This window comes from Callospermophilus lateralis, chromosome 7 (genome assembly GCF_048772815.1).
Source record: "Callospermophilus lateralis isolate mCalLat2 chromosome 7, mCalLat2.hap1, whole genome shotgun sequence".
NCBI classification, from domain to species: Eukaryota; Metazoa; Chordata; class Mammalia; order Rodentia; family Sciuridae; genus Callospermophilus; species Callospermophilus lateralis.
Window position 1 is genome coordinate 139,021,585 of NC_135311.1, and position 1,144,212 is coordinate 140,165,796.

General features: G+C 50.3%; 15 protein-coding genes, 1 long non-coding RNA gene and 1 other non-coding gene across 50 annotated transcripts in view; 7 read left to right on the forward strand and 10 right to left on the reverse strand.

Annotated features, from left to right (window-relative positions):
* Positions 1 to 8,836: 8,836 nt before the first annotated feature.
* Positions 8,837 to 13,667, forward strand: Uts2 (urotensin 2). The gene is made up of 4 exons (XM_076862669.2): positions 8,837 to 8,939; positions 11,006 to 11,143; positions 11,891 to 11,934; positions 13,554 to 13,667. Exons 1-4 carry the CDS (start codon positions 8,837 to 8,839, stop codon positions 13,665 to 13,667), a joined length of 399 nt encoding a protein of 132 aa, XP_076718784.2.
* Positions 13,668 to 15,324: 1,657 nt separating this feature from the next.
* On the reverse strand, positions 15,325 to 73,992 carry Per3 (period circadian regulator 3). Of its 4 annotated transcripts, XR_013091860.2 has the most exons (22): positions 73,448 to 73,992; positions 72,663 to 72,805; positions 71,775 to 71,890; positions 69,769 to 69,967; positions 66,288 to 66,336; positions 62,412 to 62,554; positions 60,733 to 60,811; positions 58,636 to 58,742; positions 58,256 to 58,412; positions 52,414 to 52,519; positions 51,421 to 51,549; positions 50,895 to 51,024; positions 32,989 to 33,121; positions 32,437 to 32,561; positions 32,031 to 32,204; positions 27,429 to 27,659; positions 25,928 to 26,592; positions 24,267 to 24,375; positions 23,391 to 23,574; positions 22,586 to 22,736; positions 17,824 to 18,174; positions 15,326 to 17,174 (listed from the first exon to the last, which is right to left on the reverse strand). XR_013091860.2 is itself a non-coding variant. In XM_076861371.2 (21 exons), the coding sequence occupies exons 1-21, from the start codon at positions 73,549 to 73,551 to the stop codon at positions 18,091 to 18,093; spliced, it is 3,210 nt and encodes a 1,069-aa protein (XP_076717486.2). In that variant the 5' UTR covers positions 73,552 to 73,992; the 3' UTR covers positions 15,325 to 18,090. The 4 variants fall into 4 exon arrangements, 3 of the variants coding, with proteins under 3 accessions (XP_076717486.2, XP_076717485.2, XP_076717484.2); XM_076861371.2 differs by having other exon boundaries at positions 15,325 to 18,174; positions 27,429 to 27,551; XM_076861370.2 differs by having other exon boundaries at positions 15,325 to 18,174; positions 27,429 to 27,656.
* Positions 73,993 to 77,366: 3,374 nt separating this feature from the next.
* Vamp3 (vesicle associated membrane protein 3) lies at positions 77,367 to 85,386 on the reverse strand. Its single transcript, XM_076861372.1, has 5 exons — positions 85,314 to 85,386; positions 83,278 to 83,359; positions 79,739 to 79,897; positions 78,669 to 78,720; positions 77,367 to 77,904 (listed from the first exon to the last, which is right to left on the reverse strand). Coding segments are annotated over exons 1-5 (312 nt in total). The 5' UTR covers positions 85,316 to 85,386; the 3' UTR covers positions 77,367 to 77,887.
* A 13,014-nt stretch (positions 85,387 to 98,400) lies between these two features.
* Positions 98,401 to 860,917, reverse strand: Camta1 (calmodulin binding transcription activator 1). 14 transcript variants are annotated; one of them, XM_076861374.2, is made up of 24 exons: positions 860,800 to 860,917; positions 831,747 to 831,816; positions 826,857 to 826,975; positions 601,359 to 601,426; positions 480,817 to 480,952; positions 321,678 to 321,749; positions 200,704 to 200,857; positions 184,961 to 185,101; positions 181,715 to 183,561; positions 176,615 to 176,741; positions 171,242 to 171,376; positions 130,256 to 130,407; positions 127,208 to 127,404; positions 126,745 to 126,823; positions 126,106 to 126,421; positions 125,218 to 125,741; positions 119,089 to 119,276; positions 118,447 to 118,693; positions 117,601 to 117,672; positions 116,194 to 116,214; positions 114,286 to 114,479; positions 113,478 to 113,552; positions 110,538 to 110,568; positions 101,462 to 101,561 (listed from the first exon to the last, which is right to left on the reverse strand). In XM_076861374.2, exons 1-24 carry the CDS (start codon positions 860,842 to 860,844, stop codon positions 101,529 to 101,531), a joined length of 5,043 nt encoding a protein of 1,680 aa, XP_076717489.2. In that variant the 5' UTR covers positions 860,845 to 860,917; the 3' UTR covers positions 101,462 to 101,528. The 14 variants fall into 14 exon arrangements, 6 of the variants coding, with proteins under 6 accessions (XP_076717492.1, XP_076717489.2, XP_076717494.1 ...); XM_076861379.1 differs by lacking the exons at positions 116,194 to 116,214; positions 171,242 to 171,376; positions 176,615 to 176,741; ... (7 more) ...; positions 831,747 to 831,816; positions 860,800 to 860,917 and adding an exon at positions 168,850 to 168,900 and having other exon boundaries at positions 125,218 to 125,402; XM_076861376.1 differs by lacking the exons at positions 116,194 to 116,214; positions 171,242 to 171,376; positions 176,615 to 176,741; ... (7 more) ...; positions 831,747 to 831,816; positions 860,800 to 860,917 and adding an exon at positions 168,850 to 168,900.
* On the reverse strand, positions 773,506 to 774,044 carry LOC143403350 (uncharacterized). The gene is made up of 3 exons (XR_013091869.1): positions 773,974 to 774,044; positions 773,676 to 773,848; positions 773,506 to 773,573 (listed from the first exon to the last, which is right to left on the reverse strand). It is a non-coding gene; the product is annotated as an uncharacterized LOC143403350 (long non-coding RNA).
* Positions 823,192 to 823,267, reverse strand: Trnak-cuu (transfer RNA lysine (anticodon CUU)). Its single transcript has one exon. It is a non-coding gene; the product is annotated as a tRNA-Lys (tRNA).
* A 57,939-nt stretch (positions 860,918 to 918,856) lies between the features above and the next one.
* Dnajc11 (DnaJ heat shock protein family (Hsp40) member C11) lies at positions 918,857 to 980,689 on the forward strand. Its single transcript, XM_076861382.1, has 16 exons — positions 918,857 to 918,964; positions 937,452 to 937,581; positions 939,700 to 939,773; positions 949,696 to 949,797; positions 964,813 to 964,941; positions 965,884 to 966,006; positions 966,925 to 966,998; positions 969,256 to 969,445; positions 970,375 to 970,460; positions 970,843 to 970,959; positions 975,652 to 975,807; positions 976,829 to 976,898; positions 977,946 to 978,003; positions 978,111 to 978,253; positions 978,756 to 978,885; positions 979,243 to 980,689. Exons 1-16 carry the CDS (start codon positions 918,893 to 918,895, stop codon positions 979,266 to 979,268), a joined length of 1,680 nt encoding a protein of 559 aa, XP_076717497.1. The 5' UTR covers positions 918,857 to 918,892; the 3' UTR covers positions 979,269 to 980,689.
* A 284-nt stretch (positions 980,690 to 980,973) lies between these two features.
* On the reverse strand, positions 980,974 to 987,166 carry Thap3 (THAP domain containing 3). 2 transcript variants are annotated; one of them, XM_076863403.1, is made up of 5 exons: positions 987,050 to 987,166; positions 985,755 to 985,947; positions 982,493 to 982,555; positions 982,012 to 982,116; positions 980,974 to 981,726 (listed from the first exon to the last, which is right to left on the reverse strand). In XM_076863403.1, exons 1-5 carry the CDS (start codon positions 987,121 to 987,123, stop codon positions 981,442 to 981,444), a joined length of 720 nt encoding a protein of 239 aa, XP_076719518.1. In that variant the 5' UTR covers positions 987,124 to 987,166; the 3' UTR covers positions 980,974 to 981,441. The 2 variants fall into 2 exon arrangements, with proteins under 2 accessions (XP_076719518.1, XP_076719519.1); XM_076863404.1 differs by having other exon boundaries at positions 981,521 to 981,608.
* Positions 987,167 to 988,097: 931 nt separating this feature from the next.
* On the reverse strand, positions 988,098 to 995,677 carry Phf13 (PHD finger protein 13). 2 transcript variants are annotated; one of them, XR_013091953.1, is made up of 5 exons: positions 995,326 to 995,677; positions 993,582 to 993,683; positions 991,440 to 991,974; positions 989,995 to 990,807; positions 988,098 to 989,320 (listed from the first exon to the last, which is right to left on the reverse strand). XR_013091953.1 is itself a non-coding variant. In XM_076863405.2 (4 exons), the coding sequence occupies exons 1-4, from the start codon at positions 995,362 to 995,364 to the stop codon at positions 990,581 to 990,583; spliced, it is 903 nt and encodes a 300-aa protein (XP_076719520.1). In that variant the 5' UTR covers positions 995,365 to 995,677; the 3' UTR covers positions 988,098 to 990,580. The 2 variants fall into 2 exon arrangements, 1 of the variants encoding a protein (XP_076719520.1); XM_076863405.2 differs by having other exon boundaries at positions 988,098 to 990,807.
* Positions 995,678 to 1,005,046: 9,369 nt separating this feature from the next.
* Positions 1,005,047 to 1,016,156, forward strand: Klhl21 (kelch like family member 21). Its single transcript, XM_076861384.2, has 4 exons — positions 1,005,047 to 1,006,109; positions 1,007,957 to 1,008,362; positions 1,012,242 to 1,012,314; positions 1,013,382 to 1,016,156. Exons 1-4 carry the CDS (start codon positions 1,005,089 to 1,005,091, stop codon positions 1,013,673 to 1,013,675), a joined length of 1,794 nt encoding a protein of 597 aa, XP_076717499.1. The 5' UTR covers positions 1,005,047 to 1,005,088; the 3' UTR covers positions 1,013,676 to 1,016,156.
* Positions 1,016,157 to 1,017,255: 1,099 nt separating this feature from the next.
* On the reverse strand, positions 1,017,256 to 1,026,675 carry Zbtb48 (zinc finger and BTB domain containing 48). The gene is made up of 11 exons (XM_076861385.1): positions 1,026,579 to 1,026,675; positions 1,025,376 to 1,026,068; positions 1,024,686 to 1,024,927; positions 1,021,792 to 1,021,903; positions 1,021,044 to 1,021,136; positions 1,020,547 to 1,020,633; positions 1,020,230 to 1,020,384; positions 1,019,606 to 1,019,742; positions 1,019,371 to 1,019,535; positions 1,018,888 to 1,018,976; positions 1,017,256 to 1,018,810 (listed from the first exon to the last, which is right to left on the reverse strand). The coding sequence occupies exons 2-11, from the start codon at positions 1,026,063 to 1,026,065 to the stop codon at positions 1,018,514 to 1,018,516; spliced, it is 2,067 nt and encodes a 688-aa protein (XP_076717500.1). The 5' UTR covers positions 1,026,066 to 1,026,068; positions 1,026,579 to 1,026,675; the 3' UTR covers positions 1,017,256 to 1,018,513.
* A 491-nt stretch (positions 1,026,676 to 1,027,166) lies between these two features.
* Tas1r1 (taste 1 receptor member 1) lies at positions 1,027,167 to 1,036,483 on the reverse strand. The gene is made up of 7 exons (XM_076862670.1): positions 1,036,315 to 1,036,483; positions 1,035,056 to 1,035,218; positions 1,032,699 to 1,033,005; positions 1,030,079 to 1,030,840; positions 1,029,507 to 1,029,719; positions 1,029,070 to 1,029,190; positions 1,027,167 to 1,028,098 (listed from the first exon to the last, which is right to left on the reverse strand). The coding sequence occupies exons 1-7, from the start codon at positions 1,036,481 to 1,036,483 to the stop codon at positions 1,027,167 to 1,027,169; spliced, it is 2,667 nt and encodes an 888-aa protein (XP_076718785.1).
* Nol9 (nucleolar protein 9) lies at positions 1,036,482 to 1,056,893 on the forward strand. 2 transcript variants are annotated; one of them, XM_076861386.2, is made up of 12 exons: positions 1,036,482 to 1,036,868; positions 1,037,471 to 1,037,690; positions 1,037,989 to 1,038,116; positions 1,040,180 to 1,040,315; positions 1,040,431 to 1,040,527; positions 1,041,199 to 1,041,296; positions 1,046,199 to 1,046,360; positions 1,048,230 to 1,048,527; positions 1,049,112 to 1,049,223; positions 1,050,842 to 1,051,019; positions 1,052,425 to 1,052,558; positions 1,053,360 to 1,056,893. In XM_076861386.2, exons 1-12 carry the CDS (start codon positions 1,036,482 to 1,036,484, stop codon positions 1,053,504 to 1,053,506), a joined length of 2,097 nt encoding a protein of 698 aa, XP_076717501.1. In that variant the 3' UTR covers positions 1,053,507 to 1,056,893. The 2 variants fall into 2 exon arrangements, with proteins under 2 accessions (XP_076717501.1, XP_076717502.1); XM_076861387.2 differs by lacking the exons at positions 1,052,425 to 1,052,558; positions 1,053,360 to 1,056,893 and adding an exon at positions 1,051,159 to 1,052,418.
* Positions 1,056,894 to 1,076,286: 19,393 nt separating this feature from the next.
* On the forward strand, positions 1,076,287 to 1,103,992 carry Plekhg5 (pleckstrin homology and RhoGEF domain containing G5). 5 transcript variants are annotated; one of them, XM_076861392.2, is made up of 22 exons: positions 1,076,287 to 1,076,312; positions 1,080,054 to 1,080,133; positions 1,094,203 to 1,094,332; positions 1,095,278 to 1,095,383; positions 1,095,713 to 1,095,773; positions 1,096,111 to 1,096,202; positions 1,096,613 to 1,096,749; positions 1,097,027 to 1,097,172; positions 1,097,686 to 1,097,895; positions 1,097,967 to 1,098,158; positions 1,098,507 to 1,098,602; positions 1,099,271 to 1,099,321; positions 1,099,400 to 1,099,549; positions 1,099,884 to 1,099,994; positions 1,100,108 to 1,100,257; positions 1,100,342 to 1,100,479; positions 1,100,630 to 1,100,749; positions 1,101,411 to 1,101,543; positions 1,101,635 to 1,101,750; positions 1,101,845 to 1,102,014; positions 1,102,385 to 1,103,152; positions 1,103,528 to 1,103,992. In XM_076861392.2, the coding sequence occupies exons 2-22, from the start codon at positions 1,080,110 to 1,080,112 to the stop codon at positions 1,103,535 to 1,103,537; spliced, it is 3,111 nt and encodes a 1,036-aa protein (XP_076717507.1). In that variant the 5' UTR covers positions 1,076,287 to 1,076,312; positions 1,080,054 to 1,080,109; the 3' UTR covers positions 1,103,538 to 1,103,992. The 5 variants fall into 5 exon arrangements, with proteins under 5 accessions (XP_076717507.1, XP_076717506.1, XP_076717505.1 ...); XM_076861390.2 differs by lacking the exon at positions 1,076,287 to 1,076,312 and adding an exon at positions 1,079,325 to 1,079,404; XM_076861391.2 differs by lacking the exons at positions 1,076,287 to 1,076,312; positions 1,103,528 to 1,103,992 and adding an exon at positions 1,079,322 to 1,079,404 and having other exon boundaries at positions 1,102,385 to 1,103,156.
* Positions 1,103,993 to 1,104,086: 94 nt separating this feature from the next.
* Positions 1,104,087 to 1,109,604, forward strand: Tnfrsf25 (TNF receptor superfamily member 25). Of its 4 annotated transcripts, none has more exons than XM_076861397.2 (10): positions 1,104,087 to 1,104,350; positions 1,105,212 to 1,105,326; positions 1,105,527 to 1,105,661; positions 1,105,992 to 1,106,153; positions 1,106,245 to 1,106,323; positions 1,107,469 to 1,107,524; positions 1,107,607 to 1,107,714; positions 1,107,924 to 1,107,961; positions 1,108,607 to 1,108,787; positions 1,108,994 to 1,109,604. In XM_076861397.2, the coding sequence occupies exons 3-10, from the start codon at positions 1,105,535 to 1,105,537 to the stop codon at positions 1,109,320 to 1,109,322; spliced, it is 1,080 nt and encodes a 359-aa protein (XP_076717512.2). In that variant the 5' UTR covers positions 1,104,087 to 1,104,350; positions 1,105,212 to 1,105,326; positions 1,105,527 to 1,105,534; the 3' UTR covers positions 1,109,323 to 1,109,604. The 4 variants fall into 4 exon arrangements, with proteins under 4 accessions (XP_076717512.2, XP_076717511.2, XP_076717509.2 ...); XM_076861396.2 differs by lacking the exon at positions 1,104,087 to 1,104,350 and adding an exon at positions 1,104,623 to 1,104,722; XM_076861394.2 differs by lacking the exon at positions 1,104,087 to 1,104,350 and having other exon boundaries at positions 1,105,011 to 1,105,326.
* Positions 1,109,605 to 1,109,809: 205 nt separating this feature from the next.
* Positions 1,109,810 to 1,139,287, reverse strand: Espn (espin). 7 transcript variants are annotated; one of them, XM_076861401.2, is made up of 15 exons: positions 1,138,849 to 1,139,287; positions 1,135,876 to 1,136,069; positions 1,126,182 to 1,126,665; positions 1,125,891 to 1,126,022; positions 1,123,236 to 1,123,440; positions 1,122,049 to 1,122,320; positions 1,119,401 to 1,119,562; positions 1,119,112 to 1,119,310; positions 1,118,448 to 1,118,507; positions 1,117,774 to 1,117,800; positions 1,116,501 to 1,116,646; positions 1,116,161 to 1,116,424; positions 1,111,820 to 1,111,899; positions 1,111,711 to 1,111,722; positions 1,109,810 to 1,110,717 (listed from the first exon to the last, which is right to left on the reverse strand). In XM_076861401.2, exons 1-15 carry the CDS (start codon positions 1,139,140 to 1,139,142, stop codon positions 1,110,573 to 1,110,575), a joined length of 2,676 nt encoding a protein of 891 aa, XP_076717516.1. In that variant the 5' UTR covers positions 1,139,143 to 1,139,287; the 3' UTR covers positions 1,109,810 to 1,110,572. The 7 variants fall into 7 exon arrangements, with proteins under 7 accessions (XP_076717516.1, XP_076717521.1, XP_076717517.1 ...); XM_076861406.2 differs by lacking the exons at positions 1,117,774 to 1,117,800; positions 1,118,448 to 1,118,507 and having other exon boundaries at positions 1,126,182 to 1,126,364; positions 1,126,479 to 1,126,665; XM_076861402.2 differs by lacking the exon at positions 1,117,774 to 1,117,800.
* A 4,503-nt stretch (positions 1,139,288 to 1,143,790) lies between these two features.
* The window catches only part of Hes2 (hes family bHLH transcription factor 2), a 2,475-nt gene continuing 2,053 nt past the window's right edge, over positions 1,143,791 to 1,144,212 (forward strand). Inside the window, exons 1-2 of one of the 2 annotated variants that reach the window (XM_076861409.2) lie at positions 1,143,791 to 1,143,986; positions 1,144,072 to 1,144,167. In XM_076861409.2, coding sequence (XP_076717524.2) covers positions 1,143,942 to 1,143,986; positions 1,144,072 to 1,144,167 — 141 coding nt within the window. In that variant the 5' untranslated portion in view covers positions 1,143,791 to 1,143,941. The remainder of the gene's footprint in view (positions 1,143,987 to 1,144,071; positions 1,144,168 to 1,144,212) is intronic. The other variant, XM_076861408.2, reaches the window with a different exon arrangement.

Consider the following 1,144,212-nt stretch of genomic DNA (forward strand, 5'->3'; position numbering starts at 1 on the left):
CTCCCAGGGGCTCTGGGGAGATGCTCCACGAGATTGATGTCCTTTCATGCCTGCCAACAGCCTCACTGTGCAGCTCCGGATCAGGAGTGACGTAGATCCTAAGTCTGATTATCACAGAGACACATTTCCTAAGGCCGTGGCTGCCATCAGTAGCGCAGAGCGCTTGCCCAGCCTGCGTGAGGCCCAGCACTGCACACAGCAAAGTACACTAAACAGTGTCCCTCTGATGGATCTGGGCAAAGTCAACAGGACGCCTCTGGAAAGGACCCGCCATTCAAGATGACATTAAGAGCACCTGGGACTCAGGGAGGAGGTCAGAACACCAGCGCTTCACGGGAGTCTGGACGGGGTTGATCCAGCGATTGTGGCCCACTCGGGAGGAGCTGCAGGTGCGGTGGGAACAGCAGGGGGACTGGAAGTGGAGCCGGAAGTGGGGCCTGACTGCTGCCATCTCAAGGGACAAGGAGCTGCCTCTTACTGATGAGCTACGAGAGCGCTGTCTGGAGATGGAATCCACACGCTGCTGCTGAAGTGTCGACAGAGGCTTGAGAATGTCACACAAAAGCTGAAAGGGCTGACCTCAATTTTGAAAGAAGTTTACAGGGTTCAAAATGCTGTCAAACAGCACGGCGTGCTGGAGAGAAATCTTTTAGAAAAGAAGCATCAACTGATGAGGCAAACTTCACTGTTGTCTTATTTAAGAAATAAGCCGTAGCCACCAGCCTTCAGCCACCACCTGATCAGTCAGCAGCCAGCAACAGCAGGCAAGACCCTCGACCAGCAAAGATCATAGTACTCAGAGGTGACAGTTAGCATTTTTTAGCAATCAGGTACTTTTAAATTTATGATAGGTACATTTTTTAGACATAATACTATTGCACCCTTAATAGACTACAATACAGTGTTGCCATAACTTTTACATACACCCAGAAAACAAAAAACTCATGAGCCTCTATTTCCATATTTGCTTTATCATGGTCCGGGCTGAACCCACACTCTCTGAAGAATGCCTATAATTTGCCATAGTTAAGATGTGGCTCCTTTAAAGTTAACACTAGCTAGAACAATATCCTAAGCCTCCTCAGAGGACTTGCATAGGCTGTCTAGAAGTGAAAGATGCTTTGTTCTAGCTTGGTAAATACTAGTAATTTGTTTCACTTGGGACGCATGCTGACTGCCAAGGATAAGGACACAGGGACAAGGAAGAAATGAGAAAACTTTCCAAAGACGTTCCCTTTCCAAATGAGAATTATACACAGCCCAATATAGTCATAGATGGATAGCTGGGTGGCTGGGTGGACAGACAGGTGGAATGACTCCTACTGTCATTTGGAAGCGTGGCCCTGGGACTCAGGACACTAGAACATTCTCCTAGAAAAGGCCAGATGTGACTCAGCCAGGCACTGTGGATTCTACAGTTAACACAGTCTTTATTAACGGCCAGCACTGTTAGCCGAATTGAGCCCCCACTCACCCTGCCCCCGTGTTCCAGGGCATGGAACAGCTCACACCACTCAGGGGACTATGGATGAACAGAACAGATACACACTGGTCCTGGGGAGCTCATCGGCACCAAATAAACCACACGTAAGCACATCAACAGCCCGTGGAGGACAGGGCCTGTGGAGAGAAGCAGGACAGGGGAGGAGGACACAGACAGAGAGGGAGGGTGACAGGTCAGGACTTATCAAATGACTCCTTGCTTCTGAACCGCAGAGCAGGCGGGCTGTGCTGGCTACCTGACAGGTAAGTGGCCGTGAGTGGGAGGAGGAAACCAGCCCATCAGCAGGGCTGGCCCGGCCCTCCCAGCGGGGCCTCGGTGTCCTGCTGAACCTCATGACTTCAATGACCACCAGCATCGGATAAGCGCACTCTGGTGTTGGATCAGGTCAGAAACAAGACCACGGCACACACGACTAAAGCTGCCCCGACGAAACATGAGTATTGTTTGAACTGAGAAGTCCCCCAATCTCTCTGTGGCTGAATGAGTGAGGGCTGCTTCTTTGCCAGTGACAGTGCTAGCCTCTCACGAGTTCTAGAAGGTTCTTCCTTATCTTTTCATCGAGAAGGTAAGACATCCTGACATAGAATACTCCTGCTTCCTGATGGCATCCAATCTGGAGCAAAGCTCTTTCTATGGGTGCTCCCCCAGCTCACACCGCTCAGGCCACAGCCCTGGAACGCCCTGTCCTCACTCCTCACTGACACCCCCACAGTTCCCCATGGCTATGGCTTTATCAGTGAGTCAAAAAAATGTAACCTTCTCACCAGGTACGGTGATGCACACCTGTAATCCCAGCGGCTTGGGAGGCTGAGGCAGGAGGATTGAAAATTCAAAGCCAGACTCAGCAAAAGCAAGGTGCTAAGCAACACAGTGTGACCCTGTCTCTAAATAAAATACAAAATAGGGCTGGGGATGTGGCTCAGTGGTCAAGTGCCCCTGAGTTCAATCAATTCCGAATACCAAAAAAAAAAAAAAGAGAGAGAGAGAGAAATCTAACCTTTGACTACAGATGTGTCCCTGGCAGTTTTGGGCTAGAGGAAATTGATAATGGGCAGGCAGTGCAAATTAAATGATATGAGGAAAAGCAATCATTCAGTTTCAATATTCTATATTTTTTGAAGCTTAAAGATATGTTCTTTTTAAACTGGAGGACTCGGGAAACTAGATTCTGATCCTGGACAGGCCTACAAGCATTATAAGGGGGACTTTGGAAATCGAAGCTTAGTTCCTATTCCCAGAGCAAGAAGATTCTCTCACATGCAAAATCAAGTGACCCTGTGACCGAGGACTGTGGGGGCTTAATTTTCCATGATGGGACACAGAGGAGCTGCAGGTCTGCTTCCTCACAGCTCTGGAGGCTGGAAGCCAGGATCAAGGTGCCACAAGGTGGCTTCCTTCTGACGCCCCTGTTGCTGGGCAGAGGGTCTTCTCCCTGTGTCCTTCCCTGGCCGTCCCTTGTGTGTGTCTATGTCCTAATCTCTCATAAGGACACTATTCATTATGGGTTCAGGGCTGCCCTAATGACCTCACTTTGGCTTGATTCTCTTTGAGAGGCCCAGTCTCCCTTGCAATCTGAGGTCTGAGTGTCAGGGTCTCCATATGTGGAACTGGGGCCGGGAAGACAGCTCCAACCAAATCTGCCCTTACACAGGAGTTAGTGACAGGAAGTAGGAATAAGTCATTAAATAAAGTCTCGCACTGGCTCAGCACCCACTCCCCTCACAGAGGCTCCCTGGTGGCACGACTGAGTGGTGACTTTTCATTTCCGTTTAGCGTCACCCCTGGCTCCCAGCAGCAATTAATATTCTCTGTAACTGAGTCTCCTCTAATGTCAGTCCTGATGGCAATGCTGGCGCAGCCCGTGGACCCTGCTCAGCTGACGCTTGAGTCATTCCCTAGAACCTTCTCGGGGAGCCGCCTAGGAAACGAGATGAATCAGATCAGTGAACAGCGGATGTGGAACACGTCACCCTTCCTCCCTGCCCGGCCTTGCTCAGTGCATCCGCTGCTGGATCAGACCCAGGCCCGGAGCCACGTCCCGTTGGCAGCTCATCCTTCCTTATGAAGTGACGGCCAGTCACAGGAGAGCGGGGACATCTCTGCTGGAAGACCGACACCTGAGGGCCGAGCATGAGCCTTGTGCCCGCGCAGGATGCCAAGGAAACCCGGGGCCGCTGCGGCTGGTTCTTGAGGTGCTTTACAGGCACCTGGGCCCTTGGGGCGGTACTCGTGTCACCAGGAACGTCACCATATTCTCTGTGGTCACTCTGTTTCATGCAGGGGACAACCACAGCTGGCTCCCCACACCAGTCCGCATTGCTGACCATAAACGCGGGAGCCACCGCGCCCGGGTGGGTCGTCACACAGCGGACAGCTAGACAGGCAGCCCAAGCACCGGGCTGAAGGCCTTGCCAACCATCACGCCTTCGGTGGACAGCGTGAGCTCCCAAATGTGCCCAGGCGTGCTAGGCTCTGGGTATACCTCAGCAAGCAAAATGGAGATCCCTGCCTCCATCGCAACCCCAACAACACACTACCTAAGTCCAATGTGACAGGCGGCGTGGGAAAGCATTCAACCAGGCCAGATGAGGGGCGGAAAATCCAGGGCCGGAGATGCAGGTTGCAATTTCAAACACAGGTTGTCTGCACAGCTCCATTAGGAAGGTAGATTTTGAGCAGAGATTTAAAGGAGGCAAGAGTTAGCCACGGAGCCACCTGGGGAGGGCATTCTAAGTAGCGGGAATAGCTCGTGCAAAGGCCCTGAGGTGGGAGGAAGCAGGCTGGAGGCACGAGATCCAAGCAGAGAACACGTTCCTGATGGGGCGCCCACTGTGGGGCAGAGGGTCAATGCCTGGCAGGGCCACTTCCTCTGGACTTCTGAGGACAATTCCATATCAATTCTGTTAGAAAACTGTGACCCTTTTGTAAAGGCAAAGACAGCAGCAGAGGGAACCGAGATCCATTTCAAAACAGAAACTGAAAAGGGGCTCTCTGTGTTCACGCCCACCCACTGGTCACTCACACTCCATGGGCAGAAGTCACCCAAAATAGGACACGTGAATAATTGGCTTCTTCATCACACACACAAGTGACCATTTTAAAAGGAACTTTGCAACCGACCTACGGTTTCTGCCCACCAGGGCGGACATTGCTCCCAGGTGTCCCAACATAAACGTCAGGCCGCCCCGCCTCGCACAAGGACCACTGTGGCTCAATGACATGCTCGGGACATTTCTGTGACAAGGTGCCACTGTCATTGATGGCCAGTTGGAGGAGAGAAGCTAATTTTCTTCTGAGCTTAAGCCTTTGGTAGTAACTTAATTAGGCCATAAAACCATCACTAATAGCTGTCGGAAGGACCCCTGAGTCACTAGGGGATGACAAACGTGGCAAAGCCACCTCCACCAGCAAGGACGGCTGGAGTTGGAAATCTGCCTTCTGCCTCCCTTCTCGAGGGTCACCCCAAGCCCCGGGCCTCACAGCCTGTGTCCTCCCCACCCCTTTCTCCACACCCAAGAGCGACACACACACACACACACACACACACACACACACACACATCTGCAGTGTGAGATTTAAGGGAAAGAAAGATCCTTTTAACCAATTATTTTAAATTTTGCAATATTGCATACCAATTCTTGCCCAATACCTTCTTTTTAAACTCTGTTTATTGGTTCTGTTTTTGAGTCGTACCTGACAGAGGACTCACTGTGACATGACTCCACAGGCACGGACCCCAGCACCCGCCTTCCCCGCCCTCCCGCAGACCTTTTTCCTTTTTTAAACACAGTAGCAACCCATAATATTTTAAAACCTTTTAGGTACTGGCTTTAAGGGTTGCTAAAATAACATGTTGATAGCTCTATAATCCACTAATAAAACACTTATTTGAGGGCATTTGGGCTAAAAATGATGGCTGTGGATTGACTTATGGCTTCAGGTGTTTCTTTGGCGTGTTCAGGGACGTCACGGGGAGGCTTGGGATCTGGGTCTCAGCACACTGGCGTGCTACCAAGTAGCAGAGGTGCCCCTTCAGAGAGGGCATGTGACATCCACTTTGCTACAGTTGCCACCACTCCCTGATGTCACTCACCCACCAGGCCTGCCTCCTTCCCTCACATTACCACCTCTCTGATCCCTATGAATACTTGAGTTGCCACCTTGGATTTCATGTCCCCGCCACTACAGAGAGGTGACAAATGATGCCTTCAGGTAATTTTTTGCTCATGTCCAACAGAACATTTCCTTAGGGTATATTTCTGAAAGTAGTTCCACTGTACAAACGTGTTTAGGCTCCTGCCATACTGTACTCTACTTGGGGTGTCCTCTGGGACTATCCTCCTTTGGGGTGGCAGCTCTTTCTTTTACAATTGTCCATATAACTCCCTGTAAAGACCCTCTCCTAGAAACTTGAATATTGGATTTAAGGACATAATTGTGTCTGAACTGGTCACTGAAAGTGAACAAAGAGAAATTTTGGCAGTGGAGAGGTATGTCTGGCCAAATATACACAGAAAAGAAAAAATGTTTTTGCTAAAAGAAAAATGAGTTAATACGTGAATGGAGAGATGTCGAAGCAAGAAACCCTGGGGGAGAGCTGGGGACATAGCTTGGTTGACAGAGCGCTCACCTTGCATGCACAGACCTGGGTTCAATCCCCAGCGAGGGTGGGAGGCAGGCATTGAAGGCGGAGGCCAGAGGCCCATGGGCTGCCGGCTCCTGCCACCCCACGCTCCCTTGGGTAGATGCTGGCCTGTTCTTTCCAGGTTTTTCTCAGCCCTGATTTGGATGTCAGGCTCTCGAGGCCAGCTCCCTGTCCTTTGTCCACAGCTGGGTCCCAGCTCTGGTGGCATGTGGGAGACGCTGACCTAGTTGGTGAGATGTAAGCCAGGAAGGGCCCCTGAAGAGGTCGCCCCTGCCCGAGATCTCAAGGCTGGTCTCCCAGCTGGGCCAGGGTCAAGAGCCCGGCCATGGCCCACTTCTCCCTTGCTCCTGCTGGGTGGGCTCTTCTTACAGCCCCTGGTCACGCCCTTCCCCTCCACCTCCTGGGCTGGACCCTTAACTTAGTTCAGGAACCTTTAACGTGTCCCCATCCTGCATAAATTTGGGTTTCTGCCCAAATGCCCCCGCCCAAGGCCTCCTTCTGAAAGCACACTGCCCCCGACACCGGCCCAGGGCCTGTGAGCTCTGCTTTTCTTCATGCAATAAAGTCACCACGGTTGGACCTCTGTTTTGTTGTCGGTCCCTCCAGGTAGAAATCCTTTCCTTGGGGTCAGTGCTTTTTCCTGAGCAGGGACGGCATATGGCGGGCACACACTGCGGCCTGACAGGCACTGAGTGCCACATGTATACTAAGTACCAACATCTAACAAGCATTGGGAGGAGCTCAGTGCAGGGGAAAAGATGGAGAGGCAGGGTGCTCAGCATGCGGGGGCCGGGCGGCAGGAAGGTCCGTGTAGAGGGTGAGATTTTAGAAGAAACCTGCAGGAGGCAAGAGAAGAGCTGTGCACTCCTGGGGAAGAGCAATCCAGGCAGAAGGACCTGAGGCAGAGATGTATTCAGGAAGCAGTGAACGGTGGAAAATGGTGGTGGACTAGAGCGTGCAAGAGGGAAAGCAGAATTCGGTCAAAATAAAATCAGGGGTTAGTGGAGGTTTTTAAAAACCAGCTTTATTCGAGTATCATTCACATGCAGCAAAATGCACCTGTCTTATGTGTACAGGTTGATGAGTGTCGACTGATGCTTGTGCCCACGCAGCCACAGCCTTAACTGTCATGGGAAAAATTCTTGTCATCCAAAACTTCCCTTGTTTTCCCAGGTACCCCCTCTGCCTCCCACCCCAGGCCCAAGCCACTTTGTTGCTGTGGTCAGTTCTGCCTGTTCTAGATTTCATTTGCATAGGATCATGTGGCAGTCTCTGCAGGTCTGGCTTATTTTGCTCAGTGTGTAGTTTTCAAGATTCATTTCCTTTGTGTTCCTGAGTGGCTTCTCTGTAGCGCACAGGGAAGGATACCAGGGTGCCTCTGGTTTTCCACTGTCATGAACAGAAATGCTTCTGCCATCAGCGGGCTGAGGTCTGTGGGAGCCCATGTTTCATTCCACTTGAATGTAGTGGAGAGGCATTTTTGGGTTGCACAGGTAGGGTGCTTAATTTTACAAAAACATTTCAGAATGTTCTGGGCATGATGAGATCGCTTAAAAATCTAGTTAGCAGGCTAGGCTGGGGCTCAGTGGTAGGGTGCTTGCCTAGCATGTGTGAGGCCCTGGGTTCGATCCTTAGCACCACATATAAATAAAGTCCACTGACAACTAAAAAAAAATTAAAAGAAGTAATGCTATAAATAAGAATATAGTTAGCATCCTCAAGTGTGCCACCCATTGTTTGAACGAGTCACCCGTGAGCGTGCACCTCCATCTCTGGTTTCTTCTTGTGTGGCTTATGTCCCTAGAAATACCTGCCTGATCTGAGGCTGCAAAGGTATCTGTATATTTTTTTCCCTAATAATAGTCTTGACTTTTAAGTCAAAAGAGGGTTTTGAGCAAAGAATGGATATCAGCGCTATGGCATCACTTTGCTTTGCTGAGGTGGGGCTCGGGCGGTGGTCCTGGGGACACCACGGCAGCTGCCCAGGCTTGGACCTAGAGGGCCAGGTGCCATGGTGAGGAGGCCAAGTTCTGGAGATATTTACCAGCAGGGTCTTGGGGTCCTTTAGCCCTGCTTGATGGATACCATCCATCTTTGTGGAATGCTCTTCCCTCTCCCTGAGGTCTCCATGCTTGCAGTCCCCGAAATGGAGTCTGAGCTATGTCTGCTGTATATTTAAGTTATCTTCACTGTTTTAAAGAACTGGTTGTAAGTCTGTCCAGAGGTTGTGATGGTCCAGGCACAGCAGCCCCAGCACCACACGGCAACTCATCAACTCACTCACAAGATTAAAACTAAAGGGAACCAACATATTTCATGTCACACTCTGCGTCACTTCTGTTAAGACTCATAAATCCATGTCTCCTACCTTGGCCACATCAACTCACTTCTGACCCTTTCTCTAACTCAAGATTTACTGCCAAGTGACTCCTTTTGCCAGATTTGTTCTTTATATTACCTACATTGCATACTAGGCAACGAGACAGTAAATTTATTGTCTATGAATTGTTACTTTGAAAAATTACTTCAATGCAAAGTGATTGCCTTTTAGCCTCCAGAGCCAATACATTTACATTTTTCTGTATGAGGTCATGGGATGATATATATAATTGGTGACCACAGACTGAGGAGGAGCAAGCTGATAGCACTTCAGGACAGAGCCAGGGGGACTTTGCCTCTCCACAATCATGTACCAGCTGGCCTCTTGCTTTTTGCTCTTTATAGGATCCTTAAATCCTCTCGTATCTCTTCCTGTCACTGACTCCAGGGACATGTCTCTCCAGCTCCCAGGTAAGATGCATCTTTTGTGCTAGTCTTTCTGAAGAATCTCCACTGGCCTTTGGGGCCATGCTGGAGGTGAGGGTGGGATTCCTGCTTGGAGGAGCTGGTTACATGGACAGTCCCAGCTCTACCAAGAACACCAGGCGCCCTTGCAGCACAATTTAGATTTAGTAGTGGACGCAGCTTTCTCTTTCTAAAATGTAAACACAGAAAAGTAGCACTGCTGGCTTCATATCAGCTCTCCAATTCAAACTTTTGATTTGGTCAATATTTTTTCCCATTTATAGAAATTGCACTGGATTTAAAACATCATTACTTTTAATTTTAAAATAAACTGGGTTGAGTGTAGAATCAGCTGTTCTAGTTACGGATCAGTAATGCTCTCTCTCCTTCTATAATAAAAAGTAATCGACTGATGTGTGGCTGAGACAAACGGGCTTATTAAAGATCAGGGAAGTGGCCAGCAGGGCAGGGATGTCACAGTCTTCCAAGTGCATTTACCTTTTCCTTTTGATACGTGCTCATTTCATGAAAGTCCAAGTTGAGCTTTAAGAAAATACAACCAGTGAGGTATATTAGTTTAAGAAGTGAGAAGGCTGAGGTAAGTTCCATTAAAAAAAAAAAAAAAAAAAAAAACTCTTCTAAGCCATTGATTTTATAATTTCTAGCCTCTAAAAGTTTCTCCAAACAGCTTTCTCATGATTTTCAAGTGTTGCTAGTCATTCATACATCATCAGTCACTTCTGGGTCACTGAGCTCCTAACTGACAGTCACCTTGTTGGTCAAAACCAGGCATTAACCAAATCTCTATTATTTAAAAAGAGATTTTGATAAGCATTGTAAGAAGAAATCAAATGAATATTCAGATACTAATGTATTTTAAACACTCAGATAATAATTAGAAACAAAATCAGATGAAATGAGGGCAGCACCTCTCCCAGATTCTAGGCAGGCAGAAGCTTACCGTGGAATTTTTGTCACAAATCTTTGCTCCTTTGGAAAGGACCCTTCAAGCCATAAGCACCTGTCCATGATCAGACTTCACAGGTTTCACTGGTATTAGAAATGCTGAGAACATGCTCGGATGCCTTTCGTGTGCCGTCTTGCAGACAAGGTCCTAGCTCCGCTGTCAGGCTGCGGCCATGTGTGGCTTCCGCCCACTCCCGCAGCCTGCGGGCGCCCCTGCACGGCAGCGTAGCCCACGACTCCCATCCAATACGAGCGCCCTCAGAGCTTCAGTGACGACTGCACAGTGTAGGGCCAGCCCACTGGCCACGTTTCATGCTGGAAAAGCACCTTAAATTGATTCACACTGATCAAGCGCCTTACGAGTGGTCTTGAAGCTAATTCTTTTCCAGGATAGTAATAGTTGTATCTCCACCTGGAGGACAGTAAGAGGTGCTGTCACTGCCCTCCCTTTGTGGAAAGAGCGAAAACCATTTCTTTTCCTCTCATCCAGTGGCATCACCCAGATATCTAAAGAAAAGGCAGTCAACTGCAGTGGACAAGTAGGGAAGGAGGGTCCCTCAGACTCTCTGAGCTACAGGGTGCTGAGGGCCCCCGCTCTGCTCTACCTCCTCCTCAGGGCTCTCCCTCCTGGATGGTGAGGTGAGTCACATATGCAGTGAAGAGGTGACATATGAGATCCACATCTCCTGACCTCTGTCCTGCTGGCATGCAAACGGACAGTGGGACTTTCACTTGTTAAAATACCACTAGTGCTGGGTGCAGTGGTGCATGCCTGCCATTCCAGTCACTTAGGAGGCCGAGGCAGGAGGATCCCAAGTTTGAGGTCAGCCTTAGTAACTCAGTGAGGCCCTGTGCAAATCAGTGAGACCTTGTTTCAAAATAAAAAAATAAAAGGGCTGGGGATGTGGCTCAGTGGTAGAGCACCCTGTGTTCAATATCCAGTACTGCAAATTAAATAAAACACCACCAGTCCCAGATCACGAACTTGCATCTGAAGTTTTTCTAGTATTCCTCTCCCTGTTGCTGGTACTCCCCCAACACAACAGGGAGCAGAAATGACGAGCTGAAGGCCCGAGCGAGTCATTGGTCTCGATCTCACTCTGCAGCACCTGAAGACGACGCGAGGTTGGCCCTGGAGGAGCTGGAAAGAGCTTCCATCCTAAAGCTGCTGCCAGAGGTGCTGGGTTCGGGCAGAGGCGACGGGCTGCTGGGTGCGGAGAGAGGCAACGGGCTCCGGGAAGCAGGTCAGCTGAGTCCCTGCTTACAGAGGGCTTGGTTTCATGGCTACTGAATTCACCCTCTGTCCTCAGACGAGGGGAAACCCTGTGCGGGAGCATAAAGGCGTGCCAGATGGAACAGCAAAACTAGTGACCTAGCGCTCTCCCCTCTTGGCGCGGACTCCCTCTGCAACCTGCGGTCCTCACCACCCAGCTCCAGGCGTGCAAGGCACCCTGAGCCTCTCTTTCTGTGTGGATGGGGGGCAATGGTGATTTTGTTTCCAATGAGTGCAATTTTAAATCCTGGTTTCCCAGGGTTTGAATCTTTTTGTAACCCAGCTCTTCATCAGTAAACAGAAATGACAAACACCCACCTCTGGAGGTGTTTTGAAAAGTCAGTGAAAAAATGCAAGTGAAATGCTCAGAGAACAAACGCCAGCTCCGACTCTGTCCATGGCTAGTGTCTCCCCCAGCACGGACGCCATGCTCAGGACATTCCAGAAACAAGATGGAGCCTTTCACTGCGTTGTTTAGCAGATGGTAGTTCAGCTTTTATTAATTTTTTAAAAAATCAAATATTGAACTGTTAAGCATTTTTGTAAGGCCTCTGTGAACCCCAGAGGTAAGGACCCCTCTCTGTATTCAAGTGAACCCTGCTGCAGCGTGAGGGACTGGGAGGAGATGTGACTCATCATACACTATTTTATGTGTTCTAAAGTAAGCACACCCTAGGCACAGCAGATCTGATGAACTGGTTTCAAAACTGTTTTCCAGATCCTACTATGAACATTTCCAACCCAAGAAGCCATCCGAGAAAGGTAAGTTTCTCTGCTTACGAGAGGTAGGAATGAAAGGGGAGCCTTCCAGTCCTGACTTCAGACTCCTGAATTCAGGAACTGCTAGTGTTCTTGTAAAAATTGCACCTTAAAGTAATTGGCCAGTGTTGTGGAAGCATTAATTTGTCCAAACCATTATTCATAAAAAAATCTGAATGTGACAAGGACTCACCAGTGTCTGTTTAGGCTAAGTTAAATAAGTTGTAAGAATTTAAAACAAAACAAAAACAACAACAACAACAAAAACCAACCAACTAAACAAACAAAAAAACCAGACAAGGTCCTTGCTCTCAAGTGTGCTGGTCACTATACGGTCACTGTCTTCTTGACTCCCTCCAGAAGCACTGCATCACTGGGAGCTAGCAAGAACCGCCAAGTCAGCAGCGTGTAGTGGCACACGCCTGTAATCCCAGCGGCTTAGGAAGCTGAGGCAGGAGGATCGCCAGTTCAAAGCCAGCCTCAGCAACAGCGAGGTGCTAAGCAACTCTGTGAGACCCTGTCTCTAAATAAAGTACAAAATAGGGCTGGGGGTGTGGCTCAGTGGTTGAGGGCCCTGAGTTCAATCCCTGGTACCCCCTTCAAATAAAATAAAACCCACGAGTCATCCCCTTACCTCAACGAGCTCCCCCCTCACACCTGACAGCCCTGGGAGCTTGGCACCTCCATCTCAAGGGAGGAATGCTGTGTCCACAGTTGTGGGGTGCAGGACGGAGCAGGGAGCAGTCTCCAGAAAGGCGCTTTGGAGGGCTGGAATAGGGAGCGAGGATGGCAAAACCCTTGGTTAGAAATGGTGCACAGTGCGCAGAGGACCTGACAAGCTAGAAGAAAAGTCTATGCAATCATCATCAACCCCAGAAAGCTCTTGGTGTTGCCTGAGGGGTCTCCTGAGTGCACCTCCTGCGCCTGGCCTCGGCTGGCCTGGGTTCCCACTCTCCCTTCCTGGCAGTGCATGTACAGCAGCGTCTGAAGGCCCCCAGAAGGTCACTAGCTCAAGAGCCTCATTTAATACTAACCAACCATTTCCCATTCTGACCAGAGGCACCTCTTTGGCTATAATACCCCTTAACATTCCAGCAAAAGTACAAGGTAGACACATTAGATCCTACAGACAGCACATACCACATACCACCTGCAGTCCCAGAGGGAGAAGCTACCCAGAAGGGGACGCCCTGACTTCTATATGTGGCTAATTACAAGTCACCATTCCCATGTTTACGTTCTCCTGAACAGGGTTATGAGTATCGATTAAAACCACACAGGTGATAAGTAGGCTGTGTTTGTTAAATTCTAGGGGGAAAAAAAACAGAATAAAGAGAAAACTTTATGACCAAGATTTGATACACAGAGAACAATATATGTGCAGAACATGTCACTAAGAGAGAACTTACACAGGACTAGGCCAACAAGGGCTTAGAAAACTACACAGCAACCACAGGTGGGGAGACTGGAGGCCTGGGACGAGGAGCCGGAGGGAGGCCAGAATCCAGGGGGCACAGGAACAGCCAGAGGGCCACAGGGCAAGCACTCACCCCAGAGGCTCGGCTAAGGCTCCTTCCTCTTGCACTGATGGTTGACGTTGTTCTGGATTGTTCTGGTTTCAGGCTTTCCCTGAAGAGGATCCTAACATTTTTCTGAGTCAGCTCTTGGCCAGACCCAGGAAACAGCACAAGCAGCATGGGCCCCCCTTGGAGTGCTTCTGGAAGTACTGCGTCTGAGGCGAGAGGGACCTGGCTCAGTGTGGACAGTCAGACACAAGACACCTGACCAGAAGCATGGAAGAAAAACGAGACCACCACCCAATTCATCCCTGGGAAACACGCTCTAGTTCGCAAGACCAAGAGTGGCTGGTTCACCTGTAAGCATGTCCTGGAAATCTGCCATTTTTCTTACCTTCAATTTAGTCCTAATTTCTTGGAAATTTAAAAGTAAAGATAATAAATAAATAGAAGCAAATACTAAGAAGAAAAAGCCATAAAGGTGAAGTTTAGACAAAATCATTCAACTACAGACCATTTAAACAAACGGCTGATGTCCTCTCACCCTTAAAAATGACCACATCAAGTGTTACTTTTTAAAAAGCAGTGCCATAGCTTGGCTGGTCTCTAGAGTGAGTGACACCTCCAGGCAGAACCCAGGATGGGCTCCCACCAGGAGGTTCCTGGGCTTGGCCTCGCTCTTCCCCGAAGAGAAAAGACATTCACACAGACACACGCTGGAACTGCGCTCCTTGGAGCTCTAGAATCATGGTTCACATATTCTGGGGGAAATACCTTAGTTTCATATTGAGAGAAAAGGCTATGGCAGGATTTAAGATTGCAAAACAGAAGTAAGAGCCCTGTTTACTAATCTTTAGAAACCACACGTGTGTAAATCTACTCCACGTCACCAGCGCCTCCACAGTGATGTGGTCAGAATGACTAGGGTGAGCACCAAGGGCTCTGCGCAGACTGTCCAGAGGGGGACCAGGGGCTGTCCATCCCCCTCCCTCGCGGCACAGGCTGCACCAGGCACTTGGAAGCAGGTGATGTGCACTTATCTTATCAGCAGCCATCACAAATCTCTGAGTGCAGCTGGATAAAGCTTTCCTGGTTTAAGACATCAAGAACATCTGTAGAGAGGGCTGGGGTTGTGGCTCACAGGTAGAGCGCTTGCCAAGCACATGCGAGGCCTTGGGTTCAATCCTCAGCACCACATAAAGAAATAAAATAAAGGTATTAAAAAAAAAAAAGAACATCTGTAGAGAAAGATGTTAGTGAGGAGTGGGTACTTGATCTCAGACGCATGCCCACACCAGGCACAGCTATGGGACACGCTGGGCCTCTGAGAGCTGAGGGAGCCCATACCAGCTCGCACCACGACACCAGAAAGAGCCTCAAGGAAGAATTTCCTTGTAGTGATTCCAAAATCCCTCACTCATGGTAATATCGGGAGATTATTCCTACAGCTCTGCAGTCAGATCATGAAATTCAGACCCTTACTCGCTTCATGTACCAGCTGTGTCCTCCAGCAGGCTATCTGCTCCCTTGCCACAGTGTCCTCCATAACAGGGACGACAAGGCTTATTCGGGGGAAGCTGAGACCAGGAGCTGCTGACCCACACTAAGTGCCACCCACACTAAGGCCCTTTCCTTCCTGCTGTGGTCACTGTTGCTACAGAGAGGTGGCAGGGATTCAAAAAGGGTATTACTAAAAGACCTGTTGACTTCAGGCTCTTGTTCCATATTTTAATTTCTAGATTTTGTTGCTGCTAAGTTACAGTCTTTGTTTTTTTTTTTTTTTTTTAATTTTTTTAAGAGACAGACAGACAGAGAGAGGGAGAGAATTTTTTTTTTAATATTTATTTTTTAGTTTTCGGCGGACACAACATCTTTGTTTGTATGTGGTGCTGAGGATCGAACCCGGGCCGCACGCATGCTAGGCGAGCGTGCTACTGCTTGAGCCACATCCCCAGCCCAAGTTACAGTCTTGGTAAAACACAGGTTCACCCTGTGGAATATGAAAGAGTGACATGCTAACTGGGTTTCATTAAAATGGCATGAAAATTACTACACACACACACACACACACACACACACACACACGGAACCCAATAAATTCTTCACAATGCTGGAGCAAGGATTAAATGAGCCAATGTGCTGGGAAAAGGGACTGAGACATGCCTGTCACCATTAGCCCACATGCGCTGCAATGGCAACCCAGTGCCTCCACGAGAAGCTCCTCTCATGACGCGAAACCCACTTGAGACCAGGGCTTGCCACATAGCACTGCTAGGGACCCACAGGTTTCACATGTACAGTTTATTATTTTACTTAAAAAAGATACCCAAATAAAATATTAATAGCCATTAAAAACAAGTAAATCACATAATTATAAATTCAGTTGAAACAAAATTTCAAGTTGGATTAAATTTACCTTATGAATTAATAATGAAGTTTTGTGTAATTGCAAAACTATTCCCTTTGTACAGCATTTTGTTTTTCATAAATTTTGGCCTCTGACCCAAGAAAATAAAGCTTTTTGGGTAGTATTTATGTAAACATGGAAGCCTATAAAATACACTTTTATCACCAGTTCCTACAGTCATTAATACAAAAAGCTGATAATAAACTTGAACAACCAAGCTTCAACTGGGTGAGACCAGACCCCTGGGGGGGAGCAGAGGCCACTGTGAATCCCACTGCATCTCGCAGTAGGACAACCTCTACATGCACTGAACAATCTTCTTATCAAGAGAAGAGGCCTGGGAGTGCTCCTATAGACCTGACCACAACAGCACCACGTCAGATCCAGCCTAGCATCATGTGACTAGACAGAATGTGTTCGAAGGAGAGAAACAGGTGATTCTAACAAGCGAACATCCAAAACAGCACAAAGAAGCCTTGCGTCGGCACAGAACACAGAGTTTAAAGTACGCACACATAAAGGCAGAATGACCCTGATAGCTCCAAATGCCATCTTTGATTTACACAAACTAAGAACTTCATTACTCTAGAAAGTTGTCAGTGGACAGGCTTATTTTTTAATCTGACTTTTTTACCAAAGGGAAAAAAATACCAGAACAACTGGATCAACACACAAAGATCTCAGAAATCATTTAACTATCAAGATGGAATAGAATATGAGTATTCTCTATTCATAAAACAGCAATATTTGTATGTGAATGCTTGATACTAGAAAATTTCAAGAAATGTCAAAGGCAGCATTTGAAACTGACTTTGACACCTGAAGACTGAATCCAGAACCCACTACTTTGGGAGAAAATCTGAGCTACAGGATTGGAGAATCAGGGTCCATCTATTCCACAGAAAAAAAGTCAATTTGCCTAATCATTATGAGGATGCATTTGGAAAAAGTTATGAAACTTCAAAGGAGAAAGAAGTCTTTTAATAAAACAAACAAAAAACAAAACAAAGAAAAGAAAAATAAGTTTGTTGTAAGTTATATAAAAATACAAGGTCACTGTGACCTTCATCTTCTACTTCCTTTTCTGAGCTGCATGGGTGTGGATCACGCATATCATTCTAAGTCTGAGAAGGAACCATGACTTCTCTATAAAGAGCACTGGAGTGAGCCAATCTGTCAAGTCAACACTCACTTCTTGAGACTCTTCGGCAAGTGACACAGAAATCAATGACTCCTGAGGACTGCAGTCCCTGAGGGCTGGGGAGGCTGGGGTCGCTGAGCTCCCCAGAGGTTTCTCACTGGGTATCAGAACACTTACCCTGTTCAAGGGCAAACAAAAGGCAGTGCCAATCAGACCTCTGCTCAGCACAGAAAGCCATCTTTGTGTAAATTCAGTGGAAAGCAAAAGTTATTGGTTAAACACATATGCAATAAGAATAATATTAACTTATAGAACTTTTGTCACTTTTTACAATCATTATTTTAAAATAAAAAAATCTTAAAAAGAAAAACACTATTAGTTGAGTAAACAGCTCTTTCGTTTTAACTACATTTACATTTGCTAATTTTAAGTTCTCCAAAGAATAAGCCCCTTAATAAGTTGATGGATTGTTTTTAGAAAAGACTTTTAGTCACAGGTTGAAAAAAAGAAAGTAAAAATGCATTTGTAAGAATGAAAGTAAAAATCCAGCCTTAAAAATAGTTATTTCCTGATTTACTAGTGGACAACGGACTTTAATGGGTGGCAGGAAACTGGGATGTCCTGAGTCACAGGGGAGCACCACGCTGCAGAGACCATCACGGAGGCACACGCCCAGGGGTGTGCTGCTCCTCGAGTTCCACCAGGGAGAACGACTCAGGTAGCAACAGACAGACCAGAGAGGCTCAGCTGTGGGCTCATTTTAGCTGTACTTCTAATCATAATTTATTTTGGGTGATATGTGAAATAAAATTTTACCATACACCTACCTCTTAAAGGCAATCCAATCTCTCTAGAAGGCAGCTAAACTAGAAAAGGAGTCTAACTGGCAGTTTTAACACATCAGGAACAAAGAGAAGATTCGATATACAATGCTGCTTCTGCTTCAGAAAAATGATGTCTGTTAAAAAAGCATGGTGGGAAGTCTTATGTTGATGATGACTTTGTAGTCACTTGTGAGTCGAGCTTTAGAGACACATAGGGAAGTCTGTCACACGTGCCCTGGAAAGCTTGTGCAGGGACATCCTCATGGTGGCTCAGCTGCTGTCTTCTCCTGGATGCGGCCCAGGGGTCTCTGCAGTGTCACCAGCTGAACCTCTGTCTTCACAGGTGGCGCAGCTCTCAAAAGAGAACACAGGCAGGCCTGTTATGCAATGTCTGTGCCCTCTGAGGGTTTAAAATCAGCACAGGGCTGGTCAGCAACATCATTTCTAACTCCTCAACTTATTCATGTCCGAAAGTACCTAATATGGTCCATTTTTATAAGAATGTAAATGACAGAAACTGTTTAGATACGTTAGCTTAAATTCTTTGGAAGCTCATTCTTCACGTACCCTTCAGGGGGAGTCTATTTGAAGGCTACAACTTCCAGGGGAAGGCCTCAATGGTAAACTGTGGTTGGTTTTGGTCAAATTCAGCTGCAACAGAGCACCGGCTACCCAGTGGACATGCATATATTTCTGGAGCAGCCTGCATGCAGCTCATGGGAATCAGAGTGGACCTAAGGACTCCATCCTCCAACAACTGGGACCTGTGCTCTGGCTGCTGCTGGCCTTGGTGGTGCAGACACTCAGGTGGGCTGCCATCATGACACCCTCCCCTCTACTGTTGCAAGCTCCTGCTCCACCAGCTGAAGCAACTCTCAAGGAATTTAAAGGGCCAATGCCCTTTTCTTTTTTTTCTACCCACTCCTACCCCCTCCCCCCACGTTGGGAGGCAGACATTTACAGTCTTGGACATTCAAATGCAACCACTTATGTGGGGAATCTGGAGAGTCTCCATGCACATCTGGGGAGAAGTGCAGACCTAACAAAGGTCTGGGAAGTCCTGAGGTCTGTGCCTCCTGCTGCCCTCCAGCAGATATGGTCATGACAACCAGTGAGAAAAGCCAAAAGCAGCAAGCTCCAGGGATGGAGCAGGAGTCTGCCACACAACCAGGTCCCAAGGTCTAGTTCAACCACTGCTACAGGCCTAAAAACAGGAAAGCACTGCCCACTCAGGAAGAAGGGGCCGAGAGCAAGGGCTTCCAAGGAGGAGCAGATGGCTGGCTTACTAGACAAGGGCTTCACAGCAACCATCTCAGAGATGCTTCAAGAACTCAAGGAAGACATGGAAGAAACCAAGACAATGTATGAACAAAACAGAAATATCAATAAAGCAATAGGAAATATATATTGAGGGGCTGGGGCTCAGCGGTAGAGCACTCACCTAGCACATGTGAGGCACTGGGTTTCACCCTCAGCACCACATAAAAATAAACAAACAAAATAAAGGTATGTGTCCATCTACAACTAAAAATAGATTTAAAAAAGAAAACAAAATGAAATAAAAAAGCAACTCTGTACCTGAGAAAGACAAAACAAATGAAAAATTCACTAGAGGGACTCAAAGGCAGACATGGAAGGCAGAAGAAGGAACTAAGAATGTGAAGATAGTCGAACTGTCAAGTCTGAGGAACAGAAAGGAAAGACGGAAGGGAAGTGAACAGAGCCTGAAGTGCCCGCGGGACCAGCAAGAGAGAAGCAAGCATGGAGCAGGACAGGGGTGTGTGAAGGAAAATGGCCGAGAACTTTCCAAATTCAGTGAAAGAGATGAATATACACATCCAAGAAGCTCTCAATCAACTCCAGGAAGGATAACCTGAGAGACCCACCCTGAGATCCATTACGATCAGTTTAAGGTTCAAGAAAGAGCATCTCAAAGGCAGCAAGGAAGGATTCACTAGGTACAACGGTGAGGCTACAGGAGAGGTCCCATCAGATATTGCGGAGGCCAGGAACACTGAGGCAATATATTTAGAGTACTTTAAAAAAACCCAAACTGTCAATAAAGAATCCCATATATGGCAAAACTCCTTCAAAAGTGAGGGAGAGGGCTGGGGATATAGCTCAGTTGGTAGAGTGTTTGCTTTGTATGCACAAGGCCCTGGGTTCAATCCTTAACACCACACACACACACACACACAAAAAAAAAAAAAAAAAAAAAAAAGAGGGAGAACTGGGCAAGGTGGTACACGCCTATAGTCCCAGCTACTCAGGAGGCTGAGGCAAGAGGATTGCAAGTTCAAGGCCAGCCTCAACAACTTAGTAAGACCTTGGGCAACTTAGTAAGACCCTGTTTCAAAATAAGACATAAAAAGAGTTGGGGATGTAGCTCAGTGGTAAAGAAGTGCCCCTGGGTTCAATTCCTGGTACAGGGAGGGAAAAAAGTGAGGAAAAAATTAGGAATTAGAAATGCTAAAGGTTGAAATGAAAGGACAACATACAATAACTCAAAGCCAGAGGAAAAAAATAAAAGTTCTCAGCAAAGAAAAATATGGGGGTAATTATAAAAGCTACTATTATTCTAATAATGACATGTAACTTTTTGTTTTCTATATGATTTAAAAGACTAATACATTTAAAGAAAGCTAGTCTCAAAGCTAATATTATGGTAACTTTAGTTTGTAATTACATATTTTATCTTCTACATCATTTAAGAGATTAATGAATAAAAACAGTTATTAGTTTATGTTTTTGGACATACAATATATCAAGATCTAACTTTGTGTTGGGCATGGTGGTGCATACCTATAATCCTAACAATGGGAGGCTTAGGCAGGAGGATTGCCAAGTTCCAGGTCACCCGCACAACTTAGCAAGGTCCTACACAACTCAGCAGGACCTTGTTTCTAAATAAAATACAAACAAAGGTCTGGGGATGTAGCTCAGAGGTAGAGCACCCTGGATTCAATCTCCAGTACCAAACAAACAAAATCTAATTTTGTAACATCAGTAGCTGAAAGGAGATAGAGATGGAGCTCTATAGAAGTAGTTTTTTGTTCGTTGGTTTGTTTTTGGTACTGGGGATTGAATCAGGAGTACTTAACCACTGAGCCACATCTCTAGCCCTTTTTTTTGTACTTTATTTAGAAACAGGGTCCTGCTGAGTTGCTTAGGACCTTGCTAAGTTGTTGAGGCAGGCTTTGAACTCACAATCCTCCTGCCTCAGCCTCCTGAGCTACTAGACCACAGGCATGCATCACCCTGCACTCAGCTCAGGTTTTTTTGTTTTTTTAATGTTATTGAAGCTAAGCTAGAATAATTCAAACTGGAGTGATATAACATTGGGATATTAAATATGACCCTCATGGTTACCACAAACAAAATAATTACAGAATATACACAACAGAAAATGAGCAGGGAATTAAAATTTTCATTGCAAAAAATAAATAAATAAACCTAATACAACAGAAGACAACAATAAAGAAACAAGGGTCAATGAGAATAAGCAGCAAGAGGGCACATGCGCCTCAGACCAGCGGTCCCTTAGACGTAAAGGGCCCGACTTTCCACTCAGAAGGCAGAGGCTGGAACAAAGGGTGTGAACACGTTGATCTGATCATTTGCTGTCCACAAGAGAGTCACGTTAGCTCTGGACACAGGCTGACAGTGAGAGGAGGGACAGACAGGCCACACAACAGCTACCAAGAGAGAGCAGGTGTGTCTACAAATAAGCCAGTTGAAAAGAGAGTGTGTGCTGCATCTGCACGAGGTACTAAAGTACTCTGCAGCCAGGCCCACAGGTGGAGAGCGGGAGGACTGCCCAGGAGGTGGGAGGAGAGGCAGGAGGAGAGATGCTCATTTCCTGTTTCTGAGCAGTTTCAGTTTTGTAAGATAAAGAGTTCAGGAGCTGGATGGTGCTAATGGATGCATAATATGAATGTACTCAATACCTCTGAACTGTGCACTTTAAAATAGGAAGGTAAATTTTATGCTACATGTATCATGTATATTTTATCAGATTAAAAAGTACGAAGTTAAAAAGAGTGAGAGGGGAGGATTTTAGTGACCTGCTTACTTCACGAGCCTTCATATACTACTTTTCTGAGAGTAATTTCTAACCTGATGCCTCCACCTCCCCATGTTGAGACCTGGGGGAAAAGGCCTCGCAATTGTCACTTCCATTACTACAGCTGCACCACCGGTAGGAACAGTGGTGGATAAAGTCTTCACTGCTAAAGCTGTTCACAAACACTCTACGACCTCATGATGGCAAAGCCCACGTGGGCCCCACCAAGTTTCCTGCTGGCTGTGAACACCACCTCAAGAGTGAATCTTCTGCAATTTTTTTTTGTGTGTGTGGTGCTGGGGACTGAACCCAGGGCCTTGTGCATGCAAGGCAAGCACTCTACCAACTGAGCTGTATCTCCAGCCCACAATTTTAACTCTTTTCAAACATGCATGTATATGTGAAATGTATATCTCTTTCACCTCTCTCCTCCCTCATCATACATCAAAGCAAATATTATCTTTATTGCCCCCAAATAGTCCAACTGGTGAAAGAAAAAAAATTAGTGTCAAAAAGACCTGAGTTCAAAATTCAAAGAACTGCATAACCTTATATTATTATTTAACATCTACAAACCTTAATAGCACCTCTGTCAATTGGGAGGATTACAAATTTCAGTGGGATCATGAGAAAGCTCACCTACATTAAGAACACTTCCCAGTGCAAAACACGACTATGTGATGGTTATGCTACTGGGCTTACTTGGACACGCATTCCTCGAGGGACAGTCTGGCTTTGAATCCAAGGATACACCTTGGCTAGCTCTTCCTTCTGCCCAGGAGAAAACTGGGGCTGTTGCTGTCTTAGGCTTTCCAGTTTTTCTAGATCTTCTTTTAGCACAACTTCCTTAACCCTGGAAACAAACAACGACATCTTCACAGTCCTGAATAAGGTGCAGGGTTCTGTTCTCTTTGGTGGGTGAGACACTTTCACTGTCTGGTTAATACACGATGCACACATGGACAACAGTGCAGAACCATTTCCCAGCCAGGCTGGTAGCAGGCCTTTTCTTCTCAATGGAAAACAACTGCACGATGTTTCAATGAAGCACACGGAAGAAATGGTCTTCCCTTTGCTCCCCTTGTCTTTTAGCGCCTAAAGAGTAAAGTTCCTCACCTTGTGTATTATCTTGGAACATGGAGCCCTTCTTTTTTTTTTTTTTTTAGTTGTAGATGGACACAATATCTTTGTTTTTGTTTATTTTTTTATATGGTGCTGAGGATCAAACCCAGTGCCTCAAGCATGTGAGGTAAGCGCTCAACCACTGAGCTACAACCCCAGCTGTTTTCTTGTCTCAGGATGAGACACACGTTTGTTCAGTCTGGGTCTGTGTATGTGCAGCACTACCACTGTAACCCTTGCTTTAGGAAGTCATTTCTTGCTTATCTTCAAATGAGTAAATCTGAAGGGTATGTATAAAACATTTTTAAATACTTTTATGGTCATGTTATATTTACAACACGAGAAACCATAACAACATAGAATGTCTTTTAGAATGCTTTCTTACCTCTCTGGCACCTGATACGTCATCAGAACACACTCAGGAGTTTGTGCTATCATTTTCCAGATGGGATCCTCAGCTAAACCGTGAAAGGCATTTGTTTTCTGTGTATCCTGAGATTGTTGCCCATTTTCAGAGCTTTCAGAAGAATAATCAGTACTAGTGAAGAAGATGCAGCTACCACTGCTTCCTGAAAAAAATCAACAACAGATGAAAATACTGACTTCCAGGTCTGTGGTGGCCAGCTGCTCCTCACCACCCAGCCCAGCAGGCGCCCTGGACACATCTGCTCTGGAAGCAGTTGGGCAGTTTCTAATCAAGCTGACCATACCCTTGCCACAGGCCTCAGTTCCACTCCCAGGTATTTATCCAAGGAAAATTTAAGCATATGTCCACGGAAGAACTTACAGTGGCATTACTGATCCCAGCCCCAGAGCAGAAGCGACCCGACAAACTTCCTCTGGCGAATGGATACATGAACTGCCCACACACCAGGATGGATCTCAACAACCTCATTCTCAGAGAAGCCTAACATGAACAGCTGCACGCTGTCTAATACAATGTGCAAAATTAGAGCAAAAGCAAAATTAAAGTGGCAAACCCAGGGCTGGAAATGTCTGAAGAGTCACAGAAGAACTTTCTAGAGTGATAGAAAGGTTCTGGAGATTGTAGAAGTGGTTTACAAGTGTACAAATCTGTTGGAATTCTTGTTTTGTGTAATTAAAACTGGTCAATTTTATTGTATGTAAATATACCCCAAGAAAGCCTATAAAAAAAAGGTGGGGGGACTTTATCTTTACACCAGTGCCTCAGTCAGATGGCCCTCAACACAGCAACCTCTGGACAATAGAGTCTGAAGAAGCGGTTTCCCAGATCCACTACCTGAGGCTGCAGAACCAGCTCCAGATGGAGACACCTTGGGGGGTGGGGCTGGAGAGAGGTCACCAGCAGCAGAACTGCTCCTGCTGCCACCGCCACCTGAAACACAGTGCTGGAGAGGAGGGACAGGAGAAGACACACATTAACATTCCAAGCATCCCATGATGGGCAGGTCTTCAGCTTCACGCTGGGAGGTGAAGACAAGCCTGTCCCTAAGGACGTGTCAAAGTTCCTCTGTGTAACAGGGAAAGTGTCACTGCTTAGCCGAGCACCTAAAGCACTCCAAGCATCACTCAAGTGTGCTCTTTTGTCTCTGTCATTCGGTAAATACGCATATTGAACATTTCATTTGTTTCAAGCACTGTGCAAACTGTAGGCATACGGCAGCAGGCGGAAGGAAGCCCCAGGTTCCCCAGAGCTGGTGCTCAGGGGAATATGCTCAATATGTCATATGATCCTTGGAATAGGCTCTGAGCTAGCCATCTTTTTATTTTCTTCATAAGAAAACAAAGGCAAAGAAAGGTTAAATAACTTGTCTGAGCTAACCCCCAACTAGTGACACAGCGCAGTTTAAACCATGTCCTATTCCCTAGCCCAGACTCCAGTCAGAATGACACAGGGCCTTGCTTTAGATTTTTAGCCAGTGCACTGGTGCCAGGCTCTCCATAGGTGAGCCTAAATTCTCGATTCTGATCATCATACTGTGAACATATGTTCAATGAAGGGTATTATACCTTGAAGGGAAGACCAAAAAAAAAAAAGTACATATCCACACTTGCTGGATTCTACACTAAAATAAAGGAATGTCAAGATTCTAAAATTTAATCTGGTAATAACAAGGCACAGTATTTGAAAAGTTAAAGAAAAATGACCCAAATGATGTGTATAAACATGAAATTTAAAGCTGCCTGCTTTTTTTGGGTGGGGGTGGGGGTGGGCAGTGGTACTTCAGATTGAACTCAGGGGCACTCAACCACTGAGCCACATTCCCAGTCCTATTTTGTAATTTATTTAGAGACAGGGTCTCATTGGGTTGCTTAGCACCTCGCTGTTGCTGAGGCTGGTTTTGAACTTGTGATCCTCTAGTCTCAGCCTCCCTCCTGTCTCAGCCTCCTGAGCTGCTGGGATTACAGATATACACCACAGCACCTGGCTAAAGCTGCCTGCTTTCTGAATACAAAAGGTGACTCCTACCTCTTGCATAAACTCCTGGTGTCCTACACATATGCATGTAAATTCATATTATATGGCCTATTCCCATCTTCCCAGATCACAACCTCAGTAGTAAGAAAATACTTTTTATAGGCAATAAATACGTTAAGTTTAAAACCTGGATATCAAATTTTAAAGGGTACAGGGAACCTGGTTCACAAAGAAAACTTGAAAGATGGCCTTTTACAAAAGAGATCTCATCAAGCACCTGAGGACCAGTCCTGATCCCCACATGGGGTCAGGAGGCCCATGTAGGCTCTGTGGAGCAAGGGTTAGCCAAAGTCAGATGAGGACCAAAACAGGACAAGGGACATTCCATGGGGTCAGAGGCCCACTGCAGGCCACTTGGAGCAAAGCTTAGCCTTGGCCATAGACAAGAGAGACAACTAAGAGGACATCAGTGTTGAGCCTAGGCCAGACGGTAAGTGTGTGCTAACAGCTGCATCACTTACGTCTGTGGCAACGGGGCCAGCATCCCTTCTCACTGCGTCTGGAGGCTCAGGAGACGCGGGCACATCTTCATGGAGTAGGTCTAGCTGCAGTGGTGAGCTGCTCCGAGAACGGATGAACAGGTGCTCTTCCTTTTGCATCTTCCATTTTTCCTCCACTCTCCCGCTGTTGACTGAAGGAGGTGGTTCCAGGTTTGGAGCCATTGCTGATACCGAGGAAGGAATTTCAGAAGAGTCTGTGGCTCCCAAGAATGGATATGGAGAGAATGATGGTGACCACAGAGGACAGATATGGGGGTCATGCAAGAAAAAGGTCACCAAAGTATCCACGTGCAAGGAAGGGAGAGCAGGCAGATGCTGCAGGCCACTGGACACAGGTGGCTTAGGTGGACATTCAGGTGTAGTTGCCCAGGCTGGCAGGGGAAAAGCTGGGAGGAGGTAAGAGGACTGGCTGGGAACCATCACAGCAGCTGGGAACCCCAGGCCCGAGACACAGGCAGAAGACGGGGTGGAAGGGCACCAGGGCAGCACATCCTGAAGAGGTCCCCCAGCCTGGGAACGGAAGCTGTCACTGGAGCTGCTACTGCCCAAGGGCACTGGTGGCTTCGTTCGTTTGTGCTTCCCCTTTCTGCATCCTGCTAACCTGCTCTGCTTGGAAGTGAAATCTCCTGAAAGGATAAAGATGGAGGCATATTATGGAAAATCAAACTGAAAGAAGGAAGAGAATGCGTATACAGGTAATTGTAAATAGATTATAAAGGAATGAACGCTTGCCAATATTAAGTATGTCTACTTCAGAGATGGCAAAAAGTAGCTCTAAAAAGATGAACAAAATTACTATAAAATAAGCTTGGGGTTGAGGCTGTGGCTCAGTGGCAGAGCACTTGCCTAGCATGTGTGAGGCACTGGGTTCGATCCTTAGCACCACGTGAAATGAAACAAGTAAAATACAGGCATTCTGTCCACCAACAACTACAAATTTGTTTTTTTAAGAAAATAAATAAGCTTATTTTAGCATCTCTTCAGTTTCTTATAAAAATCAATAGTTCAGATCTCATAAAGATCCTAAGTAAATTACTGACAAAAGGGAATTTACTTCAGCATCTCTCTTTCAAGCACAACTCCAAGAGCTCATGCCATCTCTCTGGAAGTTGGCCCTCCATATCCACAGGGTCCATATCAATAGAGTCAACCAAACACAGATGGAAAATATCAGAAAAAAATCTGCATGTGTACTGAATACGTGCAGACTCACCATCCTTGTCAGTATTCCCTAAACAATGCAGTAAAAGAACCACTGACATTGTCTCAGGCTTTACAGTAACTAAGAGATGAGAATGTGGCAGGTGTGGGCAACCCTCTGCCTTAGGACTTGGGCGCCTTTCAGGTGGGGACCTGCCAGGGTGGGTCCTGGAGCCCATCTCGGCTAACCCTGAGGGACAGCGGCACCTGTATGGCTTTATCAGCCTCGGGATAAGTGGACTATGGGTTTTAATATAACCACCTTGAACACAGGAGCGTCTGGCCTTGCTGCTGCTTTCGCCGTGAAGATAGCAGCTATAGGGCGAGGAGAGGATCTTTTTCCGGAACCTATCCACATAATCCTGTTCTTCTCTCTGTGTGTGGGCTGACAGAGAGGCGGTTGTGAGCCCTACGTGTTTGAATTCTTCTGCAGTGAAAGGAGCTGGCTGGGTGTTTAGGGTCCAGGGTTCACTTCCTAGGGCAGCATCTTCTGCTGAGGTGAAACAAGACAGATTTAATTGTAGTTCTTGCCAATTATTTCTATTCACTCATTTATTATTTCAAGTTATTTCAACAACTATATACACATTATTATAACACTATAATATAAAAAAACTTCACCAGTCTAGCACAAAAATTCTTATTTTTCCTTATAAACAAATATATACACACTTTACGGAGTTATGATAATCAGTTCGTGTTTCTTTAATTGATTTTATCATAAATGCTTTTTCTATCTCCCTGAATTCTTTAAAACATTTTTTTAATCTTTGTATTTATTTTTCAAACAGGTAATATCCTCAGGTGGTTAAAAAATCAGCAAGTATCATAAAGGTATTAGTGAGTTCTCCCCACCCTGTCCACTATCTGCCCACTACCTCCTGCTTCTCACTCATTTGCCTCAGGAAGCCACTGCCTTACTATCACCCAGCTCTTTATGCACGAGGGAACAAGTGTGAGCCCCAACGCCCCCTCCCTCCCGTGGGCCCCACCTGCCCCAAGGCACAAGTGCCCACAAGCCCACAGCTCACTCCCTTCCCACGAGACACAGTGGAGAGCTCCGCTGCACAGTCACCTTGTGCTTGGATGCTGCAAGGGCTCCATCTTAGCTGCCACCCACAGGGTGTGCACTCCTAAAAATTACTTCTTTCAAAAAAAGATTTTTGGGGGCTGAGGTTGTGGCTCAGTGGCAGAACGCTTGCCTAGCATGTGTGCGGCACTGGGTTTGATTCTCAGCACCACATAAAAATTAATTAATTAATTAAAGGTCTATCAGCAACTAAAACAAAATTAAAAAAAAAATTAAAAAAAAAAAAAGATTTTATGGTGGGCACTGTGGTGGACTCCCCAACACCCTCTGGGGCTGGGCAGCATCCGGTGGCCTAGGTGGGCTTGGCCCTGTGCCACTCCCACCAGGGGGCCCTAGCTGGTCTGAATCAGCTCAGCAGACAGGGGACCAGATTTACCTTCCTGCCTGAAACAATGACAATGAACGAACCATATGAAACATGGCTTTGAGGCCGACCTCCAGATGGAAGGACAGTGACCCTGAGGACAGGAAACAGGGAGACCAGCCCAGGACTGCCCCAGCTCCCTGCCTGGAGTGGAGGGGCAGGTGGAGGGCTGGTAAGATGAGGGGCAGGGTTTTCAGGAGAGGAGCAGACAAGAGTTGCAGGGAGAGAGGGTCCTGAGAGTGACAGGCAGCCCCCAGACCATTTGGGGAAACACTCATCAGTGTAGCTGTGTGCAGAAGGAACCTCCTGAAACACAAGGGAAGGAGAACCAAAGATCCCAGAACAGCACTATTTCCATCAGTCAGACCAGAAAGCCTTGTGCTTCCTGAGGCAGGAGACAAGGACTCAGAAAGACCTCTTCTTGGCACCAGAGCAGAATCAAGCCCGGACCACACACGGCTTTGCTCCTGCCTACCAAACTGTGAAAGCAAAGCTTAAAGGGTCAGTCTGTTTCCAGGTAACTTACCTCTGATAACAAAGCTTAAGACTACTCAAAGGAATACAAACTATCTGGTCTGCCTTTATAGTACCTGGCATCCCATCAAACATCAACACTCCTGGGCAGCGGCGGGAAAATACAACCCACATCAAGACACTGAGGAGCGCCTATCATCTGCAGGGACAGAAGACTGGAAGATTCCAGGAACCTGGAGCAACACCACCCATTGGAGGATTTGCACCACCTCATTTAAGATTATGAAGTTGAAGAGTCAGGCGCCATGGCCAGCACAGGGCTTGATGAATTTTGTTCATCTTTTCAGAGAAACTGCTTCTAGTTTTGTTTCAACTGATGCCTGTTTTCTATTTTGTTGACTTCTGCTTTTATCTTTATCACTTCCTTCCTTCTCCTGTGGGTTTACTCGGCTCTTTTTTTAGTAAGATGGAACTTTGGATCACTGATTTGAGATCTTTTTTCTGTAGTATTAGCAATTAAAGCTACTAATCTTTTTTAAAAAATATTTTTTAATTGTAAATGGATCTTTTATTTTATTTATTTATATGTGGTGCTGGGGATTGAACTCAGGCCCTCACACATGCCAGGCAACTGCTCTACCACTGAGCCAGAAACCCAGCCCCCCAAAGCTCCTAGTCTTGTAAGTTCTTCTGTAGCTGTACTGCACAGGTTTTGATGTGCTATATATACTTCCATTCTTGTGGATTTTGAACTATTTTCTAATTTCCTTGTAATTTCATCTTTGAATCAAGGATTATGTAGAAATGTGCTCTTTAATTTCCAAACTTTCGGGTTTCAGTATCTTATTAGTGATTTTTAATTTAATTCACCCTCCCCCAGGAAGCACAGTATATATTTCATGGACCCTTTCACACTTGAGATTTACATTTCAGCCCCACGTGCTCTACAGGCCCGTGAGCACCCTGTCCTTACATGTACATTACGTGGTTAGCGGGCACCAGGTTCTCAGCAGATCAGCTAGGGTGAGGTGGCGGGCATGTTGTTCAGCTCACCTCTTTGCTCAGGTTCTCACTCTGACCACGGAGGCGTTTCTCTACTGCCTATCTTCAGAAGCTCTTGCCTTAGTGAACGTTCCTGGCTGCGGCATCACCACAGGGCAGGACTGGCGCCAGTCCTGCCCTGTGCAAGCACCGCAGGCCTCCTCCACCTACTGCCCAACGGCATCGTCTTTCCCATTCCTTCACTCCCCGTGCACTTGTGAGTTTGTTTCAATTGTAGATTGATGACAGCACTGTGGGCGGGATATGGTTGGCTGCTGATCTCTGTATCTGTTCTGACAATCTTTGCCTCTTTCTTGTGGCATTTAGTCCATTAAGTCATTTTGATAATAATTAGATTTAAAGCTATTATTTTATTATGTATTTGATTTTTCTGTTTTGGTTGATTTTTCTGTTTTCATTACTTTATTTTTCTTGCCCAGACCTTCTTTTGGATATGAGCATTTTTAAAGTTTTATTTCAATTTATGGATTGGCACCCAGGCATAGTGGCACATGCCTGTAATCCCAGCTACAAAAAAATGCTGGGATGTAGCTCAGTGGTACAATGTCCTGGGGTTCAATCCCCAATACTAGAAACAAACTCATGGAGTGATTTTTTAGTCATCTCTATTTTACATTCCATCTTAATTGGTCCCCGCTACAGGTCCTATCGTGGGAATGGCTCTTGGGAAACACTTTCTCACTTTGCCACTCACAGGCCACAGGCCTCTGGGCTAGCTGGCCCGCTTCACCAGTTACACCTGGGTTGTTCTACACATGCAACGGCAAGGAAATGCTCGTGTGACCACGGTCTTCAGACCCAGCACATTACTAGGGCCAGCGTATGACCACCACAATTTAAAACATATGAGCTGACTCTGCTTGCTCACCTTGGAACAGAGATGTGGCCTTGCAGTCACTGAGACTGGTTTAAGATCAGGAAAAAAAAAACTATAATCTGTAAATATTTCTTTAAATGAAAGCAGATGGATTTTAGCATGAATTCTTTCAAAATGGTAACCTAAGACCAGAGTACCAAAAGCATAGTGATACGGTAAAAAAAAAAAAGGTTCTTATTGGTTGAAACCCTCCCCACCTTGCATGGGCCTGGTGGTGGGAAATTAAACACCCTGTAGGATTCCAAAGTAGGATGAAAAGATGCACTAAAAATGTGCCCCTGCTCCTGTCCTGGGGGCCTGCCTCAGCTCTAGGAAAACACTTATCTTTGGCTAAGTAGCAAATAATCCAATCTCCCTTCTCCAATGACAGCTCTCTGCCCACCACGCTCCAGCTGACGGGCTGCTGAGAGAACCCAAAGGGCAAGATGCATCCAAGACCAAGAAGAAAAGGCACAGGAGCAGCTCAGCATGGGCTGGCGAGCCTCCGTGATGACCAGCAAGGACAAACTAGGGTACCTGAAAACCCAGTGTGACAGACCTGTCCCCATGTCATCTACTAAGTCTTTATGAGCTATCAAAAGGACAAGATAACAGGAGGGAACAGAAGAGAAAGAGCAAGATCAGAATAATCCACCACGTAATCATGCTGTTAAGGAGAGTTTTCAATCTGTTCTACTCCTAACTTCTCCACCAACACAGACATGCATGTACCTGTGACAGACCCCGTAGGACATGTTCCAAGGTGGGAAATGGACACCTTCTCTGAAAGTCAAAGGAATGATGCTGCGCCAACAGTGAATGCCGAGGAGGTTGAGGGTAAACACACAGCCGGTGACCATCAGTACCAGCTGGGAAACACAGCCTGAGATGTGTCACCAAAACAATATGGTGACACTTCAAACTACCTTGACTAAACTAAAGAAGGGCAACTATTCCTAATTCTAAAGTTAGAATTAAGCAAATAGTATCAATGACTCAGTGAAGGTAAAGGTGGCACCTGGCTCTGGGGGTGGGACATGGACGATGGTGCTGCTGTAGCTGCACTGGCTGGTGCCTGACCCCAGGCTCAGTGTGGCAGTGGACAGGGTTCCGGCCGGGTCTGCTTCAGCCTCGGTGGGCCGTCCATTTGTGGGCACTTTCAGCTGAGGCATGGCAGAGGTCTGTGCGACAGCTGGTGAGACACAAGAAACCAACAGTGAACAGAAGACTCCCAGTGGGAAGCTTATGCTAAAGACAAACAGCTTACAAAGTTGGTAACTGACAAATTAAAGCCTCCTGGCCATAAAGAAGAGACCTGAAACTAGGGTCTCGTGATTACAGTGAAAGAGCGAAAGGCAAGAAGGCAGAGACGCGACAGGCAGCTTGGGACGGCTCCCTCAGTGCAGACACGAAAGCCCTGTCACCTTGCATTGCTTGGATGTCGTCTGCCTGATGGCTCCGCTTCTCCTCTTCTGATGACGAAGCCATGGTATTTGTGGAGGACACACACTTTCTTTTCAGAGCTGGGATTTGGTAGCTCTTTAGGTACCTGCAACAACAGGAGCAGGCCACAGCTTCTGCCTGTCCCCTTGCTGAGCCTTCCCACCTCTGCTTCTCCTGTGCCACTTGTTTGGGATACTTTGTTCTTTCCTCTTTGGAGTCTCCCCACGTGCCCTGGCCTGGACCGCTGGGTTGGGACTGCTCATCTATCATGGCCTTGGACTGACTCCACATCCTAACCCACCCAACTCTGAGAAGCTCAGGTCTCGTCTTCCAGCTGCCCCATGCTCCTTCAGGGAGGGACATCATCTAATTCAGTGTACTGTGGACTGCATGCAGTAGGCACCCATAAATATCTACTAATTTCTAATATGAAATCAAGACAGGACAGCTGTCAGAAATCTAACAAGGGTTCCGCAGGGACAACGTATGTATTTGGAAAAAGCCAACGTGCCATTAGAGCGTGTGTCTCCCACCTGATGACACTGTCAATACAGTTCATCTGTTGATATGATGAGCTGTGCTGGTCTTTCCTCAAATCCTCACAAAACTCAGTGCACATGAATTTATTTTTCAGTGTCAGGGAGGAAGAAGAGGCCTTCTGTTCATCTGGAAGAGAATGAAAGAATGTATGTGCAGATAAAATACTGAGCATGCAGTTAAGAAAATCAGCAAAATTAAATCATAGTACTTTTATGACATACATTATTATGCACCTATAATACTAGGCAGCTATTAAAATGAGCTCAGATCTTAACGCCCTGACAAAAAGATATTCACGATACATAACAATGAGAATACAATAAGGTGCATAGCACATTACAACAGAATGATAATATTGGTATTTTTAAAAATGAGGAGTGAAACATGTTTCAGACAAGAATCATCAATGAACTGGGAGGTGAAAGGCTGATGGGAGCTGCGCGATGCCAAGCTGACAACACCATGCCGCGGGTCAGACGCTGCCCTTCGAGGGCAGGCCACTGCACACAGGCACGGCTGCTGGTCGTGGAAGGGCTGAGGGGTCGGCTGATCACTGCGTTTCTCATCGGCTGCAGTATGAAGTACACAGCGATGCCTGTGGACCCATGTCCAACAGAGCCTCTGCAATGACGAGCAGACTCTTGTCCGTGTGCCCAATATGGGACCCACCAAACTGCTACCTGAAATATGGCTAAAGCAACTGATGGAAACCAAATTTTCATTGTATTTATCCAATTTGGCTGGTGGCTACCATGTGGCATAGCGCAGGTGTAGAGAGAAAAGAAGAGGCCCCAGACCTGAGCTCTAGGAACTTCAACTTGCTGTAGAGGGGAATGAGCCAGAAAGGTGACTGAGAAACAGCCAGAAAGAGGAGACCCCTGTCCAGCAGGGGGTCATGGGAACCAAGAACAGGAGTGGGTTCCAGAGGAGCGGACAGCCTGTGTCAGACTGTCTCCAGGGAGGCCATGTCGATGCTGCTGCCACTAGCAAAGGCCATGTTCACTGGCCTGGAGAGCTTCCCTGTCTTCAGTGCCATTCTGGAAAAATGACCACCTGTGTAACTTCTTCTTTTTAACTTTGAAATTTTAGACTTAAGAGCTGCAAAACCAGTACAGAGTTCCCACATACCTCTGACCCAGCATCCACTAACTGTCCCACCCTAGGTACACCATCATCAAATGACCAAAACACAGAAGGCACAACGAAACAGTGGTCAACTGTCATAGAGTTCAACTGCATTTTTACCAGTTTACACTGATAAGTTTAATTTTTCTGTTCAGGTCTTCACACTTAATGTCATGGTCACCTCTCCATCTACTGCATTCTGTGACAGTTCCTTAGTCTTCATTTATTCATCCAGTGGTTGATCACTTTAGACTCTTGGCTTTATTTTGTTTGCTGGATTAGAATCCAACACTATCATTATGTATTTTTTGCTCCAATTATTACAGTTTGGGCCACTGGATGTCTTCTGTGACCTTCTGACACATCCCTCTATTTTATTTTGAACATTACTTTCTGGCCTTGGTTCTTTTTGTTAGAAAAACATTTGAAACCAAGATCTGGCCACATGTGTCCTTGCTTGTGGATCCTCGACAATCAGAACTGGTAAGTATGTTTGTATACCGACCCTTGTCTGTCCATCTATATGTATGTCCATCCATCCATTAGACAAAAATGCCCGAGTTCCTCCTAATGTCTGTATCTCTAAGCCAACATGATCACAGAGTTCATTCTAGCACTCCTTTTCCAATTATCTGAAACTTCTATGATAGTGAGGAGTATCGTTATCCTTATTTGTATCACATTCACCAATTTGTTCAACCCCAGTTTACATATAAATCAGCTTCAGAATTGCACTGGTAGCCAGGCACAGTGGCACACACCTATAATCCTAGCAGCTCAGGATACTGAGGCAAGAGGATTTCAAGTCCAAAGCCAACCTCAGCAACTTAGTGAGGCCCTAAAGCACTTAGTGAGGCCCTTTCTCAAAGTAAAAAAAAAAAAAAAAATAGGGATGAGGATGTGGCTCAGTGGTGAGTGAGTTCAATCCCCAGTACCTCTCCCTCCAAAAAAGAATTGCTCTAATGAGAAAGAAATAAACCATCTGGAGTCCAGTGTTGGTGCATGTTAGCATTTTGTGATTAGCTCTAGAGTATCCACTGAAAATGTTGTTTTCAAAAGCTATCCAGCTCCTTTCGTCCCTATCTCCTTCTGCATGCTTACACCATTCAATTGAAACACCGATTCGTTTGTCACAGCTGGCCTACCACCTTAGGTTCTCCCTACATTCTGGGGTGGGGCCTCAATGGGTCTTCACCAACTGATAGGGAGCCGTGCCTCAGTTGCCACAGTAACCAACAGAATACTCCTATCATTTAGAACTCTCCTAGCTGCCCCTCTGGAGCCAAATCCTTCCCCACCCAACCTTAGTACGTATCTGCCCTCATCTGCAGTCTCAATTTCTGTGATCTCAGTTCCCAAAGTCAACTGCAGTTTCCAGGAACTGAGAAAGTTCCAGAAATAAATGATTCTCAAGCAGTGAATTGTGCACTATTCTGAGGATTGTGATGCTCCATTCCACATGGGATGTGATTTACAACTTTGTCTGGTGTATTCACAATGAATATGCTACCCATTTGACATGGTCAGGGCTCAGTGATCCAGGACACCAGAAGCAGATGATCCTCTTTCTGAGTTCTACTGGGAAGGTCAGTAGTAGACTGACACTATGTCACAATGCCTACGTCATTCACCTCACTTCATCTGCTCACTTAGACACTATCATCGCACATCATCACAAGAAAAGACATTCATATAATTTTTATTCTAACATATTATACATATTTTATTATTGTTGTTAATCTCTTACTCTGCCCAATTTATAAATTAAACTTATAAGTATGCACATATGGGGAAAACATAGTGTATACTACATGGGGTCAGTACTAATCAGTGGTTTGCGACATCCACCGGGAGTTTTGGAATATATTCCCTATGCATAATAACTAGAACATTCCAGAAAAGAACTGTACAATATATAACCTTTTGGCTCTGCCTTCTTTTACTCAGCAAAATGTAGTCAGGATTCATCTATACTTCTGCCTACATCAGGTCCACTCCTCTTCACTGCAGAGTAACATTCCATCATGTGGATGTACTAGTCATTCATTCATTTGTTGAATGACAAGTGGATTGTGTCCAGTGTAGTAAATATCCCTGTACAGGTTTTTGTGTGAACTTGTTACTTCATTTGGGTTAAGAATTAAAATGGAATTGCCAGGTTATATGGTAAGAACATGCTTAATTTCATAGAAAAGGGTCAAACTTCTTCCAAGTGGCTGTACAATTTTGCATTTTACCCAGTCATATGTGTTCTGATTATTTTGCATCCTTGCCAACACTTAACACTGTCAGATTTTCTCATTTTAATTGATCCATTCTAATAGGTTTGTGGTAGGAGCTCACATGGTTTCCTTTTCTTTTTGTCTAATGACTAATGAGGTTGTGAATTCTTCATATGCAATTTGCTGTCTATGTGTTCTGGAAAAGTGTTCAGATCTCTTGACTATTTTTTTTTTGGTGATGGTGGGGGTACTGGGAATTGAACCAATGGGCACTTAACCACTGAGACATCCCCTGCCCGTTTTATTTTTTATTTTGAGACAGGGTTTTACTAAGTTACTTTAGGCCTCACTAAGTTGCTGAGGCTGGCTTTGAACTTGCAGTTCTCCTGCCTCAGCCTCCTAAGCCACTAGATTTACAGGCATGGACCATCTCGCCTAGCTCTTTACTATTTTTAAATTCTTGTTCATCTTTTTATTGTTGTTGAGTTTTAAGAGTTATTTATGTATTCCAGATACTAGTCCTATATTGTATATATAATTTGAAAATATTTTATCTCTTCATTTTCTTATCAGTATCTTTCAAAAAATGAGTTCTCAATTCTGATAAAACCCAATGTGTATGGACTTCCCTTCTTTCATTCTTTAAGCTAAAATTTACTACTTTCATTCATTTTTTTTCTCTTTGTTTCTAATTCTACTGATATCTAGATCGTCTTTATTTCTTTCATTCTTTCTTATTTTGGATTTAATTTGTTCTTTTTCTCATTTCTTAAGGAGAAGGTTGGTTACTGAGTTGAGATCATTCTTCTTTTCTCCATATAAACATTTAATGCTGTAAATATCCATTAAGCATTGGTTTAGGTAGATCCCACACATTTTGTGTTGTCTTTGGGTCAGTGAGAAGTCTATTACTTAATTTCTAAATTTGGGGGGATTTTCTAGGTACCTTCATTACTGATTTCTAGTTTAATCCATGATGGTCAGAGAACATACTTAGGATTATTTCTGGTTTTTTTTTTTAATTTTTTTAAAGTTGTAGTTGGACACAATACCTTTATTTCATTTATTTTTATGTGGTGCTGAGGATTGAACCCAGGGCCTTGCACGTGCTAGGTGAGCGCTCTACCGCTGAGCCACAACCCCAGCCCAATTTCTGTTTTTTTAAAAATTGTTAAGTTTTTATTAGGACCTAAAATATTGTTTATCTTGATGAATGTTCCACATATCCTTGAGAAACATAAATGATTTATGTTGCTGCTGCACAGTGAATTAGTTCAGTCCTGAGGTGTCTCTGAGATCCTTTCCGTCTTCGCCTGTTTTCTGTCATCTTCCTCTATCACAAAGCAGGGTGTTTAAGGCCCCAGCTATCACTGGTTTTGCTTCATGTGTCTTGCAGTTCTCTCGTTAGGTGTGTAAACATGTGCATATGGACTGTTCTGCATTCTTGGGCAATAAACCCTTTATCATTATGCAATCTCTTTCTGTAACCCTGGAAAAAAATCCCCCCCCCCACGTTTACTTTGTATGATATTAATGTAGCTTTCCAAACTGTTTTTTTTTCTCTTTTTACATTAGCATGACGTCTTTTCTAACCTTTTGTTTTTACCTTATATTCTTATTTTCAACATGGGTTCTTTCTTAGGGGTGCTCTACCTCTGAGCCACATTCCCAGGCTTTTCTATTTTGAGACAAGGTCTCAGTAAGTTGCCCAGCCTGGACTCAGACTTGTGATCCTACTGCCTCAGCCTCCAGAGTTCCGAGATTACAGGCACAAATCACTGCACCCAGCTTTCAAGTGTGTTCTAACAGGTAACATGCAACAAGATCCTTTTACTTGATTGGACTTTTAACTGGTATTCTGAGATCATATTTAATGTGACTACTGATGTTGTTGGATTAAAGTGTACCATCTTGCTCATGTTTTCTATGGATTCTTCTGGGTTTTGTTTCTTTCCTCTTTTTTTGTCTCATTTTAGGTTGTTTCTTTTTTTATTTTTTAGTTGTAGTTGGACACAACAACTTTATTTCACTTGTTTATTTTTGTATGTGGTGCTGAGGATGGAACCCAGGGTTTCGCACGTGCGAGGGGAGCACTCTACCGCTGAGCCACCACCCTAGCCCCTCATTTTGGGTTGTTTCTTAAATTTCATTTTATCTCTTCTATCAACTTATTTTTTTCATATTTATTTTTTAGTTGTAGTTGGACACAATATCTTTATTTTACTTATTTTTATGTGGTGCTGAGGATTGAACTTAGGGCCTCGCATGTGCTAGGCAAGCACTCTATCACTGAGCCACAACCCCAGCCCCTGAATTGTTATTAATACTTGCTTAAAAATATTTTAAATTGTTATCACAAAGTTTCTAATATATCAATCCTTAAATACTCAATATCTATCTTCAAACAATACTATTTCAGGTATACAAATCCTGCAACAGTGTAGTCCTAACCCTCCCCATCTTTGTGGTATTACTGTCATATATGTCACTTTTATATATGCTGTAAGTGCAGAATGATTTTTGCTTTAGTCAGTTATCTTTTAGTGCAATTAAAAATAAAGTTTGTCTTCTTTTATTCTGTTTTCAGTGCCCTTCATTTCTTGGTGTAGACCCAAGTTTGTTGCTTGTATGTTTTGGGGTGGGGGTCTTGTATCCTATTCCTTCTACCTTAAGAAATTCCTTTAGGGCTGGGATGTGGCTCATATGGTAGCGCGCTTGCCTGGCATGCTTGCGGCCCGGGTTTGATCCTCAACACCACATACAAAGATGTTGTGTCCGCCAAAAACTAAAAAATAAATAAATAATAAAATTCTCTTTTAAAAAAAAGAAATTCCTTTAGCATTTCCTACAGAATGAGTCTGCTAGTATATAAATTCCTACGATTATTGTTTGAGAAGATCATTATGTTGTTTTCATAGCTGGAAGAGATTTTTCACTCCATATAGAATTCTGTGTGGGCAGCTTTTTCCTTTGAAGATGTCACTCTATTGTCTTTTTAGTGTGCTTGGTTTCTGGAGGAAATGTCTACTGTGATTCTTATCTTTGGGTCTATATGTGATTTTCATTCTTTTTATTCTGGCTGTTTTCAATGCATACTCTTTAGTTTTATTCTTAGCAGTCTCACTAGAAAATGCCCAGGTTAATTTTTTTTTAAAAATCTTATCTTACTTAGTATATTTTGTATCCATGGAAAATTCTTGACCATTTTTTCTTCTGAAATTCCAACTGAACATATGTTAGTTTGACATTTGTTGAGAGCCACAGCCGAAGGGCCCAGACTGCCAGCTGATGAGCTGAAGGGGCCCCAGCAAACTTTCAGACTGCCAGCTGATGATTGGCTCACAGCAGCCCCAGCAACATCTAGCTGATTGGCTCCTCTGCGGTGATGCTCACTGGGCTGTTTCCCTGCCCTTTCAGACCACGGAGCTGCTCATTGGGGGACTTTTTTGGCTCCGCCCATGCGACCCAGCCAATCGGCCTCAAGAGCAGGAGGATTGTGGGAGGAAGAGGTTGTTGGGGTGTGTGGCTTGTGGGAAGCCGGTGGTGGCAGTTGGGCTCTGAGGGTTTTTTCCTGAGGAGCTGTTTTGTTTATCTTGTGTGGTTCTAAAAATAAAGTTAGTTTCTTTTGACAAGTGGCTCCTGAATTGTGCCCAGCCAGACTGTGGCATTTGGTGGCTCGCACGGGGAGCGACTGAGGGTAAGTAAACCGCTCGCCCCTGAGGGCAGGTGAGAGGATGGGGAGCCATTTTAAGATTCCTCTTTTGTTTTGCTTCATTTTTGTTTTAAGTTGCCTGTTCCTGGAGATGAGTGAGACGGAAGAAAAACCGCTCACTTCTGAGGAAAAACTATTTACGTCTGAGGAACAGATAGGGAGAAAGGACGGATGCACATATCAGGAGGATAGAAAGGCTATAATGAATTTTTGTTGTTCCATTTTTATTTCATTCTGTCTCGGTTTTGTTTGGCGTCATCTTGTTGGGTTGTATTATAGTAGAAATACGGGATCAGAAACTAGTAAAAAACAAACTGAAAGAGTGTTAAGTAAATTGTTAGAGGAAGAAGGCATCTCAGTAAAATCAAGAACAGTCAGGGCATACGTTGATACAATGCAAAAATGTAGCCCATGGCTTTTTAAGGAGGAGTTGTTAAATATATCACAATGGAACCATCATGGTGAAGATTTAAAAAGAATAGAAAAGAACAGCCCAGGAACTCTGCCAGCTGGCACATTGGCATTGTGGGCATTGGTATCTGGTTTTCTTAGTCCAAAGCCTTCAATTCAGACAAAGGTAGAGGAAGGAGAAGACATACTGATTCAAGTAAAAGAGGAGGTCTCTCAAGTTAGTCAGAAAGAGGAAAAGATTCAAGTAAAAGAGAAGGTCTTTCGAGCTAATCAGACAGAGAAAGAAAGTTTAGAGCAGAAAAAGCCATCAGGGGAAAAGTTACAACAGGAGACTGCTACTAACACCTTTCTATCACCAGAGGGCGTAAGTGTCCAACCAACAGCGCCACCTCTACAGGAGACTGCTACTAACACCTTTCTATCACCAGAGGACGTAAGTGTCCAACTGACAAGGCCACTTCCATATGCTGAGAGGCCCCCAACCCCCGCAGTGGAGAGTTCAGATCCTGAGACAGGATCTCAAGTATTAACATGCCCTGTATTTGAGGTAGGAGGGCAGCGAATTTACCATACTTTGAATTTCAAAACAGTGAAGCAGCTAAAAGAGGCTGTAACAACCTATGGTCCTCAAGCACCCTTCACTATAAGCTTGGTCGAATCCATTACCAACTTGAACATGACGCCAGCAGATTGGGCTAATATGTGTAAAGCTGTGCTAAATGGAGGACAATACTTGTTATGGAAGGTTGCCAATGAGGAATTTTGCAAGGAGACGGCTAGGCGAAATGCAGCAGCTGGTTATCCTCAGAGAAATCTAGATATGTTGTTAGGAAAGGGATCTTATGAGGATCAGCAGCAACAAATTGCATATGATCCTGGTGTATATTTACAAATTGCTGTAGATGCAGTTAAAGCATGGAAGACTTTACAAGGACATGGAGGTTTACAGTTCCTTAAGATAATACAAGGAACTAATGAATCTTATGCTGAATTTGTAGATAGGCTTATTCAAACAGCTACCAGAGTTTTTGGGAATACAGAACAAGCAATGCCATTAATAAAACAACTGGCTTATGACCAAGCGAATCGTTGGTGCAGAGATATCATTAGACCATGGAAACATGAAGATTTAAACACATATATTAAATTATGTAGAGACATTAATGAACAAGAGCAAGTCATGGCAGCTGCAGTAAAACAGGCTTTAGATGCCAGAGACATTAATGAACAAGGGAAAATTGTGGCAGCTGCAGTAAAACAGGCTTTAGATGCCAGAGACATTAATGAACAAGGGCAAATTGTGGCAGCTGCAGTAAAACAGGCTTTAGATTCCAGGCCAAGAACATGCTACAATTGTGAACAAACAGGACATTTTAAAAGGAATTGCCCCATAGGAGGAGGGTTTAACAAAACTAGGTATCAAAGGAGTAGAATACCGGGTATTTGCCCACGATGCCGTAGAGGGAGACATTGGGCTAATGAATGCCATTCTCAAACCACCATAGAGGGTACTCCATTATCAAAAAACGAACAAGGACCAAGTGTTTATCCACGATATCGTGGAGAAAGGCATTGGGCTCCATTGCCAAAAAATGGACAGGGGGGCCCAAAACCACAAATATACGGAGCACTGGAGGAACCCAGCAACCCCATCAGGGTAGTGCCCAGGACACATTGTCCATCAGATCCCTCATCAGACAAACCAGAGGGAGCGCAGGGTTGGACATCTGCGCCTCCGCCAGATCAGTACTAACTCCGGAGATGGGAGTTCAAATCATTCCCACAGGGGTGAAAGGACCTCTTCCCAAAGGAACAGTAGGCTTATTATTGGGATGCAGCTCTTCTACTCTAAAAGGACTTATCATAAGTTCTGGGGTAATTGATCCCGATTATGAAGGTGAAATAAAAATTATAGCCAGTTCTCCAAATGGTATATCAGTAATTTCACCAGGAGATAGAATAGCACAGTTACTAATAATACCAAGCCTACATGATAAATTTTCCAGTCGTGCTATAGAAAGAGGTTCCAAGGGATTAGGCTCCACAGGTGTAGATTGGGCTATGCTGTCTTTAAATTTAGATTCTCGCCCCATGCTAAAACTAAATATTCAAGGACATGAATTTAATGGGCTACTGGATACAGGTGCAGACCTTAGCATCATCTCTCGTCAAGAATGGCCAAAACATTGGCCATTACAACAAGCCACTCAAACGCTTCGAGGCCTAGGAGTGGCGACTAATCCCCATAGAAGTGCAATGGTATTAGATTGGAAGGATCCTGAAGGATGTGAAGGAACTATACAGCCATATGTATTGGATCATCTTCCTATAAATTTATGGGGACGAGATGTCCTAGATCAATTAGGTTTGACATTAACAAATAACATCAACCAAAATGCACCCACTATTATGACTAGACAAGGTTTTAGGAAAGGAAAAAGATTAGGAAAACAAGAACAAGGTATAGCAGCACCAATACAAATAGATCAAGGAACAGACAGACATGGGTTGGATTTTCAGAAAGGGCCACTGAGACAATAAAAATTACTTGGAAATCAGAAAGACCAGTATGGGTTCCTCAGTGGCCCCTGACTAAAGAAAAGATACTAGCAGCCCATGATCTGGTCAAACAACAATTAGCAGAAGGACATATACAACCTTCTGTATCTCCCCATAATACTCCCATTTTTGTCATCAAAAAGAAATCTGGTAAATGGAGATTATTGCAAGATTTAAGAGCCATTAAAAATGAGATGGTTATTATGGGACCTGCTCAATCGGGGATTCCTCAATTGTCTGCTTTGCCAAAAACTTGGTATGTTTTAGTTATAGATATTAAAGATTGTTTTTTTTCAATTCCAATTCATCCTGAGGATAGTCCACATTTTGCATTTACTATCCCTGCACTGAATCATGAAGGTCCTGATCAGAGATATGAATGGAAAGTACTCCCTCAAGGGATGGCTAACAGCGCAACTATGTGTCAAATTTATGTTAACAAAGCAATCCAGCCACTTAGAAATCAAAATCCTGAACTACAAATATTTCACTATATGGATGATGTATTATTAGCACACAAAGCTAAAAACACATTGCTAGACTGTTATGCCACACTTACAAACTTATTAAAAAATTATAATCTAGAGATAGCAATAGATAAAGTACAATTAAATTTTCCAATTAATTATTTAGGAGTTCTATTATCCTCAACCATGGTCCGTCCACCAAAAATTCAAATACGAGTAGATCAACTCAAATCACTTAATGACTTTCAAAAGTTATTAGGAGACATAAATTGGATAAGGCCTTATCTAGGTATACCAACAGGAGAGTTGGGACCTTTATTTGATATCCTAAAAGGTCCATCAGATCCAAATTCACCCCGAATGTTAACGCCTGAAGCAAGAAAGGCATTAAAAATCATTGAAACATATATGGAAAATATGCATTTGGATAGAATTGATATAAGTTTGCCTTTATTATTTATTGTACTACCAACAAAAAATATTCCTACAGGAGTATTTTGGCAAGAAGGCCCATTATTATGGATACATTTATCTTATTCTCCTAACACTATTCTTACTAGGTATCCTGAGGCTGTAGGACAATTAATACTCAAAGGAATAAAAGCAGCAAAGGGAGTGTTTGGAATTTCTCCCAATAAAATTATTACTCCATATACTATGAATCAAATTGATGAGTTAGCTAATGAGTTAAATACTTGGGCAATAATCATGTGCAAATCTAATGTTTCATTTGATAACCACTTACCATCTAATCCTTTATTGTCTTTTTGGTCATCGCATCCTGTAATTTTTCCAAAAATGACAAGAAAAACACCTATCGGGAATGCTCCAAATATATTCACTGATGGATCAAATAATGGTACAGCAGCAATAGTTACACCTGATCAAACTTTTACATTTTTAGTACCCAAACAATCAGCTCAAAAGGTAGAGCTTAAGGCAGTATTACAGGCTTTTGTGATGTTTAAAAATTCTGTATTTAATTTATTTTCCGATAGTCAGTATATAGTTAATGCTATAGTATCCCTTGAAGATGCTGGTAGGATTTCCCCTTCCTCTACTATTTTCTTTTTGCTTTCCACTATACAAAGTCTAATCTGGGACAGAAAAGATCCATTCTTTATAGGACATATCAGGGCACATACAGGATTGCCTGGAGCCCTTAGTTTGGGCAATGATTTAGCAGATAAAACTACACATGACATACATATTTTCTCTACACTAGAAGAAGCTATAAATTTTCATAAAAAGTTCCATGTCAATGCTAATACTTTACAAAAGCGTTTTAAAATAACTAAGGAACAAGCTAGACAAATAATAAAACAATGTCAAAATTGTGTGACCTTTTTACCACAAGTTAATCTTGGAGTCAATCCTAAAGGATTGATACCTAACCATATTTGGCAGATGGACGTCACACACTTGCCAGAATTTGGAAAATTAAAATATTTGCATGTTACAGTTGATACTTCTTCTGGATTTTTGATGGGCTCCCTTCATGCCGGAGAAAAAACTAAAGATGTTATAGCTCATTGCTTACAAAATTTTGCCACTGTGGGCGTTCCAAAACAGTTAAAAACAGATAATGGTCCTGGCTATACTTCAACCTCTTTTAAACAATTTTGCTCATCATTTGGCATTACTCATATAACAGGAATCCCATACAATCCACAGGGACAAGGCATAGTTGAAAGAGCTCATCAAACTATTAAAATGTACTTATTAAAGCAAAAAGAAGGAATTGGGAAGGGGTATATATTCCCCAAAGATAAACTTAAAATAACCCTTTTTACTCTAAACTTTTTAAATTTGGATTCATCAGGGCTTAGTGCTGCGGAAAGGCATATGTGTCCAAAAAATGTATATAAGCCCAAGGTACTTTGGAAGGATATTCTAACAGGACAATGGAAAGGTCCTGACCCAGTAATTGTCTGGAGTCGGGGGTCTGTTTGTGCGTTTCCACAGGGAGAACAGCAGCCGATTTGGATTCCAGAGAGATTAACTAAGGTCCTGACCCAGTGATTGCCTGGAATCGGGGGTCTGTTTATGTGTTTCCACAGGGAGAACAGCAGCTGATTTGGATTCCAGACAGATTAACTAAAGCGATTTCTACAGACCAAAAAGAAGATGTGATATCCAGAACTCCAGTTTGGTTATTCTTACATCTGCGACAGAACCAGAATGCTTTTTTCAATATCTATTTTATTATTGCCCTTTCCCATATTTTTTTTTTTTTTTGAGCTCATACAGACCTAGGTTAATGTTTTGCTGATCAGTTCTATTTTTTGACTATAGAGTTTTTAAACATTGCAATGGAGATTTCACCTGTAAAAAGTTATAAGGCCTTTACTATTATGTTATGTGTCATATGTATTATGTGTGCACACTTGTGTTTTGTGTTTGAATGTATGTATGTCCATATGTCATATATGATGAGCGCTCATGAAAAAATGGATCCAAATAATTTTTTTTTATTCACGTGATTTAAATGGTTTAATTTAAATTGGGTAAACAGCTGTTGAAGATTGTTTTAAAATGTGAACAAAAAAGGAGGTTAACAGATCTGTTTGTTTACTTTCACCTTTCCTTTTCATTATATTTAATAATTCTCTTAAAGATAATGTAAATTGTTAAGAAAATTGTTTTCTTTTAATGCCTTCTGGAACGTTACATAATTTTTTCTTTAGCCATTATTGCCAAAATTCCTATTCATCCCAGTGCTGGTGAAGACAATGTAAATTGTTAAGAAAATTGTTTTCTTTTAGTGCCTTCTGGAATGTTATATAATGTTATATAATTTTTCTTTAGCCATTATTGCCAGAATTCCTATCTTCATCCCAGTACATGAAGACAAAGATAAAACCAATCTACAGCTTCTGCAATAGCCATCACTGAACTGCTTGCAGAACTTGCCTGGACTATGTATCACTTATATGCATTGTGAACTCACTTGTATGCATTGTGAACTATCTGTTGGTGCAGCAACTTCTGGTAGTGTTGGGGTATTTATGCTGATGATGTCATCGGTGGTACAATTTTTCCAAAAGGAGCCGTCAGCTGGCTTGGTGTATCTTCCTCCCTTCTGTTTGTCATGATTGTTCAGCTAAAATTTGGGGGCCAACAGAGGTGAGGCAAAGAACCTCACTCCCCTGCTGGTACGAAGACCTCTATACAGGTGTGGCTGTATACTGGACTGGTAGTCAATGACGGGTAAGATCCAATTACTATGGTACCAACCTAAGACAGGAGGCTGACGCCTTGAGGTCAGCTCATCCGATAACGGGTATGGACCATATGTACTATTGGACAACCTAAGGCAGGCACGGTCCCTAAGCCACATGCTTGTTGTTTAAACAGAGAGGGGGAGATGTTGAGAGCCACAGCTGAAGGGCCCAGACTGCCAGCTGATGAGCTGAAGGGGCCCCAGCAAACTTTCAGACTGCCAGCTGATGACTGGCTCACAGCGGCCCCAGCAACATCTAGCTGATTGGCTCCTCTGCGGTGATGCTCATTGGGCTGTTTCCCTGCCCTTTCAGACCACGGAGCTGCTCATTGGGGGACTTTTTTGGCTCCGCCCATGCGACCCAGCCAGTCGGCCTCAAGAGCAGGAGGATTGTGGGAGGAAGAGGTTGTTGGGGTGTGTGGCTTGTGGGAAGCCGGTGGTGGCAGTTGGGCTCTGAGGGTTTTTCCCTGAGGAGCTGTTTTGTTTATCTTGTGTGGTTCTAAAAATAAAGTTAGTTTCTTTTGACAAGTGGCTCCTGAATTGTGCCCAGCCAGACTGCGGCAGACATTGTTCCCAGATCCTTATGATGCTGTTTTCTGCTTCTGTGTCAGTTTAAGTAACTTCTGAAGTCGGCTGTCTTGGAGTTTATTGATTCTTCCCCTGAGGTGTGGGTGAAAGGCCTTCTTCATCTCTGGCACTCTTCCCCACGGTATGCAAAACTTAACTTCATTCCCTTTTAACTCAGTCACTTTACTTGATATTCTTTAAATTGCGGGAACAAGCCAGTAGGAAAACGTGCAGTGTCTCAGGTGGTCCTGATGTCCACCCCACCCTGATGCTGGGCTTGCACACTGGCCCCTGTGGCCTCCAGCCTTGGGTTAGTGCTGGGATTATTTTATGACCTGTCAGGTGCACTTCAGAGCCACAGGCTGAGCCTTGTTCTGGTGACTGCTTTATCTCTTGGGAGGATTTTTTTATTTTTGCTTTTCCACAGCTTCATCTGTTTTTGCTGAACACTGAGTACCTGTATAGGACAGTATAGACTGGGCCTTTCCTTCTGAAAGTCCTGTCTCTGAATTAACCCTATTAAATTTTAGACTAGATTTGTGTTTGTTGACGTTATGGTTTTATGGATATAAATCCATATTCAGATCATGCTAACTACACTTTATGCTTCCAGGGGCAGCTGGTTGGCAAGGTTTTTGCTTTGCTTTGTTTTTTCTACATCTGTTCCACTTCCAGCTTTTGGTCTTCCCTTTGCTCATGCCTCAGGAAGGTCCACCTCCAGCAAGCTGCTGGAAGCCAGTGCACCCAATCTAGCACCTGCACCTCACTCCTCCCTGAAAGCACAAGTCTCGCCTTAGATTTTAGGTATGCTGACTGTCCTGTAACCTTGGCACACCAGCCCTCTGATGGGGTCAAGGAAGGTCATAAACTTGCTGTCCGTCTTCCATAGTGAGTCTGGAGTGCTGATCTGCTCCCACAACCCTGAGCAGAGCCTGGAAGCCCCTCCTAGGCAGCTTCACCTATGGGCCCCCTGCTCTCACTCAGGCACTGTTCCAAGTCAGACACGCAGAACCAATCAGGCCTCTGGCAGTTGACATCTGTGTGCATGGCTGACAAAGTTGCCCCCCTCCCCCATGTGGACTTTTAAAATCTCATTTCTCATTCTATTTTAAAGCATTATTTGCCCTTGTAAGAAACATAAAAGTATAAACTCAAAACTTGAGTTCTTTTTGGTTCTGGCACACTATAGAGAACATGTACCAGGGTCACTGCACACCTTCTTTCTTGTTGGTGTAGTCCTCTATTCAAGTTCTAACATTTCAATTGCAACATTCTTGAATCACATCCTGATATCTCTCAAATAAATAGCATGAAAGGTTTTTTTTTTTTGTTTTTGTTTTTGTTTTTTAAAGAGAGAGAGAGAGAACTTTTTTTTAATATTTATTTTTTAGTTTTCTGCAGACACAACATCTTTATTTGTATGTGGTGCCGAGGATCGAACTCAGGGCCTCACACGTGCTAGGCAAGTACTCTACCACTGAGCCACAACACCAGCCCCATGAAAGGTTTTTACAGCTCTTTAAACCAGTAGATCTTAGAATGTTAATAAAAGCCAGGATCCTCAAAAGGCATTTGTTCTCCAAAGCTACACCAAATGGAGACAGGTCGCCCTCCCCCACAGTCACATCTGCATGTGCTGTCAGTGAAATGTCTAAGAGCAGGAACATTTGTTTCCAAAGTGGCAGGTGAGCAGAGAGACTGCCTGTCACTTATGTGACAACATGTAAATGATGAAAAGCTGTGATCTGCCTGTCTACAGTGTTTGATAGTTCTGATGGGGTCCCGAGACCAAAACAGTGATAAGAAACTGGACAGTGCGGGAGGTGAGACAGGAAGCTGCTTGGAAATGAGATGAAATACAGAAGTCAGGATACAAAACTGTGACACTAATAATAGATCCTAGGTCAAGGCAGCAGGGAGCAGGACAGACTGGACCAGACAATGAAGAAAACGTTTAGAAATGTTAACTTTAAGACCTCCCCAACGTATTTTCTGCCAAGACACATGAAATGATCTATAGCAAGAATGAAACTTAAGATAAATTCTTTTTTCTTCTTCTTAAGTTTATATCCTGGTTTCTCTTAAGTAGGAGTGTGAAAGGGAATCTGGTGGCTTTCGAAAGACAAAAAAAAAAAAAAAAAAGTTGGTATTCATATCTTATGCTTCCCGCCAAGGTGAGAAGGGAAACTGACAGGCAGGCCTTGTTAGGTCTGGGGAGAACCCTGTGAGCTCTTCACGGTCTGAAGGCAAGTGACCCTTCAGGATTTGTAGGTTGGCATTCAAACCCCAATGTGGTACTCTCAGATGTAGGGCTTTGATGCAATTAAATCACGAGGGCTCTAGGACTGTCATCATGACTACACAGGGGCCAGAGGCGGTGTGCTGTGCTCCCAGAGTCCCAGAACTTGGGAGGCTCAGGCAGGACAATCATTGAGCCTGGGAGTTTGAGGCCACCTGGGCAATGCTGTGAGATCTGCTGGAGGGACCCAGCTTAGTCCCTGTGCTCCTCCCTCTGAAGGACTCGGCACTCCAGAACCCATCTGTTTTCTTTTTTTCTTGGTACCTGGGATTGAACCCAGGGCACTCGACCACCGACTCTCATCCCCAGCCCTATTTTGTATTTTATTTAGATACAGAGTCTCACTGAGTTGCTCAGCACCTCACTAAGTTGCTGAGGCTGGCTTTGAACTTGTGATCCTCCTGTCTCAGCCTCCTGAGCCACTGGGATTACAGGTGTGTGCCACTGCACGCGGCTTCAAGGATCCATCTTGACAGCAGAGACAGGGCTCTCACTAGACTCCGAGCTTGGCACGCCTTGCTCCTGGCCTTCCTGACCTACAACACAGTCTCAGATCCTGACACAGTAGCACAAAACAACTAAGGCAGGCTACCGTGACTTCACATGAGGAAGAGCACTGCGATTTTTTATGGCATACATGCTGTCAGGTCCTGAGAAACAGCTATTGGACTGACTGTCGTTACTGGCTTTAGGAAGATTAAGTGTCACCCCCACCATGTAAAATGCCTACAGCTGACAATGATAGAGACCATTTATATCACTGAGGTGACTAAAATCCATCATGACTGCCAAAATTACATTTAACATTCAGGGAAAAAAATGAAGGGAAAGTTAGCTAAGTTAAAAAGTCAATCTGACATGATTTCTACATCAGAGTACTTTCCTCTGCTATATAATGTAACTAGGTTAACTTTTCAAAATAATGCCACTAATACAGTTGATCAATTCTTTTGGAGTAGTCCTTACCTCATGCTTGAGAAAAGTAAGCATGTATTAAGGAAAAAAAAACAACGTTTTTCATTCAAAAATCAACTCTTGGTTTATAGGGAAATAGGAAAATCTTGAATTTGCAAGTATTATCATAAAAGTTAATTCTTCAATAAAAATACATCAGAGCCACATTCTAATACCATTTAGCTTTCAGAATAGTATCTGTTGCCACCATTATTGCTGTTAATATTACTAATGTCATTTGGGCAAATTAAGAAAGCTGAAAAGCAGCCACATGGCTCAGGGCTTCATGCTCCAGGCTCCCGTGCAACACTCTGCAGGAGAGCTCAGTCCCTGGGGGAGGCCCCAGGAACTCTGACTCACCACCACCAGAGGGCTCTGGGCATGTCCCCATCACTGGCTTGACTGACGACCTGGCCATTGAGTCAATGTAGAGCTGCTGACCCAGATTCTTAATTTTGTTCACACTGGCGTAGACCTGCTTCAAGGTCATCTTAGGAAAAGAATGATAAGACAGGTTTCAAATTTTATAAATATGTACATGAAAATATACATAAACAAAACACTGTTCACTTCTGGTTCTCTGAAGACACAACAAGAAAAGCCATGGCTTGAACTCAGCTGCCCATGGGCCATGGTACATGGTGCCAATGTGACTTTAAATGCATCAGTTCACAGCATGCTAATTTTTAGAAAGCATACAATTAATCCAAATATCACCTTCCAAAGTTGGTGGTTTTTTTGTTTTTGTTTTTTTTTTTTTTTTACAGGTTTTCAAATCAAAATGGATTGAAATGTCTCTTATCAATTGAGGGCGAAGATGTCATCAAGTGCAGGCCCAGTACTGACAGACCACCCAGCGCCTGCACAGGAACATATCTGCACGCACCGGCTTCTTCTGCACTTCCTCCATGCAATGCCCGCTCGACTCGCTGGAAGAGTCCACGCTGACCTGGTGCTCCTGCGAACCACTGCTTCCCAGGCTCCCATAGCCACTGGAAGTACTCACGTGAATAGGCTGAGAGAGAAGAGGCCTAATTTTAGTCTCTGGCTATATAAATGGCAAATGGTAGCATTAAGCACCTGAGAGTTTCTCTAAAATCATCAGAAAATTTACTTCAGAAATCCCCCATCCTAAATTAGATATTTTGGGGCTGATGTTTTTAACCTGGATGCTGATAAGAAAGACACTCCTTTGTCATTTACTGTCAAGGGCAAAGTTTTGATTCCCAGTCTAAGTGGATATTTCTGGAACAGCAATTGTTTTAAATGCATTAATTAATTTTTAAAACATGAAAATAAATTCTATTTATTTATGCTGAGTTTAGTATAAACAGAACAAACTAAATATATACCACTTTTTGGAGAACTTCACAGACACTTCACAAATCCTAGAGATTTTATCAAAGACATTTTGAAAACCACTGGGTTATTCTATGTGACACTCAGTTTTATTTAGTAGTAGAAACCATCTTTGGTATTTCTTTTCAACAGGCAATTTCTCCTACTTTTACCTTCTAATAACTAGAGATACTGAAACTTACTGTCCCTTTCCTTCACCTTTAAAGTTGGGATTATTTAAAAAAAAAAAAAAAATACGCCAAAACCGAGAGGTTGAACAAGCTGGTGTGTAGAAAGGTTGTTGCTCAACTGCTATGACTCGGTAGGTTGTTTTACAATGCGTTTTTCCAAAAGGATTCCCTATATTTCACATGGAATACGGAGCAAAAAAAATAGCATAATTTAATCTAAAGAAAAATTTATGTATAGGTAAAAATTTCTCTTTGCTTACAGTTCAGGAAGTGATTTTATTAATATTGAATGCTAACATGAAACCCAATTATGTGATTTTGTGTTTGGTTTTTAATATCTTTCACTTTACCTGCAACAGAAGTTTATGAATTTGTTCTTGTAATTCTGTTATGTCTTTTTCATTACTGTTCGTCTTTTTTATTCTTGTAGCAAAAACATCCTCATTTAGTGGACTCCTATAAAATGCCAAGTAAAGGTTGAATCAAGCAATTTTAAATCCATTTACAATGAAGTCCAGAGTGATTTTTAACAATTTTACTCAACAATAAGTTTGTGCTTTTATAAAGCAACTCTTGACTCCAAATATAGGAAATATGAAACTAAAATTCTCTTCATAGAGGGATAGTAAATACAAGAAACAAATGAGGCACTGACAGGCTTCTTAAGTTTCTCTGAGGCACCAATCTTTCTGTAATCACAGCCATATGTTTAAATAAAATCAGTGACAAGTAGCTCCCACTGCATCCTGCATGGGGAGGGGAAATCAGTAGCCGTACGGAGGTGTGGGCTGGCTGGAAATAAAAGGCTGAAAACATGATATTAAGAAATAAAGACAAAAGAGACAAGAAATATATGAAAGCAGGGGCTTGACAGGTGGAAAAGACCTGATGGGTCTGAGCCTAACAAAGGGAGAAAGCCCACCAACCTTTATTTTATAGGGGAAAAGAATGCATTCTTAGGAAGGGTTCTTTAAGAGGGAAACTGGCATAGTAGGGGCCTTATCACTTACACAGTGAGTCTTCCTCCTGCAGGTAGCTGGCGCCTCTAGGCTGTTCAGGCTCACTGGTGTCTAGTGCATTAGACGTACAGGCTAGCAGGTGTACAGGCTGGCAGGTGTACAGGCTAGCAGGTGTACGGCTGGCAGGCATCTAAAAAAGCTACTGAACCCATAAATTACATGCCAGGCATGGAACTGGCCCCATTAACAGCTGCAAATGGGTGTGTCTTTCTATGCCTTCTCATGGAAAGACTCCCAGATGCAGTCAAGCTGTCCAAGGCTATGGAGTTCAAAGCAATAATTTATTTGCCACTCTGGACAAGTAGCCTCCTTAGCTTCTAAAACATCTTCAATAATGACTGGCTTCAAATTTGACATTAACTCAGCAAGCTCCTATAGGAGTTTTAACACCCAAGTTTGCCAAACAAAAAATAATGTTTGATGCCCCTATTCACTTAGCCTATCTATTAGCAGGAGTCTAACTCACAGTCATGGTGAAGGTGTGGCTGTCACCAAATTACTTTCAGGCCCGTGTATACTCAAATTCTACAGATTTAAAATCTACTAGCTGAGTATAGTGAACAACAGACATGTCAACAAAGATAACAAAAAGGAGGAGAAATGAACACATTTAGGATCTGCTTTGTGACAAGAATTGTACTAGTTTTTATAATACACAATAAGAAGAACCAACATCTCAAAACTATTATGATGTACCAGGCACTATTCCGAGTGTAAATATTATTCACTGGAATTACAACCTTCCCAGGTGACCTAGTTGATAAGGGGCAAGCAAGGATGGGTGAGGGGGATTGGAGTCTAAGCCCCAAGGTCCATGCCTTTGCCACCGTATGGCTCTACCTCCTGGGACCTCAGCAAAGCAAGGTCTAATGAGGTCTACCCAATTAAATACACCAATTCACTGCATCCCATGAAGCAGGAGGTATCCTGACTTTTAAAAGTGAGATGAGAGTCAGGGGCTGTAGATCAGAGGCAGACAGCTTCAGCTTGCCCAGTGTGTGTGTGAGGCCTGGGTCTGCTCCCAGCATCCCATGCATGCACACACATACAGTGGGAGGAATTGAGTGTCCAGGGAACATGCCCAATTTACGTAACCAAGAAGCAGCAAAGCCAGGGTCTGAATCCATGTCTGACCTCAGAGCCAGTGTTTGTTTTCCTAGGACACCAGTCTGCTATTTCTTACCACTTGCACATGAAGTTTAGTTACCTAAAACTCAAAACACTCTCACAAAGGCAGAAATTATTATCAGACAATCATAGGATATCGGCATTTTGTTTACCTTCTCACTCTCAGGGTCTAGCATAGTGCCTCACCAGGGCAGGCAAGCCCTAAATACTTGAAAGAATACTGCATTGAAAAATACTGCATTTTGTAAATATGATGAACAACTCTATCATTATCAATCATAGGATATCGGCAGTGTCATAAGAGTAGTCAGCAATAAATTTACATTTGGGGATCATTCACTCATCATGCACAGCCCTAGTCATCTCTGTGTCCAGTAACACCTAGATAGTAAACAGCGACCCATCAACATCTCTCAGCACAGCACAGTGCACTGCACAGGGCAGGCTGTGCCCTGCTTCACAACCCAACAGGCTGCACCTCACCTAACTAACTGCTCTCCAATCTGTTCCCTGTCTGTTCCCACTGCCATGTAAGCTCCATGGGGCCGGGTTTTGTCTTTCTTCACTCCTGTACCTTCTACCAAGAACAGTTCTGGTACACAGCAGACACCCACAAAACATGTGTTACAAGAATGAATTAATTAATATGAATGATTAGTGATCTGGAAAAAAAGTTCATCTGGCTCAAAACATGTTCCATTTTTCTGTGCACTATGAGCTTGAAAATCTTTCACATGTATTTAGATTTTGGTTTTTGGGTGAATTTCTGAAATGGAAACAGAATATAGACTACTTTATACTCTGAGATTTAAATATTCTTAGTTGTGAAAATTTCTACAAGACTATTTTTAATTCAGCTGATTAACTTGCAGGTGGTGGCCAAGTGGCTGAGCAGTACCAGGTGGATGTATGTAGGGGAGTGAGCAGGAAAAAAGCAGACCAGGCCTCACTTTCCACTTTCTGCTTCTTCTCTAAGTGACCTTGCAACAGTGGCCACTTCACCTTTTGCAAGAATTAATATAAATGATTAGTTATCTGGAAAAAAAAAAGTTTATATGACTCAAAACACGTTACATCTTTCTGTGCACTATGAGCTTGAAAATCTGAATATATGATTATATTCTTAATATAATCTGAATATATGCTCTGAGGCTTTTTTTTATTTTTTATTTTTTTTTTTAGGTGTAGATGGACACAACACAATGCCTTTATTTTTATGTGGTGCTGAGGATCGAACCCGGGTCCCGCCCATGCTAGGCGAGCACTCTACCGCTGAGCCACAATCCCAGCCCCTAAAGCTTAATTTTTTTTAAAGAACTTTTTTTTTTTTTTTTTTTAAACAAGATTAGGGAGACAGTGTTTTCTTCCTCTAGTTAACTGTCCTGGAATACATCCATTACAGGAAGGAGAAGCCAGTGGAGGATCTAGGAAGTGAATATCTATCTCCAAATTAACAAGTGAATCCTAACATGCCTTCAGGGTGGGCACCTGGGACCCCTACCAGAGCACACCTGGAATGCAACCCTTGAGGAGTTCCTTTAAAACCCTGTGCTCCTCCTGATGGAGAGAACCATGGCCTCTGGGACAGGAGTCCCCTGTGTTCCTCCTTTGCTAGCAAAGCAATAAAACTTCTTTTTCCTAAAATCATGTCCTAGTTATTGAATTGGCACGGGGACAAGGACCCAGCTTTTGGTTACAATCTCTAGGATAGTTGTGCTGAATATGAGTTTTTTCTGTAAAATAAGAGGTCTCAGGACCTAAGCTCCCTGCCCACAGAGCTTCCAGGAAGGGCCCAGAGAGATGTGGGTGGGTCTCCTGTTAAACACAGCCCCCTGCCCATTTCAATGGTCACACTTCCTTAAATTCTACTTGTATGGCAGAGCCTTTGTTTATTTTTTTTCCTGACACAGGGTCTCACCAAGTTTCCCAGGCTGGCTTTGACTTGTGATCCTCCTGCCTCAGCCTCCTGATCAGCTGGTATCAGAGTGTGCATGCCACTGCGCCTGGACTGACAACACCATTTTTATTTACTGTCTCTCCCCTTACACACATGTGGGTTCCATGAAGGCGAGAGAACATTTTGTTTACCTTCTCACTCTCAGGGTCTAGCATAGTGCCTCACCAGGGCAGGCAAGCCCTAAATACTTGAAAGAATACTGCATTGAAAATAATTTTATAAATATGATGAACAACTCTATTTTATGAAAAATTAATACCTGTAGACTCTACATTCTTTTCATCATATAATCTTGGGTCTTGAGATGTAAACAGTGGTGTACTTTTTAAAAATGCTGACAACAGTCTGAGGATTTATTATATATCAGGTAATTCCACACATATTCTATCAAAAAATTCAAAGGATGACCTAAAAAATCTAGGATTTCTCTCAGGCACTGCCTGGGGGCAGGGGACACAGACCCATCAACAACCCCTGGATGGATGTTTTAGGAAAAAAATTTTATTTGCTCTGGGTTTCCCCCACATTTGCCCTGAGCAGTTATCTGATTTTATTTTCATTTCCCAATAGGTTTCCTACTGAGAGAAGAAAAGTCTCCCTCTCACTGGCACAAACAGTACTCACTTGGTAGTTCTATTTTCTATTTAAACTTTTCAATTAGTTTTTAAACACAAATCAGTCTCAGAGTAGCAAGGAAGCCATTCCTCCCATTGAGGTTCTAATCCTGCTCTGCAGAGGCCAAACCCTAGAGTACAAAGCAGTAAGGGAAACCTCGAGATATTTATCATCATGAAGGGAATACGAACCATCTCCACTGCCATATAAAAAAATCTGATAAAATACGTTTTATTGGTAGATCTACTGTACTCAGGTTTTTGTTTTGTTTAGGTCTGGTTGGTTTTTTTGGTACCAGGGATTGAGCCCAGGGGCGCTTAACCAGCCCTTTTTATTTTTTTATTTTGAGACAGGATCTTGCTAAGTTACCTAGGGCCTCGCTAAGTTACTGAGTCTGGTGTTGAATTTAAAATACTCCTGCCTCAACCTCCCAAGCCACTGGGATTATAGGCGTGCACCCAGCTATTCTAGTTCTACGCTTACGTACACAAAGTTGTATACCAAAGTACAAAACATAACCTCTTGATTTCAGCATGTCAAGCAGAGGTAAATATGCTTTCTATCCTTAAAAAAGCAAACACCACCCACGACCACCACCACCCAAAACCTCCAGCTATCAAAAAGAAACATGGCCAGGTCAAAAAACCCTACAGGTCAACTAAAAAATTCAAGGGACAAAGGCAGCCAGGTTGCTCCAGGTCCATTCACATGTTGTCATTGCATGGACAAGGAACAGGAGTCAGTCATGCTGGCAGGAAATGAAAGAGTGAAGAACCCAATTTTGTAAAAATCAAGATTTAATAAAACAGATACCAAAGACGGTGGACTCGGATGGACATCACTACCTTGAGTACATGTATGAAGACACGAATGGTGTGAATATACTTTGTATACAACGAGAGATATGAAAAATTGTGCTCTATGTGTGATGTGAATTGTAATACATTCTGTTATATATAACAAATCAGAATAAAAAATTAAAAACAGAAACAAAAAAACAGATACTACTAGGTAAAGTTTGAAAACAGAAGGCTGACATAAGAAGTTGTACATGCTATGGAGATCTTTAAAATATAGAAGGAGCAAATAGAGGGAAAAAAATCCTTAGTTCCTCTACTTATACCTAACCCATATTAATTTTTTATTTCCTCTGATCTTCTTTTCCATATTTCAGTTTGTATGTTGGAAACACAATTAGAAGGACAGGTGTATAACTTTGTATGCTGCATTTTACATCTAACATGTCAAATATTTTAGGTATCATGTTAGGTAATTTCTGTAAAAATTTTTATTGACCAATAATAATACATCAAGCAAATATTCCAGAGTTAACTTAACGATGGACATTTAAGACACTCTTAAGTCTGACATTATTTACTTCAGGTGCCAACTGCTTCAAGGGGCAGTCAGTGGGCTAAAGAATATTATTTAGTAAAAAAGATGTTTAGAAAATATTAAAGCTGATTGACTTACGTCCGAACTTTATGCCGACCAATGATGAAGGAAACCTTCCGGCTCCAGGGGTTCACAAAACTGGACCAGCTGGAATCCAGTATGATGTAATCTCCATTTTGAGTACAGAATCTAATGGGTGAGTGTTCAAAGGGAGGGTGGCCTGCATACTTCAAGACTACGTGAAATGAGAAGACAAAAAATGACTTTAGAGACACTGATCACAAGTGCTCTTTTCAAGTTGTTCATCTGTCAATTTTTTCAAGTGTTGAAATAGAGAACAATTGTTTTAGGGTCTCAACCTGTTGCCAATCTAGTTAAAGGCTACTGGCCAAAGAAACGAAGTGAAAAGTTGGACGAATGAGTGGTTAAAACTCCCCCTGCGGAGGAGCAGGTCCTACCTTTCTGGTGCATGGTGACCATCAGAGGCCGGTCTTCAGGGTGCAGGCATGCTAGCACAGAGGTTCCGGTCAGATCCTGAGGGAGGTAGCCCAGCAAAGGCACTGCTCTGGACCGAGGACACAACAAAGGCAGCAGGTTACACTCATCGAGTAACTTACACTTCACACACTTTTAAAAACGCTTCTCAGCTGGGGGTGCAGCTCTTTAAAAAAATGCTTCTCAACTGGGGTGCAGCTCAGTGGTAGAGTGCTTGCCCCGCATGAGAGGCCTTGGGTTTCATCCCCAGTTCTGAGAAGCAAAACCCAACAACAACAAAGCCACCAACAATGTCCCTGAAAACACTTCTTTACTAAGTTCTAAATAGGAAAAAAACTTATGCAAAATATGTTCATGAAACGATTTATAAAAGCAACAACGTAAGTGGCTGCACTGAGGGGAAATGGTCTTATGATCCAGTAAATGTTGGTGTCAACAGAGAAACTGCATCACAAACACACACAGAATGAGCCAGAAGACAGACCTGGTAAGACCAGGCATCTGTTTCCAGCAAAGTTCTTCAGAAAGAGTCGATGCCCATTATGTTGCCATAAAAAAAAAAAAAAAAAAAAAAAAAAAAATCATAACATAGATGCTGATAATTTTAAATGAATAAAGCAGGTTACAAAAATTATACAGTGTTGTTATAATTTAGATCTTGAATGTCTCCAAAAGCCCACATTAAAGGCTTGGCCCCTGGCCCATGCATATGCTGAGACCTTTAGTGTAGAGGGTCTAGTGGAAGGAAGTCAGGTTACTAGGGACCCTAGCCCCTTGCGCTTTCTCTTTCTGCTTCCTGGCCACAGCTTTGCTCCACCCCATGCTCCTGCAGGGATGTTCTGCCTGGCCACAGATGCAAAGGCAATGAAGCCAACCAGCCATGGACTGAAACTTGTGAAACTGTGAGCCAAATAAAACTTTCCTCCTTACAAGTTGATTATCTCGAATATTTTGTCACAGTAACAGAAAGCTGATTAACATAGCATGCTTAAGAATACTTAAATACAAAAGATGACATGAAGTAGACACAGAAACACTTTTAGGACACTTAACACATTCATGGGAAAACTGTTATGATAAGAGTAAAACTGCCCTAGAAAAAGCTGACTTCATGACCATTTTCTGTGCATAGAAATCCAAAAACATTTTCTAATGCAATAAATTTAAGCTATTTACAGAATTAGCCTTTGATTTTCTAACTTTACACAGAATACATTATATAAAGTATTTCATTAATTACTGCTTGGTTTCAGGGTAACTATAATTAAATAAACCCATTTTCAAATGTTAAGCTTTTTAAAAAATCAAAATTAATATCTATCATTATTATGCCCAAGTTTTTGTCATTTTTACTTTACACTATGTGTGGAATAGCATGGATTCCCAGATTTTCAAGTTTCTTTAATAATTAAAATTCAAAAATAAATGTGAGGGAAAAATGGCATTACAAATATAATATCAATCTTTAATATTTCCAAATAAAAATATTGAAAATCAGTGATAAACAATTATTAACATCTACCATTACTATTCTTTAAATAATAAAAACTATCTAAACACCCTCCTCAAAGAAAGAAAGAATGACTTAAATTCAAAATAAAGAAAAATCCTTTAAATAAATTCTCTTTAAAAAAAAAAAAAAAAAAAAAAAAAAGCTTTTCCCCCACTTCATAAACTGATTTGAGGAACACTTGTCCACTGGGAATGCCTGGGATTAGAGAGGCCAGTGTCCAGTTTGAGTGTCCAACATCATGGGTATTACTGGTAAACTGGCTCCCAGGTTTACTGTGTGCTTCTGCGAAGAAGGACTGACTGGCCACCTAAAGCATCATGAAATCTAATATGGTCTCTTGTAAATCACTTTAAGAAATATATTAAGTGTTTATGTTAAAAATCAGATAACACAAATAAATTCCAACCTAACTAACAACAATCATGTGGGCAAAGGGATGGACTGCAGTTTCACAATGTAGAAGAGCATGCAAACCTGATGTAAACTTTTTCTCATATTTAATACATTTTCAGGAACAAATTTCTTACAGGTTTAAAGAAATTCTTACCTTTCATCTATTTCAAGAAACACACACCCTGGGGTGTGTGTTGTGGTAAAAATTCTTTTATCTACTGGAATTCGAGGAGCTAGAAGAAAACAGAAAGGCCCATTTAAAAGCAATGGCTAATTAAATCCACTTAACTACTGCTTAACATATTAAAAAAGAACTAACATCACTATATGAAATAGTGGAAATCTCCCTTAGGGCCCAGGCCTTCCAGCAGCCAAAGCTACAGACAGATGATAAGAATTTTCATTAACTACATCTTAATCAAACCAAGTGTGACATTCACTAAGGATAACTTGAAGAAAAATTCTGTGCCCACTCAATAGCCTGTTTTCATCACAAATAATCTAGTGGTTAAATCAGAAGTAAATGAAAAGTTTAGTGCTAGTTGTTGTTGTCTGCAACCACTAAAAGTATCTGAAATTTACTTAGTACATGAACGGTCTTTGCATAATAAAATCGGTACTGTAGGGCTGGGGTGTGGCTCAGTGGTAGAGCGCTCACCTAGCACGTCCTAGCACGTCCGAGGCCTGGGTTCGATCTTCAAATAAAGGTATTGTGTCCAACTACAACTAACTAAATAATATTTTTTAAAAATCAGTATTGTCAGTTTTGCTCCAACATGTGATTTAAAAAACAAAAAGATGATATACTAGGGAACAATCTGAGCATCTACAGCACCACATTTGCTCAGGTGCGATTTCTTTTGCAAGAAACCTTACATGGAGGCAGAAGTTGAAACCACTGAAGACACTAAAACATGCACCACTCCATCATCATCCTGCTAGCCGGGTTCTTCCTGCATTGCCTGCCAGGCGTATTGCAGTGTTTAGTATCTCTTAAGCATGATGGGGCTGGAGTTGTGGCTCAGTGGCAGAGCACTTGCCTAGTATGCATGAGGCACTGAGTTCGATCCCCGGCACCACATAAAAATAAACAAGTAAAATGAAGGTATTGTGTCCATCTACAACTAAAAAAAAAAAAAAAAAAAAAAAAAGCATGAATGTGTAAAATGAGCTTTTATTTTTATTAGAATCCTGTCTTATTTTTCATGTGTGAATAAGTTTTGGGCTGACCCTACTGTCACCGCAGCTCTGCAGGTTTGTGAGTTCGTGCAGGCGAGCATGCTACATCAGAATGGAAGTGACTGCCACAGCACTCAGAGCTGTCTGAGCACTGGCACCTGAGTTTAGAAACATGGCTCTGCTTGCTCAAGTTTCAAAACAGTTTTTTAAAAACATACATTCCAGGGGCTGGGGGTATAGCTCAGTTGGTAGAGTGCTTGTCCCACAAGTACAAGGCCCTGGATTCAATCCCCAGCAACCCCCCCACCAAAAAAAAAAAAAAAAAAAAACCCATACATTCACTCCTATGACCTCTCTATGCATCAGTTTCAGTGCTCAAATTCCACACAGACAGAATCAAAAAGCCCTACAGAATGGGTCACCAGCAGAGAAGGGACTGGAGGACCATGGATCTGTCTGAAGTCCCAGGCTAAGATTGTGAGGCCAGGCCGTCAGTGAAGATGGCTGCTCCGGAAGTCAAGGTCAGTCTAGGAGCCCAACTCCTAAAAACAAGCATCTTTCTGCCCTAGGGCTGCAGTGAACAGGCTTCGCTGTGTTCCTATCTGATTGCTGGCGTTTCTGCATCTCATCTAAAGGCAGGTCCTCCTGACTTACCTTCATAACCAGAGTGAATCTTCTCAACCAGCGTTAGACAGCAAGGTTCTGATTCTGGTTGGGTAGAGCTATGTACATGAACCAAATAGGGGATGATCCGGAACGGGGAGTAATGCTTCTCGTGCTCTCTGCCTCCACCTCCACTGAAGAGATGGAAGGTGGTTAGTGCTGGCCCGGTGCCCTCTGGGAATGGCCCCATGGGGAATTCCCAGACAGACGCGATCAAATCTAAGATGTTTAAACAGCTTGTTTTCCATTGCAGGGCAAGGTTAGTTTGAAATTTCAATATCCAGGCAATACTACTCGTCCACTGTTCATTGAATAAAAGGTTTTATGGAGAACTGCTTATATCACCATGAGAGTAAAAGCAGAACAGACACTGCATGATTTTCTCCTGACCTCTGTGCCCCAAATGCCGAGGATGACTCTTCTGCTTCTGCCGTAAGGAGGCCTATCTTATGGGTCTACCTCAAGTGCCACCAAACAGAGAACTGGTTCTCTGTGGTCATGTCCCAAAGCCAACTCTCAGTTGTCCCTTGCCACTTCCTCTTTCCAAGAACTAATTTAGTCTCATAGCTTCAGCTGGACAGTCGGGCACTCTAGTCCTTCAAGATGCCTGCCTGAGGAGGAAAGGAGAAGTTGGGTCTGAAATCCAGCCCCTGCCCCAGCCCCTGCCCCAGCCCTGGCCCTGAGCATGTGCCTCCTCCTGATTCTCACAAAGATCTGGGATAGGGTGGTGTCTGGCTCTGAGTGACCAGTACAAGGATTTCACTCCAGCTGCCCAGGGGACATTTTCACTAGGATGTGCCACCATCCCTTAAGAGTCTATATGACCGAGGTCCAACTCCCATACTCCACTGTACTAACCACACCTCTACTCCACACCATCCCGGTCCTGACACTAATCCCAAGCTGGTCTCAGTGCTGCCAGACATGAGTCCAGCACACACTCCCCATTGGCTCTCTCCTCTCTTCCCTGTTCCTAGGACCCTTCCTCCTCCTCCTCCTGCCCTACAGCAGGTGGCCACACAGGGGTCCCTGGATTCTCTCCTACTCTTCCCTCCATTCCACGATCGGCTTCCCAGGCTCTTCAGTCCAAGGGTTCTCATGCCACTGACATGTTGATGACCTAGGATCCACCTCTGGGCTGGACACTTCCCTTGAACTAGACTCATATCTCAGCTCAGATCTCAAACTTAACTTGCCTTCCTGCCTCTCTCCAGGAAGCTGCTTCTCCTACAACTTCCTCCACCTCAGTAAGTAACTCCAGCTGAAAACTCTGCTGTCATCCTTGCCCCCCTTTCACCTCACACCCCAAATTGAATCCTTTCGTAAATCCTGGTGATAATCCCACACGAAGGCTGCTGCGCACTGCCTGCTGGCCTGGCACTACGGACAGGCAGCCTTCCACCACTCTCCCTGCCTCTGCCCCTTCACAGTACCGCCAACACAGCAGCCAACACAACCCTTGGTAATGTAAATTATGCTTCCTTTCAAAAACCCAAAACTGTCTGGCTCTGTGCACTGAAATTCCTGGAGCAGTGAAAACCCTGTAGCAGCCATGCCTACTACCCAGAGCCAGTCTCCAGAGCACTCATGCCACTTCCCATAGGAACTGGGGATTCCCAGGGAAATGACTGACTGCAACTCTGGGACATCACATGCCTGAAAGAAAGGAGGTCACTGAAGACCTCACAGGCACCCTCTCAAGGGCACAGGAACTACCCTGAAGGGTTTCCTACTGCTGAAATGGGCAATTTGAGCATCACAAAGATGAACGGGAACAAACATTCTGAAAAAACCTTTAAGGAAATAACACGATAGCTGAGATTCGCTTCAAAATAACTTGGGGAAGAAGAGCCGAGGAACTGGTGAAAGTACACTGGTCACGGGTTAAGGTTATCAAAGTTGGGTGATTACATACTGATTCTCTACTTTTCTGTTATGTTAGAAAACTCCCAAAGTAAAAGGTTTTTGAAACAAGTGATGACCCTGAACAAAATTTACTCCATTCAAAAGTTGCTCCCGGAATCTTGGTCCTTCCTTGGCCTCAGCCAGGCAGCTTCTCTGCTGCCTGCCCCCTGCCAAGGCGGTGCCAGGCTGCACCGTCTGCCAGGAGCAGCTTCCTCAGATACTTCCCGGCGCTCCATTCCTGTATGGCTCACTACCTCACCCTCTCCGGTCTCTGGCTGCAATCAGGCTTCTTAAAAGGAGAGTTCCTTGATTACTCTTGCCACAGTCTGGGTGTGGCTTGTCACCACCAAAGTGCTAATTGCCAGTGCAAGGTACTAAGAGGTAGCGGGGCTTCAAGGGGTTTAGGGTTATGGGACCACCCCAGGAAGGGTTGGTGTTGTTCCTGTGGGAGTGGGCAGTTTCAGTGAGAGTGGGTTGATCTGCCATCTGGTTCCCTGGCCCCTTCTCCTTGCATATGCCAGCCTGCCTGCATCATGCCCTTAACAGAGGCCCAGCAGATGCTAGTGCCACGCTCTGGACTTCAGAACTTGGGCCCTAATAAACCTTTCTCCTTTATAAATTTTCCAGCCTCAGGTACTCTAAATAGCAACAGAAAATGGATCAAAGAAGCCTGAAATACAAGGGCAATCTCTTCACTTCCCAGAACTCCCTTCTGCTGAGTTAGTCTCTACAAAGAATTTACTGCCAGGGGACACACACATTTACATGTTATTGGTCCCCACTACAGAACTCAAGTACACAAGAACTTAAGTACACAAGGGCAAGCGTTTTGACCCCAGTACTATAATCATGCCTGCTCAGAAGTTGAACCTAAACACAGTCATTAAGCTGATGAACCCACAGGGTACTTCCTGGGGGCCTGGGCTGTTGGTGGGCAGCAGCATAGGCCTCCCTGCTTTCCCTTCCTAGGCTCACCCCTCCTTGCATTCAGATCCTACCAGCGCAGGCCCCCAAATCCATGGGTGATATCATTAACCAATTACATGGGTTTCTCTCCAACTATCTACAGCAGTTATAGCTTTAATCACAATGCCATCTTAAAATACTTTCCCTTTTTATTATGAAAGTAAACTCTAAGAAATAAACTACCATTAATATTATGGTCTATTTTCTTCTAGTTTACCATCTCTGGATCTTTTAATAAGTATAAATACCTTGCTTTCTTAAAGCTATTTAAGTGGGGTATAGTGGTGCAGCAGAGACTTGGGAGGCTGAGATAGGAGAATTGTAAGTTTGAGGCCAGCCTCTGCAACTTAGTGAGCTCCTATTTCAAAATAAAAAATAAAAAGGGTTGAGGATGTATTCAATGGTACAGTGTCCCTAGGTTCAATCCCTAGCCCCATGGGGGAGGGGGAGGGAGGAAAAAAACTTCAAAAATTTAAAAATTCAAGTACAGCTGAGTAGGGAAAAAAATTTTTAAATGTGACTAAAAGATAAAAAGCAGACCAAAAAGTGCACTAAATAATATGGTCATTTCAAAACGTTCTTCCTGTGGCTGGGGTTGTGGCTCAGCAGAGGAGCACTCACCTAGTAGGTGTGAGGCTCTGGGTTCGATCCTCAGCACCACATAAGAATAAATAAATAAATATAATAAAGGTACTGTGTCCAACTACAACTGAAAAATAAATATTTAAAAAACAAAAAATGTTCTTCCTACCCACTGACCCCCACATGACACTGGGGTGGATAGTTAGCTTTCTGACTTTGCCCACTGCATTACTGTCTTGTTTATTCCCGAGCATGTCTCTTTTTAATACAAATGCAAATTCCTCATGGCAACCACATCTATTTTTTTTTTTTAATCTACAACAGAATCCGGCTGAATATAAAAGAACCAGAATAAGTGCTAAATACAAACCAGAGCATCAGGTGCATTCTGGCCTCCCCAGGCTGTCCACTTACCGGATCCTGCAGAAGAAGGGCTTCACTGGAGCATATTCGTACTGCGATGCTAGAAACAGAGATAAAGCATCAGTTTTTTGTCCCAGGGCCACACTCCTCAGATGAGCAGTCTCCCACTATTGCCAGCCAACAACTGAGGATTATTTTTAAAAAGAGATGAGCTTTTAAAAAGAGATGAGAGAGGACTCTTTTCCCTGGGCTGAAGGGCCTTTGTTATCCCAGCAACCCTCAGGCAGACAAGTGAGGGCACCTGACTTAGTGATTGCTGCATGCCTGCCCACATTCGCTACTTCAAATGCCACCACAGTCATCCTTTGACACCATTATTTTGGTGGTAATAGTCTGGACAGTTCTCAATACTTGGAAATTTAGGACAGTTTCAGCATTTAGCTCTATGAAATATACATTTCTTTGACTTTTTCCCCTTCCCTTTAAATTCTTTCCTTGGATAAGTTTCTGAAAGTTGTGTTCTAGGTTAAATTATGTGTTCATTTTACAACTCTCAGGTACTCTTTTTAAAAATATACACATTTTTTTTAGTTGTAGATGGACACAATACCTTTATTTTATTTATTTATTTTTATGTGGGGCTGTGGATTGAACTCAGTGCCTCACAAATGCTAGGCAAGTGCTCTACCACTGAGCTACAATCCCAGCGCCATCTCATGTATTCTGAAATTAATTTCTAGAGACTATATGGATTTACAGTGTCACCAATGCTTTCTCTCAATAATACTTTCTCATGATCTTCATGCCAACAGTTTGTGTCAATTTAGTGACTACTAACTTACAAGGTGACAATTTAGAAATAAATTTGCTTATCTTAGGGTCAAATGAGGAGGTTGAACCTTTACCCAAATGTTTTCTATTTGTATTTCCTCTGGTAGAACTCCTTGAAAATATTTTTTGGGCATTTGTGCACTGCAGTAAAACATGGAAAGCTTTGAGAAGTTAAAAAACAAAACCAACAAAATAAAACAACTGATGGTAGCATAAATGGTGACAACCCTAAAGAACCAAAATACTGAATCAGGCTGATCTCCGCTTCCACGGAGAGGACTGTAGGATAATCGGGGATCAGCCTCTGCTGTGATATGAACTTGCTCACCAATCACACACTGCACAAGGCTCCTGAACCCACTGTGTTCACCTCAAGTCCCAGAACCCTGGGAGCCAGAATATGCGATCTCAGTGGGCAGAGCCCATGAAGCATTAGACACCCAGGCTACAAGTGTGAATTCTTGTTTCTGGAAGTATGTTTGCAGTAAATAGCAATCAGATCCTTCTGAGAGGTATACAGAACCAGTTTTAAGAAGAAACATGTTCTGATGCAAGACCAAAGGCTGCCCACAGCTGGCTACATCACTTCCTATGTCCTCTTATGTTCTGAAGGCGGTAACATGGGCCCATCCAGTTGTAGGGCTCAGCAACTGCTCTCAGTTTGAGCTTGAATCCTTGAGATTCACAGGAAAAAATATAATGTGCATCAGATCATGAAGGCACAAGTCAATTTGAGGTACCAAAGACAAAAATTGCAGGAGACACTGTTTTTACATGGAAGGAGCATGTCTCAATCAACAAAGATGATCAGGCTGAAAAGACAGGACAGGGACCACACGTCAGTGCTGAAGGGAAAATGTGCTGGAGCTAGAGAACACTCTGGAGTGTCTGTCCTGTTCCTAGGCTGGACCCCAGCATCTAGAATTGTCCCTGGTCCACAGTGACTGCTGAATAGATGTTTATGAAAAAAATGACTAATGAGGGGAAAGAAACAAACATGGATATTTAAAGATGAAAATGTGTATTTAGGAATGAGGAAGAGAAAGGCAATCGATGCTTTTGAAAGATGCAAAAAGGAGAAATGATGGAGCTAGGAGGCAAGACTGCTAGGCATGTTTTCTAGAGCTTATGAAGAAATATTCAAAAAAGATGGCAGAGGGGCTGAGGCTGTGGCTCAGCGGTAGAGCACTTTGTGAAGTAACAAAAGCGAGCCATTAAGTGTGGAGATTCCTTATTGGTTGACTGCTGTATCTATTTTATGCTGTATCTATTTTTATGCTAATTAGATAAGCTGTGTAAAATGTATAAATGTATAAATGTATAGCATGTGCAAGGCCCTGAGTTCGATCCTCAGCACCACATAAAAATAAAATAAAAGCATAGTGTCCAACTTAAAAAAAAAAATGGCAGAAAGGTGACAACTGGAAAAAGAAGCAAGGCCTTTCCTCATTGGGCCAAGAACTGGATTAAAAAAATCAGAAAAGATATATATTAACCTGGCAAAGATGAAATAGTTCTGTTTCACAACAGTGCAAATATACTTCACATTACTGGTCTATACACTTAAAAATGATTAAGAAGGCAATTTTAATGCTATAGTTTTGGGGGTTTTTTTGTTTTTTTTTTCTTTCTATTTTCTTTTTGATACTGGGGATTGAACCTTGAACCCAGGGACACTTAGCCACTGAACCACATCCCCAGCCCTTTTTTAAAAAAAATATTTTATTTAGAGACAGGGTCTTACTAAGTAACTTAGCGCCTAAGTTGCTAAAGCTGGCGTTTAACTCACCTGTGTCAGCCTCCCAAGCAGCTAGAATTACAGGCATAAACCATCACACCTAGCTGCTATACATTTTTTTAATCACATTTTTAAAATTTATTTTTTTTTAATAATTAAAGGGTTTGGAATCAGACAGTAAGTTCTCCGAGACACTTCACAAAGAATATGAAATAAATATTATAAAGAGTGATTTAAAATTAAGGAATTATTTAAAGATCACACAGGACTAAATGTCACAAGGAAAACTGACTACACATCCCTGGTTCAGATAGACAAGCATTTCAGAAAAGAAAGTAATGAGATTCATAAACTTTTAGGAGGAAGCAAGAAAAACTGGAAAAGGGAGCTAACTATCAGTTTTATCTCTAAAGTAAAATCTATTAGATAAGGAAATCATGAAATCAACATAGAGGAAAAAATTTAATTTTTTTAAAGGAAACAGATTTTGTAGCAACTAAACTGTTGTATAGTATGCTCGTAATCAAATCATATTTTAATATATAATCTATGAAACTAACTTGACTAAATGAAAACCAACTTCTTGGGTCTTTGTGTTATTAGAAACATTTAAAATGCTGTTTCAGCTTGTAATCTCAGTGGCTCAGGAGGCTGAGACAAGAGGATCGCAAGTTCAAAGCCAGCCTCAGCAAAAAGCAAAGCGCTAGACAACTCAGTGTAGACCGTTTCTAAAGAAAACAGGGCTGGCGATGTGCTCAGTGGTTGAGCGTCCCTGAGTTCAATTCCTGATGCATGCCCCACCCCCAAAAAGCTGTTTCATCATATTTTGACATTTTAAGAAAAAAAAATAAGACAAACTATATAGTTCACATATTCTAAGTAATGCATTAATTTCTGCACTATTTTTGTAAAAATGAAACTGATCTTGGGGCATGATACACATCCCAACATTGGTCCCATTACCTCTTTGGGTCCTGCTCCAGAAAGGAAGCTGAGCTCGGGCGGTGTGTGTGTAGAACACCCTCACGTCTTGAGGGGCAAGCAGGTCAACAAAGTGAGAGGACTTCAAGAAATCTTTCTTACAATTCAGGATCAAAGCAGCCTGCTCAGATATGTGCACTAACCTTCCAGAAAGAAACGAAAACACGGCCACAAAGGTATCCTATGAGAAACCATTTAAGACAAATGCAAATGTTATGATACTTATGGGAAATACCCCAAGAAAGGAAAGTTTCTTCTAGATTTCTACTATAATCAATAACCTAAAACATATACAAATCCTGAAAAGGCAAGAAAATTCCAAAAATAGTTTCTTTCAGCATTGCTCTTAGAAAATATCACAAAATCTGCAATTCACCTGCTGAAGGTTTGATTTCTATGCCAAAAAATACACTGGCTCCTTCTACACAGACTCAAAATACATGTGGCACAAAAGCTTCCAAGTCCTTCTTCAGAAATCGTGCCTCACACCCAGGGAATTCGCTGCCTTCTCAGCAAGTTCTGTGCCTCCCCCAGGAAGTATCCCTGAAGATGCCTCCCCCAGCACCACTGCTCTGATTATCCATTAGACACAAATAGGATTTGTTTATGATCAGCCACCATTTGTAGTATCATGTTTTCCTCTTTAGCTTTATTTTAAAGATCTTAGAGGGAAAATGTTTTCTTAAACTTTTTTTTTTAAAGCTTCACATATCCTGCTACAGTATTATGCACATACTAGTTGTTAAAAATAAGCTCTATTAAAAAAAAGTAGCTTTTTAATATTTTTATATGAGCTTATTTTACAATGTTACAAAATCGTTGTTACAAGTATGTTGAAGTCTAAATATAAAATTAAGTAATCACTCTATCAACAAAATGTGAGGCCTATTTCCCTGTCAACAAGACAAAAAAAAAATTATCTTCCAAAATTTCACAAAAAATGAGAGCATCTCAACTCATCTGTTCTATAAAACCCAATGGTAATAACCTGAAGTAGTAGATGTTGAACCTAAGAATGATACAAATAGAAATTAATAATCTGGAGATGAGAATAAAATGTAGGAAGTTACTCTGCGGCATTATTATTTTTCCTCTTTTTTAAAAAGCATTCTCTCTGTATGACTTTTTTCATTGGTTCTTTGTAGTCTATAGGATTCATTTTGACATAATTATAAAAACCTGGAATATAATTTGTTCTAATTCATTCCCTAGTACTTCCCCTTTCCCCTCCTCTCTTCCCTCCCCTTTACTGATCTGTTATTTGTAGGTTTGTTTTTTTTTTTTTGGTAATGGGGATTGAACTCAGGAGCACTTGACCACTGGGCTACATCCCCAGCCCTTTTTTGTATTGTATTCAGAGACAGTCTCACTGAGTTGCTTAGGGCCTCACCATTGCTGAGGCTGGCTTTGAACTCGCCATCCTCCTGCCTCAGTCTCCTGAGTTGTTGGTATTAGAGGCGTGTGCCACCGCTTCTGGCGTTTTTTGTTTTTTTTTTGTTTTGTTTTTTTAAGTTACTGTCTTATGGAAGTACATGATCATGGTATGTTCATATTTGTACCTAGGAAAGTTAGGTCAATTTCATTCCGCTGTCTTTCCCTAACCCCTTCCCTGTGCCGTCACTTCATTCCCCTTTGTCTACTCCACTGATTTCTTCTATTCTCCTTTTTTTAACACCCCTCGCCCTTATTTTGGATTAGCTTCCATTTTTCCCTCTTAATTTAAGAAAACTCAGGCATGCTAAGGGGATAGAAGCAGCTGGTGAACAAATGAAACTACTGCCCAGTACACAACACACTGCTTCGGTTTTTGGATGTTCTCTGGCAAGAGAAGCTACACATGCCTTTTGAGCAGTTTCTCCTCTGTTTACCTCAAACTGTGGTTCCTGAAAATTTCACTCAGAAGCTCCAGAAGCTCCTTAGGAGAAGGAGCTAGAAGCTCCTTAGGAGAAGGCACCCAGGTTGACATGGGACCATTCATAAATTCTTACTGTGTTCTTAGAAGTGTGTTCAGAAGCAACAGTAGCCAGCTCCTTCAGACTGTACACAGTCACTTCCCTCTCAGGTGCTCCGTTTAGATTGTGAATCTGGAAAAATTCACTGTTTGCTAAGAAACACAGGGAAATAAACAGTCCAGTGACAATGGTATCTTCAGGAAATCACATTTAGCATTACTAGGCAGGCTTATTAAGAAAAGAACACCTTAAGAGCATTTCCCTCAAATCAAGTCACTTTCTGCTTACATCTAAAAAACTGACAATTATGCAAACTTACACTGTGAATTTTATGACTCTGCCTGTTCTAGGTCATAAGAAGCAAGATTCATTTAATATACTAAAACAAGTTAAAAAAGCTTCAGACACAGGCAATTTTTATGGTGAGAACATTACTTCAGCATTCTGAAGCTATAGGTTACAGATGAAGCACAGAGTTTTGTGCTGAAGAGAATATGATTGTATGAAATCTCCTGAAGAGAAATGTCAGAAAGAAAAAGGAAAAAGTGTTTAAAATTGTTCGTTTTTAATTTGGCAAATTCTTAGCATATCATGACTGCATTTTCAAAGCATGGGTAGGACGGGAAAAGGTAAACTGTATTTAGTCAAATGTGTTTTCTCATGTGACCTCCACAGGAGACAATGTTTAAAAAGTCAGTTTTCAAAATGTACTTATCCTAAATTCTCTCTTGCAACAGATCAGCAAAGTATTGCATAACTACTAAACTGTTAGCCAAATAAGTTCTCCTGGTCTTTCAAATTTGAAAAATTAAGACACTAATGAAATCAGTCTCAGATGTGCTCAAGAGATCTTACACAGAAAGCTAAGACTCCTGTTCATCGCCAAGGTGCACCTGCGCCTGCGCATCCTCCGCAGCTGTTTACCTTGCACACTGCGCACGCAGCGAAGGGCATAGTTGAGGGCGTCTAGGGTGCTTGGTTTACTGCGTCTCTCTGCTGGGAAATATTTTTTCATTTCTTGGACAACCATTAGAAGTTCTTCTGAAACTCTGTTTCGATCTTGTTCCCTGGAAGATAAAAAATGAGAAATAGGGGCTGGGGTTGTGGCTCAGCGGTAGAGCGTTTGCCTAGCACGTGCGAGGCCCTGGGCTCCATCCTCAGCACCACATAAAAATAAATAAAATAAAGGTATTGTGTCCAACTACAACTAAAAAAATAGATATTAAAAAAATGAGAAGTAACAATGTTGCACATGCAGGGACAACAAATTACTTTCCAGGGTCACTGTGCACACCGACTCTTTCATTTGTTTATGCTTTTTTTTTTTTCCCTTTTCCTTTTGGCACTGGGGATTGAACCCAGGCGCGCTTCGCCCTGGAGCACACACCCAGTCCTCTTGGAGACAGGGTCTGAGTTTCCAGGGCTGGCCTCAAACTCCCGAGATGCTGGGATTGCGGGCAAAGAGACAGAAGGTCACTCTCCACTCCCATTTCCCACTTGGCCGGACCTCAGGGGACCTCTCGGCCACTCCGTAGCTCTGCTGTACTCTAGTCACCGTCTGCGGCATCCCAGATCCCTTCGCCCCGATCTCTCCCCGCACTTCCTCCCGGGGTTAAGAACTCAAGATCACAAGGGCCCGAGTCCTGCTCTCCCAGTCCCTGCTCCAGAGGGACAGCAGACGGCAGGGGTGCGCACGGGCGGGGCGTCACCTGTGGCCGCTCTCGGTGCGCGTTCCCTGCCGCCGGCCCCCGGGTCCCCGCGTCCCTCCGCGAGCGTCGCCGCGGGGCGCTCCCAGGCCTTCACGGGGGTCCATGGCGCGCCGAAAGCCCTCGGCCAGCCGCCTGCTTCTCACTCTGCAGTCGGTGGCAGGGAAGGACCTCCCATCGTGGTCCCCGCCACCGCGCTGCGGGAAGACCAGTCACCACAGCCCGCCACCTCCGGTCGCGCTCATCTCAGGGGCACTTTCCTCCTCGGCATTTCACAGAAGTTCGCGCTTCTCCCTCGCGGAGGTCCAACCCCGGGGAGAACACGAGGTGACAAGCGGCACAAGCGGCACAAGCAGCTCGAGCCCCTGCGCGGCCCTCTGCCGGGTCCTCGCCGCAACCACCGTCCCCCCGGGCCGTGCTGGAAGCCGACGTGCTCCCAGAAAGCCCGCCGGCCGAGGGGCAGCTCCACGGCGCAACGTTCCGGGGCGCGGGGGCCGAGCGCTTGCCGCCACCGCGGCTCCGCCAGCCCTGCCCGCCAGCCGCGCGCGGTCTCGAGGCTCGCCGCGTGCCGGGCTACTGTCGCGCCGCGCCCCTCGCGCGCCACGGGACCGGACCCCGCCCCCTCGGCGCGCGATTGGCCGCGGCGGCCGGGTGCGCGGGTCCCTATTGGCCCGGGGGCGGAGCCCGAGCTGGGCCGCCTGGGTTATATAACCGCAGGGAAGTGGGCGGGGCGAAGCCCTAGAGCACGTTACATAACACGTCGGTTAAAGGCAGCGCTCGGCCAATCCTGGCCCGCCGGCGGGTGGGCGGGGGTGGAGTGGCCCCGGAGGAAGGCCAGGGCCAGCTTGCGGGAGTAGGGGGCCGGGCTCCCTGGGGGCGGGGCCAGTGGCAGCTGGCACGGCATTGATAGGGTACTGGAGCTGCTAGTCACGAGTGGGCGGGACCAGGAGGGGTAGGCGGGTCCGGCGCGGCCTCCGCCCTAGCTGCAGGCGGGGGCGAGGGTCCTGAGTGGCGCTCGCGGGTAGACAGGTGGCTTTAACTGCGGGAGGGGAGTCCCGGAGGCCTTGGGACGGTGCTGTACTCTCCGGTCTTTTTAGTTCCCATTGTTTTCCTCTTTCCTAATATTGCTTTCCTTCCCTAACTCGAGGTTAGTGGGGCGTGCTTGGAAAAGCCGGCCTCAGGGCAGCCCAGGTAAAATGCAACTCGACCTTCAGACAGAGAAGTTAGACCCTGAAACTTGGCCTTCCTAAAGTTAGCTTTAATTTGGCAACTGGAGGAAGGCACGTGTTTGGAAAAGATGGTTCAGAAAAGGGAGGCTTGGAACCCTTGGAAAAAAGTCTGGGCCTGGGGATGTGGCTCAGTTGTAGAGCGGTTGCTTGGCTGCATGAAGCCCCCCCAGCACAGCCCCCGCCCCCAGCACTGCTGAAACCAAACAGTCCGAAAGTTCCTTTCGGTTGGTATCTCAATTCATCCCGACAGAAAAAGTGCATATCAAAACCCTACCCCTCGGCTGCCTGATACATCAAAAAATACTCAGTTAATTGTTCCATGAATCAAAGTTGTGACAAAGGGAGAGGGGGAAAATGAAGTGACAGTTGTCCATATTATGTATTGGGTAAAACACCTGTTTTTCTAAGCGATACTCTACCTTGCAACGCTGTTCTCCCAAGCTGTTTTGCCAAACTGCATTCCTTCAACATTGAATGCGTATCTGGGCAGGGATGACTGTTAGCTTTGGAGACAGAATGGTGGACACACAGAATGAACGACGCTCAGGGAGTCTACATTTTGAGAAAGACATCAAGCATGAACTACTCCAATAAAGGAAGTTCAGAAAGCACTAGGTGCTGTGTATAAAACAAGCTAATGAGATGGGGTATACCTGAGATAGGTGGAGGTGAAAGGCACTTTAGCCAGGTGATGTGGAATTGGAACCCTGGTGATGATAGAAGTAGGCCTTGGGGCTGGGGAAGGAGGCCCAACAGAGCAGAATAGACCACAGACCTGGACAGGGAAACTTCTGCTGTTGAAAAAAACAGGAAGGCAGTAAGCTTTGCCTGGAGAAGAGAGGCCCAGAATGGTGTGAATCAAGATGGGAAAGTTAGGGCTAGATCATGGTGGGGCTTGTAATACAGGAATGTATTTGGATCTGTTAATATAGGCAAAGTTTTACTTCACAAGGGCTATATGTTTCCTAGTTGCTAAAGAGTAAGACTTGGAAGTAAATATAAGGGAAGGGGGAAATACAGGTGGCAAAATACAAGAGTGTGTTTGGAGATGTCCCTCACCCTTCCAAGCTTATCTACTCTACGCATGTCAGGGTCTACCTAATTCTCCATATATAGAGTCAGCTCTGCACATCACTTCTGAAAGAACATATTTAAAAACCCCAAAGCCAAATCCTGAACCTTTTGGTAACTGTGTGAAAGCCAGCTCCCCACTCAATGCTGAAAGGCACTTTTCAAAGGGGAGTGGTATGCTTCTACCCACTCTGGTTTGGGGAAACTAAGGTACCAGAAAAGAGTGTGTCCTGGAAGGGTACGGATGGGAAAGAAGAGAAAGTGCAGTGTGTAAGGGAGAGGGAGGAAGTGGCACAAGGAATGCCATTTTCAGTACTTGGACCAGGCAAAGCTATTGCTAAGGAACACAGGAGCCAGAGTCATATTTATAAACACTTTATTCAGGTCATTATAGCGCGTGAGTTCCCATCTAAATGCACAAATACAAGCGAGGTATTCCTAGGTTAATGCCAGAGCCAGTGAGTTACATGGGACTGCGTATTAAGGCTGAAGGGTGAGCACCAAGGATTCAGAATCAGACCCAGCCAGGGACCCTGTGCTGAGGGTGTGCAGATGTCTCTAAACCAACAGCTGCTTTCTCATGGCTGGGCATACTGCAAGGCATGTCTCCAACATTAAATCATCTCAGTGATATCAGGGAAACAGATATAAAGAAATGGAACCAGTTCCTGGTGCAGCTCAGCTGTTGCTGCTTTGTAAAGTCATACTAGCATGTAAACAAAGCATTTTAGAACATTCTAGTAAAAGTGGGCCACAGAGCAATAAAGCTCATGTGTTTTTCTCTCTCAGTTCCTCCTAACCTGCTTTCATTCACACTGGAATTCCCACCTTTAAGCCACATACCCTCATGTTAAGTCTAATGTATGTAACAAAAAGTCTCTCAGATGAGAATAGCTATTTCCACAGCAACATCCTGTGCAGTTTGTCACTGAAGAAAGCAGGCATCTTGGCTAGCTATCCTTTGTGAAGAGTCACCCACCGCTAACCAATGCCTCATCACAACCATAATTTAGAAGACTGATTTAAGAAGCAGAATATGAATAAAAATAGGAAACAAACTTCAAAAAACTATCACCTCTGAGGACTGGATTAGGTAATGATCAACTGCACAGGTGGTCTTACTTAAAGGGCTACAAAACTGTTGCTCAATTATTAGAAAGACAATAGAGCCCACAGCTGATGGTTTGCAAGAAGCTGGGAAAACTCTTTGTTTACAAGTGTGAGATGAAACAATGAGAGCCTTGCTCCCCTCTCAACCCCACTGCAAAAGGCTGAAGCAGAAGGGATGGGCCCCATCTACAGCGTTTCAGAGACACGGCAGTGCTCAGGGTGTGGAAGGTCCACACACAACATTACCATTCTCCTTTTGAAGGACACCTTGAATTCCATTTGGCACTTTTCTGAATTTATCTGTCAGGGACAGACTTAAGGAAAATTTATTCATATTTAACTTTTTGGCAAACTAGGAACTTTGGTCATGTTCATAGTTCTATAAAAACTTTTTAAAGGGGTTATTTCTAATTAATATTTTAGCAAGTGATATATATAACAATAACAAGAAAATAAACATCTTCATATCTAATGAAAGAGCAAAAATTCTTTACCAGCATCTTATTTTAAATACAGCAAGAGTCAGTACTGCTTACAAAAAGAAGACGGTTACAAGGAACCAGAAAGGTATCAAAATAAGGCACAGCATGTTATTGTCACAGATCAGTATTAGGCAGTAGTGTTTTTCCTGGAAGGCACAAGTTGGAAATCTGATTACCCAAAGATTTAAAATGTGGCTCTGAAGATAATGTCAAATGACAGGAGAAAGAACTTGGAATGGATTCCCTTAACTGGAATCAATGGCAATGAATTAGTGACAACGTTAAGTCTAGATACAGTACTCTGGAGTCCAGATGTCCTCTGTTGCTCATAGGTAAATCTGTAAAGGTACTGTGCAAAACGGGGCAAGCTGGCCCTCTGGTTTGGAGTGCATAATAAAAAACAAGGCACACAGCCTGGAAACCAAACTTGAACTAACAAAAATAATCATTTTGGAAATAACAGTAGGTAAGCTGGATAATGTAGTAGGTTCTAAGTCGAAAGTCTTGAAGAGGTTTCCTGGACAGCAGGGTTGAGTTCCACCTGTTCTTCATTAAGAGACGCTCCATACTAAGATGAGGGGAGATTCAAAGACGAGGAGAAGGGCAGTTTAGTCTTTCAGAGAAAATCCAGAATGAGCAGGGACTGCGATCTAATTTTCTACAGGCTACAGAGGGCTGGAGACTAGAGCACAAAGCAACCAAGCCACCACACCCATTCTCATTGAAAGGAAACATCCACCAGCATCCACGTAAGCAACAAATGGAAAACACACTTTTCTAGTTCCCAGATACTGGTCCAAAAGTGGCAATGAGTTCTTCCAATATTATATGTAATAGTAATGACAGTAAGAGTTGTGATATTTATATAACTATTTTTTAAATTATATACTGGGTACCATCCTATGCACTTTGCATATATTTAATTAGATTTGTCCTCCTAACAAACAAGCTAAGTACCATTATTATCCCTATTTTACACATGAGGAAACTAAGGTCCTGAGACATTAAATTGCTTGTCTAAGACCACAGAGCTGGATGGTGGTGGAGCCAGGGTGGATCAGAGGCAGTCCATGCTTTTAATCATTACATCACAATAAAAGGAAATAGAAAATAAAAAATATATTCAGAAAGAAAAGCCAGTTAATAGAGATGAATAAATTTTCCCTAACCTCAAAGGATCAATGTAAAAAATCTTGAATTTTAATTATACAAAACTCAAGTATTAAAACATTCGCTAAGGAAATTCATAAAACCCTTGGACTGAGCTAACATTCAGAGGGGAATTCTGTTCTTTACCTGCACACAATCATCTGGGAACACAGAGTAACTCACCAATGATGATGATGACGATAATGACCAGAACGCTGATCCCTATTGCCCACATCTGCAACAAAACACATGTCCATTTCACACTTCAACAGACCAGGAGTGCTTGCTGAAGAGCATCATGTGAGGTGCACCACAGCTGGGAGCAATTCATAATTTCTAAAGTCTGAATTTAATATTCTCAATTAGGACTTGAAGGTTATTTACTTGCTTTTAAAAATACGTTCCTGGGCTGGGGTTGTGGCTCAGCGGTAGAGCGCTCACCTAGCATGTGCGAGGCCCTGGGTTCAATCCGCAGCATCACATAAAAATAAATAAATAAAGATATGTGTCCAACTAAAAAATAAATATAAAAAATTAAAAATTAAAAAAATAAAATAAAAATATGTTCCAATGATCTGTGGCCCCTAGAAAGGCATCTGCTTGTGTATACACATTTTCCAGATAAGGAAGGGCTACTAACCCCTGTCCAGGTATCTCAAGGTGTCACTTCTCAACTTCGCAGAGAGGACTGGTTGTGTGTGGGATCTGATCATGGCACGTTTGTTTACTAACTATGTAAAATCTGCTTCAGGCCATGCACTCTGTGTGGCTGTTTTCTCATCTTCTGTTAATGGACCTTTATTTTATTCATTTATTTATATGCGGTGCTTGGAATTAAACCCAGTGTCTCACACATGTGAGGCAAGCGCTCTACCACTGAGCCACAACTCCAGTCCCCAGTTGACCATGCATTTCTTTCCCTTGACCTTGGAGCCATTCACAGAACTACCTGCAAACTGACCACCAAGGCCAGCCTTCTCCTCTTAGTCTGTGTTCATGGTTCTGAACGGCTCAGGTCAGAAGGGGCTTCTGTCTGTGATTGCTTTGGGACAATCTTGTTTTACATGTCTCTTAAGATTAGCCACAGAACCTGGGAGTCCTACTTATGGGTGAGTAGAAGGGATGCTTATTTTAGATCCAAATGTTCATGCGTACAAAATCAAACCCACATCCTAGGTTCATGAAAGTCCAGCATTTGTAATCCTTTGAGAATGGAAAGGGGGCTTAATGGAAAGATCAGTTAAGAGAGTTACCTTGCAATTCTTCCACCAATATTTTCTCTTCAACTTGGCAGCACTTGTCTCAAATTGAGAAGCTCCTGCCTGCAACGCATCTGCACGGTCGTCCAGCTCAGAGAGCTTCTGATCTCTTTCTAGCACCTTGTCCACGTTGACTCTCATTATGTCCACAACCTAAACCAATGTGATCACAGTAAGTTACATATAAAGGAATGGGGGAACCAAAATCCAAATGAAATTTATTGGCACACTGTTTTCCAGATCATCACTTTATAACTTTGAGCCAAACTTCATTAAAAAAAAAAAAAAAAAAATGGGCCCTAATCTTTCATGATAAAACCATTCATAAACTAAGGATAGAAGGGAACTTCCCCACAATTAGTATCATTCTCAATGGTGAGAGGCTGACAGCTTTCCTTCTAAGATCAGAAAGAGGGAAAGGATACTTACTTGCACTACTGCTATTCAACACTGTACTAAAGTCCTGGCCAGACCAGTTAGTCAAGAAAAGAAAAAGCATCCAAGTTGGGAAGGACGAGTACAACTATTTCCATCTATAGGTGATTGTATAGATACGCAAAAATCCCACAGAATCCACAAAAGCTACTAGCCTTAATAATTCAGCCAAGTTGCAGAGTCTAAGATCAACGTACAAATCAGCTGTGTTTCTATATGCAAGCAATGAGCAATCTGAAAAGGAAATTAAGGAAACAACTGCCTTTACAACAGCATTCAAAAGAATAAAATACCTAAGAATACATCTAATCAAGGAGGTGAAAGACTTACAGAATGAAAACTAAAAATCTCTACTAAGAGAGAGTAAAGAGCAGCTTAAATGGGAAGATATCCCAGGTTCAAACATTCAAACTTAATATTGTCAAACTGTGAGGGTGGCAGTCCTCCCCAAAGTGACCCTGAGTCAACGCAATCCTGATTGTCATTTTTTCCCTCCTCTCAGAAAAATCCTAATGCTATTCCAATCACAGTGACTTTCTTCCATATTAATTGTAGGGAGACTTGAACAGGCAAAATGATATGGAAAACAGCTGAATAAGGTTGGAGGATTCACATCTCCAAATTTAAAACCCACTACAAACCTACAGTAATCCAAACTGTGGTACTGGCATAAGGACAAAGACCAATGGAATAGATCGAGAGTCCAGAAATCAGAAAATCACAAATCAACTCAACCATTTCCCCCTGCCCCCTTGTGCTAGGGATGGAACCCAGGGCCTTGTGCATACAATGCAAGGTAAACTCTACCACTGAGCTATACCCCAGCCCAAATGGCCAACTGACTTTTGGGGCGGGGGGGGGGGGGGGGGGGTGTCAAGACCATCCAGTGAAGAAAGGAATAGTATTTTCAGTAAATAGTGCTGGAACAACCAGTTAGCCACACGCCAAAGAATGAATCTGCACCCCTACTTCCCCTCACACAAAAACCAACCCAAAGCAGATCAATGACCTCAATGTAAAAGCTAAAACTATAAAACTCTTAGGAGGAAAAATAAGGGTAATCTTCATGACTTCAGATTTGGGCCTGAATTCTTTAGTTTGATACCAAAAGTAAAAGCAACAACAACAACAACAACAACAAAAAGATCACTAATAAACTGGGCTTGATAAATATTAAAAACTTCTTTTACATCAAAGTATGTTATCAAGAATGTAAGTCAATCCATGTAATGAAGGAAATATTTGCAATCATATATCTAAAAATGGCTTAAGATCCAGGATACATAAAGTATTTTTACTAGTTAAAAACAAAAAGACAGACAACCCAATCAAAAATAACCCCTTCTTCAAAGATATGCAACAACCCTATAAGCACATGAAAAGATGTTCAATATCGCTAATCATTTACTCATGCAAATCAAAACCACTGCACACCCACAAGAATGGCTCTATTCCAAAACAGAGAAAACAAATGCTATCAGGGAAATAGAGAAACAGGAACCCTGGGGCACTGCTGATGGGAAATAAAATGGTGCAGCCACTGGGTAACAGTTTGGTAGTTCCTCAAAAAGTCAAATATAGAATTACCATAACGGTAAGGCCACTCCTAGGTAGACACTTAAGAGAAATGAAAACTATGTCTAATCAAAATCTTGTTCTTAAACACTCATATAAGTACAAGTCATGAGACTAAGAGGTGGAAGCAACTCAAACATTAACTGATGGATAAATCAACAAACAGTGGCATAAAACACAATGGAATATTACTCAGCCAGGAAAAGGAAAGGTACTGATACATCTATCAACTTGGATTAATGTTGAAAACATATTAAGTAAAAAAAAACAGACATAAAAGGCCACATGTTTTATGTTTCTTTTAACGATTTAATAGGCACATCCATAGAAACAGAAAGCAGATGAGAAGTTACCAAGGAATGGGAGAAAGGGGGAATGGGGAGTGATTACTAAATGGTTAGGAGTATTTTCAGGGCTGATGAAAGTATTCTGAAACTAGAAGAGGTGATGGCTGTCAACACAATGAATACACTAAATACTTTAAAATGACTGATTATGTGTTAAGTGAATTTCACCTCCATAGAAAAGGGGGAAAAATCTTTCCTTATAATTACTTTGGTTAAAAAAATAAATGCAATTTGATTTTGTAAGTAAACAAAAGTTTCAGGTGAAAATCTAAAAGTTTCAGAATTAAGTTCATAAACCATCAAATCAAGACATTATTGTATGATTTAACAATATATCCAACTTAACTTTAACTGTACTTTTTAAGGGAACTAAATGCAGAAAGACCAAGATATTTTTGTTGGACAGTGACAGCTTTTAGGAACATGGAATTATGAGACAACTCCTCACACCATCTTCATGGGGTCCTTCATTATAGTGAAGGTCTTCTAACTCAAGAATTCTATAAATATAGATCAGTTGGGCTAGAGCCGTTCGTCAACATCCACCTTCTGTGTGCATTCAATGGTAACTGTCAGAGAAGAACTCTACAGACTTGCTCAGGCTGAGAAACTTGTTAAGACAGGCTATAAGACAAGGCATTCTAAAAAAAAAAAAATGATCTGAAGGACTTGTTCCTTGCTTGAGCAATCTGTAAACTTGATCCTTAAATTTTTCATTACCCTATTTTATAAATCAATTCTTGGAAAATGTTACCAAATGTTTGTGTTTTGGGTATATGATTTGGGGGCAGAAAAATCAACATAAAAACAGCAAAGTCTGACCTCTGCTTAGATCAGGGCTTCTAGAACATCAGGGGGCAGATTTTTGCTACAGTTAAAATTTACTTTATATTCACACTTTTTTTTTTTTTTTTTTTTTAGGGCAGAACCCAAAAACAACTCAGTTTATTCCAAAATATTTCTAATTCCTAATGAATTAACTACACATTTCCCGTGGCCCCATGTTTATCGCTGACTCATCAATTTAAAACACAAGGCGTACATTTCCCACATGTCCCCAGTTCTGCTATATTCACACTTTTGATTTTTTTTCCTAAGCAGAATTATTTCCAGAGTGTTTCCAAATTTGTCTAAAAATCTGTCTAAGATTCATATTTTAGAATTTTAGAACAATACCTCATCTACTTGATTTTGTGTCTGTTGAATTCTCCGATTACTGCCAGTGGCAGCACTGGAACCTGCAGGCGCACCTGCAGACCTGAAATGTACAAAGAAACAAGCACATACACATTATGATTCCACAGACATTTCTGTAAACACAAAGACTCCAGTCCAGATTCAGAACTAAAGCAAAGTAAGAAACAAAAACAAAAATAAACTTGTACTGCAATAATGAACAAGGATTCTTAATATCCTTCTTAATTCCCAAAATTGTCCCACATTATAAAGTGATAAGGGTCGAAAATGAAGGTTTAATAGTATCTTCTTTGTGTCACTGAAGTGCCTGATCCCAAGATAGGTACACTTTTTTTTCTAATTGTTTTATTTACTTATTTTGGTACTGGGGATTGAACTCAGGGGCACTCAACCACTGAGTCACATTTCCAGCCCTATTTTGTATTTTATCTAGAGACAGGGTCTCACTGAGATGCTTAGCATCTCGCTTTTGCTGGCTTTGGACTCTAGATCCTCCTGCCTCAGCCTCTGGAGCTGCTGGAATTACAGGTGTGTGCCACTGAGCCTGGCTCTAATTATTTTTTACTTGTTTTAAAGCACATATCTGCTTAAATCCACTCAATATTCTCCAGATTTTTTTACTGTAGCAAAGACACACATAAATTTTAAAAAGTAGGAAAAAAACTAACTTATAGTTATGAACAATTACAGAATGGCCCTTTTTCATTACGAAAAAATAGAACCATTTACAGAAACAAGATCAGGAACACTGAGATAGAGATGGGGTGGTATGAATGGATGAATTGAAGCTATGCTGTCTTAGAAAGGTACTCATTTTTTTTTCTTACAATCTTCATCAAATGTTTCATTTTTCCCCATGCAGATCTTTATAATCACTCCAGCTTTGAAGTCCTTATTGCCTCCATTACTTGGCTGGCATCACTTTGATTGCTCTGTATATACATGATTTTTAAATATATATAAAGTCTTGCCTACCCTAATAGAGCACAGGTTCCTGGTCTCAGAATTCTCTTCTCTGTATCCAAGACAGTACCTAGTACGGGCCTTGCTACACAACAATCAAGGATTCACTGACTCAACAGTTATTTCCAATCTACATTGTGTCAATAACCAGGAACCAGGGGACACAGCAGATCTGAGTGCTGCCCTCAAAGAGTTTAGGGTGTGGTAATAGATAAGGACTGGACTCAGGAGCTGCGTAAGCCCTGTCCAGGTACTTCCTCCTTGATCCTCATAACTCTCAAGGAGATACTCTGTTACCCCCATTTTACAGATGAGAGGAGTGAGGTTTGGAAATCAACATAGCTGGCTGCAGAGAGCCAGGTCCTAATTCCTCAGAGGTAGCTCTCCCCTTTTCTGGCACAGCAACCTGGACAGGTACACTCCAAGTGCTGCGCTTGGGCTTCCTCTGTAGGTGACCACTGGGCAGGCTGGAGGGAAATACTGGGTCCTCGTGATTCTCTGAACGTTCCCAGTGGAAACACCGACTATTTAGGGGCCAGTGCAAGGCGGCTTTTGCTCAAGCCCAGGGCGAAGGCCCGCGGTCCCGTGGTCTCTCCAGGGCTCCCGGGCCCTCACGAGCTGCTGGTCTGCTCTGGCCGCAGCGGCCTCACGACGGGGCCCAAGTCCTTTCGCTTGCACTTCCGCAGCCCAGCGGCGGCCGGGCGGGGAGCGGGCGCTCCCGGGCGAGGGCAGTCGTCGCCGGCCTCCTGCGGACCTCGGGGAAGGAGCCAGAGTGCGGGTGGGGCCGCCGCTTCCTCCGGGAAGCGCGGCCGCCCCGCCCGACGGCCGCGGGGCGCCCCGGGGGACCGGCGGCGCCACTGGACGTCCCGACCCGTCTGCGGCCGGCCCCGGGGCCGCCGCCCACCCCCAGGCCCCGGGCGTGCCGCGGAAGCCCGCCCGGCCTCGGCCCGCGTCCGTGCGGCGGACGGCCACCCCCGGACGGTGCGGGGGACCCTGGCGCCGGCCGCCGCCTGCGGGGCCCGAAGCCGCCGGCGTCGCGGCGCGTCACTCACATTTTGGCGGCGGGCGAGGGTCCGCGGAGCTGCGCAGCGGGCTGAGGAGGCCGGGGAGGTGGGCGGGGCGGCGCGCCGGTGACGTCTCCGGGCGCGGGTGGGCGGGGCGCGTCGGCCGCCGGGGGCGCGCCGGAAGTGGGCGGGCCGAGGACGACCGAAGGGAGCCGCCCCTGCCTGGCCCCGCCCCGCGTCCTGCGGGCCTGCGCGGCCGGGTGCCGGGTGCCAAGCGGGTGCTGAGTCCGGGTGCGGAGTCTCCGGCGCCGGCCCGCACCGCCGTGGCGTCCCTCCCTCCTGGTCTGCAGGGCGCCCGCCCAAGGTGCCTTAGGCGCAGGAACGGGGATGTGAGGCAAGCGCGGGGCGTCCGGGCAGTTTCTCCGGTGGAGACATCAGCGACCGCGTCCGTGCTTCGCCTTAGCGTCCCAGGTGAACCTAGTGGTCCTGCGGAGACCCTGCGCTTTTCGAAGAAAGTGGTTACAATGAAGTAGGGAATCCTTTGGAGGCATCTTCACAGCTTGGGTCGGACGAGGTTCCCGCTCTTTGGGCTAGAAGTTTATCTTGTATCCGTGTGACAGGCAGGATACAAGAAAAATGCCACCCGGAGCACAGGACCAGGAGAGGAGTCTGCAGTGGGACCACTGGATTGCTGTTTTCCTCTTCCGGATTTGTCCCATTACCAGGGCAACTCCTGCTGTGACAGTGGCCCACTTTATGCTTTGAATACAACCCTCGCTGCTCTGCCACTGCGACTTACTTTTGAAATGGCCATGTTTCTGTCTCCTCCTCTCCCCTTCCCCCTACCTAATCTCAGGGGAAACAGGGTGGCCTTTCTTCCTCATCCTAGGCGGAGTTATCTGCCCTGAGTACACACCCGCCATAGGAACAAAGTAATCAGGACTTTGGGGATGGTACCAGAAAATCTCAGAAAAGACTATCTTCCAAATTAACAAGTGCATTACAACTCCAGACAGAGAACACATGGACTGTAGCCTTTGAGTCACCTGTTCCTGCCGAGGGGCAGAATCTTAACCTCTGGGACAGAAGTCCTTGTGTTCCTTCTTTGCTAGCAAAGCAATGAACCTTCTTTTTTATTTTTCTCAAATTGTGTCCTTTTATTGGATTGGCATCAGGGACAAGGACCAAGCTTTCAGCAACACTGCCACTAGTTATATATTCTAATTAGATGAAAATAAAGTTACCAAAAGGTACAAACAAACTAGGGTCTCAGGCTTGCAGGGAGGCAGCAGACCAACACAGGACGAGACTGGTTCAGACACTAGGGCTTGCTTGAGCCATGCTCTCCCTGAAGCCCACTCTGCTTTAGGGAGTGAACTTTTGCTTTTAATAAACCTCCTCTGGCTGCTTCGCCCCTGCCTCTTGCCCAATTCTTTGTTCAACATGTGTGAGAAACAACCTTGCCTATCCATGCCCAAAGACTGGACGAAGAGGCACAAGCAACAGCAAAAAGCAAGGCTCTGCTTAAATGAAGTTCTTGCAAGATCAGGTGCCTGGTGTCAGACAGCCCCAGAGTGGGTACAACTAGTGTTTTATACCCTAGAGTGCATAGTCCCTCCCCCAGGTCTTCCTTGGTTGAGTACTATAGTATACACAATCTTTCCAATTGTCACCTAGGTTTTACTGTCTCCTTTTGGGTTATTTAAAGAAATATATTTTGAGTTGTCCCCACCTCCCTTCATTCTCAATACCCTTGGATTGAGTGCCTTTTGGCACATACATACTTTATCTCTGTTGGTCAGGCAGGCCCCTTCCTTCTCACCTACTCTTTGTCAAGGGGTTGTGAATTTTTACACTCCAGTGTTAACTGCTTTCACTTTTCATTCTACATTCTCCTCCAGCTGTCTTTTTTTTTTTTGCGAGGGGGGGGGGGGATACCAGGGATTGAACTCAGAGGCACTAGACCACTGAGCCACATCCCCAGCCCTACTTTGTATTTTATTTGAGACAGGCTTTGCCAGCCATCTTTCTTATGTTGCTGAAAGCTTTTTCCTTGTCCCTGATGCCAAACCAATAACAAGGACACAGTTTTGAGAAAAAAGGAAAAGAAGGTTTATTGCTTTACAAGAAAGGAGAAACGCAGGGACTACTGTCCCAAAGACTATGATTCTGCCCATTCACAGGGGGCTTTTATAGAGGTGATTCAGAGAAAATGAAATTGGGAGAAGTTCAGGGAAAAGAAGATTGGGGAAAAGAAAAAAAAATAAGTTTCAAAGCCACAAAGAATATAGTCAAAGTATCAAGTGAATCCCTGTTACACTGACATCCTAAGTCATTTTACATGTAAAATATATTGTATTCTGAAAAATGGACCACTGGACTTTTTATTTCTCAGATCCCCTATTTCTCTTTTTATATCCCTTGGTTTCATTTTCATTTTGTTCTTGTGCCTTTTGGTACTGTCACCAGTCCTACCCATATTCACTGTTTGAGGTGGAAACCACCCATGGTAATGAGTGGACTTTTTAGCAGTTCAGACAGCCATCCCAGGCAGGAGCACTTGGTCAGTTCCCTTCCAGCTTGGCAGAAGCATGTCTTCTCTCTAAGTCTTGATTAAAACCAAGTTACTAGACTATACGCGAGCAACTGTGAACTTCAGAGGAGGAGTCTGAGCAGAGTCTCTTTAACCTGAGGGATGATAAAGTGGAGAATATGGCCAGGATATATGTTCTTAGAAACTGACCTTTAGTTTCCATGGTAGGGAAATCTGTAGTTTTTCCCAAGTAAGGGAGCCATAAACCAGCTCATGATAAACATCAGGGCTAGATAATCATACCAGAAGGGGAAGAAAATAAAATAAGTCCACTTATGTAAGGATGTTAGGAAGACTTATAGGTCTTAAATAGACTCAGAACAAACTTGTGACTCTGACAAAGCTTCTTGTGAGATTTATCAGGCAGTCCTGTATAAAAACCCTTTCTTTATAATCTCCCAGTTTACTTCCTTTTGGGAGAACTGACACAAATATACATCTCTATTTTCATTAAAAAAAAATTGTCTTTTCTCTTAAACTCCCATGTATGACTGGGCATGGTGGTGCATGCCTGTAATCCCAGTCACTTGGGAAGCTGAAGCAGGAGGATCATGAGTTCAAAGCCAGCCCCAACAAATTAGTGAGGCCCTAAGCAACTTAGTGAAATCTTGTCTCTAAATAAAATATAAAAAAAGGGCTGAGAATGTGGCTCAGTGGTTAATCACCTCTGGTTTAATCCCTGGTACCAAAAAAAAAAAAAAAAAGAAAAGAAAAAAGACCAAGTTGGTCAAAATTGATCCTGTTCTTATCTACTCTTGGGAATGTGTGAGAAGCCTCTTGGCTCCTTTAGCTTTCCTCTACCAGTTGTGCCATCCACCAGGAGTGGTCAAGGTCTTGCGACCCACATGTGGCTTCCCTTGGAAGCACATGGGACATTTCCCTGTCCAATGAACCTCCTCTTTGCAGATGTGCACTGATTGGCTTCCTGTTATCTAGGGTCCTGTTAATCTCCCTGATCAGGAGGTTCAGTTGACTCATCAGAGTTGGCTCCTTAGAGGGGTCAGGCTGACCCCTTGGGTCCTGGCTGACCTTAGAGGGCAAGGGCCAAAATATTGACTGGTTTTTCCTTCGCCCTTTTACTCCCTTGACTCTGCTTTCCAAGTTTTGGTTTTAAATATCCAGCAGGCCAGTTTCACCAGTAACTAATATCTATAATTTTATAGTTAACACTTCCATTTAACTGGGGTTTGTATTATAGAAGTCTGCCTTATATCCAATTCTGTCCTGTAGGTGATAGCTTATTATCTCAAATTAAGTCAGGTTGTTTTGTTAGAAAGAGTATTTCTTTAAAACACTAATGGGAAAAGTTATAAAGTTATATAAGGAAAATACAAAATAATAACAAAATCAAAAACATATTCAGTTTGTATAATAGCTTTGAAGCAAGAAATATAACTTCTATAATAACACTTTGGTATCTATTTTGCCTCCACAAAGACACATACATTTATCAACTCAATCACGTATAAAACCCTTTACAAATTTTACATTTAAAAAAAACTGTCTGACAAACTTACATATGTTTTATAATTTGCTCAAACTGTTACTTAGTTTTGTAGTATATCCCTTGTTTATTTTGGAGATTGCAGTAATCTTTGCAATAAAAATCATCTTTTGAACATAACCTAAAATGAGCTTAAGTCTACCCTGCTTTGGAGCCATCTAACATGAAGTAGGGTGAGAGGCAAAGCTTTATCTCAGGTGAGGTGGGGCTCTTAACAAATCTTAGGTAAAGTGATTTATTTCTGAAGTTGGTCTTTGCCTCTTTCTTAAATATCATTTTACAAAGTACTTGTATAGTTTACTGAGTCCATATGAATATCATTAAAACATATAACATCATATCTGAAATGTGAATCAAAACAGAAGGTAAGAGAGCTCCTTTCTTTTTATGGAAAAAAAGTGGCAGAATGCTTCCATGTTTCATATTGTCAGCCTTTAAACAAATTAGGCTCTCCTTATTGTCTTCCAAAAATACATTTAAATTTCTATCCTAGGGCTGGGGATGTGGCTCAAGCGGTAGTGCACCATGCCTGGCATGTTTGCGGCCCAGGTTCGATCCTCGGCACCACATACAGACAAAGATGTTGTGTCCGCCAAATACTAAAAAATAAATATTATTAAAAAAAATTTCTATTCTAAATTAAAAAGAAACCCAAAATTCTATATAAAACTTATTGATAACAGGTTACCTTTATCTAGTTACAAAACATTAAATGACATAAATAAATCTCCAATTAAATTTTCTATTTTTTTATAAGTCTAAAAAAGACTACCACTATTGACAATTTTGGTTTGGAGAACACCAGTTTGGAAAAGTGTTCCCCTCAGCTCTCAGCTGTACCTCTAGTCACATATATTTAGGGTGTAAAATAGACTATAATAACCTAAAATAGCAGTTGTTTACTCAGTTATAAAGCAATCATTTAAAAGACTTTTTAAATGGTACAAATCCTAATTCCTTTAAAATTTAGTTTCCCTAAGTAATAAAATCTAACAGACATAAGAAATTATCTTAATAGAAAATATCAATGTTTTAGACTTTGTTTCATATCAGTGCATTAAAATATGACCTTAGGGGTCTGGGGTGGTGGCTCAGTGGCAGAGCACTTGCCTAGCATAAGTGAGGCACTGGGTTCATATCAATAAATAAAATAAAGGTCCATTGGCAACTAAAAAATTTTTTAAAAATATATGACCTTAGAAAACCCTTTAAATATTTTTTACTGACTGACGTAATAATAGCCAACTCAATCACATACACAAAATTTTTGAGATTTACCTCCTTTGAAATTTACTTAGTCTACAACTTGTTTACATTCTTAGATTTGTCCTCTTTCATCTTGGACTTCAGCACAAAAATATTCCATTTTCATACAAAATACTTTCTCATCTAGAACATACATTACCCTACCTATGACTTTTTATATCTCACTTCTTCCGGTTGTTGACTCTTTCTTTTTTTTTTTAAATATTTATTTTTTAGTTGTAGGCGGACACATATCTTTATTTCATTTTTATGTGGTGCTGAGGATCGAACCCAGTGCCTCAAGTGTGCTAGGCAAGCATTCTACCACTGAGCCACAACCCCAGCCCCTGTTGACTCTTTCTTAAATTTACATTCTGAAAGTAGTCAAAACTAGGAAATTTCTGAATTTCTCCTTTTTAATAAGATGAAATACTTTACTCTTTTTACAGTACTTTAATCAAAATCAGCTGAAACTTTTTATTCTCTGCATATAGAATTACACCTATTAGAATTTTAACTTCTAGTAATCTTGCTGTTAGTTTAGGCCCAGAAGCACCCTTTAAACTGTTTTCCATTTACCAACTTATAAAAACATATTTAATATGCCCAATTATGTTACCTTATGGAATTTAAGAGGTTAAAAGAGAACTTAAATTTAAACTTAGCAGTTGTTTTAGCATTTTAACTTTGCAAATTATCAGATTTCTCCCCTAACAAACACATTCATAAATGTTTATCCCATTTATGTTAAATTTAATTTGCCCATTTTAAACTTCTGCTACCCATGAAAACCAAGGTATCAGACAAACTTAGTTAACACTTTAAATTCGTTATTCCTGCCAAAGAAAAACCCATGAACATTGATTGCTCTATAAACATTTTATAGAAACTAATTTTTTTGTATTAGCTGGCCAACTAGAAAAACACGTAGTTTAGCAATTTTAGTGATCTCTTCACTCTTACCAAAGTAAATTGACCCTTTAGAAATTAAAAAGGAGACTGTCACAGATGTTTACAATATGACCCAGACATTAAAAGGGTCTGTGCAGTTGGGAACATTGGGAGTAAAGTCTGTTAGCCATGGGGGATGTTGCACTAAAGGTTTAGGTGCCACTTGTCCTCCAGGGGGGCAGATTCACTCCCACCATCATCGTTGTTTTTCCCTGCTTAGAACTCTTCAAAGGAAAAGAAGACTTGTACATATGGGATCTTTCCATTTATCTTCCCTTTCCCCCCATTTTTGGTGGGTTCCTGTAACTGAGTTTCCTCTTTTGTATTTAACTCCCTGCCCTCCTTGGGCTCAATCCCCCTTATTGGGGATTTTTGGCACACCCATTTGCTCAAACCCTCTTATGGGAGGTTTCTGGTAAACCCCAAGCTCTTGTTTCATCGTCTCCAGACATTTCCCTTGAAGGAGAACAGAACCGTGGATCAGGACTCGGCACTCACTGGGGACCGGGAGACATCTCAGTTACACACATTCCACCTCAAAATTCCCAACCACCAAGGCTGCAGAGATTAACCCAAGGCGAGAGGCAGTGTCACCAGGAACAACTCCCAATAACCAGTTTTCCTCCCTTAGCTAATGAAGCTGCCTGATTCCCAGGTGCCTGCCTTTCCTGCCCCTTTGAAAGCATTGCTTTCACTGTCCTCCAAAACAGTCTCAGGTATTTCTGTGGCCTCTGGGGGAGGCGTGGGGGTGGGGCATCCAGGCAGAGTGAGACACTCAAAGTGGGGTGGGATGAGTCTCCCCTGGAGATCCTGGAAGAGCCAGAGATCCTGGAAGAGCCCCCAAGTTGTGAGAAACACGCTCACCTGTCCAAGCCCAAAGACTGGACTAAGAGACACAAGTAACAGCAAGAAGCAAGGCTCTGCTTTAAAGACAGTCTTGCAAGATTAGGTACCTAGAGGTCAGGGACCCCCAGACCAGTGGTTTGCTCCCTAGAGCTCAGGATCCCTCCGCAGGTCCTCATTGGCTGAGGATTCACAATATTCCAAAGGTCACCTAGGTTTTACGGTCTCCTTTTGGTTACTTAAAGAAATAGACCTTCCGTAGTCCCCACCTCTATAAGGTCCTTGCTTAGCATCTGGACGGCCATCTTAAGTGACAGTGGCCATTTTAAGGAAAAAGGGTTGATGTCCCACCCAAGGGCCTTTCTGAGAAAGGCTCACTGCTCCCTCACACCAACCCAACCCCTAACCGCCCGCGTTAGGACCCTCTCAGCTCTGACTCCTGAGCCTGGCCCATAAAAGTCCTGGAACCCAAGCCTGTTTTGCCCCTTTCCAGTCTGAAGAGATGGCCTTTGTTGGTCAGCTCTGTGGTATCTCCACCTGGTCTCGCCTTTCATTTCTCACTCACCCATCTCTCCCGTTCCTCTTCCCTTCAAGCTCCCTTTGTTCTCTTGGCTGGAAAGTCCCCTTGGGTTGAGTGCCTTCTGGCAAGTACAGTTTTCTTTTTGTTGGCCGGTCAGGCCCCCTCCTTCTCACCTCCTGTTTGTCAAGGGGCTGTGAATTTTCACCCTGGTATTAACTGAAGGATCATGGAAAGTAGTGTCCCCAAGACAGACCAGGGAAAACAGGGGGAGGGAGAAAAAGAAAGGCAAACAGGAACCGTCCCAGTAGTAATGAGTCCTGAAGGGACAGAGCACTGGGCCACTGACTTTCACCCTTTCCCATCGCTGACTGTGGAGCTCTGGGTGACAGTGGGTCCCAGAGGACAAGACACACAGGGAACCCCCGCCTCGATCTGAGCTTTCATCACTTCCCAGTAACAATAAGTTTCTGACTTTTTACAACTTTTTTTCCCTGATTGCCCAAATCAACGAGTCCTGCTTTAGTGTCCAATGATTAATTCACTCTCATTGTGACATACAAACCTCAGAGCCCCTCTGTAACCAGTGGCCATTTTCTATCCAGAAAGTGACGCCCCCCGCCCCCCAACAAGTTTGCTGATGCGTCCATCTGAGGTCAGTTTCTGGCCTGGTTATCTTTGCTGACATTAACTGCCTGCTCTCCCCCGAGCTGCCTTTCTTACACCCCAAGTCATTTCACATGTAAAGTTGAATTCTGTGGTCTGCAGATGGACCACAGGCTTTTTATCTCTCACAAGGTTCTATGCCACCTTTTGCAGCTGGCCAGGAGGTACGGGAGGGGGTCCTAAAGCACCACTTGGCCCCAGTTCTCTCCGGACTTATTTCTGAGGCTGTCCCATGGATCCACACTCAGACTAACCTGCAAGCTAGGGATCAGAAGGCTCCTGGGGGTGGGGATCCTGTGACTTCACCAGACCTAGTGTGGCTCAGCCTCTCTGCTGGGGCCCTACCCTGGCTCCTTGGGATCCTCTGAGTTTGTCCTGGGTATCTGTTTTCTTTTAATACATTTATGCCTCCTACCATTTTCTCCTAAGTTCCTGGGTTGTTGACGATGATGTGCCTTGGGTATGAGGCCTCACTTAAGAGCCATTCGGGCATCTGCTGCTGGAAGGCTCCTGTGACAGAATAATCTGGTTGTGAGCCACAGTCAGAATTAGCCTGTGCTGAACTCAAGACAAAGCTCAACATCATAGGCACATAGGAAAAAACATCGATCCATCCCAATCCTGTGGCCATACAAGGGCATAGTGGGTACATTCTGTGAGAGACACCCCCCGCTCTCTGGTGGGCATGAAGCCCATCCTATGATTTCATACTCTTCCTGTTTCTCTCACCTCCTACAAGTCTTGTCAGGAAACTTCCAAAACCTGGGTAACTATGCTACCTATTGCTCCCATGAGAATCCAGAATGTACCTAGAACAAAACCAAATGTAAGCCCCTATAAAATACTACATGGACGTCTTTTCCTATCTAAAGACCTTGGGGTAGATCCTGAGATCACTCAGCTCACCAAATATCTTGCAAACCTAGGGGAATTCCAATGGCCATTCAGACCATAGGTGGCTGGCTTCTTCCAGCTCCTGGTAGACATGCTCTATGCGTATATCAAGGGGAACAAGTTGTAGTTGAAACCGGGAGGAAGGCTTTCTGGAAGACCAGTTAAAACCTAAGTAATCCTGAGCACCTCCACAGCTGTTAAACTGGTAAAATAAGCAGTTGGGTATATCTCTCAACAGTAAAGATTGCTCTGACTCTTCCAGAATCAGAACAAGATTTGAAAAAAGACTTTGAAGACCTGGTCCGGTGAGCCAATTGAGGACCTCAAGCTATCTTCAGGAGACAGCTACCCAAGGGCTAGGTCAGTACATTAATCACTAATGTAATAAGTGTTTTGTTTGTCTGTAACCAAATTTGTTAATTGTTTCCAGAACTCTGACCACAAAACTTTCTAATCAAGGTGCAGGAATCTGTATCCTGGAAATGACCCTCACCCATGGCCAGTAATTGGCTCACGTTGGCCTCTGGGAGAATCTTTGGGTCCACAGACCTGTTTAAAACTTTAAACCTTCCCCAGCATATTTTAAATCAATCTAACCTTGGGTTGGCCGAGGGCTGCTGGGTAGACCTGTACCCCAGCTCTACAGGTACTAGAGCCCTGGCCATCTATGCCTGACCATGGGCTAGCAGCATAATGACTCTCTACACTAAGTATCCAGGTGGCCATTCGTTCCAGCTAATGACCTTAGGTGATTTATACAACATAAAAATGACAGACATCACTAAAAAACAATAACTGGAAGGTGATTCAGTTCCTCCATCTATTAAAATAACCCAAGACCTCATCTCACCTGCTATGCAACCCACATGAGCCTATTACAACCCCAATGAGACTCAAGTTCCAGGTGCCCCCTTTGTATCCAGAAGAAACAGAGTCCTGGGCATGACTTGGGTGAGTCAAAAGACCACTTTCATAATCATAACCTGGTAGCTTCTCCCTCAAACAACCACGCCAATTACACAGTAGCTCAATACACCCCCTTTAAACAACCAGTAAGGTTCTTGTGGAAACCATCCTTGAAAAAGGACCAATTGTTAAATAAAAATGTAGGCTACTGTCAAAATAGACCTCTGCTTGCACAAGCATCTTCCCCTGAAGACTTGCTCCAACCCAACCCTTTCAGAATGCTTACTAATCCCCAGTTACAAAAGCTCAACTGAATGTATTCTTTAAAAAAAAAAAAAAAAAAAAAAAAAAAAAAAAAAAATATATATATATATATATATATATATATATATATATATATATATATATATATTTTTTTTGTAGTGGTTGCTAGACCTTTATTTTATTTATTTATTTATATGTGGTGCTAAGAATTGAACCCAGGGCCTCACACATGCCAGGCAAGTGCACTACCGCTGAGCCCCAGCCCCAGCCCTGAACTGAATGAATTCTCATTGATATGTTGGGGAAAACAAAACAAAACAAACAAACAACTAATCAACCAATCAAACAAAAAACAGGCGTTGGAAGCAGCCCCCGACCAGTCCTATAGTCCCTTCCATCCTCTGACTGGGGCTACATTAGCTGAAACCCTATTCACATGGGGATTTGGAAATAGAAAACCCATGTGTTCACAATCAAAACTAGTTTCTTTATAGAAACACCAGGAATCTTCTTCCTATGTGGAACAAATTCTTCCTAGTGGCCACTGACCAAGCAGATGGGGACATGCACACATCTAGCTCTAAACATAGATATAGCCCCTAATGATCAATCTCCACTCACACATTTAACAGCATCCACTGGAGCTCAACCAGTTGGACAACTAATTCCTGTGCTGGGGGATTGGGAGTAACTGCTGGAGTGGGCACAGGGAGAGGAGGACTATCGACCTCCCTCTCCTATTTTCGGGGTCTGTCTAAAGATCTCTCTGATAGAGGAAATAGCAAAAAGCATAATTACTCTCCAGAACCAGAGATTCAACAGCAGCAACCAGTCTCCCAAACCGGAGAAGACTTGATCTATTAACTGCTGAAAAGGGGAGATTGTCCCTTCCCTGAGGAAGAATGCTGTTTTTATGTAAACCCCTCTGGGATAGAGAGAAGCAGCAAAGAAAGAAGCAGATTGTGCCTTTAGGATATGCAGCAATTGTCAAGAGTCAAGGAAATCATGGTCAAAAATTTAGAACTGGATGTTGATTACTACCCATCAACAGGACCCCTTTTGATGTTCCTCCTGGCTTTGTTTCTTGGACCTGCCTATTAAACCTACTAACAAGTTTCTGTCTCCTCATCCAGGGTCTCAAACTCCTGCTGGTGCTAAGCAGGGCTTCAGACCAATCCCACAAATGAACCTGGGTGCCTTGCTGTCTCATTTGGACCAAATAACACGAGTTCGGTGATTCCCAATAGGCAGGGATGACAACCCCCAGTGGGCCTGAAGCAGCTACAGAAGATGGGACTTCCAGCCCCTCAGCCACCCAAAAAGATTTTTGGGATCATGTCTCTTGTGGAGGGGAGTAGGAGTTTAGGGACATCAGGGTGGTGGAGGTGGGGTACAAGAAAAATGCCAGTTGGAGCATGGACTGGGAGAGGAGTTGAGCAGTGGGACCACCAAATGGCCCGTGTGTTTACCCTAGTACCTTGGCAAGTTCTGTATTCTAATTAGGTGAAAATAAAGTCACCCCTAGGAACAAATGAGGCAGTGTCTCCCATCAGGACTGCAGGGAGGGAATGAGGCTCAGACTCAGGGCCTTGAGCCATGCTCTCCCCTGGGCTGCTCTGCTTCAGGGAGTAAACTTTCAATAAATCTACGCTGAATCTGGCTGAATCTCAAACTTTCTGTTTGTTCAATTCTTTGAGATTCCACATACCTGGACCCCAACTGGACCCTCCAGGAGTAGCACTGTCATGTTTTCACTAGAGGTACAAATACCTGTCGTTGCACAGACCACATGCAGTTTCTTTCACTTCTTTATTCCCTGGCCCTGGCACAAAGTAGGTCAACTTTAGGTCGAGTGGAGTGACTGACTTTGTTATGTGTTTGTTACCGAAATATTTCTACCAGCAGAGACAATCTCCTGCATGAAGCAAATAATATCAACACATAGGTCTGTTGGAGAATCTCTCAGTAAGTGAAAAATAAAACTGTCTTTTCCCGCACAGTAATTTGAAAAGGGAAATGTCACTGTATATTACAACAAAAGAGTGCCACAGAAGAAGGATTGGAGTTGAGTAAATAGCCCCAAACAGAACTTTCCAGCCAAGGGATGAACACATACCATGAACAGGTCAGCAGAAGTGGACAGGAAATGTGCAGACCATCTAGAGGGTACAGGTTGGGCATAGGAGAAAATAAGATCGAAGTAAGAGGGGGGAGAAACAAGCACCACGAATCTAAGCAAAGCACAGTTGGTTCAAGAAACCACCAAGGACTCACAGTTGGGAGATTCCTGGTGCAAACTCTGTCCAGCAGTAGTTTTGAGATGGATTAAATGGGAGGGCTGAGGATGGAAACAGAGGCTCTGCAGGGAAGGGGGCAGCCTGGAAGAATACTAAGGGGGGGGGGGCGGCTGGCAGTAGTGAGCTGGAAAAGCCTTACAAAGTTCAGAGGATCCAGCTGGGATGGTTTGATTGGCATCTTTCTCTCACAACCACCTGCAGTCTTAGACAAATGACTGAGGGGGCCCTGGGAAGCAGGGAAAGCAAGGGCTCCAGGAAATGGTTTTTCTGCATCTGAAACTGCAACATTCAATATCAAGACACTGTGTCTGGATGGGAAGGAAATACCTGAAAACGTGTTGTGCTAAACACGTTGGATTTCGGTATCAGGTCCAGTTAAAGCAAGACACGCAGATAGTATGGGGAAATTTTCTTCATTTTTAATTTACAGCAGAAAGAATATAAAGCATTCAGAAAACATTTTCCATATTTTAAGGGCAATTCAAAACATTTTGCATGGTTTCCAGCAGCTGAGTTCTTCAACAGATCCATTGATTCAATGATGCTTTACATGCACAATTACAAAAATAAAACTTACAAAAAAGAAGACATCTAGACTAGTTTTACATGCAAATCTCAGGGACCCCCCATTGGGCGCCAACTACTGTGTGGAACTGCCATAAGCGACCGTGCAGCCAGAGAGGGGTTCGTGTTATTGTCTTTATTTCGTTCACACAGTACAGCTGATTTCGAATGGGTAACAAGAATAGCAATTAAATCTTCAGGAGACAGAATAAGATTAGCTATTAATTTTATAATGAAACCCTACTCCTGGCACTTGGGAATTCAGATTATCCAAGAAAGCTGCGCTTACCTATCATCTTATATTCAAAATTAAGATTTACAACCAAGAAAAAGCGGTCAGAAATGCTTTGTTTCAGTGGAAGTGCATTTTTTACCTCACCTAGGATTCACAGTTGGAATAGTAGGTTTTTGTAACTACTTCCTATTCCCTCCATGAGAACCGCCTAAATCTATGTAAGTCTCTATCTTCCAGAATTTTCTAACTTATTCAGCTAATAATGCAGATGTGAAACAGTTAAAAAAATAAATGTGAGGGTCAAAGCAAATCCACTGAGGTCATTACTCTGGTCAAAAGATCCGTTGTTTGTACCATAATAAATGGAATAAATGTCTCCAAATGCAGTATTAATATAGGATATTCTGAAAGAGCTGGCTTTCACATTCTGTTCCCAGTTTCGAATGCAATTGCGTGTGTTCCTAAATTACTCCGCGTCCTCCTACAAGTCAAATTGTGTCAAACAATGGGTGTTCAGGGGACTGCAACATAACCCACACATTTAGAAACAAAATTGAGTCAGGTCAGTTTACAAATGTACAGGTGGCTCCTAGCTGTGGGGCTGTCACTGTTGTCAAAGCTGATCACAAGCAGAAAGACATATACTGTACAGTAATTTGAGGTTGGCAGTGAAAGGAAGTAATTAAAAAACAAGTACAATTATAGAAAAGGCACCAAGAGCACTGACCCCAGTTTTTACCACAATCTCTTTGTATCTACCTTCCTTCCAAAAGACACCAGTTTAAAAGCTTATTTGTGAATATTTTTAGGCTTCACAACAAGCCTTGAGTTTTAACTCGAAGTTGGCAGCCAGAACCAAGTAAAAACACCTCAGCTTTACACCAACTGATCCTCAGACTCCACCTGGGGGTTTTCAACTGGCATCAGCAAATGCAGACTTCATTCTCTCAATCTGACTTGAGTAGTTTAATGTTTAAAAGCATCAGATTTCTTTGGCTCCTCATTGTGTGGAGAGAGTAACATATTGTGGCATCCCTACGAGGCTGGTCTGCATCTTTTTCAATTTTAGGTATTTTTTGTGCAATTTGTATTAATTTTCTGATTTCCAGCAGGAGATATGAAAACGTGACATTTTTCTACTTTTCATACTATTCCTTGTGTCAGGTGTGATCATTCTACGTGTTCTTTGTTGGAGTGAGTGGATGGTGTTAAGCTATATACGGATTCATCTTATGATTATCTGTTTTGCAAAAGTAACTTAATTTTCTTCAGCAATATTAGCATTCACATTACTTGGCACCATTGGCAAAAAAATTTTAAATAAAATAAAATAAACTCCTGGTAGCCAAAATTAAATGTAAACATATCCTTTTTTTTTTTTTTTAAGTAATGTTACTCTGCCTTTTTTCCTAAGTCTAAATACAGTAGCTCTTTTTTTTTTGCAGTTTAATCATGCTTTAGCAAAATGTTCTTCTAAAGAACATTTAAAATAAAGTACTCTTATAGTGAAATAAAGTTTTTTTTGTTTCATTTTACAGACCATAGCCACTAATGCTTTGCTTTTGTTCATTTCTTTTTTTCTTGATTTCATGCACATATCTCTGTTTTAATATATACAATATATACAAACAATACATCCACATTTTTTTCTTGCTCGTTCAGACAAAACTATACAAATAATTTTATCTTGCCACGTTATTGACCTTTGTGAATAAAATATTTAACAATTAATATAATCCCTTTCAAATATTTTCTCACTTTTCATTTCTACCTTCTATATATACACAGAAACCACTTAGTTTGGATGGGATAGAGCCAAAAACATGGGATTTACTGGCCAGAACGCAGCACCACACTGGTCGTTTAGGTGGTAAATGTCCAGGCTAGGTTTATGATTCCTTGGAATGACTAGTTTCCAAGGTCACTAAAAAAGGCTACATGCTTTACCAATTCTTAAATAATTCTCATTGCACATAAAAGTAAGGCAAAAAAATTAAAGTGCTGAATGTGAGAAAAGGGACAAGATGAGTGCTATCCTCGCAGGTTCTTGGGAGGTGGTAGGGACAAGAACATAAATTTAAATTCTGTAAGCTGTTTCTCTTTATTTCCCATGCATTACCCGTTTACCACACACCCGCCCCTCTGCAAATTTCCACAAGACATTAAAACCTGCAGATTTTAAAAGTTGCATTAAGTGTGCTGTCCAGATTAAAACAAACAAACAAACAAACAACAAAACAAAAATAAAACAGTGAAGGAAATGAGAACACATGGATCCAATAAAGATTTGTATGATCTAAGCCCTCCACTGAGAATCAATCCCAAAGATTCAGCTTCTTGGAAATAACCGACAGGGGCAGGTTCAGCATTCTTTTTTGTTGCTAGTGTATCCCCACCTTTTCTTATCTATATTTTTGGTATAAATATTTGTACAGTTCCACACGATGTTTGAATACAGCCCTATATGAGAAGGAAAACGGCTTCCTCCTAAGAGGAAGCCTCTTTCAGTTCCTCCTGGTGTCTTGTTTTCCTATGATCCAACAGAAGATTGAGTTCCAAGATGTCTTGCTGATCAAATTAAAAGTTGTCCATGAAAGTGCAAATGCAATGACCAAAACATTCCTGTTAAAATCCTGCAGCTGATCTCCCCAGAACTGCAGAGGGATTGTGTGTGCGTGTGTGTGCGTGTGCGCGTGTGTTGTTGTTGCATGTCTCTGCTAAAAACAGAAATGAAAACAGTCTGAAAAGCAACGTCACATTGCTAAGGGATGCTGCTGTATGTCTTCAAGTTCCTTGGCCTTTTTCAATTCTTTCACTCTGGAAGAGAAACAAACAGAACACCAGGCGATGACTATACAGTGAAAGTGCCACCCGACAGGGGCCAGGGTGTTACTCTTCCCTCTGAGATGAAAAGCCAAAACAAAACCCCTTTTGAGGACAGATGGCAAAGGAAACTCCTGTGACACTGCTGGGAAGATCATCCCAGGAGGACGCCTGTACCCTACTTAAGGTGGTTTTTAAAAATTTTTTAAGAACTTTGTCCTGTACCAGGTCCTCTAAGAGCAGTGTGAAATCAGTCTGTTGTTATGAAATATAAAAATATGTTCATCTTGGAAAATTTTATTCAAGTAACTTCCTCCTCTGCCTGCTGGACCACCGTGAATGCCCAATTTTGCACGGCGTAGAGTAGGGGAACCGAACACACTTTTTTAAGCTTTGGATAGACCTGGGGATCGAACTATTACTTTGCTCACATGCTCAATTGCTAGCGACCACACAATCTGCACGGCTTCTCTTTCCTTCATGAACTGTGGAATCTGATTTTCCTATTCTCCTCCCTTTGCACCCTGTAATTGTGAGGATGTTTGGGTTCCCTCTCAGAGCTCCCAGATGGACGGCAGTTGGGGCAATATGGAAAAGGTACTTTGTTCTACTTAGATTTATTGTAGCAAACAAATTTAAATGGAACTAGTAGAGGCTAAGTTATGGAAAGTTCCTAGCAGCTGAGTATTAATTATCACTTCCAATCTATATTTTTAATGTTAAAAATTTGCTTCCCCCACCCCCCTTAATATGGTGGCTGATGTGGGAGGGTGTCAGGGAAGCACTTGTAAACTAAGAAGATCTCTCTGTGCTGACCAATGATAATGAGCTTGCCTTAACAGCAGAATGATCATATGCAAGCCAGTGCATGCTGTGCACGTCTCAGTGAGGAACTACAAACCATGTTGTGAGGTTTATTTCTCAAAAGTGTGAGAGGACAGCTTTAGCCAAACAGGAGCAGGTGTCTCTACCTCAGCAGCAGGTCAGGGAAACACACGATTTATTACAGGCCTACAGCGAGGTTGATAATTTCAAATACTGTTTCCTCATTCCCTCATGGTAAGGTCTCTCCTATTATCTTGTTATACCAGTAAATTAAAATTTTAACATTCATGCTTGTTTATTTTTTATGTGGTGCTGAGGATTGAACCCAGTGCCTCACAGGAGCGAGGCAGGCGCTCTACCACTGAGCCCCAGCCCCAGCCCCTTGTGCTTGTTTACTTTCTAAACAGACTCTTGATAGCATTTGGGCAGGAAGAAAAAGCATTCTGGAAAAAAAGTGGTAGGCTTTCTGCAGAATTAACACACACTGGGAGTCAAAGGCTCTCCTCAGCCAGGAGCAACAGAGGAAACTGAATTCACAACCTGCAAGCATCATCATTTCTGAGGATTCTGCAAAAGTTGATAAAATCTCTTCAGAGAGAAGATGCTCTCTTTCAGAAGAAAAGATAATTCATTTTACCATCAGTGATAAAAATTATTGTTTGAAAACTTGCTTATTTGTCCTAGTGGTGACATATTCTAAGCCCAGCTTAGTCTAGGTGTGATTTTTATAAATGACAATGACCGACGCTCTACCTCCCAAATGGTTGACTCTTAATAGCTACATTTAGAACACAACTGCTATGTTCCTAACTAGATCTGGATATTAGTTTTAATTTTATAATTAAGGATACCATTTTTATTAAATTTTAGGGTAATGTGAGTCATATTACAGTATAGAATTGTGCATCATTACAGGTCCCTAATTTTGGACATGCATACTTGATAAATAAATGGCTTTTTAAAAATTGAAACATGCTACAGTCTGTGTTCAATTTTTAAACATGCAATATCTATACTAACATCTCTTTGCTGGAGAAATGCAAGGCATGCACGGATGCCAACTTTACTTCCGGACATGCAACATCTGTACTGTGCAGATCTGTTTCCTGAATTCCTGCAGAATGTGCATGCTACTTCAGATATTACATCTTATTTCTGCACTAGCACAGAACTCATTCACAAATATGCAACAGTGACTCCATCACTGATAAGATTTCTAGAATTTAAAGAATTTCAAATTGAAAATCTGATAGCAAAAACACACATATCCATTCACAATTTTTCTAATATGAACAGGAATGCTTTACAAACATTAAATTCATCATCAAGATGAAATAGAAAAGGAGAGTGAATTATAAACCAGAAAGGCTTTATTTAGTCTCATACCAAAGAATCTGTAATCAGCTGGTCAGGGAAGGTATCACTTAAAACATTTTTCTTCTAGTTAAAATGGTCACAATTGTTTTTTCATTTTCCCAGTTTCTTTCAGATCTAATTAAAAAGTCAACCAAGTTTTCATAAGGTTTTTAAGTTATCAGGTAAATACTCTGCTAAAATTAGTGATGTCCTCACAGACTAAGTTCAGGATAGGTGCACATCCACACATAGGAATGTCTGCAGAGGAGACACAAGGACGTTCCAATTTTCAGATTTGTTTTCTGGGCTTCTGTAACTCTCCTAGAGCTCTAGAGGAGAATCTAGTTCCTGGTTTCATCAAGAAGTTACCACAGTAAAGTAGCATTATAAAACACATCAAAATGACTTCACTAGTAAAGGAAGAATGAGGAGTAAAAGAAGAGCTTATGATCCAGTAGCTACACATTACTGAATATTGTCATCTAATGCAGCACTCACAATTCTGCCATTCTATCCAATTTGTAAATTAGAACTTCAGATTGATAAGTATTAAATAACCTGTCCCAAATCATACAGAAAATAAGTGGCAGAGCAGGGATGTGAGCCCACTGTGGTCTGACTTCAGAGCCTACAGTTCTGCCATTCCACTCTCCTGCTTCTAGTAATTTCTCAGGCTAACTAGAATTTTTATAAATTCTTGCTTTATTGGTTTTTCCAAAAGACTTACAGAAAACATGCATTTGGAAAGTTTCTAAAATATGAAATGAAGCTGACAACAATATTTTCTTAATTCTGAGATGTTGCTCTTTATGAGACCCTATGTTGATTTAATTACAATGTTGTGGGGGCACAAAGACCCCCACATAAGATGTACTTGATTTATAACACAATTAAATTTAGAGTCCTAAAACATGTATAAACAATGTACCTAGAATCAAAGCAGCTTTTTAGCTTTGATCTCTCATCTATGATTCAGACTGTGTTGATTTTTTTTTTAATTTTTAATATTTATTTCTTAGTTTTCGGCGGACACAGCATCTTTGTATGTGGTGCTGAGGATCGAACCCCGGGTCGCACCGCATGCCAGAGCGTGCTACTGCTTGAGCAACATCCCCAGCCCAAAGGATTTAGGCTTTTTTTCTTTTTCTTTTTTTTTTTTTTTGTGGTGCTGGGGATTGAACCCAGGGCCTTATGCATACAAGGCAAGCACTCTACCAACTGAGCTATATCCCTAGCCCCCTGTGTTGATGTTAACTTACCTCTGAAAGTTCACATGAAATTGAGAGACACTCACCCTCTGTCCTACTGAACTCATACGTGGGGTTTTAGGTTCTTTGAGGGCAGATTATTAAGATTAAATGGGATGCCTAATTTTTGTTTTAAATCAAATGTCAACTGGGTAGATGTAACTGAAAGTTACATTGCCTCCAAAGAAACGGAAAATGATGATATTCCTGAAGGGACCTGGAATAACACCTGTTAGAAATCTAAGAAATAGATACTTCATTCAGAGTGTTCCAATCAGTTAAACTGGTTTTGCCTTATCATCAGAGACATGATTAATCACTAAAAGGCATATGTTAACAAAAAATAAATCTTTACCAGCAAGGATACATAATAAAAGTTTAACTATTATCATCTCTGGGTTATTCTCCTTTCTTATTTGTAGTTGTGAAATTAGCTACAATGAATATGTGCTTCTTTTCTAATAATAATAATTATTATTCCTACCTTAAAGAATGTTTGAAAAAATTTATATTTTGCTATCCATCTGTTACTATTATGTCTTATTAAAGTTACCTGTACACAGGACATAAGCTGAAAAATCAGTGGAGGAAAAAATTCATTTTCATAGATCAAAACCAAAATTACTCAACTAAATTTGTTTCACTGATATTACCTGTGTTATAAACATTTTTTTTTCAGTATACAAACTTGGTATATATTTGAAATTGGAATGATATTGAAAATCCAGTGGCTGTGTTGTTTGCATTGATATAACTTAGAACACAGGTACTCAAAACTTTTATTGAGTTATATTACACAAACTTGCTAAGGGTTACTGAGTTTTTGGTAGTACAATCATGAGGCTATGAAAGAGCTGAACCTAAAATGTCCAGGTTATCTTAAAAAAAATCCCATCACATAGAAGACAGGCAAAGTGGTCTTCATTGAGGTCATAAAGACAATTAATGCTGGGAGAAGCTGTGGCTTCTACAGGTGCAAGGCTACTGCTTCCCTAAGAGCTGTGTGGACTACATTCCTGAACCTCACATCAGTCACTTAAAAAATACTCCTGTTATTAGTAATCAGGACAGTAAGGCTTTGACCTGTGACCATTCAATGATTAAAATTAAAGACAATCCCAGGATTACCCCAAGCATTCTAGGCTGAAAATAATCACCACCTTGGGATACTCTGGCAGTCTCAACAAAAAAGAAAAAAAAAAAAAGGTGCATTGTAATGTACTGAAGTGATGTGGTAAGCAACAGCACTGAAAGCCAGCAGAAGCCCACGGGTTTATTTCCATCAGACGTCCAATGGTAATTCATGGTAAATGGAATAGGCCTGCTTCAGAACCTTGTAGCAAACAATGCTCCATGGGAAAAGCATAAGGCAAAGCCGCTTCATTACATCTACTCAGTAATGCTCAGCCAGAAATGCTTCATGAGTCAGTGGATTTCGGCAGGTATATTCTTGCAATGCTGGACGTCAAGTATACAGGGCAGCCCGATGTGGCTTTCTGTTTAGTTACCTGTTGCTCTGAGATCTGCAATAGCTTGTGGGGAATTTAGGAAAAGAGAGATCTTGCCATTTTCCAGAAATTTCATTTGGATTGCAAAACAAAAAAGACAGAGAGGCCCAATAAGAATGACACAGAGCATGTTGTCTGCAATTTAACACACACCACTGTGTTCCAAAAATATTCATTTCCTAAAAGAGGCAAGTAAGACAAAATTATTTTGGAGATTTAAAATATACCCTTGATGATTATCCCCACTCATTTCTCAAGGAACATATGGTGTGCCACTTGGAAACTAGACCTCAGGCCGGACTTAACTTGGGACCACATTTGTTGATCTTAGCCCACTGACTACTTTTCTCGAACAGTACACTTCTGGGCATTGTCAGAGAACTGTCCCTTCAGATGACACAGCAAAAGGTGTGAAGGATACATAACTCTCAGAACTTGGTTGTGACCACTGGAGACATTTCACAGGGCTGCTCTCAAGCACAGGGTGAAGCTACTGTACTGAAATCACTACTTACCAAAATGACTGTCAGCTTCTGGAAAAGTTAAAGTGTTTGCAAACCTGGCTCTCAAATATAGACGAAATCTGTTGTTTAAAAAAGGTGCTCAAAATGCGCTATTTCTCCTTCCTCCAATTAAGGCTCTTTTATGCCAGAAGACAGCTTTACCCACCTTTACTGAACATGAGTGACTGGCTAGCAATTTAAGAAACAGGTTATTTAAACAGCATTATTTCCACTGCTGATAATTATCTGCAGTGACTATAAAGCTTATAAAGCCCCCTTGTGGAAACACTGTCTCATACAGGGAAAGAAATTTTTCTAAGAAATAGAAATGGAAAACCATCTTCTATCCAGAAAAGCAGGCTCTTTCTTTAGGCAATGAAGTCTTAACACCCTGAGAAGTCTGCTACGTAAGATGATGTTTGCCATTTCCTCTACCTGTGATGTATCTCGGTTTTCCTGCTGTGGCAGTGAGTAACATCCTGCCAGGTATACTAAGTCCAGTTGGAAAGTAATATTTTCAGCATTTAAAGTTTCTTAAACCTTAAAAATTCTTCAGTGGTTTGCTGAAGTTGGTTTATCATCTGAATTAACTAAAAGAATTGAAACAGTTGGTTTAGTATCTCTCGTGAGTAATGAAATTCACTCAAGTATACAATTATGTGTCTGGGACAAAAACAAAACACCCCTGATTATTTCAGGGATTTGGTAACTTTATTTTCAGTTACTAGATAAATCAGCAGCTAAGCCTGAAGGAAAAGCTGAGTAAAAACCTCAGCTGGACTCAGGGAAGAACATGGGGAGCTTCTCTTGGCCTTCCACAGGCAAAAAGGAAGCTTTCAGGACACAGAGTGCACAGCTGCTGTGCTGCTCTGCGGAGCCTGCTGTGCCTTCACTCTAAGGAAGGGCAGTGCCTACCTTTTCAGAGATCCTTCTGCTCATCATCCCAAGAGTGTGGATCAATAACAGCGTTTTACAAACACTGCACCACAAAATTTAATTCTTCATGTTTTCTTTTTTCTTAATATTTTTGAATATTATTTTTCAACTTATCAACCTTAAATGTCTTAAGTATGGTGTACTTTATAAATTAAAAAAATAAGTATGTCATCTTTTTTGACATAAATTCCAGGAACATAAATCCTCCGAGAATGCTCAGCTCCCAAGATTTTTAACATGGGGACCACTAGAGGGAGTGCCATCGCAACATTCCTGAGGGAGAAGTGGAGGGCATCTGACTGGTGGTTACACAATGTTAAACATACAAGCTGCTCCATGGATACTGTGATCACCGTTAGATAAACGTTCCTACACCAGCAGGAACCCAACACCTCCCTATTCCTCTCTTCGGATGCCCTGAAGACTGTGCGAGGCAGTAGGAATGTTACAAGATTCCAACTTTCCAAGTCCAGTTCACAACAGAATGCAGCAGACATTAAAGAAATTAAAGAAGGGGCTCTGTCTGGCACTGAAAGACATCTTCAGAAATGTTCTCTCAAAAAGGATCATGAACATAGCAAAACTAACAGAGTGCAGAAACAACCACTTCTAATGGAAGGTTGGCCCCTTGCAGCAGGCTCTGTGAACACAATGAATATGCAATACGCCACCACCTTCAGGTAAACTGCATATCCTAGGGCATGTATATGTTCGTGGAATCGGTGGCAGTGGTCATTGTTTTTTAATGAAAATAAAAATTGTCTATGTTTGCAGAAGGTGAGAGGGAATAGAGAGACAGAGATTTTTCTCTATTTTAAGCAGAGGAATCTCTGATCCGGCTCTACCACACGGAAAATGCACCCAATGGTAAACAATTGTCTAATAGTAAAGAGGATCAACTGCTGCTTTTTAATTTCAAAACAAATTTTCCTTCAGCAATTGTTCATGGTTTCAAAGCAGGTAAGACTTTAAGTCTTATACAGATAAGCTCATTATTCAGGAAGAACTTAAAAAACTCAATTCTATTTCCAAGTTGGCAAACTGCAGACTGTGGGCCAATCCCAGCCCAGTGCCCATTTATGTAAATAAGAACACAGTTATGATCATTCTTTTATACATTGTCTGTCTGTGGTTGTCTTCAGGCTACAACATAACAATTGTATAGTTGAAACTGACTGTATACATGACCCAAAAAGTTGAAGATATTTATTCACTGGCCTTTTAAAAAAAGTTTGCCAACTCCTGGTATAAAATATAATGAACCAATATTAGTAGCAATATAACTAGTTAGATGCAAAATAATGTCTTGCAGAAACACTGAAATTTTAAGATTTTTTTCTCCAATATTAGGAACTGAACCCAGGTGTTCTCTACCCCTGAACTGCTTCTCCAGCCCTTTTAATTTTCCACTCTGAGACAGGCTCTTGATAAGTTACTGAGGCTGGCCTTGAACATGTGATCCTCATGCCTCAGCCTGGGATTATGGGTGTGTGCCACCACACAAGTTTTAAGATTTTCTGAATTATGATCTCAAAAATCTTAAAAACGACCAAAGTATTAGTGCAAGGCTAGGAAGAGGACACAATGAATCTGGGTGATAAAGACAGCCACCTCATCTTAAGACTACATAAGAAAAAAAGTGATCAAATTCACCTAAATGCAAGTCCAGTACTGGTGAATTCCTTTCCTAGCTTTTAGAAAACAATTTTCTGACACTAAATCTTTTATTATAACCAAGATGTGTTATGGCTGCATCTGGCAGAGAATGCTGCCACACTTATAAATGAGAAACGTACTCTAAAATCCCAGGCCAACAGTGTCTACTGAATACCTATTCATGATAACTTATCAAAAATATGAATTCCTTTGGAATAATCAGTCCCAACTGCAAAATGGAACACAACGACTTAGGACCCTTTCCTACGTGTTTTTTATTCAGCTTTACCCTTACATGCTGGGGTCTGGTTTGCTCACTATTTAAATGAGTGTCTGAGGCTAGCTCTAAAAGGGCAGTTTTACCCACTGACTTACCTCATGGCATAGCAAGGGGAAAGAAATTACAGAATGGAACTATAGGAGTAGGGTCACAGAGAAGCAGTGATTCTGAACAAGAAACAGACTGGCTTGGGGAAAAAAAAAAAAAAAAAAAGCCTAGTACTGCCGAGTGAGCCTTCTTGCTTTATATATGTTGACAAAGCATTAGTTGAGAAGATTTAGTATAGCGAATTATTTTAACACAAAACCCCTCTTGCTTACTGTTTTCTTAAAAGACAGTTTTGCTTAGACTTCCACTTGTAGCCAGCCATGTGTGTCTGCAGAGGCTCCTTCCACCCAGCCTAGCATGCCCTGCGGTGGCCTCAGAAGGTCCCTCCCTCCTATTTACTCATGCATCTATACAGTTACTGCCTGTGTCTGTTCTGCTGTATAAAATAGCAGTGTTAGTAATTAGGGTTAGTTTATTTTATTTCATTTCATTCAATAATGGATGTGAAACTTACTGGCATACCTAGGCTGCAGCCCCATGCAAGCAAGCAAAAAGCACAATATTGAAAATGGAAGATAAAGATAAACTGGCTAGCAGGCAGCTAAACTCACCCTTTTGTACAGCCTATGGTCCACCAGGGGGCTTTAGACAGTAAAACAACACCAAAGAGCTATTAGCATTAAGAGGGTCACAACAGAAATCTTAAAAATAGCTTTAATTCAACCAAAATGAGTATAAAGTGGTTTCTTTTGGGGGAAGAAAGAAAAGGAGCAGGATGGTAGGGTGTGTGAAATGAGCAGGTAGAAAATTCAATTTATCCTTTAAGTCTTAAAACACACTGGGGTCACATTACTTAGAAACGGGACCCTTGTTGGTTCCAAAGACCACTATCTACCTACCTTTTCAAGGGGCGCCATATGAGGTTTTCTATTTAATATAGACTTTAATGATTCCAAGAGACAATAAACATGACAGTATCTCTTAAAAGTAGTATTAAATAAATGCGAATGGAAACAGGATTGTATACTCCTAGGAAAAATGTGAGTTTAATAAACTTCTGAGATAGATATTCAGGACTTCTTCAAGCTCCTTCATTGAATGAATTAACTGAATTTATAGGAAAGGGAATTAAATACTGATCTTGTACAGTCAGTATTAAAATACTGCACATATACTGACTATATAAGGATGTTAGCATTTGCCTGTATTTTTCTAATATCTGAACTATGAAAACAGTCAAGAAAACAGCCAATCAGGGTGACTACTTCATCCCATCACACACACTCAAGGCCCATAATGTGATGCACTCTTCATATTGAAACTTGTTGGCTTTCTTATGACTGTTAAAAATCTTCAGGAAATTCTCCTCCATGAGTTCACAAAAATAGAACTCTAAGAGCCAAGAGTGGAAAGGCTTCTTTGTTCAGCCTGTCTTGGGAGGAAATCTTTTATGAATGTATGTACTGCTTGGACATCTTACTCTCTCAACTCACCCACTATAAACACAGGTCAGAAGAAAATAACTTACATAATTTTGTTCATATTGCATTCCCTATACTCATATTCAAAGTTTGAGAATAAAATAAGAAGAGGGGAAAAGCTGTGTACAATTCAACCTGCAAATATTCTGGTTTGTCTGGAGTGGCCTCAAGAGCAATGTTAAGGTGATTTCTTAAAAACAAAATCTCCTGGAAACCCTGAACTGCAGCCTCCTGAAAGAAGGTGCCTGTGTGATTCTGCCCACTGGGGTCACAGTTCACCACTCTCTGTACTGGGCAGAGTTTCCTGGTTTTTCATTTTGCAGGCAGAAGGCTGTGAACACACTTTTGAGTGTAAGGAAAAGGGCCTGGAATCCTTGATATTTTCACCAAATGCAGATAATCAGCTTTCCATCTGGGATAGCACTCTGATGCCAAGTAAAAGGCATGAATGGATAACAAAGAGACCACTTCATTAGGGCCTGAAAACTGATTTTTTTTTTTTTACCTTTTTTAAAAAAAATTATTTAATTTTTATGTGGTGCTGAGGGTTGAACCCAGGGCCTCACACATGCTAGGTGAATACTTTCCTGCTGAGCCAAAACTCCAGCCCCTGCAAACTGATTTTTAAAAAAATTTATTTAGTTGTAGATTGACCCAATATCTTTCTTTATTTATTTTTATGTGGTGCTGAGGATCGAACCCAGTGCCTCACAAGTGTGAGGCAGGCGCTCTACCACTGAGCCACAATCCCAATCCCTGCAAACTGATTTTGTTATGTTATCGCCATTTCCATAGTTTGATGTGTGTTTCCTAACACAAGTTCCTATCTCAGAGTGTTCATGTTGGTATCTCATTTGTTAGCTCTCCTGGTTAAAAAGACCCTACCTGCAGCATGGCAGAGAGCAAATGAGCTGCCGAGGCCCATGGGGTGAGGACCCAAGCTGCTTCTACCACACTGGAGCTATATAACCCCATGTGCCCCAATAAAGCTCTTCTGAAAGTTTTTATTATTGTTAACATAGTTGCTGTGCAATTTCTTTCTACGGCCACATATATGCATTCTTTTGTTGATTTAGGTGAAAGTACAAGTAACCAGTTAGACCCTATTAAGTCTCTAAGGCAAACTTTTGCAAATTAGGAACCAGATGGTCTTAAGAGTAAGAAAAAACTACAGTGGAACCTCTTAAAAATCAAATTGAACATGAATACTTGGGCTTCAGGCACCACGGAGCCTGCTTTAAATCTGCAACCGCCAGCTACACAGCTCCTGATGTACAAAGAAACCACCTAACCTCAAGGAAGGCTACTGGACGTTTGCATGTCTGGTAGCCCCCAGATCCCAGCCTGGAATACTATTCTCAGCAGGGCAAACACAGCACTGCTCATCAGCCCCCAGAAGCCTAATTGAGAACCTAGTCTTCATAAAGAAGGCTCAACTCTGGGGAAAAGCCGCTTCTCCAGCTGAGCTCCCTGAGGAGGTACAGTCCCAGGGACAGCACAGGCTTTCAGTGCACTTCCTGCTAACTAAAAATGCAGCTGGGACCTCAGATGTCTGCCTCTTCCTGCACAGCTTCACCCCAGTGGTTTCTCCTGCTCTTCATTACAAACCAGCTGCCACTGACAACCTAGAGCCCATTAGCTTTCCTCCCTCCAGCAGAGGGCACCAGCTCTTTGGTAGAAATTCTACACCAGAAAACCTGGAAGGTTTTCTTTTTCCTTCATAAGAAACTTGTTTTATTTTCTGTTTTGATACATGTTGTAAGGATGCAGAGTTGAGACCATGATGCAAAGTGACATAAGAATAATAGAGAAACTGAAAGCTAGTCTGAATAAATTATACTCATACCCAAATCAAACAGAAAACCCTGGTACGAACCTGCCGTTTAACATACATGGCTTTCCGAGTTCGATGGGTGCCAAGTTGACAAGCTCTATTACTTTATCATAATTTGGGATGTTTACCCTGGTGTTTGCTGGGGTTTGGCTTTGTGCAGAAGTTAGTGAATGGTTAAGAAGGTCAGGGCTGTTTAATTATTCTTGATGAGTAAAACGTGGGATAATTTAATGTACCTGTGGCGACAACGACGTAGAAACCTCATTATTTTTCGAGCAGCTTGGTCCTGCTTTTTGGTTAGCAAACTGCTCCTGAAAAAGTCAGAATATTAAATTGTCACAAGAAGGGTTCCATAAAGCTTAATATGCACAAAATTAAAACTGGTGAGTGGTGACCAGGGACATTTCACTAGTTCATGTAGTGAATCCAGCAGCATACACATAGGCTGCTCACACAGTGCAGTCTAGGCGTGGCCAGAAGAGGAAGGAAGAGGGCAAAAGTCCCCCTTTGTCCTCTTAAGCTTTCAGAGCACAGAAGACTGAAAACAAGATATCCCTACAAGTTCCTTTACAGCCATTTCATTGGAAAGGGCATTCTGTCATTAGAGACTCTGTTCAGAGGCTGACTTGCTGAACTTGGAGTTATTCCCTATTGTCTTTACATGATTTGCTCTGCTGGGAGGTGCTATTTTAACAGCTCAACCCTATCTACATTTCCAATGTGTTCTGTGCAGTGACTCTTCAGTTTAGACTACTATACATAGTGAATGACTTCTGATGTCTCTTGGAGCCCAAACTTTGGTCCTGCATATTTTGATAAAAGTTGAAACTGGCTGACAAGAGTTGGGGTGGAGAGAAGGGTCTCAATGGACAGAAGGAGACATAGCACAAGTACTGCTTGTAAGGTCTCCACACCCAGGTTCTGAAAAGAAGGAACCTTGGACACCTTGCTCCACGCTGAGCCTGGTGTTAGCATGGGGCAGTTCTTTGGAACCAGTTGGGGGTTCCCCTTCCTGCACAGCTTCGTGCAGCCTTTCCAGCCCACCTGAGCTTTTGCTGAACGATGACTGCGGTCCGGCGAGCCTGCCGTCTCTTGCCACACTTCTTATAACTCCGGTAATACTTCTGGATCAGCACAGCAGCGCGCCGGCTCTGCTGAAACTTTTTTTGTTCGTAGTAACTTCGGAATTTGCTCTGGATAAGGATGGCCGCCTGAGTCATCTTTTTATAAAGTGCATACTGCAGGGGAAACAAGAATGAGCAGGACAGTAACAACGGAGCTCTGGGGAAGGGAAGACAGAGACCCCTTCCTCCCTTTCTTATCCTATTCTCAGCATGGTGTTTAATCACGAAAAAGGCAGGTGAAGACTCTTTTCACCTGCCTTTCCAAATGTAAAGTACTACTTTGAGAATTGCTTGCAAATAATTTATTGTTCTGCAATGTGCTTTTTCCCTAAAATATTAAAATATTTTACACTTCTAGAAAAAGATTAATAGCAATAAGCAGAGTATTTATAAGCCTAAGAGCATACTGAAAATAAAATTTTGCATGTTTAAGATTAGTATTCATTTTCTGATTTGGAAACTTTTTTTTTTTTTTTTTTTGGTGCTAGGGATTGAACCCAGGGGGTGCTTAACCACTGAGCCAGATCCCCAGCCCCCCCCTTTTTTTTAAGAAGAGAGAGAGAATTTTAATATTTATTTTTTTAGTTTTTGGCGGACACAACATCTTTGTTTGTATGTGGTGCTGAGGATCAAACCTGGGCCGCACGCATGCCAGGTGAGCGCGCTACCGCTTGAGCCACATCCCCAGCCGCCCCCAGCCCTTTTTGATGCTTAAGGCCTTGCTAAGTTGCTACAGCTCGCTTTGAATTGGTGATCCTCCTGCTCAGCCTCCTGAGCCATTGGCACATTGGTGTGTGCCACAGTGCCAGCTCTGGAAACCTTTTTCACCCCTTTTCATGCTTCCCACTATACGCACGATCCACCTAGCAGTCAGCATCTGACTGATTTCTAACTACTGTCTGTATGATGAATTTCTGATGGAGTTACAAGGTCCCAAATACAAGGCTTATCATGAAACGCTGACACCTTTAAGCCATTTTACCCTGTAAAAGATTAACACTCATCAGATCAACGGTGGTGAAGTAATGACACCTGGATGGTCATCAGAGTTGGGAACTGCTTGAGCCAAGGCCAGCACCCCTCCACCCAGCCTGCTGCAGGGCCACAACAGTGGTGGATGAAGGCACAGGGTGTGTGTGCTCACTGATAACACTGTCTAGGCACTAAAGTACAGGGCTCAACCATGGTTTAAAAATACTTTGTCCAAATTTGTAATGGAATAGAAAATGAATCAGGGGACAAAAGGGCACACAAAGCCTTTTGCTTACAAGAAGGCAACTTACCATTTTAATGAAAACTATTCCTTAGAAAATCCCTGCACATGTCTAACTACGTCCCTGGATATATGAGGTGGGATGAGGGAAGGAATTCTTGAGAAATAGGACCCTTCTGCAAAAATCATCAGTCTCATCTGATCTTTATATTTACTTCCACTGGTCCAAAAGTCTAAGACAAGAATGCTGCACCCTCTGAGCCTGCAGTCAGCTCACCTTGGCCTGTACACACGGCACCCTCAGACCCTACTAGGCCTGTGAAGCCCACTGTGGGAAGAGGACATTTACTCAGTGGCCACTGGGCTCATGGTAGTTGGCTCAGATGGACTTACACTTGCCAAGAAAATGTCCAGTCATGATTAATGCCAAAACCCATCCTAACTGAATAACCACAAGGTCCCAGAGGATAGGCGTGCTATGGCTAGGTGGCCTGCAAGGGGGTTATGTTTGTGCAGGACTGTGCCATCCTAATGGCCCCTCTGGTGGCTGGTGATGGGTGTGAAGCTTGTGACTCTTGTGGAATGGTTTGTGAGAGGACTTGGGTGTATCATTACCTTCAAGGCTATCCATGTCAGCTTGGGGGAGAAACAGAAAATACAAGATTAATGTTAGATTGCTGAATATAATGAAATTAAAATCAGAACCAATAAAACTCCCAACCAAAAAGAAAAAAAAAAAAAAAGGCATCCTGGCTACGTTAATGCCTTCCACCTTCCAAAATCTGTCTGACAGCTCTCACTATTTCTAAAAATAGGGCCTGCCTTCCGCCGTCCTCACTGTTGACAACATTTCTTTGGGAAGGAATTTGTTTTTTAAAAAACAACTCATAATCTGGAGTGAACGCCTGCTATTAACACAGACTAGAAGTGTGCCGCGGGTGCTCACAGCAGACGCCAGGCGTGGCTCCTGCCACAGACCTACAGGGATGCACAGCTACAGGGACGTGGTGTCAGCGTTTGCACAATAAACCTTCATTTTCTGGGATCGTGAACTCAGCTGGCTCTGAGCTGGAAATGGTCCTTCCCCGCCCTGTTGCTAGGGTTTAGTCCTAAAGAAACAGGAGCTAATGGCAACCTGTCTCAGAAATCAAAGCCCCTTGTAAGAACAAGAGAGCGTGACCCCAAATCACTGAGATCATCACACACCTTTGCATTTATCAGTCCTCAAATTAAAATGCAAAACCTACCTGAAGCACAACCTAATAAAAGGTTCTAGAATCTAAGCAGTTTGAGGATTAGAAAGTCTAATACTTATTGAATTTATCTGAGCCTCAGATTCTAAGATGGAAACAAAACTTTGAGTAACTGCAAGGGTGAATGAGATGGTGGGCCTGAGGCCCCGGCACACACAGGTGCTCCAGGAACAACAGGCACCTTTCTTATCTGGCAGTAGTCACCAACCCAACAGGCTGTTTGGAAATGGTAACCCTGCATAGAAAGGTCCTGCTCTGTCCTTCCTGCACTTGCCAACTAAAGGTGAAATTGACCTGAGATGCTCTGAGCTTCTTAGGATTCTCAAAGATTTTTACAATTCTTCATTTTAAAATGGATAAGCAGCAGCTGAATGGAAAAGGGCAGAAGACTATACCTATATAATTCAATGTCCAAGGAATGGCCAGCACTGACCTCCTCCAAGAGCCATGTCAAACTCTCCAGAGTTCCTCAATTATTACAGTCTATGAAATTACTGGAACATCGGTCCTCACTTCAAACACAAGTAATTCCTTGTATTTATCTCAGGGAGCTGATAATGACTGAAGGCCCAGATTCTGCACACAAGTTATTTTGTGGCACAAGCTGAACTGCAGATGGCTTTGTTTCGTTTCCTGGTCCTCTGGTTTTTAATCAAGGCAATGCAAATCACTTCTATGTGGTGCTCACTATCCAAACTGCACACCAGGTCCTCAGAGGCAGGGGCTGCAGGGAGGGCCTCCTCCTTCTGTGACACAGACTGAGGTTTACCTGTTTGTACTTTCTGTAACAACGCTGAATGACGGCAGCGGCTACTTCCTGCTGTTCCCGCAAGGGTCGACCCTTAAAGTAATATGAGGGTGAAATCATTATTGGCCTAATGGTAAGAACTGTAGACTTTCTAAAAACTATGCAATCATGTAATGCAACTCTCTCAGACCGGAGACTCCCAGTTTACCAAAACAATACACTGATCGTTGATTATAAATATAAATAAACAAAAATAAATTTATAGAGTAAACCATGATATCTGGACATTAAGAGGCCTAAAAGTTATTCAGTTTAAAAGTATATAACACATTAGATATTGTACTATTTTCTTACCAGATCTCAACAGTCTTCCTAAGATAAGCCTGGCCACTTTTAGTTCAATGATTAATGGCTTTTAACACCTTTGTGGGGGTGGGAGCATCCAAGATAACCTTTAAGAATCTGCAGAAGGCTGTGGATCCTCTCACCACCAAAACCACATATATAGAAGCCTCACCATGTAATTTTAGGAATTCATGGGCTGCCTCAAGTCAGCCCCCAGGCCCTTGGATGAAAAATCCCTGCTTTAGGTAATAAATTCTTTGTAATGAAGGTATCAACTCCATTTGTATTAAACAAAATATCAACAATAAGTGGAGTTGGCGACAGCTGTCCACTACTGGTTCTATTTCACTAAAGCTCCTGAAAATCATTAATAATCTAATGTGATGTAGTTAATAACTTTCTATAAAAATGCTATAAGCCCAGAGATAAAGGAACTGGGAGGTATCTCAGAATAAGTAGCTGAGTCTCATCCCTACTCCCTGATCTTAAGAATAAGACAACATCAAGAAACTTCTATTTTACCTTGTATTTCCGGAAAGCTGTCTGTACAAGCCTGGCAGCTTCATAGAGTTCTCTCTGTTCATGATCAGACAGGGTGAGCTGAGCAAATTCATTCTCTACCTTCTCACTGGTGGACGCACTCAGGAATTCTGACCAGTCTGCCGCTGAGGGAAGGGTAGGTTTCTCAAAAGCCATTTCACTGACGGGAGAGCCTTCAGGGCTCAAGCTGGTATTCGAAGAAGGGGTCAGAGGCTCATTATATGCACTTCTGAAACAAGAGGAGGAAAAGAGAAGCAGTTGAAGAGTGACTGGCATAATTGGTCAGCGTAAATCAATGAGACGACTTCCACTGGAGCCACTGTGGGCCACTCGAGATAGGCCCCCTCCTCTCAGGTGAGTTGCCGGACACATTCAGCACCTGAAAATGACTTTAGTACTATGGTAAATACTAACCCCACCAAGTATACTCTGGTCTGGGGAGGAACAAATGGAAGCAGTGAGGACAGAGTTGGACCTCGAGAGTGGCAGTGGAACACATCCTGACCCCTTCTCCTGCCTGGTACAGTCTCATGCTACACCACAGCATTCAACCTATCACTGCTACTTCCCTGCCTCTAGCAAAATCCAGTTCATGCTGGGCAGTGACCCCAGAACATTCCTGACCTGATCTGGGCAGCACTTGGCAGACGATCAGCATCAGCCAGGTAACTGGCCAGCCAGCTCATCGTACTGCTAATGGTGGTAGGATCTGTTCTTTCCAATGCTGAGGACTCCATGGGCACAAAGTTCTCCTGCTTGATCCGGTCAGGAGTGGCCTCAATGATGTGTTCTGCCAAGGTCATCATGTTCACCTGTAATTAGAAGTGCACAGAACACTCAGGTTAGAAAGGAACCTTGAAAGGTATCCAGGTCTCCCTCCACCCCCTATTTGGAAAGCAGACTAAAAAGGGCAGGTGGACAGATTTCCACCTTAATGCAATTACATAGCATTTTAGGCTTATTCCACAATTTTATTCCAATACACTGAGGTCCTGAGACCTGTTATCTCCAAATCACAGTTTGGCCAAAAACCTTTGGGTACATCTTGGAGAATGTCTGGCTCAGGCCTATTCTCCACTCTCAACTGGGTCAGCAATCAATGGTACCATGGCCGGGCAGGTGAGCACACCCATCTTAATGTGGTCACACTAATGGTTGCCTAAGCAGCATTCAACTCCCCCCCTGCCTTGCCTGGGGAGGCCTGATCGTGTAGAGCACAGCAAGGTGCCAAACCCTAGATGACTGGCTGCCAACACAGTCTCATCTCTCACCTTCCTGTGGTGAGACCATACAGATGTCTGCCCTGTCCTCCCTTCCTCCTGCCTTGAATACAGATGACCAACCTGCATGGCTACACCCATTAAAGCATCAGGCATGAAAAGGAAAGTCATATGTGGGGAGCCTCACTGAGTCACCATGCCTTCCAGTCTTGATATACCACGGGGATCTGAAGATCTGAAGACCACTATAGTCTTGTATGGTAGTGCCATGACTTGTGACTTGGTCTTTCCCCGCACTCAAATAGCAAGGCCAGTCTCCTGAGTAGGCATACCCCTGAGGTTGAGCTACATTCACCTATTCTTTTATAATCCTACCCCTTTACCCTGATTGGGATAGAATGTTCCAAGGAAACTCCCTTTGTGTGTCCCCTTCTCTTGCTCTGCCTTTGGGCATGGCCTTCCTAGCTGTCAGTCAACCTGCTGAGAGCAGACAAGCTATACTCAACCTCCAGAAACCTGACCCCTTGCTTCATCTGAATGGCTTCTCCCCAATAAAAGGGTTCAGCACGGCTCGCTCTCTCCTTCTGTGGACCCCTAAGGTCAGAGGAGCCATCACAGGATCCAAAGGAAGAGGTATCTCTGTCTCTTGTGTGATTATTTTGTGCAGCCCAGTTCACCTGGAGTGATCCTGAGTGTTTTAGTCGTGAGGAACACAACAGTCATAGGAACAGGTATGTGGGAAAATGAAAGACAAAAAACCTGTGGGTCCCTCAAGACCAACAACACTGAGCAACTGGGCTTCCAGATCTTTTTTTTTTTTTTTTTTTTCAATGTTGGGAATCTAACCCAGGGCCTCATGCATGCCAGCCTGGACCTTTGGTCATGCGAAAAAAGGCTTTTTTAAAATTAAACCAATGTAGTTAGGTTGCTAGTACTTGTACCCCAAACATATTAATTTTAATAGACATACTAAAGAATCCTCAAAGCACATCTGGATGAAGTATTTTTTTTTAAATCAGGATCAGAACTATAGCCTCATTTTTTAAAGTTTCCTGACATATCTCTCAAAAGTGGTGAGTGGAATACAGCAGTTCAGGGTATTAAGTCACCTGAAAATGTTCTGGAAGGAGCTCTACACAGGGACAAAATGCTTGTCTTGCAACACTAGTGCATCTCAAGGACATGGTGCTTAGTGGCAAGAACCAGGCACAGAGGACTACATATTGAACGATTCTATCCAGGAGAAACTTCTAGAAAAAGCCAAATTCTGGAGATGCAGCCAGATCAGTGGTTGCTCAGGGTCAAGCAGAGCAGACACTAACTGCAGAGGGGGGCTGAGGAAGTGCTGCCGGAAGGGAGTACAGGGTCGGCTGCACAGCCCTCCTTTCCAGAGCTGTTAGAGATGCTGACTTTGAATGATTTTCCAAATTTTCTCAAAGAACAAGAATTACTTTGTGTAATAGACATAAAAAGGAAAAAAAATTCCCATTTTTCTTCTTCTAGATTGGCCCTCTTGGTTTGTGACTCAAATAACAGGAAGTCCTGCCTCTACTCCTTGTCTGTGAAAGTGCTCAGACTCTTATTTCTGTTTTGGATGAGAATGGGCCTTCCAAGGTTGCCCAGGCTGACCTTGAACTCATGGCCTCAAGCCACTAATCTCTTGCCTCCAAGTAGCTGGGAGACAGGCATGAGTCACTGCGACAGTTTTAATTTTTTTTAATTTATTCATTTATTTTTTTATGCAGTGCCAAGGATCTAACACAGTGCCTCACACATGCTAGGCAAGTGCTCTGCCACTGAGCTACAAGCTAAGCCCACATACGCAAATTTTTATCAATAGTAAAAGGTAATTTCTGTAGCCTGAAGGTTATTAGTACATTCACCCCACATCCTTCTCCACATGGTGCATATGTACCGCTATAGCACCTTAATATGACAGTGAGCAAAGATTCTGAGACACCAAGTAGCTGATTTTTTTTACTATGATGGCTCCAAAAGGTAATGAAATTTAAACAACTTTAAAACAAATAATACTCTTAGCAACTAGATCTAAATAACGGCACTGTAAATTTCTTGCATTGCGGTCAAAGAAGTTAGTCTTTTAAATACCTTTATTTATTGATTTATTTGTATGTGGTGCTGAGGATTGAACCCAGTACCTCCCATATGCTAGGCGAGCACTCTACCACTGAGCCACAGCCCCAGCCCAGCTTTGAGTTTTTATTCAAATTCTCTTTGTGTCCCAGAATATGAGAAATTTTAATAAAATTTCTTCAATATTTGAAAAGAACAATTAAATATTTACTATGTGTATCAATTACACATCTATAAAATTCTATCGTATGTATAAAATAATCGAGCTTCCTAACTGTGCTATTCAAAGGTTTCATATCCTTTTCACACCCACGTGATCTGACAAGCTATGAGGTGGTGATCAGGGTCACACCATGACCACAGTTCCACTTTTTTTGTATTTACTAGTTATTTTTTTAAATGTTTTTAAATATATATTTTTAGTTGTTGATAAACTTCTATTTATTTATATGTGGTGCTGAGAATCAGACCCAGTGCCTCACACATGCCAGGCAAGTGCGCTGCTGCTCAGCCTCAGCCCCAGCCCCAGCCCCAGCCCCAGCCCCAGCCCCAGCCCCAGCCCCGTATGTACTAGTTCTTGCTGTGGTACTTAGAGGTTATGTTGCTAAGAACACAATGGCTCATAACAGTCAGGATATTCTGGAAAAGCTGTACGTAAGTACATTACTTGCCTTGCATTGTACCTTTATCTTTTTTCCCTCTTCATGCTGGGGATGGAGCCCAGGGCCTCACATATGCTAAGCACAGCTCTGCCACTCAGCTCCCTCCCCAGCTGCTCCCTTTTCTTTTTATACTCATTCATCTGTGAGATGAATCGCATTCACTTCATTTCCATTCTTTCTGCTTATTTTCATTTTAGTTGGTCTCTTACAAGCAGCATATGCTTTTCTTTTTAACCAAAAGCAAGAATCTGCCTTTTAATGGAATCATCATTTACCCAAGTGTGGATGAATCACATTTGAAACATTCTTACAATATTCTTTCCTATTTACTATTTCTTATTGCTGGTTTTTCCTGTGTTACCATCCTTAAACTTTCCCTAAATGAGCCATTCTTTTTCTCTTTAATAACTTAGATGTTCAGTAGCCTATTTTTCACAGTCCCTATTAGCTTGACATTTTTAACAAGCGTATGTCAGTCTATGCTTATCTATCCGTGTCACCAGTGGGAGGAAGTCTACAGCACTCCCTGAACACTGGGCTGCCTTAATGAACTTTATTTCCCCACCTCCCTAGGTCTGTTAAAATAACTTGGAATTAATTCTAAATTGTTTAAAAATTATTCCTCTCCCACGAAAAGAATCCCTTCCTAGAAATGCCCTCTACATACGACCACACAATCAACAAGTACGGACATACTGATGCCACTGATTTGACTGATCATCCCTCCAGAACTCTTGTCATGCTGTTTCTGAAATTGTTTTATTATTTTTAATTGTTATTTTTGCATTTGGCAATATACTTCTTTAGATTGCTGATTTCTTCACAGATGTGTGCTCTTCATTTAGCACAACAGTATTCTCTCAAGACTTGGTGAAAATCTGAAAAAGTTTTTTAAAGGTTATTTTCTATTTTCTGCATCAACTCTGTTTCCGTGAAGGCTAGCCGCTAGAAAGCTGTGCCATCCAACAGCTATTTCAACTTGAATTAAACTTAAGCAGAATGAGAAGTCCAGCTACTGAATTTCACCGCCTTACTTCAAGGGCTCAGTGCCTCCCATGGCAAGGGGCTTCCAGAGTGTGGCACCTACAGCACATTTCACAGGGCAGAAAGCTCTGCTGGATGGCACTGCATGCTCGTCTCAGTCTCCCTCCTCCGAGCCACCAATTTTCAAACTGCTACATTTATATTTATAAACACAGCTCTGGATAGCATAGTATTGACATCTGGAATGGCTTCCGACAGGAACTGTCTAAAACAGGATTTGGCAAACTATACCAGGCTGAATCCAGCCAGCTACCTGTGTAAATAAAGTTTTCCTGGAATGTGGCCATACACACTCATTTACTACTTTATATGGGTGCTCCTGCGATACAGCAGATTAAATAGTTATGACAAAGTTTCTATGGTCCACGAAGCCCACAATTATTCATTATCTGGCCCTTACAGAAGCAGTTTGCCAGCTCTTTGTCTAAAACATTATTTAATTTGGCAGGCTTCCCCAAGACTGCAGGGTTAGAGATTAGTAGTGGGCCTTCTGTCCACCAGGAACAGGAGCTCAGGTAAGCATGCCTGCTTCTCCTCCTGTGCTGACTGGCAGAGGACAGTCATTGGGAGCGGCTCAGCACTCAGACCTCTGCTAGGTATGCTGGCCAGGACAGAGGAGCTTCTACATGGCCCTCCGGCTCCACCACTTCCACAGGCACGGGTTCCCTGCTGAATTCCTAGCAGGCTGTTTCTCCTTTTGTATTTGTTTTGGGTTAGATCAATGGGAAGTTGGAAAGAGAGGAATTCTATCATATGTGCTCCTGTTTCCTTTCAACCTCCTCTGTAATTTTGTTTATTTATTTAGTAGTACCAGGGATTGAACCCAGGGTCTTGCACAACCTGGGCAAGTGCTTTACCACTGAACTACATTCTTTCCCAACCCTGCCCTTACATATTTTAGTTAATGGAATTTGCTATTAGCCTACTGTCAAGTTTACTTCAGTACATATTCTTTTAATCTGTAATGAGTTTAATGCCTTAAGAGGATTCTGTGTTCTCCACATTATAAGGGCAGTCCATTATCAGCTTTAGAGATGTTTTACTGCATTTCATGAGTGCCTCATGCCCTATATGCCCTTTATAATAGCTAGATGATGGCTATGCCAATCAAAGTCACTTTGATAATAGAAATTGTATGTGTAGGCTTCCCAGCTAGCTATTTTTACGGCCTTAAAACAGTGAAGCCCATCATCCTGGATGCAAGGAGGAAGCAGGTGACATACTGTAGGGTCACGTGAATTCCGAAGAGCTGGTGCCAAGAGGAAAGGCTTTGCTGAGACCTGGGCCCTGATGTTCAGGCCCTCTGCACAGTGCCTGGTTTCACTGAAGGAAAACAAAAGCCCCAGGAAAGAAGATACTTCAAAGCTCTCAAGCATTAAGCCAGACTTCTTCTTCTTCTTCTTCTTCTTTTTTTTTGGTACCAGAGATTGAACCCAGGGGTGCTTAACCACTGAGCCACATCCCCGGCCCTTTTTTAATTTTTCATTTGAGACAGAGTCTTGTTAAATTTCTTAGGGCCTCACTAATTTGTTGAGGCTGCCCTTGAACTTGTGACCTTCCTGCCTCAGCCTCTGGAGCACTGCTGGGATTACAGGCATGTGCTACCACACCCAGCTAAGACCAGACTTCTACCCCTCCACCAGGGAGAAAAATTACATGACCCTTGGAAATGAACCTAAAGACCACAGCGACTCTAGGTTGTGGCCTTTGCAGCTTACCTGAGCAGAGCTCACCTGAATGTCATCCATGGGCTGTGAGCATTCCTCGTTTTCTGCACTATCACGGTAGGACCCCATCTCTGTATTCACCACCTCTCTGTTAGCCATCATCAGGACACTCATTGGTTCCCGTGGACGCACCTGTGAAGGTGCCGTGTCCTTTCCTACACTGGTCCCCTTCGGATTTCCAGTCACCTGTACTGTAGACACACCAATGTAAAGATCTTTGGAACTCCACTTTACTACAGGCTGAGATCCAGAGGCTTGGAATGCTGCAGTCTCTGGAGTGGGAGGGGAGAGTTCCCGGCTGTAGTCCCTCACTCCTTCACTGGGGCTGATTGTCTCGGGGACAGACTGCTTAGAACTAGGGCTCTGCTTCCTGATATTTGGCTGTTCCAGACTCAGTGCAGTGGAAAGCAGCTTCTCCTGCCTTGCCTGGAAGTACTCAGGGTTCAATTTATGCTTTTTGGGAGCCGGATAATCTTTGTGGCTCTCACTGCTGTAGTAATTAGAGGGTTCAGACCGAGGTCTTCTCAGCTCTGAAAAGTACAGTAGAAAGGACAGTCAGGACAGGCGATAAAAGTAGGAATCCTCAAGAATTAACACTTTCTCTATGCCTGAGAGACAAAGTGCAAAGCTGGAGCTCAAGACACATCCCTAAGGCTTAAATATTCCCCAGCAGCACACATAGTACTCAGATAGTTCTCCTTCAAAAACGTGTACTTTTGCATGAACACAGAATTTCTGTTATTTTCCATATGGGGGCGGGTCACTAAGCATTTTTAAAGGAATACCAAAAACATTAAAAAAATAACCCTTAAAAATATGTGAATATCCTATAAACTTTTCTGAGGGCAGTGGCATGAAAGCAAACTCTGAGATACAGAAACTCTAAAGCTTTACCTGGGTTGGTACTTGCAATAACAGTGACTCCTTTGGATATTTCTGGAGAGCTCATGGCCTCACTGTGCCACTGGGCCATCCAGCTATCTGTACTTGGCTCTTCACTTGGAGGACAATGGATCCTGGGGGTCTGTCCCAGCTGAGCCTGCTCGTCCCTCTGCAGGTGCTCCAGACACTCTGCTAGTTTCACGTGACCTCTTGATCTAGCAATACCCAAAGGCAGTCTTCCCAGAGAGTCTGGAATGGAGATGGCCCGACGGTCCCACTTGTACAGCACGACAGCAGCTTCCAAGTGCCCTAGGGCACATGCCCACATCTAAGACAGAAGGGCAGAGAAAGCATTCTCAATAAGAGTTTGAAGCTCTACTGTACTCTTGCTATGGCTGTCAACTCACAAACTGGTCCTTGCTGGCAATCTTGGTAGGGCCATTCAATGTTTTCATCACAAAGCACCTCTGATAAATGCCCTGTATCACCGAGGGATGACACTGGGCACTCACAGTTCAGTACACAGTTAAATTCACCCTAAGAAAACTGTAACATAACAACCCATCTTTTCCGCGTTGTTCTCAGATCCCAAAAGAGTCCCTACACCGGTCTGAGAAAATGATTAGGGGGATAAATAAACCTATTCCTTACCAGAGGAGTACAGGAGAAATGGTCCACATTCAAGGGGTCGACTTCCAGTTCCAAATCAATGCTATCTGCATGCTTCGTGCTGGAAGGGACGGCACCAGAAGTTATTACACGATTAATCCATGTTAAAAGGAAATATTAGAGTATTATGAAACCCCACAAAATGAAACTAAACTAGGCATCTAATCTCCCTAATGTGAAAAAATAGAGTGGGATTTCCGAGGTAGCTTGGATTCTCCATCTGGCTAGGAGCCCACAGGAAATGTAAAATACAGCATTTAGTTAGTACCTCACCCAGGAATTCTTGGGCACAATCATATTGTGTCTTGGAAACTGTCCTCCAAGAAAGCCTTTTGCTCCCAGCCTAGAAAGCTGAGTGGCACTGCTGTCTCCCCATCAGTGAAATCCCTCTAGCAGCTGTGTTCTGGTAGGTGAAGATGACTTGTCATTTGCACCCCAGCCTTACCGCCACTTGATGAGGGTCTGGATCAGGGTGGCGTAGCCTTGGGCAGCAGCCAGGTGCAAGAGGGTCATTCCACGGAAAGTCTTGGAATGGATCAGATGCTTGGACTTGGCCCAGCAGGCCCGGCTCATCATCTTCTCACACACAACAACCACACGACTCTCGAAGCAGCTCCCCAAGGTCCCCGTCCCAGAAGTACACTGTCATAGACAAGTACACATTATAATAGGAGGACCACAGCCACTTTACCATATCCAAATTTTGACACAGGAGAAGCAAATGCTTTGTGATTAGCAACTAGAAACAGAAAACAGACAAATAGAACAGGATGGGATAGAGAACAGAATGGGCAGCACGCCTCCAAAGTCAGAGCACTAGGTTAAGTTCCATCACTGGTAAAACCAGCATCTACCACAGCCAGGACTCCAACTCTGAACTCCATGCTCACCATCTTGGGGAAAATGTATGCTGCTAAAAAAAAAAAAAAAAAAAGAAAAAGGCTCTAGTTTCCCTATAGTTCCCTCCCTGACTTCTTCTGAAAGTCAAGTTACCTAGATGTGGGTGTTTTCCCCTAAATAAACACTTAAAAATATCTGATAACAATTTCTACTTTTTAAAAGAGCATCCTGGGACACAGCTACATCAATGTTCATAGCAGCACAATTCACAATAGCTAGACTGTGGAACCAACCCAGATGCCCTTCAATAGATGAATGGATAAAAAAAAAAAATGGAATTTATACACAATGGAATATTACTCAGCACTAAAAAAAAAACAAAAACAAAATCATGGCATTTGCAGGGCAATGGATGGCATTAGAGCAGATTATGCTGAGTGAAGCTAGCCAATCCCTAAGGAGCAAGTGCCGAATGTCTTCTTATATATAAGGGGAGGGGGGCAACTCAAAACAGAGAAGGGAGGAAGAGCATGAGAAGAAGATTACCATTAAATAGGGATGAGAGATGCATGGGAATGGGAGAGAGAAGGGGAATCGCACGGAAGATAGAAGGAGACCCCCATTGTTATGCAAAACTACATATAAGATGGTGTTAGGAAGAAAAAAAGAGAGAGAGAGAGGAAAGTGTCATAGAGTGAGTAGAGAGAGGTGATGGGAGGGGAAGGGAGGGGAGGGGGAATAGGAAGGGTAGCAGAATACAATAGACACTAATATGGCTGTATGTATAAATGTGGCTGTAAAACCAATGTGATACTGCAATCTGTACATGTGGAAAAAAAATTCATACCCTTTTGAATCAAATGTATGATATGTCAAGATCATTGTAATGTTTTGAGCAACTAATAAAAAAAAAATAAAATAAAAGAGCATCCTGGAAAAGCATGAGAGTTCCTGGAGTTTAAGTGTTGTTAGAAACAATAAAGGCACACAAGGAGGAGAAATGCACTAAAGTGAACCACGTGGCCTTCTTCCCAGGAATCAGTTGTAAAGGAAGAAAAACAAAACCAACGTCAGTAACCTCAACAGCTCATCTTAGTCCCTGTGGCAGTGGTTTTATGTTTAACACTCTCCCAGATAAATGGCACTTTCAGCCTCATTTGCATCTCTCGTGTTATTTTTAAAGTATTTTTTTCTGGCAATGAACTCCATAGAATCCAATTAGTACAGAGATACTGTTGTTCAACATTGCTCTTTATTTTTAAATGTGGAAAAAAATGCCTCCAAAAATAAAAAGGCAAATGCGGCATGCAATGTTATCCTTGTCAGAGCTGTGAAGACGTCCCGAAGGAGTACCCTGGGCAATCCCAACACTGTCACTTGACCATGCTGAAGGCGGCCAGGCAGAGCGGCTCTGCATATACCACTCTCTCACACCCAAAATGCCAAATCACCAGCCAATGAAGGAAGAGCAAGGATTTTCTTAAATTAAACAAAAACAGCTCTGTCTCTATCATATATGGCAAAAATATTATTGATACCAATGCAAGCTGATGACAGTATTCAATAGCAGTTAACATGAGATCAGGTTACAGGCCAGCGGCTGAATGCATGGGCTTTAAAATACAATATGCCACCCCCTTTATGCATCCTGTGTGGGTGAAAGGAAAAGGTTCTATGGGAAATTCTCATTTCAGCCATGAATTACCTTAAACAACAATCACTTTCTTTATAACACTTAGTAATTCAGGGAAAAAGGAGCTATCTTGGCTTCACAAGAGTTTACAATGTGCCAAGACTCTTCTTTCCACTTTTTGTGAAGACAGAGGAGAAATTAGAAGAAAATTTAAGAGAAGAGTTTTGGGTATGGAATACTATGCTTTTCTTTCATCTGTTATTAAAAATATCACAAATACTTGATATTCATAAGAATTGCAAAGTGGAAAATATTCACTTAAAAGTGAGAATTCTGCAAAAGAAATCCTCATTCATCTTGAAGAGCAAGATGGGGGGTTATTTGAGGTCTTCAGGCAGCAACTGAATAGTGAAGGGAAGAAACACTACCAGGACTTTTAACTTCGTCATGAGGTCTCTTGGGAAAGTTTCTGCCTAGGAGACGTCCCAGAATTGAAGTTCCTAAGTGACTCATATACAAAGCTTCAAGACAAGAGAACCAAACCAATGTTTGGTAATTTCCCTGCACTTGGTACGCTCCTCATGCAACTGTTGAAAAGACGACATGAAAGACACTCTGACGTACAATGTTACTGCACGCTAAACGATGATTCCAGAGAATGTCCTGGGCCCTTTCCACATGGTCTTCTTGAGGCTTATGAATTACTGAATTATCTTTTAGGCTCATCTTTAAGACAGAGACTGATTCTGAGCCCAAGCAGATCAGAGTCACCAACCAGCCTCCTTCTGAACTGATGCCCTCAATCCTGCTGCCGGGAGCCAGCAGTGAATTCTGAGACCAGTAAAAACAACCTGAAGATTAGGGAGGAAGCAAGTGAGAAGCCCCTCAGCTCTAAGGCTACCTTCATAACACTCAGGAGTTCAGTACCAGAATGCCATCTGTGCAGGGGAGGGGCCCAGGATTGGCTCCCATGTCAACAAGACACTAACCGAGTGGGAGACGGACAGCACAGGTTCCTACCTGAGCTGGACTCCCTGCAGTCCCGCTCCCGTTGCCACCTCCGCTGCTGCCTCCTCCGCTGGCCTGTTTGTGCTGCTGGGAGCCCGTCATCTCCGCCATCCTCCTTTCCATCTGCTCCAGTCTCTCCAGGATGGACATCCTGAACTGGTTATCTAGGACAGGACAGGAGGAGGAGTGAGGTTGTGTTCTGGAAGAAAAGCACTTGACCTATGGTCTGTGCCAGCTTGCAGAACTGGCATCCAAAAGGCCATCAGTAACTCTCCCAATCAGGGATCACTGTTCAGGCCAGGTCCCCAGTACAGAGATGACCCCAACCGAAGACTGACATCTATGGCAGGCTGAAGTTCCCAGCCAAAAGCACAAAAAATCCCTTTGTGTCAAAGATCCTGCTTTTGGTTTCCTGTCACTCCATCTCTGTCAAATTCCCAACAACTACCTTGAAGAGATCTGGGAGCATGCCCTGGAGTGAACATGCCAAGTGACTATCATTTAACAAGCACTAGTGGAGAAGTGGTGGTGCAGGAGAGGAGGAGCTATCAATCCCAGAAAACAGTACTATCTGCCTTGTCTAAGCAATGAGTTTTTACAACAAAGTAAAAAAAGTTTCCTGAGCCAGGCTATAGTTTTACACTACATTCTAGAGACTGTATCATTCACTACCTAAGATTCTTACATGTTTCTTTTAACGCGTATTTCTGTCAAACACACACAAGTACTTCACCTCCACTTGAAAAAAAAGAAGACGTCACTGTTGGAGCTAGGACTACAACTCAAGAGATGAGCTGAGGTTCCATGCCATGAGGCAAGACCAGAACACACGCACCTGCACCTTCACACATCTTCACCCACATGTTCATGCACACACAAGCACACATCCACCTTGTCAGTGAACAGACCGAGGCAGCCACCTCCTGCTCTGATAGGCAGACTGGGAAAAGCAGGGAAGCAGGAAGATGTGGTAAAGAGCAACAGGTGGGGGCAGAACTTCAGTCAGTCAGGAAAGGTAACACTGGAGTGGACCAGAAGTGGGACAAATGCAAAGGCCCTGAGGTACGTCACTAGAGGACCAGGGTGTCTGGTGGCTGACCACAATGACGGAGAGCACAGGGTTGGAGAAGTGGGCACGAACTAAACAGGGCACAGCTGCCCAGAACCCTGGCTCTGCCTTATGATAACTGCACAACTCAAACAAAACTTCTGGTGCCTCAGCTTCCTCCGCTCTGGAAAGGGCCAGCAGAGAACTGCTTGAGAACTGCGTGGGTTACGAGGCACACGTGCTCAGAGCACGCCACCTCCCAGGTTCAGCGGGCTAGCCACCATCATCTTTAGCAACTCAAGAGCTGTGATGACAGCTTCTCAAACTGCACTGGCACAGCTACTTACTAGACCTGCCCTCTGAGTGAAGGAAGGAGCCACCTGGGTCAGTGTTCCTCACCATCCAGGCCACAGACACCAAGACCAGAGGGCCAAGTGACCACTGCACGTGAATGAGAAGGAAGGGCAGGGCCACCCCTTGCAGGAGCCTCTTGCAGCCCTCCCTTGCTTTGCCCTCAGGGGCTCAGACTCTAAACCATCACCTGAGGTAAGTGAGGCATGAGAGGGTAGCTCATCTGTGTGTCTCTAGGACCCAGTTTAACCTTCACATGACAACAGGAATGAAGAGTTTTTAAGAGGGAAGAGGCACAGGCACTTTGTCCCACCTAGGGGACAAAGGTACTCTCTTTCCAGGAGGCTCAGCTAGGTAAACACATAGGAAATACCCTTTCTGCAGGCAATTCCCAGCACTGACTTAACAGCAAATCAATTTTATATCACAAGCCACACAAACAAGGTACTGTTTTCAAGAATCCTTATTTCTCCAGGAACAATACTGAAAGAAAAATCCTCTTTTAAAGTGAAAATAACATCTTTGTTCCAATTTCACACACAATGTTAAATACAGGCAAACAGCATGTTAACAAGTTGGAATAAATTTTTCCTGTGGTCATCTGCCTGTGGCCATTTTTACCCTGTGATTGTTGTAGGGACAGACGAGGCAAGGCACCTAAGACGGCAGGAAACAGTTTTATTTGGCTGCAGCCAGGTTCAGAGGGCACAGCTTCTGTTGTAATCAATCAATCCCCTGAACCCCAAGTTCATGGGTTCAGGTAGTTTCAGAATTTTATACCCAGCATGTAAGGGGAGGGGCTCAGAAGTTCAGAGTCTGCAGAAGTTCACATAAAAGCAGCTTTTTCTTTCACTGTTCTGGGCAAGTTAACTCTTCAAGGACAATACCTGAGAAGGGAGAGCGGCTTCTCCCCTTTCTTTCCTCCCTCTGCCAGCTGTTACCAGGGAGCCCAGTTGGTAACTTCTCTTATCTTATAAATGTAGTCATCTCTGTGAAGCCCAGCTCAAGGCCAGAGGCTTATTTACACATTTCTACAAACTACTATACTAGATACATTTGTGAAAACCTAGTGAGGGGCTGTCCAGCACCTGGAGTGGTGATTTCTTCCCGGCCAATGGCCAAGTAAAACTGGGCAATATGAAAATAGGGAGTTTATCTACATTGAACTCTTTTGTACAGACTCTTGCTGACAGTCCTAAAATCAGTCATGGTGAAGATTTCTGGAGAAGCCCAGTTAAGACTTTTTGTGGAAGAGGGGGGTGCCCCTACATGGCCACTAGTGGAAAACACCAGGAATCCAAAAACCTCACAGGAGAAGCCTTCTTCGCCTAAAGCCAGCTGAACACTGAAAACACACTCCTCAGCTAGAGCTCAATTCAAAGCAGTGTGACGGTCCCCTTCATGCAGCCCAGGTGAACTCTCTAGCTTATTCAGAGTTTCGTCAGACCTCTATTCAGAGAGGATCGAGAAACCTCTGTCAGGTGGAAACAGCCTGGACTAACTCTGCATCTCAACAGCCACCAACCGGCTGCATCTCCTGCAAGCCTGAGATCTTGTAGCTACTCCACAGTTGCCGGTGCCTACTGCTCATTTCAGAGCACAGTGAAGCAGAGCGGCCGTGGCAGGTCCAGGGCAGAAGGCTCTCTCCAGCTGTCTCCCCCATGCAGGCGGCTTTGTTTGGGCAGAGCTGCAGTGCACTGTGAGTGGTCCCTCCATTCTCCCACTGGGCAGACACTGCCGAAATAAGCCCCCAATGTTACCCAGCCAGGCTGGCACCGCATCACCAGGTGAAGACACTCCAGTAGTCACAACAATGGCTCTAGGACTGCCACAAAGTTCACTGGCCTTCCTTCCCAGCTGCACCCCCTGATGCTATGCAGGCAGCACCTCACACAGTAAGCGCCTTTAAGCAGCACTTGATGCTCAAAAGCAATTATGTGCCTCTCAACAAAACTGTCATCAGCATAACAGCATCTCTGAGCCTCAATTCCAAAAGCAGAAGGGAGTGATAATTACAATAAGATGCTGATCTCAGAGGGAAGTGACTGAGCCAACACCCCTGAGAGTGCAGGCCTCTTCTCCGTGCTGACTGAGAACCAGAGACTCCGACACACCTCCCTCCTCTGAGTGCGGCCTGGCTGGGCTCCTCAGTTAGATGGAAAGAAAAGGGTATGTACTCTGAAGTATGCAGGGTGTGATTTGGGCTGAAGAAATGACGACTTAGAAGCAAAATTTCTAAAAATTCTGATTATATAATAGAGTAAAAAAAAAGCACTTTTTCAAGATTTACTTAAGCACAAATATTTATTGAATACCTATGTGCAAGGCACTGGGGAGCATCCACTAGTGAAAATCCCTGCCCTCAGTTGCTAAGAAATAATTCCTGCAACCTGGATGAACCTACATATTTAAACTCCTATGTGAGGCAGAGGAAATGATGTATAGATATAAGGGGACTGATTAATTTGGCTCCAATTCTCACCCATGATGCCGCAAACAAAGCCAATTTTGAGAGAGGCCACTGACTCTTCCACCATGAGAACCAGAACTCACGTAATCAAAGGCCCCAAGAGACTCCAGAGGATCCAGCCAAGGAGGTCAGTGGTCCGATCCCTACCTTCCACCCAACAGTCCTGAGAGTCCTGTTCTTATTTCCGTGGTAGGAAATAAGAATGAGTCACCCTTCTGCCACAGAAAACACTGTTTGCCTCCACACCAGACCTCAGGGAAGAGCTGTATGGGTCTCCTCCTAGTGGCACATGTGACATCCTACCGAATGTGTGCAGATGACAGACAAGTTGTCCAGAGATGGACACCAATCACCTTGAGCATCTTGCCCAAGAAAATAGAAATGCAAGTGCTATGTTTACACTAGGTGCTCTGGTGAGAAGGCAACAGGAGGAGCCGCCTGGCGAGAGCTCTGTGGGTGTGATCCATTCCTTGTTGGGTAGGACTCTATGCTTCCGTTGGAGCAGCTGGTTCTTGGATCAGGCTTGAACAAGTACTTGGGCTCAGGAGAGAGGAGTCATTGCTTTCACGCAGGAAACAGGCTGGGGTCTTGGGGCAGTGGTCCTTAAAACGTGGACATAGCCAGCAGCAGCAGCAGCCCCTGCAACCACTCTGCTCTATGCTACCATTCCTGCTGTACCTTGCGTCTTTGTGTTTTTCCTTTACTTAATGACTGAAGGGGAGCAGTTCCCAAGGTCTGTCTTTGCCCCTGCATTTCTGTATTTACCTGCTTGGCTTCAGGGAATGGGAAGGATTCCTTCAACCACCACACAACTGTTCCTCCACTGCCTTCAAGATGCACACACCAATGCCCAAGGCAAAAAGTAAAGAATTCTGTTGGCTTGGTGGCAACTGGCTCATGATTCATTCTGCATCCTTTTTGTGGAAGCACCATTTCTAGAGCAGGCAACAATGACACAGTGGACAACCACAGGAGCCACGGTAAGTTCTCAGTGTAACCCATTGAGCCAGGGAGGGGAACTAAGCTTGAGTCATGGATGGGGACATCTACATATGCTATTCGGAGTTCTCCTGAAAGGAGATTTGTCCTTCTCCATTTAATCACTTATTTACATCAGAATGAACTCATATATTTTCTTGACACTCCGGGTCACAGTGTCTCTGATTCCAATACAGCATTGCAGTACTTAGCCTTCTGGTAACATTTCAAACATAGAAAAATGAGGATGAAAAGCAATAGCATGTTACCTAGACACAATAAGCCAATTTAATTAAAAAAAAAAACAAATAAACAACCCCCCCAAAAAAAACCCACAAATCTTTTGGATGCACTAAACTACAGGAAAAAGAAAACTGTCAGCCTAATTTCTGACTCTCAAAGGCAGATACAGGGTAGAGCAGCATATCCAACTACAGTTATACCCCAGTTCTTGTGGTTTTCAATGACATAAGAAAAAATAAAGAAAACATAACCCAGATGGCATTGAGCATTACAAAGATCAAGAGGAAGATGAAGAGACAGTGCCCAACCACCCACTGGCCTAAGAGTCAACACGTGGTTCACTGGGCATTCACAGGTATTTCTGACTCTTGAAGGGATGCATTTTAAAATGTGCCAAATTAACATTCCCTTACATGTTCAAAATTCCTTAGTACCACCAAAGTTTTAAAAGACAGAAAAATTTCAGGAAATCAGACACCCACAGTATGTTCTAAGTTTAGAAAGGTGGAGCTTACTGCTGTAAAAGTGGAGAATCCCAAGTGTTTGGGCATCTGTTTTGAGTAAGAAGTGCCTACGCCAAGAAATGGGCCACAAGCCAGACTTCCCAGGCACTCGGCACCCAGCAGCACCGCCTGCTTCCTCTAGGTTTTGAACACTCACTTTAAATCTTGGAGGCTGTTCATTTTCATGGCTGTATTGGGTAATGCTGTGTGAGGTGTTGCCTGACATTATATCAGATAATTTAGTTTAAAAAATTAAATCCCTTCCTTTGGACCTATAAAATAAACTTAAAACTGGTGTGGTATGGCATGCTCTTTAGCTACTATCCATTTTCAGGGTTCTCTCTTTTCATAATTCCTGTTCTCCAAACCCACCGGGAATTTTCCATGCCTTTGGATCTTACCAACCTTTCCCCATGTCCACCTGGTTAGCTTCTTATCCTTTAGAGTGTGGCTCAAACACCACTTCAATAGTATTATTAATAGCAGCTGAGCTGCCACTGAGCATCTATGTAAACATTCACTCTCTGTGTATTATTTCTGATATTCAAAATAACAAAGATTTTCCTCCTCATTTCAGAGGAAAAAGTTGAGGCTCAGAAAATCTGTTACACACTCAAGGTCACTCAGCTTGTAAGTACAGGGCAGAGCTAACTTGTGCACCAATCAGTAGGTTACCACTTGTTCCATGTGGGGGAGAGTGGTAGAAATGATCAAGACACAATAGAGCTGGCTTGGAAAACAGGTGAGGAATGCTTGAGTTTACTTGGCTGGCTGTCATCAAACTTCAGCTTAGGTAAGAAAATTATGTAACTACGGTGTTTTGGCTTATCTTCTGGCAGCAAAGCTGGAATATCTGACATCTTCACAGGCAAACCTGAATTTCCCAGCAATGTCACTTCCCTTCAGCCACTGAGCTGCACCTGAAAAACACAGATCCCTAGCTTTTAGGTACTCCCCCTGTTCCCTGGCAAAATGGGATGTTCAGAATATAAATGACTGGCAGCACATTTTAGTGAAAGGAGCATATATAATTAGTTACAGAAGTTTTTAACAAGTCTGACAGGTTAAGTTGTTGTACAAACATGAAATTTCAATTGTGCTAAACAAAAGACACATTCTCTAGAACAGCCTCAGAAAGCCTGCATGGACCTCAGAGCCAGCAACCAGTAATGCACAGTATCTTCAAACAAGCCCCTGTCCTATGACTATGTGAGCTGAGCCACCGCAGGTCCTATTGCCAGAGTAGAAGAGAAAGTTGAGCCTTGGCAGGTAAATGAATGAAGGAGCAATCGTCAAATACCATCTGCTATTTTAAAACGCGTTATTTGTAGCTCAAGTGCACATGTGCCTCCTGTTGCTATTTGGCCTGGGAGCGAGAGGCCATCTCTCATGCCATTTACAGCCCTTGGCTGCACTGGCAGGAAGAGCTGATGAGGCAGGAGGAGGCCGGACTGGAGCTATTCCTGTAGAGGACTGTAATTGCTGTTTAGGACGTCTCCTAAATTTTTTAGGAAGCTCAGAAAGACAGGGAAAATGAAGTCACTTAATTCCTTCCCAGAATAAATGGGTCCACTAGAACCCATTAAGCTGCTGCTCCCCTGCAAGCCCTTTAAGATGTCCAAGTGCAGAGGAAAGGGTAAGGGCTAGCCGGAGACGAGGCACAGGCTGTACCACTCTGATTTTCCACAGCAAGGGCTAAATTTAGCCTCAGGAAAAACTGCCATACTCCACTTTCTAAAAACTCTTCAACTCCAAGTACCAAAACACTGAAATATAAAAGTAGCCATCCTTCTCAGACTTCTTCATTTGTAAGAATTTGGACTCATTTTTCTTCTCCTGGGTCTTTGTTTTACACTATTCTTAAAACTCAGAGCTTTAGACCTGTCTGGAAGAATCACTTGGGATGCAACTCTTAATGACCGAATAACAGCACTTTGCAGACAAAATGTTTCAAGGACAGCAAAGCATCTCACAATGACTTTTCATGTGAAACCTTTTAGTACCAATTAGAGGTATATGAGGGCAAAATGCTCAGACCTATTCTCCAAGGACACAAAGGCTTAGTGGGATGTCCAAGAAGCCCGGCCATTGAGACAGCAGTAAGTGTGCAAGAACACCCCGGATTATGCCGGAGCCAGTGTTGCTGTTAATGCAGGAACAAATCCAACAGGAGCTAAAGGCAGTCAAACAGCAGATGATTAACAGGGGTACAAAAGAGGCCAGGAACTCCAGGGCAGAGCTTGCACCCACCTTTATACAGTTTACCAAAAAACAAAAAATTGCCAGTCTGCTAACTTCAAAAAGCAACCAATTTGGAGGACAGCGTCCTAAATAGTTTCAGTGTATCTAAAAAATAAGACGTATTAGAGTGGCTCAAGCAGTAACACGCTCGCCTGGCATGCGCGGGGCGCTGGGTTCGATCCTCAGCACCACATAAAATAAAGATGTTGTGTCTGCCGAAAACTAAAAAATAAATATTAAAAAACTCTCTCTCTCTCTTTTAAAAAAAATGAACAGAGACATTCTAAAGTAAGTGAAATGGCTGCAAAAAGAATGGGAACACATACTGCCACCAAGACACAGATGAACAATCTGGCCTGGACATGGAGATGTGAAGGTGAAAAGAAATTGAAATGATTGTACAAAGGAAAATGGAGAGCAAGAGGCCTGATGCTTAGGAATGAAAAACATTTGAGATGAGGAAACACACAGACGTTGACAGGAGGCATGCATGTATTAACTAAGCACCAGCAGGCTCTGCTGTGGTGCCCACCGCTATCAAAAGTCACTTAGATTTGTTAGGGATAATACGGAGAATGAGGGCAAGAACAGAGGCATTCCACACATATTTACTGACACCTGCCACCAGAGCTGGCATTCTAGGGAGTCAACAACCAAGACACTCAAGTTGTATTAGCCACAGGGCTCCAAAAATCAAAGGTAGAAGCCCTTACTTGAAGAACTGAAGTCTTGCCACACGAACAAAGAGAACTCGTTGCCTTGGAGGCCAGTGGTTCTGTCCATCCTGGTCACCGCTAAACTCCTGATACCTAGCAGGACACCTGTCACATCGCAGGGCCTCAAGAAATATCTGGTGAATAAGAGTGAATTTCGTCCACTTACAAGACGTGAGCTTCCACAGGGACAAGGTAAAGGACACCATGTGGAACAAAGTATTTATTTCCATTAGTCATTTCTGGGATATTCTTTTTTTCTAGTCAAGTTATTAAAAGTAGTTTCTTCTTTTCTCACCCAGCCACCCTTTACCCCATCCTCCAAACACACACCAAGGACTAGGCCCTTGAAAACCAACAAGCAACCACCCACCTGCCCCACCACTTACCCGCCTGAGGCGGCAGAGACAACACTTTAATCTGGTGGTCTTTACCTTATGGTGCTCCATGAGGTCAGGGTGGGGACAATGGGGAGGGCAGGTCAGGGTGGAGACTGAAACCTCAGTAAAACAGAAAACTGCCAGGAAGATGTGTAACTTGGTACCTGAGACAAGTAGTGACATGATCCCAGCTGCTTCTAGCTAACACTTCTACTCATTCGAGATCTGTCTGTTATGAGTTCCTGGTGGTTTTCAATGCCTGACTGAGAAACCACAATCTCAGGATGATGGTTGGACAAGTCCTCTAATGGTTTCAGACCTGTTCTCCACTTGCTGTTCAGGTCTGGGCTGGCAAGGCTCTGCATCAGAGCTAACTATGGGGTGCCATCTGCACAGACGTTCTCAGCCATCTTGCGAACGCTGAGTGTTAAATTCTAAGATGTTCCAAAAATTTCTGTTTTTCGTAAACAGTGGATTCTGCATAGATATAATTCTATTCCACAATGCAAAGCATAATAAACTATTTTTCCCATAATGCTATAAAGATTTTGTAAAATCCAGAATATAGATAAAATTCCAACGTAATAGATGGAAATGCATGTATTTTAAAAGGAACAGCTATATTCCCTAAAATATATAAATAAGTCCTAATGTATAACTTGATTTGAAAATATTATTTCATAATTCACTGCAAGCCTTTCTGATATAGAATAAATATTTTTAAAATTCTAAAACACATCAAGGAGACATACCAAATCTGCAGGGTACTCACTTCCACACTGTGAGTCTGGGAGGAGTAACTTAAGTATCACTTGTTCTGTTAGCCCTCGTCCCCTAGACCAGTGTGATCTTCCAATGCAAATTCCAAACCAGGGAGGTTTGAACAAATGTATTACTGAGGCCTAATCCTTCGGATAGGGTAGAAAAACGAAAAACACAGTATTTTGCTCTCAAGTGGGATGCACCTTGACTTCATACAGCTGTGGGAGCTGTTCTGTCCTGCTCTCCTAGTGGCAGGCCTCTCAGGGTGGGCCTCCTGAGTCATTTACTCAGGGTACGATGGGTCTACAGGTTTAGGGGGCATTTATATCATGAATCAAAAGGTTAATAACAGGTTCAGTGGGCACTGTCCTCTCTTTGCCCACCCTGGTCTCCTTCATTCACCCTTCCTCCCTGTTTCCTACTTTTCCTCCCGTTCTCAATCCAGTTCCCCTAAACCTCTTTATTTCACCTCCCTGCTCCTGCTTAACTAGAAACAAGCCTGGATCCAGACATTCCTGTTTGAGGTGTCTAAAAAATATAGAAGTGTGCTGTGAGTCGATATCCTTGCAATAAAGGCAGTGCTGCGTTCCAGAGGACTATTCCTGCTTGGGATTAAAGAACACCAAAGCACCACTGCAGACGAGCAATCCATCAGATATTCCATGTGGCTCAGCTTCAGCACCTTCTGACACTGTGGCTTAAGTCAAGGGTAAATCAGACTATTCAGAGGAATGCAGGTCTACTATCAACTTTTTATTGAACAGTCCTCTGGTGAACCTGGTTCTTAAATGCAGATGACTTGAATGTTTTAAAGTCCCTTGAAGGAAAAGCTTCCCATATTTAGCTGGCTTTAAGTTGTTTATCACTGAGTAATTCAAGTGGCTTCTCTTCTGCAGGTCAGTGGCCCTTAACTTTAAGCCTCTTACTGCAATAAAACAATGTGATGATTGGTAATGTTTCTGGTGTTTTGTCCTGCATAGGTAATTTCTTTCCACATCCTTGGTGGAAAGAGAATAATTGCCAGATTTTTAATCTATTCAACAACAAATGAATGGTTGGCCCTGTTTACGATTTGGTTTCTTCCCTGTATACCACCTGAGACTGCCCACTGAGCAATTTCCATGTGCAGACACAGGGAATAAAAGGACTTCCTCCTAGAAAAGAATCCAGAGTGATATTCTCATCCTATCTGTGCATAGGCTCATTGACAGTGATAAAAACTATAAATCCTTTCCTAGAACACCACACACTTCATATAAAATCGTGCATTCAATTTTAGGGGACTCACGGACTCATAGATCCCAGGCTCAGAATGATTTTGTGGGGACTGGTCTCTGAAGAGTTTCCCCAACAGCACTCTATAGAACACTGTCCATGAGACGTTGATCAGTAGATGATGAGAACAAAATGCTGTGTCAAAGATGTTCTAGAAGCACTAGGTTAAATGCAACTAAATGTATTACATTTCATTTCCATGACTTTCCTGAACTTAATATACTCATCATGTACACTACAAACAGAGAGCAGGGAGGGTGCCTCCTGAACTCACCTGGACCTTGTGTAGTATTGGAGACTCACAAGTATTTCCTGTAAATGATGTTCACCCAGGAGTCTGCAACTAAAGTCAGCTTTAAAGAACTTTAAGTCTCTGATTTGGGAAATTCTTGGTCCACACTATTCCTCATCTTCTTTACCCACCAGGCTAAGCTCAGGAGCCACTCCAGCCCACCAAAGGCCTCAATAAAGTCATATAGATGAATGGTAAGTGTCACCCAATGCTCTGGTTGGAATACAGTCTGTCAACTCCAAAACTCATGCTGAAATGTAATCTCCATCATGGATGCTGAAAGGTGGCACCAGGTGGAAACCTGGAGAGGTGACTAGGGTTCTGCCCTCCTGAATGGCTGACCCACTCATGGGATTAGTGGACTTTCTGCTGTAAAAGCAGGTATGGATGGCTAGGCCTTTGGAGGACTTCTCAATCCCTGCTGTGTGACACCCTAAGATGCCAGCAAGACCATCACCAGATGTTGCTTCTCAACCTTAAACTAGAACGAAGGTTGGACCGAAATTAACCTTTTCTTTTTATAAGGAACCCAGTCTGCCATGTTAATAGCAACATAAAACGGACCAAGATACCCAGGGAGCAGTGTGGGAAACTCCTGGCCCCAACACTTCCTGGCAATGTTTTAGAAGCCCCAACTAAGACAGGGAGCTACTCTTGCTCTGTGCTCAGTTTAGGTGGTACTGACTTCAGTTCTTGACTCCAGGAGTCAGTGTACCAGTTTGTCCTTGCTAACGAGAATATACCTCCCCTTACTCAAGTGGCTGGGCATATAACTCAAGCCAGGGCAATAAGAGAGCATTTCCTGGAACCACTAGGACAGAAGAGCTGTCTTCCTGGAGACATTTGCTAAATTGGCAGAACGTAAGCCTGAAATTTTAGGTAGGCCACCTTGCTGTCACTTTGGTAACATTTGCCTGAGAATAAAATCTACAGAGATGACAGCCAAGAGAGGGTGAGATTCCTGAAGACACCACTTGAGCACCTAGAACCAACTGTACCTGAAGAAAACTCTGAATCTGGACTTCATAAGAGTCATAAATTCTCTTTGGTATTAAAAGTCAATTTGAGTTGTAATTTTGTCACTTGCAGCTGAAAGGAAGCTGTCAAGTTAGTCTTTTAACGGACATGTAGATCTTTTTGCTAAATAACTAGAACTGTTCTACTTCTACTTACAAATACAGAAAAAAAAAATGTTATTCCCTACCATTAAATATACTTAGTAGCAGAAACTAAATGTCATTAGGACTTCTCTAGAAAACATGGGATAAATTATGGCAGAAACAAGCTGCCGCTTATTTGAAACCTGATCCAATGTTGATTACTCAAAGAAATCAGAAAGACAACAAAGGTATGCTGAGCCCGGGCCTAGCTGGAGACCATCTGTGCTGTTGAGTCACATACACACAGAAGTATCCTCACTGTTTCAGGCTTTGGGTCCCTGCCAAATGCAATGTCATAACAATGACAATTCCCACAGAAGAGAATCACTATGGAACACTGGAACTAAAAGAGAATTTAAGAATCATCCACTCCTATGGCTTTCAACATTTTTAGACTGTGGCCCACTCACTGTAAGGAAAAGAATTCCATAGAAACACATACACACACACACACACACTTCTGAAACAAAAGCTTCCCAAATATCTACCCTTACCATGTGCGATGCACTCTGATTTTAAAAACTGGTATTGACCCATTTGAATGATTTTCTGAGCCACCAGTAGATTTGGGAAACAGGTAAAGGATAAGATCCAGAGAAGTAAGGTAATTTCCTAAGATTTCTCATTTTGTTCAGTTAGCGGCCAACCTGAAACTTAAACCCAGGGCCCGTGCCAGTGCAGAATATGGAGGAAAACAGCTGTAACCTATGCACATTCCTCGACAGCAGGCTCCCAGCAGGTCTTAAGAGGTCTGGGAAGATGATCCAGGTGTCTGACCTAAGCTATTTTACACTGGCACAGCGTCCAGGATTTTTAGGGCCACCTCAAGACCACAAAGTGAAAACTCAAACCTATAACAGGCCCTGAGCTGGCCTGAAGGGGCGATCACATCAGGTGCATGTCCACATTACCAGGAGATAGGACCAACTGAACACAGGAAGGAGGATCAGGTTTGCCTTGGGCTTGCGGAAACAATCTCACTTCTAGCTTCTCGCTCTTTCCAACAAGGAGCACCTTGCTTGCTGCGTAACCTGTCAGCTAACGTATCTGTGAAACCCCGGCTCCCTGATTCCACCATGTTGGGTGTGCTGGGGATATAGTCGAGACACAGCCCTGGCTGCCACCCCCAAGAACCATGATCTGATCCAGGGGATGAGGGAAAAGGCTTCCTTAATCAGGAAGACTTGAACTAGGCACACAGAATGAAAAGGAAGAATTTGACGGGGACGGTGGGGCACAGTACATTCAAGGGCCTGAATGCAATCGAAGGCACACCCTGAGCATATGGTAGGAGGCGCAAGAAAAGTAAGACCTAGAAAGCAGTGACATCGGGAAGGTGACCGGGAGAAAAATGAGAGACTGCCTGGTTAATCCTAGTGGTCAACTTGTACTAGTTTAAGACAAGGGGAAAATTAATTTCTTGATTCACCACCACATTCCCTATTACAAAAACATTACAGAAGTATATCATCAGCAATTTCACTTCTATAACCTTTACTTTGTTTAAACTCCTATACTTTATCTTCTTCAAATTACAATTTAATTATTATAATTTGCTTAACAATTTCTATACAGTAGGTGCTTAAAAATGTGCTGATTGATCTCGCCACAACATAGGTCTAAGGCTACTGTCCTATTTTTATGTATATAAGACAAGATAAAATTAGGCAAATGATAAGTACCATGATGCTTTCAAAACTAAAATTTCAGTTAGTACATGAAAGCAGCCTTACTGAAGTACCAAAAAAAAAAAAAAAAAAAAAAAAAAATTATACTGACAACCCACTCAATTTTTTTAAAAGCCTCTATTTGTGAGGTTTCTCATCACGACTTTAAAGAGCCACCTGCTATATACTGCTGGACAGTGGACTTTGCTTCCTGATGGCAAAGGCACCTCCCGTCTGCCTGCTGTGTGTTAACCCAAATGGAGGCACCTGGGAAAACAGCAAAGAAAAGATGGTCAACTGACTTCAGGGCAATTCAGTCAGGAAGAGGGTAAAGACTAACCTTGCCGAGCTTCATAATTATGAGCACAGTGTCCTCATGGTACAAGGTAATAACACCTGTTGTGTCACCTAGCAGGCTAATCAGCACTTCCTAAATGTAAAATGAGACTAATTTTAACATGTGGTCCTTAATACAATTCAACACATCTCATTTGGAATTTTCCCATCATCACTAAAAATTGACAGCTGTCAGACTTTACATGGGATATAAAAATAACCACACACCACTTCTTCTACATTTGCCAGGCAGCCTAAAACACAGCTTGTGGCAGACCACTAGAAGGTAAGATTTTACAAATGAATGTTCACTGACTTGGTATCTCCATTTCTCTTCCTGTACCTTCAGTTTCCTTTTCCCAATCCTCCTTTATTTTCATGTTTTTATTTTATTTTGCATCGCTGTATAATCCCTCTCAGAAAGCTCCCTTAAATCACTTTTTTGAACTCGAGGTATATGCCAATAAACCATGTCATTGGTGGCTGGTTATCAGAAGCTTTTTGACAAACAAATCCATAACTGAAATAAGCTCATGGACATTAGGCTTCTTCACTATGACAAAATGCCCAGTTGATATTTAATAATGAAGACCTGGCACCACTCAGAGTCTCTTTTTGAAGAGATCAATGGAATACAAATATTAAATCACTTTAAATCAGAGGAAGCAAAGCCCTTTAAACGTGAGACAACAGGGTGGGCAAACAATGAACAGCGGGGATGAAGGGCAAGTGCACACAGCTCAGGCTGGATAAAGGGCTCCCAGAAAACCACTGCAAAAGAACTCACCTGAAGAACTGTGCCAAGTTTAATGAAATGAGTCTTTGATAAATTTCTGTGTGATTCCTAAAGTTGTTGCTTATATAAATGTACTAACAATTTTTTCTAAATGTTTTTAAAAAGACAGCCTACAAGCACAATTCTGTAACTTCAGAAGTTCATAAAATGATAATCAAAACATCAGAAAAATTACAATGGTTCCCAGAGGAAATTCTATATCCCCCCCGAATTTACATTTCCTGCATTACCAAAAATTCTTTTGTCAAACCCTTGTGTCTCAGCTGTCATTAAGAGCCTCACGTCTTTCAGTAGGGAACCTTGCTATGTGAACCAGCTAACTTTACTATCTTTCTCATATGAAAGAATTCTAATCCACCTGTTACCCAGACCTGGAACAACCCAACCCAACAACCATGAATACGCTGCTACAGGGACATCTCTTCTAGACAGCAGGGCCCAGGTCAGTCCTGAACAGAAGACTTAAGAAAAGCATCAAAGAATGTTTGTGAGCATATCACAAAAGCAAAAGATAAAAATCCTAAAATCACACAATGTTGTTAACTCCTGCATTACTGTATTTCCTATTGGTTTACCCAGATTGCAATTAATCAGGATGACCTAATCAGGATCCTTAGGAATTCACAGGTCTCTGCTTGTATCACTACTAACTAAATTTATTTGAGAAACACATATTCTAAATAAATAATATTTTCTAGAACAGTAAACGTTATTAATCCCTAAATCTAACAAAGAAAAAAAGGAACAAGCTTATTTGCTACCAACTAATTCTGATCTTCATTTATAACTACTTTCCTATAAACACACACCAGAAAAAACGTTCTGTGCTACTTAAAAACACTTCTCTTTATCATGTTCTTGAGCAGATTCTATAAAAAAAATCAATAAATGATTTCTTTAGTCAATAAGATAAAACTCCTTTATGTCAACAAGATAGTTTACCAAAAGAGGGCAAAACTTGTTGGTAGCACAGTTTTGAACTATCAGGGTATGGTCTTACTGGCAGAATATAATGCATTCAACCACATACCTGAGGCGCTCCGTGGTTATCTGAGAGCCCTTCTCACGTTTACCCAGTAGGCTTTCCTGATTAGATATTTCAGGATAAGCAATAGAAATCATATCAAGTAACATTGGACAAAATAGAAAATGGACTTTAAAACTGTCATTCCCTGAGGAGACAATTAAGAAGATAATGTACAAGAATATTATTCTTTTAGAAATTTGTTCTAATGCCCAAGTTGTAGAGAACTGGTTTTAGTATCTGCACTAATCAACAGAGACATCATCAGTGCCATCTCTAAGGTTGTGTCAATCGCAGAAGGTCCTAAAGTGCAAGCCGGCCATCTGCGTGGTGCGCTGGTCCTGTCCTCTCCTGTCCCTGGACTGCAGGTGAGCCAAGCTCAGGAAGTTCTTCCAAACCTTTCCTCTCAACTTTCCCAACTGCATTCTGCGCAAAGAAGAACAAAGCGTCCCTGCGCTCCTCCGGGCTGCTCTCAACCACGGCTGTCCCCAGGCGCCTGGGCCCGCAAAGAGGCCAGCTGCTCAGCGCCCCGCTGTCCCCGTGGCGCTCCGCGCGCGGGGGAGGCTGCGCGGGCGGGCGGCGCGGCAGGAGGGAGCGCTCACACCAAACGCCAGCGGCTGCAGTGGCCGCGGCAGGAGGGGCCCGCGCCCCGCCCGCGCGCGCCCGCACACGACCACGCGCGCGCCCTCACACCGCTCCAGAAACACACCCGGCAGCCCGCCCCGCGTGGTCACGCGCGTCCCAAACACTCCGTCGCGCTCATCTCACGCCGCTCCACGCACACTGGCCCGAGCGCACTCCCTCCAGTAGCCACTCTCACGCCTTCGGAACCACGGCCCGGTCGGGGCACACACACGCTCCCCGAGCACGCGTGTCTCACACGCGACCTCGAACGCTCACGCAAACGACTCCTCCCGCAGGCCCCCTCCAGATCCACGCCCCCCAATCCACGGCCCCCGAGCACGCTCGCGCCAAGCACCCACCCCACTCGCGCCAGAAACGCGCGCGCCCCTCAGCCGCGCCTCCCACGCAGTTGCCTCCCGCTCGTAAACACGCTCGCAGGCCTCGCTCCCTCGCGCGCCAGAGTCACGCGTGGCCGCAGCCCGCTCCCTCACGCTCGGCCCTCACGCCCCTCGCACAAACACGCGCCCCACCCTGCCCCGCGAGCACGCGTGCTCCCCACGCCCTCGCCGCGCCGGCCCCGCCCCCGCCGCGCGCCCCCGCCGGCCGCCGCCCTCACCCCGCACGCGCCCGGCCGCCTCACCCCGCCGCACGCACTCACTTGGACTCGGGAGCACGGCTACCGCTCGGTCAGGCTCGCGCCGAGCCGCTCTCTCCTGCTCGTCCGCCCCGCCCGGCCCCGCCCGACCCGGCCCTGAGCCCGCTGAACTCCTCACGCCGCAGCTGGAACGACTTGCAGGGCTCCGGGTACCGCCGTCTCCCCGCCACAGCCCGAGTGCGACGCCCCGACCAATAGCGGGGCGCGGCGGTGAGCTCACCGGGCTTGGCTCCGCCCCCTTGGCCGCGCGGGCCAGTAGAGGAGCGCGACGTCACCTGGAGCCGGGCAGAGGCAGGTGTGGGGCGCGGAGCCGCTCCGCGCGGGGACTGCGCCGGAACTGCGCCCGAGCCGCGCGGCGCCGCGCTGGACGGCGGCGGGCCCGGCCCGGCCCAGAGGGTGCGGGCGGAGCGCGGCGCTGGCGGGAGGGAGGGGGTCCTGCAGCCCCTTGAGACGCCGCCCCGGCGACCCCGCGCCTAGCTCACACGTCCGCCCGCTCACCTACATAAAGGAAAGCCCGCTAGGGGAGTGGCCGAGGTCCGCTCGAGGGCAGGAGCGACTTCCCCGCCCGACGGCCGCAGAACCTTCTAGGGAGACGTCCTGGAGCCCTTCTAGGGACTCGCTCGGGCCGCGCACGGCCTGACCAGCCGGCTCTCAGCGCCGGCGCCGTCGGGTCCGCGCTGGAGCCCTGCGCCCAGGGGCCCCGCATACCCGGGCTCAGGCTGCTTGCGCGGCCCCGGCGCGCCCTGCGGCGGCGGCGTCTGCAATGCAGCCGCGGGAGGAGCCGGCGCTGCGCAGCGAGCCAGGAGCGCTGAGAGCTGCGCGGGAAGGAGGGAGCGCGGGGCGCCAGGGCCGAGGAGGCTGCGCAGCTCCTGGGAGGTGGCACGGGCCTCTGCACTGACCGGGATGCCTAGGGTCCCCGGAGTTGACCCGGAGAGGAGGGCAAGGATGGATCAGCAGCGGCAGTGACCTGCGGCCCCGGGGGAGTTCGGGAGCGTCCAAGGCTCCCTAACATCGGTATCTAAAAGTTCTAGCACCGGCTGTGCTCAGTTGGACACTTCTACATGGGGTTCTCTTGCCTTCTGCCACTAGCCCAAGTCACACCTCTCTATCAAGACTCATTGTCTCCCCTCAGCTCTCAGGCGTCCCAAGTGGACTCCGCTACGGGTTCTTCCCCTAATAATATTTGTATCCTACCGGTATTAAGTCATCACTTAAGATCTTGTATGTAGAAAATGCTTGACATATACAGACTGCGATGAGAACATCTTAGGCCCCCCCACTCCCCCCACCCCCTCCTTCATAATGTCAATTGTCTTTAAATTTGTCTCCTTTCTGACATCGGGTTGTTAAAGCACTAGTCTAAAAGACGAGAGAGAACCCGGTCTCGTGATCCTACCCAGACACACCCAGGAAAACGACCACAAAATTTTGCACAGCACTTAAGCCTGTACAACCAATAACGAAACGTCATTTAGAGGCCAAGTGAAGGACATTCTGTGCCCACGCCTCAGAGCCCGGAAGCATGCAGGTCTGTCTGGTCTCTCTTGGGGGCTGGCCACCAGCTCTGAACAGGTCAGCTCTAAACAGGTCCTGCCTGTCCTCCCATTACCACACACGACCCTGTCAGGTTCCCAGTTCTGCTTCTCAACTCCTCCATGAAGGCCTGATTTCAAACCTGACCACCCTCTGTGCTCTTCCCTGACTCAGGAGAATCGAACCAGAAATTAGTTAGTACAGCATACCATACAGGATCAGTTTATTTCTAGGAGAGGCAGTAAAAGGGTAGTAGTCAAGGACATTTCAACTTTGGAGACAAACTGCCCAGATTCAAAGCCAGATTTGGCCACTTGCTACCTGTGTGCTCCTCTGCCTGCACCTTTATATTTATGGGGTAAGAAATTAAATCAATAGATATATGGTGCTTGCAATAGTGCCTGCACTTGGTAAAAGTTCTCTATTGTTATTGTCTTTACTAAATCAGGATACCTGAGGGTTGTGGGTAGGGAAAAGGCTTGAGTATGGTATGGCTTCTGGATTTCTGATTCTTGACCTACGCACTGGTTTCAGTTTGTAGAAACTCACTGATCTGCACACTTGGTAAGTGCAGTTTCCATTTGGATCTCATGCATTCATAAGTTTCCTAAATAAAAGTTAGTTATTAGCTAAGAACAAGATAGCCCTAAGCTCCTTAAGAAAAACAGTCTTATTCATGCTGGTATCTGCTCCATGCATGCTGGAAACACTATGTGTTCAGCTGATAGCTGTTGGATTGCTCTCGATGATTGTCAGCAACAAAGACCAAAGGGGAGAACAAGGGGCAGGGGGCCTTTGTATTTTAGAGTGCAGGGATGATGATGCAGATCCAATCTGGACCAGCAAAAGAAAGGAATCTCCAATCTCTGTATCTCTCACATGGGAAAGTGTGCCTGGATAAAATATGGCTGGGGCAGAGTTCGGCCCTGGGTACCCCAGCTGTCTGAGGAGGGCCTCAGGGAACCCAAGACCTCACCCTTCTTCCAGCAGTCCCAATGTCCACTAGGCATGTGAGCCAGCTGGGAGCATGGCTGCTGCAGCGCGGCAGGCACTGGCTGAGCCCTCCTGTGTAGGGATTGGGTTGAAGGCCTGGGGCTTTCCTCTCGGGCAGCCAGTGGGAATCTCCTCTTACTCTTCCTCAGCTTGCCTGTTTTACTTCCTGGAAGGCCTGCCACTCTCTTGAGTCCCCACTGCACCTCAGAGGCCAACGCTCTCCTTGACCTGTGCACAGAAATTTGGGAGAGCTGGATGCTTCCAAAGGCAGCTCAAGATCGGATGGCATGCTAGAACCAAATGCCCGTGGGTGGTTGTTCCTGGTGGATATTTGTGTTCTTCTCTTCTAAGCTAGAAAATGAAAGGGTAAGGCATGCCTATGACTCAAGCCAATTATTACACTGAATTTTTATGGACTTTGTAGTGTACCTGGGTAATTTTTTTTAAGTAGAGAAAAAGAAAACTTGACCAGTTAGGAGTCCACTTGGCAGAACCCAGGCAAGTATGGGTTTTGCCCCTGAAGGAAATACAGCGTGTTGTTAGCTCTGACCTCTGCGGAGGGGGTCACGATGAGCACCCTATGAAGTGGATCCTGTGGTAGAGGAGGAAGGGAGCTATGGTTTGCCAGATGTCTTTTACCTGCTTGCTGCTGCACTGGCCATTCACACCCACTGCTGCCCATCCTGCAAGTAGGACGTTGTAGAGAGGATAAGACAAAATTTCAGAAGTCAAATAACTCGCCCCAAACTACACAACTGGTAAGCATCAGACCTGGATTTCAAGTGCTCATTCTACTCACCAAGAAACACCTAAAAGCTCTCATCATTTAGATACCATTTGTTTAAGAGAACAGTCTTGAAATATCTACAAAGGTGTTTTCTTACGATGATGATTTAAAGTTTGAGATGCATAACAAAGTCCAAATCAGCAGATTTCATTCAGTACATTACAAGGAAATAAATTATCATTAATATTTCTGGTTGTCAGCCTTGGGGATGAGATATACTTTCCATCCACTAAGTGACCATAAACAAAAAAGATGGACAATAACAAGAGTTGTCAAGAATGGGGAGAAAATGGGACCATCAAACACCGCTAGTGGGAATGTTCTTTGCACCGGCCTAAACCTTCTGAAGTTAGATGAGAACATGTGATTTTCTTGCAGCATTACAGATAGAAGCTCGAGGAGCCAATGATCTGGCCACCACATTGTATTCCCCAGCCCTGGCAACTATGAAAGTTTGTTTATGTCTAGAGGTGGCCTCTATCAGCCCAGGTCCTCTGAGTGACCATGATGAATAGAGCCTTCCCTGCCCATTGGTATTGGACTTGAAGCATGAGTGAGAAATAAACCCCTGGGATTGAGTTGTTTGTTATTGCAGCACAGTCTAACCCCTCCTGACTGATAAGAAATCAAATATGTTTCTACATATATCAACTTTCAATAAGAGAAAAAGTAAACAGGATTCTGCTCAAATGAAGTGACAATTTAAAAATAAGTGCAAGATGCATACTCAGTCTATCTTTCAGGCACTAAGAAATAACATTTTTAAAAACCACAGGTAAGGACAACAAGGTAATACAATGGAGAACTAATGGTCCTTTGGGCTGACAGCATGCTAGAACTAATATCCCCATGCCAAAGAAGGAAGCTGAACCCCTCCCTCACACCATATACACAGTTAAAGTGGAACCAATATCTAAATATAAGAGCTAAAACTACAAAACTCTTGGGAAACAAACTTGGCAGTAAATCTTCATGACCTTGGATTTGGCATTGATTTTTTAAAAAAATAGGATACCAATAACAGCTACCAAAATAAATAAATAAATAAATAAGTTGGACTTCATCAAAATTAGAAACTTTGTATTTTAAAGAATATGATCAAGAAATGAAACAATTCACTAGAAGAGAGAAAATCTTTTCAAACTGCACTTCTGATAAGAAACTGGCAAATATAAAGAACATACTCAATTTTTTAAATGAGCAAAGAATCTGAATAGACATTTCTCCAAAGAAGATATGAAAATAACCAATAAAATCACTGAGGATGCAAATCAAAACCATGATGAAAAAAAGAATGAGAGAGCACTTTTCCTACCAAGTGACTATAAACAAAACATGAATAATGACAAGAATCATCAAGGATGTGCAGAAGGTAGAACCCTCAAACAGTGCGGGTGGGAATGTAGCCACTTTGGAAACCAGTCTGGCGCTCCTTGGAAGGTGAACTGTAGAGTTATCACACAACCCTGTAATTCCACTCCTAGACACAAAAAAAGAAAACAGCTCTTCGTACATCTGTTGGGCAATAAGCAGAGATGAGGTGCGAACACAGGCTACGACACAGATAAACCCAGAAAGCATCCTGCTGAGTGAAGAGAAGCCAGCCGCAAGACACACACCGTATGTATGATTCTCTTTACAGGACATTTCCAGAACAGGCACATTATCAAGATAATAAGTAGATGAAGAGTTGCCTAAGGTGGAAGGGAGAGAGGACTTGGGGAGGAATGGGGAGTGACTGTCGATGGATATGGGGATTTCTTTTGGAGAGGGATGAAAAACATTCTGAAATTAATTTGTGGCCTTTAATCCCAGCAACTCAGGAGGCTGAGCCAGGAGGATGCCAAGTTCAAGGCAAGCCTCAGCGTCTCAAAATAAAATAATAAAACGAGCTGGGAGTATAGCTCAGTGATAGAGCATCCCTGGGTTAAATCATCATCCCCAAAATAAATAAGATGAATAAAGTTAGTTTGTGGTGATGAATGCACAACCTGTGAATATACTAAGAACACTTTCAATTGGTAAATTGTATAGGAGGTTAATTGTATCTCAATAAAACTGTAAAAACACAGAAAGGGGGTGGCGGGAGGGAGGTGGGGAGAAGAGAGAAAATGAAGACTCCCAGGGAAGAGGCCAAAAGATGGGTGGTTTCTTGGTGGGTTTTTTTTTTTTTTTTTTTTTTTTTCGGTACCAGGGATTAAACTCAGGGGCACTTGACCACTGAGCCACATCTACAGCCCTATTTTTGTACTTTATTTAGAGACAGGGTCTCAATGAGCTGCTTAGCACCTCGCTGTTGAAGAGGCTGGCTTTGAACTTGAGATTATCCTGTCTCAGCCTCCGGAAGGCACTGGGATTACAGGCGTGTGCCACCGCGCCCACCTAAGATGGGTGGTTTCTAATGGTGCAAAAAGCCGGGTGGGTGTCAGTTCCTGCTTGCCATGATTCCCCCTGGGTGACCAGGGATCCTGGAGAACACGGTCCTGAACTTGGGGGTCTTCTTCAGGATCACAGTGGCTGTGACTTTTGCAGGGAGCCTCACATACCTCCATCTGGGCTGTCCAGAGGTAAGGGGGGAAGGTCCTGGCCTGGCCTGGCTCCACAGTGTGGGCTTTTTTTTTTTTTTCCCACTGCCACCCTAACTACCTGCCTCAAGTTTCCTCATCTGTCAGGTGAGGCTGGACTAGAGTTGCAACATAATTCTTTTTAAAAATCCCATTTCATCCAAATCACTGTTACTGCTGAAAAGACGGGTTGAAGGCTATGTAGTCACAGTGCACGTCCAGCCTGACCTGGACCAGCAAGTGCCCCTGTGCCTCGGCTGCAGGGACTCTGGATTCTGAGTGAGCTCCACCAACGCAGAGTACCCAGAAAACTAGCACTTTCTTGTTGATTTGAGCCCCTCAGCTTTGGGGTGCAGGGGGTGGTGGGGAGGGAGGTGTTGCTGCCAGGTCATGCCATGGTTAATATCAGCTTCAGAAGGCCATCAGCTTTATCTGAGGGCAGGAAGAGAGACCCTGCTACTGGCTCTAGAACATGCAGATTTCTCTCTGGGGACATAATGCAGAAAGAAAATCCACAGGAGCTGGGTGGAGCCACCTTCAACTCATCCTCAGTGGCTAATACAGGCCTGTTCATTCCCCCAAACCCCTCAGAACCTCAGTATCACACATGTCACTCAGGAGCCATCAGGAGAGGACCCAGGCCCAGGGTCTTTAACATAGTTTAATTCATGGGGCCCCTCAGGCCGGCCCACCCCATTGGACTCCTGCAAACTCCTTCTTAGCTGGAATCCCTCACTTCCCTGCGTCTCTTCAGTGGCAAGGGCTCACAGGCAGAGCTGTGCAGAACTCAGGCTTCACAGGCCCTCCCCTCTGGATTCTCGTTCAAGGCCATGCTTGCCAAATCAGGAACTAATGCCCCTCCGTCCTGGAGCTCAGCAAGGCCCAGTTTTGATGTCTGAGAACACCACAGATCCTGGCTTTTCCATGAGGTAGGAAACCCCAGCTGAGCCTCTGAAGAGGGCAAGAGCTTCCTATAGCCTGGTGGGGGTGGGGGGGTGGGGGGGGGTGTCACAGCTAAGAATGGACATTTCACTCAGAACAGCACACTCAAAAAATGCAAGTTACAGCTGTTGCAGTGTCTTACTAAGTAGGTGCCGTTATCTATTAGCATGGAGATCTGATTAGGGAGAAGCAACAATGGAGTCAAAACACCAGACACTTAGGTGGGACCCACTTTGAAATCACCATCTTTTAGCCACTGTCAAATGCCAGTGGGAACAAGAGCTGGACAGTTCCCTAGTAGGGAAGCAACTATGACTTTAGATTGATAAAGTCCCAGGGGAGCCAGGGGAGGAGTTTTGCAAAAGGAAAAAGAGTCGTATGATGGGCAGGAAGGCCTGGTTATGTACTCATGCAGCGCCAACTGCCGGGCGAGCACCTGGGGAGGAAGGGCGCTGACAGCTTGAGTTCAGGGAGCACAGCAGACACCCTGGGTGCTAAATGCCACTCCTGAGAAAATCAAAAAGGTGGCCAGGGAAAAGCACAGGCACTTACACACTCCTGTGCCTCCCACCCCAGCACCCTCTTTTCTGGCACCCTGGGCACTTCTTCACAGTGGTCCCTTTTGGTGCAGCCACACTCCAGGGGCCAGCAGCTCACTGGCTCTGGGTATAATGAAGTGGAGTCAGTCCCTTGCTTGGCTCTGCTGGCCCTGGGTCAGAGAAGCACTGTCCCTTTCCAAAGAGGAACCCCCTGGATTGCTCTATGTCTCCAGAGTTGGAACAGGAAAGGCAGCCCTGCCCAGTAATCCCCCTGGTTTTAACTCACATTTAAGTGTCCTGGAATAAGCCCAGGGCCTTTCACCAAGTATCCAATAAGCACCCGCACGCTTCCTAACTGGGAATAAAAAAGGCAAGTGCCAGGGGAGGGACCATGTCCTTGGATGTGATGGGAGGCCTTGGAGCATCAAAGCTCCCTTGGCACCTCTTGCCTCTGCTCAGAGCTTGCTCTTTCCTGCTGCTTCCCAAGCAAGTGAAGGGTATAAGTGTGTCAACTGACAGGTGTGGCGGTGGCACACACCTGTAATCCCAGATGCTCAGGAGGTTGAGGCAGGAGGAACACAAGTTCAAGGCCAGCCTCAGCAATTTGGTGAGACCCTGTGTCAAAAAATAAAAAAAGCTGGGGATGTAGCTCAGTGGTAAAGCATGGGTTCAATTCCTAATACCAACCAAACAAAACAAAGCATCAATCATTTCCAAGTTCCAGGTTTGGGGACTTCAAATGCACCAGATCCAAACTTATGCATGGGGCTCTGTCTGCAGTATTTCTAGGCTGCCCATAGCACCTCCCCACAGCCGCATACCCACTTCCACTGGCTCTGGCTGCCAGGTGTCCCAGGCTAGACCTTCTAGTAAACAGGAAACAGCACCAAGCATATAAAGTAGGAGCATTGATGCAGTTTTTGTGCCTTAAGAATCACACTCAACTGCCACCATGCACCATGCAGTGAATGCTGCATCTGTCTTCCCTTTTCCTGAACTGTTGAGTTTATGGAGCAGCAAGGCTCCCTCCCTGTCCACACCCAGCTGGTCACCACTCATAAGGTCCCATTAGCATTGGGGGAAGGAAGAGAAGCTCTGGCCACAGAGAAGGGGACGATGGTTCTGGGCTCCCAGGCCCCCAGCTCCCAAGAGGCGGGGCAGGAGGAAGCTGCTCTCAAGCCTTTGCAGCTAACGGAGCCCCTGGGAGGGAGCACTAGGGACAAGAGCGCTGCTCCCACCAGGGCTGCCGCCTACAAAATGGAGGCAGGATGCAGGTCCATTTCCAGAGCATCGAGGTCACAGCACAGGGGAGTGATTTAGAGAAGTGACTAAAATAATATATTAGAATAATCACCTGAGCTGCCAAGGCTCCTGGAATCGCTCATTTCATTTCACATCGAGGTGGATTGATCTGCAATCTAGTTCATTCACATCCCCACGTGGGAAAATGTGAGCTGTGCACAATATTCTCGATGGTAGACAAAGTATGATCCACCCAAACCACGTATCACAAGAAAACATGTCACCAAAGAACCACTGAAAGCTAGACAAGAGCTTTGTAGGGGCAATGCTTTAAAAACGATGACGTCTTGAACACAGCCATCTTCCCTCCTCGATGCAAACACCAAAAAGAATCTGGTCCCTGAGACAAGGAATAGGAGGGGCAGGTGGGGGCAGAGGGTAAGGGCCTCCTGTGCAGGAACCGATTTAACCTTGCCCACAGAGAGGTCCAGCCTTTCTCCTCCCCTCCTGGGAAGTGATCTTGGTTTGCCTGGAGGTCCTGGGTCACAGGACAGTAGGGTAGGAGATGGCCACACTGGGTGTTTTAGGGTAGTGGTTGGCCATGACAGGAAGACCAATATCATGATGTAGAGTGGGGGGCTCTGGGTCAGCGGACTCTGGGGTTGCCTTAGCCATTAGGAGCCTGCACAGTGGAACCTCACTGACATCCGTGGACATGGAGGCTCAAATGGACACGCCTAGTTGGGGACTGTCTCACATCAATGTCAGCACAGCAGTGCTATTTACCACTCCCCAGGCAGAGGGCCATGGCAGCTCCATATTTGGCACCCTAGGGGACTCTGCCTAGTGCAGTCCTCCTTTGGCTGGTTTTAACCTGTGCCCTCCTGATGCCATCTACTGTGAGTCTAGCAACTTTCAGAGTGTTCTGAGTCCTCCCAGTGGATTGTCAAGTGGGGGTCCTGGGACCCTGGACTGGCAGTGGTATCCGAGGCAGGGCAGGCTTGTCTGGACAGTGACTGCACAGTGGGCTACTCTGGCACAACCTTTCTACATGCGAAGAGTGCGCTTAGGAACGACAGTACAGCTGTCACACGGGGTCACCCCTTGTGACGTGTACTCCCCTTCTGAAGGGGTGGAGGACCTTCTGCTCCTCCCCCAACGCTCAGAATCCGCTAGTGGAGTGCTCTGCACACTGCCCGAGTTGTCCTGTTTGCCTCCTGTCCTGAGCCATGAGCTGCTTGGGGGCGGGGGGCATGCCTGGTGGATGGGGACTCGGGTTTGGGCACGGTCATGTGTTGGAAGTCTGCCCCAGTGTGGCAATGTTGAGGTGGTGGGACCTTAAGAGGTGGGGCTGGTGGGAAGTCACTGGGGACGCTGCTCTTGGGAGAAATTCACGCAGATCTCATGGGTCCCCGAGTTAGTTCTCACAAGAGGGTTGTTGTCATAGCAAGCTACCCCTCTACTCTAGCTTCCTATCTGGTGAGGTGGTCTCTCCTTCCTAAACATGCTCCAGTGTTGTGATGCCATCTGCCCTCACCAGAGCCTGAGCCAAAGCTAGTGCCATGCCCTTGAACCCCCAGAACCTATAAGCTAAATAAGTCATTTTTCTTTATAAAGCACCCAAATTATGGGTAATTTGTTATAGTAACAAAAAATGGTCTGACATAGTGAGCAAAGTCTCAGTTCCTGCAGAGTGGCTCTCGGGTGGTCGGAGCTCTGCAGGTCAGTGGATGACAGGTGGGTGGACAGGCTGCCAAGCCTGATTATACCATAATGGTATATGACCCAGTTTGGGGGAGAGGTATCTGCCTAAGAACAACTTTCTGAGTCCACAGGTGGCCAAGGAGGTGGGTGTTAAGAGACCTCAACAGGATCATGAATATGAAGCTCTGGCCACGGGACCTGGCTGGTTGTTGTCGGTGTCACTGTCCTGCCAGTGTGTTTCCATGCCACAGGATTCCCTGGGGAGGGATGGGGATGGGGAGACTTCCATGGCCACTGACTCTTCTACCCACCGAGTCCCTCACTCACTCACTCATGCACTGCCCAGGCTGAAAGGGAACTAGCCAGGCAGTGGGGGATCACAGAGGCTCACAAAGCCCAACTTCATGCCCCCCGGATGGCAAGTCACCATGCAGTGACCTGCCAGGGTCTCCTTCTTATCGACATCCAGGTTTGAATGTCTCAGGTTAGAGAAGTGCTTTTCCCTTCCTTCTCCGGCTGCAGTGAGCAGGAGGGAGGCTTCTCTGTCCTCAGGGGGCAGGTGGCAGGGGGTGCCTAAGAGCTCTGAAGGCAGCCTGAGGGCATGTTCAATAAAGAACGCGGCAAGCTTTGCATTTTTTGGTGGTGGGGAGGAAGCTGGGGGGAGCAGGGATTGAACTCAGGGGCACTCAACCACTGAGCCACACCCCCAGCCCTGTTTTATATTTTATTAGAGACAGGTTCTCACTGAGTTGCTTAGTGCCTCATCATTGCTAAGGCTGGCTTTGAATTCTCGATCCTCCTGCCTCGGCCTCCTGAGCTGCTGGGATTATAGGTGTGCACCACTGTGTCCGGCAAGCTTTGCATTCTTTTCTTGAGTCACTTGCCTGAAGCATCCAGTGAGAGGGAGACCAGAAAGGGGCAGTGGTGCCTGATCAGTTCTAGACCCCATCCTCAGACGGCTGACATCAGGGAGGACGTCAGGCTGATGCTGAAGTCATTTAGCAGAGAGGACAATGGTCTCAAAGACAGCACTGGGTTGACCATGCCTCCATCTATCCATCCATTTGTCTATCCATCTATCCATCCATCAGCCCATCCCTTGAAGAAATGTTGACTGAGAAGCTACTACATTTCTGGCCTCACTCTGACAGATATTGGGGCACAAAGATTATTAAGAGAAAAGTCCCTGGCTTTTGGACTCTTTCTCACCCCTGTCCATTTGTTCCACATCCAGAGACCCATTTCATGCAATGCCACCCCTAGGCACACACTTCAGACACCCCTCTCCCGCCCATGGGCTTCTCTGAGCCCTTCTTCTCTTCTCGTACGCATTTGCCGTTGACTTTTCTCATGGTTGTTCCAAAGGCCCCTTAAGCTTAGCCCAACTCATGACCAGTCCTCATCCAAGGTGAATGACACAGGCCCCCACAGCTGATCCATCCAGGAGTCCTACCGATGCCACCTCTTTGTGTCCCTCAACTCGTTCTTCTTCCCAGAACTGCCAAGTCTACCATGGCCTTGAGCCTGGACAAGTTCATTGTCCACACTCGCCTGTCCAGTCTGCTCTCCAAGCCCATGTCTCAAAAAGCAAGCTGGGGCACGTCACTGCCTCTCAAACCCTCAATGGCCTCCCTCTCCGAAAGCTACCACTCCAGGGCCGCCCGCCCAGCCCTGCATGCCTTCCACCTGCCTCCTCCAGACCCCCTCCCAACACAGAGCCCTGCGCGTGCTGTTCCCTCAGCCTGGAATGGCCCTGCCATTCCTGTTTCCATGGAGTCAACTTCTGCTCTTCCTTGAGATCTCAGTTCAAGGGTCATTTCTTCAAGAAAACCCTCCGAGACCTCCTGGGAAGACCCCTGGGAAAAGCTCTCCAAGTGCTGTTTGTGCAAGAGCCTGCGCTCAGCTGTGATTTCTCCTCCACGGGTCGGTAAGGCCCAGGGAGCACGGGCCTCCTCTGTCCTCGCCGGTTCTGATTCCTGGCACTTGGTGCAGCACCTGGCACCTCATGGGAACTCCCTCCATTAACAGTTGTTGAATAAAATGATTACAGAGAAAAATTGCTAATGGAGGCTCTTACAAGTGTGATGGGGAGGCAGAGAAGAAGGCACCCTTCATGGGTCAGCGGGCGCTGTGGGGTGCAGGGACATTGTGTGCCTCCAGCTGTGAAGCAGCACCACTGGAACAGGGAGAAGGCAGAGGAGCCCATGGCGCAGGGGCCAGGCAGCCGTAGCCCCGGGGTAGGACCACCATGTAGGATGCTCTGGGTCCAGGTGACCTCACCTGCTGCACAGGGACCTCTGGTTGTTGGACGTCTGAGTGCGTCCTTGCACATCAGTGCTTTACAGATGGGACCAGGCGGGTGGCAAGCACTGGCAGAGGCCAGCTATTACCCCTGGTGGGCAACTCTGTGCCAGCGGGTGGGCTTTGCCGAAAGAGGCCATCACTGTGGTTCAGAGGGCCCCCAGCTCTCCCAGGCGCCTTAAGACCAGGATGTCGCCAGCTCTCCAAAACACTGCCAACTTAGGAGAGGGGCTGGGGATTCTTTGCTCAGATCCCAGAATATCTCAGGCTTTGGTATGAGAAGAGACCCTGAGGTCTCTTTGGGGACTTCCCCATTTGCTGGTGTGAGAACCAAGCCCTCTGGGCACAGGGCTTGGAGAGTGTGGTGGGGCCAGGTCACTGCTCCCTCTTCCTTAATGGTAGGAATGCTGGGAAAGAGCATCCGCTCAATCAACCGGGTCATGGGAGGCGAAGCAGATTATCTCTGCAAAGAAACTGCAACCTGTCACTCAGCCCCAGATTCAGCTGGCTCATTCCTCATCCGCCTTTCTGTCCTGGCTTCCAGAGAGCTTAGGTGAGCTTGGCTGACAGATGGAGAAGGGGAAGATGGAAGGGAGGAGAATGTGCTGAAGAGCAGTAAGGAGGAAGCTTCCATCCGGAGTCAGCCAAGGTCTGGGCTGTTCCTGCTCTTCTAGGGACCATCCTTCTAGAAGGAGGCGGAGGTAGACTATGTGCCAACCAAACTTGCTTCTAACTCTCTAGTATTCTAGTTTGTTCTGGCATCCTGAGATGTTTGCTCTGTGCTGATTTTTAGGAATGTCCCCTGTTGTTCCTTAAGTATGGACATTCGACACACACCTGCCCTCACTTTTCCCCCTCAAACAAAGGACTCAGAGTTCACAACCCCTGGAAAGTGCTGGCAGGTTACTACAGTGGAGGAAGCTGGTCTTCAGTCTATCAGAGACTGTTCTGAATCTCCTGGTGTCACAGAGGCAGGGGACGAGGTCACTGGGCTGCTCTGGAGGGATCAGAAACGAGTGTATTTTTAGGAGCTTTTAAAAGGAAAAGCCTTGGGCTGGGGATGTGGCTCAAGCGGTAGCGCGCTCGCCTGACATGCGTGTGGCCCGGGTTTGATCCTCAGCACCACATACAAACAAAGATGTTGTGTCCGCCAAAAACTAAAAAAATAGATATTGAAAATTCTCTCTCTCTTTAAAAAAATAAATAAATAAATAAAAGGAAAAGCCTTGCTCTTGGCCCCAGTCAGAGCTGAGTGTCGCCTTCTCAGTTGTGTGCAAGACTGGATCACGCGCGAGGTCTTCCTCTCACCTTGCTTAGGGACCTGCAGAAACTCGCTCCTCCCACCCGTGGCCCCTGCCTCTTCATTTCTCGCTGCCCAGGCTCTGGAGTCTGGTCAGCCTCAGGTGGGGCCATTTCTCCCCACTTCTGGATAAACAGACTTACATTTCCAGTCTTTTCTTGGGGGGGGGGTGGATTCTGGGAGCCTGATCCTAGAAAAGGCGAAAGAAGTCAGCCAAATACTGGCCTGATCCCACCCCGATGGCCTCTCTGGGGTCCCAGCTTCCAAGGGGCCTTTGGGGCTGTGCTTTGTGGAGAACCAATAACCAGCATCCAGATAACAAGGTAGGAGAATGGAGTTGGCCATCAGTGACTTGGGAGTGGGGGTCCAGCTGCCTGAGCAGGCCTGCAGGCTGTCTTCCCACTTCCCGCTTCAGGGACATGCAGTGGCTAGGGGCCCAGAGCGGTCTCTGCTGGGCCTGATGTCATCAACACACTGTCTGGGGGTGAACGAGTTTGTTCCTGCCTGGGGCTCATCTCCTGCCCTTGTGCCCAGTGGGAAGAATGAAGAGGGAGTGTGACTTTGGCACTCGGGGGCTACGGGATATCCCATGAGCCCAGAGATTGAAGGCCACCTCCTTGGGCCTGCAGAGGAGCAAGGCGGGAGAGGCTGGCCCTGGAGAGGCTGGCCCTGGTCCTTCCCTGCTGCATGGGGAGCGGGTGAGGACAGTGGGAGACAGGATCCCCTGGGCCAGGTGAAAGTCTGAGAGGCTCCTGCCCTCTACTGTCCTGCCCCAGCCTGTGGCTCTGAGCTCGGGGACAGGCTTGGCACCACCTCCTCCGGATTTTTCGGCCCCTTCCAGGCCTTAAAACTAGTGGTGCTGTGTCTTCCCCACTTCCCACTCAGGGCCCCCTCCACCTCTCTGCTGGCACTGGACATGGTTGATCCAGTCCTTTTTCTTGAAACTCTCTCTTTTCTTAGTTTCAACAGGATCATTTCCTCCTGGTCCTCCTTCTGTCCCAAGGACTCCCCAGTCTCTGCTTGGCATCCCAACACTGCGCTGGCCATGTTGACCCTGCAGCTTCTCTCTTTTATCTACACCCGTTTGTGGACCCATGGGTCTGAATACCATCTATAAGCTAGCTGGTGACTCCTAAATGCCACCTCCATTATGGACCTCTTTCTCCTTGGCCTCCAGACTTTCAAAGCCAACTGTGAGCTCAGCATCCCTAAAAAAGACCCTCATCACAACCAGATCCAGCTGGGCACCAGTGGAGAGAGCCCAAACTCTACGTCCCCTCGCCCCAAGCTGGTGGCTTCAAACTTTTCCCTCAGGGAATGGCCCACTGGCCCCCTACCTGTTTAAGTCACAAGTCTAGGTCCTCTTTCTCATCCTCCCATCCAGATCACCAGCAGGATCCCTGACTTTACCTCACACATTCCCCCAAAGCTGCCCTGCACCTTAGGACTCATTATTACCAGCCTGTCGGAGCCTAAACTGATGCTAGAGCCCCAGGGTGTTCTTGCCTGTACAGACACAACTGCTTCTCCAGACAGCAGCTGGGGTGGCCGTGAAACATACCAGGAGCATGTCACCCTACTGAGCACCTCCATCAACTCCCATGGCACCTCCCACTGACCTCAGGATACCACCCCTGTGCCCTGCATTGAATGACTGGCTCTTCTGGTCGCTTCTCAGGCCCTCCCCTCCCCTTCCTCTGCTTTGACCCCAGCAGCCTCTCCAACATGCCAGGCTAGTCCACCACCACCACTACCCCCCCCCCCGCTGGGGGCTTTGTTCTGTCGGATCCCTCTGCCTGGATTGTTCTTCCTCCGACCTTAGCATGGCTGGCTCCTTCCTGTCCTTCATATCCCAGCTTCACTGTGGCCTTCTTATAGAGGCCCCTGTGACCACCAACCTAGAGTAGCCACCCTGGCACCCTCTCCCAGACCACCCAGTGGAAGGGGCCTGCCCGCACCTGGCCAGCACTTGGCACCGTCCTCTGCCGTTGACGGTCGCCTTTCTCCCCACTGGACCGGTCCTTAGTGCATATTTACTGGATGACGGAAGATGGAATGGCCCCAGGGGAAGGAGGCCAGGAGACTGGGGAGGACGACAGCGTGGTAGGGAAGAAGAAGGTGAGAGAATTCAAGGACAGGAAGGCACCAGGCTGGCACTGCCCCCAGGGCGCCTAGTGGGTCTCAGGACAATCCCGAGGTCAGAAGGTTTGGAAGGGGAGGGCCGGTGGGGAGGGTGGCAACACAAGACTGGTTGTGTCCTGTCTGGGACACGTCGGCCTGCCCTGAGGAAGTCTGGGCGGCACTCTCCTCTGGGCAGCTGGATGGTTCTGAGACGAAACACAGAGGGGCAGCCAGCTGGGCACCAGTGGAGAGCCCTGGTGTAGGGGTTAGGGGAACACCCTCAGGGAGAGTGGATAAACGGAGAAGAGAGCCAGCCTTGTGGACACAGAACTTTCCAGAAGGAGCTGGGTGATAGACTGAGGAGAAGCAGGCAGGGGAGTTGGAAGGGACGGGAGGAGAGTGCAGAGTTGCAGAGCTCAGGGACAGAGGGGCTTGCAAGGGGAGGGGCAATGAGTGGGTCAGAGGACCAGACAGGCCACGGGGTCAACAAGGACACGCTGTTCATTTTGGCAAGGGCCATGCTGGTCAGTGTGTCCATAGTGGGTGGATGTGGGAGGCCAGAAGCTGGATGCCAGGGCCCACTCTGTCCTGTTGTCCACAGCTGTCCCTAAGCATCCCAGCAGGACAGTGATCTCCAGGCAGGAGCTTGCCTCCCCATCTATGCCCTTCCTGAGTGTGCCCCAAGCGTGCCTCATGTGCGCACAATAAATGTTCGCTCAATGCGGAGTGGAGGAGCACTTTCTTCACACTCCTTAAAACAGCTCACCTCTGTTCACTGACTCCCTGGCTGGGGGAAGAGCCTGGCTCCCAGCAGTGGTGGGTACATCCTCCCTGCCCCGGCTCAGGGCCTGCACACCCTCAGGGGGCTGTGGTGTTCTCTGTGGGTCAGCTCTGACTTCAACAAGGCCTGAGGGCCAGGACCCTGGCTGCTGCTCTTCTGGGTGCTCCAACACCATCCCACAGACATGGCCCAAGCTGTCTACCTACAACCTCAGGATGTCATTTATTTGGAAAGAGGGTCTTACAATTAGTAAGACCAGTCCTTAGGGGACCTGGTGGGTTCTAACTCAGCAACTGGGGTCCTTATAAGAACAGAAAAGAGAAACACATCTAGGGAAGATGGCCACGTGACCATGGAGGCAGAGACTGGAGTTATGCGGCCACAAGCCAAGGTGTGGCCAGGGCTGTTGGCCACCAGCAGCCAGGAGAGGCAGGGTAGGATTCTTCTCTTTGCCTCCAAAGGCATCCCAGCCTGGCTGTCACCTAGAGTTCAGGCTTCCAGCCTCCAAAGCTGAGAGAAATGTCTGTAGTGGGTGGTAGATTGTACGGCAGCCCTGGGAATGGAGTACAGGGGTCAGGAGACATTGTGTGGTGTTGTCCACTGGAGGGACTGAACCCCTCACCTTCAGGCTTCAGAATGAGCCACCTGATCCCCAGGTGGTGGGGGACAAGCCCTCAAGGGCAGCCTGTACCTGCCCACCCTGCCCACCCTGCCCCCACCCCCAGCTTCCTCTACCTTGTCTTCTTGCCTCCTACCTAATGGTCAGGAGAGGGTGGCAAAGGCTGTCCCCTCAGCCTCCTCCTAAGTACCACTTACCTAGAGGGCCCCATTTGTCACTGCTATAAGGAGGCTGGGTGAGGCCCAGCTCCAAGGTGACCCATTCTGCTCCACACAGAGGGGACTCTGCATGGATCCACTTGGTGGGACCCCAGTTGCAAACAGCAGGAAGTCGCCTCCCCTTGGTCCCTGGTTTGGTAGAAGCAGCCGGCTCCTTGGGGGCCCCAGTAGCTAAGATGCTTCTGACTGGATGCTGACAGGATTGCTGCCCGCAACAGTGCCAAGGAGAGCACTCCCACAGAGCCTGGAGGTCCAAGCAGACCCCTCCGACCTACGGTGCTGCGGTCCCCACGGAGAACGGAAGACTGGTGATGAGGAGGGAGGCTGTGACTGCAGCAAGACGCTGGCTGGGCTCAGGGGGGTGCTCCTCCTGCCACTCAGCTTCAAGGCCCAAGTGAGACTGGCTCGAACCTCTTCTGCTCCTGCCACTTGTGTCCCTCAGGACACTGCTGCACACAGAAGCACCCCGAGGCCCAAGCACTAATTGGCTCATGTTTGTCCAGACCCCACTCCACATGGACTTCAGCAAGCTCTGGGCAGGGCTCCTGCTCACTTACTGCCCACCAGTCCCCTGGGACTGGTCTCCAACTTCCTCAAAGCGCCCTTAGAGGCAGGAGAGGGTGAGCATGGACTCTGTCACTCGGAGCCACTATCCAAGTCAAGACGATTGGCTCATGCTGTCTTATCTTGTCTTCTTTTAAAAATTCTTGTGGATTTTGGATTCTATGCCATAAAACAAACTATATTTGTTTAGTAAAAACAATGGCATTTAAAATTATTCAATGGCTAAGTTACTTAACGACCCCCTTCCCCATCAGCTGGGGAAAGAGATGCTTTTGGATTGTTCTCCATCTCTGTTTGCCCATGCCAGTCTTCTTCTGGGTCACGCAGTGGGCCTGGCTGAGGGTGACTGCGAGGGGGCTGGAAGGGAGAAGAGGAAGAGGGAAGCCCAGGAGAAGCTGGCACACACTCATCAGAGAGCTACCCTGAGGAAAAGAAGTAACCAAATGCCTTCCACAGATAACTGGCCTCTCCCATTGTCCCTAGACTGCACCCAGGGTCTCTAGGTCAGTGTGTGGTCTCCAGCCCTGGTGGGTTGGGGTGGAGCTAGGAGCTGGCACACAGTGGGGAGGCCTGCAGAACTGCAGGCACATGTCAGGAACATGTTGCAGCTTGAAGGCAGGGCTGGGGCAGAACTGGGACCCACCCCTGCTGCCAATCTGCCATCTTACCACAGAGGGCTGGGTCAAATCAGAAGGCCAAATGGGGAGGCCGAGTCTCGCCTTTCCTTCTCTCTGCCTCCCTAGACAGGGTCAAGGCTCTCAGTTTTCCCAAACACACAACCCAGAGCCAATCTGCCCCAGAAGTCAGAGAATACCCTTCTATGCTCCTGGTGAGTGCGAGGGGCAGGCTATCTGGGACATCCAGCCTGCCCAGAGGTTGGCAAGGGAACCAGGTACCTGGAAATGCAGCTAAACCTGTCAGTCCCTGCTTTCCCCCTCTACCTGAGATGACAGGGTCCCTCCCAACTGGAGATCAACAGGCCTGCCCAGGTGACCAGCCCAGGATGCCCAGGAAAACTGCAACCTCAGTGAACTCACTCCATGGCTCACTCCCATCCTCTCACCCCGGCAGTAGTCTCTGCTGTCAGAGAAGCAATTGAAAATAGTCTAAGCATAAGCAGCTTAGTGGGGTTCCAAGAAGGGGATGAGTATGGTGGGGCTGGGGGGACCCTGAATCTTCTCAACCTGGCCTTGGGGAGAATCAGATGGCTAAAAGGAGAGAAAGAATGGGATACACAGAAGTTCCATTCACCTTCTCTTCCAGGGCAGGGGCCACTTAAAGGTGTTCCAATGCCCTTGACAGATGAGAACCTGCCCCACCCTCTCAGCTCCAGGGCTGCAGTGTTCTCTGCAAACACAGGCACAGACAAGACAGCCTAGACAGCCTGCACACCCGCCCAGAGCTCCGCACAGCCGGACTGCTTGTATCCATAGGACACGCTGCAGGCAGAAGTGACATTTCCCAGAGACCCCAGATCTAGGTTAATGCCCCTTTCCTGCCTACCTCCAGCCCAGAAGGTTCCCTTTGCAAGCCCAAATGAACAGCAAGCCTCCTCAGACCACCCTGGAGTGCCATACCTGGACCTCTGGAGGACAAATGATAAAAATGGCAGTTTCCAGAGAGACCTGACCACAGACAACTCCCCTTTCCCTACTCGCTGGCCCCTCTCCTGGTATATCTATTCTCTCTTGCTGATGCCTAATCAAGCTTCAGGTCTCACCAGGACCTCACTCAGTAGGTGAAGCTTTTCTGGCCATTACCCTGGATTAATAAACTGGTTGGATGGGTCTCATCTGCACTCTATTTTTTTCATGCCTGCTTTCATACCATAAATATATAGCCTACCATGGTGCCGCCCTGTGCTAGGGAATTGGGGTTCTGGCAAGGGTGGCCTGTGGCCACCGGAGGTCACCAAAAAGGTTGGGGAAAACCCCTTAGGTCTGGAGGAGGCGCTGCAGCCCCCGTATCCAGAGGGCCGTACTCCCACACCAACACCTCCTCCTGGTTCTACCGTCTCCCCCATTTCTATGCCCGGTCTTTTCCCGATGGCTGCGCCCCAGCTGAGGTTTTGGGAACGTGTGTGGAAGGGGGATCACGATGCTTCGTCCCCTCCTCGGGGAAGATTTTTCGACACCAGCTAGGTGGGGCTGCGCAAACAAAAGCTGTGCCTCAGGGACAAAGGCTGAAGGCTGGGGACAAAGACTGCAGGCTGGGACAAAGACTGCGCTCAGCTGCTGCCTGCGCATGCGCGTGCGCGCAGGTCCGCTGCGTTCCAGGCCGCAGACCCCCCACCAGCCTTTAGTCTAGCAAACAAATCCATTGTTTAAATCCTACGAAGGCAGAAACTCTCGTCCCCAAACAGTCTCCGCTCTGGGGTGGGGGAGGGGCGGAGAGCGCTCCGGGGATTCGGGAAGGCGACGCAAGTGGAGGAGTGGGGGCAGGCTCCCAGGCCGCGGGGCTGCGCCTCACGGTCCCGGCTCGGAGCGCCAGGGAAGGGCCGCACGCCTCTAAATAGCCGCGGTCCTGCTGCAGCGGGGGGCGGGCACCCCAGAGCCCCGCGGGACCCGCGCAGCCTTTCCGCGAAGGGCCCCGCATTGCGGCTGCGCTCCGGGCGGGCGTGTGTGTGCGCGGGCGCGCGTGTGTATGTGTGTGCACGCGCGCCGCCGGCCGCTGTGCCCCACTTTGCTCAGCGCTGCAGTCCCCTCGCCCCCACCCTTTCCAGCACCACTCCTCCCTCGCTGCTGCACACACGTCTCGCTTCCTGGCGAGCTCTAAAGGAGAATGTGCCCAGGAGCCGTGGGGGCGGGAGGGACTGAGCCAGGGAGCTGCAGAGACGGGAGAGAGGAGAGGGGAGAGAGGAGAGGGGAGAGAGAGGCTTACCACTGCCCGGCCACTGCAGCATCTGCCCCGACACAAAGTTCAATGCCAGGCCAAGAGGTTGGCCAGAGACCCGGGACCCTCGCCCTCCTGCTAGCTGTCCCAGCTGTCCCTTTTGCGCTGGAACAGATTAGCTCCTGGCGCTGAGGCTGCAGCGCTGCTCCCCTCCCCCACAGACAGTCAAGCTAGAGAAAAGCTGGGAGAAATGGTCCTAGGGTGGGTAAGTCACTTGTATTCATTTAGGGGAAAAAGAATAATGAGGGAAGCTCCACCCCCAGCCAGGTGGGGTCTCAGTTTCTCCACCCCCCTCCTCCTCCCCCTCGCATTGCTGGAAAGGGCACCTGGCTAAGACCAAAGGAAAAGGGAAGAACACTGCCCCAGGGGCCGCAGGGGCTGGCTGGCTATCTCTCCTGAGCCAGGTTGGGCCCTTCTACTTCAGCAGAGTCCCTTGAGCTCCAAACCACACGGAGCTACGGTTCTAACTGCACCCTGACTGGTGGCAACACAAAGCCAGTGGTGCTCAGATGCCAAAGCCTTGTTGCCTACCATCTCTCCTGTGCAGCCTGCCAGGGGCCTGAGGATGCTTACTTCAACTTGGTGGCATACAAAGGTCAGAGCTCAAAGTGCTGGTAGAGGGGACTGCTGTGGAACAGATGTCGAGCTTGGCAGCAGTCTCATTCCCCAGGCCCCAGGACTGTGTTTGTCATGAGCAGTTAAGGCAGGTCCCCTTCACCAGTGACCTCTGGGTATGGCTGCCTCTCCAGGCTTGCAGGGGCTAGTGGATGTTTCCTGTTCTCTGAGGCACTGGTTAGCAGAGACTAAGCTGTCTGATAAGGCTCCACCTCAAGCAGGGCTCTACACGGGTCCCAACCTCCTTCAGACCACCCTAGTAAGGCTGATTGGGTCACTCAGGGAGAGCCAGGCCTCTGCAGAGCTCCCTGCTCCATTCCCCATTTGTTCTGCAAAACTGAAACCGGATTTCCTGAACGGGAGCCCCTGGTCACCCTGCCCTTCTCTGTTACATACTGCAGGTCATCATCACAGCTCTGCTGGCTCCAGCCTCGGCCAGGGATGCTGCCAAGGCCAGCACGGTGCTCCCAGGCAGCCATGCCAGGGTGCAGATGCCTGCTGACCCAAAACCATCTCTGGGAATAGCTCCTGAGGGTTCACTGACCAGAGTGGTTGCCAGGCACCCTGTCACCACTGGTATAGGGGCTGGGATAAGGTTGAGGTTTGCACATGGAGAGTCTCGAAAGCTGCCAAGGGTGTACACAGACAGCCAGAAGCCAGGAGAAGGCAAAGGGGTGACTACTGGTAAGCGAGGGATACTTAGGGAACCCAGTCTTGTAGAGGGCCCAAGGTCAGCTAGCCAGGGCCCCAACACCTCAGGGCAGCTGAAGTCTCCTGCAGGGTAACTCACAGACTGCTGCCTCTGTGGGGTGTCCTAACACTGAGATCTGTCCCCTGTGCAGAGGTCAGGCTGAGCTCACCCTCCCAACCCCCACCCTGCCCGCCAAGGGCTCTCCAGCTCTGGGGCTTCTGGGAAACAAGCCCAGGTAGAGGAGGGCAGCCTCTGACCCTGGAGTCCCCAGCCTGTCTTTGACAGCTTTTCTTTGTAGAGCCTCTGGTACCCCCGGGATGTGGGCAACCTCTCACCAACTCCACAGCCAAGGGTAGCAGCTCTGGGAGCCCTTGTCCCTCCTTGGCCAGCAGGCCCTGCCTCCTTCCCTGCAGCACAGTGGGGCTCCCTGCACCCTTTGGAACAATCATGAGCCTGGATTTGTCTCAAAGGCTGTATTAGGGCAGAGGTGTAAGTAAAAGCAACCAAGGAGCAGGGGTCAATGAGTATGTGTGTGGGCGTGGTGGGTGTGGAGGGGGGCGTGAGAGCTCCCAGAGGAAGGTTTGGCTAGCTGTCCCTAAAAGGCAGACACATTCCACACACAGCCCAGCAGTCATTCCGACCTGAGCTGCTGCCCCAGCCTTTTACACTGCTTCCTGCTCTAGGAGGTTTAGGTTTGATGATGCTTTGGGAACTCTCTTTGCTTCCAGAAGGAAAGGAGGAATAGCAGGTGTTTGGACTTGCTGCTAGGGGTCTGTCCTAAGAGGGTCCTTTTAGCTCCTGGGGTTTGTTTAGCCACTCAGATACCCCGACAGGAGTGCCAGACACAGCTCACATAGTTCTCTCAGGGAGACACCAAGTTGAAGATGTGGCCAGCAGATGGCCAGTTACGGGCTGCCAGGTGGCATAAACACTTGCAGCCTGACAGTGAAGACCCAGCTGATCCTCCCTTGGTGAACACTGACACCCTTCCTGCCCCCTCTCTGGGTGCTTGGATTTTTTCCTTTGCACTTCGTGTATTAGAGCCTGGCCAGGTGACCTGGATGCCATTCTTACCGTCCAGTGACAGCCAGTCGTGCTGGGAAGAAGGGAGTGTGGGCAGAGCCCGAGCTTTGTATTCAAACACCACCGAGTTGGAGATGATCTGGTTGTTGAAGGCAACTTGTAGGGTCACAAGACCCGTGTCATGGGCTGAAAGCGAAAGGCAGAGAGGTCAGGGTCAAGGGCACATGGGCAGCCATCAGCCTCCTCCCCACTAGCCTTCATCAGTTAATGTCCAGTTCCTTTTAACAGCAACCTGTGTCCACTTGTTCCTCAAGGAGACTTCTCTGGCCCCAGACTCAGCAGGTGCCTGGGATCCCCGTGAGGGCCATTGGCTCCCTGCTCCCTGAGGACGGCAGAGGTGTGGGCTTGGTACAGCCTGGCTGAATGAGTGAGTGTCACCTCCCCTCTCCCTTGTCCCATCCATCCTAGGAAGGGTACAGGCATGTGCTTTGGACTTTGTGCTGATTTCTCTCACTCTCTCCTACAAGCTTGCCCTGGTTCTCTTAATGTGATATATTTTGAGAAGTTCTTCCACCTCCCTGCTGAAAGCAAGTGCTTCGGAGACACCTTTTACTCTGGTCCCAGCCAGCGTGGGATGCTGTGGACACAGTGAGTGCTGAGCCGGGGTGCTGGTATACAGCCTGTACCTCCTTCCAATAGCCAGACGGTGTGCTTTGGGTAGGCAGGGCCCTCATGGGTCTCATTAGCTACTCTGGCCCCAACACAAGGGCTCAGGAATACTGGATACATTGACCAAATGGATTAGATGTTCTCATTGGGAGGAAGTGGAAAGCCAGCCAGTGGTGGGGACCTGCTTCAGTTCTGGGATATCAGTATCTTGGAAGTTGGCCTAATGTGGCCCCCCTGGGCAATGGTGGGTGTGCGGGCCGCCCCACCCTGCCAGGCCTCATCCCCTGGTAGGAATCATGGTTATGTACTCTTTACACGGCTTTTCCAAAGCCCAGATACTGACCTACAGGGCCTCCCCAGGACGGATTTCCAGGGAGGACACACGGGGATCACATTACTGTTTTGGGCTCTTGGTTTTCAGAAGCTCACAGGCACCAGGAAGCTGTCCAAGTCAGCTGCTCCTGGGGACAGGGTAGAGCTCTGGCTTCCCTCTGAGGACAACTGCAGATTCCACTTCCGATGGGAAAACCAGCTCATTGGCCTGTGGCCTCTGTCCAGCCCAGGTGAATATAGTGAGGTGGTGGTCATCTCACTACTGTCCCCAGTACAGGCCTTGGCTATGTCGCTGTCCAAGAGTGACCAGTGGTTTTTCCCTGTGCTTCCCACCCTGGCTTGGCCCCTCGGCTCCCGGCCACACAAGAACCAATGGGCTCCATGGCAGGGGGTCACAGGGGACCTCCCACAGCATCTCTCTGGGCAGGGATCGCCAGCCAAGTCCAGAGACTCTTGTGGCTTTGACAGCATCCCTGGGCAGATCTCCAAGTTCGTGGTCACTCGCCTCCCCTGGAGATTTGCCTGGTTTACCAATAGGAAGGAGAGGCTGTCCACACAACTTCCCTCAGCTCTGCCTCAGCTGGCCCGGGCCCCTGGGCAGCTGGAGGCTTCTCTGGTGCCAAATGTCCCAGTGCAGGGCCCTCCACTGCGGCTCTTCCATCATCCTGGCACACGCACAATCTGCAGCGAAGCTGAGTGGTGGCGGCCTCCCGGGCATTCCTGCCTTCTCCAGAGATGCAGTGCAGAGGATCTATCACAGCGCCCAGGTGCCAGCCCTCATGGGGAGGCCTCCTGGACTTGCTCTCCCCCTGCCCACTCATGCAGTCCACCATCCATCGGGTTGAGGCTCCATATCTGCTGTGTCTGCCGTGGTTTCTTGCCTAGACCTGTGCACTGGCCTCCTGCTGAAGGCAGCGGGGGTGCCCGATCTCCCTGGGATGGGGTGTTCAGCAATGCCCTTTGGGAAGCCAGTGGGGTGTGTTACCCAAGAGGGCCTCTTCCTAAGTCACTAAAGATTGTCTGCCCTCTTCCTTCCTACGGTCCCTTCTCCCACACACCCAGAACCATCTTTAAAAGACATAATTTAGATCAAGTCACTCCCCTGCTTAACTAATAGCTTCCCATTGCAAGTGAAATTAAGTCAGACTCCTTCTTATGGGGTTGGGCGTGGTCTGTCTTTGGTCCTTCCATCTCCTCCAGTGTTACCATGTTCGAGGCTTCCTCCCCCGTGAGCATTCCACAGCCAGACCTCTCCCTGCCTCGCCCTCTGCCTGGCTGGAGGCCTTCTCCTACCCTTCCTGTGACGGGCTTCACCTCGTGGTTCCTCAGCCTCCTGGGCGATGGGCTTCATCACCCTCCAGAAGGATACCAGGCCTTGGGTCCGGGTCTTCCCTTCTTTTCCCCCTCTGACTTCCTTCTCACTACTTTCCCTGGTCATTTTCGTTATTTTCTGTCTCTCTGCAGCAGAATGTGAGCTCCCAAAGGCTAGGACCCAGTCAATCCTGCTTTTTATGCCCAATGCCAAGGTCAGTGCCTGTCATCACATCTGGTCACTCAGTAACTCTCTGTTGAGTTTCTTCAAAACGTGTGCGTTCAGCTTGTTTGGAATCTCATCTTTTGCCTTTGATGACCTCCTGGGGACCCAGGGTAGGCTGCCTGTCTCCTGAGCCCAATGGCCTCCTTCCCACAGTTTCACTCTTTGCTCAGTACCCTGACTCAGCAGCTTGCTCCTGACCCTGGAGGAGCCCTGGAGTCCTGCAGGAGACGAGTCCAGACCTGTGTCTCCTGCAACCAGAGATGGTGTGGGATCTGCCTGGGCAGAACCCTGTCCTTGGTCAAGGTCTGTTTTACCTGGGCAGATGTACCAGGCTGGTGGGCAGCAGCCAGCTGTGCTTCCAGTATGTCCTCCTCCTGCTCCATTCCCAGCCCCTAAGGTGGCCGGCCATGCTCACCAGCCAGAGTCCAGTGCAGCTCTGGCTCTAAGTGTTAATCCTTCAAGTTCAGCCCCCAGGGAGACTCAGAGATGACATCCCCAAGCAGTCAGTGTCATCTACCAGGGCAGTGGTTGGTGTGTGTGACCCTGTCTTCCACGGACGGGGTGCTCTTTGGGGTTGGGAGCCTGCTTGGGGTTGGGTCTTATTCCTGGCTTCATTCTATGCATCAACCCACTACACAGCAAGCAGAAGACACCCAAAAACTATTTGGCTAATGAGGAACTGGATGACAAGTGAATGGACACTTCTAGAACATGTTTCAAGTTGGCCCTCAAAACAGAGATGTCCAAGGTGGATCTCCTTCATGGGGTGAGCTATATAAAGTAGAATGGTGGTCGAGCAGAGGGTTCTACTCAGTCTCCTTGGAGTCTGTGGCTTCTGGCCTGAGATGCATTATGCCAGAAGATCTTGGATATCCAGGAGAGATGGTGGCCTGAGTTGAGACTCTGCCACCAGCTCTGGGGATGCAGAAGTGCCAAGGGGCCAGAATTGCCTGCTGAGGCCGCAACATCCCTGGTTCCCGCCCTTCACTCTCTTTTGGGAAGGAAGAACAAAGGCCTCACTAATGGGCATCTTCTTGAATTGAGCACCTGAGCCAGGTGCTTCCTGACCCCTCTCTCATGTAATGTTCTCTCACCCATCTCAGGTGGGTTTTAAAGATGTAAAAATTGGGCGGCAGAGAGGCCAACCTCCAAGTTAGTCACCCAGATCGTATCTGGTTGTCTGGGATGTACCCAGATGTTGCTGACTCCAGCCCCCAGGGTTCTCCAGGTCCTGACCTGGGACATCATCTAAAGAGCACATAAATGACAGTTTATTTATTCTTTTGGAGGAGCCTGGTAACTGAGGACAGGCAAGATCTGGATCTTCAGCCAGGCGAGACCCAGGTACAGGAAGTGGCGTCTATTTATAGGTCAGGCCAGTCCCCTCCAGCAGCAGGGGTCAGTGAACGTTCATAACATGCTGCCTTCTCCGCTGCACTGTCAGGACAACCCGCCCAGGGCTGGCATCCAGGATGGCACTATCCAGGCCCAGCAGGGCTGCTGAGAGTCCTTGGGAGCCAGGCTGCTGGGGGCAGCAGGTGGAGGCCACCATGAGCATCAGCTTGGGATATGTGGGGAGACAGAGGTGCTGAAAGAGGTTCAGCCAGAGGCTGGGAGGTGAGGCCAGCCTCTGCAGCAGGGGCAATCTGCTCTGGTGGGCTGCAAGGTCAGACCGAGAGAAGAAAAAGAAGAGGGCTCAGTGTGAGCTCAGGAGCCTTGTGCTGGGGGACACAGCAGAGAGGCACACACCAGGGCAGCCAAGGCACAAGTTGAACCATCCCAGGTGGAATCTGGGGGACAAGCCAGCTCCACTCCTGCTGGAGCCTCTACTCCTCTCCCCACCCAACCCTCTACTGGAAGCTCCATGGCTTCAGATGACAAGGGGTGGACCCTCTGCCCTTCATTATCCCTGCCTCCTTGTTCTGCTTCTCCTGTTCACTCTCCTGGGTGAACACAGAGATCCTCCCAAACCCAGCCCAGGGAAGAGAAAGCTAGGGCTTTCGAAATGACCTTCAAACTTCTAGAGACTCAGTCTTTCCTGCACAGACTTTCATTGCCCTTTTGGGTTAGGCCAGGCACTTCTGCTGGCCTTGAGGACAATGATGATCAGGAAAGACACAGCCCCTGCCCTCGTGGAGCCTGCAGACTGGTGGGGAGGTAGAAAGGTCAGAAGTCAAGGGCAAGTTGACCAGACAAGACACCAAGCTAAGCAGATAATGAAGAAGCTTGGGTGAGGGCGGGGTCAGAGCCATGGGACAGCATGGAGTGGCTCCTGGCCAGCTTTCTTGGGGGCTCACTGAGACTCTGAAATTAGGAGGACATAATGCATGTGCCTTCTCCTGGTGGTTGCCGGATGGAACCCTCAAGGACTTTGTGCTCATTATTCTTAGTGTAGCAGCCCAACCCCCACAGAGCCTACCCACTTCCAGAACATTTCTGGGCCCCGGACAACTGAGCCTGTGGACGCATGGTCTAGGCTCTCTGAGTTTCTGTTTGGCTTGGGCTGTGGCAGGCATGGGCACACCTTGCTATGGGGGCAGCCTCTGGCCCACAAGCAGCTCCTGTCCAGCCCCTGGCTCCAGCTCCAGGTGATATCAGCTTCCTGCTGAGGCCAGTCCTGGGTACATCACGTGGCTTACTGGCTCCCGAAGTCATCTCCTTGTTATGTTTTCTTCAAGATTCCAGTTGAGCATATATGGTAACACCATCCGATATGGGGTCCCCAAGTTTAAACCTTTGACATTAGAATAGACTATCCGGGGCCCACTTCTTCACAACTGAGGAAACCAGAGTAATGACATGACTTTCTCAAGGTCACCCCGAAGCCAGCTTGAGTCCAACACTCTTGGCCCTTCCAAGTCCTCTGCTAGAGGTGGCCCTCTTACCTGGGCAGTAGCAGCGCAGCACCCCAGGCTGAATCAAGGATGCAGGCACTGAGATCTGGTCAAACAGGCAGCTGTAGTTATTGCTGGCTTCTTGCCACGGGCCTGTGATGAGGACCTTCACTCCTCCCTGAAGGGAACAGAGAGGGACAGGGATGGAGCAAGAGCCATAGAGGGATGCAGTTCCAACCAGGGAGGAGGGATGGGGCATGCTGCATAAGGAAGGCGCTTGGGGGGTCTGCTGGTTAAACATGCGGGATTCCCAGGTCACAGCCCCATGGAGTCCAGGAAGCCCTGACTTTTGAGAAGTATTGTTCCAGGACAAGGGCAAGAGCAGGGGGCCTGGAGCCGCCCTCCCCTGATCCCCAGGAGGTCCCAGCATCCAGTACACTGACCCTGTTCCCTGAAACTCAAAAGTTTCAGGCAGTAGGGAGCAGCATTTTCAAGAATTTCCAGCCCACATGCACCTGAGAACTTGTCAACCAAGGGCGTGGAGAAGGCAGCAGAGGGGACAGTGGGGACTTTGTGTCATTCACTTGAGAGGTGGAGGAACTCCGAGTTTTGAAAGCAGGTCTGAGTGTCTCAGAGTTCTTGTGGGAAATTGAGGGGAGACCCAGGATCTCCAGGACAAGGTGGGATACAGCAAGGGGAGGGGCCCAGCAAGGGGAGGGAGGGAGCAAGACCGCAGAAACAGGACAAAAAGGCTCAGAGCTGGAGGGGCTCAGAGACTGACTACCCCGGGGAACTCAGAGTTTGGGGCACAGAGCTGGGGCCTGAGCGCCACCAGCTCACAGTGTGCGAAGCCACGGCCCGCACACGCAGGCAGACAGCCCCTGGCCGCGGCCACGCACTGCGCAGGCAGGCACGACCCTGCAGCCTGGCTGGGAGAGGCCTGGGATGACTTTCCCCAGCGACAGGCGAGTGATCCCGCTCCCAGGGACCCCAGGGTGCAGGGCTGGGGAGCCTGGGGAAGCCTCGGTGCTCCCTGACCTCCTGCTGGGGCCAGCCGGGGTTGCCGCAGAGCCAGGAGAGTGGCCTCCCGTCCCGGTGCAGGGCAGACCTGCTTCAGGGCCGTTGTTCCCGGCAGTGATTAATAGCACCTCCTCACTACCCAGCCCCGGAGGACGAGGCGCTATAGGTCCCCTACTTACGGCTTAGCCGAGAAGAGGGGCTGGTCACTCAAGGTGGAGGGAGGCTCTCCCGGGGGGTGCAGAGGGCGGGGGCGCAGGCCTCTGGCTCTCCTGGCTAACCTTGGGTGGACCCACCCCAGAGGCTCATCTACCCCACCCCCAAACAAGTAAACACCTTTCCCCGCAGGGGGGCGGAGAGTGGCTGGTCAGGGCGGAGTGCGCCACCTGGTGTCCAGGCTGGAGAAGGCTGAGAGGCTAGGAGGCGGCGGCAGGGCGAACAGGGGTGGCCTGAACCCTTTTCCCCACCACTCCAGGACGGGGCGAGCTCTCCCCGCTGCTGCCCCAGGCCAGCCAGACACTCTCTCCTGTTCTGTCACTCATTCTTGCTTGGTATCTCCTTGGCCTTGACCATCCCTGTCCCTGTCTCAGCCTCCACACAGATCTTGCTGCCCAGGCCCCCACCTCATTGTTCCTGGAGCACAGAGCTGGCCCAGGGGTGGCCACAGAATCAGGAGCAGCTGGAGGCCTTTCCAAGGAGGAGGGGCCTCCCTGGAGCCCGGCAGAAGAGACCTGCTCTCAGGGCTGGAAGGGGTTCATGCCCCTTGCTCCTGGGCTGTGCTGGCTTTGAAGAGGTCACTTCACCAATAGGCAGCTAAAGTTTGGGGGCAGTGGAGGGGTCTCAGGACTGAGACTCAGAAGCAGAAGGTCTATCCCTGCCTCTCAGTAGCTGGGTGTCCTCAGGCAAGTGGCTTAGCCACTCTGGGTGGCATTTTACCCTTTGGGGCCCTTCTGGCCCTGACATTCTTTGGTTTTGATATATGGCTCCATAGGAAGAGCTGGAGCTTGAAGCTGTGGGGCAGGGTCCCAGGAGCGCATGCCTGGGGTGGGAGTGGGGTGTTCGAGAAGCACCAGAAGGCCATCTCAGGGAACTACCCCCCTAAATTCTGGAGGTGCAAGAGCAGTGGTTTCAAAAGGCCAGAGACAGTTACCATGGAAAAAGGAAGAAGAAGGAAAAAAAAAAAAAAAAAAGATAACCCCCCATCTGCAGCTGCTAGCATGACGCTGGGGCTGTTGCCGGGAACAAAGAACTGCAGAAATTACTGGAGAACATCAGGACCTTCTCCATGGAAACTGCCGCAGGGCGCCTCAGCATCCAGCAGTTCAGGGGATGGTTCCCATAGCAACCGCTAGCCTGGTTGTGTTGAATGGTGTGATGAGCCTGCCCCAGGGCTCTCATTGCCGCATCTTCTGCCTGGTGCGTCAAGAGTCAGTGGTGGGAGGTGGCGCAGGAGGGTTGGGTGGGGAGGGAGCAGTAGATGCCATCTGAGGCCTCCGTGTCCTGGGAGTCCTGAGATAAAGGACCCAGGTTTCTGATGCCAATGGAGTTGACGCTGGGGCACAGGGGCAGTGCTGGGGGTGGGGGAGTGAGAGAGTGTGTGTTGGGATGCAGCTGCAGCTGGCGGTGGGCAGAGAATAGGAGAAATGGGAGCAGTGCTGGGGAGGGAGGGACACCCAGAGAAGAGGCAGCAGGATGGCCCAGCTGCGGCACTCCTGCTAAGTGTGTGCTGGGGAACCTTGCGGTTGGAGCTGGGTGGAGCAGGAAGGAACATTGAGTTCAAGACTAGGAAGAGCGGCCCCAGAGACACGCCTTGCTGCAGAGCCCCCTCAGAGCTTGGCAGAGCCTGGCTGCAATGGGGCTCCGGATGCAGTCAGCGCACAAACAGCGTCTTTATTGGCTGTGGAAGGGGACAGGATGTGGGGTGAAGATGCAGGTGAGGGGGCTGTGAGGGGACTCAAATGTCAGGGGAGAAGGTGCTGTCTCTTTCTGAATGGAGGACAGGGTGACCACTGCTGTTGGCCTGGAGCCAGTGTCCTGGTGGAAGAGCTTGGTGAAGAGCAAGTGGCCATCAGAGCTGCTGGCGGTCTCTGAGGCTTCACCATGTGGCCACTCTGGAGCCCTAGAGGGTCTTTTTCCAAATCAAATGATTGCTTTTGTTTCTGGTTAACGGGAAGCATCAAGAGTTTCTGGAAAATCAGGGCTGGATGCTCTGATTTTCTGCCACTCTTTGCCGTTCCTGGGGCGCCCTCGCGTGGCGAGCTACTGAACTGACTCTACAAGGTTCAGTTCAGGGATGTGCAGGTCGCTGAAGAATGGAGGGACCAGGCCTGCTAACGCCCCTCTGGCCAGAGCTTGACAGGCCCAAGGAGGCTGGAGTGTGGCTGGATCCAGATGGGGACCTGTGCTCACAGATCAGGGAGTGGGGGAAGAGGAGATTGTCCCCTCTTGGCTCCTGCAAGATGCGTGCTCCAGGGAGCCTGCAGACATCCTGGGCCAAACCTCCCAGGTCCTCGGACCTGGCTTGCCCAAGTCCACTCCTCTTAACTTGTGAATTTATAAGGAAACTGAGGTCCAGAGGTCTCAAAGAGTCAGATCAGAGACAGCTCCGTCTTCCCACCACACCCAGTCCTGGCCCTCCCTTCGGATCCCTGCAAATGCTCACGTGGGGGCAAGGTGCCTGTTCTGCCTTTGGGTGGGAACCATGGTGGGCACAGTGAAGATGCCATTGACCTCAGTGTCACTGCCAAGGGCAGGGGGTCAGAAGCGGGGTCACACTGAGCTGCACCAGGAGAAAGCTCTCACCAGGGGGTGGGACCAAATGGAGATGGACAGAAGGGGCAGGTGCTGTGCAGAGTGAGTCTTCCCACCAACACAATGTGATATTTGTGTTTCAGTTTTATGTTTTTTGTTTTTTAATGGTGTTGGGGATTGAACCCAGGGCCTTGTGCATAGTAGGCAAGCACTCTACCAACTGAGCTAGATCCCCAGCCCCTAGTGCTCCAATTTTAGAGGCTGCTGCTGCTTTGCCCAAGATCAACAGATAGTAAGTGTGGAGCCAGGTTGAATTTAGACTGTCTGGCCCCAGCCCCAGGCTCCTAACCACACACACACGTCACTCTCCATTTTTTTTTATAAATATGCTGCCTGGGCTGTCTAGACAGTGTGCGAAGGCTGGGCCCCTACCCGGGCTGCTGCCATCTCTCTCTGAGATGTGGGGGCCTTTCTATTTAGATCTTCTTATTTGGGGTTTTCCAGAAGGGAAGAAGTGTGAGCCTCTCCCTTGATGTCCCCTGGCAGAAGCCCCCTCTATGGCATCTATGGAATGTGGCTATAGAACCAATGGAACTATGGGCAGCCAGCTTCAGGGAGGAAGGGTCTGCTCCTGGCCCCAGGGCTGCTCGGCAGGCACCAGGCCAGCAGGCTGGGGGCCAGGGAGCACAGGCTGTGCACAGGGTATTTAGAACGAGCTGAGCCCCCTTCCCATCCCATCCCACTTTAGAGAAAAAGCAAGGCTTTCTCCTTAAATACTTGTGCCACTGAGGCAAGACCTGGACTTTCCTGCAGTCCTGTTCTTTGGAGCAGTGATTCTCAAACTCATGTCCCCAGAAATGGAGTCAGCTCTCTGGTGGGAAAAGAGGGCGCAGGTCGGAGTCTGGGTCTCTGACATATCTTAGACTTTGTAGACGTCACATGGATCTTGCAGGTGGGTATACTGAAGCTGGGCCCTCCCTTTCAATTTTGATGAGAGCTTTCTAGTTTGGTTGAGTGAAGCAAAGCAAGAGGAACGGGTACGAATGACCTAGATGACCTATGATGGTGATGTTTGAGTGCTTTAAAAGCAGACCTGGGCCCTTAAAAGAAAGAAAGAAAGAAGGAAAAGAAGATTGCTCTAGCTAGACTGCAATGGCACTTCACTTCCAAAGACTCCCCTGGTTTGAAAGCTACTTGTTCCAGGGAAGTTTGAGGACCACTTGCCGTGGGGACAGAGGGAGGGAACAGCTTTGTCTTTGTGGTCCAGAACTTCATCCAAGGGTGGCCACATGCAAGTGAACTTCCCTTGCCCTGTGTCCCCCCCACAACTCCCAGGGCAGGTGGGGTGAGTGGCAGGAGGTGGCGGTAACAGCGACAGCTTACCTCTGGGTAAGACCACTCTGGGGAGTAGTCGGTCACCATGAACACCCGTCCACTCTGCTGCAGCATCCCCAGGGTGCCCTGGGCTGAGGCAGCTGAGACAACCTCAGCCACGTGCATGTAGGCCATGGTGCTGGCCCCGCCCTCGGCACTGCTCAGCTGCAGGCTGCCCTGCTGGGGGCTGCAGCAGGGGATGCACATCTCCGCCTGGGTGAAGGGGGCACGCGCCCCGTCTTCTGACTGTGAGAGCGCTGTGCTGTCCCCCGACACCAGCTGGTGCCCGTAGATGGTGCCACTGCCCCCCTCCACAGAGATGAAGTCATTGATCAGGTCGGAGAACTGGTTGCTGAAGGAGATGTCAAAGTGGTCCAGGCTGAGCTCCATGTTGGAGGTGTTGCCGAGGCTGGGCTGGGCCACGGGGTAGAGTCCCTGCACCACATTGCTCGGGAGGATGGGGACACCGCCAGCACTGCGGATCACCCCGTTGGTCTCAGGTTGCAAGTAGTGCTCTGAGCCACAGGCTTGCAGCTCCCCAGACTTGAGGAGGACCTCGCTCCCTTCAGCCGCCTGTGAGGTCTCCATGGTGACCTCCCCTTCCGTGGTCATGGCCTGGAAGTTGGCCTGGAACTGCATGAGGTGCAGGGAGGAAGTGGATTCTATCCGCGTCTCCACATGGCCGCTGCAAGAGCTGGTCTGGGACGAGGCCTCGGTTTTCACCGTGGGCATCACAAAGTTGCCCCCAGAGTCACTTAGGCTGCCGTGGGCGTTCTGCTCAATGGGGAGGGGCTTGCTGGCGTCCTGCAGGAAGAAGCTGGGGGAAGGGGTCTGGTGGATGTGGGGGCTGTGGCCTGTCTGGCTGAAGCTAGACGTATAGTCCTTGTTGGAGTCTATGGCACTGAAGTCCATCTGCTCAAGGGTGGTGCTGGGACTCAGACCACCGCCCGACGGCAAGAGGCTGGAGCCGGCGGTCAGGGTGAGGGAGCTGGACGCTGCGGCTGCTGCAGAGGAGGAATAGGCCTCCTTGGCCATCTGCTGCTCGAAGGAGGTGTCCTCGGTCTTTATCTCCTTGGCGAGGACGCTGGTGAAGCCGAAGCTCCTCTCGGCCGGCGGCGAGTGCCGAATGTTGGTGCTGACCATCTCGGCTTTCAGGCCCCCGCCCCCATAGGTCTGGCCCTGCTTTGGGTTATTGAGGAAACAGTCGGGGTCAAAGTTCATGGTGGTCTCTGGAATCTTCCGGCCACCGTCGAGGGTGGTGGAGAGGACCAGCTCTTCAGACACATTGGCGGGCAGCATGGACAGGCTCTCCGAGCTGCCCGCGGTGGGGAAGGCGAACTTGTGGCCGTCAGAGCTCACAGCCAGGACGAGGCCCTGAGAGGCGTCGGGCGAGAGGAGGTGGTGGTTGGGGCCGGCGGTGGGGGACATGGTGTACACAGCCTCGTTGGTGACCTCTGACATAAACACTGTGGCGCTTTGGGACAAGCCCCCCATCACGGAGGCCACTGCCATGCCAGACACGCCTGTGACCACGGGGCTGTCCACCATGTCCGGGTCGCTGTTGAGCCCACTGCTGATGGACACTGGGGAGCTCTGGGTGGTGTCGGGGACCTCCACCTGGTTGGTGGAGGAGACCTCGGTGCTGTTCTGGTGCAGCAGGGCGGGCTTGGCCACCTTGCCGTTCCTCTTCTCCCGGCTGGAGCCCTTGCTGTGGCTGTGCTCCTGCTTGCCCTCCGACACATCGTTGTGCTGCACCTCCGCGTGGCCGCCGTAGCCCCCGGTCCGCGGCTCCACCTTGGGCGAGATGATGCGGTGTTTGGCACTGTTGCACTTGTGGTGCACGCTGCTGCCCGCTCCTGGAAGCACACGCACGCACACATGGAGAGAGTCAGCGGGGGCCTGTGGCAGGCCCTGCACCGAGCACTGGGGACCTGGCTTGGACCCCACTCAGGCCAGGGACCCTGCCCCTGGACACTGGGGGCCTGGGCCCACTTCCCCCAGTCTTGGGGCCCTCCTGGGCTTACCGGGCCTTCCTCCAAACACCAGAGGGCTAGATCTTTGCTGCTCTTTTCAAAGAGTAAGTGTCTGGCATGTGGGAAGCTGGGAAGGAGAGGTTGAGCATGCTGCCTCCAGGAAGGTCCTCTCAGCCACGGGAGAGAGGCACCTCTCACCCGCACGGGCTCTCACTGGGGAGAGGGGCTCAGCCCGGGGACAGTAGCTGCGTCCCTACCCCCACTCCAGTTTCTCACAGTTTTCTGGCCATGCAATGCGGTGGCAAGCCCTGGCCCTTTAGGTGCTCAATTAGGAGGCTTGCCCCCCTTTGGGACTAGAAGCCAGAGGCTGACGGGGAGGTGGAGAGAAGGTGTTCCCCCTGGGTGACTCTCAGCCCCCAGGACCAAGGATGGTTTTACCCCCTGCTCCAGAGGCAGAAAAGTTACTTCAGGCTACCCTCCCTGCCATTCGGCTCAGCCCGGGTCTGTCCTCAGCTCTTTGGGGGACAAAAGCCCTTCTAAGTCCTAAGCTAGAACACAGCCCCCTGCCTCCCCAACCCCCATCAAGCAGGAAAGAGCCCCAGAGCAGAGCGCCTGGGAACTCTGGCCAGTCTGGCTGCGGCTCCTCCCCCACAGCCTCTGGACCCACGCAGTCAGGATTTTCAGTCTGTCTGATAAGGGTCACTTAGCTTTTGATGAAAAGGTGGATTCTCTGCTATAGCCTCACCATCCAGACTCCTAAATGCACAGAGACTTTGCAGGGCAGTGACCCGACCCTCCTGTGGAAGTATCTAATTAAGGCAGCCAAGGGAGTAGAGAAGCACACTCCAAAGAGCAAATACTATCATCAGACAAGCCGGCCCATTAGGACGAGGGCAAGGGGCGCCTTACCATCTTGGAGGAGGCAGAGGTTAAAGAAAGAGGTTTAGCTTGAGTGGTCCCTGAAAAACCTCGCACTGGGAACCTGGGCACATGCTGAGGATCCTAGAGAACCCGGGCCTGGGAGGCACTGCAGTGCGTGGCCGGGCCCCAGGATCTCCGCTCCCCAGTGCTGCTGTCCACCATTCCGTGCCCATCCCTCGAGGGAGCCTGACTCTTTGAAAACGGGTCTCACTTGCCCAAAGTGGGCTGATGGGCCACTTGTGCAGGGCAGGGCCAGGATGGCACAGTGCTTTTGCCTGGCTCCTTGTGCCGTCTCCCTACGGGACACGGCAGCAGTGCCCTGGGCCTGGTGTGCCCAGCTGCCCCCCGGGGCCCCGCTCACCCAGGCTGCCGGTGCAGAGGCAATTGTGGGTTCGGGGCTGGGGCTTGGTCTGGTGGCTGTCAAGGATCTGCTGCACCAGCTGCTCCACCGAGAAGCCTGAGCTGCTGTTCCCATTGCTGCAGGTCCACTTGATGCCATGGACTGTGGAGAGGGCGGAGGCAGACAGAGGGGCGTCAGAGGCTGCAGTGACAGGGGAGGCCCTATGAGGGGCTGAGGGTGGCAATAGGCCCCATTAGACAGCAGCCCACTCTGCTGGGGGCCTGGCTCAGGGAGGATCGGTGAGTAGATGATGGGGGAGGGTGGCGGAGGCCGGGCTGCCCTGTCGCTGGTCTCCTGCTCCATTGGAACTCTGGACTCTTCCCCTGGCTCCCTTTCCCTTCCCCATGGGGTAGACCACCTAGAGTTTTGCTTTCATTTTCCCAAAGGCCAAGGGCACAAGGTGTCTCTTCCAGGGAGGCCAAGTGGAGGAGAAAAGGAGCGAGGCTGGGGGTCCTCTGCAGACTGCAGGGGTCTCGTGGAGGCTCAGAGGGTGGAGGATGGTGGGGTGTCCAGTGAGCAGGAGGACAGGTGATGCCCCAGGAGACCCCCTCAGAGGAAGACTTTGGCTCTCCGCCCTCCCCAGACTTCCCTGCCCTGAGGGGTTTGCAGGAGGGACAGAGAAAGGGACAGGGCTGAAGGGCACCCCCCACCCCAAGGCTACCACAGTGGGGGCCTCAATGCTAACTGGCCACTGGCCATCTGAAACAGCTGTGCTGGGGCTTCAGGGCAACTCTGGCCCCCTGCAGCCCCTGGAGGTGGGGCGGGGCCGCCCTGCTGGGGCTTGGCCGAGGCCAAGAAGACTGGACTTGGGAAGGAAGCTTCTTGCTGTGAGATCTGCACAGGCTCAGCCTTGGCACACTGTGGCGGGTCTCTGGCAGCCTTGGTCTCTGGCCTCTGTTTCTCCTCGTGCAGGAATCCCCCCGCACTTTCTTCACCTCCTTGCCCTCTGCTCCGCTGGACGTCTGCAGGGCCCTATTTCCAGTACCTTCACCCGTCCCCAAGAGAAGAATGGGGTGGGGAGCGGAGTGGCCCTGACTCCCAGCTTGCCGTGCCGCCTGCTTTGAAGATGTGCTCACCTGTTCAGCGCCTTATGTGATGGGTGAGTGTGGGGGACGGTGGCATTTACAACCCGCCTCTCTGTCGGTGGGAAACCACTGTCCTGTCTTGGGCTCCCCAGAGGAATTCCCCAGTAGCCCAGGAGGCCTTGGTTCCTGTGGTGAGGCTGCTTGAGTTTGTTCTCCAAGGGACTCATCCCCAGGTGTCGGAAGGGGAGGCCCAGGCCAGGGCTTGTGGACCCTCATCACGGCTACAGAGCTCTATTGGCAAATGACCCTCTCCCTGGAAATCCAATACAGGGGACAGATAACAGCCAAAAGGGCCTTGCGGAACCAGGAGTGATGGGTCAGGGGCTCCCAGCCTGGCCCCTGCCCTGGGCCCTCCTTGGCCAAGGACCTTTTCAGATTAAATTACAGATGAGAAAACAGAGGCTTGGGGGAGGGGCGATGACACCCCATGTCACATCCAGGGGCTGGAGAGCAGAGACTCCCTGCTGCTTCTAGCACATACCAGTTCATAGTCGGTCCATCGTTGGCTGACCCTGGCTGTGCCCAGGCCCTAACCCAGAGATTCTGATGTCCTTGGTCGGAGTGTTCCAGGCATTTATATATATATATAAAACCCAGGAGGGCCTGCTAGGCCAGGAGCAAAACCGCCTGCCCTTGGGAGCTCCCACCAGTGGGCACTTTGAGCACATGCCCATTACAAAGCCAGGCCAGATGTTCTCAGGGAAACTTCCTGGGGGTTTGAACTTGGCTCTCTGGAGAGATGAGCTGTTCTCAGCAGCTGCAGTGCCGGCTTCTGGCCTCCTGGCCACACCCCAGCCAAGGGTCTTGGGGTCAGGTGGGCTTGCTTCTCTCCCTGCAGACACCTTGCTCGCTCCTCCCCTGGGCTGGAGCATCTCCGGGCACCTCTGCCCCGTGCCTCTGCTCTAACAGCCACTGCTCAGTCCAGTTTCTCCTCCAGCCCCCGCGGGGGGTGCAGTGTCCACACCCTATCTGCCTCCTGCTCTCTTCCTTGCGTTGTGAAGGTTATAAAATGAAAACCCAGCGAAGGGTGACAGATTGTGAGCAGAGACTTTCTGGATGCTTAATGCAAATTACCCACTGTCTTGGCACATCCAATATGCAGATCGCCCCCTCCCCCCGCCCCCCCCCTGAGGTGGTGAGCTGTTAGTACTGAATATCAAGTACTATCAAGACGCCTTTTAACATGTCACGCTTGGCTTCCCGACACGTAATGAATCAGCGGGAAGGAGATTTCTAGGGGAAGAAGGCGCGTCATGAAAGGAAGGTTAATAAACACGCACCCTGGCCTCCTTCCCGGGGCCTCCCTCCTGGAAAAGCAGCAAAATGGAAACCTCACCAAAGCCCACTGGATCAAACGTGAGGTCACGACGTGTCACTTAAGGGCAGCGTGGAAAGAGACAAGGGGTTCCTGGAAAAATAAGCCTCTGGCGGCTCTGGGTCCTGTGCGTCCCCTCCTGCTCACTGTACTTCGCTCCAGGATGCGGCCTGCCAGGTCTGGGAGGACAGTGTGTTCCAGCCTGGCTTGAAACACAGCCATTAGAGGGACCCTTTCTTAGCTTCCAGTGGTCCCTGGGCCAAGCTGGGGGTGGAGATGGACCTGTGTCCCCAGGAAGGCAGGGGCAGGGGAGAGCAGGCGCCAGGAGTCGGGGGCGGGTGATAAGCTGGCCTCGGTATGGGGTGGGCCTCTATAGGGCAGGGGTGTCCAGGAGGGCCCCACTGGCCACCAGGAAACTGCATGCTGGGCACCTTCAAAGCTCCCTCTGGTGGCTCCCCAGCTGCCCCCTGCTGCCTGGGGATGCAGCCTGGGGAACACATTGTCTCTGATGGGACTGTCTACAGCACGGCGGTGTCAGGAGGGAAGGCTGAGTGGCAGGTGCAGGGACCCTCCTGCCCACTCTAGTGTTGACCTGGCTGTTTGTGATGTCTACTCTAATGATGACCTGCAGCAAGGTAGCGGCCCTCTCACTAACACGAATAATCAGAATGAAGTCAACGGCAGCAGCGTGTGGCGTCTTTGGAGAGCATCTTCCACGAACACTCTACCGGAGAGGCGACCAGCCGCTGGGGAGAGAGGGCTGAGCGAAGGTGCAGCCTCAGCCTGCATGGGGCAGCGCAGCCAGGCCTCTGGATTACCGCTGTTCCCTCCCCAGCTCTTGGGAAGAGGTGGAGGGTGTGGGGCACACAGACAAAGCAGGCACACCCCCCTTTTCCCCTGTGATGGACTGAGCTTTACCCTACATTTAGAGCCCTGACCCAAGGGTGGCACAGGTCTTTAGGTCACCAACAGGACTGGTGTCCGCAGGAGAAGAGGAGGGGACGCCAGGGGCTCTTGTGCACAGAGCGAAGGCCATGTGAGGACATGAGAAGGCAGGCCTTTGCAAGGCCTCACCAGAAACCAGCCCCAATGTCACCTTGACCTTGGGCTCCCAGTTTCCAGAAGCGTGAGACAATACGTTTTTTGTTGCTTCAGCCCCTATCCAGGTGTTCTGTCGCAGCGGTGTCTTGGCCAGTTTGGGGCTGGGTGATAGAATACCACAGACGGAGATTTATAATGAGCAGAACTTTCTTCCCGTAGTCGTGGGGGCTGGAAGTGCAAGATCACGGTGCGGGACCCAGCCAGGGCTTTCTTTTAGCCTCATCCCGTGGGGGAAGGGCACAAATAGAGAACCCCTTCCTGGGCGTCCTTTTTGAATGTGGCCTCAATCCATTCCCAGAACTCCTCTCTTTAGGCCTCGCCCCAATACAGTTGCCCTGGGGATTAAATTTCAACCTGGGTTTGGAGGAGATACTCACACCATGCAGGCAAACTAATGAGGCCCCACTGGGCCCAGGCCTCAGCTCGCTGGGGCTGTCTGGCTGGAGCCCTGCGAGCCTCCGGGAGAGACTCACCGTGCCCCGCCCATGCTCTGCATGTGTGTGCGTGTGTGTGCGTGTGCGTGTGTGTGTGTGTGTGCGTGTGCGTGTGTGTGCGTGTGTGTGTGCGTGTGCGTGTGTGCGTGTGTGTGTGCGTGCGTGTGTGTGTGCGTGTGTGTGCGTGCGTGTGCGTGTGTGTGCGTGCGTGTGTGTGTGTGTGTGTGTGTACACATGCGTGCAGCTCAAGGACCCTGACAACAGGGACTTTCAGATGTCCTTCTCCTCTACTACCTTAGATCCTGCCTTTCTAGTAGAGCCCAGCTCAAGTCCCCACGGCCTCCTGGAAGCCTCCCTGGTACCCACCTCTGGTCGCCATCCCCACTGGAGCCGGGGTCTGCATCAGGACTTGCTGAACTGTTTGCTGTGCTGTCCCCCATGCCTGGCACATAGTAGATGCTCGATGAAGGTTGGTTGAAGGAAGGTGTGCACGGCCAGGGTCTCAGCCCCGCGCGCCCTCTCTAGCACCCTCCTTTATGTTAGTTCATTCTCCCCCACCCCTGCAGTGAGCTAGCTGTAAGGGGACCTCCTCTCTTGATCACACCAACAGCAAACTAATGATATTTACTCAACATACACCTTGTGCCGGGCACCGGGTGAGCTGCACCCCTAATGACACCTCGACAGTGGGCAGTGCCCTGGGCTGACCGGTCTCAGGCAGAGCTGAGGTTCTTCAGGGGTGGCCTCCCCTACCTGGGGTGTTAGAAATACACATTCTCAGGTTCCACCCAGACCAGTGATCAGAAACTCTGGTCCTCTGGGGTTTGGATGCACACTTCTTTGAGAACCATGGACAGAGATGTTACTAATCTCTCAATGAGACTTTGAGGCAAAATTATTATTCCATGTTCTTCCTGTGAAGACCAAGACTCAGAAAAGTTATGTAACTTGCCCAAGGTCACACAGCAGATCAGTGGGGCTGGGAGGAGTTGCAGAATCTCACTTTTCCACTAAGCTGCCGGGCTGGCTTGCATCTTCCCTGGATGTGCTCCTAGAGGTGGTGCGGAAATTCCGAGCAGCTGACCAGGGGGCAGGGAAGGTGGAGATCCCGCTCTGTGTGCAGCTGGACTCACTGTTCTCTCTGGAGAGGAGCCTGGCTTCCCCAGCAGCCCTGGGGACTCGGACACCTGGAGCAGAGCCAGGTGCCTCATCCCGTGCGGGAGACCATCCTGTTTCCCACTCCCTCTGCTTAAAAGGGTGCAGAGCTGTCTCCAGAGGGCCAGGCCCCACCCTGTGGCTGGGGAGGAGGGTGATAAGGGACAGAAGCTCATGCTTTCCCTCAGTGGGGGCTGGGAGGGTGGGTAGCTAGGCCCTAATGAGCAGTTCCCAGCTGGCCAAGCCACCCAGATCAGGGCAGAGGGACTCCCCCTTTGGGCCCCGAGGTTTCACGGAGGAGATGGGAGGTTAGGAAGAAAGAGGGCTCAGCAAGGCTTCAGGCCTGCAGGCTCGGGCTGGAGCAGCCTGGGGTCTCCTAGAGGTACGTCCTGGCTACCTCCCCTGGCAGGCTGGGTGCCAGGTTGTAGGTGCATTTGGGGGAGTTTCTAGACAGGAAGGCTTCATCCCAGGCAGCAGGGATTTGGGGCAGCGTTTGGCTCTGAGTCACAGCCTCTTCACTTGGACTTGAAGCTTGGAGGTGGGAGGGGACCCAAGAGGGGACCCACTGAGTGATAGACTGGGCTGAGAGGTGGCCTCCTCTGGTCTGTGGAAGCCACAGACTTTCATTCCTGATGGGGCTGCCCTGTGCAGCCCTACTGATGGCCAGGTGACCCTCCGAGCTTGCTGCTCCTGAGTCAGGCGGGAAGAAGGGACTAGATGCAAGAGCCCTGGGGGATGGGGGCCGGCCCCTGGCCAGGCCAGGCCACAGTGTGGCGGAAGCTCTTCTTACATGCTGTGTGACCTCGGGAAGAGCTTTGATTCCTCTGGATGTCACTTTCCTCATCTGTCTTCCTTCTCCAAGAGACTTTAAGGACACCCAGATAAGCTGGCTCTGATTTGGTGGCATCCACAGGACAAAGAAGCCCCCAGAAAGATGACAACTTCTGCTCTGAAAATCATTCTGGGAAGATTGGAAAGGAGTTGGACGGGCGGTCAGAAAGGAACCCTCGGAAAGAGCCCCCTCAGCCCTGAGGGCCCCAGGGACCAGGGAGGGCCAGGCTCCCTGTCCCCTTGGCTCTGTGGGGCAGTAGGATCTGGAAGCATGACAGGGCTTTGGTCTCCACGGCGACAGAGCAGGCAGCACCTGCTGGAATTGACATTTGGCCTTTCTTTGCAGAGGAAGCGATTCCTTGGAGCTGTGGCTTGCAGGTGACAAGGACAAGTTGTGGTCTCTTGTCCTGGGGCCCTTTCCTTCCCCCTCTTCAGCCTGGGCTCATCCAGCACCGCCACCCGAAAGACCCATACGGAGGGCGACCGGATTCCTGTCCAAACCAGGCCGTCTAGAAGGTGGACAAAGGGTGCTGTGGCCATCTCTCCGTCTCTCTGTGTGCACACCTGGACCCGGGGTCACTCTACTATGAACCACGTGGCGGAGGCGGGCGGGGGAGGCAGCCGTGTGCTGTCAGGGAGTGAATGAGAGCCCCCTTGGATTCCTCGTTGTTGATGGTAGAAGGCCGTCACCATGGCAACAAGGTCACTGGGAAATGGCAGCCACATTGGTTTAATTTTCACTGTATTCTTGTTGACAGGAAGAATGGCCCTGCTTCTGATTTCTTGGTTCAACTGGATGAAATTTTCATTAGATTTAACTTCTTACGCCCAGACACCCACATACCATTCAATTTCCTGATCTCACCACTCGGGTCTCCTTCTCCTATTGGTCCTGAGGACAAAATTTTCAGAAACCTCATTTCGAGAAGAGCAGAGGCTGAGGGGGGCCCCGGGTGGACGGTGTGCTGGCCATGTGCGTGGGGACCTGCCAGCCGTGTCCAGAATCACCTTGTAATTGTTGGGTGGCATTGTTGGAACATGGGCATCAGGGTCCCCCTCTCTACCAGGAGGCCCAGGCTCTGTTCCAAGGTCACACACCCTCTGGAGGAAGGTCCAGGGCACAGCTGGGGGCGGAGAACTTACCCTGGCCGTTTAGTTTCATGTGGTACTGACCAGAGGTGACGGGTAGGGACAGGAACTTTGAGGTTGCCAGGGGATTGCAGCTGGCCAAGGTCTCCAAGATCAGGAAGTCAGACTGTGGGAGATGGCGCTCCCGTTGCCGCCATACTTGGCATCCCAGGTTGTCTCCAAGGAGCTTAGTGACATCAAGAGTGGCCTTGGCTGAACGTCTCCACCCAGCCCATCCAACCAGACCAACAATGTGGCTTTTCTGAGCCGCTCAAGGCTCTCAGAATGTCCTCCTGATGTGCTAAGTGGCACCATCACGGAGGCTGGGAATTCTGCGCAGTCGTGGGGGCGTGGATGTGCCCGAAGCCCTGCTTGTGTGGCAGGTGGGAAGCTATTCCACCTCCGGAGCCTCTGACCTCTGAGATACTCTCTCCCCTTTGGGTGTAACCACAGCCTGGCCTCCCAGCCCTGCTCAGATGGCGTCTGCCCAGCCCCCCCAGGTCACTGGAAGGGGGGACAGGAGACCTAGTGCATTCTGGACAGTTTCTGTCTTGCTTTTTGTAAGGCTGCTCTGGGCGCTGGGACTTAGGTGTCCTCTGGGTGTCCAGAGTGGTTCCTGGAGGAGGCTCCGTCTATTGGGGTGTGCCCTTTTGTGTGGACATGCCCACGTGGCCCAGAGCCTTTGTAGAGAAACGTAAGATCTGAAGGTTTAGACCTTAGCAGCAATTCCAAATACCTCTAAACCACCCAGTAGAGAGCAGTGCTCAGAATTAGCTCTGGCGGAGTCAGGGGCAGGGTGGAGGCAGGCTGCACCTAGCGTCGAGGCCACTCTACCCACTCACTAGTTGGTGAATGGAGGAGAGGAAGCCTCTGGTGACAGCAGGGGTACCCAGCGCAAAGCAGCGCAGAGTGGCAAGCAGCCAGGAGACAGGAAATCAAAGGAAGAATTTCTCTTTCAGTTCTACTCAGGCCACAGCCGCTCAATAGAACCTAGCCTGAGGGAGAAGGGAGCTTGCAAAACAAACCAGGATCCTCCAAGCCAGCAAAGGAAGCCAGCCTCCGGGAAACCCAGGCTGGCCCCCGTGTCAGGCTGGGAGACGGCTGCGGGTCCTGGCAGGAGCAGGGCAAGAGACCTGCCCTGCCCGCTGCGTGCCAGCAGCTCCTGACCCAGGGAAAGTTCCCGGGAAATCCTCTCGGCACTGTCCTGACAACCTGCAGGACTCAGGACAGTGGACGCAGGCAGGGAGTAGGGCCTCTGCTCCTAGGGACGGAGCCGCTGTCCTTGGTCCTGGACCTGCTTTGGGGATTAGATGTGCTTCCTTTGATGCTCAGATTGAAACTCTAGAATTTCTCCTGTGTTCAAGTGAACGAGTGCCCAGCACCAGAACCAAGTCCTCAGCTGCAACCCACGGAAACTTCTAGGGCAGTGGCTCTCAACCCATTGCCCAGCGAAAGACCTCAGAGGTCCTGGAATACTTGGAAGCTGTGTCCCTAACTCTTGGTGCACGTTTGCAATGCCACCCTCCAGGAATTGCCATAAGAAAATCGTTGTTGTCTTCAACCTGCTTACCCCTGCCCAGGGGTGAGGACCAGCTGACTCCCAGAAGCCTGTGTCCCCTAAAGGTGTGACCCTGCTGTCCAGGACAGGGTGCTGCTCTGGCCTCTCACCAGAGCCAGCTTTAGGCTGGGGTTACCAGCTCTGGAATCTTGCTTAACAACGTCCCACTCCTAGGGCCAGCTCCAACATGCAGTCAACATGGGACTGGGGACCCGGGCTGCCTCTTCACCTGCCCAGGTAGTTCCCAGGTGAATCCCTGCTCTCACCATAGAGCCACCAGCTGCTCAGGCTCTGCTGTGCCTTCATAGATTTGGTAAAACCATAGCTGGATCCTCTGGGCCCCAGGGGCAGTGCCCAAACTCACTCCTGACTTCGAGCTCCTGGCTGCTGTCCCTGGAGTCTCACTCCAAGGTGGGGATGCTGGACAACGGTATTTCCGAGTGAATCTTCAAACCCTTTCCCACAGCGGCCTTCCCCAGGCTGCCCCAGCTTCACTGCCTGGGCAGCTCCATTGCTACTGCTGACCGCCCTCCTTCCCCATGGGTTCTGGTGGAGACTTAGGCACAGGTCCTCCTGGGCAGGGGCCAAGCTCGCTGCCCACCCGTCTTGTGGCTAGCCAGTGGAGACTGATGAGGATGGACTGAGTAGGAGGAAAGGAGGGACACAGCCCCTCCTCAAGCCCCACCACTCCAGCATCTCAGAGCTGGCCCCTCATGGCCCTTCCACCTCCAGAGCCCAGGTCCAGAGGAGAGCTGGGCCCATCACTGAGCCCTGTTGCTGTCACCAGCCACCAGGTGGCGCTCACCGACCAGGAACGGGTTTGGGGAGGCCCGGGAAAGGGAAGCCTTTGTTGATTTTACTTCTTGATATTCTATAATCACCAGGATTACAATCTAAGCAAAACAGCAAAACAAATAAACACAGCCCCCCTTACCGAATTGTTGGTCTTTGTCTGAAAAATCATAAAAAGCAGCACAAGTGAATATACAACCCAAGGCTTGGGTGTTAGCACCAGCCAGGCCTCTTGGGCAGCGCAGAGGGAGGGGCTCTGGACACTGTTCTGCTGGCCTCTGGCCTTCCAGGGCGCCAGAGCTCCAGGGAGGGACAGCTGCCTCTGTCTCCTTTCTCTACTGCTGCAGCACGGCTCAGCCAGGGGGTCCCGTCCACAGCCACGCGGGCTGCCCCCCTACTGCACTGTGCTGGAGGGGGCTCTTTCTGGGAGAGCCTGGAGAGCAGCTGAGACCTGGAACCCCACAGGCTGCAGCGAAGACAAAGGACTGGGGTAACTGAGGACTGGGGGGAGCCACAACAGCACCCTCAAGACCCACACTCACAATGCCTCTGTCACCAGGCTGTCACCAAGCTACCTTGTCATCAGCTTGACATTCATCCCCTTTCAACCTGGACCTCCCAGCTCACACTCAACATGGCTGCCCTCCACCCCCACACTCAACCTGGACCTCCCAGCTCACACTCAACATGGCCGCCACTCCCACACTCAACATGGCCTCAGTGGCCTCATACCCAATATGACCTCCCTCCCATACCTCTCAGGGCCCCCTGCACACCCACATGGCCTCTACCCCCTCATACTCCAAGGCCTCTGCCCCCTCACGCTCCCCATCCCTCCCCCTTCACACCCCTCATCTGTCCACCCTCACATCCAATGTGGCCCCCCCTTCTTGCCCAGCCCTGTAAGCCTGATTGACAGGCCCGTCACCTCTTGCTGCACCTCCTGTTGGCTTTCCCTCTGTTCCTCCTTCCTGTGTCCCTGCCTGGAGCCCTTTTGGCCTCTGGTGTGCTCCCAAATCCCACAGGCTTCCCAGGCCAGAGCCGGGCCCTCCTTCTGTCAGGATGTCCCCGAGCCCCATGGTGCTGCGCCATGTCAGGGCTGCCAGCTGTGCCCGCGGTGCCCACCGTGCAGGGCTCGCTAGCTGGCACCGCCTCTTCTGGGCTCCCTGAGGGCAGGGCTGGCATTCCCGCTGGCACCTCCCTGGGGTCTAGCTCTGGGCGACTGAGCAGCAGCTCTGGCAGCTTGCTCGAGGCTTGGTTTTGGCTGGAGGAGGCCCCGAGGGACTGTCCAGCTGGCCTCTGGGTGGCCCCTGCTGTGCAGTGCTTGGCACAAGCTGACTGCTGGCTCGGCAGGTCCAGGCTCTGGAGACAGCTGGCGCTCGGCTTCGGGTGGTTTCCTCTCGCGGTGTGGCTGCCGTCTGGACACACTGTCCTTTACCTCTGTGACGTCATTTAAAGGCCAGGGGGTGAGGGCCATCATCATCCCTGTGCAGGAAGGAGGCTGTGGAGGCTCGGAGAGGCCAGGACACCTGCCAGGAGGGGCGGTTCACCGAGGCCTGAGGCTCCATCAAGCTGCTGTCTGCTCCTGGAAGTTCCTCCACCCTTACTGCTGTCCCGGCCCAGAGAGCCATTTCTCAGGGGCAGCGCCTGGGTGTGTGACGGGGCCCGACTGGTGCCTCTGGTCTGGACCTCCCAGCATGGAGGCCGGGCTGCTCTGGGAGTGGGGTCCGGAGAACCCAGCATCTCCCTGCGAGCTCACGTGTGTCGCCTGTCCCTGAACACATGCCTGTGGCTGCGAGGGCAGCCGTGTGAGCAGGTGGGCGTACACTCATGAGGGAGGAGGGCGTGGCACGGGGCAGCCACAGGTGTGGCACGGCGCAGGCAGGGTGCAGGCCTCGGGGCCAGGCTGGCTCCCCGGCCACCAATCTGCTTTCACCTCCCAGTGCTGTCGGGGCCGGGAGGGGCACAGGGTCCAGGAGGGCCGGGTAGAGCCTGGGCCAGGGGAGTGCACGGATCTGCCCAGTGACATCTGGGGTTGGGGAGGCCTTGCTTGGCGATGCAGAGCCAGCCAGCCAGGGCACTCTAGGAGTGTGCCTAGGTGGGCACAGCTGGGCGGGCTCACCACTTGGGAGGGCTGTGGACACAGCATTGGAGCCACGTCCCTGTCCCTCACTTGATGCATCCTCACCCCCTGCTGGCCGGGAGGTGGCTGGCAGGTCTGTCCTTGCCAGGACAGAAGGCCACATGCTCTCAGAGGGGAAGGTGGGCTCTGGAAGGTGGGGGCAGCGGCCTAGAACCTCTGGCCAAGTTTCCCCCCAGCCTGGCAGAACCAGGCCACAGAACCCGGCTGAGACCACCCCCCACTGGGTTGTCTCCCGGAGGCTGATCCAGGAGGGAGACCGGCACCTGCCTGGGCCTCGCTCACACCGGGGAGGGAGCCGGCTGCAGAGCTGGTGCCTGCCAACCAGCTGCCTTGGAAGAGGCCCTGGCATACCCAGGGTGAGCCGTGTGAACTTCAGCTGCTGCTCATTGAGTCCTGTAAACTCCAGTCGTCAGAAGGGACCCCAGACGATCATCCCAGGCCTTGAACTGAGATGAGCAATTCTGTACACCGTGAGCCAGGAAGATGAAGCCACAGGCTGCTGCCCTGAATCATCCACGCGCAGAACCTTATTCCTCAAAGTGCTTGGCAAAAGACTACACTTCCCAGATTTCTTTGCAACCAGGAGTGACCATATGACATATGAGTGGAAATTATGTATGTACCTTTTGGAACTTATCCTTAAAGGGAAGAAGATTACCCTCCACTTTTTCTTCTCCCCTTCTCACTGACTGAAATGAAGTTGTGATGGCAGGAGCGGGAGCAGCCACTTGGATCATTAAAAGAGAATAACTCCCTGAGAATGGCAAAGCAGCCAGCTGGAAGGAGCCTCTACGGGGACCTGCCACATCAACCCCACAGTGCAAATTATGTGAGAGGGAAATATGCTTTTGTTTTATTTAAGCCACTACCATTTATTTTGGTATTTTCCCTAGCAGCCGGATCTATATTCTAACTACTATGGAAGGGGTTACAGAGGACAGGAAGGATCTTTGGAAACATCGGGAATTCTATCAGACATCTTAATTTGTGGGGTGGGTACCGGGGATTGAACCCAGGGGCACTCAACCACTGAGCCACATCTCTTTTGTTTAGACACAGGTTCTCACTGAGTTGCTTTGCTGAGGCTGGCTTTGAACTTGTGATCCTCCTGTCTCAGCCCTGAACTGCTGGGATTACAGGCATGAGGCTCTGTGCCCAGCTCATTTTTTTTTTTTTTTTCTGTGTGTATTTATCAGGAGAGGCATTCCTCAGACTGTAGGTTGAACAGAAGACCCCTTCTGTCCAAAGGGCATGGTTGCAGGAATCAAGGTGGCACCCTCAGAACCCATCTGCCTCAGGAACAGGTATCTGAGATTCCCCAGGTAGGAGACCTGAGCTCCATCTCGCGACAGGTGAGGCAGGGCCGCGGATCTGTGTTTCCCTTTCCCGCCGATAAGCACAACATTTTGATTAAGGCACTGACAACTCTGCTGTAGGGCAGAGAAATTTGGAAACATCAGGAAATCCAACTGTGAAGTCTTTGAAGGACTGTGATTTATGTGAAGATGTGATGAAGCTAATGTGCTTGGCTGCGACGTTGGGTGGCACTCCGGATCCTGGAACCAAATCTGATGGCTTCTTGGCTCTCGGCACACCTGTGCTCTCCCAAACACGGCTAGCTGGTGCCCTCTGCGTGCTCCAGGCCTGATCGGCATCTAAAGCGTTTCCGGGAGCCGTGTTTCCCGGGCTGCGTCTCTCTGTAAGCGGAGCCCGGCACGGGCCAGCTCTGAGCCACGCTGCCGCTCTGCCCCCCCACCCCCGAGACCCGAGAGCGGAGCATTATTGGATTTATGGGGAGTTTCTGTCGTTTTACATAATTTCTGTGATGCACTGCAGGTTTCTGAGCAGGCACTCAGCCCCTCCAGTTAAGCGTCCCAGGCCAACGCAGGTCTGGTTTTCACCTCCTGGAGTCCGAGGAGCCTAAGTCCCCCACCCAGCCGGGAAGTAGCGCTCCTGTAGGTGGAGGTGCCAGGGAAGATGGTGAGGGGGTGGCCTGAGGAGAAGCACTGTCTGTGGAGGAGAGAGATGTCTGGGAGGCCCAGGCCGGGGCGCGGCCACCTTCCAAGGGAAGGCTCCTCTTGGAAGCTTGTCTTGGCGGGTCCCTGCTCCTGCACTCCCGGGCCTGTGCCCAGCCGGCTGCTCCTGGCTGTGTGATGGGCCTTTCTCTGCTGAAGGGGCCCTAATGTGCTGTGGGATCTGACAGGAGTCGCTCCTGCTGGTGAACAGGGGAAAGGACAGCAGGCCTGGGCACAGCTGCCATCTCCAACAGTGGACACTGAGGATTTGGACAAGGGGCAGAAGCACCTGACTCTGGCCATCCTGAAGCACCTGCAGTGACTCCAACTCCCAGGAAACGGGAGGGAGGAGGAACCCTTGTCCTTGGTCATGGGACAGAAGCCAGGAGCTGAGTGAGCCCTGTCCAGCTGGTTGGAAGCAGCTAGTCTGGGAACAGAGGCCCCTGGACTCTTGGCCTTTGTGGAGGGGGAACTGGAGAGCAGAGAGGGAGGTGAGGTCACACAGTGAGGCAGCCTCAGAGCCAGGACCAGGGCCCAGCTGCCTCCCCAGCTCTGGCTCTCCCTGCTGCCCTGGCCAGGTGGCCCCAGAGCCCACCATGAGCAGTCCCTGCTCTGGCCCAGGAGCAAGGGTGAGCAGGCCAGGGTGGGGAGGGGCAGAGTCCCACACCCAGGGCTAGCCTGCACCCCTCAATGCTGGATCAGAAGTCGGGGGCAGGCCCTCTGGTGCCAGGCCACTGGTCTGGCCTTGGGAAGGTGTCCCTGGGTGGCCTCGGCTCCAGGGCCTTTGTTCCTCGGGGCCCTGCTCACAGTTCATGGTTCCTTCTGATGAGCCCCGTGAGCCCAGTGCTGAGCAGAGAGCCGGCGCTCCCGGGAGTTCTCTGTGGAGCTTCCCGAGCTTCGCCATGCTCTGCAGCAGGAGGAAGAGGCCACTCTGGCTAATCACGATGGGGGCTGATTTCATACAGACGTCTCCCCTGGGGGTCTGGAGGAGGCCCCCATGCTGGGTGCATGTGTGAGGGGCCTATAGGAAGGGGCTGTATGGGCTGAGCTCTAAAAGTGAGTGGGTGGGAGGCCAGTGAAGACAGGAGGGCAGCAAGGAGACCGACCTCGAGAGGCCCTGGGGCCACCTGGTTCCAGGTTCCAGGCAGCAGCACTGAGGCCAGACCGGCCGGATCCCCCAACCTGGGGACACTTGGCTCAGAGGATGGCATGAGAGCTTGAAGTTTGGTGTTTGCCGAGCTACTGCACCTTGAAGGCCTCTCTTCCCGTGGAGGACCCTTTGTCCCTCCTGACCCTCATCCCCAGCCTTGAGTGGGGGGGGGGGCATGCTCAAATCTGAGCCTCCAGGGGACTCAGGACGAGCTGATCACTGCAGGTGGCCCCAGCCTTAGCTTGGATCTCCAAGGAAGGGACACATTAGCGGCTCTGCGGTATGTGGTGCCTGACAAGGTTTGGAGAGACCCACAGATGGGCTCTCTCAGGTCCTGAAGGGACCAGGCTTGGCCTGAGCCTGGGTGATGGACAACCCTGCACCCTTGGGCCCCTGTTGGCACCAGCCGACTCCGTGCTCCTCTCAGGCCTGGCAGACATGGGTCTGTTCTTGCAGAGCCCAGCTGTCAGGGGCTGGAGTGGCATTAAGAGCCCTGTAGTGGCCAGGAGCTGTGGCCCACAGAAGCAAGGGACAGCTGAGCCTCAGCCTCCTGGACTCACTGTGATTTGCACTCAGTGATTCGCACCTGACGGCTTCAGAAAGCTTTGCTTTGCTGACAAAATGGAATCCAGCTCCATCACCATCAAGGGTTCCCCACCCAGTCTGGGCTGGGCAGCCCCACGTCCTCCCCTCTGTGGCCTCCCTGCTTCCTGTCTGGGCATGGAGACACAGGCCCGGGCATGCTTGACCCTGTGGCTTCGTGTCTCTAAGCCTCACGTCTGTCGTCTGGACCTGACATCTTGTGCCTGGGAGTCACAGAGGAGGCTCCTGAGGATCAAGCGGACGTAGGGACATGAGGGAGCTTTGTGAAAGCCAGGTTCCCAGCAGCGCCATCATTTGAGCAAGACGGGGCTCTGTGGCTGGGACCCCATAGCCGCTGGGGGTCCTCCCTGGCCCCGCCTGGATGGCACTGGCTGGTCCCTGTGCGGCTACTCACACATGGGCTTCAGCTGCCCGATGAGCTCTTCCTTCGTCCATTTTGCCCACTCCTTCTTGTCGGTGTTGATGGAGCAGAGGATGGGGCCGCAGGGCTTCCCGCAGTCCTCGATGGCCGGCACGTTCAGGTAGTGCACCAGGACGATGTCGGGGTTCTGGGGGGAGAGCACAGAGACGGGCAGCATGCGGGCGGCACAGAGGATGTCCAGGGCAGGTGCCCCAGGCCCCCAGAGGTGCAGGCAGGGACTGTCCCCACCCCAGGCTTGCTCGACTTGGGCACACTGATGCTAGGAACTGGGTAATCCTCTGTTGGGGAGCGTCCTGGGTACTGTGGGAAGGTAGTGACCTCCAGGGCCTCTACCACCCCCCTGCCATTAAACTCCTCCTTTGTTTACTGTGACAACAGGAATAGTCTTCAGACATTGCCCAGTGTCCCCTGGTGCCGCTGACCTCCACACCAGCATGTAAGCATGTGACCAAGGACCGCATCTGTGAGGTCGGCTGTATCCCTTTAGCAGCTGCCCCTCTGTCCCTCGTCCCCGCTCTGCGTTCAACGCCTGCATTCTCATCACAGCCTGCTGGACCTCCCCACCCAGGTGCCATCCTGCCCTTCTTCCCAGGGGGAGGGAGCTGTAGGCCTGAGGCCCCTGCTTCTCAGGGCTGGGTCCTCTCCCTGCACACAGCTCCACCCATACTCTCCACTGTGGCCTCCACCAGGAGGCAGCTGCCACCCGGGGTCTTAGGGATACCTCCTTAGAGGCCCGTTTGGGGCTTAAAAATGGAAGACCCCCTGGTCAGGCTGAAGACCTTGAGGACACCGCTGGCCCCCACATGGTTCTATTTAAGAGGGTCAGCCTGTCCCCAGGGAATTCGATCTGAACACCCTTCGTCCCTTCTGCCCACCGCTATTTCTGATGGTTACACGCCAAGGGACCTTTGTGGGGTAGCGGCTTTGCTGCAATGAGCACGGGGCCTTGGGGCCTTTCCACGCCATCCCCCCAACTGGGAAAGTGAGGCCATTGAGCCTGGTGCATGCCTGTAATTCCAGCAGCTCAAGAGACTGAGGCAGGAGGATCGCAAGTTCAAGGCCAGCCTCAACAACTTAGTGAGGCCCTGAGCAACTTAGCAAGATCCTATTGCAAAACAAAACAAACAAAGAAAAGGCAGCTGTCAGGCTGTTTATTCAGCCTGTGAATTTGTTAAAAACAATCACATCACTCCACAGATGCACCTGGACACACCTGGAAAGAAATGGCTGAGCCCTTTGACCCAAACCTGCAGGCATTTCTTGAGCTATTTTTTTTTTTCCTGTACGATTCTAAGGAAACTAATGAGAATATACAGAGATCCCACGAGAAAGTACAGAACACACTGTGTGGAAGCCCCTCCCGTGCCGGCCCCGGCCCGTGCCCCAGCTTTCCCAGCTGAGGTTTAAGCACCAGAGTGGGATGGGCAGGGCCCCAGGCATGGAGAAGCCAAGTCTGCACCTGCTTTTTTGGATGTGGTCAGAGCAAAAGCACGAAATGAATATGTGAATCAATCAAGCCATTAATAAATAAAGACTCAAGACTATACCACGACCGGTGTGAGAACGTAGACGGGAGAAATTTAAAAAGATTTCCAATAAGGGTTGGAAATAGTTTTTTTCTTGCCAACGCTCAGTTAACCAGGAAATTAAATCAACGCCAAGGGGAGCCTCTCGTTTGTGGCAGCTTTGCTGGATTGCGGGACTCGCGCTCCTTAATAATAGTGATAATCCCTGACGTCGGCCCAGGACTTGCTTCTTTTCAAAGCACTTTCCAGCCATTATCTCATTTGGTGCCCGAGCTAGCCAGGGAGGCGGGCTGGGCAGGGCGGGCACCCTCTGTCTGGAGACAAGTGTGGTGAAGCTTGCCCAAAGCCCAGTGCCTGGCGAGGGATGGGCCTGGGCGGGAAGCCAGGGCTCCGACTCCAAGTTCCAGACCTGCCAAGACATCTGGTGGCCTCTTTTTGTTTGGCCCAAATGCCTTCCCACCTCCTGTCTCACTTTATCCTTGCAATATGCCCAAGAGGCGGGTGGGCTGGGCAGATCTGCCATGCCCATCACATGGATGAAGCAACGGAGGGTGGAGCGCAGTCCTGGTCCTGCCCTGTCCCTGCAGAGCAGCATGCTGGCCTCCCGGGCTGGGGCCCGGCTGAGGACTCCTACTTGAGCTGGCCTGGCCTGGCCAGTGTCAGCTGCTGAGTGGGGTGAGGCAGGATCAAAGGGCTGCAGGGGCCAGCAGTCTACCTGGGGCTTCCTCTGATCCCAGTCTCTGGACCAGGAGCCTGGCCCCGCAGGAGGGAGCTGGCAGGTCAGCCCCGTGGAGATGAAAGGCTGCAGCCTCCTACCCACAGCCTCGCTGAGCAGAGCACAGGCTGGGCGCCTGGGAAGGGCTGCGGGGGGCCAAGGGGAGGTGCAGGCAGGGGCTGTGCCAACAAGGACAACGAGGCCTTGCTTGCTAAAAAATCAAAGCCCACACCCTGAAGTTCCTGCTGTTTCTGGAAGCTCTGAAGTCTGCCTGAAGGGCCAGTCTCTACCTACCCTCTGAGGACAGGATCAGCATCCCCCCTCCTCCAGGAAGCCTTCCCCTCTGCCTCCCCCGCCTCACCACCCCCAGGCATGATGGCAACTCATGCTCTACTTATCTGCTTCATCTCCAGACCTCAGAGACGAGCCCCTGGGAACCCCAGCATCTGGGATGTTGCACTCAGGTTTTGAGGATTGAAATGAAGCTGAATTGTGACCTCTGGTCTTTCTGCCTCCCAGGCTTGGGGTCTCTGGACGTTTGGGTCCATGAAGGATAGGGAAGCGCTTCTGAACGGGAGGCCCTGTCTAGACAACTGCAAAGCACGGCTGCTTCCTAATCTTCTTTAGGTGCGAATCCTCTCTGAGAACCCATGAGGGCTGTGGGTGCCCCACCCTGTCCCTGGCGAGCACCCCCAGGCACCTCAGCCTCCAGGCTTCACAGATCTAGTGGTGGTGAGGACCCCACATTTGTGACCACTGGCTTCCAGATTCTAGATCTGCTGCCCTCCAATCCACAGGAGCCAGACATGTGGTCCCCTCAGGCCCCCCTCAGCCTTCCCTTCTGGTTGCTTCAAAGCAATGAGCAGGAAGTCCCAGCCCGTGGGGGTGGAGGAGACTGGTTTGAGTCAGGTGGGAGCAGGCTGCACTGGACTCCTGCGGCTCTGTCTTTGACCCAGGTTACACATCCCCATCCCCCTGACCCCTACCCCCTGCGCCGTGTGCCCTGTGCTGGGGCTCCCCAGATGGCGTGTTGATGGTGGACCTCTCCTGGTTTGGGGCTGGCTTTAGGAAGAGAGGAATTGAGGTATTTTTAGAAATTTGGGGCACATATCCCTTCTTGGCAACATTGCGATTTTAGTCATTAGTTATACATTTTACGGGGTGTTTTGGCAGAAAAAGTAGATTCGCCTTAGCATCCTGCAGGCCCTCCATGCTGCCCCGTGGCTGTGTGAGGGACTGGGATGGGGTTGCCGCTCGGCCCTGGGCTGTGGAATTTCCAGGAAGATGAAGAGGCTGCCCGCTAAGTGAGCATGACCTTTGAAGATGAACCCCAAATGTCCTGGAGTTCAGTTGGTGGTAAAGGCTCCCCATAGGGATCCCCAGGGAGACGTGGTGGTGGGAGTCTCAGGAGGTTCCAGAGTCCTTTGGGAGGAGTCTTGGGCTGGGAGATTCCACCCCTGCTTCTTGGGGCTTCAGGCTCCTCATCTAGAAGTGAAAACAGGCCCTGCCTTTCTCCCCAGGGCTTCAGAGGGAGTTGTGGCAGGGCCTTTGAGAGGCAGGAAGTGCCCCATGGATGGCCGAGAGCCCTGCTGCTCGCACCACCAATTGCCACCCAAACTGAACCGAACCAACCAGAAAAGTCCTGTGGTTTTCCTGAGAGGACGGCGAGTTCACCCTAGCAGGCAGTCCGGCCGCTCGGCTGCCTGCAGTGCCGTCCTGGTTCTACCCGCACAGGCCCTTCCTCCGCGGGCATCCAGCCTGCTTGCTGGGGCGCTCTCTCCCTCCCTAGCCTCTGCCTCCGCCTGGGTGACCCCATTCAGCATCCTGGCATCAAGGCCACCCAATTCTGAGGGCCAGTGTCACCCACAACCTGAAGTGGGGCTTCCATTTAGAAAGACAATGAGCAATTTGAGGAAATAAAACTGCTTTGAACAAGAAACTGTGGTCAGCTCCTGGAGGGCTAAGCTGTTGTTTGGTATTGGGGGCCTGGGTGGGCAGCACGGGGACAGCCGGGGGTGCCTACAGGTCCTTGTGACTTGGATTAACATGCAGCAGCTCCTGCCTCATACACTTCAGATTCACACTTTACCACAGGGGCAGGTGTTCCCCGACTGGTCCTCACCAGCCTGGGGGCCACAGCTCCCCTCGCAGAGCCTCCATCCAGGGAGCACAAGATGAGGACTCAGTCCATGGCAGCCTGGAGGGCCGGACCCCTACCAGAGCTGGGGACAGAAAGGAGACTGGGTGGCAAAGACCAGATGAGGGAGAAAGGGGTGCAGCAGACATATGGGCTGGCAGCTGACCTCTCCAGCCTTAGCGCCTGTTCTTTAGAATGTCCTTAACCTTGTTGGGAGGTGAGGCAGGTAAAGGGCTCAGGACGGACCTGACCCCCAGCCAGCACTCACGTTTAGGGCCACCAACGTGGCCTGCTAAATGGGTGTTCCGTAATCTGTAACGGGTTGGAGACGGAGGTGGGAGAGGGGTTCTAGTTTGCAGGGAGAAGCTGAGCAGGTCCTCCAAGCTGAGCCCACCCTGGGTGTGTAACACGTCCTGGGGTCAGCTGGGGGGGCAGCGCAAGCTCTTCACTGGAGACCCGCTAAGGGGACTCAAATTTTAGCCCTGGGGCTCTCGCCTCCTCCTCTTGGACACTCCTGGGGTGGATGCTTGGTGGCTGGAGGCCAGGTGGGGTCCCTAAGCCCCAGCCCTGTCTCCTCTGCCACCACCAGAGAGGAGGAGGTCCAGAGCCAGCCAACACCCTTGCTGTGGAGGAAGCAGGACAGCAACCCAAGAAGTGGTTAAAAATGCAAAAAGACCTTGGTTTTGATAAAGAAAAATGCAGCTGCAACATCTGTTTGACTCTTGTTTGCAGCTTCATCAACGCTAAGTGGTCAATAAATCAGAGTGGCATGGCGTTCCGTTTCTTCTGTGGCTCAGTCATTAATCTCGTGCCAGTTCTCATGAAAAATGAAGGAGAGAGGCCGTGTGATAGTGGAAATGTATACATTACCCACAAAGTCATAATGGCATGTAATAGTGCCACACACCTCCCCACTTGCCGCGGGGGGTGCGGGGGCGGCCCGTGTGCCACCAGCTGGAAGGAGGGAGGTGAGCAAGTAAATCAGCGTCGTTGGCGCCACAAGCCCTTTCTATTATTGCATTTGTCATATTAGTGCCATTTATGCAGATTCCCTACGCCCCATGAGCCTGGTCTTAAGAGGCACAGCCTTCCCTGTACCTGGGTGCTTCATAAACAACGAGGGTAGAAGCCCATAAAACAGGAGTGCAAAGCTGGCAGAAAGAAGAGCAGGATTTATTAGGGAATGAATAAATGATGATAGGAGGCAGCTCGGGGCTGTGGGTGTCACCTGGCTGCAAGGCAGAGAAAAATCCTCTTGCCCACGCTCCAGCTGCCCTGGGCAGCTTGCCACCTGTTCTCTCTGTCCTGGGTAAAGGTATGAGGTGGGGGCTGATGGTCTCCAAGCCCCTGGAGGGGGAATTCCATTCCTATCTGTCCTCCACTGAGGACCTCCTGGAGGGCCTGAGCGCCTGGAGCTGAGACCCGGAGGGTGGAAGGAAATGGAGAACTCTGCTTCCCAAGAAGGGCCCGAGTGGGTGGCACCTGCGGCTCAGGTCTCCTGGGGTCACTGGGCTCTGGAGGCTGCTGTCTCCTCGGATCTTTTCCCTGCAGTCCAGACAGCAGGACACACAGATGGGGGAAGGTCCTCCTGGGCTCTGCCGCATGGAGCTGCTGTGTTCTACTGCCATCTCTGTGGGTGTGCTGGGTGCTCTAGGCACAAGACGGGACAGGAGTGTGTCTGTTCCTTGAGCACACACCTTCCACTGGGGACCTCTGTTTCCAAAGATGGCTTTCTCAAGCCAGCTGTGTGCTGGGCCTCAGCTTTGGCCACATGTGTGTGTCCTGGTTCAGTCACTCCGGCTTCCTGAGGATGCAGTTTGCTATTGCTATCCCTGTTCACAGAGAGGAGAGTGTTGGAGGGGTGGAGACTCCTGTTGCTCAAACCAGCCTGCACTCAGATCCTGGATCTCCTCACCCCTACTCTGCCCAGACCCCGGGGCTCTGGGACTTAGTGGGAGGAGGGCTGTGTATGCAGCCTCAGGATCTGGGGCAGCAACAGCCCGATTAACACCAGCACAGGTGCAAAATGGTTCAGGGAACTGGCCAGATGGTGCAGAGGACGAGGCTGTGAACACAGGGCCGGGCAGCTGGAAGGGTCCCGCCAGGCAGGTGAGCTCCTTGGGGGAGGCCAAGGCTGCAGACATCCCGTTTCCATATCAAGGAGCCACAGGGGCGCGTAGGGGAGGTAGAGGGACGGCTACATGAGTTCCTAGGGACATGAGTTCCGAGGGACAGACCCAGGTCCTCAAAGTCAGGGACAGTTACGGCAAAAAGAGGGAAGACAGGGAGCAAGAACTAAGAAGGTGGCCTGGGGCCCCCAGGAATAGGCAAGGCCAGTGATCAACTGTGTTTTAGCTGGGCCCAGGGACCCCCACTGCAGTCCAGGTATTGTTCGTTTCCTTGCCCATGCCCAGCAGGGCCTGGGGGGCTAGGAGTGATGCCCAGCAAGAGGTTTCGGGGGTCTGCAAGGGGGCAGAGGATGCTGACCAGGGGATCCCCGAGGCCCTTTGAAAGGGCTGCCCTCATCAAGCGAGCGTGGCTGGCAGCCCTCCCCGCCTGGAAGGGAGGCTGGGAGACTTAATTAGTTAATGTGGGTAAAGTGGTCTGAAGATGGAAAACCCTGGGTAATTGCTGAGTGCTGCTGCTGTTGTTATTACACAATTACCAGAATTTTCCAGTCATGGGAATCTAGTTAAACAATTTCCACCTGGTGCAGGGTTCCGGGACCCAAGCCGGCGGAGGGGTTGGCTGGCTCTGCTCCTTCGGTCTGAAGGTGAGGAAGAGAGATACCAGTGGGGCAGACCATGCCCAGCCCGGTCCTGGCCAGCTCTGGGTGTTCAGAGAATGCAGGGTGTGGGGTGATTTGTCACCGTCCGTGAGCAGATCAGATAAAGAGGCAAGAGTTGCCAGAGTTTCCTGCCCATCTGGGCTTCTCAGAAGCCTCTGAGAAAGTTCTATCCAAAGGTTCCTAGCAGGTGAAGGCTTCTCAGGAGAGCTATGGTGCGGTGAGACCTGCCTCCCCGGGGCTCCTGCGGGGCGCAGATGTGCGGAGCATTTCTGAATGGACAGATGGAGACCACCGGACTCACACTGGCTTGGGGCCAGGCCTCGGCTTATCTAAAATCATTACAAGTGATCTGGGAGAAGAGTTGTCCAGTTACATCTCCATGTTTGCAGATGATGCTAAACTTCTGCAGGTATTGAAGGATCTCACGGGGTCACTTTGATGGGTAGATGAGTGACAGATGGCTCCTGGTGGTGGAGAGCAAGGCAGCAGCTGGGGAAGGGTTAAATAAATTGCCCACGGAGGCCTTGGTGACCCAGCTGGAGGACCCCAGTGGTTCACGGAGGCTCCTGGTCCAGAGTTGCCAGGACCAGTTGGGCCCCGTTTGGCAAGGTGGGCATGACCTGGGTCTTGGAAAGGAAATGACGAAGGCTGCCTTTATCACAGAGCTTCTCTGCAATGGTGAGAGTGGGTCTGTAGGCAGCCTCAAGCAGGGGGGACCTCTGTCCAGCAAGACAAAGGCTAAAAGGGAATGCGATTCAGATCTTTTTTTTTTTTTTTTTTTTTTTAAGAGAGAGCGAGAGAGGGGACAGAGAGAATTTTTCAATATTTATTTATTTTTTTTTTAGTTTTCGGCGGACACAACATCTCTGTTTGTATGTGGTGCTGAGGATCGAACCCGGGCCGCACTTCCCTCCAGCTCCCCAAATCCTAAGAATGAGGGTGTCCCTGCACCCCGGAGCTCAGGGAGGTCATGCTACCACAAATCAACTACATGGAGGGACACAAAATGTGTTGCTAAGGGAAACAGGGCTGAAACGTATCAAGAGGTTTTTTTTTTTTTTTTAAACTGGTGGCATTAGTTCCTGGGTGGCTGATCCATAAGGAGTTAGGAAAGGAGATCAGGAGATGGGAGAGCTTGGGGGTAGACCTGAACCCAGGTGTCACCACGATACTTGGTGCCCCGTTGGGAGGGATCCAGGCTGGAAGTGTCAGCTGGATGCTGTGTCCACCCATCCATCTCGTGCTTGCTAGGGTTTTGGCGAGATGCAGGCTGGTGCCCTGCGGATGGCAGAGTCTGAGCTTGGATGGGATTGTTGGTCTGTGTCCTGTGTGTCTTCTGCTCTCACCTTAAACTAATTTTTGATTTATTAGAGATCACCACAAGAGTTGCTCCAACGAGCCTTGGGACAAGAAGCCATGGATCTTTTCCAGAGACAAAGAGAACTCCTGGGAAGCAGAGCCAGAGGCCAAGGCCACCCATGTGCCTGGTGGTCAGGATTCAGAGGGCTGCAGACCCTGCTCCTCTGACCTCCCTCCCTCCCAATCCACAGGGTACACCAGCCTCAAAGGGACCTGCCTCTCATGTCCCCTCCTGTCTCTCCCACTCTCTCCAAGGACATGTACCCCAAGCCTGCTCCTGGGACCAGATCTGTGCCCCATTAGGCAGTGAACCAGCCCCATCTGATGACAACGGCACCAGCCATCAAGGAGTCTCTGAGGGCCGAAGTGCTCTGAGCCTTCCTGTCCATCTGCTCCCCATAGCTGCTCTGGAGGAGACTGGGCATGTGGCACCACCCGCTGCACAGAGAAGTGCCACGTGATCTGCTAATGGCCTCGTGGTTGATGGGAGGCGGAGCTAGATGAGGCTCAAATGCATTTGGCGTTCTTTTGACAAAAGTACTGAAATTTTCTTTAGGGAAACAATCATTTCTGCCACTCAGTCTAGGGGTGGCCCATGTGTCTCGGGCTGGCCACTCAGAGCCCGGCTTTCTCTGGGCCATGGTGATTGCTCAGGGACAGAACCCCTGGGAGCAATCAGAGCTGGTCCTTGGTGTTTTGCTGGAGCCATAGGAGGACACGGATGGTCTTTCCTGCTGGACTTGAACTGGTGAGGATGAACCCTATCACTCCCAGAAGCTGCTCTTGCCAACACATGCAGCCCAAGGGGGAGTGGCGTGGAGGAGGCAGAGCTGAGGGTAGGGGCACTAAGTCTTGATGCCAGTGACTAAATCCCTGAGTGGTCCTGCCTGAATCTGGCACACTGCAAGACTTTGCAGGGAGTGGACCCTCCCAGTTTCCTTTTACCCTAAAGTCAGTTCAAGTTGAGATTTCTGTTGCACTCACAGAGAGCCCTAACTCTGAATTTAGACCAGATGTCTTCTTTTTGTTAAGCCAACAATGTCCTTCACTGTACAATTCAGGCTGTCTAGAAGGTGGGTGACAGCTGCCACCACTACCACCCCCATTGGGATTATGGGGAACTCCCATTTCTTTCCACCTGCAGGCTCCAGGTGCTGGTGCTAAGTCCTATAGGACTTAGCTCCTTTAATTCTTATGACAACCCCATAAAGTAGGACTGGTTGTGATCACCTCTACCGCAACATAGGGAACATAAACTACGGGTACTTAGCTCACCAAAGTCCCACCCCGCTGGACACAGGTCTGTCCTATGCTAAACAAGCAGTGCACCCAGCGGGTCTGCACTGGCGTCTGGGTTCTGCTACTTTCTCGCTGTGGGCCTTGGGCAATCATTTCTCTGTGCCTTGGTTTTCTCACCTATAAAATGGGGATACTAATCGTGCCTACTTTCTGAGGTGGCTGTGAAGGGGAAGTGAGATCAGACCGTGCCTGATGCACAGTAAGCTACTGCCGGGTACCAGCATCACCGACCTCTCCAACTGTCACTGCCTCACCACCCAACATGGCCACAAAGTGTCCCACAGAATCTCAGTGTGGATCCAGACCAAACGGACTCAGCCTTTGCTCACTTGGGAGAGGCAGTTCTTGAAGGCAGAAGCCAGTAGTGGCAGGGTGACACAATTCTTGGTCAACACTAAGGAAGTGTCCTTATTTTCAGTGAATGCACAGGCCCTCAGAGAGCTTCCGATGGGCCACACCCCAGTCACTCTTGTCCAATCATGAAAACAGGGTCTCAGAGACAATTCTTGGCTCTCTTCCAAGTGCTTGAAGAAATCAAAACTATATTTCCTAGAGAGATTCTATGAGTCTTTGTGGATCTAAAGAGATTACCGTGGCACCCTAACCCTGCCATATCCTGTGGTTAATGGGATCCTTTGGGTCACTTGGGCTCATTTCTAGCCCTCATCTGGATGCGACTGACATGGAGCGACTCCCAGGCCCTTAGAGGAACCCCAGGCCTTCCCTGGGGATCTCTGTTCCCCTCCTCCCTGGGAAGCTTCTGCATTTAAATGTGTGCACGAAAGACCCTTGAGGACCCTTCTAAAGATCGATAAAACCAGGAGGAAGCTTAGGGATCCTCTAGGTCACTTTGTCCCTGCACTTCCATTTTCAGTTGGACAAACAGAGCCAAGAGAGGCTATGACTTGCCCCATGTCACCCAGTGGTCAGGGAGAAGATGATGACAGGGAGCCCACCAACCCTCCCCCTCTCCTGGCCTCCTACCTCCCCACCACTGATGTTCAGAACTGCCCAGCAGCAATGGCTACTCTTGCCCTGCTTTGTAGAGAGGCGATGGAGAAGGGCAGAGCTGGCTGTTGCTTGCCAAAGTGACACTGGGAACCAGGCTGGCCTCCCCGACGCTGGCCTCCTTCACGGCCTCAACTGAGAACAGGCCCCCGATTGGAGGTCGATGGGGGGATGGAAGGGCCTGGCATCCTCCTGGTGGGCAGGTATTCTAAGCTGGGAAGTCTAGGAGACTGGGACCTAGCAACCCACTGCTCTGGGGGAGCCCCTGGGGAGCCCCTCCACTAAATCCTGTTGAAGACAGGAACCCCAAGCTCTCGCTTGACTGACAAATGGGCCCCCTGCGAGGCGGCAGAGGATGGATGGTGCCTGGCCCTCAAGCAGCTGTAGGATTTTTGTACTCTGGCAACCGTAACAGTGAGATTCCGGCAATTGTTTTAGCGGGAATCATGATTAAATTGGGCTGTATGTTTTTTTAATGTGTTCCCCAGTTCCCCTTTTATACCTTGGTAGGACGAGATGAATTGTGATCACTGAAGTGATCGTGGCCCTCAACAGTTACGTCTTGAAGGAGTGACTGGGGGTTAACAAAGCCTCTGCAGGGCAAGGTTTGGGTTAGAAAATACAGTTTTTCTTTTTGTTATTTTCTTTTTAAATCCCTCTTTATCTTCTTCCTTTCTCCGATGGCTCCTGGAGCTCGCTGACCTGCTGTGCTAAGGACACAGGCGAATCTGGGGCCACCCTCTGCAGAGCCGCTGCGGCAGGCCCGCCCCTCCCCAGAGCCTGCACCTGCAGGCAACGCCAGCTTGTCCCGCAGCCAGGGGCCTCGATGGCCAGAATGCCAACATAGATTCAGGTCCCATCTTCGCTGCCAAGTCCTGAAACCACAGGCAGGGGCCCAGCCGAGGGGGCTACCCTAACCCACCCTCTGCAACAGCAGAGTGAACCCCCCAATCCTTGCACGACCTCTGCCTTGCAATGTCCCTTTTCTGGTGGATGCCGAGGCCACCACTGGGGCGGGTGTCTGGCCTGCAGGGAGCTGATGACCCTGCTGGAGCCACTGTCTTCGATGGTGTGATAGAAAGACCTGGCCTCCTCCAGCTGCCTTGGGGCATCTGCAGGCATCACCCTGAGACCAACACCTGCATCTGCCAGCAGGGGCAGCACTGAGCCACAGAGCCCCCAGCTGGCCACGACTCCAGGGTGCTACTAATGCCCGCAGAGCCCAGGGAAGGGAAGAGGTAGCAAGGGGACAGCAAGGAGTTTTCTCTCAGTCCCTGAGGCTACTGCCCAGTCTGGCCCGCACTGCCTTGTCCCTGGGCCCTGGCCCCAGCCTCCTGACTGGTTCCGGCCGGACTCTCGGAGTCATCTTCTAAGTCCCAGCTTGGCTGGTGCCGTCCATTGCTGACCTCCATGGCTCTAATTTCCTGTGAACACAACGCCACTCCTGACACCAACAGCCTCCCAAGTCAGATCAATACGCTGTCCGTCTACACCTCCCCCATGCTCTCTCACATCACCCATCTCCAAAATCAGGACCACTTGGTGGCTCTGCCACAGCTTTGCCCACTCTGCTCCCAAGGCCTGGAACCCTCCATGTTCCACCTTCTTCCCACCCAGCTCCAACACCGCACTGTCCTCGCAGCCCCCTTCCTTCTCCCAACCAATGAGAAGTGCCTTCGCCCAGAGGCCCAAAGAGGCCCTTTCCACCTCTGGTTCAGCAATGGCAAGTCCTGACTCTTCTCCCTCAACTTTGGGCTACGGTCCATCTCCCTCCTCCAGACCCCAGCTTCCTGAGAGCAGAGTCTCAGTCGGAAGGAAGCTCATTGCCTGTAGGCAGGTGTCTACCCCTGCCCTTGGGGCAGTGGCGAATGGAATTGTTCAGCCTGGACCACTTGCAGGGAGCCCCTGTACTGGGGCTGGATGCCGTGTTAGGAGGAGAGCAAGTGCACCCACCAGTGGGTGGCACCTACTCTCCCTGTCCACCCCCCTCCTCACCCCACCTCTCCCCCCATTGCTGGGCAGGGTGAATGGTGCTGCAGGGCCTTCTGGGTACTCCAGCGAGTTGAGCTTCCTGGGGTTCTCCTTTTAACCTAATTTCTGCTGCCTTCTTCTGTGGGAGCAGGGACCTACCAGGATGATTCCTGTCATACAAAACTCCACTCTTCATCTTGGCCCTTGAAATTTTTTACTAAACCATGGTGGCTGGTGGCTGGTGGCTGGTAGATGGCGGGTGGCAGATAGCATTAAGCTCTGCCAGGGTCTCGGAATCTCACAGCAGAACCCTGGGTTGCTATCACTAATTGATCGTCACTGGGTGAGAGAACAACACACGGTCATCATGTCAGCATGTGCACACTCACACTCACACACACACACACACACACACACCCTCTTGGCTGGGAGACCCACAGCTCTCTCCCCTGTTTGTTTTTAAGTTTCACCGCGGCTGCCTTGAAGCTGAGAAAACAGACGCTGGGCTGAGGGCCTTGGCACCAGCCCAGGGTAACTGGGACACCCATGTTTGCAAAGAAAGCATTTGTGAAGTGTGAAGAAATCCGAACAGTGCTGTTCAAAAACTGTGTTTAAATTTCACTCAAAATGTTCTATTTTGTGTAGGGGGTAGAGTCCCTTTGGAAAAAACACTTGCTGGCATTCGCAAACCTCTGTTGCTATGGAGCTGTTAAGACGTTAGCTACCCAGGATGGCAATTAATTCTGGTGGTTGTAGGTAAATCGGGTCAGCAGCTCCTTTGGAGAGAGCTGATGGGAAAGGGGTACTTACAGGGAAAGCTGAAAAGTGCTTCAGGGGGAGGGTGTCAGGCAACTTCCCTAGCTATCCCTGGGCTTCCCTTGCCGTCCGGGAGACAGGGCACCGTGCTTGGAGATGCTTTGGCTGACGGGAGAGGCCAGTGGGGGGGCTCCCAGCTCACCCAGTTGCCAGTGGGCTGCCCTGGGTGTAATTCTCAGAGGCTTAGAGACCGTTTTCTCCTCCACGGATGGCACACGCGGTTCACTCACCACTTGTCCCTTCACTCATTCACTTGTCTATTCAGCTGGTGTCTCAAGAGCCAGGGCATGCCGGGGACTGGCCTAGGATCCAGGTCTGCAGTGATGAGGACTAAATCTCTCCCTCAAAGGGACAAACAAAATACTTGAAGAAGCTGATGGTTCTGGATAATGTGAGATGCCAGGAGCATTAAAAGACAGGTTGATGGAGATGAAGGATGCGGAGGGGTCAGGATGAATTCAGGTGGCTCTGGGAAGCCTCTGGGGAGGGGACCTTGAGTGGAGTCTGGAACGATAGGGAAAAGCCAGCTTTGGGGAGACCTGGGAGGAAAGTGCAGGCACAGGGAACTGGGATAAAGATCTGAGGACAGACCCAGGCCATCAGAAAATGGCCAGGTGAGCAGGGGGCAGGGCTGATAAGGGCCAGTGTCCAAGATGGTGGCTCTGCGTCTATCTTGGGGGCTGGGTTAATATTTGTTGAATAAGTGAAACGGTCCAGGGACACGTTAATGTTGAATGAGCTGCCACATTGCACTAGAGATTCATTCTCTCCTTGGAAGGAAAACCTCCCCATGTTGAGATTCAATCACCAGGAAGGGCCCACACCTCCGCCAAGAAGCACAAGACCCACCCGTTAGGGAGGAAGTCACCCAAGTTTCCATGTTTAAGGCTTGTTCTGAAAGAACAATCTGTTTTGTTGGCTATTTGTTGAATGAAGGCTTAAAGGATGTGTTCTGATGAAGTCAGCTGCTTTCAGTAGCAGATTCTAATTTTGGAATTAAAATAAGAAACAGTACACCAATCTGTTATCTTGCCTGCAGCCAGACGACGGAAAGCACTTGGACATGAAGCCAGACCTTGGCTCCAATCTCACCTGGGCCACTTAAAGGCTGTGTGATCTCGGGCAAGTGACTTAATGCCTCTTGGCCTCAACTCCTCAATAGCACAAGGGACCATCATGTCAGGGTCATTACAGGGTTAACAGAGAGAATATGGCGGTTGCCCAACACAGTTCCCATTGATTAAGGACTTAAAGAACATGCCAACCTCTTCCCAGGTGTGGGAGGACCCACACCTCTGGGGCCAGGACATGAAAGGTCAAGTCCAGTTCTACCGTGCCCTATTTTGGTTTGCCTTTAGAGGTTTAGACCCAAGTTTGGTCATGACTACAAAAGTCACACGAGGCTACCCAGGGAAGACTCCCGGCCCTGTCCTTGGCACCTTTACTCTGGAGGCACAGGGGAGCCAAAACCCGGCAGAGCTGACTTGGTGCCCGGAATTTTGCAACTGACCATGGCCAATTGAAAATCAAAGTGACCTTCTCAGAAGAGATGGTCCCTACCTCTGCCCTGCCTCGGTGCACACAGACTTCTCCATCCTTCTCAGCAAACTTCCAGAAGGATCAGCACTGCGCTTGGCACGCCCATCCCCCACTCCCCCTCATTTGAACGCGAGCCCGAGATGGAGTGTGTCGAGCAGTCTGCTGGGCAGAGCCACCGACAGGAAATTAATTTTCTCGTTTCTTATTAGCTTAGAGGGGAGTATCTCTGTGGTGCAGGGCTGCCAGGACAAGGTTCACCGGGGCTCCCAGCAGTTTTGATATTGGAGGTGGGTGCTGAAGCCTCCCTCACCTCCTTCTCAGGCTCACAACCCAGCTTAGCAAGTGTCTCCGCAGCCAACGGAAAATTCCTGGCATCTGGGGCTGCAGTTCCTGGTGAAAATTCTGTGGATGCTGACAGGTGACAGGGACAAGATTAAAAAAAAAAAAAAAAAGGTGGCTGTGGACTGTCACTGTGAAGTGGAAGGGCTTTAGGGCTCCTGGCATCCATTGAGGGGACCCTCCCAGAGCTCTTGATGCTCTGGGACCAGCAGCTCCTGTCCTAGGGTAGCTTCCTTCTAGTCACCCTGGGAGGGGGGCTCCTGGCCTTGCTCCATCCCTGTCCCCCTTCCTCCTGGGCTACAGCCCCCAGTCAGGACCCTGGCCTCTCTCTACTCCTGGCCCCTGCCCTTCCCATCGATAGAGGGAATTTTGACCCTCCGGCTTTCCCTAGTTCTCTCTCTCCTAGCTCCACCTTCTCCACTCCATCTGTTCTGCACCTGTCCTCAGGGTTGCCTCCTGTGACACCTTTTCCCAGCTGCTCTTGTCAAAGGATCATTTGACTTCATCTGAACTGTCAGGTTCCGTTTCTCAAAGTGAAGCCTTTGCATCTCTCTGACCTCCTCCTGAATTGAGTTGGTTCCCCAGCTAAGAATCAGCTGATCTCAGCCCTTGCCAAAGTTGGGCTCTCAATCATACCTTATCTGTTCAGCCCCAGGCCTTTCCCCACCTCTCTCCCCCCAGTCTCCTCCCTCCTTTCTACCCTCATCTTTGGGACACCTGCTCTGCGAGTGCTGGTGTAGGCACTGGAAGGCTAAGCATGGCCCTGCACTTCAAGTGCAGTCTGTCTCCCGGGGAGACGTCTCTCGAAATCCTTCAGAAGTAAAGTCCTGTGAGAGAAGCAGGGAGAGGGGTGCAGGGCAAGGCCTGGCTCTTTTTCTCCAACTTCTGATCACGTCTAGTTGGTGAGCCATCCTCCCCTATCCCCTCCCTCAGGGAGAAAGGCATCATGGGAAATCCTGGAGGCAAGCCAGGCTGCAACAAGGTTTCTCAACATCAGGTTCTCCTGGTAACATATTGTTCAACTTTCAAGACTCAAGCAATGGGAAAGAGTAAGATTGTCCTTAGAACTTGAAGGGCTGGGTTAATTCAGGTGTATTTGGGGGTTAATTTTCTTGCTACTTCTGGCCTCCTGCACACAATTTCTTTGAATGTGTTCAGGTTAATAATCGTGCTCTGTGGCGTTTTGGTGGATGATTTTGTGCTGTCTGTGCAGCCTGTGTTCCCCACCAAACCCATTCCTCCCTGTTTGGCCACCAGCCTCGGGGCAGGATGAGTGAGCCTGATTGGGCAGGTGTCCCGCTCACAGGGTTACTCAGAAGTGAGTATGAAGAGAAGTGTTCAGGCTTCCAGGAGAGGGTTCCTCCACTGGCAGGAGCACAGGATGTCCCATCCCTTCTCTCCTGTGACACTGACATGCATAATGGGACCTGAGCCTGCTGCAGTCACCTGGCTCTCAGCAGGAGCTTGAGGTCACCCTGATGATGGTAGAACAGAGTTGAAAAAAAAAAAAAAAGTTGGGACCTTGGGGACATGGCCCAGCCTCTGCATCCACGGCAGCCTGCAGCTCTCTGTGCAGGAGACATGGCAAATTCCATGTTGCTGACATTGGGCTGAGTTGGGTTTTCCCTCCCTAGAGCAGGAACTCGGCCTCGGCATTGTTCAGTAGTGATGGCGGAGGGCAGAGGGCGAGAAGGTGGATGACAGTGTACCTCCTAACGCTGGACCTCACGGTCACCGCTTCTGGCTTTCCTGCCTCATGCAGGGTCAGCTAGGAAGCTGGCTGCCCTGGCAGGGAGCAGCACAGGCCCGGTGTGTCCTGGCCCTGGATTCCCCAACATTTCTGTTTGGGATGCAAATTTCCTGATGAAATTTGAACGAATTCCTTATTTCCCTTGTCTTTCTCTCCAGCCCATCATTAGTGGAAAATACTCTGAAAGCCAGGTGTGGTGGCGCACCCCTGTAATCCCAATGGCTCAGGAAGCTGGGACAGGAGAATCACGAGTTCAAATCCAGCCTCAGCAAAGGCAAAGCGCTAAGCAACTCAGTGAGACCCTGTCTCCAAATAAAATCAAAATAGGGCTGGGGATGTGGCTCAGTGGCTGAGTGCCCTTGAATTCAGTCCCCCACTCCCACCAAGAAAAAAAAAAAAAAAGAAAGAAAGAAAGAAAATACTCTTTAAAAAATTTCTTTTCCTGGAAAAAATGGATGACTCTAAATTGCAACCCAAATAACATAACAGTTTTCAAACTGCCATTTGAAATTGAGCTGAGCTAACCTAATTCAATATCAAAGGAACAGGGATGTATTTTAATTCTCTCATTCTCATAATGGGAGAGGAAACTGGTTCCATGGGAGGTAAACCCCCTAATCCACAAGGTTTCAGTGTAAATGACAACGCTCAGCTGGAGCTGAGGAGGAGAGGGGCGTTTAGTCCTGTTTGATGGTGCTTCCTGATGTGTGGCCTTTTACTGTCGTCATAAAAGGCAGTAAATTAGGAAGGCACTGCAAAACACCAGCAGACCTGGCTGGGATCAACCACAGGAGCCACCTTTCCAGCCAGAACCCTGAAAATGAGGGAGATGTAAATGGCCTCAAGTTAGTCTTTGGAGCTGAGGCTTCTGGCTGGGGAGAAATCAGATGTTTCTTGTAAATGTGCAGAGTTGCATGAAAAGAGGAGGCCCGGAATTGGGAGAAGAGGGCCTTCCACTCCTGGATGGTGGCCCCTTCCCCGAGGAGATCTGCTGAGGCTTGTCCTAGGGTGGAATCTGGTCTGGCTTGGGAGGTCACATCGTCCCATTAACCACAAGCTAACATTTTCCTGAGTCCTATGTGCCGGCCCTGGGGTTGTGGAGATGGCACAGGAGAGAGTCCTGTCCTTAGGGCCTAGGTGGACAAGACGGATGGTGTGATGATCTAGCAGTCTGGTATGATCAGACCCTCCGAGGTGACCCTGAAGGGTGGTGGTAAGGACTCTGCTGCTGTTGGAGGAATGCCCAGCTGCCACGGGAGGACTTGGAAACAGACCCAAGTCCACCTGAACGCCTATGGTGTGCATGGAGCAGGGCTGAGTTCCTGCCTAAACAGTGCTAAGAAGAGCTGGTGTCCACCCGTGCCAGGCCCTGGACTGTACCCTCTAAGTGGCTCCCTGCATTCATTTTTCCCTAGGACCTTATTACAACCAGCTCCACTGGAGATCTGAGAAAGGGGCGCGGAGAAGTTAGGGAACCTGCTAATGGTGACCGTTTCATTTTATATGTGCTGGCATTTGAACTTGGAATAATCTCCTTGTGCTCTGAGCTGGGCTTTGTCACTGGATGCATGAATGGTTGATTTCTGACTCTACATCAATCATTATTTGGGACTGGAGAGTAAATTCTTGGGAGGAACATGAATCCTAGTTTCTGGTGTGTGACCAGAGTCCTCAGGGTGACCTACCATTGAGACATTTACAATCTCTCTGTGTCCTCTCCTGGGTGTCCAAATGTCAGATTAGCAGGAAAAGAGGCCACTGTGAGATTTGAGTACTCTGCCAGCTTTGAGGCCTCATTTACTTTGTTGATGTAAAGCAGTGCCCCATTATCTGTGGGCATATGTTCCAAGACTCCCGTTGATGCTGGAAACTGCAGATCATACCACAGTGCCCCAGACATTCTATGTTTCCCCTATACTGGTGGTATGCCACACGGTACCAAAGCTCATTGGTTCTTCCATGTTTTTTGCACCGATACCTCCTTTTCCTCATTACTCCAGCACGTCGGGGCCGTTACCAAGTAAAACAAGGATTATCTGAACACAAGCCCCTGTGATGCCGAGAAAAGATGGCGACTAAGTGACCAACAGGCTTGCATCACTCGCTGCGCTGGGCAAGGGGGTGATTCACAGGATAGCACAAGATTTCATCACAACACTCGGAAGAGCAGGCAACTTAAAATTTACAAATTGTCTATCTGGGGAATTTTGTGTTTAACATTTTTGGACCCTAGTTGACCATGGGTCATTGAAAGCAGAAAGTGAAACTGGTGAAAAGAGATAACTGTACTGGCCAGAACTTGTGGCAGAGAACGCAGGTCCTCCTGGGAGTTTCTCCAAGCTCCTGAAGTCTTTTTATTTATTTATTTTTTAGTTTTCGGCAGACACAACATCTTTGTATGTGGTGCTGAGGTTCGAACCTGGGCCGCACACATGCCAGGCGAGCGCGCTACCACTTGAGCCACATCCCCAGCCCCTCCTGAAGTCTTATGATCTGTCCCCGGGTTGCAGGAAGGACACCTTGAGCCAGTCTGGGCAGAGGGTATCTATACTTTCCAAGTCTGCACAGGAAGGGCTTGAGAAACCCTGAGCTTTTCTGCTGTCTCACCCGATTCTGTCACCTCTTTGCATTCTGTCATCTCTTGTCCCACTGGAACTGGTGCTGAGCCCTCCTGATTGATGTCTGAGGACAGAATCAAGGGACTCCTTGGCTCTGCCCACAGACACATCAGTCATCTTGATCTCAGGACACTGCCCGGCTCCAGCAGCCTCTGGGCTGGAATCAAGGTCAAGGTCACCAAAACAGGGCCGGTTCTCTGGGCTCCCAGCAGTCTCCCTTCACCCACAGGAAGGGCCACTGTGGACAGAAGGAGCCATGGAGACACACTTTACCCCGGGAACCCAGCCCTCCATGTCTTAGGGGAAAACATCACTGCAGGTAACACCCAGGCAATGGCAAGACTTATTTGGAAGACAGATTTATAATAAACAGCCTTATTTTATAGAGCCCCACATATTTGCACAAAAACGAGCCCTTCCTATAACTTGCTTCATTTATCTCCCTGCTGTCACTGAGTGTATCTGTCTATTTTATTACTTTATTTTCCAGTTCCTCTGGTTTCTGAGCTCACCTCTCGTCTCATTTCCACTGCAGCTGTCACTCTGGTGGGGCCCCGTCTCCCTCCCCTTCGCACTTCTTCCTGGGTCTCCTGCGCCCCCCCATGCCAGCTCACACAGGGACTTGGGCCCCCAGGGCTCGCTTTCCTCTCCTCTAGGATCCTAGGCAGTCCCAGGAATGGTCACTGGGGGAGGACCTGCCCTAACCTTTTCCAGTCCCTCCTTTTTCAGCACTCTGGACAGCTCCCCGTGGCAGCCATTTCTCCAGGCTGGCCTTGGCCTCTGACTTGGGTGTTGCAGATGCCAGCGCCTTCCCGCCCGGTCTCTTAGCATTTCTAGCATTATGAAGTAAACCCCAAGTGGTTTCTCACCTCCATCGCTACCCAGACACAGGCTCAATAATAGAGTGAGCTGTGTATGAAAAAAAGGAGCGATTTTAATTTCAAAGTTCTGCTGACACTCCTTGCGTGCTCTCCAGGTTTGTATAAACAGAACGCCCTGCTGGAAATATCACTTTGAATTCCGTTTGTGCAGTTGTGCCTCTAATAGGCTGGTGTTTTGGTTTCTCTCGGCAATGTGAGCCTTTGTGTTTTAATATTCAGAGGCACAAGGAAGCAAGAAAATTATAGCTGGGAAGCCCGGACTTGGTTCTTCATCATCAAGTTAAATTTGGCTGAATGGAGGGAAAATATCCTTTTTAAAAGGGTGGTAAATGGGAATAATAATCTCTTACATTTACAAAACACTGGGTATTTCAAAGCCCTCTCACATTCATTATCCTGTTAGATTTCCATGGCGATCCTGTTCAGAACACCCCACAAATCACTACTGTAGGTGCCGGATGTGAATGGCAGGCTTCAGGAGGCTCCCTGGCAGATGGAGGAGCCAAGGCTCAGGGGGAGTGAATGACTAGCTCCAGATCACCCAAGGGGCAAAGCTGGGAAGGGACGGCCGAGGCCAGGAGGTGGCATTGCCTTCTCCCCTGTACCCCCTCTCCCCACCTTACACCTCTTCTCCCATCAAACAAATTCTCCAAACCAAATGGCCCAGAGTACCCCTTGAGGGGCCCTATGCCTTTTAGGAGAATTAAAGCCCAAAGCAAAAGGCAGGCCCTCCCCCCCCCAAAATAGTAAAGGTCTTCAGTGAGCTCCGGCCATGTGCTGAGGGTGCCCAGTCCCTTGTGTGCCTCCTCTCATGTGGCCCTCTGAACCCCTCTGAAAACACCTTCAGGCTACAGGTAAGCAAGTCAGCGTGTGGAGTATCCCAGTGAGTCGGTGTGAGGGCCACATCACACTTGAGCAGCCTGCTCCAAGTGTGGGGGACAAGGCCTGGTCAGCATGGTCCTGGTCACCATGCCGTATGCTGCCTGTTCTTCTCCAAGGGCAGCTCTTAGCATCAGCCAGAGGTGGGCTTGGGTGGGGGGTGAGGCTTCTTTGCCCTTCTTGACAGCAGCCTTGTTCTCTGCCTCCTGTCAGCTGGTCCTGGGACAGGGACCAGAGCACTTAGGATGGGTCTGCTTTCCCATGGTGGGCACTGCCCTGACCCTTAGGGCTGGGAGTCAGTGCTCCGAGTCCTGTGCACAGCCCAGGCACTTGTATGGAGGAGTGAGTCAGTGAATGGGCGAATGAGTGACGGATGTGGAAAGGGTCCGACTCTCAGGGGTATAAGGTGGGTCTATGCAGCAGGCAGGATGTTTAACACTTGTCTGGCTCAAAGCCCTGATCCTGAAGGGAAGAACACCCCCCGCCCCCCCCCCCACTGGCTCCCAGCATCATAGGAGGCTCCTGACAGGAAAGGCCAAGAGATGCAGGTGGAGCTGGGGCTTCTGGGGGTCAAGGTGAGGGAGTGGGATGGGAGAATCAGGGGCCGAGAGGCGCCCAGGGCGGGTGAAGCTGATTTGATGTTCATGGTCTAGGCTGGGCCAGGCAGGTTGATGGCAGGTTGTTCCGGGCTTTGTCTCTGGGGGTGGTGTCATTTATAGGTTCTTGAAATTTGTTACTGTTGATATCAGTGACGAGCCATAAACATCCCCAAGCGAGGAGTGTTAATAACACAGGAGGCGTTTTTTAAGTGGTGGCTTTGGGGATCCTTCGGCCTGTCAGCACCAGCGGGCTGGCTGTTGTTACTGTCATATATCTGGAAAGTTATTCCGGGAAGGTCGCGCGGTGACTCGATTGTCATTACATACAAAATATTTCAATTTTCCAGAATAGAGTCGGTTCTGGCATCAATGAATCTTCATCTCTTCTCCTTTTTATGTCTCCCTGTTTGTCTCTGGAGTCTGGTTTGTGTGAGCAGGAGATGGACATAAATAGGTAGCTCAGGCTGGAGGGATGCTCCCCGCCAGGACTGTGACCAGGGAGGGGGCTGGGGACCAGGGACGAGCGCTTGAGTCTCTCTGGGGGACAGAGACAGATGGGCCAGCTCAGGGATCTGAAAAATGTCCCTCCCACCCACCCTGACCCTGACCCTGACCCTGACCCTGACCCTGACTGTCCAGTCCAGTCAAACTGTCCCCTGGATATAGCCGGAGACTTTGGCCTCGGGCTTCTGCTGACACCCTAATTTCTCCTGCTGAAATCACCTCAGACACCCACCCTCAGGGGCCATCTTGCTCCCACTCGTCTCTCTCCTCTGACTGAGCCTGGGCAGTGGGCTGACCCATCTGTCACTCACTCACATGCTGTCCTGTGCCAGGCTCCCATTCCCTGCTTGGTGGGGCTGGGGGAGGGCGGCTTAAATCTCATTCTGTTAAATTTGTCATCACCTCCTTCTGGACAAGGACCATGCCACATAGGCCTCTGCAGGTCCTGGAGGGGCCTGCTGCTGCTCCTGTGCCTTGTGCGTCCTGTCCTTCCTAACCTGGATAAGTGTCCCCCCCAGTTCTCTAACCCGCTGCTCTGGCTTCCCCTGTGGGGGCCGCCCTGGGCTGGGCGGAGTCCCCTCCTGGGCTGATCATCACTCGAGTGCCCACCTGCCACGAGGGACCCCCCTCCCTACCTCTGCTCAACCCTGCTCACTCCCAGGCATGGGGCTGGCCTGGAGTAAAGGATGAGGTGATGGTAGGGCTTTAGCAGGGGGTCCCCAGGGCTTGGGCTCTGCTCTGCCTCCCAGTTCCAGAGGGAAACGCCGACGTGCAGCCAGATGCCAGAGCCATGCCCAGCCCCAGTCACCTCCCGGTCAGACACAGTTGCCCAGCCTCTTCCTGCTGTCTCCCTGGGTCCTTAGTCTTTGGGTCACGGGTCTGGGGCTGCGTGTTGATGCCATGGTGGGGGGTGGGCTGTAAAGGCGTCTAGGTCAAGGGCCCCTGTCTTTGGGAGACCTACCTACCGCAGAGATGCGTTGGGCACACGTGGAATCACAGCTAGGAACTCGGCGCCTCCAGCTCTCCCGCCCGACCCCCTCAGGCCCGGTCCCCTGTCAGCCATGGACCTCTAACCCAGCCCCTCTCCTGGACTCCCACCCTTCAGTCCACACTTTCAGCCAGGGCTCCAGACCCCAGGTTACCCAAGTGTGGTTCAGAGAGGCACTTGCCTTAGGCATCAAATGTGAGGGGGACCCCAAACCCCCCAAATGAAGATAATGTTCACTGCAATATTCTAAATAAGGGTCCATGATGAACCAAATAAATAAAGCAAGATCAGCAGTGCCCCAGGTCACAGTCTCGACCCCTGACCCTGGACCAACAGCTGCTTACAGGGTGCTCTCCCATCCAGCCCCAGAAGTGGAGACATTCACTATGTGCACTTGATAGATGAGGAAGGGATGCTCCAAGAAGGAGAGATTTGTCCAGGACCCCACAGGTTGTAAATGGCAGAGCTGGGTCTCATCCCAGGGCCTGGGTCTCGGCCACTGAGCCTTCCCATGGCCTGTGGACCTGGCACTTGTCCCACTAGTTGTCAGGCCTGGGAGGTGCCTGCCTTTGCTCCCCGTGCTACGGCTTCTCTGGGATCCTCCTGTACTGAGTGCTGTTGGTGCCAGCACTGGGTCAGCCACACAGGCAGGATGAGGCCGTTTCAGCTCTAGGGTGGCTTCCAGCCTTTTAGGAGGAAATTCAGCTGGGGCCAAACTCTGCTTCCGGGACCAGGCAAAGGCCAATTCTGGTCCACGCGGGGTTGTGGTCTGGCCCCTCCCCCTCCCCCTTGCCCTCTGTCACCACTACCAGCAGGCCTTCGGGAGCCACCTGTCCCAGCTTTCGAATGGCAGTATCAGTCTGGATGCCCACGGAGGCCATGGGAGTCTAGGGGTTCAACCCTTCAGTCTGTTGCTTTTAGAAGGAGACTAAGGTGAAACCAAGGCAAGTGGAAGGTCACACGGCTAGCTGTACAAAATTGGTCTTGCTGGACAGTATCTGCAGGGCTCAATATGTGTCTGTCGGTTCCTCTCACTGACCAGTATGTATCAGGCATGAGTTTAGGGCCCACAGCTGTGCATGGCGGTCAGGCAGGGGGTGGGGATGGAGGAGACCCCACCCTTCCCACAGGGAGCCAGGAATGAGGGAAAGAACTGAACCCAGGTCTCCCGGCTGCTCCCACCCAGCTCCATCCTTTAGGTCTTTAGGGGCTGAATGGGCGCCCATGTTGGGAGGTCCCCAGGTCCGTCCGTGTGCTTGTGGTTTGTGTTCAGCCTTTGCTGGGCTGTGCACACTGAGAAGGCGAGGCTGCCCTCTAGGCGTCTCCATCCCAGAGTGTGGTTAAGAAGCACGTCTCAGGACCTGTCCCCTGGCGGAGGCCACCCAGCTCTGCAGATGGCATTCCCAGGCTGAGCATGCACAGGGCCATACCCGATCCCAGGGGACAAGGGACTTGGAGGGGCACCTAGCTCAGCCCTTTTATTTCACAGATGAGAATGTGAAGGTTGAGAGAAGCCAGGTCAAAACAGCAAATACTAATAGCTGCCACGTTTGCACTGTGTCCAGGCTCCGATCTTCACCCCCGGGGCACATCCTGTTCCCAGGAGCCCTGTGGGAAAGCCACCTGGACTGGCCTTACGGATGGGACGAAAGGTGCTCCAGGGCATGCTGCAGTCGGGACCCAGGGGATCCGAATCTGGGTTCCAGCTCTAACACTCTCTGCAAGGTCACTGGGAAACATGGTGACAACTGGGACCCTGGCACCAGCTCCCCTGGTTGTCTGCTGGGCTGGACTGGGCTGGACCTCTGAAGGAGGGCCAGTGGCTGCAGCGTCCCTGGGGGCAGGAGGCTGGGCCCAGGAGGCCTTCCCACTCGGCTCTGCTCGCCTTTTGGAGGGGCTTTGATTCGCCGTTAACCCAAAGTTGAGCGAGCTCATGAATCATTCATGACGCGCTCCAACCAGATCATTATTTTGAGTGTTGAGTGTCAGGAAAACAGTGTCTGACGGGTAAACATGATGTCTGGTGACAGAACAGCCGATGGGGTGACCCGGCAGGCGGGCACCTGCCACGCTGCTGGGAATTTTTAAACATTAAAAAAAAAAAAAAATATGACCCAAGCTCAGGGAAGAGCCACGGCCTCATCACAGACTGCTGTGGGGGTGAATGCCGGCGCTGGGGCCACCAGGGAGAGCAGAGGGGACAAACGTCCTGGGAGCCCCAGGCCCTGCCCCTGACGGGGAGTGACTCCGGGCTGCCCCTGCCCCTGCGGGCGGCCAGGCCCACCCGAGCCCCTCTCCAGTCCACACACAGTCCTCAGTGGGTCAGCGCCCGCCCCCGCCCCCCGGAATGCCCAGCAGCATGTCCTTCTGGAAGAGGCCAGGCAGGGCTCAGCTCCCATCCATCCCCCTCGGACATGCCATGGCCCCGCCTCTTCTTACAAAACTCCAGGTCCAGCCCATGGCTGGACCTGTGGCTGGCCCAGGCCCTAAGGGCCCACGGGGGCTTGTGGCTGCGGCGAAGTCACTTTGCAGCGGATGACAGGTTGTCGATAGGCTCACTACCTGCATTATTTAAGCAGAACAAGGTGAGTCTTGGCGGTACCCTTGAGCGCGGATCAAATTGACGGCCAGGGTAGAAGCTACAGCAATTAGATTTTCCGAAGAGAAAAACACCACAGGGACCGACATGGGCCAAAGGGGGGCCCTGTTGGCAGGATGCGCCTGGCGCCTTTCCTGTGGGGCACGGGCCCCTGTGCCATCGGTCTTGGTGACAACTTCCCTCTCAAGTCTTCTCTTGCTCCTTTGAGCCCTGGCTCTTCATGGGGAGGTGGGTGCCCCAGACGTACCTGCCTTCAGAGGAGGGGGCCAGCACTGAGCGTCCCCCAGACCTGGGAGGCTTGGTCCCCTGCAGGGACATTCTGCTTCTCTCTATCAAGCCCTCCCCCTGACCTCCACCAGGGCCAGGCCTGTTGACTGTCACATGCTCTGTCCTCTTTGTGGACCTGCTCTTGCCAGGCCTACAAGGGGCTTGCCAGGGCAGCATCTGAGAGCTCGGCCAGGCAGGGCAGGAGACTGTGTCCCCACCATGCTTCAGTAGCAGTAAAAACAGAGCATGGGTCACTGCAGGGGCCAAGGCTGACCCAGGAGAAACTGGCCCCTTGACCCGACTAAGGGCAGGGACTTGAGAGGAATCACAGCAGCCGAGATGGAAGGACACTCGGAGTCTGCAGACTCACCCCCCACGATCACAGGACACCTTCTGCTACACCTGGCAGGTTCTTCTTCCCGAACACCCGAGGACAAGGGGCTTCCTCCCTGTCTACATCATCCAGTATCCAAACTCCATGTGGGTGGTCACAAAGTTCTTTCCTAACCTGAGTCCAAATTTGCTTCCATGATTGTGTTTTCTGAGTCCACAGAGGATAGGATTTTACTCTTGAAGATGTGATAGTCCTTCAAAAACTTTAAGATGGATTCATGCCACCCATCTATCCACAAATTCATCTACCCATCTGTCCCACCCATAAACCCATCCTCCCTTCCATCTACCCATCTATCCATTCATCGGTCTATCCATCCATTCACCCACCCACCTATCCTCCCATCCATCCGCCTACCCATCTATCCCCCCAGTCACCCAAACATTTACCTATTATCTTCCCACAAATCCACCCATCTGACATCGGTCCACTCATCTCCCCTCCCTACATATCCACCTACTCTCCCACTTATCTTCCGTCTACCTACCCATCTACCCACTTCCCCACCTGGCCTTCCATCCATCCAGCCTCCCTTCCACCTAGCACATGCTGAGGGCCTGTGCAGACTGACTCCTCTCCAGGAAGGAGGGGCCCGGTTCCCTGGCTTCAAGGAGCTTGTTCTCCCACTGTGGCCACAGGCCGTGTAACCAGAGTCCCACAGCAGCCTGAGGACTCCACCAGAGGGATGCAGGTGTATCTCGGGCTTCTACAGCTCAACACCGCCAGCCTCCTCCCCTCAGGGATGTACAGGGGTGCCAGGCCTGATGGCTTCTGGTTGGGACATTACCCTCTCCAACCTCAAAGCTCACTGTATGTGCATCGGCCGTGTCTGGTCTGGCTACCGTCCTCACCAAGGGCTCTGGGCAGGCCAGGCCTGAGGCCAGGGTGGTCTTCAGCTCAGAGGGACTGGTGGGGCAGTTTCTCCCACAGTCCACGGCTGGGGTGAGACCCTCCATTCTTGTCCCCACAGAGGAGGCAATGTTTGTGCCGGGAACACAGGACACTTCCCTCCAACTCCCTCACAGCCCAGTCCATCTGGAGCTTTTCAATACACCAAAGGACGTTTCCCACGAGCCCTGGTGGGCGCTGCTGGGAAGTTCTTTTGGCCACTTAAAATCTCAGCCTCTGAACGTAAGGCGTGCTGGCGGTAATTGTTCAAGAAAATCAAATGAAGCAGATACAGCACGTTCCTGTTATTTATCAGCCATAGACACGGGGCACTCTCCTTCGTGCTGAGCCTCAAGAAAAGATAAAAGCCACAGAATTGATCTGAGCCTCTCCAGGGAGCGTCCCAGCTGCTGGCGAACAAGGGCCGCCGACTTAAAGGACCATTCTCTGGTCTGCGCCAGGGGCCTTGGGCCCTTTTTCAAACTCTGCTCTGGAGAGACCGCAGTGGCCTTTGACCTCTGCCATCCCTTTTGCTGCTTCCCGAGAGCCTCACAGAGGCACCTGTCAGCCGCAGCCTGGCTGGGAGATGCCGCGGGTCTGGCCCTGGCCGGGACCAGGGCTGGGAGGCCTGTCCAGGGCCTCCCCTGACTACACTGGCCCCGCTCTTCCCAGACCAACCAGGGACATCTCATTCTCTGTCCCAGCTTTGCTGGGTCACATGACTCATGGCACCATGTGGTCACATGACTCAGAGGGCACCTCCTATGTGGGCCCAGCACCCCACCCCCCGAAGCTTTCCCTAAGCTCCTCCCGAGAGCAGGAAGTCAGGAGTGGGAGCAGCAGACCAGGCAGTGTAGAGCTCTGGGCCTCAGAGCCCATGGTGTTGACAGAACAGCAACAGGTCCTTTGCTGTCCCTCCCTGGGAGGGCGAGTCACGTGTGTCAACCTGACTAGGCCACAGAACCCGGGCATTTGCCCAAACACCAGTCTAGCTGTTGTTCTGAAGGTACTTTTTCAGATGAGATTAATATTAAGCCAGTGGACTTCGGATAAGCAGATGACCTCCATAATGTGAGTGGCCTCCATCAACTGAAGGACTTCAGAGAAAAAGCCTGAGGTCCCCAGAGGAAGGAGGGTCCACTGGCAGATGCCCTCCAGGGTCCCCCACGCCACCGGCCCTTTCTTGGGCCTCCACGTGTTGTTCCACCTGCACCCCAACCTGGGAGCCAAGTCCTCACCATAAGTCTCCCTACCCCCTCCCTCTGGCCTGTCCCCACCTGGAAACACATCCTGCTCCACTGACTCCATGGGATACTCAGGCGCTGCCCAGCCCAGGGCCAAGTCCTCTCTTCCTTTCTTTGCAGGTCTTAGAGCCAGAGTCAACAAGTAATCAACTGGTCAATAAGTGGAAGAATCACGGTGCTCCCTGCTCCTCTCGAGTATTTGTCGAGATACTCATATCACTGAGCCAACTACTCATCTCAGCCCTTGGGGGCAGTGCCATCATCATTCTCATTTGGAAGCAGAAAAATAAGTGGGAATTTGGAAAGGTCAAGCAACTGGCCCAAGGTCAAATGCAGCTAATGGTCCATGGAGCCAAGACTTGAACCCAACCTTTTCTGAGGCCCTGTCCGTAGGCTGGGTTCTTGTCCTGGTGTTTATTGGAAAGCTGGGGAGAGCAGGTCAGTGATGTCAAGGGCAAGGACTGCATCTTGGGGCCACAGAGAGGATCAAGCAGAGGTCAACACTGGGATAAAAGGGGATGGAGCGTGGAGAGACTGGTACCAGGAACCAGACTGGACCGTCCATGTCCTCAGGCTCCTGGGGTCACAGGCTGCTCCAGGGCCACTGGTTCTGCTTGTGTTGGGAGCTACTGCCTGTCACCTTGTCACTCTCTCTCACAGATAGAGACACAGATGGGGAAGGGAAGAGAAAATGAAATCTGAAAAGCCATGTCAACTTGAGTGATTCCACAGCAGCTGGCTGCCCCTCACTGCTCAAGAAGGCAATAAAACCAGGTGAACCAGTAAGAGCCAAAAAATGGCACAGGGCCTGGCCACTCTGGCTGTCCCCAGCAGGGGACAGCCCACTCAACCACAGAGGGAAATGGGAGTTGGAGCAAGCTGACCAAGGGAGTAAGTGACCCTGAGAAACGTGGCCCCTCTGCTCATCTGAGGAGTGGGCCTCCTGAGGCTGTGGGGAGCATGTGCCTGGGGGCAGGGATCCCAGGGTACAGGGAGCAGCTGTGGGGAGCATGACTCAGGTCCTTGGGTGGGCGATGGGCCTGTCCAGCACGGGGTAAGAGCAGGCTTGGGGGATCCACTGGCACCTAGGGCCACAGCCTCTCCAAACCCTTTCCATTTAAATCTGGGTCACACAGCGTGGCCACAGCAAGGCTGGCCCCTCCACACCTGGGTGGCGGAGTGTGGGGCAGACAGGCCTCCAGCCTCCATGGGCTCAGTAAGTTGCTCTGCCAGGGGCTGCCTGGCTGCTCTGAGCTGTGGGCATCCACTGCCCAGCTCTGCCTCCTCCTCAGCACAGGGCCCTGGCCTCTCAGGACTTCCCACCCCTTCCCCAGGACCCAGGGTAGAGAGGAGGGAACAGTGCTGGCCACCTCCCCAGGTGCTGGTGGAGCAGGGCCCCCAGGACCTGCCAGGAGGGCTGAAGCCAACTTCTCCAATACAAGCTGCCCAAGGGCAGTTTGGCCTCCAGCCAGTGTCTCCCTGGATGTGAGTCCACCTTTTCTTCAAGACTTGCCTCTCTGGAAGGCTGCCAGGAGATGGGAAGGACCTGGGAAGGGGTGTCTGTGAGAAGATCCTGCCCTGGGCCTGGGTGCCGAGGGGCTCTGAGCAGGGAGCGCCCCCTCTGGGTCTGCATTTCCCCAGCTGTGCAGGGCAGGGGCAACTGCAAGGCCCTCGGCATCAACATCCTGACTGAATCTGAAGTCACAGCGACGGGCACGTGTCGGGAGGCAGGTGGCCGGGCGTCTCAAACTCAAGTGAGCCTCAGAGTCCCCTGCAGGCACTCAGAGAATCTGTCCCCTGATCCCCTGTTGTACTGGGGAAGCTCACACTTAAAAGGCCCCCCACAGGGGCTGCTGTGGGGTGGGGGCCCTAGCCCCTCTGAGAACGGCCGCAGTGAGTCCAAGCCTGCACCCTGCCCTGGGGTCTCAGGAGACACCTGGTATGGGCTGGGGTTGTGATGAGCCACCAGGCCGTTGTGGTGACGCCCAGGCAGACAGGGATGCTCTGCAGGAGGGGCCAGAAGCACAAGCTACGCAGGTCCCTCCCAGCTCTGTGACCCCGGGCAAGCGTCTTCCACCTCCCATCTCTGAACAAGCCCAGCCCTCCTTGGCCTCTTGTGATCCAGCCTGGGCCTCGGCTTCCCGGTCTCTAAATGGGGGCGAGCATGTCACAGGTTTCGCCCCACGGAGTCGCTGTGAAGATTAAATGACTTAGTCAGGCCGAGTCTGCAGCCAGCCTGGCCAGCGCAGGGCATCCCCGGGAACGTCTGGGCTCCGTGTTCAGCAGAGCCACGAAAGGAAACAGACACCCACCTTCGTTTAAGAAAGAACCAAATTAAGGCCATAAGTTTCTACATTAATTTTGCTACAGACGGAAGAATTTAAATAGCTTTCTAAAAGGTATTTTTAAAAGCTGCTTTTCAATGCTCCATTAAAAGGCTCTCTGCCTAGCCTTGGAGTCTCTGCAGCTGCCAAAAATACTATGAAAATTACTAAAATGCAGTCTATGTTGGTTCTAAAAGGGTTTGCCAACTTGTTACAAATAATCTAGAAGCTGATCACATTGGATCTGAGACATGAGGCACACGGTTTGATCAATACGATGATCCCGGGGCCTCATGGAGGGCATCCCTGGCTGGGAGCCTTGCTTTAGAACCCACAGACCTCCTTAATCCACTTGACCAACAAGAACCGGATCCCAAGAGCCTGTTCCCTGCTGTGTGTTCTCTTCTCAGGACATGGCTTGCCACCTGCCCTGCCTTTATGCCTGGCCTCCATGGGCCTCCAGATTGCTCTCTTCACCTTATTCACACACTGTCACAGGCAGAGGAGCTGCCCTGGCACAGGCCCGGGCTAGACGTGTTCAAATCATTGCAGGTTTGCCAGTCTCACCTCCAAGTATACCCTGGACCTTTGCATCTCTCCTCCCCGGCTCTGCCCTGCCTGTGCCAGTCCTCTTGCTGCATCCTGCCCTCCAGCTGCTCGGGAGGCTGCCTCTCTGGCCTCCTTCCAAGCATCCATTTTGCCCACAGCAGCCAGAGAGAGCTTTAAAGGCACACCCACCGGATCATGCTGCTGCCTCAAAGGCTCCCCAGCACTCTGAATGAAGTCCCCACGGGCTGCTCCTCCAGCCCACCTCCTGCTCCCTCCTGGCCCTCTGTCCTTGCTCACCACTCCTGCCCCTGCGCCTTTCTCCTCCTTCCCTCCAGCCTTGGTGCCTTTGCATGGGCTCGTCCCCCTTTCTGGAACATCCCCTAGGTCCTTACATGCTCTGCTCACTGTGTGACAGTCCAAATGCCAGCTCCTCAGAGCCCACTCCTGACCCTGGGTCACACGCTGGATGTTTTCGTGGTCCGCGTGCATCTTCTGGCTGGACCGTGTGCTCCCTGAGAGCAGGCTTCCAGAACTGGGATCCCAGGCTCTGGAAGGGTGCCCAGCACAGACTCTTTGGTAAATACATCTTGGTGACTGAACACATGAGGCGCGGCCCGTCCCAAACTGTCCACCTGCACGCCACCTGTGTGCCAGACACTCACAATTCCTCTGACCTGCTGTAACCCAGGGCCCAGCTGAGCTGTCCCGGCTGCATCCAGGCCTGCTTGAGAAGTCACTGGTCCCAGCGGGGAGTGTCACGAGGGCACTTAACAGGCCACCTGGCTAAACAGCATGAGGGGCTGTGGCTACGCTGGACCAGGAGGAAGGGGCAGGAAGGAGGGAGGTGGTGACAGGCGTGGGAAGGCAGGGCCTCTCCACTGAGGGTTGCTGAGCTGGGACTGAGCCACAAGGAAGAGGCGGCCATGGAGGGTCAGGGGAGGGTGTCACAGGCAGAGGAGCTGCCCGGACACAGGCCCGGGCTGGACGTGTTCACTGGCAGGAAGTGGAGTGCGATCTGATTGCGGAGCCAGGGCAGAGATGCACAGAGCAGGAGCAAGGGCAGGGGAAGCCGCACTGCAGGCCCGAGTTCCATTTTGAGATATCCGAGAGCAGGAGTCATGGGTAGACCCTAGTGGCCACTGGACCCCTGGACGTGAAGGCCTCCATCTGGAAGCAGGAGTCCTTTCTTGCCATTTGATTTGCTTAAACCACGAAGAACTGATTGGAAGTTTTAATTGTTTCTGGAAACTTTGAGGCCTTGGAGCAGTGTGAAAAGACCTTCTTTAAATGTTTTACAATAACGGTCTGTTAACAAATTCCAGACTTAATTCATCCAAGAACTTGTTAAGATTCCCTCTGTGCAGCCACCAAAGGAATGTGCTTTTGAAGTCATTTACTTACCAATAAATTACAATGGTCTGAAATCATTAGCCGCAAAGTAAATTGTTTTAATTGATCTGAACTTCGTTACGACCCAGGGACTCCGTTTCTGTGCAACTGCACTTTCTAAAGGTCTAAAATAACAAATAAATCTCTCTTGAATCCTGTCATCTTTGGGACCGTCTTCCCTCACAGAGACCAGGAAGGGAGAAGGATCAATGGTGAGAATGGGGCTTGGTGCACAGAAGCGCTGCCGTGGGGGGCCGGGTCCTGGTCTTTATGTTGTGGGGAAGGGGAGAACTCGCAGGCACTCGGCCCCCTTGCTCTCGTCTGGTTTGTGATCACTCGCTTCATGACTATTTATCTCCGGCTCCCTGGAACTCGCACACAGCTTTCTGCAGACACATTGTGCGCGACAACAGAAAGGAGGATTGCTCAATGATGGGGGCGTGTTCTGAAAACTGTGTCATTTGGCAGGTTTAAAGGACCCAAATCACTGAAACAAACTAAGACAGCTGTGGCGATCACGGGGGGTTGCCATCTTTTGGGACACGGTCATGACTGAGGCGGTGCGTGGCTGTATATTTTTTTAAACAGGCATTATCAGGTGGCCTTGATTCCCAAACTGCTCTCTGGAGAGGCCTGGATTGTGTGTGAGCCGTCAGCCTGTGGGGGTCCCTCTCCCTGGACTCCTCCTTGATGCTGCCAGAGACTGACACCCAGGGCCTGGTTGCTCTGGGGAAGCACAAAGGTGTCAGTCACTTTGAAAGCAGGACCATGAAGTGACGGCGGCTGTGCTTTGAGGCTCCTCCAGGTCCTCTGCAAAATTAGCACTGACATTGAGCCAGGGGAGGGGACTGCCAGGGTGGCTGTCAGTCGGTTACCCACCCCACGTGTGGCCAGTGGTGGATGACACCTCTAGCTGCAATCACCCACTGAGGGGCAGGCCGGGGGGACAATGCCCAACATCATGGCCTATGTGCACAGATGCCAGCCCAGGGGACTGCCAGGTCCCTGGGCTCTTTTGCTTTTAATTCTCTGATCTAAGACTGGCCTCGTTGTATTGAGGTGGTGGTGGGCAGCTGTCCAGTATCCATCCAAACCATCCTGCCTGTGCCTGCCCCTGCTCTGCCCTATGGACTGCTCTGCTCTCTCTGCCTAGGATTTCTTTCTCCCCATTGCTTCCCTGTAGAGGCTCAGGAGAGGTCCTGGCTGGGACTTGTGTATAAATCCTCCAGGAGGGGCCTTGGTCTTCGGGGCAGTTATGGGGCTTGCGCATCATGGACTCCCTTTCCCCCACCCCAGGAGCTAGGCGCTCTGGGACGCTCTGCACAGGTATGCAGAGTGCTGCATTCAGGACAAGTCTGAGCTCTGGACTTGGCCCTCAAGTCCCCACCTCCAGAGCACGCCCAGGGCAATCCTGCCAATCCTGGGCATGCTCGGGGCTCAGGAATCCCGTGCACACAGCCCTGCCTGGTGCAGCCACTGGAGGGGAGACTGACCAAACACAGGAGGCCAGGGCTGCAGCCACACAGCCAGGAGGGCAGCCGAGTTTGAGACCGTCACAGCCGTCTATATTGGTGGCACTGACGGAGGGGCCTCTGGAGATAACTGTCAAATTTACCAGCGGAGGCTGACTCACATCTCAGCAAAGCCCCCTCTGCTATTCCTGGAATAAAAGGACAGGCAAGTCAAGGGCTTTGGGGTTCCCGGCGAGGCCTGGTCCAGCCTCCTGATGGTCAATACCACCAGGGCAGAGAGCCTGGCTGCAGGATGTTGAGTGAAGTTGGCAGGTCTCGAGGACTTGCCCTGTAGGTGCTGAGGGACAGAACATGGGGAAGGGATTGGGGAGCGGGTAGAAAGCACCTCTGGCACCCAGAACCCTGGGCTGGACAGAATGAGAGGCCGCTGTTGAACTTGGAGCACTGACAACTCTGTCCAAGGGTGTCTGCCTTCCTGGGGTCCCTAAGCACCCCTCAGCCAAACTCTGCTCCTTAATTTAGAAATGAGACTGAGAAACTGATGTGACTCCATTTTTGAAAAAGGTCCCCCAGAGAGAGATCTGCGGGGCCAGTTGTCCCTGCCTCAGTTAGACTAGGTGAGGACCCATAGCAACCCCCTAGCAACCACCAATCAGCCTGAGACAGGGAAAGTACCTGGGATGCCAGATGACCCCCCAGTAGTCGGTGCGGTTGATAACATGTTGGGAAACCACGTAGTTCAGCACGTACACCCCTCACGGATTAAACCAATCAGTTCAAATGAATCCCCCTCTTGTACTAACCAATCACCCTTCCCAACTTGTTCCCGCCAGTGACTGTGCTAATCAATGCTAAGAGTTGTTGTTTGATTTTCCCGCGGTATGGAATGATGTGCTGTGTGATGTTGTGACACATAGAGTATCCCCCCAAAAACCTATAAAATCTCACTGGACAGAGGACCAGGACTCACTCCCTGGGACGGTTGTGAGTCCAGGCTCGAGCTTGCAATAAAGCCTCTTGTGTGATTGCATCGGATTCGGCTCCTGGAGGTCTATTGGGGTCCCACGAATCTGGCCTTACAAGACAAAATGTCCCAGGAGAATTGGCCTGGAGACATCTGCTTGAACCAGATACAGGACCTGTGGGAGCCCGGCTGGGCAGGGTGGGAGGTGCACACCCACAGGAAGAGGCACCCTTTCCCTGCCGGGCCTGAGCACAGGCCGGGGCCTCCCCAGCCTCCACAGGCATGGAGCTCAGTCCAGTGCCTGGCCAAGTGCCCAGCTCTGCCAGGAGGAAGGGAAGGGACTGAGTCCCCCTCTGAGGCCCTCTAGGAAGAGGAATTGGAGACAAAGCTCCTTGGGGGGGGGGGCGGCTGAGGGAGCAGGACACCACCCAGCCAGGGACCTCGGCCCCTCCCCCACGGAGCCCTAATCTCCCAGAGGAAACAAATGTTAATGAAAGCTCTTAAAATGGAAAGGGAGTCCATTTCTCCTTAACTGTCTCTGGCTGCACAAAATTCTGAGAAGCGATTGAAGGTAAATTGCTTGGTTTTCAATTTTAAGCTGCACTTATCCAAGCCGGATCAGCCTCCCCTGATCGTGGCAGAAAATAATAAGCGCCTGTCGCGGGTGGCCTGGTGCTGGTAGCAAGTGGGATTGTATCCCCATTTCATTATGGGAAGACAGAGTGCGCGTCACCCGAGAGTTTATTGATGTGACACTTTGCTCCTCACTCCCCTTCCAGAGCCTCCTGCCTGGAGGCTGTGGGCAGGGCTGGTACTTGGGGTGGCCCTGGGGGGCACCTGCAAGAGAGGGTCACTGTGTCAGGGCTGCTCAGATCTCTCTGACCTGGAGCTCAGAGTCCAGGGCTGGGCTGGGCTCAAACTTGTCCCAGTGACATGACCTTGGGCTCACAAGTCTCCCCCATATGGGTCAAAGGCAGCTCAGACAGTGGTGGGAGAGCTGCCAGCCGTGGCCCCGACACCTGCAGCCCCTCTGGTGGGCAGAGCCAGGGCTCCACGCCCTGAGCAACCTCTCACCAACCTGGTGAAGCCTGGGTCCTGCAGCAGGAGCCCTGGGCCGTGGGCATTGGAGGGCAGTGAGGGCTGGGGTGGGGACTGCCTGGTGCAGGGGCCTGTCCTGGGGACAGAGTTTTTCCTGGCTGAGAAGACAAGAGGACCCTCACCTGCAGAGACCAGGGGGCTGTCCTAACAGTCCTGTGGCCAGGGCAGCTTGGTGGCCGCTGGTAGGCTGTCCAGTGCTACCCAGCAGGGCGGGAACTGCCACTGGTATCTGGATGAATGAATGAATGTGGAGACAGTGCCCATGGGTGCCAAGCATCCTCAGGGTGTCTCACCTCCCAGCTCTGCCTCCTCTGGGGCTTCCCTACTTCCCATGATGCTTTGGGGGGCACCCAAGCCCCTGCCCGCCTGGGAGCATGGGCTGCAGACCCTGGGCAGGCAGCTGAAGGAGTGAGGGCCCGCACAAGCCAAGGGTGCCCTGCCGTCCAAGGTGCTCATCTGGACACACTTAATGTGACGACAAATGGATCCAAGAGGAGCCCCCCAGAGGAGCCCCCAGCCATGTAAGCGCGGCACAGAGTAAGTGACGTTCGGCCTGACGCGGGCGGCTCTGAGGCATTACTCACCCCGATAAGTTTAATGCATAATTTAGAAACATCATCAAAACAGGAAGAAGGAAAGAGGCTCTTAAATAACTCTGAAGGATGTTCAGCCCGTGATCCCGGGGGTGGAGGGCCAGCGGCTGGCGCGCTGCAGATGAGCCCCCCACGCTCAGCGCAGTTGGGCTAGATGGATCCGTGGGCAGAGCGCTAGGGAGGGAAGGCTCATCCAGGGCAGAGTCCTCAGGGCTGGGGGGAGCCAGAGAGCCAGGCCTGGTGGACGGACCTGTGCTCGCAGCCCTGGCAGGCGGGACCCGCCAGCAGACGTGGAGCCAGTGGCTCTGACTCCACCAGGAGGCCTCTTGCCACCACCTGCCTGGAGTGGGGGAGGGCAGGGTGTGCAGACAGAGTGGCCTTTACGTCCCTCCCCCACTGGGCCACAGGTGGTGGGTGCAGACGGTACATAGGGTGGGCTCTATGGAGAGCTGCTCAGGGACATCAAAGACCCCTGCCCTGACATATCTGAGCCACTTGGGGTCAAGACTCCAAGGGGCCCCCCAACAGTGGGAGGGAGACCCCAATCTGGGCAGTGAGGGGCATTAGGAGACCCATTCCCCAGGAGCCAGGAAGCCCTCTGGGCCACTGTCTTGGAGCCGTGGACACCAGCCTCCCCTCCCGGCCTACATCTGACACTGCCAGGGTGCCCAGGGGACCCCTAGAGGGGACGGTGCCACCTCCTCGGCATCGTTCTCTATTTTGGGCATCTCTACCTTGCGGGCCCACTGAGGGCACAGGGGTGGTGGGGCAGGAGGGAGGCTGCGGGTGTGGGGCCCCGGGGTATTGGGGTGCTGGGAGGGCTCATGGCCTGCCCTGGCTCTCCGAGCAGCCATCGGGCACTGGCCACGCCCTGGCAGGGTGAGAAAGCTCCGGCTCCAGGTTGAGGCCTGCAGTTTGCAGGCACAGAGCCTGGCTTTGTCCTGGGCCCTGGAGAGTCCGGACACGACTCCTGTCTGATAAGGGGGAGGGCCAAGGACATTCCCTAATTCCAGGGGTCTCTCTTCAGGGCGAGCTTCCCTCCTGCTGGCTTGTCACAAGCTGCTGGTGACCGGGGCCCAGCCCTGGAGGTGCCCACAGGGCGAGCTGTCCACTCTCCGGGGGCCCAGGCGCCCCAGGGAGGAACCCCGTTGGTGCCTGGCTGGGGAGAGAGCTTCTTCCTCTCTCCTCCAGACCTGCTGACCCCCATTCTAGTTCCTCGCTGTCCCCGCGGTCTTGAGAACTGTGTCTCCCTGGGACCTGCCCTGTCTGCTGTCTTTCCAAGTGTCTTAAAGGTTTCTAGTGTGACTTCTGTCCTTGCTGAGGAGCTGAACCTGGGGTTTTGGGGACACAGACACAGAAGGCTGGGCCCAGTCCTCCCAGCAGCTGGGTCTCAGCTGGAGAAGAATGAGGTTTAAGAGAAGGAATCAGCACACAGTGGGGTGCTGAGAGGCGCAGGTGGGGCTGACAGGAGCAAAGGTCCCGGGGCAGGAAGTTGAAGAGGATGAGGGGCCAGTGAGTGGGGCCTGCCAGCTGGTCCAAAGTCACCGCTGCCCACTCCCTCCACTTCCTTGTGTGAGCCCCACCTCAGGATGGGTGAATGGGGCACCCTGAATTCTGCCCGCTCCTCCTTTGCCCTCAGGCCACCTGCTCTGTCCCCTGTGGCCCACTGTGCACCCTATAGCTGGCACATCTCACATTCTCACCCTCCCCTGGCTCCCCTCTTACTGTGGCAAACCCCAAATCCTCCCAGTGTCTGCAGCCGGGGCCATCTGCCACTCCTTGGCTGCCCTCCTGGCCCCTTCTCAGACCTGCAAACTCACTTCCACCCCGGGGCCTTTGCACGCCTTCCTGCCCCTTGGGATTGCTTTTCCCTTCATGGCGCGTTTCCTCACCTCACTCGGGTCCCCTCTAGGATGTCCCCCCGGCAGAGAGGCTCCTTCGTGGCCACTTTGTCTAACCCCCCCATTACTCCTTCCCTTTCTCTGCCTGGTGTCGCTCCAGCATTTATCACGATCTGAAATTATATTACAGACCCACAATCCAATTCCAAAATCCATAAAGCTCTGAAAACCAAAAGCCCGTTCATAACTCATTGGGTGGCAAACGTGACCTGCGCCCATGTGAGGCTATTTATAGCCGTGTTCGTCCCTCTTTGTGTGAATATTCATACATTTTGCTGCAGAAATATTAATGTGTTTGATTACGGGGTGCCACTCCACCCCCCGCTGGGGACCTCACGTAATATATGGTCCCTGTGCCGTAGCAACTTCCTAAAACGCAGTCTGAATGCTCTGACCGGCGTCCAGCCTCGGCTCCGTGGGCATCAAGGGCCAGGCAGCCCTTAGCCGTGGGGGCTGTTGGCACTGTGGGACGTTGGCAGCATCCCTGGCATCCACCCCCCAGATGCCAGCGCCCCCGCCCCCGACTGCCCCGCGGTGACAGTCAGCGACGTCAGAGGGTGGCCCTGAGTCGAGCACCACTGGCCTTGGGGGTTTCCAGGGCGGGACTGCAGACCTCCCTCTGACTGGGGACTTCCCTGGGATGGACTTCCTGGACAGCGCCCTGGAGGCTGACCCGGCCTCGCTACTTTGACCAAAACGTGAGTGGGCTCCCTGACGTTCAAGGGCCCTACCTCACCCCGGCCATGAAGGCCCTGGAGTGGACGGTTAGAGAAACAAGTCAGCCGGGTCTCCTGGAAATCGTGGAGCCACCCCGCTAGCCCTGGCTGCCTCTGTTTGCAGACAGAACTAGACCTTTCACCCTGGAGCCTCGCTCATTTAGGTTTTCTGCCAGTGGCAGCTGGACCAACCCCAGTGGATCCGGAGCCCACGCAGATCCTGCTGGGCATGAGAACAGAAAACCCATCTGTGGCCAGCGCAGGCAGCGAGGTCCCCAGGGCAGAGGGGAGGAGGGCTGCAGGACACGGGATGGCCGCTGACGGTGCCAAGATGGAAGGACCAAGATGGGCCCGGAGGCGGGGGCTCCTTCCTCCCCTGACCAGTGGCCTCGAGGGCCCTCACTTGAGGCAGCGGCTGGCTCCCATGAGTGGCCTGTTCTCCCTGGAAGCGGACTAACAGCTGAGACCCTGGTTTGGGGGCCAGGCCAGCCTCTCCTGCAGCCGGTCTGCCGGACATGAATGTTGCTGAAGTGACAAATGGGGCCAGAAGGCGCGGTGGGAGGCGGGAGAAGAAGAACCAGAGGGGCCCCCCGGAGCTGCCCGGGCCGAGGCCAGTGTTCCAGAAAGACAGGGAAGTGCCCCTGCCTCTGTGACAGACGAGGAGCCGAGGCACGGCCAAGAGGGGCTCCAAGCCCCCAGGTGGAGCTGGGAGCTGGACCCAGGCTGTGTGAACCCAGGAGCAGAACCTTCCATCCCGGGGGATCCCGGTGGGAGGACGCCAGAGCCTCGGAGGCACCCACGGGGAGCAGAAGTCCAGAGAGGACCCCGCTGTCAGCGCCCTGAGGATCGCCCCTCCTGGCCTCGGACCTGCTGGCACTGTCCCGCCCCTGAAGCGGCAGGCAGGGTGGGTGGCACCGGCCCTGGTCAGCCCCCTCCCTGATTTCTGGCTCGCGGCCCAGCCATTGTTTCTGGGCCTTCTCCAAATTAAAAACCCGTTGCTGCCCCTTCCTCGGTAAAAAGAGTTAATTCTCAACCCGAGCAAGTGGGAGGGTGTCCCTGGGGAACCGAGTAATGAGGCCGAGTGCTAGTTGCAAAACAAATAGATAAATCAATGTTTCAATTTTCTCCATGTGCGAGAATGGCCACCGTTGCTTAGCAATTCAAAGAACATCCCCGCGGGCCGGGCCTTCCCAGGCAGCCGGAAATGCCGCAGAAGTTGTGGGGCCGAGCCGTCTTGGAGCGACAACCACCAAACTTCCCTCTCAAGGCCACAGCCCCCTGCCGCTCAGGAAGGAGGCTGATCTCAGAGGCCACCCTTCAGACTGCCCTGTGGCCTCCCAGAGCGGAGGGGTACCGGCCTTCCCTGGACCAGAGGCCAGGCCAGCCTCGCCGGCCAGATGGATCCTGTTGGACCAAGACGCCGCCGTCCACCGCCAACAGGCTCCATTCTGCTCCGACACCCCCCAGCTCCCCAGCACCCTCTGCTCTGCGTCACGACCACGTGCTGTTTGGTGGCAGTTTACGTCATCTCAGTCTCTCAACATGGTCCAGGGTGGTTTCTGTGAGTTCCCCACAGGCGGATCGGCCCAGCAAGGTGATGCGACTTGCCCAGGTCGCGCAGTCAGGACAGGTGTTTGGCTCTGGGTTTCACTGGGCAGCTCTTGTGAGGGCCTGTGGTGGGCACGGGGCGTGGAGGTCTTGAGTGGGCAAGGGCTACGAGACCCTACCACGGCAAGGAGCCAGGGTCAAGCTCACCTCGACCAGAAGTGTGGTCCAGCCCGAGGAAGCACAGGAGGGAGTTTACATGGTGCCTGGCACGGGGTCAGTCCTCGGGCCCATGTGCCCAGGGACTTCAGCAGCCTGAGCTGGAGGAACGGGATTATCGTCTTCTGAGTGGACCGTCCTAATGGATGGGCCCAGAGGCAGCTGCTGTGAGCCCATCTCCCTAGGTCGAAAGCACTTTGGAGACTGTTGGGCCCAAGAGTGAGCCCGATGGGAGGCTGAAAGCCGGTGAGACAAAGCCCCAATCCCCCAGCCTCGCACCTGAGCCTCCTGCTAAGGCCGGGGCACCCCATCTTCTCCCCACTCCTCCAAAGGAGCTCCTCCTGCCCTCCTGCCCATCTCTGGTCACGTGATCCCCACCCATCTCTCTCCCTGGGGTCTTCTGAGGTCTAGCAGGAGCCCGTGAGATTTCCCAAGGCTCCTCTGTCCCCTCCAGCCACCCTGCCCGACCCATGTGGAAGGTCTGCCCCTTGCTAGTGCGTGTCCTGTCTGCCACCTGGCCTAGGGAGAAGGACCACACGTCTTTGGGGGTCCCTGTGGCCTCTGCATGTCCAAGTGGGGCACACTGCCTGTGTGGCCGTGGCCTGGCTCCCCGCCTGCAGGGATGTGCTGCCTGTCCCCTAGCCCTGCCACTCTGAGCCCCTGCCTCCCCAGGGCGTCCCCTCTGGAAGGCTGGCCCCTCTTCTCTGCTCCCAAGGCCCAGCCCAGGGGTTTCTGGGAAACCCTCACAGACAGATGGTGGGTGATCACAGCACCTCTTCCCAGGGCTGTCCCAGGGTCCCCAGAGTGTGATGCCCTCTCTCTCCAGTGAGACCAAGATCAGGGGGCATCTGGGTGTGACCTCCCGACCTTCCCTGAGCTGTGCCCAAGAGAGCTGTCGACGGCACACGTAGGAAAGGGAGGAGGGAAGGAAACTGCCAGGCGCTCTTGGAAACAGGGTTCACATCTCACGGCCACCTGGGTTCCACGCATTGTCTTGTCCGTTGGGGACTCACAATGGGACGTGTGAAAGGGTCTGTCAAGCTCTGTTCCATCCCCTGTTTCCCAAATTCACCTGACTGTGGAACACTGTTTGTGGGATGGCAGCTGATGGTGACTTGAAATACAGTTTTAGAAACGATGCTCTAGACCTCGGGTGGCAAACCCACCCACAGGCCGAATCTGGCCCACCACTTGTTGTTGTGAATAAAGTTTTATTGGAACGCAGCCCGCCCGTGCACTGATGGATTGTCTGGTGGCTTCGGGCTACAACAGCAGAGTTGCGGGGCTGTGAAAGAGGCCACAGAGTGGAAAGCACTCACTATCTGTTCCTTTAAAACAGGTGCCAACTTTTGGCTTTAGCTCAAGGCTTCGTGAGACCATTTTAAAGAAGCACAGGCTGGTGGGTGTGGAGGGCACCAGCCCATTTTTATGCCACCAGGAGCATTTGCAGTTAGGAGGGAAATCAGATGGGAAGGCAAAGCAAAACCAAACAAAAGGCAAGTCTTAGTCCACCCAAAGCCCGGGGGCCTGCGCTGGGACCGGCCTCCTCCCTCCAGGAGGTGCCTGAACCCCTGATGCGCCACAGCCAGCCACCAGGGGGCGCCATGGTCTGCCTTGGGGAAGGAGTGGACAGGCTGGCTTTCAGGCAAGGCTGGCTGGTGAGGCCGAGCCGGCTGGGAACGGGCTTCTCCTCCAAGGTGGTGGTCCCCTCTCCCTGCACACTTGGCGCCACATACCAGATGTGCTTCTGGAGCACAGTCCTGGACAGGCAGAGGTGACAGAAGACACCCCCGCCAGGCCCCCAATCACAGCCCAGAGCGCTGAGGCCCAGTGAGAGCATGATGCTGGCCTCTCTGCTCTGCCCCGGGGCTGCTGGTTCTCAGTGCCCCCGAACCTTCAGCTCTCTCCCCCACTTCCAGAGACACAGGACAGATCCTTATCAGCAGCACCCTGGTATTTCCAGCTCACAATCCCTTATTCTCCCACCACAAACCCCCAACAAAGAGATCTCTCTAAAACATGCCCTTCACCGTGTCATGCCCCTCCTCAAAATCGCCTCCTCTAAGCTGGTCCTCTAAGCCACAGAGCTGGCACGTTAGTCCCTTGGGAGCTAGATGGATCGGCATTCCACGCGCGGTGGCTCATGCCACAGGTGTTTCTTTTCTACCCTGTGGGGGTTGGGAAGCCCAAGGCCGAGGTGCTGGCAGACCAGACTGGAGTCTGGGGAGGGCTCCCTTTCTGTCGGCTCAGCCTGTTCCTGCTGTGTCTTCACATGGTGCAGGAGCCGAGGCTCCCAGGCCCCTTTTATGTCATGCCACCCCGCTGCTCCTTGATCGCGCCAGCCAGGTAAAGCGCCCAGGGAGGCAGGAGCTGGAAGGGACCTTGGAATCCTGGAGTTTGGAAAAGTGGCTCCACCTTCCCCTGCTTGCACCAGAGCCAGACATTACCAATCAATCACAGCACTCTTTCCCTCTCAACCAGAATTCAGACTCCTTCTCCCAAAATGTTATTAAAAGTGATGGACCTATTTGCCATGGGTTTTTTTGGGGTGGAGACTGAGTCCAGAAAGTGGGGGTGACTGACTCAAGGTTACATAGTCATTTAAGGCAGATTCCGGCTTAGGTCTCCTGTTCCCTTCCTCCGGGCTCAGGGCAGGCCTTCTGCCAACTCTAGATCTATGGTCTGTAAATTGGATCCTCTCAAATAAGCAGGAAGAACTCTGCTCCAGAAGAAGCCCCTGCTTCTAGGATGAGTCTGACCACCCCCTCTTGTCTGGTCGATGGGATCTGATGCACTAAAGCTGGGGAGGTGGAGTTGGGCGTGTGGGGAAGAGGAAGGAGGCCCAGGACGGGGCAGGCCACCTTGACCCTCAGTTCCTGGGGAGGTGAGGGCCAGACAAGAATAACCCCCAAAGGGCCAGCTGACACTGAGCGCTGGCCGTGGGCCAGGGACAGAGCTAACACTCAGCCTGAGTTAATTCTGTGCTCCTCACTGCTTAGGTGACAGTATCAGCCCGTGTCACAGATAAGACCAGGAGGCCCAGAGAGGGGCAGGACTTGCTGGGTCAGGGGCAGGGAGTACGCAGGAAACCACAGCCTGGAGCTCAGGGCTTGGCTGCCCCTGGGATCAGCACCACAGTGGTCTGCATTCATCCTCCTGGGGAGGCCCAGGACCCTGAGAAGCCACCCCGGGTGGGACTATGGCCGGACCAGGGACTGGCAGCCAGATTCCAAGTTGGTGGGAGTTGGGGAGCCTGGGACCCCTGCCCTGTCTCTGCCATCTGGCCCCTCGCCTTTCCCTGTCTGACCCCTGGATTCCCCAGAAGGTCGAAAGAAGGGCTCAGCAGGGGACAGAGCTGACCTGGGGACCTACCAGCATAGTGTGGCATCTAGAGGAAGCAGAATAAACAGCCCTTCTTCTCCGGAAAGTGACCCTGCTGATCCTGGAGTTAAAAATAGCGGCATATCGATTGGGGGCCGTGCCCAGTGCCAGTTATCAGAGCTTCATTGGCAAAAAGGCCGGCCTGAGTCAGCCCCTCGGGTAATGTGCTTTCCGCTTAGCTGGCCAGGGAGGGTCGCTGCACGTCCTGGGCCGAGCCCCAGGACCCCTGACACGCGGCCCCCTTCTCTCCTGGTTCCATCCAGACATGGCCCTTCCTCCAGGATGAAGAGAGCCCAGACATGTCTACTTGGAAGCCTGCTTCGTGGGGTACAGGACCAGCCCTCAGCCCCCAGCCAGGGGTAATAACCCAGAGGGTCCCACTGCTGCCTCTTGGGGGGCACCTGTGGGGAAGCCCCAGCTCCACTCAGGCTTCACGCGGGGAACCCCAGACCTGGGGGTGCAGGGGGAGGCCACACCAGGTGTGCCCCATGGATGACGTTGGGGCCATGTGGCTTCCCACCCAGCCACACGCTCCCTCTCCAGGTGGACTCCGAGTGCTCCTCTGTCCCAGGGCGCTTGCCTCTCAGGACGTAGGTGTCGCCACTTAGCAATGAATTGGGTTGAATGCATGTCCACCTGGAACCCCGAAGGGGACAACATTTGGAAATGGGGCCTTCACAGGACTCAGCGCCTCAGCAGGCGTACTCCTAGGAAGAGCAGGGACACAGGGGCACAGAGGTGGAGGGCTGCAGCCACGGAGGCCAAAGATCACCAGGAGCCACGGGAGCAGCAGAGAGGCCTGGGGCGGCCTCTCTCTTGGCCTCCAGGAAGCCCCCGAGCACATCCCCATCCTGGACTTCTGGCCTGAGCACCATGAGAGAGCAACTCCTGAGGTTTTAAGTCCGCAGTGACTTGTTAGGGCAGCAGGGATCCAGGCCCTCCTCATGGATGTCCCAGAAGCCATGTCGGGATGGCAGGGACGCAGTCATGCTCTCTGGAGCCCCGGCAGCCCTTGGAGTGAACCTCCGTGTCTGCCAAGCCGTTCGCTTCCCAGGGCCTCAGTTCCCTGAGCCCTAAAGTGGGGGCAGTGGCCCGACCTCCCCAGGGGGCTGGAAGGGCTTTGTGAACCCAGCCCAGCAGCAGGGGCGATGGCGCTCGGGGTGGGGAGCAGCTCCCGGGGACCCTCTCCGGGTCAGAGTCCCTCTTCGGCACTCCCCAGCTCCTGCGCAGCACCCACCAGGCTTGCCCGTGTGAGGGCCTGAGGCCTGTCTGGGAGACCCCTGAGGACCGGAAGCACCAACGCGACTTAAAATTAAGACCTTGCTTGATCTCTGCAGCGCTGCCCTGGGCCGAGGGGCCGTGGCCCTCACAGTAGCTGAGCAGAGCTGCAGGTCCCCGTGGACCAGGCCGTGGACAGCCGGGCACCTTCTGTCTCCGTCTCTCCTCTGCCCTTACACCCTCTTCCTGCTGCGGTCTGAATGTCCGTGTCCTCTCCAAAATTTGAATGTTGAAATTTTAACCCCTGCAGGGATTGCATTGGGAGTGGAGGCCTTTGGGAGCCCTCGTGAGTGGGGTTAATGCCCTCACAGAGGCTCCCAGAGGCCCCCACCCCCCCACCATGTGGGGACACGGACAGAACATGGCTGTCCACGAACCGGAAAACCAGCCCCACAGCCTCGGCATCTAGGTGCCTCCACCGTAGGCTTCCCGGCTCCAGGACTGTGGGGAACAAGTTCCTGATGCTTGGGAACTACCCAGGTGATCCTGGGGTTGTTTTATCTTGTCACAGTGGCCCCCGTGGACTGGACACCTCCCTCCCCACTGCAGCCGAGGCCGTGGGAGTGGACTGGCTCCGGAGGGCCCTTCACGCCTTGCAGACGAACCCCACCCAATCCTCACAGCGGCTAGTGACACCGAACGACAGCCCCTGCTCTGCAGTTGAAACCCAGGTTCAGGCCAGCTCACAGCCCTTCTCCATCTCCCAGGCTCCTCGCCATGACCACTGCTTCTCCCTCCCCTAGTGGGAGTGTGGGGAGCAGAGGAGAGGCCCATCAACCCCGCCTGGGGACACAGGGGTCCCAGGCAGGGTCTGTGCTGGCTGTGCAGGAGCCTGCAGGGCTTGGCTCCTCTCCCTTTTCCACTCTTCTCCCTCCCGGCCCTAAGCTGAGTTCCTCCTCTCCCTGGAGGGCCCTCGTTCACACCACAGTGAGAAGCGCCTGGCGGAGGATGAGGGCCTGCTCAGGAGGGGGCTGCATCTCACCAGGGATCCGACCCACAGAAAAGAAGCCGTCCTGGAAGGATCTCAGGATTGGGCCAGAGGCAGGAGGCAGAGCAAGGGGACAGTCCTGCAGGGAGCTTTGGCTTTCACACAGTGCCCAGTGGGGGAGCCCATGTCCCATGATCAGCAGGATTGGAAAAGACAGCCTCCGGGTCTCAGAGGATCCCTAACTGTCAGAACAAAGGTCATTTTAACTCAATTCGCTGTCTTCACTGAGGCAGGGAGATGCACACAGGTTAGACGCGTTCCCATCAAGGGTTGGAAGTATGGACAGGGCAGGTGGCTGGGCAGATCTCACTTCCTGGGTGTTTCCGACTGAGAGGATCCAGCTACGGCAGCAGGGAGGGCTTGAGGGGCCGGGATCCCGGGTACACTGTCTGCACCTGGCTGATGTCACAGTGATGCTGCTGCGGCTGATGACTGACAGCGACAGTGGTGATGACCGTGGTGACAATGACAGTGGTGATGGTGATGATGACAGTGATGGTGGTGATGGTGATAATGACAGTGATGATGGTGACAATGACAGTGGTGATGGTGATGGTGATAATGACAGTGGTGATGGTCATGATGACGGTGATGATGGTGATGGTGACAATGACAGTGGTGATGGTGATGATGACAGTGATGATGGTGATAATTGTGACAATGACAGTGGTGATGGTGATGATGACGATGATGATGGTGATGGTGACAATGACAGTGGTGATGGTGATGATGACAGTGATGATGGTGATGGTGATAATGACAGTGGTGATGGTGATGATGACAGTGGTGATGGTGATGGTAATAATGACAGTGGTGATGGTCATGATGACGGTGATGATGGTGATGGTGACAATGACAGTGGTGATGGTGATGATGACAGTGGTGATGGTGATAATGGTGACAATGACAGTGGTGATGGTGATGATGATGGTGATGATGGTGATGGTGATAATGACAGTGGTGATGGTGATGATGACAGTGATGATGGTGATGGTGATAATGACAGTGGTGATGGTGATGATGGTGACAATGACAGTGGTGATGGTGATGATGACAGTGATGGTGATAATGGTGACAATGACAGTGGTGATGGTGATAATGACGGTGATGATGGTGATGGTGATAATGACAGTGGTGATGGTGATAATGGTGACAATGACAGTGGTGATGGTGATGATGACAGTGATGATGGTGATGGTGACAATGACAGTGGTGATGGTGATGATGACGGTGATGATGGTGATGGTGACAATGACAGTGGTGATGGTGATAATGGTGACAATGACAGTGGTGATGGTGATAATGGTGACAATGACAGTGGTGATGGTGATGATGACAGTGGTGATGGTGATGGTGACAATGACAGTGGTGATGGTGATGATGACAGTGATGGTGATAATGACAGTGATGATGGTGATGACAATGACAGTGGTGATGGTGATGGTGACAATGACAGTGGTGATGGTGATGGTGACAATGACAGTGGTGATGGTGATGATGACAGTGGTGATGGTGATGGTGACAATGACAGTGGTGATGGTGATAATGGTGACAATGACAGTGGTGATGGTGATGATGACGGTGATGATGGTGATGGTGACAATGACAGTGGTGATGGTGATGATGACGGTGATGATGGTGATGGTGACAATGACAGTGGTGATGGTGATAATGGTGACAATGACAGTGGTGATGGTGATAATGGTGACAATGACAGTGGTGATGGTGATAATGACAGTGGTGATGGTGATGATGACAGTGATGATGGTGATGGTGATAATGACAGTGGTGATGGTGATGGTGACAATGACAGTGGTGATGGTGATGATGACAGTGATGGTGATGATGACAGTGATGATGGTGATGACAATGACAGTGGTGATGGTGATGGTGACAATGACAGTGGTGATGCTGATAATGACAGTGGTGATGGTGATGGTGACAATGACAGTGGTGATGGTGATGATGACAGTGGTGATGGTGATGGTGACAATGACAGTGGTGATGGTGATAATGGTGACAATGACAGTGGTGATGGTGATGATGACGGTGATGATGGTGATGGTGACAATGACAGTGGTGATGGTGATAATGACAGTGATGATGGTGATGGTGATAATGATGGTGATAATGGTGACAATGACAGTGGTGATGGTGATAATGACAGTGGTGATGGTGATGATGACGGTGATGATGGTGATGGTGATAATGACATGGTGATGGTGATGATGACGATGATGATGGTGATGGTGACAATGACAGTGGTGATGGTGATAATGACAGTGGTGATGGTGATGGTGATAATGACAGTGGTGATGGTGATGATGACGGTGATGATGGTGATGGTGACAATGACAGTGGTGATGGTGATAATGCCATGGTGATGGTGATGGTGATAATGACGGTGATGATGGTGATGGTGGTTATGGTGGGGGTAATGATGTGGTCATGACAATGATGACAGTGATGGCAATACTGCTTGTGACGACGGTGCTGGTGATGGTGTGATAATGGTGGTGTGGTGCAGTGACAGTGATGATCAATAGTTATGGATCCTCTTTTATCCACCAGGCACTATCCCAAGAGCTCACCAGGTATTAACTCATCTACTCACGCTGCAGGCTGGCAATAGGACCCCCTCATTCTACTGACGTGGAAACAGGCATGGAGGGGTCAGGGGACGCCCAAGGCCCCATAAGTACTTCTGGCAGAGCCCAGCTTGGGTCCTCTCTCTTCACCTTTCCACGGGTGGCAGGTGAGCCCAAGATAAAATGCACGACCCACACAGAGTCCAGGAGGTGCCGGCCCAGGGCAGCTGCTGTACCCTGCAGCCCAGCCTGGCGCGTGGACGTTTCCCAGGCCGCCAACCCACGACTCTGTGGGGAACCACCAGGGCGAACAACCCATTAGGAGGTCGGCAGGCACAGGTCAGGGGCTTGCTGATGTCCCCTGGCCCACCGGTGCAGTCCCTGTCATGGCCGTCCACGTTCATGACAGCTTCCCCCTCAGCAGTGCAGATCCGCAGCCGGGACCTCTCAGATCCTCAGGCGTGTTCTCCTCCACCACCTCTGCCTGCCCTTCAGACGGCCCTTTGTCAGCTGCCCTTGGGTCAGGTGGCCTTCCTGAAGGCAGCCTGCCTCCAGCTGGCTCTGCCTGTCCCTGCTCCAGGAAGCTGTGCTTTCCCCTGCACGCAGGCCCTGGCCTTGAAGAGTGCCCAACACGAGCACCCGTCCTTCCATCTGTCAGGACACCAGGATGCCACCTCCTCAGAGGGCCTTCTGGAACCACACTGCCTCCTTGTGTCACGTGGCTGGCCTCCTTAACTTACCTAATGCCTCTTGGCCCCAGACCCTGTCCCAGGCTGCAACATGCAGGGGGCCATGGATCTGCCTCCCTCCCAGTAGGTCAGCCCTGTGGAGATCGGTCCACTTTTCCACCCACGTGGACCCAAAGGGCACTTGGGAGCTTGTCTGGTGACCATCTGAGCAGAGGACGTGCTCCCTGTACCAACAGTGTGCACGAGGGACTGGGACTGGAATCGTTGGCTCCCTCCTACCCAGGACAGAGCCCCCAGAAACAGAAAGACACTGGGGCATCTTAACAGCCCCCCCCCAACAAGTGGACTGAGGTAGGGACTTACTACAGGAGCTGCAGCCCCAGGTCTCAGTCCCCTGGAGGACCCTGCGGAGCAGATTTCTGGACTCACACCAGTTCTGAGCCGTCTTGAAGCTGTGACGTGAGATTTTGTTGGAGCCACGGAGCCTACCTGTGTCGCCTAGGCCGGGATCTCTCTGCTCATCAATGGCGATGGGAGGGGGGGAGGTAAAACAGGGGCTGGAGGCCAGTTTGGCATGGGCTGGGCTGGGGTCTCTTTGGTATTCTGTGCAATGCCTGGAACTCGGTGGGTGCTTAATAAATGTTTATTATGAGCGATAAAACCAACCTTATTTACACTAGGCCTGTCTCCAAAGACCACTTTACATACTTAAAAATAACCTTAATCATCCTTCCCAACATCCCCCAGAGCTGGGTCGGCTCTGCAGTTTATAAATGGAGGGGAAGGCTCAGAAAGGGACACTGAGTGCCTGGGGTCACACAGGGCCCAGCTCCGCTCACCCAGAGCTCCTGACTCCAGTCTGCAGGGAGCACAGGACACAGGATAACTCCCACCTTTCTTTCTAAAGTGATTTCAAGGTGCTGTGAATGGAACCGTGACCCCCTAAATCCCAAAGTTGAAGCCCAAAGCCCCAGGGTCACAAGATAAACAGCGCCCAGAAAATGCTCGGGACTCCCCTCTCTGAGGAGCTTAGAGCGCAGCTGAGGTCCCGGGCAGCCTCCCACAGGCAGCAGGCCATGGGGCCTCAGGTAGGAGGGCCACAAGAGTGCGGGGAGACTCTGGGTCCCAGATTCTGCCAGCCCTGGCCTGGTGTGCAGCCAGCCTGCCCTGCTCAGTATGATGGCCCTGTCCCAGCAGAGAAGGACCCTCAGACCCTGCTCCTGGTGAGCACCAGGGTCCGACCCTCTGCTCCTGCCTCCTTATGCTGCACCAGAAAGTGGTCTGCGGCCCGAGGCAGCCCATGTCCAGCCCAGGCACCCAGTCCCCACAGGTCTGCACCTTCCTCTTTGGCTCTTTGTGGCAGACCTGTCCTTCTGGGAGGTTGTGTGCGTTCTATGAGGATGAGGCGGGGCAGAGGGAAAGCTGCCTTCTGCCCAGGGCTCTCTGGAGCAGGGAAGGGCGGGTCAGGAGGGCACGTCACCTAGCACGGGCCGATGGGAACAGTTGCTTCCTAAGAGCGCTGTCTGTGGCGCCCAGCCCCTCTCCTCCCCTCCCTCTCCCCCTGCCAGCCTCAGCCTTCCCCTGCTCATCCTCCGCCTGCCCTGCCTCCATTTCCCTCTGCAGGCCGCCGTCCTGCTCCTCTCCCTGCTCCCTCCTCCCTCCTCTGTGCTCTCTTCCTCTCTCTGCTTGTCTATTCCCACATCTCCTTTTGGGCCCACTCTGCTTGCTGTGGTCTCTCGGTTCTCCTTGGCACTGCCTTGGTCTCCATCCCCACCGGCCCCCGCCCGCGTCCTGCCCCAACTCTCGCTCTCTGCCCCAGGGCCTTCCTGGATTCCCTCTCTGGCAGGCCCTGAGCCTCTCTCCACAGGAGATAGGGTGGCAGAGGGACGGGGAGCTTGCTGGGCAGTGGCTGTGTCTGCAGGGCACACACACACACACACACATACACACACACACACACACATGCATGTGCACAGCCACCAGCAGACAGATCCACGCACACACACACTCCACGGCTAGAATTTGCTTCATTCAATTTTTTGCTCTTGAACCCCTCCTAAGAAACAGGGTGAAGGGGATGGCAGAGGGGGTCATTTTTGCGGGGCAGGGGATGGACCCGGGGCCTTGTGCGTGCTAGGCACATGCTGCACCCCCGAGCTGCACCCCCAGCCGGGCGGCAGGGAGTTTAGAGGCTTCTGAGTACTTGCTGTTGAAGATGCACCCTCTCTAATTAATTTTCAGAGCTCACTGTAAACCGCAGCGTGCCATCCTGAGGCGGCTCCCTCCCGCAGCCCCTTACAAATCACATCAGCAGCAATGATCCCGACAGAGCACCACCCTCCTCTCCGGGAAGCAGAAGAGCGGAGTTGAGTGAGCACTTCCCACCCAGGGAGATGCTCTGCCTGGGAAGCTGGCCCTGCCCAGCGGCCACAGCTCCCTCACCAGAAACAGAGCTGGGGAGACCCGAGGCAGGAGCTGGCAGCCCAGGAAGGGGAGTGGGGCCCGGCCATCCTGAGAACCTCCCTTTGCCACTGGCTCATAAAACAGAACAACATTTCTCCAGCCCAGGATCCAACTTGAGTTTGAGTCACTTGAATTCAAAAACTTAAAACAAAAAGGACTCTACAGATCAGTCGTGTGACCCAGTGCCTAGTCTGAAAGTGCAGTCTCTGCCTCCGCCCACCCTGGCCACTGACAGCACTGGCCACTGGGTGACATCTCCTGTGTTTGTCTCTGTTCTTTCCTTTCTCTTCTCTGTCTTTGGACTCTCCATCTGTGGGACAAGGCTTTGGCCTGCTCTGTTCTCAGTGCTGTAAACACGAGGCACAGGATAAATGTTTGCTGAGTGAATGGATGAGCCCCTAGTTTCCATAGCTATATGGTATTCAGCACGTCCCCAAATCTCTCTCTGGGACTCAGTTTCCCCAGTGAGCAGGAGATGTGTGCTGAGGACCAGCAGCCTCTAAGGCACAGGCCACGTGGCCATGTGCAAACACCTGGGTGCTGTCCCATCTCACATGACCGTTGGAACCAAACTCCTGCTAAGGGCTTTGGCCCCCTGACGGGGAGCCCTGGTTTGGTGAAGACACAGTGGGCACAGGTACTGGGCTCTGCTCCAGGGGAGCACAAAGTAGGCGTGGACGGCAGGCCTGAGTGGGAACTGAGGGCATGGGAGATGCCTGCTGGCCCGGCCCACCTTCTTGCCTGGGGACCATTGTGCTGTGGCCCATCCTCACCCTTTGCCCACACCAGGCTCCTTGAGGAACAGCTGTGATCCGGGGTCCTGCCCCCTGATCCCTGGTGGGGCCTGGGCAGGGTGCAAGCATGTTCCTTTCCTACAGCCACGCGGAGCCCTGGTGGCAGACCCAGGCACACACACATCCCAACTCAGGGGCCTGTGCTCGCTGTCCCCGTGTGGGTGGAAGAGTTCAGGACACATGGGAGCAGGGGGCACTGGGCTGGGAGAGCGCCACTCTGGTCTGGGTCCGTAGTCACTAGGGTAGGGAGGGAACACAGGAGCTAGCTCTGGAAGGTGGAGGGGGCACCCAGCAAGTGTTTCTAGGATGCCCCGAGGCTGTGGGTCAGGGTGCCCAGGGTAAAGGGCCAGCACTGCCTCACTGAGAGGGCAGAGTCGGGGGACAACGGGACCCGCCAGGGTTAACAGCAGCTTGGAAAACACCAGCCCCTCCTCCAGGGGAGCCTCCCTCCTGCCAGCGCCTAGGAGGAGTCAGATAAGCCATCTGAGCTACATTGTAGGACAACTCGGTGTCTTTTCAGACGCTGTGGGTGACACCTCTGAAAAAGAGGAGATAACATTTCGGAAGCACAGGTAGCATGACAACGTCACTGTCACCGCAGCCTGTCAGGCGGGCAGGTGGCTGTCAAGGGCAGAGCAGTCATGCAGCGCAGGGTGAGGGTGGAGAGCCAGGCACAAGTTCCAGCTTCCGTGGAGAGTGGAGCCTAAATTACCCACGGTCTCAGCCCTTCCAGGCCGCTGCGACAAGCCGCTGATATCAAACTGAGTTATGCCCCAACCCAGGCCGAGGGCGCTGAATCAAGCAGCTTAGCGCCTTTGCATATTCAAACTAGGCCAAGCGCCATAAAACACACAGCGTAACAGCTGCCCGGGGCACATTCCTCTAAGTTTTTTTGGTGGTTGGTTGCTACAGTAGCAGATTTTAGAGGGGCTGAAAGCTCTAGGCCAGCTGGGCCTCCAGCCGGTCAGTGAGGACCTGCTCAACCAAGCTGGGAGGTGGGGACACTCAGGCCCATGGCCTCCGGCCTGGCTCTCCCTGGGGTGCAAAGTCTCCCTCTGACCACCATCTCTAAATCACCATCCTGGCCGTGACTCGGATGGGGAAAGTCCAAATAAACCTGGGACTTGACACCTGCTCCTCTGACCCTGACCCAGGGCTGTGCAGGTCAGCAGGGCAGCAGCTGGTGACTCTTGCTGGCAAAGCCACTGGCTCAGGCGGGGTGAGGCCTTGTCCCTTCCATCTGTGAGCCACTTCTACCTCTGGAGGGCAGTGGGCCTGCCAGCCCTGGGGCCTGCGCAACAGGCAGGGGTCTCTGACGGCTCCTGGAAGTCTGTGGACCCTGCGTGAGCCCAGGCTGCCTGGGAGAGCGCTTGGGGCAGGTGGGCCCTGTCTCCCTCCTCCCTGTGGGTGGGCCTGTCTGGGTCTGGACTAGTGCTGGCCACTGCCTCTTGGCCTCTGCCGGCTCCTCCTAGGGCTGTTGTGGGGCTGGTGTTCACCCGGCAGGGGCAGGAATCCTGCCCTGGAGGAGGGCACCTGCTCCTGCCTGCCTGGCCTGTCCACCCCACTGTCTCCCTGACACCCCAGCTGGGTGCCTGGAGGCTCCCCAGGGAGTTCTGGCCTCGGTGGTGGCAGCTGAGCAGATGCACAGAGGGGCCAGGAGATGCACGGCCAGCTGGAATGCTGCTGGTGGATCTGGGGGCTCCTCCCGCCTCGGTTCAGGGTGGGGACCCTTCATACCCCCTCCCCCACCAAGCTGTCCTTCCTCAGCCAGGGCCTGGATGTGCTGGGCATTGAGGATCCTGCAGAGCAGTTAGTGCCATGTCCTGGGTCACACCCCAAGCATGGAGGGCTGGCGCTTCCCGTGTCCTGTCTGACCTTCACAGTCCGCAGGCCTCCCAGGTGGCCCTCCTGACACACTGGCCAGTGAGGTCCATGCCCATCTTCCCTTTGGAGGCCTCCTGCAGGCCTGGCCCTGCTCCTCCTCTTGCCCCCAGCTCTCCCTCATTCTCTTTTCCTGTCGAGCTGCCCACTGGGCACCCTTGGCTCATGATCTTCAGTCAGCTGATGGTGCCACCGCTGATTTGACAAAGAAAGCCTAGTAGTTCATTACTGAGCTAACGGGTCACCAAGCTCGGTGACACTAGGTCTGAAACCAGCTGAAATGCAGGGCAGCCCCCGTGATCTGGAATGTACCCCTCACGATTCACTCCCGCTGACCCCTCCCTGTGGGGTCAGCTCTGCCCTCACAGCTGGTTTTGGGGGCCCAGGCTTTCCTCTTGACCCAGATGGCTGTGGGTCCTCAGGGCCTGAAGGGGTCACAGACATCTCATTTCAACCTCGGCTGAAGCCCAGAGGGGACAGGGATACCCCCTGCCCATGATGCCATGGGTGACCTGCAGGTCACTGCTAGCCTTTCTCTTGGGCTCCTAGTCCGGGGGCTCAGCAGTGTGAGCCTCCTGGGGCACAAGTCGGGTTGGGGTAGAGCAGGACCCCACACAGAGCCCCCAGGCCCTGCCCCTCACTTGCCCTTAGGAAGAGGGAACGGTAACTTCCTGGGGCTGGGGGAGGAGTCTTTCCTTCTGAAGGAAGCCAGACGCAACCCTGCCCCTGGCCTGCCCTCAGCCTGGGCTTCGCCTCTGGGAGCCAAAACCAACTTTGGAGGGAGCATGTGTTGATTTCACACAGAATCCCCAAGCAACAGAAAAGTCATGTTTCCCTGAGAAGAGCAGAGAACCATGCTCTCATCCAAGCGCTCAGACACGCTCCGGACGCGTGTGGAGTAAGACTCGTGATTCCTCCTGGAATTCTCAGGCCAGGACAGAGAGCTGCCTGGGGCTGGGGTTTAGCTAGATGTAGGGAGGGGGCACTGGGCCTGCTTCATGGGGGATGCCAAGCTCCTAGGGCCAGACTCCGGACCCCCAGGGGACGGTGAGTGCTCCTGCACCGACAGTGTGACACTGGCTGACCCTGTGGCTGCCCTTCCTCCCGGGACTCCCCTACACAGACCCACCCCAACCCACCTCCCAGGACTATCTGCAGCCTTAACGGGCCCTCTGCCGAGCTCTGAGCTTTGCTCCTGCGAAACTAGGAAGCCAGCGCCAGGCTCCCCGCCCCCCTCTGCCCCCTGATCCTTTAATCTGAGACTATTAAAACTCCATTCCACTCCTATTGGTAAACCATCAATCACCCTGGCCAAGCAGCCGCTGGCTGTGAGCGCCCTGCAGGGGGGTAGCCCGCCAAGGGGGGCTGCAGCTTGAGGGCTGGGGGCAGAAGGACCCCGGAGCCTCCCCTCCTGGGCAGGGCAGGGGCTGGGAGGGCTCTGGGCCTGGAGAAGGACAAACCTGCTGGGTGGGGGGACAGGGGCAGAGGGGGAGTATCTGGGGTTCACTGGACGTTCTGGGGGTGGGGAATGGCCCAGGATCCTGGGAGGGCTGCCCAGTGAGCCCAGCCTCCCCCAGGGGGACAGCGCCTTGGCGCCACCTCCTTCCCGAATGGCCCTCGTGTGGGCAGGGGTGGACTTTCTCTCTGGGCAGCTGAAGGCTTCCTTCTCAGACACCAGGCCCCCGTTGTCTGGTGAGCCCCCCTGGCCCGGGTTCCGGGAGGGAGGGTCGGCCGCCCTTTAAGCCTGCCTTTACCAAACAGCAGCAGCTCGGTGCTTGTAGGATTATGGGTCTTTTTCTTAATTAAAAAAATCCAATTAAATTAAGATATCAGAACTAAATAACGCTCGAGTCATTAGTGTGACTTTTATCTTAATGACTACAGCTGCCGAAATCCTTCTTTAATTTTGTGGCCTCCTGCCACAACGGCTGCGGGTGAAGGGGCTTCCCGGGATGCCAGCCTGGCCTGGCAGACCCCAGAGGGTGGGCCAACTAATCGGAGCCCTGTTTCCTCTGCCTCCAGGCCCCACCCTGGGGCTAGGCCGGCTTGTGTGGGGCAGGGAGGTGTGGGACGACCCGCCTCATCTTTAGGACTGACTGGCTTCCCGTAGCGCTGTGGGCACCCTGTGCTTGAAGGAACATCAGTGGGCCCCTGAATACATTTAAGAATTTTCCCTGGAGGAAAATTCCTCCTTCTGTTCTGGAGCCAGGGGAGCACTGCCCAGACCCTGCCAGGCCGCCCCTGCTGCCATGTTCACAGGGAAATGCCAACTGCTCTGGGACTGCATCTGCTCCTGCCGGGGCGGAGGCAGTGGTCCTGGGGCTGTGGGCTGGGATCAGGCCCAGGCAGAACAGGTCTGGGGAGAGCTGGGCTCTGGGAGCAGGAGATAAGGAGCTTCCAGAGCCTGGTCACGGCAGGGGTTGCTGCCACAGGAGGGTGGCTGGGGAGGCAGAGCGCCAAGCAGGAGGGCTCCTGGGGGTGCTTCAGCTCTGGACTCCAACAGAGGGGGGACGGAGACAGGCTGAGAGCCACAGGCCCCACACAGCCAGAGCTCAACCAAGTCTTTCTGGGGGCTGGGCCTTGATTGTCCCCTAAAAATGATCACTGTTGGGGGTGAAGGCAGTGAGGGAAGCACATAGAGCCAGTTTGAACTTTCTAGAAATGGTAGCTTAGCTTGACCCTTGGCCCTGGCCCTTTGTGACCCTGAAGTCACCAAACCTCCTGAGTCTCAAGACCACCTCCTCGTCTGAAGGAGCAGATAAACAAGAACACGCGTCCCACAAGGCCCCCGTGACGGTTTGGAAACTCTTTTCCAGGGGTCCCCTGGAAGCTGTGGCCTAGGTAGAGGGTGGGGTGGAGTGGTGAATGCGCAGTCTGGGGAGGCCGTCCAGGTCTCCTGGGTCTAACTTACTCCAGACGAGGCCCACTTGTGTGGAAGGGGCCTTAGGCAGGTGGAAGGCTGAGCTGGTGGCAGCTGGCCAGGCAGAGGACAGAGCACACACCCCAGACCCTGCAGGAGGCCAGGGAGTCTGCAGAGCAGGGACCATGGTTTGGGACGGGGCTGGGATGGAGTGACCACTGCAGGTATCCAATGGACAAGGGCCTGCAGGTCCTGAGGCCAGTCGACAGCTTTCCATGTGGCTGCTGTGTGGATTGCAGGAGTGCACTCAGGTGGCCTGTCAGGGGCCTGGGAAGGTGTACTAACCATGCAGGTTTTCTGTGTCCAGTTGATCTGACATACTGGGGTGTGCTGACCCTGGAGGGGTGGCCCCTCCCAGGGTGGCCAGTTCCCAGAGGCAGAGAAGGACTCTTGCCTGGGGCCTGCCTTTCCTATGCAAACCAACCACGCAGAGCCCGCATCCACCACCACATCCCTCTCAGACAGCCCAGGGCCACTGTCCACCTGCCCTGATCTCCCCAGGGCCAGGTACCACCACCACCTGCCTGCCCTGGTGCCCAGAGGAACTGTTCAAACCAGCCAGTCCCCTGCCTGCTCACCCTGCCCCACCTGGTCTTTCCCAGGAAGCTGTAGTAAAGACTGCCCACTCGCTCTCTCCAGACTGACCCTGTAGCTTCTGTGTGTCTAGCCTGCCTTGTCCCATTGGGATTGAGACAAACCACTTTTTCAAAGGTACCTCTCCTGATCTGCCGGCCTTGCACAGTTGAAGGGTGACAAAGTCTACACGTGGAGACAGGATTGTGGCGGCTCAGATTGGGCTGCAGGGGGATTTTAGGACAGTAGACAGACAGGTTTGGTGTTGAGGGTCAGGCGCTTGGCTGAGGTGCTGAGAAGACGGGGCCCCTTGAGTACAGGCATGAGCAGGCCACCAGGGGGCCTCTGTGAGGGGAGTCAGATAGAGGAAAACTTCTAGAAGCTCCGTGGGACCTTCCAGCTGCTAGGTCTTTGGGTCAGAGTTCTAAGCGGCTTGGGGCACCCAGACCTTGGGGCCATCAGTCCTGGGGCCCAGGAGAGAATAGCCTTCTGACACAGTCCTGGGTCTTCGGAAGGAAAAAGGAGAGGCTGGGAGGGGCCCAGGTGGCAGAGGGCCAGGAGGCCCACTGGCCAGCGGAGGGTGGGGAGAGAAGGGGCCACCTGGGCTCCAAGAAGTTCTGGTCCCACTGCCTTCTGGGTCATGCTCATGTGCACCCCGAATGGCCTTCCTTTGATAATGGGAGCAAGGGCTGCCTAGATTTTCGTGGCCCTTCCTGTCTATCAACGCCACCAGCTTCCTCTGGCTCTAAGTGAGGGAGGGTCTGGGGCCCCCTGTGTAGATTCCCATGACCACAGGCCACATGGTCAGGATGGCGCCCCATCGCTGTGGCCTCAGCTGCGCGGGAGGCAACCCTGGCTGCTGTACCTGGGAGCTGGCCGAGAGGTGCCTGCTTTCGCACATCATTACCCTGTGTTGACAGAGGCAGCCCATGATGCTCCGAGCCCCTTCCCACCTCCATTAGCAGATTGTGTGAAAAACATCAGAAAAACTCAGTGCTCAGATCTGAGCCCGCCAGCGCCATCAGGTTTGGGCAGCCCTGGGGCTTCTTCCTGACCTAAGGAGCGCTGGGTCCTACTCTTGGGGAAGCCAAGGTTGGACCAGGACCTGGGACAGCGCCACAAGATTGCCGAAGCTTCCGTCCAGCCTGTGCTCAAAGACAGATGCGGAGGAGAGGGGAGGGCCGCAGGCTGCTCCTGGAGGGGGGCTAAAACCGGGAGGAGGAGCCCAGAGGAGGGAGGCGGGGACAGCAGGGGTGAGAGTGGGCAAATCCTGGGTCGCCTGCGCCAGCCTCTGCTGACAGCTGACAGCTGCAGGGCCAGGCTGAGGAGGACTCAGACGGGGCTCAGCAGGACCTGTGCTGGATCTGCTAGTAATGTCTGCCCCGGGCAGGGGAAGAAGGCAGCTGGTGGAGCGGCCCCTGGGTTTCAGGCAAGTGATTCAGAACTAAGATGGGAAGAACGAGGCTGCCTTCCAGAGCTTTCCTACGGCTCTGCTCTGTGTCCTTCCTAGAGCATTCTCTCATCTGCAATGACCAGGACTGGGTCCCCAGCAGGACTGGGTCCTGTCTGACTCACCACTGGTTACAGCCCCCAGGACAGGGTCTGGCCCTTGTCATACCTGCTCAATGATAGGCTGTGGGAGGTAAGGAGAGTGGGGTGCAGGAACGGAGGAGCATGGACCACTCTGGGGATCCCTCAGCCCTGAGCCAGCAAAGAAGCTTGAAGGAGACACCTAGGGGTGTGCCTTCCTCCTTCTGCATGATCAAATGAGCCCGCAGACGTCTGGCCCTTTCTGGCTACCACCTCCAGGCCGTCCTCAGTATCCATTTCCCTCTTTCCCTTCTGCACCCACACCCTCCCTGCAGCGTGCCCTGGAGCACAGCCCACATCCAGGCACTGGGGGGCCACCTCTTTATGCCACAGGGATCCTGAGTACAGACTCCCCAGGGATGGGGCAGGGGACCCAGGGTTTGGCGGCTCAGCCCAGGCAGGATGCATTTGCGGCCTCACCCGCTGCACTGAGCTGCTCACTCAGGCCTGGACCTCCCCTTAGCAATCAGCCCCTGGAGAAAGTGACCCCCTCTCCTTGAGTTCGAGGTCACCTTCTGTGCAGAAGAGTGACCTCGTTGGAGCACCTGCCTGGCGGGGCTTGGTACTCTGCCGGGAGTGTCTGGGGAGCTGCCTGCCCTTTCCCGGGGTTCCCCAGTTTCTTTCCCATCAGGCCCTCTGTGAAGCATGTGCAGAGCCAGCTTGACCCAGGCTCTGTTTGTGGACAGGGCATAGCACAGAGGGCAGGGCCGGGCACCGGGGGCTGATCTTGGCTTCTCCCCACTTCCTGTGGGTTCCATGCTGGTGGGACCCTGAGCTTCCTGACCCAGCCCCAACCTTCGCGACTCAGTAAGCGTCTGACGGCTGCTGTGACGATGTCCTTGGTTTTGCTCAAGCGTGGACCACCTCTCCCTCTTGCTGCCTTCATGCCCTCACCCACCAAGGCCCAGAATTCGCTCCCTTGAGCTTCCTGCATGGCAGGCCCTGCTCTCCCCATCAACGGCACTGTGGCCTCTTGCCTCTCTGAAAGCCATTTGAAGTGACTATCCCTTTGTCCTTTGGTCCCAAGCTGGGAGGAGAGGGGCTGCCACCAGACCTCCCGCTCAGCCTAACAGAACAGCCCAGGCGGCTCTCTGTATTTACTGGACAGTCACCGCCTGGTTGGCCTTTGACCCCGTGGAGGCCACCCCAGCACAGAGTCCAGGGCTGTGGCAGGCTGTCCACCACTCTTCTCCACACCTGGCTCCCTGCTCTGCTTCACTGCATAATTGGGGAGCCCCAGGGGCTGTTCCAGAGCCCAGCAGGACAGTCAGGCCTCACCTGCTTCCTGTTACACAGCAGCCGCTGGGACACCAGGGCAGTGACCTGGGTCGGGGGGCTCTGCGTGGGTCAGGAAGCCAGTAAGCATGTGCTCGCTCCCCTTTCTGTGGGGTGACCATCACCACTGGCCTTTCCAAGTCAATCCTGCTTTACCTTCCAAGGAAGTGCTGGGCGAGGGCGGTCCCTGCGTCTGCTCAGTCCAGGGCTTGACAAGATCCCATTAAAATAAACTGATGCTTCCCCTCCCCTGAAAGGAGCCAAAGGGACAAGGTAACAGACAGAGGGACCTGTCCATGCTGCTACTGGGCCTGGGAGGGAGGGTCAGGAGGGACAGGCAGGTAGGAGGCACTGGGAGCCTCACTCAGGGCTCTGGAGCAGGGCCACACTCCTAAGGTGAACAGCAGGAGAGGGGTCTCCAGGTACCCTTCCTCACCAGGACCCGGGCCATCCTCTTGTCCTTCCTCTCCCAGGCCAGGGCCTCCAAAGAAGGATCTGCACCTAACACTCCCCTCCCAGTGGCCTTTGGGTCTGGCTTCTCTCCCTGCCACTCCTGGGAGGCTGTGGATTTGGCGACCTGGGCTAAAGACACGAGTCAGTCTCACTCTCCTCTCTGGCCTTGGGCCAGCATCCCTCACCCAGCCCCTCTAGAACTCCCCTTTCGGGGCCTGCACTGCCTCCCCCGGTTTCCCTCCAGCCCCCCATGCCCTCCTCCTCCTGTGGTTCTGTCTGGGCTCCTCCTCCTGACTCGTGTCTGTCCATCTCCTCTCCTCCTCCTGACCCGTGTCTGTTCATCTCCTTTCACAGGTGCTGTGGTCCTGAGCCAAGCCTGGTTGCTGGCCCTCAGGGGTAGGGATTCCTCACAGACTGGCCACCCGTCCTCACACTCTTATTCTGTGTCCCTTCTTCCCAGAGCGTCGGTCACTTCCTGATGTTCAGAGTGACCTCTTTTTGCTTTCTGCTTTTCCCTCGGGGCCCAAGCTGTCTTTGATTCACTGTGAACCCCAAGGGTTACTTGAGAACATCGTCTAGTGGACGGCAGCGCTGCAGTGACACTGAGCACACTCACAGCTAGACCTTGGCTTCTAAACACCACTTTCCACGAGAATCATCAGGGTTCCCAGGGCTCTGGGGAGAATTCGCTGATTCTAGGGCAGCACAAGACGGGCCTCCAACGTCTTGGTCAGAAAGCAGGGCAGGGCTCAGAACGGGGCGTCCATCAAGGGACACAGAAGCCTGTGGGAGCTGAGCCCACTCCCCGCCCAGGACAAGCTGACCCTCAAAATGAACAGCAATAGCAATGGATTATAATCCACTGAGTAAAACAGGAAACTGTGAGTGCTTGAAATTATAAAAATAAATGAATAAACTGAAGGTTTGAAGAGCAACAGTCTTAAAGTGCCTTCCTACAAACCCTTATTAACTAAGAAGAGAAAAAACCCACCCAGGGATGATCCTTGCAGATAAGGCTTTACCTAGTGACCACAGGGAGCTGCCCCAGGGAGGGGTGACGTGCCAGTTCTAGGCCACAAGCCGGAGCCCAGAAACTCTTCTGTGAGATTCCTGCTAGAATCCAATCATGGGCAGCCATCAGACCACTTCAAAGCAAGTGACAATCCGCAAAATAACTGCTCTGTGACCTTCAGAAAATGACGAGGTCATGAAAGTCAAGGACAGAAGGAAGACTGTTCCGGAAGGAAAGATAAGACTGGGACACGGGCGCTGACTGCAGCGGGACAGGCAGTAGAACATACTGGAAGGCTTGAGGATCAGTCAGGTAGCTCCCTGCTTGGGAGTTCTGATACGGTTCTGTAGAGTGCCCTGTTCATAAGAAACAGACACTAAAATATTCTGGGTGGGTGACGGGGCCTCAGGTTGGCGACTTTCAAATGGTTCACAACAAGGTTTCTTTGAACTGTCCTCCTGACGTTTTAGTAAGTTTGAGATGGCTTCAAAATTCAGGAAAACATGAAAGAGACGATTAGAAAATCAAAGAAAATCAAACAACGATAACCGCATGAAGAACTTCAGGTTCCAATAAAAAGGCTGCAGACGAGACACAAACTGGCTCGGTGACACACGTCTTGGGGTGTGGGGGACAAACTTCAGCATCATGGAAGACTGTCGTGGGAGGCCGTCCCAGTCTGGAGAGCTGGGCCCAGAGGAGACCGCATGCTGACCTCTGAGTATCACGGGAGTGAGATGAGCCCAGTCACCAAGCCTGTCACCAGGCAGAGATGGCCCGGGCCCCAGCGCCAGGGGGAAGAACCCTCCACCATCAGGGCCAACTGCAGGATTTGTGGGGCCTGGAGCAAAACGCAAACGTGTGCTGCCTTGTCCAAAACTGACTGAGGATCTTAAGAGCAAAGCATCAGGAGCCCGTGAGATCGCAGAGGCTTCAGGCCTAGAAATCAGCCCTTCATTTTTGCCATTTTTTTGCTTTAAGAACTTGCCCTTTCACAATACTCAGAGATGAGAGGTTTATGCACAAGGACCATCACCAGAGAATGATTTCTAAGGCCTAACACTGGGAGCTCATTGAGTGTCCAAGAAAGAACAACTAGAAAATCAGGGTACATCTGTAAAATGGAATATTATGTAGCTATTAAAAACCGTGTTTCAAGGAATATTGAATGACACAAGAAATATTGTTATATAATGGTAAGTGAAAGAAATACAAAACACTAAGCTACACATGTATCACATTATCAGTTTTGCAAAAGAAAAATAGCCTTCTGCTTAGTATAGAAAAAGACTTGTAGGAAACAGACCAAAATGGAAACAGGTTTTTGACTGTGGGTGAAGGAATCATAGGTGATTGTATTGCCGTTTGCCTACTTTCCTGTATCTTACAAATGTTTCTAATTAGAAAAGTATCTTAAAATATTAAAAAAGATATCTTCATTTGTTATAATGAGCTTGTTTATCTTTGCAATTAAACATTTTAATAAAGAAAGAGGTGAAGACAAAAATTTAAAAACGACCTGCGTGGCACCAGTGTTTATAGTCACTCCCCGTGTGTGGGCGTGAGCTTGGTTGTGGAGGGACATGGGCAGTGGTGAGAAGCAGGGACGATGGTGTCCACGTCCAGGGGCTCGTCCTCTCCGTGCACAGAGGAGCAAACCAACGCTGGAGGTGGAGGGGTCTCGGTGGACAGAGGCCCCCATGGACCTCTCCCTAGGATCCGGAAGAACCTGAGTCAAGCAGAACTCCGTGGGGCCCCAGGGCTGCCCAGCGTGGGAGCACAGGGCAGGGAGCACGGGGGCTGGGGGTGAGCCGGCCACCTCCCACGTGACCCCTGTGTTTCCGAGGGCGCGCAGGGGAAGATGTTTGCAAAACTTATTACCCTTTAATCAACCATAACTTACAAGGCAGTGGCAGGTTCTAAGTGATCGATACCACATTGTAATAATTTCAAGCAAACAGAGATTTACACTCCGTGCACCTTGGACAGCAATTACTTTATTCTTCTAATATACTTGTGATTGAGGCTTTATTTTCACTTAAAGCAATTTGCTTTATTGACCAAATCAAGTCTCGTGGCCGTAATCTCAACCCGTCTCCCATGTCCAACTCAGGGATCCCAGTGCCCATCAATAATCATGACAAGGGTGATGATTTTTCCCCTTAAAGCCAGGGCACTGTTGACGAGGTTGTCTTGAGGTGTCACGTTCCGGGCCTCCCTTTTCTGGGTTGGGAGGACCATGTGGGGGGCTGCTGGTCCATGCTCCAAGGCCCAAGTCAGAAAGCAAATCCCAAATGTGAGGAAGGAACAAGGAAGGGAAGGAGGAAAGTGAGAGGAAGGAAGAAAGGAAGAAGCCTGGGGCCAGTGTACACCTGGGCCACATGCAGCCAGAGCCTGGAGGAAGGTCACTTTGTCCTGCTTAGCACAGCCCCACATCTTTTTTTTTTTTTTTTTTTGGAAAGCAGGGGACCATGTGTTCCTCGGTTCTTCAGGTCGACACGCCCAGGGCAGGTTGGGGGCAGCCATTGAGGGTGCCATTAGCCAAAGACCAGTGACCCTCTCCCTGCTCATGAGGGCAAAGCAGATTCATACAGCTCCTCGACCAACTCACTCGACTTCAGAGAGGTGGGTCGAAACCTCTAGGATTCAGTCAATTAATCACGGCCCAGAGTTGCACTTGGCCCTCGAGTCTCAGCAATAGTTTTCTTGACCTTTTTAAACTACATAACTATCCCTCAGCGACCTTTAACTCACTGCATTCTTCTTCCTCAACCGCTCCGTGGCTTCCCCACTGCACTCTGGGAAGGGCCAGCAGTTAGACCCATGAGTCCAGGTCAGCGTCCCTGAGAGGCCGAGGCAGGAGAGGGGGCTGAGCCGGCTGCTGTGCAAAGCGAGAGCTGCATCCATCACACCTGCCCCTGGGGAGGGGAGATCTATGAACTTCTGGCCTGGGGGCTGGGACCTGGTGCCTGGGGCGCAGGACTGCTACTCTCCTCTTGCCTCTGCTGCCCCCCGCCCCCATTTGGGAACACTGCTCTCTGCAGGCAGGTGGAGAACACCAGGAAGCCCAGCCAGGAGCTCAGGGAGTTTGTGGCAAAACTCTGAGTTAGTTCCATACTACTAGTAAAATCTGGTTCCAAAAGTGAGCTAACCCTGACAAAGCCCTGCCTATACTCCAGATCTAATACTGAGCCCCAGTCTGGGCTCTCTGGGCTGCAGTTCCTAGATATCATCCATCCACCCACCTACCCACCCGTCCATCCATCCACCCATCCATCCACCCATCCATTCACTTACCCATCCATTCATTCATCCATCCATTCACCCACCCATCTATCCATCCATCCATCTGCCCACCCGTCCATCCATCCATTCATCATCCATTTGCCCACCCATCCACCCATCCACCCATCCATCCATCCATCCATCCACCCATCCATCCATCCATCCATCCATCCATTTGTCCATTAAATTAATTATTCATTGAGTTTCCAATGTCCCAGGCAGCGGGCATGTACTCATGGACCAGATGCTGCCTTGCCGTGGGGCTGGATCACATCAACAGGAGCACAACACACTGAGTGATACAAACAGTGAGGGGCAAGTACAGGGTTCAGAGGGCACCCAGGGGAGGGTGTGGTTAACTTTCTGGACCACGAGGTTTCCTAGAGGAGGCAGCATCCTAGCTGGGTTTTGCAAGGGGACAGAAGTTTGCCAGATGGTTCTTGCAATAACAAGGGAGCCCAGCAGAGGGGGCTGCTTGGTTTTCAGATGGGAGACTCAGCTCAGCGGCCACCCTTCTGGTGCCCCTCTGACAGGTGATGCCCATCAGGCCTCCCCCCTCAGGGTCCTTCCGTGTGAGACCTCAGAGGAGGGCAGACATGAGCGTGGAGCAGTAGGCCAATTATGTGCGTGACCAGCGGCACTGAGAGCGGAAATGTTTTGCATATCACACACAGGGAACCAGGCTGTACACCCTGCGTGGCGCACATTCTAGGAGGCGCCAGGCCCACAAACCGTGATGTGGTGTGTCCCTGGGACAGCTGTTCAGTGCAAAGGCTCTGAGAAGGATGTTCCTCACTCCACAGAGAAATATGCTGCATGCTCTCCCTGCAAACACGCGGCCCCCCTGCGCTATATTTTGTTGCCCACTTTTGGATAAAAAACCTAGGTAGAGAGAAATATTTCTCTAAGAAAAACCACTGGGCAGGCACCGTGAGGAACAGCGACTGCTCCTCGTCGGAGCACCTGGGAGAGAGCGTGGGTTGGCCTGGGAAGCCGTCTGTCTCATGGGCTGTCCATCCCGCCTGCCTGGAGAAGGCTTGCTGGGACTTAGGTCTGTGAGGTTGGGTCTTCTGAGTTTTCAAGAAAAGTCATAACTCTGGGGTTTGGTGCAAGATTCTCAGATTTTTTTATGTTGGCTCACGATGCCAAACCCATTGGAAGACTCTGGGCTCACTGGGAGCTTCGCCCTGGGTGGGGGCAGGCTCTGTCACTTCCACTGTCATCTCCAGGAGCAGCTCTGGACAATGAACAGGAGGGCAGTTGGGACATGGAGCAGGCGGGACCCAGGATTCAGACCCCTCTGACCAGTAGCAGTTTGGAGCTAAGGGACCTCAAAGTCTGGAGGCCTGAGAAGCCAGTCCTCCTCCAGTGTGGAGTTTGAAAGCTGGTCGTCAGCCGTCTGGCACAGCCTGATGTGGGGCGGTCACTGGGAGACCAGTGATACTGTCCCACCCCTGCATCACAATCAGAGGCAGGCCAGGTTGTTGATCTGGGGTCTGTATAACTGGGGTTTCCTTTTAAAGAAAAAGAATACAGAGCTTAGAATATAAGCTGGTCCTGGGTCCTGGCGTGTGCCTGTGACAGTGGTCTTTTCTCCCAGTTTTGTGTTCAGTGACACAGGTACAGAATGAACATCCCTAATCCAAAACCCTGAAATCCAGAATACTCCAAAATCTACAACCTTTTGAATGTGGATGTGACACTACAAGAGAGATATTCCACATCATGAAACTTTTTTCACGTACAAAATTATTAAAAGTATTCTGTTAAACTGCCTTCAGGTGAGGTGTATACTGTGCACCCAAAACATACATGAATCGTAGGGTATCGTCCCCAGATGTCTCATAATGCACATGCAAATATTCCTAAGTCTGAAAAAATCCAAAATCCAACAGGTTTCTGGTCCTGAGCATGCTTTTGAAATCAGCCACCATGGAACTATTAATGCCAAGGATTCGGACAGATGCTGCAAATCAGGCTTCCCCCTCCCGAGGGGCTGGTTGTTAGGCATTCCCCGGCACAGCGCGGCGTGGCACATCTGAGCGAGGCCTGAAGTTTGAGATTCGGTACTTCATGGCAAATCTGCCTGTGGTCACAACACATTTGTCAGCAGAATCCACTGAGCGATGAAGCAGAAAAAACACAAGAGCTGAGATACCAAGGAGCGGGAGGGAGGAGAACACAGGCAAAGACCCTCTGAAATGAAGAGGCTGCCCTTGCCCACCAGAGCTGGGAGTGAGCCGCAGAGGAAAGGTCTTGCTCCTCCTCCCAAAGGCAAGGCTGGACCTGCAGTTTCCTTCTGAACAGCGCATGGTTTGGGGGCACTTGCTAAATAAAACCATCTCCAATTAAAATCTCATATCTTTCTAGGGGAAGGAGACTGTGTCTATTTGTCTGGAGCAAAGCATTTAAATTCGTTCTAGGGGAGGCCATCCATCAGCGAGGGCAGGCTGAGGAGCTTCCGGGAACAGACTGCTCCAGTTCCTGTACCCGGTGCCCTTCATCAGCAGAAAGCTTCTCCCGGGGGAAGTGGGTCCCCTGTGCACCCTGGACATGTCCCTGAGGCCGGGCTCCTGGAAGATAGCCTGACACACAGGCACACCACCCACTGACCCTGGGGCAGCGCCATGTGGAAGCTGAGTGTGGGCCGGAGCGCGTAGAATGAGCCTGGCCTGAGAGTCTTCATGTGGCTGCTGAGCCCTGATGGTGGGGGGTGGAGGTGGGGCGCAGAGCATCCTTCAGAGTGTGGGGGACGCGCTTTGCTGACTGCGTGGGGCAGGGGCTCTGTTTGCTCACACCTGGGGCCCATCTAGCCAAGAGTCACAGAAGTGCCCTTCACAATGAGCCCGATGCCCCGTCTGCTTAATCACGCTGCGCCCCATAAACCATGGGGCAACGTGTCCCTCCTGGTTAAGCCATATGCCGCCCACTCAGAGAAGCTGCACTTACCAGCTGTGGGGGAGGAGGTGTCCGCCACAGCTGCAGCTGCTGCTGCTGAGGGTCATCCCTGGCCGCTAAGCAACCCAGCAAGACCTGGCTAGAAGGAGACTGCCCCAGCCGGGGCCCGTGGGGAGCAAGGCCATGCTGAGGCCTGGACTGCACTCTGTATGGTCTGGGCCGCTCCCTGGAGGAGGTGGCTTCTGGGAGGTCAGAGGGATGAGAGGCAGAGGGGGCAGGGGCTCATGGAGAGCAGCTCAGGGGACCCTCTAGTGAGCAGGGCTTCATGTTGCAGGCCCAGGGACAGATGCGAGAGGGAAGACTGTGGTTGATCTCCTATGTAGAAAAAGTGCTGCAGCGGACACCCAGGCCCCGTGCCTGGCCTCCCACCTGCCCTGCAGACATGTGCCCCCCACATCAGCCCCAGAGACGGTGAAGCTGCTGGAGAAGAGCAGGCCCGGGGGGTGGGGGACATGCACATCCTTGCCTTCTTCCCTGGGCTAGAGCCCCTCTCAAGGCCTGGCCAGGTCCAGGAAAACCAGGTCTGAAATCTGGGCTCTCCAGTTGCCTGGCTCAGGCCATCTGATAGCCTCCGAGGGAGAGGGAACCCGAGGGCAGAGAAGTCGGAGCCCCAAGCGCAGGCCAGGAGCCGCAGCAGGCTTGGGTGACTTCAGGGCGCCCCTTCCTCCTGTCCTTGGATTGTGCCACAAAGCCCCTCCCTCAGTGCAGCCCAAAGTGCTGGGTCAGGTGCAGTCACCCTTGAGTGAAAATGCAGTGCCATTTATTTTGCACGAGACTCTCCACTGTCTGCCCCTTGGGAGCCGGACTCGGAGGAGGGGAGCTGTGGGGTTTTATGAGCCCTGTCACTCGATACGCTGATGACGGGGGCTGCCAGGGAGGCTCGCCCACCTCTGCCCTCGTCAGCGTTTACTCTAATACCAATCGGGGTTGTTACAGCCCAAGTCTGTAAATAAAGGATTTACAATTAAGGTTATTAGCATCAGGTGGAACCTAAACTTGGTAGCCTCGAATTTCTCACACAGAAATAATCGCGTACCACCATTTTATTCTGATTAAACAGAAAAGACCAGATCTCCCCGCGAGCGGCACAGGCCGAGGTGTGCCCTTTCCACACCCCGGGTGGGCGAGCCCCATTCCTGTGGGAGGTGCCTCCTTGAAAGATGCTCATGGGCCTTAGAGAACTGTGACGGGTTCCCTGAGCCTGTGGCTGAGGCAGAGGGAGCACAGTGAGGGGGACACCCAGCTGCCTTTTCTTGGTGGACTCCTCCCCTCCCCTCCCTTCCTCTCCCCCTTTGCTACCATCTAACTTTCTCTTTCCCTTCCTACATTTTTGGGATGTAGGCTTGTAGCACACAGAAGGCGTGCCTGTTCACGGGTCCCCGTATCAGGGGCAGCCGTCACCACGTGGCCTCTCCAAGGCCAGCTGCTGGCGCAGAGCCCCCCCCTTCAGCTCTTCCACCTGGGGAGTTTTGTGGCCTTGGGAAGAAGTAGGGAGGAGCCAGGGACTCAGCTCCTTTTTGCTGTGACCAAGCTGCGACCTTCACTGTGCAACCCTGGGCAGCTGGGGACATTTTTGCAGCCAGAGCCCATGCTGCAGAGGCCCCTGCTGGACAGGCTGGGACACAGTGAAGATGCAGGTGGGGGTGTGAGCAGACAGTGCCACCCAGCAGGGCCGCCCTGAGGTCCCTTAGCTGATCAGAGGGGCCGTGACTGCAACTCACTTCCAGGAAAGTGGACTTTGTGTGAAACGTGACCCAAATTCTTGTGGACAACTGACGCGCCATCCTGGGCGGCTCTGCTTCTCGGGCTTGTGGGGAGCTCTCCTGATGTGGCAGAGCGGACGCTGGGGTTTCAGGGAGACTTAATCCTCCCTTCCCGCCAAGAGAACTCAAGAGCGGGATGTTGATGCAAACTAAAAATAGCCTGCGTCCCCCGGCCTCGGCCTCCAGCCAGCCCTGCTTCCCCAAGATTAGGATGATTCTCACGTAAGGAAAAGACTAATGGATTTCTTCCTTGAGGCAATTAAAAAGTGATTTGTCACACACCAAGATGTATGGCTTTGTATTGGCAGACAGGAGGCTGCAGTGGGGTGGCAGGATGGTGGGGAGGGGCCGAGGGCCTCCAGGGCTGAGGGGGTCCCCGCCAGGTTGGGCCTGGCCTCAGCAAAGGTCCTTTCCTTCTGGCTTCAGAGGAAGAAGCTGTCAGAAGGATTCCTGAGGCCTCGTCCTGCTGAGTCCAGGAGACCGAGGCCAGGTGACCCCCAGTTGTCCATGTCCTCCTGCTTCTCGGAACACACTCACAGGGAAGAGACTTGGTTCCTGCTCCCCCTGCAGCTGAGAACTCTCTGCCTCCACAGGCCTTTGGGGGCAGCCCTTGCTCCTTCTGGATGGCTCCTTCAGAGGTTGGGAGTGACCATGTGGCCCTTCCCTGTCCCCTGGCCCACTCAGCCCAGGAGGGAGTCCGCAGGCGGAGAGCAGGGCAGCTCTGCAGGGCATGCGCCCCCTCCTGGTCTTCCCATCCGTCTGCTGCAGAGGGCAGCCCTGGCCTGGCTCTACCCTGGGCAATCTGATTGGAAGAGGCCTGGGCAGGAGCCCACGACAGCCTGCACCCTCTCTGTTAGGAGAGCTCATGATTGGGCCCCTCAACTGCCCCCTGAGTCCTTGCTTGTGGGTTCCAGGTGAAACCAGCCCTTTCTCTTCAAGGGCCCCCCAGGTAGGCAGCCCAAGAAGAGCCTCATGCTCCTGAGCCCCGGGGCCTCAGGCCAGCTCTGCCTTTCTCCCTCGGCCCCTGGGGCCTGTCTGCTTCCCCCTTTCTCTCCCATCTCCCTTTTCTCTCTTTCCTTCACTCACTCGGGCATCTACTAAGGACAGGGCTCCTGTGGTAGCAAGCTTGCTGGGTGCTCCGGCAAGCGCCAGGGATGCCAAGCCCTCTGCTTCTGTGGCTTTTGATATGCGTTGAATGATGCTGGGTTCCAGATGGAAGCAGAGAAGATGGGCCAGGGCAGGGTGTGGGAGGCCATCTTGGTGGGGGCACCTGTGGACAAGGCTCCCCCACCCAGGTTCTCACGGCCAGTGGTTAGGAGAGGACTGAGGGGCGCCCAGGGTGCAGCGTAGGCCCCGAGCTCCCTGTCAGCTAGCCAGAGTGCTCCCCGGCGAGGCCAGGCCTCTGGGGACTTCTGGAGTCACCTGGTCCCTCTGCCACTCACCATGCCCGCGCCCCCTTTCTCTGCCTCTTCCCATGGCTTCAGCCTCATTGGGAGCTCGGGAACCCAGCAGTTGAGGGCATTTTATAGGTGGATTAAAAAAAACCTCATTTGCCCCAAAGCCAATGTCCAGCCCAAAGTGTCTGTGTCTGTCCCAGACAGACACTCAGAGAGGCGGTAAAGGTCAGCCTGGCCGGCTCCTGGGATGAGCAGCCGGGCCAGCGCCCCCTGGTCTCCGAGGCTCCAAGAGCAGGGCGTGGCCTGGAGAAGCTCTCTTCTTGCTCCTCAGGCTTTTGCTCATGGCGGAGGCTCGGTTTCAGACTCAAAGGATCAAAGGAGGCAGCGGGAGGGCCAAGGGCGGGGCCGAGGGAAGCCTTTCTCCTCAGAGTGCTTTAGCTTGGGGGACCTGGCCTGCCCCCCCACACCTGCCTCTGCCTGAGAGTCCTGTGGGCCAGAGGTCGCCTCCTTCCTGGATGTGTGGCTCCTCTCCTGGGGTCCTTGGAACTAGATGCTCAGGGCTGGCGCCTCGGCAGCGCCACTGCATGGCAGCACAGGCCAACAGCACCGGAAGTGGCTCTGGCTGGGCAGAGTGCGCCAAGTGCAGCTCCGTATGAGATGCTTCACCTCTCGTGAGCCCCCGCCAGTGCCTTGGCCAGCCTCCCATCCTGCGCTGAAGCTCGTGAGGCCGAGGCTGAGGGCAAACCGACTTTGAGACTAGAGGGTGCAGCCTCATGTGCTCTTGGCTCCGTCTGGAACCGCACTCTCCCTTCCCCCTCCCTCTCGCCTTTCCTGCTGCCCTCCCGCCCTCCCTCCCTCTCCTCCTTTCATCCACCCATCCTCCTGTCCTTCCGTCCTTCCATCTTAATATTTATTGTGCATATTAAAGGCTTACTCGATACTCAGTGCTGGAAGTACTTAGGGAACACCAGCCATCCCTGTTCTGTTCTTAGGAACGTGGAGTTTATGTTTGGGAGGGAACACTGATGCAAACTGAGTGAGTCCCTACTGCGTGCCAGACACACAGTTCAAGGTGGCGGAGGCTCGACTCCGGTGCACCCCAGTTGGGATCCTGGTTTTGCCACTCTCCAGCTGTGCTGCCTGGGGAAGCTCCCTTACCTCTCTGACCCTCCTCTGGGAGCTGCTGGGAGGATACCTGTGTTGCACGGGATGGTAATATTTGTGAGGCTCCCTGGAGTGGGCTTGGTTTCCATAAATCATGGAAACAAATGTATGTCCCCCGCTGCTAGGGACCGACAGCACACTGCTGGACATCAAATCAATAGACTTAATATTTAATAATGATCTGTTGAAAGGCACTTTGGTCAGCTCAACGCATCAGTGCCACACTAATAACAAATTGCTCCTTAAATTATTAGCCTTGGTCCCTTTCATGAGGCTCTGGTTATGTTTGTAATAGGGAGGAGGCTGAGCCGAGGGCGGCTGCAGCCTGAGCCCAGGTGGCTGGGCGGGGAAGCAGCAATGCCACCTGGGACCTTCTGCAGGCGGGCACCAGGGCCAGAAGGGTCTTGCAAGTACAGAGGGCTGAGCAGTCGAGCCCACCAGGGCAGGTGAGTCTGCCTCTCCCAGGCCTGAGGCCCAGTTCAGTCCACAGTGGGCAGACGGCAGAAGGGGTGCATACTAGGGTGGGTAAGGTTGGCAGATGCCCCCCACCCTGCCAAGATACCTGCCTGTGCTGGGGAACAGTTCAGCCTGTTCACATCTTGGAGTTGGCCTCATCTGGATCATGGCCACTATTTACTGAACCGTTGCTGTGTGCTGGGCCATTTAACAATTCTCCCTCCCACACTCTCTTCCTAGTGGCCCACTGCATCCTATCTCCTGGGAGCCATCTCTAGGGCATTAGTGATGTTGTTTGTCTCAATCTCGGGCTGTTCTCATGAAAAGAAGGGTCTGGAGGAGGGTGGGATCCAGCACAGGCTGAGATCTCTGAGGCCTGAGAACCCCATTCGTTCATGGGGGGCTCTTACGTAAAGAACCTTTTCCCTTAACTGATTGAGGGCATGAAGCTATGGCTGTGCCCTTGTTTTCCTGGCTCTGCATGAAGTTGGTTTCTAGTGACTTCCAAGAAGAAGTGGCTGAGTCATACCTGGGCAGTGTCTGGCCTCTTTTATACCCAACCAGTATAGCTCCAAGTCAACTGTGTTATTTTCCCCTGATGTGCCCCTGACCTGTCCCTGTCCAGGGCACTGCTCCAAGGTCAGCATTCCACACTATGTACTTGACTCTTGTCCCAGCTACGCTTAACGTGTTCCTGTCCTGGGAGCAACTTTGACCTTGGGATGCCCGTCTTCTGGGTTGTCCTCTGGCCAGAGGAGGACTGTGAGGCTGGATTGCCCATCGCCTGGTGGCTAAGAACACGACTCCATTCATCATAGTCATGGTTCTTTAGGTGGTCGGGGGGGCTGGAACCCAGAGCTGTGAACGTGCGGAGCGCTCCTCCACCGAGCATCACCCCCAGCCGCACAACTGCATTCAGATCCTCACTCACCACTAAATGGCCTTCTCTGAAAGCAGTCACCCTTCTTCATGGGGTGGTGAGAAGATCTGGACAGCGTCCTCACATGGAAAGCTGGCCACAGTGGCTGGTGACTTTGGGCATCAGAATGCAGTTGGGCACGTCCCCAGGCCCTTGTTCCTAGCATGGGAGGGGGTGACAGCTGGCCCAGTGCAGGGAGAGGCTGGCCCATGGACAGGCACATCCCTGGTACTCAGAGCCCCTGTCTGAAAGGTTGGCTTCTGGGAAATACAGGCCCCAGCAGCTGAGCGAGGAGGAAAGTGGCTTAATGCCCAGTGACATAAATAGAGTCAATTATTCAGACAAAGCTCACGGAGGCGGCCAGCTTGGCTCAGGCAGGGCCATCATCCAGCACCGTCTGCTACTGGAGAGCAAGAGCCTCCCCCCACAGAGCCAGGCCTTCTGAGCAGGCCCTGAACACCAACCAGCACCCAGGCTGGTGTTCTCCCAGTGAGCAGTGAGCGCACGGCTCTGCCAGCTCAGAAAGCCTTACCCCTCCCTGCTGGAAGTCACTGCCACAGGGGCCCTGTCCTTGTATTCACATTCTGTCCCACCTTTGTCCCTAACTCTTAGATTTCTGCCCCTCACTCCTCCACCTGGCAAACAGCTCTCGATGCCTCATTCTGCTCCCTCCACCATAAGGCTACCCTGCTGCTGTGAGCAGGGGCAGTGTCCAGGTATCTCAGGGCCTCCCTGAAATGGAGGATCCAAGGCCTGACGTGTCCAGCGCATGCACACTGCAGGGGACACACATCCAGGGTGTGCAGCTGCTTAGGGAAGAGAAGCAGCAATGCCTGGCGCTCTGTTTGCAGAAAGGGCTCAGGGGAGGCGCGAGGGGCTCAGTGCCGAGAGCCACTGGAGTCTGTGGGCCAGGAGGTCTGGTGACGGGCAGGGTGGTGGGGCCCGTGACGGGCAGAGTGGTGGGGCCCCTCTCGTGCCTGGTAAACCCTTTGCTGCACTTTCCACGTCTCTGCCCAGGAAGCCTTCGGTGGGTTTCTTATCTTTATTTAAAATGCTGCTGTTTTGTTCATCATGGATTTTTTTTGTATCAATTTTGACTTCAAAAATATTGCACTGATATATTATTTGGCCTGACTACTGACTTTTTTTGGAGGTCCCTTAAATTTTGCAGCCAAGGAAGTAAGCACATGCTTTACTCTAGACCTAGTGCTGGGGTAGGGGATCAGCTGTGTGTCCCACACTGTCCTGCTTGCTTCCTCCTTCAGGCTGTGAGCAGCCACCACACCACCCCGCCAGCCTGGCCATAGGCAGTAGTCTGCATACAGCCAGGGGGTGGATGCTGGCGGAGGGAGTGCTCCGTGGTTAGGGCTATCCAGCCTTGGCTGTGCGTGGCCTGAGACAGAGGAGAGGCACTGCAGGAAGCAGGGAGCATGGGTGGTTTCAGATATCCAAGTGACAGCACAATTAGCAGGTGTCCCTTCCTCCTTGCTATCATTTTTCAGCTGGGACTGTCCAGGGGAAATGAGAGCCCCCACCCCGCCCCCTCCGCCCCAAGCTGGCTTGATGATGCTCAGAGCCACTCTGCAGAAAACCATAAGCTCAGCTACTCTCCAATTCAGAGAGACTCTGCCTGAGGCTACACTGATGACAATAATAATGTTACTATTATTAAAGAGAATTGCATAGACAAAAATTGTTCCCTTGATTAAGAAAAAAAACAAAATCCAAGGACATCAACACCATGCCATCTCATGGCTGTGGAGAGCAGGCAGCTTATGGTGCCCACAGAAGGTTCCAGCATAGGGTGGGGGCTGGGCTGGTGGAGGAGGCGCATCCTCCCTCTGCCCTGGGCTGGAGGCTCTGGAAGAGTCCCGAGGGCCAAGGGGCTGTTTCTACTTGCTGCAGGGCAGCCACAAGAGGGGTGGGTCCCGGGGGCTGCTTCGGATACGTATTTCCTGGAAAAATAAAATGAAGTGACTCCTAGAGCCACTGAGGGCAAAGACCCCTTCATGTGGCACATGAAGAGCTCAAACAGAGTGTGCCTGTTAGACTGGGCTTCTAAAGAGCAGGGTCAGCGTCTTGCGTGTCCTGCCCACCTCCAGGGCCTCCAGGGCCTCCAGGGCCTCCAGGGCCTCCAGGGCTTGGACTGGATGAACGAGTGAACTATATGCATGAAGGGGCGAGAGTCTGGCGCTGGTTTGGAGTATCTCTCTCCCTATCCTGACTCTGGGTGGGAACATGGCATGGGACAGAAGGCTTAGTATGGGGCAGTGGGATTGGTGGCATAAGAGACAGGACTGAGAGCCGAGAACCTGAGCTGGAAGCCTTGGACCCCTTACCTCCCTGGGTCCTGTGAGGATGGAAGGAGAAGGTGGACGTGGGAAGCAGCACTGGGCAAGGAGCAAACGGCTGATTCCCGAGTGCAAATTAGGGAGAGATGGGGATCACCTCAACTTGATAGAACGCATCTACAGAACCCGACAGCTACCATACGTTCAATGGAGTAAGACTGAACACTTTCCCCCTAGGTGAGGAGTAGGGCCAGGTGTCTGGCCTCACCAGCACCACAAGTTCTAGGGCCGGAAGACAAGAGGAGGCCGAGAAAGGCACACAGACTGGACAGGAGAGGCACAGAAGGCCCTACAGGGGACACTGTTGCTGACACAGGAAATCCAGAGGCCTACCCGAAAGAATCTCCTAGAACTAATGAGTGAGCTCAGCAAAGTTGTGGAGATAAGATCAACACACAAAAAACTACTCATTTCTATGTACGATGAATTACAAACAGGGAACATGGAATTAAAAACACAATACCATTTACAATAGCTTCAAAGACAATGAGATTTTGAGCATACACTTCACAAAAAATGTACAGGATCTGTATACTGAAAATTACAAAATGCTGATGAGTGAAATCCAAGACCGAACAAATGAAGAGACACACCTCGTTCGTGGATTGGGAGAATCAACACAGTGAAAAATGCAAATTCTCTCCAAACTGATTAATGGGCTTAATGCAATTCCTATAAAAGTTGATAGACAAATGTAGACTATAATTTATATGGAAAGGCACAGGCCTTAGAATAGCTAAAAGCATTGCGACTAGAAAGAATGTCGTAGGGGGACACACTGGTGTGGGGCTGACTGCGGAGCAATGGCAGCCAAGACTGTGCGCTCCAGGGGCCAGACCTGCAGTTCAATGGGGCAGAATGCAGGACCCAGAAACAACCCCTGCAAATGGGCTCAACTTATATTGACAAAGGCTTGGAAGCAATGAATGGAGGGAGGTTCATCTTTATAACAAATGGTGCTCGAGCACCTGGACATCCACACACACACACACACACACACACACACACACAAACACACACACACACACCAAGAAAAGGAACCTCAACCCGAGCCTCAGACCTCAGACAAAACTAGCTAGGACTGGATCACGGGCTTAAATGTGAAATTATGAAGCTTTTAGTAAAAACTTAAGAGAAAATATTTGGGATCAATCACTAGGCAACTTGATAGTAAAAGCATTATCTGCAAAGGAAAAATTTGGTAAATCAGAGCTTTGAAATTTGGTAAATTAAAATTTTTATTCTACAAAATCAACGTGAAGAGGGTGCAAAGATTAGCTGCAAATGGGAGAAAGCACCATGACCCATGGATCCAGCAAAGGGCTAGGAGAGAGGACAGGCAGAGAACTAAAAATTCAGCAATACAAACAATCGAGCAGATAGAAAATGGGCAAAAGATATGAGTCCACATTTCACCCAAGGTCATATGCAGCTGGCAAAGAAGCACACAGAAACGTGGGCAGCAGCCTCAGCCTCAGACTCAAAGAAACGTACACTTTAACTGTAGTGATACACTACTACAGACCCATCAGAACGTCTCGAATAACAGATGCTGCGGAGGATGTAGAAACTGGACCACTCAGACACTGTTGGTGGGAACGGTACAGTCGCTCTGGAAAATAGTCTGGCAATTTCTTATAAAACTGAATGTGCAACTATGGAATGACATAGCAGTCACACCCCTAGGCATTTATCCCAGAAGAAAAAAGACTATCTTCATATAAAGTCCTGCAGGGGACATTCCTACCAGCTTTGTAACAGTCAAAAAGTGGAAAACGCCACACGTTTAACCCGTGGAGCCCTCGGCGAAGCAGAGAGCTCTCGTGTCACTCAGCAGCTCGGGGGCCTCCAGTCAGTAACTTAATTGTGGCACCTTGGGGAAAACTGAGTACATTGGTGAACTGTATCAGTGTCACATTCTGGCGGTCATACCAGACTAGCATTTTCTCCCAAAACGTTACCATTGGGGGAAGCTGGTTGAAGGGTACAGGAATCTCTTACTATTTCTTACAATTGCATACAAGTCTACAATTATCTTAATAAAAATTCCAATTAAAAATAATGAAATGGTAGGGATGCTGCCATTTAGCAGCAGAATAAGTCATTAAAAACCAATCACCCCCTGTACTGTCACCACACTGTCATAAAACGAAGGACATTTGAAGTGTGATGGGAGTGAGAGGCCATGGTCCTAGAGAAAAGGACCATCCTTTTGAAATGAGCCCTGAGCTGTGCAGAGCTCTCTGTGTCTTTTGCCACTCCCCCTCATCTCCCCACGGCTGATAACTTTATCACCAGCTGTCCAGGACTGAAGCTGAGCCTTTGAGAGCTCCTGGCAGCGTGCACGGGCTGGTGCAATGTTGTCACCGGGAAGGTGGAGCATCTATTTGGAGGGGCAGGCACTCTGGGTTCAAGCCAGGATGCTTTGGAAGGAGCTGTGGACACCTGGGGAGTGAGGGTTGGAGGAGGGGCCAGGTCTGCCTCAGGCCAGAGGCACCAGACACCCCATTCTCCTCCCCACTTCTGCAGCAAGATGCTGGAGAGTGTGTGGCTCTTGGGGTCCTCAACACTGCAGGATGGGATGGCTGGCATGGCCAGTGGGGGGCTCCTAGAAGCCAGTGTTCCCCAACATGGTACCCAGGGAGATGTCCCTTCTCAGGTGGCTGTCCCAGCAAGGCTGCAGGAGATCAAGGGTCGCCCTGTACTCCTCCATCCCTGCAGATCAGATTCCTTTCATCTGAATCCTTCCTGTGTTGGACCCAGGTCGGCCCTGAGACATATGATTGATGGCCAGTGAGATGGAACCAGATGCTGCTCCCTGCTGGCCCTCGCTGCCTGCCGAGGAGCTCCCACTCAGCATTGCTGCCAGGGGCTTACCGTAGCGCCTGCCCGCTAATTGAATAACTCCTTGCTCCATGTGGCCAGGAATCAGCTTCCTCTCTGCCAGCACCAGGCCCCACCGTGGCAGAGCTTTAAAGAGGAGAGTCCCGGGCGGCCGTGGAGCCTATGGCTTAGCAGGAGCCTCTCTGTATTATTTCTCACAATTGCACAAAGATCTGCAGTTATGCAACCTTAACCCCTGCACCTGCCTGAGGCACACTGACGGGCCTCGCCCCCCACACTGGCCAGACACCCTTTGGACACAGGGCATGACTTTGCTGGAAGTTTCCTCAGATGGACTGTGATGTGGCAGAGGGGCAGGGCCAGCGTCTCATGCCCTCTGTTGGAATGATGCTGGTGGGACTGAGGTGACCCCCTCTTTCCCACATAAAGGGCCATCCTAAGGTGGGTGGCTATTCTGAGTCTGCAGTTTGGGCCCACAGCTCTCAAGCCCGAGCTGGAGTTGAGCTTCCTAGAGACAAATGTGAGCAGCTTCATTCAAGGAACTTTTCACCTCGCTCGCTGGCTCGCTCGCTCGCTCAGCACTGAAGACATCCCAGGCCCTTGGAGGGAATCCATGGAAGTGGCTATGGATGCAAGGTCTGGAGCTACAGACTGTATTGGTTCAAACCCCAGCTCCACAGCCCACCAGCGGTGAACCTAGGCAAAGCCCAGCAGCTCTGGGTGAGACGCTTTGTGGATGGATTCCCCAGGGCTTCTAATGCAATGTGCTCACACCCGCCTCCCACCCGCCTGGGAGAGGGTTTTAATCTTGCCCAGAGAAAACATTAAGGAGGAGGAGTCAGCCCAGGCAGGCGGCTTCAGCCTGAGACCACAGGTCGGCTCTGTGAGTGGAGAAGCCTGGACAGGAGGTGGGGGCTGGCAGGCGGGGCATCAGCAAAGGACCGGAGTTCTGCTGGGGAAGTAGTAGCTTTTCCCCCTTGGGACAGTGGCCTTTGAAGCCCTGGATAGAGGAGTGACATGAAGTGACATGTTTTGGAAAGATCTCCACTCTGACAGCTCACATGTGGCCCAGGAACCAGGGAAGGACAGCTGATGTCCCTGAGATGAGCAGGGGACGATGACAACTGTCAGGAGCAGAGGCAAGAAGGCCCAGGGAGGGTGGCGGCCATGCGGGTAGCGAGGAGAGGAACTGGGGAATATTTAGGAGCAGCGTCGACAGGCTGAGGCTGATCAGCAGGGTGCTGGGCCCCGTCAGTGAGGAGCAGTGGGACAGGAGGGCTGCTGCTGGTGGGGGCATGCCCGGCAGGTGGCTAGACCTGCAGGTCCCAGCCCAGGGGAAGGCTCCAGGCTGGAGAGAGGGATCTGGGCCGAGGTGGCTCAGGGAGGTTCACAGTGAGACGGGACAAGGAAGCCTCCTGCCTAAGGAACTTTCCAGGGAGCTTTGCCAACCTGTAGAGCCTCCTTCAGCTCCGAGGGTCCCTGGACTGCTCAGAGGAACTTCCTGGATGCTCCCTCTGCCTGGAGGGCCTGGGCATGTGGCCATGCACGAGAGCCACCGTGGAGGTGCTGAGACAGGCGTTGCCTCCCTAAAACCTGGACGAAGACCCCCCCATTTCTCCTGTCCTGCCTACCTGCCAAGGCCTCAGGGAGACAGGTGAGTTCCCCCCAAGACTGCTCACCAGCTGGGGGCTCACTCTGGTGTCAGGGCACTTTGGCACCTCACCTGGTGAATGAGCTAGTGGTGATTTGAGAAGCCTTCTCCCTAGAGTGTCTGTGCCTCATCTCACCGCATAGGAACAGCTTTTCTTCCCTTTCCCTTCTCATCTGGAGCAGGCTGTCTGCAGCAGCCAAGGCGGCAGGGAGGAAGGCCGGGAGATGGCCCTGGGGTCGGCCTTCCCCTCCCAGGAGTCTGTGCTCCTGGCCCCGGGCGGGGGCTCCTCTCCCGGGTCAGCGCGTGGCACTGTGGTTGGCAGCGTGGAGCCTTCACAGGCCATTTCTTCTGGGGCACTTGACAGGAGAATTGCCCAAGTTTTACCTCAGAAGGGAGGCCAGCATCTAGCAGGCTCCCTCTGCCCATAGGGCGTGGGGCCCGCAGATGTCTGTTATGACATTTGGTTCTGCAGAGGTGGAGGCTGTGAGAGCTGGGCACTTTCCACGCCGGCAAGAGCTGGTGAATGGAATGTGCTCCCCTGGCTGCACAGAGTCACCTGGTCCCTCTCCTGGAGCCAGCTCTGGATGGGCAAGGGGCCCTCTCCCCTGAGGGTCCCCAACCTCGAGTTCTGTTCATCACTGATTTCTATGGGGAGGGGCAACTGCCTGGTGGGGACTCAGGGGCTCGTGATCAGCCTTCACCTAAACGGACCCTCCATTCACTGAGACACCCAACCCTGGGGCTGTCTCTCAGGCTCCCAATGCAGCTGGTGTGGGTGAGGGTCAGACCCAGCACGGAGGGGCCCAAAGAGAAGAGAGAGGAGGACAGTGGGGGTGAGGGCCCCTGGGGTGGCCTCTAGGAGGGGTGGCCACACCTCTGGAAGGGACCTGTAGAGGTCTGGGATCCAACTGCTAACTTCATTTTACCAGGTATTTTAAAAATTTTACATAAAAAGGAGAAACTGCAGGCCAATTTGGGACTTGGTGCTTGGCCTCCTGCCTTGCTAAACACAACCTGCTCCGGCTGCACACCTTCTCCCATCTGCCTCTGCAGACAAATGTACTCTCAACCCTGGACCAGAGAAGCTCCCCTGAGCTCTTAGCCTTCTTCTCCAGGCTGGGCACCCGGTCTGACAGGCCTACTGGCTGACCTTGAGCTCACTAAGCCAGAACCTCAATCTCAGCAGGGAGCCCTTGCTCAGAGCTGGGTGCAGGAGGGGTCTCCAGGTCAGAGCCTTGGCTTGATCCTCTGCTTGGACTCCTCCATCTGATTTGGGATGATCTCATTGTCAGAAAGTGGGTCCCAGGAAGGAATGGTGCATAGTCTCTCTCCAATGGGGGATTTCAAGGGCAGTGGGCAGAGGCACGTGCTGGTTGCTCCACATGCCTCTGACCTTGAAGGTTAAGGATGAGCCCCAGGTACCACCTGCAGCCACCTGCAGCCACCCAAGCCCTGCCCGGGCCTCCCCGTTCTTTCTACTTGTTCTTCCCAAGAATGGTAAGATGAGAAGAGGGAAGAGATACCACAGAGCAAGTGCTTTCTGAACAGAAGCGCATACTGTGCAGGTGAAGCTCACGTTTAGCAGCACCCACTAAGTGCCAGACTCTGGGTTGGTGCCTGCAGTCCTACTGTGGCTTGGGTCAGGGTTATGGCCCCTATTTCCCAGGAGATGGAGGGACTACAGTCACAGGCATATGTGGACTCAAAACTTCCCCTCCCACACCCCTGGTGACCCAACAATGTCACCTCTGGGCATCTATCCCAAGGTGTTAACCAGACCAACATGGGAAGGACGACTAGGAGGACCCCGGCTATCAGAGAAGGAATTAATTAGGAACAATCCAAATGCCCAGCAATTAGAGACTGGTTAGAAAAATTTTGATGAGCTTGCAGAATGTGATGTAATGTTCCCACTAGAAAGGGTTGTGCCGACCTACACCCAGCGGCCTGAGAAGATGCCCAAGAGGTTATTTAGAGAACAGAGCCGATTACAAGATAGCGGTACCGACGGGAGCATATTTTTATACACGTGCCCACAGCTATGTGCCCAAAGACACGCAGAGCAAGCCTCCTGGATGGGGGGATTGCATGTGAACTTCTATTATCCTTTTCCTTTTCTGTCTGGTTGGACTTCTAAACATAGGCATGAATTATTTTCCTAATTAGAAAATAATAAGAGAGCTGTGTCCATTTTACAAAGAAGACACCACCTGGGGCTCTTGCTCTGACTCCCTGTGCCACAGACCAGGGCTGGTTTTGATCCGTCTGAAAACAGGAACCACTGGGTGAACCCCTCTCCTCTGGGGAGCGGGTCTGAGACACTTGGGTGGCCCTCTGTGGCCCCTTGGAGTGGCCCTTCGTCTTTCCACATGGGTTTCCAGCATGGTCCCCTGGCTCTTGTCTTGGGAGAGGGGGAGGAACATCATCCTGAGGTGCGTGGGTGGGAAGGGCCTGGGGAGCCCCCAGGTCCCTTCTTTCCCTTACTCCAGTGCCTCCTGTCCTCAGCCCAGCGGCGTGAAGCATCCAGCACTGCAGAGCTGCACTGTGGCCTGGAGGAAGCTTGTCCCAGCCAGTGGCATGAGTGCTCTGGACACTGGCCAGCGAGCTGCCTGGCTGGCCACCACTACCCCCGTGGCCCCTGCCTCCTCCCGGACCCCAATTCCACAGTGTGACTCCAGCACAGCAGAACAATTTAATTCCTATTACGGTATAAAAATTAATAACATTAAAATGTCATGATCATCCCACACTAATTAAGCATCTAATGAATAATTAGCTGTGGACACATCTGACATTTTTGGTCATTAATTTGAGCAAGTGTTTCAAGTTCCAAACAAAACCCCTCTGTGGCAGAGCCTGTGACTTTTTGTTAAGTGCCAGAGACTTACAAAGTCACCACACATTCGCAGCCCACAGGGAGGCTGACTGGCTGGGCTGGAGCAGAGCCCACTCTCCCCAGCCGGGAAGCTCTGCTGGGAAAGGTATGATGTGGAGTAGGGACAGATGCACAGGCTTGGGGACAGTCACATCCTGAGTATGAGCAGTGAGCTGGGCTCCACAAGCCTGTTCCCGCCTAGAGGCTAAAATCAGCCAAATGCCCTTGTTTGGGACCCATGTTCCTCTGACCAGCTGCCCTCTGGGGTGCCTGTTGGGGAAGGGAGAGGGCTTTGAGGGTCTTAGAGGACCAGCAGGTCCTGGGAAAAAGTGAAATCAGTTGTGTCTGAGGCTCTCAGAGGAGATAGGGAAGAGGGACATGGGGGACTCTGAGCCTGGACTCACCCCTTGCTCTTGGGTACCTCTCACTCCAAGGTGAGCTGGGGTCAGTGCAGTGGGGCCCATGGGAGAAGGCACCTTGCAAAGAGGCAGTCCCAGGTGCTGGCAAGAGCCCCAGCCTGGGTTTCAGCAGGTGGGGACAGTGCCCAGCTGGGCAAGTGCCCAGGCTCACTGTGCCTTTGTGGTAGGTGCTGGACTCTGTGCTAAGTAATGATGGATTTAAGGCCATGAGGAAATGGGGCACAGAGAGGTGACTCAACCAAGGCCACAGGGCTGGAGGGTGGCGGTGCCCAGAAGAGGACCAGGCAGTCTGGCATCACAGACTACAATTTAGACACTGCCCCTCATGGCCCCTTTCTTCCTAAGGTCTTAAGGAACCTCCTGGGGCTGATGGTTGGCCTTGCATGATACCCTGGGAGGGAGCCCGTGGGGCTGGTTCTGGCTTTCAGCGCTGAGTGGCCGGCAGCAGGCTCCTGCTCTTTGGGCCTCCCCCTGGGACTGTCTGGACGCTTGGTGGAGCCTTGGCTGGTGTGCTCAGCAGCTGAGGAAGCAGGGCCCACATGATGCGTCCTTGGACCCAGGACTACAGGATCGGCTGGGCATCTGCTGCTGGGGCTCCCCGGGATGATGGTGCCTCCTCCTGTCCACTTGCTCTCCTGGGTGGCTGGCGAGAAGCACCCCTGCTCTGTTGGTAGCCCTCTGCCCACGTGGGCTTTCCCTGGAGCCCAGGCACAGGGCTCTCCCTGCCTGCCACGTTCCTGCAACAAGTTGCTCTGTGCAGAGGACAGTCTTTCTCCCCAGGATAAATCTCACTGCCCTTCAGCCTTCCCCTGAGGCCACGGTGTAGCCCTCCCCAGCCCCAGCACAGTCTCCGATGTGTTCCAAGTCTCTGGAGGCTGTGGCACACAGTAGGTGCTCATACACTGCCCATGCGTGCTGAGCGGATGGACGCCCTTACGCACTCATGCACTTCCTGTCCAGGGTGGGCACTCCCCAGAGGACACCTGGCCTTGGGTGGGGTTGGAGTGACAGCTTTTTCTCTTTTCCCTCTGGGGCTGGGGGCTGGCTAGGAAGGGCAGAAGGTCTGAGGAGAATCCTGATTCTCCTGTCCTTGCCTGGGGAGCGGGAAGGGACTCCTGGGCATGGGACCTGAGCAGACTTGGGGGCCCTGACGCCCCCTCTGACCAGCAGCCTCCCTCTCAGATGTTGCCGTAGGCAGGATGTGTCCCACCCAGGTCCACGCGTGACGTCCGGTCTCTCAGAGGTGGACTTGGAAACAGGCTCACAGCAGGTATCACCAGTGAGCTGAGGGCATCTCAGAGGTGAGCCTTAACCCAACATGGCTGCTGTCCTCGTGTGGGGGGAACTTGGACTCAGACACGCAGGTGGAACGCCACGTGAGCCTGCTCCCATGACCCAGGGGCACAGAGATGGCAGCGAGCCTCCGGCAGCAAGGTGGAGGCCTGCAGCTTCTCCCCGGCGCCCCAGGAGGCTCCAACCCTCATACACAACGTGGACACCCTCCACCTTGAAATTCCAGGGCGACTGGCGCTCCTGACCCGTGTGCCTGCATTGCTGATGACAGGAACCCAGTCAGTCTGGAAGGTTCTCTTTCTCCCTAGCTTACTCCCTGGAAGCCAGCACACCCTTGGCTGCACCTTGGAGTCTGTCTACAGTCTGCTCCTTCTCACTGTGCGCTCCTCCCTGGACGCGGCCCTCGCAGGGCGATGGGTCCATGAAAGTGCCCCCGCCCCTGCCTGGCTTCCTGCTTCACCTCTGCCCCCCACAGCGCCTCTGCAGTGAAGGGGAAGGCTGCGGGCAGAGCCACTTGTGCAAGCCACGTTCTTGCCCCAAGAACATCAAGGGTCCTGTGAGAGTTTCACGACCTCCGTTCTGATGGGTCAGGGATGGGCTCCAGGCCCTGGGCGTTCAGCCCTCCTCTCCTCCTGGCTCCCTGGCAGGCCAGCCCCTCTGGCACTGGACACTGTGTCCTGGCGTGGACCGACCCCGCCTCCTAAGGAGCCTTCCCTTGCTGCAGAAGCACCGGGCACGGCCAGGGCACGGCCAGCTCGTGTCTCGGAGGCAGGACAAACCCGAGTCTGACTCTAAGGGCCTGGGGGATCACGGAGCCAGGCAGCTGTCCTGGGCTCTCCCCAGACAGATGCTTCCAGAAGGGCTGGGCGGGGCCGGGCCTCAGCGCGCTCACCTGTGTGTGCGTATTTATCAAGCCCCTCGGGCCTGGGAGCCGTGGCCTCACCTCTGTTTCCCACATTCTTTAAAACCTGCTCCTTACTGCAAGTGGCAGGTGTGGCTTCACGTCCAGTCTTGCCATGTGTCTGGTCACTGGGTTAGTGACTTGACCCAGGGGGCCTCAGAGGGCCTCAGAGGAGGCTCATTACCGTTATTGTTTCAGGGTGACTTAGGAATGACAGGTTGTGGCCGGGGAAGCCCACCGAGAGGCAGAGGAACATCGTCCCACTGGACAACTGCCCCCTGAATGTTAGCCTGGCCTTGGTAACTCACCAGGTCCTTCATGGGCCGCCTTTGATGCAGGGCTCCCCAGGCGGCAGGAGAAGCCCCCCTCCTGCCAGGACCTGGAGCCGCATCCCTGGATCCTGCTCCATTTTACATCTGCTGAGTGTCCCCGCCCAGAGACCTGGAAGGGACCCAGCAGCTGCGCAGGGTACCGTCCAAGCCTTGGGCCTCGGTGCGGTTTTTATGGCCAAGTTATAAACCTCTGAGAAATGGGGTTTGTAATGGAACTCCGACACCACCTCTGATATAGCAGCACTACTGGGTGCTGCTAGAACAGCCCTGATTTATAAACCACTCAGGGATCCTGGGCCATTTTGAAACTTATAGACAATAATCCCGAACCGGAGTAAACCAGGAGGGGAAAAATGATCCAAGTGTCCACGGACCATAAAGTGTGCTGAGGCCGGCGGTTCAGAAATCAAACTGGTGTCACAATTTTTGGTCTCTGTCCTGAATCCTCCCTGCACTCTGCCCCCAAGCGTCGCCCGCCCTGGTGGAGGCATGGGCTCCGTCATCCCTCGGGGCGCTGCCTGTTCATCTCAGCTGTGGCAGCCTCCTGCGGAGGCTGGAGGGAGACAGGAGCACGGGGCTTGGGTTTGGTGTACCCAACGCTCGCGCACTCGCTCGCTCTCAAATTGAAACCAGTGGCAGGGGCCCGAGGCCGTCACTAAACCCTTCCAGCTCTCTGCCCAGCCGTTCCAGGGAAAACCTGCATTCCCAGGGCCAGTGTCCTGCCCGGGGCACCTGGGGCAGCTGGGGGGCCCTGCCCAGACTGGGGAGGGACACCTGGGCTTGTCCCCACCCATAGCCTTTAGCATGGTCTCGGGCCACAGGCACTTTGCCTGTCTTCCAGCCTCTGCCAAGGACCCTCCGACCCCTCCCTCCAGGGGCCTTGGGTTTCTCAGTGGCTGAGGGGGCTGCAGAAGTCAGGATGGGGAAGGGCTGGACGGGACTGCGCTGGTTCTGGTGCCTCAGGGCACTCCTGCCCTCCCTCTGCTCTCTCCCTTCCTCCCTGCTCCCTGCTCTCCTTTTCCTCCTTCCTTTCTACCTTCCGACCTTCCGACCTCCCTTCTCCCTTGCCCCGCCTCCCCTCATTAATCCCACTCAACTCATCTTCCGAGCAGAGCGTTTGCTGTTTGCTAGGCTCAGTGTGGGGTGCTGGGCCACAGTGACCTGGGAACTCTCGGCCTGTGGGTCACACTGGGAGTGAACACAGACTCTGTAACGTGACTCCCCTAGGTAGGATCCACCCTCTTTTGCTGCCTGCCTCTAACTCTCTGGGACTTCGCAGTAGCGGAGGCCCCTGGCAGCAGATCAAGCCTCAGAGCTCTTGGGGAGGCATTTGCAGACCACCCAGCACCCCGCCCGGCACCCAGCCGCTCAAAGGCCTCCTCTGATGAGGGTGAGAAGCAGTGGCCTCTCCGCTCAACTGGCTGTCACTGGACGGTCGCCGTGACCATGAGAGGGGTCTGCAGGAAGAGCCAGAGGTGGTCCTGCCCTCAGAGACCCTGGCCACAGCCCAGCTCCACCTCCTCTGGGCTCCAGCTTCCCCATCTGTAAAGCGATGACTATTCTCACCCTAAGCATGTAGTGCTGAGTGGACTTCATGAGACATAAGGGAAGTGCTGCGCGCCCTGCCTGGAACACAGCCACGTGCTGGTACTGTAAGGGCTTATGGAAGGCACGAGGTGGCAGAACAGAGAGGGAGCAGCATGAGCCAGGGCCCTGGGGCACAAACAGTACTCAGTCAACAAACATGTGTTGGACAGCTGCCCTGTGCTAGGTAGAGATGCCATTGTGTGACCTGCTAGGAAGATGAAAAAGCCTTCCCGGAACAGGAACTTGTCAGGAGGCTGGTGCTCCCTGCTCCCAGGATTCCCCCTGTAGGTGTGGTCAAAGGCTCGCTCCTTTTCTTTTCTCTTTTGTTCTTTTCCAGTGTTGGGGATCGACAGTACGGGAGACTGCAGTCCCAGGGGTGTCAACCTCTAAGCCACATCCCTCCTTTTTGGTTTTTATTTGGGGACAGGACCTCACTAAGTTCCTGCAGCTGGCCTTGAACTTGTGATCCTCCTGCCTCAGCCTCCCAAGCCACTGTGCCTGGCTAAGGGTGTGCTGTCATCTAGGTGTGGCCCCTGGGCCCACCGCTGCCTCTGGAGCTGGGCCTCTGCCGCTTTCTGCTCCCTCCTGTCGCCCCTCCTCCCCATATCCCGTCTTTCCGTGGAAAATGCAATTTGAGTTGAGCCACTTTCAATTACTGCGACGCGGAGTTCTGGCCCACGAGGTAATAAAGGGCCCGTTTCCCTCCTGGGGATGTTTGGGGTGTTCCAGGCGCCAAAGGAGAGGGAAGAAGGAACCAAAGCTAAGTGCCGCTCGAGGAGCCGATGGCTGTGGTAGACCCCAGGCCCGGCCAGGCCCCCAGCACCATGGCCTCCTGCAGTGACCAGCTCTGAAGGCCAGCAGAGCCCGGGTGCCGAAGCCAGCACGGCCCTAGAACTCGGGACACCCAGCATGTGCAAGAGGCAGTGAGTGTGCGAGTGTGGGGATGTGCCAGGGACCAGGAGCACATGCGCTGACGTGTGAGTGTGCTCTTGAGCAGGTGCATGCAAGTGTGTGATTTGTGTCAGGAGTGTGTGTGTGAAGATGAGAGGGGTGGAGCAAACAATGTGAGGTGCTTAAGTGTGAGAGAGTGTGAGTGGTTGGATAGTGTGTGGGATCCGTATGTGTGTGCAGGTGGGAGTGTATGTGGGCACATGTGTGTGAGTGAGTGTGCAATGGATATGTAAGAGTGTGAGACACATATTGTGTGCATGTGAATGCGAGTGTGGGGGATGGGTGTGAGTGTGCAATGTGTGTGTGGGGAGCTTATGTGTGATGTGTGAGTGTGAGAATGAGTGTGAGTGGGGGTATATGTGTCAGTGTGTGAGTGTGATGTCGGGTGATGTGAGTGGATTCTGTGAGTGTGAGAGTGTGAGTGGGGGTACTGTATGTCAGTGTCTCAGTGTGTGAGTGTGTCGACGTGTGGGGGATGTGGGGTGAGTGTGAGTGGATTCTGAGCCGCACAGTGAGTGTGTGCGTGTGTCTGAGTGCCTGTGAGCACGGGCATGGTGCTGGGTGGCGGTGTGGGCCCGGGTGGCGGTGTGGGCCCGGGTGGCGGCGTGGTGCCGGGTGGCGGCGTGGGCCCGGGAGGCCCAGCCTGGAGCTCAGGGCGAAGCCGCCGGGCTCATGGCCTCCTCCTGGGTCACTCCACTGGCCGCTCTCCTTGCAGCCCCGGGGTTTCCTTTGGTTTCTGGTGAGCTCATTCCATTCCCAGTTCCTGCCCCAAATCCTGATGCTGAAGCCCAGAGCCACCCAGGGCCACCCAGGGCCACCCAGGGCCACCAGGGCCACCCAGGGCCACCCAGGGCCACCAGGCACGGGCAGCCCTCCCCTCGCCCGGCCCTGCTGGCCTCCTCTGGGATGGTGCTCCCCGGCCGTCCCTCCCACCACGGGACCCGCTGCCTCCCCCTCCTCTGCCTCGCGCTCTTCCTCCGGATGCGGCCCACGCGCGGCAGCCCCACGGTGAACAAGTCCTTCAGTCTGAAGGTCCCTCTCTGGCTGGGAGGGCCTGGCGTGGTGGTGCAGGCAGAGTGCCCGCATGGACAGGTGTGCCCACCGGGCCCTCAGCCGGCACTGGCTCCTGCGCCCCAGGGGACCTCGAGCACCGGGGCTGGACGCCCAGGTTTGGGAAGGGGCTGAGGCAGGCCTGCTGCCTGGTGGGAGCAGCCTGAGGGCCGGGTAGAGAGGGCTAGCCCAGATGGAGGAAACCCAGAGGGGCTGGACCCCGCCTAGAAGCTGCAGGGTCCATCTGCTGCCCCAGGACATGTCACCACTTCTGCCAGGCCTGAACGTGCTGCCCTACTATTGCCCCGGTGGACTGTCTCCTGGGCCAGCATCCCCACCCCTGACCCCGCAAGCCACCCTGGTCCCTCGGGAAGAGTGCCTGGTCTGCAAACCTATAGCACTGGGGGGCAGCGGCCATGGCGGTGGCTCTGCTCTGGGCAGGCTTCCTCTCACCATGGACCTCTCACCAGAGACCTCTCACCACGGTCCTCTCACCAGAGACCTCTCAACTGTGGTCCTCTCACCACGGTCCTCTCACCACGGTCCTCTCACTGTGGTCCTCTCACCACGGTCCTCTCACCACGGTCCTCTCACTGTGGTCCTCTCACCACGGTCCTCTCACCAAGGTCCTCTCACCAAGGTCCTCTCACCACGGTCCTCTCACTGTGGTCCTCTCACCAAGGTCCTCTCACCAAGGTCCTCTCACCACGGTCCTCTCACTGTGGTCCTCTCACCACGGTCCTCTCACCACGGTCCTCTCACTGTGGTCCTCTCACCACGGTCCTCTCACCAAGGTCCTCTCACCACGGTCCTCTCACCACGGTCCTCTCACTGTGGTCCTCTCACCAAGGTCCTCTCACCAAGGTCCTCTCACCATGGCTTCCTCTCACCATGGACCTCTCACCAGAGACCTCTCACTGTGGTCCTCTCACCAGAGACCTCTCACCGTGGTCCTCTCACCACGGTCCTCTCACCGTGGTTCTCTCACCGTGGGTTCTCTCACCAAGGTCCTCTCACCGTGGTTCTCTCACCAAGGTCCTCTCACCATGGCTTCCTCTCACCATGGTCCTCTCACCATGGACCTCTCACCAGAGACCTCTCACTGTGGTCCTCTCACCATAGACCTCTCACCATGGTCCTCTCACCACGGTCCTCTCACCATGGCTTCCTCTCACCAAGGTCCTCTCACCAAGGTCCTCTCACCAAGGTCCTCTCACCATGGCTTCCTCTCACCAAGGTCCTCTCACCAAGGTCCTCTCACCAAGGTCCTCTCACCAAGGTCCTCTCACTATGGCTTCCTCTCACCAAGGTCCTCTCACCGAGGTCCTCTACCATGGCTTCCTCTCACCAAGGTCCTCTCACCATGGCTTCCTCTCACCATGGTCCTCTCACCGAGGTCCTCTCACCATGGTCCTCTCACCAAGGTCCTCTCACCAAGGTCCTCTCACCAAGGTCCTCTCACCAAGGTCCTCTCACCATGGCTTCCTCTCACCATGGTCCTCTCATCATGGCTCCCTCTCACCGAGGTCCTCTCATCATGGCTCCCTCTCACCGAGGTCCTCTACTATGGCTTCCTCTCACCATGGCTTCCTCTCACCATGGCTTCCCCTCACCATGGCTTCCCCTCACCGAGGAGCGGCACTTAGCGTTGATTCCCTCTTCTCTCTCCTTTGGCGCCTGGAACACCCCGAACAGTCCCAGGAGGGAAAACAGCCCTTTATTACCCCGAGGGCAGCGCTGGGGATGGGGAACAGATGTGCTGGGCGGGGGTGGGGCTTGTCCCTGTCACGTCCGTCCCCTGTGTGGCCCGTTCTGCTGCTTAGGTGGCCCAGACTGCTCTGGTCTCATGCTGCACATGGGCACCCAGAAGCCCGAGGCCAGGCCCTGAGGGGAACTGGGCTCCAGGCTGACACTGAACCAGAGGGAGCCCCACTGGCTGCCCAGGGGGTGAGGCCCTTGCAGCCTGTTTCGGAGGCCACTCAGGCGTCCTGCTGCCGGCCAGCTGGTGGGCACATACGTGTGTGTCTGGTGTCCAGGTGGATGTGTGTGCGCAGGCCCCAGGGCACCTGGGTGCGTGTGCCGTGCACACCCAGGAAGGAGTCTTGTTCTCCGTGTACCCATGAGGGAGGCTGTGAACTGTGCTGACCCTCCACCCACAGCTCATCTGAGAGAGGACATCCATGTTGCCCCAGGGGGCACTTGGGGTATGCATGGGCTCCCACCTCGGGGCTGGTCCTCCCGAGGGAGCAGAGCACCGTTCCTGGTGAGGTGATGGTCTTGGTTCTATGCCAGGCAGGAGGACATGGACGGTCACTGTCTCACAACCCAGGGACAGCGGGGCAGTGGGGTAGGGACAGGCAGGTCGTACTCGCAGGGAACTCTAATGGGAGCTGTGGGGTGTTGAGGGTCAGCTGCAGATGGGTGGCTTCCGCTTTAGTCTCCCTGAGCAGAGCTGAGCCCAACCCCGAAACAAGTGGGCAGAAGGCGGATGGTTGGAGTGCCCCAAGGAGCACCTCTGATAGCCTGTGGCTGGCTTTGCTCACCGCCCTGCAAGGATGGTGGGCCAGACTGCCCAGGGCGCTGCCCTGCTGTCCCATGAACGCTGCCAACCCCAGACTGCACCTGGCCACCTTCAAGGTGGTGCACCACCTGAGGGGGACGGATGGTGGCCCCTCACCCTGCTTCCCCAGAGGACAGCTCACCAGGAGAAGGCAGTCGTGGGTTCTCGGCTCCGATGTTGACCACCTGGGTGGCCCAGCTAGGAGCTCCTCACCTTCCCTCCTCCGTTTACACGCCTAGAGCGCCCTGTTTTACGGGTGGGAGGGGTCCTCCATGCTGTGGGTATTTGTCTCTGACCCCAGCCCTGCCCCTCCAGCTGCAGCAGAACTCTGGGAGCATCTCCTGCTAATCTGGCTCTGTCTTATCAGGAGTAAGGCCACCAGGGAGAAGGCCAGCAAGGGGGAGGTACAAGGAGGAGGGCAGGGTGAATAGGGGCCGTGCCTGGGGCTTCCTAGTGGCCAGCTGGGTGACCAGTGGGCTCCTCCATCCTACGGAGTCTGCCATCCCTCCCCCACCAACTGCCAGGGGCTGGTTTCCTTCTCTGTGCCAGCCTGGGCTCAGAGGTGAGACCAGAGACGCGAGTGGACACAGCCCTCCAAGGCCCCCTGTGCCCAGCCCGACTCGTGGGGCATGGGCCATGGCCATGGGCAAGGGCCACGCTCCTCTTTCTGGCCCTCAAAGGGGAGTAGCTCTCTTCTGTGTGCTTGGCCAGGAGAAGCGTCAGGGAGCTCAGCCTGCCCGCCCCTGCAGGACCCTCACCTCCTTCCTTAACTGACTCTGCGGCCTCCTGGCACCGGCTTCCTGTCCCGTGTCCAGTGTCATCCCTTCATGAGCAACAGGATGCCCGCAACCCCAGAGCCCAGGGGCTTAGCTCCTTCTCGGGGCCAAAGGCAAGAAGTCCCCATGCTGCCACCTGGAGGGGCCCCTCCTGGGAAGCAGGGGACAAGGGTGCCTCTCCTTCCTCCAAGCGCTCCCCCATGGAAGGTGCCATTTGCAGCCTGTGGCTGAGCTCCTGCCCAAGCCAGGGACCAAGCAAACACTTGGAATTCCTAAGGAGACTCTGCTGAGCTGCCGGAGCCCATCAAATTTTTATTGAATGCGTTCCTCTGGAGAACCTGTGCACTAAATCCTGCCACGGCCGCATTGAGGAATAAAAATTCCACACGCAGACCTGACTGCAAATGTTCCTGCCTGGAGAAAGGAGACTGCTTCAAAACCACTTCTTTGCAAGAGGCTGTGCGTTTGGGGTTGTCCTTGGCCAGGGGCCAGAGGGAAGTGGGGAGGGTGGGATTGGGGCCACTCTGCGAACCCCAGCCAGCCCCTGCCTCAGCTTCTGTTGACCTTGGACCCGACCTGGCACCCACAGTCTCCTCTGCTGTACTCCTCGTCCCAACCCAGAGTGGGAAACCACCAGAGGCTGTGCACATCCTCCCACCCAGAGACCTGGGGCCACAGTTAGGAGCGCGGACCCCTCAGCTTCCAGACCCTTCTGCAGCCTCAAGTACAGGCTTCCCGCAAACAGCAGAGGCCTGGATGTTCTCAGCTCAGGGAAGACTCTGCCGCACTCAGGGAGCCCCACCAGCTGAGGCGGTCAAAGAATCTGGGTGCCGGCAGGTGTCTGTCCATCACAGAATCCCCAAACTTGTATGCAGAAGAAGGGATAGAGGGGACGCAGGAAGAGCAGGGAGAGGCACACACAGGGACTGCCAGATAAGATAGAGGAGGCAGTTAAAGTTGAATCTCAGATAAACAGTAAGTCAGTTCTATAAGTTCATCCACATTCTGTGCAGGACATGCTTATACTAAATTTTTTATCTGTGGTCTATCTGAAATTCAAGTGCAATGGGACACCCCAAGTCTCTATTTGCTAAAACTGGCAAGGTTGCACGGTAGCCTTGGGTTCACCGCCAGGCCCTCCCACCTCCTCACCCCCAACACCCAGCCTGCCAGGCGCAGGGCTGTGCCGAGGCGTCTTGGCCAGCCCTCTCGCCCGGCGGGCTCTGGAGGATAGAAATCGGAAGTGACATCCCTGGAAGGCTGGCAGCTGGGAGGACCCATCTGGTCTGGATCCCAGGAACAATCCAGCGTGCCCAGGCCCCTCTCTCCATCTCATGAGCAGACCACACTTCTGACCCCGCCCTCAGTTAATCTTTCCTCAGACTGTGCTGCTGGCTTGAGGCAGGACGGAGGCCACTTTCCAGGGAGACCTGCCTCCTCTCCCAGCCCCTGTGCCTGGTTCTCCAGCAGTGGCCCACAAGCATGTCACAGTGGGGTACCAACTGGCATCCTCCAAGCCCCGCCTGCTTGCCATCTGCGTGAAGCAGCCCTGGCCCCGAGTCCCCACCTACAACCCCTGGGGACGGTGTCTGGGACTCAGTCAAGTGTAAAGTTCTGGCATCTTCTGGGGCCTGAAGAGGCCACAGTTTCTGGACTGGATCTGCTGGGCATCACCCAGACTTGCAGCTTTAGGTTGGCAAAGCACAGACGCACGGGGGCTGGGGAGCCTCAGCCTTGCACGAGAAGGTGTCACGGCACAGACGCCAGGCAGAAGTCCACCCTGCGGGACAACTGGCTGCTGACCCACACCCACCCGCACACACGTCTCACCTGCACACGCACCATTCACACACACACTTCATGCACGGTCATGTGCGCACCCCCCACTTACATACACTCACACACATGTGTGTGCACACGTACACACTCACATGCTCATCCTCACGCATGCAGTCACGCACATGCACATACACGTACACTCGTAAGTCCCCGTGTCCTGCTGAGCCTTCCGGCAAGCACCCCGGCCCCTCTCTCCCTGTCCTCACAACATCCTTCCGTACATCCCCCAGGAAGGTTAAGACAGGACTGCCCTGTAGCATCAGCCGGCACTGAGGGTCCCTAGGGAGACCCAGCAGAGGCGGCCAGTCGTCTCTTTCTGCCAGGGCGGGGAGGCCTGCCTGTCTGTCCGTGCCTATGTGTGCTAGGACAATCTGCTTGGTGGAACTTTCTGGAATGAAAACAACTCTCGTGGTCAAGTGCTGCCCCCCAGGAGGGTACATCCTGCCTGCCTCATCCCTGCCTAATGGACGAGCTCCCTGGTCAGTCCCTGTGGGCTCTGGCTCCATGTGGTTGTCTCTGGGAAGTCCCTAAGCGTAGTCGGAAATGAAAGTGCTGATGTTCATGAAGGTACTAGAAACACACAGGGGGCGCCATGGGGAGGGGAGAGATGGTCTTCTAGAACCCCACAAAGGGCAGATTGAACCCAGCACGCGGGGCCAGGGCCATCTCTCGCTCCCCAGATGGGATGGCCTCGTCCCATGTTGCCCTCTACCAGGGCGCCTTCTCTCCCTGGCGGAACAGCATGCAATTCAGAGGATGGGAGGCCGTCCAGGGGGTGCTTTTGACCTGAGGCAGTGGCTGGCCTCAGCTTCAGACCTGCTGGAGACAGGAGCAGGCCTGAGACTGGCCGTGGCTGAGGGGATGTGGTAGAGCCTGCTGCAGGCTCCATCTCTGGGCAGCCTGGAAGGAGTCCTTCAGCGCGTGGCTCTCTGCTTCTCTTTGGTGATGAGTCTAACATTCAGAGAGATGAAGGACGGTACCTTGGAGTCCCAGTTATGGGCCTCAGGTCCCCTGGGGGTGGAACCTGGCTTGGATTCTTGTCTCCTTGGCCAAGTTGTGTCACCTCTGCATGGCTGAGGACGGGAGTGTGTCTGTGGAGACTCGTGTCATCCTGCCTTTATCTCTAAGGCAGCCACGGCCCCACCCAGACCCCGGACATGCCGCTGAAGCCATGACCCTCCAGTACGGTGGCCGTCACCAAGGTGTCGAGTGGAGGTGCCGCCCCGGCCCACACCTGCCCTGTCGCTGCACACACCCAGGCTGGACAGACCTGAGGACGGTGTGCACTACATGCGCCTCCTGCCTTCTCCTGCTGTTGGGGCAGACCCGCTCACATGCTCTTGGTCTTGACCAGAACCCCCTGTGCAGGACCCCCGCAGCGGGAAAGCCACAAGCGTGAGTGTCCCCCAGCCCTGCCTTGCAGAAAGCCCACAGGGACTCACACACCCTCCCCCTCCCGCTCCTCCGCCCCTGCCTACGCAGACTGCCCCTGTGGGCCCACCTACACGGGCAGCCCAGGGAGAGGACGGCCACCCTGCTCTGAGCTGTCTTTCCGGGTCCCCCAGCGCCCTGGGCCAGGAGACAGAGAGGAAGTGGTTCCCCAGTTCTGAGGGGGAGAAAGGAGCTTTCATCCACCTGAGATGAAATTATAGCCAGAAGGCACTCGAACAAGACCAAAATAGATAAGTGGAAACAAGCAGCCCGTCGTAAATTCCCGGGATTTGTAGTCTTTCCTGGACTGGTTTATCCTTGAGAAGCCCCGGGAGTAATTCTGTTTGAACAAGATCTAGGGGCCTCCAAGTTAAAGGGCGCAGTCCTTGTGGTAACCAAACCCTTGTTAGCAGAACTCTCCTGACAGATGTGCGGGTCTGGGGAGGAATCCGCTCTCCGCACCTGGCCAGGGCCCTCGGAAATGCCAGAGCAGCTCCTTCACTTGGAAGCAGCCAAAGTGGTCGGGGTGCAGCTTGCACCCCGGATGACAAGAGGCTGTGCTGGGCCCAAGAGTGAGAGGTCAGACGTCAAGAGCCCTGGCACGCCCTGGAGCCAGGTCCAGCAGGAGGTCTAGGACAAGGGCCATACTGGCTGGTGGTCAGGGGCAAATTGCTTCTACGAATGGAAAATGGGTCGCAAAGATGAATGATCCTACAACAGGCTCCTACGTCTCAAGAAATCACTGCTTCCTGACCCCACGCAGCCCACTTCCCAAACCTGAGCCTCCCTGAACAGATCCCAGAAGCAAACGCAGGGGCCAAATGAATCCTAATCATAGCCATCTATGACCAACAAAGCCAAATGAGAAAAACTGCAAAACCCCAGATGGTCAGCCTGTGCCCCGAAACACTGGGCTGGCCTTGGTCTCTCTCAAGGCTGCAGGCCTGTGGCTGGGGGACAATGGCTAGGTTTCTTCATTATTTATGAGCTTGCATCTCTTACTCCTCCGCAGCAATCAAACAAGGTCTGCTCAGTTTGAGGGAAGGTTTTAAAAGATGGGGGCAATCATCTGGGGGCCATAACATGGAGCTCCATGGAAGCCAGGAAACTCCGAGAGCTGGCCCTGGCCAGGAGGCAGAGAGGAAGTGGCTCCCCAGTTCCGAGGGGGAGAAAGGAGCCTGAGGTCTGAAAGGTGGGTCAGGAGCCCCTGCCTGACTTCTTTCTTTCAAGAAGCAGGAGTGGGGTTGTCCATCCTGGGCCCCTGACTGGGTGGCCCCCACTCCCAGGGCACGAAGGCAGGTGTCCTCTGCTCCAGGGCACATCCAGCTTGCAGGGCCAGCCTCCTGCTCCCTTCCTGCCAGTTCCCTGGCACCCACCCCAGAGCCTGGCGGCCTGGCTCGACCCCCATGGCTTCCACTCCCCCAGCCCCTCCGTCCACCTCCCAGTGCAGCCTGCGGCTCAGGGGCAGCGCTCACTCATATTCCCAGGTGCTCGACATTCAGACGAGGCTCCTCGGATCTCCTGCCCAGAAAAGGATAAATATTTCTGATCTATAGCAAATGTGTTTTCCTTTAGCTAACATCTTGGCAGGCGAGTACACTAATCTCTCAGGAAAATCTAGGGCCTGAATAGCAAGCAGATTTTTTTTCCCTGAGCAAATAGAAATTCTGAGTTGCTTTTTTAATGCTGCCTTTTTTTTCCCTTTTCTTTCTTTCTTTCTTTCTTTTTTTTTTTTTTTAAACAGCAGATCTGGAGAAAAATCACAGTCCATTAAATCTGCATCTCTTGAAAGAAAAACCCAGAAGGCCGCCTCCCCATCAAAGAAAAAATGGGCAGGGCTGGAGAGCATGTTCAAAGTGCATCAGGAGTGTGGCCGCCATCCAGCCGCTCAGCCTGCCGCCGCAGGGGCTTGCAGGCCCCCGTGGCGTGGGACAAGACAGGTCAGTAGGTGCCTGCACAGCCTGGGAGGTGAGATTGGAGCGAGGCCACAGTCCCCATTGCCCCAGCAGCATCACACCCCCACTAGGTGCATGAGACCCCTAGGTTGAGTGAAAAGCGTATCATTGAGACCACAAAATCCCCCGTATGTCCCCATTTCACCATCCCTCACTTTAGTGGCTCTCTCTGTTGCCTGACTCCAGTCAGGACACGGCCCAAAGGAATGCACGCAGGGCACCCTTGGCAGGAACCCTAAGGTCAGCACCCCAGGTTTGGTTTGTGATAGGCCAACCTCCCCTCAAGGACAAGCCCCCCCTGCCCTGCCCTCCACCCGCTGCTCCCTGGGCAAGGGGTGTGCTGCTTTGGCGTAATAAAAGACAAGGTCCGAGAAGGATCCCGTGTGCGGAGCCACTGTTGTGTGCCAGGCACCACACCCTGAACTTCTGTGCACGTGCACAAGTGTGTGAGTGTGTGTGAGTGTGTGTGAGTGTGTGAGTGTGTGTGAGTGTATGTGAGTGAGTGTGAGTGTGTGTGAGTGTGTGAGTGTATGTGAGTGTGTGAGTGTGTGTGAGTGTATGTGAGTGAGTGTGAGTGTGTGTGAGAGTGTGTGAGAGTGTGTGAGAGTGTGTGTGAGTGTGTGAGTGTGTGAGTGTGTGGTGAGTGTGGTGAGTGTAAGTGAGTGTGTGTGAGTGTGTGTGAGTGTGTGTGAGTGTGTGTGAGTCCTCATGCAGGAGGGGACATTGGGATCTCCCGTTTGCTGCCATGGAAGATGCTTCCCCCACAGTGCGCAGGGGCTCCGGGGAGCTGCAGGAGGAGGGGGACAGGGCTCACGGTGCACATCTGCGCTGAGGCCCCGGCCGCCAAGGCTGGAGCCAGCCCCTCAGCCTCTGCCCATGAGACCACAGAAGCCCGTCCCTGGCCCAGCCAGGCCGGACAGGCCTGGCCCTCAGCCCCTTCCCTTCCTCCCGTGGGGAAGTCGGGCTGTCTGCCTCTCGCAGTCTGAAAGGTGGGTCAGGAGCCCTGCCTGACTCGCACAGGATGGCAGAGAGGTTGTTCCCGAGAGGTTTTGCCCAGCACCTTCCCCACTGGGGCTCTCCGTCATATTCTCTGGAGGGCGGACGCCCCTTGGGCAACGGGAGCTCTCCCCTCCTGGACGATCCCTCCTCTCAACCTTGGACCCCTCAAAGACCCAGGGCAGGAAGTGGCCAGGAGCTTCCTATCTGGGGGCCCTTTCCACGCTGGGTGAAATCCTGGTCTCCACAGTATGGGCCGAGACGGTGTCCGGCTTCTGGGGAGCGCTGGCCCCGGCCGCGGACACAGCTTCCACCGCGGCGCAGGGCTGTTTGGTGTGAAGACCAAGGCTCTGCAGAGGGACCATTAAGTTTGCATTTCACGGAGCAAGTAAACAAACTAGAGGAAGAGCTGCCCGTCACTGCCTGGCTTCCCGACAGGAAACGGCATGAGCGACTTCGTCTTTAAACATTATTATCCTCTTGAAAGCAAAAGATAAAGGACGCCTCGGAGCAGCCAAATTGCTTTGGCTCAAAAATCATTTTAAATACCATTTCCTTTAACAAGCCTACTGCCTGGGCAGCGGATCAACACTATTCATTTTAACCTTAGTCAGTGGAAAAAAAAATCACCCAAGTGCTGGTAATTATTTAGCTCTCTCCCTTCTTCCCTCCCAGACACCTTAACTAATGGCCACACACGCACGTGGCGTCCCGTGTGACGCAGCTGGACCTTGGGTGGTGCCCACTGAACATGCCAGGGACCATTTCCTCTGTCCATCGGAACCCTAAGTGGGGCTTCAGGGGACTCGCCTTCCCCAGACTGCCTGGGGACCAGGCTCCTCGGCCCCCGGTGTTGGAGGCGCACCCTCCCAGTGTGAGTCCCCCTGCCCCGAGGGGGTCAGCCTGCCGCTCAAGCACAGGTCACAGTGGGCAGGGTGACCCCGGGACTGTGCAGACCCCACGCTGTGAACCAGCTCAGAGGATTTCGGATAAGCAGCAGACGGATGTGGGCTGTGGCCTCCTTTTTGTTTTGGAAAGAAAATGAGAGGAGACTTCATTAGGCTATTGGCAAACTGAAACAAAAGAGAATGAAAGAGAAACCACCCGGGTGAGCGGCATTCACGGAGAGAGCCGGCTCCGCGGGCAGAGCGGGGTTGCCGGCCGCTCTCTCTTGGCCAGGGAGAGAAGCAGAACCAGAAGCCCTTCGTGCCCTGGGTCCTGCGCTCAGCCTGAGGCTCCTGGTCTCCCAGGGGAAGAGCATCCCCCAGGAGAGTGCCGCCTTCCTTCACCCTCAGTGTCCACGGAGTCTGTGTCCAAAGACCCAGGGCAGGAAGTGGACGCCCAGGCTTCCAGCCATGAAGAAGACACCCACGGGGCAGCCCCTTCCCGCAGACACCAACAGGAAACGGGCTGTGCCTGGGCACCAAGGCCTCTGGTCACACAGGCCACTGACCAGGTGTGACGAGTGGGCAGCTCTGAACACCACCCTTGGTGATTCCAGTTTGGCCTTCACCAAGGGCTCTGTGCTGTGCTCCTGGGCAGATGGACAGGAGGCCAGAAACATAGCAAGAGCTCAGCGTGCAGCTGGCTGCGAGGAGCCTGGTCCTGGGTGTGGGGAGAAGACCTGTCATTCCCACCACCCTCTCTGGCATTAATCCGGATGCCCAGGTCACTAATCGGAGAATGCCATCACCTGGGCAGAGTGGCTGCTGAGGGACAGCTTGGCCGGTGGGACACAGGGCGGCTGGCCCAGGAGAGCCAATATCCAAGCAGGTGCGCATTTCCACTGGGATCCCAGTGCCCTCCGGCTGCCGCTGAAAGTCACCCCCTGCTGGGCAGCAGAAGGGAGTTGCTGACACCACTGGCCGGTCCCTTCTTTCACTCAGGGACCAGTATGGGGCACGTGAAGGACGTGTCTCAACCTCTGCTGGGTCATGGGGTGATCAGGGGACCCTGGTGTGGAAACTTCCCCGTGTGTCTGACTCTGGTCTTGTGGAAGGGCACAGGGGTCACCCTCACCTCTCCAGCCTCAGGAGGGTGGACGGCCCCTCTTCAAAGTCTGGAGACATGAAAGGCCACATTCCCACACCAGGCAAGGTCCCGGTGGGTCTGCTCTCTGGGGAACTTGCCATCAGGTCGCCTGCGAGTCTCTTCCTGTCTGTGCTCCACCCACCGAAAGCCTCCTGGGGCCTGGTCCATCCCACTGTCCCCAGCAACCTGGCCTCTAATAACATGCAAGGCGTGAGTCCCTCTAGTTCCTTGAAAACAAGACTCCAGTCCAGCGAGGCCTGTGGGCATGGCCCTAAGTGGGCCGTTGTCCATAGACAGCCTGCTCCTGAATCAGCCAGGCCAGGCCTTGAGACGGTCCCCACCACAAGGCCCCTGAAAGGCCTCTGGGCTCTGGGTTTAACTGGCCCTACTGAGGTGCCGCGTGGCCCACCATCTGTGCTGCTGCACCTCCTTCAGCAGTGGAAAGGGAGAGGGGACTTGCCTCTGGACAGTGGGTTCGGGCAGCTGTGGGGGACGCTGGCCCTACAGAACCTGGGTGTGAGCCAGGACAGGGAGGAACGGGAGGTGGCCACGGGGGAGGGAGGAGAGAGGACCTGGGACGGCAGGCCCTTGGACTCCAGACGGGGGAGCTGTGCACTTAGGACTCACGTCTCCTTTTCTTGGATGAGAAAGCTGAGACCCAGAGAGGGACTTCCACAGGGCCACAGGAAGGACGGACGAAGGGAGCCATTTATGTACCTCTGTGATTCCAACAAGGCGAGTCCTAAGGAGCCATTCATAGGCAGAAGCTGAAGTCTAAAGGACTCAGAAACCCACCCAAGGTGAGGGCTGGGTGACGGGGAACGTCCTTGGTGGGAGGAGGTCGGGAGTCGTCATGGCCTGGCTACCATTGGCGGCATCGGACCAGATCGTCCTGCCTCCCGGGGACAGGGTCTCCTGGTCCTGGGGGGGCGGCAGCTCCTCCGTGTGACACCTCTCCACCCACCGTGTGCCCCAGGGGGCATGTGGAATGGCATCGGTATCACGTGTGGGAGGACACCAGTGGCACATGACATGCTGCTATTGGAGGAACAGGTAACGGCCTCTGCCTGCAGGGGTGGAGGCCAGCACTAGCAGTCCACAACCCCGGGGCGGCCAGCGGGGTCTGGGCCTTCCACGGCCAGGACGACTTGACCCTTCGGGAAGAGCTTTGGGGACAGGGTTTTCCAAGCCCCTTTGAAAGGCCTAAGCGTCCACGTGGCCCGAGGACTGGTAACTACAGGAGAGGAGAGCTGCTCCTGTGCCTCTCATCTCAGGAGCAAGTGACCGGGAGTCCCTTGTCTCCTGGACACGTCCTTACAGGAGGCAGTAGCACCACATGCTGAGACGTGAGAGGGAGACGGCAGTGCCGTGGGGCACCTGGGCCCTGGGGAGCCAGGACCCCGGTCTGTCTCTGGCCTTCAGGCTGTGTGGCCAGGGAGAGCCGCCGCTCCCAGTGAGCTTGGGTCCAAACACGGAACCCACATTCAACTGAGAACATTTCCCAGTTTCCCTAAAGTTGTCTGCCTTCAGGGAGGGTGGGGAGGGTGGGGAGGGTAGGGCAGGACAGGGCAGGATAGCAGAGGGCTGCTCAGGAAGAAGTGGCCCCTGGACCCTAGGGGCAGAGGCTGGGCCAGGCCCAGCAGGCAGGCTTGGTGCAGGTGGCTCTTTTCCTGCAGAGGGGAGCTAGCAGGCCCTGTTGAAGGAGCTGGTGCAGAGGAGGGGCTCACCCTGGGGGCTTCCTGCCTGAGCTAAAGCGTCCTGCTGAGGCGGAGTGGACAGGAGTCACCTGTCCACGTCACCTGTCCACGTCAGGAGCAGGTGTGTGGTTTAGGTGCAATCAGTTTCCTCCCTACCATCTGCAATCCCCAAACCCCTGTGCTTCCATCGGATGCTGGAAGACAGAACTGGGCTCCCACCGCCCTGTAGAAACAACTTTCTCTGCATTAGGACGCCCCACCCAGCGGACGCCTCTCAGCGAGAGCCCCAGAGCCCTGCTGCCAGCCTCCTCAGAGAAGCAGGCAGTGGGCGGTCGGTTTGCATGAAAAACCTGGGAGTGGTGACTCGCAGGGGGACTGGGTGGGAGCTCCGCCTGACCCCAGAAGGAGCACTTGCCCTCCCCTCCGACCCTGCTCCTGGGCCATTTGTGTTGGGGGAGGATGGCTCTGGGCCTCCTTTTCCTGCTCCTAGCTGGACAGGGGGCCCTTGGCCCTGCCCCGACGCAGGCTCTGTGACCGTGACCCTCCTTACAGAGGAGCAAGGAGGTGGTACTGGGGGTGGCAGGGCATGGATGGGCATGTATGTGATGCACACAGAAGGCTTGTATATGCACAAGTATGCGTGTGTGTGTGTGTTATGTGTGCGTGTGTTTATGTGTATGCAGTATTGGGTGCTTGCTATGCGTGTATAGGCGCACACAGGCACACATCAATGCGTTACATACTGAGTATACGTGTGTGCCTGTAAATGTGTATGTGTATACATGCATGTATATACGCACACCTGTGTGTTATATGTAGCACCTGCATGAACACATGTACGTGTTGCGTGTGCCTGGGCACCTATGTGTGTACATGTGTGAATCGTGTATACACATGTGCTCTACATGTCTGTGTGCGTATACTCTGTATGTGTGTGCATATCATGCACATGTGTATGTGTTTGCAGTTGTACGTGTGTAGGGTAATGAGCATGTGAGTGAGAGAGCGGAGACAGGCAGAAAGGCTGGGTAGAAAAGATGGGTCTGTTGTCCCCAACCCCCACCCCACTGCAGCCTTTGGCCCCCAGTGAAGCTGGGGTGATGTGGACTCCAGGACCAGCCTTGGACCCACTCTGGGTGCCCCAGGCCTCCGCCCCACATCGCGCCAAGAGCTCCCCACACTCTGGCCCAGCCTCACAGTGGCTCTGGCCTCCAGTGCAGGTGGGCCCTGGTCCCAAAATCTGGCATCCAGGGGGAATCTAGACGGGGGTGGGAAGAGTCCCAGTAAAAACAAAGGCAGCTATTTCTGTGTCTGTGTCCCTTGGAGGAGGTGAGGAGGTAATAGAAAGTGACCATAGCTCTGACAAATAGCTACAGGGCCTCCCCGTGAGGCCTGGGGTGTCCCGTGGCAGAACTGCCCAGAGAGGGCAGTGAAGGCCCCAGATGAAGCACAGCACAGAGCCAGATGAGAGGCAGTGAGCAGGTGGAGGACAGGCCAGGGGCTGGGTCCCCTCCTTAGGTTGGAGGCTAAGAATGCTCTGGGAAGTCTGACTTTGGGCCACTGGTTCCTTATGAAACTTTGCTTCTCTGTTCTTTGTCAAGGACTGAATACCACCCCTGAGCCAGGCTGTGGGGGGACCACGTGGGGTGGAAGGGACCAGGTGGTCCATCCCTACAGAGGCTACTGCAGGCGATCTCCCAGCTCAGCCTTTGGGGTGCTCAGGAGCATGGCCCTGCCTGCAGCAGCGTCCCTGAGGGAGCGGGATCGAGCGTGGGAACGCAGGGCTGCAGGGGCTCAGCCACAGGACAAAGCCATTGTAGTGCCATGTGCTGAGGTATCAAAACCAATGCAAAAATCCAAGTTTTGAGCAAAGTATTAGAATTTTAAATGAAGGCAGGGTCAGCATTACTGATTTTTCCTTTTCCTTAAGTATCTGGGATGGCTTGGCAGGGCCTCAGGGCCGGGGGGCAGCGTGACCTGGAACGGTGGTTTGTTACCCCAAAGTGCTGGCCCTTCTTACCACCTCTTGGGGGCCACGTGTGCTTTGCTCCATGGTCAACCCATGGATAAAGGCTGGGAGTCCTCAGTGGTGTGCTGCAGGAGGTGGGGGTATGAGAAGTACTCGGCTACGAGTCGGGCAAGGACCACCCACAGCTGATGTTACCCGCACCCACCACTGAGCGAACACACAGCCGAGTGCTCCACGTGTCGGTTTTGTTCTCCCTCCCGGTAACCCTTTGAGGCAGGAGTTGTCACCATCCAAGGAAGCACGGGGCAGAGCCAGATTCACACCCAGATCTTGGGAGGGATGGGAAGGCAGGCCTGGGGGATTTCTCTCAGGGCATCTCAGGAGCGGGACCCTGCCTGGGGAGAGGGAGCCCTGGGAGGCAACCGTGACCCTCCTAGAGCAACCCAATAGCAGCATGCCCACAACCCGGTGAAAAGTACCCCTGGCCATCCCAGACAGGAGAGAGGGGACAGCAGGGACAGGGTAGGCTGCAGGCTGGGGATTAAGACTGGTCCTTGGGTCTGGGGGAGCAGAGTGCAGCAGCTGCTGCAGGACAGGACAGAGACCACCCTAGAATCATGTCTCAGCACGGTGACAGATTACTTGTCCCCATGGAGGCTCACCTGGAGGCCCTGCCTTCCCCTCCCCAAGGCGTGAGTGTGGTCAGCTTTAGGAGAGCCACCAACCAGTCCTGGGAGGCTGGACCCCGTGGGCAGGGTCTCCGGGCCTGTGCCCCTCAAGGCAAGAACACAGAGCTGTGCTGGCGCTCACTTGGACGGCTCCTGAGAACTGCCTGACACATTTTTGAGAACTCTGCCGGCCACTGGGGAGCACCTGGTAACTTCAAGTTGGACACTGCGAGATTCACAGCATGGAAACTGGCAAACCCCCAACCAGGCGCGGGCAGGTCGGGGTTAGGGTTAGGGTTAGGGTTAGGGTTAGGGTTAGGGTTAGGGTTGCTCGGCATTCAGCAGCACACCACTGCCTTGCAGGGCAGACCTGGCTGCCTCCCCCGGCCACAGCAACTAGGGGCAGCCGCGTGTCACTCCCGACAAGGCAGCCGCCATCCCCACAGCAGTTGGATTCGAACGTCATTTCTGGAGCTGGGAAAGCCTGGTTGGTCTCTGGCAGCAGGATGATCTTTTATCTAATTAGGCTCGACTTGGGCTAATGTCGGAGTGTGCATTCTCTGATCAGGCACCAGCGGGGGCGGCTGAGTTGCATGCTGGGGCGGCCGGGAAGCGGCCTGGAATGTTAAAAAGGCTGTGGATCACATAGGGCCTCCGGGTGGAGGGGTGTCCCAGAAGGAGGCCTGGCCCGGCAGCTCCTGGTAAGTCACTGGTTCCCTTGACCTCCCTGGGGGTCCGGCAGCTGGTCTGTGAGGTCCTGCTGGCACTGCCCAAGTTCTGAAGTGCAGGGAGACCACCCCCGGCCTGGAGGGAGCAGGGACAGCAGGGAGTGTCCCTGTGCAGTGCAGGCCACCTTCTGGGTCTCACACTCCACCTGCCACGGAGGGTCCTGCCGGTGACACTGACAAGGAACATCAGAGTCCGCCCAGCCCCAGAGGCCAAGTGGCTGGACTCCGCTGTAGCTCTCCGCCCTGCACTGTGCACAGTTTAACTTTCAGGATGCGACTCTGGCTGAAGGGGCGCCCTGCCCGGAACCCCCTCCCTCCCCCAGCTGTCACCAAAGCAGCGGCTTCCAGGAAGCAGGGAGTGGCGGTGTGATGGGGGAGCCCAGGCCACAGAAGTGACGGCTTCCACATGCCCCGAGGGGTGGGTGCGATGAAGATGTGGGTGACAAATGGCAGCCAGTGGCTGCCTAATGGATGCCCTGGGGCTGCCAGTCTCAGTCTGAGATGTCAAAGGATGCCAGGAGGGCACGGGCGGGCGGAGGGTGGGCAGCCTGCTGGCAGGTTTCTGAATGCTGGCTTCTTGGACCTAGCTGGATCCGGGCCTGAGCTGTCCTGGGGTGGTCCTAGAGCTGGGGGCAGGTGCGTGGGGAGCGGACATCTCCACCAGGCCAAGGTGACAGAGAGGGAAGGACCCGGGACTGTGTCTTTCCCCGTTGGGTCCACGGGGATCGTTGCCTGGGTTGTAACAACAGAGCCCTCACGACAGCGGCCTTGGGTGTCATTCCCCCAGTGCCTGCCTGCGTCCAGCCCTGTGTGTGGCGCATCAAGTGCTTCTGAACCTTTATGCTGAACCGCGCTGTTCCAGGGTAGGCAAGAGAGCCCAAGTTGGGGCCAGTTATCCCCAAGTGACACGGCTCTGCATGGCTCTGAAGTGGGGCTAGGATCCTGGGCATGTGACCACCAAGACCTTGGCCTTCACAGCTGCATCAGAGAGGGGCCCTTTCCAGGCCTCCAGGGACGGTGGTCGGCCTGGGAGACCCAGAGACCCTTCCCCAGGGAAGGTGGGCTTGGGGCAGGCGCACCCAGGTGGGCATAATGCACAGTTTCTATCACCTCTGGGACAGGTGTGGGTCCTAGGCCACCTGCCTCAGGGCCTAAGCTGGGGCTTCCCACAGGCGTGTCCTGAGCCCGGGAGCCACACCCGCAGTAGACAGGGCACAGAAAGGCAAAGGGAGCCCCAGGGGAGGCTCATTCTTCAGAACTGGCCATTTTCCTGAGAACTTGGTCTCTGAATTCAGAAATCTTTTAGCGAACATGTCTGCTCTGATGTCCTTCTCACTCCTCCGCCTGACCTCACGGAAGCTCTGCCTTGTGTCCCCAGGGCAAGCCTTCCTGGGCGTCCCAAGGACTCTGCACCTTCACTGCGGCCACACGAGGCCAGTTTACGGCACAACACTCTTCCTTTACGGGAGGACAGGCAGAGGATGGAGGGGGGGTGGGTTTGAAGGAGGGGAATGCACGGTTAGTCCTTTCTGAAGTCTACCCTATTCTGACTCGGGTACTTGTGGGCACAACTGGGGCCCCTTTGCAGCTGTGCGGGAGTCTGGAGAAGCCCCAGGAAGCCGTGGCCTGGCCTGCCTGGGGAAGCCTGCCTCCTGGGTGGACCAGACACCAATCACACCTACCCAGCAAATGAGCAGTTGTGTGCCAAGCTTGGTAGCAGGCCCTGGGGACGGTGAGGGGGCTGGGTGGGAGGCGCCCCGCCCCGTGGAACTTGCTTTGGAAAGATGGAACCCAGGCCCAGGGAGGGACGGGGCGTGCGTAACCAGTCACACTGAGGGAAAGAGGCTGCCGGGAGCACACCCTGCGCGGCTCCGACACGGCTCTAGAGCAGCAGAAGCTAGTCCTCGGTGGGGGGAGGGGCTGACTGGGAGTGAGGGAACTTTCTGGAGGGGTGGTCTTGTTCCGGACCTGAACGTGGGCTGGCGTCATGGCGGTGCGTGTGTGGGTTGAAACTCACTGAGGTCGCTCATTTGTAGCTGTGTATAAGCCGTGACCCCGGATCGAGGAGACGCGTGCCCGGGACTTGGGGGAGGGCTGCTGGCCTGCGACTTTGACCTGCATGAAGGGTGAACAGACAGGCTGCTGGGTGCGTGTGCACAGGAGCGACCCCATGCCAGCAGTCGAGGCTGGTGGCAGCATATGGTGCTTGTGAAATTCTTTCAACTTTTCTGTGTCTCTTCAACACTTCATCATGAAATGTCAGAAGCCGGGAGCAGTGGTGTGCCGGAGAGCTGGGGGCGCCAAGGGCTTTGATGACAGCTGACAGCTGAGCTGAGACCTGCATCTTAGCCAAACATGGAGGGTCTAGATCGGCCTCCAGGTAGAGGGAGGAGCATGTCCAAGGGTCCTGAGGCACCCGGGCGCTGGGCTCTACTGAGGAGCAGAAGCAGCCAGCGTGGCTGGAGGTGCAGGGAAGAAGGTGAAGGTCGGGTGGGGCTTGCCCTGGAGGGCAGGGAAGGCTGTGGCTGTTACTTGAAATGCCTGGCGATGTCTGGAAGGTACTGAATGTGAGCAGGACGCGATTTGACCTGAGATTCAGCTGGCGGCTCTGGCTGCATTCTGGGCATAGACCACGCCGAGAGGAAAGGGCCCTGGCACGGGCAGGGGAGCTAGGGTTGGGCATGGGTAGAAAACGAGAGTGAGATGGGAAGAGGGCTCGGAGTCCCCTGGGAGGGGCGGGGCAGCAGGGAAAGGGGAATGAGGCTGGCCTGAGCACTGGGTGCCGACCGCCCTCTGCCACGGGGGCCGGGAGGAGAGTGGGCTCCGGGAGGATCTCGAGAGAACCGCCGCGGCCAAGGGAGTCTGAGGAGCACATCGTCCCTGCAAGAGGGGGCTGAGCGGGTGGCCGGGGTGACCTCTGGTGCGGAGGGGCCATGTCAGGGCAGAATGCCGAATGTGAATGTGTCACCCTGACACGGCATTCAGAGCCCTGGGACTGGACAGGAAGATCCCAGAAGAAAGTGTGGACCGAGGAGAGAAGGCCTGGGAAGCTCAGGGGCCACCGCTGAAGAGCTGAAGAAGCGGGGCTGCAAAGGTCAGGCCACGAGGGAGTAGCCAGGGGACATCCAGAAGAAGGGACTGGCTGGCCTGGTGAGTGCCGCTGGGAGGTGAGGGCAGCAAGGCAGAGGCGCTTCCCCGTGACTGGGAGGGAGAGGGGACAGAGCAGGTGGGCCAGCGTGAGGGAGAAGCAGGGACGGGGCAGGGCCTGACCAGGAGGAGGCCTGGGGAGGCTGGGAGCTGCCTTCTCTCAGTGACCATATGGAGAGGAATGTAGAGCCTTGCACACACTCCCCACCCAGGAACCCACGCACCTGGAAAAGGAAGGAGGAAGCCCCCGGAAGTCCTGCTCATCAGGAGGAAGCAGGAGAGCTGAGAGGGAGGCGTGAGGAGCAGCGATCCTCTGCACACCTGTGCATACCCTTGTACACCGGTGCATGCCTCTGCCTGCCTCTGCATACCTGTATACACCTGTGCGTGCCTGTGTACACCTGTTCAGACCTGTGCACACCTGTGCGTGCCTGAGTACACCTGTTCAAACCCGTGCACACCTGTGCACGCCTGTGTATACCTCTGCATACCCGCATACACCCGTGTGTGCCTGTGTACACCTACATATATCTGTGCCTACCTATGCATACCCGTGTACACTTGGGCATACCTATGAACACCTGCATATACCTGTGCACACCTACATATATTAGTGTATACCTCTGTATATCACCTGCATATACCTGTGCATACCTGTGCATACCTGCCTAACCAGAACCATCCGCCATAAGCTCAGCACGTGGTGTGTGAAGACTGCATCCTGAGAGCTGCTGAACCACTGGAGGTGAGCAAAGCGATGACGGCACTCTGTCATGAGCCCTCCCTGTTTAACCAGGGTCTGCGGCACCTGTGAAGACCAGTGTCCCCAGCTGGGGTGCCATTGGAGGCCCGAGTGATCTGCATGGAGCATGTCACCAGAGACTCCCGTTTCCCATTTCACTCTATCAAACCACATCTGAGCTTCGTCCCAGGCCCTTCGAGCCCCTCAGAGGCACAACAAAGTGCTTCCTCGGGCAAACTCCTGTCTTTTGGTTTGGAAAGCAAAGCTTCCCCTTTGCTCCAAAGAAGATTAGGATACAGGACAGAATGTCAGCTGCAGATTACAAGAAAAGTATAATTAAGTAAAAGCCCCATATTATGAGCCATCTAGAAGGGAATTAAGCAGCTTTTGCATTCTCCTCATCTTTGAAGGATGTGCTATAAAGGGGAGCAGGAATTGTTTGGCTTGATAAATAAAGATAGTAACCAAACTGTAGGGCCCATTGTTCTGCCTTTATATTAAAAGCAATTGCTTAGCCACACTGACACTCACACCACGGAGGCATGGCCCTCTGCAGACGGGAGGATTAAGAGACTGACAAGCTGGGATAATAACTAATTAATAATTCCATCTCTAAGGAGCCACAGCTCTGGTAGCGGCCTCTTTCCTTCCTCCAGGCCAACCCCGGGCAGCCCAGCCTCCAGGGCTGATGGACAGGGGGAGGTCTGCAGGCCAGGCCAGGGTGCACCATGGGCCCTGTCACAGTGGGGCAGGGAGCAGAGGGGGCTGGGTGGGAGACGCAGGAGACAAACTGCCAGAATGCAGAGGCTCCTGTCCCTTAGCAGACGGTGCGTTCCTGCCCAGGGCTGCGGAACAAACGGGAAGGCGGGGTCTGCAATCTCAGGAGCATCTGGCAGACCTTGCGTTTTGCCACTGGAAAGGGGGTCTGGGTGGGACCTTCTAGAGGACTCCCTCACAGCCACCCCCAGCCCAATCTCCCAGAGTAAATCTGCTGGCAGGCTGGTGTGTCCAGAGCCCACCAAGCCTGACACGGAGAGCTCCGTGGGTTGTGCTTCCTCCGTCCCCTGGTGACCTAGCAGGGAGGCAGTTTGTGCCTACTTTACTGAAAAAGAAGTAAGAATCAGAGAGGTTGGGTCACTCTGCCAGAGTCCCCCGGCTAGCAAAGGAGGAAGTGAATTCTAACACTGATGGTCCCAAGCAGGGAGCCCAGGGCTGTCCCCCTATACTCAGTGCCCATCTTGTCCACTGGGTGGGAGCAGAGGGTTCCCTGCCCCAGAGGGCTCTGGCTACAAAAGCAGCCTTTACCCTCAGCACTCTGCAAGGAGAAGGTCAGGGAGCTGCCACCTCCCTTGACCCCACCCTCTCCATCCAAAGCAACCAGATGAAAAAGCAGATCCTCCATCCCTGTCCCCAGCGGAAGGGGAAGCGTGGAATCAGGATGAGGGAATCTTCCAGAATATGCCCAGTGGCATTCCTCATGAGGGTCATAGCCGTTTGGGGGGAACTGCCATATTTTCTGGAGGCTTTACGTGGGTGCAGCAGTGGCCTTGGCGTCATAAATCGCAATCAAGCAAAGACGTCTGCGGAGGAAATACTACCCGCTCTGCCGTGCAGCCTTGGCAAGGGTCCGGAAATCTTAATGGAATTGAGCAATTTTTTGCATAGTACCGTAAATTCCTGGTGTCTACCTTATCTCCTCGTCACGTTATTCAAGGGACATTAAATGGAGAAAGATGTGGAAGCTGCCGCTTAGAATCAAGCTAACAAGAAGGCCGCTCACGAGTTATCTGTCTGCTCCCACCGTCCCTCCTCTCCTCCTCTCCAAACCTTGCCCTTCTGGCTGCAAAAGAGCTCGCCCCCCTCAGGGGTGGCTGCTCCCATTTCCCCAGACAAAGATCCTTCCAGATGGCTTATCAGGCGCGGCTTGGATTTAATTACCCTGGTCTGTGTCCTCCAGGGCTGGGGCTCCTCGGCCCCCTGCGTCCTCCGCCCACCCCTTCTCCTGCAGTGCGGGGCCTGGTGAAGCCGTCTCCTGCCACAGCCCCTGCTCTCCTCCCAATACCCAGTGGCACAAGCATTTGCTGGAGGCATACTGTTCCTGCTGGACAGCAGGCACTGCCAGGTGACAGTGTTTTTGGTCTGGGGCCAGTGTCCCTCCTGCATGTGCAGGCCTGCTGATGGCCGACCTTAGCACGTGCTCGATGTGCCCCCAGCCTCATTTCCATGTGGTGACAGTAACAATATGCAGCCTCACAGACCAGCTGAGAAGCCGGGGCCCATGGTGACTATCGCTGTTACCACTGACGAGGATGGTGGCGGCCTTCGCTTCCGCAGCTGGGGAGAAGCTTTGGCAGCAGCCGCGGACCTGCCCCTCTGCGGGGCCCTTCCCTTGCACCCTCCTCTGAGCCCAAAGCAGAGAAGGACAGATTCCAGACCACGCTCCCCTCCCGTCACCTGGCGCCAGGACAATAGGCCACGCCTCTTCAAAGAGCCTGGACAGGCACCGCCCCATCTGCCCTGTCTGTAGGTCTCTCACTCTCCCTGGCCTCACCTTCCCAGGGCAGCCATGAGAACCAAAGGTCGCTGGACGTGGAGTTCCTGACCAGGGGCAGGTGGCCCATGGCAGGGCTGGGCCTCCCTGAGGCACCAGCAGGGAGATGCTTGAACAGGGCGGAGCTCAGCCCCGGCCTGCCCTCTGCACGCCACCGCCACCGCCACCGCTCGCTCTCTGTGGCTGACATCAGACCAGAGGCGCCAGGCCTGGGCTTAGCTCCTGGTTCCATGATGTCCAGGCACCTGCTCCTCCCCACCGACCTGGGCATAGGGACCAGGGGCCCCTCGGGCACCAAACTGGCTTCACTTCCTTGAAACACATAGGTCAGTGTCCCCTGTGGGACAGTGCCTGCCGGCAGCAGTGCCTCCTGTATTCTAACCCCCGCAAAGCCTCACGTCACAGTGCGCCCCATGGAATCTCGCCACGGGGGTCAGGCAGGCGCTGTTAAAGGGCCACACGGAGAACGCTCCTCATGCTTCATTTCCCGGCCATTTCTGCCCACCCCAATGAAGCCCAAGCTCTACCGAGCAGTAAGCCTCGGGTATTTTTTATGAAGCTACAGTAGTCTCCAATTTAAAAAAAAAAAAGAAGGAGAAAGAAAAAGAGAAACTATGCCCCGTTAAACTCTGTCACGTGTCCAGGGGACGCCTGTGGCTGGAGAGTCCGCCCTACCCTGAGTGGACGTGTGCTCACTGCTAGGACCAAGCCAGGGGCCGGGTGAGGGGGTGTGGTTTCTGGCTGCCCGCCTGGGCTTCTGGCTCTTCCTGCCTGACTCACCACTGGGAGCCCTTCCTGAGTGCCAGGGGCAGCGTCCAGGTGGGGCTGAGCTTCCAGACAGAGCGAAGAGGGGGACACTGGGGAGGCAAAGGAGCAGTCAGAGCCATCCCCTCTCTCTCCAGGCTGCGGAGAAGGATCTTGAGGGGGGAGACGGCTGAGCCTGGGGGGCCTGTGGGGCTCAGGCTTGGGGGCTGGTTCCTCCTGCCAGGAGCAGAGGGAGGAGGGCAGCCGGGCTCCGGGGCACAGAGATCCTGTTCAAGGGCCCTCCCCGAGTCCCCAGGGGGAAAAGCAGAGGAGCTGCAGGGCCTCTGTCAGCTGCAGAGCCTGGCTGCCCCTCCCTCGGCTCCTGGCAGGAGCCCCAGCCCTGGTCAGGACTTCCAGGACCCTGGGTCTCAGAGCCTGTCCAGTCACAGCTGCCCCATCTGTGGGTCCCATGCTAAGAAGGCCACTGCACCTGCTCCGGCCTGAGCGTCCACTCCATGTAACTGTCTGGCTCCTGCAATACAGCGGACGAGCCACCAGGCTGTGTCGGGCCTCACAGCCAGCCTGGGGCAGGAGAGGAAGGCCACTGCCCTTGGGGTGGCCAGGCCCTCCTTGCATCTGGCCTTCCTTGCACTCAGCTGATGGGCCACGGAGCCTGGTCTGGGTGGGCCCTATGCTTGGGCCATGGAGGCTGGCCTGGGTGGGCTCTGTGCCACCATCATGAACCCTGCAGCTTGGCCTCCTGGTGCCCACCCCAGGTGGCGGCAGCATCCCTGCCCACTCCTTCCAGGGAACCAGGGCTAACAGAGGCTCATGGACAGGCAGGAAGCCCTCAGATACCCCACTTTCTGGTCATATTTGTGACCTGTGTCCAATGTCTACTTTCAAGTGACTCATTTATAAAAAGGGGTGATGATGGTACCCTTCAGAGGGGCAGCTGGGGCAGCCGTAGTGACCTCAGAGCTCTGCACCAGCTGTGCCTCTGTTGCTTGGGAGATTGTGGGACATGGAGGTATGTGGTGGAGTTCTACTGCCAAATGGCATCCAGTGGTGGCCGGAGTATGGTCACAGCTGCTGGTCGGGGTGGCCGGGCAGGACTAGAGCCAGCTCCTGGGACTCGGAATCCAGTGCTCCTCCAGGCAGCAGAACCCCGCAGAACTTGGACTCGCCTGCTGTTCTCCAGTGATCAGGAGCACCCCACCTCACCCTGTCCCAGTGTCTCCCCGGCCCCCAGGGTCCCTGTCTTCCTGCCAGCCTCTGTGCATGCTGCCTGGGCAGGCTGGGAGCTCCCGGTGGCCTCTGCCCCAGCAGGCTGGAGTTGGCACCAGGCAGCTCAGACGCAGCCATGGCAGACACGCAGGGACACACCCCCGGCTTCACTCACAGGAAAACATTCATTATGTGCTTTAGAGGACAAGGGTAAAAAGAAAACACTCATTAGAAGCAGAAATAGTTTCCAAATAAACTACAGAATCTGTTGGGAAGTCTGGCCTGAGAAGGGGGCCTGCGTTCAGGGTGGGGGAGAGTGTTCAGAGGTGGGTGGTGGACGGCAGGGAGCCGAGGCGCTGACGCCTGTTCACATTGCCACCAGAAAACCCCAAATCGGAGGGGCCAGCAGCAGCCGGCTTAAGGTGGAGGGCCCTCTGTCTGTCTGGCCCGCCTCTGGGCACCGCCTCGCCCAGCAAGCACATGTCCCCGCGGCTCCAGTGACAGTCCTGTAGTCAGTGGGAGCAGAGGCCAGGGCTGTCTAAGGCTGGATCCCTGCCCGACTGCTGACCATGGGGTGACCCTGAGCCTGGCCATGCTCCTTCTGGGCTCAGTGGACCCAGAGACCCTCGTGCCTGTGTCAGGAGGAGACCCCAGGGAGGCTGATGGTCTGAGCAAAGGCGATTTGTGCCCCCTGCCTGCGGGGTAGTCCCAGGTCAGCGGGGGCCATGTTGGGTGCTCAAGCCCTGGCTAGCTGGAGAAGTGGAGTGAACCAAGCTCAGCTCTTCTGGGCCCAGAGTGACCTGGGGCCCAAGACACCACCCAGGGCAGGGGCGGCCTACCTTCCAGCACCTCTGAGCTGGCTGGTGGCCTCGCATGTTCCCACTAGTCACAGCAAGGACTGTGTTCACCTGTGGGCCAAAAGGGCTTGGGTGCCCTGCCCCGGGGCTGCCTGCTCGCTCTCACCTACCTCCTCATAGGATGCTTACTAGCCACGAAGAGAGGGGAGCGGAAGGGACAAACGCCCACGGAGACAGACACAGACAGACTGCGGAGGCGGCGCCTGCCTTGAAAGGAAGCCCACAGCCCAGAGGTGCTCGCACCTCGCCAAGCAGCTCAGGTCTGCACCCCGCTGCGTGCTGGCCCCGACTCTGTGCTCCTGGCCCCAGTCCGCATGGCCTGCGCCTTCCTTGTCCTGGGGTGGGGGCAGCAGCTGCAGCAGAGCCATACCTCCTGTCCTGTGGCTCATGCTCTGTGCAGGACACTAGGGGGACAGAGGTGGTGACCCTCCCTCAGGGAGCCACCAGTCCAGGCAGAGAGAACCCAGGCAGTGTGGGCAGAAGCCCTGCTGTGCTAAGTGGCCCTGGGGTGGCATCCATTGGAGGGTGTGTGTCGGAGAACAGGAGTGAGCTCACGGCCAGTGAGCTTCAGAGGCCAATGGTGGGCTGCTCCTCAAGGGACCCTCCTTTATCAGAGGCAGCCCCACAAGCTCTCGCTCAGCAGGTGGTGGGCTGCGAGGGGTGAGGTCCACTCAGGCCCTGCCCAGCACCTTCTCAGGTGTCCTGAGTAGCCTCCTCAGCTCCCACTGGAGGCACTCCCCTGACACCTTTGCTCCCACCGACTCTTCTGGTAATTGGTGTCAGAGGCAAACTTGAGCCAGTTTCCACCTGGGCCGTGTCTCTTGCTGGTTTCCTACTTAATATCAGAGAAATGACACCTGATCTGTCATTACCATGGAGTAGCCAGAGCACCAGAGCCAATCGCCCGGAGCAGTCACGGTGGCTCCTGGCTCTGGAGCAGCACAGGACGCTCATTGCTTTGGCTTAAGCTCCTTGACCTCATTGCCACCTAGGCTGGCCCGGGCACCCCACACCTGAGCCCATTCCCTCCTTTTGCCTGATCACAGAAACAGTGATGCTTGAGGACAGGAGCGGGAGGAGACACCCCCAGAGTGGGGAGGGGAAGCAGAGGCCCTGCAGGAGCCACCGAGGAATCTGACCTGTGACACTGGCCCTGGGGGACTCCAGCTTCCCACCGGCTGGAAGGTGACAAGCAGGTGCACGTGAATTGTGCCAGGTTGCACCGTCCAAAGCCAGAGGATGGAGGCAGGAGGGAGGGAGCGCGGGGGCAGGCGGCAGGCTGCCCTCCTGGCCTCGGCATCGAGAGGAGTGGAAGGAAGTGTAGACTCGCCCCTGGCCCGCCCCGCAGAGCCTAACTCTAGGAAAGCAGATTTAGTGGAATTAAAAAGGCACAAGAGTGGGACGGGATGAGGGTGGCAGGGGAGGCAGGCGCAGAGGAGGCCTGGAGGAGAGGGTGGACCTCAGGGCAGGTGCCGGGCTGTGGCAGGGAGCATGAAGAAGGCAGGCAGTGCCACAGAGGTGTCCAGAGCAGGGCATGAAGGTGGAGGGGCTCGAAGATGGAGGGGCAGAAGGGCCAAAGCCCGACCCGAGCTGGGGGCCCGGCAAGGCGTTCCCCAGGCTGAAGGCTGCGTGGAGTAAATGTTGCTTCCAAAAGCCAGAATCTGAGCGCGGGGTCACAGGGGCCGGCTCTGACATCTCCAGGTCGGCTCCCAGGTGGGGTCCTGCAGGCCACCCCCTCTCAGGGGAGGAGAGGAGCCCTCTGCCCCATGGTGAAACGCCTTCGGGGCAATGTCTGCCAACAGGACACCAGAGCAAACCCTGGGGCTGCGCTGAGGTCCTCTCACAAGGTCTTTCAATCATGAACCCCCGCACTCTGATGTCAACCGCCACAGGCTGACAGCCAGGGCAACTGACAACAGGCACAGGGACCAGAAACAGCGTCTTGCAGTCAGCACATCCCGGTCGTCTCGGCATCATTCTTAATGAACTTGCTGAACCACAGACAATTATTTCTGGGAACCGAGGGAGAAAGGAAAGGGCTTGGAGGCTGGGGCTTGGGGGAGCCATGGACGGAGGGTTTGACCAGACTGAGTGATGGCCTCCTCTTCCAGATGGCCCTGGGCCTCATGGACCCCTGCCCAGGACCCGTGGCCTCTGCTCTGCCACACATGCCGTCTCTCTGCACACCTGACCCGGAGCTGGGGCTAAGTCCCCGCTGCCAGTTCCCTCCCAACCACACCTCTCAGTCGGAGGGATCCCCAAACCACCAAGGGCCAGAGTTTTGCTAGCTTGAACACCAGTGGACGCAGAAGGCAGGACGGAGGCAGGAAAGGCCTCCAGCAGCATCCTGGGTAGAGACAGCAGGAAGGCCTTAGGGGGCGGTGCCCGGCCAAGGGATGTGTGTACAAAGGGCAGCTGCAAACAGTGGACTGTCTTTGCAAGGAGGTCCAGCTTGACCAGAAGGCTCCCTCGCCTTCCCACCCACACGGCAGCACCTTGTACCTGGCAAGATGACCACCCATTGGAAAAAGGCTGGCTGGGCCTCTGCAGGACCCTCCCTGGCTCAGCAACACTGTGCACAAGGAACGCAGGCGGGGGCCTCCCTCCACAGGCATGGCAGCCTCCTGCCACCCCCCGGGCCAGACTTCACAAATGGGTTACGGAGCTCCTGCCCAAGTCGTGCCAATCAATCCAACTACTTGCCACATGCGTCTCATGACCAACCCACAGAACAGAACATGCAGCTCTTGGCCAACCTGTTTACAGTCAGGGGCAGGGTGCCACCTCCTTTCTTGTCCTCCTCACAGGAAACCGAGACACCCTGGAACCTCGAGTCACCTAGCCCACTTCCCACTGGGTGGCGAGGGCCAACCTGCCTCCACCTCTCCCCTCCTGGCTCCTGACAACCAGGCCGGCACCGGCTGGCCTCAGCACCACACAGCCGGAAGCTAGGAAGGCTCCCCAGGGCTCTCAGCCCCAGGCAGCCTCGCGCAGGAGCCCCGCGCCCCCTCAGCTCCCTCCACAGACCCTTCCCGAGGTGACGCAAGAAGAATCCAGTCCAGCCACCTACCTGAAGGAGCCAGTAGCACCTCCGGTGGAAGGTGGGGATGATGGAGGAATGGACATAGCAGCCGTACAAGCACTAGGGAGAGAGGAAAAACGAGAGTTCAGTTGGAAAGAGGGAAGGAGGGAGGAAGGCAGACGGCGCAGCAGAGGAGGAGCAGGAGGCCGCGGCCCTGCAGCAAGCGGGAGGAGGTGGCCGCACGGGCCCCAGCTAACTGGGGGCAGGGACAGCTAGGAAGCCTATGGATCACGCCAGCAGGCCACGCAGAGGGGAGCTGACACCCTACCCTCGGGCCTGGGGGTTTCTGAAAGTTCAGGACAGCCAGGGACCAGGGAAATGCACATACGCACGCTCCGGGGACTTGGAGCTAGTGGGATGCCCATTCTTAGCGCCAAGGCTAAGACCCTTCTGCACACCAGGAAGGACCCAAGGCGGCGGAATTGATTCACACACAGGAAACACGCCTCCCGCCAGCTTCTCACCAGGCAGCCCTGGCAGAGAGAGGGCCGAGAGGGCCGGGGAGCACCAAGGCTGCACCTCCAGAGCCCGAGGCCCCTTTACACAGCCCCCCTTTCTATTTTTGACTGTTTGCTTATTCATGTATTTGCTTGTTTGCTTTTTAAGGTATAACCCTACATCTACTGCACATGGTTTGGTTTTGGAAGAAGACAGGTCAGAGAGCAAGGTGGGTGGAAGAGAGGTGTGAGAGTTGTGAAGAGGGACCGTTCCCAGGCGTCACCCAGGCCCAGGGAGGTGGCCTGTACCATAGCCCTGCTTCTGGGGGCTGCCTGTGCACCCAGGGCTGGGCACCGGGGGCAGGCTTGCTGGTGAGGCAGAGAGGGTCCCTCTCAAAATCCAACTGGCAAATCTGTGTGGGAAGGAGGGGCTCACTGTAGGCGGCTCATCGGTTCGGAGAGGATGTCTCAGGGCACCTGGGGACGGGGGCCCACCTCTGAGCCAGAGCTGAAAGCTTTCCTTTGGAGCCACCATATCAAAATTGAGTGATCTTCCGTTCCTCGGCTTCAGGGTTCCCTGGCTCCCCGCGGCACCCACTGGAAGAGGGGTGAGGTCACAAAGGAGGAAGGGCCGGGACGGGCCTGAGGACCCTGGGGAAGCCCTCTGTCCCTGTCTCCTTGCTCAGTTCATGTCACGGCAGCCCCCACGCCCTGACCCCAGCTCTCCAGGGAGGAATGGCCACCGGCTCCGCAGCTGCAGGTTTCATCAGATATCATTCACACCCCCAAAAAGACCAAGTGCCATTTGGCTGGTCTCGGAGTCCGTTTGAGCCCTGCCTGTCTGATTAGCGGAGCTGAAAGAGAAATCATTTTGGACTCTGGGATTCTGGCTGTAAGAAAATCAGATTTCCAATATGTTAGAACTTTTACAGAGCGCCGTCAGCTGGGATTTACGCCCTGTACAAACCAAACAAACAAAGCGGAAATTAATTTAAACGATTCCCTTGCAATTCTTGCCCAAGAAATGTATTTATTATTAAGAAGGCAATATTCTTCCCCGACTGCTCTGGTTTGCAAGGCGCTGCGTTTTGTTTTTGTGTTTTTGATAACTCACTCCTTCTGGGCAAAGGAGGCTTCTGTTTGGACACTTTCTGGAGGAGCCTGGCTGCAGTGGCTGAGCGGCCTGTGACCTCGGCCAGCTGCTTCCCGGGGGCAGTTTCTTCTCTCTGACCCCTGTGGGGAACCCAGGGGAGGGACCATGAAGTGTTGGGAGAAGTTTCTCAAAGTCCTCTCTGCTCCTCCCACTTAGACTGGAAGCAAACCTGGCTGCTTTTCATGGTCTCCTTAGTCTCTGCCTCCCCGTCTGGATGGAGCTTCAGCCCCACTCACACTCAGAGGTCAGAGAGGATTTACCAACGCCTGCCCTGCCCAGTCTGTGAAAGTGCAGGACAAGAGGAAGGCAGGCCTGTTCTCCCGGAGCTTGCCAGCACCTCCCTGGCGCCGACCTGGCCCACCTAGAACTGTCCAGGACATCCAATAAGCAAGACGAAGGTGGAAAGAAAAATGGCCGTGTCTGCATCCAGGCTCATGCATGTTAATCAGAGCAGCCCTCAGGCCTCGCTCAGAACCTCCAGACTCTATTTTTAGATGTTGCTCTGTTCCTCTAACCACTGTGGGGATCTGGGGTCTCTGGTCTCATCAGATGAGAGGCGCCGTGTTCAGAGGGTGGAGAGGGAAGTGGCTGAGCGCAGCCGACAGCATGGTGTGCATCGGTGGGCATGCGCAGGCCTGGCGGGGCTGCGGGAGCACCGCGGCTAAGAAGTCCCTGGGCTTCGGCCTCGCCCCAGTGCCCTCGCCCAGCACCTAGGTCGCCCTGTGGTTGCTTTACTGTCTTTCCTCCTGCCTGGGGGTCCTGGGGTGGGGACCCTTGGAATTCCTGGGAGAGGACAGACAGCACCTCTCCCTCCTGGCACCAGGACACAGGGTGGAGACCACCCGGTGTGGGAAAGGACCCTGCAGAGGAAGCGCTGAAGTTTGCTGTGGCACCCTGCAAGCCGAGGACTTCCGACCCACACTAGAAACGACCCTGAAACACGGCTCTGTGTTTCCCACGGGAAGGGCCGAGCCTCACGGCAAGGCTTGTCCCCACTACGGGCCTGCTGTCCTTGTGCGGAAAGAGGCTCATGGAACCGGCTCCTGTGAGCTGGAGTCACTCGGGGGCTCACCGGGTGTGTGGGGGGGTAAGGGTGCTGCCTGGTGGGAGAGCTGACTGCACCTGGTCCCCCACTGCCAGCTCAGAGGCTCCTTGTCCTCCGGGCTGCCCTTCCGGGTGCCCTTCTGATCATTTCTCTTGTTCTCCCTCTCTCTTCGGGACCAGGATTGAACCCAGGGGCGCTTAACCGCTTAACCACTGAGCACACCCCAGCCCTTTTCATGTGTTGAGGCAGGGTCTCACTGAGTTGCTTAGGACCTTGCTGAGGCTGGCCTTGAACTCGTGATCCCTCTGTCCCAGCCTCCCAAGATGCTGGGTTACAGGTGTGCGCCATCGTGCCCAGCTCTGATCACTTCTCTTAGGGTGACCATGAAAGTTGAAGGCTGATGTGGCAGTGAGAGGCTCCGGACAGTCCCAGACCCGATGCACAAGCAGCCGTGACAGTGGCCATCCCTGGAGCAGGGGTCAGAGGTGGCCAGGCTGTCAGACCCAGCAGGAGCAGGGAAAGAAGATCCCGAGCAGCAGGATTGCTGGTGGTGGAGGATGGGAGGCAGGACAGTGTGGGCTGGGTTGGAGGAGCCCTGAAATCATTTGGATGACGGAGAATAAAGGACATGTGGGGAGATCAACCAAGTCAGATCACAAAAGACCATAGCAAGGAGGGGAGGCTTTGCTCTCACCCCGTGTCAGTAAGGAGCAAAGTCATGTCATGGCCACATTTGTGCTTTGGAACCTCACTGTGGCAGCAGTGTGGCCAGAGGACAGGAGCAGAGGAAGGCTGGGGCATGAGGACCTGTCTGGAGGAGTTCCGATGAGATGGGAGGCCTGCTGGGATGGGACAGTGGCATTAGCAGCGAGGGTGGAGAGGATCAAACAAGTTCACAGGTGCGAGGATGATGTCCAGTTTCTGGCCGGGTAGATGGGCCTGTGGTGGGGACAGGAATCCTGGGGTGCAGGGTTTCTATGTGGCCTCCATGTGGAGGCTAGGCAGGGCCTGGTAGGCAGTGGTGCCTGGGCAGGGCCCGCAGGAGCAGTCGGGGTGGGGTGGGGGGGTGGAGGGCGTCCACTTAGTCTGATTTCTTCCCAGGGGCCTTTCAGGTGGATAGAGCAACTAAGTGTGGACTTGCCAGCGGTACTGCTTGGCCTGGGGCGTCCTGCCTGCCTGGCTGTGTCCCCGCGCTTTCCCTCTCACCCCCACACTAACCCCAGCCCCCTCCAGGACCCCGGCCTGTCCAGCCTCTCCCTGGCTCCTGGGGACATCGTCCTCACTTTGCAGTCTTCCTATTGGTTTCCAGTCTGTATGACAATGTCATTACCAAGCCAATTGGGGATTAATTGCACAGTATTTTATGAGGCAGCGTATCAAATCCATTCCCTTACCCACTAATCAAAAAAGCAATCAAGTTGGTCTGAAGTGATTTGTGTTGTACAAACTCCCAGCGCTTTTTGATCAGGCCCTGGGGGCTCCCTGGGGGCTCCCTGGGTTGAGCTTTCCATTTGGAGGCCGTGATGCGGCTGCAGGGAGAGCCACATCCTGGGGCCCTACTGCGTGTGTGAGTGTGCAGCGCGTGTGCACAGGCGGTGGGGGTGTGGGCGGGCATGCGTGGGCTTCCTGCTTATGTGCACACAGAGGAAGAAGAGGAAGGAGCTTTGTATCTAAAGGCAACCCAGAGAACATCCCCCTTCAGATAGAGACACCTTCCAAGGAGGCATGTTGGGAGAGTTGAGGCCCAGCGGCCTCCTTCTGGCCTGGCAGAGCAAGGAAGATTGTCCCCTTAGATACTCAAAGTCGCTTTAGGACACCATGGTGCTTTTCCAAAAAATAAAAGAAGGAGAGATGACATTACAGGGGAAACCAGCACAAGCAAGGTCCTTCTGCCCTCCTGACCAAGCAACAGCCCGGAAGGGAATGTCCCCCACACCCTCCTCCGAGGAGTTCTCCTCCAGACTCACCCACCAGCACAGGCTCCCCTGGTGGCCACTGTGTTAGTGGGGATGTGACTGGACTTCCCCACCCGGGTTCCCTCACTCTCACTCGTCTGTCTCCCATGCCTCTGTCTGTCTCCCATGCCTCTGTCTGTCTCCCATGCCTCTGTCTGTCTCCCATGCCTCTGTCTGTCTCCTATGTCTCTGTCGGTCTGTCTCCCATGCACACACCCTCCAGCTCTTTCTTCACTTCCAGCACCCACCACACAGAGGACTTGGCCCCCTACTGAAGGCCCTGAGGGCTGGAGGAACAGATGGAGTCCAGATGATTCTGCTGGACACCAGCTCACCCACTTATGCCCCCTTGGGTCTTCCCCAGTGGACACTGACGCGTGGCTCTGGGCAGGCTGGGTGCGTCCTTCTTCCAGACCTGTCCTCGCCTGGGGATGGCTTCTAGTCTAGCTCAGGCCCCCCACAGAGCCTCTCCAGCCCCAGCTGCCTGGGCAGGTTCCCTGGAGATGGCCCTTTGGAGCTCACGGGAGCTGCCTTCCCCGTGGGCAGCTCTGGGGGAGGGGGCGGTCTTCCTGGGGCGTGGTGCACACCGTCATGGTTGTCATTTCAGTTTAGACGTCTGTGGTACCACCTCCCCGCTCACTGGGGCTCCTGGGCTTCTTTCAAGGGCCAGGCAGTAAGTAGTTTGGCTTGGGGGTCAAATGAACTTGGAACCACTTAGCTCTGCTATTCTAGGCCCAAAGCAGCCTCTGGCGACAAGCTGAAGAGTGGCCGTGACTCTGTCCCAACACAACTTTATTCAAGGATGCTGAAATTTGAATTTTGTCACGTGTCATGAATGTCATCCTTCAAAAAAATTTCAAGAGTTAAAAACTGTAAAAGCCAGTCTTAGCCCTCAGGCTGTTCAAAGATGTGGGCCAGGTCACACTTTCCCTATCCCTGACCTGTCACACGGGGACATGTGTGAATTATAGGGTCCTTTAAAGTTTCCCAGTGATTTCCACGTGGCAGGTGCTCCATAAATCTGCTCGATTCCCACAGGATGCAAACACCTGAGCAGGGCCAGGAAGGAGAACAAAGGGCCAGGCGTGTGGAACCGCAGAATGAATATTTAACAGACAGACAGAAGGTGCGGGGCCGGCTTTCAAGTTGATTCGTCTTGGGTATTTGTTTTCGGGGCATGCACAGCATTTCCTTAGGAGGGGAAAATGCCCTGCAGCCTTGGCCTCCCATGAAGTTTCTTCTCTGGGGGAGACCCCTTCATCCTGTTTGCTGGGTCTGCCTCTCACAAGAAGCAGGGAGCCCCCAAAGCCGGTGGCTTGCGGCTGACTTGCCTTTCAGGGTGCAGGTGGCCTCGCAACCCTGCTGTGGCTCACACCAGGTCTTTTCAGAATTGTGCTACCCAACATGGTGGCGGCAGCCCAGGTGGTGTGCAAAGCCAAACTTAAATTAAGTTCAACTGAAGAAGCGAAGCCTCAGATCCTCAGTGGTGCTGGCTTGTTTCAGGGGCTTGAGGGCCCCAGGTAGCGGTGGCCACCTGCTGGATGGCACAGGACCTTCTGTACTGGACACACCCACACTAGGGAACATGCTCTAGGATCCAGTTCAGAGATGTTCGGCTGAAGCCCCTGGAGGGGGGGACCCCAGTTTGGGGGAAGTCGGGGATTGGTGGGGAGAGGCCTGGGAGCTGGTTTGTCTGGAGGTCAGGGCCTGACTCTGCCGGGGTTCCCAGAACCTCACGCCCTCAACCCTCCTTCAAAAGCCTTCTCTAACGCAGGGATAATACCCACCGCCTGCTCAGAGAGCGTGTTTACCAGCAAATCTCCACTCATAATCCTCTTTTAGGAGAGTCCCTCTGCCACCTCCTCTGCTCAGAACTGGATCAGCCCCTGGGAGCCAGCCCAGAGCGGGGGTCCCAGAGGTGGACAAGGCTTGCTGTGGTGCCGGCCCAGGAGCCCCACCCAGCTCCCCGCTCTCCCCCTGGGCAGGTGACAGTCTATGCAGAGGCAGTCAGAGTGAGCATCGATTTTTTTGGTGCTTGGTTTATCTCTTGGCTTATATCTGATGCCCATGTGACCAAGGTGACTCCATGTGCACCGTGTCTCAGGTGTCAAGGTGCAGGAAGAACAAGAATGATAGGAAAGGAAAGCTCTTCCGCAAGATAATGATTTCATCTTGCCCCAAAGTGACCAAGGGGTAGGCACATGTAAGAGGCAGCCAGATGCCCCACAGAGGGAGCCTGGGCTGGGCAGGGCCTGGAGGACCAGGAACCAGGAGGGCATGGCCCCAATCCCAAAGCATCCCCCGGCTCAGGGGGATGTGGGAGGGAGAGTAAAGAGAATGAGCCAGACCAAGTGAGAGAGCTGATGCTAGTGCAGAGAACCCGAGCCGGCACCAGTGGTCCCTTCGTTCTGAGTTCAGTCAAGTCATGAGAAAGGAAGCGACACGGTGCTGAGCTAAGAAGGGTGAGTGGGAAATGGCGGGGTGGACAGCAGGTAGAGAAGACCAGACCAGGCAGACCACAGAGATGTCTTCAGCAGAGCCATGGGCACAGGCAAGGGTGCCAAGCCTCTGTTTTCTCATCTGAGTCCCAAGTGCAGGATCAGGTTGGGGGCTGAGTCCATGGCTCCAGCTATTCTGCAGAATCCCCCGTGGGACCAGGATGAGTGGTTGCAGGTGACCCTTAGTTTTTATGGCCCTGCCCTTTCCCAGATTTCCAGGAAGAGCTGGGGGTAGCTCTGAGAACAGAAGGGTCAAGGGCAGGCTCAGAACTAGAGCTTGGGCTGGACCTGTCCCTTCCCTCTGGGTCTCCATTTCTGATTCCTGTGTGTCTTCCCTGTGCCTTCTTGCCTGCCGCAGTGGGTGGTCTTCATGTGGCAGGGAGAGAGGGCCCTATAATTCCAGCTGTTACCCAAGAGGCAGAAACATCTCCCTCTTCTAGATTTGACCCGGAACTATCTGTGGGACAGGAGGGAGCTGGGTGGAGTGGGGATACCTGCCAACCCCAGGGCTGTGGGGCTCTCGTGTGGTCAAGGGTGACCCTCTCCTGTGGGAGCTGTGACACTCCAGTAAGAAGCAGGTGCTCCTCAAAGAGCAGGTGGGATTAAAAACCTCCAGCACCCCCCAGAGCGTCCCTGGCCAGTGGCCGCTCTAGCAAGGTATAAAAGGTCAGGACACAGCTGGGAGGGGGTGGGGAACTGGCAGGAGCAGGCAAGTGTGATGTGGTGTCCTGCCTCCTGTCCTCTGGCTGCCCAGCTGGACCCCACGGAGGCATCTTGGGGAGGCCCAAGGCCTGGACAGGAGGCATGGACTGGAATAGGGAGGGGGGCCTCCGGCTGAGCCTTGTCTGAGCCCAGGCCCGCTCCTCCCCGCCACGGTGCCACCCGCGTAGCTTCTCACACATCCCTCTGCACCTCAGGTCGCCTGCAGGGCCTGCCTCATCACAGACAAAGAGATGAAGTCCCGGTGCCTCAGAGGACTGTCCTCACTGACGGATTTGGTTCGTATTAATCTAAGATTAGACCAAATGATTCAATTCGCATGCTGCCTGCACAGGCGCCGAGCCTCAGAACGTGTTAAATGGTGAATTGCTTTAAAATGAGTCTGAGCTAAATGCATTGCAGTCCGGTTTGGCCTCGGGGACTGTGTGACAGCCGGGGTTTGGAATATTAGATCATCACTGACCAGGGCTCTCGCTGGCCTCTCTCCTCAGACAGTCTCAGCGGCCTCTCCCCAAGCAGCCTTGGCCTGCCACATCAGGGGACCCGCCAGGCGGCACACAGGCCGCTGGACACCCAGTCCTGACTCCTTCAGGTTACAAGGCCAATGCAGGCTGCATGGGTGAGTCCAGAGCGTCCCCTGGAGTCACCCCCTGAACCCTGCGCTTCCTCGGGGACTCCCGGGGCAGGTGGCCGGCTGCCAAGCTCACCCTCCAGGCTCTGGAGATGACCCCTCCCCTGAGAGGCTGCTCCTCCCGCCGTCCTGGGTGCCCCTGCCCTCCCATGACCTAAACCAGTCTCTGGGCCCACTAACGGAGTGTCCCCATGCCTGGTGCTAAAGGGACCCAGGGAGACAGGGACAGGGGCTCTGCCAGACACCTCTCTGCCATCATTGAGGAAGGGCAGCAGGAATCCCTCCCTACAGACGTGGGCGCTGAGGCTCAGAGATGGAGCACTTTCCTTGGCCAAGGCCACAGGGCTCATAACAGCCAGAGCCGAACCCTGGACCTGGGCCCTGAAAGCCTCCAGGAGTTCAGGCTCTTTCCCTGGAGCAGAAGGTCTGGCCCACACCCAGAGGGACACAGGACCAGGTGGTCCAGCCTGGCTGTGAAGGTCAGGTGACGCAGGAAACAGAGGGACAGACGGAAACCAGTGAGGCACACAGGTTTCAAGCCTTGCCCAGCCCCAGTGGGAAAAGGGGAGAGAGCTGAGGAGGCAGGCAGACCCGGGGTCCCCCCCCTGCGGAGAGTACCTGGGGTCCCCAGCCTCTGCCGGCAGGAAAACGCCCTGCGTAGGCACCTGGAAGGGCTGAGCTCAGAGGAGGGGGTGCCCTGGGACAGGGAGAACTTGGGTTAGCGGAGGGCAGAGGAGAGCAGCCTGGAGGAGGTGCTGTGGGCCCTGGGGCGCCACCTGGGAGGGAGGACAGGCAGGACAGAGCAGGGTAGACCGTCCTGACTCCCTGGCGCTCACAGCCCCTCCGTCAGGGCAAGGAGCTGTGAGAAGACCTGCAGGGTATGACACGGAGAGGGAGACACTGGGTTCTCAAGCTGGAAGCTCCCTGGACATCTCCATAGAACGTTCTAGATCACTTCTACAGCAGGAGCCCTTTTGAGATCAGGAAGGAAATTCGGAACAAGGAGCAGGGTTGAGAACCAAGGGGCAGAGTGAGCCATGGGGAAAGACGGTGGGACCACTGTACTGACCCAGGGCCACCATGGCATGGGGCCACCTGCCTCCCTCACCTGCCCCCCGGGGCCCGGCATGCACATGCAGGGAGCCATCTGAATGAAGCAGCAGCCTACAAGGACATGAGTGAGGGAGGTCATAAAAATTAAATGAATTTTTAGATAAAAAGGCATAAAAATCATGTTTAAAGGTATAAATAAAATCCCTGGAGCTTTGGCTTTATGGGCTTTGGGGGTTCCAAGATTAATAAATTAGTGGGCATAAAATGGAATAATAGCTAAAAATTGATAACAAGGTGAATTTAGATTTAGAGAGGGGTTTGCTCCAGTCATGGCTCACAGGTAGGAGACCAGGATGGGTGGAGGGGACAGTGTGAGCCCTGCAGTCCTCCTGCAGGCTGGCCCTTCCTGTCAGCTCCCCCTGTTTGGGGTCAAGTCCAGGTACCTGGCTGCCCTCTCTGCACATATTCCCACCCTCTGGAGACTGCCAGCCAGGCGCACAGGGTTTCAGCTGCCCCCAGCCCTGCACTTGCCAGATGGCTCTGGGGAGCAAGCAGGCCGGCCTGTCCTGCACAGCACCCATCCCCGTGTGCTCCCCTACTCCAGGCAGCCCCACCGCAGGCTCTTGTTCTTTGAGCCTGTTTCATTGTCGGGGGCTGCTGCTATCTCGAATGCTCACAAAAAGTACGAGACATAAATAATAAATAAATAAAGTGAAATTTCCTCTCTCATCAAAGCGTATTGCTGAGACCTATTTCTTGGAGACTTGTCTGAGGCTAGAACTGATTTTGCAAGTGGTTTGTACTGATGACGGCTTCCTTCCTTCCTCCCTCCTTCCCTTCCATCCATCCCTCCTCCTTCCTTCCTTCCCTCCTTCCCTCTCTCCATCCCCCACCCTCCCTTCCTCCCACATTGTCAAGCCCTGCCCTCCTTTCCAGCAGGTCTGATCGTCTGAGGATTCTCTAAAGAGGCAAAAGGACCCTCACAAGTACCTCTTGGGCAGGTGTCCTCCTTGCCAACAGCCCGTGGGGTTCATGGGAACTTGCACATTTTAGACCAAGGGATGAAAGATGGTGGGAACTGAGCCGCTGCAGGGAGCTTGGGTTGTACCCTCTGGCGCTGGGCGTGCTCCATGCACATTCCCAACAAGCTGACCTTTCCCTTCCTCATCCTCAGGGCCCCCTACTCCCAGAAGGGAAGCCAAGGCAGACCCACGATTCTACCGTCTGAAGTGCCCAGTGGCCATTCTAAGTGGTAGGGAGGGCCCAGCACTGCTGGGAAACCAGCCTGCGGCCTCCCCCTGCGGTGGCCCAGGGCTGCAGCTGCTGGGGTTTCTGGTTGTGATCAGGGCTTCGCAGCCCGAATCCAGCTCCTCAGCACCGCCCATCCAGGCACAGGTGACAGTCCAGGTACCTGCAGCACATCGCAAACACCAGCCCAGGGAAGGATCAGGGATGGGATGCTTGCTTATAGCCGGCAGGGGGGCTTTGTTTATGAGGGGAGGGAATGCCAGGCCTGTCTGTGGCTATGTTAATGCGGGGCTGGGCTCCCTGCCAAGACATTAAGTGGAGTGAATTCCTGAAACCAGCTTTAATCAGCAGATTTTTAAGGTTAGAATTACTCTCTCCCTCTCTCCTCTTGAAGGCTTGCCAAGGTTAATTTGGGCCTGAGCATGCAGAATTAATGGGCTGGACAGAGGATCGGACTTTTCCCGTTTTTTTTTGAAGTTCACAAAACATCTCTACAAAGAGAGAAGGGAGCCGGCAGCGCCCTCATGGGGGAAGCACCCCGGCACCGGGCCAGGGATCCGGGAGCTCGCGTCAGCGTCAGAAGTGCACACAGACAGATCTGTGCCCGCTGGGCGGCTGCCCAGACTCCAGGATGACAGCAGGGCTTGTCTTAGGAGGGAACCGAGCAGAGGTCACAGCAGCACCCCTCCCCTAAAAACAAAGGGCTCCCTGACACCTGTGGACATCCTATCCCAGCCAGGCCCTACCCTGGGGCCTCCAAGGCCTTGAGCCTGTCTGACCCTTGCAGGCTCTGGGGGGGGAGGGAAATGAAACCCAGCTAGATCCCTATTGTAAGGCCTCGACCTTCTCATCTGTGGAATGGAAATTACAATGATGACACTGATAGTGAGCCTTACGGGATTACCGCTACGCAGAAGTCTCTGGTTCAGCAGAAAGAAGGGCTGGTGCTCCGAGGGCACTGGACCTTGGCCAGGAGAGGCTCCTTCCTTGAAAACAGCCCTTCAAGGAACACTGGCCCTCTAGGAAGAGTGTCAGGAAGAGGACAGCTCTGTGTCCTTGGACAGCTAGGCTGAAACCTCTGCCCAGTGCTACTGTTCAGCCCTGGAAACCTCGGGGAGCCAGAGTCCAATGGGACCAGTGGGGCAGAGGCCCCTCCTTGTTCCTCTTCATCAGGCAGAGGTCACCTGATCCCCAGCCTTCCTGGCCTGACAGGGGAGGAGGGAGAGCCAGGAGGGAGGGGGCACCCAGCAGGAACCCCGCCTGGGCTTGAAACTCTGTGCACATCTCTGTTGCGATAGAGACTGTGGGCCGGTGACTTGGTCTCTTTGAATCTTACTGTCCTTATTGGTAACGACCCATCTTTCAGGTTTGGTGGATTAAATGACAATATATTTTTAGTGACTTGCACCATCGCAGTCATCAATTAACACAAGATTCCTCAGCATTCCTCAGTCTCCTGGTGAATCTGGTGGTCTGGCTCATGCTCAGGCTGTGCGGGCAGAGCTGTGTGTCCTCAGCTACTTCAAGTGGCCAGGATGTTAAATTCAGTGCAGTGCCCAGGCCGACGGGGCCTTGCCAACGTGCATACGGGGAAGGAGACGGAGTCAGAGATCCTTCTGGGGACCTCAACACTGGAGTCCTGTCACTGGGGATGAGAGCAGTGGCCTCCTTCTGCACGAGAGTGGACACCCTGGATCCGCTCAGGTTCCCGAGCCCACAGCTTCAGGACCACCCAGACCAACCTTTGCCTGACAGACCCAGCTGACCACTGTGCCCTGGCCTGGCCTGCCACCCACCCGCCCGACTCTACCAGGAGTGGCGGCGGCAGGGGAGGCCATGCCCGGTCAGCAGAATACCCCCAGGGCACACTCAGAAGTGAAGGGCCCCTGGCCCAAACCCCCAGGGAGGCCCCCTGAGAACCCTCTCCCAGGTAGCACCTTTGCTGTACAGGCACGGCCTGGGCCCTGCCCAGCCCTGCCCTCACCTCAGCCAGGCCCGGGTCCCCCACCCTGGCTCTGTGAATCCCGTGTCCACTCCACAGCGAGCAATTCTGAAGGCGAGACTTGGATCCGCCCTCCTCCACCACTGGCAGACACACAGCTCGCCTTGGCCTCCAGGAAGGAGTGGCTGCCTCTGGTCTGGCTTCTGCTGTTTCTCAGCCTCGCACCCCTATCCCCTACCCACCAGCAGCAACTCCAGCCCTCAACAGGGCGGGCCTCAGGCCAGGCCTTCCCAGGCCTCCTGGCTCTGGAGGCCCTTCCTGCCCTGTGCCTGCCTCCTGGACTGCTCAGAGCCATTCCAGCCTAGCCCTCGACCCCCAATGGCAGGAAAGGATGCTATTGACCCCTCCGCAGGACTTGGCCACAACAGGTCTGTTTGCTGTTGTGCCCAGGTGCCAGGTGTCATCTGCATGCACAATGCTGAAGGGCAGCCTCCCCTGTGGAAGCTCACTGTGGGACTGGCCTTCTTGGTCCCTGAATTTGGAGCACAGAGGTCCAGGCACCTGCATGGGCTGCCCAAAGCTGTCAGCCACCCTGGTCTGCAAATGAAGATTTGAGGCACCAGAGGGACGGGTACCCAAGGCCACAGTCCCCTCTGCATGGCTCACTCCCAGCCACATGCTGTCCAGCCTCGCCAGCTTCCCCCACGAACCCTCACAGTCCAGGGAACCCGAGCTGCTGAAGGTCACAATCATCCATTTGGGCTTCAAGGACAAGGGCTGGCTGAAAGGCGATGCCACCACCAAACGCTGCTCTCAGGCGTCGTCCTGTCTCCGCAGCCACTTGGGCCAGGACAGCCCTTGAGTCCCTACTTCACACGTCCCGGCAGCTGTGAAGTTCCCTGTGTGGTCCACTGCGTGCCTGTTCAGAAACCTTTTGAATTTCACAGATAAACTGTGGCCCATTTCTCAGTTAAGCATGGATTGGCCACACGACCCAGTGGTTCCTCTCCTAGGCGTGCCCTAGAAGAGCTGAGAACAGGGCCTGAAGCAGGTAGGCCTGCACACAGACCCCGATGGCACCCTCCCGCGGGGAGAAAAGAGTCCGTGTTCATCACAGATGCACAAAATGGGGCAGATCTGAGCAGGAGCACTCTTCATCCACCAGAGGATCAAGGACCACCCCGTCCACATGGAAGAAACTGGAAAACATGATTCTAGTCCCAAAAGCCAGCCACAAAAGGGCACAAACTCTATGATGCCACACATAGAGAGTATTCAAAAGATGTCAGTGTCTAGAGAGAGAACACAGATCTGTGGGGCTGTCGGTGGAGGAGAGGAGGAGAAGGAAGAGGAGGAGGCTGATAATGGGGATGTGGTTCTTTCTGAGGTGATAAAGGTGTTTTGGAACTAGATAGAGGTGGCGGTTGTATAACACTGTGAACATACTAGAGGCAACTGTATGTTTAAAAGTGTTCATTTTTTAAGCTGAGTGCAGTGGCACACATCTATAATTCTAGCTGCTCAGGAGGCTGAGGCAGGAGGATGGAAAGTTTGAGGCCAGCCTGGGCAAGACCCTGTCTCAAAATAAAAAATAAAAAGGACTGAGGATAAATAATAAAAAGGACTCAGTGGGAGAGTACTCCTGGGTTCAATCCCTAGTACCAAAAAAAAAAAAAAAGCTAGTTTAAGTTAGTAAATTTCAACTCAATTAAAACAAAAAGACTGTGGCCCAAGGACCGTCTTGGACCTCCTTGCCTGGTTTCCAGCCCTGTGCACCTGAGTCCAGTCTCAGCCTTGAAGCAGGAGCTGCCTGCCTCTGTGTCCCCCTAAATGTCCTCTCCAAGGCTCATCTTCCCAGTGAGACTGGCAGCTTTTCATCTTCCACTTATTTTCCCTCTGCTGACCAGCCGCCCACCCTCTTGGCTCCCTGCATCCACACCTGTGTGTACCCTGGGTGGCTGCATCCATCCTTGTCTGCCCTGGGTCCCCCACGTTGGCACATCTGACACGAAGGGAGTCCTGGATAATGCTGTGTGGCTGGGACCCAGCGTGGAGGAATCCAGGAGTGCCAAGGGCCTTCCTGGTGGGCTGGAGGCCATCCATCCTCTGGATCAAGGGTCCTCGACCCCAGGCCCCACATGGAGCCTGCCACAGAGGATGCTCTGGGCAGGGGTCTGGGAGGAGGAAAGGAGCTCTCCCTCTGCCTTTCAAAGCTTCTCAAGCTGTCTATCTCCCCAGCCTGGCACAGCACCCAGCTCACAGAGAATGTTCTGGAAAAGCTCCTTGGGCCAAGCACCACATGAAGACAAGTGGCTCAGGTGGGACAGAGCAGAGCTGACTCTCTGCAGCCTGGGACAGAGTCAAGACCCTCCAAAAGTGTGCCCAGGCCGTGAGGGTGGCTACCTGCCCCCGCAGGAAGGAGGTCCCCACGTGGCAGCTGCAGCTGCTCTGCACCATGACAGGACTGAAAGTCTGCTTTCCAAACCCTCCCTGTGGTTTCTGAGCAGCCCCCAGTGAGAGGGACAATCTGCGGATGAGACAGGATGCAAATGGCTCTCAGCTGGAGCCAGGGACAGGGAGGAATGGGGACTGCCTGTGCTCTTTAATGGTGCAGGGCAGGAGGCTTGGTCTCCTCCGGCCTGGAGCCCAGGCACAGTGGGAGTGGGACCCGGGGGCTCAGCCATGTGCACTGCCTGGACAGGGATCCTACATCCATTAGAGCAGAGCCCGCCTGGGCCTCTGTAATTACACCTGCTTTTCCCGCGTGAGCGCCTTCAGCCACCTCCCTGGGAAATAACAGATTGTCCTGCATCCTCCCGGAAGATGAGCCTCCCAGGGCGGGGCAGTGGTTCTGTTCTTAATGGGAAGACGCGGGCACCTTCCTTTAGCTGCTCTCTCCAGGCCCCTCGCCCCTGCTCCTGCTCCCCACCTGCCTGATGATGGTTCTGCAGCTCTGGGAAGAGAATGCAATATTTTAAAGTGTGTAATGACATGCAGGCTGCATGTGGTACAAATTTTCTGGATGTATAAAATGGGAAAAGAACAGGTTTCCTGTCGCCTGCAACTATTCGGCAGTGTTAAAATATGACTCTTTGGAATCCAATATGCTGCTAACCTGCGCGGGGCGGTATCAAATCTTGCAGGCACAGTGGTGAGGCGGTGGGGTGCACAGCCCGGGGCACCTGTGGATAATTTAATCCCACCTGTCTCCATTCTGCATCTGGCTGTTTACCAGGCACGAGCTGCACAGGCCCTTCCCCGGCCCTCCCACACACACCAGAGGGGGCCGAGGTGGGGTGGGGGGGGTCTTGCTTTCCCTCCTGCTGCAGCTGATAACAGAAATCCCTCCATGACCATGACAGCCACGCTTTCTGTGATGTTAGAAGCAGCTCTACTGAGTTGCCTCATTGGGTGGTTGTGTCCCTGGACCACTGTTGTCTAAGGAAGTGTCATCGCATGCTAGCTGGGGGGCACTTGTACTGGCTCTTGGTCCTCACAGTGGCCAGTGCTCAAGGGAATTGGCCACCCACTTTACAGATGGATCCACCAAGCTTTGGAGAGGTTCAGGACCTACCCACCTTTAACAGGCATTCAGAACTGAACTTGCTGGATGCTGGCCTTTGAGCTGGTGCCTGTGTCCCAAGTTGGCCAAGTCCCCATGGGGCTGGCCATGAGCCTTCACTGTTGGCTCCATTTCTCCCCAGGAGCCCATTCCTTAAGGGTATCAGGATGGCAGGACCAGAACTTCAACCAGACCTGTTGCTCCCACTGGCCACTGAGTGACCACCTCCTATTGTAAAGGGTGGAGTCCCGGAGTCTCTCCTGGGGCAGCTCTGAGCAAGGAGGAAGCATTCGTCATCCCTGTTTCCTAGGTGAGGGAACCGAGGCCTTCTGAAATGAGGGGACCCGGCAGCTCTGGCTCCTGGCTCCCACCCTTTGCCAGCGCCCTTGCTCACCCCTGGGGGAGCCCGCCTGCCTGAGCTGTGGCCTCACTGCTTCTGGGCTCCCCCACTGATCAGGGACCTTGTGTCAGAAAAGTGCCACTCGGCCCCCTCCCTACATTGGTCAGGTGCTGCTTCAGTTAAGACTGCTGCCCCCCGCTGACCTGGGCAGCCCCCAGGGTTTTACTTACAAACATGCAAAAGACCTTGTTTCTGACTCAAAGTGGCTTCCAGCAGTCGCCCTGGACCTGGGTCCCTTCCTTGCCTTCCCCTGGTGCCCAGTCAGGCCAGGCTGGCATCAATACTGATGACAGGTGACTTTGTGTGGGGAGACCTCTGGCTTCTGTACCTTGGAGCCATTTTCCGTCTGTGTGTACAAAGAGCCTGGGCAGCAGCCACAGGACGGGCCAGGCAGGGAAGCTTGGCCACAGGGGGCCACTGGGTCTGAAGTGGTCTCCCCAGGTCCACGCATCAGGGCCTGACCCCCAAGAGGATGGCCTTGGAGGTGGGAGGAGATTAGGCCATGAGGGTGGAGCCCCACCAATGGGACTTGTGAGGACACAGCAGAAAGGTGCCTCTGAGGAATCGGAGCCAGCCCTCAGCCCGCACTGACCATCAGAGCCTTGGCCTTCCAGCCCCCAAACAGGGAGAAAGACAAAAGTCACCCAGGTCAGTGATATTTTGTGACAGGTCCCTCCCCTGTGCCAAGGACGACTGGCTCCTGCCCTGCTCTCCACCTCGCGGCCCAGCCTGGGCACAGGGCAGAACACCCCCACAGGGGGCCTCGACTGGGTGCCTGCCTGAAGGCCAGGCTCTCCCCGGCAGATGGTCCTTCCTCCAGGACACGGGCCCAAGCACATTCCAGACCCACTGAAGCCGCGGATTTCCCGCCTTCCTGTCCACCCAGGAGTCTGAGGGCAGCACTTGCAGCCAGAGCCATTTATCAGAATTGAGCATGGAGAGCGTCCCCCGACCCCGCCTTGTTCCCGTACCTGCTGCCGGGGAGGGGAGCCCATTAATCTTTGTGGCCTCCTCTTCACCCCAGAATTTTCCCAGGGAAGGAGAGGAGGGCGGTGGGGAGCAGGGCTTGGGCACCCAGGCTTCCTCTCTGCTCTGCAAACACCTAGGCTGGTGTGTGTGTGTGGGGGGGGGCGTGTCCCCTCGCCTGCTGGGAGAGTTCCTGAAAGGCACAGTCTGTGGGGTGTTCACTGAGCACCTGCTTCATTTGGGCTCCCGGGTGGGACCGACCTGGGCATGAACCTGGCTTTGTGGCTGTTGTGACCTTGGGCAAACAGCTCAGCCTCTGCTCCCGAGCAGAGAACAGCGGCGACCCCGTGCAGAGGGCAGGCTGGCCTGGGATGCAGGCAGGGGGCAGGAGCGCTGGTCTGTCTTCCAGGCTGCATTGAGGACAGGGAGGCTGCCCAGACTCTCAGCCACCAGGGGCAGGGCTGGGAGAGCCAGTGGCATAGCGAGGCTGGATGGTCCTTGTTCTCTACTAGGACAGAGCCTCAGGGCGGACAGGACCCAGCCCGTGTTCCCAGCAGGGCCAGGTGGAGGTGAGCAGGGGCCAGGTCTGCAACCGTGACCTGGCACTGACCTTGGTGCCCCATAAGGCCAGGGGGGCATTGAACGGGGCTCAGAGAAGAGGGGATTGGGGAGGGGCTGCTGGGAAGGTCAAGGAAGGACATGGGGACGTGGAGACTTGGTATGGCCTTGAGTGGGGTGTCCCCACTGCTGGTGTGTAGTGGGTGTCCTGTGGTGGGTGGTCCAGGCCTAGTGGGGGAAACCAGTGTGTGGGCTGGGGCGGGGGTAGACGCCAGGAGGAAACTGTGTGTGGGCACCGAGGTTGCTCTCTCCCCACCCCCACCCATTCAGAGCCAGCCCTTCAGGCCAAGGCTGGCCCCATCCATCCACCCGATTGGCTCCCCTTCTGTCCCTTGGAACCCTAAGCCACACTCACTCAGCTTTATTGATGGCCTTTCTTGTAAGAGCAATGTCTGGGGCCATGTTCGGGGGTCATGGCTGATGGAGCATCTTGTGGACAGAGGCCAGGACAACGCAGCACATTCTAAAGGACATGACAGTCACCACCAAGGAGGATGATCTGGCCCCAGAGTCACCAGCGCGGAGGTTAAGGGCCCCTGCAGACCTGAGCTCTGTACCCGTGAGGTGGGAGACAGGGTGGGCACGTACGTGACCGCCCACAGAAAACCAGGCACCACTCCCACCGTTGGTGGACCAGATGTCCCTAAAAGGAATGGCAGGGCCCCAAGCACAGCCATCTGAGCCCCAGAGAGACACCCCTCCACAGCGCCTGGAAGGGACCCAAGGCTTCTCTAGCCCAGCCACATCTGGGGACAATATCCCTTCATAATGTCCCCCTACAGGTGACACGGGCCAGAGGGAGCCCCTCCTATGGAGCCTTTTCCACAGCCTCATAGAGACACCTAAGAAGGGCTGGCCACTTGGGTCTAGCTACACCACCAGAGGCCATGAGACCTCTGTGGGTCATTTCACCTCCGAGGCTCATTCTCCGGAGCCACTCAGGCCCCTGGCCACGGCCAGGAGCAGCCCCTGCTGCCCTCCCAGCCTCCCCTCCCTGAGCGGGACTCCCTGCACCCGTGGGACCCCAGCCCCAGACAGACTCGCCCCTCTGGGCCTGTGTCAGGCCAAGCAGCTTTTGTGATCAAATATTGTTATATTTACCTAAGGATCTGTTAGGAAGCAATTTCTGAGATGATGAATATTTAATGAAATATTTAAATATTTAATAGGAACTTTTTCCAACCTGACTTAATAATCCGTGTCACGGGGAAAGGAAGGTGGGGGTCGTGTGCTAACATTCTCACTTCCTCTAGCACCTCAGTGTTTGCTAGACTTTTTTCTCCCCCACAGCAGAGTTTTAATTATACTCAATATTCCAGAGAGAAATTCTTTTCTCATTAAAACTTAACTCTTGCCGACAGCAAGGTGAGCGGGCGGGTGCGAGATGCCGCGATGCACGGAGCTGGGGGATGACTGGAGCCGGAAGGGGCGGCTGGGACGGTCCACCGGCCAGTGGAGGCCTTTGTGCACCAGGCAGTGAAGGAAGGCCCTGGCACCGTGACTGTGGCCTCCTCCACGAGCTCCCTAGGAGTCCATGGCCACGCCCAGACGGGACTCGGGACGGTGGACTTGCAGACTCCGGCCCCTCCTCACATCATCTGCACCCCTGAATATGCACGGGTCAAGGTGGGCATCCGGTGCCGTCTCCGAGCTGTGGTCCCCGACTCTGGGGCTAACAGTGGCTGCAGCAAATTGAGATTCTTATCCACAGACCTTGAAAGACTGGGTGCCAGAGTCTCCGAACACGAGGGTGGGAGTGCCCCCCTTCTCTCTGGTTCCTCCAATGTCAGGCAGCCTGTACCCGCCAGCCCCAGGCTCAACTGAGTCCTTCCACTCTGCATGGGGTCATAGGCTGACCCCTACCAGGCCCAGGTCACTGGGGCAATGTGCCCTGGCTGGGCACTTTCACCTGCCACCAGCTCCCAGAGCCCCTGTGGACAGTGGGCATTCCTGGCTGACCCCCCTTCCGACTTGACTCAAGCCCAGCTCCACGAGCTCTCCCTTCCTCATCAGCCCTGCCACCCCCCTCAGCTCTCAGGGACCTCCTCAGAGCAGCTGGCTTCTTCATCCACCTCTGCTTGGATATTCCAGAAGGTTCTGTCTCTTTCCTCTGTGGTCCTCAGCCGTTTTTGGACTCACCTGCTGCAGCTTCCCGCATGCCGGCCTGCCACACCAAGCTCCCCACATTCCTAGTGGATCGGGAGTCCGTCAACACCAGCCCCGAGGCATCTCCTCCAGGAGGGGGACCACCCGCCTCCCGGAGGCACAGGTGAGGAAGGGGCGGCTGGAACCTGCCTTTCCTGCAGCAAGGTGGCTCTTCCACTCTGCCCCCGCCCCTGGTAGGCTGCACACTTATGAGGGGAGAGGAATGTGTCACCCCATTTCTCTATTCTCAGGCCTTTTGTGGCTTCTGGCATACAATAGGCACTCAGCGGAATGGACCCCTGAATGAGTCGCAGGCTTTTAGAACTCTTTGAACCTATTTTTCTTGGATTTGGGGGTTCGGGGAAGCCTGTGTCTATGCTAAGTGACCTTGTTCCCATGTTCCAGGGAGCTGCTCCACTGCACAACTGACCTAACCTGACTCATCCCACCCAACCCTGGCACCTCTAACCCTTCCTTGGTGCCCCCACCAGCCCCTCTCACCATCCTGGCAGGCCACAGCCCTCCCGTCTCAGCCTTCACTCCCTGTCCCTCCCTAGGCAGGAGCCCCTCAGGGCAGAACCTGGGCCTGCCTGGCACACTGGCTTCCGTGGCCCAGCCAGTGCCCAGGGATAAGGGAAGTGGGAGGCAGCCCAGGGCTGGGCAAGGCACTGGGTGGCAATGGACTGGTTCCCAAGTCCTGCTCAGGCTGGTGCTGGCTTGTCATCCTGTGGGAGCCTCTGTGGCTGCAGGGACCGAGGCTGAGCTGCCAGGTGCCTGGGCGCCCTGGAGCGCTGGGCACAGAGTAGGTCCTCAGCAGCTACTCCAGGTGATCTGGGGTCCCAGGGCAGAAGATTTCTTTGGCTGGGATGCTTGGAATGGCCCAGAGGCCACACTCCAGAGGAAGGACATGACAGATGACGAGCTGACATTTTTAAGATGGTAACTCTTTTAATAAGGAGTCTTTAAATATTTAGCAAACCAGTGGAAGAGGCCAATTCAACCAGGAGTGATAGTTTTAATCTCACTGAGCACCGGCGGGTTTCCTCCAAGTGAGGGAATCCAGCTTCCCCCCACTCCCAACCCGGTCCCCTGCCTCCACAAATGGGCAGTTTGGGAGGCATGAAGGAGGCTGGGCCTGCAGAGCGGCTGACTGATGGCTGCGTCTGAGCCCAGCAAGACGGAACATGCAGTTTCCTGGTTTTTGTGTCCAGGCAGTGGTGTGGGTGGGAGGCCGGGCCTCTTCCTTCTGGCCTACTTAATTGATTCCCCGCCCCCCCCACCACCACCGGTAGAGGTGAGTTAAGATGCACAGGATGTCAGGAGGTAGAAATCAGAGGTGAGTTAAGACCTGCACAGGATGTCAGGAGGTAGAAATCAGTGGAAAACCAGGTACAGAGACCTAAGAAACCCCGTTCCCTTTTCCTGACTCCCACATCCACAAAACCCAGCTCTGGTATTGGCCCACCCAGAAAAGGTGCCCACCCTCTGCTCTGGGCTCCCCTCCACTCTGGCACTAACCCCAGTGCATTGTAGAGGCTGCCTGCTCTGCAGGGCTGGCAGGTAGCTTTGACCTGGGTGGGGAAGCAGTACACTGCAGCCAGGAGCAGCAATTCTGACAAGAGCCCAAGGAATCAGCCAGTGTCCCAGGGTGGGAGCCCAGGCAGGAAGAAGCGCGTGACGACCAGGGACAGAAAGGACATCCATGCAGCTGGATGGCCACGAGAGCATGTGGCACCCTGGGATGGCGGCACTTCACAGACCTTTAGTCTCAGTGTCTGTCTCCCCAGGACACAGCCCTAGGGGCAGGCACAGCACTGCTCCTTGCAAATCTCTAAATGCCAGCTTAGTATTGGCATACAGCAGGTGCTCAATAAGTATCTATAGAATAGATTTAAGTGCCTCATAGACATGACATCATGAAATCTGAACAACAGCCCAGTGTGACAGGTGTCACTGACATCCCCATCCCGGGAGGCTGGGAGTCTCAGCCGAGCAATCCATGGAGCCGGGGCGGATCCGACCCCAAGCCTGCATCCTCAGTGGGGCACAGCTTAGAGGGCAAACTGCTGGCATCTGCTTGCAGGCAGACTCGTCCCCCACCCTCCTGGCCCCCAGAGCTGCTGCGACCACCTGCGGGCACAGAGCCCGGCCATTGGCACGCAGCCTGTGGCCTCCGCCCTGCACGGCCACTGCTCAGCTGTGTACACTCCTTTATTAAGAGGGGCCACTTTAATCTCCGTCTCATTGGTCTTTAGGGAACTCCAGTCCCAGACTGCCTGCAGCGAAAGCCCTCGGGAAGCAGGCGCCTGCTTGTGATTCATGCTGTCGCGTGGATCTGTCAGCACGTCTGTCTCCCCTACCTGCCATCTCTTATTTATAATCCCGCTCAGATTAATGAATGACAGTAGTTCTCATCACAGGAAATTTGATTAATCAATTTAAGTGCTTAATCACCACAGCCTTGTTGAGAGCTGAACATAAGGGATCTCGCTTTGATGTAGATGAATTTCGGAAAGAAACGGAGAGTAGAAACAAAATCGTCAGCACTTCTCCATGGAAACACGAGGGGCGAGGGTGGCGCTGGGGAAGTCCTGGGGGTCCCCAGAAGCCCGCGGTGAGAGGGCTGATGGATGACTCGGCAGGGAACAGCCCTCGCTCAGACACTGCCAGAATCCAGGCCTCCCCTGGGGGCCCGGTTCTGCTGAGTCCAGCTCTGCCCTTTGGCTGGCTGCGGGAGCAGGTGGGCCATGCAGGGGGGGAACCCACCTTGTCCCAGAGCAGGGAGAAGTGGGCATGGTAGGCCACACCACAGAACCGCAGGATGGGGTGGGGTTGGCTGCTCATTGCAGTCCATGGATGGGCAAGACCAGTGGGAGCACAGGGCTGTGCCCGCCAGCTGCCCCTCTGCAACCCACTGACCCCACCTTCAGCCTCGGCTCCAGGCGACTGCACCTGCAGTCTCTCCTCCTTTCAGAAAGTCCCGCCTGCTGTTATCTGAAGCTCAGCTCAGGACTCTCCTCCAGAAAGCCGACCTGCACTCCATCCTTCTCCCGAGCTCCCTGGCTCCTGGCCTGCAGCCACCCAGGACAAATGGGCACAGCCCCAGGGCCCGCCGATGCTTTCACACCTCTCAACTAGACTCCTAAGCCAGAGACAGGGCGCGTTAGGGGCAGAGATCAGCCTTGATCCCTCAGGAGTGGCCCAGCAGGGCTGTGCAAGGGACAGCAGCAGTCACTGTGGGAGAGGGGGGCATGGGTGGTGCTCCCCACCAAGGTGCCAGGGAGCATGGCTCCGGGGGACCTACCAGGATGGGGACTGGTTTGAACAAACACATTCAGTGTGACTATTTTTTAGAATTCAGAAAGAACCTATAGGTTTGAGTTTATTAACAAAAGAAATAGAAAACTCAAGGACCAAAAGCCTTGGCTGGAGGAGGATCTCAGGAGCTCACAGAAGGCGGGCAGCTGTGGGGGCTGGGCACACTGGAGAGTTTTATGACTTCATTCAAAGAACGTCTGGGCTAAAGGTAAGGCTCTAGAACACTCCAGAAGGACCAGTCCAACTGAGGCAAAGTCTGCTGCTAAGGCCACGGGGAGGGTAAAGAATGGAGGATGAAGTTGTCCCTTAATGAGCGTTCACTGAGCACCTACTATGTGTGAACTATGTTTATCCTCTCTTTTAGTTCCCACATAGCTGCCTGGAGTAACTGTGACCGTGGTCACTTTACAGATAAGGAAACGGAGGAGCAGACAGGGGTTGTCACTTGTCCCCCAAGCCACAGAGAGCAGGGACGAGAGAAGACCCATGAGGCTGACTTCTCTTGCCCTGGCTCTGGAGCCTGAGAAGGGAGGGCCAACTCCAGCGCCCAGGGACTGGGACCCAGGAGCCACTCCTTCATCTGCTGCTCCCTCGAAGGCAAACAACCATCTACGTCTGACAAGTAGAAAAGCAGCACACCTCCCGCTGTTTGTGACAGCTGCTACAGAGGAGAGGCTAATTTTGGAAACAGATTATTAAAAAACGTATCCAGTCTGAACGATGCGATCAATCAAACACTGACGATGCAGATTCACCCTGCGCTCTGGGTCTCCCTGGCCAGGCTTCTTTCCTGCTGGGGCAGCACTGGCTCTGCCCTGAGGACCTCTGCCCAGGCCTCCCCGGGCTCCAGCGAGGGTGAGGGGAAGCCACGGCCATGCTTGCTGACAGGTTTAGAGGTGGCTATGTGGGCTCTGGGCTGGGGACGGAACACCTCTCCCCAGAGGGCGGGCAGAGCCCAAGACGCCCTGGTATGAGTGAGGGTCCTGGCCCCGCTCTCATGTGGGCAAATGGCACAGTGCTACTGGCCCTGTGGGCTGACGCGCCAGGTGCCTGCTCACATGGGCAGGACCCCAGTGCAGCTACCTGGGCCCCGGTGCCTGCTCTGCCTGAGCGGCCTCTTTCCGCATCAGACAGACCTTCTGGGGTTCCGCAGCCTCATGGATTCTAGGGAAGGGCTCATGAAGGGTCCTCCTGGCTCCTTGGACCTCCTTGTTTAGAAAGGAGGGAACCAGGATGCGAGGTGCAGCATGCTCAGCCCAGACACTCTGTGCCAGGGAAGCCCCGCGGCCCGGGCACCTTCTCACCCACACCAGAGGTTCCAGACCTCTGCACTCTGGAGGCAGAAGGCAGTTGTGACAAGGACAAGGGAGACTGCCCGCTGTGTCCTTGCCAGGAGGGGCAGGGCTGGACCAGGAACGCAGCTGCCCACATGGGAGCTGGGGCCTGAAGGGGTCTCAGCCAAGGAGGTGGGGGCCTGGGCCTGCAGCACCCTGGCCACCCTCCTGTAGGCAAGGGTCGACCTCCGCATGGTGACTGCCTTCTTAACTTCCTACTGCACCTGCCTCTCTGTGCGCCATGGCAGACAGACGCAGCACTCATCCCACACCCCCAGAGCAGCTGCGCCCAGGGGGCATCCGTGCCAGCTCACAATCCCCCAGGGCCTCTGAGGCCGAGGGCTGGCAGCACTTTCCCTGGTGTCAGTCCTTGTCGGTGACCACAGTCAGGCCTTTGGTCTCTGAAGACCATCTTCTTTTTGTTCCACCTGGACCTCGGGGGCCCTGGTGAGTTCTAGCAGCTGATTCGGGTGGGGCTGATTCTGCCTGCCTCTGCCCTCCATGGCCCTACGGGGGAAGGGAGAGCAGGGTAGGGTGCGGCTGCGGCTGAGGGCGGACAGCAAAGGAGGGCGAGGAGCCACAGGCGAGGGGCCCAGCTGCCTCCCTCGGCCTGTCCATCATTCAGGCCTCAGGCTCCCAGGTAAGGACAGAGACTCCTGCCCGAGCCCAGCCTCCTGGCTGCTCTCTGCCTCTCCAGTAATGACCTGAGCGCTGGTGACAAACGCTAAGCCACGTCTTTCCCTCTTGGGCCACCCTGCTCACTCATGGCCTTGGCGTCTTTCCAAAAGGACTTTAAAGACTCAGAGGCAGCCCCAGCTGGCTTCCCTGGAGCCAGGTCTTCCTGCGCTGTGACTGCCTCCCGACTGCCCTCGGATGACATCTTGCTGCCACCAGGCACCAGCGCTGCCCCCTCGGCCCAGCTCTAGGACTCCGACCTGCCTCGACCCTGCCCCTGGCCTGGGCTCACTCCTGCCTCTTGGCATCGATCACTCCTGTGGCCTTGACGCTCTTGCTGTGGTGCTTTGGCCTCTTCCTCGTTTGGATTTCCACTCAAACACCCACTTCCGGGAGGCCCTCTGTTGTTTCTATCTTGTTCTTCTACCCACAGCTCGTATCTCCACTTGAGATGTATTTGCTGATCTGTGTTTGTCCACTTTCCACCCAGAAAGGGGCCCAGGTGCCCCAAGTGACCATCTGCTGCTGCACCCCAGGGCTGGAAGAGCCTGCGGGGAGCAGGGCCCAGCAGCCTCCTGGAGAATGAAGGAGTGGGGGACGGACGAGGGGGGCCTGCAGGCACAGGGCTCGCCCTGCAGAGCCCCCACAGGGCACTCCCACCAGCCTTGGCCGTGGCCTTCTCCCCAGGCCAACCTGCACATCCTGGGGGTGGGTCTTTCCTTGATTAAAAGCCAGAGGTTCCCATGACAGCAAAATCATAAGGAGTCCTACCCCAGTCCCTCAGAATGTGGAAATAGGGTCGTCGAAAATGTGATCAGTCAGGATGAGGTCGTGCTGGAGCAGGGGCCCTGGCTCCCTGTGACTGCAGGAATTTGGACACAGGTGCACAGAGAAGCCTCAAGTAGAGAGGCAGGTAGAGATGGGGCCAGAGAGTGGACCAGCCAAGGAGCGCACAGTGTGCCAGCGAGGCAGCAGCAGCTGGGGGGCAGAGAGCCAGTTCTGAACTCCCAGCTCCCAGCTGCAGGGCTGTGGACATGAATTCCCGTCCTGTAAGCCCCAGAGTATGTGGCACTTTGCTACAGCAGCCTGAGCAGACTAAGGCATCCCCTCACCTAGGTGGCACACTGCCCAGAGGCTGCGGGCCAGGGAGGGGCCTGGCTGCTGGTCAGACTACTGGAGACTGGCCACAGACACTCAGTGGACCATAAGGAGGATGGAGGCCTGGAAAGGCCTCTGGTGGCCTCCTCCTGCCCGCAGGACGCTGCCTATCTCCTTTCTGTACTTGGCCCACCTGGCCAAGCCTGTCACCTGTGCTCCTACAGGGCAGATGTGCCCTGTCACTTCCCACCAGCAGCAGGCTTGTGCACAGGCAGAGCCCACCCACTCTTCCGTCCCAGCTCCAGCTCCACCTCCTCTGCAGCCTCTGCTGCCGCTCTGCACCCCACACCCAGACAGAGGGCCCTGGGTTCCCTGCAGCCCACCTCCCTGTGTGCCCCGCAGAGACCACCAGCTCCAGGGCTGCTCTGTGTCCCCAACTACTTCCTCTGCTCCAGAGATGCCTCTGAGGGAGAATCTTTCCTGAGCCCAGCAGAGCCAGGTCCCACCCAGGTCAGATGTGGCAAGGTGCTCTCGAGGCCCTGCCAGAATTGAGTGTCCAGGACAGATGCAGCCTGAGCTCCTGTGGGGCCCTTCCGCGTGGACCACCCTGCTCAGACAAGCTGGCCCCAAGGCAATGTGACCCTGAACCACCAAAGGTGGAGACTGTGCTCAGCAGCGCCCCCTCCTGCTGGAGCCTGCAGAGGTGGAGTCCCCTGCTGTTTGCTTGCCTCGCGAGGGAAGGGACAGGACTCAACCCTTGGAAGACCAGAGGTTCTGTTTCAAATCAGGAACAGCCACCAGGCAGGGCAGGAAGGAGCCCAGGGGGAGCCAGGGCAGAGATCCCAGGGAGAGGCTCTGGAGTGCCAGACTTGGGATTCTGAAGGTTTGCAATTCTAGGCTTTGGGATTATGGGATCCTGGCCTGGAGTCGTGTTTGATGGAGAAGGAATGAGGGAGGTCTAGGCTCAGTCTCTCCACTGGGCTGTGAGCTCTGTGGGTGTAGGCGAGCTGCTAGGGTTGTGTCCCTCCAAAATGCAGGCCTTGCCAATGCCACAGCCTTAAGACGTGGGGTCTTTGAGAGGTGACTAGGTCCTGAGGCTTCTCCCCTGAGGCTAGGGCTAAGGTCCTTGGAAAAGAGTCTTCACCCAGCCTGGGTCAGCTCCCTCACCTGCTGCCACGTGAGGATGCAGTGTCCTCGCCAGACCAGGTGCAGGTGCCTCGATCTATTTGGCACGGTTCCTCCAGAGCTGTGAGAAATATATTTCTGTTGCTTATACATTTCCCAGTCTCAGGCATTCTGTGATAGTAGCACAGAATGAGACACAAGCAGACATCAGATTTATTTTAGATACCCAGTGTCTAGGGAAGGTTCTAGGACATACTGGGGGCTCTGGGGGCAGCTGTGAATGAATGAATGAGTGCTCTTCTCCTCCCAACCTGTGGACTGTCCAGCCACCCTATTGCAAGAGTGACACATGTACAGTATCTGTCCCTGGTGGAGATGTCCCCACAGTGTAGGGCAGAGGGGCCTGTCCTTGTTCCCTGCTTCCACTGTTCCTGTCTGCTGCAGTCCTTTGAATTAGGTGAAAATTATGGTCACTACCATGAGTTATCTCGGGAGGAACAGTGGAGAGCTGCCCATCAGCATAGGCTCCCCAGGAGGAGGAGGGGCATGGGGGAGGGCCAGGGATACCAGGGAGGGTGGCGGTGGAGGCTGGGGCAAGCTGACAGGCGTAAGCTCTCCTCCCTCCTGGCCTTCCTGTTGACCAGCAGGGCTGGCCCTGGGGCCCAGAGCAGGGCTGGCTGGGTCCTGGAGCAGTGAGGCTCCCTTCCTGCACATCTGGCCGTGGACGTTGAGGTAGTTGGGCACAGAACGTCCTCACAAGGACTCCCCCTGCCGTCTGCATGGGACCGCACAGCGCGTGGCCCCGGGAATGGCCTTTCCACTCAGCAGTACTCCCTGGAGGCCCAGCTCTTCCGTCTCAGGCCTCCATAGTCCTTCCTGATTACCGGGGCCCTGTGTACCGCTGACTTGGCTGAGCCTGTAGCCCAGGGAGGGACCTTGCAGCAGGAAGCTGCTGGTTTCCTTGGGAAACTTGGAGGTTCAAGGAGGTGGACAACTGTATGGGCCTAATGGCTTCCAGAACCTTCCAGCTACACAGCCACGCCTGGGTGGAAGAGGAGGGCAGCGTGGGCCGCCTCCCAGTCCTCCTCTTCTGACACCAACCACCACCAGCTGGGCAGCCCCAAGCCTCAGGTGGCCCCTGTCCTGCAGAGTTCCTCCCTCAAGGACCTCCAGGGCAGGAGGCAGGTGGCCAGGGCCTAGGGAACCTGTAATGGGAACCATTAGCCCCTGCAGGGGGCCCTGGACTGGGTGCGCCTGGTGTTTGGAAGAAGGCTCCGAGGAGATGCTTTTCCTGAGCCTGGGGCTGGAGGTCTGGAGACCCTCTGGGGTTGGCCTGGAGCTAACTGCATGCACACAGCAGGCAGGTGCTGGCTGGCCCGAGCTCCCCGTCTCCCCAGGAGCTCAGCCTGGCATTTCCCGCAGAAACAAACAGGGCCATAAATAACTCTTCCTGGTGGAGCCAAGACAGAGGGCCCTGGATAGAGACAGCAGGAGACACAGGGCCACACGGGGGACAGCAAATTCTGTTCCACTGGGGGGGACTCAGAAAGGCACTGCTCCCAGGAAGCCACCAGTGGCCTCTCCCAGGGCCAAGCCCAGGACAGGCTACCACGATGCCACAGGGGATCAGCCCGACAGAGGCCCAGCGCTGCCCTGGTGTCTCAGCACCCCGGCCCCCTGTGAACCTCACCCAACTTCTCACAGGTGCTCTTGCTCATCTTCTGCTGTGTGGAGAGTGGTCTCCATGCCCATGTCCCCGCTGATTCTGGGACACACTCCTCCCATCCCTACTGGTCCTCTAGACCGCTTGGAAATGCCCGCAGATGGACTCCCTGGGGTGCAGCTGTGTAATGAGACCTGAGTTGAAACCCTGTCTTCTGTGTGTTCTGGCTGTGTGACCTTGGGGAGGTCACTTCCTCTCTCTGGTCCTGTTTCTTATCTGTCCAGCTCACGAGGCTGGGTGAGGGTTCAGAGAGAGAGAGTGTAGATATCCAGCAACAGAGAGCGGTCCTGTCACCCGACTTCCCCGGGTCTGTTCTGCTCCATACTGGCCCTGTTTCTTCTCTGCTTGGAAGAGTTCCTCGGTCCTCTCTAGGTCTAGGCTGTGTTCTGCAGAACTGTCCACAGCGTCCCAAGGACCAGGATTGCCTTTGTCTGGTTAGGGCTCTGCTGTTTCCTGGCACCCTTATCAGCAACTCCCAAGTGCCTCTCTGTGTTGATTACTGTGCATCATCCTGCCATGGGGGGAGGGACAGGTGGGTGACCAGCAAACACACAGAACAGCACCCAGACACACATGGGCCCCAAGCGAATGTCCTCTCTGGGGGCATGGGAGGACAGGGCGTCTCCAGTGACGGGGGTCAGACAAGGCTTACAGATTGGGCCTTACAGATCAGGAGGGGTCCAGGCAGTCAGAGGAAGCCATGCTGGGCAGGAAGGGGTGCACAGCAAGGTGCAGAAGGAGGGGTTCACACAGGGGTCTGGATTTTCAATGGGCTGGGTCTGCCTAAGAGGCCCCCCTGGCACGAGGAGTAGAGACCACCAACACGCTAGAGTGGCCATGCGTCCAGCGAGAGCAGCTGGGAATGCCCACTTCTTCCATCTGCCAAGGGGGTTTCAGCCTGGAGCCAAGGGCATTGCAGGGTGACCTTTGCAGCAGGCAGGGACCTGGCCACCATGTGCTGGAGCTGTGTTCCAGGTAAGTGTCCGTGTGCCTGCGTGCTCTGGGTAGGAACAGTTGTGATGGCCACCTGGGAGCCAGGCTCAGAAGCCATGGTCAAGGGCCTACTTCTGCTCTTCCTGACCAGGCTCCTGTGGGACTCAGGTGCTAACGGGTCCCAAAGGAGACATCTGAGAGCCCTGGGGAAGAGGCTTCAGGCTGTGGAATGGCTTCCTCTCGTGAGACTGGGAAGGCCCTTCTGAGTTGGCAGAAAACTGCTCTCCCGGATCCCCATAAAGTGCCTGCGTTTCCACTAACTCATCGATCCACGTTTTCCCAGGCCTGAAGATTTCTTAACTGTCATCACAAGGTTAGAAGGATTGCGAGTTGGAAAACTATGCAGCATATTAAAGTCAGGATGAAATATTGCCACAATACAGAGAAATATTTTATATTTATTCTCTTTTAGAAATTGTTATAAAGGGAATATAATGAGAATGTTGCAAACGAGTGGAATATTTTCTTCTAACCTGACAATAAAAATATGTGAAAGGGATGCGCAAGAGTCGAATAGGTAGCTGCAGATGGCCTGGAGTTAGGAAGATTTCACTTGGTGCCTTCACTGGTCTGCAGGGGAGGAAGGCAGTACTAGAGCAGAGGGTGTTCCTGTAGGTGAACACTCAGAGGGTGGGAGCAGAGGCAGCAGGGTGGCCTTCATGCCTCAGTGGAGCCTGGCACTGGTCGGATACCAGAGGAGGACTTTGCAAAGATCTGAAGCCATGGAACCTTGATGAGCCTCAAGATGGCAGAAACTTATGGATATCCCCATTACCACCATCCCTATTTCTGTCACCATCACCATCACCCATATCATCATCATCATCACTGTTACCACCATCACTATCAACATCATCACCATTATCACCACCACCACTCTCATCAACACCACTACCACCAACACCATTATCACCATCATCACCATCATCACCATCACCACCATCACCATCACCATCACCACCATCACCACCATCACCACCATCACCACCATCATCACCACCATCACCACCATCACCATCACTACCATCACCACCATCATCACCACCATCACCACCATCATACCACCATCACCACCATCATCACCATCACCATCACTACCATCACCACCATCATCACCACCATCACCACCATCATACCACCATCACCACCATCACTATCATCACCATCACCACCACCACCATCACCACCATCACCACCACCACCATCACCACCATCACCACCATCACCACCACCACCATCACCACCATCATCACCATCATCACCGTCACCACCACCACCATTATCACCATCATTACCACCACCACGACCACCACCACCACCATTATTCCATCTTGACCATCACCTCCACCACCACCACCATCACTATCACCACCATCGCCGACACCATCACCACAGTGCTACTAGTTGTCACTGATGAACTCTGCCATGCGCTGGCACACTAAGGGCTTCATAGAAATCATCATATTTCAACTCTCAATGACCATGTTTGCTGAATGTCATGTTCAAGGAGGTGCAGACTTACTCAAGACTTCCTACCTCTGCAGGGGGAAGAGCTCAAGTTGGAACCCAGGTCACTCTGGTTCCCAAATCCTGATCTTGACAACACTATGATTCCAATGAGAGCTGCATGGAACCTAAGGGTGCCCGGACACACCTCAGGATGGTGGGATCTTCTCCCTTGAGGCCTTTGTGCTGCGGGGACTTGGGTCCTCACTGTCGGAGGCCAGAGGGAATCCCATTAAATAAGCGCTCTGTGCTCGGCAGTGTGCAGCACTGCAGCCAGCTGAGGAGTCAGACACAGGACAAGGGGCTCTAAAGCAGGGTGTGCAGCAGGAAGACTGGGACTGGAGGTGAAGCTGCGCATCATCCTGATTTGGGGCAGGGGCAGGTGGCCTTTAGAAAACAGAGGCACGTTGAGGCCACTCTGAAGACCTGCAGCTTCACCCCTTGGGCAAGGGAGGGGGAAGATACCCCAGGGAGGAGGACAGCATGGAGAGCAGTGGGGAGCCAAAGTGCCCAGTGACTTCAGAGGACGCTCGGAGGGTGGGGGGGGCACGATGCGGAGCAAGGCTGGGCCTCCCCCGCAGGAGCCAGCCTGCAACCTAGGTGGGGGAGGGGCTTGGGGTTGACTCTGCTTTCCCCAGGGGCCCCCAGGGAAATGGAGCCGGGCAGGGTTGTAAGAACCACTCAGTCCCTGACTTGGCAAAGTCCTGGGGTGCAGGGCATGCCTTAAACATGCCCCCCCAGCCCCCCACACCAAAGAGCCCCTTAACGTAATCTGTGCTTGTTGAGCCCCCTCTACACGGAGCTCTGCGGTGGGTGCTGGGTTGGAGCCGCCCAGGAGCCCAGGGAGGTCCTGCCCTCTAGGAACCCCCTCCCACTGCACGGGGTCAACACTGCCAGCCGGATGCCTCCCTGAGTCTGCCCTTCCCAGCAGCACCGCGTCCCCACAGCTCTCCAGGGTCTGATGGGGGCCAATGGCTGCCTGCCTTCCTCCCCCCTCCTTGGCACATCTGCTGTGGCCAGACCTTCAGGAGGCCGTGCTCCCCCGGGTACTGAGGCTGGTGGTGACTGGGTCTGTGGCAAGCTGGGTGGGGAGGCCCTGTGGACGCGTGCAGTGGTCACAGAGCCGGGCTGCGTCCCTCGCTCTGCTTTGGTCTGTTCCCCAGTTCCTGGCCCATCTCTAAACCCAGAGGACGGCGGCTTCAAAAGGCAGGGACGAACAGCAAGGGGGTGGAGAATGCTCCGGTGCCCAGAGCTGGTCTTAGGGGACCTGCAATGTCCGAGGAGCCGAGTAGTCACAGCAACCAGCCCCCCAAGGGACCAGCTGGGATTATAACCGTGTTCTGGCAGAGCAGGGTGGGCAGAGGCCAGGAGGGGCCACCCCGAGGGAAGGCTTTCTCAAATTGACATTCAATTTCCTATTGCTAAAAATATTTCTGAAGCCAAGCCACTCAGGATTATAAAAGAGACTGGAGATTGAAAATTAAATACATATGCACTCAATGTTGGGGGGAGAGATGACCTTCAAAACTTCCTTTCAACGAATTTCCAAATAAAATACTATTTATACAGCTTAAAGCAAATTATCATGTAGCCCTGTACTAAATCTTCACATTCCAATTTAGACGCTGCAGACCTTCCTGGAGCTCGGATACACTGGCGAGAAGGACAGTCGGCGCATGTTTGAGAAGGTCTTTCTGAACCCAATGATGTAGAAATACCGAGTCTAGATTGCTCACTATTGACTCATAAACACTGCATTCGTGTCCGCCAGACCCAAATAGCTGAGCATTAATCTCTTGAGATTAGCAAGTAAGTGTGCAGGAATTCACGAAGCACAGTAGGAACAGAGCTCTTCTGACATCGGGGGCCGCTTAGGACGCAGCCAAGGCTTCAAGCTTGCCCCAGGATTAATTTTTTTTTTTTCTCAAAGAAGGCCAAGCTCATTTACAGGGCTGTAATAAACAGCGCTTTTCAGCTCAGACACATCCTGTCCCCCGGCTGAAGTCCTCACTTGTCCTTGAAGATGGGGACACCACCTCTTCAAACCTCCAAGTTGCTGCTCTGCTTCTAGACGATTTGACCAGGACAGTTTAGGAAGGGACAGCAGGTCAGAATGTGGAATAAGGGAAACATGATTCTGAATGCCACCGCTGGGCAGAGAGGCCTTGCTGGTACCCTGATAAATTACTAAAAACACAGGCCAGATTTAAGGACCAAATTTAATCTCATTCTGCCTCCCAGGCGGACAACTCAGGTCTTTTAGCTCTGATTTTGCAGTTCTGTGAAAGACCTTATTTATGAGTCACATGCAAGCAAATACCCTGAAACTAAGCACAAAAATGATCCAATTCACAACTCCCACCTCCCGGCATCTCAGCCTTCTCCTCCCCAGATGTGGTGAGCGAGGAGTTTTCTCTTCACCCCCCACCCCACTCCTGCCTTTCTGAAGAATTGTCACCAGCCCCCAGTTACAGAAGCTCAGAGCCAACCTGATTAATTATGGATTCGCCAAACCTTGAAGCTTTCACTAAAGTCAATCTTTTAAACCATCTCCATGTAAATCGGGCCCTGCTCAGCCCCGTCCAGGGCCCTCTGCGTTATCTAACAAATAGTATCAATCAAATCTTTGCAGTTATTTATCAGATAATGGGCTCCAATCGGGAAACCCCAGGTCGGCAGATTTAGGGGCATTCACTCCTTCTGGACTTACTGCAAGCATCCAGGACAGGGGTTGATGCTGCCCCCAGCCAGCCTTCCTGTTCCTGGCCCCAGGCCCCACCAGGTGGAGCATCCAGGTAGACTTAGTAGCAAACCATTACTGAGGTGGCCCTGAGCTTCCTGCAGTGCATGAGCAAGGCCTGGGGCAGATGCCCTTACCTTTTAAAACAACTAGACATGCCCCCAACCATGAGGGGTGCTTAGGGACGAGGGAGGTACCCTTCAGGTACCCCAAGCCCCTTTCCCCAGTCCCATGTCCTAGGTCGCAGCTTACCCCGTGTTTTTTTTTTTTTTGTCTGGGAATTGAACCCAGGGGTACTTAACACTGAACCACATCCCTGGCCCTTTTATTTTTTGAGACAGGGCTTCACTAAGTTGCTTAGCACCTCGCTGTTGCTGAGGCTGGCTTTGAATTTGTGATCCTCCTGCCTCGGCTTCCTGAGCTGCGCCACCCCACCTGGCCCACCCCATTCCTGAGGGAACGAGGCGCTCGGCGGGGCCAGGCCAGGGCAGGTGCTCAGTCAATACACTGCAAACGCACAAAAGCAGAGCACCGGCATGACGGGCCCGAGGATGTCCCCTGTGGCAGAGAGCAGAGGGGAGCCTGGAGCCCCCTGCGGTGGCACCTTTGCTGGATAGTGAGACCTGAATCCCAAGTGCAAGGGAGACCTGGGGTCCTTGCAGGCCCCTAGCTCTTATCTAGGAAGTGGGCAGGAGAGTGACCTCAGTGACTGGACAGGCCTGCCAGCCCCAGAGAGGCACACGGTGGGTGCCACCGTGTGGGCCTCCGTGAGATGCAGAGAAGGGGAAGGGGTCCCCTGACACCCCATGTCTGTCCTCTGGCAGCAAGAAACACCGGCTCCTAGACATCCAAGCCCTAGCGGTCTCGTTCGCGGAGGCTCCTGGACCCTGCTTCTCAAAGGTCATCCTTCTCCTGTCCCCCACCAGGCTCACAGAGGACGACTGGCCCAGCAGGAAGGGAGGGCCAGGGCCTTTCTCTAGGGTCTAGATACCTCCTGGGCCTCTGGATCACAGCGCCAAGGGCCTCCTGGGCTGCCAGGAGCCGGAGCTCCCTCCCCCCAGAGCCCACATGCAGCACTCTCTCTGCCGTCCCGGAGCCTCCTGGAGCAGGCGCCTCCACTGTGGGCTGTGAGTGGCGGGAGCTGCAAAGGCCACCCCGGGGGCACAGCCCTGGGTCTGTGGACCCCTTGAGACCCTCCAAACACGTGTGTAGTAAGCTCAGGCTTTTGGTGTTTCCCCTGGGGACTAGTCAGGGGGTGCTGAGGCCCACCGGCGGGGATCCCACCCCTCAGCTCTCCGGGGTAGCTGTGGGGACAGCTCCACTCTGCTTCCTCCAATCCCAGGCAGGACACCCCCTTCTACCTGCCCTTCCCACTTGAACGACTGGGCTTTGGGGAATGTGCCCCGCCAGGCACTATTCTGCACATTGTTTCAGGCTGGGGACAGCTTCCTGTATGCAAGTCCCAGGCTGTATTGAACTTGGCCGTGAAACCTTCAGGCCTTATCAAGCTGCATGGCTTTGGCCCTGCTTCCCTGGTCCCTGAAGCCACCTCCTTTCCAAGCCCTGGGCCAAGACTCCACTGCAGCCCATGGGAGAGTGTTACTGCCGCCAGGCCTGCTCGAGCCCCAGCCTGTCAGCAGCTCCCACAGCCTCAGGTTCAGGCCAGATTCAGCAGCCAGGGGCCTCTGTGCAGCAGGGCTGCGAGTCCCTCAGTCTGGCAAAGCCCCACCTGCCCACCTGGGCCCCCGCTCCAGCTCCACAGAGGGAGGAACGCTGACTGCTTTCCCGGAGAGCCTGCGCCACGACCCACCATGCTAAATGACGTTCCTAGGGAAAACCGCAGCAGTTTAATTTGTAGAGCAGAGGAAATGAGGTGGGGCTTTTAATTTAGTTTCTTTTTACAAGTGCCTATTAATGTTTGTAAGATAAATGGTGTTAAAACGTTTCTGATTGCCGCCTGGACGGCTGTGGCTGGGAGCAGCCCCCTGCCAGGCCCTGCCCTGTGGTAGAGCTCACCCACAGGAACTGCAGCGTGGAGCTGGAGTGGGCACGGGTGCCACCAAACAGCCTACAGGTACTTGAGGAGGGACACTGGGCGAGCCTGGGGGAGGCACAGCAGGGGGCCTGGTTGATAAAGGGCTGAGAAGCTTTTCCAGGCCCCTCTCCTCCTCCACCTTCCTCCTCAGCACTTCTTCTCCCTGGTGTGTTATCTGTCTAACAAACAAACAGCAAATGCAAAGTCCCGGGGGCATCGGACACAATGCATGCTCTGGGGCATGCTCCATGTTGCCCCTACCCATTGTCTCAGTCGGCCTGGCAATTGGCTCCAAGAGGCAGGCGCGGAACTAGCAGCGTTGTGCCGACAGGAACTGAGGCAGGGAGGGCAAACAGCCCGGTCACTGGAAATTCATGTTAATTGGCAAAAACAGGATCTAAAACTGAGGATGTAGTATCATCTCACCTAAGTAGGGAGGTAAGTGTGCCCAAATGCTAAGGAGGGCCATCTGTGTTCTTTCAGCAGTGTGCCCAGGTGAGTTCCCACAGAGCACACCCAGCCAGGAGAGTGGGAGCCTGCAGCAGGTGCTACTCTGTGCTGGTCTGAACCTCCTGGGAGGGGACAAGGCTGTGAGGGCCGCCTCACAGCCACCAAGAGGGGGATGCTGTTGACGCTCCAGTTCACAGACGAGGAAACAGAGACCCAGGTGACCCACTAGTAAGTCACAGAGCCAGCCAGCTATAGTCCCCATGCTTAGCCACCCCACTGCACACCCTCTGCCTAAGATATCCAACCAGTACACACTGAATACTTGGGGTGTCCAGTCACTATGCTAAGGGATGCTGGGGCCCCCGGATGACGGCCAGAAGAAGCCAGGACACAAGAAGAGCCAGGTGGTCCCACGGCAAGACAGCTGGGACTCGCCCCGAAGGCCTCCCCGAGAAGCACTCTGGGCAAGTCATGGAACCCCAGAGAACTTTAGCCCCACCTGAGGGTGCTCCAGGCTGGGGTCTAGGGTGAGGCTCAGAACCGGAGCCCTGAGACGTGTCCACAGGTCCCAGCTGAGTGCCCCCAGAGCCCTGAGGACAGCAGATTTTCACGGAGCAGTCGGCCTGCTTCCCCACCAGCTCAGAGGCCCAAAGAATACGCCAGTTTGGGCCCAGGGCACTGGGGCTTGGGCTGAGGATCTGTGCGTGGATTTTCAGGAGACTGAGCTGAGACATTGACAGAGCAAAGGCTTGGGGGCACCTGCAAGGCCCCGGGGGAGGGAGGCCCTCCAGCCCCTTCACCTTCATTCCTTCCCCAGACGACAGACCCGGGGTGGCCACCCTGGGAGCACCTGGGGCTAGAGCTCGCAGGCCACCTCGAAGCTCCCCCAGGTGGAAAGGCAGGTGGCGCACGGGCAAGTCCACATGGAGCTCCAGCTGGGCCCGCAGGCCGTGGAGAGAAAGAAGACGGGGCAGAGGCGGGAGTGGGCCGCGGGTGGACAGGAGAGGCCCCTCCGCTGTGCGTAGATCTGAGAGGCACCAGAGGAGGGGAGGGGGGTGAGCGGGAGGAACAGGCCAGGTGCTGGGGGGGAAGGGACAGCCAGCTGAAGGCCCTGAGGACGGAGAGGACGGGCTGGCTGCAGAAGATTGGGGTCATTGCTCGAGTGAAGTAGAAGCTCCTGGTGACTTCTGTGCAGAGAAGTGACCTGAGCTGACATCTGGACCTCAGCAAATAAACCAAGGGACCAATGGCCGCGGGACACCAGCTGCTGAGATGATCCAGAAAAGGTGGACAGCACAGTGGTCCAGAGGGAGCAACCCTGAGTGGAGGGTGGGGGGTGGAAAGGCCGGGGCTCGGTGGGCGGGCAGCAGTGGATTGGGGGTGGGAGGGGTGGCCCTGCGGAGGACGTCGGCACGACACATGAACATCCAGTGGGGAGGTGGGGCAGGCCAGGGCATCGGCCCAGCCGTCAGCTTAAATAGGTTCAAAGCCCTGAGTCTGAGAGGTCGCTGGCAGGGCTGGGGGTGTGCAGATGGAGAGGTGGTCCAGGGGGGGAGTCTGGGACTCCGATATTTGAAAGTCAAGACGACGGGGTGGAACCAGATGAGAAGGGGTGGCCAGCAAGCTGGAGGCCGAGGCGCCCTCAGCCGTGAGGTGCGCTGTGGACAATGAGGACGAAAGACGGAACCTTGAGCTGGTGGCCTTACTCTGAGGACAGTGGAGTGCTGCCCAGGCCCACCTGTCTGAGGGCATCCCGGCCACAGTGTGGAGAGTGGAAGGAAGGAACCAGGTGGAGGAGGCTGAGGCAGATCCTGGGAGGGAAGATGGAGGCTCAGTCCTGGCAGCAAGGAAGGAGACGCTGCTGGGGCAGGAGGTGAGCAGAAGGGAGGACCCAGGGTGCTGCGAGCTCCCCGGGGAGTCTGGAAGGATGGAGTCGCCCCTGGCAGAGGAGCAGGCTGTGGGTGAAGCAGGGGGGTCACCTTTCCACTCATGACGTTGGAGACATTTACTTGACAGCCACGTGGAGGTGAGGCGTAGACTATCAGGTGGGGAATTCCGGAGAAGGGACAGTCCAGGGATAATTTGGTAGACACAGCGCAGAGGGAGCTTCAGGCCGTGGTCCTGGGGAGCTGGCCCTGCCCCAGGAAAGGAGGAGCAGAGGGGTGGGGAAGGCTGGAGAGGAGGTGTCCTGGAGAAGGGGGTTCCCAGGCCTGGCTGAGGAAGGGCAGAGGGGACAGGGGGACAGCAATGGCTGGGGGCAAGGGCCTAGGTCTTCAGACCTGCTTTCCTGAGTCCTCTCTGCAAGCTGCCACACTCGCTGATCCCAGCATCTCGGGGTTCCCTTGACCCGCTCACCCTCACAGCCGGAGGCCATGACAGGGAGGTCGGCCTCGGCCCTCCGAGTCACCACAGGAGGAAAAATCAGGGTCCCTCCAGGCCCTGTGCTGGCCCTTTAATTTAGTTTGATTCTGATTCTTCAGAGACCAGTGATCTTCCTAGGTCGGGGGCTGCTCGTCGACGGAGGACAGGAGGAGCAGGGTGAGGGTGCGCACCTGGCCCGGCGCGGGCTCCAGTGGGCCTCCTCGAAGCAGAGGGATGGGCCACCAGCAGGGAGACCCGGGAGCATCCCGGTGCCTGTCTGGGACCCCCCTTCCCACGTGCAAAGCAAAAAGGACCAGGGTGGCTTTGAAGTGACTGAGATTGCTGTCTCCAGGGTCCAACACGGCCCCTTCCAAAGGCCGAGGGACCACTCCAGCAGGGTGTGGAGATCTGCCTGAGCCAGTGGTTGGCTGTGTCCCCAGGATCAGAGCAGGTGGCTGCTGGAAAACCAGGCTGAGGTGAGGATCTAACACACCGGGACTCTCTCTGTGGGTACTGCCACGGTGGCTGTGGGTTTGCCACTGAGTGGTCCATGCTCAAGAACTCTCAGGTTGTGCAGCGAGTCTCAGGGAGCCCGGCGACCCACAGTGCAGCCACGGCCTCTGTGAAGATCGGGCCTCCTCTGCCTCTGTGGGTGGATCAGCCTCTGTGGGTGGTGTCGGCCTCCGTGGGTGGCGTCGGCCTTTGTGGGTGGATTGGCCTCATGGGTGGAGTCGGCCTCCGTGGGTGGTGTCGTCCTCCATAGGTGGATCTGCCTCTGTGGGTGGATCGGCCTCCGTGGGTGGTGTCGTCCTCCATAGGTGGATCGGCCTCTGTGGGTGGCGTTGGCCTCTGTGGGTGGAGTTGGCCTCTGTGGGTGGAGTTGGCCTTCGTGGGTGGAGTTGGCCTCTGTGGGTGGATTGGCCTCCGTGGGTGGCATTGGCCTCTGTGGGTGGCATTGGCCTCTGTGGGTGGAGTTGGCCTTCGTGGGTGGAGTTGGCCTCTGTGGGTGGATTGGCCTCCGTGGGTGGAGTTGGCCTCTGTGGGTGGATTGGCCTCCGTGGGTAGTGTCGTCCTCTATAGGTGGATCGGCCTCTGTGGGTGGAGTTGGCCTCTGTGGGTGGAGTTGGCCTCCATGGGTGGATTGGCCTCTGTGGGTGGAGTTGGCTTCTGTGGGTGGATTGGCCTCCGTGGGTGGCGTTGGCCTCTGTGGGTGGTGTCGGCCTCTGTGGGTGGAGTTGGCCTCCGTGGGTAGTGTCGTCCTCTATAGGTGGATCGGCCTCTGTGGGTGGAGTTGGCCTCCGTGGGTGGAGTTGGCCTCCGTGGGTGGCGTTGGCCTCTGTGGGTGGTGTCGGCCTCTGTGGGTGGAGTTGGCCTCCGTGGGTAGTGTCGTCCTCTATAGGTGGATCGGCCTCTGTGGGTGGAGTTGGCCTCCGTGGGTGGAGTTGGCCTCCGTGGGTGGCGTTGGCCTCTGTGGGTGGTGTCGGCCTCTGTGGGTGGAGTTGGCCTCCGTGGGTAGTGTCGTCCTCTATAGGTGGATCGGCCTCTGTGGGTGGAGTTGGCCTCCGTGGGTGGAGTTGGCCTCCATGGGTGGATTGGCCTCTGTGGGTGGTGTCGGCCTCTCCTCGCTCTGCAGGGCTACTGATGTCTCAGGTGTCAGCTCCTGAAGGCGTTGCTGGGTGCGGGTCTGTGGGCCAGCCTGTGTGCACACGACACCACGCTCCAGCTCCAGGGGACTGCACCCCCACATGAGTTCCTGACCACAGGTAGTCAAGATCCTGTCCATCCAGAGGCCCGTGAGTGACCCTGGCAGTTGCGACCCCCGCTCAGCAGCGGCTGCTCCAGCCGGGGGCCCGCGAGGCTTCCTTCCCTGCCTCCTGTCTCTCCGGGAGCCAGAGGCTCCTGCAGCTCACAGCAGCTCCCTGGGGACTGCTCACTTTAAAACCAGCAGCAACATGGCCTCACCCCTGCCCAAGGGTGGGGGTGCTATGCCATCGAGGCTCCTGCTACACCGGAAGCTTCTGGTCACCGTCCCCTCAAGGCTCCTTGTCCTGAGGAAGTGGCTGCAAGCTGACAGACTTGGGGCACAGGCTCCTCTGCTTAGGGGGCTCGCCTGGCCTGGTTCTCCTGGCCAAGTCTAGGCCTCAGCCCCCAGGGTCAAATGAGTGAGTTCCTCAAACTCAGAAGACTGCAGTGATTTGTCCGAGGCTTGGGGGTCACCCCACCGTGGTGTCCCCAGAAGAACCCTGGGGTGGGAGCTGGGTATTGCCCCTCTTGGGGGGGGGAAATCTTATTTTGTCTGATCCTGGGCCTGATGTTGACTTCCAGTGCAGCAGGGGCCTCGGACACGTAGTTAGCCTCTCTGAATGGAGACGGGGGTCACCCTACCCCCAGGCGGCTGGCAGGGTTCAGCACGGCCCTGCGGGAAGTGCTGAGTGTAGAGCCAGGTGCAGGCGACAGCTATGAAATGCCAGCCATGGCCTGCAAAGCCACGGGGGCCCGAGGGGCGGGCACCAGCAGAGGAGGCCCCACGGTCAACCTTGCCCTCCAGGGCAGCCCCTTGGGCCCTGGTTTTCCACCGAGTCCCTTGTCCTCTGCGGGCTGAGGGGTGGGTGAGCTGGTGGCCTTCCCTGTAGGACAGAGGGCCACTTCATGAGCAGGCCAGAGACCTCCAGATGCCACGGGCTGGTTGTGGGCAAGGCTTCAGAGGGGCGGGCTGCCTGGGCCCTCCGTCTGGAAGTGCCCTATAGATGCCAGCCTGTGGCCTTCCTCTCAGCAGATCAGCTGGTGGCTCGCTGCAGGCAAAACCCCTGGGCCCAGGGGGCAGCTCCTCCTGGCCTGACATTGCCATGACCTTGGAGAAACTGTTCCAGGCGGGGACTTGACGGATGCAGGTGACTGCCTCTGAGAGCTGGGAGGAGGGATCCGACAGGAGTGTTCCTGGGACAGGCCCTGCCCTCCAAGTGCTCAAGTGGTAGGAGAGGAGCAGGGCAGGGAAGTGGCGATGGCAGCACAGGGTGCGCGTGGGAGGCCTGGGCCCTGCCGCCCGTGAGCACGAAACTCAGGGCCTCAGCTTCTCCGATTCCAAACCAGAAGATGGCCATGGAGAGTCCCCGGCTCGGAGGCTGGCTGAGGGGTGCTGCAGAGGCTGTGTTTTCAGGAGGCCGTCAGCTGTCCAGAAGCCAGTGGCTCACCTGCCTGGACGCCTGGTTGAAGGTGGAAGCTGCCTGTGGGCCATGGTGCACCAGGAGACAGAAGCCAGGCAGAGGGGCTGCCCAGGACCACCTCCTGCCCCTCAGCACCCACACCCTGGCTCCCCTGATGCTCCCACGGGGCACCGCAGGACACACAGGGATGTGATGTCAGCAGACGCTGCCCAGAGAGCTGTCCAAATGGCCTGTGTCCCCCACTGCCCTGATGGGTGCAGCTGCTGAAGCCGCTCAGAGAAGGCTCAGGGACTCCACTCCCATCTGACGACGTTCTGAGCAGCTGTGCTGAGCTGGACATGCTCAGTCCCTGTTCTAAGGGTCTCTGGCCCCTCATTCCCAGGCCGAGGTCAGACTCTGATTTCTGATTTCGCTGAGCAACCTGCAGCCACCCATGGTTTACAGGGGAGCCTAGAGGGGCCAGGAGAGCACTGTTGGCCTCCTGAGGGCAGGCAGGAAGGACAGACAGTTCCAGGTGTTGCCCAAGACTGCTGAGCCCTGTGGCCTGGATGCCAGCCTGCTTCTGACCTTCCTCCCATGGGATCGCTGACCCACTCTGTTCACATCGGCACCTGTCAAAAACTCCTGGGTCCTCTGGGCGCAAAAACCAGGCCTCACTGGCGGCCAGAGAAGCGGCCTGAGCGCAGTGGTAGCGAGGCAAGAGGGGCTATGACCTGAGATGGCCTTGGTCCTGCCTTCCTGGAGTCTGTCCTTGGGCCCCTCACCCCTGCAGGGGCCTCACAGCCCAATCCTCACCTGGGCTCTGACTCCTGTCTCAGGCTCCTTCATAAAACCAAGTCCTGCCTCACAGAGCTTAGGGCAGGGGTGTGGCGGGGACTCAGACCCTCCACTGCAGTGGACAAGTCACAGGCCTCAGCACAAGTCAGAGACAGACTTTATTTTTAAAACCAGAGGCCATCTTGCAGCCATCTCCCACCACCCACCCACACCCTGTAGCTGGGCGGGGAAGCAAGGCTGGCACAGGGAAGTGGGCCTCAAGCTCACGGCCTTAGGCTGGCTGGGATGCGGTGCCCCCTCCCACCCCACAGCAGGGACTTTAGGCTCCAGGGTAAGCAGGAAGCAGCCCCACAGAGCAGCCCCTACTAGCCTCTCTGTGCATGGCAATTTGTTCCCACAGCCCCCCAAGACAGGCCCCTGCCCCTGGACCCCAGCTGCTGCCAAAGGCTCTGCCTCTGATGGATGGCATCTGTGTCCTTTCCCAGCAGCAGAGCCCCCGAGTCAGCTTCCCTAGCAAACCTGCAGCTGACAGGTGCCTCGAGGTAATTAGGTAGGAGTGCACTATTGAAACCCTGTGCATGGGACTGAGCAGCAATGTCACCAAAATCCATTTCAGAAGAGTCTGCTCAGCCAATCTGTCTCCAGTGAATCAAATGGAGTTTAGCAACCACATAATAACTATCTCACCATGTGAAAAAGCCTGCCCAGCTGGGCTGGGGGCACTTGGTTTAAAGTGCCACCAAAGCCCAGGAGACAGCCAGTTGGGGACCGAGATACAGAACTGACGAAGCCTCGGAACTTCCACGCTCTCAGACAGGTGCCCTGGTCTAGCAGCAGTGTCTGCACAGGTAACGCAGAAATAAAGTTGGCAGAAATGCAAGGACGTCTTTTGAGAAAACTAAGTAACCCATTGCCAGGGTGTCAGGGGCTCCTGGGACTCGTGAAGACATGAGGCCAACACCACCTCCGCTCGTCAGAGTCTGGACCTGGGGCGCCTCTGCTGCTGGATGCCCCGAGCATCTCTGTGCCCCTGGGCCTCTACAGACTCCTCCTGCCACACCCAAGGACCTTGGGATGACCCTTCCCATCCTGTGGGTCCTGAGCAGTCTGGAGAGTGGAGGAGAGCTTCACTCACCCAGGGCAGGAGCAGCCCCAGGAGCCCCGCAGCTGCAGGAGCAGCGGCTCTGCCATTAGGGGGCACCCTCGTTCCTTGCAGTTGCCCTCTGTCCTGTCTGGCTTGGTCTCCCACGCAGTTCCAGGCTCTGCAGAGGCAAGGAGTTCGAACTCACCATCACAGTGGCAGAGTCCCCAGGTCCCCAGCTATGTATAGAATGATACTCCCAACTGTCCCCAGCTCTGTAGACGCTGTCCCCAGCCGGCACCCGTTTCTCATTCAACGCTGAGCTACGCTTGCTCTGCCTCCAGGACATGGGGTCTGTGTCAACCTCGAGGTTCATGGAAGCCTCCTATCCACCCAGTGTGGTGCGTCCCCATTTACAGATGAGGAAACCGAGGCCTGGCAGAAAAAACTCCACGTTCAAAGCTTGTTGTGAGATGCCAGCCTTTGGGGCTGGCTTTGCGGACCTCTGGCCTGGTCCTCTATGACTCAGAAGAGGGTGTGTGCCAATGCAGGAGCTTCAGAGAGGAGGGGCATTCTGGGGGCCTAGCAGGTGAGGGAGCATGGGGACCCGGAAGTCCTCAGCCCCAGAGCCAGCCTCCAGCTGTCATCTTCCCCTGCCACGAGGACTGAGTATGGGGGACATGAGATGTAAAGCTTAACGCCTCCCCTCCTCGCGATCTTTTCACTTCAGCTCAACTGTAAAGTAATAGATAACTTACTGTTACACTAAAAGGACCTTTATTTTATGCTGATCATTAAATAGGGAGGCTTCACACTCCAGATTAGTTCTATTAGAGATCTGAAATTGCTTATATCAATTTCCTTGTTCTGCAGAGACTTTCTCAAAATGCCTTATAAATAGTTTTCCAGCTGCCCCAGGGGAAAGGAGGCTGGCTCTCCCCTGTAGGAAGGGCCCCAACACTTGGCTTCCTTCAGGGGACGTCAGCAAGATCCCTGAGGAGCCAAGCAGAGGGGTGTGACATTGAGCCTGCAGCCCAAGCTGCGAAGGGGTGCCTGGAAATCCTGCATCGGCGCCATCCCCACCTACCAGGTGATGTGGAGCAGCAAGCCCCGAACCCCAGGCTCTACCTTCAGCTGTGTGCTGACAAAGGCCACCCTACAGGGAGGCCTGTGAGAAGGGAAGTCTCTGCCTTGGGCCTCGCCATCTTCTCTGGGACACCCCACGGTCACCAATGCCAAGGGACATCAAAAGCCAGTGTCTAGGTCATGTGGCATCATACAAAATGGGGTAAGAGGTGTGTGCTGGCAGGCCCAGTGGGAGGGTGAGACCCCGTAGGAAAAGCCAGGGAGAAGGATGGGTCTCGGAGTGGGGTGTGGAGGGGGGCCCAGGAGCGGCCTACCCACGGGCCATGGGCCACAGCTGGACATGGTGCAGGTGGGAGTGGGGAGCAGGAAGAGTCAAGCAGAAGACAAAACTGTGACTTCAGACAAGGCAACAAATGAGGCAAAAAAGGTACTTGGTGATGTTCAAAAGTGCAGTTCCCAAGGAATTAACTGAGGGATAGATTTCTTTGTAAAATCCCAGCGATTTTCAGAAAGCAGAAGTCAAAGAAAACACAAGGAAAAATAGAAACACACTAATAACAGGAGACTTTAAACCACTCTCTCAATCCATGATAGATAAACAAAAAACGTAAGGATAAAGAAGAACTAACAAGATAAGTTCTAACTAGTGAACAGAAAGATCACAAATGCACTTACTTTCTGACCAGCAAGCCCACGGCTGGACTCTACCCCACAGATGTACCTGCACCAGTACAAAGTGCTGGATGCACAGAATTCCTCCCCAGAGTAGTATTTGTCATAGGAAAATATTAGAAGCAACAATAAATCACGAGTCATCCACACAATGGAACATCATGTAGTATTAGAATAAACTAGGGGAGATGAAGGGACATTCTCTCTAACTGTGGAAAACATTTTCTGGGATAGATCATTAATGACAAAAGAAAATTTGTTAAGTCTGAATGAATGGGCACCAAGTGCAAGAAAGGGGTCAGTAGAACAGAGATTCGTATTTGCACAAAGAAACATTTGAATAATACTAAAGAAATCAATACAGGGCTCCATGCATTCTTCTTCTTATTAGAATATCATTTTGAGTTTTAAACTTGAGCTTTAAATTTGAGTTTTAAACCATATGAGTATATTAACCTGGTGGGCAGGATAATGGCCATCCAACAATGACTATGACCTAGTCTTTGGAATCCATGAAAACGTCACCTTTCATGGCAGAAGAGACTGCAGTTGTAACGGAGCTGGCACCTGGAGATGGGAGGTTGCCCGGGTATCCAGGGCCCACTGTGAGGACGTGCCCTGCTGTAAGAGGCCACCCTTTGGCTGTTCTCAGAGGGACCCCAGGCTGCTGGCTTTGAAGATGGAGGGAGAGGCCGAGGGCCACAGGATGCAGCGGCCTCTACAGGTTGGAAAAGGGAAGGAAACAGATCCTGCCCTGTCCCCCAGAAGAAGCCAGCCCTGCGACACCTTGATTTTAACCCAGTGAGACCCACGTGGAACTTCTGACCTCCAGAACTGAGAGATGATAGATTTTTGTCATTTTAACCACTGAGTTCTTAGTAATTTTTTACAGGAAACACAGAAGACTAATATGAAAACTTTTAAAAAATCGCATTGAAAGCGTGCCCCACTGGTCCAATATGGACTTTGCTGATGGCAAGAGAGCCCAGAATCAAGGCTGAGCATGCGCACAACTTGGGGCTCAATTTTGCTGTCCCCACACAAGGACCAGGTCAAGAGTGAGGGTCCCATGCTGGAGCCAGGAGCTGCCCTGGGTGGGAGTTCATAGTCCTTGACACTGTCCTGTCCTTAAAGCACGGGACCTCTTGGTAAGAGGGCCAGGTGAACCAAGGGCTGTGAACCTGATGACTTCCGTCTCGGGCAGCCTGTGACCTTGGGCAGCCGCCCTGGCTTGGAGGCCAGCTCTCCTTGGCCAACATGAGGCGCTGGCCAGAGGACTCAAGTGAGAAAGCTTTGCGGTCACAACTCAGAGGTCAAACCCCATCTGGGTGTCCTCTTGTCTTCAGGGTCCTCACCTGTGAAAGGTGAGTAACTCTCTACCTTCCCTAGTCCCTCTGCATTGCTCTTGGCAGCAGAGACCTTGGAGAAGTTTCCCCTCTGCCCATTCTCTCACTTAGAAGATGAAGAACCTTAGTGCACCCCTGGGGGTCTGTGGTGGGGAGTGGGGAGAACTTCCGCAGGGTGGGGCACGGGTGGCCTGTCGTCTCTGTCTCTCGCTAACTTCTTCCTGTGGAAAATCAGCAGGCGGGATGATTGTCCTAGTTGGCAGTGCTGACCTGCAGCCATGTCCTTGACCTTGAAGGGCATACCACCCAGAATTCATGGGTTTGCACTGCAATGCCAACCCCCCTGCTGTTTCTTACCCCAGCCTTGCATTGTCCCCCTGAGGTCCCCCCAGCACCTGGTCAGCTCCTATGCAGCCTTGAAGACCTAGGTCACCTCCTCCAGGAAGCCTCCATGGCTCTCTCCTGGGGAGACCTTCCTTGCTGGATTTAGCCACTCAGTGCCATTTTTTATCTTGGGGTCTGCCTCCCTCAGCAGGCTGTGAGCTCCTCGGAGGTTCAAATGATTGCCATTCACCTCAGTGGCAGAGCCGCACACGGGCAGTCGTTCATTCATTTGTTGGCCAGTTACTCTCCAAGCACTCACCCTGTGCTGGGGCTAATTTGTGAATGAAAGAAGAACAAACAGGGGCGGATGCCAGTTCTGGCAAATGCTCTGACCTTCCCTCCCGGCAGGGTCGGGCAGAGAGGCTGTCTGGGAGCAGGACCACTCTGGAGGTTCACAGGATGTGTTCTGACTTGACTTCCCGTCCAGGTTTGAGAATGGTGCCTGTCCCCAGCTCTCCACCAGTTCTGCTCACCGCCTCTCCTTACCAAAGCCCCTGCTCACCTCACCTGCTGTGTTCACTGTCAACCAGACAGAAGCTCCCTGACCTCTACAAACCCAGAGCTGGAAGGGGGGCCAAGCTCAAGAACCCAGGAGACCAGGCCTCGCCCAGTGTTGTCTAAGCCCCCACCAGGGCACTGGAGTCCCTTCTCATGCCTGCAGTTTGGGGGATGGGCAGACAACCACCCCCCTGTAAGGACAGAGAGCTGCCTGTCCCTGCCCAGGGAGACTGACAGGTGCCAGTTGGCTGTGCAGCAGGGGGAGGAGGGAAGGCTAGAGCTGGTCTCCCAGGCAGGCAGGGGAGGAGGAGAGGGGAGAAGGTGCCCTGGGGCTGGTGGCAGGAAAAACAAGGGAAGCCTAGGGTCTACCCAGGCTCTTGAGGGTGGTGTGGGCAAAGCAGCTGCAGCCTGGCCCCTTCGCCCACCACCTGCAGCCGCTCCCCTAACAGGCAAATGACAATAGCCCTGCAGTAGGACAAAAAGCAGCCACTGGTCTCCATGCACCAAGCTATTCCAGGCAGAGCACTGCAGCCCTAGCTGCCTTAGTCACCATCTTCAGCAGTCCTGGGAGGGAGAGAGCAGGAGGTCCCATCCTGCACCCTTCTTCTAGGGAGAGGAGAACCACAGCAAGAGGCTGGCGACTCACTCTGCCAAGGTGACTCATTGCCATCAGGGACATCGCAGGGACCATAGCCTAGTAACCCAGTTCCCAGACCTCACTTCCACAGCCAAGGACACAGCCTAGGGTGGGGGTGGAGGAGGGAGCTGGCGCCAAGAGACCTGAGCTCAGGTCAATAACAACAACTGCAAAAATCAATTGCATTTCTATATAACAGCAACATACAATTGGAAATTGGAAAAAGCTGAATCATTTACAATAGCAACAAAAATACAAAATACATCTAACAAAATGTGTGTGAGATCTGGGTGCTGAAAACTACAAAGCATGAGGAAAGAAATCAAAGACCTAAATAAATTGAGACACATGGCACGTCAATGAATCAGAAGGTATGGTACTGATGGGATGTCACCCGCCCCGAACTGGCCTGCAGACCCAATTGCTGTTCCAAACAGAGCACATCAGGACTTTCTTGGCTCTTGTAGAAATCAACTAACTAATTGCAAAATTAATATGGAAAGGGGCTGGAGTGGAGCTCAGTGGCAGAGCCTGACCGAGCATGTGCAAGGCCCTGGTAACATCCCCAGCACAGGGAGGGGCTTGGGGGGAACTGTACGGAAAGGCAACGAAGGTAATGTTGCAAAACAATTTTGAGAAAGAACAAAGTTGGAAGCCTCACACCCACTGATTTCAAGACTTACTCCAAAGCTGTAGCCATTGGCACATGTGGGGTTGGCAAAGGGTGGGTATCAGCAAGAGGGAATCTTCTGACTTTAGAATAGATAGTCGATTGGCTTCAGCAAAAGTGCAGAGCCAGTTGGTGGAAAACTGCGACATCCACGTGTGGAGAGAACCCTCAATCCATACCTCACATCACATGCGGATGTCAATGCAAAATAGATCACAGGGACAATGTAAAACTGCAAAATCAGAGTAAAAGCACGGGAGCTCTTTGTGATCCTGAGTTAGGCAAAGATTGCGCAGCTTCGTATGATACCAAAAGCACAATCGTAAAAAGAATATATTGATCAATTTGACATCATCAAAATTAAGAACATGGAGCCTTTGAGAAACACACTTAAGACAATAAAAATGGGAGTCAGGTGAGCAGTGACAGACTTGGGGAGAAGACATGCAACTGTCATACACGAAGACGAACCTTTCCCTGGGAAACACAAGTCAATAACAAAAAAACAACCCAAGAAAATCAGGTCTGGAGTTAGACACCCCTCCCTCAAGTAGAGATGCAGAAGCTACTGGAGACAGCATTTGTCCTTAGGGAAATGCGAATGAAGACCTCAGTGAAATACTCCTGTGTGCCTTTTACCGCAGCATTAAAAAACTGGTTCCTGCAAGGGTGTGGGCAAGGAGAACTCAGTGGCTGGAGGTGTGAAATGGGACAGGCCCTTTGGAACAACATACTTACCATGGGACCTGGCAATTTCTCTCCTAGGTGTTTCCCCAAGAGATAAAAGCGAATTATCACACAAACGTTTATCATCCTTCACGTGTGAAAGCCCTGAGCTGGAACAGCCAGATGTCCTTCAGTAGGTGAGTGGCCAAGCAGACTGCATCCGGCCCATGAATGCAACGCCACTGACCAGGAAAGGGAGCAACGGACACTGCACAGATGAATCCCAAATGCCTCGGAACTGAGGACACAGCAGCCCATGACTTGCCAAGCCACGCTCCATGGGAGAAGCCAGACCAAAGGCTATGCTCTGAGTCCATCTGCACAGCCATGGGGCTGTGGGAGGGCGTGGCTGACCACAGTATTGGGAATTTTCAAACTAACGGACTGAGGCTATGATGTCATGACCCAGCCACCCAGGTGGGAGTTTTTACCAAATAAATAATAAGTGTTCCTCCAGAGCTGCTAGGGGCCAAGGCTGCCCAGCCTCGTGACCTGGCCACACACACGGCCTAGTCCCTCTGCAAGGTCCCCGGGGGCGGGGCCTGCACACGGACTCTGACAGCTGACCCCAGCCCAGGGAGCCAGCAGGAGGCGCCACCCGCTCCTCGATGGAGGTGAGAGGCCTCTCTCCCAAGAAAGCGCAGAAAGGACCATCTGCAGAGAAAAGGCCGGACAGGCCAGGCCCACATGCTGGGCTGGGCAGGGAGGTCCAGCAGGCAGCACCAGGGGGCTTGGTGGCAGGGCTGGCAGAGCCCTCAAGGGCAGCACTTGTCCCACAGGCTGCAGGCCTCTGGCCTCCTGGGGACGTGCCTCTCTAGGGGAGCGGGTCTGTTTGCACCCCTCGCGCTCTCTTCCTGGCTGCCCACCAGAGGGCGGCCCCTGGCAGGATCTTGTCAGATTGGGTGTCTGAATACAGCCACTGATCGCTCCCCATTTCATGAGGAGAAAACTGAGGCCTCAAGAGGAGACTGTGGCCGGGGGTGAGGCCTGGCCATTCTCTCGTTCTAGCCCTCGCAACAAGTCCTGTGGACTGTGGGGGGCAGGCCAGGGAGGCCATCCATCACACAGGTCCAGATGGAGCTCCCCAGGGAAACTGGTCTGGAGCCCAGAGCCAGGGTGCCCATCTGCAATGAGCCTGGGACAGCAGGCCCCTGAGCTGGGCCAGACGCTTGGAAGAAGGGGCACTTGCAGTGGGTTGCCATCCTCTGGCTCTGACCCTGAGGCCTGGCCTCCCACTGCTTGAGAGCTGGAAGTCTGGAAGCTGCCAGAGGCTCAGGTGGCAACAGAGTCCCTCCAGGGTCTTCGGAGGGCATGTGAGGCTGTGGCTGGACAGGAGTGGGCAGGGCCAGCCTGCAGCGTCCCCGGAGCTCTTGGCTCTGCTGCAGCCCTTGGCTCCTGCACCCAGAGCCACCCCACAGGTGAGGATGAGTCACTGATTCGTGACTGCAGCCCAGGCAACAGACAGGCCGCAGGAGCTGTTAACGCAGCACTTAGACCGTCACTGGTGACCAACAGAGACCCCCTGCTAAACTAGGGACCTGGACCTGGACAGAAAACCTCCCTCCAGCCCTTGTCCCCAACTGCAGCCTCCACTGACCTTGCTGGACCACCCCAGTCTGTGCTGGCCATCTTGTCTTCTCCAAAGCCTGGGGGACTCCAAGGTTCTCCCTCCTTAATCCCTTCCACCCTGCAGGGACCCTGTGCTCGCTATCCTCTCCCATCTAGACCACTAAGGGCTTTGGTCACCTTTCAGAACAACCAGCCCTTCCATCCTGGCGTGCAGCCCCAGCACGGCAAGTGAGGGGAACCACCTGCCACAGATGACCCATGTGCCTCACAGGAGCCTGGCTCAGCCTCGTGGCCACCAACATCTGTTTCTAAGGGACTGGTCAAGGTCAAATCTGCAGAGCAGGGTCCACCTGGGCCAGACTGCTGGGGTAGAGCCACACACCTGCCCTCCTGCTAGGCCCAGGCCAGGGGCCATCTGTGTGGCCAACTCCCCAGATGAGTCAGGGACAGGGCTATTCACTAGCAGCACTAAAAGGCACGCTGGCAACTGCACAAGCATTTCTAGGACCCCCGAGGCCTGCAGTGCCCAGAGGCTGGAGCTGGGGTGGACAGGGCAGGGTGCAGGGAGGAGGCTCCAGTCCAGCCCAGGGCAGGGAGTGCAAGGGAGGGAGCGGGGGCACCTGGCTAGAGGAGAGATGGCTCTGGGTGAGTGCTGGAAGGTCATCTGCAGTGGACTTGCTCTGTCTGCTCCAGACCAATCTGAGAGTCAGAGTTGGGCCGCATGGCCAGCCTCCCTCGGCCTCCTTCAGCCTCCCTCGCTGCCCCCGCCCCCATGCAGCCCGCGTGGGGCTGTGGGGCTCTGTGAACGGCATGGATGGGTGGGTGCTACCCCAGGGCAAGTTGTGTCTTGGCCCCATCCAGCTCAGTCTGGCAGGGAGACCAGCCAGGTGGACAGCAGCATCCCGACAGAGGGCTCCGGGCCTGAGGCCGTCTCTGCTCAGTCCTGGCTCCGTGCTGGCCTAGGGACAGGCCTCTCTGGGTAAGTGCTTGGAGCTGGCACTGGGGAGAGAGACAGCAGCTCCATCCGACCCTCAGTCCTCACAGGGTAAAGCCCAGGGGGAGTCAGTGGGGCAGAAGTTCTCCGCTATTCCGCCAGGCTCTTGGCGGGGTCCCCCGGAGTTCTCTCTGTGCCTCTCAAAGCCAGGACATTCACCAGGACCCCGAGGGCAGGGCTCCTTGCTGGCCATCTCCCCTCTAGCTTCCTGACAGCAGGTCTCCCTGATACAGCCTCTGGGAAATGAGGGGCGCTACCCATGGTGCTCATGGTCATCAGGAAACAGTGAGGAATGAGTTAGATCAGGTCTCTCGGGCACCAACCAGGCACACCTGGAGGCAGGTGCATGGATGGAGACGTTCCTTTTGTCTGGCTCAGTGGGGAGAGAGGCATCCTCCATGCCTCTGCCTGCAGCACAGTGGCCCATCCTGGGCCCTGGGAGCAACACCGAGGAGCGGGCACATGGGCGGTCCTGCTACGTAGGCTCACGGCGACCTGATGCAAGAGACATGGCGCGTCTACTACAGCTCAGCGATTCTTATGCGTCATAGCACTTAAACTTTACAATGACTCCATGGAAAAGGGACTACTGTCCCCATTTTCAGATGGAAAAAATAAAAAAGATCCGTAGAGTGGCAATTTGCTCAAGGCTAGTGAAGGGACTTGAGCCGGAGCCCCTCCAAGATCAGTAAGTCACAGAGAGGGACAGGCCCATCTCCCCGCCTGGCTGTGGATGCGGGAGGCCACGTGGGAGGGGAGATGGGTGTGTTCCTGGAAGGCCTCCCCAGGACCTGGCTCCAACAACAGGAAGGACTTCCAGGGCATTAGCTGCAAAAGAGCCCAGTGAGGGGCGGGAGGGGCGACGCAAGCAGAGACCAGTCATGTCACGGGCGCGTGGCAAGAAGACAGATCCCCCTGGAAATTCCTTCTGACCAGACTCTGCCAGCATCAGAGCATTTTTCATCCCAACATTAAGCAAAACTGTTTTCCGTCATAACCCCCTGCCGTCTGTGTCCAGTCCCCACCATCAGTTTTACACCAAGCGCATTTAGACATCTCTTTCTCAGTCTTCCCTCTCTGCAATCTGTCCAGTGGAAGCTCGTTTGCCTCCAGCTGAAGAAGAGGAGATGCTCAGGAAGTCTAGGAAGGGGGGCCTGGGCTGGACGTGGCAGGGACAGGGCTGGGCAGTGGGACTCGCTGCTGGCCGGGGAGCTGAGTCATGGAGCGCAGAGACGCCGCAGCCTGGCCTGGGCAGAAATGGCAACAGCTGGCAGAGGAGACCTGGAGGCTCTTGGTAAGGACTGGGCCTGGACGGGGAGGGCCAGGAGACACCAGGGTGGGTGTCTGAGCCACGACGTGGAGCGGGAGAAGCCGGGTGCTCGAGGGAGTGTGGAGTGTGGAGGCCGGAGGGAAGACTCGAGTCTGGGCGAGCAGGGGCGGGCCCCACACAGGCCAAGGGGCCCAGCCTGCCGACTCCGGCCTGTGAAAGGGAAGCCTCCGTGGATGGAAGTCTTGGGAATGGACAGACCCACACAGGGCCAGGGGCCCAGAGAGCCCAGGAAGAGAAGAGGCCAAGGGGGCAGCCTGGAAGCCCGACCTTCAGGAGAGCCAGGGAAGAGAATTCTGACCAAACGGTCAGCAAGGTCAGACCAGCCCCAGACGCTCCATCATGGGAACCATGGCAACACAAGACTCCCGGGCACGGGGAGGGTGTGTGGGGCGGGGCAGGTGTGAACCCTCAGGGAGATGTGTCGCAGGGGCGAGGCGCTGCTAGGGTGCAGGGACTTCTCTGTGCCGCTGCGACGGGTAGGAAGGAGCAAATTACCTGCAAAGTATTTTTAATGCCTTTGCCCTGTTCAGTGTGACTCTGAAGGTCCCCAGGCTCCTGTGTTGGAGCCCGTTCCCAGGGTAGTGGTGGTCAGAGGCGGGCTTCTGGGAAGTGGCTGCATCCTGAGGGCTCTGGCCTCTTCCATGGACTTGTCCACTGATGGGCTCACGATTGAATGAACTACTGCGAACTGTAGGAAGTAGGGCCCAGCGGGAAGGAGAGGCCGAAGGGGACGCGGTCGGGAAGCCTAACTCTTGCCTCCTGCCCCATCCTAGCGCGTGCGCTCTCTCTCTCTCTCTCTCTCTCTCTTTCTCTCTCTCTCTCTCTCTCTCTCTCTCTCTCTCTCTCTCTCTCTCTCTCCCCCTCTCTCTCTCTGCTTCCCAGCCACCATGAGGGACACGGCATCCTCCCACACACTCCTGCCACTGTGACAGGCTGCCTCACCTCTGGCTCAAAGCAATGGGACCAGCAAACTCTGGACTGAAACCTCTGAAACCATGAGCCAAAAATACATCTTTCCTCCTTTAAATTGATTTTCTCAGGCATTTTGTCACCACGACGGAGAGCTGACTAGCACAATCCCATCGACTTCCTGACTCTGAAGGAGGGACATTGCCACTCTTGTTTTACAAACGAGGTGATGGAGGCTGTGAGACTGAGTTACTTGCTGCCGGTCATTCAGCTGAGCCTCCAGTGACAATTGTCCACTGCCACAGTGCAGGTTCTTCTGAGAAGGAAGGTGGCTCCTCTGAGTGAGACGGAGTCTTGGAGGTTTTAGGAGGATAGGGGAGGCCAAGAACACTTCCCAAAAGGAAGGGGTCTTAGGGCCCGAGACCAGGAGATGCAGCACCCAGCAGAGCTCAGCCCCCAGGGCAACTGGAGCCCATGGCGGGCTGGAGCCCCTCGGCCAGCCTCAGGAGGGTGCTGTAGGAGCTGCAGGCTCCCAGAGGCACTACCCACCTGTGACAAGGTCTCCAGGACATTGCACCCCTCTCGGTGTGGGGTAGATGGGTAGATGGCAGTGGCTGCAGACGACGTTGGGGGCATGCTGGGACGTCACTCAGGATGGTTTGCTCAGCTCTGCATTTGGGGCCTGTGACTTCAACACAAAGACCTGTCCTTGACGCAAATTCCTGGCAAACTCGTCCCTGAGGAAAGACAGCTCAGAGCGTCTTTTCTGACAGCAGGTCATCTTCCGCTGGGTTGTGGCCACACCCGCCCCCAGGGCTGCGCAGTGTCTCCACCTGAGTGGTCACTGTGAACCTGAGTGGTCACTGTGAAGGTGTGTTTCCCCAGGGACTGGGCTTAGGACCTTAACTCCTGGGGAGTGGAGGAACCAGAGGCTGACGGGGTGGCCAGCAGGGCGGAGCCAGAGCTGAGCTTTAGCAGGGAGAGATGGAGAGGGCAGCCCCAAGGTCTCTGGAAACCAGGCCGGCACTCTGGGGAGACATCTCCAAGAGGCCTGGGGCCGAGTGGGCCTCAGCCCATTTTGGGTCTGCTATGTGCCATTCTGTCTTGTGTGGCTCCCACTGGCTCTCTTGGGATGTGTCACGGCCTCTCAGGGCCCTTCCCAGCCTGTCTGGCTCCCCTGAGTGTAAGTACTGGCCTGTGAGCAGGCAATTTAGATGCCCAAACATCCTTGCAGAGATGTTATTCAAACAGCAAAGCTGAGATAAACACATTCAAGTTGAAACGTGGACCGCCCACGGCAATAGTCTACGCAGCTTTATTTGTTCTGGAAATACTGCTTGCTGCTGTCTAGCAAAAGCCAAGTGTCCTGTTAATAGCAAACAGACAAGAGGGGTGGGGGCAGCAGGAGGGGGGTGGGGCATTGCCTCCACAGGAGTCTCATCTGGGGAACTCACAGCCGGAAAGCAGGGCTGAGCCCGGGCTCTCTCCTCCCTGGCCCGGCTGAATCATCCTGGGGTGCAGGGGGAGGCAGAAGCCCTTAGCGGCCCCAGAGGAGGTCATGGGTGTTCTTGGAGTCCTCCCACCTTTGCCAACTCAGGGTCCTCACCAGAGGCTGGTCCCCAAAGCTGCAGATCTGCCCCTTGTGATTGACAAACATGCCATGCACCTGTCGTATGCTGCAGTGATTTACAGAATTTTATGGTCTGTGATTTAGCACACTTAGACTCAACCATCTCCATTCTAATTAAATTAGCAAAAAATTAAGAATGACGAAATGGCAAAGATGTACTGATTCATCGGATGTATGCCCTTGCTGCTTAGATGGGCACCAACTTCTTGCAACTTCCAGTGAAGTAAAGGGAAACATTAGGCATTTGGCCTACTTATCACAAGATGAGTAGTGGGTTCTGCAAGGTCACTTTGCAACCTCTGGAAGAAGCCATGCTTGGGAGCAGAGCTTTAAGACTGGACCCAGCACCCGCTTCCACTGGGTGGGGGAGAAGCCCCCACTGCAGAGAAGCTCCCACACAGAGGCTTCCTGGAAAGGAAGCCCCATTCCTCATCCCTGCTCTCCATCCCAGATTGCCTGGTGTGGGGAGTGGGGTGACGCCCAGCTCAGCCCTGCTTCTGTGGGGAGGGAGGCCTGTGCCCTCCTCTGCAGCCCGACCCTCTGTGCTGCTCCACTGCATTTAAACAGCCCTGTGGTCACCTTTGGCTTCTCTGCTTCCCTATACGGGAAGAATGATGTGCTCTCTTTTCCCCTCTGCACAGTCAGCTCTGAGGGTGGGGGTGTGTGCATGGTGGGAAATAATAATCCTCTATAATCCTCCTCCTCCTCTCATTCTCTTCCATCTTGTCACCAACATCAATGTCACCATCAGCACCATCACAATCTCTGTCACCATAACACCATCACCATCTCCATCACCATCATCATCATCACAATCACCATCACCATCACCACCACCACCACCATCATCATCACCATCACCATCACCACCACCATCACCATCATCATCATCATCATCATCACAATCACCACCACCATCACATCACCATCATCACAATCATCACCACCACCATCACCATCACCATCACCATCATCACCACCTCCATCATCACAACCACCATCACCACCACCACCACCATCATCATCACCATCACCATCACCATCATCACACCTCCATCATCACCACCACCATCACCACCACCACCACCATCACCATCACCATCATCATCATCATCACAATCACCATCACCATCATCACTACCTCCATCATCACCACCACCATCACCACCACCACCACCATCATCATCATCATCATCACAATCACCACCACCATCACATCACCATCATCACAATCATCACCACCACCATCACCATCACCATCACCATCATCACCACCTCCATCATCACAACCACCATCACCACCACCACCACCATCACCATCACCATCATCATCATCATCACAATCACCATCACCATCATCACTTCCTCCATCATCACCACCACCATCACCACCACCACCACCACCACCACCATCATCATCATCATCATCACAATCACCACCACCACCACCATCACATCACCATCATCACCATCACCACAATCATCACCATCACCACCACCATCACCATCATCATCACCATCACCATCATCACCACCACCATCACCACCATCATCACCATCACCATCATCACCACCACCACCACCACCATCACCATCACCACCACCATCACCATCATCATCACCATCACCATCACCATCACCATCATCACCATCACCACCACCATCACCATCATCATCACCATCACCATCATCACCACCTCCATCATCACCACCACCAATACCACCACCACCATCATCATCATCATCACCATCACCACCATCATCTCCATCACTATCATCACCACCACCATCACCACCAACACCACCACCACCATGACCATCATCACCATCACCATCCTCAGCAGTCTTACACAGGGCTTACTCTGTGCCGTATGTGGTAACTAATTTTAATCTTCTCAACCATTTCATAATCTTCTCAACGTTCCTATCCTCATTTTACAGATGGGAAGACTGACGCACATAAAAGCTAGCCTAACTGGTCCAAGATTAGTTACTGGGCAGACAGACCCAGGACTGTGTCCAGTGTGACTCCCTGTGGCTCCTGAGTGTGTTCTAGATCACCCCACCACATGTGTGCTAGGGAGAAAGTATAAGTGTGAAGAAGATGTCTGAGTTTAATGAGGGTGGTGGGCGTCGGGAGCCTTCTGGAACGGGGACGGTTCCTACCATCTGGCGAAGCTCTGAGTGGGATGACGATGCAGGAGTCCTGCAGGGCTGGGACCCACACTCTCCTGCACCATGTTGTTTCAGCCGTGCCATCTGTGCCATCCACAATAGACACCTCGTCTGTGATCGTGTGGCTGTCTTGCTTCTCCTCTTTGGGCCGCTAAGCTCCACGCATGCACGTTGTCAGCCAGCTCCCCTCACTCCGCTCCCTGTGCTCCACCCAGGGCTGGGCCCTCAGGGACTCGCAGGAAACAGACTCTGGCTAAATAAATAACCAAAAGGGAAGGTTTTCCCCAAATTTCTTAGAGTCTGCCTTGGGAAGCTATAGGAATATCTGTCTATCTGTCCGTCTGTCTGTCCATCCATCCCTCTACCCATGAAGACTGATAAATCACTGCAACAAAAAGGAGTGGCCTTGCGGCTTCCTGCCAAGTGCTCTTTCACTCTTCCCACCTGCAGGGTGCATCAACAAGCAGGGCATGCGGGCACCCAGGGCACACCAGAGGCTGCGGGCGTGGGTGTGGGGCTTGAATTCAAGTAGCCATCTTGTGCTATGAGGACAGAGGGGCTGCATTGTGGGAAGCTGGTTTCTGATGACCCGCCATATCGGCTCTGGATTTTCTAACCAATCTTTTCCAAGGCGGAGGAATCAACCTATTCTATTTAAGCCATTACTATTGTGTTTTTTTTTCCTACTTGCAGTTAGATCTATCCTAACTAGTACAGATTGCCTGACTCCAGAGCGCCTTTACCTAACCACTTTCTTTAGGAAGTAGATCAGAGATCATCTCTGTCATCCTTGGATCCTAGGATACCGTGTGGAAGCTCTCAGCACGGCGTCTGGCCTGGTGAGTGCTCAATACCCGCTAGTTAGCAGTGTTTCCAGGGCTCTGTGGCTGCTGCTACTTGCCAGCATGTACAAACCCCAACAGGGAGCTCAGCAGTCCAGAGTGACCAGTTGGCAGGTGGGCTGGGCAGGATGGCTCCACAGAGTCTAGGGGGTGCAGCCCTGGATGCCTGCATGCAGACGTATCGGAGCCCTGCAAACGGAGCCTGCTCCTGGTGCGAGTCTCACTGGGGCGCAACAGCGCTATGCTCCACAGAGGAGCCCTGTGGAAGGGCAGCTGGTGGGGGCGTGAAGTCTGATCTGCGGGGGCTGCCTTCTCAAGGGTGCCCATGGAGAGGCCCACGCCAACAGACGGTCGCTTCTGAACTTGCATGAAAACTAACCCAACAGTCTCCCGGGAAACCCTTTCCAAAGAGCCAGATTTGCATATAAATAATAGACATGTCAAAACATATGATGTCTGGATTTGATATTCACCGGAAGAGTTGAGAATGCACAATTTGTAATAATTTCCTCAAATTCTAGAGACAGTCTCACAGACCCTGTCTCCAGCGCTGGTGTTGGGCAATTAATTAAATTGCTACTATACTTCCCAAAGTGAGGACTGCTGGGTAGGAACTGCCCTTCCACGCCGCTCACTGGTCCTCTCTCTGCTGGCCACAGCCTCGTCAAGTTTCCTCTGCGAGGCACGAGGCAGGTGTGCACAGACAGGCTTTCTTGGTGCCCTGACATGTGTGGTTTGCAAAATGAAAACACAGGAAGCATTTCCAGCAGGAGGTGAGAGAGGCCATCAGGAGGCCCGAGGCTTCAAGGCCGGGCTTCAGAAGCCCACCCTGTGAGCTGGCTCCTGGTCAAGCTGCCTGGTCTTCTGGGGCCCCTGCTCCCGAGAGGTTCAGGGGAGTGGCACAGCAGGCGGGCAGAGCCCAGCGGAGGAGGGCCGCAGGAGACAGAGTGCTTTGTTTTATAGGCTCCGGGGCACCAAGGCCAGCAGCCTCTTCTGCCAGCAGCTGGAAATATGTGACATTGGTGTTTTGTCCAGCTCCCCGGAGTTGAATGACATCACCACAGAAGAAACTTCCCTTCCCGAAGGGAATGAATCTCTGTAGATAATGATCTCTCACATGGATTTCAAATTGTAATAAAAATGTAACTTGAATGTTAAAGGTGAATTTCAATTAAGGATTCCATTGCATATTTTGCTCCAGACCACGGTACAAAAAGAAAAAAGAAGAAGAAGAAGAAGTATTTCACTGCCAATAGCAAGTCTCCTGCGATATCTCTTTGAAAACCAACTATTTTTGAAAGCCAAGTTAGAAAAACACACGCGCTCCAGGGTATAAAGAAAGCGGCATTGTGTGTAAAATGTGATGCTGAGGGGGAGATCTTAGTATACTGACATTATAAGAACTGGGTAGCGGTGGGAAATAATATTTTTACAAAGGTGGCAACATAAATGCCAAGCTTGCAGGCAAATTTATAGACCCCCACCCTCGTGGGGGGGGGGGGCCCTCTGCGGGGAAGCACCCTGTGCACTGGAGGCCAGGTGAGGCGGGTGCTGCAGGAGTCGCCAGAGGCCCCCCCCCCAAGAGGACCTGCTGGGCAACTGGGGAGTTATGAGCTCGGGCAAAGGGGGAGGAACGTCCCCAGGATGCCAGGCCCTGCCCTGGGCTCCCTCTTCCAAAGCCTGCAGAGCCCACAGGCCTTCCCTAACCTCCAAGTTTAAAGCTGACTCTGGTTCTGATTTTAATTCTTTGAATTGAGGTAAAATTCACAGAGCATAAAACTCACCATTTTAAGGTGTACAATTCAGTGGTTTTTAGTATGTCCACAGAGCTCTGCAACCATCACCACTGTCTCGTTCCAAACCGTCCCCATCACCCTAAAAGCAAAACCTGGGCCTCCCTAAGAGCCTCCCCTGCTCCCTGCCTTGCAGCCACCCATTTGCTTCTGATCTCTATGGCGTGCATGGGGCTTGCTGGGTTGTACCTGGGGCGGGGGTGTCTGAGGTGTGCCTGGGGGGGTGTGCCTGGGGGGTGTGCCTGGGGGACAGTGTTCCTGGGGAGTGGTGGACCTGGGTGTGGGGGGGGTGAGTCTGGGACGTGCCTGGGGGTCAGAGCAGGTGACTGCTGTGCTGATTCTCACGGGAGTGACTTTGAGGCTCTCCCTGTTCCCATGATTGGTACTCCCTCCCTGGTTGGGGGCAGCATGACCCCTCAGCAGGGATCACACACTCTTCAGCCAAGGTGTGGGTTGCTTCTCCCTCTCAGCTGCTCTGGTTGTTTAAGCTGGTTTTGTTCTGAAGTCGGGATTTTTCTGGCAGAGCCCTGTGTGGTCAAGCTGGGCACACCAGTGAGTACGTGGACACCTTGCGGTCCTGGTTGGACTGACAGCCCACCCAGCCATTATTTCGTGCCCTCCCTTCCCCCCTACAGGTTGGGGAGTTCCCTCCAGCGCCACCCTGCAGGATAGATGCAGAGGGGCGGACTGGGGCTGCACTCTCTATTAGGGGGCTTTCTGTGGTCTCTTGGCTTTGTAGGCGATAGAGCCCCTGCTGCCCCTTCTCCACCCTGCCACTGTCTTGTGGAGCTCACACACACTATGCGGCAGATGGGCAGGATTGTGTGCCAATAAAACTTTATTTACTTAGGCAGATGCCAAACTGGATTTGGTCCAGGGGCCATAGAGGGTCTGTCTGAGTCTAAGCTGACTGCATCCCCGGCCACAGGGTTGGTTCAGAGGAGCTACATGGATCCCGAGTGAAGCCCAGGACTTCTGCCCAGTGTCTGGGTTCTCTCTTCTTTGGGAGGATGGAGTATGTTCCCAGAGGTCTGAGATGCCTGCAGCCATTGCAGTGGCCCCTGGAAGCCAGCCTGAGGATGAGGAGGGCCCGAGGGAAGGGAGCAAGAGGCCCACAGACAGGAGCAGAGTCTGGATCAAGCCATACCAGTAGTCCTCTCCACACTGGACTCTTCCCTGCCTGACAAGTGTTGCCCCTAAACATTTTTATTGACTGTCTTTCTTTCATCAGGAGGATGCTCTTAGCTGCAATGTTCCCAATACCTCGCCCTCTCTAAGCCTTTAGTAGTGTTTGTGAATGGGTGAGACTTGAAGGTTGTCAGATCCCCTGGGCAGGGAAGGCACTGCAGGTGGCCACACTCCCTCGGTGGCAGCTCAGCCTGGCTGGGACTGGGTGGGGCCGGCTGGGTGCTGTCCTGCTGCTTCAGACCCTCTCAGTGGACATGCCCTTGGGGCCCCGCACGCCAGGTGGGTCCCATTCTGTGACCCTGTCAGTGAAGGGGCTCATCAGAGGCTCCACGCAGAGAGAGGCAGCCTCAGGGGGCGGCACGGCAACCATTGCTGGGCAGGCCGCGCACTGGCTCCTGCTTCCAGGGCAGGGGAGACGGCTCAGCTCTTCAAACACCTGGCTTCACGACCCAGGCCCTTGTGCCCCCACGGGGACCAGGTCATGCATTTGTTCTCCTTTGGCCTCGAGGATACAATGGAGGTGACGCAGCACAGAGTCCTCAGGACTGAGAAGGGGAGGAAACGAAGCCCAGCCCGTCACCCTTCTGCCCATCACCCTTCTGCCCGTCACCCCTCTGCCCGTCACCCCTCTGCCTGTCCGCTCTCTGGCATGGGTGGCCCAGGCCTCCTGGCGCGCTGCCGGCACCCCACCTTTAGAGACACTCCAGGTACGGGCAAGGGTCCTCAGGGCGACGGCACACAGGCTCTCACCCACACGTAGTGCTGGACACGTCCCCCACCCAGGCCCTGGGAGCCAGCTCGTTTCTTTCTGGAAGCCAAGGACCGGACACAATGCAGGGTTTCTGTTCAGATGCTCCCAAGTGAGCAGGCGGAAGCACACGGCTGGCCAGGGCAGGGCTCTGTGGCTGTCCAGCATGCCCACACCCACTGGGTTGGTGGTGGCAGAAAAAATAAATAAATTCATAATCAAATAAATAAATAAAGAGCTGCCTTCTATTCATACTTCTGCAATTTGAAGCATTTCTAGACTGGGGTGACCAGGTTGCTATTAATAAACAAGACCCCAGGGAGCCCTTAGGTGACCCTGAAATATTTATTTGGCCTCCCCATTAGCGTTTTAAAAGCTAAAGACTTAATGGCTCAGCTGGTGGTCCAGGCGGGAGGGATCTGCAGTAGGAGACCCCGCTGTAGGGCTGCTCTGGGCAGGGGCTGGGAGGAGTCCAGGAGGGGTGGCAGTTGCTGCCTTCAGTCACCCTGTCCTGCCCTGTCTGCTGACTGAGGGTGTTTAGAGGAAGCCGACCCCATAAGGCTGCTATATTTGCACTAATCAGTGGACAAGCTGGTTTGGTGGGAAACCGCTAGTTCCCGAATTCACAAACCAACCTGAGTCTCACATCTCTTGCCTGCAGTTGGGGCCCTGATATTTATTGCCAGCTTTCAGCCTGGGTGACCAGGGGGACACGGGTCCCTGGTTAGAGGAGCCAGGCCAGCCAGGCGGGAAGGCCCAGCCTCCAGCTGCTTGGGCGGGAAGGGAGGATGGGTCAAGATGGCCGAGCAGCTGGCAAGCCCCTGCCAGGGGGTGCTGCCCCTGTGCTTCCTTTCTTGACAACACACCTCCATCGTCTGCCTCACCCCAGTGCCACCAGGGAGCTCCTAAGGCAGGTGCCAGAGCGAAGTTCACCCTTGGGACCTGATTCAGCTTCTGTCTGGGCGGGGATCTGAGGTCTCACTGGAGTCACTGGGGTGAGGCAGAGGGCTTCGGGTTGGGCTGCGGCCAGCCAGGGAGTCTCTTGTTAGTTGGCTGGAAACTGGCCTTTTGTCCTCTTAAAAAGTGATCCAGAGTGTCCTTTTTCACAGAAGTCTATCTCAGCTGTCTCAGTTCTCCCTGTGGAAATGACCCAGGCAAACCCAGTCATCCTCTGCTTCCAGAGCCTTCCAGGGATAGGACTTGACCCAGGAGCCTCTCCCTGCACTCACACTGCACTACCCACCAGGGTCCTGGGAGAAAGGGCGTGCTGCTGGCTGGGGCCAGATATGGCATTTTAGCAGGGACCCTGGCTGGGCTGGACTCTCAGGTGCCCTTGCATCTGGTGAACACGTGGTCCCTGTGCTCCGGCCCTGGGCACCCTTGCCCCTGCCTTGGGCTCCTTCTAAACGCTGGTCTAGCGCCATTAGGAGAGGGGTCCCTGGAGTCACTGCCCTGCTCTGAGGAACGCCCAGGTTTCTCAACCTTCCTCCCTTCCACAAGAAGGCTGCCGGAGCCAGGGCGTCTGAGTGTGGGGAGGCAGCTCTTCAGGGCTCTGACGTTGCCCCCACCCCACACCCGCATCCTTAGCAGCCCTGCTAAGCCTGCTGCCCGAAGATCGCAACAGTTCTCTTTTGTGTCCAAGGGAAAGGTCTCCATCTGGGGGCTACTGCTTTCACTCCCCACCCTTTTCTGTCTCTCCTGCCCCACCCCCTCTGCTGGTGAATTCTCTAATATGGAGAAAGCAAGGTGCTGGCGAGCGCAGGCTCCAACTCTGCCTGTGCCTGAGCTGGGACTGCGCCAGGGCTGCTGGAACCATCTCTGCATAGGAAGGAGCCTTGTGCAGGGCTCACGCTGGCTGGCTGTGCTGAGGTGGGTGGTTTTCCATCAGGGACCCGGCTGCTTCCTGGGCAATTTGTCAATGACATGTGCTAACTCTGGGCTTGCACCAGAGGCCGCCGTTGCCAGGGGGGCTGGAGGCAGGCTCCTCGGCAGGGCCACGGTCAGGACCCCTCTTGCTCTTCTGGACTTTCCGAGCTCGGAGCAGCCATCGTCCCCGCTCAGCCCATCCGTGGGAGCATTCTTTATTACCCAAGGAAATTGAGGATGTCCAATAGTGAGGGAGGAATAAATCATTGTTCTCAGCTAAATGGAGTAGTGCGGATCTGCTGAAGATGCCGCCTTTTATCAACAGTGCAAATAATGAAGATTCCATGCGCTGAGAACAATGAAATGAGCCACTGCACTATTGATGGGGTATTTGTACAACTCTGTGAGTTATGTTTCAAAACCAGGCTCTATTAAAGATGCAGAGCCCCTTTCAGAAGCAAAAAGACTAATATTGCTCTCCAAATAATTTATAAGTTCCCCCACAAGGCAAAGAACCAAGTTGTCTGGAAGTGGGTGATGGCAGTCTGGAGTCCCCTGCTGTCTCTTGGCCCCTCTGATCTCCTGGGCTCTGGTTGGGTCTTGGTGCAACACCCACCAGACCCAGGCCCCGAGACACGCAGGTGGAGACAAGGTGAGGGACTGAGGCTCAGCACGAGGCTTCCCAGCTGCCCGAGCGTCGTCCATGCCTGGGCCTCACCTCGACCATGGTCAGCTCAGGGTTGCTGGGGCTGGGAGAGCAGGAATCACACCCTGTGCCTTAGCAAAGTGTTCTTATGCCAGAGCTTTGGCAGCAGTTCCAACCCCAGTGAATGTTCCCCCAACCCACTCAGGGCCCTTTGGCAAGTGTGGAGACATTCTGGGCCGTCAGGCCGGAGGTGGGGAGGTACCAGGTAGGACCGTAGTGGTGGGGCTGGGATGCCCCAGGAGAGGCCCTTGACGAAGACCCATCCTGCCCCCAGGAGACAGTGCCCCACAGGAACTCTGCCTGGTGGGGTGGGTTCGTTTCCGCCTCCTGTCCAGGGCCTCCGGCTGACTGCAAGCGGGGACATGGGGGTGTGCTGGTGGTAAGCTGCAGGGCCTCCTCCTGTGACACCAGGCCCGTTCAGAGCTCAGCGCAAAGGCAGGTGGAAGCACCAGGGGGCCACAGGAGCCCAGAGCCATGCAGACAGCAGCTAAGAGGACCGTGGAGGTGGCTGGTCCTGCTGCCCGCTTGCTGAGCAGCCCACAGCCACGTGCCACATCAGCCTGAGGTCCTGCCCCTGCAGCGGGGGGGGGCGGGGCAAGGAGCACATGCCTGCCTCCCAGGCCGCCGTGGGTGTTAAATGAGCTCTGCCACATGGAGCTCTGGCACACGCGGGATGCCAGCGACGGCCGCTGTGGTAGTCACCAACACTGAGGAGGGGACGCTGAGAGACGCAGAAGTGCCTGGGTAGAGGGCCAGGCAAGGGACGCTGGAGCACGTGCCCATGAATCAGGTTGCAAGTGCTTAGTGATAAGCTGCAGTGACAGAGCGGGGAGATATGCCACTCTGCTGGAGGTGGGGTAGGATGGGGACAGGTAAACTAATAACAGGGACCTCCAGCCAAACTCTGCCATGTCCAGTTTCCTGCTCCATGATTATTGGAGAAAGCAGGTCTGTGTGCTCCCTGAAGGATCCAACAATGACCTCACCAACAATGGTGACAGGGACAGGGGCCCCTGAAGGGGAGGGAGCTAGCACAGGGAAAGGGTGGGGCCTGCTAGTGGTTAGAGATGAAGAAGGTCTGGAGGGATCTGAAACAGGAGGTCGGTCACCCTCAGCCACAGGCTGGGCCTTTCCCAGGCAACAGCTTGGGTCTGGCTGCATCCTGACCACTGAGAATGACAAAAACCTCTCTGACCTCAGCTACTTCCAGACACCAGGAGTGCTGACGCTCCCCGCCCCAGCACCACAGCCAACTCGCCCCTGGCCAAGAACCACAGACTTGATGACCTCTAGGATTCCTCTGGCCATTAAATTTGAAGCTCATGGAAATAGATTCACATTTCAAATGAATGTTGGAGATGGAAGCAGACTTCTAGAGGCAACTGCTTCATTGCCAGCCAAGTCAGGGCTCATTCTAAGAATTCTGTCCATTTTGAGCCACAGAAACAACTGAGTAGGTTCTGAGAGGCTGACCAAGAAATGCTAGTCGTCAGGGTAATCAAAACCAGTGCTGGGCTGGGGCTGTAGCTCAGCAGTAGAGTGCTTGCCTCACATGCCTGAAGCACTGGGTTCAATCCTCAGCACCACATAAAAATAAATAAATAAATACAGATATTGTCTCCACCTACAACTAAAAAAAATATTAAAACAAAACACAGTGTTGAGCCTGGCACAGTGGTTCACACCTGTAATTCCAGGTACTCAAGAGGCTAAGTCAGAAGGATCACAAGTTTGAGGCCAGCCTCAGCAACTTAGCAAGACACTGTCTCCAGACAAAAAGGGCTGGGGATATAGTACAGTGGAGGAGCACCCCTGGGTTCATTCCCCAGGTGCTCTCTCTCTCTCTCTCTCTCTCTCTCTCTCTCACACACACACACACACACACACACATTCCCCACAGTGCTATCAAGTGCTGTACCAAGAATGGAGTCCAGATAACAGCTCTGTAAAACTGCGGCAGGTGGTAAGGACAGCACCATGCTGAGATGCACTCAAGGGTTGGAGCATATTTTTAATGAAATATAAAAATCGGAAAATTTGCATTACTTTTCAATTGATATATTAATTTTTGTGGCATGTGATTTCTAAATACATAGAAATAAGTGTGTTAACAAATAGGTAACACCTGAGAGTGCTGGGTATTAAAGCCTCAACACCCTGTTCTCACTCACTCTCAATATGTTAATCCTGGAACAGTAACGTATCAATAAATAACATCTGCGGAGCATGCAACGTGGAAAGCCTTCCCGGTAATGCGTGTTTTCCCTCCAATCTGACCTGGACCGTGATGGATTATTTTACTCTGTTTCTGCGTGTGTTTCTTACGTATATTTTAAAACCCTTGGGTTCAAACGTACCTTATTACGTTTTAAAGTCTTTGGATTGTAGCAGAAAAATGTTCTGCACTATAAAACATGGAGCATAGTTGAGGTTTGATGGGTTTGCTTCTATTTTCTACCCCACAAAACGCTTTCTAAATGCCATTAAAATTTAGCATACACCATAATAACCAAGCTGCATTTGTTCCATGTTTAAGTCAATTGACTTCTGAGTTTTATTTCTTCATATACATCAAATCAAATAAAGTTGTTGCTGCAGCTGGAGGTGAGGAACATGGATGCCGGCGTCATGCGGACGAGCCCCGCTACCCTTGGCCGACAGATGGGGTGGGCACTACTGCTGCCATGACCCCAGGATAGAGAAGGGCCCCAGTGGCCTTGGGGACTGATGCCACCAGGGCTGGACAGGGCACAGCCTCTCAGGAATCACCTGGCATCTGCTTGAGCTCAGCAGGGGCTGCAGACCCAGGCCAGTCTCCCCAAGGACTGGGCCTGGGAAGCGTCTCCAGCTGGAGGGGTGATGTGGGCAGCTGGCTGGAGTGGGCGCTCCCACAGTCCACAGAGTGGACGACGGGCAGGCCGTCTGCGTGTGGATCTCTCCTGGACTTGGCCCACGCCAAGTGGCTGAACTTAATCTGTTCCCTTTAACATAGTGACCATAACCCTGAGTGCAACAAACCTGGTGTGTTCTGTGAGTCCCCCAGGGACGATCCTGGGGACGTCTGAACTTGCAGTTGGTGTCTTACACTAACGAGGAAGTCCCAAGTTCAAGTCTGGACTCTGCCCTGCCCCTCACTAACCAGATGACCTTGCCAGCTCATTGACCTTTCTGAACGCCTATGAACAGGCCAGCTGAACAGGCTGGGCCCACAGCCTTAGGGGAGGGCAGACAGGCAAGGAAGCAAAGACTGTCTAGGGGACAAGGGACACTAGGGGTGATGGATTGAGAGCACTCAGCAGGGGCCCCTGACTTGGGCCAGGGCTCTGGGAAGGACTTGCCTGCTGTAGCCTCACTCTGCCACCAGACAGGGCCAAACAGCGGCTTCATGCACATGGTCTTGACCCAAGGAGAGAATGAGAACCGTGGGTCTGCTCGGGTCTGGACAAGTGGAGCTCAGTGACAGGTGTCATCTGCGGAGCTGGCAGCCCAGACACATGGCTGCTTGTCCCTGCAACGGCTCAGGACTGGGGGAACTTCTGGGGAGGGTGGAGTGCCCACCAGCCTAACCCCCAGGCGACAGACCTCCCTGTTTCTCTTAAGCTGCTGGCTCAGTCCTGTCCAGAGCCTCAGGCCAGGGTTGCAAGATCAGCATCAGCTACAAGGAGTGCCAGTCCCCCCGCCGAGCTAGCCTCACCAGAGTGTGCAGCTTCCCTCGTGCGTTAGGACAGGAAGGAAGGAAGGAAGGAAGGAAGCACAAATAAACACAAAACCTGGTGGAATGGCCCCAGTGGTGTACGGTGTGGAGCGGAGCTGGGCCGGGGCGGCAGGTCTCCGTGTCAAGGGAGCTGCAGCGAGCGCTTTCCTTTTACCCGGGGCTCTGTTCTTTACAGCAAATTGGACCTTTCGCTCTGAAAGAAATAATTACTCTCCGAGGAGAAGAGAGCTGGTCATGAATGCTGATATGACACACAATGTCACCTTGCCCGTCAGAAGAGGCTCCAGCTCCTCAGCTTGGGGCCCGTCCAACTCCCAGTCCCTTTCTCATAATGGAGGTCACCTCTCTATAGAATTTGTTGATGATCTCCAAAATGACAAGTTAGAAAGCTCCTGTCAGCAGGATATTTTTTTTTAAAGGGGAAAGGATGGCAAAGAGACAAGGCCGTGGAAGCCGTGGGTGAGGGGAGAAGGGCCCAGAGACTAAGCCAAAGGTCAGCCCCATGTGACTGTGAAGTCCATCCAAAACGAGCTTCTGCAGCCAGGGACCCTGACTCATGGGCCACATCAGAAATCAGGTGTTCCCTTGTCCATTCCAGGGGGACCCCCGCGGAGTGTGCCCTGGCGGCCAGAGGCCAGGCCGGCCAGGTGCTGCAGCCTGTGTAACTGAGAGAGGCTGAGGCCACTGTGTCTGCAGCTCCTGGCCCAAGGGCTTCCTGTGGATGTCACACTTAGCTGCTGACCTGCCTGGGGAAATGAAAATACTCTCCACCATGCCACTGAGGACCCACGGGGCAGCGGAGCGTCGTCAGCTCCGTGAGGAGACAGCATCCACTCCACCTGCTGCAAGTCGGAAGAGAAGCAGGGGAGCGGGGCCCAGCGGTTGTGAATGGTCCCATCTGCCAAGGGTCCAGAAAAGCATTCCAGCCAGCGCACCAGCCAGCCCCGCGCGGAGTCACAGGGCTACTCTGAGCTTCCTACACGGCTCACTGCGGCCTTGGGGGCAGGTTTAGCAGGGGAAGGGGGCAGCTTCCTCCTCCAGGGTCCCCTGAGCTGAGGACAGGCGGATCCTGCCTCCACCTATAACTGCCCAGCAAGACCTGACCCAGGGGTCTCCCTCAAGGGCTTGTGTCTGCATGGAAGGTGCCTCGAGGCAGGGGCAGTAGGCCCCAGAGGACAGTGAGCACATCAGAACCTGTGAAGCAGCATGTACCCACGTGGGCACAGGGGTGGGCTAAGGACACTTCCTCTGCCCTTCAAGAGTCAGGCAGAACTTCCCAAATCACACTGCTTTCTAGATGCTGGTGTGAATTCAGCCATCCATCTGACAAATACTTTCTGAGCACACGATGCTGGCAGCTGAGGGACACACACCAGGGTCCCAGAGGACAAGCAGAGTCTTGGAGGAACAAGGATAGAGCCAGCCAGCAGCCAATGTCCACCGCACGTGGGCTCAATCCATGACGGTACCCAGGGAGACTGTGGGGCAGGGGCACCTCCAGGTCAGTTCTCAGACCTGGTAGCTGGTGACTGCAGGGCAGTGGTCTCTTTGCTATGAGCGGTCTTCTCACCCATCCCACTGCCCTGGGCTGAGCTGGCACCCCTGGGCTCCCCCATCAGAGGAACAGCTGAGATCTGGACCCTGCATCCAGCTTTCTCAGCATCCTGCTGTTAGTGAGCAAACCCAGGGCCCAAGTCCCTGGTGTCTCCACTAGAGCTGCCTGTAAGGTCAGAGCTGAAACTAGAACCTCAGGAAGTGCCAGGCACGGTGGCGCACACCTGTAATCCCAGGGGCTCAGGAGGCTGAGGCAGGAGGATCTCGAGGTCAAGGCCAGTCTCAGCAACTTAGCAAGGCCCTAAGCACCTCAGCAAGACCCTGTCTCAAAATAAAATATAAAAAGAGCTGGGGATGTGACTCAGTCATTAAGTGCTCCTTGGTTCAATCCCCAGTACAAAAAAAAAAAAAAAAAAAAAACCTCAGGAAGTGACGGGAGAGGAGAGGGCTGCCTTGACCCTGGCAGGGCTGCCCACCCACCAACTGCCCAGGCAAGCCACACCTAGGCTCGGAGCCCCCCAGAGAAGACTCTTGGCTGTCCCTCTACGCTTTAAGAAACATAAAAATAAAAAAAAGAACCGTCTGAAATTATTTTTTAAAATACGAACAGGAGGTTTTAATCAGAACAGGAGATTCCTCTCCAGTAATTGCCCAGTAATAGCACTTCCTAAAGTAATGAGATTTCAGTGTTCAACAATAAAATGTGATCTATTCAGGATTTGAGGAAATAAAACTCCAGAGATAATTTCCGAGTGATTTTCAGAGGCCTGAGTTGGTTACAGGTTCAGGCCACAGGCCCATCGCGGGGCAGCAGCCAAGTGCTCCTCGCTGGAAGGCCTTGGACCCGAGGCTGTAGTCCATGTCCACTCAGGGACCTCGTGGGGCCCTGCCTCAAGGCCACGAGAGAGCTGGGCCGGTCGTCACAACTGCTCCTGGGACATCCCTGTGGTATGACGCTCCGTCCTTCACCGTGGGCTGTGAGTAGCTGCAGCATCCACCACGGCCCCACCTCTGCCACCCCTGGTGTGACTGGAGAAACCAGAGTGACACGTGGCCCGCTCCTTCATCCGCTCAGTACCCAGGAGCACCTGCTGTCACTCCTACTCGGCTATGGCTTTCAGCACTGCTCGGTGCCTGGGTTCTGACAGGTTAGGGCCACGGACCCCAGGACCCCATCTTTGTGGTCCCACAGCAGGTTGGGACACACTTCTCCCACCACCCAAAGGACGTCCTCCTCCTTGGCACTCACCACCCCGTCCCTCCTCAGGGAGCCCGGTTGCCCTCACTCCCTCACAGCAGGAGCAGAGCAGAGGCCCTGATGACTGTGCGCAGGGCTGAGGTGTCAGGGGGAAGCCAGGGACGCCGTGCCTGTCTTGCCGCCTGCGATCCCCGGATGTCACACAACCCTGAACAGACCTGGCCCCCGATAGGACTTTGCTTCCGAAGGGTGGGGTGAATCTAGAACCATCCAATGGGGAAGAGCGTGCAGGGGGAGCGGAGTCCAAGGCCCCGCCGGGAGTCCTCTCTCTCTCGTGGTGTGCCTGCCACCTTGGGGACGGCACTCGGCCGGCCTGGGCCCCAGTTCCTCTAGAGCTTGGGGCTGGGAGCGAAGAGGCGTAGTTTTTCTGGCTTTAACCTTCAGTGACTTTATTTTATTCTGAGGCCCTCTACTCGGTGTCTGTCCCCAGGTGTTCCTGGTCTCTGTGACACTCTGCTTGCTGTGACTTTGAGGGGGCTAGCAAGGTTGAAAAGCGTTAACAAAAGGCCCACTTACAAAAGCTCTCTTGAGAGACACGCCCTGCCTAGTGGGCTGACCAAAGCACTGCCCCACTCTTACCTGCACAGTCCCTGCGGGGGTCCCCGGGGCCTTCACAACCAGGAGGACATGCACCCCACAGCTCCTCCCCACCCCCCGCCAGGCCAAAAATAGACCTGCTAATCACAGGGCTCAGGTCATCCTGAGGGCCCCAGAGGCGACTGCACAGCCGATAGTCCCCATGTCACCCATCCTGTGAAATATCACTCGTTGGCAGGAACCAAGCCACCCGGTTTGCAAACTGCCCCGTATCCCAAAAGCCAGAAGAGAGAGGAAGGAGTAAGGGAAGTTCAGCTGACGGATGGTGTTCTACGAAAGGTCACCCCCAGATCATCTCTCCATTCATTACTTATTAACAACCTCCGAGACAGGAGCTTTACATCAAATGTCCAGCATCAGGAAGAAGATAAAGTAATATTTTATAGCTGGAGGCCTCTTAGAGGTGTTAACAAAAAGCTTACAAAGTGATTTCAATGTGTTACAAAATAATTTATTAAGAATTCACTGCAGCTGAACATTAAAAAAGATATTAATCATCAGGTGAAGTGGGTGCAAGGAAAACAGCCCAGTCACATCCCGAGCCAGAGTGAGCGGCACGTGCTGCGGTTTAGCACCAGGTCAGACAAGGGGACGCACATGCCATCCACACCTCCCACGTCTCAAACCCGCCATAACGTAACGTCTGCATTTTAAGATCTCCTAAAGCCCTCCTCCTTCCGGGCAGAGCTTTCCCCAGCTAGGCAAGTTGGCAGACATAGCTGTATCAAGACTTGCCTCAAATGAATCTACTCTACCAAGTCTACCGCCTTCCAAGGCCCAGAACACCACCCAAGTCCACCACCCTCCCCATTTCCACCAGTACTGGGGAGATGCAGAAGGGCGTAGGCAGGCTGGGCAAGATGGCGAGGGAGGAGGTCCAGGCAGGGCCAGAACAAAGGAGCACGGAGAGGGTCTCCTGAGAGGTCAACTTCCTCCTTGACGAAAGCGCTTGTGGACACAAGCGGGGACAGGTGTTTCCGTATTCCTGCTCCTAAGGGGGGGACCCAATAGAAACACTAAAACAGAACACGGGGGGCACCAATCAATAATGGTGAGGAGCATGTGGACAAGGAGGAGGTAAGGAAAGGAGGACATTTCGGAGACCATAAAAAGAACAGGCCAAAACCGCCCCACCACCTCCTGGCGCCAGGGCCCCTTCTCTTTGGAGAAGTCTGTTCTGTTGGGTCTGCCATCAGCCTGCTGCCTGCTTCTGTCTCTGTCCTGCTCTTGAATGCTCTGCTGAGCGCAGACAGGGAACCCAGCACCCCTAGAGGGTAACGGTACTACCCCAGTCTATCCACCTCCCCAGGTCCAGCGACTTGCCACGCCCACCATCCAGAGGGACATGCTAGTAAGGCAGAATGAACGCAGCTTGCGAAATCACGTGGGACTGGGACCCGAAGCAGAAGGGGACATGTGTCACACTTTTACCAGAACAAGGCTATCTGCGAATGGCCAGCCAGAGAGAAGTTTCAGGTCAGTTCTGTGAGACACAGACTGTGGCCTACGTGTTCAGGCCTGTTAAACGCCTAGCAGGTGGACATCAGAGATTCTCCCTCAAAGAGGAGCCAAGTCAGAGAGCGGCCCCGGGGCTCCGGGGATCAAGTGCGAGATGCTGAAGAGAGGAAGAGAACAGAGAATCAAAGATGATGAATAAACATGGAGCAGCTCCGAGAGGACCTGGTGAAGCCCGCCCACAGACGAGGTGGGGTGATCCCTACCAAAGGAGTTTTCACCCCAAATTCCTTCAACTAGTAGCAAGTCCTTTCTTGCATAAGAAATTGATTGCCATACATAAAAGTTTAATGTACCCCCAACCTTCCAGGTTAATATTTATTGCATGAAATGAGATTCACCTTGACTTTTTAAAAAGTCACGCTGTGGAGAAGTGGCTTAGGTGGCTGGAGCTGCAGGCCCCGCGTGTTCTGAGCCCTTCCCCTCCGCCAACAATGAGAATTGCAGGTGTCCTTGAGGGAAGGTGACAAGAGGACACAATCCCTCCATGCCCCAGGCTCCTCAGGCCACCCCTCTAGGCCAGGCCAGCTCTGACCATCCTCCAGGGGTCAGCTGGAAGGCCACCTCTTGCGGGAAAGCTTCCTGGCCACCACCCCTGCCCCTGTACTCTGCTTGGCTCTCAGTTCCTTGAGGCCAGGGACCAAATCTGTCCTCTGTCTTTATAGCCCCAGGACTGGCGGTAGGGCTGGCCCAACAGGAAGCTCAGCAGACAACTGTCTGACGGGAGGAAGAACCTCCTGGGAGAGGTGGGGCCCCACCCCTGCACTCAGTCCAACCTTCACGGCCTGCTATGGTGGGGAATCACAAATCCTGGACAGAGCGCGTCACTCCCATAGTGCTGTCAAGGGGGACCCCTTGGCCCGACTGGCAGACAGCAGCTTTTAAACCCAGCTTCTGTGACTTAAGTCCTCTGCACGCGGTATCCCTCCCCAAGGAAGAAACATGGAGAACTATGCTCCAACACCCGCAGCCCGTCTTCAGCGAGTCCCATTAACAATGGCTGGTGTGCCAGCCACCCAGGAACCTCAGCCGAGCACAGACAGATTTATGTGCTGCAGAAAATGACCCCATTACGTTCAGCAGTAAAACTCCCTTCCTCCGCCACGGTGTGCCCTGCCCGCCAAGGGGCTGCAGACGGATCCGGAGGAGAGAGATGGCCTCTCATCTCCATCACACACCCTTCCCTGGATGAAAATCCTCCAACGTGAGTCAGCCAACACTGCCCGGCCACTTGGCCAGGCAGGCTAGGGGACGCCTCAAGCAAGGTCCAGTCTGGGGGACAAAGGCTGTGAGCACCTGCCCTGTTCCGCACCGTGTGGCTCAGCCAGGCTGCCTCTCTCCTAACGTCTGTGACCCCAGATCAGCCCTCCAAGGGCTTTGCAAATAGGGGACTGCACTTGGGAGAGGCTGCTGGGCCACAAACCTGAGATTTGGACCAGACTCATGCCCAACCCAGAGACACCTCCACAATCCACCGGTGGGGGACAAGGTCCTGAGGATACCTGTGTAGAGGGAACAGCCCTGAACCAGCCTCTGTGGTGAGCCCCCGCTCCCTGGGGACAGAGATTATGGGATGAGTCCTGTTCCCTGAGATTCATATGTTGAAGTCCTAACCTCCAGTTTCTCAGAATGTAACCTGGTTTGAAGATGGGGTCTCTAAAGAGGTCATCTAGTTAGAATAAGGTTTAGGGCTGGGTGTGTTGATGCGCACCATAGTCCCAGAGGCTCAGAAGACTGGGGCAGGAGGATTGCAAGTTTGAAGCCAGCCTCAGCAGTTTAGAGAGACCATGAGCAACTTAACAAGATCCTGCCTCAAAAATAAAAAAAATAAAAAGGCCTGAGGGTGAGGCTCAGTGGCTAAGCACCAGGTTCAATCTCTGGTACCAAAAAAAAAAAAAAAGATTAGGGTGGCCCCTAGTCCAGTGTGACTGTGTCTTTACACAAAGGGGAGATGTGGACACGGCCATACTGGGTAGAAGGCCCGGTGGGGATGAAGGCTGTGGCCATGGGGAGGCCTGGGCGGATCTTCCCCGACATTCCCCGGAAGGAGCCAACCCTCCCTGCGGGGTGAGCTGGCTTTACCCTGGGCTCTACTGGCAGGGAAAGCCTCTTAGAACTTTCTAGAAGGGAGGTTCCCACTTCCCTGTGTGCCTCGTGGGCAGCGGAAGGGTGAGAGTTTTCAGCCAGAGCCGTCAGGCTTCGGGACCCTAGGGATGACAGCTTCTCCGCCTCCCTCTCAACCGCGAATGCCAATCAGAGACAGAAACCCCTGCCGCGGGCAAGGGGACAAAGCCAGGGCCACCTGCCTGCCCTCATTTGGCCTGGAAATGGCAGTACCTGCCCTGAGCACATGCCTGCCGGTCACGAGAGGGTGGCTGGCTGGCACGTGAAGGGGACTGCAGGTCCCTCCTCAGAAGGAGGAAGGAAACCCATCGACACCCAGCTTTGCAGACTCATCCTGGCCGCTTGTGGGGGCAGCGGTCTGAAGAGGCTTGTGTAAGTCCTGGGGCGGGGACAGAAGCAAAGCAGGGCTGGGGTGGCCCTGGGAAGAGGGGCCGCTGGCCCCTTGGAGGGAAAAGTCCAGCCCCTGGCACGGCCCCCACAGTCGGCCTCAAGTGAGGGCCACCTGAGCGTGACAGCATCAATAAAAAGTACAAACAGCACAAAACGTCCTCAGCCAGAGATGAGTTTGTTACTCATTATGAGAAGCTTGACCTGCTCGTGAAGTAGATGGAGTCCATTTTTAATCTCTGCCGCCATGACTTCCAGATAATAGGCACATTTACTCCAAGGTCACATCTCATTTATCAAGTCAAGGTTTTCAGCCACAGATTCAGAAAAGCAGAGATGCCACTTCCCCGGCACCAGAGAAGAAGGCCCTGGGGCTTGGGGTCTCGCCCCAGCAGTCTCTGACCACAGCCTTTCAGGAGCCCGTCACTGGCAAACAGAAAACCAGGAAGGTGTGGTGTGACGGGAGCCCACGGATCCCCTATCTGCGCCCAGCACACACTGCCTCTCAGCACAGCCCAGAGATTGGGTAATTTATAAAGGAAGTGGGTTATTTGGCCACAGTTCTGGAGGCTGGGAAGCCCAAGCGTGGGGCACCTGCTCAGCCTCCGCTCAGCCTCTTGCTGCATCAGAACATGGTAGAGGGCATCCCGTGGAGAGTGGGTGCCTGCTCAGTTCTTCTTACAAAGCACAGATGCCATCGCAATGTCCTCCAATAATGCCGATGCCGTCAGCATGGATCTGGGGACTGGGTTTCCAACCCAGGAACTTTTAGGGGACACAGGCACAGCAGTGGGGCCTAGGGGCAGGGCTTCCAGGCTCCAGCACCTCGTCACCCTGCTCAGGCACAGACTGGAAATCTTCCTCAGGTATTTCCCCAGTGGAAGGGCGCGTGCACATGGAAAGATCAGAAGTGCCACTCACAGACCCCGGGGAAGCCACCCACGGGTCCCAAATAGCAGCTGCCCCGGAGGGAAGGGAAGGACCAGGGCTTCGTGTGGCAGGTTCAAGGCAGGATGACGAGGGCTCTGCACGTGGCTCAGCCAGCACTGCTGTCCCTCAGTGGTGGCCCTGAGCACAGCCCAAGATGTCCAAAATGAAACCAAGTCTCCGGTTAGCTACCAAGAACAGCCGCTGGTGGAGGCGCGGACAGCCCCGCCCGGCCCGGCCCGAGGCTGCTTCTGGGTAACCACTCAAGTGCTGGGCCAGGGTCCACACTGTGCCTTCGTGCCGGTCCCAGAGGCAAGGACATTATTATTATTGCCTTGTCTTTCAGGAGCATGAGCTTTGGAGTGTCCTGCGCTGGTGCGTTGCCCAGTTAGAGCTCTGGTGCTAGCTGCTGGCTAGTGTCCCTGAGCTAGTTCAGGGACAGAGAAATAAAGAAAGGGGGGCAGAAAGGGGGAAGGAAACGGTGACAGCGAAGAGAGAGGAAGGACATGAACCCGGGTGAGCGCTGTCCGTGGGGGTGGGCGAGGCCCAGGCTCCCGTGCGAGAGCCCTGCCCCTGAGTCACCTGAGTCATAGCCCTGCCCCTATGTCCCTACAGCGGCAGCTGCCAGGAGTGGGGCAGCGGGGTCCATCTGGCGCTGAGCCCTGGCAGGCTGGGGTCCCCAGGGGTGGACAGCCTCCTGTGGACCATAGGTCAGTGGCTCCCCTTCTCCTCTTTTCACACCTTGGGGAGGAGGCCGTAGCTTATAGGTCCACCTATAAGGGCTGATAGGGTGCGGTGGACGGCCGCGGCGGATGGCCATAGCTTATAGGCCCACCTCTCAGCTCCTGGGAAACTCCAGGGGGAGGCTCTGAAAACGTCTTCAAATACCCTTCAAAAGACCCCCACCGTGGCTTGACCTTCAGGGTGCAGCCAAAATGGCGTCAGCAGAAACCCAGTGCCAGCGGGGAACTCCGCAGTGCGAGCCGGTGCACTGCAGCCCAGAGCCTGGCAGAGGCCCCAAGAACTGCCTGGAGGTCACCCCCTCCACATGCAGAACCTTCCAGAGAAGGGAACAGGGGAGCCTGGTGCTCTGGGGGTCCCCAGTTGTGGAGAACACCTCGAACAAAGCAATAAGCCCATGGAAGACAGAGGCACCTCAGGCCTTGTGCCCACCTTTCCCAGAGCTGGCCGTCATCCTGACCATGCAGCCTGATGCAGTGTCTCCATTTCTCCAAATATCTGCTTGAGGGTTCTCCAGCCTTCTGGGTGGTGGGTAAACTCCCTGTCCCCAAGTCATGCACAGTGATACCACAGGCTTACATGAATGGAACCAGCCCTGCACCATCTGGAGAGTGTTCAAAGCATAGGGGAGAGCATGTGCAAAGGCCCTGAGGTGCAGCCAGAGGTGACAAACTAAGGGCCAGCAAGAAGTCCATCTGGCTGGAGCCATGGCAGCCAGAGGGGCCTGGGTGCAAGACAAGGCTGGAGTGCAGGGATGATAGGGGTGCGGTGGATGGCAATTAAACATGGACAGGAGGAAAGATGGAGTCCAGGATGACCCCTGGGGTTTGGAGAATGGGTGAAGGGTGGGTGGGAAGGCAGGAAGGAGACATCTATCTGCTAAAGGGTCAGAAGAGTCTGGGCTTGGTTGATTTGGCCTGGGAGGCTCCTTGGGCTGAGGAGGGGACAGTGGGTACTGGGGCTCAGGAGGGAGGCCAGGGCTGGAGATGTAGACTGGGGTTGTGGCACAGAGGGGCATTTGGTGCTTACAGTGGGGAACAAGTCGAGGCCACCCCTGTCCTCACAAGCCTTACCGTGCCATCTCTGTGCTGCAGACAAGGAACGCGGGGCTTGGAGAGTGGACAGAGGGAAGTCGCACTGCCCTGCTCATTCGACAAAGCCCACACACGCCCAGGCAGCCGTCAAGATTCCCGATACTCTCTGTCTCCCTCCCCTCAGCAGAAGTCAAGGGTGGTGACCTCTGAGTACCTACGATGCCCCAGGGGAAGGGGTCCCTCTGGACCTTCCTCTCCTCCTCAGTACAGCTGGCTGCATGAAGGGCAGAGAGCCTCTCATACCTCGTTCTGGGCCTTTCTCTGGAGAATGGTGCCAAGAGTCCTGGGCCCAGCCAGGGAGGCGGCTGAACTTCTGCATAAGACATCTAGAAAGACCCCAGCCCAGGCCAGACCCCACGCCAGCTCAAGCTGAGACACCAAGCCATGCCCCTTTAACCAGGAGGCCCCCTCCCCACAGGGGCTGCCCCGGGGTCAGGGCTGCTGGCCTGAGGCCCAGAGACACGTGGCTCTGAAGTTGGCTTTAAAAGTTCCTGTTCTGGGAAGGGGGTCCTGGGTGGTGGCCAAGAACTCTCCCCAGGGAGGAAACCAGTGAGGCCCCCTCTGAGCCAATGTCACACAGCCCTGAGCCCAGAGCGTCACCAGCTTGGCCACGCCTTCCCTGTTAGTGACAAGAAGGGTCTCTCAGGAGGCCTTTGTGCCAGGACAAGAACTCAAGCTGGACCGGTCCCCCGGCCTGCTGGGCCCACAGCCTGAAGGGTTTTCTCAGTCACCCTTTCCAGGACACGCCAAGGCGCACGTGGCCAGATGGCCTCGATGACAGAAGAGATGCCCCAGAGGACAACGGAGCTGGAAGAGAAGCCAGCACTGAGTGCGGCCACCGGTTGTCCCTTCTGTCCCCTCCCTGTGTCCCCTCCTCCCCCTCGCCTTGGCCTTGCTTCCTCCCTGCTCCCGTCCTCTCTCAGGAATCCACCCTGGTGTCATCTGCGGTGACTGGCCGCCCGGACCCGGCGCTCTCCGATGGCTCCAACTTTCTGCTCTGCTCTCCGCCTTCCTGTTTTATGGCAGGACCTTGGGAGAGGAGCCTGTCGCTCTGTCCTGCTCCTCCTCTCGTGACGCCTCCACACTGCCTTCCCCTGGTGGGACGCAGCTCTGAGTTGGTGGGGATAGTGTTCTGCTTATACTTGCCATAAACATCACATCCGAGTGACACACTGCAGTCACATCTCGCCCTGCCACCCGGGATTCACGCACAGCCCGAACGCAGAGCTCGAAGCCTCCCATGGAGTGACTCCCGACAGATCCCACCCGACCAGATGGGTGGACCCCGGGGACCCTGCTCTGCATAGACACCGCAGCTCGTTTCCCGGGTCAGTGTTCAGGCCCAGTTCATCACCCCAGTCAGCCCACCACACGGACACGGGGCTCAGGGCCCAGCCATGGCCGAAGCCATCATGTGCGTCCTTGACCAGCAGCTGGGCAGAGGCCACCCCTGCTTTTGCTGAAGGAAGACTTTCTGGGATAGAGGGGACTCTGGAGAGCGACCTCTGCATCCAGGGAGGACTGGCCCTTTGAACACAGCGGCCTGTCCCTCCAGCCTGCGCCTGTGCTGTCAGGAGCTGCGGGCTCAGCCGTCCTGCGGCCACACAGTCCCCTGACTATTGCCCGCTCCGGGCGCCTGGCGCTGCTCTCAGATTAGAAGGCAGGTGCTCCACCAGCCCTGCCCGTTCCCCAGGGAAAGCGATTCCTCAGACAGCAAAGGGTCTGTGCTTGCGAAAGCAAACAGGGCCACTCAATCCACTCCCTGAGAGAGCGATAATTGGCAGGTGGCCCTGACTATGGCACGTCCAGGGTCATGCTGCCCAGCCCCACAATGCCCAGCTTTCCTATGATGCCTGGTCTGCCACCACCAACCCACGCCCAGAGGACCCTGGAGGGCACAGGGGGTGAACCCCGCTCCAGAGGGGCCTGGAGACCTGCCCGCAGCTCTGGGCAGAGGAGAGGCCTGGGGAAGCCCCACCAGCCTGGGCACCACCACAGAGCAGGCTCACGTCCTCCCAGCAGGACTTGGAGGGACTGGCGTCTGCTGTACGTGTGCGCGTGCCAGGCCTTCCTAAGACCCCGCACACCATTACAATCCCTTGATACTAAGCAAGAGTTCAGTGTGAAGTCAGGAGTCCTGGGAGACAGGTCCTCGGGAGGGCGGGAGGACCATGTGCAGAGGAAGAGGGAAACCTCCTAACGGCTGCAGCTCCCCAGGAAAGCAGGCGGCCGCCCTGACAGCCAGCGAGCCCCACAGGCAGGAGGGGTGGGCCGGCCGCGGCTCCCACCGCGCACCACAGTGCTGCGGGAACACACCATTTCCACCCAGATCCCCTGCAACAGGAGAGGTCAAGTTAATAAAAGATGACACTGAGGTGTCACCCAAGTCTGCAGCGGATTATTTCCCAGGGGGCTCTAGTAACGGCAGGTCTTGGAGGACCCCATGGGTCAAGAAGCAGGGACTCGTGACAGAGCATGGCTACATGGTTCCCACTCCCGAGACTCTCCCCGGGCCCAGCACCTGCCATCCCTGCTCTGAGGAATCCTCAGTGTGGGGGACCCAGGTGGGAGGCAGGAGGTGGGCAGGGACAGAGGGCAGCCAGGAGCCAGGGAAGCACGCAGGACAGCTCCCCTCCAGGAATTCGGGCTGAGGCCTCACGTGAGTCATGGTGCCCCCCAGCCCTACCCAAGTCAGACCCAGCATGAGCCCAGAGGAGCCCGGACGTGTCCCCGTACTTCCCTTCAGCCAGGTGGACCCCTGCTCCCAGGGCCCTCTTCAGCAGCCGGGGCTGCTGGTCTGAGGCCAGGAGCCCAAGGAGACGTGGCTCATCATGGCTCACTCTAAACCTGAGGTCCCCTGGCTTCAGTGCTGTCGTGGGGTGCATGTCCCAGTCCACACCCCGGTACCAGGGCTGCCACCTGACTTGGAAATCGGGTCTTCACAGTGATCAAATTGAAATGAGGTCATTAGGGTGGCTCTCACCCCAAATGGCTGTCCTCATAGAAAGGGGAACCCTGGCACAGACGGACGTGCACGGAGGGAGGGGGATGCAGACACAGGGAGGGGATGCCAGGCAGTGGTGGGTAACGCTCGGGTGCCAGAGGCCGGAGGGGAGGAGGGGCAGACCCTCGCCGCCCTCAGGAGGAACCCTGCTGACCTTCGATTTCTGACTTTCAGACTCTGAAATTTTTGGGAGGACGAACTTCTGATGTTTAAGTGGCCCCCATCTGGGGTCCTTTGTTGTAGTGACCCTGGGAAAGGGGCCATCAGAATGCTGGCTGCCTCTGTGGTCTTTGTTTGCAGAAAGAGAAACTGAGGTGATCAGGTGGCACGATAAAGGCTCTGTCCTAAGTTACTCAGGAGTCGGCGAGATGGCACAGCGACAAGTGGCATGGGCTTTGGAATGAGAAAGACCTACTTCCACGGAATCCTCCACGCCACTTACTTGCTGTGTGACTGAGTGGATTCGAAGCCCCTCTGAACTCAAGTTTCCACATCAAAGGCTAAAGGTAACCTAAACCCTGCAGAGGACTGCAGCGAGGATGGTTGAGGAAGGCCCTGTGAGGGCGTGGCACGGGCCTGGCATGTGGAACTGGAAAGACGCGGGAAGATGCATTCACTCCGGGACTCAGCCAGCGCCGGCCAGAGGCTCCCGTGGTGCGGCCCGGCTCCCGGAGCAGTCTTTGCTGTGCCCCTCAGGGCTGGCAGCTGGGTGTGGAGCTTCTCGTTCTCTCCCAGCAGAACATGGCAGCCCTCCCACCAGGAAAGGGGCCCAGTGGAACTCCTGGAGATGAGTGCAGAGCTGCGGGCGCTTCCGAGGGGCCTGCAGGGACGTGGGACTGCATGGGCCCGGGCAGAGGCAGCCGCAGAGCTGTGCCTGCTCACGGGGTTTGTCTGGTGGGCGGAGCTGCTACCCTAGCCCCTCTGCGGCAGCCCGGCTCCAGGAGGCCAGGGGGCTGCACTTGGAGACAGGCTCTTTAAAGAGATGAGGTCACCAGGGGCCCAACCCACCGTGACTTGTGTCCTCCTAAGGAGAGGAGATTAGGATACAGACACTGCACAGAGACTGTGAGGACACAGGAGGGGGACACCTACCAGCCCAGGAGAGGGGCCTCAGAAGGAGCCCCCTCTGCACACCCTGACCTCAGTCTTCTCTTCCCCAGGTCTGGGAGGTAAATCCCTGTGGTAGAAGCCCCCCAGGCTGTGGGACTTTGTCGTGATGGCCTGAGCTGAGGTGGAGCTGAGCAGAGGTCACCTGCCATGGCAGACGGGTCCCAGCTGGCGAGGACCAAGAGTGAGTTGTCCTTTTGGAGCCCAGAAAGAGGCCGGTGGCGAGGCCAGGCTGGGCAGGCCTACGAGGCAGTAATTAACAGTCACAGGATGGTCCCCTCGTCAGATGCTCTGGGATATTGTACCACGTCTCCGTTTTGCTGACTTAGGAGAAAAGAATGGCGATAAATAAATGTAAAGCACACTGGTGATGCTGGGAAATGAGGCTTCATCTAATTATCGCTATTCCGCGGTGTCGTTAACAGACGCGCGCCGAGAATGGTAATGACTTTTGCGTTTATGTCACCGCCCGGATTTGCCATCTTAAGCCCAGAGCACGGGGACATGATATTCCCTGGGATGGAATCTCTCACCGACCAAGGGCAGGGCCGCGCGGGGGTGAGAAGAGAGACTCCTGCTATTGGGTGAGAGGGGTGCGGCACTGGCTTCCAGGACTGGGGACCGGGAGGCCCGAGGCCAGGACAGGCAGCGAGGGCACTGCTGAGCGTCTCCTCCACCACCAACCTCCTTTCCTGCCTGGGGAGGTCAGAACTAGTGATGCAGGCAGCGCCATCTTTCTTTGGTCCCTAAAGGGCGGTGGCACCTGCCATTGGCGGTTGTGCACCTCAGTGGGGAAGAGACTGGAGTGGTGATGTCATGCCCCGGTCACTCGATTCCAGACTTCTAGCATTTATTCCTCTCTCCTCTCAAACGGGACTAGGACTCACATGTCTCCGTTAACAGATGTTGGACAATTCCCTTTTGCTGGGTCCCAGCCTCTCACGGTCACTCTGTCCTCTTCTGGACACCTGAACCTCCGCTGGTTTAGGAGAGCTCCTACCCTTCTGGGGACAGGCGGAGGTGGCCTCGCTTGGTACCACAGCTCCATCCTGCGTGTGGACCAAGAGAGCCTCCCCGCCAGGCCATGGACCGAGGCCCGTGGGTGGGATGCTGACGTGAGGAGCTGGGCTCAGCCTTAGATCTCCCCCCAGGAGCCAGGCTGTGAAGCAATAGGAGAACTCGCAGCAGAAGCTGGAGCTGAGAAACCACTGCCACGGAGTCCAAGAGCGGACGTGGATCAGAAGACTTGTGGCAGAGTCCTGAGCAAATGCTGCAGGACAGAGGAAGCTAACCCCAGGGCACAGGAAGAGCCGTTGGCCGAGAGAAGACACAAACAGGCTGACACCAACGGACACAAAACAGGCCGAGTGAGCAGACCCCCGACAGCCCTGCACCTGGCTGGGGCCGGCCCTTGTGGGCCAGCCTTCCACCCCAGTGTGACAAGCCAACGGATGTGGACCCCAAGACATGTCCACACCCTGACCCTTGGAGGCTGCGAATATGACCTTATCTGAAGTAGGGGAGTAAATAAGGATGCAGACCCCGTACAGGATCTGGCGAGGCGAATCCAATGAGAGTGTCCTTAGAAAAGGTAGCACAGGATGCGGTGCGAAGGCGGCTGTGCTGTGGTGGACGGAGACCGAGGGTGATCTGCAAGCCCAGGAACTCAGGTGGAGTCTCCTCGGACTCCAGAGGGAGCCAGCTGTGCCCACACCTTGACTGCAGGCCTCTGGTCCCCAGAACTGCGGAAGGACACTTTCCTGTTGTGCTAAGCCACTTGGATTGTGGCAGTTTATCACGGAAACTCAGGTGATTTGAGCAAGTGCCAGCTCCTGGCAACCCGAGGAAGCACTTTTAAATAAACAACCAAAGGCAGTGACCAGGGGAGGGTGGGGCAGCAAAGGCCTGAGGTGACCGGGCTTTTGTTCCACCTCAGCCACAATCCAGCCTGTGACCTTGGGCCAGTCCATGTCCCTCTGGGGAGCATGGCCCCTATGTCAGAAAGTGGGGGACGACTGGCAGCCCCTTCCTGATGGCCTCAAGGCTGCAGATGGCTGTGGAGGAGGTGGAATGTGGACAGGCCCCTCATGTAGGGCCAAGTCCGAGACCACGTCACAGAACCGTCCTGTGTCCCACCAAGGAATGCCACTGGGACGAGGCCCTCTTCCCTATCTGTCGCTCACAGTTTGGAGAGGAGCACTTGGGCCTTTCAAGGGCTGTCCCCAAATATCCGAGCTGAGTGGGACAGGTGGCCCGCAGTCAGGAAGGGAACAGGTGGCACTGTGGGCCAGATGCCCTTCGTACCTCCATCTGGGAGGCCAAATGAGTCCATCAGGATGCTTGGCTCTGAGCTATGGCCTGGCACCAGGGACGCCCCAAGAAAGCTAGGGGTCAGGAGCTGGGCCTCCTGAGAGGAAGTGGACTGGGTGGCTGCCACCTGGGCGGGGCAAGACCAGACAGTTCCTTGTGGAGGTCAGGATGTCAGGAGCCCGAGAAGGCCACCTCTGCCAGGCCCGGGGTCGCGAGGACGGCAGGCCTCCTGGAGCCGGCCCCTCCTCTTCCAAGGCATTTGCTCTGCCTCTTCCGAGGTCGAGGTCGCACTGGAGAGACTTCCGATTCCAAAGCAGTTCTGATGGTGGGCACCATCCCTAAGGGAGGAGACTCACTGGCCAAGCCCATCTTCTCACAGGAGCCCGGTCACAGCTCCACGCAGCCTGGTGACCTTGAGCCACGTAGGAAGAGGTGAGCCACGTAGGAAGAGGTGAGCCACGTAGGAAGAGGTGAGCCACGTAGGAAGAGGTGAGCCACGTAGGAAGAGGTGAGCCACGTAGGAAGAGGTGCCCTGCCTCACTCGAGATCAGGGACATGCAGATGAAGGCCCTGGTCAGATGCCCCTTCGCACCCTCTCAGCTGACAACAATGAGAAGTCCGGCCTCGCCGGCTGAGGGTGGGGGCCAGGGCGTCCCTCCCACGCTGCTGGGCGGCTGTAAATTGCTGATGGCCTTGGGGGACGGCTGGAGTTCACTGGCAAAGATGAACATGAGTGTGTGTCGTGGGGCCCAGTAAAGACCACTCCTGCCACGTGTCCCCTGAGGGTGAAGCCCAGCCCCTGCCCCTGCCTCCAGGCTGGCTCTGCTGACTGGCTTCACTAGCGGAATGTGGCCGGGACACGTCTGAGGCTTCTGTGCTGGCCACGAGGGGCCTTTGTGGCTTCTGCTGGGAGCCGGAGCTGCTGTTCTGGGGGGACCTCGCAGGGAGGTTCTGGACAGGATGGGCCGGGCCAGTCCAGCGTTCCGACTGCTCAGGTCCTCCCAGCCAAGGCTCTGGGTGCGGTGGGCCAAGGAGTCCGCTGGGCCCTGTGGGCAGCACGTGTGACTGTGGTTGCGTGGGCTGCTGTACGGCGCAGCAGCAAGTGGCAGAACTCCTTGGCAAGGGCACTGCTGGGGCCTCCGACATCTGCGTGGCCGCCTGCTCTTCCTTACAGCAAAACCCAGAGACAAGCGAAAGCCCTCGGGTGGGCGTGGAGAGGACTGTGGTCAGACCTGAGGTGGGAGAGGGACGCACTGCAGCCCCAGGCTGCGAGCACAGGTGCGACCGGCATCATGGTGGACCTCAGAGCTAATCCCTGAAGACCACGGGGGGGTACCAAACATTTGCTTTATAAAGTTCAAAAACGGGCAACACTAAACAACGTTTCACTTGGGATAAAAGTATAAGTGGTTAGACTGAAATGAAGGGCAGGGAAATGGGAGAGCCATTGACCTGGGGAGGTGGGAAGGTGGGAGGAGTGGGCAGCAGGTGGACGTGGCTAAAGGCAATGTCCAGTTCGTGGCCGGCTCGTGGGCCGGGCATCTGCTGTGGCCAGGCCTTGGCAGTCACTCAAAGTCAACCATAATCGTGTGTCCCGGCCGGATCACAGCAAACACAGTGACTTAAATTCTCCTTTGCTTTAAAAACAAACTCCTCCCTGGATAGGCAACCCAGGTTCCAGCCCTGTGTGGCCACAGAGGGATGGCCAAGACGGCCCTGGAGGGGCCCCTAGCTCTGGACAACCGCGTGCCCTGCACCCCTCAGTCTATAGGAAACGTCGAGGCAGCCCTCCCTCGCGCCTGTGTTTGGCTTCAGTTGTGGCTGACCACTTACTGTAGAGAGATATTACTTATAAAAGATGAGTCCTGAAAGGAGAGTTTGGGGTTTTATTATACCTCTGGGCTAGATTGGGCAATCTTGGAAGAAATAAGGTTGTACCCTTTTCATTTCCTATCCGCAGGACAATATTTTAGCAGTGTTGGGGTCAGGGAGACGGAGCCCAGGGCTGGCGCCACGTGATACATGGCTGTAGAACCGGCGTCCACAGCGCAGAGGGCACTCGCCTCCTGCCCTGAGAGGAGCGAGGAGATCCGCGTCTGATTGACGGTCCCGGGGAACGTGGAAGTGCCTCGCCAAGGACAGGCAAGGGGTTCAGAAAGCAGCCCAGGAGGTGGGCCGTCTGCCCTCTGGCCTCGAGGGGCTGGGCCATCAGCCAGGAGTGCTGTCTTCGGCCACTTGTGTCTGGGCACCTGTCTAATGGCCAATGGGGGTGTGATGGCAGGCCTCCCCTCTCTCCTTTCCTGACTCCCCTCTTATTTCCAACATTGGGGTTGAGTTCTTTTACCCTATTGTCCCATGACTCTGAGTTACAGGATTTTAAGAAATGAGGACCATTCTTCAGGGGCCACCAAAGGCATCTGTCACAATCGTGGAGAGTCATTTCTTCCCATCCTGACCTCACAGCCCCCGGCCCCATCCTCCAGGATGACCTGAGCAGCGGGGTCCCATGCAGAGAGCGCAAGAGGCAAGCGCTGGGGCCCCACTATCCCGCCCCTGCGGTGGGCCATCAGGACAACCCCGAAAGTGCCAAGAGGTGCAAGAGGAGTCCTGCAGGGTCAGCGCCAGAGCCACCAGGAAGCCCAGGGGAGCCCCCGGACAGATGTGGAGCCCGCAGCTCTCTTGAGGTCTCCTGGCCGCACTGGCCTCACACTCCAGGCCATCGGAGACCCAGGCCTCTCCTAGGGTCAGCCCAAGGGCCCACTGGAAAGAGTCTGGGCCCATTTTTTTCCAATGAAGAAACCCCTTGTGCCTCAGTTTCCTCATTTGCAAAATAGAGTTGGGAGGGTCCGCGTGGGCACGGAGTGTGATCAGCACCCATCGGGGTGCCCACAGCCAATGTGATGACCACTGCTGCAATCCATGCAGGGTGGATGCTGCGTGCTGAGGTCAGAGGCAGCACAGACGGCAGCGGCCTGGCCTGTCCCTGCTCACCCTCCCGCTCCCCTGGAGGACGGCCGTGGGCCCTTTGAGACTTCAATCTGCCTCCCGCTGGATGCGGCATCTCATTTATCCTATGGAAACCCAGCCGTGATTTTGAGTTCTGCAGAGACAGAAAGCCCTGGACCCTGGCCAAACTGGCGAGCCCCACGTGCCCGAAGATAACGCACAGACAGATGATGTTTATGGCGGAACAGTCACACAGACGGGAAACCCAGGCTGGCCAGGTTGCCACCACCCCCTGGCTGGGCAAATGCCAGCTGGGGCTGTCGTCTGCAGGGGAGCCAGTTCCAAACTGGGCGACAGCTCAATTCAGAGGAGAAATGGCTCCTGACAAGAGCTCCTCTTGTTCTTTGTCACCCAAACAATCCCAACCGACTTTGCTTGCCCTGGATATCGGAGGATGGAGATATTGTCATTTCACTGGACACAAAGACAGCTGTGTCCCACCTTCTGGAGGGTGGCCCAATCTGCTCAGGGCACATGGGTTGGTCACCTGCTCCCGTGTGTGGGAAAAGATAGGTGACTCTGCCTCTCTTCCTCGTGACAACCCTAGCAGTGCCCACGTGCTTGGAAAGTAGGTATCTCTCCCATTCCAAGCCACCAGCCCAGCTGACAGGCCCAGTGACCATGCTCAGGGCTCAGGGCACAGGCTACCCAGACCCTTCAGGAAAAGTGCCACCTTGGAGATCCTTTGTGGTCAGAGGGCTGGGGTCCTAGAATCTGGAGGCCTGCGGCGGAGGCTTGTCTCACTTGGTCTAAGAAAGAAGGCGCGTTGCCCAGTGGCTCCCCACTGTGTTGCTGCATGACACCCACTGCACGGGTGTGTGGGCTACACTGGGCTCTGTTCATAACCTGAGCCCTTGAGAACAGGGCTGGGCCTTGTCCTTCACTGGATCCATGTGGCCCGAGCCAGTTTTATGCAGGGTAGGTTCTGAAGTCCTGTTTACAAATGAAGCAGTGGATAGATAGGTGGGTGGATGGACGGGTGGGTGGATGGGTGGATGGGTGGATAGATGGATGGATAGGTGGATGGATGACTGGATGGGTGAATGTGTAGATAGGTAGATGGGTGAATGGGTGGATGGGTGGATAGATGGATGGATGGGTGGCTGGATGGGTGGATGGGTGGATAGATGGGTAGGTGGACGGGTGGATGGATGGATGGAAGGAAGGTGTTGAGAGCCACAGTTTAGTTGGAATGACGCCTGGCATTGTGCTAGAGGGAATGGTTGAAAGGTGACCCTGCTCCGGGATTAGAATTGGTGCGTGGAGCCTGGTGGAGGGAGTGTGTTCCTGGGAAGTGTGTACAGAGTGCTGGTGAGAGTTTGGGAATAGAGAGTTGCTGTTTGAACCTACAAGGCTGTGTGGCGGCTCGGTTATTTTGTGCCCAGCCAGACTGTGGCAGGAAGGGAAGAGAGGGAGGAAAAGAAGGGCAGATGGATATGTGGGTGCATGAATGGTAGCTTATTAACCGCCGCAGGAGAAACAATCGCCCAGGAAAGAGCTGCCTCTGGGGCCTTCCCTTCGCCTCGGCCTCCTCACAGAGATGCATCTGGGTCTAACGGGTCCTGCATCTCATTTCTCCAGAGGATTTTGGCTATGAAGCACCTCACAAGCCTTTCCCTGGACACAAATAGGGGGTGGGGGCAGAATGTCTCAAGCCCCCTCCGGTCTACCTTCTAGAAGTCTTTCCAGAAAAGAGAAACTGACAAGCTAGATCACGAGTTGGCCAACTCTGACTGTGGCCCAATCCAGCCCCTGCCTGCGTTGGTAAATGGAATCATTTGGGACAGAGCCACGACCCCTGGGTTCCACAAGGTCTGTGGCTGCTTCTGTGCTCTAAGCTGAGCTGAGTCCCTGCAACAGAGACCACAGGGCCAGCAAAGTCTGAAAGAGTTTCTGACCAGCCCTTTGCAGAAAAGGGTTGTGGGTTCCTGGGAGGCAGCCTTGTCCAGAACTGTCACTGGCTGCTGGGACTTGGGTCAGCCCTGAGTGCCTGCTGACCAGTGTGGACGTGCTCTGAGGAGGGGGATCTCAGAACGCTCAGGAAGGGAGGAGCAGCAAGGCTGGCACCTGAGACTGCACCAGGCATGCAGCCCCCTTGATACGGGAGTCCCTCTGTAGCATGAGGACAACAATCCCTCCCAGGTGGCACCTCTCAGAAAGGGCTGCCCTGACTTCCGTCTCTGAAACCATCCATTCACCCCTCGCTTGGCTTTTTACAAAAACCAGCTGCATTGAGATGGTTCACCTGCCACAGAGGCCCCAGGAGGAAGCTTAGAGCCCAGCGGCTTTTCGTGTACTCACAGAGAGCTCAGTCTCCACCAGACTAAAATCTGGAATATTTGGAAATCATTTAAAATTATTTTTACCTTAAATTTTAAAAAGTACATATAACATCAGCTTTACCACTCTGAGCATTGAAGAGGGGAGCTCAGTGGCATCAGGCACATCTGTGTTGCAGTGTCACTGTCACTTCCAGGGTTCTTTTGTCCTGCTTTATCTTTTCACGGCTCTTGCAGCTACCTGAGAATGCATTCTGCTGATGCCTCACGGCTGGCTGGACTCATCTCCCAGGTGAGCCCATGGGGCAGGACCTGGTCTTTCTCAGTGTTCATCACCGACCCCTGCAGGTCTGTTAGGGGCGTGGCAGGTGCTCCTTAAGTGTTTGAATAAGTGAATGAATAAAGAACCACGAACCTCCTAACTGGCAGATGTGGCAGACGGGCTTTAAGGAAAGGCCCCGCCATGCGCCCGGGGTCTGCGCTCAACTAAGGCAGACAGCTCTGCCCCGCAGGACTGCACTGACGCCTCCCCTCGCTCCTGGCCCCAGGGAGCAGCCTCAGCCTTCGCTCTCCCACAGGAACCTGTGAGTTGGCCAGAGGAGGCTCCCCTCTAACTTCTGTGTCCTTCCTCCTGGGACCTAACACAGGGCCAGGTGCTAAGTGGCACCTAAGCAGGAAGGTGACTGAGGTGTCAGGAGCTCCAAAACCTGGAGGAGTGGCACCTCCACCCCTGTATCAGGTGGTTCTCTGGTGAAACAGAACCAACAGCGATGTCTACATGTCCATATCTGACTCTTGAGGGGACAGAGAGAGGGGGAGAGACTCATTTTAAAGAATGGGCTTACATGATCAATTATGGGGGCTGAGAAGCCCCAGAATGTAGGGCAGACAGGAGCCTGGAGATGTGGGTGAGCATTGATGTTGGAGTTTTGAGTCCAAATTCCAGGGAAGCAGCTGGAAACTCAGGAAGGGCTCCCGGGTTGTGGTCGGGAAGGAAGATCCCTTCTATAGGAAACCTCAGATTCTGCTCTCAGAACTGTCAACAGATCAGATGAGGCCCACCATATTATGGAAGTTCATCTGTTTTGCAGAGTCTATGGATTTAAATGTTGGTCACATCTATAGAATACCTTCACAGAAATATCTAGACTGGTGCTCAACCAAGATCCGGGCTCTGCTGCCTGGTCCAGCTGGTGCATGGAAGGGGCTGTCACAACCTTATCACGCCGTGCTCTCCCCACCTTACAAGTCATTGCCACCTCCCCAGAAGGAAGGGGGCAAGGTGAGATGTGGACAGCCACTCAGCAAGGGCCACAGGGACGACTCATTTCTGTCACAGCTGATGATACTGATGGGCCGATGCTCGGCCAGGCCCCCCAGAGCTGTTGGTGACTGTGGACTCACCAGCCTTCTCCTCTAGAGTCTGCCACCACCTGCCTCTTTCCCAGAGGGGCGAGGCCTCTGTATTCAGGCCGTTGTCATTGGCCGTTGCTTCTGTGGCCTCAGTAGCAAGCCAAGCACAACAATGGCTTCCGGGCCCTGCCACTGTTAGACCTGAAGGAAGGTACAGAGGAGGCCTCGGGCTTTGGCTCCTTGGGAGACCCACAAGGGGGACTCAGGAGGGAGGCAGGGAGGGTTGTGAGGCCGACCCCTGTGGTGACCCTGGAGCCCTGCGCCTGAGGCCTGAGCTGTGCTCTAGGGGGAAGCTCCCGGCCACCCTGCCTCCAGGACAGGAAACATGCCAATGGGTAGAGACACCAGAGCCACCCAGGCGCCTGTCCTGGCCCCGCCACGCCCAGGCTCTGCCTGTCATCTCAGCAGATCTCTTCTCTGCAGCACCCCTCGAAGCTTATGCCACAAGCCCTGTGCCTCCCCACTGTGCTAAGCGTCCATTCCATGCGCGCACACCCTCGGGAGGCAAGGGACAGGAGGCAGGGCCTGGCACGCCCAGGAACCCTGCCCACTCTCCTGGATGGCCAAGAAGCCACGCCCGCCCTCAGTGTTCTCCTTCACTGGAGTCGACTGGCCCACTCGTTCCAACAGCAGCTCCTCCTGGCCAGTGTCCCAACTCCGGGCTGCAGGGAAGACCCAGTTGAGTGGCACAGGCCCTGGGCTTGATGAATACCCTGCGCTCCTCTTCCCCGTCCCACTGCCAGCCAGTGCAGCTACTCATCCCACTGGGGCTGCCCTGGGGCCAGCTGGCTCGCCCCTCTGGACCAACACCAGCCCAGGTAGCAATGGGCCGGCAGAGGGTGGGAGTGGCCACTCCAAAGGACCAAGCCAGTCCTTGTTGTTTGTGCTCTTGGGATAATGAATGAAAACTCCCATCACAGGTGCTCAACAAAGGGTGTGTCTTGGGCAGAGGAGCTCAGTTGTTTGGAGGCATTGAGCCCGTGGTTACATTTTAATTAGATTGATAAATAATTATGCCTCTGAGACACCCAATTTGCCTTCCAGACTCTCTTCCCCACCACCAATAGATGCATCCCATTTCCTTATTACACAAGCCTGTGCTCTGCGTTTAAAACGCCAGGGTTGCAGAGGTCCTGTTTCCAACATTATCTAGAAACACATCTACCTCTGCTGACGGGCAGAATTCCTGACTGTAAGTCAGCCTGGCCTGCAGGCTCCACCCAGGGGGACGCGCGTCAGAGCGTGTCCTCTCTGAGCACGAATCCTGGCCCGCTGTGCCTCTGCCAGAAGGCCTGGCCTTGCTTTTCTCCCCAGAGTGGGACGTATGGGGCTCCCTGGAGCTGGCCCATCTTTTTATTCGAAGCACAGAATGCCTCAAGCTGGGGCAGCTCAAGGGCACCAGGTGGGGAGGCTGGGCACGTGCACAGCCCAGAGCACGCTGCTGTTCCGATGGGCGTCTCCAGGCCTGATGGCCTCCCAGGGCCCTGGCAGGTGGCTGCTGGGTGAACTGTCATCTGACCTCTATGTTTACTTTGATGAATACGCGGAGAAGAAAGTGCTGCCTGTAAATTTTAGACCTTGGGGAAGAAAGAGTCCTTTTGTTCCCCAAGATATCGATTCCCAGGGACTACACCCCTCATCCCTCAGCTCTGCAGGAGTCTGAGACCTCACTTACTTAGAACTTAATTGGAGCTCGCCAGAAAAATCCGCATGAAACCCCAGAAGGTGGCCTCGGGTCTGACTTGCCCAGCTGCGGCGCTGGCCTCCTGGGTTTCCGACCCCCGAGGGCCCTTCTCACTGGCGTACGGGTCCAGTCACGTCGTGGCGGGTGGCTTTCAGAGCCTGGATTTGGTTTTCAAAATGGAATATCCTAAAGGGAGCCGTCTCAGCTCCAGCGAACAGATCCATCCATTTAGATTGTCTGCTGGTGGAGAGGGGAACCTCCTAAGTCGGGCCACGGCGTGTTCCAGTTAGGAGCTGAGCTCTCCCGCACTCCAGATGCCAGGTGACAGGGATCACTGATGCATGGCTTTCAGAGCAGTTGGTTTTATGGTTTGGCGGGGCTGGATCTGAGATTCCGCTGGGCTTCATTTGCATACCGAATGGCGTTCTAGAAAAGGCTCCTGGAAGGCCTCAGATGCAGCAGCCCTCCATCTCCACTGCCAGTTATAGGTCATTTTCAGCGAACATCTGGTGAGTGTATTTTTAAACCGCATCTGTAGCTTTAATCAGGGATCTCCCGGGAATGTCAGGGGAGGAACAAGAGAGACATCCCCAGGGAAGATTAAAACACTGGCAGTTGCCCCAGGCACAGGACCCCAAACTGCCTTGTCCCGATTGTATGACATCGTCTGATCGACTGTGATGGGGGCGCCCTTTGCATGAGAGGATTTTATGCTAGCTGCACGCTGCCATAGGCAGAGTCCCCTTCCACATGGAAAAGAACCTGTCTCCTCCAGACAGTGGCTTCTGTGCCCTAGGGTTCAAGAAGGGTTTCCCCTTATGCAGTCCAAGGAATTAAAACTGTCCCTAAGATGCGGACATGGAGTCGAGGTTACATGAGCACTCCCTGCCAAGGTCACATGAGCTATGACAAAGAGCCAGTGGAAGGCTTTGCTGCCATGCCAGGGAGCTTGGTTCCCGCTTCTCCCTTCCTGCAGGGACAATGCTTGAGTGGCACCTCATTATGTAAAATGGATTTTATTTTCCACATGGACCAATGAGACCTAAGCTTCTTCTTAGAATTCTTCCTATCATTCGGTGATGTCTGAGATTTAAAATTCCATAAACTCACAGGGACAAGTAAAAATGGCCTTTCTTCTCCTTTGCACTTTGCTGAACACCGTGCCCTGCATGCTCGGCTGTGGCCTGCTGACACACACAGAGGCAGCCCGGCCATTGGCTGCTCCTCCCCTCCTCCCTTCTTGATAAATGTAAGTAATAATAATTTAAAAATTCCTCCATTTCCCTGGAATACCCATTAAAATGTAAACACGCAGAGAGGATTTTGAGTAGGCTACAAAAATGCTTTATTCAAGAGACTGCAAAAGGCAAAGCGAATCTAGTTGATTTTTAAACCCACTCTGTAGTATGTAAATATGTTGCTCCAAGTTCTGAGAGGTCCACGGAGGTCTGGGATTTACGGGGGGACTGGTGGCATGGCATGGGTGCTGTTGGACCCTCGTCTTGCAGCTTACAGGTTGTCTACCTGGATCAGACACAGAGACCCTGAGCTGGGGCTGTGGGCAGGGGCCCAGACGCCTCCCACTGACAGAATATGGGTCCTCTGCCAGGAATTTCCCAGTGCAAAGAACTCTCTGAGCAGGAAGAACAAGGTTTTCCACCTGTGCCCATTCATGGGTTTTTTTCCCTAGGTGTGACCTTGTAGAAAGGGTCACCTATGCCATCATTGTCACTTGACGCGGGGCTTGGGGTTAGATCAGACCTCATCCACAGGTCCTTCCTCACTGTAGGTTCTTCCTGCCAGCTTCAGGGCTGGGTTGATGACTAAAGCCAAACCAGCAGAGAGGCTGGTCATTCCGGCAAGAGCTGTCCCCCGACACGTTTGCCATTCCCACCTGAAGACCCCAGAGCAGGGCCCATCAAACCTCTATCTGTTCAGCTCCCGAATGCCAGTGGTCATTGTGGGACCTGCCGCTCAGGCGGAGGGGTCCCAGAGTTGATGCCGTTCAGAACAGGTGCAGGGAGGTGCAGTGGCAGTGACGGGGCTGGAGCATGGAGGACATCACTCTCGCCTGCTTCAGGGAGGTCTCGTTGTCCCACTAACTCCCCATCAGCTCATGGTCCTCAAGAGGGGTGGCTGGGGAGGGGGCCACCGCGCCTGATCACACACCGTGTCAGTCTCCTTGGTGCCTCTGGGCAGGCAGGGTAAGTTCATGCTCCATGCAACCAAAGCGGGTCACGAGCTACCACCAGTTGGTGTGTGCGTGCGTGTACTGTGTCTCGGGACTTGTGCGTGTTTATGTAATCCGAGAGTATATTCTTTATTTTTACTGCCTGCTTTGCTCAGACTTAAGACAGCACTAAGATCATCAGCAGCTTCTAAATTATAGGTCGGCTCAACAAATACACTGTGTCGCTCATTAGCCCCGTCATCCTACGCTCTGCACCACAATAAATTAAGTGACACAACTGCTGCAGGGAAATTAGGTGAATAATTCTCACATTAAACTAAAACTTTGGGATGCTTTTGGTTTCTTCCGGGCCGCTCCTGAGACAATCCAGAACCGTGAACAGACAACAGGCAGGACGCAGAGTTCCAAGGGTGCCATTCTTCAGAGCAAGTTAGGTGTGGTTTACATTAAAAATAGAACAGGCTCCCGCAAACAGACTTGTATTTATATAGAATGTTGCGACAACTGTCATTTTACATTAGTCAGAGAAATCCCGCAGGACTGGTGTAAGTATTAAATGTGGCAATTTTTTTTTTGTTTACCGACAAAACATAATAAAAAGAACAGAGCCTCCTGGATGACATCCGGGTGATTTTTTCCTCTTTCCCTGAAGTCATTCATAAAATAAACATGTGTTCCCTGTCCTTGCTGGATGCTTTACGAGGGGCTCCTGACAGTGGGCCAGGAGTGATGGGCAAGCTGGTGCCCAGGGACCACCCGGCCCCGCCGCAGCTCCCACTCCGGCCCACTCCTTCTCGTTTCCTCATGTTCCGAGCAGCAGTCAGGAGCCTCACCTCAGCCCTTCCTGACCAGGTGACAGGATGGAGTTCCGGGTCTCAGGGGGACCTGTGAATTGTGGGAAAGCCGGCCTTTCTGCACAAGTGGGCCAGGGCCTGGCGGCTTGGCCACGAATCCCAAGTGGCTGGCGGAGGGCTCTCGCTGCCTGAAGCGCAGATCTCCAAAGAGCTCACGGGATCACCCAGACAGGGAGAGGAGGGGGGACGAGTCAGCAGCCTCCACGCTGACTTTCCCCTTGTCCCAGTCTATGAGGCAAGACGGTCACAGAGACAGGAGTCTGAGGGCAACTGCTGACCCCAGCATGTGGTCACCTCTGGCCTTGCTGGACACGTGATCCTGACCAGGGCTCCCTCTGGTCAGCCCCCAGGAGGGCCCCTGGGGCCCGTTCTCCGAGTATGGTGTGGGGATTGCTGAGATGCGATCTGCCCTGAGGCCTGAAGCAGCAGCGTCTTCCAGAGGCTACTGGACAGCGATGCTGCCACTCGGGTGTCTCAGGGCAGGAGCAGTAGTATGCATTCTTGTGTTGACAGATGTACTGGGTTTTGACTCACATAGTGAATAGTGACTGATGCACCCCACGTGACATGGAGTTCCTGCAGCTCCCCCTTCCTCTGTGGGAGTGTACGGGCTCCCAAGACCTGTTCGAGAGTGGCTGCCTGCTTAGGGTGGACCCGGCTGAGCTGATGGCAGTCAGCATCTGCCCATGCTCCTCCAAAACTCTGGCACTGGGATTTCCTGAGCTTCACCTTCACCTCATGAGCCAAATACAATCAGCCTCCAAAACCCTATATGGCCTCAGCCTGAGTCTGGTGGGTGCTTGTTGGCATGACAAAGAGGTCACCCCACCTCTCCCCATAACAACTGGCTGATGGGATAAACACGGCTCCTTTGGCTTGTTCTCCTGTGGCATTTCTGCCATAGCCAGTCCCTACATTAAAGACAGAGAAAGAAACGTAGGAAACCATCTTAACATTTAATTTTTTTTCTCTTATAACTTAGGCAGTTAGTACAAGTAACATGACTGAATCATTGGTTTCCATCTTTAGTACATATTCTCTTGTCCTGGGGTAATACTTTATTTATAACACAGGTAGACGAGACTGAAGTTACCTTGAATTTGCAATAAATGATCTGATCAAGTGAGGAAAAGTGCCCAATACTGTTGGGGCTCACTCTGGGCTCAAGCAGGTACTATTGGCTCCTCACCTCTGCTCCCAACTCACACCTGGGTCCAGAGGATTCTCAGTAGAGTCCATATGGGAGACAGGCATCTCTACCCCATCTCAACACATCAGACCATCCAGGGCACCTATGGGAAATCACGCTTTCTGGATGGTCAGTGGGCAATGTCAGGCAAGGATAGGCCTCAGTTCTTCCAGCTACGGGGTCTGTGATTCTCATAGAAAGGAGTTCCCTGACTTAGAAAAATAAAGCATGGGAACAAAATTTGGGGGTCAAACTTAAGACAATGTGTTACCATAAAGTAAAAAAATTTTGAAAGAGCAATCTTAGAATCTCTTGGTTCTAAATTTGGTTTAGAATTTGGGGATTTCTCTCCCCAAGTTAAAAAGGTCTTACATTAGGGAAGAAATGATCAATTATGAACACAGCTGCAATGGCCTCATTATTTAAAAAAAGTGTTAAGTTGAATATTTAGAAAACATGTGCTTGCAGTTTATGTTCACCTAGGGAAGGAGACTTTAAAGCCCCCAAATAATTAGAAATCACATAAGTTATTAGTTTAGAGATTTTTACCAAAACTTCAAGTATAGAGAAGGTGATGTGCCCTTGGATTTGTAAGGCAGACTCAGGGAGGATGAGATGCATGAGATGATTAAGGTGTTTTGATTTTATATCCAGTGCAGCTTTTGGAGCTTGATGTCATAAGAAAAAAAAATCACCAAGCACAATAAGAAAATGATCCTCCATAGGAAAGAACCAAGCAAAAAGTTAAGAATCAGGTCAGCTAAGTCTCCGATATTGGAATTACCGGAAATAGAATATAAAATGAGTTTGTTTAATCTGAAGGAAGGAAGGAAGGAAGGAAGGAAGGAAGGAAGGAAGGAAGGAAGGAAGGAAGGTAGGTCAAGTCAAGTCAGATGAGGGAACAAGAAAATCTCAAAACCAACTAGGCAGATTTGGGGGCGATAAACAGAACTTCTAGAAATAAAAATACAATAATTAAGTTTAAAAACTCAATGTAAACAAGATACTAAACAGTTAAAAAGAATGTTGATGAATTGAAAGGCAAATCAAAAGATGATACCAAAGAAGCCTAGATAGAGAGAAAACACTGGAAAATATGAAATAAATATTATAGAAAGCAGAGTACAATGCAGATGTTCTGAGTTCAAGAGGAGAGAAAAATAGGACCATGGCAATATCTGAGTTTTCTGAGGATTCTTAGAACTTCTGGAAGAGAGCCACCACCCCAATTCAAGAGTCTCAGTACAATGCAATCAGGAAAAGTGAAAAACACTCCTCACCAAGTGTATTTTAATGAAAATTCAGAACATAAAATGAGAGACTCTCTCAACAGCTCAGAAAAAGAGACAGGACAATTAGAGAGACAGCTGATTACTCAACTGCGACAGTCAGTCCCAGGAGACATTGGGCGGGTATTTTCAAGTGCTGAGAGGGAACAGCAGCAGCAGCCTCAAACCCGTCAGCCTGATGTATGTCCCGCAAAACTGTTTTCAGGAATGAGGGGAATATGAAAATATTTTCAGCATCAAAACCAAACCTGAGAAACACGTCCACAAGACCTCTACGAGGAAAGCTTCCCAAGAATACCCGTCCCCGTCAAGGGCAGAAGGTGACTCCGGGGTACGTCTGAGATGGGAGGAGAAACAGGAGCGAGGTGGAGGAGGAGTGAGAGGACAGCCCCCATACTCAAGCTCCGTCCTCATTGCCTGCTCCGGGGCAGCCCTGCAGCAGTCCTACCACCCGACTCTGAACTTCATCAGCTTCACAGTCGCCACCAGACGTTCCCATCTGCCTACAAACACGCTGTTACTTCTTCCGTCTTAAAGAAAATCTCCAGCACCACCGCCACGTTCCTTGCTTTCCTCTGCTCTTCTCCTTAACAGCGTCATCCTGCTCTGTCTCTTCCATTTCTTTCCGCCTTGTCTCTTAAACAAGCTGCAAACAGATTTGTCCCCCTTGGTGCATCAGAGCTTTTCTAGTCAGTGGCCTCCTCCGTGGTGGTCAGTGGCCAGTCCTCAGTCCTCCTCAAACGTGACCACCCCTCCTCCTTGATATGCCTTTATCCTTCCTGTCGGCAGCCTCTGCCCAGGGTCCTCCCTGCCTCGGTCTCCCCCACCTGCTGTCCTAGACTCCATCCTTTGCAGACGAGCCTTGGGGCCGGCTCTGTTCTTCGTCCACACTTACTGGTCAGTCTCCGAGCTGCTGTAATGAATTGCGCTTGGATGACTTACTAACAGCCGCCATCTGCTCTCTCACAGTCCTGGGCCCAGAAATCTGAAGTCCAGGGCCAGCAGGGCTGTAGTCTCCCTGAGGTCTCCAGGGGAGGCTCCCTCCTGGTGTCTCCACCCGGCACGGCGTACCGCTGTGACACTCTGCTTTGTTCCTCCATCATTTCCTGTCCTTCTCCCTGAGGGTGTCATGTCTAAACTCCCCCTGTCTCATGAAGACCCAGATGTATTGAATTTGGGCCACTCTAACCTGCATGACCTCCCCTGGACTTTGTCACCCATGTTGAGGTCCTACTCACAGGTGACAGTGGGTAGGAATGGGACTCCTCTTTCTGGAGGACACAGTTCAAGTGGCCACGCTCCTCCAGCCTCTATCCTGGAAGTGTCACCTCTCTGCCAAAGATATGAGCGTCCCTGTGTTCAGCCCGGCCTTTCTCCTGTCCCCTAAAGACAGTGCTCTGTAGACCCAGTGAGCTGGGGCTTCCTGCACTGGTTTTGTGTGATTCTTGTATTTCTTCCTTAAATAAGGACCTCAATAAGCTTCAGGCCAGGAAACCTGGATTTGCCCTAGAAACCACAGACTTGGACCTCAGCCGCCTCTGAATTTGAAGACGTCTCAACTTCCGGCCCGTCCAACACGGAGCTGCCATGGTCCCTCCCACACAGGTGCCTCCTCAGCTCCCCTACTCCACAGGACAGGCACCCTCAGACACACGCGGGGTCTACCCACACCCGGCCCATCAGGAGTGTGCGCTGAGCGCCGTCCCCTCTGCCGTATTCCAGCCACACCCTGCCCTGAGGTGCGGGCCTCCCCGACTGGGTTGCCACCGGAGCCTCCTGACTGGCCTCCTCTCAGCACCGCAGTGGGAGGGAGCCTCCTCACATGGGAGTCAGACCCGGTTGCTCCTGTGCCCAACGCCCTGCAGGCTCAAAGCCCTGGCGATAAATGACTCCAGGTCCCCGCGCTCTGGTCCTCCTCCCGCTCCTTGCTGTGTCCTGGCCCACTCTGCCCAGCCACGCGGCCTCCTGCTGTCCTTCCACACTCCAGGCAGGCCCCCACCTTCAGACTGCAGTGACTGTCCTCCAGGGTTCCTGCTCCAGGGGGGCACATGGCTCGCGCCCTCACTCCCTCAGCCTTCACTCAGACCTCACCTCCTCACGGAGGCCGCCCCTGACCACCTGGAGGAGATCAGTTTGCATCCCAGTCTGCCTGCTCTGCTCCTCCTCTTCCTCAGAGGAGCTGCCTCTTTCTAACATCTAACTTACTCAGGGAGGACAGGGACACGTAGAATTGTCACCCCAGCTGGCATGAAAGTCCATGAGGCTGGGGACCCTTGCCTGCTCTGCCACTGTGTCCGGAGTGCCTGGAACAGAGCCGGGCGCACAGTGTTAACTACTCCGTGGAGGAGAAGAATGGACGTATTCACCAGGTAAAGTGATCACGGTGACACGGTCTGTTTTGTGAAGATACCAGAAGTTCCTTCACAGCAGGAACACACTGGTGGGGGAGGCAGGCCTGGGAGAGCTGCCCGTGATGAGTTTCTTGTGCCGATTGAGAGGATGGTGAAGACGTTACTAGCCTTGGACCCTGTTAGGCACATGTCTATGTTAGAATTTCTAGGGTGACCGCTAAAAAGAGAAATAAGGGTTCTGACCTCTAAGCCATTAAAAAATGGAAAAGGGAAAAACATGGCAAGAAAGTAGAGAAAAGGAAAGAATCACACGTGCCCCCAAAACAGAATAAATGGAAAGTACTAGATGGCAATAGTGGATCCAAACAGAGGGATAGGAAGGCCAAGCTAAGAGATTGATCCTCAAATAAGAGATTACAAGTTAGATTAAAAATAGAATCTCGCTATATACCATTGAGACCTGATATAGAGAAAAAGGTGAGGAAATGAAGGTTGGAAGTGAAAGGGCGGAAGAGATGGAAAGGCAGCAGAGAAGACAGATTCAAAGCCTAAGTATCACCAGAGATGAAGAGGTGCGTATTGATGAAGTGTTCGATTCAAGAGGTGATACAACTCTAAACCTATATATACCCAATAACATAGGCCTAAAATAGCTAAAGCGATACTTGGCAGAAATCCAAGCAGGGATTGGCAGATGAAAATACATGCCTCCGTGCTTAGTAGATCACATAGTAGAGAGAGAAACAGCACAAAAGATTTGAACAATGTCATTCAGAAGCTTAACCCAGTACCCAGGGCTCACCACACAGCGCACACTCTTGAAACAGCTGGAACGCATTCTACACTAGAAATCAAGTCTCAGCAAATTTGAGAGAGGCTGCATCTCACCAAAGCACTGTCTGTAACCACAGGCCAATCAGGGAGGGATTTACGGTGAAAGTGCCGCCTTCATTCCACGGGGACTTACAAGGACCTTCTCAGCACTGAGCACTGTACATGCACCATCCGCCCCTGCTGTCAGGGATGCACGTTCTGTGGGATGGCTCCAGTGTTAGTTGTGAGGAGAAATCCAGACAGTTATGAAGAACAGCACTGGAGGTACTGGGCTGTGCCGAGCGGGTGCACGTGTGGACTGGGCGGTCGGTGGCTTTCTGAGGATATGTGCAGCCAAGACCTGCAGGTCGTGGGACACAGCATGTGGACACCTGCAGGAAGGCTTTTCTAGACAGAACACACTATCCCCAGTGCAGGTGGGGACTCGGGGACCCTGACATAGGGGATAGAAACTTCTGGGCCAAAGAAGGTGACTCCTCGAGCCTGCCAGGACCTTCCAAGCCTGCAGAGTGCCCCCTCCGCTCCAGTAAGAGCTGGCACACCCCTGTTCTGGGAAATAGCACTGAGGCCTCGCTCCCCGTGACAACTGGCTTCTCCACTCGGGATGTTTCTGCTTCCCTGCTGCATATACGGGGAGTTAAGTGTTGAATGGTAAGTAGCAGCGTAACCCAGTGGGGGTGGGCCAGGCCTAATAAGGGAGGAAATACCCAGGTATTTTGAGGACTGTTGGACACAGAGTCCAAGTCGATATTGAGACTCAGAGACCCCCAAGTGTCACAATGGTCCCCCTGTTAGAGCAGGGCCTGATAATACATGGAGTCCTGTGCAAAGTCCACTTCTAGTATGTCCACTGGGTCTGTGGATCCACCTACTGGCCATTTCCCCATCATCAAATGGGTAATTGGGATTAACCTACTTGGCTGTTGGTGCAGCCTCACCTCAGGTCCTGGGTCCGTGAGGCTGGAGGGGTCAGGGCAAGTAGAAGTCTCTCCCGGGCCAGTTAAGACAGCAAAGCCAAAGCAACAGCTCACCCCAGGAGGGAATGTAAAGGAAGAAGCTAAAGAAAGAGGGGGATGGGGAACTTCGCTCAGCAGTGTAGCCCCTGCAAAAGCCAGAAGGGCCCTCCAGGGAGACTGCTGAGCTCTGTCTACTCAGCAGCAGCCCTGATCATCCACACCCACCAGCCAGATGGCTTCCCGCAAGTAGATTACTTCACCCTCAGATACGCGGCACAGGACAAGTGATCGGTGACTACGGTCTCTTGTATCTCCGTCTGAAAGTTTTCATTCACATGGAATAAATAACAATATTCACTTACAATAAACAAAAACACAAACTGAGGAAAATGGGAATAGAAGACATCAGGAGTAAGACCAGGGTGACTACAATCACCATTTCTATTTGACATAGAATACTGGATATAGAATATGGAGATCCAATCCTGTGTAATAAAGCAAGAAAAAGAAATCAAAGCCATGAAGATCAGAAAGGAGGGAATAAAACTTTCATTATTTGCAGATGACATAATTGTATATGTATAGAATATACTGGTTTCAAGAGATAAGCTTATTAGATGGAATAAATAAATTTGTCAAGGATGCTGGACACAGGTCAACACACAAGGAAATTATATTTCTCTCTGTCAGGAACTATGGAATACAAGATGAGATTTTTAGTATAAATATATATAAAAGATCTGGTATAGCATCAAAAACATCACCCTTCCTTCAGATCTTTACGTAAAAGTGATTTCCTCAGAGAAAACTTCCCCCGCCCTTGCACCAGATCAAGTTGCATAACTTCTTTGAAATGCCCACCTTGATGGCACTTAACCACGTAGGTGATGTTCAAAGTCCAGACTCCTTGAGAGTGGGAAGTGCCCAGGATACTCCTTGACTGCCTGATGGAACCAATCAGCATGGCCTGCAAGTCAGTAGGCTCCAGGCGACCCTTGACCCTCGCTTGTCCACTTCCACCCACCCAGCACAGGGGGCTTCACACTCCTTCGTCTCCCTAGTTCTCCCTACCAGGCGCACCCTCACTTGTCACCATCCTCCATCGTCCATTCACACCTGACACACCCTGAGACCCCTGTGTGTTCCAGGCACTGTGCTAGGATCTAGACACTTGGCTGTAAAAAAGACACATGGCAACCACAAGCTGGCTTTCATTGGCAGCAGGTCAGCAGGTGGGACCGCTGCACAACAGAAAAGCTCCCGTCTGGCTGTGGAGGAGGAGGTCTGCCCTTCCCACAGCACTTGTGTAATCCCCGAAGCAGCAGAGGAGAACCGCCCTCCTCTCCTATTTGTCACGTCCAATAACCCTCTCCCTGGAATTCCAATGGGGTGGCTCTCTCGGCTGAGTAGTCATCCAAGGAAACCCATTAATACAGTCAGAGCTTGTACTGGCGGTGATTCATCTAATACCAAAATGGAGGGGGAAATCAATAATACTTAGCTCTGTTCACGTGACATTTTCCTGTAACCAAGGTAAGTGTCTCTCATAAATATCCCCCAAAATGCTGTGAAACTCGTGAGCCTTTGTCCCCTAGCCCCTATCGAGTCGCCCAGTGCTGTTTTATTCATGATCTACCAGGTCACCACCCAGGAGACACATGCCCCAGGGTGAAATCCAGAAAGCTCCATGTGCCACCTGGCCCGGCCCGGTGCTTCCCTGTGCTTGGACAAGGAGCAGCGCAGTGCCATTCCTGCCCTACTCGGAGGAGCAGGGTCGTGTTGACCGTGTTCAGAGCCACGTGGGCCCTGGGCTGTGAGCACTGGGCTCTCACACCAGCTCTGCAGTACATCTCCCCACTTTCTTTCAAGCTTGTTAGTTGCACATACCTGCCCATTTTCCAGGGCTTCCTCCTACCCTGCAACAGGCAGGTGGCACCTTAGCCACAAGGGCCCTGGTAGCAGGAATGGCCCCTATGTGCAAAGCAACCCTGTCTGTCTCCCCCTGAAAGGATCAAGGGCTGGGCCTAGGCAGTGCCTCGCTCTGGCTGCATCCCATTTGTTTGTTTAACTGTAAACATCTCTTATAAATACCCCCAAAGGGCCATCAATGTTGCTGTTTCTGTTAGCTTCCCCGACCTTGGTCCACACAGTACATTCCGGTCCACCTGGCCCTGACCCAGGGCAGGGGCCCAGATGGGGCACCTACCACGTGATGTCGTTCAGTTCAAGCACCTTTTGGCCTTGGCCACCCCTTCTCCCTCCTGGACTTGAAGGCATCAAGCACAAAGAACTGTTTCCCGTTCATTCCAAACCCTTTACTGGAGTGTTCTGCATCTACTGCTGCACAGAGCCCTTCTTCGGCTGCACGTTCATTGCTCCTCAGACCCAGGCAGGTGCCTCAGGCTGACAGCAGGGCTAATGCCTCTCTGGCTTCACACTCGAAATATTGCCCTCTCTGGGGGCACAGAGCCCTGCGGAGTGTGGGTAGAGTCAACGTGAAACTTGGCCCCAAAGCTAAGCCACAGGGGAGCATGGGATCCCAGGAACTCAGGAGGCTGAGGCAGGAGGATGGCAAGTTCAAGATCAGCCTCAGCAACTTAGCAAGGTCTTCAGCAACTTAGCAAGATCCTGTCTCAAAAAATAAATAAATTTAGGCTCTTTGTGTTAGTCAGCTTTCCAGAACTATAACAGAGGAGCTGCACCCAGCCGACAGCTGCCAATGGCCTTGCAGCAAAGGGACCAGGACAGTGAAGCTCCAAGGACCTCCCCCTTCCTGACCCGGGTTCTGGACACCGTCACTGCCCGGAAGGCCGAGCCCTCGGCTTCCTCTTTCTCTCTCCGGATCTAATCACTCATCCTATGACGTCTCCCTTCACCGGAGTCTCAGGATGACTAAAACTGGGGGACTGTTTGGCACCTGGAGGGAGAGTCAGTCCTGGGGTCGTCAGAGGCCATTTCTGCCCCATCTCAGGTGAACAGTGAAGTGCTTCTGGGGTCCCAGGGGGGCTGAAGCAGAGCCCCATGAATGCAGAACGAGGCAGGGGATTGACAGCCAGAGGGAGAAACCATAATTGTCAGAAATGTGGGGATTTGTCCCTAACACGCGGACTCGGCTGTCTCCACTGTGAAGCCCGAGTCGGGATCCGCTCGCCACGATGACCCGAAGCGCTGCGGCACCTCGTGCTCCCTGTTCCCTCCCGCGCGGCCTATGGTTTAGCGCTAGGGGGCCATTGCTGAAGGCACCGTCCCAAGATGAGGAGAAGCGGTGGCGCCCATCTGGGGTCGGGGCTGAGGTCATGGACAGCGCGTGGGTGCCACCCGCTGCAGCCTCTGGGGGCCACGTGGGATGGAATAGGAGGGGCTGGCGCGCCATCCCAGGTGGTGCCCAGGAGCCTCCCCAGGCCCGAACCCTGAGGCCCCTGCTGCAAGGTCCCCCAGACCTCTGTGGGCTTTGGCCAGACCCAGCTGTGTCCTCCCCACGCCTGTCCTGTCCTGCCCGCGCCCGTGCAGAGCGGCTGCTGTGGAGGGGTGGACCAGGGGCTCTGCTTCCCGTGTGTGGGAAGCTGCCACAGGCGAGAGGAGTGACCCTGGGCCCAGAGCAGGTGGCGGGAGACGGCCCTCAAGCCTGGGTGACAGCAGCCTGGGGCGGCCCCGCACAGGGCAGTGGGCCTCGGAAATAGAGGGGCGGGTCTCCTGGCTTCGCTGGGTGGGAGTCCAGGGCCGTGTGCAAACGTGTCTTCAGCACACGTGACCCTGAGCCAAGGTCCCTGTGGCGGTCCCTGTCCCCGGTGCCCCTGCCCTCCTCTCACTGCCTCCACGGAGGCTCCGCCCACCTCCCTCCTGCCCCGCCCACTTCCTCCTCCCACTCACATCTGTCCTACAGATCAGGCTAGGCTCGCAGAGGGACAAGGACATCCAAGATACGAGGGTGTCTAATCGGATCATATGGGTATCATATTTTAAAAATAAACCTATCCAGGTTCTGACTTTAATGTGATGGAATCAATACGTCGCTGCCCCTTCACCAGAAAATCACCCCAGGCCTGGGGAGAGTGCGTCTCTGCCTGGAGGAGGCTGGCCGCTGCGGCAGTGGTCCTCGCGGGAAGGCTGATACAGAGGATGTCCAGGGGCCAGAGGAGGGCACGGAGACGTCTGTAAATGCAGATCCAGGCAAAGCCACAGAGTGCAGGTCGCCAAAGCGGCAGCACGAGCCCCAGGCGCTAATCCTAAGGCACAGTGCCAGGCAGCCCAGAAGGGCCAGGTTCATAGCTGGTCCAGAAAAGTGGACATGGGAGAGGGTCAGAAAAGGGGTGGCCAGAGAGATAGTGCCCTGCAGCGCCGATTCCTGCTGCCTGGGGAGAGGGCTCCCAGACAGCCATGACTCTATACAGCCTTGGCCATCCAGGGACAATCTGTGCGAGCCTGGACGCCTGCGCTGACCATCTCCCTCAGGAAATGCCCTCAAATAGCAGATCCAGGGCCACGGGCAGGAGACCCACCACGAAAGACCAGGAACAACAGAAAAGGAATCAGAATCCAATGAGTGTGAGCATGAGTGTGAGAGTGTGGAGAGGAGGACGACATAGAACACAGGGGTGAAGGACCTCGCCATCTCCAGGGGGTCCTTGAACACAGATGTCCAGGCCTCGCCACGAATTCCACACACATTAAGGAAACTTAATGAAAACTCGAGGCAGAACTACAAGGGCAGCAGAGGGGGTGAAGTGTGAGTTGGCACAGCGTCTGGGAGACGGGAAGGAGAGACCAAATCAGCCAGCCCACGAGAGCCACAGGAAGCAGCCCAGGGGACAGAAGGCCTGCCGAGGAGGGGCAGCACAGCCCAGAGAGGACAGGAGCCAGGAGGCCACCAAGTTAGCTCTGCTTCTGGGCAAGATGGATGAGGACAGAGGGGAGGCGCAGGGAGGGTACTGAGGGAGCACCCACCGACAGACGCGGGGTAGGAGAGGGGTCTCTGCAAAGCAAACAGCCGCAGGCAGCCTGGGGGCGGGAGACCCGGACTGGAAGTTCCCTGGAGACGCCCCGTGCTTCTCCTCGTCCTGTGCCCAAGCCTGGACGCGAGGCCCTCGGAGCTGGGGTGGGGCGCCTCCTGGGTGGGGCACCAGCGTGTGCAAGGAGGGCCCCAGGGTGCCCTCTGCCCCCATACAGAGTGGACGAAATCCCAATTCTTCTTTCTGTTCACTTGTACTGCAGCCCCAGGCCATCCCGGGTGGCGATGGCAGCGACAGGGGCCCTTCACCATGGGCCCTAACACCATGTGTGAAGGGAAACTTCCTCACCTGAGAGGCTAAAGCAAAGCCCAGTTGTCTTCTCTCCCCACCCTGCTCTCTCCCACTGACTTACTCTTGTGGCCCCCAGATACGGACACAAACTATGGGGTTTGCACAATGGAGCAAGGTAACTAAACCCCCGCATCCTGGAAGGGGGCTGAAGAGAGGCCTGGGAGACAGAGAAGGGGGAGGATTCCGTGCAGGTGTTGGTGAACCCCCAGGCTCACCCCCAGCTGCACGTGCAAGGAGCCGACCAGACTTTGAGAACTGGACTGTGAGGCAGACCACCACCGTGCGTCAGCCTGGCCGTCCAGCAGTGCACCAGCAGGACAGCTCCTGGCAGGACAAAAAGGCTTTGAACCCAGAAATATCATGGGAACCACGACCTGTGGAAGGCTGGTTGAAACCTGAGTCTGAACCCCACTGGAATAATCACCCACTCAAAGGTGTTCCCGATCCTCCTTTGATTTAAATCAGACCTACAGTCTCATAACATAATGTTCAACATGCACAGATAGAATCCAAAATTGTTTGGCATAGTAAGAGCTAGAAAAATTTCAGCTTTCATAAAAAAAGATACATAGATGGTGGAATTATCTGGCAAAAACTTGAAATCAGCTATTATAAAAATGTTCCAAGAAGCAAGGGTAAACATTCTTTAAACAAATGGAAAGATAAAAGTTTTGGAATATAAATAGAGACTATAAAGAAGAACCAAATGGAAATTTTAGAACTGAAAATTACCATAAACCAAACAGAAAACTTACTGGGTAGACCAAATAGCAAAATGAAAATTACAGAATAAAAGGAGCTTGAATAACTTCAATAGGAAATTTCAATCTGAACAACATAAAAAAATTGAAAAAAATAAACAGAGCCTCCAGGGACTGTAGGACAATGTAATAGATGATTTGCCTCTGAGTCCTTTAAAATACTTCTGCTGGTTGAAATACCAAAACATGTAACATCTGTGTTCCTGAGTCTTGGAAGACAATAAAAAAGATCATGGTATAGAAAAAAAGTTGAGTAAATAATGGTTGAAAATTTTCTACATTTGGCAAAAGTCATAAACCTATAGATTTTAAAAGCTTAGTGAATTCCAAACAGGATAAATCTATTATGAAACTGCAGAAAACTTAACAGTAAGGGGAAATCTTCAAAGCAGCTAGAGAGAGATGACATGTTACTTACAGGGCAGATCAGCAGACTGTGGGGCACAGGCCAGCTCTGGCTTACCCCCAGTTTTGTAAATAAAGTTTTATTGGAACATAACCACAACCTTTCCTTTATGCATTGCCTGTGACTGTTTAGCAATACAATGGCCGAAAATATTTACTTTGACAGAAAAATAATCCCTGTTATAGGGAAATACTGATTTGAATGCGGCAGATTTCTCGACAGAAACCATGCAGGGCAGAAAGAAACAAAAATGTGTAGGTAATAAAAGGAAGAACAGTCAATCTAGGACTCCAGACCCAGCAAAAAATATCCTTCAGGAACAAGGGTGAAATAAAAACAGTGTCACAGTAGAAAATCTAAGAAAATTAGTTGCCAGCAGGCCTTCTCTAAAGATTCTAAAGAGGTTCTTCAGATGGAAGAGACACTATAAACCAGAAGGAAATATAGAACGTGAAGGATGAAGGAAGAGTAGCTGAATTAATGAACAGCTGAGTAACTGTGATTGATGATCTGCCTGAGACCTTTAAAATACTTCTGCTGGTTGACAGGAAAAAATACAACTCTCTATTGTATCTTTCAATATAGATGAATAAAGCATCTAAAATACAAGAGGAGGTGGTAAAGGGATCCATAAGGTGGAGAGGTTCTGTAATCCACTGATTATAAGTAGGTTGTGAAAGGTTAAGAATGTGGATCATAATCCACACAGCACTAAGAACTATTCAAAAAGATAGAGCCAAAACACAATAGAAAAAACATTAAAAACAAGTTCAAATATCAGAAGTAGGAGAAAGTAAATAATGGGGAACAGAGGAAACAAAGCAAATAATAAAAAAATTTTTCAATTACATTAAATGTAAATTGTCCAAATATAATAATTAAAAGACAGTGAATGTCAGAATGGATAATTTAAAAAATACAACTCACAAAAATTCACTTTAGATATAAGACAATTAAAAGTAAAAGGAGGGAAATATATATACCAGGTAAACACTATGAAAAGTATAGTTTGGATATATTAATGTCACACAGGGTAGACCACAGAGCAAAGAAAATGACCAGGGATTGATACATTGTGTAATAATAAAGGGATGAGACATAACAATACTAAATGTCTATCCACATATGAACATGTTTCAAAATATGTGGAGCAAAATCCTACAAAACTGAAGAGAAAAACACAAACACAACTGAACATGAAAATTTCAATAATTCTCTCTCAGGAATAGAGAGAGAATCATTATAGATAGAAAATCAACAAGGACATAGAAAGATAACATCATCAACCAACTGTATTTAATTGACATTTAGAGAACATTCCACACAAAATTACCAGAATACATGTTTTTTTCAAGTGTACATGGACTATTCACCAAGATCTCTTGGGCCATAAAACAAACCCTTAAAAAGTTAAAAGAATGAAATCATACAAAGTATGTTATCTGATAATAATAGAATCAAACTAGAAAACAATTATAGAAAAGTAACAAGAAAATCTCAAATATTTGGAGTTTAAAAACTATTCTAAATAATCAATAAGTCAAAGGAAAAGACTCAGAGAGATCATAAAATATTTTAACATAATCAAACAATAAAAGTATAATATACCAAAATCCATAGGATGTAGCCAAAGCAGTGCTTAGAGGGAAATTCATATCATTAAATGTTTACATTAGAAAAGAAGGTCTAATAATATGACCCTCCTCCATAGAAAACTAAAAAAATAAATAAATAAAAGCAAATTAAACCAAAAAGCAAACCAACAGAAGGAGATGATATATATAAAAGTGAATTGGAAAAGAAATTGAGAACAAAAAAACAATAAAAGCAAAAGATAGATAATATTAATAAAGCTGTAGTAAAATTGACCAAGAAAAAGAAGACAAAAAACTTCCAATATCAGGAATGAGAGAAGAGATAGTAGACTCCATAGACATTAAAAAAAGATAATAAGGGGAAAGAATGAACAATCCCATATACATAAATTCAAAAACTTGGATGAAATGAACCAAACCTTGAAAACCACAAACTACTGAAACTTATCCAAGATGAAACAGATAATCTGCATAGTCCTATGCCTATTAGATAAATATAATTAGTAGTTTAAAACTTTCTGAAAAATGAGTTCTCTAGGTACAGATGGTTTCCCTAGCAAATTCTGTTTAATGTTCAAGAAAGAAGTAATACTGCTTCTTCACAATCTCTGACAGAAAACAGGAGGGAAGACTTCCCGGCTCATTTTATGAGTATTACCTTGATACCAAAATCGAAGACAGACAGACAGAAAGAAAGAAGAAAAGAAGACCATGGACCAGTATCCTTCAGGAATAAGGTGCAAAAATCCCCAACATAACATTAAAAAATCCAATTCAACAATGTATAAAAAGAATAATATGGATCAAGTAGAATTTATCCTGGGAATGCAAATATGGTTCACTGTCCCCAAAATTATCATTATAATTTACCATATTAATGATCTAAAGAAGAAAAACACATAGTCATATTGATTGATGAAGAAAAGTAGTTTTACAAAACTCAACATTCATTTGTAAAAATCTTCAGTAGACTAGAAATAGAAGAAAACTTCCTCATCTCAGTGAAGGACATCTGTGAAAAACAAAACCCTACAATTAATATCATATTTAGCAATGAAAGACCTAATGTTTTCCTCCTGATATTCGAAAGGAAGCAAGGATGTCCACCCTCACAACTCCTATTCAAGATTATATGAAAATCCTAGCCAGTGCAATAAGGTAAGAAAATGAAATGCAAGGCTTGTAAAATGGGAAGAAAAGAGTAAAACGGTCACTATTTTCAGTGAACATTATCATCTACACAGAAAACTCTAAGAAATGTACAAGAGAAAAGAAAGACACATTCTTAGAAATCAAGTGAATTCAGCAAAGTCACAAGATACAAGGTCAACACACAAAAACTGTACCAATTATATCTCACACATTAGCAATAAATTATTGGAAGCCAATTTTAAAAATACAGTTCACAATGGCTCTAAAAAATGAAAAAGGTAAAACTTTAACAAAATATATAATAACACCTATATGCTGAAAAAAACCCACAAAATTCTAATGGAAGAATTTCTTTAAAAAAGACCTGAATAAATGAAGAGATCTACTGTGTCATATACTGGAAGACTCATCCTAGTAGAGATTTCAAATTTCCCCCAAAATGATCTTCAGAGGTGACATGGTATCAAACAAAATTTCAGCAGGATTCCTTTTGTATATGTAGACAAGTTAATTAAAAAATTTTATTAATAGACAAGAGAATCAGAATGGTCAAAACAATTTTAGAAAACAAAAATACAGTCGAAATTAAACCACCCAATTTCTCGATTCATATAAAGCTATGGTGGTAAGACAGTGTGGTACTGGTGATGTGAGGACAATATAGGTCAATGGCATATAGACTAGTGGATCAGAACAGACACACCAGAAATAAACCCCAGAAACATGGACACCTGATCTTTCAGCAAAGGTGTGAAGCAAATTCAAAGGAGAAAAGAAGGGGCCGTGGAACAATGGGCATCTATATGTAAAGAAGAATCCCTCAACCTAAGCTACACACTCAGCAGAAATACGTGGATCACAGATGTGCAAAATCACCCAAGTTTTAGGAGAAAACAACCCTGTTTCTGGAAAGCATCTCCCCAGATATCCACAGGCGTGCCCTTTGGCCTCTGGCGTTCTGGTGCTCTTGGCAAGGCCTTCCCTGGCCACTTGATTTAGAACCTCACCCACTCCCTATGCCTTTCCTCTCCCTCTTCTCCCCCTAAGTCCCTCCCTTTGTGACATACCATATGTTCCAGTTCTCATGTCCATCTCCCCTGTCTAGAATGTGCCTACAAGGGCTATGACATCTCCAGCACGTAGAACACTAGGTTCTAGTAGCTGTTCAACAAACACTTGTTGGTAGAATGAGGCAATAGAAACAATGTAGCTATCCCACACAGTGGGCAATACAATGGACTACTGTGCAGCTGTCAAAATGTATTTATTTGTAGAACAAAAAATAACTTAATTATAGTTGTAGTTAAAAGTGACATATAGTATAGCTTCATTTTATTAAAATATGGATGTATGCATTGAATTTAGGGGGACTTTCATGGTATCTTTTCATACTGCTTGCATCTTTTTTTTTTTTTTTAAAGAGAGAGTGGAGAGAGAGAGAGAGAGAGAGAGAGAGAGAGAGAGAGAGAGAGAATTTTTTAATATTTATTTTTTAGTTTTTCGGCAGGCACAATATCTTTGTTTGTATGTGGTGCTGAGGATCGAACCCGGGTCGCACGCATGCCAGGCAGGCGCGCTACTACTTGAGCCACATCCCCAGCCCACTGCTTGCATCTTTACATATTATTTTCATATTGAAATAAACATTTTCAATTTGGAGAAGATACCACGCCTCTCTAATTCACTCCTGTGGTACTAAAGCTACGCTCTCAAATAGGAAAGAACCCTCTAGCTCTGATCTCAGCCACTAGGCAGAAAACAGAAGGAGGGCTAAGGGTGGCATGTGGGCTCACATCGTGAGTGCCTAACGTGTGCCAGGCACCGCCAAGTGCTTTCCAGGCAGCCTCTGCTAATGCACCTGCAGCACCCAGAGGGGGCAGGGTCAGCCCCTCCTGTAAGGAAACTGGCGTCAGAGTCCCAGCCTAGGCCAAGGGCGTCCTATGCCCCCCTGGTGCCTTCTCTTCTGCCCTAGTGACCCCACACTGTCATCTTGAACAGACTTACGTGATGGGGGGCTTCATCCTGCTGTGGATTTCCAACCTCTCGAGGGCTGAGGGAGGGAGCCACAGAGCCCGGTTAGTGAGTCCCCGTGGCCCACAGAGGCAGGGCAGCATGCAGGAGCCCACACCTGAGAGGGCTCCCCTGGAGCCCTGCTAGGGGGGAGACCCTGGGGGGCCTGAGGGGGAGAAGCAGATGCGCTCTAGCTCCTCCCCCACTCCCCCGCCACTCGGAATCACAATCTCACCACTGCAGATATTATAGGTGCATATTTCATGACTCCCGGCATTGCGGATTTATAATTTAGTGGTGTGTAAAAATTTATAAAGACACAACTAGTGGTTGGTTAATGACAGCTACAGTGGCAGCACATATTTAGTGTATTTTTCATGTCACAGAAGGCTAGCCTGGGACAGAATGCCACATGCATACAGCAGGTGACAAAGAGGGGGAATGGGCTTTGCCCCCCCCCTCACCAAGGCTGTCCCCTCTATTGTCCTACGAGGTAGGCTGCTCCAAAAAGGAAGCGGCCAGAAGCAGGAGGGGCTGAGGAGGCCTGGATGCTCGTGAAGCCCAGTGACAGCCATGCTTCAAAGAGAGGGCAGACTGGTGGAGAGTAACGACGGCAGGAGACCCCAGAGAAAGCCGTCGGACCACTGCACGTTGACAAGTGCACAATTTAATCTTGGAAAGAGAATCTCCTGTCTTTCCAAAGTGAGTCCTAAACAGCCGCCTTTCAAGGCCCAACGTCCTGATGGGGCTTTCAGTCCTTGGTGGCTGTGGATGAGCCAGAGTGGGTCCTGGAGGTTTACCCCCGAAGCCACGGCTCTGGTCTCACAACCCACCGATGCCATGTGCTGCATGACAGGAGGCTGGGCCCAGGGACCCGAGAAGGCCTGCAGCCGGTTCCGGAGCTCAGAGCAGCTTGGCTCCAGGTGGGGCTGGGCAGCAGGGAGCCCCGCTGCCCTTGAAAGGGGTCTGGAGAGGGAGATGCGTTTGCAGCAGGCACCAGGAGAATCGCCCTGCACTTCCTTGTCTGCGCCATGCCCAAAGGTGATGCCAGAGACTTGGCACTTCCTGTCCTACCCATGCTGTGGGCAAGAGCTGAGGGGATCGCCCTGCAGATGCTGCCACATCTATCTGTGGATGTGCAGCCAGGAGTCACGTAAGTCACCCGAGGGCCAGGCAGAACCAAAGTGCTGCCTCTGCAGGCTCAAAGGGACTGTCCCCAGGCCCCATGTGGGAACCTCCCTCGGTTATCCACCAGGCCAGGGAAAGGTGAGACCCCCTTGCAGTCCCCAAACATAAACTCAAGGAATGTGATAAACAGAGTCATCTATTTTCACTTAGTGCAACAATTAAAGCAGATCCACATTTTCAAACTATCACCCTGAACAAGTCAAACCACACCACAAATCAAAAAAGAATAATTAAAAGCCACACTTCTTGCAATACCACAGAGTAAGGCAATTACAAGACACTTCTAATGAGCAATTTATGTAATTTAAAAAGTCAGCCCCATAATATGCAAAGAACGCTTCAAATGAATTACTGCCGGGTGTCTTGGTGCACTTTGATCCTGGTGGCTGGCCCCTGCTGGCTGTGGCTCCTCTGTCACCCTAGCCTTATATATCTGGGCTCCTGGATAATGGCCTTGGAAGATTTTCTGCATAAGCTCAGACTGCGACTCTTACTGAGAAAGTGCATTTAGTACCATCTTGCATAAAAGACGGGGGTGATCACTACTGCCCGGCGTGAGTACTGCATCTCATCTCTGATATGCAATTTAGAAGCTGTATTCCATAAGAGAACTTTACGACTTGCTGTCATGATAAATAAAAGTTTATGGCATAATGGAATTAATATTTACTTTGAGTGCAACACAGACTAGTCAAATAAAGTTACTCTGGAATAACTTCAAACCAGGAGAGCTTGAAGGTGTCACCAACTGCTGACGGGATTTGAATTCACTTCCTCTCCTTGTCTGTCAATTATTAGCAATCTTTCACTTTTCTGTTTCAATGCAATTTTCTAAACAATTATTGTTAAAGACGTTCACTGGGAGGTGATATTAGCGTGGGAGGTGTCTGTGGGTCCAGGCAGAGTGAGCAGGATGGACAGGAGGAGAAGATGAGAAAGACAGGGGTGATCTGAGGGAGGCTTTGGCAGCTGCAGCAGCCTTGGACGGAGGGAAAGAGTGCTTTCTGAGTGAGTCCCTTCAACGCAGCTGTTTTCAGAGGGCACTTGTGACTCATCAAGCATGCAACTGTGGCTTTATTGTGAAGGACTTTTTTTTTTAAAGAATGCTATCTCATATCTAAATTACACAGTGTCTGCTTGATTCTAAAATAAGTATACAGCAAGAAATTTTCTTACTTTATTCTAAATTTTATGATTTGTAGAAGGTGCAGGGCAGAGCTACTAGGATCTCAGATGAATGGGAACATGGTCAGGCTGAAGCCCGCGGGACTCCTCGTGCTCCTGTGCGACCTCAGGACTAGGGTTGTGCTTATTATTCTGAATTTCTGATGCTCAGACATTTCGGCTGGATTTTTCAGTTCTGTGGCCCGTGCACTCCTTTCCCTGTTAAGCCCCATTCATTCAGGGCCCCCAATAAACCTGGGGTCTGACTCCATCAGGAAGAACTTACACTTCAAAGCAAAATGGGGCAAACCAAGAAGACGCAGGACATCCTGAGCCTGTGAGGGGAAGGGACCCTCGCCCCCGCCCACACGGCTGCCAGGTCCTGGCTGCACACTCTGCCGGACTGGCCTGAGTCCCTTCGTGGGGTTCAGGTGGTGCTGCCTGCCAGGGAGGAGGGGTGGTAGAGGGTTTTAGGAAAGGTGCCTGGGTCCTGGTGGCCAGTGTCTGCCTCGGGGGAGCTGCTGGCTCAGGGCGAGCTTGGGGAGACTCCAGTGTGAGGCAGCAGGAGGCAAATGGCCCAGACTAGAGACAAGTGGAGAATCCCAGAGAAAATCCAGAGAAAGAGGGGATTAGTGGGCAGCCGGACCCCTCCCCTGCTTGCTTCGTGCTGAGTCTCATACAAGATGTTGGCAAGGGGGAGAGAGTGCCCACCGTGCCGTCTGCAGAGCTGATTTCAATCCCATTTCTAGATTTACAAGGCACCTTTCATACAGAGAAATCCAGTCATGGCTTCACATACTATTGTACTATGAAAAGTGGTCCCTTCTAAATGCCAATCCATGAAAACATGGAAGTAGGCAGGGAACCCAGGTCTCTTCACCTCCAACCGATAGTTTGAATTACAATTTTCAGATTTTGAACTTTTGGTAGCAGGCCCAGAGAGGGAAAGGTACTTACTTAAGGTCACAGAACAAGTCAGTAAGAGACTGATGCAAACTCAGGGTACCTAAGTGCATCTCCCCAGCTCCTGGTTGGAGCCGTTTGTGCCCTTCCCCGGTCATTGCTGCAGAAGGAGCAGCTGTGGGTACAGAAGCCCTAGGTCTGGCTGCCAGTGGGAGGAGATGCTGGGAGCTGGAAGGCAGGCCACTCAGGGTTGTTTGTGGACAAGGCAGTGACGCCCATCTGGGGGCATTAGGGACACTCACCTGTGCCTCTGAAGTGGTTCCTGAGTGCCTTCCCGGTCCTGGCAGGGGTCTGGGAGGCTCTGAAGACTAACACACGCCTGGTATGTCTTAGGTGCTTCATAAATTTGGGGGGGTAAAGATTGAACAGGCAGCTATTGGAGAATGTATCTGTGAATACCTAAGTGATGCCCAGGTAGAAATGTCGATTTTGGCAATCTTGGGCCTTTTGGGAACAAAACCCTAGAATTTTCCCTGTTGCAAGTGACAGGAATTCTGCTCCTGCAGGTGGGAAAATTTACCTGGTAGATGCATTCCCAGGAGAGAGGCTGTGTATACCAGTGAGAGGCCGTTAAGGGTCCTCTTTCAACAGACACAGTCCCTCCGAGCAGGACATCCATTCCTGGAAGCCCTGGGGTCTGAGCAGGATGCAGCAGTGACTTCCAGAGCAGAGAAGGTCTTTGCTGTAAGGGTGGTGGGGAGCCGCCCTGCACACGAGCCCCCTGGGGAACCCTGCTTCTTGTGGTAAAGCTATAACAAAAATGAGCCCCACTACACTGCTGCACCCAGGGACCTGCCTCCTTTTGTGGGCTCTTGTCCTGTTCCTCCCGTAGGACGTCACCTGCACACCCAGCCCTGCAGCTGGCTGTCAAGGACTCCCCCTGAGTCGTCCCTGAGAGTCCTTCCCTGGGAGTCTCCTCCAGATACGATACTGGCCTGAAAACAACTGAAAAGTCTTTACAATGGTCTTTGTTTATTTCAGACTACAAATTGTTTGACTTGATTTTATTTCAACCGAAAGGACGGCCCCGTGTCACACTATAAACACATACTGAACTGTCATGATAAGGGTGATGAGCGGAGCAGGGAACAGGAAGAATGCAAACACTGAATCAGAGGGACACTGATTCCAGCCCCAGTGAAGTGACTGGTACTGGACTTGCCCTTCCTCATAAGCAACCACAAAACCAGGCAAAAGTGTCTGAGGCTGCTGTTCTCACGCACTGTGACCCTGTGGGAAAGAAAACACAAGCCCCACATTTGCCTGGGTTTCTGGACCATCCCACAGGGAGCTGGGCACAGCATCCTTCTTGATTGGAGAAGGCAGAAGTCAGAGTTTGGGATGGCTGCAGCAGCTGGAGCAGCTGGACCTTGCAGGTATGGGCTCTGGAGAGAAGGAGACTGTGCCAAAGGAGGACCCTAGAAGTCTGCTTAGACAGTCCCTTGAGGCGTTTGGTTGAGGGTAGAGCTGTCCCTGTGCAGGGCAAGAGCCACAGCTGTGCAGGGCTGAGGCAGAGCAGAGAAGCAGGTCAGGCAGGGCTGAATTCTAGCCCAGGCAGAATCCTCGCTGAGTACCTGGGGCATAAATAAGACTCCAGAAAAGACCACACCCTAAAGTAAAGGCCAGGAAGGGCAAAATCAAAATAGGCAAAACCTACCAGAGACTTTGTCAAACCTAGTCTTACCAGGTCAATAGGATCTGCCAGGAATTAACCACCTGCCCCAACAACCTTTACAGCACATTAGGCTGAGTAACAAAACTCAACACCCTGTATGGAAAACAACATGACCCAGGCACACCTTCCAAAAGAGTTCGAATAGAGATATCCCATGTTCATGGATTGAAAATGATTTACAGATTTAACAATCCAAATTAAAAAGAGCTTTTGTATTAAGGGGGTTGTTTTTACTAAACTAGGACCTCTCTGACTATATAGTTTTACAGCTTATTTTTTCCCCACTGGGGTCTCCCTCCCTTCTCAGTCACACTGTTATCATGTTTGACACAAGTGACCCTGTCCTCCTTGGCAGCCCTTGTTGCTTGGTTTGGGGTCTCTGTGCCTTCCTGGTTTTCTTTCTAAACCTTGGTTCCCTGTGTCTCTGTTTCCTTTGCTGACTCTCCTTTTCTTCTAGACTTGTAAATGTTTTAGGTATCATGGGTCCTCAGTCCTTGGCCATTTTCTCTTCTTTACCCTCTCTCTTTCGATGGCCATCCAATGACTACAAGTTTACATCTCGGATCTGATGCTACCCTGAACTCCAGGCTTTGATTTTCACTCGGCTTCTCAACATGTCCACTTGGATGTCACACTCATATGCCCAAGAAAGGACCCAAACCTGTCCCTCTCTCATAACTCTGACCTGAGGAATGAACGGCACGGCCATTTGCCCAATTTCTTACCCCCCCCCAGCCTTAGAATCACTTTTTAGTGTTTTCTTTCCCCTTATTCCAACATCCAAGTTCTCAAAAAACAAAATACAGCCCAACTCAGTCCACTCCTAACCACCTCCACTGCTGTGGATGTTACTGAGCCACCACCTTCTCTTGTCTGGACGTCTTCCACAGACAGCAGATGAGGCCCGAGGCAGAGCAGTGCCGAGTTGTGGTAGTGAGGGGCAGGGGTACAGGACCAAATCGCTTGGGATCAAACCCTGGTCCTGCCACTCGCTGGCTGCATCTGGATGACACCCTCATTCTCTCTGTGCTTCAGCTTGTGTCCATAAAATGGGCTTCCGAAAAGCAGCTACCTTACCGAGAAGACTTAAAGGACTGAGAGCCAAGGGTCCTGACAAGCTCGCTCACGGGCTTCCTCCCTGCTCACTTTGGGGTGAGCTTCTGTGTAGGGAGGTGCGCAGAGAGGCCCACAAGGCAAGGCACTGAGGGGGGCATCAGCAGACACTGGAACCGGAGGTCTCAGCCCAACAGCTGGTGGGAAATCGAATCTTCCCAACACTGGGGTGGCCTGGAAGAGGGTCGTTCCCCAGTGAAACCTGAGATGACTATTGCCCTGGAGGAGCTTCTCAGAAACCTTGTGGGACCCCGAGCTGGAGGAACAAGTGAGGCTGATCCCCAGCCCACAAGAGTGATTAGCAGCTAAGTGTGCCAAGTCTCAGACTGCTGTGCCTGGGGCAATTTGTTACACAGTAATGGATAGCTACTACACCCTGTTGTACTGCCTTCATGGCATGGAGCACCCCTGAGCTTGTATATGTCCTCTGCTCCTGGTAAGCTCCTCAGGTACCTGATCTTGTCTGCCTTTTTCATTTCTGAGTCCCCAGAAACTAGAGCCATTCCATAGTGAGGACTTAACAGATATTTGTTGAGCAGACAAATGAATTTCATACAGTGGGCCTTCCCCCAAGGGGCTATGTGATACTAAAATGATGAACACCTGGAAGCAATTTGGAACATATTTCTTAATCTACACTCCCAGATTCATGGTGGCACCAACTGTCCAGTCAGCCAGTGTGTCACCCAAGCTCTCTGCTGGGCACCACGGTGCAGACCAAAGAAACGAACAAGACACCTCCCTGGAGGGCGACGGTCTGGCTGGAGAGGAACATCTGTTCGTGAAATCCTGGGGGCTGAGTGAAAGACCACAGAGGGGTGTGCAAGGAAGACCAGGACCTAAGGGCCCCTGGGCAGGCTGTCCTGCATCTAAACCTCCGACCCAGAGAGGCAGGTGCCATCACGATCCCCATTTTACAGACCGGAACGCCAAGCAAAAGGTCACACGGCAAGTACCCGGTGGAGCTGGCATTGGCATGCCTGAAGTCTGACTGCAAGCCGGCCCTGACACCGCAGGGTGACCAATGGGAAGCAACGAGGAGGCTGGAAGGTTCACACCAGGATGGTGGAGGGCAGACGGAGTGGAGGGAGTCTGGGGTGACTGGAGTCCAGGAGAATGGGGACACACTTGTGATCAAGCACATTGACCTTGAGACAGCACATCTCTGCAGTTCGATTAGACTCAGAGAACTCACGCGTGTCCCTCTGCACACAGACCCCAAACACTGACCCTCATCAACTGTTACACAGGGTAAGTCCTGGGGGCCATGCCTTGGCTGAACGACTGCCCATGCGAAACCCCGCAGAGGGAACCCCCACCACTGGGAGCCCCCTCCCGCCCCCAGCCCAGGCACCAGGTGGGTGACTACCTGTGATTCCAGGGTGTGCTCTGGGGCAACCTTCTCTACTGTACCCTGGGCACAGAAACAAGGGTGACTTCTGTGTTCCCAGGAAAATACCTGCCATGGACTTTCTGACTGTGCTTGGGCAGGTGTGGAGGGCAGGGCACCAGCGGGGGCAGGGAGGAGAGCCACTGCCACCCACGCCCTGCCACAAAGCCTCCCAACAGCTTCCAGAGGACCCTGGGCCATCTGAGTTTCTGGAGGAAGGCGAGGGCCACTCAAGCTGGTGACGCGGGGCGACCACTCGGAGGCTCCTGTCTGCATCCTCAGGGAACCCCAACAGCTGAAGCATTAGCAGGGGTGATTCATGCCTAGACTCCCCTCGGAGAGGCCTACCCGCTGGATTTCCTCCCCTCCCCAGTCTTGTGGAAAACACCTCGCATTTCACTTAGAGCAGAGGAAAGTGGACGCCGCATCGTGAGAACTGGGGAGAAACACACTCCCCGGGGATGCAAGAAGGCCAGCGGCAGGCTCAACAGGATCACACCACGGAACAGTCTGCGCCTTGGCCCCACAATGCTCTGGACGCGCCCTAAATCGGCTCATCATGCCTCTTGTCTTCTCTGACAAATCACCACACAGGCTGCTCATCTGGAGTGCCGGGGACACACCAGCCCCAGAATGGCACCCAGGTGCAGGAGGGAGCAACTCCGCTGCTCAGCAGCCCCACACCGACCCTTGCTGCAGGGGAGGCTCCCACGTGTGCCCAGCGCCAGCCCAGGAGGAAGCCCAACCCCCTCTCTGTCTACTGGGAAGCGGAGGATCCCTGGGAAGCAATAGGAAAATTACCACGGAAATTAGCCTGGGCTTTCACACTCCCAGTGGCCCAGCAGGGTGGCTCCCCTCCAGGGTGCCCAGGAAAAGGGGGCCAGGATTTCCCTGCCAAGAGTTCACTTGGCAATCTGCCTGGTATGAAATGGGAGGTGGTGGGGTGCTGGGCTCCAGGAATTCCTCGGTCTTGTCCTAAAAGGGATGCTGTGGGGGACACAGGACAGGAGGCTGTGAGCCACCAGCAGTCTTCCTGGGGGGAGTAACGTGCAGCCCCTGGAGGAGAAGGCTGAGCATGCTCAGTGGGTGCAGAGAGCACACAGGTGAATGCCTGCACAGTTGCGGGTTACTCCTGGGAGCGGGAGGAGACAGATCAGCCCTTGATGAAGTGTAAAGGGCTGCAAAGAGGTTTCTGCAGGAAGAATCAATCAGGGATCAATTCAGAAATTTAAGCCAGAGCTGAGTTTGAGATTCTGGCTGCTGAGCACCGGGAGGTGGGAACTGAGCATCTGGGCTGACATTCCTAAGAAAAAAGCAGTGCCAGCCTACGTCACCCGTCAGTAGCCAAGTCTTCGGGATGAGTGGGCAGCTGGGGAGGGACAAAGGTGAGCTGGTTTTAATGCAGCATCCAGCTTCTCCAGAGGGTTCCAGCAGTTTCCATGAAGATCCACAAGAGACACATTCATGAAAGATGAAATCCAAGGTGGCTTCAAGAAAACACTGAATACTGGCTCTGCCTGCTAACTCTTTCCTCCTGAGACTGCAGGACGTCAGGGCGCATCCAAATTGATCCCCAGAGGAGACATGGTCCAATGGGCCCTCCTTCCAGCCCACACCCCGGAAGCCTCCAAATGAGCTACCGCTGCAGCAATTCAATCTCCATATATTTCGTTTTTAAAATTTTCATTTCTGGCCACCAGTCCTTAGATCGCCAATTTGATTTAGTTTCTATAAATGGATTTTTCATAGTGTAGGTGGAAAGTATATTTAATTTTGAATTTCTGCAAACTAAAATATTCAATATAAACGTCAGAGTATGTTTGCACCATGCATCCTCACCCCAAACACAGGCCAGCTCTCAGATGGGCACACGCACCCTCCAACAGCCTCCTCAGCTATCCCCACTCGCAGAGCCCCGCCCAAACAGCGGGAGAGCTGGCATCTGGTTTCCCCGTTCACCACGTCCTGCTTCCAGACAGTTGGAAAGAGGAACACGTCCCTAGGGTTCCAGCTACAAAGTCAACTGTGGGTGTCAACCACACTGTCTGAGGGTAGAGCTGTCCAGGGAATGGAACAGCCGGCTGCCCTGTCCACCTGGCCACCCACTCCAGGACTAAGCTCTCTGCCCATACTCTTCTGCCAGCAGAGAGACGTGAAGGCAGAAATCCCAGTGCGAACCGCGGCTGCCACATCAACCTCCAGGCCAGGACAGCTGGTAGCCCAGACAGCATCCTGCCCGCTGCAGCTAGTTCCTGCTAAGAAATCAGTTGGACCAGAAGAAAGATTGGCCCTTTGCTAGGTGAAGTGGGAAAGATGCATTTAGAGGAACAGACAGCCAACAGGGCCCAAGCCTGGGCTGGGAGCTTAACATGGACCATCTCTGAGTAACTCCTGGGGGTTACGCGTGAAACTCCTTTGCAGATGAGGGGAGGAGTTCAGAGAGGTCCCTGCTGCTGCGGACCTGTTCTTGGCACAGTGGGGCAGGTTCACCCAATGGCCCACATTCTTCCCACCAGTGCGGCATCCTCCCTGTGAGAGACAGCTCTGCAGAGAGTCTCTGCTCCAATCCTGCCCACTCCTGCCTCTGCCTGTCCACGTGTGGACCTGTCCCAGCTACTGGGCACCAAATCCACTCCAGGGTGAAAGTCCATTGGGCCTTCAGTGGGTGCTCTGTGGAGAAGGCAGACATGGCAGCCTCCCATCCTGCCCCACCGAGCACCTTCCAGGGACCCAGCAGACTGGGAGGAGCCTCCAAGGTCACACGCATGACTTGGAGAAGCGCTGGGCGCCTTCCAGCCACCGAGTGTCCACCTCCCACTCTGTCCTCAGAGAGAGTCCCCAAGAGCCCTGTGCTCACTCCCATGAGCTGATAAGGACAATGGTGGAAATGGTGGAATGGGGAAAGCCGGGGACAGCAGTCAGTGAAACTTCTGCTCCTGAACACCTTCAAGACGCACGACGGGACACCTGGGGATCGGGCGTGGTGGCCGCAGTGGCAACGCTCTGCGGGAACGCAGAATGGCGCAGCGTGGAACTAGCACCGGCCACCCCTCCCTGAAGGAGGCAGCCCTGCCAGGAGGGGCAGGGGGGAGGTGGCGCCCCTCCCCCACGCCTCTGTCCCCAGAGCGGAGGCCGGCACTGCCCCTGCGGAGGCTGGTGCTGGGAAGGCCAGAGACTGGGCTCATCTCCTGACTCCTGAGGGAATGAAGACCAAGCAGGGGAGAGCCCAGGCCATGGGCAGCACCTCCCAAGGCGGAGCCTCTGGTGACCTCACAGGCCTGTCCTCGCCAGCCATGTCCCCACAGCACCACTGATTTTACCCTGGCCAAGATTTGGTCAAATGGCCATGCGTCTGGGGCAACTGTCCACTCACTAGCATTTTCAAGTGCCCTTCACGTGCTCCTGCTCTCTTCCTTTGGCGCTGCCAAAAAGTGACTTGCCAACCAGGTGGCTGTAAACAACAGAAACGTATCGTCTGTGGCTCTGGAAGCCAAGCCCAAGCCCAAGCCCCGCTGAAGGCTCCAGGGAGGACTTTCCTGTCTCTTCCAGCCCCTGTCACTCCACGCTCTGTGTCTCCCTCCAGTCTCTCCGCCTGGGTGTCTGTGTCCAAGTGTCCCTTTTCTTATAAGGTCACCAGTCATTAGACTAGGACCACCCTAATCTAGTGTGGCCTCCTTTGAGCTGATGGATTAGATCTACAAGGACTGCATTCCCAGCTAAGGTCGTATTCTGGGGCTTGGGTGGATGTCTCTTCAACATGGTATACCTGTGAACCCCAGGAAGCTAGGGCATGGAAGGCAGGGAGCTGAGTCCACACACACCCTCTGGGGTGCTCACAGAGGGGGAGCTGAGGCCCAAGCAGGGTAATCAACTTGCCTGAGGTCTCACTACTTGTAAACGAGGAACTAGGATGTTCACTGAGGGCTTGCTCTCTTTCCACGCAGCCTCAGTGACCCTCCAAATCTCTTGTTGACTGTCAGCAGGAATATTTGGGATCATTTAAAATCTTGCATAATCTGAGCCCCACAATCTTTAAACAGGAGACCCAGCACTCTAGCCTAGTGGCTCCAAACATCTCCAGCCCTTATAGAAAGACGCTGGATGCCAAAATACTGCATGGCATGAAGGTTCTGTCCACCAACCTCGGTCATGCCTACACCTGCCCATCAGCCCATTCCCAGGGTGATGGCCACAATATGACCCATCTGAACAAATGTCACTCCAGCCCAAAGAGGCACAGATGCCACAGGTGCACCTCTCCCAGAAGATGGCTCTAGTTTTTGAAGTCCTACAGCAGCTGCAGACCTTCAGGACCATCTCCCAGCACCGCCTGCAGGCCCCAGAGCTCAATTTGCTGCCCTAGAGCCGTAAAACCTGTGGTGCCCCCTGGCACCCGTGCCCCCTGCTCTGCTGCTGACAGGCTGGCACACCCCTCCTCAGCCTTCAAGACTCCAACCACATGCTGATGGCCCCATAAGGGCTTCCCGGGCCCCCACCAGGCCCATGGTGTCCCCAGAACCCAGCCCAGTGCTTGGGATACAGCAGGCTCCATCTGCGTGTTGACCCTCCAGGGACCCTACGTTCAGCCCCAAAGGCAGCCGTGTGAATGTCGGGCTCGGCATGGAGAGGGGGGCATCTGGAGCTGGGTCACTCCAGCACTGGCTTCCCTTCATGGGATATTGAGGAGGGGGCTCAGCTGGGCCATCACCTTTAAATCACTTTTAAAACCAGAGTGTCTGTGGTCTCTATTTCAGAGGGAAGTCGCCTTTGAGCATCTGTTCAGAGGAGTCCCAGAGACAGGCGAGGCCCCAGGAGCCTTCAGTGATCCTGGGGCCCAAGGCAATCCTGGGCTGGAACACCACGGCCAGGGTCAGCGCACAGCCCCAGGGCTTCCAGAGCTCGCATCAGGACAGCCCACGGTGAATGCGGCGCTGCTCGCTGACTGAGGACTTGGCTGGGAAGCGGCTGCAGCACTGTCCCCCGAGATGCTACCACCTGGCAAGGATTCTCTGTTTTCTCAAATTAAAGGCAAACAAAGAACAGGAAATGGGCTCTGCGGATGCTCTTGATCTGCTTTTTCAGGGGCTGTGTGATGGGCAGGGAGTGGCAGTGGGCCGCTGGAAGACTGCCTGCTGGGCACCACACAGTTCTCTGTCCACTGAGGCTGGACGTCTTCTCTCTCTGGGACACATGACCATTGGGACCACATGGCCTGAAGGAGCCTTGGGCTGGCCCCCACCAGGGACCCTGTGGGAGAGCCCTGCAGGAGCAATGGATTTCCAAGAGGGCTGCTGAGTGGTGTCTCCTCCCCACACACATGTGACAGCTGGGAGCGTCACCCACCATGCCATCCCTCCTTGCTCCAGTGCTGTATATTTCCAGAGATGTGGCCCTGTCATTGGGTCAGGACATGGGCTAATCCCTGAAGAGTCCATCCATCAGGCAGAGAGGAGAGGGAAGTGTTCACAGCAGAAGCAGGGTACGTACAAAGGCCCTGTGGTGGGCACGGGGTGAGCTCAAGGGAGCTGAAGGAACCAGGAAAGTTCAGGGCAGGAAGAGCCTGGGGAACAGGATACGTAGAGAGGACACTAACAATGGCCAGTGCTGGTAAAGGACTTACTCTGCAGTCAACTTGCTCCCAAGCATTCTGCCCATGTTAACTTATGCGTTTCTCAGCACAATCCCTAGTTTACAAACAGCCGCAGCCAGATGGCAACAGCAGCAGCCAAGACAGAACGTGTGCTTGTGTGAGCTGGGCTGGCCCCGTACACTGTCACTGGCCCCTCAACCACGCAGAAGATGGGACAGCCTGTGGAGCCACGGGAGCACACGCTGTGGCCTCACGTGGCCAGGTGGCAGAGTAGAGGGACTGCCACGGAGTTGGGGACTGGAGGGTACAGGCGTGGACACAACTTCTCCCCCTCTTACCCTTCGGTATGCCCTTGCAGATCAATCATTCCGCAGAGATCTGTGGAGGACGTGATTTGCCTCCAGCTCTTCACTGGGCGGCTGGGTGCTCCCAGCGCCCCTGTTCCCAGCATGTTCAGACAGCACCCTCGTCACACATCCTGTGGACACTCTGTCACTTTTCTGTCTTTATGAGAAGCTATGGTTGTTTCTGGTGGCTGTCCACGCACTGGCAACAGTGTCCCCAGCCCGCACAGCCGGGCCCCTCCCCCACTGCAGGCTCCCCAGAGAGGGCAGCACCCCTTCCTCCCCCTCCCCCACTGCACACCGCTTCCCAGGGCAGTGGCAGGAGCGGAACTCAGGGCCAGGCGGGTTGCGGAGACCAGGATTTCTGGATAGAGAACGCCTAGGAGACCATTTTCAAGAGACATATGGACTCTCCCCAATGCTCCTGAGAAGGAGTGAAAGCCAGCCCCACCCAGCAGGGGGCAAACGCCCACAGGCAGCTCTGCAGCCACTTCTGGACCTGGGGGCAGCAGTCAGAGAGCCACGGACACAGGAGTGAGGGGCTTTAACGGGGAGAGAAAGCACAGGCCAGAGGCCGGTCTCGGCCACTGGAGAGCCAGGAGGCACAAGCCGTGGGGGCTCCAGGACCCTGGAAGGCACAAGCCACCCTGTCCCTGGGGAGCTCCCCTCCAGCTTTCTGGGGGCTTCAGTCACCTCCCATGAGTCGGCAGATCTGCAATAATGAGCCTCCTTTAAGCTTTCCTGTAGGAAGCTGGAGCCACCGTCCCCCTCGTCCCCCTCGACTGCACAATGAAGGCCGAGCTGGCGGGCCTGGGCTCCTCGGGAGCACCGGGCATGTCCCTGGATAAGGCACACAGCCCCAGGCAAAGGCCCAGGTACGAGAGATGCCAATCCCCACCCAACCAGCAAGAAGAGGGGTTGGTTCTAACCTGCTCTGCAAAGTAGGGATGTGGGTTTGTGGACTCACTAGTCACACACCCAGAAATCCCCTTCTCCCTTCCTCCATAAACAGCAACCAAAAAGACAACAAGGACAAAAACATGGATTTGAAAGATTTAGCAATGATGATTTAAAAGCCACTTAATACCTCATGAAATTCAAGCTGGTAAATTGAATGGACAGTGATATTAAAATATTTCATTAGATGTTTTTTATGCCAAATTAAGCTGCTGCAATTATATTGATATTCACAGTCTGCATTAATCTAAAACTATTTTAATACTTTTTCTAATTTAGTATGATTAATCCTTTCATTTGCGAACACACTCACTCGATGTTTTGATTGTTTTTCTATTTTGCTGCTTTGACCGTCCTTTGCCCGAATATTTAATTCACGAGGGATTCCTATTCCAGGGGCGAGAATCCAATTTCTCAGGACATTTACCTACCTAGGAATAAGATTTTAGTCTTGTTTCTGCAGCAATTATTTTCTCCACGTGGCAGAGCAGGCCTTTGACATATTAACTGTAAAGCACCTCGATTTATTAAATATATACCACAACCTTGAAGCCCAGAAGGCCATTTTTTAAAGAGATTCTTGAATTGGTTTGCAAGATTAATATTCTGCCTAGTTATAAAGAAAAAAGTTACAAGTCTTGTTTTAAAAGCTGAAGTAATGTCTTTAATATGGCTTCTGCTGTCAGCCGGGATGGAGGCATGGGGGACCCCGCGCTCGGGGGAAGAGCAAGCTCACGGGTCAGGAAAGACAGCGCCTCCAGGTTTGCAGAGCGGATCATTTTCCACGGGAACTCCATCAGTGCAGTGGTTCATTCTATGTTTGTAGAGGATTTGGCTCTTCAAGTCAAAACAAATGTCTCACATTTTGGATTCTTGTTAACAAAATATTTGGTTTTTGCTGTTCAGCAGTTCTCTTCTAATTTGGCTTTAATATTAATAATAAAAAAATGTACAAGTTACGGTGCCAATTTCTTCCTCCAAGACTCACCACGCCATTGTAGTATCAATTACTATGACAATTCCTTCCATCCAGACACTAATGTCATTAGTCCATGGAGAACCTTTTGAAATAATTTACATGGAAACTGCCTTTACATGCTAAATGGAAAGCACGCAGCCACAGCGGAGGGGAGTGGAATTCCAATCCTGCCACGTGCAGGTTGGCTTCATTCATGCTACTTATTAACAGGAAGAAGGTGACGCAGTCAATTACAAAGCAATTACCTGAGCGGTCACTGCAGCCCGAGCCACCCGGCAATTACCACAGGCCTCCCCAGGAAGGGCTTGCCCTGCTGCTCTTCTTGACACTGCAGTGCCCTGAGGCCACCAGGTCCTGCCACGTGGCACTCAGCACCGTGTCCCCAGAGTGTGACTGTTTCTGCAGAACTGGAAATTGTTGCCAACCCCAGGGATCCCAAGTTGGGCAGGAAGGGCTTAGTGCAGGAGCAGTAGCCCCGGAGCCTCCCAGCCCTCCCTCAGATGAGCCGAGGGGACGGGATGAATTCTCCAATGTTCCTTCCCTGGTGAGCACAGTCCAGAAAAACCAGAGTGGGTGGAGGAGATCTGTGTGGGGCCAGATGCCCAGCAGGGCAGGAGGATGGCCATACACCAAGCTGGGAAGACCACGGTCACTGGGTTGGGTTTGGTTTTGTGTTCTTAAGGCCAAGGCATCTCTAACATTTGCAGGAATAAAGCATCCAAGGAGGCTGAGTGGCCTGCATGGGGCGGAGCACAAGCCCTCCACAGCCACCAGCCGGCCTTTCCCTGGCACGATCTACCTCCTCCCTCTGGACCTGCTGGCAGGGGCCACTCCCGCCCTCCATCAACCCAGGCCTGGGATAGGAGGGCTCTCTCTGAGAGAGCCCTCCCTGGCCTCGGGGTCCTCCATCAGTACCAAGGCTGTTCCTGGGCTTCCTCTCTGTGCAAGAGCAGGTGCAGGGGCACATCTCAGAGTCCTGCTCCTGCCTTGACTCAGGCATTTTATTATTCAAGCCACAATGTCCCAAAGTCTCACACTGTGGGCTTCAGAAGTACCAAAAACAGATGCTGGAAGAGAGCCTGGCCCACGGCACGGAAGCGTGGGGTGGGAGGCCAGGGTTATCGCGGCAGAAACCTGGCCATTTTGCTTACGGTGTTCTGACAATGCTCAGCGCTGCTCGAGCAGCTGCTCCGGTGCCAAGCTGTTTGACATTCTGCCGAGAAGGTAGCTGCGGCTCTGGAAGGATGACTTGTGTGACACTGACAGCTTTCGGGGCCGCTGGTCCCTGGTTTCACTGCTGCAAGACCCGAGCCATCTGTAGCCTCTCACTTCCTAAGCCCAAAGCCCAGAATGTGCAAACTGAACAGGGAGGAGAAGTAACCATAAAAGAAAGAGCAAAAGAGGAAGGGAACGAAAAAAAGGGTGGGCCCGCCTGTCTGAACCATGAGCGCAGCAGCCCCTCCCGGCGGAGCTGCACCCCACACTTCCCCAGTCCCCCGTGCAGCCGCCTCAGTGATGTTTTCAAAACAGCAATGAGATGATGACACTCCCCCTCCCACACCTCCCACTGCCTCCGTGTTCTCAGGATGAATCCCAGAGCCTGCGCAAGCCCTGCGAGGCTCCCCTCCCACCCTCCGCTCATCACTGCCTGCTTGGGTGCCAGGCGGCAAGCGTGGCACCAGCTGACCTTCAGTCCTCCCCCCGGGCCTCCATCCTCATGTCTCAGGGTCTCTGAACACGCTGCTCTCCTGTCTGCCACTGTTCCCTTCTTCTAATGGCCCTCCCCATCCTCACCAGCTGTCAATCTCAGAGAAACTCCTCTTTGAATCAAAGAGCCACAATTCAAATGCAAGACATCCTAACTCCCAAACTCAACCTCCTTCAAGTTTAACTTGTCTTTCTATTCCCAACCACCCTAGCTTTCAGGTTCATTCATTCTAGAAATATTGACTGATCACCTTCCAAAGGGCCAGGAGAGGTTAGAGTGAGGTCTTGGCCCCTGTGCAGCTTCCAGTCTGTTAGAGGAGCAAGGTTTGGTCTTCTAATTGTGTAGGAGAACTATGATTAGTGCCAGGAACTGTGAGACCTCACAGCAGGAGGACCTGATCCAATCCGGGATCAGCTCTTTGATGAGCTCAGTAACCTTGGCAATTATTTAACAACCTCTCTGAGCCTTACTTTCTCATCAATGAAACATCGCAGGGTGGTTGCAAGACTGAGGTGATACATGAAAAGCACTTAGCATAGTAAGTGGGAGCTTCCATTTTGATTTTCTTTTTGCTGTTGTTAAATGGCTGAATGGTGGATGGGAACACTTCTGTCTACGATAACACTGAGTACACACCGAGGGTGAGTTCCCCAGCCCCTCTCTACGACCTTGATGATAGCACAGCACATGCACCCACATGACGTGGTCCAGTTGGTCTTTGCTGAATGAAAGGTTTCACCCACCCTAAGTGGCCTGCCCTGAGCAAGGTCATGTGTGGTGGGCACATTTGCCAAGCAGCAGGGCCTCTCCAACATCACTGGAGCTGCTACAAATGAGCCCGGTCTTTCTGCAGAATGATCTAGCAGCACATATCCAATTTTTAAGTAGATGTACCTTTTAACCCAGCATTACCATTTAATTTTAGGAATATACCCACGAAAACAACTGGGCAAGTATGAAAAGCCCGTAAGTCTTCACATAAACATTTGTCAAAGGACTGCCGAGTAGAAAGAGGATGTCACCTGCCGTGTGACATCCTGGGAGTAACACTCCCAGTACCCAGGGCAACTAACCAGTTAAATGGGCAGACTAGCACAGAGCCATTTAAAAATGTGTAAGTCACTTAATAGGGAATCATTTCAATGCATGCCAGTGCATATAAAACACGAACCCCCATTTAGTAACAACGAGTGTGTGTGTGAGAGACATTCCCAAGGACGGACATGGGGGGCTGATTCAGTGGAGAATTCAGGGTAGAGTTAATGTGCCTTACTTTTCTAAATCATCTGAAATTTTTTTGCTATGAGTATATGTTCATTTTGAAACAATCAAAAAGGGAAATATGTTTTTATTTTGAGGAGCAGAAGACAAAAGAGGAGATGATATACAGTTTCTGCCATCTGCCATGGGAGCCTTCTTGGGAAGCCTCGTCTGCTAAGAAGCAATTCAAGAATGAGAATGAGACCAGAGTGGGTCTCTCTGCCTTTCTCCCTCCCACCCCACCCCCCACACACCACCACACACCCCATTACTAGGAAAGGCTAACTTAGTTCCCTAGTCCCTAGTCTGGCTCTTAGGCAAGTACAGACACTGAAACCTGTAATCTTCCTCCTTGGAAACTGCTGGATGACATCAGCACACTCCTGGTTACTGTAGCTGTAGATGAAGTCCTGAGATCATGTAGCGCAACACTTTGAACTTTAACTTTTGTCAGTCTACCCAAGGTTTTTTGCATGTTTGTGTAAGTTTTAGGATCACCTTGTCAATTTCTACAAAAAGCCTGCAGGGGTTTTGGTTGGGAGTGCCCTGCAGCAGCTGCAGATCAATGTGGAGAAAACTGCTGCCGGGACACCCTCGCGTGTTCCCGTCCACGCACATGGTGTCGTCACTGTCTCTTAACAACGTCTTACAGTTTCTGGTGTATAGGTCTTACCTATTTTTGTTAATTTTATCTTAAACACCTCGAGTTCTTATGCTCTTATAAACTACATATTATTTTATTTTTCAATTGTTCATTGCCAATCTATGAAAATACATATTTTTAAAATATTGACCTTGTTCCCTATGATCTTTCTAAATTTGTCTTCTAGATTCAGTAATTTTTTTCACAGATTCTTTGGAATTTTCCATGTTCAGTGAAAGTCTCGCTCCTTCCTTCTCATATTTGCCTCTGTCTCTGCCTTCCTTACTGAGCTGCCTAGGGCCTGCAGCAGTGTGTTTCCGTCCAGCATGGAATCCAGAGGGTGAACGGGAACACATTCACCATTTCCCAGTCTTAGGGGGAAGTACAGTAATGAACTGTTAAGGGTGATATTAGGTATAGGTGTTTTCTATGTGCCCTTTACCAGACTGTAGAAATTCTCTTCTATCCTTAGCTTGTTGAGATTTTTTTTTAAGTGAATATGAATGAGTATAGAGGCATGTCATTTTTGGTTATGATATTATATGCTCAATATCCTTTGTTCTCTTAATATAGCAAATTACGCTGATTTTTTAATGTTAAGCCCACCTGCATACCTCCAACCAACCTCCTCAATCATGATGTTTTACCCTACCCACATACCTCTGCATTCCGCTTGCTAATATTCTGTCAAGATTTTCATAATCAAAGTTAGTCTATAGTTTTCTTATAATGTCTTTGTCTTGTTTTGTTATCAGACATATTGGTCTCACGAAGTGAACTGAAAAGTATTCCGTTGTTGTATTTTTTTTTAGTTGTGCACATACCTTTATTTTGTTTATTTATTTTTATGTGGTATTGAGGATCAAACCCAGGGCCTCGCACATGCCAGGCGAGCGCTCTACCACTGAGCCACCACCCCAGCGCCATTGCTGTATATTTTAAAAACAAGTTTGCTAAGCTTAGCATCATTTCTTTCCTCAAACTTTGATAGAATTCACTATGAAGGGCTCTCCTTTTTGGGAAGATTTTAAATTACAAGCTCAATTTTTTAGTAAGTATAATTTTTCCATTTATCTTCATGTCAATTTTAGTAATTTTGATTTTCAAGAATGTATCCATTTCATCTAAGTTGCCAAACTTCCCTCTGTAAAGTTTTCATGATATTCTTTTACTAGACCTTTCATATGTATAATATCTCTAGTGAGCATCCTTTTTCATTCATGATAGTAATAATTTGTTTTTCTGTCTCTTGATCTGACTAGCTATAGGCTTATCAATTTACTGATCTTTGAAGAGAAATGGTTTTTACTTTATAAATGTTTTCATTATCTGTGTGTCTACTTACCGTATTATTGATTTTTACTCCTATCTTAATATTAACTTTTTAAAACTTACTTTGGTTTTATAGCTTCTAAAGGTGATTGCTTAGGTCACCTTTTACACCTTTGTTCGTATGAATTATAGTCGTTGGTTCTAATGTACATATAATACAAGTACTTACGACTAAGCTTCTAAGATCTGCTTCAGCTGCATCCTACACATTTTATATGGTGGCTTTTAATTTTCACTTATTTAAAAATATTTGTAGTTTCTTTTGTAATTTTTTTTCTTTTACCCTCACTGGATCGTCGTTTAATCTCCAAATATTTGGAAATTTTTTAGATATCTATTTGGCTATTCAATTCTAAATTAATTCAGTTACTGTCAGAGAAACAGACAGTAATCATTTTAAGTTTAATGAGACTTGTTCTATGACACATTGTTCTATATTAGTTAATAGTCTACATAAAGTGGGAAAGAATGTGTATTCTTCCATGAGCAGGTGTCTGTTTCAAAAATGCCAGTCAGACTGAGCTGGTGATTGTGTTTTCTTTTCAGGGTCCTTACTGATTTGTCACCTACACATTCTATCCATCACTAAAAAAGGAGAGGTTGACATCTCTCACTGTAATTGTGAATTTATCTGTTTATCCCTCCATTTGTCACTTCAAAGTGTATTTAAAGCTGCTTAGTTCGGTGCAGGCCTGATTCAGAACTGTTTTGCCTGTTTTTCACTAGGAAATGGCTCTCTATCTGAATAGCCTTTCTTACCCTGAAGTCCCCTCTACCTGGTATAGTCACTTGAGCTTTCCTATTGCTGGCGTGTGCACTCTACCTTCTTTCTCCCAGCCTACTTGGGCCTTTATTGTCGACATGTATTTCCTGGAAAGCACGTAACTGGGTGTGGCTTTGTGGTATAGTCTGACAATCTCTGACTTTTACGGGGATGTTCAAGCCGTTTACAGTGGAGAGGATCGCGGGGTTGGTGTATCTCCACCACCAAGCTTTCTGTCTTCTACTTGTCCTGTTTCATCTTCCTCTGTCCATTAATTTGAGGAGTTTTGAGTGTCCCCTTAATTGCCTTGTCGGCTTCTTAGCTGAGTCCCCTCATGGGTAGTGGCCACTCTATGATTTGCAATATGTGCCCTCAATCACAGTATCCCACCTTCAAAGCTGCGCAGCGCTCGGCGGTCACGATGTGGGACGTTTCAGCACCTTTCTCTGCCTTCCTCTGTACCCTGTGGCCACGTGCTTTGCTTCCCTGTAGTTAGTTTTTCTTTAAGACATCAATTGTGTCACTTTCAGCACTTTATATCGAGGTATAATTTATACGCCATCAAATCCATTCATTTACAGTATATTTCAATGTCTTTTGTATATTTACAGCCGTGTGAGACCATCACTGTGATCTCATCTGGGAACGTTTTCGTCACTCCAGTGCACCCCTTATGCCTACTAGCAGACGCTCCCCATTCCCACCTGCCACTCACCCTTCATCCATCTTGGACGATTCTCAACCAGCTTTGTGTCTATGGATCGCTCTATTCTTGGCATTTCACGTAACAGTGTCACATAATGGAATCTTTTGTGACTCGCTTCTTTTACTTAAAATCACATTTAGAAACTCACTCGTGTTATAGTATGTATGAGAGCTTCATTCCTTTTTATTGCCAAATAACATTTCATAGTATGGTGAGAATTCACCTTGTCCATGTGTGGATAGATATTTCAGTAGTTTCTACTCGTTGGCTAGTATGAGTGATACTGCCATGAACGCATGTGTACAATTGTGAACATGATCTTATTTCTCTTGAGTACATATCTATGAGTGGACGGCTGGGCCATACATGAACTCCATGCTAATATTTTGAGAAGCTGTCAAACTTTTCCATAATGACACCACCACTTATATGCCTGTCAGCCATGTGTGAGGTTTACAGGCCCACAAACTAGAGTAGTGCATTTAGATTTTTAATTCTACTCATTTAGATTTTTAATTTCTTTCAATGTTTTTATAGTTTTCCATTTTTTAAAAAAGCTTATCAACAGTGATTATAATCTGCTCTTTCTCTTTTAGCCATCCTGGTGGGCAGGAGGCAGTATATCATTATGGTTTTTACTTCTCTGATGAATAATGACGCTGTTGAACATATTTTCATTTGTTTATTGACCCTTCATAAATCTTCTGGGGGCAAATGTCTTTTTCACATTATTTGTCCATATTTAATTGAGTTGCTTTTATTATAAAATGATAAAAATTATTTATATGTTCTAGATATAAGTCCTTTATCAGAAATATATTTTGCAATTTTTTTTCTCCCAGGCTGTAAGTTATCTTTCCAGTTTCTTGAAAGCATTATTTGAAACACAAAAGGTTTTTATTTCATGAAGTCCAATTTATCAATCTTTAATGATCTGTGTTTGGGGCCATATTAAGAAATATTTCCCAACCTAAAGTCCCTAAGATTTATTCCTATGTTATCATCTAAGACTTTTACCATTTTTGCTGTTATATTTAAGTCTGGTATCTATTTTGAGTTTCTTTTTTATGTATGGTGTGAGGCAGGGGCCCAGATTTCTTTTTATACATGAGTATATCCAGTTGCCCCAGAACCGTAGGCTGAAGACTTCTATCATGATTAAAATGTCTGGGCCCCTTTGTCAAAAATCAATTGACCACAAAGCATCAGGTTTATTTCCAGACTCTCAATTTTATTTCATTGATCAATATCCTTATACTACTAACTGGTTTTCTGGATCATGATAAGTTTTGATGTTGAGGATTTTTAGTCTTCCAACTTTGTTCTTTTTTCTAAGATTATTTTAACTACTCTAGGTCCCTTGCATTTCCAAATGAATTTTAGGTTTAGCTTGCCAATTTCTTTTTTTTTTTTTTTTTTTTAAGGCAGTTGGATTGTATTGCATCTATAGATCAATGTGGGAACTGTTACCATCTTAACAATATTAAGTCTTGTGATCCATGAACATGGAATGTGTTTCTACTCGTTTAGATTTTTAATTTCTTTCAATGTTTCTATAGATTTCCATTTTTAAGTCTTGTGCTTTTTAAAAATTTTACCCTTAACTATTTTGTTCTTCTTGATGCCATTATTTATAACTGAAGTTATTTTCTTAATTTGACTTTCAAATTATTTACTTAGTGTATAATAATGAAATGTAAATATTCCCACCTCTTCTGTTTTCTGAACCTCTTTGTGAATGATTCTGTTAATGATTTCTAAATGTCTGGTGGAATTCACCAATGAATCCATCTGACCTTTTGCTTTTCTTTGTCAGAAGATCTTAAAGTTAAAGTCTCCGTTTGTTTTAGGTCTTCTGTGGTTCTTTATTCTTCCTGATTTCAGTAATCACGTCTTTCTGAGTTTCTGTACACTTCATCTAAGTCATCTACTTCGTTGGCCTGTAGTTGTTCATGGTATTCCTTTCATAATCCTTTTATTTCTCTAAGGTCAGTATGATGCCCCTAGTAAGTTCCTGGCTTTAGTTCCTTGGGGCTCCCTCCTGCTCCTCTCTCTCTCTCCCTCCCTCCCTGCGTTTCTCCCATCCTCCTTTCCTCTTTCTTCTTGTCAGTCCAGCTGAAGGTCTGTCAATTTGGTTGATCTTTTGAAAGAATCAGCTTTGGTTTCGTGGATTTTTCTCTGTGCTCTCCCTTATTCCCACTCTGATCTTTACTATTCCCCTATCCCCTACGTATTCCTCTTCTCAGGATGCTGTAACATCGGGCCACACATCGGGTGGCTTGAACAGCAAAAATGGATTTCTCACAGTTCTGGAGGCTGGAAGTCTATTTGGGTTCTCGTCAGAGCTCGTAGATGACGCCCTTCCTGTTAGGTCCTACCCGGCCTCTCCTTGGTACTCACTTGCAGGGAGAAAGTGAGCTGTCTGCTGTCTCTTCTTAAAAAGACACAATCCTGCTGAATTAGTGACCCCCACTCCAGGACCTCGTGGAACCACAATCACTTCCTTAGTGGCCCATCTCCAATCAGCCACGGGGGTTAGGGCTCCAGCCAAGAACTGAGGGGGCAGAAACATCCAGTCCACTCTGCCTTCCTCCAGCTCATTTTGGGGTTACTTTGCTTTTCTTTTTAAATATTCTGTGGTGGAAGGTTGGGTGATGGGTTGAAATCATCTTCTTCTTTGATACAGGCATTTACAGTGATAACTTTCCCATTAGTTTTGCCCATTTGTAGTCTAAAGAAAAAAAATTAAAAACCAAGAAGGAGGGTATCTTTTGTTTGCCCACATATTTACCATTCGGGGAGCTCCTCATTCCTTTGTGTATCACTTTTCATCTGGTGACATTTTCTTCTGGCTTGAGGAGTCCCTTTAATACACCTTGTCGTATCAGTCTGCCAGCAATAAATCCTCTCAGGTTTTTTTTTTTTTTTTCTTTTTCTTTTTGGTCTAAAAATGTCTTTCTCTTCAACTTTGAAGTATACATTTGCTGAATATAGAATTTTAGGTTGAATTTCTTTTCCTTTTATCAATTTAAAGAGTTTCATTGTCTTCTAGATTGTAGTCTTTTTGATGAGAAATCAGTGGTAATTCTTATTTTTGTCTTTTTTTTTTCTCTGCCTAATTGAAAGATTTCCTCTTTGCTGCTAGTTTTCAGCAATTTGATTATATTTCTCAGTATTCTTTTCTTTGTATTTCTTTTGTTTTGTGTTTAGGTTCACTAAGCATCTAGGATCTCTGACTTTATTGTTTTCATCAAATTTGGAAAAACCTTGACCATTATCTCTTCAAAATGTTTTTGCTCTGACAGCAAAGTCCGGGCTCCACTTGTATGTATGCTAGATCACTGAATATGGTTCCGCAGTTCATTAGGGCTCTTCCACCCCACGCCCCTCTTTGTTTTCTCTTTCTTTGAGTGATTTTGTTTGAGCAGTCATTATTGCTTCACGTTCAAGGGGCTGATCCTTTTCTTATACTGTGTCACACCTGCTATCAAGTCCATTGTGGCATCCAGATTCCAGGACCCCACAGTGTCATCTGACTCCTGGTGTTCATCCCCTGGTATAATCTCAGCCTGCTAACTGTGGGCACATTGGTGACTTGCTTCTAGCCATTAGGACATATCAAAGAAAACAAGATATCACTTTGGTAATTAGATTACAAAAAACTGTGACTTCTATCTTGCTAGCAAGCTCTGCGGTATTTTTGGCTGGCACACTAACAAGCTGCTATTTTGGAGAGGTCCATGTAACAGGGTAATGGAGGTGGCCTGTGGCTATTAGCCATCTAAGAACAAAGTCCTAGTCCAACATCTGGTAAGGAACCTTACAACAAACAAGAAAGCTCAGAAGCAGGTCCTCCTCATTTGGGCCTTTGGATGAGACCTCAGCTCTAGCTGACACCTTGATTCCAGCTTCGTGAAAGGCCCTGGTGAAGAAGCTGCTGCTGAGCCCTGCCTGGATTCTGACGTTCAAAAACTGAGATAAGGCGTGTGAATTCTTTCAGGCTGCTCTGTGTGTGGTGATTGGTTATATATCAATAGATAACAGATTTTATTGTTTTCCAGCTCTGAAATTCTAATTGGCCCTTACCGCACTTCTCACTTTGTTCATCTATTTCCTCTAAATAATTGAGCGTATTTATAGATTATATACTGAGGATATTTATATTGGCTGCTTTAAAGTCCTTGTCTTTGAATTTCATTTCTGTATTATTTAGGCTCCATTTCTACTGACTGATTTTTCTCCTGTATATAGGTCATATTTTCATGTTTCTTTCATGTTTAATAACTTTTTATTGAGTGCTGAGCATTGTGAATAATATATTGTTGAGTGTGGATTTTGTTATTTTACTTTAAAGGATGTTGAATTCTGTCTTGTCAGGCACGTTCCTTTCTGCAGACCGGCTTGCTCATTTTGAGGGTTGCTGGGGTGTTCCGACAGGGTGGGTCTAAAGCAGTTCTCACTCCAGGGAGAGTTTAGCCCTGTGATTGGGGGCTGATCCTTCTGGAGTCTCTACTAAGTACCCAGGTATTTATTAACATCTCTTCCCATAGGCTAGTCTGAACTCGAACATCTCACAGTCTGTGTGAGCTCTGAGAATGAGCTCCAGGGTTGTTCTTGACCAACCCTGTGGAGTTCCACCTAAGGCTTGTGCAGCTTAGTATCGAGCCACAGACTCCAGGGTCCCGCTTTCTCTGCTTACCTCTCCTCCTGATCCTCCCCGCAGTCTGCCCTGCCTGACCCCATTCTCCACCTCCTCAGCTCCCTGGCCTCCCCGCCCTGCCTGCCCACCCACGCCCACACTGCTGCATGGAAAGTGCCTCTGGCTGGAAAGCCAGCAGTGCCTGTCCCTGCTTGGGTCTCGCAGTGCTGCGCTGCCTGTTGCCCAGCCTCTGGCCCAGTTGCTCCATGGATCCTGTCAAGTGCTCCTGCTGCTTTGGGCGGGACTGCCTGTTCACTAGGGTTCCTGGACCACAGGTCTCTGGGCACTTGGGAGGTGCACAAGAGGGATGGGATTTGCAGGTGGCTCCCTCCTTGGGTTCTTAAGCTTGCTGCAGTGTCTCAGCTGGCTCCTGGTCTGCAGGGGAGGGGCAGGGGAAACCAGCATCAGAAGTGCTCGCCAGCTGCATCTGCCTCCGAGATCCCAGATCTTCATTAGTAGCTCTCATGACAACTGATCCATGTGCCTTCCCCGCAAACGACTTGTCTGCGCATGACCAGAATCCACCAGCAAGCCCTGCGGTCTACCACGGAGCAATGTGTTCCGCAGGGCGCAGGAGATCTGTCACACGCAGTAGTGAGACTTCTGAATGACAGGTTGGTCCGATGGTGGGTCTGAATATTTGAATTGGGGTGGTCCTAGGAAGTCCTGTGTGTTGCAGGCATCTGGCTAAGGGCCCTCGGTCCCCTGATAGAGGCCCAACCCCTTGGGGGTCTCCCATCTGGCGGACATGCAGACAATCACCCAGGAAGCTCCTGAAGAGTACAGAAGCCTGCCCCACCCAGACCTCCTGAGAGAGCCAGGCACCCTGCTACGACTCCAGCACAGCCAGGACCTGTCCTCTCCCATCTTACCAAGCCGAAGAACTCACAGATGTGAAAGCTAAGAGTGCACCGAAATGCCATTGCCCCTGAGCCACCCACAGGCGGTCCCAGGGGACGGGAGGGTGAGGGTGCTCAGAGAGGCCAGACTGAGCTCTCTGAGCCACTCCACAGGCAGGCGCTCTGGCCCACCTGCTGCTCCGTCCCTCCTCACGCCCTTCCACTCCACAGATGAGGAAACCATCACCCAGGGATGCAGCTCGGTGCCACCTGGCCGGGTGGAGGCCCCATGAGAACGTCCCACTACCCCCACCAGAGCACTGGGACGATCCTGCCAGAGGCTTCTAGTGACCCTTGGAGCCAAATCCAAACGCTGTGTCTCAGCTGAGCCCTGTGGCCCTGGCACCTGGCCTCTAGCCACACCTCACGCCACCCTCCCTGTGCACCGCTCTCCAGGCCCTGTTCCTCCTGTCAGTGTCCAGCTCAGGTGCTCCTGGCCTTCAGGTGACATGCTGTGCCATCCCCTGGGAGCCCGCCCGCCTGCTCTTCTTTGCCAGGGCCCTTCCCTTCAAGTCAGAGGCCGCATGTCCCCGCCTCCTCTAGACCTACTGGGCCTCTGGGCTGTGCCAGCACCTGGGCCTGAGCCCAGGTGTTGGGTGCTACCCTCAGCCTCCTCCCAGGCTCCCAGGGGCCTGCTGCTTAACTCCATCCTGTCTGTCCCCCACAAAGTCCACCCCAAAGTCCACTGAGTTGGGATTCCAGGGAGAGAGCATGTCTGGTGTGCGTGTCACTGAATCTCCAGTGCCTGACGAAGCCCTGACACAGAGTGGCCTCGGATGTCTCTTGAACGACAGACAGAGGAATTAAACCACTGGTCATCAACCCAGCAGTGATGGAAATCTTAGTCTCGCATCTCCTGAGGGTTAGGAGGGCAAAGCTTCAGGGTCACGGGCTTTGCCTGGGTGAACCCCATGGGGGCGCACCCAGCCAGGAGCCCACTGCCCCTGGTGTGCACTGGTTACCACCTGTCAGACAGCCTCATACGAGGCCAGGCCCAGACTGCCTACAGCTGGAACCAACTCATGCGCCCTACTGGGCGACCCCCTTGGGCAGGCCTGTTCTCCTGCCCTGCTGCTGGATCTGCCAGAGCCATGCAGAAGTCTGGATTTGCCAGTTTCCCCGTGGAAACAGCTGGGAGCAGGGCTCCTCCAGCCATGGGCAGAGGCTTTCATGTTTAAGCTGGAAGCAGGAGCCAAGCGCCATCAAGGGAGAAGAGCTCAATTTCCCTACATCATGCTGTTCTCCTGGGTGCCCTTCAAACCTCTAACTAAACCATCAAGCAGGACCTGCCCTTTCCACTGCAGCGCATCCTAAGTTTCTGATTATAAGTCAGAGCCTGACTCGGGGCTGGGAGCAGATCACAATGGAGTCTAAATCACAGCGTGCTTAAGAGCAGTTGAGGCCTCTAGCCTCCTTGCCCGCCGACTGCAGTCCCAGCAGATGACAGGCCACATTCACAGCAGTAGTTGGCAACAAGAAAGTAAAAATTAAAAATTAGGGAAAAAGGCAAAGCCTATTTTAATATATATTTTGTTTAGCCAATATGTTTAAAGTGTTATTTCAACATGTAATAAAAGCATTCATGGGTTAGATATTATTATCATTTTTTTAACATTAAGTTTTGGTGACAGAGTGTGAATTCTACACTTACAACATGCCACAATTGTGCTTGGTAGCAGCATTTGGTTCCTGGCTACTGGTTTACGGGGCACAGGAAAAGCCCAGCAGCTGATTGTGACCCTTGGGTCAGGGACACTGCATACCTCACCACGCAGCCTGCCTGAGAAAAGCCAGAAAAGAGGCCTGGGAGACCCTGCCTCCTTCCTTGAAGCCCCCTCCCCAGCTCGGAGGTACCGGAGTCAGCATTGGAAGGGGGCCTGCAGCTCTGGGCTATGGATTAATTCACTCGTATTTATTTGACTTTTTATAAACAAAAGGTGAATGTGAGACATTCCATTCATCATGAGGAAAGGGCAGCTCTCCTAAGGGGATCCGTCTGACGCTCTTTCTGTAAATAAATAACAAGGTGACTGCAGGAAAGGAAAACCAGACTGAACTGAAATCTGGGATTCTTTCCCCCTTTTCCAACCATAAGCCAAAATATTGCTAAGGCTTTTTATAAACAAAGATAATGAGTTGTATAATTTATGTAAATTAACTAATGCTGCTGCATTTTCTAGAAGTAACATAAACTGCATTATTTATTTGATGTGCTTTTTGGAGTAAAAAATAATTATAATTGGATATTATACCTAACAGGTTTCTCCCATTGTTTTCTTATTAGTGCTTGTGGTTTGGAATATCAAGCACAGAATCGCTGAGTGTGCGACACCAGGGTGGCCTTCATTTTGCACGCTTGAAAATGAGGATGATCTTTTTAAAAGACAGGGGTCTGAGCAGGGCCCTTCCCCACACCTTCTGCACCTGAGGGACACTGCATGTGCAAGCATGATGGACAGGGCCCAGCTGGTAGGCGTGGTCCTGGTGTGGGGCCCAGGTGGCAGGCAGCTGTGGGACATACTGCCATCATTTTTACTCCATCTTCCTGTCCTCACCACTCAAGGCAGGACCTGTGGCACAGCAGCGCTGGCCTTGCAGGTGATTGCTGTAAAGGGTACCCTGGGCCCCACTCACCAACCAAGTCTGAGCCCCAAGGGGACTTGTCTGCAGGCGGGTGCTCAGCTCATCTACGCCATCTGCAGTGAAGGCCCAGTCCTTCCGGGACCCTCCTGGAAGACAGCTAGAGCTGCCGAGGAAGGGTGCCAGGCTGGGTCCCCAGCTCCTCTGCTCCTGGCTCCCAGCATCAACCCACACTTCCCCTTGCCTCTCAATCCAGAAATGAGCAACGCATAATCACACACTGAAATTCTTAATATTACCATATTAGCAGCATTAAAAATGCAAGGAAGGATAATTAAGCAAAATAAATTAAACAAGGATCTTGAAATACATAGTCTTGGAAACACTTCGGCTGCCTAAATGCTCACTGACATCTGTTGGCCTCCATCGCGCCTGCTCCCCTTCCTCACAGCCGAAGCACGGAATGCACTCAAACATCAGATGCAAATAAATTCTGATTCACAACCTTGTTTATGCAGCAAAAGATGGCCCTGGTGTGGAAGAAGGAACTCCACCGAAAACCTACCCATCTCCGGAGGAAAATCTTGTTGGGAAACAGAGGTGGGGCTGGGCCTCTGCTGCCCTGGCCCCTCCACCCAAAGGAATGAGGCTCATTCACTCCAGACCAGGGGTAAGGAGAAAACAAACACAAACATCTCACACCAAAAAGGAATGGAGGGTAATTTACTGAATTTATTTCATCTCATCTCCCTTAATCATGTAAAAACAAAACCCAAAAATGTTCTACATTCTGGTTTGTGTCCAACACAATGTGCAAACTAATTGAGTGTAAAAAGCGTGGCTCTGCATTATATCAGTTAAAGTAAGTGTAACAATTGCTCTTCCTACCCCCGAGCTCTGTTTCATTTCTGTTTTTGTTATAATTCAGTCCATTCACAATATGTCATTGCAAACACTATTTGCAAAAGAAAGTATAAAAAACAGATTCTTTATTTCTTAGTGCATTTATTTTCATTTCCCTTCTCAGCCTCTCCACATTTATACCGTGCTTCCATCTGGAGGGCTTAAAAAAAGTTATAGACGAAGTTGCTATACATAATGAAGCGCCCGCTCATCTGGTATTTAGCCTGAGAATTTTATTGCCAGGTGTTGTGAAAGGGAAAAAAAATACGGCCAAAATCCTGTGTTGCATCTCATTTCCAAACATTTCATATTGTGTCTGAAAGTATTCATTAATTTGAGAGAGAAGATGCTTCAATGCGGTTACTTAATCGCCTTCCAGGAAAAGGCAAATGTGACCAGTCCCGCGGTGGAACGAAGCTGCTGGCACCGGCACCCGGTGACACAGACCTCTGCTCCACCCTCCCAGGGCACCGCAGCTTAACTGTGCCCCCTCCAGATGTGCCAGAGCTGCAGGTGAGCCCTACTGGGTGAGGTGCTGGGGAGAAGGAGAGCAGGAGGCAAGGGGCAGGGAGATGAACGGGTGCTGCCCTCCACTCGAAGGGGAGGGGAAACGGAGGGATTTGATGAGAACAGAACCCCGGGGCGGAGAGGCAGCCCTGCTGGCTGCGAAGAGACTGAGGGAGCCTCATTATGCCCACCTTTAGGGGGAGGCTGTAATTTCAGACTCTTTCAACTATTTCACAGCAATTAAAGAATTAAAGGTCAGCAGCGAAACTCGCTTCCTTGTGGACTGATTAGCGTGTGGAAAGTCAAGCAGATTCTGCTGGTAAGAAATAACCGCCAAAGAGCTCAGGGTGTGCTCTTTGGGGAAACTGCACTGACACGGTGTTAGACTGAAGACTGGGCCCAATTCTGCACATAAAAGCACCTGACAAGAGGGGGGGGCAAGCAGGCACAGTATGGGCCAGAGCACTGCACCGTGGAGAAGGCCTGGGTAGCTTGTGGGTGCAAGGAATCCTGGGGAGGTGGGCGGGGTGTGGAAGTCCCCAGCTCTGCTTCCCGCCATGTCCTGTGGGAAAGACTGCAGCCCGCACCGTCCGCCTACAGCTTGGGAAAGAGAAGGAAGTCGTGGAGTACTTGGAAGCCCAAACTGTCCAGGTGAACACCTTTGAAATGTCACTGTGAGGCATGCCTCACGGCACCTGCCACTGAATGTCCCCCTGGGAGTGCCATCTGTCCTCAGGTGCTGGGCTACATGGCCACAGAGCCACAAGGCACTGTCCACTTCCACCTGGCTCATGGGATCTGTGAATGAGAGTGGCCCCAGAGCCCGGGAAGCCCAGCGTCTGACTTGCCATCCTCAGCCCTTACCCACTTGAAGAGCTCCACTGCCCTTGGCCTCAGTGAGCATTGGTTCAGGGCAATCCTGCCCCAGGAACTGGCTGCCTAACACTCACTCACAGTGAGCCCCAAGAAGTTAAATCTTATGTGACATTTTAACAAAAGGGCCAGGGTGAATACACTACCCTGGTTTCAATGAGCATCTCCAGTGTGAAGACAGAGACCTCAGCAGAGCTTTTCAGCATGGGGGATGGGGAGCGCGGAGATTGAAGAACTATGAATGAACATACCAAGGAAGGCGTGAAGAGGTCATCCACGAGTGAGGACGCAAGCTGCCAGAGGGAGGGGAGGCCCACGCCAGTTGCTGTGGGATTTCTGCTTGCAGAAGGTGCAGCATGAGGGCTCTGCACAGAGAAGGGACTGTCCACATGAGCCTTCCCTTCAGGGGGCTCCTCCAGAGGCCTGTCCCAAATCTAATAACATTTCCACGGCCTCCTTCTGAAATGGCAAGCCCAATCTTTGGGTTCCTTCTCACACTACAGACGAGTGAATCATTAAACTGCAAACCAACAGAGGATCCGTCTATCACACACCATCTAGAATATTTAATAAAATGAGTTCTAAATAATCAATTCGTGAAGAGTCAGCATTTCTTGTGCTTTTGTAATAAATGTCTGCCTCTTGCATCCATCAAAAAGCTGTACGTAAATCGTGGCGGCAAGGATGAAAGGGAGCCCCTGCAGTTCCTCGTACTGTCATGTAGGCACTTAAACATGGACAAATAACACCTGCACCTCCCACAGCCACGATCCGAGGGGACTTAGCCACGTCCAAGTGGCTGGGTAACTTTCAGCACTTCAAGCCTAGAGAGCAGGCAGGTCACCTTTCCCCCTCAGTGACATCCTAGACCTTCAAGCCCCCCAGCCCTGGGTCTCATGAGACCACACACTGTTGGCTCAACTGCCCCCTGGACAGAGTGCATCACGGAGGCTGGCCGGGTGCTTCCATGATGCCGTGTGGCACCGCCCCCACTTCCAGGAGAGACAGGACATTTCCAACTACCACCCCAACCACTCTTTGCAAAAGACTTTTTCAGACTGAGGACCACTTGGAGTGAAGCCAATAAGTCTATGCCGTGTGGACATTTTGCCACTAAAAATAAAGGAAAAGAAGAAACCCCTCCCAGGTATATTGTGAATAAAAGAGTTAACTCAGCGGAAATACGAGCTGAGCGTCCCACTGTGAACCTGAGTGCTAGGACACTCTGGTGCCAGACTGAGATCCTTCCTGTGGAAGGCCTTGATGACGCCCCACAAGCCCTCCCAGCTCCCAAAGCACCCCTCCTTCCAGAAACTGCTGCCATAACCTAAAACAGGGATGAACAAACTACTTCCCTGGTCCAAATGTGGCCCACAGCCTGCCTTTGTAAATAATAAAGTTTTATTGGAACACATCCATTCCTTGACTCTCTTCAGTGGCTGCTTTCATATCACAGTGGCAGAACTGAGTTGTTGCCAACAGACCATCCAGTCACCAGTCAGAAATACCTACTGTTTGGCCCTTTTCAGAAAAAGTCCATTTATTCAAAATTCACTCATTCATTCAAAAATATTTAATGAGCACCAAATGTGAACCAAGTACCACACCAAGCACTAGTCTTGGCAGTGAAGGGACAGTCAGGGTCCTATCCAGAGCAGCTAAGAGTACACAGACAGGGATATTTCCCTGGACAACGGAAGGTCGGGGGACTGTCCAGTCGTTTCTAGTTGGTGTGTTCTGCTTTTGGGAACCTGCTATTCTCCACCCACCATGGCTAAGGGCAGAATGAGGAATGACAGGCTCAAGCCATTTAACCAGGGATTAAGCCATATAATCAGGAATTAAATACTAACCTTTGAAATTTTCCTTTAGGTGTTTTTCATAAAATAAGATAAACAAAATTTAGCCTGGAAGGTGGTTAGACACCCCTTGCCCCCAGGCGGGACCCTACCAGTGGCAAGAGAATGACATGAGTCAGTACTTCCAAATGCAGGCGCACATGGTCCTGCCTAATTCAAAGATTAGGCTGGCAGGGACCCAGACGGAGGGGCAAGCTGCGGTCCAACAGGCCCCTGGGAGAATCTGATCCTGCTGACCCTGTGCGCCAAGGAGCATATGGCCGCTGCCTTTCTGTGCCTTCTGTAGTGTTGCAGGAGCGGGACACCAGCCTTACGTAACAGGAAGCAGGGCGTTCCCTGAGACACGCAGCCTTCCCTGAGCGGGAATTAAGAAATGTAAAGAGGAGACGGAAGGTCCTTTTGCCCATCCAAGCTCAAGGAGCAAGAGGTGTTCCTTCATGAAATTCTCGCTGTCTACAACAGTTCTACCCTGGCATCAGGGGAGGGCAGACATGGGAAGCTTCCTGCCAGAAACCCAAACCACCCAGAGCAGAAAACCTGAGACCGAGGCACTGGCTCCCAAAGCAGCCTGGCTAGAGCACTGTGGCTGGCTGTCCCCTCTTTAATTTGCTCAGCCACATTCTCTGCTCCACTCCCATGGGTAGCCAAAGCTCTTATCTGCTCCTCTACCTCCGTGGACGGGGGTGGGGGGGGCAGTGTGGGAACCACCCAGACTGAGTGATGTGGCCTAATTAGCTTGCACACCCTTCCCCTTCCCTCTGCTGGTGACTAACCCATGTCAACTCAAGTGCATCCAGTGTGACTCCCCTGGAGCCAGTCCGGAGATTTGTATCAAAGCAGCGTAGGTGCCTCACAGGCACATGCCACAGTGGCGGGTGGCAGGAGAGAATTTCCCTAGCAATACAGGGGACTGAAAGATAGAGAAGATCGATATTTTACGACTCAGTCAAGCGAAGGCCAGAGATATTCTTTACCCAGCATGCACAACCCCATCTGGTCATTTACCAAGGGGAAGAACATATATCATGGCTTTAAAATGCACACCTGCTCTGGCTGAGGTCAGAAATGCACGTGGGGTGCCGACAGTGCCCCTACCCAAGCCTGCTGCAGGTCGGGGTCCAGCAGAGTGGCCTTGGCCAGTCTGACCATGGCCTTCAAGGACCTAAGTCATCACTGGACATGATAACATTTCCATCTGGGCCCTTGTGGGCCAGACTGCAATGATGGCAAGGGCCGCTAGGGTGACTGAGCCCAAGTGAGCCCTTGGGCAGGCATCCCAGGCTCCACCTCGGCCAGGGGGCTCCAGCTCACTCAGGCGCTCAAGTCCAGTTTAAAAAGGATGGTACAAAATATGTCCCCATTGTCGTCTACCAGGGACAGGGGGAAGGCGGAGTCCTGCCTCCTTCGGGGTCCCTGGCATGTCTTCCTTACAAGCTCCTCTCCCAGCAGGCTGGCAGGAGCTACACTCTGAAGCTACACCCAGACCTGTGCTTGGGTCCCGTGCCTTGGTATTTGAGAGGCACCCGGGACTCATTTTTCAGAGGGAGCAAAAGGGCCCCACCTTGGCAGCACATGGGTCCACTGACAGTGGCCCGAGTCCTCCCTGACACTGAGATAAGCCTGTGCACTCCTCAGGTCTTCCTGAGACCAGCACCAGCGCACACAAGTCTCTGCCTGCAGGACTCAAGGGAGACTGCTCTCGTGGCAGAGGGTCGTTCAGACAAACAGGGGCACTGTCCAGGGCAGGTGTGTCCCAAGTACAGCATGGCACATACTTACACTAAGCAATATTCTCTGCTTATCTGAAACTGTCACTTAACAGGGCATCTTGTAGCCTGACCCTCTTCTCCCCACCCCCCCACCCCCGTCCCCTTCCCCGTTGCCCCACAGACACACAGCACACCTGTGCTCCTCCATGGGGACGAAGCACACACAGTCACTGCCACAGCAAGCCTGACCTGGAAGTGTGACCCCTGCAGCTTCAGGACAGTGGAACAGGAAGTTCTTGCCAGAAGCCAGCAGCTCTGTCACCCCAAGCAAAGCTCACGTGGGAATATAAAAGTCCCCAAAGGACTGGTATCAAATCACAGCTAAGCGTGGCAGTGAGTTATGCAGGATGTCCAGGGTTGGGGACCAGCTCCTGAGGACGAAAGGGCACAGCCAGGGGCGGCTGGGTCTCATCGCAGTCCCTGGATAGAATGCGGACGGGCGGGCGCGGCACGAGCAGATGTCTTACGGGTTGCCATCCATGCTGGCACTGCAGGGTTGCCCTCTGGCATGGCGTGGGCTCACTCTTTACTGGAAGAGACCTTAGGAGCCATGGGATTCAAGGCTGTTTTGCCTTCTGAGTGGGGATGTGAATGACTTAATTCATGGGCCCATTTAGAACCTGAGGGATAACTCACTGCCTTAATTTTCTAATTAAAATATCTCTAGACGTTTGAAAATGTAGAACTTTTAAGATGAGGCTAGCCCACCTGATCCGGGTACTGTCAGTGCTGAGTGGGACAATGGACATAAAAGGACACGCAAGACAGGTGTCGGTGAAGTCCGTACTCAGTGCCGTCCTCGCTGCTGCTGTCACCTGGCTGTTGCGAGCCAAGAGGGGCCTTGAGAGGGTGCCACTGGCTGGCCATGCCGCCTCCAAGTGCCTGTGTTGGAGGCTAAGCCCAGTGGCACGGCTGGGGAGGTGGGACCTTTAGGTGATGGGCTCATGAGGTCACCTGGGATTAGTGTCCATATGAAGGAGCCGCAGAGGCTGGTCGTCCCCCCCCCCCCCCCCCCCCCCCCCCCCCCCCCCCCGGCGCTGTGTTCCTCTGAAGCACATTCTCAGACTGACAGTCCCTCCCACCCCCAGGGCTGTGAGAAGAATGTGTGTTGTGGACCCCGGTGACACGGGCAAACTACGAGAGCACCCGCCAGGCCTGGTTCACTCGCCAGGCCTGGTGAACAGCACGGAATGTGGCCAGAAAGGGCCACTTTGTCACCTGGAAACATGGCTAGCTTAAAGCCATTTATTAACTAAAATTTTAAAATATGAATGGGTGGGGACATGTCACCAGGGATGCTCAGTAATAGGAAGTTAGAGGAAAGATTATGGATTTGAACTCCTGATTGAATCCTACCAAAGCACATCCAGGTAACAGGAAATTTTTAACTTGTTAGCATATTAGCAGAAAGCTACACAAAAATTAGGATGACCAAAAGCCAGCGGAGACATGGGGGATGCTCCGAGGGTCCACTGGACAGATGGGCTCCTCCACTGGAGAAGTCAGAAGACAAGGACACCTAACGACCACACTCAAGTCAGGCAGGAGAGGACCTGGGCCTGGTAGCCAGTGGGAGTAAGGTGTGGGTGGTGACTGACGTGCGGCGTAGGTGAGGTGCAGGTGGTGACCATGGGGCTCTCGGAGGTTCTGCAGACCTCACTGCTCAGAGCAAGGCTCTGGGTCCCAGAGCAGAGCCTGCCCTCACGGAAGGGGAAGAGCAAGGCTCTGGGATACTCTAACACCTTCTTTAGTGAGCTGTCATTTTAACAACTGCCAAGTTCCCGTAGGTTTTCAGGGTGACACTGTTTTATCTTCTTCTATTCAGCCCGCTCTGCGCAGCTTACCTACTACCTCCACACTGGATCCAGACTTTCTCAACCTGGAAGATACCAACCAAATATTCAACCTGTCTACTGCACGGATGCACTGAGGTCCCGTCAGAGTGAGCTCTTTCATCACAAGGTACAGATGCAGTGCTACCCTCATCTAGGGGAGGAAACAGCTGCCTTGGCTGGAGGAAATTGGAGCAGGACCCTGGAAGAGCCGGAAGTCACGAGGTTAAGGCATCTGGACCTTGACATGGGGAGAAACAATGAGGCTCATGGTGAGCCCCAGGGACGCAAGGGAGACAAACCAGCCATGGACAGATACCTAGTCCTTTGCAAAAAGTAAAAATGGTATCTCCACGTGAAAAGCACATTGGCATGCAGGCCCTGGCCCCAAGAGCCTCTGCACTCAGTGGTTTCATCAGCCAATCTACCTCCTCCTTATCTGTTCACTGCTGTTTACCAAACTTGATTTGGGCACCATACATGTTTGTGGCTGGCTATTTAAAACATTTCCCATCAGCTACAAGCAAGATGCCTATTTATCTTATGGCTGCAAGCAGAGCTGAAATGATCTGGCATCGCCATGAGGCGGACAGTTATTTCATGCCCTGTTAATTCCTAATGCAGTAACTACAATATCATTCCTACTTTTAAAAAGAGGTGCTTTTTTTGTTGTTAATATGTGGCCTAAGTGCCCAAATAAAGAACACCATCCTAATGAGCCCGAGTCCCCAAACCTAACCTTGCTACCCTGCTGCTGCACTAATGCCGGGCGTCCAGTGAGGAGGCAGTCGGTGGAGAGGAAGAAGCAAACCCTCCTTCATTTTAGGCTGCACAGACAGGTCAGCAAGACTCAACCTTCTCTTAACGTCTGAGAGTTAGTCAGAATGATGGCCCCGGCCAGGGCGTTCCTTCCATGGCAGAACTGGCCAGGTGGTAGAAGGTAGGTCTTGGACAGGCTCCCACAGTATCGATCCCAGGACCACCCACAGGCAGGCCCCAAAGGAAGGCTGCCCGCAGCAAGGCACACCTGGACAGCAGAGCAGAGAAGACCCCAACCCAGGAGACAGATATCTAGCCGGCAGAGGGCTGGGAGAAACACTGACACTGTCACTATTCTGGCCACCTGTGGCTTAAAGTCACATGAGCTATTCCTCATAGACTGTCATTGCCCACTGATATCTCCCATCTCTGCCCTGTCACCTGGATGGCCCCTGCGTGTCTGTCATGTCTTCAGGTCAAGCCTGCCTCGGGTGCCCCCCTACGGACTTCACAGGTGCCTCCCAGCACAGCCTCCGAACCCTGAATTCAAGAGCACACTGGGCTTTCTGTCTCCCCATGAGATCGGGGATCCTGTACTCTCCGTCCCTGTCACAATGCTGGTGGGTAGAAGGCCTCCAGCGACTGGCTGATGAATGGAGGGTTTGTGCCAAATAAATGAGGGCCGACTGGGCCTGAAAATCAACCCATATCACCCAGGTGCCGGAAGCCTCTGGTCTAAGGGCAGAGCATGAGCTTCAGAGCCAGGCGGACCCAGGGCCAGTCCCAGCTCTGCCACTGACTTGTGGCATAATGTGGTGGAGAGAAGTCCTCTCTGAGTCTCAATTTCTTATCTATAAAATGGTATAATAATATGTACTTTGCATGGACTTTTTACAATACAAGGATGGATGAGATGGTATGCCTTGTACCCGGCCTGTGACTGTCCCTGTGTAAGCCCATGCCCATGACTGTCCCCAAGGGTGGTGGATCCTGTCTGTTGTGGGGACCCAGTAGGAGTGGGGAGCCAAGAGCTGTCTGGCTTCTGAGATACCTGGCACTCTGAGGAGGGAGGGGTGAACACCAGACAGGGCAGTGGGGCCAGCATCTGGGGCAGAGAAAAGTACAGGGAGCCTGGAGGGACTTCCCGTGATCAGCCTCCCCCCAGCTGACCTCACCCGGCACAGACACCTGCCGTGCTGGTCCCCTAAGGCACGACAGTGCTTCAGAGAAGCTCTTTGCTCTCAGGGGGCCTGCCTACCTCCACTGTCCCTCCCCTGATGGCTCCAGGTGGACAGCAGGGATCTGCAGGGGGCGAGGCCCACTTCAGACCTGCTAAGATTTCATCTCATGGAGCTGTCATCGCAGCCACTTTTTGTCCTCCCTGCCAACCTTTGTCATCCCGGAACCTTATCGAGCTAGCTTCTCCTCGGCGCACAGACACAGCGAGTAATCATGGCCCTAACAGCTCGTCAGCTTCAAACGCGCTGCCCCCATCCTGTGCCTGACGGAGAAAATCAATGTGGAGCCGGCCTCTGAGAACAAAGGAAGCTGACGCAGAGCCCAGGCAGGGCTGGAGGTCCTCCTGGCCTGGGGAAGGCTTAGGCGGTGATGTGGTAAATGACAGATCTAAATATCTTCATCACGCCCTTGAACTGAGGAAACTGCGTGGGTGGTAGGCACCCCAGCTCCAGACCCTATGCCAGACCCAAGGCAGGCGGAGGCATCTCTGCCTGATGGTGGAGGTACTGGTTAGTACTAGTTACTGCCTGATTGAATCCACTGAGGAAGGAAATGGGGTCCCAACTGGGAGGGACCCTCCTCCTGTGAGGCGCCAAGCCCATGTCTCTCCCCGTTGTAATTTCTCAGATGGAAAATGCTGCCCGCTGGCCTCTGCGACTCTGGACAGAGGAGAGCTACTCAGGAGCACTGCCGGTCAAGGCTGATCACCTGGAAGTCCTTCTCCAGGGATGTTTGAAGACCCACACCCACCTACAGCATTCACTGCAGAACCTCCCACTAGCAAAAGAAGGTGCCCATCCCCCACCAATAACTGAGAAAAACTCAGATTCACATTGGACAGGGTACCATCTTTCATCCATTAGTGTGAAAGAGGGTGAGGGGAAAATAGTCCTTCCCAGTGCCGGTGGGCATGTAATTAGTACAGTCACTTAGGAGCAATTTGGCTCTCTCCAGCAAAACAGAAAACCCCCGTACCTCACAACCCAGCAATCCCTGAACCCAGCTACGGGTGAGCACCGGAGACATGCGCATGAGTGTCCATGGAACGTTGCGTGTGATATTGAAGATCTGGGAGGCATTTAAAAGCCCACAATAGGGGACAGCTCAAGGATTCACCCTTTGCGATGCCACAGAGCCATTAAATAGGATGAAAGGGCTGCAGCTCAGCCCACACTTTCTAGGGAAAGGTGAGCGACACAGTGTCATGAGAGCGACACAGATGCAGGCCCTCCACCCACTCCAGGAGCTCACTGCCCTCCCGCCTCTCCCAGAAGCATCTCTGGTCACTGCAGCCCACCCCAGATTCCCAGAACACTGATCCTAGAATCTCTGCACTTATCAGCACTGTGAGTGGCCTTTGTGTTCCGACATGGCTGTGTCCTTGAACTGACCATGAGGACAGAGATCAGGGCTTCTGATTTTTCCACAGACAACACACAGTCTTGACAAAGTAGGTGCATGGTGGGTATTTGTTGGTGGCCCAATGAGACAATTCCCTGAGCTTGGAGGAAAGGCAGCCTCACATGTGGCCATAGGTGGCCTGGAGACAAAGCTCCTGTGTCACTTGCCAAGGCCTCTCCCAAACCCACTGCCTGCATGGCCACTCCTGGTTCCCTTCCTCCTCGTTGTGCGGGGCACGCTGCAGTCGGTGAGTGTGAGACCACAAATAACTCCAAACGTAAATATGGCCTAAAAATAGCCATAAATCATTGTGATTCCATCCGGTGACAATTCTAATTTATAACACTAGGGAGGAAAATGAACACTGTGGCTTTTTCCCTGGGCTGCCAAGGAGGAGGTCCACCTGCTGTTACTTACACCTAGAAGCTCCTGATTTACGTATTACTAAAGATGAAATATGCAGAGGCCTCCGGGCACAGGGCTGTTCGCCTGGTTTTGTGTGGATTCTGCAGGCCTGTGGGTCCCCACGTGAGCAGACCCTCCCTCCTGGGCCCGCTTTCCCTCACTTTCTACCTGCTCTTCCATGGTGGGAGATCCGGGTCCTCCCTGAAGACCAAATCCCCCTCCCTCTGCCCCCTGCAACAATGGCTACTATCTCTGTACAGTCACCAGTCACAGTCCTAGAGGAGGGTCTGGAGAGCATGTTTGGGTAATCTGCATTTTAATGTTCCATGCAGTCAATTAAATCATGCTGTGCAGACACCAAGCACAGGAGAGTTCAGGGAGCTGGGATTGCTCGGATTGGGACTTCTCTTTGTTCATCCCCATAAAGCATTGTTACCGGGTGTAAAAAAAACCGTATACACATAAAACAAAAGTCATCTCTCTGGGGAGAGGGTAATAAAAGCCATTTGATGCTATTTTTAGCAGTCATCAAAGCACATGATTAACACAGAAAAAAAGCGTAATGACAAAGTGCATCACAAAAAACACCAGTGTGGACGGGTGACCCATGGGACCAAGAGTCCTTGCTACCTCACCAGGGTGGCATGCTAGAGACTCAACACTCCAACAGACAGAACGCCTATTTTCTGCATTTGAAGATAGTTTGAAATACCAGGTAGATCACAAATCAGCTTCTCAGCTCCTGGCCGCCGGCAGCACTTGCACAGCCCTGGGGAAGTCTCTTGGCAGGACAGGCAAGAAATGCAGAGAAGCGGGTGCTGGCTGACTGGCAGGCCCACGCCCTCTCCCTCCACTGCTGGCACACTTGGCTTGGGCCCTCAAGTGCCCAACATCAGGAGTGAGGGGATTCCTCCAGGGCCGCCCATGGCTGAGAACCAGAACAACAGCAAGAAACTCAGGCTGCATCCAGGGGCCAAACCCAAGTTGCCCAAGATGCCCAGACATTTCTACGATGCCATCTCCACCACAGCCCAGCAAGAATCACACGCACTTGTGATCCCATCTAATGATCTTAACCTCTACCAGATGAAACACCCAGAGGGAGATAGAAGGTTTGTCGGTAGAGGGGTACAAAGCCCTGCTCTTGGGTAAGGGGTGCCTCAAGAAGGAGGTTCCGTGGGCTGCTTCCCCTCTTCCCTGACACCTGCAAACTCCCAGCGCACCCAGAGGCTCCTCCGTGGTAATACCATACGCCATTCTGCAGGTACCTTGCAGACCCCCATCTACACACCAGTGACCCCCTAGAGAGCGGAGGGCTCCAGTCACACCACGACTCACTGAAAACTTGAATGGAGGCAGAGAAACAAAAGCAAACCCCGGGGTCTTGGCAAACCAAGATTCTTTCAACAGAGGTGGCTGGCATCAAATCACTCTCAACAATTCCATTCTCAATGTAGCCCGGAAATGACATTTGGGGACAGGAGAGCCTTTCTGCTCTTTACCTCCACTCCCTGGACCTTGAGTTTCATGTGGTCCTCTCGGGTCGTTTTCCCATCCTTCCTCTTTTTCCAGCAATACCCATCTTTCCTGTACTTGACTTTCTTCCTGTTGTAGAGTATCATTGAGCCATTCTGTGGTCTGCAAACAACAAATGGTTAAGTTACCAAGAGAACCAAGTAGAAGGCAAATTTATGAAGAAAGATATTGTAGACCAGTAAAAGTCTCTACAGAAAAGCAATATTCCACATTTGTTGGAACATAATTTTTCACCTTTTATTGTAGCTCCCTGGATTAACCGTGTTTTATGGCCAGCCAAAATTTGCTTGTGGATTTGGTACCTAATGAATTAAATGTGTCAATGATAGGCTTAAAAAAATGCCCTTAGTAATAATATCCACAAACTAATCAGGATGTACGATGTGGGGGCCTGGGCTGTGCACTGAAAAGGAGGCAACCGGAGGGAGAGAGCAGGGAGAGCCGGGTGTCGTGCAGCCTGCAATATCTTATCTCCTACAGAAGGATTTCTACACATCTTTTAATCCATCACCCAGCATTAGGAAATAAATAAGTTTAACGCAGGCGCTAGATGACTATGTTAAGAAGGGACCAATGGCAGAGCAAGTTGCCGAGGCCAAGCTCTTGACTCATTGCCTGCATGTAGATTACTGCTAGATACGGGCTAGCGGCCCAGGCTTCCTTCCTGAGCAAGCCAAGGCCCTGATTCGTTCCCACTGGGGCTTCAGCTATCAGTAATGCCAGGTGAACTCACCTACACCGCCCATGGCCACAGTATCTTGGGAAAATAGTTGTCCCCTTGCTAAACGCTAAGAGTACGGTGGCCATTCTGTGACCTTTAAAAAGAACAAACCAAAGGAATCTTGAGTTTTCTAAAAAAGAAAGCCTGCGCTGGCTGCGGAGGGCAGAGGATCATTATGCGCATACCTGCGGCTGCAGCGGCCACGTATTGGGGTGGCAAACTCTAAGGCCCTTGGCAGCTGAGGGCCAGTGCTGTGGAAAGCCACTTCCAGAACAGGTGGAAGCAGGTGCGCACAGATCCAGCCTTGGGGTCAGCACACCCCCGCCGCAGGGCCAGCTCTGTGGCACCCTGAACCTGAACGTCAGCCCTGGAATGCCGGACGGTTCTGCACACTGGCCAGCATTCCACCTCGCTCTCGGCAGGAAGAGAGCTCTTGTCACAAATAAGGCAAATGAAGTGGCTTAGTCGACGGCACTGGCTTATGTGTCTCTGTCACAGCCAGAGGTGAGGGTGAACACGCCAGCCATGCCCCTGCAGCAGGGCAAGCGCCTCCAGTCTCTTGCTTTCCTCCCTCCTCTGAACAATGACCATTTCACTAGCTATCAATGGCTTCACGTCCACTGCCTAGAGGGGAAAATCCCGGCCAGGTGACTACGGCTAATTGTTCCCACCCTAAACAGCAATTCCCAGGAGATCACAGACCTGAGCAGCAACTCCCTGCACCCCGTCCTCTCCCACAGGGTGGAACTGGCTTGTGTCCCTGTGCTTCCCACCCTAAGCCCAAACCGACTAAAAATCAGGAGGCAGTGCCACGGGCCTGTCACACAGGCCTGTCACAATGCCGTGACCTGACGGAATCTGTCTGCACTTATGAGTCTGCATGGAAAACAGTACCATTCACTTCCATCTTGAAGGGAAGGGGGCTCCTCTTCAGCCTGTTCCAGGCACACTGCAAGCCCCCATGCCCTGGAAGACCCTCAAAGGCCCCCCAAGTCCAACTCTATGCTTAAGGCCACGAAACTAGTAGCACCTCAGGAAAAAGCTAAGGAAAGTGTTGGCTTCAACAGACGAAGCATGTGCCTTGTCCCCTCAAAGGAGGAGTGACAGCACCCATGGCAGAGTCCTGTAGGTCCCCCATCAGGAAGACCTACTGCGGTAGGAAACCCCACCCGTGATGTGCTCCAGGCCTGCAGCTCCACTCCTGTCCCCTGCGCTCCTCAGGCTCAGGCTGCCTCAGGTTGTCCTGAGGTGTGAACGAGGCAGGTTGGGCCACAGGGGCCGTCCTGCAGCTGGAACCTTGGTAGCTACTCAGGCCAACTGTCCCCAAACTGTAATGGCCCACAGAGGGGGACTCCCCAGAACACTACCAGGTACACAGGTGAAGTCACAGCTGCACCCCGCCTGGAGACCCATCTTCTTCTGGACACCCCCTCTTTGGCCTCCAAGAATGGCCTGTCATCTGACCCTGTGAGAGGGACAATCCCACAGGGAATGTGTCTGGCTAAACAGCCCCGCTCAACGGACTCGTCATTTTGACCTGCAATCGAGCACCCCGACAGGGTAGCCGCCCTTCTGGTGCTGTTAGAACTGCCCCTGCTCTGCGTGGCGGAAGGGCCCCTCCTTAGCACCGGGTCTTGAGACAGAAACAACGGGCTGTGGAAGGGCCCAAGTGCCCTGTGAGGCTGCAGAAGGCCTCACGGGGAGCCAGAGCAGGCCAGAGGGGGCCAAAGGAGGAAGGAAGAGGGGAGGGCAGCTCTGGGAGGAACTAGGCGGACACACCTCAGGATGACCTGAGGCAGCCTAAGCCTGAGGAGCGCAGGGAACAGGAGTGGAGCTGCAGGCAGGGAGCAGGGCAGGGCTGTGTGGAGGCGGACTGGAGTTCTGCCACCTGATAATACCACCCTTTCTGGGTACCGGCCACTGACTGCAGCGCCCCAGGCGGGTCTGTGTCTGCCTGCACCTGTATCTCTGGGTGTTTCTTCACTCACGCCAACCCCAGGAGCAGGCATAGATTCCCAGCCTGTAAGCAGCTCGGCACAGGTCAGCTTCCCCTCACCGTGGCTGCTCTGGAGGCTCTAATGGCCTTGGGAGTAGCCCCCGATAGGAAGCTCCAGCAGCCCATTGGGGACACTGGCTGGCGGTGGAGTATACCCTCCTTTCCTCTTCACTCCCTCAGTCCCCAAATTGTAAACGACCTACTGGTGTTTTCTTGGGTCACCTTCGATAAACCTTTTGCCCACAAAGCCTCATCTCAAGGTGTCCTTCTGGGAGAAGCTGTGCCAAGGCTACAGCATGGCGCAGAGCAGAGGGACATCGAGGGGAAATGCAACAGCAGGAACTCTGTCCTAACGGGGCTGCTCACCAAATGACCTTTTATCCTACAGACAGCTGGCTCATGAAGCCAGCAGCGCTCAGGACAATGGGCTGAAAGACCACAGGGTCAGCAGAGCCTACCACAAACCCTAACAGTGAAGACACAGGCACAAAACAAAGACAGGCGCTGCGGGGACAGGTTAGATAGACAGGGGAATGATGGCTACGCCTATTTACTATAGAGAGAAAGAAAATCAAGCACCTAGGCATAAATTTAACAGGAAACTCCCAAAACCTAGAGAGAAAAGCTATAAAAATATTTTAAAAGACAAAAAAGCACGTTTTGATAACAAGTCTCAGTTGGAAAGTGTTAAGGTTATAAAATGTGAATCTTCCTAAAGATAACTTATAAATGTGATATGATGTAATGACAATGGGAATCCCATCAGGATTTTTTTTTCTGTATCTAGAACATTTTATTATAAAGTGTATTTGGAAGGAAGAAACACCAAGAATAGCCAGATAAACCCAATGAAGATGACCCTACCAGCTCTTAAAATATACTGTAAAACCTCTATATTTAAAAAAACTATTGGTTTGACCCATAAATAGATAGATCAACAGAATGGAAAAGAAAAATCCAAAAATATTCCCAATTACACATACAAATTGAATATGCATAATAAACAAGGTAGCTCAAGGCAGTGGGGGAAGGGGATCAGCTTTCCACTGAGTGGCATTAGGGTCACTGGATAGGAACACGGGAAAGTGCATTGGACTATCCCTTCACCACACAGCAGCAGCAAGTCCAATTGGATCAGAGGTTTCCATGGAACAAATAAAGTCATGCATACTCTAAGAGAAAATAAATATAGGTGAATTCTGCCATGACCTGAAAAAAGAAAACTTTCCTGACCATAATTCAAAATTCAGCAACACTATGTGAAAGACAGATACATCAGATTACATAAAAATAAAACTGCTAGACTGTTTTCCAGAGGGGCTGCACCATTTTGCGTTCCTGGGAAATGTGGGAGGCTCTGATTGCTCCTCAGCCTCTCCAACACTGGCTCTGCCTGCCTTCTGGATGGCAGCCACCTAGTGGGAGTGGGATGGTTTTAATTTGCATTCCCCTAATGACTAATGATGTTGAGCATCTTTTCATGTCCTTATTAGCTATTCATATAATTTCTTTGGTAAATGTCTATTTGAATCTTCTGCCCATCTTTAATTGAGTTACTTATCTTCTCATTTTTGAGTTGTAAGAGTTCTTTACGTAAGATCTGAGTGCAAGTGCTTTATCAGATATGTGACTTGAAATGCCTTCCCCGAGTCGAGTCCATGATTTGTCTTTTCTCTTTCTTAATGGTTTCTTTGAAAAAGCAAGATGTTTTCATTTTAGTAAAGTTTGTGCTAACATGTTTTTTTCTTTATGAGTGTCTTTAGTGTCCTAAGAATCCCCCTAAGAATGTTTTATCTAACCCAAGGTCACAAAAATCTTCCTACATTTTCTTCTAGGAGTTTTATAGTTTTAGCTCTTACCTTTAGGTGTCTGATCAATTTGCATTCTTCTTTGTGTGTGTGGCATGATGTCAAGGTCTAAGCTGATGTTTGCTGTATTGATGTCCAATTGTCTCAGTACCATTTGTTAAAAACAAAGGAAAAGAAAGTCCTATTCTTTTCCCTACCCACCTTCCATTGAGTTGTTTTGGTATTTTTGCTGCAAATAAATTGGCGATAATCATAAGGTATTATTTCTGGACTTTGAATTCTGTCCCATAGTCCAATATCACATCTTGATTGCCATAGCTTTAAAGCAAGTGTTGGAATTAGAGATTATAAACCCTCCCACTTTATTCTTTTTCAAAATCATTTGGCTATTCTAAGTCTTCTGTGTTTGCATATGCATTTTAAGATTAGCTTGATGATTTCTTGGGGGGTGGGAAGCCTGCTGGGATTTTGATAAGAGTTGCATTGACTCTAGAAATCAATTTGGAGAGAATTGCCACCTTAACACTATTGGGCCTTCCAGTAGCTTCCAATTAAGTGGTTTTTAATTCCATTAACATGTAATGTCTCTCCATCTGCATAGATCTTTAATTTCTCTCAGTAAGACCTAATAGTTTTTAATGTACAGATATTACAATTTGTAAATTTATCCTAAATATTTTATTCTTTTTGTGCTATTTGTGAATGGAATTATTTTCTCATCTTGTTTGGAATTGTTCATTTCTATTGTATAGAAATACAATTGACTTTTCATATTGATCTTGTACCCTGTAACCTTGCTAAGCTTGTTTATTAGTTCTAGTAAAGGTTCGTGTTGATACTTTAGGATCTTCTATATATGTAACCAAGCCACCCACAAATACACCTAGTTTCCCTTTCTCCTTTCCGTGTGGATGCTTTTATTTCTTTTTCTTGTTTCATTGCACTGGCTGAAACCTCCAGACCAGCTGAACCAAAGGGTAAGAACCAAGACCCCGCCTTGCCCCCTTAAGGGGAAGCAGTCTGCCTCCACCTGTAAGCACGGCTCCACTGAAGACTTCCACTGACGTGAAGAGGACTCAGGACCCCACCTGAAGAGGCTCCCCCTGACCAAAGGGGACAACTTGACCACTGAGAGGAATAAGAGCTACAGTTGACTAAAAGACATTGAATATGTTTAAATCCATGAATTCACAGCGACCCCAGAACAAGGAAAAGCAGATTGCTCATTGTTTGGGGATGCTAGTGACCCAACACATTATTTTGAAAACTTAAAAAAAAAAAAAAAAGTGGGAGAGAGTCATTCATTCCACCTTCTCGGTACCAACCCTTCTCGGTTGACCAAACCGGAGGAGAGAGGTTTTACTCTACAAGAGCACTGTGGCCAACAAAGGGGGGAGATCAGAGAATTAGAGGGTCACTGTCTTGTCATCTCAAATGAACCGCTACGGCCAACACCACAAGAGAAGACAGCCCAGCACCCAGTGTTTCCCAGTGGGAGGGCATTTTGTGAAGAGAAAAAAACTGACCTTGAAATTGGACCTCCTGACCTAGCCTCCACTTGTTAAGATCCTTCAGTGGGCAATGGAACATGGCAAGGCCGTTATGGGGAAGCCATCGGCAAAACCCGGACTATGGAAAACTACAGGACAGGTGAGCTGGCTTCTTCAGCCAGTGTTCTGGCACTTGTGAAATAATTGGAATTTTGAATAAGGATCAGATATTCCACACTATTTTGAATTATTATTAATTATTTTTTAGAGTTATATATTGAAATATTTACAGAAGAAATAACATAATGTCTGAGTTGTGCTTCAAAATTAGCCTGGGAGTGGGGGTTGCGTGAATGACATGACCCTGGCCAGGCGCTGACCATGTCTAAGGCTATGAGCACAACGGAGTTCGTTACCCTAGTCTGTCTACATTTGTGAATGCTTGAAGTTTTCCATAAGAGGATGTTTTTAAAAAGAAGATCGCCGTGGGATTTGGAGTGCGATCCAGGTGACATCTTAAATCTTGGCTCAGCTCCTTATGAGCTGTGTGACCTTGAACAGATTCCTTGGTCTTCCTGTTGCATAATGTATAGAAGGTGGCCGGCAGCTGCCAGCACACAGCGCAGCCGCTTCACCACTGATAAAGATAACAGATCTGGCCCTCTGTGTGGGTCCCCCTGCAGGAGCAGTAGGGGAAGGACAGAGCGCCAGGAAATGGTGCCCGTGGGCGCAGCTGGGACATCCAGTGTGGCAGAGGCTGAGCCTAAGCACTGGAGTCCACCTACTCATCCAGCAATTTTAGGGCACCATATCTTTTTCAAATTAGGTAGACAGAAGATGATTGATAGTGGAAGATCGGGATAGTGTGCTTTGAGAGACTTTATCTGCAGATAGCAAATAGGAATTGTGGGGTAACTGGGGTTGAATCCAAGACTGGGCTACTTCTGCAAAATGAAGCCTGGACACTTTCTGTGTTGAACTTTAGACATTAATGTGCTGTGCCCCAAACAGGTCTGGCTCATGGCTCCTCCTCCAGACCCTCTGTTCCTTGTCACTAATTGATCACATCCAGAACCTTGACGGCCACCAGTCTCTGTGCAGACCGTGGCTGCTGGCTGCTGTTCCAGCCCTCGTCAGCCCAGAGGCACTGCGCTGGTCAGCCTGCCCCACTTCCCTGGCCCAGAGGCAGCAGGGTTGGTGCATCAAGCAGTGCAGGTGGACCAGCTCCACCGAGCTCTGAGGCCTGCCCCTCGATGTGTCCCTTTAAGAACAAGTGACATTCTTCCTCCAAACAACACCCAGGTGGCTGCCAAGTGGCAAACACTGCAAAGAACTCTCCTTTCCAGCTGGCACCCAAACGCAGAGTGGCGCCTCCCTGTCTTCCTGGGCCACTCTCCCACCCTCCTGCCACGGTCACTCGGAAGGGCCTGGCCAGAGGACAATGCAGTGTCTGTGTTCCACTGCCTGCAGGCCTTGACCCCAAGTGTCAAAGTGGCCCTGTGACCAGGCACGGACGCAATGTCCTGGAGCAGGGGATGCTGTTCCCGAGGCCAGTGCTAAATCTCCGTTCTGGTGGGCAGTTAGAAAATGGGAAATGCCACCCTTAATTGCAGCTGAAGTGCTTTATGCACCTGCACCTTTCCTTCTGATCTTTCCCACACAGAACAGCCTGATTTAAATGCATCATTAGAGGTAGGTGGCCTGGACCAAAATGTCAATAATAACCATGGCAACTATGGTGACAACAAGAAGAGCTGCCATTTTACTGAGCTTTTTCCAAATGCTTGATGCAGGGCAAAGCCCTTTAGCCCACTTCTCATTTTAATCCCACAGTGGCTTTGTTAGGTGGGTGTCATTATCCTCATTTCACAGGGACAATATTTAGAGCACAGAGAAGGGTGGAAACTTTCCCAAGGTCACACAGCCAGTAAGGGCAGAAACAGGAACCTGCCCCCTGCCCTCTTCCTGAGGCCCTCCCGGCCACCCCCTCTTCCCTCAATAGACTCGAGTCATCCGCAGGCCCACGGAAAGCCAGCGGCCGCTCCACATAAAGGAAGGACAGTCAGAGCCTAATGTAAATTGTTCAGATGGCTCTGTCTTTTGTTGCAAGGGAGGGAAGGAGCCCGGGAGAGGAATGTCTCCGCCGCTTATCTCCCCTCGCACAAGCCCAGCGAGAGCAGTAATTGATGGCTGGCGCACAGCAAGGTTGATAGGATGCCAGACGGGAGGGACCCATCTCCTGGGGAGGGGCTGGTTTATTAACCTGCAGCCCAGTGCCTGCTCTGACTTGTTTATAGGGTCCTCACGATTTGGGGGACAAGGAGCAAGAGCCTGTCACAAGCAATCTGTCCCCTCCCCACCGGCTACTCCGCGCTCCTTGTGGAATGGTAGGGAAGGAAGGGCGGTCGGGCCGGCCCGGGCTGCAATCTGCCAGATAGGAAAACCAATTGCTGTTCATAATAAATTCCAGCTGGAGCCATAGAAATAATAAGGATGAGGAGAAGGTAACACCAATTGGCTTTATTTGATTAGCCCCTTCTTGGGCGGTCCAACCCCAGCTTCTTTTCATTAAAATAAGGGCAAATTGAAAATCGTAAAAGAGGCTTTCTTATCAGAGAACAAATGACCGGGTAGATTCATAGGCCTAGGAGCCCCCGTGAGCCACAGGCGCCTGCGAGTGAGCCTGCTCTCACTGTTCCTGAGGGGCAGTCCCAAGAAGCCACTGCTCCGAGGAGCTTCATTTGAGGACTCCCTGGTGCCTGTTTCCATTTTTCTGAATAAAAGGAGAGACAGCCAGTAGCACCACCAGGAGGTGGTGCCCCTGTCATGGATCTCGTGTAGCCCCCTGAGGCCTGTGAGGAGGCCGGCCCCCAGGCCAGGCATGACGGAAGCCTGCAGGTGGGGCCGCACCGGCCTCCAGGGGCAAGATGAGCCAGGGCATGAGACAGGGGAAGCCGGGCTCGGCAGCAGCCTCAACGTGTGCTTCTCACGACCATTTTGCAGGCAGCTGAGCACAGTTCTGTTCATAGAAATTGTCGCTGGAGGTCACTGAAAAGAAAGGCGACCCGTACATAGGTGGTCACAACCGGGAAGCAGCCAGAGCGAGGCTGGAGGGACTCCCTCATGGCTGCACTCCCAGAGCTCACAGGGCTCTTCACGTCCTGCGACAAAGTCCAGTGACTGATTCAGGTGATATTCATTGAGAAGCTATTATGGGATAGGCATAGCAGGGGCTCTGGGTGCTGCCTGATGTCTGGAGGCAGGAAGGACTCTCAGAGCCCACCCTGTCAGTCCCCAGAACCAGGGAAGGGAGAGAGGACCAGAGTGAGGGAGGACAGAGCCATGTGTCCGTCAACTGCTGGCAGTGGGGCCTTGGGAAGGGCAGCCAGGGGCTGGCGGATGGACATGGGTGCTTGAATAAGGTGGATCTCATTTCCAATGTGAGGAAAGACACAGATTAATCAGAGACTGTAACCACAGGAGTGGCAGTGCAGGAGAGCAGGGACTCTCAACAGAAGTGTGGCCAGAGCGCAGGGCAACTTGACAGAATGCAGCAAGGAGAGGCTTGGGACAGGGCAGCAGGTCGCAGAGTCCTTGTCCAGGGCTCATCTCCTCCCCCAGGGATATGCAGGCTAAGGTGGATGAGAATAAAAGTCGGGCAAGCAGGAGAGCAGGCGGGGAGCCTCAGAGGATTCCGAGCGTCCCTCTGCAGGGTGGGAGGCAGAGTAGGGTGGGCACCCAGATGTGGCAGGTCTGGCCCAGCCTCCACCTCTCCACCTCCTGCACAGCAGCAGGGCTCCAGATGCCTGTCTAAGGAGGGAGTAATCCAGGAACTTGGTGGCTTTTCTTACAAACACAGAGAAAGCATCACTTTAGTTTAAAGCTTCAGTCAGTGGTGAGGCAAAGAACAGAGGGGCTCTAAGACAGGGGACAGGAAACAGCAGCGCCCCCCCTTTGGATACAGCACCACTGTGAAGAGGACCGGCCATTGCTGCTGCTCCGTGCAGCCCAGGCTCTCGGGCCCCAGCCGAAACGCCACCCAGCATCATGTGTCATGTTCCTCCCCACCACTGTCCCATCTGGCCAGAGTCCATGCCTCCACAATGGCGCCTGGCGCTCCCATGGCCCTCACCTGTCATATTCCAACACTGATACTTTATTAATAATCCAATGTAAATCTGAGCGAAAATTAATGTGTCATCTCCTTGCAGGAAGGACTAAACATCTCAATGTGAGGGTCTGTTGGAGTTGTCATTTATCATTAGCATGCAATTCAAGGCAGGCTTCCCACACTCTGGTGGGAGCTTTGGAGACAATGAATCTCGGGGAATTAGCTTCTGGGCCAATTATTCCCGTTTCCCCCACCTACCTAAGAGATAAATTCTGTCTCAGTGGGAGGGAAAAAAAATAAAAAGAAGAAGAAGAAAAGGAGGAGGAGGGAGTTTGCTATTCTCCTTCCTGGTTGAAATCAATTTTTCTCAAGGAGACGAGGCAATATTCATTTTGTGAGAAGGGAATAGGCTATCCGCTAAAGGCCAATAAATGGAGCCGTTCTGATGAAAACTTCCTCAAATCAAATGTAGGGGAACCTCTTAATGGGCTTTGTTCTTCTTTTCCATAATCCATAACTATTAAGAGAAAGATGGGCAGGCAGAGCCGGCACTGTACAGGGAGCTATGTAAACACCGGGCAGGACCTCTTCCAGGTGGGGCCTAGAGGTTGGGTGGACGTTTGTCCCTCCCTCCACCGACACCTGTCCTGTGGGTCCCTAAACACCAGGCGCTGTTGCAGGTCCTGGGGACACAGTAGCACATGGACAAGCCTGTTTGGTCCTCAGGAAGTTTATGGTCCAGGGAGGAAATGGGCCAATACACACACAAACTAACAAAAGCAGATAAGCACTACAAAGAGACAACTCAAGATAGGAATTCTGCACATTAAAACAGAATTGTTTTGTCGAGTAACTTTTTTTTTTTTTTTTATCTTTAGTGCAATTCAAAAATGCACCCTGGAAAAGTCACACTCTGGTTCCAGAGCATCGGGACAGGCAGTGATAGCAGTCCATCCTGGCAGCAGAAACCAGCCATCAGGAGCTGGAAGCCCAGGGCCAGTCCCACAGGGCTTGCTCCATGCAGCATGGCCCGCAGCTGCACAGGGGGCCTGGCTGAGCCACCGCAGATAAAATTCCAGGTGACCACACTGTGCTCTCCAGCACTGCGGCCGGCCCAGCCCCACAGGTCATGGACAGAAAGCTGAAGGGCCCTGCGGGGAGGATCCAGAGTCCATCAACACCCCGTCCTCTGTGCTGGGCCTGCCCCGTCAGGGGAACGACTAGCCTTGGACTGATGTGCCCCCGCCATGACGACGGCCCTGCCCCGATCCCCTGGCACCTCTGCATCGCCCAGTGGACACTTGGCAGGCTCCTGAAGTCACCTTGGGGACAGAGACCATGCTTGTTTTGTCTGAGCTCAAAGGCGTTGCTGCTTTCCTCTGCTCAGCCCCCGCAGGCAGGTTCTAGCAGAGGCCCCTCTTTGGGAGAAGAGCCCCATCTCGGAGGTTGAGTGGTGACCCAGGTCACAGAGCACTGGTGGAGCAGGACTAGGCCCAGGTCTGTAGGACACAGGGGGGCGCACTCCCCACCCCAGTCCATCACCACACGGTCCCAGGTACCTGCCCTCTCCTGCCCACCATTCCTCCCAGACTGGCCTAGACGGCCTCAGCTATTTCCAAACTTCACACCCACCCTCAAAGGTGGAGGCGTTACCTGGTCAGACCCCGTGGCTCTCATTCGATGTGCAGGCTCAGCTGCACCCCAAGCTGGGCACCCCCTTGCCGTGTGACTGCATCTGCCCCCTCCTGTCACATGTAGGTGCCCTGAACAACAATGGCTTCTATTTCTCAGGCCACATCCAGGCCCCTGTGGGATGTCCAGTGGCTGCCCCAGCTGTGGGCAGGGAGCAATCATCCTGAGCTCAGGAAGCAAAATCTTCTAGAAGATAACCATCTGCCCCCCAACAGGACAGCCCTCAGTGACCTACGCCCTCATCCCTTAGAGACACCACGGGCACCGGCTCTGTGCCACCTCCCTGCCGGCCTGGATTCCAGTGACCGAGGTGAGTCTAGAAGCCCTCTCGATCGCCACACTGACTGCCCTTCACCTGGGCTAGGATACAGCGTCCTCTCCCAGGGCTCTAGGCTCTGGCTCCCAAGCAGAAGAGCCCTGAGTGGTGCCCCGGCCACTGCAGGGCTGCATTCCTCCCTCCACCTGGACCACAAGGGGACACTCCCAGGAGGAACACCAGAATCAGAGCAGCGGCCTTGTGCAGACGGGGACTGGGGAGGCGGAAGACTCAGGAGAGAGCAGAGAAGGGGCTTTTCCAGGAGGAAATCCCTGCCAGGGAAGGGTGTGGGGGGCCCAGAGTGGGAGCCAGCGGATCAGCAGGACACAGAGGTCAAGTGGCCTCAGGAGCCCAGAGACCCAAGAAACAGGGGGCAGAGAACCCAGCCCAGAGCTGGGAGCTCCTGCAGCACTTGCTCAGAGGCTTCCCTTGCTCCCTGGGAGGGCTCCGACAGCCAGAACCTGAAATCTGCAGCTTCACATCCACAGGAGGCGAGTCACCACCCGGGACCCTGGGACCCGGCGAGGATCCAGGCCATGGGCACTTTCCCAGGTGGGGGCACCCGGGGGCACCCAGCACCAGCTCCAGAATCCTCCACAGGCTCACATGCCTCACCCCCTTGACCCGGCTGCTCAGGAGCCGTAAACCGTGAGCCCCGTCCTGGGGTCAAATGATCCCTGGGAATCTCCACCGGGGCCTCAAAGGGCCTCCATTTTCTGGAGCTTCAGGGCCCCAACTAGCCTCTTAAAGCTCCCCAAAGAAGGGATTTGGATGAACATAACAATTAATTCCAAGCCCCAAATTATGGTCATCTGTGACCCAGGGTGCCAGGGCGCTCTATTTTTTCCCTTTAACCCATCTGCATTTTAAATTTTCCACAATGAACATAATTGTTTCATTTTAAAATAAGAGAAAAGGGGAAACTCCCTGTCACTGAATTGAACTGGAGTGCCACCTAATACCTAGGGAGGCTTCAGCTGACCCCTCTCTGAGCCTGTCGGGGTCACTCCCTTGGGACTGGCTCTTGCCTTCTCTCCCCTGCTGGAGCCCCCTGTGGGCGCTGCCTGGCACCTGTGACCCCCGTCCCCGACCTCCCACTTTCAAGCCTGCCTCACGGTCTAGCTCAGGTCCACTGCTGCCCTCCCCAGAACACAGGCCTGTTCTACGTGTCTACCGAATCTAAGAAGGGCCACCATGGGGTCGGGAACGTGAGGGCTGAGGCGCACGGAGGCGCTACTGGTGCTGGGGATGGAGCGGGCTGTGGCTGGTGCTGGGGATGGAGCGAGCTGTGGCGGGCAGCTCCCTCCTTCCCTGCTGCTCCTCCTGCCTCCCTGCCCCCCCCATCAGCCTCACCACCCGCCGTGCACTCTGTGGGTGCTGCCCGCTGCACGCCCTCCACCTGCTCCAGGTGGCCTTCCCTGCCCTGCCCCGCCCCACACGTTCCTGATGTAGGCAAAGCCCTCCCGTCGGGCCAGTGCTGCCACCCTTGTCCACACAGGCCTGAAGTCCTGTGACCCGGTCCCTGCAGCCCACCCCTCAGGCCTTGGCGTCACCACGCACACTGTCGTCTTGGCCCAAAGAGCCCCAAAAGTGCAGCTGCGATTTCAAACCCAGAGCTCCAATCTCTGGCCCAGGTCCAAGGTCCCATCTGGCTCTTCAAGGCCTATCTCAGAGGCCTCTGCGTCCCCCCCACCAGCATGGAACTCCACACCACCTCATGACAAGACCCCAGGCCCCTCCCCGGGCCCGGCCTTGCCCTCCTTGACTACAGTCAGTTCCACGTCTGCCTCCCCAGAAGGCAGGAACCCCTGGGTGGCCACATCACTTTATCTTGGTCTTCTGAGGCCTATCAAAGTGGCTTCAGTCTCCAAACATGATCCCAAAGATCCTAATTGGAGCTTGGGAAGAGGTGATCCATGGGCCTCCTCACACAGGAGCAGAGCACCGTGGGTCGGGAACTGTGTGGAGCAGCCTGAGTCTCCGGATGACTACGCGTAGGTGATATATCGCTCCTTGCAGGCAAAGTCACCAAGACCCAGAGAGGTGACACAGGTTCCCCAAGACCACACAGCCATCACGGTGACGCCAGTTTTCTCAGGTAAGGAGGTCTGACTCCAGGCACACATTCAGACCACGCTGCATCCCCAGGAAGCTGGTTAAAAGGTACAGAGACTCTGGTGCCAAGAAAGGCCTGGCATGGTTTGCACCCTGCCAAGGGGCTTTCTGGGTAGTTTAGTACCCTTTGGTGTTACACCCCGTTGTCAAATCTGTATGCACCCAAGAAGGAAATGCATAATCCAGACTCTTGGAAGAGTCCTTGACAGCGTCCTCAATTACTGGGATTCGCCTGTGACCATCCTTAGGTACAGCACGGGTTGTGTCCAAGGCTTTGGTCAACAGGGAGCTCTGTGGCTCTTCTCTCCAGAGCTCATAAACCAGCGCCCTGTGGTCTAACGGCCATGATGTTCCCCTAATCATGTTACTGCAATATTAATAAGGCTGTTTAATGCAACCAGTTCCTTCCAAATTGTCACATAAAATTTGGCAAATGTCAGACACATCATTTAATAGAAGATGATGTTTTACTGCCAGGGGAGCTAGGTGGCTGAGAAGATGGGCAAAAAGCCCCGTGATGACCTTAGGCAGGTTTAAGGGACAAAGCGCTCCTAGCCTGGGGCGCCTACCCTGGCCCTTCTTCCCTGGCAGTCGGCAGTGGTCCTGAAATTCCACCCCTGTGTGGGACACTGGTCAGGATGCTGGGGCAGGGAGCGGAGCCAGGACCAAGCTCAGAAAGAAGCTACTCTTTCTTCATGGTCTGAGGGGATGACCAAACCCTCCAGCATGCAGTCTTGTTGGAGCAAAAGACTACAGGTTTCCTGTCACTGGTCTGACCACAGAGTGGCCCTTGCTGTCCAGGGACTGTGATTCCCATTTTAAGAAACTCAGCTCCTAGGAACTGGCCCACACATGAGCTCTTAACATCTGGAATGAGGCAGGTCCACAACAGCAAATCCGTGTTATGAGAACCACTTACAAAAGGATGGGGTTATCTCCACCGCTGTGGGTGCCCAGGGGACATGGAATGATGCTCACCACCGCCTTTCTTACGAGGGGCAAAGCTTGGAAGGCACCTAAAAGTGCTTCTGTTAATTGCTTTGGTAAATAAATCACAGTGTGTTCATATAATGAAATAGTATGCAGTGATTAGAAAAGATGTGCCTATCTGTATTTATTGACACATAAAGTGCTCCGTGGTTATTTTTTTAATTGCAAAATAGCAAGCATGCTAGGCTCTCACGTAGGTGGAGTGCTTCCCATGCCCAGTGCCTGCATGGCAGGAGAGCGGCCTGGGGTGGTGTTCTCCAGTGTTGGCCCTGACTGTGAAGAACGGGCGGCAGAGGGTTGGGGGTGGGGAGGAGAGGTCTGTGTCCTGGGAATGTTCCTGAGCAAGCATGCGCTGTCTCAATCAAAGAGAAATATGTACATTCACAGAAAATCAAAGGAGAGGGCTCACTGATTAACTCAGCCCAGGCCGACCCTGCCCCATCCTCGGGACACAGGGGTGACCGGAACTCAGTCTTAGTCAGAAACAGCTCACAGGCAAGAGGCACCCACCAGAGTAAACAGATGGCTGTGAAACTCCAAAGGCCGGCGAGGAGGGAGCCCAAGAAAAGTGGCTGCTGTGCCGGGAGGCAGTGAGCGCCGTGCCCCCTTTGTGGCAATCCCCTGCCTGTGCACCTCGGGAAGGCAGTTCTTCAGGGGCAGGTGTGCGCATGAAGGAAGCTCTCACCTGGCCAAGGGAAAAAGCCCTTCTGGCGTGGTCTGTGGGGATGACCAAACCCAAAGCAGAGAAGGCAAGGAGGTAATGCTTACGGCCAGGGGCGGTGGACAGGGCCCTGGGCTGCACAGGCCGCTCCCCATACTCAACCATCCCAAGGGACCCCCCCCAACACACACACACAGGGGTGTCAGGATCCTGAGCTCAGAGACAAGGGAATGCAGTTCAGGGACCCTGTGGTGAGTGGAGGGAGGGACCACACTCAAACAAGTGGTGGGGGACAGGCATTGCTGTCACTCACGGTCTTCCAGTGGGGACATGTGGCCCTCATCAGAGGAGGGTGGGTGCCCGGGTCTGAGCGGGAAACGCTGCTCTGGGCAGTCAGAGCCAACCAGCTATAAACTTGTGGTCATGTGTCTGTGACCCTCCCCAGAAGGAGATGGCTATGGGGTGGATCTGGAGTGTCCCCAGAGGCTCATGTGTTGAAGTCTGGGTCCCCAAGGCAATAATGGCAGGGGAGGTTGGGGCACGGACTGGATCATGAGAACTCTGACTTCGTTGGTGGGTCCACCCATCGGGAGCTGGACTCCAGGGGCGTGGTGGAGACTGTAGGTGTGGGGCCTGCTTGGGGGAGTCGTTCCTGGGAGCAGGCCCTGAAGGGTGGCTCTTGCCCTCAGCCCCTTTCTCCCCACCCGCCAGCTTCCTGGACATTCTGGCTTCCGGCCACTCTGACGGGAGTGAGATGGAATCTCAGTGTAATTTTATTTTTTCATTTCTCTAATTGCTGGAGTGTTGAACAATTTTCATTTATTTTTGACCATTCGTCTTTCTTCTTCTGTGAAGTGGATGGTAACCATAATGAGCCAGGGCGGGGAGGGGAAGCACAGAATTCATTGGGTCAGACAAAGGAAAGGAAGGGAAGGCCGGGTGGTGGTGGGGGGACACGGGCAGGAACGACAGTGGAACGAGTGGGATGTAACTTCCCTATGTTCCTACGTGAATACACAACCAGGGTAACTCCACGTCACACTCAACCACAAAATTTTAATGGGTGCACCCCATGTGTGTGTACTATGTCAAATACACCCTGCTGTCATGTATTTCTAAAAGCCACAAGTGAAAAAAGAAAAGTGAGAGAGATTTGACTGTCAGCGAGAATTTGCATCAGTCAGTGGTGCCCTGTCCAGCTGCCTGTCCAGACTCTCCTCTGACCCTCATCTCAGCCAAGGAGAAATTGGATGGAGGGAGCAGGGCTTGGGGTGCTTTGTGCCATTCAATGGCTGCAGGCTCTGAAGGTGCTCCTCATGTGAACCAAGTCTCCTCATAATGGCCGTGGAGAGTGGCAGCAAAAGACAGGGCGGCCTGGGTGGGCGGGGTGCCATCAGTCCATCCAAGAGACATGGAGAAGTGTCAGGAAGGATCCTGGGCAGCTGGGCGGGTGGAGGCACATCCACCCAACACTCTCACCCCAGAGCCCAGGGGTGCCTCTGCCCGCACCTCACGGACCCCAGAGCTTGCCCTGAACAACCCCAGGAGAGAGGCCCCACCCCTCCCCAGCCTCCAGGGACAGGGGAGCTTGCAAGTTCTGTGCTCCTGTCCAAAATGATGATGGTGTTTAAAATAAAACAGTGCACAGCACATTTCCTTTACAAAGCCTTAATGTTAGCAAGTAAGGATTAGTTTTAGAAAACAGCTCCCCATTGGCTCTCACAACCTGCTCAGGTTCGGCCAGCTCCTGGGTTTCTTTCCCCCTTAGGGAGGAAGCTGAGCCACTCACAGTGGCAGTGTCCCTGTCAGCTGAGACTGGAGCCTGCAGCACAGTGCCTAGTACACGTTCAGGCCACCCAGTGACAGGTTCACCAAGTGCCTCTGCCACCAGTTTTTACCCTGACCTTGAACATCAGTTTCACTTCCAACTAAGCCCACAGCTCCTCTGTGGCAAAATGAGGCCAGCAAACCCAGCGCCCCCACCCCACCTGGTGGAGGGCCAGCCTCCCTCCATTCAGATGAGGGGGCAGCCTGAGAGCTCTGTCCTGTGTGAAGTTTGTGCTGAGAAGGTCAAGGAGCCATGGAGTACAGACAGTTAAATGTGGCGACAGTTCAGGGAGTGATTATGACCACCCTGTGGTCATCCTACACCCAGAAGCTCTCCGTCCCTCTGGGCTGACCAAGTTATTCAGGAACCTTCCACCCAACTCTTTAATAACGGCACTGATGAGATGATGCCTTCATTAAATTTCCCATAGATTCAAGCGAAAAATGGAGATCTAATAAATAAATTTAAATGCATCTAATAAAATAAAATTTGAGATTAAAAGGAAGCTGGCTTGCATATTCATGAACCATGAACACCGAGATGAGTACTTCCAAGCTCCTGATTCATGGGAGACAGAGTTAACGCGCTGGGAAGACTTCTTAGCAAATCTAAGCCTAGTGGGGCACATTTGCCCATGAACAAGCAACTGAACCAGCATTCATCAACTACCGGTTTGTACTGCAGCTGGTTTTGTATATCCGCCCCTCCTTACCACCCCAGTCCTCAGGATGGGGGCACTCAGTGCATCACCCATTAATGAGGCTGGTTTTCTAAGGCCCTAAAAGCACACCCGCAGGCCTCGAGGTGCTTGGATCTGATCAAGAAGGAAAGACTCTGTTCCTTCTTGAAGTCGTCCTGTCCTCAGGGACCAAGGCTGGTGGCCTGGTATGCATTTCCCAAGCAGCCCTCACGCGCCCTAACTCACACACAGGTGCACAACTGCTTCGTCGTTTCCATCCGCGGCCTGTGGAGATGAGCTCAGTGACCACAGAGAGGGAACCTGCTTTGCTGGCCACAGCCTGCCACATACAGGTAGGAAGGGTCCCTGCAGCAAGGTGGAGGGTGGGGGAGGGTGGGTGGGTGGCTAGGCGGGTGAATGAGCAGAGAAGCCAGGTGGAGACCTAGTGTGGCCCATGAGAAGATGCCCCCAGTTGCCAGCAAGGGCAGAGGAATGAAGGGGCTGGTCAGCGAGGGGAGAAGATCCAGGAGCAAGGGGCCTGAGGCAGGAGGGGAGGTTAAGAACTGGGGCTGGTGAGCTGCTGTGTTCTGGCCCTGGGGCCAGGACGGGAGACAGGGTTGGGACAGGAGCTCCCTCATGATGAAGACAGGCACAGGCAGCCACCAAAAAGAAAGGGGAGGGCTTTCCCGAGGCCCTCTGTAGGGAGTTCAGGAGGAGGCTGCCGTGTGGAAGCCTGGCCCCTCGGAACCCAGGGCGAGGGCCTGGGGCGCAGGGCCCCCTTCAGCCACCAGAACCTAAGCGTGCTCCTCACTTGGGCCCAACCACTATTTCATGGGAGGAAATGGAGCAGGGTAGGAAGGCCAGGGTGCTTGCCCAAAACTCTTATTCTGTGTTTGCTGGAGTCAGGCAAGAGGAAGAGAGAAATGGAACAGGAGGGAGGAGGAGGAGAGCAGATGCAGGAAGGATTAAGTATTCCAGAAGGATCATGTCATCGCTTCCTTCCACAAGTGCATTCAGACGTAAAGCACAGGTCCTGGTGGCCACAGGGGCCCATGGAGCTGGCCCAGGTGATGAATCATCACCCCGATGGGGACAGAAGAAGAGCCTGGCAGGTCCCACAGCCTATCTGACACAGCCCGCCCGGGATTTTCTCAAAAGCATCATCTATTTAGCTGATGGCCCTGAAGTGTTTCATCTAGCTGGAAATCATGCTTGGTCCATTTCCCAGATCTAAGTGACATTATAAGAAGCCTGCGCAACGTGTCTGGCAGCAAAGCGCTCAATAGCCCGTCACCCCAGCCAGGGCCTCGCTGCCCCTCGGTGGGAAGCAGACAGCTGGGAGGACTTCTGGAAGGAAAGCCGCTGCTGTCCCGACCAGGTGACAGCAACCTGTGTGCATGTGAGTGTGTGCGTGTGCACATACACACACATGCCCATTGGCACACGCTCTGGGGGAACACAGGGGTGACCCCAGGCACCTGGCATCACCACCCTCCCATCCATGGGGCTGACCTTTCCCCGTCCTTCCCCTTATTCAATCCTCCCACTGCGGCAGGAATCATTAGCCCCAAACCACCTCTGAGAAAGCCGCAGCTCGGTGGCCCCATGGCCCTGATCCCATGGCCAGTGAGCAGCAGAGCTGGGATCCTAAATGGGATCCATCTGAACCCCAAACCCATGCTCACCACTGTGACCCTGTCCCTATCCCAGAGACTTGGAGCAGCGCTTGAACATGTCACAGTCGGCCTGGGGTTGTATGAAGAAGCGCGTCCCCACAGCCCGAGCCATCTGCAGACTATCCGATAAATGACTTGGCTTACTTGGCTCTGCAGGGACTTCCCTCCAAAGCACAGGGGAGCCCCTCTGCTCTCTGCGGCTCCCCAGGACACGAGTCCTGTGAGTCCCCCTCTGATCTCGGGTCCAGCACAGGTTTGGGCACAAGGTGGAGAGGGTGGCGTCCACGGAGCACGCGAGTGAGCGGATGGACAAGGTAATGGATGCCAGGAAGGCAGTGCTTTCTCCAGATACTAAGGAACAAAGCCCCAGGAAACAGGCCGCAGCTGCTCCCACGGCAGGGTTTCCCCTCACCCACAGCCGCTCTCACGGAATCCGGCCCTTCCTGAGCTCCTCCAATTTTCCACATGATGGATTCTGAGAAAACCATGCCATCAATCTGCGCGGGGCCAGGCGGGCTCCCAGCGCTTCCCGCCCGCGGCCCGCCCGCTGGGCTCCCGAGGAGTTCCCCGCAAGGACGCCCTGGCCCTGCGCTGACTGACAGTCGGATGGGAGACAGAGGGGCCTGAGGTCCCCGCAGGAGAGGAGGTGGCCTTGACCGTGAGGTCCCTCCATCATTGACTGCTCCTCCCTGCCTGGGCTGAGAGAGAGGTTAAAACCCACAGCTGGGCCGGGCGTGGGGTGCAGGTCCCCAAGCTGCTCTCTGTCCCCAGGTGCCTGTCCCTTGGCGGCTCCCGTGGGCCCAAGCTGCAGCGTCCACACCTTCCCGCTCCTTCCTGCGTCTTTCTACTCCAGTGGCTCAGAGGTGGTCGGCCTCAGAACAAAGCAGCTCCACTCCTCCTCCCCCAGGCCCTGCGGTATGTCCCACCCGCAGCCTCACGGGCTGACCCAGGCTTCGGGCTCTTTGTGGGAGGGGTCTTGTCAGCCCAGGCCGCCACAGAGCACCTCAGGCATTTATTTCTCAGAGACTGGAACTTGAGATTAAGGTCCCAGCTGATTCTTCTTGCAGAGGACTCTCTTCCTGGCCAGGGGCCTTCCTCACTGTGTCCTCACAGGGTGGGGAGAGGGAGCACCAGTCTCTTCCCCTCCTCAGGAGGACTCTGATCCCATCCCTGGGCCCCACCATCATGACCTCATTCACACCTCACCCTCAAAGGCCCATCTCCAAGTGCCATCGGGTAGGGGGTCAGGGTCTCAGCATGAGATGTAGGGGGACATTCAGGCTGTCACAGTGAGTCTCTTCTTCATAAAGACCACACACACACACACACACACACACACACACACACACCCTCAGCCACTCGATCACATTCATATCACGCAGATGAATAGAGTGCTCCCTCCAAACTGCCACAACAAGGAGAGCCTCGTGGAGTCCCACCGGTCACTGCAGAGACCGTGACTCTCCAACATCGGGCTGAAGTTTCCACGAGGACTGGCCGACAGAGTAATGGTGTAAACAGCCCTCGGGGAGACACTTAACCTTTGTAAGAGAGCATCCTTTGAAGCATGTCCTCAAGCCTCATCTGTGTGCAATTAGCATGGAAAGCCTGGTTAATAACAGGCTCGAGTGCTATTGTACTTGAAATTGATATGACTGCATGGAACCTCTCCAGATGCTACGGAAAGGTCCTCCTGGTAGCCAAGCTAATGGTGGCTGCAGGAATCAGAATCTCCCAACATAGCCTCAAAACCCACCGGGACCAACAGGAAGAATAAAACCATACACAACTCACGCCTTCAGTGTGACTAGAAGACAGAGACGCTGTAAATGTCAAATCACCTGTGAGTAGAAAAATATACAGCAATTTGCAGCGAAGCTATTTCTTGAGTTCCCACCCAGAACCTTTGTAAAGAGCAAGGGAGTGGGCCGGGTCCAAAAGCCACATGAAGACAAGTTGAAAATGGAGGGCTAGGATTAGACTAAAATTACCTAGGAAAGAAAAGTACACCTCTGGAAAATTGCTGAAAGGATCCAGGCAGACCAGGCCTCAGACCAGGAGGGAGGGCTTTAGAGGCAGGCCTGGGCCTGCAGAGGCAGCGCCAGGAAGCCGGCTTTCCAGGGAGGGGAGGGGGCACCATTGGGAAGGAGTTCGGGAAGGGAGGAGGAAGCGGGGGGCCAGGAGGACCCTGCAAAAGAACAAGCAACAACAGAGTAAATCCTCTCCTCCCCACTCCCCCCAGAAGCCAACCTTAAAGAAACTGCACTATGCTACTCTGACAGGAGAGGGGGCTCTTGAACTAAAAAAAATCACAGAAGCCACCCCAAAAATGCAAACGTAAGCAGTCTTCATCTGGAGGAAATGAAAAGAAGAAAAGCGAAAATGGAACCCAAATAGTTCAACGGATGGAGGGAGCTGCGACCTAATGCTACAAACTGAATTCAAAAACTCAAAGAAGCATTTGAAGAATGCCTCACAGCCAGCAAACAGATAGGGCACACACCTACAAGGGTGGGAAGCGCAGATGGCTGCAGCCTTCTTAAAGCAGCCTAAGAAGAAAGCACAGTAGGATGGAGCAGGATCCTCCTGGAGCTCAAAGATTTTATACCCAGCAAAGCAGGCCTTTGACGGTCAGAGCTGTAGGAGAGTTTCAAACAGGGAAGAAGGGCAGGAATAACGGCCCAGGCGGCCTTCTTAAGGACCCACTAGAGAACTGACTTCTCCTAACCAAGAGAAGACTGGCCACTCAGGCAAGTGGGTTTATGGGGAACATTTAATATAGTTAACTGTAGACTTAAATGTGTGAATAAGAGTAGGAAAAAAATACACAGATGTCATGTTTCGTCCTTCACAAAATGGTAGGCAACAAAAGAGGAAGAACCAGAATGCACTCAGTGACGTGTCTACACACAGTAGGTCAAGATCCCAGAAAGGACCTACAAAGCAGATAGGGAAAGTTGGTGGAGGCCAAGGGGGCTTTTCCTTAAAAGTAATAAGTACAAAGACAGCCACCAGAACAAAAGTAAAACTTCCATAAAAAGAAAGGAAATAATGAAAAAGCAAAGAAAATGCAGAGAAAAAAGCACAAAAAATAGAACACAATACACACAGTTATTTGTTACATAAAATATTATGAGAGTGTTAAGACCAGACTATCAATTATATAAATACTGGGCACATACTAATAAATGTGAATAGCTTAACTTAGCCATGAAAAGAAAATATTTTCAATTTGGTTTAAGAAGCAAGAGCCAATATACATTGCATACCAGATGCATACTCTTAAAAAGGGATTCAAAAAGGTTAAAATCAATGGATGGGCAAAGACATAGCAAATCAAAATAATAACAGAACAAGGATTGCAATCTCAATATCAAAGTAAAATAAGTGGAATTTTTTTAAAAATATATAACGAAAAAAAAATATATAACATGACCAATATACTTTCTTTTTAATGGATTTTATTCATTTTTATGCAGTGCTGAGAATCGAACCCAGTGCCTCACACATGCTAGACAAGCGCTCTACCACTGAGCCACGGCCCCAGCCCTGACCAGTATACTTTCTGCTGCTAAATCACATTTCACAATGAAAATACAGCAGTAACGAATATGGAGGGGCGGAGCAGGACTGCACGGTTTCCTCCCACCTTTCTAGGTAGAATCTGTAGGAAATGAAAGGAAACGCGGAGGGAGACACACCAGTAATGCTCACCACGCCACCGTCACCACAGAAAAGATCAGGTGGCACAGATCCGGAAGCCCAAAAACCATACAGAGATGCCTGTGCCTGATACCAGAACATACGTTCTTCTTAAATAAATGCAACACAGTATCCATAAAATTGATCATGGGTCAGGTGACAAATAAATGCTCAATACATTCCACAAAGTAGAAAGGTTGCAATTTTTTCTCTCATTATACCGTAATAAAACTGGAAATTAATTTTCAAAATAAACAAAAAACAGAAATCCCGGTTTTAATGAAAATTATGTTTTAATGGTTATATAAACTGTAAATAATGGGACATACTTTCAGATGAAAATATTTTTCAGATGAAAATTTTTATTTTCGAGCCCTAAATAATTACGTCAATAAACATGAAAGAAGGGGCGGGGGCTGGGGCTCAGCGGTAGAGCACTCACCTAGCTCGTGCGAGGCCTGGATCCGATCCTCAGCACCGCAAAATAGATAAATAAATAAACAAACAAATAAATAAATAAATAAAAGTTATTGTGTCCAACTACAACTAAAAAAATAAATATAAAAAATGAAAGAATTCTTAAAAATAAGTACGAAGCTTAAACAGCTAAAAGTGGAAGAAAAGCAATCAAAGTTCAAGGAAGGGGAAATCAAGGAGGTAGACCAAGCTAATGAAGCAAAATTCTGGATTTTTCTCAACCAAATCAACCCAACAGGTTAGGCACTCACTCAAGTGTGAGAAAGCACAAGTTCATCCAGGAAGAATGACAAGGAGCAATTCCACTGTAAGAGAAGAAGGTCTCCATCACACAGAGCCAGGCATCAAGGGTGCAGTATTACATTAGCAAAGAGCCACTGGACAGAACAAAGAGCCCAGAAATAGACGCACGCCAACCTACGCCCACCCAATAGGGGCAAAAGCTCAACAATTAACTCAATGGAAGAAAGAGCCCTTTCAACCACTGGGCCAGAGCAATTGGACATCCACGGGAAAAGGAAAAAGAACCTCTGTCTAAGAAAGCGCTCCACACCTACAGAAGTGAACCCCAAAGGACAGCCGACTCAAAACAGGAGAAAACCCGGACCTGAGAATAAGCAAGAGATTCTGAGACTTAACACCAAGAGCAGAACTATAAAAGGAAAAATTGATAAACTGGACTCATCAAAATTAAAACTATGCTCTGGAAAAGACCCTGTTAAGAGTACAAAAAGAGAAGACAGAAACGAGGAGAAAATATTTGCAAACCACAGATTGGACCAAGGACTAGTATGTAGGATATACAAGGAATTCATAAAACTCAACAGTAAAATTAAAAATAAAATAATCTAAGTAGAAAAGAGACAAAAGACACTAACAGTTCACCAAGGAGAACACATAGGTGGCAAATAAATACACAGAAAGATGTTCAGCGCTATTAGTCATTGGAGTCAACCACAATGAGATCTCATTGTGCATCTATCAGGACAGTTAAAACCCCAAATAGTGACCACGTCATACGCTGGAGAGAGAGAAATCCAAGACACTCCAAAATCCACAACTTTCTGAGCACCAACATGATATCACCAAGTGAAAAATTTCACACTATGAAACTTTGTTTCATGGGCAAAGACTTTTAAAATATTTTATAAAATCACCTTTGGGTTATAGGTATAAAGAGTAAAAATGAATCCCGTGTTTAGGCTTGGGTCCCATCGCCAAGGTGTCTCATTATGTATATGTCAATAGTCCAGAGTCCAAAAAATTCCAAATGGGAAACAATTCTGGCCCCAAGCATTTCAGATCAGGGATACTCAACCTCCAGCAATTGTACATGTGACAGCCAGGAACTGGAACTGACGGAGCCACACCATGGGACACTCCCCAGCAATAAGAAGGAGCAAACTCAACACACACAGCAACCCGGCTCAATCTCCAGCCCTGCCAAGAGGGAATAGCAACCCCAAAGTGATCTGCGTAGGATTCCTTTTATAGAACATTACTGAGATGACAGAATCACAGAAACTGTGAGCAGGTTAGTGGTTGCCAGGGCTGAAGCAGGGTACAGGGTGGGAAGAAGTAGGTGTGTCTACAAAGGGTGATCCTTGGTGATGATGTGTCCTGGATGTGACAGTATAAATGCCAAGCATCCTGGTGGGGACACGGTACTATGACTTTCCGGAGGTTGCCACCTGTTTAGGGTGTGTGTGTCTCCTCTCTCGATTTCTTATAAGTGCATGTGAATCAACAATTGTCTCAAAATGCAACGTTTAATTGAAAAAAAAAGTGACTACAAAGGAGTGTCTGTCATAACTCCCTTTCATTACACAATAAAGGAGGAAAATGTGAGAAAACATGCACCTGCTTATATTAGCAAAGAAACACGGGACAGCTAGAGAGAGATTAAGGAAACCCACGTGGGGAAGCAGGGGGCGGTGACATGTCTCTTAACATTTTGCATAGTTTTTAAAAGATTTTTGTAAATATATCCATGTTTTCCATACTTTAAAAGATCAACAGGATGGAATGGGATCCTAAAATTGAACATAAACAAAAAACCAGAAGAAATCTGCATTTTATTTTCAAGAATAGCATCATCAGGGTCAAGCTGGGCTGGGGAGAAGAAAACCCACCCGAGGATCTGTGAACACAGCGTTCCAGCCATGCACCCTCAGACTGAAACAAAGCGGGGCAGACAAACTGAGCTCTTGTTAGGAGGTTTGCTTTTCTCGGGGCATGGGCGAACTCTCCCTTAACTACTCAACATGTCTTTTAGGATTGAGGCAACAAATAAACATAGCCAGGAAAATCTCTCCTTACTGGAGAGGGAGGAGCCACGCCTGGCCAGGTGAGAGGCTAGAGGGAGCCCGGGAGCTTGGCCTCACCTCAGGTCAGCATGGACGGGTGTCTTACACACACACGCCCACACTCACAGAGATGGGCACGTGTGGACGTGGATGTGGAGCTATGTGTACCTGTGAATTTGCACTCATATGTATTTCTTAGCTCTCTCTGTCAAGAGAGAAGTCCCCTAGAACCAATGACATACCCGTAGCAACAAACTCTCAGATTCTAGAAACCATCATTTCTCCTGAAATGGGCCAAAGTTCCTTAAAGTTAGAGCTAATTAAAGGTTGCTGCATGGCAAGTATAAGGCAACCTTGGAACATTTTATTTTGCCAGAAAGTAAAGAATTACTCAAAAGAGTGATGGGAGAATGAACAATGGATGCAGTCAACTATACAGGCAAATCTCAGCCTCACTACGATGAGTGAAATCCTCCTTACACAAATGAATTCACACTTGCATTAGTTGGTTTTGTGTTACTATAATGAAATATCGGAGGCAGGCTACATTATAAAGAAAAAAGGTTTATGCAGCTCATAATTTTGGAGGTTCAAAGGCATGGTGTTGGCATCAGCTCGGCTCTGATGAGGGCCCTCTCGGCTGTGTAGCATCATGGCAGGAGCATATGTATAAGGGAGAGACTGCATCTTAAAACAGGGAGCCAGGGAGCCTTGGGCCTCAGGCTCTACTTCTTATGGGTCCCAGCTCCCAAGAGGAATCAATGAGGGTGATTCTGGGGTCCCCACTGAGGACCAGGCCTCTAGCATGTGAGTCTTTGGGGGATACCCTCAAACACATCCAAACCATAGCAATACAGTACACATGCCACTCAGAAGAAGTGACAGGAAGAGGCAAGACTCTCTGGGAGCAAAATGAGTGGCTGGTGCTGCAGATGAGGACAAGCAGGGACGAGAGACACCGAGGACCTCCTGGGCGGCCCGGGCTCTGTGATCTGATGGTGCATGTTTTGGCCAAAGCTCTTCAGAGGGCCACTTAATATTGGTCCACTGTACTGTGTGCAAGTTGCCCCAAAGAACTGCAAACAAATACTGAACTCTGGACAATTTCACGCCCAGCAAAGGTTTAGGAAGGAACAGCACTGACGTCTGCAACTTTGAAATGTAATTTAAAACTCAGATGAATTGCTAGGGGGCAGAAGGACAGACAGACAGACAGAGCTGGATAAAACAAGTGTGTTAAAATGTTAAAGAACCTAGGTGACAGGCGAAGTGGCCGTTCACTGAAAAAATTATCCTTTAACTTTCTTATGTTTGAAGTTTTTCTATAATAAAAATGTTGTGAAAAACTTGTGGAGATTTGTCAAAAGAACACAGAAGACAAAATTGACTAAGAGGAATCCGTGAGTCCATATGTGTATAAATAAATAAAGGAGTAAATAAATAATGTAAGAAAGCAAAAGCTCTTCAATATGGTGGGGTGCACTAAACAACAAACAAATTCAGGAAAAAAATTACCATCTGGCAAACATAATAATCGACTCAAAAAGAATTATCAATGGAATCTAAAATACACGTGTAAAAGTTTAATGAGGAATAAGGTATTTACATAGACCTAAGCGAGATCCCCATGAAATGTGAATTAATTACCAAGGGTGAAAAGGAAAGCTTTACCCTGGAGAAATGCAGCAGACACCATCTCAACCAAGGATCAGCATCAACCCCGGAGAGGCGGCCGGTATCACTCATCCTCAAAGGCAGCACTAAGTGGGTCCCCAAATCACTTCGTGGTGATCCTGCCCGAAATACACACCCCGAATGCAGTCACGAGGAGACAGCTGCGGACCCGACTGAAGGGCGTTCTGCAAGGTAACTGGCCTGCACGCTTCAGGAACGTCAGGGTCACAAAGACTAAGACCCACTGAGGGACTGATCCAGATCAATGGAGACTAAAGGCACCGGGAACTGAATACAGTGTGGGTTGGGTTGGCTCCTAGGAGATCACAGTTGCTATGAAGACACAGGAATGGAGTCTGCAGATTGGGTAATGGCATTGCATTGGGTCTGTTTTCCTGATTTGGGTTATTATACTGGGTCATGTGAGAAAATCTTCTGTTTCTCTCCCTCCCCTCCCCGTTTCTTGGTGGGGGAAGGCGGGTCGCAAGCCCAGGCCCTTGGGCATACCAGACAGTGCTCTGCCACTGAGCTGCAGCCCCAGACCTCTGCCCTATCGAGGGTTAGTGGGGTGTCATGTCTAAAACTTACTCTTCAATGCCTCAGGATCACAGAGCAAATGTGAAAAAATGTTAACCCTTGAGGAATCTGGGTGGAGGGTGTCAAAGATTTCTTTGTTGTATTCTTACAGCTTTTCTGACATTTTTAATTATTTAAAAATAAAAAAGTTTCTAAACTATAAAGTAAAAATAATATGCCACAGAACATCGGAATCCCTTAATTCTGACTAGTCTTTCCCCATCAAAAAGGGGAAGTGCCACTGACTCAGAAAATCTCCACGTGTGGACAAGTCCTGGCCACTTGACACTCGCCAAGGGGAGAGCGCTGCAGGCCTGGATGGGAGCTGACCAGGGGTGTCCTGCAGGAGACAGGCGGTGCTCTTGGGCTGAAGAGCAAGGCTGCTTCGTAATCACTCTGGCCAATTCTAACAGATTGTTGCTGACAGAGCTCTGGGTTCTCTGGAACAAGTGCCAAGGAACAGAGCTGACAGCCGCCCCCCTCCCAGCTCTGCAGCCACCATCAAAGACGCAATTAATAATCTGAGGGCAAGACTCCTCTTTCTCACGCAGCCTCGGATATGAATCAACCCCAAAGTGTTAATAGATCAGCCGTTATCTCTAATACCAAATACAATTTGCATTTGAGATGACATCTGCAATATTTTAAAAGCCAAAGTCTAAAACAACAAACTTGGCAGTTTTTCTGAGTAGCAATTAACACAGTGACTAATCCTATCAAGGAGACAGTAATTGGCATGGAGATATCCTCTCACACCAGCAGCAGGTTGAAAAACTTCATCCTAACCTCTTTTTAACAGCGTAGACTCCAGAGCATCTCTGTTCAACAAGGAAACTGATGCAATTATTAAGGACAAGGGTAATTACCCTACAGCTTCAACAGAAAACAAGAACTCAGAAGCAGGCACACAGGAGAGGGGCAGGGGCCAGAATGGTGGCTGAAGGCCATTGATCCACTGTGGCCAGCCAGTTACCTCCAGGACCCCGCACAGCACAGAGGGTCAACCAGGGCCCGAGGACACAGCCTCCTATGCAGCAGTCCCAAGAAGGAGGCCCGAGGACATGACAGTGAGACGCTCAACGCACCCCATGAAACGTCTCCTCAACAGCACCAGAGCCCATTCTACTGAGTCTCAGAACACCTGGCCCAGTTACTCTCACCAAGCTGATGCCTGTCCCCAGAATCTGTGGGAAGCCCACCTATCCTTCAAGGCTCTTCTGGGGAGCATCCTCAACCCCTCCAGGCCTTGGGGAACACACAGCCATGCGTGCTGATTCACTGCCCCTGCACTGGGTTGACTTGACCCCAGCAGAACCATGTGGTTCTGCAGAGTCCTGACCCTGTCCCATGCAGCCACCAGGTCGCTGTGCAGAGGGGCAGACACAGGTGAAGTTCCGCCTATAAGCTCTTGGGTTGCTCAGAGACACCCAGCACTCCAGGGGGAAAGGGAGAGGCAGGTGCTTTTTGTGTATGTCCCTTTGGGCTGACCAGGTAATTGTGGGACCTTTAGTGAAGTCCATGACATGTGTTTACCAAATGAACAGAAGAGGAAACCAACTTCCACAAGCCTGGACCAGCCTGCTTGGTGGATTAGCAAGTGAGGCCAAGGCCAGGGCTCTGCAGGAGCCAGCGGGCTTCTCCCAGCACACACAGTGCTGCCCAGCTGCCCCCAGGGCATGCTGCTGGCCACAGAGGACTCAGCCACAGAGGGAGCAGCTTCCCAGTCTGAAGCCACTCCCTCTGTGGCTGGGTCCTCTGTGGCCAGCAGCTAAAGGTACCAAACTAAAGGTACCAGCCTCTACATCACCCTTAAATACAGTAGCTGAGTGTGGGGACTTCTTACTATACCTCAGTTACGCCCCGGCTGTGTCTGGCAGGAGAACCAGGAAACTTGCTAACTGAGGAAGTGGGGGATGGGATGAGTGGGCACTTGACTCTGAGACACCTTCTACCAAAGCACGGGCAGAGCCTTGGCCCCAGGAAGACACAGGAGCTGAAGGCAAGTGTCGGGTCCTGAGGCACCCAGCTGTGTTGGGGAAGAGCAGTGATTTGGTCACAGGAAATGCGGTAGGGCACCCAGTGCAGGGTCTCATGATTCGGGGTCCTGAAATTGACCCCTTGCAAATAGGGTCGGCCCCAGACCACCCACTGCAGGTGGAACCCTGCTCAAGGTGGAATCCACATAGTCGGGGTTCGTGCAGGTTGGAGACGGAGTGGAATTTTTAGATGGCAGATGCATTTTTACCTGGATGGATTTCACTTGTTGAAGAATTCAATGGCAGTCCTTCCTCCTGAATTCGTCCCATAATATGAAGGAGAGAGGTACACCCGGCTCCCCTAGCCCCCTCTCTCTTTTTTGGTACCAGGGGTTGAACCCAGGGACACAACCCACCGAGCCGCATCCCCAGCCTTTTTAGTTTTTATTTTGAGACAGGGTCTGGCGAGGGCTCAGGGCCTGCACCCTTCTCTCCTCACATGCACCCTGCAGAGGCTGTTCTGCCTGCTCCGCAGCCCTGCACTTGACACCCTGGGTGTCGCTGGTGTTATCCAGGGGTCTCTCCTTTCCAGTTAGGCTACAGGCCCTCAAGGGCGGGAACTGGGTCTTTAAACCCTGTGAAGAGTCCAGCTAAGTGCCAGGTGCACATTGTCACTCAATGTCTGCTGACTGCTGATGCTTGAATAGCAGTTAAAGATCTCCTTCAGGGGGCTGTCCCCGGCTGGACATTCCTCCCCTAACAAAGGGTACCTTCACTCTCTACCCCAGCGCCTCTGTCTCCGGGCTTGTGAATGAGGTGTTGGTAGCCAGGTGTCCCAGGTGAGAGGAGAGCACTATGGAGCAGGTGTCCACGCGGAGGGCCAGCTGGGCCAGGATTTAGAAACAAGGACAGAAGAAAAGTTGTTAAAAACTGTGCTTCTCTACCATCTTCTCCCTCCAGACTGACAAATTTAAAGGCTGACAATAGTGAAATTGGACAAAATGTGAAGCACAGGGAGCCGCACACTACAGAGGGAGTGAGATTTGACGTAACTACTGTGAAAACCACTGGACATTTCAAGCAGATGGGAACAATCTAGGGCCTGTCCACATATGAAGAGATAAATAGTTTCTGGTATATTCACACAATGAAATAGTATACAGCAGCAAAAATTAGCAAACTAAAGGTACCAGCACCTACAAAGAAATTCCACGTTCACAGCTCAGAGAGACAAGGATCAGCAAAGTAGCAGAATATAAAAGTCCACATTCAGGAACTAACATCATACAAACCCCATTGGCAATAGCAACAAAAATAAAATATTTAGGCATAAATTTAGTGAGGAATGTGTAAGACCTCTATGAGGAAACTTAAAAACCAACACAAAACCTCCAAGTGTTCTTGAATGAGTAGGAAGAAAAGTCGCAGCTGGAGGAGAGAAGGCAACATCACATGGAGGCCAGTTATCCACAAGTGATTTTGTGAATTTAATGCCATCTCATGGAGCTAGACAGGTCAGTACTCAATTTCATCTGGGAGAACAAACCTCCAGGAGTAGCTGGAGAATAAGGAGAAAGAAGAGTCTCCGTGGGGCAAAAGCCTCACCGAGCAAGGACGCGCCACTGAGGCTCCACAGTGAGTGTGCCCGCGAGAGCGGGGCGAGGAGGAAGCCGGCACACACCGGCACACACGGGCACACCTGGAACTGAGTGTGCGAGAAGGGGGAGAGACTGTTTAATAAATGTTGCTGGGACAACTGGTTAACAATTTGTAAAAAGATCAAATTATACCCAAACCTCACACCATACGAGAATAAATTCCAAGTGGATCCAAAGATGTAAAGGTGAAGAAAAGAAACCGCACGAGCACTAGAGGAAAAGTGGGCAGATTCCCAACAAGCTTGGAGCAGGGGAAGGGTTTCCAGCAGCCTCTGGTGAATCCACGGTCACACATCCCCAGGCTGCATAGCCGGGACGCTGGGGACTCAAGGACCAGAAACAACCAACGCTAAGGGACAGAAGAGCAGCCTGAGACCACAGCGGCTCTACCCCACCAGAGCAGGACCCTGGACAGCACAGAGACAAGAGGGCCGTCTCCTGGGCGGAAGGGCCGGCCCTTCAGGAAGGTGCCCCAGGATTGACACACGTGCACCTGGCAGCGGAGCCCAGGAGGGAACCCTGACAGAAGGAAGGTGGGACAGACAACGGCATCAGCATCTGGAGACCTCAAGAACAAACAGAACAGGGACCCGGAAACGGAGACCTGAACAGCATCATAAACGGACAGATCCAATAGAAGCCTCTAGAACACTGTACCCAAGAACAAGAGCATCTACGTTCACATCAAGGATACACGCGGCTTACCCAGGACAGACCACATCCAAGGCCATAAAACAAACTTCGAAAAATTTTGAAGAAGAGACATAATACAATAGATGTTCTCCAACCACAACAGAATGAAATTAGAAATCAGCCCCAAACGCGGAATGAGATCTTGCCATTTGCCACAGCGTGGAAGAGCCCGGGGTCATGTGCAGAATAAAGGAGTCAGGCCCAGAGAGGAAAAATGACATCACATGATCTCACTTATATGTGGAATCCACAAACCTCAGGTGTGTAGAGACAGAGGACAAACAGTGTCACCAGAATGGGATGGGGGAGGACCTGGGGGGACACAGCTCAGTGGATAAAAGGAAGAGATCATAAGAGGAGCGAGTCTAGAGACCGGCACATGCTTGGGAGGACCACGGGTCCCAAAATCGCAATGTATGAGACCCACACAGAGTAGACTTCCACTGCTCCTGCCACACACCGAAGAAGGGGTGGCCACGTGAGGCCCTGGATATGTTAATGCGCTTCACTATAGTAGCCTTGATCCCATGACATCATCTTGCATACCTTAAACATACACAATAAAATTGATTTAAAAGAAATAAAGTCAGCACAGGAAGCATTAGATAATCTGAATGTCTCTATACCAAGTGAAGAGACTAAATTAGTATCAAAGAAAAGTCCAGCTTCACCCAACGTTTAAAGAACCATTAGTATCAATTCTTCACAACTCTTTTAAAAAAATTTTAAGAGAACACTTTCCAACAAGTACCACCCTGATGCCCAAACCAGACAAAAACATCCCAAGAAAATAAAAGCACTCACCAATATTTCTTATGAATACATACTTCTGATGGATACAGATGCAAAACTCCTCAAAGAGAAACCAGCAAACCTAATCCAGCAACATTTAAACAGAATGACGAACCATCAGCAGACAACACTTGTCCCAGGATTGAAGATCGACTCACAGCAGAACATCTTGTTCATGGATACACTGAACCCAGAAGTAACCGACCCTCTGAATAGGCACATGGAGCATTAGAGGAAACTCAACACAATGTCATGATAAGAACCCTCAAAAAACTAGAACAGAACTTCCCCCGCCTGATAATCAGCATCTATCAACATCCACCGCTTCCATCACACTAAATGGTGAAAGATGGGTGGCCTTCCCCTGGCTCAGGCACAAGACAAGGCGCCCTTCTCACCACTTCTGTTGGACATCACCCTGGAAGTTCTGGTCAGGAAACGGGCAAGAGAAAAAAATTAAAGGCATCCAGATTGGAAAAAAAAAGAAAGAAAACTAAATCTATGCACAGGTGAAATAATCCCTAAAAAACAGATGAACTAGTGAAGGAGTTCACTGAGGCTGCGGAAGACAAGACCAACCTATAAAAATCAACTGGATTCCTGTAGACTCAACTTTCCATCTGAAAAGGAAATTGAGAAAACGATTTCATTCATCATCCACCATAAATAACAAAATACTAGGGGATAAGTTTAACAAGAAGAGTGTGAAAACTTCCACTGTGTAAACCGCAAAGCATTATTGAAAGAAATTACAGCCCCAAGTAAAAGGAAAGCCCCAGCGTTCACGGGTGAAAAGTGGACCCCGTCAGAGGGCTCCGGGGACTCCCCACCGCCATCCCTGCTCTGCAGATCTGTCAGGCTGACTCCAGAGCTTATGCGGAACTTTAAGGGACACAGCAGCCAAAGCCGTACCTAAAAAGAACAAAGAAGAAGGATTCACACTTCCCCAATTCAAAAGTTACTACAAAGCAATGGTATTTGGGAGCACGAACCAGCCCCGGGATAGACCTATGTATGGATCAACAGAGTAGAAAGAAGCCCAGACAGACTCCTCCACATCTGCCAAACTGAGTTTTAACACGGGACCAAGACCATTCAACAGGGAAGAACCGTCCTGTCAACAAATGGTTCTGGGACAACCAAATAGGCACATGCAAAAGAAGGAAATGGAATCCTTATCTCCCAACAGGTAGGAAAATTAACTCAAATGGGTGGATCAAACAGCTAAACTGAAGAGCTAAAACTGTAAAATTCTCGGAGGAGAACATAGGTGTAACTTCAGGCCCCTGGATTCAGCAAAGCATCTTTAGAAGCACACAAAAACACATGCAACAAAATTTAAAATACACATAAATTGGAGTTCATCAAAATTTACTTGTATTAAAAGGTGAAAAGACTAGGAGAAAATATTTGCAAATCATACATCTAACAAAGAATTGACATGCAGAACACATAAGAACTCTCACAACTTAATAGTAAAAGGAATCCCACAGTCAGCTAGGATCTGCAGAAACTCTCCTCCAAGGAAGATACGTAGCTATGCACAAAGACAGAGCGTCGGGGGCCAGCAGGGAAGCGCCCATCAAAGCCACAAGGAGATCCCACTGCGTGCTCACTCAGAGGGCTAGAAAGTAGAACCAGAACCCTCATGCCCTGCTGGCAGGAAGAGGGCTGACACTGGGGAAAATAGGCTGGGTCTGCCAGTTCCACAGCCATGACTGTAGAATGACCACAGGGCCCAGCAATTTCCCTCCCAGTCATACCCAAGAGAAGTAAAAACTCATGTCTACATGAGAACCCGTGTGCCAACGTTTATCCCATCACTATTCACAGCAGCCAAAGGTGGAACAGCACAAATGTCCACCAAATGAGGAATGGATAAACCAAACTGGGTCAGTCTACACAGTGGAATATTATTTGGCCATAACAAGGAACAAAGTACTGACAGTACAACTTGGATGAACCTTAAAAGCATTATTAAAGGAAAGAAGCCAGTCTCACAAAAGTTCATATTTATTCATACAGAGGTTTAGTCACACAAGAGATCCAGAATAGAGAAATTCAGAGATTGAATTGGATTGTTGGTTGCCCAGGCCTTGGGCACAGCAGTGAGGATGAGGAGATTGTAGGGTGATAGCTTAATTATTTGGGGTTTCTCTTTGAGCTGATGACAATGTCAACAGGGGCACATATCTGTGGATATGCTACAAACCATTGAATTTGTACACTTCAAAAGAGTGAATTACATGGTCTGTGAGTTATATCACAATAAAGCTGTTTTTACAATTTGTTTTAAGTTGAATGAGAAACAAGGTATTTGGACAGTCCCCAAGTATTACCCCATGAGATGCTGATTAGTTACAAAAGGAAAAGAGCCCCTTTACTGGAGAGAAACCTTGCAGGCACCAGCTTAATCAAGAGATGAGTTAACCTCGGCCAGCCACCTCTTGAACCGTGGGGAGAACACCACTCCCAGGCATTTGGACCACACTGTGCTCCCGTCTCCCCACGAGGGAACTCTCCAAAATGTGAACTCCAAGAAGGAAGAGCAGAGACAGGGACTGCTCTCGGTGCAGAGACCAAAGAGATGTGGCAAGTACAGGCCACCTGTGACCCCAGGTCAGACCTGCACCTAAAGTCAAAAGCACCCTTTGTTTTTCTTTTGATGTGAAAAATAAAAAACAATGGCAACCGCTGAAGTGTCTCTGAAGTACAAGGATGAAATAACAGTGTTCCACCAACCTTCGCCTCCTGGCTGTTGGCTCTGTGACTTTACAGTGTGTCCTTGGTCTTAGGAAACGCAGAGTAAGACGCGAGCAGTGAGAGGCAGGGTCCCGTCTTTGGTGTCCTGGAACGTCCCTGAGGGAAGTTCAACAGTTGCACACAAGCTACTTTATTTAACTGTGCACTGTCCCCCCCCACGCACACACATGGTGTGCAGAAAGAGTCACACCCCACAGACGCCTGTGCATACAGCGTGCACACACGCGGGGATGTGTTACAAGGACCCAGGGACGCTTGAACCATGAGTACTGAGCCCCACAAGGACATCAATAACTTTGGCCTTTTCAGTCAAAGAAAGCATTTTGCGGGGGCTGGGGCTGGGGCTCAGCAGTAGAGCGCTTGTTTAGCAAGTCCGAGGCCCTGGGTTTGATCTTAAGCACCATATGAAAATAAATTAATTTAAAGAAGACATTGTGTCCAACTACAACTAAAAAATAAATATTTTTTAAAAAAGAAAGAAAGCACTTTGCAATTTCTCTGGATTGCCATATGACTACTCCCGCACTTTGGGGACATTATTAAGAAAAATAAAGGTCCCTGGACATAGCACATGATATGACAGTTGCACAGATGACTGTTCTGGCCACTCAGTGACCAACATGCTGGTGGTGGACACGACGTGGACATGCTGGACCAAGGGAGGACTTGGATGGCGTGCAGCATAGAACATGAATTGTTTATCTCTGAGAATTTTCCATTTAATACTTTGACTGTGGGTAACTGAGAGCACAGAAAGTGAAACCACCAATAGGGGGCTCACGGAGCCAAGGGGACAGAAAGAGACATGGAGCCAGGAAGAGCGCAGGAGGACAGCCAGGGCCAGGAGGGAACGTGAATGGCGGTGAGTTTTGGTGAATGTCATGTGAAGGAGACGGGCACTATTTTTGAAACTTTCCAACTTCCTGAAATTGTTTCAGATAAAAAAATTTCAATTTAAAAAGCATGTTTGCAGCACAGTGTCATTTATACAAAGCGGAGAGTTCTCCACATCCCTGTAGCAAGGGACTGGAAATGTTCATGACCCTGGTGACCTGTGGGAAGGACAGAGTGCTGGCCGCTGTGGGACTATGCACTTTTTCAATATCCACACTTTGCATATCTAGATTGCACAACAAAATTCCAAATTAACCCCAAAACGCCCACTCTCCCCATCCCCACCACGGTCCCCTCCCTCCTCCAGCCCAGCAGCAGTGTGCTGCGGAGTCAGCTTCCTCAACGCAGGCAGGGACCAAGGGGACCAAGGGGACCAGGGCAGAGGTCCCTGGTGGAAGCACCGTGGCCCCTTAGCGGGAAGGAGGAGAGGAACCTGTGTTCCAGGCTCAGAGGCAGGAAGAGGGACACTGGAGAGGGTCCTAGGAGGGGCTGGGGGACGAGAAACTCAACAACCAGGTAAAACCATGTCCACAGGGGCCAGTGCCCGGGGGCGAGGACCCAGATGGGGCTTTGGTTCGAACGTGGTCATCGGAGAAGGTCCTGCCAGGAGGAGGCCCTGAGCACCGGCCAGAGGAAGGGAGAAGCCGTGGCTAAGCCTGTGGCCACCTTTTGGCAGCTGCTGAGAGAAGCCGGTGGCCTGCCGCTGAGTGGAAGGAGGCCAGAGGGTGGGGTCCTCAGGGGGCTTGGGAGCTCCAGGACCACCTGATCAAAGGGGCCGTGACAAGGGCCCTTGTTTCTGAGCCTTCAGGGTGTGGCGGCAGCTCCATGGGGACGCTGCTGCACAGACCGCTGCTGCACAGACCGCGCTGCACAGCCTCGCGGTGGCCCAGCCTCCCTCAGCCACGTGCTTCCTGGGAGTCCAGGTGGGGCCCGGGCACACGGGGTGCCCAGGCACATGCTGCGAGCGAGGGCCTTCCCCTGAGGTTCAGCGCCTGCACACTAAGCGTGCCGAGCAGGTAGGGGGCAGGACACAGGCGTGGGCGGTTCCACCTCTGTTGCAGAAACTGCACTCCTGGGAGGGACACCCCACTCTCCTGGGCTTCCAGAGAAGACAGACCTTCCTCTGCTGCTGGCCACCACACCTTCGTGTGCCCTAAAGGGGCCATGGCTGGAGTCGAGGACTGCCCGGCAACTTTGGCCTCGCAGCTTGGGCCACGTTGCCGACCTCGCAGGTCTGTCTTCTCCACTTGGAGGATGGAGTTAAAATGCCCTGGGGGGGGGGCGGGCATCGGAGACAGTGAGTGGGCAAGCTGGGTACGGAGCCTCCACTACCACAGGGGTCCCTTCCTACTGGCTTCACCTCGCCCAAGAACACCCATGTCTAGTTCCTAGAGGACACTGGCCCTCTCTGTGAGGCCCCAGGCACTCAGGAAATGGTGCTGAGCCTCAGCTGGGAGATGTGGTGTGGTCTGAACTAACCTGGCCTGGGCAGCTGGGGCTCTCCACCTTGGGAACCCCAGGAACACCTTCCTGTGTCCAGTGCTGGATGCAGATAGGCCCCATCAGGAGAAGGAGCTCTCCACATCTCTGGATGGATAGACAGATGGTCAGGAAGGACGGAAAGGAGGACAGGATAGGACAAGACAGGACAGGAAAGGATAGGTAGAATGTGTCTGCTTTCCCTGTATTCTGCAGGGCTGCGGCTCATTGCCCTATGACCAGTGTTTGTGTAATAAAGACTTGTGAGTCTGAAGATAATAAAATATATATTCACTTAAAATTTTAATTAGAAAAAGATGACTAAAATTAGATAAGGAAAGTTCAGCTTCATATAAGAAATTTAAACTTTTTCTAGAAACTCTCTTTTTTTTTAATGGACTTTGCAGGGAACCAAGCAACGGAAGCCTTTTGTTACAATTTAGGACTGAAACCAAACGTTAAAACTGCCATTCAGTGGGATGTGCATGAAATGTTGAAAATCTCCTGGTGAATAATTCCTGGTTATAATGACATGCTGTAGACCTAAATCTTACTCCTAGACATGAAAAAAGACAGTTAAATCAACTTTGTCCATTTAAATATCATTTTAAGATATCTAGAACCCATCTCTTTATTGCTCAACAACCCTTAGCAATTTCTTTTGCCCTCATTTATTTCTGGTTCCCAAGGGAATCCTGCCTGATTTATTGGAAATTAGTTCTTACAGCTAGTAAATGCTTTAAACTGTTTTCATATAAATCACTCCAAAATCCGCTAGCATACCGAAGCCTGGCTAGTGTGATTTCTTCCAGCAACACCCAGCTCCACCACACCTTCTGTCCTGCTAATGGGCACATCCACTCCTTGAGCAGAGCTTCAGGGAGCAGGCAGACAGCCCACTCAAGTGCAATTTCAATTTCCTGTCCCCTCCCCCCAACCTCTCAGAGTTCCCTTTACTGGTCCATCTGTGGACAGTGATTGGCTGTAATTAGCATATTAGCAGGCCAGTTCCCTGCCTCAGGACCACTAGGGTACCTGACAGCGTGGGTGCCATCTGTGATGGAAGAGTTTCCCTCTCCTGCTCAGGATCCACCCATATCTACCTGCTGATATCTACCTGTATCAGTCAGGATGGGTTCAATTCTGCTGTATAACGATGACGTTTCATTTTTTGCTCAAGTCATATGGGGGGCTACTAGGGGCTCTGGGGCACATGATCCTTGCTCAGGAAGCCACGCTGATGGAAGCTCAGCTGCACAAGTACTTCCAGCGTTGCCAGGACAGAAAAAGGAACGTGGTACGCCACTCTCTGACTCCGGCAATCTGTGCCTTAAAGTATATGAGTCGCTTCCACTTAGAATGTCACTGGCCAGAGCAAGGGACATGGCTGCCCTGAACATCAAAAGGCATGAGGAAGCAGAAGCCCACCACGTGCTGTCAGACTAGCAACCTCCTCCTGCGCCCGCTGGGCCCCAGCAAACCCCTGCCATTGCTGGGGTGGGGGAGTCGGTGTGTGGACTTGTTTTTGTGTTTGTTTTCGCCATAAAACCAGAACCTCCCCCATCTCCAGCAGGCCGTGTCCTGTGTCCTACTGGGGAAGTCTGACATTCTTCTGCAGCTTCGCCCGGGAGATGCCTAATGTTCTCCTTACAGGAATCAATCTCAAAAACAAATGGTTGTTATCTAGATAACTCCTAGGAATAGAAGGAGAGCTCTTCAAATTGACAAAGAAGGAGGAGGGAGGCCTTGGAGGCATAAGTGGAAAGTAAAAATCACAGAATCCTGACTCTTCGCAGAAGAGAAGGGCCAAGTCTCTCTCAGCCCCGAGCTGTCGGGGAGCGAGGAGGCAAGGTCAGGCTGGGGACAGCAGGGCCCTCCAGCTCTCCAGCCGGCTGCCAGGCCAGCCAAACCAGCCTTCTCACTCTTGCGCTCTCTGCTCTCAGCTTCCTGCAAATAAAATGCTATTTTCAGAAGGATCCCTCCAAGCAGCACTGGAGACAGCAGGATATAATGCTCTGCACGATAACAAATGTATGCAAAAGACCGTCCGCAGAAATCATGTTTAAGTTGAGATCTTTCAAAGGCAAAAATGATCTATATGCCAAGAGACAGTGCTCATATATCTTTTGGAGAAATGATAGGGCCTTATTCAATGATTTAAAGAACAGCACCATAAAAAAAATAATTCCCCATATAAATATTTAAATATAGTTTATTATATTCAATACCTGTCCAAATATATCCCCCATGTAAGTCTTTTCCAATGCACACAAAGCTCCACACTCCTCTAAGAACACTAGGAAATGTTCAAAGAGTCGATGATGAAACTTTGCCATCTTTTTGGAATTTGGAGCTGGTTTTGGTAAATAGTAGCTGTGTTTTCACCAGATACTGGTGAGAGAAGGGGGTTGCGGGGGGAAGGAATTTTGTATTTATTATATTTGTTTTCAAGTCATTCTTCTAAAGACCTCAATTTCATGGGATAAAAATATTTTGCATTTCTAAATACAAGTCTGTTTTTAACTCTAGGCTCAAGTGCAGGCTGCGGGTGTGCATGTGCGTGTCACCAACACTCCTGTGCGTGTGCCCTCTGCGGCAGGGGGCTGTGATACGAGGGCCGTGACAGGCCTGAGGGAGACATGGGTCACGTTTGCTACCATCTCTAGGGGCCCCATCATTTCAGCCTCGGAGACCACAGCAGACGTTAACAGAAACCCAGAGCTGGTGACAGCTTCAGGCCATGGCCTCTTCGTGAGACCTGCCCGAGCTCCTGAAGGGCACATAGAGAGCGCAGCTCCAACCCTGCGTTGCCCTCCTTGCCACCTCACAGAGCTCTGGCACGTGATGTGCCGGTGCTGCACCAGGGGTGTTGAGATGAGGACGCTGCCACCTCGGCTCTCTGCACTTGGGAACAGCCACCAAGTGTGTGTGACCGAGCGTGTCCCCTCTCCCTCAGGTGGGTACACCAGGCAGAACAACCCTGTGTCCAGTGTCTGCGCCCTTCACCTCCCACCCACGTCCTTCCTCCTGAGGTGCTGTCCCCCCCCCCCCCCCGGGCAGCTGAAGCTCCCTGGGACTTACCTACTGTTATTAGAAATGTCAACAGTGTTTGGGCAGCAGATGCAACGGGGCTGCAGTAACCTACTTAAGTCCCATAAATTCCAGATGGCACTTGGCTTTGCTGGGAGACTTGTGACTTGAAAAATGACATTCTCTGGAGAGCAAGTGGCTCTTTTTAAAGGACCAGCAGAAGATGCTGGACTCCTCAGAGCCTTGCAGTGCCCTTGGGGGTCTGTGGCCTGGAATGGGGTCCCTGATGTGTCACCTGGATCTGAGTTCTCTCTGCAGAAGGGGATTGAGGAGAGACGGCAAGGGAAGGTCACCCAAATCCTCTCCTCTCCTTTTCCTTTGGGGACCTTGCCTTTGCTCTTCACACCTGGATTCAAATCCCAGCCCTGCCCTGGACTTGCACAGTGACTCTGGGGCGGTGATGTAGCCCCTCCAGGCCTCGCCTCTGCACCTGCGGAACAGGAGCCACAGGCTCCACTCACAGGGCTCTGAAGACACTAGAGCAGGGGAGCCTGCGTATCACCTGTGGCTCGGTGGCCGTGCAGGGCATGGCCATGGGCACATCCAGCTGCGTCCCAGTGGCCAGGCTCCAGCTGCAGCTAGACACCCGGCAGCCTTGAGATCCCACTCGGGCCATCCCACCGCGGCTGGTCTGCACCTCAGGCCGCTCAGCTCCTGCCCCATCTCACCTGTGGTCTGTCCATAAAGCATTAGCCAGTCCCTAGAAGAGGAAATGCACCAGCTCCTGGAGGACACAGCACCAGGGTCCCTCAGTGGTGCTGTCCTACAGCAGAAGGCCCAGTGCATGACCCTTGGCCAGGTCGGACACCCACACAGACAAACGTCAGATGGCAGCTTGTCAAACCGTGGCCACAGAGTGGGAGAGATGCAGATGAGGGCTGGCTGCTAACAATGTCCAACATCAGTGTCCGTGTCCCACAGACCTAATCCAGGAGCCCAACCAGAAGAGCCAAGGAGACTGGGGCTGAGTACCGAGAGGACGGTCAGCTGCGTATAGACAGGGCGTCTCCAAATAAAGCACCTGGGATCTTTCTGAGAGCTCCTAACCAAACAGTGCTCCTCCCCTCGCCAGGAGCCCCTCCCTCCAAACCCAAGGAGGACTCTGTGGCCATTACATAGATGGGGATGTTGGGGGCAGAGATGAGAGCGGGTCCAGGTGGCTCCGCGAGTCCCTGGGCTCTCGGGAAGTGAACACAGCTCCCTGGACACCTGGCCACTCTGCACTGCCCTTCCCTGCAGCAGGAGATGTTCCTGGAGCAGTAACACGGGTCGTCTCACCAGGAAGTCAACTGAGGGCTGCCAGGCTGGGGGAGAGCTCTCCCGCCACCAAGTGCTGGCTCACCACCGTCTACCGCATTGTCACCACCCTGTCCTCGTCCCTCACACCCTGCAGCTGTTCCGATGTGCAGGCAGACACATGTTCCCCAGAATTTAATGACCAGCTTTAAAGCCATTTCTAACTGACCAGCTCTGGAGCGGATGGGATTTACGCAACAGTTTCAAGGTCTAACAGAGTGAGGCCCCGGGAGCCCTTTGTTGTGGAGTCTGTTCATTCAGGGGCAGAAGGGACAGCACCACCGAGGGGGCCTGCTGGGGAGCAAGGGTGGCTCCCAGAGGGGCCCAGCAACACCTCTGGGGACACTCAGGGCCAGCAGGTGCCCGGGGCCCAGACTTCCACGCAGGCCCCAGGGGTGACCTGAGGTGACACTTCCGCAGATGGCAAAGAGCAAATCACGACCCTTTTACCCAGAACGAGAGAACGCAGCTGCACCTTTAGAATAATCTCAAGCCCTCATTCACTTTAGGCTCAGGCACAGCTCCCAAGTGTCCCACCTGGTAATTCTTTTTAATTTAAAATAGAAACTGAAATATCCTCTTTTGACAAAGACTGCTGTCATGTCCCTGTCATCTTCCCCCATGCAAGGCTCTTAGAAACAGAGCCGTGTTCAAATTAGGCCAAACAAAATGCCTAATGATCTCCAGATTTTGCAAGCTGTCTGCAGTAGCCCGTCAATTTTAAAGATACATCAGATGTTAAAATCCGAAGAAGGCATTGTTTCAGAACTGATTGTTTACTAGCCATGTGACTTCAGGCGAATGACTTCACCTCTCTGAGCTTATGTCCTCCTGTGTGAAACTGGGGGGAGTTGCTTCCTGGTGTGGTTTGTTTAGAGTGCCCAGAACGCAGCCTGCCCCAGGCAGCATCTGGGAAATGCGTTACCATCATGGTATCTAGAATAAACGCGGCGCCGAGCTGAGGTTTGTGTTTCATGGCCTGCCTGCACGTCAAGCTCACTGCATCTGTTTTCTTTCTTTTTTTTCCCCTCTTCTTTCCTATTTTTTGAATTACAAAAATAATATTTCTTGTAAAAAATCCACTCAAACAATTGGAAGCACAACAAGTAAAAATTGAAATTCGGCCTAGTGACCTCAGCCTCTCAGAAATAATTACAGTCAACAACTTCATGCATACCTGTCCAGAGCTTTCTGTGTGTTTAAACAAGGTGAACATGTCTACATCTACATTACACGTCACCTGCACAGTGTGCACACATATTAGAACAGTTCACATTACATTTAGTGTGTCCTCATTCGTACATGTAACACATGTGCACTTACATATCTATGCACATATGTAGTTTGTAATATGTCATTCTATAACTTGCTTTTTTAACTTAATAATATGTTATGGATTGTTGCAAATATAACCCATTCTTTTTCATTGCCACGTGGCATACTGTGAGCTGGGCACGGCAAACCATGACCTCTGCATGACAAACCACAAGCTGTGCATGGCAAACCATGACCTCTGTGTGACATACCATGAGCTGTCCGTGGCATACCGTGACTTGTGTGTGGCATGCCTAGGGGCATGGGCTACTCCCGAGTGTCTTCTCATGCAGAGGGGACACTCGTGTGGGGAAACGCAGCACACTGCTTCACCTTCCCCTCCTGATGGACGGAGAGGTCTTCTCCAGCATCTCTCCATTGAAAACCACGCAGAAGGACTTTGTGTATGACCTGGTGCACAGGTGACGATAGTTAAGGGAGGCTGAGGGAGGGGGTGATGACAAAGAGAAGATGGGGTTCAAGAGGGAGAGCAGATGCCGAGCTTGCCCGTAGTGATAAAAACGTAAGGCTTAGAGCGCAGGGGTTGGATTCCACTTTACACCCTCCTGCATGACTCATATTTAAAAATCAAAACGGCAAGTATTGGTGGGACGTGGAGAAAGGGAAGCCTGTGCACCACCTGTGTGGGTCACCACGGCTCCTGCAGAAAACACCTGGGCAGCCAGCCTCCGGGCACCACCACGGGGCAGAGGGCAGGGCACTCCAGAGACTTCACTCACAGCCTGTTACCCTCTAAAAGCACCTCAAAAGCTGGACGAGCTGGAGCCCCAGTGACAACAGGGACTCAGGCTGCCTTTGCTGAAAAGCACCGGCTCCTCGCCCTGGCCCACGGGTGCCCGATGGGTAACCGAGAGCAGGATAAAACTTGGCATCGCTCGCTGCCTTCACTTGGCATCTGTCTCCTTTGTCACCTTCACCCTGGGCCAGATTCCTGCTCAGCCCTGCACAGAGGCACGCATCTGGAGTGGAAACTGCCCTTCAGGCCGAGGACTCCAAGGTGAGAGGAGGCACTGCAGGGGCAGGACTGCAATGGCCCCCAGGCAGATCACCCCACAACCAGGTGCCTCCGTGGACAGAGCCGCCTTCCCTGTAAACCAATTTGCCCCCTTCCAGGATCACGGGGTGATGGGTAAACACCCTGCCAAACAAAGGGAGATGGGCCCTCCAGCCGTTTGGGGTTCTCCAGATCTGCCAGCAAAACCAGAGCTGAGCTAGTGACCGTCCAGACCCACGTCACCTCAGTAAAAGCTGCCCTTCCTGCGCCCTGGGGGCAGCTGATCTCTCTCCCCCTCCGCCAGTGTCTCCCCTCTCCTGGGGGTCACCCCCACACTCCGCTTTACTGTGCGTTCTATTTCTTAGCCCAGTTTCATTTCTGCTGTGACTGGGTTAGAAGTTCCCGACTCCAGTCCAGTACCATCAGTTTCCCCCAAAATAGCCAGAACTGCCGGCGACCCAGCAGCCACACTTTTGGATAGGAACCCAGAGGAGAAGAGAGCAGGACAACCCAGGGGCCCATCGACAGACAGAGCAACGAGACGTGGGACTCATGACTATTCCTCCTCCTTGGAAAGGAAGGGGAAGGACCTTCTGAGAGGCGCTCAGCGTGGTATGCCCCGCAGACGCCACACCGCGGATGTTAGACCTGAAAGGACCCTGCAGGGGGCAGGTGGTCACCAGGATGGGAGGCGCCCTCACGGAGGCTGGGGTTGAATGGCTTTGGAGTTTCACTTTGGGAAGTAAGTTCTGCAGCTGGCGGCGACGGTGCACAGCAGGCGGACACACCTATGCTCCAGAGGGCTAAAGGGGGGGGGGGCACACGCTTCACTGCAGTTCTCTTTAAAAGTGTGATGGTTCATTTTAGGCCGATCCCCAAAGTCCCCGCCTCAAATGAGCAGGCACAGAGCTGGGGTGTGGCTCCGTGGCCTGGCGCTTGTCTTGCATGAGAGGCACTGGGTTCCCCCCTCAGCACCACCTAAAAATTAATGAAACAAAGGTTCTGTGTCCACCTGCAACTAAAAATGTAAAGTAAAAGAGCAGGCACAGAAAAGCAGCTCCTAAAGGGCTCCCTCAAACCACCACGGGTGACACAGGCCCCGGGCAGCAGGTGGGGCAGTCACCAGTGCAAGTGGAGCTGGGAGAGTAAGGGGCGAGTGCAGGGGCCACGGCCTGGGCAGACCCGTGCTCCTCCTCCTCTCCCTCCTGGTCTCTACCTTTAAGATGCTGCAGCTTTTAAAAATGCATTTCTTAAAACTGGAAAGTGCCGTGAAACTTTTCTCAGGGAATCCAGAATTCCCAGGTCCCCAGCTGTCCAGATTTTATGATCCGTGTTTAAAACATTAGCGGGAAGACAAACAGAGGACCGCCAGCTTCCTAGTTTGATAAGTAAAGGCATTTAAAAAGTTGTCACCTGCTTTCAGTATTATTTCATAAAAGGAGGTACATTTTGTGTCAAAAGATGAGTCAGGCCATAGAAGAAAGTCCTTCCTAAGGAAGGTCCTTCCCAGTGAGTGTCCCACGCTGTAGTGTCCTTATTTCCCACAGTCCTCCACGGACCAGGCGCTCCTCAGGCTGCAGACAGCGCCCCTTCCTCAGCTGCTCCTCGCCCGGCTCCTACGCCCACACCCTTCCTGCCCTGCGCCCAGCTGTCCTCGCAAACACTCAGGGACGTGGCCTGGCAGCTTGGCTCCCACCGTCTATTCCTCTCTTCAAGCTGAACGCCTCAACTCCCAGGGAGACCGAGTCCAACTCCAACAGAAGACCCTGCCCTCTGCTCACCAGAAGGCCCTGACCCTGGCCTCCTAGGAAGAGCCCAAGTTCCGCCCACAGGAGGGACTGTGAGTCCCACCCTCCAGGAGAGCCAATCACACCTCCTAGCAAAAGAGATCCCACCGGGAAGCCTGACTGAGCCCCCCCAGGACCACTCTGGTCCCACCCACCAGGACAGTCTGACTCACACCCTCAGGAAGAGTCCAAGTTACACCCCATCAGAGGGACTGTGACTCACACCCCACCAGGAACACTCGGATTACACCCCACCAGGAGCACTCTGATTACATCCAATGCCACCCAGCAGGAGAGGCTGACTCACACCCTCTGGGATGATTCCAAATGACCTCCCACCCGGAGCACTCTGATTACACCCAGCAGGAGAGTCTGACTCACACCCCCTGGGAAGAGTCCAAGCCACCCCCACCAGGGTGACTGTGAATGACACCCACCAGGAGCACTCTGATTACACCCAGCGGGAGAGTCTGACTCACACCCCCTGGGATGATTCCAAATGACATCCCACCAGGGTGACCAAATGACACCCACCAGGAACACTGATTACACCCACCAGCAGAGTCTGAATCACACCCCCTAGGATTCTGGATTAATCCCTGCCAAGCAGACGGTACTACAGCCCTCCAGGGAGACTCCACAGACACCCAATTTGAACCACACCCTCCAGGGAAACCAGGGATTTCACCCACCAGGAAAATTCCTGAGTTGCACCACCAGGAAATAGGAGCTGGCTGAACGGGTCTCCTCTGGTGCTGTTGCCCGGGTTCTCTGCCTGCCCCACAGCATTCCTTCCCCAAGCGCCAGCTTCTAGCAGGGACCTGCGCCTGGCCCGTCATTTGTCATTTTCGCTAAATCGTGTGAACAATTGAATTAACTGTGAATGAGTGGAGCTCACTCTGAAGGTCTATCAAGACACCCTCGTGGGCCAGGCGCAGTGGCGCACACCTTTAATCCCAGCAACTTGGGAGGCTGAGGCAGGAGGATCACAAGTTCAAAGCCAGCCTCAGCAATTTAGTGAGGCCCTGTTTCAAAACTTAAAAAAAAAAAAATGGCTGGAATGTGGCTCGGTGGTTAAGGGCCCCTGGGTTCAATCCCTGGGACAACAGAGGAGGAGGAGGAGCCCCCATGAAACTCCAAGGGGACTGCCAGCTTGCCATGGTGGAGGAGGGCAGAGCTGAGCAGACCAGCTGCCTGTTCCCAGCTCAGTGCTCCGCGCCCTCAGGCAGCTGAGAGCCATGAAGCCACAGGGTGCCCTTCACCTCTTCACTGAGTGGCCCTTACCAAGGAGAAGCACGCAGCGACAGGACAGCCGTCCAACCCGCAGACCTGCGCAGCTGCCCTCGTCCCCCGTGTCTCCTGACCAGAAGGAAGGACACGGGACAGGGCTTGCTGCTCCAGGATCTAAGCCAGGGCGCGTCTCCCTGGCGGTGTCTTCAGCCTCTAATCTGGAAGGTTCCTTGATTTGCCCACCTGTTTACCCTAATTTTGACACTGGCCACCCCAGACTGGCCTGGCCTGGCCACCTTGCCACTTCTCCATGCTTCCTCAAGCACTTGTGTACCTTCTGGTCCAACTGTTCTGGGCCTATTGTCCTTGCTCTGTCCCGACCCTGGAATTAACCATCTCTCCGAAGACCTCTAGGCCTCTCAGTGGGGTGATTTGAAAACAGGACGGGGGCTCAGTTTGCATCTGAGGTGTCACAGCTTCCAGGCTCCGTCCACAGGCAGGATGACATCGACACGTGCACCGATTTCTAGACCTGTGTATGCACACACGGCCCGTTCCCACTCACTCAAATCCCAAGCCAGCACCTCTGGTGACATTAGCCCTCCACCCTTCCACCGGGGGACTCCCTCCACTGGCTTGGGAAACATGGCTGCTACTACTCAGTGACCTACATGGTCCCTCAAGTTTGAATGCAAACGAGTAATTTCACAATTGCTAACTAACATCTCTTTCAGTCAAGCTGTTTTGCCACTGTGACCAAAAGACGTGAGCAGAACAATGTTAGAGGAGGAGACGTTTATTTGGGGCTTAGGGCTTAAGAGTCTCAGTCCACAGACAGCTGAGCCCATGGTTCTGGGACTAGGGGGAGGCAGAGCATCAGGGCAGGAGAGTAGGAGGAGAAAGTAGCTCAGGACAAGACAGGAAGCAGAGAGCCCTCGCCTCGCCAGGGACAAACCCAAAGGCACGCCTCAAGTGACCCACTTTCTCCAGCCACATCCCACTGCCTACAGTCACCCCCAGTTAATCCACATTAGTGGATTAATCCACCGATTGGGTTAAGGCTCTCATAACCCAGTCATTTAGCCTCTAAACTTTCTTAAATTGCCTCACACATGATGGGGGATACCTCATATCTAAACCATAACAAGATGACTTTAAAAACAAGCCTACTAACTAGAGACAAATATTTAATATATGCATAATATATATTTTATATATATAAATGTGTTTATATAATATATATATTTTAACCTGTGTTTTATTTACTTATCTTTATGTGATGCTGAGGATCCAGCCCAGGGTCTCGCACGCACTAGGTGAGCGCTCTCCCGCTGAGCCCCAGCCCCAACTGTATGGTTTTTTTTACAGCTATGTTTTATCACTAGCCTCAGAGTGCGTGGTCAAAATATTGAGCTCCAGAGTCACCCGGGGAGCTGTCCCCACTTTCCGACATGATTTATCATCCCTTGAATCAGAGTTCCTGTCATTGTTTCTGGTTTTGTTCCACATGGGGTTTTGTGTCTAGTTCTCAATTTTTATTTTCTCTTTTTTAGTTGTGAAATGTTGACATGATGATTGATGTCAACAGTATACAAAACAGTGTACTCAGAGAACTTGGTTCTCCATTCCTTTTGACCCCTTCCCATCATCTCATCCTCTCCACCTTAGTCCTAACTACCACCCGCCATTGGTTATAGTTTCCTTAGATTCTAGTTCCCCTTCCTGTATTCCTTCTTTTGGTAAAATACACACATAAGTTCTTATTTTACTTCCTTTGCCACACAATGGTAGTATGCTACAGGTGTTCTTATAACAGTCACCCGTGGTGGTATGAGGGAGCCCTTTAGGAGCTGCTCTTCTGTGCCTGCTCTTTTACTTTACATTTTTAGTTGCAGGTGGACACAGAACCTTTGTTTCATTAATTTTTAGGTGGTGCTGAGGGGGGAACCCAGTGCCTCTCATGCAAGACAAGCGCCAGGCCACGGAGCCACACCCCAGCTCTGTGCCTGCTCATTTGAGGCAGGGACTTTGGGGATCTGCCTAAAATGAACCATCACACTTTTAAAGGGAACTGCAGTGAAGCGTGTGCCCCCCCACCACCACCTTTAGCCCTTCTGGAGCTTAGGTGTGTCCGCCTGCTGTGCACCGTCGCCGCCAGCTGCAGAACTTACTTCCCAAAGTGAAACTCCAAAGCCATTCAACCCCAGCCTCCGTGAGGGCGCCTCCCATCCTGGTGACCACCTGCCCCCTGCAGGGTCCTTTCAGGTCTAACATCCGCGGTGTGGCGTCTGCGGGGCATACCACGCTGAGCGCCTCTCAGAATGTCCTTCCCCTTCCTTTACAAGGAGGAGGAATAGTCATGAAAAGTCATAGTCTTTTTTAGGGACGATTTTTGACCATAAAATTCAGTTACTCTAACTGCACACTCTAATAAATTTCAGCAAAACCACATTACGTGCAATGTTACTGCCATCTCTGCAAAATGTCCCCTTATGTTCAACTGCATTTGTCCCTGCCCCCTGCCTCATAAAGATGCTCTTCTGCACTTAGTTTTTATCACTTACCAGTATACCCTGGCAGTTACCTCACATCCATTCATACAGACATTCCAGTTCCTTTTTTACAGTTCCATAGTACTCCACTGTGCTATGTACCATGTTTTATATACCAACAGTCATTCAACTGCTTCATTATGTTTGGAAATTCAGGTACTTTCCCATAAGAAAGTCCCTGATTTATAATTTGAGTTACAATTTTTCAATTTTACAATGATGCAAAAGAAATTATGTTCCAAATTCTGCATCAGGACCTTTTCCAAGGCTGGTGCAATGCAATACCATCCTCTATTGCAATGCTGGGCAGCAGCAGTGAGCTATGACTCCATGATCCACACACTGTGCTACATGCTCTGTGGCTACACTGGGGTGATCAGAAGAGAGGTGTGTTAGGTGTATTTCCAGATTATGATGGGTTTTCCACTTACAATGGGTTGATCAGTAGGTTCCCCACTGTAAGAAAGGAGCACTGTGCTTTGGACATCAATAACTCTGCAATGCAATCTTTGTGCATACTTTAGATGTATGTTTTTTCATGATTTGTTCCTAGAAGTGGGATTTCTGGATCAAAATGTAAGTGCACAGGTAGTTGTAATAAATATGGCCAAATTTCCCTCCCAATGGGTCGCTCCATTTGCATTCTCGTCAGCTGTGTATGAGCTCACTTGTCTCCTCACAGCTTTGCCAACAGATGTGTTGTCAAGCTCTCTAATTTTTGCCAATCCGACAGGTGAAAAATGATATCTCAGAGTTGTTTTCATTTGCATTTCCCTAATTATGAGTGAATTTGAACACCTTTCATGTGTAAGGGCTATTTGTATTTCCTTTACATGAATCATCTTTCACATATTCTGCCTGTTTTTCTGTTGAGTCTCCTCAACAGAAAAACAGGCAGAATATGGTCTTTATGTTTCAGGGATATTAACCCTCTATGTCTGATGCACATTGCAAATATTTTCTAACACATAGTCATTTGCATTTTGACTAGACTTAGAGTAGTGTTTTTTATTGTTGTTTGTAATGTCAAAATTGTTTTATTTTATATAATCAAATTTATCAATTTTCCTACATCTGGATTTTGAGTCATAGTTAGAAAACCTTTCCCTGTACATCCACGTTATAGAGAAATTCACTTGTGTTTTCTTCTAGTACTTTTATGATGTCATTTTCATATCAGGGTCTTGGATCCATTTGGAGTTTATTTGTTGTGTATGGTGAAAGACATGCATCAATTTTATCTTTTCCACAGGGCTGCCTGATCATCCCAGCAAAATATCAAAAAGTTAATCTCTGTTTGGGTGATGTGAGATGCCGCAGTGTCATAGACTCAACTACCTTAGTACTTGGGCCTGTTGCTCGACTTCCTGTTGCATCTCTCTGCTCTTTGTCCCCTTGTGTACCTGTGCCACCTTATCGTAATTACAGAGGCTGCACAGTTCACCTTCCTGTTTGGTGGAGCTGTTCCCCAGGGAGCTTTTATTTTCTGGTATTTTCATGGTTATTGCACATTTGTTTTCCATATGACCTTAAGCATACCAGTTGTCTAGCTCTGTAAAAAAAAGCTTATTGATATTTTCACTAGGATTGTGCTAAAGTCATCAATTAACTTGGAACAAACTGGCCTTTTATGATGTTAAGTCAGCCTACCAAGAACAAGGGATGTCTACTGTCCAAGATTAATTTTGGTTTTCTAGAAGTGTTACAGGCTCTGCCTGTGTCTCACTGAGTTCACTACTAAAAGTTTATCTTCTTGGTTGTCATTGTGTCCACAGTTGTTTTTTGCTTGTGTACAAGAAAACTATTGGATTGTGTGTGTCAATTTTTTTTTATCCTGCTACCTTCACAAGTTCTTTTGTGGTTGAATTTACATTTACCAATTACTTACATTTACCAATGACCACATACTAGGGTTTTCCTAGTGTACTACCATATCATGTGCCCACTGGTACAGTTTGATTCTTAGGTTCTAGTACTCATGCCACTGATGGATTTATCTAGCTACTAATATTACCATCCTGTTATGGGCAAGAAAGGAGATAAGAGGCATTTCTTGCCTTGGTCTGAAGTTGGTGGAAATGTTCTAGGGTTTTCCCATCAAATGAGATCCTGACTTGAGAATTCAAACATATAAAATGTTTTTTCAAGTTAAGAAAGAATCCATCCATTTCTATTTTCTTCACTGATATCTCAGGTGTGGGCACAAGAGATAATCATAGATTATCTTTTTTTCCTTAGATCTATTTATTTGTGTATTGTATTAATGGATTTCCTGATGTCGAACCAACCTTGCATTCCTGGGGAAAAATACACCATTTGGTCATGATAAATTGATTTATTAATGTAAAGTTGGAGCAGGTCTGTGAATAATTTGTTAACTGCCTTACCTTCAGTATTTATAAGTGATTATTGTTCTGTTAACTCATGTTTGTGCTTGCTTTTTCAGATTCAGATATTGTTGCAATATTTCCTTTCAGGGAAGAATTAAAATGCAGCCCTGTGTTTCTAATACCCTGAAACAATTCACAACAGTGGAGAGTGTCTGGCATTTGAAAGTTGGGCACAATTCCCCTGTGAAACCACCCAGGCCTCATGCATTTTGCATTGGAGTTCCCTAAGGGCTTTTTCTAGATCTTTTGTGGAAATTGGTTTGTTTAAGTTTCCTATATTGAATTGGTACTGTGTTTTTTTCTAGGTCTTCATATTTATTTTTGTAGAGGTCTACCAAATAATGTCATGATTTAAAATTCTTTTATTTCAGTGGCTATACCTCCCTTACCATTTCTTATTTTGTATATTTGTGATTTCTCTCAGCTTTTGTTGTTAGCAAACATTGTTTGTCCCCTTTATTAATGTTTTCAAAAATCTGATTGGGGGTTATTAATTAGATGTACTGTTTTTCTCTTCTCTACCTTTTTTCTTTTATCCTCACTGTTTTATTTTTTGTGCTTTCTTTTGTTTACTTTTTGTTTCTTTCCCTACCTTTTGGAGCTGGGAATCTAGTTGAGTTATTTTCATTTGTTTTTATTAATAGAAGTGTTTAGGGGTGTGAATTTTCCTCTGATCACTGCTTTAAATGTATCCCATAAATTATGGTAGGACGTGTTTTCATAATTTTTTTTTTCATTTTAATTTGTTTGCCCTTTTGGTGCAAGAGTCGTTCCACAGGAGGTTTCTACGTTTCCAGAGGATAGGGTCTTTGTCTTTGTTAATAGTGTCCAGCTTTAGGGTGACAGGATCAGAGTACATGGCTTGTAATATTTCTACTTTACAGAACTTGCTGAAGTTTTCTTTGTGACCTAGTATGTGATAAATTTTTATAAATGATCTGTGTGCACTGGAGGAGGAGGTATATTGCAGTGTGTGTGTGTGTGCAGTGTGTGTGAATGGAGACACACCTGGGGGGGGGTGAATGTGTGCACCCTCCTGCCTGACTGTGCCACACTTCCCCTAGCTGTTCTGCTGAGTGTGGGGGTCAGAAGCCCCTGACCCTGGCTGCTTTTCCTAGCCTCCTGTTTCTTTGGTGGGCTGCCCTATAGAGGTGGCTCTGGTGCTCCCTAACTGCCAGGTGCCTACTTTGAATTGCTGTCAGCTCCTTGCTTCTGAATGCAGGAAGGGAGGCCAGGGCTCCATGTCATCGTTTGTCCTTCCATGTATCAGGCAGCAGCGGCCACAGAGGGGCACAGAGATGCTCTGCCCAGGTCACGAGGCCGCAGCTCTGGCACAGGTGCTCCTCTCTCAGGGCACCGACTGTTCCAGAACACATTCTTCCTCCTGGGCTATTTCCACCTGTTCCCTCAGCCAGCCTTCTGGACAGCTCTTCCTCAGCCACCGCCAAGCACCCTACTGCTGCGGGGATGGATGCATCCAATCCAACTGTGTCTTTAAAAAATTAACACACATACGGATATCTCTAAGGTTGGGCTTCTCAACTGCATTACAGAGGACTTCTGAAGAAGGAGGCTGAGGAGGCTCCCCCTGCAACTGCAGAGCAGCCGCAGGGAGCCTGCTGCAGCCCAACTCCTTCACCAGCCCGCCCTCCTGCCTCCTCATGGAATCCCTGTGCACGCAGGGAGAGCGTTTCTTCTGCAGGAAGGAGGAGGCAGAGAGGCACCTTCTCTGTACACAGAAAGTATTTTGGAACCAAAGTTTGCAGCCCTTGGCTAAGAGTCAAGTCAGGATGTAAATGCACAAGGAACCAGAAAGACCTCACTGATTAGCCAAGTAGGAAAGGGCCTGGGATGAACCTGGGTTAATCAGCAGGCTTGAGGAGGGGTGTGGCTTAGTTCAATGCCATTAACACCTGCTCCCTCCTCACCCCAGCACACAGTCAAAATGCTGCCTGGAATGTGCCAGCCTAATTACAAGTGCTGAGCCTTCATTTGGAAGGCAATTAGTAGTGACTAGAAAGGCAGGGACACCAACCCTTAACTGTTCCCAAAACTTTTAAAATAGCAGCAGAGATACAGTCTGACCAAGGCGGGGTGGGGCGGGACCTTTCTTATGGACCCACATTCTGCACCAGCTCTGGTGCCCTGGGCCCAGAAAGAAGAGCAGAAGCCACCAGAAAAACAGACGTTCTTCTTCTCTTGAGATACTCAAGCCTTTTCCTCCTGGGGAACTTCTCAGGAAGAGTCAGGTCAATATGGGAGAGGGCCTCAGAGTGTGGGAGGAGACTTGGTATGTGGGAGGGGCCTCAGTGTGTGGGAGGAGCCCCAGGGTATGAGATGTGTCTCAGGGGAAGGGCCTCCCTGCATGGGAGGAGCCCTGGTGTGGGGGAGGACCCTGGTGTGGGGGAGAGCCCTGGTGTGGGGGAGGAGCCCTGGTGTGGGGGAGGAGCCCTGGTGTGGGGGAGGAGCCCTGGTGTGGGGGGGGAGCCCTGGTGTGGGGGGGAGCCCTGGTGTGGGGGAGGAGCCCTGGTGTGGGGGAGGAGCCTGGTGTGGGGGAGGAGCCCTGGTGTGGGGGAGAGCCCTGGTGTGGGGGAGGAGCCCTGGTGTGGGGGAGGAGCCCTGGTGTGGGGGAGGAGCCCAGGTGTGTGTGGGGGAGCCCAGGTGTGGGGGAGGAGCCCAGGTGTGTGTGGGGGAGCCCAGGTGTGGGGGAGGAGCCCAGGTGTGGGGGAGGAGCCCAGGTGTGGGGGAGGAGCCCTGGTGTGGGGGGGAGCCCTGATGTGGGGGAGGAGCCCTGATGTGGGGGAGAGCCCTGGTGTGGGGGAGGAGCCCTGGTGTGGGGGAGGAGCCCAGGTGTGGGGGAGGAGCCCTGGTGTGGGGGAGAGCCCTGGTGTGGGGGAGGAGCCCTGGTGTGTGTGGGGGAGCCCAGGTGTGGGGGAGGAGCCCTGGTGTGGGGGAGGAGCCCAGGTGTGGGGGAGGAGCCCTGGTGTGGGGGAGAGCCCTGGTGTGGGGGAGGAGCCTGGTGTGGGGGAGGAGCCCTGATGTGGGGGAGAGCCCTGATGTGGGGGAGGAGCCCTGGTGTGGGGGAGGAGCCCTGGTGTGGGGGTGGAGCCCTGGTGTGGGGGAGGAGCCCTGATGTGGGGGAGGAGCCCTGGTGTGGAGGAGGAGCCTGGTGTGGGGGAGAGCCCTGGTGTGGGGGAGGAGCCCTGGTGTGGGGGTGGAGCCCTGGTGTGGGGGAGGAGCCCTGGTGTGGGGGAGAGCCCTGGTGTGGGGGAGGAGCCCTGGTGTGGGGGAGGAGCCCTGGTGTGGGGGTGGAGCCCTGGTGTGGGGGAGGAGCCCTGGTGTGGGGGAGAGCCCTGGTGTGGGGGTGGAGCCCTGGTGTGGGGGAGGAGCCATGGTGTGAGGGAGGAGCCATGGTGTGGGGGAGAGCCCTGGTGTGGGGGTGGAGCCATGGTGTGGGGGAGGAGCCATGGTGTGGGGGAGGAGCCATGGTGTGGGGGAGGAGCCCTGGTGTAGGGGTGGAGCCCTGGTGTGGGGGAGGAGCCCTGGTGTGGGGGAGGAGCCCTGGTGTGGGGGTGGAGCCCTGGTGTGGGGGGGAGCCCTGATGTGGGGGAGGAGCCCTGGTGTGGGGGAGGAGCCCTGGTGTAGGGGTGGAGCCCTGGTGTGTGTGGGGGAGCCCAGGTGTGGGGGAGGAGCCTTGGTGTGGGGGAGGAGCCCTGATGTGGGGGAGGAGCTCCATGTGGGGGAAGGGCCTGATCTATTGCCCAGTTGGTCCCAGGTATCCAACTGTGCAGGTACCTACCAATGTGTTTTTCTCTTCCTCTAGGGACGTTACTAAACCGTTTTCCAGACACTCTGCAGATAGGTGGGGCCTGTGACTGACGTCTGTCCAATAATATATAGTTCAAATGATGTATGTCACTCCTAGGCCTGTTTACAACAAGCTCTCCTATGTGATCACCAGGCAAGGGCCTTTCCAAGATGTCACAGCCTGTAGGTGGCCTGAATATCACATACAATTCACCTTTATCACTATGCTACACTGTCTCCAATGTGTCTTGATTCAATATTACATGGTAGGGGCTATCTAGTCTAGAAATCTATCACTGCTCCTGACACTCGTTGCAGATGCCCAGACAGTGAATCCTAAACACCAGCCCAGGGCTTGTCTGTCCCCTTCCCTCACCCTCCTGAGGGAGGGAAAGTGGTGAACTAGAAGCTTGGAGGCAGCTGGAGCTGGAGCTGGAGCCAGCAGAGGCCGAACTGGGACAGCACAGATTCTGACCCCAGGAGAGCCTGTATCAGCCCCTGATTCTGAGATCTAGGGACACCTGTCCATGATCCTGTGGTCTTGGTATAATTTTTTCCATAACACAAAAGCATCAAGCCCTTGAAGAAGCCTCTCCTCTGCAAACACGCCAAGCTTCCTATCTCCTGTGCTCCCACCAGCTACCCAAGGCTCTTGCAGCCCCAAGGCTCCCTGGGTGACCCCTGTAGTGCCGTTGTTCCTGGTGGCCACAGAGCCCCAGGTTGGGGTTTCTCTTCCCTTCAGTCTTGTCTCCACACGTCCTCCTGCCTGCGCAGAGTTTCATCCGCAGCAACCACGAATCTCACGGAGGTGTCCTTGCTGCAAAACCTGACCTGACCAAGCGCAGCAGGCCCTGAGCATAACTTCAGAGCCCACAGTCCCAAGGTGAGTCAGATGGCCACCCGCACTCCACCCCATTCCCACTGAGGGGGCATCCAAGATCAGAATGGACACACTGTGGTGCCAGGAGCCGCAGTCCAAGGACTCTTGGACCAAGATCCCCTGCCCCAGGGAGGGTGTTCCCGGTGCATCTCGGGGTTTGCTTGGAGAACACTAGAGAACATGTGCGAAACGACTCGCAAGATCAATAACAATGAAAACAATATGTGTAAAGTGAGTGTTCATGGGTGAGAACACTGATCTTCTGGAACCCAGAGGGCATGAGGCACAGCTGCCCATCCAGGACCTGGGGATGGCCAGAGGGACTCCAGGTCAGTGCCTCTTTCCCTCAGCTGACCACTGCCGGAAGCTGTGGGGTGTAAACCTGGTTGAAGGCAGAGTTTTGCACAAAGGTGGCTTTTGACTGACTTGGGTCTGACTGAAGCCAGGAGGGGACTCCAGGGTGCACCCACTTTTGAAGGCACCAGCAGCTGACTGTAGGATGCAATGCAGGGGCTTCCAAGCTTCAGCTGTCCATGTGGCCGCTTCCGCCGCCGCCCCCCACTCCCGCCAGCCTCTGCCCATGGCACTCCTGATTCCTCGGCCACCATGGAGGAGGAAAGCACATTGTGGGAAGTTGGGATTCCGCACTTTAATTCTGATTATGGCTTAATACAGCACGTAGCGCATTTGGCACGGTGCCTCTGCTGAACGAAGGAATGTTTCAATGGAATTGTGTCATCATGAGACTGTGCAGCCAACTGTTCAAACAAGATACTGTACCCAGCTTTCTTGAAGAGCTGAGCAGGCTCGGGGGGAGCAGAAAACACAAAAACCGTCTTCTCCTACTTGATGTTTCTGCACGGAAAACCTGGCCTTGACTCACTGACAGGCGTCTGTTCCCCTCACACGTCCAGTGGCATTAAACTGCCAGAGGCACCAAGCCAGGTGTCAATGACCCTGTCTCTTGTCCTTCCCAGAGCATCCATAGGGACAGAAAGTAGCATCTGGACACTGCCAAGAGCCAGCATAGGTGTGTGCCTTGGCTCCCGGGCCTGAGTGTCTGTCTCCCTCACTCTCCCACAAGGTAACTTAGAAAAATATCTCAAAGTTTCCAATTCTCTCAATTATTTTCAAAAGTAGTTTAGGAAAGGACCCCCTAACCCTGGGGGAGGGCAAGCCAGAGCCCAGAGGCTGGTGGGAGGACGCAGGGCCAGGCGTCCTGGGGCAGGGTCCCCTCCACTCGTTCAGCCCAGCCGTCCTGGAAGGAATCCTGCCCCACGGCCCAGGGTTCCTACATGCAGAGGGTGGAGGGCAGTCCGCCTCTCACCCACCTGGGAGAAGCACATGCCTGGTTCTCAGCCCAGGGGGAGCCAGCTTCCCCCCTCCCCTGCTCCTCCGGGTTAGCATCTCCCCCTGGGCCGTAAACACGGCTCTCTCTTGTTCAGTGGCCCCTCAGAAACGGCCACCCAGGCCTTTGGCCAGGCATCCCCAGTCACTGGGGGGTGGACAGCACGCTCCACATACCCAGGTCTGGGAGGAGGGAGGGTGTACTCAGCCTGCTCCCCTTATGGAATCTTCCAGTCATACCAGGGCGGTCGGGGCTACCTCTTCTCTACTCCAAGGCTCTTGTAAACAGTGACTTTTTGAAAAAGGGCCCTGTATGTTTTTATGTACCCAAGATTTATGGAAATAATTAAGAAATTTGATTACAATTCCATTGTGGCTGTTTACTTGGGGAACAAACCTTTTTCCTGAACACTTCCTCACTCTGACTAATGCACTTGAGTTTCTTTTTATTTTTAAAGCATAAATTTTCCTTGTTGATAGTGACTATGTACAGCGGTTGCAGCTGAGGCTGTTTTTACCAAGTTTCTAATCTAATGAGTTCTGCAGAAGAATAATGCCGCCATTTTCACAGCCTGACGAGGCTGCTCCTCAGGGGCTCTCTCCGCGTGCACCTTGAAGGGCCATTTTTCCATGGGGAGAGGACGGCAGGAAGTGAGAGAGGAGTGGGGTGGCTCACGTGGAACAGCTGGTGGGTTTGACAGTCTCGATACAAGGAAAGGTAGCCAGGCACCTGAAGGGTGGGCGCCTCAGTGGCCAGTAACCCACAGTAAAGGCGGGGCCCCGTGGTCCCCACTGGCTTCGCCTGCTCCCTGTCTGCCAGGTCCCCACGGATTACATTTGATTCTACTGGGCTTTTCTGGGTCCTGCTGGTTTCCACTGGGCTCTTCTAGTCCCACTAAGTCCTGCTGGCCACACTGGGTTCTGCAGAAAGCAAAGTCTACTGTCATCTTCGTCCCCACACCTCCCACTCCCTAAACCAAAGAGTAGCAAAAAGAAGTGCTTAGCAAGTGCAAGGGCCTGAGTCCAATCCCCCGAATGCGTGAGCAGGCATATGCACGCACACACATGCACACACGCACACACATGCACACACACGCACACACACAACACATGTGCATATCCACACACACGCATGCATGCACACACGCGCATGCACAGAGGGCCCTGGTCCTCTGCTTCTCAAGTGGTTTCATTCTCCTCACTCGGTGATGTGGGATGATCATGCCCAGCTCTGGGTCTTGTCTGAGGTCTCAGGAGGTCCCGTGGTGGGGCTGGGATTCAAATGCAGCCACACCAACCTGCCAGAGGACAGAGGGTAGCCAAGTGCTATTTCTGCATCCTCTGAGGAAGGCACAGCTGAAGGGGACAGGAGGGACACAATGTCCAGCAGCTCGTGACTCTGAGCCTCACCCCAGGCCTCCTGTGCAGGCTGTCACCAGCCAGGCTTTGGCAGGGGATGGATGGACAGAGCTGGCCCATCCTCCCTGAGGCACCAGGAGGGATCTAATTTTAGCTGCCAGAGCCGAAAATTGCTGGTGCAGAAGATCATTAACCACTCGGCTGTTCCCAAACCTCCGGGATCGCAAACAGAGAGCCTGCAAAGACCTCCACGAGAAGACCTGGTGTCCCTGTGTCATGCCCACCCCTCACTGCCGAGGGTCCCCCGGGTGCCAGCCACTCATGGGCCCTGTCCCAGGAAGCCCATGTCCCTTCCTGCCACTGGGTGCGAACATCCTCGTCCCCCAGGCAGGCCTGGGAGGGGGGCCCTGGGCTGGCTGGGAGCTGCAGCAGCCCCGGGAAACAGCGGCTTAAAGGTCAGGGAGAGCCCAGGCTGGGCCTCCCTCCTGGGTCCGCACACAGAAACTCAGGCCGTCTGTGCCAAGTAGCTCTCGGGTGCCCTCACTCCTTTACTGACCATGGAGGTAACCCCAAGGTGGCGGCTTCCTCCTCCTCGGGGCCAGGCCACTGCCACTGTGCTGCCCACACCCGCAGCCCCTACAGCACCCCTGCACTGAGAAGGGATGGGAGGAGGGGCCCATCTCTAGAGCATCCAACCACACCCGTCCGCCACGGAGAGAAGCAGACATTGACTGAAGGCTGAGGAGAGAAAGGGAAGGTGGGCCGGGAGGGAAAACGCCCAGTGTCCGTCCCAGATGAACAGGGAAATACAGCATGGCCGTTCCTGTCATGGAATCTCACCCCTCCATGGAAAGAAATGAAGGACGGACACATGCTACAGCAGGGACCAACCTCAAAAGGTTTATGCTGAGTGAAAGATGCCAGCTACAAAAGGTCACAGTGTATGACCTGTGAGAAAAACCCAGAATAGGCGGACCTCGGCCACAGAAAGCACAGTCCCCAGGAGCAGCGAGGGGCGGACAGGAAGGGACCACCTAGCAGGAGCAGGGTTTCGTTTGGGATGATGAAATGTCTTGGGATTGATAGAGGCGGTGGCATAGCACTGTGAATGTGCCAAACGCCACTGGTTTGCTCACTTTCAAACGGATGATCTTACGTGAATTTCACCTCCACTGAAAAATCTCAAGGGACAAATTGGCCTGGGGAGAGGGACACCCTTGGAAGGAGCTCTCAGAGCACAGGACTATTTCCTTCCAATAATGCTGGCAGGCCACTTACTGGTGTCTCCTGGTGATGCTGCAGGAGGCGAGGAGGAAACAGAGGTCAAGCACGAGTGGCTGCAGCGTCCCTTGAACTGGACACTGGACAGGACAAAGGAACACACTGCACTTTCCTCTACTTGCAGCACAAGCGCGAACTTATGAAGAAGTAAGTTGTCAATAAAGGGGACGTTGATAGGAAGATAAGGAGAAAATGGCAAGTCTACCTTTCCCAGCAATCCCTAGATTAAAATCCCTAAACTAAGATCACTGAGATAAGAAAATTTGAATGGCACCATTAAGAAAGTTGACCAACAAACACCTGGAACATCGCAGCCATTGAGAGGAGAGGGCGCGTTCCACACTCCACGTTGACTGGAGCCAACCCAGGCCTGAGAAATCTAAAAACCACTAGCAAAAAAACACTGTACAGATCATGTTCTCCAAGGAACTATGAACTGAACTTGAAATCAAAAAATTAAATTAGAAATAAGTAACCAAAAGATTCTAGAAAAATCCCTACATATTTAGAAATTAAGGAACCAGTTTTAGACAACTCAAAAGAGAAATCAAAATGAAAGTTGTAAAATATTTACAACTGAACGATGATCATAATACCATGTATTGAAACATGCGGAAGATAACTCATGCACACCTACAGAGGAACCTAAGTGTTCATGGAGGACGTGGGGGGGGGGCGGGGGGGGGGAGGCAGCAAGATAGACTCCAGGAATGGGGGAAGCAGGAAACAGGATGAGGCAGAAACCCATGGAACAAAACAAGTACCCAGCAGAGAGGAGCAGCAGGGCGGGGGGTGCTTTGAAAAGAACAATACAGTTGACAAAATCTGATGAAAAACTTTACTAGAGAAGCCTCAAAAATTAGGAGTCGCGAGAGGATGTGACCATCTTGTGACAAGAAGTTGGAAGCAAACAAAAAGGACAGATTCCAAGGAAATAAACTTATGAAAACTGTGGTAAAATGCGCTCTCGGCACCTTAATGTTCCCACAAGATGATGCGGAATGGAAGACTGCATCCAGCACCAGGCCCAGAGCACGGTGGCATCCGAAAAGTCTGTTAAATATTCAAATAATAAGTAATCCCAGTCTTACACAAATTATTTCAGAGCACGATTATCCCTGACCTCAAACTCACGTCTGAAACCAGGTCTGACAAGAACATCATGAGAAAGGAAACTTAGAGGCCCAAACGAATCATGAACTTAGACGCAAAACTCTTAAATAAAACCAAATATCCAGCAATGTCTAAAAATGAAAACACGTCATGAGCAAGTTGGGTCTATTCTAGAATTAGAGTGAGATTAGCATTGTAAAATAAATAAACATGACTCATGATATTAGCATATTATAGGAGAAAAACTATATGATCCCCCTTAATAGCGGCATTAAAAGCCTTCAATGACATTAAACATCCATCTGTGGTTTTAAAAACTGTTAAAAAAAAAAAAAAAAAACTGGGATTAGAAGAAAATGCTATTGAACCAGTAAAGTGTTTATATTATACCAACAAAATAAACAAACAGAAAACCCCCGGCAGCTAGCACCATCGTCAACCATGGACACATTAGAAGAGTCTCAGACAAGGGGTCCTGCGACTCCTGTTCTAGGAGGAAACAGAAGCTTTCAAATATGGAAAGGAAGGAGGAACACTCTCGATATTTACAGATGGACAATTCCTTATGGCAATCCAAAGAATCTAGGGGTGATGCATCAAACTTAAAATTTTTACCAATGTGATGGGATATAAAACCAGCATACAAAAATAAATTCATGTTGGTTGACACAACTGCAACAAAAAAAATAAAATTTAAAAGATACCAATTATAACTGCAATGTTAATTTTAAAGTTTCTGAGAATAAATCATCTGGATTTATCTCAAGAATAAATTTATGAATAACATATAAAACATTGTGGAAATACATTAAGGATGCCCTAAATATATGTAGAGGTATATCGAGTTCATATGTAGAAGCCTCAGTATCGTGAGAAGGTCAATTCTCAGCAAGCTGCTAAATAGCTTCAATACAATTCCAATCAAGATCATCACAGAATTTAAAGATCTGGACAAGATTATCTTCCCTATGTTCATGGAACAGCAAAAGCAGGTAGACAAACTGGTCAACACATCTGAGGGACACATCTAAAGTGGGATCCACAACCCACCCCTTATCTAGTCTTATTCATGAAGATGATGTGTACTGAGGCAAGAGCAGAGCAGATCCCCTATACATTACCCCATATGACCCATGCACATACAGCTGCTTGACGTGACAGAAGTCACCTATGGACACTACACTTGCACACTGGTGTGGCACTGGTGAAACTTCAATAAAGGGTACAGCAACACGTGATTTTCAACACAGGAAAAACTGAAAATTTTCCTATACAACATGAATTGCAGATGGGTTGAAACTCAAATGTGAAAGCCAAAACCCCATAACTTTTAGGAGATAATATAGAAAGTAATATTTATGGATTAGAATATAGAAATATTTATTAAATAAGAAAAATAAGTGCTAACCATAAAAATGAGACGGATAGGGCTGGGGTTGTGGCTCAGTGGAAGAGTGCTCACCTAGCACGTGCGAGGCCCTGGGTTCATCCTCAGCACCAAATAAAAATAAGTAAATAAAATAAAGGTATTGTGTCCAACTACAAGTAAAAAAAAATATTTTTTTAAAAAAGAACACATTTATTAAAAGCCTCAAAATGTGTAAGACATTTTAATACATATAGCTGACCAAGGATAAGTATATAAAAATACAAAGAGACCCTGAAAATAGATCAATAACTAACATACAAATAATCTAATGGGGGGAGGAAAGGGGCAATTTTCAGGGAAAAACCAAAGGGCTGGTCATGACTGAGAAGCTCCAGCACACTGGCTGCTGTGACAGGGGAAATTAAGACAATGCAGAGATATTTCAGTCTTCAGATTGGAATATGAAGAAATGGGAATTATCACACAGTGATAGTTGGGAGCATGAATCAATACGATCATTTTGGAGAGCAATTTGACAGTTGCAGAAGATGCATGTTCTCTACCTCCAAGCAGTTTGACTTTTAGCAAAATGAGAGTACTCAGATAAACACACACAGCCCTTAGAGAAACACTGGCACATAAACATTAGCACAACGAAATTCTCTACAGCAGTTACAATAAATGCACCAAAACTGTATGTATTTCTTGTTATGAGATACATATGTAAGATATATGATACATATTATATACATACACACTTATCTATCAGGAAAACACTTAAGAGCAATATTGCAAGAGGATATTGGGTGGTTTTTGAATCTGCAGAACAATGCTATGCATTGCTAATGAACACATAAATATGTGAAAAAGTATAAAAATGGAAAGAAAATAAAGCATAAGAATTAAAAACTCCATCACTGGAGCAGGAGTGAGAGAAGTTAGATGGAGATGTATAATGTGTTTGTTAGGCTTTATTTCTTTATAAAAATATCAAATAGGGTAAAGGGTAAAAAGCCAAGTGGTACATGAGCAGGTGCATGTTACATTCTTGTCTTCATGGTCAGTAGGTATCACATGATGAAGTAGTTAATGATCCATTTTAAATAATAATCTCAAACTACTAATTTGTATGTTCATCCTAGGGAAATTTCACAACCTTGACCACTTTTAAGTGATCTGGCCACTTTGATTCCATTTCCTTTTAAAAAAAAAAATGGATGGTTTTCTTCAGCCTGCAGTGTCTACTTTATTACCATTCTTCCATGTTTTGCAACTGTATCATATTTAAGCAGCTTTTCCATCCACTTTCTAATGAAGAAAAGTGTCCATTCTGAAAGGGACAAAAAGGACACCCACTCCCATGCAGGACACTCCTGAAATGAGCTGCCCCTGGAGGTGATTTCACCACTGAGACATGAGTTGGGGGCGAGGGTACCTGTCTGCCTCCGTTGCCTGCACCACAGTGATCCCAGCACCCGGCATCCACTCCTACAATGAGGGCCACTTTCCTCTTGGTTCAATGATCATCCTTTATAAAGGTGAAAGAAGCCTCACTGGCTCAGATCCTGGAAAAGTGAAGAGCTAATCATGTCCATTTTCAGACAATCTGTCCCATGCTACCTCTCCCGGGCTCCCAGGATGTGACTGGAGATTCAGCACTTCCTGTGAGAACTGACCCGAAGCCAACTCCCACATGCCACGATGGGCCAGTCCTGGCCATGGCCATGGGCTCCAACGCTGGCTGTCCCGAGGTGCAGGCAGCAGTTTGGGGATTACTATGGCATGGGGCAGAGAGAGAGATGCCAGCCCAGACACAGCCATGCTGGCTTCCGGCCGCCTGCCCATCAACCCCCTAACATTCTCTAGAATCTTCGGATTAAATAAATATCTGGCAAAGTAATGCTGGCAAAATGATAATAAATTCAACTCAATTCCCACCACAAACTGGCAAACTTCTTCAACAACCTGATCCAATCTGTCTGTCCCAACTTCCAAATAGCTAGTGATGGGGCCAGCTGGGGCCTGTGGGATCCCAGCAACTCTAAGTCAATATCTCATGCCTTGTTATTTGCCAGAAACCCTGAGATAAACTGTAGGCTAGACTTGACGCTGACATGCGGGTCAGGGGAAGGATCAGGAGTGTGTGGCAGGGGGAGTCCCCAGAGCTCGGTGTCCCTCTCCAGGACCCCCAGGCCATCTCCGTGCCCGCGCTGCGACTGCAAAGTGCAGAGTTTCCGTCATTCTTCACACAGTGGACACTCTTGGGCACACACTAGGTGCTAAGAGTGGGGCTGGAAACGGGCGACACAGCTGTGGATGAAGAGGCCACGCCCCCCACAAACACAGCTGGCAGCCTGAAGGGAGACGGAGCGTGCCAGTTAGTGGGCCGAGCTTGGTGTCGGTGTGACATGCTCGGGACACGGGGTTCCTCCTCCAGCTCTGTTCCTCCACACCCTGCACCTGTCTGTCTTCCCAAATCCTCCTGCTGTGCCCCGTTGGGTCCCGTGGACCATTGTGGACGTCCATCCAACACCAGTGATCTCTTCCAGCCCCTGCTGGAGCCTGCCACTCCCCAGGACCCGTCTCCATAGATGTTGCCTTTTCTCTTGTACCCCACATATCATGCCCCAAGAGCCTACAGGTGAAGTGGGTGGCCCCATGCTCCCTATTATCAGTTCCAAAATATCCTTCCTGCTTCCTCTGCCAGGACGCCTCTCACCTTCCAGCCTGTCCTCTCCTCTGTGGCATCTGTGTGCTCCTGGCCACCACGTGTGCTCTGGCCCGTTAGGCCTGAGTCACCTCTCCCTCACCAGCCCCACATCTGCTGTCTTCCTGGATGACCCTAGCAGCCATGCAGTGCCCTGTCTACCCCTGGCCTCTTGTTCCTCAGCCTCCTGTCTCCAGTGGCCTCTCCTCCCCCTCAGCTCTGGCCACCCCCACCTCCACACACCAAGAGCAGCCACCTCTGACATCCCCCAGCCTCTCCTCCTCTGACCACCCTCCGCCCATCAGGCTGCCTGTGTGGGACTGAGCCTGCCCCACGGGTCCTGCTCTCCTGTCTCCCCTGGCAGCCTCCTGGAGTCCCTGCTAACCACTCTGACACGGTGGCCCACCCCCACGGTGGGAGGAGGAGGAGGAGGGAGAGGAAAGATTGGGAGGGAGATGGAAAGGAGGAAGGAAGCAGCCGCAGGACCTCCCATGGGCTGCAGGACGAGTGAGGGACACTAGCCAGACCGCAGGCAAGGGACGCTGCCAGGACTGGCCCAGGCCGTTCTGCAGACGGCTCTAGGTGACACTCAGGGCCACACGTCTCCTCAGTCAGTCCCTCCTTGGCCACTCTGGAGACTCTGTCACACTTCTACCCCTGGAACACCCAAGGTCACTCTGCCCAGATGAGGACTTGGCCACGTTTCCCGAGGAGCAGGAGTGACGGACAGCGAGCCGACCCGGCTCCCCTCAGTGACACCCACCTCTCCTGCCCTCTTTCAGGTCACAGGGGAAAACACACCCCTGGTCCCATCAGAAACCCCTGCCCCGTCACCTGCTCACGACTTTTCTCCCCAGCTGTCGCCTCTCCCCAGAACTATCCATCCTGCCCCTCTGGGGAGCTAGTCCTGCTGGTGTCTGCCACCTACTCGGGGTCTCACCTTCCCTCCCACCTCCACAGCAAACCCGAGGCAGGGGGCCTCCCATCACCGTCTCCCACTCAGGAGCCTTCCACTCTGCCGAAGGTCACTGAAGAGTGGCAGTGTGGCCACATTTAGCAGTCATGTCTCAGTCTCCAAACAGCCATGGCTTTCTGTAGCAGGTGACATGGATGGTCAGACCCCCTGTTCCCAGGAAACCCCGTGGCCTCCTGACCACCTCCCCAGCACAGGCAGCCTTTCTCAGTCTCCTGGGTGGGGATCGTCTCTACTTCACCCCTAAGTGCTAGAAAGTCCCACTGCTCAGCACTAGCCTGATTGTCCTCTCTACTCCCTCCGCCGGACCCTTAGCAACCTACACCTGTGTGTTGGCAACCCCAACTGCACACTCGAGTCCTGACCCCTCCACTTGGAATGCCTCATTCGCCCAAATCAGAGCCGCTGGCCCACACCCCGAGCCTCCCTCTCAGGAAATGGCACGGCCATCCCTCCCTGCCATGCCTAAGATGAGAAGCCTCCCCGACTCCTCTCTCTCTCTCACTCTACACCAGTCCTCCAGGAACCTCAGCTCTGCCTCAGCTTGTGCCCCAACCTGTCCACTGCCCTCCACCTTCAAAGCAGGGGACCCTCGAGTCTTCCCTGGCATCCCAAAGCAGCCTCCTCGTGGGCCTTCTCGCTCCTGTCGTTGACTCCCAAAGCCACTCTCCCCGCAGGAGGGACCTGAACCCAACCCTCTAAAGCTAAACCCCTCATGGAAGTAGTGTTGTGGCCACTTTGGAAAAGAGGCTGGCAGTTCCTCAAAAGATCCAGCAACTGGGTAGGGGTCCGTGGGGGGCTGCCGGCGACCCAGCAGCTCCAGCCCTGGGGAGACAGGAATGAAGGTGTTGGCCCAAAACGTGTTCACCAATGGCCACTGGGCATCGTTCTTAAAGCCAAAAGGGGAAATAACCCGAAAGCTCATCAACAGATGAAGGGATAAGGGGCAGGCTGTCCAGCTGGGGGGAGCTGACTCACGCTGCACACGAACCGGCCTTGAGGATCTGGTCAGTGAAAGAAGCCAGCCAAAGAGACCATAGGCAGCCCCACAAACATGAGCGTCCAGACTGCAGACAGCTGAGAGATGCCTCGGGTGGAGGGGCAACTGCTAAGGGAGCAGGACTTCTTTTGGGTGATGAAATCGACTCTGGCAATAGTTGCACCACTCTGAATGCATTAGAGGCCTTCGATTGCACTTCACGTGTCTCTGGGGGTCATGTCACTCGGCAGAACCCTGCAGCGGCTTCCACTGCACTAGGAACACTGCACGTTCCCCACGTGACTGCCAGCCATGGCCTTGTCCCATGATGCCGCGACCAGCCCCCACTGCTTCCCCTGAACCCACGACCCTCCCCACCTGGTCTTTCTGTTCTTCTAGAACCAAGAAGAGCCCTCGTGGCTCCCACCTGCACCTCCCCTGGTCTGTCCTTCCTGCTGACCTCTGCAGGAAACCTGCTTCAGCTCCTTCAGGTCAAGGCCAAAGCTCCGGGGGTGGGGCCTCGGGCTGCGGGCACAGAAACACTCATGTCCCAGCCTCTCATGTGTTGCCCTTTCTGGTTCTTTCAGTGCTACTGTCACCCCTGGAACCGATGGCTACTTGCTTTCCCCCTCACTGTCTCTCTGCCACGGCTGTCACCTCCTGAGGGTAAGAACGTGGCCTGTCTCCTTCTGCACTCATCCTCAGTGCTGGGACAGAGCAGCTGCTCAGTGGAGATTTGTTGTGGGATTGAGGAAGGCCTGCTAGGGGAGGTGGTGGTTGTGAGTGCCAAGGACCGGGTGGGCAGAGGAAAGGACAGGTGCAAGCCCACAGGGAGACGGACAGCAGCCAGAGAGCTGGGAGCAGGAAGCACAGGGGACGCTGACCCGGGCCAGGTCAAACGCTGCCTTCTGATGAAGTCAAGTTCAGTGGGAAGAGAGGAAGATGTTTCAAGGAGGCAAGGGACAGAATCAAAATGGAGGTTTAGGAAAACACCTCAGCTGGAGAGAAGGAATTGAAGGTGGGCAAGAAAGGGAGAGGGGAAGAGAAGAGGCCTTTGCAGCAACCCAGGGAAGAGATAACGGACCAGGAGGTTCGAGGGTGGGGCCAGGTCCTGAGCTAGAGATCCCAAGGGGAGCACATTTCAGGTGGAGGAAATGAGAGCACAGAGCGGCCATGTGGAGGTGTCCACTAGCCAAGGGGGTTACTGTGCTGAAACAGCAGGATGCCGGGTGTCATCGTTGAAACCAAATCCATAACAGGAGATGAAATCTCCCAAGGAAAGTTTTTAAAGCAATGAAAATAGGGAGCCTTGGACGGATTCCCAAAGATCCAGAATATTTAAGGGATGAGAACAGGGAAGCCGCTCACAAGGGTGAGAGAGAAGGTGGGCAGGGAGCGGCAGGGAACCAGAGCGCGGCGTCCCAGGAGGCCAGCAGAGGGGTCTGTCGCTCAATGTCCAGTCGAGGCTCAGAGGCACCCAGGGAAATGAGAGCCATCCAACAGTGACCCAGGGGGCCTGTGGGAGCACTTTCAGGGCAGTGGCAGCCAGTTCCACGGTAGAGACCGCCAGCCTGAGACCTTGTCAAGACATCTTGGTGGGGAGGAGGTGAGAATGGAGTTAAAGATGTGGACAGGAGGTTGAGAGGGGAGAGTGGAGTCATCAAGAGCCCTGGTGTTACCCCTGAATCTGTGCCATGTGACGGGCACCAGCACTGCGGGTGCAGTAGGCGCCTACGTGTTATAGGACCACACTCTGAAGTGGGCATGGAGAGACAGTCCCGTCCCTCATCCAGAAGATGGAGGGGAGCAACAGGAGAACAGAGGGACGGCCCTCCCTCCCGTTGAGGGGCAGGCAGCAGCAAGACAGACAGGGAAATGGCTGCAGCCAACCCCGTGCCTCATCTTCCGCTTCAGGAGGAGAAGCAGGAAGTGACCGCTGTGAGAGCGAGCAGGGAAGGTGACGGGGCACGAGTGTGAGCCTGCGTGGCTTGATTCCAGCTCTGCCTGCCTGCGTGGCTTTCTACGTGGGTCAGAAACTTGAAAAGAACCATTGCTCTGAGCGCTTGTCACCAAATAAGGTCAAAATTTGGGGAGCCACTTTCAAGGGATATGTTCCCTCCTCCCTAAAGCCCAGCTCACCCCAGAGATCAAGAGCAGCCCCTGGTAGACCCCAACTACTTAAAGCCTATGCGAACAGAACTTCCCTGCCTCTAAGACCTTTATTATTTCCTTTAAAAATCATCAGGCCCTTTACATTTTTAAGAAAAATTATTGTAGAAATATATATGCTTTGTACATGTAAATTACAAAGTTTAAATAAAAGAAGACTCATGAGCCCATCCCCATCTCATTGCTGACCAAGGAGCCAGAACATTCCATACAGAACCTCTGTGGCCACTTCCATGTGCCACACCCTCCGAGAGCCTGATGCGCCATGGGGGCAGCACCCTTCTGACCTGTGCACTGCGGTTCCCATACTACTCTGAATCTACAGTGTTACCCACTGTCTACAAGTTCACAAGAAGTATATGCTGAGTTCCCCTCCACTTTATTTTGAACACCATCAAGCACACAGAAGAGCTGCATCTTACAGAGAAAAATCTCATTCCCACCATCTAGATTCTGCAATTAACATTTGCTATTTTTGCTGTCTTGCAAGTGTCTAGCCATCCTTCTATGTATTCATCGATCCAGTTTATTTTTGATGCATCTCAAAGTAAATTGCAGACATCAGTACCCTTCTGCAGACGTATCATTAACTACAGTTCGATATTTTCAGTTTGTTTGTTTTAGGTAAAATTTACAGAGAATGAAATATATAGATCTCAAATACAGCATGGGATGAATTCTGACAAATGCACAGACCTGCGTAAGCCATGCATCTGCCAGGGTATGGGGCACTCTAATACTCCCGGAAGCCCTCTCACCTCCCTTCCCTGTAAATTGCAGGCACCATCACCCACAACAGAGGCAATCATGGTTAAGATCATTTCCCACCAGGGATTAGTATTGCCTAATCTAGAATTCACATAAATAAAATACAAAATGGGCGCTCTTGGAGTCTGGGTCCTTCACTCAGCACCGTGTTTTCAGATTCACCCACTGAGGGTGCTTATCCTTTCACTGCTGGGTGACATTCCATCAAATGAGCATGCCCTTCCCTTGTCCACTCACTTGCTGGTTGTTGCGGTTTAGGTGTGAGGTGTCCCCCAGAGTGCGTGTGTGAGCCGATGTAAGAATGTTCAGAGGTGAGCTTGATTCAGAGAGTTGTAACCAAGTCAGTGGATTAACCCGCTACTATGGATTAGCTGGGTGGTAACTAGCCAGGTAGTGGCTGGAAGAAGATACCTGGGAGTGGGACTCGGGGGTTTAGGTTTTGTCTCCAGTGAGCAGAGCTCTCTCTACTTCCTGTTGCCATGTCCTGAGCTGCTCTGCTCCCCACACCCTCTGCCATGACGTCCCACCTCACCTTAGGCCCAGGGATCATCTGACCACGCATCAGTGCCGCCGGAGTGGCCTCCCATTTGTAGTTATTATGAGTAAAATTGCCAAGAACATTCCTATATGAGCCTTTCTGTGAGCATGGTTTCATGTGTCTTGGTGACCGTCCAAAAGGGGAGCTTCTATTGTAGGTAGATATGTTCAGTTTAGATAGAAGAACCTTCCAGAGTTTCCCAGCGTGTCCACCCACGTTACGCCCCCACTGTGCTTCCACTGTGCTGACCTTCATCTGTGTCCTCTGTGTTAGCCAGGGTGCTGACGCGTGGTGCATGTCACTGTGGTCTAGATTCACACCCCCCTGTGTCACGATGCTTGGCAGTCACATGTTTCAGAATGAGAAAGGGCCTCTATCTGTGTCCTGCTTAAAGTTTCCATCATTAACTTTTGTATTAAACGCTACCTACGCTTTCTCCTGCATAGGGACTCTTCCTGACCCGCGATGCTCTTGGGCTAGGGAAGGTGATGAGGACTGTCTTGGAAACCGCTGTCCTCCAGTTCTGCAGGTGCATAGGCTGCTGGTGAGGAGGACGGTAGTGGTCGCCACGGTCTCACTGAGAGCCATGGAGACCTTGCTGACTGTCGAGTGCTGGGAGTGGGGACTGATACAGGTCATCTGAAAGGGCAAATGACCTCCTCACCATAAAATCAAGGGTCAGCCAGAAAGCAGTCAAAGGGCCCACATTACACTGGGTGCGGAACCCTCTGAATGGCCTTTGTCTTGGCGTGAGGAGCACCCCAGGGCTCGGCAGAGCTGCGGGCCCTCTCACTTCTGAATGCACCACGAGCTTTGGCTTCTTGCCAACAGCCTAGGTGGGACAGTCATGTGGGGCAGAGGGCACTGTCTTGAAAGGAGTTCAGGCCAGAGCTCACCTCCTGTTGAGAAGCCTCTGGCACTGCAGGTGGGCTGGCCACCTTTCTCTGGTCTCCCACATCTCCCTGTCATTGTCCTGGGGACCCTGCACTCACACCAGCCATTTCTGTATCTCCTTCTTTCTTGAAGAAGAGGCCAATCCTTCCATTGTACTTCCCTGTGGTCACAGAGCTGACCCAGGGAGAGGGACCTGGGACAGGTGGAACCTAGTGACTGGGGAATGAGAAGGACAAGTGCACAGCCCCTCCCAGACCTGCATGGACAGGTGGCACAGGGAGACAGAAGGCGGTGGAGAGGAATGGGCCTGCTGACCAGTCCAGCCCGACTGTTCCTCCCTCAGGACCTCCCCTGTGGCTCAGTAGCAGCAGGTCAGGCTGGAAGCAGGGCTCCTTATTCCCAGCCCAAGGCTTTTCTGTGTCCTGTCCCCTGACTGGTTCTGTCCCCTGCCCTCTCCCACCCCACTGTGCTCTCATGGAGGCCCAAGTTGACCAGGCTACTGTCCTGACCTCCCTCCTGTGGGGCCTTCCCAAGCCAGTACAAGACACCCACAGGGAGGGTGGACCTTGCCCAGCACGAGGGGCCTTTGAGGGTCTCACTTTGGAAAGGGCTAATGGCCACTCTGCCCCCTTCCCAAGTCCACTTTGCATCTGTCTCCAGCAGTCCATGGTCCCTCACCCAGCCCCTAGCGACCTCTCTGCCAGCAGGCTGCCCTGGCACCTGCAGTCTGTCACTTACAAGTATTTCTGGGCCTCGGTATTCATCTTGCTAGCTGTGGCGGGAGGGCCCACAGTGGAGAGGGAATGCGCGCTGCCCGCATGTTCTATTCTAGGAACACGGGAGGTTTTTAATAAGATATGTGCACAAGCATCAGCAGAGGGCCCCCATGCTGGCGCCCATGTGCCCACCTGAGGCAGGAGGGGCTCCAAGAGAAATTGGAGCCAATTCCCACTCCTCCACCACAGCCCCTGAGGGCTTATGCCTATAGTGTCCCAGATGGTTGAGGCTTGGAGTCCAATAATCCCCAACAGACTATCCCACCTTGGCCTGCTTTCTTTTCTGCAGAGTGGGGGACAGGGAGATGTCATCTGCTCAGGTGTACAGTGACCTGGATGCTACCAATAGCAAATGCCCCATTATTTTAGAAAAAAGAGTTTACAAATCCATCATGGTCTTGGTGTTGATTTCTTAGCTCCTCTCCTTCCACAGACAGGGACCAACTGGGCACAAAGAAGCTCCAAACACCCAGGCAGGAAAATGGATGGCAAAGGCTAGAAGGGGGATTCTAGAAGAAGGTCAGAGAACCAGGGAAAAACAGAAGACACAGCCAGACTCACGGGCCGATCTACCACTCTCTTATCCATGGCCAATTCTCAATGACAGAGTTCCAGTGGGCCTGACCCTGGTCAATCCACCCATCTTCCAGTCTAGGAAAGGACCTGAGTCTCCCCATGGGTGGCCCTGCCTCCCTGCACTTGCGGTGCTCTCCCGATGCTGCAGGAAGGCTTTCCGGGCCCTGGCCAACCCTCTAGCCCAACATCCCGGGCACATCCGGGACAGCCAGACCCCCTCGGGGATCCTAGAGAAAGCCAGGCACACGGTGGTGGCAGGGCCCCGCCTGCTGGCCTCGTCCCATGTCATCATGCAGCCTTCTGGGACTGCGTCCTTGGGGCCACGTTTGTTGTCATTCACGAGAGGCTCTCAAGACCCACACGCCTCCCTCATACACAGGGACCCCAAGCAGAGGGAGGGAAGATGAAGAAGGTCAAGAACTTGCAGTGTCCTCATGCTGGACACTAGCCAGGGGCTCCCATCCCACCTAGCCACCACATCACACTGACCGTCCACGGGGAGGAAGGGAAGACCCGTGGCGTGATCACTGGCCGTCATCCACCCTTTCCCTGCCCTCTTGCTCCCTGGACCTGTCTCCTTGCACACGTTGTCTTCTTTGGTTTGTGTTATTCTTGCAAAGCAAGAAACAGCCTGGCACAGGTGCAGGCAGGCGGGGACCCTGTGGTGCAGGCAGGCCACTCCTCCAGGAGCCAGGGCTGCCTGGGAATCGCTCTTCTTCCCCTGAAATGATGCTTATAAACAGGAAGCTCAATTTGGACAGAATCTGGGTGACTTTCAAACAGTGGCCTAAAATGCTTCCAACCCAATGTTTAATTTTGTTCCTTATGCTGGGTGACAAAAGATCACCCTGCTCCCGATGCCAAGACTCAGTTTCACATTGCAGCCAAGTTTCCTAAGTAACAGGGACTTGGTCTTTTTCATGAATACAAAATCTTTTCATTAAGGGTCTACCTTTTTTTGTTTTGTTTTGCATTCCAAACACTGCAACAGACAGAAGAGGGTTCAAGACATTCATTATGCGTCTCTCGCAGGCTTCCCAGGCAGGATTCTGATAAACTACTGCGATTCCTACCACCGCGTCCGCCTAACTTGCTTCAGGTGTCTAGGAAATGACCTGGAGCCCTGGCAGTTCTGCTGCTGATGCAGTATGCAGATTCCACAAACAAGACTGAGCTTCACAGCTGCTTTTCAGAACAGCTTAGAGTCAAAGATTCAAAATACAGAACATAGCAAATGAGTTCTTATCAAAATGTCAAAATCGATTTTGCCAGAAAACCTTGCCCTAGAACATCTGTGAAAGGTTAGGGGCGTGTGCCACTCCCTCTGGTTCATCAGCTGCCAAATTAATCAGGGCAAATGGAACATGGCAAAGCTGAGCGAGCTCTGGGGCTCTCCAGGAGCCCACCCGCCTCTCCACCAAGAGGGAGCAAGGCTTAGGCTTCCCGGCCAGAAGGGCCGGGCAGGGATCCCAGGGAGCAGAGGAACCCGCTGGGGAGGGAGGAGCCTCCGCCTCCTCCCTCTGCCCTTGGCACCCTCCTCTCGTCCCTGCAGCTCTGAGGTGGCTTGCACACAGGAAGAGGAACAAAGTGAGAATGGAAAAAAAAGAATCCAAAGGAAAGCTGTCATCACCCATCAAAAAATAAGCCAGAGCAGGAGGCAGAGTTCAAGGGTCCAAGGTCTCTACCTGCAAAGGTGACAATCACACCCACCCTTCGTGTTTCCGGAGGGCTGTGTCCAGGCAGGTTCTGGGGAAGGAGGAGCTCTAGCAAGCACCAGGAGGGAGGCCAGCGGGCACGGCGGGGCTGGTCGCCTCCCTGGGCTGCTTACGTGGCGGAGCTCACAATCAGCGTACTCTCCTGCACGGCGGAGGCTGATGTTGGGGTCAGAGCTAATTACTGATTCTAAATTTTTTTCACTTCAGACAGAATCATAACACTATTAAGATCTAATACATTTATTACTGTGATTCTCAACCGGGCAGTATTAAAACTTGTGAAAGTGACTTTGCAAATTACCAAACAGTCAGCAAGCTAATGAAGCAGGACTTTTAAAGTGACTGAGAAATCATTCCTATATTATAAAGACAGCAATCTGTGAAGGGAGATTTGGTTTTAAAAAAAAAACACATTATAACGTATAATGGAAAATGTTAATCTGTGGTGAATCCAATCAGAGCTGGCTGAAGAGAAAAACAAAGGAAAGTGGGGAATCAAAGGGAAGTGCACACTTGGGCCCACAGGCAGGAAGCTCTCTGGAAGGAGGTTCCCTCCAGGGACCCAGGGGTCCCTGGGCACTGCACCAGCAGCCTATGCCAGCTCTTCTGCCCCAAACCCATCTCCTTGGTGGCACTCCACTAAGAAAGCACCAGGGACCCTGTCTGCCCAGTCCCTGAGAAAGTCTTTGGACATGCCCAGCAACTGCTCCCTCGTGGCTCTCAGGCACGTGAGGCTTAGATGCTCTGCCAAGAGAGACACACACATCTCAAGGATGGCCATGTGCAGGGGTCCAGCTCCAGGCAGCATGACCCCAGGTCGCCAGGGGGATCCCACACACACCCAGCTCCAGAGGTCTTGCTAGAGTAGGAGGAGACAGGGAGCAGGAAAGGGCACAGGTGGGCCAGGCCAGCTGGGTGCTGAGGATGAATCGCATGTGCGTGAATTAGGCTGGGCGCTCCCTCAGAAGCAGCTCTCCCCATAATGAAAACACTTTACAAGGTGCCACATCAAAGCACAGTGCAGAATAAAGCCAAAGAGACAGGCGCAAACCCCAGCACCGGCCAAGAGAGAGGAGGCCTGTGTTTCTTGTTAGCATTTGACAGCAAGCACCGTGCACTACTTAGTGAACCAAATCCTCCTTTATGCAAAAGCGTTTTTCTCATTCCTGGCCCAGTGGTTTCAACGGGTGCTCCCCCAACAGATTTCAAATCCTATTATACAGTAAACATCTGTGGCATTAATTTTCGCCCTGTAAACAAATGCAGGCAGCTGCGGAAGATCATTTGATGAGTCAATCAGCATGTGCACAGCTCTTGGCGCACGCTTTCTTCACCGAGCAAAGTGAGAGGGGCCTTCTGAGCCCATCTGCAGCCCGGGCCAGCAGCGGCCATGTCTGAAGGCATTCAGACTTCCCACGCTTCTGTCGGGCCAGGACCCAGGTCCTTTCCTCCGAGCATCCGAAGGGAATGACCATGAACCAAACATGCAGCTCCACCTTGTCTTTCTGCACTGGCCCATATTCCATCCTAAAAACGTGGAGAGTCTGGTCTGCATGGAGTAGAGCAGTGGTACTCAGCAGGGAAGAATTCTGCCCTCCAGGGAACCTGGGACAACATTTGGAGATATTTTTGGTTGTCCCAGTGGTTGTCCCAGGTAGAAGGAAGGGCTGTTGGTATCTGCCAGGTGGGGACAAAGGACACTTCTAAACATCCTTCAATGCACAGGCCAGGCTCCACAGGAAAAAAAAAAAAAAAAAAAAAAAAAAAAAAATATATATATATATATATATATCTCCAGCCAGGAATGTGCCCAGCACCAATATTGAGGTGCTCAGGTGCAGGCATTTGTGTCTGGGGTGATGTGTCTTCCTTGCCTGGTAGACTCGCCCTCCTACGAGGAAGGACACAGGAATCTGGCCCTATCATGCCCTGTGGCCTCGTGACTTCCCCTGCCGGCTTCTGTTGGACAGGCATTTCTGTACCTACTGCATTAACCACCCCGGCCAGTCCCCCTGGTCCTGGGGTCCACTTGCCTGTCTGGGCCAAACACAAAGCCAGGCCAGGGCCTCCTGGGCAAGACTGTCATCCTGAGCGGCAGCTGGGGTCCGGGAGGCTCTGGCTCCCTGACTCGGGCCTCACTCGTTAACCTCAAGCAGAGCACAAAGTCCTTGAAGAGGCATCGTCCAGCCACTCTTCCAGGGGAGGCCACTGGACCACGACTCAGCTGGTGGAGTCTAATGTCACCAGCTCCTGGTTGAAGCTGAAGTCTGAGTCAGTGTCCCCAGGCCCTTCCCCCAGCAGGGACATGAGCCTTATGAATGTCCCCCAGCACTACAGCGCCGGAAGCAGCCCGGGAGGAAGAACGGCCGCTCTCACCCTTTATTGCTATAACGGGTACGTGTTCCCCGCAGAGGCACGGGGTGCTCGAGGACCGCCTTCCCAGCATCCCCTCCTGCCTGCCACCGTCACCGGCACCTCTGACTCTGCTGGCCACAGCCCAGGCCTGAGTTATTTCTGGAATTTGGCTGGACCCACTCCATTCCCAGAGGTCAGGAGCAGCCATCCTTGGAGAGCTGCATCCTGCAGCTTGTCCCCTGTCCTCAGTGTGTGTCGGGGACCCGCCAGGAAACCTAGCTCTGCTGCTGAGAGCCAAATGAGAACGACTCCCATCACAGACATTTTGCCTTCACGGACATTAACTCACGGATCCTCCCAGCAGCCTCTGGAGATGGGCCTGATTATCCCAGGTCTGAAGGTTGAACAACTGACCCAAGACCACCCAGCTGCTAAGGAACCAAACTACCAGCCTGAGATGAAGCTGGCATTTCCACAAGGAAGGGGACAAGACTCTCCTGATGCAAAAGAGGAGCAAGAAATGAGCCAATTCTCCAAGGGGGAGGACCTACAGCCCTTCCAGCTGCCCCAGATGCTGAGGGTCTGGCTTGGGAGCCCCCCTTTACTCTGCCCACGAGTCTTTCTGCTGCTCAGAAACAAAAGATCAATGTGCTCAGACACAGAGCCTCCCCTCCCGGTCAGAAGCCCTCCCCAGCCCAGAAGGGAGATGGCTGGAACCCCCAGTTGCCTGCAGGAAGTTGGTCCACCTCTGGCAGCGGAGTTTTGGCTGGCAACAGCAAGGGGGATTCAGCCCCATGCCAGGGAGCCCCCCAACCTTATGCCAATCTCTGGGCAGCTGAGGGAGCATTAGGCGGAGGCTCCCAGGCCTCTTCCCCTCCCCCAGGACCATATAAATGCATCCACAGGACAAGAAGGCCTGGGGCACAGGGGCCTCCATAGCTGCCCATAAGGCAGCAAGCAATTCTGCAGCCCTCTCTGTGCTTGGCCCTGGGCAGCCCCTGGGGACCTGGAACAAGCAAACCCAGGCTCTGGCCTAGGGGACCAGTCAACCTGGGTGGAGAAGTAACCAGACAGCCTTGCGGGGTGGGGGCAGATGGCAGACAGCAGTGTGGCCGCTGGAGTCAAGGCCCCGCACGTGCCACCTTTCCAGTCCACTGGAGAGTGGCAGCCACACAGCCCCACAGAGCCCCTCTGCCCTCTGCCCCCACCCCAGAGAACCCAAGGCCCCCTGTAAGGGAAGGATCAGCTAGGGCCTGGGAGGTTCCCTGGACCTCTGGGCATTCTGGTCAGGCTAGCTGCACCCCAAACCAGGACAGGGGAGCTCTGGTGGTGCACCCAGAGATGGAAGGGCTGGAATTGGGCCTGTCCAAGACACCTGGGTGGAAGGTCAGCAGGCCTGAGCACTGGAGCAAGAGCAGCCCTCTAGATCCTGGCCAGGAGCCCAGCAGGGAGGAGGGGCAGGAGCCAGCATTGGACCCCAATTTCTTCCTTCCCCTCCACTGACACCCAAGGCATCCTCCCCCTGCCAGTCCAGTAGGCAGGTGTACAGGCCTTGCTTTGCCTCCTGGGGAGGAGCTCTCGGGACCTGCCTGGTGTCATGACACAGGCACAGAGGGGCGCTCCAGCCCAGAGCCCTGCTCATGCCAGCACAGATACCAAGGGCCTGGTTCTCAGTGCATGGGCGAAACAGATAGCCCAGACGGGACTCCCGAGGAAGAATTACTGCCTTCTTAATTGAAAGATAACCTTCCTACACGTTCTTATCTTCACTTCTTCCCTCCAGCGTGCTTCCTCTGCATCAGTGTTAACTTCTAACATCCCGAGCCCCGTGGATCCACAGGCGCCCAGAGGGAGGCCCCCCGGAGCAGCAGGTGGAGAGGCCCACAGACTCCCCGGGGCATGGTGGACTACTGGCCACAGGCTTTCTGAAATAAGCAGCTGCCCTGTTTTCTAAGGGTGCAGAATATGGGGGTGCTTGGTAAGGCTGAGACGCTCCACTGGACTTTATGAAGTTATTCCCTGAACGCAGATGATTCAATTCGAGCGTCAACATAATGCACGCACCGAGTACATGTTCAGTAAACAGAAGGCACCTGCATGGCTGTGTCAGCCTCAGGGATTCCTAGCACCTCTACTCAAAGACACAAAGGTTGAGTTTAGGGGCTTAGGACACTAGCCCAGGGCCACATGGCTCGGAAACACAGACTGCCTCCCAAGGCCATGCCATCCCTGAACTCCTTCTGGACATCACAAGGACCCTCAGTCCACATTTCATTTCCCTGAAGGGCAACTGTGTCCCTGCTCATCCAAGAAGTGTTCCCAAGCCCTTCACTGAGTGTTGACCAGCCTGCCTGGGGCCCAGGGTGACTGGCGTGGTCCAGCTGCCAGGGGCCAACCAACCTGTGGATCACCATTGTTCTGTGCTGTCAAACCAGACTGAGCTCCTGCTGTGACCCTCCAGGGTCACTGGTTGCTGCCATGTCCCTGAGCCCTTGTTCTCCCAAGGGCAGCAGTGGCTCCAGAGGTTTGGTTGGGCTCAGCTAGCACACGCCAGCTGTGCCTTGTCACCACAGCTGTTTCCTTCAGCTCCCATGACACAGAGCAGCTCTGGCCCTGCAGCGAGAGCCCCGTTCTCCCTGCACCAGGACACACATCTCTCCAGAGAGCCTCGCCGGGGAGGAAACCCTTACTTGAAGTTTTAGTGGTCTCCTTAACCCGGTGGATGAGCAAACTGGAACCCACCAGCCTGACTTGATGCAAGATGAAGGGGCACGTGGAGTTCCACGAGGCCACGGAGAACCAGGGCGTTCTCCTGCCTGCCGGGAGGGCAGGCCCAGCTGAGAGGGGCATCACCAGCTCCCAGGGTTGGGGATTTGGAGGAGGTGCAGTGAGAAGGTCCCTGCTCTGCCCCTTGTCCCCTCAGAGGTCTTGTCATTAAACCATACTCCCACCACCTCCCCCATAAGGAACACAATGCTAGAAAATATAGATCCAGGGTCGGGTCTGGCCCCAGCTGCTGACAGTCCTGTGCCTGGAGCAAGTCTCTCTCCACCCCCATCTGTATCTAGATTTGCCAAATGGGACAGATAAGCAAGTACCACATCACCAATGTGCCACAGTCTGTCTGGGCACAAATCACGAGCCACTCAAGCAGGAACAAACTTTATTTCTGAACTCCACCAGCACACTCCACACACGCTCCCCGGGAACTCTCTGGAACGCCACCCACGCGGCTCCTCCAGGAACCACCACACACCAACGGAACTCCCACCACTGGAACTTCACCAACCAACGCGAACTCTTCAGGAATCCCCGCCAGAGCTCAACCGGAACTCAACGGGAACTCCGCGAGAACTCAAAAGTCATCATCTTAATGGCTCGCTGGCGTCACCTCTCAACCACTACTTCTGGCAAAAATGCCATGCGTCATCCTGACTCGGCTGTGGCCCTCAACACCAATGTGTCATGGGCCACAGACGGCCAACTGACAATTGGACACTTAGAGTTGCCCAAATGGTGGGGTGCTCATAAGTGCGCTACCTTAAATGACTGTGCCCTTTGGAGAGAGCATCAGCTGAAATGGCCTCAGGTGATCATCATTCAGGACGCTTTACAGAGGTCACCAAGCAGGACTGATAAACAGAGGCAAATGAATCTGACACCATTTAATAATTATTCAGAGTGGAATGACCTCGTAATTGCAGGTTTTGGTGTCCACATACACAAGCCTTGTAAAGAGCCCTTAAAACAAGAGTAGGTCCCAACAATGTGGAGATCACACACAAACCCACGAGGTGAATTTGCCTAATGTTGGCGTATGTTGGTCCTTGCTATGGACTGAATTATGTTCCCCAAAATTCCAACACAACTCTATTTGGGAATAGAGAGTTTAGGATGTAATTAAGGTCAAATGAGGTCGGAAGGGTGGTGTCCAATCTGATAGTGGCTGGGGAAGACGAGGAGGGTTTTCTAGGCACTCAAACTTGGAAAAGTCCACGTGAGGACACAGCAAGAAGCCAGACATCTGCAAGCCAGAAGGAGACCCCTCAGAACCCGGCCACACAGGCCAGCCTGCCCACCTCGGGCCTCCAGGCTCCAGGACGCGAGGAAAGAAACTCACTGTAAAGCTGCCCACCCGGTGCCGCGCCACGGCAGCTCCAGCTGAGACGGGCCAGGTAAAATGCCCAGCACCACATCGTGCCTGAGACCACAGAGTTAGGAGGTCCCTGTGTTTGGTGACACAGTGGCTCTGCTGATGACACCATGATGCACGTGGAGAGTGGGAGAGAAGGCACTGCGTGAAACGCGAGTGGGCAGAAGCCATGTTCCCCAGCACTTCAGCTGACGGTGACTCTGTGTTCACTCCAGCAAACCCGTACAGTGAGCCATAGAAGGTGACGCTCGGCTACTCTCTAAATCACAAAAAGGCTTTATTTGCAAAGTGACCTAATGCCATCCTGAGGTGGAGAGTGAGAAGCTCAGATGAAGGAGGTCAGAGCACCTTGAACCTCTGGGAGGAGCCTCCATGTCAGGTGTGGGTGCAGCGTGGAGAGCAGCTGAGCCGGCAGGAGTCCCCTCCCACCAAAAGAGCAGCTACCTCCAGAGGAGGGGAAGCCACCCCCGACACTTAGCGGCTTGTCTGGGGGTGAAGGGTAATTAGTTTTGGCTTCACACATCCAGGGTGGCTCCAAACTATGCTAACTTTGTCGTCACAACCCAAAGTGTCTCATGGAAGGTTTTGCTTCTTGCTGTGACTAATACTCGGGACTGGGATTGAGCGTCACAACACGTAACTGCTGACCAGCAGGGAGCCGTCACCTGCACTGGCATGGGCCTCGGCCAGGAGTCCAGACCAGGCCCCCAGGTGGAGGTGAAGCCTGCCTGCATCCTGCTCTGCCTGTCCTGTCCCTCACCATCCCTGGAGGGGCAGCAGCCTGTCTTCTCTTCAGGGTCCCCGAGGGGGAAAGAGGTGTAGACGCCAGTGCAGTCAGGTTCAGGCATGAGAACACCCAATCAGACTCGGTGTGTGACAGGTGGCACCTGAACAAGGGCTCACTCAGCCCCCCACTCTTCAGAGAAGTCACATGAGGCCCAGGGAGGGGGCAGGGCCTGCCTGTCACCAGAGACCTGGAGACCAGGCTGTGGGGGCCTCTCCCCATCATTGCCACTGGTCCCCAAATTCCCCCAAGCTACTGTTGCCCTATGGGGGTGTCTCTCCCCTCTTCATAGAAAGCAAGTCACATTGTACCTCCAGCATGATGAAGGTGATTGTGAGAAGAGCCCTGAGGCAGTCTTGGCATCGTGACAACCATGTCCCCACGGTGCAAACTCAAAGTGACACCTAAGCCCATCACAGAAATTCACAGGACGCCATGAAATACAAGCAGCTCCATGTGTGTGAACTGTGTTTCTGTTCTTCTCCAACAGAGGCTGCCCCACCCCACCCACAGACCCCGATGGCTCTGGGCCGCCCCCTGACTCTGCAGGACACCCACTCAAGGGGGGCTCTTCCCCACCCTAGGGCCGACCTCCTCCAGGAAGCCTCTGCCCTTCGCCCTGTTCCCGGGGTTCTCGCTCAGCTGGCGGAGGAGGCCTCCCACCACCACCCTGGAGTCACACGTGTGTAGGTTGTTTTCCACGCCCCCTGAAAGCCTTGGATGGCAGAGAAGCGTGGGTTGTCCTGAGTCCCCACAGCAAGGCACCCCGGCTGAGCTGAGAGCAGAGTCCTTGGTTGGAACGTCCTCCCAGGTCTCTGACCCCTCGGCAGCAAAGCAAACCTCCCCACATCCTGAGTCCCTGGGGGCTGCACTTCCTGGACCAGGGCTTTCAGAGAGCACCGTCCAAACACGTCCCAGCACCAGGGCAGGAAGAGGCATTCCCTGCTACAGGTGTGGATAGCACTGGGCGCTTGGCAGGGTCAGGGCGCAGCAGGGAGACTGTGGAAGCTGCACAGTTCTCCAGCACCCGGCAGACTCTCTGTGGCCAGTTACCCTGCCCGCAGCCCAGGAAGGCTGGCCGGAGGGCAGGGCCCCCTGAGGCTGCAGGAGGTTTCAGGAGCAGGGCACAGTCAGCCTGAAGTAGCGCAGGGCACAGTCAGCCTGTGCTGCTCAGCAGAGAGGGCCGGGCAGGCTGCCAAGCCATTGGAGAAGACCTTGGGGAAGGTCCAGCTGGAGGAGGACGGCCCACTGCCTGTCTTAGACGAGTCCCCTCAGTGGGTGGGAACCCCCATTTCCTGCTCATTTAGTGCACAAGGGAGCACTAACTGTAGTGATCCTCATTCCCACCCACATCTGGAGGCTGAGCACTGCGGGGCCATGTAAGGGATGGCTCGTTTCCCCTCCTGTGCCCCTTAGCAGAGGATCCCTAAGAAGGTCTGCCAGGATCTGAATATAATTAAATAATGAAATACTCATAATATCAAAAAATATTCATAATCTCAATAGTAACCAATATTGATCTAGTGTTCACTGTAAGCCAGGCTCTGTAGCAGGTACCTTATGACAATTGAACTCCTTTAAAAAGGGACACTGAGTGTGTTGGCAGCTGTCAGCCAGCCTCTGCCAGAGCCAGCCTTGGGAATAACCGTGATGCCCAGGGCCTTTGTGGGCCCTCTCCCCGCTGCTGAGGCCAGTCCCTAGGTACAGTCTCCAGTGTCTCCATGGGCTTCTCTGAGGATCTGGGATCTGGGTCAGAACAAGGGACTGTGACTGATGGGTCCCCTCTACCAAGGGTCTCCACTTGATGAGAGAACAAAACTTCTAATTAAAGAGATGACATTCTCCAGGGCAAGAAGCATCAGACGCCAGAAGTCAGTAAGGAAGGTATCTGGCAGGAGTGTGAGCAAAGAGTCCAGGAGGAGCCCGCCGTGCCCCTGTGGGGGCAGACACCTGCAGCCCTCCACACCCCACCAAGAGGGGAAAAGCTGGGCTGGGCTCCTCTCCAGATTTCCACGACTCTTCCCATTTCTGGAGCTGGCTACAGAGGTGAGAAGGTTCACTACCTGTGACCCCCAGCCCGGAAAGCATCAGACAGGTGAGGAGCTGCCCTGGGCCAACAGAGGGGCTGGGGAACCAGCAAAATTAATATTTAATTAAAAAGTTATTTCCTCCATAAACATCCCTGCAGGTTCACAGAAGAGTCACGCTACTGCCTCTTGTGTGGGTAGAGTTCAAGAAAGAAGAAAAGGTAGCAGAGAGTCGGAGCAGTTCAACTTTAAGGTACATTTTTAATTAAAAGAAAAAGATCAGAGCTGTGATGCGGAGTCATAAAGCTGATAATTTTACAGCTGGATGGTCTCCCTCTGATGTACTTGAAAACCATTTTCAAGCGACATAAAGTTTAACATACCGGTACATCTGCCTACCCACTAGATTCTACATGGAATTTAAAATTTAATTATATTAAAGCTTTGTTACAGTGTGCATTGCAAGCATTCTAACCAAGTGGAACTCCAACAAAATCTCTGCAGATAGCTTTCCTTTTTTCTTCTAGATTCAGTTCCGTGGAACCCAGAGCTGAGTTTGATAGACAGTTGATGGTCCTGTCCGAGGTGCTCAATGCTCACATAACAAACGCGCCAGGCCTGATCGTTCATCCTGCTCCTGCGGCTCAGGGCAGATCTTGCCTTCACCTTCCCGAGCTAGAGCAGAAAGCAGCCCACAGAAGAAGGCCTCAGAGAGCCAGGCTGACGCCTTTGAAGTTTGGGGTGGGGGCAGGGAGCCGGTGACTCTGAAGAGAGTCTTTTCCCTGCTAACTCTACGTGTTCATTAAAATGAGTTTCCCAAGCAAAGAAGAAAAAAGTTGCCACATGAATCTATTAATTACAGGTTGGATGCTTCCTGTGATTAAACGTGCACCTGGTCCCCCTAGGAAAGAAAATTCCATACAAACCTGATTCTCCATCAGAAATACCAGGTTGGCCTTGAAAAGTTGGGCTCTGGAGGAGGTGAGCCTGGTCTGAATCCCAGCCCAGCCACTAACTGTGTCCCTGAGCAGCTGCTTCCCCCCTGGGCCTGTTTCAGGAAGTGGAAATAAGAATGGCGTCTAATTCACATGGGTTGTTGGGAAATTAGGGAAGTTAATGCAGATAGGGCATCTGCGCACAGGAAATGGCAGCTCCTCGCCATTGCTGCACCCTGGCTGAACAAGCCAGCAGCCTCCCGATGGGTGAAGTGGGGAGCCACGCCCCAGCCAGCAGACCTGCCACTCCAAGTCACCAAGCCTCGGCCAGCATCGCTGGTCTTGTCACTTTCCCTCTCCAGCACCATCATACACGTGCCTGCTGAGCACAGGACCTCAGGGGATCCCAAACCGCAGCGGGAAGCACCAGCAGCCCCATGGAACCTGCGCCACTGAACTGGGTGAAGGGGTGGAAAGCTACTGCAGGGGACAACGGAAGACCCCCGGAAAGTGGCCTATGCTGTGCAGGGGGCGTCACAGGGGTCAGAGAACCCGGGCTTTCCAGGGACAGCTTTTGAACAGGGAGTACCAAGTGGGCATGCCCCAGCGGGGTAGGGACAGTGAGAGCCGCAGCCAGCGTGTCCCAGAGGCCTCCATGGCCTTTTCTGAAGATCCAGAGGCAGCCTAGAAAGTCCTCTTGGGGCGTTTTTGAGGGGCCGGGAGACCGGCCGGCATACAGCCGGAGCAGGATCCGACTTGCGGAGTGTTCTGTCTACACAGAGACAATGAGCACAGGGCTGGCTCCGAGGTGTGCGACTGAGGCCCAGAGCAGGGAGGAGGAAGGGAGGAATCTGCAAGGACCATCTCTCACTTCATATCATGCCTCTCAGAAGAGTGTGAATTTTCAGAATTAACATAAATCGTCCTTATAATAATTATTAACCATAAAAACGCACATTTAAATTGTAATTGATTGTTTCTTTTCAGTCATCATATTTAATTCCTGAAATTTAAATTAATATAAAGGAGGACAGGATTTTTATGTTTATGAGTCCAGGACTTGGGCCAAAACTTATTCATTCTAGAAAGACAGTCCCAGTGACAAACTGGGCACTAGTGTAGGCACCAGGGACAGACAGCGAATCAGAGTGGGAACGTCTGCCCCTTAGATTCTGGCAGAGGAGACAGATAACAGCAGAGATGAGGCCAAAACAGAGGAGAGGAAGGAGAATTAGAGGAGGGATAGATTGGGGGTCTTGTGCAGGGTGGTCAAGGAGAGCCTCGAGAAGGTGACACTTGGGGGAACATCTGAATGAGGTGAGGGAGAAGCCAGGATGAAAACAGGGGGGACATTTCCTCCAGAGAAACAGGGAGTGCAAAGGCCCTGAGGCAGGAACATGTGTGGCATATTTAAGCCAATGACAGGAGCAAAGCCAGCGAACAGGAGATAAGAACAGATCCAGCAGGACTGTGGAGACTCCCAGGAGCCTCTGGAGGCTTTTGAGCAGTGGGTGACACATTTGGGTGTGAGGGCTACAAGGGATCCTAAACCTCTTTCCATAGTCCAGGAGAAAGACAAAGGTGGCCGTGACCACCGTGGTACAGGGCAGGGTCTGAAGCTGGGGGATTCTAGGTCTATTTGGAAGGTGGAGCCAGTGGGGCTAGTGAGGGAGCAGATGGAGGAAGAGAGACAGGAAAGGAGGTGGTTCCCAGGCCCTGGGGAGGTCGGGTGCCATTTTCTGGGAAGATCAGGCTGAACATTTTGGGGTGACTAATCGAGTCTCATTTGGACAGATTAGGTCTGAGATGCCTGCTGGACCTTCGAGGAACAGGTGCACAGCCAGTCAGGGAAGGTCAGGGTTGGCACTATCCACGTGAGTCATCAGCAAACAGATGTGTGTCAAGGAAAGGGCCAAGGAGGGGCCAGGAAGGTTTGGTAGAGAAGTGGAGACCAGACATGGAGCCCTGGACACCGCAGGCTTAAGAGGCTGGATGACAGGAGCCACTCAGAGACTGTCGGGAACGGTGGCCCCAGAGAGTGGGTGGCAAGAGGCAGCTTCACAAAGTAGAGGCGACTGTATGTCAAGTGTGACCCGCAGGCCGGAAGACAAGGTGGGGGCCTCCTCGGCCTGGAGCTTTTCCAGGGGGTGAGGAGGACCAACTCCGAGTGGAAGAAAGAAGTGGAGCAGAGGAGAGTGACGGGGAGGTGGCCTCCAGCCTGGCCTGCGCAGGGGCAGAGAGACGGGCAGCAGCACGAGGCAGGCGCTGGCTCTCTGAACACAGGAGGCTCTGCGGACGCTCTGTGCTGAGGGCTGAGGCTGAGGAGGGAGAGGAAGGACCGAGGGACAGTGTCCTCGAGGGGGCGAGAAGGACGTGCCCAGCAGCAGCAGAGCTCAGAGTGGCCAGGAGCAGGGCAGAGCGAAGGCACCGTCGGGTCAGGTGCGGCTAACGGCAGGAGGGAGACGTGCTGGCAGGAGCACCAGAAATTTCCTCTGATCCCTTCCATCCTCTCAGTGAAACAGGAGCAAGCCCAAGAGCTGAGAGTGCGGAGCAGGGAGAGGACGTGGTGCCACACGGGGTGGCCCGGTGTGCGCGGATGGGGCAGGGCAGACTCACCAGGTAGCACCAGAGCTTAAGGGAGGGATGGCGATCTAGAGCACATCTGGTCAGGGCAGGCATCTGTCCTCCAGCCACACTGTGCAGAGGGTGTGAGTCTCCAGAAGGCAGAAAGCTGGACTTCAATAGACGTGGGCTTTGCAGGTGGGAGCCACAGAGGGCACCGGGCTTGGCATACGCACAAATCCTCTTCCAGTGAGTTAAGCAGCTGAGATATGGAGGCGTTTATAGCAGCGGATCGCGTCACTGCTGGCACCAATACTCCTGAGTGGAAAGGGCCCCTCCATGGAGCGATGACAGGTGCAGAGCTGGAAAGAAGCAGTGACCCAGGTGCCAAGCTCTCAGGAAGAGGAGGAATCGCAACAGCAGGGAGAGAGCGCCTGCAGGGAGCCTAAAGGCAGGAAGTGCGAAGGCACAGGGGACCTCTCAGGGAAGAGGGATGACCGTGGGGACGATGGCGTGCGAGTTCAGCCAGGAGCAAGGAAGACACCTGCACGGCCTCTGGGTGACACCGAGCCAAGAGTGTGCCTGAGAGGGCCTGAGGCCGGGGGTCCGGCAGCCCTCCAGCTCCCTCCAGAAGCCCTGCATGTCCTTGAACATGCGGGAGCCACGACCCAGTGCCAAGGCCTGAAATGACCCCCTACCTTAGGGAACTCTTGAAAATCTGTGAAATAACAGTTTTCACACCAACAGTATGGGACAGTGATGCCTGAGGGAATCATCGAGAAATTTAAATGTGGCTTTTTAAGAAGGACAATAACATGGAGAAACCTCTACAAACTGGTCAGGAATGAGAGGGTACATGGCGCAGGCCCCTCAGACCTGGGTGCCTAATAGGAGAGATGATGAATAGCTTCATAACAACATGTTGGTGCCTGAGAAGAATCAGACACCTCCTTAAAGGACACAGAGCACTAAACTCTCATAAAGACACAGATGACTCAGACAGGCCTTTACCCATCCAGGAAGTTAAATGTGCAGTTAAGAACTTGACCCACAAAGAAAAGGCCAAGCTCAGAACCACCAAATGTTTAAGAAGAACATAACACAAACTCTTCTAGAACACGGAGAGGAGGAAGATTTCCCTACTAATTTTATGAATGAGCTTTACTCCAGTTGTAGAACCAGACAAAGAGAGCATAAGCAAAGAAAGCAGAGAACAAACAGTCCTCAAATATGCAGCCAAAGTCCTTCTTAAAATACAAGCAAATCAAATACAGCCTTCGATAAAATGACCATGCATCATGGCCAAGTAAAAGGTTGGTTTAAAGTTTGAAGATTGATTAGGTAATTCACCTATTAACACACTTAAAAAATAAAAATCTCATGCCAAACTCAGAAGGTTCATAAGAAGCACTTGACAAAAGTCAATATATGTCCATGATAAAAAATCACAGCAGAATTCAGCTAAGGGTCAACCGTCTTGCTGATGATGCTGTGCCAATGCCAGTTGCCTGGTTTCAATAATATCTTTAAATATATTATTGGAGGAAGTTGGATGAAGGATACACAGTGCTATTTTTACTTCTTGAGAGTCAAAAATTATGTCAAAATTAAAAGTAACCCCCCGAAAAATACTCTCAGAAGACTAGAAACAGAAAGGAATCTTCAACCTGATAAGAGACAGCTACACAAAATGCACAATTAGCATGATACTTATTGACTAGAGATTAAATTTTCCCCTGAATGTCAGGAATACAGCAGAGATTTACACTTTACCATTTCTTTTGACTGGAGGTTGCAGCAAGTGGGTAAGCCAAGAAAAAGAAATTAGAAGGTATACAAATTGGAAAGGAAAAATAAATTGTCTTATACACAGATGATATGATTGTTTATACATCAAATTCTACACAACCAACTAACAAGTTAATAGAACTAATTAGTGGGTTTAACAAGTTTTCTAAATTCAAAGTTAATATGTAAAAATCAGCTGAATTTCTATATGCTTGCCTCAACAATGGAAAATTGACAAATCTTAAATTCCATATGTTATAGCATGAAAAATATTAAACACTTACAGGTGTTTAACCAAAATATGTACAAAAACTGCATGCTAAGCTATAAAACACTGCTAAAAGTTATTTTTTTAAATAAAAAAATAATAGAGATATATACCATGTTCATGGAAGAGAAAACAATATTATTAAGAAGTCAGTTTTCTTCGAACTTATCAAGGTAGTCAATGCAATCCTAATCAATATCCCATAGGGATTTTGAAGAAATTTTTATAGGAATGGATAGGCTGATTCTAAAATGTATATGTACAATGACTTAGAAAAGCCAAAATAATGTTGATAAGGAAAAAAATTGGAATATTTACCCTACCACATTTAAAGATACTTTGTAAAGCTACACCAATAAAGTGTGGTTTGGGCATAAAGATGGACACATAAAAATGAGGCAGGAGAAGAGATTAGAAAAGACTCACACATACATCGCCGGTTGATCTTCAGTGAAGGAACCAACAATGCAACGGGAAAAGGATAATCATTTCAACAAATGGTGCTGAAACAATCAGGTAGCCACAGTAAGGAAAAAGAAAATTGACCTTTATCTCACATCACGTGCAAAAACTAACTTGAAGTGACGATAGATCTAATTACAAGAGGCAAGCCAACAAACTTCTGACATCATTAACAGGAGAGAAAATGTTAATGATGTCAGGCTTGACAAAGATTTCTTTGTGCTCCATTCAGCAGCATATTTTCTAAAATTGGAATGACAAAGCTTTCTTAAATATGACACAAAAAAGCATGAACCATGAAAGAAACAGTCAACAAATTTTACTTTATCAAAGTTTGAAATGTTTTCTTTTCAAATGACCTGCTACAAAAATGAAAGAGCAAGAAACAAATTAAGAAAAATATCCACAAACATAACCAATGAAGAATATCCCAAAGAACTCTTGCAATTCAATAACAGAAACACAATCCAGTTTTTTAAATAGGCAAAGATCTGAAGACACTTCATCATAACAGGTATGGACGGCAATAGGCACATGAAAACTATCCACAGCGTCGTCACTAGGGATACAGCTACTCTATCCCTGGATTAGCTAAGCATTTGAAAAACATAAGCTGGCCAGGCCCAGGGCTGGGGAGAGGTGGAGAACAGGCCTCCTCATACGCAGTTCATGGAATGTCAAATCATACACCCCGCTGGGGAAACCGAGTGGGGGTTTCTTGTAAGGTGAGCACAGACCTACCACCACAGCCCCACTAGGCACAAATGAAGGAAGTCCATTTCCCCAAGTAAAAGCCCCATTCAATGAGGACGCCAACAGAGATGACCTCCGCGCCTCCCCCGGGGAGTGCACGTGGCCTCTGGGGGCAGTGAGCCCTGGAGGGTTAGCAGGGGCAAGGAGAAGAGGGGAAAGACAGCACCCACCGGGTGCTCTCTGTGGCCTTGCTCAGGAGCCTCAAACCCTGCCTTTATCTGTACCAAGGATGCTGCACAGAACCCAGGCTTTCGGGAAGCCAGGTGGCCTAATCTGTGGCAAAGCCTGCCATGCACTAACCGTGAGAGCTCAGGCAAGTGACCTTATTTTATTCATGTTTTAAAATGAGGCAGATCTTTCTATTTGTAAGGTTACTGTAAAAAGTTAGAAATAAAGTTAAGTCCAAATTCTTCACTGTGGCCAGAAGGCCCAACATGCCTGGCCTCTTCTGTCTTTCTGAGGCCACCTCACTTCATGTGCATCGTCCAGACCGACACCCGGGCCACCCTGTCCTGTTTCAGTTGCTGCCTCAGGGCCTCTGCACAAGCTCTCAGGTCCTCTAGGAAGCTCCCTCACATCTTGTGCCTCCCCCTCAGTTCCTAAGGTCTCAGCTAAACGCCACCTTATCAGGGAGGCCTTTGTTGACCACCTGTGTCTAGAGAACCCAAGGCCATCCCCAGGCTCAGTGACTCCCAGGTCCAGCCTATGGTCCTACCCATGGCTAGGATTTATCACATGAAAGACACACAGCAAAATCAGCAAAGGGAGAGGGCCCATGGGAAAGACCAGGGAGACCAGGCCCCAGCTCCCGAGGGTCCTCTCCCAACAGAGTTGCACGGGACGCACTGTGACCCTCCAAAGGCAGGTGGCAGCATCTCCCAAGGTGCTGTCTATGAGGGAAGCCTGTCGGGGGCCCAGCACTCAAGGTTTGTATGGGGCAGAGGGTGGTCATGGAGGCTGCCCAGGCTTAGCACGTGCACCGGGATCCAGGAAGGAAAACAGGTGCACGGCACAAACCACTGGTTTGCACCGTTGGGCTGCTCTTGCTGTTTCCTGTCAGAATGAAGAACTGTGTTCCTGTTAGGTCCCAGACACGGTCAAGAGCCAGCATGCAGGCAGGACTGTCTCCTAGGCCTAGGCCTTTCTGCTGCCCCCCCCCCCCCAGATGAGACTGTCCCCTTGCATGTGTCCTGTATGGGGTCATCACACGTGGAGTTCACGGAGCCACACACAGTCTCCGCTGTTCTCCCTGGTCTGCGTCTCCCTCCCTTTCAGGCTCCAGTCCCCCAGGGCAGCCATGGTGCCTGCTTGGCACAGAGTCAAAGTCCAACACATAACGTGTGGGATGAGCGAACGATGAATGAACGCAAGCATTTGGCAAAGTGGGTGGCTCACAATGGGCACCAGCGATGACTGCTCTATTCTGATTAATTGCCTAATTCTTGAGCCTCCTGAGTGCCCTGGGGAAATGTCCAAAGCCATAAGTGAAGAAGAATGGTACCCGTATGGTAAGGAGACAGCCTGGAAACTCGAGGACGACATGGTCACGAGTCCTGGCAAGGAGGGTAAAGGTAAGTTCAAGGACCACCACCTCCAGGGCTCAGCTGCTCAGGGCTTCCTGTGTCAGATCCTGAGGCTGCAGCTTCATGCTCAGCAGAAGCATGAAACATGGCCAGCCCCAAACTCTGTCTAGCCTTTTCTTTGCCCCTGAAGCCACCCGCAACAGGAAGAGCAGAGAGATCTGAGAATTCCCCTGGGAAACCCCACACCTGCTGGGTCGGTCACTTTGTCCCCAGACCACCCAGCCCTCTGAAGGCGCAGTAGCCCTGCAGAGCACAGGGAACTCAAACAGGTGCTGCCAGCCACGCATGAGTTGGATCTTCAGTGTAGGAGAATGAAATTATTAAAAGCTTTCCAAATTCTAAGGATTACTTTCTCATTTTAATAGCCAGATACTGCATGATCAATATGAATCCTTGTAATTTTAATGTGAATCATTATTCAAAATATGTCACTGCTCAATCAATACAAAAGTTAAAATTCATCAATATTTAAATTTTTCCAATTGACATCTTATCATTCTCTCCTGGAAAGAGCTCAGCAGATCACAAAATCCATTATTTAATCCTTCAAGTTTGCAGAGTTCAGAATTAAACACCACTCTGTGTCATTAGCTACCTGAACAGAGGCCAGTGGCAGATCAAATCAGGGGGTGGGAGCAGGAGGAGGAGATGGGGAGCCTGCACAAAGCCATCCAGTGTGAAGCGGCCGGGTAGACAGACAGACATTGGTCTGGTTCCTGGGGGATCCCTGGGCTCCGCCACACCCTGGCTTCGCCACAGCCCAGATTGCGCAGGCGTGACCCAGGAGGCCTCTGGGACCTGCTCCCCGGACACTTCCAGCCCCCTCCAGCCCTCTGCTCTGGTCCTGCTGACCTGCTCAGCCCCTCACCATCCCAGGCTGGCTCTGGCCACCTGACCTTGGCAATGCTGTCCCCACCTGAAACCCCCTCCCCCGCCCCCTTCCCACTGGCCAGGCTAATTCCCACTCCTCTTTGGGATGTCAGCTTACATGTCACGTCTCCAGGAGGTGTTTCTTAGGTGTGTGTGGATGGGTAAGTGGCCAACATGTGTGCTGCCCACCATGACTCTGTGCAAACCTTGAATGCAGGCCACAGGTGGTAGCCACCACTCCAGTCCTATCCACCCCTGTACACTCTTCACACAGCATGGTACCTGGGACACAGGAAAGGCTCTCTCAACTCCAGATGAGACTCAATTAATGAATGGCCAGCTCCCTTAGAACCATGAGACCTCCCAGCGTCCCCAGGGATGACCTGGTGGAGAGTGACCTGGTGGGGGCCGCCCCACCTACGTGGTCAGAGACTGATTCCCACTCCTGACTCAACATCAACAGTGACGACCTTCCATGCTAATTCAAGTGGAAGAAGGACTCCTTAGGACTCCACTTGGGGCATCCCTAGGGCTGGGGTATAGGTCAGTGGTAGAGCATACACTTAGCATGAGCGAGGCCTGGTTCAATCCCAGCACACACACACACACACACACACACACACACACCCCTGCAGGTGAGAAGCAGCAGGGTGGCGGGGGCTGGATATTATCGTGGATCACTGCTGAATTCACCCCTTGGGCTGACCTCTGAGACACCTGCCTAAAAACTCCCATGGTCACTCCCCCAGGTGCCTGAGCTTTGGACCCACACTACTAGCTCCCGCCTTGAAGGCCTAGGCTCCCACTGCATTACTAGCTCCCACCTTGAAGGCCTAGGCTCCCACTGCATTACCAAGGGCCCTTCAGTGAATGGTAGGTCCCAGGAGGAGGCAGCCCGGAGTGAGTGTCCCAGGGGAGAATTCCAAGGGCTGAGGGAGGGCTGGCAGGGCTCTCCACACAAGGTGGGGATGCAGAGAGGGCCTCCCTGAGGAAGGAATTGGGAGTGAAGAAGGGCCCAGGGGCCAGCTGGGCAGCCCAGGAGCCTGGGTGACGGGAAGCGGCAGAGACTCACCTGGGAAGGGGCGGGGGCGGGGGGCGGGCACGGTATTTGCATTTGCTGTGGGGAAGCTGTGAGCCCAAAAGATGTTGAGGCCTCGTCCCCACCACCTGAGAATGTGACAGTGGGGAGTGGGGTCTTTGCAGACGATCGGGTGAGGCCAACAGAGTGGGCCTAAAGCAAGATGGCTGACGTTCTTATAAAAAGGGGAGATTTGAACAAAGGGACAGGCACATTCTGAGGGACGCTGTGCATGGAGACACAGGGAGAAGGCGGTCATCTACCAGCCAGGGGACACCTGAGGTCACAGCTGGGAAAGAGGCGAGGCGTGGCTTCTCCCTGTCAGTCCACAGAAGGAACCAGACTTCTGGCTCCAGAGATTTCTTGTGAGACCAGAAGTCTACAGTTTAAGACTGAGCTGTGGGGCTTCGGGCACCTGCTTCAGAAAATCTCAGGGAAACCACCACGCAGGGCTGGGACCGCAGACAGGAGCTGCCGCGCCACGGGTTGAAGGCAGACCAGCAGGGCCACGGCCCGTCCAGCAGGAGAGAACAGCAGAGGGACCCGGCAAGCGTGGGCAGGGAGGGTGGCCACGCTCTGGCTTCTGTACCAGGACAACCCCAGGGAAAGGCAGGTCCGAGCTGCCTCTTCCAGCCTCAGACTTGGAACACGCTCAGAACAGAGGACCCTGAGTGTCCATCAGCGCCCTCCCCCCACACACACTTTCCTGAGAGCTGACTTGGACAAGAGCAAGAGGACGGTCCTGAGCCACTCTCCTAGTGGGGGAGCCCACGGTGCTCACTGCCTGGGCCGCTCACAGCCAAGCACACCTCGGCTTTTCCAGGAACGGCTCCAGAGCCGCCAGGCTGGCGCTCCCCGGGCCCTTCCCCTGGGCGGTCCTGAGGAGCCAGGCGAGCAGCTGACAACTATGGGAGCCCCCAGGAGAAGGTGACATCAGAGAGGGACAGAAGGGCAAGCAGTGCCTTTCTGGAGAGCCCAGCCTTTCACCTTTGTCCCCAAACCTCCCCAAGTCCTGGGAAACAGAGTGACTCCTAACCCAAAGAGCCACCTGCCAGTCACCTCAGGTTCTGCCTGCGCACAGGGTCGCTCACAGAGTCTCAGCACCACCAACCGGGGCAGGGAACCTACCCAGGGTAGGCCCCACCCCAGCGAGGAGAACAGAAGGGCAGGACAGTGCCTTGCTCATTCTGTGACCCATCAGGACTTCAGAATTGTCAGAGAGAGCGAGTTAAGGGCCAACTGTCCTGGCTTTCCTGTTAGGTTCAATTTCCACCCATAATCTACAGTCAAGTCCCTGAGAATTCTCTGATTGTTTCATGGCTGGCTGTTTCTGTGGGAGCACGTGCCGCTGTCCTCCAGCCACAAGAACCTCCCTCGAGCCAGAGCACCCCCCACCGAGCAGAGTCTGGTTATTGTGACCACTGCGTGTCGGGACTTGTGGCTTGTCATCCTTCCAACTCTGCAGTGTGCATCGAGGTGCTCTGCAGGACCCAGCGGGGCTCTAAGTTGCACACAGAGCTCGTGTTGTTCTCCACCTAAAGGCCCTTGTGCAAAGCCAGGTGACACATGTGCTGAGGCACACCAAGGTCTCCTCGCACGGTCTCGACTCCTGGTCACTGTGCTTGACTCGGCTCGGAGGACTTCCTTTTCCTCCAGGTATGGGCCGGGGCCCTGGGGAGGCCGTCTGGATGCTCCACACCACCGGCAGTGCCGATGGCTTTGCTCAGCGCTTCTTCTGCAAGCCTGCCTTTGCCCCCATGCCTCTCCTGGAAGCAGACTCGCTTTCTTTGAAAGATACGTTCATGAAATGTATAATATTGTATCTCACACAGGGATGGAAAGTGCAGCTCTGTGATTTTAATTCTATCCCAATAGCATTAGAAATGTTGGGAACCCTGGAGACTCAGCACCTTAAAGCAGACTGTCCAGGCAAACCTCTCGTCCCCTATGGGGGGTTCCCGAGCCGTCGTCAAGTCGGGAGGCAGCAAGCCCGAGCCTGGGCCTTGGAGTCAGGGGTGGGTAGACTCCAGTGTTTCCCCAAGTTGCCCAGCTCCCAGTATTCGTGCCTCCCTTTGCACATGAGCAGTGTGCACTTAGCATCTGACAGCAAAGGAGATGGGGTGTCACTTGCATGACTAGTTTACACAGGATTGTGATTTCTGTCTTCCTGGCTCCCGCAGGGGCCCAGCTGTCCAGGAGCTGAGGGCAGCCTCCACCCACAGCCAGCAGGGGCCTGAGGCCCGCCAACAGTTACAAGCCCGGGGAAGCAGACCCTGTGGCCGCCCAGCCTTGCCAGGAGACATCTGGTGTGCAGCCTCGAGAGACACTGCAGTAGAGGCCAAGGGCAGTCAGGCCTGGACTCCTGACCCTCAGACACTCAGGCGGTACATGGGTGTGGTTTTCAGCCCACACAGTGATGGATAACCAACAGGAGACAACAGGTCTGGGTTCTGGCCCTCTTTCACCATCTATGATCTGTGTGACCTCTAAATACCAGTCACTCAGTGTCACTGGGCCTCTGTTTCCTCATCTGTGAAATGGCCAAAAGTATGGCACCTGTCTTGGGGTGGTCACAAGGACTAAATGAGGCCGCTGGTCAAAGCTTAGCATTTCTTACCTCCAGCTTCCTCACAGGGTTCCTGAAGGAGCCCAGCACTAACTTCCTGTGGGCAGGAAGAAAGAAACCAGCCTCTCTCCTGCGCATCAGGGTGACACTGGCAGGGACCATTCTTGACAGCATTGAGAACAAGCTGCACACGTCATTTTATGCACAGCTCGATCCTGCCATGGAACTCCTGGGGGGCAGGCTGCAATTCCTCACTTCCTGGCCTCTGTATCTTTATTACTGTGGTATTTTGCATCAAATACCCCTCCAAGGTAGGGATTCAGGACTGCCTGGCCTGTGTGAGGGGCTCATGCTGCAGATCCAGCTGCCCGCTGCACCGGGTGACCAGGCCAGAAGGCCATCCAGCCCACAGTCTGTCTAGCCAGTTTCGAGCTTCCTCCCCTCTGCCTTGGGCTCCAGGCTCATCTGTGTTAATGCTCCAGGACTCGAATCTGGCAGAGGTGAAAATGGTGTCCTGCCTCTGTTAATTGCCAGCCGTTTCCTGAGAGTGTGTGCTGGGGAAAGAAGAGCTGGGACTCGGAGGTGCCGTCTCTCGTGGTCTGTGCCGCTCCTGTTTGAAGCTCATTTCGTCCCACCAGCTTCCCCCGGCCTTCCTCCCTGTTTTTCCTCTGGTCCCAGCGCAGACCACAGCAGGACAGCATGTCAGCAGGGCCACGGCAGCTCTTGGTTGGCTTAGGGGGAGACGGCACCACGGGAGTCATTTCAAGTGCTAGAAGTCTTCAGAGAACACAAGAGCACTTAATCCTTTAATTTCTGAAACGTGAACTGACCTCAGGGGCCTGTCGGAGCTCTGTGAAGTCAGGCAGCCTCTGCACTCCGACCCCAGGCTTCGGGCCAAGCGCGTAGGAGTCTGGGAAATACAGGAGTTCCTAGCTTAGCGGACACTTCTCAGTCCACACAGGGATAAGTCTGCTCATCTCCTGGCAAAGACGCATTTTCACTCCTCCGTCCTCGAGTCTGACGGCAAGCTCTCCCTGGTGTCCCCTTCCCTTCAGCCACGGTCTCCTCCTGACCCCAGCACAGGAACACTGGGCCACCAAGGCCTGTTCCCCACTTGTGATGTTTCATTCGTGTTTGCGCGGGCGAGGGAAGCGCTACTCGTCTCACACACTGGGACACGCAGTTTTTAACAATGAAAAACTTCAAATAATGTGCAGAAACACAGTCATGAACATTCCTGACTCCAAAAACCACCTCTGAGTCAAATCAAAAGCATCAAAGCTCAGACATCACGGGATGCTGAGAACGTGGGCTCTCGTTCCGACCCACCTTGCTCCTGGTTCTGTCGGCACGGGGCTGCCTGGCTCTGTCAGTACCCCTGAGTGACAGCAAGAAGAGGAAAGGGATCCAGAAAACACTGCCCCACACACAGGGTGGCTGTGTCACGGATAGAGAGAACCACAGGCAGGAGGCTGTGAGACCTGGAAGCCCCCAGGAGTCAGCGCCAGGCGCAGGCCGGAGGTCATGAAGCCCTTGAAGCCCTGAAGCCAACACTTGGGCTGGAAATGCTGATGAAGTTAGGCAGCCCAAGGCCCCCTGGGTCCCAGGGCCTGAGATGCAGAACGGAGAAGTTTTATAGAAAGAGTAAAAAGCCAGAAAAGTTCCAGGGGTCACTGATGGCAGAATGGCAGCACAAGGGCCTCCAGGACAGGGGACAGGGGGAGGGGTGGCTGGAGGATGGAGGTGGGCCCAGGGGACCTCCACCCCGTGGGATTAACAAGTGCTAAGGGGGGCGGATCTGGTGGCCGCGAGGCAAATCAGGGCTGAGCTAGCTGGTTAGCAAGAACAGCAAAAGCCCTGACCTGGCCCCCTTCACCAAGGAAGCCAGCGCGGGGGCCTACCATGCTCACACTGGAGTGTACGAGGCCGGTACCCGGCGTCCACTGGGCTCGCCAGAGGGCCTATTTTACACGTTCAGGAGGTGGCTCAGCAGTTGGGTGGTTTAACCCTTGGCAGCAGGAAACCAGCCATGATCCATGACGGCAGCAATGCCACGATGCAGCAGCCGCCTCCCCTGAACCTGCCCAGCCCGCCGAGCGCCATCGCTCCCAGGGTGCCGCCGCGTCCCCTCCACCCAGGAGCTCTGCCTGAACCAAGAGTCTGCCAGGTCCTTCCCAAACCTGTTCACACTGATGAACTTTTTATTGTAATCCCATAAGTCAAGTAATGTTTTGAATAATGAACAGGAGTATAAAAAGGATAAATGTCTCTACAAAAACTGAGTCAACCACTTAGAAAGACTCCATAAAAGTGAGCTGCCGAAAGAGTGTTGCCCAGTTGGAGGGGAAGGATTCAACGCTACAACACCAGGGGACACGCTCCAGGAGGACCTTGTGCTCTGCCCCTCACAGCTGCCTTTAAGTCTTCCCTCCACTTTGAAGAAATTTAAACTAGAAATTAGAGAAAGGGCTGGGAGCAGTGGCACACGCCTATAATCCTAGTAACTCAGAGGCTGAGGCAGGAAGATCACTAATGCAAAACCAGCCTCAGCAAGGACGGGGCACTGAGCAGTGAGACCCTGTCTCTAAGTAAAATACAAAATAGGGCTGGGGATGTGGCTCAGTGGTTGAGCACCCCTGAGTTCAGTCTCCAGTAACAGAAACAAACAAACAAAAAAAAAAATGAAAGAAAGAAATTAGAGGAAGGTGTTGCTACAAGGCAACTTGAAAAAAAAAAAAAAAAAAAAAGATGAAACTTACCCCCAACAGCAGACCCATGCTAAGGAAGATTAAAACACCCAGACTCTGCGTCCTAAGATTGAACAGTCAACACCCATCAACAGGCTCTTAACCTTTGTATTCTGATTAGACGGGGAAGACCATCTGCCTGGATGAGATCGACATTTGGGTTGGTAGACTGAGTCAGGCAGAAGTTCCTCCCTAATGTGGGTGGGCCCTGTCTAAACAGTTGAGGGCCTGAATAGAACAGAAAGGCTCATCTTCATGAGTAAAAGGGACCCCTCCTGTCTGGCCTCCTGGCGTGGGGAGATTGAGCTTCTTTTGGCATTTGGATTCTGTGTGGGCTGCTTTCTGTCACTATAACAAACACCTTAGAGCGTCAGCTTACAAAGAGAAAAGGTTAATTTGGTTCGCAGTTGGGGAGGTTTCAGCCCAGGGGCTGTTGGCCCTGTTGCTTTGGGCCTGTGCTGAGGCTGCACTTCATGGTGGGAAGCAGACGGCAGAACAAGCCTGCTCACCTCATGGCCAAGATGCAAAACCAGAGAAACAGGAGGGGGCTGAGGTCTCACTATCCCCTTCAAGGACACACCCCCGTGACCAGAAGGCCTCCACCAGGCCCCACCTCTTACACATCCCACCACCTCCAGGAGCACCAGCTGGGAAACACGCCTTCACGCCTTCACACAGGGACTTCAGGAGGCACTTGAAACTGCAGCAGACCAGACTGAAGTCGCGGGGGGGGGGGGGGGGGGGGGGGGGGGGGGGGGGGGGGGCTTGGGGATGGAACCGTGAGCTCCCTGCCCCCAGGCCTCCAGCCGCCCGCTCTCCTGGGTCTCCACATACACACACACACATTCACACACACACATTCACACACACATTCACACACATACACACATTGACACACACACATTCACACACACAGTCACACACATACACACACACATTCACACACACACATTCACACACATACACACATACACACATTGACACACACACATTGACACACACACATTCACACACATACACACACATACACACACACATTGACATATACACACATTCACACACATTGAATGTGTGTATATGTTCACCTCATTGACACACACACACACATTCACACACACACATTCACACATACACATTCACACACACATTGACACACAACACACACACATTGACACACAACACACACATTGACACACACACATTGACACACACACACACACACACACACACACACTTGTTTTTTCCCTGGAGAGCCCTGACCAAATACAGAGGACACCTGGAATAGAGCGGTGGCACCCTCTGTCCTGGTTTCTGTCGCTGTGGTCTGGGTATCTGCAGCCCCTACTAGGAAGGCAGGGCAGGGCCCTGGCCCGTGCTGGGCACTCTGCAGAATCATCTAAAGAGGACTTTGACGAAGAGTCACCCTGCTGTGGCTGGAGGGGCTGAGAAGAGGGAGGACGTGCCCTGAAGAATCAGAAGCTGTGGCTTGTGGATGGATCAAAAGACAGGCTGGTGTGGCCCAGGGCCCCGAGTCGATCGCTCCTTTAGCCTCCCAAGTGAACTTGGACCAAAAGACGGAGGGGCCAAAGCGCCTACGTCAAAGCAGCCTCACGTGGCTGGCTCTCGATGCAGGGAACACGCAGTGCCTTCTGTTTGTTGCAGTTTTGAAGCATAAAATATATTGCTGAAGTGCGAGAATCCCATTAAAGGTTAATTATGAGAAACTTAAAGGTTATTTTTGCATATCTCACCTCTTGGACAAAAGCCGCTTCCTCGTTACCATGTTAGAATATAAATTAATCTGTAAGGCATTTAAAATGCCACAAACTCTTTAACTTTATTATGATGTTAAATATCATGAATAAATATGTGCTGCCCTGGCCTGTCTGTGGGGAGGTCTCGCCTGAGTCCTTCCTTCCTCTCAGTGTGGCCCTGGGCATCCTGACCTGAGCCACTCTGGCCCCAGATCCTCTCTGGGCCAAGGGGGCCGAGTGGAGACACCCTTCTCCTGGGAGCCTCCCTCGCTCCTCTTCCCACTACTCTCTTGCCCCTCTGGCCCCATCTGCTTGCAGGACCACACAGGCCCGAGGCCAAGGGCATTCACCGCAGCCCACTGGAGCCCGGGGGGGAGCTCAGCCCTGGGCCAGCCACCATCCTCAGGCCCTGGGAGGCCCCTGGCCTGACCCAGCCTCTGTCTGTGCCTCTGACAGAGAAGGATGACTCCAGGCTTAATAAAGTTAGACTGAGTTTCACTGAATAATTCATCTGCACACGCTGCAATTCAGCAAGCTGCTGCTTCTTGCACTGATGCTAAACCAGCTCTCTGGGGTGAGCTGGGAGCCCAGTGTGCAAGGACCAGAAGAGACTGGCTGCACAGAGAGGAGGTGGTGAGGCTGGCCGGGAGGGCTGGCACTGACGGGGAGGCGGGGAGCCCGAGGCACCGCATTGACACATTCGACTGCACAGCCCATAAAGCAAAGCTGCCCCCCCCCATGCAGGAAGTGAGGTCTGGAAAGTGGGGGAGGTCAACAAAGTCCCTGGGTCACATGAGAGCAGTGGAAAAGAGCCCTAGAGACCTGGAGCCCAGAGAAACCCTGCAGCCAATGGGGAGACTCGCCTCCAAGAGGCTGTGACCTCGGCCCTTCATGTGTCAAGATCAAAAGTGTGCAAGTAGGAAAGTCGCCCTGCAGAATGTGCCACCACAAAGGGAAAGGGACAGAGGGGCAAGGAGGTCGGCTTATCGAAAGCCAGTGCATCTGCTGGGTATTTATGGAAGAAGGAACTAGAACCCAGACAGGAAGGCGTTCAGACCTGGGCTCAGCTTTCAGCTCAGCTACTGTCAGTCAGGTCATCAGGTCACTGAAGTCTTCGTCCCTGACTGCCAAATGGGGAGGTGATCTCCACCTGCACCAGCTACAGCAAGAAAAACCAGGGTGCCCTGGCCAACCCTGTAAGGGGTCTAAGAGACTGATCAAGAGGTGGAAATTATCAAGATCATCCAGAGGAACCTTGACGAAGGCACGGGAAAAGGTCAGCCTGGTCAGTCCGTGTCCCTTGTGGACACGTGGCACAATACCCTAGATGTAAGTACATGGGTTTGAAGGAAGCCAGATGTGAGAGCCATCAAGGGACCAGCCCGGCAGCCAAGGGCTCTGTTCTGCACCAAATACACCTGCTTCCACGTCACCCGGATACCACAAGCAACCCCCAGCCTCCCCCACATAGGCTCCAGCTAAGGCACCAGTAAGAGGAAGCCACCTCCCACCAGAGAGGTGCCACAGTCGCCTGAAGACAGAGGGACGCAATAGCCGTACCACGTGAGGGCTGCTTCCTGGTGCCACCCCCTCCTCATGCTACCCCATCCCCCTTCACGGCGGCCGGCAGGTATTCATGAACCATCTCGTGGGCTCAGAGAGGTGAAGCGACTGTCCCCATACACCTGCTATCCCAAGTCAACATCATTCTCCTGGCACAGACGGCAGAATTAAGATGGGCTTAATTCTTAAATTAGACCAGACTGCCTGCTCAGGGAAGCCCTTGGGAGTTTCTTTTCAATAGAAATTTCCATAAAACCAAAGATGGCCACGTCCTAATCCCGGAAACCCGTATGTTAGGTCACATGGCAGAGGGGAATTAAGGTGGCAGGCTGAGTTAAGATTGTAAACTGCTGATCTTAAGCTGGGAGGTGATTCTGGATTATCCAGATGGGCCCAGTTAAATCACTTGAAAAGTGATTTACAGGAGGACAGAGGCAGGGGTGGGAGACAGAGGGATTCTGCAGGGCTGGCTCTTAAGATGGAGGAAGTGTCAGGAGCCAGGAAGGTGGGCGGCCTCCAGCAGCTGGACAAAGAAGGGGAGGATTCTCCTCTGGTCCCCCAGAAGGAGCGAGCCCTGCTGCTCCGTGGTTTGGGGCCATGAGACTCCACTGGTCGGCATACAGAACCCTCAGCTAGTAGGTGGAGCGGCTGCAACCCCCTCACGCCCTGGGACTTGCTTCAGAGGAAACAGGAACAGGGGTCCCTCGGGAGTCCCACACTGGGAGGGGCCGGGAGGTCGTTTTCTGTGGGCTCAGGAAGAGCACCAGGCCTCAGGGATCATGGACCAGCCTCAGCAGCAGCGCCGTCCTTCTGAGATCAGAGGGCGGCCAGCTTCCGTGAAAAGGCAGGGTCCAACCCAACTTCGAAGAACACTCACTCATCTGCCTCTCAGCGTGCAGCCCTGTCTGTGAAAGTGACGCTGTCCTCCCCGGCTGCTGATTGACTATTACAACAGGGGCCCCACGCTCCCCTGCAGCAGGGCTGAATAATTCATAGCTGACTCCTTTGAATGAAGCCACAGAAGGCAGGGAGCTGAACTGGGTCAGGCTGGCCCGGCCTGCTGGAGCGATTCAGCTACTAGGTCATTTTCAAACAAAAGGGATGAGCCGTTGTGAGGATTAATTATGGGCTCCTCGACTCTCCTGAAGCACAGTGGCTAAAAATCATTGCAAATCGATGTCTATTAGACTGCCTCTGAGCACGCCAGCCCTCCAGGAAAAGAAACTGGGGTGGGGGCCGAAAATCCTAATGGGCTGGGATAAAGGTTACCCGGCCCAGAAAATGCGTCCTGCTCCTTGTTAACAGGACGCCCCCAGCAGCGACCGGAAGCCAGTGCCTGGGTGGTATCAAGATTCCACAGGCAAATTAAGCCATCACCTGGAGCCCCAGAGCGCTACCCAGAAAGGGACCGAGTGAACCACCTGAAAGTCAGGTGAGCTGGATGCAGGAGCACCCGGCCATCTTGAGCTCCTTTCCAGAAGCACCCAGGCCCCTTCCTAGCCCACCAGAGGCCACGTCTGCCCCAGAGGGAGCCAAACAGAAGATGTGGGGCTGAGCCCACCACCACCCACCAATAAAAATGCCCCGTCAAGCCCTCCCCACACTGGGCTTCAGACCCACCTGTCACCCCTCTAAGTCACCCATCTGGAGGCCAGGTTCTATCTGAGAAGGACATGGCTAGGCTATAGCATTGTCCCCAACTGTGTGGGCCACACAGTCTCCAAACACAGAGGACTCAGCCTTCCCGCCCTGGCGGGCGTGGGGATGATGGAACCCTTTTTGATGATAGCATCTGACTCCTGGTCTGGGGCACGGTAAACACAGGATGACATAGGATGACAAAGGGACTTTGACCCCAGTGCTGTCCAATCAAGAGCCATGTTAGGAAGGTTTTCATTTTGTTTTGGTAGTTGGGATTGAACCCAGGGGTGCTTCATGACTGAACTACATTCCCAGCCCTTTTTATTTTATTTTGAGACAGGCTCTCCTAATGTTGCCCAGGCTGGCCTCAAACTTGCAATCCTCCTGTCTCAGCCTCCCAAGTAGCTAGGAATACAGGTGGGGCCAGAGCACCTGGCTGGGGCTTCTGAGGCTGAATCCAGCCCACAGAAAGAGTGTGTCATGGTTAGGCAGGTCTACCCTGAGCATTTATGGGTCCCACATCACCTTTCCATGATTAATCCAACCCAGCCTTTTTGGTGGGGTGGGATACCAGGGATTGAATTCAGGGCCCTCCACCACTGAGCCCCATTCACGGCCCTATCTTGTATTTTCTTTAGAGACAGGGTCTCACTGAGCTCCTTAGCACCTCGCTTTTGCTGAGGCTGGCTCTGCATTCCGATCCTCCTGCTCAGCCTCCTGAGGCACTGGGATCATAGCCCGTGCCACCGTGCCCAGCACTCCACCATCTTAAGAGAAGGAGAGTGAGTGCCAGAAACGGGGCAGCGCTTGCCCAGCCTCAGTTCTGGGCCTGCCCCGTCCTGTGTGACGCGCGACTGTGGTAGGTGCCACCTGAGTGGGCCCCACTGATCCTTGCTGCTGAGGGTGACCCTCGCACCATCCCTTCCTTTGAGCACAGTTTGTACCCACTGGCTCAAACCCAAGAAAGAAACTGCAGCAGACGTGACAAGCCGTAGCAAACTCCCTCATGTGACCAGTTACTATGGAATGTCCCAGGGCAGGGGAGGGGCAAAGTGCCTGGGTGAGGAGCTGGCTCTTGAGTGAAGGAAGAAGCCAGCATGATCCCAGCGACCCCACAGAGTGACCTTGCATATGCCCTGCCCGAGGTCCTGGGAGCTGCCTGGGTGCAGGGGGACTAACAGCTTCCAAATCAGATCCCGCCTGGGAAGGCGCTTCAGCCTCCAGAGCCCGCAGACACTCGGTGAATGGGGGTGGGTTGTGCCCTTGAAGTCAGCTCTTCAGGACACTTGGTCGATCAGTGGGGTCGGCATGGCTATTTATCCATCCCCTATCAGACTGCCGGCAGCCGGGACACAGAGAAGACACCTGCGTGGCACCGCCTCCTGAAGCCATTCCCTCTGGGACGTCCAGATTTCGCTGCATCTTGCATCCTGAGGCCTCTAGAACTCTATAATTGTTGATGCCAAAGCCACCAATTAATCTGCTCTCTGGGTGGTTTAAAGATGAGAACAGTCCAAGTGTCGTCTCTCCTGTACCTCATCAGGGCACATTGGCCCCCCACCAACCACCAAAGTTCACGGTTTTCTGATGAAAATTCACCCTTACAAATGTTGCTGTGCTGTTTTGCCCAATGAAATCAATTGAATCCAATTGATCTTGGCCCCACTTTGCATTCTTCCTTACAGCTCTGTGTACGTGCACGCACACACACACGCACACACACACACCCAGGCCCGCTGCGTGTGCTGTCTGAGAATTGCTCTCCAGTTATCTCAGATATGCGTGACTTGGCTCTCCAATTAGATCAGGGGCCATGTTGTTTCCTGCCTCTGCAACCTCATGGTGCCTACCACAAACCTAGGCATGCAGCAGGCACTCAAAAACGGCTTGTTGACAAATGCTAGATGTTGTGGAATTACCTTTCAGTGCCCCCTCCCCTCCCTGAACCTGCCATCGCTGTCCCTAATGATGCAGGCTGCTGCTGGTGGTTGACACCACCTCCCCAGAGGCAGCCACCTCCGTCGGCACAGCAGGAATAGAATCCGAACCTCCAAGTTAACCAGACTGCTCGCCCGGCCCAGATCTAATCCCGGGGCTCCCCAGTCACACCAGAAAGTGAGATATGAAGCCATCTGCCTGTTGGAAGTCACTTTCCAAGCCAATTAGGGATGATTTTAGGAAGGCAGCTCCATGAGATAGGATCACACGCTCTCCTCCGAGGCAAAGGCTTATGTGGGATCTGCTTCCTCCAAGCAAACAAGGCCCAGTGGACACTACAAGGAACACTGGTGACGTGGAGAAGCCGTCCAGGTGCCGCAGCTCGGGGTGGTCAGGATTATTTTAAACCACGAAGAAAGACACTGAAGTTGAAAGAAGCACTCGAATGTGAGTCAGAAAGACCTGGGCTCTAGTCCAACCCTCCGGCTAATTAGCTGAGTGACCTTGGTCTCTGAGTCTGTTTTCTCACCCATGAATGGAGGAAAGCAGCAGCACAGAGCGCTGGAGTGTGACGTGCTCTCTCCCCTTCCCCCTTCCTCCCTCTCTCCCTCCTCCTCCTCCTCCTCCTCCTCCTCCTCCTCCCCAGCCTCCTCTCCCTCTGCCTACGCGTATTCCCCATCGGCATCACCTACTGGCAGGGCTGAGAGGACTGAGATGCCAGATCAGAAGGGGATTTGCAAGTCAGAAACCCGCCCGCAGGGTGCTAGAAAGCCTTCAGCACCCCTCCGAGGGTCTGCACTCTGAGCAGTTTTGCAAATTAACATAAAGTAGATCTGGAAGAAATCAGATAGAAAACAAATAAAAACAGGGCTGCCCTCAACCCTTGACTGAGAGTTAACAGAGAGGAAATCCCAGTGCACACCTCCTAGAGCTCTGCGGGAAAACCCAGGGTTACTTTTACATGATTTGAGGACATTCACTTATCATCCTTCACCTGCATCTACACCCACATGGCATCTGATCTGAGCTAATAATACATTGTCTTGCAATTTTCAAACAAACAACGGACAGTTCAAAGCAAGAGCCAAGCTCAGTAGAAGGCAGGAAGGGGCCAAGGAAGGGGCAAGGCTCTGCTGGTCCCTCCAGCCACTCCCACAGCCACCTAGGTGCCTTTCCTGGGGAAGTCCCCATCAGACCTGAGGGATTTTCCTAAACTGATCGCGACATGTTTTCTGTGAATTCAGAACACATTCCGGAGGATGAGCCCTAACTTTCTGGCAAGGGGTAAACTCACAAAGCAATGACCTTAACTTAGTAAATTAATTCCAAAGCACAATTGTTTTCAATCTTCATTTAAAATCAGCCTTAGTTAATCTAGATTTAATGACATAGGAAATGAAAATTCCCTTAATAAAATAAGTTATGAATATTTATCATCCCATTTTACCTGAAAATTGAATAATTCATCAATTAACTTTACTATTAATTATTTAATGCAAAATTAATAAACTGCAAAACTCATACGTATCCTTGCAGACCCTCTGGCACCAGCTAAGGAAATTAAGCTCCAGAGAAATGGCGAGACTCTGGGCAGCCCCAGGCACACTGACTGGACGCACACCTGGGGTTAAGGCCAGGATGCCTCCCTCAAAACAGACCCAAAGCACTCCCTCAGGAAGTGAAGGGAGAGATCCTGCTCACCGTGGAGTTCTGTACGACAGCCAAAGAAGACCCCGCAGTTGGCAGCTATTTGCGGAGTGTGTCCCCTGCATTCTGTTATCCATCGGGTCTCCCTGTCGCCAACATTTTTCTAACATACAAACAGCCCGATGAGAGACTAGCTGAGCCAACAGCCCTTCCATCTAGATGTCACCACCCAGGCACAGCCAGAACCCCAATTTCAGAGGAGGGACAGAGCACACAGAGAAGACAGAACAGAATGCCAAGGGGAGGATGTGGCATCAGGCAAACGCTGGGGAGTACCTGAAATTCGGGGAGCCAAAGCTTTGGGCCACGAGCTGTTGAGCGCCAGTTCCTCAGGGTGGCCCAGCTCCCTTTCTGTGCTACCAGCTAGTTCTTCTGTGGCCAGACTCCACTGTGTCTTCTCATGCTGCCAGAGAGACGAAGCCTCAGTTTTCCCATCAGTAAAATGGACATCTGCAAAGGAACCTAAAAACACCCGGGTTTCTTCCTACTTCCACTCCCGTGTTTCCAGTCCTTTGTCCAATTCTCCACCTCCAGGGCAACCAGGCTGTGGTGTTAACCAACATGCTCACTGAATTGCCCCATTCAGAGAGTCCATCAGGAACCACGACCTCCAGCTATAAGGGCTTACGGTCCAGTCTTGCGCTACCAACGCCTTCCTGCCTCAGCTCTGTGCAGGCCACACAGCCACGGCCAGGGGTGACCAGCTCCCTGTGAACGTGTGCACTCAACAGAGCTCTGACCAAAGCTCAGCCCTGGGGAAGCAGCCCGTGACCATTCCCCTCCCTCCAGCCCCTTCCCTGGACTCGTCTCTCATGGCACCTCCTCAAAATTGTACTCGTGGCAGTCTAGCCTCTTGGTCACCACACTGTCCCAATGTCCAGAGCAGCACCAGGCACAAGAACTCCAATAATTCACAGAACAAGTCGAAAGGCAAACGCTGCCCAACAACTACCCAGGAAAGATTTGGGGCCGCAATTCAGGAATAAAAGGGCTCACTATCACCCTGGGAGGGGCCCAAACAGCCCCAGACTGGAGGCTGCATCTCCCAACACTGGGAACTGGGTTAATCACATGAACCCCTGACAGAGGAGGCAGACGGGCCCAGACCCGTGGGTGTGGCACTGTGTGCAGATGGCGCATTCGTGTGGGCTGGAGACGCAGCACCATGTCCTCCAAGTTTGCCCTCTGACTTTCCCCAAGTCTGGCAGAGAGGATCCTAACCTCAGCCTAGGCACCAGCTGCCGTCTTGCACACAGATTCAATTTCACTAGTCAAAAAGCCTTGTGCCTGCCAAGTGGCCAGGAAGAGCACAAAGGTGTGTGCCAGAATTCCCACAGATCCTGGGTGGGGAACGAGCGGAAGTCACAGAGCAAACCCAGGATTGCTTCAGTGAGTTCCCTCTCGGGCACCACCAGACTATCCCCTCCGGGACAAGACAGCCCCATCTCCCCCAGAGTCACCTCAGATTGAACAGCTTAATTAACTGGAAGTTCCTCACTGGGTGAGGTCAGAAACAGCCAGGACAGAAGAATTAATTTTTTTGGAGAAATTTTCCTCTACCCAAATGAGCACCTGCTTATTAAATCATAGAACGAATGGAAGGAAAATTTTCCCCAAAACACTTTCTTACAAGAGAACAGTGTCCACTCAGGAAGAGGTGTGTGTGTATGTGTGTGTGTGTGTGTGTGTGTGTGTGTGTGTGAGAGAGAGAGAGAGAGAGATTTATGTGTGTCTATATGTATATGTGTCTGTACTTTGTATGCGTGCACATATTCTATGCTGTGTATTTGTGCCCACATATGTGGACATAGATGTGTCTGTATGTTTCATGTCTGTGCCTGACCATCTATGTATTATATGTGTGTATGTGTTCTACTAACGTGTGTGTGTGTGTGTGTGTGTGTGTGTGTGTGTGTGCACATCGACACACATACCACACCAAGCTAAGGTTCAGGTGGAAATTGGGATATGCAGTAGAATTTAAGAACCAGAAAAGATTTCCTTCCTTTCTTTTTGGTTTATTTTGAATTTTTTAGACAGCTCCATAATAAAGGACTGTGGAAAGTCTAAGAATAGCAAAGCCAGCAATACCTCCCAGCCAAGCTGAGAACGGTGGGAGAATCTCCAGCCTAGAATACCCACATGATTTGGTAATTACTCATTACACAGAAACTTATGAATTGCAAAAGGAGGTTTGTTGAGAGAACACGCCTTCCCACCTTGCAACACGTAGGGCCCGAGGGCCAGCTCCCTTTCCCCGCAGCAAGCCCTGATTTCCTAGGAAGCACCACAGATGTATGTGTTTATTTTTAATAAAATTAAAATAATAAAAGAAAACGCAGACAGGAGTCAGAAGCTCGCAGCCGTCTGAACCCAGAGGAGCTGGAGACACCAACATCAACGCCGCTGCGGGCTCCACCAGCACATCCAGCACTTGCACCCCTGGCTCTGAGGAGTGGGGTGAAGCCAACCCTCAGTGCTCCTGCCAGGGCCACCAGCACACATGGCTGCCACTGCCATTTTAGCAACCCGCTAAGCACCACTGCGGGCACCTGATGCTCGCCCATCCTCCAAGCCCAACCCCTGGCTAGGCAGCCAATGGCCTGCCTCGGCACTCTTCTGGACCCAGAGGCCATCAGGACGCTCTCCTGGTCTCCCTGCTGTTGGCCCTCTGTATTCTGTGATTCCCAGTGAAGAAACCGGACCCAGGACAGACCCACTTCCACATGGAGCTGAGACACCCTGGCACGGTACAGACGCTCCCAGACACTTCATCAGGACCCAGGTCACAGCCAATTCCCTGCCTCATCCTGGAAACACATATGAACAGCATGACAGGTGCCTTGCGGTCGTTCCCAGGCAGCCAGGGCTCTGGGGGTCCTTCAGGCTGCAGTTGCTGTTTGGGTAATGGTGACAGTATGGACATGTTGGATTTGCTCCGTGCATTGGGCACATGTTGAAATGCCTGCAACATGACACGACGTTCTGTTAATTTGAGAGCAGATCCCCAAGTCAGGGTAAGCGAAGGTCACCATGTTGAATTATGGCTGGCCCCATTTTCACTTACGGTTCTGCAGAACAGAGTCCCTGAAATGATCAGGGTGTGAGACTGCCCTCACGGACTTGGGCCCCAATAGCGTCCCCTACACCCACCCCCCACACACAGGGCCAGTCCCCTTCCCCACCCACTCTGCCAACAAGACACCTGAAAAAGAGCTACAGAATAACTCTGAGAATTATTTTAATTATGGAAAAACACATCTGACATAAAATTTACGAAGTTAACCATTGTAAGTGGACAGTTCAGTGGCACTAAGCGCCTCCATCCACTCCAGAACTTTTTCCTCTTCTCCAACAGAAACTGTCCCCCTACACACCAACTGCCCACCTCCCCGGCCCGTCACCACCACGCTGAGTCTTCAAACCCAGCCACTCCGATGGCCCATAGAAAGAGACCCCTGCAGCACCTGCCCTCTGTGCCAGCTCTGCACTTCACACAACACTGGGCTTCGTCCGCGTGGTAGGAGGGGTCTGGGTCTCATTCCTTTGTAGCTCTGGGGACTTTCTTAATCATCCAAATGATGTCTTCATGCTAATTTTTGCACTTCTACTCTGGCCACTCAAAAAGCCTCATCAGGAATGAGGACTTCTTTAGAAAAGCCCTGGCTCCTATCCCAAGGAGGTGGTGCCTCAAAGGTGGCCACAAGGTCACATCCCTGCACTGTTTACACTGAAGCTGGGCAAAATCGATGCCAGAGGCATAGGCCTGCACTCACAGACTGGCACTAGCCCCTGGCTCCGAGAAGTGGGGCCCCAGGGCTCTAGGGAAAGGAACCCTCTGCTGCAGCACCCGATGCTGGCCCCCTCTCCTGGGCAAGCTGCTGTGGGCAATGACTGCAGGCTGCCCACACACCCACCCCAACAAAGGGACAGTAACATGACCTTGCCCTTGGAGACCGGCCCCCTCCCTGGGAGGCAAGACTCCCACCCTGAGGACATCCAAGTCATGGAGCAGGTGCAGGCTGTGGACAAGAGGAAGTGCTTCCTGCAGTTGCTGGTTCAGAAGGTTCCAGTGAAAAACCAGCCTCTACTCAGAGCAAAGCTGTCCAAGGAAGGGACATGACCTTTGTCCTTGGAAAAACCCACAGAGCACTCCTAGGCACATTCCCACTCTGCTAAGTTGTTTATCTACAGGAGAGATCTGCTGCGCCAAGTGTTCCTGACTCAGTCAGGCTAGGTGGGGACCCATAGCAGCCCCCTAGCAGCCACCAATCAGCATGAGACAGGGAAATACCCAGGATGCCAGATGACCCCCAGTAGTTTATGGTGGTTGATAACATATTGGGAAACCATGTAGTTCAGCACGTACACCCCTCTTGGCTTAAACCAATCAGTTCAAATGAATACCCCTTTTGTACTGACCAATCACCCCTACCCAACTTGTTCCCGCCAGTGAATGTGCTGATCATGTTTTAGAGTTGTTATCTGATTTTCCCGCGGCGTGTGATGATTTGCTATGATGTATGTGAAGTCCCTGCCCTCTCCAAAGAATGTATACAACTGCTGCAAACCCTGGGCTGCGTCACCAGTTGCTGTGTGTGCATGCAGAGGACCGAGCTAGCTCGCAATAAACACCTCTTTGCTGCTTGCATCGATCTTGGGTCTCTGGTGGTCTTTGGGGGTCCTGAATTCGAGCATAACACCAGCATGGGTCAGATGGCCATCAGGCACCAAAACGAGGTCTGTGGCCAAGTGAAGGCAAAAGTGGGGACAGGGAAGATGTGTCCAGAGAGAGTAAGCACCTCCCAGCTGTGGAGGAGGGGCAAGTCGAGACAGAATGACCACGATAAGTTCATCAGTGCGGCACCAGGGAGCTGGATCCAGCACACAGCAAGGCCTGAGGTCCGGGGAGAAGCATTTTGGGGGGCACAAACTGTGTTTTAGGAAAGGCAGAAGGAGCCATCCTAGAAAGGAGGGGCCAGAGCCACCTCGGCCACCCCAGGGTCACAAGGGTGGGGACTCCACAGGGAAGGCAGGGCTGGTGGGCACTCACTAGATCCAGGGCACAAGGGGAGCGAGGAGTCCTGGGGAGCACCAGGACTGTGCTCTGGCGTCCTTAAAAAGGAGACAGCCCTCGTGGGAACCAGAGAAGTCAGAAGAAGCAGGCCAGCGGGGCAGCAGGGAAGAGGGAGGAGCCAGGAGGAGTCTGAGATCCACAGACATCCAGGCGCCCAAGGAGGCTGGCGACGGGCCGCAGACAAGACCGCGGCGGACGGCTCCAGGCACTTGAAGAGCCAGGACATGGGTCAAGAAAACCCAGGAGCAGGGTAGCCCGGATGCCCCTGCGTCTTCCTGACTCTCAGGGCTGCTTCTCCTCCTTCCCTTCCACCTCCTGCTACTCTGGTTTCACTGCTTATTGACAAAGCACCATTTAGTGTTCATTATAGAAGATTCTATTACTAGACCTTAGTGCATCAGTGTTAAGGTGCTATCTGTATCAATCCAATTAATTAATTAGACAATTAATAGCATTTTCCAGCCTCCTTCTAGCTGGTACAGCAGGATTCCTGGGAAGGATATGCCTTCCCTTCGATCTAGAAGCTTGCGTGTCCACAGAAGGTTCTCCATTTCCCAGGGGAGGAGAAATGAATGGCAGGGATTGCTCGGTTTTGCATTTGCTGCCTGCACCCTGTTCAGCTCTGCTGCAGCCCCAAGGTGGAGAGGCCTTGCTCCGTGGCGGTGTGTGTTCTGCATGGCCTCTGCCTGGGAGCCAAACCTGGTCCCAGAGAGGTGCAGGAAGCCACTGGCTGTTATGCCCAGGCCACCCTCGCCCACAAAGGGAGGCCCTGCCCATGCTGCCTGGGTCTCTGGGCTGGTTCAGAATTCGTGAAGGGAGTTGCAGAGGGATGGTGGAGCCATATCCTGGGCTACCATCTGGTCCCCATACTCACTCTGGACAGTGGAGGTGCAACATGAGGGGCAGGTTAGGGGCTCTGCAGGAAGATCATTCTGGGTTCAAGTTCCATCTCCAACACCCTCTGTGCAGCCCTGGGAGGGGGATCACACACCTTTCCAGCCCTGGTAATAAACTTAAACTTAGCGGGTAGCCTAGAGAAAATGCCCAGGACACAGTCCTGGTCAGCTGGCCAATGCTGGTGCCAGATAGGCCAGAAGAAATAACATGAGGAAGCCAGGTCTCTTCCTGCACAGACACAGATGCACATTTTCTACATTTTTTACCCTGTTCTTGCTCATTTCACAAATGTGTGTCAAGGGCCTATTGTGCGTCTGGCTCTGCTCTTGGTGCTTGGGGTACCCTGTGAACCACTCCAACATAAGATCCCTTTCCCGTGGTAGTCAAACCTGAGAGGCCAGATCATGAATCAACCAACCCAACAAAGCAACTGTGAAACCCAAAGTGCCTCAGGTGAGCTGAGCCCTGAGAACCAGGCAAAGGAGAGGGAAGGGTCCTCTGTGGGGGAGGGTATGGGGTCAATGAGGCCTGATAGAGGAGACAGATGGACCTTCCAGACAGAGGGAGGATGCTCTTCATGTCAAGATCCCAAGTTCACTGGGCAGGGCCTGGAGTGTGGCATTCAGCTAGCTCTCCAAGAGGAATTATCTCAGTGCTGAGCACACAGCAAGTGCCAAATAAAGACTTCCTGAAGGGTGATGTTTCAAGATGAAGGCCCCAGCTGCTGATAGCGCAATACAGTGGCATGAACACTCAGCACTTGGTCCTGGGGCAGCAGCACAGCTGCCCCAGCCCCCAACCCTGGGACTCCCAGCAGTAGGCCTCCTTATTAAACAGGTGAGCTGGCTCCGGGGCCCACTCTGTAATTAGGGCAATAACTGAGCAAGGGCTCTATTTATAACCCCCAGCCCTCAGCAAGCCTTGGAGACAAGCAGTGGGTCCCTCTGCAGCTCCTATACCAACATCTATATGTGAACTGATTACAACAATTAATTTAATAGGGATTCCTCCACACAAACAATGTATCATTTTATTAAGAAACTCTATAAATGTCAGTGGTGCAATTCATTTTTATTAATTTTCTAAAATGAAATTAGCAGTGGCGGCGGTGGTGGCAAACAGAAGTTGTGCTGCCTTCTCATTCAGCAGAGTATTGGTGTCATTAATTCCTTAATACCAGGAGGCCAGTTTGTATGAACTCAGCAGTTAACTGCACCAATTAATTTCAATACCGGAGATGGGTGGGGGAGTCAAACCCAACTCAACAACTAATTTAGGAAGGTCCTTGAACAAGAAGGCAACTTTTCCTTCTCCTGGGACACAAAGCTTTCAAGTGTAAACACTGAGAGCATATTATAATACTAATAGGACCGCCTAGCCCCACCCTCTGCCTTTAGGAAAAGAGTTTGTCCTTCCAGGGCCTGGGGAAATTCTGGCAGATGCTTCCTGAAGTCTGGGCCTCTGGCAGGTTGGGGACTGCCCTTCAGACAGAGGAACTGGGACACCTGTGAATGACGGACCCTCACACGTGCAAAGCAGGATCACAAATGTCCCCTCATGCAGTCCTCCCCTGGCTCTGTGAGGACAGGGTCAGCATAACTCACTTTCTACATGAAGGAAAAGGAGTGGAGCTTTTGAAGGAGCTGACATGATTTTCTTACTGTCACAGAACTTCTGAGTGACAAAGCCAGGGCTCAAACCCAAGCCCGTCAATACGGGAACCCACATTTCCTCTCCTCCCTGCATGCACTGTGTCTTGGGACAGTAAGTCTCTTGCTCCTGTTACAGCCCAAAAAGTCCCCGAGTGACTTCCACTTCTCAATCAAGACCCAGATTCTGGAGGCTGGGATGCCGTGAAACCCTCGCCTTGGATGTTCTGCAGTGCTGTAGCCCACACCAGTGCGCGGGTCTGAAGCCGGCACACTCCGGAGAGCCTTGCTCGGCTCAGGAGAAGCTCTTTCCTCCCACTCAGACTGGAGGAGCCTCTCATGGAGGAGCCAAGAGCCTTGGAGAGGCTGGAGGCTGCAGAGACAGGCACCAGGGCCACCAGGAAAGAGCACACACCTCCCTCTCCCCAAAGAACCCAGGCCAGGGCTTCTGGAAGGGAGTCCAGACCCGGCACATGCCACGGCCTGTGTCCATCCCTCAGCTGTGTTCAAACAGCGAGTCAGAAACCGGGGGAGCCCAGCAGCATGAGTTCTAGCAAGTCCCGCAGCTGGCTCTGATGGCCACAGGCTGCGGTGACGGCCCTGGAAGCTGCCCTCAGAAGGCAGAAGAGGACTGGGCTGGGTTTCCCACAGTCTGGGCTGTGACTGAGTCCACCAAATGGCAGACTGTGTCACCATGACTCTGCACTCCCCACTCCTGCCCCTCCTCAGAAGAGTGTCCTTCCTGGCCCCATTCTTGCTGGGGTTGGCCATGGACTTGCTTTGGCCGTGGATCGGCAAGCCTGCATGACACCCAGTGCCACGTCCCGACAGGGGTTTTAGCTTCACCCGCATGTGCTGCCTCGGGCTTCTCAGCCTCTCCCATGAGAACCAGTTGTCCCAGACAGAGGGAGCTTCCCCAGCCTAGGTCCTAGAACAATATGCATGGAGCAGTCCGGATCCAAAGCCACAGGCAACCACAGACCCACAAGCAGGAAATAAAAGTTTGTTATTATAAAGTCACTACATTGGGGGTTGTTTCTTACGTAGCATTACCACAGCAACAGCTGACTGATGTAAGCCATTTGGTTTTTATATATTTATTTTTTTTTAATTTTTTGGTTTTATATCAAGGAGAGTCACAGCTCCAGAAGGCTGAGGTGCTAAGGACACCTGCAGAGGGACTCTTCTCCATGTCTCAGGCTGCAAAGTCACATGAGTCAGAGCCACCCCAGGGGAAGGGGACTTCCGCCACTGATCTCCCTTTCCTCAATATCCCTAACCTCCAAATGGAACATTCTGCCCTCATCTAAAGGATGCTAACCAGAAAACCCCTGAGCTGAGGAAGTTGGAGTTGAAAGTACCTCTTGAATAAGTGAACATTCTCAAGGGGCAGATCTTTCCTCCCTGGCCCAGCCAAATCAGGCTTGTGACCAAGGGTGCAGAGGACCCACCTCACCCCTACCCTGGTTCCAGCTAGCGATCCCGGAGACGCTGTGCTTCTGTCCAAGGAGACAGCCAGCACTCCACCTCTTAGATTCCCACCTGCAGGCCAGTCACCCCGCAAGCCACACCCCAGCTAACACCCTCAGCTAACAGACAGCTGGCCTGTCACCGCCCGTGGAAAAGTTGTGGCCGTTGGAAGAGAGTGGCCACACATTTCTGAAGCTCTAGAATGTAACACACCAAAAATAAAAACTTCAGAGTTGGCGAGGAAAGAAGCTGCCTTTAACATAAGCGCTGATCCCAGCCACACTTCCCTGGGCGGCAGCCTCTGCTGGCAGGACTGGGGCAGCGGTGTTGGCGACAATTCCCTCCGTTCCCAAGTGGCAAGCGAAGTTAAATGCTTGTGGCAGTTAGTAGGTTCAAGGACATTTACTGCATAATAAACCACAAACTCAGCCACTGCTTCTGATTTGGGGAGCTTCTCACCTGAAATCAGGAGCAAGTCGACTTGCAGAGTGTAAAACACATTGAAATGAAAGTGGCAGATGAGCCAGTTTCTCTTTGAAAGGTACATTTGGGGAGAATACTAGTGGCAGGGGGCACTTTCCCAAAATAAACTCCCCTGCAGCCCCTGCCTAAAATGGCTCCGGAACCCAGGGGAAGGGTCCAGCCCTGGCCATCAGCACCGGCGCTCGAGCGCTCAGAGGCAGCGGGGCCATTTTGAGTCCATCTGGTTATCCTGGCTACAACGGCCTGGGCAGCTAACGGCACCACGGAGCCACAGGCTACCTGGCGCAATGCGGCGTTTTCCACCTGTTGCCTGAATTGACTGGCCAGATCAGGTCACCCGTGAAAGTCAACCAATCCATTCACTGTAAGTAGCGGAAAACGGCAAGATCCGGGGCCTTACCTTGTCTTAGGGGACGTGGTTAGCCATTCTTCGTGTTTCTCAAATGTTATTAAATAAGCTGCAATTTCCTGAAACAGAAGAATAAAGAGATAATAACAACAATTAGCTCACGCTGGACCCTGAGAAGTAAGAAAGCTTTGTCGCTGCCAGCCGCGGTCTTCCTCTGCCAGGCTGGACTCCGTCTCTGCCAGGAAAATGTGCCACCTGGACGCGGCTTCCATCTGATTTTCCAGTCCTGTCCACTGAACCTGCTTATGACAATGATCAAAGCACCGGGTTTCAAAAGAAGAGTCAATGGCAAGGACACAAATATTTCTCTGTGGGAAGAAAACATCAGACACACTCTCAGGTTCTAAATGGCATTAATCTGAAGGAGGGAAAAAGCACATGCCAACTACGGGTCTCCACCTGGGCAAGGTCGAGTGGAAGGTTTGGGCTGTTTTTCTGAAGCTGGACGAATCTTTCGGCTTTGTCACAAGAGACGCCGCGTTCTCTCAGCTTGATTCCCAACCCCCTGAGCCAAATCACAGAAAGATTAAAAGGAAAAGAAAAGATAAAGCCTTATTCCAGAGAGAGGAGGGAGAGAAGTGAGTAGCCTTTCCCACTACTGATAACTTGATCTACTGAGCAGTGCTTCAGAGGAGAGCAATGTCAGCCGAGTTTAAGGCAAAGAGGGAGAAAATGTGGGCACCTGAAGGTAAATTAAATATTTATAAACACAACAGCATCACTGCAGATAGAATTACTGATTTATTAATAATTTCAGTGAAAAGGCAGTGGGTGACATCAGCATAAGTCATTGCTCCAGCTCTGAGGCATGATATGGCCCATTACTTCCAGCTCCAAACAGATCTGCTAACACGAAATTGGCAGGGATCGTACGTTAAATTAAGGTTGGACTTTACACGTTTCCCTTGATCCTGGTGGGGATACAACCCGGAGCTGCTGCCCTCGACTAGCAGGGAGTGCAGAGCAGAGGCCTCCCTCTCACTCTCTCCACAGCCAGGCTGCCTTAGAACGAAGCAGCCCGTCTGCCCAGGGCCAGCAGCCTCTGGGACTTGGACTAAAGGAGTTGACACCTGTGACCACAGACACTACCCTTGGCCTTGAGAGAAAAGGAGGCACCACCACCAAAAACAGGAAGCAGAGCAGTTAGCATAGAAAACACCACGGTGTCATGCAGCCAGAAGGCCCGAGGCCCTGGTGGAGACCAAGCCTCACAGAAGGAGAATAGCCACTACCGAGAGGCAGCTGGTGAGGGACACCAGGAGACTAGCCTGCACCAGGAACCAGGGAAGAAGCAGCCTATGGCAAGAACAGCTCCCCCATCGTCCAGGTTGCTGTCATCGGTTTCCACTACAGAAATCAGAAATTAAGTCACTGACCAACCAGCACATGTCCTCTGTCCCTAAGCCTTTTCACAGTTCATTTACTCTCCTTAGGAAAATCTCCCTCGGGGTCTTGCTGCAGGGGGGTGTCACCTCCTTTGGCTAGTCCTCTGTATTTCCCAATATATCTGGCTATACTCCCTGGGGTGAGGGTGCAACGCCCCGAGTTCTGATTGCCTGGTTGTTTGGATAATAGCCCATCCGACCACAGAAGGACAGGACTATGGCATCACTGATGTATCTCCGGGACTTACAGTGTCCTGGGGCCAGAGATGTTTCTCATAAATGTGTGTGAGACAGATGGCTGGAGGAGCGGGCGGATGGCGGGAGGGGATGGGCTTGGGGGAAGGGCAGGCAGTGTGGAAATAAACACGCACTCAAGGGTGTGTGTGCTTATTCTGAAGACAGCGGAAGTGAGAGCTCGAAAGCCCCCCCCCCCCCCCTGCACAGCAGTTTCTGGAGAGCACTTGCCCGTTATTTAACCAACTCTAAGTCGCTGCAGGAGAAAGCAGCATGGGGTGAAGCGGGCACACACGGGCCGCAAGCAGCGCCAGCTCGGTACCAGCCCCACCGCTCACCAGCGTCTGGCCATCGTCCCACACACAGCGTGGCTCTGCAGCCCCTACCTATGGAACTTCCTATGGAACTGAGAGAGTAGCCCCTTCCAGGCCAGGGAATGGCGAGTCACAATACTCTGGCTGGCAAAGCCTGTCCCCAGTAAGGGCCCCTTTATCTCAGCATCTCCAGGTCTACATGATGTGAGCTACCTGTCCTGAGGCCCCCGATAAGGTAGCATGTGCCCAAATGGCCCCAGGTCAGAAGAGGCCCTGTTGCTGGGTGTACCCCTCAGCCCCTCCCACCTCTCGCCCCCGCTAGCAGACAGTGAAAGTCAACATTAGGATAACTGCTCACCCTGAGGAGTACCTGCTGGCCTCCCTCTGGTTTCGCTAACTACTCAGAGCAGGCTGTGGTTAGTGTGAACACCGTGTCTCGACTCTCTCCCCAAATCTCGGGAGACTTAGAGGAACAGGCTTAGCAACTGGAACCCTCTGATCCATATCCTTGCCCAGCATCATGCCTTAGTGACCCCGAAGATGGGGTACACAGTGCAACCATCCCAGCCACCCCTAGACATATTCTATTCTGATGACTCAGAGCATCCACAGAAGACCTTCACTAACATCCTTCAGCCATCACTCAGCCCACCCAGCAAGGCTTCCCACTGCTACTGTCCTCCAAAGAGAAAGTCCCCTGGGCCACTTTTGAATTCAGCATGTATCTATCGACACTTATTGAGCACCTACTATGTGCCGGCCTGTGAATGAGACCACAAGGAAGCCTGTAGCTAACGAGCTCACAGTCACGGAGGGTACAGCACATACAGCAGCATCAGCACTGCCCAGGGTCAGCTGTGCTGAAGCTCTGGGTCACTCAGGGTCACCGCAGCTCTGACGAGCAGCTGTGCAGGCGAGCAGAGGCCCCTTAGGAGCTGCCTGTGGCTGCCAGCCACTCCCTCCGCCCCAGACATACACAGCTGTTCCCAATCCATGGGACACTCACCCAGGACCCCAGTAAAAGCATCTGTCCCACTTAAGACCAGCTTCTCTGAGCAAAAGAAACCAACACCAACACCCAGTCCCACCTCTGCCACGCCCAAGTGGCCTGGACTTGACCGCCAGTGACCGTCACAGGCTGTTAGCGGTCTTCAGCAGACCTGCACATGTCTGGGTCTCCTCTCCAACCCCAGACCCTGCTGCCCAGCCTTCCCAACCACGGCCCTTACCAACTGGGCAGCCAGGGCCAGACCTGCCTCCTCAAAGCTTAGGAGCTGGTTGGGGAGATGGAAGAACACACCCCAGTAGACATTTAATGGGGTAGAGAAACTTGAGAGCCATAAAACTTCAGAGTAAGGAGGGTCAGCTGGGCTAGGTGGGGGTGATTTGCAGGGTGGGGGTGACACTTCATCCTCTGTGTCATCATTGTCACGCTAACATGGTGAAGTGTTGTCCAGGGTTGTGTCCTGCTCTAGGCTTAATGGGGGATAATCCCATTTATTCTTCACAAGAAACTGTGAGGTAGGAACCATGCCCACTTCACAAGTGAGGAAACTGAGGCACAGAGCAATCAAGTGACTTGCCCAAGGTCACACAGCCAGTACCTGTAGAATTGGGACCCAGACCCATGTGGGATGCTTCCAGAACCCACACTTTGCCCACTGTCCTGAATTTCTTCAAGAACAGCAGGATTCCCTGGATGGAGCACAAAGGAAACGTGTGTGGACAGCCTCCTGCTCCCCACTGACTGCCCCTCCGCCCACCTCCCTGCGGTGGACCACGAGTGCAGACTGAGCATCCCTCGACGCATCCCCCTCCAGAGGACCAGGCCCCTTCCACCCGAGGCCCTGGTCTGGTTCACGAGGTCATCTGCTGCAGCGAGCCCTTGTGTCGCTGGAGTAGGCAAGGCTGCGTGTATCCATGGAAGCCTCTGCTGAAGAGTCTTAAGGCAGAGGAGACGCCCCAGCTGAGAGCAGAAGCAGCTGTGAACAGCAGGGTCCAGCCCCTCCTCCCCTGAAGCTCTGCAAGCCAAGAGCCCGAAAGCCCAAGGAGGACCCGCGACAGAGATCAGAGCAGCTCCTTTCTCCAGGGAAGACTGAGGCCCAGGGAAGGGGAAGCTCTTGCTGAGCCCAGCCAGCTCCCGGATCCCGCGCCCCAGCGCCCAGCCCAGGCACCTCCTTTCCTGCTCACTCGCCACCTCTCAGAATCAAGTGTGGCTCAGAAGATTCACAGGAGGCGCAAGCAAGAGCAGAGGAGGCTCCAGAGAAGAGAAAACAGGTGCTCACACCAAAGCACAGGCACAAGTGCTCAGAGCAGCACGGATGGAAATGGCACTGGCCACCCAAGTTCCACAGATGCATGAATACACGGGATGTGTACATCCAGTGGAAGGTCATTCGGACGTGGTGCTGTGACCCGGATGGACCCTGAAAATGTCATGCTAAGAGAGAAGCCAGGCACTAGAGGCCACGCACTGTATGAGGCCACCCACTTGAAGCGTCTAGAAGGGCAAATCCACAGAGAGCGAATGCTAGCTGGGGATTGGCAGGGGCTGTGGGAAGAGGGGCCTGGGAGTGACTGCATCTCTATTGGAGTGACGAAGATGGCAAGACCTGGATGGCAGTGACAGCTGCATAATACTGTGGATGTGCTAAACGTCATGGGTGGTAAGTTCTCTGTTATGTGTATTTCATCACAATTAAAAAAGAGAAGGAGTGAGCATGGCGTCCAGCCCGGTGTGCTCTGGCTGAGGGGACCCCCAGCCTACTCGGCCCACACAGACAGGCTGAGCCCAAAGGGTCACACTCGCCACCCGCCAGCCTCCTCCAGTGCCCTGGCTCTGGGCACCCTTCTCTTCCTGGACCCTCAATACTGCACCTCGGAGGAGAATGACTCGACTGTCAAGATGAGGAAAGTCGCTGCAGGTGCCAAAGCAAAGACTGCCCAGCCTGCAGATCTGACACGTTCAGTTTGTCCTTTGGACATTCCAGGAGAAAAACTGCTTCCAAAATATGTTGCTTGTGTGTGGCCACCCACTTGAAGCCAGAGAGCCACTGTGGCAGAATCTGCCCAGCCTGGGGAAGGTCCCCGCAGACCAGGGAGGCAGGTGGGCCCTTCCTGGAGGCACTGACAGAGTCTCAGCAGGAAGGGCAGAGTGGCAGGACTAAGGGTGGCAAGGCTGTCCTGAGTTCTGCCTGGTCACTCCCCCACCCCCCATGGGGGACCCTACACGTCCAGTCGCCAGCTCAGGCCTACAGGCTCTGGAAGATTGCAAGCCCGTGCCAGTGGTGAGGGCTGGAGGATCTCCCACTGAGGCCACCTGGCTCCTCTGGCCCCTTCCCACCCCAGCGCCTGTGCACCAGCTCTGCCCCCAGGGCCTGGGAGGCCCTGTTCACAGCACAGCCCTGCAGGTGTCTTCTACTCCTCACTCCCCAGTGATCTCCAGTTTCTGAACCTTCTCGCAATGGCCGCAGCACTCTGGGACTTCTAGCTCCCAGTGCCATCTGTCACGAGGCCTGTGTGTGTAGTGATCCTCCCTTTGTGGTTGTGCATTGTCCAGGAGGGGCCATCTCAGGCCCTGTGTCCACGCAGAGCCCTGCACTGCCCTTGTATCCAAAGATGACTTCGGACTCCATGAAGTTGAATAAGGGAAGGCAAAGTCCTCTTCCAAAATGAGAGTGTCCAGCTCACCTCAGCCGCCCTTTCTGTGAGCCTGGGGCTGGGACAGAGAGGGTCGCGAGGTCGAGAGGAGCCCAGAGGAGGCGCAGGCGCTGCTTCCAGGTGCTCCTACCACAGGGCAGCCTGCGGCCGCCCACCAGCACTGCAGCAGCACCGTCCACAGGAATGGGACAGGAGGCGCGGATGCCAGGCACGTGTGTGGCTTTGTCATTTCTAGATGATACATTTTTTAAAAATATTTTTAGTTGTTGTTGACGGACCTTTGTTTTATTATTTATATGTGGTGCTGAGAATGGAACCCAGTGCCTCACACTTGCCAAGCCAGTGCGCTACCCCGAGCTACAGCCCCAGCCCTAGATGATACATTTTTTAAAAGTAGAAAGAAAAGGAGAAATTAATTTTAATAATGTTTTATATTTCAACTGATAGATGCAAACCCGTGTGATTCCCTAATTTTAGAAAGAAACCAGGAGCCACTTGATATTCTGTTTTACTGCTTCCTGGATCTGTGTGGTTTCCTCCCACAGCCCACCTCAACCAGACCCAGCTGTGTCTCCAGGGCTCGGTGGCTTTACACACCTGCCCTATGGGACAGCCAGTGCCACTATAGCAGGGGCCTGCAAACACGGCCTGCCTTCTCAGCGCGGCTGTGCGCCTGGGCCTGACTCAGGGTGGGAGGGCAGGTGCCACATGGCAGACCTGCCCAGAGGGCAGGGCTCACTGTCCCCTTGGTCCACCTCAGAGGCAAGGAGCTGGAGGTGGGAGGCTCCCGTCTGCTTAGGAAGGGATAAGGGAGTCCAGGGCTGAATCCAAGCTCTGTGCGCCTTCCCTTCCCTCCCAGAAGGACCTGCCCACCGCACAGTGCCTGCTGCCCACTCCACAGAACAGGCCACCGGACCAGCTTCCTCCAACAACCTCCCGAGGAGCATCCCTCAGACAAAGGGCAGGAGTCCCTTCAGAGTCTCTAGGGGACCTTGTGTCCAATCTGTCTTCCAGACATGAGTTAATGTCAGGGAGAGCAAGGGTCAGTTGAGGGGCCTTTGGTGCTTTTTGTAACAAATTAAATAACAATGTGTGTATGTATGTGTGTGTGTGTGCCCACGTGTGGGGTGTGTGTGTGTGTGTGGGTGTGGGTGTGGGTGTGGTGTGTGTGCATCATGCATGTGATAATGTATGTATGCGCATATGTGTGTATATGTTTTGTTCTTTATTCTCCTGAGTCCATGTAATAAAAATACCTCTGTGGCCTACACAATCTCACATACCTTTCACAGAGAAAAGGGTGGGTTTTCAACCAAGAGATAATTTTTTAAAGTTTGGTTTTTATGAGAGTTCTGCACAGGGTTTTATCTGTAAGGGACCGACGCTGAGGGGGAAAAAAGCCACGGCTCTCCTAGCAGCTGGCCCCAGCATCTGCTAGAGCCACAAAATGCAATTATATTACTCCCAAACGAGAAGTAAAAATATCTTGTTTCCAATACTCTTGGTTTTAAGGCTCATACTTAATGTCCTCTGGGTATTTCCATGGTGCCAGATCTCTGTGTTATGCACTTTATTAGGGATGTGTGAATGTCATATTAATGACTTCTAACCGACATGTTTACAGTGGAAGCAAATTTTCCCAGAATCCACCACTCACTGCACTTTACACAAAATAATTGGCCTTAATTTAAATAAATAAATAACCATTCCATGCCCCCTCCCCTGGTGTCTCTCCTGTCTCTGGGGAACCCCATGAGTACAGCTGGTGGTTCTCCTCCTCTGTTATAAATATTCCAACTGGGGTCCAGCCATACAGTGCCCTATCTGGACACTCCTATGCCTATCCTCTGGTGGACTTCCCAGGCACCAGACTACAAGCCCACACCCTGCACAGAAGGTTCTGGGTCCCCAGCCACAGGTCAAATCCAACATCCCAAGTCAAGGTTTCAAAGCGATGGCCAGCTCTCGTTAGAAACAACTAGCACATGGAATAATGGCTCACAGATATCTTTATTTGCACAGGAGCTAACAGAGCTCTACTCTGGCCACTTATGAAATGGACATTATCATAAATCCGAGGGTGTCCATAGGACTTCCCACAAGATGGTAAACAGCAATTCTGAATACATCGGCCTCGACTTCTGAAATCATGACGCCTGGCCCAGTTGGCTGGCTGTCATGTACACAGGAAAAAGCATGCTTCTGACCACCTAAGTGCCAACCAGCAAAGAAACAATGAGCCACCAAAGGACAGTCAACCACAGAACACGGGGGACAGTGGCGCAGTGAAGAAGCGATTCCCTCATTTATGCACTCACTGGCTCAATCATTTGATGAATTATTGAGCACCTACTGTATGTCAGGCGTTACACGAAGCCCTAACAATACAAAGACATATGAGTAATGGCTGCTGGAAATGAAGCTGGGAAAACAGACAGGCTGCTGGGTCCAGCACCAGTGTCATGCAAAGCAGCTGCGGGGCTGAATTAGCAGTGAGCACAAGCTGAGGCAGGGAGGGAGGCGACTCCAAGGAGCCACCTCCCAGCCTGGGCAGGAGTGAGCAGGGGTGGCCAGGCAGACAAGTGGTGCAAGCACTGGCCAAGGAAGCAGCGTGTGCAAAAGCAGGAAATGGAGAAGCAAGTGTGTTCAGGGCAATGGCAGCCAGTGAAGTGGCTGGAGCCTGCAGGCCTGCGGACGACGTCAGAACCAGCCGGCGAGGTTGCGGGCTCAGGAGTGCGGGGTGGACATGCCAGGCCAGGTGAGTTTCATCACAAGAGCCAGGCAGTCAGGGAAGGCTTTTAAGCAGAGGGGAGACACAGAAAGGGCCGAGCTTTGGAAACATCTCCGCAGTGGCAGTGCGGCAGAGGCGGGCTGCTGATGGGAGTTATGTTGACAGCCCAAGAGAGGGACGGGGACCCAAAGCCTGGAAAAGCGAAACATATGGGGCTGAAACCCAGCTGGCTGCAGAACACGGGGGACAGTGGTGCAGCGAGAACACTTCCAAAGCCAAGGTCACACTCTGACAGCCCAGCAGCCGAGTCCACCCAGAGAGGCACTGGCTTGGACTGCATAGTATTTTTCCCATTTGGATTATCTGCCAATTAAAAAATTGAGAGATGGGGAATCCCAGCTGCTCTTGAAACCATGAAGCCTGGCAGCGGGGCCCCATCCCCCAGAGCACCCGCTGGCTGGAGCTGGGAGTGTCCTCTGCAGGTGGGCTGGTCTTGGGCGACCACCGTCTCCAACGGCTTCCTTTCTCCACTGACAGTACCTGCCTGGACCTGCAGGCACCTGATTCTGGTCTTTGTGGCACTAGAAACTGTGGACTGTAAGGACATGGGCTGGTATGGGCCACCCAGAAAGAGATGCATCTTAGAACAACAGAGTTTTTTAACAAAGTGACATTATCCCAAACACTAATTGCCCCTGAATACAATGACATTTGTTGATTAAGCTGGACCCCAAACTGCCTCAATTTCTATTTCATCTTTATGACAGTTGTCACTCTGTTATTGTCACTGAGCTCCAATTTCACCCTCCTTTGTCCTGCTTTGTGAAACAGAAGCCAGGTCCTCTAAACATTTCCCCTCTGCCAGCTTAGCAGAACGTTAAGATTCATCAATAGAGAACGATGAGATGACCCTGTAAGGTGTCAATAGCAAGAAGGCACATCTCAGTGGCAGAGTGCGTGCCTGGCAGACATGAGGCCCTGGTTCATCCCAGCACCACAGACCGGCCAAGACACACCCCTCTGGTTTCTATCATTATTACTATTATTGTTATTATGATGTTATCACCGTCACTCTGAGTGGGAGCCCGCACAGATGGGCATAGCCACCCCTCAAGACATGCTCCTCCTGTGATAGACCAGCTCCGGCCCACTGACCCACGTCCCTCTCAGGCCGCACATTCCTTTGGTCACTACACACTCTCTGCAGAGGTCTGAATTTCAGCACTGGGTGAGGGGTCTTTGCACCCTTGGTTTAGCCTCTATCTGCCCCTCCTCGACCTAGAGGTAGTAGTGGCTCTTTCATACCAAGACTCCAGGAAACCTTAGAATTCCTTTTGAACACTGTTAGTAGGCAGCCACCTTCTACAGGTTAGCAATTCTTGATGTCAAATGCTCTCTCTTCAAATAACCAGTGTGGGTTCCACCTCCTGAATGGACCCTGACTGATAGGAGAACCGCCCACAGACCAGAGGACACTCACCATGGCGTCTCATCCTGGAAGGCAGACTAAAAAGTATAAGGGGAACAAGAACACCCCAGGGGGAAGAGGCACACATTGGGGCAAATGTCCAAATTGTCCCAGTGAGGACTTTACAGCAAGTGCCCCAGGCACCAGTCAGAGGGCAGTTGAAGACACCGAGGAAGCTGTGTCCCACACCCCCTTCATGAGAAGACCTGAGTCTGCCTTTTTGGAAGATGAAAAGCATTTCTTCTAAAGTTACTCCATCCCTTTTGTCCACATGACCTGGAGCAAGTCAATTGACAGCTCTGTGCCTCACCTAAAATACGGGACAGCACAGTTGTACCCCCGGAGGGACCACAGGCAGATCCATGGCCCATGTGAGATCACTGGGCTCGACTCTGCTTCACTGAGGTCTAACTGACAACCAATAACGTGCACCTGTTTTGAACGTAGAGCCCGTGAATGGGAACAATCGAAGACATTATAGGTCTGTCACCACATTCACAGTACGAAAGGTTTTCAGCACCATAGAAAGAAAATTTCACTGAGTACAGAAATCTAGGCTTATGGTCCCCCACTTGGGCCTCAAGACTCCACCCCACTGTCACCTGGCTTGCGTGGTTTCTGAAGGAAGTCACAGTTTCCATCTTTGACTTCTCCCTCGTAATTGTCTCCCTCGTGCCCCACTGGGTGGCTTTGTCACTGATTTGAATCAATTTGATCATGATGGGCCTTTCCATGGTTCTCTTCATATTTGTCTGGCGTGGGTGGGTTGGTCTTCTTGGATCAGTGGGTTTACAGTTTTCCTTAAGTTTGGAAAACTGCCAGCCATTATATTGTGCGTGTGTGTGTGTGTGTGTGTGTGTATGTGTGTGCATGTGTGTGCAAATCTGCATGTGTGTGCGTGTGTGTGTATGCATGTGTGCGTGTGTGTATGTGTGTGTGCAAGTCTGCATGTGTGTGCAAGTCTGCATGTGTGTGCATCTGTGTGTGCATGTGTGTGTGTATGTGTGTGTGTATACACGCACTGGGAACTGAACCCAGGGCCTCGTGCATGTTAGGCAAGCACTCCACCACTGAGCTGCACCCCCAGCCCTTGCATCATTAAATGAAGGGTCTTAGGCTTGGCTTTGCCAGACACTTAAGTCACCTGTGGATCAAACGGACCCCAGGGCTTATTCTTAACTTGCTTACAGGCAGGTCTATGCATCTTTTACTCTAGAAATGTTTTAGTCCCACCACTACCATTTCTCCCTTCTGGGGTCTCTACAGAACACCCCAGGTGCTCAGGAAGGACAAATCTGTGTGGTCAGAATTCGAACACCCCCAGTTCTGAAGGAGCCCTGAGAGGTTTCCACCTTGCAGCTCCCCCTGCTTTCCGTCCAGCCACACCGGCCTTCGCAGCAAGCATTGACAATCTTGTGTCCAGCAGAACATCCCAGGGCCATCGTGTTGGTTTGAAGGGCACTTTCTCTGCAAGACCCTCTCCTCTATGTTCTTCCCTGAAAAACTCAGTCCATCTCGACCTCGGCAGCCGTCTCCTCAGCTTGGCGGGATCACTGTGCTCTGCTTGGATATCTCCCTGAAATCAGTCTTGAAATGCCTCCAGGCAGAAATACAAAGGGACTGGAGGGCTCCCAATCTTTTCTGTGACTGTGTAGTGACAGGCCTATTGTATTGTCTAGTGTCTGCAAATATTTATCTCACATGTTCTGTTCAGTTTTATAATTGTTTATAGCAAGAGGACAAATCGGGCCCCAGTTACTCCATCATGGCCAGCAGCAAAAGTCTTGCTTAGATAAATTTTAAAGTTTGTGTTTTATTCTTAGAGAGGCCAGCAGACTTTGGATGAAAGAACCATCAGCTAAGGAAGCAGGGTTAAGATCTGAGGGTGCCAGGAAACCCATGGGGAGCCAGACTTCCTCAAATACCTGGAAGCAGGACCAGAGCACTAGGCACAACTTGGGACCCATCCTGCTTTCTTCGACAGCCCCTTTCCACCGCCTCTGCCCCAGATGAAGCGCAGACTTGCGGACCTGAGGGCTCAGCTTAAGAATCAGAAAAGCTCAAAAGAGCAGAGGCTGTTGTCCTGGGCGCTTGAGGAACATAACGCACACCTGAACGTGAAACAGAAGCAGAGCCCCGCGAACTTGGCCTCCCTCTCTACCTTGGCAGGACGCTGTCCACACAGCAAGTGTCACGTGCTGCCAGCTCCCATTAAGAACTGGTGACCGTGTGAAGTGTGCTGCACCTGTTGGTCTGTATGCAGCCCTCGGAGGAGAAGTCAGACTCGCTGGAAAATGCAGCAAGAACTGCATTGCCACCCCATGCTGCGGGGTTCCCCTCGCACCTCTGCCCTTGCACACTGACCCCCACAGCCCTTCAGAAATGGGTGTTCAGTCAGAGGCCAGAAGACACCTGGAAAGCAGCTCACTGGCTCTGACACCCTGCGGGACAGGTGGAGTTTTGCCTGGCCCCAGGTCCTTGCTGCCTCCAAGCTGAGCAGAGCCACCTCGCTCCCAGCAGAACAAACACCAACACTCATCCTAACCCCCACCACGGAAAATCCAATAAAACTAACAAAAACAGAAGCCAGCCATCTTAAAATTAACACATCCAAGATACAAGCAGAAACCATTGATCAAAACCGTCCATCTTCCCCCAGAGCCAGCTCCAGAGCAGCCCTCACGCCCCGTAATGGAATCCCATTATCTACAAAAGAAACTCGTTCCAGAGGAGAGGCGCAAACAAAGAGAGAGCCAAAGGCCCTGGCAAGGGGGGAGACTCCGCCACTCGTCCCTGCTCCAGGAAGGTACAACACCCCAGCTGAGGTGCCTGAGAACTGCAGCCAGGGGAGCCCCTTGCCCTGGGGAAGGAAACCCAGAATGAAGGGAAGGCAGGTCCAGAGGGGAAGGAGGCCAGAAGTCCTGCTTCTTTCCCCTGTGAGAGCAAAACAGAAGCTGAGGCCATGTAGCAAGAAAATAGGGTTGACAGACATCTTTCTTGGAATTCCAGGACTGGCTGCATTTAGAAAAATACAGGGATTTCAGCTAAAGTGGGGAGAAAGTAAGGTTTCATTAGCAGATGACTCAAATCCTTAATTCACACTTCAAACAAACAAGCTAATTGTGTAGCTAACAGAGTGTGACTGGATTATGGGCCACTGGTGGCCATTAATAGATGAAAGGTGTTTGGATTTCAATAGTGTTTGAATTTCATAACGTGCCTGCATGAGAGAAGGTAAGCTCAGTCACCACCTCCATTTGCTAACACCTGTGATCACAAATCCCACATGATAAACAAGCACCCCAGCTTCAAGCTTTTGGGATTGAAGAGTAAACAGGAGGAGAATTCATGAATTTTAGAGAGGTAATTGTTCTCCCCTGCTTTGAAGAGTAGTTGAGTTTGGTCTCAGAAGACCTTAACATATGCATGAACACAGCCTTCCCAGCTGAGGTGCCGCTCTGAGGGCCCACGGCTGGGTTGCTCCAGCAGGATCCCATGGGGAAGGTAGAATGGGACGGGCCTCCAAGCCTCAGGTATTATTGATCAACGGTGCAGACACCTCATCCCCAAAGACACAAGCTTACGCCTATATGAGAACCTAATTAAAACCAAAAACAGGGCTGCCCAAAACTGATCCTCGATAAGCACATGAGTCTCCCCTGTGACCAGGTGATCCTCAGAATCTCAATCCCATTAGGAAGGTAAAAAAGAGATCTTCTTCCTCTTCTCTCACATCTTGATGCATCAAGCAGTAAGATGCCAAAGCATCATACTCTGTCACCTGCAGAGCAGCACAGCTGTAGGATAAAAGCAAGGGAAAGCATCTTTCTGGGCCCCTTGTGATGTGAAGGAGCAGGTGAGGTCAAAACCATTAAAAGGGAACTGCCTCCCAAGGGTTGCACCAGGGCGGTGGCAGCAGGAGGAGAGCTGGGTTGGTTTGGTTTGGTTTTGTCAAATGAAAAAGAGTTTCTGATACAGAGAGGCCCTCTGGCCCCGTGTGAAGACAGTCCACAAAGTCATCCCCACAGAGCTGCAGCCAGCCACACGCAGGTGAGCGGCCCTGGTGCCATATTCCCATCACCTATCAAGCCCCTCCAGTGCCTGGGAGATCTGAGTCAAGCATTTCAGGAAGTGTAAGCCACAGAGAAGACCAGGACTTCTCCAAGAAGCTTACAATCTTGGGAAGACCAGGCACTTAAGCCAGAGGGTGACACAAGACTCTGAGGCCACAGAGATGGAAGGTGGGCGATGGGAGATCCAGGAAGAGCCAGCTCAGCCCAGGCTGGAGACATCAGGATGAGGATGGAAGGGAAGGGACAGGCTGCTGTCCTTGGTCCTGAAGCAGCAGCGTGCTCCACGGTGGCGATTTTTACTGCAGGCTCTAACCTTTTAGTGAGCCCTGAAACAATTAAGGTAGAAATTGGTATTTTTAGCGGGACAGATGGAGCAGAGTGGACTGAAATGGATACTATCTGAGTGTGCCCGGCCGCCCTGTTTCCTCAACCCCCATCCAGCTACCTCATCATGGTTGAACACACAGACGTGGATTCTGGGTCATGACTTGAATAGAGTTCTGGCTGCTTGCCAAGGCCAAGGGCACGGCACTGAAATATCGCTGCCCTTGAACACAACTGCTTCTGCCTGTCCTCGACCCCTGACAACTCTGCTCTGTCTCCAGGAGTTCTGACCCAAGTTTGAAGTGAGAGGCAGTGGTAGCAGAGAACACAGGGTGTGAATCAAGAGAAGCAGACACACACCAGAGCCACGGCAGGCCTCGATGGGAGGGAGGAGGAGAGACCGTTCTGTTTTTACATCAGTTACTAAAGTTTGGAGGATTATCCCCCCCAAAAAAAATGTTGAAGGGGGAGGCAAGCCTGCAGCCTCCACTCCCAGCTCTGCAGAAGCCTCCAGGAGGAGGCTCACCGGGAGGCTTCTCATGGGAGACAGGTGCAGAGCCTCACCTGGTCCATGGAGGATCTAACCCCATGTCAAAGGCTTCTGCTGTAAACCTGGAACTGTGACTGCAGCTATGTGTAAGGAGCAAGGAAAGACACACAGTCACTGAAGACAGAAGATGGAACTCCTTAATGCTATAAAAAGGTTAACTGTTAAAGCAATTTCACTTGAATAGAAGTTCAGATTGAAAATGTAAAGATTCCATATTACACAGCCATCAAGACTGTGTATGAAGAATTCCGTGCTTATGATAGTGTCAGGGAGAAAAAGCAGAAAACACCGTACAATGTATATTCTGAAGCATATCTTAAAGGGCGCATAACAATATTGGGAAAATTTACTAAAATGTTAATAGCAGTTGGATTTTGTTATAAGGGCTCAGATAAATTTCTTTCTTTTTTTTTTTTTTTGTACGTTTTCTTCTCTTTTCCAACTTCTACTACAATTAGTATGAGTTTTATAATTAGAAGAAAACTACACTTCAAAGATTCCAACTCAAAGTCAAAATGGCTTTAATCTTGAAAAGCACCCTCAGCGAGCCAACCCTACAGCTGGGCACAAGAACAAGGCACAGGGCTTCCTTCACACAGTCCTCCAGGTAAGCCACCACTTAGCAGGGACATTCTGTGGCTGACTTTTTGTCCTTTCTATGACACTTCACAGCTGCTGAACATTGGAAATGTACTCAAACGTTTGAGGTACTTCCAACCCAGGAGGCAGAGTAACAGGAATCACCTTAAACAACCCAGGACACAGGCCATGCACCCGGCTTCCTGCCCACACCTCAGTCACACAGGACCAGAAATGCTGCGGCAAGAAAAGCTCCACGTCCTTACTGTGGGCACTGAGTTCCCAACATCTCAGACTATCAGTCCTGCTGGGACTATGACGTAGGGATCATCACTGTCCCCATTTTACAGATTTAGAAACCGGGAATTGAGATTTAATTCACTTTACCATTCCATTTCAGTGTCCATAACTGCCCGCTCCCAGTCTCTCTCCTGCCCTCTCTCCCCAGCCCATTTAGGTCACGTGCTTCTTCCTCCCACTCCATCCAGACAGTTCCATCCAATCTCTTTCTCCATTGGATTCTTTTGACATCCTCCCACCCTGCAAAAGCCTGTGTCGTCACTGGGCCGCCCACACTCCCCACTCCCTCTGCCCTCTGCTCTCTGGCTATTACTTGCGGTTTCTTTTCTATTTCCTCCTTGTCCTCCAGCCCTCTGAACATCGGATGCCCCAGAGTGCCACCCTGGACCTTCTCCCTCCTCCGCTCACTCCCAGGCCTCTCATCAGGGCAGCTCTCAACATCCTCTCTGCACTGGCTACCCCCAAATCTATATTTTTCAGCCTGACCCTCTCCCCTGAACCCCAGGCTCATCTATCCAATTGTCTGTTAAAAAAAAAAAAAAAAATCTCCTCCTGAATTTCTACTGGGATCATAGGCTTCACACTGTCACTCCTGAGTGCTTGGTCCTCCCCTCCTGCACGTGAACCTGCTCTTCCCTGGTTCCCCTCTCAGTAGATGAAGCCCCGCCCTGCCATGGCTCTGCCACACAGCCCAGTCACCCCTGTCTCCTCCACTTCTGAAACAGTCAAAGCAAATCTGTTCACAACACATTCAAAAGATGGCCAAAATCCGACACTTCTCCTGCCAGCTGCCCGCTCTATGCAAGCCACCATCCCCTTTCACCTGGACAATGGCGGTGGCCTCCTACCTGCCTGGTCCCCCAGCCTGCACTCCTGCTCTCATACCAGCCCTATCTCTCTCAAAGTCAAAGCCAAGGTCCTGACCCTGGCCTCCCAATCCTGGCATTTGGCCCTGCTACCTCTCTGATCCACTTCTTTCCATCCTGCTCCAGTCACGCCATCCCCTGGCAGCTCCCCGGACATCCAGCCCATCCTGCCCCAGAGCCTTAGCATTTGCAGTTCCCTGAGCCTAGAAGAGACTCTCTTCTCCAAATTCCTCTTGGCTCACTTCCTTTGGGTCTCAGCTCAGATGTCCCTCCTCCTAGGGCTGTCCCTAACCACTGTTCAAACAGCAGCATCCCTTACACTCCCAGGCCCTCTCCCATGCACATCTCCATCGGACAACACTAACACACTACGCATTTTGCTGTACTGTTTGTTGACTGCCCCTCTCTGTCTCTTGTCAAACACCCCCGCCCCCAATGCAGAGATTCTATTTCAATCACTGCTCTATCCCCATCCCTGGGACAGCGGTTGGCTCAGATTCAATAAATATTGAATGAATAAATGAATGAACAAATAAGGCTGTTCAAGGTCGTGCAGCTCATCAGTTTCAGTGTCAGGTTGCAGACCTGGGCCTTGTGCCTGCAGGACCCACGCACTCCCACCCACACTGTCCCACCTCTGGTGGCCAAACATGTCACCTGGCAAACTCACAAAATCAGAAATATCCAGCCCAGACAGCCAGGGAGCGAGCTGGTAGGAGCTTCCCTGTGATCCCAGCTGAGCTAAATGACCATGGTTGATAGTGGTCACGGGGATGGTCCCCACGTAGACCTGGTTGCACACAAAGCTCCCAGATGCCAGGAGCTTCCAGGAAGACTCCGGAGGTGAATGCAGATGTTCACTAGAGGGGCTGGAGGGTCGCCCCAGACCCCGGCACCCCCAGCAGAGCTACCAGCCTCCGCTCAGCCCCTGAGACAGCCTGGACAGACCCCTCCCGACCCCATCCTCGCTGCTCCTTCCGGTAATGATGCCCAGGCAGGAGGCCACCAGGCCTCTTCAGCACATTATGGCCCAAATCCTTTGTTTTAATTGGTCCCAGGCACTTCCACTTTTAGAGCTTTCTTCACTTATTTGGTTTAAAAAGTCAATCTCTGCAGGATCCAATAGGAGCCCAGAGAATAGATAAGATAGTGAGACTAATCTATAACATTTGTGTTTAATGGCTAGATATTAATTGGCTTCTTTTTAAGTGTGTAAATCGGCCCGTTCTCAGTCTTTGTAATCTGTCCGTTCCTGGTAATGAAGAAGCAGTATTCACAGCTCAGCGCCACACGTCACCTTGTAAAACTATAGTCCGTTTATTTTTAAAAATAAAATAGATTTATCACAATTTGAAATACAGAAAGTCATTAAAATAATAATTAAAAACACAACTACAAGCACAATAAAAGTTCCATGATAATAAACTACATTTTAGTGTATATTAATTCCCCTAATGATTTACTCTATATATCTTACAGGGTCAAATCAATGTCTGTACCCAAAAAAAAAAAAAAAATTCAATTAAATTCTATTCACTGTATCTTTCAAGTGAGTCTATTGTTTGCTTTGTCTCCCATCAGGCCATTTGTCAGTTGTTCTAGCCCAAGATTACAAATAGAAGGGACCAGCCATCAAGGTCAGAGGAATCCACATCCCACCCAGCCACCTTCGCCATCCCCTTTCCATTTGTCTTTTATGACCTTGTTCCAGGAGGGGTGGAGACGAGGGAGCACACTCGGTCCATGTTCCTGAGCAAGCCACCAGCCTGCGGGCTGTGCAGCTCCGTGCAGGGACCCGAGGGAGCCCCCACAAAGAACAGGCTCAATCCCTCCCTCTCAAAACTTTCCCTTTCCCCCAGTACGTGCTGAGTCAGCCCCCCTCCCCCAAAACTCAGCCCTGCCAGATGAGTTCTCTAAAATTAAACCCCCAGATGATTTCCAAGCTCGGAAAAAACTGACTGCTAGTGGCATTTCCATGAGGCAGAGGGCTAGGTGTCTGAGGGACTGTGCAGCATCTCCTCTCTGCACCCACACCCCTGCGTCAGTTGCTGCCCAACAGCTGTGGGAGCAGGAGCAAGCCCTACAAGGCTGGGGCCAGGCTGGGCCTACTGGATGGGCAGCCCCTCCCTCTGCTGGCGACCACTAGGGGGCAACAGGCATCTCCGCCGTTAACTGAGATGAAGCCCTGTTCTCAGAAGGAATTTGTTCCTCAAACACAGAGAGCTTTGGAATTTGGAAAGGCAAAGACATTGCCCCAGAGCCTGGCTCTAGAGCAGCGGGAAGCAAATGATTGACTTGGGACCCAACATGGATCCGTGACAGAGCTGAAATGAAATCAGAAGGGGCTGTGGGATGCTGCTGCTCACTCACGAATGGCCCTGAAAGGCCAGAAGGTCCACCTTGCCTGCCCCTTTGCAGCTGTGATGCCAGAGGCCCTGGAGCCCACCAGGGCCCACCCCTCACTAGAGTGGCTTCCCTGACTGGCTGCTTCCCCTTCTTGCACAAGGAGAGAGGGTGTGGGCGGAGCTCTCGCACCCCACCCTCTTCCTCTTCCTCCGGAGAGCCCCCATCCTCCCAGGACTGGTCTGGGGAGGACCAGGCTTCCCCGCAGCAAATGAGCACAGGAAAGGGGGTTGGGAGCAGGCAGCACCCAGGTTCTCACTAACCAAGACAGCCTCACGCTGCTGCCTGGCTTTCTAAGTCTCCACTGCACAAAGCTTTTTAAAATATAGGTGTAATTTGGGCCTGTGGTTAATAGTGTTTAATTTTATTTTGTACTGTGTAGTATTTTCCCAGTTGGGCCAGGGCGAGTCTGAGCTGGCTCCAGCCTTGCCGACTTGACAAATTAACCTGGTGAGGCAGCCATGCCTAGGTCCCCACTGCCAGCCCCTCTGCCGGCCCCTTGGCCCTGGCCCATGCAGCTCTCAAAACCCACAACCCCCAAAACACTACTGTCCAGGCTCCCCTTCACAGGGACTCCACAACCCTTGGCCTACTGTCGAAAGGGGAGACAGACCTGGGGGTCTCTGGGCCCCCCGGTAACCTGTGATCTCATTAATTTGTTTATTCCTTCAACAACTATGTGTCTGTGCTGCTCCATGCCAGGTTGTCTGCATCTGATTTGTGGTTTGGAGAAGATGATCACCGTGATTTGGGAGGGAGGTGAGACTCCAAAAAGAAAATTGCATTTTCTAATCCTGGCTCCACCATTACAAGCTGTGTGACCCTGGGCAAGTCACTGCGTATCTCAGGTCTCATTTTTGTCCTCAGATGATCTCTGAGAGAGCTAGGCAAGATGAAGTATTGACAGCCTCTGTGCAGAACACGGCATGCAATGGTGCTCAATCAATGAAGACTGCTCCTTTGGGCTGATCATGAGATTCTTTTCAGTCACCTTTAGGTTAAGGAAACAATCATCAAATAAAGACATTTCCCGAAATGGGAAGCCGCCCATAGGACCCCAGGTTCGGGCAGGGCTCAGGGTATGAAAGGTACCCACTTTCCTGTCTGCAGCTCTGGGAGGCCAGGCAGCCTCCAGCTCAGCCCCTCCCACAGCCCCAAGGCTCTCCAGCAGCCTCCAAGCAGAGGAGTCTGGTGCCCTCCGTCACTGTCAATTATCTGCATGAAAACACGCCGATAAATCCACTCGGCCCAGACACCCCATAAATGCTAGTATGTAAAAAGAAAGAGAAAGGAGATTTTCATGCCCAGCGTGCTGAGCAATAAGAGACTCCTCGTCCCACAGCAGCCCCTGGAATGGCCTGGAGGGTCCCCTGCTACCAAGAGGCTGGGGCAGGCTAGTCAGGAGCTGGATCGGTCAAATGCTCAGAGCCATGAATTTTTCTGAATCACAATAAAGTGCCTTTTACTTTATTTGTCCAGATTATTTATAAATGGATTTTTCAATAAAAACAGAGCTCAGGACACATGATAGATTTTCCCTGGCACCTTACGTGGGTCATGTTCATCCCCGCTGCTGGCTGCCGGGCCCAATAGCACATACCTTGACCAGCCCGTCCTCCCCTGGGCTGCTGATTGGCCTTCAATAATTTCTCAGAAGCCCATGGGTAGCCACTAAATTTAAACTCCTGTCCTAAAAACTCAAACTCAACTCAATAAGCACTTATTGATATCCTACCACCTGCAAGACATCGGGCTGGTGACGTGCTGCAGAGGGGACAAAGAGAAGACCAAAGAGCCCCCGAAGCAGAGAGGAACCTTCTAGGTGCTAAGCCCAGCGCTGGGCACCCAGGGGAGGCCCCGACAGGACAGGCACATGAGCAGCGCCTGTATCCGTGGGAGATTTGGGCTGCAAAATCACTACAGAGCCAACCTAAAGCACCTGAAGGAAGGAAGGTGGACCATCTCCCCTCACAAGAGGTCTGCAGCCAGGCGTGGTGTCAAAGAGAACCTGGGTCCCTCTCAGCTCAGCCTTGCTCCAACTGTGGGCTGGACCTGCATGGCTGTGAGGTGACCACAGAAGGAGGATCCCTCCTGGACCTTCCCGAAGAGGTCACCATGGTTCTGATCTTCTTAAGAGTTGAGGGATGGTCCCAAAGCTCCTTCTGTCTCACCAGCAATAACTGAGTCTCGGGCCACCCTCAAACCGACCATGACATGATGGACAACGACCCAGCTAGGTTTGTCCCCACAACTGGAGAGGGCCTGGCCCCTCCAAGGAATCTGCCCACTGACCCTTGAACACAGCTGAAGTTCTGCCATCAAGAAATAAAAGGGCACAGCTGTTGGGTAGACCAGGCAGCATCACCCTGTCGGCACAATGGGCCAACTTCCGAGGGAAACTTGCAGGACAGACACAGTAAAATCAGGGAACTCATCCACCTTGTTCTTTGCCATATCCTTCCAGAGTAGCATGGGGCCTGGTATAAAGGAGACAGTCAACTCTCTATGGAGCGAATAAATGAATGCGTGAGAACAGAATTAGACCAAGAGACTGTCTGGGAACGGGCTCGAGATCATCGAGCTGCTCACCCCACCTCCACCAGGTCTCAGCGGCAGGACAAGAAAAGCGTAATTAAGCAAGAGCCTACTTGGTGCTTTGAAACCTGTCCACAGAAAGGTACTGCTCAGAGGCAGGGAACTTCCCAAGGAACCGAAGTGCAGTACAGTCTCCTGTGCTGTCCAGGAAAGGGAGGATCGGGTCCAAGGGACACGAACCTTCCAGCCCCAGGAGAGGCCTTCGTGCCGTAGAAGCAGAGCTGACTTCTGTTTCCCCGTGGTGTGGGTCTACAGCCCTGCAACAACCCCCGTTCTTTGCTCCAATGCCTGCACTTGAGCGCACTTTGGATGAGAAGCTACGAGGGGGAAGATGGTCCCCAAATAGGGGGTTCCAACCATTCCAATCACAAAGGAGAAGCACCCTCCCCCTCCAACCTTAAAGTGGCCCCTTGTTTTGGTGTCCATCTCATGGTGATCAGCAAAGTTATTTTCCCACAAAGCAGATCCTGCTTCTGGGCTGAGGGTCAAACCTATAGTCATGCAAATGTCACAAGTGTTCAACTCTAGGACTTCTCTCTAACTACAAACGCAGTCACTTAGGACCCTGCCCATGACTTGCCAGATGAAACTTTAGCCCATCTAAGAGGCTCAGCTTTCTCTTTTTTCCCTTCCTATTGCTCAGGTGTTCTCCAGCCCCCATGCTCACTCTGAGACCTGGCTGGTCCAACACCCCCACTTGGGAGGGTGACTGTCATGCACCACAGGGATTGTTAGCATCAAGACTTCTGAAAAGGGGCTTCTGATTATATGTGTGGACAAGTGGACGCTGAATGTTCAATGTTGGCTCTTTCCTCTAAGCAAGAGTCCAGCTTCAACTGCCTGAACTTTGCATCTGAAGTCAAAATCCAACCAGAATGGGAAGCACTGAGTCATTTCCTTTTTAGACATTTCTGGTGTTCTGTTCCCAAAGTTGGCATGTTTATCATGAAAGCAGTAAAAATGACCTCAGGTATCTAATCAAGTGCTGTCCAAAGACCCAAACAGACGAGCCTTCTCTAAGTGACACAGCACTCGTGCCTCCCCAAGCTACCTAGCTCCCCAGAGGGCTCACAGTCCGCCACCTGGGATGAGACGCTGGGTGGTGGCAGAGTCCGAGCACTGGATGAGGCGGCCAGCCAGGGTTCCAGGTGCTGAGGGAGAAAGGGAAACACTGGGAAGAGAGAGAAAGAGAAGATCCCTGCCAGAGCAGGGCTCAGGATGAAGAGGATGTGAACAGTCAGAGGTCAAGGTCAGGTGGCCCCAGGGCTCAGCTCCTGCCATGAAGGTCAGTCAGTCCTGGCACAAGCTGGGACCTGTGCTTTGCTTCCATGTCTACGGGCTGCTCCCAGGGAGGGCAGATGCACAGACAAGGTCGATCCAAGCCAGTCCTTCTCTCCACCCAAGGCCTGCTGGCTCTTGCAGGCTAGGGGGTGGGGTAAGCCTTGAGGGCCACTTGCTCCCTGAGGGAGAATTGCCTAGTCTCCCCAGTTGGTCCTTCTGTCTCCTGTGGCCATGGAATCCATATCCCTGCTCTGCCCCAGGTCGAGTCCCTCCCCTGGGCCCCAGGTCCCACCTTCTCTCAGTCCCTTGAGGGCCTCCTTCTAAAATCTTTAGTCTTCTGCAAAATTAATCAATTAAAACTAGGTTCCCTTCCTCCCCTTCCCTTGGGCCTCCCTCTGTCCTGGGACACATTTAGGAATCACTCTTCTCCTCACCAAGACCACTTTCCTGGCCCTTCGCAAGGTCACTTCCTTTCCTCCCTCCCCTACTTGGGGACCAGCCCCAGTAAGTGCCCCCTGCCCCAGCACCTTTTCCGTTGCTCTGCAGGTGCTCACCAGTGAACTCACCTTGGTTATTCATATGCTGATGACCATGGACTGAACTGTACCCCCCAGTTCATATCTGAAGCCCTGACCCCCAAGATGATGGTGTTGGGGATGGGGCCTGTGGGAGGTGATTAGGACTGAGAGGTCACGAGGGGGGGGCCCAGGATGGGGTCAGCAGCTTTGTAAGAGAGGGAGGAGAAGAGAAGGCCTCCATCTGAGCATGTGAAGAGATGCAGCCAGGAGAGGGCCGCCACCAAGAAGCAAACCGTCACCAAGAACCAAACCGCCAGCATCTTGCCCTTGGCCTTCCCAGCCTTGGGAACTGGGAGAAATAGATGTCTGTTATTTAAGCCACCCTGCCTAGGTTTTTGTTACAGTGGCCCAAGCAGACAACACAGGACTTGTGCTTCTCTCTCCCTCACTAGAAATGCAACTACAGGAGGCAGAAAATGTCTCCAGCGACTTCACCACTGTGTTCCCAGAGCTGGCGTCATGCTCAGCAGATGACAGGTGCCCCAAATATGACTGGGAGCTTGCTCCTGCTCCGCAGCTACAACTTGCTGCTCCTTACAAGAAGGAAATGTCTGAATCCCAAGTCCAAAGGCCAATGGCAGAGCCAGGGGAGGCTCTTCAGATACACAACAGCAGTCAGACCCAAAGGGGCAGGCGGGCAGCGAGAGTCCTTCAAAACCTTTCCTTTCAACAGCTGGAAGGTTCTGTCTGAAGGGAGCCACTCTGCCCTGCCTCCTGCCTGCCACACAGCTAAACCAGTGTTTCCCAGGCACGCTCTGGGGACAGTCTCCAGAGATACTCCAACAAATCAAGGAGCAGGGCCCCAAGGGGAGCCCAGGGTCAAAGAGCCAGCGGAAGGCGCCACACCACAGGCCCCCATGGAAGGCGCACCTTGAGGGGAGAACCCACTTGACTCTCCACTGGGTCTGGATCAGACCTAACCTGTGCTCACAGGCGCCCTATGTCCTCCACAGGACGTGCAGGGTGCCAACTCTAGGATCTGCGTGCAGCCCCTGTTTGGAAACAGGGTCTCTACAGATGTGATAAAGTTGAGAGGAGTCGTACAGACCTGGTCCCCACCCACCCCTGTCCCCCACCCACCCTGCGCCCTGCGCAGCCAGGCCCACCCACCTCCCTCTCCAACCGCCTGGTGAGGGCCTGGCAGTGGCGCCCTCGGCAGTCTCTTGGGAGCCCTTCCTTGGCCCTCCCAACCCCTTCCGCCCACCCTCCATGAGGTCGCCTTTGCATGCCCAGGCTGCTGGAGACTCAACCCGTCTGAATGGACAGCTCTGCGTCACACGCTCTGTATCCTTACCCTCTCACGCTGGGTTCCTTTTCCTCCCGTCTCACTGACTGAATCACATGTTTCTTTATCTTCTAACCCCAATAAGTAATTCATGACACAAATATTTACTAGGCAACAGCTATATGTGGGGAGCAAAGAATAGTTTAAAAAATTAAGTACAGTGGGGCTGTCCATGTCGTCAGAACAAAGCCCGCACTCCTCACAGTCTCCAGCTCCACAGCACAGCATGGAGATCCCATCATCTGAACCCTCTTCTTCTTTCCAGCTCCTTCTCCTACCAGCACAACCCTCTGTCAGCCACCACTCCCAGACCTCCTGCTCTGTCGCCATTGCCAACCCACCCAGCTCTGCTCTGTCCCAGCGCTTCTGCACAGCCTGTTTCCTGTACAGAATGTCCCCCTCCAGCTCCTCCCTGGTCTGTCTGCTGAGCTCCAACTCAAAATTTAATCTTGACTTCCTCCGAAAAGGCTATTCCCCAAAATGAACTCTCAACACAACCTCTCCCAACCATGTGTCCTGCCCAAGGGGTAACACTCAACATGCAACAGCTAGTCTAGCACAGATGCCATGACTCAGAATGCCCGTGGGCCAGGGGCACTCGGGTAGAGCAGGTGGCATCTCTCCAACAGTTGGGAAAGATTTGACAGGGCAACTCCAGGCTGGCAGCCCAGCAAGGTATGTGGTCCAAGGCACAAGTTGAGGACAGGTGGGCATGTGCACGTCTACAGCTCTCTGGGACAGGAAGAGGTCACTCAAATGCCTGGCACAGAGGAAGGACACAACGCCTGTTTGTCAAACTGAACCAAACTCTCCCAGGCAAAGACAAAATGGAAGAACCGAGGACTTCCCCAAACTGTCACATCTACTCAGGAGCCAAATAAAGCCCGTTCCTGGACAGTCTGTGCGCTCAGATGGTGAGTCTGTCAGATCTCGCAGCTTTGGTGACCTCGGGAAGCTCTGACCTGAAAACAAACTGGGAAGGAATAAAAAGGGAAGGAGGAGGACAGCGAGAATGATCCGCTCCTCGCAGGCCGTCCTCTGGCAAACGCTCTGCAGTCAGTGCCCAAAACAAGGGGAACCGTGGCTGCAGCGGGCGCCCACGTCCACCCCACAACCTGCCTTGTGCTGCAGGGGACCATGCCACCCTAGAAGGACCGCCAGGCCCAGGGCTTCACTTGGGCAGTTCAAGAGGCCACAGAACTTTCCAGTGCAGTGAGTGTGAGCTGCTCTAAAGGGGACACAGACCAAGATGAGGACACTCAGCTGTGCCCATCCAGGCACCCACTGCCCAAGCCCAGGCCAGCTGTCTCCCAAGTGCTCTAAAGATTGCGTATGGGTAGCACAGGAGCCACCCCAGCGGCCCCTCCAGTGTGAAGAGAAGACCCCTGTAATGGGCTGAGTTGGGCTCCCCTCAAATTCACATGTTGAAGCCCTCGGGATGTGACTGCATTGGGGACCGGCCTTGAAGGAGGTGATGAAGTTAAGATGATCACGATGGGGTGGCCTGATCCAACATGACGGCACCTTGTAAGGGGACATCTGGACACAAAGACTCAGGGATGTACACCCAGAGGAAGGACCACAGGAGGACACAGCATGAAGGTGGCCGACTACAAGCCAATAAGACAGGTCTTGGAAGAAGCCAGCCCTGCAGACACCTGACCTTGGACTTCAGCTTCCAGGACCATGAGAAGATAAATTTCTGCTTAAACCTCCCGTCTGTGGGGGATGTTCTGGCAATGGGAGCAGACTGATGCAGGCCCTTAGGAGGGGCATTTGCCCAACTTATGTTCTCACTAGGCAGATTATGCCCTCAAGAACTGTGGGCATGGTAGATTATGCACTTGAAAGCCATCCAAAAGTCCCGGTGTTCTGACCCGGGCTGGGGCAGCTATAGGTGCTGCACCTGCTGGGGGTGAGTGACCTCAGCTCACATCTGGGTTCTTCAGCTGATTGGCTGTGCTAACTGGGCCTCAGGTTGCTTCTCTTTAAAATAAGGCAATAATAGCAACTGCTTCTTAGCATTCTGTGAGCTTCAGATCTAATTACGGCTTTTAAGCATGAGGCACAAGCACCCAGCACAATAAAGATCCAATTACTACCACCCAGTATATTCTATTTTCCATCCTTTCTCAACACACACAATCCACTCTGATGGCTTCAGGTGTAAGGAGGGGGAAGAAGTTCCCGAAGGAAGAGAAGAAGAAGAAAAGGGCACCATCTGAACAAGACTTAGAAAACAGGCACAGGACATGATAACAGAGATTTCCTATGCCCGCGACTTCCCCTCGGGCTGTCACCACCCTCCCGTCCACCAACTACTTGACAGATGAAATACTCTTTTTAAAAGATATTTTTTTAGTTATATATGGACACAATATCTTTATTTTATTTATTTATTTTTATGTGGTGCTGAGAATCCAACCCAGGGTCTCACACATGCAAGGCGAGCGCTCTGCCGCTGAGCCACAGCTCCTGCCCCAGATGAAATTCTTAACAGGGCCAGTTTCAAGGCTTTGGAAACAATGGATTCCTCCTTCCCAACCTGTCTAGTGAGACAGAAATGCTCAGGGACAGGACAGGAAGCGGCAGCCAGAAATGGGAAGTGATGGGAGACCGTGGAGTGAGCAAGAGGAGATGGGAAGAGAAACTCAGAAGAGAGCAGGGCTCCAGGAGGGCCAAACTGTGCCACCAACTAGCCCATGACCTCCTGCTCACCGTGAACTCAGGTCTCGGACTGTGGATTCCTCCTGGAGTCTAGAACTCAGCCTACAGTCACAGAGGGCCCAAGAATTCACACCAGGGCAGGAGGCGGAGGGCGTGGTGCGCGCACAGCACATATGTGTGTGCATGGTGTGCTGCGCCGTTCTCTCGCCCTTCAGCCACTGGAAGTTGTGGATTCACAAATGTTTTCAGTCTCCCACGGGCCAGGAAAACACCTGCCATGTGGTAATTTAAGGTGAGCAGGGATTCTGGCCTCTATGTTCAGACCCTGGAACCTGGCAGACCCGTGGATCCAGAACCACCTCTGGAAGAGGAGCGCTGCCTTCCATGGGTCCTGCTGCCCTCAGAACTCCAGCGTCCATGAGCACCCATGTTCCATGACCGAGCATCACTGTTCCTCCCTTCCTTAGTCGCCCATCCCGTGAACATCTCCTGGGTGTCACCACGCTGTCTGCTAGCACCTACCCTGCCACCCAGAAGTGGCAGGAACTCCACAGCCACGGGTCTTATCCACTTTCATCCAGCTCAGAAACCAGGGTCCCCGGTTCTAATGTCTCACTAGACAGAGGCTTATGAACAAAGTGCAGGGGTGTCTTCATCACATGTTCCCCAAAGAGATAAATCCTGGAACAGAAACGTGGATTAAGCCACCCCCAGCCAAGAAATACACACGCCATGAAGGGAATCAGCCAGACAAGGGACTCCTGCTTTCAGGCCCAGGGAAACAGGGGTGGGGGTGCACACTTGGGTCCACAGAGCTTGGAGGAGAGTCTGGCACAGCAGTGAGGCTGGGGAGTATAGGGAAAGCCCCCCAAGGAGCTCTGAGCTGGACAACGTGGTAGAACACAATGGGAACTTGAGCAGTTCAACAGGTGACAGGCTGGGTTCTGCCCCCTGACACTCAGCAGCCCGCTTACTGACATTTAACCAGGAAGCTTGCAGCTGCTAACAGGTAGCTCCAACAGATGACCACAGCAGCAGAAGCAGGAAATAAATTGGGACAGAAGAACCAGAACTTAGGCTTAGTGCAGGAAAAGCCCCTAAGCTGTACGAGCTAAGTGCCCAGGTTGTTGACAAGCTTTTCCCCATACAAGGAACATAAAATTCACCCTCCAGTAGAAGTACACCAACTCCCTTGCCTTGGTGTTCCCAAAACTTGCTTATGTATAAAGTTAAAAGCCCTGCTGTGCTCGGGGCTCAGACTTTGGGAATTACCCCTCTGGGCCGTGACACCACTAATAAAGTATCGCTTCCAGATCTCCGTGTCCTCTGACCCTCATTCCCTGCTACATTTGGAGGAGAATCTGGCACTGTAGTGATTCTGGGGAGTCTAGGAAAACTACCCCAACTAGCTCAAAGCTGGACATCTATAGGGCCATGTCCATTTGGTCTGAGAGGAAAAGAGAGGAGAGACCCTAGGTTCCCTCCTGCCTGGACATGACTCTTAGAAATGACAGCCAAGGTGTGCTCTGTGGCTGCACATGGATTGGACAAGGACAAGGCCAACCTCCACAGCAGGAGACTGCCCTTGAGAAAATGGTCAAGACACACCCGTCCCCACCCTGCTTCTGGAGCAGATACCTTCCACAACCCTACCACGGCCTGGCCTGCCTCACCTTCTAGGGTCCTGGGGTCCAGAGAAGAGGCCATTCTCAGAGAGGAGGAAGTCTCCATCCCCCAGCCTGGCTCCAAGTCTTTGGACCTCTCCAGCTCAGAAGGAAGGAAGATTTTCAGGTGAATGTCTCATAACTGGTCATTGACAAAGCGCAACCATACCTAGGGAGGGGACTTGCTACACTAGACACCTCTCTCTGCATCTATATTGTGATCCAGATGTTTCCAGGACTAACTGCCAGAGCTTTAAGGAAAGACCTCACCTGAGCATAAACAAAACCCCAGCCCTGCAGACTACCTGACCACGCGGTCCCCAGCCCTGTGGCAGGATCTCAACCTCTTGAGGTCAGACTAGTCAGGTGGACAGGTAGACACCTTCCCAGGCACCTGAGGGGGTCTCTGAAATGCCAGCCACTTCTGTGGGAGAAGCAGGGTATAGCCATCCACCACCTGGAGAATTTGCCAAGCCTGTACAGAGAGGTGTCATAAAACCCACTTTAGATTTCTGTTTAAATACCTGCAAGGTTGGCTTTTTTAAACACTTTGTTCTGACTGCAGTACAAGTTCTTTCAAAGATCGATCCCCAGGACAGCTCCTGCTCGAGCAGTCAGTACGTGAGACGGCTTGTGCACACTGCAGGAGGCGGGGGCAGCTCCCTGCAGACACAGCTCCCTGCACACAGGTCTGTTTCCAAGCTGAGAGCCCCCGGCAAAATCAGAGACTGCACTTGTCTTCTAAACGGGTGAACTTCCAGAAGGACCTTGAACCACAAAGACACAGCCAGGAGCGCAGACTCCCATCTCAGGCCCACATGGGAGAATCACTGTCATCCCCACTCTGGCCTCTGCCCACGAGGGAGGCGCCAGCCCAGAGCCATAATGATGGCGGGAGGGAAGCAAGGTCAGAGAAGACCCAAGGCTCCCAGGAAGAACAGGGGATGCTGAGGCTGACCCTCTGGCAGCCCTCCCTGTGGAAACACCCAGAGGAGAGACCCTTGTGGTCCATCCCCGCTCCCCCCCCAAGACTGAGCGCTTCCTTGAGGAAGGGGACCAAGTGACCTGCCTCTATGCCCACATCAAAAACAGGGCACTCAGTAAATGAGGTTGGGTTCTTCCTTCGGAGAGTCCTTCCATCTGGCATTCTGGAGCATTTGTCTCACGTCGCTACCTTAACAGAGTACATTTTTTTATTTTAAAAATAAAAAGAGCTATGGGGCTGGGGTTGTGGCTCAGCAGTCGAGTGCTCACCTAGCACATGCGAGGTCCTGGGTTCCATCCTCAGCACCACATAAAAATAAATAAATATATTGTGTCCAACTAAAAAATAAATATTAAAAAAAATATAAAAGAGCTAGAAATAAACGATTCCAGGATGGCTTTTAGGTGATCACATGTGGTCCCAGCCTGACAGGTGAGACGGTGACCCTCTTTCCCACCTGGTGGCAGCATGGTCTAATGGCAGCTTAGGTATCTGAGCAGTTCAAAATGAATTATTGAAGCTATACATTTAAATACTCAAAAGCACCATGGTAACATCAAAAGATGTAGTAAAATCGTGCATGTGTGTGAAATGAGATTTTCGTGGCTGACTCCAGGTGAGGAATGACCCTAAAATGTGAAATCCCAGGTCCCCTGAGCTGTCACTCCAGCCTCTAAGCCCCAGGGACCAACTCCACATTCTGATTCTATGCTTGCCTCCCACCTGAATGAGGCATGTGAGACACCAGGACCCTCATGAGCTGCATGGCGAGCAGCAAAGCTTACAGAAACCTCAGGTGACAGGAAGTGAGAAGGGGCATTGGGAGGGCTGGTAAATTTTGTGCCAGCCACTGCTCCCCCTACAGCCACCTCCGACCAACACTGTTCTCAGCTGGGTCGCTTAGCTCTGAAACCCTGCCGTTCAGGACTCACGGCAGAGAGAGGGCCGTGGTTGGTTCTCTGACTGCCCGGTCAGGTAAGTCCCTGGAATAACGGTCACCGAGGCCTGCAGGTGGTAGACACAGGGCCTTCCACTGTGACGCTGCTGCAGCCCCCAACTAGGGAGAGGCGAAGCTGACCCTGGATGCTCAGCAGGTCCCCCTAGGGAAGGTCTCCATCCACGTCACCTCCCACAGCATCTGGCACAGAAAGAGCCTGATAATTGCTCACTGACAGAGCACTGTGCACAGGTGACACTCACTAAAATGCCTACTGTGTGTTAGAGTCCAGAAAACCCCTTCTTTGTGTTCTTTCATTGGCTCCTCAGGAGAGTGACATTCATGCCAGAGGAAGTGGGAATTCAAGGACCTGAGAGGCAGGCCAGGGCCAGGGCCAGCGGGGCTTTGGTGTGTAGGATGCTCTCCATGTTGCTGTGAAGGGAAGTCTCTAGCCCTTGATGCTGGGCCACACATTCTCATTTAATCTCATAACAAGGCCTAGGCACCATTACTGCCCCATTCCACAGATGGAGCACTGAGGGCCAGAGGGGCCACCTCTCGGGAACTCATGGGTGGGGGGCTATGATCAGGTGCAGTGGGCCTGACTCCAGAGCCACACATCTGTTGGCTGTTGGGTTTGCTGCCGGGGGGCCGGGAATGTGCCCCTGTGAGCCCTTCTCTGGGCGCGCGGCCACGGCACTCAGCCCACACAGGGTTGCTTCGTCTTCAGACAACCACAGGCCCAAGCCGCTGCTGGGCCCTGTTGCCGCTTCTGACAATGCATACAGAAGGGAAAGGGAGACAAAGGAGTAGAAAAAGATGGATCTGTGTGGGACACACACTGGCAAGACCAGGACCCTGAGTCATCCATCCTGCTGCCAGCGGCCCTCAGACTCAGAAAGCCAGGGGGGCGTGTCACCTGTCATGGGAACCAGGAGACAAGGGACAGCCCGGCCTCCTCCTTGCCCATCCTGGGGGAGAGTGTGAGCTCTGCCCACAGGGAGGTGTCCAGGGGAACACAGGGCAGCCAGAGCCCCTGCTCCCAGCTCCTTGTGATAAACCTGGGGGCTCCTGTAAGAAATCAAGTGGCCATCTCAGGAGGGCCCTGCCTACACAGCCAGAGCACCAGCCACGAGACAGTCAGGGAGCAATGGAGAGGGCCTGCGGTCAGCACATGGTGGGCCAGACCCGCAGCACGGCAGCAAAGGCCAAAGGAACACAGGGCAAGGAGGGCAGCAGTCCCACAGGCAGCAGAGAGACCCGGCCGGGGACCCACAGAGGAGGAACCAGTGCCAAGATGTGGCATCGAGAAGAGTCATCTCCCTTGAGAAAGACTCAGGACTCCAGGAAGCATCCATTCATTCCACCAATGTGCACTGGGCACCAGCCACATGCCAGATGCTATTGCAGGTGCTGGGGACAGTCAGATGGAATGCCCTGTCTACGGGAGTGAGAGGGAACCATGCAGACACCCAAGGACAAGCATTCCAGGCAAGAGCAGCCCGTGCAAAGGCCCTGGGGTGAGAAACAGCACACCAGGCCCTGACCCTGGAGTGGAGTGGGCCAGGAGACCAGCAGGAGTCAGAGGGCAGAGCACGGGTGGCCCTGCTGAGGGGAGGGCTGCAGTTTCTATTCTGAGGGAGAAGGGCCACTGGAGGTTTTGAGCAAAGATGGGACATGACCTGGTGCTCGTTCTAGCAAGATTTCCGGGTGGCTGTGTCAAGAACATGTCATGGTGAACAGGGTGAAGTGGAGACCAGAAAGGAGGCTGTTGATGGCCTGTCACAGCTGAACATGAGCCAGGGGCGTCGGAGATGGCAAGCACAGAACTGTCCTTGACCAAGTTTTGCTGTACGGGAAGCAGAGATGAGCCAGGCCAGGGGCTCCTTCCTGCAGGACGGAGCGCACACGGAGGCCGATGGGGAGGAACGGCAGAGAAGGAAAAGAAAGGCGGTCAAGGAGACTGCCAGCGCGGCACGGGGGGAGGGGAGCTGCCGTGGCTACCAGCAGACACAGGGTCAGCGTCCAGGTCGCAAGTTGCAAGTGGCCCTGGGTGCACAGCAGGCCTGCACGTGGCCCTCCCCTCCCCTGCACAGCCACGTCTGCTCCATCCTCCTCCCACCACAAAGAGTAGGGGGCAGAGGCTACTCTGGGACAGGGGGCCCAGAAGTGCTGTTCTGAGAGCCTTGATCCTGCAGCAGGGCAGCAGTCTCGAGTGGGCACCAGGGAGGAGAGGGGAGGGGAGATGACCTCACCCGGGAGTGGGCAGGACCTGAACCAGGAGCATTAGGGTGTCCGCCTCGAGGTCGGTGTCATGAGCCGAAGGCCAGGGGCAGCGCGGTGGGTGAGGCGCAGCAGAGAGGACAACAGGACAAAGCAGAGCAGGGAGGGCCCAGCAGGTCTGGTCACTGGGAGCCAGGCAAAGAGCCAGAAGGAGAAGGCCAGGGAGTGAGCCTAGTAATGGACGGGGATGTGTGTGTGGGAGCAGAAGGGATGGCAAGCAGCAGGGACAGCAGGAAGACGACAAGGACCACCAGCTTTGGAAGAGGGGCTGAAGGGTGGCTGGACTGGAGGCCCCAGTGGGAGTGAGACCCCAGGAGGTGGTCTGGAAGGGGTGCTGTGGTGGACAGCAGACCCACAGCCAGAGGGCCAGCCGGAGGGGGAAGGGGCCTCTGCAGGGGAGAAGGGGGAGGGGCCTCTGCACGGGAGGATGGGGGCTGAGGAACCAAGAGGACCCAGAAGAGTATTGGGTACACCCTGAAATGGGAACGGGTCATACTGGAGAGAATGCCAGTGACCTGCAGGGCTGGGGGACAGTGAGGGACAGTGGGCTGGAAGAGGCACTGGGACCAAGGTCCAGAGGTTGCCGCGGCCCAGTGACATCCTTGATGATCTGACTCCCTCCTCCCAGTAGAATGTAAGCTCCATGAAGGCAGAGCCTCTGCCTTAGCTCCTGCGTCCCCAGTGTCTGAGGTGTCCAACACACACCATGACACACACCAAGTGCTTAATAAATAGTTGTAGGAAGAATAAATCCATCCTACTGGCTGCCAACTGTTTCTTTGGGGGGAAAAATCCAAAATGAAAACAGAACGCCGTCTACACGCACGCGAGCAATCCCATTTCCCAGGATCCAGAGTCTGCGGGGGTGGGAGAGGGCCACAGGCACCAGACACTGCCTCCGCTTGGCTTCCTCCGCCGGACCTTCCTAAAGAAGAGCCCAGCTGCTGGCTCAGCACGGCTGGCCTTTGAACTGGGTGGTCTCCCCGTGTACCCTTCACTCTGACCCCCACTGGATCTTCCATCTTGGAACCAACATTCCGCTGACATGCAAAGCCCTAGAGTTCGGCTGGGGTCCAGTGGATGGCTCACGTGTGGTCCTCAAGTCAACGAGCTGGCATTCGGGATCAGGGAGCTCCTAGTTAAAATGAAGCCACATACTGTACTTTCCTAAGTCAACCTGGGTCCAGGGGGATTCAGCCTGTCTGTAACTTTAATTTTAAACTAATTCTTAAAGCTGGAGGAGATTTGCAACACAGGTCGACAGATCATCTAGAAAGTCCTGTGAACAATTTCAAATGCGCTTGGGGAAGGCCTTGTCGCGAAGCTCTGAGGGATACCCAGAGCCGGGTCTGCATACCTCCAGACTGCCCTACCCCAGTGCAGTGCAAGGGTCACCTGAGCCAGCTTCCTGAGTGACCAAGGAAGCCGCCACTTCTGCCTCTAGTATGGCAGAGAATGCAGAGAAGGAAAGGAAGGCAAGAATTTGGTAAAGACACGCCAGGACAGGTGGTGGGTGTGCTCACTGAGTTCCCAGAGTCCTGGCAGGACGCTGCTCCCAGCAACACAGAGAGGCCCTGCTGCTGTCCCCAGGCAGGAGCGGCTGGGAGCAGGGCCCACCCTGCACCCAAGCTAACCTGAGTCTCTCCATCCTAAGAAGCCCGCGCATCCCTGCAACCCTTGATTTGCTAATTCCATCAAAAATTAAACTCTTAATTGTATTCCGTTTTCAGGGTCCCTGCTGTGACTGTGTAGCTAGTGTTGGTCTCACTCTAGTGATTACCTGGACCTTCCAGCATGTGGTTTATTTTATCTTGCAGTGACTCCCTCTTTTTTCCTTTCTCCACACTCAAAAATTTCTCCTTGTCACAATAATTAATTGGTTCTATTCCTAAAGCAATTATATTCAAATTATCTTAATCGAGCACAGCTCTGAGTGTCATCAAGCGAAAGAGCAAATCCTGATCCCTACTAGGCCAGGAAGGCTCCACCCTGGCCCCCACAAATCCTGTGTCCCAGGCCCCAAGACAGGTGCCCAGTTGTGACCAAGGACTTTCCCTGCTATCGGGATGACTGAGCTGGTGAGCCCTGAGGCAAGACCTAAAATCTCCCCTTAAGAAAAATGAGAACTCGCTGCCTGGTAACAGGAAATCTAGGCTTTGCACAGTCCACTGGACCCACAGGAGCCCTGCTCCTGGGAAGGCCTTAAACGTGGGCAGAGAGGCTGGAGCTCAGCTCTTGCTGCGCTGACACCCCTTCATCACCAGCCAACCACTGGGAAATTTGCACTTATCAGCTTCACTATCTAATCCTAGTGACCTCTGTTGGGGAGGAACAGCAGCAAGAAATCTGGGAGCAGGAAGAAAAATTGGGGCTGCAAAGGGCTTTGAGACACACAGCCTCTTTGGGGACACAGACAGGTTAAATGATGACTTCCAGGGTCACTCTGAGCATCAGGACTCCTGGCAAGAAGAGAGAATGGAAGGGAGGAAGCTGAGGGTAGGCCAGGAGTGGAAGATAGGGAAAGAGAGAGCGAGCAGAGGCAAGATGTGCGCCTGCCCAGAGCGGCGCTGCGGAAGATGGGGGGCTCCTCCCTCTGAATGCCCTTTCCCCTCCTGCACCTGCCAGATGCTGAGTCCTGATGTCAGCTTCTCTGTGGAGCGCGCCCTCCTCCCTGAAGAGAACAAAGTTCCCTCCGGAATGTGTAGACAGGATGCCAAGTTATGCTACAGTAAAGTAAGTCACCCCTAATATTGCAGTGGCTCCAAACAAAAAAGTTTGTCTCTTGCTCCCACCACACATCCACCCTGTACTGGGGTGTGGGACTGTGCCTGGATCCGGGCTGACGTGACCCCACCTCCACGTGCACATCCATTATGGCCAAGCAGGCAAAGCACCAGCAGACCACGGGCTGGCTCTGACAGCTTCTGCCCAGAAAGACACACACTTGGGCTCACACTGCACCAACCAAGGCAGTCGCACACCCAGCCCTCGCTTCACAGGAGGCAGAGAAGTGCAGTCCCATCATGGCCCTGGGGGTAGGGGGTCTGCAGAAATACTAGCACTGAGGCGTCCATGGGCCAGGAGCTGTGATGGGCACTGCCCAGGGACAGCCATGTCCCAGCCGGGAAGAAAAGCTTTAGGATGAGGAACCAAGGCTCCAAGATGTCAAATACACGTACTGAGGTCAGGGTGAAAGGATGAAGAGCAGTCCGCAGGCAGGTGCTCCAAGCCCAGCCCTCAGTCTCTGCTCCTCTCCACACTCATTCCTAAGGAATTGGTCACTTTCTCCTCTCCCAGCAGACCAAGAGTTCTTCAAGGGGGACATGGTGCCTTCTCTGTCCATCTAGCAGAGCGTCAGGCAGAGGGAGGGTGTCAGTTCCCCTGGGGATGGGAGACAAGACCCTTCCTCTCCAGCGAGGGCCTCAGAGCTCTGCCAGTGCCAGCAGCAGAGCCACCGAAGGCTTCTGCCTGCAGTTGTCAGCCTCCCAGAGCTGATGCCTCAGCACCTGGACCACTACCTGGGATTCTCAGGGGACATGGGAGGGTCTGGTGTCCCGGCCTGCTGCTGCTGCTCTGGAGCATGCTCAGCCCCAAACCAGCCAGCCAGAAAAATCTGGAAGGTTGTAAACAAGCGCCCTCCAGGTTTTTATCAGTGTGGGCTCAATCACATTGGCCGCCAGCTTATTAAATAAAGTAAATTAGGTCTCAATTATTTGCTTGCACACCAGGCAGGAAAAATGAAATTTTCAATTTAGAAGTAATATTGCTATTAATATGCAGAAGCAGATCTGAAATTGGACGTTGTGTGCACTCCTGCTGAGAGGGGTCAGAGGAGAGGGAGCCTCAGGAAGGGGTCTCCTCCTCACCATGACACCTGTTGGAGGAACACTAGGCCCTTTTGGGAGACAGGGACTGGGGGCCAGGAAAAGCAGTTTGAGAAGGCCCAGCAGCACCTAAGCCATTAACTTCAGGTGTGAGCACCATGTCACTGCCTGATGCCCTGATTAATACTGCCTTCCAGTGTGGGAAAATCTAAACCAGGTTCAGCCCAAGCCTTGGAATTTACTTTTTTTTTTTTTTTAAGGAAAAGGTTGAACTAGTAACAGGGAAGGATGTATTTAACACCCAACCTTCATCAGCCACACAATCCAAGAGCATGTACTGGAGGTGTCTTCAAAGAGGAACCCCTTGAATCTGCTTCTGTTGCTTTATTCAGGCCTCAGTGGCTCTAAAAGCCAACTGCATATCTTGACTGCAAAGAACCAGATTCAGGCATGTTAGTCACCTTCTAGGTCCTTACCTCCAGAGACCCTTTTTCCATAAGGGCATCGACAGTCATTCTAATGGAATAAAAATGACCTTTCAAAGGTAGAGACATTTAACTTTAAAGAGGTTGAGGTTGGCCTGGGAGGCAGCTTCGTGACAGAGACACATCTGGTGGGGCGCTGCGAGCAGCAGGGGGTCTCCTCCCTGGAGGCTACTTGTCAGAGGGGGTGAAGGGCCTGCTGTGGGGTTCTGCCGCTTCTCAGTGGGGTGACCTTAAGCAAGTTGTCTTTTAAATGCTCTGAATTTTTGCTTTGCACTAAAACATGGGACAATGTTGGTAGTGGCTTCTTGGGGTCCTTAGCAGGATTAGGATTAGAAGCACATAGAACATTTCCTGGTGTCTGACAGAGTTAAAAACAGTGTGGCCGCCCACGCAGGCTCTGGGCCACACTTCACAAGGGCCCTCTGTGCAGAAGTTTTACCAATGGGAGAGATTTATTCATGGGGTTTATGAAGGGGGCTGCTTCTATAGAACTCCAGAGTCTGTACAGAAAACCTCCACACAGATGGGTTTGGGTTTTGTTTTGCTTTTAGTCAAAATGGCGGATGTCTTCAGGGAGGACACGTGGCCAGCAGATGGGAAGGGAAAGCAGGAGGAAAAGAGGGCAGAGGTAAGAAGGGCAGGGAGGAAAGATGCCACCCAGTGGGGCAGGAGAGGAGGATGTGCAGGGATAAGCCCCCTCTCCGAAGCAAGCAGAACTGGCGCCTCAGCAGGTCGCCAGAGAGGGGAGGGCTAAGCCTCCTCCCTCCACGCATTCAGGCTCCAAATGCCAGGTCTTCAAGGTCGGAGAGCATGGCTGCTTCTCTTTCAGCCGCCCCCTGCCAACCATGCCTGTGCCTTCCAGAATCAGCCCTGGAGTTGTGTCCTGGGGCACAGGACACACCCAGGTCTCCCCGTCCTGGCCAGGCAGGTTAGTCCTGGCCGTGGGTTCACAGGCCCAGCAGCTGCAGCCCAGCGGCTCAGGCTCTGCAGCCCTCGCTGTTTCCCTGTGTGTTCATGCACGTGTGACACCTCCGCAGAGACATCCAGAGGAAATTACCAGTGAAGGCGGATGGCAGCGCATCTCCTGTAGATCACCACTCCTGACCTCCTCCACTGGCAGCCGAACAGCCCCCTAGAGGACCCAGGTAATGCATTCACCTTCCCCCAAACCCATATATCCTACCAAATGCTCCCAGGGAGAAACGCGAGCACCTGCATCCAGAGCCAACCTCTGCCCTTGCTGCCTGGCCCCTACTGAGATCCCATGCATCTCCAATGTCACCCTGTGCAGACGACAGGGAATTTAGAAGGAGAGGGGAAGCTGATACCGGAGAAGGCTCACACAAGCTCTAGCTGGCGGACCCTGTATTTGCTAAAGGCAGGCCTGCCAAACCTCCGCCCCCAGAGCCCTGATGTTCTCCTGCCAGCCGCCCACCCAAGAGGAAAAGACTTTGCCTGGGGCAAACATTAGGGAGTCGCTGCTGATTGAGAAGAGGTTTCCTTACTTTCTACAAAGAAGGCAGGGAGGGCAGCCCCTGACCAGGAGTCGAGCCCCACCTCGAGGGCATGGAGGTTTGCCATTGACTCTCCCCTGATAATCGCGCTGCATTGGCTGGTGCTCAGCAAGCACTAGCCAGGAGCCAGGAACTGGGCGTAAGCACCTTTCTTGTGCATCTTCTCATCTGAACACCAAACAGCTCTGGGGGGACAGTGTCAGAGGGGGAGGCACATGTGTGCACGTACCACACACACACACACACACACACAGGAATATAAGTCAGACAAGCCGAACCCAAGATTGCTGAAAGAAACTGGGAGGATGCAGCCCAGATATGTGCTCACTGGGAGCGGGAAGGAGAGCCAGGCAACTGAGCACAGCCCTAGTTCACCGTGAGGCCAGCTTTCCTTTACCAAGGGCCTGGGGAACCAGGTGTCCCAAGAGTGGCCACCTGTCCTAGTCCTGCCAAGCTGTGCAGCTGGTGGACCTTCCACAAATGAGAAGGAGGTGGGGATGAGGCTCTGTCCCAGGGCATACTGCAGTCCACCCACGCCAGTTAAAAAACTTGGGGGGATTTTGTTAGGTTTCCTTTTGCTTTCTACAACTCTCTGAAACACCTGCTTTCTACCTTATTACAGTGACCTCTGGTGGTCAAGAATCAGACATTGCACTGCCAAATGAAAATTAGATTGCTTAATTTCAAGCAACTGAGTACCAAATACTTTGAGGTCCCCTAAAAGGTTCCAAAAAGAGCAGAAGAGGAAGAAGTGCAGTCAGGAGCTGCTGCCAGCCCCATTGAAGGACAGAGGCTGGCAGTTACCTGACCCTGAGGAGAACCCAGCCAGGGCTTTGGACAGTGTGCCAGGCCAAATGCAAAGGCTCTGAGCATCAGTCTGGGACTGTTTCAGCCCCACCTTCCCATCCCCCAACCAGCTGCTGGCACCTCAATGCCAGGCTTAGAGGGCACAGGCTCAGGAAGATTTTGTGGGACACTTTCAAACCTGCCAGGGGATCTGCTAGGAGCTCAGGGGCCAGGGTTTCTAGAAGTCTCATGATCTCGCATGGTACGAGCCCTGCTGAGCTGAGCTACTCTAGGGCTCCTGCTGGTAGGCAGAGGCCCCATCTAAACAGAAAAGGCAGTAGACCGCGTGCCAGGCCCAGGCAGGAGAAGGCTAGCCAGGAACAAGGGAAGAGGGCGGCTGCTCACGTCCCACCCAGCCAAGGGGCAGAGCAGACCAGGTGAGGGTGCAATCAGCTGGCTTTGGGTGTCATTTTGGAGATGGAAGCCCCTGGCTTCAGGGTAGAAGGAAGGAGGAACAAAATCCCAGGGGATGTAACAAATAATCCGTTCGCCCTTGCCTGGGTCAGCAGGAATCTGAGGGCAAAGGTGGGGAGTCTTCTGTGGGAAACAAAATTGGGGTAGAAGATGGGTCCATGGCATACAGCTCTGCCACCAGCTGAAAACGAAAGCCCAAACAGAGTCTCGACCACCGATCCCCAAACCACCCCCAAACGATCCTAGACAGGTGCTTTCAGGGCCCCACGTTCTGCAGATAAAAGACTCCAACAACCTCAGCACCACCCATTCTAGTAACTTCTGGAAGCTTCCAGTTCAGTGAAACCAGAAGTTAATCCTTATAATGTTATTGCCACCACTCGCTCGGTCCATGCATGGTGTGTCGGTTTCAATCAGATCCCCAAACACGGAAGATGGAGTCTCCTGAGTTCCTGCAAGTAGCAGTGAGGGTAGCCTGGCCATGTTGCAGAAGATGGAGACGGACTAGTTCACTCTCCTGGTACTCTTTGGATCTCAAAATGGATGTAGACTATCAATATTGTCTCAATTTTCCTTTATCTATGAGGAGACGTCAGCAAACCTTTCTGCCAAGGATTGTACAAGGATCATTAAAAGGAAAATGTCCATGGTAATTGTGCCTTTATGCATATTTCTTCACTCCAATATTCTATAACATAATAATGTTTCACATTTCTACAGAACTGTCTTTTCAGCATGTTTTCGCATTATGCTTAATTTCGTAAGAGTTTCTCAGTCCCACATAACGACACAGTTCAATGCAAAATCAGATATAAATCTAGCTTAAGAGACTCTCAACAGGAATTTCATTTAAAACTGTAAATGTTAAAAGATTCTGGCTCTGATTTATGTTATGTTGTGTGTGTGTTTCAAAGAGAGAGCTTAACTGGCCCTCTCGACCAGAGGTGCTCGCCAAATCACAGCAGCTGCACTCCTGTCTCCGTAGATCTGATGGGATGTCTCTGACCCTGGCAGGGGACACTGGGAGGGCAGAGAGCAAGCCTGGAGCTCCCCAAGCTCCACCCCGGCCATCGGAGCCTCGGGTGTCTGGTGTCTGACTTTGGGGCCCATGCTGGCTCAGGCACAACTTTTAGGGAAAGTGGTTTTGTCTTCCTCTCACCTCCCGGCTCCTGCAAAACCCTGGGGCATCACCTACGGGCCTCCATCTAGCTCCAGGAGCAGACAGGAGCACAAAGAGAGGCAGGGCGCCCCAGGTCAGGCTCTCCATCTGCACGCTCACAAACCTTCACTCTTGAAGGTAAGTGTGCGCCCCTGTGCCTGCTCACACGTGCACCCGCGAGCTGGGGAGGCTGCCAATGCTAAAAGCTCCTCCGAGAGGCAGGCAGGTGCCTTCAGGTACTGTGGACTGTGGATTCCTGAAGGAATTAATGAATCTGGAGGAGGCATTCATCCATTGTCTGAGCGCATTTAAGACAATTTGAAAATGCAGATTATTTACATACTAGGCTCTAATGACTCCGAAGCAACCATTACAGTCCGTCATGTAAAACCATAGCCAGGCAATTTTATTGCAGCCTATCACACGCATGCCGTGTTTAGACAACTTATAATACACAAATTATTTACATCATGAAAACATCTCTGTGGCCCCAGCATTATGCTATCAACAAGAGACAACCCAGCAGCAGTAGATTAAATTGAAATATGCTGGCTGCTTCCTGAAACTTTAAACTTTATTCCAAAATGCTAAAAGCCAAAAAAAATCACAGTTAGCATCTCGGAACCCACCGTGTCTAAAATTTCACTTGAAAGGTGGAGCTATTGTGAGTTGCAACCCCAAAAAGAGTAAGTCACCACTTTGCAATTGTAAAATCCATTTATTTAAAGAAGATTGAGGTATCCGAGGCTTATGATAGCACTTAACATATTTAAAAATATGCACTGCAAAGCTCTAAAATTTCCTGAATTCCTCCATAAAAAAAAAACAAAAATGATTTGCCACTTCTAATGGACTCTACCCAAGCCCAGGCAGAATCTGTAGGGTACACGCCCCCAGAAAAAAGCAATTGAAATGCCTTGTCTTCGTATCTTTCCAGGAAAGTAAATTATATATAGGTCTGTACTCACACCCCTCTCCCCGACAGGTCACCATTGTCCTCCCACGCCACACCCACGGGAGCGAAGAGAAAAGCACCAAGTGGGTTTGAGCAGGTGGATGCCTGATCATAATGAATCCAAGGGCCTCATCTTTCTGCCTCTTAGAACTTTGGTTTCAGACTTTAAAGCAATTCCCATTAGGCAGGTTGACACATGCCAATTAGCTTCAAGTGTTTCACAGAATAAAACGCCCCTTGAGATAAATCACCCCACATACCTACACGTCTTCCAAATATCTCCATTTGTTTTTCAGTATTTCATTGAAACAAGGCTCTTACATGACGGCTCAGAAGGGGAAGGAAATGCTGCTAACTTTAATTCAGATTCCTCAAAGCAGGATATCAGAGAGGACCCCAGACTTAATTAATGACAGAATGAGTGTCTCTAATCAGAAGAGTGCCCCGTTTCTGTCCCCTGTGCCACATGAAATGCAGGGGTTGCCTGGGCATTCTGTATCTTCACAAGTGAAGTAAAGCTTTCTAGAACTAGGAAGAGAACAAGGAGGTGGAGAAGGAAGAGGAGGAGGATGCAGAGGAGGGGCAGCAGTGACCACAGTGCCACGGGTCCACCTGAGATGGGAAAATACCAAGCATAAAGTCAAGGTCACACTGCTCAGTAACCCTGATAGCCACAGATTGCCAGCAGCAGTGGTCTGCTGAGACCCTTGGAGAGCTACATATACAAACAGCTTTGTTTTATATGAATGGGTACATAGAGCATTTGCATTGTGACAAAAGCTAGTTTTTCAAAAAACTTTCAACTAATAGAGAGCCCTAATGAATGCTCTGCCTGCATACTAAAATATTTGGGGAGAAGCATCCTGTGTCTACAACTTTCTCTGAAGTGAATCAAAATGTGAAGATGGATACATAAATAGAAGGTGGATATTGATAAAGCAAAAATAACAAAATGTCAGCTACAGAAACTAAGTTCTATGTATATGGGTTTCATTGCAAAATTCCTTCAACTTCATGTATAAATTTACAAACTGAAACCACAAAAATACTAATGTTCCTTACTAATATGGCATTGATCCCTTTCCAAGTATACACAAATGTCTTTCTACTCTTTAAAGCTGCACAAGATTCTGATTTATGGGTACACCCACACTGGTCAACCTCTCCCTCACTGGTGGACATCAGGGTTGCTTTGCAATGTCAAAGGACACCACAATGAGTATTTGCATAAATATGCCTTTGAATACTCGTGATAACATTCTATAGAATAAATCCCTACATGTGGAATTTGTGATTCAAAGAGGATGCACAACTCCTGATGCCTAGTAACGCCCGCTAGGATCTACTGGAGGCAGCTGCACACCCGGGTCGCCCTTGCAGACCCTCACGTGAACCCCATCAGGAGGGACTACTGTAGCCTCATGTTATGGTTGGGGAAGCTGAGGCACTGAGGTTGAATGACTTGCCCAAGATCTTACAGTCAGAAAGTAGCAGTGTGACTCCAGAGCAGGTCACTTTAACCATTGTGATTACAAATTATGGTCCAAAGGATCGATCCACATATAGTCTTACAACTAGTGTTTGAGGGTCACTGTTTCCCCAGGCCATGTGGGCTTTTCATTTGTCCAAAATTTAAAGAAAACACTCTCCATTTTTCCATTTGCCACAAAGACCAACACAAAGGACCCGCACAGCAAGAGGATCACAGAACACGGCGGCAGGGCTGCCGGGCCTTGCTGATGTGAGGACTCAGGAAAGCTGACGTCCACATGACGTGCTGTCCTCTCCCTGCTCACCCTACCACCTCCCCGCAACAAGCACCCTCTCTGAGTCCTGCAGGAATCCAACAGGTAAACAGACCTGCAAAATTCTCAAACTTCTATTTTTAAACTCTATAAATTCCCAGCCTATCTTTCCAGATACATTAATGCAATCTCAAGTATTCTACCTCCATTCTCCTTTATCAGTCAACTGCAAGTAAAAAGAACTAAATAAATAGTACAGCATCTCTCTTGCCATCAGCTAGTCAATTCAGTCAAGCAAATCTGCAGGCAATGCTTGATGTGTCATAGGGATATTATTACCAACAACCTCAAAAGGTCCTTTTGTTTCAGTACCTAAAACATTATAAATGATCCCAACATAAAATTGGTTAAGAAGTCTTCCCACAGCTGGTCATATACCAGCCCCAACATCCAGGGGCTCCCTGGAACAAGCCTCCATGCCATCAGCTTCCAAGACAAGAAAGCTGCAGCCCTGGAAAGAGCCCTCTGCAAACAGGAGAGCATCAGCTCACAACACAGTTAACAGTAACAATACTTCAAAATACCACTGCATCGCTGTTGCCGTAGCAACAAAAATAATGTCATTGATACAGCCAGCTCACTACTTAGCAGAAACATAGCAAACTATGCAGAAAAACTAGGTTGGGAGAAGAGCTGAATAAGAAAAAGAAAAAGGATACCTTCAAATGACAAGGAATCACCCCAGATGTTAACAGAGTGGGAAAAGCACAGCCTTGAACCCTGAAGACCCAGGCTCCACTGGAGGCTTTGCAACTGGCAAGTTGTTGGACATTTCTGAATGCTCGAGTCCGAGAATCAGGGTCAGTCTTCCCTCCTGAGTGGCAGTAAAGCTGGACGCAAAGCGAGGTAGGGTCCTGGGCAGGTGGCAGCTCTCCACAAACAGCAGCTGTTTGCATTGTGATAACCATGGGGGGTCCTGGCACTGGCACCTAACAGGATTCACGTAGCACTGAGAATCTGCCATGCGTCCCTACCTTGCCTCTTTTCTCTATTTTTTTTGACGATGATGATGATTCAAGAGTTCAAGATTTTCCAAAAACTATAAGGAACAATGTAACAGAAATCTAAGTGCCAACAGCCATCTTTTCTAGTCATATTTCACTAGCCTCAGGTTTATATTTTAGAAATAATGATTATAGATACACTTGGAGCTCATGAATGTGCCTGCCATATCTCATTCTCCTCCCCCCACAGGAATCCACTATCTTCCATTTAGTTTATATTTACTAAATATGTAGGTATCCCCAAGCAATGTGATTTTTTTTTACATTTGAAGCTTCTGTAAACAGTACCATATGATATATTTATTTCCGCAAAGCTCTTTTTCCATATAACTCCTTTATAGTATGCATACAACAGCATTAGCTTACTAATTTTAACTACTATATACTATTCCACTCTATAAATACACTACAATGTATTTGTCCACTCTACTCCTGATGACCATTTACATTGCTTCCAAAGACCACCCTTGTATCCATCTCTGTGCAAAGTTTGTATAATGGTGTCTAGAGGGCAGCAGCTTTTAAAGTATGGTCTCTAGACTCCTGGGGCACCCCTGAGAACTTTTTAGAGGGCTACAAGGTCAAAATCACTTTTATATAAAATACTAAGATGTGATTGGCCTTTTTTCAGTAGGTTAACATTTGTACTGCTGAAGTAAAAGCAATGGCGGGCAAAACTTCAGGGCCTCCACACAAATAAAGGGGTGGCACCAACTGTACTAGTGGTCACTAATAGAAACACACTCTCTTTCCCGTTGTACTTAAGAATTCATTTTAGTATTCTTTTTAATATTCTGTATTACAGAATATTAAAAATAGACATGTAGCACTTCTGCTGCAAACTGAAGTACAATGTAGTCTTGAAGGAAAGCAATTGCATGATTGAGTTACAAGCTAAACTAGCCATTTTTTCATGCAATTTCATCTTTATTTGAAAAAATAAACTGGTTATTTATGGATTCAGGTATGTGGCAGGACTTCTGCTTCTCGCCTAGATAGATTAACAGGAATGTACTCTCCTGCTCAGAACAACTATGAAGCTGGACAACATACGTGAAACCTCAGTTCTCTAGACTTTGGACTTCAGACAATGAAGGGCAGAGATCCCTGGGGAGATGGGCAGCCCCAGTTTACTTGATATGGAAAGTTTCCAGGCCATGGCACGGACAGTAGGGGACCCACACCCAGGAACCTCTTTGAGTGGAGAAGGAACTAGGAATCTAAGGAGGCCATGGAAAGTCACACAGGGCAGAATAATGGAGAAGAGGCACAGAGCACTCTGATCTGTGTAGAGGGTCCCCTTTATTCCAATAGATATGGACTTGTTCCATGAGGAAATTATCTGAGGTCATTCAGTGAACCACCCAACAGGATCAAAGAGAGCAATCACTATCACTGGAATATGTCTGTTCACACCAAGAGTGAAAAACTTCATCATATACAGGGCAAAGAGTTATCAGTCGAGTTTTACCCTAGGAGTGGGGAAAAGTTAGCCCTAGATTAAATGCTGCTGTGCACCCATGTGACAAAGCATAAAAGTAAGACCAGGAAGGTTTCAACTGATTCCAAATAATGTTGCCATGTTCCAAAACAAAACTCAAGAACATTTATAGGGGTATAAATATAAATTGTCTCTACCGTAGGAAATTCAGAATGTCTGGGACCAAATGGAAAATTTCCAGGTTTGCAAAGAAGCAAAATATGACTTCTAATGAGAAGGAATGTCAATCACAATCAAACCAGAAATGACCCAGTGATAAAATTAATAGATAAGAAAATTGAACCTGTTTGGAAGAGACATGGAAATATTAAAAACACTCAAGTAAAACGTCTAGATAAAAACTGCAATCAAAATCTAAGATGCAATCTGAGATAACAAATACACTGGATGGGATTAACACAAAATTAGATGTCACGAAAGAAAATATTAGTGAACTTAAAGCTAGTAATAGAAACTACCCAAAATGAAACAAGAGAGAAGGATTAGGGAAAAAATGAACAGAGTATCAGTGACAACTTCAAGCAATCTAACATGCGTAACATCCCCAATGGACCGATGGGGACAGAAAAACATTCTTGAACAAAATAATGGCCGATTTTTTTTCCAAATTTGATAAAAACTATAAATCCACAGTTTCAAGAATTTCATTGGTCCCTAAGCACAAGAAATACAAGAAAACCGTATCAAGGCCCATCATAATAAACTTGCTTAACTCCAGTGATAAAGAGAAAATCTTAAAAGGAACCACAGAAAAAGGATATACTGTGTACAGAGAAACCAAAACACATCGCTGCGGGCTTCTCATCAGCAATGATGCAAACAAACCAGAAGACACAGGGCCACTTCCTTTAAAGTCCTGGAAGAAAAACCTGTCCATCCTGAATTCTTTTCCCATGGAAATATCTTTCAGAAAAAAAGGGGTGAAATTGAGGCTTTTTTCATAGATACAAAATCTAAAGGAATTCATGACCAGTGGACATGTACTACATGAAATGTGAACAAAAGATGTTCAGGCAGAAGGAACGTGACACCAAATGGAACCTAGACCCCACAAAGAAACAAAGAGACTGGAAACAGAACCCATGTGGCCTGCCTAAGGCTCTGTATTGTTTAAATCTCTTTAAAAGACAGCGACTTTGGGGCCAGGGTTGTGGCTCAGTGGTAGACCACTTGCCTAGCAAGTATGAGGCACTGGGTTTGATCTTCAGCACCACGTAAAAATAAATTTTAAAAAAAGGTATTGTGTCAATCTACAACTAAAAAATATTTTTTAAAAAAACAACTACTTAAACCAAAATCAATAACAATGAATAATGGGACTTAAAACATCTAGAAATAAACCAAAAGAAATAGAACTTCTCATATCACATATGAAGTGGCATAGTATTATCTGAGCATGGACAGGGATAAGTTAAAGATGTATAATAAGACATTATTTTAATAAGTTAAAATAGTGACTTCAACAGGAGTTATAGCTAATAAGCCAATAAAGGAGATAAAATGGAATCAATAAAAATTCTTAATCAAAAAAAAAAGGCAAAAAAAGAGAAAAAGGGAATAAACAACAGATGGGAAAAGTAGAAAGCAAATAGAAACCAGAGATGATCACATTAAAGTTAAATGCTCTAAATACTTCAAATAAAAGGCAGAGATTATGGAACTGGATTGAAAATCAAGACCCAACTCTATGCTGTCTGTATGAAACCTACCATATTTACAAAGACGAAAACGTGATAACACTAAAAGGATAGGAGAAGACATACCCCCCATGCCAATGCTAAGAAAAAGAAATCATTAGTGGCTATGTGAAAATTCCACAAAGCAGATTTCAGAACAAAGAAGTACTACCAGGGATAAAGAGGATAATTTCACAATAAAGAAGACAATTGATCAGGGGAACATAAAAGTCTTACATGTTTAGAACCAAACAAGAAAGCATCAATATACATCAAGCAAAACTGATAAAAATATGAGAATAGAGAAATCTATGATTATAGTCAGATATCTCCACATTCTTCCCTTAATAATTGATTAAAATATTAAAATTAAAATACAGGACTTGAATGACACTATCAACCAACTTGAACTCATTGACATGTATAGAACATCCCCACTAAAATCTACAGAACGCACACCCTTTTAAAGTGCATACAGAATATTCACCAAGATACATTATATTGTGAGCCATGAAAATGTCTTGATAAATTTAAAAGAATTAAAATAACTTGTCACAGAGTATGTTCTCTGATCTCAATGGAAGTAAATTAGAAATTAATCATACACATTTGACAGTTTTCCAAAAATGAAAATAATAAGACTATCATTTCAACCAACTCTATTTGTTGTCAGTGATAAAATTTGAGTATTTAAGGAACAACTGGAATTTGAGAAAATTTGTCTTCACCCCTGTGAACTTGGCAGCTTGAAAAACATAAAGACTTTTCCAAGGTCATTAGTAAGGGTATCAAGAAAGGTAATGGGAGAAGTTACCATATAAGGAAAAGGGTAAACATTTGGAAGATTTGGCATAATTCAGTGAGCCGTTTTTAAATGGCCAGTATGATTTTACAAATTCATGCGTAAGTAAAAGATCTTTCCAAAGATTCATATTAAAAGACGATCCAGAAAGCAAAACGAAAAAGGCCAATAGATTTTATTATAACAGGATGCAAAAATATTCACTGATACACAGTCACGTTTCACTTAACAGACCCGTTCGGAAAAATGCATTGTTAGGCAATGTTGTCACATACAAGCATCGTGGAATGTGCCCACACAAACCAAGAAGGCTGCAGTGTCACTAAGATGGCGAGGCTCTAAGGAACCACCATCATAGGTGCAGTCTCTGTTGACTCAAATGTCATCATGTGGCACGTGACTGGGGTTTCAGACTCCACGTCCTAACTACTCTCTGAAAGTATTTATTGTGGCTTGGATCTTCAATGTCATCCATAGGCAGCTATAGATGGCTTGTCCGCCAGCCTGTGGCACACTGAGAGGTGGCAGAAAAGAAGTTAGGTCATCTGGGGGTGTGACCCTGAAGGGAATGTTGGGAAACCAACCCTTTTCCCTCTCTCTCTGCCCCGTGACCCTTCTCCACCACCAGGAGGTGAACAGGCCCCCTGTGCCACATGCTCCCTGCCCAGAGGTTCCACCTCACTTCAGGCCCAACGGACTGACACCAAAAGCCAAAAATAAACCTTTCCTCCTTTCAGTTGATTTTTTCACGTGTTTTTGTCACCCCAGTGGAAAACTGACACAGCACCATCTGTAAGTTTGGGTTAGTATCAAAGAAGAATGACCGCATGTCTCCGAAATGGCTATCAACAGGCTACATTTGTATTCATACTAAGCTGAATTTTTCCTATTTCCTCCCCCCAACACACACACACCTTTTGTAGTACTGGAGACTGAGCCCAGGGCACTCTACCATGGCTCTACATCCCCAGCTCTTTTAATTTTTTATTTTGAGACACGGTCTCACCAAGTTGCCCAGGTTGACCTCCAACTTGCAATTCTCCTGCCTCAGCCTCTCAAGTAGCACATCCAGAAACTTCTTTGTTTTAACATATCAAAACAAATTGAAGACAGAAGCAGATATGAGAATCCATTTGTCTTTCATCAAGTCAAACATTAAAGAAATTTGCAGAGATATAAAATGATGTTACCCTTCTCACTAAATTTTGCTTTGTTTTGGAAAACAGTTATCTTTCATTAAACAGTATGCTATTTATGTTAACATGAAATGAGTTTATTACTGCTATTTTAATAAGTTAATACATATTTTACTAATTTCTCAGTTTTAATGTCTAATACAGTATATATTGTAGCAATAACTCATCTTTGGGGCCCTTGAGAGTGTTAGGAGGTCCGGAGACCAAAAAGTTCAATACCACTGCTCTACAGAAGCTGAATTGCTCAGCCATAGTCTATGCAAAAAAAGGAGACACTGTTTTTTGTTTTCTTAATGACTATATGGACGAAGCCTTTATTGGGACCTCCACTTCATGGGGAGATGAAGCTCTAACAAGAAAGTGTCGGGCTGGCTCCAGGAGGCATTTCTTGACGTTTGCCAAGTCACTGGAGATTCCAAGCTAACCAGCAGACTCTTCAATGCAGATGACCAATAGAGACTTTGATATTATAGTGACAGTAATAATGATCATAATGGCAATGAAAGCTCCCATGTATTATGGGTCAGGCATTATTATACTCACACTGAAATTCTCATTATCCTCCATCAACACTGGAAAATAGATGTTATTCACATATTATAGATAAAGAAGCCGAGGTTCAGAGAGGTGAGATTAGGTGCCCCAGAGGGTGAGGGAGCCAGGACTTGACCAGTTCCTGTCTTACTCTGAGCCAGCAAATCCCCCACCTAGAGACTTCCCTGATTCTCTGTCTTCTCATCCTGCTCTGCCTCCCTCTTGTTCCTTGCCAAACAACATGTGTCGTCCACCTTCCCTGTTAGAATGTAGGCGCGGGGAGTGCATTGGGTTTTGGGGTTTGGTTTTGTTTTTCAGGGCTGGGATTGAACCCAGGGCTCACACATGCCAGGCAAGTACTTTACCACGGAGCGACAGCTCCAGCCCTGAGGTTTTCGTCTGTCCTACCTGCCGGTTGCAGCAGTGTCTACCCATGGTAGCAGAGGATTCAGTATTTGCTGAATGAGTGAATGAACAAAGGAGCGAATCACTAAGATAACTTAGATGTGGCACTTAGAGCTCAGACGGTATTAACACTGGTTTTAGTTGCTATGGTTTAGATCTCAATGTTCCCCAGAGGATCCTGTGTGGAAGGCTTGGTTCCTAGCATGTGACACTGTGGGGGTGGGGGGGCCTTTGTGGGTGAGGCCTGGTGGAAGGAGGTTAGGTCGTGGGGGCAGGCCCTTGAAAGGTGTACTGGGGCCAGTTACCCTCCCCCTTCTGTGCCTTTCTGCTGCCATGAGGTGGCAGATCCTCCTCCACGTGCTCCTGCCATGAGGTCCTGTGCCGCCACAAGCCCCAAAGACCAAGTGGCCCCAGGCCAAAACTCCAAAACTGTGAGCCAAATTAAGCCTTTTCCCTTATTAAATGGGCCAGCTCACATATTCTGTCACAACACAAAGCTAACCCAGTCTTCAATTGTTTTAAACAACGTCGGCTCTATACGACTTGCCACATGTAATTCTCTCTGACTTACGGAAGGAGAAATGAAGTTCCAGATGATGTTGACGCCAAGTCCTGCAGCATGAAGAGAAGCTCCCTGGTTCAATTCAGTGTCTTGCCCTCAAATCTCAGGACAGAAGCTTTTATTTAGTTGGTGGGAGTGGGGGGTACATTCTCGGCTGGACCTACTAGGTAAAGGAGCGATTCAAGCTAGGCATTGAGTCTTTCATCTCTTTTTGGTTATCTACAGTTATTAAAAATCCCGACTTCATAATGTTTTGAAGGCCAGGTCAGAAAGAACAGGAGAGCACATTTGCTCCCCTCCGACCGTCCACACACTTCCTGAGTATGTGCCCAGTTCTGTGCAATCCCCGGGGGGTGGGGGGGCAAAAAGGCAAGAAGACAACCCTCAAAGCAGGGCTGTGGGGACATAAAATGACTCACAACAACACCAGAGTGCCTCTCTGAGCGTGGTGGGACATGCCAAGGGACCAGGGCTTCAGGGAGTCCAGAGCTGTTCAGGGGGCTATTCAGAGGGATGTCAGGAGAAAGGGCATCCTTGAAAGGACAGAGATTTGTGGACAGCAAGAGGGGAGATGCATGACACCAAACTGCAGTGGCAGAGAGCAACCAGGGGCCTGACTAGAGAAGTACCCTGCTCTAGAACAGTCTCCTAGGTTGGAGGAACCAAGGGGCTGAGTGTGTTTGTCTCATGGTCTGACTCCTGGCTGTAGGTCCACTTTGACCATCAGCTCTACCACCCAGACAATCACTGGCACTGACTCTATAAGTAAGACAACCCACTGTCTGCAGTTATTTCACTGTTTGCTGGTCAACCTTAAGCACTTTTTCTCCTGAGCTTAGTTTCTGCCATAAACTTGGATCTAGAAAATTGTCAGGAAGAAATATAGAAAAGAGTATCTCTGGTTGGCAGGAAATGCACACTGAAGTGAACAAATGAAAAGTCCAGGGTCTCTGTATCCATGCCCAACCTCCTACTCTCTCAGACAGATGGCTGCATCCCACGCTCAAGACCTGCTAGACTCTCCCTCCTCCTCCTCCTCGTCAGACTAACCCATCCCGCGCTCTTCCACGCATGTCAGGGGGCTTGCCAGCGCTCTCCTCTGCCCCATAGCACGACACCCTGGCCATGTCTCCATCTTCTGAAACCTGGCTCAGAGGTCCTACAGATCAGGTCAAACACTGCCAGCCAGGGAGTCCCCGCCTCACCACCAAGTCACCAGCCGAGGTACACTGAGACTTAGAGAACAGACCAACGAATATCATCCGGCACACACTGAGCCCCTTGAAGACACAGCTGAGGTTCCACTCGTTCCTGCCCAGGTCCAGGGGCACCCTGGGGTCCTGCTTTCAGCCTTTGGCCTCCACTGCAGGCACCTAAGTGCCGCACGTGCTTGCTGTCCTCAAAGCCGTGCAGAGTGGATATTTGCCACAGTGCCATGAGCTCCGCAGCCACGAGAATGTGTGTGGATCCAAACCCACGAGAGGGCTCCCCGCCCCTCCCTCTCCCCAGAGGTGAGACAGTGACGCTGTGGCATTGACCTTCCACCATCTTCCTGCCCTATTGTCCATCACCAGAGCAGGCTGGAAAAGTCCTGCAGCACACACTCCAACCAAGGCCCCAGGAGTCCACCCCAGCCCAACACGGATCTCAAGAAAGGCCACCAGCACAAAGACAGCCCTTTAGGAGAAGCGCTATAGTGGTCGGGAAAGGTCTGCAAGCTGCCGATCCCCCCTACCCTTGGGTTCTGAGTCCCCTTCACCCTTATTTTCCCACTGAAAACCACCCATGAACATCTCCAGGATCTTTGGAAGTGAGCTTTATAGTTTTAGCTTATTTCCAAATTCCAGGGAGGGGACAGCTTGGGGGCGGGAGACCTAGACCAGCTCTCCAGAGTCCCCTCCTGCTCCAGCAGCCTCCCCTCCCTGGGTCCATCCACCTGCCTCTCACTTGGTTGTTGCCACATGTGCCCCCCCAGAGGGAAACGTGAGACCATCACAGCAAGGCCAAGAATCCTGCTGGGGCCACCTGGCAATCCACAAGCTTCCCCGTGCCAGACGCCTTCACCAACCATGTCCCTCCATGGCCCCTTGCTGCGATGGCACATTTGCTTTGGCCCCCTTCTCACAGCTCTTGGTCAGATCTTTATTAGGCTTAGATGCAGCTCAGACTTCACATCTCAGAAGTGTTCCAAGCTGTGATCCCGCTCCTCCTGGCCTCTTTCCCAAAACAGGCAGGACCAAGTCTTGACTGTCACAACCCTACCTTTCACTACTGGTGGTCATAGAAGCAATCCTGTAGGTCTCCCTGCCCACGCCTCTAGGAGCACATTCAAGGCAAGGGCAATGTCCCAACTAGTTAGCTGTCTCCCAGCACCTAGCCTTGCCCTGTGCAGAGATGCGCTCACATTCCTGTTGAGTGTGGCCACACCCACACTCCCTAAGGACCCTGCCCTGGTAAAGCCAGCTGATGACATGGCCCCTGGGACAGGTGGACTATTGCAGATCCTGTGTCCTATGGCTCCCTCCAAAGCCCTGCAGCTTTTTAACTTAAAAGACCCCCACTATGCGCCTGTGAGCAATGGAGACTCGACCACCTTCCTCCCTGAGGCACGACTTCCTGGCCAGCCCCCACCCCCACGCCGGGCTGCCAGAGCCACCTCACAGGTCCTGCAGCAGTGGCTCCCACAAGGGAAAAATCATTGCATTCAGATCAGCTGCCGCGGCAATAGGTCAGGCTTCCAGAAGCCTCCCCCAAACGCTGATTAATGGGCAGGAGCGGCCCTTGCGCATCTCATTACGCACATAGCTGCAATGAAACCATCTTTGCTTTACAGTTTTGTGCAGGACATAAAAGTGGGAAATATCCCAGCCTTCAGAGGGAACAGGCTATGAATATGGAAGCAGCCCCGGGTTATTAATCCAGCACCATTAGTCTTAGGGAGTCACCCCAGCATTGACCCCCTGGAAGAAAATTCCTCCTGCTGTCCATTTCTCATTTCAAATTATCCGTATAGTCCCCATACCTAGCACCTGTGAATTATTTGATATTTTGGAGAGGAAAATAAACAATATAAAAAATCAGCAGAACTTAGGGGATCTATAAATTCTTACCGAGTTATTTTCAGAGTGAGGAAAGCTGATTCATATGGCACTTTGCTTCCCAAGACTAATTTAGTTTGCTTTTTTCTTTTATTAATAGGAGTAAGCACCCTGGGAAGAGCACATTTTCGTTCCTGGCAGCACCTGTCAAGGGGATCCCAGGCCCACAGCCCATGTTTGAAGGTTTACCCCAGAAAGACATTCCACAGAGCACACAGCACTAGCAACACACCGGGAAGCAGCACTTCAGGAACACTGGACAGATGCACTGGACGCCCTGGCTTTGAAAGGCCAGCATCAGCGCAGACTGGCTGGAAAGCCAAAATAGCCCATGGACCCTATTCATTTCCTTAGGAACACATTAAAACAGAGAAAGGCGCCTCCGTCTCGCATTTTCCCATTTTGTATTCATCCAAATGAATGAGGTCTTGCTGGAGGTGGTTTTAAAGACACCTCTGTGTCCTGGGTGTCACCAGCCTACCATGCTGCATCCACGTGTGGATTTTTGCTCTTGTTCATTCCACCGGGACTCCCTATTCATCTCAGTAGGAAGGCGTGAGTCTCTCCTCATTGCCTCTCACGTGCCTGCTCACTGTTCCCTCTCTCCTCCTTCCGGGGCTCTGCTGGCCGCCTGTTGTATCTTCAGGCTCCTCCACGTCTGCCTCCAGGCTGTGGTCTGAATGACCTCAGGACTGCTGCAGGCAGGCTTGCTCTCTCTCTAGCAAGATGTCTATTCTTTTGCTGACACCATCTATTAGGATGTTTTGGGTTATTTGTTTTTAGTTTCAAATACTATGTATTTTTATTTTTAGAATAACAAAGTGATCCTTTAAAAAAAACTGCTTCTCATTATCTCCTCTTCAATCCTTCTGAATTTTATTTCTTATCTTCTCTCTTCAAATATTTTATGCATTTGGTCTAATGTCCTTCTTGGGGTGCCACATTATCTGCAGACACATAGACTCTCCTTTTGCCATGGTTGTTGATTATCTCTTGTGGTAGAGACTTTCTTGTTTGCTTTATAATTTTCGTCCAAGAGCTCATCTACATTGAGATTCTTCCACCTTTTTCCCCCACAAGACTCACATATGCTGTGTGGAGGGATGATTCCCCAGAAGGCAATTTCATACTTATATCTGACAAAGTCATTAGTTCTGGACCAAATTTTCTTAGGTTTTCATCTGAGAGCTTCTGACCAGCTAGTGCAGGACTGCTCTCACATCCACGTAGAGTTTGGTTTGGTAGCCCTCTTTCTTGCAGGAAATTTCTGTTATAGCTACACTTTGGGTTGCTGAGAGCATGCCATATCTCTGAGCCAGTGGCAAGAACTCTTCTGGTTTTTACTGACAGACAGGACAGTCCCTCTTGCTCCCAGTTTTGTGCAAGAAAACTAGTTCCAGCTGTTAGGTGCTCTGAAGACCCCACCCCTAGGGTTTACGTGGAAATTCCAGCTGAGCCACTCAGTCTCATCTCTGATTTCCATCGTTGCTTCTGGCACTTGGAAACCTCCCAATCTCCCTCGAAATCCAGCTATGCTTTTGCTGCTATTAAAGTAACCCAGCACTCCTCTGGACTCAGGGTGAGAGGAGAGCTCCCACACATGCGTAGGTGGGACCTTGGTCGGAGGTCTCCGAGAGCTCCCCCACCCTGCCAAGGGGATGCTGCCCTTGCCTAACATTCACCAAGAACACACCAAACCCTGGTCACAGCTAATCCCCCTTTATAGCTAAGCATATGACCCCCAAAATACCACCCAATCCAACAGGGAAAAGCCACAAAAAACACAGGCCAGGCAGCCGCCTTGCATCTCCAGGATTTCAGAATTTGCCAAGTAATTTTGCCTAAATATTCCAAAACCTTGGAAACCAATAGATGATTGACTCAGCTTTTTTAAAGGAGGTTGCTTCTTGTCATCCTGGAGTAACTGGGGAAGCCAAACCAAGAAGAACCCCACTTTTAACATTCCCTAGTGCACAGCTGTCCCACACAGGGCTGCCCACCAAAAACATCAGGGTCACTCCATTCTTCCCATGAGCCTCCCTCAATGGTCAGACAAAGTCTGGAGGAAAGGGACAGTAGGCAGTCCCTCCTCGGCACCAGTGGCACTCAGCTGGGGATGCAGGAGTGGCAGAGAGAGGCAAGGGGCAACTGCTCCTTATACGAGAAGCAGTGACTGTCTTCCCTTCACGCTCAAACAGACCTCCAGTGCAGGTGACAGGCAACTCCCAGCACCTGTCGCCAGCTGTACCCAAGTGGCATTCCTGTCCCATGTCTCAGGTAGTGCTGAAGGACAAGACACCCCAGAGCTGGGCTGAAGCAAACCTTTGTCACTGACTGGCTGTGGGGCTCTGCACAGGTCATTTTGCTTCCCCTCTCTGCGTCTCAGACACGGGACAAACACAGGGACCTGGCACACAGGTTTGATGTGCAGATGGAGCTGCTCGCCCAGTGGCAGCAGCTGTTGATGCTGTTGACCATGATCTGAAAGTGACCAAACCCCAGAATTACATGGCCCCCTGCCAGGTCACAGCCTCCCTTGGGCTCACAGGGAAGAAAATATGTGCTTTTCCAAAAGCTAAACATTCAAAAACATCTTCTCACGGCTCTCCTACTACAAATGGGTGCAGGGTTTAAGGCAGCTTCCCTGAGGAGGAACTGACCGGCCATAAGCCACACATACGAAGGTGTACATGGCACAGGTGCCCTCTTATCTGCAATGTGTACATTCCAAGACCTTCAGAGGATGCCTGAAACCGTGGACGGTTCTAAACCCCAAGAATACTGTGTTTCCTGTGCACAGCTACCTATGACAAGGTGTAATTTATAAATATTAGGCACAGTAAGACATTAACAGTAACCAATGATAAAAACAGAACACATAGTAATACACTGTAGTGAGAGCTAAGCGAACGTCCTCTCTCCCTCTCTCTGTCTCAAAATGTCTGATGGCCCTGCACCCCTGCTCGTGATGACGAAAGATGACTCAACACCTTCATCAGTGAGGAGTGTGACGCAAGGCCACGTGGAATTGCTAGGCCACCCTGACCTTCTGGGGAACCTACGCATCTCAGCCGTCAGCTGACTGCAGGGAACTGAGTGAGGAACATGAAGCCAGGGACCAGGGGCCTGCAGTGTGCACTGGGAGGCCACCGCCCAGCCAGGGCAGCAGAGGTCTCCCTCACCCAGGCCCCTCCTGCCCCACACACTGTCCAATGCGTGGTTTCTATTATAGTAAAAAAAAAAATCAAATATGAAAGGAGGAAGGGGGAGGTGGGGAGTCGAGGGCAGAGAGAAGGCGAGAGGCAGAAGGCACTTGCTGGACGGCCCTGGTGCCGCTGAGAGGCAGAAGGAACCAGAGACGGTCCACAGGGGGTCAGAGCGATGGAGAGAAAGCTGCACCATCCCGGGCACGTCTGTCCACTGGGGCTGGAGGCAGCAGAACCCGCCAGGTGCCAGCCTCGGCACGCAGGGTCCGTGTCTCGGTGCTCTGTCGTGCTGCCCCATCCCTCACTGTCAAGGCCCCGCAGGACACACCCCGGCCACTCAGACACACCCAGGTACTGCAGCTGCCTCCCCCGCAGGGCTCGAGCCCCGAGGGGAGTGTGCCCTGGCCTGGTGTCTAGTCATCATGCTGCCCCTGTCGTGGGTCCAGACCAGCCCACAGTTAGCCCCAGCTCTCAGCCCTGCCACTGTGGCCGAAGGAGGGAGCAAGTCCTGCAGGAGCCCTCGGGGGCCGGGCCTCAGCCTTGGGCAGGGGACGGTAGGATCACCCGCTTATTTGCCGACTGCCCGTTGCTGTGGGGTAATCTCGTGTTGGTCAGATTTCCAAGACTGTGACAGAAACCGAGGGAAATCAACCTAACTAGAGAAAGGTTTGATTGGGCTCACGGTTGTGGAGGTTGCGTCCAGGATCAGCTGGCCTCACTCTTAGGCCTGTAGGAGGCAGTCCATCATGGCAGGAGCCCGTGGTGAAGCCAAGCCTCACACCTCGCGGCCAGAAAGAAGGAAGAAAGGAAGGTGCCGCTGGGCCCACGATGCCCTCGGGCTCACCCTTAGCCACCGGGTCCCGCCAGGGAGCTCAGGGGTTAGGTTCAGGGAAGCTGAAGCTACAGGAAATGGCAAGTGGAGGTTCCAGACGGGAACCTGGTCTGAGGGCCCTAGGGGACACCAGGTGCCCATCCTGCCCACGGCGGTCCTCCCGCCTGGAGGAAGCACAGGGAGCAGGGTGGGAGCAGACACAGGGCCAGGTGGCACCGCTGGTCTTCCGGGCTCCAGCAGGGCTTCTCTAATGATCTGCCGTCCCCTGTGCCCTCACACCAGGGTCCCGCAGCTCCCGCTGCTGAGCAGAGATGACAGAGCCAGGGCACCAGGTCAAGCCTGAGCCAGGCTTCTCTGTGCTGGAAGCTTTGACGGCTGGGAAGGGAAATGGTGCACGTTAAGACCAGAAGCGACCCCAACCACGGGAAGCGCATCGTCCCGGGCATCAGTAGGCTCCGTGATGACCACACCGACATGACCAGACGGAGCCGAGGCTGCTTCCTGCCATGGTCATCAGTGCACACTAGCCGAGGGGTGGCAGAGAGGGTCTGAAAGGACGGGAGCCTGTGAAATCACCTCGGGGCTCCCCAGAGGGGGAGGAGAGACCCCCACGTGAAGCTCACCTGCTCTTTCTGAGACAAAGGCCAAGAAAGACGTCCCCCTCCTCAGGGCAACCCTGGGGGACCAAAAACTGGGACCCAACATGAAAAGCTCCCTATGAGACGCAGATCCAATCTCCCCGGCTCTGCCAGGCCTCCCTTCCCTGCCTCCACCACACCCCTCTGGGCCCATTTGAGACCTAAAACGTTCATTCAGCAGAACCACTTTCTGCCAGGTCCTCACCCCCAACTCGACCACCACCCAAGTGACCTGGAAGAGTCCCGTGGCCCCTCCAAGCCCGAGAGGCCAAACAACCCAGCAGTCTATGCAGACTTTGGACACCACCAAGGGCGGAGAAGGCCAGTGCTCTTCTATGCAGACGCCTCCACCCACCAGGCTCCTGGTCACTGAGCCACAGAAGCCCAGGTCTCGGCTGGAGCAGCAAGCCCGCCGCGCACAGGAAGGACCTAGTCTGCCTGAGTCCACACAAATGCTCTGGGGCAACAGCTGTGAGCCCCTGACTCTGCTCCTGCTGAGGACACGTGCGTGGACCAGGTACGAGGAAGCAGCAAGGGTCAGGCTCTGTTCCAGCCACTGGGTCCCACGCTCGGGGCACATGGTCACTCAGCTCTAAAAGGCTCTTGTATAGAACACCAGCCTGAACTGTTGACCCCAGAAGAGGGGACAGGGCCACACAGTGCAGACCTACACTCTTCCTCTCTTCATCTAAAGAATGAATACAGCAGCATGGGGCGGTACTTGGATTTCCTGCAAACACTAGCACTCAGGGTTTACATCTCCTACAAATACTGAAAATCTCCAGTTGGAAACCGATAACTAGTAGGCACTAAATAAATCCTAGTTAAAGGAGTATATGTGTAATTAGAGGAGTATATGTGTAGCCATGAGCAGGGAATTTACCTTTTACAATGAGAAAAACTAGATCATTAGAAAATTGTGTCTACTTCTGTATGAGTTGAGATCATTCAGTCACAAAACCATTTTGTTTTGGAACCTGAAGAGACCACAGACACAATCTATGTACAAAATAAAGAAAATAAAGAGCAGAGAGGGGAAGCAACTTAAGCAACATCACACAGCTGGGACCAGCAAGAGCCAAGTTCACCATTTGGGCCTGTTTCCTTGTAACACTGTAGCTGGAGGCCTGAAGGAGCAAAACAGCTCACACCCAGGCCTATCCAGCCCTCTCAGGCCTATCCAGGCCTCACAGGACAACAGCCTTGCTGATGGGCGTGATAGAGAGGTCCTCTTGCATAGCCTGGGAAATGCTCACCAAAAGAAGAGACAGGAAGGCGGGTAGGTGAGGAGGTAGGAAGAAATCTGTTACCAGGTGATCTGGGCCTCTTTCCTCCTGCCTCTCCTACTAACAGGAGGGGGCAGCTAATTACTTTAAATTGGGGGGCTGGGGGTTATGTTTATTAGAGACCTTTTTAGAACATAGGAAATTTCCCTCTCGCATCACTTGCTGTGGCTCATGCCTTCATCTGAGTGTGCGCAGTTCGCACAGCCTGGGGAGGTTTTGGAAACGAGTGGGACACCGACCTGCCTCCGTACACGGAGCGACAGGGTGTGAATCAGGCGAGATTCATCAAGAAGGTGCAGGTGAAGTTTTGGGGACGGACTCGCACCTGCCACCAGAAGAGCCCACTGCAGCCACCCACCAGAGTGTGGCTCAGTCAAGAGCGACAGGCTGAGGGCAAGAAGCCAGCCTCCATGGGACACGCCAAAAAGCCCAGACTGGGGGGACAGGAAGAGGGTGGTCCGGTGAGCGGGATGTGGCCACAGGTGTGCTGGAGCCTCAGTGTTCTGCTGGGCTGGAATTGATACCACAGCACCCCAGAGAGCCACTGGGGTCACTGAAAAAGCAAACTCAGAAGGGCCGACCCCCTGCACACTCAGGAGCTAGAGTAAGTGCTTGAGCCCCACAGGAGGGGCTGGGACATGGAGGAAAGGGGGACACCCCAGGCGAGGGGCAAGGGCCCATCCAAGGGGCAAGGAGGGCGGCGCTGCAGACGCCACAAGGGCCAGCACTGTGGGGAGGGAGGGAGGCAGTGAGGGGCCCGGGAGGGAGAGGGCAGGAAGGACATCAGTGCAGCTGTCCCGCTCAGCCCAGTTACTGCGCCTGCGGGCCACGTGGCTCCACAGCACAGCAGAGGGGACATTTCTTGAGGACCGGCAACCTTGACACTTCCAAGGACCTACCCATCTGGCAAGCCAGGCACAGCTCGAGGAGCGGACCTTAGAACCCCCGACTCCTGCTCTGGGAGGCACTAAATAAATCCTAGTTAAAGGAGTATATGTGTAATTAGAGGAGTATGGAAGAACAGTCACAGAGCAGCTGGCTTGTGGCTTTCGAGTCAGGACCCCTTTAGGAATCTGAAAAAGTGTTCCGTGATCTTTCTCCAGAAAGAGACACCTGCAGACCCAATTTTGCAGTTTCTGGGTCCCCTCCCCAAACTTGCAACACACACCCCTGGAGACACTGGGATCTCAGACCGTCCACAGCCCCAAGTTTGGACTCTGGACAGGAGGCCCAAAGGTCGCACAGAATGCATGACCCCCTGGGCACTCCCATCTCTACTGGCCCCGTGGCCATGAGCAGCCTGACATGGCAACTGAGACAAGAGGGGCCTGTGGACACAGAACCAAATGGGCTCCTGCCCAGGGACAGGGCTGCCGTGTGTGCTTGTTTGTTTGTTTGTTTGCTGTCCTGGAGCAGAAGCTCCACACCCCCACCTGGAGTTGGGCTGGGGTCCCACCAGCCACCGACCTTGTCACTGCCTCGTCTAATGGGACAGCTGGCAAGGGAGCAAACACGGGTGCACATTTCCAGTCGGCGCGAGGATTCCCAGGAAAGGAGCTGTCTCCACTGCTCACAGTCGACTGAGTCGCCACCCCCTGGGGCCTGCGGGCTATTTAGAGCCTCGCACACGGAACACAAACTGTTATTTGCAGGTTTTCCAGGCCCAGCCCAAGGCCCAGCTTCCATTCGGATTTCCATATGTGCAGACTGGAGCAGGTAACAGGCCACCATGGGCTTCTGGCTGGGGTTTGGAGCATGAGAGCCAGATGGGCCTCCCCAGAACCCGGGCCTGGCCCTGGGCACCTTCAGGCCCCCACCTGCCACTGCCCAGCAGGCCAGTTACCTCCCCTCGGCCTCGGAGGTGGCCACGGGGCTCCCCGGACGGCTCCGTCTTCAGAGCTGTGTTTTTAGCACAAGCGCCCGCTGGGCTCTAGTCCAGGACACAGCCTGGCCTCTGGCAACAGCTCCACTGCCAAGCCTCCTTGTCCCCCACTCCATAGGGGCTTCGGCTGTCAAAGGGAGCAGAGGAGGTGGTTCAGGCCCGAGGAGGGAAGGCAAGGCAGGAAGGAGGCTCTGCCAGCTCCTGGGGGCTGGAAGGGCAGGGGCACCCTGCCTCCCGCCAGGCGCCAACACAGAGCAACAGACTGAAGGGCCTGTCACCTGGCGAGGGGCGAGTTCATGCCAGCCTATCCCTGGCCACCTCTTTCTCACAGCCAGGACAGAGCTCCTCCACGCCACCCTCGACTCACCTGCATCCTGAGGACTACAGGCCCACCTGGGGCGGTCACTGACTGTGATGGAGCACCAGAGCCACCCAGCCCAGTGGACTCCAGGATCGTTTCATGAAGGAATGAGCACAGGGCATCTAGAAGCTTCCCATCCTCTGAGATCTGTCTCCAGGCCACCCTCAAGCCTGGGACACGAGCCCCACCGTGGTCTTCCCTCAGCCACTCCCTCACCTCAGCCAGCCCCTGTCCATCACCTAACACCCTTCCCTGCCTCCAGCCTCCTCTGGGAGGCCACTAAGGTGAGCATTCTAGACACAAACCAGAGCATGTCCCTCCCCTGCTCTGGAAACTTCCATATGTCCCTTTCTGCCCAGGATAAAATGTAGCCTCTTTAGACCTCACAGGCACCCAGGCTCAGTCAAAACCTCTCCAACTCGACATAAAAACAAATAATCCAATTTACAAATGAGCCAAGGACTGGAGTACCCATTTCTCTAGAGAATATATACAAATGGCCCCTCAGCTCATGAAAATACGCTGGATATTATCAGTCATTCCAACAGCGTAAATCAACACCACATGAGATGCCACTTCACGCCAATTAGGGTGGCTATTATCAACAAAGAGAGAGAAAACAGAGAGCAACAAGAGCTGGCACGGGCGTGGAGACATGGGAACCCTGGTGCCCCGCGAGCAGGAGTGTCAGAGACTCAGCCACTTTGGAAAACAGTCCAGTTGCTCATTGAATAAGTAAATACAGAACTGCTACATGATCCAAGAATCCCACTTCCAGGAACGTGCACAACGGGGCTAAAAGCAGGGACGGGAACAGATGTCTGATCAGCATTGTTCATGGCAGGCCAGGGGAAGCCTCCCCGGGGCTGGAGTCTGTCCTCAGAGGAATGGACCAAATGTGGTGTGGGTGTGTGGAGGGGTGGGGTAGCAGTGTCCTAGCTGCGCCAGTGTGAATGCACTCAGGGCCACTGAACTGTCCCTGTAAAAATGTTCAAAATGGCATGTTTTTTTTTATGACACACACACACACACACACACACACACACATATATATATATATATATATTTTTTTTTTTTTTTTTGCCATGGTTTCTAAAAGACCTCCTTCAAGGCTGCATTTCCAGTCTCACCTCAAAAATGCATCTCCACAAACCACCAAAGTGTGGCCAGGGCCCCGAAGGCCCCCGTGTCTGGGCCAGCACAGGGATGCTCACCCCACCAGGCTGGAGAGGAAGGGCTTCCCATTTGTCACCCCAACAGTCCCATGCCAGTCTCTCTCAGGCACTTGGTGTGTGTCCCAGGTATGGTGACACAGAGCTCAGGGCACTTTCCAAAGAAAGGCGGCACCTGTTGGTGGACAACAGCAAATGCCCTGGAGACCAGGCACAGGAGCGGCGGGATGGTCTTAGCAGAGTGGCTAGAACCACAGGTGGTGCCAGAAAAGGGCTCGCAAGAGGTGCCACCTGGGCAGGGTGGGGTGACGGGCAGATGGTCACCGCCAACCTGTCCAGAGCATCTGCTCTGTGAGCCTTGTCTCAAGGACCCTGGGGTGACATTTCCTCGTGTTACAGATGAGGAAACAAGGGCTAAGCAACTAAGCGAGTGGGAGCTGGTGACGCCAGAGGCAGGGAGATCATCCCCAAGACATCTCCAAGAGAAATGGCAAACGTGGGAGTGAGCGCTGGCCAGAGGCCAGGAGGGGCCAGAGGGGAGGAAGGGGCAAGCATGCGCCCTGGCTCTGGATGAGATGGGAGGATCTGAGCAGCAGTGCAGCTGTCTGACCTTCGACTTAGTGGAGGGCTCTGGCTGCTGGGCTGAAGGGGGCAGTCTGGACACCAGGCAGGAGGGGAGTACCCCAGCACAAGCCAAGGCACCTGGAGCTCACACCAGGGAGGTGAGACACAGGTGCCCTTGAGAGTAGAACCTGCAGTCTCCTTGGTGGATTAGATGTGTGGAGACACTGGGCGGGGTAGTCAAGGGTGACCCCAGCTTAGGTGATGATGGCCTGTAAATCTAGCAACTCAAGAGGCTGAGGCAGGAGCATTGCAAGTTCAAGGCCAGCCTCAGCAACTTAGTGAGACCCTGTCTCAAAAAAAAAAATAAAAGGACTGGGGATGTGGCTCAGTGGTAGACCCCTGGTTCAATTCCCCAGACCATAAAAAATAAAATAAAAAGTATAAGTTTTAAAACAGTTGACCCCTGGCTTTTGGCCTGAGACACTAGAATGAGGCTGGCATTCACTGAGAAGGGGTAGACAGGGGGAAGACTTGATCTGGGCAGAGTGGCTGGTGCTCAGGCTCTGGGCCTGTTCAGCAAGTGGAGGTCCAGGGAAGCACTGGATGGGTACCTTTGGGGTTTGCAAAGTGGTAGCAGGGGCAGAGCAGTGCCGAGCCCTGCACAATGTGGAGGGGGCTGAGGGACAGGGGCAGGCTGGCAGCAGCAGGAGTTCTAAGCACAAGGAGGGACCCACCATGGCAAGGCTGAGGGAAGGCACTGGAAGTAAGAAGGGAGCCCGGATTCAGCGGGGGGGGGGGGGGGGGGGGGGGGGGGGGGGGGCCTGTGGCCTTGAGCAGAGCAGTTTTTGTGGCTGGCGTGCTGGGAGGGTGTGGAGGGTCCATGAGGGAACAGGAGATGGCAGGAGCCCTGGGGCAATGACCACCCCTCAAAGAGGCCTGCAGCTAAAAGAGAGCTAGATGGCCACACTGGGTGGAGTGGGGTCTCAAAAAAGAGGTGTTTTTTTTGTTGTTGTTGGGTTTATTTGTTTGTTTGTTTGTTTAAGATGGGGAAATCATGGCCTGGTTGTGTGCTGGCAGGAAAATCCAGAGGGAGGAAGACAGCTGCTCGGGAAGGCGGGAGGCCAGAACCAAGAGCAGCAGATCTGGCAGGGTGAGGTCATTAAGAGAGAGAAAGAGAGAGAGAGAGAGAGAGGTGGGGGGCGAGCAAAAGAGGGAGAGAAAGAGAGAGGGAGAGAGAGCAAGGGGGGAGAGCGAGCAAGAGAGAGAACAAGGGAGAGAGCAAGAAAGAGAGATCGAGCGAGAGAGAGAGAGAGCAAGGGAGAGAGAGAGAGAAAGAAAGAGAGCAAAGGGAAGAGAGAGGGAGAGAGAGAAAGGGGGAGAGGGAGAGAGAGAGAGAGGTGGGGGGCGAGCAAAAGAGAGAGAGGGAGAGAGAGCAAGGGGGAGAGAGAGAGCAAGAAAGAGAGCGAATGAGCAAGGGAGAGAGAACAAGGGAGAGAGCAAGAAAGAGAGATCGAGCGAGAGAGAGAGCAAGGGAGAGAAAGAAAGAGAGCAAGGGGAAGAGAGAGGGAGAGAGAGAAAGGGGGAGAGAGAGGGAGAGAGAGAAAGGGGGAGAGAGAGGGAGAGAGAGCAAGGGGAAGAGAGGGAGAGAGAGGAAGGGGGAGAGAGAGAGGGAGAGAGAGGAAGGGGGAGAGAGCAAGAAATAAAGATAAAGGAAGTGAAAGAGCGAGTGGCGGGGGGAGCTCCCTAAGTTGCCTGGGCCAGTGAGGGGAGCAGGGACAGGGTCCTGGGCAAGCTAGGCAGTGTCACAGAAGCCAGACGTGGCCTGGAACTAGGCATGCCTGAGAGCAGTCGTGGCGAGGAGCAAGGGGGACACTGGGCTAACAGGGCTGAGGTTTCCTTGGAAGAGTGCCAAGACGGGAGAAGGGCCTCAGAGCCCCAAGGGCGGGGGAGGCGCCTGTGGCCCCAGGGGTGGGTCTTGGAGAAATGCTGGAGAGACAAGATGCAGCACTTGGAGACTGGGTGGTTTCCCAGTCCAGATCTGGAGGAGGTATGACTATGGGAAACGGCGAGATCACATGGTACCAAGGAGCAGCTCTGCCTGCCGGGCTTGAACCGAGGGCCAGGGACACACCAGCGACAGGTGCAGTGGGGTCTCACCTCATAGAGCTTATATTCTGGTGGGGAGGCAGACCAAGAAAGAAAGGAACAAACAATAAGACAGTTAAACTGGGGAAAGGTCAAGCAGGAAGTAGAGAAGGGATGGGAGGGGATGGGGGGCTTGTTTTAAATAGGCTACTCAGGTTGGTCTCGGAGGTGACGCCGCTGAGGCCTGAATGGTGACAGGGACTCACCTTCACTCTGAGTATGGAGGGGAGGTCAAGAGAGAGTCCCTATACCACATGGAGGGGTTTGGGCACTTATGCTAGAGCCATGGGGAAGTTTCTGGAGAGCTCTGGGCAGCAAGTGACAATCCAAACTGAAGCGACTACCCACCCACTCAACCACAGGGAAGAGGCCCGGCTGGCTTGCAGCGGCTACTCCCAAGGGGTCTGGGCCCAGACAGGAGGCAATGGACAGCACACACTCCCCCAGAGGGCTGGCACCACGGGCACCTGAACAGACAGCTGTGGGGTGTTTGGGGTGGAGTGCTGGCCCCAACAATCAGGTGCAGAAACGGCCACCATACGCACCTGGCCAGGCGTTCACACAGGGAGCTCAGCGCTGACTGTGTGGGCCGCCTGACCAGGTCAGGGAGCCAGACAAGCTTTTGCCATTGCTTGCTGCCTCCCAGTGGGTTCTGAAATGGAAGGCAAGGCAAGAGGGAGGCTGAGCACAGAAGCTGCGAATGAGAAAAGAGATGACTCAGAAACGTGCAGAAGGAAGGCTGGGGGTGGGGGCAGCGAGTGCTATGCTGGTCTATCCCATGGCTTCAGGGCACTGTGTCCATTCCACGGGTGACGAACAGGCTGCCCAGGTCTCACAGGTAAGTACTGGGCCAAGATCTGAACACAGACCTTCCCAGATGCTAAGTGCCAGACACCTAAGCCAACAACAGACAGGCAGGCCATTTTCAGAAAAGGCCTTCTGGCTTCCTCAGGATGGACCCAACCTGGGAGTGGCCAGACAAATTTCCTGGAGCAATGCCGCCTGAGCCCATGAGCCCTGGTGGCCGAGAGCAGCGGAGCTCAGGGTAAATGGGGGTGAGGCCCAGAAGTCTAAGCTCTGGACACAACATGCGGATCCAGGCCCAGGTCTTGGCTGAGTCTTGAACAGAGTCCTCTACTCTTTAGATGTCCCCTTTCCCAAGCCCTCACAGCAGCAGCGTCCTGCCAGCCGGTGGCTCTTAGTTATACCTGAGATGTCCTGGGGGAAAACCCAAGTTTGAAGCAAGGAAGGAAGTGTTATCTGGCAAGTTCTTGGACCTGGCAGCAGAAAGCAGTTAGTGAATGCTCAGGAACGAACGGGCTCTTTGCTGTGCACGCTGGCCCGTCCTAGACAGCTCCTGCACCTCCCATGGTGTGTTCCTGTGGCCCAGAGGCCTGATGCTCAAGGCCAAACTCCTTGAAGAAAGGCCTTTGGGGCACCAGGCTGAAGCCCAAGAACGAGGACAGCAGCAAGAGCAGGGACCACGTGTCACGGGCACTTGGCATTTGTTGCTTGGACCCAGAACCCTGGGCAAAGAGCAAAAGCAGACCCTAGGCTTTGGAAATCCAAGGTGGCTCAGAGGCTCTGCACAAACCAGCTGATTGGCAACTGGTGTCAGTTATGAAGCACGTGAGCTCAGCCTGGATCAGGGTCTGGACCCCACGCTCCTCGGGGGCAGGGCAGCGTGGCTTGCACTTGTCCCTCTAAGCTGCCTGGAGCTGTCACAGTGTGAAGCTCATACCCTGCATCATGGTAGCACCTGTGGATAGGGCAGCCTCTTTCCCTGCCCCCACCCTCAAGAACCAGCAGCTCCTCAGAGCCAGGGCATGAGTTCCCCAGCCCCACAGCACCCCGCAGCCCACCCACTGGAGCCAACAGAGCCCCAGGAGTCCCTGGTCACGCCTGCAGTGTGCTGAGAAGGGGACAGGGCCCAGAGAGGGAAAGGGTGCACCAGAGCACTCAGTGTCCCCTCCCCAGCCTGTGCCCTCCAAGGGGAGGGCTGAGTGCTGCAAACCACGGGTCCCAACGGCCTGGCTGCCCTACCATCAGGGACAGAGGACCCCAGGGCCCCCGGAGGGCTCCTGACTGGGGCGGCTGGGAGTGTGATCCTTTCCCTGAGCTTCCTCTCCAGCAGCAGACCACAGCATTTATCCCGAGGTCTCCCAAAGCACATAAATTAGTTAAATGTCTCACTCACTAAATAGCTCAGACGGTCGTGGGTCTTCCTTGAGTGACAGAAAGTTCATTCTTTTTGTACTAACTCGATAATAAGAAATAATCACCTCAGATGAATATTTTACAGTTTGCTTTTATTAGCAATCCAATTCCTTTCAGAGCTACTTATAAGGGGTCCCAGTGCCTTAGAAAACTTGAACAATCAAGACAAAGCCATCAACTTGTGAAAGCTCTGTCTATCCAGAGATCATCTGGTAGATAACAGGTTAGAACTTGCCCCCTGGCCCCTGGCAGGGTCCCTGCTGGAGGTACACAAGGCTCAGCCACCTGCATTCACCCACCTGGTCACATCCAGCTTCTCCCCTCCCCCGGGACCTCCTCAAAGGCCACACAGAGCCAAGCTCATTCCTGGTATCCCAGGTAGGACAGCCATGTCCATACTGTGTCCATTAAAACATTAACAGGCCCCTGTGATGTCTATTAGCGTGTTCTCTGCCCACGATGCATCTGCCTTCCTGACTGCACCCGTCCCCCATCAAGGGTTGCGCGTGCCCAGTTCGTGCTTCTCTGCTCCCTTAGTTCTGTGAGCCCGCTCTCCGCGTCACTCACCAGCACTTGTCCTCTATTCCCAAGTGTGATTCTGTAAGAACCTCATCTGAGAACATCAGAGGCCTAGTTAGAAAGCAAAGGTTCCACATCCTTCTCCTCCCGGGACTGCCCAGGACACACTGGACACAGGCAACCCTCCATGACTTTCCCGTGTCCCAGCAGCCACCTCCAAGAGAGTTATTAGCTAAATGCAGTAAAATGCCATGGCTTCCTGTTCACCTCTCGCCGTGCTCCCTGCCAGCACAGGTCTTCACACACGCATGGACGCTGGTTGCCTGGTCTTGTAAAGGCTGGGTGCATAGCAGTCATCTAATAATCACTGAGCACAACTTCATGCCAAGACTGTGAGGGGGCAGCAGTGGAACAAGCCCTGGTCTCTCTGGAGGGCCATGGGGAAAGGCACAGGGTAGCACCACAGGTTGGAAAGTTCTGTAAGAGGCAGGAGCAGGATGCCCACGGCCCCGTAGAGGGGCCCTTCAGGAAGGAGGAGCATCCAAACAGCAGGCAGAGCCCAGCCATCCCTTGGTGGCAGGCCTTGGGGAAGCACCCGGTTGCCTGAAGGATGGGGCAGGTTGGAGGGGAAAAGGAAGAACAGGCTGGAGGGAGGAGGCAACTGAGACCTGGTCACTAGGACCTGGAAAGCACCTCAATGAGTCTGGGACCACCCTGGGTGGCTCAAGCCCGGGAAGGACCAGGCAGTGACATCCTGCCTCTTTGGAAACTCATGAGGGCTGGTTCCCTGGTAAGGGTCCCCGCTTTCCAACTCCTGTTTCCCTGGTCCTCCTCTGTGGGGCCCAGTGTTCCTTAAGAGATGGTTATGAGAAACACTCCAGCTCCGAGGCACGGTTGGCAATGTGGACTCCTCTCCTGCTCCGTGGCCCTAACACATACCCTATGCAGCAGTTCTGTGCAGATTTGGTGGCAGGGTCCCTTTGCTCAGGGTTGGCCTGTTTCCTTCCAAAGAGGTCACCCTGCAGCCCATCGACCCTCCCTCTTGCCCTGACTCCCAGGGCCCTTGCAGCTAAACTAAAAGCTCGTGACACAATGAGCTGACGTAGCCATGTTGCTTTTAATCATTGTTATTAATATTATGTTCTTATTTCTACTTCTATCTGGCAGCCTGGCTACGAACGTGCATTCTACCACTGGCTTTCACAAATCCTACCTGGAAGCAAACAGAATGTGAGCCAAAGTAAACAACCAATCTGCAACCAGAAAAGAAAAAAAAAAATCATTCACCTCAGGAGTCTGACTGCGCGAAGGGGTAAAAGGGGAAACCTCAGAATGTGGGTGTGGGAAACCAGGGGAAAAGGCCCCCGGTTCAGGTAGAGATGGGCCCCTGACCTCAAAGGACGGGGTGGTGGGCTGGGACACACCAGGAGCGGGCAGCCCCTGAGGCAGGTGATCAGGCCCGTTACAGCCAGCAGGTAGCCTGAAGGCGACTCACGGAGAGGCCATTGCTGAGGTGACCCTGCCTTACCTGTGCCCTTGGCCTGGCCAGGCCTCAGGGAATCTCTTCTCAGCGCTCTCCTTTTCCTTTCAGTTAATAAGCTGATTCTCTACACCTGAACCTGGGAGGTGGGGTTTTTCCTATCAGATGCCCCCCATTCAATGAGATCCTAGGACTAACGCCACATTCAGTGAAATACCGCCACTGCTTAGGATTCCTTCTGCACTATCGAAATTTCCTATAATAAGCATATACTAGTTTATAATGAGAAAAAGTAAACTCTTCTTAAAAATCTCTTCACCCGACAGCTCTTTCTATCCAGGATTTTAAACACAGACCCTGGAAAAGCAGAGGGCACACACTGCTCAAAGCAGGACAGCATCACGTCTGGAAATGTCCAGATCGAAACACTCCCGCGGGTCAGTGAAGCCCTCCCAGCTTTCCTTCCAGTCTAGCCATGCCCAGGACCATGACACCTGCGAACCTCCCTACCCTTCTGGGTGCTCAGGGCTCAGCGGCTGTCCCCACTCTTCAACCTCGCCTGGCCTCTCTTACTCTGTTCTTCCTCCACCAAAATTCCCTGCCTTCATCTGCTGTCCCCTAGACAGCCAGCACCAGGACAGCACCTGCTGCCCCTAAGAGCGCACTCTCCATGCCCTGGTCTGGCTCTCGGGTCCTGCAATGCCCGCGTGCCTGGGAGTGCCTGACCTGCTTCCTAGACGGGCTTACAAGACTCTTTTCTCTCTTCTTTTCCTCCTCCATTGGGGGTCCCTGCCTGTCAGACACCTCTGTCACCCTCATAAGCTGGCAGGTAGCCTATCCTCTTGCACCACTTCTGCTTGTCTGCATGAAGTGGGCCCCCCACACCAGCAGACTGCACCACCAAGGCGAAGTCCAGCCCATCTTGGCCTCAGTGAACCCTCACACCTGGCCCAGAGGCCCACGTTCAGGAAGAAGTCGCTAAAGGGGAAAAGGAAGAAGGAGAGAAAACAAGAAGGCATGAGGGAAAGGAGATGGGAGATGAGGGAGAAATGAACTCATTGAGGCACTGATGAATCATTTTCCCCAAATAACCCTGGACTCCTGGGAGGTTCCAAAGGACACTCTATTTTGCCAGGAAACTTCAAATGAGCACTCAGAATCGGTCAGAGTTTAGCAGATGGAGCCCTTGTTTGGAAAACGGGCCTGAGTGTAACTGGATGACCCCAAAGCCTAATGCCAAGGTTGGCTCTAAGGACTTCTCAGGTGAGATAAAGAAGATGTGGCAAAGCGTCTACAATTGGTCTGTCCCGGTGAAGGGTGGACAGGGGCTCATTGTATTCCTCTTGCAATGTCTCTGCAGGTTTAAAACTTTTTCAATCTAAAAAATACATATATGAAAAGTCAGACAAAGCTAAATACAGTGTTAGAAGTCAGGAAGTGCTTGTCTTTAAGGAGGGGGAGGGACTAGGGAGGCTCCTGAGGGCCAGCTCACCACACCCTTGAATCGCATAGCTCTTATTTCATCCTCTGATCTGCACATTTTCATTTGGTATGCTTTTTTGGAATGCTTTTTTGCACATATGCTCTGTTTTACAATAAACAGACTTATAGTTTTATTTATTTATTTTTTGGTACCAGGGATTGAACCCAGAGACACTTAACCACTGAGCCACATTCCCAGCCCTTTTTTACATTTTATTTAGAGGCAGAGTCTCTCCAAGTTGCTGAGATTGGCTGTGAACTTGTGACCTCCTGTCTCAGCTTCCTGAGTCGGCTGGGATTACAGGTATGCACCACCACACCCGGATGGTTGTTTAAAAAAAGCAGAACACACACTTCTGAAGGCTGTAAGGGATCATGAGAACATTCTAGCAATAGGCAGGGACCACCTGATTACTCAGTCCTTGGCCAAGCCCCCAGGTCAGCATTACAGAAAGGCCCTCGACTCTCCCTCCTGAATCAGGTTCCCAGCCTCAGTTCTCCAGTTAAAATTCCAGCTGCCTTACATGGAGGCCCAAATGCAATTGGTATCACACTCCCATTTTGAAAGGGAAAAAAATACAGACTCTCTGCTCCTTGGCGATTGTCCTCTCTTCAAACAGACAACTCTTTACCACTAAGTGGATGATGGAACTTTTGTTTATAAGGGGGTCCATCCAGAAAATAATGTGGCATGCATAATAACCCCGACCCCTAAGCATGCTGGGCAATGTTTTATTTCAAGGTAAGCTAGGGAAATCATGTTCTGTAACTGGATGCATTCTTGTGCTCAAATCATCTCAAAACAGCTTACATTTTAAAGTGGAATTACACCCTGGAGAGGCACAGCATGGCCTGGCCCCTTCAGAGAGTTAATTTTCAAAATGAAAATAATAATGATGAATAATGCCTTGTTTGACACATGATGATGAGCGTGGATGCACCTCTCACAACTTCTGTGACCTCCCAGAGCACTAGTCAGACACTTTTGCAAAGTTGGAGGTTTCCTGTTACTCTCATCCTCAAGCTATGACGACACAGCCTTATTCCTGCTATATATGAAAATCATGACTCTTTCTAATGGAAAATAGTGACTTCTGGATGAAGCACCCATGTGACCCTCTGTGATCGCCCACCAACCAGCATGAATGATGGCTGAAAGCCAAAGACATTTCAGAGGTTGCCCTTGTTCCGTGTCACTACCCCAGCACAACAATCAAATCCAGATGCTCCTCTGATGTGGACCTGTAAGTGCTGTGGTTGGGGCACCTGTGTGGGAAGTTTGGTCCCCAGTGTGGTGATGTTAAGAGGTGGCAGGACCTTTAAGAGGTGGGTCTTCATGGGAAGATATTAGGTCTTGTTGGGGACGCTGTTCTCACAAGATACTAAGGCCATTCTCAAGGTAGTCTTCACAGGACCTTGAGTTAGTTCTCAGCAGAGGCTGTTACAAAAGAGGCCAGCTCTGGCTTCCCATCTGGAGAGGCACTGTCTCCCTCTTACATGTGTTCCCAGCATTATGATGCCATCTTCCATATGCTGTGGCCTGGTGGTACAGTACAGGTGGTGGTGTAACCAGGGATGCTCAGAGCTGAGTTGGCGCCAGCTCCATGCCCTTTAGCCCTCAGGACTAGAAATTAAATAAACCACTTTTCTTTAAAAAGAACCCTGCCTTGGGTATTTCATAATAGTAACAGAAACAGACTAATACATGATCTGGCATTCCTTCAATGTCTCCCCAGGTAGTCAATCTAATTCTAGTTGTTCTCACATAGACCATAAAAATTAACCAGTTATCTGTGCCCCAGGGATTCATCTCAGTGTGGAAACTCCCTGTCAGCAACCATGCTTCTAGGCCACTTTATGTTAGCAGAGCACAACTAAAGCATATGAGCTCACTTTAATAATAAACTTTACAAAACACAATTAGGATAACAAATTTATGTTATTTTGAAGCCACATCCAGAAACTGTGAAGGGGGTGGAGTATCACTGTTCTGAATATTTCCACCCCTCTCCATTAGCATGACTAGTGTTTCACAACCAGGGGCAGTGGCAATGTCTAGAGAAGTGTTGTCACAACTGGGTAGGGTGACCTGGCATACAGTGGGAAAAGACCAGCGACTCAGCCACCTATTCCACAGTGCATGGACAGTCCCTACAACCAAGGAGCTTCCAGACCAAATTTCAAGGGTGCCAAAGAGGACAGATGATCCCCAGCAGCCTGCCATGGTCTTCACAGTGTGCTGCAAGGAGGTGCTGTGACTGTGTGGTGTCCTGGGGAGGGAACGCTGTGGGTGGAGCACTTAGAAAGAGGCCGTGACAGTCAGGATCCCGGAGCATCAAGAGTGGCCATGGCAAGGCATGGCTCCGTCTCCTCCACCAGATCCTGCACATGGGGATCACAGGGCCTCTGGGTTTCAGCAGGGCTGCCCACCACAGTCCCCGGGGTTGCCTTGTAGACTAGACAAAGCCATATGGGCTAGGTGGAGATACAGTCAGGACGCTTGTTGTTGGTTGAATAACCCAACTCCCAAAGCATGGAGTTAATAGTTCTGAGTCATCCCAGACATACCTGCCGTGGGATTTGCCCTCAGTCCTACCGAGGGACTTTTACCAATAGCTTGAATAAAATCACAGAAAGCACTCTTATGAAATCCATCAACAGCACATGAGAAGGATGCTGATGTTCTGGTGAACTGAGACACAACTAAACAGACCCCGAGGGCTTGTGATAGAATAAACCAGCTATGTAGCAAGAATAGGTAACCTTCAACTTCTTTATGGTTTTCAAAGTACTTCCTCTCTAGGCTATTTTATTTAATTATCATCGCCAGTCAACATGTCATGGTCTCCTGACCCCTACTCCATTGTCTTTTGTACATCCTGCCTTGACAAAGGGGATTACAAGAGTAGGCCCCAGGTTCAAAATACCTGGCTAGAGAACAGGGCAAGGCAGAGAGTCCATTTTTAAAAGGGTTCTAGTTGAGCACAAACTCAAAAAGCATTAACTTGGTTGCATTAATCAAGGACAAGGTCATGAAAAAGGAAGGTGGTGATGCCATTACTCTCTACCCAGATCACAAGCTATATTTGTGCTTTTGTGTTTAGCTCTGGCTACTACATTTAGAAACAATACTGAGAACAATAGTTCACCCTCTGGGAGTTGATTGAGACAGTGAAGAACATCCTATGGAAATGATGCAAAGGAACCGGGGACGTCTGCCTGCTGGGGACATCCGAGGGAGCCTGCGGCGCTGCCTTCAATATCACAATCATCCTCATGGACAAGACAACATCATGGAATTCCTTCAGTGTCTCCCCAAGTAGTCAATCTAATTCCAGGACAGAGGCAGGATTAACCTATATTCAGTGCAACAACCTAAGCTCAGCTGAAGCGAGACCCTCCTAAATATGTGAGCCACTCCAATGGCAGGTGGCAGGTGAGGCGGTGAGGGCTCTAGCTTTGAACAGGTTGAAGCACAGGCCAGAGCTGAGAGATGGGTCCAGGGCCACCTACTACACGAGCCAAGCCCTGGACAAGTGCATACTGAGGGGATCGTCCAGGGAGCTGGGGAGATAGCCATGAGCCCAGACGGAATTAGGCGGTCAGCGATGACCAAGAGGCGGGAAGTAGGTCAGAAGCTACCATCAGATTTCTCCCAACACTGTGACTCCAATACTCAGGTCCTCAAAACTCTAGGAAATGAGAAATGTGATGAAACTGTCCATGTGAAGTACACCTACAGGAAGGCCTGGAGAGCCTCCTATCCGCAGGGGCCTGGGACTTCTGAATGAGTAATCAGTGAGTCAAAGATAAGATGACCTGATTTCAGCAGGACCCATCACCTCTGAAGTCCCTTTCTGGTCAAAGACACTGGGCTATAAAACACGCCTGTGGCTTCCCACAATGTCTCTTTCTGAAACAACCTCTCCTCTTGAACATGTAAGCCGAGCTCAAGGGCTCGCCAGAGGCTGATGGGGAGAAAGGCGAAGAGGACCTGGAATAAACACATGAACAATGGGCCCCCAACACTCGCAGTCAGAGCCAGAGAAGCCATATGACCCAGAACCTCAGACTTTAATGGGCAGAGGCCCCCAGGGAAGGATCCCAGGCTGCCGGTGCCCTCTGCTCCCTGTCAGGTCTACAACTCCATAAGCTGCCCTGCTCCTCGGGACTTGGGAGATTTCCAGACTGTTATGGTAGCTGCGCCCCTGCCGTCCCCTCCCTCCTGTGCAACTCCACCCCAGCACAGCCTGAGAACCCACTCCCCCGCCCGGCTTCTGAACAGAAAGCTTCAAAGGGCAAAGATAGCTCACAGGACAGTGAGCTGACCCAGGGCACTGGTTCTCCGCCTGCGGGTACCACAGACAAGGGAGACTGATGGGAAGAAGGTGTGAGAAGTGCTGGGGACCCTTGAAGGGCTTTGCAGGCCTGGGAAGTGGAAGCGGAGACAGCTCTGGGGGAGTAGGCTGCCAGGGGTGTTCCAGGGGCCTTCTTGCCCGGACCATTCGTTTCTCATCCTGTCCCTGGAGCAAGGACGACAGAGAACAGAAGCACCAATGCCTCAGCTATACCCCTGTGGCACCAAGGTCCTGCTGAGGTGGGGAATCTATGACATCAGAGACAGCAGGGTGGCCCCCAAGCACCCCCCTCCTGCTTCCCCCACGTGGTCAGGCTGTGATCAAGGCTGCCAGGCTCAGCCCTTCGCGAGAGTCCAGAGGGAGCCCCAGAGCTCCGCATGCCAGCAGGGCCCCACCGACCCCTCTGCATCCGACAGCCCTGGGCCACGACTACCTGCCCTTATCCTGTGTAGGACCAGGATACACGGGTGGGACCTGAAATCAGGGAATGACCAAGCCCAGACTTGACCTCCAACCCTCTCCACTTAGAGGGCACATACCCCTCCCCTGCTCTAAAACTCACCAGAAAGAGCCCAAGTGGGCATTCCCACACCTCCCACACCTCCAGGGGCATGTGACCACCCACAGAGCTGTAGCCCAGGGACAAACAGAAAGGCAGCAGAGGAGAGCAGCTATCTTGTGTGGGTGGGAAACAACTAAGACACAGAACAGACCCAGATTCAAAACAAACAAACACAAGCCTCAAAGCAGGGAAGATACTGGGGATATAAAGTAGGACCAGGCAATTATAGAGAAGAAAAAGATGAAACACTGGGTCTGAAGAAAACAATCGCATCATTTAACAGGGACAGAGTTCCAGTTTGGGAAGATGAAAACATTCTGCCGATCGAGGACGGTGTGTACATTAAGAGGAACAAACTTAACACCACAGAACTATCCCCTGAAAAATGTTTAAAATGGCAAATTCTATGTTATATATATTTTATCACAGTACAAAAAAATCTAGAAATGAGTCAATAAGTGAATGCTTGAATAATGGTATGAATGTAAAAGCCTTAACAGTGCTTCTGGTATATAGATATCCAATAAAATGATAGCTTTATTTTTAAAAGTTATAGGTGAAATAAATAAAACTATGGTATAATCGTTGATTCACTTACAAATACTTACTGAGCATCTGCTATGTGTCAGGTGCCTCAGCTAGGTGGCAGGGAGGTAACAGAGGGCAAGACAGCCAAAGAACAGTGTTTCCTGACCCTCCCAGGCTGCAGGCAAGACAGAAGATAAAATGCAGGGTGCACAGCTGGAACTGGGTGCTGCAGAGGAGGAGGAGGGCAGGGAGTGGTTCTAAACAGCAGGGGGAGGACAGGTCTCCCAGAAGGGTCCTGGGAGTCGGGGCTCCTCGCAGTGATTGATGAGCACAGGATAAGGGCCGATGGTAGCATCTCAGGGCTCCCTGATGCAGAAGGACAGGTGGGGCACCTGCCAAGAACATGCAGCGCTCGGCTCCCTCTGGACTCGGAAGGGCTGGAGGCTGCCAGAGGTGCGCACTTATCATATTTTATTCCTAAAAGAAAGTGCTTGATAGAAAGCCAGAGAATCATTTAGGAGGCTGGAAGATCACATCCGGGAACTTACCCAGAAGGCATCAAGAAAAGATAAAGACATAAGAAATATTTTTTAAATAAATAAGTAGAAGGAAAATTGGAAACAGAAGAAATGTCTCTCTCTACATGATAGAGGCATGAATGGAGGGCACAGATGATCACCAAGAACTTCCCAAACTAAAGGAGGATGCAAGGACCTCAGTCGAAAGTGTGCCAATGGATGCAAAAGACAGATGGAGGGACAGTGGATGCTTCTGAAAGGTACAGTGACTCAGGAAGACACATCATCATGAAAAGATATGCACCCGAGATCCTGGCCTAGAAAAATACGGAGTAAACACTGGCCAAACTACAAGAAGCAACAAGAAAAGTCAAGAGGTTTGATTGGAGACACACTCCCTTTCAGAAATTGATGGCACATGCACAAAAAGCAGGAACAAGGGAGATTTATTAAGTTTGGACTAATAAATTTATGGAAAATTCACCCAAGAGAAAATATACTTCTTAGCATATGTAGAACATTCACAAAAATTAAACCTGAGCTAGGCCATAAGGCAACTTTCAGTAAATACTGATGAATCAACATCATATAAATTTAAAATTATTAACAAAAGGATAGCTTGCTTGCAAATCTAATACATCTGGGAACTAAAAAACATTTCATTGATCCTTGTTAAAGGGAAAATCTTAAGGGAAATTTTAAAAGAAAGTCAGACCTTCATATCCACTACTTCTCCATCTATAGATTGAATCAACCATAGATAGAAAACATTCAGAAAAAAAAAAATTGCTGAGTATGTGCAGACTTTTTCTTGCCATCATCCCCTAAACAATATAGTATAACAACTAGTTACATGACATTTACATCATATTAGGCATTATAAGCAATCTGGAGATGATTTAAAGTCTATGGGAAGATTGTGTAGGTTATATGCAAATCCTATGCCATTTTACATGAGGGACTTTAGCACCATGGATTTTTATATCCTGGGGGTCTTAGAAACAATGCCCAAGGGCTGCCAAGAAATGATCATGATTAAAACACAGTAAAACATTATATCAAAATTTATGAGACATACAGAATTCCACTTCTAATAATGGAATATTGGACCAATCCTCCAACATTCAAAATATGTTTTTTAAAAAAAAATTAGCAGACACTAGGGAGAAATGAAAAGCAGGCAGAAACTGGTAGGATTTGGACAGCAGGAAGAAGGTGATGGGCCTGGGTGAGTTTCTAAGGGTCTTGATTTTTTGAATGCCGTTTTGCCTGAGGCAGGTCAGGATGTGTCATGGAGCAGCTAATACTCAGAAAGCTAAAGACCTACTTGTAGAATCAGAAAAAAAGTTGGGGGGTGACCTGGGAAATGAAGGAGGAGATCCCAAAGTGGAGTGCCACCAAAGGAGAGAGAGCTCCAAAGTCAGTGTAAACTGCCCACATCTCTGGTGGTCCTGAATTATGTGCATGGAACAGACCCTTAGCCACCCACCCAAGGATACTAGACCTGGCCATAGTTCTGCTGCTGCCCAGACAGAGTTGAGTTGGATTCTGCAAAGTTAAGTGTCTGCTAAAACAAAAACCCTTTTGAATAGGGTTCAGAATAGTCTAACAGAATCCCAAGTCTCAATAATGTATCACTCCTAGGGACCAGGACAGATCCCAATTTACGAGGTGCACAAACAGGGGATTGCACCCCTAATGCAGAGGAAAGACAACCAATGGAGTCCGCCAAGCATGCGTTTAGCCTACTATTTTGATATCTTGAGTCCTTGCTGATACTAGAAGGGACTGCCCCTCTAGTTAGGGACTGCTGATTCTTAGAGACATCAAACAGCTTGCCCAGGAGCACCCCTTTCAAATGCAAGCCCAAAGCCCAACTCAAGTACCTCTTTGTCATAGTCACACCAGGCTATCCACTCTCACCGAGGCATCAGCCCATGGAAGTTATTCAAACTAGCCAATGCTGTACCTGCTGTACCTGGCCCTTCTCAGAGAACACAGGAAAGGCTTTTGCCCACATTTCCTCCTTGCTCCTCTGCCTCCCAACCAACCTGGTGCTTCCCCCTGTGCCTGTATGAGTGCAGAGCTCCTTCCTTAGGAAACTGTAACCAACTCTCTTTTCAATGGCAATCATCTAATGTTAGTCTCACAGCTTCTGAATAATAATGGATTCCTTTTAAAACAATGTTGAAATTAGAAGATTTTAAAGGATCTATAATGATTATGTTCAAATGTATAAAGAAAAAGATGCTTGTAATGAATTAATAGATGAGTCATCTCAGAAGAGAGGTAGACTATTTAAAAAAGAAAAAAGAACCAAATGAAAAGTCTACAACTAAAAAATAAAATAGCTGAAATACATTCACTGAATTGGAAATAACAGAGGAAGAATTGGTAAACTTGATTGGAAAATTTCTGTTGATTTATCTGTTATTCTCAACGGGAGGTGATATAGTCACCCCAGGGATATTTGGAAATGTCTGGAGATATTGTTGGTTGTCAGAACTAAGGGGATGCTACTGGCATCCAGTTGTAGAGATAAAGATGTTGCTAAGCATTCTAAAAATGCATAGGAACCACACCTGCACACACACACACACACACACACACACACACACACACACAAGAATGATCTTGCCCAAAATGTTGGGATTATAAATCCTGACCTACATTAAAAACAGAAATGTCTGAAGAAAATAAATAAAACCTTAGTGATTTGTGCAAAAATAAAATAGAATAACATGAGGTCAAATATCCATATAATTAAAGTCCTAAAAGAAGAAAATAAGAATAGGGGGAAAAAAAGTATTTGAAGAAATATGGTCAAAATCCTACCGAATTTGTTTAAAAAAAAAAAAAAAAGATTTTTGGATTCGAGCTGGGTGTGGTGGCTTGTGCCTGTACTCCCAGCTACTTGGGAGGCTGAGGCAAAAGGATCTCTTAAGCCCACAAGGTATTAGAATAAGGATAAACTAATAAATTACTAGAAAAGAACAGAACTCAGAATATAAACCACTCATATGTGTTCATTGAATCTTAGACAAAGCTTCCAAAGCAATCCAAGGGGGAAGGAAGGGCTTTTCAGCAAATGGCATTGGACAGCTAGACTTCAGTAAGTAATTATGCTGTTTACTCCATACACTGAAAGCCACCTCTTGGTGGAGGCAAGGCCAATATGTGAACTAGAACTACAAAGAAGAAAGAAGAAAACATGGAGCGTATCTTCACAGAAAGGAGGTAAGCAGGGACTTCTGAAGGAGGACCCAGGAAGCAAGAATCATAGCAGGAAAGAAGCAACAAATTAAACTTCAGCACAATTAAAAACTTCTTCTAGGAAAAGATAACATTATAAAAATGAATACACAGGGACTAGGGTTTTAGCTTAGTGGTAAAGCATTTGTATCGCACGCATGAGGCCCTGGGTTCGATCCTTAGCACCACATAAAAGTAAATATATAAAAATAAAGATATTGTGTCCATCTACAACTAAAAAATAAATATTTTAAAAAATGAATAAGTAGATTGCATGCTAGGAGAAAATATTTGTGAAACATACAGCTAACAAATAACTTCTACCTGTATTATGTAAAATATTCCTATAAGCCCATCAAAAGAAAATCCAAAATGTTTCATGGACAAAAGATTGGCACAGACATATCATGAAGGGAGACATATGAATGGTTAATAAGCACACAAAAACTATTATGAGAGCATTGAAACCAGACTGAGATCCATTACACATACTTCAGGATGGCCCAAGTAAAAAAGTGACGGTATTGAAGAGTGGGGAGTATGAAGAGCACCTGGGACCCCCATGCTCTGTTGGTAGATTTGGGTATATTCACTTTGGTGTGGGAGGGGGAGGAATCTGGCAGTTTCTTTTAAAAGAAAGAAAACACAGCACTGCAATTCTCTCTGAGGCATTTACCCAAAAGAAATAACAACATATCCCCTAAAGAGACTTGTACAAAACAGTCACAGCAGTTTTATTCATAACAGCCCCAAACTGGAAACATACCAGATGTCCATGAATGGATGGATAAACAAGCCACAGTACATTCATACCATGGAATGCCACACATTGCAAATAGGAAAAAAACTCGTGATACTTGCAATAACATAGATGAATCTCAAAAACATGCAGAGCAAAGGACACATTCCCTAAAAGAGAATAAGTATATGAAATAATTTAGATTAGGTTCAAGAGCAGGCAAAAATAACCTCTGGTGAAAATAATCAGAATGTTATCTGCCCAAAGGAGCAGAGCGCTGCCAGGGATGCGGACAACCGGCCCCAAGGCGGGGACTTGCCTCACAGTTTCCCTACCTGCCCTCCTGCCCACCCTAAATTAACCCCACCACTAAAACTCCTCCCATGACTTGGCCCTGCCCACCAAAGGCCCACCAAAAGTAACTAACTCTTAGCATGACCTGGCTCTGCTAAGGCCCTGTGAAACCTAGACCCTTGTGATGGCCGGCCGGCCACCATTTTCCTGCAGAAGACGTACCCTCCAGTGCTGAATAAAGCATCGCTAGTCCTTGAGGTCTCCCACCATTTTCTCTTTTGTGTTCTCTTTCAGGTGCTTTCAGGGAAGAGGCAAAAGGGAAGCCTTAGGAGCTTGTCCCAACAGGAGCTTGGGTCACAGAGGGATGCCTTTGTCATGCAGCATGCTTACAACTGTGCATTTCAATGTACAGGAATCTTCCATAAAATAAATAAACAATTCATAATATGCTCAGTGAAATATTTAAGAGAAACGTAGTAAGTTGTTATCTGCAACTTTCTATGAAATGCATAAAAATGGATTGATGAATCGACACATGGATGGATATGTGATAAAACAAATACAACAAAACGTTGAAGTGATGGAGATCTGTGCAACTATGATCCTTTAACCTTTCTTTATTTTGAAATTTTCAATACAATGTTGGGGGGAAACAGGAACAAATTGTGGCAGTATTTCTCTTAGGTGTTGGGTTTTTGTTGGTGTTGTCATTTTCCCCCAGTACTGGGGATCATAGCACATGCTATGCCCGCACTCTACCGGTGAGCTCTGTCCACAGCCCCAGAGCGGTATTTAAAAGGAATTTTATAGTTTGCATTCAACACAAAACCAGGAAGATTAAAAATAAATGAACAAACCATTTGTGCTAAACACCAATATCTTTTCTTCCCTTCTTTCTAAATAACAGAACCCAGTTTTATCATGGGCAGGAATGTGCTGAGTAACAGATCAACTGCCCACCCCCAGCCTCTCTGCAGACAGAGCTGGCCAATGGGAGGTTAGCAGAAGTGGCTGGGTGGGACTTCCGGGAAAGCTCACTGCAGGCAGACAGAGGCAGCAAAGGCCTCTCTGCCCTGCCCTTGCCTGTGTTCCAGGAGTGCGCTGCCACTCACTGGAGCACTCCCCTTGCTCTGACCCAGCTCCACTGCCCTACATTCACCAGGTATCAGGGCAACCCACCAAGTTCTAAGGGTAATAAATGAGGACAAAATAAATAAAAAATGTTTTGAAAAGCCTTAGGTGGTGGAGATGTTTCAAACTCTCCTTAGTAGTTAGCAAACAAATGACGAATTAAAAGCTGTTGACTCTCCTTTCAAAGCAAGTGGGAATTTCAGCAGCAATGCCAGCCCCCAGCCGGTGACCTGGGGAAAGATGGCTCTTGGGAAAGCCAAGAGCATCCACCCAAATGAAGAGGTTTACTGCCTCACTTAGGAGCAATAACAGAGCAGATACCTTGAACCACGGGTTCTCGTAAATCTTGTTTGGGGAAAAAAAAAAAAACCCTTTCAATTCCCACTGGAAATATGCAAAACAGCCTCCACACTGTAAATCTTCCTTTTCAGTTCTGAGGAGATAAGTTGGACCTATTAACCTTCCATGTTATTTCCAACTTCATTATTTGAGTTGACACGACAAGAGAGCAGCGACGGCTCTTTCTGGCAGAGTGCATGTAAATCGCTTTCTCAGAGGAAATTACTTCTCTGGCCTGAATGTTATTAATCTAAATTCTCCGTTAGTCAAATTGTTGCCCATAATAAATATGGAACAGGTTGTGATACTTATCGAGTGTGGCACACTTTGTGGATGCTGCATCCGTTCCTAATGCCCTTCTGTGGATCTGTCCCCTCAGAAGAGGCTGGTCCCAAATGGCTCCTTCCTGCATCAAGCCCCTGGTGGTGGGAGGCAGGAGATGGCTCCCCTGAGAGTTGCTGGCCAGCTCTGCTATGCCCAAAGCACCTCTATCCTAAGTCGTCCCCTGCAACTCCTGGCCAGTGGAACTCTTCCGATAGCCTCCCCTTTGGAATATCTTTCAAAGTAAACTATTAGGTTTGAGTCATCTGCCCAGCATTGGTTCAGTCTAGACACAGTCTGCCCACTGCTGCCCACTGCTCCAGATCCTCTGGGAAGCCAGGTAGCTTCTTTACTAGTTGATCATGGGGTTAGGGTACATTTCACAATACCACTTAAGACCCATTTTGTTCAGCACCAAAATCTTCATGGCTCACACTGCTTTCAGAATCCAGGGATGGGGGACAGGTTTGCTAATTTGCACATGGCCCAACCCTACCTGTTGGAAGGGACTGGCAGAATTCATCACATGAAGATGCTCATTTCTGACGAGGCAGCCTAAAGGATGGAGAAAACTGCTTGCCATAATGCAGGGGGTGGCGGAACACAAAAAGCTTTTTTCTGTTTCTACTAGGGTTCTTTCCAGGGTAATTACAAGAAGTTTAGAATCCATTCGGGGACTTGTAGTTCATTAAATGAATTTCCATCTGTGTATCCACCACCTAAGAAGTATTGCTTTGTACAATACTCGGGTTTTTATTGTATACAAGTCAGATTGTTAATTTGCAGCATGCAGCACTGAAAGGATCATTTCAATAGTGCCTGATTATGCAAAATGAAACTGGGTTTTCATTAGGTCTGCCTCCTGTGCTCCTTAACACTTGATGGGATGCCAGGATGCAGGATGGAGCCCACACAGTGGAAGGAAGCCCAATACCAGCTTTCAGAGATCCCACCCCCCTTTCCCAGTGGAGCCACCTAGTGCCTGGACCACCTCTCCCATGGAGCCACACAGTGCCTGGACCACCTTCCCTGCCTGCATGAAACCCTTTCAGAGCCCCTCCCATGAACCCACCCCTTCCTATCACTGCAGAGCCCCCAACAGCCACTAGGAAAACACTGACAGGAAAAAGGGACTCATATAGGATTCACTTCAAGATTCCAAGCATGTCCTGGGCCTATTGATTTTATTTAAGGGCTAATGTTCCCAGGGAGGCGTGGGTCAGAGAGCAGCTCCTGCAGCTGTGCCATGCTGGTGTCAGACTGAACTGCTGAGCCCTTCAGAGTTATTGGAGATCAAAGATGACAAAAGTCAGCTCTGGCGGCAGTGATGCTCACTCAGGGCCCACTGGCTGGAGTGGGAACCTGGTGGAGGTTAGGACAGAGTGGTGGGGAGAGGAGCTCCAAGCACAAGGTGCTCCTGACCAACCTATGGGTGGTCCTTGAGTCCCACTGTGTCCAGCAGCAATGGTACCTTCAGGTCACAGAGCACCAAACAAGAGTAAGGGGCCACGAAGTCACCCCAGCTGCCCGTGGCTCATTGTTCTGGTCAGACCTACATTCGTCCAGCTCACTCACCTGAGCCAGGTCACTCACCTGCTTGAATGGTCAGTCATTCTCATCTGGGTTAGACTCCAGAGTCATGTGAGAAGCTTGTGCATAACACCAGTGCCTGGGCCCCACCCCAGATCTTTGAAAATAAGTTTCCAAGGGTGGCCCCACATCATTAGTTTTTAAAGTCCCCCCTGGGGGACAGAAAGTCCTGGGTTTGAGCATTCTGAAAAACTCACCAAAATACTCACCCTAAGTCAGGGACCACAAATGAGCATTGGGCTACACTGACCCTGGGGTCTCGTGTGCCATGAGGATCCAATAAACATCGCAACATCTGCCTGAGAAGCAGTTAATAAATTACAGTCCCCTGCATCACCAAGGCCTGTGTCCTCAAAAAGAGGAGCAGGGGTGTTTCAGCAGGAAGGGTGGGTGGAGGACTCAGGCCACTGCTGCTCAGGCTGGGAGGTTTGCTCCCCTGTGTGGACCCACACCCTCAGCATGCTCACCATCTGGTGCCAGGTGCAGACAGCCACCAGGAACACCTTCAGTGAGTCCCAGTACTTGCAGACTCCTCTAGGAAGCTCTCCCACTAGTGGGGTGACCAGTGGACAGCACTTCTCCACATGCTCCAGCACCGCCTCCCAGTTTGTGCAGATCCACTGCCAAATGGTGAATCACTAAGAACTCGTCTCTTCTTCTGTCTTCTTTCCTCACTGCAAGTCCCCCAGGGTAGGGACCAAGCCTCTAACGCCTCCATAAACCAGGAAGAAAATCTCTCCCAGGACAAGGCTTTGCATGTGGGAAGCCAGTTCACCCAGATCCTAAACAAAGGGTCCACTGCCCCCTCTGCCCAGAGAGCCCTCCCCAAGACTGCCTGTCACATCTTAGACTATGTTCCTGCCCCACCAGGAACAGGTTGCTTTGTCCCTTGCTGAAAACCTACTCTTCTCTCAAATGACCATCCTCATGCTAAAGGGCACCATGCCCCTTACAGAAACCCACATTCCCAAGCAGGGAATCCTGTAGAAAAGAACACCTTGCCATCAGGACACACAGCAAGGCACGAAGGGAGCCCAGGACTGTGCTGACCCACTCCCCTGAGGCCCTCCACACTGTGACACCACCTGCAGAAGCCAACATGGGACATGCAGAGGACCGCAGGGGGTATCCCAGAGGATGGCACCCAGGGATGACCTCCTAAGCTTAACGTGCAGAGCCTGTGTTTCCAGAATGTTCTGCCATCCCTGAAGGAAACAGGTCAGGCCAGGAAGAGTTAATCCTCCCATAGTCAGAGGTTAGAAGACGAACTCCTGCCCATGCACAGAGGTGCAGGGAGCATCCTGAGCACAATAAATCTACGCATGCAGAAGGCCTCTCTCCTCATTTGTTAGTCAGCGATGTGTGAAAATGTTAATGAAGGGAGTTATAATCTATGAGAATTCCACCATTAAAATGTAGTTCACGTCTGAAGGCTTCTGCTTATACACAGCCCACTGTACATCAATCCTTCCCGCGTGCTGCTAATAATAGACGTAATTGCCTCACTCTGTCTAGCCACCTTCACCCTGGCAATTCGAAGATTTGCTACAACTGTTATTGTAGAAATTATTTTCATGCTATTAACTTTGAGTTTTATTATATGTGTTCTTAAAAGAAAATAAATGCAGAGAGATTGTAAGTATATATCGGGTCCCCGATGAAAGTATTTTTAAAAATATAACACAATGACAAAAAGCACTGAAGTAGGGTGATATAATGGCTCCTTCCCTTATTGAAACCTAAATTAGATTCTGCATTGTACAAGTGCATAACCGGGTTTCTCTCTTCTCATGGAGAAAATTTCTACTCTGAAAATGGCAGCACATTGCCTTACTGCAAAACCAGATTCAGGGAAAAGCTCAGGGGCTGTATGGTGAGCTCCGACTCCCTCCTTCCCCCCACAGCAGCACCTCCCCCTCACAGTGGCTCCTCCCTCCCACAGCAGCTCCTCCCTCTTACAGTGGCTCCTCCCTCCTACAGTGGCTCCTCCCTCCTCAGTGGCTCCTCCCTCTCACAGAGGCTCCTCCCTCTCACAGTGGCTCCTCCCTCTCACAGTGGCTCCATCCTCTCACAGTGGCTCCTCCCTCTCACAGTGGCTCCTCCCTCTCACAGTGGCTCCTCCCTCTCACAGTGGCTCCTCCCTCCTACAGTGGCTCCATCCTCTCACAGTGGCTCCTCCCTCTCACAGTGGCTCCTCCCTCTCACAGTGGCTCCATCCTCTCACAGTGGCTCCTCCCCCTCACAGTGGCTCCATCCTCTCACAGTGGCTCCTCCCCCTCACAGTGGCTCCTCCCTCTCACAGTGGCTCCATCCTCTCACAGTGGCTCCTCCCTCTCACAGTGGCTCCTCCCTCTCACAGTGGCTCCTCCCTCCTACAGTGGCTCCATCCTTTCACAGTGGCTCCATCTTCTCACAGAGGCTCCTCCCTATCAAAGCGGCTCATCCCTCTCACAGTGGCTCCTCCCTCCTCAGTGGCTCCTCCCTCTCACAGAGGCTCCACCCTCTCACAGTGGCTCCTCCCTCTTCACAGCTGCTCCACCCTCTCACAGTATCTGACAGACCCCCAGGAGCGTCCCTCTTGGGCAAATCCAACAAAACTTTCCTGAGGAGCCATGGCAGTTGGAACTGCAGTTCTCTTCCCAAATCAACCTGGGAGGGCTCTGCATGACAGCCCTGCTCCTCTTGTGCTCATAGCTCCAAAAGGGCAGTTTCCTTGGCTTGCAGCTTTCGGTTGAACCCCACCATCCTAGTCAGCTTCCGGGCCTGGGACCTAACAGGTATAAGCCAGGTGGTCATCAAATGGGATGTAAGACCTTTAGCCAAAAATGAAAATATGACCCATACTGCAGCATACTTAGAATTGGTGACCTAGACATAATATTTGCTTTCTCTGGAAAGTGACCTCTACAATGCACCACAGAGATGACCTCAGCAGACCAGATGAGTGACCTGGCCCCCAGCAATAGAAGACTCCATCCTGATTCTTCCTGTGTCCTCACAAGAAGCTCTTCTTTTTCTCCTTGGACCAGCTTGAGGTTTTTTTCTATAAATTGTGGCCAAAGGAGTCAGAATACAGCTGCCTGATGTAGGATGAGCCTGGGATGTTTTGCGATATCTAGCCTGATTTTCATGGAATGTTCAAGAAGTGCAATACTTGGTATTGCTGCCCATCCATCCATCCACCCACCACCCAGCTAATCTCTTCTTTGTGTGCCTACCATTTGCCAGGCACTGGGCTAGAGCAATGAACAAATCAGGTATGAAACCCTCCTCATGAAGCCTTGTGAAAAAGGAAAATAGGGAATAAAATAAAACACTAAAATAAACATCTAAAATCAAGCTGTGCTAAGTTTTACAAAGGAAAAGTTACAGTGGGGTGACAGATTGTGACAGGGAGCCTGGTAGTTTTGGGGTTGGGATTTAAGCTGAGACTCCATAAGAGCAGAGGGGGAAGGGAAGGAGGAAGGGGAGAGGATGGTCCAGCCCTGAGACCATCAGGGCCTCTGGAACTGAAGGCTCCAGCACAGCTGGAACCTGGTGCAGGGAGGGTGGGCAGAACTAAGGAGGTGGCACAGGTCTTCAAAACTGGCTCATCTACTTCCTAAGAACAAGGAATGGAGTTAGGAAAGGCTTCCAGGAATGCAGCTTCCCCACCCAGCCCCCGACAGTCTCGGGTCTTTCTGGAAAGCACTTTTGGACAACCTGACTGAGGGAAGGGTAACACAGGGTAGACAGCAAATGGGACTCACAGCCCTACCCATTTTGTAAGCCCTAGTGACTGTTCCCAAATCCCAATCTGAAAATGGATGAGACATCAAACAAGTTTACAGTGGGCAGCCTCAGGGGCTGGATCCAAAAGGGTAGTGTTAAGTTTAGGGTCTGCTAGCAGCATAGCGACGATGCCTGGCTCTCTACCCAAAGAGAACGCCCAAGACTGTGGTCCCATAACCCTCACCCACAACCCACCCTCCACCTCATGGGAAACTGGCAGCTAGTCCACACACCAGGCCATCAGCCCTGCCATCGCCTGGTGCCCACCAAGCTGCAAGGATCTAGGCTACTGAGGCAGGGGCCATTTCTGTTCCCCTCCCTCCCTAACCTTCCCCAGTCCAGGACATTTGCCCAGAGCCATTGCACAGAGAGTCAAGTGGGGAGACTGCCAGGAAGGGGTCCTAGGAACCAAGGCACCTAGAGCCACTTTCTGTCACCCCTTAGGGACAGGGAGCCAGCACCCAGGGCCATACTACCTACAACCTTAAGGAAGGGTACTAAATCATGAGAGAAGTACTTGAGTCACTTAGGAAGTAAATAAGGGACTCCTGTCCTGAGAGGGGAGTGCAGGCAGGAAACACTTGTTCCAAGGGCTGCATCACCCACCCACGTGAGGAGCATGCTGAATACTCCTGCTCCACCCCCTCTTTCCAAGTTCGAAACATGCAATGGAGGAGAGGTATCTCTCCAGCCATCTGCCCTCACTGTCCCAGCAATGTCCCAATTGCCTGTGGCCAGCATGGGAGAAAGAACCAGGGAGTCCTAGAAACAGGCACAGGTGCTGTCCATCAACTTGAGCCTGAAGCACTGCTCCCCAGGTACAGCCCTGGGAGGTTCATGCCCTGGGGATTCCAGATACCCACCATGCACCCATCCCTTGGAGAATCTTCTGTAGGGTGCGCTGTGGGCTTACAGTAAGAGACTGGGTGGGGAAGCCGCACATGCTTCAGGGAGAAAAGAACCAGGGAGAGAGTCAAGAAGCCTGGCTTCCAACACCATGCAACCATCAAACTGTTTAAGTGTTTAAAACATGGAAATGTGTTTATTATGTAATGCAGTAAAAATATATTATGCATTAAATGCACTAAGTGCAAAACAATATTTTATACATTAATATAATGAAAAAGTAGACTACAAATTTGTGGAGTAAGAACTCAGCTATGTAAACACACATAGATAAAAGTCCAGAAATTGGTAAAAAGTGGACAATTGCCATCTCTTCATCTCTTGAACTTTTCAACTTTTCTTCAAGGCACACACATTTCTATCAGACATGGTAAGGTCCTTTATGAGATATTCCAAAATCCAAAAAGTTTGTGGAATTCAAGTCTTTTGCCTTAAATTGGACATATTTTGAGGGCAAACTTGACCTGAGTGGACACGATTCCTAGTCCTTATCCACCCCACCTAGTGTTTATTCACACGTGTCACTGGGCAATGTTAGCATGCCTGCCCATGGGTGCTGTTCTGAAAGCCACTGCACTGTCTAGTAGCATAGAAATACTCCTATTCTTCAGAAGTTCAAAGAATTCTGAGTTCTGCAACACCACTGATCCTGAGGGTTCCAGATAAGGGAGTCACAGCCCAGGGACAGCAGAAGAAGACCAAGGCTCTAGACAGTCTATGTCTTGCCATGTGACCTAGCAGAGTTCACATCTCTCTAGACCCTGGTGTCCCAATCTACACCATGAAGGATGGAGATCTTTACGTCTCTCCTGACTGTTGCTACACTTGCTTATGATTCTTGGTGCTAGTGCAAGGCAATGCAGAGTTCCTAAAGGGGACCCATCCCTTTGGCTCCCAATGCCTCTTTGAAGCATCCTTGTTTGGCCAGAGAGGAGCCTTAGGCCTCTGGACAAAAAGAGATGATTCTAGATTCCCATCAGGGAAGACAGCACCTGTGTGTGACTGTCCCCCAACCTGTAGGCCCCAAATAGCGGGGGAGGGGGGAGTACTACTGAAGGGACTCAGAACATCCATAGCTGGTACTCCCAGCAGGACCATCAGAAAGAGCTTCTGGGAGGTTTACTAAACTGCCTCTCTGGGCTTCCTCCCAGGATACTCCTCTCTAGAGGGAAAGCCCAAGGGAGAAAAGGCCCCGCAGTGGGATTTGAAGAAATTGAATGACAGGGACAGATTGTAGGGTGCTCCTGTGTCCCACAATTCGAAGCACTAATATAACCCCTTTTCATGTGCACCTAGGAAACTGAGCCCCAGGATAACTTCGTAAGCAAGGAAAACACAGTGAAGGGACAGAGAAACTGTCCTGAACTCCAGGGGTCCTCTCCCCAACTACACCACCACCATTGCTACAGCCTTGTGATTTTTAATTTTCTTCTAATTTGGGGATTGCAGCAGCGTTCTAAGAACCCCTCTAAGTGTTTTAGGGAGATGGTAATGGTCCTACACTAAAATAATTCAACCAACACTATAATTTTAGTGCCACCATCAAAATGAAATAATGGCTGTTTACTATGTTACACCTTTCAAATGACCTTCATTTGAATACAAATTGTGGCTTGAAATTCTAAAAGCTGCTCAGTTCCAGAAGGCTGCAAAACACAGGAGCTCAGTGAGGGCTGCTCTTCCCAGAGCCTCCTTCCATAACCACACAGTTTAAATGGATCTCTTTCTCTGGAGCTGCTGGAGACCCATTTAGCGCCTGGATGTAGAATTAAATGGCTCTGGCCCTGCAAAACAGGCCCCGGAGCTGGAGGAGGCCGGGCCTCTCTCGAAGCAGGTGAGGGGCCTGTTACTAGGGAAACCTGCCCATGTTGGAGACTGCAGCAGAGAGAGTTCAGGAAACTTCCTCCAGGGGAAAGGGGACAAGCTGCCCTGCGGAACCAGCCCACGTCACCATCTTGCTCCTTCCTGCTCTCCCTGCCACACTGCCCTCCACAGCTCCCTCACCACACCAACAGCCTGCTGGGCATCCCGCACCTCTGCCACCGTGTCCTCTGGCCTCTGCTAAGACCTGACTCTGCCGGAGCAAGAGGGAGGCCCCTGGCAGCCTGGTTACACATCACTCTACCTGTGTCCACTGAGAGGCCCTAGGGGAGAGGGAGGGGCAGGCAGGGGAGGGCTGTTCTTTCTGTGCCTGTCTGGGACAGCCAGGTTAGAGGTGCACTTTGTACCCAAAACACCCAGCTCCCAACTAATGTCTGATGGATTGAAATTTCATCTCTAGAAGCTTCCTGGGTGCATCAGCAGAATGTCTAATCTGTCTAAAACACTGTGATTATTACTGATTTTTGTTTCCACCCAAATGAAAAGAGTTTCAGAACCCAAGTCAGGCAATTTTCACAAACATGGTTGAGGTCAAGCACTTAATCTCTGCAAGCCTTAGTTTCCACATCTGTAAGTGATAATAATGATACAATGTACCTAGTAGGCTGTCGTGATACACAAACGACATAATAAACATTTAAAAACTTAACCCAGTGCCTGTCACCAGGTGCTGCACAAATATAAATACCAGAATATGCTGGATTTTTTGCTGTTGTGCCTCTGACGCGTCCCTTGCTGTCCAGCTTGCTCTAGATGCTCTCGGCAGGATTGGGCTCTACCAGCAGGCTCCACCCACGACCTTCTCTCCCATCCAGTACCCTAATCCTGTTATTTGCCAGACTTTGGTCTAGAATATTCTCTGCCCTCTTGCCTTCTTGTGCATGGCCCATCCACCCTTAGGGAGACTGGCTCCTGCTGGACCACCCTGGCCTGTGCTCCTCTCCTCCTGAGCCGCCAGCTCCCTCCGGAGGCTTGACCTCCAGGCCCATCTGCTCCCTCTCAAAGGCATCTTCCTCAAGGGAGGAGCCCTTGTCCCCCAGGTCCTCATCCAGAGCCCAACATCCAACTGAACTCTGCACCTGCTGTCACTCCCCTTCCCATCAGCCACCACATAATCCTGGCCCCGGTCCCCAGGACCCCAGGCCAGCAACGCCAGCTCTTCCCTTGGTTCCACAAACACACCCCAGTGGTCCTGCTGATGAGTCCTCGATACCTCTGTGTTGGTGCTCCTCTTTCCACTCCTGGTCCCGATCTTCGCTGTCAGACTGACCCACCTCACTCCCCGGCTGAAGCCCAAGCTTCAGGTTCGGCTCCTGGTGCCTCCCTGGGGTCTGCCGTCAGCAGCTCCGACCTGAGCCACTCAGCAGCACTGAGGAGGAAGAAGCTCAATCCTTGTGCAGCATGGATGAGCCTTGGGATCACCACACTCAATGACAGAAGCCAGATGCAAAAGACCACCCGTGCACGATTCCACTGACACGGCAGGCCCAGAACAGGGGACTCCACACAGACAGAAAGCAGACTGGAGGAAGCAAAGACGGGGAGAGCTGGGGGCTGGGCGGTGACAGCTAAAGAGTTGGGGTCTCTGGGGGCAGTGAAAATGTTCTAAGATTCATACTGAACCTTCTGGGGCTCACTTTCCCCTCAGGAAAAGATCCTGAGCCCCTTAAGGCCAGGGATGTCTGTCCTCCTTTCCCCAAAGCTCTAAAATTGGTTGTGGCGATGGTCGCACAATATGAATATGCTAAAAAAAACAGAATTATATGCTTCAAGTGGATGAGCAGGGCCATGTGTTAAGGACGTCTCAATACTGTCATCACACTCTCCGCGGGCTCCACCCCTCCTCACCCACCACACTCCCCTGCCCCAGCCTGAACTGCTGAACTGCACCAGGAAGTCCTGGCCATCAAGGTAGCACCCGTCATTTACTCTTTCCTTCCTGGTTTCAACAAATGGTGACTGTGCATGGACAGTCACCTCAAGAGTACACAGCACTCGGGCCCTGCTCCAGGTACCCACAGTCTAATGAAAACCAACAGCAAAGGAGCCAAAGGACACTTCGAGTGCCCTGGGCTGACCATGCGCTCCGCTGCCTCTTAAGTTTGTAGTGAACGTTTCAGGTTTACTCTTGATCTTCTTGAGAGGATCCTGAGCCCCTTGAGGCCAGAGATGAAGTCCATCCCTCTCCTCTACCCAGAGCTCACCCTGTTTGTGGTGGGTAGGGAGCATACAGAATTGGCCCAGAAGCCCTCGGACAGCTGCCTGCCATGCCGCTGCCGCAGTGTGTCTGGGGCAGGTCCTTCATCCATCACTGCCAACGAAGTCCTACCCTGGAAAGCACAGTGGGCACCTGCCTCACAAGAGCCAGAGACCACAGGGTGACTTCATGAGCTACAGACTGAGGGTGATCTGTTGAAAAGTTAACTGGTATTTTATGGATTCATCAGAAATTAAAGAAAAGTAGTTCCCCTTCTCCTGGAAGATGGAAGCCTTTTACTTATTCCAACCTATGCTTGATATTTGTTGGATGAATGAATGCTTTTACTATCATTGTTAATTCCCACAGGGGAGAAATAAGTCTCAAATCCCTGGGCCAGAAGAAGACGGCTAGCTGCCCTGCAGGATGTCCCTGGGCAGAGGTCTCTGCATCTCCAAGGTCTCACCTGAGGAGGGGTGAGGCCCAGGGGTTTGGTGAGAGGAGAGAAGCCTTCCTGGGGCAATGGTTGGCTCTTCCACAGTCTAGAGAAGACACAGGTGGAGGGACTCTGCAGGTGGGGGATCGGGGGTCTGAGTTCTGTCAGACAAAGCAAAGCTAAGGAGCGGAACCTCAGAAGGAGTGTGAAGACCAGACATCAAATGCTATGGCTTTTGTGACCTGGACAAGACTTGAAGTGGCCCTGCTTAGCAAAGTGTGGAGGTACCAGAGGGACCACCCAACCCTGAATGGCTTCTGCTGGTCTCAGCAGGTGGGCAAGAAGAATCCTATGAGGAGCAGAAGCTGCCACAAAGAGGGGACTGTCCTGCACTCTGAGCCCCAGGGTTCTCTCTCGCACAACCTGGAGCAGGATGCCCCAAGAACTCCTGATTTGGGACCAACTTCTAATGGTAGCAGATGGGGCCTTGAACTGTATTTAATTAGATTTAAACAAAGAAATGTAATCTTCCCCGCACTCCTAGTGTCTTGGAACGATTCCAACCTGACATTTAGGGGGATTCTCTGAGATGATTAATTCATATCCGCCTCACCAGCCAAGCACAATTCCTGGACTTGGAGGCAACTGATGTTTTATTTTTTGAGACAATGACCAGTGAACCATCAGAGAACTGGGGCAGAGAGAAAAGCATGGTCTCTCAAAAGTTTCTGCTGCTTGGGGAATCCCAATGAAGGACAAGAAGAATGGACGAAAAGAACCCCAGAAAATGTTTGCAAAGCCCAGGAGAGAAAAAGAGGCCAGGAAAGAAGAGAGGGCAAATCCTGGGCAAGTGAGAGAGCCCTGCAGCTTTCCCAGTGCAGTCCAAATGCCAGGTGAGGGGCTCAGGGACTTACTGACCCGAGCTCAGCCTGCAGCTGGGGACCTTCAGCAAAGGTTCCAGGGACAAGTCCTCTTCAGAGTCTTTTTCAGATGCCCAGGCTTAGGTATGTGGCCATGACTCAGTGGGAGAACCTCTCCCACAAACAAATAGGCTTTAGGTGGCAAAAGGGCTCCATACCCACAGAAGATCAGCAGGAACTATTCCAATTCCACGTGGCTCAGAAATGGCCCTAGTCCTGCTGCAAGCCAACCTACAACAGCACTTCTTTACCAAGCGTAAGCCTCCCTCTGGACAGCCTCCCCAATCTCAGAGCTCAGCAGAACACAGGCTGGCATCCCCAGGAAGCAGAGTGGACAGAGAGACAACGGGGACCAGAGGCCAGATAAGCCTTGACTTTCCATCTCCCTGACACCCACCCAACTCCCTGATTTGCAGAAAGCCCTTCACTTCAGGACAGAGCCTACCACAGCCAACATTTACATCAATCCCTCAGCTTGTATAAGAAAAATTGCTTGTCTCCACTCGTAGGCCACCATGCTGTGTGCCACCCCATTTAGAGTTTATTTTACATTAAATCTCCAAGGCAGAGACCCTATTGTTGGTCTGCATAAAGCAGAGTTATTGGTCCAAGTGTTTTTAAAAATAGATGCAACTCCAGACCCCAAGAAACTGAAGGGACATTATGGGAATACACAACTGTATTGTTTTGTTACTCTATGAAAAATTGGATTTTCTTACTCCAGCTTCCCCCGCCTGCTCCTGGGCTCCTCCCTCTCCTGTTCCTCACCTGAGACTCGGCTGCAGCTCCTGGCACGGAGAACAACACATATTACAAAGCAGGACAGCCCGTGCCCACTCCTGGGTCTCAAGCTGCTCTGCATTTCATGTAGAGGGACCTGACGAGCCCCAGCTTCCGTCTTCCTGCGCACTAGGAGAGTCTGCCATTTAAGCCAAATTCCAAATAAGAACCCCATGGCCTCAAGCTGGGATTTAAGGATCACGTTTCACCACAGGCCTCCTTAAAGGCTGGTCCTGACAGGGAGATTCTTTATGCACTGAGATTTGGAGACAAAAGGTTCCTTCCAGGTAGATGCCCTGGACATGGTGGAGTAGCTATTGCTTCAACTCCCCCATAGCTCATACTGTAAGAGGAAGGGGCGGCCCTTCACCCAGCCTCATGGCCACAGGAACATCCATAGGACTGAATCTGTCACCATTCAGTTGAGCTCCGAGTGCCTGAGGACACAATGACCCTATAAGGCAATGTTCTGGCAGACAGGGAACAGGAGGTTAAGAAACTGTCCACGGTCAAGAAAAAATCAGGATGTGACTGGCCATTCTGCTCTGCGTGTTTTCCAAAAGAACTGAAATCTCAGTCTCAAAAAGATATTACCACTCCTGTGCTCCTTGCAGCACTATCCAGAATGACAAAAATGTGGCACAGCCTAATGTCCACCTCCAGATGAACAGATAAAGGGGACTTGGGATACGCATGCAGCGGGGCAGAATGCAGCCTTAAAAAGGAAGGGTTCTACAATACGGGACAACATGGGTGGGCCTTGAGGACCTTACACCAGAAAAAATGAGCCAGTTCCAGAGGACCAATCCTGTGCGACTCCACATGGTTGAAGCACCTAAAGAGCCAAACTCACAGAATTAGGGAGACTGCATGGCGGCCGCAGAGGCAGGTGGGAGGGGAGCGTGGGGAGTCGCTGACCGACTCCAGACATGATGATTCCTTCTAGAGAGCTGCTGAACACCATTGTGCCTTCAGAGAACAGTACTGTGCCATTCATCTAAAAGTCTAAAATAATACACCTCCTGTTAAATGTTCTTGCCAAAATAATAATAATGATAAAACAAATTAGGCTCAGGATAAGTTTGGATACAGAGAATAAAGTCTATGCCCATCCCACCCTCACCCAGAGGCACGATCAGGATTCTGCTTTTAGCCCCTTTAATCAACATTCCCTGGCTAACTGTCAGCTCCCAGGGCAGCCAGGCAGGCCTCCCTCATGGGTTCTCCTTAGCAAGGGAGCTCAATGAGGGCAGGGACAGTGCTCCCTACACCTGGAAGAGCAGCCTGACACATTGCAGGAATCAAAGAAGTGGAGAGAGTGGATACAGTTTAACTGAAAACATTAGGGGACAAGGTTCTTCCTAAATATGATCCTTTCCCCAAATACAAAAGAAGAAAAAGTAAAAACCCAAACACCTGTGGAAGGTCAAAGCAATACTAGTTTGTTCAAAGAAATGAGTATGTCTTCCTGGAGTCTTTTTTGTCTTTATTAAATACCAGGAGCCAGGCATACCGTTGCAGTATACACACAACTGCCCTCAAGCGGTATATTATTCTTCCCTTCCGTCCACATGTTTACAACCATGAAACACAGAAATGGATTTCCCTCCCCACTAGAGTAACAGGACAGCCAGTTCTCCCTGCATGAGAACCTGCCCATCTCAGCAAAACTTCTCAAGGTGCGTGCGTGCACACACACACACACACACACACACACACACACACCTGCCGAGAAGAAGACAAGAGGAAAAGGAGGCTCCTGGCCAAGTTTCTTTCCAGAGCTTTCAACCTCCCAATGATGCCAAGTGACAAAGGCCTACAAGAGCTGTCCCTAGGAAGCTCTGCCCTGACATACGCCCTGTCAAGATATGCCCTGTCCTGGGCTGTCCACACACAGGAGGCCTCTCCTTCAAAAAACAGCCCAGGGGCTGGGGTTGGGGCTCAGCGGTAGAGTGCAACCCTAGCATGGGACGCCCTGGGTTTGCTTCTCAGCACCACATAAAAATAAATAAATAAAATAGAGTATTGTGTCCAACTACAACTAAAAACTAAATATAAAAAAAAAATTTTAAAAGCAACCCCAGCACCTGGCCTAGACCCCTCCTTTTGCTAGATCACCTCTTGGTTTCAGTGAGGCAGAGGGCAGCAGGTGAAGAGCCAGGGCTGCTGGCCGGTGGCACTGAGTCACACCTGGGTTACAGTGATAATGCCATTACTGAGATCCTGCAGTGGCCAGAGACAAGTGTCTGCTTCTCCAAGATAACCCTGTCCTTTCCCTTTCTTTCCTTTCTCCTTCAGAGAGTAGCGATCAGCCTGATCACCAACCTAATAACAACACAGGAGGGCCATGGGGTTTTATCCCGGCCACAGCCATTTCCCTGTACCAAATCGGCTCTAATGCAACCAAGCCTTCAAAGTCATTAAATGCCTTTTAATAAAGGGCCTGCCTGCAGATCTGTTCTTTGGTTAGAGACCAACCAGGGATGCATCTGCCGCTGAGCAGCTGAAGAGAACGGTAAAATCAGTAGTGAGGGCAGAGTGGTTAAAAACAGCTTCTGCCTTGATGTGCCTGCAAACTGTCCAGGAGATTGGAATTTCAGAATCTCTACTTTCAGCTTATTCTTGTGCTCACTAAAGTCAGGACAGACTGACTCGGATATCATTGCACCATCTGCTTATTGATTACCTTTCCGAGGTGCAGTGCCACAAAGAAGAAAGTTCAACACTCCAGCAAGAAGCTGCTAGAAACCCTCCCACTCCCAGACCCCCACGGGGACTGCTCATCAGAGCAGGTCCAGGAGGACAGAGAGGGCCCACTGTGTCCTTTGTTGTGGGAATCTCTTGTCCTTGTACTGTTCATGACTTCCAAAGTCTCCTCCATCTCTGCTACAGTTGAGCAGCAGCTGGTGACAGAAAGCTAGGGTTCTCTGGAAAGGGGCTCTGGAAAGAAGCTTCCAAGGCCCTCTAAAGGAACAGAGGGCAAACCAGAGTGCCTTCCCTCCCGCCCAGGGAGTGGCATTCGGACCAGGTCAGCAAGGCAGCCAGGCAGAAGGGAGAAGATGAAACGGCCAGGCAGCAGGGGTCCCACAGACACTGCCCACGGCTCTCATTCTCGTAGGCCGTAGTGTACAGCAGCCCAGTCATACTCTACAAGTCAGTGGGTCTGTTCTGCTCAGAGGCTGCTGTGACCCAGCGTTTTAGAGTCACCGAATTCTCCAGGCCTCGCCTGGGGCATCAAGCCCTGTCCCTGCTTCCTGGCCCTTGGAGTAACCCCTTCAAGCTGACCCTGTCACCAATGCTGGTCTCCACTCAGTCTCCACTCCTGCTGCAGTCCCACTCCCTACCACCAAATTCAGCTTCCTGCAATGCTGATTGCACCAGCCTCCCAGGGACAGCGCTACCATGCCAGGCAAACAGAGCAGGTGCGAGGGCCCAGGCCTGGGATCACAAAATATCCAATATGTGCAGGCTGCCAGAGGGCAGGCGGGGGCGCCCCATGGCCAAGTGGGTGGAACAGGGAAAAGGTCTGCTGTTCACGTCCCCACATTCCTGGAAGTTTACAGCTGTAGAACAAAAACAAATTCATGAATTAAAATAATCTTACAGAGATGGAAAACAGAGTGTGGGAGAAGGATTAGGGAAAGTGGAGGGACCAGGGGTTGCCTAGCCAGGAAAGCCTGATGACGTCCATGGCGATGTGTGGTTCTGGTGGGTACATGAATCAGCACGTGACATGAATGTCACAGACACACCATGTGCATTGTATCACTGTCGGTGCTCTAGATATGACAGTACTACAGTTAGGCAATAGGGAACCATTGCAGGGAGCTGTCAGAGGGGACACAGGGCCTCTCTGTACTGTCTTTGCCATTTCCTGCAACTTTATAATGATTTCAAAATAAAAACTTGAAAATTGGCTTGACCATGGTCTACACCTCATGCTAAGCAGTATGGATGACTGGATGCATCTGAACTGCGAGTCCACACTGCCTGGGAAGGGCGAGAACTGGTCTAAGCTCTGTTTTGTTAACAGGGAGAGAGAGAGCACACCCTTCTTTTAGTTGCCCTTCCAAGCTCCACAGGGAGGTGCCTGTGGCACGGAGGGGAGTTGAGGCTGGAGAAGCATGCTGAGCCAGAACGAGCTGGTCAGGGCAAGGATATGCAGAGCCGATCTCGCCTGGGTACCATTGATTCCCAGCACATCACTCAGCCCTTCTCACGACCTAAAGCAGATGTGAGTGTCCTTAGATTTCAGGTGAAGAGCCCAAGCAGGATATGTGGCATCAGATGATTAGAGCCCATGACTCCTCTCTGTACTGGTCACCTCAATTCAGCAATGCCCCAGTGTTAGAGTCTGTAAACAAGTCAGGATGGCGCCTGGCATTTTGCCAGAGAAATGTTAGAGTCTGTAAACAAGTCTGGATGGTGCCTGGCAAAATGCCAGAGGGAGTGGTTTGTGAAGTAACGCCAAGGAGCCATTAAGTGTGGAGATTTCTTATTGGTTGACTGCTGTATCTAGTTTATGCTAATTAAGATAAGCTGTGTGGAATGTATAAATACCTCTGTTGTCCTACAATAAACGGCTTCCACTCCTGCTGTATCAATCTACACAAGTTGCTCGTCACCCCCAGGTTAGTTTGCCCAGCCAGCCAGGCTGCGGCACCCCAGCCCAGGCTGCCTCCACTCAAGTCACAGGCATCCCATTGCCCCTACCACAAACCAAAACACCACCTCCTTCCTGCCCAGACTCCAAGTGCAGACCCCCTCCCCTGTCTCCTGCTCAGAGGCTCCCTAATTTAGCACGGCCCACGCTGGTGGGACAGGTGCCCTTCACAATAGAGGAAGCATCTGGCTGAGTTCTTGCTGCAAATGATGTGGAGGCCAAGCAAGAGTCCCCATGCACTCCAGCGGCCATTCTTGCCCCATCTGATCTCTCACTTTGGCCCGGAGCTTCCTGGGCTTCTCTTGTCAGGATGAAGGTCTAAATCCTGCAAGCATCCCCCGACTTGGCAAGGTGGAGGGCGCCCTTGGAGACAGACGCTCACCTCTGCACCCATGTCCCAGCGTCTTGCACACTCTTGCTCACTGCAGCCACACTCTGCAGCTGGCAGCTCCCCAGTCACACCCACACCCTCCCCTGGGCCTGTTTGTACATTCAACTCCTTCACCTACCATGCTCCTCCCCACATCTACCCCTTCACTCTGTCTACCTGCCTCCTTTCACCGGGGCATCTCCAGATCACCCTTCAGGTCTACACTTAACTGGCACTTCCTCAGAGTCCTCCCTGGCCCACCAGGAGAGGGTAATAAGCCCTACATAGGTGCTCCATGCTCCAGGGCCCCCCACGCTTCCCCCACGGTGATCCCATTCATCATTACCTCCTGCTTGCTGGTCTGGACTGCCGCACACAGCATCTGGCACAAGTAGGCACACAGTAAATGTCTGTCTAATTAATGAATCTCTGATGAGGAAACCAACATGACTTTCTACGGCCACATTCTCAGGTGGGAAGCTGGGATGGGAACTCAGGGATTGTCCTGCTCTGGGGGCTGTGAGCTCTCCACCTTAGTCAAAGACAGGGAGAAGGATGAGCCTTCCAGCCTTTATTTCTGATCTTGCCCCAACACAGACAGAGCCAAGGGCAGGCAGGACACAAGCGCATGGCTCTGCTTGGTGGCTCACTGGATGTTGGAAACATACCCAGAGCCACATTAAGAGCAGTTTCCTCAGCAAATGAGTGGTCATGGGCTGCTCCTTAGGATGCCCTCCAGGGCAGGGGGAGCTGATGGAACCCTCAGGAGTAGGGGCAGTGGGCTTGGCAGCAACGGGAAGAAGCTATGCAGCTTCGGGCTAGTTTGGCAATTTATCGAGCTCTTAAAGTTGATGCATTATTATTAGTTTGCGTATTTCTAATGTGCCCTCTAGTTATTAACGGTGATATAATGCCAACTGAGAAAACCAAGGGACCTCAGAAATATTTACATAGCAGCATAATTAAGACTAAGAGCTGAGTCGCCAAGGGATCCCACTGATTTTCTGGGAGAGAAAAAATAGGACATTCTGACTTCACTCCCTGCCCAGAGACCCTCCCTGAAATTGGGGCTGGGCAGAAGCCCCCTGTGTCTCTCCTATGACCACTCTGGACCGTCAGGGCAGGACACCTCTGGGAGATGCATAACTGCTTCCCCTCAGAAGACTCAGCCCAGACCTTCAAAGTGGTGCAGTGGGAGTTGATGGGTAGGAGCACACAGCCTCCAACGTACCCACCTCTGAAGTCCTCAACCACAACAATGCCCCCAGGGAGTCCTTAACAGAAAGGCTGAAGGGCCCTTGGATGGAAAAAGCTCTCACTGAGGAGCAGCAAAGCCCCTTCCAGCCTCAGTCCCAGCCCTGAGCAGTAGAGCCTCCCGCTGAGCAAGCCCTGCAGCCAGACCCAGGGGCAGAGCAGAGGCTGCCCTCTCCCTCCAACAGGCAAGGCCCTTACTCAGTTGTGTCTCACAGCCTCTTTGTCAATACCCTCTGCCCCTCCTTCCATCCAGAATTCCATTCTGCATCAGAAAACTTCAGGTGGGTTCCAATAGGCTCGACCACCATTTTGTCAATTTTGTCATGAGTATCTTTTAAGATAAAAAAGGAAGTATGTTTTACAAGTGTTTGGGGTCCACTGATGAATACATAAATAAAATGGGTAAACACAATGGAATATTATTCAGCCATGAGAAGGAACACAGATGGACCTGGAAACCATTATGCTGAGTGAAAGATGCCAGCCACAAAGGACAAACACGGTGCCACTGCATTAATAGGAAGTGAGAGGGGAGGCAGCTCCTTGCAGAGAGGAGGCAGATGTGATAGTCTCAGGGCTGGAGAGGCGGCGGCCCTGGGGCGATGGCCAAGGGCAAGAGGGTTCTCTTGGTTGATGAAATGCTCTGTAAATGAGGAGGGGATGGCTGCACCATTCTGCACATAGAGAAAAACCACAGATCTGTACCCTTAAAATGTGTAAACAGGATAGTGTGGAGATTGAACTGTGATTTAAGGCACAAAAAACTATTGGGGGGGATCCCTGTTATTCCTGTGGGGCCTCGGAAGGCAGTGTCATCAAGGTCCACCTGCAGAGGCAAGGGACAGCCTGCAGCACTGCAAGCCTGGTCCCTGCCTCTCCCAAGGCTTCCCCCTCTCCCCTCCAGCCCACACTCACAAGCTTGCTCTTGACACAGGAAGCTGCTGCTTCAAGCCCCAGAAAGATCCCAAGACTGGAAATCTACATTCCACAGGACACAACAAGCAGTAACTAATGCCAGACACGCGGCATCGAGCTTGCAATAAATGTCATCCTGTTTGGCTTCTGAAAGGGTCTCTGATATGCAGTTAATGCCGCATTCAGGCTCCATCCAGCCTCCATCACAGGCGATATGCAAATGTGGCTTTTGTCACAACCGGCACTAACTCTAATAACTCCCAAAGTGAAAATGTTCCCATAAAAACCACCATAAAAAGTCCCTTATTTTATTGCCAGCTAAGTTTTCTTTACTTGTTGTCAGGACTTTCTCCTCACTGCTGATTAGCTAACGGGCGGCACGTCATTTCTTTTCCTTTAGAGAAACCAGGGCACACAGTCACCAACCTGTCCCCCCTCCATCTGGAGCCTCCTTGCTTCAGCTGCCAGAGCTGCCCAGCCCCCTCTGAGCCAGAGGGGCTTATAAACCACATTTACCTTCCCCGACGGGTGGCGGAAACGCATTACCTTTGCTCTGCTGGTTGCACACCATGGTCAAATGGGAATATAAAAATCAGCCTTATTTATAACGACGGAATGCCTCTGCTGCTCGGGTTAGAACTGGCTGTCCCCTTGACACATACCACACCTACAGAGGCATGTGAAAACACATGCATAAAAGGCACACGCGAAGGCTCACACTCACACATGTGCACACACAGGCACACAGAAACACATACATTCTTGGATGTGCACATACACTCACACGATGCTGCTTTTTCTGAAGTGGCTCCCACGTACATCCCATACAAAAGGGCACCCACCGGTCAGGCTCTCCCAGGTGGCCAGGCCTCTCAGTGCCTTAATCGAGACACCTCCCTCTCTGTCTTGAGACACCACACACCAGGTCTCCCAGATAGACCGGACCTCTCTAAATCTCAACCTGAGATTCCTGAAAGAGGGCTGCAGAAACCCTTTAACAGGACAAAAACATGCCCCTGCCTCCATCCACAAGGGTATCGAAACCTCTTGGACCTCCTTCCAGATAATTCCTGGTAGCATCCCAAATGCAAGACACACTGATTGCTTCTTCCCGCAAAGAGGCCCTGTGGAGAGATGCTACCAGGCCTCCTTGCACCGATTTCCCTCTAAGCAACAAGGTCTCCAATGAAATGCAAGACTAAAGTATAGTCCAGGCTTTATGATGTCTCCCAGGTTCATGCAGATGGGACACATGCAGTATGCTGCGCCTCTACCCAGGATGCTGCACTTCTATCCAGACACCCAGGATTCTGCACCCTACCTGAACCCTATCAGAACCCAGAACACTGCACCTATGCAGTTAGTCTTGGGATAAACTCAAGTAAACTCAAGGATGAAGTAGGCATCTGAGCCTTTATGAGGACCCGCCATCCCCTAGGAGACACTGGGAACATGACCCATGTGGAGCAAGGACCCTGAACCCTCTCTCCCTTTAACAAGGACAGGAAGCAGGCCTGCACCCCCATTCCTCTGCTCTGCCTGGCCACCAAGCCAGTGAGGGCGCCCCCGCCTACCAAGCTGGAGACCACAGCCTGCCGATCAGGCCTAGGGAAGGGTTGGAGAGCCTGGCAGGTAAACCCCAGTGCAGGCCCCCAGCCCCTTCTCCTCCCTGCCGCCGATTCCTTTACGTGGGGCTTTAAAGGTCATGTTCTCCGTCAGCGGAAACATTCTACATGACACTTCTGAGGCAGAGACTCCTTTTAGAGGCATTTAATCCAAGAACAGCCCTCCCCTGAAGAAAAGGGTTTATAGGTCACCGCTCAGGCGGCCTACAAATCATGCTGGCTCCAGCGGAGGGTGCCAGACACGAGTGGAAGTGGGTGGGGAAAAGCTGGAGGAACCTCAGCCAAAGGGGAATACGGCCCAGAGCAATGAAGGGTGGGTCCAGAGGGGCCAAAAGGGGCAGGAAAGGCGGGGCCACCAGGGAAGGGAGGAGCCTGCTGGGGAGGGGCCAGGTGGAAAGGGCCCACCCAAAAGGGTGCAGGCTGGGGCAGGACTCGCAGGCAGGAGGAAGCAGGCACCTTCCTCCCCACCCTAGGGCCCACCTGCCAGCAAGGACTAGCTGACCTGGGTGGGGTGAAGCACAGTCTGAGAGTAGGGATTTGGAGAGGGTCCCCCAGCTGGGCAGAGTGGGAGACCAGAGTACAGTTTGCCGGAGGCCTTCTGCCCGGCTCTCACTGTGCTATGTACCACCCCCCCAACACACACACACATGAACACATGCACACACACCCCAGCTCAAAGCATACTTGTGTGATGAATTAATCCAGGTGTGTTGGCAGAGGCCGGATGCTCCAACAACACCTGAGACACCAGGCCTCTGGGGTGGGAGGGGTGCTTCCAGATGCTGGGAGCACCAGCCTAGGGAGGGTGAGGATTTGACAGCTGGGCAGGAGACACCCATCCTGGGAGACCTGGACCAGCCACTAAGGGGTACACACAGCTCCCCACCCTCCCTTCCCTGGAAAAGGGGTTTCACTGCAACAACCAGAGAGCTCTACCCCCTGCAGGCTGCCAGGGAACCCAGCCAGCCCCCACCTTCTCCCACCCTAGAGGCTGGGTGCTGTTCCAGAGCACCCAGCTTCCAAACGTCCAAGCCAGGCTGGCCTCATGGTATTTATGTCCTTTAGAGGCTGAGAATGAATGGGCTTAGATCAATTCAATCAATCCCCTCAAAATGTTAAAAACCTAAGAAAGGTCACTGCCAGTGAATATTCCTTTCAGAAGCATCTCCCTTTCCTGCTCCCCACAACCTCCAGCACTGTGTGTCAAGGAGATGTTGCGGAGAGTGCTGGGCCCTTCTGCCCCTCAGCCCCACAGCCCAGGCCCAGGCAGACCACAGGGGGCAGAGCAGGAACACCTAGCTCTGAGCAGGCCACACACACCTTCTTGTCCACCCAGCACTCATCCTGTGCACAGTCCTGATGGGTGACAGGTTACAAGGCCAGGCATGTGAATGGGGGGAGGTGTGTCCTGCAGACTGAAGACTGAGGCTGAGCTCTCCCAGGAGACTGTCCTCCAGCTCCGGCTGCTTAGGCCTCAGCATTCCGAAAGCTCATCCTGCCAGGATGTTCATTCTGTGAGCTACTCAGAGCCTCACAATAGAATCCTCACAATTCCAATTTTTGCTTAATTTAACCAGAGTTGATTTCTGAAGCTTACAACAAAGGAGCCATAACTGCATCACAGCCCCAGCACTTTTTCCAAACCTTGCTAAATTCAGACAAGTTAAGAAAAGCAAGAGTGAAATGAGAATTCCAGAAACTGCCCTAGAATCACTCTACAATCAGAATGGGCTGATCTACAAAATCGCCTTAAGCAGATGTTTCCACCCCAGACTACCTGGATCTAAAATCCCATTTCTCCCACTTACCAACTACGTGATATTGAGAGGTTACATAACCTCTCTGGCCTCCAGTGCCTCACCTATAACGTGCAGATAACAGATCTAACTGTTCTCGCAGGGCTATTGTGAAGACTAGATATGGCACATAGAGAAAGGGTTTGAAGCGAAACCTGCACGTAGTCGGTACTCTGTACCTGGGAAAGTCAAGCAGATTAAATCATCCGCTGGTCCTTCCTGTACATGCATCATTTATTCAGCACTCACTGTGGGCCCAGCACTGCCCTAGGCCCGTCGACACACAAGCATAGTGGACCTGGCCCCCAGAAGTCCCTGTAGAGCTGGAGAGACAGACTTGTAAACACATAAATCCTTTTGCATCTGATGTGATAAGACTATTCTGGAGGTATCCACAGAGTGCGGTGGGAGCACAGGGAGGAGTGATTTATTTTGCTTTGAGGGTTGGGGAGTCTTTGCAGAGGAGGTGACATTTGAGCTGGACTTTGAAAGACGAGCTCTCCACAGAACTAAATCCGGATCCAGTGCCAAGAGAGTCAGCTTCAAAAATCAATCCTGCCATCGGAGGAGGGGCAGCCAGCCACAGGCCAGCTTCTCAACAGCTCCCTGCCCCAAGGATGCCAGCTCCCCCAGGCCACGAGTGCCCAGACACTCCCTGGAGACCAGACCAGGTTTTTTGGCCTCATTTTCCAATCATCTGACCCCATCTCCTCACCCCTAACTTAAGAGCTCTCAGTTCCAGGCAGACTCTCTGGTCACTACTCCTTAAATGAAACTTACAAATTCTTCCACTAAGAATAATCATGGTCACTTTAAAATTACATCCTTTGTAGAATGCTTTAGATCTCTCATGAGGGAAGAGAAAGAATAGTGGTTACGCACAGAACTTCATCCCAGCTCTGCAGCCAACTGTGGTGACCTGGGCTGGTGATTTAATTTCTCAGGACTCAATTTCCTCATCTCTACCATGGAGTAAACAAGTTGTTATGGGGCTTGGATGATTAATAGTTGTGAAGTTTTTTGAATAGGATTTGACAAAAAAAAATGGGCACTCAGTCAGTGAGTGCTTGTGCCTCTGAGTATATCCCACCTGTCCCCCTCCCTCTGGCCTACTCTGGCCATTAGACCTTAACTCCTCTATGATGAATGCTAGGAATCTGCAGGATGGTGGACCTGAATCCTGGCTCAGCCCACATGGTTACTACATGACTTTCAGCAAGTGACAGCCTCCTCCAGGAATCTGAGACAGTGAGGACTGTCTCACTGAGTACTAAGATAGTGTATGCCATGTGATTAGTACCTGCTAAGCAAGACACACTCAGGAAACATCAGTTTTTTACTAACCAGTTATTTTCCTGACTGTGCCCTCCTTGCAGCCCAGGATGCATCTTGCCGGCACATGTCTCTCTCCCTGCCCTGCACACACCTAACACATTGCTAGACACCTAAGAAATATGGACCATCTGATTCTCAGTTGCCTTGTGCCTTCTCTGAGCAAGTGGCTTCATCCAGTCCAGGATGTGAACAGTAGTACACAATACCACTGTTTCCTTGCAGACCCTGTCATAGTGTCCCCATGTCCTGTGGAGGATCTTCACTCACCCCAACCCCCTCCACATTGTCTGAACTGTGTGTGCAGAGGATTCTGAATGGCCCCTTCTCTTGGAACACACTGTGCACAAATCTGTGCTTCCCCCTAGATATCTATATAATTTTTTTCAATGCAAACTGAACCAAGGATGAACATGTTTTCAGGACTCTCTGCAGAATTGCTGATGTTATTTTTGAGTCGTTGGCAGCAAGGACTCTGCCAAAATACTCAAGGTCAAGAGACCAGCATGGTTCTAGGCAATCTGTACCTCTTAAAACAGTGACAAATATGTTATTTAATTTTAATGAGCTTTTTTGCATCTCAAATCTAATTACAGCATTATCAAGTACTGCTTTGAACTGCAGGTGGCTTCTCATTACGTGTGCGAAGCCTGCCACGAGCATTTTTCGTGAATACTAATAACTGCTTAATTTTACTATCTGCTTTAAAAAAATAAAAACTTTCAGCAACTTAGAAGGCTGGGCTTTATAAAGCGTCTGTGGAGGGTGCACCACACAGCAATGCAGCTTAATTAAAAAAAATAAATACTGTATGTGGCCACCCTGGAGGGTGACAGCTCAGGAAGCTGCAGATGGGTGGTGGACTTGGGCCGGGAGGAGATTCGCTCAGTGCACTTCTTGGAGGCTCTGTTTTATTGCAGTCTTATTGCATCACATTCAAATTTCCCAATTTGCTTGCAGTTCAGAGAGAACGATTCCGTCAACAGATTTTCTGGGTGACAGACTTCAGTAATAGGCCTGGAGCTGGAGGTCTCTGGGGACACGCTCCAGAAGTCTGTCGCATAGACAGGTCCAGGAAGATGCCTGTGGATACTCACGGAAGCTGTCTGAGTCTGGCTGCCTCCTGGCCAAGCTGGGATGGGGGAGGGCAGAGGAAGCCGGTCAGGCCTCAGCTGTGGGTGAAAAGCTTTACAGCCCCCGAATGGTGAAAGTTGGTAAAATCTGTAGCCATGACCCCCTGCCAGTGGGTTGGTGCAATGGCCAGGGTGTGCGTATTATTCGTGTATTTTTAAAATTGTTAAGGTTGAACTTAATCTTGGGCTGGCCAGCTCTGACTGGCACCTTCTCCAGGGAGAGGATCTAGGAGGGAAAGGCTGCCCACTTGTCATTTCCTTCAGGAAGATTCCTGCAGCGTGTGAACTATGGAGTTCATCCGCCTCTGGGTTTTGTTTCTGCAAGTCCATGCCCTATCTCTGACCGGGAGCTCCTGGAAAATGCAGGTGACAGCTGAGGCAATGGACTGTCCCCTGCATGGATAGACCATGCTGTGGATGCAGCTGCCCTTCCCTTTCTCTTCAATTCCCCTTATGTAAAGGTTTAGATTTTAACTGCTCCCCAAAGGCCTATATGCTAATGGCTTGGACAGCGGCCTGTGACACTACTGGGAGGTAGTGAAATCTTCAGGGGGCAGAGACTAAAAAGGAAGTGATGTCACTGGGGGCGTGGCCTTGAAGAGGATATTGGCACCGGGCCCTTCTTCTCTTTGCTTCCCAGCTGCCATGAGGTGAGCAGCTTCCTCCACCATGCACTGCCTCTCCACAGGCCCAGGAGCAACAGGATCAAGTGACCATGGCCTGAAACCTCCAAAACTGTGGGCCAAAATAAACATTTTCTCCTTTAATTTCTCCCAGATATTTTATCACGGTGACAGAAAGTGATTAATACATGATAGGACCAGATCAGCCTCTGTCCTCAAGTTTGAACCCTGCCTGGTATACAAGGTCACGCTGGCCTAAGGTCACACTCCCCACATGCCTGTGGGCAGCAGAAAATTGGTCCCCTAAAGATGTCCACATCCTGATCCTCAGAATCTGTGAACATGTTGTCACGTGGTGCTAAGGAATAGATATGGTACAAATGTGTCCCCAACAGGTGCACGTGCTGGAAGCCTGGTCCTCCACATCACAGTGCTAGAAGGCAGAGCCTCGTGTGAGATGATCAGGTTGAGGGGGCGTTGCTCTGGAAGAAACTGGTACTGGTCACAGGGAGTGAGGTAGTTGTTCTCACGAGACCAAGTTGCTATAAAAGGGCAACACTCATCTACGGCCACATCGCCCTGAATACAGCCAATCACATCTGATCTTGGGACAGCAAGACTGGCATCTCCCTGTTCTCTGGCTTTCCAGTCTCAACATGTGACCTCTCCCTTTGTCATGCACCCCCACCATGATGCCATCTCCCATGAGTGACACAGTCAGAGTGTCCCTCACCAGAGCAGATGTCATGCTATCTGGATTTTTAGCCTCCAAAACTGAGCTAACTAAACCTCTCTTCTTTATAAAGTATGCAGCCTCAGGGATTTTGTCTTACCAATGAAAACCTGGTCAATAGACATAGTATTAATTGCATGACTCGTGCAATTAAGGTAGCTAATCTGCTAATTTTGAGATGAGAAAGATTTTCTGGGTGTACCCAATGCAATCTTAAAAATGGAAGAGAAGTCAAAGAAATATGATGTGAAAGGGACTGGCTTTGCCAATGGAAGATGGGGCCAGGAGCTAAGGGATGCAAGCAGCTCCAGACACTGGGACAGCACTAGAACGAACTCTGCCTGGAGCCCAGAGAAGAACACAGCCCTGATGTCACCCTGATTTTCACCCACTAAGACCCATGTCAGACTTCTGATCTCAGACTGAAACACATCTGTGTCCTTTTAAGCTACCAAGTCTGTGCCATCTGTGGGGCAGTGACAGGAAGGGAATGGGAGGTGGAAATGCGCTGAGGCGGGCCTGGAAACAGACAGCAGGCCCAGCAACAGCATCGCCGGTCACACGACCCACCTCCTCAGACTGGGGTAGGGCAGAAACATTTTGGACCACTTTCCAGTTCCCATCCCTCTCCTTACATTGGTGACCTAGCAGCTTTTCTTCCAAATTTAGTGAATTTGAGGCCAGCCTTCCTCATCCTCCAATGAATCTCCTGGTTCCCATGTCCCAGGCTCATGCCCAAGGAGCCCTGCCGCAGGGAGTTTGCCTTTTGGTGTGTGAACAGCTGCGCTCCCAGCCACTTTTGACCCATCCTTCCCACCAGGCCTCTCGCTGTCTGTGGGTTCCAAGGCCCAGGAAGACCCATACCTGAAGGCAGGGAGCAGCCCTGTGTCAGCTTCCAGGCGGATACTCTGCTCCCGCGACAACACAGGAGTTAATGGGCCAACACCAAGCCTTTTGTTTTTATAAGAGAACAAGTGGTTTATGACAAAGAACAAAGTTTCCTTCTTTACGAGGCCATCCTTGGTGCTCCTCCCCAAGCCCATTAAGTCTAGTTATCTCTTACACGACACAGCCACACAGGTACCGCTGCCACCAACAAGTTCATTGAAGAGAATTTATAACCTAATTGTGCAGCTGTTGCCTTCTGAGTCAGTTTTAAGAGATTGTTACACAAGTAGTGTCATAATTTAGTCATGTTTTCATCTCACAACTGTACTGTAATTACTGTTGTTAACAGCAAATGATAAACAAGAGAGTGAAGGGGACCAGCCAGCGTCTAACAAAATGTGGGGCCAGCAGGGCAGATGACCCTTAGGACCCTTCAAAGCTCTCTGGAAGCCCACTCAGACCCATCAGCCCCAAGGTTGACCATGAGCTTTAAGCACATAGTATGCACCTGAATGTTCACCAGGGGAGGCAAGAAACAGAGAACTGTCTGATCCCCAGATTCTGTTAGGGACTGCGGTTCTGCCAGGAGGTTGAGGGTTCCTAGCAGGGAGCAACCCCCGGAACTGCTGCCTTAGCTATGATTCTACAGAGGGCCAGAACATGGCAGAACCTAGACAGGTCTGGTCTCAGCATGCAGCGAGCCCAGAACACAGTAAATGCTTAGTGTACATCTGTGCAGAGGGAACCATAAGCTTGGTTCCAAATGAAGCCTGCTGCAGCACTCTCTCAAGCAGAACATACTAGAAAACACTGCAGCAGCAGAGCTGCCCTGAGCTTGGCCTTCCTTGTGCACACTATTGGTTTGCACAGAAAGACCCATTGGAGAAAAATTCTTCTGAGTGCCTGCCTCTTCTGCCATGGGCCATGGATACAGGACAGAGACCCGTTCCCACAGTCCTGGAAGTCACCCCCTCCATGCAAAGGGCTTCCTTCCCGATGTGCAACAATAGTGGTCTCCATGCCCAGCTCAGAGCTCAGCAGGACACTGAGCACTAAGAACATCATACCAGAAAGAAGCAAGGGACAGAGATAGGGTCCAGGCAAGAGTCCTCAGGAGAAACCCAGGCAACTCAACAATCACAGAATCAACAGCAATCGTGAGGGCCATCTGGCCCGGGCAGCAGCCTAAACCTTGAGGCACTACAGCTGTCTCCAGTTTAGATAGAAGATAAGTAAGGTTAAGGTGTCCGATCCTGAGGCCAGGGCTCCCCCATATCTAACTGACCCAGATCTCTGGTTCCAAACCCCAATTCACAAAAACAGACCTTTTTCTGTGAACAAGCAGCAGCCCCTCTGGTTCAGAGGCAGACTCTACCGAGCCCAGAGTCTGCCTCTGAACCAACACAGCCCCTCGCACACTAAGGAACAGGTGCCTTTGGCCCCAGAGCAGAGGAGCAGTTAGGGGACAAGGAAAGGTGGAAAGATTTGTAGCAGGTGCCTGGCTTCATTACTGTTGTCATCATCATCTACCCCAAGGTCCCTGCTCCCCAAGCCCCCACCTCAACTCATCCAAAGCTACTAGCCATGATTAGTTGAAGGTGATTAGGGGAAGGTCAGACGCTCTTCAGAATATGGTGACTAACAAGGCTGGAAGACTCATTTTCAGATCACCTCAGCCACTGAGAAAAACTGAAGGTCCAGAGACAACAATTAATAAACCAAAGTTCTTCTAACAGAGGAGAATGAAGACTACAAAGCAAAGAAAATGAAAATGTAGACCTGGAAAAAGTCTCACACTGAGAAAAGTCAAAGTGGTCCAGAGAGGGGAGGTCTGCAGCAACCATTCAGTCAGTCACAGGCAAGAAGAGGGTCGGTGGCCTCTGAGGATGGCAGGGTCCCAGCCGGAGCAGCTCCCCCTTGCACTGTTCTGGTTCTCAGCTGCCAGGGTGTGGGGATGGCTTTTGAGAGTCCATGGTCCTTCAAAGGCTGGTCTTGGAGTCAGCCTACTCCAAGCTCAGAGCCTGTCTCCCGTGTGGCCTTGGGGAAGTGGCAACCTCTCTGCACCTCTTACTGTCTCGGCACTGGAGTTCCCACTACTGTGCTGCCATGGACAACAAGCCTGGCATAGAGAGACCACCCATCAACAGGATCTCTCTTCCTATTCTGCAAAGTCAAATCCCAAGCTCAGGATCTGACAAATAATCATGCAATTTGGGGGTTATGAGATACTAGAACTTGTGGGGCACCTGGGATAGTATTGTGGCTTCTGAGGATAGAGAGAAAAGCCATAATTGTGAGGTGGATAAACTGGAGCTTGCCCTGCCAGCATCCCAAGTTGGAGCTTCTAACCTGCACGGGGCACCAAGGGCCACCTGCTGGGGACTCCTGCAGGGAAACCATCTCAAGGCCCATAGCATCTGAGACCCAGACACCCTGCTCCAGTGTCTCCACATGATACCAGTCCTCTGGCATACAGTCCACACCTCTTACTGACCTCACTTTGGTCAACCATCAAGTGACCATCCAGAGGTAACATGAAGAAAGCCACTACATGGGAACCAGCTCTCCCACACTGGATGGCAACAGCAACACAAGTCCCAAAGAGAGTGTGTGGGCCACAGTGGTGAGGCTCAAGCTGCGGACACGTCGTTGCTCAAGTAGGGGCCTAAGCCTCCACCCTAAGGACCCCACTGACCGTGTTGGTGCCTTGGACTCAGCAGCAACTTGAGAAGCCTAGGAGCCTTGGCACTGAACCAGAATCTCCTCGGGGCTGAAGGACCACAACGTCTCCTATGAAAGCAACCCATAACTTCATGGACTTTCACATCATTGCTGGGTTTTATGCCAGTATAATGCTTAGCCATTTGATGTGGGATTATGTGCTGTGTGTACCAAAAAGCTCATAAAAAAAAAAAAAGAAAAGAAAAAAATGGAATGAGCGTTGTTTTTGAAAGGCCCTTAACAGACTATAAAGTGCAGTGACTTTCACACCTTTCTCTAACTCTTCTGTTAGAGAGTTCCTCAATCAAAGCTGACTCTGGACATAACGAGGGGACAGGGAGGTAAGAGAAGTGAGCCCAGGGTCAGTGTGACAGGACGCTCCACATAGCTGGAGGGGCCCTTGGGCAGGTAGGAAAGGGAAAGCTCGTGGCTGGGTATGACCTGTCCCCAAGCATGACGCCACAGTGGAAAACCAAGGCATGGGGGGCAAGGGGCAGTAAAGGAGCACAGCCTACAGCCTCCTGGCCATGTTCCACAGGTTGGGCCCCAGCCCCTCTAGTTCCTCCAGATCTCCACCATTCACAAGGACTGGGAACTTGCAAGGTAAGAGAGTAGGCTCAGGCTGGGGCTGGGGCTCAATGGCAGAGCACTTGCCTTGCATGTGTAAGGCATTGGGTTCGATCCTTAGCACCACATAAAAATAAACAAATAAAATAAAGGCATTCTATTCATCTACAACTATAAAAAGTTTTTTTTTTAAAGAGGGAGGGAAGGAGGGGGGGAGAGAGAGAGAGAGAGAAGGCTCTCCGCAGTTTCTAGAATCTTCCTCTCTCTCAGACTGGGCTGAACTCCAGGAGTGGAATCTATACTGAATTCCTTAAAGCCACAACAGTGATGTTGAGAGAAAGCAAAGGGACAGTTGCAGGACAGGCCATTAGGCAAACATTAAAAATCATGTTTGCAAAGAATATTTAATGACTAGGGGAAATGCTCACAATATGGTGTTAAGGAGAAAGAAAGTAAGCCACAGAAAATATGATCCCGACAACATGAAGCACAACAGACATGTGTCTTGAAACGTAGGAGCCAGGGGAGGCCACGGCGCCTGCATGAGGACCTCTGGGCAGTGAGAGCTGGGTTGAGCCCCCTTTTCTCTCCACGCCTTTCTGCATGCTCCAAATTCCCTGCAATGAAGAGCTGTTCTTACTATTAGAATTGATCATGTTAAAACACATTAAGTCTTTAAAAGAATGTTTCTTTCCTAAGAAAACTCTTCACGGTTTTATTCCATTTGATACCAGAAACATCTGAACAACTCAAGACCATTTTCCCTTTCTATACAACTGCCACCACAGCTGGAGGCTTAGTGTGCACACAGCAGGCTGGCAGATAGGACTGCTGGGCAGAAGCAGGTGGGTGGAAGGTGGGGGTTTGGGCTGTGACTCAAGAGAGCAGCAGGAAAGTGGCCCAGACCCGAGCTCACAGGTTATGGCTTGCATCTGGAATGTTCCCCAGAGGCTTGTGTGTGGAAGGCTTGGTCCCCAGCTGGTGGTGCTATTGGGAGGTGGTGGAAACTTCAAGTGGTGGGGCCTAGCCAGAAGAGGTAGGTCACTGAGAGCGGGACTTTGAAGGGCATGTTGTCCCAGGCGCTCTCTGGCTCTGCTTTCTGGTTGCCATCAGCTGAGTATCTCTGCTCTACCACATGCTCCCCACCATGATGTTCTGCCTCACCACAGGCCCAGAATCAATGGCGCCAAGTAACCGCAGACTGAAACTTCTGAAACTCAGCCAAAATAAATCTTTCCTCCTGAAGTCAGTTTTCTCAGGTGTTTTGTCACAGTGGTGGAAAACTAACATACCCAGGCAGTGACAATGTGACCTCACACTCCTCTGGCATCTCACAGTTTGCACAGCACAACTCCCAGCTGTAGTGCACTTGACAGTTTAGCGCGCTTCACAGTCAGGCTACACTTGGCAGTCCGCATGGCACGCTTCAGTCATGCTGCACTTGACAGTTTGCACAGCACACCTCACAGTCATGCTGCACTTGACAGCTCCACCCACGCCTCACAGTCATCAGCAGATGACGGCATGCACAGCAGACCTCCCAGCTGTACTGCACTTGACAGTTTGCACAGCGCCCTGGCCCTAGACCTCCCAGGTTGACAACAGGCATTTCCTGGGCCAGGCCTATGCACCCTCTGCTCTGGCCATGGCAGAAATGGTGAAAGCCTTCAGGGGCCGAGGACAGAGCCTGGGAAGGCTCTGGGTGAGAGCTCTGGTGACCTTCAGCCTACTGAGAGAAGGAGGGACCATCCCCCCACCCCGGCCTCCCTGCCCTGAGCCCAAGGAGGAGCTCATTTCCAAGTGTCTGAGCCAGATGGTGCTTATAGAAATTACCTCTTTGGGCTTCCCAATAGTCCAGTGGGAAGAGATACTGATAAGAACCCCAGTCTACATGTGAGAAATGGGCATAAGCTCTTTCAAAGGAACAACTGCTGCTGGTAGGCACCACGCCCCTTCTTTCCATTTGATCCTCACAATATCCCTGTGAGATAGGGATCAATTTCCACATGTTAGGATGTGACAGCTAGGGTACAGAGAGGTTAAGTGACTTAACTAAAGTCACACCACTACGCAGATGTAAAGCTAGGATTCAATAACTGTTAAATGAATCAATCAATTAATCAATCACCGATCCCACACCTGCATCCTCCCCAGGAGGCAGAAGTAGACTCTTGCTTACACTGTGACTCTGTATCTCCTGTGCCACTCGATCCCACAGGAAAGTGGAAAGAAGCACATTTCCCTCCTCTGGGGCCTGTGCGTGGGCCCTGTGAGCATTCCTGACTCCAAACCACCCACAGGGAGTCTGTCTGCAGCTCCCAGGCCAGAACCACCACGAAAAGCAAAACAAGACAATCTGCAGCCTCCAGCTCCAGGCAGAGGCCAGGCCCCCTTGACAGTCTCGCCATCGGCAGAGACTGCTCAGATGCCCTGCAGGAGCCCAGGTCAGGCTTCAGACATCCACTGGACATGCCCTGCTTCTAGACAGCCCCACGACAGAGCTGCTCCCTAGGTACCCTGACTTAGCGCACTCTTGCTCTACCCCTCAGTGTGGTTGTCATGAGTGCTATGACCTGTTCTGCCTCCCTTAGGGCGCCCAGAGCAGTGCTCCCTCCTCAGCACCATGGCTGGGAAAACAGGCTTGGGGACCTGTTCTGGTCAGCAAGGAGCAGAGGAGCATGTCATTTCTGCCTAACCACTTACTCACCAGGTCACGCCCTGCCCCAGAGCTACATGGTGAACATGAGGCAGGAGTGAGACCACCTATGTTCTGTGAAGCCACTAGGGCCCAGGTGCTATCCTGCCTGTGGCCTATTCTAAGATGTTGCTTCGGGAAGCTGGCACTAAGGAACCAGGTTCTATTCCCATTCTTAGAAGTGCCAACATTGTCAACCCCAGACACCAAGGGAATACGCATCATCTAATTTAAATGTATAACAAAAGATAGGAGAGTGTAGGGGCAGGGGTGTGGTTCAGTGGCAGTGTTTGCCTAGAATGTTCAAGGACCTGGGTTCAATGCCCAGCACCATGATAGGAGGTGAACAGATGACCTGTGAGTGCCCGGGCTCCTCTTGGCATTAGGCTATGTGCAGAGCCAGAGCATGTGGGGAACTGGGAGCAGGAGAAGGCACACCCCCCAACGACGACTCCACCCCACCTTGCCCAGCCAGTCAGTCCCCACCCTCGGAAAGATGAGACTCCTGTTCAGCAGCCAAGAGCCAGTCAGCCTAGAGAAAGGGGGTCTGGGGTCAGATGCACATGGATTCCAGTCTGGTTCTGCCATGTTTTTGCTGTGTGGCCTTGGCAGAGTAACCACCCATCTGAGCCCTGGTCTCCTTCCTTGTCAAATAGGGGTAATGCCTCCACTTCTGAGGCTAGTAGTGAAGACCAGATGAGACGACAACACAGAAGGGCCTGACACTGCGAGAACAGGTGATCCAGGCCACCGCCCTTCTCTTCTGCACTTACTGGTTGAGTAGCTTTGGGGATGATTCCAAGTTCAGTGTCTTTGGAAAAGTGAACTGGCTGGACTAGGTAAGCTGTAAGATGACAAGAGTGGGACTCAAAACCTGAATGAGTTGCCTAAGGCCACACAGAGAGCAAGGTGCCAAAGTTTCACCTCCAACATCCTGGTTCTGTCCACTGCAGTCCAGGTCTTCAGACAGCAAGGGTCCCCAGGGAGGTTGGTGGTGGGCATCCCACCAGCAGCCTTTCTGTGCTTCACGGCTGTGTCAACTCTGACCCTGCCTTTAGGCATTTTTGTGATCTTGGAACAATATGCTGGCTCACGGGATGCACTGGGAAAGTAAAGTCACAAAAGGTCCAGCACTGTCTTCTCTGAACTCCCACCCACGGCACCGTCCGTGAGGCCTGTGAGAAGAGGGCCACACTGCACAGGTCTGCCCCTGTGGCTTCTGGCGTGGCCTGGGGCATCGGAGACAACAGCATAAGACGCTGCATGTGACATTGGTTCTGGCCCCAGCCCCTTCCAGTGGCAACTCTGAAACTGCAGCAGTTCAAGGACCCTCATGACTCCCAGGACCACCTTCTTCCCTCAGCCCACTTCCCTAGGACCCCCCAGTGTGGGGTCAGCAATGGGAACAATTGAGCCTGTTCCAATTAATCAGCAGTTCTGAAGATCAAGTCCCCAGTGGATTAGCCGCCGGACTGGATTAGTCAGACTCATCTGGGAAGATGCAGGAGTCTGTATGAACAGGACTCTTGCCTCAGCAGATGGCCCCTTCCCTGTGCTGCCCTGGAACATCATTCTGCCTCTCAAAACAGCAGCGAAGTGGGGTGACACACAGGGGACACGTCAGGGAGCAGCAGCACCTGCCAGCAATGGCCTTCTGGGAATGGATCTTTTCATTTTTTTTCTCCTTAATGAATTTCCTTAATAGTCTCAGGCCTATGGTGCAAGAAAAGCAGGTGGCATGTGGGAGTCAGATGCTGGGCCTGAGGGGAGACCCTGATGTCTACAACCAGACTAGAGCTCTTTACTAACCTTCTAAGCATCCGTTTTCTGGACTCTAGCAAGAGGAAAGCAATTGGAATGAGAGTCAAGTAAAACTGTACATCAACTGTTAGCACCTTGCCCAACACGTGTTCAATTTCTCAACTCACACAACATCCCAGCCTGTCCCCATCAAGCCAGCAAGTCCCAAGGCCAGACAAGTCATTCAACCTCTCTGAGTGCCAATTCCTTCCTCATCATTACATGGGACAGTAATGGGCCTTCTCATCTGGGAGGGTTGCCAAGAGCATGCAACAAGATCTTGGACCAGGAAGCCCACAAAAGAATGCACAGTGTATGCTTCCAGCTTGCTCTCTGTGCACACATGGAGAGCATCAGACAGACAGACAGGGGCTTGGTGATGCTGCAAGACCTCAGAATATATCATTAAACCCTCATCAAATAAGCTGGATGCTACCTCCTCCAAATCCCTACATATGTAGACGTGGCTCAGATGAGGGAGAAGGTGTTCCAACAAGGAGACTGGGCACAGCAGCTCTGAGCTGGATACTCGGCTGTGTGTCCTCAGACAACTCACTTAACCTCTCTAAGTCTCAGTTTGCCAACCTGTAACATGTGAATGTGAAAGATGAATACTGAGATGATGTGAGGATTTATTTACATTTGTGTGTTCCTTCCCTACAATTAGGTAGAACAATTAGACAAGAAAAAGAAATAAAAGGCATCTGGACTAGAAAGGAAGAAATAAAACTATCTTCATTTATCTGGCCTCAGGGAATGCTGGCCTGATGGGGACTGGGAGGCATGTCACAGGACTTCATGTGGGTTGGATGATCAGGACATGGGGGAGGAGGGGTGCTAACAGTTGACATACCACGTTTCACTTAATCCTCTCCATTGAGATGAGATCTTTCGTTCAGAAAATCCTAAAGAATCTACAAGAACATTGTTAGAACTAAAGCAAGTTCAGCAAAATTATAGGATTCAAGAACAACAGATAGAAACCAACGGCATTTCTATGCATTTGCAATGAAAAATGCTGGAAATGAACTTAAGAAAATAATTTCACCTGCAATAGCCTCAAACGCATAAAATACTTGGAAAACTTAAAAAGAAGTGCAAAACTTATATCAGAAAACTATAACATCATTAAAGAAGGCCTAAGTAAATAGACAACCATGTTCATGGACTAGAAGATTTAATATTGTTCTCAAGGCAATACTCCTCAAAGTGATTGATAAATTCTACAAAATCCTTACCAAAATTCCAGCTGGCTTCTTTGTACAGATTGACAAGCTGATTCTAAAATCCATATGGAAATACAAGGGATCCAGAATTGTCAAAGAATCTTGAGACTCTCATCTCCTAGTTTCAAACTTACTCCAAAGCCACAGTAATCACCACAGTGTGCTTCTGGCATGAGGGCGACACATGGACCAATAGAGTGGAGAACTCAGCAAGACAATGGGTGGGTTCCATCCCCAGCACCACCATCCCTTTAAAAAAAAGCTTCCTAAATATATTCATGGTCAGTCGATTTATAAAAAGAGGTGCCGAGACAATTCCGAAGGGAAGAACAGTCTTTCCAACAAGTACGGCTGGGACAAGTGCAAGTGCAAAAGAATGCAGCTGGCCCCTCGCCTACGACACATGCAGACACTGTCTGGAAATGATCAAAGGCCCAGCATAAGTGCTAACGCTGCAAAACTCTTCAGCAAAAACAGAGGAGACCATCTCTATGACCTTAGGTCAGGCGGCGATTTTAGTTATAACAAAAGCACCAACAACAAAAGGAAAAAAAAACTGGACATTACCAAAATTTAAGACTTTTGTGCTTCAAAGGACACCATCATGAAAGCAAAGCCAACAGAATGAGAGAAATTTTTTTCAAATAATATATCTGATAAGGGTGTTGTACCAAAAATATATAAAATATTATTACAACTCAATAATAAAAAGATAAATAACAATTTTAAATGGGCAAAGACTCTAACAGGAATGTCACTGAAGAATATATACACACATACGTGAAACGTTCAACATCATTAGCGATCAGGAAAATGAAAATCAAAACCACATGAGATCCAGCCTCACACCCAGTAGGATGGTTTTAGTCTAAAGGAAATGTAATGTTGGGGAAGATAGAGAAACTGGAGTTTTCATACAGAGCTGCTAAGAATGTAAATGACGCAGCATTTGGCAGTTTGGCAGCTCCTCCAATATTACCCATCAGACCCTGTGACCCATATGGTTCCCCTCTGAGGAATGTACCCAAGAAAACTGGAAACATATGCCCCCATAAAAGGGACTGTGCATGACTGGTCACAGCAGCATGACTCACAATAGCCAAAAGTGAAACATCACAAATATCTGTCAATGAGGAAAGGACAAACAAAACGTGGTCCATCCATACACAGAATGTTACCCAGCAATGAAAAGGAATGTGGTGGGGTACATGACACAGCGTAGATGAGCATTCAAACATGCTGTAAATGCAAGGCGCCAGTCCTGAAAACCACCTATGACATAAAATGTCCACAGTAGGCAAATCCAGAGAGAAGACACTAAGGTTTGCCTAAGACTGGGGAGACTGGGGAGTGACAGCTATAGGGTCTCAAGTTTCCAGAAGCTGGTTGTGCTGACAGCTGCATGGCTCTGCAAATACACCAAGCCCACTGGATTACGTACTTTAGAGGGGATTTGTATTCCATAGGAATTACATCACAATAAAGCTATTATCAAAAAAGATTTATTCATTTAACAAATATTTACTGAGTACCTACTCTGTACTAAGTTCTGATCTAGGTACACAGGATGCATCAGTAAATGAAACAGAACACTCCTTTAGGAATAGGAGTAGGACAATAGATATAATTAAAAGATAAATAAGCGTACTATGTTAGAAGGTGATACATCCTCTTTTGAAAAGAAGGCCATGTCAGAGCTGGAGTGCCGAGGTGGGTGTTGGGGTCCAGATCTGGAATAGCCCCACAGAGGCCCAAATACTGAAGGCTTGGTCCCCAGCTGGTAGCACTGTTGGAAGGTGGTGGAACCTGTAGGAGGTGGGGCCTAGTTGGAGGTAGAAGGTCACTGGGGGTGTGCCTTTGAAGGGTATATTTTGTCCCCCTCCCTACTTCCTGGCCACCATGAGGCAGGTGGCTCTGAGGCACTATGTGCTCCCCATCATGATGTGCTGCCTCACCACAGGCCTAAAGCACTAGGGCCAAGAACCATGGACTGGAGCCTTTGAGATCATAAGCCACGATAAATCTCTCTTTCTTTACCTTGGCTTCCTCAGGTGTTTTGTTACATTGACAGAAAGCTGACTAACACATGGGTCCGACACAGTGTTAAACAGTGTTCTCTGGACAGTCAGGGCAGTCACTGGAGCAAAGACTTGAAGAAGGTGAAGGGAGTCTGGCAAGCTCCTGAGAAGGACGTCCCAGGCAGAGGGGTGACGGACAGCCTGTGCTTGTGCCACATGGTAGGAGTGTGCCCATATTTCTGAGGAAGAGCAGGGAGCTCAGCATGGCTGTGGGGACAAGCAAGGTATACGGTCTCAGTGCACCATTGTAAAGGCTTGGCCTTCCAGGGGTAGAAGAAACCCAAGTGTCCATCAATGGACAAATCAATAAGCAAAAATTGGCGCATGCACACAATGAAATGTTACTAGTCTGAAAAAATAATAAAATACTGATATCTACTAGAGCATAAATGGACCTTGAGGACATGTTGCTCAGTGAAAGGAACCTGCCAACAGGACACACCGTATGGCCCACCCATAAGCAGTCCCTAGGGCAGTCAGGCTCAGATTCAGAAAGAATGGTTGCCAGGACTGGCAGAGGGGAATAAGGAATTTGTTCTAATAGGGACAGAGTTTCAGTTTGGGTTGATGAAAAAGCTCTGGAGATGGATGATGGGAATGGTTGCAGATGCTACTGAACTGCACTCCCAATAATGGCTAAAATGGTACAAAGGAGGGAGCAGGGGAAGGAGGAACCACTCTGTGGCCATGATGAGAAACAGCCTGAGAAGCACCGAGGATAGCTCTGAAAAAGGAGCTATCAGGTTACAAGGACCATCTACTTCTGCACAAGGCCAGCTGTGCCTCCCTGCCCTCTGAAGACAGCTGTTGCCTGTGTGCACACCCTATGGCCTCCCCTTTGCCACTGGAGCCCACAACGCTCTAGGCTGAGGCAGCCCCAGAGATGGCAGTAGGAGCAAAGGAACCAAGGCTGAGTCCTGAGGTCTCCAGAGGAAGAAGCAGAGGAGACGGAGAGGAAGGGAACTAGGAAAGTTGGTATTCTGGAAGCCATGGTAAGTCGTCCTAAGAGGAGGGAGGATCATGTGTGTCAAGCACTACAAACAAGGGCACGAGAGGAAGAATCAGATCCAGCCACTGCACCAGTCAAAAACAGGGTCACAGGTGACTCAGAGCAGGGATAATGCCTGCAGAGTGACTGGTAGGTTGCCTGGCACATCAAAGACCCTAAATAGAAATTGATGGAAGCTAGAATGGGTGGGTTACTCCTGCATTATGTTCTCATTCTCCCTGTGGTACCTCTCATGCCCTGTCAAAGGAACCAGTCTGGGTCAGAGTATGCACACTGCCACCAGGCCAAAGGCCCTCCTGCCCCCACACATGGAAACTGCCTGGTGCTGCCCTGACATGGCTCTGGCTCATGGAACACCTCTTGGGAGAGTCCAGCTGGTAGGCTCTGCTCCTCCCAACCATCTCTGCTCTCTTCTCTGTTGGTTGCACAAAGAGCCCATGGCTTTAACACTGGGCTTTATCCACCAGCCAAATGAAGAGGAATATTTTATAAAATTGTAATACTGCATGAAATTGCTAAGTACATATATAAGGCTAATGTCACTGTTATATTAAAATACTAAATTCATTTATATACTTTTTATTTAAATTGCTAGGGCAACTTGCCATGGTTGATTAAAAATTCTGAAGAGGGTGTATTGTATGAGCCAATTATGAAACAGGGTGTAAGTGCTGTGAACAGCACTTGGAATGTACAGGAAACCATTTGTAAAATGAGAGTTCTTAAAAATAATAATAATAATAAAAGGGTGGAAAGAGAATCAGAGCAGGGCGCTTGTGAAGAGCCAGTGGAGCCCATGCAGCCACCAGCGGGTCCCCTGGGCAAGGCTTCTTCTGGAGCAGCAGCACAGCCCCAGTCCACCATCAGCCTGAGTAGCCAGGCTAGTGACTCAAGTTGTCCATCCATAGCTGTGTCCCTCATTGTTAAGCTCTTAAATGGCTGAACTGATCTCAACCGAGCCTCCTACCTCTTCTGAAGCCCAGGCCACACTCAGAGTGGACACAGCAGCTTCCAGCCCATCCCGTGTGCACTGGCCAGATGGGCAACCGTGCTACCTCCACCTGAGACAAGAGAGAAGGGCTTGCCATGCCCCAAAGATGTTTTTTTTTCATCTTTGTAGCACAGGCGGACACTTGGAGACTTGCTTTAGTGGCAGCAGTTTCCGTGCTGAGTCCATCCCAGATGACTCCAAGCTGCAGCCTTTCTAGATGATGCCACCCCTCCATAGCCCTTCAACAGCCCTGAATCTTGTCTGTGAGGAGCTCCTCCACTCCCTATGATCAAGCAGAAAGTCTGCAATTAGATGTCAGGACACTGTGCACATGTGAGCCACCTTTATTTATTTATATATTTTTGTCTACACAAGCAGACTCCTACTGGAACAGTCTGTATATTGTTCCCCTGGTGCTGCAACATGAGTCCTAATAAGATCTCTTTTGGATGGTCATATTTTGCTCACTCATGATTTCTACCCCCAGTAGCACAGATTTAGCTGGCTGCTAAGAGCTGGTAATGCTGAAGCTGCTGGCTACAGCCAGAGCTGGCCACAGGGCGGCTAGCAGCTAGAGAATGGCAGGGAGCAATGGAGAGCTGCTGGGAGCTGCTAGCCCCAGCTGCTGGAAGGGTGCCAGAGAATTGCCAGTAGCTGCTGGTTCTGGCTGCCAGGGCAGCAAGGAGGATTTCAACACTAAGAGCTGAAAGCTGTTGGCGCTGGAAGCTCAGAGCTGCTAATGCTAAGGGAGCTGCATTTCACCCACTTGAGATTTCCATCAAAAGCGAATGGAGCCCTTCACGAATGGTAACATCCTTCTTAGGGAACCCACACACCCATTCTAAGCATGGGACCCCTCCTTACATCTCTGCCTCAGGCTGTACTTAGGCCAGGTTCAGTCAACCCACAGAGCTTCCTGCAATGGCTGGCCACTACTGCCTCAGGAGTGACCCTCTGCCCATGAAGGACAAAAGCTTCCTCACCTGTCAACAGACCATTCTGTGATTTGCTCCTACTGTCACTGAGGGACACAGGTTCCCACAGTGCTAACTATTCATTAACAGAAGGCTGACAGTATTCCCACCCTTCATTGATTGGTTTTCTGGGATTATCTCCCAAATAGACTACTTGCACCCAGATCCTTGCCTCAGGGGCAATTTCTGGAGGAGCCACACAAAGTCATCAAGTCCCCTCACCCTCTGGGTCATAGCTTTCTTGCTGTTGAATGAACATACCAAGGTCTGGCCTCTGGGGGCTCAGATCAGAATAAGCTGCTGCCGAGATGGGAAAGGGCACCATTCATGACAACTGTGGGGTCAGCGGGCATCCTTCCGTTGGGGACACAATGACTATCCAGTGGTGTTCCATAACTTCAAGTGCAGCTCTATCACGTGGCCCTCATCATGTCTGGAGGTGGCTAGGAGTTGCTGCTGGAACTTGACATACAGTGAGAGCTCTGGATGCCCCCAGAGAAGCAGCAGCACAGAATGGAAGAAGCTCTAGGACCTAGAGTCTGCCAACCTCAGTTCTATCCTTGCTATGTATGCACTGGCTGTGTGGGCGCGTCAGCAGTAAAAGGAGACTGGCCATGCCTACCTGTCAGGATCACGCCCACCTGTCAGGATGCTCCACAGTCCATGAACAGATGGGGGCTAATGCTGAGCCTGGCCTTGGCTCACCAAGAAGTAGATGATTTTGCTGATGAATGAGACAGTGACGACAATGTTATTTCCAAGGGGGACACCTGCCATGCAGCCCTCTCTGACCTCCCTAGAAGGTCATCATAATACACACACACACACACACACACACACACACACACACACACACACACTCTCTCTCTCTCTCTCTCACACCACTGAACTCCTGATTTCTACTGCTTCTAGAGTCTCTGATTGCTCTTTAATTTGAACTCAACTCCCCAGAAAGTCCCTCTCATCCTTATATGGAATGATCTGCAACTCGTAAGTTTGTGTTGGATCTCCAACTGAGACTCTGTGATGGTTATTTTGTAAGTCAACTTGGTTAAATCCCAGGATGCCCATATTTGGCTAAACATTATTTCTGAGTGTGTAAGAGGGTTCCCCATTTATGAGATCAGCACTTGGACAGGTATATTGAGTAAAGCGGATTGCCCTCTCTGGTGTGATTGAGCAGCATTAAGTCCACTGAGGGTTTGAGCAGAGCAGGAAGGTGGAGGAGGGAAGAATTCTCTCCCTGAGTGCTAAGCCAGGACATCAGTATTCTCCTGCTCTTGGCCTGGGACTTACACTGCTGATGCTCCTTCAGACTGATGGAACTCCACCACCAACTCTCCTGAGGCTCCAGCCTGCAGATAACAGAGTGGGACTGGCCTCCAGTATTGCAAGAACCAAGCCTTGATATAGATATATCCGAGGAGGGGAGGGGAGAGGGGAGAGAGAGAGAGATATCTCCTATTGGTCTTGTTTTTTCCAGAGAACCCTAATACAGACTCCATCCTAAACTCCTGGATAACTGTTTAAAAGCACCCAGACTAAAGTGGAAGATTCCACTCTTCTGCTCTGCATCCCATAGGCTTGGCCCTGACCATGTGGGTGGCCAAGGTAGAGCTCACATTTCAGTGGAGGAAACATTCATTCATTCATTCACTCATCCAGTATTTGATTATGTCTATTCTGTTTGGGGCCCTGTCCTAGTTGCAAGGACTATTAGGCTGTACGGGCAGATAAGGTAATGGTTTTCATGGAGCTTGCACTGAAGCAGAGATACAGATAAGCAAAACCCCTCAAAGAGTAAATAAGTGTCATAATGAAAGCAAACTCTATTGCTGTGATAAAGAATGACCAGCATTTCCTGTGGTTTGGGACAGCTTCTCCAAGGTGAAGCCTGAGCTACAAGAAGGACTGTGTAATGTTTCCATCCCTGGAGAATACACAGGGTCTCAGGCAGGAGAGGACAGGGAGTATGAACTCTTGCCACAAGAAATCAGGCTGAATAGGAGCCTAGCAGTTCAGAGATGGCGGGTCCAGGAGGCTGTCCCAGGAGGACATGTTCCTGTGCATCAGGCAGCACTGGTCCCTGTGCCTAGAGCCCATGGGCAGTGTCCTCACATCACCACAGTGATTCCCTTCTTTAAGGAACAACTCTGCTTATTTTCTTTTCCATATTCCAGATGGAGGCTATATGATAATGTGCTTTGTCTCTGTATAATGTTTGGTTTTGGAATAATAGTAAAATGCTTAATGAAAAGTATCGTGAAGCTGGGTACAGTGGTGCACACATGTAGTCCCAGCTACCTGAGAGGCTGAGGCAGGAGGATTACCACTTAAAGCCCCACCTAGACAACTTAGCAAGAACCTGAAAATAAAAAATAAAAAGGGCTGGGGATGTAGCTGAGTAGTTCAGCATCCCTAGGTTTCAAAACAAAAGTATTGTGTATTGTGAAAGGAAGATCATCAGCTTCACTTGGAAATGAAATCAGTCCTAACTTCTCTGGTCATGGTCCCCTGGTGAGCAAGTACTGACACGTCTATATCCTCAAGCTATGGTAGAATCCACAGAGATGTCTGTTCCTCTGCCAACAACCTCTAAGCCTCAGATCCAGGTTCTTACCAGGATACATGTGAATGTGAGGGACAGTCCTCTAAGTCATGGCATCTCCCTGAGGTTTGTCTGTGTAGAATCCCATGTGAGGACTGTGTCTACATCAGAGGACACATAAGTACATGGTGAATACTGTTCTGAGAGATTCAGATTCAGAAGGCCCAGTGGTCTTAGGAGCTGGTGTAAAATCCAAGATCCTGATTGAGCATGGAGCTGCAGGGCAACAGAAGAGAATGTGACAAATACCTAATCCTCTGGTGGCCACTGTCCTGGCATGTGTCCAGGTAGCTTAGCCACGAAGCATGAAGCCATAATCCTGGCCACGGTATGCCACAGTCAAGCATCATACCCGAGCTCCAGATGGGCCACCAGTGCCAGAGGAGATCATGAAAGGTCATAAATATAAAGGTCAGGCTTCCTGGAAGCTGTATGGTCAGGACAGTGGAACAAAATGCAGGCCACTTGGAGAGTCTCTGCCAACTCCAACCTGTGTTAAGACAGGGCCACCCCAACAAGGACACACACACACACTCCAGGGGCAGGGCTGTGCTGCTGGTGACACAACAGAGGAGACCTGGGAGGACAGAATGGTTGAGTTGTTCCCCCCGAGTCAAGCCCTGAAGTTACCTGTCCATTCCCTCCCAAACACCTGGTCTGGAAATGCAGGGGAGCAGTGGCCAGACCTCCTCTTGGCCTCCTTGACTCCTGCTGTATCTTTTCCAAAACCCTCCAGCCAGCGCTCTCCCTCTGCAATGACTCTGCACCCACCCTTACATCCTGGTCCCAGCTAGTCTTTCTCCCAATGGCCACAGTCCTCAGAGTGGAGGGGACACCTCTCCTGTCAGCCATGTGTCCAGGTAGCCTAGCCACGAAGCATGAAGCCATAATTCTACCTGGCATGTGTCCAGGTGGCTTAGCCACATGGAAAGGAAATCCCTAGAGCTGGTCTTCAAACTCAAAATCGTTGGCATCCTAAAACACTTTTCTTGGCAAAAGCACACAGCTGGGGCTGGGGCTAGGGTCAGTGGCAGAGCACTTGCCTCATAAATGTGAGGCACTGGGTTCAATCCTCAGCACCACATAAAAATAAATAAACAAAATAAAGATATTGCATTCATCTCTAAGTAAAAAATATTTTTTAAAAAAGCACATATCTGGCTTTATCTTCTTTCTTTCCTATAAAACTTTTAAAATATCTACTTAAAGCCCCTGAATGAAAAGGTGTAGTTGACAGAGAAGGCTCCAGGGCCTGGCTTTAGTTCTAGCTCTGTCTCTTACCTAGGCCTGTTTTCTCATTTGTAAAATAGGCAAAATAATATCCACCTCATGAGATTAAAAGAGATAACGTATTTAAATACTTATTCCAGGGCCTGGTACGTGATAACTGACATATAAATTATTCAGTGAGATGAGGTGGTGGTGGTGATGATGGTGACGACAATAATGGCATACTCTGCTTTATAGGCAAAATATCATCAATGCATCGAAGCTTGGGGGTTAAGAGATCTGTTCACAGCCCAAATCAGGAGCCAGAGCTCTCCTTCCTCCTCCAGGTCCGGGGTCCTGCAGGACTCAGCAGATGCAATCTTGAATCCTTATTCATCAAAGAGAAGGTCAGAGGCATGAGCCCCGCCCCGAGTGAGCTCACATTCACAGAAACCTCATCCTTCCCGCCCCTGGGCACAGGCATCCGCCTCCGGCCACCAGGACCACCAGGCACCAGCATGAACACTCAGCATCATCTCTCTTCCCTAAATCCCAAATGCTAAGCCAGTTATTATGTTTCGCTTTCAGTGGAAATGCCATCACTTTGGACTAAATCCCACCATGCACAAAACGTCGAGTGGCTTCTCCTGATAAGAAGAGATACAGCAGGAAAATTGCCACATTAGACACTGCAAACAGCACATCTTAGGCGTGAACTAATGGCAGAGACTCCCAATGGCCAAGTCAGAGTTCCCACAGACTCAGGAAATCTAGTGCGCCTCACCCAAGACAGTGTGGCTACTCTACCCAGGGTTTCAACTTCCACAGGTTCTAACAGGAGACAAAACAGGAGGGCAACCCTGAGGGGCCACCGTCAGCTCAGGTTTATCACCCCAACCTACTCTGATGGCTGGAAGTCATGAGAACACAGGGCAGACCTCTATTCCAGGGCTCCTCCTCTCAGAGCCTGAGCCCTCCAGCTTCTGAGGGTCCAGCCCCGGACTCCCTAGGGCTCCCTCTGTTCTTAGAAGGAACTTACAGCAACGTCCCTACACACCTCTGGCAGAAATGTGAGCATCCATCCTCAGCTAGCACTTCACACCCCAAGAAGGAAATCATTCATTTTGGCTCAGAAAGGCCACAAGAAAGTTTACTTTTTTGCAAATGTTTTCTTAACAAAAGCTAAATCCCAGTGCTGATGTGATGTGGGGCGGATTAGACAATTAAAGCAGGCACACAGAATACAAATCTGCATTTGTTCAGCTGGGTTGAGAGAGATCGCCATTTCCTTCCTCCCCCAAGTCAATTTACTCAGAGAGCAGCCTTCTCTCCAGATAAGCACATTGACTTTAAAATAAAGTGCGTGCCAACAGCTGCAGCCCTGCGACTGGAGCAGACAGAGATGTGGCATGGAATGATAATTAAATATATTTTCACCATCCGTCATTTTTTGCTGCAGGTGCCAGGGTAATAAATCTGGACTTGCCTCTTTTGTCAGCTGGCAGTGAACACATTTTAACATGAAATCCCCTGGGAGGAATTAGGAGTCACTTGGCCTTGTAAAGGAGAAAGGGTTTTACTTCCAAACTGCCAAGTGGGGAGCTCTCAGCTGATTGGTTTCATAATACTTTATTATTTGACAATATATATGCCTCAGGTTGTATTTCAGAATACCACACCTACGGGATAACCAGCGCACCAAGAGATTTGTCATCAAATTCTGGAATAAAAACTTATTTGGGAAGATTTTCACCACTATTTCTTTTTATGAATTCCAAATTTAAAGTATTATTGACTAGGTATATTCCAATATTTTAGAACTTTTCCTGCATTCTTTAAATTCCCCAGCTGCCTCTCCCCTGTAGCACATCACAGGGAAATCTGTTGCCTTGCGCCTGCAGCCTGAGTTAAGTGCCTTCGATTGGCCTGAGGAGTTTGGTTGACTTTTTATTTTGACAGTTTAACAGCTCCTTCTCCCCAGGGGCGGTCTCAAGTGAGCGGGCCCTTGGAAAAGCCGGCTGAAACGCTTCCTCCGAGCCTCTCTTTCCTCCCCCACTCCACAGCCTCAGCAAAATGCCTTCAAAGGCAACAGGGACCAAGGGGATGGGTGCTAGAAAAGGGAAGCAAAGGCCTTGCAAGCAGGTCCTGAAAGGAATGGAGAGCCACACCCAGGGACATTCGACTAGTCTGACATAACCACCCACTTCTCCTCAAAGAAAGAGTGCAGAAAAGAAATGCCTCTGGCAACTCGCCCTCACCCACCCTCCCACAGCATCCACTCACCACATGCAGGGAACCTCAAACACTGACACCTAAAGCACATGGGGCTGACTAGAGAAGGAGAGCTCCAGGCACGCTTGTTCTGAAAGGAGTCCAGCCTTGACTGAACCCATGAGCAATGGTGAGTTCCATGAGCATGTTTGACTCTTCTGGTCTACAGTCCTCGGATGGGAGGACGGGACCCCTAGACTTAGCCAATCAATCAATCAATAAAAATTAAAAATGACATCCTGAAACCCAATTCCATGCCCATCACTCCTCCCTGCATTGACTAGAGCACTATTCCAGCCGGTCATTCACATGGCTGTAGTCTCTGGTGCAGCGGATGCCAGGTGGACACACCACCAGAGCAGACCACCGCTGAGAACCAGAAGTGAGGCTCAACCCCATCAGAATCCCAGCAGGCGGTGCTTTAGAAACTGGGGAGCCAATTCTAAAACCCACATCAAAATGCAAAGGGCCGGGCTAGAGATGTGGCTCAAGCGGTAGCGCGCTCGCCTGGCATGCGTGCGGCCTGGGTTCGATCCTCAGCACCACATACAAACAAAGATGTTGTGTCCGCCGAAAACTAAATAAATATTAAAAAAATTATCTCTCTCTCTCTCTCTCTCTCTCTAAAAAAAAAAAAAAAAAAAAAAAATGCAAAGAGCCCAGAGAAGCCAAAATAATTTATAAGAGAAGAACAAATTTGGAAAAAAGATAGCTTGATTCAAAGAATCTGAATGGTATAAGGCTATAACAGTCAAGACGGTACAGTATTGGTTTAAAGACAGACAACCTGACTAATGAAACAGAACAGAATCCAGAAATAGACCCTAATATATATGAACAAATGATTTTTTACAAAGGAACAAAAATGCAATTCAGTGGAGAAAGAGGAGTCTTTCCAACAAATTATGCTGGAATAACTGGACATCTGCACAAGAAAAGAAAAATGAACCTCAACTCATACCTCACACCATATGCAAAAGTTAATCCAAATGGATTACAGACCGAAGTTTAAAATCTATAAAACTTTGAGGGGCTGGGGGTCTAGCTCAGTGGCAGAGTACATGCTTAGCATGAGTGAAGCCCTGGGTTCAAACCCCTACAAAAATGGGGAAAAAAAATTAGGAGAAAATATTTACAACATTGTATTGCTTAGCTATAATACTAAGAACACAATCCAAAAAATAAACCAAAAAAAAAAAACTAATAAATTGAGCATCATAAAAATTAACTTTTGATCTTCAAAAGATACTGTTAAAGAGGATGAAAAGACAAGCCACAGGCTGGAAGAAAATCTTGGCAAAATATGCATTTGATACATCTAGAATAGATGTTAAAAAAAACTCTCAAAACTCAAGAAAAAGAACACAGATAACCCAACCTGTTTAAATGGACAAAAGATTAGAAAAAACACATCACAAAAGACTCACAGGTTGCAAGGAAGCACGGGTAAGGAGGCTTGACACCATTAGTGGAAAAGGAGATGACAATTCAAAACACAAGAGACCCCCATACACCTATCAGAATGGCTACAGTAAAAATGACTGACCACACAGAGGGTTGGTAAGGACGTGGAGAGACGAAATGTAAAATGGCACAACGGCATTGAAAAACAACAGGGCAGCCTCCATATGGTTCAGGTCCACTCCTCGGTGTTCGCTTGAGGAGACAGCACATATCCAAAGGAAGACTCTTACACAAATGATCACAGCAGCACTGTTCGTAATTGTCAAAAACTGGAAGTAATTCAAACAGTCTGCAGGTAAATGGACAAGCAGTCTCATGTCCATACAGTGGGACACTACTCTGCAATAAAAAGAAATGGATTACTGACACACATGTCATGGATAAAACTCCAAATAATTATGCTAAGGAAAAGCCACATCAAAAATCATATACTACTGGGCTGGGGTTGTGGCTCAGTGGTAGTGCGCTTGCATAGCATGCGTGAGGCACTAGGTTCGATTCTCAGCACCACATACAAATATATAAAATAAAGGTCCATCTACAACTAAAAATTATTTTTTAAAAATCATACACTATAGACTGTATGATTCCATTTTTTAAAAATTCCAAAAAAAAATGCAAACTAAATCTAATCTAAAGTAACAGAAGGTAGATCCATAGTTGCCTGGGAGGGGAGGCAGTGAAGACCTGCAAGAAGGGACCACTAAGGGGCTCAGACACTTCTGGGGGTCGTGGATATTTTTATTGTCGTGAGTTGTGGTGGTAGAGCCAAAACTCAGCAACTTGCACATTTCAAATATGTGGTTTATTACATGTCAATTTTGCCTCAATAAAGTCGCTTTTAGAAAAAGAATACAACATGAACAGAACCCCCAGAGGTTGTGCAAGGAGGTTCCAATCTGTAGGGTGCTACACATGTAGAGGAAGAAAAACAGAGTCGCCAAAAGGAACAGCTGCCTGTGACTAGTGCTAAAAAATGCTCTCACCCAATTAAAAAGCAGATCCCCATTCATTCATTCAGCAAGTGACATCCGGAGCCCTGAGGGTTTAAGGACAGGCTTCTCCCCTGAAAAAAACTAGAATAACAACTCAACAGCTGATTTGCTAACTGCTCTACGCCTGGCCCTAGGTGCACCCCTGCATGCAGGTAAGTGGTCACTACTGGTCAGGCTCCCCTGCCAGCTGCATCTGAGCTGATAATATTAACCTTTGTGCCTTTATTGACATGTAATAAACCACATATTTGAAATGTGTAAGTTACTGAGTTTTGGCTCCACTACCACAAAATGAGGAAAATAGTAATATCCACCTTGTGGGGTTGTTAGGATTTCATAAATTAACATCTGAGTGATGCTCAGAACAAGGCCTGGCACATGGTAAGCACTCAGTAAGTGAGCGCTACATTTAGTACCATAATTATCTCTGCTTTTATTACCAAACTACCTGTAGAGACATATGCCAGGATGTAAGGAGGTTGTCTTCAGCAGCTAAGATAAGTGACTCTGATCTATTTCTTTTCCTGTATTTCCTTACTTTTCTTCATTGAATATGTATTATCCCTGACACTTAAATTTTTAAGTAAACAACAATATCCAAATGAACAAATAAGCCAAGACTGGGTGGCTGCAGCATGTTACCCTGGACCACTTGGAAGGCGAGTTTCAAAAGGGTGCTTAGCCCATATCCTCTCCCCTCCTGGATGAGCAGCCGTCCTAGACATCAACCCAGATACCTGCAGAAGGTGAACATGTGGCAGGGGTTTCTAGAGGCTTCTCTCACCCCATTCCTCACAGCCTTTCATTCTAACCAGACCCAGGGCATCTACACCCCAGTAAAAGACTGTTACTTAGAACCAGAGAACAGAAGACTCAAAGCCATGACTTCAGAATTTCAGAAGCCACACCCAGACAGGAACAGAAGAGGCGCAAGGGAAGCCAAGGCCGGAGAGCTGCTTCCTGCCCAGAGCCTAGCTGGAGGAAGGCAAGGAGTGCAACATGGCCTTCCCACACCTACTGGTGTGAGCTGGGTCCTCTAGAGGAAACTGCACTCCACAGCAGGGGCAAGCTTTGTTCCTCAAGTGGCACCCTGAGCCCCGGAGACTAGAGATGGCTGCTGGGGACCAGGGATAGTCAGATGGTCCTTTATCCCACAAGAGGAGAATGGAAACAGCTAAGGAGGAGCTGACCCTGGAGAGGCCTTGCAGTGCTCTTAGAAAAGACAGAATTTGGGGATGGGGTTGTGGCTCACGGTAGAGTGCTTGGCTAGCCCATGCGAGGCCCTGGGTTTGATCCTCAGCACCACATAAAAATAAATAAATAAAGGTATTGTGTCCCACTACAACTGAAAAATATTTTTTTTTTTAAAAAAAGAAAGAAAACACAGTATCAAATGAGATGATGTTTCTGTAACCTGGTGGGATGAGGGTTTGAAACAGAAATTTAAATTGGCTATAGAAAAAGAGAAGGCTCCATATCTCACCTACCCGAGATGTAGCCTAATGTGTGTGCCAGCTGCACACTCATCAAAACCGTCAACAGCTGTCCATCCTTCAGTGCATTATGCCTTGCCAGGCCTCTTGGTACAAATGGAGTAAGACCTGAATCCTAACGTAGATGGTCAAATCACAAATGATTCCAAGGAGCAAGGGGAAGCAAAGCCAATCTCCCAGAGCTGCAGGACAGGTGTCTGGGCAGAACCTGGAAACATACAGAGGTCAACAAGAGCATTTTAAGCAGAAGCCATGGCCCCTGCAAAGACAAGTGGAGTCAAAAGCACAGCTTCCCACCAGGAGTGCAACCTCAGTGAAGGAGAAAAATGTCACAAGAACAGTATCACGTTGGTATAGAATCGGCATGATATTCTGGGGAGAGGAAATGTGTTGTGAAGGCTTCCGTCCATCCTCCAGGGATAAGAAGAGAGACAATTCAGCAAGGTTTCAATAATGCTAAATTTATTCCTTTGGAAGAATTGTCCTTTATTCAGGGATTATGTCCTTCCAATTTTTCTTTTATGAAACATTGATGATATATGGCAGCTGGGGTTTTTCTAAGTCTTACTTGGCAAAATTAAAAGTCATTGGCCTTGTAAGTTCCTTCTGCTCCGGGGAAACCCTTAGTCATGAAGATGCACTTACTCATGAAGATGCACTTACTCAGAGCCCAAGAAGGGCCAGGAATGGGGTTAGGTGCTGAGAAAACACAGTGAGTAACCAGGATGCAGAGACAAGTGGTCTCTGTCTACAGGATGAAGCTCAAGTTCAAACAGCCAGGAGGTGAAAGCCCCATAGGAGCTGGGTCTTCTCTAGACAGTGGGCTCTTGGCTGATCTGATAAATGAGACCTGGAAGATGAACGGGGGCCAGCCCACCTGGAGCAGGGGGCTCCAGGTGGGGAGACTGGTGAGTGCAAAGGCCCTGAGGAGAGGACAAGGTAGGTAGAACCTGAAACAGGCAGGTGGGCAGTGGGGGAGAGTGACATGGAGCTCATCAGCAACCACAGGTAAGGGCCTGCGTGGGAGCAAGACAGATAGGGGAGGGGGTAGGCAGACAGCAAAGGCTGCAGGGAGCAGACCAGCAAAAGCAAAAGTGCAGAGGTGAAGCACTGCCTGCTAAGAGCAGCCCTGCCACCTGAGCTCACAGTCACCTGTGCCTGGGATGCAGCACCTGAGCAGGAAGAGACATAGCACCAGGCTCACTCTGATCTTTCCAGACTCACTGCCTTGTAAATCTAGTGGTTTGCAGAGCTCCCTGCCTTTTGAAGCGAAGGATTTCAGCACTTCGGGTGGAGGGCACACACCCACCAGAACAACAAAGGGAATTCTCTGCTCCACGTGGCAGGCCTGATTTCTGTCAGTGTCAGCAACATGGCCACAGACTTGAAAGTGCTTTGTTGAGAGGAGGGTTTTCTGAATCCATATCCTGGAGGATTCAGATCATGGAGTTCTTCCATGAGAGAGTGTCAAGAGGATGCACCTTCCTCCCCATGGGTAGGTTATCAGGCTTGATGCCTATGCACAAGGAGAGTAGGAAGGGAGGAGGAAAGAGCCTGAAGCCACTCTTCCTGACTCTGTCCTGACACCCAGGTCCTCTCATCTCCCCTGCACCCTTCCAGATGGGCATGCAAGAGTCAGAACCCGAGAGCTAGGGATCTGCTTCCTGGGTAACCAGGGGAGACACATAAGACTCTAGGAACATAGTTCCCAAACTATGTACCAAGGCACCCTAGGGAGCCTCAGCAAACTCACAGGAGACCTGCAGGACAATTTCAATTTTTGAGGGAAAGAAACAATACTTGTATCTGTCAGACACCTGTCAGACACGCTGGAACTGCTAGCTTGGGCTGGCTTAGTTTCACCATTAGGGCATCCTACCTCCCTCTTGAGAATATCATGCACCATGAGTGAGGCTGCGTTTTCAGTGGTTGCTGAGATAAAAGTGAGTTCCTCATAAAAATCTACATGAAACAAGAAATGTGGGTGGTAGTGTCCAATCTGATTACAGAATTTGAAAAGTCATCCAGGGCTCAATGGGCATACAGATGTCAATAGTGAGTAATTGGGTCACAAACAAAATTTTTAAAATTATGAATATTTTCAAACAGATATTAAGGAAACAAATATTTATTAAGTGTTTGGCTCTAACTACTTAAATGAATCTGTTAGATATTCATTTAGGCCTGGGGATGTGAAGAAAAAATCATGGAAGCACTTGGGTGTCAACAACCAAGAAAGTTCAGGAATTTCTGCTCTGGGAGAAACGTGGCCCAAGGCTTCTCAGTGTGGAGCAGGCAGGCAGGCGATATGGAGAGTAAGCATCATGGGAAGGCCAGGCCCAGCCCTGAGAGACTGACTGGATAACTTCTTTCATCCTACCAGCCCCTTCGCCTTGTGGTGGTCAGCTCTCAGGAGCCTTGCCTGGCAGTAAGCACTCAGGAAGCACCATGGTGATGGTGGCAGTTCCTACAGGCGCAGGAGGCGGCCCAGAAGAGTGTAAAACCCCCGTGTTTTGCAGCTGAGGAGGGCAGGGCCACCCTAGCAGACAGATGGGCTGAGGCACCCTGTGACTCAGCTGCTTGGGAGCAAGAGGCCTCTGGGAAGGGGTGGTGCAGAGCCACGGAGAGAAGCAGTGGAACTAGACCTCTACCGTGGTGTGGAGTTCCCCCACAAAGTCTAGATGGAGTCAACAGCCCAGCCTCTCAGGAGCAGGACCCTTTAAAAGATCAAACACCAACTCAAAGCAGAGTTGATTCAAGAGGCTACTGCAAGAGAGTGACCTCAAATTTATGACCCTAGCACTTTCCCTCCTGAAAGTAAGGCCAGGCCACTGAGAAAGAGAAGTGACATTTTTTCTATCCAGTATGAGGAAAGTGTAGCCCCATGACACAGAGTCACAGCATTAGAGACAGGAGAGATGCCAGGGACTGGTGGTCCAACAAGGGACTTGGGGAGGAGGAGGTGGCCTGGGCCAAGGCAAAGCTTCTGGGTGGGTCTCATGGTCTCCTTCCACCTAAAGGTGAGCAATGGAAGAAACAGATGCAAACAGCTCCCAAGTTCCCAGCTCGGGAGCCACCTTCCTGTAGACCCACCACCCCACACCCAGTGGGCAAGGGCAGCTGAGAGCAGAGCCCAGTAGTTGGCAGTGGCCACTTTTCAGGGCTTGAGGTCTAGATAAAGTTATCAGAATTCCAGCTGTGAAAGGCCCAGCATGGCCCAATTTTAGCATGCACAGTCCCCCGCCATACCCAAGAAAGCCACAACAATGTCACATGAAAAAATACCCAGAGGAATCAGACCAAGAGGCAGCTTGGGCTGCCAGTGTTCATCAAAATCACTATTTGCAAGATTTCTATCTTCCCCACTTGACACAATCCAGTCCCTAAGCGCTAGATTTCCCCCGCATAGTAAGTAACAGGGTATTCACAGGCACTCCGGCTTCCAGTAGGATGGAAAAACTCAGCACACATTTTTGGAAGTTTATAAATAGCCTTGGACAAGGAGCAGGAATACACTTCTTAGTAAACACAGCCGACCCATTTTCTTCGTCTTCACCAGGAATAAAGAGACAGTTACCACGGAGAGCACAAGAGGCTAAATATATACTCCCCACTAGTGGGGCCCAGGTCAGAAGTCAGAAAAGCAGAGTTATGCTCAGTGGGAGGAGGGAGAAGCCAGGCCAGGGAGGGGCACACAAGTCACCTCCTGCAAATACAACAAGCGGGTGACACTGGATCCTTGACACCTATTCAGGGTGAAGAGGACAGCCCTGACTCCCGGGCCCTGCAGGGCACTGTCACCAGCTGAGCCCCTCAGGGTTCTTCTTCTCCAACAGTCTTCCCACATCTTTGTCTTTCCTGCCTGTCTCCCAGCCAGAGACTGGGGGCTTCCCCTTTTTGTCTACTACACAGTCTCCGGGACAGTGCCTGGCCTGGGACAGGCATTCAATAAATATTTTATCAAATGAATGAATGTGTGAGTAAGTGGTGGCCCAGTCCAGCTTAGCTTGGCTTCCATTACTGATTCCAGGTAAGCATCCATCAGCTTATCATAAACAAATCAGGTGGCCCCTTCACCGTGGGAAGTGATAGACCAGCTGGGGCGGCAGTAGGGTCTTGTTCCTGGTGAATTCTATACGCTGGGGAAGTGGGTTTCCCCCTTCCTTTTGGAAAGGAAAGAACTTTGGTATAAGATGGTAACCCACCAAACCCAGGGATTCAGAAAGTAAGACCACCTCGGCAACTGCATATGAAAGGCAAGGGTGCCTGCTGCTTGGTCCCCAGCCACCAGAATTGTACCTGGCTCCACCTCTGTCCATGAACAGATGAGAAGATCTGAGCAGCCAGTACACCTCTATTCTTGCTACCGGCCATCTCACCAGCTTCCTGACCTTGGTTTTAGAGATGGCTGCTACGCACTGTCCAGGGTTGTCAATAGAGCCACCTTGCAGGAAGAACCATCAGTGAGTCCCTTTCTCAGAAGGAGGTATGGCAGAAAGCAAAGCTCTTCCATTCTAAGGAAATGCAGAAAAGAGGTAGGTTAGGTCTGGAGGCTCTCCTAGGCCTTGACACTCCAAGAGGAATGGGAAGGCACTGAAGGTGGTAGGCTGAGGTTGTCTGCCTCCCAAGGAAGGAGACATGGAGGACACAGTCAACATGGAGCAGAGACCAAAGAGGCTCAAGGAAGTTTTATTCTAAAGCAGTGAGACCAAGAGAAGGCAACTAGCAACTGAGGATATCTCAGTCACTGGAGGGCTGTCAGGGAGGGCTGCCAGCACCGTGCCAAGGAAGCAGCCATGCGTGGATCCCTCAGGCCTGGCTTGTGGCTATAAGAAGGGCTAGTGTTCTTCTTCACTTCCTCAAGAATCCTTATAAGAAAGCCGCTTCGACAGGAAATGAGAGCATCTCTGCTAGGACTGAAAGCTGCTAGCCCACTGGCCCACATCCTGCAAGAATTTCAAAAGGTCCCTGTCTCACCCGCTCCTCACTCAGGTCTGATGAAGAAACACAGGATGGCCCTCCATGTGATCACAGATATTCAGGTTCGCAGACTTGGGCCCCTCCTGCAGTCATCACTGGGCCCCAATGTACCAGCCTTACACACAGAAGGCTCTCAACCAGGGCTGAAGGCCACCTCTTTATATAGAGTTAGTGAGTGCTTAGGATTCCAAGATTTTACACCATATTTATGAAGTCTCTCTTTTTTTACTGTTTATTTCTCTAACTCGACTTTAATTCATCATCTCAGTTATGATCATAAAAGACCTTAACTGATACTTACTTGATGGAATCTACCTTATTCATGAAATTTATTACTTCATATAAATGAAAGCAGGGATCAGAAAGCAGAGCTTGCCACCATCCCTGGAGCACAAGTGGCCCTTAGATCTCCAGCAGCCTCCTTCCTGGAACACTTAAGGAAGGGGGTGGGCTCCAAATCAAAACCTGGCCTCCCAGGGGAGCTTCGGGCTTAGCCTACTGGATGCATGCTAGGGTAGTTTTAAAATACGTCTGCAAATCTCTGGCATGCCTCCCACCACGAAGTGGATTCCTTCCTCTCCTCTTGAATAAGGTTGGCCTTAATGGCTCACTTGTAAGTAAATGGAAGGAGGCAAAGTGATGCCTGACTTCTAAGGCTGACTCATGAGAGACAGTGCAGTGCCTCATTTGGGTCCAGGCGAGAAGCTGGGACATATAGAGGGAGGGAATGCTGAGGATCCCCAGCTGCCCCATCCCCAACTCTCTAGGAATGAGGAACCTTCAAAATGAGTCCGTGCAACCACCATGTGACCTGAAGCAGGAGCTGCCCCATCCACCCCCAGACCCAGGGAGAAGGTGGTAACACACGAGGCCATTCACACCTCTCAGGCCAGAGCAATTGGTTATGAAGCCGGAACAACTGGAGCAACACGACCTCACCAGCCACGGGGCCCAGCCAAGCCCTCTTGCTCAGTGAAATAAAGGACTGGGGGCCTGGAATAGATTTTTGCCAGTCTTTGATAAAAAATGAAAGAAATAAAAAGAATAAACAGATATGATGGAATGAATCCTTTATAAAGCTAAATTTCTTTCAGTGAAGAAATATCTTTTATCTTGAAATTAAATCCCTCTTATAGTGTTGGTATTAAAATTATCTTTCCTTTATGAAATGACAGTAAAGTAGCTGGGAACTGGCTTTTAATGGCCTCACTTGGTCAAACTGGAAAGTGACCATCCTGTGCGAGGATGTTAAATGTTAAAATTGACAAGCCCAGTGCATCCCATGTTGGGGAACACCTAGCTGGTGGGGTGGGGGGGGTCTCATATCACTTCCACATCTGATAGACCACCACTCATGAATTTCCCTAAGGAAGGGGGAAATTTACCTCTTCTTGCACCACACACTCTACAAACCTTGCCTGGGTTACCAGCTCACTTGGTTCTGGTTCAAAACCCATGGGTCATAGTTCCGCATCTCCCTAACACAGGACCCCCAAGCCCTCCATCAAATGTGGCATCCTCCTGCCTTGGGGCCTCAGGCTCCACCGAGATTGGAGTGCTCCCTCCTTCTACTGGGCCCCCAGCATAGCCCAAGACCACTGAATGGGTAGAGAAATGAAAGCTCAAACAGAAAGAATTCCTTCAAAGCCTGGCAAAAGTTGTTTTGCCTCCTTAGCCCCATGCCTCCTCCAGCCAGCACCTGCCCTGTCCAAGGCAGGGTGGCACAATGTAGAGAGAAACACATGAACCTCAAGAAAATGGTGTCAGATCTGCACTTTCCAAAAACAGAGTGTTTTCAGGTCACAGAACAGAAAGATGCCAGCCAAAAAATCCTGTGGACCTCATTTCTAAAATGGTAGAGAGGCCTTCAAATGCTCAGTTCTTCAGCTTCTGGCTTGCTGAGTGGCCCCTTAGTCTCCAAAGCAACCTGGGGTGACTTTGGAGCAGCCACACTCTCGGACTTGAGGCTGGGACTATGACACTGTCAGCCAGGTTGGGCCAGCATCAGTCCTGCTCTTCTCAGCATCAAGCGGTGGGAAGCTATGAGTGGGCAAAACGCCTCCAGCTCCAGATAGCACACTAGGGTCACACAGTGGGGAACCTAAGTGCTGACCATTGTCCACTGAAGCATACGAGGAGCCTGGGCCTCCCCTCCCCTGTGCCCTATTCCAGCTGTAAGCAGAGATGAGGTATGTATGGTGCCCGAGCCTGAGGCCTTCCTTGGGAGAGGCTGTCAGCAGGTCAGGCTGTGGATGATGGTTTCCCGATACCAGATAAATACCATTTTGAAGCCACAGTCTTTCTTGAGCACACATGGTACAGTAGAGCTGAGACATTCATATGCAATTGGGAGACATTTATCCTGTGACAACATTCTATTCCAATGACTTCTCTATTACCGCCAATGATTAATGATGTAAATTCTGTCACTTGGGATGATGGATGCAGGGCAGCTAAGGGGCCTTTGCATAGATTACCCACACTCCAGCTTCCCATTGGCTCCCAGGACCAGTGTGGTCTCTGCCTCAGTCAAGCATAAATGTAAAGTTCTTTTAGATTAAAAAAATATTATTCTTCTGTACTTTCTCAAAGCAGCTGGCCTAACACTAGGGGAAAGGCTTCTGCTCTCAAATATACACTCCTGGTTCCATGGCAGGGCTGCTGGCGTGACTCTTTCAGGCATAGTTGCAGAATCATTCCCAGGCAGGAGTTGGGAAGGCAGAGCACAGCAAGGCCATGAACTTGGCATTCAGGGCTCTCCAGGCATTGGGCCAGACTCTGCCCTGCCCAGTCCAGGTCAATCCAGGGCAAACCAAGGCCTCCTCCTGGTCACACTGGTCCAATTACCTGGAGTGTCTTCCTGTGACCTGTAGTTGCAACCTGCTAAATGACTACATACGCCACAGGGTCCAAAGAATCCAAGAGGACATGCACATGTCCCCACCTTTGAAGAAGACCTCCCCAACTCCACATCGTGGTTCTGCCTCCTAAATGCTGTACCTTTCTTGGGTTCCCTTTGACAATCTCCCATGGGGGCTTCCATTCACTCCCTGGGCCTCAACTGCTGGCATCTCCCAAATCTGTTTCCTTGGCCTTCCTCAGTTCTGAGATTCTCACCCGTAAACTCTACTGCATGGCCACACTGGCTGTCTCCTAGGGGCCTCCAAATGAACTCTCCTGTCCTCCCCTGGGTCCTACGTGGCAGTGTGCTGCCTCCTGCCCAGCCAGCCAACTCAGCCATGTGGATGTCCTTGATTCCCCTCTTGCCCTTACCTTCAATGTCTGACACATGACCAAATCCTACATGTTCCTTTTCTTAAATCTCTTCTGAATGTTATTTTTCTCCAGCTCCACTGCCATACTCAGCCACTGTCATCTAACCTGATAGCAGCAAGTTCATGGTCTCCTAATGGTTCTCCCAGCTCCGTCTTGCCAGTGCAGCCCTCTCCTCTAAGCCACAGATATCTCACCAGCCGCCCCTCGCCTGGGCCCTCCAGGACCTCCTGTGCACTTCATGTTACAGTTGAGCTCAGCATCGCCTTGTACCTGCACACGATGTTGACCCCTTACCCAGCCAGTCTCCCTTGCTCCCCTCTCCACAGGCACTGGGCTTCTTCCTGTCTACCGAACTATGCTTTCCCTGGATGCTACATCTTCATGGGGCTATTCACACTGCCCTGCCTGACCAATCTTCCTCTCCCAGGCCCCTCACACTGTTAGCTCGTGCTCATTCTTCATCTTTCAGCTCAGACACCACTTGCTTGTCACTGACCCAGACCCCATAGGCTGTGCTGTGGGCTCCCAGGAGCCTGCCTTTCTCCCCTCCCACCTCTCAGCACACATCTATCTTCTCCCCAGGGCGCACTCAGGGCAAGCTCTTGGTCCTCATGTTTTGGTGTGCTTATCCAGCACTGGCACTTGGCACAGGGCCTATGAAGCATAGGGGTCCATGACACACTTGTTCAGGGATGAACTAAATGAAGAAACAACTACAGATCTGGCTACTCCCAGACCCTCCCCAGAATGCCAACAAATCACCTTGGGGAGCCTGCCCTTGGTCTTGCACAGAGCGGGGGTTCAGGATTTGTTTATGGAGAAACCAGGACGGGAGGAAGAAAAATCCTGATAGAAAAGCACAAGGAACACAGTGGCCTCAATCATTTTAAAGCAAAGACTTAAAAGTTTAAAGAAGGAGAGAGAATTGATGTGAATGTGCAGCAAACATGCAGGCCTGTAAATCAAGCTGCTGTGAATGCCTCAGAGAGCAGCTTGGTCTCCCTGCAGAAACACCAAGCAGCTACAATTCAGAGGCGGGGCAGGCCTTACAGGAACTCAGTGGCTCCAGATCTGGATTCCTGGTACTCCTAACTCAATTTGGCCATCTCTCCCAGTGCCCTTTCTTGGAAAATGAATGAGCTTTCTACTCTGTGATGCCTGGGAAGCGCCAGAGCTGTGCTGACAGGTGGGGGAAGCCAGATTCAGCGCTGCCAGGGTGAGGCCAAGAGGTCTCCATGGTCCTGGAGATTCCCAGGTGGTAGGAAAAAGCAAAGAGATCACATGCCAAAGACATTACATGCCCTGGCACTCTCCTCTCGCAGCCTGGTCACCTCCAAGACTTTGGAGCCTTCCATGGGCAGGGATGGTGTTCATGGAGCATACCCTGAAGATGGGCTCCACGACCTACCCAAAGCGTGACGGACCCACCAAGAACAACTGGGACCCATTCAGACTGTGAACTCTCAGACTTGGGGTGGGGAGGTGTAGCTGGGATCAGTCCCCTGGGCCAGAGTCTGAGAGTGGCTGATGGTAGGGTCAATGGATCTTGGGGGTAGGATGCAGGACTCAACAAGCAGCAGCACTCACTTGTTATCTTTCTCAATGACCCCAAATACCACCAACTTACCTTCCTTCTCATACCAGGGGCCATAGCTACAGAAGATGGAGGCCAGAGCCCAGCAGCGGCTTCCTGAGGACCCACATGAGCAGCACTTGCTGTAGGACCTTTCCCCTTTCACATACTCTGCCCCCTTACCATCTCTGCCTCCTGCTGGAAAGCTAGCATGGCCTTGGCTCTGCTGAAACCTTCCCATCTGGGGACTCCTCCTGCAGCAAAACCCCTGCATGCAGCCCCTACGCACACCCCAAGGCAAGAAGCAGGGCAGCAAAAGCCTTAAAGCCCAAGTCCCCAGGAGGGCAGGACATGGAAACTATAAAATGCAGAAACTCAGAGTACTTAAAAACTACTAGATTTCCCAGTTAAGCGAATGCCCATGCCCCACTATAGAAAAAAAAAACATAACTTTTCCAAGTCTGGCTTTTAAGTTCCTGGAGTGAAAGAAATAAAAAAGTCTAATCTTTGAAACCTTCATAAATATGTCTTTTAAAAAATAAAACTACTTAAATGAATCCACTTTTGCCTGACAAAGTAGAGGAATCCAAAGCTCCTGGATTTTAAAAGCTTCCATTAAAGCAGCTTTTCTTTTTTCAAAAAATAATGAATTGAAAAATAAATCAGAAGGCTTAATTAAGCCTGAGGCCAATAAGAGACAGCCAGGGCAAAGCTTCCTGACAAACCATGGAGCCAGAGCAAGGCTGAGTCTCCTGTTCTGCTTATTTTGTGAAGTAGCTCTGGCCAAAAGCACGCCTTCAAACTGCACAGAATTAGAATTCAGCCTAGTTTTTTCAGGCAGTACAGTATGTCTTCATTGGTGGCCCCAGCAGGCTCATAAATTAAGATAAAACGCTGGAGAGGTGGAGGCAGAACTTGTTTCTAGGGAGGGGAGAGACAGCAGCAGAACAATGCCCAGGGTCTCCAGGCTCCTGAGTTTCCCTGGCTAGCCTGAGTTCCCATCTCCTCAGACCTGCAAGCAGAACTAGGCTCAGAGGGAAAAGGCCTATGGCCCAGCCACATACAGATGCCTCTCCTCCCCAGTGCTCTTCTGCCTAAGACCAGCTCTGCAAATGGATAGAGGGTGCCCCATGTAGGCTGCCCACTGGTTGAACCCACCATAGAGATCACAGCACAGCCACTAGCTATGGGAGTCTATAGTTGTGTATGTTTGCACACACCTGTGTGTGAATGTGCTTCATCTTAAAGAGCATCTGCATTTATTTGAAAGCCCTATGAAGCACCTGTGTTACAGCAGGCACTACCCCAGAACGAGAGAGAAGAGTGACAAAGAGATGAACCCTGCCTTTTTGCCACCTACATTCATGTGAGCAAGGCAGATGTCATAGGGATCAGCTCAGAAACAATTAGTTATGATTATGCCCAGTATTTCAAAGGCAGGATGAGACACTGCAAGCAACCTGGCCTTCAGGTAGCTCTTGCTTATCTCCCAGAAAGCTAACATGATTTTTTTGTTCCACACAAAAAGGACTACTCCTCTGCCTCCAAATTCATCTTTCCTTGCTCCCGTGCCTATGTTCACACTGTCACTTTCAACTGGAAGCCCCCATCCATACCTCTCATACATCCTACTCTGCAGGAAGAGCCTAAGTTCATGCTTCTGTGAAGCCTCCTGTGATCCTCTCCTCCATCTCCTTCCCTCCTCTGGACCTCCCTCAGCACCAAGCAGAGCCAGGCACACAAGAAGTGCTCTACCATTGACAGCCCTTTTCATTTTATTTTTGAGACAGGCTAAGTTGCCCAGGCTGGCCTTGAATTTTGGATCCTCCTGCCTCAGCTTCCCAAGTAGCTAAAATTATAGGCAAGCACCACCATGCCTGGCAGGAAGAATTTTCTTGGTGAAAAGTTTCCAGGAAGAAGTTGATCTCTATCTATGCTGGAGGAAGCTGGGGTAGGAGGAAGAGAGGGGGTCAAGGTATCCAAACTAGGGGCCAGGGCCTGATCAAAAGCTCCTGGTCACCTCCAAGACTTTGGAGCCTGGGAACAGAAAGACAGGGATGGCATTTGTGGGGTATGCCCTGGAGAATCAGGGCTCCACCATCCACTCCAAGTGTGCTAGACCCACCAAGGGCAACTGGGAACATTCAAAGACTAAGAACTCACAGACCTGGGGAGGGGGAGGCTGATCACCAGGGACAGAACGCCTGACACACGAAGGCTCTGCCAGGATGACACCCCAGCAAGGCTGGAGGGCCAAGAAACCAAAGGCAGTAGGACCCTGGAGGTTCCTGTGGGCTTCCAGCAACTTGGTAGGAATGGTCTGGCCATGCAGAACAGCACACACTGGTCAGAGCAAGCAGCAGGGTGAATAGCAACTGCCCAAGCATCCACCCGAGGCAAAGCAGTGGCAGCCAGAGCAAAGCCAAGGGCATGGCTCTAACGACCAGTGGGAGAAAGAAATTGGCCCAGCACTTAATCCTGTTGAAAGCACTGAATTCTTTTCAGAGGGAGGGGGCAACGAAAGAGCAAGCAGTGTGAATCACTCAGGTCTCAAGGTGGATGGTGGTCCTGCTAGAAAGACAGCACCACATCTGCACATGGCCCCAGGGTTCATGCTGTAGAGGCTGGCTGGGTTCAAACCCTGCCTCTGTGACTTACCTACCAGGTCCTTGAGCTAGCCATACAACCTAAGTCAAGCTTCCTTCCCTGCAAACTGGGAACAGAAACACCTCTGCAACTGTCCCACTAGGTAGCTGAGAGGACTTTTTGACAGGCATGATAACTGGCAGAGTGCCTGGCTGCTGGCCTGAGCTCAACCTCGGACAGCTATGACAGCAAATTTCCCATGAACTGGAACAGAGCCTTCTGTCAAGAGGAAAGTAGATACAGGGCATAGGGAGCTTGGAGAAGATGGCAGTCCAAGGACAAGTTGTTGGGAGGGCTACCTAAAATAACCCTCTCCTGCCAAGGGACAGAGTTTCTCCCTGAGCCGGACAGTCACCATATGTAAATCATGAACTCCTCTTCCATGGCATCAGAAATACCAAGGTTATTTGGAAAGTACTAAGAAATATTCATTCCCTAGAGCTCTTTATGTAAAGATAGACTAAAATTGAGAGGCCAGAGTGGCCCCCAGGAGAAGGACAGGAAGAGGCACTTTAATATTTCATTAGTGTCCCAATAGCAAGACAACACACATTTTTCACACTTAAAGTCTCATTCTGAAACAAAGAGGGGACATCACTGCTGCTTATCCCACTGGCCTGCTAAGTCACTGAAGCAGCCAGTCTGAAAGGACTTGACCTTCAGGTTACCATTACCCAAGCCCTTAAGCTCCAGCACATGGGACTTCCAGAGGAGGCTCCTGTAAAGCTGCTATCCCAGAGGTGAGAGCCAAGCCCCAGGTGACAAAGAAGGGAAGGCCTCAGGCTCACACTCACCCTCCAGACCTAACACAGGAGAGTCATACCAACCAACTGGAGATCTGGCCATCCACACCCCCTCCAGGTACAGCCTGAAGGAAAGAAGAGGGCAGGGACAGGGAAGCAGGATTCAGGGAAACAAAGGAGGTGTGTCCTTGGCTATCAATGTGCTGACCCCTGTTGACATTCATTTGCTCAACAAATATCCACTATGCACTGAATGTGCTTAATGCTGGGACACATGAAAGTCAACCAATGTTAAGGTGCTGATTTACCTGGCATGACAGACTTGAGAGGTAGTTCCCAGAGCTTCTGCTTTCAGACTAGAAGCTCAGCAAGCAGCTGAGCTTGGGGTTTCTCATTCTCCCCGCTGCCAGAGGCAGGGACATGTAAAGGGAAGGGCCTGGACTGCCCTCAGGTAGAGCCCCACTCCCCACACAGGTCTACTTGTCTGTCTTACAGATCTTTTACCTAGAGGACACAACACTAAAGCAGAGGGTCTTCTCTCCTTATTTTTGTTTTGATGTTGAAGTCCCATTCTCCCTAACAATCACTGGCAGGCAGAAGGACTGCAGGGCCCCTTCTCTTCATCCCCCACCAGGCACAGTGAAGCCATGTAAGTAGCCCTAGAGTCCACAAACTCCCTCTGAGGCTGGCCTTACAGAGCCAGCCTGCATTTCACCCACAGCTCCTGGTCCTGAGCTCAAGTCCTCAGCCCTGTCCAAGAAGCAGAGGGTATCTGGCCTGGAGGGACACCCTCCCCAGTTCCCTCTAATTTGGTCTATTAATTTAAAACAAAGGAAGCTGGCCAGGAGTGGTAGACACAGGGGATGTCTGAGAGGATGTAATTAATGCAGCTACTCCAAACGGAAGGTAGCACCTTGTCTCCTCATTAGCAGATGCACTGCAATTTAGGATGACATCCTAGAGGACAGCAACAGGGACACACCGCTCCTTGCAGGTCCATGTCTCGCAAGCCACTTCAATTTCCTCACCGCTGAGCACTTAGGAGCAAAGCACCCCAGAGCAGAAGGCTCCAAGCTACTGAAATACAGCATGGGATTCTGAGGCCCCGCAGCCAGGTCCAGCCACCAGTTGGCATACAGACCCTTTAGGTGACAAGAACACACACCCCTATCTTTAAAGTATTTCATCATTAAATATTCAGTGTGGGTTCCTGAGAATGTTGGCTGCACTCTGTAAATAGAAAAGGCACAAGATGGACTGCAAGGACATAATGACTTTCCCAAATAGTGACACGCAGAGGTGTGCAGAGGACTGATCTCCAACAGACCAAGTGCACACCAAGTTTCATGAGCATTTTCTCTTTTGGAAACACAACCAGCATCCTCCTAATAAATAAATAAATAAATAAAACTAAGCTAGCTTTATTTTATGAGCCTCAAAAGTAGCAATAATCCTGCTACCGAGGAGGATAACTCAGCAGTTACGGTCCCACCTAGCTGGAGGCCACACAGAGGTTCTGGACTGCACAGCTGACTCATACCCACACAGAAAGAGAAAGAAAGAAAACTGAGGTAAATGGTGTTTTGAGATTACAACCCCTCCGACCCACATGTCACCTAGGAAATGCCCATGGCAACTCTGGAATCATTTGGATTGTGAACTTTAATTCTGACCCAGCAGAAGGAAGATAAACAATGTGCCCCTCCAATCACTAAGCAGGGTCCTATGACAGGTGGCACTGCCTTGACATATCAGCTCTAACAGGGCAGCAAAGGACTTCATCAGGAACCAAGACAAGTCAATATACAGATAAAGCCAAAGGTTGAAGAGGCTTGCTTCAAGTTCCATGAACACACGTTAGACAGGCAATTGACGTCCAGAGCTGGTAAACTGGGCAAGATGGGCTGCTACAGACTTCCACGCAGGCTAAGCCACCCTCAGGGCAACCAGCTGCAGCAAAGACATGGGAGAAGGAAGCTCCAGTGGCTTTAGGTTTCTGGAAGTGTATATTATCCCACCAAAGACACTATCATCCTTTCTAAAAGCTGAGCCTGAAAGGCAAGAGACCTGGAAAGTTCATCGGGGTGTTTTTCATAAGTGTTCCTGCACACACAGGTTACTTACTCAAGATCACACAATCAGCTGAAGGCTTAGTGTACCTCAGCCTCCCTTTATGGGAACACCTCCTGTGGGCCTCCCATCGGCTTCAGTTAGATCCGTATTGCAAACTGACAAGCAGGGCTGGGGTGCAGCTCAGTGGTGGAGCACTCACCAGGCATGCACAAGGCCCTGGGTTCCACGCCAGCATCACAGAAGCAAAACCAAGAAATACTAACAGGCAGAGGCCTCCCCTGAGCCAGACCCACTCCTAAAGACCAGAGCTTCTACACCCCTCGGACTCCTATCAGGAACACCCCACCTTCAGTTTTATCTGCCCGCCAGAGTCTGCTCTAGCACCCACCTCAGGATAGGGGTCCCATTCACCTGAGAACATTAGTTCCTACTGGAGAGGTCCCAAAGCCTACCAGTCCTGAGATGGGCTTTCTGTGGCTATGAATATCCAGACAGTGCCTGCTCGTCAACCTGTCCCATTCCGGGAGCCTGCAGTATCTATCACCTCAGAGGTTCTTGAAAATGAGACCGCTATGATTTTGCTGAGAAAGAACACCTATAGGTTTCTTTTCAAAAGCAGTTGGATAAGTAGACAAAACTGACCTGTCGCATGTATTCTGAATTAATTCAGAAATACTCTCTGAACACTGCATGGAATACAGGTGACTATTCTTTGCACGCCCTTGACTCTAAATTATTAAATTCACAAGGATTCTCTGGTCCACATCTAATACTTCAAATGTTTGAAGCAGACAAATAAATTGAGTTTTCCTTTAGAGACCAGGAAATCCTTGTTTTCCTGAGGTAAAAGAAAATATGGCAAGTCAGACTGCTGAATCCTGTCTCCACTACAAAGAAGAAAAAAAGATTATGATATAAGATGACCAGGATGCTGGTGTACTTGACCATGTTACTCTTTGATTTGATGCATTTTAATTAAATTTAAATTGATTGAGCAGTTTTAGCAATGAATTCTCAATTCTCATGTGTGATTCTGAAAATGCCAGAATCTGGCTAAATTAATACTGCACACTCACCTGTCAATAGCAACTCCTGGTGATAAACCACACATCGAGGAGACTCAGCTTACTGTCCCACTGCAGTAGCTAAAAGGAAAAGCAAGGGGCTTTCCAGTGGAAGTGCCTACGAGCCCTATCTCACTAGAGTGCCTGTCCATCGTTCCCTGGCACATCAAGAGCATCTACCCAGGGTGAACTCAAGCATATTTTTAAAAATATGCTGTGTCCTTCTTCTCAACTCTCCACCCCCAAGAAAATAAAATGAAGGAGGGCTACAGTTCATCAAACCTGGATGAACAGGGTGACAGGGCCACTATCCTGGTCAATTCACAGACCAAAAAAAAAAAAAAAAAACAACCAACCCTTCCATTGGAAAAGTGCACTCATCTTTATTTTAAATATGCTCTGTGAGTGAATGGGCTTAACATCTGCGGAGAGTGCCTTCCCAGTGCCAGGAGCAGCACGCCAAGCATCAGCATGGAGGTTGAGAAAAGGCAAGCGCCCTAGTCAGTCTGCTCACTGAGGGCAACGCTGGACATCAGGCACCCCCCCTGTGCCAGGTACAACAAGTCCACATCACAATGGTGAAGAGGCAGGGAAGCCTCTTCTTCATGCAGCTTAGCATCCTGAAGGGGGTGACCAAGATCTGCTGACAGCAGTGAAAGTGCCTCCAGGCAGACAGGATGAAGGTGTGCTGTCAGAAAGCACCAGGGAGGAGGAGGTCTGGGAGTGGCTGGGACGAGTGCAGAACTGATGGGGTCCCAGGCACAAGGAGCGGCATCCAGGGGGGCAACTTGTTTGTGTGGTTGAGGGACTGCAAGTGGCCAGTGTGATCCAGAAAACAAGAGAAAAGAGGCCACAAACCTGACCACTGGACCTGGAAGAGTCTCTGGATTTGGGAGGGTGGGAAGTAAGAAGGAAAACAAACCCATGGGACCTGAGATGGGGTTGAAGACCACACTGACTCCCAGGTGGGTCTAGAGCAGAAAAGTTGGGTGGGAAGGGCCTGTTGAGGCCTGGCTTGTCTACTAGTCACCAGAAGCACATACTGAGGGCAGTCCTGGTATGGCTGAGGGCACGCCTCCCAGGGCGGAGTGGCCATTTTTATGCCCTGGGCCAGCACCTGATACTTGCCTCATAGTGCCCTGAGTCTCATCAGAAGAGACTATCAACATGGAACTGCAAGCTGGCAGGAAGGTGTCACATGAGGCCCTAAAGATGCCCTGGCACCCACTACCATGCCTCATTCAGAAGTGTCCCTACCCACACTTCAAAATCTCTGTACTCCTTCCAGAAATATGGGACCTTGGTGGGGGGAAGGGAGGACAGCTGCTGAGGCTGCAAGCTAGTTGTCCTATCTCCTCACAGCAGAGTTCCGAGAGGTCAGGGACCGTGTCCCTCCATCCATCCCAGAGCCCAGCCGTCTGGCGACTCAGCAGATAGTGAATGTGACGATGCTGCTGGGTTTCAGGATGTCCTATAACTCATTGTTTCACCAACTCAAGGACACAGTGGAAACCACACACCGGATTTTTAAAAAGCAAACAAACTGAAAAGCAATTAGAACAGACAAAACACAAATATTTAAAGACTGAGACCTTAAGTGATGGCTACCTTGAAGTTGCATCTCAATTTCCTCTTCAGACCCCAGGGTCCCTGCAAGGCGGTGACTAGACTTGTCACAGGATCACAGCAATGGCTTCCACTTCTTGGGCAGGTCAGCACTGCTTCTCCTTGGCTGCCCAAAGGACTTAGGCAGTGAGGTTTTAAACTTGGCTAAAATGCATATTTTGATTTACTCAAGAAACCCAAACTGGCCTCTGGCAAATAATAACTGTATGAGAATATTTCATTTAGCACCTTCCTCTTTCACTCCCTTTAGGGAAAAGACTGCTGCACTCAAAATGAGGGGGAGGAAAAATTAAATAAAAAATACATTCCAGTAAAAGCCACAGAGCAGGGAAGAGAGGCACACATTTCTGAGCCAACTTCTAAACTCGTGCTGTTCTGATTTGCCTTTGAAACAATTTCCCTGTGCCTTCTGCTGCTTAAACAGTAATTATTAAAGGCATCAATTAAAAGCGCCCAACTCCCACCATTCCATGGCCCAGGTCCCTGGCATGTTTCCCACCCTGCCTGCCACACCTGCTACCACCCTCACTGGCTGTGACAGTGGGTAGGAGTGGTCCAGAATGCAGACTCCTCTGTGTTTTCCTGGGCTGCTTTATTTAAGATCAAAGGGATGGCTGCTGCCTACTGTCCTTCCAGCAAGGAAGGAGAGGCAAACATGACAGAAGTCTTCTTTGCCCTAATTGGCATCAGTAGGTAGCTCAGGCACAACAAATGCATTGGGCGTGGAACACACATTTCTTCATTAGGAAGCCAGAATTGCCTTCTGTGAGTCCCTTGGCAGAGGGTTCTCTGCAGGAAGAGGGTCATGGGAAACTCCACTGCAGGGCCATTGGACATGAGAGGGAATCCCTCTTTGCATCACATGTGGAAATCTTCCAGGTCACAGTGATCCCTCCTGCTTGTCAAAAGAGTGTGTGGGCAACCTGGAGGCTCATGACCCCAGGCAGTGCTGGGTTTCTGCAGCCAGAGCCTACATATGTGTGTGGCAGTGCCCCTTGGGGGTTCTGCAAGAACAGGGGGAGGCTCAGGCACAGAACAAGCAGGAGGCTTGCAGGGAGGATGCAGCAGTGCTTCCCCCAGGCTCCTCCAGCAGTGGCTGCACCTTAGCAAGCCTGTACTGAGCACCCTGCATTGGCCCCAAAGATGCAAGCAAGACCCGGGTTCTGTCCCTGAGGAGCACATATGAAGACAAACACATGCACAAGTTAATGAAGATGTGAGGCATCACACAAACCCAAACTGCTCACTCTGCCAGGGGCTATGGATAGAATAGAAAGCAATGAGAAATTAATTGAAACTTGAATGTGGTCTTGTTAACTGGTGCAAAAGGGACAAGGCCCTGCATGGACAAAAGGTTCCACTGTCATCTAAGGAGTAGATGCTTATCCTGAAGAGCAGGGTAACCAAGGCAGAAGGGATTCATAAAGAAAGGAGGAAAACAAGGAAAGCCAAGAAGAGTAAGGGAGGTTAGGGCCCAAGCCTGGGCAGTGGGGGTGGTGCAGAAAAGACAGAGCACAACGTTCACAGGACAGTCTATAATCTCTTTCCACCTACCCCAGAAAATGACAAAGGGCATCCCTTAGCCTAGGGCCACTACCTCGTGTGACACCTGAACTAGGCAAAGAACCTTCAGAGGAACCTGACTCTGGGCACACCCACATTGAGCTGCAAGGGCTCAATGTGAAATATCAACCAAGGTCTGAAACCCAGGAGAGACTCAGGGCCCAGAGAGACAGCCAGCGAAACAGAAACTGAAGCCAGAGAGGGCGAGATAGTCGAGCACCCTCAGCAAGAGAGAAGAGGCTGAGGACGCAAAGTTGGCATCAGCCACTCCAAAGGGGGCCAGGAAATGAGGGATGCAGAGGGAGAGGGGCAGATGGACCGTAGTGGAAATGAGGGAGAAAAAAGTCTTCTTGAAAGAAAAGGACAGTTCCATCAACAAATACTGAAGAGAAGCCAGGAAAGATAAGGGCTAAAAACAGGTCATGGATTTAGTAGCATTCCCAGTGAATTCTAAAATGAGAAGTTTCTATTTAATGGGGGGAGGGAGGCAACTGCCTTCGGGAGAGAATGGGAAGGGAAATGGATCACCAAACCCTAAAGGTTTGAGAAAAGTGCACATGAAATGAGAACTGCAGCACATCTGTGAGCAGAGGGGAAGGAGCACATAGTGGGGACTCAGGAGAGTGAGTGTTCAGGAATCATCTTCAGATGGTGCTGAGAGGAAAGACCACATCAAGAACCATGAGGTTTAAATTAAGCTGGGGCCAGGGCCTCCTTTCCAACCCCTTGTCCACATCATTGCTCCTCAATCACCCACTCCCTTGATCCATATGCTGAATTCCAGCCATATTAGCATCTAGAAGGGGTTGCCCTTAAGACTAACACAAACAGCCAAGTCCTTGCAACACTGAGTTCTACAAATGGTGAACTGATAATAAGGGCAGATTCTAATGAACCCAGAGTAGAGATGGCTTACTTACCCTTTCCTTGTTCTGAAGGTCTGGGTCATGACAATCAAAAGTTGAGCTCTCCTCTTGCCTCAGCAGAACGGGGTCAATGCCAACAAGACATACCACACAGTCTTGGGTTACATCCAAAGTACATAACAATGACCACATTAAATGGTTAAAGGAATTTAGGATTCAGTAAAATATCTGTAAGAGTGTTAAAGAGGGATGGGGATGTAGCTCAGTGGTAGAGCAGCTGCCTGGTATGTGGGAGGCCCTGGGTTCCATCCCCAGCAGCACACACACACACACAGCTTTTAAGATATTTTTATTTAAGTATAACTAAAACACATCAAAATGTTCAGATCTTAATCTGGGCAATAGTTTTTAACAAGTGTATGCATTACCATCCAAAATGGGATTCAGTGCATTTCCACCACCATAGAAACTGCCTTGCTTCTCTCAACTCACCTCCACGTGCTCAAGAAACCAGTTAGTCACCATGGATTGGTTTCGTCTGTTCCTGGATTCTACCTAAATGCACTCACACAATATGTACTTCTTTGAGCTCCATCCATATGGTTGTATTTGTCATTCATTCTTTTTATTAACTTTTCAGTTGATGGACATTTGGGCTGTAACCAGTTTGGGGCTTCATATACACATTCTAATAAGTCATTTTGTGAACATATATTTTCATTTCTCTATGGTAAATTAAAAGTAGGATTGCTGGATCACAGCGTAGATTACATTTAATTATAGGGGGGAAATGGACAACAGTCCTCCAAAGAGGTTACACCACTCAACATCCACCGGTGCCCACGAGGGCCACGCTGCGACAAGGTCTAGTTGATGTTCAATGCTGGTAGTCTTGCTCATCTCAGACTTTCTAACAGAGTGCACCTCACTGTGGTTTCAATCTGCAGTTTCCTGACAAGTGAAGATGTGGAGCACCTCCCCACCTTCCATATCATCTGTGGAATCTTCTTTTGAGTCACCTGTTCAAACTGCTTAGATCCACACATTCAAAAATTCATACATTTGTGTACCCACTACCACAACCAAGATACAGAACATTTCCACCAACCCCAGAAAGTTCCTTGTGCGCTTTGTTGGTTAACTCATCCTCACCCCAGGTCCTGGCAACCACCAACCCATTTTCTATCCTTTTTCAACCATTTTTCATTTGGTTGGCCTTTTGAAGAATGTCATATGTATGGAAGCAGACACTTTTCAGTGTTTTCTGATTTCTTTTCACTATGCATGGGGTGTTCGAGATACACCCATGCTGTACTGGTTCATTCCTTTCTACTGCTGAGTAGAATCCCAATGCAGGTGCTTTTTCATTCACCAGTTGAATGACATCTGGGTTGTTTGCAGCTCCTGAAGATCATGAGCCGAGCCACTGTAAACATTCACATACAAACTTTTGTATGCACTTATTCAGCTGGGTAATACCTAGAAAGTGGGACTGTAGGGTCATGTTACAAGTACAGATTTAATAGATTGTTTTTCAAATGCAGTTTATAAGAAACTGTCAGTCTTCATTTCAAAGTGGCTGCACCACTCTGCATTCAAGCAAGATGCAAGTTTCATTTGCTCCACAGGTTCACCAGTACTCAGTATTTTTTTTTTAATATCTTTATTTATTTTTATGTGGTATTTAGGATCGAACCCAGTCCCTCACATGTACGAGGCAAGTGCTCTGCCACTGAGCCACAACCCCAGCCTCGGCAGTCAGCATTAACAGCATTTCCCATTTTTTGTTTTGGCTGGAAGACATTCTAGTAAATATGTACTTCACTGTGGTTTTAGTTTCATTTCTCTGACTAATGATATTGAACATCTTTCATGTGCTTAGTTGCCATCTGTATATCTTAAAATTGTCTATTTAAATCTGCCTGTTTTAAAATTGGGTTTAACATATTATTGAGTTTTAAGAGTTCTTCCTATATTTCTGGATATAAGAATTTGTATGTGTGTATATGTGTGTCTGTGTGTTTGTGTGTACATATGCTTTGCAAAGGTTCCTCCTAGTCTGTGGCTTCTCTTTTCACTATCGTTAACACTTCTTTTTTTGTTTGTTTGTTTTTGTTTTTTGTAGCTGCAGATGGACAAAATGCTTTTATTTACTTATTTATTTATTTTTATGTGGTGCTGAGGATTGAACCCTGTGCCTCACACGTGCTAGGCAAGTGTTCCACCACTGAGCCACAATCCCAGCCCCTTAACACTTTCTTCTAAAGAATAAATCATTAAATTTTATGAAGTCTGACATCCATCTTTTCTCTTAAGGATGGCGCTTTTGGTGCCATATCTAAGAAATCATTTCCTAACCTAAGGTCATAAAAAATTTCTCCTGTGGGTTTCTCCCCCCGCCCCCAGCCAGAAGTTTCATGATTTTAGAATTTAAACTTAGGTCTATGATCTACTTTGAGTTAGTTGAGTTAGTTTCTGTATACAGTATGAGGTACCGTTTTTTTTTTTTTTTCTTTTTGCATTTGGATATCCTGTTGTTCCATTACAATTTATTGAAAAAGACTATCCTTTCTTTTGAATGGCCTCTGTACCTTTGTCAAAAATCAACTGACCATCTATGTGTGGGACTCCTCTATTCTGTCACATTGATCTACCTATATGTCTATCCCTGTGCAATACCACACTGTCTTGATTACTGTAGCTTGATAGGAAGTCTTGAAATCAAGCAGTGTAATCTTTTAGTTTTGTTCTTTATCAGAATTGATTTTTCCCCCTAGGTCCTCTGCATTTCCTTATGAACTTTACAATCAGCTTGTCTAAATTTTGACTAGGATGGCACCAAATTCACAAACCAATTTAGGGAAAACAGGCATCATGACAATATTTAGTCTTCTAATACATACATCCTCCACTTCTATAGATCTCAAGCTTCTCTTAGTGAAAGTCCTACCTTTGTATAGGTCTTTATATAGTATTTTCTTAGTTTTTATTTAAGGTATTTAATGTATTTTAAGCTATAGCAAATGATACTGATTTGTAAGTTGCATCTTCCGATTGTTGATTGCTGACATACAGGAATACAACTGATTTATCTTATATCCTTGCTGAATTCACTTATTCTCATAGATTGTTTATTTAGAGTTTTCATAATCATGATTTTTACAAATAAAGGTTAAATGCTGAGTTGGATACATTTAACTGTCAAAAGATAGGTGCTTTTCAATGATTAGAAAGTGTCCAAGAGTCCAAAAAAAAAAAAAAAAAAAAACCCTTGGAGAAAATTCACCCTAACTGTATAAGCTGAAATAGCAAGATTTTGACCTCAAGAGTTTTATTTCCGGGCTAGGGTTGTGGCTCAGTGGTAGAGCACTCGCCTGGCATGCATGAGGCACTGGGTTCAATCCTCAGCACCACATAAATGTAAAATAAAGATATTGTGTCCACCTAAAACTAAAAAAAATAAAAAGTGTTTTATTTCCTCTTTCTGTTGGATTAGCACTCTTACAACAGATGAAGAAAGGCATTTCACTGATGGCAAAAGAACACCATCAACAAGGAGCCTGGTGGTCATCATCACCTGCTAACACCCCACCTTCTTTTTCCCAAGCAGCGGCAGCTGCAAGCAAGACGACCACCTGCACATCTGGAAGGGGGTGTCACAGCCCCTCCCCACCCTCTCTTCCCAGGTACACACTAGCTTGTGGTACTGTGCGCTCTCTCCACACTGTGAAGGAACTTTGGATTTCAAAGAGCTCTTAACTGTGTTTTAAAGAGCTCCAGGAAGTGGGCTATTAATAGCATTTTCCCACCAGCAGAGGCCCGAGAAAGGTCTCCATTATTGGCTACCAGCCCTCAACATGGACAAACACACAGTAGTATTTGAAATGTAAAACCAAAGACCTTTGTTTAACAGGGAGCCAACACCAAATTCACCAAGCTTTTGGCTCAATTACTTAAGTTCACAAACAAGACATATTATCAGATGAAAGACCCGAGTTTAAAATGTATTTCTGCCACCGTTTGCTTTCCATCCTCCAATGTTATATGACTTGACTAAGGTCCTCACTCACATTCTGTGGTATCAACTGCTAGGACTTGTTGGAAGTTAATTACTGCCTCCATCACAGAAGTCAAATAATTATTTATCATGCTATTGTTTTTGCCCAGTGGCTTCAGACACAACTTCTTTATTATAATAGAGGCCGTGAAACTATATCAGTATGTACATGTCTTATATATATAATTTTTTAACAGAGAAATAACTCTTAAGCATTCCACTGCCATTCTATCAAATATGAGGCAAGTGATTGTTGAGTTCCCAATTATGTTCAACCTTAAATCACACTGTTTGGTCTGATTGTAGATCCAATCCTACAGGGAGCTGTGCAAAGGCATATATTTGGCAAGCTTTCAAACCACAGCAACAAAACATGTGCTGAGGAAAATGATTCAAAACATTGCGAAAGCAGCCATTTATTCTAGAAAGGCTGTTCACGTGAGACAATAAGCTGCTTCCCAGAAGAGGCGCCATCCATCAGGAAACACCATCACCCAGCACACACTGGCTGGAGGATCTGCCTCTCAGCCACCACAGGGATGAGATGACTGTTTATCATCCACAGTACATCAAGATGTATACGCAGGCTGGGCACACCTCCACGATGGTGCAGAGCCATCAGGGGCTGCAAACCTTCCCCATTCTGGAGAAGTGCCCAAAATACAGGTAACCCCCAAACCCTGGGGACCTGCATGATTTTCCCCAAAGATCCACATGTCATGGACATGAGGGCACACAAAGGTGATGAAAGACAGGGGCATCCTGGTGCTGTGTCTAGTGTTTGAAATGTAAAAACCACTTCTACATTAAAAAATAATACTTCAGCCAGGCATGGTGGTACACGCCTGTAATCCCAGTGGCTTGGGAGGCTAAGGCAACAGGATCATGAGTTCAAAGCCAGCCTCAGCAAAATCGAGACCCTAAGCAACTCATAAAAATACAAAACAGGGCTTGGGATGGGATGGTATGTAGCTCAATGGTTGAGCACCTCAGAGTTCAATCCCTGGTACACCCTCCCTCCCAAAAAAAGATTAAAAAAAAAAAAAAAAAAAAAAAAAACAAAACCAACCAGGGATCCACATCAACCAGGGGCCTGTTTAGAGGTCTGGACATGATGAGAGACTCGGAGTCCTTTCAGCTATCAGGCCTGCTAGACCAGCTGGCTCAGCCAGTTGGACACAAAGGAAACTCCTCTGAGAGAAGGCTCAGAGAAAGCCCTTTCCAGAACATCCCCCGGAAACCATTTGCACCATCCTGATGGGTCATATTCACTGTCCCTCACCGCATCATGAACTTAAATCTGTCGGCCTGGAAGACAGAATTTATTACCTTCTCCTTCCATCACTAAACCTGAGGAATAGGCAGCAGATGTATCTTGTTAAGTTGTATGTAATAATTAATTTCCCCTAAATCGGGAGACGTTAAACTGTTAACAACTGTTGAAGCTCCTCAACCAACTTTAAGAAACATTTAATTGGCAAACCACAGTACCAAAACAAGGAATGTGAAACTGGAGATCAACACTGAACCACTGGAATCCCAACTGTCCCGAGGTAACAAATTCAGATTCATGGAGTTTTTCAGATATGACTAAATGAAGCATTTGTAAGAGTGAGGAAAATTATAAACTATTGGTTAGCCAGAAACTTCTGCAAATAGCCACAGAAAGACAAGATAGAAAAAGAAAACCAAGCTGTTTGTGGGCAGGAAATTATTTTAGCTCTTTTACACTTAGGAAAAGAGAAATAATCAATATTAAGTGGGTACTTTTCCCTAACAGTCAAGGACAGTTAAATGCAACCACTATGTCCACGTAGACATGCCAGTCTCACCTCTTTAGGTTTGACTAGGGGGCTCAGAGTGCGATGATTCCTAAACATTTACATCACAACTACATAAATGGAATGTGTTTCAAACACAATGTCAAATGTACTGTATACACTAATTTCTAATAATGCAGTTGGGAAGGTCACTGCCCTTCGAATAACTCACCAGGATTGCTGGCTGCCAACAGCCAGTATGTACACTTAGAACATTCACCTGACCAGTCCACTATGTTAATTCCAAATGTAATCAACTGAGGGTCAAATCAGAAAATCGATGCAACCTGGTGGTGTGAGTAGGTGCTTCTCAAAGTGTCAGCTGTAAGAGTGGCTTCAAGTACTGGCAGGCTCAGTCAGCCCGCACTAAATAGGACACCAATGACTGGCAAGTAATTCCAGCTCTTCTCCTCACCCCCAGCTGACCTTAAAGACAGTGGCTTACCATCATAGGAAGGCAACCTGCTGAGGTCGCCCATTTCTTATATACTAAACCCTTTTCCAGTCCCATCTATCCTCCTCCGCTTCACACCTGGTGATCCTGAAAGGACCTGGAGCTTTTGACTCCAGGTGTGTACCCTGTTTGTTCCCTTCAACTCCAGTCTGATTTCCTGCGGCAGGTATGGGACCAGGAGTTGTGAAGATACCTGCACCTGGGTGGCATTATGCTCCAAACACAAGGGGGTGATTCTCTCAAACCTCATATAATGAACTGATGCTCAATCAAAAGCAACTCTAATCCTATCACTCCAGAGTAGGATTTTAGGACCCAGTTCTAAAGAAGGGTCCATTTCACTATAAATTAACTTAGTCACTGTTTTCACTGTACAACCCAACCACTGTAATAATGCCCTGCTAAAGACAACAGTGAGAATGGAAAGTCACACAAGGGAGCTTTTGCTTAGCAGACAGGTCTCCTGAGTTCTACAACCCAGTCCCCAACTAGCACATTCAAGACTAAAGTCAATGCCTCAGCAGACAGTTGGGAGTGGCATAAAATGTATGAGATTCAGTGAGCTGGAAATGTGATTCTTTTCTTCCCTAAGGAATCTGAACACAAAGGGTTCAACTACCTACTTCTGAGCACCTTCACAACTTGCTAGGTATCGGCAGCCTCCCATATCCCTCCTAAAACATGGATGTCCCAGAGAAAACCAAGGAAGCTAAAAGCTGATCACCAAAGTTTATGTTTCTGCAAATATCTGTACCTTTTAAAAATTTTCTTGATGAATTATAATTATGCACATTAATGGAATTTGTTGTTAGAATTCACAAATGCATACATAATTTGGTCAATTTCATTACCTATAACTTCCCTCCCACTTCTCTATTCTACTGGTCTCCTTTCTAATTTTCATGAAATTTTATTTTTTTAAATATTTATTTTTAGTTGTACACAATACCTTTATTTTTTTATTTACTTTTATGCGGTGCTGAGGATCGAACCCAGGGCCTCACACGTACTAGGCGAGTGTGCTACCGCTGAGCTACAACCCCAGCCCAAATCCTCTCTTTTTTGTTACCTGACCCCAGAATGACTACTGAACTCGGGAAGCATTTCTGTCGTGCTCACAGGAAAGATGCCACAGGAAGTCTCAGAAAACGCCATCTGGCTTCTCAAGCTGAGTGTGAGTTCAGATTCAGTCTTTGGCAAAGCAAGACAGTGGTCTCTGCACCCCAGCCCCACTCCCTCCAGCAGGGGGGCAAGCACCCAGTGAGCTCCTGCTGTGGATAAGAACCTGGGTACAGAAACCTTCCATCTCAGGTGAGGTGCAGCAAGAACCACTTGCCCAACTTCTTGGGACTCTGTTTAAGCACAGACACTGACTGAGACCCCAATTTCAACTTTCAAAGGTTAAAAGGCAAGATTTAGAACAGTGTTTCCCAAACAATTCCAAAAACATTTACAAAGACTCCAGAACCACCCTTCCCAGAACTGACTCCACCAGGTGAGTGCCCTCTAGCTTCGCCTTCCAGGTCCCTCCTCCGCACTCATCTGATCCCAGCTGCAGGAGCACAGCTGAGGACAGACAAGGTCCCTGCCCTGAGAGAGTTGGTGGTGTGGGGAGGAGACACGGAAAGATGATTTCCAACAGTTACAACTGCTCTGAAGAAAACACATGCAGCACGAGAGTAGGCGGGCACTGTATGAGACCGAGTCCTCAGGGAAGGTCTGTCTGAGGAGATGGCGTGTGAGGTCAGCCTGAGTGGCACTAAGGAGCCAGCACACATAGGTGCAGAGGGGAAGGGAGAGCATTCCTGGTAGAGGAAACTAACCACAGCAAAAACGTGCTTGATGTGTCTCGGGTACGGGAAGGATCAGCGTGCCGAGAAGAAAGCGGCAAATGGTGGGAAATGAGTGATGAGCAAGCTGCTGGACTCCAGAGGGATAGAAAGTCCCCGCAGGGTTGAAGCAAGCTGGACCTAATCCTGTTTACGTTTTTAAGAGAGATCCCACCCCAGAAGCGAAGCAAAACTGGAGGTAGGCTTCGACACAGGGAACAGATGGGGCAGATGTCTAGGCGAAGAACACAAGAGCAGCTGGGAGGAGGTGGCACTGGTGGAAATGTGGAAGGTCAGATGCTGTGGAAAGAGAACAAAAAAAACTTACATATGGATTCAATGCCTGAGAAGGGTAGAAGGCAGAATCAAGGATACTCCAGAGGATACTCAGGATGAGCTTGTGAAGACAACCCTACTCTTCGTTTTCACAAATATCCTCCCATGCTCTTCTCACCAACACTGACCCTCAGTCCTCACCAGACGCCTTCCAACATTGGCAGAGAACACTTGCACCCAGTCCAAAAGAGCAAGGCAGATTTAAGAGTCAATACTTAAGACTCATGTATCAAAACGAAAGGCTGGTAAGTTATCTGGCCCACACACCAGCTCAGAGCTATCAGAAGCCACTGTGCTGCTCACCTCTCCTCCCTGATACCACCCCTCCAACTGTAAAGCCTGTTTCCTGCCTTTGCAAAGACCCTCCATCCAAAGCAGCTGCTCACAGAACAGTTCCGGCTTCCTTTTACCAAGGTTTTTAAAACAGCTACATTTTCTACCCTGAGTTTGTCACCATTTAAAATGTTGTGCTAGTTAGCAGTAATTATGCAAATGCAAGCAGCCATTTCTATTTTTAAAAGGGAACCCCATTTAGCATTCTTATATCCTGAAATGTTTAAAATAGCTAGTCCAGTGATGTTTTCACTTTATTCGAACTGTTTGTGTGGATTTAAATACAGGTTCAGCAGAAACCAAAGCAAGTCAAACATTTACTTTCTATTAAACATCTAAATCAGAAGATTAAAAAACTATTTTACATTTAACAGAAAAAAGCTGTCAAATCAGCACAGAGGCAGCTTCACCGTATTTACTGCCAAGCAGGGCTGTTGTTTGAGAGGTAATCAATTTAGGAAGGGAGGGATGAATTTCTTTAAACTCTTCAAAAAAAGGAAAAATACATTTGAACAAATCTTTTAATTATAGTATCTTCCAAAGAACCTACAAAGCCTTTATTCTTTCCAAACCTAATGCTTTTTAAAGGCAGCTTTTGCCCCTTAATTCCACATGAAATATTCAGCACAGCATAATTAAATTTTATTCCATGCTATTTTTACTGGGTTCACAGAAATAGAGGGTGGCAGCATCTTTAAAACAAACTTCCCAGTAACTTTGCTTTCACAGTAAATGGCTGATTCTCAAAACTGAACTTAAAACACAAAACCTACTCCAAAGGCCTGTTTCAGTGCAAGGCAGCCAGGTGGTTTTAGAATATCATAACCAGCCTTCAAATCAACAACTGTGCACTTCTCCATTTACTTAATTGCACTCATCACAAAGCACCTAAAGCGCCGATCTCCACTTTCTACATTTACATACTGGATCCCATGTCATCCCAGTGTCAATCTCTCTGGTGGTTAAAGGAAAGGGAAAAAAATGTAAGACAGAAAGTGCCCATCCATGGCTAAAAGAAAATTTTAAATATATATCTGTATAACTGGCTCGACTATGCATGCAGGGAATGTGGTTGATGCTTCCCATCATTTATATAAATTATACAAGCGAAATCTTAAATCTATTTTCCCGTCAAGAGTCTGTAAACTACAGCCTGGAGCAGTGGTGCACACCTGTAATCCCAGCAATTTGGGAGGCTGAGACAGTAGGATTTCAAGTTCAAGGCCAGCCTCAGCTACTTAGCAAGGCCTTAAGGAAGTTAGTGAGACCCTGTCTTAAAGAGTAGGGCATGTAACTCAGTTAGTAATGCACCCCTGGATTCAATCACCAATACCAAAAAAAAAAAAAAAAAAAAAAGACGCTGTAAGCTACAAATTAATCCAAAGCACCCCTCTCTCAGGCTTAGCACCACAGATTACAGGAGCCCAGAGCTAAAGGAAAGGAAAGTGTTGAGTCTCTCCAGTGACCCATAGCAAAGAAAGGCAAGAACTGCAGCCTGTCACTTTCTTGGTCCCATGTGTGTCCCCCTGGTGCAATGCAAGCCTACTGTAATGGACAACTGCCCCAAAATGCACACAAGAAGCTAAAATCTTCACTACAAATTCTGAAAATGTCCCCACAGGGAACACTTCTATGAGTGGCTGCCCTCTCATTCCAGCCTGACTGCCCCACTTGTTCCCTAAGGACCCAAAGCAACACACCTGAGGGCAAACCAACCAACTACAAAGAGTTATCAGGTGACACCTAAAGCTGCCTGGCTGCTACTCCACAATTCAAAGATGCCCAGCTAAAACAGGCAGATATCTGGATCCCTCCACAGTCTACCAGAAAAAAAGATAGATACAGGCTCTTCAGGCTCTTTAATGAGGCTTTAGGACTTCAGAAGATTAAAACGTATCTTAATTCACAGATTTGACTTTGGCTTAGATTTGTTCTAAGTTACTGATTAAAAACAGAACAAAACAAAAAACCCACCCACCAAGCAGTGAACAAGGCCTGAGACCTGCTGCCACTACAGTCACCAGCACAGGGGCCACTCTGAGCTAAGAGGCCTAACCAAAAACAAAACAAAGACTAAGGCACACGACAACAAAATTTCTGTACCATAGAAAGAGGTACCATAATTCATATAAAAGGACTGACACCTCCATCATATTTGCAAAAAAAAAAAAAAAACTTAAAAGACTCATTCCCATTTTCTGACCAGATCTCAAGGTTTCAGTAAGATGTTCTGCTAGCTTCTCAAGAATTTGGCCCATTTATCACTTTTTCAAATGACATCATCTTCTCATTCAAACATTTCAGTAGCTCTTGTAAAAAATATGTCACACATGTCTGTGCTGTCAAGGTTTATCTCCAGCACAATATGTAACCCAAAGGTCACAGACAAGATGCAGCCTCCTGGAAGAGGCTACAGTCATCCCAGAGCCTGTGGCAATGTTGCCACAGTGCAGAGCTTGAGATGAACCAACAGTAGCCAACCCACGGTGTTATGTAGATACGAGGTATCCCCCAAAAGTTCATGTGTGAGCGGGGTATGGTGGCACATAATCCCAGAAGCTCAGAAGGCTAAGACAGAAGGATGACAAGTTCAAAGCCAGCCTCAGCAACTTAGGGAGACACTAAGCAACTTAGTGGGACCCTATCTTAATAAAACATAAAAAGGGCTGGGGATGTGGCTCAGTGATTAAGCACCCCAGGGTTCAATAATCCCTGGTACAAAAAAAAAAAAAAAAGCACATGTGAGACAATGCAAGAAAGTTCAGAGGTAAAACAACTGGGTTATGAGAGCCTTAATCTAAGCAGTACATTAATCCACTGACATGGATCAAACGGACAGTGACTATACATAGGCAGATGGGGTGTGCCTTTGGGGTTTAAATAGTGGAACTATTTCCTGATTGCCATATCCTGAGCTACTTTCTTCTGACACACCCTTCCGCCATGATGGTCACCTCACCTGGAACCCAGAGCTGCAGAGTTGGCCATCTATGGACTGAGCCCTCCAAAACCATGAGCCCTAAATAAATTTTCTCTTCTCTATGTTGTTCTTATCAGGTCTTTTGGTCACAGCCATACATATACACACACACACACACAAAAAAAAAAAAAAAAAAAACTGAATATAAAACACAGGTTTCCTCTGAAGTTCTGCATAGAACAATGAGATTCTGTTAACTCAGGACCAACAATGCTGATTTCAGTAAAGTTCTAAAAAAAAAAAAAATGGAAATTGTCTATGAGGTATTAAAGCATTACTATACATATTAATAGCTTAAGTAATATCACTAAAATTGAGTTTAGTGAACTAAGTGTGGACCAACAGCCTTCCCAACACTCCACAGTTGCAGGAGTGCTGTGGGGAGGCACGGGCTGAACATGCTCAGGCTGTGTTTGGAGAATGACTCACTTAACTTGCTGTGTGGCCCCGATCAGGTCACCCCTTGGCCTCCCTTACTTCACCTGCATTCATGAAAAGGGACTGAGCTCTCCCTGTCTATCCTCCCAGGACTGTCAAGAAACCCTGTCAAGAAGTTGTGACATTTTCTTAGGTTGCTAAAACATGTAAAATATTGAGTGTCTCAAGTATTTTTTTCATTTAATAATGCTAATTACAGATTATTTATGCATTAAAACTAGCTAATGGACTTTCATTTGGGAGGTAAGTTTCCCATTTCTAAAGATAATTCTGCTGTTTATTCAGTTTTGAAGATCCATGTGCTTTTGCCTTCACCTCGAAGCTATGTGACAAGTAGCTATGAGACTGAAAAAATGCCCAGCTGAAATACTGATGGAAACTGATTACCCATCTTTCCTTAGGTTGCACAGCTCATTAACTGCACAGAAGGGGAAATACTTAGGCATTAAGATCCTGGAAAATCACACAAGACTGTTCTAATGTCAAATAGTCACAGACACAAGCAAGGTAAAAGAGAAGGAAGCAAACGCCACATCAATAATGGACACCAAGGATTCAAAGCAAACATCTCAGTCTCAGCAAGGTGTTAGCTGGCACTTAAACCAGATGTGACCCAACTTCACAGAGATCTCAGAGAAAACTATCAGGAAAACTCAACAGGATAAAAGTGGGGCCTGCAGGAGAAATGAGGCAAGGGTGTATGAACACTCCATACCGTCTCTGTAACTTTGCTGTAAAATGAAGTTGATCCAAAATAAAGTTTATTTGTTTTAAATGACCTTTTAAGTTTAAAAAGGGCAGAGTAGTTGCCTTTAAAGAAGAGAAGGAAAATGGGGCTGGGTTGCAGCTCAGTGATAGAGCGCTTGTCTCCCATGCGTGAGGCACTGGGTTTGATCCGCAGCACCATTAAAAAAAAAAAAAAAAAAAAAAGATATTGTCTATCTACATCTAAAAAAATATTTAAAAAAAAAAGAGAGAGAGAAAGAAACATCCTCAGCAGCAATTGGCAAAGGTCCACAAAGAGTTCTTAAACACACAGCACCTCACCTCACCCTCACAGGTGTCTCTTCACATCGATTTGAAACACAGGTTAAAAGTCACCTCTATTTCACAGCTAACAAAACCCACACAAGACACAGTAGCTGCCCCAGGGCCCCACAACTTCTCAGTGGTGGAGGCAGGATTCAGTTCCTGGCCTGCATGACTCTATCAAAGGCCTCTGTGGGAAAGATGAGCCCCAGGAAGGCCAAAATGTGAGTGAGGACCACCAAAGACCAGTCCTCCAATGGGCTCATCTCAAGCTGTGTCCTAGGCACCCCAAGGCCATCAGAAAGGCTCCCTCCTTAATCCAGGAAGTGAAGTGACATGGTCTCCCTTTTAAAGGGGAGATAAGAGATGCATCTAAAAATGGATGCTCTGGTTCTGGGAAATCTGAATGCTGGCATGTACCTTTTTATAGCAAACCCACCCAAAAACCCCCTCACCTGGATTTCTATTCACAACCTACACTGCTAACATCGCTGGGTTACTAGCAAGTCAACTCCAGGACCAGAGTTTAACAGAGTAAGAAACTGATAAGCACCAAACACACAAAAAAAGATATGATGACAGGAAGGCATCAACCAACTACCAGGGGATTTTCAAACTCTACCCAAATGAAAAACTACCAGAACTAACAAAAAAGCAGTCTAATTTAGAAGAGCTATCTTAAGGTTCTTGGGTCACAGTCCCTCTGTGCTTGATGTCCTCTGTGTGCCACCAGAGGGCACTAACTCATGGAATCGCTCTTTAAAAGCTTATGTCACATACTTTAAACGGCAGGAATGCTCAATGAAAACTAGACTTCAAACCTATGAAGTGTTTTGTATGCAACTTTGGACAGTGGCTTTAAAGAGTCACTGGTCATAAAATTTTATTTAATTCCACAAAACTTAAAGGTACACACATGCAGCTGCAGGATATATGAAAAACATAAGTTAATCAAAACTTCAGATTAATCAGAACAACTCTTGAGAATGAAACTGAAAGTGGAGCAGCAGCTGCTGTAGCTCTTGCCACAGGAGCATCATCTGCACAGCCTGCCCCAGCATGTTTTACATGTGTGTGCACACGTGCGCGCGCGCGCGCACACACACACACACACACACACATACAAAATACGAGGAAGAGTTTTTGCTATGAGCTTTGCTTCGAGAAGCTGTACTTGCTTTGATTAGAAGTGGACACTCGCCCATACCCAACCACAGTACAGTTTATTAAGTACAGTTTAAACATGCTTTCATCTCCTGTACTAGAATTCATCTAAGAATAAACAGCAAATTTTATGAGTGATCATTACATACTAGGTTCCTGTTCCAAGCACATTAACTTACTTAATAACGCACCCCTGAGAAGGTTTAAAATTTTGTCTTAGTTCCGAAAGTTCAACCTTGCACTTCTTGAATGCAATCGAGAATTCTTTTTTGCATTTGTATCTTCTGTTGATGATTAATTTGTCCACAAAACTATAAATACAGACTTGTGTGTTCTGCCTCATTAACCATTTCTTGTGATTACATCTTCACCCCAGAATTCACACTCCTTACACTTCCATGGGAGGGTAGGATTATATAATCAAAATAACTCAACATTTAAGTCTAATGAAAATGTGTCACACTCCAAGAGGGTTTTCTTTTCTCTTTTGCTTTGAGGTACATAAAAATCTGGTCTTTGCTTTTCATACTTTATTTAATGAAACTGAATCATATTTACTGATTTGATCAGAAATATTGGTCGATTCTCTGCATGAAATAAAATTCCAGCATAAATTGAACCTTGGTCCTTGCTTTAGTTGATTCCTTCACAGTGTATAACAACCCAAGTTTACGCTGAAATAAACAAAATCTGACAGATTAAAATATACTCAATCTGAAAAGAAGTGTTAGTTCTTTAAACAATTTATCACAAGTTAGTGCTACAAATAAACTCACCTTGAGATAACAGCCTACATCACAGAATACTGTCTCCTTGGTTTTTGTTCTTTGTTTTAAAAAATAATAATAAAGAAAACTTCTCAAAAATTTACAAGAACAGTATCAGTTTCTGGCCTATGTCAACATACAAGGAGTAAAGAGGACGAGACTAGGGCATCCGTGAAGGCCATCTGGAACAAAAGCACTTATGTTAGTATCATCTTAACACAGCCACACGCTCCAACACAAATTCTGAGAAATGCAATACTGGTGATTCCTGTCATCATGGGATGGGGACATCACCACATGTACTTACATGAACTGAGATGACAATGACGTTGCGATGCCATGTGATCTTATGGGACCACCGTCGTGCACACAGTCCACTGACAACCAGACATCGTCATGTGGCACATGACTGGCATCACCTCAAGTTCCCTGTGTATCTTTGTTAATGCCCATTTGATCTAGAAAATATTTTGATTTACCTTGTTTATTTGATGCCAACATTTATTAATTATTAAATATTAAGAAAATCATTCAGTATTTGTCTATTTTCTGCTTCCCTGATCCCCTTCCTCAATTGTTTCTTCCAACTCTCCCTGGTGTCGATGTTACAATATTCCAGAGAGCTGACTCCTATTTCCACCCATCTATACCTTCGATCCAGGAGGCATGGATACCATAACACACAGGTTGTAATTCCTAAGTCCTCATACACTCTGGGTTTCCTGTTCTACCCTGAACTAGGTCAACAGTTATTTCAATCACAACAAAATTTTTACACTTGATCCCAATTTTTCACTGCTTTATGACTTTAAAAGGCATGTCATATATAAACAGCAAGTAAAAGGGAAAGATTGAGAAAGGACACAAGGCTAGTGACCCACTAGTTCATTCAATAGCGTTTATTGAAACTCCACTGTGCCAGGCACTATCCTATGCACTGGGACATGGAACAAGACAGAGACCCTGCTCTCATGGAGCTTCCATTCTTGTGGGAGACAAACAGTAATCAACATAAAGAGATTCCAGGGAAGGGAAGTGCCAGTAAGAAATGGAAGCCTGCTGAGGGACTGCAGGCAGAGTAGCATCAGGGACGAGCACGAAGAACCCCAGGACCAGGAGGCACACAGGTGGAGACCTGCTCTCCAGAGATAAATGAGGCCACGGGCTCCTTCACAATCACTCTGGATGAGGCAAGAGGAGGTCACTTTGATCTATTTCATTTTTAGTAACATTCAGTTCAAATGAATTTGAGGTTTTGAGTACAATTAATTCACTAATAGAACTGTCTTGAGGCCAGATATGGAGCTGGCAGGATGGTAAAGCTCTCCCTACGAATTTTGCCAGCTTCACCCCAATGTGTCAGACCTCACGGCTCCAGCTCTGTGGATCCCTCTTCTTGCTGTGCCCATGAACAAGTGTGTGGTGAGAGCCTGAAATAAACAGGTGTAAAATGGGTCAAGGCCGCCGCTTCTATTTCTGTTTCTAACTGAAGAAAATTTGCCCCATTTCTAGAGGCAGAGAGAGGAGAAATCTGAATAAAGGCAAACTACAGCATAGATTAAGCACATATAGTTGGTATGTGTATGCATGTACATGTACATGTATATACATCTACCCCACACATGCTGTGTATACATGGAGCAACAATACCTCAAAATTGGGCTTTGTACAGTCTTTAGGCAATCACTACAGCATAACTTTTATTAAGAGTTGTAGATTTTGTCTTCAAGAACCTATAAAACTTTTTTAAAGGATCAAATTAAAAATTAGAGGTTCAAAGATGATCAAGGTCCAGATTCAATAACGCTCATTTTAGAAGAATTTTATTTTTTAGCTTACTATGCATATTCAGCAAACTACTTCAGTTTTTGTTTTGTTTTTTTTTCTAATACAGCATCCCAGGGGAGTCATTATGTATATCGGCTCTCTAATTCAGATTAGCATGTCTAAGTACATATTGATATAACAGAACACCATGCTCTGAGAGGCCCCCAGCTAGAGACTATTTGTGAAGCACAGCACTAGGAAGGTGGACTTCAATTCCCAGCACTTGCTACTGTACTTTCTAGACCAGTTTCATGGGTTAGAAAAACACAGCATTCCAAAGGGATACTGGAGGGTGCGTGAATAAAAGGACTAATGTTCCTAAGTAAGGTAAGGTCCTAACAGACTACAGGTGAATTCCACAGTAGCCTTGAAACTATCAAAACTAACTACTGATACAGAAGGAAATCTCAAGATATCTGTTCGTTTACCTTCCTTAGGGACTACTGCAGGGACAGAGTCAAGTGAGTGACTTCAGTTCAAACAGGGAATACTGTGCATATGAGTCTCATAAGGCAAGTTGGACAATATGAGGAAGAGGGGCTGGATGCTCATTTCTTTCCCCAATTTGGAACTGAATTCCAACCAAACCTCAAACTAACTGAACATAAGCATGACTGTTTAATTCCAGCGGATCAAGGTAAATAAAAAAGGCCTACTACTTTCAGGCATGTGCCCAGTGCTCAGAGGCCAGCCACCTTCACAAGCCTGCAATAAGGTACTTTTTAAAAAGGTCATGTTGTGAAAAGAAAAGAGTTGTGGGTTTCTTACAATGCAAAGTCCTCATTCCATTTTTGATCTATTTTCCCAAGATTTATTTCACTTAATCATTAGTTACTTAAGATATCACAATGACAAATTGAAGATCTCAAGGTGATCAAATGTAAATTACTTTTTTCTTTTTGCATAAAATGTGACCATCTCTGGAATCAGACAGCAGCTTCTGACTTGTTTTCCATTGCTCTCTGCTACCAAAATTTTAAGACCTGTATAAACAAAAACAGTATTTATTCTTCTCTTTCTCCAAAACAGGAATCAAGTTTACCTTTTTGACTTGAAGGTACATTACCCCACCATCACTCCCCCACCCATCCACCCAAATTCATTCACTCACAACCATGTGCAGATGCTGGGCTGGGTTCTAGGGAAACAGAAATAAGGGAGGCCCAGCACCTGCTCCCAAAGAGCTCCCAATTTAGTAGATTAAAGACACCAATAAAGAGACCATGACTTTTTCATGGTGACAGTCCTCACAGGGGATATGGGAAGGAGAAGAATGAACCAAAGGACGGACTATGCAAAATGGAGCCCAAGAAAGGGTGCATGAAGAAGTGGCATCTGGGCTGGCCCCTAAAGGCTGTCCACCAGAATAAATGGAAGTAGGGAGGAAGGGCTGGACCAGAGAAGGAATCTGAAAGCACAGCAGACAGAACATGCAGTACCCTGAGGTCTAGGAAAGAGAGAAGAGGCAGGTGAGAGGCTGTGGGTGGGGGCACTTTGAGGTAGGCCCGGAAGGGCTACAGAGTTTGACAGTTCCCTGTTTCCACCTACTTCTCCACCCAGAGGTAGAAGCTGCAGCTTAATGAAGACTTTACTAGTAGACACAAATCCAGATAATGACAAACAAAACTGCCAGTGTGGCATGCGATGCACTCCCTGAGGCCCAAGGACCAGGAGGGGCAGGTACCTGCCTACTGCAGACCAAACATGCCTGGGGTGAAGGGACACTGGTTGTGATGGATAAAGTTTCAGCAGTGAACTTTTTAAAGAGTCAGTAAATCACACTTTGGATTTATTGAGCATTCTGGTGTTTGGAGTGTAAATTCAAACAATGAACAAATGTCAGAACACTTATTCTTCCAGTCCTCTAGACAAACCAACCTTCACTTTCAAATAAACTATAATTTTGTATACACCAATTAAGTAACTGCACTAACAATGCTTTTTTAAAAAGTGAATGCTTTGGGTTCTCTTTCACAAATGTGTGATATAATTTACACATGACACCATAGCTCTTCTTTTGCTGGGATATATTCCAGTCCATTTGTCATAAAGATTTATGTGTGAAAGGGTGACTTTGTAAGCAAAATACCACTTAGTGAGGAAAACCTCAAAACAAATTGCAAAGAAGCCATTAATGTTCTTTTAATTTCTTACTTAATTTCCAGTTCTTGATATTCACACACTTCCCCATCAGATGGAAAACATTTTAATTAGAAAACTCACATAAGGAGAAAGCTTTCCTCGTTACTAAGTGGCGTTTCCTGGGCTTGCTTTCAGGGAACACTACAGTGCAGAGAGGAGGCACCACACCCAGAGGGAAGACAGTTCTGACCCAGCAGACTCTCACCCTGCTCTGAGATTACCAAAGCCTAGGTGCTTGGGACCACTTAGATCCCTCATTCCCTGACACTGGAGCCTACAAAATGAACAACTGCTCCTTCAACACACATAGCCTCTGAGAACAGGGGGCACATAAACACAGATTCAAAATGGGTTCTTCTTCCTAAATATCTGAGCTGGGAGGATTTTTGTTGTTGCTGTTGTTAATCCTAATACTACAAGAAACAAACTGAAAGGAATCTAAGGTACATTTGAATTTGATAAAGGTACAGAACTGGAATATCCATTCACCTTTTCCATTGGGATTCAGATGAGCAGCTTGTGTTAACTTTAAATATGAAAAGTAGTAATAGCAACTGAGCTGTGGAAGTGTTCCTGTCTACCCTTTCAAAACATTTTCCTTTTTCCTGGCCTATAAGGCCAAAAACAGCTTCCTGACATCATCCATTTTTATTGATCTTTAAAGACTCATTGTGGATCAAAGCCAATATTTACACACACACACACACACACACACACACACACACACACACATAGATATGCATGTATATATAAAATATATTACCACATGTACCCTATCAAAAGGAGGCAGAGAGGGAAGCCAGGCTGCATGCTGCTGTCCGTATCATGTGGACTGCCTTGAAACTCCTAAATGTCGGCTTCTGCAGGGATTCAAGCGTGTTTAAGATTGTTGAGCTAAGTATTACAAACAGAATTTGAGGGATTTGAGGATTATGCCAAAATAAAGATCAGCATCTAAAGATTTATGTCAAAATAAAAGACAAAAATCTAACGGATATTTTTTTCTTGAGGAAAAAAAAATGGGCTGGAATGAGTTCTTCACATGGGTAACATCTTCATTAGTGGCTCAAAGAAATGCCTTCTGAATGAGAGTGAACCCTGACGGGAAGCTGCCATTTTGAAAAGATCCTCTCAATATTATGGCCCATGTTTCTGATATTTTATTGTGAGTCTGAAAGCATGCCCCATACCCATAATTTCTGGACTTAAGATGAGGCAAGAGCAGTCCCTCAGAGTCCCACAGATGCTGAGACTCATTTGATGGGTGGCAGATTAAAGCACTCAGCCTCCTAACCCCCGCGGCCCCACTCTGTAAGGAATCCCAAGTGGCTTAGATCCACATAATCCTTCATGAACCTTGGCTTCTCTGTTCCTTAAACCCACCCTCCAATAACCTTGGACTATACTTCCACAGTGATTCCCAAGACCTATGCTCTGCAGTATGGCAGCCATGAGCCACTTGTGACCTCTGAGCACCTGAAATGTGCCCAGTCTAAAGTAAGGTGTGCTAGAAATATAAAATACACACCAATTGCAAAGACTTACAAAAAAAATTGATACATTGCAATAATTTGTACACAGTTCACATGTTCACATATTTGAGATGTAACAGGTTAAATATAATGAAATATTAAAATTTATCGTGTTTCTTTCTCCTTACTTTTTAAAAATACGGCTATTGGAACATGGAAAGTTATACATGGCTCCCCTGACATTGCTTTTGAACAATACTGCCTTAGATCTAGATGTAACCACAACTGCACCCTCCACGATGACAATTTCAAGCACACGACTCTTGACCACCCCAAATCCAACAACTCCTTGAATCTGCTGACCCCGACAACCTCTTGCTGTCCCTCATCTCCTCCCTGCATCCTGCTCCTTGCCTGGCATCAATTACACAATCCACTGTCATATGGACTCTCCACTATCATATGGACTCTCCTACTCAGTTCCCTCACACCCTTTCCTCCACTGACCTCAACTGGCAAAATCCTAATCTCAGGTTAAATCCCACTCTTGCCCCTTTCTGGCCTGCAATCAGGCTTTAGGAGACAGTCTCCTACACACCAGCTCTACTGCCTGTCCTCCCACTTTCATTAACCCAGCTGGTTTCAGGTTTCTGTCTTACCACGTCACTCAGGCAGCTCTTATCAGAGCCACGAGTGACTTCCACACTGCCTAATTCACGGTGAATCTTTAGTTGGCATCTTGCTTGACCTTGAGCAGCATGCGACACAGAGAACCATACTGTGCTTTCAGGACACCCCAATCTGCTCAAGTGTGCTCTCTGGCTGCTCCCTCTCATTGTCTGCTTCCTTACCCTTAATGCTGGGCACCCCAGGGTTCCAGGTTTGGACTTGCCCTCCAAGTGTGCTCCCTACAGGATTTCCACCCTCCCACAGCTTGGAAGCCTTCCTGCAATATGTGAAAACATTCCAATACCTACTTCGAGCCTCAGCCTCTCCTCAGAGTTGGACTCACAAGTGACTGACACCCAACACCTCCACTTGGCACCATAAAGTCAACATATCCAAAATACAACTCTGGCCTCTTGCTCACCCTCCTCCCCAACCTGTCACTCCCACAGTCTTCCCAACCCCCAAAAGAGCAAGTGCACTCTCCAGTAACTCAGTGCCGCACTCACACATCACCCGGAATCTTCCCTTGTGAACACAGTACATCTGCTTTTGCTGTGAAACAGGTCCTGCATCTGTTCACTTCTTACTGCCTGTTCAGACCACCATTCACTTCTGCCATGACTACTCTGGTCTCCTCTGTTTCCACTCCATCCCCCTAAGACAGGGAACAGTAACTTTTTCTGAAAAGGGCCAGAGGCAGGCCATGTGGTCTGTTAAAAGGACTCAGCTCAGCTAAGGCTACTCAAAGGCAGCTTTGGACATACACAAAGTAACAAGGGCGGCTCAATTCCAATAACACTGAAATGAAAATGGACACAAAAATTTGAGTTTCATATACTTTTCCTGGAACACCAAATATTATTATTCATTTTTTCCCAACCATTCACAAATGTACACAGCACTCTTAGCTTGTCGGCTACACCGAAGCAGACAGCAATCTGGCCAGCAGGCAGCTGTCTGTGGACCGTGCCCTAGACTCTGCCCTACATTCAGAGTGATTCTTTTTATCATGTTTTTTTCTGCTCAAAAATTCTTGGACCATTTCCCCTCTCTTCAGTAAAATCAAAGGTCTTACCCTGACCTGCAAGGCCCTCAGGGATGCTGCTCCTGGCTGCTCCCCTCCCCACCCTCCTAGAGACAGGGACAGTTCCCACCTGGCTTCCTGGCTTCTCTTCCACCTTTGACAAAGCTACATCAACCTTGGGGCCTTTGCTTTTTCTGTTCCCTTGACTTGGAATACCCTCCCTCTGGATGGATAGCTATGTGGCTCATGATGTGGCCTTCCTTCACCCCCCATTATGAGGGAATCCCACTTAAGTCATAATGCTAACGAACACTTACACCCAGGCATCCAGGAGCCCTCCAAATGGCTTCCCTTGCAGCTTTTATTGATATTATTATTATTATTATTATTATTATCATCATCATCATCAATAAACACATATTATTGATAATGAGTGTGCTCTTCATCACACTCATTATCAATAATATGTGTTTATTATTTAGAAATAAGCAGATCAGGCAGTGTTTTAATAGAGAGTCAAGCAGCCTGGTATGTGAAAGCACAGAGCCCACTGGCTAGGCTGCAGAAGGAGCAGAACAGCACTCACCTGCACAGAGTACTCTGAGGAGGACACAGAGTTAACCAACATGACTGGTTCATACAAATTCTCAATTACTGTTCCTCTTTTTTTGTTTATTGCCCTTTCCCCTAACCAGAAAATAAACTTTTCGAGGGGAATGGCATAATTTTGCTTACTGCTGCCCTTTACCAGGAATTCAATAACTATTTAAAGAACAAATAAATAATCTGGGTGTGGCTGGACATGCCTGTAATCCGAGACAGGATGATGGCCAGTTAAGAGGCCAGCATAGGCAACTCTTTGAAACTGTTTTTTAAAAAAAAATTTTTTAAAGGGCTGGGTGTTGTCTTTAGCACCATGATCCAAATTAAGCAAGTAATGAACCCAGTCCAGGTGCCTAACAACAGATAAATGGATCAAGAAAATGCGACGTATAGGGGTCTGGGGTTGTGGCTCAGTGGTAGACCACTTGCCTAGCATGTGTGAAGGACTGAGTTCAATTCTGAGCACCACATATAAATAAATAGATAAAATAAAGGTCCATGAACAATTTTAAATGTAGTGTATACGCGCAATGGAATGTTACTCAGCCATAAAGAAGAACGAAATTATGTCATTTACTTACAAATGGATGAACTGGAGAACATTATGCTACGTGAAATAAGACAGATTCAAAAAAATCAAGATTCAATGTTTTCTCTCATATGCAGAAATTAGGGAGAAATGAGAAATTCAAAAACAAGAGGGGGGTGGGGAAAGTGGGGGATATGAAAACAGAACAGTAAAGAAAGGGGAATAAAGGGGGCTAAAGTAGGGATGGGAAAGGAGAGGAAAACCAAAAAAAAAAAAAAAGATCAAAATATGTTATGTGCATTATAAATACATCACAAAAATTCCACTCTACTTTTATGTATATCTATAATGCACCAATTTAAAAAAAAAAAAAACAATAAATTAATGGAAGAAAGACCAACAGAGTAGAGGAAGGAAATCAAGGGGAAGGAGGAGAGAAGGGTTAGGGGAAAATACTAGGGTTTGAAATAGAGCAAATTATGTTATATGCATGTGTGAATATGTCAAAATGAACCCCACTATTATGAATAACTAGAATGCATTAATAAAAAAAAAACATTTAAAGTTAAAAATTAAAAAAAAAATGAAAAAGGGCTTGGGACATATCTCAGTGGCAGAGCACTTGCCTAGCTTGTGTGAGGCCCTGAGTTCAATCCCCAGTACTGCCATTAAAAAAAAAAAAAAGAAATATTTGGTGGTAAGTCACTCTGGAGTGGGCAGAACACTCTACTTCCATCATCACACAACTAGAAAGGGCAAAAATATATGCATTTCATCACCTAATCATTGCAGATTTTATGCCTTTTATTTCTTTTTCTTTTTAGGCAAAAAGTTGAGCGTGACCATTATTTAAAGCTTTAAAAGAGAAAAAAAAAATACTGTGCCAGTATTACTTAAAACTCGTTTATTACTAAACTGTCACTGGTTCAAGATTAGGATGCATGGAGTATTAGTGAATCTGCATTAATGCAGTGGTGACGATTATGTGGTAAAATACAGATTTTCCAGGGCTATGGATGTAGCTCTGTAGCACAGTATTTGCCCAACATGGTAAAGGCCTGGGTTCAATCCCAAGCATGGGATGGGGGTGCACATTTTTTCTAAACCCACTACAGAAAGAAAAGTAAGACCAGGTGGGTTTGTTGGTGCTTCTCCTCTCTGTGGAAGTCTGATTCCTACACAGCAAAGCGGAATAACTACTGCTCTCTATGCAGCAAGAGTTTAACTTCTTAAGAAACTTCCTACAATCTAAAATTGTGTTGTCTACTCCAGAGTTACATGTTCAGGTCTTGAACCACATTAGAAAAGAAACAAACTTTGTAATTGGTTGGGTTCAAATTCCATATGTAAAATACCAACTTAATACTCAGTAATACATTTCTGCATAGATCTTATGGTATTTTCTGGATACAATAACAGAAGACTATTTAATCAAAGCAGCTTACAATGAACTGACCTCTTTTAAAACCAAAAAACATCCTTCCCTGAGACAGAAGGTGGTAGACACATTTCCAGCTACCCATGAGACACAGGCTCCACTCAAAGCACATGCACATCTCATGGTTCTGGCCCATCTCCTTGTGCCTATGCACACACATTTCAGCTAGGACAGATGGACCTTGATTTATAGATGATATTAAGGTAAGTTAAAACACTTCTAGGTTCTATCACTTGATGACTGGTCTGTGATATGAAAGTTCCAGTGTACTTCCCAGTGTACTGTGGACTCTATCCCACAAAAACTGCACCTCCTATGAAAGCAGCACTGTTCAGCAAAGCAGAAACCATGCTCCTAATCTCTACACTAAAATGTTCCATTGTGCAATAAGAAATCAACATCTTCAGTACTGGTTCTACCTAACAAAATAAACTGGGATGCTGGTGGTAGAAACACACCTACATCAACCAGCATGCAATTCTGTTATAGAACTGCCTCTTGCATGGAAGGCCTGAAAACCATGCACCTGACTGCATTAAAAATTACAAGGAAAGGTTATGAAACTTGGGGTAAAGAAGAGGGTAAAACCCAAGAGGTCAAGGTGAGCTGCCCACTTCCCTGCACTGCTCTGGCTCCTGCCAACAGGGATGCAATAGAATAAATGGCTGGGGTTCACTGGAAGGGCCTAAAAAGTGATAAGATCTGAGTTAAGTCCTTTTCTGTTAGTTAGCCCCTGCAGTTGTTTTATTTCTTAAATTCTGCGCCTGATTAGCCAATAAGGTCACTGTGACATAGAAGAGAACCAGCATGAGGCAAACAGGCACAACTCAATTCTGCATTGCTATACAGTGGCAAAACCTGAAAAATCAGGATTATGGTGCTTTCATTTAATACTGTATTTAGCTGATGATCCTAAATAACACTTTGTCAGCTTTTGTGATCTAGCACAAAACCACATGCCTTGTGATCCACCAGCTGGGCTGTGGCAATGCCCTTGATGAGGCTTGAAAGCTTCAGTTGGGACATAACTTTGATGTATTGTCTTTCCATATCAAACTACAATGATTATCCCTGGATCAGGCATCACACAGAGTAGTACCAAAATAGATCATGGCTAGTTAATAAAACTACCATGCCCCACCACGAAAGCAGCTTCTCGGCTTTGCTTGTTTGCAAGATCGAAAAGCCACGGCTGTTTGGTTTACAGGATATGAGGATAAGAACCATCTGCCTGGTCTGGTGTCTCTTTAATTAAAACTTTAATTACAGATATATCTCTGCACAGATATGTGGAGTCTATCAGCTCCTATTCTTAATTACCTGTGCTAATGAGAAATGAAAAGAGTGTTAATGTTTGCTGAGTGTCTATTATGTACAAGAACTTGTACCAGGCATGTAAGGTGAACTAGAGCTGGTAAAAGGAAACCCAGAGCCAAACCCTGACCAAGAGCTTCAACGCTCCAGACCAATCCTCCTCTCACCATCACAAAAAGTTACAGATCATGTAGTTTCTCCTTTGGAAAAATGCAGAAATAAGAAAAAGGATCAGCACCAAAGAGAAAAAAGGACTGGAGGTCAAACCCATTGTGTTTTGTTTGTTTTTGTTTTGGGTACAGGGGACTGAACCCAGGGTACTTAAACACAGCACCACATCCCTAGCCCTCTTTACATTTTAAGAAAGGGACTCACTTAGGTGCTCAGGGTCTCCCTAAGTTGCTGAGGCTGGCTTTAAACTTGCAATTTTCCTGCCTCAGCCTTCTGAGCCACTGGGCTTAGAGGTGCACAAAACCATACCAAGCTGACCATCCAAGTTTTGTGGTAGGTATATGTGATGTTCATCACAGGCACATTTCTGAACCCACTTATAAATGTGTATGGAAAACAGGAAATCTAGTCTAAACACATGGTACTACAGTAACCACGGCCAGTTTCCAGGGGAAACATTATAACCACAACTAACACAAACGAGCTTTTTCAATGGTTTCCTGCCTAGGCAGAAACTCCCTTTCTGGTTAGGGCAGATTTTCACTGAAGAATGACAAAAACACCTTTCCATACCTTTACCGCACGTTTCTCAGCCTCCGAAAAGCCTCGAAGGGCTAAAGGCCATCAGAAGGAACTCCTAAGGCAGCCAGCTGGCGCCTGGGCCAACCTGCTGGGGTGCAGGGCCGCAAACACAGCCTCCCGACTTCCACGCTGGGGAGGCCTGCCACTTCCCTCAGAATCGCCCCACCCTTAGGTCACCTCTCCTGTGAAAGGGGGAAGCAGAAGGAGGATTACTGTGACTACTTCTCCAACATTTCTGGAGGCAAACAGTCAGCTGCAGACCTCTAGGCTGTCATATTGTTTGCTCTGCTCTCTGTCCCAACACACAATGCTACCAGAGGAGGTAGCAGCAGCAAGTCCAAGGGCCTTTCCCTCTCCAAGGGCCTTTTCCTCTCCATCACCAAACAAAGGGGGTCTGACGAGGCAAACACAGATACTCTGGCTTAAAAATATACTAGAAGCAAATACATTAGAAGCCTGATAAAAGCAGCCTCTAGAACAATCTAAGTCTGTTCTATTCCCTAAGCTTCTGTACTACTCAGGGACTAAAGCCTGGAGTTCCTCAACTTATCAGAACCAGTGAGATTAAACTATCTAAATTCACAAGATAAACCAAGTTAGGATAGACAATCACAAACAAAATCTAACAAAGTTCAGGCTTAATGCGGGGTAGTGCCTACTCCTTTGAAAATCAGTTGCTAAGAAAAATAAGAAAGTTCATTTGAACACCTACTATGTGCTGTGCACATGGAGTAGTTAAAGTACTTTACAGCTTGATGATTGTCACACTGTCAAAAATCAGACAGATAAATGTAAGAAAGAGAAAAAGAGGGAGGACAGAACTATGGAGAAGGGAAGGAGAAGAGAAAGGAAAAATGGATGCATAAAAGAGAAAGAAGACAGGTGAAAGGGAGAAGAAAGCAAAAAGGGCCCTCTACTTGGTTCACCCTGTAACTAAGTGAGAGCCCACCTCTCAGGACGTTCGGGGTTCTCACACATGACTGCATTTAGGGAATAGATGCTGGGGCTTTGCCTTCAGGAAGGGTACTGATCAGTGTTGGTCAAATGATTAAACTAGAGATCCATTTTAATCTACAATGTACCCAACTATAGAACTAATTGCACTAGTCCATATTCTAGAAGCACAAATCTGTGCATGTACAGAAAATCAATTTTTGTTTGTTTGTAACTAGGGAAAAAAAAAAAAAAACCTTTCTATATATCTGAACCTGTTGATCAACAGTTCTCTGCTAGACCACAATCAGTCACGGATGGGACTAGTGCTTCAAGTTTTAAACAAAACACTACACAAGTGATTCCAAATGTGCAACCAGGATCAAGTGCCACATATACAATGGAACTTTCCTGATAATGGTGGTAGTGGATTGTTAGAGCCAGCTACTCCATCATATGAGTTCTTACTAAGTTAGAGGTGCTGTTCATTTAAAAGGTCCAATGGTTGAGGGACACTAATATATGCAGTTCAGGTCCTTGTAACGAAAACAGCAGAACAGTCTCTTGTTAAGAGGTTCTACCAGGTTTGCAGGTGAATGCAAGGCAGCAAGTATCAGGAGGTAAGCAGCACCTGGATTTAAATGCCAGTTCTGCAACTGTGCAGTCTACTAGGGATGTGCACCTAGGAAAGTGTATTTACCCTTCCTAAACCTCAGCATTTTCAGATGCAAAACTGGGTTAACACACCATTCATCTCCTGGATAAATCTGGATGATTAAAATGTATGGAAAGCACTGGGAACAATGCAACACATATTTTCTCTCATGCAGGGACAACTGTGGGTCCCATCCTTCGATCTACTTAAGAGGAGTCCAAAGCCTCATACGGTCAAGTAAAAGCCCCTCAACAGTTCAACCCTCTGACTCCTTGAAAGCCAGCTAGACAACTTAGCAGAGTGGAGGTACGAAAGCTAACTAGGCAAAAGGCAGCTCCCTCCCTCACACCTCTCCCCTTATGCCTCCATAACCCAAAACAACTAAAACAAAAGAATAGTCAGAGTGTCAGGCAGATCCTAGTGAGCTGAATTTTTTACAAAAAGGTTAGGAAGCCAAATTTAACTTACCCACTGAACTTCTATCTAGAGGTGCTTACATATCACCAACTATGCAGTACCCCTCTCTAAGCATTCAATGGTTTCTAAATCAATGTTAGAAGACTAACGGTGGGCAGGGGGATGGGGGGGCTGCAATGTCATTTTGTGCAAGGTATATGTCCTGCCCATGGTGTGCAGGTGTGGCCTCGCTCGCTACACGCCAGCGCAGCTCTAAGGATTCCGCACACATCAGCTCAGCTAAAACTCACCAGGATCCTTTGAGTAGGTGCTACTATTATCATCCTCAAGTTAAAGAGGAGGAAACTCAGGCACAGGGAGGTTAGGTAATGTGCTGCAGTCAGACCGCTTGCAAGAGGCCAAGGTGGGATTCAAACCACGGCAGCCTGGCTCCAGAGCCATGGTCCTGGCCCTTCACCACGGGGTTCACTACCACTGCCTCTTGGCACAGCCATAGGATGAGGTTCAGTTTCAAAAGCACCTTTCTTCTGAGTTCCCAGTGTGTGTTTCATTTATCCTCCCAACAACCCTAAAAGGCAAGTAGGAGACACACAGTATCTACATTTCACATACACATAAAATGGAAGCAGCATCAACGAAATGTTTTACAAGCTCCTATGTGGTCAATCAAGACAACTGATTTCACAGTATTCATTCCCAAATTAAAGTGTCAAGTTCTTTGTCTTTGAATATTTTAGTTTGGAAGTAACTACCTCAAAAGACACCAGTGACATGTCCAAAGACCTTGATGCTAGTCCAAAGCAAGTTTTCTGACTCTCAGACAAGGGTTTTCTCAGTGAATCATGATTACAAAAACAGTATTCATGTGCCTCCCAACTTACCAGAAGTCCTAAATACTAACCATATAACTGATGTTCATTGAAAATAATAAGTGTATTTGTGTACTAGCTCTCTTAGAAAAATTAGGTTCTCTTAAAATGTATTAATCAGAAAACCTTAAAATTTTTAACTGATTTAATCACAAAATAAAACATGACAATAGAAATATTTCTGCACCTATTAATGTCTCTTCATCTCCTACTACAGGCTATAAATAAAGTTATCAGGCTCTCTCAAGTAGATGGGGGCCCACAGGAGAGCTGACTCTGTCATCAGAGAACTTGTGACTCCCCAGGGAACCATGGGCCAGCTCATCCCTCAGGAAGAGAAGTGGAGCTGACAAGCTGTCACTGTCCCCTAAAACCCTGTGAGTCTATGAACTGCAATTCAGGCACCATTCCTTTGGTGCTAGAAGGACATGGCATCAAAAGAACAAATTAACAACGTACCTAAGGCCAAAAAAAAAAGTTTCTGGATCTGGAAAATTTCTCTGCACAACAGTGGAACACATTATAATAAAAAATCACCTTAAAATTCAAGGTTCAGCAAAGAAGCTGCTCTCAACCACTGGAATACTTATAATCATGGGGGCTTTACAATCATAGGATAAGTTGTCTACTTATATTCCTCAACTCTGATATTTTTTAATTCTGTGAAAAGAAAGGATACCCAACAGGGCGAAAGCAGCTTTTCAGGTAAATAGGTGTAACAGGCAAAAACAAAGCCTGTGAGCTAAAATGTTCGTGAGAGTTCCAATCTCCAATGAACAGCTCAACACAACTAATTTTAATTTGTGGTTCTAATGAATGATATAAACTTTTATAGGTATCAACAAAGCTCAGAGAGGAATTAAATCCATTTCAGTACTCATTTAGCAGCTTCAGCTGTGTGCAATTAAAACATCAGCATTAAATGTTAGAGAATAAAATAATAAGACACTTAAAAAATCATCTGTGCTTCATTGGGCCATGCAAGAGAGTCCGAAGCTTTTTTTTTTTTTAAGAACACAATTTCTTGGAGTATTTTGCCAGTTCAAAGAATTAACTCAAGTTTGACTTTTGGTTTGTTTTGCTTTTAAGAATTTTCTGAAAAGAAAAAGAGTACAATAAAAATACATTATTTGAAAAGCAATCATGAAATAAGAACAAATGGCAAAAATTAATCTGATATAGGGACCAGCAGAGCTCACTGATAAAGTTTCAGCATAGACAAAACCACATTTTTTGGTCAAATTAAAACTGTGACTTTTCCTTAATTTAGGTCTCAAAGAAATAAAACATTAAAGGAGGTGGGAAAGGCAAACACTGGTAATGAAAATAGCTTACATTCTTCCAGCCCTTAAATGAAATTAAAAATAAAACTCTAAGCTTTCCCTCCCCACAATATTTGAGAATACAAATTATAACCTGAGGGTGCAGAACCTGGCTGCTAAGACTAACAAATTCAAGTTGCTACTATTCTAAAGGGAAGACAAGTCATCATCCTGCAATGGCAGGGCTGTGTGGTGACAGTAGGGGAGTGACAGGGAGTGGCAGTGGAGTGGGGGTAAGGGGGTGTGCATTACATATGAATATCACTTAATTTAGCTTCCGCAAAACACTGGTAGAAGAGGAACTATCCTGTATGGGGGAATGCACTCACTAAACTTAAATTTTAAAAGGATGAAAACACAGATTACATTTTATTTTATAAAACTGAAATGAATTTTAATACAAAAAATGAAGACAGCATTTTGCAAATTTATCGCTCAAAGGGGTATCTCTATCTGAGGAAATCAGCGTGCTACACTTTGAGAGATGAAATGTTACAGCTTGTACACCAAAATTAAAAATGAAATTAAATTAAAAAATGAAATGGTTACCAAGGTAATGCAGGTCAGGGGATCAAAGGTGAAGGGTCACACATTATTAAAAAGAAATCCAAAAGGACGGCTGCATCATGATCTCTGCAAAACAAAGGAGCTCCAGTAAGTACAACTAATATCTCTGAGAAATTTAAATCAAGCTCTTGAAAAGACGACTCCCTGGTAATTGAACATGGTCATTCCTGATTCCATATAAAGCCATTTTCATTTAGGTACAAAACCAATTTTTAATTACCTGTTACCAACAACAACTTTGTAAACATTTGGCCATTCAATCATATTAAAACTCAAAATATCTCAAATTGACATTGATTGGGAAATAGTGATATTTCAGTGGGAACCCACACCCTGTTTTCTGGAAATGACAATGTTTGATAAGTTGCCAACATATCAGAAATCTAATTTGGTCACAGCATGGTGAGTTTTTTCCCTCTCCTCAAGGAATGAGTTCCAAAATTGAGTTTTTGCAAATTTCTTTCATTTGAAGTAGCTGCATAAAATTTCCATTATTGGAACATTTAGTATAACAATGTTCTAGAAGACAGCAATAAAGTGATACATGATAAAATAAACTGTGTAACTATATCTATTAAGATCTGTTCTCACATTCGACTTTCACTGCACAGGGGGGGAAAAAAGACATTTTAAGCAAAATAACTTGCTAGTCCTACTGGAATTACAAGGAGTTAATACAGGCTTGACACGAAGAAGATCTACAAAGGGAAAAAAGCAAGTGACTTAATTTTTCAACAAACGTTACTCTTTCCCCATTAACAAACTAATTTATGTTTTTAAAAAGAAAAGAGCTAAATTTTGTTTTGAAAAATGTAGCTAACACCTAAGTCACAACACATTTGCTTAACTTTCAGCAACAGTAAGTTAACTGTTAACAGTGTAACAATTAACTGTTACAGTAAACAATTTGAATATTCATTTCACTAGTAAATAAAACGAACAGTTGAGCATACTACTAAGATCATCTTCAGCATTTCATCTCTGAAAACTAAGCTTGAGAGGCAACATTCCCTGATTTCAGAATCCAAACTTCTGTGTACTGAACAGCAAGTTCTAAGAAACAATACACATTACATCCTGCCACACAGGAGAGCAGGTGAAGCACAACTAAATCCCCATTTGCCATTTCTACCTACATTCTCCCAGGTCAGCTCTGCCCCACAATACAACACTTAACTGTCCAAGAGGATTTTATTAAAAGGAACAGGATATTCTTTCTAATGACTATGGCAATCAATAAACAAACAAACTATAAATGCCAGATTTTTGTTCCCTCTGATCAGGTTGTGTTAAAATAACTTGCAGAGCTTCATGCACTGGATATAAGTGGGTTAGTGCCTTAAGGCCACATTTCTAAAAACATGACATTTTCCCTTTAAGTTGCACAGCTACTGAAAAGTAAAGCAGCATTCCATTTTTCTGGAATGCTCCTCTCACACAGTCACATATGCATTTGTTGCTGGGAGGCATGCAAGCAATTCTGAACACTACAGAAGGAATCAATACCCATCAAAACAATGCATACGTTGTTTTAGTAGCATCATTATTTAGACCATTTCAGCATGTTTCTAACAAAAGGCAAGAAGCCAGCAGTGTGACGTTAGTCAAGTTTTGTTTTCCTAATATCTATTAGTAAGAAAAAGCAACAAGCCTAGTCAGAACAAATAGCTCCATGGGCAATATTCATTTCCAAAATCTGTATTTTTAAAATAATCTCTTGACAATAAAGGCAATGAAGTATTTATGGATGACTTTAAAAAGTGTTCTAAGTTATGATTAGAATTCACTCACAAAAAAAAAAAAAAAAAAAAAATGGTGCCCTAAACTTTCTACCAGTTAATCCCTGCCAGAAGTGCCAGACACCAACTGCCAGAGGATGCCCCCACCTCCAGGTAGTCAGGAATTGTTCCTCAGCACCTGAATATTACAACCAACACAATTCCCACAAATGATTCCATGGAACTGAGTCCACCTTCCCACCTAAATATTTAGCAGTTCTGACAAACTACCTTTGAAGGAAATTGTGCCAAAATTAAAAATGTTTTAGCTGATTTAAAAACAAAACATCTTGGGAATGTTTTCCAAATGAGTTTGTGATTGGGTAGGGGAAGGTAAGGGCAGTAAGCAGTTCACCGTGGTCCTCACAAGGACCCCACAATACAAGTAAGCAAGCATAAAGCGGCTGGAAACTCTCAGAGGCAACACAACCCCAGCCAGTAGCTAACTGCCACATCCTGCCCTCCCCCACAACAGCAAGAAGAGCCAATTCTCAGAGCCAGTCCACTTACAAAGGAGGTATGGGAAACTCACATATATTTTTCCCACAGGAACAATGCAGTAAGCAGCTATTATGGTTGACACCTGCCTATTTGCCCTGGAAACTGTTAAAATGACAGTTCTGCTCTGAATTCTTAAAGGTGACTGGACCTAAGTAGCTTCCCCCAACATACCCCAAGAGGTTAGCCCTGGTCCTAAATTGGATTCAAGGTATTCTCTCTGTGGAACCTCCTTCCGGTCTCCTTCCCAGGCCCCAGACAGCAGTGGCTCATGAACTAGAATGACCCATCTTCCCTATCCAGCAGCTTCCCATTTCCTATGGCCATGGCCAGTTAATGACTGAATGAACTGAATTAATACTAATAGACTGAAAGGTGATCATTAATCCAAAGCAAACCCCCAAACAGTCAACCTGCAGGATATTTTCATAGGGAGAGGTACAGAAGGAGAGTCAACCTCGGGTAGACTTGTTACAATTATAGCTAGTCTCTTTCTGTAACTAGTAACTGAATTAAAGAGAGAAAGGACTCAAAAGCCCCAACCGAATCCCCAAAACCTATGGGTGTAAGCACAGTATACATGCTAGTCTAAACCTGGAAATGACTCTGAGCTACCACACTCATGAGCTAACAGCCTAAAAGAAGAAACACACCGAGCCCCTTCTGATGGAACATCAAGTCACTAGTGCTCCAGCAAAGGGTCTTTCTCCAGGGAATTCTCACCCACAGTGAGCGCCACCTGAAACTGAGATGTGTACTCTCCATTACATTTTGGTTTTGATTGATTGATTGATTTAGCAGTAGAGGTGAGGAGGGAATGTCATCTATAAAGTACAAAGAATTGTTTCAACTCTCAGACACAGCAAAAATGATATTCCTAAGAAGGTTAAATTATGAAAGAAATGCTCCCATTTTTACCTCAAGCATATTCCTTCAAAATAAATACATGGAAAAACTGGAAATAAATAAAAATATAGTAAAGAAATTCAAAGAGTAAAAGAAACTAGGTGACAGCTGAATCCCACACATTTTACCAATTCTTAAAAAAAAAAAAAAACAGCTATTAACTCAATGATATTATATAATGCTTTCTGCAGTGGAAACTAACTTCAGTACTGGACATAGCAATGTACACCTGTAATCCCAGCAGCTCGGGAGGCTGAGGCAGGAGGATCTCAAATTCAAAACCAGCCTCAGCAACTTAGCATGACCCTGTCTCTAAAGAAAATATACAAAGGGCTGGAGATACGGCTCAGTTAAGTGCGCCTGGGTTCAATCCCTGGTACTACCCCACCCCAAAAAAAGAAAGACACCTAACTTCAGCAAGTATACTCAGCAACTAAAAAAACACCCAGCCCAAAGCCAGTTACAGTGATGGGGCAAATTTTATTTTTAATCTATAAACATCACAAATAAATCATGACATTCAATAAAATGTAAAATGCACTTGAACTAAATATATTCTCCAGTTAAGTGAGGATTATATTTCTATTCCATATCATGTTGTGATTTATGTTAGTTTTTCCCATGTAGAATAAATGCCATACAATGAAAACCCAAAGAAAAACAGCCTTTGGTTCTCATGTGCAACCCCCATCCACATGGCACCCACCAGTCACTCCTCTCCCCTGCCACCAACAGTCACATCTCCGCCACTTTCCCAACCCTCCAAAAAGTACATTTCCTGTCAAACTTTTCAGAAATGGTCTAGAATACTTGTTGGTTTCTCAAAACTTTCTATAAATAATATGGTAACCTACACCTGTAATCATCATATTATTTCCACTATATTCCTCAAAAAGAAAACAAAAACTGAAACCACAATACGTTCCTACCTACCATTTTACCCTCAACAAGGAAACTTTTTCCCCATAGCAGTTTCAAAGATTTCACAAAGAATAAAGAGAGTGGGAGGAAGGGCCTGCAAGACAGAAATGCTTCCATTTCTTCTGATTGACACTTCTGACTGATGCATGTGCTCACCATCATGGTGTGGGGACATCATGCAGTGTCTACCTTATAAGGCAGATGCAGGAATGTGCAGTTTAATAGAAAGACAAATGAAACATGTTCTCACTTTTATAGAAGCTAAAAAGCTGACATCATAAAAAAGCAGACGTAGAATATTGATTACTAGAGCCTGCGAAGGATATGAAGAGGAGGGCTGGTTAACAGGTGCAGAAGGCAGGTGGATAAAAGGAATAACTTCTAGTATTCTATAATGTTCTATAACACCATAGGATAACTACAGTTATGACAACTGTACGTTTCCAAATCGCTAATGAAGAGGATTTGGGATATTCCCAACACAAAACACAATGAATGAATGAATGAATGAGTTAATGGATATGCCAAAAACCCCGACCTGATCATTACACATCACACATGTGTACTGAAACATCACACTATACCCTATCACACTGCAGTTACTGTGTCAATCAAAAATAAAAACTTCATTTTAAAAATGAATGTGTAACTTATTATATGCCAACTGCTCCTCAATAAAGTTGTGTAAGAATAAGAACAGCAGACAGGAGCTCATGCCAGGGATGTGCCTTCTCCCTGCACAGTTAGAGCCGCACCACTATACTGTGGCTGCCCATGCAGAGAATGCCAAGAGATGCACAGGGAAACCCATGGAGCTACTGCACCTGAGCTGCTTCTCGTCTTCCTGTAACTTGAGACAATGAAAGAATCCTCTGACATTTCTCATTTCTTCTAGTCACTGATTCTCATGCTTCAGACTAAATAAGAATCGCCTATCTAAATAGTGTCACTTGTAGTTTCCCATATCCTCCCAGGAGAAGATTACAATTTAGGACATCAAAGAAGCACCCAAGGAAATTACATTTCTGTAAATCCCCCCAGGTAAATCTGACCAGGAGTCCACAACCCTCATTTTAGAAATACTGCCAAGGTAGGTCCAACAAGGACCTACAGGACCCACAGTCCTCCAGGACCCACAAACATACAATGTCAGGCAACCAGTTACAGATATCAAAGTTGCTACAATGTGAATTAAAATTCAAGCTGTAACAAGGTCCTCCCTCCTAAGACTTAAAGACTTCAAATGCCGATAGAAGACTGAAAAGTCTTTAAAACCCCAACTAGCAAAGCTACACTTAAAGATGGCATGGCTGGAGGATATAAGGAGTTCATTCTGAGCTTTAAAAATCATACACAGCAATAGCTCTACCTTTTATTCCTTTCATGATCTTGGACAAATTATTGGGTTTTCCAACTAAGTCTTTTTCTTCATTTAGAACATGAAAATAATAACATCCCTACCTATAGGGCTGCTGTGAGATTTAACAAAAAGTATTAATATGGACTGTTTGGCAGGGTGCTTAGCTAAAAGCAAGGACATTAGCTCTGTGATGCTGATCATCATACATTCCGTTTCTTATCTGAGTCCTTCCACAGGTTACAAGGAAGATACTCCTGTCTCTCTCCTTTTTTTTTTTTTTTTTTTTTTTTTTTTTTTTTTGCAGATGAGCTCAAGACTGTACTGTAAGTCTTAAAACTGACAGAGCTGAATTCAAACTTGATCTGTTCAGATTGGTCTTATTCCACTAATGGAACAGTGAGGGGTTGGCCTGCAGGTTCTCCCCCAGGCCCCAAAGGGTCCCACAATCTGCAAAGGTCCCACAATCTGCAAAGGGTACTACAGAGTCTGATTCTTGAGTGCTGAAGTAGAGAATGACCAAATAAAGAGACGGTTACTTAAGAGTAACACAGGCTGAGCACACACCACTCCATTCCTTACTGTACCTATCGCTGCACCCTGCACAAGGCATTTAAAAGAACACCCAGGGTATTCAATCAATTGACTAAGAGACTTCTATTTGAGAACTTGTCTGCATACTTGCATGCTAATATCAAAGAGTATTTGTATTCCATTCAAAAGACAAAAATAACCCATTTAAAAATATTTATTAAGCACCTACTCCAGAGCAAGCTCAGTTATTAGGTAACAGGGATGGATACATGGCAAAGAACAGAGAAAGTCTCCACTGGTCTACCTAGCATGGAAGTTGATTCAAAACACAACAGGTACAGGGAAGAAGTATAGAAACACACAGCAAGACAGGCCGGCAACTCCACCCTAGGGCTGGCTTATTGAGAAAGAGTAAGTAGCAGTCAGGCTGAGACTAAAGGAATACAGGTGGTAGGTGCCCATCAAACTAAGCAGGAAGGACCACATTGTGTTGCAGAGAGTGCTGAAGTAATTCAGGGTGGGAAACCAGCGTCTGGGACAGTAAACAAAGTGAGAGGTACTTTGCCAGAGGCTAGAGAGGGGACAGACTAGGTCACACAGGCCCTGACTATTGAGGAGCAGGAATGGCATCTGAAGCACAATAGGAGTTATTCACAAGTTTGAGAAAAGAGCATTTCTAAAAGACCATTCTGGGTACAGACCAAAGTGGGAGGAGGCCAGAGTAGAGGAGATACATGGCCAGGGGCACTCTCGAAGCAGCCAGGGCACAGGCCACTGCTGCCTAGTCAGGAGTGGCACTTAAACAGAGTGATGTGAACAGATTGGAAACTTACTTGAGGAAAAAGATACAGTGCAAAGTGGTTTAGATTCAGTACAGATTAAAACAGGGGAAGTTTCTAAAATGACCTCTTTTGGGGAGAAAAATGGTAACTTTACAGTGAAGAAACCTGGTAAATAGTACCTCAGCCAAGTGACCAAAGTTTACATCACCAGTAGTAAGTCACACTGAGAACAGGAACCCTTGATGTGATGTGGTCTTCCTTCCAAAAACCCATAATCCGAGTCTAATGATGACAGAAAGAGCAGACAAACCCAAATTGAAGAACATAATATAAAATACCTCACCTGTCAAGGTCAATAATAAAAAGGAAAGTCTGAGAAACTGACAGTATAATGGAGCTTGAAAACTAGATTATAATATGGCATCCTGGGTGGGATCCTGGAAAAGAAAAGGACATTAGGGAAAAACAAAGGAAATTTGAATTTCCTCTGGAGTTCAGTTTATAATAATATATCCATATTGGTTCACTGGTGGTGACAAACAAGCCATAGCAATTTTAACAGAGCAACTAGGGTCCACAAAATTTTTGCAACTTTGCAGTGACTCTAAAAGTACCCCAAATTTGGGTTTGTTTTAAAAGTGATTCTCAGGATATGACTTGAGCACTTGGGAGGCTGAAGTACTCTCCTAAGACAGAGAGCAGAACGGGAGTTGACAGGGGATGGGGCTGGAAGAAATGGGAAATGCTGGTCAAAGGGGATGTACTTTCAGTTGTAAGATGAGTAAGTTCTGGGCCCCAACACACAGCATGGTGACTATGGTTAATAATGCTGCTCTACTTACTTGAAATGTGCTAAGCAGCAGATTTCAAGGGTCTTGCCTCCTCCCACACGTGCCACATGAGTGGTGAAGCATGTGTTAATGGTTCATCATTATGCAATACATATATATCTCTCAAACCATTACACTGTGAACCTTGAATGTACATAATTTTTATTTGCCAATTATATTTCATAAAGCTGGGGGGGTTAAACCCTTTAAAAATAGTGTAATTCATTGTTCTTGTTGCTTTGTCCCCTTTAAAAAAAAAAAAAAAAAAAAGGTCATATTGTTCATGTACAAGATGAGACTGACAAAATCTCTTTGCTTCACTTTTAGAAAACCAAGGGGGAAGAGGAGAAGGGCCTTGGTCTAATTCCTGAGAAATATCCACATTTAATGGTCACAGAAAGAAAAGTCTAGGATCAAGCCCTGAGGAGAGTCTGGCTCTCACATTTGCCCAACCACGTTCACAGTAGCGTTATTCAAAATATCCAAAGGTAGAAGCAACTCAAGTATTTATTATTGGATGAATGCATAAACATAATGGTCTATACATAATGGAATATTATTCAGCCTTTAAAAGAAAGGAAGTTCTGTCACATGCTACAACATGGATGAACCTTAAAGACACCATGTTAAAAGAGGCCAGTCAAATGAATGAATGAATGAATGAATGAATGAATGAATGTTGTGTGACTCCACGTTCTGAGGACCCTGGAGTAGTCAGATTTGTACATGGACAGTAGACAGTAATTGCTAGGAGAGTGGTGTGGGGAATTAGCGTTTGATAAGGACAAAGCTGTAGCTTGGGAAGATAACGTTCTGAGCTGAACAGTGGTGATGGTCACAAAATAATGCAAATGTGTTTAAAAACACTATTAAACTGTACAAGTAAAAATCACTGAGGGAGTCAATTTTCTATTGTATATACCTCACCACAATAAAAACATTTGTTAAATGTTTAAATGGACACAATATCTTTGTTTGTTTGTTTGTTTTTATGTGGTGCTGAACATTGAACCTAGTGCCTCACGTGTGCAAGGCAAGTGCTCTACCACTGAGCTATAACCCCATCCCCCAATAAAAACATTTTTAGAGAAATCTGGCTCTCCAAATATTAAATCATTATCAACCTGTCAAGATCTACAAAAATTTTGAAGTGGGAGTACATTAGCCTAGAGCAGCGCTTCCTGAATACTTCCTAATCACGGGCAGCACACAAAGAATGGGTTGCAGGTGTTGATCCCTGGTCCCCTGTGAGGGGACAGGCCATCCAGACCACACCCAGAGCACTCCTCCATCTACCCAGTGGCCCTGAAAATATATTTATTCTTGATGTATTCTAAGATATGAGAAAGGCTAGGAAGTGATGGCTAGAGAAATACAGGTAAGGATTATTTCAATTCCATCTTCCACAGCAAAGACAGTTGCTCTATTTACATTTTTATCAACCCACAACTTCTTTTTTTAATTTTTTAATACCTTTATTTTATTTAGTTATTTATTTAATGTGGTGTTGAGGACTGAACCCAGGGCCTCGCACCTGCAAGGTGAGCACTCTACTGCTCAGCCATAATCCCAGCCCTTCAACCCACAACTTCTGAAAGATTATATGACCTCAACTTATTGAAATTAGTACAGAGACAATTCACACAAATGAATGTGTACTGTAAAGTCAAACTCCTGTTTTCTGAGAAGATATTTAAGATGGGAAGAGAAGCAGTAATGTTCTCTTTACAATATGTGGGAATAAGTAAATTAATATGTAAGGAAAGGAAAAATATGTACTACTGATAGAGCCACAGAACAAATGGATTGCTGAGCAGAGTCCTGCTATCAAGAACTATGTAACTGTAAAAACTGAGCATGATAAAGGTGGCATTTTTTAAAAAATATTTTTAGATGCTATAATTTTTTAAATTTTATTCATTTATTTATATGCAGAGCAGAGAATCGAACCCAGATTTTCACACATGCTAAGCAACCACTATACCACTAAGCCATACAACCCCAGCCCTAAAAATGGCATTTTAAGTCAGCAATAAAACATCAACAATTCAACAATAAGTGTGTGTTCTGGAGAAAACTCAGAGCTCTACTTCACCCTGCCCATATATCTGAAAAATCATTTAGCTGTTAAACATCTTGAGGATAAAATTCTAAACAAATAAGCAAACAGAACATCTAGTTAGTGGTATGGGGAAGACTTTCCTAAGTTTGCTACCAATGCTAGAAGATTCAAAGTTGAGAGCATGAGTCACCAAACTGGCATGAGGATATATCAAGTTAAAAATAATAATAAATTAAGACAAATACAGATGACTAACAGGAGAAAAATTATACATATATTTTTTTAAAAAACTTTCGGAAATCAGAAAAAGGGAAAAGAACCTACCAAGAAAAAAAAAGAACAAAGGACTAAAGACAGCTCAAAAAAGATATCAAAAAAATTAACACAAATATGAATATCTGACCACTGTAACTCTACATCACGTACAACCACGAGAATGGGAAGTTATACTCCATGTATGTATATGTCAAAATATATTCTACTGTCTATAACTAAAAAGAATAAAGAACAAAGTAATACAAATGGTCAGAACATGCTAGATCACAGAAATACACAAAGAAATGCAAATCAAAAGAAGACATAAGTTTTCACCTGTTAGACTGAGAAAGATTTAAGAGTGGTAGTAACACCTGGTGTTGGTGAGGGTCTGGGGAAATGGGACGCTCATATTTGGTAACTGAGAATACAAGTTGGTATCTTTTCACAAGGTTACATGGCAAATGTTTACACTTTGACAAGCCCTTCTGTCTTCTGAGAAAATAACAGTGAAGTGTGCAAAAATATGTGAACATGCTGGGCAAGGTGGTGCACACCTGTAATCCCAGCTACTCAGAGGAGACTGAGGCAGGAGGATGGAAAATACAAGGACAGACTCAGTAACTTAGTAAAACCCTACCTGAAAATAAAATTTTAAAAGGCTGGAGGTGTAGATCAGTGGTACAATGCCCCTAGGTTCAATCCCAATTAACCCCCCACACCCCCTCTCACGAAAACAGTTAACAGAAGGTTAAGCGCATCACTACTTATAAAAACAAAATATGGGATGACTTAATTCTTTATGGAACACTGTGTTATGCAATCATGCACACACACAAGCGTACACACACATATATATACATTCACTGAAATGTAAAATGCCCATAATAAATTGTTAGGAGAAGAAAACAGTTAAGACATGTATATGATTCCTCTTCTATGTGTGTGTACTTGCATTCACACATACTTAGATGCAGATATATATTACTCACACATACATGATGTACATATGCATCTTTAAAATCCAAATAAGGATATTACCATACGGATAAGGATATGTTTGAGTGTGGCCCCAAAAGTCTATACGTGTCAGAGGCTGGAGGTACTGGAAGGGGATGTGGAACCTTCAACAGGGTAGGGCCCAGTAGAAGCTTCTTAGATCAACTGGGGCATGCCCTCAGAAGGGGTTAAGGTACTTCTCATGGGACCCTGGTTGGTTGTCACAAGGGGGCTATTCTAAGGGCCTGGGTCCAGTCCACCCACCTTGTCTTCCTATTGGGCAATGTGATCTCTCCCACTCATATGCACTCCAGCCATCAGCCATTAGTCCCTCACCAGAGGCTGAACCAATGGAGCCATTCAATCTTGAGACTTTCAGCCTTCTAAACTGTGAGCTAAATACACCTCTTCACTTTATAAAGTTCCTAGACTTGGATATTCTGTATGGTAACAAAAAGACCGACTAATACAAATATAAATCAAATTGATGACAATTTTATCTTCTACAATGTACGATTTTAGAGAAAATTTTCCATTTTTTAACCTCCACATTCCTATGTTGTTAGAATCTTTTCTATGACCATTTATTACTTTTATAATTAAGTATATTTTATACACTTTTACAAGAGAGATAAAGTGATTTCTCTAAGAAAGGACAACCTATGGCAAAAAGGATATAGTTGTTTTGTATGCTCCCTTTTCCTCATCAATATGTGAAATCTTTGAAACATAAGGGAACTTCCAGCTTTGACTGGTCTTAAAACACCTGTGTCAATTCTTTTTGACAAAGGCAAGCCCTACTGCCAGAAGCCAGCACTTCCTGAGCTAGAACAAAGTCATGTATGGCACTGGAATCCCCAACACAGAGCTGAGACTCGGCACACAGAGGACAGTCTTCTTCATGCATGCCTAAAGCAGAGAGGACTGGCCTGCCATAGGATTTCAAACAAACTAGAACACTGTCATAAGGCTGAACTTTGCAAAGTCGATGAAAAGACTCACTATGGGATCAGCCAAACTGACTGATCAAAACAGGAACAGCAAGGAGAGTGTGACTTGGTTTAACATACAACAACCACTGCAGTTTAAACCCAGCTAAACTGGTTTCTTTAGTTGACATAAAAAAACCACAATACATACACACACACCACTTTAAAGCAGCATAATACTGAAAGCAAGACAGGTTATTAAACATCTTCAATATATAAACCAATATAATAGTGCAAATTTTATTTTTAAATTACTGAGAACAGTCACTTTTCATTTCAGTAATGTACCTAAGGATAAGTAAGGTTTGTAAATTATATTAATATACCTAAGAAACATACAGTAAGCCAAACTAAAGCCATGAAACAAAGATAACCAAAGGATCCAAAATACAACTGAATAGCTGAATCCAAAGATAATTATAGCAAAGATAATTATAATTTGAATTGGGAATATGGGTACTTATATCCCTACATCTTCATTCACAACTGTATTCCACAACTCATTTCATCCCATCCTTGATAGTATATAATCAATTGATTTATACAACAATTATTTATTGAGAACTATGTGTCAGGCACCATTCTAAATTCTGAAGATAACAGTGAGTAAAACAAAAATCCCTTCCCTGTTGTATCTTACATTCTAGTGGCATCAAGTCTATAAATGCCACCCACCACATATAATCACATCCCACTGTCCACCCACCTCAGCACTCCTGTACCTCCCCATTAACAGGCTTTATTTCTTTTTCTGTTTATAATGCATTTGGCAGATTATTTATTTATTGTCATCTCCCCACTTTGGAAGTTAGGCTCCCAGAAAAGGGGGATATGTGTAGTGGTTTATACTGCAAGGACTTAGAATATTGCCTCGCATACAGACATTCAATTATCTGTTAAGAAACGCAGATAATTCTCTTCTCTCTATGGTTTCTCCATCCCAAAAGAAGTTGCTCCCATCTGCCCCATCTATAAAACAAAACCTGATACCCTCTGTCCCACAGCCTTACCTTAGCCTTCTATCTTATAGCTTCTCTAAGAACTTGCAGATCTATAACATCACCTTTTCTTCACTTTCTATCTCCCTCTGTAACTGTATTTTTGTTTAGTTACCAAAGCATTCCTCATCTCCAAATTCAAGTTTCTTTTACTTTTTAAACTCAACAAGTAAGTTATACTCGTTTCAAAAGTACAGAGAAAAATGGCTTCACATTCCAGAAACCTGGAAGTCATTCTCAACAGTTCCATCTCCCTCCTAGCCCACATTCAATCCATCCCCAAGTCTGATTCTATTTCCAAACCCCATCCCCAAGTAATCCATGTATGTCAAGCTCCATCGTTGAGCATCCGTGGATTCCTGCAAATGTGCACAAGGTCTCAAGACCGCCACTCTTGCCTCCAATCAACTGACCACTCAGCACACCATAAGATGGCAATAAAAACACCTAAAAAGAATCCATTGGGCTCTGACTGTAGAACTCTACAGGGGGTACCTTCATTGGGCTACCCTAGTTCCCGAGGTGGCCTAAGGCTGAGAGCAAGTTAGCCCCTACTGGGGCCTTTTCTCCCGACACTGTCTTCATCACCCTACTTTCAAATTTCCCTGAGTCTCACTTCTTCAAATGAGCCAAGCTCTTTCCCACTGTAAGGTCTTCCCATAAGCCCCATCCTGATCTCTCATCACTGAACTGACAATTCAGAATTTTCCCTTTCTGCCCCTTTAGATGATTCCCTAAGATGCAGCTATTCATATGATTATCTGCTCGATAGCTATTGGCAAGAGTGTCTTGATCACCAAGATATACATCCCCAAGGACCAGAACAATACCTAGCACAAAGAAGAAGCTCAACTGAATAGCTATTCGACCACACCACAAACTCTGCAAAGGCAAGTGCAATGTCTATTTTGTCCGTTCCCCTGCATCTAGTATAGCTCAGAAGAAACACGCAATGACTTTTATTGAATAAATGCTGAATTTAATATGGAAGGGAGGAGAAATCATCATAACCCTATTTGCCAATAAGAAAAAGAAACAAACGTGTGCACCATCTTGGCATCTTGATATGTACCACCTTCCAGGTTTTTCTGCAGTAAGTGTGTTATTCCACAGCAACCAGCTCTTGCACCCCGAGTGGCTACTCCACCATCCAGCTTCTGCAGTATGCACAGTGGTTCTGGCCTCTGGAGACCATAGCACACTGCAGCCAGAAATGCCCAGCAGCTACCCAGCATCCTACCTGGGTGGTTTTAGCAAGGTATCACAGTGGACACCTCCCCATGAAGCATTTTTCTCTGGAGCCCAGCAGAGTGGCTTCTGCCAAATCCGGAAGTAGATTCCCATCAAGCACCACCAGTGTGACACTCCAGGGACTTGTCTGCCACACAATAAACCAGAACCATGTCTTCTGGGTATAGTCTTGTCTCAGTCCTGAGAGAAGGGGGCCCTCTATCTCAGCATTGGAGGCAGCAGCTGCTCCATGTATCTGCTATCCTTGCTTTCTATAGAGTTCTTGTTGCCTTTTTATTAGCCAATCCCTTATAACTTAAATTCCCTGTTCTAACTAGTATCTTCATATTAAACTTTTCTTTCAATTTACTGGTTTCTTCCTCCTAACTGGATCCAGACTGATATGAATTTGGAAAAAAATCTGTCAGGCATAGGTAGGTGTCTCATATTTTTGTTTTATTTAGGCTGGGGATGTGGCTCAATGCAATGGTAGTATCTTGCCTAGTATGAGGAAGGCCCTAGGTTTAGTCCCCAGCATCACCAAAAAAAAGTATCATTGTGACATTTTTGTTTTTCCCATAAGTATGTAATTAACCAAATACATTTTTTCTTTTTCTATTTAATTTTATTTATTGATTGATGGATGGTGATGAGGATCAAACCCATGGCTTTGCACATACTAAGCAACTGTTCTACCACTGAGCTGTGTCCCCAGCCCCCACAAACCATTTACTGCATAGACTATCCTTTGTGGACTACACTGCAGGGCCTCTTAAGTAATACACATCAAGTGCCCTACAAATGTAGGCCTCTTTTTGGACTACTTTGTTCAATTGGTGTGTCTGTCTAGTCTTTTACTAGAACCATACAAGAGTATGGTATTACTATAGCTGTATAATAAGTCTTGCTACCCTGAAACATAAATCTGCTCACTTTGTTGTCCTTCAAAAATTTTTTCAGCTATTCCTGGATGCTTACATTTCCGTGTACATTTTAGTAACCATTTGTTAATTTCCACACACACACACACATACACACACACCCCACACACACACCCAATCTGCTGGCATTTTGATTGATACACTGAGTACATAGATGAATTTTAGGCATATCAACATTTTACAATGGGGTCTTCTAATCCATGAATATGGTATATCCCCTTCTGTAGTTCTTTAACATTTCTCAATAATGTTTATTGCTTTAGACATAAATTTTTTTCTGAAAAAAATGGATTTTTATGTTATTACAACTGATATATTTTATTACATTTCCTATTTGTCACTGGCATATAAAAATGGGTCTGAAGTTACTTTGAGTTTTGCAGTCTGGTGAGTATTTAAAATAAGTTGTAAGAATATATTTTTAGTCTCTGTGCATACACTATTGTGTCATCTATAAAATCAGATTTATTCTATTTTGACTTCCATACTCCATTTTTCTTGTCTTATAATTTAATTAGGTAGAATTTCCTTTAATAAACAGGAATGGTGATATTAAAAATAACTTATTTTTTCCTCAGCCTCTAAAGGAAAACGTTCAACATTTTCACCATTAAACATGATGCATGCCAGAAGCAAACCTTTTTTCTGAGTCTAACCTTTACCAGATTAAGGAAGTTACCTTTTAATAATAATATGCTATTTCATGTTTAATGAGTGATGAATTTTACCAGTGGCAATATTGCATCTATTGACATCATCACATTATTTTCTGCAAGTTTTATACTGATCAATTTTCCAAATATCAAACCTATCGTTATACTAAATTTGACAGTCTAATTTTAGTCTTGAAATTTGTTAAAGCTTTCTTTATGGATCAGCAATTTTGGTAAATGTTCTCTGTGCATATGAGAAGAATGATTAGTCTATTGTATTAGGCACAATGTATTTATTTCATGTTTTGAAAAATCCCATATTTTGTTTTGAGTATTTCTTTTTTTCAAAATACTCTCTCTTCCATTTTGTCTAGTCTACTACTAAATGGCATCTCAATTAGGTCACGTTTACTAATTATGTTACTAAGATTTTCTAAGCCCTCTGATTCTTTGTTATTCTATCAGTTAATAAATTTTGTTGATCAAAATAAGTAATAGTTTTGTTCTCACTGGTAAAGAATATTTTTGCTGGGTACAGAATTCTAGTCTGACATCTACATACTGGCCCATATTTTCTTCTAGTTTTTTATCACTTCCAATATTTTACATTTAATTTTTAGATGTATTTTGTCATAAGGAAAATGGTAAGCCAACTGTTCCAAATTCATTTAAATAAACAATCCTCCATTTCCTCCTCAAAACTGTACCATTATTATACACTGAATCAAAAAATATTTTCTGAACATATATAATTCTACTCTGCACCTGACCTTGTAGATCCCTACTGCTTATTCTCCCTGCTACCCTGTCCCGCCTTGGTTTCTATAACTCTCCCAGTTCTCATTGTCCTCAGCTATTTCTCCCTAACAGTCTCCTTTATAAGCTCAATTTCTTTTTTTATTTTTCCCCATCTCCCTCATTTCCCAACCCCCTCTGGTTCATCTCTAGAATCTTTTTCTTTTCCCACTCTTCCTACTCCCCTAGGTATACTTCATCCATATCCTCGGCTTCTTTGAGCTCTCTCTCGACCTCCCAGATCTATATCCAATTACTTCCTAGTATCTCTACCTGTATGTTCCACAGGTGCTCCAAGTCCGATTATACAAATAAAATTTTTACACTTCTGAAACATGCTCTTCTTTTCGTACTTCACTATCAATAGCACCACTATCACTCAAGTCAGAATCACAGAAATTTCTCCTCTCCTTCACCAAGAAAGGATCAAGAAGCAACTACTGTGGTATAAAAATTATTTCAAGCTAAAGGCATTTGCATTCCTAAAATCCCTATCAGCCTAAAAGGAGAATCTCCCAAAAGAAATGGAAAGAACTCAATTGCCATTAATCCCCTCCCCAGGAACAACTCTAATCTTCTTAGAAGACACCTAAACAGACCACATCCAAACAATGTCACAGAATTATTCTCCTAAGGGCCCTTTACCTTCCTAGAAAGTTATCTATTTTCCCAAAAATGCCCTTTCTCTGCCTCCCCTTCATCTATTAAAAAGGTATATCAGTCCCAAATTCTAACTGCTCCTTTTGGTCATATTTCTATTAACTAAGTACATAAGTGATTCAATTCCATCTTTTCTCTAGCTAATCTGTACTTTCTCAATTTAGGAAAAGGGCAATAGCCACCACATCTTAAGAGGTCACATTAAAATCCTACTAATTTTAGCTTTCAAGTCAGATCCTCCTCTACTGCCACTGCCTAAAAACAGGTCTTAATTGATAGTAACTCTGACTTGGATTCCTCACCAAACTGCCAGCTTCTCTCTCCAAGCCATTCTATACACTGACCCCAGAGTAACTGTGTAAAATGAAAGCCTGATCAATTACTCTTCTGATTAAAATCTTTCAAACAATCCCTGTTACCTATGAGGCAAAATGTAAACCCAACACTACAGACAGGGCTTCTGTGATCTCGCTACCATCTTTCTAACCTCAACTCATTCACCCCTTGCCTCAAACCCTCAGCCAGCCATCTCCAATTACCCAAATAAGTCAAATTTCTTCCTTCTATTCCTTTGTACATGTACTCCCATCAGCCTAGAGTTTTCCTGCTGATTCTATCTGCCTAGCAAACGTCTAATCACATTCCAAACACAGCTCTAGTGCCCTTTTTTTATTACCTACATTTGCATGCTCAAGCAGACTTTGTCAGTGCTGCCTCTGTGCCCAAGTTCATCCTGCTCACACATGCTCGGTAAGTTATCATACTCCCAAAACACCACAATGCAATCAAACTTTATGTCCATTTAACCTATAAGATCCTGGACACCTTCTACATACCTCTGAACGGCTAGCTTATCGCAAGGCCAGAGGAAATATTTGAGTGTCTCCTGAAAAAAATCTAGGTAAGCTCCAGGTACCCTCCTCTCACCTGCACTTTAACCTTTGGTATCCGCTCTAATCAGGCTGTCAGCAAATACCCTGTCAGCATGGTGTAGCCAAAGCCCCACCCTCAATATCTGATAACTGTTCAGATTCCTCAACCTCTTATCATCTCTGAGGTTTTGGCAAGAATCCCATTAAATGATTTTAGCCAGAATCCCCCTTACTCTTATCTTTCTTCTTAGTAATTTTCTATCCACTGATTCCCGTCCAGCTCCTTGGATACAAATCCCCATTTGTCCTGTCTCTGAAGTTTGCCTCTGCTGCAAAACCCCACTGCTGTACTCCCATGGACAAAGCCCCTGAATATGGTCTGCCTTACTGCTTTAGCAAGTTATCACTCAAAACAACCACGGAATGAAAAAGAATAGCAGATTCAATGCTTAGCAACAAACTGGTTTAGAAAATTCACCAAACGTTATTATTTCTTAATGGAAAAAGTAGGAAAAGTGACACTTGACTCAAATCATACCCTAAGAATCTCATTATCTAACAACTGATTCTCTAAAGATTTATAATAGTTCAGTGGTGTCATAACTAATATTAAGGAGGCTTGACTGACATAAATTTAATCCACATAGAAATAATCTATCCCAAAAAACTCATCACATTCAAAAAACATTGTATGTATGTTCTACACCAAGAGAAGCAGCTAAAAGTCTCAGTAACTACAGCAAAAAAAAAAAAAAAAAAAAAAAAATCTAATTTCTGCATACAAATGATACAAAGACAGTCTTGGTTTTGAACTTCCTAAAAGCCTTCACATCCATTGAAACTGTGGTACAACTACAGCCCCAGGCAGGAAAGCTGCATATCTTTATTTGGGCAATTGCTTCCTCATTACAAAGAGAATAAAAAGAGCCATAACAAACATTCAAATGAAAAGTGGCTCCAGTAAATGCAGAATAGATAAGGACATTTTCCAATAAGTTTCAGTTGATGAGACTGTTCTGATTTCTCAGATAACTAAAACAGATCTGATATAAAAGTCTGAATAATCTGTAAAACCCACTTTTAAGTACAAAGAAATCTTAGTTTGAATTTCAAAATCAAATACATACAGTAGAAAGTAACAGAAGTATCCCACTGACCTATTTTCAAAATTTACTAGGACTGTCAGGAGACCTGGAGACCTGATTAACAAGTGGATCACAGCTCCTGCCCCCTGTTTTCCAAATAGCTGAATAGGGTAACACAGACCCAAGCTGATGAGAAACAACGACTGCCCTAAAACCCTAAACTGTACCTCAAGAAGAACACTTATAGCCACATTAACATCTTCTAACCTTTACAAAGTTAGAAAATGAGGGCCACATCTTACCGAGCCCCGCTAACTTTATAAACTGCACTGATTTCACTGCCTTCCATCACTGAACTGCAAATTAATGTCTTCTTGTGTTTTCTGCAATACTGCACTTACAGAGGACTACATGATAATGAAGCAACAATTATGGAACCCCAACCCTCTTCAAGGGAATTTCCTAAACTTAGAAGACAGCTCACAGTCCCTCCTCTCCACACCCTCCCTCCCAGGCCATTACCATCCTGACTTTTGTCCCAATTGTTTCCTTGCTTCTCTTTAAAGTTCAACCTGTGGTAGTTTTCAAGTAACAGTTTTACTGAGATATAATTCACATAAAGTCCACACACTTCAGCAGTATTTTTCATACAGTCACAGAACTGTGCAACCATCACCTTCTAACCCACATGATTTGGTTGGGCTGGATTTTCCGGCTGCCCTTCCCTGGAACTGCAAAAGATTGAAAAGGAAACAGTGGAATTCAGCTACTTTCCAGGGCCAGCAGAGCTGGAAGTGGCAACAGATAGAAGAGATGGAAGTGAACCAGTGGCTACTGCTTCCCAAAGAAGTGGAGCTGCAGCGCTACCAGCCTCAGCCCAGTGCATGTCCTTCCATGGTTCTTCCCTTTGTCACTGGGCCTGCCCCCCAACCTCCAGCTCCCACCAGAGCTGGGCAACACACCATGAAATCAGCGGCTGCTCTTCACAGGCTTCTTCACCGCACTCCCCGTGTGGTCCCACTCCAGCAGTGTTCCTGCCTGGCCTCAGCAACCCTCTTGCGAGCTCTAACTTGGCCATGCGTGCTCGTGCTTCGGAAGTGGGTAGTTTAGTGACTTTTCTCTGACTCTATACTTCTCTTCTTCTGGACTGTTATTTCCAGCTTCTCCCACAGTTACATAACGTCTTGTTCCTGTAATAAATAGGTCCTTTATGCTACAACACTCCCGGTGAAGTCTGCTTCCCTCAAAGAGTAATGACTGACGGACACTACTTATATGTCCCTGAACAACAGCTTAGCATCAACTTTATCAACTCTAGAAAAACAGAATTGGATACCACTCATTTTGTAAAACTATTCCTTTTTTTTTTTTTATTACAGACATGTATCTGTGTGTATGCCCATAACCAAGAAAAAAAACATTACCAATACTGAGGAAGCCCAACTACCACATCCTCCCCACTCTCAAAAGGTAGCTACTTATGATTCTAACACCATAAATTCATTCTGTCTGTTTTCAAACTTGCTTTAAACTTGTACACAGAATATAACAATATTTAATTTTAAGCATCTGCTTTCTTTCAACATTATGTCTGTGGATGTTAGTCATTTCTTGAATACAGCATTAGTTCATTCACTTTCATGGTTTTATAGTTTTACATTTTATGAACATATCACAATTCATCTTCCATTCTGTTGTTGATAAGCACTCGGGCTGCTCCTGTTTTAGAGAATTTTGAATAATGCTCCAGAGAGCATTCTTGTGCATGTACACATACACACACATTTCTGTGGGTAACATATGTAACAAGTAGAATTGCTAAGATGTGTGGCATGCTATCTTTTACTTTGATGGATAATTCTAGTTTCCCAGTGTGGTTAAACTAATGTGGATGACCACTGCTCTGCTCCTTGCCAACATCTGCTGTTGTCTTTTTTACTTTAGCCATCCGATGTACAATGGCCATCTTTCTGTGGTTTTACTTTACATTTCCTTGTTGACAAAAAAAAAGCTGAGCATCTTTCCCTGTGTTTATTGATCATCTGTGAAGTTCCTGCTCAAGTCTCTTGTTCACTTTTCAATTGGGTTGTCTGTCTATCTTAATATTGACATAGAAATTCTTAAAATATTCTGAATAGGCCTATGTTGGCCAGTCTCATTGTATGAGTTGACTTTTCGTTCACTTACTGGTGTCTCTGGCAAACAGAAGAGCTTTTAATGTAATCCAGTGTATCAACCTTTTCCATTATAGTTAGTACTCTTCTTGTCTTATTATTTACTATACATATCAGCCCTGGGCAAGCAACCTCATGTTTCATAAGGAGTCTATTTGTGTTAGACCTGTTAAGTCACTGAATCCTCCAAAACATCCTTAAAAAGTGAAAATAGTATTTTGGAAGCACAGCATAACTTAGAGGCATTCAACAGGGGGAAAGGCCATCAGTAAAGCTCACTGCCACCATGTTTTAGGACTGACAGGAAGTGGACAGACATCTAAGAACTGTAAGGTATGAACTGAAAACAGTGGCTAATAAGTATGGGAAGAAAAGAGGGCAAAACCTCTGTGAGTTAGACACTTCATTGTATTAACCTAAAATATTCAGAAAGGAAAAACGAACAAAGGTGGCTAGAGAAAAACAGAAATGGGTAACCTTTGCCTTTATGAATACCAAGCTTTGAATATCACACACTGCTTAAGTTTTAACCCAAACTCAGAAGTGTCCACTGATTCAGATGTTACGGCCACTCGTGTATTACTGATACTCCCCTCCAGATTTCCTTTTGCTTATTTTTAATCACAATTTGTTTAATTACAACGAAGAATTCTAAAAGTAGTCAACAGAAGATTAAAGTGATGGTTATCAACCTGGCTGTCCTTCAGAATCTCCTGGGGAGTTTTCAGAAGTCCCACCCCTGGGGCTGGGGTTCAGTGGGAGAGCACTTGCCTTGCATGCCCAAGGCCCTGAATTCAATCCCCAGTACCACCAAAATAAAGAAAGAAAGAAACACATCTAGGCTCTACCCCAAGGACTCCAAATGACTTCCACTAGGTTGGTCTGAGTGATTGATTCTAACACGTAGCCATGGTTGAGAACCAACAACACAAAGAGAGCGAGCACCAGACCAGGAGCAAGAGGGGTTGGCCTCTTCAAGCTCCACAGGGAGTTTTTAACATTCTGTATAGTACACTCATTACTCAACACCAGTTGTTGTTGAATAAAACATTTACGTGGCCAGCACCTATCCCTCTAGAGAACGCTGCTCCAGGGAAGGAATGGCTCTGCATTAACTTGGGTCTTCTGCCTTCCTGGGTATGGTCTCCTCAACTACAATTTTGCAAGCCTTGCTTCCTACTACTCAAGGTTCCAAGCACTCACCAGGGAATCTGCCATCAAGAGAAAGTGAGAAACCCAGGCAGGCAGCTTGGCCCTACTAACTGGCTTCAACCAGAGCATCTCCACTTCTGTTTTATCCATTTTGGTTCCCCATAACACTGTTTGAAAAAAATAGTTCAACTACTATTAAAAGCTTTTTTAACTGCCAGATTTTCCTTTCCAAAAAACACTAATATTGAACTGAGAGACATGTGGTGGAGACTGCATGTTCCTGTCTCATTCATCTGTTTCTAACCCCAGAACTTCACCAGCATTTTATGTATTGGAATGTGAAGTCTGCTAAAGGAAAAGAAGGAGAAAAAAACCTGAGAAAGAAAAGAAAGTTGATTTCTCCCTTGTTACAACTGACCACTCAGAAAACTTCTGATACCATGTCAAAAGATGCAAATTTAAGAGGGCGGTTCATCTCCTGCATGTGATGCACGGCTGAGACATACCTGAATGCCAGGCCTTTCTCACAGCTTCCTTCTCATACCTGCATGGTTCATCACTGCTCCTCCTGCTCTAGGTGGGCTTAGCAACCCATTCTCTACCTACCTTCTGCATCCAGAATGACCTCAGCTAATCTGTGGCTTTAAAAGCCCTCTATACACAGATGACTCTTCAATCTTTATCTCTAAGCAGGACCTTCTCCCAGGCTTCTAGACAGGTGCCTATTTGACATCACCTCTGTGGTGTCAAACAGACATCTCATAATACATTCAGATGAACTCTCCTGACATTCCACCCCATCCTCTCTTCAATAATGAACACCAGCCCCAATGCAGGAGCTGAGGTCCCAAGGATTTCTCAAAAAATCCTTTCCCTTACACCCAAGACCAGGGGTCTTGAAGGCTCCACAAAATATATCCACTCTGCTCCCTCTCCACTGCCACCACCATCTCTTACCATGATCACAATGAGTGCAACAGTCTCCTAGTTGATCCCTCTCTACCTCCCCTGACAGCCAAGGAGCAGTCAGAGAAAATAATTCCACATTACACCACTCGCACCCTGCTAGCTCATGATCCAATGACTTCCAAATTGCCCTTAAGACTAAATCCCAGAGCCTGCTCCCCAGGTACACCCCACCCTGCTTGCCCCACTCTGCTCCAACCGTGTTTCTTCTAGGGTCCTCACACCAAGCACATTCCTGCACCAGAGGCTTTGCACAGGCTGTGCCCTCTGCCTAGAATGCTTTCTTCCCTATATCCTCTTCTCAGGCAACTGACCTCCTTTCACCATTCAGATTTCAGGCCTTCCCTAACGAATTCACAGTGCTCACATCTCAGTATCTAGCGCTCTCTAAAGCTCTAATTTACTCATTTACTTGTGTTACTGTTTTTCGTTCTCTCCAAACTATAAGCCCCAAGAGAACAGAACTGTCTGTCTGGTACCCTCACAGCATCTACAACCACAGCCTGGTATACAACAGCCCCCCCCAAAATACTGCTGAATATAAAAATGATGACATGAAATAAAAAAGAATATTAATATGCATCAATAAACATGATATTATGGATCACTGTCAAAAGAGGCCTAATAACCTACTAAAAGAGAAGTCAGGTTACAAAACTACATGTGAGGTAAACTTATTCTGGGTTAATAAACTATATATGTATCTCCACACTGGCACAGAAAAACCTGAAGAGACAACCGTGTATTTCTGATGGTAGGCTTCTGGGTGGCTTGGCCATTTTCTATAGGTACTGTGGGAATCAACAGGTAGGAAACGAGCATCCTCCTTTCCCAGTCTTTGTGTTGCCACCAGGCAAGAACTCCAGAGAAGATGGCCTTGGCTTCCTTCCGCACCCTCTTTCACTCCTAGCAGAGCACCTCAACTGATCAAGGAGTCTGAGATGAGAACTGAGCATGCCTGCCCCACTCCATCCCCTCCTAGTTCTAGGAATCTGCTCGTACACAGAAACACTTGTTGGCTACTTCCTCCACATAATGTTTTCAGGGGTAGCTGCCATGAATTTGTCAGGTGCCACTGGTGACTATTACTATGCCAGGCCACCTAATTCAGGGAAAAAGTAAGAGCAGCCCATGTGAATAGCAACTTGACACTGTGGACTGATGGACTCCTCCTCATTCCTCCATTCAATGAAAGGTCCCAGGGCACTCTAGGTGCCGGGAACTACTCTAAGCTCACAGGATACATCAGTGAATACAGCAGATCAAGATCTCTGCTCACCCAGATCTTACAATCCAGCAGGGAAAGCCAACCAAGGCATAGTGAAAGAGTATAAATGTATGCAGTATATTAAATCATGATGGATGCTAACCCCAAAGCACTTATCTGTCACTATTGCCATTTATGAAATAAAAAATACATAATCACCACACAGCAGGTTCTCTGAATTGCTTGAGGAATGTGTTGTTAAAAATTTCTGGAAAATGTTTTAATATCAAAATTTTGATTAGTAACTGAAGATTTTAACAAAAAATATTCTTAAATAATCAGTTAAGAAGTCTAAATCTTGTTCAACTGTACAAAAATAAAAATTTTAACATGCATTTTAACAAATGTCCTCTGACACCAGGAACGGGGATTTGTTACCACACCACTTAAAAATGTGTCAGGAAAAATGGGAAATGATTCTATTCCAACCTGTCATACAGATCCTGCCTAGTTCCAAGTCAAGCACCCTTTCTCAAAAACAGGAAGCTAATGGCATTTGCTTGCCCTTTCAACTCTTCAACTTTTCAAAACATAAATATATTTAAATGCTTCTCCCTCTTCTTGTTCTGAAAAAGTGCCCCTTTGTAGCCTTGGTGAATAAGAACCCCATCTACCAACCAAACAAGCCTCTCTTTGGATCAGCTTCTCTCAGAGTCAGCAGACGAAGAGGGTGTGATGCCACCATGTGTTTCCCAGGCCTTCTAATCTCCACCACAGTGCCACCCACAGCGGTCTCTTCCCAGGGACATCAACAATTCCCTGAATGAGAGCCACACAGAATGAGGTCTCTCCCTGCTCAGAAGTCTGGCCTGGGCCTTGTTCTCAGTCGTTCAGATCACCTGCTTCTCTCCTGACATGGTGTCACAGCAGGCTACTTGTGCCCAGGCAAGCGATTTTTCTGCCTCCTTGTTTCTTGCACACAGGAACTTTTTCTCCCTTCCCATAAACTACTTTGAAATCACAATAAAATGACCACAGAGCTATGAAGTCTGCACAGAATTCTACCCCAGGTCAACCACAACGCCCCACCTGGAGGAGCAGGCCCAGGCACACGGGTGCATACACCCTGCTGCCCAATTCCCCAGAGCTGAAGACCCTCTGCATTTCCACCTTTCTCAAGTATAAATTCTAGGTCCTTTAAAGTTTACCTTTATTTCATCTCTACACCCTTCACCACCAGTGAACACTACCCCAGAAGCATGTCGGAACTCACAGAAAAAAATTTAAAAAAAAAAAAAAAAAAAGAGAACTCACAGAAGCACAAAGCTGCCCGAGGACCCCTGCCATGCAGAGGAAGTAGCATGGCCCATGCACACTTCCTTCACCACATTCACCCTGGCTCAGCTGCAGCTTCTCATCACTTAGAACAAATTTCTTTTTGTTTCTGTTTTTCATTTGATTTTCCAGCTTTCCGAAAGCATCAATACTGAAAAACTTGGGATATTTTTTAGGAACATTATCCCAGATTTTTTATTGGTGCATTATATAAAGTTGTATATAACAGTGGAATTTGTTGGTATATATTTGTACCTGCACACAATGTAACTATAATTTGGCCAATATCACTCCCCAGCACTTCCCCCCCTCACTCTCCCCCACTCCCCTGGTCCCTTCTCCTCTAATGATCTCCCTTTGATTTTCATGACATACCCTTCCAACACATTTCTTTTCCTTTTTCCTCTCCAGCTTCCGCATATAAGAGAAAACATATGGCTCTTGACCTTCTGAGGCTGGCTTATTTCATTTAACATAATGTTTTCAAGTTCCAGTCATTTTCCTGCAAATGACAACTTCATTTTTCCTCATGGCTGAATTAAACTCCATTGTGTATATATACCACATATTCTTTATCCATTCATTCACTGACAGACACCTAGACTAGTTCCACAGTTTGGCTATTGTGAATTGTGCTGCTCTAAATATGGGTATGAAATATATTACAACAGTATGATGACTTTAATTCTTTAGGATAAATACTGAGGGGTGGTAAGCTGGGTCACAGGGTGATTCCATTCCTGTCTTCTGAGGAGCCTCCATACTGATTTCCATAGCGGTTATACTAATTTGCAATCCCATCTACAGGGTAAAAGTATTTAGGAACTTCTTTGAAAATCTTCAACAGGACTTTATAATTACAAAGAGAACAGAAACATCTGGCAGGTAGGCAGATTAGGTAAAATGGTAGATTATGACATTCAGCTTCAGGATTCAGATGCTTTCAGTTACTTGGGCTTAAATGGAGATGAAAAAAAATGGGGAAGAAGGACCTTCCCTTCATGCTGCAGCCTCAAAAAAATGTCGAAAAAAATCAGACAATGCGGGCTGGGGTTGTGGCTCAGTAGTAGACAGCTTGCCTAGCACGCATGAGGCACAGGGTTCAATCCTCAGAACCACATAAAAATAAAACAAATAAATAAATAAAATATTGTGTCCATCTACAACTAAAAAAAAAAAATTAAAAAAAAAAAATCAGACTATGCTTCCACATACCCTCACCATGGACACCACTGTTTTGAAAGGCTCAAAGCATTAACAGATACTTCAGATAAAGTACCCAAAAAACAACTCTGCCTTCCATGACCCTTAGGAACTCACTAGCTAAAGACATGAGAAAAGGACTCTAAGAGACTCAATTATATCCCTGTAGCTGAAGTCTCCCAAAATACACTGGAGTGGTATGGGGACAGCAAAGCTAAGGCCAAAGTCACGTGATGTTAATTAAAACAGGCATCTAGGCTGAGTGCTCTCAGCCAGGTAGGTTTCTCTGGGTATGTGTTAAAAATGTACATTCTTGGGCCTTGGGGGGAGTGGGGAGGGTCTGAAACAGACAAATGGAGACCAGCAAATGAAAGGTGATTCTGACCAGCTTTAGTCTGAAGTCCTCTAAGCCAAAGAATGCCATTTTCTCGATTCTTCCCTTTCCATGGCAGCCCACCCTCCCAGAGGACTCAGACTCTCCTTTATACGAGGCCCCATCATTACTAAAAAGGGTGGTCCACTTTCCTCCACATAACATCAATATGGTGTCTGCAGAGAACACAGAGCTTTCAACTGCAACTGAAACTCCCCTCAAGTGCTTCCCACCCACCTTCAAAAAGTGTAGCTGGGGTTGTGGCTCAGTAGAAGAGCGTTTGCCCAGCAAGTGTGAGGCCCTGGGTTCGATTCTCAGCCCTGCATATAAATCAATAAAATAAAGGTCTATTGACAACTAAAAAAATATTAAAAGAAAAAAAAACATTTTTAAAGTGTGGACTCAAAGTGGATCTTCATTTACACCTCAATATTTCTTAAAAGCAAGCTCAGCAAACAGCACAGTAAGTATGAAATGGACAAAAGAACAATCTGTCCAAAGTTCAACTCCAGTACTAGACAAGTAAGGAAACTCGAGACAATACCACAGAAGAATCTCAAGAGCTCAGAAGAGATGCTGCATGTGTCAACCCCACTGAGTGCAGAGGCTGTCTCGGGGAAGGAAACATTCTGGAATTAGAAGTGGTGGTGCTCGCATAACTTTGTGGATATATGAAAAATCACTGAATTGTACACTTTAGAAAAAGACAATTAACATTAAAAATGAACTTCCCAAGCTGGAGCCAAGCCTCCCTAGAAGGTGTTGCACTTCCAAACACCTTTGAGAGCAACAACAATCTTTATTAAAGGTCTCTGTGCACCATTGCTTAAGACTTGAGGAGGCTGACCAATGACAGAGCCAAGACTAGAACCAGCTTCTGAGCCAGTTCTGCATTCTTTTCATTCAAGAGAGCAGAGGTTCTGTGGAATACTATCAGAGGTCCAAGACTTCCTAGAAACTTAATTTCAAAATTTGTAATCTGAATAAGACACACCTATAACAAATATGTTCTAGCATAAAAATTCATTGCTCAAGTTTATAATTTGTAATTAAATTCACCTTAGTATCCAGTGGTGTCATTTAAGTCATTCTTGGGCTAATGAGAAAAACCAGAAATGAATCTAAGATTAAATGATATATTTGTACCAAGGCCTAATATAGATTTATAGAAATGACTGCTGTGGAGGGAAAAAAACAAAACAGTTTCTCCATGGAAAAGGGCATGGTACAGTATCACCAAATTCCAAAGAACCTGCTGGAGAACACTCAGGATGAGATTCATGTTGCAAGAAACAACTTAGTTTTGAGAAAACATCATCCATCAAATTCACTAAGACCTTTAATAGAAATTTTACTAGTTTTGTAGTTTCTATTTATGTAACATATATATCTAAGTTTTTTATCTGCATAAGAAGTCCAGAAATTAAGAAATCTATACTGCTATTTTTATGATTTTATTTCATTTATTCAACAAGCATTTCTGAACAATAACCATGGGCCAGATATTCTTCTAGGTGCTACATACTAAAGTAAAATTACAATAAAATTGTTTTGGTACAAACTGAAATAGGTCCACAGGAATTTTTTCCCTTTATAGAACATTTTCTTTAACATCTTACTCAAATTTTATGAGCACTATTCTCTACAGGTGAGAGCTGCTTCTCTTACCATTTCCCATTCAAATGTGCTATACGGCACAGTCTTCATCTGTCCACTCTCCCCAAGGTGGAAGGACATGCAGCCCAGCACAGATTCCAAAACATCCTGCCTACTTCCACTTCTCCCCAGGCAAAAGTGCCAAGTTGACATAAGCTGTCTGATAAACAGACCTTTGCTACTTGGGTTTGGGAATCCAATTATCTCACTTCATACTAAGTTGAACAGAGGAATTACATTTAATCCAACTGCCACAAGATTATCACATTTAATTTGAAACTTGATTGCATGCACTGTGTTCAAAAACAAAATGATGTCACTCTTCAAGTTCAGCTCTGTGTTTGCTGTTCACATGCTATTTCATATTTGCAATTTAATCAGAAAAGACCTGCCTGGGTTCAGAAAATAATCTGGGACCATCAAGCCAGTAGCTCTGTCAAAACAAAGCCCTACTTCAGGGTTAACAAACTTTCCAGGTCATCAGAGCCAAAATATCTCAATAGCCTTTATAATTAGATTCACCTGTGCTTCTCAATGTAGAGCACATTTAGGACGTTTGAGGAGTCCTAAATGATCCCTCAAAAATTGTAGTTTCAGGGGCTGGGGCTGGGGCTCAGCGGCAGAGCACTTGTCTAGCACGTGTTGAGGCATTGGGTTCGATCCTTAGCACCACATACAAAAATTTAAGCACATAAAATGAAGGCATGCTGTCCATCTACAACTATAAAAAAAATTTTAATGAAAATAATGTGGTTTCATATTTCAAAGAGAGAGAATACAAAAATGTTATCTAGCAAAACCAATCACTGAAAAATTACAACCCTCGATTGGCAACTTTATAAAATTATACAAAGAAAAATTAAAAATACAAGAGCACTCATCCAAAAAAAAAATACAAGAGCACTCAAGAATTTTTCCCTACACACTATGGGCTATGGTGCATACATGTAATCTCAGCTAACTGGGAGGCTGAGATAGAAAGATCCCAAGTTCAAGGTCAGTCTGGGTAACTCAGGGGGACTCTATTTCAAATTTTTAAAAAGAATGTTAGGGGGCTGGGATTGTGGCTCAGTGGTAGAGCACTTGCCTGACATGTGTGAGGCACTGGTTTTAATCCTCACACCACATATAAATAAATAAATAAAAATAAAGATCCATCAACAACTGAAAAAATATTTTTAAAAAAGAGTGCTAGGCAAAAGTTGACTCCAAATGGAATATTACTCAGCACTAAAAAAGAATAAGATTATGGCATTTGCAGGGAAATGAATGGCATTAGAGAAAATTATGCTAAGTGGAGTTAGCCAATCCCAGAAAAACAAATACCAAATGTTTTCTCTGATATAAGGGGGGTGACTCAAAGTGGAGTAGGGAGGGAGGGCATGGGTGAAAAATCACCTCTAGATAGGAAATAGGGGTGGGAGGGAAAGGGAGGGAGAAGGGGAATAGCAAGGATAGGGGAAGGAGACGGTCATCATTATACTAAATTCATGTATGAAGATGTAAATTTGGTGTCGACATACCTTATATACAAACAGAAATATGATAAATTGTGGTATAAAGGTGTATTAAGAATTGTAATGCAAAAAAAAAGAGCTCATATATAATGGCATAATTTTACATGAACATACTTTACATACAGAGTTATGAAAAATTGTGCTATGAATGGATAATTATGAATGTAATGCACTCCACTATTGTCATGTATCTAAGAAAAAAAAAAAAAAAGAGTGCTAGGGGGGCCAGGGTTGTGGCTCAAGTGATAGAGCGCTTGCCTAGCACACATGAGGCACTGGGTTCGATCCTCAGCACCACATAAAAATAATGTAGATATTGTGTCTACCTAAAAAACTAAAAAATAAATATTAAATTTTTTTTTTTTTTTTTTTTTTAAAGAGTGCTAGGCCTGTATCTCAGAGGTATAATCCTTCTGGTTCAATCCTCAGTACCAAAAAAAAAAAAAAAAAAGGCATTTTTAATATTAAAATTTCTGAAGCTACTACCAACTAAAAACATGTAATGTCACTTTAAGAATCAGTATAAACTAGCATTCTATTGTTTGCTTACTCTAGAGAAACTTTGTACTAGAAGAAAAACAAATAAATGAAAGAACATTAATAGTTCAAAAACAGCACACAAAAGTGATTTGAACACATTCAGGGCGACCGTTTTTCATTATAAAAGGTTGATGGTACCACATTCCACTTGGAAGAAAGCCATTTGAAATCTGGAGACTCGGGAATGCACCAGTTATATTTTAAGTCAAACAGTTAGTTAATGACTAAACAAAAGAAATTTCAGTCTGGACAACATATATGGAGTACTAATAAGTGTAATTATGAAGTAGTCATTTGTGCAATCAGAAAGTTGCATTAGCATAATTATTTCTGGCTCTGGGAGTTAAAAATAATAACTTAAAATGTAGAAATCTTGTAATAGTTCACCTAATACAGATGTGACTACCAACCGATTATGAAATAAGAGTGGGTTCCAATAAAGAACATGCTCTGTGTTTCATACAGTCTTTCTTCCCTGCGCCAAAAATACAAATCAGGCCTAACCCCAAGTACTGGTACAAAATTTCTACTCTTAATATATTTTCTTCATTATCCAAAGCCCACATATTAATAATATTCATAATTAAAAATCAAACTTATTTCTCTAGAAAATAAGTGCTTGCTTACTTTTTAAAAATAAGCTTGCAAAAATACATTGTTTATATATAATACTTGAAGATACAACTGAATAAAAATGTCAAACAATTCTATAAAAGGATTAGAAGTCTTTAAAATGCTGAAAGATCAAGGAAAAGCCCACTTGAAATTGTTCTTTGGGACAGAACAGGAGGGACTATGAGCCCCGAAATCAGGCTGCAGGGACTGGACTTCCCAGACCCTTCCTTTGCAACTAGCTCCAACTCTGGGAACACTATGTAACATCTCCATGTCTCAAGTTTCCTCATCTATAATACAAAGATAATCAAATAACCCGTCTCATAGCATTAATTCAAAGATTCAATGTGATTATTCATGTAAAAGACTGAATAGTGCCTAGCATACAATAAACGTTCAATAAATGTTGCTTCCACAATTACTGTTATAGTCATCATCATTTCCTCTCTGGTCTTCAGAACCTTGGGAAGAGTACTTGTGGTTGAGAAAAGAATAATCTAAAATTGATCTGTTTTTAGGTACAGCATCTAATTTATTCTGGAACTGTAAATAACATTCAAGAAGGACAGGAGATTTTATGTATTTCAATAGGTTAAAAAAGGTTTAAAATAACTTAACTAGACCAAAGATCCCTCATCTTGTCAAAGTCTTCTGTAGGGAGCCATTCTCACACGTGACTGGGTGACTCCCGGTCAGGGTCTGAGACGCTCTGGCTGTGTCGGAGCTTTCCCGGCCCTCTCCTGTTGAGAGAACCTGTCCGTGTGGGGGTGTAACTGACCACTGACCCCGGAGGCCCAATCACTGACCCTGACCTTGGAGTGGGGCCCCCCCTTCAACCTTCATTGGATGGAATTATCCCCTGAATTTCTTGTTCCCCAATAAAAGGCTACTCCCTGGCGTGCTCACTCTCTCTCTCTCCTGCTAGCCCTGAGTAATCCTTGCTGCCCTGCCGGGCGGTTAGAGGAGGGAACCAGAGAGGGGAGGCGTCTCGGACCTGGTCATAGAAAAAGGTAACTGAGTCTGTGTGTTTATTTCGATCTCACTAGCTAACTTTTATGCCAAGAACCTCATTAATAAAACCATTGCGCTGGCCGCATGGTAGAATTGGCGCCCAACGTGGGGCACGAACCCACGACCCTGAGATTAAGAGTCTCATGCTCTACCAACTGAGCTAGCCGCATGGTAGAGTCTTCTTTTGGTGACTTTCAGCTGCACCAAATGTTCGCACTGACCCCCCCCCCCCCGCAATATTAATTCTCCATTAACTCCTTCTAATTCAAAAGTACAATACAGAATGGATTTGCTGAGTACACTAAAGCAGCTTAGAGTTAAAGAGTCTTCAATTAAAAGCCTAGACAACAAATAATAGAATGAAAGTTCCTAGGCATTAATAAGTAACATGAAAGAAATTAAGTTCAGAAACAGGCCCTATCAAATGTGTTGTCTTGACCAAATTATTCAACCCTATCCTACCTATACTTCTTCATATCTAATAGGAAATATTACCCATTTTAAAATATTATTACAAGGCTTAGAAATAATTATAGAAAATACCCAGTCACTAGCAAAGAATGGGTGCTCAATAAATGGCAACATGTGCATGGGCCCCGTCTCACACCCTCTCCTCCACACACACGTGCATAAGCACAGGCAGGCACAAGTATAAAAGCTGGTTTCTTGGATAGCCACAAATATTTTAACCCAAATCTGAGTAAAGGAATTCCTTAAAAGTATAAGAGGAGTCACTTTATGTCCAGGATTTCAACCATACACATTTAGCAGAGGGCAAGCAGTGAAGACACCGGAGACCAAGAAAGATGACAGCTGCTATTTTTCACAGGCAGCTCCGACCCCCAGTCTTACTTGGCAAACATGCTGTGCAGAGTGAGATGGAAAACACAACTCTATCACGCACTTGACCACTCTCAGGCCCACATACCTCTCCCAGTGAGTGTCCCCTGTCCTAAAGAAGCGTGATCTGAAGAAATACCGTTTTTAAACAACACGGCTTCTAAACACAGGCTGACTGCTTCACTTGGCCTTTAACCAAAACGCAGCATCTATTTCAACTCTAGAAGGAAACAGTCTCTCAGCAGCATGGTACAGCTGTCCTTCACATGATGAGCGAGTCAAGGGGTTTCGCAACAGTGTTGAATAAACAGGATATACCTATACCTAGAACCACAAAGCCCCAGCAAGAGGTGAGTTCATAGAACTTGGTTTTCTTCAGAGTTTAATGGGGACATAAAGGATGGCAGGCTGACGAAAATGGGCAAGTATCAATACTCCACAGGACCAAAGAAGGAAATGCTTTAGTAATTGTATTAATTGTTGTGCTCCTTCTAACATCCAAGCCAGTTCACTGCCACATAACACCCTGCGGAATTAACAACCCCTAATATAAGTCTTCCACTGTCACACTTAATATTCCTCTATTTTTCCTGAAGCCAAGAATTAAATAGGAAAAACACACCAAGGTCTTTTACCTATCAATTCAGTTTTCTCCTAAGAGCTTTGCCAGTGTTGCGCTAACAAACTACTGCAGGATCAAGCTATCACAAGGGCCAAGGACACTATGTGACTGCCCTCCTCAGCTGTGCCACCTTCTGCTGCCATCAACCTTGTTAACACACTTTCTTTGTGCTTCTGTAGCAGCAATCACCTGCCAAAGAGAATCACCTTTTCTTACCCATAACCCCAATTTTACATTCCATCAGTCAGCAAGAGGGATGCATTTCCTCTCTGGAACTTGGACTATAGCAACCCATGGTATAGAGGAATACATATATTGGGTCCTGGAAGATTGACTTCCTCATTATCTTTTCATTGTGTCCTCTATGAAAGTTCTTTATGGATGTTTTACACCACACCTAACAATTAACAAACTGAAGCATGTCAATAATTTAGAGGTAAACTTATGAAAGATGAAGGACATTGCTAAAAGTTTCAAAAAAAAGTTTTGAAACTACCAATCTAAATAATCTACCAAGTAAATTTCGGACAATGCTATACCCACTTATTAAAGTCTCTTATTAAAGACTCTTAAAGTCACCAATTGGGTAATCATTGGGCAAATTTTTAGCTTTAAATATAAATTTAAACCATAATTACATTGCCAATTTTATTTGATATATAACATTGAAAAACACCTACCTAACTTAGTCCAACAGTAACTTAACACAAGCCTGTCTCAAAACATTTTTAAAAAGAGACTGGGGATGTAGCTCAGTTGTAGCCCCCTATGTTCAATTCCCAGTGCCAAAAAAGAAAAGAAAAAAAAAAAAAAGAGAGGGAGAGAGAAAGAACATACCTATACCTATTGTAAGTTTTTTTTACACTTAAAACTGGAATAATATATAATAATATTGTATCAACACATGTTCCAGGGAATACTAAGAAACATACCTAATTTTTAAATAACCCATAACCTAGTACAGAGTTAATGAATGCCTTCCAAATTATATCATGTTGCTGATAAGAGTTACAATACATGATTAAGACTAATTTTCAGCATACTTCATTTTCATATCTGAAATGTTTGAAATAGTTAATATGTAACTGGTTAAAACCATTGGCCTCTAAGCTAGCTAATGTTTGTCAAAACAAAAGGATCCTACCCAGGCGAAAAATTCCATTTATACAAATAATCAAAAATGTATATACTTTAAGAGAGATTTGAAATCAGATGAGACAAGGAAATAATAGAAAGTATTTAAATCTGTAACTTATGATAAGGAAAGGCACTTTCATGCCTGGAACCTCCCACAACTTGAAACAAAAGTACTGAGTCAAGAACTTTCAAAAATCAAGGCTCATCAGACAGCACTGTTTTCTTCTTGGGCCCTGACAAACCTGAGTGCCAATCAAGGCCAATACACTAACTTTAACCTAACTTGAAGTAAATGTTGAGCCAGCAACACCAACGTATTCAGACCAATGAATTTAGAACATTCATATTGTCACTCAGCAAAACAGTAACCTCAGCCATCAGAACTACAGGAATATAATTCACAAAATGATTCCCTATCACCACACTAAATGAATATTATGCTACACTGAAAATGGACACATACCCAATTCTTGTCACCACACTAATGGCTATAACCCTAAACAAAAGTATTCAGATTTCAAAGTTTAAAAAGATGACAAAGCAATGCACTCCTAATACTACAACTCACAGATTAAAATTTACCACAAGCAAGACACTTTGCCCAAGAAAATAAACTTTCATCAATCTGCCCTCCATTTGGATGCTACTGCACACAGCCTCCATTCTCAATAGAAATGCCCATCGTTGAGGTAAAGTCTTAATGCTCCAAGCAAACTTTCTTAATCAGAGAATACTAAAGCTCCTTTGCTCCTTCCTAATTTTAGCGAAACTTCACATTGTCAAAATGCTGTATTTTCTGTGAAACATTAACACTGCATATTTATTAGTTTATGACAACCCAGTACTAATGTTTAACTGAAACGTGGGCAGGGTTAACCACCAAAAGCAAGGCACCAAAAGGCAAGAAAATACAAACACAGAAATTCATGCTACCTTAGTTAAGTCAGCGTGCACATTTTACATGTTTCAATACAAGCCAAGCAGATCAAAGAGAGCTCAAGACACAAGTTGGTTTCTGTCAAATCCAGATTAAATATTCTTCTCATTGATAACTTCCTAGTTCCATATTTCAAATTTAACATAATATAAAGTAGTGCTAAGCAAAACAACCTAAAAATTTGTCCTTAAAGTAATTATATCCTTAAAAATAGAAATTTATCTACCTCATTAGTGTTCCAACGGTGCCTCTCTTTTGGTAAACTTGAACATTTCGGCAGACATTCAAGCAGCTTTTTCGGTAAAAAGATTTTTACATGACTACTATTGCTGTTCCCATGATCATCTATAAAGAAGAAAACAATAAATTCAGACAAAATAAGAGAAAAGCCTCCCATTAAGTAAACTGGCAAGGTCAGAAACAGCAGCTCAGCTTGGTCACTATTAAGACCAAGAGCAACAGAGGGCCACTATGCCTCTTAGCAACACTCATCTACAACTTGATCAGATGGATGGCAGCAGGTAGCTGGCCACAAGGTTCTAAAACAGGATGGAGCTTTGCTCCATCACAAGCAAGGGAACAAGGAATATCCCAGCAGCTGCCATAAATAGAATGTTACTTTTAATGGTTTTTTTCCCCCCATGTTTCCATGAAGCACATCATAATTACAAAATGATTTAACCTGGCAAAACCCAAAAATCTTTTATTAACCACTTGAAAAAGCTTAAAAATTTTTAGGTAAGAAAAATTATAATAATACATGAGTATTTTATTAACTAATACCACTTCGTCCCTTTGAATACAAATGTGATTCATTCTTTCAAAACCAAGTCACAAATCTTATAAATACCAGGAAGTTAAATCTGCAGCTAACCTTTCTATCTTGAATCGAAAAATCTCACTTTGATTAACTTGATATACATGCACATATCTACAGAATATATTTCATCAAAATATAACTCTTTGAAATGAATTTTTAAAAATTAATTACTTTTAGACTAGATGTTAAGTCGGACAACCTATAATCAGTCTACAAGATGCCTTCTAAAATATATATATAACATTTATTTCAGCCATTTATTTACATATCATTTATTATTTGAATCCTATAACATAGTCCCTTTGCCTGGTTCAAAACTCCTTAGCAGTTGTGGCACACTTAGGTCAACGTTTCAAATTACCCACTCCAATTTTTCTCAGGGCTAAATAAATTCCCCCAAAATATAACCATAGGGTGTAATGAATAACTAGGTATCAAGGAATAGCACACTGTAACATTAAGGACTAAATTTGCTCCAGTAAGACAGTTGTATCAACTTTTTTTTATATTAATAAGGTACAAAACAGAAACACTAAATTCAGACTTAAAGAGACCAAGATTCTGGCCCAGTTCTGCTATTTTCCAATTGTGTGACCTTGGGTAAGTTACTTAATATTTTCAGTTTTCCCAAATCATTAGAGAATTAGAGATCTTCTAATTCTGCTTTAGGCACAAATCTCTCTAAAATTTACTATCGTTCAATAACATCTTAAGAATTCAGCAGCCTTACATAGGTATATAGGCATTAGTTAATGATGTTAGAAGTAAAATACAATATTTTTCTAGTTATTCACAGTGATTTTGTTTAGCACAGCCTATTTTTGAACGTGCAAAAACATAAAAGAATTTTAAAATATTTAAGCTCAGAAAACTCTCTCCAAACATTTCTCATCTGATTAACACATTTCTTTTCATGGAAAAGATCTTAAAAGAAAAATATTGGACATAGAAATAGTCTAAAAAAATTTACTACATCATATAGAATATTTTATAGGGATGAACTTAAGAGAGTTTTATCATACTAAATCTTTTTTGGTCCATAAACTACATAACCAATTGAATTATAATGCCATCATGTATTTCTATAACAGGATAAAAACTCAAAAAACTTAAAAATGGATTGCTTTTAAGAATCTAAAGTTTTAATTTAATAGCAAAATAAGATTAAACTTTCATAAAGTCTTACTTAGATATCAAAAGGAAACTGTTAACTAGGAGAAAGTTCATAGAAAGTTCTGTATTAATTACACACTATAAAACCTTTGTAATTTTATGTGCTTATGCATGCTCCCTGCACTTCGTCCTCCAGAGGGAGGTACCATGGGCCATAAAACTTTAAAGCACAGAAGACCAAATCACAGGAGCCTTCACCTCCCTTCTCTCAGCCCCTAAAGTGGTTTTATTCTCATTTCTTAAAAACCACCATGACGATGTATACGGTTTGGGGAATAGAGATAAAATTCTAAAATCTACACTCAATTCAAACAGTCAATATTTACAGGGTACCTTTTCTGAAAATAGCACTGTGCTAGGTGCTTGACAGATGGGCGTACACTGCACTACATATGAACAGTCTTGTCTCTGAGAAAGCTAGCAATTAAAGAGTTCTGAAAAACAGTGATGTTCAGAGCAGAGGAATGTACCTTAGCTTCTGGCTCAGAGTTTGTGGTCACAACCTGGTATGTTTTCTATTTTCTGTCCTTTTAGCCTCTATAAGGAACCTAGCTACCCATGGTAAATACTGTGTGTGTGTGTGTGTGTGTGTGTGTGTGTGTGTGTGTGTGTTCTTGACACCACAACTGGCTATTACAGGAAAAGCTTCAGTCCTCCACTATGATACCAAATTAGGCTGTGGTGATTCAGCCCAGAGGCTTTTAAAGAAGAAAAAGCAGAGCAGCTCTGTAAGTGCCATCTCAACCAGGCTTCCTCATCCAGCACTCACGGGATGTGCAGCCAGGGTCTAAAAATGAATAAGACCATGACCAGCCATCAGATTCCCCTTAATCAGCTTCTAAACTGTATCATTTCCAGGACTTAGGCTCATGCTAATGTAAACTGGATGTTTTTAAGAAACACAATGTTAGGTAAATTTTCCCACCTATGCATTATGAATATGGTGATTTCACTACTGGGGAAAAGAAAGTATTAAGAACTCAAAAAGGCAAAAATGTTAAAACTCATGTCTTTTGGTGTTTCTGGTTAAAGTGTAATAAAGAAAAACTGCTTTTACACTGGCAAGGAACTGTTCACATGGCAATGCTGCATGAAAATGTATTTTTAATTAAAAGCTACTATGTAATGTTTTTAGACTAGCTATAAATGATTAATAACATGCCAGTTTTTAAATCCTCATAACAGTATCTTAATAAAATTAAGATATATGCTGGTTTCAACTGCATCTCAGTCTTCAATCCAAACAGTCAAACCCTAACCCTGCAAGGTGGGAGTGTCAACCAAATGTCAGTGAAACATTTCACTATTGTTATCTAACAAAATATGCACGTATGATATATGACTCTACAAAATAATTTTCTAACCTACTTCACAATAAAAACATAACTAGTGAAGCTCTTAAAATTGACAGATGATTTATCTGGCTGACAGCTATAATTCTAGAGAATGAACCATCCTTTCTAGTCAACCTTCAAATATTTTCCAAATGATAATTTTAGAGGCATACTATAATTTAACTAAATCTTTCTAAAATGTATAAAAATGCTCATTCACTTAGTTAACAAGAAAAAAGTAGAACACTTTGCTTTCAGTTTTGTTTCCAAAAATTCTGATTCAGATTGCCAAATCCTTTATTTAAATCCAAAGAAATGTATTTGACATGTTCCTTGGGACAGGCTGTGCCTTCTGCAAGGTAAACTGAAACTATATTAACTCTAAACCAGAAATTATACATCGTTTTGATTTATAATTAATAAAAATTAAATAATGAGTTCTACAACGATGAAGACTGTTATTCAATCAAGTTGATTATGATTAATCTCTCAACCTCTAGACCAAACTGTTCAAAATAAGTTGATATAACAGTGTATCCAATTGCTAAATCTTATTGGGAATATATTTGATCAACAACTTGGAGTGGTAAAATTAAAAGGAAGCTCTACAATTTTCTGTTTAGCTCTAATTATTATGTGCTGAGATTTAATGAGTAGGAGAGGAACTGATTCAGGAAAACATAAGCACATATTGTTACATCCAAGTCAGCACAGTGCTCACAGCAGCCAGCATTGTTCTGACTAACCTCAGACCTTCAAAGCACTGTTCATCCAAAATAAATATTAATTAAGCACTGACTATGTGCCAAGCATTGATCAGATTTTGCATTATTCTTTTCCAATGCAAGTCTCCACAATCTATTAAGCCCAATTATAATTACAGAAAAGATTTTTAAAGGGGTAAAAAAAATAATTTTTTTAAGTAAAAAACATTAACTAGTTTTGCTCTTTAATAACCTTTCTCCTCCTTCCTATTTTTAGATGGCCCAGATTTACCTTTATCCTGTCAATCATGTTACTAAATCCCTAGTCCAGGTTTGGGTGGACTCATAACTCAGGTTTGATAAACTTCTATTCTGCATTTACATTTTCAATCTAAAAATATGTGAATGGGGCAGGTAAAGTACAGGCACAGAAGCCCTTCAATCCATGACTTCAATTTGGGTTTGAGAGTACCCTATCCTGCTTTATTCCACACAATTCCAACTTCAGTTACATGTGATCAAGTAAATCTATTTTCTATTACTGACTGGAGGTAAGCATTTGTGGGACTCTAATACATGAAGCACCCAGAAAGTACTTTACATTAGACTTTCTCAGTTAATCCTCTGATAAAATAGAAAAGCTTCATTACTCCCACTTTACAGATGAGGAATCTGAGGTTGAGATTCATTGTCCAGGATCCACAGATACAAGTGGCTCAACTGGGATCAAACATGACCTGTGGCTTCTCCCACATTGCCACACTATTCCTACTCTATACTATTTGGTATAGGACTCTAGTATTACACAACTGTTCTATTAATATCCAACATCTGCAGAGTGCTTTGGCTTTCCTGTGTGACTGAATCCATTGCTTTGTGAATCCTCAGTAACTTTATGAGGAGATAGTTCTTTCTGCGACCCCAGAAGGATTAAGTAACTCATCTAAGATCACACAGCAGTTAAAAAGCAGAATCCAGGCCTTCTAAGTCCTGGTCAAAAACTGATTCACTGCACTGACAGAGGAGTCACTCTCACTGCCAAGCCCACCCCTTCCTGTTAAGTCAAAAGCTTTTTCAAATCCTACCTTCTATAGGAGGCACGGTGTTGAGAACACAGTAGGTGCTAGTTCCGCAGAATACACTTTGGGAAACGCTCTAAGGAAACAGAAAATAAAATGTAAAACTAATCTTTGAAAAAGATATATTCTGGCTCTTCTGTGATATTCCTGACAAAGATGCAAAACCTGAATCTAATCATGAGGAAACATCAGACAAATCCAAAATGAAGAACATTCCACAAAATGACTGGCCTGCAATCTTCAATAGGGTCAGGGTCAAGGTCAAGAACGTCAAAAAGGACTGAGAACTGTTCTGTATTAAATAAGACTGAAGAGACAACAGAATGTATCCCAAGGTTCGGATTACACATTTTTTTTTTTTAAAACAAAGATCACTGCTGGGTCAACAGGCAAAACTGAAATAGGATTTGAGGATTAGAGGGTAGAGATGTCTCAATATTAATTTCCCAATTGTGATTAATATATTATAGTAATGTTCTTGTTTTTAAAAAATACATAACAAAGTATTTGAGAATGACAAAATTATCAACAATTTATTCACAAATTTCAGGAAAAAGTTCTTTTCACTGCAGGCATATGATGGTTGCAAAACTTAAGATACAGTCAGGTGCAGTGACACATGCCTGTAATCCCAGCAACTCAGGAGGCTGAAGCAGGAGGATCTTAAGCTCAAAACCAGCCTGGACAACTTGGTAAGGTCCTGTCTCGAAGTAAAACAATAAGGGCTGGGGATGCAGCTCAGTGGCAAAGCGCTTGCCTAGCATGCATGAATCCCCAACACTACAAACAACTACTTAAGATTTGTGTGTGAAAAAAAGAACCCTGCTAGTGAACATTCATTATTTTTGTTACTTTTTTAAATGGGACACATATGTGCAGTACATAGAGTAAATTTTTACTAAGAACCAATGTTATATTCATTTTGCAGTCAATCAATATCAACATTATTAACCATCTCCCAGCAATATGCCCAACACCCAACTCATACAAAAGAATCTCAGTGCCAACCAGCAGTATAGAGGCTGGAACAATCAGGAGGAAGTCGGAAGACAGAGTCTTTGCTCTCAGGCTGCTTCAGTCAGATAAAACTATAGAGTTTTCATATTAAAATCTACACAAGGGTAACTTAAAATTTTTTTCTTTGGCTCTTGCCAGCCAATTATTTTCAGTCCTAATAACTTTTTTGTTTGGTTGTGGTATTATGTAAAATTTTAGATTATGCATCCTACATTATAAACTATCCATTTGTATACTTAGAAAACCAAAGATTGTTTACAAGTTCAGCAACCACCCTTAACATTTTTTATTTCAACTATGAAGAGCTCAGTTCTATCACTTGCTAGCTGTCCTTGGGAAAGTAACTGAACGTCTCTCTGTATTTCCTCATCAAAAAAAAAAAAAGACAAGAGACCACTCTTGTCTTACAGGGCAGGAAGGGGAAGTAAATGGAATAATACATTCCAAAGTACTTTAAATTCAAAAAGACCTAACAAATAAAATAAGCAATTGTTACTATGTTAATAAGGACACTCTTCAACAATCTACATTTTCTAAGAACAAAGTGAGGATAGCCTGAATTTTTTATGCCAAAAAGAATGTTAAAACCTGACTAAACTTGACTTCCATGAATTTTTAATTTTCCTCTCCCTTACATCCATAGTCAAGTGCTTCAGAAGTCAAATTATTTTCAGGGTCCATATAATAAATCCTTCTCAATAAAATGCCTTCAAGCTATCAGGATAACCATCAACTACTTAATTCTTTTCTGTTTCTGGAAAAATTCTTGTTCTTAGGCTTTTAACTGTCTCTCTTTGAGTTCATCAGCAGTGGCTACCTATAGTAATATGTGAAGTAACAACCTGGGGCTGAGCACACTGTGCACGCTTGTAAACCCAGTGGCTTGGGAGACAGAGGCAGGAGGATTGGGAGTTCAAAGCCAGCCTCAGCAACTTATCAAGGCCCTAAGCAACTCAGTGAGACCCCGTCACTAAATAAAATATTTTTTAAAAGGGCTGGGGATGTGGTTCGGTGGTAAAGCACCTCTGAGTTCAGCCCATGATACCTGGGAAAGCGTCTGGATCCAAGGATCCTCCTTCTGAACTATGGACTACCCTCAGAGAATGGGATGACAGCATGCAAAGAGGCTGATGTGACATCAGCAGAACTTGCCTTCCTCCGACATCTACAGTCTCCAAAGCCCACTGCAACACAAAGGCAACATTCTCATACTCATACAGATTCTAAACTGAAACTTTTAGTTTATGGTGCTAGGCCAAGTGTGTGCAATCCCTGTAATCCCAGTGACTCACTCCAGAGGATGAGGCAGGAGGGTTGCAAGTTTGAGACCAGCCTCAACAACTTAGCAAGACCCTGTCTCAAAATAAAAATTAAAAAGGGCTAGAATTATAGCTCAGTAGCTAAGTGCCCCTGGGTTCGATCCCCAGTACCAAAAACAAAAGTTTTATGGTGTTTAAAAAAAATCTTATGTTCAAGAAGATATTTTCTGATATCCTATTACCAAAAGCAGACGCGAAAGATGAAGCATTTTTCAAGATATCTTAACCATGGTCCCAGTCAAAATTTATGCTCAGTGAGACACGCTAATGAACAGCTTCATAAAAAAAGGATTTTCATACCCAAATTCAAAGTCTGATGACAAGTAAATCAGTGGTAAAATGTTCCAAATAACAAACAGGAAAAAGTAAGCATGAAAATAGTATCTATAACAAAAATATCGTGGACAAAATCAAGCATGCTTTCTTATAACAGTGGTATAATAAAGTTTAACAGTTAATTTAACTAGGAAAGCAACTCACATAAGTTTAGAGTGAAATCTAGTAAGTCATCCTAACCTCAAAACATCCAGGCTCTTACAACACATTAGCCAAAGCACAAGAAAAGTGAAAAGGGAATGGCTGCTTTTGAAGAAGATCTCCTGTGCTGAGCAGTGAGTGAGGGTCTTGCACAGGACCACAAACTGAGCATCGCTGTCACTAGATGCCTGTCTGTAATACTGTGGTAACTCAGCCACAGAGGGAGGAGGCAGCCCCAAGTATCTGTAGAGCTGAAGTGGTCCATCCCAGTTCCCCAGTTCACTGTGGAGAAGTCCAGGCAAACCAGCCTCTCAGGACAACAGGGCAGACTGGAAAGGCACAAGCTTTCAAGTCAGAGAGATGTGGGCTTGCATCCTCCCTCATCTGTGGAAGTCCTGGGCTCTACTTGGCCAAGTTTTGCACTGACCCATGCATTATTCCATCAGAAAGCCTCTAGTGGCAAGGCTAGGCAGCCCTCTGAGTGTCTCTAGAGCAGCCTGTGTTTCCCTCCTTATTGTAATTCCTTCCATTTGGTCGAAAATTATGAAAGGAGAACCTGCCACATGCCAGACACTGTTCTGGGAACTGGGATCCAGCAGTCAACAAGACAAGCAAGGGGCCTGCCCACCATAGATGCATGTCAGAGGAGCAAGGCACACAGTAAGTGGGATACTTTCTAATAGGGATAAATGTTACAAAGGAAACAGAAGAGTGATGTGCTACTATGAAAACTCAGTGGAACTTTTATTGTTGTTCCTAAATGTACATCCATGGTGGGGTAAAGGAAATGCTTGATTAGAAGATCAAGAAACCTGAATTTCATCATGAAACAAATCAACAATTCTCAGCCTCAGCCAGTCATCTAGGGAGATTTTTTTTTTTTTTTTTTTTTTTAATTCTGATGCCCAGACTGCAATCCTGACCAGTTAGGGCAGAATGTCTGGGGAGTGGACCCCAGCATTAATAGTTCCCAAGTGATCCCAAGTTGTGAAATAAACGGTTGTGTGGCTCTGGGCAACTATGACTTTCCTGGTTTTCTCAAGAGTCAAATGGGAGGTTGACTTGAGCAGGGCTTCTCCAACTTTATGTGCATGCAGGTCATCTGAGGATCCTGTTTAAATGCGGGTTCTGATTCACAGGTCTGTGTGGGGCCTGAGAGTCTGTCTCTAAAAAGCCCCAGGTGATGCCGATGCCGTGATTCATGGACACACCTTGAGTATCAGGAACCAGATGATCAACCTAAAAAATCAGGAATTAGATAAATGGTCTAAAAAAAGATCCTTCCAGTCCTGACATTCCTTAACTGCATAATTCTATGAATTTTCAATAGGTTAAAAAGTACTTTTGTCTGCTAATACAGACTGTAATACAAAACTACACCAAAATATCCAAGCAAGATAAATTAAGAAATACCATAGAAATAGTTACCTCAATTAAGTATAGCACCCAGTATCTGCTAGAAGTACCCAAGGGGAGATGCAGAACACTAAAAACTATATTTCCAGCTTTCAAAAACTATATTTCCAGCTTTCAGAAAGTACACTATCTAGTGGAGGAGACAACAATGAAAATGGAATAATGAAAAAATAATGCATGGCACATTAAAGGCTAAAATGAGGGGCAGATGGTGGCAGTGTGGAAATGAAGTAACTATTAATATGCTAAGGACAAAATCTTTGAAGGCAGGGGCTATGTTTTACTCATTTTGTCTCTCTTCAGGTCAGGATGTTACATTCAGGCACTTTCATTACATATGTACATAGTTTTTGGACGATGAATTACTAAAACAAAATGCTAGAAGTGATAACAGTCTTTGGAATAGAAGAAGTATCATGATGAAAACTGTATTTACAGTTCTTTGAAATAAGGACTGAGGATGTTTAAGTCTCCACAGAGTACCTTTAAAGCTAACTAAGAATCCACATAGCTTATTAAATCAAAGACAGAGAGAGGCCATACTGAGTGCAATAAACCACTGTACCAATTACAAGTGATGCATTAAACATTTTTTGTCACTCTATCCTGACTTAGATTGATTCATGAAGTGCACAGTCACTGCACATAGCATTACATACAAATAATCAAGGCAGAATATGAAATCCTTCATCCCTTTAGTAAACTCACCAGCCTTAGGCAGCATTCTAGGGGTGGTGTCTACATTACTCAGGCAGCCTAACTCTAGAACAAACTGTATGATGGTGCAAATACCATAAATATTTACTTCTAGCCTGTGTGAAGTCCAAAACAGATGTCCCCAATCAGCAGACAGCTCTCCTCTAAGCAGTGGCTCTGGCATCTGAGTTGCTAGGGGATTTCCTAGGTTCATGGACTCCTCTGCACTGAGCCAGATGAGAAAAAGGCACAAACCTGTGCACAAAGACTCTGGAAATAGGCCTGGAAGTGGCACACTTCTCTGCTCTCACTCCACTGAAGAGAATTGGGCCACAAAGCCACACTAATGCAAGGGATGCTCGGAAATGCCTAGGAAGAGGAAGTAGGTTTGGGGACCAGCTAGCAGTCTCTACCCACTGCCATCTGTAAACTGCCTTTTACTTACAGAAAAGTCACTCCTTCCAGAAATGTTGAGTGCCAACCTACAACTCCACCTTAACTCCCAAGGCCATTCAGCATCTAGTTTTTGATCTATGATAAATCTTTTTCTAACAAACTCAAAATCAGACTGTACCAAGGGCATCCTGAAGGGATGTCTGGCTTGTTCATCCCAGTGTCTCCAGTACTTAATTCAACATCTGGCATATAACAGGAGCTCAAATGTTTGTTGAATTTATGAAACAGTAACCCCATCCCAGCCTTGGGCTTTACCAAAGGTCTCCTTTTTTCGTTAGGCACTGCTCTCCCTATACTAACACTACCCGAGTTGCCTCCTAGCTCTGGTACCCTGGACAACAGTTCTGAGGTGCTGAGCCTAAGTGTTCCTGCCACAGAGACAGGAGCAAATGACTGACAGCAAGATAGAAGCCAAGGAGTCTTGGTTTAGTCATGCTATAACTTTTTTTTTCCTTTAAAGAAGAACAACAAGATCCCTTTATTCAGGAAATAAGGGAATAGGACCAAAGCTATTTTAGACCCAGTTAAGGAAACTGAAATGGGGGATATGCAATAGTGTTCAAGACACTAATGACTAATATAAAACTTCTTGATTGCGCACACACCTGCTAAATACAACAGTACAAGATCTGTCAAAAGACATGCTTTGGGGATACTCCATAAAACTGGGTTAATAACATCTGAGACAGAATAACCAACAAGTACCCCTAAGCAGCTTTATCCTTTTCCTGAATCACAAAAGGTCAATGGGAATATATATACATAGTACAATATAAAAATATTTTGTGCTCATTGTCTTTCCAAAAGTGCTGCCATACCATAATAACCTCACAACACTCCTGTGGGATAAAGTCAAAATGAAGGCAAGACACATACATTAAAAGGATAAGGTCCAGGTCCAGTAGGTATGCTACCTCCTCCTGGGGTGGGCAAAATTAAATAGTGAAATGGGAACCTCTAAGAAACTGGGGCCATTTCGGGCTTTTAAACTGAGTTCCACACCTAGATTCAAGTCCAAAAGCAAACAAGTAACTAGAACAGACCACAGAGCAGCTGCTGGTTTAAGCTCATAGGAACTAGTTCTAGAATACAGCAGCCTGATTTACTGTCTGAGAAATCAAATCAATTGATTCACTACTACCAGATGTTCATGTAAAGTGTATTTAAAGTTATTTCAGAATTTTTTTTAAAAAATCTTTCCAGATATGAATAACAATCTCATTAGAATTCTCATAAATTTAATTTGGTCAGGAAGCCAGTATACTCAACAGTCTGAAAATAATAAAAGAGCACTTAATAAATGTCCCCATTTATACAAATACACATATTCCAACAGAACATATTCAGGAAAAAAAAACTATTGAAAAAAAACTATTCAAGATTTTAAATTATATTGTTTTAGCAATATAGTACTATCGTTACTAGTACTAATAACAACAATATTTTTAATACCTCAGAAATAGAGAATAATCAAATATCAGCAGAATCAACCCAACAAATTAGACCTCTATCTAAATTATATACACATAAAGCATTTTCTAATATAAAATCTAATTTTCATCCTACAAGGTAGAAACAGACATTAAGCCTATTCCAGAAAGGGGGATGCCAAGGCACAGCTGGGGCACTTGGCCAGGGCAGCAAGCCAGGAAGGAACAGGTCTCCAGATCTGGCTCCCCACACCATCAGGGACTGTTTCTACAAGAACACAGCTCACTCCCTCAGAGACAGGAATGCTCCTCCACAAAGAAAGCATCCAAAATTTAGGGCAGAGTAAAGAAACAGGCAGCTCTGACAGAAAGCCAAAGCAATGAACACATGGAGGAAAAGAGTGCAGCACGCAGTAAGCTAAGCTGGGCAGTGGGCGCCCTAAAGGCAAGGGGCTTGGGAACAGAGCCTGCTGTACAGGCTCAGCTGATGATCTTGTCTCAAGATTTCTGTGCTTCCCAAATAGTTTCTGTTCCATGCACCAGACCAACCATCACCTACCACTTCTGCCCACAACATCAGAATCTCATCAAAGGAGAGAACTGACACTGTTCCTCACAGCAGAGCAATGGGTCTATGCCAAGAAGATGGCAGCCGTGCTCCCCCTGAACGGAATACAGCTATGTGGGAGTCTCGCTCAGTCTGCACAGCCAGGACCAGGAAGGAAGCCAAGACATATTCCAAAGGCCAGAAGAGGTTGTCACAAAGTCCACGCACATCAGCTCACCCACTGTACTGAGAATAAGAGCTCCAACCCACATTCCTGTTTGGTTACTACTAAACTGCTCACAATTCTAACAGGCTTAATTATCAGGCTGCCAAGCCCGGAGATCCGAGGAAAGAAATCAGAAGAGGAAGATAGCTAACAATTGGCACATAGGCAAACACAAAAGAATGACAAGGGACAGCAAGGAGAGACTTTCTATTTAAACATTAAAAAGGACACAAGGAGGGCTGGGGTTGTGGCTCAGTGGTAGAGTGTTCCTCTCACATGTGAGAGGCCCTGGGTTCGATCTTCAGCACCTCATAAAGATAAATAAAGGTATTGTGTCCACCTACAATTAAAATATATATTTAAAAAAAAAAAAAAAAGGACACAAGGACTTGAAAGGTGCTAGCAGTCTGGGACTGTTTGTCATAAAAGCAAATACTCCACTCAAAAGGCCCCAAAAATATCACAGTATTAAGTAAAGCCAAATTCAGTAACTTAACATACAACACAATGAACCCAAGTTAACAAGGAAAATGTAAGTTAAATTTTACGTAAACTACCTGTCATATATAGGGAGAGTACAGTTTAATATCCTTTATTTGCATGTCACTTTACAAAAAATACTTCCATATGGATCACCTCATTTCATCTTCAACAAAAGCAGGGCAGACACTTTGAAAGGCCAGGAACCTTCTGGTGACTAATTCTACTTTAACAAAATAGATGGGTTTATTAATGGCAGTTATAAGATACTATGTTAATTTGTCTAAAGGAGGGAAGTCACAAAAGGCAACTGTGCCCTTGTTTGGGGATGAAGGTAGAGGGCAGAAGGCTGCCAGTGAAGGGTCAACCACATGACACAGTTTAACTTTTCCCTAAAACTTCACTTCCAAATCATCCCTCATGAGATGAGAACTCTAAATCCTTCCATCTGCATCCCATAGGACCTCCATCTGAAGAACTGCCCTAATGTCTCCTGGTCCCATCGTCCCTTCCTATTGTGGTGGACAAACTTCATGATGTACCTATCACGATCCCCACCTTGTGAGGATATTGCCTCTGTGCAGTCCTCTGCCCCTTGAGGGTGGCTGGGTCTGGTGACTTGCTTCTCACCAGCTCACAAGAGCTACAGCAATATGGGGCTGTCACTTCTATGACTGGACAGCACAGAACATGACTTCTATCTTGCTAGCTGACTCTCCCTCAATGGCTCTGATGAGCAAGCAGCCATGTGGGAGAGGCCCACAGGAACTGAGGGTGACCTCTGGCCTGCAGCCAGAGAAGCCAAGGCCTCAGTCCAATAGCCCACAAAGCAGTGAATCCCTCCCCAGCTGAGCTTTCCCATGACAGCAGCTTTCGGAGGCAAGGGTACCCCAAGCTGAAGCCCATGAAGCCCTGAGGCTGCAGCCTTAGCCACACCCTTCTGAAATAATAAAGCTGTACTATTTTTAAGGTGAACAATTTTAAGACACTTACTTACGTTTATGGTCATTTGTTACAGCACCAATAGGTAACTTATACACACACAGCCCACCAGGCCCCCGTGATTTTGTTTCTTAACTTCAACTTGATCAATCATTTCCACCAGTGATCTGCATATATCATCAAAATTTCTGAAAGAATCACCTATCCTATCTCTATGCCTTTATTCTCTCAACTCACTGTCAAACTGACAAAACCAATTCCTTTTCCTTAGTCTTCTGTCTACTTTATCTCTTGGCAGCATTACAATTAATGCCCCATCCCCACACTCTGCATCCTGCTGTATATTCTTGTTTGCTTACCACTCTGCCCATTCTTTCTCAGCCTCTACTTATCCTCACCCTGTGGTCACACCTGAATCTAAGAATCCACCACATATCTGCCCCTAAGCCCCTTCTCTTCTCCCATGGCCATCTCACTCACTCCAAAGAGTTCTTCTAATGCTTTTGAAATGAATGACTGATTCACTCATTCAAACACAAGACTTTGTTATGGACACAGTGACCCAATCATGAGCCAGCAAAACAAAGTCACTGCTTTCATGAAGTTTACTCCCACCAGGGCATGCTGGCACATTTGTCTGCCCCTCCAAATGGACCCACTGCCCTTTTCCACTCTTCCCTTGCCCAGGGGGCCAATCTCACAGACCTTAGCACCAGGGTTCCCTTGCCCTCTGAGAATATCAAGGAGAAAAAGGAGACAGGTTAATACAAATGCTTCCCTAGTCCTTGACCCACATTTCCAATGTCATGTTGTACATACATTTTCTGAAGCTACCCATTCACATCTAAAACAGAACAAGATACTTTTTCATATAGTCTGTCCAAAATATCTCTCCTGTGTTCCCTAATTCACGTTTGGCCTCACCAAACTCCCAGTTCTTGGAGTTTAAAATCTAGGAGTCATCATCCCACAAGGCCCACATTCAATCACTTACAAATTGTGTGTTTGAGAGAGGAACAAACACATACACAACTCAGTCACAATGCTCTTTCTTCAGCCTGACACCACACAGAACTCTTGCCAGGGGTGACTTTCTCCAGACTCTAGTCCTTCCTGTTCACTCATTCACTCACTCAGCCAATATGCACTTACTACGCCCAGGTACTTCAGTGTCTGACCTCTCAAAATGAATGCCTAACTGAGGAAGAAACAGAAGCAAGCAACTCCAAAAGGAACTAAAATATGTTATGACCAGGAAACCCAGAGTGCTTTCGTGAAAAAGGAAAGGTGCCCAATCCATTCTGGAAAGAAGTAAAGCCAAGGAGCATTATCAAGAGCACGTGTGAGCTTAGTATCTGTGTTCTGACGGAAGGCTACCTTCCACATTAAGCAACAGCAGTGTGCAAGGCCTGCAACCACGAAGAAGTAGGAGACCCTGACACAATCAGACACTAAAAAACTTAGCATGCTGTGTGTGGGGCCAAGTTGTGTGTGTGTGGAATGGAGGAAGCTTAAGAGGCAAGCTGGTGGCCCAAGCAGCACCTTGAAGGAGAATCAGCTTTATCCCATCAGTGGATTAAAAAAAAAAAAGTAAAAAAAGTTCTGAGAGCTCTCCCTGAGCAGATGATGAGCAGTTCCTCAGGCGGCCTTCACAGGCCTGCACCTGGGCCTACCTGTTCTTCCAGGCCTATCCTTCCATCAAGCTCTTTGCACTCTAGCTGGCCCAAGCCCTTTCCTGGCATTTCCTTTGCTCCGTTTCCTCCTGGAATTTCTCCTCCAACTGTCAATGTTACCAGATCAAATTCCACCTCCTCCAAGAAGACTTTCCAGCTCTTCTGAGAACCTCACACCAGCAGTCTGAGCTGCCTCAGTCAGATACAGCCACACCAGCCCCACTTCTGCCCAATAAGCTTCTGGATTAATTTAAGATGTAATGAAGTGAATCCTGACATCAATGACTAGGGAAAATGTTCAGAAAAATATTGTTTGCCAGTGCTGCATTTCTAAGTAGCCAATCCTAGAAACTCACAAAGAAATAACTGTTTCGGAATTATAAGAAAACAACCAATCAAAAGCCCTAGATTCCTGCGTGTTTTCATGTGAGTATCTCTAAATAAAAATAGCTAGTAAGTAAGCAAGCTCAGAAAGATCAGATAACCTGCTCAGTCACAAGGCACTTAAGGGGCAGAGTAAAAGACCATAGTCAGGTCTTCAGACACTCTTTCCCAAAAGCTGTACACAGCCAGAATGGACCCAACCATCTCCACACATCGCACCAACCAGCTCACTCAATCACCTGGAATTTTCTTCCCTAATTCTTCCCTCAAGTAATCCCCATGTTCCTCCACAGTTGTGCTCACAAAGCCCCCAACCTCTCACTCAGTGAGTCAATCCCATGGTAATGCACCACACTGCCTTCACACCTCACCTTCAGGACATCACATCCAGCTGTTATCTCACATGGCATCCTGATTAAGGTGGGTCTCCCCATTAGCTCCATGAGAACAGGGGCTGATTCTGTCCTTCCATGCCTGGCACAAATAGGCATTTTGTTATTATTTGTTGAGTACACAAAAACTCAAAAACACAATAATAACTGATGTTCACATAGTGCCTTCTGATACCTCCAACAATAAGAACTGCATGAATTTCAACATCACAATTTTAACATATTCTGACTCTTTGATAATTAAATATCCATACATGTAATCTGCTAATTTTCTTAGCAGAATGTGTCTTAACCAAAACAGTCTATCTTTTTCTACACAGGCATGGCATCAGCAAACTTTCACATCAAAAGAACACAAACATCAAGAAGCCACCCTATGATACTGGCACAAAAACAGACGTGAAGACCAATGGAACAGAACAGAAGACACAGAGACAAACCCACATAAATACAATTATCTCATACTAGAAAAAGGCACCATAAACATTGGGGGAAAAAAAATCGCCTCTTCAACAAATGGTGTTGGGAAAACTGGAAATCCACATATAGTACAATGAAAATGAACCTCTCTCTCTCACCCTGCACAAAACTCAACTCAAAGTGGATCAAGAACCTAGGCATTAGCCAAGAGACTCTTCACCTACTAGAAGAAAAAGTAGGCCCAAATCTCCATCATGTTGGCTTAGGAACCAAATTCCTCAACAAGGCTCCTAAAGTGCAAAAAGTAAAATCAAGAATCAATAATTGGGAAAGTGTCAAATTAAAAAGCTTTCTCACAGCAAAAGAAACAATCAAGAATGTGATTAAGAATGTGAGAGCCTACAGAATGGGAGAAAATCTTTGCCACCTGCACCTCAAATAGAGAATTGATCTCCAGAACATACAAAGAACTCAAAAAACTACACACAAAAATAAATAAATAGTCCAGTTGATAATTGGGCAAAGAAACTGAACAGGCACTTCAGAGAAGAAATACAAATGGTCAACAAATATATGAAAATGTATTCAGCATCTCTAGCAACTAGAGAAATGCAAATTAAAACCAGACTTGAAGTTACATCTCACTCCAGTCAGAATGGCAACTATCAAGAATACAAATAGGGCTGGGGATGTGGCTCAAGCGGTAACATGCTCGCCTGGCTTGCGCGGGGCTCTAAGTTCGATCTTCAGCACCACATAAAAATAAAGATGTTGGGTCCACTGAAAACTGAAAAATAAATATTAAAAAAAAATTATCTCTCTCTCTCTCCTCTCTCTCTCTCTCTCTCTCTCTTAAAAAAAAAAAAAAGAATACAAATAATAGGGGCTGGGGATGTGGCTCAAGCAGTAGCGCGCTCGCCTGGCATGCGTGCGGACCGGGTTCGATCCTCAGCACCACATACAAACAGAGATGTTGTGTCCCCCGAAAACTAAAAAATAAATATTAAAAAAAAATTCTCTCTCTTTCTCTGTCTCTCTTAAAAAAAAAAAAAAAAAGAATACAAATAATAAATGTTGGCAAGGATGTGAGAGAAAAGATTCACTCTTACTCTGCTGGTGGGATTGCAAATTGGTGCAACCACTATGCAAAGTAGTATGGAGATTCCTTAGAAAACTTAGAATGGAACCACCATTTGACCCAGTTATCCCACTCCTTGGTATATACCCAAAGGACTTAAAGTCAGCATACTATAGTAACACAGCCACATCAATGTTTACAAAAGCTCAATTCACAAGAACCAACCTAGATGCCCTTCAACAGATGAAAATGTGGTATATTTACACAATGGAATATTACTCAGCTATAAAGAAGAACGAAATAATGGCATTTGCTAGTTAATGGATGAAACTGAAGACTACGTGTTAAGTGAAATAAGCCAATCCCAAAAAAATCAAAGGCCAAATGCTCTTTCTGATATGTGGAAGCTAACACATAATAAGTGTGGGGGAGGAAAGAACAGAAGTTCACTGGTTTAGACAAATGGGAATGAAGGGAAGGGAGGATGGATGAGAATAGTAAGGACAGCAGAATCAATCAGACGTAACTTTCCTATATTCACATATACATACATGATCAGTATTCATGAAACTCCACTTTGTGTATAACCACAAGAATGGGATCCTAATTAGAATAAGTTACTAATACTCCATGTTTGTATAACATGTCAAAATACACTCTACTGGGGGCTAGGGATGTGGCTCAGAGGTAGAGTGCTTGCCTAGCATGTGTGAGGCACTGGGTTCGATTCTCAGCACCACATAAAAATAAACAAACAAAATAAAGCTATTGTGTCCATCTACAACTAAAAAAAAAAAAATACACTCTATTGTCATGTATATCTAAAATAATTTTTTTAAAAAAGAAGAAGAAGAAGAAGAAATCACCTATGGGCTATATGGGCAGCTAGCTGCTCTCCTAGAACCTACAAAGTCCAATTTCAGTCTGACAGTGACTGCAATGCTCACCGAGGCAACTTTCTGTTTTAGAAAAGTGAAACAGGGCTGGGAATGTGGCTCAAGTGGTAACGCGCTCGCCTGGCATTCGCGGGGCACTGGGTTTGATCCTCAGCACCACATAAAAATAAAATTAAAATGTTGTGTCCACCGAAAACTAAAAAAGAAATATTAAAAAAAAAATTCTCTCTCTCTCTCTCTCTCAAAAAAAAAAAAAGTGAAACAATTGCATGTTTTTAAGGTGAGATGCTGGGGTTAGCCAGGAGTTTCTCAACTTACAGATTCATAAAAAGGATTTTAACTCCCCAAATAGATATAAACACAATCCCAATAGTCTTTTTTGTAAAAATTGACAAGCTGCAGTCACAAAGATGGAGATTAACAAGTGTCAGCAAGGATGTGGAGATACTGGAACCCTCAGGCATCACTGGTGGAATATAACATAACACTGTTACTATGGAGAACAATTTGGCAGTTCCTTGAAAAGGAGAACACAATAAACACACTACACAGGTATCTTACCTAAGACAACTGAAAGCATTTGTCTACAAAAAAAATTGTTCTTTAATGTTCATAGCAAATTTTTCATAAGAGTCAAAAAGCAGAGTACTCAAATGTCCATCAATTGGTGAGTGGATAAACAAAATGTGGTATATCCTTACAATAAAAAAAAAAATTCAGTCATAAAAGGAATTAACTAATGATGCGTGCTACAACATGAATGAACTTTGAAAACATTATGCCAGGACCAGAAATGTAGCTCACTTGCCTAGCATGGGAAAGGCATTGGGTTCAATCCCCAGCACTGCCAAAAATTGAAAAGGGAAGGGGAAAAAAAAAAAAAAAAAAACTTCTTTATGTACTGGGTGTATAGTTCAATGTCAGAGCACTTGCCTAGTATGCACTAGGCTCTGGGATTAAATCCCAGCACTGAAAAAAAAAAAGAAAACATTATGCCAAGGAAAACACACCTATCATAAAAGAACAAATACTGTCTGGCTCCATTTATATAAAAGGTCCAAAATAGGCAAATCCACAAAGACAGCAAGTAGATTAGTAATTGCCTAGCAGAGGGAAGAGTTGGGAGTGACTGCTAATGGGCACAGATTTTCTTTTTGGATTGATGAACATGAAGTATTAGTGGTGATAATTGTGTAACCACATAAATACAGTACAAGCCACTAAACTTTTAAAGGGTATATGAATTATATTTTAATAAATTGTTGTTTTACAATTTATTTAAAAAGAATCAAATCCATTTAACTACAACTACTTTAGTGGTTGTTTCCCTAAAACATACATACTCTCCTCTTCTGTTAAAAAAGATAATCCAAAACTCTGCTTTCTGAATACTGGATACTCCAGGTCCTAACTGTGAAACTTCAATTCCTTACCACTGTCAATTCAGGTAGTTCCATGCTGTAGAGGCCCTCAGCCCTCACACAGGACCTCCAAACCTGTTCTTGCACAGGCTTCCCATTTTCTATAATTCCTTCTACATGAGAAATCATAGGAAAAGAGACCAGAGGAAGGAGGCCGGCTGAAGGTGCACTGACAGGGTACAGAGGCGGCTGAAGGCCTCTGCAGAGGCTGCTCCTGGGTTCCCCATCATGCTCACAGGGAGGGCAATGTCTCCCTTTCTTCTTAACCTTTTAAGCTTACTGGTCCACAACCAGGAGAAAGGGGAGCTCACCTAAAATGTGAGCCCTCACATGATACTGACATTCCCTTTCACTGCCTATTCTATCTGAGAACCCCGCAGGGCACAGACTGCACTGATGGTGGCATTTCTGCTCTGCAACCATTCAAAGCACAAGCTCTGGGACAGTTCTGACACCCTTTGCTGATGTATTCCACACACACTCAAGCTGACTGACTGAGGACGCTTGGCCTCCTATCTATAGCTACAATGAACATTTTTCTCTGCAAAAAGTTTAATCACTATAGCAACTAAACACAAGAAAGCCACTTAGAAGTCAATATCCTTTCTTTTATACTGCACGTTGAGGGAGATAGATGCAGTCTGAGGTGCCAGGCCCCCTACTATCAAACTCTTCTCACACAAAGTCCTCTCAGCCTAACTCCTAAATGATCAGCAGGCCACTAACCCTAACCAGCCCCATGGAAACAGAGCAACTTGCTGAAAGGAGTCAGTCCAATTCTGTCTTGAGTATTTTCATACTGGGCTGTCAAAGTGGAGTCGGATGATGGGAAGCAATGGAACTAGGAGCCATGACTGGGGCCATGGAAGGCTATACCTGCATGCAACTGAATCAAGGAAATCAGAGGAGAAAGCCAATCTGCAAGGAGAAACGGGAGAGGAGAGAGAAAGGGCACAGCAGAAACAGGAGCCCTGGCATCCACAGATCTCTGCTTAGCCCAACACATCTCTAGAGAGGACAACCAGACACTCCAGTTCTGGCCAGTTCCCAGAATCTCCCATTGCACTTTAGTGTCTGTCCTGGAGGCCGAGACTTCTTAGCCTAGAACTGCCCCACTTGACCTAACCTGAGTAGCTGGAATCCCTGCAATTCAAACTGTTCTAATTTAAAGTAAGGCATCAATACCAAACAATCTACTTTCCAAGTATCCACTATGAGCTTCAAACTTTTCTGAACGAGCCAGTCAATCCTCTTAACAATTATAAATACTACAAATACAAAAATCCCACCTAAAAATATCACTTTCTGTATAAAAGAATCTCTGGGCCTGATTACCATCATATAGTGTGTGTGTGTGTGTGTGTGTGAGAGAGAGAGAGAGAGAGAGAGAGATTTTTGACAATTTACTTAAGAAACAATCTCCAACCTTGGGGTGATGAAAATACTGCCATATATTCATTCACTCTGAGAATTGTTTAGATACTTTGCTCATTAGATGTCTAATTCATTTGAAAATTACCCTTTCTTTAATGGTGGCAAAATATACCCAACATAAATTTTAGCCATTTTTGAGCATACAATTTAGTGGCAGTAAGTACTTTCACATGGTTGTACACCATCACCACTAACCATCTTTTATTTTTAAAAGCATTCTGAAAATCATGAGTTTTTTTCTCTTTATTGAGCAAATGATTCTATCTGCTCCTTCATCAAACGACAAGGGCAAGAACCTCATCAGGGCAGTACTGGGTAGGTTGGTGAGCAAGGTAGCAAAGGCATCCATCACAACTTGGAGCAGCACCAAAACAGCTAAATCCATCCTCAGCTCCTCAGACAGAGGCAAAGAGACTAAAAATACTTGGAGACGACAGATCATAGAGCTGCCAAGAATATTTCTCCTAAGCAGAGAGGTCACCACTATCATATCTGCATCAGGAGGTCCTCACACAAGAAGCAATGTGTCACAATAGAATATCAAAAACTCAGTACAGAAAGACTGATGCTTCTTTGCTCCCAGAATGTCTGCAATAAGTTTGTGGGCTTTAAATTTGGTCAAGTAATCTATAATCAATTTCTGGAGGAGCCCTAGGAAGAAAGACAAGTACTTCAAAGCTCCGAGTGCCCACTCACCATCTTTCAACTTGTTACAGCGTTCTTTTTTAGCACAACAGCCTCCATCAATAAAACTAAATGAAGAAGAAACCTCCATCGAAGCTTTGTCAAAGTAAATGATTCGGCCAACACATTTTATGATGGCAGAAATGGAAAGGACAGGCAGGGAAGTTTATAACACCAGGAACTTTAACTTGCCTTCAGTATCTTTAAATATTGGAAAAAAAAACTTTCAAAGATGAATTATGTTCAAAGGCCCCCCAAACACCAGGCCTATCATTGCCCAGGGAGTATGTCCAAGCAAAGATCCTATATAATCAATTATAGTGGACCCTCAGCAACTCCCCAATTCACATGACAGAAGAGTCTTTTATTTACTGAATTACTGGCAATCAATACATTTTAATAAGTTATATTAATCAAACCCAAAAAACACAACTAAATGAGTATAAACACTACCTTGAATGTAAAACACCTAAAATTAGCAAATATTTTTTAATCTGTAATCATCTATTATTTAAGTCTATTTCCCAAAACTATGAACCCTCATCTGTAACTGAATACAGCCTTAAATCTACCATAGAGAATAACTAGGAAGACTGAACATTTCTGTTGCACATTTTCTATTAAAACTCCTAAAAATTTTTTACATTTCCTAAATACTCACAGTATAGCAGGCAGAAGATATAAAAAAAAATTAGCCCTCTATGTACACTGGAAAGGAGATACCTCAGTAGCAATAGTTCAAATTCCTCCTACACAGCTTGAAGCTACATATTTCTTCTTGATCTGGAGCAAGGACCTCAAAAAGAAAAGCAACAGCTACACAAAACAGCCGCATACCAGGAAACCAAGATGTGAAGGGAAGTTCCATAATCCAACCTCACCTTCTTATCATCTTAAGAAAGAACAGAACGACTTCAGAGATCATTTCTAAGACCACCCAACACATGAATCCCTCAAAATCATTATCAATTCATTCTACCACAGCTGAGGTCTAGGAAAGGCAAGACAAGAAAATGCTGGCCAAGAATGAAGAGCAATAAACGAAGCAGACCAATCTAGTAAAAAGAAGAAGATGTAGAGTCTGAGAAGAGATAAGGCTCCTTTGCTCTCCTGGCCCATGGAAGTGACAGCAAGGATGACTGCAGAAAACACACTGCTTAAAGGGTCCATAGTCCTGCTGGACTGCATTCCCAGCTACTGAAAGGAAAAAGCATTGGACACGAATCAAAGTGGACTTGTTCTAAAAGCTCTGGGAAACCTAAACCCTCCATGGCCAGAAGACTTAACCTATTACTTGCCCATGGTATGACAATAATGACAATGCTAATCCCGCAGCAGTATTTCAAACATTGTGAAACCTGCCATCACAATCCACAACTGTCCAGAAATCCAACAGAGGTAATTTTGAAAACTAGAAAGTTTTTACACAGCCCCTTCACCATTAAGTCTTTTTTTGATGTTACTTGCAAATAATTATATTTATAGGGAAAAAAAATATTTATAATAGCAACACTAGTTCTTAGAGAAAATAACAAGTCATTTAAGTCTTCAAATGCACATCCACATGCTATTTGATTTCATTTTCTTTTTCCCAGTACATCTATTTAAAGAACAAAGCTAACACAGAGATCACTCATCCGTTACCCCTCAGACAACTTATTGAACCTAAAAAGCACAAAGCTCTAATTCTATTTAGGGATGGAAAGAGAGTATCTATGAGGTATCGCTAGACTAACATGTACTAACAAGATCCTAGGTACAATCCCCACCAAGGGGGGGAAGGAAGGATAAATGCATATCAATCCAAATGGACACAGTTTGAATCATCTACTACAACCATGAAATATAAGTGAACTAAAAGGTACTTCGTAAAAGAAATACATTTTACTTCTAAATATTCTTGACAATTAAATATACAGAAAGTCAGCAAACCCTCAAGAAAGCAGAGAAAATGAACTTTCTTACAGCTCACCATTCATCAACCCCAAGAGGCTTGAATGTCAGAGGCCAGAGGCCCAGCCTCCAACTTGGCCCTAAAGAGTTAATCTCCAAGTAAGATTTCTTCAAGAACTGTTCTCACACAGCACTAAATTACAAGCAGTGACCTCCCTGGAAGAGATGCTGGAGTCCACAACCACAGGAAATATAGTCTAAGGGAGATGAAATCAGACTCCAACACATGGGGTGCTACACCAGTTCTACAATAATAACAATAACGCATGAAATATATGCATTAAATAATAGTTATTTAAAATATTTTAATTTCCTCCCAAAATCCAAATTCATTCGAAAAGTAATTTGAGTAGGACATAATTTAATCTCCAGGCCTAACCTCGGTGAAATAATGTATCTCCAGTTCAGCCAAATGATAAAAGAAATACTACTTTATAACAAAGGAGCTGCATATACCACACAGCACTCTGAAATTCCACCAAGAACAAAAATTTTTTATCAGTATGTTCACAACACAGTTCAATCCACAAAATCATGAGATAATTAAACTGACTGTTTTTAGATTTTAATCTGTTTGGCCAGGAACCTTATCCAAACTGCATTGATGCAAATCAGCATGAGCAACTACAGTGCTATTGAAATAACTCCGGTGTTGGTGTCTTATCTTTTGTTTTACCTTTTACGGTTGATTTATGGGCTGACTGATGGTAAACTGATCTGTGCATGTGCCAGAAGTTAGCTCAGGAATACAAACCAAGAAAACAGGCTTAGAAGAATCAAATCCATGAATGAAAATGCTGATGTCATAGTTCAGTTCCCAGTAGAGCTGAGAGTAGTATGCAAAGAATCTGTGGATCTTTGGAGATGTTAAATCACCAAAGTCATTTAATAAAGGAGAAGAAATGGCCCTTTTCTGCTCAGAATGAGGGAAGGGGAAAAAGGGGAGAAAAACTGTATTAACAATCTTTTTCCTAGACCAGAAATGAAAAATACATAAATATATATGGCACTAACTTCTAAACTGTAGAACTGTTTAATACCATTAATGTTAAAAGTAGCATTTTTAAAAAACAAAGTTACTGTGTAACTCTAAATAAGTGGGACATAATTCCCATCCCAATTTTAAATCTTTCTCCCACTACATAACCTTTTAAACAAGAGCACAGTAATACTGCTAGAGTAACAGACCACCTGACATCACCACACAACACTGACTTGTATTCTGAATATGACAGTGGAATTCAAAGACAGAGGCAAGCTGCTGGAATTTTTATGTGAGGGAGGAAAAAAATGTTTTTATAGGATGATGTAAGATAAACTTACAAAAAGATATAAAATTTTGATTTATTTAGAACTATTAAAAGTGGCTAGTGGTAGGGATTGTTCACATTTTTCATCTCTTGGCAGAACTGAAAAATACAACTAGTAATACAAACTTCTGTAAACTTTAGACACAATTTACTAACATCCTTTTATTCAGAACACTTAAGTTACTGATTCCTAGATTCCTAATGTTTCCCAGGAAATTTAAGATTATTACATTCTTAGAAAATAACACTGACCCTCAGCTCCTTCGTAACCTTTCCAAAGCACAAAACTACAAGGACACTCTCTCTTCTCAACATTTGTACAGCTTAAAATAGCATTCACCCCAAATGGATTTTTTTTTAATTTAAGCAATAAAGAATTTTGCCAATAAACATTTTAAAAAGAAGATCTTATTAAGTTAAAATGCAAACATGCCAGTTTTATCTGTAAATCTAAAATGTTAAAAGAGATCATCTCACATTTCCACCACAAATATCTTTGATAGAACATCACTACCCCCTTGTGGATTTGCAATAAAAAAATCCTTATCTTGAATCTTTACTTTGCAAATGCTAAACTTACATCAAAGTTTACATTTTCTTCATTAAGAATGGCTTTTATTTCAATTGTTTCCTTAAAAGAGAGGGAAAAAAAAAGGACATTTTAAAATAACCAATCCTATCAATCTATTTGTCTTCTAAATGCCCCATTTGGAAGAACAGTCTTTCTACAATATCAAAATAGTAACCACATCAACATTCCATTTTTTCTTAAGAGTATTTCAATTCACACTTCCAAATACCACTTTGAGATTATTTTTAATCATAAATAGGTAATTGTTTCACAATAGCATTTTTTTGCTTCCTATTTGATAATTTCATACTTCATACCAATTTCTTATTATCTCCCCCAAAGGATTTGATATCCAAGTGCCTAGAAAACCAGTGAGGCATACACATACCCAGAAATGACTGTTCAGAAAAGGATTAAAAACAAAGTCTAAATTTTTAAGAGAGAAATTCTTCATTGTATTAATATACCTTTAGAAATAACAACTGGCAATCTAAATCAACTTTGATGGCTTGATGAAGATAAAAAGATAATTCCTGTTTTTTCAAGAATTTATATCAAGAATAAGCAAAGTCTTTTTTTTTTTTTTAATTGTTGAAAAGAGATGTATCCACACATCATTCTAATATAACACACAGATACATCCTGTTGGATGTAAAAAAAAAACAGAATTACATATCTGGCTTATCCCTCTTTACAAACCCTAAATTTAGTTGAAAATGTAAATCATTATTGCAATAATGACTAGGCTGCACAGAGAAGTCAGTCACAGGCTATACTATCACCACTGGAAATCAGCTCTCCACTCTCTCACCAATATTGAACACAAAAGTAGGGATAATAAGTTACCACTATTTATTCCAATGGGTTAGTGGGAATAATGGGGGAAACTAACACACTCTACAGGTTTTACCTTATAGTAACTGATAAAGAAAAATGGAAGAGATACTGCATGGTCTATTGAATGAATGAATGCTGAATGTCCTAAAAGGCTTTTCGCATGTCAACCCCACTAGACTACATATCCAAAAGTTATACACCTGTCCAAAGCTAGCAACTGAAGTGTAGAGCAGGAGCAATCAGAGATGGTCTTCAGAGTGTTGTGCTTTTGTTCAGGATTTTGTTGCTATGGTTGTTGTTTTGTTTTGTTGGCATTTGTTTTTTTGTTTGCTTGGAGAGAACATGGGAAAGTATTTTATTTTAGATGGCATGAGGAAGTGAGGTAAGAGGTAAGAGCTTATACTACTTAGTCTCCATGTTTAAAACTGTGAAGAACTCAGTCCCAAGCGTTCTTCAAAGGCATGTGACTCTGTGCATAAAACTATACTGCAGAAAGCAAAGTGATAATACAGCTAGCACATCTCCCTCAAAGTTACCCCCTGCTAACTGGATCAGGAAGGGATACAGTTCATGTCTTGAGGGGCCTGGATAGACTGGACCAAAAAAAAAAAAAGAGCAAAGAAGTCATGTATAGAGAACATGCTATTATATAAAGAATAAGCAAAACACTGGGTGAATGCAGAAGAGTCATCACAAACTATCTCTGGTCCTTCTACCTTATGCTTTTCAATCAGCTCAAAGTAAATAAACAAAACTCTTAAAAAAAAAAAAAAGTAAAAGGGTGAAAGAGACACCTGATACTTGACCTCTCTATGCAGTGGCGAATATAATATTTAAGTCCATGATAGTGAAGTTAAAAAAAAAAGATTAGGAAACATTACCAATCTTTACACAAGTAGGCCTGTGACCTTCAACAAGCCATGGTTTTCAAAGCAGAAAGATGTCCTACAACCTAAAAATTATATAGCCATACTGATAGCAAAGGGGGGGCTTTACTTTGTCCCACCATATTAAAAATCAAGGACTGCTAACCATTGTCAATATATATAAAAATAGATTTTCCTTACAAATACATGACCAGTATCACAGGGTGGCAAGTAGCTTCTAATGACTAAATGGTAATGAGTTTGGTCAAAGGACTGATGGATACATCCACAGATGCACCAAACAAAAGGTTCTGATAGTGTCTGATCAACCTATATCCTGAACCAGATTGGGTATTCAAAAAAAAAAAAAGAAAGGTCATACTACATTCTGGAAAACAGAGCAATGGCCATATACTCTCTACTCAAATTATACAGCCAAGAAGTAGAACAAGAAACACTTCTGAGTCTCACCCTCAAACACATGGAAGACTAAAGACAATAACAGCCTAGGCAAAGTAACACTGGAAAGGACCCCATTTTCTTGTAAACAAAGGCTCCAAAGACATAGTATATGTGTTGGCTGTACCCAAAGAAATGTACTGATATCAAGCCAAAGAGAAAGAGAAAAAGCTGACTGAATAGAGAAACGAACAAATTTACAAAATCCTACATGTAGAGGCCCAGAAGCCTTGAAGGGCTCAGTGTTTCACCTCAGATGATTTCCAGTTACAAATACCACTGTCATCCCTTGCTGGAACTTAAATTCCATGCCATCTACCCATCTTAGGGAGATAAGAAGGAACCATGCTTTGTCTACAGGACAAAGGGGATGGAAAGCAGCCCCTTTACACTAAAAGACAGAAAGGCTATAAATGAAATATATCTACAAGTGCTTTCTATAACAATAACAACAACGGCAGTAGAGAAACCTGCTTATGCAAGGAAGGGGAAAAGGAAAGACTAAGGCGAGAAACAGAGAAAACGGAAAGACTTTAAAGAAGAGAAAGAGAGGTAGGATTTAATTAATCTAAAACATCCCAAAAGGGCAAGCTAAGTGATTCTAGAAGATACAGAACACTGTAAGAAATTATCTGTATAATGGAAACACAAAAGAAGCACACATCCCTGTCACCACAAGAACATTCACTCACACATTCACAACAACAGAGGACACTGCCAACCACATACCACAACCCTAACAATCCTACACAATAGTTTTCACAGTAGTGAAATCCTAGCAAAACTGGCTTCTAAAATATATTATAGAGGGAGGTAGTCTCCTTTAAAGGAAGGGAAGAAAAAAAAAACCACACTCCAGATTAATTTTCATTATGATTATCATCACCACTAATATCTAATCTGCACCCAAGAAGAATCCACTGCTACTCACAAAAAACAAACAAAAAAATACAAATAACAGTATATCAAAAAGCATAAAGAATAAAAAGTCACATAATAAACAAAAGCAGTGATAATGGTATCAGATATCTAATCTAAGAATGGTCATCACAATTAGGCATTAAATTTAGATATAACACTTTCTGGCAGCAAAAATTTAACAGCAGCTCATGTTATAGTTATCATGTATATAAACCAGACCAATTAATCAGAAGGGAAAAATGCTTTTCTAACACTTCCTTATATGAAGCATATATTTGATTTTATGTTCTATATAATATCTAACATAACGCTGCTGTTCAAATGTTTAATAAACATCCCAACCAATCATATACCTAAATGACCTGAAAGTTATGTCTAGACAATCAGATTAAGGTTGACTTTACTTTTCTCCTCTATCTCACACACACCCACGGCCTAGAGGAAAGCTGTTCAATGCCTCTCCCAGTACACCCTCCACCCTCTTCTCCACCCCCACTCCTGCAGGGAGGAGGGAGAAAGCTCAACAGGATAGTACACTATTAGAGTATATTTTTGTAAGATTACAATCCAAAAAATTAAAATTCAGACAAAAATTGTACAAGACTTTATTAAAGACAAGTACAAGATACACTGAAATGTCATTCATACTAAAAGACTAACAAGATTCAATATGGTCTCACTTTAAAGTCACATAACCCCCCACAGAGCTTTACACATAGTAGATGCCCAGTAAAGGGCTCCTGAGTGCATGACTGCAATAATGGATTATGGGTATAAAAACAGCTTCTCCCCAAAAGGGCATATTCAAAGGCACCACAAGAGAGGCAAGTGGCACAACTACAGAAGGAAAATAAGAGAACATGAGAATCACCTTCTACTGCTTTCTCCATAAGGAAGTCAGAAAGAAGTACAACTGCACACAAAGGGGTATTCCTCAAACTCTAAGAAATGAGAAATGATGAATGGCCCAAAGTAAAGAAAACAGTGGGAAGAAATGTTAAGCCAAAGAAGGGCTATCTCACCATCAGTCAAAAAGAATTCCAAACCCACCCACTCACATGAGACTACACTAGCATAAACAAAGATCTAAACCAATGTTTCCTGACTCTAAGAATGGGCTTTTTTAGGGGGGATGTCTATCATTGCCAGAGCCTAAAAACTAAAGAAACAGAAAATGTGGCTGAGCAGGATGTATAAAGATGTCTCTAAAAGCAATTAAGAACAACAATGCTACACTTTGAACAGGAAAAGCTGACCCAATCTGACCTTGAGGAAAGGCTGCCCTTTACATGTCAACATTCTGAATACACTGAAAAATTGAGACAGAAAAACCCAATGTTTCCCAGAAGCAGGGTAAGACAGGTCTTCAAGAAGACAAGGGAGAAGCAGCCACTGAAACTTGTCCCAAAATCTGGGAGATAAGAGCAGAAAGACTGATGTTCTAGCAGAAAACCAACAGAAAAAAGGAAAGTGGTTAAGAGAACCCATGAAGGCTGGTTATCTGCAAAAGAGCACCTTGCACTGGGGGAGTAGGAGGAAAAAGCCATTTCCAATCATCTATGAAGCCCAGTGACACAGAAAGCACAACTGTACTCAACTCAAGGTTGAGAACCCAACTTTAGACAGTAATATCCAGCACATTCCTGACTAACATCCACCACTCTGCCTTCCACTGTCCCAGTAGGGAGCTCCTTGTTCCACAGCGAAGATTCCCAAAGCCAGGCAGTGGCCTAGAGAAGGGCAAGAAAGAGCTACCATGGGAAATGAGATAACTCTTCTGGGTTTACGCCAACATACACAGCAGGTATTTGACTTGATTTTTCTAAGACTAACATTACCCCTAAAATACACAACTCAATCAAGCTGATTACAGATACAGATAAAACAGCTTAAAAACTAAAAGAAACTCAAAAAGAAAAGCAAAAAGGAGGTCAAAAGCTCTTTCTGCCAACGGTTATCATATTCAATGGACAGCTCAATATTAACTGAATGGCAAAATCCAGCAGTCCAAACCCAGTGCTATCCAAACTTCTAAGTGGTTATATCTTCTTACTCAGGAAATCAAGTTGAATCTCCTTGCTAGGAAAGTGCTCCAAGGTCCAATTCTCACAGCCCAACAAGCCCACTGAGGAGAGTAAGTCTCCACACTAAGCCTGTCAAAAACACAGACTTTACTTCAGAATGACAGCAGGGAAGGAGGGGTGAAGACCAGGAGGTAAAACTCTAACCAGAGCCCAGCCCACAGGGCTCTCCCCATTCCCCTTCCCCAGAGGAGGGGGGGGGAACACCTCAGGAATAATCCTCCTACCCTCTCAGGAAGTGGCAAGGGCCTTTCCAAATGTACCTTTTCCTAATTTAACAGCCTCTCTCCTTATTAAATGGCCAAAATCCAGCAGGAATGTGTTTATGTGGCCTTTCCTTCCTAGTTCTGTCACAGAGAAACAGATTCTTCTCACCCATTTCCTATCATTTGCCCAAAACACAGGAAACCTCCTTCCCCTACACTGCAATAAAGAAATAAATATAAGAACTTTTCACCCCATGAAGAAAAAGCAAAGAATACTGCCCCTAAATTCAGAATGCTCATCCACAAGCACTCTACGTTTCACATAAGCAGGGACATGGTGAACATTCAGGATGTCATTCTGCTTATTCAGTACAGTGCAAATGACAAATAAAAGAGTGGTGAAAACTGGCCATTTATCAGTGATTCTTTTTCTGATTCTCCTAAGCCTGAACAGTTACCAACAAAAGTAATATATATTTATATTCTTGCATGTAACAGTCCCCTCACACACCCAAAGTGTAGAGCTAGTCACCTAATCCTTCTAACTTTTTCTCTATATATGTAAAGAATATTATTTTATCTTTGCATACAGACCTATATGTATATATGTCACAAATGAGTACAGCATCAAGATGATCTGTTTCACCAAAGAGAACCAGAGCAGCAGAAAATAGAAAACATTCAAATTTCCCATTTGCCTAAAAGATACAAAATCCAAAGAAATGTTTGGATCCCACAAGAGACACTACCAGGGCCAAAAGAAGGTTCTAGTACAACAAGGAGCACACAAGCTACCTCTTCCCGAATGGCACGTGGGCGACATGGGTGTCTACACTCCCTATTCTGGATGGAAAGGCATATGGCTTCTCCTTACCCAGCCAACATGAATACAATTTGAGAAAATTAGAAAAAGTCAAGGTAACAGGCTCACTAAATATGGCTGACTAGGAAACAGAAGCCATAAGGAGGATATGAGTCCTCTCAAATGAGAAATTGGAAAGTTTATTTCCAGGGTAGGTTCAAAGACACTTGAGTGTGGGACGTTCAAAGTCTGGTTCCTATTGCACAGAAGACAGAAATCAGAACACCAAAAGCCAAGGGCACACGACTCTTCTCCCAGTGGGATAGTGTCAACTGGTGAAGGTTGCCCCCTCCGAAGATGCAAGAATCAACTAGAAGCAAAAATTACACATTTGTTTTCCTCCGACGTGGGAGTAATTGTTGTGGCCCCTTTTTACTCAAGTGCTAGGCACAACGGAAGCCCTGTCCTACATCTCATTAGGGCACCCACCCTCAAGACTGGGAACTCCAAGGAGAAAGAACACGTCAAGGTACATAGACAACTGGAGAAAGGAGCACTGACCATCCAGTTTTCTACCTAAGAAAAAGAGGGCAATTCAAAGGGTATTCAGGGAATGAGCTCACCCTAACCCAGGAAAGTGTGCGGAGAGTGCACACAATCTGAAGAAGTGTCTGCTCTCCCATTTAGAAATGACTTCAGAGCTGCACAGGCACCCAGGATCACTGGGCGAGGAAAGAACAGCGGTGGCCCGAGTCCTGGCAAAAAGGGTCAACAGACAGAGTGCAGAGGCCCCAAAAGGTTCCATGGAAGGGAGAGGCTCAAACGGACCCCTATGCCAAGCGACGATCGGGGTCACCGAAGGTAAAGGGCAAGGGAGTGTGGAGAGCCTCACTAGCCACCGAAACCGAGACCCCACCCTCCAGGCTGCGAGGGTGCAAGGGCAAGAGTAGGATGTGCAGGGCGGTGAGGGGCGGGGATGCTGCGCAGGCCCCCTTCCCTCCCCGAGAGGCGAAGGGGGAGGGGTCACACGAGGCCCTCGGCCGAGGCACGCTCAGCGGGAGAGGGTCCCCCTGGCGGGGACCGGCGCGGGGACCCCCGCCTGCCGGGGAGGCGTCGGGGAGCCGGCGGGGGCTGCCGGAGTACGTCCGGCCCTGCCCGCCGCCGGGAGCGGGCGGCCCGCGAGGGCTGAGCGCCGCCGCTGCCGCCCGACGGGGACCAGCCCGAGCGGCCCGGTCAGGGCCAGGGGCCCGAGGCGGATAAACTTTCCGCCCCGCGGCCCCCACCCCGGGCCCGGCGCGAGGGGCGCGGGCGCCGCGAGCTCGCGAGCGGCGGGGATGCCCGGTCCGGGTGGGGGAGGCGCCGGCCCTCCGCGGCTCCTCCTCCTCGCTGGGCCCGGCCCCCGCCCCGCGCGCCCCCCGCCCCCCCCGGCCCAGCCCGCCCCCGGGGGTGGGGTGCGGGGCGCCGCGCTCCGTCGCCCCGCGAGTCACCTCAGGACTCGGCCGCGCTCCGCCCCCCCCAACCCCGCCGGCCCCCTCCCCGGCCGGGGCGCCCGCCCGCCGCGCCCCCGCGCTCCCGCCCGGCGCCGCCGATGCCCGGGATGTCCGGCGGGGCCGCGTCCCGCCGCCCGCCGAGCCGCCCCCCGGGCCCTCGCGCTCCGGCTCTTACCTTCCGGCTTGTTTTCGGCAGCCATTTCCCCTCCGCGCGCCACATCCTCCTCCTCCTCGCGACCGGGACCCCGAGCGCGCGCCTCGTACCGCCGCCGCCGCCGGCCCAGCCACCCCGCCGCCGCCGCGCACCCGCCCTGGCCCCGCCCCGCGGCCCACGCACAGCGCCCATTGGACCGTGGGACTGCCACTCATTGCTCCCGCCGCCAATCACCCCGCATCAGGGGTCTCACTACTCTCCGGGAGGAGCGTCCTATCCATCTGACCCATTGGCTGGTCACCACCCCACGGACTAATCGTATTGGTCAAGAATCAACGCCCCCTCCCCACCCACTCCCAGGAAAGCCCGCCTTCCAGACCTAAACAAAGCTTTCTAGTGGTCAGGGCCTGAAAGAATGGTCCAATCAGAGTGGGGCCGATACGGAATATTTCCTCGAGGCCGGAACGTGGCATTTTCATTGGGCGTCACTACAGTGTTTCCCAAGCCGTCCAGACCAATCAAAGGGGGTTCCCGGAAATCGGGAGCGGCGGAGGGAAGCCCCGCCCCCGAGCGTGACCGTCATGAGGAAGGCGCTCGCTCATTGGCGCGCTAGGGCTTTTCCCGCGTGCTCCCGGGGCTGAAGGACGTTCCCGGGGAAGCCGCTGCCGGCGCGTGGGGTCCCGGTGGCAGTGCAGGACGTGCCGGGATCTCCGGGATCCCGCAACCTGCCGCAGCAGCTGGTGTTGGCCCTAGGGGCCTCGGCGTGGGGGTCCTCCCGGGCGCCGCGCTTCCCAGCCCTTCGGCCGGAGTAAGGGCAGCGCTGCCGGCCGCGGGGAAGGGCCGCGCCTCCTGCCAGGCCCCGCCCGACCCGGTCACCGGCGCCCCGCCTCCTCGGCCGCCGCGTCCCCACGGCTGGGGGCGCGGCCGCCTGCGCCCGCCTTCCACGCCCGCCCCCGATGTGCTCCGCTGTCCCCTTTTCTAGCGCTTAAAATACAGAAACTTTATTTTGGTCACGTTGCCCATGTGACCGACGGAGCCATGAGTCATAGATGCCTGTCCCAGGATGAGGCCGCTGAGCGAAACCTTAGGGACGTTAGACCTCGGCGCGCCTGGCTGGAGGGCGAGGTGACACAAGTTTCCTTCTCTGCTTCCAGCCGGGCTTTAGTGCAAGGCTTTTCCAAATGAAGGTTTCGGCGCCCACTGCTTTCGCGCCAGGTGCGGGATGCTCCTCTGCGAGCAGGGTTTCAGTGGGGGAAGGAGAGCCTAAAAGAGAGGGCGGAGGAACGCAGCTGCAGCTCTTCTGGAAGCTTGTCCACACCTGGTGGACTAGCACACCCTGTGCAGAGAAGCCCCGATCTGGGCAAGGTGAGTGTGCAACACTCAGCAAGGAAATGCCCCCCTCATTCTGCACGTGTGCAGGTAAAACTGGAAACAAAGGAGAGGGATGAAATTTCTGAGTTAAAAAAAAAAGTTGAATGAAAAGCAGAGCTCCAACCTATCTCCGTGATCTTGTACAGTTCGCAGTGAGAACGTTTCATTCTTCTTTTTCTTTTATTTTTTTTTTTTTCTTTTGCTACTGTCAGTGACAAGTAGTAGAACTAGAGAAAAGTCGTCGTTCAAGGATTTGGCCTTAAGAATTTTATACCAACCCTAACGTGTTCTTTTTCTGGTCTTCACCAGTGAGAATTTCTTAGGTTTTCCAGAAATAAAGGTGAACCAAAAGAATGTTTTGTATTATACTCTCATTCCTCAACAAATTTTAATTTTATGTGTCTCAAAAATGCAAAATTTTAACAAGGGTACAATATTTTAACGATTTGCATTCTTAGTAGCACTATGTTGACAATTCGTGTGCTCAAACATTTTTGAAAGTGCTGGTGGCACTGTAAATTAGTATAACCCTTTTGAAAAGCAATTTTACAATATGTATTAAAAGCCATAAAAATGTCTGCATCTTTTGACCTAGTAATATTACTTCTGGGAATCTATTCTAAGGAAATAACACTAGTGCCAAAAAGGCTAGATGTGTGAAGAAGGTATTCTTCACAGGATCACTGTATGTATTGTGACAAAAAAATTGGAAGCATCCAAATATGCTATATTAGATATTCAGTAAGTAAAGTCTGTTAGAGCCACACAATGGAACATAATACTAGTCATTAGAAACAAAGAAAAGCTTACCCCATTGCTGAGAATGAAGGGGATTATTCAAAATTATGATATTCATTTCTAAACTATGATGTAATGATAGGTATAGAATATTGCATTTTGCAAAAAAAGACATAAAATACACCCAAAATGTGACATTCGGGAGATTATGGGAGGTTTTTCTTATAATCTTTATTTCCGGTACTTTAGCCATAATATAGGCATGTAGCTTTTACAACTAAAACAAATACTTAAATTAAGGGATAATTTTAAGCCAGGGTAGCGGCATGTACTTGTAATCCCAGCTATTCATGAGGCTGAGGCAGGAGGATCCCTTGAGCCTATAAAGTTCAGGGCCAACCTGAGCAACATAGCAAGACCCTGTTTCTTAAAAAAATAACATTGACTTTATCTGGTGCCCACTACAGGCCAGAAGCTCCTGTTACATACTGAGACTAAAGATGAATAAAGTTGTTTCCTTTCAAGGGACTCACAACCTAGCATGTTGACAAGCATCAGGGCATCATAGTGGGAATGCTGAAGAAAGTAATAATCACCTGAGTCACCTGAGCCTCCAGAGAGGATCACCATCACCATGGAAACCACTTAAGATAGGTCCAGCACAGCGGTTCTCAAAGCACAGCCTAGGGACCTCAGTGGGGTACAGGAATCCACAAAGTCACAAGTATTTATATAATAATGCTATGTCAGTCTCTCCAGAGTACAGTCACATTCCAGAGGCCACATAATGTGTGATCTCACAACAGGCTGCAGAAACAGAAAAGAAAATCCAGACGTGCCCTATTAAGTCAGATATTAGAGATTTACAAAATTTTAAAAACAATGCCACTCTAAAATTGCTGCTAATTTTTTTGAAAAGTTAGTAATTTCTCAAAAAATATGATTTATGTTTTCCTTGGTGGGTTTGTTCCTTTTAAATGAACTAATGAATATTTTTAAAATTTGTCAGTTTTCATTTCAAATATAGTACCTGTTTCTCAGTAAACAAACTCACATAAAGCAAAGTCCTTGGGGGTCCTCAATACTCTTTAAGTGTGTCAAAAGATCCTGAACCAAAGAGTTTGAGAATTTCCCTGAGCTAGAGAATGAGATGTTCAGGAGGCTGGTTGGTGGTTGTGTGTTTGCTTGGGAGGATAATGAAAAGATGGGCAATTTAAGTAAAGGAGGTATCCTGAATTGCTAAAGGAGCATATCTAGAAAAGGGTGTAGTTGGAAGATGTGCTTGGCTGGGGCTGGGGTTGTGGCTCAGCGGTGGAGCACTTGCCTGGCATGTGCAGGGGGCTGGGTTCAATCCTCAGCACCACATAAAAGTAAAATAAAGGTATTGTATCCAACTACAACTAAAACAAAATATTTTTTTAAAAAAGAAGAAGAAGAAGATGCACTTGGCTGGCACTACTATGAATCCTTGCCCATTTTGGCCCAAATGTTCCTCAGGCAAAGTGCATTACCATCCAGAAACAGAACCTATAAGATAAACAATAGGAATGTTATATCATCACTTTCTTACCTCAAAAATACATGTGGAAGAGTCATCCTTTCCAATCAGCTTTCAGAAATAAAGTGATTTTATTATTACTAGAGACGATAATAATCCAAGTGTTAGGACTTGTCTCCTTAAATTGGAAGTTACTGAAGCTTCCATATCACTGGACTGGGAGAGGAAAGTGTGGACCAAGCCCATTTTGGATGGTTAAAAATTTTAATGAGGGAAGTGCAGAATACAAGCTCATTTTCACCAAGCACAGGACAAGAAAGAAAATTTATTCCTGCTACACCTTCTTTTAGAACGAAAAGTTACAATATCCAACATTTCTATTTCCCAAGGATTTCTCCTTTTCCCTTTACTTAATTTTTTAAATATTGAGATAATTGTAGATATGCATGCAGTTGTAAGTAATAATTCAGAGATCCCATGTCTCTTTCCTTTCAAGATAAAGCATAATGAAAATGCATGGGTTTTGTTAGAACCAACCTTTCACCCATCAGATACTACATGCTCCCCAGTCCCGCACATCTCCATCTTTCCTCTTCTCTTCACCCACCAGTCACCAGTTAGCAATGATATCAGCATGATTGTCAGATTGTCTACTGTTAGGATGTGAGAGTAGAGACTTGTCAGATAGCCCAAATAAAATGAGATATTTGAAGGGTTGGCCTGAATTTCAGCTCATTTAAAAAATAACGTGAACATAAAAGTCCTGATTTGGAGGGCTGGGGATGTAGCTCAGTTGGTAGAGTGCTTTCCTCTCATATACAAGGCCCTGGGTTCAATCTCCAGCACCACATAAAACAAAAAAGTCCTGATTTGTGCTTCTGCTTCCTGACTTCTGTGAGATGGGGAGCTTTCCTCTTCTACACCCTACCACCATGTTGGTCTGCCTCATTTGGGACCTCAGCAATGAAGTTAACTGACCCTGGAGAACCTCTGAAACTGTAAGTCCAAAATAAATTTTTCTCCTCTAAAAAAAAAAAAAAAAAAAAAAAAAAAAAAGCCTGATTGTGAACACAGACTGTGTTGAAATTTTGAAAAGAATCATTAGTTTCATTCATTCAATATTTACTTAGAGGTAGCCAAGTCCAAGGGGACAGAGTACCAGTCACACCACTCTGGCCGGGTTTTTGTTTTTGTTTTTTTTTTCTTTTAACAATTAAAACCTAGAACAGAACATTATCCTTCGTCATTGGGGTTGCAAGAGAGGTTGTTTAAACAATAGCTATAATCATAAAACTTTTCCACATCATCCAGCTATTGCATAAAACATACCCGAGTGCACTTGCTCTCCAGGGGCCTTCTTCAGGTTTTATCTAAATGCCTTTGATGGAATGTATCTCACCTTGATATGCTACTACAACAATCAAGCCAGTTTTTTCTGGACATTCCCTTTAAAACTAGTCTTTCTACTCCCTACCTGAACTTTCTGGTATCATACAGCCTGATAGTTTTTATTGTTTATTTGGACTAATGATCAAAGAAATGGCTTCTTTTCTACTGAGGGATCAAGCTTTGCTTGTTGAGAAAACACAGGGGAAAAGAGCTTCCATGACATCTGAAGTCAACAGTTTTCAGGGCCCTGGAGATGTCAGTGGAGCCCCTCTGGATACAGAAGGCTAGCTGGTGGGGGGGTGTGCAAACTGATGGGAGGGAGGGAGCCAGGGGGGTTTGAATATCTGCAGAGACTAACCCCACTTGCACTTGTGTTGTCAGTGTATCTGGGGTGTCTCCAGGCAGTTAGGAGAGATTGTAATGTTGCTTGAGTCACCCCAGGCCATATCCGATGCTGCAAATCATTTGGAGAGCTGCTTTTTTTCTTTTCTTTTCTTTTCTTTTCTTTTTTTTTTTTTTTTTTTACTGCTGTGTTTAACACTTTCAATGTAGTTTGTTTCCATTCCGAGAGGAAATTTTGTTTAGTTGTTAAAAGTAAAATGACCCATCAAAACATTTGGAATAAAAGCCACTGATGCACCAACACTGGTATTAGGAGGAACATTCACTGAGGAACATTCAACAGATGCCAGGCCACTGTGGGAGTAAATAAAAAGAGTACAGGAGGAGAGGCACTTAATTGTCATTAGCCTTGCTGTGTTCAAACAAAATGGGAAGTTTATTTTTCTTTAAGTATTAAACTGTGGGATATTATGCAGCCACTTTTTAAAAATGGAGGCAAATCAACATGTACTGCTATGGAAAGATCTCCAACTTAAATGTTTAACTGAATAAAGTAAGGCACAGGGCATAACATACGCTATACTCATATGTATATAGGAAATGGATATAAAGTTTATTTCCTGTGTAGATATTCCCATATATCTATACATTCTTCTGAAAAAGGTTTTAGAAGAATAACAAAAAAAAAAAAAAAGTTCAATTATCTGTAGTTACCTTTGAGGATGGGGCAGAAAATAAAATAAGGCTTGCTCTTCATTTGATATGATTTAAATTTATTTACTATGTATGTTCATTCAACAAATGTTTATTGAGTGCTTATCACATATGAGGTACTGGTTTTAGGTGCTGAAGATACAGCAGTGAACGAAACAGGCAAAAATTCCTGCCCTTATGGAGCAGACACGGAAGTGGGAAAGACAGACAATGGCTGAAGGTCATTGACAAATGCTTAAAGAAAAATAATGTGGGAGAGAGGGTGATGGGGATGCTTTTTGGACAAGGCAGATAAAGGAAGTTTCTGAATCTGGAAAGAAAAGGAAGTGAACAGCCATAGATGGGGTGGGAGAATGTTCTAGGCAGGGGAAATAATAAGTTCAAAGGCCCTGACACAAAGACACACAATGCGTCCTAGGAACCACGTGGGGCCAGGTAGAGTGCTGGGACATGGATTCAGGGAGGAACCACTGCGTAGCACCTCCCATTCTGGGAGAGATCTTGGGATTTTCTTTTGAAGACACTAGAAAGCTAACAGAGGGGATGAGCTGAGAGTATTATCTTATTGGGGTGTTAAAAGGATCAATTTGCCACAGGATGGAGAATATTCCTCATGTGCAAGAGAGGAAGCAGATCAGTTAGGAGGTTATCACAGACGTTGAGACTTGATGGTGACTTGAGGCTACTAATTTCCTATGGCTGATCTAACAAACTATCTTAGTGTCTTAATATAACAAAAGTGTATTCTATTACCATTCTGGAGGCCAGAGGTCTGAAATCACTCCCTGGGCCAAAATCAGGGTGTTTGCAGGGCTACATTTCTTCCAAAGTTCTAGGGAGAACCCTTTCCTGCCTCTTCCAACTTTTATTGGCTTGCAGCCACATGGCTCCAGTCTGTAAGGCTAGTATATTCAAATCTCTGTTCCATCTTCACATTGCCTTCTCTCTTCTGTGTATATGGAGTCAGGTCTTCCTTCCCTTCTTATAAGAACATATAATAACATTTAGGGCCCATGTACACCATCCAAGATAATCTCTCCATCTCAAGAGCCTTAACTTAATAGCACCTACAAAGACCCTTTTTCCAAACGAGGTAACATTTACAGGTTCCACTCAAGCTGAGGACTTGATATTTTGGGGGGCGTTATTCAGCCTGCTATACCAGGAGTCAATTTTTTTCTCAGTCAAGTACCAGATAGTAAATATTTTTTACTTTGCAGCTTCTGTGGTTTCTGTTGCAGCTATTCAAGTCCGCCGCGGTAGCACCTAGGCAGCCACAGACAATGTGTGAACAAATGGACATGTCTTTGTTCCAATAAAACTTTATTTACAAAAACAGCTGTCTGGTGTTAGACTGAGGTGGAGGCCTTAAAAGGTAAATGGATTTAGGATTGCTTAGGTTTTGCTAATGGGTTGAGTGTGAGGTACAATAAAAAGAAATGCTTTCAGCCAAGATTTGACACTTGGGATTTTGGCTTGAACAATTGAGTTATAGGTGTAGCACTTAAAGGCTGGGAAGGAGCAAGTTTAGGAGAGAGTGAGAATTCAGAAATCCATTTGGAGCTGAGCACAATGGTGCACACCTGTAATCCCAGCCACTCTAGAGGTTGAGGCAAGATGACTGCAAGCTTGAGGCCATCGTGGGTAATTTAGTCTAGAGATACAAATTTGGGAGTACCTAGCATTGGGTGGTGCTAACACACCACAGGGCTGAGATATCCTAGAGGAAGGAGTGTAACTTTTACTCCATCATAACTTTCAAAAAGATAAAAATGATGACTCTCATGCAAACATAAAGTATGTGTAAAGAGTTTTCTTCAGCCCTTTAATTAATGAGGGCCTGTAAGATGTTGAAACTGGTTTAAAGCAGAATTCAAAGAACAGATTTATAATTATAGGCAAGCAAGAATGCTTGCTAAAAGATGCAAAATTGTTTAATAACCTATTTTAATAAGGCAGTAAAGCATCACATTTGGTATTATCTTTTCTACAGGGCAAAAGTCGGTTGCTACACTGGGCAAGAATAATCTGTATTGCTCTCTGTTTTCTATTTTTACCTCACCTATAGACTAGGTACTCAGGTCAAAGGTCTTTACTCCATAGAATCATCCCACAGGAGGATCTACCTGGCGTTTTACAAAAGGATACCCAATAATCTCCTACTCATTACCAAGTCTTGGAAAATTTTGCCCAACATTGTTATTCAGCATCTATTGAACACCTTCCAAGTGACTGGCACTACCCTTGCTATTAAAGTACATCACTTAACAAAACACAGATCCTACTCTCTACACTTACATTCTAGTGGGAGACAATAAACACGGTAAAGAAAGACTTTCTAGGGGCTGAGGGTGTGGTTTAGTGGTGGAACACTTGCCTAACACATGTAGGGCACTGGGTTCAATCCTCAGTGCTGCATAAAAGACAGGTAGAATGAAGGTATTATGTTCATCAACAACTGGGATAAATTTTTACCTTTTTTTTTGGAGGTGCTGGGGATCAAACCCAGGGCCCTGTACCAACTGAGCTATATCCCTAGGCCAGGAGAATTTTTTTTTTTAAATAAAAGAAAGACATTCTATAGTGTGTGACAAGACCATGAGTGGAAAAACTTAAAGTAGACCACGTTAAAAGGAACCAGACATGGGCTGAGGTTGTGGCTCAGCAGTAAAGTGCTTGCCTACAACATGTGAGGCCCTGGGTTTGATCCTCAGCACCACATAAATAAATAGATAGATAGATAGATAGATAGATAGATAGATAGATAGATAGATAAATGTATTGTGTCCTGCTGAGAGCCATGGCCGAGTCTGTATGGCCCCTGGCATTTTGCCAACAGTATTGACAGGCGAGGCATTACTATCCACCTTGGCTGCTACTTTTGAGTTCTCACGCTACTTTGAAGTTCTCGTGGGGATTCCCGGGGATTCCCTGGGAGTTCCCATTGGTTGGAGAAGTGCAGAAGGAGGGATTTCCAGAGGATATTTCCGGTGGCTGGTTCCTTGATGAGCTGCGTGGTGTTCGGGAGGAGTTGCTGGTGGAGTTCAAAAATAAAGTTTGTTCCTGCTTCAGTGGCTCGTGATTTGTGCCCAGCCAGACTGTGGCAGTGTCCAACTACAACTAAAAAATAAAATATGAATATATAAAAATAAAGATATTTTTAAAAATGGAGCCAGACGTGCCAGTGTTGAGGAGGTGCAATTTTAAATAGTCCTGGTCAATGTAGGTATCATTAGGAAACTGACTTGACATTTTACACCATGTATGCAAGGTACCCCATAAATATGTATAATTCTTATGTGTCAATTAAAAATTTTTAATTAAAAAAAAATGAATTGAAGAGCTGGAGATGTAGCTCAGTGGTAAAGCGCCTGCCTAGCATGACTGAGGCCCTGAGTTCCATCTCCAGTACAGGGGATTCTAAAAAAAGGATTATCATTATCGTTTAAGGAAAAACTCAAAGGAGGTGAGGGAGTTAGTCACGTGGGTAACTGAAAGATTGTTTAAAATATAAAAGGAGTTTAGAAATTTAAGTAGGTTATTTTTTTTTTCTTTTAATTTGGGAAGAGAAAATGTAAGCAAAACAAAATCAGAACCATAGATGGAGTCAAAGCAGTTGGGAATGGATAAGTGCGAAATCAGAAGAATCACTTTAATAATAGTGATCTTTTCACCCTTTTAGAATGAAAATTGGCTCTCCTCTTTTATTAGAGGAAACTCCCATCTGTCTTGCTATTCCACCCACAAAAAATCAGACTGCATTTGTGACAATACTTAAAAGAAAAATTAAAATTTTAGTAGTAAATAGCAATTCAAAAATAGGTTTCTTGAACAAGGATTTCCTGGTTAATGAAAGTGCTGCTCTGGAGTAGACCTGGGACTCCTGATCTGGGAAACTCTCCCTTAGTAAATGAATGAAAATAAAGTTTTGTTTCTCTGCTTTTTATTTGGGAGGGAAAAGAGGGCTGGGATTATTTCCATTTTAATTCAAACAGTGTACAGCACAGTTCTAAGACTTGTGCAAAGATTTCTCAAAGCACAATTTTCTCCAGTGACAAAGATTTCTTTCTTTTTCATCTTGTCAAACATAATCACTCACAGATAAAGTCAATTTGCTCTTTTGCCTTCGTGTTGGGCTATTCCTTTTGCCAGCTGACTAACGTTTTCTAGGGCAGGTCGGAATTAATCATTCAGCACCCTGAGATTTTTCAGGCCAGCCAAGGCTAAGGATTAGAAACAATGAAACCCACAGTTCTCCTTCTAACAAAAGACCTCCACTTGTCAAGAGGATGGTGGAAGAACAGTGTGGGGAATTTTACCAAATACCCCATCCTTGATTCTCCAGATCTGGAGAAAACCTGTCATTTGTCACCTCACTACAAGTCTTCTGCACTAATTTATCCCAGAAGTGGCATCTGTTTCCATCTTTCCCCAAGAGCTTTCACCACCAAGTCTAAGCACTCGGAATCCCCCTGGGGTCTCCTGGGGGCTTCACTGCAAAACCCCCAGGCTTTCTCACATTTACATTCCAGCAACTCCAAGCCCTGAGTGTGGAATCTCCACCCAGCATCTTCAAGCAACCTGAAATGCCATGTTCTTTCTTTCCACCAGGGTGGATGTTAATTGACCACTTCTGCCAAGTTCCATCTGCCTGCACTCCAAAAAAAAAGTGGGCCACTTGCCCTTCTCACATCTGGAGGTTCAAGACCCAGAAGCAGAACATGGTCCCCTAGCACACCCAGGAGCCATGGGCTGGGACCCGCCAGCACTTTTAGGCAGGCTGACCAGGGGGCTAGAACAAATGTCAAGGGATATTTGCTGCAAAGTGTCTCCAGAAATAATGTAAAATTGTTCTGTCCTTTTAAAAATGGAAAATGCCTTGGCAGGGTGATATATTATTTGCCTGGCTGCATTTTCTCTCTGTCTCCGTCAAGGCTTGAAAAGTACTGGCACTTCTGCCTTTTCAAGCGGAGCTCGGTGTAACTGGACCACATCTAATGCCTGCACGATGCAAATGAAGATTGAAACTGTTGTTTCCTTTGATGTGTGTGACTAAATGCTCAAAGGGGATATTTTCTTTTCGATCCTCCAGTGGATAGAGCCTCTTTAAAAATACCTGTTGGCTCCCTCTTCCCATTGGCAATTGAAGTAATTCCTGCACTAGAAACGGAGGCTGGTACCGTCATGATGAATAGCTTTCTCCAGAAATAATACCCTTTCTGTGTTTGCAATGATGGTTAAAGTTCTGGAGGAATTAAGAAGCGTGAAAGGCACGTTAATGATGGGTATCTGCAATGAGCCACTCAGGCTTTCTTGAAAACGTCCAGAGAGCACAATCAGAGAGTGACGGTGGGAGGCAGAGGAGTCATGGCTGGGACCCCCAGGGGGCTCTTCTAGCTCTTTCTGGGATCCCCTGTAGGAGACACTAACCTACACACCTGCGGACAGTTCCATCTCACCCTGTCCTCCCAGCCTCTAGGTGAAACCATTCTAATGGGGCTGGTAGAATCTGAGCTCCTCTCTGAGCCAGGGTAGTCTCTGGAAAGATATATGCAAGCAAATCAATAGCTCTGATCACCGTCAGAGCTGCGAGCTTCAAAACTCGCTGTGCCAGGTGCTTAGAACACTTTCACAATGAGGGGAAGCGCGATTATAACCCACCTCAGTGACTTCTTCTTCAATCCTGTGGTAAACAAGGCAATCTGCAAGGGAAGCTTGTATTTTAAAAAAGCAAAACATTTGGAAATATCCATAAATCCTTTCTTGGATCATTAATTTATTTTTAATGTATCTTCTCCCCGCACCCCCCCCCCCCGCCACCCTGCAGTATCTCACTCAGGGCAGACATGGGGAAGCAGGTCATTTTAGAGGTGGGATAATAAACAGTAGCCCCAGGATGCAGGGGCTTTGTCAGTCACTGGAGTGTGCCTGTGCCTCAATGGGACAAGCACACAACAGTGTACAATAATGAATGGATGAATGCCCAGTCCAGTCCTGTTCACAGGAACCTGATTGCTGTGAAGACAAGAAATTCACTTAGAAGAGAATTAAAAGTGGCCCTCGGAATGCATACTGTATTGGTTTGCTTTGGCTGCCATACAAAATGCCACAGAGTGGGTGGCTTAAACCACAGAAATTTATTACTTCATAGTCATGAAGGCTGGAGTCCATGATGAGGGTGTTGTTAGGCGTGGTTTTTCCTCACATCTCTCTCTTTGGCTGGCAGACGGCCACCTAGTGGTTGTGTCCTCCCATGGACTTACCTCTGGTGGACATCCCTGGCATCTCCTCCTCTTATGAGGACCCACAGGATAGATTCAGGGCCCACCACAGCCCTCCCGTTTTAACCTTCTAATCACCTCTTTCAAAGCCCTATTTCCAAACACAGTCAGGTTCTGAGATTCTGAACGTTCAGGCTTCACCTTGTGAATTTCAGGGGACACAATTGATCGTGTGAAAGATGTGAACTGTTCTTACACATTAAAATTCAGTACTGTGGTGCCATTTTCTGCCAAGTCAATAAAGGCTCGTTTTCTAGATCTTTCACCCTTTCCAGTAAACCCTGCTTGGATTGTCCTTTAGATCTTCTTGGGTTTGCACGTATGATTGTGGCATAATTGAGCAGTGGGACAAGTCATCGGGCCACAGCAGGGTGCTGGGCACTCTCCCAGCTTCATCCTCACTGTGTCACCAGGCACAGGTCACTTGACATCACTGAGCAGCAGTCACTACATCTTTAGAAAGGACTAATCATTCCTACCCTGCCTTCCTCCCAACATTACCAGGATTCCAGGTGGCAATTCATATCCGCCCTCTACACAGAGGTCCATGTATCTGCAGGGGGATGAGTCTCAGGATAAACAAGGTGCTTCTGCCTAAAGCCTCTGTTTTAAAATATGATTTTTATATTAAAATCTGCAGAGGTGCATTAGGAAGCAGAATGGAAAGTTGGCATGACATGCCAACAAAATGGAAGATTTCAAATGAATTGTGTCCTTGCTACAGATGCACTTCTGCCATTCCAAGCACTTGGGCAGAAGGGTTCAAGTAGTGCTGGTCTGCGCGTGAAGACATATGAGGCTGCTCTCCGTGGATGGACACGGAGCAGCTGCCAACACACGGCAGAGCGACAAAAGCAGGTGCAGCACAAGGTAGTGTCATATTTTAAGCAGGGCGGGGTGGGCATGGGTAGGTGGAGATTTATAAATGCTTGTGATTGCAGGGCATCATTCAAGCAGTACATGAGCAGGATGAAGAAGGTTGTCTCTGTGTTGAGTCCCCACAGGGCCCAGGGATAGGAGGGAAGGAGACCTTCCGCCAAACACCTCCATACTATTAGATTTTTTTTTAAACACTCATAAACTACCTAGTTTTAAAAATGTATATATATATTTTTTTGTCTGTTTGTTTTGGTACCAGGGATGGAACTCAGGGGCACTCAACCACTGAGCCACATCCCCAGTCCTATTTTGTAGTTTATGTAGAGACAGGGTCTCACTGAGTTGTTTAGCGCCTTGCTTTGCTGAGGCTGGCTTTGAACTCCTGATCCTCCTGCCTCAACCTCCCCAAAGGCTGGGATTACAGGCGTGTGCCACCACACTTAGCTAAAAATGTATTGTTTATAAAAGCAGCAGTTCAGGGCCAGGGCTGTGGCTTCGTGGTGAAGCACTTGCCCAGCATGTGAGAGGCCCTGTGTTCAACCCTGCCACAGTCTGGCTGCAGCAAAATAACCGGGGGGTGACGAGCAACTTGTGTACCTTGGTACAGCAGGAGTAGGAGCCGTTTATTGTAGGACAGGAGCAGTATTTATACAGTCCACACAGCTTATCTAATTAACATAAACTAGATACAGCAGTCAACCAATAAGGAATCTCCACACTTAATGGCTTGCTGGTGTTACTTCACAAACCACTCCCTCTGGCATTTTGCCAGGCGCCATCCTGACTTGTTTACAGACTCTAACACAACCCTAATTTATAAAAGGTCCTGAAAAATGATAATTATCATTATTCAAATAATAGTTATCTTTAGAGGAACGATAACTATCTGAAAAAGATAAGAAAGACACAAAATATTGGCCAATATTAAATGTTTTGAGTAATAGTGAATATAAAAGTTTACATCCCCTCTTAGCCACTGAGAATTATTTCTCTACCATTTCTACCCACGTGGGTGAGAGGTAGGAGGAGAGACATTAGATCTCGCATCCTGTGAGATTCTCTCTACAAATAACATTTCACCATGAGAGTTTAGCTGTAAGACAACATGAATCAAATCGCCCTCTTCAGTAAAGCCTCCACCACACGCATGTGTATTGGTAGGTAGGTAGCCATTAGTATTTGGTGATCGTGAAGGAATACTGACAGGAAATGCAGGCTGTTCACACATCCATTCATCAAACGAGTACTGATGGGATGTATTCTCTGACACCTGGCACTAAGCTTAGACCTGTTAAAACAGAAATGAAATTCAAAATAAAAACTTTCACCCCTGTTTTCTTACAATCAATTTCAGTGGTAGAGACAGAGAGATGAATGTATAATTATAACTCAGTAGAAATCCAGCCTGGAATCTCCTGTAGATGGTCAGAAAGGACTGGGGGGTGGGGAGCAGACACAGGGCCGCTGCAGACCCACCTGGAGTTTGATGGCGAGCTACTTATGTGACCTCTTGAATCCTCAGTTTCCTCAGTGGCAATGTGGGATCAACGATAGAATCTGCCAGGTAGGATTGGTAAGAGTATGCACGGATTCAAAACAATGTGTCAGGCTGGGGATGTAGCCCAGTCATAGAGCATGTGTCTAGGGTGCTCAAGGGCCTGGGTTCAAGTTCCTGCACTGCAATTAAAAACAAAAAAAAAATGGGTTGTGGCTCAGAGGAAGAGCTCTTGCCTCACACATGTGAGGCATTGGGTTCAATCCTCAGCATCACATAAAAATAAATAAACAAAATAAAGGTATTGTGTCCATGTACAACTAAAAAAAAAAAAAAATGTGAGCTGAGCATAGTACCCACACTGGCAATCCCAGCTACTCAGGAGGCTGAGGCAGGAGGATGACAGGTTTGGGATAGCCTCAGTGACTTAGCAAAACGCTGTCTTAAAAGGAAAAATAAATAGGTAAAGAAAGAAAGAGGCTCAGTTGATTCAATTCCAGTACCACACACATGCACACACAAAGTCAGTGACAAAGTCTTTGTAGACCCCTCACCTCCAGTGCCTAACGCAAATACGAGCTCTCTTGTTTTTGGTTTTGTTTTGGTTTTAGCTTCTGGTGTTAGCAGATTGCTAGAAAAGAGCTCAAGAACGGGGTCTGGGTAGGTATCGAACTGAGAATCCCCGCTGTTGGGGTGGGAGGTGCAGTTGGGGTATCAGCAGAGTCTCAATGGACGGTATGTGACCACATGGAACACGGGAGCTCCCAGAGCAAGGGGCCTGCATGCCACAGCCCTGGGGGACACTCATGTTGATGAGGTGTTTGGAGACTAAAGGGAAAAGAAAGCCAGAAAAGCAGAAAATAATACCGGAGAGCACGGAGGAAAGGAGGAAAGAAAGTTTTGAGAAGGAAGCGTCCTTGGAGTTAGCTGCCACCGAAAATTCAGGGTGGAACCACTCCACGCCCCCAGGATGACTGTCATCAGGACAGGAGAAAACAACGGGACAGCAAGCATCCGCAGGATGTGGAGAAACCAGAACCCTCGAGGGCACAGCTACTGCATAAAAAAGTGTGGCCGTCTTTGGCACGCTGGACAAATACCTCAAGACCGCAAGGCTTCTTCTGAGTGTAGACCCCACAGCCTGGAAAGCAGGGTCCCAAACAGGCATTTGCACGCCCACGTTCATCGCGGCGTTGCTCACAATAACCAAAAGGTGGAGGCAGCTCAGGTGGCGCTGAGGGGCGAACCGACACGCTGAACGTGGGATGCTCACAGGGTGGCGTTATCCAGGTGTGGAGAGGAAAGGAATTCTGATATAACCACAGCACGACGGACCTGGAGGACTTGATGCTAAATGAAAGAAGCCAGTCACAAAAGGACAGATGCCATCTGATCCCACTCACATGAGGTCCGTGGAAGAGTCAGACTCAGAGACAAAAATGGTGGTTCCTGGGGGCTGCAGGGGAGGAGGGCACCCTGGTTCAATAGGCAGAGTGTCCACTCAGGAAAACAGAGCAGCTCTGGAGGTGGACCCTGTAACTCGTGTCCCCACACCGTGTACTTCAAAGTGGTTAAAATGGTAATTTTCATGTTATGTCTTTTTTTTTGTTTTGTTTTGTTTTGTTGGTAAGATGGAAATCTGGCCAGGAAGTTTCTGGGATTTTCAATGAGCACCTGTGGAGGAAAAAGGGCAGAGTTGGAGAATGTTTGAGGAGGAAGCAACCATCCTGATGCTGGCAGCTCTGAAAGATGAACTCAGGGAGAAGCAGGGCGGGTAAGGGCATGTCTGGCTTTCAAAGGTGGTGAGCAAGCGCTGCGTCGTGTTCATACACTGAGTGGAAGGAGGCTTGAACTGGGTGTTTGCTTCATGTCTCAGAATAAAAGTTCTGGCCTCCCATTTTCAATGAGCCCTAGCATTCTCACTGGGTTTGGGCCTTCTCTGGGAGAAACAGGCACTAGGAACCTAGTGACGGACAATTTCTAAAAGGGCAATCAGAAAAGACAACCCTTAGGGGCTATTTGAACAAAGACCAGTGCAGGTGAGGAAGGAGCCATGAGGATTCTGGGGGAACAGGCAGTGCAAAAGCCCTGAGGTAAGTTCTTCCCTGAGCATCAGAGGAAAAGCAAAGAGGGTACTACTGTCGCTGATTAGCAAAGGAGAGTGAAGGAGAGGCGCTCAGCATCAAGAGGGGTAAGTGAGCCAACCAAGGGGGCTCTGCTGGGAGGGAGGACACTGGCTCTCCTGAGCACAGTGGGAGGTCACCAGTGAGGGCCAAAGCACAGTGATCTGGCACATGATCTGCAACCCCGAATCTGGCCGCAGAGTGAAGAAGGACAGTTTGAGGGGAGGTGGGGGTGGCAAGAGGCAGAGATGCCAGGTTGCCCAGAGCGAGATCAATAGGGGGAGTGAGAGGGAATCAGATTTTGGATTGATGACCAGGACAGAGAAGCCAGGATCGGCTGGCCGACTGGACCTGGGGGTGGGGGTGGGGGAAGAACCAAGAATGACTCCAAGGAGGGCAAGAGTGCTTGTGGAGGAAGATCAAACCTGCCGTGGAGTGGCCTTGTCCCCGGGCCAGCTCTCCCCTGGGGAAGCTGACTCCTTCAAAAGACAGTTCTCTTTTGACTTGGAACATGAACTCGAGCTTCTCTGCGACATCGTAGAAACATGATCAAGGGTTCACTCTGCACTTACTCTGCTATTGAAGCATCAGGAATAAGCCTGCTGAAGGTCAATAATTTGGTAGTCAGTGACTTTATTAGGGAATGAAGCCCAAACACACCCTATTATTCCTTATCTTTCACTGTGGCTTGGGTGTCTGAAGGAGAGACACAAGGGTTGATTTCTGGCGGGTATTTTATTATAGTTGCTAAATGTGACTGGTTCCGTAAATACCGTCAGAATATTGAGAAAATGATGTATCAGAAGCGGCAGTGTCCCTAAGTGGGTGATGCACACCCCTTTCTGGCAGGATAGCCCTCTAGATCAGTGGTTCTCAAAGTGGGGTCCCCTGGGCTAGCTGCATCAGCATTATCTAGGAACTTGTTAAACAGGCAGATTCCAGGGTCCCACACCAGCCCTGCTGAGTCAGAAACACCTGGAGAGGAGCCCAGCAGTCTGTGGCCACAGCATCCCCCCCACCCCACCCCCGCCTGTGACGCCAATAGATACACACTCCATCTGAGCCGCTGCCCCAGATTCTCAGCTCCCCTCCTAATCTTTAACTTTGGGAGAAGTAAACATGATAAAGTTGAATAGTGGGTGGGAAGGGACCTTTCTCCGCGATGCCACCTTTGAGGCACCCTGTCTGGAGTTTTCTTAATTTGAAAATCAGCTCTGTTTACTTAACATGTACACACATAAGCAGAGGGGATTCTGTCCACATGTCACCATGGGCACTCAGCCAGTTACACACATACGTCCAGTTGCAATGGTGGGCAGAACACAGCCAGGTGACCTGTATAGTTTCATTTATTTATTTGTTTGTTTGTTTATTTATTTATTTATTTTTGGGACCAGGGTTTGAACCCAGGGGCAAACCACTGAGCCACATCCCCAGTCCCCGTTTTTTTTTTTTTTTTTTTTAAGAGAGAGAGAGGTAGACAGAGAGAGAGAGAGAGAGAGAATTTTAATATTTATTTTTTAGTTATCGGTGGGCACAACATCTTTGTTTGTATGTGGTGCTGAGGATCGAACCCGGGCCGCACGCACGCCAGGCGAGCGCGCTACCGCTTGAGCCACATCCCCAGCCCCCCCAGTCCCCTTTTTATATTTTATTTAGAGATAGTGTCTTGCTGAGTTGCTGAGGCTGGCTTTGAACTCGAAATCCTCCTGCCTCAGCCTCCTGAGCCGCTGGGATTACAGGCGTACGCCACCACACCAGCTGGCCTATGCAGTTTCTGATGGCTAAATGGCAATCCTGAAACCCCTTTTCCTCTGGTGCAAAGTTTCTCTGCAGAGGGAAACAGTGGCAAAGTTGCCAAGCGTAGTTGTTTTTTAAACACTAGTCAAAACTGAGCCTGGCTTTTTCAGTGTTTGTGTGCCTGATAGAAAACCAACTGTTCTTTTGGCGTGGCATCTTTTAATGTACCAATGATGATTCCTTGTAAATAGGATAGAGGCGTGGCCCCCTAAAAGCAAGCCTACCTGACAGCTTCAAGTGTTTGTAATCAAAGTTTGAGTCTTTACAGCAATCGAGCTGGATGCTTAATGACGTTGCCAAGCTCACTAAATGTGTGCTCAGAAGCACATGAAGTCCCTTCTCAGGGCCCCACAGTCTGGTGGCCCATCCATCTAAGTGACTGTCTTCTGTTCACTGATGTGCTCCTGTGATTTGAAGGAAGCGGCGGGAGCCTGGAATTGCATGTGCGTGCGGGTGCCAAGTCAGCACCGGCTGAGCAGATCACGTTTTCTTACAGCCCAAGGAGACAGGCCACTGGGCTGTTTCCCACTGTCCAGGGCTGGAAACCCTGCCTGCCAAAGAGAAGCTGCTTGCCCCAGGGAACACAAGCGGACGGTATCAAGGGCAGGGAGAGAATTCCCTGGTTTTCTACACCTTTCCTCGGAGATCACTTTCTCTGGGTGAAAACAGCCCAGAGTTACAGATACAGGCCCTGGGAAGGGACAGAATGGCTCCGTCAGTCCCTGGCATCTGGGACTAGACCTAGAGTATTCCTTGTCAAAGCTGGGAGCGGGATAAAGAGCAAAGAGGCTACCCATCCCGAGGGGTAGTAGTGGCCCCCCAGAGCCTTGGCTGGCCATGCTGTCTGCCGCCCCCCCCCGCCCCCACAGCAGGCTTTGTTGGCACCCAAGGCAGACAGCACTTGGGGAGGCCAGCCAGGCGCCCAGGCTGGGGCAGACGGGCCCTCCCTCCATATGCACAAGCCTCCTCACAGTTTGCACCTCACTACCCCCGCCAGGCCTCCCCAAAGACACAATTAAACGCTACAGAGTCATTTAACAAGATTTGGGATCCTCGGGACATGTTCATGACAACAGGCTGAAGCCACAATTGAGCCTAATTCTCCCAACCATCACATAGTCAGCAGTAAATTGTACAAGAGGGAAAAGGAAATCAGAGAGGGAAGGCGAGGGAGTTTGTTTCCAAACTCCTATTTGGCTGTCGGTACCATGGGATCAGCAGAAACGCCTCAGCTGCCTTCGCTCCGGCTTCCAGCTTGACTTTGCAATTTGGGAACATCCTACCAAAAACACTAGGTCAATGGCCAGGTCTGGATTCCAGTCCTGCCTCTGCCAGTGTTGGATGATGGCCTTGGGCAAACTACATGACCTCTGTGAGCTTTTGCTTTCCTTATCTAAAAATGTCCGTAATGCCAACACATGAGTTGTCATGAAGATCAGAGAATACCTGTAAAGACTCTTGAGGAAATCCATGGACCACAGGACATGGCAGGAGTGACAACTGCCCCTGCCCTTTATCTTCCATACACCTGCCCCAGCTCTCTGCTGACCTGTGTGGGGAGCCACGCTGAATGATTCATGCCTTCCATGCTGAAGCAAGAGGCTTTGACCAGTCACTACATTTCGTAGTGACCTGGACATTGTTCTGGTCCAGAAAGTTGAGGACGCATCTTCATATGTAGGTGTGTCAACCGATGGATTGAGCTACACTCACCTGTTTCTTTTTAATACTACCCCTTTGCCTGTTTGGAATAGAATGTTCCATGGAAAGGCCCTCTGTGTGTCCCGTTCTCTTGCTCTGCCTTTGGGTGTGGCCTTCCTAGATGTCAGTCAACCTGCTGACAGCAGACATCAGGAAGCTAGGCTCAGCCCCCTGAAACCCGACCCCTTGCCTCATTGGAATGGCTTCTCCCCAATAAAAGGCTTCACCACCTGCTCTTTCCCTCTCTCTCTCTTTCCATGGACCCCTAAGGTTGGAGGAGCCTTCACAGGACCCGAAGAAAAGGTATCTCTGTCTCTTGTGTGATCATTTCGTGCAGCCCAGTTCACCTGAACGTGACAGACCTGGCCATTCATTTTCATTCTACATTGCAGAACCCTCATTTGAGGTTGTAGGAATCCTGAAAGCAAGCTCTGGCAATTTAACATGAAGGCTTAAATCTTGTTTTGCTTTGTTTTCTACATTCTTTCTTTCTTTTTTGTAGTTGTAAATGAACAGCATGCCTTTATTTATTTATTTATTTATTTATTTATTTATTTATTTATTTTTATGGAGTGTCGAGGATCGAACCCAGTACCTCACACACACCAGGCAAGCGCTCTACCGCTGAACCCCAGCCCCAGTCCTGCATTAGTTCTTGTTTGTGTTCACAGAGCCTATTGGACCCATTATTCTCAACTAATGGAACTAGACTGCTTCCACTCAGAGTCCTGAAGCAAGAGGGAAATGAACGTTAATCTTTGAGTAAAGGGTAGATCAGACTTACAAACAGCACCTGGACTGACCTGAGACTACGGCCACCCAGGAGTGCTCCCAGCTGGTGAGGAGAAAGGCTTTGCAAATTCTAAACACTGGTCTCCATTCATCCAGCTACCTTCTTTCACCTCCCAAAAGCAGGGTAATTGGCTCAGAGAAGGAACCCCAAGTCGCCCTCCAGAGAGGGAAAACCCTCCGAGTATCCCAAGAAAGAGCTGTACTAAGTGCTGAGATAAACAAACATGGCTCTGTGGGAGGACACACGGAGAGGTGACCGGAGGAGGCATCATCACCTCCTGTAGCAGTGTGACTGCCATCCCGTCAGCTGCCTCCCTGTTGTCCACTCATGGACCACTCCTATGTGCATTTCTATACCAGCTCAGGCACTGAGCTCCAGGCCTCTGGTAGCAAAGGACAGAGACATGTCCCACCATGATGGGAGTTCACATTCCATGGGAAAGACAGAAACAGCAGGTAGGACAGTCAACAAAGCACGGAGAGGGGACCAGGAATGCCTCACTGCTGTGTGGGACAGCGGTGGGGGGTTGCTATTTTGGCTAGAGCAGTGGGGCCATTGGCTGGAGAGCTCACAGGGCACAGGGAACAGCCGGTATGGATGGCTAAAGGAGGCATGTACTTGGTCTGATGTGACCACCAGACGGGGAAGAAGGAAGCTAGAAGTCCATTTGTAAGAATTTTTAGCAAAGAGACTCAGATGAGCCAAACTTTTTGAGAGCTGGGATCCTGATTCTTAATGTTTTCCAACATTTATTGAGTTGAATTGAATTTCATCGACTCTGCAAAGAATTAGCCGTATGACCTTGGCTAAATCCCTGCGCACAGACACCTGTCCCAAAGTCCCTTCTTTGCACGTAGTAGGCATTAAGAAGCATCTGTCCTACGGAGACCTGCAGCTGCCTCACTGGAACAGGCAGGCAGAGGGGGCTCCTCCCAGCTCTGGCATTCGCCTGGGTCTGTGACCTCAAACTGCTGAAACGATCATCAAGTTATCCAGGCTTCCCCCGTGCTCTGTTCCAATTGGATTATTACAGCTCATTTCTCTCCAGAACGACCCAAACCCCTCCCTGGACTCTCAGCCACAAAGGGGAAATTAACAGTAACATAAAAAGTTAAGAAGGTGAGAGAACATTATCACTCGTCAACAATAAAATCTGCCGCTGATGTTCAGTTGTGAAGACAGGCACATCTATTATTTATAGAATACAGATTGTTAAATATTAAATACTTGAGCCTGGGACAGTGTGAGGGGAAAATCGGGAGTGTGGACTTGTCAGAATTATAAAAATGGTAACTCTTTGCAAGGGTAAAGAGCGCTTACCTTTATTACCGTTTTTACTACACTGTAAATTAAGAGGGCAAACCTATCATGTGTCAATTTCAAGTTCTAAGTGATAGGCATTATCGTTAGGATGGCATCTGTCTGTACTTAACTCTGCTTGGCAAATAGTGACTAGCCCCCTTGCCTGGAAATATTAACCGTTTCAGCCAGAAGGTGGGAGAAGGCATGTTGTCTTCCTTATTTACCACCTAAGGGAATGAAGGCAAGGAAAGCATTTTTATGAGCTGGTAATTTTTCTTGTAGCTATTTGCATGCCATCCAAAGGCTTATGCTGATGAAGGCAAAAACAATTCTTAAAAATCTTAGATGTCACATGTAATGCCGAATATCTTAATTTTTATGATTTTTTTTTTAACCTCACTCAATTTACCCTGATTTCAGTTTCAACACCAAGCTGAACACTTGGGCCACCACCGTGTGCTTCTTGGTATGGAGTAAGACATCATGAGATCCGTCAGCACCTGAGCGCCCACACAGCCCCTGAGGACTTGGATAGAATAGCCTGAATTGCTAGATTCGCTGGCTTGTAATAAAATGATGTTTTTCCTCTTCCAAAGAAGATTTCTGCATCCAGTTTGTTTTTCCTTTAAAAAAAAATTGTGTTGAATGAAGCCAAAATATTTCCAATGAAGCACCTGATTCAAATACAAATTCTGCCCACGAGTGCGTAGGCAGCCTTATGTTTAATAAGTGCTCAGTGGGGATTATGCATTAAATTATCTCCCTTAAATACTTGCTGATAGACTTATCAATATCTGGATTCATTTTAATGTTAAAGAAGTAAATTTTTAACATTTCCATTTTAGGTAGGGAAAAAAAAACTTAATTGTGTAACAATTTTAACCTTGATTATCCCTCTTTCTGATTGAACCCTATACAATGATATTAAATTCAAAAATTAATCTAGCCTGCAGGATGGATAATTAGTCAAAACTAGGGAAAAGTCACAAGAAATTAACAATGAAATCAATTCCTTGATTTTATGTCACACCTCTATCTCCTGGGATTTTGAGGCACATTTTCAATTCTGCTGATGTTATATTCTGGAAAGATCTGGACTCTTCTTCTGAGAGAGAGGAAAGATGAGGTAAGGCCAAGTTCTATAATGACAGGAAGAAAAACTAGAAGATTAAATGATTTGGAAATAAAACACTGGGAGAGAGGAAAAGCCAGAGCTCAGAGCAGCTGAGGTGACGTGGCAAGGGGAGAGTGTTGTCCAGTGGTTATCAATGGCACAGAGAGACTCCCTTCCTAGGAGCTGCTGAGCATGGAGGAGCAATCAGCCGTTTAGAGCAAGAAGGCAGAAAGTTCTCAGAGGAAGACCCTGGAGAAAAGGGAGATTTGATAGAATAGACAGAATAACGAAGAACTTGAAAGGAAAGAAAGGTAATTAGGCACCAAGAAAAATAACAAAAAGTGTACAAGAAACAACAGCCCAAAGTGAAGTAGACCGAGTGTGTGCTCTTGTGCGGCAATCTAGGGAACATGATATATATATTTTTTTGATATTTGGAAAAATGGCACAGATTTCATCATCTGGCCAGGCATTGAACACTCCTGAGTTAGTCATTATGATGAGAAGTCATTTGTTGGTTTTTAACTTTTAAATTGAAACTAGACATAGTACCCAAGAGTTGGTTGTGTCCAAAGGATAGAATGCAAATGTCTCCAGTCTTGACCTTGTGAGAGTGTTGTAGACAGAAGTTATGATGCAGAACAAGGAAGGAAAGTGTGGCGTGTAAAGGTCTTTGTCCAACAAAGCAGAGGGCAGATGAAATTGTGGACAGTTATCTGGGCGTGGTGGTGCATGCCTGTAATCCCAGCTACTCTGGAGCCTGAGGCAGGAGAATCACAAGTTTGAGCCCAGCCTAACCAAATTTGTCTGTCTCAAAAAATAAAAAGGGCTGCAGAGGTAGCTCAGTGGTAGTACCTCTGGGTTCATTCCCCAGTACTGGGGAAAAAAAAAGAAAGAAAGAAAGAAATTGTGGACAGCTGATATACAAGAGATCAAAATATAATCCTATTCTTTAAAGTTAGAAAGGTGACTGACAGAAGAATTTAAAACTAATAATGTAAATATCAAACACTGAGAGAAGAAAGAAAACTCAAGAAGGGACTCAAGAAGAAATAGAAAATCTAATATACCTGTCACAAGTAAAGAGACTGACTTAGTCATCAAAAACTGTCCCCCAACACACACACACACACACACACACACACACACACACTCCAAGTCAAATTCACTGAATCTTACCAACTATTTAAAGAGGAATTAACTCCAATTCTTCAAAAACTCCTTCAAAAAAACAAAGCAGGAGGGAATACCTTCACCTCATTCTATAAGACCAGTATCCCTGGTACCAAAACCAGACAAAGGCAATGCAAGAAAATCACATACAAATATCCCTCAATGAAATATTAGCTAATCAAACCCAGCAACACTAACAAATACTAGCAACACTAGCAAATCAAACACTAACAAATCAGATTCATATAAAAAGTATTATGTGGAGCTGGGGTTGTGGCTCAGAGATAGAGTGCTTGCCTAGCACATGTGAGGCACAGGGTTCAACCCTCAGTACCACATTAAAAAATAATAATAAAATAAAGGGCTGGGGATGTGGCTCAAGCGGTAGCATGCTCTCCTGGCATGCATGCGGCCCGGGTTCAATCCTCAGCACCATACAAACAAAGATGTTGTATCTGCCGAAAACTAAAAAATAAATATTAAAAAATTCTCTCTCTCTTAAAAAAAAAAAAACTATAAATAAATAAATAAATAAATAAAGGTATTGTGTCCACCTACAACTAAAAAAGATTTTTTAAAAGAAAGAAACACTCACACACACACAGACACACACACACATACAGCCGGGCACAGTGGTGCATGCCTGTAATCCCAGAGGCTCAGGAGGCTGAGACAGGAGGATCCCAAGTTCAAAGCCAGCCTCAGCAACAGTGAGGCACTAAGCAACTCAGTGAGACCCTGAGTGCACTTGAGTTTAATCCCTGATACTGTCCCTAAAAAAAGAGTGAGAAGATAACCTACAATAGGAGAAAATAGAATTCAAATCATATATCTGTTAAGGGACCAATATCCAAATATATAAAGGATTCTCAACCCTTAAAAAAACGGTAATTCAATTTAAAAGTTGTCAAGGACTAGGAATGTAGCTCAGAGGTAGTGCACTTTCTTAGCATACATGAGTCCCTGAGTTCAATCCCCAGCACCAAAGTCATAAGTAATCATACATATAACATTTATACATACATGTATATATACAATAGAGGACTTGCATAGACATTTTTTCCAAATAAGACATACATGTGACCAATATACTTATAAAAGATGCTCAGAATCATTAACGATTAGGAAAATGTAAATCAAAAACATGATCAATGGCACTTTATATCCACAGGATGGCTACAAGAAAAGAGACAAGGCACTTGGGAGAAGTTGATGAGAACATGGAAAATTAGAAACCTCAGGGGTTGAGGTAGGGTAGAGGGGACTTAAGAGGGAGCAATAATGGAGAGGGGGTCACATTTTCAGGTATGTTCTAGGTTTGGAGAATGGTGCACACTGGGTCTGGTGCTGCTTGCACAACTTTACAAGTATACTTGCAACCACTGAGCTGCACACTTTAACAGGGTAAGCTATATGGTATGTGAATTATATCTTAATAAAGTCATTGTAAAAATAAAGGGAGAGCAGAGGACAATGAGGAAGAAGTAGGGTATATAAGCTAAATCTTCATCTTTCTATTTAGGAGTCAAAAAGATATTGTCCAAAATTGATAAAGCAAACAATAGAGGTATAATTATAGAGCGGCAGGAGAAATTCCAAAAGAATTAAGCAAGAAATGATTAAGGTTGTTTTGGGGAGAGAGGGCTAGAGTGAGCATAAGGCTTTTCAGCATTATTATCTCTTTCCTACTTTTTAGAGTCTATTACTTTGATCTAAAGGATCTGTATATATAAGTTCTTAAAAAGGCAAGCATTTGGGGCTGGGGCTGGGGCTGAGCCGTAGCGCACTTGCCTGGCATGTGTGAGGCACTGGGTTCATTTCTCAGCACTGCATATAAATAAATAAAATAAAGGTCAATCAACAACTAACATATATATATATATATATATATATATATATATATATATATGAAAGAGATAGAGAGATAGAGAGGAGAGAGAGAGAGAGAATTTTTTAACTTTTCAGTTTTCAGTGGACACAACATCTTTATTTTATTTTATGTGATGCTGAGGATGGAACCCAGCGCCCTACGCATGCCAGGCGAGCGCGTTACCGCTTGAGCCACATCCCCAGTCCTAAAAAAATATTTTTTTAAAAAGGCGAGCATTTTTCACAAAGATTCTGCAGACTGATACCAGGAAAAGGGAAGCTGTGGATGGTGCTTGTGGGACTTGGAGATGGAGCCCCTGGCCTCAGCCTCTTCCAGGAAACTGTCCACGGGCTGGAATCTTGTCTCTGCTCCCCGCCTGCCGCTCTTCCTCACTGCGTCTCCTGCTGGGCCCAGATGACCCTGTCTGTGCTTGAGCAAGGGTAATGACTGAGACAGATTTTTCCCAGCCAGCTGAGAACTTGGAGAGTGACACTTTGTCAAAAATGGAACGGTGGAAAGAATTAACTGTAAAATTAATTAAATGCCCTGCACTCAAAAATGCAGCAAGACTGAGGCAAGAACTCAGACTAAAGCTTAGACAGCCAGAGCTCAACCTCCACTTAGTCTTTAGCACCTTCCCTCAGTGTGCCAAGAAACTGGGGGTCCACACTGTCGTGGGTGTCAACTCCCCTTGGCTCCTACTGCTTTAATCCCAAAGCACTCCTCTCCCGGGTGAATCCGTTGCTTAGCTAACACATCGCTCAGACAGTTCTCTATTTGATCCAGGACTCGGAATTTTTTTTAAAGCGAAAAACAGTGTGTAAGGTAATTTTGTCCCAGATCTTTCCCTCCGAGTCATGAACATAATAGATTTGACTTTTTACTCGTGTTCCCCCCTAAGAAGCATAAAAGAAAGGTTACACTGGCAGGCAGCTAGAAAAGAGTTTAATTAATCCCAAAGTGTGCGCTTCATTTGGAAAGTGCATCACAAAAGAATCCTGTGTCTACTGAACTAGATCCTTCAGGCTATTATGCCTCCACCAGTAAGAGAGATTTTTCTGAGGGAGCCTTGTCCCTTGCGGTCTAGAAGGCACTGCCATTAAACTAAGATCCACACAGGTACCAGGATTGAAGATGCTGAGGGTGCAGGAACTCTCCCCTTGGCAGACGAAAGTGTCGTCCCAGTATTTGTGGAAGGAGGGCCTGCACTTAACACTGTGGGTTTCTTCACTCCCAGGCAGGGGGTGCCCAGCGGGCTTCCCCAGACCACCCCATGAAAGAGGTAAGGGGTGCCTGTGTTGGGTCCACACCTCAGATGCCAACCCTCTTCCGAAAACAGACCCTGCCCTCCTTAGCAGGACTCACCCTGCCCTCCTTAGCAGGACTCATCAGAGGCTAGTTGCCTAAAAGAAAAATGCAGTTGCATTTTAATTTAGCAGCTGTCTATCAATTGGGTGAGTGACTGAGGGGAAGCTAGGGTGCTAGGATGAATCTTGGAGACAGGACAGACACTATAGCACACTCATGCAGTCTTGAGAGCAGCCAGGGTCACAGAGACAGAAAGCAGAATGTGGCTGCCAGGGGCTGGGGGAGGCAAAGGAGGGTCGCGTTTAGTGGGGTCGGAGCTTTAGTTTTGCAAGGTGGAAAGTTCTGGAGAGGGACAATGGTGATGGCTGTAGAGCAATATGAACAAACTTAATGCCACTAAACTGTGCACTGAAAAATGGTTAAAATGGTAAATTTTATGATATGCATATTTTACTAGAATTTTAAAGAATTGATTAAGGAGGAAAGCTTAAGGACAATTCTATTTTTAAAAACATAGAGCATTCTGATTTGTTGTAGGGATTAGTATGGCACAGATTTCAGAGACGGTGTGAATCCCAGGACAGAGATGCCTCAGTGGGCATCTGAGGGTGAGCCCGGACTCCTCTGGAGACGGGGAGGGAGGATACTTCTCCTGCTCATGAGTAATGACTGTGGTTTTCTGGCAAACATTAAGGAGGAAGGAACTAAAAATACTTAGCGGCCACTCTGCCAAAACTCCACAGTGCTCGGAACGTACCAGGCCAACATGTTGAAGCACTCTCAGAGAGGAATCTGCCTAAACCAAGGTCAAAGTTATTTCACATCTTTCCCTTTGCCTTTTGAGGTTGCTGGTGTGCAGGAGGAGGGACAAGGTGCCTAGTGCTGCCCCAGACAGCCAGTTGTCCACCTGGGAGAGAGGCAGCAGCCAGTAGAACCGGCTGGGTCCCCAGACATGCAGCCACAGAGACGCCTCCCCCACCCAGCTGCAGGACCCAGCTGAGCTTGCCAGGCAGGGCCTCTTTTGCTGCCAGCTCGAAGAAGCTGAGATGGAAAGAGCAACCTAGACATTTCCCTAATGCTTCCTCCCAGGCTGCAGGAATCCAAGCCCCAGACACCTGCAGAGGGGGTGGGGAAAAAGGAGAAATAGGTGTGGTGAGCACATGTGGTCCCGGAGGCTGAGCCTCTTAAACTTTAATGTACACAGGAATCAGCAAGGGATCTGGTCACAGTGCAGTCCTGATTTGGCAGGTGTGGGGCGGGACTGGAATCCTGCCTGTCCACCAAGCACTCAGGTATGCAGCTACTGCAGGGCATGGACCACACTGTGAGTGGTGGAGCAAAGCCCCACTCAGCATAGAGAGCAAATAGGGACAGGGGCCAGGTGTGACAGTGGGCGACCCGGGCAGCATGACCCCCTGGTTTGGGAAGTGGAGAGCATTTTCTGAAGCGTGGCCTTAACTTGCAGATGACTGCCAGCATGGAAGAATTTTACTCAGATTGATACTGTCCAGGACCCCATGTGGGTTTGGGGAATACAACCACCTGCTAACCACCAGGGGAAAGTGTGTCCTTTACAGAAAGAGTGACCCAAATGAGTAAGCCAGACTCTGAAGCACCTTCGTGCAAATCCCAGGTATTCACACATGGGATTTTGGTCAAGTCATTCTGAGCCTCAGTCTCCTTACTTGAAAAGTGAGGCTAATAATGGTGATTTCTGTATTAGTCAGAATAATGGCCCTCAAAGATAGCATATCCTAATCCCTAGGATCTGGGAATGTGTTACCTTGCATGGCAGGGATTTTTGTATACACAATTAAATGAAACACCTTGAGTTAGGGAGATTTTCCTGGATTATCTGGAGGACCCAATGTGCTCACAGGCTCCTTTCAAGGGACAGTCAGCAGGGCCAGAGGCAGGGAAGGAAATGCGATGATGGAAGCATCATCAGATCAGGGAGAGATCTGAAGCAAAGTGCCGCTGGACTTGAAGATGGAGAAAGGAGCCATAAACCAAGGGATGCAGGCAGCCTCCGGGAGCCAGAAGAGACAAAGGAAATGGATTCTCCCATGGAGGCTCTGGAAAGAACGCAGCCCTGCTGAGCCCTTGATCGTAGGCCAAGAAGACCCATTTCCTCCACACCTGTAAGATAATTAACTCGCAGTGCTCTGGGCCACAGATTTTATGATAACTAGTTACAGGAGCTATAGGAAGAAATGCACTGTCCAGGCTTTGGGCTGAGCAGCCAGTCCCAGACAGCACCTCCTTTATGGGAGCCTTGATCCACACTCACCAGGGGGTAGCTGATTGCTGGGAAAGATGTACACATGTAGCTCCCAGCACAGTGCCTGGCGTGCCACAAGATGCCATCGTTAGCAGCATCATGGGCATGGGGCACGTGGCAGGGACTGGCATGCATCCCTGCCATCATTAGCAGAGCTGCAGCTCTATTAGGAGGTGACCCCTGCCCTCACCCTACACAAAGTTTTCTCAGACCATTGCTCTGCACTAAGTGGTGCCCCACATGGACTACCTCCCTGAATCTGTGAGCTTCAGACCACTCTCAGGTCAGACAAGCACGGTGGGGGGGGGGGGTTGTGGAGGGGTATCCCTTAAAGTGAAGGTTAAACATCCAAGAATTATATAGCCAAGAATTAAAGCCCACTTTAACCTTATGAAATAACTTCACAAAGAAATGCCATCTTAGGGGTGGAGAAGAGAGAGACTGTAAAATGGGCTGATCTGCAGCTGTGGGTTCAGGTTGATGCAAGTGGAACAGACATGGAAGTACTGAGCCTCACCTTTGCAAGTACTATCAGAGACGGGCTGCTCTGTCCAGGACGGATCTTGCTCAGCTCCCGGATTACCCAGCCTGGACCTGGGCCAAGGCATAATGTATTATAACTATAGAGTAAGTTATTCAAATTATGATCATTTCAGGAACCATTTTTTATGAGAAAATAAATTTTAAATAATAGCATTTTAAACTTTTTATGGTTACATTCGTCATGTGACCTGGGACAAGGTATATTTTTGCACTAAAATGGGACACATTAATTATCTCCAAAGTAACACTCACTCAGCAACAGCATTAGCAGGAGGCAAGGACGGGTGCAATCAGCCATTTTCTCTACCTGAGACACGTGAGCCCATATCTGGTGGGGACACACACACACACACACACACACACACACACACACAGAGATGAAGGTAGGGCAATTGAGCCCATGGGCCTAAAATAGATCCCTAAAAAGACAGAGGAAGATCCAAATTGAGCAGTACATTTTAATTGGGGCCCAGCAAACACGGTCGTTTGTGTATGTGCGTGTGCATGTGCATGTGTGCTTGCTTTGCTTGTTGGTTTAGGTGTTAATTAAACAGTTAAGACTTAACTTTGTTCATATACTTCCCCAAATTCTTAGAAACAGAAAAGAAACTTCTATCAGTAAGGAACCCTCTAGCCATCTGTCAGCATTCCTATGGGGAACACAGAGGGCCGAGCCCCTCTACTGTCTATGCAGAAGGTGATGGGGACTAGGCACAGATAATTGGACCACATGGGCAGAAGAATTCCTGGCAACAAGATCCATGACACTAGACATAAGAGATTCAAATAGAGTCCTTTGTCCCTAAGGAGAAGGAGAAGAGGCTTACAAATAGCAATAAATAATGCTTTGTATAGCGCTTAACAGTTTACACAACCCCTCTTCTCTGTACCTATCACCTCCCCAGGACTGTCGATATAATTTGCAGGGACTGGGTAAGATGAACCCGGGGACCCTTTGTTATAACATTATTAGGAATTTGAAGACAGTGACAACAGAGCATTAAGCCAAGCACAGGCCCTAAGTGACTGCCTAATCTGCCTGCCTGTGAAGCTGACCTGGTCCCTGTGCGACATGCAGAATTTGAAATCCATAACACATTCATTGCCCACTGTGGCCACAAATTCACCTTCCCTCCAGCCATACCCTCTGCCATGCTTTTAGCTGCAAATCACAAAAACCTACACAAACTGGCTTTAACAATAAGGAGATGTATTGGGTCATATGACTGGAGGTGGAGAGAAAGCCTGGCTCCAGGGACCTGGTTAATCTATGGCTCCAAATCCTTTCCCCTGCCCTGCGTTGGTTCCGCCCTCTGAGGCCAATGCTATCATTCTGGGGGCGGAAGCAGCAGCTCGAGGCTCAGCCATCTGTGCACAGTAATGTTCCAGGAAAAGAGACCACCTCTCCCCTCAACCCTGCTTTAAGAGCAATGGCATTTCCTCTCAGCAGTGCCCAGGAGAAAATATGGAACTGACTTATAAACCCATCTCTGGACCAATCCCTGCCACAGGGAAACACCGTGCTCTGACCCTACCTTGGATTCTCTGACCAAGAACACACACGGGAGGGCAGGGAACAACCTCCCTTGGTTTCTGTTTCCTGCCAGCTGAGGTGGAGTCCCTGAACCACATTGCTACGACGTAACGGAGAGGGTTACAGAATGACTCCAAGTGACCACCCCCATGCCCTGCTCATAGCCTTTGACAAAGACCATCCATGGGCAGTTTTGTAGCATATGACATTGACCCTTGGTCATATTTGATTGGACCACAGGACCCTGATCCAGGGGCAGTCACTCCATGGGCTCTACGTGGCCCTGATATACAGAGAAGAAGTAGACCCATCAGATTCTTGCTCTGGGGTATGTGAAGGACAAACTGGGCCGAGAGAATGGGGCAATTAATGTTTAAAGTTGACATGGAAACATTATAAGGTAGAAAGAAGCCAGAGGGGCCACAGTGGGACTCCTAGGGGACAAGAAATGTGGGCCAACATGATCGATGGCATTGTGTGGATTCACCGTGATGCACCCAGCCATTCTGTGCCATAATGCCATGAGTATCAGTGAGGGACCCCAGCTGGGTTTCCCTGCAAGGTTTCCCAGCAAACCAGGAGCAGATAAAACCCTCAGGGTCACTGTGGGGCTCCACAACTGGACTGTAGCTCCAGGGATACGCCTGATTCTTCCATATTAAGATAAACCAGGTACATTCCAGCCAGAAAGAAGTCAATTTTGTCCTAAGCCATAAACACGTCCCTCTCTCTAACTCAAACTGGAGAATCTAGCTGGTCTTGCTGATGCCCATGACCAGGCTTCTATCAGTAAGTCTGCCAATAAATTACACAGCCCTGGATCTGCCTGCCTCTCTTTCTTCCCTCTCGGGACACCTTGGGGCCAGTCTTCATACTGTAGGACTAGGTTGTTTCAGAACAGACACAGAGAGAAGAGGTGGACTTTACAAGTGAGAAGCTGGGGGAGTGCACACACTGGGGGTGAGGAGAGCCACTCAGCTCATGTCAATGTCAGAACATAGAATCAAACAGCTCTCGCCTGCTCCTGAGGGGGAAGCCTGGGATCCAGAATGGCCCCCTACACTGCTGAGCTTCTTAAATTCAAGGTCCAGCTTATTCTGGGCTCCCAAGTCTGGTATGTTGCTCTTTTTTTTTTTTTTTTTGAAATTCCTCTTTTTTTTTTTTTTTTTAAAGAGGGAGAGAGAGAGAGAGAGAGAGAGAGAGAGAGAAAGAGAGAATTTTTTAATATTTTTTTTTTTTTTTTAGTTTTTGGCGGACACAACATCTTTGTTTGTATGTGGTGCTGAGGTTCGAACCCGGGCCGCACGCACGCCAGGCGAGTGCGCTACCACTTGAGCCACATCCCCAGCCCTGGTATGTTGCTCTTCATCCTCAGTCCCATTCCCTGAATTCCTTCTCCTTACCTTCAACCTCCCTCCCCTCCTTCCTCCTGATCAAAACAACAAGGAATCTAGATTTAATGCACTTTTCAGCTGAGCAAGAAGAGAGGAATGCAAGAAAATAGTCATTCATCCAACATGTATTGAGAACTCTGTGCCCTGAGCTACTCTGCTGGGCTCTAAGGATGCAACAATGAACCATAGTCCACAGTAGTGCTGGAGGAGGGAGAAGGACAGACAGTGTGGTGGGAGGGGAGCAAGGAAGTGATTGAGAGCGTCCCAAACCCCAGCAACCTCAGAGCCAAGTGTTTTCAAACCTTAAGTCACACTGGAAATTTATGCTTTGAGTGAAAATGAGATGCAAATGTTTGACAATAAACAAGCATATGGCAAATTTATTTCCGTTCCCCTCCCCACCACTTCCCTGGATCGGTGATCCTTCTACCTCCATTAAAAAGAATTTAAAACAAACAAGGTTTATCCTGAGAGCTTTGCACAGATTAATTCTTACAGTGAGTAAAGCCCACGGAAGTGCAGCTTCTTGTTTCAGAGGACTGTGATAACAAAGGCAATATCCATGGTAACTGATCAGAAACATAGGAAATCTATGCGAAATCTCTGATGAAACAGATAATCAGACTAGACAAAACTGATTTATGAATCTAGCTATGGGATCTTAGGAGAAAAAGAAGTACACCTTCAGAGAGAACCGGGGTCCACATTGCAACATATCATCCGTTTGCATCAGGATTCCAAGGCAATTGCCTTTTTCTCTGAAAATAGCCAGGAATTGGAGATCCAAAACGTGTGTGTGTGTGTGTGTGTGTGTGTGTGTGTGTGAGAGAGAGAGAGAGAGAGAGAGAGAGAGAGAGATTGAGGGGGAGACAGAGGGCCAGAGAATAAGGAAAAGCTTGCATATTTAGATGGGGAAGATTTAGCCCACAATTTCCTGATTCATCCCCTGGACGTTCAATGAATCCACTGTCTCTCATAGACTGATAGTGGACACTGAGTGGCTGGCTGAAGGAAGCAGTAAGGTTGTGTGGTTGGAATCCTCCAGATGGGCCTTGGAAGCAAGTAAGGCCCAGGAAATTTTGCTCTAAACGTTGGAGAGGGACTTTAGCTTAATTCTTAGAGAGGTAGGAGAGATGTGCAATACAGGCCCAACACACAGGCCCAACAAAGCCTGGGGCATGACGGTGTAGTAGTTAGCCTGTCTCACGACATTCCGCTGTTGAAGTTTCCACTGTGGCCTGCAAGGTAACCTGCGACCATAGGCATGGGTGGACAGGATTAGATGGCCAGCTCTTCCTTCTTCTACGCCCATATCGATGCATGACACTAGGACATGATTCTAGCCCTTCCTGTCCTTGCCTCATCGGGACCTTGCTAACATGCAGTGTGCCGTTGGCTTCTGAAAGAAACAGCACCATGTAAATCACACAGACCGGAATTTAATTTTTATATTACAACAGAAAGAAGCAAGCCTGGGAAGACAACCCTAAGGTCAGCTGGAGGGAACAGGAATTGATTTCTTCATGAAGTCATCGTGCACCCAACCTCTGGCCAGATGTGACCTGGCAAAGGTCCACATCTGCATCAGAGAATAGAGACCGTCATCCTTTCGTACTTAGGAAACAGATTAATAACACGGCGAGCCGTGAGCACGTTAGCAGCACAGCCGCCGCCTGTCTGATGGATTGGAATGGGCAGCAGTATATGGGAGCCACATTCTCAGAGTCAATGAGATTTGATGGTTGAGTTTGTCCCTGGCAATGAGCACCATTCTAGGAAATCAAGATAAAAAGTGTTGCGGGCTTTGTTGGCTTCAGTGTTTCCTGAACAAGGACCATTAGCTTTGTGTGACTTTTTGGACATTTTGTTGTCACTACATCCAGGGAAGAACTTCAGTGGGATTGTGCACTGCCACGCTGCAAAACCTGCTTTAAAACAACAGATGGGAAAAATAAGCGAATCACCCAGGAAAACGTCGGGCAGCTCTGCTTAACGGGCAGGTAGGGGGAGCTGGCCCCTTTCCTCTGGTGCTGTCCCCGGGGGCACAGCTGGAAAACCACTGCATAGCCCACAGGGAAGCTGCTCATCTTGTTCCTGATGCTCAGAACAGCAGGAGGTGCAGGGAGGAGGGGATGGGGGCAAGGGAGAAGGGGCAAGCTGCCCAGGGAGAGAGGAAGAGAGCCAGAGGTGAGGGGTAGTGTGGGAAACGAGGACGCTGCGAGTCAGAGTGGACAGAGGGGTCCACCTTGGGAGGGAGAAGACGGGATGGGAATGTGGGATGGGACACAATTTAATAGTAAGCTGAGAGATTTGGCCTTGTCCTGTATCACTGAGCTGGGCAACTTATACAACTAAAGTGTACCTTTCGACAGTCCTGGAGGCCGGAAGTCTGAGATGGAGGTATCAGCAGGCTGGTTGCTCCTGAGGCCTCTCTCCTTGGCTTGCAGTCAGGCTGAGGGTATGTGATATGATCCTCTCTCATGATGCCAGGCAGCGGCAGGGTGCCACAGCTTCCGGCCAGCCAGTATCAAGAGGAAGCAACCAGTACTCTGCAGGGCACTGTGTTGCTAAGCTAGGGTGTTCCTGGGTTGGGGGCACCAAATGCCTTTGCAACCTGAAATACTTTCAACTGATGATGGGCTTATCAGAGCATGGCCCCCGTCCTAAGTCAAGAAGCATCTGCGCTTGTCTGTGTCCCAATCTCTTTTTATAAGGACACCAGTCCTCTTGGATTAGAACCCAGCATGACCTCATTTTAATTAAATTACCTCTTCAAAGACCCTATCTCCAGGTTGGTGATAGAGTTCAGGGATACAGCATGTGCCTAGCATGCACAAAATCCTGGTTCAACCCCCAGCATCACATGAAAGAAAAGAAACAACAAAAGAGCCTGTCTCCAATTCAGTCACATGATCAGGTGCTGGGTGTTAGAAGTTGACTTCAACATATGAATTTTGGGGGTCATAACTCTGAGTTCTATATCTATGCTATATGTCATTGCTTGTCCATAGAATATACTTGTTATATTGTTACAGTGCATTTGGTACAATTTATTATAACAATAAAGTTGGTTGGCTCCAGGCGCAGCATGGAACTGAGGGGATGGATGGGAAGCGGAAGTGGAGGGGTGGGAGCAGACACACCCTGGAGACAGGACCCCTGTCGTGCTGTAAAACAGTGTGCCTGCAACAAGGCAGAGCAGGACGAGGTGGCTGTATTTTTTTTTTTTTTTTTTCCTTTGTAGAGCTGGGGATGGAACCCAGGGCCTTGAGCATGCTAAGCAAATTATAGCCACCTCCCCAGCCCACAGTGGCTATAATGACATACTGGCGGGGAGCTGTCATCCATAAGTATCACAGGAATTTAAAGAGGAACAAGAATTCAGCAGAGAAGACAGAAAGTGTGGACAGGACTGTGGAGGGGCGAGGAGGGGTTAACCTGTAAGTGTGGGGAGGCTGTGGACAGGAGAGGCAAGGAGGAATCTATGTTAATCAAAAGGTGGAGGCCAGTCCATAAGCACAGGTTCTATGGCCAAGCTAAGGTTTGCAGACCTCTCTATAGAAGGTGTGGACAGCACCGTATTGCCGGGGTCTTCTCAGCCAAACTCATTAGCTTAGCAAGCCACGGCTTGGAGCATGGTATTTAAATATGCAGGACTCTGCCCTTGTATCTTAATTGATCCTGAAGAAATGCCCAGACTTAATGCTGAGAGCCCCAATCAGCAGGAAGAGCATTCCCTACATTCAGCGACTTGGTTTTGCATTTTAATCCTGCTGGAATACACTAGGGACCTCACCAACACCAGCCCCAACAGGGGGCTAAGTGAGGGGCACCCCAGTCCAATCAAGTCAGAGCGCCTGACATCCACCATCATGAAGTGGCCGCATGTGTCTTTGAAAAGACATGAGATTTTTAACATTTATTTTTAGATGAGCTCAAATAACAATCTAGAAAAGCCAGACTCCAGAGAACAATGAGGAAACATAGAGAAGCCAAATATAAAAATACTGGCACATGCAAAAAAATAAAATAAAATAAAATAATCAATTCACTTCCACAGATTACAAGTGGAAATTCCCAGAGGGATGAGTAGGTTTTGAAAGAGAAAAAGAGATTATATTTTATGGGGAAAGATACAATAACCATTCTCTTCCCATAAAGCAAGTGATGGAAGGCTGACTCTGCTCCCATAGATACACGCTGCACATTTTCAGGATAATACTAACAGGAAATCAATAGGATCTTTTATATGTGAAAAGACATTATCTCTCTGGACTCCCAGCACAGCTAATCGGACTACAGAAGAACTTCACAAAAACTTGCCACTCACCATTAATCTTGGTCCTGGGACACTAAGTAGCCTTTAAATCCACATCTTTGTTTATTTTAAAATTGTCATTCTTATTTGTTTTTAGAGAAAATGATGTTCGAAGAATCACCCTTCACTGGAGCCACAGAGCCTCCAGGTGACGCTGATGACAAGTGTCCCCGCGGTGGTGGGGCAGATGCTCTTGGAAAGCCCCTCCTACCCGCATCCCTTCTGGGTGATGGCCATATCATTAGCCAAGAGAAGCTTTATCAGGGCCTAATTTGACAGCAAGGACAGGTACAGCAGGATTTATGGGATCTCCTGGTTTTGCCTTCATTGATCTGAAATAGAACCAAAGTTAATATTAGCAAAAAAACACTTTGTGCTGGGGCCATCTTCCCATGAAAGGCTTTGGCGACTGGCGGCTTTGAAAATTTATTATACAAGTGTTCCTGGTTCACTCCAGGGCATGATAAGTCTCAAGACGCCCTAAAGTCTAAATATCCTGTTCTCTCCTCCCACATGAGGATCTAATCACCATCTTAGTAAAACGCCTTATTTTCTCAGGAAACTGATTTAATCGTTGCAGGGGACACAGTTCATTTGGTGTCAAGCTTGGATTTAGCACTGGCTCTGCCCGTGTATTAGTTCGCTCCAGCTGCAGTAACAAACACCGAAAGATAAACCGCTTAAACAACAGAAGAGTATCCTCCCAGTCTAAAGGCTAGAAATCCCAGGGTCCTGTTGGCAGGGTCACGCTGTCCCTGGCTCTAGGGAAGGGTCCTTCCTTGCCTTTCCAGCTTCTGGCCTGCCGTGGCTTAGAGCCCATCGTTTCTCAAATGTGGCCATCTTCTCCCCAATGCGTCTTCACATTGTCTTCCCTCCATGTGTGCCTCTGACCAAATTTCCCCTTTTTCTAAGGGTACCAGTCAAATTAAGTTAGAGCTCACTCTGATGACCTCATTTTAATTACTTAAAAGACCTTATCTCCAAATAAATTCTGCAGGTTAGGGACACAAGCCACCCTCAAAAGCCCATAAGAAACTCACCTCCCATGGAATGCAAGCTAGATTACTCCTAACATGATCAGGAGAAGTCAGGTTTCTCAACCTTAGCACAGTTGACATTCTGTCCTGATAATTCTTTATTATGGGGTCCTCTGCATTACTTAGAGTACTAAGCAAAATCTCTGGTCTCTGCCCACCAGATACCAGCATCACCTTTCCTCTCTTGGAAAGAACAAAAATGTCTCCATTTATTGTCAGATGTCCCTCTGCCCCCAGGTGAGAACCACTGAGTTAAGTGGACTGCAGGCCAAGATTAGAGAAGTACTACAAATAGAACATGTGTGAGCGCTCAGCAAGGCCACTCACCAGTCACAGAATGTTTCCTAAAAGCGAATCCTGAGCAATTCCCTAAATGTCTGGATCTTTCATTAATTTGACAAATATTTACTGAGGATCAAGAATATGTCTGGTGCTGCTGATGGGGGCACTGCAGGCAAATCAGAAAACGAGGGAGTTTTCTTCTTTCTTACTTTCTTTTTTTTTTTTTTTTTAATAGTATGCGGATTGGACCCAGGAGTACTCTACCACTGAGCCACATCCCCAGTCTTTTTATTTATTTATTTTTATTTTGAAACAAGGTCTTGCTGAGGCTGTCCTCAAACTTGCAATCCTCCTGCCTCAGCCTCCTGAGTTGTGGGGATCACAGGCCTGTGCCACCACGCCTGGCGGGAGATTTTGCAAAACCTTGCCTATAGCATCATGTATTTTAGTGGGGAAGGCTGAAAATAAACAAGATGATAAAATATATACTAGGTCAAGTACTGACATGTGTGAATGAAAAAAGGAAGCAAGCAAGGGAACAGGAGTGTTGGTGGTGCTGACACTTCCCTACAGTGGCCAAGGAAGAGCTCACAGAGTCCAGGTGCAGACAGAAGGTGGGGCATCAGGCCCTGATGATCTGGGGGGGAACAGCATCGTAGCAGAGGGAACAGCAACCACAAAGGCCCCAAGGGGGCCATCCATGGTGAGTCTGACGAGCAGGAGGCACAGCCAGAATGGAGTGCACATCATGGGGAAGCTGGGAGATGAAGCCATGGAAGGAGAGCTGGGAGACGGAAAGAGCAGTCCCCTCCTGTCCAAGGGCCCCTGTTCCCAGACTCCTGTGGATGCTGGAAACTGCACAAAGTACCCAATCCCACCTAGACTGTTTTCCCCTGTACCTACTTTCATGATAAAGCTTAAGGATAAATTAGTCACAGTAAGAAATTAACCACAATAACTAATAATTAAATAGAATAATGATAATTACATACTGGGATAAAAGCTATGTGAATGTGGTCCCTCCCTCCCCCACTCAGTTCTCTCTCTCTCTAAAAAATACCTTGTTGCTGGACTCACCCTTCTTCTCGTGATGGTGTGAGATGATACAAGGCCTGTGTGATAAGGCGAGGTGAATGGCATAGGCACGGTGACTTAGCGTTGGGCTACTAAGCACTAGAGCTAAGCCCTGAGATGCCAGTACAATCAATGTGATCCCTGAGTAATGGGTGGGTAGCATATACAGTGTGGATACACTAGACAGAGGGGAGATTCTTGTCCCGGATGGACAGAGTGGGAAGGCTCGATGTTTCATCATGTTATTCAGAATGGCATTCAACTTACAACTTGCAGTTTATTCCTGGAATTTCCCATTTAAAGTTTCAGACCATGATGGACCTCAGTTACGTGAAACTATGGAAAGCAAAACCACAGACAAAGGGGCATTCGGTCATGAAGGGCCCGTGGGTCACAGGGAAGATGGATGCCCTGAGTGACGTGGAAGCCAGTGGAGTTGTGCCGGGAGGGCTCGTGTTCCCTGATACCTGGCAGGGTTGTGCTGAGAAGGGACTGTGGGTGGGCCAGGAAGACGCAATTCAGCACGTGACGCTGACGATCCAACAGGCAATGTCCACGGGCCAGGGTGGCAGGTGTGTGAGACGTGAGGTCCTGGGTGGATGAATCTGAAGGCAAAGCCACCAAGACTTGCTGGTGTGCCAAACGGGCTCTGAGAGAGAGGAGGTCTCTGGCTTTAGCGAATGGAAACATAGAGTTGCCTTCAATGGAGAGGAGAGAGCAGAAGGAGCAGGTTTGAAGGGGCTATCCAGAGGCCTGCTGCTTGTTTTAATTGTGGCAAAATGTACATGACACGGATTCTCCATCCTAAGCACTGTCAAGAGTGAGCCTCTGTGGCGCTCAGCAAGTTCACCTCGTTGGGTCGCAGTGTTGTGCCACCGTCCATCTCCAGAAGTAGGGCTCTTTTTGCTCTGGGAAGCATAGTTGGCATGATAATGTCACCCCACCTACACCTGGCTTTCTCCCAAGTAGGAGTCACCAGGCGGTATGTCTCATAAACCAAGGGTGCCGAGCTCCAGTGGCCCAGAATCTCTGCTCGAGCTCCTTCACCAGGCCATAGCCCAGTTACTTGGAACCAGCTGAAGGCCTTAAGAGTGTTCTGCTGGCGACTTAACTCCCTTGGAGAAGTCTGCATGGGTAGCCTTTGGCACTGGCAGGAGGCAGGTGTGACTCACGGGTGTGAGGACAAGCGCATGGCCTTGGGTCCACGTTCCTCTTCCATTCCCCAATTCTGATGCACTAAACAAATGATGAGTCTAGATTGGCAACGTCTTTGGCTGCGATATCACCTGCTAGAATTTCCATCCCTGCGGGGACCATCTGCTTATTTACAGCAGATCTCACCTCACCTGTTGGCATTTACACACACACGCCAAAACTAAGAGAAAGCCCGAAGCCTGGGGGCCTGACGATCTGAGGTGCTCCTGGGGTGCTCTGCGCTTCCTTGGCCAGGCAGGCTGGAATGGGATAGAAACCCAGGAGAGGGATGGGTAGGCAAGCCCAAGTCCCCCGAGACAATCTCAGAATGAATGAAACTCCGTGGCAGGCAAAAACAATAGCCCCGTGTTTAATCCTGAAGTTTACATGTACATCGGCACCATTCGATCAGAGCCTTTTGTTTCCATGGAAACCGTTTATGATGCTACAAGAGAGGAGTCTGACCAGCATGAGGAAGGAGGGGCAGCAGTGGAAGCTCTCAACTGAGCTCCAGGTAGGAGGGAGGATGGAAAAACAACACGAAGTGCCCAGAGAGAGTGACTCTCCAGACACCCGAGGACAAACCTCATGGCCCAAGCACAGCCCATGCATACCACAGTTACTTCTGCTGACCACTGACCTGGCCAGCTGGGCGACCCTTCCAAACACTACTTTACTTTGCTGGGGTTTTTTTTTTTTGTTGTTGTTGTTTGTTTGTTTGTTTGTTTTTGGTTTTGTTTTTAAGGGGAAAAAAAAGCATATTCTTCAGTTCAGAGGAAAGAGCTGCTGCTGAGAGCAAGCATGGTGGACGGGCTGAGGGCAGTAGAGGTCACCGTCAGTGTGGGTTCCCTGTGGCTGTGGTCACAGATGACCACAAACCTGGTGGCTTAAAGTAACAGAAATTTATTCTCTCCACAGTTCTGGTGGCCAGAATTCCAAAATCCGGCTGTGGGCAGGGCCACACCCTCTGAAGGCTCTAGGGGAGACCCTTCCTGCGTCTCCCAGTTCCGGGGGCTGCGGGTGCTCCCTGGCCTGTGGTGGCCTTGCTCCCATCTCTGTCTGTTTTCACAGCCTTCTCCCCTGGGTCTCCTTTTGTCTTTTTATTATGAAGGTCACCTGTCATTAGATTTAGGGTCACCCTCCTATCCAAGATAATCTCATCTTGAGGTCCTTAATTACATCCACAAAGGCCTTTTTCCCTAATAGCATTCACGGGTTCTAGGGGTCAAGACTTGGAGGTATCTTTGGGGGCCACCGTTCAACTCCTTTATACCCACTTAATGTGAGACTGTGCCCTGGAAACTGCAAAAACCCACATGGCGAGCCGTGAATGGACACCCCCTGGGCCTCGAGGCTTTGGCCAATTTCAGAGGACTGGCACAAGTGGCTCCGATCATTTTCAGACCTGGGGATGGTGGGGATCTGGGGCGTTGCCATGGTGATGCCAAACCTCGGAACTTCTGTCTTTTTGTGTTGTTTGTGAGGACGAGTAATTCAAACCTCATGTTCAACTCGTGAATCCAGCAGGTGGGCTGATTCTGGGTGAACTCCTGGCTCACAGTGAGGACGCCCTTCACCTGCACTGAAGAAACAGGGTCTGTGATATTCCTGGGGTTTTGCCCAAATGAGTGCCACACCAGGCTTAGCAACCGCCTTACACTTTGCATGTAACCAGACACACCTGGGAGTGAGGTGGACAGAGGGTCAGGGGACAGGAATGCTCCAGGCTTACCGGCCTCCACCACTCCAGTTCAGAGGCCATGTGGAAAACACTCCACTCTGCCCAGGTGCCAGCAGTAACGCGGATGGCGCAGGAAAGCCTGTAAGAGGTTTCTCATGATTTATGTGGCTCTGCCAGGCCCCCGGCTAGTCACAGGGGGCTGGCAGAAGGAGCAGACAGCGGGCGAAAGCCAGTTTCTCCAGGAGACTTGACAGTCCTGGAGAAGCCCCGGCTCTGGGGGATTTTCGTGTTGGCGAGCAGGTGAGGCGAAGGCTGGGCCAAGTTCATCAGAGTGGCAGCCTGGGCAGGATTTTGGCTAATGGTTCTGTTGGCAATTTCCTTCTCCACGAAAAAAGACGGGGTAGCGTTCCTCTTGTTAGCACATCCATCACTGTCTGGCTTGGGTGTCCTGCCCCGGGTCACATCCTGGGGCCTCCTGAACACCTGGTGGCTTTGCAGGTGGGCACTGAGCCCCGAGCACCCACTAAGCACGAGGACATGGAGGTGTTTCACAGCAGAGACAGTTCTGCTTCTACAACCCAATGGCCTTGTAAGATTGTGCAGGTCATCCCAGAGCTGTGTGTCTTGGAGGTGCCAGAGAACCACAGGAGCACAGCAAAACCAGGAAAGCAAAGCTGACACGGCTCGGTAACTTTCTGCCATCCCTAAGGAAGGAGGTCACACACCTCTGAAAGGGCAGGAACACCCGTGCCTCGTCCAGGAGTATAAAAAGAGCCCACCCTGGACAAGCCCCGAGGCTAGTGGGATTCCCGAAAGCTCTCCCCCCATTCTAAACCAAGCGCGTTCCTCTGCCCACTTCTGTTCATCGGGACCACAAGTCTGCCCTCTGCTGGCTAAGGGACATTGGAGCATTATTACAGGGGGACCTTGGCGGCCCTTAACCAACTTCTTTCCCTCCATGCGGCTGGACAATGTCCTTATTTTCTAAATTGCAGAGATTTTTATCTTAGAGTTGGAGCTGTGGAGTGGACGCTATAACAACTCCTACCTTTGTGGCTCACTGAGAGTATCCTTACACACCACAAATTCCATAGAATGTTGAAATTAAGCTGCTTTATCACACATATGCCTGTAAGTCCTCTGAAAATCATCATATAAATTAATCTAAAAGGGGATAAATCACTAAGTGTAAAGATAGTAGTTGAAAGAGTCAAACCTGCTCTGAATCTTGGTTTCTCTGTTCACCAGCATGGTGAGCTGAGAACTCAGTTTCTCCAGACTCATCTTGCTTAATTGTAAAATGAGGCTATTGATAATTACATCAGAGAATTGCTAAAAAAGATTAAATTAAATAATCAGGTATCATATAGTAAACTTTTTTTTTTTTGCATTCCTGGGGATTGAAACCAGGGGTTCCCTGCAGCTGAGCTATACACCAGCCCTTTTTTATTTTTTTATTTTTTTATTTTTTTTTATTTTTTTATTGGTTGTTCAAAACATTACAAAGCTCATGATATATCATCTTTCATACATTTGACTCAATTGGGTTATGAACTCCCATTTTTACCCCAAATACAGATTGCAGAATCACATCGGTTACACATTCACATTTTTACATAATGCCATATTAGTGACTGTTGTATTCTGCTACCTTTCCTATCCCCTACTATCCCCCCTCCCCTCCCCTCCCATCTTCCCTCTCTACCTGATCTGCTGTTGTTCAATTCTCTCCCTTGTTTCCCCCCCCCTTTCCCCTCACAACCTCTTCTATGTAATTTTGTGTAGCATTGAGGGTCTCCTACCACTTCCATATGCTTTCCCTTCTCTCTCCCTTTCTCTCCCCCCACTCGTCTTTGTTTAATGTTAATCTTTTCCTCATGCTCTTCCTCCCTGTTCTGTTCTTAGTTGCTCTCTTTATATCAAAGAAGACAGGGATGCCCTCTATCACCACTTCTATTCAATTTAGTTCTTGAAATACTAGCCAGAGCAATTAGACAGACAAAAGAAATTAAAGGCATAAAAATAGGGAAAGAAGAATTTAAATTATCGCTATTTGCGGATGACATGATAATATATTTAACAGACCCAAAAGGGTCTACAAAGAAACTGCTAGAGTTAATAAATGAATTCAGCAAAGCGGCAGGATATAAAATCAACACGCATAAATCAAAGGCATTCCTTTTTTATTTTTTATTTTGAGACAGGGTCTAGCAAAATGGTTGAGGCTGGCCTCAAACTTGTGATCCTGCTGTCTCAGCCTCCCAAGTTGCTGGGATTATAGACATATACCACCATGCCTGCTTAGAGTAAACATTCTTTAAAAGACAGCTTAAATATGTTTTTCTTTTTCCATTCATTTTATTTTAGAAGCTAGAAAATTTTGCTCAGAGTGGACCCAGGAAAATCTGATGTTGAAGAAGAAAAATGGACATTGAGATCCTTGTGGTTTGGTTGGCCACCTCTAGCCCAGTGGTGTTCAACTGGGGGTGATTTTGTCCCCAGGGATTTTCAGCAATGTCTGGGGGCATTCTGGGCTGTCACAGTGGGGTGTGGTGCTCCTGGCATCTAGGGGTGGAGGCCAGGGATGCTGCTCCACGTCCTCCAAGGCCCACGGAGGTTCCCCACAGGAAGACACCCAGCACAGAATGCCAGGGGTGCCCGGGGAACAGACTCCTGGCTCCTACTGCAGGAGCATGTCTCCACCTTTAACACTGAGGGGCCGAAGCCTCACCTGCCACATCTACAACCCAGCTGGCCTCCCCAAGCTAAAAAAACCACTCAGAACTCAAGTTGCAAACACTGTATCACATGTGACACCAAGCAGAGGCAATCCTGCTAAGTTCCGGAACTTTCCATCCCTGACTGACTAGTAACATTTTCTCCTATAGCTTGGCTGTCCAGATGACAGTGAGAACAGGATAAGGTCTCATGATTCAAGAGCTCTCAAAGTCAAGAGATCAAGGCTCCAAAAACATACATTTTTAAAAAATTTTTAATTGTGATGAAAAATCCATAACATAGAATTTACTGTCTTTGGGGCTGGCACAGCTCAGCGGTAGAGCATTTGCCTACCACTGTGTGAGGACCTGGGTTCACCGCCAGCACTGCAGAAAATGAGAAAAGAAAAAGAAAGGAAGAAATAAATAAATAAACTGCCATCTTGATCATTTTTTCTTCAGGACCTAAGTTGCTGAGACTGGCCTTGAACTTGTGATCCTCCTGCCTCAGCCTCCAGAGTTGCTGGGATTCATCTTGACCATTTTTAAATGAACAGTTCAGTGCATTAACACACTCACCCTGTTGGACAGCCCATATCCAGAACCCTCCATCTTGCAAAACTGAAACTCTGTGCCCATGAAATAACACCTCCCCTCAAGGACTCCCCAAATTTTTGAAATATAAAAAAAAAAAAATCACATGAAGGCAAAACAAAACAAAGTTTTTCTTTCAAGTTGGCACTTAATTTAAAAGGAACCATTTCTTCAAATCTGGACCCTGTCTGCGGTCAAAGCAGGTCACCACTCCACCATCCTCAGGGACAAACCTCCTCTGCAATCTCTTCTCAGGACTCCTGCTGGGTAGGGAAGGACCATGGGCGTTACTGTGGTCCAAATGTCTCTGTGCCCCACGACTTCATGTTGAATCCTAATTCACGATGACAGGTGGGGGCTTTTTAAGATGATTAGGCCATGGGGGTGGAGCCTCCTGAATTGGAGTAAGGCCTTATGAAAGAGACTCCAGAGAGGTCCCTTGCCCTTCTGCCATGTGAGAACTCGGCAGTGGACGAGGAAGTGGGCCCTCACCAGACATCCAATCTGCTGGCCCTGATCTTAGACTTCCTGAAGGTGAGAAACAAACCCCTTTGTTTGGGCCACCGGACTGTGGCGTAGCAGCCTGAGCAGGCTAACGTGGAGCAGCCACTGAACAGCCATGTGCTTCCTGAGCCCAGAGACACTGGGGGGAGCCCTGGTCCACCCAGTTCACAGCTCAAGGCCTTCCTTGGTGATGCTCTGCTCCCAGGAGTCCTCGGCACCCAAACCTGAACTCTGTCCCTCTGCCTTTGAGTGGATGGAAATGGCTCCCGCTGCTCCACCACTGTGGTCTTCTGTTCCCAGCTCTTGCTCTCCTCCGTCTCAGCACACGCCACGCACATGCATGTGCTTGCAGCCAGGCACCCTGGGCCATGGGAAACACGCACAGAACATTTCAAGCACTTGCCTCAAGGGGCTTAGACTCAGGAGAGGACATAAATTTCTAAATGATGGAAATCTGTAAGTGGCCTATTATAAGCGGCACCACGGGTAGGTGGCGTGACACTACACTGTGCGGAAGGACTGAGGTCCACCTGATAAAGCACACATGGGAGCTAATCTCGCTCCCCCCAGAAATTCCAATAAAACAGTAACAAAGGAAGCAAACAGATTTAATGCATATGAACAAAATGCATGGGAGAAGGGACGACTTCAGACAAAAGATGTCAACAAAGTTTTCAAAGATATAAAATGGAGGGGTCTATGCCCTCCCCAGAGTAAGCTGGTTTGTGATCAGGACCCAGAGGTCATTCATGAGTCAGAGGTGGGGCAGGGGTGTTATTATCTACACAAAGAATAATTCAAAACCCTGGATCTCCTTCCCCAGTTTACTCAGCCAAGCAACCATACCACCCCGGCTCCCAGGCAGGAGGTTTGTTGACTGCACAGATGAGGCTCAGCAGGAAGACTTGGGAGCCTACATAACACAGTCTCACTAGACACCAGATGCTGGATAGATGGGAGTTTCGTGAATGTCTGGGTATCAGGGTGCCAGTCCAGCCCTTTCCCCTGCAGGCTTTTACCGGCCCCAAGCAGGAGAAAAAGGGACTCCTCTCTGGGAAAACAGGCCCACTCAAGAGAAAAACCTACAGGACTAACACCTGAAGGACTCCACCGATGAACCTCCAAGACGCTCTCCAAGAGGACAGCTCACAAGAAGAGAGAGCCAAGGACCACCAGACCTTTGAGGGAATTTTACACACACACACACACACACACACACACACACACCAGACCAAAATAAATGAAGGGAGGTGGAGAACTAGATTATTTTTAGAAATAAAAACAATCAGGGAGTAGAATAAAACTCAAATGTATCCTCAGAGATAAGATAAAACATATTGCATCCCTGAAATTCTCCTATAGGCAAATAAAAATAGTCACAGAACAAGAAAAATTCTGTAAAAATTTTAAATATAATCATATAGACACTTTTGAAAATCAATAAAAGCATCAGGAGATATAACTGATACTCCTGACAAAAAAAATAAAAAGACAAAACAAGGGCTGGGGATGTGGCTCAAGCGGTAGCGTGCTCGCCTGGCATGCGTGCGGCCAGGGTTCGATCCTCAGCACCATGTACAAACAAAGATGTTGTGTCCGCCAAAAACTAAAAAAAAAAAAAAAAAAAAAAAAATATTAAAAATTGTCTCTCTCTCTCTCTCTCTCTCTCTCTTAAAAAAAGGCAAAACAATGGAAATTTTAAAAAAATCAGTCTAGGATTTCCAACATCACAATAAAGTTTGAGAAAGAATCAAATACATTTTTCCAGAATGATGGACATGATTTTCCTGGTTAAAAGAGTGCACTAAATGCACAGTACAATGATTTTTATTCAGTACTGGGGACTGAACTCAGGGGGTGCTTTACCATCATGCTACATCCAGACCTTTTATTTTTTATTTTGAGACAGGTTCTCACTAAGTTACTGAAGCTACCCTCAAACTTGCCAATTCTCAACTCAAATTTGTAATTCTTCTACCTCAGCCTCCCAAATCATTGGAATTACAGGCATGTGCCACCACACCTAGCACAGCACAATTATAAAAGATCCATACATATATGTCACATGGAATTTCAGAACACCAGGAATAAGAATATTCACACACACACCCCAAAAAAAAGATAGCTGTAGCTATCCAGAAATTAGAATAGAATCTGTCTTATTGCTAACAATTCTGGAAAATTGAAGTTGATATAGCAATGCCTTTAAAATTCCGAAGGGGGAAAAAAATCTTACAACCTAGACTTTTATACCCAGCCAAACTATCCGTATATCAAACTATCTAATAATATAAAGTGCATTCAGTTCTTTAAAAAAAATGTGTGAGGACTTTCCCCCTCAAAACAATAGAACAAAACAAGACAAAAAAAGAAAATAAGGCATCCAGGAAATGGGGGTGCCAATATTGGGAAAAAAGAAATTGTTTGTCTTACAATCATGGTATTGAAAACAAGCAGGATTGAAGCAAGACATATGATTCTATGTATATAATTCTAAAATGCAAACTAATTTAAACTGCAATCTAATTTCAGTGGTTATCTGAACATGGGGGTGATGAGAGAGAGATTATAAAAGGGTATGAGGAAACTTGGGGGGTGATGAGAATTTTCTCTTTTTTTTCCTACTGTGGTCATGGATTTCTGGGTATATACATATGTCTCTAAATGCATAAAACTATTCTCTTTAAAGGTATGCATTTTATTATACCTAAACTATGCCTTCATAAGGCAATAAAAAGTTTTTGAGAAAAATAAGAGAATTAGTAAGGGAAAGATTGATTAGAGCTAACCATCCACAAAGAAGCCATAGAGATTAAGAAGAAGGGGAAAAGAAGATATAAAAGAAAGTTTCTTGGGGTTCAGTGGCACATGCCTGCAATCCCAAGAAGCTCGGGAGGCTGAGACAGGAGGATTACAGGTTCAAAGCCAATCTCAGCAACAACGAGGTGCTAAGCAACTCAGTGAGACCCTGTCTCTAAATAAAATAAAAAATAAGGTTGAGGATGTGGTTCAGTGGTTGAGTATCTCTGAGTTCAATCCCTAGTACCTCCCCCTGCTGGAAAAAAAAAAAGAAAAAAGAAAAAGAAAAGAAAGAAAGAAAGTTTAGGCTGAGAAGAACTAACATATTTGCTTGGGGTCCCCCAAAAAGAAAAGAGAATTACTTCACAATAGCCATAATAAAAGCCTAAGGAAATGAAATCATATTGTCGACATGCTGGAAAAGAAATAACAGTCAAATCTGGGCACAGGTGACATATACACCTGTCATCCCAGTGACTCAAGAGTCTGAGTAGGAGGATTGCAAGTTCAAAGACAGACTCAGCAATTTAGTGAGACTCTGTCTCAAAATAAAATTTAAAAGGCTAGGGAGGGATGTAGCTCAGTGGTAGAGTGGCCCTGGGTTCAATCCCCAGTACCCAAATACTAACAACAACAACAGCCAAAGTAAATTTCTCTACGTTTTAATATTATTAACAAAAGCAAAAGACCCAGGCATAGTGGCACATGCCTGTAATCCCAGTGATTTGGGAGACGGAGGCAGGAGGATCTCAAATTCAAAGCAAGGCTCAGCAACTTAGCAAGGCCATAAACGACTTAGCAAGACCCTGTCTCAAAATTAAAAAGGGTTGCAGGCTGGAGGTGGAGCTCAGTAGTTAAGTGCCCCTGAGTTCAATCCAAAAAGAAAGAAAAAGAAAAGAAGCAAGAGAAAGACACTTTCAGGTAAGCAAAATCTGAAAGAGTTCTCCAAGCGCAGAGCCCGATTCAAAGAAATCGCCAAGAGCGTTAATAAGGATGAAGGTCGGTGAGGCCACATGGACAATCAGGGATGCAGCACAGGATGAAAAACAATATCAGAAAACAATGTTTTTCTGACTAGAACCAAAGATCCATAAAGGGAAACTAGGGGTTCTAAGGCAAACCCACACCTCCAAGCATCCCTAATGACAGGTCAGAGGACAAAGAGGAACATAAATTGAAAAATATGGAAGAGAGAAAAGGTACAGCACTCAGAGGAAGAGGCCATGATGAAGAAGAACATGAATGACATCGGAAAACACGGCCTGGTGTCCAGTCAGATGGCAGCTGAACAAATGCCATTGGATCTGGGGTTCAAAAGTCATAGAAATATTAAAATAATCCTTTTTTTTTTTGAGACGGGGTCTTGCTACGTTGCCCAGCCCAAGTGATCTTCCCACTTCAGCCTCCCAAGTAGCTGGGACCACAAGCATATACCCCCATTTCCAGCTAGAAGGAAATTTTAATTAAATGTCGGGGATGAGCTCCTGAGTGCAAGGGATTAAAACGTGAGCAGGGAAGAAAGCAGAAGCAGTAGGTACCATCTCCACTTGGAAGCCTAGCAAAGACTGACCTCTAATACTTCAAAACCATGATCTTGGTCACCTCCCTCCCCAGCCTGCGTCTTCCATAGCCTTCCTCAGTTCCACAAGTGGCCTTATTTCTTAAGCAAAATACAGGAATGACCATTGATTCTTCTCTCTTCCTCATCCTCCAGTCTATCAGCAATTCCTGGTGATTTCAATCCAATGGTGTATTAGTCTGTTCCCACTTGTATAACCAAACTCTTTAGGACAGATAATGTATTAAAAAATGAGGGGCTGGGGATGTGGCTCAAGTGGTAGCCCCCTTGCCTGGCATGCGTGCGGCTCGGGTTCGATCCTCAGCACCACATACAAACAAAGATGTTGTGTCTGCCAAATACTAAAAAATAAAATATTAAAATTCTCTTCTCTCTCTCTCTCTCTCTCTCTCTCAAAAAAAAAAAAAAATGAGGTTGATTTGGCTTACAGTTTTGGAAGCTAAAAGCCCAGACAGCATGGCATGGCTCTGGTGAGGGTCCCTTTGGATATGTTATATCATGGAGACAGCACCATGGCAGGAGCTCACATGGCGAAGAGAGATCACATACGGAGACAGGAAGCCAGAGAACGGGGAGGCGCCAGGCTCACCGTATAACAACTGAGGCTCCATGAGAACGACTTAATTCCTTCAGAAGGCTGTCGTGATGGGCAAAAGGTGCGACTTATGACGTCAAAAGGGAAGAAATAAAGAATGTCCAAGCACTTCTGCTCTTCTCAATGCTTTATTCACTCAAATCACTCAGTACAATTTCACTCTATAGGTTCTTAATCAAGAAAATGACAATCCTTAATACCAGGCACTGCAATAGACAGAATCAATTCACAGCAAACAACTCTAGATTAATTCTAAGCACTGAAAACCCACTTACTCATGACAGGCTCATGACAGACATTCCCTCCGCATGCTCAGCTCAAGTGTCAGATCAAAAGTCTCAGCCTTAGGCTCCAAGTCCAGTAGATGCCCACTCACTCAGACCTCGGTGACCAAGGCAGGCTTCTCCTGGGGTGGAGCTGACAGCTAGCTGGTTGAGGAGAAGTCCTTTTCTCATCAGACCCAAGATGTGGCTGTAGAGTTTGAGAGCGATGAGGAAGATGCAGAGGATCAGGCAAACAATGAGAAGAGTTGGATGTCAGTCCAGGTCCTCATCAGGCTCTCCGGCATGTGGGCATGAGTGTCGGCTGGCTGAATGTCTGTTCATTTGCTCCATAATTTATACTAAATTTTTGGGCTTCTGACCCTCCTTTCAATCCCTATCAGCTGCCACCATATTTCTCAGTGACATCATTGGCCCTGGGGTTAAAGCATCTGATATGGCGGTCCCCACCCTGATTTTCTTGCCTCTCCCTCTTATGGGACAACAAGAGGTTTCGCTCTGAGTTTATCAGGGTAAGGAGAAGTGACTTGTTTGTAGGCTGAATGGGAGACTACAGGTTTCAAACTGGAGTTTTAAAATGGAGTTGTTTAGGCTCAGGCCTAAGGCCATCCTTACCAAGGCACACCCCCAAAGACCCAGTCACCTCCCACCAAGCCCCACCTCTAAGAGGATCCACACTGCCTGCAATAGCAGCCCCCCAGGGGGACCACATTTCCAACACATGAGCCCTGGGGGGACAGGCCACAGCCAAACCAGAACAGCAGCTGTCCAGGGGTGGGCTATGTTGACCCTCCCCGTTGCTCCTGTCATGTCCAAGGCCACCAAGGTCTCTCTTCTGAAAAACTGTGGCAACCTCTAATGGACCAAGGCTGAGGGTAAGCCACCATTCTTGATCCCTCTAACCCAGTGTCCCCTGAGGTAATATTTTTTGGGGGAAAAATATTAGACCATGTTCTTGCCCAACTTAAAAATCCTTGTATGGCTCCCCATTGTGGTGAGAACAAAAATTAAACTCCGATCTCTGCCTCTGCGGCCCTCTGCGATCCCGCCCAGTGTGGTTTCTCTAACATTTTCTCCTAGCACTTGCCCTACCTTTGTCAGTGGCAAGCTCAGTGGCTCTTGCCCTGGCCCCGAAGCACCAACTCCTGCCTGGCCCGAGCCTCTGCACTGGAAGCTGCTTCCTCGAGGTCTTGCAAAGCTGGATTTCTCCCATCGTTGAGGCCCAAATTACCTCCCCAGGTAGATCCTCCCTGACCAACAAGTGCAAGGTGAGTTCCTCCACCTGGGCTGTTCCACCACGGTGCCACCATGCTGGACTTACCCACAGCACTGTCGTCTCCGACCTGAGTGTTAACACTTCATTGTCTGCACCCCCGCGTGCAAGCACACACACACACGCACATCCATTCAAGTGTTCGTTCCACAGCACAGAAGCCGTTTCTCTCTTGTGAACTGCAGAAACTCCGATGCTCACTCCTGGACTCTGTCTTCAATCTTAAAGACTGTGGACTAGACAGTGTGGAGGGATTGATAGGATGTTAAAAAGGTGGACACTGAAGGCCCCGCCATGTCCTACGGGGGCCCGGTGGAATAGTCAGAGAGCATGAACTTCGAATTTGCTCCAGCTACTTGTGACAGAGTGGAAGGGGCGTAAAAGGCAGGTGTTGGAGGCAAGCGAACCTGGGAGGATGTGGTGGGTCGAGCCAAGGTCAAAGCATTATGGTCACCAAATGTCAAGAGAGGGCATGTCACAGTGGGATCAACTGGGTCCCTGCCAAGGGAGCCGACAGGCTGAATGGATTAATACGGGGACAGAGAAAGGGAGGCGAGGTCTATTACAGCGAGTCCGAGAAGCTTCTAGTGTGTCCCCACACTGCCACTGTGTCTCCACTGCCACCTGAGGCTGCCCTCTGGTTGGGCTCTCAGCCAGCTCTGTCTCTGGGCGGTCATCTCAGCACAGCAGGTGCAGCTCTCCCTCTGCAGTTATCCTCTGGCTAAAAATGTCAGTGACAAGTCACCTAACCCTCAGGGAGCAGATAACATCAAGAGAATTTAATTCTTAAGAGCCTGCAAATTCTCTCACCTTTCCTTTAGCTAAGGCTCTTCCCCGAGGGAAAGGAAGAACGGCCCAGGAGGCAAGTAAGCACTAAATCCCGGCCCTCACTCAGTGACAAGGAATAGTTAAGCGATTACAGTTAATTTTTTGCCCCTGAATTATAGAGAGGAGCGTGGATTCAGACTGGCTTGAGAGGAGGTAGGGTGGGCTGCTGTGCTCTTTTCTCAGGACTATTACTCAGGAAAAAGAGAAAAGATAGAAAAACCTCCAGTTGGGGCTGCAAACAAATGGGATTTGTTTATTTATAGGATTCCCAGTGCCTTAGTCAGCTTTCTGTTACCGTAACAAACAACTGAGATAAATAAACTTATGAAGAGGAAAGGTTTAGTCTGGCTCACAATTTTGAAGGCTTTAGTGTGAGAGGCCATCCTCGCACGTGATTTGAGTTACCTCCCTGGCTGGGTGAGAGGCGCTTAGACACAGCTGTGTCAGAGCTTTCCCCACCCTTTCCCAGGTCCGAGGGCTTGTCCATGCAGAGGCGTGCCTGGCCACTACCCCGAAGACCCAATCGTCGCCCCGACCTTGGGATGCTGCCCCCTTAACCTTCATTGGATGGGATTTTCCCCAGAATTTTTTGTTTCCCAACAAAAGTCCACTCACTGGCTGCATTCGGTGGCTGGAGGCGGGAGCTACGAGGAGCCGTCCTGGAGCTGGTTTAAAGGTAATTAGAGTCTTGTCTCTTTAATTTAAAACTCCCTAGCGGTTTCTCATGACTCGAACCTTCTTTCATGAAGCCGGTGCGGGTCCTGGGCTACACTTTAGTCCTTGATGGATGGGCCCCACTGCTTTGGGCCTATGAGAGCACATCATGGCAGGAATGTGGGGCAGAAGCCCCTTCACCTCACAGCAGGAAGAGGAAGAGAACCAGATGCCACAACCCCTTTGAGGTTCTGCCTGTGAAGACCTGAGATCTCCCGCCAAGCCCCACCTCTTAAAGATTCTAACCCCCCTCCCAGTGCCACAGCGGGAAGTGAGCCTTCACACACACATGGCCCTGGGGACATTCCTAATCCAAACCAGCACCCTGTTAAATCTGAATTTCAGATAACAACAATTATTTAGAATAAGTGATAGGCATATGATGTTTAATATCAGTATATTTATACTAAAAAAAAATATTCACTGTTTACCTGAAGTTCAAATTTAACTGGGCATCCTGTACCTCACCTGGCCATCTGCTCTCAAGTACACACTAGAGAGGAGGATCCACCTGGACTGAGCCTTTTAACAGAGGAAGCTCCCTCAGTGTCTACACAGAGTGGTTGGCTGCACAGAAAGCCAAAATCTTCAGGGGTCATTCTGAATATGAAAGGAGAGAGAAACATCCTATCAACTACTTAAAAATGAGAGAATTGGGGCTGGGTTTGTGGCTCAGTGGTAGAGTGCTTGTCTACCACATGTGAGGCACTGGGTTTGATCCTCAGCACCACATAAAAATAAAGATATTTTGTCCACCTATAACTAAAAAATAAATATTAAAAAGGCCTGAAAAAAAAAGATAAAGGGGGGATAGGAAGGGCAGCAGAATAAAATAGACATTATTAATGCTGTATGTAAAAAAAAATACTGGGGACTGAAAAAAGATGAGAGAATTCAAAACAGTTGTATTACATATACATACAAAATACATTATATTATCTAATACGTATAATAGGCATGGTTTACATATGTGCATATATATAAAATACACACATGTATCTATAGTGATGTGAATATACTACATATGTGTATTAGGTTTTGCTCTGCAGCTAAGTTACAAATTGCTTTATGCTTGCTCCGTAAAAGCAAACACAAGCTCAAGGCCTGAGTAAAAGCAGCTGAGTTTTGTCAGTTGCTCTGGCTCGGGGAGAGTGTTGGATGTGTGTTTTTAACTTACGAATCTGTACAGCCCATGGTTTCCATGATTTTGCCCATCACAGATTAGGGTTCTGGGAGGGCAGAAGCCGGAGAGCCAATCTCTGAATTAAGTACATTCCTGAGGCCTGCGACATGTCTAAGTTACCTTCGCATTTATCACAACCACTTTTCAAGGAACGGTAATATGAAACACTGTGGGCCCAAGAGGGGTCCGACATGGAGCACCCTGGTCACTATTTATTTTATCTGAGTGGTGATAAAAATCAGGTCATTCTCAATCATAGAAACACGAACCTGGGCATAGTGAAATGTATGTCATGTTCTCTGTGTGTAATTTCTAGCTGTTTTCCAAAGCAAGAGGAGGGATAGCAACCAACTCCTCTACCCCAGGGAGCACTGCACCCAATTACTGTCCACAAACTTAGGGAAAAAGAAGGTCAACAGCGTAGCTTTCTTTCTCCATACTCTGTAGGAAATTCTGAAAAACCAGCAAATGTCAGCATGCAATTTGGCCATAATCACAGCTCTGAAAAGGAGGAAAAGGGAAGTCTATAAAAACTACTGATGGCTGAGAATAGAGCTCAGTTGGTAGACTGCTTGCCTCACATGCACAAGGCCCTGGGTTCGACCTGAGCTGACAGCTGGTTGCAGACTGACTCTCTGCTGCTAAACATCCCATCTCGGCACACCTGAGCATCTCACGCCACAAGGTCCTAAGAGGACTGGGCAACTTGGAAGGGATGATACACAGGCCCAGATGGTGAACATCTGGCCAAAAATTAGGAAGAGAAAGAAATCAACTTCTCAAATCCACAGACAGGTGTTGGGGCTTCCCAGGAGACCTGCTTATGAAGGGCAACCGGGATGGTTCCAAACTGATGGTTAGTTAAGGAAGAACAAAGGCCCCTGGAAAATGACAAAGAACTGGTACAGCAACCAAACAGGTGGCAAGAGTATGCCTGCCGCCCACCCTCTCTTGATAATAGCATCATTTCTAAGACATTTACATTATTTAAATTATTGTGACCAAGACATCTTTAATAATGCACCAAACAGCAGGCACCAGGTTAAAATCAATTAGACTCCACTGCTAAATTACAAGGGAGAAATTTACAGCAGAATGGCTCTGGGGTAGAAACCGTAGGAACACACGCCTGCCAGAGACGATTACGTTAGGAAGCAAATGGGTATTGCCTCCATTTACACAGCAGAAAAGACGGCCAGGTGCTCCTAAATATAGGGCAATATTTATTATTATTATTATTATTATTATTATTTTTTTTTAACGTGGAGCCCGTTCTCTGGGCAGGAAACCTTCTGAGTGGCCAAGAAAAAGACCATGGAGCTAGGTACATGAGAAAAGGCAATGGGGCTGGGTACAAGAGCAGGGTGATGGCGACGGAGCGACGCACAGTCTGGTTTGGGAGATTCTCTGTGCAAACACAATTCAGCAAGTGGGGCCACCGTGAGCCCGTCTGATGGGCTCTGCCGCCGGGAGGGGGACGCCTGGGCTCTGGCTGCGCCCTGAGCTTTTCCCCGGATTTGGGCGTGTCTCCGCAGCACCCAGAGAGTGACAACCTAGGTGATATGACGCTACAGACTCCCTTTTGAGTCTCAGAGCGGCCCCGCAATGGCAAGGCCGGTCTCCGGCCGCAGCGCGTGGGCAGCACGTGGAGGGATCCGGCCGCGCGGGGGCGCAGGGCGCAGGCGCGCTCGCGCTCGGCGACTCCGGGCCGCCAGGGGCCGCTGTGGCGCAGTCGGGCGGCCTCGCGGGCGGCGCCACGACGCGCGGGACCCTCTTGAGCACGGCCCTGCCGGTTTAGCGGGGTGAAAGGTTGCGAAGATGGCGACGGCCTTGGGCGAGGAGGAGCTGGACAATGAAGACTATTACTCGCTGCTGAACGTGCGCAGGGAGGTGAGGCCCGCGGGGCGACGCCGTCGGGGCTCCGGCTGGCTGAGCGGCTCTGGAAGGCCGCGCTGGCCACGCCCGCCCCGTCCGACCCCGGAGCCGCGGCCTGGCCGGAGCCCGCGTGACCCCGCCGCCGCGCGCGCTCCCGCCGGCCGCAGCCCGAGCCCCGCCCGAATCCCGCCGGCCCCCGCCGATCCCCGCCGACCCCCGTGGACCCCAGCCAAGCCCCGGCCGCGGAGCTGGTGGCCCCTGTCCCTGCCTCACTGCCCAGGCCGCCCGCACGCTGCGTGCGCCCTTCCAGGCAGGGCCGGGGGCGCGCAGGGACGGGCTTGGGAGTCCCGGGGTGCGTGCTTAGCCCACGTACCTGCGCTGGCCTTGGGGCCGTGTTGTTGCCCCGAGCCTACAGGACGGTGAGCTGAGGCTCGGACACCAAGGTCACGGCCGCCAGGGGGCCTCTCCAGGCTTCTGTCCCGGCCCCAGTGGGAACGTGCAGCCCCTGCAGCGAGGGCAGCCTTGGAAGCGGGCACCTCGGGCGGGCTTTGCCCCTGGGCAGCTGTCAAGACAGGAGAGGTCAGCCTCCCGTCCGCTACTCAGAGGCCGCGGGAGAGCTGGAGCCCACAGCCCGGAAACAAGTGCGGCCCAGGCCTCGACTTCAGCACCCAGCCCACGTGCTGATCCTCTGTTCCTTCGCGAGCAAAAATGAGTGCGAAGGTGTCTCACTGTCCAGCGGGCATGCATTTGCAGAGCATTTCTTTCCTTGGTGACTAGACTGCAGTTGAGATCGGACTTGAAGGGCAGAAAGGCTTCCAAGGTCAGGTCATAGGGTACACCGATTATCCCAAGCTGATGGGTCTACACTTGACAGCGCTACTGGAGAATGCCTGACTACATCTCAAGATTTCTGGCCCTATGCAAAGCCTGTCCGCTGTATGTGGTGTTTGGTAATGTTTCTTGAGTACTCGCTTTGTGCAGGGCCACACTTCTAGATGAACACTTCCTATTACGTTGTCTTACTTAATTCTCACGGCTGCACTTAAGGCAATCCCCGTGATTTGTACTTGAAGAAACTGAGGCATAGGGAGGCAACTCACCCAGTGTCACACCACTAGCAAGTGCAGAAGCAAAACTTCAACTCTGGACACTGTGACTGAGGAGCCCCAGCCTTGATCTCGGTTCTGTGCTGCCACCTCAGTTGTCCAGGTCTCCAACAACACAGCCGCTGGTTTTGGTGCTGTGTTCTTGGGCACCACACCTGAGCATCCTCCAAATGTCTTAGTCACTACTATGGAAACTCTGACAAAATATTTGGGGGAGTAGTGGATCTTGTTAAGCTACTGTGAGACGTCTAGGGGTTCCTGTTCTCAGTATGTAACAAAGCAAAGCTGAGACTTTGGGTAAACCACTTCTTTGGCCGTCAGTCTCTTTCCTGTGGAATGAGCTGTCTGGCAAGCTATTTTTCCTGTTCTTGGGAGCAAAGCACTCACAGCCTTTCTTAACCACTCATTCATAGTTTTCAACAATTGACCAACCACTTACTGTTTCCCAGGCTTACTGAACTAAAGCAGCTGTAGGGGATCATAAAGACATTTGCCAAAGGTATAACTTGAAACTGCTAGAATTTTAGGGGTTGCCTTTGTTACTGGATTGATGAACGGGGAACCAAGGAAATACTTATTTGAATTTTTTTTTTAACTTGTCCTTGTGAGTGGAGGCGTTTCCCATATTTATAATTAGGTATAGGTGAAGTTTTTATGAAACGTGCTTCTGTTGCCCTTGTTGACAGACACAGTGTTAAATGTCATCATCAGGCTTGGTGTGCTGTTCTTTTTTTTATATTTTTTTAAAATAATTTTTTGTAGTTGTAGATGGACAGCATACCTTTATTTTATTTGTTTATTTTTATGTGGTGCTGAGAATTGAACCCAGGGCCTCACGCATGCTAGGCAAGTGCTCTACCACTGAGCCACAACCCAGCCTCCTAGCTCTTTTTTAAAAAGATACACATTTTTTATATTTAGAGACAGGGTCTTGCTAAGTTGCTGAGACTGGCTTTGAACTTGTGATCCTCCTGCCTCAGTCTACCAAGTCTCTGAGATTACAGATGTGTGCCACCATGTCTGGCTCTCATACCTTCTTTAGCAATATCCTTATTGCCTTTGTAAGAATTTCATTTTTACAGTGTGTTATGTTTATACCCTGTTTTAAGATCTGGGCGCTGACTCAGGAGGCTGAGGCTAGAGAATCACACATTTGAAGCCAACCTGGGCAATTTAGGGAGACCCTGTCTCAACATAAAAATTAAAAAAGGCTGGGTGTGTAGGTCAGTGATAGAGCCCATCTGGGTTCAATCCCTAGTACCAGAAAAAAAAAAAAAAAAAAAATGTGTGTGTGTATCTATCTCCCTGCATAGTTGACTTGGGTGAGTCAGGGACTTTGCTGTAAGTTGAGGCTAAACAGGGAGGAGGGTACAAGCTCAGGAATAATTAAAAACAAGCAACCAAACAGAACAGTGTCTGGGATAAAGGTAAACCCAAAGATAAAGCTCTGAGTTGTTGACTCTGAAGGGGCTATGCAGGGAGGGAGGCAACAAGGAGCTTGGGGTCTCCAGGGTGACTAGGAGACAGAGTTCAGAGAGGCAGCCTGTAGTCTTGCCTGTGGACAGAGAAACAGCCAGCTCCAACATCATCACAGAGTGATTAACAAGAGATTAAACTTAAAAATGTGCTTCTTTAATGAACCATGAACCACTTACTACCTTCCTGCTCTGGGCATTTCAAGCAATTGCTTCTTGAAATTTCTATGCTCTAGTTTTGCATTAGCTACCAAAACACATTTATAGAGACAGGGCCTCGCCTTTTTTCCCCCCACTTTCTTTTTTAAAAGGAATTCAGTTGAAAGGTTTTTGTATGTATTACAAATTTGGTAATAAAACAGTAGAAAAGACCAGCAAGCAGCATGTTTTATGTGGCTATGGAATTTGGGTGTTCAATTTTATTAAACTTTCATTTAAATTCTACTTGTTTTATTTATACACTGCCTTGTATAAGAAAGGATGTTAAGACATGAACAGATGATAAAATGATAACATGCCTTTTTAAAGGGGACGCATACTTCTAAAAAGATGGCTGTGGGAATAGTGTTGTTTTATACCTCTGGGTGGCACTGAGGTTGATCCCACTCCCCAGAGAAGCCCCCAGCTTTCAGGGGCCTCCCCTGGGAGGATAGCCTGGTAGAAACGTTCCTGTCAGGCTGCTGGGCTGTGGGAGCCTCTTGTGCATGTGGCGAGTGTGCAGTGAGCCTTCTGTAGCTGATGAGAGCCAGGAAACCCTTGCTCAGTAAAGTGCCAGTTCAGTAGAGATGGAGTGTCAGACCTGCGTGAGTGGCAGGATGTGTGCAGGTGGACATGCCAGGGAGAAAGGTGCCTAGTGGTAGAAAAATGTTTCCTAAGTACTTGAAATGACCTCTAATGGGGTATCAGAATTTCAGTCTCTTGTCTTCAGAGGTCCATGCTGGATAGGATTCCCCTTTGCCCTGAGAATCTTAAAGACTATTTTTCTGCCTTTTTATTTTTGTCACTACTGATTGCCTAATTTTTATTCATTTTTTTTAGAATTTATATTACCATGTTGGGGTTATTTGTGAGTTTTTCTTTTAATCTAGATTAAGTAGAAATCAAGGTTAAATAGAAGTTACTTAAGTGTCAAAGGTTCTTCCTGGTTGTAGAAACTTGGAATTGTCTGCCCAATCCCCTGTTTAGCTTTTCTGACTCATTTTGTGACTCATGATTTGATTGTTTCTCTTCTAAGCTCTTACCTTTCCAGCAAAGAGTTCCAAAACAACTGTAGGAGGCAGACTTCCAAAATCTTGTGAAATGCAGTCTGTCCACCTGCAGCCTGGCCTCAGCATAGGGGGGGATGTCTGAAATAACAACTTGGCACCTTATATATTAAGCATTTCTGACATTTATTGAAATGGCTAGACGGTGGTCAAGTGCAAAGAGGCCTTGTGACAGCCATGGCCTTAAAGAGCCCAGCCTTCGGAGTCAGGGCTCAGTTTGACCTCCTAGCAGCCTCATCAGGGCAGTTACTTAACCTCTCTGAACCCGTTTCTTTCCATAAAATCCAGACACTTTCACTGTCCACAGGGTTGTGGGCACATTTCTCTGCAAGTGCCAGTTTATTCTTATTAGTCTCATGAGTGTAGGAGTTAGTAAGGAGTGCTCTTATGGACTGTGTAAATAATTTGGCTGAGTCCCTGGTCTTCTCTGTTTAGTGTGTATGTCTGTCCCCTCTCTGCAGACTTCTTTTCACTTTCATAATGAAATTTGTTTACAGGCAGGCCACACGTGTTAGTGTCTGGCCAGCTTCCAGGTCAAGGATCCACACCCAGATAAACTTTCTCCTCCATCTTGAACAAGTCGTTTCTTTTTGCTCCTCAGTATTTTTATCTGTGAAAATGAGGGTTCTGATCCCAGCACAAGATTAGTGAGTGTTAAGGTATCAATGAAAGGGGACAGCAGTGAAGGCATTTGCTCTGCTGTAGCTATCAGCACTCTGTGACGCCTCTGACAACTCAGCTCTTCTGCTGCCAGAGTACTGTCTTCCCGCCTTGCCAGTTGCTCATTCTCCGTCTTCATCAGGTACTACTTTCCTGGGGTTAAGTCCTCACCTCCTTGGCTCTTATTAAAATCTGCTTTATCCCTGAATCTCTGCCTTCTGAATATTTCTCCCCAAGCCCAACTTCCTTCCACTTTCTCCTTAACCCATACCTTCAGCCAAAAATTCAGAACACTCTATTTCTTCTTCACCGACATTCAGAAATTGTAGCCTTCCATCATCCCTTGGCTTTTCGAGTCCTCTCGGGGGTTTCTCCTGCTCTTTCCTCCAGGTCTCTCCACTTTGGTTTTAGTGAAGCTATACCAAGTTAACATTAGCAAACAGTCCAGAGCACGTAGTTTCTTCTTTTTTTCCCTCATTGCTGAGGATTGACCCAGCCTGGGCTTGTCATTTCTATACCCAGAAACCATGTGTGGCTTCTTCTTATTCGTTGGGTAAGGGTCAAACTCTTTGGCTCCATTTTTGAAGCCCTTGCAAGTCATACATTCTGTGCATTTTCCGTCTGCTTGGTGGGGAAGCTCTGCTCCGTGTGGTCCGATACCAGGACCGTGTGTGCTTCAGCCTTGTATCCACTCCCTGCACTGGGCACACAGTAGGTAGTCAATGTGCTATGGAACAAGGTTTCCATCAACCACAGGACTTCTAGTGATGTTGCACCAGAACATGGTTACCTCAACGACACGTTGCTCAGATCATGCCCCTGCTGCTAAGCAGTGAGTGACTACACTTAATGGGTGTTTGCAGAGTGAGCGAGCAGTCAGGGATGTCAAGGTCAGCTTTCTGCCTGCTCATTCTCCACTGTTGCCAGTGCACCTGCATTCTGTCTTTCTGTCCCTAACATTGGCTGTTCCCTAGGGTATTTTTTCCCCATGAAATGCCTCAGCAGGTACTAGAAGCCAGAACACATCTTTGTATTCCTGTGTGGTCTCTCTTTGTGTTATGATAGCCCAGAACTCATCTCTGCACCTTGAATGTTGTTAGCATTCCTTTTTTAGGTTGCTTAATGAAGTCTGCGGGGTCAAAGTTACATCTAGTTTGCAATCTCCTGGAGCCAGGGACTGCCCTCTGTTTCTCTCTTACCTTGGGTTGTGCCTGGAGCCTGGCCGACCCCTCAGTAAGCCCTCTGGCTAAAGCTGTGTGCCTTTGCCAGCATCCTGCCTACCTTGTCCAGGTGCACTTTACTTGGTGGAATTCCTGTGTTCTTGAGCAGCACATTGCAGTTTTCGCAATCAAGTAGTTCTAGAGGAGCTGATTATTTTAAGGAATTTTTTAATTTTTAGTTTAGTTCATCTAATTTTTCACTTAAGAAAATAAAGTCAGGTACAAGAGGTAAAGAGCAAATCCAAACAGGGACCATGATGCGTAGGCCCCAGGGTAAGTTGTGCCTCAGACTTGGCATCCATACCTGCTAGAAGACGGAACAGTGGCTTTTCCCTTGCTGGGCTGGTTCATCTGGCAGATGTTGATTGTCTTCCTCTTATGCTTTTTATTGCAGTGGGAAAGGTTGCCTGTTTATCATCTCTCCTATTAGCACCAGTAATAATGTTTGTAAAAGAAAATAAGTTTCAAATGGGTCAGACATATTTTTGTACAGTGTTTCTTTTGTCCACTAAACAGCTGAATTTCTGCAGAAAATACAGGTGAACCCCCGAGAAGTGCCCTTTAGAGCTCAGACAGGCAAGTCTGCTTGGTGCCTGGGCTTGTAGGCTGATCCCAGATACATTACTGGGGTCTATTCCTGGTTGAGGACGAATCCCTCGTACAGGACCTTATTTCTAGACCCTGCAAAGATTTGCATGTGTCCAAGAAGATGGGAGATGGCTGTGCTGAGCAGGGAGAGTGGTGTCAAAATGTGGCAGGGCAGTGTGCAAAGGGATTGGTTGCGTCGCATCAGGCTGAGTAGCTGAAACCTTTATGAAGTGAGGTAGGAAGTGTTTTACCAAGTCCAGCTACAGGGTTGTTTTTAGTGCCTGATGAGCATGTGGTCTCATCTCAGTATAATCACTATTTACTTAATGACAGCAGATAACATGTGGCATTCTTGTTCTCCATGGAACACCCTTACTCAGCGCAAAGCATCTTGCTAGCTTGGTGTTAATTAGCTCTGAAATCTGTTTTTTTCCTTTAAAGTGTATGAGCACCAAGTATCATTTCCTTAAAAAGTGCAGACTTTTATTAACTGATGCAGTTTGTTTCAGTCAGATTATTGTGGAACATATGGACAGTCATGAATCTTCAATTGTAGTAATTAGGCAAACTTACCCCAATCTAGTAGAATATAGTACACAATATTCTATTTAATTGCTAAAACTCGGAGATACAGCCTGGAAGTTTGAGTTTGAAAGGAGAGGATTGGCAAGAAGACACTAGGGCTTTCCTGTTGCTAAAGTGAACGGAGTGTGGCTGTTGTTAAGCCATTAAGTCGGGGCTCTTCAGTCTTAGAGTGTGAGTCGGGTGGTGTAAGTGGGCCCTTCACCTTTGGCGCATGGTCGGGCTGCATTTATGATCTCCTGTGGTTGAGTGACTCCCCATGGCTAGTTCCAACTGGCGACATGAGTGGAGGAGTATGTGTCACTTCCCAGCTGAAGGGCCTGAATGCCAGATGGAGCCAGAGGGTCAACTCATCCCTCTGCCTTGGAGATGGGTGGCAGGCCCAAGGGTGACTGCTGTCCATCCTGGTGAGGACCTTACCAGGCAGAGTACCAGCTGACCTGAAGTGGGCACGGAAAGTGAGGGAGAAGCAAACCTAGGGGAGTCCTGGATTGTACCTTAGGACAGGATCTCCTAGCCCAGCAGTTCACAGGCTTTTTGGTTTGAAGACCCCTTTACATTCTTAAATTTTTGAGGATCCCAGAGCTTCTGTGTGTGGCTTTTGGCTTTTGATACTAAATCTGAGTCTATGGCCACACCACCCTGAACATGCTGATCTCATCTGATGTTCAAATTGAAATTAAAACTGGGTGATTGATGAAGTATTATCGTATAACAAGACACAAATACACTTCTTATATTCCAGTATAGGCACAAGAAAAACTCAAGGACTTTAAATCACTGTATTGGACAGCAGTGAGATTACAGGTGCCCAGATGTCATTACAGGTATAACCAAAGATGGTAGGTGCACAGTCAAGGAACTGAGAACCAGTTGATCCCACCTTAGAAATTTCTAGAAAACATAAGACTCAAGTATGCATTCCATCAACCATCAGAACAGTGATATCAGCACACATCATGTAACCTCAAGACAGTTCCACTGCCCCCTGCTGAGAGAATGAGTGGAGTGGAAAAGTCAGCAGTTTAGATTTGTGATGAAAATCATTTTGACTTTGTGGACCCACAGAGTGCCATGTGATAGCTTTGTTAAATGAAGATGTACCAATGTTTGACCCCAAACTGGGTCCTTTTAGCCAGGTGCAGTGGCACGTGCCTGTCATCCCAGTGGCTCAGGAGGCTGAAATAGGAGGATCACGGGTTGTAAAGCCACCCTCAGCAAAAACAAGGCACTAAGCAACTCAGTGAGACCCTGTCTCTAAATAAAATACAGAATAGGGCTGGGGATGTTGCACAGTGGTCCAGTGCCCCTGAGTTCAATCCCTGGTATTTAAAAAAAAAAAAAAAAATAGGTCCTTTTTTTACCCCCTCCAACTGTGGAGCCAATAACAAGACCAAGTGCCTCTTGAACTGAAGGAAGGTTTATCCTTGGCCACGAACTGAAGTAGGAGATAAACTCACAAAGCAGCTTCTCAACCACTGGGGGTTGGAAAGTCATAGACAGGGCACAGGAAAGAGGGAGGATTGAGCTCACACAGGGAAGAATCCTCCTTGCTCTTCTGGGCATTGACAGAGACAGGTTTCCTTCTTCTCACTCCTTCTCTGGTTCTTAGCTGTCCTCCAGGCGGTTATGGCCTTGGGGGGTGTAATGCAGCATGCAGATGTGGTCGCTGGCAGCCCTCTTATATCCAGCTGGCTTTGGCTAGCCCTCCTGAAAAGGACCTTCTGGCCTCCGGGCATCTTATCCTCAAACATGAGCAAGATGGGACAAGCTAGAAATTCAGCCAGGTCACCTAGGCAGTACAAGATCAGGGTGGGTAACAAAGACAAAATGAAAGCAGAGTGGCAGCAGATTCATTTAATGTGTCCTGAGGTTGATTGCAGGGATGCTAGAATTTAAATAAGTGAAAACATAACAACTGCAGCTGTGGGGTTGTGGGGAAGCAGGTGTGGTGGAGTTGGAGGCAGGAGACCTTCCTGAGCATGGCATCACCTAGAGCTCAGGAAAAAGAACTGATCGGTTTGAGTTTTTAAAAACAAGAACCTAGTGAGGCATCTAACGTGCACGTGTAAGTCTTAGCAATTGGGAGCCTGGGGTGGGTGAATCCCTTGAGCCCAGGAGTTCGTGCCACCTGGTCAACACTGAAACCTGATTTCAAAAAGATAATAAAAATGAGAAACTTTTGGGACTGGGATTGTGGCTCGGCGGCAGAGCACTCACCTAGCATGTGTGAGGCCCTGGGTTCGAGCCTCAGCACCACATAAGAATGAAATAAAGATAATATGTCCAACTACAAGTAAAAAATAATAAATATTTTTTAAAAATGAGAAACTTTTGTGTTGTTAAAGGAAAAAAACTAAAACCTAAGAAAAACACAAACATTAAAGAGACTGAAGTCAAAGAAAAGATGACCATGCTAATAGGAAATTAGTAAGAGGAAATAGGTTATTTCATAAAAGCAGGAATCTAAAATGCAAATAGATAAACATGAGAAAATGTTTCTCCTCACTCATAAACAAATGCAAATTAAAACAAGGGTGTTTTTCATTTTGTATGTGTGTGAGGTGATGGTGAGCTGGTGCCGAGGACAGAACTATCGCCTGCCACCCAGGTCTGTTCTCTGGGGATGCTAACCAGTGTGCTCAGAGCCACCCCAAGGCTGGAGGGGGACTTTCAGCTTTTCCATCTGTTCTCCAGGCCCTTCCCCAAGACACTAACCTATCATAGAGAAGAGACCACCAAATGAGATTTGCAGTCCCCTACCACAGGAGCCCACCAGGTAGCCAGGCCTGTCCACCTTGCAAAGCCCAGGGAGTGAGTCTGTTCCTCTCTTTCCCCCTCCCCCACGGACTCTGCCACACCCCAGCTCACTGATGGAGAGGTTAGAAATGCCAGGCCAGCTCTCCGACTTCCCATCGTCATCTTTTTAGGACTGACCCCCTCTTATTTAAAGCCCATCCCTTTTTGTTTCTTGATTTTCTTCCTTATTTCAGTGGAGCTCAGCTTCTAGTAACTTTCCTTATAAAGGTTTGTTAGGAGGAAAAATATTTTAGACTTTCCATATCTCCAAATGTTCTTATAGGTGCCTTTAAACTTGATAAATAGTAGACTAAACATAAACTTCTAAAAAATTCTTTTAGTTATGCTTGGACACAATATCTTTATTTTGTTTGTATATTTTTATGCGGTGCTGAGGATGGAACCCTGGGCCTCACACATGCTAGGCAAGTGCTCTACCACTGAGCCCCAGCCCCAGCCCAACATAAACTTCTAGATTGCACTTTCTCCACATGGTCAGTACTTGTTGTTATTATTTTTTTTAATTGAGCCCAGGGGCTCTCTACCACTGAATTATGTCCCCAATCCTTTGTAATTTTTGTTTTCATTTTTTGTTTTGAGACAGGTCTCCCTAACTAGTCGGTCTGACATTAAACTTGAGATCCTGTGGCCTCAACTTCTGAGTTGCTGAGATTTACAGGAGTGGGCAGTCATGCCAGCTTTCTTTCTTTATTTTTATTTTTATTTTTTTTTTAATTTTTATAGTAGCCATCCTAATGGGTACAAGTTATATTCTTGGTTTTGATTTGCTGCATTTCCCTAGTGATTAGTGACCTTGAACATCTTTTCTGTTTTTTGTTTGTTTTTGTTTTTTCATACTGGGGATTGAACCACTGAGTCACATCCCCATCCCTTTTTCTCACTAAAGTGCCTAGGGTCTTCCCAAGCTGCTGAGTCTGGCCTTGAGATTGCAGGCATGTGCCACTGTGCCCAGCATCATTGAAATTTTGAGAGGGATTGTGATAAGTCTGTAGATTGCTTTGGGTAGTATTGACATTCTAAAATATTAAGTCTTTCAATTCATGATCATAGGGTATGCTTTTAGGGCTGGGATTGTAGTTCAGTAGTAGAGAACTTGTCTAGCACATGGTGAGACACTGGGTTTGATCCTCGGCACAACATAAATTTTTTTTTAAAAAAATGAATATGCTTCTACTTTATATATGTCTTAATTTCCTTTTTAGATTGTTCATTATTAATATATAAAGTGCAAGTGGCTTTTGTGGGTTGACTTTGTATCCTGCTATTTTGCTAAATTCATTTTTTAGTTCTAACATGTATGAGGTTATATCATCTAAGAACAGAGATACTTTTCTAATTTGGATGCCTTTATTTCTTTTTCTTGTCTGATTGCTCTGACTAGAACTTTCAGTACTATGTTGAATAGAAGTCACTAAAAGCGGGGCTGGGGATGTGGCTCAAGTGGTAGCACGCTCGCCTGGCATGTGTGCGGCCCGGGTTCGATTCTCAGCACCACGTACAAACAATGATGTTGTGTCCGCCAATAACTAAAAAATAAATATTAAAAAATTCTCTCTCTCTCTCTCTCTCTCTCTCTCTCTCTCTCTCTCTCTCTCCTCTCTCTCTCCCTCTCTCCCTCTCTCCCTCTCTCCCTCTCTCTCCCTCTCCCCCTCTCCCCCTCTCCCTCCCTCTCTCTCACTCTCTCTTTAAAAAAAAAAAAAAAAAGAAGAAGTCACTAAAAGCAACTTCAGTGCCTATTCCCCATCTTTCTACTTTGAGTTTTTCATGTATGACTTTTGTTATGTTGGGGTAATTTCCTTTAATTCCTAGTTTATTCAATGTCTTTATCATGAAATGGTGCTGAATTTTGTCAGATGCTTTTTCTTTATCAGTTGAGATGATCAGTTGATGGATGGGTTATCAGTTGATAAGGTGGGGTTTCAGTTGATATTCTGTCAATATGGTGTGTTATTTTTATATATTGAACTATCCTTGCATTCCAAGAATAATCCCACTTGGTCATGGTGTATAAAATCCTTTTATTATGCTGCTCAATTTTGTTTGCTAGTATTTTCTTGAGGATTTTTGCTTCATTGTTCATAAGGGATATTGATCTATGGTTCTTTTTCTCATAGCATCTGTCTGGCTTTTGTATCAGGTTAATACTGGCCTGATAAAATGCATTCGGAAGTTTTGGCTCCAGTTTTTTTTTTTTTGAAAAATTTTAGAAGAATTGATAATATTTGTTTTTTAAATGTTTGGTAAAATCATCATTGAAGCCATGAGGTCAGAGGATTTTCTTTGTTAGGAGGTTTTTTTATTAGTATATCAATCTTTGTACTATTCAGGTTTTCTGTTTCTTTGTGATTTAATATTGGGACATATTTTTTCTTTTTTTAGTTCATAGTCTTAATTCATATTCTATTACTATAGCAATATATCTGAGGCTAGGTACTTCATTTTATTTATTTTTTTAAAAAATATTTATTTTTTTAGTTATCGGCAGACACAACATCTTTGTTGGTATGTGATGCTGAGGATCGAACCCGGGCCGCACGCATGCCAGACGAGCACACTACCGCTCGAGCCACATCCCCAGCCCTAGGTACTTCATTTTAAAAAGAGGTTTCTTTGAGGCTGGGGTTGTGGCTCAGTGGTAGAATGCTTGCTTAGAATGTGTGGGTCACTGGGTTCAATTCTCAGCACCACATATAAATAAATAAAATAAAGGTCCATTGACAACTAAAAAAATATTGAAGAAAAAAAAGAGGTTTATGTAACTTATAGTTTGGGAGGCTCAAGGGCACAGATACTAGTTCTGCTTGGCTCTGGTAGAAGGCTAATGGCAGGTGGCATCACAGTGGGGGCAGCCTGTGCAGAGGAAGATATCATCAAAGCTCTAGCATGCTGAGGTCCCTTGAGAGCTGTTAATCCCTCTGGAGGGGATGCCCCCAATGGCCAAATGACTTCTTAAAGGTCCCACTACCTCTTACAGAAGGAATGCAGAATCCAGAATCAGGAAATTCAACCATCACACTGGAGTCAAGCTGTCAGTGCTTGAGCCTTTGGACCGTGCTTAAGCCATATCTGAGCTGTAGCATCTTTGAACTGTGAAGTCGAGTTGTTGGTGTGACATCTTGCTGCTGCCACTGCTGCAACTTTGTGGTGCTGGTTATTGGTCCCAGGGCCTTGTGCATGATGGGCACGTGCTCCTCCACTGTGCTGCATCCCAGCCGTGTGCTTTTAATGTTTACGACTGTAAATTATCCCCTTAATGCTATTTTCACTTCATCACATAAGTTTTGGTTTGGAATGTTGTGTTTTTATTTTCATTTGTCATAAGTATTTTCTCATTTCCTTGATTTCTTCTTTGATCTTTGGGGTTATTTAAGAGTAGGTGGGTGGGGCTGGGGATGTGGCTCAAGCAGTAGCGCGCTCGCCTGGCATGCATGCGGCCCGGGTTCGATCTCAGCACCACATACAAACAAAGATGTTGTGTCCACCGATAACTATAAATAAATAAATATCAAAAAAAAAAAAGAGTAGATGGTTGAATTTCCTGACTCTGGATTCTGCATTCCTTCTGTAACCGATTTCTAACTTCATGCTGTGTGTGCTGATTACACTTTGTGTGATGTCAGTCTTTTAAAATTTACTGACACTTAATTTGTGGCCTACCATATAATCTGTCCAGTGAAAAATATAATCAGATGACAAGATGATAAACCTTTAGACTTGAAAAATGATATACCTTTTAATTTTACTATAGAAACTTAAAAGTAAGTATGAAATTTTAGGTATCGTTCTTAATGATAGCTCATTACGTTTTGAAATGGTATCACTATTTTTATGGTAGTAAAAGAGGTTATCATTTATAAACTGTCGAACCAGTGACCTTAGCTCTTCAGTTGTGATGAAAGGCCCAATCCAACCTTTTATTGAATGTGATATTTATTAAAAATGAAACCTCTCGTTTCCATTACTTAATCAATAGTACATTAAGCCATTTATTAATATGATTAAAGGATGTCTTGCAGACTAGGTCTGTTCCCTTGTCATCTAGTTTAATTTTAATAACTAGGAGATTGCATTCAAACTGAATCAGTCAAACTCATCTCATCCTGTGCTTGTGATGGAAAGAATGATTAAAATTTGCAGGAAGAGGGTCTAACCCTAGCATACATGAGATTCTGGGATCACCTCCCAGCACTGCCAAAAAGAAGTGCAGCAAGGAAATAATTTGTAATGGCTTAAGAGCAAGACCTTTTTTACATCATTACATGAGTAAACCTACCAGGAGAAGGTCTACTTATTTGCTCATTATTTGCTATTATTTATATTTGTTTAAGCAGTTTAATATAGGTGACTTGTTAGTAAGAGTGCAAGAAATGCATCATGTAACTCATGTTGGCAGGGAAAGAAACTGACAGGAAAGAAAAGGAGAAATGCAGAGTTGGAAACATGGAGGCCTAGCCTTTCCAGAGAACCCTGCCTGCCTGCCTGCCTGCCTTCCGGCCTTCTGCAAGCACTCTACCACCCAGCTAATATCCCCGGCCCCAAAGCCTTGAGTTTCTCGTTTGTTCTTTCTTTTCTCTCTCCCTCACTCAGTGCAGTACTGAGGGCCATGTAAGTACTAGGCAATCACTCTGCCAAGCAGTTACATGTCCAGTTACATGCTCTGATCCTTCTATTTCTAGTGAAATAGTACATACACAAGAGTACCCATCTCCTAACACATGGCTTGGCTTGGCGAGTTTTCACAGCCAGGACTACTTCATGAATGAAGGTTCCTGTTGCTACAGGGTTAGTAGTAGGGTGGTCCTCTCTCACTGATTCTTGCAGTCACACCAGAAGATTTCAAACAAGCCTCTCAGAGTATCAGGCATGAGTTTATTAGAAGGGATGGGAAAGGGATAAGGGGACATTCTCAAGGGAGCGAGCAGGTCCTCTCAGAGAGAAGGACAACACTCCCCTCCTGTCCTTCAGTCTTATTGAGGAGTCCCAAGGAACATTCCAGAGAGTCCCACCCAGCTTTAACTCTTGATTTTGGACTAAAAGCAGGATAACATCAAACATCATGTCCCCACTGCACGTGGTAAAGATCCAAGGCAACTCGGCCACTTTTGGACCATGCGGACCAGTTCTAATTAGAACCTGTTCTTGCAGGTTAAGGGTTAATGGCTAGGGGGAATTGTCCTTACCTCCCTTAGTTCTGGAATCTGGTCTGTGTGAGGGTCACAGAAGTCCCCTCTTATCTGCATTTCAGGCCCCTGGTTCCCCTGCAGATAACAGGTTGTTGAGGAATGTAACCTGTCCTGATGGCTTGAGGCAGATAGGGCTTCAGGCAAGCTGCTGTTTTAAAGAAAGCATGTGGGCATCAGCACAGGGGAGCCAGTATGTAGAATTATTTCCTTAACCCCACGTTCCCATTACTCACCATCACCTGTGTACTGGGCAGCCCCTTTCTCTGAATTGTCAAAGCTTTGGTATGGCCAAAGGGTTGTGGGAATTGAATTGTGATGATGTTGGTGGCTAAAATGGTTACCTTCCTGCTGTGTGCAAAGGTTTGCTGAGTTCTTTTACTTGCATTAGCTCCTTCATACCTCGTAGTAACCCTATGAGGGATGCTCTTGTCCACAGTCTTCAGATGAGGAAGCAGAATGGGTGTTTTATTTCGTGACACTGGGGTACTTTACCACTAAGCTACATCCTCCAGCGTTTTTGTTTTCTTTTGAGACCGAGTCTCACTAAATTGGAGAGACTTGGCCTCAAACTTGAGGCCCTCCTGCCTCATCCTTCCCAGTAGCTGGGACTACACCATGCCTGGCTTTGGAAATGGGTTTTATTTTATTTTATTTTATTTTTTAAAATATTTTTAGGGGGCTGGGGATGTGGCTCAAGCAGTAGCGCGTTCTCCTGGCATGCATGCGGCCTGGGTTCGATCCTCTCAGCACCACACACAAAACAAAGATGTTGTATCCGCTGATAACTGAAAAATAAATATTAAAAAAAAATCCTCTCTCCCTCTCTCATAAAAAAAAATTCTCTCTCTCTCTCCCTCTCTCACTCTCTCTAAAAAAAATATATATATATATATATATATATGTCTTTTAGTTGTCAATGGACCTTTATTTTATTTATTTATATGTGGTGCTGAGAATTGAACCCAGTGCCTCACACATGCCAGGCAAGTGCTCTACCACTGAGCCACTACCAGAGCCTCTGGAAACGGGTTTTAAAAGAGCTACAGTTGTTAAGTTTTGCTGTGTGCAAAGTACTTTTTGGTCACCAGCTCATTTCATCTTCACACCTTCCCTGAAGGCATCTTATCCCCTCTCAGAGGTGGGAGATAAAGGTCAGAAAACTGAGAAGAGTCACAGAGCTTGGAAATGAGGGACCCAGTATCCAAACACAGGCCATTTGACTCCAAAGCCTGCATTCTCCACCACCAAAATGGAAGGTCTGTGTAGAGCATGGCGTAAATCACGCAGATAACCAGCTGGGGAGGGCAGGGAAGGCGGTCAACTAAGAGCTGTTTAATAACGTCATTCCCAAGGCTACCCCAAGGACAAGATGGGAAAAGAGATTAGTGGTAGGTGGGGGCAAAAAGTCTACCAAATTCTTGCAGGCAGAGGGACACTCTGTTTCAAGATCCATGACCCTTCTCTGATGGAGCAGTTTTTCCTGATTTAAAACAACAGCATCAAAGCTGCGTCTCAGTCCAGCATGCAGCCAGGCTGTGCAGGCCTGGCCTAGAGGACAGCATGTGGCTTGGGTCTGGCTGCTGCTTCTGTGAAAACCAGAATCCAAGCTGATTGGAACAGGACATCCCCAGCCACCTGCTGGGACAGAGGAGCCAGGGCTGGAGGGCAGGTGAGGAGGCGCCCCCAAGCCTCTCTCCAGCTGTGTCCTCTGCACACCTTCCCTGTCCTATTTTCCATCTCCCTCTTGGAGATCTTTGGAATTCTTTGTTTAGAACCTCTGCTTAGTGTCTGAACAATAGTCCTATAGAAAAGTTGTAAATTTCTTGCCAATAATTATAAGTAAAGCAGAAGAGTTTTACCTTTAAGAGTGAAAGAAATTTAATACTCCTGGAATTCAAATATATCCAAATGCTGTGGAAATTATAGAGAAATACAGTGTAGCATTTTCCATTGTGACCTTGGTCCATGGAACTCATTAGTTCCCCGTGACCTCTCTCCTTGAGGATCCACCTGGCAGAACCAGATCCTGGAGCATCCCAGTCCCTGGCAAACTCACTGGGGACCTGGGCTCATTCTTCTACCCAGATGGCCCCTGACTTGCTGTCTCTGACTCAGAAACGTACTTCAGTTGTGTGGAGGGGCTGCCTCCCACAGTAAAGCGCTGTTCGCTCAACACCGCCCACAAAGTATTGCCCTGCCCTTCTCCTCTACAGACCAAAGGGCATGGAGGCCAATGCCCACGTGGAAAAGAACTCGCAGCAGCTGGAGGGCCAGCCCTGTGCACTGAACAGGCTTCTAGGGCCAAGGGACTCAGGGTGAGGGCCTATTGGTGGCTATAAGGAGGCCCAGGAAGGAATCATGTTGTGGTGGCCCCCTGCCTCTGCACCATGTGGCTCTGGGTGTCGTCTGCACTGTCAGGCAGAGTGGGCTTCCCCTCAGGACACCGGAGAGAGAAACAGATGTGTCTGTTGGAAGAAGCCCCCTGGTTGGGTCTTACTGGCCTGGTCACTACAGAGTAGTAGGGCCTTTTTGCCAGATTTAAAATTGGAGGGCAAATTAGTGTGTGTTGTTGGTTTTTATACCATTACTTATCTTTGGTTTTCAAGAACTAATATTTATTAAGACTTTGTCAGACTGGTTCAGTGGGTGTCATTTCTTTCTAATGAATAGCACAAGGCTTTTTTTTTTTTTAACTAGGGACTAAAACCAGGGGTGCTTAAGCACTGAGCCACATCCCTACCCCTTTTTATATTTTGAGACAGGGTGTCATTAAGTTGCTTAGAATCTTGCTAAGTGGCTGAGGCTGGCTGAATTTGCGATCCTCCTGCCTCAGCCTTCCACAAGTCACTAGGATTGCAGGTGTGCACCACCGCGACCGTGGGTCACATGGCTTTCTTCTTTGTGAACCTAGATAAGTGGGCTTATGTGGTGTTTAGTCTCAGCTCAAAACACCATGTGCGGGCTGGGGATGTGGCTCAAGCGGTAGCGCGCTCGCCTGGCATGCGTGCGGCCTGGGTTCGATCCTCAGCACCACATACAAACAAAGATGTTGTGTCCGCCAAGAACTAAAAAATAAATATTAAAATTAAAAAAAATATATTAAAAAAAACCACCATGTGCCAGAGTAAGGACAGGGGCTTTCCTTCCCTCTGGTAGTAGGTTCCCCAGCAAGACACAGTAGCTATTGATGTACATAATTGATCACTTTGTTTTGTTTTATTTTAATTTCTTTAAAAGCTACAGATAACCTCCTTGAATATTTATTTTAAGAGAGAGATAGAGAGAATTTTTTGATATTTATTTTTCAGTTTTCGGTGGACACAACATCTTTATTTTATTATATGTGGTGCTGAGGATCGAACCCAGCGCCCTGCGCATGCCAGACAAGCGCGCTACCGCCTGAGCCATATCCCTAGCCCCTGATCACTTTGTTAACTGTTGAAAGAAGGAGGCTTACTAGAGCAGTAAAGCATACTTCACTGTATCCTGTATGTGGAGAGCAAACAGGTTGGAAGGTGACTGACAGGCTCCCGTACAAGGCTGGTGCTGATCATCACGTTAAGTACCATCAACTGTTCTCTAATGGAATCTCTCTTTCTTCAGGCTTCTTCTGAAGAGCTGAAAGCTGCCTACCGGAGGCTGTGTATGCTTTACCACCCAGACAAGCACAGAGACCCAGAGCTCAAGTCACAGGCGGAGCGACTCTTTAACCTTGTTCACCAGGCTTATGAAGGTCAGTGCAGGGCTCGGCGTCCCGAAGCTCGCTGATAGCAGTTACTCGATTTTTAAGAGACTTGATTTATAGAGGATAGAAAATGAGAGTCCTTGGAGGTGTGTAAAAGAAGTGGTTAGTTGAGTGCTTCTTACTGATGGAGTCCTTTGTGAGAGCTGCATCTTGCTTTGGAAATCGATACATGTCCAGTGAGTAGAAAATGAGAGCCCAGGTGCAGCAGCGACTGTGGTGTGAATCAGTGTGCATGCTTACTGGCCGCCTCCAGGGGGAACTTTGGAGGGAAGCACCATCATTACAGGGAAGCTTTCTTTGTTCTCTTTTTTTATCTGAAAGCAGTTTTATTGCTTCTGCAGCATTCCCTTAAAGAAGGTTCTGAAAAAAAGAAAGAAAACGTTGTTAAGAAGGCAAATAGGAAGACAGTCGGGTGGTTCAGGCTTTCATCCCTAAATCTTAGGTGTCAGGAAGAAGAATTGTGAGGTTTGCTTAGGAAATATTTAGTTCACTGGTGGGTTCAGAGTTTCTCTTTGGGTGATGAAAACTTCTGGATGTAGTGACAGAGCCTAACACCTCAAGTGTGCTCACTGCTGCCAAAGATCATACTTGGAATGGGTAAAACGTATACTGTCTACATTTTATCACATTCTTTACAATAAAAGCCAAAATACATCAAATTGGGCTGGGGATATAGCTAAGTTGGTAGAGTGCTTGCCCCACATGTACAAGGCCCCAGCAACACATACACACAAACACACACACACACAAATTAAATCACTTGATGTATGAGGACATATGCCAAATAAAGTAAGTTATTCATTCCAGAACCACTTGGTGTTTGCTTCTTACCCAAAGAGACCAAAAATTGGGGGCTGAGGTTGTGGCTCAGTGGTAGAATGCTCGCCTAGCTCATGAGAGGCCCTGGTTTCAATCCTTAGCACTGCATAAAAATAAATAAATAAAACAAAGATTTTACAAAAGAGAGAGACCAAAAATTAGATGGTATGTTTCTTTACACAATAATAAAGACTTCTTGTTGCAGACATAATAGCATATGTTATTTTACCTTTTACCAGGAAGTTAGATTTTAATGACCAGTAAAAAAAATCAGGCCTGGTAATAACAAATGTGAGCACTTGGTCTCGTGTCATTACCAAATTTCATGCTGTTCAAACCACTTATGTGGCTGTGTTCCAAAGTCTTTTTATTGCATTCTGTTGTCTAGAAGGTGCATTGATTTTACTGTTGTCCAGGTTAACAGAAAAACCCGCCCATGCTTGTGAAGATGCCACAGCAGCAGACCTGGTCCCCAAATTTTGCCTAAAAGGAGATGAAAATAAAATAGTGAATAGATGTTTTCTTATTAAATTCTAGAGATTAACTCAAGAATTCTTGCTTCCATTTTTCCAGTGGTCAGCATTTCTTTCTTCCCCATAAGGTTTGAATATGGATGGACTCATTTACATTGTTTTTTAATTAGGCCTAAAAATACATGAGAATTCTCAAGGGAGAAAAGATGCAAAGGTCCTGAGCAGCTTGGCAGAGTGGTGGGCAGACTGTGACTACTCTTGGCCATTGAGGGCCCCTGATCCTTGCCAAGTAATCTTTCTGACGTGCTTTACCTGGTGTGACCAACAACAGTAAGAGGGATTGGTACCTTTTAAAATAATTCCAGATGAAAAAGAGAGGGACACTCAAAAAGTGTAGACTGTCTCAGGAGATATTAACACTCTTTAGAGTAAATTATAAATCAGATTTTTCTTTAGAAAATGCAATCAACTTTCAGACCAGCATATTTTATATACTGTGACAGAAACTGGCCAGATTATTTCAGGAACAGCAGCCCTTTATCCTGGCTTCCTGCAGGTGCACCTTGTGCCCTTTGTCCCTACAGTGAGGAGAAGCCTGGACTGGGCAGGTGGACTGCTCTCGTTTGTAGCCACTTTTAAACCAAGCCTGGGTTGGCAAGGAAGCACATAGGAGAAAAGAGGCCCAGAGAGTGACACGGGTCTCTGGGAAGAGTGGCCAGGTGGGGGCGACAAGGACATTGTTGCCAGTGTTTTCAGAAAGGATTGAAAAGAGAATTTTGTACTTGGTAAACATGTTTCATTTTTCTTGTTGCAGTGCTTAGTGACCCCCAAACGAGGGCCATCTATGATATATATGGAAAGAGAGGACTGGAAATGGAAGGATGGGAGGTAAGAGAAACTGTACATGTGGCGTCCCAGAAAAGTCATTAAACAACTACAAAACAGCACCCCACAATCTGTGATAAGGCCTTTGAGATTATTGGAGGTGCCACAGGTCCCTTCCTCACCTTGTATTTTAGTGTCCATGGTGGAATTCTAGACCTCATTTTGCCACCCTGTAACTCTCTGAACTTTGGCAAATCTGCAGTCTGAGGTGTCTGTAGTTTCCTAACCTGTCAAGTGAAAAGGAAGAAATGCATGGCACCCCAGGTGTTCAGCCTGAGATGGGGCTGGGGAGCCCTGGAAGACAGTGACTTGGTGGGGGGTGCAAGTCTGCCTGCACATATTCCCTTCCTCCCTCCACTATCTGTCCATGCCTTTCTCTACCTTCATGATGAGTAACTGCGCTTAGGAAGTGTCCCTGCTGGGAGAGTTAGGCAGAAGGGACACTTCCTAAGCGCAGTGGAACAGAAAAATCGAGAGTATTGTCTGTGATCACCTCTTCAGGTGTGATGGATGATGTCATGATGTCGTCAACTGTGATACGTGAGACCAAAGGTGCAGCGACTGTCTGTGAAACAGGTCGCCTGGCAGCTGTGGTACGGGAAGAGATCCCTGAGATGCAGGCACTTCCCATTCTGTTTCTTTTTTTATTATTATTATTTATTTTTTAGTTTTAGTTTTATTTGTTTTTATTTTTATGTGGTGCCGGGAATCGAACCTAGTGCCTCACATATGCTAGGCAAGTGTTCTACCACTGAGCCACAACCCCAGCAGCCCCCCTGTTTCTTGCTGTCAACAGAGGAGCATGAGGGGCTCAGGAAGAAAACTGGACATGGAAACTAATTGTAAAACTAAATTGCAGGTCTGGGGATGTTGTTCACAAAATAAAGATGTTGTGTCTACCTAAAACTAAAAAATAAATATTAAAAAAACAAACTAAATTGCAGCAGGAATGTATAGGTGTTATGACTTAATTCCATTAAAGAAATTTGGTTCTGATGCCCAAGAAATTTGGGCAAGCTGTTAGTTAATAACATCAGATTCACCTTCTCTGAGGTTTTGTGCCCCCTTTTCCCATCATCATATAATGTTTCCCTTGAAATTCTTCCAGTATTTGACCTCAGGCATGTGTGCCTGTCTCTTCAGATTCTAGCAGGACACCTCTCAAGCCTGAGGGTATGGGCAAGGAACACTCCCGTTTCCATTTCCCCAGTACTGGGGATTGAACCCAGGGGCATTCTAACTCCGAGCTGTGTCCTCAGCCCTTTTTATTTGATTTTGACACTAAGTTGCTGGGGCTGGCCTTGTGGGAGGCTGCCACATCATGTGACCGGCATTTTCCTTTCCTGATTGGTGAGGCTCTGTGGGTCACTTCCTGTGATCTGGCCACATCAAAGTGGCCATAGATGGTAGCCCTGATCTTGAGAGTCATAAAAATGTCGACAAATGTGTCTTCATGCGTGGGCGTGCCTTCCTACATACCCAGGGATCGAGTTGCCTTACCTGAACTTGTAACCCCTGCCCCTCTTGATCTGTTTTGGATGGAAATTTCTAAGAATCAGAGTCCCCCGCAATAAAAGACCACTCCCGAATGTGTTAGCTCTCTTGCCTGCCTTTCATGACATTCCTCGCTCTCCCATTTGGGGAGTTTGAGGCTGAGGGCAGAGGAGCAGTCCCAGGGCTTGAATTAAAGGTAAATTTAACTAATGGTAAATTTATTGTGTGCCTGTGTTTTATTTGATACCTTAGGAAATTCACTCAAACAACCTCTAGTTTAGCTGCCCACACTGGTCGGGGGCAGTAATTGTTGCCCAGAACATTGGGGCTGCTCCAGGAGAATTTCCAGGTTGATTGAGAAAGTGTGCTATAGAAATTTATTGAACTGTGGAATTTTTTGAAGGGTCACAGAGAAAGCAGACAGTTTTAGAGCCAACAATGTTAAAGGTTTATCACGTGAAGTGACCAACAAGCCTCACCAATCAGGAAAGGAAAATGCTGGTCACACAGTATGGCGGCCTCCCACATGGCCTTAAACTTGTGGTCTTGTGATCTTCCTGCCTCAGCCTCCTGAGTCTCTGGTTTTACAAGGGTATGCCACCATGCCCAACCCACCTGTGACCATGTTTTTATTGCCCTGTACAGTGAATTGTAGTTGCTAACATTTAAAACTTGAGAGGTATTTGGCACCCAGGCACACCCCTGTAATTCCAGCTACTCGGGAGGCTGAGGCAGAAGGATTGCAAGTTCAAGGGTCAGCTTGAGCAACCTAGTAGACCCTGTCTCAAAATAAAAAAGGGCTGGAGATGTAGCTCAGAGGTAGAGAACTTCTCTAACGTGATTAGGGCCCTGATCGATAGATAGATAGATAGATAGATAGATAGATAGATAGAGAGAGAGAGAGAGAGAGAGATAGTCATTATATCAGGCCGTTCGATCCTTTGCTTCTCCTGCGTGGCTTCAGAAAAGCAGTGGGTTTGTGGTCTCTGGTTTGATGGAAAAAGTGGTGCCTTGTGCTGCAGTAGTGCATCATGACTCAGTGTAAAGTCTGGTAGCTTAGCATTTTTTTATTCCAAAAGAGGACATAGAATCCTGTTGTATTTATTAAATTTCTCAGTTTTAAAGTTTCCTTAATGTTTTAAGACATAAGTTGATTGAAAGTTTGAAAGGCAGAAGTGAGAGCTGTAGGCCCCCATTACATATTCCCTTTTCAGAGTCTAGGGTTTTAGTTCCCAGGAGAACCATTCCAAGTCTCCTGAGGCATTGGAGTCTTCTGCATGATTTCCTAGTGTCATCTCCCCAATTAGAAATGAGGCAAAACCATACACACAGCAACGAGGCCATCACAGGTGGTGAGTGGATGATTTGTAATAGTATTCTTTTTATATTTATTTATTTATTTATTTTTAGTTGTAGTTGGACTCAATACCTTTATTTTATTTACTTTTATGTGGTGTTGAGGATCAAACCCTTGGCCTTGCACATGCTAGGTGAGAGCTCTATCACTGAGCCACAACCCCAGCCCCTGTACTGGTATTCTTTAGTAAACTACTTCAAGTAAAAAAAAGTTCTCATTGGTCAGAATTGGCTTTTTTCATAGTGATACTAAGCCTTCACTGCAAGACAAAAATGCTTTCAAGGCAGGATACATGAAGATGCCACCCAAGATATTTGCAGTGACCATGGACTCCAGCACAGTCCTCAAGGACTTGCTCCAGCTGGGTGAACTGTTCCCACCCTGGATTCTCCCTCTGCAGTGGTAGCTGTCACCCCAGCAGGGTGCCATACCCACTTCCTGCTCTGTGTATTCTAGGCTATCAGACTTCACCAGTCACTGAGGGTACCCACTTTGTACCTGTTTAATATGGAACCTGTGGGTGGTGAAGGGTGTTGCTGGTGTCCTGAGATCTCAGCACCCATGGGGAGGGGCTGGCAGTCTGCTCCCAGCAGTCCTACCACTTCCATTTTATGATGGATGCTGGAGGAGAAATTGGAGCTTCTTTGGCTTCCATGAAATATCCATTAGATAAGTTTTCACTTTTTTCCTTAACCTTCAAGACTTTCTCCTTCTCTGGCAGGATTCCAAAGCAATGAGATGTAATCATTTCCAGCTTGAAAAGTCACCCATGTTAGTGCTTGGAGTTGGTTAACATTGTTGGTACAAATGTCCACATTGAAAACAAAATTTGTCTTTTCATTAAAATACCAAAAATCTAGGACTGGCGTTGTGGCTCACTGGTAGAGCGCTTGCCCAGCATGTGTGAGGCACTGGGTTCAATTCTCAGCTTTGCATACAAATAAATGAATAAAACAAAGGTTCACTAACATCTAAAAATAAATTTAAATAAATAAAATAGCAAAAATCAATTTATTTATTCATGGTACTGGAGATTGAGCCCAAGTTCTTGTGCACGCTAGATAAGCTCTCTACCAGCTGAACTCTGTTCTTAGCCCAATGAAAATCTAACTTTGAACTGTGCTTTGATGATGTTGACTAGCAGGGGCAAGTGGAATGGAAAACATATAACTCAGCTCACCTACAAATGTCATTTTCAAAACTTATGTTTAGGGCTGGGGATATAGCTTAGTTGGTAGAGTGCTTGCCTCACATGCACAAGGCTCTAGGTTCAATCCTCAGCACCAAAAAAAAAACAACAACAACAAAAATCACAACAAAATTTATAGTTAGAGTTGGATCCTTTGGCCTGGGTTATCTGCATTTTGCAATCACAGTATTATCTCTGTTTCACTTTTCCCATCTTGGATTGGAACCCAGAACAAAGAGAGGATGTTAGTGAAAAAAATAGTAAAATCTGAGAAATCTGGGTTTAGTTAATAGAAATGTAATAATGAACTGGGCATGAGGGCTCATGCCTATAATCCCAGTGGCTCAGGAAGATGAGGCAGAAGGATCACAAGTTTAAAGCCAGCCTCAGCAAAAGCGAGGCGCTAAGCAACTCAGTGAGACCCTGTCTCCAAATAAAATACAAAATATGGCTGGGGATGTGGCTCAGTGGTCAAGTGCCTCTGAGTCCAATTCCTGGTACCCAAAATAAAAGAAAAAGAAATGTACTAATGTTGGTTTCAGATTTGACACACGTTCATGATTACATAAGATGTTAACATTAAGGGAACCTGGATAAAGAGTATACTAGAGGGGCTGGGGATGTGGCTCAGGTGGTAGCGCGCTCGCCTGCCATGCGTGCGGCCCAGGTTCGATCCTCAGCACCACATACAAACAAAGATGTTGTGTCCGCCAATAACTAAAAAATAAATATTAAAAAAAAAAGTGTATACTAGAACTTTCTGAACTATCTGCAACTATTTTGAAGTTCTAAATTTCTAAAAGTATTCCAAAATAAGAAATTGGCTAATATCATAGAATTTTCAAACCAGATGGCACCTTGAGAATTTTATTTTTTTGTTTTTTGTTTTGGTACCAGGGATTGAACTCGGGGGCACTTAACTACTGAGCCACATCCCCAGTCCTTTTTTGTGTTTTATTTAGATACAAGGACTCACTGAGTTGCTTAGGACCTTGCTAAGTTGCTGAGGCTGGCTTTGAACTTGCAATCCTCCTGCCTCAGCCTCCTGAGCCTCTGGTATTACAGGCATGTGCCTCTGCATCAGGCAGAATTGGGTATTTTAACTGTCCTCCTGTCATAGCAGGAAACTGAAACTTACAGAGGAATGACTTGCCTCAGGTTGCCTGGAGGTTAGCAGTTGTGTCAGACGGAGGCTAGGTTTCTGTTCTCTTTCCATTTGCCATCTCCCCTCCAAAATGTCTGTATTCCTTTCTCCATAAGGTGAGGCTTCCTGGCTAGTCTAGGGATAGAGCTGTGGCAAGTGGTTCAGGTGAACAACACACTTGTGTAGATTCTTGGGCTGCATGTGATGCTCTCTGTTCATGAGAAGCAGAGAATATGTGATCTTTACCAGCTGCAATACTGTACAGGGTGCTGTATTCCTGGATGCTTCTAAGGACTGCCACAGTGGGGAAGAGTGGCCCATGGCCATCTTAGTCCCCATCTACTCTCCAACATCATGTCCTCTGTTCACAGAAGGATGTGAAGTATCCTGGATGGCAAAGGCCTGTGGGAGCCAAGAGTGAGATGCTTGCTTAGCAAAGTGTCCTCCACTCTTTGGAGGGACCAGCCGCTTAGACTTGGCAGTTAGCTCTGATTATGCACCAACTATTTGCAGAATTATTCAAAATATGACTAGAAGCCAAGTTCAGTGGCAGGTGCCCGTAATACAGGCTACTCAGGGGGCTGAGCCCAATCTGGCATTTTTTGGATTATTTTTTTCTGTAGCTTATCACAGAGTACGACAGGAAGTAATTTGCAGCTATTAATTCCATCTGCAAAGAGTAAACAGCTAGAATTCCTGAAAACATATCTTTTCCTGCTGTGACCTCTATGGAGCCTGGCATGTTTAATATTTTGATTTCCTGCAGGATATGAACAGATTTAAATTATTAGAAACTTGCACATTGGTTTATTTTTTTTTTTTTAAATGGTGTATGCACACATTGATGGGGTCTGTTAATGTTGCTGGTTAAAATATGGCTAAGCAAACTTTTGCTTGGGCTGGGGCTAAGTGGTAGAGCGCTTTCCATGAGGCACTGGGTTCGATCCTCAGCACCACATAAAAATAAACTAAAGTATTGTGTGTCCATCTACAAGTAAAAAAAAAAAAAAAAAAAAAACTTTTGTTTAACCTGTTTTTAAAACCAGGCCCTGTTGAATGGAAGGAACAGTTATGGAACCTTTGGTCCAAGTTGGGACTGTGTTGATTCCCTGGGCCATGTGGAGGAGCCACCTCCCTTCCAGACCTCCTGGCTTCACACCCAGACCCTCTTGTTCCTGGTGATGGATTTCTTAAGTCATTGGCAGGGGCCAGATAAATTGTGTTTGCAGCCATAGCCCACTTAACCTCATGAACAGCATTTAAAGTATTTTGAATCATTTTTTATGATTCTTCAAAGATAAATGTAACAATTGACTACATAGTTTCCCTGAAGATTTTTTTTTTCTTCCTTCAATCAATGAAGGGAGAGACTGACAGGTTAGAAGGTAATGGAAATTGTAGATTGTGCCTGGCTTTCATTCCGGCCAAGGTGGTGGCCTTGGGTATCCACTGATAGGCTCATGGGCCCTTGGTGTTGGCAAACTGGGGCGAGGGACTTGTCCTGTCCATTTAGTAAGACCAAGTATGTTTCCTGAGGTCCCAAAGCAATCTCTGCCATGCCATTTAGGTCTTTTTGTTTTTCTTAGGTGATTTTAATAGTCTTTTTTTTTTTGAACCAGGGATTGAACTCAGGGGCACTCATCACTGAGGCACATCCCCAGCCCTTTTTTGTATTTTATTTAGAGACAAGGTCTCACTTAGTTGCTTAGCACCTTGATAAATTGCTGAGACTGGCTTTGAGCTCATAATCCTCCTGCCTCAACCTCCAGAGCCTCTGGGATTACAGACAATGCACCGCCGTGCCCAGCTAATCTTTTTTTTTTTTATTTTAAAGCTTCCTTAAAAAAAAATTACCTCTGTCAGGCGTGATAGCACACTCCTGTAATCCCAGCAGCTCAAGAGGCTGAGGCAGGAGAATCACTAGTTCAAAGCCAGCTTCAGCAAGGGCGAAGTGCTAAGCAACTTAGTGAGACTCTGTCTCCAAATAAAATACTAAAAGGGCTGGGGATGTAGCTCAGGGGTCGAGTGCCCCTGGTATCAATCCCTGGTACCAAAAAAAGAAAAAAGAATCACCTCTTCCTTTTTAGCAATTGATTTATAATATTGAGTTATTTGAGGGGAAAAGAATATTACTCACCCCATCACCAAATTGAACCAGGAATTGAACCCAGAGCTTTGCACAATGCCAGGCAAGCACTGCCGCTGCTTTTTTCCTTTGACCCTTTTATTTATTTATTTATTTATATTTTATTTTGATGAGACTGGCCTCAAATTTGCAATCTTCAGTCTCAGCCTCCCAAGTAGCTGAGATTACAGGAATATACCAGTGGGCTGGTTTTCCTTATTTATTTATTTATTTGTTTTTTTGTTTATTTTTCTGTTCACTTTCTAAAAGTAGAGGTGGACAAATATCTCAGCCTTTTTGGATAAGCTAGTGTCTGTGTTTATTTTGTCCATCAAGTGGAACAAAGTTTATAATATGGTCACATTTATGTTAAAAATGTTCGTATATACACAAATGCAAACACATACATATGTAAAGATTTTTAGGAAGAGACATAAATAATTGAATATTAACCTATGATTGGGTTAGGGATGCTCAGTAGTAGAGCATTTGCCTAACATTTACAAGGCTCTGGGTCAATTCCTAGCACTACCAAAAAAAGTTTGTTTGTGTGTGTAGGTTACCTAGGATAAGAGGGAATGTGTACTGGGTGTAGTGATTCACACCTGTAATCCCAGCAAGTCAGGCGACTGAGGCAGGAGGATCACAAGTTGGCAATTTAGCAAGACTCTGTCTCAGAATAAAAATTACAAGGACTGGGGATGTAGCTCAGTAGTAGAGTGCCCCTGGACTCAGTCCCCAGTACTAAGGGGGAGTGGTAAAAAGAAAGAGAAGAGAAACGTGACTTTTTTATTTACTCTGTACTATTGGTTTTTTGCTATAAGAATAATTTTTAAAAATATTTTTAGTCACAGATGGACACAATACCTTTATTTTCTGTATGTATGTATGTATTCATTTATTTATTTTGTGGTGCTGAGTGAGGATCGAACCCAGTGCCTCACGCATGCTAGGCAAGCACTCTGCCACTGAGCTACAGTCCCAGCCCCCATGGGCATATATTTTTTAAAAATATGTTTCAAACTCGGAACTCTCTGGGTACGTTTTCTCCTGTCACCTATCACTTTAGATACTCTGTCAGCTACACCTGCAGACTCTCTGTATTTCTTCCACCAACACGGAATATGCACTTGGATGTGCTCCCTTGTCCACAACTGAAAAATAACAACCTCTTTTGTGTCCTTCTCCCAGCAAACCGTTTCTTGCAGTGCTTAGGACTGTACAGTCATAAGTGGGACCCCGAGCTGTCACATGGTGCAGTTTCCTTTTCCAGAAGAGGCACCGGAGACCCTGTGGCTGTGTCCTTCTGTGTTTCTCCCCACAGTCATCTATCTGAAATCTCATCTTGAGCTAAGACTAGGATGTCATGGGATGTTCCATGCAATGGTTTTGTCACATTGTGGGAGAAAGGGTCCCAGAAGTCTAGAACACCCGACCCTCATAGCTTGAGATCCTCTGGTCCTATCAGCCCACAAGGAGTGTAGTGACCAGCCAGAGTCATGTCTGAGTTCATAGCCAGAATTTATAACCAGGGACTCAATTAGAAAATTTAAACTGTGAGATTTTCTTTGTAAGATTCACGCAGCCTCAAAGAGGTGGCTTAAAGTAAAGAATGTCAGACTGCAGAATGGCAGTTATCAAAAATACAAACAGTAATAAGTGTTGGAGAGGATGTGGGGGAAAGGTGCACCATGCACTGCTGGTGGGATTGCAGACTGGTGCAATCACTTTGGAAAGGAGTATGGAGATTCCTCAGAAAACTTGGAATGGATCCACCATTTGGCCCAGGTATCTAACTCCTCAGTTTATACCCAAAGGGCTTAAAATCAGCATGCTGAAGTGACCTAGCCACTCCAATGTTTATAGAGCTGAATTCACAATAACTAAACTATGGAATCAACCTAGATGCCCATAAATAGATGAATGGATAAAGAAACTGTGGTATATGTAAACAATGGAATATTACTCAGCATTAAAAGGGAATACAGTTATGGCATTTGCAGGTAAATGGATGGAGTTGGAGAATATTATGCTAAGTGAAGTAAGCCAAACCCAAAAAACTAAAGGCTGAATGTTTTCTGATTAGTGGATGCTGATCTATGATTGCGGGGGTTGATGGGGCATGGGAAGAATGGAGGAACTTTGGATCGGGCAAAGGGGAGGGTGGGAAGGGGTTATGGAGGTAGGGAAGATGGTAGAACGAGATGGACATCATTACCCTAGGTATGTGTATGATTTCACGAATGTTGCATCTCTACACTATGTACAACCAGAGAATTGAAATGTTGTGCTCCATTTGTGAATGATGAATTGAAATGCATTCTGCTGTCATGTACAACTAAGTAGAAAAAATAAAAATAATAATAAAAAAGAATGTCAGACTGTGGAGAGTTGAGGGAAGTCACACACTACAGTTCTGGGAGGGTGGCAGCACTCTCTGTCCTCTGGGGTCCATGGTGGAGAGCTCGTCACAGCTCCCCTGACATCTCAAGGTCCCGGGGCAAGCATGGTAGGCTCTCCAGCAGCCTGTACATGCCAAAATGAAGTCATTCAGAAATTCTTTGCCTGTTTTCCTCGCGTCCTAGTTCTCAGCTGGCTGCCTTGCTTTGCCTGCAGGTTGTGGAGCGGAGGAGAACTCCAGCGGAAATTAGAGAAGAGTTTGAGCGACTACAGCAAGAGCGGGAGGAGAGGAGGCTGCAGCAGCGAACCAACCCCAAGGTAGCCCGGCCAGTGGTGGGACAGGGAAGCCTCAAAGACTGAGGGGTGGGTAGGCTTTTATGGTAACTGTGCACCAACGGGGTGGGACAAAACACTTGCCTCACAGTGGGTTCCTCTGGAAGGTGGCTCTGGTAGCCGCTGCTGTCCTGGAGCAAGAGTTTCCAGCCAGATGGAGGGAAGACAGAACCAACCTCCAGTTCTCCCAGAAGCCAGGATTCCCCAAGCAGAAACTCAGGCTGGTTCTCCCACAGCTGTGCTGCCCAACTCCTTGGCGTTAAAAATCAGCACAAGACAGTGTCAGGAAGGGACAGGCACCTAACCGCTCAAACATGAGGCTGACAGGACAGGGATGGCCAAATGATGCAGACGATGTGGGGCATTCCCAGATTCCAACAAGCAGGGGTCTCTGCTTTCCTCACCCCAGGACGTGGGAGCCATGAACACAAGTCACCAGACTGTCTTTGCAACGTAAGTGACCAAGTCCCCAAAGAGCACTACAGAGGCAGAGTTACTCTTCATTCCAAGTACCATGTTCTTTTCTTTACATTTCTTAGGGAGGTTGTCCTGAGAGTGTGGGATGGCAGCTGTGCCGAGTGACGGGATTGTGGCCTGGTGTACTGTCCAACTGTGTGGTCAGAGGACTCGGCAGCCAGGCCCCTCCCTGTGGCCAGCATGGTCATGCAGAAAGCCTGTCTCTCGTGATGAGGGCTAGTAGCCTTCTCCTGGCTTTTTTTCTCCAGGACTCCCATAATCTGTCAATTCAATTGCATTGTAGGAAGGAGAAATTAAGCCAAATAAAGTATTTAACAAACAATTATTTTTCTTTAAATCTTCTAAAAAAGAAACAATGACAGCTTAGACTGGGAAGCAGAGAGTAAAGTGAACCTCTGATTAAATTCGTTCTAGTAAAAGACCTTATTTTCAGAACAGGCCTGTATGTTTGAACCCTACATTCCCCAGTGTATATATTTTAGTTATCCTGCAGGGTCCTAGAAAAGTTGGTTTCAGAACATCTCAAAGATGTCAAATTCCAGATGTGCTCAAGTTTCTTGTATAAAATAGCATGGTGTTTGCATATAACCTGCACACCTCCTCCTGTGTGTCTAAAATCGCTTCTAGATTACTTACAATGACACAGTGTAAATGCTGTAGAGACTGTTGTTATGCTGTATTGTTGAAGGAGTAATGACAAGAAGAACGTCTTTGTTTAGTACCAGTGGGAATTTTCTTTCCTGAACATTTTCAATCCATGGATGCATGGCCGTGGATACAGATGGCTAATGGTATTTGTAAATGTCCACACACACTTAACTCATAGCAGGTAACAGCTTTAGTTGTGTGGAGCTATCTCTTAATCAGAAGGAGGTAGGAGGTGAACCCCAGCTGAACTGAGCCAGGGAACTTGAGGCAAAGGGAGACTCAGAAGTCTCTGAGGTGTCCCAGCTGTTCCAGCAGTTCCCTTCTGTGATCCCCAGGTGGGCCCAGACCAGCATTCTAGGGGTGTCCGGCTTAAAATACCAGTGTTGGCAGCTGGGATGAGGCGGGCAGAAAGTTGCCCTGGTGGCTTTATTGTCTTGGCTACATTTGTGCTGCAGTCGAAGCAGTAACAGGGAAGGGAGGGTCCCGAGCTGTGTTCCTGTGAACACAGAAGCCATCTGGGAGTGCCTGGTTGTGCGTGGTGGTTGTGTACTGGGACTCTGTGCACATGTGCCTGCAGGCCCTGATTCTGTGGAGTGAGAGCACAGCTGGGACCATTTTCTGCAGGCATGCAAGTTATTTTAAAATTTCCACTACTTTGCTACTTCCATAAACTGCTTTGAAATAAATAAAACATTTTCTAACCAGAAATAGTGATAACCAGATGTTGGCTCTGAGGCATTTTGTGGAGAGGATTGGAGCTAGATCTTTTGTTCCATTTCCAAAGTGTTTTTTTGTTTTTCTTTTCAAGATGAGCAGAAAGGTTTGGAACATCTCCTTCTGAGAAGAAAAGGGTTTTCTTCTCTTAACAGGTCCACACTTGATAATCGTAGGAATCCACCTGTCCACTGGACCCCTCAGTGGACTCCAGCTTGTAGGGGAGTGGCAGGCTGGATGCCATGTGTGATCTTGCATCTGACTCTTGGGAGGGTGTGTCTGTCTTCATCAGTGGGAGTCATTAGGATTTTGCCTCAGGATAGGTGTACAGAGCAAAAAGTCCAAGTGGAAATAGGGAGGTGAGAAATGACTGATGCAAAAAAAAGCAGGACCCAGCACACTCTTTGGCCTGTGTTTAGTTTTCTTGTGGGTAAAATTAGAACATCCGTCATGCCTGCCGCTCCAAGTTGAAAGATTGAGTAAATATGAAGTTGATGTTATGAGAAAAAGATAACCCTGATTTGTAAATACAAGTGACACTGGTACCAAGGTGAGGTTTGGAGCCTAATTTTATTTTAGCCATATAGCTCTTCCTTTTTTCTTCTACCACTGAGCCACACCCTCACCCCCTGATTTTGTTTTGGTGTTTCACATGGCTCAGTCAGCCAGTTTTTGCCCCCTGGAAGCTGGGGCTGCATGTGAGATGGCTCCTAACATCACCCTCAGCCTCCTCCTGTGGTCAGGCCCTCGCTGTTTGCAGTGTGAAAAGTGCTGTAGGGTGCAGAAGGAGAAGGTCATGTGCCAGCCTCCAGCATACACCTCTCCATCCGATGGCGGCACACACGCCCCCCACCACACACACAAGCACAAGCTAGAGACAGCATGGAAGAGCCTTGGGCTTGGACACAAGAGCCCAGGATCCAGATTTGGACTCCACCTTTCAATCCGTGCTTATTAGGTGCCTTCTCTGGCCTCAGCCCAGTTTATCCCTTGGTGAGGTTTGCCGTGAGAGCCATCATGTAAACTCAAGTCCTTGGACCCCACAGTCCCTAGTTCTCACTACCTCTGTTTGGGCTTTCACTTTGCCCTATGGAAAAAGTCCTCTGACTGCACTTACTGCTGGAAAACGCCCAGCTCAGGTATTCTCTGGGGCCCTGTACAGAAAGCCAGTGTGGGGAGGCCCTGGGTTCATCCAGGAGGATGGGTGTGGCTGTGGAATCGGATTGGACCGTTCTCTCTCCATCTGGGGGCTTCTATTTTATTTGTAACTCCACCCACATCTTGCCTTTTAGAGGCTAAGATAATAGGACAGGGTCACTTCACACTGGATAGTTAGTTGAATTCCTTTCTTCTCTCACTACCCATAAGTCTTCTTGCTCTGTGGATAGTGGCTACTTCAGGCATCTTCAGAAGACAGTTGGATCACAGGCAGCTTGTCTGACTTTTGCTACTGAACCTTTTGGGGTTCCACGTGCAGCCAAGGACTCAGCTTGGAGTGCCTGGGGGCCTGACTATCTGTTTCCAAGGGTATATATGCCTTTATTCTTTACTCTTTTAAAAAAATATTTCATGGAGGTTGTTACATCATTTCCTGGTCTATTCCATTCTTTCTCGAAGGTTGATATAAACTTGGCAAGATCTCCTTTCTGGTTTTAAGAAGGCTCCATTATGAGTGTGGTTCATGTAATAGCTTAGAAACATAGTTCAGCTTTATCAGAAAAAGCTTAATATTATATCAAAGAAGGCTTAAATATCTTAAATCTCAAAATGTTTTTATAAAGATATATAAGTACATTACTCAAGCTTTTTTTTGGGCCTGTTTTGCCTTGGCCTATGATTATAACTGTCAGAGGGAGCCTGTGGTCGTGACTTAAGTCTGCTCTGTGGAAATGGCTTTGATGTCATAAAGCTGATTCTACTTGGCTGCAGGATAATAGTACAGGAAAAGCCTATTGAGCCCATGTTTGTTATGCTCAGTAGCAAGAAGGAGTCATTTACCATGTACAGAAATGGGCTGCTGCTGAAATTGAGAGTTGTAGAAGGAGAATGGTTAGGCCTGGTCGTTGGTGCTGGAAATGGGCTCCAATGTAGAGCTGAGACTCTGGAGAGCACAGGGGGGTTCAAAGGCAAAGAGCTGTTGCTAAATCAGTGCTCCCTGGAGGGCCATTGTCCCCGGTATGTGCATAATCTTGTATCAGAGGTAAAGACAGTTGGTGGGGGCTGGTGGTATTTGGGCCAGACTAGTTCTTGAAACTCTAGTAGGTTTTGAGTTTTATCCCCCATGAAATTAGCAAGTACAGGTTCTTTCTCTGATCACAGATAAAATGCTTGAGAGTCATTGACTATGGGAGCCATCTGGGTTTGTCAAAGATAAAATGGGCAAATTTCACATTGCCTCTTGTTGCCTCTTCTGGGGGAATTTGCAGTTAGTAAAGAGTTACTGTTGAGATTGCATTTGACAGAAATTCCTTGTTTCATCCTAATGATCAGATAAAATCATGAAAATGAAAATAATTGAGTGCAGATGGTGATAGATGCATTGATTAGTTTGTGAGAATCGAAAAATGCACATGTTCATCAGATCATCACATTGTACACCCTGAATGTGTGCAGTTTTCATTGTCAACTAAACATTTAAAACGTTGTTTTAAAAAAAGTGCAGCATTTCCTCTCTGTAGCCAAGGCTCCATTCCCTATACGGCTGGGGCTGGGGCTCAGCTCCATTCCCTGTTGGATGTAGTGAAGATGCTTCATACCCACAGATGACCCAGACCAGAGGACAGCAGCAAGTACCTACCAGCCCAGCAAATAAGGATGAAAGGGCTAAGCACAAAACAAAAATTACCAGCAACAACAACAGGCTAGCTTAGAAGAGGAGGGAAGGAGGAAATAGTGGCCTTTAATTGACTCATTGGCTGAATATTAGCAGCCAATTAGCATCTTTAGTGGGGTGCAGGGTAAAGAGGGTTGATTTTTCACAAAGTAATTTGAATTGGATGCCAATACCCTACAGAGCGTCATTCAAGGAGTGGACATCAGGGCTGTGTAGCTCAGTGGTAGCACTTGCCTAGCACATGTAAGGCCTGGGTTGCATCCCCAGCATTATGACAAACAAAGCAATACATTCAGCAGAGACTAAAACAGATGAAGTCCAGCTGTCATGGAGTAGCATTCTACCTGGGGGACAGGTTATGCACAGTGCACGGTGCATAAGTCACATCCTGATGTCATGGGGCAACTGGAGCAAGGTAAGGGGAAGGTCAGCAGGCTCAAAGAGGGTGTAGGCCTCACTGAGAAAGTGATGCTAGGACAAAGATGAGAAGAAGGTACCTGGGGAAGAACTTTCCAGTGGAGGGGAAGTGAATCTGGTGTGTCCAAGATGTGTCTAGAACAATGATGGGGGATTTGTAGGGTTGAAGTCTAAGAGGTATGTTTCCCCTCACTCTGCAGTGAAGCAGGGACCAGGCTTAATATGTGATGACCCAAGAGACCAGAACCAGCCAGGCATGGTGGCCACACCTGTGATCCCAGCGACTCAGGAGACTGAGACAGGAGGACCGCAAGTTCAAGGTCAGCCTCAGCAACTTAGCAAGGCCCTGTCTCAAAAAATAAAGAGGGCTGGGAATGTAGCTCAGTGGTAAAAGTGCCCCTGGGTTTGATCCCCAGTGCCAAAAAGAGAGAGAGAGAGAGATCAGAACAAGTAGCACTGACTGAATGTTTCAGGAAATGGTTTGAGCTCAGTATCAGGAGCGTTGAGCTAATGAGGCTGCTGTGAACTTATGGAAACAAAGCTTTTGTCGCACTGTCTCATCTTATAACACTATGTGGTGAGGACCTCTGTCTTCCAGAAGATGACATCGGGAGGATGGGCTATGTAATTAAGGTAAAAATTAGCCGGACATGGTGGCTCACGCTTGAAATCCCAGCAGTTTGGGAAGCTGAGGCAGGAGGATCACGAGTTTAAAGCCAGCCTCAGCATCGTCGAGGTGCTGTATATCTAAATAAAATACAAAACAGGGCTGGAGATGTGGCTCACTGGTTGAGTGCTCCTGAGTTCAATCCCCAGTACCCACCCCCATCCCCCCCAAAAAAACTAAAATTTACAGGCCATCCACAGAGCCAGTGCAGGAGCGACCCCAGGCCAAGGTAGTTGGTACTGCCATTTGAGCTGGATCCCCTGGCATTGGGCATGGTTGGCCTACTGATGATGTCAGATGGCTAGCTGGGAAGGGCTCTCTCATGTTGCTGGCCTTGCTTGTCAGAAAGGGTGTCCTGTGGTTATGTTGGGTCCTTCTGAGCAAGAAACAGCTGAGGCTTACTGACACAAGTAGTCTACTGATTTAAAGTATACATACAGGGCTGGGGCTGGGACTCAGCCGTAGAGCACTTGCCTAGCATATGTGAGGCATTGGTTTCAGTCCTCAGCACCACATAAAAATAAATAAACAAAATAAAGGCATTGTGTTCATCTATGACTAAAAAAAAATTTTTTTCTTAAATAAAAACTAAAGTATGCATATAAGACCATTTGGGGATGGTAATCATTTTTAAGCAGTTTCTAGTTTGGAAGTTGTAAAGGTATGGGGGAAAATATTTTTCATCAAAGTAATATTGTAAATAGCTTGGAAAGTTTCAAATAGTTACCAGACTTAGGCAGAAAAATCCCAATTCCTTACCCTCTTTCTTCCTCCAGTCTGTCGTTCATAGCAATGGCTACCCCATCCTTTGAGTTCTTCTCTTCTGACGTTTATTGTGCACTTCTGAGTCATGTGTTCATAGTGTTCTTTTTTTTTTTCCCCCCCTTCGGTTTTAGTAACTAAGGCAACTTCCCAGAGAAATAAGGCCCAGTTTCCTAAACAGGCCACATAGTCCTTGCCCAACTGGTTATGGCCCCTTTAGGTTGGATTACATCATGGAGGCTGTCTGGATGCTCAGACAGCACACCTGCATTTCCCAGCCCTATTTCATCTGTGGTATGGTACTAGTGGTTGTCCTTTGATCCCTTTGATCAATTTCAGTCACAGATGCATCTCCATACTCCCTGCCAGAGCTAGCTCTCCTCAGCCTCAGCAGGCCAGCAGGTATCATGTCTCCTCTCATGTTTAATTTCTATGGCCTTTTTTTTTTCTTCTTTTCTTTTTGAGAGTAGGGACTGGGGATTGAACCCAGGGACACTTAGAGACAGGGTCTCACTGAGTTGTTTAGCACCTTGCCTTTGCTGAGGCTGGCTGTCAACCCACGATCCTCCTGTCTCAGCCTCCAAAGCTGCTGGGATTACAGACATGCACCACCATACCCAGTCCTAGCCCTTTTTATTTTGAGACAGGATCTCTAGCCTCTTTTATTTTTTAATTTATTTATTTTTTTCTGTGGAGAGAGGTGAGTACCAGGAATTGAACTTGGGTACTCAACCACTGAGCCACATCCCCAGCCCTGTTTTGAATTTTATTTAGAGACGGTCTCACTGAGTGGCTTAGTGCCTCACCTTGCTTAGCACCTCATTGTTGCTGAGGCTGGCTTTGAACTCGAGGTCCCTCTGTCTCAACTTCCCAAGCTGCTGCTGCTTATTCTTACATAACTGCATATGAACTTCTAATTTTTAATTTCTGTAAAAATTTCAGTTAAAAAAAAAGAATATCAGGGGCTGGGGTTGTGGCTCAGTGAGAGCGCTTGCCTCTCACTCGTGAGGCACTGGGTTCCATCCCCAGCACCACTTCAAAATAAAAAAATAAAGGTATTGTGTTTATCTACAACTAAAAAAAAAGAGAGAGAGAATGTCAACTAGTTTATGCTACCAAAAGCCAGTTAGTGAACTCGACTGTATCATAATATTATTTTTATGAAAATGCAGATTCTCAGGCCCTGGCTTAAGCAGGAGATTCAGATTGTGGCTGAATCAGTGCAGAGGTGGGGGCGGGGAGGGTTTAAAAAGGTGCTTATTGTTCTCTACCCTTTAAGATAAAGGGCTAGCTTGTGAGTGGAGCACCTGTGGGCCATGAAGGTGGCAGTTGTGGGCTTGTAGCTGGCCGGCTGAGACACCTCCCGTAGATTCTTCAGCTGCTCCTCGGACCTGTGAATCTTGTCAACTTGGTTTTTATTGTGTAGCTCAGAAATTGAGAAACTAGATCATGTTTGTTTTGTTTGTTTGTTTGTTTGGGGATTTTTTGACGACTTGTGTTGAAGACTTGCAACCACAAACTGACAGGCGCTGTGGTCGAGTAGCACTGATGCAGAAGACAGAACTCCACACTGCAAGTGGGATCCTCTAGTTCCAGAGGCACAAAGGTTGCAGTCAAGTGTCTGCAGCTGCCAGGTGTGCCTCTGGTAACCTTCCGGAGGCATCATCCTTTTGGTGAAGGGCTGTTGTTTCCATACACTGAGGGTAGAATTAGGTGCTCTTTCTAAGTGTCAACAAACTGACTGCTTGCTGTTCATGGCCACAATTAGCCCATGACCAAAGAATGTTTTTCACATTTTGAATTTTTATAAAAATCAAAAGGAGAAGGATATTTTGTGGAACATGTAAATTATATCAAACTCATATTTCAGTGTCTGTAAATAAAATATTATTGGAGCACAGCAGGACAAGCCCATTGCTTTTATCTGTAGTTGTTTTGGACTACAACAGTAGAGCTGGGAAGTCTCAGTAATAGTTGCCCACAATACCCAAAATATTTACTGTACCTTTTACAGAAATTTGAGGCCTTGCTGTAGAAAAATAAGGGGAAGCAAGATAAAGGTTTGTGATTTGGACCTAATGGCAGAGGTTACTTAAAGAGAATGCCACAGGCCTGTAACCCCAGCTATTCTCAGGAGGCTGAGGCAGGAGAATTGCAAGTTTGAGGCCAAGCTGGGCAACTTATTGAGGCTCTGCCTCAATTTTTTTAAAAAAGCCCTGTGGGGATGTAGTTCAGTGGTAAGCAATTACCTAGCATGTATAAGGTCCTGGGTTCCATCCCCAGCACTGGGAGAAAAAAAAAAGAGGAGGAGAAGTTACCTTTTTTCGGTTTTTGGTTTTGTTTTGTTGATTTTGGATTGAGTCCAGAGGGGCTTAACCACTGAACCACATCCCCAGCCCTTTTAATTTTTTGTTTTGAGACAGGGTCTCCCTAAGTTACATAGGGTTGCGCTAAGTTGCTAAGGCTGGCCTTGAACTGTGATCCTCCTCCCTCAGCCTTCTGAGTTGCTGGGATTATAGGCCTGTTCCACCATGCCCAGCAGTACTTTCTTTTGTAAATCCTTTTTCTTTGCAAAGTTTGGTTCAGTAACAGTTTGATATAAAAGGACATGAGCTTGCATATATTCAATTAGAAGTGGTCGAAAAAAATATAACCCTTTTGATTTAACCAGTGTTAGATTTGTTTAACTTTGCTTTATATTCTTGATTTTCTGTCAGAATTCAAATCTGACTTCATTACTCTCAAACTTGTCAGTTTTCATTATACAAAAGTATATTGTCTTGCAAGTGAAAATGAATGACAGGGACTGGGGCTGGGGCTGGGGCTGGGGCTGGGGCTCAGTGGTAGTCCACTGGCCTGGCATGTGTGAGGCACTGGGTTCAATTCTCAGCACCGTGTATGAATTAAAAAAAAAAAAAAAAAGGTCTATCAACAACTACAAAAATATTTTTAAAAAGAAAATGAATGACAGTTTGCAGTCCAGCTGTACTCGGCACCAAGGGAAGAAATCCATCTATTCTGAGGCTGTGACCAGTCCATTTTTAAAGGTTGTTTCCCTGAAAAGGAAGAAGAGCAGAAGGTGGCATCTAGACTACTCTAAAATAAAGAAATGTCCTTGTCAACTCAAAATGACTTGATGGGTCATCTTCAGGACAGTTAAGGCTCCTGAGCCTTACATTCTCTCTGGCTCACTGGTACTGTTCTGGCTTAGTTGCTTTCCATAGGCTTGGCTCAGCACCAGAGGTGTCTAGTTGAAAGTCACTGGCTTGTGGAGGTTTTCAGTTATTGTGGCCATTTGCAAGGAACAAGCAGAGAAGTTGAAAAAGTGATGACTAGACAGTATTTTTCAACTTCTAACACCTATGCCATCCCCTGGTAAATCAGTTGATTGTCCACATAGTATTAACACAGATAGTTAATGTTTACATTTTGTTTGGTAAAGGAAATAAAATTACTTTAGCCAATACAATTAGGTACATAGTAAGAGAAATATTGAAATAATGCTCTGGGTGTGGTGGCACACACCAAAATCCAAGCAGCTCAGGAGCCTAAGGCTGGAGGATTGTGAGTTCAAAGCAGCCTCAGCAACTTAGCAAGGCCCTAAGCAACTCAGCAAGACTCTGTCTCTAAACAAAATATAAAAAGGGCTGGGGATGTGACCCAGTGGTTAAGCACCCCTGGGTTCAATCCCTGGGACCAAAAAAAAAAAATTTTTTTTTTGAAATAATGCATACAACATGATTGCCTTTCTCCAAAGAATCAAATGAAAATTCCTGGGTCTCATGAGTTGAAGAAGGTGGCCAGTTAGGAAATCACACGTAGGTCACTGGTTTCCCCAGTGCTGCTGTCTTGAGCTGAAGGATTGAGTCACGTCCTTCCCTGCCTGCTCTCCCTGCTTCCTCTCTTGCCCTTCACTCCCACAGAAACAGTTTCACATTCAGTGTGGACCCTTTTCCCCAAGTTCACAGAAGCATGTGTGGTGTCAGGTATTTCACCCTCAGAAATCAAGTGGTTATCAGGATTGACTGAGTTTCTGCTTGAAGAGTCTGTGCACTGACAGGAGACTAGCACTGTGGCTCGTGAAGTTCCACTTGGGACCATCCCAGAAGCAGCTTTTTCTTTTCACTTCTGCATTACAAACTTTGGGGTGCAACTAGGAGCAGTGGTGCACACCCATAACCCCAGTGACTCAGGAGGCTCACACATCTGAGGCCAGCTTAGACCACTTAGCAAGACCCTATCTCAAAATCAAAAGGGCTGAAAGTGTAGCTCAGTGGTCCGCAGTACCACACATGCAAACATTTTTTTCCCCGGACTGGGGCTGGAACTCAGTAGTAGAGTACTTGCCTCAAATGTGTGAGGCAAGATAAATAAATAAAGGTATGGTATCCATCTACAACTTAAAAAAAAAAAAAATAGCATGTGATGCTGGCCCTTTGTTGGCAGAGCCAAAACTTAAATCTCCTATGTTCAGAGTTAGCACTTTGGACGGTCAATATGGAAAAATATTTTATACAAGTTCAATTTTCAAGGAAAACAGAAATGTGGTATATAATTTTTTTTAATAAAACATACACTATGTTCAATCTCATCACTACCTGAATAGTTCATCAAAAAAACAAAGCATTACAAACAGTAAAGACCGGTAGATTTCTATCAGGGTGCCACACTGAAGCTCTTGCCTGCTCTTACACAGGCTTCTAGTTAAGAAACAGGAAAACATCAAAAGAAAATCACAAGCAATTCAAGGACTGGGAATATATCTCAGTGGTAGAGTGCTTTCTAAGCTTGCTCAAGGCCCTGAGTTCAGTCCCCTGCACAAAAGGGAGGGAGGGAGGAAGGAATTTTATGCAGTTTGGTTTCAGGGTTTACCAACAAGCTTTACTGGTTTAAAGTATGGTGTCCAGCCACACCTAGTCATTTGCTTTTATCCTCTTTCCCATGGACAACAGAGGAGCTGAACAGTGGCAGGCAGAGACCACATGGCCCACAACACCAAAATATGTACTATGGTCCTTCACAGATACAATGCCAGCTCCTGGTTTACATCATTCAGCCAATGACAAGGACACCTGGCAACAGTGCCCAAAGCACTGTTAGGTCCTGCTGCAGAATGAGTCTACTTCTATTTCCCATATATTGTCACACTTACCCAGTTTCCAGTATCTGTGGTTGGCAGTGCCTCGACATCTTCATATATCCCACAGGACCAGGCCCTGGCCACCTGACTGCTACAGCACAGCTAAGCCTGGAAAGAATCTGTAGTGCCTCACCCTGGTTGTTGGTGAGCTCTGTGGACTCTAGTCCTAAAAGGGAGTGTGCTGTCTTTTTTCATCTGGAAAGAGATGGGAGAAGAGGCAGGCATGGTGGCTGAGGCAGGGAGAATCACAAGTTCCATGCCAGCCTGCCTGAGAAGCTTAGCAAGACCCTGTTTCAAAATTAAAAGGGGGGGCCTGAGAATATAGCTCAACGGTAGAGCTACATTCATGTGCAAGGCCCTCAGTTCAAAATCAGTGCCTCAAAAAGAGATGGGGAAACATGATAGGGCTTCTGATCATTTCCAAAGGCCCTGTGCCTCTAATGCCAGCAGACAAGGAGACCAGGGCAGAGGATGCAAGGACGGGGGAAGAGCAGTCTGGTAAACCCATTCAGGCATCTAGTTTAAGGCAGCTATTGATGATGATGGTACTTTGAAAAAAAAATTAAGGCTAACAGAAACAACAGTGTTAAACTGGTGTGGTCCTAGGAAAACCGCACCTGTGACATCTGTGTGACCACCTATGCATCACCCCCCACAAACTCATCCTAGAGCCAGGTTTCCATTACTGTAACAGACCTAAGTAATCAACTTTTGAACAGATCAGGCTTATCTGGCTCCCAGTTGTGGAGAATTGATTGGTTGCAGTACTAGGGATTGAACCCAGAGGTGCTCTACCACTTAGCCACATTTCCAGCCCTTTTTATTTTAAGATAAGGTTTTGCTAAATTGCTAAGGCTGGTCTCAAACTTGGAATCCTTCTGCCTCAACCCACCAAGCTGCTGGGATTACAGGTGTGTGCCACTGCACCTGACAGTTTTGGAAGTTTGATCCTTGGTCAGTTGGCCTCTTTGCCACTTGTGGTATATCATGGTAGGGAGCTCATTGTAAAGCAAAATCGCCTACCCCCTGGCTTGAACAAGAAAGAGAAGGAGAACAAGGTCTCACAGTCCCTTCAAGGACACACCCCAGTGATCTAGAACCTTCCCACTGGGCCCCACCTCTTAGGTTCCACACCCAACCCCAATATCGTGAAGCTGGATACCAATCCTTTTTTTTTTTCTTTTTTAGATGGGGGTCTTGCCATGTTGCCCAACACCTCAAACTCCCTGCCTCAACTTCCTAAGTAGCTGGAACTACCCCAGGTGCCAACACGCCCAGCTGAAGCTTCTAACGCAGGAGCCTTTGGGAAGCGTTCTGTGTCCAAGCTGTGCCTCCCCTCTGGCTCCGCCCCAGCAGCCTCTGGCTCCTGTACAATTGCCCGCAGAGGCTGGCCCTCGCTCCTCTCATGACTTTGTCCACACATCCCTTTCAGGGGTGCCTTTCTTCACTGTTTAAAACTAAAACACTGTCAGAAGCTACCTTTGGAGTGATGGGAATGTTCTGCATCTGGTTTTTTGTTATCTTTTTTTTTTCTTTTCATGACACTAGAGATTGATACCAGGGTATATCATGGTAGGGAGCTCCTTGTAAAGCAAAATCGCCTACCCCCTGGCCTGAACAAGAAAGAGAAGCATTACTACATAAGCAGTACAGTGAGCTACATCCTGTTTCCTTTTTCTTTTCTTTTCTTTTTTTTTTTTTTTAATTTCCAGACAGGGCCTCGCTAAGTTGCCAAGGCTGGCCTCAAACTTGTGATCTTCCTGCCTCATCTTCCTAATTTGCTGGGATTACAGGTGTGTGCCACCACACCTGGCTTGTGTCTCAAGTTTCAGATGTGGTTTCACAAGTGTATTCATATGTCAAAACTCTTTCAAGTATGCACTTCAGATATGTGCAGTTTGTATTAGAGATAAATTTTACCTTAGTAAAGTTCTTTTTAAAAATGGGCTGCAGAGAATTTAATAAAAGTACGTGTGGTCATGTTTCTGTACATGGGTTGATTAATATATATACCTGTTTGGAAAGTCTTTGGACTATGAAAGAAAATAATGACTGTTGATTTTTCTAAGTAATGAGTATTTTTATCAGTCAACAAAATTTTTGGTTTTTGGTTGGTTTTTTTTTTTTTTTTTTGTACCAGGGATTGAACCCAGAGGAGCTTAACCACTGAGCCACATCCCCAGCCATTTTTAGTTTTTATTTAGAGACAGGGTCTTGCTAATTTGCTGAGGCTGACCTTGAACTTGCAATTCTCTAGCTTTAGCCTCCCAAATTGCTGGGATTACAGAAAGGCACCACCATGCCTGTCAGTTTAGTATTTCTTGAGAGAATGTGGTCTTATGTTTCTCATAACCTTTTTTTTTAATATTTATTTTTAGTTGTAGGTGGACACAATATCTTTATTTCATTTTTAAGTGGTGCTGAGGTATGAATCCAGTACCTCACATGTACTAGATGAGCACTCCACCACTGAGCCACAACCCCAGCCCCTCCTAACTTAATTTTCAAATTACTTTAAAAGGCAGTGCAATTTTTTTAAATATATTTTTTTATTTTTTTGTAGTTGGACACAATATCTTTATTTATTATTTATGTGGTGCAGAGGATTGAACTCATTGCCTCACACGTGCAAGGCGGGCACTCTACCACTGAGCTACAGTCCCAGCCCAAGGCAGAGAAATTTTTAAATCTGCCAAAGAAAAGAGTTTTTAAAGTAGTTCTATGGTATAAGAGTGTTTAGGAAAAAAATGGTTAATCTAAGTAGCTAATTTCTAGGTTGTCCCAAGCATCCAGGAATCCCATTTTGTTTTGAAGCTCAGGTCAGGCCATACTCATGAAGTTTTCTTTTCTTTTTGTTTGGTTTGGTTTTGATTTTGGTACTGGGGTTTGAACCAGGGACTCTACCACTGAGCTTAATTCCCAGCTCTTTTTAATTTTTTTACTTTGAGACAGGGTCTCACTAAGTTGCTGAGGTTGGCCTTGAACTTGTGATCCTCCTGCCTTGGCCACCCGAGTGTCTGGGAGTACAGGTGTGCACCTCTGTGCCCAGCTAACCTTGCTTTCCTTGTACTAACACTTGTCTTTGGCATGTAGTTACTCTGCAGACTGGTTCTCCTGGTCAGAACACTACTTCCTAGCTTTGGAAGTCCCTGGTACCCTGCAGCTGTGTGGTTTATAAACTGTGACATTCACACTTGCGTGGCTGCATGGTGGAGTGTCATGCCCAAGCCCAGGGACTGTGAAGTCAGATGCCCAGTTGAGTTACACTGAGCTTGTGCTTGAATTGCCCTTCATTCCACAGATACCACCCCTTCATGCTGACTGCTTATTTTTCTGCCCCAGGGAACCATCAGCGTTGGAGTAGATGCCACTGACCTTTTTGATCGCTATGATGAGGAGTATGAAGATGTATCTGGAAGTGGCTTTCCACAGATTGAAATCAATAAAATGCACATATCCCAGTCCATTGAGGTAAAGCACACAAACACCTCTCTTGGTACCACACAGGCCTGAGTTAATGAGGCACAGCACCCCCAGCAGCTGGAATGAGGGTTTGCCTAGGGTTTTTCTCATCTTTATTTATGAAAGCATGCAATTAGCCACTTTAAAAGAAAGCCAGCTACAGTCACAGCCATGTCTGTTACTGCTGTGTCCACACATGAGCCAGCATGCGTGCCAATCTGGGGCTTTCAGGCTGCAGGGTCTCAGGGACATTAATGGTCTGGGAGACCTAGAAGCCCAAGGTCCTGATGATTTTAGGAGAGAAGGCAGACCTCCGTGGATAATTCTAAGAACTGGTTTTCTTACATGCCATTATGTGCTGGCAGGTTATAGCATCTCTGCTCCTGAGCCCTGGGGTTACTGAAATGTCACCTTTGCCCAGTATTTGGATACGACAAAGCCGGGCCTTTTCACTGAGGACTACTGCAGGTCTCCATCTCCTTAGCTCTTTATTGATTCTCAAGTACATCAGCCTGTAACATGGATTGACACGGGGACACTTGCCCTCTCCTAGAGCTTTGTGCCTTCGCACATGCTATTGAAAGGTTTTTCAGTCCCTTCCAGAACCTGATGGCATACAGGTACTGGAGAGGCTCAGGTAGCCTACAGTGGGAGGCACAGTGTAGAATCACTGTGCACTTCCACACATGGGCATACTAACGACCCAGCATTTAACCCTGGGTTTCTGTGGTTTTTTCAGTTTTCCCCACTAAGCTTTTGCAAAACATTTTGCCTTCATGGCCACATGCAGTTCAAATAGCAGTGCAGTGGTTGAGGTAGCCACAGGGCTCTACACATCGGACCTGCTGTCTCTGTGCCTTTGGCCATGTGTCTACAGAGGAGTCATCAGACTGCTGGCATTGAGCTTCCTGTTGCTTGGGTTCACTTGTTACAGCCAGTGTGTTTTTCTAGGCACCTTTGACTGCCACAGACACAGCCATCCTCTCTGGAAGCCTCTCGACCCAGAATGGCAATGGCGGGGGTTCCATTAACTTCGCACTCCGCCGTGTCACCTCTGCAAAGGGCTGGGGAGAGGTAAGACTGCCATGAGGCTGGATTGTATTGTCCATGCCAAGCCTTATTTTTTAATATGTACGCTCTAAAAGTTAACCCTCACAGTGGCAGGGGGTGACCATTGTCGTTGTGAATCCAGGTACTGGATATCAGACTTTCAGATGTTGGTCCCAAAGGAAGAATGTCACATCTGAAGAGTCCTGCCAGTCTGCTGAACAATTTAAAGCTAGGATAAGATGTCCTTCAGATGTCAATTCCAGAAATCCAGCCTCTATAGAAGCTCAGCATCTTTCCTTCTAGCAGTTCTTGTGGGTTGACCCCAATTCCTTCAGGGACAGGAGGCCATGCCTGTCTTGGGGCCCTGGCCCACTGCTAGTTGATCATGTAGCATCCATCTCTGCCAGGTCCAAAGCTGCATCAAATTAACATTGAAGACTTGCCTTGAGAGTCACCTATGCAAGTACATGAGGCAGCCACTGCTAGCTGTGACTTCTAAGGCCTTGCAAGCAGAGAACTGCTGTTGGGCTTTAACATCAGACCCCTGAGGCCCATATCCAGTCCTGTAGGAACTTCAGAGTAAAGGAGTTGGCACCATGGCATAGGGGTGGTGGCACACCTAACCAAAGCAGAGATCAGGGGGTCAAGAGGAGCAGACTGCTCTCCTATTTTGACTGAGCAGGAGGTGGGTCTGAGGCAAGCAGTATTATTTTTGAGGAACCCCCTACTGCTGCCTGGGCCTCCAGGCAGACCTGGGGAAGCTATCAGCTCCAGTGGGCAGGGGTGAGGGTAGAGCAGCATGAACCTGGTGCTCCGTCTATTTAGAGCCCTGGCAAGAACATTGAAGCAAACAAAGGAATTCTGACCAGGGTACACGTTCGAGACCTGGGTCACTACTATAAGATTGAAGTTCTATTAATTATTTCTTTCTTTTTCAAACAGTTGGAATTTGGAGCTGGAGATCTCCAGGGGCCTTTATTTGGTCTCAAGCTGTTCCGTAATCTCACACCAAGATGGTAAATATAAGAGATGAGATAACTACTCTTTGGTGGTCTGCATTTAGAAGACCAGAATCTGTGTGTTCTCATGGTAAAGGTCATTTGGACTTCTTTTGTTCATCATCCTACAGTGTTATTGAGCACCATGGGGCAGAGGCCTGGCACCAACATGCAGCCTGGCAGCCTGCAGGTTGGAAAGGGCACCAGATTGGGGGTGGGAGGCTAATTCTGGTCCCAGCCCCAGCCAGGCCTCTTCTCTGTGCTAAGAAATCTCCCCACCTTTGACTTCATGGTCTCTAAGAACCACAAGACAATGAAAAATACCTTTGCCAGGATGTAAGTCAGCAGTCCGTTTCCACTGGGGTGTGTCTTTGGGCCTATCAGGATCACTCAGATCCTGCTAGCCAGGCTGGTTGGTCAGTGCGTTGTGGATAGGGAGCAAGGCGGGTCCAAGAATCAGGCTGGCACACAGAGTAAGAAGTGTTGTGAGAGAACTTGGGTGCAAGAGCCCCCCCGGGAGCACATGGCATGTGGTATAAGCAGAGAACACAAGATGGAGGGGTCATGGCCAGGCCCAGTAGCCATGCCTGTTATCCTAGCAGCTTGGGAGATGGAGGTAGGAGGGTCAAAGTTCAAGGCCAGCCTGGGCAACCTAGGCAACTTAGCTCAATGGTAGAGCTTCCCAAGGTTTAGTCCCAAGAGCCACACACCCACAAAAAGGATGGACCAAGACCCTGCAGGCCACTGCTCTAAAATTGGGTTCACAGGTCTGCGAAGGGGACAGGGCTGAAACCGTTAACCAGGATGTGGGGCGATTACCTGTGTGTGCATGGCAGTGTTGGCCTAACCTTGTCTGTTTAGAATTGTCACCCCGGTGCTGATGAAAAACTGAATTCAGTCCTCTGAAGGAGGGAACTAGGAATCTAGTTATTTCAAGGCCTCCCCAGGTAAGTCTTCAGACAGACTTAGAAGACATCACTGAGGAAAATTTTTTTTATCATTTTGCTCTGGTTTGGCCTCAAAGTGTCTATCCAAAGTGATCACCAGGGATCTGGCTGGTTGTCAGCTTTTATAGGTCTGGAAATAGAATGTGTTGTAGCACCAGAGTTTATCAGACTGAGAATCTTGATTTATGAACAAGGGTGACTTGTGTATAAATAGTGGGGATGGTTTATAAACAAGGGTGCCAGTTTATTACTGTACAGTGACCAGACAAGGTAAGTCCACTCTACAGACTTCCTGTCCCATGCTTTAAGTTATTTGTATGTCCATGCCACAATCAGAGGTTGTGAAGTGGGCCATGGTGGCAGGAACCTGTGATACCAGCTCTAGAGGGCGTGGCAGGAAGCCAGCCTGGACAACAGAGTGAGACCCTGTCCCAAGAAAAAGTAGTCACTTCCTCTTGGAATTCTAGAAATCACTTTCTGTCTTCTCTCTCCTGCTCACTTAACCCAGTGTGGCTAAAGCACAAAAATGTGTGGCCCTTCTTCAGCATGGCTTGAGAATGACAGGAGGGTTGGGTTGGGACCTGTGGAGAGTGAAGAGTGGGCTCTTGGCTCATTTGGCCAAAGGAAGCCTCAGCAGCGAGTAAGGGAGTGATGCTGGTAGGACTTGCTGTCAGTGGCCAGAGTGAGTGCTGGGCTGTTTCCTGCTCACATCTTAGCTCTGCAGCAAGCTCTGAGTCCTGCTAGTTAGGGAAATACCCTTTTTAACCAGAAGATGGGGCTGTACCGCCTTGGACGCAAACCTCAGAGCTGTTCACAGATGATGGCTTTTCCAGTACCTTAAGTCGGGAGTTCACAATGCAGGTGTATACCAGGATCACCTGGGCATTTTTCTAACATATACTGATGCCTGGGCCCCAGGAAGATTCTGCTACACATCCACGGCCTAGGGAAGACTGCTCACCTTCCGGCCTGCACTATAAGCCAGGTGCCTGGCACAGGCGCCAGCTCCAGTGAGTGTGCAGCAGCATTCAGGAACATTGCCCCGGGCTGCCTCTGAGAGCACCCTCCAGTCACTGACCTGGAGCAGGACTGCTGTCCATTAGTGTGGGGACACAGCAGTCTAAAGTTAGAGTGGACAGGGTAGTGCAGGTTGCCAGGCAAAGTCCTAGAAGGTTCCACCATGCCTCCCTCCCATGTCCTGTGGTCCACCACCATCCTTGCTGGGAGCTGGTCCAGGGATTCACAGAGTGACTGTGAGTGAGGTCTTAGGAAATGACAGAGAACAGCTGAGAGCAGGTGTCATCCAGACCCTTTCTGTGTCCCCCCAGCTTTGTGACGACAAACTGTGCTCTGCAGTTTTCATCCCGTGGCATCCGTCCTGGCCTTACCACTGTCCTAGCTCGGAACCTGGACAAGAACACAGTGGGCTACCTGCAGTGGCGATGGGGTATCCAGTCAGCCATGAACACAAGCATCGTCCGAGACACTAAGACCAGCCACTTCACTGTGGCCCTGCAGGTGAGCCAAAGAATTGCAGTCTCTTGAGGACACAACTCCAAAGGACTGCCTCTCCTGTGCACTCACTGTGCCCTTCAGTCCTGCACCCTGATCACCTTCTCACATCTAACACCAGCGGACCTGCAGGGCAGGGCTGCAGACACTTAGGAACCGTCTTTCAGAACTCCCAGCATAAGGACTCTTGTTCTCAGGTGGCCCAGGTGGCCCTGTTCAGATCATCCAAAAGCAAAATAGCATTTTGACATCGTCATCAGGAGAAGCCCACAGCATTAGGACAGGAGCCATGATTGACAGATAGAGCCCTGAACAGAAGGGTGCACTCAGAGGCTCCAGGGAAGAGGCGCCCTGGGCAGCTGCTCCTTGGCTCACACCTCTTGCTGCTACCAGCAACATGGGCTTGGTGTTGCCAGAAATTGAGGGAAAGGGTGTTGTTTTGTTTTGTTCTTTTTCCCCAAAAGAAGCCAGAAAACTAGATTTTTTTTTTATGTGAAGTCTCCTGGTTTGATTTGGTTTTATGATGCTAGGATGGAACCCAGCGCCTTGTGCATGTCAGACAAGGGCTTGCTGAGCTATCCCAGCCCTTCTCCCAGCTCCTCTAGTCACGCGCTATGTAATGTTTCAGTCAGTCACGGAGCTCGCATACGTCAGTGGCCCTGTAAGAACGTCTCAGTGAGGTCTTAACTGTCAGATGAAGGAATACACTGGTAATGTCCACAGAACAACAGTCATCTGGCAGTGTGTTTCTGGAATGTACCTGTCATTACAAGACTGCTGACCATACTGGCTGCTGATAAATCTTCATATTACTTGCATGCTACATAAAGACCTGTGCAAGTGGGCGCCCGGCTACTCTTGTGAGGGTAGATGCCACCTTTGTGCAGATCCATGAGAACCAGCCCTGAGTCCATTTCTGTCCCCTGTCTCCTTAGCTGGGGATCCCCCACTCCTTTGCACTGATCAGCTATCAGCACAAGTTCCAAGATGATGACCAGACGCGTGTGAAAGGGTCCCTCAAGTAAGTCCCAACCTGGCCACTGGGGAAGCCTCAGGCTCTAAGGAAGGTCTCAGTAGAGCCAGTGGTGGGGGTTGACAGAGCCCCAGGCAGAAGGGTGTGACCTCTGACCTCTTTGTCCATGATGCTCCTTGAGTGCCTCCTGCCACGTGGGGAGGGCTTTGCTGCTCCATGGTCTAGCCTCGAGTACCCTGGCTGCTCTGCAGGAGAACCTCCCCAGTGTCTTGATGCTGTTACATTAGCAGCTCAACATCAGTCAGGAATCCTCTCCTGTGGGTAGTGGCGGGGCAGGATGGGGGCCTAGTCTCTGTTCTCAAATGGTAGCTACCCATCAGGTAGTGCTGGAGGGACGTGGGCACTGACCGCCGCCCTCTGCATCCTGCAGGGCAGGCTTCTTCGGGACCGTGGTAGAGTACGGAGCCGAGAGGAAGATCTCCAGGCATAGCGTCTTGGGTGCTGCTGTCAGTGTTGGAGTCCCACAGGGCGTTTCTCTCAAAGTCAAGTAAGTTGAACTCCCGTCTTTCTGGCAGGGAACACTTGGCCGCTTCCCTCAGCTGGGCTAACCTGAGTCAAGATGAGCTAGCCTTTGCTTCGCAGTTTAGTAGATGTGGTTGCTTCTGCCTTGGGTGCATAAGTAGAGGTCAGGGAGTGCAGAAGTCTCGCAGTGAGTTAGGAAAGTCTGGGTCTCTGCGCCTCCTTCTCTGAAGGTGCTGGCTGACTGCCAGGCGGCCTGATGCTGCCTGCAGCTCCTGCATGGAGTGGCACCACCCGAGCACCTGCAGCATCAGCTTGTCATCTCCCCGGATGCACCGTGAACACAAACACCCTTTTCCCCATGCCAGCCCCTACCCTGACTCTTATTTTCAGAAGTGTTGTCTGAGTTTGTTTGTTTTCCTTCTAACCTCCTCCTATTGGGCGCTGTTCCCAAGCCCTTTCCAGAAGCAGCCAGCAGTGGGGACCCTCTCTCCTACAGCAGACCAGAGGGCAACTCTCCTCATCTTGCTTGGTCTCTGCAGCTGCTGCCTATGGCTGCTCCATACTCCTGTACGCCCTCCTGCCCTGGGATCCTGGGATATAGTGTTCTTTCTCTAGTTTTTCTGACCAGCAAAATCACCTTTTCTCCCAAACTTCTCCCTGGAAACATCACATGGAACACAGTCCTCTCTCTGGGTACTCAAGTAGGCTCCTCTGGCCTCATGGCTTCATGTACCAAGGACTCACACCTCAAGAGCCCAAGTGTGGACCACTTCCTAAATCTCCAGCTCCTACTCACAGTGAGCCCTCTGTAGTGAGGAGTTCCCGTTCTATGGATTTATGCAATGTCAGGCGGAAAATATTTGGAGGGAAAAAAATTGCACTGTACTGAACATGGGTAGATTTATTTCTTGTTATTATTCCCTATACAGTATAGTGTAATGATTATTTATACAGCATTTACATTGTGTTAGATATCATAGGTAATCAAGAGATGATTTAAAGTATATGTAAGGAACTGGGCTCATCCAGCAACTCAGGAGGCTGAGGCAGAAGGATCACAAATTTGAGGCCAGCCTCAACAACTTTGCAAGACCCTGTCTCAAAATAAAGAATAAAAAGGACTGGAAATAGGGGCTGAGGTTGTGGCTCAGAGGTAGAGCACTCGCCTAACATGTGCGAGGCACTGCGTTTGATCCTCAGCACTATATAAAAGTAAACAAAATAAAGGTATTGTGTCTGACTACAGCTAAAAAAAAAAAAATTAAAAGACTGGGAATATAGCTCAGTGGTAAAGCACTCCTGGTTCAATCCCTAGAACCCCACACACAAAAAAACAAAAGCCCTACAGAGTAGCCTGTGATTTAGTCTGTTTCAACACTGCTCCTGTGGAGATGCTGAATGACATCTAACATATCCAAATTGGGTTCTCACCCCAAGAGTGTAACCCTATATTTTTGGAAAGAAACATTTACATTCATCTGAGTTTTTCCAGCTAAATTGTTCCAACTAAATTGGTATAGAGGTTGAATATCCCTTATCTGAAATGTTTAGGATTTTTTCAGATTTTGGAACCTTTGCATAGACCTAATGAGAAGGAGTGGGATCAAAGTATGTTTCATATGTATCTGATTCATATAGCCTGAAGGTAATTTCATATACTATTTTTGCACATGAAGCCAATGTGGAACTTTCCACTTGGGAAAAAAGTTGGGGATTTTGGAACATTTTGGATTTTCATATTAGGGATGCCTCACCTGTATGAACCAAAGTTTTGTCGGAAGGCACCATATTTTCAACCAAAGCAGATTGTCTGTCTTTGCTAAGTGTGCTCTTATATTCTGTTTATTGGAGGAATCACATAAATGTTTTAGTTTTAAACCAACATCACCATGTTCCTAGGGAGTCCCTGTAATCCTGATATCACTTTATACATTGCTCACTGTGATTTACTGCATCTTACTAGGGATGCTGTGAAGGGTATTGGGCTATGGTTTTTCGATTTTTATTATGTACTTGTCAGGTTTCAAGATGAGTTGTGCCAGCTTCATAAAGTAAGTTAGAAATATGTCTCCTCTGCTTTCTCAAGGAATTTGCATAAGATTGGTGTTATCTCCTCCTCCTTTTTGGTAAAGATTGACCAGTAAGATCAACCCAGTCTGAATTTTCTATGTAGGAAGGTTCTTGGTAGTTAATTCAATTACTTTTGTAAATATATAGGACTTTGTACTTGTTTCATCTTACCTTGACTGTGTTATTCTGTGTTTCTCAAGGAGTGCATCCATTTCATCCAGGTGTCAGATCTGACATCATGAAGTAGGCTAACAGCCCATCTTCTCCCTCTGGTCGCCTGCACACAGCCCTCTTTCCTATTGTTTCCTAACGTGTGTCCTCCCCACTTTCTCTTAGTATAGCAAGAACTTATCTTTGGGAAGAACCTGGTTAATTTTCTCTTACTTACACATTTTGTATTTCCTTTTTTTTTTTTTTCTTGGGGTGTGTGTGTGTGTGTGTGTGTGTGTGTTTTGCTAGGGATTAAACCCAGGGCCTTGTGCATGCTAGGCAAGCACTCTACCAGCTGAGCTATATCCCCAGCCCTGTTTTGTTTTGTTTTGTTTGTTTCTTTTGGGTCCTGGAGTTTGAATCCAGGAACGCTTAACCACTGAAACATCCCTATCCATTTCTTATTTTTTTTAATTTTATGTGGTGCTGAGAATCACACCCACTGCTCCACACATGCTAGGCAAGCACTCTACCACTGAGCCACAACCCTAGCCCCCCCACACCTCTTTTTTATATTTTATTTAGAGATAAGACCTCGACAAATTACTGAGGCTAGCTTTGAACTTGGAATTCTCCTGCCTCAGCCTCCAAGTCGCTGGTTGACAGCTATGCCCAGCTCAGTCCTATTGAGAGTTGTTTTATGTACCAACATTAATCCAGATGAATATACCATATGCAGCTGAAATGAACGTGTGTTCTGTAATTGTTGCATATAGTGTTTCACAAATGCCAGTTAAATCAAGATGACAGCAATGTTGAGAATTTTTATTTTTTATTTATTTATTTATTTATTTTTACACAAGACCTCTATTTTATTTATTTATTTTTTTTAAGAGAGGTGAGAGAGAGACAGAGAGAATTTTTAATATTTATTTTTTAGTTTTTGGCAGACACAACATCTTTGTTTGTATGTGGTACTGAGGATCGAACCCGGGCCGCACGCATGCCAGGCGAGCGTGCTACCGCTTGAGCCACATCCCCAGCCCATATTTTATTTATTTTTATATGGTGCTGAGGATTGAATTCAGTGCCTCACATGTCCACTGAGCTACAACTCCAACCCCAGTGTTGAGAATTACTATGGTTTTAATGATCTGGGGAGAAAGTTCTGTCAATGAGATGAATGCTAACATCTCTAACTCTGATAGTAGATTGATTTGATTGATTGATTGGTTGGTTGGTTGGTTGGTTAATTGTACCAGGGATTGAACACAGGGACACTTAATCCCTGAGACACATCTCCAGCCCTTTTTGTTTATTTATTTATTTTTAGATGTTCTCTTTTTGTTTATTTTTTTAGTTGTCAGTGGACTTTTATTTTATTTATTTATATGTGATGCTGAAAATCAAACCCAATTTCTCACACATGCTGGGTAAGCACTGAGCCACAACCCCAGCCTTATTTATTTATTTATTTATTTATTTATTTATTTATTTATTTATGTTTTATTAGTTGTTGATGAACCTTTATTTATTTATTTATATGTGGTGCTGAGAATCGAACCCAGTGCCTCACACATGCTAGGCAAGCGCTCTATCACTGAACCACAACCCCAGTCCCAAAAAATATATATACATTTATTTTTTAGTTATAGGTGGACCCAATGTCTTTATTTTACTTTATGTGGTGCTGAGGATCGAACCCAGTGCCTCATGCATGCTAGGTGCACTCTATCTCTAAGCCACAACCCCAGCCCTTTATTTTTTATTTTGAGACAGGGTCTCGCTAAGTTGTTTAGGGCCTCATTAAGGTAATGAGGCTGGCTTTGAACTTGCAATCCTCCTGCCTCAGCCTCCTGAATCACTGGGTTTATAGGCATGAGCCACAATGCTCAGCAAAGCTTTGGTTTAAAGTAAAACAAAAACAGGCCCAGTGTAGTGGCACCTGGGGAGGCTGAGGCAAGAGGATTGTTTGAGCCCAGGAGTTCAAGGCCAGCTTGGGCTACAGAGCAAGACTCTTGACTGATGGATGGGAGAATGGATGGATCTGATCACCTTTGTTTTGTAACGTGGCTGAGTTCATGGGTGCTCTCGTTAGCACCATCAATCTAGCCCAAACTACTCAGCCATCACTGGGAGCAAAGCCTCCTTAATTTGCTAACTTGAAATCTTCTCAGACTTTCTTAGAACATGTCTCTCCAAGACACCTGTCCTCTGGGGCCTGTGACCCAGCACAGCCACAGGGGACAGTTGCTCTGGTTGTTAATTCTAGGGCTTCATCTTGAGGTCCGTACCTAACAGTCTCTTCTTCTGCCACATCTGTCACATCTGGCAGCTAACCTTTGGAATGGAACCAGCAGAGGGAGGGGACTGTAAAGCCAGTAGGTACTGGGACTGGTGCTGTGGTACCTCAGGCCTGCTTCCTGTGGCTGGGACCCATCAACCTTCACTAGAAAACCTGACTTATCCTGGGTGTTTTGTTTTTGTTTCTCCCCAGGCTAAACAGGGCCAGTCAGACCTACTTCTTCCCTATCCACCTGACGGACCAGCTGCTGCCCAGCGCCGTGTTCTATGCCACTGTGGGACCTCTCATTATCTACTTTGCTATGCACCGTCTGATCATCAAACCATACCTCAGGGCTCAGAAAGAAAAGTGAGTTTCAGACATGTCGTGGGGTTATTAGGAAAATTAAACTAGTTAACGCATATAAAATACTTGGCATGGCATCTGGGTCCTCACAGGTCTACAGTAAACCCTACCCAGCAGCAGCAGCAGAACTGTCCCCTTGATTTGTCATTCTTACTTTCAGAAAGGGCTAGAGTTGGTATATAGAGTCAATACTTTAAACCATGACTAAAAGAAAGCTCTCCCTTTTCCTCTAGCCATTTCTTTTCCTGGCATAGCATTTAAGAGGAGCGGGTTCTGTTCTCCTGCAGGGGATATGATGTGCTCACTGTAGTTGGGAAGTCACAGGAAGGAACTTACTGGGCGGTTCCGTGTGGGTGATCTCCTGGGGCACGGTATGAAACCTGAACTCATAGAACATCCCCACAGAAACCCAGGAGTGTGGGCTGTGGCACTTTTTAACAATGTTGTTTAATGGAGCCCCAAACTTAGCAAACCTGTAGAACGGAGGACCCCCCTCTGTTCTGGGCACCTCTGGCCTTGGATTACTACCATCCAGGTTCCCAGTTCCCCTGGAGGCCTGCAACTTGGAACTATGAGTGTGCTGGGTCAAGTCCTCTAACAGGTCGCTGTATGCACCCCAAGTCCCTGTGCTTTGCTACAGAAAGTGGGTTTTATGTTTCTGTGTATCTAAAGTAGTGCCAGTTGTTCCTTTCAAAGTGCTGTATAATAAGCCCAGAGTCAGGCAGAACCTCCTGAGATTCTTGCCAGGTGAAGTCTTCTTTCCAAGGAGTCTGCCAGTGGGCTCTTGAGGCCCTGAAGGAGGAGGGGAGGGAGCGAGGGCCACACAGTAACTAATGGAAGGCTGCGCAGTCCTGTAGCTCACGGGCCCACCTGAGACTACCTGGGAAAATATTTCTTGAAGCACCAGAACCAGCAATCCAGTGAGATCACAGACTGTGCTGGGCTCAGGTCCAGCAAGGGCCCCTGTGGACGGACTGTGGAGCAGCACCGCGCTCACATGTGTCTTGTGCTTCTCTCACAAAAGGGAACTGGAGAAGCAGAGGGAGAGCACTGCCACGGACATCCTGCAGAAGAAGCAAGAGGCAGAAGCGGCCGTAAGTGCTCAGCATCCAGCAGGCCCATCCCCTCGGATGAGCCTCCCGCCACACAGAGCCCAGAACACAGGAAAGACCCTCTTCTCCAGCCTGCGTGTCAAGTTGGCTGCAGGATGCACTGCACCCTGCAATGGACTCGGAGCCTTGGTCTTTTCTTCCCCAGCAGCCTCACCGTGTAGCCTTTATGCTTGCTGTGGGATGCACTCCTGGGGACTTAGTTCCCTGTCCTGAAGATATCGACAGCTCTCCAAAGGCATAACAGGGTTTTAAAAGATAGCCAGAGCCAGGTGCAGTGGCTCATGCCTGTGATCCCAGCAACTCAGGAGGGAGGCAGAAGGATCACAAGTTCAAGGCCTCCCTGAGCAACTTAGCAAGACCAGGGCTGAGGATATAGCTCAAAGTAGAGAGCCCCTGGGTTCAATCCCCAGTGCCACACACACCCAAAAGTAGCTGGTATTTCCTCTTTTCCTTCCCATTTTGTACTGCCTTCTTTGGGACATGAAGGAGTAGATATCTTGTATGAATGGCAGGGGACCGGAGGTTCTTGGTGGTCAGAGGAGGGCTGGCATGTACAGGATATCAGCAGCAGGCAGACAGCCTGGGGCAGGCCACGGCCCATGTGTGTAGCTGGGGCAGCACATGCCATCGCAGGGGAAGTGCAGTCCAGCCAGGCTAAATAGTGCCCCACACGGACAGGGGGTTCCTTTCTCCAGAGGCACTGGGAGTTCACTTCTTGGGTGAAATCTCTATAAATGCCAACAGTATAGTCTACCCACTCGTCCAGGATCCCTGGGAAGGGAGCTGAGTGCTATTGCTCCCACTGGGGTCATTGTGTGCGTCCTGCCATTTCAGCTCCCAGTTGCCCGAGCCACCTACTCTAGGGCTGAGAGCCTTGCTGGTGGGGAGCTGAGCACCAGGGCATCCGCTCCTTCCCTTACAGACCCTGAGCACTTGTGCTGGCCTGGACACGGACTGCCTGCCTGGGACTGACCAGCTCAGGGGAGCAATCCCAGCGGGCTCTGATGTGCTTATCGTCTTTCCTGGCAGGTTCGGTTGATGCAGGAATCTGTCCGGAGGATAATCGAGGCCGAAGAGTCCAGAATGGGTGAGTAGGCGTGTCCTCTCTTGGGCTGGGGGGTTCCAGGGGTCTCAAAAATCTTAAGGGAAGTATCCAGAGAAGGCCTGTCCCTGCACTGACTGGTCTGTCCTCAGGGCTCATCATCGTGAACGCTTGGTATGGGAAATTTGTCAATGACAAGAGCAAGAAGAGTGAGAAGGTGAAGGTGATCGACGTGACTGTGCCCCTACAGTGCCTGGTGAAAGACTCGAAGCTCATCCTCACGGAGGCCTCCAAGGTGCAGTGCCAGGCCCTGGCCTCCCACCAGAGGAAGAGCACCCTGGCCTCGCCCAGCCAGCTGGTTGCCGTGGCCTTCGTGTTGCCAGCATCCGCTCCATGCACCAAGTAATGCCCGTGCTGGAGCCTTGTGCCGTCTTCGTTTGTTTATTCTTAAATCTATTTGCTCAGCAAGTGGCAGCAAATGGAACACACACTTCCCTGCAGTTGTGTTGTTCACTTCTGCTGTGTTCCAGAAAGAGGGCAAAGCCACTTGGAGCACATGTGAGTCTCGCCTTCGGAGCCTGGGGTGTGAACTCTCCAGAATTCCGGGGCAGATCAGCTCAGGCCAAAGAACTAGCTTCCTGGGGAAGCCGGGTGCTCTGCCGAGGCAGGCTTCTGTGGGACAAGCGGTTCTGATAGTCACACCGGTTCCACCTCCAGAGTGCACGTCTCCTTCCACGTGCACAGTGAGGGGAGAGGGAGGCAGCACAGACTCCGAGACTCACCGTGGTTCTTTACAGGCGGGCCTGCCAGGGTTCTACGACCCGTGTGTGGGGGAGGAGAAGAGCCTCAGAGTGCTTTACCAGTTCCGAGGTGTGCTGCACCAGGTGATGGTCCCTGACAGCGAGGCCCTTAGGATACCAAAGCAGTGTGAGTAGCCCCTCTAGTCACCTGTACGTGGGGTAGCACATCAGGGTGACAGCCACTTTCCCAGTGGGTCCACCTAGGAGCAGGGAGGGCAGCTGGACCCTGGCCTAGTGATTTGCCCAGAGCCTGTGATTTGTGCCCCAGGAAGCAGTGTCAGCCCTCTCACAGGTGAAATTGGGAGTAAGCTCTTGACCAGTGCCTGCAGTATGAGTGGCTGGGAGTGAAAGTAAACTTCTGCGCTCCAATGAGGTCCTGGCAGTCTGTGCCGTGGCCCTCTGTGGCCTGAGCATTGCTCGCTCCTCAGCCAGGAAGGCATGGAAATGGACACCCTTCTAGCCTGAGGTGGCTCTGTCTTTACAGCTCACAGGATCGACACAGATGGATAAACTGCTGCAGAACCTAACTAAGAAGAGGCTGCAAAAATCTTTTCCTGGGAGTCTACAAATTTGGAAGCAGGGAAGCCCCAGACCCAGATGTTTCTATTTTATTTTATTCCTCTAGAAGGTGAACCACATCAATTACGTGAAGGGACACGCAGTCGCCCAGCGTTGTGGGTGCTGGTGGTAGGACTGAGGTGGCCCCACACGGGCCAGACCACAGCATGGTCCACGGCTTTTACCAAGAACCATGTTCCTGGAGGGCAGGGCCCATGGTACCAGACCCCAGTTCTCTGAACACCTGCAGCCTGGCATCCAGCAGCTCTGGGGTCTGGAGGCCTTTGTGGGCCACTCTGTCCTCACACGGGACAGCTGCCCCTCAAGTGCCCACTGCCCGTGGGCAATGTGGGAAGGAGGGAGGCGTCCATAGCCAAGGCCTCCAGGTGAGGGATCTGCCCAGCCACCCCACAAGCCACCTTCCTCTGCCGAAATGTCACCAAGTGAATGTGGAGAGGGCTGCGGGTTTATAAAACTGCTTTTAATCTGCGAACAAATGGGTTTGGAAACTGGTCTCTTTTTCCCCACTCCCAGAGCTCCTTCAGTCATTCCTCTTGCCCCTGGCTTGGAACTTGATATAACCCCAGAGCTGTCCCTGTGGGAAAAGGCCCTGCCACCAGTGGACAAAAGCTAGCTGTGTCCATCTCACCCTATGACACATACTCCCCTCCAGAGTTCGGTGCTGGAACTAAGGGAGGTCTGCACGGAAAAGGCAGATGAGAAGGGCCATACGCACCCAACCAGAGGCTGGGACCCCAAGGCTGGCCCCAGCACCTGTGCCTCTGGTGAGTGCCCAGCAGGTGGCACTGTTATCCCAAGCCCGGCTCCTTCTGGGGTGTCTGCTGAGTCCCCTTGGTGTGCCCCACTTGCTGTGTGCCACAGTGAATAGCTCCCTGGTGATCAGAAACTTGTCAGCTGGGCCTTGGAGACAGCAATGGTCACTTGCTCATGGCCTCCAAGCAGATGCTGCCTTGGCAGTAGTAATTACCACTGGCCCTGAAGGCTGAGGTCACTCTGGCCTCCAGCTCCCCTGCAGCTAAGATCAGGCTTCACTCCCCAGCACTGTTATCTAGGTAACTGCTGATGACCCCTCTCCGGTTTTAAAAAATGGTTTAGATTGTCCAATTCTGTAATATCTCAATTTTAAAGCGGGAAGTTTGTGGCTGCCCCACGAATGAGCCTGAGCTCGCAGCCTGGTGGTCCGTCCCCCAGGCACTGCTGCTGTCTGTCTAAAGCGGGCTGTTCAAGGGCACTCTGCCACAATAAAGATGTCCTGAGAGCTGAGGGTGGTTCTTTAATTGATCTGTGTGTTCATTTTTAGGAGTTCACAAAATAAATAAGTGGCTGCCTCTTCCCCAGAGGCCTGGTTCTTATCCTGATTCTTCACTGTTGAGCCACGTTTTACACCACAGCTTACCTTTCCCTTTGCCTTGAAGATGTGGTTCTGTTTTCTACATCAAACACTGGCCTCCAGTTAGGAAGTCAGTTCAACTAGGATATCTGATTAAAATAAGTCACAGCTTTTTTTTTTTGTAGTCACAGGTAGGCACGCCCAGCCTATTCTTTAATGGGAAACAGGAAGTTGATCCTCTTAGCAGCAGGGAAAGACAAGATAGCAGGAGAAAAAATGAAATGAAGGAGAGAACACTGCATGTGGAAAGACACTTTATTCTGGTGTTCACCAACACCAGGTGGAAAGGAGGCACTTCTCCCAGCTTCCGCCTCTGATCAGTTCAGGCCCAGCTTACTGTCCAGGATGACAGAGGGGACCCACTCACAGGTCTCAGCCATCACTCCCTCTGCATGGGGGCGGGAGGGCCCCACAGGCTGTCCCTAAAGGAGGTGCACTGGCAGAGTGGGTTCCCTCCCTCGGGGAGTGCCTGTGACACTGTCAGGTCAGTTCTTCAAGCTGGGGTTCCAACCATGCTTGCACAGAAACCAGCCTCACCCTGGCACTTTGGTGCCCCAGCAGGTGTGGCTCTGGCTCACATCCGTCCCAGCCCCTGCTCCCCGGGCAGAGGCCTCTCAGTAGACCAGGTGGCCCCTTCCTCAGTTTCAGCAGCAAACCCAAGTGTCCATGACCAGAGCCCCCAAATCACTGCCTGCCCTGGGTGCTGTTTCCAGCTCAGCTCCGCTGCTCTGGCCGTGGCCTGGCCTGGGGTTCCTGCTGACCCTCTCTGTGTGTGCGGAGGCGGCTGGACATCCTCTGCATCACCAGCCTCTGGGCCTTCAAGCGCTTTCTGAGCTTTTCGTTTTCTTTCAGAGTGAAGAAGAGTTTTTTTTTCAGGGCATCTAAATCCAAAAGGGCATAGCTGTGGTCAGAAGCCTGCATGGGGAGGGCCCTCTTCAGCCCAGCGGGGCTGGCTGGCCAGCCAGGAGCCTCTGCTGCTTCTGATCTCTGTGGCAAAACCTAAGGACAGAGTTGAGCAAGAGCCATGAGCTGCCCAGATTGTCCCCAGCAGGAAGACTATCCCAGTTGGGGCCACCGGTGACCCATCGCCAGTCCAGTTCTGCTCCGGCCCTGCCACTGCTCTGCTGATACACCGTGTACCTCAGTCCTGCTGATCACCTTTACTGGGAAGGTCTAAAATCAAGGCCACTGTTCCTGCTCCTCTCATTCTCTTATCTTGGTAGCAAAATGAGCTGCCAAGATCAACTGACCACACGCTGCCTTCTGTGGGGACCCATGTCTTACCTGCTGCAAGGGGCCTTCAGTGTTTGGGGGCAGCTGCAGCTCTTCCAGCGCAATGTCCATGCTCTTCCTTGGGCCGTCCTCCTCGGCCCCTGCCTCATGGCAGACCTGGGAACAGCAGGCAGGCAGGATGGTGAGGCAGGGAGACACCAGACACCACAGCTGCCACTGTCCGTCCCTGAGCAATCCCTGCACAAGCAGCTATAGCCAGGGATGGCCACAGGGCCTGTACAACAGTAGAAACAACCTGCCTCTTACGCCACAAACCTGAGACCAGGGCACCAGCCGTGGAACCCCCCAAGGTCTCTCACGCTAAACAGAAAGAGGGATGGCTTTCCCTTCACAAGAAATGAAGTGACCCAGACTCTAGCTGAGAGGAAATGGAATAAACCCCTGCAGGCCAGCCATATTAAGAAGCTGCTGCCCACACTGTAGACCCCACAGCTTCACTGAGATGAGCAAAGAAGAGCCAGCGCAGACTCACCTTCTCTCCCTGAGGGCCGGCATCTCCTCTCTCCCTGGCTCGGTTTGTGTTCTCCCTCACAGGCTGCAAGACAGGACACAGCAGGTGCAGCCAGGGCATGATGAGATCCCCATCACTAAGGTCCCTTGGAGCCAGGCCTTGGGTTCCTGTGACCCCAGTGTTCAGCCTGATGCAGGGCACACCCAACCACTCTTGCTCAGCCTGTGCTCCCTTTCTCCAATGATGTTCCCAAGTCATGGTCCGGAGGCCCCTGAACAGGTCCCTGTAGAGCCAGAACTTAACAATACACACGTGTTGCCCCAGGGCTGCCATCTGGCCATCAGTAGATGTTTGCCGTGTGACAGCACACAATGGAAAGCCTGGCACCAGAGACACAATCTTGCTGTAGTCCCAGCCCAGCGGACGTGCCCGCAGGAACCATAACCAGTTTCTCTTCACCAATCTGATGTGGGCACCAAGCATAGCAAAAGCACACATATCCTCCTGGCCAGCTGTGTAACTGACCTCTTACTCCTGGGGCAAACATTCCACACGTGTGTGTGAACATGACAAAACGACTCCACCTCTTAACTAGCATGCACTGAGCAGCCCCCTGGGTGCTGGGCGTATGACACTGAGCCTATCCCTGCTGTCGTGGTCCTTACATGGTTCGGTGGGTGTACACACTAGGAGGACCAAGGGCAAGAAAGGGGTACTATGGAGAGCCAGAGGGACAGAACAGACCTGGAGATGAAGCAGCAAGGGTGGGGATAGCAGGGGAGGCCTCTTGTGAAGGGCAGAGCCAGGGCAAGCTTCCCACTCCTAAGCTCAGGCCCATCACTCGCTCCCAGTACCAGCCAGCCTAGGGGCCTGCTGTTTGTCCCACACCGCTTTGCCTTCCGGCTTCAAGCAGGTGTACCCTAGGGGCCCTACACACTGGGCCTTGGCACACCTAAGGGTTTAGGAGTCAATTCAGTCTCCATGACTGCCATGTCCAGCTATTGTGGACTCCCTCCCAAGCAGAACCTGAACTTCCTGTCCCCACCAAGACATGTCTACCTTCATGATCCATGGGAATGTCAAACTCCAAAAAATTATAATATATAAAAAAAAAAAAATCAAAGTGTGAAATATAATATGTAAAAAAAAAAAAAACTCCAAAAAACTGCACAAAATCAAACTCAAGCCACCGCCAAGGACTTAGCAGCCTCACCCTCGAGCCCCCTCGCTTCCAGATGTTCCATCCCCACTGCCCACCTTCCCCCCTAGCAGTTTCCACGGAGGAAGAGGAATAGTAGCCTATGTCCGTTACCCAGGACCTCTGTTCTTTCGACCCCTTAGCTGATGCAAGTAAGGGTGGTGACCTGCTTCTTGCTGGCCCCAAGGGTTATATCCATATGAGAAATCAACAGAGACAGCAGGAAGACCCTAACCACTGTCCAAGGGATCGATGATGATGACAATAAAAAACTAGTGGAGGTGTTGAAGAAGAAATCGGCCTGCAATGGTACTGTCCACTGAGCATCCAGAAGATGCAGAAGTAATTCAGCTGCTGGGTGACCAGCGCAAGAACATGTGCCAGTTCCTGGTAGAGACTGGACCAAGGGCGATCAGCTGAAGGTTTTAACTGTTTGTGGCTCACTGAAGCTCAAGTGAGGATTTCCCTGCCATGAGTCCCTTGTCTCAAGTTCAAAAACCTCACAGCTTATAAAATTTAACCATTTGAGATCTGCTTGTAACTTGTAGTAGGTAACTCCTTCACACATACACTGAAAACAGCCATGCCAAAAAAACCTCAGGGAGTCCAGGAACCACCTGCTCCAGGGACCAGCAAGCTCTGCCCTCCCGAGCTCCCTTCCCTGCCCACCAGCACCACGAGGTGCACCGCACTGCCCTCGTCACTCACAGCTCTGCTCACTGGCCTCCAGAGGAACTTTTGCCAGGCCACAGGTAGCCTTCCAAAGCCACAACCCTCCCACTGCTATGGACTGAATATTTGGTTACCCCCCAAATTCACATGTCGAGACCTAACCCCCAGTGTGATGGCCTTTGGAAGCACTAGAGTCAAATGAGGTTATGAGGGTGGGTCCAGATGATGGCACTAGTGACCTCATTAGAGCAAAAGAGAAACCTACTCTCTGCTGTCTGCCATGTGAGGATACGGAACGGAGAAAGCCATCCACAACCAGAAGCAGGTCCTCCTCAGGACCTGGGCTATGCTGGCACCCTGGTCTTGGACTTGCAGCCTCCAGAACTCTTAGAAAGAAATGCTGCCTTTCAAGCCACCCAGGCTAGGTCCTCTGCTAAAGCAACCTGAGCTGGCTAAGACATCCTAGAACATCTTAGAACCCATGCTTGTCCATGCTCCCATCCTCTAGGCCCAGCTCCTCTCCCCAGCTTCTGGGACCCTCCAAAAACTGTTCCCAACTCTGACCAAATTTTTTTGACTGCCAGGCTCTGCCCACTGTCCCTGAGTCCCCTCTACTGCCCCCCTGCAGCACCATTCCATTCCCCTGGCCCAGCTCCTCTCCCCCACGTCACTGCAGGCCCAGCAGTTCGTGGCACAGCACACAGTAGGACCGTACAGTGGTGCACGCTGCACAGTCCTGGTGCTACTAAGCAAAGAGCACTGTGTCTGTCTGCAGCACCAAACCTGCTGCCTCAAGGGGAAGGAAGATCTTCCCTGCATGGTCCCCAGCCCAAGGAGACCCAGGCAGAGCAAGAGGCAAATGACCAAACTCAGCCAGTCAGCTGCTCCAACAACAACTGTGGTGAAGAGACTGGGTTTGTTTTTAAGAGACAGGCTATGCTGTCCAGGCCGGCCTCGAACTCCTGGGCCCAAGCAATCCTCTAGCCAGAGTGCAGGTGCACACTACCATGCCCAGCGTTACATGATTTTATTTTTATATTTTTGGTACTGGGATTAAACCCAAGTGCACTCTACCATTCAGCTACATCCCCGCCATTTTTTTTTTTTTTTTTTCATGTTGATTCAGTGTCTTGCTAAGCTGCCCAGGCTGTTTTCATATTTGTGGTCCTCTGGCCTCAGCTTGGAGTCACTGGAATTACAGGGGTGCATCAATACACCCCACACAACTTATTTTTAAAGCAAAGATCACAGCCAGCAGTGCCAGCCTCTGGGGTCCAGAGCCCTGACAGTACCACCCCCAAATAGTTCTGACCTTTGCTTTTCCTGCAAATGCTACCTCCACCCCTCAACTGCTGGAGGAACCCACTGGGCTGAATCTGAAGAGACCAAAGGCGGCCACCGGCATGTCCCTACCTGTGTGGAGTCCTGAAAGGCAAACACTGTCGGCACAGCATTGTGCTTCAGGTTTTTGCGGTTTCCAAATGCACTGAAGCATTCGGGTCTGAAGTGCTCGGAGCAGATGACCGTGTGCTGCTTAGGCTTGAAGCCAGCCCGGCCGATGTTCAACACCCACTCCTTCAGCAGCTCAGGCCGGCTGAATGGGAACCTGAGGTGCAGACAGAGGTGAGAGGTCTGGCAAAGCTGAGTTCAGCACTACTGCACGGTGCTTTATTGTACAGCTTTGGAAATTCATAATCTCACTTTGTTAGATCACATCTAATTTCTGGAAGCTTCTGGCATGACTGTTAACAGCATTCTTAATGGAAACCTGAGAGGATAAACATGGTCAAAGAGCCCAAATGAGGGGCTAGGACTGAAGCTCAGTGGTAGAGCACTTGCCCAGCACATGTGAGGAGACAGGAGACAGGTCTCTTGCAACCTGTCCAGAGCAGAGTATTTGTTGGAGGGTGGGGGTGGGAGTTGGTGCCACCCAGGTGCCCTTCAATTGTAGGGCAGATGAACGCCGGTTTATACATTTGATGGAATACTATACTGCAAAGAAAAGGAATGGACAGCTTCTGCACATGGCAAAGGATGACTCTGAAACAATCCTGAGTCAAAGACAGAAAAAATACACGCTACGATTCCATTTCTGTAAAGTTCAAAGGCCAAATCAATCCATTCTGATAGAAGGCAGGACATTCCCAAGGGCAGATGGGAGGAGGACGACTGGAAAGGGGTGCAGCAGCTCATTCAGCAGCCTTCAGTAGGTGAAAACAGGTCTGTGTACGAAGGTGTCGTTTTCCTACACCTACGTTATACATCAATAGAAACATTAAACAGTGCCATGGCCAGAGAGCACAGGCTGTCGACCCTCTAGAGACGCTGCAGGGCGGAGCCCTGGAGGAGTGCTCTCCTGGGCAGGGGGCCCTGGCGTGCTGGAAAAGGGGTCCTGGGCTGCAGCACCCCTTCAAATGCCCGCCATCCTCCCATGACCGCGCGGTCCCTGCCCGCCGCCCGGCCCCGAGGGTTCCCATCCCTGCTCGCCAAAGACGGGTCGGAAGCCGGCTGGGCAGGAGCGCAGCGACCCGCCGCGGCCCTCCGGGGGTTCCCGGCGCAGGCGGCCCTCTGGGGGGGTCCCGGCGCAGGCAGAGAGGGCGCGGCCCCTCCTGGTCCGCCCCTCCCCGCGGCCGTGACGGCCCCGCCGGCGCCCCTGGCCTGCGAGCCCGGCGGGCCGGCCCGGCTCCCGCGCCCCGCCCGGCCCTCACCGGTGGAAGGTGAGCTGCTTCCTGCGGTTGCTGTAGCGGTTGCAGCACTGCCGGGCCGCGCACGACTTGGGCATCTCGGAGCCGGGCCCGCTGCCCCCAACAAAGATGGCGGCGGGGTTGCGGGGCGCGGGGCGGGGCCGGCGGCGCGGGGCGGGGCCGCGGGCGGGGCGGGGCTGCGGGCCACCGCGGGCCAAGGCCAGCCCAGCTGGCCCGGCCCAGCTGCTCCTGCTGTCCCCAGGAGGGGATGGGCTCCGCGCCGCCAGGTCGAGGTGCCCCCGGCCCCAGCCACACCCGTATAGTCAGCCACCCACCGGCGAGAGAGCAGCCCCAGCTGGTCAAGCCCTAGGCCTCCGAGGCTCTCGCCCGCCGACAGCCTGGACGCTAGGACCAGACTCCAGCCCAGTGCGCCCGGCTGTTCAGGAGGTGGTAGGGTTGGGATCCTGATGTCACTGGAGGGGCCAGCCGGCCAGCGGCTGGATTGATAGTGCAGACTTGGTACTGGGGATTCCCCAGGATAAAGAGACAAAATGAGCACCCAGGGGAGGTTCCATCCGGGCTTGCGGAACCTCGGTAGCCTCCCTGGCGTCCAGCAAGCCAGTCTGACCAAGCAACAGCGAGAATGCTTTCGAGGGTGCTCGGGATGCCTTCCCCTCTGAAAGATTCACTAGTAAAGCTATGGAGATGGGCACGTGGCACCGGCTGAGGACGGAGAATCATAAGTTCCATGCCAATAGCCCACATTTAGTAACCTAGCAAGTTCTCAAACTAAAAAATAAGGGATGGGGATGTGGCTCAGTGACACAGGACCGCCAGGTTCAATACCCAGTGTGTGTTGGGGTGGGGGGCAGCGGGAGAGTATTAAGGGCTGTGGGCATTTTTTTCAAACTCCTAAAATGCCAACTCCAGCTTTAATCGGCCAGAATCCCCCTTAATTCTGGCATGAGGCGGCAGTTAGAAGCACTGCCATCCTTCGGCACAGAACAAACACCTGAAGCTAGACCAGACCCACAAAGTAGCAATATCTTTATTTACAAAATATACAGTTTCACAGAAACAGCTCGCTTTATACACATAAACTTTATAATTACACAGAACCATGTAAACGATGTTTTGTGTCTGGCCTGGCCAAAGCCCATGAGGGGCCTACTTTGGGGGTGACACCTTTCCCTCCCCTCACTTCATTCGTGATCAACCAGGAGCCCCTAGATTGGTCATGCCTAATTTGCATAAAGAAGCTGATTGCAGCTGCCCAGCTCAATCTATCCCAAAAACCAAGGTTTGTGCCTACCATTGCAGACACCACCCACAGAGATAGATTTGTTAAAACACAAACAAAGTCAAGGAAATAAATTGAGATGAGTATCAAACACGTTCCAGAAGCATCAAACCTTCTAGCACACATTAACCATCACCAGGGTTGGCAGTTCCAGTCTAAAACCACACATATTCTTAAATGCACTTTAAAAATCTTGTGAGTTTAAAAAAAAAAACAAAAAAAAAAACACCTTAGAACTTTGGTTATTCTCATGGTGAAGATAGGGGACAGGCATCATCATGGGGCAGATCTTTGGCAAATTCCTCCCCAACTTGTCCTGGATGTTTGCCCCAGTCAGAGTCAGACAATAGCCTGCGGACAAGGTTTCTCAACCAGCTATTTCTCTGCAGCAGAACTCTCCCTTGGGATCTCCACAGTAAACTGAGTTTGAGAAGCTATTTCTGTCTACTTTCATACTTTAATATAAGCAACAAGACTTTTAAAAACTAAGACAGTTGACTGGACAAGTGTGAAGGATATCAGCACAAAAAAAAAAAAAAAAAAAAAGGAAAAAAAAAAGGCTCTTGTTAGCCAAATAACATTTCAACCCCTTGGTGCTTCAGTGAGTGAACATGGGGAATGGCTGGTGGTGGCCTGGGCATAAATGTGCCACAGAGAAGGGAAACTCCCATCAGGGAGACTGTGGGCCCATCTTGCTTCAAATAATATGCAAATAAATATAACTTGGGTGTTCTTCCCTTTTCATGCCTTACAAGAAACAATGCAATGAGAACACAGCCACCACTTTACAAAACATTCTTGAGAACATATACTTGAACTGAAGAGTAAGGTCGATTTCAGAGAAAACTGAGGCCTCTTCTCTCCTTGAGCCCCAGAACCACCAGTGTACCAGGTATACTGCCCTTGAGCACAATCTGCAGGGGCTTCAGGGCTTAGTTTCTCCAGATCTGGGCTACAAAGGGGCCTCTCCAGTCCAGGACCCCCGCTGCTGGGATCTGAGGAACACATCACAGTTCAACAGTATATTTCTTTCTTTCTTTCTTTTTTTTTTTTTTTTTTTTTTTTGTGGTGCTGGGGATTGAACCCAGGGACTTGTGCATGCAAGGCAAGCACTCCACCAACTGAGCCATAGCCCCAGCCCTCAATAGTGTATTTCTAAAGACCAGTGTTGCTATACCACTCACTCACTCACCAATGCAAACCAAAAGGACTCAAGTCCTTCTAACCTTGCCCTGGTGGAACCAGCAGGCCAGCCTGTCTCAAAGGGAATTCTTAAATCCCCCACAAGAGAGACTTCCTGTTTTTCGGTACCCCATCATTTAAAGGAACACCATTCATGTCCTAGCAATTGTCTAATCTTTAGGTTGCTACTGGAATAAGTGAAAGGAAGGGATTAGAAAACCTAAGCACTCCCCATGCTTGAAAACAGCTTGCCTGAGCCACCTGAGGTGCCTTGTACACCAACTGGAGAGAAAGGAAGGGCACCAGGCAAAAAATCGGCCAATACTTTTGGCTGAATCGTGCAAAGACAGGTTTTTCACATCGTGCAAAACAGGAAACCGAGTTATGAATGTGGGCTATCTCACCCCCCAAGCAACCCTTTCCACAGAGCAGTGACCACATATAATCCCTTCAACAAACAGGGGAAACCAAAGAATTACAAGCTCACCTGACACCCCAGAACTCCTCTTGGTGACATCAGAAGAGGCCAGCAGCAGCTCCCTGGACTGGCAGGGGCCATGGAAACAGGTATTGAGTGCAGGCCACAGGGAAGGGGACACTTGGATGGCTGCTGTACAGACACTTACGGTGAGAGACTGACACTCAAGAAGAAACGTACACATATGGCTGTTCGTCTACAGGCTGGGGAAACCGAACATCTCCTCTCCCCAACAGTGGAAGCAGGAATAACAGGTAGCACTTGTTCCAACAGTGGGAATTTGTTAACAATGATAGCAAAAATTCACAACAACCACATACCCTCACTTTCAGCTGAACCAAACCCACCATACTTGGGTGTTTAGTCCACTTCCACTGCAGAGAACACAGCTCTGGCAGCAGCTTTGGCCAACAAAGATTTTATTCGCTCACTGGCTATGTACAGTTTCTACCTCAAACAGCCTGTCCTTTTGCTTAGGCACCTGAATGGCAGGATCTGCCTGTACCAGAGCTGGGAGTTCTGTGCTCAACTGAGGGAGGGCCACAGAGCTCCAATTCCTTCCAGTCCCTCGCCTGGAGTCTCCTCGCCAGCGCAGTCAGTCTAGGAACAGCTTCCGGGAACCCATTCGGGAACGGTTGGAACGACGGATGTCAAACTTGGAGTCCCGGCACTTTTGGCAGACAAACACTTCTGGAACATTGGACTTCCGGATTTTCGCACAGGACAGGTGAATCCAGGTGTGGCACTCATTACACTCTATCATAGGGCGGCCAGCAAATGGCTTCATGCAGAAGCAGGTGACAAGGTCCCAGGAATCATCATCTGGAAGGAAAGAAACACATTTGAAGAGGGGAAAACTTTTTTGGTGATACTGGGAACTGAATCCAGGGGAACTCTGAGCTATGTTCTCAGACCTTTTCATTTTTTATTTTAAAACAAGGTCAAAATTGCTGAGGTTATCCTGGAACTTGTGAACCCCTGCCTCAGTCTCCTGAGGCACTGGGATCCCTTTTGACAGCCACTTTCCCCCAGAAGAACTGCTCTTTTGACAGGCAGAACAGCTGGGCATGGCTGCAACCCACTACCCAGCCCACAAAACAAACCAACTTCCATACGATGCCGTTCTCTACAGGAGCGTGCAGTAAGTGTATCAGGAGGGCATTCAATTGTGGAGTGACCATTTCTACATCTTGAGGTCTGCTGTGGCATCTGGGCTGTTTCAACACTGCTAAGCATCTCTGCCCACCTTCCTGCACTTTCTCCCCCAAGGACAATGAGCACTCTGCAACCACACTGCAAGGAAAGGCCCACATCCTCTGATTTTTCTGGAAAAGATTACTACTAAAACAACCCATCTTAAAAGAAAAAAGAAAAAAGAAAAAAGAAGAGGAGCAAGAAAACAACCCCTCTTCTGTCCATCAGCCAACGAGTCTCCACCCTTCTGGGATCACTACCTGAATCCACCATGATGTCCTCATCGTTGCCGGTGCTGTCCTCATCTCGGAACACCACCTGCTTTCCTTGCCGGACAATAGTCCGTTTGCCCTCAGTTTTTATTTCTTTGACCTGATCGGGTGACACAGTGGCACAAGAGCCACTTGAAGGAGTGTCGGAGTCCCAGCCTGAGCAGGGGTCGCTGGAAGCCTGAGGGATATCCTGCAGGGTAGGACTTGTGGGGGACTCCACATATGGATCTGCAGCTTCCAGCTTCAGCAGTCCCCCTCTGTATCCCTCCTTCACAGGCACATCACTGTCCCTGCGCTTTCTCTTCTTCTTCTTCTTCAGCTTATCCGTCTTCTTTCTGTCCAGCAAGAAGTTACTGGGCTTGGCTCGCTGCAAGAGGGTGGGCTGCAGGTGGCTGAAGCAGCGGTCAGACACTGGCAAGGGCACAGAGGACGCGATGTCAGTGAAACCAGTATCCCAGCCATCACTGTCAATGGTGCCAGCAGTGCTGTTGGCAGGGCTGGGGCTGCTCCTCAGAGGGAGCTCCTGAAAAGATAGGCAAAGGAAACAAATTCTGGTTACTGAGTCCCCAGTGACAAGAGCCAGCCCCCAGTAGAGCTTCCCCAGCTCACCCATCACCCAGGTTGGGCCTTCCCTCCAGCAATGAGCAAGCACAACCTCAGCCTTGGTGCTTCTCAGCAGCACACACCAGATTAGTACTTTAACATGAGCCTCTGGTGGAAGAACTGTCTTCCCTTGCTGAACTCTCAGACCCTGCCCCAGAGTGAGCTGACGTTCAAATGCCCAGGGAAAGAGCTGAGGGTGTGGCTCAGTGGTAGAGGCCTTGCCTAGCATATCAGCCCCAAGGGGAAAAATTAAAAATTGAGGAAAGAACTTCTGCACTCTCATATCCTTTTTTTTTTTTTTTAAAGGTCTCTCTTTCCATTTGTCCTCCCAAGAGATATATTTTTTAAATTAAGTGAATTTAAATTAGTTTTGAGAATTTACTGACAGTCTTAAAGAAACTGAAGACATCCTAGAATATTGCAAAATCAAAGTAAATAATTACTGCCCTGAAGCAGCAAACTAAACTCTACAGTTCTTCAGATCATTCAAGCATATTATCTGCAAACAGTGGCAACATTCAACGTGGTACAGAGCACACATAACCCACCTATATAGCCAGTGGAAAGAATAAACCAATGCTATGATTTTTGCCTCCTGAAAATACCAGATCCTTTTATTTGTAGCTTAATATAATATGAATGAGGCCCCTGAAGTTTGAGCACCACAGCAGCTCTGTCCCACAATCCTGTCCTTTTCTCCATTTAAATAGGATCTGGAGAGAATGAGTCTCTGAAGATTTGGTTATGTGCTGTTCACAGCCACCAGGAGGCTGCCTGAGAGACAAGTGTGGACCCTGGGTCCTAGGGCAAGGTATTTCCCTGTCTGCCTCAATGAACTCTCACCCTTAAGGGCCAAAACCAGTGTCTAGTCACTGTAAAGAGAAAGTACTGACAAGAAATTCTTAAGAGCAGACAGATCCCAAATACATTATTTCCAAAAAATTTTGAAAGTTTGTTAAATCATTTCTATACAAGTCTATATTTTCTACCACAGCTTTAAGAACCATTTTTCTGCATGGTGGCACACACCTGTAATCTCAGAAGCTCAGGAAGCTGAGGCAGGAGGATCACAAGTTCAAGGCCAGCCTCAACAACTTAGCAAGACTCTAAGCAACTTAGTGAGACCCCGTCTCAAAATAAAAATTTTTAAAAGGACTGGGGATGGGGCTCAGTGGTAGAACATTTGCCTAGCACATGGGAAGCACTGGGTTCAATTCTCAGCACCACATAAAATAAAGGTATTGTGTTCATCTACAACTTAAAAAAAAAAAAAAGGCGAGGGAGGGGGGCTGGGAATGTAGCTTAGTGGTTTAGCAACCCTTGGGTTCAATCCCTGGTACCAACCACCCAAAAAATAAATAAATAAATAAATAAATCGCTTCACTGGCTGGTCTAAACTCCCAAGAAATGAACTCCTACCAGACCACTGCCTGAGATCACCACAAGCAAGCCCTTCCAAATGCACTTGGACCAAGTGCTGGGGTGCAACTGCACAGGGAGCCAAACTTCAAATGCCTGCATATTTACCTCCTTTGGGTAAGGGATGTATCCAGCATAGGCCAAGACAAAGGTGCAGAACTTGTTGAAGTCCTCTACAGTCCTGCGCCTCTTGCAACTGGGGGAGTACTCCTGTTAGGGAGAAAAGGGAGTGTAAAGGAAAGAAAGGCTTCTAGGTGGGACTGCAGACAGACAAGGAAGCTGAGCTTCTACTGTCAACCACTTAACACACACACTGCTGGATTTACAGCCTACAAAACAGAAGAGGTAAGTTCAGGTTAAGAAATAAAACAGTTTTCAGAAGAGCCAAAATGGTAAGATTTTGTGCCAGGAACACTGGGAATCTGACTAACAGATAAAAGGTGGCAGGAACGTCGACCTCTTGGTGCTCATGTGGCATTTTATGACCTTATCTTCTGGTTCCTGCACATATCGGGAGCTCTAACTATGTTTTTTGCTACAGGTTTTCCATTTTGAAAGTAAACCACTGCTACTGCTGTAACTAGAGTGCTGGGACTTGGAAAACCAACACTTATCCGGCCCTGCTCTCCAGGCTGACCCCTGCCCGGCCAGGGAGGGTGAGGACCAAGTTTCTGTGAGTCAGGAGCCCCCCACAATCCTCAGGGTCGGGTGCAACCCAGACAGAGAACCAGGTACGCTCCGGCTGCACGCCGAAAGGCTGGACCCGGACACGGGCCCCAGGGGACGCGGGGGGCGCCCTCCTCGAGAGGAGGGAGCGCTGAGACGCCCTGGCCGCGGCCTCCGGGTAGTGCGGCACCCTGCCTGCGGCCGGCGAGGTAGGGGCGGCGGGAGCGCGCCCCACAAGCCACTTGTGGAGCGCCCTCCAGCTCCGGGCAGGCCGCCGCCCCCCGCCGGCCCCCAACTCCCGTCCGAGGCGGCGGCGCGACCGCAAACTCAGGGACAACTTTACTTGGCGGGGGCCTCGCTCGAGCGCTCCGAGCCGGGACGCGAGTGCGGGCGCCGCGCCCTCAGGGGCAGAGGCCCCGCGACCCCGCCGGCGCCTGCCCGGAAGGTGCGGGGCCCAGCCGCGGGGCGGGGGCGGGGAGCCCGCGCCCGGGGGTGCCCGCGCCCGGGGACCGCGGACCCGCGGGCGCCCGGCGCCGCCCCTCCCCCACCGCGGGCGGCGGACCCGCACCGAGGCGAGGGTCCACGCAGGGGCCGAGGGCGGCCGCGCCGGGGCGGGGCGGGCCCCGCGGCGCGGGCGGGCTGGCGGCGGGCCTGGCGGGGGACCCCGCGAGACGCGGCCCCCGAGCGCCGGAGGGGGCGGGGGCCGGCGGGGCGCGCGCGGGGCCAGGGGGCGGGGCGCGGCCGGCCGGGAGGGGGCGGCGGGCGGGCGGCGCCGAGCCGGTCTGAGGGGCCCGAGCCCCACGGGGGGGGGGACGGGGGGGCGGGGGAGGGGCCGCCGCCGCGGGAAGCGGGGCCCGGGCGGCGACGGCCGCGTCCCGGGGCGAGAGGAGAGGGGCGGGGGCGCAGCCGGTCCCAGGGCTCAGCGAGGCCAGAGGAGCGTCCTCGGGGCGGGGGTGGGCGCGGCGTCCCAGGAGGGGTGCGGGGCGAACGCGGGCGTCCGGGGCAGGGCCGCCGGGGACGACCCAGCGCGGGCCCAGGCGGGGGGCGGGGGCTGGGCTCCGGGGGCGGCGAGGGAAAGCTGGGGGAGGGGGCCGGCTCCTGCGGCTTCCCGGGGGTCCGCCGGCCCCGAGGGGCGCAGGATCGACGAGAGGAGGCCGGGGGCGATCGGGGCGCAGCCCGCACTCACCTCCGGGTGGAAGGCGGCGGCGCAGGAGTCGGAGTCCATGTTCCGGGTGGGGGGCGGCGGCTGCGGGGGTGCAGAGGCCCGGCCGCGGCCGTGGGGGCCGCTCGAGGCCGTGGGATCCAGCGACCGCGCAGGGCGATGGGGGACCCGGGAGGAGTCGCCCCGGCAGGAGGTGACGGGGGGCTCGGCGTGTCGTGCCCCGGACTAGGTGCTCACGGACTGGCGGCTACACGACCAAGCAGAGTGGGCGATGCAGCTTCCGCGGCCGGGGCGACGGAGAGGCGGGAGAGGCGCTGCGGGGGGCGGCGGCGGCGGCGGCGGCGAGCGGGAACCCGACCGGCTCCCCGACCTGACGCCCAGTTCGGCTCGTGTCTCCGGAGGGAGGGCGGGAGTGCCGCGAGGCTTGCCGGGAAGTGTAGTCCGGGCGCCGCGGCGGGGGCGTGGCGCTGGGGGCGCGGGGCACTGTGGTAGTCGTAGTCCGTGTAGCGACTCCGCGGCGCGCAGAGGCCGCCGGGGGACTCCACGCCCCATGGGGCTGCGCGGCTGCCGCCGATATTCGGGCGGAGCAGGGCGGGGGCGGGGACTGGCGTCGCGGGCCGGTGGGGGAGGGGCGGCGACGGGGGGGCGGCCCTTCTTCCGCAGGACTCAGGGTGGCCCCGGGGGGCGGGGGTCCCAGGCGTGGCGGGGCGAGCCGGGCCGCTGCGGCCGTCGGGCGGAGCCCGCCGATTCAGGACGGCGGGGCAGGACTCCTGCGGGGCCGACTAGCACAGTGGAGCCGGCTGAACTCCGCGGACGCGTCCCTGGCGCTCGGGGGCTCGCGAGGCGCGCTTTGTGCTTTGCCCTTCGCGCTGCCTGGGGCCGCGGCCTCCTTGCCCTCCCGGCTCGTGTTCCTGCCGGGAGGACCGGCGCGGGGTCCGGCTGGACGCTGCCCTTCGCGGCACTGGCCGGGCTGCCGGAGCAGCGGGCGACGTCCGGGACCGACCGCGGGGTGCTGGACAACTTTGGATATTGAAGGTTGACTTCGTGGACTGCCCTGGTGAAATGACCAGGAGCAGGCCTGGCGTTCTGTAGCACTAAAGATCGTAGAAAGGAAAAGTGTTTATATACAAAATGCAGATGAGCCCCTAACGTCATATTTAGTAGATTCGAAAACGAACTGTTAAAAGCGAATGACATAAAAATTTTAATCCAAATCAGAAAAGGAACTCCTCATCGCACTCGGAAGATGAGATTATTTGAGAGGGCGTGTGTGCTGTACCTATGGCTATTGCTAATTCTGTGGTTAAAATGATTCTAATGGAAATGTTTGGTGATTAAGAGAATGGGCTTGCTTTAGAAATACGTCTAGCCTCAACTTCCTAAGCCATAAATTTTATAGCCTAGTGCCTGGTTCAATAAATGGTAGCTTACTCTTATTGTTGTTGTTTTATTATCTGTGCAGTATGGCAGCCCTTAGGAGGGCTCCCCAGAGGTGATAAACTGAGGCGCTTTACAGGATGATACGCAGATAAATTACTAAGATGAAAAGGAGGACTGGGCACTTAGCCTGTCTCCTCAACAACTTATAGAGTTGTCTTATGTAAATGATTTAACCACAGACTTAATATGCTATCTGATTTCTATGGCCAAAGCCAATGTCCTGAGGTTAGCCAGTATTGCCCAAAGGCACCAGGAGCAACTTGTTTTGCCTGAATAAAAAAGGACTTTGAAGATATTATCCTTTTGGTAGCTTAAAAGATACACTAAGAATAATAATTATTACAGTGAAATCCAAATGAAACATGAGAATTGTTTTTTTGTTTTGTTACACCTGATTTATTCCCTGTGGTAAATATTACACATAATAAGCATTATGTCTTATACAACACAGGTCAAGAAACCAACTGGGATGTGGCAAGGTAGTAGAGCTTCCACCTGTCATGCTGGGGTGCCTGGATTCAATCCCCAGCACCTTAAAAAAAAACCTGAAGATAGAATGCAGGGTTCTATAGAGGACCCCTGGGTTGCCACAGGAAGGAAAACCCCAGATCCAAGTAATAACCCCTCATACTCAACACTTTAATGCAATAGGTGTTTCTTGAATTTGGTCCTTAGTAAACAGTAATTATTGTTGTTTGCAGTACCCAGTACATGCTAGCACACAGTAGGCAAGCACTTTGCACTCTAGTTCCAAGCTACATCTGTATTCCTTTTTTTTTTTTTTTTTTTTTTTTTTGGTACCAGGGATTAAATTCAAGGACACTCAACCACTGAGCCAGCTGCCCATCCCTTTTTTGTATTTTATTTAGAGTCAGGGTTTCACTGAGTTGCTTAGAGCCTTGCTTTTTGCTGAGGCTGGCTTTGAATTTATAATCCTCCTGCCTCAACCTCCTGAGCCACTGGGATTACAGGTGTATGCCACCAGCCCCGGCCTAGGATTACTCTTGAGTAGCAGATTCCAGGCCATGACCCAATGCGCCTGGCAGCAGTGATTCTTTTTTTTTTTTTAAGAGAGAGAGAGTTTTTTTTTTTTTTTAAAGAGAGAGAGAGAGAGAGAATTTTTTAATATTTATTTTTTAATTTTCGGCGGACACAACATCTTTGTTTCAATGTGGTGCTGAGGATTGAACCCGGGCCGCACGCATGCCAGGTGAGCTAGCGCGATACTGCTTGAGCCACATCCCCAGCCCGCAGCAGTGATTCTCGGTGCCAGTACTGAGTGCTGTTCTTTACTAGTTTCTCTTCCTGCCACTCCATTAGTAGAGAAGGGTTTTGTTATTGTTGTTGGTCTCCCCTTCAATTTCCCTTAGAAATTTAGCCTTTTATTTTTATTTTATTTTTTTTTTAAAGAGAGAGAGAGAGAGAGAATTTTAATATTTATTTTTTAGTTTTTGGCGGACACAACATCTTTGTATGTGGTGCTGAGGATCGAACCCGGGCCGCACGCAGCACGCATGCCAGGTGAGCGCACTACCGCTTGAGCCACATCCCCAGCCCTAAATTTAGCCTTTTAAAAGACAAAAAAAAAAAGAAGAAGAAGAAGAGGAGAGGACTATAGCAGCAGTAATTGACCCAACTTCAATAGTGAATAAGTATTTGTGGGGTAACAAAGTGATAGATAGAATGCAGGGCTCTGTAGAGTGTGACAGGCCTGAGTTTGTGCTGTGTCTCCTTTATTTTTCAGGTGTACTGTACTACTCCTGGGCTCCAGGGGGCGAATCTAGAATTCCTTGAGTAATTCAAGAGCATTAGCCCCAGTAGTCAGATCCTTGGAATCTATGATTCTTTGTTTTCTGTTAAAATACACACACACACACACACACACACACACACACAAAACCTGCTGCAGAATGCTAATTCTCAGATGATTGAAGTTGCTTAGAAAAGAGGAGGGGGGAAAAGCCAACATTAGCACAGGTTGTGACAAATTAAAAATACAATATCCTGGGTTCCCAGTTAGTAACTTGAGAATGTAGTTATTTTAATTGAGTTACCAAATATAGCTTCACCTTCCTAAATCTCAATAGCTACACTATATTCATTTGGGGGAACATTGAGGAATGCTTTCTACTTCCCTTTTTAACTGTGTATTTGAGTATTTTTCCCAGAACAATTTTCTGATGTTAGTTTTTTTTGTTCAGGTAAATGGTATATCCTCTGGCCCCCATCACTGGGGGTTGAACCCAGAGGCAATCTACCACTGTACTACATCTCCAGCACCTTTTATTTTCTGTCTTGAAACAGGGCCTCCTGTCTTGCCAAGACCAGCCTCAAACGAGTGATTCTCCTGCCTCAGCCTCCCAAGGGGCTAGGATGACAGTGAGCTCCCCTGCACCAGCCTATCTGGCATATTCATGGGTTTTCCTGCCCTTAGTACTCAATTCCTAAGCTGCCTTTACTCACTTCCATTTTCAGAAAATGAGAAAAAAGTGAAACTTCCTCAAAATCATACTGTCTTCAACTTTTACTGCCTTGATAACTGGACCAGGGCTGGGGATGTGGCTCAAGCGGTGGCGCGCTCGTCTGGCGTGCGTGCGGCCCGGGTTCGATCCTCAGCACCATGTACAAACAAAGATGTTGTGTCCGCCGATAACTAAGAAATAAATATTAAAATTCTCTCTCTCTCCCTCTCTCACTCTCTCTTTAAAAAAAAAAAAAAAAAAAAGAACATTGATAACTGGACCAATATGTGTGTGAATGATTTTAAGTCAATTTCTAGACTTTGTATTGTCAGGTTTTCACAGAGGAATGTAAACTGCTATGAACAGAGAAATCAATTGAATTTCTTTAAAAAATATATTTATTTTTTTGTTGCAGTCAGACACAAAACCTTTTTTTTTAAATCAATTTATGTGGTGCTGAGGATTGAACCTAGGGCCTCACACATGCTAGGCAAGCTCTGAGCCACAACCCCAGCCCCATCAATTGAATTTCCTGTTATGGTTCCTACTGGTAGAATATAAGGATTACAGCAAGTGCAGATTAAAGTCTTAGAGTATCTCATTTACATATATAAATACAATGAGTTAAGAGATTACTATGATATTCCTTAAAGAAAAAGATTAAGAGCATTATTATAAGCCACACCTAAGAGCATTATTATAAGCCACACCTTAAGGAGACCCAGAATCAAAAAAAGTTTCAGGGTTTGTAACAGGAGAAAATGGTTTCTGACTCGAAATGCTGGCTTATATATTCCTGAGTGTTCCTACCGAAAGTTTTTTTTTTTTTTTAAATGGCGATAGGGATAGGAAGGTCAACTTCCAACTCCACTAGAGGCAGAGAGAAAGATAAATCCTTCCACTTGGCTGCCCCCACTTCTAGCATGCTAAGAAGACTCAGTGCTCCTGGAGACTCAGGCCCCGGGGCTTGCCAGCCAGGGTTCAAGCTCTGGGAGGTCTACACCCAAATGTAGTCAGCACCTGTGTTCTGGGTCTTTGGTTCAGATTTGGGTGCTCCCTGGAGATGAATGAGACCCGGAGTTACCTGCCTGCACAGCAAGACTTCATCTGGCTCTCCCTTTCACAATGAGAAAGATGACAGCCAGCACACAGAACAACAATGTAATCCCCCACATACTGTGCCACTAGAGAAGCTCAACCTCTTTCACAGGTGGTGGTATAGCAGGGTAGAACAGTTTGATTACTTTTTCCAGTGTCTGCTGTTAATACATGAGGCACATCTGTCCTGGGTAGGGATAAATGACTCTTATGGAGAAAATAAATCCTGGAAACTTTCCTCTTTTTCTTTCGTGCTGGGGATCAAAATCAGGTCCTGGGCTGGGGTTGTAGCTCATAGTAGAATGCTTGCCTCGCATGCATGAGACCCTGGATTTGATCCCCAGCACCACATAAAATAAAAACAAATAAAGATATTATGTCCATCTACAACTAAAAAAAATATTTTAAAAAAAATCAGGTCCTACCACAAATTCACGTCCCTAACCTGCCTGCCCACTTCAAATTCTATGTTGGAGTGCTTAAATTCACTTAGGTAAAATAGGGAACATAAAAAGGAATATATACACATATGTGTGTTTGTGTGTGTGTATGTATGTATGTGTGTATGTGTGTATATATATATATTTCCCCCCCAGTAGGGATTGAACCCAGGGTCACTCTTCCAATAAGCAACAACCCCAGCCCTTATTATTTTTTATTTTGAGATAGGGTCTTACTAAGTTGTTTAGGGTCTCATTAAGTTACTGAGGCTAGCCTTGAACTTGTGATCCTCCTGCTTCAGTTTTCTGAGTCACTGGGATTAAAGGGGTGTACCACCAAACCCAGCTAGAAAAAATAAATTTTAAGAAATGCCAAAAAGTAAAAAGGTAATAGCTTTTTTTAATATTTATTTTTTTAGTTATAGTTGGACACAATACCTTTATCTTATTTATTTATTTATTTTCATGTCGTGCTGAGGATCAAACCCAGGGCCTAGCAAATGTTAGGCAAACACTCTACCGCTGAACCACAACCCCAGCCCTGAAAAAGGTAATAGCTTTTAAAATGATCTTAGTCACTCCTTGTCCTATTTGTCTAAACTGAAATTCAAACACCAAAATTAAACAGTTTAAATATTTAATTAAATAGTACCATTTTTGTTGAATCACATGTTAAGTTATACATTATTATAAACAAGTTACCCAAAGAACATTTTCATGATTTTAGAAGATGTGAACTGGGCTGGGGATGTGGCTCAAACGGTAGCGCACTCGCCTGGCATGGGTTCGATCCTCAGCACCACATGCAAACAAAGATGTTGTGTCCGCTGGGGGGAAAAAAAAAAAATTAAAATTCTCTCTCTCTAAAAAAAAAAAAATAAAATTTAAAAAAAGTTTTATCTTAAACTTTAATCTATAAACAAAGGCATTGCCCACAAACTACTGCTTATTTGGCAGTTTAAAATCTTCCTCACAAACAATAGAATTTGCACCACATGAAACTGTTGTATGATCTCACAGGAATTTATTTAGTTATTTATTTATTTTAAAGAGAGAGTGAGAGAGGGAGAGAGAGAGAGAGAGACAGAGAGAGAGAGAGAATTTTTTAATATTTATTTTTTAGTTTTGGTGGACATAAAATCTTTGTATGTGGTGCTGAGGATTGAACCCGGGCCGCACGCACGCCAGGTGAGCGTGCTACCGCTTGAGCCACATCCCCAGCCCCAACAGGGATTTAAATCACCTTAATTTTTTTTTTTAATATTTATTTTTTATTTATCGGTGGACACAACATCTTTGTTTGTATGTGGTGCTGAGAATCAAACCCGGGTTGCACGTTTGCCAGGTGAGCCACATCCCCAGCCCCTTTAAATCACCTTAATAAATACAGTTTGCTTATAAATTTCTCTATAATTAATACAGCTTGAATATATTGGTGGTATTGTCACACTATAGTGAATAAATTTCTCACATTCTCATTTTGAACTCAAGGAACTGACAGGAAAAAGAGGAATTAAATAGCATGCCTGGGTTGGTAGGCTATTCAGAATTCCAAACACAGCTGATAGGTCTAAATCTGTGCCTTTCTATTCTAACCACGTGCCTTTACTGACTTCCATACATACATGGTTTCAAGCATTTGCCTGTTAGGTGTCAGATCCTGGAAATCAAGAAATATGCTTTTTCTTCCTCAAGAACTGATTCTTTAGCCAGGCACAGTGGCACATGGCTGCAATCCCAGCAATTCCAAGACTGAGACAGGAGGATCGAAAAGTTCAGGCCAGCCTCAGCAACAGTGAGGCTCCAAGCAATTTAGCAACTTAGCAAGACCCTGTCTTTAAAAAAAAAAAAAAAAAAAAAAAGGATATGGCTCAGTGATAAACTGAACATGGTTTAAATCCTCAAATTCTTCCCTCATCCCATCCCCCCCACCCCCACTGGAGACTAAACCCAAATCTTGGCACATTATAGGAAAAGGCTCTACCACTCAGCTGTACCCTCAGCCCTTTATATTTTACTTTGAGAGAGGATCCTTCTAATTTGCCCAGGCTGGCCTCAAACTGACCCTTCCCAAGTAGCTGGAATTACAGGTGTGCACCACTACACCCTGCCCCATCCCTGAATTTTTAATTTTATTTTGAACTTGTATTCTTTTTTTTAGATTGCAGCTTTATTTTATTTTATTTTTTGGAGTATAACTTTTCATTTCTCTGGTTGTACACAAATGAACATGTATTCTTTAATACACAGGTAATATATATTTAGTAGAGAAAGACAAATTGCAGCCAAGCAAGAATATAACAAACCTACCTACCTTGACAAAAAATTACCTTTACAATTTTTTCATTAGTACAAGAACACATATATGGGCTGGGGTTGTGGCTCCGTGGTAGAGTTCTTGCCTAGCACCTGTGAGGCACTGGGTTCAATCTCTGGCACAACATAAAAATGAACAAATAAAACAAAGGTATTGTGTTCACCTACAACTAAAAAAAATATTTTTTTAAAAAAAAGAACACAAATAGCAAATCGGATCATACCACAAGTAATCTCATGTTTTTCACAGACACTATAGCATGAACATCTTTCCATTTCAATAAATATCTACATCATTCGTCTTCAAAACTTGAATAAAACTTCAGATTTAGGAATGTAAAAACAAACAAACAACAAAAGGCACTGTAACAATTCTCAACCACAGAGCACTGATTCAATCACTAGACTTATGAAAGGTGGAAGAGCTGACCCACAGGGACTGTTGTTCTTTTCCCTTCAAACATCCCACTTCCTGGCTGCTGGAAACTGTCACAAATTCTGTGCAAGTTAGCTATTGGCTGGGCTCCTGGGCCCAGGAATGCTGTGCTGCCCTCAACAGCTATGTGAACAGTCCTTCTATGGGCAACAGGCAGCTGCCAGGGCACCTGAATGGTTTTTCACTTAGGCCTCAGCTTCCAGACCTGACCTGAAATTTAGACCCAGAAGCATTCTTAGGGCAAAGTGACAGAGGTTCCGGAATAGAAGAGAAACCCTACGCGTTTCATTTCAGAGATGGAATACAGTCTCCTCACGAAGAGGCTGCGCCGACCCAGCAGGCAATTAGGATTGACAGCTGGCTCCAGGGTGCCTGGCCTGCCCTGGGGCTCAAGGGGGCCCGCAGCTGCCTTCAGCAGGAATGCGTTCATTGAGGCCCACCAAGCGGGGCTGGGGGCTGGTAAACTACAAAAATCCGAAATTTCCTCTGCAAAACGGAGAACTGGAGGTTGAATAGGGTCCTCTTGAAACCGAGCATGCATACCTTAAACTAAAGAAAAGGTTTCCAAGGGAGGGGTCATCCCCCCCCCGCCCCCGCTTTGGGTTACCGCTCAAAGCGGTACTGTATTTGTGGAAGTGACTAAAATAAGGGAGATCCCTTTCTCCGTCATTGCCCACCACCGCTCAGGTGACCGTGAGGCGGAGTTTAAGGCACTTCCCTCATCTGACCTTGAGCTGTCTCTGGACCCCTAGGACGTCCTGGCTGAGGAGGCCCTCCCTTGGGAGGGCGACTCTGGAGCCTAGAGTCTACTGGGAAAATACAGCTACTCCTCCCCGCTGCCTGCAGATAAGGGCTGCGTTGCTGGGTTTGAAACTCCGGCAGGAACTCGGTGGAGCACATTCCTGAAATCTGGCCCCGGGTCATTTACAAATGCTCCAAGAAAAAAAAGTCACCTAAAACCCTTAGGCTTGCTGGTGCTTTGGTCCTGAGTTGTATAAATCCTATCGTTTTAAATCTGCCCTTTGATGGAGTTAACGAGCGATCCTAGGAACTACTGGAACTCACGAAAACAAAACAACAAAAGGCTTGGGAACGAAGCCTCCCGGGGACCCGCGGGAAGCGCAGTTAGGAATGGGCGCCAGAGGGGTGGCCGCAAATCCGGGCGCCGAGCTCGCCTCCGGCGCGGCCAGGGTGGGTGGTGGGCAGGACCCTGAGGTCAGCAACCCCCGCACGCGCAAGGCCGCCGCAGGAGGCCAGCGCTTGCCGCCCGCCGATCCCGGCACGGCGCCGGCGGGAGGCTGCAGGAAGCCCCGGAAGGGCGGAGAGAGAGAGCGGGCGCGGGCGGCGGTGACTCAGCCTGGAGGGCCGGGGGCGGGCGCGGCGCGGGGGTGGCAAGCCCGCGCCGCAAGCCGGCTGCTGACGGGAGGCGTACCGAACCCGGAGGGGTTAACTGGGCGTTGCCATCGGCGTCCCGCCTCCAAGCCCCGCCTACTAAGGCCACCGCGCCCGGCTGTACTTATAGCGGCGGTGCCCAGCGCGTCGCGTCCCTCCGCAGGCCCCGGCCGCGGCATCTAGAGTCCCGAGGTGAAGGTGCCATGGAGCGGCCGGCGCCCCTGGCCGTGCTGCCTTTCTCGGACCCCGCACACGCCCTGAGCCTGCTGCGCGGCCTGAGCCAGCTCCGCGCAGAGCGCAAGTTCCTGGACGTGACCCTGGAGGCGGCGGGCGGGCGCGACTTCCCAGCGCACCGCGCCGTGCTGGCGGCCGCCAGCCCCTACTTCCGCGCCATGTTCGCTGGGCAGCTGCGCGAGAGCCGCGCAGAGCGGGTGCGCCTGCACGGCGTGCCACCCGACATGCTGCAGCTGCTGCTGGACTTCAGCTACACGGGCCGCGTGGCGGTGAGCGGCGACAACGCCGAGCCGCTGTTGCGCGCCGCGGACCTGCTGCAGTTCCCGGCCGTGAAGGAGGCGTGCGGCACCTTCCTGCAGCAGCAGCTCGACCTGGCCAACTGCCTGGACATGCAGGACTTCGCGGAGGCCTTCAGCTGCGCGGGGCTGGCGAGCGCGGCACAGCGCTTCATCCTGCGCCACGTGGGCGAGCTGGGTGCTGAGCAGCTGGAGCGGTTGCCTCTCGCGCGCCTGCTGCGCTACCTGCGCGACGACGGGCTTTGCGTGCCCAAGGAGGAGGCGGCCTACCAGCTGGCTCTACGCTGGGTGCGCGCGGACCCACCGCGCCGCGCCGCGCACTGGCCACAGCTGCTGGAGGCAGTTCGCCTGCCCTTCGTGCGCCGCTTCTACCTGCTGGCGCACGTCGAGGCTGAGCCGCTGGTGGCGCGCTGCCCGCCCTGCTTGCGCCTACTACGCGAGGCGCGCGACTTCCAGGCGGCGCGCTACGACCGCCACGACCGCGGGCCCTGTCCCCGCATGCGCCCGCGCCCCTCTACCGGCCTTGCTGAGATCCTCGTGCTTGTGGGAGGCTGTGACCAGGATTGCGACGAACTGGTCACGGTTGACTGCTATAACCCACAGACGGGCCAGTGGCGCTACTTGGCTGAGTTCCCCGACCACCTGGGCGGGGGCTATAGCATCGTGGCTCTGGGCAATGACATCTATGTGACGGGTGAGTGCGCTGGGGGCTGCCCAAGGGAAGCCCACCACCTTTCCAGGAGACAGCCGCAGAACCTGGACTCGAGGGCCCACCTGAGTCCAAGCCAGAGCCTGGACAACTGCGTTTCTCCAATTACTTTCAACCTAAAAGTGCACCTTACGTGAGCAGAGACAAGTAGCTGCTTGTGGGCCCAGTTCCTGGTGCGGTAGGGCCTGCCTGGCCCGGGAGGTGCCTCCCTCCTGTTTGAAGAGACAGCCATTCACCCACACAATGAATGCTTTCTTTTTCTCTGCAAGGAATGTGGGGACACGCAGGAGGCTAACTCCTGGTGAGGCGCCCATTCTCCCCAGCCAGGACATTTCTGCCCTGCTGGGCCACCAGGGCCCCCTGACTCCTTGGCTTTATCCCCAGTGACAAGGTTTCTTGGGACTTGCACCTAGCCACGGGGCTGTGGGTCACATGGTGTTTAGGCTGAGCTGGCCTGCCACTGTAAACACCATCACGTGTTAGGTTTTCTTCCAGTTACTTGGCTCAAACCCCAAAACACTGCCGAGTCATGGTGGGCGGGCCCCAGCCTGACCCAGTCCTGGGCTTTTACCACGTTTTTTATTAAGGATGAATCCCTTTTCAAACAGGAGGGAGTCTACCCCTTTCTGTGGGGCAAGCAGGGGCGGCCTGTGACTGCTATATAAGGAAAGAAATGACTAGGGCAGGCCTCTGGTGCTGTTATCAGGCAGGGAGGCTCCAGCTGGTTTATCACAGTGGCTGTGCCCCAGCCTGGCACGTTCAGGAGAGAATTTACTCTGAGCCATGCCCCAGCCCAGGGATGTCCTGGGGTCTGCCACTCTTCCTGGCCGGCTGTCTGGCAGGCAGCCAGCTGACCCTCTGTTGATATTTGTCAGAATATATCCCTCTTTCCAATTTGAGGTTGGCCCTTTTTTGTTTGGGGACCATGTCCCCAACTGCCACCCATCTCCATCCCCTCTGAAGTCTGACATGTGGCTTTGAGCAGAGAACTCCCTCCAAGAACTGGCCAGACTTGCCCCAGCTTCTGCATGCCCTTCCACAAATGTCACAGCTGAGCAGCTAATCCTTTGGGTTTCAGGCAGGTGGCTGGGTCATTCCATTCAGCTGGCCTGGCAGTTGGGAATTTCCTGGGGGCCAGGAAGCTGATTTCAGCTGCCTTTGCCCCAGCACCTGGGAGGAAGGTACAGGCCCAGATGGAGCTTTACAAGAATGTCTTCTCCCTTCCACAGCTCAGGACTGTGAGACAGAAGGTGTCTCCAATCCTGCCCTGCCTGTGGCACCGACCTCGGAGGCCAGGGGAGGCAGTCCCCAGAATTCCTTAGAAGAGCATACATCATACTTGTACAGATGGATGAATTTTTCAAATGAAACCCACCCCTGAAACCTGCCCCAACACCAGAACCCTGAAGCGCCCTGATAGCATGATCTTTGGTTAGGTCTCTGGCTCACAGCCTGGGTTTCCTCTCACCTTGTTCTGGCAGAGCCCTGGTTAGAGAGTGCCCAGGAAGGGTAGAATTTGGTGAACAAAATCTATGCTTTGTGGCCACCCAGGAGAAGTAACCAGATAACCTGTTGGTGTTGTTGGTGTTGGGTGGGGGTGGGTCCTGACAGGCTGCCTGCATATTCAGCAGAGTGCCCAGGGCTTAGGTGTGCACTATGGCAGTGGTCCCCACCAAAGCCCAGAGCTTCTGACCTTTGGCCACTTGCATTTCCCGGGTGAAGGCCCCTGAGGTGAATTCCTCTCCAGGGAGAGGCCCTGGCACTTCAGGAAGGCACAGGTAGGTGACTCGCCCCGAGTGAGCTGACCATCTGCCCATTGTGCGTCCTGGCAGGCGGTTCGGATGGCTCACGGCTCTACGACTGTGTGTGGAGGTACAACTCCAGTGTGAATGAGTGGACGGAGGTAGCACCCATGCTGAAGGCCCGGGAGTACCACAGCTCCTCTGTGCTGGATGGGCTGCTGTATGTGGTGGCTGCAGATAGCACGGAGCGCTATGACCACGCCACTGACTCCTGGGAGGCCCTGCAGCCCATGACCTACCCCATGGACAACTGCTCCACTACGGCCTGCCGTGGACGTCTCTACGCCATCGGCTCCCTGGCCGGCAAGGAGACTATGGTGATGCAGTGCTACCACCCAGACACCGACCTGTGGTCACTGGTGGACTGCGGTCAGCTCCCACCCTGGTCCTTTGCGCCTAAGACTGTGACTCTGAATGGACTCATGTACTTCGTCAGGTGAGTTCCCACATGCCCGAGGCCCTGTGTGTCTGGCATTTGTGCATGTGCATGTGTGTGCACATGCACTACATGCTACTAGGGACTGAGCGTGCTAGGCAAGCACTCTCCCTCTGAGCTGCACCCAGATCTTTCCTAACGATTTTTTTTTTTTTTTTTTTTTTTTTTTTAAAAGAGAGAGTGAGAGAGGAGAGAGAGAGAGAGAAATTTTTGATATTTATTTTTTAGTTATCGGCGGACACAACATCTTTTGTTTGTACGTGGTGCTGAGAATCGAACCCGGGGAGAATCGAACCCGGGCCGCACGCATGCCAGGCGAGCGCGCTACCACTTGAGCCACATCCCCAGCCCCCCTAACGATTTTTGAGACAGGGTCTCACTAAGTTAGTTAGGGTCTTATTAAATTACTGAGGCTGGCCTTGAACTTGCGATCCTCCTGCCTCAGTTTCCCAAGTTGCTGGGATTACAGGTGTATGCCACCATGCCTGGCCTGGTTTTCTTTTCTTTTTGGTACTGGGGATTGAACTTAGGGGCCCTCGACCACTGAGACACATCCCCAGCCCAGTTTTGTATTTTATTTAGAGACAGGGTTTCACGGAGTTACTTAGTGCCTCATTTTTTGCTGAGGCTAGCTTTGAACCCGCAATCCTCCTGCCTCTGCCTCCCGAGCTGCTAGGAATCAGGCGTGCACCACTGCACCCAGCTCTGGTTTTCTTAATGGGTGGTGAGTTGGGTTCTTTTAGAAAAAGAGCTTCAGCCCTGGCAGCTCAGAGCAGAGACAGGCAGCCAGTGGGTCACTGGGCATCTGCTAGTCTAGCACATGTGAGCGAAATCATCAGCTCTGTCCACTGGTTACGCCAGATGGCCCTCCTGGCCGCTGAGTGGCCTCCCTGCATGCACACAGTACTGTGTGTGTGTGTGCACGCACACATGGGGTGCGTTCCTGCATTTGCTGCTCCCTTTCCTGGCCTAGAGCCTACCTGAAACTGTGGGACCAGGAAGGAAGGAGGGAGCATGAATGACAGTCCCCTTTGCCCCCTTTCCCCCTGGGACTTTGAACAGGGGGTAAATGCCCAAGGCCTGAACAGCACTGGCCTCTGTCTGCTTCACCCTGGAAACAGGAGACTCTCGCTCAAGGTGAGCAACAGAGGGGGAAAGGTGTCCATTGCTGGTCATACAGTGGCTCAGGGGCCTGCGTCGACATATGCCAAAGGCCTACTCTGAGAAAGCCCTGGAATCTCAGCCAGGTCTGGTCCTGTTATAAAACTGCCTGACCCTCCTCCCTCCCAGGCATCTTGGAAGTGTCTTCAAAGAGGGGGTGGGGATGGCTATAAATACAACTCTCAGAATGCCAGAAACTTCCCTTCAGCCCCTCGGCAGTGGTTCTAGGCCAAGTGCCTTTGAGAATGTCCTCTCTGTCCTGTGGTCCTAGAACTGGAAGTACCCAAGTGCTGCTGTCTCCTGAGACCTACCCGCTTTCCCCTTCCCCTTGCTGGGCCACTCCTGTGGCAACGGGGGGCGTGGCCTCTGCCAGCTCTTACTCAGGCTGGGGGCATGTGGGAGGCGGCAGTCCTCAGCCCGGACCCCAGGGTGCGGAACAGGGGGATGGCCTGCCAGGAGGCTTGGGAGCTGGCCTGGGCCTGAGTAGAGGCTGTGGAAGGAGAAAGAGAAGGACCTGGGAGTGGGGCAAGACCTGGGGCCCAGGGACTGCACCCTGTTCCTCCCACCCACCAACGCCCTGCTTATACACGTGGGCTCTTCGAGGACCATATAACCTCTTGCCCAAAATACCACTTATCTCTGGGTAGTGCCTATGGGCCACTTGCCATCCCCACGGAGACAGCCGGTGTTGTGTAGAGGCTGCGGCTCCTCCTCCCTCCTCTGTGACCAGGGGAGGGGGTTCTGCCCTGTGGCTCCTGTCCTGCAGCGGTCCTGTAAAAGGTGGCTGCTTGGTTAGGGTGCAGTGCAGGAACCGGGGGAGCCCCATCTAGTCCAGCCCCTTCTGTCTGCAGGTCCTGTGTCTGCTGGAAAAGGGGGTGAGAGGTGGGAACAGCTGAGCAGGTCCCCATATTTAATGACCATCGTCCTAGGGCCCACAAACTTGAGTGGGTTCCCATTTTGAAATCGTTGGGTAGGGGGAGGGCTCAACACAAGTGTCCTGCTTTCCAGACATGAAAACCCGTATGAAGTTCAAGTTTCTGTTCTGTAGAGTTTAACTGGAGCACAGCCAGCCCTTCTGTTTCAGAACCTCTGTGACTGGTTTTGCATGGCAGTGACAGCTTGATACAGAGATCATCTAAAATATTTGCTGTCTGGCCTTTTTGCTGACCCCCGGCCTTTGTTTTTTTTTTTTTTTTTTTGTTGTTGTTGTTGTTGTTGTTTGTTTGTTTAATATTTTTTTAGTTGTAGATGGGCACAATATCTATCTTTATTTTTATGTGGTGCTGAGGATGGAACCCGGGGCCTCTTGCATGCAAGGCCAGCGCTCTCCCGCTGAGCCCAGCCCCAGCCCCTGACCTCTGTTATTAATCATTACTGTTGCTGTTTTTCTTCTCGCCACCTTTGCTGTCCAAGGCCGTGCTTTCACACCTTCTATTGTAGGGTGTCAAACAGGAGGAAGGGTGCTGATGCCCTCATCCCCGTGACTGTATTGGTCCAGCTGGGCACCAAGGATTTAGTCAGCAGTGAGTAAGACAGGGTCAGGCTCACAGTGATGTGGAGGGCAGAGGCCAGTCCAGGACTAGTCAGCCAGCGAAGGCTTTCCCAAAAGCGGGGCTCAGATCAGAATTGGGAGGGTGAGGAGACCGAGGCAGGGTGGGGGTGGTTGGGAAGCCCAGGGTGGGAAGGAACTTCAAGATCTGAAAGAGGGGCTGGGATGGTGGCTCAGTGGTGGAGCGCCTGTCTGGCATGTGTGAGGCACTGGGTTCAGTTCTCAGCACCACATACAAATAAATTAAGGTCCATCAACAATCTACCAGGACTGTCATAAGGGAGAGCTGCTTTATGCTGGCTGGTAGGACTCACCAAAGGGCTGCAGGTATCCTACGGTGTGACCTCTGGGTTCAGGGAGCAAGACTGGGTTCTAGCCTTAGAGCCTGAAATAACTCTCTAAGACAGTGGGGATGGGGTCTCCCACTGAGAGAGCTGCCATATGGCATCAAAAACTCCCAAGTTAGGGGCTGGGGATGTGGCTCAAGTGGTAGCGCACTCGCCTGGCATGCGTGCGGCCTGGGTTTGATTCTCAGCACCACATACAAGCAAAGATGTTGTGTCCACCGAAAACTAAAAAATAAATATTAAAATTCTCTCTCTCTCTCTCTCTTTCTCTCTCCTCTCTCACTCTCTCTTAAAAAAAAAAAAACTCCCAAGTTGTCCAGGCACAATGGTGCATGCCTGTAATGCCAGCAGCACGTGAGGCTGAGGCAGGAGGATCACGAGTTCAAAGCTAGACTCAGCAAAAGCAAGACCCTAAGCTACTCAGTGAGATCCTGTCTCTAAATAAAATACAAAATTGGGCTGGGATGTGGCTCAGTGGTTGAGTGTCCCTGAGTTTAATCCTCAGTACCCACCCCCCCAAAAAAAAAACAAAACTCCAAGTCACAGCTGGGTAGGTGGCACATGCCTGTAACTTCAGCAAAAGAGAAGGCTGAGGTAGGAGGGTGGCGAGTTGGAGGCAACTTAGTGAGACCATCTCAAGATGGTCATAAAAAGGGTTGGGGATGTGGCTCAGTGGTAGAGCACCCTCAGTTCCATCTCCAGTACTAGGAGTGGGATGGGAAACAAAATTCAGTAGAGGAGCCTTGTGGACTCTGTCCCTTGCTACCCTAGGAGCCTCCTCCTTGCTCTGACCAGCTGTTTGCCCCCTCCTTCCCTCCATAGGGATGACTCTGCTGAGGTGGACGTGTACAACCCAGTAAAGAACGAGTGGGACAAGATCCCATCTATGAATCAGGTAACTCTGAAGCGGTGCCAGCATTGTGAGCGCAGGCCTGTCCTGGGTCTGCAACCCGCGTGTCATTGTGATGAGTCTCGGGGAGCAGCCATGTGGGTGGGGCTCTGCCCTCTCTGGGAACCATCTCAGTTCAGAGAAGCTGGGTGTCGTCCTGTTTTGCACTTGAGGCTCACTGAGACTGGTGTTCGATAAGATCCCAGGGCCACCGTTTACTGAGTTGGTCCTTTAGACTTGCTGAGTACCTGCTCTGAGCCAGAGAGCAGAAGGCAGTGAGGGAGGGAAACAGGGTCACCTTAGAGGGACAGCAGGTGCACAAGCCCCAGGGCAGGGAGTGCTTGGTGTGTTTATGGGGTGCCAGCAGCCCTGCTAGGGCAGGGTGAGGTCAGACAGGAGGCTTCTGGAGGCCGAGCCGCCTCAGCTGGTTCTTGAGGAGCCGACCTTAGGGTCCCATTCATTGGACAGCTGCTGTGCGCTCTGATTGGGACACTCAGACTGCTGCCACTCCTGGTCAAGGCGTCCCTTCTTTCTCTGCTTGTTAGGAAGAGGAGCACTAAGACTCTGGTGCTGGGCAGGCTCAGTGGCGTTGTCCAGGCTTTGGGTCAAGTCCCAGCTCTGCCACTGTGAGCCGCATGAGCCAGTTTCCCTGTCTTAGAGGTGGGAAGAAGAGTAGGGCCGGCCCTAGAGGTTCTGTTGCCCAGATGAAGAGAGCGCGAGGAAGTCCACCTGCGACCTGTACACAGGAGGCGGTGCTGTGGCAGCTGCCCCGGCCACTGTGGAGAGGACCGCCTGCCAGGCCTGGGCACTGCATGTGACCCTGGGAGCCCTATTTCCTAGTTGAGGTGTGGAAGGGCATTGGTCTGTCCCAACCGCGTTTCCTGGGAAGTTGGCCGAGACAGCTCCTGGAACTGTGTCTAGGAAGTGCCCAGGCGACCCCTGGTGAGGGGCTGGTGGGGGACTGCTGATCTGCCCAGGTCCCCGATACCTTCCTGGCAGAGGAGAGCATGAAGTAGAGGGTCTTCCCTGCCCTGGCTGCCAGCTTCCACTCACCCATCCCCCTTGGCCCACAGGTGCATGTAGGGGGCAGCCTGGCCGTCCTGGGAGGGAAGCTGTACGTGTCCGGGGGATATGACAACACGTTTGAGCTCTCGGACGTGGTGGAAGCATATGACCCAGAGGCTCGGGCGTGGAGTGTGGTGGGGCGGCTCCCGGAGCCCACCTTCTGGCATGGCAGCGTCAGCATCTTCCGCCAATTCATGCCCCAGACACCTTTGGGTGGGCGCGGCTTTGACCTGGACAGTGGCAGCAATGACGTGGATGCGGGCCGATTTCGGCCACTGCGGAACCCTGAAGAACTGCACTAGCCCTGGCCTGGCCCGGGAGGGCCTTGGTGCAGGGAACCCAGCACCTCGCAGGGGTAGCAGCTCCTCCTTTGTGCCTAAGTCAGGGTGGTCTCACCAGGCAGAGCACAGGCTCTTGAGGACTCACTGAAGCCAGGATCCATTGCCTGGAGGATTTCTGTGCACTGGGAACCCAAGTCACGGCTGCTGGGGCCAAGGCCCGTCATGAATGCCCCTCCCATGGTCCAGGAAGAACCCTGCTGGCACACCTGTGGCTCCCAGAGGTCATCCATACCCCGTGGCTTCCGACTCACCCGTGCGGCAAACACACACACTCCCTGCACCACTTCTCCCACCCTGGGAACACAGGGCCAGGGGGCTTCCTGTGAGGGTCTGGGAATGGCCCCTACCTTCCTGCAGGCCCTATTTGGGCCTGTAGCATCAGAAACCAGGAGACGATGGTTGTAGTAGGGTCCCACACTCTGACCAGTGCTGGGTGTCCCAGTGGGCCAGCTCCCCAGATAGAGGGGGTCTGCTCCTCGCTCCCACTGGGATCTCACACCAGAGTGGAGGTGGGCTGCCGCCAGGTGAGCACAGGGTCTGGGGACTGAGTAGGAGCCCAGAGGGGTCCAGAGCAGCACACTGAGCTGTTCCCAAGGATACAGTAGGACAGATGCCGGGTCTCCCTGCTCCACTGGCCTGTGTGTCCTCCTCCAGGGCTTTGTCCTGGCTGGCGGAGGGGAGACTGGAGAAGTGGACTGAAGCCCCCAATGTGAGGTTGTAGCTCCTTGCTGGGAGGCCCTGGGCATTTGTTGCTGACACTGGCCGAATGGACAGCTGCAAAGCCCTAGCTCGCCTTGAGTCAGTGGTCCTTTTGCTTCTAAGGAAGCCCTGGGTACCATGGCCTCAGCAGTTGGTTCCAAGTTTGAAATGCAGTTTGACCGTTAAAAGAAGTGGGAGGCGGGTATTCTAGAGACAAGGTCAGGGTTTGTTTGGGGGTGGGGGTTGCAGTGTTGAGATCAGGGCTTTGCATGCTAGGCAAGTATTCTGCCACTGAGCCACGGACCCAGTCCTGGTCAGTTTTGTTTGGATTTTTTGGCCAGAGCTTTCTGCAGGAATGGAGGCCGCCTGGACTCCTGAGGAGCTCCTGGAAAACACCACAGCTTGGGAAGGCCCCGTTTTTCTGTTGGAAGTGATATGTTTCCGTGGACTAGGGGATTGAGCCCCTTCAGGTAGCCCCCGTGGCCTGTGCTTGGGTCTGCCACTCCCCTCCCTTTGTAGGAAGGGGATCAAGACTCCCTCAGGAGGTGGAAGGAAGCAAGGCTCCAGGGCTGCCTTTCCCTGGTGGCTTGGCTGTGCAGCAGGTTCCTGCCACAACAGCCCTGGCACCATCTCTTAGCGAGTGGTACCGAAGACCATTTGCTGGCCAGGTGGCAGGGCTTCTGGGAAGTCCCTGTCTGGCCTGCCTGTTCCCTTGTACGGTGTCACGTGCTGCAGGTGCCCTCGTTAGAAAGCTGTGTTCTGGAATCCCCTGGCTGGAGTGGCCGCAGCTCAGAGCTCTTCTTGACCATGGGAAGCCACCACCAGTCATTACTGAGCACTTGCCAGGCAGGCAGCACACCCCTGAAGCTCCGTGCTGGCTTCTGCCTTGGCCTCCTCTTCCCCAGCCAAGTAACCCCCTCACTGAGCTCCCCCTCCTCCGCTCTAGAGCTGTCTCCCCGTGGCCCTTGCCTGGCTTCCCTGAGGCTGCTGAGGGGCCCAGGGGTTGTCCTTCCCATGTGAGGTGGCTTGTCTGTCAGCAGAGAAGGCCCCGAGTGTGTACTCAGTGCCAGAGTGTGCCCAGTCCACTCTGCCTGGAGACAGAGCCACTCTTGTGGCAAGTCATCTTCTGGGATGGAGCCTTCAAGGAAGAGCTCTGGACTCCTGCTCACTGCTGCTTCATGGTGGCTGGCTTACCCCGTTGTCTGGGGGCACCTGTGCAGGAGAGAGGGGGCTTGGTCTGTGTCCCTCTCCTGTCTGGTCCAGAGATACCCAGGTGTCCACCATCAGGAGTGTGGGTTGAGAAAGACCAAGAGTGGTGACGAGGATCAGGCCCCTCCCACCCGTGGACCCAGCTGGGGTCCAGCACCAGACCCTCTGTTCCTGCTTTCCCTTTGTCACTGGGTGGTCCCCACCAGAGGTCTCTACACAGACTTTGGGACAGAGGCTGGGACACCTGGCTATGGGACTGTCCCCATGTGTTACATGTATAGAACTTTTCTGTCTATAAGACATTAAGTTATGAAAACTAAAGTGACTAGTATTTAATGCTGATCTAGAACATATTCTATATTTATATGACTCAAGAGACTCACAGTAAGGAACACCCTCCTTCCAGTCCTGCCCCAGGGGTGGGAACAATTTGCTATTTATTTTTGTCTGTTCTCTAGGCTTATGAATGTTGAGAAACCTGTCTAAGGTTTTAGGATGCCTTCGATACTTTTTGAAATAAAGCTATTTCCTATGTTTGGTGTGTCATTACCTTTATCCTGCTCTGGGGAACCTTTGGACTGAAGCCAGCAGTGCAGAGAACAGGAGCAGAGGGGAGAGTCCCAGTGCCAGGGGTCTTGGGGTGGCTGCCCTTTACAGAGCTTTCCCGGCCCTTCCCATTTCAGTTCACAGGAGATCAAGCCAAAGAAAGGAAGGGGCAGGGGTGGCTGCATCTCTGATCTCCAGGACTGGCCACCTCCCGTTCCAAAGCTCTTCAGCCCTCCTGGTAGTGCAGAATGGCGGTTCCTCTCTGCAGGATAACTTGGCTTGAGAAGACAGAAGCCTTAACATAGAGGACCTCGCACATGTCAGGCCAGTGCTCCACCACTGAGCTCTATCCCCAGCCCTTTTTATTTATGTTTGTTTGTTTGCTTATTTATTATTTTCCAGCCCTTTTGAAACAGAATCTCACTAAATCGCCCAAGCTGGCCTCAAGCTTGAAATCCTCCTGCCTCAGTTTCCCAAGTTGCTAGGATTACAGGTGTGCACCAACACACCCCTTTCCAGAACAGATGTGAAGCAGTTTATAACCTACATAGGAAAGAGGCAGACCTGGAGTGTAATTACTACACTTGAATACTACCTTTATTACTTCTGAGGTCCCAACGGTCGAGGAATAAAAGGAAAGTGGGCCAAGTACAGTGGCACATGCCTGTGATCCCAGCTACTCAGGAGGCTGAGGCAGGAGAATCACAGGTTGAAGATCAACCTCAGCAATATATCAAGGCCATAAGAGGGCTGGGATGTAGGTCAGTGGGAAAGTGCCCCTGGATTCAATCCCAAGTACAAAAATAAAAATAAACGTAGCTGGGTCTTGAATCTAAAACATTTTTTTAAAATATGTTTTTTAGCTGTTGATGTACCTTTTATTCATTTATATGTGATACTGAAAATCAAACCCAGTGCCTAACACATGTGAAGCAAGTGCTCTACCACTGAGCCACAACCCCAACCCCATATTTTTTTGAAGCCTATTTTATGTTTATGTGGCACTGAAGATCAACCCCAGTGCCTCACATGTGCCAGGAAAGCGCTCTACTGCCGAGTTCTAACCCAGCACCTCATTTCCCTAGTCTCCAGCTCTAAGAGGATTGTGTTCCAGGAATCTTCCTGTGATGGGACTTCAGCAGTGCCAAGCTCTGGTCACTGGGGTCATGAGCATTTGAACCAGTGACCTCTGATTCGGACTATTCTGTAGGTGGGGCAGTTTATAAAGGTGTCCACAGATTGTTTGACACCCATCCTGTAAGTGGCCAGGGAGTACATGTCCCCTCCTCTTCAGTCTTGGAGCAGACTGGCAACTGCCTCAACCAACAGAATGAACACAGGTGAAGCCATGTGACTTCCAGTGCTAGAGCATGAAGGACCCTGTGGCCTTGGCCTTTGGGATGTATGCTTTTGGCACCCAGCCACCAGGCTGTGTGATAGCCCAAGTGGCCAGTGGAGAGGACCCAGCGCATCTGCACCTCTGTGAGACATCTCGAAAACAGATCCCCTAGCCCCCAAGTACATTCTGCAGTGGTTTATTATCCAGTGAGCTCTCATTTGATCCTCTGTGAAGTTTGTAGCGTGATACTAATCCCATTAAAAGATGGAGAGGAAGCAGTAACTTGCCCAGGGTCACAGGGCTATAAAAAGGAGTTGGGAAGAAACTTAACACAGGCAATCTACTTGAGCACCTGAGGGCTTGTCCTCCATAGCTCTCAGCACCCCATGGCTGCAGAACCTGGCCCCTCTCCATTCAAGGCCTGGCCTCTTCTATAACCCAGGCCTCTTAGACCAAGCTAGGGCCCTCCTAAGGGACATGTCCCTCTGTTGGTATGCTGCCAGCCAGGCTGAGCCTGCTTAGCCAGGAGCCTGGCCTTCCTCAGGTCCCCAGGCAAGCTCGGATACTCCTGAATTGGGCCAGTATCTTGGCTCCAGCCAGTGAGGACGTCATCATGGGCCACTACTCCACAGAAGTTTAGGAATGAATTCTACCTGATGTCACCCCTAAATCAGGAACACTACCAACTCTGGCCAATGCTACCAGCTCTAAAATCCTGAAAGAACAGAGGGCAGGATAAAGGAAAAAAAAGGGGCAGAAGACAGATGTGGGAAAAACCAAGTCCAGGGGTTTGGCACCCAAGGCTGCCCCCATGATGTCCTGTTCAGCTGAGGAGCTGAGGAAGCTGCTAAGTCCAGAGGACGGGACAGGGCACCAGCAGGAACACAGGTGAAGAAAGCAGCATTGACTGTCTCCAGGGCATCAGGAAACAGACAGTTGGGCAGGCCAAAATAATCCAGTCCAAAGCCATGTGATTTATTGGCTGGGACCAAGCAGACAGGGTGGGCTACGTGTCACAGTCCTCTGGAACAGCAGCTGTGATGATGAGTGAGGGCTCCAGGACACCGGGGCCAGCAAAACTCTCCTCTGCACACAGTCTCTGGCCAGGGAGCTGGGAGGCCAGGCTGCCCTGGGCCAGCGACTCCACAATGACCTCAGCCGAGCCCACTTCCAGCTCTGCAGGTGGCTGGAGGGCCACCACCACCATCTTCTCGTCCTCAATGACCAGGTTGCGGAGCTTGCGCTGCCGTGGGTTGTAGTTCTCCACCCGATCGTGGATTTCCATGTGCCTGCGCAGGTGGGCCTGCGGGGAGTGAGAGCTCAGGGATGGGGCAGAGCCTGGGGGAGGGAGAGGAGACCCTGGGCGCCCCTGCCACCTACCTGCCGGGTGAACTTGTAGCCACATTCAGTGCACTCGAACTTCCTCACTCCCTTGTGCCGTCTGACGTGCACACGTAACTGTTCCACGGCTGCAGGAGTGACAGGGCCACAGGTATCAGGAGCCGGGGAAACATGGCAGAGATATGCCTGAGATTGCAGGCCAGGATCCCAGGGCCCAAGAGGAAACCCAGCAGGAGGCCCTGGGCAAGGGTCCCCCCACTACTTGGGGCCAGGCTCTGCCAGGCTCTACAACACCTCCCTGAGGTCACAACTGACCAGGCCCCTGGGGAGCCCCAGCTCCACTTGCACTGTCAGCAGCTCCACTCGCCCCGGCAGGCACTTGAAGACAGAAGATGTCTGCTGGCAGGGAGGCTCAGCAGCTGAGGAGCGTCCCTAGGCCTCTGCCGCCCCCCACCTCTATGGACACCCTCCCACTTGGGTCAGCAAGAAACAGATGGCCCAGCCTTGGGCACCCCCAAGTACCTTTGAAGGTTTTGCCACAGATCTGGCAGAAGTGGGGCCGGCCCTCCTGGTGGCGGCTGGCCACATGCCTCAGGAGGGGCCCCTTCTCGGTGAAGCGCTGCTCACAGAACTCACAGCTGAAGGGCCTCTCACCTGTGTGGGTGCGGTTGTGCTTGTCCAGGCTGGCTGTGGGGACAAGGTAGGGGCTCAGCACTGGCCTTAGCCCCAAGACAAGGAGGTGATGGGCCTGCCTCACCTTGGGTGCGGAAGGTCTTGCCACACAGATGGCACTGGAAGGGCTTCTCGCCTGTGTGCGTGCGCAGGTGCATGTTGAGGTTGGCCTTCTGAGTGAAGGCGTGGTTGCAGAGCTCGCAGACATATGGCCGCTCATTCCTGTTTGGGTAGGGAGACAAGGCAAGGCCATCACAGAGGGAAGAGGCCCCCCTCACCCTGCTCCAGCTAGGATATGCTGAGCAGGAGGGCTTGGTTGGTACCGGAAAGGGACCCCACCACTGTCCAACAGAAAGGAGTCTATGGAAGGGGCTGGGGGTGTAGCTCAGTTGGTAGAGCGCTCGTCTCGCAAGCCCAAGGCCCTGGGTTCAATCCCCAGCACCAAAAAAAAAAAAAAAAAAAGGAAAGAAAAGAAAGGAGTCTATGGAGCAGGGAGTCACAAGAAAATAAAAATTTGCCCCAAGAGATACAGTGCCTCGTCTTGGCCTGAAGCCCCTCCCCAGCTCCTGCACCTTAGCAAGCTCTTGCTTGTCCCACAGGACTCAGGACAGAAGCACACACATCCCTGTGAATGTAAGCAAATGCTACCTTCCTGGCCCAGCTGCAGGCAGCAGGGCCAGACCCCAGGAGAAGATGGGCTGACCCACACCTGTGCTTGGCCTTGATATGCATCTGCAGTCCATTACGGCTTGAGGCCCGGTGCCCGCACTCCTCGCACACAAATAGCTTCTCCCCACGGTGCTTGAAAGCTTCATGCAGCTGCAGCTCTGTCCGTGACAGGAAGCACTTGGCACAGGTAGGACACTGTGGGGTAAGGGGGACAGCAGAGGGCCCAGGACCAGGTGAGAACAGCATGGGGCTGCCTAGGATCCCCACAGGCCCCCCAACTTTGTATGGCCACAGCTGCCATGCTTCTGCTCATCCCACCTCAGAGAATGCTGGGCCCAGCCCTGTCTTGACACTTACTGCATGGGGCTTGGGGGCTCCGTGCAGCTTGATCATGTGGCTCTGCAAGTCCTTCTTCTGCATGAACTGCTGGGAGCAGGAGGAACACTGGAAAACAGGCCCACAGTCAACTCCAGGGCAGCCTGCACCAAGGGAACCCTGGCCACTGGGTAAGATGAGTAGAATGATATGGACAGGGCCCAGTCCAAGAGCAAGGAGGGTCCCTGATCTGGTGTGAAAGATGGCTTGAGGGGAAGGAAGCTGTTATGAGCTGTCCATGCCATGCCCCCTATGGAAAGAGACAGGCCCAAAAAGACCCTGGAGGTGAGACTGTGGCCAGGGGCACCACCCACAGATGGAGGTCAGTGGATGGGGAGAGAAGGTAGGCTTCTGAACCCATGTCAAGGGGTAGGCCTCTGGGAGGATAAGGGCACCAGGCAAAGGCTCAGCAGGAAGGATCCTGGGGCCAGCACCCACCCCACCCAGGCCCTCAGCTCTGGGAACAGACTGAGCCTGACCTTGTAAGGCATCTCCCCAGTGTGGGACACCATGTGCACCCGCAGCTCCATCCTCCGGCGAAAGGTCTCCTGGCACACGGAGCATGTGAAGACCTGGCAGTGTGAGGGGCAAGCAGGGCCAGCATCAGGGGGAGCCTCTGCCTGTGACAGCAGCCTCTGCTGGGGCTTCCACTTGCTGCTGGGAAGAGTCTGCCTGGGGCGGGGGGATGCTAGGGTGGGAGAGGGCAACATGTAACCCACCTGCCCTGACCATCACTGGGCACTACAAACTACCATGTGCTGAGAAAGGCTTGCCCACCTCAGGCCCAGACAGGCTGGGTACAGGGACCAAACGACCTCACCCACAGTCCCTGGCCTCAGCTGCAACCAACAGGCCCCTGGGAGGATAAGGGTAGCAGTTAGCCAGACCCCACCCAAGGGGACAACTGTGGGATGGGTGGGCAAAGTGGCCGGAAGCGCCTTCCCAGGAGCCATTCCTTCTCCAAAACTGAGGGTAGAGCTGGGCCAGGGGCCTCAGCAGGTAAACCCAAAATGCCTCCCAAAATGTCCTTTCAGGGGTTGTCCCTCCTTCCCTGGAGGCCTACATTCCACTTGTACCAGAGTGTGGACCTGATGACATCCAAGGACCCTGCAGCTATTTTTACAGTCATCATCAGAGATGGTCTCCTACTTGGGCCCTTCCCAGATAGCACCAAGACATGGGCCAGCGTGCCCCTGCCCACAAGTACCTGGGTCAGCTCCCAAGTACCTGTTCTGAGCGGTTCATGCAATTCCGGGCTTCATGCTCCAAGAGGTTCTCCTTCCGAAAGTAACACTTCCCACATTTGGGACACTCAAAGGGTTTCTCCCCAGTGTGTTTCCTGCCAGGAGAAGCCACAGGGGTGTGGGGGCTGAGAGGGTTTCCTAGCTCTCCCTCACCCGAGGCCCTCTTTGACCACCACTGATAAGAGCTGCACAGCAGAGATGAAGATGTGTCCTGGGACTGGCCATGGCTCACCACATGACCTGTGAGACCCCAGCTGGTGAACACGCAGAGAACAAGCCCAAAAATCCCCTTCCAGCACAGAGGCTCTCAGGAGAAGGCACCCCCGGCCATAAGCCCACACAGCTCTGTGCTTGAGGTCACAGCTGGGAACCAGCCTGAGCCCCACCTCTGCCAGCCTCCCTACGTGGTCCCACAGAGGCTGACGGCTAGCAGTCTTCTTTCTGAGGCAGTAGTATCCCTGGGTTCTAACAACCTGGAGGAATACTTGTCTTCCCAGAGCCTCTGTGGGCTCCATCTTCAAAACTGTGGCCAAAATCGGACCATGCACCTCGCTGCTACCACACAGTCCAACAGCAGATCTGAGCCCCGCGTGAGCTAACACACATCCTCCCCTCCACACCATCCTCCCAGGCAAGTTTAAATTCAGAAGCCAGAGGAACCCTTTTAAGACGAGTGGCCTCGGGGCTGGGGGTGTGGCTCAAGCGGTAGCATGCTTGTCTGGCATGTGTGCAGCCCGGTTCGATCCTCAGCACCACCTATAAACAAAGATGTTGTGTCTGCCAAAAACTAAAAAATATTTAAAAAATTCTCTCTCTCTCTCTCTCTGTCTCTTAAAAAAAAAAAAAGACAAGTGGCCTGGGGCTGGGATTGTGGCTCAGCGGTAGAGCACTCCCCTAGCAGGGGTGGGATCTGGGTTCGATTCTCAGCACCACATAAAAATAAAGGCATTTGTTGTGTCCATCTATACCTAAAAAATAAATATTAAAAAAAAAAAAAAAGACAAGTGGCCTTAGTAGCCCTCCATGAGCTGGTCTGCCCCGGACCTTGTTAGACTGGCTGTGATGTCTCCCACTCAGCCCCGAGAAAGGCCTTCGCCCTTCACTCCTTCCCAGCACCTCAACCTTCCATTCTCACTCCTAGCCAAGAGCTTCTCGAAGGTTCCTGTGCCTGCCCAAATGCTATTCCCATGGATGGCTTCCTTAGCTGCTTTAAATCTCTGCTCTTTAAATCCTTCCCTGTAAGTCACCCAGACCATGGCTATTTAAGACAGCAACTGTCCCCACCCTGACCCCAGCCCCTGGACCCACTGTCACACTACACATTTACTCATTAGGTTTTTATGCTTTCATCTGCACTGTCCTACAAGAAGGTAAGCCCTCAATAATGACCTCTGTTTAGTCCACTGGTGTATCCTGAGTGCTCATAAGTCATGTCAGCTATCTGGCAATTTGATTTGTGGGGGGGGCAGTGCCGGGGATTGAACCCAGGGCTTTGTGCTAGGCAGGTGCTCCACCGCTGAGCTACATGCCAGCCCTGTCTGTCAGTCTGTGGAATGAACTAATGAACACTGACCGAAGAGCCCATGGGCTACCTCACAACCCGCCAGAGGCCAATTCTCTCATCCCCTGCTACAGTATCAGCTGTCCTCAGGCCCTGCTGCAGTGGCCTCCTGAAAGCACTGTTCCCCTCCCAGCTCTCAGGGCCATCCAGTAACATACAGCCCGAGATAAAGAGGAATGGAGACTGTTCTGCCCTGGAATCTTTCAGTAGCAGACAGCCTAAGTGTCTGAGCAGGACACACAGGCCCAGAGTTCCCCACACACTAGGATTACCCAAAGGCTCCACTAGTGGTAACCACCCTGAGGTCGAGCATAGGGGTAGCAAAAGGTCTCAACCCCAGCTCCAGCTCCAGCTCCAGGATCACCGGTGGCTTCCCAGAGTATCAGACTGAGAACACTTATGTGACACAACCTGGCTTGCTCAGAAAGCACACTGTGATGTCTTGGGCTGGAGAGTGGCAGGAATGGAAAGCCTGTCACCTACCTGCTGTCCCCAGAGGCTTTGCAGGCGCTCCAGAGCAGTGCTGTGCAAGAGGACTCTCTAGGACAGTGGAATGTCTGCGCTGTCTGCTTAGCGGCCAAGAGCCACATGGCTACCAAGCACTTGAGATGGGGGTAGTGTGTCTGAGAAACTGAATTAACTAATTTTAAATTAAAATGGATTCACAGGGGCTGGGGTTGTGGCTCAGTGGTAGAGTGCTTGCCTAGCACATGTGAGGCACTGGGTTCGATCCTCAGCATCGCACAAAATAAGTAGATAAAATAAAGATATGTGCCCATCTACAACTTATTAAAAATAAAACAAAAACAAAAATGGACCAGGGGACTGCTGGTTACCTTTTTGGACACTCCAGCTTTAGACAAATAGTCTTTTATGCTGTACTGACTCCTCAAAGCTAATGTCCCCAGAAATGGAAATAGCACCAATCCTCAAGATGAGCACCTAGCCCAAAGCCCACACTGCCAGGCTTTAGAAATTGCTAAGGTCAGGCCCTAGTTTCAGCTTAGAGTCCACAGGATTTTCCATTCCCCACAGCAGAAGCCAGGAGGAGGTCAAAGTCCACAGTGGGCAGAACCTGTTGACAAGGTGTCTACTAATCCATCTCTAACCAAAAGACACACAGTAGAAGGGGGAGGAAAATCTGACCCAAACCAGGTTCCCACACCCTGATAAACAGAGGTATGCCCACACCAGGCACTATGTTAGTCTGAGCTAAAGCCCCCAGCCCCTACAAAGCCCACAAGAGGGAAGTACAGGACCCCTCCCCCAACATGGGAATGGCAGACAGGAAAAAAAAGTAGAAAAACAGTGTTTACCTGTTGTGCACTTTTAGATAATATTTGCTGAGGAACTTTTTATGACATGTGGGGCATTCAACCGGCACCGCTGTACCTTTTCTGTTCTCAGCGGGCTCGGCTGCTAGGGAACCTGTACCCAGAGCTGGCTCTGCAGCACAGGGCTTTCTGATTATGTTTGACTTCCTCCTGGTCAGCACAGTCTCAGGCTCAGAAACGTAATCGCCATCCCCGTCGTCCTCAACTTGAACCACCACTTCCCACTAGAGTAGAAGAGGCAGCAGGAGGGGGTGGGGTCACCAAATTAATCAGCAGGGGTTGTGGGGACCCAGCTTTAGTTCCATCCCAAACCCCAACCCAGATGAGTCCTTTCATCAGGGATTGGTCCTGTCAGGAGCCCAGGGCAGACATCTGAATCTTGGATATGGGGAGAAGTGACTGTTTCTATAAGACACTGGAAGCCTGGCCAGATTTCACTACTTGAGGGAAACACCTATAACCCTGATGCTGCCCACTCCACCCCCAAGGAAGTTGGCAATTGTAGACAGCTGTGACTCACAGAATGGTCAGCTGAGGTCACTGACTTCCTATGTTCAGAGAAAGCCTGTTCCACTAAAACAGAGATTCTACTTTGGGGTCCAGAGCACCCCAGAACTGTCCATCTTTTCCCCAACTTTTGCCTCCCTGGTTCCAGCACCCTGGGCACAGTACCTCATTACACCCGCCCTGCAGCTGGGCACCTTCAGCCTCAAAGGGCCTTGGGGGCACTTTGCAGTCCTCAGACTCTTTGTCATCTGAGGGACAAGGCTTCAGAGCCTGCTTGAGTTTTCCAGCAAGGAAGGAGGGGCTCTCACTCTGAATAGGGGAGCTGAGCTGGGACCTCTGGGGGCTGCAACTGCCTCTAGGCTCCTGATCCCTGGGGACTAGGCCAAGAGTCTTTGTAATTTCCTCTTCCTCCAAGTCTGTTGGCTCCTTGAAGTGGCTGTTCACATCCTGAGGGGCAGGTTTCCCCAACCCACTCTGGCCACCTGATGACTGTCCCACTGAAGTTTTGGGCTGGAAGCTCTGGCACAGCTCCACAGCCTCTGGTACTCGCAACTCCCTGGCTGCCAGGAGCACTTGATCCCGGTTCCCTGAGGTGAGGGCGAGGTGACCAGTGTAGAAAAAGTCCAACAGGAGGCCAAAGATCCCAGAGAAGCCAGCAGGGAGGACAACACTGCCCCCTGGGCCATCCCCATAGAGGCTCTGGAAGAAGTGGCTGCAACAGGCGAGGACACTCCAGTGTGCCTTGAACACCAAGCCCCCCACGTCTAGGGTGGCATCGCAGTACTGGCCCTTCTCCCGCTGCTTGTTGAGCTCCTGCAGAACCCTCACACTGTGCTGAACGAAGGAGCCGTCCATGGTCTGAAGGAGAAGAAGGCGGAAGTGACACGCTGGCCAGCCCAACCGAGAATAAGAGAAAGCCCCTCGTTTTGACAAGATCGAAAAGGGAGGATGGACTCTACTCACGAACACTAATCAGGAAAAGGGCCGAGGTCAAGGTTAAAGGGTGCACGCGGAGCACAGGAAGGGACTGACAGCTGGAGGCGGGGGGAGCGGGGGTCATACTGGATTGGCCAGTGGATGGTGCGAGCAGGGCATGGCGGGGACAGGACAGGGTCGTGGAGAGGTGCGGCTGGGAATAACGAAGTTTGAGGGAAGGGGGCGGCAGACGAGTGCGAAGAGATCGGCGGGGCTCAGCCAGAGGACCCCGAGCCGGGGAAGGCGGCGGCCGCCGCGCACAGGTGAGCGGAGCTCACGCCGCACCCTCAGGTCGCGAGCGGCGGGCGAAAGGCGGCAGCGGCCACACTACCGTCGGCGGCTAAGGCGGCCCGCAGTCCCCCTCCCGTGCCCCGTGCCCCGTGCCCTCCTCACCCGGACCGGTCCTCCCTGCGCCCGCTGCACCGGCCCCACTTCCGTCTCTTCCCTTCCACAGCCCACGGACCAACTGCCCCGGCCCGACGTGCCCTGCCCACCGGGCGCAGACGCCGCCGACGCCGCGCCGGATGTGACGTCAGAGCGCGCCGGCCCGGGTGGAAAGACTCCGAGATGTAGGGTTCTCAGCTCTGCCCTGGGGGCGGGGCTTCTGAGAACCGCCAATGGACGTAGGGGGCGTGGCCGAGCCAAGTTTTCCAGCGAAGGGCCCTCCCTCCAGAGTTGCTTGGCAACGCCACGCTTGTCCGGGGCTGCTTGGCGCTCAGACTAGGACCAGCGAGGCCCCCACCCTCTCCCGACAGCATGCGCCAAGGGGACGCAAACACGCATTTCACCTCTTTATTGGCAGCCCGGAGCCTGGGGTCTGTTCACCTGTGCGGTGACACATCGCATGCCAAGACTGAGACGCCCAAAGGTCTCCCGGACCCTGCAGGCCCTCCACCCAGCTTGACCAACTTCAGCTTTCAGGGCAGGATAGATTGACAGCCCACCCCGCCCCGCCCCAGCTGGCTCTGCCTGACCCGCTGCTCAGGAGGGGCTGCAACGCCTAGTATAATCCTGGATGGAGGCCTGAAAGTGCTCTGTGTTATTGAGGTCTGGGCGAAAGAGGATCACATAGCACTTGGGGAGGAAGTAACCACTGAATCCGCTGCTCAGGCAGGTCAGAAAGGCCAGCACATTGACCACGAGCAGGTACTTGCCCTGGTAGACGCTGGCCACGGTGAAAAAAGTAATCCAGGATACAAAGTTAAGGAGTTGGCTGAAGGTGACACATTTGGCCTCGTTGTAGTTTTCTGGCAAGTCCTTGCCCAGATAGCTGCAGGCAAAAGCACTGACCGAGAGGAGGCCATTATAGGTGAAAGCCAGCAGGAAGCCCAGTGAGTTGCTCTCTGTGCACTCAAGTACCACCAGCTGAGGAGAGTGTTGATATTCCCTTGTGGGCAGTGGCGTCCACATTACAAGCCAGATTAGACAGATGAGCAGCTGGGCCATTGAGCTGATCATCACAAACAGGCCAGCACCATGACGTTGGACCCAAGCACGGTAGAACCTGGGCACCTTGGTGGAAAACTTGAAGATAATGATCAGTTGGAAGGAGCGAACTGTCAGGCAGGATAGGAAGATGGCAAACCCCAGGGAAAAGAGTGCCTGGCGCAGCAAGCACGCGGGCAGCGAGGGTTCCCCAAAGAAGCCATAGACGCTGCAGCTACCTCCTGCCAGGGAGGCCAGCATGAGGAAGCATAGCCTACCTCCAGCCGACCTCACCACAGGGGTATCTAGGTGCCAGGCAAACAGGCCAGCAGTCCCAACCAGCAGCAGCAGCAGCAATGTATTAGCTGCTAGCAGCACCCAAGAGATGGGTTCCTGCCAAGTCAAAACCACCACTGTGCGTGGGAAGCAGGTCTGGCTTCCCTCAGGTGCCCACTCTTCTTTCCCACAAAGCTGGCATCTGTAGAGGTCTGAAAGGGAAAATAAATGTGGTTCCTGAGAGGCAGTTGAACAAAGTAGGATTGGGGAAAGGAGGCTTGCAGGTCCGCCAGATGCTGCGAGACCTGTATCACAGCAGCTTCCTCCAGAAAGCATATTGAAGGGGGCAGTGTCAGGAAAGCCTGGAGTGCAGCTGGAGGCCAAGTGTTTCCTCAAAGTTTCTGTGTCAGTTACATACTCTGGAGAAACATGGATAACTTCTGGGTGGCTCATGATCCAAAAAGGGGTTTGCAAACCCAGAGGGCCTTACAGTGGTGGCTCTGCCCCTATGCCAGTGAGGCTGAGCTCCAGTACGAGCAGCCAGCCCCAAAGGAAGGATGTGGTCATCTCTTTCCAGCACTTCCACTAGCCAAATCCACTTCCTAGGCTTCTGCTCTGTGATTTCTGAGTTCTGACTCTCTGGGGTCAGAAGGCATAGTGTCCCATCCCCACATCACCACAGAGAAGTAAAAGCGAAGAATGTGGCCCCTAGTGTTCAGCTCTGGGGCTGAGCCTTTAGCTACATAAGTTGCTCTCTGGCCTCCACTTTGTGTCAGTGGGTGGGACACTCTCCTATGGCAGACATTCTACCAGGTGTCTAGGAGCTGGCTGTGTTCAGCATGGTCAACAGAAGGGACTTCCCACAAATAGGATGGGAGAGTACAAAGAAAACAGTAGCTACATCCGGTGGAATGAAGAGGTTGAACTCAGGATAAGATGCCTCTGCAGATGTGACATGAGCTCTCTGATAGAGGACACACCGTGGTCTACAGATTTCCTTCTGTTGTTTCTGTCTGCTTGATCAGAATTCAATCTGGAGGCAGGTGTCTGTCAACCTGCACCTAACTGGCAGCTCATGACTGTCCTGGGGCTGAGTGTACACACGGGGCCTGGGAGAGGTTCTTTACCTGCTGGACAGCCCCTTGGAGTGCTGATCACTGGCCCACTCACTTTGTTCACTCACCACTCTTGTTGAGGAAGGTCCCAGCCTCACAGGGCACACACTCAAAGCAACAGTGGTGGAAACCCATGACCACCCGATGGTGCCCTTCAACACAGTCTCTGGTACACACAGATGAGGGAACCTGTAAGAAGCCACAGGTGTCCTGTAGCCACATGGAGGGGCCCAAGTCAAAGGACAGCTTACTTATGAGACAGAGGCAGAATCTCCATGTCTGTGCCTTCAGAGATCACTCCCAGGCAGAGCCCCTGGTGGTGTAAACCTACGGCATCCCAGTGAGCATCTGTCTATTAGCACATGAAGCCAGCATCCCTGGCAGGGCTGGGTAGAATGATGGCAGTCTGCTACCTGGGGTCCGCTTCCTGCCCTGGGTAAGTGCCACTTTTAAGCTCCTGGCCCCCATGAAGCAGTTACCTGGTAAGCCACCACATCCCCATTACCTGATTGTTCTTTCCGTGCCACTGGATATTGGTCTTATTTATGTCCAGCAGAACTGGAGACCATGTGAAGGAGCCAATGACTCTGAAGGTCCATCTGGACCCAATCCAATCCCAAGCAATGATGTTATAGCCGCTGAGAAGATCCCCATTGTCATCAAATGTCACAGTGTCCTCATGTAAAAGGAAATTCACCTTATAGATCTGCTCCAAAAGCTAAAGCAAACAGAGATTGTAAAGCTACGGCAGACCACGTAGACACAGACTGCCAGAAGCAAGTGCCAGGGGTCTCTTGGGCTCCCAACCCTGTGATTCTACCCCTGGAACACCTGTGGTCCCATCCTCGGAGCCCTTCCCACCAGCCCTCCCAGAGAAGGCCTCCAGCAAAGGATTCCTTTGCAGAGATTTCTTTTTTTTAGCACCTTGCAGAAGGCAAGGTTCAGAGAGGAGAGGATTTTTAAGGGAACACCATCCCTGAAGTCACTGTCTTTTGGGGTGACCAAGAGTGCCTACTCTGCTTGTCTCAGGATTGGCTCTTCTCCCTGATACAGAGGGGCCTGGGGCTGGGCTCTTACCTGCCAGGGGTAGACTTGGCCCTTGGAACAGGTTCCAGAGGCACAGCCCAGGAGCTGGTGGAGGCCATGGGCTGCAGCATACACTGCCCGGTACACGTTGTAGGCAGAACTCATGGAGAAGGCCCCAAGCTTGGGCATCGTGTATTCTGTGAAAGTTTGGCACTCTCTGCAGAGCTGATTTGTGCTGCACCAGGAGCCCTTAGAACAGGACCTGAGGGCTCCCTTGTCAGCACGGGCATAGGCCTCCTCAAACTCCTTCAAGCCAGGGATAAGCCTCTGCTGTATGGCCACGCCCAGCACTGTCCCAATGCCCTGGATCCCAGGCAGGTTGGTGATGTGTGTGGAGATGGCCCAGTCTTCTGAGGCGATCCACACCTTTCCAGTCAGTTTGGCCAGCACCACGGACTTGAAGAACACCCTGGCTAGCTGCCGGCTGGAGAAAACAACCACCACGGTTGTCCTGGCTAGGGCCAGGTGGCGCATCATGCTCCACATCTCCTTGTCGCCCTCTTGGGCAGAGGAAGACATGATGCCTTTGAAGGCAATGCAGATGCCCCGCTTGGTGGCCAAGTCCTCCAGTGCCTGTACTCCCCCCTGCCCGTAGTCACCGTAGCTGCCAACCAGAGAGATCCAGACCCACCCGAACTTCTGTAGCAGCAGCACCATAATCTCCACTTGGTACTTGTCACTGGGGATGGTACGCAGAAAAGAAGGGTACTGCCACTTTGAGCTGAGCACCGTGCTGCTGGCCTCGTAGCTGATCTGTAGGGGTCCCATTCAGTGAGATCAGCGGCGACCTCAACTGAGGTCCCCTAGTGCCAGTCCTGTGCTGGGTGTGGGGACATGAAGAGGAAGGAGAACAGCAGTGCCATGCTTGACCCATGAGTCAGAGAACCCACTGTGGAGGTTCCATTGGGAAGTGGGGTGCTGGGGAGCAGTGGAATCTGCCTGGAGGGCCAGTTGGAGGAGCCCTGCATCCCAAGCTCAGGGAACGAACCCTGCCTACAGGGAGGGGAATAGTGTGGTGTGGCTGGACATCAACAAGGGCTTCCGCCTGGCCAGGGGTCCTCTTCCTGAGTGAGGCAGGGCTGGAGGCCTTCACTCTTTTTTTTTTTTTTTTGAATTTTTTATTAGGGATCGAATCTAGGGGCACTCAACCACTGAGCCACACCCCCAGCCTTATTTTGTATTTTATTTAGAGACAGGGCCTCACTGAGTTGCTTAGCACCTCAACGCTACTAAGGCTGGCTTTGAACTCACAATCCTCCTGTCTCAGCCTCCCGAGCTGCTGGGATTACAGGCATGTGACACTGCGCCTGGCTAGAGGCCTTCACTCTTGATCTGAGGCCTTGGTCTTCATTCTCTGGGCCATGGGGAGACCCTGAGAGTGTTTGAGGTAAACAAATCTAATTCCAGTAAGAAAAGTGTTAGAAAAGCCTCAAGACCAGGTGAGGAGTCATCATGGTCTGAATGAAGGCTGGGGCGGTGCAGAGTGGGGGCTCAAAGCCAGGCTTAGCATCTGAGTGAGGCACTTAGCAACTCAGTAAAATAAAATATAAAAAAGGGCTGGGGATGGGCTGGGGATGTGGCTCATGCGGTAGCGCGCTCGTCTGGCATGCGTGCGGCCAGGGTTCGATCCTCAGCACCACATACAAAGATGTTGTGTCCGCCGAGAACTAAAAAATAAATATTAAAAAATTCTCTCTCTCTTTCTCCCTCCCTCACTATCTCTCTCTCCCACTCTCTCTTTAAAAAAAAAAAAAAAGGGCTGGGGATGTGGCTCAGTGGTTAAGCACCCCTGGATTCTATCCTTCGTACCAAAAAAAAAAAAAAAAAAAAAAGTCTCTTGTGAGGAGAGAGGTGCATTCCACATGGAACCCGTCAGTGCATAAGTGGCAGAGTCTGTGGGCCTTGGGTACTCACAAGTCAGAACACAGGGGACTGAGAAGTGCTGGTTGGCTTTGGAAATCTAGCAGGTGCCCTCCCTAATGGCAAGAACAAGTGTGGTGGGGCAGAATTCTGGGCCACAGGCAGAGCAGCAAATGAGAGGGCGGAGCAAGTGAGCAGCAAATGAGAGGGCGGAGCAAGTGAGCAGCACTCCGGGCCTGAGTTCTGGTGGGAAGGAACAGGAAGAGTCTGGAAGGGCAAAGGGAGCCCCACATGCCTACAGCCCAGGGTGGGAGACTGATGGGCCCAAGCAGGAGTTGGTGCCAACAAGCGGAGGAGCACCCCACCTCTGAGCCAGGAGGAGGAGAGGCCAGGAGCCAGGAGGATGTGAAGGTCATGCACAGGAAGGAAAGATTTTCGGCTGTCACTGAAGGAGATGGAGCCTTTGGATGGAGAGAGGGCAGTGGGGGGTGGCCAAGAGGGAGCAGTCAAAATGGCAGCAGTTCCCAAGGGGAACGGGTTTCAAGAGGGGCCAAGGCAGGGGATCTGGAAGCATTCCCTGGAGAGGAAGGAAGGGGGCTCTGGGGCAGGTGGGGACCTCTGCAGTGTGACTAAAGAACAGGGACCAGCCCCAGATCCCCAAGGACTGGACTAGCCTTGGAGGGCGCAGCGACTCCCACCCACTGTCCTAGCTCAGGTTGGATTTTGCCAAACCACTGAGGACCTTGCTTACCAGGGGCACCAGGAAGGGACTCAGCATAGCAGCAGCGGTGACAGCGTGGTCGGTGTTGTCGGGCCCGATGACTGCCATCACCTTGGGGGAGTAGTGGGAAAGGTTTTCTTGGATCTCTATGTGGTATGTCCCCGGCAGGCAGAGCATGTTCAATGTGGCATAAAAGTTGGCTGACTCGGAGCACACATCATACAGCTCATACCCCAGGGTGACATTGGGCAGCAGGGCTGTGGAGTTGTTTATCTCCTCAATACCAAACCTCATGGCCTGGAAGAGGTGGTAGCCATGGCCACTGAAGCTATCAGGCCTGCAGGGAAAGCAGAGTGAGAGCTGAGAAGGTCAAGGTCCCTCTAAGACCCACCAGCCTCCTAGCGTCCCAGGCTTGTGGGGTAGAAAACAACTCTGAGCCGGGAGGCTGAGGCAGGAGGATCATGATTTCAAAGCCAGCCTCAGCAAAAAAGTGAGGTACTAAGCAGCTCAGGGAGACCCTGCCTCTAAATAAAATACAAGGGGCTGGGGATGTGGCTCAGTGGTTGAGTGTCCCTGAGTTCAATCTCTAGTACAAAAAGAAAGAAAGAAAACCTTTGAGGTCATCTGCCCAGGCCTGTACTGATATAACTTCAGCATGGGCCCAGCAGCACACACAGTTCAGGATGTGTTGGCAGGCCTGAGGAGAGGCAGGGCCAAACTTACAGAATGTGGCCTGCCCCACCACCTTGGGTAAGCATGTGAGCATCAGAGGCCCAGAGTCCTGCAGCAGAGCAACCTGCTGTATTAGAGGTCACTTTAAGGAACTTCTCTCATGATCATGGGGAATGGTGAGCCAAAAATTTGTAGGGTAAGACACCAGGTTGGATATTCTGGCAAGAGCTGATAATGTAATCTTGAGTTCAAAGGCAGAATTCCCTTCTTTGCCAAGGGCTGGGGATATAGCCAAGACTCAGTCTCATAAGGTCTTCGACTGATTAAACGAGGTCCACCTACGGTTTGGAGGGTCGTCTGTCTCTTTTTATTTTCTTTTCCATAGTGCGGATGGAACCCAGGGCCTTGCCCATGCTAGGCAAGTGCTCTACCTCTGAGCTTCATCTCTCTCTTCTCCTTATTTTAAATTTTATTTTGAGATAAGGTCTTGCTAAATTGAATTTACAACCCTACCTCAGTCTCCCAAGTAGCTGGGATTACAGGCATGTACTGAGTACACCATTCCTAGCTGTACTCAGTCTGTTGATTTAAAAGTTAATCACATCCAAAAAATACTCACAGCAACACCTGAACTAGTACAGGTTCAATGTGGCATAAAAGTTAGCTGACTCCGAGCACACATCAGACAACTCATACCCCAGGCTGACATTGAGCAGCAGGGCTGGACAAACGGACATGTAAAAATAACCACCACAGGGGCTGTGGTTGTGGCTCAGTGGTGGAGCGCTTGCTTTGTACATGTGAGGCACTGGGTTCAATCCTCAGCACCACATAAAAATAAACAGAATAAAGGTACTGTGTCCATCTACAAATACACACACACACACACACACACACATGCATATATATATATATATAAATAACCAGTACACCCGCTTCACCTGGTTAACTAGTTAACTAGTGCTTCTCACTGGGACCTTAGGAAACTGCTGAGGGCCTGTGAGCCTCTGTGCCCCTACTCTGGGAACTGCTGTCACAACAGGGACAAGCTGAGGATGTGGTTGGTCCCTGATTGAAGGGCATGGTAGCCTGTTGTGCTCTCCAGCATCCTGACCTCCTAGAAGGTTCCCCCATCTTTCGCATCCCTTCTACTCCAAGTTCCTCAGAGCAGGCCCACTGTTTCCTGCACCCAAACTCCTTCAATTACCTGAAGCCAGTTTCCTGGGGTCCTCCCCCAGCCTCTCTCCCAGCCTGGGCTTCTTTTCTTAGCTCCTGCCTGCAGGTTCTGACCTGGTCCACATTTCAGAACCTGCATCCTGGGTCAGCAGTCAGGAGTGTTTCAAGTGCAAGCCCCCCAAGGAGACCAAAGGCATTCCCCAGCCTCCTATGACAGCTCACAAGCAGCTGTCTTCTTTCAGAGAGAAGTAGTAAGCATTCTCTACCTGGATGGCCAGTCCCAGGGAGACTCCTGTGCGGGGCATCTGCCTCAGTCCTTTCTCCCTCTGGGAGAAAAGTCAGGAAGCTTGAATGGACTCACTCTAACAGCAAGGACAAAGGAATCCATCACAAAATGGAAGCTGGCAGAAGCATTTGGAGGTGGCAACTGTGGAGGGAGGGCCTGGGGGTGGGAGCTCAAGGAGCAGCCCAGAGGCCAGTAGAAGGGCCCTGCAGCCACAGGTCACACTAAGTGACAGCTCTGCTGGTCTCTCACTTACCTGTCACACAGGGTCACCTGGGGTCTGCGTCTCACCTGCAGACAGTCAGTATGGAGAGGGAATAGGCCTGCAAGGAGGAAATCCCCTGGGAGGCTGAAGTCAGGGGAGAACCACGTCTTGTGGCAGCTGAAAGCCCAGCAGCAGGCGATGGAGAGTTGCAAGCCTGCCAGGTGAGCCACCCATGGTGACATACTGGCCAGGTGCCCCTGTGCCCAGCATGGCAAGCAGCAGCATCTGACAAAGCCTGCCTTAAATAGAAGAGAGGGCAGTTGCCCAGGCAGGCACTTCACAAGTTGAGGCTCCTGAAAGGGGTGGGACTGGAGTCCAGTTGTAGAAGCTAGGGTGCTTCTTTTGGTTTTCCGGGCCTGTGGTCCCACTCAGGAACTGGGCAGGACCAGGGCATGGATGCAAACCAGGCAGCACCCAGTGACCCCTCCTCTGGACGATGTGGGTTTTGTCCTTGCTCTGGTGCCTGTGACTTCACCTGGCTCTGAAAGGGAGCACTAGCATTTGGAGCACCAGGGAAGATGGAACACAGTTTCTCTGAGTGCTGTGGGCTTCTATCAGTGAGTTGGGGGTTTTTGTTTTGTTTTGGGGTCCTGGGGATTGAACCCAGGGGCGCTTCACCACTGAGCTATATCCCCAGCTCTTTAATTTTTTTTCTTCTGAGACAAGGTATAGTTAAGTTGCTTAGGGCCTCACTAAGTTGGTGAGGCTGGCTTTGAACTCGTGATCCTCAGTCTCCGGGGCCCCTAGGATTACAGGGGTACTCCACCATGCTTGGTTGGAAACAGGGTCTTGCTGTGTTGTCTAGGCTGGACTGTGACTCCTGGGCTCAAGTGATTCTCCTGCCTTAGCCTCGCCAAAAACTGGAAGTACAGGTGTGCACCACTGAGCTGACAAGAGCAGGCTTTAGAATCCTTTACCTGTGCCTCAGTCAACTGAGATATGGCTTTGAATTGACATGCCCATTCTCAGTTCCCAATTATCTGACACTGACCGAATCATTATAGTTCAGCCTTGTTATCCAGGGTTGGTCCCTTCAGCCCAAAGACAAATACATGCAAACAAAAGGTATGCAAAAAGGCTGACTTTGTTTAAAATGCCAATCTTGGAGCTTTTTCTAAAGGAAAAATAAATCCCAGGTGGATTTCCGGAGGAGACCTGGTGGTTTCTGGCTTTCCCTCTCCAGCCGGCCCGGGTTGAACTTTTGCATAATGTAAATGGGGCCCATTGTGGGACCACAGAGGCCCCCAGGCCAGCAATAGCCTCTGCGGAGGCCTTGGGGCACCTCATGTTCTTCCGGAGGTCGTCGGCAGAGGGCGCCGGCCACCCCCGAGGCCGCTCCAGCAGGCCGCCCCTAGAGCGGCGGAGGGAGCGACGGGATCTCGCGAGATTCCCGCGCGGCGGGCACAGAACGGACGGCATGGCTGACTCCGTGCTGCATTTGCGGCGCGGCTCCAGCCGCTCTACGTGGCTGCGGGTCCGCAAGGCCCGGCCCCAGCTCATCCTCAGCCGCCGGCCCCGCCGCCGGCTCTGGACTCTGCGCTGGAGCGGCCGGCGGCGCCTGCGACGACGCCTGCTGCAGGCCCACGCCGCGGGCGCGGACTGGCGCGAGGACTCCGGCCAGTGCTCGCGCGCGGCGGCGCCGCGGAGGCCCAAGGCCGCGGACCCCGAGCCCGCGGACCCCGAGCCCGAGCCCGGCCCCGAGCCGGAACCGGCTGCCTCCACGCAAGGCCCCCAGAACCTCCCCTCCTGGTCCGTGCGGCAGCTGGGCCCGGACCGCGCGTTGATGCTGCTGCCCGCGGAGCAGGTGGGTGGCGCCTCCCTCCGGTGGCCCTGCGGCCGGGCGCCCGCGGATGCCGGTGGGTCGTGCTCGATCGCGTTTGGCGCTCCCACCCGCTTCTGAGCGGTCACCGTCCTCTGCTGCACGTGCTTCCGCACCGAGGAGCAGGTGACCTCCCGGTATCGGGCAGGAGAGCGGGCGGAGCTGCCGGTCCACTCAGACCCGGCACCGGCGGGAACGAGAAAGGCTTGGCAGGCGGTGGCCGGGTGAGGAGGGTGCATGGGTGCCTGGAGCGGGTGGAAGGCTGAGCGCCGCGCGGGCCCTCTGCTTCGCGTTGTGGAATTCCCAGGCTTTCTCTGGAGCCGCCGGGGAGCGTGACCTGAGGTTAAGACCGGGGGCTGGGGCGCAGCATCCCACCAAAGCAAGGAGATGCAGGCATTCTGTCCATCTACAACTGCAAATAATAGTAATAATAATAAGGCATGTGGGGGCACCTTGTACTGTGTGTTCTGTTGTGTAAAACATCAGCCGCCTTTTGATATGTAAATGGCAAGTTAAGATTTTAGAATTTCTCTGTCCTTAGTAACAGGGTCTGTAATCATTTCCGCGTGTTTTCCTTTCCCCATTAGACTTTTACTTTTAGCGGGATCTGCCGTTTGACTTGCCTCTATGGCCAGGTGGAGGTGTTTGGTTTCCTCATCAGCCAAGGCCAGCCTGCCCAAGATATCTTCTCTACCTATACCCATGCGTACCTGACCATTAATGCAGTTCATTACTCCATGTCTGAGAAGAGAGAGAAGGAGATGAGAAAGGAAGCCCGGATTTTGCTCAGATCTCATCTTAACTTGGGTAATGAAAAGAACTGGGTAATTTACTGAGGGTCTACTAACATAAAGTTAACGATTTTTACTGCTTACCGTGGTGTCCATATTGTGCTAAATACTTTTTTTAATCCCTCCCAAGGGTCCTAGGAGTTAGAAGAGTTAACTTTGTTATTTTTCACGATTTTTTCAAATGATTATAATTGCCAAGGCCTGAAGCCAAAATTCCAACTCTCAAAAGTTTACAGTTTGAAGAGATGCTGCCTTATGAGCAGAGAATTTAGATGAATTGCTATTTCTACAGTGGTTTGCTTTTCTCTTTACAGAGGACAGATGTTGGGCAATGAAGAATTTTTCTCCTTTGTGTTCCATTGTGATGCTAGAACGTGTGAAAAACTCCACTGTAAACTTCCTAACCAGCTATCCAGGTTTATCTTACATTTTCACGCAAGAGGTATAACCAATTCATCCAGAGTTTTGTTAATTATTTGCACCGAAGTTGTCATATCAAATGACTATGGAGGATGCTCTCTTGGAAGATCTATCCTGTTAGTGTGGTAGATCCTACAGAATGTCATGTGTACCAATAGTTAGAAAGTTGTCGGTATAGAAAGGGTTATCATGAGAAATGTCTCTCCTCCCTTCCTCAGTTTCATCATCCAGCAGAGGCCATCATTTCAAGTTATAGTTGGTTAGTGGTTACTTTCTCTAAACAATGCAAGAATGACTTAAATCATTTACACACCCATCTCTCCTTCTCATCTCTAAATTTTTGTTGGCTGTGTTATTAATCTTCTGAAGTTAAGTTCCATTACTATAAATGTCTCCCATGAGCCAGAAGTGAGTTTAATTTGTGATTTTTTTTTTTTTTTCCTTTTTTTGCTGTACTGGAGTTGAACCCAAATCCTCTCATGTGCTAGGCATATGATCTACCACTGAACTACATCAGAGCCCATAGGATTAGTGGACAGACTGGATGTGAGTTGTAAGGAAGAATCACAGAGGCTGGAGTGTACCTCATTGGTCAAGCATGTCCTTGATATGCGTGAGAGCCTGAGTTTGATCCCTGGCACTGAAAACAAAACAGAAAAGAATCATGGAGTAGAACCCGGCTTGTTAGCCTCAGCATCTGGATATGTAGAGTTGCTTTTGACTGAGGCAGGCACTGTGGTGACCAGCCAGGGCATGCTGGTTGGAGACATCTGTGAGGTGTCTAACTGGAAATGCCAACTGGGCAGTGGAGTATGTGAGCTGGAATTGAGGGAAGAGGTTGGACTGTAAATTTAGGACTGGACAGCAGAGGGGATTCAAAGGTCTTTACTATAAAGAAAAGGGAGAGAGTGAAGCAGGGTAAGTATGATCAGGAAAGTTTTGTTCTTGGTGAGATGGAATTTAAATTAGGGTTGCTGAGGCAAGAGAGTCACTAGTTCAAGGCCATCTTGATCAATTTAGCAAGGCCTGATCTCATTTAATTAAGAAAAGGGGTAAAGATGAATCTCAGAGTTAGAGGACTCTTGGATTCAATCACCAATACCACAAAAAAGATGAAAATTTAAAACTCCATGCTTGCACAGCAGGTGGGGATGATGGGGAGGGTAAGAGAGTAGCCAGAACTATCAGCTCCCCCCACCCCACTGGGAGGGTCTGGCTATCAGGCTCTTGCCCTGAGGAGGAATGGTCCATTTGGAATAGGTGTCCAGGAAGGGCCAGGGGCAGTCAGAAGGCCACTGACAAATGTCTTCTCCCACAGTGGACATGGGCGAGGGTAGTCACTGGGTGGGGAGCAGACAGGGTGTGGGAGGTTTACATGGAGTGGGCAGTGCGGCCTTTCATGATTGAGCTTTAATCCACTGTAGGATCCAGCAGCTTGGTGGAGCCTCAGGAAGACGTGTGTTCAAGCCTCTGCCACTGGGGAGTGACTGTTCCGAATAACTAGGATTAGGCATTGGTTTTTCACTTATTTACAGTTCCCCACCTAGGACTTAACGTCCACTGTTGTTTTGTTTCTTATGCTCTTTTTTATTTCTCCCATGCCCAGGTTGAACCCAGGGGTATATAACCACTGAGCATACATCCAGCCCTTTTTATATTTTATGTAGAGATAGGGCCTTGCTAAATTGCTGAGCCTGGCTTTGAACTCATGGTCCTCCTGCCTCAGCCTCCCCATCCACTGATATTATCACCAGCGTGTTTCACAGCTGTGGGCCTGTGTTGAATTTTTCCTATGATGATCATTTTTAGGTTTCCAGTCCTTTTTTGGTTTTCTAAGGAGCCTTCTGCAGAGATCCTGGCAGTTCTGGAGTTAGCATGTGCTGTGGGGCCATGGTGCCAACCATGGACGGCTTCAGGAGGGGTTGATGGGCTTGCCGGTGGGTTGGATTTGGGGTGGTGAGAGAAAGGGAGGGACCAAACTTACCTTTCATATTTTACAACTGTGTTAGGGTTTCTAAATTTAGAAATGATGAAAAATGTACGTAGTTTTCACTGTTTCTTAAAGTTTAAATTGTTATATTTCAGATTTCAACTTTCCAGATTAATGCTGAATATTTTGCCTTGAAGTCTGTTGGCATCAGAAAAGAGAAAAAGAAAAAATCACTTAATTTAAGTGTGAGTGCCCTGTCAGCCCTGGAGGAGTTGGTCAGCGTTTCTTCTGGTGAGTATGTTTTGGTAAATTTGGGCGTTGTCCACTGAAGCTTCAGAGGACTCCTGCTTGTGATTAAAGGACTGAAGAAGACGACTAATTCTAGCCCTGTGTGTTTCACCTCCAGAAGAAGCAGATGGCTGCCCTATTGTTCTGGTCTGTGGTGCCCAGGACGTTGGAAAGTCAACATTTAATAGATACCTGATTAACCAGTTGTTAAATAGGTAAGAGTGCCTTTATTCTCTTGGCGCATTGCTAAGAGTTTAAGCAGGATTTTTTTTTTTTTTTTAAGAGAGAATTTTTTTTTAATATTTATTGTTTAGTTTTTGGCGGACACAACATCTTTATTTTATTTGTATGTGGTGCTGAGGATCGAACCCAGTGCCGCACACATGCCAGGCAAGCACGCTACTGCTTGAGCCACATCCCCAGCCCTAGGCAGGATTTTTGATTGGAACAGTATGTCGGAACCTCGTCCTGCCTTCTCTATGGAGATTTGTACAAGGCTGTGCAGAGCTGCTTGCTGACAGTGATGCACTGGGAATGCAGTGACCTTGAGGCTGCAGGCTGGGCTCGGACTGCCCTAGGGCCTGTGGGTGACTGGTGAGGGCGGACACTTGGTCTCTGGATGTTTGTGGAGCTGAGGTGCAGAGTCAGAGTGGGGATGAGTAGTTTTGAAGATGGAATCGTGAAGAGGCCAAGTTGCATGTCTGCCGTGCAAGGTCACTGTCGGCAGGCCTGCGCTTGGTGGTTGTCTCTTGGAGCATTCTGCCTGAAATTGCTGCATGGCGTGCATTACAACTGTGTCATGTGGAACTGTGACTATCTGATTTCTCCTTTCTACAGAGTAAAACTAGTTGAGATTTTCTTTCTTTTCCTTTTTAAATATTTTCAGTATTTCCTGCCTTGACTATCTGGAATGTGACCTGGGCCAGACCGAATTCACTCCTCCAGGTTGCATCTCTTTGCTTAATATTACGGAACCAGTTCTGGGTATGTATTATGTAATTCTTCATTGTCTTGGTTTCATAAAATTCAAAAATAATGATACCTGCCCAAAACTCAGTCTTACAGCATAGACTAGAGAAAGTGAACGCACTCCACCAAATCCAGGTCTCTGCATAGCCACACCTCCAGCCTGCACACACCCACTAGGGAGTGTTTCTATTTGGGAAGTGGAATTGCTCCTTATTTTGCTTTGTGTAAAATTAAAAGGACATCTGTCCTGATATTAATGTTTTATGGGACCTTCTATAACTCTCCAAACCAAGAAATGCACAGTGGTGCAGTGCAGGTTTCAGTCAGAATTCACCAGTTACCTGGTTCAGAATCCAGTATGGAATTCCTTGTTGCTTTATTTTAATAAAATATACAAATGTGTTCATCATTTTAACCATTTGTATGTATAATTCAGGGGCATAAAGTCCATATACAATGTTTTGTGACCCTCAACTCTGTGTATCAAACTTTTTAATTATTTCAGTGTGAAATGCTATACTCATTGAACAGAAATCCCCTCCTCCCTTGTCCCCTAGTTTCTGATAGGTTCCCTCTACTTCCTGTCTATGAATTCTCCTGTTGCAGACCCTGTATGAGTGGAGCCATGCAGTGCCTGTCCTGCTGTCATCTGGCTCGTTTTGCTCAGCATTGTGTTTGCAGGGTCCTTCCATGTTGGAGTGTGTATCAAAATTCAATTCCTTTTTTACAACTGAATATTACTCCATTCCACGTGTTTTTCTACTTGTTTTTCCATGCAGCCATTGGTGGACACTTGGGTTGTTTCCATGCTTTGGCTGTTGTGGAGAGTGCCATTAGGAACATGAGGCACTGGTTCCTGTTCAAGGCTCTGCTTTCACTTTTTTGTGACTTTATATTTAACCTTGTGTTTATTAGCCAATTGCGTATCATTTTGGGGGAGGTGGAGTACCAGGGATTGAACCTAGAGGCACTTTAGCACCGAGCCACATCTTCAGTCGCCCCCCCCCCCCCCCCCCGCTTTAAAAAAGTATATTTTTTAAGTTGTAGATGGACACAATGCCTTTATTTTTATGTGGTGCTGAGGATCAAACCCAGTGCCTTACCTGGACTATGGCTCTACCACTGAGCCATAACCCCAGCCCCTTAAAATATATATATATATATATATATATATATATATATTTTTTTTTTTAGAAATAGAGGCAGGGTTTCACTGAGGTGCTGAGGGATTGTTAATACTGGCTTTGAACTTATGATCCTCCTGCCTCAGCCTCCCAAGCCACTGGGGTTACAAGTAAGCGCCACTGCACCTGGCCTCCGCCCTTTTTATTTTGAAACAGAGCCTCACTAAGTTGCTGAGGCTCTCCTCGAGCTTGCATTCCTGTTGCCTCAGCCTCCAGAGTTACTGGGATGAGAGGTTTGTGCCACTGTTCCTGACCATTTGTATATCTTTGAGTACATGTCTATTGAAGTCCTTGAATATGGCTTTTTTTTTTTTTTTTTTTTTTTTTTTTTTAACCAGTGCTTGAACCCAGGGGCACTTATAACCACTTAACCATATCCCCAGTCCTTTTTTGTATTTTATTTATTTGGAGACGGTCTCACTGAGTTCTTCAGGGCCTTGCTGAGTTGCTGAAGCTGGCTCCGAACTCATGATTCTCCTGTGCCCCTGAATATTACAGGCAGCTGAATATTGCATTTTTTTAATTGAGTTCTTTATTTCTATGGCATTTAGAAGTTGCCAAATCTAGTGTCATGAAGCTTTTGTTTTCTAAGAATGTTTTCATTCTGACTCTCAAGTCTAAAATCTTTATTATGCTTAGAATTTGTATTTGCATAGTATAAGGAACAGGTCCAGGTGGGTTGTTTCTTGTATGTCTATAGATTTCCCCCACTGAACAGTCTCTAAGATCATCTGACTATATATTTCAGGCTTATAAGTTCTATTCTGTTGGTCTGTATGTCTGTTCTTATTTCAAGTGCTAGTTTTGAAGTTGGGTCAGGTCCTTTATTCATTTAAGAAAATTTCCTTTCTGGTGTCAGGATCTAACCCAGGGCCTATATCTGCAAAGCAAGAGCAAGCCATCTGCCACTGAGCTTCATCCCCAGACCCTACATGGTTTTTTATTAACACATAGAAATGCTATTGATTTTTTTTTTTTTTTTTTAATATTGATCCTGTGTCCCACAACATTATTTGATTTATTTTCTGATGGTGCTTTTTGGTGGAATCTTGTGGGTTTTCTACATGTAAGATCACGGCTGTGTATAAGGTCAAGTCAGCTAGTCAGCTGTAAGTAGAGACAGCCTCACTTCCTCCTTTCCTGCTGGGTGCCTGATGATCAGAGCTAGGACTCCCAGAGCTGTGTAGACAAGAAGTATGAGTCAACTTTATTCTTTTTTTTTTTTTTTTTTAATATTTTTTTTTAGTTATAGATAGACACCATACCTTTATTTTATTTATTTATTTTTATGTGGTGCTGAGGATCAAACCCAGCACCTCGTTCATGCTAGGCAAGCATTCCACCACAAAGCCACAACCCCAACCCCCAGCTTTATTCTTTTTAAGATTGTTTTGGCCTTTGGAGGCACCTTGTAATTCCAAATGAATTTGAAGATCAGCTTTTTCATTTCTGGGGAAAAGTCTGTTAGAAATTAATTTGTGAGGGGCTGGGGTTACAGCTCAGTGGTAGAGCAGTTGCCTCACATCTGTGAGGCACTGGGTTCGTTCTCCAGCACCACCGGGTTAGTTTTTCAGCACCACGTAAAAACAAACAAACAAACAAGTAAACAAATAAAATATTTAAGATATTGTGTCTATCTACAACTAAAAAAAAAAAAAAAGAAGAAGAAGAAATTGATATGTGATGCTAAGAATTGAACCCAGTGCCTCACCCATGCTGGGCAAGTGACCTACCACAGGGCCACAACCCAGCCCCTAACCTCCCTAATCTCTGGCTGTCTCCTTGGACTCACTTGTTCTGGAGTGCCCCCTCCCCGCCAACCTGACTGCCTTAGTCTAGGCTCCACACCCTGCTGACTCTAGGCCAGCTCTTGGTCCTATACTTTTCTGAGTTATTCCTTACTTTCTTGGAAAACAAAATGTTCCAGGGTGTCTCCCTCCACACCCTATGCTAGGGTGGAACCCATCTTCTTGAGCTTGGTAAGCTATTGAGAGATACCCCCAGCCCTCAGAGGTGAGCTTTTTTTCTCTATCCTAGGCTTAGAATGAGAGGACCAAAAATTCCTATACCTTTTTTTGGGGGGTGGAGTACCAGGGATTGAATTGAGGAGTACTCAGCCACTGAGCCACATCCCCCAGCCCTATTTTGTATTTTATGTAGAGACAGGGTCTCACTAAGTTACTTAGCGTCTCGCTATTGCTGAGGCTGGCTTTGAACTCTTTTTATTTTAACTTTTTAGTTGTACATGGACATACTTTATTCTTTTAATGTGGATCGAACCCAGTGCCTCACATGTGCTAGGCAAGCACCCTACCACTGAGCGACAATCTCAGCCCTGGCTTTGAACTCTTTGATCCTCCTGTCTCAGCCTCCTGAGCTGCTAGCATTACACACAGCACCACCAGGCCTGGCCTATACCCTTTTAATGGAGACTTGTATTTGAAAACCAGAGTTTGGCCAGGTACAGTGGTGCCAACTGTAATTCCTGATACTTGGCAGACCAAGGCAGGAGGATTACAATGTCGAATCTGGCCTTGGCAATTTAGCAAGATCCTTCTCAAAATAAAAAGTCCAGAAGTGTAATTCAGAGGTAGAGTGCCCCTGGATTCAATCCCTGGTACCAAAAAAAAAGGAAACCAAAGTCTTTGTGGCAGGTTGCTCCTTGCCTCTGGGGCATCATTGCTTCTGCTTGTCACCAGTGGACATAGGTGTGTGTATGTCTGAGCCCCCAACATGTTCCAGGTGGATACATGTACATGCATGTACAGACAGACCTCTGTTGTGTGTGTGTGTGTGTGTGAGTGAAGAGCCATGAGTTTATGCCTGGCATTCTGATTCCAGGCTAACACTCGGGCTTCGTTCTCGGTAGGCTCACCCCTTTAACATTTGCAGATTCTTCCTCTAGTGGCAGGAACCCTGGCTGTACTTACTCTCAGTGTGTCATACTCGCTCAGTCCCTCTGTGTCTTCATCTTCTACTGCACAGTGCCCCCCCAGCTGGGGCTGTGAGCACTCTGGCTTCACCCGCTGAATCCCAGCTCTTGCATCATGGCTACACTTCCATGATGGAGACTCTCTGTCCCAGGTGGCCTTGTATTACCCACGTGTACCAGGGCTTAGTCCTGACCTGGGCACCATGTGGTCCTGGTCACCAGCTGATGGCTGGCTATACAGTCTGTCCCTGAGCAGAGGAGACAAAGTGACTGTGTGACTGTGCTGGACTGTTGAGCATTGTGGTGGAGCTTTGGAGCTGAGCTGCCCGAGTTCTTGCCCAGCTTGGCATCGCTGGCTCTCTGATTTCAGTGTCTTCATCCCTTCCTGTTTCCTCATCTAAAAGTGGGGATCTTGCCACTGCTCACCTCAGGGCTTTTGTGAAAGTTGGGGACTATGAGCAGATCCGTCAGTCAGCTGTGTATCCAGGAGCATTGCTGGAGGTCCATCCTCACCCTCTCAGGAGGGGATCCCTGGGCATAGGGAAGGCTTCTCTTTGCCCACAGGGCATCCCAGTGAGGGGAGCCAGGGCAGCAGGCAGCAGATGTTCAGCAGCTAGGTGAAGGAATGGCCATGGAGGGCATCATTGGTAATTGTATGGTAAAAGTGAGCCTGTCTTCAGGTTCAGATGAAAGTTTACTCTTCCAAAAATGGAACCACAGCTGTTCCTGTTTTGTGCTTTGGATGGTTGCTCTCCAGCTGCGTCCCTAGCCTGGCCTGTTACTCTGTTCTTCATCTTCCAGGACCACCGTTCACCCACCAGAGGACACCACAGAAGATGGTATATTATGGGAAACCTTCTTGTGATCACAACTACGAGAATTATATTGAGATAATAAAATACGTGTTCAGCTCTTATAAGAGAGAGTGCCCGCTCATCATCAACACTATGGGCTGGGTGGCAGGTAATGAGTGGCATGGGGAGCGTGACCAGCCTGAGCAGCACATGGGTGTGGGTGCCGTGGGTGCTCGGTGTGCACATGCTGTGCACGTGCAGTCCAGGGTAGCCTAGCTGCCTCCCCAGACCTCAGTGTTTCTTTGTGCTGAAAACATTTTAATAGCTTTTCTTCTAGCTTTTTTGAAATACATGCATGGTACGTTGTCCTTATTAGTAGTCACCCTGCTGTGCAATAGAATGTCAGAATTCATTTGTTCTATGGAGGGAACATGCCTGTTGACCAGCCCTTCCTTGTCCCTTCCTCCCTCTTCTCCTCAGCCTCTTGTCACCACCTTTCCACTGTCAACTTTTTTTCTTTTTGGTATTGGGGATTGAACCCAGAGGCCCTCAACCACTAAGCCACATACCCAACTTTTTTATTTTTTATTTTGAGACAGGGTCTCACTAAGTTGCTGAGGCTGTCTTTGACCTCTGATCCTTCTGCCTCAGCATCCTGAGCCACTGGGATTACAGGCGTGCTGTTCTTATTTTTTGAGGAATTGCCTTTTTTTTTTTTTTTTTTTTTTTGTGCTGGGGGTTGAACCCAGGGTCTTGTGCATGCAAGGCCAGCACTCCACCAGCTGATCCATATCCCCAGTCCCTGCTGTTATAATTTGCATTCCCACCAACTGTGTGTCAGGGTTCCCTTTTTTCTATATCTTTGCCAGTATTTTTGTCAGGTTTTTGTTTTTGTTTGGGGATTGAACACAGACATGCTCTACCACTGAGCTGCATCCCCAACCCTTTTTATTATTTTTTATTTTGAGACAGGGATTCACTAAGTAGCCCAGGCTGGCCTTGAACTTGAGATCTTACTGCCTCAGCCTTCCAAGTAGCTGAGTAGCTGGTATTACAGGTGTGTGCCACCTTGCCTGCCTTTTTTGTTGTTTGGGTAATAGCTGTTCTGTCAGAGGAGATGTCTCACTGTGGTTTTGGTTTGCGTTTCCCTGACAACTGGTAATGTCATGCATTCTTCCATCTACACCTATTGGACATTTGGATATCATTTGAGGAGTGTCTAGTTATTTTTTTGTTTATTTTCGGGGCTAGTACCAGGGATTGAACTCAGGGGTACTTGGCCAGTGAGCCACATCTCCAGCTCTGTTTTGTATTTATTTATAGACAGGATCTCCCTGAGTTGCTTAGCACCTCACTTTTGCTGAAGCTGGATTTGAACTTGCAATCCTCCTGTCTAAGCCTTCTGAGCCACTGGGATTAGAGGAGTGTGCCATCATGCCTAGCTTGTTTTGTTGTTGTTGTTTTGTTTATATTTTTTGCAGTAGTTGGACTAGACCCTAGACTCATGCTAAGCAGCTACTGTACCACTGAGCTACACCCCTAGCCCTTTTGCCCATTTTTAGTTTGTTTTGGCTGCATTGGGATTGGACCCAAGACCTCATACATGCTCGGTAGCCACTCTAAAGCTGCATCCCCAGCCCTACTATTGCTTATTTGTAATCAGATTACGTGGGGATTTTTCTTGTTATTTGCTTGAGCTCCTTATATATTCTAGATAAAAAAAATATCCAGTTATCCATCTTTTTGTTTTCTGGGGGTTTTTTGGGGGGGGAGTACTAGGATAGAACTCAGGGGCTCTTTACTACTGAGCCTCACCCCTTTTTAGTTTGAGATGTAAAGGCTGGCCTTGAACTTCCCTTCCTCCTGCCTCAGCCTCCCAGATCGCTGGGGTTGCAGGCAAACACCATTGTGCTCAGCAGCAAGCTGAGCTGTTAAGCCCTGATGGTCTCTTTGCCTGAGGGTGACTGTCTCTGTTTCTGGTTGGAATGAGGCTCTCCTCTAATCCCCAGCTGTGCTCACATCATCTCCTTCCTCACAGACGAAGGGCTTCTGCTGCTCATTGACCTGATCCGGTTGCTGTCTCCCACCCACGTCATTCAGCTCAGCTCTGCCCGGAGTAAACAGATGGCCAACCTCACCCCGGATTATGTGGATGACATGGATGGCTTGTATACAAAAAGCAAGTCCAAAGTTAGGAACCGTGGCTATGAACTTCCAGAATTTGCAGATAATTTGGAATTTGCTGACGAAGATAAAGAGAGTTCAGTTCTTTTTACTGGACATAAACTTATATGTGTTTATTCAGAATTTTCACCCAGAAAATCTTCAAGGAATAGGTAAGTAAACCATCAGGCTGAAGAGCTGTTTCCTTTGATTGAATGAGGCATTTTGTTTTCACTTCCTTAGAAGGATAAGGCCACAAAAACTTTTCATATCTGGCCTGAGGGAATGGCTTAGTGGTTGAGTGTTTACCTAGCGTGCATGAGCCTGTGGGGTTCTATCTTCAGCATTACAAAAGCAAAATATTTTCAAATCTATCATAGTTATGCAGTTACTAAGGAGAATCCTTATTTTCTCAATTGAAACATCCATTGATGTCCTCCAGCTCTTTGCCAGTAGCTTTAGCTTAAGGAGAATCTTGAAGCTTATGTTTTCTAGCAGGGCTGTATCAAGGCAAGACTGAGGATGTAAAGGTGGGGGTGTCTTTGTGGGTGTGGTGCTGGGCTTGAACCCCAGGTGTCGTTTTTGCTGGGCAATTGCTGTACCACTGAGCAACACCCCAGCCCTAGGGAGGGCATGTCTTGGAAGAGCACAGCTCAGTGTGTTGGGTAAAAACCACCTAGGTGGTGAACACTTGAGTCTCTGCATGGACAGTGGATACGGAAGAAGTTACTTACATCCTTCTCATTTACCTTTGCAGGGAGTCACATAACAGAATTTTTCGAGAACTGGCAGTGTTAGGTTATCTTAGCCAGCTGCTGCCCCCAGTGCCAAAACCACTCAGTCCTTTACATGGCCTGACGCCCTATCAGGTATTTGGGACACGTGGGAGAAATTGTCTGTTTCATTTTTCTCATGACTTCCTACATGCTGTGCACCCTTAACTCGACTCATTTAAGTTAACCCCTTAACTCTTGGCTCATTTAATCCTCAGAACCACCTGTGATGTAGGTTCTATAATCATCTCTGTTTCACAGGTGGAGAGACTAAGGTGTACAGAGACTAGGGGACCCAGCAGAAAGTTAGCAAAGCTGGCACTTTACCCCTGGCAGCCAGCTTGGTGCTGGGCGTTCACAGCTCCATGCCTGTTACTGGTGTTCTTGTGTTGTTCCTAATCCAGTGTCAGTTCCAACACTTGCGTTCGTCAGCTGTGTGTGGCTGTGTGTGGGCAGTGTCAGATCACAGAAGGCTTGTAGGCAGCATTTCTTAAAGGAATGCGCTGTGCTCTGCTTTATTTTAAGCCTGTATTAACTCCCGTTCCTGTCCCCATTTTACAGATTGTGAGAACAAGGGACTTTGAGTTAGCTTGCCCACAGTAGCCTAGTACAAGTTTAGGTGGGCCTCAAGCCCAAACATGCCTGGAGAGCCCAGAGTCCACTCTGCTGAGTGGCCTGTCTGCTTTGGAACAGCTACTCTGTGCCAGGGTCCTTTACAGGGCCCCTCACATGGAATGACTGTGGTTACATGGTAGCCTGAGAGGAAGATGCCCTTAGTGTTCCCACTTAATGGCTCCAAGAGCTGCACACAGCCAGGTGGAGACCCTGCCTAAGGTCACACAGTCAGTGTTGTCAGACCTGGGTGGGCTTCCAAGTCTTCTCCACCAGACAGGCAGGTGGTTTGATGGGGTTTCTGTTCAGGGGGACATCTATTTGCTTGGAGATGACTCTGTAACTGAAGTTGAAACTTACCTGCCAATAGTTTTATCACTTTTTTGTTTTATATTTACTTTTCTTTTGGGGGGTGCGGGTACTAGGGATTGAGCCCGGGGGCACTTTACCACTGAGCCACATCCCTAGCCTTTTTTATTTTTTATTTTGAGACAGGGTCTCCCTGGGTTGCTGAGGCTGGCCTGGTACTTGCAGTCCTCCTGCCTTAGCCTCCCAAAGAGCTAGGATAACAGGTTTACTTTCAAAGTCTAAATAATACATGTAAGAAAATAACTTTTCTACTTTAAAATTTGAAATTACCTAGAAAGTTGCATGTTTTTCATTTACCTTGTGCTCTAGGAATGTGGTCCATCCCACTTCATCTACTGTGTTTAGGTTAGGAAGCGTATGGAGCCTATCTCGGGATTGCTTCTCACTTTCTTACATCAGAACACTCAGTGGATAGATCTTACTTATACTTGGCTGGAAGTCTCCCTCTGCTTTAACTGATTTAGTACATCTTCAAGTTTGAATTTATTTGTATCTGTAGATAGGAAAGTGCTGGGGATTCAGTTTAGATTTTTAGCAGGTGTGCTGGTGCACAAGCACTGTGTGTATGTTAGGGTCTTTATTAAAGCGTGCAGCCATGGCCAAGTGCTGGCTAGTACTGCATTTGTTATTTTGGTGGGCAGTTTGGCAGATGTAGATGACAAGTCAGCTTGTGAAAATTAAAAATAGTTTTTTGAAATAAAAATTAATAGAAGGGTTCGCATTTATTTTCCAGGTCCCTTTCAATGCAGTTGCCCTCCGGATTACTCATGCTGATGTCGCCCCCACTCATGTACTGTATGCTGTGAATGCCAGCTGGGTTGGCCTTTGCAAGATCCTGGATGATGTCAGAGGCTACACAAGGGGGCCCATCCTGCTGGCACAGACTCCCATCTGTGACTGTTTGGGGTTTGGTGAGTTCAGAGTAAAGCTTGTCCCTAACCTTGCTATAAAGGACCTACTTCAGCCATGGATGATTGGTCTTGAAATTGTAGCTGTCTCTCAGCTAAAGAGGTCTGAAAAAACATTGCATTTTTTTCCTTCTCCTCGCAGCTCCTCTGTGTCTAGAATTCCCACTGGCCTTGACCTGGCCCTCTCCCTGGACACCTTTCCCAAGGCCATCCCATCTACTGCTGGGACTTCTCCATCTTTGGACTGACTGCTCCCATACTACACTTCCACCATGACTAGTCTGCCTTCCAAACCCCTTTGCAAGTAGACACCTCCCCATGGGGGTCTTCTGTCCAGACTGAGGCTCTGGTATTAGTCAGACCCCTTGCCCTACCTGGGCTCCCCTCACCGCATCCGGCACCTCCAATCCATTGGCGGTTCTTACAGTTTCTATTTTCAAAATATGTGTGGTTCCTGCCCATCTTTTCCCAATGCCAGCCAGGCACTGAATTTCCACAGGGGCTACTGGGAAAGCTTAGCTAGAGTCTCCTAGTTCCTCTCTTCAAGCCCTCCCCAAAGTCAGGTGACCTGAATGCAGAGGTGATGCCACTGCCCCTTCTCCATCTTCACCTCATGGAATGCTCCAGCTCAGAGGTCGATGAAGTCAGCATGGAGTTTTGGAAGGCTAAGTAACCCACAATTATCAAAATCCTTAAATAATTAAATGTACATTTCAGGTCTGTCCAGCATTACTTCTCCAAAGCATTTCCACAGAAATCATGCAATTTGGTACCAAGTACAGGGAAGAAAGCAGTGATGGGGAAAGGTAGAGTCCTATGTCATCTCCAGGGTGCTTCTCTCAGCTTGGTTACAATAGTCCATAGCTTTTGCAGTAGCTCATTTTGGTTCCTAACAGCTGAATAGGGAAAGGTGCAGAGTTTTTAAGTTGCACTTTGTATTCTCAAAGCTTAATACACTTAAAACTGAAACTTGTTTTCAAGGCCATTCTACAGTTTTGGTTTTTTTTCCTGGTATTGGGAATTGAACCCAGAGCCTCAAACATGCTAGGCAAGTGCTCTACCACTGAGCAATACCTGCAGTACTGCCCCCACCCTTTTATTTATTTTTTATTTTTTTTAAAGAGAATTTTTTAATATTTATTTTTCAGTTTTCGGCAGACTCAACGTCTTTATTTTATGTGGTGCTGAGGATCGAACCCAGCGCCCTGTACATGCCAGGCGAGCGCGTTACCGCTTGAGCCACATCCCAGCCCCACCCTTTTATTTTTTTAAACTGAGACAAGGTCTCACTAAGTTGCCCAGGCTGGCCTCAAACTTGCTCTCCTCCTACCTCAGTCTCCAGAGTAGCTGGGATTACAGGCATATGTCTCTGGAAAGACTGATTTTAGTGTTGTGAACTGTCTTAAAGGGATCTGTAGAGGCATTGACATGGAGAAGCGGCTGTACCACATCCTGACCCCCGTGCCCCCAGAAGAATTGAGAACTGTGAACTGTCTCCTGGTGGGGGTCATTTCTATTCCACATTGCATCTTCAAGAGCCAGGTAACTCCTCCCTGCCCCACCCTGGGGCAGCCCTGCAGGGAGCCTGATTGGGCCATGGCAGAGGGTGAGCAGCTGACTTGGGGCAGCTCTCTAGGGAGTGGAGCCAATTAGAGTGTCATGGTATCCTTGGAGTCCCAGGGATGTCAGCCATGGCGTGTGTGGTCAGAAGCCCCAGGGTGGAGCCATTACCACAGGAAGGGGTCCTGGGAAGCGCAGTGGTGGCCTCTGCAGGACTGTCCCTCTTGTGAACAGTCTTCAGAGGCACCCAGCATCTATACAGCCCACGGTTAATACAGGAGTAAAGGAGCAATAGAGCTGGGGTATTCCTTTGCTCCTCACCTGCTTGGGGATGCAAATGCACAGCATACCCACCTCCTCTTCTGGGGCTTGGTGTGTTTGGGGAGCCAAATCAAACAGAAAGGAGGTACTTGCACACTTGTAGGTAGGCCTGTGGCTTCAAGAGGCCTTTTGAAGCCAGAGGCATATTGGTGCATATCTGTAATCCCAGCCACTCAGGAGGCTGAGGCAGGAGGATTGCAAGTACCAAGGCCAGCCTGGACAACTTAGTAATACTGTGACTCAAAATAAAAATGATGCAGCTCAGTGGCAAAGTACCCCTGGGTTCAGTTCCCAGTACCACAAATCAGTGAGAGTAGTGAGGCCCCTGAGGGAGGGAGCAGTGCCTGCGGCACCAGGCTGAGACCCGTCTTCCCCCCACATTGGCTCCCAGGTGCGGAGAGCACACTCTCGAGGCCCAGGCTGAACAGGTTTCCATGTGTTCCCTTTGTGTTTCCATTTCAGCGAGGACCTGAAGGGACGATTCCCTACGTCACAACAGATTATAATTTTAAACTTCCTGGAGCATCAGGGAAAATTGGAGCAAGAGAATTTGATGAGACACAGGAAGGGAAACTGAATCGAAGACCCAGATTCTATCAGAAAAAGTAAACAAATTTCAACAAGGGAAGAGAAGTTTGTACCAGGAAGCTTGTTGTGGAGCCTGACACCAGCAGACCTGGTGGGTTTTGTGGCTAATGATGATGCCCTTACGTACAGGTTTCCTGTGGAACTCGTGAGGGTTGTATATTGAAAAGCTGCAAGTTTCTCTCTTAACGCTACGTGGCCTAGAACATGGCCCTGTTGTTTGTATGGTTAATCATACTTGCAGTCTGGTGTTTTCTAAAGGAATTTAAGGCAATGAGCCAGTCATGGTGCCATACCCCTGTAACCCCAACAACTCAGGAGGCTGAGGCAGGAGGTTTGCAAGCTCAAGGCCTGCCTCAGCAAGTTAGGGGACACCCAGTCTCAGAATAAAAAATAAGAAGGTGGAGCTGGAGTTGTGGCTCAGTGATAGAACATTTGCCTAGCATGTGTGAGGCCCTGGTTCAATTCTCAGCACCACATATAAATAAAGGTCTATCAACACCTAAAAAGTATTAAAAAAATAAATAAAGAGGGCTGGGGCCTGTAGCTCAGCAGTAGAGCACTCCTGTGTTCAAAGCCCAGTGCCACAAAAAACAAATCAAGCAAGCAATGGGGAAAAGTTTGTACACTATTAAAATAGGAAGAATTGGGTCAGTTCCTCAAAAAATTCTTCTAGGATCTGGTTATTGGAACATCAGGATAACTGATGGGCAGGACCTCTAGCCTGAGGTTGGGAGTGCCTGTGGCCTCAGTGGGCAGGTACAGGCAGGGAGCCTCCGCTCTGTCACCACCATCAGACTTCTCCCAGCCACATGGATCATAAGTTAGAAGACTGTATTTGGTCTGTTCCTTTAATAGATAAAGATTTGGCATCAAGAGCCCTTTTAATCTGAGGTGTCACTCAAATTGTCCTCAAATTTGAAAAAGTTCCTGATGACTCTTTAAACCTAAATCTGCTTCCACTGACACCTCACCTCCTTGAAGTTCAAAGAGACGGCTGCGGGGCAGAGCTCCAACCTTGGCCTTGTGAAGAGACCGAGTCACAATCTGGGACAGTTGCACCTAAACCTTGCCTAGGAGCAACTCCGACCCTGCCGTTGGGGCGGTTGTCATCACATTCCCTTCTCCCTGGAGTTGGCAGTTCCCATCCTCTTGAGAAATGGGACCAGCTTGTTCCTGCACCTGTTGCCCTAGGGTGGGTGCTAAGAAGCATTTCAGATTGCCATGGAGACCAGTGAGGAGTTCCAGCTCCCGGTCCAAGAGGCGGGACACCATCTCACTTACCAATGTTTGTCCTGTGGTCAGAGCCTTTGTGGCCCCTGGCAACCTGCAGGCCTGTAGCAGGGCTCACAGATGAGCACAGGATGCCTCGGGGCAGGATACTCAGACCCATGAAGGGCTCCCTTCTTAGCCTTCACCTTAATCTGAAGGCAGCTGTGTTGTGTCTTTCTGGGTTGTCAGTGCAAAGAATTCAAGACAGTTTGCCACTGTCAGCAAGTCTGGGAGAGGGAACTTTGCTCTGAGCCTTTAATTGTGGACCTTGAAATGTCAGTCCCATCCATAAAGAAACCAAGTCAGCACTAGGGGGCGCTGCCAGCCTGCGGTGGGGCTGGGAGGGGTGCCGTTGAGGGGACCCAGGCACGCCTCTAGGGATTTGGAGGTTCTGGAGGTGGCTCTTTAGTCAGCTTAGACCCCAATAGTGACATCCTCCTGTGATCTCATTGTCAGTGGCCTTCAGGGTGCTCAGAAAGGGTCAGATTGGACTTGGTCCTCTGATTGGGCAGGCCTGAGGTTCAGCAACAAGGGGCTCTTTGGGGGAGGCATCTTTGCCAGGCCCTTAAGTGTGATTTCCACAGTAGAACATGCTTATAGATGAATATGACTTGGGAAGTAAAAACCTTTGGTTAAATGTCAGTTTTATGGTTTTAAAATCAGTTCTTTTACAAAAATCTATCCATGGGAAAAATAGATGTGAAAATAATTGAGAAGATTCTCAAAATCTAGGACTTACTTCATAAATAAAGATGGTCCAAGTTGTTTCCATCTGTTCTAAGGTCAGACTTCCTGTGAATCAGTTTATCAGTGTGTCCCCTGCAGCCATCTTAAATACTTTTTAAAAAGCCACTGGAGAAGGCAGTGTGACTGGCCTTAGGAGTGCCTGGGGTTGGCTAGTGTGTACCTGGCCAGAGGTGGCGTGCTGGAGCAGGCCATGCCAGGCAGGCTCTGGGATCCTGCCTCCTCCACTTGGACCCCTCTGATGGGCAGTTACTTAACCCAGGGGACACTCAGTTTCTGCCTGCTAAATGGGGTGAAGACTACTGAGGGATGTGGGGTCCCTTTTGTTGTACCAGATGCTGGTTTGGGGGGCGGTGCTGAACCACACCCAGGCTTTGTGCTTGCCAGGCAAATGCTGTGCCACAGACCTACCATCCCAGCTTCTGGTGGTGAGTTTTAAAAAGTCCTCTGGTGGGATTAGTTTATCCTTTTGTTTACATGGCGATATAGTGACTAAGGCAGCACGTTTTGATGGTAGGTTGGGATCCCAGCCCCACCCCTTCCGAGCAGTGTACCTTTTTTGGGGGGGCGGGTACTGGAGGGTTGAACTTGGGGTCACTTAACCACTGAGTTGCGTAGCACCTTGCTGTTGCTGAGGCTAACTTCGAACTCGTGATCTCCTGTCTCAGCCTCCCAAGCTGCAGGATTACAGGCATGTGCCACTACACAAGGCCTCTGAGCAGTGTGCCTTTTGAGGGAGTTGAGTGACCAAGTCTTCCTTTGAGGTTGGGGTAGTTTCCATCTGGGCTCCTGGGAGAGGAGTAGGTGAGGTCCTGGTATAGGGGCTAGCCCAGTCTCTGGCATGCAAAAGATGGTCCGAACTCCTGGTGTGTGGCCTGACTAGGTTATGAGCTAGACAGCAGAACCGAATTATGTCCCTCACAGTTGTGTTGAAGGATACGGACACTGCTTGCCCATCTTGCCTCCATTTACACCTGTGGAGGATGATGCGGAACCCCTTCTCATAGGTAGCACCCTGGATCCCAAGAGGCTGCTGTGTCACATCTGTGTGCGCTTACGAAATTGTGCCCTGTTACAGATGGTTTCCACCCAACTCGTCTATTTATACATGAACTCTGTCATTAAAGATTTTTGAGAACACGAATGTAACTGTGTGATTTTATTATGTAAATAAGCCATTTTATTCCAGATAGTTAAGTGCCTGTAAGGTACTGTGGCAAAAAATGGAAGGAACTTAATGAGTTAGGGTGCCAAAGCAGGAGACTCTCCGCCACCCAGCAGGTTCCTGTGCTCACTTTCTGTCAGTGTTGCTGGGGTTCATCTTAGTCTTCCTGTGTGGGCCCCTTTGTAAGTTAAGGGAGCAGCAGCTCAGCATGGGCGGGAGGCGGGGCGGGGGCAGGGCATACCTGTAATCCCAGCAGCTCAGGAGCCTAAGGCAGGAGGATCATGAGTTCAAAGCCAGCCTCAGCAACTTAGTGAGACTCTGGTTCAAAAAGACTTTTCAAAAGGGTTGTGGGGTGGTGGTGGAGATGTGGCTCAGTGGTTAAGTGCCCCTAGGTTTAATTCCCCGACTCGAAGGAAAAAAAAGGGAGACCTGAACACGGAGCTGCAGCATGAGTTCTGCTCATAAGTCTCCCCTCCTAGGCTGGGCGGGTGAGAGAAGGAGACAGTGACAATCTGCCGCAGGAGAAGCCCACGTGACCTGCAGGGCCCCCCTCAAGAAGACTTGCCGGGGAGGGGCAGGAGGATGGCGGTGCTACATGCTGAAAGGAGGCTTGTGCCACAGGCCTAGTCTGCTCATACCAGGTGCTGGGTAAGCGGTCTTGAGATCCACAAATAGAGCTGAGCTGGGCAGCCCAAGGTTGCCATGGTTACCGGCCCTGATGCCACCACCTTGATGGCTCAACTGAATGTGGCTTGGCTTTTTCTATTGCTTTGGAGCCCCCATAGTCTGATCTGTGACCAGGCTATGACTGTCCCTGCTTGGCAGAAGCCACCCAACTTTCAGGCCTTTCTCACCAAGGAATCTAGCAGAGGGATTGCTGCAGACTTGGGTTCGCAGGACTAAGGTCTCCATGGCTCTGTGTTCCCAGGAAGAAGGGAAGGCTCTGTTCCGGGGGTGACTGGGCTTGGCAATGGAAAGTTCAAGGGGGAGAAACCAACATGGAAAGTGCAAGCCATGGTTCTGAAGCGGTATGTTAAATATATAATGCCCAAGAGACCAGTGTTGGAGGAAAGCAAATTGGCAGGGCTGAGGGCTCTGGGGTTTTCTGTGCAGACAGATTCAGCTAGAGAAATTAAGATTGGAGCTCGTGCTGGGAGAAGTCCTTCACAGCCAGGACTGCAGCTGGGCAGAGGGACAGAGACTCAAGTGGCTGATCAGAGAGGCCTGTGGTGTGGGCATGTGGTTGGAGGGCCAGGCAGAGTGCTACCATCCTGGAGGTCAAGCATGAACTCAGTCTTGACAAAACGTGGGGCACCATCGTGAGCAGTGAGTGCATTTTCTCCCTTTGGTTTGTCCGGAAAGAAAGATTGAAGATGTGGAGCAAGAAGCAGAAGCTATGCAGGTCTTGAAGGGACCACCAAGACCCCATCTTTAATTACCCTTACAAACTACTCTGTAGAGCTGGGGGGTGCAGTGCAGTGGTAGAGGGCTTGCCTACCCTGTGCGAGGTCCGGGTTCCATCCCAGCACTACACACACACACACAAAAAAAAAAAAAAAGACACTTTGCTGGCTGAAACAGCTTGTTCTCATTAACCAATGACTTCAGAGCATAGAGGTCAAAGGCCTCCCAGCCCAGAAATTTCAAATTTCAGCTATCAGCTCTGATTTGGAAAGCAGAATGAGAAGGTGCCTCAGAACCTCCAATGTGTCACATTTTGCAAACTGTCATATTTTGTGCATTAAAATTGGGCCCCCAAGTTCACTTTCAACATGTGCCATGACATATTTGGGGAGTGAGGGTCAGGAGTCATGTCCTTGGAATCCAATAGCATCCCTTCAATGCATGTTTGGGGCCCTGGCCTGGGAAGCAACCTGATCCCAGCCTAAGAGAGATGGGCCTGGGGTACACAGGCCACTGACTTCTCCACTGGTATCCAAATCAGAGCCTCTGTTTCAACCTTTCCCTGCCCCCTGCCCTGTGGCATGGCCAAGACAGATTTATGAAGCAATCGCAGAGAATGCCCCCAGTGCTACACGGGCCCCTCATCCCAGGCAGGGTCCAAGCTTCTGGCGCTCCCTTTGTCTCACCCACAGGCAGAACTCAGGCTGTCCAGACTGGGCCCTGCTGGGGGTCCAGAAGACCAACTGAGTTGTGTGAACCATGTTGGCAGCTAGTCACATCGACACGCGAGCCCTACGACGTCCAGTCACTTCCAGGTCCATGGCTTGTCCTGCTAAAGGCAGAGCATGTCCGGGTGTGGGCAGAATTGGGGCTACAGGCCTTGGGAGTCTCCCTGCCTCGTGAGTGGCACCTGCTCCTCTTCAGTGTGTGCATGTGGCTTTAAGTTCTTCAAATTAAGAGATAAATATAAATACACACATGTACTTTTTGTTCTGCTTGTAAAAGTAATGATTTTCACTGTAAATTTTTCAAACAGTACATAAGTACGATATGTCCTTTTCCAGTTTGTTGAGAATTTTTTTATGAATCACACACACATATCTATGTATATGTGTATATGGAAAATATTTTTTAATACTTTTTTAAGAGAGAGAGAGAGAATTTTAATATTTAATATTTATTTTTTAGTTTTCAGCAGACACAACATCTTTGTTTGTATGTGGTGCTGAGGATCGAACCCAGGCGGCATGCATGCCACATGAGCGCGCTAGCGCTTGAGCCACATCCCCAGCCCAAAAATATTTTAAACAAAATGGTAGAAAATATGTTTCCAAATTGCCTTTTTCAGTTAATATTATATTTTGTTGTTGTATTTGATACTGAGGATCGAACCCTGAGGCACTTAATCACTGAGCCACATCCCTAGCCCTTTTCTTTCTTTCTTTCTTTTTAAAATATTTTTTAGGTCTCAATGGACTGTTAAGGTCTGTAAACAAGTCAGATTGGCACCTGTTATTTTGCCAGAGAAATGTTAAAGTCTGTAAACAAGTCTGGATGACACCTGGCCAAATGCCAGAGGGAGTGGTCTGTGAAGTAACAAAAGCTAGCCATTAAGTGTGGAGATTCCTTATTGGTTGACTGCTGTATCTATTTTATGCTAATTAGATAGGCTGTGTAAAATGTATAAATACGGCTCTTATTCTACAATAAATGGCTCTCACTCCTGCTGCATCAAGATACACAAGTCATTCGTCACCCCCCGCTTATTCTGCTGCAGCCGGACTGCGGCAATGGACCTTTATTTTATTTATTTATATGTGGTGTTGAGAATCAAACCCAGTGCCTCACACATTCTAGGCAAGCGCTCTACCACTGAGCCACAACCCTACACCCAGCCCTCCTCAGTCCTTTTCTGTATTTTCTTTAGAGACAGGATCTTGCTAAGATGCTGAGGCTGGCTTTGAACTCGTGATTCTCTTGCCTCAGGCTTCAAAACCCCTGGGATTGCAGGCATGTGCCACTGCACCCAGTTAATACTATAGTACTATGTTTTGGACATTTAAATAACGCCAATACCTGGGCTGGAGAAGTAGCTCAGTGGTAGAGCACTTGCCTAGCAGGGATGAGGCTGGGACTCCATCCCAGACACTACAAAATAAAAAAATAGGAGTTAACTCGTACAAATAGCCTTGTTTCTTTCATTCATTTATGTGTTCCTTCATTCCTTTATTCTGGTATTTTGGCTTGAACCCAGGACTCATGCGTGCTAAGCACGTGCTTTGCCACTGAGCTCCAGCCCCACCTCATTTCTTGTAAAGGCTTCATAATAAGGAGGCTCTAACTTGACTACTCAGCTGGCCTGTGATGGATACCTCGGTGGTTTCTGGTTTTCACACCTTAAGTGATGGCACAGTGAGTGTCCCTGCACCTGATCTCTGCACTTGTGAAGGATCCCTGGGGTGAATCCCAGGGAAGTGGGGTTGCTGGGTGGAAGGTGAGAAGGTTTTTCATTTGAATAGATATTTCCCTGTTGTCACCTAGACAGCCACTACTGCCATCAGAGGATTTCGTCCCTTTTTGTGCTCTTTAGGCCTGGTCATCACCTTCCTGAGCCATGTCTCCAACACATGGGGGTGGGTGGCTGGATGGGCCCCTACATAGTCCCAGGCATCTCTGCTCACCCACTCCCATTGCTGAAATGCTGTGGCTCTTGGTGGCGGAGTGGGAGGCTGCAGCAGAATCCAACTTAGGCTTCTGGAGCTTCTGCAGGTGGGGCCAGAGAGGATACCGATGCTTCACTCTCTTACCTTTCTTGTTAGTTTTCCATTTCTAAGGGCCCCTTATACAGTAAGAGGCCATAGACCTGTGTGGAATCAAGCAACTTATTACTGTGGGATCTTAGACAATCACTCTGGCTTTCTGAGCTCTGGTTTCATTATCTGTAAGTAGAGATAATAGCGGTGCTTGCTGTCCAGATACAGTGGAGATCAGACACTGTAAAGTTTTAGTACCTATCTGACAATTTTATCCCAAGTTTTTTGAGCCCCGTTTCATTGTCATTGTTTCTGTTGGTTTTCAGTCATGGGGTCATATTCACTTGTATGCCTAGTTTTTTTTTTTTTTTTTTTTTTTTTTTTTTTTTTGTGTGTGTGTGTGTGTGTGTTTATTTATTTTATTTTATTATTATTATTTTTTTTTGCTATGTGTTGGAAATTGTATTTTTTGGGGGGATACCAGGGATTGAACTCAGGGGCATTTGACCACTGAGCCACATCCCCAGCTCTATTTTGTATTTTATTTAGAGTTTGGGTCTCACTCAGTTGCTTAACACCTCGCTTTTTGGCTGAGGCTGGCTTTGAGTTCACAGTCCCCTTGTCTCAGCCTTCCAAGCTGCTGGGATTACAGGCATGAGCCACCACACCTGGCTGGATATTGTATTTTAATAATTACTTGATGGAAAAATTTGAGGCCTGGGAGGATAGATTTTTATATGCTTCTGCAATAGACTAGGATGACCTAAATCCAAATTTAAGAACTGTGGTTCCATGAACTTTGAGCTTTATAGGCCTATCTAAAGGAAAAATCCGTCAGGGTATAGGTGGCCACACCTGTAATCCTAGTGACTAGGGAGACTGAGGCAGGAGGGCCCTCAGTTCAAGGTCAGCCTTAGCAACTCAGAAAGAGCCTATCTCCAAGTTAAAAATAAATAAATAGAGATTAAAAGGGCTGGGGATGGGCTGGGCGCGGTGGCACATGCCTGTAATCCCAGTGTCTCAGAGGACTGAAGCATTAGGGTCACCAGTTCAAAGCCAGCCTCAACAATTTAGCAAGGGTGCTAAGCAACTCAGTGAGACCCTGTCTCTAAATAAAATACAAAGCAGGGCAGGGATGCGGCTCAGTGGTCCAGTGCCCCTGAGTTCAATCCCCAGTACCCTCAACATAAGGTCCTTGCTTAGCATCTTAAGTGGTCATCTTAAGTGACCGCAGCCATTTTAAGGAAAAAATTTCACTTTCCCACCCAAGGAAGGGCCTTTCTGAGAAAGGCTCACCATTCCCTCACACCAACCCCCAACCCCTAACTGTCCTCATTAGGACCCGCTCAGCTCCGATTCCTGAGTCTGCCCCGGCACCCAAGCCTTTTTGCCTCTCTCTCCTACAGAGAGGCGGCCTTTACTTGTCAGCTCTGACAGACTCTCCTGGGTATCTCTGTCTGGTCTCTCGTTCCTTGCTTTCCCTTCACCCCTCCCCCCCAAAACAGGGCTGGGGATGCAGCTTAGTGGAAGAATGGCCCTGGGTTCAGTCCCCAGTATGGGGAGTGGGGGGCAATAAAGCTAATTTCCCAACTTTCTTCAGAATAAACACCTTGAAGGCGGAAGCATCGGGCTTTATCTCCCTGAGCCAGGTTGGCTGGTTTCTCTTTACCTCATGGAGATTAAACCCAGGGTCTCTGCCATGCTGGGAGAGTTGATCTATTTTTTTTTAATATTTATTTTTTAGTTTTAGGTGGACACAATATCTTTATTTATTTGTTTATTTATTTATTTATTTTAATTTGTTTTAGTTATACATGACAGTACAATGACTTTGATATATCATTCATTTGAATCAGATGGGATATAATTTCTCATTTTCTGAGTGTACAGGTTGCAGAATCTCTTTATTTTACATTTATGTGGTGCTGAGAATCAAACCCAGTGCCTCACACATGCTAGGCGAGCACTCTGCCACAGAGCCACCACCCCAGCCCAGAGTTGATATTTCTAATATTTAATAAAAAACTTTTTTCCACTCAGCATTTTGGTTGTCCCAAGTGGGAAGAGGGTCTGAGTCACTTACTCCATCGTCATGGGAAGCGGAGGCCTCACTGAATGGTCACCTGTTTGAAGCGTTTAGCACAGTTCCTCCCATGGTTAGTGTTACATCCAAACCTTCAGGAGAAGAAACTAAAGTTTGAGACTTATGACAAGACAGAAGAGAGGCTTTCTGTGACCAACCAACCCAGAGCCACAGCCGGGTCATAAAGCCTCTGTGCCCACTTGGTCCTCCCCACGTCTCTAAGCTCCCACCCATAATTACTTCTTTGATAGCAGCTTTAAAAATCTCAGTCGGAGCTGGGCATGAGGGAGCATGCCTGTAATGCTGGCCGCTTTGGAGGCAGGAGGATCACCAGTCAAGGACAGCCCGGACGTTTAATGAGACCCTCTCTCAAACGAAAAACAGAAAGGCTTAGGGATGAGGCTGAATGGCACAGCACCCCTGAGTCCAGTCTGAGACCACATCCCTTCTCCGTTCACTCCAAATAAAGGTCAAAGTCCTCACTGGCCCTGGTGCCCTCACCTCTAACTGAATTTTGTCCTTGCATATTCTGCTACAGTCACTTGGGCCTCCTGTTTCCTCTCTTTTATTTATTTATTTATTTATTGTGGGTACCAGGGATTGAACTCAGGGGCACTCGACCACTGAGCCACATCCCCAGCCCTATTTTGTATTTAATTAAAAATATATATTATAATATATATATTATAAAAATTAATATATATATATATACATATATATATATATATATATATATATATTTTTTTTTTTTTTTTAAATTTATAGCTGGACCCAATACTCTCACTTCGTTTGTGCCGCAGTCTGTCTGGGCACAAAATAACCGAGCTGCCACAAAGCCTTGTAGGTTCAAACAGCAACTCTTTATTCCCGAATTCTCACGGGCACTCTACACACACTTTCTGGGAACACACTCCCTCCACCAATTCTCGGAACCCCAATTCTCTCAGAACCCCAAGAGAGAGAACTCAATGGGATCTCCAAAGTATCAGGCGCCCGAGGCAGCAGGATCCGCCCTAATCCTGGAGCTGCCCTATTCCCGGAGCAGGGTCACCTTTCAACCATTCCCTCTAGCAAAATGCCAGGTGTCATTCTGACTAAACTGTGGCTCTCAACACATTTATTTATATGTCGTGCTGAGGTTCGAACCCAAGGCCTCGCACATGGTAGGCGAGGGCTCTACCACTGAGCCACAGCCCCCTATTTTGTATTTTATTTAGAAACAGGGTCTTAGCGCCTCGCCTTTGCTGAGGCTGGCTTTGAACTCATGATCCTCCTGCCTCAGCCTCCTGAGCTGCTGGGATTACAGGCATGTGCCACAGTGTTGGCTCTTATTTTATTTTTTGTGTGTTTCCTTCTTTAGGGTGACCAAAACTCACCCTGGTTTTCTAACTGAAATCCTGTGTTCCGGAATTCCTATTGGTCCAGGGCAGACTGCAACAGTCGGTCATCTTCATTCAAACACAACATACAGCTCTGCCTCGGGGCCTTTGCCCACGCTGATTTTGCAGCTTTCGGTGCTTATCCCAGATATATGCATGGCTGGCTCCCTCATGTCATTCCAGGCTCTGCCAAAGTCACCTCTCTCAGAGAAGCAATATCAAAAATAAGTGCAAGCACACGTGCACACAAAGACCCATTCTGTCCCTCTAACCCCTTTGTATCCCTTGAGGTATATAAATGAACAGGACCCAGGCAGAACCTCTCAGAGTCTGGCTGAGGCCGTGGGGGCCGCCTGCATTGCAATGCCAAGACCGGCTGAGGCCCAGCAGCTGCCTTGCCCAGAAACTGCCTCCACAGGCTGGACCTGTGTCCTGGGCTTGAGGCAAGGAGGGGCCCTTGACTTCTGTGGGCCAACAGGAAGACAAGGCCTATCTGAGGATCCTGGGTCTCTCCTGGGCAGATCTGGGGGACAGCAATGACAGTTTCCAACCAGCAGGGCCAGTGCACCAGCAGTGAGGGTGTTTGAAATCCCAGCTGGCCTAAGTCTGGACAGTCTCTTCTGTGGTTGGGAGCCTGGCCCAGAAGCCTTTGTTCCTTGGACGGATTGGCCTCCAGAGGTCCAGGCTCTCAGTCTGTCTGGCCAGGTTTGAAAGTCTGCATGGCTGGAAGCTGTCAGCGAGCCTGGGACGTGGCCCTCCTGGGGAGCAGACCCCACTCTCCTCCTCTCCTCCACCCCAAGCTGAGGGCTCTCTGGTGCCCAAGGATTTCTCCCCAGTGCTGGGTCTTAGATCTTCCAGGGGAAGCGGCCAGACCGGGCCAGGCCAGTGTGAGATGCCCTCTGGCCAGAGTCCTCCCTGGAGTCACAGGAGCCCTGCTACCTTCACCCACAAGGGTGGGCAGAGCCCAGTTGGATGGAGCCTTGAGGAATCTGAAGGTCAGCCCAGCAAGAGACATTAACTGTGAACAGATTCAAGTTCAAATCAACAAGCTTCAGCTCCAGGCTAGACTGGTCCTGGGCCCCACTTTCAGGAGAGCAGGAAGCCAACTGCGTTCCTGGGGCTCCTGCACCAGATGGAGCAAGCACAACCCTCTTTACCATCATCTGGAGTAGATAGGACCCCAAGGACTTCCCGGGACTGGTGGGAGGAGCCATTGCCTCCACTCAGGGGCCCTCTATCACTAAGCCACATCCCCAAATCTTTTGTGTGTGTGTGTGTGTGTGTGTGTATTTCTTTCTTTCTTTTTTTTTTTTTTTAAGTTGTCAATGGGGGCTGGGGATGTGGCTCAAGCGGTAGCGCGCTTTCCTGGCATGCGTGTGCAGCCCGGGTTCGATCCTCAGCACCACATACAAACAAAGATGTTGTGTCCGCAGAAAACTAAAAAATAAATATTAAAAAATTCTCCTCTCTCTTAAAAAAAATAAGTTGTCAATGGACCTTTTAAAAAATTTATTTATATGCAGTTCTAAGAATCTAACCCAGTGGTTCACATATGCCAGGCAAGTGCTCTACCACTGAGCTACAACCCCAGCCCACCCAAACATTTTTTTATTTTTTATTTTAAAATAGCATCTAGTTAAGTTGCAGAGACTGGCCTCAAGCTTGCGATCCTCTTGTCTCGGCCTCCTGAACAGCTAGGATTGCTGGTGTGCACCACCACGCCTGGCTAGGAGCAGGTTTTAAACCAAAGCTGAGATGTTTTCAGATTTGCATTCTGACCTTGCTGTGATTATTGTCTGTTGTCCTTGGAGCCTCCACCATGTGTGTCCTTGAGTGTAAAGGTAGCCCTTCTGTATTAAATCACTCAATTCCCAGCGTCACTCTGAGGTGGCCTTGTGAGTACCTCTACTGTACAGATAAGGAAACTGAGGCCCAGGGAGGTTAAGCAACTTGCCCAAGGGGTGTAGCCAGAGGGAGATGGGGTTTGAGCCCAGGAGATCTGCCTGGTTCTGGAGTGGACAAGAGTGAGGCTAGGGTAGTGGTAGCCTGAACCTGGGCCAGGGCAGGCCAGCAGCTGGAGTGGAGATATTCTGGAAGCACAGTCAGCCTGCCCCAGGCTACACCTGTCCCCAGGCTACACCTGTCCCCAGGCTACACCTGTCCCAGGCTGTAGTGGGTGGATGGGTGGGTGACAATGGTCAGGCCAGCCCTGGACAGTGACTGACTGCCTGCCCTACTGCCTCTGGGGAGACTCCTGGGTCTGAGGGGTCTCTTGTACAGCTGCCCGACCCCCAAGCCCAGTCAGGTGGTTCAGGAGGGGTCCACCTTCCTTGAAGCCCTTGGCCAGTGGACTCAAAGGCCGGGAAGTTTCTTGAAGCCTGAAGCATCCCCAGAGTCCAAGGCAGGGGTGCTCCCAGGGAAGGGAGGAGCCACCTGAGCCTCTGAGGCCTCCAGGGTCAGGGAAGTGAGCAGGGAGGGGCAGGAAGGGCCATTGGCTGAGCCTGGGGTGGACCCTGCAGCTCATTGAGGTAAATTGGATGGGCCACCCACTGTGTGGTCCCAGCCCAGTTTCCTCCTCTGTAAAATGGGGACAGTCCTGAGACACCTGACCAGGGCAATGAGAAACGAGGCCCCCACCTGGAGCAGAGGAAGCCTGAGGGTCTGAGGGGGGCCCTCATTCCTGCACTGCCCAGATACCTCTGCCACCACAAGCTGCCTAACTCAGTGCCCCGTCACCCCCTCCCAGCTGACCTGGGCAGTCTCTAGGTCCCTCTGAGCCTCAGCTTCCTGGTCTATGGGATGGGGTGACAGGCTCCCAACTAAAGAAACATTAGGCAAATTAAAGGAGATGCCACTCAAAGGCTTTTGTTCCAGGGACTGATTTGGCAAATATTAGTATCCCTGGCAGGTGCCCAGCTAGGAGTCAAGAAAGAGGACAGGGACTGGGGTTGTGGCTCAGTGGCAGAGCACTTGCCTCCTGTGTGTGAGGCCCTGGGTTCGATCCTCAGCACCACATAAAAATAAAATAAAGGTATTGTGTCCAACTACAGCTCAAAAAATATTTTAAAAAAGAGTGGAAATGATGTTTAAAAGAAAGAAAGAAAGAAAGAGGACAGACAGGGTCTCCGGCCCAGCAGGAACCCCTGCTTCTGAGGGCACACAGGTGGGACTGTTCAGGAGCAGGAGGCTGGCCGCCTGGCCTGGCTCTGGCTCCCTACCTGTAGGACCCTCACCTGCTCCTCTCCCAACAGGGGGTGCTGGGCCACATGGTCACACCCTGCAGTGTGGGGTGCCACCTGGGGCACTGCAGTTAGGCAGCTGGTGGTGCCCACTCCAGAAGTCCAGAGACGCCTGGCCAGACCTGCCAGCCTGGGTCTGGTGGCCCCTGCACTCCACCCCACAGGCCTCAGTTCCGGGGTTGGCAGAGGTATCTGGGCAGTGCAGGAATGAGGGCCCCCCTCAGACCCTCAGGCTTCCTCTGCTCCAGGTGGGGGCCTCGTTTCTCATTGCCCTGGTCAGGTGTCTCAGGACTGTCCCCATTTTACAGAGGAGGAAACTGAGCGTGTCAGTGACCGTGGCATTTGCTGCCCTCTGTCTGTCCACCCTCAACAACATCCAGGGCTAGAATGGGCCTTTTGGAGGCTGGAAGGAGGCTGTTGGAGGGGAGGGGATGGGGCCGGGCCGGGAAATGGTTGAGGCTGCAGGGAAGGGCTGGCTCAAGGCCAGGTTTCCACCTGTGTTTTCCAAACTGAGGAGCCCACAAACTGACTGAGGCCTGAGGCCCATGCGTCCGAATGAATTTGGAGGGGAGGGCTCTGCTCTCGACCCCTCCTGCAGGTGCCAAGCCTGGGCACACTGCCTGCTGGATGGAGTTGGCCTCTACCTACCCAGACTCTACCAGGGTCACCAGCGAGTCAGTCCTGGAGTGCCCTTGGCACAGGTCTCCAGCATGTAGAGGTGGATTCCACTCTTTACCTGGAGCTGGGGGTCTGTTTGGGGTCCTGTGGGGGCCTGGCCAAAGGGACAGAGGCAGGAGAGCCAGAGGCGGGTGGCTGGTAATTAACAGGGCTCTGGCAGGACACCATTCCTAGCAGCTCTGCAGCCTGGCCTGGGGCACTCACCGCAAGCAGCCTGTGGAGCAGACTCTCACGCAAGCTGGGCAGTTGGCGCTGGGCATGGCCCCGCCAACACTCAGGTAGCTGGCTCTTCTGAGCTGCCCTGGAGGTCCAGACAGGCTTCCTCAGACACTGGGAGGGGGAGGAAGGCATGCGGCCACCTGCCCCTGGAGGTTTCAGGGGACCACAAACAGTCAATGGGCCTTACCTAGGAAGGAGGGGATAAGATGCCGGGATCCCCACCAGTCTTCACCACCTTCTGGTGAGACTTTGCCTTCTGCCAGTCTCCTTTCAAAGCCCTGTTCAGGGTCTCACAGAGCTGACATGAGGGGGCTCTCAACCACTTCACAGATGTAGAATCTGAGGCTTCAAGACCCATCACAGCAAGGCTTCCCAGTTAGTGGGGCCGAGGCCGAGTTCGGAGCCAGTTCTTACCCTGAGCGGAGCTGCCCTGTGGGGCCTGGGGCCTAGCACAGTGGGAAAGGGGCCATCCAGATGGCTGAAAGGAGAAAGGACGTCCCGGGGGCCCTGGCCTGTGAGCTCAGGCAGGACGGGGGCCAGGGCCAAGGTCTCTCCTCAGTGGAAACTTTCTGGGAGACAGCGAGTGGGGGGGGGCTGTTGGCCAGCTCATGCCACCTGCTCCTCTTCCTCTTCTGGTTCCTTAGTCGGCAGGATCCTGCCGTGCCCTCACTAGGCACTTCTGCTTTCAAGGAAACAGCTGTGGTTGGCAGAGGACCCAACCCCTCCCCATGTCCCAACCATTGCCAGGGACTGGAAGAGGCACCCCTGTCTCCGGCTCCCCGAGGCTGGCCCATGTTCAGGGGTCTCCCTGCTGGGGCGAGGCCTCCAGCGCCCACAGGACAGCCCCAGGGGCAGGCATGAGCCAGTTGGTCCCTGTCCCCTGGGATCTTCCCTCCCAGAGCCTGTGGGCTTCCAGAGGACTGAGTTGGAGAGGCAGGACAGGGCTGCAGGAGGACAGCCTTCCAGCCGCCGCCACCGCCGCCGCTCTCTGGCCTCCATCTCCCCAGCTGTATTCTGATGAGACCCAAGATGCACTTGAGAGGGGGTGGGGGCCAGTTCTGGAGTGTGACAGGCACTGGGATTCAGCCATGGCTCCCCCTTGCCCTAGCACTGTGTGGCCTGGGACAAATTTCAGGTCTGTGTCCTTATTGTCTCTGTCTTTGTCACAGGGATGACAGAGGAGAGGATTAAATGAGACATGTATACAGTGGTCAGTGTGGCCTCTGGCCCTGCAGAACACAGTTGTCAGTATTACCAGGCCAGGGACAGCAGAAGCAAGACAAGCCCCAGCCCAGCCGTCAGAAGGATACAGAGCTACCCAACGTCGGTCAGCAGCCCCCCAGGGTCCACTGCCTCTCCTGAGGGCCACTAGGTTCTGTCCTTGAGCACTGCTGGGGGAGCCAGCCCTGACCCACAGAGGCTGCCTGCTGCCCTCCCAGGTGGGGAGGCTCCTTCTTGGATGGGACGAGAGCGGGAGATGGAGGCAGCAGGGAGGCAGGAGGAGGGGGCATGTTCGGAGACAGAAAATTAGGGGGTGAGGTTGCCAGCATGGTGGGACTGGGGCTCTCAGATCTGAGTGTGGCCTGCTCCCCCTTCTCCGCAGCACCGAGCACTCCAGGGGGCCTGCTCCCAGGAGGCTCCAGGATCTGGGCCCAAACAGGCCCCTGGGAGTCGGGCCGTCTCAGGGGTGCCCCTTGTCTTCATGCCAAAGCTGAGGAGACACTGGAAGGAACCGTGACACTCACCTGAAATCATAACCAGGTGTGGCTCCTGACACACGAAGAGGGGTCTGGTTGGGTGACGCCCCCCTTTCTGCAGCCCTGGCCTCTGCTGGCAGTGGATGGCAGGCAGTGGGTGGTCTCGTTCCCCAAGCCTCAGTCTGACCCTCCACGCTGAACACAAGCTTGGGTACCCTGACCCTCCACGGGCTCCCAGGGAGCTGTGCTGGTCCTTCCTGGCCCTGTGCCGCTGGAGGTGGGGGTAGCAGGCATATGGTTCCAGTTACCCCAGACGCCTCCTGGCACCTCATCCCTCAGCTGGGGGTGCACAGGCTGCCTAGATGGCCATCCTGCCAACGTAGCCCCACCACAGCCCTGCGGTGACCCAGGTGTCTGGTCAGAGGGGTGCTGGCTCAGTTCTGTTCTGTCCCTACCTAGGCTGGGGTGGAGGGTAGACGGCTGGAGATGCACCCACTGAGTCATACAGAAGAGGCTGGCAACAGGGCAGAGGCTGGTGGGAGCTCAGGGCAGGGCACTCTTGGCCCCATCAAGTCTGGATTTCCAAGGGGCCATTCCACTGCTCTCTGAGCCCTTGGCCTTCCTCCCCAGTTGGCCTCCGGTTCCTCAAGCCAGCTTTGAAGTGAGATGGTCCTGGGTCCAAACGTGAGCTCTATCCTTAAGCTGAACCTCAGTGTCCTCCTCTGCCACCAGAACACTGTCCCCCTCCAGGGGAGAGCCACAATGATTGGGCAGGGCAAAGGTCACTTGGAATAGATGTAGGAGTCTCTGCACCCAAGACCTAGTATAGGCTCCCGGTTGTTATTTTCAGCTTGAAAAATGTGTGATTTTCCCAAGACCCCGTGGATAGATGGGGCACTGGCTGGCTGGCTTCCATTTCTCTCACCATTTTTATTTTGTGGATGGCTCTGTAATCCCAGCCCTTCGGCCTTTCCCCAGCCTTTTCTGCCCTCAAATCCACCGTGGAGGATGCACAGGGGCTCCCTAACAAGGCCAGAGTCCCTTTGCCCAGGCTCAGCCCACCCAGGGTTTCATGCATGACACTACCATTGGTGTGGGTGACAGTCTGAGGACAGAGGCAGACAGGTGGGCCACCTGGTGAAGAGGGGCCAGCCCAGAGAGGGTGAGAGCCCAGCGGGCAGAGCCAGGCCTCCCAGGCAGCTGGAAGGAAAGACCTGGCCAGAAGCTCCTGCCCCCTGACCCCCTGAAAGCTCCCCTTGGGGACTTGTCCCAGCAGAGCTTGGGGACTTGTCTGAGCTTCCTGGAAAGGAGCTGGATGCTGCCTGGGGGCATCCCCTGGCACCCTACAGGTGCTCCATTCCTCACTGAGAGACCTGTGGGCCAGCGGGGGCTGACAGGTCAGAGGTCAGGGGGGAGCTGGAATTGCTCCTGGGGCAGCACATTCTTCTCCTCTGAAAACTTATCTTAGCAAAATGACCACGAAACAATCGCACTCTTTTCCTGGCTTGTGCTGTCCCCAGACGGCCAGCCCATCTCCTCAGCGGGGGCTCCAAGGGGGCCGGGAAGGCGAAATTTATAAAATGTCTGTGGGAGGGGAAGAAAGGCGCTTTGTGTGGGGCAGGGGCCCTGGTCATTGGTCAGCTGCAAGGCCCCCGGCCGCTCCCAGAATGCTCCCCTCCCTGGGGAGGGCTGTGCTTGCCTGCCCAGGCCAGCTCCAGGGTCCCTGCGGCCCCTCCACGGCCCAGCACTTGCTGCTTCCGGGCCTCAGGGACTCAGGTCCCCGGGGCCAACCAGCCTCGGAGGGTGCAGGTCAGGCAGGGAGCCCCGGCCTCAGCATGTTTCTCTACTGGAGGAAGCGGGGTGCCTATGAGCTGGAGGCCCTGCCTGGCGACCTGGCTGAGCTGGAGCTGGGGGCCGTGGAGCGCTTCTCCTGGAGCTCCACCCTGGACATCATCGAGGACCTCGGGGGTAGGTGCGGGTCACATCCCAGGAGGACTTCCAAGAGGCTCTGGCAGTCCCTCTGGCCAGAGCTGCAGCCCACTCAGCACGCTCATGTCGCTGGAATGGTACAAGCACCCCCAGTGGCCAGAGCCCCTCCTGGAAGCTGCTGCTGAGGGGAGGGGGCCCCAGCCTGAAGACCCCGAGGGCAGAGGGCAGCCCAAGGAGCTCTCCTTCCTTGAGGTGGTCTGACTGGGCCTGTGGCCCTGCCCCAGGCTTGGGACTAGCAGCTGGAGGACAGTGGCAACAGTGGCCAGCTCTGGGGCTCGGGACTGGACTCTGCCTCTGCCCACCCCACCTCCGAGATCGGACCACAGGGTTCTCTCAGGGCTATGTGGTGGGAAGAGCCCTTCTGGAATGTTCAGAGTCCAGCCTCAGGGCGTGGGGCATTTCTGCTATTATCTGCATTTTACAGATGAAGAAGTGTAGGCATGGTGACACTGAGCCCCTCACAGGGAAGTCAGGGCAAGGCTGTGGGGGGCCGGGGTCAGATTCTACCCCAGCTGTTCCCAGGACAGTGTGAAGAAAACGGGGATAATGTTTGCACCTTTCTCAGGAGGGGCTGAGGGCACTCCCTCCGGAGCTCCCTGGGAGTCCAGCTCCCTGTCTGACCAGACAGGGGCAGAGAGGAGGGGCCTGGTCCATGCCAGCTGCGATTGTCACTGCTGCTGAGCCTGGTTCAGCTGAGCTGCACTGGCCCCGGCTGTGGGCCTGGTTGTTGGCACTGCTCTGGGACAGGGAGGGGAACCAAGCCTGGCCCGCGGAGGCTGAGCAGAGTGGACCACCAGGTCACAGCACCTGGGCCTGGCCTTGGCTTCCTTCTCCGAGGGCCTCCTGCTAAGGTTGGGCGCTGGCCTCCAGGCTGCAAGCCCAGAGGAGCAGGAGCCTGTCCAGGATGGAGCTTCCCCAGCCTGATGTAGACCTTTCCCCAGAGGTTTGTGGCCACCACGAGAGGGGGTGAGAGTGATTGTTAGGCCTGAAGTCCACGCTGCAAGTGGGAGGGGGTCCCCAGATCAAGTAGGGGTGGTCTGGTCAGGGAGATGGGAAATGCTGCTTCCAGAATGGAGAATGGAGAACAACAAGCGCCTTTGTTGGACTCACCCCTGTCTGTGGTGGATTGGGGATGTGGCTGCTTGCAGGGAGGGACAGGCACGATGCCCACTGGGACCCTCCCAGCTTTGGGCACTGTTGGAGGTGTGTGCAGGAGAGCAGGGCTATGCAGGGCATGGCACAGGGAGAGGGAGTGTGTGGCGGTGGGCCATGCCAAGGCAAAACTCCCCTCGTCCCTCGTGCAGAAAGCCACCTGGACTGAGAGGTGGGCTGGGGCAGGTCGTGGGAGCTCTGTCTGCTTATGCTACTTTGGCAAGTTCCTGCCTGCCCGAGGCAGGTAAGGTGGCAGGGGTTCCAACAGGGTCAGAGCCTTGCCTCAGTTCATTCAGCCCTTCCCAGCTAAGGCCAGAGAGCCCCCTGGGAGCCATGTCCCTTGTGCCCTCCAGCACACTGCACTCCCCTGGGAGGTTGCAGTCTGCAGAGCCTCCCCTCCCCACAGCTGTCCTATTTATTTTCTGCCTGGGAATCCTCACCACTGCTGATGTAGCCTGGAGTTACCTCTGTGAAGCCCCATCCCTTCTGCCTCTGGGGTTCCACAGTGACTGCCATCTTTGGCTCTGGGGCCCCTTGGATCACACGTGCCCGGCCTGCGGAGTGGGCTCTTTAAGCCCTGGCTCCTGGAATCTTCATGCCCACCCTCCGAGGCAGGGCCTTCTTGGTGTCCCCTTTATTCTGGCAAAGTTTGGTAGGAGGGTGAATGGTGGCACTCAGATACATCTTTTGTCTGAGCCCCAGGACTGAGGCTCTGCCCACTGACATGAGCCCATGCCCAGTTCTCCCCAGGCTGGCAGAGAGGCCCTGGGTGGCACAGGGCCTTTGGGTAACAGCACGTGAGCAGATCCCGGGTGGGTGAGCCAGGGCACGCAGCTGTCTGTGTGGGCTCAGCCCTCTGCTGCCAGCCAGCCAGCCCCTGGCCTGGGCCCATGCAGGGAGGGTGCTGGGCCACCGCATTGGCCTAGCCCACGATGGGAGTGGGGCTCCTGTGTCAATCATGACTGTCCAGAGGTGGAATTTCAAACCCACTTCTGTTCTTCCATGGGCCACTCTCGGTTCCTCTGAGGAGCCTTGGGAGGAAGCCATGGCAGGCAGATGGACAGATGGGCAGGCGCCCACAGCAGCCTCAGCCAGAGGAAGTGGCCGGCTGGCCCCAGGCCTGCTCCAGGAACTGTGTGGACAGTTTCTCTGGTCCCAGGAAGGAATTCTGAATGTGTCCTCCCACCTCTTCTTTCTGAGCCTGAGGGGTGTGGGTGGACAGGGCAGGGTCAGGATCTCCAGGCCTCAAGGAACACTACCAGCCATGGTTCAGGGCCGAGGCACATGCCCCTTCCCCCATGCCCTACCTTTTAAGTTGCCCCATGGTGCTTTGGAAAGGGGGCCACGGTCACATTTCTTTCCCAGGTCTCCTGGGATGCTCCAACCAGTGTCTGGTACAGGGAGTGACAAATGTCCCAGGACCAGCAGTCATTTGACCAGATGTAGGCCAAATTTTGCCCTTCCCCAGACCACTGGTGAGGGGGTCCAGCCCCAGCAGCGCCTAGGCAGCTGCCCCAGCTTGGACAGGCTCCCGGGAAGGCTGGGCTTACGTGGGAGGGGGCATTCAAGGTTGCAGCTGCTTCCTGGGAGGGGCAGCCTTTCTGTGGCCAGGCCTGGGGTTGGGAGGCAGTGGGCAGAGAGGCTCTGCCTTCTCCCAGCAGAAGGGTCATCTGAGTTGGATGATCCCAGGAGAGGGGCGCCCCTGGAGAGTATGAGGGCAGGTGCAAGGGGGCACTTATTAGGTCGCGATGGGCAGGATTGATTCATGTTATTGTGCCAGGTACCATGGGGGTACTGTAGTCTGGTGGTTGGGGACACAGCCTTGGAGGGTCATGGAGCTGGGATCCCGTTCCAGGCCCGTCACCATCTGCTTGACCTTCAGAAATTTTATCTATCCTCCGAGAGAGACTCAGTATCCTCAGCTATAAAATGTGGACACCTGTAATCCAGGTACTTGGGAGGCTGAGGCAGGAGAAGCCCAAGTTCAAGGCCAGCCTCAACAACTTAGCGAGACCCTGTCTCAAAAGAAAAAAATAATGGGGTTGTGGCTCAGTTGGTAGAGTGCTTGCCTAGCATGTGTGAGGCACTGGGTTTGATTCTCAGCACCACATATAAGTAAATGAATAAATAAAGGACAATCAACAACTAAAAAAAAAAAAAAAAAAATTTAAAAGGGCTGGGATGTAGCTCACTGGTGTGGTGGAGCTTCCTGGGTTCCATCCCCCAGGACCACAAGATAAAAGAATAGAATAGGGACAATGATTGTTCAGAAAAGTTCTGCCGTAGATCTTTTGCTATTTTTACTTTCTGAGTAGCCACATTAAACAAAAGAACTAAAAACAAGCAGGCGAAATGAATTTAATAATGTATTTTATTTAACCCAACATTTCTTTTTTTTTAAAATTTTTTAGTTGTAGTTGGACACAATGCCTTTATTTATTTATTTTTATGTGTTGCTGAGGATGGAACCCAGGGCTTTGCACTTGCTAGGCGAGTGCTCTACTGCTGAGCCACAACCCCAGCCCCTTAACCCAACATTTCACATGTTTCCATTTCAACTTGTGATCACTGTTTAAAGAAAAAAAAAAAAATCAGTGAGGTCAGGGGTGCAGCTCATTGGTACCACACTTGCCTAGCTTCATGAGGCTCTGGGCCGGTTTAAAAAAAAAAAATCAGTGAGTTATTTTACCTTGTTTCCCCCATACTAAGTCCTCAGGGTCAGGTGTGAGTGCTACTCATGCAGCATAAGGGCACTCTCTGGACCAGTCACGTTGCCAGGGCTCTGTGGGGCAGTGGCCAGTGGCTGCCATCTGGGGTTGGACACTGCTGCCTGGGTGCGATGGTGACGTGAGACCAGCTATGGAAAGCAGAGCTCTCAGCAAGTGAGAGCTCTGGTCATCACCTGTCCCTGAAGCCATCTGAGTTGAAAATGATAAGTCAGTTCAAAGGCCTCTCCCAGGATGGGGGAGTGGAGCGGTGGTGCCTCTGGGATTTTGACATGTTGCAACAGGGAGCCTTCCAGAAGGAAGCAACATCAACTGGACGCTGGAAAGAGGGTGAGATGTCAGCAATGGGAGGGTGTCCTCAGGAACAGATCCCAGAAGGGCTGGTTTGGGGTCAGAAACTCAACTGCCTCCAGGGTGGTGTGAACGGTAGGGAGTGGTGGGGACTGTGGCTGGCGGCTGGTGGCTGGCTTTGTGCAGGTCTAAGATGGACACAGCTCAGGAACTGGAGCCTTCAGGAACATGGTTCCAGAGCCTCCAGGCTCCTCTGGTTTGTCAAGAGAAGCCAGAAATCTGGATTTTTATGTAAAATCTCCTGACTTCTCAAAATTGGCAACCCATTCAAATTCTTTTAAACACTGTACTCAGCCAAACAAAACATGTGTGCGGGCTAACTGCTGCCTGCTTTGGTAGAGAGTGTGTTGGGGAGGAAGCCAAAGGCGTCCTATGACTATGATGGGGGCAGGGCAGCCCTGGCGAGTGGGCCCTTTTGCCTGGCTGAGGAACCCCAGGCTTCCCCAGCTAGAGGATACCAGGGAGCCAGGAGGTCGGCTGGGCTGTCTCAGGTCCAGGCAAACAGCCTGTGGCACTGAGCTGGGACAGAGGGAGGGCCAGCTCAGGCTTGGGATCTGCCTGGGGCCTGGCTGAGGTGGAGGAGCAGATGGGTCAGAGGGAAGGGTCCCTGGGGAACTGAGGCATGCAGTAGAGCGCTCTGCATGGGAAGCTGCCCTGCAGCCTGCCTCCTGCCCTCCTGCTCTGCTCTGGGGTCCTCTCCACTGACTGGTTGCTTTAGCAGGTCTCCTTGTCCCTGCTCCCGAACAACCTCGAGGCTTTGCCTCCACTCAGAGTGACTCTACATGACCTCAGGCCCCCATAGGGGTTGCTGCCTCTCCTGCAACTCTCAGGAGAGCAAATCTGATTGGCTAAGCTGGGCTGAGTGGCCACATTTGGCCCAGCTGGCTACGTCCAGGGCATGACACCACCTAGGATGATATGTCCCCCACACCAGGCCCACCCTTTCTGTGAGGGCTGTGGGTGGGCAGTTTACCTGGAGAGGAGCTTGTGGCTGGCCCCTGGTGGGGACTGCCTGTCCTGGAGTCTGTCCCCGCACCCCCCAGTCCTAAGCCCTGAAAGCTGCCAGGGTCCCCACCGATTCTTCTGGATTTGCAGTCACCAGGAGAGAGAGGCTTTCCTGAGACCTGGGAAGTCACAGCCTTGGAGCTGGGAGAGATGTCCTTCTGTCGAGCTAGGACAGAGAGCCCCGAGCGTGGCTCTGGCATGCAGATGTGTGCCTCCCGCGCGATCACACTAACGCTAAGGGCCACGAGGCCAGGGTTCAGACAGGTAGACCGTACCTGGAAGCATGGTGACAAAGAACTCCAGAGCCCGCGTCCTCAGCCCTGTGGCTACTGAGGGCAATCAGGGGGCTGCTGATGCAGGTGGACCCCAGTGGTGAAGGAATGACCTGGAGCCTACAGAATGTGGAGCCAGAACTCTGAGGTCTTGGGGCAGAAGGGCTAGGACCTGACCTCAAGTTTTGAGGACTCAGGGACCTGGAACCTTCCTGGAGCCAAGGGTAGGCATTTCCAGGTACAGTGCGTGGGAAACTCCCCAGAGCTAGCTGAGGGTTTGAGATCCCCGTGGAAACCCAGATGGTGAGGAGGGGGCTGCTGGTTGTAGAGAATGAGACCCCTGAAGTCCATCCACCCTCAGGTCCCCTACCTCCTGGCAGGCAGGACTGGGACCTGAACGAACCCAGGAACCTGGTCAGGGTCCTTGCAGAGCCATCTGTCCCCACCTTGGCTGCCTCTGCCTCCTCCCTGTTGGTTTGTTGGAAAGCTGAGGAAGCAGAGATTCTGGGAGGGAAGACCGTCCTGTGTGGGTATGAGGATGGACCAGGCTGACGAGTGACCTGCAAGTGCCCATGGGAAGGTGCTAGTCTCTTCTCTGGACTGCCAGTGTCACAGTGGACGATAGCTGCACAAGAATCCTGCAAAGGGACCCTGGGCACCTCCCTCCCTCCTAGCCCCCAGGCCTCCTAAAGCCTGTGCCAGCTCTTGGTGCAGATGCTCCGAAACAGCCCCTTCCCCTTGAGCCTCCTCCTTGCTGCGGTGCAGATGTGCTGCTCCCAAGGGGCCACTTTGTTTTACCGGCCCATGGCAAACTCCCCAAGTTGTCAAGGTCACCAGTGGGTTCCATGCACTCAGCCCAGGGCTTGGCACAAGGGAGCCTTTGGAGGGATCCTCCAGGGAGCCCTCAAGGTCCAGGACCCACCACAGTTCCCTCTGCCAAGAGTCCTCCTGGTCATCCCTGAGGGCTCAGCCCACGTGTAGAGAATCTGTGCAGCATCCTGCTGCAGGTGAGAGGTCTCCAGGGGAGAGGGCCGGGAAGCCCACCCGATGCTGGGCTTTGGATGCTGGAGGTGGCCCAGTGGAAACAGGCATTCTATTCTGAGGTCTGTTTCCTGGAGCCTCCTGACACCACAGCACAGGGTGGGGTGGGCTAGCGGCAGGCAGGCTCGGGACCACTGGCTGTGACCTTTGGGAGTCCTGGCCACCTCTCCTAGGCTGTTTCTGTACTGCAAAGGGTTCCAAGTATTGGCGATTCCACTTTAAGTAGGAGACCAGACAAAACTAAGCCCCGCAATTAGAGGCACCCCTGGGGAAGCAGCTGGCACGTGGGGGCCTCCCGGGGCTCTGAGGATGCTCCGCTGCTTGGCCGGGTGCTGGTTATTTTGTGAACATTAGTTTTGTGGGGATTGGCATTTGCCCTCCAATAAAGTTCTAACGATGCAGACCCCAGGACGGGCGCGGGGCTGCAGCGGCTGCTCGGGGCGCCGACCCCACCTCTCCCTGGGCCGCCGCGCGGGGGGCGGGCGGGCGGGCGAGTCCAGCCTGCAGCGCGGGGTCCGGCTCCTCGCCCCCGCAGGCCCTTCCGGGCCTGGAGAAGCGTCCGGGAGCGGGGTGGGCGGGACGGCACCTGGACACACCCCGCGGTTCCGGGGAGGCGCGGTGCGGGTCCCCGCGGCTCCTCCCGCCGCCACCTGCCCCGCCCCGCCTCCCGCCAGCGCCGCCGAGGCGCTCGGCCTCAGGCTCGTCCCGCTCAGCTCCCGCTCCCGGCGCCCCGGCGCGACGCCGGCTCCATGGGTGAGTGCGGGGCGGAGGCCCGGGGCCCGCGCGCAGGCCGGCAAGGGGCCAGGGGCGCCGGCGGGCGGCGGCGGGCGGCGGCGGGTGGCGCGGGCCTCCCCTCCCCCTGCGTCCTGCCGCCGGGCCCTGCCCCCTCCGCCGCGACGCCCCGGCCCCCGGGAGGGGAGGGGGCTTGGAGGGGCCAAGTTCAGGGTCAGAGATGGCAGCTGGGAAAGGGGATCACCCCAGGACTCTGGGGGTGGCCATCCCTGGAGAGAGTGATATGGAGGGCGGGGGGAGAGGGCATCTCGGACCCCTGGAGTGCCCCTCCCCCCCTGCGCTGCTGGGATCCCCTGGAACTGGGGCCCCGGAGGTCACCGAGCTGCCCCCTCCCTCCACTCGTGGGACAGAGGGAGGGAGTAGCTGATTTCCAAAGACATTTCTCCCCATGGAATCTGGACAATTTCCCTGGGGAGCTGCAGCAAGAGACGGTCTCTGCAAACAGATTCCAGGCAGATAAGTTGGCATTTAAAAGAGAAAAGGACACTGACCTCCTTTGAAGGGAGGAGAGAGGAGACCGCCCCACCAGTCCCCTGGTTGGGAGGCCACAGAAGCCCAGGAGAGCCTGGGTGTCCCTGCCTGACGGATGCCCTCTGCTCCTCCTCCCCAGACGACCAGAGCCCAGCCCAGGAGGAGAAGGGACTGCGCTGTCAGCACCCGGCCTGCATGGACAAGGGGCGGGCCGCCAAGGTAGGGAGGCTGGACAGCTGGGGTACTGGGGCAGGGGGGACGGGGCTCACACTGCCCTTTTCATCCAAGCCCCGGATGTCCATGGAGCCCTGGCAAGGGCACAGCAGCTGGGCAGCACTGTCCTCTGGATTCAGAGGTGGTAGGGCCACAGGGGCTGCTAGTAGGGCAGAGGGGCTGCTCCTGGCTGAGGAAAAGCAGAGTCGGGGGACTTCTGAAGAACAGAGAGCAGCCTTTGGCTGCACTGGGGTTCCTGCAGCCCACCTGAGGGGCTGCAGCCCTGTGTCACAGAAGTGGTCCCCAAGGTTTTGTTCCAGTGACCACTAAGGGACTTGATGAGCGTGACTGTGGCCATGGGGATGCTAAAGGGAAGAGGGGGACAACTGGTCTTGGAGTTTGAGGGCTCAGGATGGTGCAGAATGTGAATCAGGGAAAAGGGAGCCAGGAAGAGGGGTAAGAGCAAACATAGTGCCTGGGCGCTTCTGCTTACCCACACTGGGCTCTGCGCCACATGCTTTCTGTTCCTATGCACTGCTGGGGCAGCTCTGCAGAAAGGTATTGTAACCCTCTTTTGCAGATGAAGATACCAAGGTTCAGAGAGGTCCTGTGGATTGGCTCAAGCCTCATAGTTCATGAGAGATGGAGCCAGCCATTGAACCATGTTTTAGGCACCCTCCCCCCACATGTTTTGATGACAGTAGTAATCATTGCTGCAACCCACTGTGTTGGGCCCAGACTCTAAGGACTCAGTGAATTTTCTCTTCTGAGATGGGTTCTAACCATATTCCCACATAGAGATGGGGAGACTGGGGCTCAGGGAGGTGAAGTGGCTACCCAAGGACAGATGGTCAGCAAGCAGGAAAGCGGGTCTTGAACCCAGTGCCTAGGTCTGCAGTGCCAGAGCCCATGTGCCTAACTACTCTGCAGCTTAGCCTTGCCAGCTGCAGGAAATTTAAAATGCCACCCCTGCCACCTCCCCCCACTCTGCACCCCCCAACCAGACACATGCACATTCATCATGTACAGGAGGACCATGGTTAGAAGGAACATGGAGGACTGTTCTGGGGGCGGGGAGAGGAGGGGGTTGCCTCCAGTTGCCGTGGTCACCGGGCACGGGGGCGGCTGTGATGTCAGATACAATCTGCTGGCTGGGATGGTGCCTGGCACTGGGCTCTGGTGCTGGCTGGTTGCCTCTCCCCCAGATGGGGGCTCCTGGCAACACACTGGGCTCTGCTCCCCACAGCAGACCTCCTGCCAGGGCTCCAAAGCCCTGAGGCCTCTGCCTGACCTCAGGGGTGACAACAGGGCAGAGGCACAATGTTCCAGTTCCTCCCCTGGGCCCTGCTTCCAGGGCAGGTCCCCAAGCCTGTGGACAGGGATAAGGGTGGGAGGACCCAGGCTCTGAAGAAATGAGGCCTCTGAGAAGAGAGATGTTTGGAGGGGCCCGGGGCTCAGCAGCCTCTAGATCCCAGCAGCAGCAGCAGCCACAGGGTCATCCAGTCTGCAAAGGGGGAGTCTGAGCCCTGTCACTTCTGCGACCCCCATGAGCCAAGTGCTACAGATTGATTTCAAGAAGAGAGATGCCTGAGTGATCAGAGTCAGGGGGCCAGTCAGGGAGGACATCTTGGAGGAGGGGGCCTCTGGTGGTAGTAGGAACAGGGATAGGCAGAGTGGAAGGGGGGGACAGGGGGTGGGGGAGCTGCCACAAATGCACAGGTGGAGGATGAAGGGAGGCCAGGGACACTCGGGTTTTGTGAAGAGCAAAGAATGATTTCGGGTGCAGTGGTGCACCCCTGTAATCCCAGCTACTTGGGAGGCTGAGGTAGGAGGATTGAAAGTTCCAGGCCAGCCTCAGCAACTTGGTGAGACCCTGTCTCAAATGAAAAAATAAAAAGGACTGGGGATGTCGCTCAGTGGTGGAACACCCCTGGGTTCAATCCCCAGTACAAGAGATAAATATGTACATCAGTACCATTGACGATAGATAGAACCTGTTACTGCCCGAGCACATTTATAACCAGGCAGGGTGTTAGGCCTTTGAACTGGTTGCGTGAATCTCATGAAAACCCTGTGAGGAAACCAGGGCCCAGAGAGGGGAAGGAGCCTGCCCACCCGCACAGCATGACCAGCAAGTTCACCTACAAGGAGACTTGTCAATCATGAACTATTCTTAACGCTCTCCAGCCACTCAAGGAATGGCTAGCAGGAAGGGCCATCTGCAAACAGGGTGGGAGGTTCTGTTGGACTCTCCTGGGTGCCTGGACTTCTCAGATGAATTAGCTGCCCCACCCCTACCTCCTGCCCCTGGAGTTCACAGTGGGGTGGGATGGGCAACCAGATGGGATTCCTGGGAAAAGGAGGTAAAGAGGTGAAGGGAAGTGGGAAGAGTAGGGGATGGGGACTGGGGGCCATAAATAGTAGGTGAAGCCAGGGGCCATGGGGAGGGGACTGAGGAGAGGGAGGCAGGCTGGACCAGGAGCACCCTGTATGTCCAGGTGAGAGGTCTGAACTGCATGCGCCAGAGACCCCAGGAGAAAAGTGGTGTCCCTGCCCGTCTCCAGGATGAAGATACGTACAGCAAGTCACGCCTGTGAGCTCCAGGATCAGCCCTACACCTTGCAGCTGTGTGGCCCTGGACACTTCATTGTACCTCTCTGAGCCTCAGTTTCATCTGGAAACAGGCATCAGACTTTTGTGTTGAGGATTAAGAGAGACCCATAGAAAGGGCTTTGCAGAGAGCCCATCATGCCATAGATATTCATGGAGCACCAACTGTGAGCACAGAGCTCATCCTCAGCATGGGAGACAGTCACCCCTAGACTTTGGGGTGCCCTGTGTACCTCCCTGAGAACTGAGTTCTCCTGGGACTCCATTCCAGACCCTACCCCACCCCACCCACTCCAGCCCGTCATGTTCCCAACACAGGTGGAGCTCAGTATGGGGGAGTCACACAATGTCAGGGTGTGACTGAGGCAGGGACAGTGTTGCAGGTGTCCCCTAAGCCAAAAAGTAGCCACAGAGTATCTGGGCTCCCCGTCTCCTTCCTGGGTTCCCTTGTGCTGCCCACTCTGGTTAAAGTGTCCTCAGGGAGCCCCAGATCACAAAGGGACATGGGCAAAGGCTAACAATGGGCCACAAGGAATACTGGGTCACCACATTTGAGGGGACAAAAGACTGAGGGTGTTGGTCCTGGCGGGCATAGTGCTCCAACAAAGGTAAGATCCTAGCAGCCATGGTTGTTCAGTGCCCACCAGGAGGCACCAGAGGAGCACCTCCAGGCCTCCTCCCACCCAGGCAGGAGGGACCACTCCTTCACCACGTTATAATGGAGGACCCCCAACAGCTGGGATGGAGTGCCCGACTGCCAGGTTCTACCTGGTCTGCCGGCCCTCAGCGTTCCCATTCTGAGAGTAGTCAGGGGGCAAGGGAGGTGACTTTTCCTCCTTGGCTCCCAAGGGGGTGGTGGTGGGGCACTAGTTCTGGTTGATATGGGGAAGAGTTTCCAGCATCGCGTGCGGCTGCCCCTGGGCATATTCAAGCAGGTGGCACCGAGAGGCCTGGGAGTTCCCTTCCAGCATAACAGGGCAAGGGCAGGGATGAGAGGGGTCCACGGGGTGTCAATGAAGGCCAGTGGGCTCTGGGCAGAGGGGAGGAGTGGGCCCATCATCGAGAGAGAAGCTGCACAGGACGGGCCTATTGTCCTGACAGTGCTTTGCCAGGAAAAGACAGAAGACCAGGTGCCCCTGGGAATGGCCAGGTTTGGGGAGCTTTGGGAGTGGCTGGTCCCTCTGGATGCCCATCAGCTGTAGCCAGGCTGTGGTCTTATCCAAATCTGAAGGGGCTGGACGGGAAGCAAGGCAGGCAGAAGCCTGGGCTTTGCCTAGGTAATTTTGGGGACCGGGAACAAAGGAAGGCCTGGGGCACCTGGCTCATCAAGCAGGGACAGAGGAGACCGCTGCCCTTCTGGGGTCCAGCCCCAAAGAGTCAGCGACTGCTAGGAGGGCCCTGGCAGTCTGAGGTCCTGAAGTGGGAAGGGGCCAGAGGGAAGGCAGAGGCTTCAAAGTGCAGGAAAACGCTGGGGACTGAGCCTCTCCCCAGCCCCGCCCCCGCCCCGCCCCCTTGGACGGGAGCAGTTCGGGAGAGGGCCCTTCCCCCAGGCCTGAGCCTGGTTTTTCTAAACTCTGGCTGCAGGGAGAGCGGAACTTCAAAGGACTGACGGCCCCCTTGCCAGCCATGCCAGGCGGGGGCCAGTTAAAAAGGAAGGGCCCCGAGAAGGACACTGCGGAGGGACAGTTCAGAGAACAGCCATTGATGGAGCAGAAGGAGCCTGGCTTGGCCTGTGGGTCACTTCGCCTGGGCCCCTGGGGAGTCCTCTGGCTGGTCAGGGCAGCTGCCTTCGCCGGCCCTCACCCCTGCACGGGTGAGCATCTGTCTTCAAGTTCAGGTTAATGACCAGGGACTTAACTTTCTGGAGATCTGTAAAGGGCTGGGCCCCTGTGGGACAGCAGTGCCTCCAACCCACTCCCCGGAGCCGGCCTCCTGCCACCATCTGGCAGGGTTCAGGCGCCTGGCCCTTCCTGGGGCCCCTGTGCACCCCGTTACCTGTGCGATTTCCCTGGGTCTGTGTCCCTAGTCCTGTGGCCACTCCGGTACCCTTGCCCAGCCCCAACCACAGGCAGGTGACCTGTGTCTCTAGGTGAATCTCCCTGGATGGTGGGGGAGGGTCTGGGCACCATGATCCCTGAGTTAATGGTCAGAATCCCAAGTCTAGGGCCCCACAAGGTTCTAATAGGGTCCCCGCTGGCTCCATTTTCATTTACTTGAGTTCGGAAGGGTCTCACTCCTGCCCCACCGACTCCAGTAGTCGGCCCAGTGGTGTGGACATGAGGAGTCTGTGGGACTGTGGCCTTGTTGGCTCAGCGGGGGATCCTGGAGCCGCCTAGTCTAGTGCCACTAGGTGGTTGAGTCTAGTGCCACTTACCCAGCTCCATCAAGAAGACCCCCGTCAGTCCTCTAGAAGCCAGCAGGGGGCGCAAGAGGCTGCGCCTGGGATAGTTTGGGGAGATGGGAGGGGCATCCATGAACCCAAGGGAGACCTTGGCCTGTGGAAGACTGGAAAATGGGGGCCAAAAGGGTCCGTGGCCCTACAGTTCCCCAATAACCTTTCTCAGGCTTGGTGTGGCAGTTCCCTGGTGTGTATTCCTAGTCCCTGTCCCGTGGCCAGGGACACCCCAGGATCTATCAGCCACCCTTATGTAGTACCTGGAAAAATGGCCTGTGTTCTGGTCACACGGAGATTGCTGCCCAGTGTGGGAGGGGAAGGGTAGGTGGGCCCCAGATCCTTTTTTCAGTCCCTCTCAAGAAGCCTTCTGGGTGGCACCGGGGAAGTGGGTACCAGGTGCCCTCATGCTGCTGTCAGGGGTCTGGCACATGCCACAGGGTTCAGCAGAAGAGGTCACAGCCCCTTCCTCTTCCCTTAGCCTCCGTTCTATACCGGGACCTCCCCAGAGGACAGGGCCTGTGGGGTGGCCTAGCCTGCCGAGAGGTCTTCTGGGCCCACCTTCTGCCTTAGTAAATGCTCTGCCTCTGAAAGGGTGTTGGGACCCAGAGGACAAAGAGTGAGGCCCAGGCTGAGGGGAGGGAGGAGCCCGTGGGCCTTGTGCAGTGAAGACAGATGTCCTGCCTGGCCAGCCTGCCTGTGCATGCGGGCTCCACCCTTGGATTTCTGAGGTGGTGGGTGGGCCTTGGGGCTAGCAGGCTCCCAGAGTAGTTTATTGCTGCTGGAGAACCCCTGGACAGGGGTACCCCTCCACCAGGGAGCCCCGGCTCCTGGTTGTAGGCCAGTTTGCTGTGGGTGGAATGAGGAGCTGCTGTTTGACCCCACCCCTGACCAGCTGGATCCCAACCATCATGGGGCAGGATGCTTTGGGTTGCCCTTTGCTTTTTGGGGGCCAAGGAGCTGGTGCTAGGGGAGAATGGCCTGGGGCAGGGGATGCCTTGGAGACCAGGATTCATCAGCCTTAGATCTGGTTTCTGAGTATCAGTTTCAGCAAGCCAGCCCTGGCTGGCCTGGGCTGGGCTGGGGAGAGGCTCCCTCCCCAGGGAGCCAGGGGCCAGGACTTCTTGGGCCTGCTCAGGTGCCCATTTCCCCACTTAAGTGCTGCTGACCTTGGGGCAAGTCCCACACCTTCTCCCTGGCTTACTCCTCTGTCAAGTTGGGGTAGTAACGTGTCTTCTTCCTGGAGTTTCTGAGAGGAGGAATGGGCTTTGCACAAACTCCTGGAACAGGTGTGGTGGCACTTGGCAGTGCTCAGTGGAGGGTAGCTGTCTGCCTGTGACGCAGGGGCCAGGGGCTGCGGCAAGATCACCAGGATTTGAAATGGAAATTTACCTGTCCAGGCCCAGCAGGCCAGAGGTCACAGATCCTAAGAGGAGGGAGAGACCCTTTGGTCTAGCAGGGGGGACGCTGTGTTGACTGTTGGTCAGAAAGTGATATCCTGGTTGAGATGACCCTATCCCTAAGTTCTGCTGTGGCTGAAGAACCTTCTTTTGCCTTCATTCATCCATTCTTTGATCTCATCTACATGGAGAACACCCCTGTGGGCCAGTACCATGGAAAGATCTGAGGACACAGTGAGCCAGTTAGCCACGATCCTGGCCTCTGTCAAGGACATCCTAGTGTGCAGTAGCACATGCCTGTGATCCCAGTGACTCAGGAGGCTGAGATAGGAGGATTGCAAGTTTGAGGTCAGCCTCAACCATTTAGCAAGGCCCTAAGCAGTTTAGGGAAACCCTGTGTCAAAATTAAAAATAAAAAGGGCTGGGGAATAGGGCTGGGGTTTGGCTCGGTGGTAGAGCGCTTGCCTAGCATGTGTGAGGCACTGGGTTCAATTCTCAGCACCGCATATAAATAAATTAAATAAAGGTGCATTGACAATTAAAGAATATTTAAAAGAAAAAAAAAAAAGGCTGTGGATGTTGTTCAGTAGTTAAGCACCTTTGGGTTCAAATCCCTGGTACGCAGGGTAAAAAAAGAGGCTAGGAAGGAATGAATTCAACTTCAGGTGACTGGGAAAAGGAAAGTGACAGTTTTGCTTTAAATTTTTTTTTTTTTTTTAGTTGTTGATAGAACTTTATTTTATTTATTTACATGTGGTGTTAAGAATCGAACCCAGTGCCTCATTCATGCCAGGCAAGTACACTACCACTGAGCCACTGCCCCAGTTTTTTTTTTGGGGGGGATGGGGGCTTGGGGAGGTAGAATTAAGTTGGAGCCAGGCGCCAGTCATTTGACGATCAGGGGTGCGCGGAGTTCTAGATAGAGCGTGCAGGGTGAAGGCCCTGAGTTGGGTGAATTGTTAGGGACCACCAGCAGGAAGGCCGGCCACCGTGACCATCCTCTGGGCCCACCTAGGAAGCAAAGTGGGAGCCAAGCCATGGTGGGATTTTATTCTAAGCAATTTTCAAAAGACCTGCCTGGCTGGGCACAGTGGCTGTAATCCAAGCTAGACGGGAAGCTGAGGCAGAAGGGTTATTTTATTTATTTATTTATTTTTTAGAGAGAGTGGAGAGAGAGAGAGAGAGAGAGAGAGAGAGAGAGAGAGAATTTTTTAATATTTATTTTTTTTCAGCAGGCACAACATCTTTGTTTGTATGTGGTGCTGAGGATCGAACCCGGGCCGCACGCATGCCAGGCGAGCACGCTACCGCTTGAGCCACATCCCCAGCCCCGCAGAAAGGTTATAAGGTCCAGGCCAGCCTGGACAATTTAGCAGTGAGCCAGCTAGCCACGAAAAAAAAAAAAATTTTTTTTAAAGGCTGAGGATGTAGCTCAGAGGTAGACCGCTTGCCTGGCGCGTGCAAGGCCCTAGGTTCAATCCCCAAGAAGGTACACACACACACACACACACACACACACACACACATCTGCCTGTGGTGTGGACAATGGATGACTTGACCTTTGGGAGTGGGGTGGCTCTTGAAGCCTCCTGGCCCCTGATAAATCGCTGCCCCCTCCAAACCATCTCACAGACCCTTGCTCCTCACTCTGCATGTATCCAGATAGAGGAGGAGCTGTCTAGGGGGTGGGTGGGCTGGGAGGCCCTGACTGGGTACTGAGGAGTATCCCCAGGAGGCCATTACGGGACTGGAGTCGAGGTCTGGTTTTCGGCCCTGCCAGTACCCTTTTAGGTCTCTGTGTCACTTCATCCCCATGTGATGAGTGGGGATACTAGTGCCTACCCGCTTCCTGGGACTGAATGTGAAAGCGCTCAATGGGCACCTAGTGGGAACCCCTCACCCCATCCAGGCTCTGCTCGGCGCCCCCTGGCGGTGGGGACCAGCCTGGAGCAGAGGGACCTCTGGCAAAGCTGAGCTGGGCTGTGGGCTTTCCTGACCGCGGGCCGCAGCCCCTGGCCGCCCCTACTCCCGACCCACACCTCCGCGCCACCCCCAGGGGTCCGGGGCCCCACGCTCGGCCAGCGCTGGGCGCGGGGATGGGATAACCCTCGGGAAGGCCTCTGGGCGCAGGATGTGGCGTCGGCGGGAGGCTGGGGTCCGAGCGGAGGGGCGTCCCCGGCCGCGCGCGGACACGGACCCTCCGGGAGCCCTGGCTGGGGGGGGGGGGCGGCGTCTGCGGGACAAGGGCGGGGGGCGCGGGTGGCCGTGCGCGGGCTCCGCGGGGTGGCCCCGGCCCCGGCCCTGGCCCCGCGTCCCGCGCTTGGCCGGGGCGGGCGCGGCCGCACAATGGCAGGAAGCGGGGCTCCGCGCGTCGTCCGGCGCAGGCCGCCGCTTCCTCCGGCCGCCATGGGGACAGGGCCCGGCGTCTCCGGGCGCGGAGCGGCCTCCAGGCCGGGCCCCGCGCCGCCTTCCCGGGAGCCCGAGTGCCTGTGCGTCGGGGGTCGCGCCCGCGCCAGCGTCGGCCAGGTAGGGCGGGGGCGGGGCGGTCCCCAAGCGGGAGGGCGCCCTCCGCCCAGCGGGCCCCTTGTGCCCGTCCTGCGTGCCGACACACCTGCGTCCCGGGCCCTGGACGGGTCCCAGCCCCGCGCCCTCTTGGGCACGCAGGCCTCCCTTCTGCCTCTGGCCAGTCCTATGTGAGGGGGAGCCTGGCTCCCGGTGCCCCTTCGCGGCCTTGGCTGTGCTCCCAGGCCCCACCACCCTCCCACCTCCCTTGCTATTAGGAAGGCCGTCGCCTTTGGAGGTGTGGGACCTGCCCGTTCCGTGGTTTGCATGGGGTGGGGTCTCCCCTGGGAACGTCTTGCACCCCACCTGGGGCTCCTCCTGGGCTGTCAGGGGTGCCTACCCTCAGGGGTGTTGGTGGGCAGGCAGGAAGGGTGGGGAGGGGCACCCATGTCTGAGAGAAGGGTCCAAGAACCTGGCTTGGGGGACAAGGCAACTCAGTTTAAATGTTGGGGAGACTTCTGGCCCTTTTTGGAGCTGGGGTGGCCTGTGGTTTGGACATGGGCTGTGAGGAAGTGGGGAGGGGAAATGATCCAAAGAAGCTCTGCCCACCCCAGCCTCGGCCCCTCAGTTGGGCTCCTGGTTCTCCCCGGCAGGGTTGTGTGTGTGTTCCTGCAACTTGCAGCTTGGTCCTCAGCCAGATCTGCATGGTTAAGTCTGGAAACACCTGGTTCAGGTCCTAGTCCTGAGCTTCATGGTGAAGCTGGTGTTTATTACCCTGGGGGTGCCCACAAGACTGGAGGGGTGAGGTTTTGGTGCATTGTAGCTGCAGCCATGATGGTGGTGTTCACCAAAGCTCATTGCAGGGCTGGGGAGTGACTCTCCAGGCCCTCAAGGGAGCCTAGTGCTTTATAGTAGGTGCTCAATAAATATTTGTTGAACACTGAATCTGCTGTAAGGAGTGGATCTTTGTGTGAAATCTGCTGTTTATTGGATTGGTTTAAAAACATGATTGTGGCACAGAGTCAGAGACTTGGGCTGAAAGGATCCCAGGGACCCTCCTCAGGACCCTACAACCTAGCAAGGCACTTGTCAGCCGTCTCCTGCCCCCACACCCCCACTATGGGGTTGGGGCCTGGTTGGCCTGCAGCGCCACCCACACTGGCACCTAAGCTGCTAGGGTTAGGAAGAGGTTAGAGGGGGAGCCTGTGCCAGGCTAGCTGCCCAGGCTGGGTGCTGAGCTGGGAGACTGGGAACCTCCTGGAAAGAGGGGCTGAGTAGTGTCTTTATCAAGAGGAGATGCTGGGAGCCTGGGGCCTGAGTCTGCAGAGCCAGGCTTTGGCAGCAGTGCCTGGGGTTCGGGTGGGGTGGGTGAGTGAGGCAGTAAGTTAAGGCAGGAGCCAGGAACAACTGTAGTGGCTGAGACCCACACCCCTGCCTCAGGCCCTGATAACCACTTGTGAGGGGCACAGGAGTGGGGTCATCTGGCGCTTGGGCTGCCAGCAGCAGTCTGAGTTATAGTGTCCATTGCTGCCGCCCAGGACCCAGCTCCACAAAAGGTAGACCCTTTAAGCAGGATCACCCAGTGATCACCGTTTCTGTGCCCTGTACTCTTTTCTGTGTAATGGAGGAGTGAGGAACATAGGGCCAAAACAATGAGCATCAAATGAAGATTAATTTCTCCTGTCCGCAAGACCCCAGGGCTGACATGTGTCCTGTCTCCTCCACTCATCTCTCTTCTCAGATGCCTGAAATGGTATGAGTGTGATTAAAATCTGGGATCTAGAGTCACATACATTGGCTTCAAGTCCTGACTCCATTGGCTATGTGACTGTAGGTAAATGACTTAACCTCTCTGAGCCTTACTCTTCTCTTAGATAAAATAGGTCCAATAAGAACCCCCTCTCCCAGGAGGAGAGGGTGACACATGTAAGACCCTCAATGCAGCCCCGGACACATGAGGATGGAATCACCAGTGGACCTCAACCTTCCCCACTTCCTTTTAACCTCCCATCTCCTTCCTGGGGTCAGTTTCTCTGCTGTCCAGGCCACCTTTGCCCTGTCTGTTATCTTGGAAATCTCTGATCTGGTTCTCCCCAGCCAAAAACTCTTCAGTGCCTCTCCACTTTCCTAATTAATAAGTTAATCAAGTGTAGTTGAGGGCTATGAGTCAGACAGGTGAAGACGGGCAGTTGAGTAGGCGTGGAGGCAACAGAGTAGAGTATGGAGATGGTCAGGAGAGAACGGGAGCAAGGTCAGGGGCAGAAGGGCAGGAGGTGGCTTTGCAAGTGAAGATCTGCAGGAGAGGAGGCAGGGGTACGCGCTTTGCCATCTGGGGGACCAGCAAATGCCAGGTCGGAGCACAGACAGGAGGCCGGCAGGTGGGGCAGGGCAAGCCAGGACAGGGCATGTCTGGCTTTTGTGGGTGTGAGATGGGAGCCATTGGAAGGTTTAGAGTGGATGGAATGTGACTCCTCTTCGCACCTGTTCACTCTGGCTCTCCATGGAGAAGTGGTGGGCAGGGCCGGGGAGAAGAGTTGGGAGGCCACTGATGCCATCTGGCTAAGTGACAGGGGTATCGGCGGGTGTTGAGGTTATGGAAACTAAAGATACAGAGTTTTCAGACTGACTCGGTGGAGTTCCAGAGTAACCCCAAGATTTTTCGCCCAATGTATTAGTTTCCTGGAGCCGCTGTAACAAATTAGCACAGCTGGCTTTAGAACAAGAGAAGTTTGGGGCTGGGGTTGTGACTCAGTGGTAGAGCGCTCGCCTAGCATGCCCGAGGCACTGGGTTCCATCTTCAGCACCACTTAAATGTAAAAGAAAGATATTGTGTTCACCTAAAACTTAAGAATAAATATTTTAAAAAAACATGAGAAATTTATTGAGTCATTTCTGTTTTATGAGACAGGATCTGGCTTTGTCACCCAGGCTGGCCTTGAACTTATGATGATCCTGCCTTGGCCTCCCAAGTAGCTAGGGTTGTAGGTGTGTGTCAACATGCCAGATAGGAAAAGGGACTTTAGAGGATGCAGTAAGATCCCCAGTCACCTGTAATCTCAGCAGCTCGGGAGGTTGAGGCAGGAGGATTGTGAGTTCAAAGCCAGCTTCAGCAGAAGTGAGGCAGTAAGCAACTTGGTAAGACCCTGTCTCTATTGCTCGACAAGTGCCCCTGAGTTCAACCCCCAGTACCAAAAAAAAAAAAAAAAAAAAAAAAAATCCCCAAATGACTAGTTGTCAGGGAGCACTGAGTCAGTAGAGTCCCAATCCAGACCCTCAGGCCTGAAACCATCTAGGGACAGCCAGGCCAATCCACATGGGGCTTCCTGCCGGGGTACTAGCTGGACACTTACAAATGTCAGGTTATGAAAGACCCCCTTCTCCTCCCCGCCAAAAAAAATTTAAAAAAGCCCTTGGAGAATTCACTGGTAAAGGAGTGAAGAGAGAGCCGTGGCCCTGTGCAGACCTCATCTGGACTCTGGGTGAGGAAAGCCCCACAAAGGACCTACTTTAGACAGCCGACAGCCTGAGAGAATCGGAAGGAATATCTGCACAGGGCCTGGTTCTCAAGTGTGTCCACTGGGTGGGGTTTTGCAGGAAACATCCTTGAGCTGCCGGGTGGCGTACAGCTGTAGCCCCAGCTACTGGGGGAGCTCAGGCAGGAGAATTGCTTGAGTGCAGAAGTTCAAGACCATCAGGGGCAGCATGCTGAGAGCCTGTTTAAAAAAAAAAAAATTCTTATTCTCAGGCCATGCCATATTTCTGCATCAGAGCAAGGAGTGATGAGCGTGAAGTCAGATGTGACAGGGATTGACACTTGTGTGGATGTCATTGTGCTATTATTCTTATAACTTTCAGTGGGCTTGAAAAAAATTTGGGGGGGGAGGCTGGAGAAGTGGCTCAAGTGGTAGTGCGCTCGCCTGGCATGCGGCCTGGTTTGATCCTCAGCACCACATACAAACAAAGATGTTGTGTCTGCCGAAAACTAAAAAAAAAAAAAAAAAAAAAATTAAAAATTCTCTCTCTCTCTAAAAAAAAAAAAAAAAATTGGTACCAGGGATTGAACTCAGGGGTGCTTCACCACTGAGCCACATCCCAGCCTTTTAATTTTTTATTTTGACACAGGGTCTCCCCAAGTTGCTAGAGCCTTGCTAAGTTGCTAAGGCTGGCAGTGAACTGTGCTCCTCCTGCCTCAGCGTCCCTTGTCACTGGGATTACAGGCATGTGTCACTGTGCCCAATGAGGTTTGAAATATTTAAAAATGAAAACTAGGAAACAGAATGGGAGGCAAGGCCTGGGAAGTGGCGATTGTGGTGAGTGTGGACACAGACACAGTTGCGCTGTGGAGGGAAGGAGCAGGGCTGGCGGGGGAAGTGCTGCCGGCAGGGTCCAGCAGTGCTCCTGAGGTGGAGGGCTCCCGGTGCTGTGCGGGACTGTGATCCTGTATTGTGGAGGGACACTTGGCCATGGAGGAGAAGGGGGATCTGAGCAGCATTCCTGCATCCCTGGGGGAGGGCCTGGGAGGAAGGCTGCCTGAGACTGGAGTGGGACCCTCACACAGTAACCGGTCTCCTGCTGCTGGCTTCTGTTTTTCTGGAATAGCAGGAAGCAGAGTGACCACAGTAGGTTAGGCTGGGCCACTGGAGGTTAGAGGGCAGAGAAGACATGACAGTCACCCTGGAGGATGGAGGAGGCAGGCCCAGTAAATCTAGGTGCCAGTCAGCAGTGTGTGGACCCCAGGTGACGCCCACAGCACCTCCTGGTGACTGCTCCACAGCTCGACCCTGTGCCGATAGGGCCTCAGAATTAACGACAGAAGGCAGGATGGGTGGAGGGCTTCGCCAACACCAAACTGGCCAAACCAAAGAGCATTCCCAAGCTCCATCTTGGGGGTCTTCCTCTCCCCAGGGAGAGGCCCTGGTTGCCAGCCTCTTGCTTGTTGCTCGAGGTCTCCTCCAGGGCAGGCCTTGCTTCTCTCTGCCTTCCTAGGAATGGGCACACGGCGGGTGCTTGGGGAAGGGTTGCCAAATGAATCAACATGGGCAAAGCATAGGTGCCCGTGGGAATAGCTGGCTGGGTGAGAGGGTCAGCCACAGGTGGGCACTGCCACAGTCTGGGCGGCACCTGCGCTTGCCCGTGGAGCCCTGACCCACCCTCCCCTTCTCCACCTGCAGGTATGCCATCACGCAGACTGCCAGCGGCTGCACCGCCGGGGCCCGCTCAACCTCTGTGAGGCCTGTGACAGCAAGTTCCACAGTGCCGTGCGCTATGATGGGCACGTCCGCTTCGACCTGCCCCCCCAAGGTCAGCAGGAGAGGGCCCCTGCTGGCCCCGAGAGTTTCTGGGCAGCTCTGGGGTGGGGACAGTGTTTTGGTAACCCTTGGAACCTTGACAGGGTCATCAGGAGGAAGAGAGTCATCTGTAATCCAAATACATGGCAGTTCTTTTGTTTTAGCAAGACAGACCCTCCAGGGCCAGTGCCCATCTCGAGGGCAGGCCTGTGTCTCCCAGTGCTGCGTGGCCCAGACCAGCTGGAGAAAGTCTTCTTTCTTCTCCTTCTGTGGTCCTCAGGGCAGGGACTTCCGGGCAGACCCTCCAGGCAGAGGCAGGTGGGGTGGAGGCAGGTCAGAGGACCTGTGGTAGGAAACAAGGAACCCCTCTGGCTAGAGGGCCTGCTCGCCCCACCTCTGAAGGCCGTCCCAGGCCTGTGCAGCAGTGCTGGCTCTGCTCTCCCTCCCACATGACCACAGGTGTGTCCATGCAGCGCGGTGAGGGGATGCCTGAAAGGAAGATCCATGGACTTTGGTCCCTGCCTGCAACGATCCCAGCACCTGGGGTACCTCTTTGTGTCTGAGGGATAGATGATAATGAACAATCCATCTCTGCTGGTTACGGCAGTACACGCCTGTAATCCCAGCAGCTCAGGAGACTGAGGCAGGAGGATGTCGAGTTCAAAGCCAGCCTCGGCAATGGCAAGGCACTAAGCAACTCAGTGAGACCCTGTCTCCAAATAAAATACAAAATAGGGCTGGGGATGTGGTCGAGTGTCCCTGAGTTCAATCCCTGGTACACACACACACAAAAAAAAAAAAACAAAACCCTCCATCTCCTTGAAGACCTGAAGGACCCTAGCAACTTGGTGAGGGATTCCAGGGGTCACAGACTGTCCCTCTGGAGGTAGCCATGTTCAAGGACTGAGGAAGGGTCAGGGAGGGAGAAGGTGCAACTCTCTACCCCTTTTCTTCAAAGGCTCTGTCCTAGCCCGGAATGTGTCTACCCGGTCATGCCCCCCACGTACCAGCCCTGCGGTGGACCTGGATGAGGAGGAGGAGGAAAGCTCTGTAGATGGCAAGGGGTAGGTAAGGGGGGGTGGGCAGAGCAGAGACCATGGGGGAGAGCCCCAGGCACCAGCTGCTTTGGCACCTCTCGCAGGAGGGCTGAGTGGCAAACTCCTCCCACCCCTGTGGATACCCTGGTTCCTGGAGGAGGCAGTCCCAGCCTGGGCCAGACTGCAAGGTGTCTGGGAGCCTACTCCCACGCCTGACTGGGTAGCATTGTGTGAGCCTGTGTTGGCCACCAGAGGGCGCACAGTCCCGTGTGGGACCTGCCATGGCCCCACTCGCATCCTATCCTGGTGAGGGCCCACCCCCACCTCCCAGATCTGCCTTCACTTTTTCCCTGAAGGGACCGGAAGAGTACAGGACTGAGACTCTCCAAGAAGAAAGCAAGGAGGAGACACACAGATGTGAGGAGCCCCCAGGGCTGGCAGAGGGGGTGCCCAGACAGTGCCTTTCCTTTCCCCGGGCGGGGCCTCCCCACTCTGAACTCTAGGATGCGGGATGGGGTCTGGAGGGAGCGTGTCCCTTCCTTGCCACTGTACCCTGCAGCCAGCACTGCCCTAGCTCTGGCTGAGGTTTCTCCAGGAGCTCCTTGGGCAGGAGGGCACTTGTGGCCTCCCAGGGACAGGGGAGGGCTGGGAGACCCCTGGCCTTCCCCTGCCTGCTGGGGTTTCCCTCCTGGGACGGGACTGGTAGGAGATGAGGGCTGGCAGTGGAGAAGCTAACAGACCCCTGTCATCGCAGGACCCGAGCAAGGAGTGTTTCACCTTGAAATTTGACCTGAACGTGGATATTGAGACGGAGATCGTGCCGGCTCTGAAGAAGAAGTCGCTGGGGTAGGGCTCAGTGTTGCTGGGGGAGGAAGTGGGGCTGGGGCCAGTGAGGCCTCCTGAGTTGGAGGCTCCAGGTCTGTGTGTGTGTGTGTGTGTGTGTGTGTGTGTGTGTGAGAGAGAGAGAGAGAGAGAGACAGACAGGGACAGAGAGAGGTGGCTGTGAGTCTCCACCTCTGGACAGTCCTGTGTGGATGTACATACCTGTGCAAGAGACCAGGACAGGGTCTGTGCATCTGCGTTCCAATCCTGTGTGCGGGGCCTGGTCCCAGCGTACCTGTGAAGGCGTGCGTGTGCTGGCCTGTGTGCTCCCTGGGGACAGGAGACTGCCCATGCCTTCCTTTTCTGATAGGGAGGTGGGTGGAGAGGGGTCTTGCATAATTGTCCCCACACACACATTTCCCTCTTGGGGATAGGGAGGTGCTGCAGCCCGTGTTCGAAAGAAAGGGCATTGCACTGGGCAAAGTGGATATCTACCTCGACCAGTCCAACACGCCCCTGTCCCTCACCTTCGAGGCCTACAGGTTCGGTGGACACTACCTTCGGGTCAAAGGTGAGCAGCAGGCTTCACAGGTAGCCGGGTTGCTAGGACCTGGTGGTGCCTCCTCCCGGAGATGGGAGCCCTTTCCAGGCTCAGCTTCCCATTGGCTGTGGCCCTGAGCAGGCTCATTACCATACAGGTGTCTCTGGTGGCCGGTGCTGGCAGGGTGGGGCTGTGGGAGGAGGGCAGCTGGGCCTGGGCTCAGATCCTCTGGGGAGAGAGGACTGGGGCCTCACCTCCCTTGGGCCCAGGCACTGAAGACCTCTTTTTGCCCCCCACACCACCCCAGCCAAGCCAGGGGATGAGGGCAAAGTGGAGCAGGGTGTGAAGGACTCCAAGTCCCTGAGCCTGCCAATCCTGCGGTCGGCCGGGGCCTGGTCCCCCGCACTGGAGCGTGTGGATCCCCAGAGCCGCCGGGAGAGCCTGGACATTTTGGTGAGGAGGGGCTGTCAGCGCTGGGAGCAGGACAGCTTAGAGGGAAGTCACTCTGGGTCCCTCACTGTCCACTCTTGGGGTTTAACTTCCCCTTCTGGCAAATGGAGCCAACTGTGAGCCTAGGACTCCTCTCTGAATTTAGCAACAGGTCTTGTCTCTGAGTCTTCTGCTGCCCAGGGAGTTGGAGAGTGTGTGTGTTCATGAGCCTGTCTGTGCTCGGGAGTGAGACCTCACATGGCACGGGCCCCATTTGGAGCAGTACTTGTTGGTACCTTTGAGTGTGTGTATAACTGTTCCTCCCACCTGCTCTGTGCTTGTGGCTGGGGGATGACAGTTGGGCGAAACTTTCTGTACCTTCCAGCCCTCAGAAGTCCAGGTTTCAGGAGAGCTGACACCCAGGGCCAGGCGTAGAGACCCTCCCACATCCCAGGCTGGCCTGAGGTCCTGGGAATCCCTGCGAGGTGGGGTCACAGAGGCTGGTCAGGCTGGCCTTGACCTCTGTGCTCTCCCTAGGCACCTGGCCGCCGTCGCAAGAACATGTCAGAGTTCCTGGGGGAGTCCAGCATCCCCGGGCAAGAGCCCCCCATGCCCTCCAGCTGCTCTCTACCCAGTAGCAACAGCAGTGGCACTAGCAGTGGGGGCAGTGACAGCTGGAAGAACCGGGCAGCCAGTCGCTTCAGTGGCTTCTTCAGCTCAAGCCCCAGCACCAGTGCCTTTGGCAGGGTATGTGGCCCTGTGGGCTCCAGGGGCAGGGCAGCTGCTGGCCCTGACCCTGACCGTGGGTCTCCTCCTAGGAGGTGGACAAGATGGAGCAGCTGGAGGGCAAGCTACATGCCTATGGCCTTTTTGGGCTGCCCCGGCTGCCCCGGAGGCTGCGCTTTGACCACGACTCCTGGGAGGAGGAAGAGGAAGATGAGGACGAGGATGAGGATACTGCGTGCCTCCGGCTGGAGGACAGCTGGAGGGAGCTCATTGATGGGCATGAGGTGGGTGCAGCTGCAGCCTTCCCGTCCCTCCTAGCGTATGAGAGGGGGATAGCCCTTATGAGGACCCAGTGACAGGATCTTCCATAAAATGGCCCCAAGAGGCTGTCCCCATTTTGGGGGAAATAAGCTGTGTGAAAATGGTGCGTGGCTTGGCTGTTTTAGTGGCAGAGGAAGACCCAGTCGTGGGTGTCTTGATTGTGAAGATCCATGTGATGGTGAAAGTGGCCTGCCTCCTCCAGGACCTCTGTGTCCCCATCAGGAAATCGAGGACTTCCATGCACGGTTGCCCACCCCACCTTGCCCTGCCTAGCCCTGGCTCCTAGTTGACTTGCCCTGCCCTCCCTCTAGAAGCTGACCCGGCGGCAGTGCCACCAGCAGGAGGCAGTGTGGGAGCTCTTGCACACGGAGGCCTCCTACATCAGGAAACTACGAGTGATCACCAACGTAAGTGGGGGCCTCCAGCCCAGCGTCCACCTCACCTACCTGCCGCCCTGGTCTCTTTCTGGGTGGACTGTCAGCTGAATCTGGGGTTTTGCAGAAAGAGCAGGTACCCAACAACAAAGGGGGCACAGGAAAATCAGAGAAGGGCTGGCCCCCCCCAGGAACAGGTGATTCCACAGGCACCTGGGAGGGGGCTTCAGGCAGATTGGGCAGGTTCAGCTGAGTGAACACAGGTGAGGCCTCATTCTCTCCTTCAACGCTGCTTCTGAACGCTGGTGTGTGCCAGGGGCCCACACCCTACATGAGACAGGATGTATAGGCACTGTGGGGGTTCCAGCTCAGGGAGGGAGCGCCTGCCCTGTGCCTGGGGGTTCAAGAAGTCTTCCTGGAAAGAGGATTCACCCTCTAAGGCAAAACCTGAGGCTGGGCCAGGGCAGAGGCAGAGGAGAGATCCAGGGGATGCTGCAGGGCCAGTCTCCCCGGCTCTCCTCCAGGTGGGGCGAGGGCAGGTTGACCCCCAGGTGGGCCAGGGAAGGCCTTGGAGCTGCCAAATGAGAAGACCAAATGCTGCTCCGACTCCCTCCTTATCCCTGACTGATTCTGGCCTTCGTGGAAGGGAGCCTGAGTCTAGGTGGGGCTTCAGGTCCGCTCAGTGTCCCCTGTCCCCACAGTTGTTCCTGTGCTGTCTTTTGAACCTGCAAGAGTCCGGGCTGCTGTGCGAGGTAAGGCCTGGCCTGGTAGCGGGGGCAGGGGACGTACTGGGAAGGGGGCGGGGCCGACCCACCTTCGGCCCTGCGCAGGTGGAGGCGGAGCGTCTGTTCAGCAACATCCCAGAGATCGCTCGGCTGCACCGCGCCCTGTGGGGCAGCGTGATGGCTCCGGTGCTGGAGAAGGCGCGGCGCACGCGGGCCCTGCTGCAGCCTGGGGACTTCCTCAAAGGCTTCAAGATGGTACGCCCAGGGTGGGACGCAGGCGAGGCCACTGAGGCAGGATTGGGGCATCCAAGACTCCGTGTTCTTGTTGCCCCCAATTCCCTCTGACCAGTGACCCCGGGTGACCCCTGTCGGGCGTTTGGATTTGAACCGCCCCCCTTGGCCATCCACCCGTGCACCTGGCCACGGTAGTCTCTCAGTAGTCAATCTCGCTGAGGCTCCGTTTCCTCACCTGGAAACGGGAATAATAAGCTTGTCACCCCCTGGGTGGTCCCGAAAGCACTGTGAGGCCTGGGCCGGTCCACAGGGAGCGCGGGGTCACAGGTGCTGCGGTTGTTCTCCCCTGGGTCAGTTCGGGTCGCTGTTCAAGCCGTACGTCCGATACTGCATGGAGGAGGAGGGCTGCATGGAGTACATGCGCGGTCTGCTGCGGGACAACGACCTGTTCCGCGCCTACATCACGGTGAGAGCCGGCGGGGCGCTGGGGGTGCGGGCGCTGGGGGTGCGGCGGCTGGGCCCAGGGGCTCCCGCTGGCTAGGCGGGGCCCGATTTGAGTCCCGCCCCCTCTGGTTGCAGTGGGCAGAGAAGCACCAGCAGTGCCAGCGGCTGAAGCTGAGTGACATGCTGGCCAAGCCCCACCAACGGCTCACCAAATACCCTCTGCTGCTCAAGTCAGTGCTGCGGAAGACTGATGAGCCCCACGACAGGGAAGCCATCGCCACCATGGTAACCCGAACAGTGGGTGGGGGTCTCCTCCAGCTGCCTGTCCCTCCCTGTCCCTGGGCCTGAAGCCACACTGCCTGTCCCCAGATCAGCTCGGTGGAGCGCTTCATCCACCACGTGAACACATGCATGAGGCAGCGACAGGAGCGGCAGCGGCTGGCGGCCGTGGTGAGCCGCATCGATGCCTATGAGGTGGTGGAGGGCAGCAACGACGAGGTGGACAAGGTGGGCACGTGTGTCTTTGGGAAAGGGCCTCCATCCTGCTGGGAAGGAGGAAAGGCCAAATGGCAGCTGGGGGTGATGCTGGCCTCCTAGCTGAGGTGGGCACTCAGATCCTAACCTTCCCTACACCCCCACCCCCACCCCCATCCCCAGCTCCTAAAGGAATTTCTGCATCTGGACCTGACAGCACCCATCCCTGGTGCCTCTCCAGAGGAGACACGGCAGCTGCTGCTGGAGGGGAGCCTAAAGATGAAGGAGGGGAAGGACAGCAAGGTGACTTAGGGGCCACACCCCCTGCTCTGCCCCACCCTCCTTGCCCCTTTGGTGTGGACCACCCTTCTTGGGGACCTCATGGGCTGCAGCTAGTGGTTCTCAGCTGCATAGTCAGTTCAGTGGTGACCCAAGAACTAGCAATTTTTGTAGCTATGGTGATGGATGATGGTCTGCAAGCGATTTACTCTTTACACATAAACAGCAGGGTCATAGCCATAGAGGTGGGCAGGAGGGGCATGGTCTATAAAGGCCAGGAACTGCCCAGGGCCTTGCTTACTGTGCTGCTCAGGCTTTAGGCACTGGGTAGCTGAGAGTCTATACATTGTGATTTAAAAATCACCTTCCTTTTCTTCTCTTTAATGTAAACTGGTTGAAATGATTCAGAAATGTGTATCTCAGAGAAAATCATCTTTCTCTGAATTTTAAAGATTCACAGGGGCGGGGGGGAGGGGTGCAGAGGTATCTGACAAAAACCTAGTGCTCCAGGTGTACTCCAATGCTCTCAGCATCCTGCACTTTCCCAGTGCTCCCAGCATAGTGTTCCTAGTTCGCTCAGCACTCCCAGCACTCCCTGCATACCGCAGTGTTTCAGTGCTCCTAGTGCTCCCAGCACACTGCAGCAAGCCCAGGACTCTGACCCTCTCCTGCTCCCCCACCCCAGATGGATGTGTACTGCTTCCTCTTCACTGATCTGCTCTTAGTGACCAAGGCAGTGAAAAAGGCTGAGAGGACCAAGGTCATCAGGCCACCACTGCTGGTGGACAAGATTGTGTGCCGGGAGCTGCGGGACCCTGGTGAGGAGCACTGGCCCCTGCTCCTGGGCTGGGGCTGCAATGGGAGGGGCTCTGATCTCGACCAACATTGATGTGGGTCTTTCCTGACCAGGCTCCTTCCTCCTCATCTACCTGAACGAGTTCCACAGTGCTGTGGGGGCCTACACATTCCAGGCTAGTGGCCAGGCCCTGTGCCGAGGCTGGGTGGATGCCATTTACAATGCTCAGGTGAGAGCAGAGTGGTGTGAGGGTAGGCAGGCCAGACTGGAGGCTGCTGGTCCCAGTCCACTCTACCCCTGTGCCCACTCACTCCTACCTGCAGAACCAGCTGCAACAGCTGCGCGCACAGGAGCACCCAGGCAACCAGCAATCTCTACAGAGACTGGAAGAGGAGGAAGAAGAGGAGGAGGAGGAAGGTGAGAGCAGCACTTCGGCTGCCAGCTCCCCTACCATCCTGCGCAGGAGCAGCAACAGCCTCAACTCCCAGCACTGGTAAGTTTGCCCAAGACCACACAGCAGGCCATGTGCCTCCACCAAGGACTCATGCTCTCAGCCATTGACACCCAGCCATGGCCCCTTCTGAAGAGCCTCATGTGGTAAACATGGAAGGGGATGTCGGAGGCAGCTCAGTCCCCACCAGGGTCCAGGCAGGGAGAACAGTTTCTAATTTGAGTGTCAGCTTTGATCTATTAGTGGTGGCTGCCTGGAGCCCTGTGCTGAAGATTCTTAGACCAGAAAAGAGTGTTGGAATCCATTATTGTCTGTTGTGGGCCCAGGAGCTTGAGGAGCTCTGAGCCTTGAGATCTGTTCCAGGCCTTCTAGGCTTCCTCTGGTTGGGCTGACCCTCCTCCTGGCCCCACAGTGCTTCGGATAGCTCCACTGAGACCCTGGCCATGGTTGTGGTGGAACCTGGGGAGATGCTGTCCTCCGAGTTTGATGGTGTCCCCTTAAGCTCCCAGTCGGATGAGCCCTCTCTTAGCTCCACTGCTTCATCGATCACACCCACCAGCGAACTGCTGCCGCTGGGCCCAGTGGATGGCCGCTCTTGCTCCATGGACTCTGCCTATGGCACCCTGTCCCCCACCTCCCTGCAAGATTTTTCAGCTCCAGCCCCTGCGGTGGAGCCAGTGCCCCAGCCCACAGAGTTATCACAAACTCCTTCACCCCCACCCTCGCCCCGCCTCCGCCGCCGCACCCCTGTCCAGCTGCTGCCCAGCCTGCCTCGCCTGCTCAAGTCTAAATCTGAGGCCAGCCTCCTCCAGCTGCTGTCTGGGGCTGCCACCTGTGGAGGACCTCCAGCTCCCAGCCGCAGCTTGTCAGAGCTCTGCCTGGCCACTGTAGCTCCTGGCACTAGGACTCAGGGCTCTGCTCAGAAAGCTGGACCTGGCTGGGATTGCCAGGCAGCATGCATACCTGGCAGCAGCCCTGAGCCTCCAGAGCCTGGGGACAGAACCAGTTGTCTGCCTGGGGAGCCTGCAGGCCCTGCCAGGAGGAGGTACAGAGAACCACCTTCTCCCAGAGTCCAACCTGAGCCCCCACCAGGGATCTCTGTCCAGCACAGGAAGTTGACTCTGGCCCAGCTCTACCGAATCAGGACCACCCTGCTGCTTAATTCCACGCTCACTGCCTCGTGAGTGGCCTGGCTGGCGTATGGGACAGGTGGCTTAGTGTGCTGTTGTTGTACTAAGTTCTGGTAGTGGGTAGGGGCATGGTGATGATAACTGGGAACATCAGCATTTGGGGATGGGACGGAGAGGAGCCTTAGACTTAATCCCACTGCCTCTCTCCTCCACTGGAGGAGCTGGTCCCATGAAGTGGGCCGCTCCAAGGGCAAATGTTGGGGCCTCCTACATGGAGGAGCCTGGGCAAGCCAGTTAATCCCGTTGCCTGTAGGTGTCTCCTGCAGGCAGCAGTGAAGGGAACTAAGGATCGTGGTGGGGGGAGAGGGTGACCAGAGCCACTCCAAATGGCAGCAGCCAAGGAAATTGTCTCCCCACCCTTGCAGGGAAGTCTGAGCAGATGGAGGCTCCCAAAGGTGCCACTGACCACAGGACAGCAGACAGCATGCTTCTGGGGGTGCGGCACCTGCTTCACCTGCTGCTTCACGTGTGCATGAGCCGGAGTGTCAGTCAGGACCCCAGCTACCACCCCAGGGCCGATTTGCCGACTGGATGAAGTGGAGGAGGGCTCAGCAGAGCCTCAGGCCTGGGCAATAGTACCCTCTCCACACACCTGCCCAGGAAGTCCCTTGTCCCTTACTCCTGAAGTTACCAGCTCTAATCCTCTGGGCTGGGCTCCCAGGCTCCTCTTCCCATGGCCACCCTCATCTGTCCTCAAATGGGATGCACCCTAGCCCCCAATCCCCTCTTTCTCTCCTTCCCAGTCCTGCTGGCCACCTCAGGCTTGGGTTGGCTCTGTGTAAAGCTGCATATTTATTGAACTTTGTTCTTTTATAAAGACTTGTATATAGTCTCCTGGAAAGAGTCCTGTGCTTCTGGAGCCCACCCCTTCCTGCCTGGAGCATACTTGAGCTCTGGGGTGGTTCCTCTCTGTGCTAGGTGCCCCTCCAGCCGCAGCGGGGGCCTGGTGGAAGCCACAGTGGGAAGCAGCCTTGCAGTACTGGGGTGGGGTGTCATGCGGCAGCACCTAGAGACCAGGCCTCTTCCCTGCCACAGCCAGGAAGGAAGCCTACCATTAGAGTCCTCAGGGCCTGGCCCTGGGCCCTGCCTGTGAGCTTAAGTCCGGGCAAGTGGCCCACCTCTGACTCTGCTCCCTAGGACGCAGGACTGAGTCATCACCTAGACCCACACCCAGGTCCTCTGGGAAAGGTGGGTCTCCCACCTGGGTCTCTTCGGTGTTTTGGGCCCAACCCCATCCACGGCCCAGAGGCCCAGAGAGGGGCAGGCAGTTGCCGGGCCCCACCTCCTAGCGCCGGTTCTGGGGGCGGCGGGTGCGGCCTGTCGAGGCGGGCAGCTCAGGTGAGCCGGGGGCGCGGGCGGCCCGGGCAGGCGGCACGCGTCCCGCGGCGCTTCCCGGGAACTGCGGCCCCGCCCCGCGGGCTCCTCTCGGGGCGCGGGGCGGGCCCAGCCGGCGCGGGCGGAGCGGGGAAGCCCCGGGCCGCGCACGCCCGTCGGAGGGCCAAGCGCGGCGCGACCGCCATGGAGCCGCGGCCCGGGGGCTGCGCGGCAACCGTGGCTGTGGTGAGTGGGGACGCCAGGCCGGTCAGCCGAGAGCCTCCCTCCAGCCCCGGCGCCTCGAGCGCGGGGCCGCGCCGTCTCCTCCCGCCTCGCGGCGCCGGCGGCCCCTCTCTGACCTAGTTAGCCGCTCGGGCGGGGCGGGGCTCTTCCGCTGGGAGGAAGCACCGCGCCTGGGGCGGCAGGGGTCTGGGGGCCCGCGGGCGACCCTCAGCACCGGTGGGGCGGTGGGGGGGCGGGGGGGCGGCCTCTTCCCGCCCTGGTGGAGGGAAGGGTGTGAGGCAGGGCCCGGGGGTTGCCCTTCCCGAGCTTGGCCCTGCACGGGGGAAAGGAAGCTGGTCCCACCGCCACCCATGGGCACCCCTTCTGCCCAGGAGCCTGAGAGGTGGGACGCTCCGAGGGCAAATGCTGGGGCCTCTGACATGGAGGAGCCTGGGCAAGGAGGGGCCCCCTCATGGTGCAGCCACACGGGGGTCAGTAGCACCTATCCTCCAGGCTGTCCTCCTGCTGCTGCTGGGTGTCCAGGGCAGCTTTCCTGGCCCCAGGTGTGACTGCACACGTGACTCCCAGGAGAGGAATGGTCCCTTCTGTTGCAGGGGCTGTCCTGTGGGTAAGTGGCAGCAGTGGGAAGTGAGGGTATTCTGGGGGCAGGTGAGGGTTTGGCGGGGTTGGGATGAGGTGGGGGGCTGGGCCAAAGCTGGGGGTGGGCTGGGAGGGAAGTAGGGAGACAGCAAGGGAGGGAGGGAGTGACTGGAGCAAGCTGGGAGGTGCTCAGCAGTGCCTTGACTGACCCCTGTCTGGGTCCCACAGGGCACTACATGAAGGCTCCTTGCACAGAGCCCTGTGGGAACTCCACCTGCCTTCCCTGTCCCCAGGGCACCTTCTTAGCCAGGGATAACCACTTTAAGGATCAGTGTACCCGCTGCCAGGCCTGTGATGAGGAGGGTGAGGGCTGTCTGGTGCTCAGTGTGTGTGGGGGGAAGTCTTTGAAGGAAGTGGCTGGCTTGGACCCAACCTTTGGGTGTGAGGACCTTGTGCCCACCCTCCCCACACCCCTCCAACCTGATCCCTCCTCAGGATGCCTCTGCTCCTTTCTTTCCCTGGTCACCTTGTCTCCATGTGCTTTGGCCTCTGTTCTGCTGGGTTGGGCCAAATTCTCTCCCTTTGGGGATAGCCCACACCCTTCTCTTTGGCCTAGCCCTTTTTTCTGGGGGTCTCTGGCTTCTCTGTAGGAGCCCCTGACCATCCCTGCACTATCTCCCTACACTCTGCCAGCCTTCCAGGTGGCCTTGGAGAACTGTTCAGCAGTGGCAGACACTCGCTGCGGCTGTGAGCCTGGCTGGCTGATTGACTGCTCCGTCAAGCCTTGTAGGGAAAATTCACCCTTCCACTGCCGCCGCTGCCCAGACTGTGAGGCCCTGTACACAGAGCTGCCCTGTGAGTACCCCTCCTGGGCTCTCTCCCCCACGTCCCCTTCTTCCAGCCCCCCACTCTCCCATGCTGACCCATGCCATCTCTTGGACTGTAGGTTCCAGCAGAGACGCTGACTGTGGGCCCTGCCTGCCTGGCTTCTATGAATATGGCAATGGCTGCGTGTCCTGCCCCACGTAACTTCCTAGCTGTCCTGGGCCAGAGGGGAGGGAGACTGGTAGTGGGGTGGAGGCTTTTGGGGACAGGTGCTGCTAGTTTAGAGATAGGAAGGGACAGGGAGGGGGGAGCTTGGGCCCCACTTTAGACAAACAGGAAAGTACATGAGTCTAAGTTCACCTTATGCCAGGTAAATAAGGGGGTACATCATCACTTTCTGCCAGAATTTTTCTTAGTAATTCTTCCATTCAAGTATTAAGAATGGATCTGTTCAGCTTGGGAGATGGAGGCAGAAGGATTGCGAGTTCAAATCCAGCCTCAGCAATTTAGCAAGGTGCTAAGCAACTCAGTGAGACCCTGTCTGTAATAAAATATAAAACTGGTCTAGGCTCAGTGGTTGAGTGCCCCTGAATTCAATCCCTGGTACCCAAAAACAAAAATCAAAAAAAAGAAAAAAGAATGGGTCTGTTACAAGGATGGGTGCGGGGGCCCATGCCTGTAATCCCAGAGGCTCTGGAGGAGGCTGAGGCAGGAGGATCATGAGTTCAAAGCCAGCCTCAGCAACTTAGCGAGACCATGTCTCAAAAAGTGCTGGGGCGTGGCTCAGTGATTAAGTGCTCCTGAGTTCAATAAAAAAAAAAAAAAAAATCTGTTACTTTGAGAGAGCCCCATAGTTACAGCTTAAGAACTTGGGCTTTAATTCAGGATTTGCTGCTAGTTTTTGGGCAAATTCACAGAAAGAGCTTCTCTGATCTGAGGTTTTCCATCTAATCAGGGGGTGCCAGTAGATTCTTCTCAGGGCTGTGATCAGGGGAAAGCCACCTTCATTTATCCACCAAGTCTTTTTACTGAGCATCTATCAGTTCCCAGATATTATTCTAGGTGTCAGGACTACATGCGGAACCAAAGAGGCAGAAATCCCTGTTCTTATGCAATTGACATTCTAGTGACCCCTAATCTAGTCTAGAGTTTTAAAAAACAGTAGTGATTGTTATTGCTTTAAGAACACAAGTGACATTTCAGCAGTACTTTGGGGAAATTCTCGAGCAGAGTGAGGCTCACAGGAGAGAAGCTGGGGAAGGCAAGGTCTCCAGGTTGGGAAGCTGTGGGGCACTCCTGGTAGCCCCTGCTGGTGTGTACCTCCTCATCTAGTCCCTCTTTACAGGAGCATCCTGGGGAGCTGTCCTGAGCCCTGTGCTGCTGTTTGTGGCTGGAGGCAGAGTATGCAAGTGGGAGAACTGGGATGGGCCAAGGGGTGGCTGGGAAGGGGCTACCACCCAGCACCCACCAGCTGTTCTTTCAGTGTTCTGGGCACAGGTGCTTGTGGCTGGCTTGGTGGTCCTGTTCCTGCTTGGGGGCACCCTGATCTATACTTACCGCCGCTGCCAGCCTCACAAACCAGTGGTTCCTGGTAAGTCCACACATACAAAGCACACACACCCAAACACAATTTCCAGGGGCCTGGGATCAGGATGGTTGTTCTAGAGGCAACTCCACCCTGTAGAGAAACTAAGGCAGGGAATATGTACGGGGAGGGGAGGAACTCAAGAGGAGCTGGACCAGCACCCAGGTCCAGGGACCTTGTCTGATTGCTGACCAGATCTTCTGTATCTCTGTCAGCAGAAAAAGCTGGGACTGAGGCCCCGACCCCATTTCAGGTAAGCTTCAGATCCCAGTATACACTGGGAAGACGTTTGCTTTCTGGAATTGGGAGGATATGTCCTGATCTCTGGCATTAGGCATCAGGGGCATAGCATCCAGCACAAGATGGAACTAATAGGCAAATATGCTGAGGGTAGTGGGGCACAGTGGCACACGTCTGTAATCCCAGTGGCTAGGGAGGCTGAGGCAGGAGGATCACAAGTTCAAAGCCAGTCTAGCAACTTAGGCCCTAAGCAACTTAGTGACCCTGTGTCTAAATAAAATATAAAAAGGGCTGGGGATGTGGCTCAGTGGTTAAGTACCCTTGGGTTCAATCCTTGATACCACACACACACACACACACACACACACACACACAAAGTGCTGAGAGCTGTTTTCAGTGGGTGAGGCCCTCAAGTGGCTATCTACTGGGTCTGGAGGAGTACACCTGGGCAAGGAGTTGGGGGAACAAGAAGATGGCAGCAGGGCAGGGTATTCCAGGCAGAGGTAATAGCTCTTCTGCTGGGCCATACCAAGAGGTCAAGGGCTCTGGGGCAAGCAGCATTGCTTATGACAAGGAATGTCCACTACTGGCTAGAGACTGCAGTAATGGGGCATTTCCAGGCAGACAGGACTGACGTAGGTTCTCTCTTGGTTTCCAGGCCACCCAACTCTCAGCCTCTGAAAGTGCCCACACCCTTCTGGTGCCCCCTGGCAGCAGTGGGAAGGTCTGCACCGTCCAGTTGGTAGACAACAGCTGGACCCCTGACTGCCCTCAGATCCAGGAAGTGCCCTGCCAGCAGGTGCCACAGTCCTGGGACCAGCTGCCCAGCAGAGATATTGGTAAGAGACCTCAGTGGCCTTAGGCTTGAGTCCATTTTCTTAAGTCTCAGATGGGAATTTAGGGTTTCACGACTTGACCTCTTCCAGTTCCCTGACTGGGATGGGTGGGGGAGATCCAGCAAGCCTCCTGCAGAGGCCTGAAAGCACCTGATCCCCTCCTGGCCACAGCCTTTATTCCACATTGGCTCTCTCTGGCTCCATCCCAGGCCCTCCTCTGGCACCCCCGCTCTCGCCAGCACCCTCTGCAGGCTCGCCGGCTGCAGTGCTCCAGCCTGGCCCTCAACTATATGACGTGATGGACGCTGTCCCAGCGCGGCGCTGGAAGGAGTTTGTGCGCACTCTGGGCCTGCGTGAGGCAGAGATTGAGGCTGTGGAGGTAGAAATTGGCCGCTTCCGGGACCAGCAGTATGAGATGCTCAAGCGCTGGCGCCAGCAGCAGCCCGCCGGTCTGGGCGCAGTCTACGCGGCCCTAGAGCGCATGGGGCTGGATGGCTGCGCTGAGGACCTCCGCAGCCGCCTGCAGCGGGGAGCGTGACACAGGGCCCACCGGCCACTTTGACATTCTGGTGACCCTTGCAGAAGCCTTAAGTACAGTTACTTATGTGTGTAGACATTTTATGTCACTTACTAAGCTGGTGGCACGGCCCTGTGTAGCAAGCAGCGCCAGCCAGCCTCCTCCCTGCTCACCTGCAGAGCTCGGGTTCAGGCGAAGAAGGATGAATGACTGTCGGGAGAGACTTGGTCTGAGTTTCGCTGGGGCCTTGGTATTAAATCCCTGAAGAAAAGCAGCTTCTGGATAATTCTCTGGGGCTGGGAATGTTAAGTGTGGCTTGGGCTCCGTTTCCGCGGGGTGTAAAGGCGCTGGGAGTCTTGCCAGCAGAGTCCGAAGTGCAGGGACCCGTGGTGGAGACCAGTGCAGCTCTGCGCTCCCAAGCCTGCCCCTCCCACGTCCGCCCCGGCCCATTGACTCGGTGAAGGAGAGAAAGTCGTGGCTTCGGAGTGAGAGTAAACGTGAGCCCCAGGCGGTGGAGAGAGCTTTAATGGGCGAGCGAGGTGGCAGGATGGGGCGGGGAGCAGTTGGAGCCATAAGTGCAGGGCTCCTCGCCCTCCACTCACTCCACCAGGGTGGTAAAAGGTCTGGGAAGCGAGGGGCCTGGCTGGGGACGGGGCGGGCGCAGACTTAACTAGAGGGAGGTGGGGCCCCGGGAAGCAGCAACTCCGCCCCCAGCTCTGCCCCGACAGGCAGTTTTCACCGGTTTCTGGTAAACAAATGACTGAGAGGAAACCCTCGGGGGTGATGAGAAATGCGGCCTGGGCCGGGTGCAGATCTGGGTCGAGGAGGGAGGAAAACCCCTTCCCCGAGCTCGGGGCCTGCCTCCGCCCAGGATGCGCCAGCGACCCAGGTTCCGGGGTGCGGGGGAGGGGGCTGCATCTGAGCGCGCGCCCCGCAGGAAAACAGTCGCCACCCACGGGGCTGGGGAGAGCTCTGCACACGTTGACATTCAACGAACATGCAAAAATATGTAAGTCGGCATGCAAAGAAGCAGCATCTTTTTGCGTCAGCAGCTTGGGCACTTTTTCCCGGCGACTGTGGCGGCGCGCGCGCTCCAGCGTTGGCGGGGCTGGGGATGCGGGACCAGGGAAGGGGGTTAGGGAGGATTCTGGCGGGAAGAGGAGGGCCGCGCGGCTCCCAGACCTTCCGCACCGTCAGGCCAAGTAGGGCGGGGGCTGGGGGACCCCCACCTCTTGGAGCTCTGGAGGCTGTGGGCAGGGGGCCGCGAAGTATTACTTAGGGATGTCCCCCTTCTTCAGGATGACCTGTCGCTGCCAGGGCGCCAGCTTGCTCTCATCGTAGCCCAGTGTCCGCAGCTTCTCCGACTGCTCTTTCTCCCGCTGAATCTCCTCCTGCTTTTGCCGTTCCTCCTCTTTTCTGCAGATGGGGTGAGGGCAGAACGCAGTGAAGCCCGGGCCAGAAACTAGGGCGAACCAGGCACCAGGATGGGCGTGGGAAGAGTGGGCTATGAAGGACAGGGACTGGACTGGGGGCAGGTTGGGTAATTGGGCCACAGAGAAGCTGGATGAGTGGGAGGCTGTGGTTGGGTTAGTATGGGCTGGGTGTTACTGGAAAGGAAGGTGATGGGTCAGGAGTGGCTCTGTGTGAAGAGGGGAGTTACAGGGTTTAAAGGGGAGAGGACTGGGGCCAGGACCTCAGTTGTCCAGAGCTGTCAATGGGAATTATTGCAGGTTGGGGTTGGGCATCTAGACACCCCATTACTGAGAGGCAGAGGCTGGGGAATTAGGAATAGGTTATTAGAGCACAGGGGTAGGGGATTGGGGATGTAGCTCAGTGGCTCAGTGGTATTGCTTCTCCAGTACCACAGACACACACAGACATAAGGGTAGGCTGTTGACAGGCTAGGCCCTAAGCATGAGTGGGAGTGTAAAACACTTCATTAATGACATATTGATTATATGTTGACATATTTTTTGATGTTTTGGGTTAAATTTTATTAAAATGAATTTCACCTGTGCCTTTTTATTTTCTCAATGTGTGCACTGGAAATATTTAAATTACATGTAGAGTTCAAATTGTATGCCTAATGGTCAGCACTGGGCTAGATTACTTGGGGCAGATGATCAAGGTATTGATCATGGGGTTAGGCTAACTGTAGGGTAGAAAGGCTGGGTTAGTGGAAGATGGGCACTGGCTCATTTCAGAACAAGGTTATCAGAGCATGAGAGCTAGACTTTGGGGGACAGGTGAGCAGTTACTGGGAGAAAGGGGTCCAGTGGCGTTATTAGAAGCAGAGTAGTCATGCTACAAGAACTGAGTGACAGCATATGTGTTGGATGAAGGGGCAAAAGACTAAGTTACTGTAACTGGGTGGAAAGGGTGTCAGGTCCAGGCCAGCCCTGCACTTACCGCTTCTGCGCCCTGGAAGGAGAAAGAGACACTGTTAGTTGATTCTGCCACCTGAAGAGGACAGTCAAGACATACAGCCAGGTCAGCCTCCTCCTGACCCCCAGCTCACCTCTCCTCTTCCATCTTCTTCCGAAGGAGGTCTCGCCTCCAGGCAGGCAGGCTGGCCAGCCGGGCCTCCTCCTCCTCCTCCTGAAACAACCATAAAGCTTCAGGATCAGTGTGGCTGGGAAAGACAGGGTGCGGGGTGCACCCCCAACCCAGGGCACCTGAAGGGATCCAGGGACAACAGAACACAGATGTGGTCACAGGAAGAGATGCTTTTGATGCCCATCTAAGAGATAAATGAATGAAGGTGCCTGATAGTCTCCTCAGAGGGTGCCTCTTGCCCCATTCTCCACATGCCCTCCACCCCCTACCACGACCCAGGCCAGAGAACTAAAGGTGGTGCCAGAGAGATCAGAGTTGAGATGGAGAACGGATAGCTGGGCCCCAGAGGCCTGAGCCTGATTTTCCATGGGGGCAGGTAGATGTATTGTACCAGGTCCATCATCCAGAATCTCTGTACAGAAGACTCCCCCCACCAACCACTACCACCTGGCTAGCTCAGGGACTCAGAGTGTCCCTGGTTCCCCTGTGAGGTTCCTGATGGCTCATGCTTGCCCTTTTCCCAAAGGAGTGGACACCTGCTCCACAATTGTGGAGCTGCAATGACACTGTATGTGAGGGGCATCCAACACAGGCAGCTTACAGCAAAGGGCTTTATTCCTTGGATGTCATAGAGGAAAGTCTGTACACATCACACATCACACAGAACACCACAGGTGGCCAAGGAGGTAGCTGCAAACCCATTGAAAAGCCAGAGACACAGCCACAGTGCCCCAAGATAGGGCCATGATCCCTCACTCTCTGAGGGACTGATTCTGCTACCTGGCTCCCCACAGAGCTCAGCAATGGGGCTAGAGGGGAACACCCAGCTTTGCCAAGTGCCATGCCTTGCGTATACAGGCAAATGCCCCATATCCTGTCTGGGGGGGACCTTGAAGGCTGAGGCAGCCTGGTCCTGAGCAAGCAGCTTTTCACTGGTCCTGGGTTCTTCCAGCCCCTGCTGGCTTCTGGCTTCTGGAGGGCATCATGCAGGTATCCAGACCCACGTTAAGATGCTCAAGTGTAAATTCTGAACTCACTGCTCAGATGTCAAACATCTCTGCCTCCTTCTCTTTCCAGAAAGAGAAGCTACGGTCAATGTAGCGACAGATGTCCTCATTGCTGAACTCGCCCATCTCAGACACCAACTCCAAAGGGTCCTCAGCAGGGGCTGGGAGACAAGATGGGTCTGAGTTGGGGGGATGGGTGGCAGGAAGGGGCTGTGGTGCTGGGGCAGGGGCCTCTGGCTGCTCCTCTGTCAGGTCCTCCATGTCAGTTGGCACAGCCTCTTCGGGGGGCTCCTTCTCCTCCTCTTTTTCTTTCTCTTCCTCTTTTTCCTTCTCTTCTTCCCCGGCGGGCTCAGCGTCTGGGCTGTCTCCAAAGAACTGGCACCTGAGGTCCTCGAAGCCGTCGCTCCAGCTGCGCCTGCCGGCCTCCACCTCCTCAATCACAACGCGGTGGAAGAGGCGGATGAGCTCCCACGGGTGGCTGCCCAGGCGGTCGAACATCTCATAACACAGCAAGTGGCGGAACTTGCGCTCCTCGCGGCTCAGGCCCATCTCTAGCAGCTGGAAGTAGCCAAGCATGAAGAGGTCGAGCGTGAGGCTGTCGTAGTGTCGAGGGGCGCCACCGTCCAGGGGTGGCAGGAAGTGCTGGGGCCAGTACAGGCCATGAGCCAGGCCTGGGCATGGTGGTTGCCGTGCGGGTACTTGCTGTAGCAGACTCCGCCAGTGACCCAGCAACTTGCCCACCACTTGCCTCTGCTTCAGCAAGTGCAGCAACCGCTTATCCTGACAGTAGGCCTTATTGTCGCCCTCCGGGGGCGGAGAGGCTCCTTCTTCATCTGGGACAGTGCCAGCGCCTGCTGCCACAATGCGAGGCAGAAGTTTGCGCAGACGCACCTGGGTGTGGCGCCCAGGGCCCCGGAAGGTCCACTTGCGCCAATGCTCCAGGAAAAGGTAGACGATGCGCTCTTTGCGCATGTCGATGTAGTCCTGGACACCGGGCAGCTCAGTGGAGAGTGGCGGCCTGTGCGCCATCTGCTCGGGCTCTGGCAGTGCCACCTGGGGGTCCTGCACCTCAGGCAGGCCCAAGGTACCCAAGGGCTCTTCAGAGTCCACTAGTCCGTTTGCCACCTCAGCGCTCTGCTCTTCGGAGCCGGCAGCCATGTAGTCCTCCTCCAGGATGGGCTCACGGTCTGGGGTGCTGGCCGGCTGCGGGAACTTGTGGTGCTGGCAGCTGGTGGACGCCGCGCCCTGGGCACGCAGCTCATAGGTGGCTCGGAGTTGCTGCACCGAAACGCCGCACTCGAGGATCTCGCGCGCCACGGCCTCCCTGCACCAGCTGAGAGAGTGCGAGCGGCCCAAGCAAAGAGGCCCTGGTCGTGAGGGTGCATCAGGCAGCGGCTCCAGCGGCTGGCCAGTCTCGGCTGTCAGCAGCTCCGCCAGGTGTGCGGGCCGTCCGCCCAGCGCGGCCAGTAGCGTGGCCATGCTCTTGAGCAGCGTGGAGATCTTGCTGCACCAAGCGGGCAGGCTGGCGGCGCGGCCCTGCATGCGGCGGGGGTCAATGGTGAAGCGTGGAGCTGACAGAGCGGCTGAGATGGGCAGCAGTTGCTCCAGCTCCAGCTCCAGCTGTTCCAGGCGCGCTTCCAGCTTCTGAGCCTTGTGTAGTACCTGCAGGTTCTCGATTTGCTGCTCAATGCGGAAGATGTCGGCCTCAGTCATGAGCTCCCCGAAGGGCCCAAGGATGGCGTTGTGCTCCTGGGAGTACCTCCAGCCCTCCGGGGGGTAGCAGCAGGAGCTAGCAGATGTCAGCTAAGGCGGGGAAGACAAGAGAGGGGAGGGAGGCGCGTCTCCCTCTGGCCCAGCTCCCACAGCGGAACCTTTTGCATGTCCTGGGTGGTGTAATGGCTTCCCCGGGTTGCATTTGCAGGGATGGGCCACGCCTGGCTGGCGGGCTATTACACTGCGTAAAGGCTTCGGCTCCTGGCTCTGGACAGTGTCCACTTTGGTTGATGGTGGGGGCACACCTGGATGCTGGTCGCTGTTGCAAGGCAGGGAGGGCAGGCCGCCAGAGAGGATCTCCATGCTGGCTTGGCTGCTCATTACACCACTCAAGGAACATGCGAAAGGCCTTGAAGCTGAGAGGCAAGGAGGCCCTTCACAACCCCATCCAAACCCTAGTTTCAAGCCAGATTCCAGAGAAGCCTCTCATGCTAGCCCACTGATGCTTCTCAGGCTCTCCTGTGTCCCATGCTCTCTCTATCCGGGTGGAAAAGTTTTACATGCTGAATGAGAGACCATTCTACTGCAGCTCCCACTGTGACTCCCACCCCTTCCTGCACCCCACTGGACTAACACAATATTTGGGACACTTCTCATTTATTCCTCACTTTCCTCTACCTCTTGATCAGCTCTCTGTGGCCAGCTTTTCCATGCTGGGGGCTGACCTTACCTCCCCACAGGCCTCCTGATCCGTCCTGACCCACTGTAGTTTCCCACATACAGGGAGGACGATGCAGCTGCCTGCCTCGCCAGCCCCAGGCTCCCCACTGCTCCAGGAAAATGCCCATTCTCTTCTAGGTAGCTGGCCAGGCCTCACAGTGCCAGATGTGATCACTGCTTTGTATCCCCAGTTGCTACTCTATCACATCATCTGTTTTGTCTCCTTGGGGACATTTATTTGCTTGTTGATATGCACATGCACACACACACACACACACACACACACTTCCCTTAGAAGCAGGCCTTGGTGTATTCACCACAAATTCCCAGATTTCACGTGTGTGTGCCATGTAGATGGCACTCAGGGAACATTTGCTTCATGAATGATGGTAATCATCAGCTAGTGTTAATTAGCCCATCTCACAGATGTCATACTGAGACTGGACAAAGCAGCTGGACAGTGGCAGGGCTGAGCAGAGCCCAAGTCAGTTTGGCTGGGACCAAAGCCCTCTAGACCACACAGTGTGGTCCTTGGACAGCTGACATCATCAGCCAGACCTAGCTGCTTGTTAGAAATGCAGAATCTCAGCACCCCCAAGATGACCTGAAACAGAATATCAAGGTCCCAGGTGATTGGAGGGCACAGGAGAGCTTGGTAAACATTGCCATCTTTCTTCTAAGAACAAGCTGCTGGGGCAGAGAGACTGGGACCAGTTCTGGGGGTTCTGCAACCTCATTTTCCTCCAAAGGCATTGGCACTGTCTGAGGCTGAAGGGCCCCTTCAGGTGGAGAGGTGGCACAGGGAATGGACTGTAGGCTGAAGGCAGACCCCAAGGCTTTCTGGGGAGCCCTGCCCCACCCACCTTCCGCTTCTGTTCCTCCTCCTCCTGCATCTTCACCATCAGCTTGCGCACCATCACTTGGCGCTTCCACTCAGGGATGGGCCGGCCCTGCTCATCGTGTATGGGGACGAGCGTTTCCACATTGAGCTGCACACCTGGCGCAGGGGTGGCGGGTGGTGCGGGCACTATGCTGCCATTGAGCAGTGGCTGAGGCCCCACGGCTGGTGGAGTGGGGCTCCGGGCCCGAGATGGGGCAGGTGACACAGGTGGCACCTGTGTGTCAGGCTGCAAGAAGAAGCAGTGGGGCTGAGTGTTGGGCAGGCAAGGGGAACCAGGGCAGGGGCACCTGTCAGTCTCCTACCTGGGTTGCTGGCTGCCGGCTGCCTGAGAACACTGTGGTCAGCCCCTTGCTCTGCGGTGTTGGCTTCAGGCTCTTGCCTGCCTTGATCTCAGCCAGTAGCTCTGAGTTGTCACCCGTTGGGGACATCATGTTGAAAGACTTGGTGCCTGCCCACAGGAGGAGAATCACTGATTGGGGGCAGGATTATGACCCCACCATCCTCCACCTTTCTCTCTGCAGCCCCCATCCCAAACCAGGACAGGTGGGGCCCTCCCTGGGGCCAGAGGTCGCTCTCTAGATACTAGGGTACCTCAAGCAGCTTTCAGGGCACCCAGAAGTGGGCCCTCAGCTCCCAGCCCATGGTGACCCCACCATTCTCCCGGCCCTACTCACGGGGCGGAGAGGCCCCGCCTGGAGGCCCCTGGGAGTTCATGGTGGCTGTTGGACTGGCCCTGGGGACTCTGGTATGTCTCCGCCCAGCCACTGCCGGTCAGCTCCAAAACACTACCTGGGGCCAGCCACCCGACCTTTGTCCCAGGTTCCCTGGCTCAGCCCCACCAGGGTGGAGTCTCTCTCCAGCCCTCTCCCTGCATCAGCAAAGCCCAGTGACCTTTGGATTGAGTCAGCTGGGGCTTCCACAGCCTTAAGGACTCAGGACCCTGGAGTGCTGGCACCTAGCCAGACCACCCTCCCTGTCCCCACACCCACAGATGAGCAGATACACTGACTGCAAGCGGGAAGCACACTTATGGCAATACACTACTCAGCTCCCGGGGACCCTGGAAGGGGGTGCTTACTAAGGACATGGGAGAGGGCACTGAGGAAGAAGGGCCAGGCAGATGGCATGCAAATGCTTGGGCAGAGTTTGCATTTTCCAACGTGGCTGGTGGAGGTGAATGGGGAATTTGGAACCCTGAGGAAGGGGTCAGATCTGGGGGTGGAGGTGAACAAAACAGGCCAGAAGCTCTCGGCTGCCTGGGATGGGGACCCCAGAGTGCATCACAAGGAGAGGAAAAGAGAGACAAGCATACAGTCTGCTTTTTTTTTTTTTTTTTTTTTTTGCAAAACTTTCAGCCAGGCACAGAATGATTGGGCACATATGTGGGTGTGGTGGGGGTACGAGGGTTGGTGTGGGGTGCAAGAGCCCCTCTGTGACATTGAGGTCCCCCCTTGCCTACTGGCCCCTGGTCTGCCCTTTCCTCAAGTCCCAGCCCGTTCTGTCTGGTTTCTCCTTGGTGAGCCTTCTCCCCACCCTCGACTCAGCCTCAGCCAGGAACCGCGCGCAGCTACTCACTCTTCCTGTGCCTCAGGACTCTCACTTCTAGGAACCGAGAGAAGAGAAGTGACAGCAAAGTTAGGAGGGAGAGGGGGCCAGGGTAAGATGGGGACAGCAAGAGGACCAGGGAGGGCAGGAGGGACGAGAAGAGAGGAGGAGCTTTCCTGTCCTGTGACCCTGGCTCAGTCCACTCTGGGGCCCCATAAGGGTGGTATGTCCAGTTCCCTGAGTGCTGCACAGGGTCACCACTGGCCCTGGTCTGTTCACAAGGCCTCTGCCTTGGCATTCTCTCGGGCTAGGGCACCCAGCCCAGGCTCTGATAGGAGGGGTGTCGGGGGCAGCCCAGAGTCTATTTCTTCTTTTTTAAAAAATATTTATTTATTTATATGTGGTGCAGAGTCAAACCCAGAGCCTCACACATGCCAGGCAAGAGCTCTACCGCTGAGCTACACCCCTGTCCCCATTTCTCCTTGTCCTTGCTGCAGGATGCAGAAGAACGGAGGAGCTGACTGCAGAGGTAGGGTGGGCTGGGGACATTCTGGAGGCTCAGCCAGTAGTGACATGCTCCCATGGCCCACGCTGTGTGGACTGGGGCTCCATATGAACCACACTCCTAGTCAGAGATGAAGCTTAGGATGGGGCCACAGAACGTGGTCCCTGCACTGAGTGAGTAACTGGGTGAGGAAGCCAACCTGCTGGTCTGGGTTGGGGGCACCTTCCAGGAAGCCTGTCAGGCAGAGCAGTGCCCCATCCTACAGAAGAGAGGATAGGAATCCTGGTCACCAGAAGTTCTTAATAAAGGATGCCCAGGAGCCCTTGTAGCTCATGGTGGAGCCGTGTGCTTACCCACACACGCTGCCCAGGGGGATAGCCAGAGGGAGAAGGGGAAAACGTGAGGGGCCAGGGAAGAATTCCTGGGGTATGTGAGAGGACTCAAGTCTGCGCTAGTTTGCAAGAACCAGAGGAGAGATGGAGGGGAACTGAGGATGGACAGGGGCAGGAAGAACGCCTATGAGCAGTCCTGCCTCCTGAAACTAGTCCACTCATCGCTCCCGGTAAAACGGGTTCATCAGAAACACCAGCCACCAGAGCTGAGAGACTTCCTTAGAGGAAGGGAGGAGGTGTGGAGAGGAGAGGGGACCTGCCTGAGGCCACACTTCCCAGTCCCGTCTGGCAGGAGGGAAGGTAACTCAGAGCCTTCGCTTTGGGTCAAGTCTTCAGTGGGGTGGGGGCCCTCGGGAAGAAGCAGGAGGACCGAGGGCGGACCCGCGGGCGCACTGGGGAGGGGGCGGTGTCTAGATTTCCCTCCCCCTCTGGGGCTGGCGCCGCCCCCACCCGCAACCCTCCCCTACTCACTGCCGGTGGACGACGAGGAGCGGCGCTGCCCGCAGCCGGAGCCCGCGCCCTCCAAGGGCAGAGGTGGGGCAGGCGGCAGCGAGCTCTGGGTCTCAGGCAGGGGCGGCGGCGGCGGCGGCGGCGGTGGCGGCAGCTCCCTGGACGGCTTGGAGTCCGCGGTGCAGCCGTTTTGCACGTGGTTCCCTGGGAGCAGAGCCGCCTGCGGGGGAGCGGAGGAGCTGGCTAGTGAGGCGCGGGCTGCAGGGCCGGATCCGGGGCGGCCGGCGGGTGCGGGCTGGAGGGCACGCACCTCCTCGCTGTGCGCCATGCCCGGGCGTGCTGCCAGCGGCTCCCCGGTGCAGCGGCCCAGCTGGCGGTAGTAGTCCCCCGTGCTGGGCTGCTTGATGAAGGTCCGGGACTTGCGGCCGGAATCCTGCCTCCGCAGCCCGTTGTGGTGGTCGCGGGAGCTCGGCTGCGGGAAGACCGATGGGCTTTGACCACTTGTCCCCAACACCCCGCAACGCCCCCTTCCCCAGCTCTTCTCTCCGGGGCTCAAGGCCAGCAGCCGTCGAGTGGTGCAGCCGCCGAGTCCCTAGATTCCCGTGTTCTCAGGGCAACACGGGGCTAGGGTCAAGGGGGCCTCGGTGGAAGGGAAGCCTGGACCGGCCCTACAGGGAGGGGTTCTGGGCGGAGGCCAAGGGCACAGGGGCCCCCACTGAGGCCAGAAGGGGCGGGTCCAGGGGCGGGGTGGCCCAGCCCTGACGCCAGGGGGAGTCGGAGAAGGGATAGCAGCTCTCAGCTTAGTAGCCCTGTGGCCCGGGCCGCACCCTGCAGCCAACCGCGCGTCCTAGGGGGGTTTCGGCCCCTAGGGAGCCCTGCCCAGAGCCGGTGCCCTGTTAGATTCCTGCTTGCCCAGGGTTCCCGGCCGACAGGCCCCGAGTTTGTTCCTACCTGCGACTGTGCCGGTGGCCCCCGCTGTGCACCTGGCGGCGGGGGCGGCAAGGATCCGACACCTGCGTTACCTGATCCTTCCTCTCAGGTTACAGCCCGGCCCGCGCCCGCCCGGTCGCGGCTGGCCTATGGGCTCTGTCGGCCTGACATCACCTAGGACCCGCCAATCCCAGGCCGAACCCCCCAGCAGTCAGGGATGCCACCGAAGCCCAACTGCTCCTCCACACCTGGCGGGTATGCTGCACCGGTCGCACCGGCCAGGTGTGGCCCCGCCCCCTGGACCTTTCTCCCTGAACATGGTCCTGGCACCCCGACCTTCAGGTCCCTACTCATTTGCCAGAGACAGGATGAGGGTCTGACCGCTGGCGGTCTCATTTGGCTCCTGGGTTCCAGGTCGCGTCCCCTCCTTTCCCTCTTGCATCTGGAAACCATCACCATCCTCGTAAACGACACCAACACCCGCGCACAAGTCTCAGGTTTCAGGGGCAGCAAGGCGGGCTCAGGTGACAACTCAGCCTGCCGCCCCATTGCGGATGCCCCCAGCTAAGCCCAGCTCCGGGAGAAGGACCCGAGGTGGTGGGGGTTGCCCTGGGCCCCATCCTTCAGCCTGTGCGTCCTCGAGGTGGCCTCGGACCCTCTGCACCCCGCCCGTCCAGGCTCACGTTGCAGGAAACGCGACACGCTGGATTTGTTTTCTGGGCCAGCCAGTCCCCTCCACACCCCCTGCAGCCCCAGAGGCACGACCCTGCTCTCTCCCGCAGCTCAGGCACCCGTGCAGGGCGCAGCAGGCACACAAAGGTCTCTTTGTGGAGCAGACCCAACTCCTGCAGCTCAGCACGCACACACCCCAGAGGGGTGTGGGAAGGCACAGTTCTGGCCCTTGGCTCAGGCATGGGGACTGGGTGCTGGTCAGACCACCTGTCCCAGGCTTTGGGCAGGGCTCACATGCCAGCCCAGGCTGTGAAAGTTGACTGGGCCCAGGCCACTTGCAGCCCCAGCAGAGCCTACTAGAGCTCCCTCCAGAGATGAAAGGGGAATCTGATTTTAGAGCTTGGTCTGGGGTGGCATGAAGGGGGTGGCAGTTGGAGTTCTTGTGGAGCTCAATGTCCCTCCCATGCCTCTGTGACAGTGGCCTTGTGACCTGTTCCACCAGTGCAAACATTATTCAGCTTCATCCTGGAGTGGTCTGCCTTAGGCTGGGAAGGGAACTGTAAGGTCTAGGCTCTGACAGGACCCTGGGGGGCTGCCACCACACACCTGGCCCCCTGTGGTCTCATGTTTTTTTCCCCACCTCTCAGACCAGCTGGGTCCCCTCAACCTCCCTGCCCAAGTCCCAGAGCTGCCCAGACAGGACCTCCGCCCGCTTCCCTGCAGTCCCCGGTGACCTGGACCACTCACAATCACTGTGTCCTCCCTCACACCACCCTCCTAAGCTCACGGTGCTTGCTTCTCCCCCCAGGGTGCCCACCTCAGCACTGGCTCCTCCAAAGTACAGAAGCTCAAACCTCAGCAGGAGCCAACTTCAGCTTCTTGGCCACTCGGACAGCAGGTGCTGGGTCCTGCTGGTGTTCACTCACCTGACACTCCCTCCTCCTGGCCCTCACCCTCAAGCTACGATACGACATGGCGTCTCCCACCTGGAAGACATCTAGGGTTCCATTCTTCACCTGAGCCCATGGCTGTGGGCATGGGCATGTTAGTGGAGGGCAATCTGCACATGTTCTCTGTCATCTCAGGGAAAACCCTGCCACTCCATGCAAGAGGCAGCATAGACCCAGCTCCTGGTGAGGCACAGCCATCCGGGGCTGGATATTTTCACCCCAACTTGGCATGGAGGGTGATGTGTTTGTCTAACTCAACTTCCTGTGCCCAGTGCAGCCCTGAGCCCTCATGGAACTGATCAGGAGCTTTGACTCTTGAACATGCCCTGGACCCAGGGACCCCACCTGTGTCTACTAGCCAGGCCAGTCCCACCCCTGGGAGGCAGGCAGGGGGAGGGCTCACTACCTCCTTCTTGAGTGGCTCTGTCTCCACGTGGCGGAGCTTGTTCTTGGTCTGCATGTAGATGTCAGCTGCATGGAGCCCCACAGGAGGGTTGGGGGCTGGGTAGCCCGGTGGAGGTGGGGGCAGCTGGGTGCCTGGGGGTGGGGGCGGTGGAGGGAAGCTGGGGGGTGGTGGCGGGGGTACAGATCTCCCCATCTTGCCCTGAGACAGGCCCAGCTCTGGGTTCAGCATATCCATGTAGTTCTGTATGTCTGCGGCTCTTGCGCTGGAAAGTCCTGCAGAGGCAGCAAGGAAGGCCGGGTGTGGGAGTTTGCAGAGAGGCTGTCCCCCAGAACTTGCCAGACTCCCCACTACCTAGAAACCACTTGTTGAGAGGCAAAGCAGTCTCTGGGTGCTATTCGATGTGGCTCACTGTGGCCTCTGGCAGTGCTGGATGGTTCCTGCTCCCCAGCCCTGCACTAAGGTTGGAGGACAATGTGCTCAGGTTTGGAAGGGAAGCAGCAGGGGGCTTTGGGCTCCAGGTGTGCCTGCAGGGCAGGGCCACCTGGACAGGGGAGAGGCAGCTCTTCAGGGAAGATCTGGCAGAGCAGGTGGCAGGAGTCTGGATGGCCACACCCAACCTTACGGGGCACCTAGTCAGCTCTGCAGTCCACCACCTGGTGACAGGAAACAGGCACTGCAGGTGGATCACGTTCACGCTCAGGGTGTGGTCAGTGTGTAGACCCATGTCTGGCTTTGCCCAAGGTTTGTGCAATTGTGTATGTTTGAGCCTTTCACATTTGTGCACACAATTCTTTGTATTTGTGAATGTGTCTGTGTTGGTCTGTAGACACTGTGTGCATGTGTCTCTCCAGTGAAAACCTAGGTGTGAGTCCTTGTGTAAGTGCACGCAGACCTGTAAGGTGCACACGACTCTGCTTGTGTGCCTGAGCATTCCTATGTATGTGTATACTGTGTTTACAGACATACAGATGTGACTTTTGAGTGTGGGTAGGCAAGAACAATGAGCCATGGGTGAGGCGCAGTGAGTTTTTGTGGGGAATATATGTGGATGTACATGTGGTTGTGTGGTGGGCACACAGGACCCTGGGTGTTTAGGACAGTGAGGGAAGGGTCGCCTGTGGTGGACCACTGGCAGGATGCCCTAGGCAGTGTGCTTTCCCTCCTCCCTCTCCCTCCAGCCCACTCACCACGAGGAGGAGGGCGCTGGCCCTTGATGCTTGAGTGGCTGGAAGAGCAGGAGTCGTAGTTGGAGAGGGTGCTGGCAGGCGAGCTGAGGTCAAAGTTCTGTGGCTGGACTGACATGGTGGTGTTGGGTGAGGACATGCCCGAGTCAGGCTGCTTTGCCTCCAACTCAGTGGACGAATCCTGGGACAGTACTCGATGCTCCACACTCTGAGGAGAAGGCAGGAGGGCTGTGAGGGCAAGCCTCCTCCACAGACCTGCGCTTTCTGGGCCAGGTCCCATTCAGGCATGCCCTTGCTGTGTGACTTTAGTCAAGCCACTTCCCTCTCTGAGATCCTTTCCCTATTGCAAAAGGGTCTTGGGTTCTTCTGAGGCTAAGATTCAAGTCCAGCCCCCTAGCAGGACCTCGGGTTTCAGAGATACTCCCATCCTGGCCCCTCCCTGTTCAGGAGGCTAGAAACCACCAAGGGAAGGGGCCCTGGGCTGCACCCCAGGGAGACTGCCATGCACCAGCCTTCCCTTATCAACCAGCAGAGGGCCTGGGCTCTCGTGTTTCTTCAGGAGGGGGTTTGGGGTGGGGTACAGGGAGAGCCGTCCCCTCTTACCTGCTGAAAACCCCTGTTTCTCCTTTCCCAACCTGTCAGCTCCCAGCACCAACCCAGCCAGTCTCCTGATGGGGCTCTGGGGGTGGGGAAGGGTGGGGCCTGGTGGCCCAGCAGAGCTGGGATGGGCAGCCCCTGCGCAGGCTCCCAAGCCTGTCCCCCTCCCTCCCGCCGCCGCAGTCTGTGCCTCTGACCACAGGCTGGGATTGGGCTGGGGTGGGGGCCCTGCTTACATTGCCCATGCTGTCCTGCTGCCGGCAAGCCTGCTCTCTCTGCTGCCTCCTGCCCAGACCTACTCCTCCCTGCCCCATGCCCCCTCCCTGCCTGAGAAGTGTCACAGGCCCCCTGGGAAAGGGAGGCAGCCTGGCACCAGGTAACAGCTCGGCAGCCACGCTCATTGGCCCTGTAATTAGGGGCTCTTTGGGAGTGTTTGCCTTTTCTGGGCCAGCATCCTTGGTGGCTTGTATCTGTCACTGCTGTAGCTGGGCCTGCCTGGGTGAGAGTGTCAGGCCCTCCAGCCCACCCACCCACATTCAGGAGGTTCAGCCTCTGCTGACTATCCTAAGAGCCAAAAGGGAGCCCAGGATAACAGCTTTGGGGGACAGCCTGAAGGTGCCCTTTTCTTGGCTGACACTAGTGGGCACCAAGGGCACCTGGTCCTGACCCCCATGGGCTACAGACACAAAAGGCTGGGACTCAGGCTTTGCAGCCTGAGAAAATGGCTTTAAATTACCCCCCTCCACTTATTAGCCTCGCAACCTTGGACACTCACTTGTCTTTTCTGTGCCTGTTTCTTCATCTGTAAATGGGTAAGTACAATGTTCCTTGCCCAGTGGGTGGCCAAAAAAGACTTTAAAAGTTAAGTGCCATGCATGGCATGATATCTAGAGAATGTCTTATGTGCCAACAGATACTATAAGATGAACTTGAGACCTGCCAAGCACTCAGCCCGCCAGAGTCAAAATTCAATAAATTCAATAAATTATTGCTAGCAGTGGAGCAAACTCTCAGAAGGTACTGGAGGGTCTTGGAAGTTCCTGGGCTCTGCTGCTGCGCCCACAGCCCCACAACAGAGACAGATTCTCTCAGCTGGAAGGAACTCACCTTTGGGGCAGAATGGCCCTAGACAGTGTCCTCCCCTGCTTGTAGGCCCCAGTGACAGGGTACTCACTAGCTGCAGGGCCACCCACACTCTTTGCAAGTTCCTTTCCAGGGGGGAATTCATCCTCTAGTCTACCTACAGTCTCTGATCCTGGGCCTTGCTACTCTGCAAGGACTGGGGTAGTCAGGCCAGGGACCATCCACTGTCTCTCCCCTAGGCTTCTCTTGGAAGCCCCAGTCATGGCCGGCTGTCTTCTGGAACTATCAGCTTATTTCTGCAGATGTCAGTGAGGTCCACCCTCTTCCTACCTCATTTCTCCAAGAAAGCAGATGGGCAGGGCCCTAGACTTAGTGACATCCACACCTGAGTCCTGGCCCCAGTGGGTTACTTCATGGCTGAGCAACCATAATAAAATAATTTACAAGAGTCACAAAAGTGTCCGGTTATGAATTAACTAGGAATGCACCAGCATGTGATATTGTGGTCAAGAAAGAGTGGTCCTTCACCACTTACTGAATGCATGACCTTGGGTCTCCCGGAGATTCAGTTTACTCACCTATGACCTGGAGACACTAGCATTACCTACCTCAGAGGGTGGCTGTCAGTTAAATGAGCTGATAAGGTGGGTGGGTGAATGAACTGGGCTGGCCCCTGGTTGGAGTCTTCTGATCTCTCCTAGCCTTATCTCTTGTCAGGATGACTCTGGTCCTCCCTGTCTCCCTTCCCTGGACCTTTTGTCCTCTTGCACCTCACTGTGCCTTGCTCCCCAGTGGGCAGTGGATCTGAGCTGAGAGGTAGGTCTGACAGTGGTCAAGGACAGTACTCCTTGTGTCACCTTGGGCAAGGGGATGCACGTCCCTGAACTTCAGTTCCCTCCCTGGTAGAAGGGGTAAGACCTCGACTCCTGGGGTGGGGGGCGGGACGAGATGACAACGAAGGCTGTATCCGGGTCATACCAGGTTCTCCACGGTGCGCAAGTAGCGGGTGCAGTGGCTGTGGCCATTGTAGTCCGACAGGTCGGCGGCCGTGTACCCGTCACGGTCGCGGACGTCCAGCTCCGCGCCGTTCACTACCAGGATCTGGCAACACTGCGGGGGCATGGGGTGAGCACCTGGCGGCGCCCGGCGCCCCGCGCCCGGGCGGGGCTGTGCTGAGAGCGCGGCGCCAGCAGAGGGCGCGCGCCCCGCCCGGGCCCCGCCCCGGGCCCCGCCCGCCCCTAGGCCCCGCCCCTCTCGGGCCGCCCTGACCTCCAGCTCGCCGTTCTCTGCGGCGTCATGCAGCGGGGTCCCTCCCCACAGGTCGGCCGAGATCTCGCCGCCGTGCAGCAGGAGCCAGCTGAGCACTTTGGCATGGCCGCGGCTAGCGGCGAAGTGCATGGCTGTGGCGCCGTCTTTGTCCTGCTCCGACAGGCTCACGTCGGTGCAGCTCACCTGGAGAGAGGGAGGGGCGGAGAAAAGGGCGGGGACTGGGCACCAGGCCCCTCCTGGCTGGGCCACCGCCCCGTGTCCATTTCCAGGCCCCCTCCCTTCCTGTGACCAGCTCACCAGCCACACGATGACCGAGCTGTGGCCCATCTGTGCTGCTGCATGCAGCGGGGTCATGCCATCGTGGGCGCGCGCGTGCGGGTCCGCGCCGCACTCCTGCACCAGGTACTGCGTCACCTCCAGGTGGCCCTCCTGGCACGCCAGGTACAGGGGCGTGGCACCATTCTTGGTTTGGGCATTCACTCCCCTGCGAATATGCAACACCCACCATGGTTTCATGGTTTCTCAGTGCCAGCGGTCGTCCTTGCCTCAATTCTGGGAGCCCCGGAGGACCGGGAGAGTGGGTTGGACTAGATCCTACAGCAGCCTCCCGGTCCCCTCGGCTGTGGTCCCACCCACAGCAGCCTGTTTTTTTTTTTTTTTTTTTTTTTTTTTTAAAGAGAGAATTTTTTAATATTTATTTTTTAGTTTTCAGCGGGCACAACATCTTTGTATGTGGTGCTGAGGATCGAACCCAGGCCGCAGGCATGCCAGACGAGCGTGCTACCGCTTGAGCCATATCCCCAGCCCCTGCAGCCTGGTTTTTATAAAGCATCTGACAGCACATCCTGCTCTTAGGGGAACAGTCCCACCTTTACCAATGTCCTGCATTGCTCTGGACCCCTCCTACCCTGGGGCAGCCCTGTGGATGGCCTGTCATGCTTGGTTAGCCATAACTGCTTCTGGCCTAAGCTTAACCCAGAGGAGGGAGTTCTTGGAGGTCAGGGAGGGTTAGCGTTGCCAGATGAAACACAGGATGTCACTTAAATCTGAATTTCAGATAAATATCAATAATGTGTTAGCAAATCCCAGATACTGCATGGAACATACTTTTACCAAAAAATATTTATCTCAAATTTGAAGTTAATTGACATCCTGGGTTTTGTTGTGCACCAAGGTGGTGGTGGTGGTTCTTTTTCTTTCTTTCTTTTCTTTTCTTTCTTTTTTTTTTTTTTTTTTCAGTACTGAGGATTAACCCCAGGAGTGCTCTACTACTGAGCTACATTCCCAGTCATTATTATTATTATTATTATTATTACAAATTTTGAGGCAGGGGCTAATCAAATTGCCCAAGATGGCCTTGAACTTGGAATCCCTCTGTCTGATGCTCCCAAGTAACTGGGATTACAGTTGTGCACCACCATGCTTAGCTAGGAAGATTCATCTTAAGTCCCACTGTCATTCCCATTTTGCAGAAAGGCAACTGAGGCTTGGTCCACGTGTTGCCACAGGCCACTCAGCTGGTAAGTGGCATGGGAACACATATCTGTCTGGGATGCAGGGCCTTCCCTGCAGTAAGTTTGCAGGTACTGAAAAGACAGAGTGGGGGAGGGGCCCTATGTCCCAGGTGCTTCCACTACAGCTTACCTTTCAGCTGTCACTGCCCTTCATCCTTGCTTCTCCACCCAGCTCATTGTCCTAACTGGGGAACAGTGAGCCAGCTCCATTGGTGAGGTGCTGCTAGGGAACACAGAAGCTAGCCTGGCCACTAGGCTGATGGATGTGTGAAGTCAATCCAGAGTGCAGTTACCGCAATGGGACACTAGGTGGAGCCACAATCTACTCCCAGAACCCCCTTGTTCTCTACAAGTCTATAAGCTCAAGACAGGGGCTTTATCCTGCCAGGCTCTGATCAGACCTTGGCGCCCTAGGAACACATTTCTTCACATCCTTACCCTCAACTGCCCTCCGTATCTACACACCCACAGTGGCAATCACATGCACAACCCACACCCCCCAAGCCTCTCATCCAGTTGCCTGTCCATCTGTCCATCAGCTCATGCCCTAAGCCATTCCCTCCTCCTCTATCTGCTCATTCACCCACCTTCCTGTCACCTCAACGTGACCGAGCCATGTGTGCATTCTCCTCTCTCTCACACATGCCTCTCAGTAGACTTCTTGTTCTCTGTCCACTTCCCTGTCCCTGGAGTCCCCAGGTCATCTGCAGCCTGCACTGGGCACCACTCTCTGGCCTGGGAACCCCGCTTCCCTGACACAGATCTGCTAATACTGGGGCCGAAGCAGAGCCTGGTGCTTTATAAGTTGAGGGGAGGAGGTGCTGTGCCTGGCTGTCCTTCTGTACCCCACCCCTGCCCCCTGTCGAGAGCAGAGAGGGTCCTGCCAATCAGCACAGGGCAAGCCAGAGGCCCAGCCATGCACCTCTCCTCAGAAACATGCTGGCCCATTGCCCTGGCCTCTACGCCCCAGTGCCGGCATTGCCCCCACACATATGCATGCTGGTGTGCCAGGAACAGCCTGTTGAATATTTCATGACTGACACTCAGCAGCCTGAATTATTCACCCTGTCACCCAGGCATGGCAAGTGCTGGGGTCCTGGGGCCTGGGGCCCTCTCTGGGGCAGGGGGCAGTACAAGGCAGTGTAAATGACGAAGGGGACCACATCTGTGTTGAGCTCTGCCCTCCCAACACCCCCTGTGGCAGGTAGCCATCACGCAAGGGTGCCCAGCCAGCCTGAGAGGGAGATGGACAGCAGGGGGCAGTGGTGCCTACTAGTTGCCACTCCCAACAGAGTCCTGACACTCTAATATAAAGACTGGAGCCTGCCCCCATTATTATTAGTATTTCAGCCATGATCTCTATGGTGCAGTCAGAACCTCCTGCCCAGGAGACCCTGGGACATAGGGCACATATGCTTGATGGGCCGCAGGGGTGCCTAGAGGACTAGCCTAGTTCTCTTCCTGCTTGACCTGGAGGCAAGAGAAATGTGGGCTCCCTCCCACTCACTGGGGAGAATTACAAAAATATGGGTAAGCCTAAGGAACAAAAGAGAACTCCCACTTGGAAAGAATAATGAATAACAGTAGTAATAAAAAAAATGGTTAATAATAGTGACAGCAGCTACTATTTATTGAATGATTACTTGTTCCGAGCACTGCGATGCATACATTCTCTTATCTAGTCCTCACAATGCGCTCATGGCTGTGAGTAGCAGTCTCCTTCTACAGACGAGGAAAGGAGCCCTAGGGAGCTCCCATCACTTGACGTGGGGCAGGCAGAGCCAACCTTGTGAGCCTGGCCCACGAGGTCAGAGAGCTGGAGGGGGACTCCAGCTGTGTCCACAGCCGTCCTCTCTGTCTGTCTCCCTCTTTGTGCATAAACAACTGTCCTTCTCTGCAGAGCTCACTGCCGGGCATTCAGGAGCCTCACTGCCAGTGAGCTCAGCTCCGAGTGGGACTGGACATGATGGGGACTCCACAGGAAGGCCCAGGGCCTAGTGTGAGTCCTCTCCCCCCAAGCGGTGCCACACTGTCCCTTCTTTTGCCTTCCAGACCCCATCCGTGAAGTGGTAGCCACTATGTGCCTCCTCATACCAGGAGGACCAGCCACCAAGGGCACTCACAGCTGTCATGGGGTGTCCAGGCCAAGCACAGCTTAGGCTAGACATCATTTCTTTTTTCTCTTCATCTTCTCCTTCTTCTCCCTCTTCCCCTCCTCCTCCTCTTTCTCCTTCTCCTACTGGGAATCGAACTCGGGGAACTGAACTGTTCCCAGTCTCACCCAACTTTTTTTAAATATTTGAAACAGCATCTTGCTAAATCTCTGAGGTTGGCCTTGAACTCGCAATCCTTCTGCCTCAGCCTCCCAAGTCACTGGGATTATAGGCATGGCCATCACACCAGGCTCCACCCTCCTTCTTGATCTCAAACTCTGGAGTCTTCAAAGACCCTGAGCCAAACCCTTTTCATAGGTTGGAAGCTTCCTGGTCGTGATCACATAAACCATGCTTTTCTTTTCGCTTAGGGAAAAAAGATGATCTGGACAAACTGTAACTATTAAGCAAGCCACCCTCTGACTGCACAAAAGAAATGTAGAAAGCTTGTAAGGGTCTGTTGGAATTCTCTGTCCAAATTTGTGCCAGCTTACTGTTCACGCTGGCCCAGGGAACAAGGAGTGATCAGTCCCCCCACGGATTCAGACTCAGGTCAAAGAGCAAACTGTCCAGTGGCCCTCCCAGCTGCTTAAGACTCCTGCCCTGAGAGAGGTCAGAAAGCGGCTGGCACCCCCAAGGACCAGATCTTGTTGTGGCTGGAGCTGATCTGAATAGTCAGGCAGCCTTCTGGGCTCTACATTGCATCACACCCCCTGCTTATAGCAAAAGAGCCTAAATCAGGCTTGGTTCAGGGAAGAACTGCAGCCCTGTTTTGAGGAAGGTTCTAGAACAGTCCATTGACACCCTAATCCCCGACAAGCTTGGAATAGTTCCAGAGGCCAGCACGTCCCTGCAACTCTTCCAGCCTTCCAGACCTTCCTTCTGACCTGACGTTTATCCAGACCCTGCCTCCACCCTCTGTGCCAGGGCTGTGGCTACACCCTCAGGGCAGAGCTTGGCATGGCTGACTGCTTCTAACTCAGTGTCCACTCCCAGCTCCTCGGAAAGGCCTTCCCAACCCCCTCAACTTAGAGAATTTCCTCACAATTTTTTTACTTTATTGCGTTCTTTCTGTAGACGCAGATTCCAGGGCTCTACCTGCTGGACAGGCAGAGCCGTGAAAGCGGCAGAGCTCTTGGCCTCTTGGAGCTCTGTCCTCCTGGGGCAGTGACTGGCAGACCAGCACCCAGGAGCAGCAAGAACGCACATCCAAACGGGCTGCCTGCTCCCGACTTTGTCCTCTGCTTCTCAAAAGCCACCGGTGCAGGCAGGCTGGAAGGTTAGAGAGCTCAGGCTAGTTGTTGAAAAAATAAGTGTGTCTGTGAGCAGGAAGGACCTGCATGATGCCTGCTCACTAGGGCTCAGCCTGGTAGGACAGAGACAGTGCATTGCCAGATGGGCACATGGAAGCTCAGAAAGGGAGTTTCATCTAAGGTCAGAGGGGCGACCTTAGTCTGATGACCCCAGACTCCTCCATTCAACAAGCACTCACTGCCTGTCGGCACTGGGCAGAGTGAGCCTCATTAGTTAAGGGGACAGACACAGAGGCACGCGGCACACAATGCCAGCTCCTGATCAGGGCCACAGGGGAAAAGAGCCAGGCCACGAGCGTGTTGTGGGGGCGGGTTACCATGTGAGCAGGCTCAGGGCTGGCCTGGCTGAGAAGGTGGAAACCCAGTGAAGACCTGAAGGAGGGCCAAGCAGGCAGGGGCTCTCTGGAGAGGTTCAGGAGAGAGACCCGCCCACGCAGCTGGAGGGTGCCAGCCCCCAGGAGGGGCAGTGAGGCTGGGGAGGAGCACGGATGAGTTATGGGGAGGAGGGTTGAGGTGAGAGGGAACAGGGCCAGGTGGGAGGGCCTCCCGGCCACTATAAGGGTTGGCCTTCACCATCGGTGAGCCAGGAGCCTGTCAATTGCCTAGTGGTCTCTCTGCACTGTCAAAGGCTACAGATGGAGCTGGGCTGGCAGGGCCAGGATCAAGGTGGGGAGACCAGTCAGAGGGCGGCTGGTAGACCACAGTTAAGTGGCAGGCCAGGACCAGGAGCTGTGGGTGGAGACAGAAGCCTCACTTCGGGGGCTTCCCAGACCCCACTGGCCCTCCTTTCTCAGAGCCTCCACCTGGCTCAGGGGCAAGGCTGGCTGCTGCCATTCCCAGTTGGGACCAGCCAGCACAATCCCTGCCCCAGGCCCTGCTGCCCAGGTGACCTCCACAAATACCAAGAGTAGGCCTGGGGGTAGTAATTAAGAATGAATGATTCCTTGCTGCCTGTGGCAGAAACAGGTGCCCAGCAGGTAAGGGGCTATCCCAGCCCAGGCAAAAGCTCCAGGCTTTACAAAGGGAGGGCTGAGCCACGGGCCCTGGGGCTCCCTAAGAGGTGAGTCCCTGGGGAAGCCCCTCTCATGAAGCCCCTTTCTACCCATCCCCGCCAGGGGCTGCCTGAAGCTTTGTGAGCAGCCAGGCTCCATGAGGTTTTTTTTCTTTTTTTTTTTTCCTCATTTTGTTTTTTAATATTTTTTAGATTGTTTTTTAATATTTTTTTAGTTAGAGATGGATACATGTATTTATTTTGTTTATTTATTTTTATGTGCTGCTGAGGATCGAACACAGTGCCTCACATGTGCGAGGCAAGTGCTCTGCCACTGAGCCACAACCCCAGCCCTCCGTGAGGTATTTTACTAAAGAAGGAACAAAGGGAAGTACTTGGCAAACTTGGAACACTGAGAGATTAGGACCTGGACCAGGAGTGGGGGATGCAGTTTGCCCAAGGTCACACAGCAAACCAGTGGTGCCTGCAGTTGGTCAATAAGCCTCTTCGAGGCACCATGTCTATGTCTACCAGCTCCACGAGGCAGAGACATCTGCCTGGTTCACTAATGTATCTCTGGCACTTAGAATATTGCCCAGCACATAGCAGATGCTCAATAAACATTAGTCAAAACTGGGTGTGATGGCACATGCCTATAATCCCAGAAACTTGGGAATCTGAGATAGGAGGTTCACAAAATAAAAATAAAATAAAACAAAAAATAGAAAAGGGCTGGGGATGTAGCTCAGGAGGAGAACACCCTTGGGTTCAATCCCCAGTACCCAAAATAAATAAATGAATATTATTTGAATGAGTTGAATGAGTTAGTCTATAAAATGAACTGATTACAGAGCTACTGTCTAGAGTGGGTGAGAGGCTCAGAGAATGCCACCTGGTGCCAGGCCCCGGGAGGCACTGGGCAGGCAGGAGCTGTTTCCGGTTTACCCTGAAACACTTTCTAATCCCTGTGCAGTTTCAGGTCTGGGGGAGGGCTGAGGGAAGGAGCCCCCTGCAGGGAGCTGGAGTAGAGAATCTGGGGCCAAGTGATCTTTAGTTTACCATGACAGGTAGAGGCCCCCACGGGAAGGACCTGGAGCCTCCCTCCTCTCTCCAAAGCTCTGGCCTTGAGTTCTGGGCTGAGCCCGGAGCTTCCCTCTGACTGGTCAGTCCCCAGGGATGTCAGAAGCAGACATGGCAGTGGGTGGTTCCTGGGGGTCAGGGGTCTACCTGCTCCCTGCCCCTTCCCAGGCAGCCCCAGCTGGGGATCAAGACACCTCATCCCCTCACTGGCCACTCATGTTCCTGTCCAGGAGGGTCAGTAGCCCTCTCCAGCTCTCTGACACCCAGGGCCTGGGACAGCCCTAGTCAGCTCTGCCCGGCCCCAGTTCAGGGGCTCCCTTTCAGTGGGAGCTCAGAGGGAGGCTCAGCAGCCCACCCCTGAGGTCACCACGGCCAGCTCTCTGCCTCTGTAAGATCCGGCTCAATGAACTGGGATAGATTAGAGGAAGAGTGGTCTGTGCGGGATGTTCCCAGAGACTCAAGCCCTTTCTGCCATCCCAGGCATCAGCAGGCCTCCCACAGGCTGCCCAGCCCTCCCCTGCACCTTGTCACCATCGCAGCCCAGAGCTGCCCACGGCCTCCCTGCGTAGTATCAAATTTCCACTGCTAGTTCTGGGTGTCCTTCCTCCCTCACAGGCTCATGGGCCCAGGAAGAGAGCTGAGCCCTCGTGAATAATTCAAAGGTCTTCACAGCAGGCCCAGGAGGCTCACGAGAGCATAGAGTCACAGCCCTCAGATCCAGGCTGCCTGGCTCCTCAATTGGGCCTGTGGTCAGGGTCACTCAGCTTCTGCCTTCCCCAGCCCTCGTATGCACAGCCCTGGGGAGCAAGAGTCTCCAGCCCCAAGACGGGAGCCTCCGTGGGTATACCAACCCCCAGTCCCAATCGCCAGCCATCCCCTCCGGCCTGAGCCCAGCCTGGCAACCACACAAAAGCACCTCCTTATCAGCCAGGTCACACACCACTGCAGGGAACAGAGCCCAAGCCCTCTGTCCACCTCCCTGAGATTCATGGTGACTCCTGGGGGTGCTGGCAGCTCATCAGCCCAAGGCATCTGGCTACAGAGCTGGGCCCCACAGCCCGGTCATGCCCAGATCTGGCATGGCTCAGCCAGTCTCCCCAACGCCTGGGATCCAGCCCCCAGAGGGCCCGGGGGACAGCAGGTCTCATCAGTACTTGCAGGGACAGGCTTGGAGCCCTCTCAATTCACATTGCTAGGTTCTGGTGTTCCCAGGATCAGCCTGGCCCTCTGGGCACCTCAGGTGTACTGGGCAGGCGGGCAGGGGCAGAAGCACTTCCTTGCTGCGTGACCTTCCTCCTTGGGACCTTAGTGTCATCTGCTTGAAGCAAGGGGGTACAAAGATGCATCAGAACCGTAACCGTGGAGGTGGGGGCATCATGTCCCAGGTGTGGCTCCCCAGAGCCCCAACCTGGAGTGTCTAACCGGAGTCTGGGCCAAAACCTGTGAATGATACAGGGAGACCCTGCACTCAAGGGTCTCTGGGGCCCTCTTACTCTAAATTCCACTGACTTTGACCTGACCCAAGCCTGACACAGAGTGGCCACCAAATGACTGCGAGGAGAACGCCCATCCCAGGCAGATCCTGCTGGGTCTCCCACTAACCAGACAAGAAGTCCTCGCCTAGGACGATGAAACCAGGCTCAGCCTGCCTGTCCTGGGTGGGGGGACCACTAGAGCCCAGCCACCCTACATCCATGTCAGTATGTCAGCTACAGATACCTTGTTGTGTTGTCACATGGCTAAGCTGGCCTCTGGCCTGCTCCCTGGTGGCCAGTGGCCCTGAAGGCACCCTCACGAATGGGCCAGACCCTTTTACCTCAGAGCTGCTCCCCTCCTGATGTCAGGGCCAATTTTTGGCTCCTGGACCAGGCACCCACCAGAAGAGAAAAGTCACTGGCCAGAATCACCACCCTGGCGCCATCCCATTGGTGTCCTGCTCCCTCAAAAGGGCCTGTGGCTTTCCCCAGGACCCCTACCCCTCAGGCGCACCTGAGAACTGGTTCCTGCCCTCAGCCAGCTTCTCATGCGATTCTGGCTCTGCAGGGTCCCCCTTTCTTCCACATGCTCCCACCCCACCCCGGGGCTCCCCAGCTTACCATCCAGCTACTTTCTCAAACCAGTCACTCAATCCAGGGACCCTGGGAGTTTGGGAGCCTTGTCCCCCATGGCAGTGGGAATGGGTGAGGGGCCACAGGAATGCACGTGCTCTCTGGATAACTTGCCTGGGCTCCGGGGCTGGGAGGGGCGGCTTCCCTAACTGCCTGAGTACTGGCGAGGCCCCTCTACCTGACTGATGAGGGTCTATGAGGTGCTTCTGCCTTCCCCCTTTCCAACAGTCTGCTAAATGAACACAGGCAGGTGACCACGGGTTGCACGTCCAGCTTCCCAAGTCCAGTTGCTGCTACGGCTAAGGGGGACAGGCTTTTAGATGAGATGGCCAAGGAAGCCATCACACCCAAAGAAGATGAGTGGCGTGGCAGACTTGAGGCAGCCCCTGGGGCCGTGGCTTGCCCTACCACAGGCCCCTGAAGAGGGAGGACCTGGCCTGGGGATGCGGCTCAGTGGCAGAGCACTTGCCTGGCATGTTCAAGGCCCTGGGTTCCATCCCCAGCACCAAAAAAAAAGAAGGGTTGGGGTCCTTACTCAGGGTAGTGCCCGACAAGAAGCCTCAGGGAGGGGAAGTCTCCTTTGGCGGCGGCATAATGGACAGGCAAGGCGCCCGTGTCTGTGGCCATGGTGGGTTCCCCACCGCCGTAACGCAGCAGCCAGTTCACCACCTCAGGGTGGCCGAAGCGGGCAGCCAGATGCAGGACCGTGGCACCAGAATTGTCTTTGTCCTGTGGGAGGAGAGGTGGTTCAAGTTCTCTGGCCTGGATCTGCCCCCGCCACGGGCTTGGGCCACTGCCAGCCTCCCCCTGGCCTGGGGGGCAGTGCTGTCCTCTCTGTCCTCCCTTGTGCTGTGGTCAGCCTCCCTCAACAGGTTTTTTGGGATAGAGCTGATCCCAAAAGTTTGAATCCTGCTTCTGTCTTTGGGAAACTAAGTGGCCTGCTTTGACCATAGCATTGTGGTCTTCAGAGGCCTGCAGGATGCAACGGTGACACCCCACACAGAGGCTCCCAGGACGCGGCACCCGGGAGTGATAGCAGGAGTCCTGGCTCCAGGCCCAGGCCAAAGCCCTGACACAACCTAACGCCTGAATGAGCAAGTGTGTTGCTTGGCTGAGGCAGGGCCAGGAAGGGGGGGATGTTGGGCTGTGTCAGGATGGCACTGGGATTGGGGGGACACCCTGCATCCCCTCTCGCCCTCTCCTTCTCCCTGCTTCCCAGATCTTTCACAGGATGGAGGCCTCCACTTTGGCATACCTCTGACAGCCCAACCTCAGTACAGGAACTGCCCCCAGACTCTTCTGGGCTGGGCCATGGGAACAGGCTGTGTTCTTGGTCCCATGGAGCAGTCAGCCAGCAGTGTATATGTGGGCTATGGTGGCCCCTAGGAGGGGCTGGGCAAGACCCCCACAGGAGCCCCAGAACCTCTGGGCCCAGAACATCCATACACATCTACTGTACGTCTGTCGGGGGAAGGGGCTGCTCACAGCACCCAGGCAAGAACTCAAGCGTCTGGACTCAGAGGCTGACACATTTGAAAAACTGGGTACCACTCTAGAATCAACACACCAGGCACCTGGGACAACAGGCAGGGCAGGGAAGGGGTTGGAGCAGTAGTGAGATATTGGATAGTCCACTAGGATCAGGAAAGTGAGGCCTCTCGTCCCTCCTTGCCCACGACAAGGGCAAGGACAGATGTGGCTAAGGTAGGAGGAATTGACCAGAGACCTTGGCGAAGGTAAATCTCGATGGGAAGAGCACCTCCGAGGCTCCTGAAAGGAAAGGAGGACAAGGGGACTGGGGAGCACTGGGCACTGCCAAGTCATGGGACGAGAGGAACAGATTGGCTGTCCCATTAAGGAGGTGGCAAGGATTGTGGGGCAGAGAATAAATGGCCCACAGGAAGCTGAGGAAGATGCTGAGGCCCCTCTTGTAGGCTGTGGGTGTGAGGAGACCGGCTCAGTCTGTCCCTGAGTTCACAGGACAGGGCTGGCTAGAGGTGGCCCAAGTAGGACCACGGTGAAAGACGTCCTGATATCAGATCTTGAGAAGGGCTGGCCCTCTTCACTGGCCCTGGGAACTAAAGGTCTGGCGCTCCAGGGGGTCCTGATGGCTCAGGGTTTCTGGGTGGCAATGGCAGCACAGACACAGTACAGAGAGTGCCACGAGCTGCCCAGGCCTCGGGCCTCTCCTGTGCTGTGGCCCACACCCTAAGCTTCTTATCTTGTGGGATGGGCAGAACCAGGGATCGAGGTCATCCCCTCCTCCCACTTCCACCCCTAGCACTCAAGTGTGTTGGGGATGGAGGGCAGGAGACTTGATAAACTGGGCACAAGGCCACTCACTCCTTCCACCTCCTCTGCAGTGGTAAGGGAGGCTTCCGGCCAAACTGGACACTGGGATCAGGAGGAGAGGGAGGCTTCCAGCCAAGCCTGCACACCAGGATCAGGGAGGCAGGCACCTCCCAAAAGAGTGGGCATAGGCCACATGGCCAGGAACCCTCGATAGCAGGGCCAGCCAGGAGATAAGGGGCTGCTCCACCTCCCAGGAAGGATGGGAAGGGGGGCCTTGCCCTCTGAGGACAGAGACTAGGGTGGGTTGGCCTTCCTTAGGGCGCAACAAACCAGCTTAGGGGAGGCCCCGCCTCCTCCCTTCTCTCTGCAGTTAAGCCAGTGTTCTTCATAAGTGGAAAATCAATTCTGCCCCTCCCACCACTGGCTGCCCCCACAACCAGAACATCATCCAAATTCTTCACCTCAGCCCAGAGACCCTCTGGCCTGGCCCTGGTGGCCTGTCCCCTCTGCAGCCCACTCCACACGCTCCCTCCTTGCTGTTCTCCAGCAGAAGGACGTGTACACCTGAGAGCTTGGTACTTCCTGTCCCTATGCTCAGAACTCCCTGATCCTCACCTGGCTAGCTTCTTCTCATCAGCCAGGACTCCCCTGGGAGGTCACTCCTCAAAGTGACCAGTTGGGGCTTAGGGACAAGAAGACCCAGACCGAGCTGAGAAGTAACTTAGAGCTGGAAGGCCTGAACGTGCCGATGTCCTGTGGAGACCACATTGTCATGTCCCATCACCCTAGCCCCACACCCTGGCTTAGGGACATCTGCATCTCAGCCTCAAGTGAGCTGTGGGACTTTGCCCATCCCCACCTCCAGATCTGATGCTGGAGGGAATGGGCTTCTGGTTCTGCCATCCAAGCCCTTTGCCCCACCCCCAGGACTCCAGGATCAGTGCTGTGTCTCTCCCATGCAACGCCGGCCCACTGAGCCCAATTCTCCTCGGCTTCTCCAATACTACCCACTGCTCTTCCAGGGAGGGGCCAGGGCTTGCTAGGGCATCTGCCCAAGGACTCAATCCCGGGAGACCACCCCATCCACAGCTCTTTGGAAGGAGGGTTCAGCTAAGCCAGGAGGACCCAATCCCACCTACTCTCTCGCCAGGGGGGGCTGGGAGGAAACCCTCTCTGGGGAGGAATCCCCAAGCCGCTCGGGGAGCAGCGGACCCACCTGCACCCTGCAGCCGCCCTGCGAGAGCAGCCACTGCAGGCAGGCGAGGTGGCCGGTAGCTGCGGCGTCGTGGGCCGGTGTGGCGCCGTTACGTGCGCGGGCCGCGGCGGGCAGGGCTGCCTCCTCCACCAAGAAGCGCAGACAGTGCAGCTTGCCCGCGCGGGCCGCGTGGTGCACAGGCAGGGCGTCCAGGGGGTCGCGCAGGGAGGGCCCCAGCAGGTTGGCTGCATGCAGGGACCTCAGCACATCCAAATCTCCCTGCCGCGCCGCCTGCAGTGCCTGCTCCAGGGCCATTGTGCCGCCCGCGGCGCCGCGACCCCGCGCTCAGTGCGTTTCCCGGGGTGCCATGCGCGTGGCTGGGCCGTCGGGGCTGTGCGGACCCGGAAGGCGGAGCGGCTGTCTGCCTGGCCCTGGATCTGCTCCGCTTAACGCTCCGCTCCGCCTCGGCTGACTCTGGGGCGGGGACCCCGCGGGCGCCCAGCTTAAGCCACGGGCCCGCCCCCCGCCCCGCCCCCTTTTCGCCCCGCCTCCGCTGCCCAGAGTCCCCCGCCCGCGGGGACCACTCGGGTGACAGGGACAGGTGCATTCAGGGCTTCTTTCCTAATTTGCCTCACGTAAAAACTGAGGCTCCAAAAGACCGCAAAACTGGGCTAGAATTCGAGAGCCGTCCAGGCACAGAGGAAGTCATTCATCTGCCCATTTGGCCACTATGTGGGCTCTGGACACACAAGCCAGCGACGATTGCAGTTCCAGGGGATGACACGTGTCATTAGAACAGGCAAAAGGGGGTAATAGGAAGTGATTTGTCGGGGCTCCTGAGCGGCCAGAGAAAGATCCATCTGAAGGAGGTGTCTAGATTTACGGGGATGAAAAGGGACATGCATTCCCAGTGGAGGGGAGAGGTCTGAAAGGACAAAGGCCCTGAAGTAGGAACAGGCCCACCAAGCCCTCGAGGGCTCCCGAGAGTCTCTGCCTTCAGACCTACGCACTGCCCTCAGGTCCTCTGGGAGGGAGAGAGAGAGAAGGAGGAAAGGACAGGCGTGGCCAGTGATCTCAGAACTGTGGGTCTGGACGCCACAATTCAGATCTCCCAGGGCCGCTGTCGACCATGGGCTTGAAGGCCTGGGGTTGCCAAGCCAGAAGAGAAAGTGGGGGTGTGAGGGCTGGGGCCAGCGGGAGACACACCAGCGCGGTCATCCAGAAGCAAGGTGCCCTGACCCCGCGCTAGGACGCAGGAAGGCGCCCGAGGGCGGGCGGCGGAGCGCATGTGCACCAAACCCTGCGGGCGTGGCTAGAAACCGGTTGTGGGAGCTGGAGGAGGCAAGGACCTCTGGACGCGAGCAGAAATGCCAGAAAGTGGGGGCTGCGTAGCTGTAAGAAGCGCAATAAGCATATCGAGCGACCTTGATACAGCCTGTGCCCTTCCTTTCTCATCCCACCTCACCCCACCCCCATCGGAGACCCATGAGAGCCCAGCCCCTGTCCGCTGCTGACTTTCACCCAGCGCCTGGCACCTGCCGGCACAAGGCGGCTCTGGATAAGCTGTAGAATGGAGCTGCTTCCAGGAACACTTGAAGTCTTCGTTCTGATCTCTGCGGCTGCCTCCAATCTCTGGGGCCGCCACCTGATGGCGCCAGGCGTGGTGGCTTTCAGCAGCTCCCTGGTGACCTAAAAACCAGAGCCACTGTGCCCTGGTCAGGTGGGTTTCCAACGACTTCAACCCAGCTGGACCCTCTCACTCTCTGGATGGGGCCTGTGGTCCTTGGGACCTGGGACCTCTTCCCAGCAGTTTCTGGATTCCTGACAGCCTCACTACTGTGTCTGTTATGGCCAGAGCAATGCACCCGCTGCCTTCGCACTGCCCTCCTCCAGCATGCCCAGAGAGGCAGTGCCCCTCGGCCAGCAAGTAGCCCGAGCCAGGGACTAAATTGCCCTGTGACTCCTTCATGAGTACAAATCCCTGCAATCCATGTCCTCCACCCCCAAGGTGCCCTCCCCCAGCCATGGACACCTCATCTATTACATGCACTGCTACCATCCCTCTGAATAAGGCAGATGCCCCTTGGCCCCTCCCACTCTGCTAGTGACATCTATACAAATGCCAGGCATGAGCACCCACTCCCGTTAACCTGTTTCTCAGATTCCCTGAGGACACAGCATACACTCAGACTGGGAGCCTGGCCCTTTCTGCCAGGCCTTTTTGTCCTCTCTGGGCCCCCCACATCCTGCTGGGTCCTTTCTAGCAACACCAAAGAGGCCCCTCAAGACATGACACATGCATGGAACTCTTGCCACTGATCAGGTTTGTTCCAAGCTTCACCTGGATATTAATTCACACAGAGAGGCTGAAGGAAGTATAGCTGTTATCCTGATCTTAGAGCAGAGGAAAATGAGGCACCAGGAGCTTGTTTTAAGTCATCTCTCCTAAGATGATGCATATGGGAGGCCAGGCACGGTGGCACACACCTGTAATCCCAGTGGCTCTGGAGGCTGAGACAGGAGGATATAAGTTCAAAGCCAGCCTCAGGGGGCTGGAGTTGTGGCTCAGGGGTGGAGTGCTCGCCTATCATGCATAGGGCGCTGGGTTCGATTCTCAGCACCACATAAAAAAACCAAAATAATGTGTCCACCTAAAACTAAAAAAGAAAATACATAAATAAATAAATATTTTTTAAAAAGCCAGCCTCAGCAATGGCGAGGCACTAAGAAACTCTGTGAGGCTGTGTCTCTAAATAAAATACAAAATAAGGCTGGGGATATGGCTCAGTGGTCAAGGTTCCCTGAGTTCAATCCCTGGTACCACCCCCCCCCCCGAAAAAATCTGGGAAATGGCAAAGAACACTCTCCACTGACCTTGCTGTGCTCTTCTTCCCTTGGTACTTGAAGTTCTCTGGCCAGAGCACCCCATTGCCTCCCACCTTCTAAGTGTCAACTTGAGGACTCTCTCCTTTCATCTCTCTGATGAAATCTGAGACAGACATGCCATGTCTGCCATACCATGACAGACAGTAGTGAGGCTGTCAGGAATCCAGAAACTGCTGGGAACAGATCCCAGATCCCAGTGACCATAGGCCCCATCCAGAGAGTGAGAGGGCCCAGCTGGTGGGTGGGAAGAAACTGTTCAGGCTAAGTTCAGACCTCTCTCCCACCCACGGGTCAATGTACTTCCCAGGAGTGGAGACCAGGATGGATTGTGTCCCCATGGCCCTGTAGGAGGCCCTAGCTCACCTAAAGCCTGCACCCTACATCCTGTCCATCCAGCTGTCGCACCTAAGTCGCTCCAATTCTAAAGGACTCCTTCCAATAAGCAACAAGACCCCACAATCCTGTGGTTGAAGCACACTGTGAGTGACCTGGCCAAAGTCCTTTATAGTCATGGGGGAGTGGTGAGGGAGAGACTTAAATTCAGGAGTAACTGGCATTGCAAAAGAGTGTGTTCCTCTGCCCCCTGTCCTCAAATAATGTCCCTAGGCCTGAAGGGGGGTGTCTCAGGACGAACTGCCTTCCCCTCAGTATCGGTCTCTCCTCAATGATGCAGGTTTTGGTGCAGGGTGGGCCATCAGTGTATATGGCCTGGGGTGCGTGAGTGGAGTGATCTACAAAGCTCTTAAATAATAATTCCCTTAGAGGAGGCTGGCTCATAGGCATCTAAACAACCATGAGTGAGGGACAGGGCACCCCCAAGCTTTGCTAGGACACACGTATTGAATGCTTTATTCTCATAATTGGAACTGATATGAGGATTCATGGAAGTTAGGGGTAAAAGAGTTTGGCCCTGAGCTTAGCACACAGAAAGTACCCTGGATTGTGACCAGAGGTCCTCTGCTTGGTACACACAGGAGTGGGTGGCCCTAGCTCCTTTTGGCCAGGCTGCTTCGGGTCCCCTTCCTGATGGGTAGCTGGTCTTCTTTCGCCCTGTTGGAGGAACACTATGAAAAGGGACCTGGGCTAGAAGTGGGGGTTGGGCTATGCTGGAGAAAGAAGGGGTCCATCCAGCACCCTGGACAGAGCCTGCCTTGGCTTAGCCCCATCGCACTTCCTCCTGGATTTGCCTTGGTGGGTTCTGCCAACTGCGCGTTCAACAATCTGCCTCGCAGTTTGCATTGTGGTCCGCAGGGGTGGCCGTTGCCCCGCCAGCCCGTCGGGGGAAGGGAGCCCGTAGCAGATGGGCGGGGGACGCCTGCCAGTTTGCAGCAGCAACGGCCACGCGTCGCGGAGGCGTGCCCTGGCGCGCCGCTGGCCCCCCACTCCCAGAGGAGGGCGGCCGAGAACTGGCACCTAGGATGCTCCGCCTGCTAGTCACGTGAGCTCCGACTGTCCTGCGGGTGGGGAATCTGGAGCCCTGGTGAGATAAAAATGAGCTCCAAGGGGGTTCTGGGTTGCCTCCTTTGAGGCTTAATTTCCCTATCCAAAACCGAGGGTGGGGAACCAGCTGATCTCTGACTCCACGAACCGCGGAGGAGTTTATAGAGAAGTCTAACCTCCCGGGCGCTAGTCCTGACTTGGTCGTTCCCAACAGCTAGGGCCAGGACAAGACGCGACCTCTCTCTGGGCCTCAGTTTCCCCGCCCAGCTCAGAGCAGTAATCTTCGTGTGCTTTCCCTGAGACCCTGACCATGGCCCGCCTGCAGCCTCTGGGTCCCTGCCCCAGAACTCATAGAACTCTCTGAGTCCTCCTGCGGGGCGTGAATGAAGGGCAGCGTTGGAGAAGAGGGCCCACAGCCAGAGCCAGGGCAAGCCTGGCTTCACCCGCCCTTTCTGCCCACCGGGTCAGCGCTGTTATGAGCCCAATAACGCCCACGGATTCCGTGACCCCTGCCGCAGCTGGGTTGGAAGGCCCGGAGCGGCATCCCTGGGGGCACCACCGTGTTCCCCTTTAACCTTATCCTTAGTAGGAACAAAGGCGAGAGGTGGGAGTGGCGGGGCGGGGCGGTGACGCTGCCGACTTAAACCCGGCTGCAGGCGCAGCACACTTCTTTGGCGCGGGCCCGGGCCGCGCCCCGGACTTCGGTCTTGGTCTCTGTCTCGGCTCTTCCCGCCGACCCAGGTCTCCCCCCGCGCGGGACCCGCAGCCACCGCCACTTTCCTCCGAGCATGGGACTGCCTCGCCGGGCAGGGGATGCGGCAGAGCTGCGCAAGGTAGGAACTGGGGACTGGAGGCGGGAGGGATCCGGCACCGCCACCCACCTAACCGCAGCCGCTGCGCTCAACCTCGCGCCCACAGACCCTGAAGCCGCTGCTGGAGAAGCGCAGGCGCGCACGCATCAATGAGAGCCTGAGCCAGCTCAAGGGCCTCATCCTGCCTCTGCTGGGCAGGGAGGTGAGTTCCCAGGGGTTCGTCGCGGTTCAGTGAACCGGGAAGCGG

Bases quoted from the DNA above. Each gene is read 5' to 3' on its own strand.
- Uts2 (XM_076862669.2), top strand. From the start codon at position 8,837: ATGTACCAGCTGGCCTCTTGCTTTTTGCTCTTTATAGGATCCTTAAAT. The intron at 11,144-11,890 runs GTCAGCTGAGTC...ACTGTTTTCCAG, and splicing joins CAACGGGCTCCGGGAAGCAG to ATCCTACTATGAACATTTCC. The intron at 11,935-13,553 runs GTAAGTTTCTCT...TTCTGGTTTCAG, and splicing joins CAAGAAGCCATCCGAGAAAG to GCTTTCCCTGAAGAGGATCC.
- Per3 (XM_076861369.2), bottom strand. From the start codon at position 73,551: ATGGACCCCCGTGAAGGCCTGGGAGCGCCCCGCGGCGACGCTCGCGGA. The intron at 24,376-25,927 runs GTAAGTGATGCA...CCTCCTCTCCAG, and splicing joins CTGGCCCCGTTGCCACAGAC to CACTGTGTTTCAGGTGGCGG. The intron at 18,175-22,585 runs GTAAGCCCAGTA...TTCTCTTTTGAG, and splicing joins CTCGAGGAATGCGTGTCCAA to AGCTGCGCCACCTGTGAAGA.
- Vamp3 (XM_076861372.1), bottom strand. The intron at 79,898-83,277 runs GTATTGTTCTAA...ACATTGGTTTAG, and splicing joins CACAAAATCAAGTAGATGAG to GTTGTGGACATAATGAGAGT. The intron at 78,721-79,738 runs GTAACTCTCTTA...GTTTTGTTGCAG, and splicing joins ATTGGTGGAAGAATTGCAAG to ATGTGGGCAATAGGGATCAG.
- Camta1 (XM_076861374.2), bottom strand. From the start codon at position 860,844: ATGTGGCGCGCGGAGGGGAAATGGCTGCCGAAAACAAGCCGGAAG. The intron at 200,858-321,677 runs GTAGGTGGCTGG...CTCTCCCCCCAG, and splicing joins GGTGCTACTGGCTCCTTCAG to AACCCCGACATCGTCCTGGT. The intron at 116,215-117,600 runs GTAAACCTCAGT...TTCTCCCCCAAG, and splicing joins GTTACAGAAAGTACAAACAG to CTGACATGGATAGCCTTGAA.
- Dnajc11 (XM_076861382.1), top strand. From the start codon at position 918,893: ATGGCGACGGCCTTGGGCGAGGAGGAGCTGGACAATGAAGACTATTAC. The intron at 918,965-937,451 runs GTGAGGCCCGCG...CTCTTTCTTCAG, and splicing joins TGCTGAACGTGCGCAGGGAG to GCTTCTTCTGAAGAGCTGAA. The intron at 970,960-975,651 runs GTAAGTTGAACT...GTTTCTCCCCAG, and splicing joins GGCGTTTCTCTCAAAGTCAA to GCTAAACAGGGCCAGTCAGA.
- Thap3 (XM_076863403.1), bottom strand. From the start codon at position 987,123: ATGCCCAAGTCGTGCGCGGCCCGGCAGTGCTGCAACCGCTACAGCAAC. The intron at 982,117-982,492 runs GTGAGTCTGCGC...TGCTGTTCCCAG, and splicing joins CCGGCCCTCAGGGAGAGAAG to GTCTGCCATGAGGCAGGGGC. The intron at 981,727-982,011 runs GTAAGACATGGG...CTCTGTCCTTAG, and splicing joins CTGAAGGCCCCTTGCAGCAG to GTTTTGCCACAGAGATCAGA.
- Phf13 (XM_076863405.2), bottom strand. From the start codon at position 995,364: ATGGACTCCGACTCCTGCGCCGCCGCCTTCCACCCGGAG. The intron at 993,684-995,325 runs GTGAGTGCGGGC...TCTCCCTAACAG, and splicing joins CCGCCGCCTTCCACCCGGAG to GAGTACTCCCCCAGTTGCAA. The intron at 990,808-991,439 runs GTAGTGATCCCA...CTTTCCTTCCAG, and splicing joins GGACATCATGGTGGATTCAG to ATGATGATTCCTGGGACCTT.
- Klhl21 (XM_076861384.2), top strand. From the start codon at position 1,005,089: ATGGAGCGGCCGGCGCCCCTGGCCGTGCTGCCTTTCTCGGACCCCGCA. The intron at 1,008,363-1,012,241 runs GTGAGTTCCCAC...TTCCCTCCATAG, and splicing joins GGACTCATGTACTTCGTCAG to GGATGACTCTGCTGAGGTGG. The intron at 1,012,315-1,013,381 runs GTAACTCTGAAG...CTTGGCCCACAG, and splicing joins AGATCCCATCTATGAATCAG to GTGCATGTAGGGGGCAGCCT.
- Zbtb48 (XM_076861385.1), bottom strand. From the start codon at position 1,026,065: ATGGACGGCTCCTTCGTTCAGCACAGTGTGAGGGTTCTGCAGGAGCTC. The intron at 1,019,536-1,019,605 runs GTGAGGCAGGCC...TTGTCCCCACAG, and splicing joins CAAGACCTTCCGCACCCAAG to CCAGCCTGGACAAGCACAAC. The intron at 1,018,977-1,019,370 runs GTACTTGGGGGT...TCACTCCTGCAG, and splicing joins CTGTGGCAAAACCTTCAAAG to CCGTGGAACAGTTACGTGTG.
- Nol9 (XM_076861386.2), top strand. From the start codon at position 1,036,482: ATGGCTGACTCCGTGCTGCATTTGCGGCGCGGCTCCAGCCGCTCTACG. The intron at 1,036,869-1,037,470 runs GTGGGTGGCGCC...TTTCCCCATTAG, and splicing joins TGCTGCTGCCCGCGGAGCAG to ACTTTTACTTTTAGCGGGAT. The intron at 1,040,316-1,040,430 runs GTGAGTATGTTT...TTTCACCTCCAG, and splicing joins GTTGGTCAGCGTTTCTTCTG to AAGAAGCAGATGGCTGCCCT.
- Tas1r1 (XM_076862670.1), bottom strand. From the start codon at position 1,036,483: ATGCCGTCCGTTCTGTGCCCGCCGCGCGGGAATCTCGCGAGATCCCGT. The intron at 1,033,006-1,035,055 runs GTAAGTGAGAGA...CTTTCCCTGCAG, and splicing joins CAGGTGACCCTGTGTGACAG to GCCTGATAGCTTCAGTGGCC. The intron at 1,028,099-1,029,069 runs GTGAGTGAACAA...TTTCCCTTTCAG, and splicing joins GACCTTCCTCAACAAGAGTG to ACCTCTACAGATGCCAGCTT.
- Plekhg5 (XM_076861388.2), top strand. From the start codon at position 1,088,936: ATGGGGACAGGGCCCGGCGTCTCCGGGCGCGGAGCGGCCTCCAGGCCG. The intron at 1,095,384-1,095,712 runs GTAGGTAAGGGG...TTTTCCCTGAAG, and splicing joins AGCTCTGTAGATGGCAAGGG to GGACCGGAAGAGTACAGGAC. The intron at 1,100,258-1,100,341 runs GTAACCCGAACA...GCCTGTCCCCAG, and splicing joins GGGAAGCCATCGCCACCATG to ATCAGCTCGGTGGAGCGCTT.
- Tnfrsf25 (XM_076861394.2), top strand. From the start codon at position 1,105,122: ATGCTGGGGCCTCTGACATGGAGGAGCCTGGGCAAGGAGGGGCCCCCT. The intron at 1,106,154-1,106,244 runs GTGAGTACCCCT...CTTGGACTGTAG, and splicing joins CCTGTACACAGAGCTGCCCT to GTTCCAGCAGAGACGCTGAC. The intron at 1,107,962-1,108,606 runs GTAAGCTTCAGA...CTTGGTTTCCAG, and splicing joins AGGCCCCGACCCCATTTCAG to GCCACCCAACTCTCAGCCTC.
- Espn (XM_076861400.2), bottom strand. From the start codon at position 1,139,142: ATGGCCCTGGAGCAGGCACTGCAGGCGGCGCGGCAGGGAGATTTGGAT. The intron at 1,136,070-1,138,848 runs GTGGGTCCGCTG...CTCCTCCCACAG, and splicing joins AGGGCGGCTGCAGGGTGCAG to GACAAAGACAATTCTGGTGC. The intron at 1,116,425-1,116,500 runs GTAGGAGACTGA...TTCTTCTTGCAG, and splicing joins GCCGGCAGCCAGCAACCCAG to CCTGACACACAGGTGCCACC.